Raw genomic sequence first — 975,175 nt, 5'->3', positions numbered from 1 at the left:
CTTGAAATCTGAAAATAAAAGCGTCATTATAACATACTAATGCGTAAAAATACCTCACAATTCTTACTATACAGGGTGGGTTCAACGCGAAAAGTTGCTGTAGAAATAAAAATTAATACACCTTGGAAGTTTTGAAGAAAAGTACGAATTCTGAGCCTATCTCTATTAATAAGAGCACTTTCCATTTAAATACATCCAATTTGGCCCACCCTGTACAGTAATAAAATACATCAGCCGTCAACCTCTTTTGTCATCTACTGTTTACTATAAATAAGCAAAAATAAAACTACTATTTAAATAAATTAAATTAGCACTTTATTAGTGTAAAACAAATCAATAAATGATAGGGCTACACCATTGGTCCAACCAAAACCAGCCTGAACTACATACTCTCCACCGCCTCCAAACTTTCCTGGATCGACTGCGTCATATTTTTCAAACATGATGTGATGTTCGCTATACCCGAGCATATTAGCAGATATCCACCTAAATTTGCATTGTTGTTACACTTTGTTTTATACGCATCTTAAGAAAAAAACAACCTTTCTGCAAAAACCTGCGCAATTTCGGTGGCATTTTCGTTTTCGGTTTGTAGCAAACCAAGCACCACGTATTCCTGCAACGGAGGCCAGGCGTTTCTAAAGTCCCACTGTTCACCACTTTGATCCAATGACGTTGGGACACCACCTTGGAAAATGTCAATTCCCTGTGTTAGAAGGTAGTCTGCGGCCCTTCTTCCGTAATAATCTTTTTTGGCCAAATCATAAGTTTTGGCCCACAATGGTGCAAAGTTGCTAGGGTAAAAATAGTTTCGGCTTTTTTGTAAAACTGGATCGTAGTCCAGCCAGATTCCTTCATCATCGTCATAGAAAACCTACAAAAACCAGTTGATAAAATTATGGTTTTAGTGATAGCTAAGAAGGTAAAACCTGTTCGATGGAAGTTTGCCAAATGTCTGCCCTGTATTGCCATTCCATTTGTTTTTCTTCATTTCCCAATATTTCGTAGAATTCTGCTAGGTCACTGAATGCCCTGCATAAAAAAGTATTCAAATCCACTGGTACAACTCGTTGGGCACGGATATGGGTTAAATTGGTATTAGTACCACCAGCGTCGTCAAAGAACCATCTGCTGGAAAAGTCCCAACCGCTTTCCGCCCCACTTTTGAGCGATTTGTAACACTCCATCTTGATTATTGATTAACACATGTCATTGATAATACAACTTAAAGGAGTGTTGGTAGTACCTTTCCACTTTCACTGTAGCTGCTGCATGTTTTTAAATCTTCTCCATAGGATTCAGGTCTGGGTGTGTTGCTGTTCGCTTCAAAATGCGCCAATTCGTACACTTGTCCGTTCTTTTCGATCGATTCAGTCCTATTGGTTAACCAGAAGGTTAGCTCAGTTTCCACACATTCTATGTGATTTTTCACCCAATCTGTGTCTTGGGTGTACTTTAAGTACTCCTGGATCATTAGTGTGAAAGCTGGCGGTTGGGATCGGTTCAGGTAGTACCGTCTAGAACCGTTCGGCATGAACCCTACTTCCTTGATCAGGTGGCAGATATTTTCCAACATACCACGGACCGTGTCGTACATTTCGCTTATTAGGAGACCTTTAATGATCCAGTAAGAATCCCAGTAATACAGTTCTCTATTAAAAAAAGTACAGAGTTAATCAACGAATTTTTAAGCTATAAAGTCAGTTAGTTAGTCAAATTCAAGGTTTCAGAACCACAATTTGAGTGTGTAATTAGGCTTTGGCAATAGTTTTTTGGTCCAGAACGGATATTAATTACAAATAAAGGACTTAGTGCTAGATGTTTGTATTCTACAGGGTGGTCCAGTTTTAAGTGTCAATAATTCACCATTTGATAGCTAATCAAAAAATAAGTTGACTTGCATTATGTCATTTTTCTGAAAAACGTTTCCTAAGGAAGATACAGTCCTCCAAATTTCAATTTAAAAATTCGTTTTATAGTTTAAAACTGAACATCCAAGACTTGTGAAAGTCCAAATTTGTACTGAATAGTCTAAAAACTTTTTTACTACTAGGAATGGTCTTATGATTCGCTTTCTCAGACTGCCATTCTGGTTGAGTGTCTGAAACTCGCATTCAAGAACTAAAAAAGTCCGGAAATCAAGACAAAGATTGAATTGTGCAAGAAACTCATTTTTTACTATTAAAAATAATATTAAAGTTGACTTTTAATGCTAGAACTGACTTTACTAGGATTAAAGAGAGTCCAAAAGTATATTTTCAAGACTTTAATTGGTGTACAACTCAATTTTCTTCAACTTTCAACAAGTCAAGAAGTAAATTAAATTTTCGGACTATTTTATTTCTAAAAATTAGTTCTCAAGACTATTATTGTAGCATTTGGTACCAACATTTTTTAGTTTTATTACTGAAGAAACTTGACTTTTGGAAATAGTCTTAAACTCGATTTTTCAGTCTTAAAAAGCACTAAAAACAGTCTGAATTTCTTAGAGATGCTACAATTTATTGCACCTATGAGTGTAGAAGTCAATTTAATAGTGAAGAAGCTTGAAATAACATTTTCAAAACTATGGTCAGTGGACAAACTGGCTTTTAGGCCTGATAAGTCAAAAACTTTGTAAAGATAGTCTTGAAACTCGATTTGAGGCACTGAAAACAGCCTTAAAACACTAAAAACAGTCTAGTTTATTAAGAAATACCCGAATTTTTAGCACTGAAGTGTCTAGAAGTCGATTTAATAGTGACAAAGCTTGAAATGCTATTTTAAGTCTATGAAGAATGTAAAAATTGTTTTTTAAGTTTGCTATGTCAATAACTTGGTGAAGATAGTCTTGAAACTCGATTTTCCAAGCTGAAAGCAGTTTTGAAGCACTAAAAATAGTCCAGAATTCGAAGAAAATGAAAAGCAAAGTAAAAAGCACGAAAAGTTTGTTTCATGAATCTAATGTTAATGTCCTGCATCTAAGACTATTTTCAAGACTAAAATATTGAAATTTGTCTTAAAATTATGAAAACTTACTCCAAATGCAAATTTTAAGCTTCTGATGTCACTTTTCATTAGTTCAGTCACATTTTGGGGTTCAAGTCAATTTTTAAAGTTTAAATGTATGAATTTGTTGTAACAAATTCTTGAAAAAGTAGTTTTTATGTCTACAAGTCAATTTTCAGTATTAAAGTCTCTCGATTTGCATGAAAACTGGTTACAAACACAATTTTTAAGCTTCTGAAATTTTTATCTTTTCTAATTCAATTTTCAAAACTAAAGTCTTTTAGTTTGTCTGGAAACTATGAAAACTGGCTACAATAATATTTTTTAAACTTCTTAAGTGAATTTTCCGTTTCCAAGACAATTTTTAAGTTGGTTTGGGTTAGTTTTGGTTCTTTGACCGTAATAACGTGTAATAAAGTGCTTGTTCCAATTGATTTGATCAATATTGCTCCAACGGTCTGACAGTTATGACAAAAAAAACGATTTTTTAAACAGAAATTTGAAGGACTGTATTTTCCTTAGGAAGCACTTTTCAGGAAAATGACATAATGAATGTCAACTTATTTTTTAATTGGCTATGGATTGGTGAATTATTGACATTTAAAACTGGACCACCCTGTATATGTTTTTGGGAGTTTCCTGTAAAGTTTTTTGTAATGAAAAGCCCTTCTGGAGGAAAAAAAGTTAGTATACACTGACAAAAGCTCGGTATCTTCCTTTTACTATTCAAGACTGAAAACTCGGGTTTTCATTAATTTTGTACTTGTGGTTTTTCATTGAGGTATACATAAATAATGTTTCTTTTCTAATGTGGCAATAAAAGTTCTAATAATACATAATCTTGCATATACAAAGTTGTAAATTAAGAGTGACGAATTTTACTTAAATTTCTTTTGATTTAATATTTAGATTGTAATACGATTTTTCTTGTTAATAGTGTGACCACCAGACTGCAGGGACATAACTCCTTTCCGAGATCTCTTCATCTTCTAAGCATCCTCTATATTCGTCATTCTCAGCGATACTCTTCAATGTCGTTGTCTCAGGTATGTCGAAAAGTGTTTAGCCTAACTGTAAATTTAGTAGCTTTTCTCATGTATTTTATTTGTGGTAATATAACTTTAGGTTTCTAATATGACGTCCTCAAAACAAAACAAAAAAAGCTGATGATGGTTGTTAAAAACTGAAACGTATCTTATTTATGATATTGCCACCGCACAGAGGAGGAAAAGTGGCAAAGTGTTATTTATTATCAGTTATTTCATCAAAGAATACAAAAAAACTAGTTTACCAAATTTTCAAATTTTTCTAACTTACTAAAGTGGCATTTCATTAAGTAACAAATTGTGCCATTTTGCCTTAATTTAAACTTGTACCTCTCCAAATAACCAACTTGGTGGGGGTCAAAAAACGAACACCCTGTATAGTTTGATCACCAAATTGTCTGAAATCAGCAACTTTCAATATTGATTTATTAGCATGGGATTTTTATTAAAAGTCTACAAAAGTGTTGTAATTGGGAGTTTTTAATTTCCCTTCAACTGTCAATCAAAAATCCAATCTAAACTGCAGTTAACCTGTTCTGTGAGAAATAATGGATTTAATAAAGTAACGACCAAAATAAGATTATTATGCAGGTTTTACTTAGGCTTTAATTAATAAAATTCTCTGTCTGTTGTTTGTTTTCCACGATCACTCTTGTGAAAATTTGGCAACTTACTTGAATCTACCTCCGGGTACTATGAATCCATTAGGAACTTCCAGAATCGAGTGTTGTTCTGGATTAGCAAAAACGTCATCACTTATTCTGCGCCCCAAAGTGGGCCAAATAGCTACCAAATCTTGGGCAAATTGTCGTACTTTTTCATCACTGATTTTGTCCAGAATTTTAGGAGTGTTAGTGAAATCCGGTGGTGACCAATTAACCTAATATAATCTGGTTACGTTTCCACTGATTGACCACTAAATCAACTTACCGTCTCATTTTCACTTAAAAAGTTACTATCAACAAAACTCTGTATTTCCGTTTTGGAGGGTTGTCCATTAGTCTCATTCATCAACTGCCTAAACAAGCCATTCATATTTTTTTGGTTTTGATATGAGTAGGTACCAGTGACTTACCAAAAGTTTTCCAAAGTAACATCGACCGGATTCAACTGACTCATATCGACGAACGTTTTGGAATCGTTGAAAATTTTTGCTTTTTGCACCACGTCCAGCAGTTCACCCTTACAATAAATCGGACTGGTGCAAGAGTCAATAATTACATCGTCCGATTCTTTGATAATTAAATTTTGGATGGGTGTGGTGGAGACTTTATGTAACCAAACTAATGTCAGGAGAACTGGTACACCGTAACTCCACTGCATATTCCCTGTCCGAAAGAATTAGCAATGGTAATTCCTCTGCAAAATAACAAAATGTAGTATTTCTTCGAAACATTCTTATTAGTGACAGTCAACAGTCAAATAAACAAATTAGTGAATTATGACATTTTTTGTAAGAAATTTCAATTTTTTATGGTTAGTCTATAGGTAGCATTTGTGTAAATCACAGCATTGTTGCGATTGGCCAAGAAAAAGCAGCAAACTAAAAGCTGCATTTTTTGACCAATCACAAACTACCTACTGTGCTGCTTTTAAGCATTCGATTGGTATGTTTAGTGCAAAACGAATGTATCTGTATCCTGCTCTATCAAATGTCATTGAAACAGTATGGTAATACACTGGTTTTGAATTAAACATGCCAATCGAAAACGCCATAATCTTATACCCAGTTTTTGGCAGAGCAGATTTTTGGATTTTTCAAAATAACGATTTTGGAAAAGTTTTCTTCGTAAAATTACTAACAAACAAATTTTTCCACACTGTAGTTACTTCCTGTACTTAGGGATTAACTAAAATTTGGAATTTGTGGCTATAGCTTCAAAATCTTAATCTGATTTTTCTGTGTTTTTTCGTTTGAGGTTTTCAATATTGTTTTGGTTAGCTTCAGACTAAATACTTTCAAATTTTAGTAACTGTAATTTTTGCTTTTTCTGTTTTTAATATATTTTGTAATTAATATATTTTTTTTGTTTCAGATTTGCTAATGAGATGGTCACCACTTTCAAAAGATAAGTACTAGTAGCTTAAGGTGTAGTTTTAATTGAATAATCTTATTTAATTTCTTCTCAAACTCAAAGTCACGTAATGTTTCTAAAGAGAATGTGAATATAGCACCAAAATTTATGTCTTTCAGTTTACACGTTGCATAATTAAAAAATAAAGAGTAATGTACAGGGTATTCGATTAAAAAACCTTTTGTTACTGTCATATTAAATATACCCATGATGATTAAAAATCACCCTGTAGATACAGGGTTATTCACTATAAATTACATATCATTATTAAGTAGTTATGAACTTTTTAAGGTAGTATATAATGCTCAGTTATTTGCACTCTACAGAGTGAAACAAACAAAAATATATTTTTTAAAACGTTACACCTTATAAATTATTACACTTCTAAAAACATTCTTTTTAATTCTGATTTTAGAATAAAATGTCATATTTATCTGGAACCGTTTTTTAATTATTAATTATAGAAAACCACAGTTGTGAATACGAAATAGTTAAAACTGCCAATTTAAGGCATTAATATGATAATATCGTATTGGTATTAGGTAGTATATGGTATAGTAACAAAAAAAATATTTATCTGTGTTATTTTGGTGATGTTAATCATTCCGTAATTGTGTTATTCTATGGTTAAAAAACGGATCAAGAAAATTATAACATATTGTATATTTTTTAAATCCGAGAAAAATGAGCTTCTTAAAGATTTTAAAAACGGTTTTCTTGTATTGCTTTCACCGATAATAATAACTGTAATAAAGAGTGGATAATTATTAGTGAATTTAAGTTGAAAATAATTTATAGTGAATAACCCTAACTTAAAATTATCCGTGGCTTAAGTGCTACTGGATTTAATATTGATAAGGGTTCTTTTCAATTATTATACAGATACATTTGGGGTTATGACTTTTGGAAGTTTAGTTTACCTGGTTTCACTTGTTTTGAAGTACAAAAATCGAAAAAACATACAACACGAAACTCACCTATTAACGACTAAAAATGCTACTTATTGTGGCCAGTATTTGTACTACTTCAACTTAATAAATAATTGCATGACACTATTGTTTGATGAAAACTATTTTTTAAATAATTGGAAATTTTTCACGGTTTTTCCCGACTGTATACTGTAGTTCAGTTGCGGTTTCTCAGTATACGCCTTAAACTAAAATAGCATACATATAGGTTCTGGCATTGTTTATGTTAACTTATTCCTTTGCTAAAAATAGGATTCTTGATTACATACACAGAAAAACGCAAATTTCAGTTTTGTATTCTAAGACTTACCTCAAAGTACATTCAACCACATTCACAAGACACATACCGACTACATCCATCAACGCACTTCATCATATTGCACCAAATTAAAAACCTCTATAAACTTTAATTCCTCGGTAATTAGTCATCTGTGGAACGAAATAGCTTTTGTATAAATTTACTTGAAAATAAAGTGGGTTGACGAAGAAATTTCAGACCGAACCGAAACTAACAAAAGAAATTTTATCCATAATACGATTCAAGGTTCTTGTAAATTAATTCAGCCTATTCAATTAAAGGATTTTAGTATTTTCATTATTTCTTGTCTGAGTGGACAGTGGACCAAAACCAGTTCAAGTATCACAGACAAAACAAGCTGTAGTGTGTTTCTTTTATGCCTCTAAAAAAGTCTTATTTAGAGGTGTAATTAGACTGGGAATCATAGTTAATCTAAATGTAATAGTGCGTTAAATAACTATAAATCAGTGTTTTATATTTATGTGCACTTCTTGTATACTGCCCCACTGTCAGCTGTACTATTTCTACAGTTGCAAGGCAAACCAAACAAATTAATTATTATCTTTTAGACGAGGACGAGAAGGTAGGAATTAGGAATAAAATCTATTCGAGACTGTAATCGCTGAGATTACTTTGAAAGCCATAATAATTGCAAATAGCAAGAGTTCTCGACATGAAACATAATAAAACCTGTTTGTTCTTGCAAAATTGCTTAATTCATGTTAAGTTGAAATGATAGTAATACAGATCAAAAGTGTACAGGGTGAATGAAAATAAGCAAATTTACAACTAATTTTTGATTTATGAATGGGACGTAATCACCAACCCTTGTCTACTACAATCGAGTTTCTCATGGTTTGTTACATTTATGGTTCATGTACCATATCATATTATGTCAAAAAGTTTTTCAGGATATTGACGGTTAAAAAATGATTTTTCAAATGACATTCTACACGTGATAATGTCATTTTTCAATTGTCAATATTATGAGAAGAGTTGAGGGTCTATTTGAAAGTCTAAAGGTGGAACTTCTTTTCGGTCAATTCTTTAACATTACGATGTCGAAAATATTTTAGAGGGATTGGATCCGCTTTAAGCAATACTCAAAATTTTAAACAATTTTAAGATGTTCGTTAGGCACTTCTATAAAATCCCATCATCGTGATTCACCCTGTATAGCAAAAGTGTATCAAAAAAGATAAATAGCAACATTTTTCATTTTTTTTTGTTACAAGTATGGGGATCTCAAAACGGTAAAATACGGCTTTCATAAACGCGTTGGGATTCATTAATTTGCTAGTTTCAAATTCTAAAAACTTTTCTGAAAAACAAATTTTGGAAAAATCATTTCTATCTGATTCTGAGCTTGTTTGATAATTAAAAGTGACAAGTGCAAGAGTAACAAAATTGTATCCTTTTAAATACGTTTTCAAAATTGCTGTTGATATTGTCTGATTTTAGAATTCAATTTAGAACATAGTTAAGAACCTGTTTTTAAACTGACATTTTTCAGTCAAGAAAAGTTGATCTGTTTCTTAATTCTCTTTTTAATTGGTTCAGTAAAAACTTCCTAATTTGGATTTGCTAATGCTTTTCTTTGAGATTTCCACGTCACTACAATTTTACCTGGAGGACTTACAATTCAACATTTGAGAGCTATTTTTATATTTTTGACCTGATTTAGAACCTTTGAAGGTAGAAAACTAATTTGAAAGCTTAAATTCTTGGATTATAAGATTTTCAGACTTATAATTCAACTTCGGAGAGCTTTTTTCATATTTTTTTATTTTTTAAAGATAGGAAACTGACTTGAAAGCTTCAACTTTGTCTTTTAAGACAGTTTTTAGGGTTTTAAACAAGTTTCAAGTCTTTACAGTTAAAATGTTACCTGAAAGACTTAAAATGCAACTTTAGAGATATGTTTCAAGATTTTTTACCTAAATTATAACCGTTCAAGGTTGAAAACTGATTTAGGAGACTTAAACTTTGTTTTTTAAGGCATTTTTTAAAATTTTCAGACAAGTTTCAAAACTAATTGACCTGAAAGGCTTTAAATACAACTTTTAAAAGCTTTTTCAAAATTTTTGACCTGACTTCCAACCCTTGAAGGTACGAAACTGATTTGAAGGCTAAAACTTCGTCTTTCAAGATAGTTTTTATGATTTTCGGACAACTTTCAAGATTAAACTGTCAACATTTTATGTGGAGGACTTACAATTCAACATTTGAGAGTTTTTTTCATATTTTTGACCTGATTTAGAAACTTTGAAGGTAGAAAACTAATTCAAAAGCTTAAACTTCGACTTTCAAAACCGTTTTCATGATTTTCAGACTTATAATCCAATTTCGGAGAGCTTTTTCCATATTTTTTTAGTTGTTAAAGATAGAAAACTGACTTGAAAGCTTCAACTTTGTCTTTTAAACAAGTTTCAAGTCTTTACACTTAAAATTTGACCTGAAAGACTTAAAATGCAACTTCAGAGATATGTTTTAAGATTTTTTACCTAAATTCTAACCGTTCAAGGTTGAAAACTGATTTAGGAGACTTGAACTTTGTTTTTTAAGGCATTTTTTATAATTTTCCATCAATCACTGTAAATTGACCTGAAAAGCTTTAAATACAACTTTTAAAAGCTTTTTCAAAATTTTTGACCTGACTTCCAACCCTTGAAAGTACGAAACTGATTTGAAGGCTAAAACTTTGTCTTTCAAGATAGTTTTTATGATTTTCGGACAACTTTCAAGATTAAACTGTCAAAATTTTATGTGGAAGACTTAAAACATTTGAGAGCTTTTTTCGTATTTTTGACCTGATTTAGAACCTTAGAAGATAGAAAACTAATTCGAAAGCTTATACTTTGTTTTTCAAAACAGTTTTCATGATTTTCATTAAAATATTCTTTAAAAACCGGCCCCCTTTTTCCATACTTACGAGTACGACCCTGTTGGTTGTTTTCTGTATACAGGGTGGCTCTAAATTGATTGTAAGATACTTAAAGGTTAGAAAGTACATAAAAAATAAACGCCAAAGGGTCATAGAAACTATGGTTGAAAAGTGTCCCCTTTCGGAGCTAGCGGGCCCTAAGTATACAGGGTGTTACAAATTCGATGCATTAGCATTGCTATCTCAGAAATTATAGTTGATAGAGCTTTAGTTAAATGGAGGCAAACCACCTTGTATTGACAGTATACATCTAAAATCACGATTGTCTATTAACCAATTTTCCAAAAATGAACTTCTCAAGTTAACATTTCTGAACATTTCAAGTTAGCATAATTATTAAGCTTGATTTGGGTTTTTCATAAAATGTTTTTTCCTTAGTAGTAACCAAGATTCTCATGCATTTTTTTTTAAATCCAAATCTGCCAGAAATAAATATTCCGTAAAGAAACATCATAAGAAAAATCAGTAAACAAACAGAACATGAACCAAATTGACATACACTGTTACTGAAAATGTGCAAATGTAATCTGTCATTGCTGTCACAGTATTTGATATACAATATGTTTGAGACTGTATCTCTTATAGAAATTTGCACTAAACAAAGTGCTTTTTATTCGAAATAGTTTCAAGCATGGTTTCAGTGTATTAAAGCTAGAATATTGTCAGGAAAGTAGTACATACCTGAATAAGAATCAGAAATTTTCCAGAATACTTATCACGACAATTACTAATATAGCAGCGATAAAACCACCAAAATAAGCCAAAGTCCCTTAAAGTACTTATCGGTAACTGCCGTTCACATTATTATTTATATCTAACATTTATTTACTATTGCTCGTGATAAGATAATAAAACCGATTTTAAATTCCATACACTATTTGCGAATCTTCTTCAATTGGTCATGTATTGTTTGTTTATATTTATATTGTTTTCCCATTTAGTGCAAGGCCGCTCTCTCATTGACGAAACGAGGATGATCATATTTACATTAGGTAATGTAATTATCGATTTTAACGCAATTAACTGGAAATTAAATTTGGAAATGCAGGATTTGATTATCGGTTGATTAAAACCATACAAAACGTAATGCAATTGCGGTCAGCCTACGAATATTTATAATAATAATTAATTTGTGGCTTATTATTAATAACCCTAAGCCCTTTTATGTTAATTGTAATGTTAATTTTGCTATTGATTAAAGCCGCATAACTTCAGTCTGGATTTCACATACAGATGAAGAATTTACTGGCAGTACAATTAGTATAAATTATATGATCTGCGTTTATAACTGTATGAGAACGATTTTGGCAGTTGTGACATTTGGATAATAACTGTCAAAACTACCTTTATAGAGATATACTCAATGCAGTTTCTTAAGTAGAATTTTGACAGTTTTGTGACAGTGAATTATTAACGTTCTCTCCATAGAGCTATACTAGAGAGCCTATTAATTAGTATCTTATCAACAATTTTTGATATACTTAGGAACACAACTTTTTGAGCTACTCACACTGTCTCAAAAATCGCGTATTCCTCTTGGGCAAGGTCTGATTTTTGTTCGACAACCCTACTAATTGATGCTAATTTTCATTTTACTACTTAATATAAACTATTTTTGTTTCGATCAGTTTTGCCTTTTTTGAGATAATGACAATAATTTGCTGCTTGCGGCCAAACGGTTTTTATATTGAAAATATACAAGAACAACTCAAATTTAGTTGTTTTTTTATAATTTTGATAACTACATATAATAAAAAGATCAAAAACGACAGAAACATGACAACTGTTTTATTGTCTCCGTCATAATTGTCTCAAAAACGACAAAACTTACCCCGTAAATGTATATCATTCAGAGTTTTATCATCTTTTTGTTTGCTGGATTTGATCCAAAGTTCAACAGCAAACAACCGCTCATTTACAATTTCGTTTCACAATTGTATGACGGCAATTCAGCTAAAAAAACTCTCCCATTTGGAAACATTGCTCCTCAAAAATGTGAGGGTATAAAAGAAGAACATGCCCGGAAAAACTGTTAGAAATGAAACGGTTTATTTAGATAGAAAGGCATTCGCTAAATCAGACTTTAATTTGACGAATACAAAAATACGAGGGACGATAAAGGAAAAGACCTGACGCGCTCGATGGGGGGCAATTTTCGTACAAGCCCCGGGAGAACAAAAATGTCATTTAGAGCAGTCGTCATTCAGATTGGTCCTTATTTTTGCAGATACCGTTTGCCGGGCCCCCTTTTTTCCAAACCTGGTGTTTGCCCTTATTGCCAACGGACTTTTATTTAGATAATTTGATTCTTTCTCACGGACATACATTTCCTTTTTACTTTTGCTTTACTGTTAACCTAAAACACATACACACAAACCTAAAAACAGTTACTAACTGGGTGTTCAAAACAATTAGGTTAAAACAACTTTATTACCTAAAATAAAAATAAAAACAATAACATAAAATATAATGTGTATCAAAATTGAAATTTCCATTCAATTGAAGAGAAAAAAGCAAAACTAGTAATTTTCTCATCTTTTCATGAGACATTAAACTAAAATGAAATTTCTTCCCATCATATCAAACTTTGCCTTTTTTTGTTAAAGTTGGTTTACTTTGGCTTTGAATTTCGGATCACCCAGTATAAAGTAAAATGCAATAACAAAGTAACTATGTAATTCATAACCTATTATGCAATAAAGGAAAACTAATTGCCTTTTTATCTTCGTAAATCTTCTAGGAACCTAATATTTCTAGCAACTTTGTTAAGTGCATTTTAACTGTTTTTATTTACATAAATGACAGTCACGTGACTATTTTTTGTAAGGTTCTGAGTAAATTAGCTTTTCGTAACAAAATCGTATATTTTTGTACAGAAATACAGCCTCCGCCTGTACGTCGGGAATTTATGTTTTTGGTTCTATTGGTTTTTACATTTTAGAATTGAATATTTGAGAAAATATAAACAAAAATAAATATCTTTAAGCAAAAGACTGGCCTAACTAGGAAGTAAAAAAGACAGGGCTGTACTGCGATAAATATAAAAAACTAGTAAAGCATAGATAGTCAATGTGTGGAAAAAGTATCACTTTCTGCTAGGGATGTAAAATTTCCGGAAAATTAAATTTATGGAAATTTTTCCAGAAAATTTTCGGTAATTGTCCGGAAAAATTGGAAAATCTGAAACTTCAAAAATAATTTGTTTTTTACATTTTTGTACTATTAACTTGAAGGTATTCAGGCAGTTGAGACCTGTAACCTGAAACGCTCCTGTGATATTGAGCAAAAACTGCAAAAAACTAGAGTCAACTTTGACGCCCTCTAACGGCTAAACGGGGCAACTTAGCCCTGCCCGCTGAACGTCACGTGATAGTCCCGTTCGTTAGCTTTCTTTTGATATACGGTAGTTTTATACAGGGTGTTTGAAATAAGCGAGTTATGGACGATTTTCTGAAAAATTGCACGGAATTTTAATCTAACTTAGGGAGTTTTTGGGCCTATTATACTAATGGCGACTATTTTGGACTTTCCTTAATCAAAGTGATTTTTTTTTAACTAATTTGAACCTGGGTAACACAAATCTCACGTCCATTTTGCTCTAACTGGCACCGTTTCGGAGATGACCTTGAAATTATGTCAATTTTGACATTTTAGGGCGTGGCACCCTTGCAAGATTACATTTTGACAAATGACACTTTACGTCATTTTTGTACTATTAACCTGAAGGTATTTAAGCAGTTGAGGTTAATTTTGAAAATAAAAAATTTTCTGAAAAAAATCAGGTCACCCTTGAAAATTCTTGACAATTCCAGTTTTTAATTTTTCAAGGTCAAACGGTGCATAATACCTAAAAAGTGTATAGAAGGTAGAAGTTGCATCCCATCGAGATGCATTTGCGGTAAAAACTTCAGACTTCTAACCTGAGGTCGTTCCTGAGATATTGAGCAAAAACTGTTAAAAACGAGAGTCAACTTTGACGCCCTCTTGTGGCTAAACGGGACAACTTAGCCGTGCCCGCTCAACGTCACGTGATAGCCCCGTTCATTAGCTTTCTTTTGTTATACGGTGGTTTTACATAGGGTGTTTGAAATAAGCGAGTTATTGACGATTTTCTGGAAAAATGCACCAAAATTTCGCTCAAATTGGGGATTTCTGCTTTCGAGAAGAGTGGTCAAAAAAGTACGGCTGTAGGAGCAAAAACAATTGAATATCGATACAAAGATTTTACATCAAGTAGGCCTAGAATATGACGTAGATTCCAAAAATCGAATAAAAAATTATGAGTTTGGTTTGTTGCTCAAATTTGGGACACCCTGTATACTGATGGATTATCTAGGAATAAAGTAGACTCAGATATCTATAAGATGCATATTTGGTATTTTTACAAGGATGTTAAAAGTTCAATAAATCATCCTGTAAACTACTCCTGTATTGTCAATAACTCGGTTATTTTGACAATTATCGGGTGGTTCAATATACCAATTTGTAGCCCTTGAAATTCTCTTTTGACCACCCTGTATAGCGTTTTTACCTAAAACGTCGAATAACTGAGTTATTTACTGTTAAAACTGAGTTGTTTGTTGTAAAGTTTGATTTTGACAGTTTTTATTGTGACAGCCCAGAAGGGAGAACATATAGAACATCTATTCAATTAAATCAGATTACTTACTATACCCTTGCATAAATTTATAAATAATATTTAATCATTTACCCCCGTTTGCATCGTCGTTTTGTAAGCCGAGCTTAATTTAAGTTTAGGTTAGACTGTGACAGTACAGATGAAAAAAGTCACACTCTGAACCACACTTAACTTAAGCTATGCTTAAAGTACGACGGTGCAAATGGCGGTTAGATGTCTTAAATTATCTCATTAGAATGCATGATAAGTTTGACAATAACAATGACAAGTTTGACAGTTGTTTTCCCTATCATGGAAAATTTTCATTTAAACATGAAGTAATTTTCCGGTAAATTTCCAAAAATTGAAATTTTACATCTCTATTTTCTGCACTACTTAGGAAAATAACTATTCTGCTTACCGTTTTGTCACTGTTTGAACGTTAAAATTAACATACTTTAAGAGCAACAAGGCAACCACACGGAACTGGACAGGCAATCTGAATGCATTTGTTTATGACTAAAAAAAAAAACGATAAGATAAATTTATTGAATTTATGTAATTTCGGACAGTGATAAGACGTGACATTGTTTTGTTGTAGTATTAACAAAAATACAGGAAATTGCTATGGTCTGCGAGAATTTAGTCGAAAATATTATGTTTATAGAGGAAAAGAAATGAGTAGACAAGCATGTAAATTGTTATGCTACGCTAAAATTTTGATTTTATTGTTTTTTTCAAAGTTTTGTTGAGAAACCAAAGATGCTAACTTCTCAGTAATTGATGGTGTGAAACTCTTTTCGCTCCTTGTACATATCTAGCTCTTAAATTACTTATTTTCCAAAACCAGATTTTCTGAAAAATCTAGTCAAGTAAGAAATTCCTGCTAAATCGTCCAAAATGAGTTTAGGTTTTAGATTTTTCGGTACGATAGCACAAAGTAGTCCTAAAAAGGCATTTTTGCAAAACTTTGTTATTCTTAGTTTAACTCGAATTTTTAAACCTCTGTTAAGGTTGTTAGGAGTCACAATTTTAAGACTTTAAGAAAATAACACACAGGGATTTCAAAACCCGTAAGATATACAACAGTGTTGTTAACCAAATAACGGATTAGAGAGAAAATGTCTTTTATTATTAACATTTTTTCCGGAAATGTTCGACTACAATTAAACCAAACCAAAAACCAAATAAAAGGATATTTAATTTTTGTTAAAAACCTTAAAAATTGTGAATAAGACGACGATTAAAATCATAAGTTCAAAACTTTTGCCATATTGGATTTTAGTAAAATAGTTATCTCAAAACTAACATAACCAGTTAAACGCAGAAAAATTATTTAATTATTCATTTTTTTCACGGTTTTTGAGGAAATCCAGTAGTATCACATACGCAGCAAGTTTTAATCTCTTCTTGGAACCATTTAAGGTATTTCCGTGAAAATGGGTACCAAAAACAGGTGTTATTATACTTTCGTGCTGTAAATAGGATTGCTTTCAAGATAAGAGTTTGATGGTAATTTTAGAAATTAATCTAAACGAAAAAAGGTACGTGACACATTGGTATCATCCATCTAAAAGGTATCATAAGAGGGAAATTTTGTACATTTTTATTCTTCCAAATTTCTGGCATATTTAGTGCAGAAAAGCACGTCGTGCTGTAAAATGACGATTTCGGTCCTTTTCTTTACGTTTGCATTTCAATTTGAACAATAAAATCGGGACATTTTTCAAAATTTTTTGGGTAAGTATTAAAAAGTATTAAAAGTAGTATTTAAAAAATGCTGAATTTGATAAAAGTTAATAGTTTGTTTAATTTACACTGGTTTGTCATTTTGTGTCACGTGTCCTTCCACCATAGTTTTAGTTCTCTTTATTATGATTATCTTCGATTTTTCACTGTCATAGTTATTTAGAGAGGGCGCTCGTTTCGTAAGGGCTAATCTTCAAGCCGATCCACGTTTCAGACGAGTGAGTAATGCCTTAACCCTTAGCGGAGACATTAGTAAAACAATTTATACCACCCGAAGCCGTTTTTTCGTCCACTTCCTCTCACTATATATCTGCGTTATTCACGCTGACCCGTGCCCTCGCCAACATTAAACTTCTTTATCTCGCCCAAAACCAGATTCCAGACCGTTTTGCCTCTTAATAACATAAATTACGGGCGGGCAATTTAACGTGCCGCCCCTTCGGCTACTTGCCTACCACTGACTGAGAAGTTAGCACTCCGTTTAGAACTTTACTAAGTATGGTTAATTACGCTTTAGATTCCATATAAATGTAGTGAGCAGCTAATTTAGATCAGTGTTGTAAGGGCTTTGCAAAAATTGAGAAATTGGATTGTTACATAGCAATATCCAAGCAATAATCAAAGTTTTTAGTTGTGCAGAAAACAATTAATAGTTATCTTTCCAAGAAGTGCAGAAAGCAATGCTTATTTTTTATGATTGTAGTTGAGTTTGGCAATGATGTTAATGCTAGCTATATCCCAATTCTAATTTAAATCATTGTTCCTACTAAAGTTTCTAGTCATTTGGTGTGTGTCTTCATTCATGTCTTAGATAGCAATTTCAATGTTGTCTATGGGAAAATGAACAAGAAAACAAACTTCTTATTCTTTTTTTTCTTTGTGTATGCGATCTGCGATTACTTCTGCCCGGAGTTCTTTCTCTTTTTTCTCTTTTTCTTGAGTGTGTTCACTTGCTTTATGTGTAGACCGAATATCTTGATATAAGCTGCATTTAGAACTATTCCTACAATGGTAAGTTCAGCTACATTGTTCTTGATACTTTATATTAGGATATTTGGTCTATAGAGCAGTGTAAACACTAAAATAAATCAATCAAAATCAACAACAAATACCATTTCATTTAAACTCTTTTGGTTGGTCTATGTTTGGTTACGTCAGTCCACAGGGTCCACAAATTCGTGTGTAAGAGTGTCTCTTTAATGAGGATCTCAAAAAACAGTAAGAAATTATTATTCCGTTGTTTAGATTATGTTGGCAAAATTGGGTAAGTTGAAGTTTGACCTTTCCACTTTAATACTTAAAAAAATTCCGATTACTTCCGGTGTTCCAAAAAAAAATGAAATTTTGTATTGATTTTTTTGATGAGATAACTGAAAATAAATTCCTCTTTACCATTGCCACTTTTCCTTCTCTACAACGTGGAAATATTTGTTATTTGACGTTTCGTTTATCATCATCAACTTTCATTTTTCTTCTTCTAGTTTAAAATCTCTTAATTTTTCTTCAAAATGTCAAGATACGATAATATGGCGCCCATAAGAAAAATGCAAGTGGATGATGGTAACTAAAAACCGAATCGTCAGATCTCTAATATCATATTGGCACGTTCAACATCTCATCAACTACCTAAATCAATAAAAATATAAATTGTTGTTTTCCTAACAAGTGCAGAAAGTGATACTTTCCCGCTGACTGAAGTTGAACATCACTCAAGTGCGGGGAAGACACTTTCCGCACGTGATAGGAACATCATTTTTTCTACGAGCGTTTTTCAATAAGCACATAATATTAAGTACAAAAACTAAACTTGATTAAAAGCTACAAACTTAATTACCATAAATGGGTTATTGATAGAATAATTATTATATGGAATAATAATTTTGAATATGATACATAAATTAATATAATTTAATTTACGTAGTGCGGGAATGTTATTTGCGCACGTGTTAGAAACAATATTCTACGAATAAGTGAAGTTTCCCGCATAGTTTGCAGGAAAATGCTACTTCGCATTTTTTCACGCATAGTGTGCTGGAATATGCTACTTTGCATATGTAAAAGTGTGCGCAAAGTAGCTTATTTGCGGTCATTCGTAGAAAAAATTATTTTCCAAATTTTTTGTTTTTCCGAAAATCACCGGTAATTAATATTTTTCACAAGACGGCATTAAAAAAAATATACCAAACTCCAAATTGCTCAATTTTGCAATAAAACCAACTCTGCATTTCTTATCGTTTTTTGAGGCACCTTGTATAAATCCAGCATAATTAATTCTTCTCCTTATTAATGTGTTTATGAGTTTTTGTTAATGAGTTTTTGTTAATGGTTTTTGCTAATGGGAGATTTTCATTTTATTACTTATTTAGGAATCCATTCATCACATCACTCATTTTTGTCTGTATATTGAATAGCCTGTTTTTTTGGATCTCCTCTATTACTGGTATCTCTATTTTGTAAATTAGAGCATTCATCTTTATTACTTTGCTTGTGAGTGGGTGTTATCTACTTATTTCTTACTCGGTGGATATGGTTCTCCATTTAAGTATATGGCAGGATTGGATATAGCTAGGAATTTTTGGCTGTCAGATTCAGTTTCTGGGTCTTAATAAATCAAAACGTGTCTTACCTTATTTTGCTTTAGATGCAGTAATTCTGGCAGAATTTGGCTTCTTACCAGAAAATTACTTACGCGCACAGTCCTACGCTTACGTTTCAGCTATTGTTTTAGTATCATCAACGAGATTTGTAATATTTTTTAATTTACTTAGAACTGACTGAACTGACTGAATTACTTTAACTCCACCAAATTACATTTTTCTTTCTTTCTTAATTTTTGCTGATTTGTCACTCTGTCAAACATATTCGTTTAGTTTCTAACTGTTCATTTGAGTTAGTTTAAGGTTAAGTGATTACATTTTTCTGGAATGCACTAAACTATTTGTTTTATAAATGAAAGAGTTTTAATTACAAGCCAAAGTAGTTTTAAAACACCAAAACTGACTATGCTTTCCAGAAGTCATATTTCATTCATAGTTGTATCTGTAATGTAACTGTAAATTGTTATAGGTAAACCAGAAGTTTCTTTGATTTGAAACTTATGCTTTTTCGGATATTTAACTTAAGTTGAAGGGTAAATGGTATAAATAGTGTTATGATTTCTATTTATTTGCCTCAATCTATAAATTTGAAAATACAAATATTCACATTCTCTTTCGAACATCTATCAACCAGATATGATTTCGATTGGTATACAAATAAATGGAGATAGGAGTTCAAATACTATGGAAACGACAGCTGTCAAAAAAATTGAAAAAACAGAAATTTTTCAAAATATAAGAAAATTTGTTCTAAGCTTTCTGGTCCCTTTAAAAACGTATTGAATGTTGGATTAGTTAGTATACGTCATCAAAATGCCAATTTAGATTCCAACCAGCGGTTTTGTTGGTAAAATAAAAAGCTTTCATAAAGTTTCTTGATTTTTGCCAGTACTTATCTCGAAAACGTGAAGAGTTATATTAGTATCATCCGCCAAAAAATTGGCTTTATGTCTTTTCGATTTATTTTGAAAAAATTACAATGACACGGAAGGTGGTACTTTGTAAATACTGTTTGAATTGCAATATCTCAAAAACGTGACCATCCACATCTTCGGATACATACGGTGTAATGCGTTTTACTAACGTATCTTTAAAAAGTGAGATGATAGTTACACTAGTATACGTAAAAAAACGGTCATGGAGTACTTTTCGAACTGCAGTTTCTCAAAAACTAATAAGGTATATTTAGGTTAGGTTATGTTAGGTTTTCCAAAAAATGGCAACTTGTTTTTTTGCTCTTTTCAAAAATCTTAAGGGCTGTTTAAAGTGCAATATCTCGGAGGATATCTCTCTAAAACTACTTACTATCAGTTGGAGTTGATTAGTACTACTTTTTGAACATTTTGACATTTTATGCTGCAATACCTCGAAAACGGAAGAATAAAGTGAAGGGACACATGAGGCACTTTTTAACCACTTTCTGAATTGCAATATCTTTGATTTGGGGTACTTATACATTATACATACACTGTGTGTAAAAGGTGCGTGAATTATTTCGAAAAATATACAACTTATGTAAAAATTGACGCATTTTAAACGTTTTACCGTCATGTGACAATCAGAAATATACAGGGTGACCCACAAGATGGGTGCCCCCACCATTTTGCACAAATTTCGTGTAACATGTTGTGTGGTTAACTTGAACAGTTTGGCAACTATTTAATTATTGGAAAAGCATGAAGAATTGTTTAACTACTTTCTGAATTGCAATATCTCGAGAACGCAAACCGATACATTAGTACCGTTTAAAAATGGGTATTATTTCTATTAAATAAATGAATCTTTTAAACCATCATTTGAATTGCAAAGTCTCAAAAAGAGGAAGAGCTAGAAAATCCAGTTTAGTATTTTTGGTCCTTTATCAAGTATGGCATTTTAAGATGGTTCTACTTTTCAATTTTTTTAAATCCTTATTTCGCTTTCCAGTGAAATTAGATTTTTTTTCCGATTTTGAAACAAAATTCTAATTAACCGTTCAATAGTCAACAAATTTGATCCGTAGTTAAAACTTAAGAAGCAATTGCAATTAGAGCTATATGCATAGGCGGTTTAGAAGCGGCCGTGTCCGACAAAGTTTCCAAATTGAAACGTCATAATCCGAATAACGGTATCCAGACGAGCGTTCCTGAAGGAGAGGTCGGGGAGCAAACTCCCCCCCGGAAAATCCAGATTCTAGAGTTTAAATTCCCAAATAATGGCGGCGGCGTGCCCTCGCGCATTTCAATGTCTGCTCGCGGTTAGCTTAGCCGTTCACTTCCCAATGGAGAAGTTGTAACGGAGTTTACCTGCCGTTTAAGTGCATGCTAAAGTGATTTTCGTGCCGCTTATTTGCCAAAAGGAGTTTCTCTGTTGTGTACATTGCGGTTACGGTCTCCTGATAATATTTGCATATTATAAATCAGGGCAACTAAGTGAATTATTTAAACATAGTTTCAGCCTTGTTATAGAATTTATATCTTTTTTCAAAAACGAATTAGTTGTTTGACAACAAAAAGTTTCACTTCCAAAACAAAGAAATAATTGAATTTTTAACCAAAACTTCGGTTTCTTCCATTTTTTTATTTTTTTTTATTTACTTAGTTAGGTTATGAAAGGACCAATGTTTTCGTTTGCAAAGAATTTTTTATTAGAAAGAAGAAAGTTACATAAAAAATCAGACAAATTAGGATGACGTCACATATGCAAAAATTTGCACTGTTGCCAGTGCATCTAAAATCGTAAATGTCTTTATTACATTTACTTTAAGAAAACAATTTTGCTCGAAATGAATTTTTTGCACAAAAATTCCACAATTAGTGTTTGTTAGAAAAAGAACAATAACGTCTTGGGACAGCATCAAAGATGTGAACTAAGTCAACTTAAATAGTCCCCAAACCCCAAACAAATACAGGGTGGTCCAGTTTTAAGTGTCAATAATTCACCATTTGATAGCCAATCAAAAAATAAGTTGACTTGCATTATGTCATTCTTCTGAAAAACGTTTCCTAAGGAAGATACAGTCCTCCAAATTTCCATTTAAAAAATCGTTTTATAGTTTAAAACTGAACATTCAAGACTTGTGAAAGTCCAAATTTGTACTGAATAGTCTAAAAACTTGCTTTTTACTACTAGGAATGGTCTTATGATTCGCTTTCTCAGACTGCCATCCTGGTTGAGTGTCTGAAACTGGCATTCAAGAACTAAAAAAAGTCCGGAAATCAAGACAAAGATTGTATTGTGCATGAAACTCATTTTTTACTACTAAAAATAGTATAAAAGTTGACTTTTAATGCTAGAACGGACCTTACTAGGACTAAAGAGAGTCCAAAAGTATCAAGGATTTAATTGGTGTACAACTCAATTTTCTGGACTGGACAACAAGTCTAGAAGTAAATTAAATTTTCGGACTTTTATTAATAACTGTTTTTAATATTTGCATTTTACCTTGGTAGATTCGAGAGTTTCTTACCGATTTTTTGAGGAAGTGACGAAAAATCATTATCTTATTCTTGGACTTTCGCTATCGTGTACCCCATTTACCTATCCTCCTTCAAAAAAAACAAACTCCATTTTTTTTGTGTGCAAATAAAGCAAACGCTTGTCCTGTCCAGTCAGGTACTCAGGTCAATAAAGTAAATCATTTTGATTGAACTAGTGTTTTTGGGACATAAAAACTAATGTTCGATTGTTTAACCAAGAAAAACAATCTGGCCTCCCAAAGTTGACAATTTGTAGTTAGACACACTTTAAAGACAACAATTTTAATATTTTTGCTTTGATAAAAGAGAGAAAGGGAGGTCGGTAGACGATTCCAGTTTTTTGAAATCAGATAATTTAAAAAAAGTGTTCGTAAAATTTAAAATTAAAATACAGCCGGGTCGTAGCGCCGTGATGAGAACAACTTGACAAACTGCTATACTGCCAGTTGACTAAGTGTTAAGCCCTTTTTCCTCAACTTTTTTGTTTTTTTTTTTTGTAAAAGCAAATGGTAGGTAACATCGAATTTACAATGAAAGTTTGTGGCAGTATGCTATCACTTGTAAACATTTCAGATGCATAAGTTCCTGCAAGTATCGGGAAAAAACGCAGCCGATTTCACTAAAAGAGGATTAGCGACAATTTTTACCAATGAATTGGCGGTTCAGTGTTCTTGGACAGGCCAAAAAAATAATTTCAGAGTAAAAAACTCTGAATTTGTTCGGATATTAAAAGGCAATTTTTTTTTGTATAAATGTATTAAGTTTTACATTTATTGTGTATCTACTTCACAGAAGCCGTACAGCACGTATTCAGGTTAGCCACTGATAAAGAGATTGAAACGTATATGATGGATTGGTTCCGACATGGGAACCAAAGATTGAAAAGGTCCTTAAATTAATTTCGGAGTTTTATTACTGAAGAAACTTGACTTTTGGAAATAGTCTTAAACTCGATTTTTCAGTCTTAAAAAGCACTAAAAACAGTCTGAATTTCTTAGAGATGCTACAATTTATTGCACCTATGAGTGTAGAAGCACAGACTCGATTTGAGGAACTGAAAACAGCCTTAAAACACTAAAAACAGTCTAGTTTATTAAGAAATACCCGAATTTTTAGCACTGAGGTGTCTAGAAGTCGAGTTTAATAGTGACAAAGCTTGGAATGCTATTTTAAGTCTATGAAGAATGTAAAAATTGTTTTTTTAAGTTTGCTATGTCAATAACTTGGTGAAGATAGTCTTGAAACTCGATTTTCCAAGCTGAAAGCAGTTTTGAAGCACTAAAAATAGTCCAGAATTGGAAGAAAATGAAAAGCAAAGTAAAAAGCACGAAAAGTTCGTTTTCAAGACAATTTTTCATGAATCTAATGTCAATGTCCTGCATCTAAGACTATTTTCAAGACTAAAATATTGAAATTTGTCTTCAAATTATGAAAACTTACTTCAAATGCAAATTTTAAGTTTCTGATGGCACCTTTCATTATTTCAGTCACATTTTGGGGTTCAAGTCAATTTTTAAGGTTTAAATGTATGAATTTGTTGTAACAAATTCTTGAAAAAGTAATTTTTATGTCTACAAGTCAATTTTTAGTATTAAAGTCTCTCGATTAGTATTGAAAATTCAATTTTCAAAACTAAAGTCTTTCAGTTTGTCTGGAAATTATGAAAACTGGCTACAATAATATTTTTTAAACTTCTTAAGTGAATTTTCCGTTTCCAAGACAATTTTTAAGTTGGGTTGGGTTAGTTTTGGGTCTTTGACCGTAATAACGTGTAATAAAGTGCTTGTTCCAAATTTGATCAATATTGCTCCAACGGTCTGACAGTTATGACAAAAAAAATGATTTTTAAACAGAAATTTGAAGGACTGTATTTTCCTTAAGAAGCACTTCTCAGGAAAATGACATAATGAATGTCAACTTATTTTTTAATTGGCAATGGATTGGTGAATTATTGACATTTAAAACTGGACCACCCTGTATAATAAAATCCAAATTAAATAGGTAGAATTTTAGAAAGTTAGCCGCTTTAAGGAGTGTCATGACAGTAAACTGACAGGGTTTCTCATCTCTAATCAAAATTAGAAACCATAAAAAGATTTAATACTCTTAATAACTTAATTCACACCCCTAAAAAGGCGTCTTTTTAGTCTTGCAGTTGGTCAACTGTTAAAGAAAAAACAGTGTAACCTGTAAGATTTACTTTCTTTTAAACGGTCTTTTATCCTGGTTGAGGATGCAGGCTGTAAACTGAATCTACAATTTTTTTATGTTGATGACTTGACAACAGTTTAGAAAAATTTTAACTAGCCTGTATCGCAGTTTGTCTTTGAAACTGGTATTTCTCATTTAGATTATCTTAAGATAAAAACACAACGTTATTTCAAATTGTTTTCCATACAATTGACAAACAAGTAGTAATGACTTTTTAAATGCAAGTCTATTTTAAGCAAAAATAGAGAAAATCTAAAACGATTGAAGTTGAAAAGAGTAGAAAAAAACATGGATTGTTTGCCGTCACACAAAAACAGGTTAAAGGTCGATGGCAAATTGAATTTGAGGCTCGTTTGATGCACGTAAGGAGAAACGCAAACATCGACGCCACTCAAATTGATCGGATTAGGCGTAACGTGTGCTCGGCTTTTGGGTGACATCGCCTTGAATACCCGGAAAACGCGTTTATCTCATTGGGAAACTTCCTAATCTAATCACATTACCTCACAAAAAGATATATCTTTTATTCTTTCAATCCTCAAATGCGTATTGTATTACGTTATCCAGCGAAAAATAACACACACCTCAAATATTTGGGTAATATTTTTTATTTATAGATCACAATGTAACAGTCAACTTGGTCTTGGAACCGAGTTAAGTAAATATTATTAGTTAATTACACGTTTAAACCTAAAAATAGTTGGATATATTAACATACTTTCCTCTTTTTATGTACAATTTACATTGTTGTGCATTGTTTTTTTTTAAAACTTACAAAATACCCATAAACTAAAGCTTTCAAGTAAAATTGAAGACAAATGGATAAAAGATATAATTTTTTCGTACAATTACTTAAATAAAACACGATCCAAGAACTAAAAACAATAAATCAAAATTCTTGTAGACGTTTTGCATCCATACAAATCAGGGCAACAATAGTTGTTTTATATACAGGGTGATTTTTTGTTTAATAAGATGATTAAGACTGAAAGTACTATTTAAAAATACTAGAACGTCCATAAAATTTGTTTTAATGAGTTGTTGCCCCCAATGAACAATTTAGCTAACAATTTACTGGGACACTTTGGTAGGGTGGTAGGATACATCCAGTGTTTATAGTGATTTGACTGGTGTTTTTGCTATTAAATCATGTTTTGTGTAAGATGTCTCACTCGGCAGAAAATTTCATTTCAGTTAACTGAAACAAATGATTCATAATTGTCAAATGTCTGATGAAATGAGTATGCAACAAAACGCTAATATAATCGTTTAACAATAATTGGTGTAACAACCCATAAGTCTATTCAGTTTCAAACCTCAAAAAAAGTTAATTTCTGTCACGTGACTAGTTTTAGAACCTTTTTGAGAGGCTTATCTCGATCAAGACCTTTAGCAGTTTTGTCATGTTGTTTTTGATTCGATTTTTTTGGTCATGTGGCCTTTATAACCTACTCTTATTAATCAATACTCTTATTAATCAAGACAATTTTCACGTGACGCTCCTAAATCGAGCTTGACACGTCATGTTTTCCAAATTTGTATTTGTGGTGAATATTTCAAATATTTGATTTCAGAAAAGTTTTCAGTTCTAAATTCAAGGTTTGCTTGAAAGCCATTATTTAGAATCACGTGATTACATTTAATTTGTAACTGATTTAAAGAGTTTACATGTGCAGCATTTGTGGAAGTCATGGCACTGTTGGTATAGTTTGTGATTGGTCAAGAAAAAGCAGCTGTTGTTGACCAATCACCAACGCCCTACAGTGGTTTGACTTCCGCAAAAGCTGCACAGGTGGACTTACCGTAAGTGGTATATTTCAAAACTTGTGTCACCATTTAATTTAGACCTAGAAAGTCAATCACGTGATCGCAATTACAAACTAAAACTTAAATCCATCCAACTTGGTCAAAGCAGTTTGATAATAAGTTCTTCCAGTCACATAAGTTCAAATAGATAATGTCGATTTTGGCAGGGAAATTAGTTTTGCAAACTTTAGCTAAATATATTTTTTTAAAGCTTCAAATTGCCCTATGATGGTCACGTGACCATGTTTGCAAAGTATAACTTAAATTTTGAAAGTCTGTATAGAAATTTAGATCTGGTTTAAGACAACTTTCATTTACAAATTAAAGACTTATAGTCACATGACTTTATTTAAGAGGGTTAAGTCATTTTTTCAGCTATAATTTTTTGATTCATACTAATAATTCATTCATGGTGACTCCCATCAATTTAGACAAGTTGATTATTTTGAGGTTTTGAAACTGAATTTTCAGGGTCACGTGAAATTGCCACGTTTCCAAAACACACCTTTATGTCACTTTAAGTAGATCTAAGTCCATACGAAAAAATCAAACTAGATCAGGATGACGCCAGCGATTTCTGAAATGTTTATGCCATAACATAATTGTCAGGAAAAAACTTTGACAACAAAGAACAAAAACGTCAATCTTAATTTTTTTTCTGGCATTTCGAAATTTCCTTGGTTTATTTGAAGTGTTTTCAAAATTATAATAAATTCTTGATACGGTTACAAGGTATTATAATTGGAGCCATCTCACTTTCCTAAAGTGAGTTTAGGGGCATTTGACAAATGCAACCTTACGATATATTTTGTTAACACACTTGTTAATTATTTTCGGTTTTTGCTATACTTATATTGCGTCATTAAAAATCACCCTGTATATAAAAAGCTGTAGAATAGCTGACGATGAAGCTGGATTATTAGACCATTTGACTTATATACGTATTATTAATAAAATAACAGATAACAAGATAAATAAATCTATGCATACATTTAACAATTTAAAATGATGAACAACAAAGAAATTTGATTTCGTTTGTCTTCATTTAGGTAACAGCTAAAATGAGATGGCTTATTTAAAAAACTAAAATTGGTTTCTTGGTCATTATAGTGACTAGGTCATATTTGGTAAAAATAAGATCTGGTGACTTGTAAAATAAATACCCAAAACCCTTCTATGTTTAACTGAAAATCCACAAAACCCCTTATTGACTCAAAAATACATTAAATATCATTTTGGCCGTATTGTTGGTATTTTCTGATTATGCTAATATCATCTTGCTTTAGCTAGTGGCTAGTACAATATACATATTTTACACCAATGTAGTCTCAAGCCTAATTATTACTTAAGTTCGTTTAAATTTTTTAAGTCCACACCCACTAAACATCTTCGATTTTATTACTTTCGTCGTAAGGCTCTTCGCTTTTTTGCAAACAGTCTCTAATGCCTTTGAGGACGATTTCCACCCTTCTGTCCAATGCCACTAGGTGGGGCTCCCATAAAATTGGAGCTATTGGATCTCTGGCCATGCTTTCTCTCATTGCATCGCTTAATTTCACCGGACCATTGTGAAACCTAGAAAAAAAGAAACAATAATTAGTTTTGTGTATTGATTTAAAAAGTTTCTTTGGGGAATATTGACCACTCTTCAATGGACAAGTTAATGCAATGCTTGTTGTTTTATATGCACAATTATTATAAAACCAATTTTTAGTAATGTCGGAAAAAATACTAGAAATTTTCAATAAATGTCAATAGATCTGGAGAATTCACTTAATTACCAAAATCTTGGGTTAGGTTACCTAACATTTAACAGCAAAGAACATTAACTTAAGTTATTTTTTGTGGGAAAGTTTAGGCTTCCTTGCCTCCTGTCACTGATTCCCAAAATTCTTCAGACAGATCAGTCTAGATATTTTATGGATATTTTATCTTCAGAAAGTATTACGGGTTTTTGAATCTTTTCATCATAGAAACTTTTAACTTATTTAGACTTTTGATCGGATCAGAATTAATTTCATTAATATATGAACAGTATTTACTGAATTTGCTTTCAAAACAAATGTTCAACTTTCCCATAAAAAGTGTACGAAAACTTGTATAGAGAATATTCCAAGAAGCTGTAAATTTAGAGCTTTAATTACGGAAATTTACAGAAGATTCATTATCTTTGGAGTTAAATTGTATACCGTGGTGCAATTAAGGCCATAATATCATATCAAAGGCCAAAGTAAACAGGACGTTTTATTTCCTTAATTGGGTGCAGAAACCGCTTCTCAAAGACGCATCAGGTAAATAAAAAGCATTATGTACCCCCGGAGATGAATAATATAGAGTCTAAGTTCCCATTTACGTTCTATTCCTTCGGGAATGTGAAAAACGGATGAAATGTAATAAAGTAAAGTGTTAGTTGGTTGAAAAAATGTAAAGTTTTACTTAGGAAAGTTGTTTGAAAAGTGCCTTCGTAGGTAGTTTTTCTCAAACTGAAAGCTTTAAATCCAAATAGAAGAAATGTAGCAAAGCAATTAACCAAAACGTTCACAGTTACACGCGCTCTCCAAACTAAAGCGTTCCTATTAGATAGGTTCCCTGAATTCCCGCTGGATCTGTACTCTTTCAAACGGGAATCGCCTCATAAAAGAAATCTCTTTTTGGCGGATTCGTACGGCGAATAAATGCCAAACTTTCTTGCAACGATTAGCTCCCGTTGTAGTGGTTCGATATTACGAGTCGAGTTTCCCATTCGTATAATGGTCCGAACTTTTCGGGGATGTTGCGGAGTTGCGAGTATCGGGGCGGCTAGACTTCGTCATGCAAAGAATACAAATTGCTCGTTTTTCGTTTGCTTGCGATAAGCTCGAATGCGGATTTTTAACGTTTCAACCGACAAACATATTTTGAATGGAAACGCATTAAAGTTTTGCCAGAACGAATGCTATTGCCTGTTGCCTGTATATGGATTTAATTCAGATTTTCACAAAACTAACAAAACACGGGAAAGTTGGGCAGAATGTTAACACAACATTAACTATAGTCTGATTGTAAAATTTTCCAAAGAGACTTACTTAATCAATAAAATTGAAGTTGGTTGACAATCAACCAATTGCTGTCTAGAAATATTAGGGAATTTATTGAATGGGGTATTGCTGGGTAAAATTTTTAGTACACTAATTCCCAATTTGGCTATAATACCCACTAATTTCTTAATAATGCTCATTAAAATGCCTTATTAGTGTGTGTAAGTGTAAGCAAAAGACACACAGTTAATCTCCTCAACATTTTTTTAGTAGCTCTCACATGTTTGCAACATGTTTCGTGTATACAGGGTGGTCCAGTTTTAAATGTCAATAATTCACCAATCCATAGCCAATTAAAAAATAAGTTGACATTCATTATGTCATTTTCCTGAAAAGTGCTTCTTAAGGAAAATACAGTCCTTCAAATTTCTGTTTAAAAAATCGTTTTTTTTTGTCATAACTGTCAGACCGTTGGAGCAATATTGATCAAATTTGGAACAAGCACTTTATTACACGTTATTACGGTCAAAGACCCAAAACTAACCCAACCCAACTTAAAAATTGTCTTGGAAACGGAAAATTCACTTAAGAAGTTTAAAAAATATTATTGTAGCCAGTTTTCATATTTTCCAGACAAACTAAAAAACTTTAGTTTTGAAAATTGAATTAGAAAAGATAAAAATTTCAGAAGCATAAAAATTGTGTTTGTAAATAAATAAAAACTAGTTTTTATGCAAATCCAGAGACTTTAATACTAAAAATTGACGTAGACATAAAAACTACCTTTTCAAGAATTTGTTACTACAAATTCATATACAGTGCGTTTTTTTTAACGCGCAACATAGGATTTTACGTGTTAAATTTTTAAGCCCATGTTAGACCATGTTGTTTTGGAACTACATGTGTAAAACTTGACGGGTGTGTGTTTAGTACCCTGAAGCTTAAGTAAGTTTACCAATTCGGTCTAAAAGGTGTTTACAAACTAACGAAAAATCATCTTTTTTCGAAAAGATTTTATCTTTCCATGCTCCCTGTATGCATGGTAGGTGCTTGTTGTTTTTGATACCGGCAGGGCAGGTAGCAGGTAGAGTGACATATTTATTTATAACGTCAAAAGGGCATTTTATGATCGTTTGGGATACTGTTTGGTTTCAAACGGAGGTCACTTTGAACAATTTATTTTAAAAAATACTTCTTCTGTACTTAATTCTTGATATAAAGTTAATATTCGCATTCTGCCCACCCTGTTTTTTACTTTCTACACCAAATCTTACCTGCTACCTGCCCTGCAAGCGTCAAAAACAACAAGCACCTACCATGCATACAGGGAGCATGGAAAGATAAAATCTTTTCGAAAAAAAATGATTTTTCGTTAGTTTGTAAACACCTTTTAGACCGAATTGGTAAACTTACTTAAGCTTCAGGGTACTAAACACACACCCGTCAAGTTTTACACTTGTAGTTCCAAAACAACATGGTCTAACATGGGCTTAAAAATTTAACACGTAAAATCCTATGTTGCGCGTTAAAAAAAACGCACTGTATTTAAACCTTAAAAATTGACTTGAACCCCAAAATGTGACTGAACTAATGAAAAGTGACATCAGAAGCTTAAAATTTGCATTTGAAGTAAGTTTTCATAATTTGAAGACAAATTTCAATATTTTAGTCTTGAAAATAGTCTTAGATGCAGGACATTGATATTAGATTCATGAAAATTGTCTTGAAAACGAACTTTTCGTGCTTTTTACTTTGCTTTTAATTTTCTTCGAATTCTGGACTATTTTTAGTGCTTCAAAACTGCTTTCAGCTTGGAAAATCGAGTTTCAAGACTATCTTCACCAAGTTATTGACATAGCAAACTTAAAAAACAATTTTTACATTCTTCATAGACTTAAAATAGCATTCCAAGCTTTGTCACTATTAAATCGACTTCTAGACACCTCAGTGCAAAAAATTCGGGTATTTCTTAATGAACTAGACAGTTTTTAGTGGTTTAAGGCTATTTTCAGTGCCTCAAATCGAGTTTCAAGACTATCTTTACAAAGTTTTTGACTTATCAGGCCTAAAAGCCAGTTTGTCCACTGACCATAGTCTTGAAAATGTTATTTCAAGCTTCTTCACTATTAAATTGACTTCTACACTCATAGGTGCAATAAATTGTAGCATCTCTTAGAAATTCAGACTGTTTTTAGTGCTTTTTAAGACTGAAAAATCGAGTTTAAGACTATTTCCAAAAGTCAAGTTTCTTCAGTAATAAAAGTAAAAAATGTTGATACCAAATGCTACAATAATAGTCTTGAAAACTAATTATTAGAAATAAAATAGTCCGAAAATTTAATTTACTTCTAGACTTGTTGTCCAGTCCAGAAAATTGAGTTGTACACCAATTAAAGTCTTGAAAATATACTTTTGAACTCTCTTTAGTCCTAGTAAAGTTAGTTCTAGCATTAAAAGTCAACTTTTATATTATTTTTAGTAGTAAAAAATGAGTTTCATGCACAATACAATCTTTGTCTTGATTTCCGGACTTTTTTTAGTTCTTGAATGCCAGTTTCAGACTCTCAACCAGGATGGCAGTCTGAGAAAGCGAATCATAAGACCATTCCTAGTAGTAAAAAAGTTTTTAGACTATTCAGTACAAATTTGGACTTTCACAAGTCTTGGATGTTCAGTTTTAAACTATAAAACGTTTTTTTAAATTGAAATTTGGAGGACTGTATCTTCCTTAGGAAACCTTTTTCAGAAAAATTACATAATGCAAGTCAACTTATTTTTTGATTAGCTATCAAATGATGAATTATTGACACTTAAAACTGAACCACCCTGTATAAACAACTCAGAGGCTTAAAACTTTACAAAGGGAGTAGGTATAAATAACTACAGTCCGGATTAAAAAGCACCAAAATCGTGAAAAAAGCGCTTAAAAAGCAACATTATTTTATTATTTATACAGCAAATAAGCACAAAAAAAATAATTAAGCACAAAAAGAAGAAAAAAGCAAAAAAAGCATGAAGAAAATGACGTGTTTTGCGTAAATCGTTCATATTAGATGTCAAAGTTTGGTTGCTTTTATTATTTAGATAGAGCAAAATTCCTATAAATTCGGACTCTATCTATAACATTCAGAAAATACCATATTGCACAGCTTGAAAAGGTGCAATAAGTGCATTCCAGAAAAAGAAACTATTTTAATTGGTATAAAGCCTTTTACAAGGATTTTTTCTAATATCCTGTGCTGCGTCAACCAATTAATCACTAGACAAGCTAAGGATTTTTGGATCAGGATTTAAGGATCAAATTACAAAATAATTGGGTTTTTTGACTATGTCATAATTAAAAAAACTGGAAAAATAGCATTAGAAAATGGATGTTTAGAGAATTAGTTTAAGCTTAGTTTATCATAATTCCCGCTAATTCCTATATTTTGTACACCATAATGCCCCAGCAGTTTACCCCTCAGTCAAGACCTTCATCTTTCGTATTAAATAAATACAGAAATCAGTTTACACCCTACCTCCTGAAACGATTTTAGCACCAGATTGTGCAACAACCATCTTGATGATGAGATTAAAAAATATGGCAAAGTAAATCTAGTCAATTGTAACTATTTAAGTAGGTTTCGATTATTTGAACAGACCAAATGTTATTTAATTTTTTAATATACATACGAAACCTTCAGTTTGACAAACATGATGTTTTGAAGCTGACGTTATCCTATATTTGTTTTTGAATCTGTTTAACAATCTTTCTGGACCTATCCTCTTTCTAAAATGTATTATAAAATGAAAGCGTGAAATCAGAAATTTTTGGATAAATAGCAAAAAACCGAAATTTGGTGACGAAAAATTTTCATGGAACATAATGATGAACGTCCGAAAGCGGATTGAGTTTTTTCAATCAACATTAATAATTACATAATTATTTCTCATTAAAACAATAAACAAAATAATAACCATAACTGTTTACCGTCCTAGCACTACTAGCTGGTTTACCAATAAACCGAAAACTAAGCAAAAAACAAACCGAGATAAAAATATGACATGACGTTAGTGTTGGCCGCAAAAATTCGGCTAAAGTCATCCTGAAGACTTAAGTAAACCAAAATCTTTGTCATGACAATGTTATTCTAACTCCTAAAGGATTTAATTGTATTAGTATCCACAGTTAAATGCTACATATTTAATTACTAACCAAGAATTATGGTACTTATTTGAATTTCTTAGAGGCTTTCTCCAAACCTTGCATACTATTACCAATAAAAGCCAATTAATTGTATCAGTTATTAAACTAACATTCGCATAAACTTTCAACATAATTACATTTCTAATTATCATTGGCAAAATGTCAAAATTACATGAAATAGGATAGAACCAAAAAGATTGTATACAGACTATAAATAGTAGTAAAAAACCCATAATAATAATAATAAATTTTTTTAGATTGAAGCATTAAATGGTTGGTAAGGTTTTACCTCAATATGCTTTAATCAGTAAAGCTAAAAGATACTCTATACATGAAATTTTAAATGTTTAAGATGACAGTAAGTAAGTTGGCTTTTAATCAAAGAAGTGGTTTTATTGAAAAGCATCGCTCAACTGCATATGTCTCGCAGTTAAACTTCAACTCCATAATTTCTAATATATGCAAATCTAAAGTGCACCCTTCTAAATTGCATCCGAAACTTTTAACCGGAGCGCGTTAATACTTTGCCGGTTCGCTAGTAGTTACCGTCTGGAAATTTAACGCAATTAAACCGGATTATGTTGTTGTACATTTTATTTATACGCAATAAATAGAGCCCTCCATGTCCCGACACGTATATTGCTTAGTTTACGGGGGTCGTCGTTGAATTTTAAGTACTCCGGAAACCGGGGGAAGGAGATTGCAACAACCCATCCGGTTATTCGGGCGGTCCTGTTTTATCTCTTGCACTACTCTACTTAACCGTGGATTAGAAGATTTCAAATCGTACAACATAAAGGTGCAATAATATCTGTATATGATCAAGTTATACCACAGTTTTTCTAAATTAAAGCCTAGCTTTTGTAAAAAATTGCAGCAACAGATCTGCTTTATGAATCATATTTTTGAATCAAATGATACACGTTGGAAAAAAATTTATTTAACATGAATTAAACATGTCTTTAGTATTTGAAATATAAATAATCAACACGCACATAATATAATAATAATCAGGATGAAATTTGCACAAGACAGTAGACATTGAAAAAACGGATTTAGTGAAAACAAGGGTCAAAAATATTAAACTTCATAAATGCTGTGCTTTATTAAAAAAACTATAATTAGCTATTTCTCTGAACCAATAGCACATAGGTTTCAGTAGCTATTAATAAAAGTCAAATGATCATTTTAAAATGCCATATTTGTATCTAATTTTGAATAGATCTGGAAATATTTCAAAATATAGGTCATAGCCTGCGATGTATCCTTCCCCTAAAAAATTCGATTTTTTTTTATTAGTTTCCCAGTACTTCTAATAAGACAACATGAATCACTCTGTATATTAAGTTTGTTTTGTCCTTCTTTAGTTACATTTTGTTGTTCGTCTTGAACTATTTTATGCAAAGTGTCCCAAATTGACCCTTTTGGCTCACATTTTGCTTAATCAGCAGTTTATTGTAATCAAGTAGTGAGAAATTCTTTGATAGACAGAGAAATGTACTATTAGTAGTATTATGTATTAAAATTTACACAAAGTATAGCATTTGCTAAAAGTTAATAATTGTTAAAACATAAATTTGTGGACCTCTGATTAAAATTACTACAAAATTTCCACTCGTTATGACAAAGTTGGCAAAAAAGTTAGAATCTCTAGGAAAAATATGTTATTATCCGGATTTATTTCACAGTATTTGGATTTATGTAATTTTCAGCAGACTTATGCTTCTGACTCTAACCCAAGATTGAGAATGTTTATTATAACAGGATTTAATTCTGCAATGTTCACTCTTGTGATGAATCGTTTCCGAGATATGTGACATAGCCCGCGACATAAAAAAATCATTAACAAAATAATTTTGCAATGCTTACGCAAGAATTTAACTTCACATAATATAATAATCAGGATCATTTTAAAATGCCATATTTGCATCTAATTTTGAATAGATCTGGAAATATTTCAAAATATAGGTCATAGCCTGCGATGTATCCTTCCCCTAAAAAAATCGATTTTTTTTTATTAGTTTCCCAGTACTTCTAATAAGACAACATGAATCACTCTGTATATTAATTTTGTGTTGTCCTTCTTTAGTTACATTTTGTTGTTCGTCTTGAACTATTTTATGCAAAGTGTCCCAAATTGATCCTTTTGGCTAACATTTTGCTTAATAAGCAGTTTATTGTAATCAAGTAGTGAGAGAAATTCTTTGATAGACAGAGAAATGTACTATTAGTAGTATTAAAATTTACACAAAGTATAGCATTTGCCAAAAGTTAATAATTGTTAAAACATAAATTTGTGGACCTCTGATTAAAATTACTACAAAATTTCGACCGCTGCCACTCGTTATGGCAATATTGGCAAAAAAGTTAGAATCTCTAGGAAAAATATGTTGTTATCCGGACTTATTTCACAGTATTTGGATTTATGTAATTTTCAGCAGATTTATGCTTCTGACTATAACCATGTACTTCATTTAAAAATGTTTCAGACATTTCCGTAGTTTACAAAATTATGATGAAGTTTATGAATCCATGATTGAGAATGCTTGTAATCAGGATTTAATTCTGCATTGATGATGAATCGTTTCCGAGATATGTGACATAGCCTATGACATAAAAAATTTATTAACAAAAATTTCGCAATGCTTACGCAAGAAATTTATTTATTTCGGTACACACTGTATAGAGCGAGTTATTTTTTTCTTACTACTCTTGCAGAATGGAAAATTCTATTTCGATAATAATTAGTGTGTTTTTCAATTTTTTACTAATTCTTTCGTTAATAATAGTATGTTTAATACCGCAGCGGACTAGTCGCATCTCTTTATAATTAAAACAAACTGGTGGAGACAAAATATTACCAAAAAAAATGTATGTCTTAGTGATTGAGTGATTGTCAAAGGTTATTACTGACATTTAAAGTTATAATAAACGCACAAAATGGAAAGGATTAAAGATTATTTCCAAAAAACTGATTTTAAAGTTTTAATTGAGCAAAACTATTGGTAAAACCAGAATCTGACCTATTTTAAATGACGTCCACCAGGTGAAAAAATATGTCTTGAATTAGATCACAACTTTAAATCAATGCAAATGCTTTGAAAAATTAGCTTAGTCCGAAATGACTAATCTTGAAGATTATTGATAAGAAAGTATGTTCATTCATTGACTAGTTTAAGATTTAAAAAAACTACAAATCAAAATAAATCAAATCTTGACAATAATTATCTGATATACCTAATAAATTTACTGATTTTTTTACTGACATTGTAAATATAATGCTTTTAAATAAAAACTGCGTTTTCTGCGATTATTTACAGTTACTTTACTAAGCAGAAATGGCCCCCTGCAGGATTTTGAATCTGGTCCAAAATTTTTTTTTTTAAATAGAGGAACTGATTTTTCTGACAAAATAGGTTAGGTCTGTTTAAATTTTGTTTTTTTTTTAAATTCAGTAAATGGTGTCTTTCTGACTCAATTTATTTTTGTATTTGACAGAAGCAGAACATTTACTATAAATCAAAATAAATCACATCTTGACAATAATTATCTGATATACCTAATAAATTTACTGATTTTTCAGTTGGACATTGTAAATATAATGCTTTTAAATAAAAACAGTTTTCTGCGATTATTTACAGTTACTTTTCTAAGCAGAATGCCCCCCTGCAGGTTTTTGAATCTGGTCCAATTAAGTCCAAAATTTTTTTTTTTAACTAGAGGAGTTGATTTTTCTGACAAAATAGGTTAGGTCTGCTTAATTTTTTTTTTAATTCAGTAAATTGTGCCTTTCTGACTCAATTTCTTTTTGTATTTGACAGAAGCAGAACATTTACTATTAGCTATGGGGTCGTTTGTACTTCTTGACAATTTGGCATTTATTTACAGCCAAGCGACCTTAAATGACAATGTTTTTAATTAGACAAATCTTTCATTTCACGTGATTCATATGGAAAAAAAAGATGCTAAAAAATGACGTTATTTAAGAAAGGTAAAATTTTGTTTGTTCTATGCTTTTAAGTAAAAGTATCGGTAATCTCTTGAAAAACAAAGACTTGTTATAAAATGCAGCACAGTGGTTGATGTAATTAATATCAATATTAACATAGTTTTATGTACCACCATGGTAGATTTCGATCATCATTTGTGTTAGTTCGCTGGGGTATTAAAAATACTAGCTAACCATAAAATTAGAATATTTAAGATTTTTGGAGTTAACCGTTTCTGAAAATCTGATAAGGTCCGGAAGGACTTGAATTTGAAAATCCGACTTTTATTTATAATTTTCACAATGGCGTACTTGTGCAAGCAATTCTGCCCTGCTCAGTTAGAAATCTGTAAATTGTCTAAGCAAGTAATGTTATTGAAAGAAAATAGGAAGATAAGCACATTTTTAACTAACAGCTTAATTAAACTGTCACACTTAAATTTCAATTAATCGCACTCTGAAAATTCGTACGGCACTGTATCTAGGCTTGTTCTCCAAACTCAACTTACAAACTTAATGCAAATCTCTCTAACTACACATAAAAACATCTCGCTAATTAGTTGAACATCGCAAGTTTCCGCTTAAATGCTCCCTGTGCATTAATGACATTCGAACAAAACAAACACCGTTAAAACCGCGCAAATACTAGGGAGTAAACAAACGATGCCGGAATCGGGAAACGACAAAAACCGTTTACAGGTGCCGTTATGAACGACCGCAAAAGGGGAACAGAACAGACAATCGAATTTATTAACGCGCTTTCCCATTAAGTGAATCGTTTTGGTTCATAAGGTCTGTATTTGTAGGGGAGCCGCAAAAATTCAGCGAAAAGAAAAGTCCTCTTCGGTTCTTGAGAGGCCCGGTGCGAAAATGGCCTATAATTAGATTAGTATCTTAATTGGCAAGCAGTTTAACAAGCCTACGGCAGCGAATTTGTTTCCGACTTCAATTAGGTTAAAGGGCTGTCGTTACACGCAACATTTTTCCAATGGATTTAGTTGTGAATGAAATAGAGCGTGTAAATAGAGCTCGTTATCAGGAAAATCATACCAAACTAGATCAAGAGCATTGAGTAAAAAGTATCTATCAAGTATTTTATTCATTGATCAAGAAAAATTCGTTTTGTATTTTTATTAAAAAAAACGTATCAAAATTGACATAATTTACATCTTTAGAAACTAAAAGAAACGACTTTAGAAGTTTTAGTAGTGCCACACATTTTGAGTCACTAGAGTAGGGTCACTGTTTTAGTAATTGATTACCCAAACAAAATTATGTCATTCTGTAAGTTTTGAATTTTAAGTCCCCGCCACATAAATATGAGTGCACGTCATTTATGACGTAATTTTGAGACAAGATTGACTACGTTTCTACCGTGTTTCATTACAACAAATTGAAATAATTTTAGGCATAAAAAATGTCCGAAACAACTGACAGCCTACCCAATCTAATATTCAAGTGAATCAACAACTTACTTTAATGTATAGGTAGGATTTTGTGTACCATATTATTGAATAGTATTAATTTCATATTAGCTTGATTGGTGTAAACGAGCCAACTCATGTTTACAACGTTGTCAGTAAAAATTGGGTTTGTTTTCATAGCATTGTTGAAAATTCAAAACTGACTGCGTCATACAGTCATCTCAGAAAATCTCATTTTAAGTTTGAATTTATACTGGGTGGTCCAGTTTCAAATGTCAATAATTCACCAATCCATAGCCAATTAAAAAATAAGTTGACATGCATTATGTCATTTTCCTGAAAAATGCTTCCCTGAAAAAAGGAAAATACAGTCGTTCAAATTTCTGTTTTAAAAATCAGTTTTTTGTCATAACTGTCAGACCGTTGGAGCAATTTTGATCAAACAAGCACATGAAATTAATAGTCATTATGAATGACGTTTACTAAAATTCTCCAGTAGCATAGATACAGGAAGATTTTTAAAAAATTATAGTTTATTGTAATTTCATTGTTCACGATGAAAAAGAAATTATCTCTTATAGTAAAATTCTGATTTGAAACTTCGTTTATGAGATAATTCAGTTATTACGTTCAAAGACCCAAAACTAACCCAACCCAACTTAAAAATTGTCTTGGAAGCTTAAAAAATTCATTGTAGGCAGTTTTCATAGTTTCCAGACAAACTGAAAGACTTTAGTTTTGAAAATTGACTTAGAAAAGATAAAAATCGATTTCAGAAGCTTAAAAATTGCGTTTGTAACCAGTTTTCATGCAAATCGGGAGACTTTCATATTAAAAATTGACTTGTAGACATAAAAAACTACTTTTTCTAGAATTTTTTACTGCGAATCTATACATTTAAACCTTAAAAATTTACTTGAACACCAAAAAGTGACTCTGAACTAATGAAATGTGACATCATAAGCTTAAAATTTGCATTCGAAGTAAATTTTTGAAATTTGAAGACAAATTTCCATATTTTGACATTAGATTCATGAAAATTGTCTTAAAAACTAACTTTTTGTGCTTTTTACTTTTCTTTTCATTTTCTTAGAATTCTGGACTATTTTTAGTGCTTCAAAACTGCTTTTATCTTGGAGTTTCAAGACTATCTTCACCAAGTTATTGACATAGCAAACTTAAAAACAATTTTTACATTCTTTATAGACTTAAAATGGCATTTCAAACTTTGTCACTATTAAATCGACTTCTAGACACCTCAGTGCTAAAAATTCGAATATTTCTTAAAAATCTAGACTGTTTTTAGTGCTTTAAGGCTGTTCTGTTTTCAGTGCCTCAAATCGAGTTTCAAGACTATCTTTACAAAGTTTTTGACCTATCAGGCCTAAAAGCCAGTTTGTACATTGTCCATAGTCTTGAAAATGTCATTTCAAGCTTCTTCACCAGTAAATTGACTTCTACACTCATAGGTGCAATAAATTGTATCTCTAAGAAATTCAGACTGTTTTTAGTGCTTTTTAAGACTGAAAAATCGAGTTTAAGACTATTTCCAAAAGTCAAGTTTCTTCAGTAATAAAAATAAAAAAATTTGGTACCAAATGCTACAATATTAGTCTTGAGAACTAATTTTTAGAAATGAAATAGTCGGAAAATGTAATTTACTTCTAGACTTGTTCCAGTCCAGAAAATTAAGTTGTACACCAATTAAAGTCCTGAAAATAGACTTTGGGAGTCGTATCAGTCCTAGTAAAGTGAGTTCTAGCCCTAAAAGTCAACTTTTAGATTATTTTTAGTAGTAAAAAATAAGTTTCATGCACAATATAATCTTTGTCTTGATTTCCAGACTGTTTTTAGTTCTTGAAATCCAGTTTCAGACACTTAGACTATTCAGTACAAATTTGGACTCTCACAAGTCTTGATTGTTCAGTATTACACTATAAAACGATTTTTTAAATTGAAATTTGGACTGTATCTTCCTTAGGAAACGTTTTTCAGAAAAATGACATAATGCAAGTCAACTTATTTTTTGATTGGCTATCAAATGGTGAATTATTGACTTAAAATTGGACCACCCTGTATACATTGTTCTTTAAAAAAAAAATTGTTAAGCCAGCTCAAATACTGTCAGTTAACAAATAACCTATTTTAACAGAATTTCTGTAACCTCACAAATGTTGAGAGGATTGGCTACATTGCTCATCTATCTCGTCTTGTCTATGACGTGCACGCATAGTTATATGGCGGATCCTTTAGCAACATTTCTTTGAATTGTATGATTTTGTGATAAACTGGAATGAAATGTCTGCATGTTAGAGAACTTTTACCCTAACATAGTCAAACTTACCTCAGGACTGTCTTTTAATACCAACAATCGAAAATTCCATATTTTTTAGTCTAAGTTTGAGAACTTCCAAAGTTAATTAATGAGATAGCAGCCAAAGCAAAATTAACAATGCTAAGAAACGTCTGTTTATTCAATATTTGATGGTTCAAAGCAGCATATCAAAAAATAATCGTAATGCTATTAATTAATTAATCACGTTATTCATAATTAATTTATCACGTTTTCGAGATATTGCAATTCATATATTATTTGAAATTTTTCTTTTGATTTTTAATAAAGTGCGACAATACGTAGTACTTACAAAATAGTTGTTCTTAGTTAGTTACCAAATGCTAATAAGCAATATACGCACATTGTTATTATGAATGGAATGTTCTACTGGTATGCTGAAATCGGGAAACAGCCATATAAATATCTTAAGAATGTGAAGAATGTTACGAATTCATTATTATTTTTTGTTAATTGCTAGCAAGTTTTAAAAGCACTTCTTCGTCAATTGGAAATCCGCTAAATGTACCTACTCCAGTAGTTCCATTCAAAAATGTATGAAGTCTGTTGATGAATACAAATTTTATGCAATTTACATTACACGTGTCCAAAGTGTAGCTCCATAAAATCGAACTTAAAGCTATTACGTAGCCGATATTTTATTTGATTGATTTATAAAATTTAAATTATGTTTACTAATTGTACTCTTAAAGGTGACAAAACATTTTGAAAGCTTGGAACAAAATTGTGAAAAACTAGCAATTTCACTACGGCGATATTGTTTGCTTTTTTTAAAGTTTTATTATTTTTATTTGAACTCCTAAGCTCTAATAAAATACCAATCGAAATAGTAATCATTGTTGCTTTAATGATTGTATATTAACTAATAAGCCTTTGTTTAAAAACCTTGTCAAAATAATCGTACCTCAGATCACTAAAATACCCGTGAATATAAAATAAACAGCACAAAAAAATTGGGATGGAAGACAACTTTCCACAATCTTCTGTCTTTGTTGAAAGCACTACATTTTCTAAATGTCTCCTTGTCCATATCATTAAAAAACATAATAAATAATTGAGAATTTGCACACCTGTATAGTTTCTAATAATTATTTTAAGGTACCCTAACTGAGTTTGGCGCATTTGTACCAGATTTGTTGTTCTGAAAGAATAATTTCATTTTTTGGACCTGTCTTAGTGATAATCAAAGAAGTTTCAAAAGGCAGTGTTTTTCTTATTTTTTCGGAAATTAAGACATTTCTATATTGTCCTAAAACGTGCAATATCAATCTGAATTTTAATAGTAATTCTAATACAAGATCAACTTGATGCCTTTTCTGTCAGGCAAATTTCCTATCTAATTGAATAGCGTCTGCGACATGCCGCCCAACAATAACCCGGTAGCAAACACAAAGGTGTGCTAACAAGGTTCCTACCGTAAACATGACACACTATTGAGAAAGCCACTATTAAAATGTAAAAGTAATTATTATATTACTGTTAAACGTGTCAACTCATAATATATGCCCTTTACGGTTTAGATTTTGCGGCTGACAAGGCATAATTACAGTTTTGCTTTCAAGTTGACTGCGACCCCTAGAGGGACTACTTGCTGGTATCTGGAAGGAAAACGCGGACGAAGACGTTTAATTAAACGCTAGTTTTTCTTGTAATTTGTTTGAATATTATTAGATGTTCCAGCTCGTTATGAAACTGGCTAATTAGTCGGAAAAAATAGGCAAATTTAATTATTAGATGAAGGCAAAGCGGCGAAACAGTTTAATAACTCGAGTGGAGTTTGCTACTAAAATATTGGTTTGAGAGCTGAAAATCAGCCAGTCAAAAATTTGAAATAATTTTTGGTTAGAGTATATTACAGAGAAACGCAAAACTACGTTGGGGTATAAGTTGGATAGTCAGAAACTATACAGGGTTATCCAAACATAGTGACAAAAATTAAAACTACTATAGTAAATTAAATCAATTAGTCATAAATCCAAAGTCATAAATAAAGAGAAATAAAATGGATCACGCCATCAATTGAAGACATTTTAAGTAAACTCTTTGGTTAGCTATAAGGATCAGAGGTTGTAGAATAATATAGATATAGCCTAATAGCTCATTATAAAGTGACTTAGGAATTAGGAACTAGGTAAAATCTGAGCTAAAATAATCTCGGTTTATTTTTTTTCGTCATTTAGAATTGTTGTTTTTTGACAGTGACTTTCCCAAAGATGAGTACGTTTTGACAAGGTTTTTAAATTACTAACTAAAAGTATTATTAGTTTTCAGTTAGTGTTGTTTTTTTACTAATCAGTTAGTAATTGAGATATATACTCGTTGTAATCGTTGTTCAAATATTTTTCAGGAACATCTGTGAGAGACATGTTGGCATCTTTAACTGAGTTCGGGTTACTAGTAATACGTAAGTAATGAATTCTACGTCAAAAACGAACACTAGTTTTCTTATTAACTTCTGTTGTTCTGGAAGCCAGGAACCAATTTACTTATTATAAATGGAACTCCCTGTATAAACGATTTCAAGAAGATATATTAGGTCTGTTTTTGCAGAGGCAATCCCTGACTGGTTTCCAACTCAGAAACAGCAAATGTCAAGATTCTCTCTGCGAACAGATCTATTGTATGTATCATAACCTGTATATACAAGGGAACCATAATGGTACATAGAGATAGAGCAATTTTCTGACATCAATATATTACGATCTCACTTAAATGCTGCAACAGTTGCGGTTACTTAAAAGTACTCCAACTTTTTTTACACATCCTAAATGACCATATGAGTCTTACCGAGTATTTCGTAAACATTTAAGGTATTGTGAAGTTTGTAAGGCTATTTCAGGTACAAAAATAGTTTGAGCCCTTTAAAGTAGCCGAAATGCCCTTTCTCAGATACATTAAAATAGTATCGTATATTCTACCTGACAAAATTGGTAATATTCTGAGCTAAGGAATCTAAATCAGCTCTATGTACCATTAGTTAGGGTCCACTTTGTATAATGAAGTGTTGTCGATATACTGAGGTTTAAAAAATGACATGACACTGTCATATCTCCCAAACAAATTGAGATATAGCAAAACGGCTTCCAGGTTACCTTAATTTTGTCTGGTCTAATTTGATAGGCACTATTACAAACATTTTGACAAAAAGACAAATTTTATTAGGTGATACTATAGTAACATACGGGAGCCATTTTGCTCTATTTCCATTTGTTTAATAGCTGTGGCAAAATGTAAACATGTTATTTTTCAAACGTCAATATCTCCAAAAAGTTGAATATAGGTATAAGATATGATAGATACATGAAACATATTTGAAATCGTTAGAAGTATACAGGGTCCTGTACCTGGACTCCCTTCCATTGAAATAAAATTTTAGTTAAATATGTTTAACACTAATGTAGTCACATTAAATTAGTGAGAGCAATACAGGGTGGCGCAGAAAGTTGTGGATAAAATTGTATTTTTTTTAAATACACACGCTGTATATTATTGCAATTTTTCTAGGTAGTTCGAATGTTTATAAGCAAAATTTGTTATCTAGCTTGCGCCATTTTCAAGAAAATGGCGACTAAAAATAGAGAATTTTTACGTTTGAAAATCAGTAAAACGTAAAGTATTGATCTTTAAGATACTAATGCGCAAGTCGTTTTCTTCAATTTTTCATGAACTATGAAAAGTATCCAAAATTGAAATTCAAATTGACCTTATCAAGTAGCTTCTAAATAACTAAGTGGCTTGCATAGTCCTATTTTCTAAATGTGGAAAATTTCGATTTTTGGTTGCAATTTTCACAAAAACGGTGCACGTTATAAAAAAAATTTGTTATAATAATAAAGCTACATCTAGTCAGTAGAATTATCCAAAAACGCAATAAAATATAGAGTATTTCATTTAAAAAAATACAACTTTTCCACGTTACAATTTTTTGCGACACTCAGTAGAGAGTCCTGTAATATGTTTCTAAGCATTACTCCCAAAATTTTCTTTCAATCGGTTTCATAACCAGCCAAGGGAGTTCAGTTAAAGAACCCTCTGTATAAAATTATAATAAAAAAGGCTTCTATTTAAAATAAGTAAATTGGCACCCTCTATGCGCATATAAGTCAGAATTTAAGAAAATAGCGTTTTTTTTACACTTTTACGCTTTCGTAGAATTCGGAGTTCAGCCTGATAACCAGTCTTGTTGCGAAAGAAGAATTCTGACAACACTGGAGAAGAAACGTCACCTGGGAGAAAGAGAGAAAAAGGTGATTGAGCATCACAGAGCAACACATCGTAGGGTCTTCAATAATTTAAGTCAGTATTGTAAATAAAGGCTCTATGCTCCCCCTGATAAATAAAATAAAACCCTCCTCACGCTGTCAACAAGCGTTTTCGGATACTTGCTTCTAATCAAGTAGTAAGTATCCAAAAACGCCTTTCAGTCCCTTTTCGTATTTGCACTGTCCTATTTTAAACCGAGTTACAGTGAGTTTGGTTTCAAATGTGGCAGAACGAAAAGTGAAACAATCTGACACTAAGTTCGGTTATTTCTCTTTTCACCAATTGGATGATCTGACAGTTATCACGTGACTCTCCTAACCGAACGCAATGAAGTGTCACGCGACAACTGTCAAATTTAAATTTGCTTGGTCTAGCGAGGAATAACCGAACACAACTTAAAACCCATACTTGTTCAAGGGCTTGGTTTAAAGTACGACGGTGAATAACTTCTTAAAAAGGTGACAGATGACAATTGTTATCTGATAGTTAATTAAATTTGACTTATAGACCTCAAATTGTCCATCTGTCATACTTGTCATTTGTCAAAAATGTGAATTCTCCTTATTGTCGAGGACCATTTTGGAAAACCCTGAGGGCTGGTGGTCCTAATACCTCGGTGCACCCCGCCATAATGTCCAAATTTACCTTAAGAGAGGACGTATGTGACGATTCTTATCATCTGTCTGTCGTCTCAAATGTCGTTGTCTGTCAGTAGTCATTTTGTAACGAGATATCACCTGTCCTGACTTTTTTTTAAGATACATCCGTCCGACCGGACGCCCTGATCTAAACCACCCGCAACACAAAGATGGAATGCGATCGCTCAGACGCATCTACAGAAGAGGAAAAAAAACCCCAGGAGAACTTATTTATTTTAAATAAATTTGTATATTTAATTATTAAATAAAATAAAGGACAAAAATATACGAAAGGAGTGAATTTGTGTTTTTTTTTGTTTCTCCTTTGTCTTATTTGATTTATTCTTTTTATTAATTAAAATGCGCATGCACATGGAGGGGAGATAGTAAAAATTTTAAATAAAATAGTACACCAAGAAGACGGATGGTTTTTTCGATTGGCAAGTTTAGGTGCAACCAGGTCGCAAAACCGGTTTTGCACACACACACTGTTATGCCAAAAGGCCATGGAGACAAAAAAGGCCGCATTCGTTTTCAAGCTCCAAGGAGCGAGCAGAGGCGTTTTTGACGTCAGTCACGACGTATTTTGACAATTGGCCAATTGTCAAAATACGTCGACGTCAAAAAAGTGATCCAAGAGCCCTGGAAGACGTGGAAATGGGAATCAAAGTCAATGGAGTGTGGATCAATAACATCCGCTATGCTGACGACACGGCCTTAATTGCTAATAACATACACGATCTACAACAACTGGTCAACAAGGTAGGAGAACAGAGCAAATCAGGCTTAAATATCAACACCAAAAAAACATCTCTAGAACCCTAAATATGTTTGGAAACTCCACCATAACATTTAACGCAAGGCCCATAGAAAGAGTAGATAAATTTAAATACTTGGGCATCTGGCCAAAAAGCCAGACAAGGAAATAAAATGTCGCATTGAACAAGCTCGACAGGCATTCCTAAGTCTTCGAAGAGTGCTTACCTGTTCCGATTTTGACCTTAACCTAAGGCTCAGATTCACTAAATGCTACGTTTGGTCGGTGCTTCTCTACGGTATGGAAGGTTGGACATTGAAGGCGGCTGCAATCAACAAATTGGAGGCTTTCGAGATGTGGCTGTATCGCAGAATCCTGAAGATACCCTGGACGGCTAGACTAACAAACGGAGAAGTTCTAAGACGAGTCAACAGACAACGTGAACTGTTTGAATCGATTAAGAAAAGAAAAACGGCATACCTGGGGCATATAATGCGAAACATGAAATATCAATTCTTACATCTATTGATTGAAGGCAAGATCGAAGGCCGGAGAGGGATCGGAAGGAAAAAAATGTCTTGGCTGCGAAATATCAGACAGTGGACAGGGCTGAACGATGTACAGTCGCTGATATACACCGCAAGAAATAAGGAAGAAATGGAAAATGTTATCGCACACATCCATTATTAGTATACGCATTGGAAGAAGAAGAAGAAAAAAGTGATCGGCCACAAAGGGGGCAGCAGCAATCAGCACACTTAGCTTTCGGGTGGCTCCAGAAGTCCCTCCACACTAGTCCGCACTGTGCTTTATTAAATCACTGACACCTGAGTGTCAGGGGCTTCTTCGTCCCTAACCCAAGAGTGCTCCGGGAGCGTCACGCTTCGAGAACCGAACACTCCATGAGTTTGACTTTTGTAACTCGGGTGTGCTCCCAATTGAGAATCCGAAAGCGATTTTTCCCTCTCGCTAGTCTGTAATTGTCGTTAGAGGCACAATAAAATCCGTGAGAATGCCACAAGACTTGTAAGTTTCCTAAAAAAAATGCTTTTCACCTCAATTTCTATAAAAACCGTGAAATTAAACTCTAGCTGGTTAGCTTGTTATTTTTATAAAAATTATACTTTTTTTCCAGATAAATTGATTCTTAGGATGTTTGTCCAGACAAACGGTAGTAAACCAAAAATTCATTTAAAATACTGTGGAAAACACACAATTCTGTCAGAGGGTCAAAAAGAAAAGTAAAAAGATTAGGGTTCTCTAGCAAGTCGGTATCAAAATACTAAACAAGAAAAAATAAGAAGTGACGGATTTTTAAACTTAAAAAGTTTTTTTTTTAAACTGCCTGTGATTGGTACGGTCTAACACATATCACAGTAAGGATACTGTGATTATTCATTTGTTCACTCAGTGGCAATTGCCTACTTATCTCGTTTTTTAAGGGACTTTATGTTATTGAAAACGAATCGATTTTAGCCACAAGTTGGAGGTTTTTATTCGTTCCAAAAAATAATCGGAATTAATTCGGGCACTTGGGCGTCCATTAATAAAGCTGGTGCCCTAAGGCTTTATCGCGAATAATAGAATTCCCCGAGAGTGTTTAGCTTTCGAGGAAGAATTAACTAAAGCTTTCTTTTCGACGTGTTCGCATTGAAATTTAAGTTGGGAGCCCCGATTGCATTATTCAGAAAAACGAATAGAAAAGGGATGCCCCGTCTCTGAAAGCGCACCGAAATGCGAACCCTGAGTGACACTCGAGGAAAGTACTTCGGGGTCTTTCTCTATCTCGATTATTTCGCAATTTTGCGGAAAGAAACTTGATTACGGATCTACTTTGCGTCCATATATCATTCAAATGAGCGCTCAATTCAACACGCCCTAATTGAACTTTTGAACGGCTTTCAAAAAAGCTGCACTGTTTACAGTGCATTACTTTTAGTAGAGATACTCTTAATTGTAAAACCAAATAATCTATTATCAAATTAAAACAATAAAAGCGGTAGGGATTTATGCCACTAGATTTACTTAAACTCCTACGGCTGCTATCGTTTCACAACCGCCGTACAACTAGTCCGCAAATTCTCCTTTGTGTAATCCCTTTATTCTTCATAGCACAAAAAGCAGCTTATATGAGGGCACTCGAGAAGCTTACAGCAGTTTTTGAAAAGCTTTCTTGGCCTCCGTTTTATTTCATATCATTTGTAACGGTAAATAGGGTGTTTTAGCCTAGAGAGAAAGAGAGGAAGTTTTTTCTTTAAAAAAAAAGAGCAGACATGCTTAATGGACGCGTCCTAATGACGCCATCGTTCCGATTCTATTGTCGAAAAAATTTAATGGATTTTTAGGGTGTCGTGTGCTAGTTAAGCGATAAAAATTGACAGCTGCCAATGGTAATACGTTTCTAACGATTCAATTAAATTAAAAAGTGATAGAGCCGATAAGACTAATAGCGTTACAGTACAATCAAACGAGTTTATTTACGGCAATTTCAATTAAAAAATTCAGTTAAAAGATTTCCAATCACAGCCAGTTTCGTCATTAAACAAGTACAGAAATTAATTTTGAAATTCTAAAACTCGTATCCTTAATCGCTCTGTTAGTGTTGCAAATCAAAGAATATGTATTTTTTTAAATTTAAATTTATGTTTCGCATTTTTTACGTAGAATCGGCATTTACAGGGTGATCAACGTAATAACTGTTATAATAGCTGGGGACCGTTTGACATAAGGTTGAACATATTTTATGAGACAGTCCATAAGTCAAAACGCATCAGTTGACATATGAAAAGAAATAATTATTAAAAATAGGAAACTAGAAATTTTACATAGATTTATTAGCACTTTGGGTGCCTTCAAAAAAAAAAAGAGCATAATAATTATTCTGAGCCATTAGTTGTTTCGCTAAACTACAATGCGAGCCGCTTTTACCGTGAAACAAGACACAAAACGCCTCTTTTCTGCCACCGCTTTGTCATCTTTTCGCCTTTTGTAACAACGCAACGTTCAAAGGGAATTGTTAATACGGTTTTCGTACAAATGTTTACGTTTCGAGTGGGCCGTTGTTCTGGAAAAGACAAAAACATGTGCGTTTATAATGTAGGGCTGGGCTGGCGGCCACATTTCCTGATTGGACGAGCACTAAACATATTGTGCAGGACTATGAAGAGAAAAAACGGCCTTAAGCAATTCACCATTTGAATGATGATGATTTATTTATTAATTTCGGTGAAGGATAAATTTTGCTTGTCGTTTTAATTGCGCGACGGTTTACAAAAATTTGCAATTAGGGCCAAGTTCGGAACTTTTCGTGTGTCAATAAAAAGTTTGAGAAGTTCGCGCGAGTTGTCGAGGAGTTTCTTCGTAATTTTATTTGAACACGGCTCAAACTCCGGTTTGTCTCATTTCAAAGTGTGATTTGAAAAATTAACGGCTGGTAAGAAGGTCTGTTTTTTGCCCTTGTTGCCCAAATCAACGTTAAATTGAGGTCATTATAAAACATAATACAGAAACATTCTGTATCACCACAATAATTTTGTATTTCTATTCATCGTACCTATAGAGCCAATTTTGAATAAATTTAAACAGTAATACGCTGAAAACAAACAAAAAACACGTTTTACTACAATAATCAGATTGGGTTTTTGTTAACAGGCAATCTGACAACACTCCCACATAAACGTTTAATTTAAAACCAACCTTATGGCTTTTTAGCTTTATGAAGACAATTATGACATTTGACATTTTAATAACATACTAGACTATATGTCACATTATTTAAACTGTATTTTAAAAGTGAATTATACATACATACTTTTAAGCACTATAAGTGGGTGTATACTGTTTTGTACTATAAAACTAAATGCACTTGTAGATAAAATCGAATTGTATCGTTAAAACTACGTGGGTTTCGATCATTTCATCAATACCGCCAGGAGGAATGAAACGATAGAATTATTATTTTGTGCTCGATGTGTTCGAATTGGGATGGTATCCATTTCGTCAGTTTTACGTTTCAAATTAGTGTGTATGGAACAAAATAAATGGAACCGAGCCGTTCGCAAATTGACGGAAAAATACGATTCCGTTATTAGGAAACATGAAAAGGGCTCGTTACTTGCGCGGTACAATAACAATAAAAAAAATCATACAAAACGACGTGGTTTTTTAGTCATTAAACACTTAAGTGTTATAAAATTGTCATAATCAAGAAACTTTTACAACGTACACATTTTCAGGTTTCTAGATCCTACATATTGAAAGATCCAATCTGTCTAGCTACTGACTAATGCATACAATTCCTCGACCTGCTCTCCCTATTTAGAACTATATCTTTCCCTTTTAAAGGCTTTGGCTCCACGTTATAAAACTGTCGAATGAGTTTTAAAAAGGACGAGTAAACAAGAAACAAAAAAGGCTTTGTTAAAAATGCTCACGTGTAGGAGATATAATGGATTGACTCGACGATAAAGGGTGCATTGAATGGACTCATCAAATCGCCATCGAGCCAATAATCTCTAGCCATTTGCGAGATTCAATATTTTATCAACGATTTGTTAGGCCCTTCTATCAGGCTCGATAAAAACGGATGTCAGCATTGAATCTGACTGCTTAATGGCAAATTATTAATCGAAATGTAACAGGAATTAGAGCCAACAGGTCCCAGTTTGACGGACAGACAATACGGGACTGACATAAATGAGATTTAGAATCGTTTCAATAAACTGGATTATATTTGAAGAGCCAAAGGAATAACGGTTGTTAATGTCCAAAATAGTACAAACTGGAGGCCTATTCTTGAAAGCAGGGAACGGAATTCTCAAGAGAAGTGTTGATAGAATGTTACAGAAGAAGCTGACAATGGGCGGGTTCCTGTCACATTCTACAAGTCTTTTCTTGATAATTCCCTTCTCTCGTTTCAAGAATAGCTAAACATCTCATCTCATCTCTCATCAGCATCTCAGTCAGTCTAGCTTAAAAATATATTGTTGCAAACGGCCATATTTATTAAAAAATCAACTAATTAAAACAAACTATGGTTGCTTGTAACCCAGTGTATTGAATTGTTTATTTTGTGATTTATTTGTTCCCTTAAATCAGTTAAATACCTCCATGTCGTTATTTAATGCCTCAATAATTTTTGGGTTTAGCATCCAATTAAAAACCCTACCTTATCGAAATATTTTTCTGCTTCTTTGTATGTTTAGGTTTATTTACATTGTCATCACTCCCTTCCCTTAGGGCTAAGCTTTACGTCGAATATCCGCTACAGAAACTTCATAATAATAATAATACTACTTTAACATAAAACTTTTCCTATAAGCTGATAGCGAGAGATTACCGTTCACATTACCATTTTTATACACACACTTAAGAATATTTATTACGCACTTAATATCACTGTTTAATAATGCAACAGAATGTGTTTGCCTATTTCGAGGATGCTCCCGTTGTCGACTTTGCGGAGGTACACAACCGCCCTTATTTGCCTCGGGCCACACTTTCCGTAGCCCATCACAAAACCCTTTATGTTGTGCCGTTTAACCGGGGCCCCGGCTATAAAACGTTACATTGTAAATAGTTGTGAATAAACCAGACCACTATACATGGAGAACGCAGGCAAGATTATAGGACGGATAATCTGCGTTTTATACGGTTTTAAACTCCAAACCAGATTTCGATTCGATTAAACCGACACCATTTGTTTTGTAATTATAACTTTTGTTAGCAACACCGCATAAAAAGTGTTCAATTTGGTTTAGTTGCCAATTTATAATTTGGAATTTAACATAAATGCTTATTTTACATTTTCATAAATTTTGAATATTTTAAGGTAGTTTCAGATACATGTGTCTAATTTTGAGTGCTTATAGCAGCTGTTTTAATAAAGGCTGGAAAGACTGACTCCACAGGATTACTGGTATGGAATTACTTACTGTTTAGATTACCGGAAAGTAACATGCACGGTTATTGTTAATCTTTTTTACTAAGTCAAGTATAACGTTTTACCCACAAATGATTTTTGGATCAGGAAAAGCAAAAGAAGACTACTATAAACAAAAATGCGAAGAAATTGAGAAATTACAAGCCAAACATGATAGAGATGAAAGAACTCGCCGGCACCAATAAACAAAAGCAACTCAATATATTATACAACAACAACGGAAAAATAGTCACAGAAACAGTACAAAAACTAGAAATATGGAAAGACTACATTACACAACTATTCGAGGATGAAAGACGACAAACCAATCTTGATAATATAGAAGGCCCGGACATAATTAAGGATGAAGTGACATATGCACTGGAGATGCTGAAGAACGGAAAAGCTGCAGGTCCGGACCAACTGCCAGTGGAGATTCTTAAGCTGATAGAGGAAGACCGGATTCATATTTTGGTAGAATTAATCAATACCATATATAGAACAGGAATAATATCAAATGACTGGTTGCTATCAACTTTTATAACTCTTCCAAAAAAGAAAAATGCCAAGCAGTGCTCTTACTACCGTACTATTAGCTTGATGGCTCACATATTGAAAGTCCTGCTGAAGGTAGTCCATGGTAGAGTATTCAGGAAAATAGACATAGACATCGGCGATACACAATTTGATTCCGTAAAGGCCTAGGAACAAGGGAAGCGCTAGTTTCACTCAATGTCCTGTCACAAAGAGGGCTAGATATAAATCAAGACATGCTTTATGGACTACAATAAAGCTTTCGATAAAGTGAGGCATGACTTGCTCATAGAAACATTAATAAAGAGAAGAATAGACCTCAGAGACATAAGAATAATATCAAACTTATACTATGATCAAAAAGCAGTAGTACGAATAGAAGACATGACATCTGTACTCGGAGGACATAATAAATAGGGCACTTGAGGATCAGAACATAAGCATTAAGATCAACGGCATGACAATAAATAATCTGAGGTATGCTGACGATACAGTTATTCTGGCTGGAACATACGAAGATCTGCAGACGCTAATTAATAGAATGGTCACGGTAAGCGAAGAATATGGACTATCACTGAACATAAACAAAACAAAATATATGTTGATGACAAAAAGAATTCAGGACATTCGTAGGATATACGTAAACAATCAACCTATTGAGAGAGAAAGAGAATACAAATACCTAGGCACGACCATTAATGAAAACAACGACAGCTCACAAGAAATACGAATCAGAATCGAACAGGCCAGAAGCACATTTATAAAAATGAAAAGGCTTTTCTGCTGTCGGGATCTAAACCTGGAACTGAAAATACGACTAATGAGATGCTATGTGCTGTCCGTACTGTATTGTGGGATGGAAGCCTGGACGCTGAAGGTAACCGAAATGAGGAGACTGGAAGCGTTTGAGATGTGGGTATACCGAAGAATACTGAGGATTTCATGGGTAGACAGAATAACCAACGTGGAAGTGATAAGACGTATGAATAAGAAGAGAGAAGTTATTACGACAATTAAGGCCAGAAAATTGCAATATATGGGACATGTGATGAGGGGGGAAAAGTATCGAATATTGCAACTTATTATGCAAGGAAAAATCGAAGGAAAGAGATCTGTGGGGAGAAGACGTAATTCATGGCTGAAGAACCTTAGAGAATGGTTTGGTTGCAATAACAACGAACTATTTAGAGCTGCGGTCTCAAAAATAAGAATCGCCCTGATGATTGCCAACCTTCGAAACCTGAAGAAGAAGATTTTTGGATTGTCGATGTTAACTTTCTCCTGAGAAACGGCCGGCAAATTTAAAATAATCGAAAAGTATATCGTTTTTGCTATGAAAACCTATGCAACAACACTACAGAGTCATTTTTCGTGCGTATTTCATAACTAACTAAGTTTAAGAGCCAACACCAAAATTCTTTCTCTCCTCTTCTTACTTTAGAGTAGACCAGGGTGCGTATTCTTGAAACGAGGAAAGGGAGTATTGGAGAGAAAGGTCTGTAGAATATGACAGGAATCCGCCATTGTCAGCTTCTTATGTCACATTCTATCAAAACTTCTCTTGAAAATCCCGGTCCCAGTTTTCAAGAATTAGGGCCCAGACGGAGGAGCATAACACTTTTGTGACAGTTGCAGTAAACTTTTTAAAAGCTTACATCTTTGCAACAGAAAATCTTACAAATATTAAAAAAAAATGACCGCAAAGTTCAAAAGGTACTCTATGATTTCATGTAGAAAAGTCCTTGAAGACTACTGAAAAATCATATTAAATATTCCTTTTTATTCCTATAAAAAGGACGCTGTGTAATATATCATTAATGATATTGTATGAAGATGATTCACTTTTGGAACGATAGGTTGTTAAAAACAATATTGTTTTTTAAGTCCTCATTAGAGCGTACATAAGCCTAAACCGCCGACAAATGGCTGTTTTCTTGAATATTTTAGCGTTATTGTCGCGTTTTCGCGATTTTTCTCCTTAATCAGCCAGGTTGGCGCGGATTAGATGGAAACACCCAGATTAGGATGATCGAATGCCTTCGGCATTAACTTAATTCGCATCTGCGAATCACGCCGACGAAAAATTTCCCCTAGCTCGGAAGCATTTTGTTTTAATTAAGGGGGCGGCTACATGACACTTGTTTAAATGACAACAGCTGAAATTGGCCACACCGCCGCCTGCGGGGCGGCAATTTAATATCAACACAGTGGCGTACCATTTAATTAGCTTGATTTTTAGGTCACTCACACAAATAGCGTTTAATTTTTAGTGAGGTTAAATCATGCACAGCTGAACCACTCTAACATGACAAACTACAAGCTGATTACATTGTAAAGTGATAAAAACCAAAATGTGACGACACTGGACGATTGTCATTTTAGACGACCCAGCGTCGAGGTAATTACAATCTCCCCGAAAAAAATGTGTTTAATCAGGTTTCCGCAATGGGAGCCGTTTGCCAGATCTATGGCTCAAGATTCGATGTCAAATTTTTAATAAAGCCAACCCAGAAAAAAATTGCTTCATTAGAATATTAGTTCACCCAAAAACGGTGCCAACTTCATATACCGATCAACATCGCCGTTATCCGAAGGGAGACATCAATTGACTGGAAATGAAATGAAACATGATTTAGATGTCGGGATTGCGGCCAGGTATTGTTCCATCGGGACTTATCCAGCCCGATATAATGGGAATATCGGTTTGCACGTTTTCAGCAAACTTTATATGATGGTGTTAACACCTCTTCTACCAAAGGAATTAACAACTTTAATTGATTTTGTTTGCCCGGTTTCAGCTCGATTACCTTTGTTATTAATCCGTATCGAGGCCGGCAATGTCCAATGGGAAATTGATTTTGTTCAACTTTTAAAAGAAAACAAAGTTGGAGCACATGTATTACTCTGATGTAGATACGAGTAGGTACTAAACAGTGTCAATTCTGCTATTTCTCATATTACATTTAACTGAAGTAAAGAATACACAGGGTGGTCCAGTTTTAAATGTCAATAATTCACCATTCCATAGCCCATTAAAAAATAAGTTGACATGCATTTTGTCATTTTCCTGAAAAAATGCTTCCTAAGAAAAATACAGTCAAATTTCAATTTAAAAAATCGGTTTTTTTTGTCATAAATAAATAAATTTGGAACAAGCACTTATAAAATTAGTACTTATTATGAATGACGTTTGCCAAAATTCTCCAGTAGCGTAGATACAGGAAGATGGATTTCATTTTTAAAAAAATTCAGTTTTTTTTTTACTCTACTTGTCCAATTTGACAAAATAAGTACCTCTTATAAAATTCTGATTTGAAGCTTCGTTTACGAGATAATTGAGTTATTACGTTCAAAGACCCAAAATCAACCCAACTTAACTTAAAAATGGTCTTGAAAACAGTGAAAATTTACTTAAGAAGCTTAAAACATGTCTTTTTAGCCAGTTTTCATAGTTTCCAGACAAATTGAAAGACTTTAGTTTTGAAAATTGACTTAGAAACCAGTAAGTTTACTTTGAAGGTGAAAATTGACTTAAAAGGCTTAAAAATTGTCTTTTGACCAGTTTTCACAAATTGAAAGATTTTAGCCTTGGCAAGTGACTTGGAATCTGTGAAAATTGACTTGAAAGGCTTAAAAACTGTCTTTGTAGTCAGTCGTTATAGTTTTCAGATAAGTTGAAAAACTTTAGTAGTAAAAATTAGGTTGTAGTCATGAAAAACTACTTTATCTACAATTTTTTACTACAAATTCACACATTTCAACCTTGAAAATGGACTTGGACACCAAAAAGTAACTCTAAACCAATGAAAAGTGACATCAAAAGCCTAAAATTTCCATTTGAAGTAAGTTTTCATAGATTGAAAATACATTTCAATATTTTAGTCTTGAAAATAGTCTTAAATACAGGATATTTACATTAGATTGATAAAAATTTACTTCAAGACTAACTTTTCAGGTTTGTTTACTTTGCTTTTCACTTTCTTAGAACTCTGGACTATTTTTAGGGCTTTGAAACTGCTTTCAGCTAGGAAAATCGAGTTTTAGGGTTATCTTCACCACCAAGTTTTTGACATAGGAGCCTTAAAAAACTATTTTTACATTTTCCATAGGTTTAAACATGCCATTTCACGCTTTGTCAGTATTAAATAACTTCTAGACGCTTCACTTTGCTTTAAGACTGAAAAATCGAATTTTAAACAATTTTTTCTAGTAAAAGTTATGTTTCAGACTCTTCATTGATGAAAGTAAAAAAAAAAATTAAGTAAGACTAAATTAGTCCAAAAATTCGGACTGTTACCAGTGTTTAATTGAATAAAAAAAATAAAGTCCAAAAATCCTGATTTTTGACTACTTTCAGTGTCAAAAGTTAACTCGTAAACCTCACAGATGACCAGATTTGAATCCTTTTGAATCATTTTAAAGTAAAAAATACAATAACCCAAGTAGACATTTTTGTCAAATTTGAATAATATCCAGTGAGCGTAGAAAATAAAGACTATCCCGTAATCGACGCATTTAAACAATTTTGAAGGTCTGTGTCTTCCTTAGGAAGCGTTTCTTCAGGAAATTGACATAACGCATGTCAACTTATTTTTTGATTGGCTATCCATTGGTGGATTATTGGCATTTAAAAAGTATTTATTTAAATCATTAAATAGTTAATTATTCGCTTTCAAATTGAACATATAGTTAAAACAAATGAATTGTTTTTTTTTTGCTTGGCAGCAACAGACTTAATTTTTGTTATATCTGTATCTTTTGAAATCCGAAAATTTTCTGTAAAAATTGTACCAACAATAGCTTCAAGAACTCATCTTTAAAAACAACGAATATCTCGTATTATGATACAACTTCCTATTGTTGCTCCTATTTCATCAAATAGTAATGAGTTACAACTATCTCAAAATGTGCTATTTAAGATAAGATGAGGTGAAAACGATTCCAGACCACGAAACAGTGAAAATCTTGAAAATATCGTTTCCGCAAACCTTCATACACCTAATCTTCTAGCTGGTAAAATTCCCAACCTCTTTGATACTAAATCTGGATTCCAAAAACCTCATTTTTAATGAATCGAGTTCTTTAGGTCTGGTCATAACAAATAAGGGTGGATATTTCAATGTATTGAAATTTCGAAATTATCCATTTAAAATCAATGGTTAAAAGAGAGGTCAGACCCATAATATCGACAAGGACGGAGAAACAATTCACATCCGCTTTGAGAGACTGACAAATGTCACTTATGGAGTTTTTCTTCATCTTTGTCAAAATCATCGAGTTTGACAACAAATCATGGAAACTTGGTAGTACCTCGTTAAGTCTCAGAATATTAAGATAAGAAGATCTTTTGTCTCAAGATGTATTTCTTAATTTCCAGTTAAACAAAATTGAAAAAAGAAAGTTACAGGGGTTTTTAAAAATGTATGTAATTTACAGTAAAATCCACAACATTAATGTAATGTGGGAAAACTATCTCAAACTAGAGTGTTAAAGTGACTAACAAAGCACATTAATAAAGTAAACGCCTAGAAATTCTGCATTCATGTCATATACCATAACGTGAATGCAATGAATTCACCGTGTAAGTTCTTGATGGTTGAACTTTCCCCTGACTAAAATAATAATAATAATAACACAAAAACATGTTCCCTAATCTATTAAATAATTGAAACAAAGCGTTTAGTAGAACCATTAAGTGTAACATTTTTACAAGCTTCAAATATTAATACTGTCGACATCTGTTAATAAAACGACAATAAGGTCTCCACACAGGAAATTGCAGTACACTATTACAGCAAGTCCCTGGATATTAGGGAAATAAAATTTTAGAGCTCCGAGTGAGATTTACACCGCGTTTCCCTTCCATCACACCTTTTCTGTACGAAATTAAGCCGCAGAAGGCGACAGGGAGTGCGACAGACAGGTTAAGGTATTATGCATTAGTCTTATTAAATTTTATTTGATATTAAATTTTCACGACAAAGCCCCCGACAATGTTATGAGAAATTTCGGTAGTTCTATTAAATTTAAATTTTCGGAAACTGCTTCCCGGGAACCGGGATAAGCTTTGTGATTTTCTCCTGTGCGAATACACGGGAAAATAGACGATTTCACGTATAAAGCTCGGAGTTTAGTTTATAGTTTGGATGTTATAAACCGATTACTGGGAGCGCGTGTCTTTTGGGAATATCGGACTGTTAAATGAACCGTTTGTTTCCAAAGTCCGGCAATATAATCGCGATTTTTGTTTTTAAACACAAAAAGAATTTCAATAATAAGTAAAAACATGAATTAATTAAATTTATGACATGTTTGTTCGGGAATTTAGCTACTTACCGTATTAAAGATTCCAAAGTACTTTGCCTGATTAGGCAACATTGTAACAACGGGGCTAGAATTGAAATTTCGTCATTAAAAGGCTTTCCAAATCCTCTGCCATGGTCCAAGTGTAACGTGAAGGTGTCATTTCCAAATAATCTGAAAAAAAAAACACCATTTTGTAATGTAAAGTCTAAAATAATTTATGTTATTAATCATTCTATTACTGTGGTTATGAAGTTTTGAAGAAAATGGGGAAAATACTATCATAAATTGTTTAAGCTTAGTATTACGACTGCGAAGCTGTTTTTGAGATATTTTAGGTATAGGAACTGAATGTTTTTTTATTTTGTCTATTTTTTAAAAAGTAGACCAAATGTGAACAGTACGACAAAATTAACCTACGTAGCATTTGACTTTAGACTTTATTCACATTTGACAATTCTTCATTTTTTTTTTGTCAAAAGTCACATTTGACTTTTGACAAAAAATGTAGTTTTTTCAATTTTTGAACGGTTGTAACTTTTATATTTGAACCCCAATCAATTCCGTTAAATCGCCATTAGAAAAAGGATAGAAAATAATACAAAATGAGCCAAAACTCGACTCTCTAGGTCTTCATGTTACCGAGATAATGTATCTCAAAAATTAGTTAAAAAAGACACCTAATATCAATTTTTTTTAAATTGTGGAATGAAATAGCTATTTATGTAACCAGTTACGAAAAGATCGAATTTGTGTAACGAATGAATGTTTGTAGGGCGAGCGCAGCGAGGTCCTACAATTTGAATGAGTTACACAATAAGACATTTTCGAAACGTGTTGCATACATAATTTTTTCTAATTTTGACCAAAAAGCGGTAAAAACCATCTTTTAAAGTGATTTAACACAAATATTCACTTTCATAGCACCTTGTATAAACAGTGACAACGACATGTTATGATGGATGTCGCCCATATGTTTCTAGGGAAATGCATAAAAACAAGGAGTGATGAAATGAACTTTTCATAACTAGTTACATAAAGTGATACTTTTCGTAACTAGTTACGAAAAGTAAAACGTTTTGTCACTCTAATCAGTTTTGAAAAGTGTCACTTTATATGCCAAAATTAGAAAAAAGTGTTTTTTTTTTGCGCTTATTTTACCTAATTTAAGGTTATTTGGTATAAACATGCCCTTTCCTGTGTATTAGAACCATTTTGTAGCCAAATAAAAAATTAAAAATTTTTAAAAAATGCTATTTTTTCAATTTTCGAAAAGATCAAAATAGTTATTTCACATATCATAATTTAGGTCTTTTGGTATAAATATACCTTTTGCTGTGCATTGGAATCCTTATAAAGCAAAATAAAAATTTGTCAAATTGCACTTTTGACCAAAAATGTAATTTTTTCATGGAAAGGCAACCCCCACAACTGGACAATTATAAACCCCATCTCCCTCACAAGACCAAATAGACAATCTCGCTACGCCTTTCCTCAATATACTCTGTTGGAACATTTTACCTAAAAAAACGAACTATTAATTTTAACCTTTTCTTTGTAAAACATTATATTTTTTTTTTTTTTTTTTAACAAATATTTAGTACATAAGTTTTGTTTCTGTAACATTGGCAGAAAGACCGGTAGGTCGATAGCCTTTTTCCTCGGAAATAAAGATGGTTTATATATATATATATGTAATTTTTTCAGTTTCTGAAAACTTTTTTATTGGAACTCCAATCAGTTTCGCGAAATCGCCATTAGAAAAGAAACATCACCTGAATCTTATTCACTTGAACTTCTGATTGGTTTTAGGCCCTTTTTTATCTTATGTAGGAATAAATTAGAGCGTTCAAACCGTCAGACAGCGTTTTTCTCAATACTCTTCAAATTTAGAGACATGGTGTTTAGAAGATTCTCCAAACCATGATCAATTTAGAAACTATTTTTCAGTAATACTAATAAACACCACAAAATATCAATCTGTTGGTATCAAACACATCTAGCTTCAAACTTTTCATACTTAAGCATGCTCAAGCTAAGTTGAAAATTACAGCATTCAATGTTTGACTCATTTGATCCTTACTAAAGAGTAATAAAATGTACCACCGATTCTATTCTCAGATATCCGAATGAAGATAATCGCATAAAACTATTGAATAAACGTCTTATTACTGTTGGAATAAATGTGCAACTGATGTTATTCCTCATTCGATGCCTGTTTGCAAATGCAAACAGCTTGCGAGATTTCCTCAGCTAAACCGAAATCGTTCTCATAACCTGCTGGTGTGTCATCATCATTCATTCCCCTAGGACACGCAGCAAATATTAAAACTTCCAGAAAATGCGAGAGACCCCGTTTTTATAAAGAATATGTGTGCCAGATTAAAGACTTTAACTTCCAGTTTATAAATCACTTAGAGCTGTCGACGCGTATCAAGCGGCAGTGTTTCCGACGTGTTTCATCCCAGACAAGTTAACTAACTTCAGATAAGCTTATCAAGATGTCCCGGCTTTGCTCGAGGTTGGATTAAATGGAATATGACATATCTGATGGGGTGGAGAAAGTACCCATTTACCTGTGAAGACAACCATCCACATTTTACATATACTTACCGAAAAGTTTCGTAATGATGCCTATCCATGTTCCCAATCAGGAAATCGAATACGGACATGTCCATCAGATCATACAATCTTCTACTTTTGTCATACGGTGGTATTTCCCTCACCATTTGACAATAGTTTGGATCGGTCTCCCATTGGGCCTTACGTCTTTTGTGATAGGAACGCCTCCACGGATGTCGCCATACCTAGAAAATGCAGATTGTACAGTTAAACGTGCAATTTGCAAGAATTTTAATACGCCAAATTGCTAAACTAATAAAACACGCTATCTTCGGAATTCCGAGCGTGTCTAAGTAGTTAGTTCCCGCTTTCCTGTCTTATGTTAGAAATTTGTCACGAAGGTTATTTCGCCCGTTAAACAACCAGACGGATCCTGATAGAATCTGAAAAGGCTGCAGGCGAATCTGGCTGGTTTAACGTAAAACGAAAATGAGACTGTGTACCAAACGGACTAATTACGGTCTAAATTAATCCAATATAAGTACGTATTAATGAAAATTAAGTCTATGTTGGTTCCTGCATTGTCTAAAACTCGAAGGTTTGAAACGTTAATGAGTTTTGGTTTGATAGTTAATTTGGATGACTAAAGCAACTCGATTATTAACTTCTATAGTAAAATTAAATTACACAACAAATTTGAAAATGAAGGAAGTAGTCTATGATTCTGAAAAACACACACTCATTTCTGAAATGTTTATACAGGGTGGTCCAGTTTTAAATGTCAATAATTCACTATTCTATAGCCCATCAAAAAATAAGTTAACATACATATTATGTCATTTTCCTGAAAAATGCTTCCCAAGAAAAATACAGTCCATAAATGTTCAGTAAAAAAATCAGTTTCTTGTCATAACTGTCAGACGGCTGGAGCAATTTTAATCAAATTTAGAACAAACACATATGAAATTAATACTTCCATTAATCGAAACTGTCCAGTGGTGTAAATACAGAAAGATGGTTTTCATTTTTCTTCTTCATGTCACTGGATATTTTTCAAAATTTTCTCCGTTTTTTTACTTTTTCAATTTGACAAAATAAGTATCTCTTGCAAAACTCTGATTTGAAGTTTTGTTTACGACAAAATTGAGTAATTACGTTTAAAGACCCAAAACCAACCCAACCCAACATAAAAATTGTCTTGAAAACGGTGAAAATTTACTTGAGAGGCTTAAAAACTGTCTTTGTAGTCAGATAAGTTGAACAACTTGTGAAAACTGACTTGTAGCCATGAAAAACCACTTTTTCTAAAATTTATTACAACAAATTCACACATTTCAACCTTGAAAATTGACTTGGACACCAAAAAGTGACTCTGAACTAATGAAAAGTGACATCAAAGGCTTAAATTTTGCATTTAGTAAGTAAGCAAGTAAGTTTTCATAATTTAAAAATACATTTCAATATTTTAGTCTTCAAAATAGTCTTAAATACAGGATATTGATATTAGATTCATGAAAATTGACTTGAAGACTAACCTTTCAGGTTTTTTTACTTTGCTTTTAATTTTCTTAGAACTCTGAACTATTTTTAGGGCTTTGAAACTGCTTTCAGCTTGGGAAATTGAGTTTTAGGCTTATCTTCACCAAGTTTTTGACACAGCAGACTTAAAATAGCTATTTATGTAACCAGTTACGAAAAGATCGATTTTGTGTAACGAATGAATGTTTGTAGGGCGAACACAGCGAGGTCCTACAATTTGAATGAGTTACACAATAAGACATTTTCGAAACGTGTTGCATACATAATTTTTTCTAATTTTGACCAAAAAGCGGTGAAAATCATCTTTTAAAGTGATTTAACACAAATATTCACTTTCATAGCACCTCGTATAAACTGTGACAACGACATGTTATGATGGATGTCGCCCATATGTTTCTACGGAAATGCATAAAAACAGGGAGTGATAAAATGAACTTTTCAAAACTAGTTGCATAAAGTGATACTTTTCGTAACTAGTTACGAAAAGTAAAACGTTTTGTCACTCTAATCAGTTTTGAAAAGTGTCACTTTATATGCCAAAATTAGAAAAAACTATTTTTACATTTTTTGTAGGCTTAAATATGCCATTTCATGCTTTATCAGTATTAATTTGACTTCTAGACGCTTCACTGTGCTTTAAGACTGAAAAATCGAAATTGAAACTATTTTTTATAGTAAAAGTTAAGTTTCAGACTCTTCATTAATGAAAGTAAACAATTTTGGCATTAAATGCTACGATATCAGTCTTAAACTTTAATTTTTAGAATAAAATTAGTCTGACTGTCTGACAGTTGAAGCAAAAAATCGATTTTCAAAACTGAATTTTGAAGGTCTGTGTTTTCCTTAGGAAGAGTTCTCAGGAAAATGACATAATGCGTGTCAACTTATTTTTTGATGGGCTATCGATTGGTGAATTATTGACATTTAAAACTGGACCACCCTGTACAGGCTGCCCCATAAGTAACTACTCGTACCTATACTACCTTATTGTTAGAGACTATTAACGGTATTTCAACTAAATGATTTATTAAAAGTTTGATAAGATTCTGATGAATGGTTGAAAAAAATAGCATACAAACCACGGTGAAAAGTTTAATTTCTGTCTTTAGATAAAGTTAACTACCTAACTTCTCGACAGAAATCAAATACTTTTCATCTGAGTATGTAATATGCAATTTTGTTGGTTTGAAAGTGATATTGTTGCTTTAAGAATACTTGACAACATGGCCAGAGCCGTACTAAGAAAAACCAAAAAACCAAATTAACGTGTAAAAAGTTTGGCTGATAAAATTTCAGTTAATTCGATTGGACAGGGTAACTGTTTCAGCCAATAGGTGCAATTTAGGTTAGGTTAGTATAAGAAAAAAAAAGTATAAACAGTACGTATAAAAATATGAAATAGGCTTAAAAAAACTAAATATATCCGTACTATACTTGCTTAAATACTGTATGTCTCACTTTTTCAGTGTTTTCCTCATTCTATTACACTGTTATAATTAACGTACCGGTTTTCGTTTTTTATTTGTTAATGCTATTAACGTTATTAAGTCTAATACAAGTGATATATCAAACATCAGAAAATAGCAAACATTGTAAGGAATGTTGAATTGAAAAAGAAACTCTTATGAAAACGTCGTAAAATTGTAATGATCATGTCATTTGGTTGAGAGTCGTGTAAAATGTTGGTTACCAACCAAAATTTTTCAAAAAATGCCAAAGAGTTGATTAACTTAATCTATCGAATGGATTAACATTCAGTTAGTTTTAATCTCCGGAACATAGAAAAGTATTTCAAGGTATTGCTTTTAGGTTTAAGCACAATAATAATGGAGATATTCGAAAAAAATAGGGGAGATGCAAAGGTGATTTCAAATCGCGTCTAGTCAGATTTTCGCTTCAAAGTTTACGTGCGATAATCCAAACAGCTGAACGGCTTAAGATACACCCCACTAAACTAAATTCCCATGAACTCCACTTTACCTTTGTGGGTGCAAGCTTACTAGAGGGTAAGAAAGCAGCGAAACTTCCTTCGAGCTTATCTGGATTTCCGCATATAGCGTGGGAAGTGTCGCAATAATATGAACACTTTCCGTGGAAGCACAGATTATCTGAGGGAGACACGAAGAATGTGTTTAGCAGTTCCCCTTCAGCTTTTTGATATAGTTCACTGGTCATATTGAGCAGTCTTCCTGTTACCGGCATAGCTCTTCTGAACCCCAACAATCTGAAAAAAATCAATATCATAATATTTTCGAAGCAAATTTGGTATAGGGGAAGGAAGCCATATGAGTAAAAAACAGTTTTTTTAATATTTGTAGTTTAAACTGTTGATTTTTTGAGAATATTTAGAAAGACTGGTGCTGTAAAATCCAGATTTTTTCAAATTGTCTTCAGTAGTAATCAGTATTCATCTACTGTTTTTTTGTTTCAAACCACACTAAAGATGATGAATAATATTAAACTTTAAAAAAAAATCCTGTTAGGGGTTCAGTAAGGTCCAAAATTTTCACTAACCTTGTACAGGGTGAAGTAGACCTGAATATCTACTACTTTCGTATTTAACGTTTTTAGCAAAAATCAAAATTAAGGAAGTTAAGGGTGTGGTCAAAATTCAACCAATCACCCTGTACATTCAATATCAGAACTGAAATTAATGACAACATAATCCATATTAGTAATATTAAATTTTAAAACACCCTGTATTTTACTAGCTTACGTTGATATTTTATTTTCTCTATTAGAATTTTGTTTGCCTTAAATGTACACCATTGTTTAATGGTTGATCTAGTGACGACAAAGATATACACAAAATCAAACTAAACTAGGATATACACATTGAATAGCACTAATAACCATATTATTTGTCTTAATATCATCTTTATAATATACAGGGTGGTCCAGTTTTAAATGTCAATAATTCACCAATCGATAGTCCATCAAAAGTCATTTTCCTGAAGAACGCTTCCTAAGGAAAACACAGACCTCCAAAATTCAGTTTTGAAAATCTTTTTTTTGCTACAACTGTCAGACAGTCAGACTAATTTTATTCTAAAAATTAAAGTTTTAGACTAATATCGTAGCATTTAATGCCAAAATTGTTTACTTTCATCAATAAAGAGTCTGAAACTTAACTTTTACTATAAAAAATAGTTTAAAATTTGATTTTTCAGTCTTAAAGCACAGTGAAGCGTCTAGAAGTCAAATTAATACTGACAAAGCATGAAATGGCATAATTAAGCCTACGAAAAATGTAATAATAGTTTTTTTTAGTCTGCTATGTCAAAAACTTGGTGAAGATAAGCCTAAAACTCAATTTCCCAAGCTGAAAGCAATTTCAAAGCCCTAAAAATAGTTCAGAGTTCTAAGAAAATGAAAAGCAAAGTAAAAAAACCTGAAAAGTTAGTCTTCAAGTCAATTTTCATGAATCTAATATCAATATTCTGTATTTAAGACTATTTTGAAGACTAAAATATTGAAATATATTTTTAAATTATGAAAGCTTACTTCAAATACAAAATTTAAGCTTTTGATCTCACTTTTCATTAGTTCAGAGTCACTTTTTGGTGTCCAAGTCAATTTTCAGGGTTGAAATGTGTGAATTTGTTGTACAAAATTCTAGATAAAGCAGTTTTTCATGGCTACAAGTCAATTTTCACTACTAAAGTTTTTCAACTTACCTGAAAACTATAACGACTGACTACAAAGAATTTTCACAGTTTCAAAGTAAATTTACTGGTTTCTAAGTCAATTTTCAAAACTAAAGTCTTTCAATTTGTCTGGAAACTCTGAAAACTGGCTACAAAGACATTTTTTAAGTTTCTTAAGTCAATTTTCACTGTTTTCAAGACAATTTTTAAGTTGGGTTGGGTTGGTTTTTGGTTGGTTGGATGAATTCTGATTTGAAACAAAGACCGCCGAAGAAACAAAGTTTCAAATCAGAATTTTGAAAAAATGATTTCAAATTGAAAAATTAAGTAAAAGAAACTGAAATTTTTGAAAAATATCCAGTGACGTAGAGAAAAATGAAAACCATCGTTCTGTATTTAAACCACTGGACAGTTTCGACAAACGTCATTAACATCACATAATGAGTATTAATTTCATATGTAATTGGTTCTAAATTTGATTAAAACTGCTTCAGCAGTCTGAAGTCAGTTATGACAAGAAACTGATTTTTTAAACTGAACATTTATGGACTGAATTATGACCTAATGTATGTTATTCTTTGATGGGCTATAGAATGGTGAATTATTGACATTTAAAACTGGACCACCCTGTATAAACCAAAATGTCTTTTAAATTTTGTGACGTCATTTTAGTTTAGTTTGATTTCCTGTATATCATGATAATAATAATAAGCATGGAACACTTTTTAGTTTTACTACAGTTAATGGGGAATACGATGTAAGAAGCAGTACATTCTCTATTATTCAAATTAGTGCATTTGTGCACCAATTATTCTGGCGATTAAGAGATTTTCCTGCCAAGTGACGCCGAAAGACAAACGACTTTTCCCTGATTCTTCAATAAGGAAAGTTTGTGCTTAAAGAACTAAATTATCTAAACCTATTAGAGGATTTTACTCGGAACGGCACTTTTCGGAAAACGAGCTCCATCGCCGTGCAATATTTACGAATAATTAACTTTTCGGCTAAGTCAGCTAACGGAAACAATCTCGGGGGCGAAACTTGAGGAGGATGCAACTTTCGGGTTATAAAAACTTAAAAAGTCGAGCGGGTAACTTCCCGACTGCTAAGCGATTAAAGGAAAATTGTTCGTAAACAACTCAAATAAAGAATCAACTCGGAAAGGTTTTTCAACGAGCAAATGCAGAAGGTAAATAAAGGCAAGCCAAGTTTTTCGGCCCTTTCTTTCCTTTCAAAGTAAGAGTTTAAAAGTTGAGTAAGTGAATTGTGATCAATTTTAATACTACTTAATTAAAAATATTTTTTATCTATATACAGGTGTCAGAAATGATTTCTTAAGATTTCAAAAGTAAAAACATTTTATTATTTTTTGTCATTTGTTGTCCCAAGCTATAAACTGTTCAAGCAAACTCACCCTGTATAGATACTATTACTCGTATATTGTATGTTCACTCGTTTTTTCATTGAAGAGCAGAATTAATGAATGAAGATCCAATGAACGTATATAGTTTTGATCAACCATTTTATATGTTACAAACCACTGTACCATCACAAGATTCCCTGTATAATTTTGGTTGAGACTGTTCTAAAATACGTGACATGACCATCCTAAATTTAATGATTACGTTGAGATTGTTAATAATTAATCACGTGACTGTCTTGGCTTGCAATCTCTGCAATTCTAAATTGCATACACTTGTAGAACATCCCTTCTCGATTTTGTGTCCGAGTAACGAAACCTAATTATGATAGCATGCCCTAAGAAGGGCCAAAGGGCTATTAACTTTTAATATAAGCGGCCGCAGCCTTTCGAAGAGTTATTTTAATATGGCGTTATTGTGTCGAGCTCCAAACGTTGCGGTCGCATTAAAAATCTAACAGAACAACGCGCGACACATTGCGGCTAATGGGACTTTTTTCCGTTTCTCTTTATATATTATATTCGCTGGAAGTCATTATAAAAAGGGCTCTCAGCCTTGCAATTCGGTTAAATGACTTTATAACGAAGTAATGGTACTGTTAAATTTAAGCACTGTTTTACTCCAAAAGACAAATTTGATGCCAAAATTACGTTAAATAGTTTGAAAGCAATTTCAATTCGGTTTATCAATCACTCAGTTGATAAGCATATTTTGCGGATAGGGCTAGCTATACAGATTGTATTAGTAAATTAAAATCCACTCTAACTTATGAAAATTTCCTTCAGAATTTAAGTAAGAAACGTAGGAAGTGAATAATTAAGTGAAAAATTTATTCAAAACTATAAAATTCTTTAAAGAGAAAAACTGGCCTGACATATTATTATACGACTTTAACTTAGTTTTATTTCATCAAAAATTCTGATAAAAATTGATTTGGAGATTTAAAATGTATTAATTTTGAAACTTTTAATGAACATTGAACAATTACTTGGAAACAAAAGAAAATTCAAAAACAAAGTAATAGTTTTTCAAGACGATTCTCATAAGTCTCAGAAAAATTTTTCTAACTGGTTTTCGATATCCAGTCTAAAAATTGACTTTTTAAGTATTTAGAGGCTTTGGGTATTACCAAATCACTCTAGAGACCAATAACAATTTTAAATAAAGCTGTGAAACACATGTAAAGATCTGGTATTTCCATAATAATACTAGAGGCCTTTGGTAACTTCAGGAAATTTCTGAAAAGTTTAGAACATTTGTAGAATTCTCTGGGAGTTTTAAACAATTTTCTGGGAGAAGTTATATTCAGAAGCATCTAGCATTTTCAAGTAATTCTAAAAGCATCTGACAATTTGACTCGGTTTTTGGAAGCTTCTAAGAAGTATTTAGAGGTTTCTGATATTTTCATAATCATTCTAGAGCCGTCTGACAATTTCAGAAAACACCTGGGGCCTAATCCTTGAAAGCAGGGAACGAAATTCTCAAGAAAAGTGTTGATAGAATGTGATAGAAGAAGCTGACAATGGCGGGTTATTGTCACATTCTGCAGGTTTTCCTTTTGATAATTTCCTTCGTTTCAAGAATACGCACCCTGGTAGGCTTATGATACTCGTAGAAGCCTACTTCCTAGCTCTAGCAGTTATAAAAGGTGTTTGAAAAAAGTTTTCAGTCGTATTTAGTCCTCTGGTAATTTTAAGAAAATTCCTGGAAGGCTATAAGGACACTTAGCAGTATTTAAAAGACTTTAGTAGTTTTAAATTTTTTTTTGACTTTAAATATAAGTAATATTTAGGAGCTAGCTTCTGGCTTCTGGCAGCATTTTCAAATTGATTCTAGAGGATTCTGGCAAGTTAAAAAAGTTTTTAGAGGCTTTTAGCATCTCCCTAATTATTTTAGAACACTTCTAAAAGGTTTAGACTGTAGAAAAGCCTCTGTTTTGAGTGATTTTTGGAAATGTTCAGTAATATCACAGGTCTCTGGCGTTGCCAAAAAAAACATCTAGAATTTAAGAAAATGCTTAAAGTTTTACTAACTTTTAGACGTCGGTGCGGAAGGTTTTATTTTACCACTTTAAAGACAAATTTCTGACTTGGCAACGTTTCAAATTTTGTTAGCTGTTATCCTAATCTTGTTGTTTGTACTTGTGTAATGAAAATGTCTTTTTAACATCATATCCGTCTGAGGATGCCGAAATCCTAGTCACACATAAAAACAACAAAAATTTTGAGACTGAGTTTTAACAACACCGTATTGTTACTTTCCGCAAAAATATGCTATTTCTACGATTTTATAATATTATTTGATTTTGGGTATACCTACATATTTATTGCCGTTTTTGTGTAATAATTTTTGAAAAAGTGCATGTTGACTCATATTTTGGCAACGTCGAAACTGTCCCAGAATTGTCAACCCTGTTTACTTTATCAATTTAATATTAAATAGTGGCAAAAAACCACGTTTATCCAGTCACGTTTTTTAAATAAGAAATTCAATATACAATATAGTCAAAGTATAGGGTTTTCGAAAGCCGGCGCGTATAAATTAGGGTCTCGGCGCAATGAAAAATGCGGTTATTTGTTGAAGCGGGAAAATTTGTCATTCCTCCTTTGTCGCCCGAATAAAAAGAGAACATCAGGTTCGGCAAAGAGCTCGAATATCGGCCTCGGTTAAAATTACAAGAACTTTTCGGATACAGAGTAATGCAACTTACTGAGCGGGGCGCTAAAGTTTAAGATTTATTTCCTGACAACTTTTTGGTTGATGGATTTTTAATGCCCCCAGGGAAGCGAAACGGTACAATTCTACTTATGAATATTTACCGCTTTTATAAGCAAAATGTGTGTCATATTCTAGCAGATTGTGGGACAGTACACATTTACATTAACCATTTTTTTCAAAGTTTCTGTGAGTTTCTTAGATACAACTGTTGAAATTTAATTGGAAAACAATGAAAAACATAAGAACACTTTGATCCAGTTTTGTACCTAAACAGTAAGCAGAATATAGCAAAGTTGGAACCAGCTAGACTACTCAGTTTACAACTGTGATTTTAAAATCATTCACAGTAAAACGTATACAAAAATAAAAAATAAGGTTATCGTCTAAAACTTCAATAAACTAAGTTCTGTCAATTCAGTTCAAAATTTTCTCACAAACTGAAAAATTCTACCCAAGCGCCGTTGGGAATGTTACTAAATTTCTTAAAGACAAATTTGTCCAATTTGCTTCGAATGGAAGCATCAATGTTACCAAACTGACCAATCTACTTTTGACTTTTAGTATGTAACTTAAACGCAAAACTTCTTTTTTACACACTTAAAACTAAATTCACTCTTGCATTGAATTTATTTATTTAATAGCATATTCCGAGTTAAATGTCGCGCGGAAAGCGCTTGTACCGCGCATAATTTCTATTCCCTCTACGGTATTTTTCGGAGTACTTTGGAAACAATTACGCTAAATCACACTTTCGGAGTTGTAATCGTATTTTAATTGCAATATTCGGAAAACGACTGGATATATCTTGTTACAGATCGCCGGCGAAATCATTTAAAATAGATTACGGAGCCTTTGTGCCGACTGAAATATTTAGGTATTTCACGTTCGAGCGCTGGTTTGAGCTTTTGGTATTTCAAGTACACACGTGTTTGAAGTTAAATATTAAATTTTACCATATAAATGTTTTACTGAAAAATGGGAACTAACTTCAATAATAGTAACATTGTCATACAGATATACACAAGTTGTGAAGGACTCATTTTTTTATCTATTCCAAAAGAACAAATTTTTTTTGACCTTTTAAGTTTGTGTACTTTGATTCGGTCTCTGTAATTAATTTAAATCTGTTGCCATTTTAAATAGTACAGGTAGCAGTTGATTAATGTTCAAAAAAGTGCTTTCTAAGAAAAGACCAAAATAAATTGTAAAACTCTGTTTTGAAAACATCGTTTTTTTTTTTAAATAAAAAATTAATTATGATTGTGAAAGCTTGATGAATTTTCTGAGATCTTTCTTTTCGTTTTTTCTAAAATTTAGAAAATTCCGTATCTCCGCCATTTACGGGAATTCAGCCACTGTAAAAAGCACCGAAAGTTCGTTTTGACTTGCTCTTTTACCTCGTGCTAACCGCAACACAAATGAACATATACCAGGTGTTTAAAAATAAAAAAAAACAGTAAAAGTTTTCAATAACAAATTCTCTGCTAGTTGTAACCTTGTTAACCCGGTTCACATAGTTCACATTTTTGGTCACGTCCAAAACTTCTGTAACCGTTTGCGAGATAATTAACTTGAAATTGCAACAACATTTTGAAAATGTGATTCCTGTGATTAACAAGAATATACCATAAACGTAACACTTAAGTAATATGAACTTTGACCACCTAAATTGCCAGACTATAGATTTTCTGTGAAGTTTTAGAATTAATGTTTACATGACAAAAAGTACAATTTTGTGTGTAGTAAGCGAGATACACAAAATAATGATTTTCCAACCTGTTTCGTACAAGATTTTTATAATTAGATTTAGATTTTAACCTCAACTTGTGTATAATATAACAATTATACAGGGTTTCCAAAAAGTCTGGAATATTGCAAATATCTCGAAACCTACTGATTTTATTTTTGTAAAAGTTTTCTTCATATTGTTATAGTAAATAAATGCGCATGACGTGAAGGTGGAACGAGGTTTTCAAGTATACAGTCACAAAGTATACCAACTTTTTTAGTTCAAACCTAACACCCTGTATATTACTTCAGATTTTAAGAGTACTCATAAAGACCAATTCAACGATACACGATTTCATAACTTTATTTGAGGGAATGATGTAAAAAAAATCCAATAAGTAAGTTCCTATTTGCCTATTTAATTGTTCAAAAATCATGTTTTTTGAAGGATTTACTCATAGGTTATATCCACGATAAAACTTGAGTTTTATCGGGTAAACTGTGCATAGAAAAATGTTGTAAAAGTAATTTTTCTGTAAATCGTTGAATTGGTGTTTATGAAGAAACAGGGCGCTGCGCTGCGTTACTGCTGCGTTTTTCTGCAGATCCTTGAATCTTTCAGTTTCAGTTCTTGAATCTGCAGAAAAACCTCATTACTCTTAAAAATAAATTATAGAAAAGGATGCTATAAGGAAAATTGCAAGAAATAGGCTGCATGCGATTTCATTTATTTTCAATTTTAGCCGTTAATATAGCGTCGTAAAAATCTTAACGTAAACCATTCTGCAGGATACAATTTATTGTGTAGAAAAATAGATTAATTTGTTTGGTAGTACAAATTAATAAAAACAATTAATTCGCGTATACAAGTTCAGAATTTTACTGTCAGGGTTCCAAAATGCTGTATGGAAACACAAAATTTTAAAACTCGTCCCCCGATCTATGTGACATTGTTTGTTAGTTCAAATCGATCTTTAAAGTTGCAAACCTTTAAAGTTCCACCCTCATGCGCTTTTATTTACTAACAATATAAAAACTTTGAGAAAAATAAATTTAGAAGTTATCGAGATATTTGCAATATTCCAAACTTTTTGGACACCCTGTATAGCAGAATTGTTTCCCGATACGTACAGTTTTTTTCAAATTAAACTAATTTTGCTGCTACACAAAGTTAATAGTTACGTAATGAACTATGTGTATTGTTACGTAAAGGACTACTTTACGTAAAGATTAGGGCTTCCAATCCAACCAAGACTAGATTTGGTCCCAAAATTTAACAAAATGGCGGAAATTGAGGGCATTTTTACAGTTCGTCTATGAATAATTATTGTTGTCGACAATTCCTCATACTGGTGTGGAGTCTGAACGAGGATACAAGCTTTCTCAGTGGCTCAGATCGTCCTTAGAGAACAACTTTAAACACTCTAGTAGCCTTATAATTATAATTTACTCGAGAAAAAATAGGTAGTGAAGTTTGGGTTCTTAAATATTTGTTAATATTTTTACTCCTAAAAGAGTTGATATTCTTTAATTTTATAATGGTTAATTTCCATATTTTTTAGTAAGTCCATGTCAAATTTGTAAAAGTAGTTATTTAGTTAGTTGGTTTTTGACAATACCTATTAGCCAGTAACTCACTTGGGTAATAAAAGCCATTCCAGTAATATGAAAAGGGAGTTTGGGTAGTGTCAAAAACAGTGATCCCGAATGAGAAATAACGCGGATTTCACCGTAAGCCAAGCCGGACTGTAAATAATTCAAACCGGGTTTAACTTTTTGAGTTAAGCTAAATTGATTCGACGGCCTCGCGCTCGCACGTCCCGTTAATATTTACGAGTTAATTATGGACTGAATTAAAAGTACACCTACTGACCTGTGGTTATTTATTTAGTCCGGCACCAGGCACGCCTCTGCTAGTTTGCAGCTCGGAGCGTTCTTTTGCTCGACATCGGCGCCCGCTTTATTTACTATTAATGGTCACTGAATACCTAATTGGGGTCTGCTATTATTAAAACAGTTAATTTCAAGTAGCCGCAAAGATTTTAAATACATCCGACTGGTTTTCCTTTAGATGAGCTTAATTTGACGCACATGTAGATGACATTTTTAATTCAAACCTTAAACTGGAAATTCTTTCTCAAAAATAGTTTTGAAGCAGCACGAAAAACAAAATATTCTTATAGAAAATTCCAACAAAATAGTATATTACGTAACTAGTGCTGTAAGAAGCACTTTACGCACGATAGGGAAAAAGTTACGCAAGAAGCCGCGTAGCGGCGAGTGTGTTATTCCATGAGTGCGTAAAATGTCTTAGAGCACATATGACGTACTATACTTTACCTACGACCAAATGGAAAGTCCTGTTTATGCAATTCATATAATTCAGTGTAACTTTTCATTAAAAAAGTATATTTTCAACGTATTGACACCATATTTGTACTAATCATAGGTATGCCACTAAAGGAAAAAATAATAACGTAATAAAAAAAAATCACAAATCATGTTACTTAAATAATTATTAGTGTTGTTCTTAAAATAATTATTTATGGTGACATTACAGTTAGTAAGAAGAAAGAGAAAATATTTAGTAATATTACTTGATGTGTTTGCTATTGCAGATAATATTCTAGAAGAAGTGGTAGTTACTTAAAACTGTATGAACAATGCATTACGCGATGATCTCCATCTAATATACTTTGGTAAAGGAAGAAATGTAAACAAAATCAATTTTCCCAGCATTAGAGCGATAGTTTGTGGCCGATCTTAAAACTGTGCGCTTTTTTTACAGCTGTGCGTAAAGAGGTTCATTACGTAACGGAAAACTATGCGTAAATAGCTATTTACACTGAGGTCGTAAGTAAACGTATTTACTTAGAAATGTAAACATCGTTATTTTATACATTGTGAATGATGGCCGATTGTATTTTAGACGTTTATGGACCACTGGATGTAGTAATATTGTACTTTATACTGGGTTTGTGAAAATTAGTAACTTTTTCGTAAAACACAAAATATCGTAAACAATTTTGTGCTTTGTCAATTATTGCAAAATCAATTCAAATTTCTTACATATATCATATGATCCTCCTGCTGTCCAATTGAAACAAACTGTTCCGATTTTTCAAATGATTTGTGTACAAATATTTTGAACGCAAAATAAAATAAACATTTTTGGTTTGGTGTCTCGATTACAGTCATTTCTTTGTCATTTTTCTTTTATTTGTCATAAACGTCAAATTAGTTCTGTTTCAACAGACTGACACGTGTCACTCACGAAGCATTTCCTTATCTTTAATTTTTAATTGATTTCCTATACAAAACTCTGAAATTTCCAGAAATAAATTTTATCTACAACAATGCTGTAAGTGTATTTTACAGCACTGATGCATGCGGTAAGTAGTATATTATGTTGCTGGTATTGGTGCACCTATCTGATAATGACTGATTTTAAAAGTAAAACAAGGTTACAGAATTTTATGTGTAATCTGGTTACCGCACTGTTGTTGATAATGCATTGTATATTATAATACGTAAGGAAGTTTTACACGCGTGCGGTAATAACCTACTTACCACACTTATTATCTAATACATAATTTCACACTTGAATGAAAAAACAGGACTTTACAACTTGATCGTAAGTAAAGTATAGTATGTCACACGTGCGTACTAAAGCATTTTACGCCCTCATGGAACTACATACACGCTCGCCGGTAACTGTTTCTACTTCGTGCGTAAAATGCTTTGTCCAACACTCGTTACGTAATATACTATTGTTTAAATTTTAGATTGATAATCACACCTCAAAATAGTTTTACTTTGCGGAATTATTTGATGCAAACTATCTTAATATACGTGTTTTTAGGTAATACTGAAAAGCATAACATAAATTGTCTCTGTGTTTAAATCCTGCTAATTAAGATAGTATCACAAACAAATTATATTTTTCTATTTTTGGCATATAAAGTGACACTTTTCAAAATTGATTGGAGTGACAAAACGTTTTTCTTTTCGTAACTAGTTACGAAAAGTATCACTTTATGTAACTAGTTATGAAAAGTTTATTTCATCACTCCCTGTTTTATGCATTTCCGTAGAAACATATGAGCGACATCCATCATAACATGTCGTTGTCACTGTTTATACAAGGTGCTAGGAAAGTGAATATTTGTGTTAAATCACTTTAAAAGATGGTTTTCACAGCTTTTTGGTCAAAATTAGAAAAAATTATGTATGCAACACGTTTCGAAAATGTCTTATTGTGTAACTCATTCAAATTGTAGGACCTCGCTGCGCTCGCCCTACAAACATTCATTCGTTACACAAAATCGAACTTTTCGTAACTGGTTACATAAATAGCTATTATTTTACTGGAGATTGCAATTATTGTTATTAAGTTGGCAGCATTAAACAATAAACCTATTTGACAATTAATGTCAAATTTTGTTCTATAATATGTTCTAACCGATATGTTTATACACTCAATAATTAGAAAATTTCCTAGAATATCTACTTCTAAAGGTAAAAATATTGGCAGTTTTAACATAAAATTATGTAAAATACTCCATGTAAACATTTCAAGAGTTCAGCAACTGAATTAATGCTAATTTCGGCAGTTAGAGCGATAAAGTTAGTTATGGCTTGCTAACGACAACAAAGTGGGAGAAAAATCCCAGATGGATCTATCATGAATTGAACGGTAAATCAATAAAAACTATGTGGAATTCACGTTTAGTTCCAGTTATTAAACTAAAATTAAACTGTTTTCTTGGACTACATTACGTAAAAACCAATTTTCTTGTGGTAGTTTTATAAGTGTCTGCACTACAGTTGCATTGACTTAAAAGTAAACAGGCCAGTTTTAGTTTCAGCGTTAGGGATATTTAAATTTTACGCCTCGATTATTCGCAAAACGTACCTTTGGCACTAGTAACCATACACCGAAGACCTCCGCACTTGCCTCATAATAAAATTCAGACGTATTCGTCCGTCTGGAGGGCCTTTCCTCTTAATAAAATTCAAAGCGAATGTGTTTCTGAATGTGCGCTGATGGCACGTTATGCTTATGGGGGAGCTTTTCTATCTCGATAGCCGCTTTTCCCCAATGGATTGTTTGTCTTTATATCTGTATTTTCTTTATACGCCATGCCTTAGGATTGTATTCCCAGCAAATCTACATTTTCAGCTAGGGTCAGACAATATGTTAGATACTATTATCTGCCGTCTTGACATTTCAACCAGAACTGATTTTCCGTTTATTAGAATTAAATAAGCTTAATATTAAACAGCATATACGTTTGATTGATTGCGCGAACAAACTGTCTCTACTAATAATACTATTTGCCTATAACCACGAAGCAAGTTTGTTTAAAGAATAATAGCGAAATTGCTGAAATAAATAGGTACTTAACTAAAACTTAAATTACCTGTCTAAATGAAAAGCAGCTATTTCAGCGTTGTGTCTCTCGTAGTCCGTAAAGTAAAAATGATTAGGCAGCGTCTGTTGTTCTCGGGGAAATCTGAAATAAGAAAAAAAATAGATTCTTGAAAGAAATCTAACTTTACTGGCTAAACTAAGTAAATTGTAAGTTTTCTTTTTGGCTGGAGGTAAATACATTTTTATTGCAAATTATACCACTGTTTCAATTGGCGTAGCGGGACAATAAATTATTAGTAAAAATTATTCCTCGACGTTTCGTTCATTCTGCAACAGTAGATGTTACCTAAACATTTATAGATATCTTTATAGCTTAATTTAAAACAGTGTTGCCAAATTAATATAATTAATGGCGGTAGATTAAAAATTGTAGATAATGGTATATCAAAAAACAAACAATTTACATAAGAAAAACACAATTAATTTTATAATATTATTTCTACATCGAAAAATACTGCCAATATGCTGTATGATCTCAAAAATACAGTTTTAATTTTTTTATCATTCGTTTTCTATGTTTTAACATTCGTGACAGATATCACGTGATTTTAGAAAATAATTTAGCTAGACAGTCACATGACACCAGTCAAAACATCTATTAAAAATCTCAGAAACACGTTTTATATCAAATACTACACGAAAACTTTTCGAAACCCTGATTTTTTCATCTTTTAGCACAGTTTGACATTTTTGACGTTAATGACAGCTGTCATGATTTTAGAACACTATTTAGCTAAACGGTTACGTGATAATTGTTAAAATAACTATCATAAATCTAACACGTTTTGTTTCAAAAACTGTGGTAACTTTAATTCTTGCAGATTCTAGACAAATTTAGTTTTATGGGATAATTTATCTATGCAGTCACGTCATGTACTTAAAGTAAGAAAATTACAGTTCTAAGAACATTTTTGGAATCCTCATTATTAAATTTCCTGTGCAATAACTTTAAAAACACTACGAGATTTGGTACAGTCATTCAGGAAGCGGTGTCGCTGAACTTCTTACAGTTTTTGAAACGAGACGTGTATCTGAGATTTCTGTCACTTTTTTTGACAATTGTCACGTGACCGTCTAGCTAAATAATGTTCTACAATCACGTGACAACTGTAACTAACGTCAAAACTGACAAACTGTGCTCAGTCGTACAAATCAAGGTTTAGAAAAGTTTTCTTGCAGCATTCAATATAAAACGTGTTTCTGACACTTGTGACAGTTATTTTGACAGTAGTCACGCAACTGTCTAGTTAAATTATCTTCCAAGAATCACGTTATATTGTCATAAATGTCAAAATTTGTCTAGAATTTGCAAGAATTACAATTTAAAACAGTTTTCGAAACGAGACAAGTTTCTGAGATTCATGTCAGTAATTTTGACAATTGTCACGTGACCGTCTAGCTAAATAATGAGAACCACGTGGCAACTGTAACTAACGTCAAAACTGACAAACTGTGCTCAAAAGTTGCAAAAATCTCAAGCTGTAAAAAAGTTTTCGTGCAGTATTCGATATAAAACGTATTTCTAAGATGTATAACAATAATTTTTGACAATGGTCACGTGATCGTCTAGCTAAATAGTGTTCGAGAACCACGTGACAACTGTCCCTAAAATCAAAACTGTCAAAACTTGTCTAGAAATTGCAAGAAATTCAGTTTAACACAGTTTTCGAAACGAGACGTGTTTCTGAGATTCATGTCAGTAATTTTGACAATTGTCACGTGACCGTCTAGCTAAATAATGTTCTAGAACCACGTGAGAACTGTAACTAACGTCAAAACTGACAAACCGTGCTCAAAAGTTGCAAAAATCTCAAGCTGTAAAAAAGTGTTCGTGCAGTATTCGATATAAAACGTGTTTCTGAAATGTATGACAATGAATGCTGAAGTTTGAACTGACCGAAATACACAGTTTGAAAGGACAGTCACAGACAAAATCGCCTGTAAATCCCACTTAGACTAAGAAAATGACTGTTTTAAGCACATTTTTGGGTTTCTCGTTAAATTTCCTATCCAATAACTTGAAAAAAAATCATAAAATTGATTACAATCAGGGAGAAACGGGGTGTCAAAGTTTGAACTGCCAGAAATACAGTTTGAAAAAACAGTCAGGGACAAAATTGCCTGTAGAACCCACTTGGACTCAGAAAATGAGTGTTTTAAGTACATTTTTGAAATGTTCATTAAATTTCCTATCCAATATCCTGAAAAACACTACAAAATAAAACATTTGGATTTGACAATTTGTAGTATATAAAACGTTTCAAAACCCACATAATGGCAATGTTATTAAGCGCTGTATTATACATACAAAAATAAAAACAGACAAACGGTAGACCTGGCAACATTGATCTAAAATAGTAGTAATCATTACCACGTTGCCACTTGTATCAAAGAATTGCAATAACCTTGTTATATTAAATAGAACACCTTGTGGATTCTTATAAATTCAGCTATTTGTTTCTTTTTTAAATACTGAAAAAATACTGCCAAAAATATAACCTAAGCAAACAAAGACGCCATTGAACCATGTTAGCTAGATACTAAATCTCAAAAAATTTTTAAACTTACAATTATTTATGTAGCTAGCATTTCCAGTTGTTAAATTAATACAAATTATAAAGAGAAGCGGTCATTAAAAGTACAACAAAAATCAATTAAAGCCCGACGTTAAACACAGAGAGCACACTAGAACCCACTATTTAAACATAGTCATTTAATTTTAGTTTAATAGCGCTCAAAATGCGAAATTCGCGACTTAAACAAAGAGCCTCTATTAATTTTGCATAAAGAATATCCTAACTCGGAACAGGGAAAATCGTTTCTATGTTTGATCTGTTAACGAGCTGCCATTAGAGCGGTTATTTGCTCTGACCATTTCTGACAAATGAACGCGTTTTATTGGGGGACCGTTAATGCGGTTTTTTTTCGAACTTTGTTGCTTTAATGGTGAAACAATATAGTTCCAAAATGGACTACCCATAGTAAATGCAATATGCACGAAAGCACGTAGTCGAAGCTTCCACAGTTTTCCTCGTCGTCTTTTACCTGATTTTACAGGAATGGTAAATTTGGATTTGCCTACAAAGGTGGCAAGCATACGAAATGGGCTTGTAACAAACTGCACGTCGAAATTTTCTAAACGAATTGTAGGGTAAATGTTTTGTTTTTGGAAACACAGTGGTAAAAGATAAATTTATTTATACAGTATTGTCAAAGTGTATGATTTTTACGGTTCACAATCCACTAAAATATGACACTCACCGCTTTATTCATACAGAAAAAACAGCAGGTCCACTCTGTATAATAATATTAACGGCTAAAGAATGCTAATAATAAAGATAAAATCAATTATAACATGTATGGGGTAACGATTAGTTCATTTCAGTAATATTGTGATTTCACTCTTTGTTTGAGTATTAATGTAGTTCAAATAGAAAGCAGGAAAATTAAAACGCTTCACAACCGCGTCAAAATTTAAATTACAATTCTAATTTAGGCCATTTATTGCTCTATATTTGACCAGAAAACCTCATAAAATCGAGTTTATTGAGGTTTTTTATTATTTTTTCGTGGGAGCGGCAAATGCGTTACGGGACTTTTTTCTTTCCGATAAAACTTGGATTTTATTGGACGTGTATTATATTTCCGAATAAAAATTATTTATGGCGTGTGGAAATGCGAAACCTAATATAATAACGTAGTAGGATGTTCCGTAAACTGTTCTTTCATTGCTTCGACTATTATTATAGGGGCGCCCAAGTCGTGTGTGTGTGTGTTGTACGGAAATATGGAAATTTTCCACCTTTAACTTTCCGGACACGTACGAAAAGGCATTTTCTTATCTATCAGAGTCGTTCGTCAACTGGAAAATGGGACGTAATGATTTTGCATATCGCAAACTGTATGGATTAGAAGATACTTTTACATACACTTGTATGAGATTATTTTTTATGTATTTTTTAGCAGCATACATTCTTGGTGGGTGATTGCAAAAAGAATATATTCTTGTATTGCTTGAAGTAACTAGTTAGTACAAAGTAAAATTTTTTAACATTTTCATCTTTTGTGGGGTATTCTTGAGAATTACCAGTGGAGTCTGTATAGTAGGTTTTTCTCGGGGGTAATATCCCTAGTGCATTTAATTTTTCCGGAAAAATTCGGAAAAACGAGTTTCTAAGTATTTTGTTTTAAATAGCATGAGCGAGAGTGGTTTTAAATTCGAAACGTGTTTCATACATAATTTTTTCTAATTTTGACCCAAAAGCGGTAAAAACCATCTTTTAAAGTGATTTAACAGAAATATTCACTGTGACAACGACATGTTATGATGGATGTCGCCCATATGTTTCTACGGAAATGCATAAAAACAGGGAGGGATGAAATAAACTTTTCATAACTAGTTACATAAAGTGATACTTTTCGTAACTAGTTACGAAAAGTAAAACGTTTTGTCACTCTAATCAGTTTTGAAAAGTGTCACTTTATATGCCAAAATTAGAAAAACATTTTATTTTAATTAAAACAATAAGAACAATAATTAATAAGAACAATAACTTTCAAGCTAGAAAGGGTAACACTATTCTTTATGTTGTTGGGACGAGTGTGCAATTTTTTCGAATTTTTTTCCGGAAAAACTTCTGACAGCTGACAGTTGTTGACAAGTGATTTTTCCACTTAAAATTTACATTTGTTATACTAATTCTTGATAGCGATTGGTCAAAATTGATAGGAAGGAAATAATCTCTTAAAATGTTTAAAAATTTTTTTTCTTGTTCGTTTTTTGTAGAACTTTATAGAGATTATCCGAAAAACAAAGGCACAAATTAGTATCAATAAAACAATGAGTGGTTAAGCTCAATATAAAAAAGCTCTGTATAGAAAATTAAAGGTTATAATTATTTTATAGACAAAGTGTTCAGTACGTATTTTAAGTTACAAATTGGTAATATAAAATTACTAATTGAAATCGGTTACGCTGTACTGGAAGAAAAATGCCATATTTTCCTGAAATCCTCAAAATCTTATACCGGGTGTGCCATAAAAATTAAATATGTTGATCTTGCTCATTTTCAATACGAATACAGGATGTTTAAGAAGGTTTTTTGGCAAATGTAACTAACTCTTACAGTTGGTGACTATTGACCCGAAAGAAAACTATATTTTAAGTCAATATCCCACAAAAAGTATGTTATTTACGTTTGGCTTATTAAATAACTCTTCCTAAACATCATGCAAAATCTTTCTAATACATCAAATTTTGCCTAATCGTTTGTTTTTTTTATGCCCTTTGACCCCCTACTAATTTGGATCATTGTTTTTCGGACACCTTGTAGAGCAAACTAGATAGGCAAAAGTTCTCTCATCTTCAGAGTACTTAGAAATAGAGTGTTTTAATCTTACATACAAATTATTTTATTTTTTATCAGTAATAACGCAATTTTTATATTTTCTTTATATTAAAAAAGAAAATGATGAGTCAAGTTTAAAACAACTACTCCTTGAACAAACTTAGATAAAGTCATACATTTAGGCCAATATATCAAAAACGTAGCTATAAAGATTTTTAAAAGATGAGGACTCTTTATAAATGCCTCATACTCCAAAGGGATTGGAACATTTACATGAGAAACCCAGTCACGATTTTGCGTTTACTAAACCAGTGACGTACCTAACGTTTGTTTATTCTTTGTTTCAACTTTAAAACAAAACTAAAAAAAGTTATTAGGATGACATTACCGGTGCAAAAATATGCAGGTATACATACAAACTTGGCAGTAACACTACCAACGCAATAATTATCAAAATTTTGTTTAGTTTTTAGTGGAAACAACTGAATTCAACTTTTTGCTACATTTACGCTCATCTAAATTGATCGGTTATACTAATCAGAGCTGTTGCATGACTAAATTGGTAGAGAAACCCAACTGCACTCTAATTACACATCGGAGTCCCATCTAAAACGCATTATTAACATTATCAATTACCTGGCCACGTAGCCGCTGCGGCCCTTTAAACGAAAACAAACCGACCGTAACTTCCGGTCATTATGTTACGGTTTTGGGATCCAGAATAGAGTCAATCGGTCTCGCTTTGTTGGATTAAACTAGTTTCTAAACAATCTTGTTTATCATAACAGAGACCGCCTGGAAATGCAGCCTGTTTGTGATGATGAGATTGACTCTGCCAGTCTCAAAAGGTTTGTTTGTTTGGGCAGTGGTCGTTTAGAGTGTGACTTGAAATGAGCAGCAAACACGTTTATGACAGTTAAACGGTACCTAAAGCCTCATTACCATTAGTTAATTGTGATGCAAAAGGCAATAGTACAGTTATTTGCACAACTACAGTTTGAATTTATGTAACCAGTTAGCAAAGTCGAATTTTCATCAATCCAACCTGTCAAAGTTGAATAGCACGTTTTACAGCAAAGGACAATGACGTAAAAATTGTCTTTATTTGTACACGAGTGAGATTTTGCTGTCATTAGCAAGATTGTCAGATATGACATGTTAACTACAAAAAACCAAGAAAAAATTAAAAAAAGTGTGTTACGTCTGAAAGAAACGACAAATTTAACAACAATTCTAACAAAAATACTCAAACTTTGCAATTAAGATGACAAAACACATAAAAACACTCTTAGATGTCAAATTTATTACATGAGCGGTCAAAGTTGAATAGCACGTTTCACAGCAAAGGACAATACCGTAAAAATTGTCTTTACTTGTACACGAGTAGGACAGTGATTTGATGTCATTGAAAATGATCAAATATGTATTTGAACAAGAAAAAAAAATCTCGAAATTTAAATTGTGATAGTATTGGTTTGATTTTCTGACAGGGATTGACAGTTTCAGTACTTTTTTTCCAGTTATCCTTTCAATTTCACATTTTTCATTCTAAAAATCTTATTTTGCTTTCCTAATGCTTAATTTCCACAGTAAGTGTATTAAACTGTGCAAATGTGTATGTTAAGCACTGCACTGCATTAAAGGGAACCAAGAACCATATTTGGAACTAACCTTTGACGTGAGTAAATATGACGATATTCATTACCTGTAATTTTCTTGTTTCTTTTAAGTACTTTTAAGGGTAGATTATGTATAAAATCCAGGAAAATTAGCATTATTTTTGACCCTTCATAAAACATCAACATTGCTTTTAGACAACGGCAAACCATAATAAGCAAATTGCTGACGTTTTAATATTTACGTTCCCCATAAAATATTACCGAACAGAAAACAAATGGCCGATAGTATCGTCGACGTAACGTGTCGTCTAACAACTACATAAAGCCCAAAAACACCTTAAAACTCATCGATCATTGTTGCCGTAAGTTTACCCGTGTTCTTTCTACACTCACCCAACGAAATGGGAAAAGTTATATGACCAACACGAATACATATTTGATTGCGATTTTCAGTGCTTTCGTGCATCCAAATTACCCTCTCAAGTCTCTTATGACTAAATAAAGTCGTGAAAAGAATTTGATTTAATCGAAATTGGCTCCAGTATTAGTAAAACAGTGTTGCCAAATTATTATAATTAATGGCGGTAGATTAAAAATTGTAGATAACGGTATATCAAAAAACAAACAATTTACATAAGAAAAACACCATTAATTTTATAATATTATACAGGATGTATTTTAAAGATTGCGAAAAAATTTTAATCATCGATTCTACATTGAAATATACTGCCAATATGCTGTATGATCAAAAATACAATTTTAGTTTTTTTATCATTCGTTTTCTATGTTTTAACATTCGTGACAGATATTACGTGATTTTAGAAAATAATTTTGCTAGACAGTCACATGACAACAGTCAAACCATCTATAAAAAATCTCAGAAACACGTCTGCTGTCATGATTTTAGAACACTATTTAGCTAAACGGTTACATGATAATTGTTAAAATAACTGTCATAATCTAACACGTTTTGTTTCAAAAACTGTGGTAACTTTAATTCTTGCAGATTCTAGACAAATTTAGTTTTATGGGATAATTTATCTATGCAGTCACGTGATGCACTTAAAGTAAGAAAATGACAGTTCTAAGCACATTTTTGGAATCCTCGTTAAATTTCCTGTGCAATAACTTTAAAAACACTACGAGATTTGGTACAGTCAGTCAGGAAGCGGTGTCGCTGAACTTCTTACAGTTTTTGAAACGAGACGTGTTTCTGAGATTTCTGTCAGTTATTTTGACAATTGTCACGTGACCGTCTAGCTAAATAATGTTCTAGAACCACGTGACAACTGTAACTAACGTCAAAACTGATACACTGTGCTCAGTCGTAAAAAACAAGGTTTAGAAAAGTTTTCTTGCAGCATTCAATATAAAACGTGTTTCTGACACTTGTGACAGTTATTTTGACAGTAGTCACGCAACTGTCTAGTTAAATTATCTTCCAAAAATCACGTTATATTGTCATAAATGTCAAAATTTGTCTAGAATTTGCAAGAATTACAATTTAAAACAGTTTTCGAAACGAGACGTGTTTCTGAGATTCATGTTAGTAATTTTGACAATTGTCACGTGACCGTCTAGCTAAATAATATTCTAGAACCACGTGACAAGTGTAACTAACGTAAAAACTGACAAACTGTTTTCAAAAGTTGCAAAAATCTCAAGCTGTAAAAAAGTTTTCGTGCAGTATTCGATATAAAACGTGTTTCTGAGATGTATGACAGTAATTTTTGACAATGCTCACGTGATCGTCTACCTAAATAGTGTTCGAGAACCACGTGATAACTGTCCCTGTTGTCAAGAACTGAATAATGATAATGGAAAAGTTATATGACCAACACGAATACATATTTTATTGCGATTTTCAGTGCTTTCGTGCATCCAAATTACCCTGAATGTCTCTTATGACTAAATAAAGTCGTGAAAAGAATTTGATTTAATCGAAATTGGCTCCAGTATTAGTAGTATAGACCTTTGGTCGTGCTTAATCAGTTCGACATCGGACAAGCTCACAAAACCCTCTCATAAGGACAAAGGAATTTTCTGTAATCCCTTAATGCCACACAAGCGTTATATTTTTTTGTCCTGGCTTTTTCCTTAAATTCGTATTCGACCGAGACGAGATTTATGAGAAGAGTTTAAAACTGATAGTTTACGGTTTTGTTCGAAATACTGCACTTTTAATTTAAATAGCTCGAGCTTACCTCATTGGTTTAAACAGGGCCTGCAATTCGTTCGGATAGTCGATTATTAGCTTCAGTTGAGTGCCTCCGGTTTTTTGAGCTGAAACAAGTCAGACGATTATTAATCAACAGGAATTTTGTAGTCGAGCAGGAAAAGTTTCGCTTAAGCACATATTTGCAGTAGCGCAACTAAATTTTTGCAGTCTAGTCGTTAATCAGTTAAGGCTTTGAAAGTTCAGCGCTAATACAGTTATTTCCACTTTTAAGACAATTTACTTGAATCTATTCAATCAGTACCATTCCATTCAGAGCGACAACTTCAACAAAAGCGATTTTTATTAAGTTATTTAAACGTTTGCGAAATTTCTCCCAAAAGAATTTCATTTATTTACCATTCCGCATACAAAACGCGGAATGACTAGATCGCGCACCAATTTGCTTCCCGGAAAACATACAAAGCGGTTAAATGATGGATGAAACGCCAAGAATTCCCCTTTGTGTGTTTATATTTTGTATAGAAATATCCGGCATAAATACGAAGAACGATAGAGAAGACCTCATTGTATGTATGTACGTACGTGGATCTACAATTTGTTACACGGTGACGACAATTATTCTACAAAGAACATTTCTAATATAACGTGAATTTGACAGGTTTCTGCAGCTAAAACGTAACCAAAAAAAAGCTTTTTATAGAAGCCACTCCAAAAGCCGAAGGATAAGCCTGAATTGCAGCTGGTAAATGTCCAAGGAAAGGAAATAGCCCAAACACTGACTGTTATCTGCACTGCTTTTAAAAATTTCCATTTTGACAAAAAGAAAATGATACGAACGTATGACTTGAAAATAGTTTGATTAACTGTTGAAAGCCAAAGTTAAATCAGTGTCGTTTTAACTTTTGGTTTCCAGGAATTGAGTTTTATTTCTGTAAAATTGGTATGTGACTGCAAAGCTGTAGAAGAAAATCTACTGTAAAACTATAGAATGAGTATTCTACGAAGGCGTAGAAGGGCCACAGACATTATTTTTCTTAAATTTTTACTTCAAACTCTAAGAAATTAACTAAATTCCGACTTCAAACTCGGAAATTAACTAAATTCCGACTTCAAACTCGGAATTTAGTTGCAATGTTGTCAAACTGACAAATTCTACTATTTTGGTTCGAAAAGTGTTTTTGCAATGTTGCCAAATTAACAAATTCTACTAATTAAGATCAAAGAGTGTTTGCAATGTTGCCAAACTGACTAATTTTACTAATTCGGGTTGAAGAGTATATGCAATGTTATCAAACTGACAAATTTTACAATTTCGGTTTGAAGAGTGTTTTCAATCTGTCCAAACTGACAAGTTCAACTAATTTCTTTGAAGTGTGTTTGCTTGCAATGTTGCCAAATTAACAAACTCTCCTAATTTAGATCGAAGACTGTTCGCAATGTTGCCTAACTGACAAAATTTGGTAATTTGGTTCAAAAGTGTCCTTGCAATGTTATCAAACTAACAAATTCTACAATTTTGGTTCGAAGAGTGTTTGTAATGTAACCGAACTGACAAGGCCGACTAATTTCTTTGAAGTGTGTTTGCAATGTAGCCAAAGTTAACAAATTTCACTAATTTGCTTCGGGGAATGTTTGCAATGTTGCCAAACTGAAAAATTTTGTCTAATTTGGTTTAAGAGCTTTTGCAATGTGACAATGTAAATTCTGAGTTGGAAGTCGGAATTTAACTAAATTCCGATTTTAAAGTCGGAATTTAACTAAATTCCGAGTTTAAAGTCAGAATTTAACAAAATTCAGAGTTCGAAGTCGGAATTTACCTAAATTCCGAAGAGTTTAAGAAAAAAAATGTTTGTGACCCTTCTACGCCTTCGTATTCCATGTAACACAGGATGATTCATTTAAGAAATACTGTTGTAAGATGAGTGGATACAGTAAAAGTTACGATAAACATCCAACACTTAACGATTTGTAGCTTTAAAGGTTTGCTTATAGTGCTCCTGATTCATATTCTACCCTAACCTCAAATTTCAACCAAGTTGAGCGAAAAATGATGTCATACATTGCAGTTGCGGTAAACGAATAAAAAAAAAATGACAAAAAAAACTCAAAACAAATTAACAGGAGAAGATAGGCAAGGACAAAGTAAGAGGAATACTCGCTTTCTTCCATATTGAAAAAAAATGTCTAAACTTCGTCAAGACCTAACAAATAAATTGATTACAATTTCTAGGTAATAATTGTACTCAATGTAAATGTTACAGTTAGAATACTCGCTTTCCTTCATATTGCCATTTTGATTAAAAATTTTTAATTAATCTTTATGACACGGTTTTAACACTAATTCTATATGTGACCAATTCGTTTCAAATGTCAGATTATGTTTGTGTAACAAATTCAACAAAAATATAATATGTACCTAATTTTAGTAATTTTATTTACTATAACCCATCCCTTTCCGTTACGTGTTTTTTAATAAGTATTTTTTCTACGAATGTTTGCAAATAAGCTACTTTGCATACGTAAAAGTGTGTGCAAAGTGGCACTTTCCCGCACACTATGCGGGAAAAATATTTTCCCGCACACTTTTTAAAATGCTGATTATACCTTGCAACAGTGGTTTTATATAGACTATTATACATAAAATCTGCTTAGAATTTTGCGTAGAATTCAAAAATGTAATAATATTCAGGGGTTTCATATAAAAAACACGACTTTTTTCACATTATTCTTCCGTACAGTTCAGGTAAATAAAACACCTTGTCTATGTCTTTGAAAATGAGGCTTGTTTCCTTAGAAACCAAAGCTCATTGTCAAACAACGCATTTATATGCAATTTAAAGTCTACAACAGTGTTTATTCTTACTTATTTAAGTTAAAAAAACTATTTTAATAATGGATATCACTGAAGATGAACTTCCGGAAGATGTTCTAAAAGCCGCCAACATGGCTAATTTGCAATTGCTGCCTCTCAAATCGCGAGAAAAATACGAGAACAAGTACGAGTTGTTTACCCAATGATGCGAACAAAAGGGGATAAAAACCTTAAAGGAAGAGGTACTTTTAGCGTATTTTGTTACTTTAAGCAAAGAATTCAAACCTAACACAATGTGGTCAAAGTATTCAATGCTCAAAAATGTAATAAAAATAAAAAGAGACATCGATATCGGTGAATTTTATAAGCTCACTGCATTTCTGAAAAAGCAGAATGTTGGTTTTAAACCTAAAAAGGCGAAAATTTTTACAAAAGAAGAAATATTCAGTTTTATGAACTCCGCACCAGATGAAATTTACCTGTTAATTAAAGTTGGCACTATATTCGGACTTGCTGGTGCATGTCGAAGGGAAGAGCTAGCCAATTTAACCACTACAGATATTGAAGACAAAGGAAACCTCATAATTGTTAAAATTAGGGATTCCAAAAATCATACAGCAAGAAACTTTATAATATCAGAAGAAGTTCATAACGGAACCTACCTGCAACTGTACAGAAGATACACCGGCCTACGTCCAAAAAAGTCAAACAATCGTTTTTTCCTAGTTTACAGAAAGGGTAAATGTTTTTCGCAAAGTGTTCGAGTAAACAGTTTTGGAAAAATGCCTTCTAAAATAGTTATTTTTTTGAAGTTGCCAAATCCAGAACTCTACACAGGGCACAGTTATCGTCGATCATCGGCAACGTTCCTGGCCGATTCTGGAGAAGGAATCACTGACATGTCAGTCAATCCTAAAGAAAGTGAAGCAGTTCCAAGTACCAGTATTTTACCTTCAGTTGCTCAATCTGCGATCAATTTAAAAAACGCGACCAACTGTACATTTAACATTAATGTTGTTAATAACAATAAATAGTTATAAGTTGTTGTTTTTAATATCAATAAAAATTAAAAACAAAATGTATAGATATTTCATTCGTAGAAAAAATATTGTTCCTAACACGTGTGCAAAGTAGTTTTCCCGCACTTGAAGCTTATCCGAACTCCGCTTCGCGTCGTTCGTCTAACTGCTTTCGCGTGTGGGAAAACATAACTTTGCACACTGAATAGGAAAACTACTATTTTTTATTCGAAAATCGTCATATTTAAATGTATCTTTTTGTTGTTTTATTAAGCATCCTAATGGTGTTATTTAAGGGCACCCAAACTCCTGCATGGCTAAGTTGTGATTTGACTGTGACAAGCCATGTGCAAAATGTCAAAGTTAAATTGAAATCTAGCATGTTCCCCTAAATTTAGAGAGAAAAAAAAACAAATTAAGGAAATCAATGCAATTTAGTCATCTGTCAATCAAATTATTTGTTTACTTACCAGTTATTTTAAAGTGACAAGTGCTTTATTAGTAAAAACATTTTCTAATATTTTACGATACTTAACTCGATATTGTTGTTTTTAAGTTCTTATTTAGACTTATTTTAGATTTTTTAACAATCATTTGCGTTATTTCAAATGTACGAAGGCGTAGAAGGGCCACAGATGTTATTTTTCTTAAATTTTTACTTCAAACTCAGAAATTAACTAAATTCCGACTTCAAACTCGGAAATTAACTAAATTCCGACTTCGAACTCGGAAATTAACTAAATTCCGACTTCGAACTTGGAAATTAGTTAAATTCCGACTTCAAACTCGGAATGTAGTTGCAATATTGTCAAACTGATAAATTCTACTATTTTAGATCTACTAATTAAGATCAAAGAGTGTTTGCAATGTTGCCAAACTGACTAATTTTACTAATTTGGTTTGAAGAGTATATGCAATGTTATCAAACTGACTAATTCTACAATTTTGGTTTGAAGAGTGTTTCCAATCTGTTCAAACTGACAAGTTCAACTGATTTCTTTGAAGTGTGTTTGCTTGCAATGTTGCCAAATTAACAACTCTCCTAATTTAGATCGAAGACTGTTTGGAATGTTGCCTAACTGACAAAATTTGGTAATTTGGTTCAAAAGTGTCCTTGCAATGTTATCAAACTAACAAATTCTACAATTTTGGTTCGAAGAGTGTTTGTAATGTAACCGAACTGACAAGGCCGACTAATTTCTTTGAAGTGTGTTTGCAATGTAGCCAAAGTTAACAAATTTTACTAATTTGCTTCGAGGAATGTTTGCAATGTTGCCAAACTGAAAAATGTTGTCTAATTTCGTTTGAAGAGCTTTTGCAATGTGACAATGTAAATTCTGAGTTGGAAGTCGGAATTTAACTAAAGTCGGAATTTAACTAAATTCCGAGTTTAAAGTCAGAATTTAACTAAATTCAGAGTTCGAAGTCGGAATTTACCTAAATTCCGAGGAGTTTAAGAAAAAAAATGTTTGTGACCCTTCTACGCCTTCGTATTCCATGTAACACAGGATGATTCATTTAAGAAATACTGTTGTAAGATGAGTGGATACAGTAAAAGTTACGATAAACATCCAACACTTAACGATTTGTAGCTTTAAAGGTTTGCTTATAGTGCTCCTGATTCATATTCTACCCTAACCTCAAATTTCAACCAAGTTGAGCGAAAAATGATGTCACACATTGCAGTTGCGGTAAACGAATAAAAAAAAATTACAAAAAAAACTCAAAACAAATTAACAGGAGAAGATAGGCAAGGACAAAGTAAGAGGAATACTCGCTTTCTTCCATATTGAAAAAAAATGTCTAAACTTCGTCAAGACCTAACAAATAAATTGATTACAATTTCTAGGTAATAATTGTACTCAATGTAAATGTTACAGTTAGAATACTCGCTTTCCTTCATATTGCCATTTTGATTAAAAATTTTTAATTAATCTTTATGACACGGTTTTAACACTAATTCTATATGTGACCAATTCGTTTCAAATGTCAGATTATGTTTGTGTAACAAATTCAACAAAAATATAATATGTACCTAATTTTAGTAATTTTATTTACTATAACCCATCCCTTTCCGTTACGTGTTTTTTAATATGTATTTTTTGTTTAAATGTATTTTTTTTATTCGAAAAACGTCATATTTAAATGTATCTCTTTGTTGTTTTATTAAGCATCCTAATGGTGTTATTTAAGGGCACCCAAACTCCTGCATGGCTAAGTTGTGATTTGACTGTGACAAGCCATGTGCAAAATGTCACAGTCAAATTGAAATCTAGCATAAGGTTCCCCCAAATTTAGAGAAAAAAAAACAAATTAAGGAAATCAATGCAATTTAGTCATCTGTCAATCAAATTATTTGTTTACTTACCAGTTATTTTAAAGTAACAAACGGTGCGTTATTAGTAAAAAACATTTTCTAATATTTTACGATACTTAACTCGATATTGTTGTTTTTAAGTTCTTATTTAGAGTTATTTCAGATTTTTTAACAATCATTTGCGTTATTTGAAATGTACGAATGCGTAGAAGGGCCACAGACGTTATTTTTCTTAAATTTTTACTTCAAACTCAGAAATTGACTAAATTCCGACTTCAAACTCGGAAATTAACTAAATTCCGACTTCGAACTTGGAAATTAGTTAAATTCCGACTTCAAACTCGGAATTTAGTTGCAATGTTGTCAAACTGATAAATTCTACTATTTTAGATCTACTAATTAAGATCAAAGAGTGTTTGCAATGTTGCCAAACTGACTAATTTTACTAATTTGGTTTGAAGAATGTTTCCAATCTGTCCAAACTGACAAGTTCAACTAATTTCTTTGAAGTGTGTTTGCTTGCAATGTTGCCAAATTAACAAACTCTCCTAATTTAGATCGAAGACTATTTGAAATGTTGCCTAACTGACGAAATTTGGAAATTTGGTTCAAAAATATCCTTGCAATGTTATCAAACTAACAAATTCTACAATTTTGGTCCCAAGAATGTTTGTAATGTAACCAAACTGACAAGTCCGACTAATTTCTTTGAAGTGTGTTAGCAATGTTGCCAAAGTTAACAAATTTTACTAATTTGCTTCGAAGAAGGTTTGCAATGTTTTGCCAAACTGAAAAATTTTGTCTAATTTGGTTTGAAGAGCTTTTGCAATGTGACAATGTAAATTCTGAGTTCGAAGTGGGAATTTAACTAAATTCCGAGTTCAAAGTCAGAATTTAACTAAATTCAGAGTTTGAAGTCGGAATTTAGTTAATTTCCGAGTTTGAAGTCGAAATTTAAGAAAAATAACGTCTGTGGCCTTTCTACGCCTTCGTACAAATGCTTTTATCTGCGATTAAATTTCGTGCTGAGTTTTTATTTAAATCAGTTTTTAACTGACTGGTTATTTGGCAACTTTACCGTAATTACATTTTATCAGCGACTAAGTCATGTGTCTTGATGAGTTTGCGTTAATCATTGGTCACGTGGCAGTCAAACTGGGCTCAGTTTATCTTAGATTTATAAAAATGTTGAATTATTTTCCGGGTCAGCCTTGATTTTTTTATAAGTTGTTTCTAATTTGTGTAGTCTTGAGATCAATATTACATATTATCTTGATTTTAGCAATTTTTCATTTATACGTAAATCGATATTACTTTCATAGTGGCTTTTGAGTTATCATGGAAAATAAGCGAAAATGTGACAGGATTGTTTTTCTGAATATTGATCCTATTACTTTCCTGTACTAAAGCAGAAAAGTTACTTTGCGACACTAATGTAAAAATGAAAATATTCCTAAACTAAAATACGTGTAGAAAAGTAAATTTTCAAGCAGACGAATGGAAAGAAATCAAAAACCAACACACAAAACGTTCAGCAAGCAAATAAACGCAATTTAAATTAAACCTTCGGACTAATCTTCTGCCATTAAGTAAATAAAATAAAATTACATTCGTTTGGTCGTACATTCCATTCAGTGCCGCCTTCAGTGTGTAATAACAAAAGGCATGGCGTCCGATCATCAATCAAAAGAACGTCACGTCCCGGCCGGTGAAAAATTATTTTTAACGACCGGGAATTATTTGTAAAGCCAATCAAGAAATATCGAATGCTTTGTGGTGGCCCCAACTCGTATAATTTATCAAATTCACACTAAAAGTTGATTATTGTAGTAACGCTTTGTTGGTCGCACCCCGATCGATTTACCTTTATTTGTGTTATTGGTTGCGCCAAATGTAAAGTAGGTTTTTAGGCTCGAAGACAATTTGGCCTTTGTTTTATTTTAAGTGGGCAACCCCAACCACTACCATTAATTTTTCGGTTTTGTTCACTACCCTGATAGCTTCAATTATGCACCCTTTATTTTAGGGAATTAAGGTGATTAAGTTAGCATTTCTAGTTAGCATAGTCAGTTTTGATTTAAAGAAAATTTGTCTTGGGTCTGAACAGGTCTCAAAATAAAAAAAAATTAAAACCATAAGTCTTATAGGTTTGTTAACCAAATAGTTGTTTGCGTTACAAGGGTGGAAAGTACAACTTTTGCTCCCGCGAACAATTTTTAACCAAAGTTTGACGATGCAAAAGGCAGTTTACTCCAAAGTTGCTCATCAAATTTTTTCTACAACCATTGTTATAGTTTATGAAAGAATAGCAGCAGTTAAATACTATATTAATAATGTTGGATACCTGGATGAGAAAGGAGGTGTTGTTACCAAAGATTTGTGAATTTGTTAAGAAAGTGTCAAAGACGAAAAGACGAAAGAAAAGCAAATACTTTCACTCCCTAGGGAGTAAATATGATATTTTAATCCCTCAAATGAGGGAGAAAAGTTTTATTTTCTATTGGAATTTGTCAAAGTTGGACATTTTGTTTAGTTTTATAGATCTATTCGAAAAAGGTTTCTGAAGGAGTTTTGTCAAATACCAATTGAACTCAGATTATAACCTAATATAGTTTTTCATGTCTTCTCATTTTTTTACGCAAAATTTGACTTGCTTTCTGCTTTTCAAAATCACTCCAGTTTGTAATTTTTCTAAAACTATCTTTTTCCTGTTGAATCATTCTGTATTCTGAAACAAACAAAAAATATCCGGCCTACTCTGAGCTCTTTGTGGAATATTTGCGGATTATTTCACTAAAGTAAAACTGATGTAAATAAAAGATAATTCAATAATTTAATAAAAAAATACAGCGAAAATGGTTGATTTATTGTGATTAATGCCTAAATACAGGATGGTCCAGTTTTAAGTGTCAATAATTCACCATTTGATAGCTAATCAAAAAATAAGTTGACTTGCATTGTGTCATTTTTCTGAAAAACGTTTCCTAAGGAAGATACAGTCCTCCAAATTTCAATTTAAAAAATCGTTTTATAGTTTAAAACTGAACATCCAAGACTTGTGAAAGTCCAAATTTGTACTGAATAATCTAAAAACTTTTTTACTACTAGGAATGGTCTTATGATTCGCTGTCTCAGACTGCCATCCTGGTTGAGTGTCTGAAACTGGCATTCAAGAACTAAAAAAAGTCCGGAAATCAAGACAAAGATTGTATTGTGCATGAAACTCATTTTTTACTACTAAAAATAATATAAAAGTTGACTTTTAATGCTAGAACTGACTTTACTAGGACTAAAGAGAGTCCAAAAGTATATTTCAAGACTTTAATTGGTGTACAACTGAATTTTCTGGACTGGACAACAAGTCTAGAAGTAAATTAAATTTTCGGACCATTTTATTTTTTAAAATTAGTTCTCAAGACTATTATTGTAGCATTTGGTACCAACATTTTTTACTTTTATTACTGAAGAAACTTGACTTTTGGAAATAATCTTAAACTCAATTTTTCAGTCTGAAAAAGCACTAAAAACAGTCTGAATTTCTGAGAGATGCTACAATTTATTGCACCTATGAGTGTAGAAGTCAATTTAATAGTGAAGAAGCTTGAAATAACATTTTCAAGATTATGGTCAGTGGACAAACTGGCTTTTAGGCCTGATAAGTCAAAAACTTTGTAAAGATAGTCTTGAACTCGATTTGAGGCACTGAAAACAGCTTTAAAACACTAAAAACAGTCTAGTTTATTAAGAAATACCCGAATTTTTAGCCCTGAGGTGTCTAGAAGTCGATTTAATAGTGACAAAACTTGGAATGCTATTTTAAGTCTATGAAGAATGTAAAAATTGTTTTTTAAGTTTGCTATGTCAATAACTTGGTGAATATAGTCTTGAAACTCGATTTTCCAAGCTGAAAGCAGTTTTGATGCACTAAAAATAGTCCAGAATTCGAAGAAAATGAAAAGCAAAGTAAAAAGCACGAAAAGTTCGTTTTCAAGACAATTTTCATGAATCTAATGTTAATGTCCTGCATCTAAGACTATTTTCAAGACTAAAATATTGAAATTTGTCTTCAAATTATGAAAACTTACTTCAAATGCAAATTTTAAGCTTCTGATGTCACTTTTCATTAGTTCAGTTACATTTTGGGGTTCAAGTCAATTTTTAAGGTTTAAATGTATGAATTTGTAGTAACAAATTCTTGAAAAAGTAGTTTTTATGTCTACAAGTCAATTTTTAGTATTAAAGTCTCTCGATTTGCATGAAAACTGGTTACAAACACAATTTTTAAGCTTCTGAAATGTTCAGTTTTCAAAACTAAAGTCTTTTAGTTTGCCTGGAAACTATGAAAACTGGCTACAATAATATTTTTTAAACTTCTTAAGTGAATTTTCCGTTTCCAAGACAATTTTTAAGTTGGGTTAGGTTAGTTTTGGGTCTTTGACCGTAATAACGTGTAATAAAGTGCTTGTTCCAAATTTGATCAATATTGCTCCAACGGTCTGACAGTTATTACAAAAAAACGATTTTTTAAATTGAAATTTGGAGGACTATATTTTCCTTAGGAAGCACTTTTCAGGAAAATGACATAATGAATGTCAACTTACTTTTTAATTGGCTATGGATTGGTGAATTATTGACACTTAAAACTGGACCACCCTGTATACTTGCCCCTAATAAAAATGATACGTTTTGGTGACATTTCGACTATTTCGAGAAATTATCTCACTAAATACCGCTCGACCTTTTAAATTAACCAGATTTGTCATTCTAACATTTTTTCCTCTCAAATCTGTATTTTTTATGAACTGACTTTTTTTTAAAAAGGCTAGCAAATTGTACACAAAAAATTACGTTACAAATTTGAAATACATATATCTCAAATATGCAATATGGCACTTGGTCAGTAGATTGAAAATAATGATTCTATAATGTACAGTGCTTCTTCCCTTTTAAATAATTTAAAAGGAGGGGAACCTGTTCCCGTTAATAACGAAATAGCGAGCCCGTATCGCTGATAACGAACCAATTACCATATGTAAATCAGGTCTGATGGAGAAGACATGCATAAATCTGCTATGTGCAACAAAGGCGAGGCCGGCCATCCACCGCCCACGGAAAAATTGAAAAACGCAACGTTTCATAAAGTTAGAAGGATGGGGTCTAGACAGAATAAAAGAAATTTTCCGGTGGGTTGGAAAACCGACTTTTCAGGGTTTAAGTAATGAGAGAGCCGTGAGTTCGTGCGTGATTGACGGAGAAGAAAATTGAAGAAAAAACGGATAGCTACACCTTAGCTGAATAGCAGTTTTTTGTCAATTTGTTTGACATTTTTGGAAGAACATTTAGTCCCTTCTAGTGGTAAAAATCTGAGTTACCCTGTATATTAAAGTTACAACACGGGAATCAAGAAATACTTATATACCTCCAGGCTAAACAACCAAAGGCAACAAAGGCAGAACCAAACAACATTCGTATGCAAATAAAATTGTTGCAAGCCATTTCGTACTTTGTTCTGGATGGAGTAATGCCGCGCACGGATTTTATGGATACGAAAGTATTTCCATAATAGATTTACATAAATATGGATACGGGAACGCAAATGTAGATACAGTTACCGACTAAAACCAGTCTGGGCGGTTTATTAAAGTCGGAACGTCATTTGAAAACAAAACAAAGTGAAGATTTAATAAAACAAGAAAAAAAATCGAATACAAAAATCGTGTGGCTTTGATGGAGCTTTATTAAGCTTCATTTAGAACGTCGCTGAAAACACGAAATTCCCTTCACGATCCTTTAATCCTCTGGTGACGTTACGATGGCCGGTGATGAATGGCTCTCTGTTTTCAATTATGAACGTTAAGAGGGGTGTCTGTCCTATATCTTTCTCGAAATGCGACCAGTTTGTATTTATTATCTTGTCACCAAACATAATTTCATTATATTTTGTGTAGTTTATCAATATATCATAAGGCTAGTCAGATCATTACAAAGTCAGTTTGTGAAAATTATGATTTAAAATTCTTCTACAGAATTCTTGGTAAGTAAATATCATATGTGTGTGTCTAATTTTACTTGAAACAATGTTTTACACAAATAGGAATGTTTTTAGATAGAAAAACTAAATTACTGTATGGTTTTTTTCACGTGTTAAGAAATTGAATATTATTTTGTATTTTGTAGGGCGTTTCATGGTTTATCAGCCTCTTCATCAGTAGGTTACAACCATTAATTATAAAATTTATCATATCCTGGTGGGATATCAAAAGTTCTAATCTTTTCCAGTGACTAACCTGTTTATAAAACAGTTTAGATTTATTATTATCATATATTCACTTTCACCGTTCTTCTAAAAAAAATACAAATCATTATGGTAGTGTTTGTACTTACCAACATGGAGCACAGGTTCCGTTTGCATTTCCTTCAGGAGCTGGTCCACCAAAGGACTATCTTCAGAATACAGTTCCTTCTGGGATATTTGCAAGTGAAACCTTTCTAATGTCGTGGAATTTTTCCTGAAAGAAAAACACACTTTCAAGAAAATCGAGCCAAAAAAGTGTTAATTTCTACTACTAGAAAGTTGCTACTTTCTATCTACCCACCTGGGGCTTAGATAGAAAAAGTGCAATTTTGGCATTTTTTTTTTAGCGCCCAGAAGAGGACAGCAAATTTTTTAAAGAATATTTACAATGAGAGTATATGGATTATTGAAGCATAAGTAAATATGATGAGTATAATAAGAAAATTACTAAATAAGAGCGAAACTAATATTGGAATAATTATTGGCATATTTATACTAAAAGGCTTTAAAGTCGATCAGCTTAAACTTATGTAAATGTTGTCAAAATTGCAACTTAAATGTAAAAACTATCAAAAACCTTAGCATGTAGTTTCTGTCATAAGTCTGTCAATATTGATATTAGAATGTTATTGCTGTCATAAAACTGGCAAAATTGTCATTGAAATGTCAAATTTTTCAAAATTTAAATTAAAGTGTTATTACTTTATTAAAACTATCAAAATTCACATTATAATGTAAAATCTTTCAAAATTGTTATTAGAATGTAATTTTCTTTCAGAAAGTAACGAAATTAGCGCCTAAAAGGCGGTAATTTGTCACTTTTCTATTTTATAATAAGTTTGTTATGTCACCAGTCAGACAACCTTCACAGAAAAGGTTGAGAATAAACACCCTAATCATCGGATGCACTGAAAACATTTAAGCATATTGTTTAAGACTTTAGAGAATATCTAAAAGAAAGTTTAAAAAGTCAAAAGGTTGTGGTTTGTTTTAGTTGAAAGTTTTGTTGAAGGAATTTGATTTTTTTATGAGAAAGCAACAATCGATTACAAAATATGGCTTTTCTGGAATTTAAAAATGTAACACACTAATTAATTATGTAAAGTAAGGTATGAATCAAAATGTTTTAGTAATCAAAGATACAGGAACATCTCATAGCCATAATTATTTAATAACTTATTTTAGTCATACATTACAAACCCAAACGTGAAAACATTTTACGCTCCGAATAAATTAACATTAAAGCTCCTAAATCAAAGTGACCTTAAGGCGCAGCCTGGCTATGGAATACTGTGGTTGGTTGTACCGAATGCTTACACACCAAGAGCCCATCAAATATTCGCATGGGCAACATAACAATTATTTACAACTAACCACTTCACCCACGTAGAATACTCAATTTAAACAAGATTGATTTAATCAGAGTTTCAGTAATTTTCCTCTAAAAATAAAAAAAAAGTTACTAACCATAGTGTAGTTATATCTGAAATTTAACTGTGTTAATAATTTTAGAGTTTAACCTCCAGATATACAAACTGGATTAAGGCAAAGTCTCTCTAATAGTAAAAATTAGAAAAGTAATCTTTTAAAGCCTAAATTACTATTTTCAGATATTAACAAAACTGAAGAAACTTGAATGGTCAAATTACACTTCTACTGTTAAATATAAGTAAAGCATTAATAAAAGCTTCAAGGTTTAAAAACGGTTTACAAGATTTTCAAAAATTACTAAAAAAGCATTATAAAAGCTATAAATTGCCTTTAAAGGGCAATAACAACCTGAATTTCTTTGAAGAACTTTAGTTTTTTTTTATAAATCTTAATAGTATTTTGGTTTATATTTTTCAATATCCTGCTCCTCTCTCGTTTCCTATTACTTGATATGTATGATGTTTTTTTTTTTCGTTTATTCAATTTTATTTTTGATCATTTTCTTTTCATTTTCAACCTTTTCTTTACTAGCCTTGAGACTTTGAAGAGGATTTTTCAACGAATATTTATTGTATAATATTAACAACTGTCAAGATTATCAGACTCTACACCATTTACACATGTAGTTTAGAAAGCGTCAGTTGAATTTTAGAAACCATAAGATGGATTTAAAAAATATCACTTGTATTTCAGAAAAGGTACTTTCAATTTTAGAATAATAACTTTGATTTTTGAAATTGCAATTTGTATTTCAGATTAGTCACTTGTATTATAGAAAAGAGCAGTTGGATTTTAGACATGGTCATTTGTAATTGGGAAAATTAAAGTTGAGCAAAAAAAGTAAATAGTTTAACGAATATTTTTAATAACATTGTGGTTTAAGAAGTTCAATGAAAAATCGATTTATCTCGAAAACCGTTTATTTTATCGAAATAAAGGAAGAGTATAATTTTTCGATAAAAATGTCAAGAGTATACATTAATGGCGTTTGCAGCTGAAAATAATGACAGCTGTCAAAGCAAATTGTGTCTTAGGTCCAGTTAGTTCCTGCCTTTCGAAGACGAGATACCTGGTTTTCATGTCAAATAGAAACTATCTTTCAATATAACATTAAACCCAATAATCCTTACAATATACAAAGTGTTAACGTTACGTTAATTGGAAGGCAGTTCTTTGGGGCTCGATATTTCCCTTGGGAATGACTTTAAAAAAAAATATATGAACAAATCGTATTATTTTGACCTCCTTTGTATGCCCCCGAGAGATTGTCATATAGTTACGGGACACCCTGTATATTTTATATAAATTAATACACTTGCTTAAAGTGATATTAAAAAAAAAACAATAAACTAATAACAACATAGAAACACAAAAAAATCTGAAATTAAAATATCGCGTTCTAAAATACAAGTGACCTTTTCTGAAATACAAGTGACGAATCTGAAATACAACTTACGTTTTCTAAAACCAAATTTACGATAATGAAATACAAGTTATATTTTCTGAAATCCAACTTATATTTTTAAAATCCAAGTGATATTTTCTAAACTACATGTGTAAATAGTGTAGTAAAGCCTTATTCTTTACTTTTTCTTAAATTTAATTATGTAAATATTTGCTTAACTGCTTTTTTCAATTTGGTTCTAGATTAAATTTCCGTTTATCATAATAATATACGTATGTGATTGAGGTTACTACAACTAATAAACTACAAAGCAACGTCAATATCAAAATGTTGAATAAACACAATACTAAAGAAGAAGACTAAAGAAAAGTAAGATCAAACAGAAACGCTACGCAAACAAACTTGATTTGGGCATTTCGACTGGCAACAAGCGATTTATTAAAACCAGAGTAAAAGCTGGCAAGGTTGCCCCAACTATGGAACACACGAAAATGGGGAATCTGGTTCGTTCTTCCCGGTTAATAAAGCACGCTGTCCGTGCAACAAACAGTAATTCGAGGTAAACAAGGGGTGACACCGAGGCGCCCGGGAATGTCTACGATCCCGCGGGACAACGCCACCAGTCCGGAAAATTGCCCCCCTTTAAGGTAAAGGGCCGGCCCCTTTGACTTTAACACGGGGCCCAGCATTCTAATGAATCCAAAACCGACCGACAACGTTAGTTAAACGATTGATGATTGTGGAATGGAGTAGCGAACCGTGTCCGATGTTGCATAATTTGGTCTAGTAGCAAAATTAAGTTAATAATGAATAGAGCACCAAAAGTTAGTACCAGAAACCCTAATTAAACTCGAAAATTAATAAGGAAACTGGAAAAATGATGGAAGTAATTAGAGAATCAACTTTAATTAAATATGTAATACAACTTGTCATAATTAGGGGCTCTAATCAAGTTAACAACAAATTTTGGGCCCTAATTAAGTTGGAATTTGTAACCAGAATTAAGAACAATTAAAAACATTGGAAGAATTATTAAGAGACAAACTAAAAAAACTGATAAAGGAACAGTTAATTTAGGAAATGTAAAATAATCGAAAGTGATTAGGAAGGAACTCAGGGCCCAGGTTTTTGGACTGTAAAATACCATGAAGTCACCATAGGAGCACTAATTAAGGATTTGGAATTACATGAACTATTAAAGTTAGGAAATTAATTATGGAACATCCAGAAGTAATTAGGATACTCGATAAGCAACACGAGAATTTGGTTTAAGATGCTTAATTAAATTAGAAAGAGGCTGTTACAGTAAGTGGTGAATAATCGAATTAGAATCTAGAAGTCTTGATTAGATAACCTAGAAAAGGTTAATTATGAAATGATATACTAACTAACTGAAAGTAATAATTAGGATACCCATTAGCATGTGCATTTGGTTAAGGCCTAACTAAAAATGTTAAGAAGGGACTGTGTCAGTTATTGAAGTAAATAAGGTATCTAACGGATTTAGACATCTTGGCGCAATTAGGGTATTATAAATAAAGATCCCATCCTGATGTAACTTAGTGCTATGGTCTAGTCTGGATTTAAGGCTAAATGTCCCAAATAAGGTAGAAAGTTAATTAAAAGATTGTGTGAAACCGACAGTAAATCTGGGAGGTTAAAACAGCATGGGAATTTGGTCAAAAAACTCTAATTAAGTAGGAGAGGAATTGTGACAGTAAAGAAGGTGATTAAAGAGAGACTTAATCAACTCGAATTTGGATTTACACCTGTTGTAACAAGCAAAAAATTGAATTTTGTTACTGGTAAGTAGCTTCAAATTAATAAAGACCATTCAAAACTTAAATGTTCTGGTTAAGTTGGAAAATAATACCAAAATCCTGCTCAATAAAACTAAAGAAATTTTATTGCTCGTTAATGCTCAATTTACTGAATGGTTTCACTCAGATATACCTACATCAGCTGTATTACATTATGTACTAATGTGGAATATATTTAGAATAGCTGCAGATAAATAGTTATTAATTTTGATTGCTTGGATGCTGTTTGCTTTTGGTTTTGCTGGGAACAAGTCAAAATGTTGAAAACTAGGTACTTTGCAGAAAAACATTTTTGTTGTACACACTGTTTTAGTAACCAAAATTAAACTTTTCTTTTTGGTAGTAACGTATAATGGTTCATTACAAGATTTAATTTCGTTAATATATTAGAATAACACAGTGTATTAGATCTTAATTTGCCCTCTAAACAATTGCCGTAACATCAAAAATCACTGCCCTTTGATGAACCCTTGCACGCATCATAAAACGAAAATGAACTGTTAAGGGTTGAACCCTGCAGCAAACTCGTGTTAAATGTCATTTTACGCTGGGTTATCCACAAAGGCCTGGTCTCATTTACGGGCTTTTATTAGGGCTCTTTTGCCACCAAAATTCAGTCTCTTCGTACACGGGACATAATTACGTATTATAGGGGCCCTCAGTCATCAACGGTCGGCGTTCAGACTTTCTTTCTTATTTTTTTTTTGTTAGATTTCTGCTAAAATTTAGTTTTTCTTTGAGTTAATTAATACACATCTATTTTTTTGTTTTTCAAAAACATTAATTCTGCAAAGCATCAAAAATTTAAATTAATTTACTACAAAAATTTTAATATAATATTTAGTGTCAAACCAAAGCAATTATTTTAATTGACAAATTAAGAAATTAGGTATTTTGTAGTATTGTATTCTTGAAAACGTCTGACAGAGCCTAATTGGTGCTAAATTGACTAATTAATACGGCTTATCATGATCATTAAAAGTAATATGAAGCAAAGGTAAACCATAATTAAGTCAATCGATATCACAGACAAATTAAGAAACCAAATAGTTTCTTAATAGTGTTTGTACTAAATTGATATCAGCAAGTTGCTATAAATCATGTTTAGAAGGTTTTCATATTTTCTCCAGTGCCTGAAAACTTAACATTGTCAAAAAAACATGTGATTGTGGTTCAGAGTAGGATTTGTCAGCAGAATGGAAAATAAGAGCAAGAAAACATTAACCACAATGATGGTGCGTATCATAAATAGAAAGAAGGATTACACTAACAAACATAACATACTCTGAAAAAGAAACCTGTTTTACTCTAGTTTGTATGAAGTATATTAGTAAAAGTATTAAAAGATAACTTTTCCAATTTTAAAATGATACTGTTAAAACAAAAGCTTCTTCTCAGAAATTATTGGCTTTCTGAGAAGGTATAGGAAGGACTTTGAATGCTGAGAACTTTAATAAACTTTTACAAAACTTGCCTAGAATCTCTCTTCTCATCGTTATTTTAAATGTTGGACTTTTCATACAAGTTCAAATCTAAAATAATGTCTGTAATTCACAAACGTTATATGTATAGCAAACATCAAGATTCATACGTCCTGAAAATAATCGATTCCTGGAAGGTAAACCGGAATACGTAAAGCGCATAAGTTAGTTTTAAATGGGGCTAAAGCGACAGGTATCGGGGAAACGGTCGGTTGTATTTCATAAGGGCTGAGACCCGATTAGGAATTTATGGTCGAAGACAATAGCCCGAACCGACCACATAAACTGACCCCCGGCTGTTTGTTTATTGGATTTTAATATTGACTTGGGCTACTTTGATGTCCTCTAAAATGAAGCTTTAGGAAATGTTGCGATTTATTGGCCGGTTTATCGATTGCCATTACCAGAAGAATAAAGGGACTTTTATTGCCACTCATCTAAAATTAGGAGGAACAGTTTGTAGGACAAAATGAATAGAACTTCTCAAAACAAAAATTATTGGTTTGAGTTTTTTTTTAAAGAAGAAAGAGAGAAACAAAAAATTGACAAAATTGGGGCACAATAAAAAGACTTTCGGACAACAAATTTTGACAATCGGAAGACAGCAAAAACCGTTTTGGTTTTAATTTACAATTCTAAAACTTTTAATATCTTCTGGCTTCAACTTGAGACAGTAATTGGCCTCCAAGCAACAATCTTCACAACCGGAAGACAGTTCTGGTTTGATTTGATAAATCTAAGACTTTCGATATCTTCTGGTGTCAATTTGACAGTTTGGAAACAAGACAACAGATTTCAAACAGCAGTTTTGACAGCCGGAAGACTGTAAGAACCGTTTTATTTGACAATTCCAACTTTAACAGTTTGGGGACAGTAACAACGCTTTTATGACGAATTGCACCGACGTAATTAAGGGACGAAATAATACAATTTGGCACAGATTGACCACGAAGGAGCCAAATTCAGCATCCAATGTGGTCCCAACAAACGTAGAATGGCTCAAAAGTAACAAATATGCAGACTAGAACATCAGCGGAATCGATCTATGCCGGTTTTGAGACGAAATAATACAATTTGGCACAGATTGACCACGAACAAGCCAAATTTAGCATCTCAGTGGTCCCAATAGACGTAGAATGGCTCAAAAGTAACAAATATGCATACTAGAACAGCAGCGGAATCGATTTATGCCGGTTTTGAGACGAAATAATACAATTTGGCACAGATTGACCACGAACGAGCCAATTTCAGCGTCCATTGTGGTCCCAACAGACGTAGAATGGCTCAAAAGTAACAAATATGCATACTAGAACATCAGCGGAATCGATTTATGCCGGTTTTGAGACGAAATAATACAATTTGGCACAGATTGACCACGAACGAGCCAATTTCAGCGTCCATTGTGGTCCCAACAGACGTAGAATGGCTCAAAAGTAACAAATATGCATACTAGAACATCAGCGGAATCGATCTATGCCGGTTTTGAGACGAAATAATACAATTTGGCACAGATTGACCACGAACAAGCCAAATTTAGCATCTCAGTGGTCCCAACAGACGTAGAATGGCTCAAAAGTAACAAATATGCATACTAGAACAGCAGAGGAATCGATTTATGCCGGTTTTGAGACGAAATAATACAATTTGGCACAGATTGACCACGAACAAGCCAAATTTAGCATCTCAGTGGTCCCAACAGACGTAGAATGGCTCAAAAGTAACAAATATGCATACTAGAACAGCAGAGGAATCGATTTATGCCGGTTTTGAGACGAAATAATACAATTTGGCACAGATTGACCACGAACAAGCCAAATTTAGCATCTCAGTGGTCCCAACAGACGTAGAATGGCTCAAAAGTAACAAATATGCATACTAGAACAGCAGAGGAATCGATTTATGCCGGTTTTGAGACGAAATAATACAATTTGGCACAGATTGAACACGAACAAGCCAAATTTAGCATCTCAGTGGTCCCAACAGACGTAGAATGGCTCAAAAGTAACAAATATGCATACTAGAACAGCAGAGGAATCGATTTATGCCGGTTTTGAGACGAAATAATACAATTTGGCACAGATTGACCACGAACGAGCCAATTTCAGCGTCCATTGTGGTCCCAACAGACGTAGAATGGCTCAAAAGTAACAAATATGCAGACTAGAACATCAGCGGAATCGATCTATGCCGGTTTTGAGACGAAATAATACAATTTGGCACAGATTGACCACGAACAAGCCAAATTTAGCATCTCAGTGGTCCCAACAGACGTAGAATGGCTCAAAAGTAACAAATATGCATACTAGAACAGCAGAGGAATCGATTTATGCCGGTTTTGAGACGAAATAATACAATTTGGCACAGATTGACCACGAACAAGCCAAATTTAGCATCTCAGTGGTCCCAACAGACGTAGAATGGCTCAAAAGTAACAAATATGCATACTAGAACAGCAGAGGAATCGATTTATGCCGGTTTTGAGACGAAATAATACAATTTGGCACAGATTGACCACGAACGAGCCAATTTCAGCGTCCATTGTGGTCCCAACAGACGTAGAATGGCTCAAAAGTAACAAATATGCAGACTAGAACATCAGCGGAATCGATCTATGCCGGTTTTGAGACGAAATAATACAATTTGGCACAGATTGACCACGAACAAGCCAAATTTAGCATCTCAGTGGTCCCAACAGACGTAGAATGGCTCAAAAGTAACAAATATGCATACTAGAACAGCAGAGGAATCGATTTATGCCGGTTTTGAGACGAAATAATACAATTTGGCACAGATTGACCACGAACAAGCCAAATTTAGCATCTCAGTGGTCCCAACAGACGTAGAATGGCTCAAAAGTAACAAATATGCATACTAGAACAGCAGAGGAATCGATTTATGCCGGTTTTGAGACGAAATAATACAATTTGGCACAGATTGACCACGAACAAGCCAAATTTAGCATCTCAGTGGTCCCAACAGACGTAGAATGGCTCAAAAGTAACAAATATGCATACTAGAACAGCAGAGGAATCGATTTATGCCGGTTTTGAGACGAAATAATACAATTTGGCACAGATTGACCACGAACAAGCCAAATTTAGCATCTCAGTGGTCCCAACAGACGTAGAATGGCTCAAAAGTAACAAATATGCATACTAGAACAGCAGCGGAATCGATGTATGCCGGTTTTGAGACGAAATAATACAATTTGGCACAGATTGACCACGAACGAGCCAATTTCAGCGTCCATTGTGGTCCCAACAGACGTAGAATGGCTCAAAAGTAACAAATATGCAGACTAGAACATCAGCGGAATCGATCTATGCCGGTTTTGAGACGAAATAATACAATTTGGCACAGATTGACCACGAACAAGCCAAATTTAGCATCTCAGTGGTCCCAACAGACGTAGAATGGCTCAAAAGTAACAAATATGCATACTAGAACAGCAGAGGAATCGATTTATGCCGGTTTTGAGACGAAATAATACAATTTGGCACAGATTGACCACGAACGAGCCAATTTTAGCGTCCATTGTGGTCCCAACAGACGTAGAATGGCTCAAAAGTAACAAATATGCAGACTAGAACATCAGCGGAATCGATCTATGCCGGTTTTGAGACGAAATAATACAATTTGGCACAGATTGACCACGAACAAGCCAAATTTAGCATCTCAGTGGTCCCAACAGACGTAGAATGGCTCAAAAGTAACAAATATGCATACTAGAACAGCAGCGGAATCGATGTATGCCGGTTTTGAGACGAAATAATACAATTTGGCACAGATTGACCACGAACGAGCCAATTTCAGCGTCCATTGTGGTCCCAACAGACGTAGAATGGCTCAAAAGTAACAAATATGCAGACTAGAACATCAGCGGAATCGATCTATGCCGGTTTTGAGACGAAATAATACAATTTGGCACAGATTGACCACGAACAAGCCAAATTTAGCATCTCAGTGGTCCCAACAGACGTAGAATGGCACAAAAGTAACAAATATGCATACTAGAACATCAGCGGAATCGATTTATGCCGGTTTTGAGACGAAATAATACAATTTGGCACAGATTGACCACGAAGGAGCCCAATTCAGCGTCCAATGTGGTCCCAACAGACGTAGATTGGCTCAAAAGTAACAAATATGCATACTAGAACATCAGCGGAATCGATCTATGTTGTGATTTGACTGTGACAGCTCATGTGCAAAATGTCATAGTCAAATTAAAACCTAGTATAGGGTGCCCTTAAATATGTCGGTATAATGGGCCCTTAAACAACTATTTTGACAACCGGAAGACATTACAAAGCGATCGGATATAGTCGAACAATTTGAAGACACTACCAAGGCTTCTAGTATTTGTTTTGAAAGTTTGTGTAGCAGGCAGCACTTTTGACTATTGCAGGACAACAAGATACTGATTTTAATTTGATAGTTTAGTCAAATAATTTTGATAATTCTAAGTTTCCAGAAAGAGTCAAAAAATGTATTATAAGATTTCAGAATCTTCAATTATTTCCAAGGATAGCAAAAAAAAACTTATTGTATTAGCTAGTCTGTTTGATGTAACAGTGATAATAGAGAATCTAGGTTAAATATAAGATTGACAACAGCATAATAGTATATTATTAACGAAGGTTTCGACAGAAGCTTTTATTGACCGTATGTCAAGATTAAATCCCCAGGAGCAAAGCGACTAGGGACTTAAGACATAAGGTCTGTCTAAGCGTTTTTTGTACTATTAACGAAATTTAGGATAACAACAAAACAAGAACATGAAGAGACAACTTAATTTATCTGTCTGTCAAGTCAAGTACTTTTCATATGTCTTAATAGATATTGACATTATTATTTACCTAGGTCAATAATATTTCCTTTTTTGTTGTTGTTTGTGCCAGACTAGAACTAATGATTAGACTTTATTTTTGACCTAGGTCAACAATGACCATTAAGGTAGAGAAAACTAATTTACTAATCGGTCAATAATGGTATGTTTATCATGTTAGTAGTGGAAAAACTTTTTAGAGTGAGTTTTGACTACTAAAAACGGCATCTTTCAACAGTTTTTAGTGCAATTTAATTGCAATCTGTTTTTACTTTTCTATTTTTTTAAATAAAATTGAGACGTAATTCTTGTGAACGGAAGAAACTATAGCGTTTATTTATTTTTATTTGTTGTTCTCTAATCAAATTCTATCTTCAGAACCTGGTAAAGCTTGACTTGGTGAAGTGTACTAAACTTTATTCTTGTATTTCCTGTAAAATTAACGTTTTGTAAAAAAGCATTTAAAAAATTTTTTTTTTGTGATTTTAAATCTCTAAAGTTAAACTCATTGCCTGGCAAGTTGCCAGAGTTATCGTCGCCAAAACGTAAATATTTCAAAAGAGTAAACATTATATCGTTCGGTAAATCTGGTAACCATCGAAAAAAATGGCTGGCTGAGGGTTAGTTGAAACGCAAGAGGAAGCGTTACGATATCTTCGAGTTAGCGGAATAATTTGTTTGCGTAGCGAGCACCCAAAGGGGGTGTTTATGATGTGATAAAGCAGCCAGCAATTTCGTCAAAATTTATGCAAGCTTGAAGGGAACACGGTCGTGAAATTTTATCGCCTCCGGAGGAAAAGAAATTTAAAGCTTTGTTATCACCTCGTATTTTTTAAATTAGACGGCCCCGCTATTACTTAGCATTAAAGCGAAATATTTATCGCCGACGTGGCACTTTAAGGTGAATAAGGAGAGACGTGCCGTGGTCGAGAACCTATTGAATTTTAATCGTTTCTTATTACGCTTTCAATACGTAATACCAATTTTTAACGATTTTTCTCTTTTAAGTACCCGTCATTGGTAGACGCTCAAGAGTAAAGTGACATGGTATGTCACATAGCAAACCACAATCTGAAATACAAATATTTGACGAGACCCACCACTCTCTATTTAGTTCAAATAAGCTGTGTTAACTTTCTAAACATTCTACTCCCACAGAGATATTGGCTATTTTCTTAGCAGCTCAGATAACGGATAAGTAAGTAACTGGCTGAGCGGATGTGAATACACAGATTAATCACAGCTAATCCTAAGTGTAAAATATGAAATAGGCCAATTACACCCATTCTAGAGGAAAAAAGTTTGTCATCTGTTAATTCACCGCCCTCCGTACAAGAAAGCCAAGAAGGTGCATGCCGAAAATTCCAATATGGCCGAAATAGTGGTTGACAGTTTGCATTTGTTTGTATTGTGGAAATTGAGTTTTTCCATGATGAAATTACTTTTTAAGGTTTAAAGTCAAAACATGGGATTACTTGCCAAAGTAATTTTTGTTTGCTATTATATATTGTTGTTTATATGTTTATTGTTCTAGTGAAAGTGTAGTTTGTGTTCATTTTATTGCGTTATCACTATTGTTATTGTTCCTTCATTGTTTCATAATTTGTTGTTGGTTTTTTAACTTAAATTCTATTGCCTCTACAATATGCCGTCCACTTGTTTGCCAAATTGTAAAAGCAATTTGGTGAAAGGCCCAAAAGTGTCAGTCTTTTACTTTCCCAAAGACCCTGCTCGAACCCAACAGTGGTTGAAAGCTTTGAACTGGAATGATTTTACTCCAACACAATACTCAGTGGTAAGTACAATATGCTTTCTCATTCAGTAAACTTATTGCCTCTTACATACATAGGTATGTGAGTTACATTTTGAGGCCGCCTGCATTTTGAGAGCAACAAAGGTTTACTCTGAAGAAACAAGACAGCTTTTAGAAGTTCCATTGGCACATTTACATTTTAAAAGAAAGGTCTTGGTAATAATATAAAACCAATTTACCAGTTTTGCTTACCTAGCTTCAAGGATTTCTAAATTTTCTTTGATTGAGCAGTTTTCACATTAGTTTGTTGTACTCTCCAGGACAAAGGGTTCTAACCAAACTTGCTTTGGCTGGACTTTATTGGGTATAAAAAGCCATATCTATACATATCTGGATCAGGAATGAAGCGTACTTTGATTCTTCACTTACAACTTCTAATCAACTACACGAAAAAATTTAAAAAAACATATTTTCTACTGCATCTGCATAGGTTTGTGTACAAAACGAAAACCGCTAACGCCGCCATTAAAAGTGACATTCTAGGCTTTCTTGTTAATTTCATAGACATTCTTTACCAGACATCATTTTTGATAGTTGATCACATGATAACATCATTTCTATCTTTGTCGAAATCATTGTCTTGAAATAGCTCTCCTTTTTTCTCGTTGATTTTAATATCTAGTGTTATTCTTAAAAATTTAGTTTCATACAATGAATTTTATTACTTCATGTGAGTGATTTTACCTGCATTTATAAAGCGACATTGTTTCAGTTCAACTTATTGGATTCTTACTTGTATCAATCCATATCAAGTATTTCCATATTTCCCTTTTATATGGCAATCTAATACAATATTGAACATAAATCCAACAATCCAAAAGCATGCGTATGTATGCACTGTTGTTTTTTTTCGGGCACATCCTGTAATACATGATGCATACAACAATCCCAACAAGTTTTATTTTAAAATTGTTGTCTGGTGTATTTTTGAATCTAATGGAAACTAAATTGTCCTTTTTCATATTTTTAAATTTAACCTTAAAGTTAATTAAACAGTTTGAATAACTAATTAATCGATTACATTAGGAAGCTTGTTAATTGCTTGTCATATTATGTATAACTGTAACATTACGTGTGTAATGGCGCCATTATCAAAATTATTAGCTTTTTCTTTTCAAACAATGCTTAAGTATATTACCATAAATTTCAGTCGCTACTATCAGATATCAATTCGATTAGGAATGAGCTCTCATTAATTCATATCATTAAAAAAAATGTTTTGTAAATTGAGTTTTTGTTTGTATTTTATTTTTATAATGGAAGGGATTTGAACCCAATATTTCGTTAGTGTGACACGTTTTAAACGTTCTCCTACTCATAGAAGGAGAAGGAAAAATAGCGTTTCTATTTATTATTAACTGTTTTTTAACGACACTTAAAGGACACTTGACAGTTGACAATGTGGACATGTTTTATTTTTTCATTTTTTTTTATTCTTTCATTTTCTGCCTGCAGATGCTATATGAAAGTTATCCGGGTTTTTAAGCTATGGACCAATGGAATTTCTTCCTGACGTTTCGTTCACATCTGCGGCGGACATTATCAAAGGCGATGACGTAACGGTCGAAATGCTCTTCCGTACGCGCTTATTTCACCTAATTTAAGGTTATTTGTTATAAATATGCTCTTTGCTGTGCACTGAAACCCTTTTGGAGCAAAACAAAAAATTGAAAATTTTGACAAAAAATGCCATTTTTTCAAATTCTAAAGATTCAAAGTGGTTATTTCACCTAAGTTAAGGTCCTTTGGTATAAATATACCTTTTGCTGTGCATTGGAACTTTTATGAAGTAAAATAAAAATTTGTCAAAATTGCACTTTTGACTAAAAATTTAATTTTTCCAGTTTTTGAAAGGTTGTACTTTTTTATTTGAACTCCAATGAATTTCGCTAAATCTCCACTAGAAAAAAGATAAAAAATACTACAAAATGAGCCAAAACTCGCCTCTCTAGCTCTTCATGTTACCGAGATACTGTATCTCAAAAAGTAGTAAAAAAAGACTCCTAATACCCCCCCATTATTTCAATTTTTTTGAAACATGAAAAATTTTAAAAAGCTTTTTCGAGCTTATTTTACCTAATTTAAGGTCCTTTGGTATAAACATATCTTTTGCTGTGCATTGGAACCCTTATGAAGTAAAATAAAAATTTGTCAAAATTGCAGTTTTGACCAAAATTTTCATTTTTCCAGTTTTTGAAAGATTGTAACTTTTTTATTTCAACTCGAATCAAATCCGATAAATCACCATTAGAAAAATGATAAAAATACTACAAAATGAGCCAAAACTCGCCTCTCTAGCTCTTCATGTTATCGAGATACTGTATATCTCAAAAAGTAGTTAAAAAAGACTCCTAATACCCCCATTCTTTCAATTTTTTTGAAACATGAAAAATTTTAAAAATCTTTTTCGCGCTTATTTTACCTAATTTAAGGTCTTTGGTATAAATATACCTTTTGATTTGCATTGGAACCCTTATGAAGTAAAATAAAAATTTGTCAAAATTGTAGTTTTGACCAAAATTTTCATTTTTCCACTTTTTGAAAGGTTGTAACTTTTTTATTTCAACTCGAATCAAATCTGATAAATCACCATTAGAAAAATGATAAAAAATACTACAAAATGAGCCAAAACTCGCCTCTCTAGCTCTTCATGTTATCGAGATACTGTATCTCAAAAAGTAGTTAAAAAAGACTCCTAATACCCCCCATTCTTTCAATTTTTTTGAAACATGAAAAATTTTAAAGTGCTTTTTCGGGCTTATTTTACCTAATTTAAGGTCCTGTGGTATAAATATACCTTTTGCTGTGCATTGGAAGGCTTATGAAGTAAAATAAAAATTTGTCAAAATTGCAGTTTTGACCAAAAATTTCATTTTTCCAGTTTTTGGAAGGTTGTAACTTTTTTATTTGAACTCCAATCAATTTCGCTAAATCTCCATTAGAAAAAAGATAAAAAATACTACAAAATGAGCCAAAACTGTATCTCAAAAAGTAGTTAAAAAAGACCCCTAATACCATTCTTTAAATTTTTTTTAAAAATAAAAATTTTCTGCTTGTATTATTAGAAGGGCGCATCCAGTTGCTGACAAAATATGCGACAATATTTTTTATTGCAATAAAAATCAGGTGAAAGCAATTTGTTTTTATGCTTTTGTTTGCTAGTGTATGTAAATACGAATTGAAATTAAATTTATGTATGCACAAATCAGCATTAATCCGAGACTAAAATGTATTCTCCAACATTGATGTAAATCTGAATGTCGGGGGCGTTCGATATTAATTTTCATCTATGGTTACCGAGAAGCAGTAGCTATTACAAGATTCCGCGTCAGTGTCTCCTGAGAGGTTCGTAATAAATCGTTTAAAGGGTCCTGTGGCCGTAATATGCATTGTATAATTAACCTCCTGAGGTAGGGCCCGTTCGATCTCGATCTTCTTGCAGTGTCGCGCCCGGTGATCAAATTAACCGAGCGTTGTCTAGTTAATTTGAAGTTACGGCACGAAGGAAATCAACTAAATTTTATAGCTTATCGCTATTCTAATTATCTCGAAACAGTTACGTCTTTATTGATTCAAAAAAGCCAATGACTGCAACGTCTGTGGTTCACGATATTTTTGGATCTACTCTCTCCATAGAAGTCAGTCAAAAGATATAAAAAAAGCTTGATATCGAAAGCTGCAAGTTTCTAATTATGTAGTATGATTCTTGTCACCGATGGTTCTCCTTTTTCAAACGTAAAATACTGAATTTTTCTGAAGCTCCTTTAATGTTAAGTCCACATGTGCGAAATTTGCGTAAATCTTCGCACAGCGAGCGAGTTTAGTCAAAAAAGCATAAGATAACATTTTGTTATTTTTTGAGGTACAAGTATGTTTTTACAAAGGTTAGTCAAAAGAATCTAATAATGAGGATTAAGCTACGATTAACCTCAAATGTTGTATTTTATTGCAACATTACTTAATTGCGAATTTCTCCAGATAGTTTGAATAACATGAAAATGCTGCTTTAAGTTTTCTAATTAAAATTTCAACCTTCAAAGACATCCTGCGGATGACGGAAATTTTTATGGAGAAATAACTCGATTATCGGGCTTACAATTGTGAAAATTAATGAACTGCTCGTGTAATTAGAGCGCCACAAAACGAATTTTCTAGTAAGATTCTGAACTTATTAATTGCACGAATAATCCGTGTTCATTACAGCAAATTTGGTTCAATCTCTCATACATTTTACACAAAACAGAATAATCACTGAAATACTGAATGTATCAAAATGTTTTTGGTCTGTCATAATATATGGCAGAAAAGGAAATTGAATTTTCAGGCTCAATAGTCGAAACAAAACTATCGACGCCGCTCGTTCATCTAAAATTCAAAACAGTTCATTAACTATGCAGTTCCCGAACATTACAAGACAAGTCTCAGCTTCGTTCCGGAATGTACTCTCAGTTTATAGTTTCACCGGGGATTTATAAATTCATGGAACATCCTGCAGGCTGCAGGCGTTTTGGACAACAAATCGCTTAAATATGCGCAAATTCCGGTAGCTTCTAATCAACTCTCATATATCGACAAATATCTTTTGTTTAATTTCGCCAAATTTAAAAGTAGTCAAGTAGTCCATAACAAATTTAATTTATAAAGTAGCCAACAATGTAAGATTTTTTATTGTCAAAAAGGAATATTTCTAGTTAATTCTGGTTGTTTAATTAAGAAGTTGAGATTCTTTATAAATTGTTTTCTATTTCTAAATTTTATATTTTTATAACTGGAGAATAAATAAGTAGTTGCAGCCGACTAAAAAAGAAGAATATATTGGATGTAATGTTAATGTATTTGGGAAATAAGCAAATAAAGTTTTTGTACTAATTTTTTTTTCAAAAAAAGGAGAATTTTAAGGTAAAATGTAACTTAGCCATCAACAGGAACATTTTCTTTCATGTTAGCATGTTTTAATGTGTTAGTGACAAAGTAACAGAATGTTCATTAGTGTGGCATATTTTGACAACTACTCTGCACATAACATTCGGACTACACCGTATAATGGATTATGTAATTTGTACGTTGAAATAGCCTAAACCAAACATGTGAATAACTTACAACTACATTAAGTTGACATGAAATGTATTTAGAGTAGGTATTAAAATCAAATTATCGATTCGGTGAGAGATTCTGTGCGGTTTATATAAACATACACGAACGTCAAATGGATTTAGTTCTGTTAAATATGTGCTGATTAAACGTGTTGATGATGGGAATTATGCTAATGCTCGAATGCTAAACCATCTAAAATAAAATAACTCTGCAAATAATTGTAAATAAGAACAAAAATTATAATAAATCTCCTTTAAGAATACTTTTCCTGATGATCTTATTTTTCTATTGATAAAATAACCGAATCAATAATTACCTTTGACTTCACACAGCCACCATCTTTACCGAGATAATTATTATTGAAATTCTATCCAAAGTATCATTAGCACATAACAAGCGAATCTCACACTGCTCTCCAATTTCCTTCTAATCCCTGCTGTATTACCAGCACATGATTGATGACAATATTATAATCTTTCATCCCCATTTTAAGTTAGTTATTTTTTTTTTTCTACAGCAGAATCGAAACAATAAATTAAAATTATTCCAAATTTACTTAGATTATTAGCACTGAATATGGCGCCATAAAATATAATTTCAATAGTCGAAAAATTAACTCGAATTTTTACCAATTAGTCGAATAATATACCAGGTGGGAGTGTTCATGAGCGCAAATCATTGAAAAATATTATTATATAATATTTTCTAGTAGGTAGAGTAGTTAGTTGTCAAGGTGTTCTGTAGAATACCTTTCACATTTTTAATGACACGTTAAAAATTACAGATTCAATGTTAAAATCGCCAGTTTAGCTTTTAGTCAAAAGTTGACGATCTCAACGATTTCTTTTATTGTAATTTTAACAGCTCTTCAACAGTTTTAGCGTAATGACACTTTTTGACAGACGAAATGACAGATTTTGTCTTTTTTTATATTGTTGAAGCAGGCGATTTTTGGCAGCGTGTCACCTCCATCCTTTTGCAGTTGAAAATTGGCTAAAATAACCGCACATAATTCGTTCTTTCAACGTTTTGGCTTTGAAAATTGCAAATGGTCCAGTAAGTCAATTTCCATAAAATGTAACCATTTTCCAATATCTAGAATGACTGCAAATACTCCATTAAATAAGTTTTTATAAAATTTTACTGTTTTGGTCTTAAAAATTCACTAGATGATCACAAAAATGGCCCAGTAAGTCAATTTCGATGAAATTTAACCATTTTCCAATATTTTGACGCTGAAAATTGACTGAATAAAAATAGCGCGTTAAACTTGACGTGACAGCAAATAGCCCAGTAAGTACATTTTTATAAAGTATTACTGTTTTTCTCAACTTTTTGGCATTAAACAATTACTGCAAATAGTCCGAGAAAACAGTTTTCATTAAATTGTACTCTTTTGACACTGAAAATTGACTAGTATGACTGCAAATTGTCCAGTAAGTCAATTTCCATGGAATTTAACCATTTTCCAATATTTAGGCATTGGAAATTAACTAGAATGACTGCAAATTCTCCAGTAAATAAGTTTTTATAAAATTTGACTGTTTTGATCGTAAAAATTCACTAGAATGATCGCAAAAATGGTCCAGTAAGTCAATTTCCATGAAATTTAACCATTTTCCAATATTTTGACGTTGAAAATTGACTGAATAGAAATAACGCGTTAAACTTGACTAGAGTGACAGCAAATAGCCCAGTAAGTACATTTCTATAAAGTATTACTGTTTTTCTCAACTTTTTGGCATTTAACAATTACTGCAAATAGTCCGGGAAAACAGTTTTCATTAAATTGTACTCTTTTGACCCTGAAAATTTACTAGATTAACTGCAAATTGTCCAGTAAGTCAATTTCCATAAAATTTAACAATTTTCCAATATTTAGACATTGAAAAAATTAACTAGAATGACTGCAAATACTCCAGTAAATAAGTTTTTATAAAATTTGACTGTCTATCTTAAAAATTCACTAGAATGATCACAAAAATGGTCCAGTAAGTCAATTTCCATGAAATTTAACCATTTTCCAATATTTTGACGTTGAAAATTGACTGAATAGAAATAACGTGTTAAACTTGACTAGAGTGACAGCAAATAGCCCAGTAAGTACATTTTTTTAAAGTATTACTGTTTTTCAACTTTTTGACATTGAACAATTACTGCAAATAGTCCGGGAAAACATTTTTCATTAAATTGTACTGTTTTGACCCTGAAAATTGACTAGTATGACTGCAAATTATCCAGTAAGTCAATTTCCATGAAATTTCACCATTTTCCAATATTTAAACATTGGAAATAAACTAGAATGACTGCAATTACTCCAGTAAATAAGTTTTTATAAAATTTGACTGTTTTGATCGTAAAAATTCACTAGAATGATCACAAAAATGGTCCAGTAAGTCAATTTCCATGAAATTTAACCATTTTCCAATATTTTGACGTTGAAAATTGACTGAATCGAAATAACGCGTTAAACTTGACTAGAGTGACAGCAAATAGCCCAGTAAGTACATTTTTTTAAAGTATTACTGTTTTTCAACTTTTTGGCATTGAACAATTACTGCAAATAGTCCGGAAAGACAGTTTCCATAAAATTTTACTGTTTTGACCCTGAAAATTGTCCAGTAAGTCAATTTCCATAAAATTTAACTGTTTTTCAACGGTTTGGCTTTGAAAATTGACTAAAACAACTGCAAATACTTCGGTAAGTGTATTGTCATAAAATTTGACTTTTTTAAACGTTTTGACCCTGAAAATTGACTAGGATGTTTGAAAACAATTTTTATGACTTTAACAATTTTCAACGTTTTAGAGCTATAAAAATTGACTAAAGTTTGATACCTAAAAAATGCACGCTAAATCAATTTTCATGACATTTCATTCTAAACTATACACAATCATCATAAGCATCTAGTTTGCGACATTGTTTGGAGTTCAAATGTAGCTATTATCAATATTTTTTTTTTGTTTTCGATTTTTACGCAAAAATCCAAAATTTGTCGAAAAGTAACCCTCAATAAAATAGATATTTTTCAAATCAGATAAAAAGAGCAAATAAAAGGTCATTTAAAATAATGTATCAAAAATTTGACAAGTGATTGACAATTTTGTCATCAATACCTGGCGATTAAAAAAAATACTACTACATTGATGCAGTCAGATCAAAATTAACGAAGTAAGCTATTCAGTAAAATACAATCACCCTGTACAGAATAGCCATTTAGGGTGAGTGATTTTAAAACTTCATTAAATTTGTTACATAATAGGAAACGTCAAAACTTTGCATCAACTTGGAAACTCGTAATTGTGTTCTAAAACTTAAACAAATACGTTTTCTCGCTTTGCGACCCTTTTTTGGTTTCGTCCCTTCTTGTTTACGCGTGTGTGGATAATCATAAATTTGAATTGGAAGTGGGTCTGTTTGTTGACGCTCACTTAAAGATAGTTCGATACTTGGGATTATCCGGAGGTTTTATAGACCCTGCTGAGTTTGCCCTTCGTAAGAAGGTTCCCTTCAACTTATGTTGTCCGAGATTTATGGCTACACATTTACCCCTTCGATCCCAGTGGTGACGTTTCACGGAAAATCACACCGGCAATCGATCCCCATTTAAATAATACACTTAAACCGGAAGTTTTATTAAAAATCATCGAATTGTCGGGCAGTCTTCAATTATTTTTGTTTTTATCTTGATGAAGCCGATGCCGATAGCGAGGCAACGATAATAACGAACCCGCGGAAATTCGATTCCGTATTACATATTTATCGAATAAGTGTGGAAAGACGTAATTTTCGGAATAAATAACAACAGATATTTCCCTGTCAGCGAGACGGGAATGGCTTTTGTTGCTCACTAAATTTAAATTACAGATCCGGTTTTGGGTTGGGCTTCGTAATCACCAAGTCCCTTTTGAGGTTATAATTGTGTACCGCATTTTTCACTTCGGGGGATCTTTGTCATTTTTGGTTATCGTTGACGGGGGGTTTTTATCCGATATATTTTTATGTCGAGTAGCCTTTATTAGATAGATTTGAACGATCAGTCATTAGTAATAAAAAATGTTTTAATTTAATCTGTTGGGTGATGTTTTGAAAAGGGATTTGCAAAAGTTACGCGAAAAAGTTGATTTATCAAAACAAATTTACATTATAAAATATGGTTATTTGTATTATTAATGACACTTTGATGAAATACATCCAGTTTATTTTTACTTTAAATAAAAAACATATATTCAGTTTCATATTTTCTCGCAGAGAGAACTGCTCTAAAAATAATATAAAATGTTAATTTATACTGGTTGGATTGACTTTTTTAGCATTATAATTGATGATTTCTTGAAATTGTATTCAATTGAAGGTTCTTTGTTATAAATATGCTATTTGCATTGGAACCCTTATGGAGCAAAATAAAAACTTGCCAAACTTGCACTTTTTACCAAAAATTTAATTTTTTCAATTTTTGAACCGTTGTAACTTTTTTATTTGAACTCCAATTAATTTCGCTAAATCGCCTTTAGAAAAAGAATAAAAAATACTACAAAATGATTCAAAACTCGCCTCTCTAGCTCTTCATTTTACTGAGATACTGTATCTCAAAAATAGTTAAAAAAGACCCCCTAATACCCCCCCACTCTTTCAATTTTTTTGAAAAATGAAAAATTTTAAAGTGTTTTTTTTGCGCTTATTTCACCTAATTTAATATTTTCTAGTATAAATATGCTATTTGCTGTCCATTGGAAACCTTGCAGCCAAATAAAAAATTGAAAATTTTGACAAATATTTTTTCCATTTTTGAAAAATTCAAAGTGGTCGTTTAACCTAATTTAAGGTCCTTTGGTATAAATATACCTTTTGCTGTGTATTGGAACCCTTATGAGGCAAAATGAAAATTTGCCTAAATTGCACTTTTGACCAAAAATGTCATTTTTCTAATTTTGGCATATAAAGTGACACTTTTCAAAACTGATTAGAGTGACAAAACGTTTTACTTTTCGTAACTAGTTACGAAAAGTATCACTTTATGTAACTAGTTATGAAAAGTTCATTTTATCACTCCCTGTTTTTATGCATTTCCGTAGAAACATATGGGCGACATCCATCATAACATGTCGTTGTCACAGTTTATACAAGGTGCTATGAAAGTGAATATTTGTGTTAAATCACTTTAAAAGATGGTTTTCACAGCTTTTTGGTCAAAATTACAAAAAATTATGTATGCAACACGTTTCGAAAATGTCTTATTGTGTAACTCATTCAAATTGTAGAACCTCGCTGCGCTCGCCCTACAAACATTCATTTGTTACACAAAATCGAACTTTTCGTAACTGGTTACATAAATAGCTATTTTTCAATTTTTAAACGGTTGTAACTTTTTATTTGAATTTTTTACCATACGAATTTTTAATGTATTACCATTAGGAAAAGTAATATTTCTTCATTTTCAGTCAGTGCTTAGCTTTTTATAACTTTTTTACATCTCTAATTAACTCCTATACTTAGTAAGTGAAAACGTTAATTACTCGTATCAGCAGTGATTTGCTCGATGAAGCATTAAACACGTGTATACATACATTAACCAGGAATGGGAGTTTTCTAATAATATAGAACTTACAACCAACTATAATTTTAAAAGAACTGCATAAAGATATGAAACAAACGAGCCAAGTGCGTGTCCATAATTTCGGAGCGTAATAGATTAAGTTGTAGCCGTGTGTATTCGGATATTTGGACGTGCACGAAAAGTGTTATGACGAATGCAAATCGTTATGCTTATTAGTTCGAAGGAATATTTTTAGTGTACGGGCTACGTAACATTGTGGCAAGTTGCATGCAACGGTATGTAAAAGAGTCGGACGTGTTGATGGCGTGGAAACGCTGATAGTCCCACCCCGATTGCAAATTTAAAATACGACACGACAAGGATTATGGGGAGCTCTTACAAGATTAGAATTTTATCTGGATGTGCCGTAACCCGTTAAATGATTAACGTCGACATTACGGTGCTTTCGAGATTTATACACTTTCAGGTAACTTCATTTAATCATACGTTATGGATTTCAAACCGAGGGACACACAACAATATCCGTTTACCCAGAGCCAGGGTCTCTAGTGCGCTTTTACCAAGCCTAATGAAGACGTAACAAAATACGCCGTTCTAGATTTGCTTTTATAATTAATCCCGGTTCATTTTAGAAATGCGAGCGCAAAAAGGACTTCGAATAATGTCTTTAAGGGTTTCGACTTGGATTGCACAAAAATAAAAGGCTCGCAATTTGGGTTTTACACAGTTGTTTGCTTTCTGCTTTATAGGTTTTAGTTGAGTTCAGTCGATTGTTTTTGTTGTTGTTTTTCTCTCGTTGTTTTCTTTTTACATAAAAAATTTGTTAATATTAAAGTAAATCGCTAAATTTCTGCTTTATCTGTAGAACTATACAAGAAATGTCAAGAAGGCTGAGCCCAATTGTGTTTTGGAACGAATAGGGTAATGCTATTTGCAATAAAATAGAAAAACCAAAATATTAAATGACAAAACTATAAAAAATAGTTAAATTTAAAGCGTTTTAATTGTTCAGATCAGATATCTGTCTACACAGAGAAAGGACCTAAAAAAAATTATAACAATAAAAAAAAAACTTGAATTTATTCCATACTTTATGGACACACTGTACATGGTGGTCCAGTTTTAAATGTCAATAATTCACCAATCCATGGCCAATTAAAAAATAAGTTGACATTCATTATGTCATTTTCCTAAAAAGTGATTCCTAAGGAAAATACAGTCCTTCAAATTTCTGTTTAAAAAAGCGTTTTTTTTGTCATAACTGTCAGACCGTTGGAGCAATATTGATCAAATTTGGAACAAGCACTTTATTACACGTTATTACGATCAAAGACCCAAAACTAACCCAACCCAACTTAAAAATTGTCTTGGAAACGGAAAATTCACTTAAGAAGTTTAAAAAATATTATTGTAGCCAGTTTTCATAGTTTCCAGACAAACTAAAAGACTTTAGTTTTGAAAATTGATAAGATGATAATTTCAGAAGCTTAAAAATTGTGTTTGTAACCAGTTTTCATGCAAATCGAGAGACTTTAACACTAAAAATTGACTCGTAGACATAAAAACTACTTTTTCAAGAATTTGTTACTACAAATTCATACATTTAAACCTTAAAAATTGTCTTGAACCCCAAAATGTGACTGAACAAATGAAAAGTGACATCAGAAGCTTAAAATTTGCATTTGAAGTCAGTTTTCATAATTTGAAGACAAATTTCAATATTTTAGTCTTGAAAATAGTCTTAGATGCAGGACATTGACATTAGATTCATGAAAATTGTCTTGAAAATTAACTTTTCGTGCTTTTTACTTTGCTTTTCATTTTCTTCGAATTCTGGGCTATTTTTAGTGCTTCAAAACTGCTTTCAGCTTGGAAAATCGAGTTTCAAGACTATCTTCACCAAGTTATTCACATAGCAAACTTAAAAAACAATTTTTATATTCTTCATAGACTTAAACTGGCATTCCAAGCTTTGTCACTATTAAATCGACTTCTAGACACCTCAGTGCTAAAAATTCGGGTATTTCTTAATAAACTAGACTGTTTTTAGTGTTTTAAGGCTGTTTTCAGTGCCTCAAATCGAGTTTCAAGACTATCTTTACAAAGTTTTTGACTTATCAGGCCTAAAAGCCAGTGTATCCACTGACCATAGTCTTGAAAATGTTATTTCAAGCTTCTTCACTATTAAATTGACTTCTACACTCATAGGTGCAATAAATTGTAGCATCTCTAAGAAATTCAGACTGTTTTTAGTGCTTTTTAAGACTGAAAAATCGAGTTTAAGACTATTTCCAAAAGTCAAGTTTCTTCAGTAATAAAAGTAAAAAATTTTGGTACCAAATGTTACAATAATAGTCTTGAGAACTAATTTTTAGAAATAAAATAGTCCGAAAATTTTATTTACTTCTAGACTTGTTGTCCAGAACAGAAAATTGAGTTGTACACCAATTAAAGTCTTGAAAATATACTTTTGGACTCTTTAGTCCTAGTAAAGTCAGTTCTAGCATTAAAAGTCAACTTTTATATTATTTTTAGTAGTAAAAAATGAGTTTCATGCACAATACAATATTTGTTTTGATTTCCGGACTTTTTTTAGTTCTTGAATGCCAGTCTCAGACACTCAACCAGGATGGCAGTCTGAGAAAGCGATTCATAAGACCATTCCTAGTAGTAAAAAAGTTTTTAGACTATTCAGTACAAATTTGGACTTTCACAAGTCTTAAATGTTCAGTTTTAAACTATAAAACGATTTTTTAAATTGAAATTTGAAGGACTGTATCTTTCTTAGGAAACGTTTTTCAGAAAAATGACACAATGCAAGTCAACTTATTTTTTGATTGGCTATCAAATGGTGAATTATTGACACTTAAAACTGGACCACCCTGTATAAATAAAGAAAAGCGACATCTCATGTTAAAAACCTAAACCATCAAAACATGCTTTTTTATTCAAAACGCAAACGCTGCGGAAAGATCAGCAAAAAGAATGTCCCGTGTTTTGGCTGCTAAAATAATGCTCAAAAATCACCTGATATGCACAATTTTGAGATAAAATTGTACTTTGCTGTTCGAGCTAACCTCAAAAACACCAGAAAACAGTTTGCTATATTATTATGCATCGGACCAACACTGGTGGCAGAACCAGCTTAGTAAGGAGCAAATATATCTTTCGAGTTTAGCGAAAGGGAGAGAATTTATGAGCTTACGGTGGCCGCAAAACCCCGACATTCATATCGCATAGCGTCCGGAAATACTTTAGGATACAAAGTAATGGAAACGTACTAATTTCCTGCTGGAGAGATTATTGAAGTTGTAAAATGGCAAAGCGGAACGCTGGAAGAGCTTCGCAGCTTATTACGTGTAGTCGTTTGGATTTAATTGATATCGATATTCTTTAATGGATTGCGCACGTTTGAAAAGGTCGAAAGTCGATGAATTTAATCTGGAATTACCAGTATTGTCAATGTCAGTAAAAAAGTACTTAAAGTAGTACATTTTTTTTAAATTCTACAAAGTGTAACTTTTATATTATCCAAGGTGTTTTATTTTGTTGTGTAAGTACGCCCTGTATAGGTTATATCCACTCTTACAGGTGATTCTGTTTTTTTATGATGTTAATACTATACAACCCTCAATACAAGTCAGAAACAATGAACGTACTAAAATCAACTTGTGTATGCAAAATAAAATAAAATTAAATGGCAACCCTGGACCGAATGTGTTTAATTGTTTCTGATTAATACCCACCATTTCCTATTATTATCATTTATAATTCAAATTAACTAATTAGTTTCCAAAGTAGGTATACAATTACACAAAACCATTAATTATCTAAATGTTTTGACTAGATTCGACCTTTTTCGCCCAATTCGAAGCGTAGAAGTAGCGAAAACAAAATTATCCACTTCAAGTGGAGAAAAGTTTTCTTTGAAAACACTAGAAGTTGAGAGCCGAAAATTGGCTTCAATTAACTGAAAAAGTGTCGTCTAAAAGTTGATCTCGGGTGGAGATTAAGACAAATTCCCCGATGCCATCAGGCAAAGTAATAAAACAGAAAGAGTGCCGAATCCAAATAAGGTTAATTCCGGATAGTGTTTGGAGTTTGGAAGTTCCAGTAGAGAAATAAGGGAAAAAAAACACTAGACTATGATGCCTTATTTGCCTTTTTTTGAGTTGGAAACTTCTCGACAAGTCACTGTGAAGGTATTGTTGGCGAAAGTGCTTTTAAGCAGAAAGGACTGCCCTAAGGCCCTACAAAAAAAAACGGAATGGACTATTTTTGTTAAAAAAAAACAATGGATTTGTGCAAAAATGGCATCAAATTGCAACTGTTTTTCATTTGTGGATGTTTGCGTTAATAAAATGCAATACAATATCGTTGTGCAATATCTAAATGACAATTTTGATATTTTCAATATGAAAAGAATTTGATGAAAAATATTTCAACAGTAAAGACAAAGTGACAGTCATATTGGCACCAATTATGTTTGAAGATGATTTTAGTTAACAATAGCTACAAGGCAGAAACTGTAGTCTCTTTGGAGATTTCTAGAAATTATGATGTTGTAAATCAAGAGTTCTTAGTAATTGCAAACGCCTTTTGTTATAAAACAAATTGCCAATTATTAACACTAAAATTCTGCTTAATATTGATATGCATCATAATTTGAGTGGATATGACTGTCTTTTTGTTAATTATTAGCTTATTTGGTTGCAAAAATGATTTTAGAACGCCAAATTTTCCTGATTGAGTCATAACACACTGTTGGGTTTTTAAGAAAGTCACAATACCATTTTTTGAATAAATTATTTGCTGTTCTTTACGTTTTGACAAAAAAGCACCACCAAAAAATGTATTATCAAAAACAAGAATACGACAAGGAGACACTACTGAGAACTTTCTAAAAAGTGCTAGAGCCCAAAACAAGTGTCTTAAATCATCATTTAAATTACCAGAGGCCTCTAGGATCATTTTGAAAGTTCCATAAACCTCTAAATGCTTGAAAAGTGTCAGAAGCCTCTAGAACAATTAAGTGTCAGCCACCTCTAAATGCTACTGAGAACCTGCTAAAGACTGCCAGAGTCCTCTAGAAGTATCTTAAACATTCCCATAACTGTTTTAAATTGCCAGAAGCTTCTACAACTATTTTGAAAATGTCAGCTACCTCTAAATGCTACTGAGAACTTTCTAAAAAGTACTAAAATCCTCTACAAGTGCCTTAAACCTTTTCATAAATGTTTTAAATTTCTAGAGACCTTTAAAACTATTTTGAAAGTTCCATAAATCACTAAATGCTATTGAAAAGTGCTAGGGGCCTCTAGAAGTATCTTAAACCTTCCCATAACTGTTTTAAATTGCCAGAAGCTTCTGGAACTATTTTGAAAATGTCAGCTACTTCTAAATGCTACTGAGAACCTGCTAAAAAGTGCCAGAGTCCTCTAGAAGTATCTTAAACCTTCCCATAACTGTTTTAAATTGCCAGAAGCTTCTACAACTATTTTGAAAATGTCAGCTACTTCTAAATGCTACTGAGAACCTGCTAAAAAGTGCCAGAGTCCTCTAGAAGTATCTTAAACCTTCCCATAACTGTTTTAAATTGCCAGAAGCTTCTAGAACTATTTTGAAAATGTCAGCTACTTCTAAATGCTACTGAGAACCTGCTAAAAAGTGCCAGAGTCCTCTAGAAGTATCTTAAACCTTCCCATAACTGTTTTAAATTGCCAGAAGCTTCTAGAACTATTTTGAAAATGTCAGCTACCTCTAAATGCTACTGAGAACCTGCTAAAAAGTGCCAGAGTCCTCTAGAATTATCTTAAACCTTCTCATAACTGTTTTAAATTGCCAGAAGCTTCTAGAACTATTTTGAAAATGTCAGCTACCTCTAAATGCTACTGAGAACCTGCTAAAAAGTGCCAGAGTCCTCTAGAAGTATCTTAAACCTTCCCATAACTGTTTTAAATTGCCAGAAGCTTCTAGAACTATTTTGAAAATGTCAGCTACCTCTAAATGCTACTGAGAACCTGCTAAAAAGTGCCAGAGTCCTCTAGAAGTATCTTAAACCTTCCCATAACTGTTTTAAATTGCCAGAAACTTCTAGAACTATTTTGAAAATATCAGCTACCTCTAAATGCTACTGAGAACCTGCTAAAAAGTGCCAGAGTCCTCTAGAAGTATCTTAAACCTTCCCATAACTGTTTTAAATTGCCAGAAGCTTCTAGAACTATTTTGAAAATGTCAGCTACCTCTAAATGCTACTGAGAACCTGCTAAAAAGTGCCAGAGTCCTCTAGAATTATCTTAAACCTTCTCATAACTGTTTTAAATTGCCAGAAGCTTCTAGAACTATTTTGAAAATGTCAGCTACCTCTAAATGCTACTGAGAACCTGCTAAAAAGTGCCAGAGTCCTCTAGAAGTATCTTAAACCTTCCCATAACTGTTTTAAATTGCCAGAAGCTTCTAGAACTATTTTGAAAATGTCAGCTACCTCTAAATGCTACTGAGAACCTGCTAAAAAGTGCCAGAGTCCTCTAGAAGTATCTTAAACCTTCCCATAACTGTTTTAAATTGCCAGAAGCTTCTAGAACTATTTTGAAAATGTCAGCTACCTCTAAATGCTACTGAGAACCTGCTAAAAAGTGCCAGAGTCCTCTAGAATTATCTTAAACCTTCTCATAACTGTTTTAAATTGCCAGAAGCTTCTAGAACTATTTTGAAAATGTCAGCTACCTCTAAATGCTACTGAGAACCTGCTAAAAAGTGCCAGCGTCCTCTAGAAGTATCTTAAACCTTCCCATAACTGTTTTAAATTGCCAGAAGCTTCCAGAACTATTTTGAAAATGTCAGCTACTTCTAAATGCTACTGAGAACCTGCTAAAAAGTGCCAGAGTCCTCTTGAAGTATCTTAAACCTTCCCATAACTGTTTTAAATTGCCAGAAGCTTCCAGAACTATTTTGAAAATGTCAGCTACTTCTAAATGCTACTGAGAACCTGCTAAAAAGTGCCAGAGTCCTCTAGAAGTATCTTAAACCTTCCCATAACTGTTTTAAATTGCCAGAAGCTTCTAGAACTATTTTGAAAAAGTCAGCTACCTCTAAATGCTACTGAGAACTTTCTAAAAAGTACTAAAATCCTCTACAAGTGCCTTAAACCTTTTCATAAATGTTTTAAATTTCTAGAGACCTTTAAAACTATTTTGAATGAAAGTTCCATAAATCACTAAATGCTATTGAAAAGTGCTAGGGGCCTCTAGAAGTATCTTAAACCTTCCCATAACTGTTTTAAATTGCCAGAAGCTTCTAGAACTATTTTGAAAATGTCAGCTACCTCTAAATGCTACTGAGAACCTGCTAAAAAGTGCCAGAGTCCTCTAGAAGTATCTTAAACCTTCCCATAACTGTTTTAAATTGCCAGAAGCTTCTAGAACTATTTTGAAAATGTCAGCTACCTCTAAATGCTACTGAGAACCTGCTAAAAAGTGCCAGAGTCCTCTAGAAGTATCTTAAACCTTCCCATAACTGTTTTAAATTGCCAGAAGCTTCTAGAACTATTTTGAAAATGTCAGCTACCTCTAAATGCTACTGAGAACCTGCTAAAAAGTGCCAGAGTCCTCTAGAAGTATCTTAAACCTTCCCATAACTGTTTTAAATTGCCAGAAGCTTCTACAACTATTTTGAAAATGTCAGCTACTTCTAAATGCTACTGAGAACCTGCTAAAAAGTGCCAGAGTCCTCTAGAAGTATCTTAAACCTTCCCATAACTGTTTTAAATTGCCAGAAGCTTCTAGAACTATTTTGAAAATGTCAGCTACTTCTAAATGCTACTGACAACTTTCTAAAAAGTACTAAAATCCTCTACAAGTGCCTTAAACCTTTTCATAAATGTTTTAAATTTCTAGAGACCTTTAAAACTATTTTGAAAGTTCCATAAATCACTAAATGCTATTGAAAAGTGCTAGGAGCCTCTAGAAGTGATTTAAACCTTCCTAGAATAGTTTTAATTTGTCAGAGACTTCTAGAACAATTTTTAAATTGTCAGAGATCTCTAAAATCTACTGATACCCTGCCAAAAAAATATCAGAGTCCTCTAAATGTGTTATGCCCATTTCTCCGACAATTCCAAGTCGATTTTAAGTACAACTTAAGCAAAGTTGAGATTTGAATGTGACAAATCAGGTATAAAATAACACAGTCTAAACTGTCCTTACTCAACTTAGCCAATGTTGAGGAAACGGATACTAAACCTTCTCATAAGTGTTTTAAATTGCCTGAAGCCTCTAGAACCATTTTTAAAATGTCAGAGACCTCTAAATACTACTGAGAACCTTCTAAAAAGTGCAAAAATCCTCTAGAAGTGTCTTAAACCTTTCCAGAAAGTTTTAAATTGTCAGAGGTCTCTGGAACTAATTTGAAAATGTCTGAAACCTCTAAATGCTGAAAACCTTTCAAAGAGTGCCATAAAAGACTAAAATTAATATAAACTGAGTACATATTTAAAGCACTAACTTATCAGGATATCGATTTATCCTTCTCATTTTCTGTACAAATTTCTAGTTATTAAAACTCATAAACTACTACTGTAGAAACCAAGCAACTTTAATAGTTTTTCCAATCGAAATGTCTCTTTGAAGCTAAACTACTCCGGTTTCCTGATTGAACTCAAACAAGGCAAGATCAATGCATTAAACCAAATACTGACGGTGTATAGAGCGTGCAACAATAGTAATGCATATTTCAAAGCAAACCACGAAATTCACTATTCAAATTCGTCCGTAACTACTTCATCATCATTCGGATGCGTAAATCTTCAATGTTTGCGATTACATCTCTAAAGTTTGTTGTTGTTTGCAAATCCGTATACGACGATAGTTTTGATATTGCTAGTCGATACGATCCTTTATTAATTAGAAAGTCTATCTCTGTGACGTTTTCTATTTAGTTTATTATTAAAGTCGGGCGTGATTTCAATATGAAAAGACGTTGTGAGGAACAGACACGTAATGTTACCGTATATTATATGCAAAAGTTATTAGACTGAAAAATCTGGTTGACGTGAAGCCAAATATTACGAGATTAGGGTTTCTGGGCGTATTTTTATATGCATGGAAATACAAGAAAACGACAAATTTGATTGTAGTATATGTTGCACAAGAGTTGATAATTTATTCCTGTTTATAACTCTCTTTTTTTAATAAGTAAAAGGTTTTAATAATTTTCTATCGATTTTCAATCCTCAAAGTTTTTGTTCTAAATTTTCAAAGTTGCTGAAACTTGGCCCGTTCATCAATCACACAGAGTCTACGGCAAGTTTCCAATAAGCGGTTACTCAAAGTTCCTTTTAAGTTTTAATATCACTTTAGTTTTCTGACTACTTATGATACTAATTCATTTGAGTTTTAATCAAGGTTTCTGGTAATTAAGCTCCAATCATTGGAATACTAAAAATATAAGTGTAAAGTTATCTAAAATTAGTGTGTATATTAGTACAGAAAACAAGGTTAAATATACATCCATTTGAACGCAATTCAGAAAATGTTTGTCAAACATATTTCCACCGATGCTTAAGAATCAGTCTGTTTACTCAAGCCTGCAAATAAACTTTATTATTCGGTAAACGTATATGATTTATCATTACTCAAGTTGATTTCAGACATTAAACACTAACTGTGAAACTTTTGGATAAAAAGCAAAGTGTTTTTTTGTTTACTTACATTATTAGTTTGTTAGTTTCTACAAAAATATTAGTATACTTGTGGCTATGTTTTTTGGATTTGAAACCATTACGAAAAAAGAAAATTCTTTACAAAGAGCAGAAGTTTGTATTGTTTCAAGCAGTTTTAGAACTACTTTTTAATGTATTAAGAATGTCAAGAGAAGACAATGCCACTATTGCAATAGAAATTTTACTACGCGGTTATTGTAAGCTTAATTGAAAACTCTCTCAACTTTGCAATAATCTTCAAAGATGCTCTGCTTAAAAAATCAGTAATAACCATCCTGTACACTAATTTTCTGTAACTTAGGTTAGGTTCGTTTCCTTAAGCCAATTTGACACATAAAAAAATCTACTTACTCGATTTTGATCTTCTTGATGTCGCCTATGGTCGGGTTTTGTTGCTTTTTCAATTCGTCCGCGTCGTTTTTGACTACAGCGTGCGTTCGAGACACGATAGTCCTCAATTTTTCCTTTTCGTAACTGTCCAGCGCCAAATAATCCATCAGATCACTGAAATCGTCCGATTGTCCATCGTTGTCCGCGTTCTCCGACAGTTTTCCGACTGCGAGGCCGTTTTGCCCTTTTCGCGAATCCGAATTCAACAAAGCGGTCTCGTTCGGAAGGTTTTCTTTGGATAGGTTAGTGCTGACACCACTGAAAACAAAGATGATTTATTATTTTTTTATTTGATTAAATTGTTTATTTCCTAACAAGTGCGGAAAGTCATACTTTGTGATGAGAGAGCACAGGGAATACATTTTCCTGCATGATTTTAGGATAAAATCGATTCGTAGTAACAATAATTCAAAAAAACACCGGAGGGTTTGGGTCGAGAACCGACTAAAAGTAAATTAATTAAACTTCCAGATAATTAAATTCATGCCTAATGAGCTATTTTGGGTCGGAGTTTTTGCCTTTGGGGCTCTAGTGGAGCGCAAAGGTTCGATCGCAAACTAGTGGGAGGGAGGAGGGTGGCACAATGGAGTGAATTTGACGGGCGAAATGTTTTCGTAACAAATTAACCCATTGGGATGAGAGATTTCGTACGTGTTAAATGACGTTGATAATGGTTTAGTTAAATTTAGTTTACGCTCGATTAGCGGGTGTTAATTAACTTTTCCTCAAAAACGATCGAAGCCAGTGTCAACAGGCTACGCAGCTATATTGTCAGGCTGAATTAGGTTCGAATATTACAGGAAAATTACATTTTAATAATGTTTTATTCAAATGATTAAAATAACTGGTTAAGATGCAAATTTGGTTTGACTTTTTGGAAAGTTTCTCCAAATACTGTTACAAGTGGTTGTTTAATGTTGTATTTCTCAATATTATGACAATGCATGTTATTTAGTAGTTTGTTTTGACTGCAATTAGACATTGGGTCACTCTGTAGTCTTCTTATTTCATCTAATTTAAGATCTTTTGGTATAAATATGCCCTTTGATGTGCATTGGAACCCTTATGTAGCAAAATAAAAATTTGCCAAAATTTCAGTTTTGACCAAAAATGTAATGTTTCCAATTTTTGAAGGGTTGTAACTTTTTTATTTGAACTTATATCAAGCCGCCATTAGAAAAAGGATAAAAAAATACTACAAAATGAGCCAAAACTAGCCTCTCTAGCTCTTCATGTTACCGAAATACTGAATATCAAAAATTAGTTAAAAAAGACCCCTAATACATTCTTCGAATTTTTTTGAAAAATTAAAAATTTTAAAATGTTTTTTTGCGCTTATTTCACCTAATTTAAGGTTCTTTGCTATAAATATGCCCTTTGCTGTCCATTAGAACTGTTATTGGTCAAAATAAAAAATTGCCAAAATTTCAGTTTTGACCAAAAATGTAATTTTTCCATTTTTTGAAGGGTTGTAACTTTTTTATTTGAACTTATATCAAGCCGCCATTAGAAAAAGGATAAAAAAATACTACAAAATGAGCCAAAACTAGCCTCTCTAGCTCTTCATGTTACCGAGATACTGTATATCAAAAATTAGTTAAAAAAGACCCCTAATACATTCTTCGAATTTTTTTGAAAAATTAAAAATTTTAAAATGTTTTTTTGATGCATTATTTCACCTAATTTAAGGTTCTTTGGTATAAATATGCCCTTTGCTGTCCATTAGAACTGTTATTGGTCAAAATAAAAATTTGCCAAAATTGCACTTTTGACCAATGTCATGCCATTTTTCCAATTTTTGAAAGGTTCTAATTTTTTTATTTGAACTCAATTTCACTAAATCGCCATTTGAAAAGGTATAAAAAAGAATCTACACAATATCTACTTTATGTTACCAAGATACTGAATTTTGAGAAAAAAAATCTTTAAAAATACCTTCTCATACTTTCAAGATCAACAATAATACTTATAGTTCACTTAATTTCTTCTAAATTTAATATAATCTAGTTTAAGAAAATAAATCATAATTTGCGGTTGTACAAGCTTAAATCACTGTGTTACATAACAAATACCATCAAAATATAACCTGAACCAGGTAAATATGCATACCGCGTTTATTATCATTGTCGTGCTAATTGGAGTGCTTGTTTTGGCAAAAATTTAGCTTTTTATTTGAAAGGCATTTTTATGCTAAATTACACTGTTTTGGTTTTGTGTAATGCCCCTCGGAAAATTCCAATCAAATATTGGTATTTAGCATTATAACACAAAATTTGGCACAAAACTCACATCTTCAATAATGGCAATAATAGCTCTTTTTTAGTTTACTTTACTATATTTAGCCACTCTTAGAACTACAAAAGACCTATTGTTATAAACTAGCATCAATAACCAATCAAGAAGAAATATTATCAGAAGCAGAGTGACACGTGATGTATGTATTATTTTTTCGCAAAAGCGAAAGATAAAACCGCTTATGCGACTCGAAACCGGTCATCAATCACTAAACGGGGCCAGCAAAAAGACTCCTGAATATTTAAGGGGGCAATCTTTTCGCCAGTTTGAAAATTAATTCAACTTTTTATCAACCTGTCAGTGGAAGAAGGCGGAAAAACTACGCTTGAAAGATGGATAAAGCGTATAAAAGGCATAAGAAAACTCTTGACTGATCGAATTCACTTGTTGCTTCTAACCAATAATATTACTTCAATATTCGAAACAGATAAATAATTTCAATAGAGCTCAATAGTCAATATGTTTTGTCTTTTAGTGATAACAACTTGCGTATTTATTTTAATATCCTAAGTGCGTTTCCATGTCAAAATAGCGTAAATTGCATTTTTAACTCAACTAGGTTTATTATTCGATGATAAAACTCCACTTATATCACATATTAATTTTCTAAAGTGTTTATTATCATTTGAAGATGTTTATTGTTTGATTGAATAATAGTACATTCTCTACAACTGTCAAATACAAATGCTATGCCAAATTATTTAAAGAAACAATAAAGATAAATTTATTACAAAGATAGAAGAACATAAGTACATATGTATTTGTAAATATTTGCTTTAAAATAAGAAAAATATCTGTATCTAATTCTTAAAGTACCAACGAACTAACCTTTATTATGGTTTCATCAAAACTATTTAGTACTTAACTCGCAAAATTCTTTTCTAAAAAGAGAAAATTTTCAAATTTCGTTTCAAAAGTACAAAAAACATTTGTCACAAGTTTTTGTTATACAGGGTGGCCCATCAAAAAGGCACCAGGGACGTTTTTAGAAAACCTGTAATGGAGGACATTTTTTTTTTTATAAAAGTCTATTATACAGGATGTTTCAAAATTGTTTTTGCAAGTTAAGCATGAGAAGTCGATTCATTGTGTTGTAAATTGTTATTACTTTGTTTAATGAGTTGTGTTGTAAATTGTTATTACTTTGTTTAATGACGAGCAAACGATGAATCTTTTTTAGAATTGGTCCATTAACGTAATCAAACAAGATGTTCTAGTTTATCAGTAGTACAAATTTGATTCAAATTACATCTTGTAGAATCTGGAGTATAATTTGATCATTCTCCTGTAGGTACCATATCTTTTAATGTAAGTCTTCTAAAGAGGTAGGTTAGGTTAGGTGTAGCATACATTTTTGATTTGAGATGTCTTCAGAGAAAGAATTCTAACAGTGACAAATTAGAGGAAAATTGCCGATAACTCAAAAACGGTGACAGATATGTAGAAAACCACGAAGAAAAGCTGTTAACACCCTGTATCTTGGCAACAAAGCATTCTCGGTCCAATGTTTATAGAGTCCGGATTAAAAAGCACTAAAATCGTGGAAAAAAGCGCTTAAAAAGCAAAATTATTTTCTTCAAAAAAGCATAAAAATTTGTAACAAAGCACAAAACTCTTTCAGAGATGCAAAATTTTTTACTTTTTTTGAAAACTTAAAAAAATGTTTGGAACTACTTGAGGAGCATCTGGAAGTTTTTTGAACAGTTTAAAGAGCATGTTGAAGGTTCTGGAATGTTTTAGAGGCATTCGGAAATTCTTAGACGGTTCTAGAATTTTTTGAGAGCTTTTATACGGTTTTTATATCTTTTGGGAGCTTTTAGACTAGCTGAAGAGCATTTGGAATCTTTAAGACTGTTCTACAAGCTTTTGGTAGCTTCTAGATTGTTTAGAAAGGCTTCCGACTGCTTTAGAATCATTTTGGAGTTTCTGTAGTGTTTTAAAGTCTTTTAGACTACTTTAGGAGCATTTAAGGTTCTGGAACCTTATAGAAATTTTGGGAAGCTTTTAAACTGCTCTAAAAGCAAACGGAACCTTTTTGACTGTCTTGAAATGTTTGAGAGCTTCTAGACTGTTCTAAAAGCTTTTGGAAGGCATTCGACTACTTTAGAAGCATTTTGGAGTTTCTGTACTATACGACTTAATCTTATTAAGTAATTTTAATAAAAACTTCTTTGTCAGTTTATATTTATGCTGTAACTTTTACTGCTTCCAACTGCACTCATTACGTAATAATCATTAAAAACACATGCGCTCACGTAAAACCGTAAAGGAAATAGCTTGTCTTGCATTGTTTACTTCAAATTATCACAGTTTTGAAATTTCTTTAGGTCAAATGTACGAAACCTTTCGATAAGCAGTTTTAGATCATAATGTAACGTTGAAAATCGTTAAATTTTACATTACCTATGAGTTTTCTGCAACAGCCTGTTCCTGAAACTGTTATAAGCGGCATCCGGACCTTCTGGATTTACTACATGCCTAACTCGGCCATACGAGGGCACTAAATGTTTCCTGGATATTCCTAAATCCATTTGAATATCCATTATAAGTAGAAAAGTGAACAGCACCGCTATCACACTAAAACACACCACTAAACGTTCCTTCATTCTCATTTTTTTCATCTTGGCAGAGTCACTTGTAGATTTTTTCACTTTAAGGTCCGGTATCACTAAGTCATTAGAATTGTTATTATAGACGGTCACAGCGTTAGTTTCGATACTGTTGCAATTAAAATTGTTTTTCGAGTCGGCATTATCGTTTTGCGGCAAGTCAGCGATTTTACGTGCTCCATCATCAGGTGGAGGACTATACTTGGTCTTGTGGTGACGTTGAAGTTCGTACGTGGGATTGACTAAAAGTACTTTCTGCTCTTGCTCTTCCGGATTTATGCTAGGAACGTGCAGCGTTTTCCGCAGTACTAACTCGTTCGACTTTCCGTCAGTTACTAAAGACTGTCGAATATTATCATCAAGTGCAGGTCTTGATAACGCGACGACCTTATCTGCTTCTTTATCGTTCAACGTTTGGGATTTGTTTTTGTTTTGCGCGTTCTTCGATTTGAAGAAGGTTTTGGTAGTTTTATTGTCAATTTTTTTCAAAATGGCACCGAATTTTGACGGTTTTCTTTGGTCTACGCTAGTATTATTTACATTGGGAGAGGACTTAGCCAAGTAGCTAAGATCGTTCACTTTTGTTGCTCTGTTACAGCCGGTCTGTTTACTGTGGCAGTCCACTGATTTTGATTTGGATAAATTCGCGAATTTCCTAGTCGAAACTGGACTGTAGTGATCATAAATATAGTCCACGTCCACTAATCCATTGTCTGAAACTCGGTCGTGGTAACAGTGATTTTTGGAATAGCGTCTGGCTAGGATGATGGAATTTTCCGGTCGTATTTCGATGGTAGGCAAATTGTGGGCTCGAAACTCGTTGCGGTGGTGATTGGTTTGACAGGTGGGAACCAAGGCTGCTGAATAGCACCATTGCAGCCCTCTGTTTGATTCTGAATCCAGATTATTTTCTTCGGAATGAATTGGCGTATTTAATCTGAAACAGAACAAAAGTAGAAAGAAGTAGTAGTCCATATTCTTTCAGTGGAGTCGCAAGAGTACGAAAGGAAGGAAATGACAAACAGTCTTCTCCACAATACTTTATTATGACCTTAGATGGTAAGGTCTGCTCAACAAGTTTCGGTCACATAAATGACCATCTTCAGGAGCTACAAGAATAACCTACTTTACTTGGTGTACCAGAAGTTAAATGTTAAAAAACGAGAAAACGTACCTCAAATCAGTCGATCAATGTGTCTCTCCCCTTGTAAAAAGACAGTAGTCACATTGATCGACTGATTTGAGGTACGTTTTCTCGTTTTTTAACATCTGGTTTTTTAACATTTAACTTCTGGTACACCAAGTAAAGTAGGTTATTCTTGTAGCTCCTGAAGATGGTCATTTATGTGACCGAAACTTGTTGAGCAGACCTTACCATCTAAGGTCATAATAAAGTATTGTGGAGAAGACTGTTTGTCATTTCCTTCCTTTCGTAGAACAAAAGTAGTTAAGTTTACGTACTTGTGATATTAAAATAGGTAATGGTAGTTTTACGGTCATCACAAATGTTTGATATAAAGTAATCATTACAACATTATCTCAACAACTCACTGACGATTTAATAACTTAACGTAGAAAAAACTCAACTGTCACTTTTGCTAAGGACGTAAAATTTCAAATTTTATTAATAAAAAGATTTGATATTAAGTCCACGTGTGCAGTATATGCTTAAATCACAGCACATTGGATAGTTTGTGATTGGTCACAAAAAGCAACTGCGTTTCTTAGGAGAGTATAGTCTTCCAAAATTGCGATAAACGGTTTCGGAGATATTTACAAAACACGATATTAGAAGAAAGAAAGATTTAAGAGAGTATAGCAGGCATTACACGAAGCAAATATTTGCTTATCCGTGTACTAATTTGCTTCGATTATTTGCTGTACTGTTTGTCAAACAATCGCTACCCGTTTAATATTTGATAGCGTGTAATGACATAGCAAAAATATTTGCTCAAAACAAAAATTTGCGCAAATAAATTCAGTAGCAACTGTAAAAAAAAAACATTTTTCATATTTTTGGATGTAGTAGGTCTCCTTATAGCTTGTGACACCAAGTCAGGGACACCCTGTGTTAAATTCAAATTTGTTCAAAACCTTCTCTATAACTTAGTTAAATACCACATAAAAACCAGCTAAACAATATTTAAAAAAAAATGCAACATTAACATAATCTTTCATACATTTTACATGAAAACCGTGATTTTTGCCACAGTGGACTAATGTCCCTTTAAGATTTCATAAAATTTTTAATTGGGAAAGTACAGAACGTGAAGCAACCGCCAGTTAGAAACTGTGGTATTATAAAATGAGGATTTCAAAATGTTCTCAAAACTCCAGTTCTCACAGTTCACGTCCTTTTACGATTAGGTGGGATTTGTCTTCTTAATACTGAGAAAATACAGTACATGAGCTAACCACGAGGGGTAGATCGCCGAGGTAATTTGGTGTACACACTCGAGGTATTATGAGGCACTTTTCCATTACTACGAAGCATTGTGAGGTATTACAAGGAATTTTGAGATATTTATAAGGCATTTGAGAATATTTTGAGACAATGTCTGTGCATTTCAACAATATTAATATAACAAAATTTAATGAAAATTGAACAGAATAGCATACGCACGTAATTATTATGGTAAAATCTTTGTTACATGATATTGAGTTGAAACAATATTCATTACAAATTATTACAATAATTTACCAATTTTTCAACATTTAAACTAAATTTTTAAGGTTACGTGACTGTTTTTGACAGGTGTCAACTGGCTTTTACATTGTTGCAAGCTCAACATTGTATTATTAACGTCACGTAACGCGTATTTTACAATTTCCGCTTTTACAACTGTCTAAATTTAATTTACCTAATTTTGACAGATGTCAACTGGCCTTTGCAGTGTTGCAAGAACATGCAGAATTGCATTTTCAATGTCACGTAATGTGTATTTTGCAATTTAAGTTTTTCCAACTGTCTAAATTTAATTTACCATTTTTTAAAGTTTAAACTGCGTTTTGAAGTTTACGTGACTGTTTTTGACAATGTCAACTGGCCAAAAATTGAATGTTTAAGTCACGTGACGTAGTCCTTACAATTTTACTACTGTCTAAACTTAAATTACCAATTTTTCAACTGGTTCTTTTAAAATGATAAGTGTCTTTATTTGACACGTGCTAACTTGGTTACTGTGACAGTTAAAAAATTCGTGCAAACGTCAAAATATAACCTGTAATTTCAGTACAAAAAATATTTTTTGTTTATCAGAATTTGGAAAAACAGTCACCTGACCTTTGAACATCAATTTGAAGCTTTCGGCACAAGGTCAAATCAAGTGTCAAAAATTTGGTAAAACCTTTACGTTGTCACCTAACCTAACCTAAAAACTAAAACTGTGACGGGACCTTTAAAAAAATCAATTTTAACCTTTTAGGTCTTTAAATTTGGAAAAACAGTCATTTTGACAATAGTCAGTACAAATGTAAAAGCAGACATGTCACGTGACCATAAAAAATAATTTTAAGGGTGTATTTCATGAAAATTTATCATTATTTCAATACCAGGGGACTTATATCTAAATTTAAGAATGCCACAAATGTGTGAACATTTAAAGGTATACTGAGGCAGTTTAAATAATTTAAAGACATTTGGATGTATTTCGAGGCACTTTAAGGCATTTTAGGCAGTTTTAATCATCCCACAATTCAATTCGCACATTTTAAACTATTTTTAAATTTACAGTTTCATAATAAGTCTTTGTCCAATTTTTTTTCCTAAGCAAAAAAAATACAGTAGTATAAAGGACCACCACATGAAAACCTGCTAAGCAGCATTGTAAAATGGTTCAAAATTCCAGTATAAAACATTTATAAGTCTTGATTTTTGGTATAAGTGACTACTGCCCCTCTATTTTTACTGTTTCAAACTAAAAAAAAAACTCAATAGTAAAGATAGAACGACAACTTAAAAACCAAATAAACAGTATCCTAAAAAGCAATTATTAATATCAGTTTCACACTCTATTCAAATATAATTTTGTCTCTTTTTAATTTATCGAAAAGACATTTGTTCTACTAGAGTTCTTTTCAAACTTTAAAGTAGTGTTGTACATTTCTTAAAATACAGGGTGGTCCAGTTTTAAATGTCAATAATTCACCAATGGATAGCCAATCAAAAAATAAGTTGACATGCATTATGTCATTTTCCTGAAGAAACGCTTCCTAAGGAAGACACAGACCTTCAAAATTGTTTAAATGCGTCGATATAGGGTATAGTCTTTATTTTCTACGCTCACTGGATATTATTCAAAATTGGCAAAAATGTCTACTTGGGTTATTGTATTTTTTACTTTAAAATGGTTCAAAAGGATTCAAATCTGGTCATCTGTGAAGTTTACGAGTTAATTTTTGACACTGAAAATAGTCAAAAATCAGGATTTTTGGACTTGATTTTTTTTTATTCAATTAAACACTGGTAACAGTCCGAATTTTTTAACTAATTTAATTCTAAAAATTAGTGTTTAAGACTAATATCGTAGCATTTAATGCCACAATTGTTTACTTTCATCAATGAAGAGTTTGAAACTTAATTTTTACTAGAAAAAATTGTTTAAAATTCGATTTTTCAGTCTTAAAGCAAAGTGAAACAGTCAATTTAATACAGACAAAGCGTGAAATGGCATGTATAAACCTATGGAAAATGTAAAAATAGTTTTTTAAGGCTCCTATGTCAAAAACTTGGTGAAGATAACCCTAAAACTCGATTTTCCTAGCTGAAAGCAGTTTTAAAGTCCTAAAAATAGTCCAGAGTTCTAAGAAAATGAAAAGCAAAGTAAACAAACCCGAAAAGTTAGTCTTGAAGTCAATTTTTATCAATCTAATGTCAATATCCTGTATTTAAGACTATTTTCAAGACTAAAATATTGAAATGTATTTTCAATCTATGAAAACTTACTTCAAATGGAAATTTTAAGCTTTTGATGTCACTTTTCATTGGTATAGAGTTACTTTTTGGTGTCCAAGTCCATTTTCAAGGTTGAAATGTGTGAATTTGTAGTCAAAAATTGTAGATAAAGTAGTTCTTAATGGCTACAACCTAATTTTCACTACTAAAGTTATTCAACTTATCTGAAAACTATAACGACTGACTACAAAGACAGCTTTTAAGCCTTTCAAGACAATTTTCACAGTTTCCAAGTCAATTGCCAAGGCTAAAATCTTACAATTTGTGAAAACTGGTCAAAAGACAATTTTTTTCGTTTCTAAGTCAATTTTCAAAACTAAAGTATTTCAATTTGTCTGGAAACTATGAAAACTGGCTACAAAGACATTTTTTAAGCTTAAGTAAATTTTCACTGTTTTCAAGACAATTTTTAAGTTAAGTTGGGTTGATTTTGGGTCTTTGAACGTAATAACTCAATTATCTCGTGAACGAAGCTTCAAATCAGAATTTTTTAAAAGGTACTTATTTTGTCAAATTGGACAAGTAAAGTAAAAAAACTGAAATTTTTGAAAAATATCCAGTGACGTAAAGAATCAGGCAGAAAAATTAAAACCATCTTCCTGTATCTACGGTACTGGAGAATTTTGGCAAACGTCATTCATATTAAGTATTAATTTCATAAGTGCTTGTTCTAAATTTGATCAAAATTGCTACAACGGTCTGACAGTTATGACAAAAAACACGAAAATTTGAAGGACTGTATTTTTCTTAGAAAGCATTTTTCAGGAAAATGACATAATGCATGTCAACTTATTTTTTAATGGGCCATGCAATGGTGAATTGTTGACATTTAAAACTGGACCACCCTGTATATCACTTTCCGCACTTGCTTCACTTTTTTTCTGGCTGTACTACAAATTTCCTACTTTTTTTAATAATAAAGTTGTTTTGTTATTACGTTTTTTATACTGCTAATCCAGGAAATTTGAACTTTTGAGAGACCTTAATTTTCTCAAAAAATACTAGTAAACGACACGGGTGTAAAAAGTAACTAACTGCACTACATACATACAGACTAGCATCATTAAAACCGTCACACGAAAAAGCAGAGCAGAGTGTTATAATTCAACGTTTCATTGTAAACTTTAAAATAAAAAAAAAACAAAAACAAGTTTCATTAGGCTGCGCCCTTAATGAATTAGTGAAAACCGCGTGGCGGATCCTAAAAAACGAGGCCCGAAAACTGGCACGGTCTCGCAATTAAACCCGTAACTTTTGCCGAAATTTTCAGGTTGGCTAACGACCACCTTGGACATATCCGAGAGCATGCAGAGTGTGCCGAACGCTCCAAATGAAACGTTAATATTTAATCTACGTAATTATTCGGCGATTCTAATTTTTGACGGTACAAGGGTTCTTCGTTGTTTTAATAAAGCGCGATATTCCATTTTAATGACCCCCGGGAACAAATTGGACGAGGACCCCGAGGCGCCTAAGGATTCGTTTTGCCATTTTCAATTAGTGGTATCATGATTAGAGAGAAACAGAAAAAAAAAAGATACGGGATTGTTACCATGTTTACTAGTTTTTTCTTAACTTATTTGAAGAAAATTTCAAGAAGTTTCTGTTCAGTCTACAGGATAATTCAAATTCGACCACACCACACCATTGGGATCTCAGAAACCATAAGCAAAGTTGCGCAATTTAAAGCTCAACCAAATGCTGTTTTACAAATTTCGATTTTTCGAGTACTTCCGAAGATATCCGAAAAAAACTGAAAATTTCATTTTTTGTTTTTATTTATTTGTAACCTTATTTGAAGAGATATTCCAAAACTAAAAGCATCTTTTATTGCCACTTTTTCCTAGCTATTCGGGATGGATGGATTCTATGGTGGATTCAAATTTGCCACACGACGTTTCGTTTTTTGTCAGTCATCATCAACTTTCTTTTTTCTTATGGGCGCCATATTGGATTTTCAGCCCACCAAATAGTACGTTTTATTCTGATTTTAGTGATGTATAATAACTTATGATTTGCTTTATAAATAACAAAATAATTCATTAAAAACTATTTTTACTTTAGTTATGGCTTTGAGTTAATGGGCCGTTTTATAAAATGTCATTATTTTTGACAGTACTTATCAAGCACGATAATTCGGACAATTATTAGAGCAAGTCAACTAACCTAACCTAACTTAAACAGCTCATTTATGTTTCCAAGAGAAATATTATCATTTTAGGAACTTTATTTTTTGTCAAATTAAAATTTTTTATAATGTTAAGTGCATGTTCTCGTATCTCTTATGGTTTCTGAGATCCCAATGGTGAGGGTCGAATTTGAATTACCCTGTATAGTGGAAAGTAAACTGTTTCAAACAATACACCAGAAAGACTAGTTTTTGATGTGACAGATTGAGCAGCTTTCATTTTTGTGTTTGGTTGTATTTATTAACAAACCAATCTTAATGATTGCTGAAGATGTTGTATCCAGGTTTTGTCAAATTTATTTATTTTTCTGGAGTCCTTTGAATGGATGGAATTTTGAATGCATCTTTAATTGGCATTATTGTATTTTTTTTTTATCAAATAATGGATCTTCTTTTGCAATAATAAATTTTCCTTCTTTGAGTCATCATTTTAAATTGTCTTATCAACACAAAAATATGTTTCCAAGACTCGGTTAAATAAACTATTCATTTTCCGGCAAATTGCAAAAATGTCGGAGAGTGCATTTTAAATTCCGTTTAAAATGTTTGCTAATAGCTATTTCAAAATGAGAAATTATTGAAACATTTTTTATGTAGAACACAATGACGTATTTAGAAAATTTTTACCACCGTCATTCGTTTCCGAGATATTGTTATAAATTACTTCGAAAATGTTTACAACTACCATCTTATGATTTTCAATTTTTACATTTCTTTCATGTTTAGTTTCTCAAAGGTCGGACCAAATGGGTATGAAATAAAAATCACAATTGCCAGTTTTTTCCCAATTAGTATGAATTTTAATTATTGCTTTTCCATTAGCTTTCCAAATACCTCGAGGTGCAGATTTTGTGGCACTTTCCCATTATTACGAAGCATTTTGAGGTATTACAAGGCATTTCGAGGTATTTTTAAGGCATTTGAGAGTATTTTGAGGCATTGTGTGTGCATTTCAAAATTGTTTGTGGTATTTTCATTGAAATTTTGAGCGAAATAGAGCCTCTTTCAAGATAATTTTGCGATATTTTAAGGAACACAATGCAGTAGACAATACCGTGTATCAATATAACAAAATGGACTGAAAATTGAACAGAACAGCATAGGCTCATGTAATTATTACGATAATTTACAAATTATTATAATAATTTATCAATTTTTTAACGTTTAAACTACATTTTTAAGGTCACGTGACTGTTTTTGACAGGTGTCAACTGGCTTTTACAGTGTTGCAAGCTGAAAATTGTATTATTAAAGTCACGTAACGTGTATTTTACAATTTCAGTTTTTACATCTGTCTAAATTTAATTTACCAAATGATCAACGTTTAAATTATATTTGAAAGTCACGTGACTGTTTTTGACAGGTGTCAGTTGGTTTTGACAGTTTTTCAAGCTCAAAATTGCATTATCAACGTCACGTAACGTGTATTTTACAATTTCAGTTTTTACAACTGTCTAGATTTAATTTACTAAATTCTCAACATTTAAATTACATTTTAAAAGCATCGTGACGGTTTTTGACAGGTGTCAACTGGCTTTTACAGTTTTGCAAGCTCTAAAATTACATAATCAAAGTCACGTGGTGTGTCTCTTATTGCAATTTCAGCTTTTACAACTGTCTAAAATAGTCTAAATTTAATTTACCAAATTTTTAAAATCACGTGTTGCAACACGTTGTGTGTGCAATTAATCAGTCACGTGATTAATTTTGACAGATGTCAACTGGCCTTTACAGTGTTGCAAGAACATGCAGAATTGCATTTTTAACGTCACGTAACGTGTATTTTGCAATGTAATTTTTTACATTTGTCTAAATTTAATTTACCATTTTCCAAAGTTTAAACTGCATTTTGAAGTTCACGTGATTGTTTTTGACATTGTCTTTACATGTTGCATGCAAGCTCAAAAATTGAATTATCAAATCATGTGACGTAGTTCTTACAATTTTACCACTGTCTGAATTTAAGTTACCAATTTTTCAACTCTTTCTTTAAAATGATAAGTGTCTTTATTTGACACTTGCTAGCTTGGTTACTATAACAGTCAGAAGATTCATGCAAACGTCAAAAAACCGTACAAACAATATTTTTTGTTTGTCAGAATTTGGAAAAACAGTCACCTGACCTTAGAAAATCAATTTTAAGCTTTCAGCACAAGATCAAATCAAGTGTCAAAAATTAGGAAAAACCTCTCTTAAGGTCTTCCCAAACTTAACATAAAAACCGTCACTGGAGCTTTTGGGTTTTTAAAATTTGGCAAAACAGTCCCGTAACTTGATCAAGTCATTTTTAGGTTTATCATTATCTCAATACCAAGGGACTTATAAATTTAAGAATGCCACAAATGTGTAAATATTTGAAGGTATCCTGAGGCAGTTTAAATAATTTAAAAGCATTTTGATGTATTTCAAGGCAATTTGAGGCATTTTGCGTAAAAATAGATGAATTGTGAGGTATTTTTAAGCAAAAAGGCATTTTGGTGTACAAAAAATTATCAGCAGTCTACCTCTCGAAATACCTAGACCATTCTGAGTAAAATCTGCACTAATTTTCTGATCCACAACTCTACATTTTCTTGTCTTTCCTTTGCAAATATATATGTGGGTTAAACAACCTCAAGAAAAACGAGCGCGAATAAAATATGTGCGCATTTTTGGTTGCTGGCGGCTCAGACAAATAGCCCGCTTAAACGGGCTCATAAAAACAAAATAGTGTAATCTGAGGTTTATTCTCTCAAAAAGCGCAAAAGGCAAATTTAGTTAAGCTGTTGTTCGGCTCTCAGGTCCCGCAGGAAGAATCGTGCTATTACGGGGGCTCGTAAAGCCAAGACATATTTCGCGTTTAGAATGTTGCCGCGGCATCCGATTTGAATATGACCGTCTTATCGTGACAGCACGATTGTAAGCTCGGCTTAAGCTTTTATTTTATTGTACTAGAATCGAAAAAATAGTACGTAATTCAACGAGTGTGTAATGATAGCTATTACTCACCAAAATTTGCAAAAGCTTGAAAATAAATTGAAAAGTAATAATGTAATAAGTAAGAACAAAAAAACAACTTTACATTCAAAAAATTTCTATTCACATTTACATTGTTACGTCACCTTATTTTACTTTGATTTCGCTTTTTTTTAGTAGTAACTCACGGGTATGTAATATGTGTTATTATTATCTATTCAAAACTAGTGATTAATAAGCATGTTACGAGGGGTGTGACACTCTCTTAAATTTGGGCCCATATTATATAATACGAGGATTATCATAGATTATTCAATATTATGCGATATTATTGATAATATTGGTATTATACCCGTATTATTGTATTATTCCAAATAATATTGATATTATATGGTAATATGAGGATTATTATGGATTATTCAATATTATTGATATTATGTCAGTATTATTGTATTATTCCAAATAATACTGATATTATACGTATTATTGCTTGATTAGCGTATTATTAAGGATTATTCTTTACTACTTGGATTATTACATATTATATTAATGATGCAATATTATTGCAAAAGCGCAAAAGTTTAAGCGCAAATGAGTAAGTTAAAAATTGTTTAGATTATAATTTAGAATACAAAAATGGTATCAGTAAATAAAGCTGTCATAACAAAATCCGAGTTTACTACTGGTTTCACGTAGATGTGCGAACCAATTACTTCAATATTTTGAATGTGTTTTGATGGAGGTTTTTATGGTCATATTTTTTTATTTCATTTTTGTTTCGAACATGTATCAGTTTCAATTTCCTCAATACTGCCCATGTTGTTTCTTATTTAATCACCCGCTAGTAATTTAATATGTAATGCATAAATTATTAATTTAAAGACGATAAATACATTTTGGCAAAATACTTAGGGAATAAATAAATAAAATAAAAAAATTTGTCAGTTTATTATTGTCACAAGCCGAGCAAAAAGCTCCTTATAATAATCAAGCAAAAAAAACATACCTGCATACTTATTTCTACACTTTTCAATCTTCAGTTGGTTTAGTTGGTTTAAAATGTTTATATTTATTCTTAATAACCAACAATTCCCACCGCTTTATGATTTTTCATATTATGCCGTATTATTCGTATTATTCAGATTATTTACTATATTATTGGATTATGTGGTATTATCAAGATTAAGCTGCATTATTTATATTATGGGGTATTATTCGTATTATTCAGATTATTATTAGTATTATTGCATTATGTACTATATTATTGGATTATGTCGTATTATCAAGATTAGTAAGATTATTGCATATTATTAATATTATTTGGTGAGTGACCCAAATATTATTGAAGTGTCACACCCCTCGGCATGTTATTAAACAGTAGTAGCAAAAAACGGTTTTATGTTGCACATTTTCCCCAAAAATGTTCTCTTTTTTCCTAGATTATTTATTTGTTTCTCTCAGTAGTATTAAAAAGTCAGACAAAACCCATCATAATCCAAAACTGCCAAGTGTAGTAACGTATTAACGCCAAACAAACAAAAAAAACCGCTGCTGTTTGAATGCCAGCAACGTCCGAAAAGTGTTTCGGATTTACTCGTAATAAAAGGGCTTTGATTAAAAATCGGATTAGCTTTTACGAAGCTCGGAAACTCTCGTTCCGTTCCGTTCGCATGATAGCTTTTGAAAAACTCAATTTGATAAAACCGAAAATTGGCGTCGCTGGTCAAATATCGATGATTAGAAATTCCTTCTCGTGCATTTGTGCACCATCATTTTTTCCGGCCTTTTTTTCTGTCCGGATAACAATTGTATTGCATGCGATATTAACAAACCGAATCAAACAAAAATGGCGATGTAAACGCTTTTTCGTTAATTTGATGAAAAATGACTGCCGCGTTTACGCGATCCAAACCGTTTTTCCATGCATTTATCTCTAATTAGATTATGGATCACTTTGCCAGTTTGGCTTTTTAATCTCGATGGGCTTCCTCCCTTTTGTGTTTACTTACCGGTTGGAATTCAAAGTTTTTAAACAAATGCAATCAATTACAAACTCTGCGGTAGTATTTCATTCAGGAAAAAATTGTTGTGTCCGAAAAAGTTTTAATTTACGTTTTCTCCAAGAAATTTTAAACATTCATACAAATTGATTAATTTTTAGTCATTTCCAAGACAAGAAATACGACCTTCCGTGGCGAATTTTTAAGCAGTTTTACAATTTCACCTACAATCATACCTACTTGATGATGACAAAATATTTAGTCAAAACCGCTAAAATAACCATAAACAAATAACATAATTAGAGTCCGGATTAAAAAGCACTAAAGTAGTGAAAAAAACCGCTTAAAAAGCAAAATTATTTTAAAGCATAAAAATCTGTAAAAAAGCACAAAACTCTTTCAGAGATGCAAATTTTTTTTGAGTTCAACTTCTAGAAATTTTTTGAAGATTTCAAATTGTTTTAGAAGCATACGGAAGATTTTAGACTATTGAAAACTTCCAAAAGTTTTTTTACTTGAGAGCATTTGGACTGTTTGAACAGCATATTGAAGGTTCTGGAATTTTTTCACACGGTTCACAAAACTTTTTGGAAGCTTTTAAACTGCTTTAATATCTTCTGGGAGCTTCTAGACTAGTTGAAAAGCGTTTGAAATCTTTTAGACTATTCTAAATGATTTTGAAAGCTTCTAGACTGTTTTGAAAAACTTCCGACTGCTTTAGAAGCATTTTGAAGTTTCTGTAGTGTTTTGAAATCTTTTTAAACTACTTTAGGAGCATTGAAGATTCTGGCCTGCTTTTAAGACATGTGAATTTGAACTTTTGGAAGCTTTTAAACTGCTCTAGAAGCATACGGAAGCTTTTAGACTGCCTTGAAATTTTTTAAGAGCATCTAGGCTAGTTGAAGATTATTTGGAATCTTTTAGACTGATCTAAATGCTTTTCGAAGCTTCTAGACTATTTTGAAAAGCTTTTAGACTGCTTCAAAAGCATTTTGGAGTTTCTGTAGTGTTTTGAAATCTTTTTAGACTACTTTAGGAGCATTGAAAGTTCTGGACTGCTTTTAAGACATGTGAATTTGAACTTTTGGAAGCTTTTAAACTGCTCTAGAAGCATACGGAACTAGTTACAGGTTATTTGAAAGCCTTTAGAGGGTTCTAAAAGCTTTTGGAAGCTTCTAGACTGTTTTGGAAGGCTATAGACATATTTGGAGTTTCTGTAGTGTTTTAAATCCTTTTGAGACTAGTTTAGGAGCATTTGGAAGGTGTTTAAAGAGCCTTGAAGGTTTTGGACTGCCTTTAAGACATTTGAAACCTTGTAGACGGTTTTAGAAACTTTTGGAAGCTGTTAAATTGCTTTAGAAGCATACGGAAGCTTTTAGACTGTTATAAAAGCTTTTAGAAGCTTCTAAGCTGCTTTGTAAGCTTTACAAGGAATTTCAGAGGTTTTATAGTGTTTTGGAATGTTTTTACATTTTTTTAGACTATTTTGGTCAGTTTAAATTTGTAAATTGATACTTATACATTTTGCAACATATTTTTGTCGTTCAGAAGCCTTCAATATCTCAATATAGCAATTTTTGTCAAAGCAGTTATTAGTTTATTTTTAAAAACTTGAAAAGCTTGTTTTGTAAAAAACTAGTTAAACCATAGCAAAATAGCAGTAAATAAGCACAAAAAACTAAAATAAGCACAAAACGAATAAAAAAGCAAAAGAAGCATCAAACAAAATTTGTCAAATAACGCGTTTTTGCATAAATCGTTCACATTAGATGTCAAAGGTTGGTTGCTATTATTCTTTACAAAAAGCAAAATTTCTAGAAATCCGGACTCTACTTATATAATCTTAGGTTAGGTACACATTCATTTACAGTGGCTTGGTTATTGCTTTCAATACTTTCTAGCTTTAAAAAAAAAAGTCATTGCATACAAAGTATAAACAAACAAAATTGTTTTGACGTCCTTTAGCACGAAAATTTGTGGGTATGGTATATTTAGGCATTTCTAACAATCCTGTAATGAAAGCGGTATTATACAATGTAAAACTGTAAAATATCTATGCGCAGAGTCAATGGTAAGAAAAGGGAAAAACTGTAAACTAATGCTCTCGACAATGACGAAGTAAACCTTCATAAGTGACATGTGTCACTCTGTCAGAGCGGATATGACGTCGTTGCTCACATGACCAAATTTTTTGACCGATCAGAAACTACCCACTGTGCTGGAATTGGTTAGTCTCTACGGTCATGCACACACAATTACCGAATTATTCTACATCATATTAACAAAACTTGATTATAAAATAACGTGGTAAAAAGTCATATTTGAGGAAGTAATTATTGAAAACAACCAGGTAAGGAAATTTCAAAATTATACATAGGAATCCCATGATAGAAAAAAAAAAGGATTATAGTAGCAAATCAATGATGTAGACAAAGATAGAAATAAACTTTGTGATTCTTGTCAGGATAAAATGGTCACGTGACAACACAAAATATCCCAAATTTGTCAATTAATAAAAGCTTAAAACATATGTGTCTCTTGATTGGAGTCTCATGAAATAGCAATTATAGAAAAAATTTAAGTAATCAATTTAGGACTCTAAAGAGATATCTCAGAAACGCACCACTCCTACATTAATTTTGATACGCCGAGAATGACAAAAATAAAGGGACCCAAACTAAATGAATGGGGTCGGATTTAAATTTAGTTGATTTGGCTAAAACTGACCCCTTCCGGCCTTTCAGGCTTTGACACCGGACAGTTTATTATTCGATATAATATAAGATTGTGTCCCCACAGAGCATCCTCAGCCGACCCCAAAGATACATGGCCGTCCATAAATCCGGAATGTTGAGACAGATACGTTGCTAAACGTGTTCACGTGACAGTTTTGCCCATATCATCTCGGCCCGTATATATCAACGGGACATGTTCTAAATTCAAATTCCGGTCCGGTTTTGGTATCTCTATCTGCATTTGCTGTGTTAGTTACTATAGCAAAATTAGTACTGAATTATTAAGATAGTTCAATGTACTAAAAACCGTTAGAGAAGAACCTAAAGTTATATTGATTCAACATCATTTATTATACAGGGTGATTCCAAAGTTGGGGCTTTCCTTTCACCTGCGAATAGGAGTGCAAAAAATAGGGTTTTTTTCGTTTGAAGCTTTTTTGAAATATGAACAATAACGAAGATACATGGTGTATACTATCGACATTTTATAGCATTTTTTATCATCTTTTCAACGATATACAAAAAATATAGATTGGAGAACAAATTACAGCGTCACAAGGCTTCAAACCTGGCAACATCGCTGCAAACTCACAAAGAGTGACACAATTTTTGAATTAAAATATCTGAAAAACTGTAAAAGTTAAAAAATTCTCTCAAACCATTTTGAAGCATTTTGCATCTTTTTTCCATTTGAGTGCAAATTACAGCGTCACAAGGGTTTAATCCCGACAACAACTCTTTCAACTCACAAGAAGTGACACAATATTTTAATTAAAATATCTCAAAAACTGAAAAAACCAAACAGTTTCTTCAAACGCCATATTGTGGCATTTTCTATCCTCTTTCGAATGATATATAAAAAATCTAGATTGGAGTGCAAATTACAGCTTCACAAGGCTTCAAACCTGGCAACAACGCTGCAAACCCACAAAAAGTGACACAATTTTCGAATTGAAATTTCTCAAAAACTGAAAAAGTTAGAAAATTCGCTCAACCGTCATTTTGTAACATTTTTCATGCTATTTCGAATGATATATAAAAAATCTAGATTGGAGTGCAAATTACAGCTTCACAAGGCTTCAAACTTAGCAACAACGCTGCAAACTCACAAAAAGTGACACAATTTTCGAATTGAAATATCTCAAAAATTAAAAAAGTTAGAAAATTCGCTTAACCGACATTTTGTAACATTTTTCATCCTCTTTCGAATGATATATAAAAAACCTAGATTGGAGTGCAAATTACAGCTTCACAAGGCTTCAAACCTGGCAACAACGCTGCAAACCCACAAAAAGTGACACAATTTTCGAATTGAAATTTCTTAAAAACTGAAAAAGTTAGAAAATTCGCTCAACCGACATTTTGTAACATTTTTCATCCTCTTTCGAATGATATATAAAAAATCTAGATTGGAGTGCAAATTACAGCTTCACAAGGCTTCAAACTTAGCAACAACGCTGCAAACTAACAAAAGTGACACAATTTTCGAATTGAAATTTCTCAAAAACTAAAAAAGTTAGAAAATTCGCTCAACCGTCATTTTGTAACATTTTTCATGCTATTTCGAATGATATATAAAAAATCTAGATTGGAGTGTAAATTACAGCTTCACAAGGCTTCAAACCTGGCAACAACGCTACAAACTCACAAAAAGTGACACAATTTTCGAATTGAAATTTCTCAAAAACTGAAAAAGTTAGAAAATTCGCTCAACCTACATTTTGTAACATTTTTCATCCTCTTTCGAATGATATATAAAAAATCTAGATTAGAGTGCAAATTACAGCTTCACAAGGCTTCTAACTTAGCAACAACGCTGCAAACTCACAAAAAGTGACACAATTTTCGAATTGAAATATCTCAAAAATTAAAAATGCTAGAAAATTCGCTCAACCTACATTTTGTAACATTTTTCATCCTCTTTCGAATGATATATAAAAAATCTAGATTGGAGTGCAAATTACAGCTTCACAAGGCTTCAAACTTAGCAACAACGCTGCAAACTCACAGAAAGTGACACAATTTTCGAGTTGAAATATCTCAAAAATTAAAAAAGTAAGAAAATTAAAACAAAATTTTGTTAATGTGTGTTGATATGAAATAACCTGTCAGTTAGTTAAAATTAAGTTAGTTATTTTTTATTTTCGTTTTTTCAGTAAAACTTTGACACCCTGTATCTTCGTTATTGTTCACATTTCGAAAAAAATTTATTTAACCTTGAACCTTGTTTTTTGAAGCCCTATTCGCAGGTGAAAGGAAAACCCCAACTTTGGAATCACCCTGTATATTTTACAAGTTCGATTTCAGCTTTGAAAATGAGATGATAAAGTATATTCCTGCAATATGCTTTAAAGATAAAAATATCGATTATTAAAACGTAATTAACCTCTAAATGGATGAGTATTAACTAATCGATTGTTTGTGTTAACTGAACTTTTATCATTGAATTCCGGAAATACTTATAATAACTAATGAACTATTTAACAGTAATTAAGGTCATAAACAGCTTTACTTATCTATTCAATATCTAAAATAAAAACGCTAGTTTAACATGATTGAGGAAGTAAACATTGTGTTTGGTTTTGTGCATGTTATCGACATATTGAAAATTCCAAAAAATTTCAAAAAACTATTATCAATAAAAAAATCAATGTATTTAATTAATTAAACTAGTAACAATTAGTAGAAGCAAAACATTAATCACGTTTTGCCATTAATGGTGGTGTCGTTGAAAATTTTATGGAATGAAGTTGGGTCATCACCCCCTCTCAAACACAACGCCGCCCATTTATTATTAACGTTAACGGGGTTAGTGTTTATGAGTTCGCCAAGTTAGTTTCGGTTATTAACATAAACTCCGGAATTAGCTGCATAATCCCTGGATATGCGCCCTACTCGAACATAGGTAAAGTTATTGCAATATACTACGGCTGTGAACTATTTTCTTGCAAACTGCAGAAGCCGTTTTACGATCGTTACCTTTCCAGTTTTAACACCCCCGCAGTGTCGAAATGATGAAATCCCTCAAGTTATTTCACAGTTCTACTGCGGATTTAAGTTTTATGAAAATTTGTACATAGAGTTTTTGTTTCGTATAGCGTAGACAAGTTTGTTTTGTTTTAGAAAGGAAAAAATTACCAGTTTTTATTATTTGGTTCCTTAGCAAAGATTTTCGGACTAAATTAATTCTAAGGAAACTAAATTTACTCTACAGATGATAAGGTAAAAAAATCCCAATAGTTAAATAAATAATGCTATAAAGTGAGGTTGTGCATGTGTGATTTCTCTTATCTATTACATTTATGCACCATTCGAAAAAGCATAAAAATGACTACAAAACAAAGATAACTATTTTGCTTTTCACGTTTGTGATATGTTTTTAATTATAGAAAAATTAAGTACTGTAAATTTTTTTTATTATCCTATTAAACAAAACAGCGACACTTTATCAGTGTACTCGTAAAAGTGCTTTTGCACAACAGGACGTTATGTAAAACTGCAATTATTTTACGAATAGGAAGGCCAAGAAGGTAATCATTCTATTACGATCATTAACCTCTATTATGTTGGATGAGATAAAAAGATTGCAAAATAGCCAGTAGTTTATCTAAGCTTGGGCTGTCTTTGCCAAAAGATTTGGTTCTTTTTACATTATGTATTTTTCTTGTTTTTCTATTTACGATTGATTTGATGTTTTTGGGTTATGTTTTAATAATAACACAGAACAACATATCTTGATTGGAAAATCAAACAACAAGCAAACTGGATTGGATTAATAATTTATATTTTAAGCACATAGTGTTGGCAAGCAACTAATCCATGGAAAGCGGAATCTTTCATATACACATTTCAATATCCCCATTAACGGTAATGAATACTGCTATCGAGCTGGCCATTATTGGCAGAATTTGCTTTCATCGAACCGTAATTATAATTTTATCGCTTAAGTTAATCCGATATAATTTTTAGTATCTAATACAATAATAAGCTTAAAGTTTTAATTTTTAGTGATATTTAGGTCACAACTATGAGACTTTTTATGGGCCATTTTTAAAAAAAATTTAATTCATATTTACTCTACAGGGTGGTCCAGTTTTAAATGTCAATAATTTACCATTGCATAGCCCATTAAAAAATAAGCTGACATGCATTATGTCATTTTCCTGAAAAATGCTTCCTAAGAAAAATACAGTCCTTCAAATTTCAATTTAAAAAATCGGTTTTTTGTCATAACTGTCGTTGTAGTCATTTTGATCAAATTTGGAACAAGCACTTATGAAATTATTACTTATTATGAATGACGTTTGCCAAAATTCTCCAGTAGCGTAGATACAGGAAGATGGATTTCATTTTTCTGCCTGATTCTTTACGTCACTGGATATTTTTCAAAAATTTCAGTTTTTTTTACTTTACTTGTTCAATTTGACAAAATAAGTACCTCTTATAAAATTCTGATTTGAAGCTTCGTTTACGAGATAATTGAGTTATTACGTTCAAAGACCCAAAATTAACTTTCCTAACAACCCAACTTAACTTAAAAATTGTCTTGAAAACAGTGAAAATTTACTTAAGAAGCTTAAAAAATGTCTTTGTAGCCAGTTTTCATAGTTTCCAGACAAATTGAAAGACTTTAGTTTTGAAAATTGACAGTAACAAGTAAATTTTCTTTGAAACGGTGAAAATTAACTTGAGAGGCTTAAAAATTCTTTCTTTTGACCAGTTTTCACAAATTGAAAGATTTTAGCCTTGGAAACTGTGAAAATTGACTTGAAAGGCTTAAAAACTGTCTTTGTAGTCAGTCGTTATAGTTTTCAGATAACTTGAAACACTTTAGTAGTGAAAATTAGGTTGTAGTCATGAAAAACTACTTTATCTACAATTTTTTACTACAAATTCACACATTTCAATCTTGAAAATGGACTTGGACACCAAAAAGTAACTCTATACCAATGAAAAGTGACATCAAAAGCTTAAAATTTCCATTTGAAGTAAGTTTTCATAAATTGAAAATACATTTCAATATTTTAGTCTTGAAAATAGTCTTAAATACAGGATATTGACATTAGATTGATAAAAATTGACTTGAAGACTAACTTTTCAGGTTTGTTTCCTTTGCTTTTGATTTTCTTAGAACTCTGGACTATTTTTAGGGCTTTAAAACTGCTTTCAGCTAGGAAAATCGAGTTTTAGGGTTATCTTCACCAAGTTTTTGACATAGCAGACTTAAAAAACTATTTTTACATTTTCCATAGGCTTAAACATGCCATTTCACGCTTTGTCAGTATTAAATTGACTTCTAGACGCTTCAGTTTGCTTTAAAACTGAAAAATCGAATTTTAAACAATTTTTTCTAGTAAAAGTTAAGTTTCAGAATCTTCATTGATGAAAGTAAACAATTGTGGCATTAAATGCTACGATATTAGTCTTAAACACTAATTTTTAGAGTTAAATTAGTCCAAAAATTCTGACTGTTACCAGTGTTTAATTGAATAAAAAAAAGTCCAAAAATCCTGTTTTTTGACTATTTTCAGTGTCAAAAGTTAACTCGTAAACCTCACAGATGACCAAGAATCCTTTTGAACTATTTTAAAGTAAAAAATACAACAACCCAAGTAGACATTTTTGTCAATTTTGAATAATATCCAGTGAGAGTAGAAAATAAAGACTATCCCCCTATATCGACGCATTTAAACCATTTTGAAGGTCTGTGTCTTCCTTAGGAAGCGTTCTTCAGGACAATGACAAAATGCATGTTAACTTATTTTTTGATGGGCTATCCACTGGTGAATTATTGACATTTAAAACTGGACCACCCTGTATATTACAAAGTTTTACCATTTCGAAAAATTGCTATTATTTGGTACTATTTGTTACAATTCCAGTGTGAAATAGTGTGCCGTATATTATTCGCTAAGAAAACTAAAATTTCAATTTCAATTTTGTTTTAAAATAAATTAAATATAAATTAACCAACAAATGCTTTTAAACTCAATATATAGTGTGTCCCAAATTGGTTCTAAATAAATTGGGATCTTGGTCTCGTCTAGTAAAAGCTACAGAGTTGGTTAAATGGGAAAATTTTTAGAGAACTTTATGTAATGTAAAACTTATTTCTTTCTCTCTTCTTATGAGATAAGTTTCCCATAAAATTCTCTAAACTTTCCCCATTTAACCGACTCTGTATAGCTCTTACGGTTACCGAGATCCCAATACATGTGGAATCAATTTGGGACACACTGTATGTTTTAAGAGTATGAGTAAACATATTCAAAATCTTCTTACAAATATACGTTGGTGATTCAAAGAATATTAAATGTAATCTTGCCAAAATTCAAAGCCAATTCTGCAATATCTGTAAGACAGCAATATCATAAATTATGAAATTAAGTACCGTGAACTCTCATAAAACTTATTTTCTATCAAATACCACAAAATATGGAATATCTACAATGGTGCACTAAAATATCACACTCATTTTTCCCTCACGTTGGCCAAATCTGAATGATATTAAAGTTTGATCAAAAAGCTGAAGCTCTTACTAAATAGAACAAATTATTGTAGTTTGGTAAATATGTTAAAATTCGCAACATAATGAAAGACATTCAAGTGAACTTGAACCTGTTGCCCTATTGAATAATAATTTTCACAGTATACAAGCACATTAATATTCCAAAACATAAGCTCAGTCACCGTATAATCCTTTTGTTTTCACACAACCACCATTGTATCATCAAGTATAATTTCAATTCTAAACCTGAATGGCCGGCAGGTTCCGTATTTCCGGTACCGGACCTGTAAATTTTCGTGTGACCAATTTAAAAATTAACCGATCGTTTTACTGGTCTGGGGTTAATTAACTTGTACTTATGCCGACAGAGGGCAGATCGGACAACGAATGTATAATACAAATTATAATTTGTTTGAGTCACGTAGATCGCTTTTGTCGAACGATAAATTTTATGGGTCATAACTAATCCATCGTTTGTAATGTAGAAATGTCCCCCTCAACAAGATGAATGTAACGTTACAAAAATATTTCTAAATAATAAAGCAATTGCAGTTCTAACCGACAAATTAATGCTGATTATACACAGCACGTGAAACCAATTGGAGATAAACGTCTTGATGCGCCACTGTCCGGTAATTTGTTATGTAAATTGAATGCTACTTGTAATGAACTACGTCACATTATTTTTTTAAGCAAAATTAGGTACTCAAACATTACAGAAAAAAATTGTTTTGTTTTCTTTTTTGGTTAATAATGATTTATCAAAGCACACCGAGGGGTAAACCACTGAGTAAAATTTTGTACACTAATTCCTAATATGCCAGTAATGCCCAGTAATTCCTAATAATTAACCTAACCTAACCTAGCCTAACAATACCGACTAACTTCCTGAATTATCACAACTGGAAAGTCTAAAAAAACCTTTTTTAATTAAAAAAAGTAAAAATAAGAAAATATGCCTGCAAATTACCCGGAATGGTATACCCTGAATATTTTTGACAGTTTCTGAGATATTTACCATTTTATGTGAAATTTAATATTCTCGGTCTCAGGAAAGATTTTTTTCTTGGTTTTTGTGTTTTGTCATGTTAGACAAGGTTTGTTCTAGGAATGGGTGCAGAAAGACGTCAAAATATATAATACAGTGTGGTCAAAAAATCACTTCTAAAAAAGGATAGAAAGTCTAGTTTTTCAAACGGAACACATTCTTATAATTGTCTGATTCTCTGTTCAAAATTAAAAAAGTTTGTATTACGCCACTTATTTAAAAAAATCACTTTTTATATTGATACATTGAACCACCCTGTAACTGTCAAAATAACCAAATTAATGAAGGTTAAAGTGGCAGTTGTCAAATTTAGTCAAAACGGTCTTTATTGTCACACACAACACTTTGTATAGACTTTTATATGGCAATGGATAGAAAATAAAATAAGTTTTCAAAAAATATGACCGCCTGTGTTGATAGGTTGCTTCGTTTGGCCGCCAGAGGGCTCCAAAGCTAATATTTTCTTTGACTTGACTAATATCTTTTTTCGTCAGATACGGCCCAGATATTTGGCACAAACGTAGCACACTGATTGCCAAATCTAGAATAGTAGCAAAACTGTAGAAATACAATCATTAAGATCGATTTTCGCTTGCATTAACTAGCCAACATAACGCAAAACCGATTAGGATAGTGGCGGTGTTTCAGGCAAATTTGACCCTTACGAAAATTGTCATTTGCAAAAACAGTATTTGACGAATTTTTTTGGGGTTTCTTTTCAAAAATCTTTTTTTTTTGCTCTTTAAAAACTCGCTTAATTGCACTACTTTTAGTAGAGTTTTATACGTCAATGGATAGCCAATGAAATGAGCTTTCTAAAAATATCCCTATTTGGGTTGACAGGTTAGACGGTTTGGCCGCTAGAGGGCGTCAAATTTGACCAATTTTTTATCACATTTTTGGAGCATCCTCTTGTTTAATCCTCAAAAACTCGCTTAATTGCACTATTTTTGGTAAAGCTTTATACGTCAATGGATAGCCAATGAAATAAGTTTTCTAAAAATACCCTTAATAGGTTGATAGGTTGGACGGTTGGCCACTAGGAGGCGTGAAAGTTGACTTATTTTTTTAAGACTTTTTTTGGTGCATTTTTTTGTTCATTCCTCAATAACTAGCTTATTTGCGACACTTTGTAGAAACTTTTATACGTCAATGGATAGCTAATGAAATGGGCTTTTTATTGACGTATAAAGTTGATTGATTAGTGTACGGTTTCGCCGCTAGAGAGTCAAAATTTTTGAAAGTAAAATTACAAAATTCATAATTTTTCCTTGTTTTCCAACGGATTTCATTGAAATTACCAAACTATTCATGTTTATATTTCAATGGTAGATGTATAGAAAAAAATATTGTATGATAATTTTTTTAAATATAATTTAGACCTTTTCAATTTTATTAATAATACTAATTTAATGCCCAGTATTGCCTACTTATTCTTGGTAATGTTGCCAATTCCCAAGTAATACCCACTAATTCCTACAGTTTGTACACTATAATGCCCCAGTGGTTTTGAACAGTGTCGTTCGATCCAAAAACTATGCATGTGGCAAATTTATGCAGTCTATTTTGTCTTTAAAGCCGGCCATATACGACATGGTGGTGAGGTATTTGCCAAATGGGGTGTACAGTGAATCTAGGAAATAATTTTGTTGTCTGAAAAAGTTTAAAAACCTCTCTCCAAAACTGTAACGTATATGGGCGACCAAAATATTGATCTTGATCCATTGAACAATCTGGTGGTACTTTTCATTGTCTTGCATTGTATTTATTTCCTTTTTGGGTTTTTCTTTATACATAGTTACATTTCGTGTAACATTTATGTAAAAATAAGGTTCTTTATAGTATGGCAGAGTTTTTCCTTTTTCCTATATTACAATGAAAGTCAGGTAATTGTTGCACATACTCGACAATTAATTAGTTATCGACAAAAGTAACCAATACAACCTTCCAATCTTGAGATCGTGTTTACTAATAATGCCACACAAAGAAATCAATTCCTTGTATAAATAATTCACGGCCAACCACGCAATTATTATCCATATTCTACGACTGTATGTACCTACATAATTAGGTCTCAATTTAAATTCCGCACTATAAAACAAAACCCCAAAAGAAAGCTTTCTATGTATACGTAATGAAAATTATTATTGGGAAAGTGCATACCCGCATAACGTGATGCTACAACGGGACCGGGCTGTAAAACACAAGTTACGCTTCTGTGCCTCAGAAAAACGTATTATTTTTTAACAGTGTTGTATTCATCTAAGTAAAATTAGTTGCATTTCCATGTTGCATGCGCTCTGATTCCCGATGATTAATTAAACGCTTTTGCGGGCTTTAATTAACCCGAAAAACCCGCTAAACAGGCACGTAATTATGACAGCTTAGGTCGAACGATTCGTTTCGATAAAGCTCGCACGAACGGATCTTGAAAGTAGACCGCTTCAAATAATTGTTATTAGGTTAATCTTAAGACTAACTAGCACGAAAACAATGTGAAAAACTAAAAAAATGCGTAAAACGTACTAGAAAAACTATACTTTAGGGTCAAAAACATTGATTATATTATGAATACCTACAAAATTGTCCAACATGTTATAAATTATCAATTTCAACAAATTAATTAAATGATTAATTCGCATAATTTAATTAAAAACATATTATTGGAATTTCACGTATAAAAACTGACACTTTTAGAACAGTTCAATTAAATGAATCAAAACCAAATTGTCAATTTCAACACTATTAAACAAGCCACTTTTATTAATATTACAAGAGTGTAATCTTCTGTTTATTATTAGATTAGTAGTCAATTAGATTTTGAGATTGGGGTTATTTTTAAATTATCAAATTTTCCAATTTCCAAAAAAAAACAAACCAAAGTACCATAAAATACTAATTTCAGTCACTAAATTATGTAAATTTTAAATGTTCAAACAAAATTTCAGAAATCTGCTGAACAAAATTTGGTTCAATTTAAATTTTACCATTGCAATTAACAATAATTGTATTAACTGAGTCGTCTATGTTATAAACCTAATTACTAAATTTTACGATAATAAAAATATCAGGTGCATACTGGAAATTCATAAAAAAATTAAAAATTATTAAAAATCGCTTGATTTTATCTCTCCTACTTTAAAATTTAATTAATGCCATTAATTTATCAAAATTAGTCACATGATTTATACAATTTCTTCATAGTCAACGTAAAACATGAAAACTAATATGATTTCAACAGATTTTTTCAGATTTTTTTCAAAAATTGCTGAAATTGACACCATTACAATCAATCGATACCGATTTTCTTAATAAAATTTAATTATAAAACATTTAAATAATGAAGAAAATTATCAATATTTTTTTTAGTTTGTAACATTTATTAAATACCTACATTAATTAATTGATTTCACCTTACAAAAAAATACAGTTACTTAAATTGTGTATTTCTGATAATCAATGATTGATTCAAATACATTAATAAAGTTGTAATCATCGCAGGTTTTATAAATTCAAATTAGCTCACGTTTTATATTTATTCTTTAAACTGTCTAAAACTAGAACTGTATGATCACCTTAACAAAATTATCAGTAAACAACAATGCTTGAGGCAATCACATTATACCTCCGTGGTTCATACTTAGCACAACCTGTATAACAGCAACAAATTACAAACATATTTACCATGCAAACACTGAAGCGCAAGAAGGAGTTAATTCATTGAAAACTTAAGAGTTAGGTACGTGAGTAAAACACAACAGCTTCACACAATATTTACCTAATTTCACATCCAAAAACGTTTCGTTTCACGAAAGTGCTTCCTACAAACAAAACTAAATTAGCATAAGTGCGTCAAGTGGTAATTGAAATTTAGTATGCGGCTGAAGAGGCCTAAATAACGGATACAATCTGGTCAAATATGTGATTAAAAACGATTTTTTGGCCGTATATGGTAATATTTGATTTCAATAGTCTGCAATATCTACTCTATTACTTCATTTTTAAGTTAACAAATAGTTGAACGTGCTTCCAAGTTCCCACATTAAAATCATTAACATTTTTCTCACACTCCACTTTTACCTATAGCCGAATAAAGAACGCTTTCGTGAATCTTAATTGTTTTATTTCGTCCTAATGTCATCGTTAAGTTGCTTATTGTCTAAGATTTAATATCTAAAATATTAGCAAGGAAAAGAAACTCGTAATTGTGTTTTTTTTGTAAATTGTTATTATGACCCACTTTACCAAGCGAAAAAAAAAAAGTTAAAAAGCTATCGAAATACAATCTAACCCTAAATTCACCCTGTATATCAGTCACAGTGGACGAAGTTGAAAACTAAAGTCTATTGGGCATTATTTTGAAATTTGCCATAAACAAGAACACAATTTTTAAACAATATATTTATTTACGTTCTTTTTTCTGCAGTAAAACATCTAGGTTATTTTCAAGGAAATTTGAAAAACAAAATTATTAGCCATTCTACACGGTGGTTATTATCATTGAAAAATAATAAGTGATAATTGTAAACGCATGACGAAATGAGCCACTGTTTTATGACTAATTACACAGTTGAAATACAAAAGTTTAGAAGCGGAAACGTGTAATTTGACGATAGTGCACATCCGTTATTTACGCGGTGCAGCTTGAAAACGTATATAGGTTTTTCATTAGATATTATACATATTTACTGGATTTTGTATACATATAAGGTAATATCCAATATTTGGTCTGTTCAGTCAATTGTGCAAAGTATAATCTGTCAATAGTAAAATTTACAAGAAGTTTCGATCATTTTATGACTGAATTTGTGAGGTTCAAAAAAGATTAAGTTGCCGAAAACACCTGTAGTGACACAAAAATGAAAAAAGTACATTTCGACATCAATAATGAAAAATTAAAATATTAAATTTTGAGTAATAGGATTTAAATAATTCTAACTCATTATCTGAACTTCTATTTGATATACAGAGTAGAATATTACAAAGTAGTAAATTACAAACTGACTATTCTTGCGTTTGCTATTAAACTAGACTGCTCTGTATATTACTAAGAGAAAGTACTTTAGCTGGATTCTGACTAATCAAGTCAATTTTCTACAAATACAGAAATTTTATAGAGTACCACACAATTGAATATGATAAAAACACAATTTTGTCGCACTCTAAAATAGTGTATAACCACAAATATCTGAGAATTTGTAAAGTTGAGCTTATTATACAAGATAAGCTAATAGGGCAAAACATTTTTATTTTTCAGCCTGTGCATACCAACAAACAAGTCTTTAATAAGATACAAAACTTCAAAGCCAAATTAAAAAAAAAAACAAAAATTACTTTGCTATTATAATCTCATAAATGCTTCGTTTCGGAAATACAAGGTGTTTCCTTTAAAATTATTTTCTTTTCTAAACTAACTTTTGACAGTTGACATGTGTAACAGTGCATATTTTACCATAAAATAAGTAATAGTACTAAATATGGTGTAATGTCGATTGTACACCCTGAATATTAGAAATTAATTATAATTTACGTATACAAAGGGGTTTAAAACGATTAAGTAAGCTAATAACTGTGATACATATCTGAAAATGATAAATCTGCCTAATTTTTCCTCTTGCACAAAATGAAAAGAAAAATACTAAAAACCATCTGCTACACAAAAAATTGCTTTAATTAACTGTCTAATATAGCTTTGCACATTTCCAATTTCTCTAAAACGTTAATGCAACAATATTTTTTAACCGGTAATGTTATAAATGACTTCAGGTGGATTAAACCAGCTCTGGCTCTAATTTGAAAGCTTTTTTTCTTATTCGCAGTGTTTACCCACTTTTAGCTGCAAAAGCAGTTGTTGCACTCAAAAAATTAACTCGTTACGAAAATGTAAAAGGTTTTACGACCATCAGTTTTGTGAAAGTGTCACTAGATATGTCAAAATTAAAAAAAAAAATATAATTAATTTGTTACATAAAGCTCGTGAAGTGACAAGCCCAAGACCTTGCTGCCATGCAGTAAAGTTCCCGGTAAATAAGTGCATAGCAATTACCATTATAGTACATAGCCGCTTACGCGAGTGTTTTTTTTTGCATATTTGCTCATTTGAATATACATTTAGATAATAATATAATAAATAACGTATTGTGCCTTAAATAAAATAATATATTTTAACCAAAATTATTGGTGGTTGGTATTATTTATCAACTAATAACCTAGCGCAGCAATAATTAACATTTACATTATCTGTTATCTACTTATGCGACTGTTAGCTTTTTTGTGTATACTTAATATAATAATAATAATTACTAGAGTAATACGCATTTTGTATTACGTCAGAAACACAAAAATATCGTGTGGGTTCTTTCATTTCTTTTGTTTAACAATCTTTGAGTTCTTTTATTGTTAGAATCGTGTCACATGCAGAAAACATCTAGGAATAAAAATTCAAAAAGGGTTAAAAAATGGAAAGAGTGACTTGAGGGTGTACAGTTATTTTTTAACTTGTGCAAAAAGTGCTACTTTTCAGCACGAGACCTTAATCTGAACGATTATATCGATGATTTTCTTTCCTTTTTATCTTCAATCATCTTTTTTTTGGAAAATTATTTGAAAATGCTATGCTATGCAAGACATTGGCCAGACTTTTCCAGTGCACCATTCTTCAAAGTTCGTGAGATCTTCACCAAAAGATCATCATCCTGTAAAATTTTTGAAACTCCCTATTATCATTAGAGATAGAGATTTGGTTAAATACGAAGGGTTGCATAATAAATAATGGTCTTAATAAATTGACAAACAAATTGCATTTCTACATTTTTTAAACGTTTTAGAGTTTTATTTCACCTAATTTAAGGTCCTTTGGTATAAATATGTCCTTTGCTGTGCATTAGAACTTTTTTGCAGCCAAATAAAAAATTTTTACCAAAAATGCCATTTTTTTCAATTTTTCAAAGGTTCAATGTGGTTATTTCACCTTATTTAACGTCTTTTGGTATAAATATACCTTTTGCTTACATTGGAACCCTTATGAAGCAAAATAAAAATGTGCCAAAATTGCACTTTTCACCAAAAATTACATTTTTTCAATTTTTGAACGGTTGTAACTTTTTTATTTGAACTTATATCAATTCATTTAGCCAATTCATTCGCTAAGCCGTCATTAGAAAAAGGATACAAAATACTACAAAATGAGCCAAAACTCGCCTTTCTAGCTCTTCACGTGACCGAGATACTGTATCTCAAAAAGTAGTTAAAAAAGTCCCCTAATACCCCCCCATTCTTTCAGTTTTTTTGAAAATAAAAAATTTTAAAATGCTTTTTTTGAATTTATTTTACCTAATTTAAGGTTCTTTGGTATAAATCTGCCCTTTCCTGTGCATTAGAACTCTTTTGCAGCCAAATAAAAAATTGAAATTTGCAATTTTTCAATTTTCGAAAGGATCAAAGTGGTTATTTCACCTGATTTAAGGTCCTTTAGTATAAATATACCTTTTTCTGTGCATTGGAACCCTTATAGAGCAAAATAAAAATGTTTCAAAATTGCATTTTTGACCAAAAATGACATTTTATCAATTTTTGAAAGGTTCTAACTTTTTTATTTGAATTCCAATCAGTTTCACTATCGCCATTAGAAAAAGCTTAAAAAATACTACAAAATAAGCCAAAACTCACCTCTCTAGCTCGTCATGTTACCGAGATACTGTATCTCAAAAAGTAGTTAAAAAAGACCCCTAATACCATTCTTTCAATTTTTTTGAAAAATGAAAAATTTTAAAGTGCTTTTTTTGCACTTATTTACAGTAAAAGTGTAAAGTAACTTTTACAGTGTTTTCAGAGTAAAACGCATTTAAACCATAAAGTATCATACTCATACATCATTAAATTTGGAAAAAAGAAGACTTTTAAAATCTGATATTAGGAAATATAGTCAGCATTTAAAACAATGAGATTGTTGATAGTTTTGCAAAGACAAAACGTCGGGATACAAAACTGATGAGCCACTTTAAAGTGCTTCCAAAGTTAAACAACTACCACAAAAAACGAGCAAAAAATATACTTGGAATCAAAAAATTTACTTTTTTAAGATATCTCAAAAACCAAAAAAAAATACCCTTTTTTGTAAATGTCATTTTATTAAAGCCATGTTAACGCAACTCCTCTCCCGTTTAACCAAATCTCTGTATCTGTAACAGTTTTCAAGATTCTCATAGTGGCCCTCCTTATTCTGGACACACTGTATGCATTTGCAAATGTGGTGCCAAAATCGTATTAAATTGGTTAATCAAATTAAAATCGGCAAAATAGGGATTTTTAAAATATACAGGCCGTTAAATTTTTTAAAAGACAAGTTTCAATTTTTTTTTTAATTCGTTTTAGACTGAAATATTTGCCAAATATGACATGGTTGTCACTATGACAGGTGTCAAATCTCACTCTGTAAAAAATTTCATTTTTGACCAACTTTTGACAAAAACCACCTAATATTAATAATAATGAAATTTTCCACAATTAATTTCGGACACGCCTTTGAATTATCGTTTCTTTACAAAATTTTAAAAAAACGATACGAATTAACGATGCAACTATTCAAATAAATACACCGTGTCATTGAAATGAACGGTCACTGTATGAGTTTCAATTATTCTGGTACATTAAAAAGGTTTCGGTCCGGTATACAAACAACTTCTTTACCGGCACCAATTACGTTGTTCACCACAATAAGCCGATCAAAACTAACAACTTATTTTTCTCCTTTCATTTGTACGGAAAAAAGATCGATGAGCGGATGATTTTGAATTTATCGCACTTGATTGATTTGCGGGTAAAAAGTGCATGAAAAGTGCCAGTATTTACTTAATAATCTCTCCAAGTTGACAGTGTGAACTTTGTTAATGAAATTTAAAGAATTTATGAAAACAGCTTATTTCAATCAATTGAATAAAATACGTTTTACTAAAACCGGTTATTAGTACGACAGAATAGATAACGGATTTATTATTTCATGTTGCGGCCACACCAGATATTTCATATCGAATATAATCATAGTAAAAACGCAAATCATTACTGCGCGTTTCGATATGTTCAATTATTAATATTTGTATGTAACAATGTTCTGTTAAATTATTTGCTCTTAATGCATTTATCAAAATTATTAATAAAGAAAACAGATCAATTATTAAAAAGGTTTTTATAATCAGAGTGAACCACGAAAACGAAGAGCTGAGTTCTGAAAAAATCGTTATGTATTACTCCGTTAAAAATAATCAAAAAATAAAAAATTAAGGTGATTATCTATATTATGTTAAACCTGATGTTGAACTTTCAAGTTTTCAACTGTAGTTCCAATACTACTATGAAATGGAAACATCCCCGGTATAGTAACTTTCTAATCTACAAAAACGTAATTTTTTTTAATTTGGAATATCTAAAAATCTTCTTTGATTTGAACGATGAAAATAGCGAAAAATTGTAGTTTATTTTCAGTCAGAAATGTGTATATTATTCGCTCGGAAAATCTATTTTAAGATTGCGGTCATTTTGGATTTGACAACCTTTACCTCCGCGATATTTTAGAAGCTAGAAATAGAATTTATATTTTTTTGTAAGGCTAGAGTAGTGAATATGTCCTCAAACTGCTTGACTCGTAAGCAATTAGAATGCTTACGTAGGTAGTAAATTATAGAAAATTAATAAATACTTAAGTATAAATATTGGTTCAAACAAAAAGTTGTTTCAGTAAAACATACAGTGGGATGTTTCATACAAAGTGACAATGACACAGTTTACGTAAATTGCTATTAAATGTATAATAAATTTAAGGTTTTTTAGTATAAATATGCCCTTTCCTGTGCATTAGACCCTTTTGCAGCCAAATAAAAAATTAAAATTTTTTACAAAAAATGCCATTTTTTCCATTTTCGAAAAGATCAAAGTGGTTATTTCACCTAATTTAAGGTCTTTTAGTATAAAAATATACCTTTTGCTGTGGATTGGAACTTGGAACCTTTATAGAGCAAAATAAAAATTTGCCAAAATTGCACTTTTGACCAAAAATGTCATTTTTTCAATTTTTGAACGGCTATAACTTTTTTATTTGAACTCCAATCAATTCCGCCATTAGAAAAAGGATAAAAAATACTACAAAATGAGCCAAATCTCGCCTCTCTAGCTCTTCATGTTACCGAGATACTGTATCTCAAAAAGTAGTTGAAAAGACCCCTAATAACCCCCCATTCTTTCAATTTTTTTGAAAAATTAAAAATTTTAAAGTGTTTTTTTTTGCGTTTATTTCACCTAATTTAAGGTTCTTTAGTATAAGTATGCCCTTTTCTGTGCATTAGAACCCTTTTGCAGCCAAATAAAAAATTTTTACAAAAAATGCCATTTTTTCCATTTTCGAAAAGATCAAACTGGTTATTTCACCTGATTTAAGGTCCTTTAGTATAAATATACCTTTTGCTGTGCATTGGAGCAAAATAAAAATTTGCCAAAAATGCACTTTTTACCAAAACTGTCATTTATGATAACAATTTTATTATTTTGCTCCATTTTTTTTATATGAAATCGACTGGTTTGATGACAAAAGCATAGCAAATATAACAGTGTAAAAAAGACTTTGTTCCACTATGTTATACTGTTGCACTATGGTACCATGAGTACCATTTTGTGATTGTGATTGTGTTTGTAGTGTTTAGTTTTATATTATTACTCGTCTGAAGATGCCCTAACATGCGAAACTCGAGTAACGATTAATAAAAAATCTTTTTGAGACTGAGCCTCTTCGAGCAATATGGACTACCGTTTTGAAATATAGCATAATGCAAAAAAGACTTTGTTGTAGTTACTAGTGCAAAAAAGAGGAATATTTAATATTAAAAATAATAAAAATAGTGTAATATTTTTTTATCCACTTGATGACGTTTTACTTTATTCTTATTTGTGGAAGCATTTTCCTAACACAGCATTTTCGAATTTTTAGCAGTTTTTAAGACATTTTATTTTTCGCAATACCTTTTTTATGAAAAAAATTATACAGGGTTGCATTTCAGAGACCAAATGTCGGCTGTATGACTACAAATTAATACAAAACGTTGTAGACGTTTAATATTTACAAAACTGATCTACTGTAATTGTCTCTAATTATTTATTTTTCATCCATTATAGTTTCTCATCTAATTTGATGATGGAATCACATTTTCTTAGAGTTTAATTAGTTAGCTTACTCAAGACAAACAAAAATCCCATAATTCACTAATTATCATACTGCGCTCTTTCATAATTATATAAAAAGTTACAACATCTAGTAAGGCTGATTATCAGATCAATTGTTTGACAAAAACAATATGAAACATTATCGACTGGCGTGGTTTCTTACAAAACTTGCACATTTAATTCGTTTCAGGAATACACGATGGTAGTTTTAACCTAAATGTCGCTGTATACCCTACATTAGTCGAACATTTCTTATTTCCTGTGACACAAAATAATAACCATGGGAAAAACGGTTTTCCTTATAGTTAACACACTACCGGAAGATTTGTACGTGTCGGGGAATTAACGCTTTTAGAGTATACAGAGTGTGACATGTGAAATGTATCAGAAACTAATTCTCGTCAATTAATTCAAAAAACTAAAAATATTGACAAGTTGATATCTATTAGAAATATTGTAGAAAAAAACAAGATCAAAATTAAAAATATAACGGATGTCATGTTAAGAGAGTTAATCTTACATGTTTAAAAAAGATTTTTGACGTTGTTTTGTCACGTGACGTTGATATAATGCAATACTGAGCTTGCACCACTGTAAAGGCAAGTAGATATCTGTCAAAATTAATCACATGACCGTTAAAATTGTTGTAAAAGCTGAAATTGTAAGAGACACATCACGTGATTTTGATTATGCAGTTTTAGAGCTTGCAACACTGTCATGTGACCTTAAAAATGTAGTTATTGGTAAATTATTATAATAATTTGTAATGAATATTGTTTCAACTTAATATCATGTAACAAAGATTTTACCATAATAATTACATGTGCGGTCAATTTTGTTATATTGATGCACTGTATTGTCTACTACAATGTATTCCTTAAAATATCGCAAAATTTCCTGTATTTAGGCTTTATTTTGCTCAAAATTCCAAAAAAATATTGCAAAACATTTTGAAATACACTTTCAATGCCTCAAAATTCTATGAAATGCCTTAAAAATACCTTAAAAATACCTCGTAATACTGGCAAAGTGCCTCATAATCCCTCGAGTGTGTACACCAAAATACTTCGGCGATCTACCCCTCAGTTTTACAGATTTTAGAAGAACAAAATTTTGATGTCGCTCTTTTCTCATTTGTAATATTATAATCAACAGAGATATCCAAAAACATAATAATATACCGGGTGTTCCATTATAAAAAACAAACTTTTCCTCTCGGTTTCCTCTAAAAAATTCTACATTTTTTTTTTTAAGTATCAAAAGAATAAAGGGGGGTGCAGAATAAAACCAAGCACCTTGTAGTGCTCATGTACATTTCTCATAAATAGCACTAATGTATTAAATAAAAATTTTATACAGTATATAAATTAACAGATTGTAACTCAACTTTGAAAAACATACGCGGATGAGATAGAGTAGACATGACAAAAGTAAATAAAATATTCACCAGGATGAAAATGCAACAAGTGTGCAATGAATTTTTGTATGCATAATTCTACATTTAACGAGCTTAATACGTGGGTGTTATATTAAATTAAAAAAACTTTTAGAAATCCCGAGAAAAATGTTTTACCGCACTTATTATTTGTTTACTGTACCATGTTTACTGACATTCTTTCAACCTGAATAATAGAATTTTTAATATTAATTGAATTGTCGTGAACGAACAAACTCACCTGCTGCTGGATCATGTTACCGGCTGCAAATCACTGGCAAAATTTATTTTGGAAAAACTAGCACTAAATGCTAATAAAGCACGGAAACTTAGCTTCACGAAGGACCCGCAACTAGCACTCACCCAATAAGATTGAAAACAATAAATAGAAAAAGTACGGAAAAGTTTACGCGTAATTTTCGCGATTTTCACGTCAAAGAGGGAGACGCGCGTCACTTACCCACGCCGGACACACACAGACTGATCGGATATTCAGTTGTTTTGGACGACGCGACGCTCTTTTGATAAGAAAATTTAATTCGGTTGGTGTGCGACGCGCGCCGACGCCTTGCCGTCGGTCCGTGCGGATTTACTCCCCCGCGACTTTATTAAAACTTTAACTGTGTACGTATGTTGTTACGTAATTGCTACTACATGTTTACTAGATTTTTCTTGGCAAAATTGACATTTAGAATTATTACTCGTTATTGGACCGTAAACAATATAACCGTACCTTGTCCAATATGTATTGCTGTATCAATGGCTTTTTTTATTCAGCAGATTGAAAATCAAGCTGGCCTTGGAATAAAAGTCATTTTTATCAATCGATTCTTGACACTTGCAACGGGAAAAACATAAGCCTGCTATTGTGCTATTACAAAAAACATATTAATTGTTGTTAATAAAGTTTTAAAAAACCAAACAATTTAAAGTTAAGAAACTTTACATAAAATTTCAATCCTGATTGGGTATGTCATCTTTGACGTCAGCATGTCCAGACACCGCCTGCTATACTAGAAACGTGCTGTCAAAAATTCCAATATGGCCGAAATTGGGGTGACATTTTGCATTTGTTTGTAATGTAAAAATTGAGTTTTTTTGAAAAATCCTAAAACCAAGTAGGTAAGTAAACCTAGAGAAACACATCTAAAATACTTTTGTAATTCTAGCGTTGCCACATCAGTGACAATAACGGATTTTTGTTCGACAACCCTAATACTGATCGCATTTTCGATTCTGCTATACTTGATCTCCAGTTTGTAAATTCTGTCGTTTTCGGGATATTTACTATTAAACGTTGAAAATTTAAATATTTGGAAAGCTGTAGCAGAGGCAAAAGGTTGATGTTAGGACAATACGGTTTGCATGTTCCTATCTTTTCAATCCTCAGATTTATACTATGAGCATATTTCCAATACTTTCAAGAAACCAAGAAAATTTCAAAATGATGAATTTTATTGTTTAATGGTAAACGACAGAATTTAAAAGATTCCATGGTATCAGTTTCTCCATAGTATTGAAATTCATCACCAACCAGAGTAAATTGATCGACGAGTGTACAAAACAAAAAAAACGGAACGCACTCCTACAATACGTGTACACATCTGACATCGCAGAATAAACGTCAAACTGTCAGTGCGGAGCGTGCGTAGAACGTCAACAACCGCTGTTTTCTGTTGTGTTTTGAGATTTTAAGGTTTACGTTCAACAAATCATCGAAAAATTTGCCACGATGGCTCCTATATTTTAGGGATTAACGTTGAAACGTAACAGGTAAATCTTTGTGATGGCTTCTGCGTCTCCCCAAGCGGTCAGCAAGTTTAAATTGCCCGAAAACGAGCAGCAAAATGGAAGCAACAACGATAATGTACACGTATCAGATGAAACTAAGCAATTGGTAAGAAAAACTTGGGTTTGTTCTTTAGCTTTACACTTTGTGGGTGTTGGGGGTGATTATACTGTACCGTTGTGCTCAGGGCATCATTACGTCTGATAATTTTGAAATGGTAATAGGTACTTAATACCAATAAATCTATCACAAATGTCTACAACTTGATGACCCACCCAGTAGCACTATTTATATGTGTTCTCTGTTCATTTAAAAAGAAAGTTTCAATTGGAAATCAAATTTAAGAATAAAGAAAAACCCCCAGTGCATCTGTCATAGAATAATTTATGTAATCTCATTGTAAGGTTGTATAATATTAAAAATGTACTTGTTATCAAGTCAAGTGGTTATTTTACAGCAATAGTCCAAAATGATTACCACAATAGAATATTTTTTCCTTTAGAAGTTAGGTGACAGTTGGGTACCTCTGACATACATAAACTAAGCTACTCTGACTGACAGAGTAGCTTAGCTTTAAGCTCATGTGTGCTATCATTTGTTAGTAATGCAGTCAGTTTGTGATACTAAAATGTATTTGAAACATTTTTGAACAGTTGTTATCATTACCTACACTCAGGCCAAAACGTGGTCCAAAAAGTCTGGCATATATCAAAACTATTCTACCTACCTATTTATTTCCAGAAAGTTTGGATACTATTTGTGGCAGACACATAATAAATTTCAGTTTATTTCTAGAGCAATACTAACTTTCTTAATTCAAATGTAACTCCTTGTGTATTATTACAGATTTTAAGAAATGTATGTAAATACATCTACATTTTTGGGTAGGTATGGTTACTTAGATAAATCAAGAGTAGAATAGTAGAATAAATAAGATTGATAGAGAAATATTTTGAAACATTATTTAAAAATCAATTTTTCTTTAAATATGTCAAACAGTCTAAATGGCTATATAAATAAATACAAGTTTGATTGATTTCATTGATTCAGATCTTCTGGATCTCATTATTCCTTTCTTCCACTGATGCACAGATTTTTCATTTAAAAAATTTATAAGTAGCATAATGTTTATGAAGAATTCTCCAATAAAATGGCCAAAATGCTGACGTTTTACAATATACAGTGTACCATAAAATTTACTTGAATTACTGTGAACACTTACTTATAAAATAAAATAATTTAAATTTTTGCCTTCAGTAGTGAAGAATCAGAAAGTTAACAGTTTTAGTTAGGTGATATTTTGTAATAGGTGGTGTTATGTGTAACATAACAGTACTTTTGTATTGTTCAATAAAACCTTCCAATGTAAAGTACTGGGTTTTTTATAGATGATTTTATAAATATAGAAATAATTTACTCAAGACAGATTAATAAAAAAATGTTGGTTAAAGTGAGGTAAAATAAAAATTTCTCTTTTCTTACATAGCTTCACTGCTGGCATAGCTTATTTAATTTTTAAACCCTGCCTACTTAAATGCTTCAAATTAGACTATTAATTCATTTACTTTCATTTAAACCCACCCTTTTTAAAATCCACCTTGTTTCAAGGCTTTTTTTCCTAAAAATGTATTTACAAATTGACTCTCAAGCTTTCAAACTTTGAAAAGTAATTTGAAAGCTAGTCAAAACTGGATTATGAAGTCAATTTTCATGCCATTACTCTGAATGAAATATCTACAGCGTCAAAATTGACTGTTTGTTAACATTTGACACTGAGGCACACAGCAGTAGCATGCAGTTACTAGGTCTGTTTGTAGAGGCAATTTCAAACTGGTTTCCAACTGAAAATCGGAAATTATTGGCTTTTATTGGTTGAATGCTCACATAATATTGACATTTTAAAGTTAATGGCCCGAGTAATGGCCAGTAGTTGGACATATTTCTCTGATTATTAGTTGAAGATTCATTCTGAGAACAGACCTACTACTAATTTAACTTTTTTAATTGATTTTGCATTATTTACTATTATGGGACTGTTAAGGAGTTTGTAAGATGACTATACACTTAAGTATACTCCATAAAAACGATTCTTGTAGCCGCAGCTAGGAGAGATTGCCATTGAAGCCTCCGAAATTGTAAGTCGATTAGGACAAGCAGTTGAATCGAACGCGACTCCATTAGATGCTGCCAGAAAGTCGAGCAGCACCGTATTCCTAGGCCTAGAAAAGAAACATAGTAATGAAATTATTCAAGCCATTCAGGAACTTATCAGCACTGATGAGGATGGAGAGCCAGTTTCAGCTCTACCTTTGGACTCCATCACCAAGTTGGTTATGGTGTCTCACAGTTTATCCGCTTATTGCGGCAGCTTAGATCGTAGCGTTTTGCAGAAACTGAGTCTTAGATTTACCACAGATGTTTCTAGATGGGTTAGTCAAATGTTTGGGTAAGTTAGTTTTTAGTTATTTTAAAAATTGCCGGTGATTAAAGAAAGAGTTTTAGATTTTTAGAAGCTTCAGCGTTTTATCATGATGATGGTTTAGAAGGTCTGGTGCGCATAGCTAGAATGGTGCTCCACTATAAATATCCTAGATACTTAGAGGATGGTGCTTTAACCTTGTCATCCGCGTTGCCTTTAATTTACAGCAGCGTCACCAGCCCACTAGGAATTGTACAGTATCTTTGTAGACAATTAGGTCTTCCTCTTGCTTGTGTACGTCCAGTGCCAGTGAACACACATTTTGGTACGTCGGAGTAAAATTTTTTCTTAGCGTACAATTAGTAATGATCTATTTAGGTTCACACTATACGATGGACGTGGCAGCACTACAAAAAATGTTAACAGATGACAGCGTAATGGGCAAAGTACCTTTAATAGTAATAGCGGACGCGGGTACTTTAGTAACCGGTCACGTGGACAATATAATGAGAATCAAAGAACTGTGCAAGACGCATAATTGCTGGTTGCACGTTCGTGGACATAATTTAGCTGCTCTAACTTTGCCTAATCACACTAGAAATAATAATGTACGTAGTATTTCTCCATTTTTAACTACTTGTGATCGGCGTTTTTTTGGAAATTACAGATTTCTCCGGTGGCCGACAGTTTTACTTTGACTCTAGGCAACTGGTTGGGAATTCCAGGGCTTCCAAATATTGTATCCTTTTTGCAAAAAAAAATGAATAGTTAATTTATATTTCACGAATTATGCTAAGGTTTTTGTTTCATTTTAGAAACCTAATAATAGTTTTCTGAGAATCTTCACCCTGGTTGTCGTTAAATAATAGTTTAGTTGTTCAAAATAGCCATTAGCTACAGATTGCACTTTTACTGTAAACAGATTTTTGTATTTAATTTAAGTGTTAAAAATGGGGGGACAAAATTTGGCAAATTTGGCAAAGCCCCTAATCTACTCACTGGAACTTTCTAAAGTGATAAACCAACTAGTTACACTAAGAAAAATGATTTAAAAATGTATCATGGTATGAAGTTCAACAATACCTTTGATATCTGTTATGTGACTATTAAACGTTTGCAAACGGTAAGTATGGTAATGCGGGGAAGCAAAAATTTGAAACATATGGGTCCCCAAAGAATTTACAGGACATTGAGAATTAGAAAAGAATATGTGTGTTATTTTTGAATTCAGATTCATTCCAAAGTATATTGTTTCATGATAAATATGCATTTTTTTATAACGCGGTTGTCAGTTATTTTGCGCTAATTTATGTTTTGTTACGGTTTATTCTCCTGTTTTGTATCCGCCCTAATGTGTTTGCTGCTTTGCTTTATCAGAGAGATACACCAACATTTGGTTATTGACTCACAGTCTGAAGAGTTTTACCAACAAACAAAATTTAAGCAGAAATTTTCCTATTTATACCATACAGACTTTATATAAATTATGGGACCAAACCAACGCTAGTAAGAGCAAACAAGTAGGAGTGTCAAGAGAAAGCACTTTGCCGTTTTTAGCTGGTCTAAACACGGATCATCAAAGCAGACGAATCCTAACACTTCCACTCTGGGCCTCGTCGCAGTGTTTGGGCAAAGAGGGCATTTTATCACGCATCAGAGAAAATTTCCTTGCCAGCGAGCGACTGTATGCAGCATTGGACGTTTTCCGACACGTCAGGGTTCTGGTTGGTGGTCCACATGTGTAGGTGATTTTAAGGTGGTTAAGATTGTTGTTTTCTTTAGAGTCCTAAACCTGGAGGCGAAAGCGGAGCCTACACAATCACCGAACTGATCTCCAAACCTGCGAGCATATCGGTGAGCTTTCTAGTTAGTCAAATTTTAAAAGTGTGTCTCTTATCACCCATAAGACGAAAAGCAAGAGAAAAGTGAAAACTTACTGTTCATGTTTAGATGCTGCTTGAATCGACCGCATCTTGTGTAGTGTTCCAATTCATTCCCGAACTCCAAGAAAACGAAGTACTGACCCGAGTACCGCCCTACTATGATAAACTGAACTCCTGGCTAGGTCAAGTGCTGCAACTAGACGCTTCGCAAATTCCTATCGATATCTGCGAATTAGAGGATATTGGAGTGGTGTTGCGGTTTTGTCCTTTCGAAAATTCGACCGGCCAACAGCCGACTTTGGAAGAGTTTAAGGCGTTCGTTCAGTGTTTGGAGCAGCAGCTGGTTATATTGAAAGCAACTATTCATCATAAAGAGACTTTTAAGAAGATTGTCGAGGCTTCGCCTGTCCTCAATATTGTCGAGTTGCCTGATTGGGCTGGTAAGAGCTTACTGACAACCAGAGCTGTCGGTAGTTGAATTACTTTAATTGGAAGATGTAGTTCAATTAATTTTAAGTAATTGAACTACTGTAATTAGATTACTTTTCAAAAACAATAATTGTAATTGCTTTTTCAATTACTCAGCAAAAGTAGTTGTAATTGGTAATTGATTTTACGATTTGTTCTGTAATTGAACCACTTTGAAAGTAGTTGAATTACTTTCAGAGTAATTGAATTACTCTCAGAGTAATTGAACTACTTTCAGAGTAGTTGAATTTCAAATAATGTTAAAGTAATGGAACTACTTGTTTTTGAGGTTAGATACGATTGTTGTGTTTTGCGCGGTCGAGAAGTAGGGGTTTACTGAATCGGGTTCAGAGCGGCGTTTTGGTTGGGTAAATGAAAAAATAGAAAAAAGTTAGAAAGTTGCGATTTTTGCTGCCTGGTGTAGTATTTTGTTCTCTTCATTTTAACATTAAACAACGCTATAGGTTGCATTTAATTTTTTTGAGTTTTTTTTTAGTTTCTTTGTAAAAAGCGCCACCTGTGGACGAAAGAAAACAACTTTAAATAATTATTTATGGAGCATCTAATAGAAAAAAACCTGCTCTTTTCAATGGTGCTAAACTTAATGTTCTACAACAAAGGGTTTCGAAGTTATCGCAGTTTTTTTAAAGCAACTTTTGACTTACCCCCACCACTTTAAGTCAAGAAATGGCGAAAAAAGGTTTTAATCAAAGTTGTTGCTAGTAAACGTAGCTTCCGTTTGCAAGTATTTTCAAAGTGCCATTGTATTTGAAATTTTGGAGATATGCACTTTTTTAAGTTAAAGTTGTTAGTACGCCCTCTTGAGGACATTTCCTGAAACTGAAAATATTTTCTAGCGATTCTTTTGGCCCCTTTTTATAACAAATTTTTTTTTTTCAAAGCTCTACGATTAACCGTTAAGTCAAAAAAGCCGAGTGCCACTCTTATTTGAACACCCTGTACATTTACTACTGCCAATAAATAAATTACTTTTTAGTAATTCAATTACATTTGAGTAGTTCGATTACATTTTATCAGTAATTGAATTAATGCCAGTAGTTGAACTACTGTAATTGTCTATTAATTCAACTACTTTACTGAAGTAATTGGTAGTTCAACTACATTTTAAAAACATTGACTAATTGTAATTCAACTACTTTCACGAATTTGAGAGTAGTTGGTAATTGTAATTTAATTACTTTTTTTTAAGTAATTGCGACAACTCTGCTGACAACCTATTTAATAATTTAGTGGGGACCCGAAGTGGTATTTTCAGTGTAAAACCTCAAATATAATTCTTTTCTGGTAGGAATGGGCGGTGTACGTTATTGTCCCGAAGGTTGGGAGGACATTCTAAACGAACAAATCAAAGAAGAATTAAACAACCTTAACATAGCTTTGGTCGACGCGTTAAGGTCCACCGATTCAGCTTTTTCCCTCGGACAAAGTCAGGACGGAATGATGTGCGTCCGTTTCGGCATGTTGACTCCTCAATCTGACGTGGAGGAACTCCTCAACTTGGTTATCCGGGTCGGACAGTCAGTTGAGGAGAACTCTAGGGTCTTGGATTCTATGAGTGAAATTGTTAAAAAAGGTAAGTCATTCCTGAGCTTTAGAAACATTTAAATCTGACAATATTGAAGCATAATACTTATTTATGCAGAGTGTTTATCATCAAGTATTTTTACGAGTACGTTTGTAGTGAATAATTATTTTCCCGTTTTTTTTTTTTGGGTCTTCCCTGGGGATTGTTGGATAACATAAGCTGTTTTATAAAGCGCTAAATCATTTTTAGGTGCTTACTCAAATGCAATAATCAAGAACAACATCTTTTCGGGTTCGGGGATATGTTGAGCAAGAAAATTGCATAATAATGGTCACTCATAAGAACTTTTTCACGTCTTGCTATGATATGTAACCTGACAAATAAAATCATTCCACTTTACGTAACGACTTATTCTTGTTTGGTACATTTAAATTAATTATTAAGTAGTTTGCTGCTAGTGTACAATGTTCAGACAGTAAATTTGTACAAAATTGGAATCTTTTGCCCGCCAAGTTTTTGCGTTCGGTGCTGGGTAATAAACGGTTGGTGTCCTGGTATTTACTGCTTATTCATAAGTTTCTTAAATTTTGAACCAAGAAAGACAGTTACACATGCATTATCAACGCTACCGTACGTATATTCACAGAAACGTACTCTTTAGTACTCCGCTGGATCCATGTTTTTCGTAGAAACAAACTTTTGAATAATCCAAACGACAAACATGACAACATTATTAAACTCGGGCTATCTCAAATTTTTCTATATGACCTATTCAATTTGTGGTCAGTAGAGATTTTCAACATAAAGCAATATCCATCTTCCAAATTTTGTGTTTACATATCTTCAACAGGTATTGAGACAGCCACCAAAGACCTACAAAAAGAGAACGAAGATCGACTGTGGCAAGAGGGCATCATCAGGCACGTGCCGATTGTTGGAAATATCGTAAACTGGTGGTCTCCCAAAACCAAAGAAGCCGGCGTCCGGGGTCGTAGCTTAAATTTAACCCAAGGCATCGTCGAATCGACTGAGAACATTTACAAATACCACATGCAAATACCTTCAGGTGAGTTTCTAAATTATTGTGTACCAACCAAGGCGACTAATTCCAAAACAAATCTGAAAGGTACATAAAATCTATGATCCGATTATAAACTATTTCGTATTGAGGTTGTGAGTATTCTAATTAGGTGCTACACCTCCAATCGGAAGTAAAAATCCTCCTACCCCTCAAATCCAAACATCGGTGAGCGCAAGTCATTCAAGATCAAGCAGTCATGCTTCAGCGTCAAGTCAAGGAGCACGCACTGATACTATCACTGAAAACAACAAAGACGCGACTTTATTAAACGAAAAGGTGAAAACCTTTACAGAAGATGCAAAAGTGTCAACACCGTAAACTTAATTTAGTTGTTATTATTATTAATTTGAATTACTTAAAGAAACACACACTGTTTAAAATCAAACAGCTTTATTTGTGGCATATGAATAGTATAAATTAAAAACAATAATGTTTTTGTACGATTATACAGTATTAAGCTACTGCTACAAGCGTAAATTCTTCTTTTTTTGTGAATATAGGTGGCCAAGCCGCATTTATTATTTGTTGTCTAAGACTGTTGTTGTTTTAGAAAATATTATATTATTATGTAATATAGCACATTGCTTTTAATGTTGTGTTTAATTTTTTCCTGTTCTAAACAAAAATAAAGGTATAGAAAGTTAAAGAAAAGAAAGAAACATGGGAGGTAATATAAATAAGGAACGTAATTGAGAATTATGACTAACTATACAGTGCAGAGAAGATTGATGCAGCAATAATGTGTCCATAAGAAATAACGCAATTGCAATTTCAGAAAAAGTTTCGAAGAAATTCTAATGTAACTCCTTTTAAAATCTAGGAAACCAATATACATTATGTCATCATTATGCAGAAATTTCTGGAAGTAATTTTTTGATACTTCTGGAACTTAAAGTAACCATCTCAAAATTCTTTTAAGATTTTAGATTACGTTTGAAATACTCTGGAAACGGATGGAGATATTTAAAAATCAGTATAGAATTACGCAAGCTTGAAAACCTACAAAATTCAAACTAATATAAAAGCAAATAATCTATAAATACCGAAAATATGAAAGCTTTTTTTTAAATGTAACCTGTTAAACGAAATGAAATGAAAAGGATAGTAATACAAAAAATGTTTCAGAGACCCTTGGAGATTAACAAAAACTACTTAACTATTTTTAGCGGAGGCAAATGGACGCTGTATTTGTTGATAAATGGATTGTACAGGGTGTCCCGCAAGGTAAGAGACAAAATTTCACTATGTGTTCCTTAGGTAAATTTGAGTCAAAAATGTTCTATAATCTTGGGTCCGCAAATGCTTCCTTACCAATATATGATTTTTTTTTTAAATTTAATAGTGTTATTGTGCCAAAAAGTATCTATAGTTATCTCTAGTATATTAAACACATATGAAGAGATTAATGTATGTAGAGAAATCACATACCTGAACTGCTTTGTGAAATTAAAAATATCGCTGACAACCTAAAATAACCACCGTGTTGGGAAAAAATGGGAAGGTATCAGCAACATCATTAAAAAGGCTAAACTATGCTTACAATGTGAATGTGGACACTGAACAATTATTGTAAACAGGTTTTTTCACAGTAGGAGTAATTTTTTTATTAAATAAAATAATTATTATTTTGGGATTTAAAAAATCTTGGCAAGGAAGCATTTGCAAACCCACGTTTATAAGACATTTTCGACTCGAATTCACCTTAAGAACATGTAGTAAAATTTTGTCCCTTGCGGGACACCCTGTATAAACAATATTTTTGTCTATAGTATATCTAGTACAGCGATCATGTGTATGGTTTTTGTGGCCAGTATATTTCTAGGCCCCAAAAACAAGACGTTATCTATGTGGTTCACGTTTACTATATAAAGACAGATTAACATTTACTCAATAAATAGTGAAAAGTGTAATATTAATCATGACAGTCAGTACTGGACGAAAAGTAGCTATTGTAAGTACATTACTTATATTTAGTTTTTAATTTATTTCAATAAGTATTTGGCAGGTTACTGGCAGTAACAAAGGCATTGGCTATGCAATAGTCAAGGGCCTGTGCGAACAATTCGATGGAGACGTGTATTTAACGTCACGTAATGCCACAAAAGGCCAGCAAGCTGTGAATCAATTAAAAGCCTTGGGATTAAACCCCAAATTTCACCAATTGGATATAACCGATGAAACTAGTATTAACGCTTTGAGGGATCACATTAAAGACACTTATGGAGGAATTGATATTCTTATTAACAACGCTGCAATTATGTTAGATGTAAGTGATTATGACTATACTGGATTAACGCCAAACGTTTCTTTCACTAATAATATAACCAATAAATAAAATTCTCTGATAGACTTCATTGCCTTTCGGAGAACAAGCTGAACAAGATGTGAGAGTAAACTTTTTTGGGACGCTAAAAGTGTGCGAAACTCTTTTTCCTTTATTGAGGCAGAACGCTCGTGTGGTGAACGTATCAAGTTCAGCAGGACGTTTGCAGAGACTTCCCTCAAAAGACTTACAAAACAAATTTAAGGATTCTAATTTGACTATTGAAAGCTTGAGCGCACTGATGAGAGATTTTGTCAAGTAAGCATAAATTTACAATATTATAAAAGGTAATTGAAGAATGCTGGTTAGTTTGCTCAAATTCTATTAGTTATCCTGAATAAAACTAGATTAGATATCATTTTTAGTTATGGCCTCTATAGATAAGCCATTTACGGCATTCTTTTTTTTAAAGCTTTACATATCTCAATAGTTCTTAGCTATGACGAGATGTGTTCATATTTAGGATAGCAAAAGAAAATCGACACATAACAGAAGGTTGGGGAGATAATGCTTATCTAGTGTCCAAAGTGGGCGTGAGCGCTCTTACGATTGTTCAACAAAGATTGTTCGACCAGGAAAAGCCCTACCGTAATATTTCAATCAATCACGTCCATCCGGGCTGGATTCAAACCGACATGAACAAAACCGCAAAAAGTACAACCGATGAGGGAGCTCGTTCTTCATTATTTGCCGCTTTAAGCACCCAAGAACTGAAAGGAAAATACATATGGTGGGATTGTAGAATCGTTGACTGGGACGGACCTTTGCCTCAATAATATTAAAACTGTGTTTGGTTGAAATAAAAATTAATATGCAAGTTTAACACTGTTATTTTTACCTGTTACTTATACAGTGTGGAACAGCCAAATGGAATAAATTCGATAACGAATAAATGAGAGCGTGTTGGGAAAAATGCTTGGACACGTCGATTTGTATTTTTAAATGCGCATTTATTAAAAAAAATAAAAATTATATAGGGTGTGTCATGTGACAGTGGCCGATACCAACTTTCTTATTTTAAATACAACCCCCTGTATATTATTAATTTTAGTAATACATCTGAAAACACGTAATATTTCCGAAACAGTTGAAGATAGGTATGGGACATTGTACATGAATTATGTCTAGAATTTTCTGAAGAATCCAAAAAACTAATAATATACAGGGGGTTGTATTTAAAATAAGAAAGTTGGTATCGGCCTGTGTCACATGACACACCCTATATAATTTTTATTTTTTTTAATAAATGCGCATCTAAAAATACAAATCGACGTGTCCAAGCGTTTTTCCAAACACGCTCTCATTTATTCGTTATCGAATTTATTCCATTTGGCTGTTCCACACTGTATAATTTAAAGATTGCCGGCTTATATGATAAGGAAAACTTCATGACCAAGAACATTAAATTGTGTGGTTGGCATATTATGCTTTATATTTAATTATGTTCTATTTTATTAATGTTAAAAATACTGTGGAGCTTGTAAGTTTCATTGTGCTCGAAAATTTTGAGTCTTTTCTTTAGGAATTTTTATATGAAAGTTTGGAGAAATTGAAAAGAAGGAGATTATTAACAACTTTAAAAGGTTAACTGCAAACTTGAGCAATTTTCGGACGTGGGTGTATTTGGAACACTCCGAGTTTTGTAACTGACATTAACGACAACACTGACACTGACATGACAATGACAGATGACACTTTGACTATTTTGGTGAAGGTGAGAAGTTCTTAAAATTTCTTATCATTCACTATTAATTATTAATTTAAAATTCAGGGTAACATAATTAACGTTTATCATGGGGGTGCCACCTAATGAACCCCGAAATGCCTTTGAAGGGTTTTTATACGCGGTAGGACGAGCCATCGACGGTCCTACCACTTGGTTTAGAGGTAAAATCGACATAACCTCATTTATAAGAAATTATATAATAACAATAATAATGTAGAACTGTAAATATTTCAGAAAAGGTTGTGTTGCCCAACCAGACACAATACCCATGGTACCACCAAAGGTTCAGGAGGGTTCCTACGATTGATGAATGTTACTCTGATGATGTGGTTTGTGTTCATGAGGCTAATATGCAATATAAGCGAGACAGGTAGGACATTTCGCTTTACAAGCTTAGTTTGAATTTAGCATTTAGTCTACCGTCTAGTATATATCTAGATTTGGTTAATGGATAGCACAGTGATCAATGTGGATTTAGTTCACTTAATATTTCTTCAATTCATATATAAAATATATTTCAATGTTTTTACTAATTACAAACTGAGATCAAAAAGTTTTTTTTAGATTAGTAGAGGCGGAAATCGCGACTATTCTGCGTGAAAGATTTGAGGCCTGTGTAATGTATGAAAGACCTGATCATGTAGAAAAATGTGACTCTTTGCTGAAGACATATGAAGATGCTACCACAAACTATTTTATCAAATGTAAGTTCAGTCTAATTGAATATAATAAAGCAAACATCATCTTTTGCAGATGGAGATTTAGGAGCCTATCATGATGCCAAACGTGCATACATGAAACAAAAACATAGAATGATTTGGGAACGTAGGCATGGTCCTGTAGGATCAGGCGTGAAGCAAAGCAGTGAAGCACATTAAGGTGATGTTCTATCAAGTTGCAGAACACTGCCTTTTTTAGTAGTAATATATTTGTTTATTGCCTAACTTGACTTTTATTTCAACAAAACTTAACTTTTTTGTACTGTACAGAATATATAGAAGACGCTTGTTAAGATCTAGTTTGGAAATTTAAATTAAGCACACCTATGAGCATTTTATTATTTAATAATTTAAATATTTAAATCAAGAGAACTTAAAAACTTACCCAAAGTAGGAGCCACCTGGTGGCCAGTATCCACAAAGTTGTATTAGGTCGGAGTGAGATAAACAATGCTTCCTAATCACATTTCATATGCTTAGGACAAGGAGAACACAATATGTCAACTGGCAAATTAACCTATGATCGTTTGGCTCAATGTCAACTGTCAAAACTGTAACTAACCCAAATGCCAAAGAAAAATAATGATAAATATGTCAACAAAAATTAATTCTTTAATAATTTAACAAACAAAAAAAAACAAACGTAAAATACGGTGTAAATTTCCGAATCCAATGTAGTGTTAAATTCATGATATTAACCCAATCATTATGGTGAGCAATTTTTTTTTACTCATTTCTACTGTAATATAACCTGAAATTTCTAATCTGGCTGAGGCAAGACACCCCCACAGTTGTAAATTAATCGTTTTTTTACGGTTTTCAGGACTTTAACAGCGACAGTTCATTAGTGTCCATCGAAAATTTGTTTGAGGAATTTTTTAGTCCATATACTAGTAATTTGCGAAAACATGAAATCGAGGTGCAATTGGGTGCTATCAAAACAGTCCCAAATCTTGGAAAGTTGTGTCTCTATTTTATTATGCATACCTCCAGCCATTATGTTACAATGTTTTCTCTGCAAACATTGGAAGTAAGTTGTCTTGACTTTCTATTGGTTATTATAATTTACTGAACTTAAAATTAAGTGATTTTTTTATTGTCACTGGCTCACTGTATTAAAATTTATGTATTTAATTCTTTTCAATGCTTGACAGAATGTAACCTAACCTAAGAGCAGATAAATCAAGATAAAAGTATTACTAGTACAATAGTATAGTAGATACTCAGAATAATAATACAATTTAAATTAAAACCCTTCACACAAAATACCATATCCATTTATTGTAGGTACCATCAAAACGTTGAATATTTTAAATCAGGCATGTGTTTTAATATTTTTTACAACTTCTTGAGAATACTTTTACCAGGTCAAAGCCCTACAGTAAATACATCTTTCAAATCAAAAATATAATCTTGAATTTACTATCTGTCACTAAACATTTGTTTATAGATTGTTCTTAATCCTGTCCAATGAGACATTCCACCAGTTTAACATAACTCCCTGAAATTAATTTACTAAAATATTATGAGTATACTTACTATCCTGGCAGTCAGTTAAACAAAACTGTAATTTAAAAAAAAATCATTCTTCTGGAACATACCTACAGGAGTGGGTAAGTAAAGCTTTTAGTGGAAGTGCTATATTTCAATATTGTTACAAAAGTCAAGTTAAAACTTTTGGTTTATTGCTTTATAATCATACAGAACAGTAATTTGCACATTTTAAGTGCCCATTCTGAACCTCAGGTACCTCACTAGAAACTTCATAAATATTAGTAAACTAACTTAGTTTTTAATTTTTTGATATGAAAAATGCACTAAAAAGCTTTAACTCTATGCAAACATATGCAAGTCAATTACTAACATACCAATTTTTGGCAAGCCAGTTATAGACATGTCCCTCCCACCCTATTAAACTTAACTCTATGAATGTCATAGCTGGAAAGTGTCACTCTCTCCTAGAGAAATTGATTATAAAATTAATTTGTCAACAATTTAATATTACTAATAGTAATTATTATTAATAAACAGTTTCAATAATATTGGAAAGTAAAAAGGCTTTTTGGCATAGATATTTATTTCAGAGAAAAAGCTGTTTTCTGCAATATTTGTGTACATTTTTATTTTTAGTCTATGATAAATCAACAGTGGTCCAAACTAGATTGGGCACTGCAAGAAGAAGTTAAAACAGTACTCCAAACGAATCTGATATTTAAAAGTAATGCTGCGCCCAACTTTTTACGAAATAAGTATGCAAAGCTTTTAGTTGATATTGCCAAAATTGATTGGCCCACTCGTTATCCATCTTTCTTTGATTGTATTTTACAGGTAAGTGTTACTACAACTTGAGTATTTTTGACTATCCTTTGTTATTTGTTTAGATACAAATAATAACAGAATAGTGTTTTTCAGTCCTTTCATAAACTGAAACAAAAAGTATAATGTGTATAGTTCATAATTCGGGTATTAGATTCAGTACTTATTGACTGATTTCAGCTTTTAAAATCCAACGATTTCAACCAATTAACCGGACTGATACTACTAAAAACCGCATGCGAAGAATTTATGGGACTGAACGCCGTTTTTGAGAGCGCGAATCGAAAGAAGGAAGTCACCCAATTACTTCATGAATACATTCCCATTGTTTTTGATTTACTAACCAGTATATTGGAGAATGTCAGTAAGTATTGTTGATTTCGATCAAGTTTTGCTTTTTTTTGGTTACAATGAAAGTGAAGTAAAATATTATATTATTTTTTTTATAAGTCATTAGTATTTTGATCTTAGAATTGTAATTGATTTATTTATTGCCTAAAACGTGCTTATCAAGCCCGATTTAACACATCCTTTGATTTTGTAATCACCCGAATTTGATTGGACATGGATTTTTCTAGTGGGTACACTTTTCAGAAGCAAATTTTTCTATTAATTTTTGCTTTAATTTGTGTTATCCTTTTATTGCAACACTGCTTCTATGACTATGAGGTCGGTCATTTTTGTTGTAGATTTAGCTCTATGACAGGCCGGTTTATCTTGCTGCTGTGTGCTGACATTTCAGTTTTGAATAATCAGGAACAGGTTGTTTGGAAGTATTTGCTAGTATGTATTTTGTGGCATTTACAGTTCAATCAATAAGTTCAAAACAGCCTAATTCCGATTCTGTAGTAAAGCTAATAATTAGGTCCCTTTTTTTATTTTCAATTTTTTTAAAAATCAAGAACATTGCGCGTTTGCTCACTAGTTAGTTTTAACGTTCGTTTTTAAATTGCTACAGATAATTTAACATTTATTTTAACCCTCTAGGACGAATTTAAGAATTTGCTTGTTGTGGCACTATCTTGAAACCTCCATTTAGCAGTAATTTGTCTTAAAGTTTTTTTGAGAGTCTTGTAATCCTGTTTTTGACGAGTGGAACTTATTATACTTACAATAAATATAAATACCACTTGACTTCCTCCAAACCAACAAAAATTTTGACCGTAGAGCCTATAATTTTATTATATCACTGTGATTAATTAACAGGCACAAAATCAAAGCACACTGCCACCGCAACACCTCCGCCTTCACCCACAAATCATTCCACCGCTGACGAACCTTTGGCAAATCACATATCATCAGTCGAATTCCGACCCGATTTGAAAGTGTTGGGACAAGAAGCTCTTGTCACCGTTCAATTTCTCTTCACGTGGGTGTCGTTGGAGCAAGTGCCTCCGAAACTGATCAGGGCCATATTTAGTTTTACTAATTTTTCGACCTACTCGCAGGTTAGCACTACATTAACTTCATCATTTAGCTTAGAGTAAAGAATGGCGTTTTAGGACGACGATGATCTTTGCGTTAGTGCCATATCGACAATAAACGAAATATTTTACCGAAAATGCAGCCCGCCTGGGTCCGTGGAATTTTTCAGGAATATTTACAACCACGTGGTGGAGCTGCTAAGCATCGTTAGTAATTGCGCTTCGTATCGAATCGAAAGTACGGACGAAATGTATGTATTCGTGCATTCACAATATCCACTATGAGATCAAAGTTTTTAATTTGTTTAAAGGTTTGTGACGAAACTATGCGAACTGCTCGTGTTGTTAATCGAGCAGCACTTGTGGCGATTTGAAATGGACCCATCATTTAGTTGCATGGAGTTTTTGTCCATGTTTTTTCAGTACACCATGCATTTACCCAGCATTTTGTGTTTTACGCGCTGCTTGAACGTGTGGTCCGTGTTTTTCAAGCAAGTCCAGATCAATAATGCACAGAAGTATACTGATTTATTTACTTATTCCAGGCAGTAGTTATTTTAGTTGTAATTTCAGGTATTCCCAAGTATTTTTAGGTTTAGGTAGTGCCTTAATCAAAAAATTCCAATTCAGCTGTAACTTTTCCCAACTTGTTGACGTTAATAGAGCTGAAGTGGATGATGATGTAAGTTTGTAACTGATAAAAATGCGGTAAGCTTAATAATTGACAAAATTTAAGGGTAAAACCGAATGGCAGTACTTCCTGCAATCATCAGTGGACGTAATATCGCTTTCCGCGCAATTCGCACCTTTGGAAATGTTTAATCAGATTGTAGGTTACTCTTTAATTTCGATTTGCAGTGCCAAATTACTGATCGTTTTCAGCTAAATTCCTGGAATCTGTGTAATACCGAGTTTAGGGCGTTGGAAAAGTATTCTGAAAATTGGATTAACTATTCTAATAACGCCGAGACTGATAAACTTGGTTATATTCTTCGAGATTATTCCAGTTTAACTTTTGCCTTAGCCAGTTTAGCACACCACTTTTACACTAATGGTAAGTAACACATTTTATTTACAACCATATATGTAATGCTGTCATTACTAACGTCATTGAAGGTTAGGAAGTATCATATTGCGCACCTCTACTTCCCGCCCTCACTTTCCGCCCTCATTTCCCGCCCTCTAAAATTGTGTGATTGTTAATATTTAAAAAAAAAAAGATGATTGAATCAAATTTTTTTAATGTCAGATAAAGTCGGATCGATATTCAGTTCGCAAATAATAAATTGAGAAAAATGTCCTGTATTACAACTCGAATTGTATGCATTCTAACGGTTATAATGCCTATAATACATTACAATACTAAAATTAACATGATCTAAACTAAAACAAACTACTTATTGAAATTAATGGTTACATTTGAATTATTATAAGTGTTTATAGAAATATTTAGGCCAGTACCAGCACTGGCGTCTCCAACAGTTGTCTCTTTGGTCGACAAATTAATTTGCTGCTGAATGACTGAGGTTTGTGGACTACTTGCAACAGCTTCAGAAGACATGGCACGTTGGGACAGCATAACGGCAGTTTTGGTTTTATTCTCCATTGAGCTATTCACATAACCTTCTGCCACAGTACTAGATTTCCATCCTCCCAGCCTTTTTAATTGGAGTACATTTGCTCCACTGTTGGCAAGTAACGTAGCGGCGGTTCTTCTTAGAGCGTGGCCTGTAAAGCTTTTCGAGTTCTCTAAATTCAAAAAAGTAACAATTTTTTGGGAATAATTAGCTATTGTATTGTGCCCAATTGGTTGATTTCTTGCTATTCCTCCTCTAAGCTGAACAAAAAGTCTATCGATTTCTATGTTTTCTCTCAAATTTATGTAGTCTCGAACGATCTTCACCCATATTGGATCAGTAATGAGAAATGATCTACTTGTATTTGTCTTGGAATCTGGAATCTCAACTGAAATTTTTTCTTCAAAAAAAGTAACATCCAACATTTTCATTTTCACTAATTCGTCCGTCCGACAAGCTCCAGATACACCTATTATTAATGCGACCTAAAACAATAAGAAGAATATAATACCATAATAACTGTGCACTTGTATAAGCTCAAACACTATTTTTTTTAAATACCTATTTAAAGATCACAAATATCTTACCTTTATCGGTAGAAGATTATTTGGAGCTTTGTTTAAAAAATCCTCTATATTTTTCCTAGAAAATACGTTCGATTTTTTGGGCCTGAAGCCCACATTTTGACGTTTTAGAAAGGCCAGCAGTTTCCCATGTTTTGAAATATCAGTTTTTTCTTCAATTTGTAGCATCGTTCGTATCATACTGTACATTGCCCACAAAGTGGACGGCTTCTTTTGTCTGGATTGTTCTCCAAAATATGCTATCAGTACACTTTCGGAACTGGTATTCTTCACCTTTTTTTCTTCGCACCACTTCCTATATAATTCAATAGCTTTTAGGTAGCGATGCTTACTTTTCTCTGGCACCAAGCCGTGTGCTAATGCGTCAGCAGCCTGTCGTATTTCTGGCGGGGTACACGTCAATTCTTCACAGGAGGACATTTTTCTCAATTTATTAATCCGGAAATGAATATCGATCCAACTTTTTCTGACATTTATTTATATTGGTGAGTTGTTTACCACATATCTACGGTAACAATATATCTGATTGATTATTCTGAGAAAAATGCCTGCTTGGTAGTTTTTTGTTAAATGTAATATTCTAGATATGTTCAGAATGAAACAATGATTTGTAAATTTTGATAGAAATATGATGGTTGTAAATAAAATAGTATACAAACCTCGGTAGGAAGTTTCATTCCGTAGAGTAATGAAACTCTTCCCACCTCGGTGTGTAATATACTATTCTAGTTGTTCAACAATGCATGTTTCATTACTTTTCCACGTGTGGCAATATTTGTATATCACGTAATTTTTTTTTCAGAGAATGAGGATATTTACAAAACTGCCACTCCATTAATCTACAATCTCATGGAAAACACCCTGAAAAGTGCCTCAAGTTACAAAAAAGTGAAGACTTACCTCCTTAGATTTAACAATCAAGCATTGACTGAAAGCTTTATTGACGTGTAAGTCGTAATTTCACTTTACTTAATTTATGATGCAAAATTGATGAAATTTGTAGACAAAGTGAATTATTAGCTTCTCTAAAAACTTGGTTGGGTTGGATGGAAGCTAGAGGACAACCCGGTGCAAACGCGGATGTGATTTTAAAAATTCTTTTACCTATTTTAGTCGATACTGATAAAATTCCTGCCAAAATCTCTTTAGCCGCCTCTGCTTTACTGCTTGAGCTGTCTAAACGACCTAATAACCTTTCTCCGTTAAAACACTCTGAAATTGCAGGGTTTATCCAAGAGGTAACTTACTACAATTTGTTACTGGTAGTGGTAGTTAAGATTAAATTTTAGATCCCAAGATTAAAGTTCGCATCTTCGGATATTACCAACACAATTAATTCAGCAATTTGTGAAATTCTGCTGAAGCATTTGAAATGCTTCGACCAGGAAACTTTACAAAGATACAAATTGTTGATTGGTATGTTTTTTAATGAGTTGACCAGAGATTTTCGAGACTTGACTCCCAATAGTTTGGAAGCAAAAATTAGAAGTACCGTAGAGTGTACACTTCCGGCTTTATCCTTCATAATTGAGTATTGTAGAGGGTATTCAATTGTCGCTAAAAAGGAATTAACCAGTGTTATAAAGGTTACCTTCACCTTCTGTTAATTTAACTGTAATAAAGTTGACATGTTTCATTTTTAGCCTTCATTAGATCACGCTCTATCATTGTTTCCAATCTACGTAAAGTACGCAGAAGTGTACAATTTATTTTCAAAGTTTTTCATTTCGGTGTTGAAGAACTTGCAGTCCCAAATTGGAACGGAGTTCACAAAGAATGCCATGCATATATTTTTTCAAGTTGCTTTAAAGTGAGTCTGTTTAGGTGTAGGAAATAGAGGTTTCATAAATATGGAGATTTCAGTGAACAGCAATCGCACAACCTACTAGGAGTTCAGCAGTTGCTGGATATATTTTGTATGGTAGTGAGAGAGTCGACCAATAAATCTTTCTTGCCCGAAATCCTTCAGTTGTGTATGGAAAGTATCTATCCTTTATTGTTGCCTCAGGCTGTGGAAAAACCGGATGTGTTTATGACATTTTTGGAGTTACTGTACAGGTAAGTTTATTCAATATTTGCAACTATAAGTAAGTTTTAATTCAACTTTAAATATACAGGGTGGTCCAGTTTTAAATGTCAATAATCCACTATCCGATCAAAAAAATAAGTTGACATACACTATGTCATTTTGATGCAAAACGCTTCCTAAGGAAGATACAGTCCTTCAAAATTTAGTTTAAAAAATCGCGTTTTTGCTGTAACTGTCAGACCGTTGAAGCAATTTTTATCAAATTTTGAACAAGTACTTATGAAATGAATGCTCATTATGTGATTTGAATGACGTTTTGTCAAACTTGTTAAGTGGCATTCTACGATGACTGGATATTTCCCAAAAATTACAGTTTTTTAGAAAGAGAGATGATGTATCTGCTGTAAAATTTTGATTCAAAATTCCGACGATTTTTTTTACGAGATTTTTCGAGATAACCGAGTTATTGCGTTTTCAAACCCAAGAAGAGAGGGATATCCGGGCAGGGATAGAAGTAGATTCTCCTTTTTTTTCCTTTGTTTATTGGGTCTTCTGTCTCACACAAAAAAAAGGTTTGTTGGGAAAATGGAATTTCGCACTATTTTCAACTAAGTTGAAAATAACATTAACCTAGTCGTCCCAACACAAGACCACTGACTTAGGCTCGGTCTTGTTACCTAAAAACGCTGACGTTTCGGTGGAAAATCTACCACCGTCTTCAGAGAATCTAAAAAAGAAAAAACACAACGGCAGAACACAGAAAACAACAACTTAATAAATATTAAACCTGATAATGTTCAATATGGAACTCTGAGAAGGGTTTTGTCAATAAAAATTGACATAAATTTTGACTTTTGTCATTCCAATAGGAAAGGTTATCTATTGTTGTAGTGAAAGGTACCGATTAGTGCGAAATTCCATTTTCCCAACAAACCTTTTTTTTGTGTGAGACAGAAGACCCAATAAACAAAGGAAAAAAATGAGTAATTCGTCTCAACAAACATATAGAACATATCTCCAACATAGATTCTCCTTCAAAAAATAAGTTGAACTGTTTTTTGCCCTTTTGGTACAAGGAGTTGAAACTGATGCTCATTACTGGGTGTTAAAGCCATCTACAAAATACGATTCATTATAATCATTTATCATCCCTTTGAACGAAATCCAGAGGTATAAAAAGAATGTAGCTCAAAATAAATGAACGAATTCTCTTGTATCTACACGGACAGCTTAGACCAAAGTTACTTTCGTTCAGTAATGAGTATCAGCTTTATAAATACTTGAACCAAAGTTGATCTAAATTGCTTGTACGGTCTCAAAATTATGACAAAAAAACACGATTTTTGAAGCTGAACTTTGAAAAGCTGTATCTTCCTGGTAACGAGTTCTTTTAAAAAAGGACAACATGCATATCTGCTTATTTTTTGAAGGACGAACCACTGACAGTTCATTGATTATAAAATAAACTATCCTAACCGCCAATTTTTTCTATCCCAGATATCAGTTTTTTTTAGGTTTTAAAACGTAATGAGTTATCTCGTAGACGAAGTTTCAAATTAGAATGTTGTAATGGCCCAAAAATGCCTTCTTCCAATTTTGGGTCTTACAAGCTTATGTTTGGGGTTCGAGGGGCAAGCGCTATACCCTAAATGACACAACCACCAATCTTGGGTCAAACATTTATTCAGATTCCAAGTACATTACTCAGCTAGGTACGGTTCGGTTTCAAAGACTTAGGTCTAGTTAGCAATTCTGGCTTAAACGTACCTTCTGGACATTTTGAGTTGAGCTGAAGTGACAGGCTTTAGGTCAAGCGGCTACGTGGTTAACTTATTTTGCACTACTGAACATGACTAGAACTTGACCCCATTAGGTCTTTTTTGGACTTTAACCGATTTTTCACACTTGTCTTCGACTTGACGACGTTTCAGTTTTGACTGCCCGGTTCTGACTGCCTGTTTGCCAAAATGGTGTGAATATTTATACTACGAAATTTACATCATTCTGTGAGCAGGAATGCGACAGGTCAAAAGGTGGAATTTCAAAAACATGTCGCCGGATGCAATAAAATAATATTAATTTTTTTCCTGCAGCTCCAGGCAATAAATCATTTTTGCTTGGGGTCAAAAAGGTGAGAATTTGTGGCGACAGTATGACTTGGAAAAATTCCTTTCTTTGTAAACACCTACTAATAGAAATATATCCCCGCTTCTGGATTAACGACGCTGGCCAATTAAATCTCTTAGAGGTTTGGCTTAGGATTTGAAGTCAGATTTTTCTTTCAAACTAGTCTTTCATTTAAGTGTTGTGTCTAGTAGTGTTCAGATGTGCCTCAAACTAATTCCGTAAGTTTTAATTTAGTTTTGATTACAATTTTGACTTTGAAAAATAAACAAAAAGAAAATTGCTATTATTTTCCCGGGGCATCACATCCCACCCATCCCTGTAGGACAATGCAAATATAAAATATATTTGCTTTGTATCAGTGCAACGCTGTACTACTCTGAATCATATGTTCAGCGTAAATCCGAGTCATTCACATCGCACTTGACCTAAGGCAATGTATGAAAACCTTGTCGAATAAGCAAATCTGTCCAGAAGGTCTAACAACAATCGCTTACGCGTGCCAGTCCCAATAAAATATTTTTAAGTCTACTATACACGTATAAATCCTATCCTACGATTATTCAATAAAATCTAGTAACAATAAAATAATGTTCCATGATTACTCTCATAAACAATTGAAAAGGTAAATAAATATGCGGCACTCAAAACGAAAAATAAAAAATAAAGAAATAACAAAAAAAAAAAAAATAAAATAAAATAAAAAATTAAGAATAAACTAACGTACCGACTTTAATTACCAACCGGTCACTCTCGGGATGTTCCTGGCTGGTTTGGATCAGGGGCCCGTCGTATGCGTATCCCCGTTTGGCTTCTAGGCAAAAGGTCTGCCTACAAAAAATTGGATAGGGTCGGCTAGCGATTGGCCTAAGAACTCGCGCTCGCCTTGTTCGGGCAACTGGAACCTGTTCATAGAATTTTTTATATTAGTGATCATATCTCAGCCGCGAAGGTGGCTGTATGTCTCTAGTTCTTGTTCGGCCTACATTGACTGGGGTGGCTTCCCAATCTTCCTGACTAGTATCTAAGCCGGTTTCATACGTGGAAACGTCACTTCCATCGTCACTTATTTCAATAATGGTATCAGTATCAGTGTCCTCATCAGTATCACCTTCATCTTGTTGCACCCTTCTGGATCTTCTTTCATCTCCATATAGTAAAAACTCATCCACTTCATCCTGGACCTTCTCGTTGTCTACAATTGGATCCTTGGTTGAGTCTGGTTCATTTTTGTTCTCTTCTTCACAATCCCATGTATTCTTATAGGGCTTTAGGCGTTCTGCATGTATCATGTGCTCAGTTCGTCCAGAAAGTTCTTTTATTTTAAATGTAACAGGACCCTTCTTTTCTATTATGCGGAAAGGCCCTTTCCATTTTGGTTGAAATTTAGCAGCTAAGTTCCCTTTAGGCGGAACTACAATTTTCATGAACACTAAATCGCCTAATTGAAACTCTTGCTTTAGTTTCCTGGCGTTATGCTTAGCATATCTGCTTTCAATGCTTTTTGCTAAGTTTTCTTTTGCAAGTTCATGGGAAATTTGCATTTTCTTTAACATTTCACTGGCATAATTTTCGTCTAAGTCGTATCGTAGTACGTGGTCATTAATCGTTAAATGAATTGGTAGTTCCATATCTCGTCCAAACATAAGAAAGTATGGACTTTCTTTGGTAGCTTCATGAGGTTGATTCCTATAAGCCATCAACGCATAAGGCAGAATCTCATCCCAGCTTTCCATGAAATTACTAACGAAATGACTGATAGTAGTCTTCAACGTTCTATGAAATCGTTCCAAAATTCCATTGGTTGCTGGATGATAAGGGGTTGTGCGTAGTTTGTGAATTCCAAGTTCTTTGCAAATGTTAGTAAAGAGGTGGCCTATAAATTGCTTTCCACAGTCCGTCAATAGTTCCCTGGGAGCTCCATGTCTAGTTATGATATTTTCAACAAAGGCTCTCGCGACAGTTTCAGCTTTTATATCAGGTAGTGGTACGCACTCTGGGTATCTAGTCAAAAAGTCAACGCAAGTGAGAATGTATCTATTTCCTTGGCGTGTTCGATTTAGAGGTCCCACTAGGTCCAAAGATATTCTTCCCCAAACGTGCGTTGGAATGGGTGTTTTTTGGAGTTCAGGAGGTCCTTGAGGGTTGGTTTTATGAATTTGACAGGACGGACAGGATTCGACAAATCTTTGAATATCTTTTCGCATGTTTTTCCAGTAAAAATCCCGTTCTAATATTTCCTTCGTCTTCTTTTGTCCTGGGTGAGCTGCATACAGCGACATATGGTATATTTTCAATAAATCGTTGATTATGCATTTTGGCGCAACGATTGGATCATTCCGTTGGTTTGAATTACGTCGTTTTCGCAGAAGTCCATCTATTATTATATAGTCTGTATCCTCGTCCAACGTACTATTATTTATTAAGCAGTTGAGTTCATGATCCTCAGTCTGCAAGCGAATAAGATCCTCTTTATTCCAATGTACATCATAAATCGGTGTGAGTTCATTTTCATGTAATACCGCTGAAATCTGCGTCGGATCAACTGTTCTTAGTCTTGTAAGGCTATCTACATTTGCATTCATTTTTCCTGGTCTATATTGAACGGTAAAACTGTATTCCATTAGGAACATACTCCATTTGGCTAGTCTGGAACTTGGATCCTTAATATTTAATAAATATTTCAGTGGCCGATGGTCCGTCATAATGGTAAAATGAGTTCCTGTTAAGTAGATTCGGTATTTCTTAACAGCGTACACTATAGCCAGGCATTCTTTTTCAATGGTCGAATACCGCTGTTCAGCAGTATTTAGCGTACGGCTCGCGTAACATACAGGATGTTCGATTCCATCATATTTTTGCGTCAAAATGGCGGCGACTGCAGTTGCACTTGCGTCTGTGTTCAAAATAAATTCACGATTCATATCTGGGTACTTTAGAATAGGCGGCTTAATCAAAGCTTGTTTCAGGGTATCAAATGCGATTTGGTGGTTCTGTGTCCAAAGCCATTTTTCATTTTTTTTGGTCAACTGAGTCAGTGGGTGACTAACCTTGGCAAAATTTGGAACAAACTTGCGATAAAATCCACAAAGTCCAAGAAAAGCACGTACCTCTTTAACTGTCCTTGGCACAGGATAGTTTTCAATAATTCGAGTTTTCTCAGGCTGAGTAGTGTACCCTCCGGCTTTTATAATGTGTCCCAAGTATTCGGCTTCCCGTTGTAAAAATTTACATTTAGTTGGTTTAAATTTTAAATTGCTCTCCCGCATTTTTTCGAATATATGACGTAGGCGCTCTAAATGTACGTCAATATTGGCTGGACTAAATACAATGATGTCATCCAAATATACGAGGCACTCGTTGTAAGTAAGATTCGCAAATATATGGTTCATCAAGCGACTCCACGTAGCAGGTGCGTTCTTCAATCCCATGGCCATTCTAGTAAACTCATAGTGATTCTCTGGAGTCGAAAATGCACTTTTTTCTCTATCTTCAGGGTGTAAGGGTACTTGAAAATATCCAGATGCTAAATCCATGGTACTAAACAATTCCGCATTAGCCAATTTGTCAATAGTTTCTTGAATGTTAGGCAGGGGAAAGAAATCTGTTTTTGTTATTGCATTGAGTTCACGATAGTCTATACAAAGCCTATATTGCACCTCTTCACCTGGATGTCTTCGCTTTTCAATCAATATGGCAGGGAAACTCCACGGAGACTGACTTTCTACAATAATTCCGTCATCCAATAATTTTTGAATTTCCTTTCTCAATATTGGTTGTCGATGATACGGTACTCGGTATGGCCTCTTTATTATCGGTGGTACGTTTTCAGTGATGATACGGTGTGTCACTTTTGTCGTACAAGTCAACTTTTGGTCAGGAGAATGGAAAATATCTATAAATTCCACAACCAATCTTTTTAGCTTGGCATCGTCGTCACTTTTGACGTCTTCCAGGTTTAATTGCTTTAATATTACTTGGGTACTTTCTAAATTTACTTTTCTAATAGCTTGCTCTTGTACATCAGGCTTATTCTCAATATCCACTTCAAAGGCGTCTGCTATCCTTTGTCTTCGCTGTACCAGCATATCTTTATCTGATACATTCATGAGCCTCACAGGCACCTTGTCCCCTTTTTTACAGAGACTTCTCGCAACTAGTAATCCCTGCTGAGAATCTTCACATGGCTCTATGACAACATGCTGAGTCGTAACTCTTGAAGAATCAGCTATACTAGCTAAACAAATCACCTCGCTCCTTGGGGGTATAATTAAATCTTCCTCTAATAAAATTTTCCACGATTTTCCCTCATTTTCCACATAATGAGTCTCATCAAAAAATTCTCCCCGGACTTCGGAGCCTTCCTTTTCGGCAGCTCGTGAATCCATTTTAAAATCACCGAAACATACAAGTTTGCCCTCAGAACATCCATGTTTTTCTGAGTTTGATTTTTCCATTGCTTCCAAACGACTACCAATCGTTTGAAGGCCCACATCCCTCGTTGTTGGTAGCAACGATGAATGATCGTTGGAGATAGCAGTGTGTGAATGCGTCTGATTCTGTTCTTGTGGTCCATTTAAAGTCCCATATAAACTCCCCAAATTCTCTTCATATAGAGGTAGTTTTTCTCCTAGGAGTACCATTTCTCCTCTTCCCCAATCAATAGTTGCACCATGTTTATGCAAAAAATCGAGACCCAATATTAAATCTGTTTGAAAACTCTCAGTTTCAAGTACTTTGAACTCATGTTCCACAATTCTTCTTGGCCCAATGCCTACACGCAAATACGTGCTTCCTAAAATGGGAATACTATTTCCCTGAATATCCACTAAGTTAATTCCACTATTTTGTAACGGTATAAACCCCTGAGCAACTGAGGGTTTAACTAGGGATAAAACAGCTCCAGAATCTATCAGTGCCCAATATAACTTTTCAGCTATTGTTACCTTAGCAACATTGCAGGGCCCGGAGATTCTCTTCCATTCGCAAATGTTTATCCCTACACTAACACTTTCACTTATTCCCACGTTGCCTCCATGGCAGCCGGGCTTCGGGGCTGGGAAGCGGCTGCGTCGGAGTTTAAATTTAAAGACCCAATTTCGGCGGTGCATTCCCTAGCAAAATGTCCTGGTTGGTTACATCTAAAGCAGGTTCGTTGTTGCTGATTGCTAGTGGTTGTATTTCTGGCCCTTACAGAAGTATTTCTATTTTGGTTATTGTAAACTTGAGTTGCTCGTCTAGTATCAGGACAGTCTCGTTGGTAGTGCCCTGGTTTGTTACACTTAAAGCATAAGTTATTTCTCGTTCGAACCTGACGGAGATTTCGGGAATTTGCATTTCGGCAGTAGTTGTCCGTGTGTCCTGGCTTCTTGCAAATATTACAATAATACTTTCTAGGCTGTACGTTTTGTTGGTTCAATTTAACGGCTCGACACTCTCGGCTGGTGGATGAATGAATTAGGTTCTCTATACTTTCCTCTTGCTCGGCACACTCTAACGCTGCTGTCAAGTTGCTTGGGTTTTTACTGAGTACCCGTTGTTTTAAGGGATGCACTAAGCCCAATACAAATTGTGTGGAGATGTCCTTTTCCAATTTGCGTCGGTCAGCGGCGTCATCCGTAGCATCTCCAGTCAACTCCAGGGTTTTATTAGCAAGCAGCTTCAGACGGGTGAGATATTGACGACAGGTTTCTCCTATGCGTTGGCGGCACTCAATGAAGTTTTTAATGGCGGATCCTTTCACACAAGGGCGGCTGAACTGCGTTCGTAATTCCTGCTTAAGCTTAGCCCAATCTGCGGTAGTTTGCAGTTCTGGTTCCGAATCAATAAATTGTTTGGCTTTACCACGTAACTTTAGCCTGACAATGCAAGTTTTCTGTCGGTCACTCCAATTAGCTAAAATCGCTGTTTCTTCAATAATTGACATAAAGTCTCCAATTGAGCCTTGTCCGTCGTATGTTGGTACTATATCTAAGCACATAACTGCTCCATTATTAACCACGGGGTTAGTCGGCTGCTGGTCATCTCGGTTGGCGTGTTGTTCTGCTCCTCTACCTCTTCTCTCCATGTTTAGGGATAGCTTTTGGATTTTTTTTTTTTTCCTTTTAAATCCAAGTATAACTTGCCCCTTCTACCCTTTGTTTCCTCTAGGATAGTTTTAACAACCCCACACCTGACACCAAATGTAATGGCCCAAAAATGCCTTCTTCCAATTTTGGGTCTTACAAGCTTATGTTTGGGGTTCGAGGGGCAAGCGCTATACCCTAAATGACACAACCACCAATCTTGGGTCAAACATTTATTCAGATTCCAAGTACATTACTCAGCTAGGTACGGTTCGGTTTCAAAGACTTAGGTCTAGTTAGCAATTCTGGCTTAAACGTACCTTCTGGACATTTTGAGTTGAGCTGAAGTGACAGGCTTTAGGTCAAGCGGCTACGTGGTTAACTTATTTTGCACTACTGAACATGACTAGAACTTGACCCCATTAGGTCTTTTTTGGACTTTAACCGATTTTTCACACTTGTCTTCGACTTGACGACGTTTCAGTTTTGACTGCCCGGTTCTGACTGCCTGTTTGCCAAAATGGTGTGAATATTTATACTACGAAATTTACATCATTCTGTGAGCAGGAATGCGACAGGTCAAAAGGTGGAATTTCAAAAACATGTCGCCGGATGCAATAAAATAATATTAATTTTTTTCCTGCAGCTCCAGGCAATAAATCATTTTTGCTTGGGGTCAAAAAGGTGAGAATTTGTGGCGACAGTATGACTTGGAAAAATTCCTTTCTTTGTAAACACCTACTAATAGAAATATATCCCCGCTTCTGGATTAACGACGCTGGCCAATTAAATCTCTTAGAGGTTTGGCTTAGGATTTGAAGTCAGATTTTTCTTTCAAACTAGTCTTTCATTTAAGTGTTGTGTCTAGTAGTGTTCAGATGTGCCTCAAACTAATTCCGTAAGTTTTAATTTAGTTTTGATTACAATTTTGACTTTGAAAAATAAACAAAAAGAAAATTGCTATTATTTTCCCGGGGCATCACAATGTTACAAGAAATACTTCATTTTCCAACTTGAACCATAAATTTAAAAATTAGTGTAATTTTTGAAAAATGTCCAGTGACAGTAGAAAATAAGGCGGGAAAATGAAGATTATTTCCCTGTATCCACGCAACTGAACAATTTTGATAAATGTCATTACAATCACATAATGAGTATTAATTTCAATAGTGCTTGTTCCAAATTTGATCAAAATTGCTCCAACGGTCTGACAATTATGACAAAAAAAATTTTTTAAACTGAAATTTGGGAGACTGTATATTTGTTAGGAAGCATTTTTTACAAAAATTACATAATGTTTGTCAACTTATTTTTTTGATGGGCTATCAAATGGTGAATTATTGACATTTAAAACTGGACCACCCTGTATATATCTTTTTATATTTCTATCATATCCGTTACAACTTTGTGGTTACAGTTGGTATAATTACACTTTCAGTATACTAAGCTTTCACTGGCTGTATTTCTACAATTCACAAGTGATGATGGGGTTCTCGCCTGGTGGAAATGAAGACGAAGTCGGACCAGACATACCTAAACGGCCCGAACAACTGTTGGCTGTCCTGAAAGTGTTCGGGGAAGCTTTGCTCGTCGACGATATCAATATTTTTCGACAAAGTTTGGTTAGCTTACAAGACTTAAATCACAACAAGAAGCTGTACTATAAGGTAAGTGTTACGTCAAGCAAATTTAACCCTTTTACGAGACACAATTCTGTGTTATATAAAGGTTTGTATGATTTTAACATGCTGCCTAACTCTGTAAAAAACTACAACACTCGATTTTAAGAAGTCCCTAAGAAAACATATTGTTTCAATGTAAGGTTAATTTCTAATTTTAAAATTTGCTGTATTGTTTCATTTTTTTTTAGTGTTATTAATTCTTGTTTTTTATTCGCTTAATGATGTAAATGTTTATATTTATAGCTTTCTTATGCTAAATAAACGCCATTATTAGATCAGAATTGGTAAACTTTCTACTAAATCACAAATTTAAATTATTGAAATAAAACAGTTTTGATAAGTAAATCAGTACAAACCTAGTCCTCCCTCATGGTTATCATAGAAATAGAATCATTTTTTTGAATTATGTTCTACAGATTTATTTACTTTAGGGAGTCTTCCGAACTCATCTTCTATCCGACTTACTTCGGATACTTCTCAACACTCTATTGTACAAGCGACAAGGTTTATCCAGCGATGATATCATTTTCGCCGTCTATAGTATGGCGGAAGTCGATTTTCAAGGTTTCTTTTCCACATTCCTTCCCCAGTACATTCAAAGTTTGGAGGGGGTATCCGCGGGCGGTTGCCAAGTGTTAGCCCGACATTTTGACGCTAACAATGATCGGGTAAGTGATTTCAATATCTTAAGTCAATTATTGAATTTCACAATATTAGTTTTACTGGAACGTTTCTTTTTTGGCTTGTATGACGGCTATCAAAATGTGGTTCTATTACCTTGATTTTTCGAGACAAACCCGCTGTGAGCTATGTAAAAGCTAGTATAAAGTGACATTTTTCTAATTGTAACAAATTAGGCCATAATAATGTCGAACATTCTGTTGTTATTAACAGTCAAAAATTTGAATTTACAGGATGTGCCGTCATTTATGCAACATCTACGGGATTTTGCTGCTGCTTTCCAACATATTCGGATGTGCAATAGTACGTGAAAATACAGTTCCGTTTTTTAATTAAGATTATCATATTTGACTTAAACGTTTCCATATTATTATTTGACTTTGAGACATAAAGCCCGAGATTACATTTTGAGGTTTTAACTTGTTGCTAATTTAAGGTTAAAAAAATCAGCAAACATGCGACCTTAATTCTGATGGACGTCATTATTAGCCAACAAGTCTTAGAAGTTTGTTGTGCAAAAGTATAGATCGGCAACTTTTGAGTAATAAGTCTTCAAAATTCAATTTTCTATTTGAAAGTGGGTTTCAAATAGAAAACTGACTGCTTGCAACAAGTGAGGGTGGGAAACTCCATTCTGTAAAATAAAATAAAGTACATTCATCTCGCTAAGTAACTAAACTAAACTGAAATTGCAGACTCCATATTCAGTCTTAGCGTGCCTGATTTGTAGATCTGATCTGATCTGATCTACAAATCAGGTAGTTGATAAATTTGGATAAATATCGGGTTTAGAAGAGTTCAAAGAAAATTGTATCAAAAGAACTAAAGTTCGACGTTATGTTTGGTTTTCTTTGCAGCGTTTATCAGACGATAAGAATAACATAAAAATAGAGAAAATCTAACAGATTTTCTGAAGATAGCATTGATCTACAAGTGACAAATACTCATTACTCATACGTTTGTTTTATTGATCTTTATCAAACCATACAATAATCATTTCTGCATTTTAAAACCAGACGAGTTTTAGAGACTACTTGAGTATTTTGGTTATCAGACTCAAGTTTAATTGAATTGGACATTAAGGTTTAAAGGAAATCTGAGGAAACTGATAGATAGAAAATCAAAAATGATTATAATGATGAGGTTCCTCAATTATTTGTCATAATACGTTTTTTACTTGACGTTTTGACCGCTGATAGTCATAATTGTGATAACAAATTGTACGCATTATTGAACTTTTAGGTTTAGTTAAAACACCTTACAAGTTTACTGCTTAACTTATAGACCGGAAGACTTTATTGATTGAGTATTTAAAACGGTCCAATATCATCGAAACTTTCATTAGAAAGTAGAAAAAAACTCCTAATAATTGCGAAAACAAATACAAATAATAAACAACACATTAGGATACAATGTGTATGAAGAGTTAAATTAAATTGAAAAACTAAACAGCAAATATGACCATTTTAAATATCCACTACAATCAAATTATATCTACACCATTTACACATGTAGTTTAGAAAATATCACTTGGATTTTAAAAGTATAAGTTGGATTTCAGAATCTATAACTTGTATTTCATTATCGTAAATTTGGTTTTAGAAAACGTAAGTTGTATTTCAGATTCGTCACTTCTATTTCAGAAAAGGTATTTTAGAACGCGTTATTTCAATTTCAGATTTTTTTGTGTTTCTATGTGGTTATTAGTTTATTGTTTTTTTTTTTTAATATCACTTTAAGCAAAAAAACTCGCCCATCGGGAGTATTAATTTATATAAAATATACAGGGTGTCCCATAACTATATGACAATCTCTCGGGGGCATGCAGGGGAGGTCAAAATAATACGATTTGTTCATATATATTTTTTTTAAAGTCACTCTTAAGGGAAATATTCAGCCCCAAAGAACTGCCTTCCAATTAACGTTTTGGCCGTAACTTTTGAAACACTTTGTATATTGTAATGATTATTGGGTTTAATGTTTTATCGAAAAAGACCTTCTATTTGACATGAAAACCAGGTATCTCGTCTTCGAAAGGCAGGAACTAACTGGACCTAAGACACAATTTACTTAAACTTTGACAGCTGTCATTATTTTCAGCTGCAAACGCCATTAATGGATACTCTTGACATTTTTATCGAAAAATTGTACTCTTCCTTTATGTCGATAAAATAAACGGTTTTCGAGAAAAATCGATTTTTCATTGAACTGCTTAAACCACAACTATTTACTTTTTTTGCTCAACTTTAATTTTCCAAATTACAAATGACCACGTCTAAAATCCAACTGCCCTTTTTTATAATACAAGTGACTAATCTGTAATACAAATTGCAATTTCGAAAATCAAAGTTAGTACCTTTTCTGAAATACAAGTGATATTTTTTAAATCCATCTTATGGTTTCTAAAATTCAACTGACGCTTTCTAAACTACATGTGTAAATGGTGTAGTTAACTAGATTTTTTCAAAAATATGTTTTTTTTTTGGGTCCCTCATACAAATAGTAAATCCAAATTATGATAATTTAAAGCGTTTAATCTTTCAGCGTATATTGTAATACGGCTGCGTTTTTCAGTATGTTGATACGGAAGATTTTGTAAAATGTCAGCATACATGAGGAACCGGCCTGATAGGAAACTAGTAATATATTGAATTTAAGACTTGTGATCGCTCAATTTTGTGTAATGTTTGTAACATTGTCTTTTGTAATAAAGGTATAAATGTAATCTCAGTGACTTTCTATTGATTCCTGTACGATAGAAGTAGGACTTGTTTCATAAAATAAAGATCAAATACAAGTTTTTATTGTACAAATTTCGTTTACTGCGTAATTTTTTATTGTGTAATTTTCGTTTAACTTCTATAATTGGAACATTCGCGCTATGTATAGCAATTTACAAATATTCGGTAGGAAAAGGTTTAGTTTCAGATTCATTCTCTATATCTATTGATTTGGTTTGCTCTATATGCTTCACAGGCGACTTTAGAATAAAACTGGACTGTTCAGGAGATCCACGTTTCTCTGAATCTGCAAGATGGTATGAAATTATGAAACAATTTTAGAAACTTGCAGAGTACAACTCCATACCTGGCATATCTTGTATCCGATAAAATTCAGCCAGTTCAGCTCCAGAACACAAAGGAGTGTCCACAGCCAATGTGTTGTCAAATTTAGAGTAATTAACTTCGTAACCTTGTCGGTCTTTGTTGTAAGACACGACCGGCTCAAAACGGTGACCCCAAAGTACCTCGGTAGCCAGATAACTCGATCTAGCTTGAGTTGTTTGACCAGTACTCTCGATTGTACCTGTTGCACACATCACCAGTTTACACTAAACTGGACTATAGTGAACAGTACTTACCTTCTAAAATAACCACAATTTCGAATCGTTCTTGTAACAAATCGCTGGCAGACAAGTGATAGAAAGGCGAGTCGGGGTCTATTTTATGTACAATGGTCATAGGCCAGATGAAAAATAAGTTTCCGTCGCATCCATCGGCGTTTACGCAAAGTTCAGTTTGGAAATTGTTTAGAATCTGAAATTTCATGATGGTTACAGCTTGTCTAGAACTCTACAATTTTAATTTAGGTCGACAAAAATGTTAAAATTCCAAAACTTTTGTAGTTTAAAATTTGAGAAAACTAATGAACTTACCTCACCCTCTTTGGTTTTCTTGGCCCTTATAAGTTGAGCCCTTATACTAGCTCCGATAATATGACTTTTGCGCATGTCTCCCACGCGAAACATGAGGCAAAGTTGACCGTCGCGTTGGCAAATTACTGCGTGCTTCGAGAATTGCAAAGTTTGCGTCCTGAGTTTGGGACGTGTCATTTTTGCGAAAACAATTCCAACCTAAATAAAACATTAATTAACACAAAAATTGATGAAGCTGTATGATGAGAAACATGAGAATCAAAATATCTGAATTCTTACCATAAAAGCTTGAATAATCATTCCCGCTATACTCTGCAGGCACATTATAAACACAGCTTCCGGACATTCTTCTGTTGTAGTCCTGACACCGTACCCTATAGTGTGTTGAGTTTCAATCGAAAACAAAAAACACGAAGTAAATCCATGTATGTTCAACACGCACGGCATCCAATCCGATTCTGTTTGGTTACTGGGCAAATGGTCTGGTTCTAGATCACCGTGTGTGAAGGCGATCAACCACCAAATCAACGCAAAAATCAACCACGATCCTGATTAAATTTTTATTTATAAGTTTCATTGAATGTTCACAATATTTCTGGATCTACGGTTTTAATTAAATATTAAAAGAGACACATAACACTAACTGACAAGATAACAATTGTAGACTTTTCTGTCGATTGTGGACAGAAATATCTAATAATTCCCATGGTGCATACAAAATTTTATATCAGACCTTCTTTGGGAAGAAAAAAGCACTGAAAAGAGTTCAGAACAACTTTTAAAAAAGCATGAATATAACTAACACCGGATCATTCCAGAAATAGTCAATTTTACAAAAATTTCACAACTAAAAGTTTTAAACAGCATAAAGTAATAAAAACCCAATAATAAACTAATCCAATATAAATAAAATTATAACTGCGTTTGATTTACTATTTACAACTATTATAGTTTTAGTAATATTGACAGTACACTTTAGCTTATAAAATGTTTGAAAATTACGGATGTAAACTAAATCTAAATTGAATTTAAAAGATTTGCTTCATAATTTTTCTGTTGCGATATACTTAGGCTACACGTTCTTTCTGAATGTGGTTTTCATCAAATAGTTGACAAAATCCAGAAATTTTCAAATTCTTACCTATAAAAATAATCTTATTTATCAAAAAGTGTAGTTATTAGGCTTACATTGTCGCAATAGTGGTTTTTTCAATCTTCAAACAGATTAAATAATTATTTTTCTTTTTCAATCAGATTAACTTTGAGTGTTAGAATGTAAAAACGTATTTATATCAGGTTTAAGTAATACACGTAATTTATAGTTGTGATTACTTTTGAATCAGCCTGAAGATGCAATAATGCACAGTAAAACTTGTAGCTAAATGCCTAAAGTTGATTGATTGATACCAATTTCTTAAAGTTGTGACTTTATCGTAATTTTGTTTGGGTTTTGGTGCAGGGCGCGTATTACAAACATATTATTGAGATATATGGGTCGTTTAAATTTATTGAGGAAGAGGTGATTTTTTGTTGTTGTTTTCTAACCAAATTTACCAGTTTGGTAAACAGTTTGTAAGTAAAGGAAGGATCCAGAAATATCGTAAACCAATTATTATGGGTATAGTGTAATACTATACTTACCAACAAATCCAATAGCAAATATAGTGAGCGTCCACCTCCATTGCGAGTCCACTAAAGTGGTAAAAATATCCTGCAAATATCGTAATCGTCTTTTAGATATCCTCGATTGTAGAATGTTACAGTCTCCATTTTTGAAAACCGCCCTTCTTCGCATTTTTCGAATGGCATTTGGTCTGAATGATTTCCTGAAACGGAAATCAGTCGATACACGTTTCTCGACACTGGAATTCACTAGTTTACAAAGCGAATCCATAGGTAAAGCTCTAAATTTTATGAAATTATCAAGATATAAAAAAGAAATCACATAAAGATATTAGTATTTTAATCCTGTTTAAGCTGTATGGATTTACGTTAAATTGCTGTAAAGCGTGTTTACCTCCTGCTTTTTACAAAATTGTTCACAAATTTGGTCGACCAGAATTTCACACTTTTGTGCGTTTACTTATACGGTATTTGCACACTAATAAAAACAGAACTATGTCGGAGGTGACTAGAGCGGCAGTAAATTAGTCTGAATGAAATAATTTTTTTAATTGGGATGATTTCAAGTACTTTATGACCCAATCAACGTATTGTCTCTCTTTTTTTTTGTAAATAAATTGCTGTCCTGTCTGGTTTTCAGATTGAAATCAGTAGATTAGTAGTAGATGATATTGGAAAAAGTATCAGAGTGTAAACAGAACTGTAGGGCGTGCAGAAAACATCTCATATTTATTACCCTTTACCAACAAACATTAACTTGAATTCAAGGTGAAAATCTATGAAAAAGGAAATATGAATTATGCCTTCGATGAGACACCATGTATAGAGTATCAGAGCATGGAGATCTTGAATAATTTTGATTACTCCGACCCTTGAAATCTTCAATTGAAAAATACTAATTTGCTGAAATACACCATGGAACACCATACGAATTTGGAACACCCTGTATAATAACCGAGTAATTACCGTAAATGCTAATTAGTTTAGTAGTAAATATCTGGAGTAATTTTTTCTTTAAAAGAAGCGTCAAATTTTGTTTAGACTGACATATTACACAGAAATATTACATTTTGAATAAATGTGGAAATTGTTGTAAATATTTACGTTTTCTAGAATACAATAAATTACTCAAAACTTTAATTAAGTACACAAAAACGTTCGAAAAATATCTTAAATTGCTTCAAGATAGTTTTTCAAAAATTACGTATTTAATAACGACACTCATCATAGTTTTATTCTGTTTAGTTTCGGTAAACTATTTACCAATTAATTAAATACAATTTACCTTTTAAACGTTTTTACTCTATTTCTAATCCAGTGGAATCTACTGCTATCGATGATAGTCATTTTTAATGATTTGCGTGTAACACCCCAGCATCAATAATGATTTTAGACTTTTAGATAGGACGAACTTGTTGATAGACTAATAAAGCGAAATTAAATTTTCCTTAAAGTAGTCAAGTTGTAAAAATATACAACATCCTTACCATCATTGTTTGCTATCATGCAAATGACGTTTTAGAGATATTTATTAGTTGTAATTTCTGGTGTAAACTTCTGGTGTTAACGACGCCAATTTATTTTACTAGTAGGTATATTGATATTTCCTGTAAAACACTTGATTTTTGAGGTTACAGAGTACCTATTTTTTTTAAGTAAAGCATTCAGAGTGTAGCAATTTGAGTTTAATCCATTTTATGGAATGTTTTATAATTTGCTAACCGATAACGTTAAGTCTGCTATTACAAATCTTATACAGATTCTTTGAATATATGCAATTTAAATTCGCGTTAAAAACAAGATTAATTAGTTTTACGATTCAAAATCAGAACCATATGAGGTATTCTATTCTGATATTGCATTTAGTAAATAATGATAAGACTAGATTTTATACTTTTCTAGTCGATTCAGTAGTAGGTACACTGAAAAAATTAAAAACCACAATTCGAACCACTTTTACAGTGCCTAGTTTTACTACCAGAATTGAACGTCATAAATTGGAAATTTAAATCACTTTATCAGTACTTTTTCTATAGTTTTGTAGTCAAAATTTGCGACGTTGCAATTTGAAAGCTACTTAGTAACTCATTTGCTATATTCATTTTTAGTTTTGTCACCCTAATTTGACTATAAAAATTATGATGTACAACTAAACTTCTTATGTTTTCTTGTGTCACAATCAAAATCTAATTAGGTACAGTTTTTGAGATATTTACAGTGAAAGTTGTCCTTATTCATCACAGTAAATGTCTGTGTAGTCATAGATTCAAAACTACAAATCTCCATTATTTTAAATGGCCTGATTTCACACTAAGATAATTCATCATCAAAGAGTTTAAATGTATCTCCCCCTGAGCAGGACGAAGAGATATTATAACTATTAAAATTAAACTTACAAACAAAACCCAAAAAACATCGAGTATTTAAAAGATCTTTACAACTGGAATACCTTTTTTGTATTTGCTTCCAGAGAAAATTCTACGAGCTTTATAAAATCCAAACTTAAAAATCTTTCAGATTATTTTAAATACCTGCTAACAGGAGAAGTGGGTGATGAAGACAAGCGATTATAATAATATACTCCAGGAATTAGATCTCCATTAACCGATTGGGGTGATCCTTTGTCAAGATCCAGCAAAAACCGTTTATCCATAGATTGCTCCATCACTCACACCACTTATAATCCACTTACAGTTCCAGTGAGTTCTACTTTTGTAACACTGTTACGCAAATTTCACACTTTTTCTAAAATTGTTTGCTCTTATTAATAAATTATTCAAGGCATCATAAATTTGCACCCGCACGTTAACGACAATTAATTTGCCATCAACAGTCATCATTATTTAGCACCTGAATTTGTTTGGTGTGGTTCACTCCGACTGGAAACTTGTATGATTGTCTCGATTTGTCAGAAAAAGATATTTTATCCTCAAAGTGAACGAGATTTATTATATAGGTAGTGGTTCAGGTTTGGTAGCGTGATAGTCGTTATCTTTGATTTATACATCACATGGGCTTCTCCATCTATTTACTTGTAATTACGTTGAAATGCGATATTATTTAAAAGTCTTTGTTGCTAATTGTTTTCTACGGGAGATTTCGTGAATACTGGATTAAACTGCACTGTTTGAGCAAACACTCGACAATTGTAATGAGGTTAAGGTAAAACTATGTTTGCACTAAATTATAATATTAAAAGTTTTTAGACTAGATTAAAATTTTGACATTTTATGGCAAATCAGGGTAAATTTTCAAAACACTAATACATTAATTCAAATTATATTGCTGAGGGGTTTTGAGAAAATACTTTAGACACTTTTGTAAAGAAAAAAAAAAAAAACAAAAACAAAACAAAATGATCTTTGAAAAGATGATCTGACAACGTCGCAGATAAAAAAGTATAGTTTTCATTGAAACTTTCCAAGCTGTACAACAAATCTAGTCAAGCTTCAATACAACTGAAGGAAATCTGTAAAAAAATAGATCCTACTGATCACACCAGCTAAGTAATCCAGAAAAAATGACCTCCTTAGACATGTGACGTACATAAAACGATATAAGATTTTTCCTGTTGTTCTACTTTTTCTACAAGCATCTGTACTATTGATAGAACATTCGCGACTCTAATCATCGGGGTAACATGAAATAACCAATCCGACAATAGAAACAATAACATTCGGAATATACTGCGTTAACAAGCATTTGGAGTCCATTTAGGATCAGCGTGAATAACAATTTTGATATAATCTTCTTCTCGTTTGGCAGCTAACTCAAAAGCTTTGCGTGCATCTTCCAACTTAAAATGATGTGTAATCATTGGTCTGATATCGACTTTTCCTGATTCTACTATATCTATAGCGGTTGAATAGTCGTTGGCATATCTTATAGCTCCAACTAAGTCAATTTCCTTGTATACCGCATCCATAATGGGCAGACACTGGTTGTTTTCACCTAGCCCCAATATTACCATTGTACCACACGTACCAGTTGCTAACATGCCTATACGTATGGCTGATTCAAAGCCGCAGCAATCTAATGTTTTGTTAGGTGGATGGCCGAAGATTTCATGTACTTTTTTCACCACTTCGTCTTCAGGGACGCTTTTAGTGTTTATCGCACAATCGGCGCCCATTTCTAAAGCTTTTCTCAATTTGTAACTATTAATATCCAAGACAACTACTGAGGAAGCGCCAAATGCTCGGCAGGCCAACATGCTGGCTATTCCTACAGGACCACAACCCAATATTAAAACCGAATCCCCGCTAGTAATTCGCCCCTTTTTGCAAGCGTGCACTCCAACTGCTAAAGGTTCCAGTAACGTGGCGATTTCATGGTCCAAATGACAAGGAACTTTATGGCAAAAATCGGCATCGTGTGCAAAATATCTGCAGAGGTTACCATCATTAGGGGGTGCAGCGCAAAAGTATAGTTTCGGACACATGTGGTAGTTTCCTAAATCACCAAAGTAAAATTACTACTACACACTACCGTTTTGGTGTTTTTACCAGATTTGCATAGTGGACATTTACGACAAGCCACTTGGGGCTCAATAGCAACTTTATCGCCAGGTTTCAAATTTTCCACGCATTCGCCACATTGTTTCACGGTGCCAGAAGCTTCGTGGCCTATTATTATTGGTTCTTTGAGAGTCCATGGCCCTAAACGTCCATTTTCGTAAAAATGCACATCGGTGCCGCAAATTCCACACACGTGGATTTCGAGAAGAACCTGATCAACATGGAACGCTTTTACGTTGGAATCAAAATTCTAGCACACATACCTGATTGGAGTTTATTTTCGGTAACGGCCGATTTTCTAGTTTCAAATCTTTGACACCGTGAAGAACGGCAGCTAAATTTTCACTTTCACCTTTGTTACACGCTTCTAAACTACTAAATTTTCGGGCACAAGACCTACTGCAGTTGTTTTGATGAAATACTGTCCAGTTTTGAAAAGTGTCTGAACTGTACGTTTTGCTGCCAGTTTTGTTTGGAGTAGGATTGAACAGTTGAAACATGGTCTGTATGTTTTGCTGCATTAAGGGTACGATACACTGAGTAATTTTGAATGCCATGTTTTCAGAAGAAATATATTGGAATGTATGTGCCCGATAAATGTTTTGAATTTGTGACAATGTCAAAAATGTCAGAAATTAGATAGACTATAAAAAATGTAATTCATGCTGGCCCAAATGCTGTAAACTGTTATCTTTAAAGTGTAATATTTGTGTCTAATTTTAGTTAAATACCAGATGTTACTGTTTCTGTTCACCATGTATCTTTTAACTCAAAAATCCAAAAAAGCTACTTTTTGGAAACATTTTTATCTAGAGCTCTGACACAAGATCCTGGTAGGTCTTTGATGATAAAATCATGGTTTAAATGCTTCTTTTCTGAGATATAGGCGAATTGAGTTTCTGATACCAAAAAAACCCTCAATATCACATTTTGAGATAGTGACTTGTTCCAAGTAAACGATGGTACAATTAAAATTAAATTTAATTAAACATGGCCCAAATTAAAAAGTAATATTACAAAACCTCGTTTTGTTTAGAGAATTTTAGTTAGAGGAATGACATACTTTATGCAATTTTTTCAATTTTCAAAAGGTTCAAATTGGTTATTTTACCTAATTTAAGGTCCTTTGGTATAAATATACCCTTTGCTGTGCATTGGAACCTTATGGAGCAAAATAAAAATTTGCTAAACACCAAACTTGCACTTTTAACCAAAAATGTAATTTTTTCAATATTTGAAAGGTTGTAACTTTTTTAATTGAACTCCAATCAATTTCGCTAAATCAAGGTGTTCCATTTCAACTAGACAGATGTTTGTAGTTTGTATGTATCAGACAAATATTGACAGATTGAGATATGTAATACTGGGACTCTCTTTTAAAGGTATAAAAACCAATGCTACTACAAACTCTTGATGCTTAAATTGTTTTCAAGAATAATGCTGAAAATAAAATTTCCAGGCAAAATCAACTTTTGCTTCTTTACATGTAACGTTTGTCACTTTTAAAACATTTACCTGTTAATTACATTGTTATATCTGAAATCTAGCTGGAAAGTTATTGTGCTCATACATTGGTACAGTTTGTAAAAATGTTTACTTAAAGTAAAGGACGTACAAGGTGGTTTAAGCAGCACATTTAGACAGTTTTTTAGAAAGTAAAGTAACAACATATTAAAATAACTAAAAAAATGTTTACCTTGGTTCGTCATTTCGCTGTATTGAGCTGGTGTAAGTAGCCAAACTAGCTTGGGTACCAACTTTGGGCAAATGCTGGTCAAACACAAAAGGATTATCTACACTATCATTGTTATTAGGAGCAACAAAGGCCGGTAAGTCTGGAGTACTGGATCCAATATGAAATCTGGCCCAAATGTCCGACTGCTTTTTGGTGACATACCTCGGAACCGTGTCTTCCATTGTACTTGTGAGGAGGGCAGATCATTTTATCTACAAATTATTAAATACTAAAGTAAATGTCTACTAAACTGGATTTAGTTGGAAAATCAGAGAGTATGTAACTTACAATCAAAACCATATTAAGACCTACACATTCAAATTCAATTGGACACAATACGAGAGTGACACTAACCAATTGGCTTAACACTTATTTGAGCATCGCATTAATCTATTGTGTTGACCCCTCAACAATTTTTTTTTCGTAACGATTTAATAACTGCATTAAGCATTTCCTTCAATTTAAATTTTTTTCCTTGTTTTCTGGCAGTTTCTGAACGAATTCCTGGTCGGAACTCATAATTCGAAAATTGCTCTAACCATTACGAGATAATTGAATATTTCCAGTGACCTTCTTTATAAGCAACCAGGTTTTATACGTACTTTTATAAAATTTTCATTATACACCCTTAAAACATACGAGCACAGTCACTTTACACGTGGATTTAAACGCTTTTTAACCAACTTTAACAAACAAAACTGTATTATTACGGTTGAAGTGAATCACTAGAGAGACTGTGAAATCCTTATCTGTTTAAATAAGGATTAGACAAAGTTATTTGGATGTTCATAATTTTCAATTTCTCGAATTACATCCACTTGCGGTTTACGAGTTAATCTAGCGAGATGTACGATACATACCTATTGCAGTACAAATCATCTAATACGAATGGGTTTTCCATTTTATAGTTAAATCACTTTTTTATAGATCATCTTGTAAGGAACCAGAAACGATATAATTACAAAATAATATAACTTTTTTGAGACGCAATTGAACTTTGTATCTGTAATCTAAAAAGTACGTTAAAATCAATTGTAATTAGTCGATATTACAAGTAGTTGATTAATATTTTCAATCAAAATACACAATATTCATAATATTTGGTTTTAGTATCTATTTAACCCAAATTTAATGAATGCAAAAAATATACTGCAAGTGCTAGAAATTTGAGGACGATATAGCATGAATGCTTTGATTTTACTTAATTATAAGGTCTAAATAAGGGAAACATAAAGAAAGACTAATAAATTTTTCTGGCGCTAACATAAATATTTTTGTATGTTTGGAAATTGGAGAACATTTGTAGTGTACCAAAGGATGGGTAGTATTATTGTCAATCGTTTGTCTTAACTGAAAGTACAAAAAATTATATTCCATATCACAAATGTCTAAAAAATGTGATAAAAAATGAAGACTTTTATACAATAAAGTGATTCACTACGATACTTCCAAAGAACATATTACTTTAGCATAACTTCTTCTTCTTCTTCTTCTTTAGCCCATGTCCATCCACTCCTGAATGTAGGCCTCTTCCAATGATTTCCATGTCCGTCTATCTAGGGCAGTTTGAAACCAGTTTCTTCCTGCTATCTTCTGGATGTCATCCCGCCATCGCTTTGGGGGTCTCCCTGCATTTCTTTTTGTGGCTCTTGGGCGCCACTGCATTATTTTATTAGTCCATCTAGATGGATCCTGCCTTGCAACATGACCCGCCCATCGCCACTTTAGTTCGGCTGCTCTTCTGATAACATCGGTTTCCCTTGTTCTTTTTCGGATCTCTTCGTTTCTTATTCGATCTCTGAGGCTGATTCCCAGCATGGCGCGCTCCATGGCTCTTTGGGTTGTTCTGAGCCTCTCTGCACTTCTCTCTGTAAGTGTCATAGTCTCCAGTCCGTATGTTGTTACGGGTAAAATGCAGGCCTCATAGACTTTCCGCTTAAGGTTGATTGGGATACTTTGGGATTTCAGAATGTAGCCTAGCCTACCGAATGCTGCCCAGCTGAGTCTTGTTCTCCGGGATATTTCGTTTGTTTGGTTTTGTTTTCCCAGTCTGATAGCGTCGCCCAGGTATATGTATTCCTCAACGTGTTCTAGAGTGCAGCCTTCTATGGTTATTGCCGTCTCTTCGCTGGTCATTATTTTGGTTTTATTTAAATTCATCTTGAGCCCGATTTGTTTTGATGTTTCCTGCAGTTCTTCCAACCTATCTTTCAGCTGATTGATGTCGTTACTGATGACAACAATATCGTCAGCAAAACGTAGATGATTCAGTCGGGTTCCATCTACATTGATACCTTTGTTTTCCCAGGCCAAGTTTTTAAAGGCGCTTTCCAATGCCAATGTGAATAGTTTAGGGGATATGGTATCCCCTTGACGGACTCCTTTTTCTATTTTAATCTTATCCGTTGATGTATCTTCGTCAATGGCTACTTGCAATGTAGCATTTTCGTAGATGTGTTTTATAAGATTGGAGTATCTTGTGTCTATTCTTGCCTCGTTCATTGCGTTCAGAACCGCCCAGGTCTCAACCGAGTCAAAGGCCTTTTCGTAGTCGACGAACGCCAGATGTAGGAATACGTTGTACTCGGTGCATTTCTCTATTAGAGTGCGAACGGTTTGTAGGTGATCATTTGTACCATATTTTTTTCTGAATCCTGCTTGCTCGACTGGCTGGTAAAAATCGAGCTTATTTGTCAGTCGGTTGGTCAGAATTTTTGTGAGGAGCTTGTACAGGTGTGAAAGAAGGCTGATTGGTCGGTAGTTTGCAATATTGGTATTGTCGCCCTTTTTGAAGATTAAAATAACTTCAGCGTTTTGCCAAGGTTTTGGTATTTTCTCTTCGCTAATACATTTGTTTAGAAGGACACAAAGGGCATGTTCAAGCGTTATTCCTCCCATCTTCAGCATTTCGGCGGTGATACGGTCTTCTCCCGGCATTTAGCATAACAACTGCAATTATATAACAAAGGCCTTATAATTCATTTATCTGGCGTCGCAATTTCAGCTTCATAAAAGCACACAGTTTAGTGCTACTAAAACATTATAGGTTGAATCAAATATTTGCTTGTTTGTACTGCCCACAAAGTCTATTTAGTATACGGTTACGCGTAATATCCTCAAACGCACAAGGATGTAATCAATCTTTTCACGACATTAGTAAAAAAATCATTTGTGATCATGACCTTTTGGGAGGCGCAGTGGTTTACGCAAAAAGGCGAAGAAGTACGCAAGTAAGTTCTCTATAAAGTACCCTGGTTTAGCGATATTATATAAAAATACTAGGAAAACCTGGATACCATGGAAATCCAGGAAAGTACCCAGAAGAGCAATTTTGAAAGATGGTCACACGAATGTGCATCGAAAAAAAATAGCTACTATACGTAGATGGCGATACCTGCAAGATATTTTTACTACCCTGCTAGATGCACAGTGGAGGTGGACGCTGCAGTTTTTAGGTATAAACACGTATAAAAGCTTAAAGAGCTTCAACATGTTGTATCTTGCAGTATTGGAATTTTTTGGGAGTTGGCTGGCCTTTGCCTTAATATGGTGGCTGATAGCCTTTGTTCATGGAGATCTTCTCGACGACCATTTACCCGACCGTCAAGCTGAAAGTGGTAAAAAATAAATCTCAAGTTTTAACTACATTTTAGTACCTTTTTCTGAAACAACCACTAAATAAATAGGTTGGACACCTTGTGTTCTAAACATCTACGGTTTTCACTCTGCTTTTCTTTATTCGTTGGAAACTCAGCACACCACAGGCTACGGATTGAGATGCATTACCGAAGAGTGTCCCGAAGCTATATTTATTCTAGTTTGTCAATGCCTGATTGGAATGACTTTGGATTCCTTCGCAATCAGTATGTTTATTCTTCATAGAAAACTGACAGTCACGACTTTGTTTTCAGGTATAGTTTTTGCTAAACTAATCCGCTCCAAACATGCCACACACACAGTTCAATTTTCAAAAAACGCAGTTATAACCCGCAGAGAAGGATCTCAATGTTTCATGTTCAGAGTTGGCGATTTACGTAAAAGCCGCTTGGTAGGAGCCAACGTACGCGCTATACTACTACAAACCGAACGAACCACGGAAGGAGAAGTGCTGCAAAGTTACCAGAATGGTTTGAGATAATCCGTTGATTTAGATTGCTTATGACAGTTAAAACTTGTCGTTAGAATTATCACTGAACGTTGATGAGGGCTCTAATAACCCCTTATTCTTGTGGCCAGTTACTATGTACCACAAAATAGACGATGAATCACCTTTAGTACACTTAACGGTCCCCGAACTGATGAAGATACACAAGATTGAAATTGTTGTGATTCTGGATGCTACGGTTGAGAGTACTGGTCAGTAAGTTTCAACGACTGTCTTATAGAAGGTGACTAAACTGTATTTTTTGCAACAGGCGCGTCAATTGAAGCAAAATCAAGTTATATCAGTAGCGAGATCTTGTGGAATCATACTTTTGAACCTATGATTTCATTCAATAAGGTCGTAAATTGTTATGAGGCTGACTGGAGTAAGTTTGATAAAACTATAGTGGTAAATTGGCTATTACCAGGTATTAATGAAGAAGAAGCTTACGATGAAAGTGACAATCCAGGTATAATTTCTTGATTTGTTTAAGTCACAACAAAAGTAGCGTGCCATAAATAGGTTAAAAGAATTTTAACTTTTTGTAATCTAATGTGTAGATTTTTGTGTTTCCAAATCAGTCATCGTCAATCAGAATACACAAATAATGAAGCTCTGACGAGGGTGGCATGCGTCGTTGTTTTTTTTAACTTTCTGACTTTTTGCCACAATGACTAAATACGCAATAAACTTCATATATTTTTTTATAATAGCGCCTTGTGTAGTCTGTTCATTTTCAGAGTCCAAACTGTTACCAAAGAAACAAAACAGCGCAATTGCAATTAATGACGATGACGTTGAAGAGGAAGAATTATTCTGCAGGCTGAACATCGAACAAAATCCAATCTCAACACAAAATAGCGACAAATTTCCTTCTTACCTGAAACCCAAAGCTCCGGAAGAAGTCGAGAAGTGCGCGAGCCCCATTAATCGGGTACAGAAGCAAAAATATAAAAACTTTGACAGAGTTGAGGAAGATGAAGAATTACTTCCAAAAGTTACGGTAGTTTAATTTATAAAAGTCATGTAATCGCGATTGAAATAATAAAATAAGTAGAAAGTTGGTTGTTTTTTGGATGCATCAGCAGAAGGAGGTGTAAGTAACAAATAAAAGACAAAATCTACTTATAAAATAAAATTTATTTAGCTGTTACAGCACTATTTTCATTGGGTTTTTCTATTTTGTACTCAACAGCATTACTTGGCTCTACTGATACTTGAGCCGCTAACAAAGTTTCCATCATACCTTCAACCATTGTTAGTTCCTTCAACAGTTGGTCTTCTCTGGTAAGAACTTCGTGCAACTGGGCTAACAACAAACCTTCAATCATAATTTAGTAAGCTAAAAAAAACATAACAAAAATACAGTACTCACGTATATCAGCTGGTAGACTATAACAAGCAACGGCAATAATTTCCAAAAATTCATCGGCCACATCAATCAAAAACCTCGAAAATCTCAAATCCGCAATATTCCTGAAACATTCGCATCTAAGCCCTAGAGTATTTAAATAATATTAGTAGGTACGCACCTTACAAGAAACCTGGTTAATTGTTTCAAAACTTTAGAATCTCGTTCCTTTAAAGCTTTGGAAAGAGCTTTTCGTTTCTGTAACTCTCTTAAAACTGCTACGGTTCTTTCAGGATGTTTATTAGCTGTGAAAGGCATTAGAGCTGCATTTAACGCTTTCGAGTACTCAAACTTTCGCAGAAAATAGTCGTATTTAGCTTCCTTATCGTGTCTAAATATAGAAAAAATGCGATAAAAAGTGACAAAATGTCCTAAACTCCAATGAAAACATATCATCAGAGTTTCCTACACTTTTGTCGAATCTGTACACAAATAATTAGTGCCATATGCTATCACATCCGGCAAAAAACTTCTCATGATTGGGTTTTGAAACTTAAAAACTTAATTAAAAGATCAGAAATTTAGATATTTAAGGCAGCTGTCAATTATTCAACTTTCAAAACGTCGAAGAGAAAAGTTCAGCTTGCATATTAAGTTTTTCCCTAGAGAAAACGTTAATTTGAATCTATACTGACAATTTAGTGTCTCGATTTTCCTTCCTCTCTATGCGCTGAAACATTCCCCACGGTGTATCATCATTGAAGTATATGGAAGATTTTTTGCCAGATTCTGTTGCCAAAACAACCAGGCAACTGACAGCCAAAAAAAAAGTAAAATACTGAACTTACATCAATTGGGGTACAACTTGATCCACTACAGTAGGAATTTCGTTATAACGGTATTGGAAATGTTGTTTTTTAGGTGATTTTTCTGGTTTACTTTCTTCTGTTCGCCTTTGTACAGCTATCACACCATCTACAAGGCCGGCGGCTACAGTTGAATCATCAGGTGCTACACCTACATAAATCCAATAACAATTTAGTTATACAAATATTTGTCAATATACAGGTTTATAAAAATATGATATACTATTTTAATAATTATTATTTATACAAAAGGTATGAAATAGATTCAAGAATAACTGCTTTCTGGCTAGAATCTTTAAATTGTAAAGATGTGAAAAAAAACAACTAGATCACATTACACACTAAACGTGAAAACAAGTAATAAGATAATTCAAAGCAGTACTTACCTAAACTTAAAATTGCATTGGGAAAGTCTAGAGTGTGAACCACCTAAAATATTCACAATAATCATATAAGCAGAGTTGTTAAATTTTAGACAGTTTTCAATTATATTTTTATACAAATTTTCCAATTCATTTTAGTGCACTAAAACAAAAGTCAATAAAACGCAATCTTGCAAATATTACAGTTCCTTAGCAAATTATACCAACCTTATAGACTATAAATAAGTAGGTAGGTAAATTTTAATAAAATATAACCCATGTAACTTTGATCTCCTAAGGAACATGTTTTCTCCAGTCTTGTTACGATTGCAGGTAAAAGAGAATCACAAGTTGGGGAAGGAGATGTTAAATGAGCATGAGATTTTGGTTGATTTACAGAATTATGATTTTGCCTTGAAGTACAAATTTTCAGTTTTTTTTTGTGTTAAAACTCGATTCGGTGCATTGAAATCTCCTTTTCTACAGAAAAAGTTAAATATGGAAATCCTCAAAAATCTATTTCTTATCTTAGATCTGGCCTCAAATTAGGGACCAAACATTTTGTTTTTAAGATATCATAAATGCACAAAATTCAGGAAACAGATTTTGTTCTTGGCTTATCAATAAGTGCTTAACGATTTATTTGACAGATGTCAAAGTGTGACATTAATAAGACACTTTTATGTGACAAAACATATTTTGTACATAAAAAAGTGCTAACGTCTGTAGTTTTCTCGGAAAATACAACAAAATTCAAAAACATTGTCAGTACCAGTAAGTAGTTAAGTAGATTTGTGACAATATACTGCAGTAATGCAAACTTCTCTTCAACTGAATATAAGCAACAAACCATTTTATAAAACTAATATAGTAACTAACATCTGAATCACGGTAAACAAATCACATATCAAGCATTACTGACTTAATCAGTCATTTTTGTTTAACTTCTACAATAAGTTTCTTATTGGGCACTTACCTTAAAAGAACCAACATCAAATATCTGTACATGTCTGTCTAAACTAGCCGAAAGCAGCCTCTTTCCACCCGACGCTAATTTCAGACAAGTCACAGTTTTATGGTGCTGCGCCAGAGCTCCGCGTAACTTGCCGCCAGCCAAAACATCCCAAATTTTTATATCAGTGCCGCCCGCACTCAAAAATAGACCGCCACTTGGCATAAATAGCAGCGACTCAACTGGACTTTTATGATCCATAGTCATCACTTCTTTGTCTGTTCTAATGTCCCACATTTTCACAATATTGTCATATCCTCCGGATAGGACAATGTTGGGCACATCAGGACTAACTATACCCGCCCTTATGTAGTCATTGTGACCTTCAAAAGTGTGCAGAGTATTTTCAGTGGGAATGTCCCACACTCTGACTGTTTTATCATCTGAAAATGTCACAATTTGTGGTTCTTTATGGATGAATGAGACTCGATGTACTGGTGCTGAATGTCCTTTGAACAACCTATAAACTTCAAATTGTGCACATTTTACAGCTAAAAATTTGTAAATTGTTGGCACCTCAGCATGCTTTTCGTTGAAACATCAAAAAGCTTAACATTTCTCTCTTCTCCGCCAGCTAAAATCAAGGATCCGTCGCTCCGAAAAACCGCACCGTAGGCACACTCTCGAAACCGTGACAAGTTTTTGGTGACCAATTTGGTTATAGGGTTGTATATCTGAACCCTTACTGAACATGTTACCGCAAAATAATGTGGTTCTCGGGGTGAAAAGTCAATGTAATCAATGGGACCAAATTCCTTAACAAGTACAGGTTGCTAAAAAAAAACAAAAAACTGTCTCATTAAAGGCTCTGGACTAAGCAGAAATGTTGCTTTAGTTCACTAATTATCTGATTTCCAGGTATTTGACTTGTTAGAAAACATGAATAATATCAGAAATCAAATAAGCTTTGAGAGTTTAGAGGTATTATCACAGGATAATTTACAAATTACACTGTGATCACATGATAGCAACATTAAAATAGAAGGTAAACTGCTAATGCTTTCCAACTGTTCTGCCCCTATGAAACAGTGACAATTTCTTATTTATTAAATGCTCTCATTTGATATCTTAGAGAGTCAAAACCAATAGAAAATACTACAAAAAAAAAACATTCTTAGATTTTTAAAAAAATAATTATTTGCTTTTGCTGATTATAACAAATTTATATTGTCAGAGATAAAAACATTATCCTAAATATGGCCTTAAGATATATATTAAATATGCTCTTCTTGGAGATGAAAAAATGTAGTTTTTAAAAAAAATCTGATTTTATAACTTATGGCTGTAGCATCCTTTTAAACATTGAAACCAATGTTTCATTCATTTACCATTCAATGAACCACAAAAGGTGTTACAACTTGAAGGTACATCTGCTTCTACAGTTCTTCATTTTTGCAATTCAAAAATAGCTTAAAAACACCATTTAAAAAAAATATAATTTTTTTACCTATCCTTAATACCACATAAATTGAATTTAGTATAAATATACTAATTTTACTACCAAGAAACCTTATTGGAGCTAAAATAAATAAAGTGCAATTTCTGGGAAATATGTATAGGCAAATGGACAGCTGAGGTTAAAGAACACAGTCTAGAGTAGCATAACTTATTTCCAAAATTACCCTGAAAATGTTATTTCACAAGGGAGAGACCAGAAAGCCAGAAACTCTAAACATTGAAAACTTGTGTAAACAGAATAACAGACAAAATCAACAAGTTTTCGATGTTACAAATCTCTGTTCATAAAAGCTTAGCAATAATTTTAAATGGTCTACTTGCAGTGTACATGGATAGTCACCCAAACGAACATTACAAACCAAAAATATTGTTCAACCTAGACGATTATTTGCAACCTTTTTTAAAGTAGTATTATTGAAATCTTACCGACAACTGTTTCCAGTAAATAAAGTCCGCTGTAACGTCCGGACCTTTCCTTTGGTAGATTTTTGTGTTAAGTCGTTTGAAATTGGAAGTAGTCATTTTTAAAACACTTTAACTTAGGTATAAATAAATTAAAACTTTCTATTGTAATAAGTTTTTAAAACATGTTTATTATCTTGGCTTTGCGTGAAAAAAGTTTGGTTAAAAACCTCAAAACAAAAGCAGGCTTTTAGGTTAGAAATTGTAGACACTTTTGATCAATGATTAAGCGCTAGAGAGGGAACAAACACTCAGAATTTCATCAAACCAGTAAACTGTTATTACTTATATGACGTATACGCCGTTTACGGCACAATAAAAGTGGTGCGTTCGTGCATCGTGTTTATTCTTTCTAATCATCAGAATTTTAGTTTTTTAGGAAAACTTTGGAGAAATCCATAAAAAATAGGTGCAACGCTGGTTGCCTACACTGATTACTAATTCATAAGCTAGTTGTCTTGTCATTAACACTGTCATCACCTAACCACAAAAATAAATATAACCCCATAAATGTAAACAAAACGGAAATCTAATCAATTTTTCGATTTCCAATCTCAAGTCCGCAAGCGGTTGCCAGTCTCAGGTTCGCCCGTTCCAGGTTAAATTACTCTGTTATCTTTTCGTCGTAGCGTCAGCATTTAAACGCAATGCGAATCGTCGTGTTCTAAACCGTTTAGTAGATAGAAATTTGTGCTTTTAACATGACAATGTACCTAGAAGTATTTGTATTTGGGGCCCTGTTAGGGCTGCCCTTTCTATACGAAACTAGACCGGCATTTTGTTATTGCCTCAAATTTGCTATTTACTCTACGGTGGTATTGTTCAATTCTTTGATTTTAATTCCTGTGTTCCTGCTGAGGCCCTGGTGTGTTTTAAACTTGGTGTAAGTAGTTTTTTCTATTAAATTAACATAAATAATGACACTATTTTTTTAACGTCTCAGCTTCTTTTACCACTGTAATAAGCCAAGTAATATAGTTGGAAGGAATTTTAATGGCAACCACATACCTAGGCTGTGAAAAATTTCATTTGCCTAGTTAAAGATTTTTCTCTGTAAATTGTTTTTCTTTATATTATTAGATTCTATTAAATTTTTGGTAGATATACAGTGGAGAATCCAGTATTCAACAGAAACATGTATACACACACACATTCTCCATGCAGTATACAAGTCCTAAAAGATGATACAAACTCTATTAAATTTCACTAACATTTGCACTGAGATTTACACAGATTTACAAAAATATCACTGTAAAGTTGCACCCTTGATCACAAACTTCTACCACAAGTCTAATCTTCTTTCAGCTCTTGATAGGTAAATAACTATTACAAAAGCAAAAAAAATTGCTTCTTTATTGAACCAAAAATTGTTTGAAAAGTCTGGACTTTGTTTATATTAATCAATTTATGTGCCTCACTGGTCAATGCACTTTTATCATCAACTCAATTTATTTGTTTAGTTTTATCACTGGTTGTATTATGATTAATAAAAGACCAATGACCTTAATGAGTGCAGAATAAAAGAAAATACCTTTTAATCATTTAAATATCCTATAAACCAGCTTGTAGGATATTTAAATGATTATTTACTTAACAAGTATGGAAAGTAGTACTTTCCTGCAAAATGCATTCATAAAACAAATGTGTATGTTTCAAAAAAACTTGAGGCAGAAAAACCAAACTGTTGATAGCCTTTTTCATTATATGAAATAAATATGAGTTATACCTATATAATAACTCAAAATTACCCAAATGGGTGCAAAAAAGTGCAATTTATCACAGGAGAGTAGGAAAATAAACTTGTTATGTCAATAATATATTATTATTTGTCTACAGTGCATAATAAAGCTGTTAAGACATTATCTAAATGGAAACATTAAATGCAGATTGGGCTAACCTTTTATTTGAATTTAGTAGACCAACAAATATGAGGAGTTGCTTATGTTTTGCTTACCATATCTGAGTATGTATGTTTTGGGCTTATCAGTGTTTTATTTAAATATTTGACAAGAACATGTTTATTGTTTACATAAAATTGAAAATGTAAACATGAAAACATTTTCCAAAGAAAAAACATTGCACATTGATCAAGAGCTATTCAATGTGTTTCAAATTTAAGTGTCAATCAAATTTGTTTTATTTATCAGTTTCTTGGAAATGATGCTGTTCTGGCTCACTTTTGATCTTTTATAATGTTTACTTTATTTCTTTTTCAATTTGCTTTACTTCAACATAAAGTGCCTGTTCTCATAAAACATTTTAAGTTTTTAATAAAAAGTTCCTACTTAAAGAAATATTTTTTTAATATAGTTGGGCGTCATATTTATGCCGCTGGGTAACCCAAGTGATTGGTGTGAAATGGGAGCTGAGAAATGGTGAGAGACTGGAGCCGCAAGTGGCAACAGTGGTTGTTTGCAATCATCAAAGTATTTTAGATGTTTTAGGTAAGTTTAGTTGAATTGTAATTTTTAAAAACAATCATTTGAAGCATAGTTTTTTCTTGTGGAAATTTTTTTACATGCCATTTTTAGTCTTAAAGGTGACATGATTGTTAAAACGTTAACGGTAAATTTGAAGACTCAAACTGTCCAGACTAGCCCAAACCAAGCCAAGAAACATTATTAATTTGTAACATTTGAGTTTCTCTTATTTTTTCTAATTATTTTATTCAGTTAACAATTTGTTTTGTCTCCAATGGTTGTATAACCACTAAACAACCACTTTTATTGTACAGGTATGTTCCAGATATGGCCAACAATGGGTCGCTGTACCGTTATAGCTAAACGGGAAATCTTTTGGTTTTGGCCTTTTGGTTTGGCCGCCTGGTTGGCCGGCCTGGTTTTCATTCCCCGTGTCAAAACTAAAGCGGAACAAGCTAAGGCTGTCATTAAACAGGCTGTTGAGAAAGTCGCCCAGGAAAGAGTAAGTAACAGTTTTTTACTTTATAAAGGACTTCAAAGAGGAATGGTGAAGGTTTTTTGGGCCCATGGTTCATACGTTTTATGTATAAATGATCTTTTGTAACAAGGTGTAGGTGGTTCATTTTAGGGGCTTTATTGTAACATTGTTCTTAGAGATGAGCTGGATAAATGATTCAAACCACAAGGTTGTAAAGTGATTATTTCTGCCCTGAAAACCTATATTATGAAAACTTAACTAACTGAAAAATCCTAGTTTCCTACGGTTGGTATCGGCATATCGATATTAAATAACTAAGAAATGGAACTATACCATTGTTGGCCTTGTCAGCTCCTATATTATTTATGGTATATTATGTATAAGCTAGATATTTATTGAATAGCTTTTGCCACTTTATCTACAGGGGGAATAACTACCGTGTCATTAGAAATTATGCTGATTATGATAATACTGGTTTAACTATCCACAGTGATGTTTTATTAATAATTGATTATATTCGTCAATGCATTTTTGAATCATGTCTCTGAATTACAGATGAGGAACAAATAGTGATATTATATCGATAATAGACTGCTATTTGAACTTTGAGTTTCGGTTCTTAACTAGTAATGTTAAATTGCCCTTTTTATGATGCTAATAACCTACCATTAATGTTCTGTCCTTGGGAATGTATTACAATCGAAATCGATAGAAAGTCTAAATTATTGTTTTTTAACAAAACTATATACAAATTAAAAAAGTTACATTTTAAATTGAGAGCTCTTTGTAGGAGGCACATATTATTTGGAGATGTCGGTTTTATCATACATCTTTAATTTACTGATTTAGTAATCAATAAGATTCTTCTTACTTCTGTTTTGTTGGATTTTTTTTTGTAATGGATTATTCGAAGTGTGAGGTTTTTATTTTCTAAAATTGTTATAGTATCAAATGAGAGATTTTTATTATCCAAAGTTTTTGATTTCTGATTTGTTAATAGTTTCTTATACCACTACTTTTAATGTTAAACGTCAATTATTCCCGAACACGCAGTAAATAACTACCAAAGCATAAAAAGTCTTGATGAAGCATTAGCTGGATTTAATATTATCATAACTTTAAAACGTTTTATTTTATTTATTTTTATAAAAGTCGTAAATTGTTCGGTATTAAGAATAAAATAAGACGGTTTCAAGGTCTAAAAATAAGTAATAAAACCTGGTTTTCAGGAACTTTCTAGTACCTTTTTTAACCTGCAAAATACTTTTGGTAGAAACCCTTTTACTGACATGCTTTAACACTATTATTTATTTACTCTTCAAATACCTACACTGAGACACTCTGTGGATGTAACCAACTCAACCACAATTACAACATAATATGTAACATATCAAAGATGCCAGAAACCTCCAATAAAATCGTGTATGCTTAACATGGCATTTTTCTGTTAGGGATTACTGTTGTATTATCGTGCTGAAATTGCGTTTTTACGACTATGTATTTGTTCTCCTTAATTATTGTTGTACAATACATTAAACAAGTATACATTATGGCGTATAAATGATTTGCCAGATTCCTTGATTTTATTAGATTTTATATTTCATAGCACGACTCTGAGACTTTGTACCTTCAGTTCAATTTAATTAATAAATTTGCTACTTGTAATTATACGTTACATACCTGAACTGTACTCCCAGTCGTTATGTTTTATTAAATATTGGTAAAAGTGCAAGAAACAATTTTTTTTAAATAATACGTCAGTATGTTATTTTTTTATTGATGATTACCTTCTAGGATTAGTTAATACTGACATTATCTAAAACATTTAAGGTAAACTAAAGGTCAAGTGGATTTTGTAAGTCATTGCCAGTAATTGATCGCGTATTTATAGTAATTTCCAAAAGGTGATGAATGCTTGATTTTCTAATATTTTAAGTTGTTTCTTTCAGACGAAACTGTGGATTTTTCCTGAAGGGACTCGAAGAAATACCGGAGAAATCCACCCTTTTAAAAAAGGAGCCTTTCATTCAGCCATATCAGCGCAATTGCCAGTTACACCGGTAGTTTTCAGTCGATATTACTTCTTGGATAGGCCTACTATGAGATTTGATCAAGGTATTTTTTGTGTAATCTAGTGATTTAATAGTTAACATCAAAAAACATTGGAATCTATCCCCTAAACACAACAAAAATTGTGTGTTTCTGCTGATTAGCTTTATCAGGAATTTGAATTTTGAGTTTAAAATGTGTTTCCTAAAAGTTTGTTATGGTTAACGTACAATGATTTAGATAATATTGATTATTTAATTTGTTACCTGTGAACGTTAAAAAAATGCAAGACATAAATAGACGCTTCTGTATGCAGGTCAAATTAGTGATTATTGACGAAATTATCTCTTCTTGCTCTAAACTGAACAAGTAACTTTTTAATATCTAATATTGTTATTATAACTATTATTTTCTTACAGGTACCGTGATAATTCAGGTTTTAGAACCCATAAGTACAAAGGGTCTGACTTTGAAAGACGTTGAAAAGCTGTCAGAAGAAGTGCGTTCCAAAATGACTCAAGCTTTCAAGAAAATTAACGAAGAAGTCACTGCAAGAGCGGTGAGCAAGTGATTGTTTTTTTTTTACTGCTGACCTAGATTAAGTAGTATACATGACGCAACTTTATATGTATATTTTTTTATATGTATTACGTTCTAACTTGAGATGGAGTGGAAAAACCAATCTTGGTTTGATAAAGAGACTGATGATTTCAAGATGGAAGGAAATTACTGATTTTGATATAGTTTTCTTTTTTTTTTGATTTGTCCTATTAATATAATACCTCAACTTAAATTTTAAGCACGTACTCTCAAGTTAATGCTATACACATTTAATCGACGGTTGCAAGGTTGTCTTTCTTATTATAGTAGGTTTGCTATTCATATAAATGTCTAGTTATGATTATTAAGGTTGTTGAAATTACGCCAAATTTGTACACCAAAGCTATACACCTTTTTTTGTAATGTGTTATTATAATTTTAATGTTACATTGTCACACAAAATCATACGCACTATGTAAACATATTTATTTCATACACGCGTATATGTGCTAGTCATGTTAAGGCCTATCTTTTCAATGATATTATTTCTCTGTAATAGTTTTGTTTCTTCTGAATGTGCCATTATTGCAAATTTTTTATTTGCTAACTAGTGATTACAGTTTGTCACAACTTTGAGAAACGTTTATTGTAGTGAAAAGTTTAGAAAAGTGGTTATTGATGTTTATATGGACAGTATTATTTTTTTTATTATTTACTTTGACTGAGGAACATTTGGGTTACATGAACTTGGCTTACAGATGCACAGTTCATATAACGATTCTACAAGGAGATTGTATTGATCTGCCACGTTTACATGAAATCAGATAGTTGTTTGACAACCTAAATAACTGCTGCTACTTGACGAACTTGACAGTTTTTGGCCTAATCTCTCAATCAGACCAATTAATATTGGAACATTGTTCTCAATATGAATCTCAGCTTGGTTTGAGTAACTTTTCTAGCAAACTTTCGAATTCCTCGTTTGTGTAAAACTATAACTGACAATCCAATTACTAAAACTCACAGTCAATGCAGTTATTTAGTTATTGACTTTTGGATTTCATATTTTAGTGTTCTCAAGTTTGTTTTTATGCTGTAGTTTATTGTTATTGTTAAATTTGGTATGTAACCCATTCATCCTAAATATGGGAATATGGCAAATAATAAATTGAACAATACCCACCGAGTTTTTCGTAACACAACTAGATATTATATTACAGTTTAATGACAGTTTGGGTAAACCTATTACCAACTAGGAGTTGAATTACTGACGATAAATCATTTACTGAATCCATTTTATTAATCATCTAAAATAAACGGAAAACGCTTAATTCCTTTTTCATCGAATTACTCTTTGGAAAAATGTTATATGAACTTGTCCCATCAATTTTTGTGATTGTGAAGTATTGGTCGCCTCATTCTCGACAACTTTTTTCCAAAAAACGCGTTAGTTTTTTCCCGAATTATTAATATAGGTGAGCGTCCTTGTATATGTAGTTATTTTTCTCAAAGTTGTGCGCTAGTTAATAAATTAGTTATTATTTTAAGTTTTACGTGCTCAAATATTATTAATCGTTATTTAATCATGCTGAACAAATCGACGGCACATTAAAGTATCTATTTTAAAATTATTAAAAATCATTGTTTACAATCATCTCAACCATTTGTGATTGTTGTGTTGTTTATATAATTTTGACTTTTTGTTTTGTTGTTTTACTAAATTCGTTTTACTTTGGCTTGTTGAAATGATTATAAAAACACTCTGTAGTTACCACGTATTAAAACTTTGTATTTTTTATACTATTCCTAATTATTTTGTGATTTAAGCGGTAGTAGTTCCGTATTCTAATAATTTGTAGTCGTTCGATAACAGTTAAACGATAAATGATGACGAATATGGAAAGACCAGGAAAGTATTTATAATATTCTATACAGTTAAGCAGAATTTTATGTGAAATTATACATTCCGTAGAACCATTCTAATAATACATGTCTTGTACGATATTTTAGTGTTTTATTTTTACCTCTTGCCCACTAAAGAACAACGCAACCTGTATATAGGGTGTTTTATGAAGACTTGCAAGAACTCTAATAGAAAATCAATTTTAAAAGTTATTATCACCTTGTAGCATCTAATTCAAATGGGCCTATCCCACATATCATAAATTTTTGTTTTAATGACTGGAATCGAAAGAATAGGATCAAAAAACTAATTTTTCATATTCTTGAAGAAAAAATTATGGTCGTAAATGTTCCTACATTAGTTTGAATTTGTCCATTAAATTTAAAAGATCTGTTTTGGCGCGCATGTGACGTACGTAATTCTGGGCGATTTTATTGGCTGTTGCACGCCAACTGTTCCACTTCTTGTCGCTAATTGGTTGATAGTGTAGTACGTCACCGGCGGCGGGCGTTTAAAACATGAGATTAATGTAGTTTTTATCATCGTTTTTTTTCTATTTAGACTTAATATTTTTGAAAACAAAAAAATACGGGTATAATATTTTCAATCCGTCTTTGTAGTTATGAAATAAAAAAAAAATGTGGGACAGGCCCATTGTGATGTGTAGACAAACTACTATGTTTATACAGAATTTTACGCAGAATGTAAGAATTAATTAAACAATTATAAATTATGCATTTATAAGAGTTCTCTAATACTTTTGTATTAGTAAAGAATCACTTACTTACTGTTAAAAAAAATCTGTACAAAGTTTCAGTTGTCTAACGTCTAGTAGTGATCGTATGAATAGAAAAAACAAAACTAATACACAATTCTTTATTTAATTTTTAGTTTTGTTTACAAAACATAGAGAATCAAGTTTTACACTTTACATTTATCATATCTTTACATAAAATGTCAGTTGTATACTAGTTGGATTAAACTTAAAAACCATCTATATGTACGTACTTCATAAGTTCCGAAATAAAAGTAATTTGTTGGCGTGACTTAACAATCGCAGAGTTGACCAACATTTCAAAATTTCTATAAGTAAATAAATATATATTTTCAAAGCAAATTATTGTCAATTCTACGAGCTCTACTGTTGGATTAGTGCTTGGAGAAGATTATTGGATAGATGGAAGTGTTGGTTGAAAAGCATCCAGAGGTGCCAACTGCTAAAAAGTCCAGTGTAGAAGCTCGAAGTGACAATTTAGTTTGCTCCCTTAAAAATATTACAATAGACAGTAGCTTAAGGAAGACATTTTTGGCGTTTTCGCCTGCAGACTTAACTTTATAAAGGTTTTATAGTGTTAATCACTCATTTTTAGAATATCTTTACGTGTGGATTGGCTGGTTTTCACTATAAAACCTTGATCAGCTCTCATATATGTATATATTTATTATATGTATATTTATTATATTAAATAATCTTACGTGTTAACAAATATCAATACGGAATGATATACTTTTTTGCTATAATTTTTACCTAATTCATCCATTCGTTTGGGTAAAAAATCAAAAAAGCTGGTTAGTTCACAGTTTATGGTTTTCCTATACATAGTAGCTAGATTATGATTGACTCACGAGGATTGACTTTCTGTAGTTACCCTTGCTTGAAAATTGAAAATTATTGCTGTATAATGATATGTTTCGTTAACGAATGTGCAATTAAGACAAAATATAAACAAGTTATTAAAGCCCTTCTATATAACAAGAAGAGATTGTTTGAGAGACAAAAACAGACCCGGCAGATTAAACGGGAACAATTTAGTGGATTAGAAATCGGGAGGATTACATTAAACAGCGGATCGGCGAAGGGCCGGACCGGTTATGACCCTTCTGGGACGTAATTAATTTCGGGAGGACCTTTGTTATCTTTTATCTTTTTAATTGTCGTGTATTATCGCCCGTTGCTCTTTTTATAGCCAGACGGCTTTATCTGGTTTTTAGGGGGTTTTAAAAGAAGGTTTTCGTATTATAATTTCTTTTTGATCTGAGGTAATTCTTTTGTAAGATATTTCGTAATAAAATGATAACTAAAACCTTAACAAATACTAATAGGCATGTTTTGCTAAGGTATGCATAACATATTCTGTTGTCTGCTGTTTGTTAGGAAAAGCCTGTTTTACAAAATTAATTTTAAAAAAATTGTCAAATAAAAAATTAAAATTAAAAACAAAATGTATAGTTATTTCATTCGTAGAAAAAATATTGTTCCTAACACGTGCGCCAAACAGTTTTTCCCGCACTTAAAGCTTATCCTTCTGCTTTCACGTGCGGGAAAACATAACTTTGCGCACTGATTAGGAAAACTACTATTCTAAGAACACCAAGTTTAGAAATCAACTTCTCAGTAAAGTTATTAAAAAGACTACAATTAATAACATTTATTCCCCAAAATTAAACTGTAGACTGATTTTTGTAGGGTATAAAGCATTTAAGGTCTGTAGATGAGAAATAATTTGGTTCACCAGGGTTCAAAATCCGATTAAAAGTATTACAAACATGATTTTGATTTTTTTGCTGATCAAAGTCGATTTTCATAAGTTTTTTTTTTAAGCTAATTTTGAAGGTTTGGAAAGAAACTATAAAGTCTTAAAATTACAACAACACAATACTAAAGTACAAAATTTACAAAACAAACAAAAAAGACAAAATTTTTCAACGCCTGAAATTGAAGTCAAATACTCAAAAGATTTTTTGATAAAGCCAATTTTGAGAGAAAAATTAAATTTAAAAAATAAGAAATGATCGTAATACGCTCTTTTCTTACTTGATTTACCCAAATGTTGGATTTACTATAAAAATCAATTTTGAAGTGTAAAATAATGAAATCTATCTTAAAAAGGTATTAATTGATCAAGACAATGTTGAAGGCTTGAAAGCAAAATTTGGTCGTTGACAATACTTTTCAAGTCCTAAATTTGTGTAGATAGTACTTATATTCAACCAAACAGAATATTGAATGAATTCAATAGTAAAAAATTTAGTTTTTAAGCAAGTTTTTAAAAGCTAAACATGAAATTTTAATTATTGTCAATTTTTAAGATATTATTTGATCCAATTAAAAAATTTAAGCTTGTTTTTAAATTATTCATAGCTGCATACTTACATAATCACAAAATTTTAATAACTAGAGCAGGTTAATCTAGTTGTTTAGAACTTCTATTTAGGTGTCACTCTATTATTTAATTATAATATTCTAATACGAATTTTCCTAGTTAAGCTACAGGTTCTAGAAAATATATTTAATACGAGTAGAAAATACCAATAAACTGTGAACTAAATATTTCTTCTAAATGATTGTTTCAATACGTTGCATTTAATTTTCGAAGTCTAAAGTTTCGGTAAGAAATTATAACCATCAAGGTGTAAAGCAACTTTCGTAAAAAACACAATGCATTGTGCAAAAGACATACCATCTATTAACAATTAACACTAATAAACACTAATAACAAAACAGCGATTATTACTAGTTAAACACCGATGTTTTTTTTTTAAATTTGATGACTTGTTTACAGAGGGTGACCAAAAAGACTATAGACCAACTAGAAGCGTCTACCTGGAAGTAAATCACAGCTAACCTTGTTCAAAAATCTAACCTAAGGATATGTCTAAAACTGATCACTCGCAATCGCGGCACTAAACCACTTTTTGATCACACCCCGTATATTTTATAACTTTAAAGCCCATTTAGTTTTTTTTTTGGTGCATAAAATTACTTCCACAGTCACAAGATTGGTTTCTAACCTGTAAAGTTAACAACAGAAAAGTGTTAAAAAAAATTGAGCAATAAAAGATTCGATGAAATAATTAGAGACAATAGAATTATATGGCGAAAATCAAAGTAAAACAGACTATTACATTGTTCATTATCATTTTTCTTTCATTTTCGTCATAGAGGAACTGATGAGAATATGTGCTTTGCTTTAACAACATTTTTCTTAAAAAAAAAACACTTACAAATATTTCTTACACATTTAGAACATCGTTTCTTTTTTGTTACATCGAGTGCTCTTTTTAAATTGTTTTGTGTGATTTTACACTATAAAATAGTACAATCACCATTTTTATACCACCACTGTTGTGTATACAACTTAAATATTCGTATAAATATATCTATATTTGTTAGTATAACACGAAATATAATTTTAGACAATTTTTTTCATAAGGTATTACAGCAATTACCTAGTTGGATACTATACCCTGCAAGCTACTAATGTGACAATTATTGGTAACTAAAAATCTGCTCGTCTAAATTTGGTTTTTGCTTTTATTCAATGTTTTAACCCCTGTTTTTAATGTACAGGGTGTTTCTGGAGTGAATTCCTACGAGCAGTTAGTTAGATTAATAGTTTCCAGAAAACGCTACAGATTGATTACTAAAAATTGACTTTCTCGATTGATAATGATTATTATTGTTAAAACAAGACTTAGTGTAAATACGGGATAGGTTGAAATATATTATCATAACTTAGTTAAAAAAATATATCTTAGACTTTTGCAAAATTAACGACAATTTTTCTATAAAGCCTGGAAATAATGCGTCTTACAACATTTGCAGGATAAGGGTGGCTTTGAGGGCGAACAAAATAAAGCTGAAGTTTAGGATGCTTGCTGATGAGGCTGCTTCAACTGGAGATGGAGGGTCGGGGGTTTCTTCCATTATTTCAACTAAAACAAAGAAAATACACATGTTAAGACTAATCTTAAAGAAATTTTTTATCGTAAAATCAACTACGCACATCATATGGTTTGTAGTTTTATAGCTCAATGAGATGTTGACTGTGAAAGAATAAGGCTGTCAAACAGTAAAATATTTGTATGTAACTAATAAATGTAAATTTTGTTTTGCAGCTTTATGGAAAAGATTTTAACGATTACCAATTTTACAACAACGACAGAGAGTTTACAACAGACCAACCATCTTTTAAAGCAGATAGTCATTCGTCAAAATACTGCTCTCAAAGAACTATAAAAGATACACAAAATGAAAGTATCTTTCCAAGTTTTATAGCTTTTTGGAACAACAAAACTGGAATATCATATTCATTAAGCTATAAATTATTTCTGATATAATTCAAACAGTGTTATAGGTCCATGGAGGGAGTTTTAACAGTTTCTACTTTTATGATATATCATACAACATTCAAAATAGACAGCAACTCGTAGCAACCGTCAGAATTTTATTCATCGAGTTATAAAATGTAATTTATTTAGCTGACACAATACTCAAAGCTTTTATAATTTTTATAGCTCCGATTTTGACAAATATCACGTTTGCGACAGATCAAACAACCCAATAAATCGTAGTCATAAGACTATAAAGTGCATTTAATATAATTTACAAATGTTGGACTACTTTTCTACTTTTATACCTTTCAAGAGGTAAACCACTACTTACATCAAACTGCTTACTTATTTTTTTATAAGAATTTATTTTGGTTTTTGTAAAGGCTTTAGTTTTGAAAATTGAATTAGAAAAGATAAAAATTTCAGAAGCTTAAAAATTGTGTTTGCAACCAGTTTTCATGCAAATCGAGAGACTTTAATACTAAAAATTGACTTGTAGACATAAAAACTACTTTTTCAAGAATTTGTTACTACAAATTCATACATTTAAACCTTAAAAATTGACTTGAACCCCAAAATGTGACTGAACTAATGAAAAGTGACATCAGAAGCTTAAAATTTGCATTTGAAGTAAGTTTTCATAATTTTAAGACAAATTTCAATATTTTAGTCTTGAAAATAGTCTTAGATGCAGGACATTAACATTAGATTCATGAAAATTGTCTTGAAAACGAACTTTTCGTGCTTTTTACTTTGCTTTTCATTTTATTCGAATTCTGGACTATTTTTAGTGCTTCAAAACTGCTTTCAGCTTGGAAAATGGAGTTTCAAGACTATCTTTACCAAGTTATTGACATAGCAAACTTAAAAAACAATTTTTACATTCTTCATAGACTTAAAATGGCATTCGAAGCTTTGTCACTATTAAATCGATTTCTAGACACCTCAGTGCTAAAAATTCGGGTATTTCTTAATAAACTAGACTGTTTTTAGTGTTTTAAGGCTGTTTTCAGTGCCTCAAATCGAGTTTCAAGACTATCTTTACAAAGTTTTTGACTTACCAGGCCTAAAAGTGTGTGTCCACTGACCATAGTCTTGAAAATGTTATTTCAAGCTTCTTCACTATTAAATTGACTTCTACACTTATAGGTGCAATAAATTGTAGCACCTCTAAGAAATTCAGACTGTTTTTAGTGCTTTTTAAGACTGAAAAATCGAGTTTAAGACTATTTCCAAAAGTCAAGTTTCTTCAGTAATAAAAGTAAAAAATGTTGGTACCAAATGCTAGAATAATACGTCTTGAGAACTAATTTTCAGAAATAAAATAGTCCGAAAATGTAATTTACTTCTAGACTCGTTGTCCTGTCCAGAAAATTGAATTGTACACCAATTAAAGCCTTGAAAATATACTTTTGGACTCTCATTAGTCCTAGTAAAGTCAGTTCTAGCATTAAAAGTCAACTTTTATATTATTTTTAGTAGTAAAAAATGAGTTTCATGCACAATACAATCTTTGTCTTGATTTCCGGACTTTTTTTAGTTCTTGAATGCCAGTTTCAGACACTCAACCAGGATGACAGTCTGAGAAAGCGAATCATAAGACCATTCCTAATAGTAAAAAAGTTTTTAGACTATTCAGTACAAATTTGGACTTTCACTAGTCTTGGATGTTCAGTTTTAAACTATAAAACGATTTTTTAAATTGAAATTTGGAGGACTGTATCTTCCTTAGGAAACGTTTTTCAGAAAAATGAAATAATGCAAGTCAACTTATTTTTTGATTAGCTATCAAATGGTGAATTATTGACACTTAAAACTGGACCACCCTGTATATTAAACCCAGTGGATAGTACGTCACAGCTCAGTCAGGTACACTAGATTGATTGGTGTTTTATTTGCTAGTTTTATAACTCTATGGATTAAATTTTGACAGGTTAATATAATTAGGCAAGTCTAAAATACAAATATCTAGTTAAAGAAATCATTCCTGAAAGTAAATTTGAAATACATCTGTAATAAACTATCCTTTTCCAAATTAAAGGAAAAACTGCTTTCAAAAAATCAAATGTGCATCATATCCACACAAATTATGAAAATTGTTGATCATAAATTAAATTCACAAAACATTCAAAGGAAAACATTCCTAGGAGTAAATTTCAAAGACGGCTGAATGAACTTATTTGCCATTCTCTTCAATTTAAATTTAGTAAACTTGTGAAAGGAAAGGACTGCTAAATAAAATAAATAACCAGAGAACACGGCTGTTTTACAGATGGCATTTGCCGTTTGTCTATCTGATGTGCAAATAAGGATCTCGCTTGAGGAAGCGTTTCGGCATTTAAAAGGAAATAAAGTGAACAAAGTAGGTGAAAGTCCTTTTGAATTAGTTTTAGTGCTTTTCGTCTTTGAACTCGTACTTTTGCATGTTTTAGTAATCTCTTTTATTATTCTAAATTAAAAAAATTAGGACAAGCGAACGATATTTCCTGCCACGCATGTATTGTTTTGATTTTTGTAGGGAAAGCAATTAGAAATTCAATTAGCTCAGTGCTAGTTTTAATTCCTAATGAAATTCGGTCCCTTTTTGAGGCGTAAGGAAACAGGCACCTAAATAAATAATGTCAACACCGTTAACAAAGCAAAACAAACACGAAGAGACAATTATTATTTACCGACCGTGGCAGTGTACTTAAGCCTCAAGGAGTATCCATACTTGCGAACGAAAATGCTGATCTAAAAGAGACAAAATCACTCGAAGCAATACAAAGAATAGAGACTAAGAGATTGGAATCGATTGGATATTACGTAGCAACTTTCAGAAAGTACCTTTCTCTTTCTGAATAATGTATGTCCCTATCTAACAAGCGGAACAAAACGAAGGGGAAGTTATAATGTCCAACAGATTATTAAAAATAAATGTGCTAGCTATTTAAAGACTTGTGGGACAGTTTGACGGACTACACCCTACTTATTTAGTCAGAGAATCAAAATAGACTTATTTAGGAATTCAAATTAAAAAATATTAATTTAAAAAAATAATAAGTGTAAATTATAAAAATGTTAAGAATATTATTATATACAGGGCTTTAAACTAATCGTTGGCCTATTTCAACTTTTTGCTTGTAAATTGGTATGATTACTTAACTGTACTGTATACTAGTGCGGTAATAATTGATTTTACAGAAAAACAAGTCAGTCTACTTACTATCAATAGTTGAGTTCCTCATGTCAGCATAATTACTGTCCTTACTGACATATCCAGGAATGGTGGCCATACAAGTCAAACGCAATCTTCCATCATCGCCTCCATGTAGCTGTGCCACTTCAATGGAAACTTGTTTTATGGAAGAAGCTTTAGATTCAAAGAATCCATGTCCATGATAACCGTTGGAGAAGCTTTTAGTAAATTCATCCGATACCTAAATATTTAAAAAATTCCAAAATTATTTGAACCACCATATATTAAGCGCCTACTACTACAACAATACAGTTTAATAGCGCCAGCTTGAAACACTTGTACAGAGAATGTGAAATTCCAGCTGGGTTACAGCAATAATTATGGTCATACGTCATAAGGAAAGTCAGTTTTCCGGGTAAAGCAATTTCGTAATTTCTCATTCCGTAGTGGCAAACGATGCTCGCCCTTCCGTTGCATATAAAACTGTTCTTTTGTTGAATAATTAAAATTTCCCGGCACGTATATATTCTCATGGACCCGTCAACTGCAATTGCTTATTTGCGTTTGGAATTTATTCAGTTCAGACGACCGCTAATTATTTTTAACGTTTCAACGTTTTGAGCATTTTACGAGACTCGTTTCATTAGTCTGTTTAACTCATCATTTTCAGTTTAACTTTCTTTCAAAATTACGTTTTGTCTTGTTTGTATGTTTGATGATTTTGTGGAACAAATGCGCTTGAATGAGTTGTTTTCTCCAGATTTTCTAAAAGTGTTTTATGCGATACGTTTTATTAAAAGTAGAGTATCATTTTTTCTAGGTTTTAACAACCTTTATACACGGTAACAAAAATCTAACAAATCCAAAATTTGTCCACTTAGGTACACGTTAGTTCAATCAGTTTTAAAAAGTCAAAACCATTGGAAAATATTACTTTTTATATAGTTTTCATACAGCAAGTATTTTCTAAAGAATCAATTTTGTGTTATTGCTCTTTCAGGTTACTGTTTACAACTTTTATCGTTCGTTTGTTTAACGAAAGTTAATCTAAAGAAGTTCTAACCTATATTTGTATATCTGTTAACAATAATTCAGTACAATAAATTTACAAAAGTGTTTGAAGAAATATTATTACCATTCCAAAAAATTATTTGTTGGGTTTCAAAACGTTTTTTCCCGATATTTGTACAAAGTTAGGAAAATTGTCACTTTTGAAATACTGTCAAATTTTTGCACAAAAACTAAAAAAATGGTAGTTTTGCAACACTGTAGAAGTGTGATTATTGATCGTTTTCACTTATATCATAAATTTTACAACATCGCAAATTTTTGCAAAATTAGAAAAAAAATTATTTTGCATCACTGTGAATTTTGATTATTGTTCATCTTTACAAAAATAGTGAATTTGGCAACATTGCAAATTTTCGCACAAAATTAGAAAAATTGATAGTTCGGCATTACTGTAAAATTGTGATTTTTTACAAATATCGTCGATTTGAACAAACATTAAAATTTTTGCACAAAAATGGGAAAAATCGTCAGTTAGACCACAACAAACTAAAAAAATGGTAGTTTGGCAACACTGTAGAAGTGTGATTATTGTTCGTTGTCACGTAAATCATCAATTTGACACCAATGCAAATTTTTGCACATATCTAGAAAAAAAAAATATTTTGCAGCACTGTGAATTTGATTATTGATCGTCTTTACAAAAATAGTGAATTTGGCAACATTGCAAATTTCGCACAAAATTAGAAAAATTGATAGTTTGGCATTACTGTAGAATTGTGATTTTTCTTTGTTTTTACAAACATGGTCGATTTGAACAAACATTGTAAAGTTTTACACAAAAGTGGAAAAATGGTCAGTAGACCACAACAACAAAAAACTAAAAAAAAATGGTAGTTTGGCAACACTGTAGAAGTGTGATTATTGTTCGTTGTCACTTAAATCATCAATTTGACACCAATGCAAATTTTTGCACATATCTACAAAAAAAAAATATTTTGCATCACTGTGAATTTGATTATTGTTCGTCTTTACAAAAATAGTGAATTTGGCAATATTGCAAATTTTCGCACAAAATTAGAAAAATTGATAGTTCGGCATTACTGTAAAATTGTCATTTTTGTTTGTTTTTACAAATATCGTCGATTTGAAGAAACATTGTAAATTTTTAGACATAAGTGGGAAAAATCGTCAGTTAGACCACAACAAACTAAAAAAATGGTAGTTTGGCAACACTGTAGAAGTGTGATTATTGTTCGTTGTCACGTAAATCATCAATTTGACACCAAGGCAAATTTTTGCACAAATCTAGAAAAAAAATTATTTTGCACCACTGTGAATTTGATTATTGTTCGTCTTTACAAAAATAGTGAATTTGGCAACATTGCAAATTTTCGCACAAAATTAGAAAAATTGATAGTTTGGCATTACTGTAGAATTGTGATTTTTCTTTGTTTTTACAAACATGGTCGATTTGAACAAACATTGTAAAGTTTTACACAAAAGTGGAAACATGGTCAGTAGACCACAACAACAAAAAACAAAAAAAAAATGGTAGTTTGGCAACACTGTAGAAGTGTGATTATTGTTCGTTGTCACGTAAATCATCAATTTGACACCAAGGCAAATTTTTGCACAAATCTAGAAAAAAAATTATTTTGCACCACTGTGAATTTGATTATTGTTCGTCTTTACAAAAATAGTGAATTTGGCAACATTGCAAATTTTCGCACAAAATTAGAAAAAATGATAGTTTGGCATTACTGTAGAATTGTGATTTTTCTTTGTTTTTACAAATATGGTCGATTTGAACAAACATTGTAAATTTTTACACAAAAGTGGAAAAATGGTTATTATGGTTATTAGGCCACAACAACAGAAAAAAATATTATATTCTTGATATAATGTGGTTAGGCAACAATGTGATTATAATAACTGTGATTATTGGTAGTTTTCACCAAAATTGTCGATTTGACCACATTGTAAATTTTTTCACAAAATTATAAAAATTTGGCAACACTTTAAAAAATAGCTTCTTAATTGGTTTTAGAAAAATGGTAAATTTGCCAACATTGCAAACGTTTTTTACAAAATTAGAAAAATTGTAAGTTTGGCGACACTGTAGAAATGTATTCTTCGCACCACTGCAAAGTTTTCAAACAAAATTTCACTGTAGAATTGTGTGCTTTCTCGAAAAATATAAATTTGACAACATTGTAAATTTTCACAGAAAATTGTCAAAATGGTCATTTTGAAACATTGTAGACTTGTCATTATGATTCATTTTGACGAAAATCATTGATATGACAGCATTGCAAGGTTTTGTACACAATTTGAATAATGGTCAGTTTGGGAATACTTCCAAGTCACACTTCCGTCAGTTTAGGAATGTGATTATGTTATATATATTTATAAAAATGGTGGATGTGCACTGTGAAATGAAAAACGCTCAAAATATTCAAAAATTTTCGTACAAAACCCGTCACTAGATATGAATGAATATTTTTTTTAAACTGTGTGGAAAAAATAGGAATATACATGGTGAAACTTGTACAACTGACTGAAGTGCAAAATTAGCAGTTTTAAAATAACTACGATTAAATGGCATTTTGGCAACCCGGCCAAATTATCGAGTCTAATTTTATTTGATTTTTGACACAAATGAGAATTTTCAATTTAACGCTTAAATTTTCATGCTCAAAGAGTCACAGAAAAAAATCTTGTTTTTTTTTAATTTTATATACTAATTTAACAAATATACAGGTTTGCAGAACTGCTTCATAAGCATATACAGGGTCTATTGCTTCAATAGATTAATAGCAAATTTTAGTGCGCTTAATGGATATTAAAAAAAAAAGATCATTTAAATTAATAGTAATAACAAATTTACTCCAAAAGTTGATTAAAAAAGTAATATTTTTACTAGATTTTTGATGTGCCAAGTTACGCTAAGTGCTCAAACTGAGTAAAAACATTTTACTACTACACCGAGACTAGAGAAACCAGCAAGAAGATTCCGAAACAAACTTCAAAATTAATTTAACTTTATAGAGTTACTTTTAAAGTTTAATTGGATACAGTTTCAGTTTCTCAACGTTAATAGAAGTACATAAGTAGCCACACGGGATCACTACTTATTATTACCAATTAAAAAAGATGCAATTTTTCGCAGAAGAAACAAGTTCGAGCAACACCAATACTCCAAATATTTGAGGTAGCAAGTCGAGATTAGCAAAGTTACTGAACTAATTTGCATATTAGTGTTGTTTCGTTAGAGTTTAGCGGAGTTTGAGCAAAGTTATGGTAACTGTTAATGGGATTTAAAAGGATTCTCAATCAAACACAACCGATTGTAATTGTACTGTTTGATTCAAATTAATCGAGAAACTTTTAAATTACCTTATCATCGTTGAGGAACCAGGTGATGTGAGCTGGTGGTTTTGAGGGGCTTGTAGTGCAGTTTGCTTCCAATCTTTCTCCAATGTAGTATGTGTATTTTCGGAATGTTATGTTGGGGTCTCGGTCTTGCGGTTCTAAAAAAATTAAAACAATAGCATTACTGATAAATGCAGAAGTTTTTGTTAAAAGTAAAAAATAAGTAGATGTGGCAATAGCGAAATCAAGAGAACTTGTTAGTTTCAATTAGAGAGACAGAATCAGAATTGACGACATGTTGGAATATTGGTTGTTGCCAAATTCTGTTCAGTTTCGCAGATATTTTATTACAAAATTAAACTTTGCATAATAAAACTCAAATTTAACACGTGTTTGAGATGGATATAAGAAAGGAGCTCCTTGAAGCTCAATATAATATAACTTTTTCTAAAAATAACCATCACTAGAAAAACTGAAAGTTTGGCAACGTCGTACTAATTCAGCTTCACAACCTCACTACTTTTGTAAAATTGTTGTAAAAAGTAGTGAAAATAAAAGAAACCGTCTACGTAAAATCCTTTACACATAAATAAACTGTGATTTTGTGTCAAAAATCAGTCATCAGTCAAAAAAAATAGAAAATAAAAAAAATTGCCTTTTAAACTTGTGAATTTAGGCCAAAGCCACAAGCTTGGTTTGGTGACGATATTCATAGATTTTTGAAAAATTCAGTCAGTTTGACAACGCCGAACTTAATGGTAAGTTTCTAATTTTGGCTTGTGTAGGTACAAGTAAGCCACTCTGTATCTCGAAAACGTTCCATTCCAACTAATATGTTCATATAATGATTTTTGGGTTTTATCTAAAGCACATCTCAAAATTTAGTAATACATACAGGGTGCATTCTTTAAGTAGGTTCTCGTGGCTAAGAAAAAGTGCAACTCAAGTTTGTTATACAGGACGATTAAAACAGAAAATACTAGGCACAAGAAGAAATGCATATTTATTGCTTTTAAACAATAGTTATTTATGTATTAAGCGCGCAAACCTTTACTTTTATGCTCTGAGAATGAAGTTTTTTGAAAAGTAAAAAATTGTAATGTAAATTTTGTTCTTGTTAAAGCTAACAATGAAATATCTTAAGACCTTCACGGTTAGTTATTACCTATGATTGTCAAGTCTTTAACATCCGAATCCTTGGTAAATATACTGGGAGCTTCCATAGAAACGACACAGTAATACGAGCCGGATGCGGCAAACGTCAAGTTGGTGAGATGGATTTGCTTTGCGCTACTTTTCTTAAGCTGAAATGAAGATAACGTCAAATTAAATACAAATCACCCATTTGTTGGACAATTTTGTCAAAATGTAGATGCAAATGTAAACGGAATGTAGTTCATGCTTTTACTAAACATGTAACGAACTAACAAAATTCAGATTAAGCTATAATCAGGATTAAACTGATTAAACTTCAATTTTTCCAGACGAAAACCGAATTTTTCATTTTTTGACTACACCTCAGTCACATCCTGTATACTCGGATCCGTGGCAACTTTCAAAAAGATCATCAGAAAAAGAAAGATATTACCTTTTAATCCTCAAAAAAATTATTAAAACCGAGTGACTCGGGCCTATCCCACATATCATACATTTTTGTTTTAATGACTGGAATCGAAAGAATAGGATCAAAAAACTAATTTTTCATATTCTTGAAGAAGAAATTATGGTCGTAAATGTTCCTACATTAGTTTGAATTTGTCCATTAAATTTAAAAGATCTGTTTTGGCGCGCATGTGACGTATGTAATTCTGGGCGATTTTATTGGCTGTTGCACGCCATCTGTTTCACTTCTTGTCGCTGATTGGTTGATAGTGTAGTACGTCACCGGCGGCGGGCGTTTTAAACATGAGATTAATGTAGTTTTTACCATCATTTTTTTTCTATTTAGACTAATATTTTTGAAAACAAAAAAATACGGGTATAATATTTTCAATCCGTCTTTGTAGTTATGAAATAAAAAAAAATTGTAGGACAGGCTCATTTGAAGATACAGCCGCTCAAAAATTTCGCTGTCCCATTCATTTTGACGAGCAGTTTAGTTTGTTTATAAAATTGATGATTTAAAAAAAAATCTAAAGATCTAAATTGCAAAATGATTCAAGTTTTGGGGAACGTACAAGCTTAAGCGTAAACACTATTTTAGAACTTTTAACAATTTGTGTTAAAACAACATTCTTCCAATATGGAGATGATTATTACCAACAAAATTCTGGAATGGCAATGGGTTCTCCATTGTCTCCTATATTAAGTAATATTTTTATGGAACATTTCGAAGAAAATAACATTAATAATTTTAATTATAAACCAACAATCTGGTGGAGATATATTGATGATGTTTTCTCAATATATCCATTCGGTAATGATCATCTCAAACAATTTCTAACTCACATAAACTCAATAGAACCCACAATCAAGTTTACAACAGAAACTGAACAAAATAACGAACTTTCATTCTTAGACATTCTAATCAAAAAAGACATAAACAAATTTGAAACAAAAGTATACAGAAAACCAACCCACACAAATAGATATTTAAACTACAAATCCAATCATCCAATAATGGTAAAAAAAGGTATCGTAAAAAGTTTATTTGATAGAGCCAAAATTATTTGCAATAATGAACAATTTAATAAAGAAAAATTATTTATTAAAAATGTTCTAAAAGAAAATGACTATCCTGAAACATTTATTAATAAATGTTTTAGGGATTTAGAACATCCAAAACAATCTGGAAATCAAAATCAAATTTTACCTTTTACTAACCTTTTTATTCCTTACATTCCAGGTATTTCTGACAAAATCAAACGAATAGCTAAAAAATATAACATATTAAACATAAAAGAACAATATTTAGAACTCAAAACACATTAAGATCACACTTAACTAAAACAAAACCTCACAATAAAAATGAATCTACAAGAAACGTGATATATAAAATTCCTTGCGAATGCAATCAATTTTATATTGGTGAAACCTCCAGACCTTTAAAAAAACGTATTAAAGAACACCAAAATTATTTAAGAACTGGAGACTTTCACATATCTAATATATGCCAACACGCGTTTGATAATGATCATAGAGTCAAATGGAATGAATGTAGTATCATACCCAAAGAAACTTTTTCAAAAAGACGTAAAATAAAAGAAAGTGCATATATTAGATTAAACCATGACTTCTGTGTTGCTACATCCTCTATTAATATTGACCAAACTTGGTTAAATATTCTAGAGGAGGAGATAACACTTGGTCATATCAAACGAAACTGAAATTTCTTGTAATTTTGTTTTCATTATAAAACCCACCTTTCACTACAACAATAGATAACTTTTCCTATTGGAATGACAAAAGTCAAAATTTATGTAAATTTTTATTGACAAAACCCTTCTCAGAGTTCCAAATTGAACATTATCAGGTTTAATATTTATTAAGTTGTTGTTGCACTGAATAGTTAGGTAGTTGCTTGCATAGGACAAACACCTAACTATCATCGGCATTAACCTTTAAGTAATCGAGGGGAATTAATTAGGACGCTTGTCAATTAATCAGGCTCGCTTACATTTAGTGTAGCTCCAGGTATCATCCAGGCCATGAACGGCGGGACTCGGCCCTTTATGTACGCGAACAACTTGTCATCGCCCTTTCTCCATTCGACCTTGTGCAGGTGCTCCAACTTAACGCTGTGGTCGCATTTGAGGGTCACTTCGCCCCCTTTGACGGCGTATCGGGGCATTAATAGATCGAGATGGTCTATGTTGCAAAAGATTCCTGAAAATAAGGGAAATTGTTCAATATAACTGTGGAAAAACAACCAGTTATAAAAGTCATGTGAGTGATTGATGAGGAAATCATAAATCACGTTTTACAAGCTGTAGATTATAACTATGTTACAGAATTTAAAATTTCATGCATTAGAGCTGAACAAAACGCACCAATTCGTAAATATTAGTAAGAAAATTGTTTGATTTCTTTGTTTCTTTTAACTATTTTCTTCTAAGCTAAAAGACTGGCTAATATTGCACCTTGTGGTTGAATGACAGTATTATCATCTGTGCAAAAAGTGTCCCATTTTTATAAAGGCAGCATTGCACATTGTACGGTGGATTTTCATTTTTTAATTCAGTTTTCCTTTTACATGCGTTACATATTAATAATTTACATTAAACAAGGCCCTGGAAATCACTAGCAAACGTGAATTGTTCAAAGTTTACATTTTTCCTTATTTAGATATCACAGTCAGAATTGCAATCTTTTAACTAATAAAAGTTAAATTAAGAAATGATTGTATATCAAATATTTTATTGTATATTCAATATACATTATTTTTGTAAATATGAATTATTCCATAAAAACTACTAAAACCAACTGTTCTGCATTTCAACAGGATCAAATTTTTCAGAAAACACTGTTTCCAAGCGATATTTGCCATTCACAAAATTTTTAAACGTTCTACCTTTTAGAACACTATAATAACTAAAATACTATATTATTATCACCCTGTTTTTGGATTAAGATAACTGTTATTGAAGCTGCAAATACAATAATTTATAAAGGAAAATTGCAACTGATTTTCAACTAAAAATCACTCTTCCTATAAAACATGTTTTTTACTAAAAAAACATGTTTTAAAACTTTCAATACTGAATGCAATTGATACCTCCAACTATTACAACAAAAATACACTAAACTAGTACGGTATAAAAGACAAGAAAAAGTAAAATTAACAAACTTTTAGAAGCTTTAAATCAGATATTAATAACAAAACTAAAACATTACTGTCATGATTGACTACCATTAGTTTGTTATGTAAAACATTCTCCCCAAGTTTTCTGATCGATTTTGTACACTTACTATGTATTAATAATGTATACTAAAATTGTTTTTTGTTTTCACATTAACAGATAATCATAAATTTATTTTTAATCTGTAGAACAACTACGTGGTTTTTGGTTAGTTACTTATTTAGTTAGCAGGCAGTTTAGGTGTTTTTATGAGTTTTAGTTATGCATTATTTATATGTACGTAAATATACCTACTTATTTATAATTCTTGTAATTGGTAAGACATTTCATTGGTAATTCGCGTATGAAATCAGCGTAAAAACTTCATATCGACAAAAGGAAGAATGAAAAGGCCATAACCAATGCCAAACAAAATAACACATCTTTTTATAGCTAAAGTAATATGAAAGCAAACAGGGTGCTCACCTTAAGGAAAATTACATTAGGCCTTTGTTTTTGCGAAAAATAAAACGGTATACGTTCAGGCATAAATTTTGTCCTTTGGGAACGCGAACCGTCCAACAAGATGACGCACACGGAAAACATATATAAAATATGGGAAATATTTTTAAAATGTTCCAGGGTGTGGCAAAACGTGAAACAAACCACCCACTCGCAGAGCAAATATGGTGTATAACATAGATTGTGGCGGAAAATTGCATAGTATAAAGTGGTGGTGGAAATTCTATTCCTTTTACGCAATACTTGACGGTCCTGTTAAATGGCTCAAGTTTCCCACTTGAGCCTACGCGAAAAACTCTCCAACGTTTCTCCTTATTAGTGGAAAGTCCTTTTTTGAGTGTTGCCTGACTTGAAAATAGAACAAAAGTCAGTGGAACTACGTGCCACCAACGTGGATATCGTACCAACTCGTTTAGTAGCTTGTAACGAGAAATATTTGTTACATTTTTTGCTTTACTCGTATAAGAATTGTTTGTTTTATCATTTTCAGAGTATATTAAGGAGATCAGCGCGTTTGCATTATTCAGACGGTTTTAAGAAAATACTAATTCGTCTAAATGCAATAGAAAACACATGAAGTATTGTTACTGAAAATACTATTTCCAATACTAATTAATAATAATTCAACTGAGATATACAGGGTGCCACAAATTCGTGTCTATGGGGATCTGGAAAACGGTAAGAGATTCATAGTTGGTTAAAAATTAAGGTAAAGTTGCGGAGTTCAATCTTATGCTGTTTTAACATTTTAAAAAATTTGATCACTTCCGGAAATATCCGAAAAAATACGAAATTTCGGAAAAACGTTTTTATTTTATTGTAAGCTTATTTGATGAGATAATTTGAATTTTAATTTATTGATACTTTGTCATTGCAACTTTTTTCCTTCTAAAATTTGACATCGTCACATTTCAAATCGGACGTTTCGAGTTTTTGTCAGGCATCATTAACTTAATTTTTTAAAATGCGATTTTGAAAGTGCTCTAATTTAAATAACGTGCAATACTTGATTAATCTTTTGAATTTTAGGTTAGAATTTGCTGAATTATTAATTAGTGATGATCATTGCTTTTACACAAAACGAATGTTGTTAAATTTAATACATTAGTATGTATGCTGTAAAATCTCAAAAAGTTAAATAAACAAAATAGGTAATACCTACTTTTTAATTTTATGTCGAATAAAAGAGTTTCTTAAATCGAAAATTGCCAAAAAGATATTTCCGAAGATTGAAGCAAAAAAACCGAATTTTCCGATTTATTTTTTTAACTAGAACTTTGGGTAACAATCGCAGTTTTTTCACTCGTCAGATATTACATACAATTTCCAAAGTTATCATGGAAATCATATTGGATTTCATTAAATTTGAAATTTACACAGAATTTCTATATAAAACATGTACCTATCTCTGTAAGTTTGTACTGCTAATAATTTTGTATTAATAACCACAAAAGCACCTTTATCAAAGTTTTCTAACCTAAAATTCAAAAGATTAACCGTGTTGCACGTCATTTGAACCTGCCTTAAAAAAAAAACAGTTCATGATGGCTGGCAAAAACCGAAACGTCGGATTTCAAATGTGACAATGTCGGGTTTTAGAAGGAAGAAAGTTGCAATGACAAAGTGTCAATAAATTTAAATTATCTCAGCAAATAAGCTTACAATAAAATAACAACGATTTTCCGAAATTTCGTTTTTTTTTCCGGATATTTCCTGAAGTAATCGGATGTTTTTAAATATTAAAACGGCATAAGATTAAACTCCAAATTGGACAACTTTGTCTTCATTTAACCAACTCTGTATTTCTTACCGTTTTTGAGATCCCCCCATAGATACCAACAGTAATGTAACCCTTGCATAAACCTCAACAAGCAAGAAAATATTACAAAATAATAATTATAAAAATGAAAGAAATTAATAATTATTATAAAAAGTTAGTAAGTTTAAGTTATGTAGTAAGAGATTTTACAGCACTAGTGCGACCATAATTGTTTAATTATATTCTTAGGGTGCTTTACCATTCTAGTGCGGTAAATTTTTTTTTACGTAACTCAAAGTGAGCTATGTAATAAATCACCACCATGCTAGTTGTTGTTAATCAATCGTAGATCCCATTTTTTGTATTATTTTGCTACCTGCAATTAGTTCTATTCTTAAACTGAAACAGATTAGCATTTACTGTAACAAAATCTCGGTAAATGCGTTTTTCCACGACTATCAAATAATACACTCATTCTTAAACCAGTAATCGTACGTTTTGTTTTACTTGTTGTAAAAAATGGTACAAATGTAACAACATTCTAGGATACATTTCAGATATGATGCTGTAATATTTTTGAATCACTACTAAATTTTACTAAATAGTCAATAAAAGCAAATAAAATAAAATCAAAACCCGTGCTTTTTGGCATAAAATTTCCTTTACATCGACATATTATGTGAATTGCCATTTTTCTAGTTTAAGGACAACAAAGATAGGCGCTGTGCAATTGATTTCCGTTGTCCATTCCGGACCCACTTGAAAAAGAAAATAGCCGTTCAAGCATCGACCGTATTGAAGATTAAATAAACCTAAATTTTACGAGTTGGGAACCACACGAAACCAGACACAATAAATCAACTCCCGTAGCGAAAGACCTCCGAAACAATATCGGTCAACAATCAACCTCCAACGGGACTCGCATTCAATTTAGCGACAACAATAAGGGAACATCCGTCTGAGAAATCGAAGTTTCCAACTCGACAGGCACACGTCAATGGAATCGTCGACAATACATTCTCTTTGTGAACCCACGTGTCGTGTCACTGTACACTATCTTTCAATAAGCGAAAATTTTCCTTCTATCTTGAAATTTATAGGCGGCGCCCTCCTTACAGTCGTGGAAACGAAACACGTGAAACTGTTTCTTTAAATCGTCTAATCAATTTGCTGATGTAATTTATGTGGTTTGCAAGACTCTTGGTTTGTATCGATTTCATTTTCAGCACCTTTTTAGGTTATTTTCTATGAGTAATCATTTATTGAATTACTACAATATTGAGTTGGGAAGATGAAACTAGGTGATCAAACGAAAAAGTAAAAGAAGAAGACGAAAAGTTGCATAAATTGTTATTACACACTGAAGATTAGGAAATTACAGATACTGGTCAATCTCCAGATGAAATAAAATATTAAAATTGACAAGTACAGATGTTTTTATATTTTTAGAACTGTGTGAGTGGAAAAACATATACAGTGTATCCCAGATTGGTTCTACATGTATTGGGATCTCGGTAACCGTAAGAGCTACAGAGACGGTTAAATGGGGTAGAAATAAGTTTGAAAATTTCTGACCCTTGTCGCTTTAATTTACAGGTTTTTCTCATACTGACAATCTGGGTTATTTCTTCAAAACTTGGCAATATATGAGTAATTATACGGAAAACGTGAATTTGACAACATGGCATTAGTCAAACATACCTCGGTTCACAAATCCTAAAAATTTCAATATTTTAGCTTTTTTCCTTAAACCACAGTAAGTTTTAGAATTAGCCCCAGTCAAATTTAGAAAACATTATATTATACAGTGTGTCTCAAATTTGTTCTACATGTATTGGGATCTCGGTAAGCGTAAGAGCTACAGAGTCGGTTAAATGGGGTAAGTTTTAGAGAATTTTATGTGAAACCTATTTCCAGTTTCCAAATTAAATTATCTTTCTCCGTTCTCCGGAAAATTGGGAAAACGTCAGAGGCTGCATTTTTAGCAATTGCTTACAGCTCTTTAACAAAGAAAGTTTTGAAACTAAGACATTATGAAGGCACTTTTTTACGTAGAACACGATGACGTAATTAGAAAAAATCTATCGTCATTGTTTTCCGATATATGGATCATAACTATTGTAAATTGTTTAAAATGCAGCCTCGTACGTTTTTCCAATTTTTCGGAAAACTAATTTAATTTGGAAACCGGAAATAAGTTTCACATTAAATTCTTTAAAACTTTCCGCATTTAACCGACTGTGTAGCTCTTACGGTTACCGAGATCCCAATACATGTAGAAGAAATTTGGGAATTTTTGTATAATAAAATGTTTTCTGAATTTGACTAGAGCTAATTCTAAAATTTACTGTGGCTTAAGGGAAAAAGCTAAAATATTGAAATTTTCAGGATTTGTGAAGTATGTTTGACTAATGTCCCAAGTTGCAAAAGAGAGAAAAACTACACCATTTACACATGTAGTTTAGAATATATCACTTGGATTTTAAAAATATAAGTTGGATTTCAGAATCTATAACTTGTATTTCATTATCGTAAATTTGGTTTTAGAAAACGTAAGTTGTATTTCAGATTCGTCACTTGTATTTCAGAAAAGGTCACTTGTATTTTAGAACGCGATATTTCAATTTCAGATTTTTTTGTGTTTCTATGTGGTTATTAGGTTATTGTTTTTTTTTTTAATATCACTTTAAGAAAAAAAAACCGCCCATCGGGAGTATTAATTTATTTAAAATATACAGGGTGTCCCGTAACTATATGACAATCTCTCGGGGGCATACAGGGGAGGTCAAAATAACACGATTTGTTCATATATTTTTTTTTAAAGTCATTCCCAAGGGAAATATCGCGCCTCAAAGACCTGCCGTCCAATTAACGTTTTTGGCCGTAACTTTTGAAAAACTTTGTATATTGTAAGGATTATTGGGTTTAATGTTTTATTGAAAGATAGTTTCTATTTGACATGAAAACCAGGTATCTCGTCTTCGAAAGGCAGGAACTAACTGGACCTAAGACACATATTGCTTAAACTTTGACAGCTGCAAACGCCATTAATGTATATACTCTTGACATTTTTATCGAAAAATTGTACTCTTTCTTTATTTCGATAAAATAAACGGTTTTCGAGATAAATAGATTTTTCATTGAACTGCTTAAACCACAATGTTATTAAAAATATTCGTTAAACTATTTACTTTTTTTGCTCAACTTTAATTTTCCAAATTACAAATGACCATGTCTAAAATCCAACTGCTCTTTTCTATAATACAAGTGACTAATCTGAAATACAAATTGCAATTTCGAAAATCAAAGTTATTATTCTAAAATTGAAAGTACCTTTTCTGAAATACAAGTGATATTTTTTAAATCCATCTTATGATTTCTAAAATTCAACTGACGCTTTCTAAACTACATGTCTAAATGGTGTAGTGTTTTCCGTATAGTTACTTATAAATGAGAAAATTTTGATATATTGCCAAGTTTTGAAGAGATAACCCAGATTGTCAGCATGAGAAAAACCTGTAAATTAAAGCGACCAGGGTCAGAAATTTTCAAACTTATTTCTGCATGTTTCACCCTGTAAAAACCTGTCATTAAAGGTCTTGTATTGTTTCGGAAGATTTTTCATGTGCTAAAATTTTTTTGTCTTGCATTTTTTTCGAATCTCTAACCTTTTTCGAGTTATTCTCAGTTGAGTAAAATGTATAAAGAGCGACGAGGGTCAGGAATTTGATTATTTAAAACAATTTGTTCCATTTCACTAAAGTTTAGAACATCATGTATTGTCAAGTTTAATTGTCATTTTGGTTCAGTTTTGATTGCTGCTACATTCAGTTTCACGCTAATTTAAACCATAAGAGGAATTTTATTTTTTTTTGTGCTTGTTTCACCCTGTACAAACAGTCTCTAAAGGCGTAGAATTGTTCCGCAAGTCAGTGGACCAGACTTGGTTTCTTATTTAAATTTTTTACTTCTTGAAAATAATTCATTATGTGGCCTGTGTTACAGTGATGCTGAGATAATATGTTTCTTTAGTCTGCAATCATTTTTATGTGTTAAAAGTCTGACCTACATAAACCAAGCCCTGAGCATCACAAGGAATGCCATATACAACTTCAAATTGTTTAAGCTTTTATTCCTTGTCCCTTAGTTTCGTATTTAGGTCACCTACAAACCTAAAAAATTTTAAGGCTAATTTATTATTGTTGGTTGACTTTGTTTGATATTTCCTTGAGAAAGGCAAACAAGATCATTTGAGTCATGGCTTATAATTAAACTTTTTTGGTTCTCCAGCAAAATTGTTATTATTTCAGTTCTCTTCAGAGCTCTAACACCGCTAAAATCCGAGCCAACTAATAACAAAAATCCGTTATGCTGGTGTACAATAGTTAGTTAATCCTGAGGTTTTTGTTTCAATTGGTAAATGGAAACCCGTTAATATCACAACTAGTATTTCGCACGAGATTCTGATTAAACTTTATGGTTTATTGTATTGCGTGCCAATCAGTGTCGTATTGGAATATCGCGTTGATGAACCGATGTTTCCGATATAAAGCCACTGCCTGGCTAGTAATAGTTTCCAATCTAGTATTTCGGAAAGTTGTTCAGTCAGTTACGTGTTGCGTGTTACAATAATCTACTGGTTGGTGTTTTTTCAGCAATCAGTCATTTTGATAAATATATTCGTTAGCTCTGTCGTTTTCCAATGTTGAGAAAATGATCAGTTCTTACAAAAATGAATTAATATGTTTACAACGTCTTAAGAGGAGAAAAACCTACGCTAAATTAAACTTTGATTTTTCATAAATTTTATTATCCAGCCTGTTAACATGTTTTGAACATTCAACTTAAGTAATTTTGTTTTTGGTTCAAAAATATGTCTCTATATTAATAGAAAAAGAAAAACGTAAACTTTTATTCTATACACCCCTATTCGCATGACCCGTCTATATTCAGTGGTAGAAAGTATAAAAATGATAACGTCAGACATAAGAGCGTATTTTATTATATTTCCTTTTCCCCATCTTACACGTTGCAGTCGGAAACGGCAAAAAAGCCCTTTTTATATCTGCTTCGTTTTCATTTTTTTGTACGTGACCAGTCCTCATAAAAATATCACTACTTTCAGTAGCCAGGTTTGGAGAACAGCGATTATGTAGAGAAAAAATTAAACGATAATTTTATTTTGTATGGGAGAGTGTGGAGCGGTCACACTGCTCAAATACAAAGCAGTCTGGGAAAGTCCCATGTGGGAATTAACTGGATGGAATCGAAAATCGTGTTTGATAAAAGGATACGCACATTTTCAATCACTGTCAGGGACGCCCCTTTGTGCTCTGTCAACGAACTGCTGTTATACAGGAGGCTTTTTGAGAAGTCTGTCTACTACCAGACTGATCTTAATAGATACTTAATAATTTAATCAATTACAAAGTTACATTATGTGTATTCTATAATCAAAATTGACTTTGGTGGAGCATTTTAATATAAACAATTAATCTGTTGAAAACATAACTAGTTAACTGAAAAAACACTTTTGTTTAAACTTATTTAGTTTGAGTAACAATCGGAAAACATGACTATTAATCGACTAACTTTTGAGCAGAATGGGATACTATAATACTGACAAATTAACACTCACATTGCAAAATTTGCTATTTTAACTGTAATAATAAATATTGTGGACAAAACCCAAGTTTTTAAATCAAAATTCTGTCACCAGCAGAAATTCCAATAGATGCATTTTAATACAAGACCCAATTTAATTATTAGAAATTTTACTAAATTACACTATTTTTTAAACAATATGTTTAACATATGTTAACGTTACGTTCCATATAGGTGATTTTAAGCTCAAATACAGGGTGGTCCAGTTTTAAATATCAATAATTCACCATTCGATAGCCCATCAAAAAATAAGTTAACATACATTTATGTCATTTTCCTGAAAAATGCTTCCCAAGGTAAAAATACAGTCCATAAAAGTTTAGTTCAAAAAATCGGTTTCTTGTCATAACTGTCAGACCGCTGGAGCAATATTTTAATCAAATTTAGAACAAATATATGTGCAATTAATACTCATTATGTGATGTTAATGACGTTTGTCGAAACTGTCCAGTGGTGTAAATACAGAAAGATGGTTTTCATGTTTCTGCTTCATTCTCTACGTCACTGTATATTTTTCAAAAATATTTTTTTACTTTTACTACTTTACAAAATAAGTATCTCTTATAAAATTCTGATTTGAAACTTTGTTTACGAGATAATTGAGTTAATACGTTCAAAACAAACCCAACCCAACTTAAAAGTTTTCTTGAAAACAGTGAAAATTCACTTAAGAAGCTTAAAAAACGTCTTTGGACTTAGTTTTTATAGTTTCCAAACAAATTGAAAGACTTTAGTTTTGAAAATTGACTTAGAAACCAGTAAATTTACTCTGAAACGGTAAAAATTGACTTGGGAGGCTTAAAAATTGTCTTTGTAACCAGTTTTCACAGTTTTCAGACAAATTGAAAGACTTTAGCTTTGGCAATTGACTTGGAAACTATGAAAATTTACTTGAGAGGCTTAAAAACTGTCTTTGTAGTCGGTCGTTATAGTTTTCAGATAAGTTGAAAAACTTTAGTAGTAAAAATTGACTTGTAGCCATGAAAAACTACTTTATCTAGAATTTTTGACTACAAATTCACACATTTCAACCTTGAAAATTGACTTGGACACCAAAAAGTGACTCTAAACCAATAAAAAGTGACATAAAAAGCTTAAAATTTGCACTTAAAGTAAGTTTTCATAATTTGAAAATACATTTCAATATTTTAGTCTTGAAAATAGTCTTAAATACAGAATATTGACATTAGATTCATGAAAACTGACTTGAAGACTAACTTTTCAAGTTTTTTTACTTTGCTTTTTATTTTCTTAGAATTCTGGACTATTTTTAGGGCTTTAAAACTGCTTTCAGCTTGGAAAATCAAGTACTTATTAGGGTTATCTTCACCAAGTTTTTGATATAGCAGACTTAAAAAACTATTTTAACATTTTCCATAGGCTTAAACATGCCATTTCACGCTTTGTCAGTATTAAATTGACTTCTAGACGCTTCACTGTGATTTAAGACTGAAAAACCGAATTTTAAACTATTTTTTATAGTAAAAGTTAAGTTTCAGACTCTTCATTGATGAAAGTAAACAATTTTGGCATTAAATGCTGGGATAATAGCCTTAAACGCTAATTTTTAGAATTAAATTAGTCCGGAAATTCAGACTGTTGCCAGTGTTTAACTGAATAAAAAAAAAGTTTGAATTGAATGATCAATTTTACACTACCTATAGTCAAAAAAATTGAACGCCAGTAAACATTAGTCCAAAAATCCTGTTTTTTGACTATTGACTAATATTCAGTGTCAAAAATTAACTCGTAAACCTCACAGATGACCAGATTTGAATACTTTTGAACCATTTTAAAGTAAAAAACACAATAACCCAATTAGACATTTTTGTCAATTTTGAATAACATCACAGCTGGCTAATATATAACTTTGGAGGTTTGTGTCTTCCTTAGGAAGCGTTCTTCAGGAAAATGACATAATGCATGTCAACTTATTTTTTGATGGGTTATCGATTGGTGAATTATTGACATTTTAAACTGGACCACCCTGTATAAATTGAATGTCTTCAGTATGTTGGAAAGCTATCATAAATTTCATCTTCTAATAACTTTGGAATTGACTCTTATTTGATCTGTCATATCGGAACAAAAATGTCAGAGTATGATTTTTTTTCAAAAAACTGAGTGTTGACATTTTGTTTTGTTTGAGAATTTTGACAAATTTCTAGCAAAGAAATCCATATTTCATTACATTGGAATAACTAGTTCAGTAGAGTCAACGAAAATCAATTAAAACTTGGCAAAAACAAATCTTCTTCCATGTGATATAGTCTAAAAATTTCCAAAAACCTTTATTGGTCAATTTGCATAAGATTTTATTTCTGAACTAACCTATAGCTTGCATAGAATTAGCACTCAATCACATAATTATAAAATGTTATTTTGCATAATTTGTATTAGTGTTGTGAGCTAATGTGTCATATTTTTGTGACGTGATTTTGAACTAAATTTTCAAAACTTTCCTATTTATAGTCTTTCATTTTGGGACACCTTGTATGGATGTAGAACTTGCTGAAGGCAAATTTTCCCATGTATATTTCATCATATTATTTTCTCCCCGATACACTTAACGCCCAAATAGCTACCGGTAAAATCGCATTTTCTTAATATAGTGCACCTAGAAGATACACGGGAGCCGATGCAATTTATTTATAGGATGTGATGCTGATGATAAATTTAAATTGTTAACGGGGGTGAAAGGAAATTGGCAACTCGCTAGCCGAGCTTCCTTCGATTCACGTTACAAAATCTATTTGGAGCAATTGGAAATTGATTTCTATGCGGATCTCTCTAGCTAAAATCCCACATGCACGAAACTACAGATTAATTTGAGAAATTAGCAACAGGTTTTCGTTTAGCGTTTATGCGAAACCGCCTACCATATTGAGGTTTTTTCCACTATTTGAATATTACAATTTTGAGCACTAATTACAATTTATTGTGAAATTAACCGCATGACGTGGAAATGAGTTAATAATATCATAACATGGATTATTCGGTTCACGGTTTGAAAATTAATATGATTTCCCATTGTACAATTTTTTCGAACATATTAAAAAATTGTGAGATTCTCAGAACATTTTCAAACCGGTGGAAGATTAAAACACATTTCCTGAGGCGCAGAAACGTTGGGCAATATTTTATGAATGCCAGGTATAAAGTATAAAGTTAAATTAGAAATGTCTATTTCAGACGGTGCCTTAGAGGAAAATCGATATGGATTGTGGATGGCAGTGTCGCGACGCTTTGGGAGCAACAGGCTTTTGCTCCTTTTAAGAAATTTGATTTTGCTCACAAAACTTTTTTTTTATTTTTTCCTACGTGCAATCCGATGTCCCCGTGGTAAAATGGATGATCTCAAATTGAATTTCTGTTCTATGTTAAATTGGTGACGAACATTTTTACATAAATACGTGTATTTATTTTATAAATATAAATTGATAAGTTTGAAATAATTTAGGAATTATTAATATTATTAATCATTTTCTTCATAATTGTAATTGGATGTTATAAGGTATTTTAGTTAATAATGAAACCTATTGTTCTTTGCTCAAAGTTTAAACTCAGAGATAGCTGAAAACTGGCAGGATAAAATTCATTAAGGTTAATTAACTTTTGGATCATTTTGAAAACCCTGTATGTATTGTATTGTATAAAAAAAAACAAAAAAAGGTGTTTTCAGGAAATAATCCTGACATCCACCATTCTCCCTTAACATTTTTTATTACGCAAATTTTCCATAATTACTTTTTTGCAAAATACAAGGGGTTTTTCAAAAGTGTACACTTTTGCTGTAATTTTGTTATCTATTGAACACATGACATTTTCTCAGTTTTTGAATAATTGTAAATTTTTTATTTGAACTCTTATAGATTTCATTAAAACGTTAGAAAAGGGATAGAAAATACTACAAAATGAGCCAAAACTGACCTCTCTAGCTCTGCACGTTACCGAGATATTGAATTTCAAAAAGTAGTAAAAAAAGTCCCCTAATACCCCCCCATTCTTTCGATTTTTTTGAAAAATGAAAAATTTAAAAGTGCTTTCTTCGTACTTATTTCACCTAATTTAAGGTCCTTTAGTATAAATATGCCCTTTGCTGTGCATTGGAACCATCCTGAAGCAAATAAAAAAATTGCCAAAATTGCACTTTTTGCAAAAATGACATTTTCGCAGTTTTTGAATGATTGTAACTTTTTTATTTGAACTCTTATAGGTTTTATTAAAACGCTGTTAGAAAAGGGATAAAAAATACTACAAAATGAGCCAAAACTGGCCTCTCTAGCTCTGCACGTTACCGAGATATTGAATTTCAAAGAGTAGTAAAAAAAGTCCCCTAATACCCCCCCATTCTTTAAATTTTTTTGAAAAATGAAAAATTTAAAAGTGCTTTTTTCGTACTTATTTTACCTAATTTAAGGTCCTTTAGTATAAATATGCCCTTTGCTGTGCATTGGAACCCTCATGAAGCAAATAAAAAAATTGCCAAAATTGCACTTTCTGCAAAAATGACATTTTCGCAGTTTTTGAATGATTGTAACTTTTTTATTTGAACTCTTATAGACTTCATTAAAACTCCGTTAGAAAAGGGATAGAAAATACTACAAAATGAGCCAAAACTGTCCTCTCTAGCTCTGCACGTTATCGAGATATTGAATTTCAAAAAGTAGTAAAAAAAATCTCCTAATACCCCCATTCTTTCGATTTTTTTGAAAAATGAAAAATTTAAAAGTGCTTTTTTCGTACTTATTTCACCTAATTCAAGGTCCTTTAGTAAAAATATGCCCTTTGCTGTGCATTGGAACCCTCCTGAAGCAAATAAAAAAATTGCCAAGATGGCACTTTTTGCAAAAATGACATTTTCTCAGTTTTTGAATGATTGTAACTTTTTTATTTGAACTCTTATAGACTTCATTAAAACTCCGTTAGAAAAGGGATAGAAAATACTACAAAATGAGCCAAAACTGGCCTCTCTAGCTCTGCACGTTACCGAGATATTGAATTTCAAAGAGTAGTAAAAAAGTCCCCTAATACCCCCCCATTCTTTCGATTTTTTTGAAAAATGAAAAATTTAAAAGTGCTTTTTTCGTACTTATTTCACCTAATTCAAGGTCCTTTAGTAAAAATATGCCCTTTGCTGTGCATTGGAACCCTCCTGAAGCAAATAAAAAAATTGCCAAAATTGCACTTTTTGCAAAAATGACATTTTCGCAGTTTTTGAATGATTGTAACTTTTTTATTTGAACTCTTATAGACTTCATTAAAACGCCGTTAGAAAAGGGATAGAAAATACTACAAAATGAGCCAAAACTGGCCTCTCTAGCTCTGCACGTTACCGAGATATTGAATTTCAAAGAGTAGTAAAAAAAGTCCCCTAATACCCCCCCATTCTTTCGATTTTTTTGAAAAATGAAAAATTTAAAAGTGCTTTTTTCGTACTTATTTCACCTAATTTAAGGTCCTTTAGTATAAATATGCTCTTTGCTCTGCATTGGAACCCTCCTGAAGCAAATAAAAAAATTGCCAAAATGGCACTTTTTGCAAAAATGACATTTTCGCAGTTTTTGAATGATTGTAACTTTTTTATTTGAACACTTATAGATTTCGTTATTTTCGTCATTTTCTTCATAATTGTAATTGGATGATATAAGGCATTTTAGTTAATAATGAAACCTATTGTTCTTTGCTCAAAGTTTAAACTCAGAGATAGCTGAAAACTGGCAAGATAAAATTCATTAAGGTTAATTAACTTTTGGATCACTTTGAAAACCCTGTATGTAATGAAAAAGAAATTCTAATAAAAAAAAACCTAAAAAATGTGTTTTCAGGAAATAATCCTGACATCCACTATTTACTGGCATCTCTGACATCTCTCTTAACATTTTTTATTACGCAATTTTCTATAAGTACTTTTTTGAAAAATACAAGGGGTTTTTCAAAAGTGTACACTTTTGCTGCATTTTTGTTATCTATTGAACACTGGGACACTGGGACTGTATATTTTTGCATACTTTGAATGTTTATGTGCCCATAACAATAACCAAATCATCCATGTCAATAGTTTACCCGACAAAAGACGAAGGTTTCAGGATACAAGCTATGAGTATTGTATAGGTTTGTTCAAGCTACACCAATTAAGCTAATTCATCTGTCGTATTGCATCATTGCACTAATTCTTTACAGCAACCGGAAACGTTCAAATATCTACCAAATTACCAGCTAAATCTCTCTGGCAAAGCAAACAGTTAAACGGTCTGCATCAATCTAGATTGTCTTAAAGAAAACTCACTAACTGCTACTTTCTCGTACAGAGGAATTTGCAATTTACGCCCAGCTTTAAACTTTACATTGCCATCAGTTTGTTAACTTAATTTGTCCTTCCGTGTACGAAATCGATGGTTCGGTCTCTCGGATGTGAACGTATCGATTGTCTTTCAATCGAGTTTGGGACGAGGTCGAGCACGTAATCCAGAAAAAAGTTGAACTCGGATAAATTACAATAATGAACAGTTCATGACTATTTGTTGGGATTGGTCCTTAAAGTCCCATTAAATGCATGTGACGCCTTATACGGTTAATCGGTAACCTAGTCGGTTTCATAACTCGACGAGATAGCTGAACGTAAATCCTTTAGAACAATTGACAGAACCGAGTTTCGACTTAATGAAGGTGGTCTTTGAGCTTTATCGTTCCAGTTTCCAGTGCAAACTGTGTCAAGAGACCTCTTAAATTAAGCAAAGTTAGTGTATACGTAGAGGACTTTCTCTAGTTTATACACAGTGTGTCATTATCGTACAAAAAAATACCGATGAAAGTTTAATTCATTGTGAATTTATTAATCATGCGAGGAGTTTCAAAGAGTAATAATTTTGCCCAAAGTCATGCACGTAGTAATTATCTTTCCATATCGAGTCATATTATTGAAATTGCAGGTAGTTTCAACAATACTTAACGTCACAAATGTGTTCCAACGTTTTTATTGTCGCTGAACTATAATTAAATTTCAATTTGCGTTTTTATACAGGCCAAACAAACCATTATAAAGTAATACGACCACTTTACGGACAGGTCACAATAATTGAATTTACTGAAATGTAGATAGTATGTCGGTTTTTGTTTGCTATTTTATCTGTTTTGTCACATAATTAAGACTAATTACAAGTCACTTTAGTAAAGACAATTAGCTTGAAGTGGGGTATGGAACTAAAATCAGAACATACTGTTGATCATCCCAGTAAGTAGCAAAAAACTTACTTGGATTGAAAAATAAAGAACGTGGAATCTTAGTGCTTATTTAATTAATTTTAGGTTCTTTAGTATAAATATGCTCTTTGCTGTCCATTGGAACCCTCCTGAAGCAAATAAAAAAATTAAAAAAAAAAAAATAACCAAAATTGCACTTTTTGCAAAAATGACATTTTCGCAGTTTTTGAATGATTGAAACTTTTTTATTTGAACACTTATAGATTTCGTTAAAACGCCATTAGAAAAGGGATAAAAAATACTACAAAATGAGCCAAAACTGGCCTCTCTAGCTCTGCACGTTACCGAGATATTCAATTTCAAAAAGTAGTAAAAAAAGTCCCCTAATACCCCCCCATTCTCTCGATTTTTTTGAAAAATGAAAAATTTAAAAGTGCTTTTTTCGTACTTATTTCACCTAATTTAAAGTCCTTTAGTATAAATATGCCCTTCGCTGTGCATTGGAACCCTCCTGGAGCAAATAAAAAAATTGCTAAAATTGCACTTTTTGCAAAAATGACATTTTCTCAGTTTTTGAATGATTGTAACTTTTTTATTTGAACTCTTATAGATTTCATTAAAACGCCGTTAAAAAAGGGATAGAAAATATCACAAAATGAGCCAAAACTGGCCTCTCTAGCTCTGCACATTATCGAGATATTGAATTTCAAAAAGTAGTAAAAAAAGTTCCCTAATACCCCCCCATTCTTTCGATTTTTTTGAAAATTGAAAAATATTAAAGTGCTTTTTTTGCGTTTATTTTACCTAATTTAAGGTCCTTTAGTATAAATATGCATTTTGCTGTGCATTGGAACCCTCCTGGAGCAAATAAAAAAATTACCAAAATTGCACTTTTTGCAAAAATGACATTTTCGCAGTTTTTGAATGATTGTAACTTTTTTATTTGAACACTTATAGATTTCGTTAAAATGTCATTAGAAAAGGGATAAAAAATACTACAAAATGAGCCAAAACTGGCCTCTCTAGCTCTGCACGTTATCGAGGTATTGAGTTTCAAAAAGTAGTAAAAAAAGTCCCCTAATACCACCCCATTCTTTCGATTTTTTTGAAAAATGAAAAATTTTAAAGTGCTTTTTTCGAACTTATTTCACCTAATTTAAGGTCCTTTAGTATAAATATTTCCTTTGCTGTGCATTGGAACCCTCCTGAAGCAAATAAAAAAATTACCAAAATTGCACTTTTTGCAAAAATTGAATTTTTGCAGTTTTTGAATGATTGTAACTTTTTTATTTGATCACTTATAGATTTCGTTATAACGCCATAAGAAAAAGGATAAAAAATACTACAAAATGAGCCAAAACTGGCCTCTCTAGCTCTGCACGTTATCGAGATATTGAATTTCAAAAAGTAGTAAAAAAAGTCCCCTAATACCCCCCCATTCTTTCGATTTTTTTGAAAAGTGAAAATTTTTAAAGTGCTTTTTTCGTACTTATTTCACCTAATTTAAGGTCCTTTAGTATAAATAAGCCCTTTGCTGTGCATTGGAACCCTCCTGGAGCAAATAAAAAAATTGCCAAAATTGCACTTTTTGCAAAAATTACATTTTCGCAGATTTTGAATGATTGTAACTTTTTTATTTGAACACTTATAGATTTCGTTGAAACGCCATTAGAAAAGGGATAAAAAATACTACAAAATGAGTTAGTTAGTTAAAAAAGACTCCTAATATTTCCCATTCTTTCAATTTTTTTGAAAAATGAAAAATTTTAAAGTACTTTTTTGCTTTTATTTTACCTAATTTAACGTCTTTTGGTATAAATATGCCCTTTACTGTGCATTAGAACCTTTTTAATTTTAACAAAATAAAAATTTGTTAAAATTGTACTTTTGTCCAATTTTTGAAAGGTTATGTCCTTTATAGCAAAAAGAAACTGAAAAATTTGTAAAAAAATGCATTTTTCCAATTTTCAAAAAACATTTAAATGTCACAACTATTAAAATGCCACTCATGGACCTATAAAATTTAATTCAAGTGAGTATTACTCATTTCTCATCTTTTACGTACTTTGCTCTAGTTTTATAGCATAATTAAACGGATTTTGACAGTTTATGACAGTGCAAAATACGTGTAAAGGGAACATAGATGTCACAACTGTCAAAATTCCGCTCTTGAACCTATAAAATGCAATTTAGTAGATTTTTACTGATTTTCAATCTTTCAAGTAGATTTTCTAGTTTTATAGCTTACTGGGACCAGTGTTTTACTGTTAAGTATGCTGTAAAATGTCAAAAGTAGACACTAAAGAAAGAATACCCAATTTAAAATTGTACGTTCAATAAAAGGCAAAATCTACTTAAAATAGTTTGCAAATGACAAATTAGGATTGTGGAGCTTTTTGAGAAAACACATTTTGTCTTACTTTCGCGAAATTGCAAAACTGAATCGAAACATCAGAAAAAAACCTAGTCAATTTAAATATGTAAAAATTTGCCTCTAAGTTGAAGATGGTAATCAAAAAACAAAAACTAATAATTTTAAAAATTGAAGCACACTAAAGTCCAATTTCCAATTTTAAACAAACACCTTTTCTTTTTGACAAAACCATATTAGGAACTCGTTTTAAGCTTATAGAACATTATATTCACCCTGTATATAATTTGGATTAAATAATACCCCTCTATTTTATGATCATCACCTTGACTGACGAGATATCCTCTTAAATCTCTTCAGAGCCTTCGACCCTCCCAAAAACAGAAAAATATTGAACTGAAACATGAAACTGGAGCTGGTTAATTACCCTTTAAGCATTTATGCCGGCCATGCAAACGGCCTTTTCTCCCACAAAATGGCGGCACCAGACTCGATCTACTTTTAGGTGAACGGCTTAATAATTTAGCAATCACATTCTTCGGACCTGTGCGGGGTGTTAATTTTTAATCTGCCATCAAAAATTCACGGCTTTAATCTGTGCTGAGGGAATTATCGCGTGGGGGGATTTGGTACAAGGGCACACTGCATTTTTCATCTTTTAACAGATTTAAAATGGATAGTGCAGCTTTGTGTAATGTGAATAAATGATTTTTTAAATTTGATTATTCTGTCTGTTACTCCTACTGGATTAAGATGGGGATTAGCAAGGACAGTAATGTTTTTTCTTTCACATTATATCCACAGGATCCATGAGCAAAATGAAAAATTTTTATGGAGTAAACTTGTTCAAAAGTTGATATTTCCCAGGAAATATAACGGATTTTTCTTAATTGCAACCAGGATCGGACTTGCGCAAACCCTAAGGATTTCCTCTGCATTTCCTTTTCCCACGAGGCCCTTTTTGTATTTCTGTTTAGCTTTTCTGCGGTCTTCCGGACCGGTACGCTCTCTGCCCTGCACTTAAACGTGTGGGCAAATATCGGAAAAATAAATTAGGAAGGCTCTTTTACATTTATTTTCGGTCGTAACCCTACTGGAACTTGCGGCCAACAAAAAAACACGTTCAGTATAATTAATGACGTTTGGTGTACATTTTTTTTGCTTCAACTGATGTATAGGAAGGGCAGAGCGAAATGCTGGTGGTATACTAGAGCTTATTTAAAATCAGAATTTTTTTCCCTTTTTTACACACAAATCTAATTGTAAAGCAAATAAACCGCTAAAAACCGATTTTTAACAGTTCTCTAAAACTGTTCTTATAAGCAGTTTTAAATGTTTTCAAAAAAAAACGTTAAAATGGAGAAAATCTTATTTTTGAACTCCTGACAAGATATTGCTAACTTCGGAATCACCCTGTAAAACAATTTCAAAAAAGTTTAATTTAGAATAATTGTTGCGGTCAGCCAAAATGTTTCATTTTTCAATCTGAAGAAAAACAGAATGTTGAGTAACTGAGCTAAACAAATTGTAAAATCAATTATACAAAATTGTATGTTTATGCTGCTGAATTTTACGGTTATGTCCAAAATTTTTAAGAATCCTTTTTTTAATAAAATATGGATTTAATTTTAATTAGAATTCATGTAATTAAAAGAAACCTGTCTAAATACTTTTAGTAAAAGTAGTATTTTAAACGATTTCCAATATTCAATTTTCTGCTTCACTAACATAGTTGGCTAACATTCACAAATTTTTAGATTTTTCTTTCTTAAACATGACTATGTCCGGAATGCCAGTTAAAAAGAAATTTCAAACTACTCTCAAAATTCTTGTTTCAAATTAAGAACTAATTCTTTTGGAGTTTTTACGTAGTTGACTATTGTCTTTGTTGATATGTTCAATAATTTAACGATAATTTTTCAAATATTTAACGTTTTTGGCATATTTAACGAACCCCAGTTGAATATTTTGACATTGTTGAGTAGTATTCCTTTAAAAGGTAACAATTTTACTCACCTATTAGAGTATCGACAAATATCTTACAGTTTACAACGCGATTTTTTTTTACTTTAACTTGAAAAATACAAAAAATTCAGTCTTAAATTACTTTTAGCACAGTTTGCTAAAGACCTTTTCAGAAAATACTCATAAAAACTACCTTTTTCACTGGAAGGTGCTTAATTGCAATAAGACGAGTCTAAGTTCGACACTTTCCTGCTTTCTGGTCGAATTAATTTGTTTCCTTTTCCACGGTTGTTCGCATTATCAACTCCTCGAAATTAAAGAGCTCTTTAAGAAATTTCACATAGTCGACTGTTAGCGTTCCTACCTGGAGATTTCTGGAAATTCGATCCATTTTCACCTCGCTAAGTAATGCAGACTGTCGTATTTCACTGGTGAACAATACACCTTTCAAACACGAAACGGCAAAAACATCAATACAACTTTGAGGCAAACTTTTCCGGCCCTTATCACTCCAAGTTCGGTATAATCGATTTTAGTCGGAATTACATAATTTGCCGACAAAGTCGTTTTAATTTGAGCATTATACGAAATTATTCAGTTATTAGCAATTCGGTTGGCGTACAGCATTAACCCGAGTCAGATATCTTTTTCTATAGCTTATAGGGCTTTCCATTCTGTGTAAACCCCATTTCAAAGTTAAGTCTCCGAACTGATTCCCGGTGTAGCTGGGATCTGTTCGGGGAATTGTGCACCTGTAGCCTACCTAAACAGCACGCAAATATTTAAAAAACCATTACAAACTTCTCCGCATTGCGGCGAATTGCTATTTTTTTTGTCGGGTAATTTTAGTGAATAAAATTAGTGTTACTAAATAAAGTTTGTGATTTTTTTAGTCGTCTTAATTAGGCTAATATAATACACGAAAAACTAAAATTAGTAAAAGTACTTTGTTTTAAAATTAGCGTATTTTACTTTGGTCACTATTAGACCTTGTGGAACAAAATAAACTGCTCGTAAAAAAGAATGGGACAGCAACATTTCTTCAAATTGATTCACTAGATTTTAATAATTTTTTTGAAGATTAGGTATTTTCTTCCTCTTTCTGATGATCTAAATAATCTTTTTAAGAACACAGGGTGTGAATGAGGTGTAATCAAAAAATGAAAAACTTTGTGGTCAATATCTCTAGACGTTTTTGTCAGTTTTCTCTAAAAAACATAGTAAGTTTTGGAAGGTCTGTGATACATTTTTTTTGCACCTCTGCAGTTTGTTGTTAAATAATTTATAAAACATTTAATTATTTAATTTTTTCTAGACTTAAAAACAAATTTCTCAAAAACGTCAATGTGGTTCAAACTTGCATGAAATAAGTCAGTGGATTTAGCCACAAGAGCTTAAAATAACATCAGAAGCTAAGTGATATTTTCATTAACTTCAGGTTTTCCGGAGATTTCTCATACTTTACAATTATAATATTTAATGCTACTTTTACTTCAACTTAAAGATACAAATCTTGTTCTCTAAACCATTAAAAAATGTCTACAATTTTTTTAAATCTTAATGACAAATAATAAGAAATGTTATAGCCTACTGAAATGGTCCCAAGCTGAAATGATCACACTGTATCTACGTACAGAAACGAGAAACAACAAGAATCGACTATTACAAGAAAAATTGGAAATCAAGGGTATCGATATCCTAAAGTATAACGATATTGTGAATAGATTCAATATTCTTAAACAAATGGGTATCATATTCGCTTCAATTATGAATATCGCTGCTTCCAATGTCAGATTTTAAAGGGAGGTATTTAGAAGCATCTAAATAATATCTTTTGAATTCTAAGTTATTGTTACGTCAAATTAAAAAAGTAAAACTAGCTGATAATTGCCCGCAAATATAAAATAAACATACATACTCTGTATTAAGTAAAAAAAATTGGAAATGTTTTAAATGGCCTAAGGTACAGTACTCAAATTGTTTGTACAGAAATTGTTTATGAAAACAAAATTGACATGCTTGTTATGTTAATATTTTATTTGCGTATATATCATAAGGTGCATTTTTATTTATTGGGACACCCTGTATGTTGATAACCATTTAACATAATAAGAGTGACATAACATTTATTGCCACTAAAATACACTTCAGATTTGATGATAATTTGATGTTAATTCTTATTCCTTAATCCTACAAACTTTAGATATTTAAATTTGTTTATGTTTTATTAATTTGTTTATTAATTTTGGATTTAGAAGAGAGGGATTTACAAGAACAGGAAATGCTTGTAGACCTCATCCCAAGTTTTTCCAATGTCTGGGACAAAAAACATTATTTAATTGTCATCCTATAATTTTGAAGAATTAAGAATCTGCATCTGCATTATTAAAAGTTATAAAGAATTAACAATAAATAATAAAAAATTAAAAAGTTGGGTAAACCCGGTCTAGGATACCTAAAATATCAAATATAATCTACTTAAAATAGGTAGATTTTAGTATACTGGTTACTTATCTGCTGATAGATACTTAACATCTTAGAGAGTTTATTTCCAAAGTATCCATTGGCCTCATTTGCACCGTTTTATTTTAAGCCAAGTTTAAGTTAAGTGTGTTTCAGACTGTGTAGAATACAGTTGAAAAAAGTCACAGTCTGGACCACAAATAACTTAAACTTTAAGACAGTGCAAATGGAGGTTATTAGGTTAGGTTAAGTTAGATACTAGTTACTAAATTTATAAGCTAATTTAATAGAGACGTATTTCAAATATCTAGATACTTTTTTGTTGTATCTTAGTACGTGAGGTACTAATTTGATTTATTTTTAAAACTAGGGTCCTATTTTACGTCACGAAATCTCGAAAGGGCCTAACCTAATGTAATTTTAACGAGAGACGAGGGTCCGGCGTAAATACGAGTAAATTTCGACAGTCAACGATCCGATGTGCAGCAACAATCAACTGCCATTAATTTAACAGCCGTCCAGGACACAGACCAGAGACGATTAGAATATGCGTGTCCCCTGTCACTAAATATCCATTCCGTCATAGTCATTATGCAATGTGCGGACAAATGTTCCGGTTTTCGGGGAAGCAACGAATAATACAGTTCAAACATTGCCGGGTGGCAGATCTGAAGTTTATTATTAATGTACCCACTCAGTTACGGTTCTATAAGCATCGTTGCCTTCTTATTTTGCAAATTGACCGGGGAAATCCACTTAAACGAAGAAAAAGTCACCGGTTTTACGCGGACCCCTAAAACACGTCCCCAAAAAAGGTGGCTATCTGGTAAAACGTTTTTTATTTTGTTTATCTGCGTGCTTAGGAAGAGATGTAGGGTTTTTCGACGGTGCCTTAAGGGCTTTAGGATGCAGCGAGCGTTATCGGAATGGAAACGACGTTCTAAATGGAATAGAGATCTGACGTTTATGGATTCTAAACTAGAGACGGTTTCCAGCGGCCAAAAGGTGAAGTTTCGTCATTTTTTCGTATAGTAATACAATAAAAATGCAATGTCAGTAAATTAGAGGCTCATTCGGGACAGTCTACCTGCTGCTGTGAAGAAAAACGCGCCCTAAATTATTACGTATTCAGGAGGACGTCCCTTTTTATTGGGCGCCGTATTCAGCATATCAAAATGGAAACTATTATGTTTATAAATTTGTACTCAGGTTTGTTATTCATTTTTCATAGAGGACAGGGTGTTGTAAAATTCGTCTGCAAGATTCACGTAATTTACTACGTAAATTGTTATTATTGGTGAACAATGGAAGAAAGCACAAGATGTTATAAATAGGAAAAAAGGGATTTGTAGGTAATTCCACAAATAAAAGAGATGAAACAGAAAAGAGACTAGAATCCACGAAATGTGGATTTTCTTGCGGAAATTTGATTTTAATTTAAAAAATAAATTCATCATATATTTTATTTAGAATTTCTTGAAACGCTACTCATTAAAACAAATATGCGTTAAATGTTGTCTTAAATTTATCTTGTCTACACCATTTACACATGTAGTTTAGAAAGCGTCAGTGGAATTTTAGAAACCATAAGATGGATTTAAAAAATATCACTTGTATTTCAGAAAAGGTACTTTCAATTTTAGAATAATAACTTGATGATTTTCGAAATTGCAGTTTGTATTTCAGATTAGTCATTTGTATTATAGAAAAGAGCAGTTGGATTTTAGACATGGTCATTTGTAATTTGGAAAATTAAAGTTGAGCAAAAAAAGTAAATAAAAAAAAAGTAAATAAGTAAAAAAAGTAAATAGTTTAACGAATATTTTTAATAACATTGTGGTTTAAGCAGTCCAATGAAAAATCGATTTATCTCGAAAACCGTTTATTTTATCGAAATAAAGGTAGAGTACAATTTTTCGATAAAAATGTCAAGAGTATCCATTAATGGCGTTTGCAGCTGAAAATAATGACAGCTATCAAAGTTTAAGCAAATTGTGTCTTAGGTCCAGTTAGTTCGTGCCTTTCGAAGACGAGATACTTGGTTTTCATGTCAAATAGAAGGTCTCTTTCGATAAAACATTAAACCCAATAATGATTACAATATACAAAGTGTTTCAAAAGTTACGGCCAAAAACGTTAATTGGAAGGCAGTTCTTTGGGGCTCAACATTTCCCTTAAGAGTGACTTTAAAAAAAAAATTATATGAACAAATCGTATTATTTTGACCTCCTCTGCATGCCCCCGAGAGTTTGTCATATAGTTATGGGACACCCTGTATATTTTATATAAATTAATACTCCCGATGGGCGGGTTTTTTTGCTTAAAGTGATATTATAAAAAAACAATAAACTAATAATCACATAGAAACACAAAAAAATCTGAAATTGAAATAACGCATTCTAAAATACAAGTACCTTTTTCTGAAATACAAGTGACGAATCTGAAATACAACTTACGTTTTCTAAAACCAAATTTACTATAATGAAAAACAATTTACAGATTCTGAAATCCAACTTATATTTTTAAAATCCAAGTGATATTTTCTAAACTACATGTGTAAATGGTGTAGATTTCGAAAATGCAATTTATGTGCTACAGCTCATAAATTTTCTTTCTCGATACATAAAGGAGCAAAGCAAACGTTCGCATGTTTTGAAGCTTCAATTTGCCGGTGTAAAATAATACGTATAACCAATCCGGAAGCTGGAAGCTTAGACACCAGTCGACAAAACCCATCAGAATTTAATAACAACGCGAATCTCCAGCTCCTCCTTTACCTGACAGCTCCGTTATATCCGGCCTGATGCCAAAATATTCCAGATATTCAATATTAAATTCCTTTCGGGAAAAATCTTTGTGATACTTTCAATATTGAAACTTGACAGTTTTGTACAAACATATTATTCGTCTCTATAAAAAAAAACGTCTAATTTTCCGCCTATCGGGATTCCGGATCCGTAGCTCAAAGTCGATCCGAAAGTTTCCTATAGAGTTCCTGATAAAGCGGAGAAAGTTACTAAACTAATTTCAAAAGACTTAAAGAAGTTGAGACATTTGCCGATACACTCGTACTAGAGAAACTGGAGAAAATAGGGAATTACACAGAGTGTCACGATATTTTCAGATAAACCAAAAATCAAACAAAATTATTATAACGTTACAAATTTAATATGAGTTTAATATGACTAAAAATTTCAGTTTACGTTTGTTTTTCAAGACGGTAAATTGAGTTTTTGAAAAATAATTGTTTATTTTTTCTTTGTTTATTGGGTCTTCTGTCTCACACAAAAAAGGTTTGTTGGGAAAATGGAATTTCGCACTATTTTCAACTAAGTTGAAAATAACATTAACCTAGTCGTCCCAACACAAGACCACTGACTTAGGCTCGATCTTGTTACCTAAAAACGCTGACGTTTCGGTGGAAAATCTACCACCGTCTTCAGAGAATCTAAAAAAGAAAGAACACAACGGCAGAACACAGAAAACAACAACTTAATAAATATTAAACCTGATAATGTTCAATTTGGAACTCTGAGAAGGGTTTTATCAATAAAAATTGACATAAATTTTGACTTTTGTCATTCCAATAGGAAAGGTTATCTATTGTGGTAGTGAAAGGTGGGTTTTATAATGAAAACAAAATTACAAGAAATTTCAGTTTCGTTTGATATGACCAAGTGTTATCTCCTTCTCTAGAATATTTAACCAAGTTTGGTCAATATTAATAGAGGATGTAGCAACACAGGAGTCATGGTTTAATCTAATATATGCACTTTCTTTTATTTTACGTCTTTTTGAAAAAGTTTCTTTGTCTATGATACTACATTCATTCCATTTGACTCTATCATCATTATCAAACGCGTGTTGGCATATGTTAGATTTGTGAAAGTCTCCAGTTCTTAAATAATTTTGGTGTTCTTTAATACGTTTTTTTAAAGGTCTGGAGGTTTCACCAATATAAAATTGATTGCATTCGCAAGGAATTTTATATATCACGTTTCTTGTAGATTCATTTTCATTGTGAGGTTTTGTTTTAGTTAAGTGTGATCTTAATGTGTTTTGAGTTCTAAATATTGTTCTGATGTTATATTTTTTAGCTATTCGTTTGATTTTGCCAGAAATACCTGGAATGTAAGGAATAAAAAGGTTAGTAAAAGGTAAAATTTGATTTTGATTTCCAGATAGTTTTGGATGTTCTAAATCCCTAAAACATTTATTAATAAATGTTTCAGGATAGTCATTTTCTTTTAGAACATTTTTAATGAATAATTTTTCTTTATTATATTGTTCATTATTGCAAATAATTTTGGCTCTATCAAATAAACTTTTTACAATACCTTTTTTTACCATTATTGGATGATTGGATTTGTAGTTTAAATATCTATTTGTGTAGGTTGGTTTTCTGTATACTTTTGTTTCAAATTTGTTTATGTTTTATTTGATTTGAATGTCTAAGAATGGAAGTTTGTTATTTTGTTCAGTTTCTTTTGTAAATTTGATTGGGGGTTCTATTGAGTTTATGTGAGTTAGAAATTGTTTGAGATCATTACCGAATGGAAACCTCGTTAATTAAATAATTGTTTATGCATTGTTTCTACTTCTCAAACAGTGACAAGTAATAAATATTTATAGCATAGTTTATAATAGCTTATTTCATACTTCACTGATAACTTATTCAAGCTGAATTTATCTGCTTTGATAAGGCAATGAAAAAAGTACAAAGCAAATTTGGTTAATGAAAATTTATTAGTATTAGCCGAACGTGCCCCTGTGACATTATTCGTGATTAGGCTCAGTTGGTTTTAAGGGAAAACACACTGAAACTCTTTTCGGTAATTTGAATTATTTATGCGTGAATTTTGATATAAAATCAAAACCGATAAAGCGTATTTATTTTGACCAATACTATGTGGAACAACTGAGATTTAGTAGGGAGATTTTGAGACAAATTCTGATAAAACGAAGCTGGCAACATTGTGACGTTTTCACCAGCAAAGTGATCGTAAATTATTTATTGATTGAATTTTTACGTGATATTGACATTTTCTGGCTAGTGTCTAATGACTGTACAGAGTTATCCAAAAAGGACTGATTAGGGCATGAAATATACAAAAATCAGTAGTCAACTAATGTTTTTGAAATTTTGAAATATTTGCAATTTTTCTTCTTGAATCGATCAAACCAAACCGTTAATTTACTTAATATTGTCATTTCGCAACTGTCAAATTTTTCTATCTTGAAAACACTTAATAAACCCCTCAAAAGGATAAATATTCATTGCTATTTAGCTTCAATGTAACAGTTGCTCTCTAATTGATGAACTAGAAGTTTACTTAAACGATTTAAGTAGGTATTGCCTAACAATTTTTTTTTCTATATTTAGATTTTTTAGTGATGTAATATATCTGACACAGAAAATTAATAATCAGGATATACAAAACCATCATCAGGCCGATACTATGCTATAGATGCGAGACATGGGTCATGAGAAAGAACTCACAGAATAAACTGGAGGTGTTAGAGATAGAAGATATAATCATGAAATCTACCAACTTTTCAAGGAGTCACTTATCTCAGAATTCGTCAGACTACAGAGGCTACGATGGGCAGCCCACATAGTAAGAATGCCGGATAAGACTACCAAAAAGGGCCCTCAATAGAGGATGGAGTGACAGAAGACGCGTAAAACTTGATAAGTGTCAGAACCTGGAGGAGAGCGGCGTTAGATCGACAGTGTTGGAGGCAGAAGATAAAGGAGGCCAAGGCTCAATTTGGGCTGTAGCTCCATTGGAGAGAGAGAAAATATATCTGACAATAGTTAGATGTAATGCACGAAAAGCAACGTAACACGATCTAACCCATTATTTGACATTTTAGTGTCATTTAAAAATATTGCAGATTACAGAGAGGATAAGAAACAATTAGAAATTGAAGAGCTTTTGTCCGCAAATATTTTAAAATTAACTTAAATTTTAAAAGATTCAAAGTTTAATATACGTTTTCAACAGGTCAATTTGGATGTGATAATAAAAGGAAGGCGTTTTTAGGAATTTTCACCTCCTCAAAAGCTTACACAATTGACCCTTCCCAAAACGTACTCTAATAGGAAGTATAACAATCGCCTTGCATAAATAGTATGCACATAAATAGCTTGTCTAATTTTGACAAATAAAGTGACCGATTTATTAATCACAAATGATAAAATAGACTTCATATTTTAGCCAGTTACTTTGTGATACTATATCTCTATTTTGTATAACAAATTTACAATTTTCCAAATGAGCAACACCTCATTCGAAGTGATGGCTCTAAAGATAATTCATCGTGATAATTTCGAAAATTCAACAAAATAGGGTTATTTAACAAAAAATGAATGTGACGGATCAACACACAATAATTAATAAGAATAAGAAGTAATGAAAATAGATAATATGTCAGACGATTATAACACTTAATTTGAGATATGTTATAACACAAAAAAGAAAAAAAATTATTTGTCAAACTGTCTGTTGGGTTACTCAAAAACCTGGAGTTACAGAAATGCTGTAACTCTATGTCCTATTACTTATAGTGATTTGATATTTTTAGTTTAACTCATTTTCCTTTTTTTGTAAACCTCACATGACATTTTTCTGTATTCTTTTGGAGAATTTATTTATAACGGTAACGTTTCCCTAATTAAGCATTCATGTACGTTTTGCTTCGATGGAAACATCGAAATTCGTGGAATACCCCCCAATAAATTTTCGAAATTATTATTCGATACCTATCCGGCACTGTCTGTTGAATTATTGAACAAACCTGGGAGGCTTATAGGTTGGCGATATTGAATTCTCGCTCTTCAGTCACGTAAATAATACATTTTTACGTCATGTAAATTTATTTGTATAAAGTAAAATTTGCGTAACAGAAAAAATTTAGTAAATCTTAATATCAATTTCGGCGAAAAGTTTCGGTGCAGCATCGGGTGCGTCTTCTTAAGCTGATTAATTTCCTGCTCCAGACTTAATCGATTCGTGCCAGTGATTTATGGCGGCAAAGGAGGCAGTCAAGATGAGTTATTAAAACTTTGGTTCCTCTCAGCAATAAAAAATTATATGAATTTCGTAAGTTTTCTCTAGCGGTCGGCCGTCTATTGTGGCGGAAATAATTAGTTAGATAAAACCCTAAAATTTGAATAATTAAATTCCCTAGAAACGGCTATTTAAATTTGGACCTTGAACTTTTACTGCGTTTTAAATTTTATGATTGTACCGCATTTTTCTTGCAGAATGTTATCAAAGTATACATTATCTTTGCGAATTTAAACTAAAAAGTCATTCGGAGATATTATAACAATTACAAACTTTATTAAACAGCGTAACAAAACGATTTAGTATTAAGTACTAAACATGATACTGTAATTAGAGAATTGTTATTGTAAGAGCAAAGTGTTTTTGGAAAGTGGAATGCTAAAATCTTATTAACTAAACTGAATAAATTCATTGAAATTATAGTTAGATGTTTCCTTCATAAAGTTGTAAATTGTTACAGTTATTACAAATGTAATTTTTGAACTGACAACACTAAAAAGGCACAGTGGCACTGGTCGAAAACAGTCACGTGACCATTTGAAACATTTGAACTAGGATTGTTGCAAATTTAATTTTTTGTGGTCACGTGAGTGTTTTATTTAATTTGAATTTTGACAGTTTATATTGTCCGTTCCGTAACATTTTCAATTTCAAAACTTCATTACCTGGGGTCACGTGACTGCTTTAATAATTTTAAAACTTAATTTGAACTTTGACAGTTTCAATTTGACGTCCCAGTCAAGTTTTAAGTTCAAAACTGTATTTATTACGGTCAGGTAACTGTTCTACTGAATTTAAACTTTGACACTTTGGGTCACGTGACTGTTTTGACTATTTAATAATGATAATAGTAATAAGAACAATAATCAAGATCTAAAACTGCTTTATTTAGGATTAGTTGCTATTTTTATACACAATTTAAACTTTGACAGTTTGTCAAGGTGTCAAATATCAATGAGCTATTATTATTAATATGGACATGGGTTATTCCAAAGATCGTAAGATTAGTGTCATCTGTAACTTATTTCGACATTAAATGCATTAAATTTCTGTTTAAAAATGTAAAACATCAGAAATAAAAATAAGGAAACGTAACAATTCATTTCAGTTTGATTATTTATTGCTTTAACATGACCATTTGACAGTTCTGTCATTAGTCATCTGTCAAATAGGCTGTCGAATCACTATGAATCTGTATTAAGGATGCAGATTCATTGTAATTCAGTGCAAACGAACGCACTCGGTGTTTTCACATCCCTACCTGTAAAAGTTCGCCATATTAGATTTACGAATGAAAGCTGAAATTGTAAAATACTAGTCACGTGACATCAAAAAGAAAGTGTAAACTCTGTAAACTGTGAATTTTCGAAATCAAATTTAGATAGTGGCAAAAACTAAAACAGTAAAATACACGTCACGTGACATGAAAAATGCAGTTTTTAACTTTTTTATGTCACGTGATCATAAAAAGGTCACGTGACTACAAAAAAGGTAGTTTTCAACTGTCAAATCAACTCTAATCATGACATAACTATGAAACTACTTAAAAACGACTTTTTATGATATCGTGGTTTAAATTAGTCATTATTTTATTTATTGAGTTAAATCAGTCATTTCGTAAAAAATAAATTTTGAATTTAAAGATGGAATAAACAAATAATGCCACAGTATTTATATATTTTATTGAGCTCGAAATAAAGAACAGTAAGTTGCAAACAAAACAAAATTACAGTTTTCGTATGCATTACACTAAATAACCGTTCCAGATTTACGATTTGCTGCACTACACATGTTTACTACCCACAAAAATATATTTCTTTCCTACAAGTATTTTATGTATTATCTGCCGTTGCAAACCGTTAAAGTTAAATCCAATTTGTTCCGATACACATCTCTCTCGTCCATATTTCATTCACTATCTAGTATTTCTGTTGCTGCGCTGCTTCTAGCTTACAGCGTGAAAATTTCCATAAGCTTCCGTTTCGTACGGATGATAAATAGTTTTGGACTATACACCTTTTTTACCGGATTATCACTGTTGTAGATATAAAAGTATAATTTTAGTAGATAGAAGCAAAATAGTTGCAAGAACGTTCTTTTACAGAGTTATTCGTAATGATAAATATCTCAAAAACATATCATTAACTCCAGAAAAAAAATTTGTATAATTAAACGTTACTAAGATTGTCTTATCCAAAAACTACACACCACAAATGTTGCATTACAAATCAAAACGTTTAAGTTTTAGTTGAAATAGTAACAAGAAATAGACGAAAAATGTACAGTATTATATGTCAATTCAAAATGCCTTTGGAATTATTTGCGGGAAATTAGTAAAATATAACAAAATAAAAAAATATAATAAAAGTTTATAATAATTAAGAATGATTTCAACTGAAATCTTTCTAAAGGGTAAAATACTGTTATAAAGTTAATTGAACTAAAATGAATTTTATTATAAATCCCAAGATAATAAAGATTGAAAAATAATCAATGATTTCATTATATTGGAACATAAGTTGAGATACAGGATGTAAGTGTATAAGGTATAAGCATTTAAAATGGGTCAGTCTTGGCTGAAAAATCCTGTAAATGGATAAATGCAATGTCTTTAAAGGAAACACTCATATCCTTCATCAATACGTTTATTTTTTCCTTATGGCCGATTAGATTAACATGTAAGCTAGTTTTAAGTGCAAAGTTGGGATTTGAATGTGATGGTTCATGAGGAAAATGTCACAGTAGAAACTTCATTAAACAAACTTAAAAATTCGGAAATAGTTCAAAGAATTGATCATTGATCCCAAGCAAATAGTCCCCAAACAGTGCATGACACTTATGTCAAACAATTCCTGGACACCCTGTACAATTGCCATTAAACTGGATTGCTGTGGACTGAACTTTAGTTAGTTAATCCAATACATTCCGTTTGCATTGTCCTTTACTTCAAACTTTCCGTATTTATTTCAACTTGAAACTTGGGAGGTGGGCAACTTAATCTGAAACTAAAACAGAAGAAAGACTTTTCCAGCTATGTCAGGTATTATAGACAGTTTTAAACTAACTTTTGTAAATATATTTAGTTCACTGTTTTGATTACAAAAGCTTTTAAGTTTTAGTTGAAATAGTAACAAGAAATAGACGAAAAATGTACAGTATTATATGTCAATCCAAAATGCCTTTGGAATTATTTGCGGGAAATTAGTAAAATATAACAAAATAAAAAAATATAATAAAAGTTTATAATAATTAAGAATGATTTCAACTGAAATCTTTCTAAAGGGTAAAATACTGTTATAAAGTTAATTGAACTAAAATGAATTTTATTATAAATCCCAAGATAATAAAGATTGAAAAATAATCAATGATTTCATTATATTGGAACATAAGTTGAGATACAGGATGTAAGTGTATAAGGTATAAGCATTTAAAATGGGTCAGTCTTGGCTGAAAAATCCTGTAAATGGATAAATCAACGTTATTTTGAATCAAAATATTGTTTAAAACAATGCAATGTCTTTAAAGGAAACACTCATATCCTTCATCAATCATGTGATATACGTTTATTTTTTCCTTATGGCCGATTAGATTAACATGTAAGCTAGTTTTAAGTGCAAAGTTGGGATTTTAATGTGATGGTTCATGAGGAAAATGTCACAGTAGAAACTTAATTAAACAAACTTAAAAATGCGGAAATAGTTCAAAGAATTGATCATTGATCCCAAGCAAATAGTCCCCAAACAGTGCATGACACTTATGTCAAACAATTCCTGGACACCCTGTACAATTGCCATTAAGCTGAATTGCTGTGGAGTGAACTTTAGTTAGTTAATCCAATACATTCCGTTTGCATTGTCCTTTACTTCAAACTTTCCGTATTTATTTCAAAACTTGAAACTTAGGCGGTGGGCAACTTAATCTGAAACTAAAACAGAAGAAAGACTTTTCCAGCTATGTCAGGTATTATAGACAGTTTTAAACTAACTTTTGTAAATATATTTAGTTCACTGTTTTGATTACAAAAGCTTTGTTGTCAGTTTTTGAGTAAATTGCACCATTGTGTTAACCCACATTTTGTCTTCTAGTACTTTAGAGAAGATCATTCACTTAGTGTAGGTAATAGAGCATCTAAAGCGTCTTATATGTAATACTAAGGTAATAACGAGATCTATCGCAACGTAGATAAGCTAGGAATATTGAATTTTCTTATTATGGCTATATTCTACTACAAGGTAAAGAGCATACCTTCACGGTACATAATCTTGGAATTACAGCTTTGGCTTTGCCATAACATGCTACTTTACCGGATCCCATATTATCCGCACAAAAGCCGGATATGTGTTTCGCCTCTGTACGAATGTCTGGTCTTTACATAAATCTTCAATTTTGAGGTTTTCCATATAAGCCTAGATGCACCATCAGGAAAAAGATTTGCGAGAATGATATGACAAAAAATGTTTCTTAGTTTTCCGAGAAAAGATTTTTTATTTTGGTTGAAAAAGTCCTTGTCCAACACGACAGTTGTTAAATTAGTAAAAGTGGCATCTGGAACATGTATATACAAAACTTATACATAACTTGGAAGTGTATGACTGCAGTTTTTTCTTGTTCGCATAATCTTCTAAGTTACGATTGGCATAATATAAGCTTTTAGCAAATTTTCTTTTACAAAAAAAAACAACTAAACTATTTAATAATTTTTTAGTTTATTTTTATACCTTTTCCAATCAAATACTAAACTTTTGTTCACAATTTTCTTTTAATTTCGTAGATCTTTATCAGATCATATTAACCCTGACATCAAAACCAGTCTTCGTTCAACATAGCAAAAGTCACGTAAACTTTTAATTAAACGGACGGACATAAAATAAGCCTCGCAGATAAAACTTAGATAAAAATAGAACTCCACTTTCTGTAAACTTCCAGTGCTATTAAGTGGTTTGAATCGTTTTTGCTAAGCATCCGTAAATATCGGGGTGGACTGACATAAACGAACGTTTCCAAAGGGACAAAAATAACTTTTTTTCGGCTTATCGGCCACAGATCTTAGTTTTGTTCTGCTTACTGGTTCGGATAATTGGATTGTTTTGTCGCACTGACCCTTTTTACTACTTTAGTGCAACTTAGTTAAAAGTAGATTAATTTTATATACTGATAACATGATAATTATTCGATTTCCTGAGTCTAAAAAAAGACGTATAATCTTGGTTTTGACGTAACTAAATGTGGTTTTTATATCAAGTTATGTATTAATTTTTTAATTCATTAAAACAATGACAAACTTAAACTATTGATTTTTATTGATGATTTGAAAATTTTTATTATTAAGCAAATCCAAGTGGTCATAATGACTTTGGCTATAATCAAGATTTTAAATGCACATGAAAGACACTACTTTCTATAGAATCTAGTTTATTTCTGAAGAATTCTTCCTGTTTTTGAAGTTATAGACCATGTAGGAAATGCCAAAAAGAGCAAAAAATATTCTATATACCAACGTTTCTTAAACAGTGTTTTACGAAACTCTGATGTTCCGTGGCGTTTACTGAAGAATTCTGCCGAAATATTTACATTTGTCATAATCAGCTGTTTATTATTATTTATCTATTATCTTCACATCACTTCATCTAATTAAATATGCAGAGTAATCTTAATGATGACTGCTAAAGGTGTCAAGGAATTTGGAAAGGTAATCATCGACCAGTTAACCACAGTGTAGTTATTTGGTTGTTTAACTAATTTGTGAAAAACTGACTAATTAGTGTTAATAAGGCTTAATTTAGCTTATCACCACTGTTGGTTATAATGGTAAATCTCATTAACTTACTGGTTTGTTTCAAGCAAATTTTGACCTTCAAAACATTTAGATTTAACCGAGTTAGGGTCGATTGTATAGGCTATAGTTAAACATCTATAAGATATAAAAATTGAATTGATTCTTAACATAGTACCAAGAGTTAACTAGAAATTTGACTGTGTAAATAGCATGGTCAATAAAGATCAATTTTGCTGCTCATCGCTGTTTGTTGCAATGGTAAATTTTGTCACATAGACCGTAATTAGTTTTAACGTAAATAATTTTAGTATTTAGAAATTACATATATATATATATATACAATCTTTATTCTCCAAAAGAAAAGGCTATCGGCCCTAGTGGCCTTTCTGCCCATTAGAAATTACATTAATGGCCACTTTTACCAGTTTTAGAGTTTAACTTAAATTATACACAATTGAGCCTTAACGCACATCAGTTATAACCAATAGATGTTAATAAGGCTTATTTTACTTTCTCACCATAATTTGATAGAATACTAAACCTCGTTAGAAAAAGTTTTGTTTCAAAGTGACTTCGTCCTTACTGACATTTTTTGTAAAATTTGTCAATTTTGAGGAAGAGAAACATGTTAGTTAACAAGCTTTTAAACACTTCTAAGGCGAGAAATACATTTTAAATCAGTTTCTAACTTATAATTAATGTAATGTTTAGCAGACTTAATATAGTTGATATCTCAATCAGTAATAAATCTCCTTCGTTCATTGGTTTGTTTCAGGCAAATTGCGACCGAAACGAAAAAAGTTAATGTCAATGTTAATTTTAGATTTTAAACTCCAGATTAAGTGTTAACGACAATTAACGGTTAAGCTGATCCCTAAAATAATATATAATATTATTATATTTAGTCCTTCAGTTTGAACAAACAAAATGGATGTCATTAAAGTGTAATTTAGTGTCATAATTGTTTGTTACAATAATAAATCCTGTTAAAAGAATGATACGTTTCAAGGTAAATTTGATGTAATTAAATGATTTTTCGAAAAAGTTTACTGAGTTTTATACATTAAATTTAAAAAAGCCAAAGTGGTATGAAATTTTTTTTGTGTGTATTTTTTGGTAATGGAAATCCCCATTTATTATGTAATTTTTATGTTATATACGATTGATTCTGTAGGGTTTTGCTAAGTAATATGCATCCTCAAGAAGTTTTACTTATTGAAAACCAATTCACTTTTCAGAAAATTCAAAAGTATTATGTATATTTAATTATTGCTTTACTATACCTATCGAAAAATTAACTTTTACTTAAGAATAGAAAATGCTTCAGATAATTGAACTTTTTTTGCGCAATTTATAAATGTTTCTATATTTGAATGTTTGCAAAATTTGTACTATATAATAATAATTAGTATACCAGGAATAATGCGAAAAATAGCATATAAAAACAACAACAACATATTTAATGATCATATCAGTAAATCACACTGCATATAATTTTGAAATTTAAATAACAGAAAATGCATTAACAAATCTAGCACCAACATAACGCAATATATTGTAACTGAATTTCACGGTTGTATAAAATACACGTTCAAATGCACACGACAAAAATGTTTATATTTGCATACGATTTGCCACGACACTTTATTCCAGTCTCAAAACACACAAACTAGAAATTGTCATTTGCAATTAAACGTTTATCAATTAATCCTTGACAACACGTTTTTGTGCAAAAATCAAACGGTAAGGTTTCCCCAATTAAACTTTTCCACACGGCTGTAGTAAATCGCGCTTTCGGGCTCATTATCAAGATTTCGGAAACTAATTTATTTAAACTATGAATAGCGTGGTGGTCGAAGTATCAAACCGAGGAAATGACGAAGGAAAAGTCACGAAAACGGGCGACCGTGACCAAGTTGGTCACGAAACGTTTCGGTAACCTGTTGGTGTTTTATCGTTGCAGCTTTTGGGTTAAGAAATTGTAGAATTTTTATAAATTATAGTGCTATGTGAGGGATAAAGTTAAGAATTACATGTTAAAACTGAGTTTAATTAGTCTGGGTTTAATGGTTTTACAACTTACAAACTGTAAGCAAATAATCAAACAAAAATAGGATGAGGTATTTATAACTTGTTTAATAGTGTGTTAATACTCAACAAATTTTTATTTTGAAATGTAAATTACTTTACTTGGAAAATTTAGCTACAGATAACAAATGATGTTTACGAAAATAATAGATCGGTTCCAGAAAATAATAATCTCCTGTAAGGTTATATTTTCACTCTTTCAGCAGTAATACTTATTTGTTTTAATTTTACTGCAGATATAATAGATTTTCGAGTTCAGACTCGTAAACCAATTTCATTAAAATCCGGATCCGCTAAGCACGAACAAAACCAGTTTTTTGTTAATTTGAACAAGTTTGATTAACAACGCATGCTCTTTTACCAATTTTGGTGCAAATTTACAGTCCAAACAGTTATTTTAATATTTAAAATTAAAAAAGAAACAAGCATAACATTGGTCGACGATCAAAAACAATTGGTTTTATTTAACCAAACTCAACCGAATGAAATGTACACACTAATAATAAATTAGAGCACTAATGTTTATATTCCGGCTTAAATAAATCAGTTGGTTGAATTGGCGCAAATTAAACCATAAACTGATTAATAACACTTGTTTTAAATTCAAAAGTGGGTCATAAAATTAAATTTTCTACTGTAAATTTTGGTTTAGTAATATAGCAAAAACGCAATCAAACGTTAATTAACCATATTCATATCAAATTTAATCGAGGGCAGTCTATTTGCTCAAAAAAACTAAACGAAAATTATTATTTATACAGGGTGGTCTAGTTTTAAGTGTTAATAATTCACCATTTGATAGCTAATCAAAAAATAAGACTTGCATTATTTCATTTTTCTGAAAAACGTTTCCTAAGGAAGATACAGTCCTCCAAATTTCAATTTAAAAAATCGTTTCATATTTTAAAACTGAACATCCAAGACTTGTGAAAGTCCAAATTTGTACTGAATAGTCTAAAAACTTTTTTACTACTAGGAATGGTCTTATGATTCGCTTTCTCAGACTGCCATCCTGGTTGAGTGTCTGAAACTGGCATTCAAGAACTAAAAAAAGTCCGGAAATCAAGACAAAGATTGTATTGTGCATGAAACTCATTTATTACTACTAAAAATAATATAAAAGTTGACTTTTAATGCTAGAACTGACTTTACTAGGACTAAAGAGAGTCCAAAAGTATATTTTCAAGACTTTAATTGGTATACAACTCAATTTTCTGGCCTGGACAACAAGTCTAGAAGTAAATTAAATTTTCGGACTATTTTATTTCTAAAAATTAGTTCTCAAGACTATTATTCTAGCATTTGGTACCAAAATTTTTTACTTTTATTACTGAAGAAACTTGACTTTTGGAAATAGTCTTAAACTCGATTTTTCAGTTTTAAAAAGCACTAAAAACAGTCTGAATTTCTTAGAGGTGCTACAATTTATTGCACCTATGAGTGTAGAAGTCAATTTAATACTGAAGAAGCTTGAAATAACATTTTCAAGACTATGGTCAGTGGACACACTGGCTATAAGTTAAAAACTTTGTAAATATAGTCTTGAAACTCGATTTGAGGCACTGAAAACAGCCTTAAAATACTAAAAACAGTCTAGTTTATTAAGAAATACCCGAATTTTTAGCACTGAGGTGTCTAGAAGTCGATTTAATAGTGACAAAGCTTGGAATGCTATTTTAAGTCTATGAAGAATGTAAAAATTGTTTTTTAAGTTTGCTATGTCAATAACTTGGTGAAGATAGACTTGAAATTCGATTTTCCAAGCTGAAAGCAGTTTTGAAGCACTAAAAATAATCCAGAATTCGAAGAAAATGAAAAGCAAAGTAAAAAGCACGAAAAGTTCGTTTTCAAGACAATTTTCATGAATCTAATGTTAATGTCCTGCATCTAAGACTGTTTTCAAGACTAAAATATTGAAATTTGTCTTCAAATTATGAAAACTTACTTCAAATGCAAATTTTAAGCTTCTGATGTCACTTTTCATTAGTTCAGTCACATTTTGGGGTTCAAGTCAATTTTCAAGGTTTAAATGTATGAATTTGTAGTAAGAAATTCTTGAAAAAGTAGTTTTTATGTCTACAAGTCAATTTTTAGTATTAAAGTCTCTCGATTTGCATGAAAACTGGTTACAAACACAATTTTTAAGCTTCTGAAATTTTTATCTTTTCTAATTCAATTTTCAAAACTAAAGTCTTTTAGTTTGTCTGGAAACTATGAAAACTGGCTACAATAATATTTTTTAAACTTCTTAAGTGAATTTTTCGTTTCCAAGACAATTTTTAAGTTGGGTTGGGTTAGTTTTGGGTCTTTGACCGTAATAACGTGTAATAAAGTGCTTGTTCCAAATTTGATTAATATTGCTCCAACGGTCTGACAGTGAAATGAGAAAAAAAAAACATTTTTTAAACAGAAATTTGAAGGACTGTATTTTCCTTAGGAAGCACTTTTCAGGAAAATGACATAATGAATGTCAACTTATTCTTTAATTGGCTATGGATTGGTGAATTATTGACATTTAAAACTGGACCACCCTGTATTTCCCAAAAGATTATCCCGTATATAGGCAAATTAGGCTCTTTATAAAAGCAAAAGCTTCGAACCGTGTTATATACACACATGCATGAAATTAAGGCAACTTTTTTTAATGAATAATTCATATTTTTCCAATTTTTTTAGACAGCCACTTTGGCTCTGTACACGTGTAGTAAGTACTATCTCATGTGTGAGTAATATCAACACGTGTTGAAACGCATTCAAATCGTGCAGTAACTATGTTTTACCGCACGACTGTAATGTAATTATTAAGTATGTGGCGGACGGTACAAATTTGCTTTTAAACCGAATATACAGGGTGTCCCACGGGGAACTACGGCGGTCGTTATTTCGAAACTGTAAAAGATAACTTTTTGAAAATATCAGGGTTTAGTATTTGAGTTACGTTTGAGATACCATCGTAGGTACCCGTAACTATTTTAAAGGGAACACCCTGTACATTATTATATTTTTAGGTTCTGCTAACGATTCCTAATATGTTTCATGTATGATAACCTACATCTATCTGCAACGGTTTTCGAGATATTGACGTATATAAAATGACATTTTCTCGATTTGGAATAGCTCCTAAGCAAAGTTTGACAGGTGTCAATTTTTCTAATAAATTTGTGACACCTGTGAAAATTAAAAAATGCTACAGATTGATAGATCTCAAAAAGTTAAGTTAGGAACATGCAAACCGTTTTGCTTTATCTTTTTCTGATTAAGAGCTATGGCGGTGGAATGTATGAATACGTCATTTTTCAAACTTCAATATCTCGAAAACCGTTGCAGATAGATATAAGTTATCATAGTTGACATCGTTAGCAGAATCTAAAAATATAATAATACACAGGGTGTTCCATTTTGAAAATATTTTAGATGAACTGCCTCCATCGATTTTGGTATACCACCAAATTTCAGAATTATGCTCCTTACGGTTTTCCCATAAATGGGCGGTTTCTGGTGGACCACCTTGTATGGTTAATATCGTGAAACAATTTATTTTTTAACACCCTGAATACTAACTAAAAAGTAAAAAGAAGTCACTTTCAGCTGAGACACTATGTATGTAGAAATAGGTCTGTGATATAAAACCAACACAAGTTATAAGTTCTTCACACTTTGAAAAAACAACCTTCAGATATGCCAAAAAAAATAAAATTTGAATACAAATATAGCTCGTAAAGTTTCCTTCTACCCTAACAACAACAAAACATATTCAAATACAAATAGACCCGATTATGATATACGAGCGGTTCTATAAATGAGATTTTAAATATTTCAGTAGTTTTCTCCGGGTTTTCCGACCAACTTATAGTCAAGAAAACCTTGCCCGAGTAGCGGAAAGACGCTTTTTTATTATAAAAGCGTCACAAAACATGACAAACCATATTTCCTTGTAAAAGGTTACGAGCCCCTTCAAATTCTCTGACCTGAATGATCACCTGAAGGGCCGAGGTAAATTTCTCATCCCTCGAGAGTACAAAGGACGCTTTTTTGCTACTGAAACCCTTTAATGTCGTTAATGATTGTTTCAAGCGGAAAATTATTGCTGAAAAGGTCACAGATGGAGATTATAAACGGTACATGTGGGTGTCGAGTTTGCGATTACGGCAAATTAACCAATTAAATGATAAGTCACGAATTTCGATTAAACGCCCCATTAAACTAGTTTAGCAAAATTTCTGAGTCATTTTTCTGCAAAATGGTCATCCCAGACTGTAATTACCGCCAAGTTGGGGAAAAATCGAATTTGCTTCGACTAGACGAAAGAACAAAAAACCGGATTTAATGGAATTGAGTTAACGACTGGGAAATTTGCATAGTAATATTACGCTAATTTCTATAAAATAATCCTCATTGGATCTGGAATACCAATAATACGGGCACAATGTACTCGGGAGGGGTTTATCGAATTAACCAATGTTCGATTTTCCATTAGTATTCTGTTTTTACCGGAATTTCAACAGATATCAGATTAGTAGCATAAAATTGAGTTCTACACACAAGTCAAGACGTTCAATCCCTTCATTATCTTTAAAATTAGTGTATTTTAAAGTTTAGTTACTATACGATTTGGAGACTTTCTAAAAACGTTCCAATTTTTGAAAGATTGGAACTTTTCTATTTAACCGCCATTAAGAAGAACAAAAGTGAAATTATAAACCAAGTTTTGCCAATTACTGAATGATAGATTCCTAAAATAATTTCAACTCTTAGTGACCCCATATAATTAAGCACTTTCTACGGCCTCATTCGTTTTCAAGCTCTATGGAGCGAGCAGAGCGTTTTTGACGTTACAATGACGTAATTTGACATTATGGTTTTCCCAAATTACGTCATCGTGACGTCAAAAAAGCTATGCTCGAATTTTTTTCTACACAAAAAATCTGGCAATATTATTCTCTTATTCGGAGTTTATTGAGTAACAAGTTTTATAATCAAATGCAGCATAACAGAACTCCACTGCTTGTTGTATTAAACAATGTTTGCATAAAAGTTTTTTTAACTCATTTCACTGAAAAACAACTTGAGTGTAGACTAAACACGAGTTATAACTTTACCCAAACTAAACCGCAAATTAAAAAACAACCAAAGTACGTGTCGAAACAAAACTGCATAATTTCCTCGTGCTTGTTATAGTCCCTTTGCGTTGTTCACTAAGTAGTTGTATTTTAACAAACAAGAGTAATTTCTATTTGTTTCGCAAACAAACGGCCCGTCCCATAAATCTGCTGAAATGTGTTTTGTTCCATCGTATAAGACCAGCTAAACTGATAACATAAATGAATATTCTAGTTTTTGAAAAAAAAACGTTGAGAAGAACAAAACTGCAGATCCAGAAGGCTATAACATTTAATCAAATCAATCGGGAATTTATTTTATGGATCGGTAAACTGCACCGATAGGTGGAATTTTCGATGAAGCATAAATATTTAGGAAGCCAGGAACCGAACGTTAAACAGCAGAGCAGTTTAGTATTGAAACTTCTAGTGGTCTGCAAACTTTAATCTAGGTGACTAGCTCCCATATTTGGGTTAAATTTACCTATCCTATTATGCCTGGCTTTATTAAATCAACCTTTGGTTAAAATAGCTTCCGAAAATTACACTTTGTTTCGGCAAAATGTTATTATTTTAAAGTTGGTACAACACTCTCACACTTTCAAAAAATTGCCCTTTTTAGTATCTGAGATATCGACACTTATCCCAATTTTTCATATATAGAAGTGTTTTTGTCTTCTTGTTTCATTCTCAAACTCTATATGGCACAACAAATTTAAATCAAGCTAAGGATAAGATAAAGAAGAATTTGAGCTGCTCAATGCATAATAGAGTCATATTTACCAATAATAGCTAAATAAGTTTCTGTTTTAATTTTCAAAATATTTTATCATTGAAGAGTTTTGGTTTGCAAATTTGGCAACAAACAACCATTTCAAGATATGCTTTTTTTTAAATGAGTATTAATTGTTGAAAAACACTTATTGTTTATTAATACTAGAAAAGGCCTTTTAAGCCTGCTTAATTTTGCTGCTCAAAAAATGCGGTTTCATGATTTTTCCTACTTTCCTGGTAAAGTAAGTAACTTGACTCTACCGAGGTTACTTGAGTTTTGATCTAAGTTTGACTTTTTTAATTTTGTTAAGTTTTAAAGCTACAATTTGCAATTTTTTTTGTGACTATATGCTTTGATTTTTAATAACCTGGTCATTCGTTGATATAAGAAGAACACTGAAGACAAAAGTAAGTCGAGACTCAGATTTCCAAAAATATTCCTAATAAGACTGTAACTTTCAGAGAGGAAATGGAACATTTAAGTTATTAATTAAAAAAAAACATAATGTTGCTTAATGATTAATTCTTAACAATTTTTTGCATTAACTCCGGAATTGCAAGAAATATTTTGTTAAATTTAAGTTCATTGGATACAGCTTTAAAAAACATCACTCTCAAACCAAAAAAGTCGTACTTTTCACGTTTAATAATACATAAATAAGTATCATTATAAAACTCTAAAAGTATATATTAAACATTTTCAAGCAGAAAGAAACTCACCCAAACTCTACCAAACGTAGAATCCCAACTCAGCAGTGTCATAAGGTTAAAATCTCTAGAGATTTTCTGAGGCCAGTATTATTAAAAAACCACACATGTACTACAGCCGAGAGGGTTATAAAAAGGCAACAAGTGGTCTAATAAAGCATTAAAATTAATTGTACCGTCCTCAATTAGTTACAACCGCCTCCGGGGAAAGCAACACAATATATACACCCCGAAAAAAACTCATTTATCACTGAAAGGAAAACCATTTTGGCCAATTGAGTTTGCCAAATGAGTGCCCGAGGATAAAATCAATATTACATTTTGGTAAATAAAGAAGAAAAATGCTCTCCAGGGAAATTTTCTGTACATATTTGGTAGTTGGTATATGAGAAAAAAAACTTAAATTATTTTGCTCGACAAGTAAGACAAAACATATTTATTTCAGCTTGAAAAGCTTATGTCAGCGGTTTGAAACTTACCATTTTAAACGGTTGAAACTTCCAGGAAGAGCTCATTGAAAACACACACCAACTTTAGTAAAACTCACTGCCAGTAACAAATAAAGATAATTTTCGACTCATTTTGCCTAGTCAGTAAGTTTCCGGATGTCTGATGGAAATTGAATTGGCGATCCAGGAAGCTCTGAGCGACGTCGGGCTAAGGATAGTCGTATTTTATGAAAAACCTCGGCTTAGAAACCTTTTACATAAAATAGACTGGAGCCAGCAGTAAATAGGGCAAGATTGGACTTTTTTATAGTTTTTGTGTTGGGCGCAATTACTCGAAACTTTTATGACCGTTTTGCGTCTTCTTTGATCCCGTTTGGTGACCAGGAGCCGTAATAGTTGCTCATTTGAAACAGCTAAAATTAAATATTGTCAACAAGTTATTTGATGATATTTTTTAGTAATTTTTAATTTTGGAAGTGTAATGAAATAAATGTTTTAAAATTCTGGAGCTTCATCAATCTATAAGTTAGCTAAAATGTATCTATGTTTTACATTGAATGGAACTATTTACTGGGAATAAACTGAATTTGTTTAAAATGTATGTATAAACTGCTCTGTAGATATTTACATTGTTTTATTCTACTCATTTTAAAGACAAATTAGCTTAAAAAATGTAAATACGTTTCAAATTGGCTCCAAATAAATCGTTTGCATAATAAAGAGTAAGAGTAAAAAATAGTTATGTGTAGAAAGTCTAAGTTTGAGTTTATTTGTTTTTTATTCGGCGAAATCTCTGCTAGAAAATAAAGAACTAAACAATAATCGGTATGTTATTTGCTTATTCGACTCCTCAAATAGCAAAGTCAAACTTCTTCAAAAAAATAAAGAAAAACATAATAGTTTACTTAGTTGTCTCTAAAGAAAGTGAATTGTGTTTTTCTACTACTAACATGACAAACATATCATTTTTGACCGATTAGTAACTTGAGAATTTAGTTTTCTCTACCTTAATGGTCATTGTTGACCTAAATCAAAAATAGAGTCTAATCTCTAGTTCTAGTCTGGCACAAACTCAATAAAAAATAAAATATTATTAACCTATGTAAATAATAATGTCAAATTAAGACATATGACATATGGAATATACTTGACTTGACAGAAACAGATAAATTAGGTCGTCTCTTCATGTTGTTGTTTTGTGGTTATCCTAAATTTTTAAATTTTCATTAAAAAGACCATCAAAAATATGGTTAACAGTGGAAAAAACGCTATATTATCCACGGTTTAGGCAGCTTCTGTCTAAACCTTGGTTGGTATTATCCAAAATTATTTATTAAATAAACCAATAATAATTTTGAATATGCAACCAATCTACGTTTCGTATATTTATTACAGTTTATGTATCTAGGGACTTGCCATGCAGTTCTGGAATTTTGAAAGTAGTTTCCTTTAAAACCGTTTCCTGCAATATTTTAACGGCATCGGATCTACGTTGTAAGTTTAAGAAGCATGTTTGGATTAATGCGCTTTTAAAGATGATTTAATAGCAAGAATATTGCGGTTTAAAATTTTATGGCCGCGTTCAGCAAGGCCGAAAAGAGCGCATCAACCCGGAAATAATCTGGAACGATGCTTAAGGCTAGTAATTTCAACTGCTATGAAAAATTGTGAATCAAATTTCAAGCGTTTGCACAGAATTTTAAGACTTAATTGAAACTTGTCTGCAAATAATATCAAATAGAGTAAAGCTCTGTCCCACCTCTTTTTCAGTCTGTAGTTTCTAATTTCACGTTATTGTACCTCTCTAAAATTAAATTGAATCCAAAAGGCATAAAAGAGGATTTAAAGTGAAATTGCTGGATAAGGCACAATGAAATAATCCGTTTCTCTGTTCATTAGGTAGGAAGGGTTAAGTGGGCGGATGCTGGACTCTCATTAGAAGCAATACACCCACATGGCATTTCCACTAGGATAAATTTACGTGGGACTTTAAACGATCATTTCCTACATATTTGGTATATTTTCAACTCGTGTATGATTTCAACTAATTAAAATCAGTTTCATTAGTTCAAGAAAGCTTGAATTAGCAGAAATTATATTGCAGATCTTCGAATTGTCGTTTCCATTTGAGTCTTTGACATTTCAAAATCTTAAATTGTTGTGTATTAAGTTACTTTCTAAAAATTAAAGAATCTTTTGGATTATCGAAAATATCAAACTGTAATTTCCATGTTTTCCGTTTGACTACACAGATTTTCGTTTCACATTTAACTAATCCGACTAACATCCACAATATGCCATAATTCTGTTCATTACAAGTCGGTTATTCTATGAAAAAAACTTGTATCGCCACGCCACTTTCTTATTTATGTAACTTTTGTACTTAATAGGTTTTGATTGATGAGGTTGAGTCACGAGATATCATCAAGTAACAAATTAATGAGGAAAAAGTTCAGTGTTGGGTTTGCCCTTAAAACGTAATTACGACAAGTGCATAGTTTCGCATATCACTATTCATATTTTATACTTTGATAAGTATTGTTGATATTTTTATATGTTTCTTTAAAACTCTATAGTGAATTAGTTGTAAAATCAGAGCAATAGAAGGAATAAGAACAAATCTTATACATCAGAGTGTTTTAAAAAGTTTTATAGTTTCCAAGTAATTTTTTTAGAGTCGGAGTTAGTGTAGTTTTGTAGTTTTATATCTAATATATGAACCTGATTTAGACAGCTGTCAATTTAATAACAAGCTTTACTATTGCTTAAATAGCGAGTCATATATGTGACATACATCAACTGTCCTCAGTGTAAACAGCTAATTACGCATAGTTTTCCGTTACGTAATGAACCTCTTTACGCACAGTTGTAAAAAAGCGCACAGTTGTAAAAAAAGCGCACAGTTTTAAGATCGGCCACAAACTATCGCTCTAATGCTGGGAAAAATTGATTTTCTTTATATTTCTTCTTTTATCAGAGTATATTAGATGGAAATCATCGCGTAATGCATTGTTCATACAGTTTTAAGTAACTACCACTTCGTCTAGAATATTATATGCAATATTGCAAACACATCAAGTAATATTACTGAAAGCTTTCCCTTTCTTCTTAATAACTGTAATGTCACCATAAATAATTATTTTAAGAACAACACTAATAATTATTTAAGTAACATGATTTGTGAATTTTTTTTATTACATTATTATTTTTTCTTTAGTGGCATAATACATATACTACGATTAGTACAAATATGATGTCAATACGTTGAAAATATACTTTTTTAATGAAAAGTTACTCTGAATTATATGAATTGCGAAAATAGGACTTTCCATTTGATCGTACGTAAAGTAGAGTACGTGCTCTAAATGCTCTAAGTAAAATGCTTCTTACAACATTAGTTACGTAATATACTATTACACCTCTATTGGGTTAATTGTGTTAATAGTTAGAATGATCGACTAGACTACGTTCTAAATTGAAGTCATACATGTTTACTATGACATCCCCAATGTACCGGGTGGTCTAATAACTATAAGCCACTATTGCTATCTTCCAAACCGTAAGATCTCTACAAGATTAGTTAATTTTAATGTCAACCAATACCCAGTTGCCAAATTTTGTTTGAATGAATTTTAATTGCTGATTTATCTCAATTTCACTCATGTTACACCGTCACATGTACACGTTTTGTTGATGCAATTCATTATCAGGGTTTATTTGTACGAAAAGTACATGTTTGACCCTAGATTTCAGTTTTTTTTCAAAAATATACATTGAAAACTTAATCACATGACATTTTCGTTTAATTCACTGAAAATTGATAGGTAGAGAATAGTATATTATAAACCTAGGGACTAAAGTGGTTCTTCTAATCCCGCGGCGAAAGGTTTGTACAATTCGCTAAGGGATTAAAAGACACTTTAGTCACGAGGTTTATATACTATTTTATGCACTTTAGAATGCGAGAAACTAAAAATAAAAAAAATTACAAAACTAACAATGGTTACAACGGTACTCTCGTATTACTGATAGTTGTTATTGATTGTTGTTGGCATGGTGGATTCACTTAAAATTTATTGTGCCATAGCAACACTTCCAGGGATTAAAAGTGTCTCTTTTATCCCTCAAATGAGGGATTAAAAGTGCACTAAAAGTGCATAAAACATCCACCTAAAGTGCATAAAATATTGTACTTAACACATACGGAAAGCGTTTTTTTCCGTCAAAAGTACCACTTTACGCACTAGTGCGGAAATACAGATTCTTCGCATTGTTTTGTGTCCAGGAAAACACTTTTTAATTGTTTTATATTATTTTGAAGATAAATCCGGTAATACTTACAGGATGAACAGCGAACAAGTAGCACCACATTGTAAATCTAAATGAATTCGATAAAAAGGCGAAATTCAAAGGCGTTGAATATGATATTCAAAATGTTAGCCGCCGAAGGCGGAAAAGAATTGATAAGGCACCACTCTTTCAGCTAAATTTATGTATATCAGATTCCTGCTGGGGCCCGACCAGGTTTACACTCGCTTTTGTTCTCCAGCCGTAAACCTTCAATAAAACATCCCGCAGAGCGTTTTAACACATTTTCCTGTTTGCCAGTGTTGGCACGTAAGCAACCGAGGGAAGCCGAAATTCCATTGAAAATACGGTCGAAAGCTAGCAAAGACAAACATCCTTAAATGGGACAATGGAGACTTTAGAATAAATCCGCTTTTTTAATCCCCTACACTTCCTGACTGCTTAATACTCCTCTAGGTGTTTGCTTTTTGAAATTTAGGCAAACTGATACAAGGTGATATAAAATCCGATATGTCGCCGCAGGGTAGCGTTACCCTTCCGGGTAATTAATCTGGAAACTTTCAGTTTGTCAGAGAAACTTTCCCTGCTGTGGATTTATTATCTGGATGGAAAGTAGATGGGATTTAATGCGGTCGTACACAATACGGTGGCGAATTTTAATTTTAAATGTTGCAGACTTAAGGTGGCACAGTTGGTTAAGTTGTGGTACACTTTTTTTTTTGGAAAATTGAGGTGTAATACTACTGGTTTTACACCTGAATTCACTTAACAAATTAACTTAAAATGAATTAGTACAATTTTGGTAAAATTTTAGATTGAACTAAACTAAAGTTGAGTGATTTTTTTTTTGCATTTTTGTTATAATTTTCTGGCTAAAAATATGATTGATTAGTCCGTCGTCATGTGACAACATTAACGAAGGGCCGGATAACGAGCAGCTAACTGGACCGTAACAGATCCAAAACTTCGTCTGGAAATGGACTATCCGCAACTTCTGCGGTTGAAGTATGAAACTGGTCCTATACGGATTATTAATTAGTTGCCAGACGTTTTCAACTTTCAAATTAGACCGTTTTCAATTTGTTCCGATATCTGAACCGAAAATCACGTAAGGCTCCTAAAAAACATATTTACTGGGAGAGGAGGCTGTCGAAATAGGAGATTACACAGTGCGATAGAGCTTTTTACGGCCTAGCTGGATAGCAGAAAGAAGACGTTTTTAAATATAAACTGTAAAGTGACATCTGGCGGGCTCGTTTACTGGAAAATTGCTGCACGATACCGAGCCCGGAAAGTTTTCTAGCCTGCCAAATGTTTTGTAATTTTGGTTGATTGCATATTTGAAACAGAACGTACTAATGTTTCAATTTAAGTTTTGCTGTTTTACTTACTGGTATTACCGAAATACGGTAAAATCATAGCAAATTTTTAACTCATAGTAAGTTAGATTTATAATAATGATTATTAACCAACCTACTTAGTAACATTAATGCTGGTTAAAATGTTACTTTCCCGGCTAGGCCGCAACGCTTTTAGAAAACCCGGGGTGTCAGGGTAGGTTTTACTATAAATCTTATCGTCGTTATATTAGGGTCGACGTTCCCCTATTAGTTACATATTTTCAACGTGGTTTCATTCATAATAATGGAATAAAAGTGAAAATTATAACCACATAAAAAACATTAATTTTTGTATATTTTTAAGCAGTTTTTTTCACTTTTAAGGTAAGTGTAGAAAATTTATTAATTTACATTCTATGGGTGAAACCACTTTTTGCACTTGTTTGTCAATTTCTGAAACAAATCTTAAACACACTTCTTTTGCATAATGCTTTTTTTCAATAATAAGTGTTCAGGCATCAATGTAATAAAATACATGTGGTAAAAATGTCAAATACGCTTTTAAGTAATTTAAATCTGATCAGCACAATGGTGTTATAAAGTCAAAAAACGGCTCAAAAAAAAGTTCAAACATGCTATTTAGGAAATTTTATTAAAATAGGTATCTTTTTGGCTTATTTTCTATCCAAAGTTTATCTGGATGTTGATACTTTGTCTGTCATTTTCCAGAAAATATAAATATTAAAATTTATATGATGTTTTAAAAACAAAATTTAGTAGAACGTTAAACTTAAAAATACACAAATTTTTGTAATGATTTATGACATTTTGATATACAGGGTGGTCCAGTTTTAAATGTCAATAATTCACCATTCTATAGCCCATCAAAAAATAAGTTAACATACATTATGTCATAATTCGGTCCATAAATGTTCAGTTTAAAAAATCAGTTTCTTGTCATAACTGTTAGACTGCTGAAGCAGTTTTAATCAAATTTAGAACAAATTACATATGAAATTAATACTCATTATGTGATGTTAATGACGTTTGTCGAAACTGTCCAGTGGTGTAAATACAGAATGATGGTTTTCATTTTTCTCTACGTCACTGGATATTTTTCAAAAATTTCAGTTTTTTTTACTTAATTTTTCAATTTGACAAAATAAGTATCTCTTACAAAATTCTGATTTGAAACTTTATTTCAAATCAGAATTCATCCAACCAACCCAACCCAACTTAAAAATTGTCTCGAAAACAGTGAAAATTGACTTAAGAAACTTAAAAAATGTCTTTGTAGCCAGTTTTCAGAGTTTCCAAACAAATTGAAAGACTTTAGTTTTGAAAATTGACTTAGAAACCAGTAAATTTACTTTGAAACTGTGAAAATTCTTTGTAGTCAGTCGTTATAGTTTTCAGATAAGTTGAAAAACTTTAGTAGTGAAAATTGACTTGTAGCCATGAAAAACTGCTTTATCAAGAATTTTTTACAACAAATTCACACATTTCAACCCTAAAAATTGACTTGGACACCAAAAAGTGACTCTGAACTAATGAAAAGTGAGATCAAAAGCTTAAATTTTGCATTTGAAGTAAGTTTTCATAATTTAAAAATACATTTCAATATTTTAGTGTTCAAAATAGTCTTAAATACAGAATATTGATATTAGATTCATGAAAATTGACTTGAAGACTAACTTTTCAGGTTTTTTTACTTTGCTTTTCATTTTCTTAGAACTGTGAATTATTTTTAGGGCTTGGAAACTGCTTTCAGCTTGGAAAATTGAGTTTTAGGCTTATCTTCACCAAGTTTTTGTCAGTATTAATTTGACTTCTAGACGCTTCACTGTGCTTTAAGACTGAAAAATCGAATTTTAAACTATTTTTTATAGTAAAAGTTTCAGATTCTTTATTGATGAAAGTAAACAATTTTGGCATTAAATGCTACGATATTAGTCTAACTTTAATTTTTAGGATAAAATTAGTCTGACTGTCTGACAGTTGTAGCAAAAAAAAAAATTTCAAAACTGAATTTTGGAGGTCTGTGTTTTCCTTAGGAAGCGTTCTTCAGGAAAATGACATAATGTGTGTCAACTTATTTTTTGATGGGCTATCGATTGGTGAATTATTGACATTTAAAACTGGACCACCCTGTAGAATTTGGTCATATTTTATAATAAAAATTCGCAATCTTTTGAATAACTAATAACTGTAGAAGGAATAAATAGAATAAGAGAGTTATTAAGAATGGAATAATTAAGGTTATTAAGGGTTGAAATTCGAGTGGATGATTTTGGATTATTAATTTTTTCTAATTTTGACCAAAAAGCGGTAAAAACCATCTTTTAAAGTGATTTAACACAAATATTCACTTTCATAGCACCTTGTATAAACAGTGACAACGACATGTTATGATGGATGCCGCCCATATGTTTCTACGGAAATGCATAAAAACAGGGAGTGATGAATTATTTCAAATGGTATCTAAAGTAAATTTTCTATTTTTTCAGCCTTAAATTTCAAAGAAGAGCGGCCTTTAAAACTGTAATTGTAATAACAATCGTTCAATAACAAATTCGAAATTTACAACATAACAAGTCTTGTAAGAAGCATTTTTTCGCACGAATCCATTTTGAAAATTCTCCCAGCAGTCCTGGACTACTATCTCCTATGTAACCCTGGATGTAAATGACATGATTGTGTGATGTCACATTTTTAGGTTTTAATAAGAAAACATCATCAAAAACTCACAATACTTATTAATGGCGATAAGTTAAACTAAAAAGCTTTAAATATTGCTGTAAGCAAGGACTACTGGTTATAGTCACATTAAAATAATACGCAATTCAAAAATCCTAGTTTTTTCAAAATATCTGAAAATCAATTAGTTTTTATATTATCAACCAACTTATAATGAGATTGCAGTTCAGTGTCGCTTTGTCTGAAATATCACTTTAAAATTTCATTTTCTTTTAAAAGTTTTCTTGATAATTAACTGCAAAATTTCTTCTCTGCGTAATCCACTTTTCTCGTTTTTGATTGGCTTACAACATAATTTTATTAACCAACAGAATATTGACGATTATCATACGACCTAAAGTAGTGAATGCAAAGCAATAAACAACGCTTATCATCCCCTAAATTACCCCAAACAGCCATAAAGGCTGCCACAAAATTGCTTTTGAAATTAGGGGAGCAAAACTCTCGTGAAGAGCTTTGAGAAAACGAGGTGGGTCGTCAGGTTATCAGTGAGGTTGAAAACCTGCTACGTCTTTCACTTAAAAATTGCTCTAAAGTCAACAAAGTGTGGATTTTTGTTCCTAAATCACTTAAACTTAATTAAGTAGGTGGATTTGGTAATGGAATCAATATCAGGCAGTTTCCCACCCAGGTATTATTAAACTTAAATTTACTTTAGCAAAGTTGAAACAACGAAAGTTTTAGTGCTTTGAGATTCTAGCTGTTCTACCAAACTTTGGTAAAGGTAACGATATCTGAAACTTTGAATGTATTTAAAACAGCTTACAGTGTGTATCGATTTTATCATTCGCCACGTGCTAAAATAGTTTTTTTGTTCACTCAAATATTGATGTAAATATAAAAATTGTACGTGAACTCAAACTCAGCTTTCCTCTCTAATTCAAGTGTCCAACTAAAATAATTGGAAAAAATAACGGAGAAAGTTCCGGAAAGTTTCACAGTTTTCCTAATTCTGTAATGGTTCTGAGATTCGAGGAGGACAGACCAACTTTTCACAATTTAATTTTTTATGAAAATGTTTCGACGTCTTAATGAATGCTAAACGAGTTACTCGAAAATTGGCAAGTTTGAAATGTGAAATTTCCTTAGCAGATGTTTGCCTCTCTGCAGGTTTGTCAATTTACATTTTTTTGTACAGTTTCTTTTATAAATTACTAATTCAATAACATTTTAATTATTTTCAGGTTTTTGTTGGAAAATTTTAATGCAAAACAAAGTGGCTCAATACTACAACATGATGCTACTTATATTACCTACAGAGTGATTTGCTTAATAGCTGTCTGGGTTAGAATAGAAGTTAAAAAAAAATGTAATGTTGGAAATTATATCAAAAATCCTAATGTATCAAGGTAAAATGTTGCTTTACGTATACATTGTTACATTGATAATATTCATCATCAGATTTTTGGTGTAATTTATGTTGAACTAAGTCACGCAAAAACCCATTCACCAACTTTTTCGGAAATTTTGGTCGGAAGTAAATCATTTCTAGTTGGTCATATTGCTAAATTGTCTAGATTTTTTTGCAATTATGTCTTTCAAGATATTTTGACATTATTTTATATTTCGGCGAATTTCACACATTCTAATTCAAAATCTTCTATAGAGTGTTTTTATTAATTTATTCTTTAAAATGTTGTCAATGCAAATACTTACAAAACACAGTGTTTTCAAATATCATTTTATTCAATTTTGCTACTACTCATATAACATTAGTTTCGAAAAGTTAAAATAATTATTATTTTATCAAAACCTGTAATTCCATCCGACTGTAGGAACTATTTTTAATAAAAACGATGAAATTTTAAAAGTAATTTGCACGGAACCAACAACAAAAGGACTAAAGCATTCCAGGCCAGTACAGTGTGTTTATGTCAGTTGACATGATAATACCAACTTTTTTTGTTTTATATTCTGTACCCTGTGGTGTAGAGCATTATTGGAAAAGCTTTAACCAAAAAAAAAAAAATTTAATTTACATTTCAACCGGATTGCGGTTTTAATTAATTTTATATAAATTTCAAAGAAAATAGGGTTTGTGAAAAAGTGTTATTAGATCAACGCTCCAATTTGATTGTTGTAATCGTCGAGAAATGGGTTGCCTGGTTAATTGACTGTGCAGTTTTCAACTGGTCCGTTATTTAGCCACTTACTGAACCGAATATTAAGTTATAGTTCGGGCGCATCATTAAATTGACTGCAAAATAATAGTTGAGATTCAATTAGGGAGTCATAACGTAATAAATTCGGAAATAGAATATTCGAGTGTGTTCGATTGGGAGTATGCATTGTCCTGGATAAATATTTTTACCTAGAAATTTTCAGAAAATATCGTCAATTTCAATTCAAAGCAGAATTTGAAATGTCCCTTTATTTTCGATTTTAAAATAACCATCATGTTAACTAAATCAGGCATAAGTCAACTGAAACTGAACATATCTATGCAAACTAACGTGACTTAAAAGGAGACTAATTCAGAATTTATTATACGTCGATTACGTAAAATATACCTACAAGTAGAAGAAATGCAGAACGTCGTTCTTTACGTTTAGAAGAAGAGGACATTTCAACTTTTGTAAAAAATACATCCAGAGTGAACTTATAACCGAGAAAAACACACAGAACAAATAATGTATTACCTACGACAAAATCATGTTGCTGTACAACAAAAATATTATCAACATTTATAAACAGATATGTAAAAGCGGTAATTTTCGAGTCGGAAAATTTCCATTTTTAGAATTTTAACGGAAAATTACTTCATGCATAAATGAAAATTTATCTTGATAGAGAAAACAACTGTCAAACTTGTCATTGTTATTATCAAACTTATCATGCATTATAATGAGATAATTTAAGACATCTAAACGCCATTTGCACCATCATACTTTAAGCATAACTTAAGTTAAGTGTGGTTTAGAGTGTGACTTTTTTCACCTTTACTGTCACAGTCTGATCCACACTTAAATTAAGCTCGGCTTACAAAACGACGGTGCAAACGGGGGTAAATGATTAAAAGTACATTAAACTTTGTTTAAATTGATATTGGAATTTGAATTTTCAGATTTTACATTTTTTCCGGAAAATTTCCGGAAACTTTCCAAAAAATTTTGTATACCTAAACCTCAACACTTTTCAAAATAATATGAATTTTGAAAAAAATATTATTTATAAATTTATCGCTTCTGGCAACACATTCCCTTTATAAAAGCTTTAATCTTTCGGTAGTGTGACATTTCTACTATTTATGGTATATAGGGTGATCAAAAGACAATTTCAATGGCTACAAATTGAGATATTGAACTACCCTGTAACTGTCAAAATAACAGAGTTATGGGCTGTCACCGTAACAACTGTCAAAATTAAACAACTCAGTTTTAACAGTAAATAAGTCACTTATTCGACGTTTTAGGTAAAAACGCTATACAGGGTGGTCAAAAGAGAATTTGAAGGGCTACAAATTGGTATATTGAACCCTATAAATGTCAAAATAACCGAGTTATTGACAATACAAGGGAGTAGTTTACAGGGTGATTTAATAATTTTTTTTAACATCCTTGTAACTTGTTTAATTTTCATTTTATTAAAAAAATACCAAATATATCAGTATACAGGGTGTCCCAAATTTGAGCAACAAACCAAACTTTCGATTTTTGGAATCTACGTCAAATTCTAGGCCTACTTGATGTAAAATGTTTGTATCGATATTCAAATGTTTTTGCTCTAGCAGCCTTACTTTGACCACCCTCATCGAAAGCAGAAATTCACAATTTGAAGAAGAAAATCGTCTATAACCCGCTTATTTGAAACACTCTGTATAAACACACCGTATAACAAGAGAAAGATAATGAACGAGGTTATCATGTGACGTTGAGCGGGCACGTCTATGTTGTCCCGTTTAGTCGCTAGAGGGCGTCAAATTTGACTCTCGTTTTTTACAGTTTTTGCTCAATATCTCAGGAACGTTTCAGGTTAGAGGTCTGAGGTATTTTTACCACAAATGCACCTATATGCACCTATTGATGGGATACAACTTTTACCTTCTATAGACTTTTTTGGTACCGTTTGACTTTAAAAAATGAAAAACTAGAATTGCCAAGAAATTTCAAGTAAAAATTGTTTATTTTCAAAATTAACCTTACTTGCCTAAATAGCTTCAAGTTAATAGTACAAAAATGTAAAAAACTAATTTTTTTTTAATTTACAGATTTTCCAATTTTTCCGGAAATTTACCGAAAATTTTCTGGAAAAATTTCCATAAATTCAATTTTCCGGATATCATACATCCCTGTTTATAAATGCTGTCACAAAGGATTGCTAAGAAATTTAGGACATTGATTGATCTATAATAGCCAATTATTACTTCATCAGTTCTATCACACAAATCATAAATATGTATGATGACTGCTGAGTATCCATTACAACAAATTTGAAATCTACTAATTTGTATAACTAAGCATAAATACACTTTACTCTAATATCTTTCGAAAGTAATTAGTAAAAGGCCGTTTAATACACGGTTGCCCTCTTAAAGTTGTATCGATTAATTAGATCAGCGATGAAACTATCAATCTAACACAGTTTTTTGCATAAAACCTTAAACGTTGTTTGTCGAACAACGGGCCCAAATTGTCAGATCGATCCAGGCAGAGAGCTGATTAATTATCCAATGAAAAAACGTAACCAAACTCAATTAGCTGCTAAACTGTTTTTACGGTGCCACTTTAGCGCCAGCAATTAGTTAGTAGTATTACTTCTACAACTTTGAAAAGTGTTGATTTCATGAAATCTGATCATTGAGTTCAAAAAAAAATTAAAACTCATCAAACTCAAAGTTTCTAAATCAACTATTCTAAATTATTACGTTTCCTTTATCAGCAAGTTTGATGTCTGTTTGTATATTAGAGACATTGATGATAAATGAAGGCGACATTGATAATGATACGTCGGTTTTATGTCACGACGTGTTTTCATCTTTTACGGTTACTCACACTCCCTGTCTGTTCGCATTAGGCTTGTATCCGTATTTTCTCATATTTCTTAGATACTGCTAATATTGAAATGTAATAAGACTGTAGTGTTTATGGTTTAAGCCGAAGTTATATTTTACATTAATTTCCTAGTTTGGCAGTATGCCATAACCCAACTGGATTCAACCGATCATACAATAATACTATTGCTTTTTTGCGAAAAGAAGAGTAAGTATTCATACCGAATAGTTTGGTATTGTTATAATTTTTTGTTTCAAATATACAACCAACTACACAACCAACAACATTTTGACCCTAGAATCAAGTATTTCTTTTGATATGTTGAAAAATAAATTTTTTCAATATAACCCTGCTCTTAAAACTAAAATATAAAATTCCTAGACTCATTTATGTGAAACTCTAATGCAAACTAATCCTAAGAAACTTGAAAAACTTTTTCAAATCGCTCGCTTAACGTCCACTAATGTATACGAGAAACGCGGCGCTAAAAATTTGCTCAGAACCGCCCCGTAAAATTTACGGGAACGAGTTTGCCGGCTTCGAATAGAATAGAGGCATAAATTCGTTAATGAAAAAGAATAAGACACTTTTTACACTCGGCCGTGAACACTGAGAAATAAATGGCGTATAAATTTCCCGCTTGTTATTAAGAGCTAAAAATTTATAATGGAGCAATACGAGTTTGCGGGATTATTTTTCTTACTAAGGGTACGCGGACTATATCCTTCATAATCTTTTAAATTATGAGAGGTTTTCTCAATTTTAAAATCTTACTTGTTTTTGGTTTACCGCCTAAATATGCTAATAGGAATTAGTTTGGTATTCAACCCCGTTTCTCTTCTTTGATATCCGTGAGTTATGGCAAAATTTGTGATATCTGATAAAATTACAGTTTAAGTGAAATAAACTTTATGTATAATAAATGAAGGCACCGTATTGTGTTGACGTTGCACGGCATATTTGAACCTCGAATCACACAAATCCGCAGTATTATCCGACATATGTTAACCGAGTGGTCAGTTTGATTTCCTTTAGAGGCCATGTTTGCCCGTTTCCCATATCCTATAGGACTGATAAATTACGGAGTGGATTCGGTTTGAAATTCTACGATAACAATGTTTGACATTCTATGCCAGAAAATGATTGGTAAAGGAATGTCAGGAATAGTTTTAAAAATGTATCTGATTTTGTCTTGCATTATTTCGAATAGTTATACAATTATTAAAATACTCCTGACCCTCATCGGTCTAAAATTCAATTTAAAATATGTATAATTTTGTCTGTCCTACAATTATTTATATGAATCCTACAAAAAGTTAATTGTATTTATCGGTAAATACAGGTGTTTTTACTAGTATTAGCAAACTGATCCAAAATTAAAATATAAATTAGAAAGCTTGTTTTTCTGATCAGTTTGAAATTGCACAAAATTATTGCAGTTTTTTCGTTACCTTTATTTCAAAAAACCAATATTAAAGAAATAATATCTAAAATGTAGATACAAGTGCTGTGTGTTTCCAAGTTGTGCATTATAATAAAAATAACTATTTTTAATTATGGAAAACAACTAATCTTTGGTCTGGAAATGTTATTGTTGCCTTGCCAGATAAATCCAACTGAATAAAACTACATATTAAGAAAATGTTATAAACTAAAAAATTAGATTAGGTTAGGTTAAATTATAATAACATCATAACCGTCAATCAATTATTGATCGTAATGATGCTGATTTTTAGATTGATCCAAATTGTTTGAAAAAAAAACAGAATATACTGCATTTTAGACTGTTACTGACTGATTAAGACTGTTCCATACCTCCTCAAACAAGCCAGATGCAGTTTTCAAATTCAAAAGTTCGTTATTAGTTTAGGAGATATGGATGAAACAAAACAAAAAAACAGCACTTTTTAAGTGAAATGTAGTGTTTTCAATGATTTGCGATCCAGGAAATTATATTTTTGACTATAAGATATTTCAAGTTCTGAAATCAGACAGTTCTGAGATCTGAGTCTTATTCTGAGTATTATTTTTCCAAGCATTTACAAAACAGCACTTTTCAACATTAATTTTCAAGTGACATGTAGTGTTTCAATGGTTTCAAGTCCAGAAAGTTATATTTTTGAATATAAGGCTTCTGAGTTCAGACTTGAATACTGTTAAGGAATCTTGGAATCCCACTCTGAATATTATTTCTTCAAGAATTTACAAAACTGCACTTTTCAGCATTGATTTGTTTTCCATGGTTTCAGGTCCAGAAAATTATATTTTTGAGCAAGCATCTCACGTCTTTGATTGATACAGTTCTAGGACTGAAGACAGTTGCAATTTCACTCACAATATTATTTCTACAAGATTTTAAAAAAACAAATATTTTAGGATAGAATTTCAATTGAAATGTAGTGTTTTCAATGGTTTTACTGAAAGACATCTCAGACTGTATGATTGCTATTTTCATATTGAAGTACTAAAAAAAACAACAATAACATTTCAAAAACTTTTTTAAAACAAAACTACACAGTTATGTATTTACAAGTTTAAGACTACAAATTGCTCTTATTTCTTCTTCACCGGTATGGAATATAATAATGTTACTAGGTAGCTTATATCACTATTAATTATGGGCAGTTAGCCCGTAGTTAATTTCGGAATTGCCCTTAAATCGCCATTACCCCGATCGCGCACAGTTATAATCTAATCTACTGAATAATTTATTCTCGAACAGGTAGGTTAATGAGAAATGGGCGAACATACGCTATGACAGTTTTAGAAACATCCAAAAACTGTTATAATGTTTGGTAAAAGTAATTATTAAAAACAGGTTTGGCTTTAAGAGGGTATGTTAAAATAATCATTTCCACACGGGCATATAAATACAATCCCGAAACTTGAAACGGATTATCCATCATAACTTTTCGAATATTTACTCAATAAACACAAATTTCAGGTATGTTGTTGACAAAATAAATTATTATCTACGGAATTAATGGTTAAATAACCTATTGGATTAGATTGGTATTAGCAGGGTAGTGTAGTATAATTCCACTTGTGGATAATGTTTTGATCGTTTCCAATAGTTTAGTGTCTTTTATTTTTGCACCCCCTGATTTAAATGGGATTAAATTTACCACTATTAGTAGCAAAAACATATTTTAAATTAACAAAGATAACCAAAACTTGGCACATTCGAGCATATTAGAGGTATTAATGGCAAAACTAGTCGACACGAGAAGGGTTTTACAGTTTAATTTGCCCCTGTCGTGAAAATATTAATCGGTCTATTACCGATGATTAAAACGTTAGTCGTGTTACAACCGCCACCGCATTATTAATCGACTATTGTTATGAACTCTGAACGAAATTTCCCTGTCTCTCAAAGTCGTCTTATCGAATTATACAGTGTCTGACTAAATCAAGGATAGTCAAACAAACTGAACACTCGACTGTACAAAATTCGCTAAATATATTTGGAGGTAATGTAATTGGGAACAGTTCAAAGGTGTTGACGTTGATTAAGAGACACGAAAAGGTCTTTAAGCCAACTAATATCTCTCTTATGTCGTGAATGAAATACTGTTATGATTAATAAATGCTAAAAGCATCAGAATGCAGTTTTTCTGAGAGCTCAAATTTTTGTATGGAAGTTTACAGACTATTTTCACAGGAAAAAAGTGGCTGGGAAAACAGTGATTACATTTAACAACTGTGTTTAATTCAACTTTTCTTTAAAATATGCATTTTGTTCATTATGTATGCCATATAATTTTAAAGAGTTTTTAAAGGTTTCAGATGCTTTTTAATTATGACTAAAGTTTTCACTCACAATCCATAAGTAATCAATTACAACAATAATTTGTAATTCAGGAAATACATTTTGTATCTTATAGTTATTTCTGTATAACTGACTTTTTAAGATTCGAGAGAAACAACTTGTAAAACTGATTTTTAACTACATTTTTAACCTTTCTGACTACATATTGCTCAAATTTTAGAATGCAACTTTAATAATTTACTCTTGAAAATGAAAAATTATAAAAAGTTAGCCACACCAATACCCACAATCTAACCAACTAAAAAAAAGACTCTAACCAATCTTTTGATATAATTTTCCTTCTTAGGTTAGATTCGGTTAAGTTTTGAGTCTTATTACATTCTTTTATTCAGTTACCAAATTAAAATGGTACCAACACCGATTCTAACCTAAGAATAAAAAATATCGCCAAACCCCACAACCTAACGAAATCAAAAAACTAATCTAGGCAATATTTTAGTCCATTTCTATGATTTTGTTTAATTATTGGAAATGGCACCAAAGCCTATAACTTAACCAAACAAAAATACTTAACCTAACCTAACTAGAAAGAATGACACCCCAAATATAAGCCAGTGTTTTAGGGCATTTTTTTGCTACTTTTTTTAAACATTGAACAAATATTGCTAAAACATTGATGAATGGATATGAATAATATTTTTGATTTCATTTTTTCTTCTTAAGTTAGGTTACTGTTTTTGGTATGGTTAGATTGTGGATTTTAGCGCCATTTGTTTCAGTATTTAAAAAAAAAATAAAAAAATTATTTAAGTGTTTAGAACAATTGTCGAGGCTTCTGACAGTTTTTGAGGGGTTTTCAGTAGTAATAAGACACCTTTGGAGTTATCAGAATCACTCTAGAAGCCTCCAACCAATTCAAAAATTTATTTCAAAGTTTAGAAATATTGTCGAAGCTTCTGACAGTTTTTGAAGGGTTTTCAGTTATATTAAGAGAACTTTGGCTTTTCCAAAATCACTCTAGAAGCTTCTAGCAAAGAAAAAATTTCTTTGAGAGTTTAGAACAGTTGTCGAGGATTTTGACAATTTTTACGTAGTTTTCTGCAATATTTATGGGCTTTTTGGAATATTTTTGGAAAAAACTTGTAGATGCTTTTGGTAATGTATGGTAAGTTTTCAGTAGTATTTAGTGATCTTTGGCACTTCCAGAATGACTCTAGAAGGTTTAGAACAATTTGTCGAAGTTATAGTATAAATTAGTGATTAACAGTCAGTTCGGCAACACTGCAAAACTGTGACTATCGTTCCTTTAAGAAATATTGCACTATTTTAATGCAATAACTTTCATAGTAAGTCCAAAACACTGGGCTATATTTGTGGCCATTTTTTAGACATTGTTTACCCAATTTTTTCAATTTTAATGGATTTAATGAATTAACTCAGACTAACAAATAATCTTTACTAGTTAGCAATTTTATGGTGGGTAGATGTGGTTGTTGTAATGGTTGCTGGTATGTTATAAACAACCAGAGAAAAAAAAAGGAAGTACACAGCAAAAACAAAGTTATACTGAAAGATGATACTAATATGAGTTAAAAACGGTTATCACACAATCTACTGTTTTTATTTATAATTTATACTACAGAGTAGAAAGTAGGGTTATGTTCTTTGTGAAAAAAACTTTTAAAGATTTTTTTGTTCGCCTCTTCTCTGGTATGTTTTAGAGCCATTTTTTTATATCTTTTTATTTACAGAACAAATAGCACCAAAAATAATGCCCAGAATTTAGGCGCCATTTTTCCTTCTTCTTTTTGATTATTAACAAAAAAAGGGCCAAAACTCACAACAGACAGTTAGAAATTTGTGACATCATCATAATTTTCCATTTATTAGCTTCTCTGTTTAGGATAACACAAAATCTGTATTCTAAGACTTAACAATTATATTAGAAATTCCCTGTAATCAAGTTCTTACCTTAAAATTCGTGGCATACTTGAGTGTGCTAACTAACCTCAACTCTGGTATGTTATCAAACAATCACACTTGAATCATCCCCCTAAAGGAAACACGCGGTGTAGCTTTCAACGGATTTCGCACGAGTTATCTGTTTATAATCCAAACAAATTCGAATTGCCGTTCTGTTTGCCTTATATCGATTTATTTTTACCATTTTTGACACGGTGGAAAAAATATAGGGCTTACACGTTAACGAGCATTATCGTCTGTTGAAACATTAATTATTACTGATGGATTTGCAAAAAAATTATACTTTTGCTCTTGTATGTGAGTAAATATAGAAAATTATGACTTAAAAGAGCATATGAAATACGGTGATAGCATCCACATTAGCCATATCAAACAACTGGAGCTTACAGAACATTAAAAGTAAGCCCATGATAAACGAAAATAACTTTTGGTCACGCACAGCGTTACCGCTCTATAAGTTTTGCAATTTTGAGTAATTGTAGGTGACTGTTTCATATATAATTATAATTTGTACTTTATATTTTAGTTCGCATTTGTTAAAAAACTCTTTTCAACAAACCACAAAGTATTTAAAAAAAAAACTATGATTTTGTGTAATAAACCGTCTTCTACCAAAAATTAGATCTTGTGTTCCTATATACTACTTCTTGAGAAAGATCTTGGGTGCCACTTTTGCTGTTTTCCAAATTCTATTTTTTACTTTCCTTGTTTACTTATTTAGGTTTTTGCTTTTTCCCTCACTTTTTCGTTCCTGCAGTCGTTTTCACATTTTCACTGAATATTTTTACGATTGCCGTCACTGATGCATTTCTTAGTGGTTTTTACTTTTTTCACGGTTCCTGGTGGACCACCCTGTATAGTCGCGATACTAATACCATCATTTTTGCCAACCATTAAATGATATCTCCCTAAAGGCGTTTTAAAAGTTCCCAGATTTCACCAAAATTCCTCAATTTTTTTTAGCAAGAAAACGTTTCTAAACCCTGATTTTTGCAACTTTTGAACGTGGTTTGACAGTTTCGAGGTTAGTGACAGTTGTCACGTGATTGTAGAACACTATTTAGCTAAATGTCACGTGATAATTGTCAAAATAACTGTCATAACCCTCAGAAACACGTCTTATATCAAATACTACAAGAAAACGTTTCTAAATCCTGATTTTTGCAACTTTTGATCATGGTTTGACAGTTTTGAAGTTAGTGACAGTTGTCGTGTGATTGTAGAACACTATTTAGCGAAATGTCACGTAAAAATTGTCAAAATAACTGTCATAACTCTCAGAAACACGTTTTATATCAAATACTGCAAGAAAACGTTTCTAAATTCTGATTTTTGCAACTTTTGATCATGGTTTGACAGTTTTGACGTTAGTGACAGTTGTCGTGTGATTGTAGAACACTATTTAGCTAAATGTCACGTGATAATTGTCAAAATAACTGTCATAATTCTCAGAAACAGGTTTTATATCAAATACTGCAAGAAAACGTTTCTAAATCCTGATTTTTGCAACTTTTGATCATGGTTTGACAGTTTTGACGTTAGTGACAGTTGTCGTGTGATTGTAGAACACTATTTAGCTAAATGTCACGTGATAATTGTCAAAATAACTGTCATAATTCTCAGAAACAGGTTTTATATCAAATACTGCAAGAAAACGTTTCTAAATCCTGATTTTTGCAACTTTTGATCATGGTTTGACAGTTTTGACGATAGTGACAGTTGTCGTGTGATTGTAGAACACTATTTAGCGAAATGTCACGTGATAATTGTCAAAATAACTGTCATAAATCTCAAAAATACGTTTTATTATCAAATAATGCAAGAAAACGTTTCTAAATCCTGATTTTTGCAACCTTTGAACATGGTTTGACAGTTTCGACGTTAATGACTGTTGTCACGTGATTGTAGAACACTATTTAGCTAAATGTCACGTGATAATTGTCAAAATAACTGTCATAATTCTCAGAAACACGTTTTATATCAAATACTGCAAGAAAACGTTTCTAAATCCTGATTTTTGGAACTTCTGAACATGGTTTGACAGTTTTGCCGTTAGTGACAGTTGTCAAGTGATTTTAGAACACTATTTAGCTAAATGTCACGTGATAATTGTCAAAATAACTGTCATAAATCTCAAAAATACGTTTTATTATCAAATACTGCAAGAAAACGTTTCTAAATCCCGATTTTTACAACTTTTGAACGTGGTTTGACAGTTTCGACGTTAGTGACAGTTGTCACGTGATTGCAGAACACTATTTAGTTAAATGTCACGTGATAATTGTCAAAATAACTGTCATAAATCTCAAAAATACGTTTTATTATCAAATACTGCAAGAAAACGTTTCTAAATCCTGATTTCTAATTTCTTTGAGAGATTTTTTTAAATCGGCCAGGTACGGCCCTGATATTTTGTACAAACCGGGCACAGTGAGTGTCAAATTTAGAGCCAAAGGAAAACTGTAGAAGGCAAATTCAACATTTAGAAAACTTACTTTTACTTTGTTTTTCAAGTCACTCACATTTATATAAATGCTAACCAGTGCTGGATAGAGTATAGTATTATCCCCTTTTTTATTATCATCATTTAGTGTAGCTACTCTAAATAATCAAAATCTCAGTTCAGACATGTTTCCCAGCATCTGTAACTCTTCGTACAATTCGAGTATTTATGTGATTCAATTAAACTTGAATACCATCGCACTGTAATCAGCATCCTCCGGATTAATTTTGGAAATCAATAATAACATTACAGCGCCAAACTGCTTAAGTGATTGGCATAATGGAAACAACTAAATTGTCCTCAATAATTTCTCCGTCTCTAATTCGTTGCCTCACTTCCAGGTATGATTAAAATAATTGAGGCTCCATTGTGTCACAGGATATATTCAGTTTTTACCTTGAAATTTCCACGTGTCTACTCGATTATTCATTTAGTTAAATTATTTATGGCTAATAGAGGCTTCAATAATTATATTTTATACGTTTTATTTCACTTTTGAGATGGAGATGTCCTGTATTAGTTTTATACCTTAATAAGAGGATAATAATTAATAAGGTTATGTGCATTTACATTCTAGTTTACCACTCGACAGAGTGTAGAATATCAATAATCTGTTTAAAAGTATGTTCAGTCCTTTGCTGCATTTTTTTAGTTTTGGCAATCTGAAAACCATGAAGAACTCGATGAATCTGAGTTTTGATGTTGATTCTAGAGGTTTTCCTGACCTTTCAATGCAAATGTAATGTTTGTATATCTTTTAGTTCTCGAAATATTGATTTTTGTTTTTTTAGTGTCTGTTTAGAAATTTGCAGCATTTTCTGGGTTTTGACCCTTTGAAAACCATGCAGGAGGTGACTTTTGAGTATGCTTATTCTGGAGGTTTTCCTAACACTTTAACTCAAAAATGACGTCTGTATCTCTTTCAGCACTCGAGATATATAATGTTGTCTGTTTAAGTGTTTTTTTAGTCTATTTGTTGCATTTTATCGACTTTTGCTCTATAACCTATGAGGGACTTAACTAAGGACGGTGATTTTTAAATATGTTAATCCTGGAGATTTTCTGAACAATTTAACGGAAATATGACGTTTGTATCTTTTTTAGTTTCCGAGATATTGAATTCTGCCCCTTTTAGTGAATTTGATGCATTTTCTCGGTTAAGGCCCTATAAAAACCATGAAATACTCAATATAAGAGATGAACTTTAAATATGTTAATTTTGAAGGGTTTTCTAACAGTTCAACTTAAAAATGATGTTGATAACTCTTTTAGTTCCCGATTTGTCTTTCTTTTCTGTCTGTTTAGTTTTTTGCAGAATTTTAAAAAACCATGCAGGGCTCAACTAAAGACGATGACTTTTGAATCTGTTTATTATGACGTTTTCTTTGTTAGACTCAAAAATGACGTTTGTATCTCTTTTAGTACCCGAGATATTGATTTTTGTCTGTTCATGGTCTTTTTAGTCTATTTGCTGCATTTTACCAGTTGTGGCCCTGTGAAAACCATGAACAACTCAACTAAGAACGGTTCTTAACAATTAAACGCAAATATGACATTCGTGCCACGTCTAGTTCCAGAGATATTTATTTCTACCTCTTTAAGGGTATTTTTTAGTCTATTTACTGCTACTTCTGGGTTGTGGCCCCAAGAAAACTGGGATGGGATTTTAGAATAAGTGAATCCTGAAGGTTTTCCTAACAATTCAATTAAAAAATTACGTTTGTTACCGATATATTCATTTTTGTCTGTTTTTTAAGACACAACTAATTCTTGAATATGTCAGTCCTGGAGGTTTTCCTAACAATTCAACGCAAGAACGACGTTTGTATCTCTTGTTGTTTTCAAAATATTGTAATAATTATTTCAGAAAAATTTCTCTTTTCTTTTAAGTTAACTCTCAATATAATTAACTTAAAAAAGAACATATGCATCGTAAAGTTGTATGTATGTACAACAGATTCAAATGCATATTGCATCGACTAATTAAATTAAAGTCGAATGTAATTATTTAAAGCGGCGACCTCATTTTGCCTGGATATTTTCCTGCATTAGGAGACAGCTTGTTTACACGAAAACTTTTCCTGCCTCTTACATTTCGGATTGGCCGAAAGGGACTCGTTTCGCGTAATTAACTTTGCAACAACAAAAGCAATACGAAGAAACAAATAGCTTTTTGCCTTTCTCTTATACGGTGTCTGTATGTTTTTTTTTACGCCGTAAAAGAGTCGATTTTCGTGGAAAAAATGTTTTCATAAACGTCCTTTCCTAGACATTTCAGCTTCGTTCGCCATCCATTATTTTCCTAAATAGAAAACTTTCAAGACTTTAAAAATTCTGAATTAAACTCGACGAACAAAAGCTCTTCCATACGAGAGGCTTTAGCTGGAGATGCAGCCAGTATTATTACGTCCTCGCTCTTCGTTTATTACGGAGCAACAATTTCGAATTCACTTTTCCATGGATTTTGATGGTTCGTCCGCAAAACTGGTGGGTAATAATAATAAATCACGTGACGTATTAATTTAAAACACACGCAATTCTCTTGACAGTAGTATTTGGAGCGGGCGACGATAAATCAAGCTAAACTTGCGTCGAAACCTTAAAAAATATGGCAAGACAGAACAAGCGAGTAAACATCATAAATCATAAATATTACCCATCATATTAGGAGGCAAAAACGGTGACAAAAGATCGGCATTAAAACGTGTATACGTGAGAGCAATTTGGATAAGCCTGTGTAAAGGAACGTTGTTGGTTTTGTTATCTTTTACAGCTACCAAGAGAACCAAGCCAAATGTTATGTTATTACAAATGTATACATACAATGTTTACGAGTAAAGTGAATAATATTTCATCATTTTATGTTATATGAGCAGCCTTTTTATGGATATTCAAAAATATTACTTTTTCTATTCAGTTTATTAACATGAATCTCAAAAATTTGACATTGAAGTATAGTAATATCTGTCTGTTCAGTTCCTGTTAAATTGACTGTTCCAAAACGATGTTCTTGACGTTAGTTAAATTATTTGAACTAATAAATTTTATTTCTAAAATAAGGATTATTCAGCAAATGAAAACAGATAAACTCTAACTACTCATATACAGGGTGGTCCAGTTTTAAATGTCAATAATTCACCATTTCATAGCCCATGAAAAAATAAGTTGACATGCATTATGTCATTTTCCTGAAAAATGCTTCCTAAGAAAAATACAGTCCTTCAAATTTCAATTTAAAAAATCGGCTTTTTGTCATAAATAAATAAGTTTGGAACAAGCACTTATGAAATTAATACTTATTATGAATAACGTTTGCCAAAATTCTCCAGTAGCGTAGATACAGGAAGATGGTTTTCATGTTTCTGCCTGATTCTCTGGATATTTTTCAAAAATTTCAGTTTTTTTTTACTTGACTTGTCCAATTTGACAAAATAAGTACCTCTTATGATTTGAAGCTTCGTTTACGAGATAATTGAGTTATTGCCTTCAAAGACCCTAAATCAACCCAACTTAACTTAAAAATGGTCTTGAAAACAGTGAAAATTTACTTAAGAAGCTTAAAACATGTCTTTGTAGCCAATTTTCATAGTTTCCAGACAAATTGAAAGACTTTAGTTTTGAAAATTGACAGAAACCCAGTAAATTTAATTTGAAACGGTGAAAATTGACTTGAAAGGCTTAAAAATTGTCTTTTGACCAGTTTTCACAAATTGAAAGATTTTAGCCTTGGCAATTGACTTGAAAATTGTGAAAATTGACTTGAAAGGCTTAAAAACTGTCTTTGTAGTCAGTCGTTATAGTTTTCAGATAAGTTGAAAAACTTTACTAGTGAAAATTAGGTTGTAATCATGAAAAACTACTTTATCTACAATTTTTTACTACAAATTCACACATTTTAACCTTGAAAATGGACTTGGACACCAAAAAGTAACTCTAAACCAATAAAAAGTGACATCAAAAGCTTAAAATTTCTATTTGAAGTAAGTTTTCATAATTTTAAAATACATTTCAATATTTTAGTCTTGAAAATAGTCTTAATTACAGGATATTGACATTAGATTCATAAAAATTGACTTGAAGACTAACTTTTCAGGTTTGTTTACTTTGCTTTTCATTTTCTTAGAACTCTGGACTATTTTTAGGGCTTTAAAACTGCTTTCAGCTAGGAAAATCGAGTTTTAGAGTTATCTTCACCAAATTTTTGACATAGCAGACTTAAAAAACTATTTTTACATTTTCCATAGGCTTAAACATGCCATTTCACGCTTTGTCAGTATTAAATTGACTTCTAGACACTTCACTTTGCTTTAAGACTGAAAAATCGAATTTTAAACAATTTTTTCTAGTAAAAGTTAAGTTTCAGACAGAGTAAAAGTTAAACAATTTTGGCATTAAATGCTACGTTATTAGTCTTAAACACTAATTTTTAGAATTAAATTAGTCCAAAAATTCGGACTGTTAGCAGTGTTTAATTGAATAAAAAAAAGTCCAAAAATACTGTTTTTTGACTATTTTCAGTGTCAAAAGTTAACTCGTAAACCTCACAGATGACCAAATTTGAATCCTTTTGAACCATTTTAAAGTAAAAAATACAACAACCCAAGTAGACATTTTTGTCAATTTTGAATAATATCCAGTGAGAGCAGAAAATAAATGCTATCCCCCTATATCGACGCATTTAAACCATTTTGAAGGTCTGTGTCTTCCTTAGGAAGCGTTCTTCAGGAAAATGGCATAATGCATGTCAACTTATTTTTTGATTGGCTATCCATTGGTGAATTATTGACATTTAAAACTGGACCACCCTGTAGAAAGTGTAACTGCAAATCTCACAAAAGTTAACTGAATTTAATTGGATTCAAGTAGATCGAAATAGATAGAAATGCTACTCTAAGCAATTTACAATAATAATTAAATCACAACGTTATTCTTCCCGTTCAACTCCAATATTCGCCATTTTCTTCAGGTTCCTAAAAAAAGAAAAATTTTTAGCATATTATAGTAACAACCATTAAAATTAAAATTTGGCTAGCTTTAAATTGATCAAGAAAATTGGTGTTTTGTGAAGGATCGGGACGAATTGTTAAGAAAAGTCAAGTAACGGATGTTTGTCCTGGAATTTGTAAAAAACATTATTAGCATTGACTTTCCCTAAAAAAGTAGTTAATATTATTAGAATTTTCCGTCAAATAAGTACAACGACAAAAGAGATCTGATGTACTAAAATAATTTTATTTTTGCCAATCTTCTGAAAGTAGGTAAATTCTTGTAAAATTTGAAATACCTTGTATAAGCAGATTTATGATCAAGTTAACTACATTATAATAATTATAATAAAAAAATAAAAGTGGACTAATAACAGCAAAAGCTATTTCCTCTATTTGTGGCACCGACGATGATAAAATGTGCAAAAGAGACGCAAATAACTCGTTGACACGTTGCGACCGGTCCATTAGCGAAAAAATATGGGCCAAGTGAAATGGAGACATTATTTTAAATCCTTCTGTCACTGTGGTTTTTCCCTTGTGATTTATTAATATTCACGCGATAAAACAGAGGCGATATACGAGACGGTTTTTACAAAGAACTGCACTATAAATTGCTGTCGCTCATACCTAGAAGTAATTTAAAAATGCAACTGAAATTAGCGAGCCATTTTAATTTTTATAATGACGTTATTCTTAATAAAAGAATAATAATTTGCAATATATCAAAAAGTAATTCTTCTATTATGTGAGTTTGAAACTCAGGTATGTCATAGGATTGAGTTAAGATACAATTTTCCAAGTCCATTTGACAAAAAAAAACATTCTTGAATACTGATATAATTTTATATTTGCATGAGTATTTTAAGTCTGATTGTTTTTATTGTCGCTAAATACGTTAAATACAGGGTGGTCCAGTTTTAAGTGTCAATAATGGGCCTATCCCACATATCATAAATTTTTGTTTTAATGACTGGAATCGAAGGAATAAGATCAAAAAACTAATTTTTCATATTCTTGAAGAAAAAATTATGGTCGTAAATGTTCCTACATTAGTTTGAATTTGTCCATTAAATTTAAAAGATCTGTTTTGGCGCGCATGTGACGTACGTTATTCTGGGCGATTTTATTGGCTGTTGCACGCCATCTGTTTCACTTCTTGTCGCTGATTGGTTGATAGTGTAGTACGTCACCGGCGGTGGGCGTTTCAAACATGAGATTAATGTAGTTTTTATCATCATTTTTTTTCTATTTAGACTTAATATTTTTGAAAACAAAAAAATACGGGTATAATATTTTCAATCCGTCTTTGTAGTTATGAAATAAAAAAAAACTGTGGGACAGGCCCATTCACCATTTGATAGCTAATCAAAAAATAAGTTGACTTGCATTATTTCATTTTTCTGAAAAACGTTTCCTAAGGAAGATACAGTCCTCCAAATTTCAATTTAAAAAATCGTTTTATATTTTAAAACTGAACCTCCAAGACTTGTGAAAGTCCAAATTTGTACTGAATAGTCTAAAAACTTTTTTACTATTAGGAATGGTCTTATGATTCGCTTTCTCAGACTGCCATCCTGGTTGAGTGTCTGAAACTGGCATTCAAGAACTAAAAAAAGTCCGGAAATCAAGACAAAGATTGTATTGTGCATGAAACTCATTTTTTACTACTAAAAATAATATAAAAGTTGACTTTTAATGCTAGAACGGACTTTACTAGGACTAAAGAGAGTCCAAAAGTATATTTTCAAGACTTTAATTGGTGTACAACTCAATTTTCTGGACTGGACAACAAGTCTAGAAGTAAATTAAATTTTCGGACTATTTTATTTCTAAAAATTAGTTCTCAAGACGTATTATTGTAGCATTTGGTACCAACATTTTTTACTTTTATTACTGAAGAAACTTGACTTTTGGAAATAGTCTTAAACTCGATTTTTCAGTCTTAAAAAGCACTAAAGTCTGAATTTCTTAGAGGTGCTACAATTTATTGCACCTATGAATGTAGAAGTCAATTTAATAGTGAAGAAGCTTGAAATAACATTTTCAAGATTATGGTCACTGGACAAACTGGCTTTTAGGCCTGATAAGTCATAAACTTTGTAAAGATAGTCTTGAAACTCGATTTGAGGCACTGAAAATAGCCTTAAAACACTAAAAACAGTCTAGTTTATTAAGAAATACCCGATTTTTTAGCACTGAGGTGTCTAGAAGTCGATTTAATAGTGACAAAGCATGAAATGCTATTTTAAGTCTATGAAGAATGTAAAAATTGTTTTTTAAGTTTGCTATGTCAATAACTTGGTGAAGATAGTCTTGAAACTCGATTTTCCAAGCTGAAAGCAGTTTTGAAGGACTAAAAATAGTCCAGAATTCGAAGAAAATCAAAAGCAAAGTAAAAAGCACGAAAAGTTAGTTTTCAAGACAATTTTCATGAATCTAATGTCAATGTCCTGCATCTAAGACTATTTTCAAGACTAAAATATTGAAATTTGTCTTAAAATCGTAAAAACTTACTTCAAATGCAAATTTTAAGCTTCTGATGTCACTTTTCATTAGTTCAGTCACATTTTGGGGTTCAAGTCAATTTTTAAGGTTTAAATGTATGAATTTGTAGTAACAAATTCTTGAAAAAATAGTTTTTATGTCTACAAGTCAATTTTTGGTATTAAAGTCTCTCGATTTGCATGAAAACTGGTTACAAACACAACTTTTAAGCTTCTGAAATTTTTATCTTTTCTAATTCAATTTTCAAAACTAAAGTCTTTTAGTTTGTCTGGAAACTATGAAAACTGGCTACAATAATATTTTTTAAACTTCTTAAGTGAATTTTCAGTTTCCAAGACAATTTTTAAGTTGGGTTGGGTTAGTTTTGGGTCTTTGACCGTAATAACGTGTAATAAAGTGCTTGTTCCAAATTTGATCAATATTGCTCCAACGGTCTGACAGTTATGACAAAAAAAAAACGATTTTTTAAACAGAAATTTGAAGGACTGTATTTTCCTTAGGAAGCACTTTTCAGGAAAATGACATAATAAATGTCAACTTATTTTTTAATTGGCTATGGATTGGTGAATTATTGACATTTAAAACTGGACCACCCTGTATATTATACAAATTTCTAATTTGAGAAAGTAAATTTACTACAAACGGTTAATTAAACATTCTCGATACTTATTTGCATTGTTCAAAACAATAGTGATTAACTATCGAGTTTACCAATAACTAACACCAAAATGCCCTTAAGGGACCCTCGATTTTCGTCTCTCCTCAATTTATAACGGTTCGTGTCGTCCCTCACCAATCCGAAACTGAAATGAAACCTAAATTGAGTGGGTCGTATGTGTTCGCACTGAAATAAAGCCCGCGTACTTGAAATACGAAAAATCCATTAATTTTATTAGCTTAGCTGCTGGCAATTGTTATCCAGACTTTTGGTTTTGTTGTTGTGAGGGTAATAAGCTCGCATTATCGTTACCTTTTTTTTGATGTGTGTTTACTCAGTTTTATTTACCAGAGATACATGTTTCAGGTTTTTATAATGTATGTACATATAAAGCCTATCCAAGGTAATAAAAGCTGTTACACATTGAAACCTTTTTAAACATAAAGTGAAAGTGGATACGACCTTATAACTAACTACATGTTACGAAGAACGTAAAAATCTAACGGAACGTAGACTTTTTTTAAGTAAACATAGATTTCTATGGCTTTTAACCAAGACTTTCTTCATATTTTCCAACTGTACACTTTTGACACCAGGAAGCGTCCATTTGCCATTTTTAGACGCAACACCAAGTCTCAAAATTAAATTTTGAAAGCTTCAGTAAAGCACAGAACTATTACAGCAAAACTGAAGGAACAAGGTTAATCTAGAATAGAAGAATATCTGAAATTGAAAAATACTCATTTTCAATAAAATGCTTGATGATTAATGCCTGATAATAAATATTCTAAAACCATCTAGTATTTTATAAGATGGTTGGCTTGGACTTTTGATGATCATTTTACATAATTAAAAATTTCGCTCTGATTTCTGTATTTTTGAAATGAGCTCGCTAATGGCCCAATAATTTTGAAAGAATAACTGAGCGATTTTACAACATATTTTAAGAGAAACATTTAGTTTCTTCATATTCTGAAGAAGAAATGAAGAATACTCAATGATCGGTGTCATAAGCCAAATATACAGGGTGGTCCAGTTTTAAATGTCAATCATTCACCATTCTATAGCCCATCAAAAATAAGTTAACATACATATTATGTGATTTTCCTGAAAAAAGCTTCCCAAGAAAAATACAGTCCATAAATGTTCAGTTTAAAAAATCAGTTTCTTGTCATAACTGTCAGACCGCTGGAGCAATTTTAATCAAATTTAGAACAAACACATATGAAATTAATACTTCCATTAATCGAAACTGTCCAGTGGTGTAAATACAGAAAGATGGTTTTCATTTTTCTTCTTCATGTCACTGGATATTTTTCAAAATTTTCCGTTTTTTTTACTTTTTCAATTTGACAAAATAAGTATCTCTTACAAAACTCTGATTTGAAGTTTTGTTTACGACAACCCAAAACCAACCCAAACCCAACATAAAAATTGTCTTGAAAGCGGTGAAAATTTACTTGAGAGGCTTAAAAACGGTCTTTGTAGTCAGATAAGTTGAACAACTTGTGAAAACTGACGTAGCCATGAAAAACTACTTTTTCTAAAATTTATTACAACAAATTTCAACCTTGAAAATTAACTTGGACACCAAAAAGTGACTCTGAACTAATGAAAAGTGACTTCAAAGGCTTAAATTTTGCATTTGAAGTAAGATTTCATAATTTAAAAATACATTTCAATATTTTAGTCTTCAAAATAGTCTTAAATACAGGATATTGATATTAGATTCATGAAAATTGACTTGAAGACTAACTTTTCAGGTTTTTTTACTTTGCTTTTAATTTTCTTAGAACTCTGAACTATTTTTAAGGCTTTGAAACTGCTTTTAGCTTGGGAAATTGAGTTTTAGGCTTATCTTCACCAAGTTTTTGACATAGCAGACTAAAAAAAACTATTATTACATTTTTCATAGGCTTAATTATGCCATTTCATGCTTTGTCAGTATTAATTTGACTTCTAGACGCTTCACTGTGCTTTAAGACTGAAAAATCGAATTTTAAACTATTTTTTATAGTAAAAGTTAAGTTTCAGACTCTTTATTGATGAAAGTGAACAATTTTGGCATTAAATGCTACGATATTAGTCTAAAACTTTAATTTTTAGAATAAAATTAGTCTCGACTGTCTGACAGTTGTAGCAAAAAAAAAGATTTTCAAAACTGAATTTTGGAGGTCTGTGTTTTCCTTAGGAAACGTTCTTCAGGAAAATGATGATGATGAATTTTTTGATGGGCTATCGATTGGTGAATTATTGACATTTAAAACTGGACCACCCTGTATTTTAAAGAAGAATTAAGATCTTTTATAATCAGAAAAATAAACCCAATAACGTGTTAAAATATAAGCTGGCTACTTGCTCAGAAATTTTAAAAAAATACTAAATATTTAATGTCACAATACTTCTATTAATGTGTTTGTCACTTTTTGTTTATTGTTTAGTTTTATTTTGAGGTTATGTTAGGTGTTTGTATTTCATACATCCAAATTACTAAAATAGGAAGTTTTCGCAGTTGCGACTGTTAAACCAAAAAAAAATACATTTATCAAAGTTTTTAAACAAACATACGCAGATGTTATGGTAATATAAATCAAGAAAGACCTCAAGAGTGTCATAAAAATTATCAACAAACGATCTCCGTGACGTCATTTGACAGTGACACATGATCATCGATTTAAAAGTTACAATAATGTCACGTGGGTACGTGTCAAATAACCGAGTCGTTATTTTCATAGGACCAGCTTTTTGGAAGAGGGACAAACGTCAGAATAGCATATGAGAAGTGACCTGATTTGAAGCTGGTTTACTAATTGATACAACCAAATCGTGAAACACTACTAACTAGGTTAAAGGGCTCGTTTTCATATCCATGGAAATAGACTTTAAACGTAGGTGACCGGTTTATTTTTAAATTTGCACTTCAATCAGCTCGAAATTTCCCCTCGTTATTTCGTCGACGTAGCTTCAAAACCGAATTATGCAAATTATGGCCAAGCCAAATCCACGTAATAAAGACGCTTCGAGTGGTCGATTTTCCATAACATTTTTGCCCAATATCGAAATAGCTGAAAGCTATCGTCGATCTAAGGAAAACAAGCAAAAAATATGTCCCAATTGGAAGCCGGCTTATTTTCAAAGTGCGATATCAGACACATGCCAGAATGGAAAATTGCGACGTGCCGTTAACGTTTCCTTAGCAAATTTTGCTTTAAACCACACTCATTTTGGATGCACGAAAGAGTATATCTGTGAGTAAAAAGAGAATCCGGACTGGCAAAATATACGAGCCCGGAAAGTCAATTTATTCCGTATGCTAGTCAGACCAATTTTTAAAGCTGTACAGTATGTGATCGGGTTATTTTCATTCTTTCGCGAGCTTTGCACTTACTTTTGCTACTAGATAAGCTAGCGTATAAAATAAATGAGGAACCGAATAATCTTTCGGAATAACAATGTGCAAGTTACTTGTGACAACATAATTATGTTCTATCCACAAGAGAAGCCGAATTATGATCGCTAAATATCCAAAATGTTCAAGAGAAGAGTAGAAAAATGTGTAAAAATTAAGCTGAGAGCTGTTACCACCTTGACATTTACAAGTTCTCATAACTTACAATAATAATCAAATTGAGAACAACATTTGGCATGCAGTCAAAAGAACACTAGTCAACTGTGCATAGAAAGTTAACATCCTAAATATAAAACTGCAATATTAAAAACTGTTAAACAACAAAAATTACACTTGCATCTAGTTGCTTCCTACTTAGTATTGACTGTATATTATTTTGATTAATTATCATCAGGTTTGAGAACGATTCCTGGAGCAAATATTAACTGATTATGAGACACAAACCTAAATGAAACAAAGTTAAACCGTCCTTGTCAACTTTCATTTTGTGAAAACATTAAAATAGCTTCTAAAACAATCCGCACAAACAGAAAATTCAACTGGTAGCGACTTTATAAAAACGAGAAATCAAATTAGCATCCACTTTATTGAAGAGGCTTTTCGATGCTCCAAATCTGAACCGGCCTTTCCGAAAAATTAAGCCAAAGCCAAATTGGCCGTGCCGTTCATTATCGGACATTGGTAATTGGTTTTTCAGATCAAGTTCGACCATTCGAGATAATACCACTCATTTTTCCGCCTCACTTTTATATTTTACCGGCCCAAACAGTGTTTTTTTACCCCTGAAGCAGCTTGTCCGTCAAAATTTGCGCTACTATTTTCATCCAAATTTGTTATACAAATCTGCCTTTATTAGAAAGTTTTCACTCTAGTCAAAATGATTCAACGTACAGTATATACAAAAACATTTGCGCTAATTTGTACAACAAAATTGAGGACGATTTCTTTAACGAGAATTGTATTTACAAACAGCAAAATACGAACCTTTTATGATGCACAGAACGAACCATACTCCACGGAAGTCAAACTTTGCCATTTCCTTTGTATCTGAAACAAATAATAATAACAATGAAGGTTCAAGAAATATGTTCCTTTTTGATAAAAAGTCATTTCCTCAGGCTGTATTTCCGGAAAATGCTACTAATGGCAGAGACACGTGAAGGAAAAATAAAACGTAATTTTTCTCTTTAATTGCACGTTTATAGGACCTGTTTGACCCTCTAATAGAGTATTTTCCTCAATTTAAAGCATACGTTTGGAATGGGGTCAAAAAAGGATTCAAACCAGATCTTTTCCAGGAATCAAATAAACGACAGTGTAATATAGCAATGTTGTCTGGTTTCGTCACCAATTCAAACATGAATAGTTTCGTAAAAGGGCAATGTAATGCGGAATTTCTTATCGCTGGGAATGCAATCTTTTGAAGCTGAAAATTCGGTCCCGATCAGTTTCAGTCGACCATTTTGGCTGAGAATATTCTTCATAATCTCGACATGGAAAGATTAGGAAGTGGAACCGATCGGTATTTGTTGGAATCTTTACCTGGAAATCCGGATATAGGAACGTTCCAAAGTACGGATTATTACATGTAAGAAAGAAGAGTCAGGTCAGAATAAGTCAAGTGTGACTAGTTATTTACGTATTAAGTCGGAATAATTTTTGTTTTTGAATAATTTATTTGCATAAGGGTAGAAAAAAAAAACTGAAAAACAATTTCAATTAAAAACTCAAAAACTCAATTAAAATTTTTTTTTAACATTTCTACAGGGTGGTCCAGTTTTAAGTGTCGATAATTCACCAATCCATAGCCAATTAAAAAATAAGTTGACATTCATTATGTCATTTTCTTGAAAAGTGCTTCCTAAGGAAAATACAGTCCTTCAAATTTCTGTTTAAAAAATCGTTTTTTTTGTCATAACTGTCAGACCGTTGGAGCAATATTGATCAAATTTGGAACAAGCACTTTATTACACGTTATTACGGTCAAAGACCCAAAACTAACCCAACCCAACTTAAAAATTGTCTTGGAAACGGAAAATTCACTTAAGAAGTTTAAAAAATATTATTGTAGCCAGTTTTCATAGTTTCCAGACAAACTAAAAGACTTTAGTTTTGAAAATTGAATTAGAAAAGATAAAAATTTCAGAAGCTTAAAAATTGTGTTTGTAACCAGTTTTCACGCAAATCGAGAGACTTTAATACTAAAAATTGACTTGTAGACATAAAAACTACTTTTTCAAGAACTTGTTACTCCAAATTCATACATTTAAACCTTAAAAATTGACTTGAACCCCAAAATGTGACTGAACTAATGAAAAGTGACATCAGAAGCTTAAAATTTGCGTTTGAAGTAAGTTTTCATAATTTGAAGACAAATTTCAATCTTTTAGTCTTGAAAATAGTCTTAGATGCAGGACATTGACATTAGATTCATGAAAATTGTCTTGAAAACGAATTTTTCGTGCTTTTTACTTTGCTTTTCATTTTCTTCGAATTGTGGACTATTTTTAGTGCTTCAAAACTGCTTTCAGCTGGGAAAATCTATCTTACGAATCTATCTTTACCAAGTTATTGACATAGCAAACTTAAAAAACAATTTTTACATTCTTCATAGACTTAAAATAGCATTCCAAGCTTTATCACTATTAAATTGACTTCTAGACACCTCAGTGCTAAAAATTCGGGTATTTCTTAATAAACTAGACTGTTTTTAGTGTTTTAAGGTTGTTTTCAGTGTCCCAAATCGAGTTTCAAGACTATCATTACAAAGTTTTTGACTTATCAGGCCTAAAAGCCAGTTTGTCCACTGACCATAATCTTGAAAATGTTATTTCAAGCTTCTTCACTATTAAATTGACTTCTACACTCATAGATGCAATAAATTGTAGCATCTCTAAGAAATTTAGACTGTTTTTAGTGCTTTTTAAGACTGAAAAATCGAGTTTAAGACTATTTCCAAAAGTCAAGTTTCTTCAGTAACAACTACAATAATAGTCTTGAGAACTAATTTTTAGAAATAAAATAGTCCGAAAATTTAATTTACTTCTAGACTTGTTGTCCAGTCCAGAAAATTGAGTTGTACACCAGTTAAAGTTTTGAAAATATACTTTTGGACTCTCTTTAGTCCTAGTAAAGTCAGTTCTAGCATTAAAAGTCAACTTTTATACTATTTTTAGTAGTAAAAAATGAGTTTCATGCACAATACAATCTTTGTTTTGATTTCCGGACTTTTTTTAGTTCTTGAATGCCAGTTTCAGACACTCAACCAGGATGGCAGTCTGAGAAAGCGAATCATAAGACCATTCCTAGTAGTAAAAAAGTTTTTAGACTATTCAGTACAAATTTGGACTTTCACAAGTCTTGGATGTTCAGTTTTAAACTATAAAACGATTTTTTAAATTGAAATTTGGAGGACTGTATCTTCCTTAGGAAACGTTTTTCAGAAAAATGACATAATGCAAGTCAACTTATTTTTTGATTGGCTATGAAATGGTGAATTATTGACACTTAAAACTGGACCACCCTGTATACAGACTAGATTTCTACTGTACCTTCCTGACAACAAATTCCGACTGTAAAAATAGGATAAGTTAAAGCAAAATCTCGATAGAAAGCAACCAACAAAATTGAGGAACAGACTAAGGTTCTCAACGTGCTTAGGTTACCAACATTTGATTTATTGGTGTTCTACACTCAAGAATCTAGTCAAAAAGCAAGATTGTTTAGCCAAATTGTTTTTTTCGTAAATAAACTTGTTGTATAAATAACTATTATTTGACTGTAAGTTTAAATGATTACAATGACAAATCCACTTGGATTTTTAAAATGACAACTTTTTTGAACTGAAATCGCATTACACATTTAATAATCATTTTAAACGCCACTTTCTGTGATTGCAACAACGTTCTACACTTTCAACTCTATTATATTACACGTGTATTACCTGAATATACATACAGCAAGCGCTGTAAACAACTGCACAAAATGAGATCCACTTATTTTGTTTTACTTGTTTGCCCGTGGCTCTGCTTGTTTCCATATTCACGTGATTTTCAATTATTGTACAGACGAGCGCTGAGAAACTATTATTATTATTTCACGTTTTACTGCTTATTATGCCAGAGATTCCATGTTTTGTGAACGACGTTACAGAACTAAAGAAACACTTTGTTATTAATTACAAACAACAAGGAAGGATGGGTTTTAAGCGCGATGCATAATAAATATTACAACCTGATTATGTATGTACACAAGAGAATGTGGGTTACACATCGAATAAAATAACGAGGAAAAATGCAAAAAATTAAAAAATATGTAGATTTTTAAAATTACACAGTGAACACATTCAAACAAGTCAGAAAAAACCTACAGTGTAAAAAAGTGTCTAAAAAAATCAATTCACCATAGGTATTAAATATTGTTTTACAATGTTCCAGAGTGGCTGCAGATTTCTAAAAACTTTGAAGAAATTGGAGGTAGGTAATTCATCAAGTTTTTGAGATATTGCAGTTTTAAATTAACAATCACCAAATATTCTTCCTTATACCAAACATATTCGTGAAATACATTTCTATACATGAAAATAAGTGCTGTTAACACAAAATTGTATACAATTTACAGCACCCTCACTTTTTAACTGAAAGGCTATAATTAATAATACTGATTGTAAAACAAAACTTACAAAATACTGTTTGTCAGGTATAAGGTTTCAAATTATTAGTGCTCAATTTAAATGTTCTCTATTCCAGGAAATAAATTACTAAATAGAGCCCACTAATTTAGTGAAACTATGGGGGCGTTAGAACGTAGGTGGGAAAATACTGACTAAATAATAATTGAATAATTCCCAAATAGAAACTGATGGAAAATGCATTGGCACTTTCTAAATATATGAAGATTTTACTGGGTGTTTTGAAGAATTACGGGACCACCTAAAGGAAGAGCAACAAAGCCTCCCCCCTCGAAATAAAATTATCCCAAAAGTTTTACGAGACGTGACGTGGAACGAAAATTGGCACTTTTAATTAACCTTTTACCCGTTTCTTTTCTTTAACGAGCTCGTACGTTTTTTTTTTGCTTTCCAACTTTCCAAAAGCCTTAATTATACACAAAATAAATTGAAAGTTACCGGTTTCAGGTTGCGGAAACTAGTAAACTGCGAGGTGTTTTGTTGCTTAATGTCAGAGGATTTAATCCACCGACTGTAAAGTGAAAAGTTAACTCACTCTGCAGTCTGTACACAGGATGTTTAAAAATTCAATAAGGTTGTTTAATATACCTATGAAAATACAAAATATTTATGTATACCTTATAATGTTGCAAATGTTTTGTCGTAAACTAATTAGAACAGTTTTTTTGTAGCAGAGCTGCGTGTTTTTTGTGAATTGACAACACTTGCAGTCATTACTTAGGACAAGTTGAAATATTAACATTAATTCTTCCTTATATTTGTCACAGATACTTTTGCATGTAAATTCAGAAACCATTTTGTTATATTTGTTGACGTATCAAGGTTTCCTGGATATTTGTAAAGAAAAATTTATGAATAATCGCGATTTTGTTATTGTTTTCTAGTGTTTACTGTGTAAATTTAGTAGTAAATAACTGGAAAGCCTATACGAATAACAAAAAAAGGGTACAATTGCATAGACACGAAAATTAATAAACGGTGTGTCATACCTGAACAAATTGTGAACATAAGTTAAGTTTTAGGGTTTTTTTCCCTTACGAGTAGTAAAACAACCCAACATGATACCAAAATGAGTCTTTGATACGCGCTGTTGCGTTCTTCCACTTTAACCCGAGGATATCCTTTGGGAGCCGATGCATATTCATGGAAAACGCAAAAGCACCACTAATAATCTGGGCGAATTCAAATTTCGAGTCGACTAACGAAGTTTGGACAGAAAACAGAAACTAGCGCCAATATTAACGTATCAAAAAGGTGGCGTCGAGTAACGTTATTTTGATACTGTTGCGTTCGCAATGGCTGTGGCGGTTTTAACTTTGAACTTTGTTTTATTCCAGGCATTTGAAACTTTAATGATCCCGGAAACTGGATAGTTTCTGAAAACTGCATTATGATTAGCCAACGTAAAGTCTCCTATTTTTATTTTGCATTATAAATGCGACTCCAATCAAGGATTTTTTGTTATCTAATAAACCTTGAAATGGAAAAAGTTTTGCAATGTTTGTTAAAACAAAACTTTCAAGCGTCACTTTCTTGTGATAAGTCTACTTGTGCAGCAAATACGTAAATTACAGTGCAAACAATGTGCTCCATAGATGTAAGTTTGACAGTTTCAACGTTTGGTGACAGTTTAGGACAATTTCTCTGATCACGTGACAGTTGTCACTATTGTCATAATCAGCAGAAGTGCTGTGAAGCTATAAATTATCAAGCCAGTGTATAATTTTGATGAATTAAACTTTAAGTGATATTTACAGTTCTATGAACGTAAATTTGATAGATGTGACATTTGTTGACAGTTTAGGACGTTGATTATGTCACATGACAGTTATCAAAACTGTGAAAATTGACTAAAAAGTGTCTAGTGTGTCTAGAGCTATAAAATATCATAATGATGTATAATTTTCTTGAGTTACAGTTGAAGCTGTCTGTAGAGCTCCATGGATCTGACAGTTTCAACGTTTGGTGACAGTTTAGGATATTGTTTATAGTCACGTGACAGTTGTCACTATTGTCACAATCAGCAGAAGTGCTGTGAAGCTATAAATTATCAAGCCGGTATATAATTTTGATAAGTTACACTTTAAGTGATATTTACAGTTCTATGAGCGTAAATTTGATAGATGTGACATTTGTTGACAGTTTAGCACGTTGATTATGTCACATGACATTTGTGAAAACTGTGAAAATTAACTAAAAAGTGTCTAGTGTGTCTGTAGCTATAAAATATCATAATGATGTATCATTTTCTTGAGTTACAGTTGAAGCTGTATGTAGAGCTCCATGGATCTGACAGTTTCAACGTTTGGTGACAGTTTAGGATATTGTTTATAGTCACGTGACAGTTGTCACTATTGTCACAATCAGCAAAAGTGCTGTGAAGCTATAAATTATCAAGCCAGTGTATAATTTTGTGGAGTTACACTTTAAGTGATATTTACAGTTCCATGGGCGTAAATTTGATAGATGTGACATTTATTGACAGTTTAGGACGTTGATTATGTCACATGACAGTTATCAAAACTGTGAAAATTGACTAAAAATGTCTAGTGTGTCTGTAGCTATAAAATATCATAATGATGTATCATTTTCTTGAGTTACAGTTGAAGCTGTATGTAGAGCTCCATGGATCTGACAGTTTCAACGTTTGGTGACAGTTTAGGACATTGTTTCTAGTCACGTGACAGTTGTCACTATTGTCACAATCAGCAAAAGTGCTGTGAAGCTATAAATTATCAAGCCAGTGTATAATTTTGTGGAGTTACACTTTAAGTGATATTTACAGTTCCATGGGCGTAAATTTGATAGATGTGACATTTATTGACAGTTTAGGACGTTGATTATGTCACATGACAGTTATCAAAACTGTGAAAATTGACTAAAAATGTCTAGTGTGTCTAGAGCTATAAAATATCATAATGGTGTATCATTTTCTTGAGTTACAGTTGAAGCTGTATGTAGAGGTCCATGGATCTGACAGTTTCAACGTTTGGTGACAGTTTAGGACATTGTTTCTAGTCACGTGACAGTTGTCACTATTGTCACAATCAGCAGAAGTGCTGTGAAGCTATAAATTATCAAGCCAGTGTATAATTTTGTTGAGTTACACTTTAAGTGATATTTACAGTTCTATGGGCGTAAATTTGATAGATGTGACATTTGTTGACAGTTTAGGTCGTTGATTATGTCACATGACAGTTGTCAAAACTGTGAAAATTGACTAAAAATGTCTAGTGTGTCTAGAGCTATAAAATATCATAATCTTGAGTTACAGTTGAAGCTGTATGTAGAGCTCCATGGATCTGACAGTTTCAACGTTTAGTGACAGTTTGGGACATTGTCCTTAATCACGTGATAGTTGTCACTATTGTCGCAATAAGCAGAAGTGCTGTAAAGTTATAAATTATCCTGACAGTGTATAATTTTGATGAGTTACACTTTAAGTGATATTTACAGTTCTATGGGCGTAAATTTGATAGATGTGACATTTGTTGACAGTGATTATGTCACCTGACAGTTATCAAAACTGTGAAAATTGACTAAAAAGTGTTTAGTGTGTCTATAGCTATAAAATATCATAATGATGTATCATATTCTTGAATTACAGTTGAAGTTGTATGTAGAGCTCCATGGATCTAAGTTTGACAGTTTGAACATTTGGTGACAGTTTAGGACATTGTCTTTAGTCACGTGACAGCTGTCACAATTAGCTTAGAAGTGCCATGAAGCTATAAATTATCATAATAGTGTATAATTTTAATGAGGTACAATTTAAGTGATACTTACAGCTCCATAAAAACAATTTGACAGTTGCAACGTTCGGTGACAGTTTACGACATGATTTTTAGTTACGTGACGGCTGTCACAACTGTCAAAATTTACTTAGCATTGCCATAAAACTATAAAATATCAAAATAGTTGATTTTATTGATAAATTAGGGTTTTCCTGTACGTGGAGAACCAATTTAAATTATCGATTTATCCATGCGATTTATTGATCATTAATAATGAGGGACGTTAATTTTTCAACAACTAAAGCGCCAGGTTTAACTCTCACTGAATTTTGGGGTCAAAATATAAGTATACAAAAAATGAAACATAAATGCAATATGCTGAACAGAACACGAAACTGGGGAGAAGCAGATTGTTAGAATCTTCCCTGCAATAATTAATACCGGGTTAAGCCACTTACTTATGTAGAGGCAAAGAGAATGGATTGGACACCCGTTGCCTACAAACTAAGGTCCGGATTGCATTTATCTTTGCAGTAGAGACAATAATTAATATCTGCAAGCTTATCATGATCGCGGGCCCCTGAAGTTTTGCTACTAAATATACCGGGGCGAGGTAATTTGAATTTAAATTGAATCCGGAAAATGTAATTTTAAAGCTATTTCCTATGCTTTGTGATATTTTCGCAAACCTACACGTACGCTGAATTGAATGCGCCTGTTTCGCAATTTTTCCAAAAGTGAATATGTATGTAGCAGATATTACTAACGGCAATTTGAGAATTTTACGACTTGAAAGGCGACATTCGATGTGAACACGCTCGCGTTTATGCATTTTGATCGTTTCGTATTGGTGTAGAAATTTTATAACAAGCTCTTGTAAAATGAGGTTCAAAAGTTCAATCCTAATCTAAATAGATTTTTTTTTGCTATAAGAACTAAACATGTTCTTTCTTTTATCAAAGCTTTACAATACTTACATCAAGTTTATCGACATTAAAACATCATTTATTATGTAGTTGATTATACCAATATTAACTATTAGATTATCTGCAAAATTGAACGCTATTGTTCATTTTGGTATTTTAATATTGTGTTACACAGAAAATAGAGAACATTTTTTTTAGTTTTTAACCCTGTACAAACTGAAAGGCAAAATATTTTTCACCATAAGAAGGAAATCGACCACCAAACATCGATAAATGATAATAACACCCCTTTGGATTTTTGCCCAGTATGCCTTAAAATATAACTTTACATTATTACTATTATTATACTTTTATTGGTAATATAAAATGTTTGTAAAAATGTAGTTTATTAAGGTTTAAGTTAATTAAACTTTTCTTTACAATAACAAATAACATTTAAAATATTTTCAACATTTACGATAAACGTTTATTCATTCAAATCTTATTTAAAGGTCTATTTACAGTGGTCTAATATAAACAGATGTTTAAAGACAAAACTTATTTTTCTTTACTAGTATTATACAATAGATTTTACAATTAAGTGAGGGGCATTTAGCTTAAAATTTCGTTAATAAAAAAAAAAGAAGAAAAAGAGTACAAAAAACTGTATACTCAATACTTACCTACAAAGCACAAATTAGCAGCTGTCTTTCTAGTAAGTAAGAAAGTAAGTAATACAGTTTCTGTTGCAAATTTTCTCAAATTTAAAGATTTGTACAGTGTTGCCAAAATGACAACTATTCTACTTTAGTACAAAATTATTGCAATATTACCAAATCGACCATTTCTGTGAAAACAAACAAAATCACTTTTCTCCAGTGTTGCCAATCAGACAATAACTCTACTTTCTTTCATCATTGAGAACCTACAAATCCTCTTCTTTTGTACAAATTTTTTGCGCAAAGTTGCCAAGATTACTATTTTCTAAAAAAAGAACAAAATCACATTTATACATTTATGGCCAACTGACATTTAATTTTCTACAAAAATCATGCAATGTTGCTAAACCATTTTCGTAAAAACGACCGAAATTACATTTCCACAGTTGCCAAACTGCTAATTATTCTACTTTAGCACAAAAATTTGCAATGTTTCCAAAATTATCCGCGAGAAGTCTTCAAAATTTGTGCAAAGTGATTTTGAACATTTTTACTGCACTCTTTCATTCAATTCTAAATAACTTTGGCATACTTTTCTATGACTTTTATATGTCAATGGATAGCCATTGACATGGAGTTTTCGAAAATACTCTTGACTCTGAGTGGATTCATGTATGACCACAATTCAACACCCTGTATAACACTCTCGATTAGGGTATAATCCAAAATTATCCATACAAAATCAATGGCTAAAATAACGATCAAAACGACAAATAACGTTTCAAATTTAAAAACTATCAATTTGAGTACCAGACTGACTATCACTTTTGATTAAAAGGGAAACGGTTTTGTACCCTTTTTTTCATGAATCTGGAGAACCATATTCTAGATCTCAAACGTTAGGAAAATTGTCCATTTTACAACTACTCCGCCATCTAAATAGCCTTTACAAAGCCTGAAAGCTCACATAATAACCTTTGTAAATGTCCTTCTAAAGGATACAATACGAAGGTTCTGCATATGTGAGAAAGCATATTTCGGGGCTTAAACATGGAATCCCGGAAAGTCATTGTTAAGAGGATGTTCCGTGTCCCAAAATTTGACTGCGGTAACCCGTTTCCGGGATTATTTATTTTCAGAATAAATGCACATCTTGATGAACACTTTCAGTGTCTAGGACACGATAGAAATGCCTCAAATTAGGATTTAAATTAGCATTTAGTCGAAACATTGAACAACTTTCCGATAGCCATAAGTATTACAGTTCAGAAAATGAAAGTGTCGTTACAAAGCTAGTTTTGGCAAATAGCATTTTTTAGGACCGCAAAAGGGTTCATAAACAAGGCAATGGATAAATTATTCCCCCCATAAATTTGATATTGGCATACGGGCCTTATCCAGAAAATGCAGGCTTTCCAAAATCGAGCCAATACATTAGTCTGATACGAAAATTGATGGAAGAAGTCTGTATTGATGGCAAACAAATGAGAGACATAAATCGTCTATTAAGGAAAAACTTTCGTCTTGTACGCCTAATTTTCTATTCAGTTCAGTCAGGCAAGCATATCAAATAATTTGGATGTTTTTACGTTTATTATTTTTCAATTTGATCGTTTTATGAAAATGAATAATTCACAGCTCGAACGTCATAATTTCACAGAAAGTTTCGGTTTTATTTGAAAAGCGTGTTTCCCTAGAGATAACTGATACTTACAAAATATAAATATTTAAACGGAAATAAACTAGTTTGCAGAGTAATATTTTTTTGTTTATACTTTTTTAAATTTCAAATCTCATAGGACTTCAGGACAGTAAAAAATGTGGAATGCTTTATCCATGATTCGATAATTAAATATCAAACATATGGCAAAAATCAAACGAAAATGTAGTAGTATCAAATGTAATAAAAATTTTAAATGTTACCGATTGCTTCTTCATTTCAATTCAAAAGATGTATTTTTGCATGTCCTCTCTACTATTTCAAAACAATAATAATCAATTAATTAATCAAAATATCTAAATTTGCATTAACTTCAGAAAATATTCTAAAGAAAAAATCATTGAATAAGGGTCAGTTGTATAAATTATCAGTTATGTTAATATTGAAGTCAGTTATACAATTATAAGTTACATGTACAAGTCTTCTCGACATCTGTTTTTAGATATTTTGACACGTTTCAGTGTTTTCTAATCGTGTTATCATCATTTTGCAATAAATAAAAAACAATGCCTTTACGACATTTGTGCATTTAAAGCGTTGTATACGAAAATACTGAACTCGCTTTAATTAATTAAATAGTTTAAATAAATGCAAACGACCATTTTGCATACATTGCAATACAATTACATATTTGACTTAATTAACTTAACCCAAATGTGTATAAATAAAAAATTAGTTACAGTGCACTTAACCTCAAATTTCCCAATGTTTGCTAAAATGTTATAAAGCCACATTATCATTACGTCCTGTATTTGTTAATGGAAAATTAACGCAAAATCGATATACGTCCACGAAGCAAAAAATTTTTGAATATTATGTTGACGTTTTCCATTCTAAATGACTGGAAATGTAATTTTTGTCAAATTAGAAAAGTAAGACAATCATTTGTAATGGTCAACTTTTTATACAAAGCACTTTTAAGTAGTTCTGTTGTAAAGAATGAAAAGAGAGAAGGGAAATTTTCCATTAGGCAAAGTGAGCTTTATTAAAAAACAAAACATTTATTCGCCGTCAATATTTCCTTCTTTTCTGAAAATACGAAACCCTGAAAGCATCGACGAGTTTTTTGTTTGTTCTAACGCGAAAATCCATTTACTTATTGAAGAAGAGCTGTCTTAAAGTGGCTGAAAAAAATACAGTGATTTACTACATTACAAGAAGTATGATAAAACTTGACCTAATTCTTCTTTTTTTAAATGTTTTTTTACACGATTAGGAAACTTAACTAATGGACATTGCTTTCGGTGTAAAATGACTTGTTCAGCGCTAAGCATTCGGAATTGAAACATTTAATATCAATTAAGTGGTTCAATGAAGATTCATTAGATTTGATTTTAAACGTTATTTGAAATTCTCAGTGATTGATTATGGGTTTGCGAAAACTTCATTAATTCTCAGCTTCAAATTGAAAAAAAAAAGCAAACTACTTAATTGGAATAGTTCTAAAATTTCAAGTTTCTAGAACATGTGCAACATTGGTGTAAATTTCACTACTGTTTATGATTTGCAATTGTCGAAATAAAGCAGCAATTACAAACTATGCTAAGCTAAAATTGAAGGAGGTAAGTAAACAAACTTAAAACTCGTTTAAAGACCATTTCAACTTAATAAAACTATTCCAAAAATCGTAAAATAAGAAAAATCATTGTTCTTTGAACTTTTTTTCAGTCAAAAACAACAATGTAGGTTTTAGTGTTTTTCGCTTTCTCTAGTTTGTATGAAACTTACAGTTTCACAGTGTTGTATGCTATATAAATAGTAATGCCACTATTTTGGTTCTTTCAGAATCAGATAAGCCAAATTTCCTGCTCAAATACAACTTTTCTCCCATTATCCTTCTAACTTGGTTATTTCAAGACATTAAGGTAAATAGATAATGGGAGCTTTTAGTATAGCGGATAATTCTGGTCTTTAAAAAATATTTCTTTTTGACTAACAAATAATGTTAAGAAACTCTATTATCAAACAAAACCTCGTTATTTCCAACTACTAATGCTCTTACCTTACTTCAACGTATTAACGTCAAAACCAACGAATCCAAAGACTAATTACTACGCACTAAAGAAACATCAAGAACTTCTGAACCCAGTAATTGTGTTTAGTATTAGTTTTCCCGGTTTCGTCGTCTGCAAATATATATTTCAGCGATTAGGGTCTATCTACATTAACTAGTTTCGAGTTAAAGCAAGTTGGTTAAACTTTAATTCGAACACGAGTTAAAACAGAAAGTTTCGTTTTTATACGTGTTTTGATTTTTGTGTGAAAAACCGTTGTTGTCCTGAATAAATCATAGATTAACGGCATTCACGACCAACGCGAAAATAGGAAAAAGAATTATCCAGGGCCGGTGGAAATTTGTTAAAACTTTTCATCGTCATAACCGGTGATTTATACAAACGTTCGTAGCGTTTAACTAGTTTTCAAGGGTCTACGATAAATCTTTGTTATTTTTTCGGGCAAGGACTTCACGCACACACACAAAAGTTTTACTCGGAACTCTTTAATAATGCTCGGGGAATTAATTTGAAAGGATGAGAGTATATATTTTCCAGTTAGCACCGCGAACTTAGAGGCTCAACACCTCATAATGGAGAAAATTGGGGTGCAGTTTAAAATGGTAATGGAGATGTAGCAGTTAAGGTAATTTATTTAAAGCAGTTGGGATTGTCTTTTGCTATTACACTGGATAAATGGTGGTATATTTAAGAATAGGTGACAGGAAAGTGTTTACATTTTTTGTTTGGTTTTGTTGGTAAACTTTTTGGGTTACTTTAATATTCCGACAGTCCTCTGTAGACAAACATTTAACAAAGTTAAATACAACAAATTTAAATAGTTCACTAAGTTGATAAAGTTTTAATGGAACACCCATGGTATATTTTCTGATTGGATAAATCTTTTTCTTCTTGATATTGGAAAAATGTGATATTATTGTTTTTCAAAATCACAGGATGGTGTCATGAATAATTAAAGAGACTAAACGTCTTCAGTTTCCGACTGGATGCTCCATCCAGTGTACAGAGCAAATTTGACGTCACAATGACGTAGTTTAACAAAACAATATATTGACCAAGTGTCAAATTGCGTCATCGTGACGTTCGGTCTTTTAATGACAAAAAATGTCAACTTTAACTTTGAAAAGCTTGTAAATTACATTTAAACTGTTGGAAAAGCTGAATTTATAATTGTATAATTGCGACAATATAAAATTGCAGGTAATGACAGTAAAGTTAAGTTGGAACTTGTCAACAACAGTCATGTGACCCGAAAGATATCCTGTTTACCTAAGAATAGTCCTTAAAATGCATTTAAACAGATGGGAAAGCTGAAATTGTAAAAGTGCGTCACGTGATAGTAACAATTTAAATTCGTAGCTAGCAACACTGTAAACTTAAGTTGAAGCTTGTGAACAACAGTCACGTGACCAGGAAAATGTCAACTTTAACTTTGAAAAGCTTGTAAATTACATTTAAACTGTTGGAAAAGCTGAATTTGTAAAAGCACGACACGTATAATTGTGAAAATATAAAATTGCAGTTAATGACAGTAAAGTTAAGTTGGAACTTGTCAACAACAGTCATGTGACCCGAAAGATATCCTGTTTATCTAAGAATAGTCCTTAAAATGCATTTAAACAGATGGGAAAGCTGAAATTGTAAAAGTGCGTCACGTGATAGTAACAATTTAAATTCGTAGCTAGCAACACTGTAAACTTAAGTTGAAGCTTGTGAACAACAGTCACGTGACCAGGAAAATGTCATCTTTAACGTTGAAAAGTTTGTAAATTACATTTAAATAGCTGAGAAAGCTAAAACTGTAAAAGCACATCACGTGATCGTGACAATTTAAATTAACATCTGTCTACAACAGTCATGTGACTCAGAAAACGTCGTCTTTGTCTTTGAAAAGTTTGTAATTTACATGTAAGCAGTTGGAAAATCTAAAATTGTAAAACCACGTCACATGATCGGAACAATATAAATACAAAGAAAATAAAAAATTAAAAAATGAAAGTCGGACATTAAATATTAAAGACACCAAAGACATAGGAAATAATGCCCTCGGTCGAAGTACCTTATCGACCTCATGCATTATTGTCCTTATAATGCCCTTGGTATCTTAATTACTATTAACCAGCTGGGAAACATGCAAATGAAAAAGCACGTCTCGTGTGATTGAGACTTTAAATTCGTAGCTGGCAACACTGTAAAGTTGAAGCTTGTGAACAACAGTCACGTGACTAGGAAAATGTTATATTTAACCTTAAAAAGTCAAAGTAAAATACTTAAAGTTAACACCCGTCAACCACAATTAAGTGGCCAGATAATTGCCACTTTTAACCTAGAAAATCATGTAAATTACATTTAAACAGTTGGGAAAGCTAAAGCTGTAAAAGCACATCACGTGATCGTGACAGTTTAAATTTGTAGCTGACCAAAATGTAGTCTAAACTAGTCAACAACAGTCATGTGACCCGAAAAATGTCGTCTTTTAACTAAAAAAAGTTTTAAAATTATATTTAAACAGCTGGGAAAACTGCAATTTCAAAAGCACGTCTCGTGTGTTGGAGACAATATAAATTAGCAGCTGGCAACACTGTAAAGTTCAAGCTTGTGCACAACAGTCATGTGACCAGAAAAATGTCGCCTTTAACCTTAAAATCATCCAAATTTAACTATAATTTTAAACCAAAATCACAATCTCAAAAATCACAATGTTTAAGTGCTAATAATTTAAAAACTGCTAAACCAAATGCCAATTTATTATTTATTTTTAGATTCAGAAGAAAAAAATCTACCAACTTATCAGAAAATATACAGGGTGTTCTATTAAACGTTTATCAACTTTGTATTTTTTTCACTTTTATTATTTTATTTAATAAGATTTTTTGGTGATTTAGGAGAAGCCCAGTAACTTTTGTATTAACAGTTTGTCTATCTGCTAAAATAAAGTTGCCACAAGTTGTCTAAATTTTTGGATTTGCTCCACATGTGCAGTATTTGCGTAAATTACAGCACTTTTTTTACCAATCACAAATACCCATTGTACACCGGTCTAATTAATTCACAATTCAAGAACTGCTGTCTTATTTAAAGTAATCTTTTATGATCTCTACCAGTTTTGTTAGAAAGCCTGGACACTACTTGACAATTTAAAATTTGTAAATTAAGTACTCGAATAAAAAAAAATACACTTTTTTAGCATCTAAAGTTAAGTGGTTAAAAGTATTTGAAATAACTGCACCATCATTTCAAATCCTGGTTCTTAGTGTTGTAGATTTGGAATATTTTTAAATTCAAAATTTTATTATTTAATCAACTGGTTAAATCTGAAGCTGCTGGTGTTTAACCAGAGTAAACTACTTTGAAAGATCACTGTACTAAATGAAATTAAGAAAGTTCATGTGACCAGAAAAATGTCGCCTTTAACCTTAAAATCATCCAAATTTAACTATAATTTTAAAACAAAATCACAATCTTTAAGTGCCAATAATTCGAAAACTGCTAAACCAAATGCCACTTTATTATTTATTTTTAGAATCAGAACAAAAATATCTACCAACTTATCAGAAAATATACAGGGTGTTCTATTAAACATTTATCAACTTTGTATTTTTTTCACTTTTGCCATGGTTTATTATTTTATTTAATAAGATTTGTTGGTGATTTAGGAGAAGCCCAGTAACTTTTGTATTAACAGTTTGTCTATCTGCTAAAATAAAGTTGCCACAAGTTGTCTAAATTTTTGGATTTGCTCTACATGTGCAGTATTTGCGTAAATTGCAGCACTTTTTTTACCAATCATAAATACCCACTGTACACCAGCCTAATTAATTCACAATTCAGGAAATGCTGTCTTATTTAAAGTAATCTGTTACGATCCGAACCATGATGTTAATTTAACACAACAAAACATTGGGGTTTAAGGCTTTTTTTTTATTTTGTTTCTAACAGGTTACAAAACAAAATTTTACCAGTTTTGTTAGAAAGCCTGGACACTACTTGACAATTTAAAATTTCTGAATTAAGTACTCAAATAAAAAAAAATACACTTTTTTAGCATCTAAAGTTAAGTGGTTAAAAGTATTTGAAATAACATCATTTCAAATCCTGGTTCTTGGTGTTGCAGATTTGGAATAATTCAAAATTTTATTATTTAATCAACTGGTTAAATCTGAAGCTGCTGGTGTTAAACTAAAGTAAACTGCTTTGAAAGATCACTGTACTAAATGAAATTAAGAAAGTTATTTATTACCGTTGGTGTGGCGTGAGCAAAAAGTTTTGGCGGAAAGATTAATAATCGAAGGGTCCAAAAACAACTCTCCAAAGACAGTAAATTATTGTGCACGAGAACTTTAGTCATTCGCAAGATTTATAGATATATAGTTATCAAATTCCGATAAAATATATGAGCCCGTCGAGGTGTAGGCTTCAAACTTGGATCCATTCCAAATGTAACGCCACGTTGAAGTGATGTTTATGCGAGTTCTCGAAATTTATATATCGCTTGCCTTCCTACAGGATTTAATTTCTTACCTCAACTCGATTGAATGTATTTAACCTTTCGTATTATAATATTATTTTGACAGTCTAAAATCACAAGAATATCATTTAGATGTAAAAAAAGATAAACGGTGTATCATACCACCCTCAATTATGTTTAATATAAGTCCAATACTCACGATCAAGGATTCTAACTTAAAATCAATTTATTTTCCTGAACTTTTATAAACGATTAACGAAAAAAAGAAACAATGATTGATGATTATCGTAACGTTAGCAGTATTACCCATTTTAAAGTACTCTATTTGATTGAATTTTTTTACCACAAGGTGTGTCTCTATGTAGTTTGCTTTACAAAAATAGAGCTTTTGAGGTACAAAAAGCTTGCAAAAACCATTCTGTCATTAATTAACTTGGAATTTCAAATAGAATATTACTTAGCATTTTGATTGGCACTCTTAACCATAAATTCGTTTAGCATTTAATAAATATTTAACTACGTTCAAGGCTTTTCGACTTTCAATTGCCTGACACCCGTCAACGTAATAATGACTTAACTAGAAGGTATGGTAATATTTGATCGTTTTAAATAATTGATCTAATTATTAGCTAGTACAGTTTTGACCATGCCACTCTAATATCAAACCGAAACTACACTCGTGTACCCTCAAGATCGATAGTCGTAATAAAACTAGGCCAATTCTAGATCTCCACGCCTCAACCTGTTGCCATTTCTGTCTGTCATTAATTAAATAGCGTTATTGATTTCATTTTACTAATGCGAGTTGTAGTTTATTTTGTTGTTCTACAACGTAAATGTAGTCGTTCCCATCGTTGTTTTTTCCTTGTCAGCAATCTGTGATTTTGTAATTTTAATTATAATACACATTTTTTAGGAAGCCTACAACTCAAACTTATAATACACTTTTCTTGATATAAACAGTGTTTCACTCTGTACCACAGTTTCTCATTTATGTAATAACTACGAATCACATGAATGATAATATACTGGAATAAACTGTTTAATTTTTTTGTTGTCCCTTGACGTTAATTAATAATGTTTTATTATACCACCAGAGTTTCGGTGCCCTTAGGCATAATCAGACGGTTATCTGATGTTAACATCAACTTGTATGTGGTTGTTTTGTTGTCTTATAAAATTGTAATTATTGGGGTTTAAATAGAGGTTTTTACAATTCTTTGTATAAATTTTATTTTCAAATGTACCTTGTTTCTCATTTTTTTGTCATCTTTTTATAGTTTGAAAGGCCAGTCAGCCTCGAAACGTAAAATATAAAAATAAATACAAAAATCTACCTCTAGACATGTATACTAGTTTTTGTCCTATCTAGCCGAGAAATGTGGTCAAAACACCCTAAATCCGGACATTATTTAGTTATTACGATCTTGGAAACAGGTAGGTTAAATGGAAAATCCTGATTACAGTTTGCAGTGTTGCCATTTGCATTCTAGTTTTCCAAATTTCAATTGCAGGTTTCTTAATACGGGCCTGGATAGAGGTTTGCAGTTTTATGATGTATTGCACGAAAATGATTTTAGTTTCAATGTTGCCACCTCATTTTTAATATAATGAGAAAAAGGTAATATATGAATACGTAAAACTACAAATACGTATTACGAAACTTTTAAAATAACAAAAAAATTGACAAGTAAATGAATATACCATCTAACATTAGCTGTAAGAAAGATTTGGCAACCTTGTAGTAGACTCATTCAAAAGCTCCAAAAATATCAGCTTTTTCCCTTTTAACCGACCTTGTGTCATATAGAGTTATTAAATAATAAAGACTGATTCTAATTCGGTTACAGGGTGATGCAATACAGTCCAGTCCAGTCCGGTCCAGTTTTTAGTGTCAATAATTCACCATTTGATAGCCAATCAAAAAATAAGTTGACTTGCATTATGTCATTTTTCTGAAAAAGGTTCCCTAAGGAAGATACAGTCCTTCAAATTTCAATTTAAAAAAACGTTTTATAGTTTAAAACTGAACATCCAAGACTTCTGAAAGTCCAAATTTGTACTGAATAGTCTAAAAACTTTTTTACTACTAGGAATGGTCTTATGATTCGCTTTCTCAGACTGCCATCCTGCTTGAGTGTCTAAAACTGGCATTCAAGAACTAGAAAAAGTCCGGAAATCAAGACAAAGATTGTATTGTGCATGAAACTCATTTTTTACTACTAAAAATAATATAAAAGTTGACTTTTAATGCTAGAACTGACTTTACTAGGGCTAAAGAGAGTCCAAAAGTATATTTTCAAGACTTTAATTGGTGTACAACTCAATTTTCTGGACTGGACAACAAGTCTAGAATTAAATTAAATTTTCGGACTATTTTATTTCTAAATATTAGTTCTCAAGACTATTATTGTAGCATTTGGTACCAACATTTTTTACTTTTATTACTGAAGAAACTTGACTTTTGGAAATAGTCTTAAACTCGATTTTTCAGTCTTAAAAAGCACTAAAAACAGTCTGAATTTCTTAGAGATGCTACAATTTATTGCACCTATGAGTGTAGAAGTCAATTTAATAGTGAAGAAGCTTGAAATAACATTTTCAAGATTATGGTCAGTGGACAAAGTGGCTTTTAGGCCTGATAAGTCAAAAACTTTGTAAAGATAGTCTTGAAACTCGATTCGAGGCACTGAAAACAGCCTTAGTTTTCATAATGCACTAAAGCATTATGAAAACTGGCTAAAATAATATTTTTTAAACTTCTTAAGTGAATTTTTCGTTTCCAAGACAATTTTTAAGTTGGGTTGGGTTAGTTTTGGGTCTTTGACCGTAATAACGTGTAATAAAGTGTCCAAATTTGATCAATATTGCTCCAACGGTCTGACAGTTATGACAAAAAAAAACGATTTTTTAAACAGAAATTTGAAGGACTGTATTTTCCTTAGGAAGCACTTTTCAGGAAAATGACATAATGAATGTCAACTTATTTTTTAATTGGCTATGGATTGGTGAATTATTGACATTTAAAACTGAACCACCCTGTATATTGTTACAAACTGAAATGTGTTTACTAAAAAATATACCTCTAATATACAAAAAAATTTCGAATAATATAATTAGATTGGTTCATAAATATAAGGACAGACATTAGTCGGAATTTCTGCAACTTTCAGTTGCTCATAAAATAATACAAGTTAAGGGAGGTTTACGTTTTCCAAATAGCCCATATATGATACAGTCTTTTAAAAAAAATTTCACGTTTCATATTGGTTCATAAAAATTGGGATGCTCGAGCAACTAGTCTCCTCTTTCAATCATCCAGTTTTAAGGGTAATTCAAAATTTCCACTTTAAATTATTGTAAATAACCATCGCGTTTCAGGATCGTCTTCGGTGAATTATTTCCCATTACGTAAAGAAAGCGCCGCCTAGTTCCTTCACGAATGATTTATTCAAAATCATTAACTATCCAAACGGGAAGCGTCTACAGGTTCGACCGTGAATAGCGTAAATAAAACACCCATGTTGAATAAGCTTTTGCAGCAAAAAATAGAGCAGACCTTCAAAGGGAATAAGGACGGATTACATTATTAATCATATGTTGGACATTGATAGCAGAACCACGTTTTCACTTGTTGCAGGGAAACCCTGGTTAGAAATTATTTCAAAATACGTGATGGTAAGTTAAAATGGATTAACATAACTATTTAAAGTGCATATCTAATAACGGATAATGCAGTGGATTAAATTATTCGGTTACCGGACACTTGAATAAACTATACCTTGATGGGCAACAGGTTTAACATTTCATTCACAAATGGGTTTAGTTCATGACATTATCGATCGAAGTAAAGTGTACTGTAAAGGTTAACCTGGCTATTAATGGAGCTCTTTGGACTTGAGGGCCTTTTACAGAGTTTTATTATTATGTTTATGAAAATTTTAAATAATACCAGTACAGCAAGTATTGATCATTCATTATGTCACTTGACTAAACGCTCAATCACGTTTTACAACTTAATCAAAAACGATTTAACACAAAAAAACGAGTTTTCTGTGTAAAAATAATACTCAAAACCTGTTCAACTAGTTTTATTTTCCCAGTAGTAGTAAGAAACATTTAACTACATTTTAAAGATCTTAAAGAAAAAGCCATTCAACTTATTCTTCCTACTAACCTAAATAATAGTCTTTAAAGGTAAGAAAAGCCAAAGTTGTAAAGTAAGTAGTTTTTCAATAGATTTTAGATTACATTAACTAAACACACAAGTCAAAATATTTAATAGCGGTAGATTAATCAGTCAAAAAACGGTAGATAACGGTATATGAAAAAATAAATAATTTACATAAGAAAAACAAAATTTATTTTACATTATTATGTTTTTTAGATAATTGCAAAACATTTTAACCATATACTTCAAAATTACAAAGTTTTAACATTCGTGACAGATATCACGTGGTTTTAGAAGATAATTTAGCCAGGCAGTCACGTGAAAATAACAGTCAAAATATCTGTCATAAATCTCAGAAACACGTTTTTATATCAAATACTACAAGAAAACTTTTCTAAGAAAACCTTCTAGCACAGTTTGACGTTAGTGACAATTATCACGTGGTTTTAGTACACTATTTAGCTAAACGGTCACCTGATAAACATGTCTCGTTTTGTTAACTGTGTTAAACTTTAATTCCTGCATATTTTAGACAAATTTGGTATTAGAGGATAATTTAGGCAGTCACGTGACCCACAGAAAATGACAATCTGTTTTAAGCACATTTTTGGAATCCTAATTAGATTTCCTATTCAATAACCCGAAAAAACACTTCAAAAATTGGTACAATCAGGTAAAAAAGCGGCGTCAAAATCTGAACTGCCAAATTTTGACTTCAAACACGGTTTGAAAAGACAGTCAGGGATAAAATTGCCTGTAAAACCCACTTGGTGTGTGAAAATAACAGTTCTAAGCACTTTTTTGGAATCCTCATTAAATTTCCTATTCAATAACCCAAAAAAATACTACAAAAATTGGTACAGTCAGGTAGAAAAGCGGTGTCAAAGTTTGCTGACAAATTTTGACTTCAAACACGGTTTGAAAAGGCAGTCAGCGATAAAATTGCCTGTAAAACCCACTTGAAGTGAGAAAATTACAGTTCTAAGCACTTTTTTGGAATCCTCATTAAATTTCCTATTGAATAACCTGAAAAAAACACTTCAAAAATTGGTCCAGTCAGGTAGAAAAGCGGTGTCAAAGTCTGAACTACCAAATTTTGAATTCAAACACGGTTTGAAAAGGCAGTCAGCGATAAAATTGCCTGTAAAACCCACTTGGAGTGAGAAAATGACAGTTGTAAGCACTTTGGAATCCTCATTAAATTTCCTATTCAATAACCTGGAAAAATACTACAAAAATTGGTACAGTCAGGTAGAAAAGCGGTGTCAAAGTCTGCTGACAAATTTTGACTTCAAACACGGTTTGAAAAAGCAGTCAGGGATAAAATTGCCTGTAAAACCCACTTAGAGTTTGAAAATAACAGTTCTAAGCACTTTTTTGGCATCCTCATTAAATTTCCTATTCAATAACCCGAAAAAATTCTACAAAATGCGGTGTCAAAGTCTGAACTACCAAATTTTGACTTCAAACGGTTAGAAAAGGCAGTCAGGGATAAAATTGCCTGTAAAACCCACTTAGAGTTTGAAAATTACAGTTCTAAGCACTTTTTTGGAATCCTCATTAAATTTCCTATTGAATAACCTGAAAAAACACTTCAAAAATTTGTACAGTCAGGTAGAAAAGCGGTGTCAAAATCTGAACTCTCAAATTTTGACTTCAAACACGGTTTGAAAAAGCAGTTAGAAATAAAATTGTCTGTAAAACCCACTTGGAGTGAGAAAATGACATTTCTAAGCACTTTTTTAAAATCCTCATTAAATTTCCTATTCAATAACCCAGAAAAACACTACAAAAATACAGTCAGGTAGAAAAACGGTGTGAAAGCCTGAACTGACAAATTTTGACTTCAAACACGGTTTGAAAAGACAGTCAGGGATAAAATTGCCTGTAAAACCCAATTGGAGTGTGAAAATGACAGTTCTAAGCACTTTTTTGGAATTCCCATTAAATTTCCTATTCAAAGGACACAATCGCTGGTAAACTCCACTTGAAATAAGAAAAAAACTGTTAGCACATTTTTCGAATCCTCATTAAATTTCCTATCCAATAACCTGAAAAAACATTACAAAAATGAATATAACCAGGGAGAAAAGCGGTGTGAAAATTTAAATTCCCTGTTAAAAACGGTAGATTGAATACAAAAATAAAAACAGGAAAACGGTAGAAGAACCACAAAAACGGTAGACCTGGCAACATTGAATACAACAATGACTAATTTATTGCGAGTAACGTTGTATAAACAGCGACCCAATTCCAGTAATGCACTTCAGGGCCCTTTTTCCTTTGCCTATCTGCTTGAACAGCCCACAATTCAGAGAACAAGAAAGTTTTAACTTGGTTTTGTGGAGAATAAGCGAGCACAATACGCGAATAACTTTTCGCCGGCATAAATCACAAAATGTGTGTCAAGAAGTCGAGAATTATGCAAAATTATTTTGGTGTTACTTAATGAAGCGATTCAGGAACAGTTAGTTTTAACAAAATTTAATATCCTAGTCTTGCCACTATAAAGAAGAAAATTGTTTTTGCAGTATCTTCACGTAAGCTCAGGCAACAAAGTGATCCTTTGGCTTTTCCAGTTAAACCTGGAATATGTTTCATACAAGTATGCTGCATTTGTATAATGCACAAAGGCAGCTTTAAAAAGGGCTACAGGGTATAATATTTAGGATTACACTACCTCGGATTGTAGAACATTCAACTTTGCATAAGGTTTTTATGAAACTTTTGAACTCCAGTAAAAGGGTAAATTAAAAGGGGTAATTTACTCTAACTTTAAATCAAAATTAAAATTTTAATTTGTTACTTAACATAGCAATTAATGTAACCATCACTTGTGTATCAATTTTTTGATCACTTTGTATATAAAAAATTCTATACGACAAACAAGCGGCAATTAAATCAGAAACTCCCCAGTTATTTCAGACATTGAGCCTGTCTACAATAAAAACATTTTCCTTGTTTTTCTTTGAAAAATTGCCTCCAGAGCTTTCAAGAACCGAACCGTTACTCCCACGGAAAAAAAAAGGAAACGTTTGCGGTGTTTTATTACTCAATTGAAGCCGAAAAAACAGCTCCACCGTCTAAAACGAAAAAATCCTACAGCTTAATGTTTCCTGCATAAAAGCAGTAAAGTGTGTGTGTTCAAAACACTAAAGCACGTCCGTGAACAATCTATTTTCGGATTTTTACGCTCAGAATCGAATTATTCAGAACAAACACGTTTTCCGGCAACTTTTCGGACAAAAGTTCGCGTGGTAAAAGGCAATGATTTAAAAAAGTTTTGCAAACAGACTTTGGATTGAAGATTAGGGGCTGAATAGTCGGGGGCAAGTATTATTCATTTGCTAAATTGGGTGACGTGGCCTGAAAAATTACTCTTTAGTCTGCTGTGAATGTAAAATTGCAGACTAAAGAGTAACTGTAACAGTGTCAAAAGTACCAAATCATAAAAGCGAATTTAATGATGTTTTTATAATTTTATTTGAGAAAAATCTAAGCAATCTACTCATGTCATAATTAATTAAAATGCAAAATTAGTAAGAAACATAATATTTCAAACAAAAATTGACTTTTCGGGGGACTTGGAATATCTCTTACGTATACCGAAATAATAGTCAAGAAACTTGCTATTCTTTACTACTACTTTTTTGTAAAATTAAAAATGGCGTAAGCAGTACCAAAGGAGTTAAGGATTTAAATGCACTGATTTGTTAAGTTAACCATCATTTTTGGCTAAACTTTTTAGATATTTTTACTAAAAAAATATAAATTCAGTGAATTAACGAGAATATTTGCGGATAGCAAGTTAAATAAATCAGTTGTTCTCGTTTAATACACGTTGCAAGTTGAACTTTTTCTTGTTAACCAATTTTTTTGAGCAGTTACCCAAATATCTACAAAATTAACAAATTCTATAAGGAGAGTATAAATTAATCAAATTATGCAGTATTTCTAAATTCTTCATCATCTAAACCCATGCATATTTTATTGTTTTTAGGTTAAATTGAGAAAGATTATGTTTAAATAATCTGATTTACTAAATTGATAAACCAAACATTTATACATTTACTTTTAAACCCTTCAATTTTAGTTATCCAATGGTCGACAATTTTGAATTTTGCATTTTGGACACCGCAGGGTTTCACGAACTTTTTATTTTTTACAAACTTTGCTGTTTTTTGTCATAAGACGTTTCTGAAGGTAATCATATTAAACAACATTTTTATTTTTGACTTGGTTTTTAAAAAAACAATGAAAAAAATTTTAAAGAACAGAAATGTTGTGGTTTTTGTAGGAAATCAATGTTTGATCAATTTTTTAAAGTGCTATGAATACAGTTTGTTATACAAAGTTGTCGATTATTTCGGCCATTTTAGAGTATTTACAAGTATTTTGGAACTTTTTGTTTTACGGCATAGGATGCTTCTGTGGGTTGTATACAGGATGCCAAAAAAGTCTGAAATATTGCAAATATCTCGAAAAGTTTGAGTATTGTTAGAGTAAATAACAGCGCATTAGTGAATTGGTTTTTATGAGTAGGTACTCTTAAAATCTGAAATAATATACAGGGTGTTAGGTTTGAATTAAGAAAAATGGTATATACTTTGTGACTGACCCTGTATACTTGCGGATAACAATACGCAAACTTTCAGACAAAGGAAATCAGTAGTTTTGGAGATATTTTAAGTTTTATTAAAATTTTACATGTTTTTCAAAAAATAGAAATATCTTTCTTCTATGGATTGTTAATAGTGTGCAGCATTTTGGCATTCTATACGGGTTTTTCTTTCACGTTTTACTAGTTTTTAACTAACTTAACATCAACATTGTATTTACTTCCATTAAATTTTCAGTAACCTAAAGTTTGGGGTGCTGTATAGAGTCAAATATTGTTTATCACCCGGTGCATCAATTTAAACTAGATACTAAAAGATTTTTGATTTATTATACTATAGAGTTTAATTAATTATTATTTTACAAGTGAAGTACAATAATATCGAATTGGTAAAAAAAAAATTTAGGTAGTGAAGGTTCTTTTGATGAAAAAAAAATAATAGAAGCAAATTAGTATTTGAATTTAAGATACTTTTTAATTAATTCGCTTCTGCGCAATCTAAGTTTTAACTTTTTACACCAATTTGTGGTTATTAGGTAAGCATCTTTCAAGTTTCAACCAGTAAATATTCAATTTTTACCTTTACACCTCAAAAAAATGATTAAAACCCCTCAAAGCACAATAGATATCCAACAAGTGGGTGTCTCCGTAACTGTACAAAATCAAGCATTTTACCTACGCTATTTCCCAAATATCCTGACAACAAGCAACCAGTCAATATAAATGTAAATCCAATATAAAAAAAATCACTCCCGTTTGTCACTCAATTTAAAAAATCACCATCGACGATAACTCGCGTAATTTTTTTCCCCGTAACGAAAAGCGTTAAAAGTTTGGACCACCCTCACGATTCAATCCCAACTGAAACTTGTGGGCATATCACGGGGACGTCCGTCACTGTCCTTGTCCTTACCACGTCCGGACAGCAGGACGTCCTTGTCTGTCTCGCAGACTTTGCGCATCGGGCTGCCCCTGAATCTATAATACAACCTGTATGGATTGTTTTGAGGGTGCCTATTTATGTGCCGTGCTGATCCTACCTGTGGGGACCCTTATATACGGGATGGTCAAATATAGACACTAAACGAAGGTCAGGAAGATTTTGAATGTCGTTTTCAAATTGTCAGGATGATTGAGAAATTAAATGATTTTTTTCTCGGAAGCTTTAAAACTAGTCCTGTCCCACACTTTCATAAGATTATACAGAGAACCTCCAATTTGTCAAAACAGGCTTAGAATGTCGCTTCTAACCAGTTTAAACTCTTTAAACAGATCCAGTCTGGAATTTGAATCAAAAATTAACTTTTTGGACACAATAAGCATAAAACAGACAATTTTTAAGCAATCTAGCTTTTGTTAACTGACAAAACCAGATTTACATTAGACAGTACAGTACCAGTACCAGATAGTACATTTACAAACCTTGAATTGGTGAAATCAAGCTTAGAATGTCGTTCTAAGCAACAATCTAACCGAATAATCTAACTTGAATATTGGTTTTGATAATCACACAACACGGACAAATTCGCTTCAAGAAATGTATCGTAATGGTACTTCCAGTAATAATGAAAATCTAAAACAAGCAAAAATTGACCGGACTTAGAAGCAAAATTAAAACTTGATACGACAAAGTTTACATTTTTCTAAACTTTTACGTAGGCAAACATGTACAGGGACTTCACTGGGGCCTGACAAACCCCCCTTTTTGGGCTTCCCTGTACGTAATTAAAAAAAAGTGAAATAGCCATTTGATGTAGTTTAAAAAGTTGAATCCAAAAATGGGTACCAAAATATTCCTAACCTTCAAATAGAAGAGCCAATAATAGTGTTTGTTCTCATAAATAAATGAGGGTAGAATATAAAACATGTTTTACAATTTTACAACAAACTAAAATAATAGTTATTTATGCAACAAGTGCGAAAAGTACATATTTTTTTCACGCAAGTGAAAGTTGCAAGTGCAAAAAAGGATATTTTGCATGGGTTCCATACAACAATTTTTATAAAATCGACTTATTTGGTGACAAAAGCACAGCAAATACAAGATGCAACAAGTAGAACATTTTAGACAAAAAATCATTAAAAAATGAAAAAATAGTGCAAAAAATAGAACTTTTTATAAAACAATTTAATAAAAAATATTAAGAAAAAACAGGTTAGGTTAGGTTAGGTTTTTTTTTTCATATAACCAGTCAATCTAAAGTTTAAGTTTAAAATTTGTTTGTAATTTAGACTTGTTTCTGTTTATTATCCATGTTTATTATTATGAAAAGTCTGATTGCACAGTGATTCGCGTCAAACCATTTTGAACTAAAGACATATTAATTAGGCTTACTTTTAAATTGATATCTCTTGATGTTCTATAACTTTATTAAACAAAATACGCTAGTTTTAATTTTATTATTTGAAATAATTGCTTTTGCATCAATACTAAGCTGGCTTAAAGATATTAGTATAAACGTGGTAAAACTAAAACTAACCATAGGAAAACCATGTTATTGAAATATTGATAATTGCATGCTTAAGACAAAGACAGAAACCCTAAAAAAAGCCCAAGTAGGTGGTAATTTTGGTGCAATGTTGTCAAACGTCTCTCTCTGAGTTCGTAGCCTAGATTTACCTGCAAAATTATAGTTTTGTAACTGTAACTAAAACATTCCTAATCATTTCCATTTATTTGATAATGTATTTGCGATTTGTTTTAAAACTTAGTGTCAATAACAAAGTTATTCCAGTGAATGAATTCAGATAAGCTTCTGGCAACATTGCCCCGAAATTTTCGAGTACTAGATATTTTATTAAGTTTTCTGTCTTTGTTTAGCGCATGCAATTATCTATGTTTCTCTGTCAGTTACACGGTTTCTTTATGGCCAGATTTTGTTTAACTACATTTATATGCAATTTTGAACGTTATAAGTGAGGTTCACTTTTGCTATCTACCAATATACTCGTTATTACGATAGATATCATTACAATAGTAAATCGGTTTAAGCAAATTGGAACCATATAACCACAATTATTTTTATTTTTTCACTTGTGTGTGTCTTCTACACCTTTATTATGATGATAAATGATCGATAAATCGATAAAATTAGTGTAACGGTTCTATATTTTTATCAAGTTTTGTTAATCACTGAACACATAAGTGAATTTTTTTTAACTAAAAAGGCTTAATAATACAAAACAAAAACACTAAATCAGTTAGACCAAACATTCTCAGTTTTAATAAACTGACAGAGGCCAGAGTAAAAAAAGAGGTAGAGATTTTACACACATTTCTTGGAGAAGTTTTGACATTTGCGCTTAACCCTAACCCAACTTCCTTTAAACTTTAAATTTAGAACAATTTTAATACATTTTCTTTAAAGCTTAGTACTCAATTTTCTTACTAATTATGCTAAGATAGGTCTAACGTAATTTACAAAAATGAGTAACTACGCCAAATACACCGATTTAATTAGACAGACCACAGAATATGCCAAACGTATGACTCGACTGAGTAACCGAATATTTGGAGAACCAGTCAGACCTACCAATTCAAAGTCTATGAAAGTGGTCAAGCTGTTCAGGTACTTCTCCTATTGACCGTTGAAGAACTGTCCAAGCTATAAAGTGACTTGTTTCAGTGAACAACCAGTACATTTACGAAGAGAGATTTATGCTTACTATCCTAGGCATGTGGAAACAGGAAAACTTATGATGAAACTGCGCTATTATGGACTGTACAGAGACGAACATGAGGACTTTAAAGAGGAAATGGAACGGATGCGGGTATTGAGAGGAAAAATTAAAAATAAAAGACAACCTGGTGGCACTAAGAAAGGGTAGTTAATATAGGTTACAAGTAGATGTGTAAATAAAATTTGCTTCCAAGCAAGTGTTATTAAACAAAAGTCATTTTATTCATCACTTAAATTACAATTCAGTTTTTTCAGTCTTATCCCTACTATTATCATTTTGTTTCCTATTTTCATTTGGCTTGTCTGCAGTTATTTTAGGAACTGCACTTTCAGTTTCACCTTTTAATTTTTCATTCAAACAATCCCTGGTCTCTCCTTTGAGTACAATTTTCTCACACAGGAATGTTTTCAAGGGCTCTCCCCCTTGATACTCAAAGTACCACTTTTCTATACTGGCTTCATTTTCTTCTAGCAAAGTTTCGCACTAAAAAACAAAAATTTGTTTTTTACAAAAATAATCATTTGCATAAGTTACAAACCTGAGTTTTCATGTTGGTGATTTCTACACTGGGTTTGTCCCACAACTCATAAGGAATACCCAGTTCAACTTTCACCCCCTTATCCACAAGCCCATGCAAAGTTTGGAAGGTTTGACTCATCCCCTTGGCAAATCTGGTGCTATCTTCTCTTTCTTTATGAATGTTATAAGTAAGAATTCGATCACAGACACCTTCAAGAGATTCAATTAGACGCAATTCCGATTTGATGTACTCTTTTTTCTTTTTGGGCTTAATATCGTCCACTGAATACCCAGTTTCAATCACTTCATGTGTTTTGCCTGTTTCTTCCAGTCGACTTTGTAATTCTATTGCTAAGATTTTACACACTGAAACAGCAAATAAAGATTAAACAATTGCTGATGTGAAGAGCATTAATTTGTTTTTTCACGACTTGCCTTCGCACTTATTTGCATATTTTACTCCCTCATCTGCTTCAGTAACTGCATTTACTACAGTACAAGACAATGCTATCAATATGTATACACTGAAATTCATTGTTATTCAGTTTGTATTACTTATCAAATAATTCGTTGGCAATAATATATAAATTACAAAAGGTAAAAAAAATTGTATATTAGTTTAAATATTGTTGTTGTATCTTTATAACATTACACTCAGTGGACTTTTTGTATTGATTCCTAACCTAATTGTGTAAAATGTGTAAATTTCTTCTTTTCTATACTTGTTGGTGTTACAGGTCACGTGACTAACTTAATGACGGACGGAGGACAAGCAAGTTCGAATTTCCGTTTGTCTCACAGGCTTGATATTTGAATTTGTTTTTTTTCAATTAGTCGTTACATACGAACAGTTTAAGACGAATAATTTGACCTTTCTACAGTCCATAAAACCCAAAAACCAAGATACAGAATTTTGGATACAATTTAAAAAAAAAGTAAATAGCAAAGTCGAATATCTAAGAAACGGTTTAGAGTTCAGAAAATTTAGCTAGATACCAAAAATTCTCATAATGACCTTTTGCTCCCATCAGTGGACTAGGTTTACACCCACTTAGACCCGGATAAACGCGGTCTCAACTGGCAGACAGTTAGTTTCAAATTTAACTGTTTTTTTCTTTTCGTTTTTTGAACACCCTGTAATTCAATCATGTAGTAATTAGTACGAGGTAAACTAACAATTTGAGATTTTTACGGTCGCAGAATTGCCATAATTGGCAAAGGTACGGAATTTTCAAAACTTTTATGTAATTTCCAAAAAAAGTCGAATACCTGGGAAACGGTTAGAGTTACAGAAATTTTTGCAAGAGTCTGTAAATATATAAAACGGCAGTTTCTGAAATTCGAGGTTGAACAAAGACATACATACAGGACTAAAGAGGAAAAAAAAGAGTTCACAATAATTTACAAATTTACAAAAGAAAACATATTTTGTAGTTAAAAAATACAAATACTATTAAACATTATAAAATTTGTATTCTCTTTTATTTTCATTTAAGGGAAGTTTCCAGAATAGGGGGTTTAAAAATAATTCGATTTGGTCTTTTTTTTGGGACAATCTTTATTTTCCATGGCTCTTCATATAATATGAATGACCCTTTTGAGTTATGAAATGTTAGATTTTTTTGAATTGTCAAAAACTGATCTAAAACTTAACCTGCAAACTTTTCGCAAACAGTCAATTCGAATGATATCTACTTTATTGGATTGGCCTATTCAATAATGAAATTCAGCAGCACATACGAAGACAAAACGAAAATTATCATAATTTAAGGAAATATGACAGTCACTCTATAACTTGTGACTCACATATTGGATATTCTAAACTGTCCAATATTAATTGACAGGGGATTATTTACATCCACTCTTATTTAAAAACGTTATACTCAACATATCCATGAACTGAATTAAAAAACTAACCCATAGAGGTATAAAATCGAATAAAACAACATGGACGATTACTGGTTGTAGGTATATTCAAATATAACTCGCTAGTAATTAGGTTATCGTACAAAAATGACGCTATTAAATAACACACCCACTCGTAATACTAATACTAATATAATGATAATACGATAAAAGCTTATAAAAACTTGTAATTGTCGAGCAAAATAGTATATTTGAATGCAACGGGGCTCATTCACAATATAAATGCACAGTATCCGGTGTAGAAAAACTTTACATCTCTATTATTAAGAGACAAACAATAAAATATTGCTACCCTTCGAAACAGCCTCTATATATTGTAAAATGCGGCAAAATACAAACTTACTCCTATATACATACTTCCTAAATAGTATATCAATAGCACATAATATAAAATACTTCTAAAAGAGACATAAAACACCTTGCACGTAGAAAAAATATTATTAAGTACGTTCCTACCAATCTGTATAGGTTTAATAAATATAAGGCCAGCATTTGGCAGTTTTCAACTTGTTTTGGCTTTGTATATAGTAATAGGATTCAAGGTAAAAACTATCGTATATATAAAAAAAATCACAATTAAAAGCTATACGCGACTGCTTACATTAAATAAATGATAAACATAAATAATGATATGATGGTTGCTAAAAACCCACAGAGAACATTTTTTTTTAAATAGTTTAAACTTTCAAATAAACAGCCTTTAAACAGGACTTTAGTCCTTTGGAGCCAGCAAAGACTGATGATGAGTTTATTGAAGCATATAATGTGGGATTGTCTGCAGAAGAAGTTAATACTCCCATTGTGTGGCGTTTTCTATTGTAGTATCGCCCAATCGGAACGCCCCGTTTTTACCTGCAGTTAAGTAATGTCCTGTGGAGTCTTTGATGCAGAGCCGGGTTGGTTCGCGCAGTTCCAGATAGAATCCTTCAGGAACGTCCGAATCTTCGGTGACGCTTTCGCTGTCGCAGTGCCAGTATTTGTTGTTTTGACCTTTAAAATAAAGAGAAAAGTTTGTAATAGATGTATACTTGGAGAAGGTTTTAATGTTAAAATCCATCGAAACTTGCTATCAACTAGTCTCCAAGCAAAGCTCCTGATTTGATCAAATATACCACGGATGCCTAAGGGAAAAACAGAGTTAAGACTTACCTTTAAAGTAAACTAAACCTTTTTCTCCTCTTTCGACTCTAATAGTCTCGTAGGTAGCTTTATTGCACTCCAACTTGGGATTGCCAGCAGACTTGTAGCCGACAAATCCCTGATCGCATTTGAGCACCAAAATCGGTCGGTTGACGAGGTAAAAGTAGTACTTGCATGTGTCGTCATCGATAACGTCACTGTTGGCAAACAGGTGACCGCTACGTTTCGTTATGACGTAACGGCCGTTATTGGCGCGGAACGCCACGGATCCATCTTTCTGCCAGATCAGGTCAAACAGTGCATTCGAAGACCTGCAGACCAAACGATGATTTCATTATGATGTACAGAATATTGTTCAACCAACCTTTTATCCCCTGCAGCTTGGATTCCCCCACCAGTTTCCAGAGTCCAGTATTTGTCTTGCATGGTGCGGATGTACCATCTTTTGGTACTCCAATCGAATTCCAATTGGAAGGTTTCGTGATCTGAGATTTCCTCCTGGTTGGCCGTTAAATCAACACCTGTAAACGGAAGGTCACTGTAAATATCTCTCAGGATGAACAAAACTTACAAGCTCAAAAAAATGATAAAGTAAATGGTTCACACAGCGTTAACAATGACTTGTTGTTGTTTTGAAAAGTATTTAAAATTCTTCCGGGATATTCTTGTAAAACGTTTAACCTGGCTGTGAACCTTATTAAAATCTATTTCTTGCGGTAACGGTACTTCTCAGTTTTTCTATAGTTTTGCGTTTATACAATGACTGGTGGGAATGTCGGCACCTTAATATAATTGAGGTCTAACCGATTTATCGCCTATTTGTTTTCTTATGTAGGCCTTAGATTGGTACTGTGAACAAAAATGTTTTGTTTCTAAAAGGTTTGATGACAATGAAGCTTGATTAATTAATTTTCCAAAAATATGACAGGATCAGTGTGCTCCATATCCGCTAAATGCCTATTACTCTACTACCTCTTCAACCACAAGAAATTTAGAGATAAATATAGCTAAAAAGTGGCCCAGTGATTACTATCAATGGTTCATTGAGCGTCAAACATATGAAAGAACCATAGGAAACTTGTGTTGTTTCACACTGTGGAGTTTTTTAGAATGAAATTTTGACGGGTTAATGATAGAAGCTCCTAATTGTTCGTGTCAAAACAGTTTAAACCATTACCAGTAGACAACAAAGTTAGGTTGCAAAGATATAAATCTAGAGATAAAGTGATGATGTGACAACTATGCATTGCCAAATTAAAATGTACTCATGTCAGAACCGTTTAAAATCAATAGAATGCATTTAATGTAGAATTTAAAAACCAATATTAAAAAATAGTTTATTTTTTATTGTTGTAGCTGGTAAACGTTTTTATGTAATTCTCAATGCAGATGAGATAATGCACATTAGTCGTCGGGACACCCTGTACAATCCAACAAGACAAATGGTGTAAACGTCTGACAAGAAAAGGAATGAAGAACGTGCACATGATGAACTGCCAACTACGGTGGCATAGAACATCTGTGACATACTATTTAATAAACTCACTTGACGAGTGCCAGTATGTCAATATTCCAAAGAAATACATAAGTATGAGAAAACAATTTGGGATGTCTTCTTCTATGTCCTGTCCAATAAGCTGTATTATCATAACTCTAGATAGACAAGTTGACTTACAGTTTTGTTATCAATTATCAAACTTTGCATAAGAAACCAGTGGGGACATTTCCTTTAAGGTTCTTACTCTTCCTTATCTCGGATATCAAATACAAGTTTTTCAGGACTGAAAATTGCAAACATTATCGACAATTTATTATTTTCTATCGATTGGTATTTTAAATTTGCTGGAAAAAAATTCTTTCTCATAATAAACGTTACACGATAAGTAGGCTGCAAGAACTGGAAACGATCTACATTTCCTGGTATAATCACAGCGTAGGACGTATAATTAAACCGTTATCATTTCTGAAGTTAAATGCACTTTTCGAAACGTCCGTCGTCGAACAAGATAACAATGGCTGCTTTAAAGATTATCAACAGGAACAACAACAGATAAAGACGCCATTTACGTGCACAGATAAACGCAGAAACACATACAGTCTATTGTTTTTGTTTTATTTGTGAGACAAAAAGTCCGTTATTGTTTTCATTGATGAATGGTCTTAATTTAAAACACTGACATTGTATATTATTAGTACGTTTTAGTTAGTGTAGGATTAAACAGGGGAAATCCGCCCTTGTTGTTGTTTTAGGGGTGAGACGTGCATGACTCACACCTAACGACCTTAGGGTAGTCACCCCCACAAAAAAAATATTGGTTATTTCAAGGACGTAAATGCCTGGGGTAAACAGACTTCGCTCATATTATGAGTGTGTTCAACAGTGTGTGCTATTTTGTAATAGAAATTCTGCAAAAATTAGTTTGGATTGGAGCATCTTAAAATAAAACCAAATTTTGGTTCAAACCAATTGAAAAGATTTGGAGCCCATATTAAGTAAATTAGAACCAATAAACAGACTTCTTGACTTAAAACATTATCAAAATTGCATTTTAGTAAAAGTACAGATTAATAAAATGAAGATGGTCATCAAAATGAAGATGCGCTACAGGACTTATCAAAAGTAATTTGTTTTTTTGCTTGTAGTTTGTGTTATTTTTAGCGATTTTATTTTCATAAACGGGTTGTCCTAATTATGGAGAATTTAGAAAATGTTAAATAGTTTACGTATATTTGACATGTGGTAATACGCTTTTGACATATTTTTTTGATTTAAATAATTTTTTTGTTATAATAAGTATGTTTGTTTTTTAATATGTTTTTCTGTCCATCCTACTGATTGCTCTTCCACTTAAAATCAGCAACATAATTGCAGTTTATTGCTAAAAACTACCTGCAACGTACTTAAATACAGGGTGTCCCACGACGAGAGACATCGATTGATATTGGAACAAGTATAAATAGGAGAGTTACGTTATTCAAACCAAGATTACTTAAATCTGTTTATTATTTACGGAGAATGTGATAAAGTTGTGAGGTATTTGCCGCTCGTTATCCAGAAAAACCAAAGCCATCACCAAAAGCTGTCAAGCAAATAATTGAACATTTTAAAAATACGGGATCTGTGAAGAGAAAAGATATTAAAACAAAACCAATCCTTAAAAATACAAATGTAGAAATTGCAATTTTGGGCTATTTTGTTGCAAATCCAACTTCGTCAATAAGACAAGTTTCTGTAGAATCAGGCATATCCAAAAGCTCAATTCAAAGGATCCTGAAGAAACATAAATTTCACCTTTTTTCGTTTAAATTATTGCAACACTTAAAAGAGGTTGAATTTCCGAAGAGAGTGGTTTTTAGTGAGTTTTTGCTGACTAGTCACTATGGAGAAGAATTGTTTTTGAATAATATTATTTGGAGCGACGAGGCCAAATTCACTAAAAATGGAATGTTCAATAGACATAATTCACACTACTGGTGTGACATAAATCCACACGTAATTAGAGAGAGACATTTTCAAGAAATCTGGAGTTTTATGAATAAAAAATGTTTATTCTCAAATAAAACGAAATGGGTTGGATTTAGGTATAGGCAAGTAAATTGAAACGTATAGTAATTTTTAATGCTCAAAATGATTCCGTCATAAAAAATGTGGGTTTCTATTTAAAAACTTGAAATTTTTCATTTTTTTTTAGTAGCAAGTTTATGATTTTTTTTTGACAACCCTGTATACAAATGAGTCATTACGCACCCTCAGTTTAATAAAACGATCCCTTATTTATTTACAATAACCCAAAGTTTCATTGCAAAATGAAATACGGTTTTGACAGAGTACAAAAACATGTTGAGTGTTGCAACTGTCACTTTTTTGGAAAAACATCAAATATTTCAAAAACGGCTAGAGATAGGCATACGGCATTGTACACAAAAGTTGGTGAGAATTTAGTGAGGAATCCAAATATGTAATAATATATAAGGTGTTCTATTTAAAATGTGAAAGTTGTGATCGACTTCCGGTAAACGGAAGTGCAACCATCTTGAAAATATTTTAGTTAGATTGGGCATGCCCACATCAGTATCCTGGCAAATTTTCAAAACTCTTCTATTTATACTTTTTCCAATATCAATCGATGCCTTTCGTCGTGGGACACCCTGTATTGTGTAAATCTCAAAATTGTATGTCAAAGATGTGAATAAGATATTTTTGATCACCTTTATAGACTAAATACTCCATAGTGCAACGCATAAACAAAAATTGGTTAAAATACGTAATTTTTTTTCTTTAAATGGTTTAATTGTTGATATTGAAAATGACCTCACAAATAATTAATCCCGTTGACAAGCAATCAATTATTTTAATAAACTATCGTGTGCTCGGTTCCACCATATAATTCCGTAAGCCTATAAGGTTAACACACTTTGTTGCTTAGCATTATATGCCTCGTTTCTACCCGAATAAATGAAGATATTATACCAACGCGGTGTGTTCCATCTGAATGGCGAGAACAGGAAAGGCAAAAGGACCAGCTAGAATGTAAACACAACAGCTGCAAAGCGCGACCGGTACTTCTTCGTCTCTTGCTCACTTTGGTACTTTGGGTATATTGGTGTTCGTGACATCGATCACAAAAAAATAAACAACATATTTTTTTTAAATCACGATGTAGTTTTTTTCACTGTTTTTTGTAGTGGTACTAGATGAACCCTCTCTTAATACAGGTAGTACGCTATTAAATAGTAATAATTTTAACATGATGAGGCTGTCAGCTTTAATTTCCTGTCTTTGATTAAAAAGTTCTCCTAACGCTGTTTTAGTTTTTTAAATAGGTGGAAAAAAATTACCCCGCCACTGATTGAGGGTACCCATTACCATAATGGCACTGTCTCCGTATGGGTTGGGTGTGTTTATTAAAATCAATCCTAACCCAGACAGACGTCCTTGAGTGCATTAAAACTTCACATAAATCACTACCAACTTCAAGCTCGTGTACAAAACTGATTTCACAGAAGTTTATCAGTTAACGTGGAAAAAATCAGTAAAAAACCGAAAACCGCACGTACAATCTGTAAAGAAAACACTCAACAAAGTATAATAACCAATTACTTGGAAGTGGGTTGATTTTTAAGAAACATGTTTCAAGTTTGGTTTTGTGAATTTACGTTAATAAACATCCTGTATACGAAAAGGCATTGACCACGCGTGCTAATGACTTCCACATTGAAAACAATAGGAGTACATTATTATTGTGTTGTCTTTAGACTTACCAAGACAATGCGCATTTCAGTTTAGTATTGGTAAAGTAACAATATGATGACTCATTGTAATGTGTAAAAACTACTCACTCTAGTTTAAAATATAAACACATCAAGATACTTTCAAAAATTGGCTTCAGATGAAGAAAAGAAGAAGCATTTAAGAATGACAATAAAGGTTTTTAGCACCTTTGACAGTTTGAAGAGTTTGCAAAACTGCCAAGCCTTTTTCCAACGATTTTAGATTGGCTTTTCCTTCTTGAAAGGTTCGCAGACTTTTGAAAGGCCACTGGCAAATTTCTCAACGATTTTAGAGACTTCTGGCATTTTGAAATGACTTTTGGCAGCTTCAGAGTGATTCTAAAGGTCTTTAGAGATTTTTTTGAGGTTTACAAACCTTTAGTAGCCTCAGACATTCCATAACTGACTCTACAAACATCTGGCAACATTTCCAAATGTTTTTTTTATTACTAATAAAACAAAATTATAATTGCATAGATGCGTATTAGACACAATTCATTTGTTGATATAATCTTTGAAAAGTACCTATTTTCGAACAGACAACCTTTTAAGCATAGCTAACCTTAATTTTGACGGTTAAAAAAATACTTAAACATTTTGTAAAAGTAACTTCAAATTTAAAAAAAAATATGTATTGAAAAAGTGCTAACCATAAAACGAAATATTAAGAAGCTTAAAAACAGCACCATTTTTTTTCTATTCTTTATATCTGTATCTCTTACCGTTTTTAAGATTACATACAACAGAAGGAACATGGAATTTTAAACAAAGCTAACACCTACAAGAAAGATATTTTCACCTAAATATGTTTGTCAAGTCTGACTATTATTTCATTGTTTCATTTAAGTAAATGCTTTTTTAAAGGTTTATTTTATAAGTTTTTAAATAATTGTTTACATTACTAGTGCGGTATGAGCATTTATAGCCAAGAGTACAAAAATCTATCACACGATTCGTATTAAATTCCTGCATCCTCAAAGGTATACTAAAAACCTCCCAAAAATTGCCAGATATTTTGAAAAACGTTCTAAACCTTCTAACAAAATTTGAAAATTTGCCAGAAGCCTCTAGAATCATTTTGGAAATGCTTGCAATCTCAAAAAGTATACAGGAAATCTCCCAAAAATTGACAGTTATCTCTAAAAGTGTTCCCAACCTTCCAGCAAATTTTGAAAATTGCCAGAGAGTTCCAGAATCATTTTGGGAATGCTAGCAACCTCAAAAGTATACTAAAAACCTCCCAAAAATTGCTAGATATTTCTAAAAACCTTCTAACAAATTTTGAAAATTGCCAGAGAAATCTAGAATCCTTTTGGGATTGCCTGCAACTTTAAAAGTATACTGAAAATCTCCCAAAAATGTACAGATATCTCTAAAAGTATCCTCAACCTTCCAAAAAATTTTGAAAATTGCCAGAGAGTTCTAGAATTAGTTTGGGAATGGTAGCAATTTCAAAAGAATACTAAAAACCTCCCAAAAATTGCTAGATATTTCTAAAAATCTTCTAACAAATTTTGAAAATTGCCAGAGAAATCAAGAATCATTTTGGGATTGCCTGCAACCTTAAAAGTATACTGAAAATCTCCCAAAAATGTACAGATATCTCTAAAAGTATCCTCAACCTTCCAACAAATTTTGAAAATTGCCAGAGAGTTCTAGAATTAGTTTCGGAATGGTAGCAACCTCAAAAGTATACTAAAAACCTCCCAAAAATTGCTAGATATTTCTAAAAACCTTCTAACAAATTTTGAAAATTGCCAGAGAAATCAAGAATCATTTTGGGATTGCCTGCAACCTTAAAAGTATACTGAAAATCTCCCAAAAATGTACAGATATCTCTAAAAGTATCCTCAACCTTCCAACAAATTTTGAAAATTGCCAGAGAGTTCTAGAATTATTTTGGGAATGCTAGCAATTTCAAAAGAATACTAAAAACCTCCCAAAAATTGCTAGATATTTCTAAAAATCTTCTAACAAATTTTGAAAATTGCCAGAGAAATCAAGAATCATTTTGGGATTGCCTGCAACCTTAAAAGTATACTGAAAATCTCCCAAAAATGTACAGATATCTCTAAAAGTATCCTCAACCTTCCAACAAATTTTGAAAATTGCCAGAGAGTTCTAGAATTAGTTTCGGAATGGTAGCAACCTCAAAAGTATACTAAAAACCTCCCAAAAATTGCTAGATATTTCTAAAAACCTTCTAACAAATTTTGAAAATTGCCAGAGAAATCAAGAATCATTTTGGGATTGCCTGCAACCTTAAAAGTATACTGAAAATCTCCCAAAAATGTACAGATATCTCTAAAAGTATCCTCAACCTTCCAACAAATTTTGAAAATTGCCAGAGAGTTCTAGAATTATTTTGGGAATGCTAGCAACCTCAAAAGTATACTAAAAACCTCCCAAAAATTGCTAGATATTTCTAAAAACCTTCTAACAAATTTTGAAAATTGCCAGAGAAATCAAGAATCATTTTGGGATTGCCTGCAACCTTAAAAGTATACTGAAAATCTCCCAAAAATGTACAGATATATCTAAAAGTATCCTCAACCTTCCAAAAAATTTTGAAAATTTCCAGAGAGTTCTAGAATTAGTTTGGGAATGGTAGCAATTTCAAAAGAATACTAAAAACCTCCCAAAAATTGCTAGATATTTCTAAAAATCTTCTAACAAATTTTGAAAATTGCCAGAGAAATCAAGAATCATTTTGGGATTGCCTGCAACCTTAAAAGTATACTGAAAATCTCCCAAAAATGTACAGATATATCTAAAAGTATCCTCAACCTTCCAACAAATTTTGAAAATTGCCAGAGAGTTTTAGAATTAGTTTCGGAATGGTAGCAACCTCAAAAGTATACTAAAAACCTCCCAAAAATTGCTAGATATTTCGAAAAACCTCCTAACAAATTTTGAAAAATGCCAGAGAAATCTAGAATCATTTTGGGATTGCCTGCAACCTTAAAAGTATACTGAAAATCTCCCAAAAATGTACAGATATCTCTAAAAGTATCCTCAACCTTCCAACAAATTTTGAAAATTGCCAGAGAGTTCTAGAATTAGTTTCGGAATGGTAGCAACCTCAAAAGTATACTAAAAACCTCCCAAAAATTGCCAGATATTTCGAAAAACGTTTAAACCCTTCTAACAAATTTTGAAAATTCCCAGAGAGATATCTAGAATCATTTTGGGATTGCTAGCAACTTCAAAAGTATATTTGAAATCCCCCAAAAATTTACAGAGATTTGGAAAAACGTTCTAAACCTAACAAATTTTGAAAACTTGCCAGAAGCCTTTAGAACTATTTTGGAAATGCCTTCAACCTCAAAAGTATACTGAAAATCTCCCAAAAATTGACAGATATAAATTAATTATACCTCTGTGGTATAAACAAACATTACAGAATCATTTGTGGAAGGAATTAGTGGTGTGAAAATTTAATAAATTAACTGCAAATTTAATAATTGCTCGGAAATTTTATAAGGTTGAATTGTTTAATCAGATTTATTTTTCCAGTACATTTGTACGTGAAATTAATGATTTATTTTACGATTAGTTTTTAAGAAATCTTCAAAGCCTGAATAACAGCAGAAACCAGTTTTTACCTAATTTCTTCATTATACTCAATTTGGTTGGCATAATTTATTTGAAAACCGTAAAATTTCTTCTTTCCTTTTCTCCTATAATTAATTGTAGACTACTTTGTTGCTTATCCTACTAAATCGAGTATTAAATCACAACCAGTTTACGGGTTCATGTAATCTGTACGAGGATTACGTATTTATATGTATGTGGATCGCATATCTTTTAATCCGACTATAAAAAGTAACGGCACACTCGGTATTGCCTGAAGCCCAAAACCATTAATTTGAGGAAAGAACCGGAATCCGGTAATTTCGATCAAGAACCGAATATTTGTTATGCAACGCATTGGAGTTAACAGTAGTGGTGTTTTACAGTTTATTTGGTATAGGTACAATTTTGCAGTTCACCTACTTAATAATTAGGATTTCTCGCATTTAATTATATCCTTAATTAACCGTGGTAGGTACCTGCAGGATGTACAAGCAATGGTAATTACAGCATTTCAAATTAAATCATGATATTATGTTAACAGTTTAGTAGCAAAACATATTGTTTATATGGATCAATTGAAAAATTGTCTAAATGCTCGTACATTTTAATGGAGGAAGATAGCAAACATTTTAATCGACGTGGAGCAATTAAAACAATTTGCCATCATGCACAACATTATTACCAGGAAGAATGCCAAAAGTAGGCTAATTGTATAGGAATCAACCAATCTTTTGCATTTTTAGAAGTTTCTGATTGACTATCAAGCAGGTTAAAACAAAATTTCAGACATTCAATATTTAAATTTTCTAAAACTTGCTTTATACTCATTTTCTGTTATATCACTATTCGCTTTGGTTAGATTATTATTTCAGATGGAAGTGGACAATTCAGTGGCCTATACAAGGTTTTTCATAAAAACCTATCAGTCTCATATCTACTAAAACATTAATGAAAACTTATCTCTTTTGCCCCTGACAAAATATGTAAATCAAAAAGATCGAGTTTTTGCACTAACGCTTTGCAGATGCATCACTAATAAAGTAAAGAAGCAAGAAATTACTGACCTTTTGATTGATTGTGAAAAATAATTAAGCAATTTTACGGTCGAACGAGAAGAAATTTTACGGGTTTTAGCAAGTGAAGATGTCATTTTTTTCGGTATTTCATATACGTAACTGTGAATCGTGCCGTCTAAATGTACCGTTTCCGATAGGTTGTGTTTGAGCAAATAACAACTGACCTCTTCCGATTATTATAGTTGCACATTGGGAAGTATGAAATCCTTTCCCTCGCCTACCATATGCTAGAAAATCACTGCGATCCAAATGTAACATTTCTCGCAAAATTGCAGGCACAGTTCGCTGAACTATTATTATACACAATAGGGCATCCAAATCGAGGACATTTCCTTAAGTGTAATTCACAAAGAAAAGTAAATACCACTAGGTCGTCGGTTCTTTTGTCACGAAACATAGTAACCAAGTACGTAAATGGTTTTCGTTTGCGAGATTAAATCCATATAACTTGATGGTATAGTCACCAGAATAGGTATGGTTAATCGTCATCTTCCTTCCGACACAGGAAACGGCTTGGTATAACATTGAGAATGCCGTGAGAATTATAAACCCTACTTATGACTTTCATAAGGAGCTTTATTAAAAATTCAGTGTGTTTGTTGTATTTTAATGCACGAACATGTTTCTGACTAAAATTAGTCTTCTAACCTTTCAATTGAAAAATAGATGAATTACAAGATTTAAGTTTTAATTATAAAAGAAAGCTGAAAGTGTTCAACAAGATTTTTATAATAGATGGCTATCATTGTTTGCTAATTGGGTATTTCATGGAAACAATGAATATACCTGGTCCACCACCACTGTCAGTCTTAAATATCAGAGAATGGTGTTTCAGAAGAACCTTCATGAACCTTCACCAAAACGCTTCACAAATGACACTTGGTCACAAGACATCAATTAGACTTTCTGATGTAGTGGTCATGTGACTAACCCTCCTATGGATAACTTTGAGTTTTCCATACCTGTATAAACTCCTCACCAAAATAATAGGGACAGTTTTTGTATTTTTTTCTTGTAAATTTATAACTTTTATAATTTATTTTAGACTTTGATTTTCTTCAATATCAAATACATAAATTACATTGATGCTCATTTTTGATATCCTCCTTGCTCCTTGTACTTTTTAAGTTACATTACTTAATTGACTTTACGCATGTCTAAGTACAAAAAACCCACTAAACGATTCCTTCACGCAATAAATTAATATGGAAAAAAATCTAACAAAGAAACTCGACCACACACATGTTTGCAATGGCAATTAAAACGCTTATCTTAACAAACAATAATGAGTACTTGTGAATGCAGTTGGTACCGAAGATGGTACTGCTATATAACACGACTAGTCGAACTGTGCTGGAACCTGTATAATAAATCCACTTTTACCATACAAAATTGTATGTTTCGACTACTGGAAAGTAATTTTAATTACGGTGATTGGTCGTAGAAAGGTTTTCTACCAGATTAAGAGAACACTTAATAACACCATTGGTGATGGTTTGCTTAATTACCTACTATAATTACTAGAAATTTCAAGTCATTTTAATGGTCATTTGCACTTGAAACTTTTCTACAGTTCAGAAATTGTTCCAAACTAACTTATTTGGCCATCAATGTCAAGTTATCAAATTGCTCACAATGAGCGTTATTGCCAGTTTTTGACAGCTAAAATCTATGCATTATTTCTGTTAAACGTTTCATTTATTTTGAAATCTTCTCACTTTCTTATTAAAAACACAGAAACGGTCTTAACTTACCCTGTTTGACGCTAACGAATCTGGAATTGAGGGCTGCGACAAAACTGGCCTGGGGCAAAGAATCCTCCAACGAGAACAGTTCGTCTTTGGTAACGGTGTTCGATCTGCTTTTCAGTAGTGCTTTGGAACCAATTGGACTCAAGTACTGCCCTTGCCTGTCCCTGAGAGCCAACTGACCGCTATGGTACTCGGCCGAGAATAGACAGTCTTTGTTGCAAGAATCTACTAGTTTGCCTGCAACGAAACAATGATTTATATACTGAATTTTCTATTTATTATTATCACTACTAAAGTAAAAAAGGAAAATTCAAATCTTTGTCTATTAACTGTAAAGCTCTATGTGGTAAGGAACTTACCATTTAAAGAAAGGTATTTGTTGTTACAAGTGTGGATAGCGTATTTTCCCCCTTCGTCTTGTCTAAATTCCAAAGTGAACAGGGTGTCCTCTCCCCAGGGAATGTTGGCGTCCACGTAGATTTCGTCCTGACTTTCTGACAGATGAGCAAACCGTTTTCTGCCCACTGATCTTAAGTTCATTTGCGGTCTGGCTGCTAAATGCACGTGCCAGAATTCTGCGTCTCCTGGCACCTGGTAATAGACATGGGAAAATGAACTACCAGCAAATTACTATTTGTGTTTGTATGAGCTTCAAAATTTACTCTCAGTTTCATTAAGCGTGTGGAAAAGAACCACTTTCCGCTCTTGTATCCATAATAACTAATTTCAACTTAAACTTGACTTACTTTAGCGGTACAAGTGAGTTTGTCAGCAGAAGCACCAAGGAAATAGCCTCTGACCACGTTTCTCAAAGCCCATCTTCCGGTTCCGTCTTCGGCGACGCTAATTTGGAATTTACTGCCCGGATCCTTTTCCTCGTTTTCACATGTGACGTTCCCGAAAGAGTCCACAGCCAGGTATTTGTCAAGATGCGATCTCAAGTAAATCAGACCTAGAATTGTAACAGAAAACTTGTTTTACTTTTAATTTTATACTCAAACAAAGAAAAAATAAAATTTGACCCACAAAGCAGCAGCTTTCAGCTTGCTGTTTTTACCAATCACAAATTTGAAACAAATACAGTGATGTATAAAAGCCCAACTTCATTTCTCTCTCTGATGGTCCGTGGACTGGAAACTCAATTCAAGTTTTGAATGTAAACGCTTCAGCAGCAAATTTGCAGCTTATAAGTCAAAGTCAAAAATTTTAAAGTGCTTTTTTTGTACTTATTTTACCTAATTTAAAGTCATTTGGTATAAAGATGTACTTTGCTGTGCATGGGAAATCTCCTAGAGCAAAATAAAAAATTGCCAAAATTGCACTTTTTGCGAAAAAAAGCATTTTTTCATTTTTTGAATAATTGTAACTTTTTTACTTGATCTCTTATAGATTTCACTAAAGAATTATTAGAAGAGAATAAAAAATACTACAAAATGAGCCAAAACTGGCCTCTCTAGCTCTTGACCCCCTACACCTCCTGATTATTTCAAATTTTTGAAAAAGTTAAAAGTGCTTTTTTTCATCGTCATAGTCAGTTTTCCCTAGAAAAAACAACCCACCCGATTCTGAAAATTACAAAGACTGGAGAGGAATAACGATATAGACAGCCATCCAGATAATAGAAAGCTCAAAGAAGCAAAAAGGTAAAATGTTATAGGTAAAGTGTTAAGTATATCTAATTTCATAATTGATTGTATCTCTTTTAATGCAAAGCTACCAGAAAACTTAAAGAAAAGTTGTCGGAAATTTAACTCCCTACAAGAATGGTACACAAAAGTTTGCCCTAAATAGCTTTTTAAGCAACATATTTCATTGTAGAGAAAATTGATTTTTAAATTGTTAAGGGTATTTAAGGATCTAAAATGTGTGAATTACTGTCAAATGGAAATAAATGGATGTGCTGACTGAGGATAGAAATTTCTACCATCAATTTCAATGACTGAAAAAATATTGGTGATTTAATACATTTTGAAGTTTATAAATGATTTGAACTGTAGTTTCCAAATCCCTTTTACTCATGGATCATGTACACAAGGAAAAACAATTTATTTAGACTTCTTCAAGAAGACTTCATTTAGATTACAAAACATACGTACTTTCGCCCGTGGTGCTTAAATCGGGTTCCAAGGTCCAAATCTGTTTTTTCTTCAATGAAGCACCATTAGCGTTGATTTTGAATCCAAAAGATTCAGCAGTCAGGTATCTGAACTTGCTGTTGATTAACCCAATGGTCCAGCAACCTTTCTGCTGGTTTTGGGAAATAATGTCGCCACATCCGTTGCTCTCACCATTTTGATGTCCGTTTAGTCCATTCATGGTTCCAAACTGAAACAACCAACATTATTTCACTGAACTTGTACAAATATATAAAATTCTAACGATATAACCGTAATCTACTCTGTTTGTTATTCGGTACTATACCCGTTAGATCTAGATTACTAGATGTAAATACTGAAACCGATATAAAAAGACTAGGTTACAGACTGTTTCCAATTAACTATAATTGATTATTAATTAGAATAATCTCTATAATTGAACTCAATAAAACATTTAGTGTAAGTTAACAACCTGGATTGGCACACATATCGTATGTAAATATGGTATAATGTACGCATATGGGGGTGCTATAAACTGGTAATGTAACACCATATGGAAGTAATACCTAAACTTGATTACCTTACACTCTAAATTTTGTTTATAGAATGTTTTTTGAAAAATAAACACTTTCAAAGTAGTTGCTCGTAAAAATGAGAGTATCAAAAGAAGACGTCATTGATGAATCTAGTAAAAACTGTTAGAAAGACAGTGAAAGTCTTATCGTATATGATGTAGCGTATACCTCAAATATGTCCCGTATTTGAGAAAATATCTCATCTTGATTGAATTGAGAATGCAGGTTATTAAAATGAAAACAAGTCTTCATGGAGGATTCTTTTTTGATAGAAACTGCGTTAACTTTTGACATTTTTTAATATGTCAGGTCAATTGTCAATTCCTTAGAGAACGTTTTTTTTTACTATACAGTGAGTTCAAAAAAAAATTGATTCCGTTTTAGCACAAGTAGCTGTACCAGCAAAGTCGATTTACCTTTTGGTTTTTAGAAGAAATTTAGTTCTTATTTAAGCACTGATTACAGAAAAAATGTTGCTGTAATTAGGTTTAAACTCTTCAAAGATAATGAGGGAAACTAGAAGATTTAAAGTAAAACCCTCTGGAGTACTTAACCTGAAATTACATAAGTTTGTAAAAATCCATTGATTAAGTTATAATGACATTTTTATACTTCTCTCAAAACAATCAAAACTTGATTCAGTGTTTCCTATTTTCTCGGCAGGTTCTTTCCGAGTTTTTAAAACAATGAAAATGATAAAGTGTAGCGCAGTGTATACAGGGTGTTTCACAAAAATGTGTTGTCAGAATCGTTCATGTCTGAGCTACAGGGTGCTCAAATATAACGTTTTGAGTTTGAGAATTTGTCACTAGTGGGCGTAACAAAAAAATGTTAAAATCAGTTTTTCTTGCTGCTGTTAGTTTTTCAGCTTAGTTATTTTTCTTAGGTGTAAATTTCTGGATATTATTAGGTGAAAAATGAAGCTTGAATTAGTTTTGCAGTCAATGAAATTGAACAATTACAATGTAAGGTCTTATTTAATTCAAACCACAGTTCTTCTATCGCATAATTTCTATCAAAATTTTACTATCCTCGGTAGAATTTTACGTTTCTTCTAATGGAATATCTAAAAATATCTCTTTGTATTTGAAAATTAAAACCAATTTTCCAAAAAGTAAACCAATTTCTAGTACTTTCTCATAACTGCTTTCATCATATCAGTTCTTTTCCCCACGCTGTATAATGACTAGTTTCTGAAATACAGCATACACCCGGTACTTTCTTCTTCATATCTTTCTGATAAAGTGGTCACCTGTCAAATAACACCCATATGTCACTTCTTATAAAGTTTTTTCCCATTTTTGTCGTAAGCATTGCATAATGGGTCTCTATAGGGTGTATCAGCATTATGTAGTCATACGTAAAATCATAAATTGTACGTCAAATACTTGCTTGTTAACTGAATGTTATTATTATTATTATTATTATTATGCTTTATTTCATAATTATATTGAGTTACACAAAGATGTATAAAACAAAAATAAAATGAAATGACGTCACAAAAACATTACCCACACAAAAAAGAACTACCCCAATCTTATGTGCCTAACTAAAATAATCCTTAAGACTATATGGTTCGAGATCTATAAGAAACGTTTTTAATTTTCTTTTAAACATTTTTTCTACAGTAATCTTCTTAATATCAACATTTAATTTATTATAACATTTGATGCCCATATAATATACACCTTTTTCAAACAATGCTAGCCTATGTTTCGGATAAGGAATGTCACTTGTGCGAGTAGGATAATTGTGATTGACATTTGATACAAATTCAGCTTGGTTTTTAAAAACGAACATAACTATTTCATATATGTATAAAGCGTAAACAGTAAGCAGTCTTTTAGACTTAAATACTCCTCGGCAAGATTGTAATGGTGACATTTTATAAACTATTCTTAATATTCGCTTTAGAGTAACGAAAATGTTTTGAGCTTTAAAGTTTATTCCCCAAAAAATAATACCATATTTCATTGCTCCTTCGAAATTCGCAAAGTAGAGTGTTCTCTTGGCTGCGTCATCCAGATATTTAGAAACTACACGAATACAGTAGCAAACTTTATTAAGTTTATTATTAAGATATTCAATATGATAAGACCAGTCTAAAAATTCATCAATATAAATTCCCAGAAACTTGGTTTTGTCAGATATCTCAAACTGACTGTCACAAACAAGAATAGACTCAGGCTTAGTGATTCTATTTAATTTAGTTCTAAATAGCATACTGCTGGTTTTAGATTTGTTTAAAAGTAATTTATTTATTTGAAACCAAGAACTTGCTAACGAGAATAGCTCATTTGCATTTGCATTCAGTTCACCCATATCTGATCCCCCAACCAGTAAGTTTGTGTCGTCAGCATGTTAATAATAATATGAACTTGAACTATCCATATCCAATCTGTATAACATTTTTATTACCTAAACTAGGTACTCCTTTCGTGCTTTTAAATTGGAAGTTCTGGTTCTAAGCTAAATAAGTACCTACTTTAAAGTCAATAGCTTAATCGATATTAGCTTGGTACCCCCAACAAAATACCGTTTTCCAAGAAGTACCCTTCAGAAGGCGTGTGTGTATATGTGGTATTGGGTATCAAATAGCATACCGATATTTTTAGATCTCTCTGCTCGGCGTCTGACGCCCTTGAACTTGCCTTTCAACTCAACTAAAGACGATTTTCTGGGCCTGCATTTCTTTGTGTCTGTTTTATTTTTATCACAAATCTGGTTCGATTCGCTTTTATGCTAAATTTAATAATAAACCGTTTATAAACGACCAGTGTCACGGCGAAAAATATTTGCGACAATAAAAAATCTTCCGTTATATTCGCCTCTTTTATGTTATTTGGGAAACGGGTTTGGATTTTCGGGGTCACGGGAACTGCCTGCACTTCTTCGACGATTAAGATCAGAAGATCGACCTGTTATTATTTCAAACTTTGGAATTTTTTCTTCAAATTAACGGTAAAAACCACATAAATTATGCAAAATTAAGATTTTTTAATTTGATAACAGTTTTAATTATCGTAAGGTTTATTCTATATTCAGGCTTAATAGTTTCAGGAATTGATAATTAATAAAACATATAGCAGATGTTTAGGAGAACTCTGGACGTACAGAGTGTCCAATGAAATGATGAAATTACAAGTTGATTGAGATTTTTTATTAGTCATATCTTCCTCTTGCAATCTCTAATTGTCTACGTTTTAGTAAAAAAGGTCTTCCTTTCTACTTAATACGATAGTTACTATATTTCCACTATTGCGTGTAAAACAAAACACTTTCCACACTAATCAATATGAAAACCAGTGTTTTACATGGTTATAATTTTTGATTAACATAATATGAAAGTTTAGAACTGATTTTTTAGGAAGATATACATTATGTTGTTATATTTTCTTCGGTTCAATTGATGAATCGAACAATTTCATTAAAGTAGATATGGATGCCAAAAGTTCAATTCAATTTTTATGAATTAGGATTTTGTTGCTTTCGTGAAAAGCTTATATCCTTTACAATCATTTTAATTGCAAATTTGTATTCTAGCAAACTCAACAATGTGATACACAATCTCTTTGCACATAGATTGCTATATTCATCATTCTCGCATTGCCTTAAGCTTGCATTCTTGGCACTTCTCGCCATAATGGCCGCATGTACTCTTATCTATTTTCGCCTCAACAAATTCTGCCAGTCCTTACAAATTTTTGCGGTATCTGCTACAGTCATCGCAATTTACTATGCAGCAGGCTTTTGTTGTTTTGTGGTCTCAATTTTTAGATAAAGCTACAAGTCGTTACATTGCACATTCCTTTAAGTTGCCTTAGTAAGTTAGTATAGTAACTCTCTCTAATTGTGCATTGTTGCTAAGATAAGTTTATCTTGGTTCATTATTTTGACAGCCAGTGTCACTATTTACGAAAAGTAAAACTTTGTGTATACACACAATGAAATATATTCTGTAAACTGGAAATCATCTTTGTGGTAACAAGAAAAATGCAGGTCCATATTAAAAAAAAGGAAAGAAAAATTTGCAAACGAAATTGTTTTCCATTTAGCTGATCTGTGTCTCTTAACATTTTCAATCCAACAATAAATGCTTTCTGCTGTGCAAAGAAACTTTTCTTGAGTTTAAACAAAAAATTGCAATTTTGGACAAAAATCGCATTTTTCTAATTTGTGAATTGCCTTAACGTTCTTAATTGAACCAGTCCGTTTTATTTAAACATTATTCAAAAAAGTATAAAAAATACAACAAAGCACCCAAAGAGACCCAAAACTCGTCTCTCTAGCACTCGTCACACAAAACAAAAATTGAGGTTGCACATTTCCACGCTGTATAAAAATAAACTGAACCAAATTACTCCAACCAAAATTAAAGTTTCTATAAATAAGCGTTTGGATGAAAAAAACTTTAACATATTTATGAAACACCCTGTATAACATTAGGGCTGCTCTGCTCTGTTAGGTTCACGGAAAGAATGTTCAACTAATAGTCTGAGTGATGTACCTGCCATTGGCTAGAAGTCAGGAAATGTCATAGTCACGTGAATTTCAACCAATAAAAGTCGACATTTTTCTGATTGTCTGTCGGAAATCGGTTAAGAAAAAATTTCATGTAAAGAAAATGTCCTCTTTTAAAAATGTATGTTATATTTGCCACACTTTGAAAATTCTTCTTCATATACACACACCCTGTATATCTGAAATCAGACCAAAGAATGCACTCAAATAGAGCAATAATACTGTGTACAAGACGTCTAATTAAAAGAAACTGATGATATTATAACAAAATTTAACAATCCAAAATCAGCACAAGAGACAGAGAAGTCCAAAAACTGAAATTTGGTCTTACGGTCCTGACTATTTTAAACCAATTCCCTTATATACAATGAGAAAATATTTCTAAACATACATGTTTCTGAAAAAAAATGTTTATTTTCATTCATCAGTAATAATAAATAGCACAATTTTTGTGTATGTAAAAATCCGCAAAGCTGAGTAACTTACAGATTTAAATCCTACATTTGAATTTAGTCACACTTATGCGAATTTTTGGCAAAAAAGCATTAGGATACACTAGCTAAATGTACGATGTTAATAGACAAAAAATTACTTACGTTTGTCTAAAACAAATCCAGCAAAATCGCTCCCGAAAATATTGAACTTGAAAATTCACCCCCGAAATGCGTAATGAAACACCACCCCCGTTTTGCCGGCGATCGATCCGCGTTTCGTATCTACTACGGCGAATCGTATATTTAAAGTAACCCTTGACAACGACGACAACTAAAACTGAACTGAACCGACGCAAAAGTCGACAGAACCAAGTCTGGTCAGGACGGCGTCCCGGCACTGGCCCCCCCAAGTAAGCCGGCAAATGAATATTCTCCTTTTCTTTTCTTCTGCCCCAAAAGACGGTCTTGTCGTCTTTCTCTTTGGATTGCACGCCACGAGATACAAGGGTGGATGTCAGGGGCGTAGTCCGAGGGCAATGTCTCGCTTTGGACTTGAACCCGCCGTATAGGCATTAAAAAAGGACGAAAGCAATATGATATTGTAAACCACAGAGATAAGAAGTATTTGTGTGATTGTTGCTAATCAAATGTTTTGATTACAGTTTATTAACTTTTTCAATTAACATAACGGTTGCACATTATTCACAGAAACGTTATAATATTGTTTTAGCAAAATTTCACGTCAAAGGCTTGTCCCACTTTTAATTTCCAATCCATTAGTACCGTATTCAACTAGTTTTGACAAAATTTATGATTAGCGAAACAATTCATTCTGTATGTTGAAATTTCTTCTTGGAAAGTATGATCTAATCATTGTAATCTATGGTTCAAATCAAGCAATTAAAAACTCTAGTCGTCTCTCCATTTTGAATTACTTTTCGTTTTTTGATTGCAACCAAAAGCAAATTAGAAGTTTTGGTTGACGTTGCAGTTCTTAAAGAACCAAATTTGTCTATATTTAATAATTCCAAATCAGTATACCAGGGTCTTAAAATATGTGGATAAACTACTACTCCTAATGTAACAACATGATGATTTAATAAAGAAATTATTAAGCTGTTATATTTTACAGACTATTTTTTTGGAACACTTTGTATACAAATATACAAAGAGTATAAGTTTAAGTCCAATAATTCAACTCTTAATAAGGGCTGAAAGAAAAAGATTACGCCCTCAAACAAAGATGAGAGTTTTTATTCCGTAAACGGTTTAATAAAACAACATTTTACGCACAAATCATATTTGCATAGAACAGTTTAAACAAACTAGTGTGGTTTAGTATGGCCTTAGGGGACAAAATCAGTGTTTTCGCCAGGAAAACTTATAGGCGTAAGCAATCATTACAGGATCATTTGGGAGTAAAATTGTATTTTTGGATGGCTAAGTTTAATTTAAGTTACCTGGTGATTTTGCAGGATTAGAAGTAAAACGCTTTCCCTGATTTTAAAAATTGCTAATACTTTGAGTTTATTTCAATCTAACAGCGTAAAACCCAATTTTTACGCCCAGATATAAAAGTTGTAGTATTGTATGCGTAAAACTGTTTTACGCCGTAGGTGCAAACAAAATTCTTTCACTTTCGTCCATCCTGTATATGTTTTGATTATATTTTTGACGGAGTTTTCATAAAACTTGATTTACTAAAGGTTGTATATTTTTTATTACAGTTCAATTATTGATAATATGTACTTTTTATCTGCGAAACAAAATTTTGAGAAGTTATTTTATAGTACCATAGAATGTTTATCCCCTGGTTAAGTTTTCAACTTCGAAGAACCTATGTGCTTACTTGCTGGAAACCAAAAACCTTAAAATGTTGGGAAATCCGCCAGTTTTTGCCTATATCTCATAAACTAAATCTTATTTTGTACAGTACAATAGTGTAGTACATAAAATATGCTAAAATTTGGGTGGTAAAATTTCTGGAAACGTTAAAACTGTAAAGTGTATTATACATGATAATATGTTTACACTTTGTAAGTAGTTTAAGAAGTAAATAAATTTATCATTTATGCCTCTTTTTTTCATACATAAACCGAAACACCTTAATGGTTGTTTCAACTTTTTTTTAAGAAAAAAAAGTGTATTTTAGCAGAAATGAACGCCTCTGCTGACAGTTTTTAAACTCGTATTAAAACTCAACATCATCGGTTCAATTCGAATGATTTTTCTAACAACTAAAATTTTAACAATCCAAATTTTTGTTCCTTGTAATGCACTCATATTTCACTCTTGAAAGCTTTTAAATACATTATTAAACAGTTCGTGGAACATTCTCAATTGTTATAAGCTTCAAATTGCTGTAATCTGACTGCACTTGACATTTCTGTCAGGACAAATTTGAAAAGGGGGATGGGACAGTAAATATCCGGTTTTTAAGCCAGCGCTGGTAAGTTTTACATTTTTGTACCGATATTATTTATAAAGCGGTAAACGAGCGAGTTCAGTTTTATTTGATTATTGTTTTGTCTGAGTTATAATTGGTTCCTAACTCACAATCGGCCAATTAGTTCCGCTATCCGATTCTCCGACCGATTAAAACTGGTAATTTTAAGGTCAATGGTATAGTAGTATCCCATAATGAACGTAACCACGGTTTCGCGAATGAAATGCTTTTACAGATTCGCGAAACTATCTTAAAAAAAACATTTTAGGGTAAATTAAGACGGCTTGCCAATTAGGCTATGAACAAAGACAAACATTTGGAACAACGAAAAATGATCATAAGCAAGTACAGTAATAGACCTCCTTTTGATTTGAAGAAACCTAGAAACTTCCACGATATCGTGGAGAAAATTAAGTCGTATCCTGAAGAAACTTGCGAGAATTGTTGCAAGAAACGAATAACTTTTTCCATTAGGTACTAACGACAAAAACAAGGTTCAGCCATTAAAGAACATGACATTTTTTAGTGAAAACTTACCGAAATCGAGCAGCAAATATATGAACAACACATCAGAAAACTCTCTATTAGAATCCAAACTCAAAAGCAAAAAAGTGATTTCAAAGGTAATACAACAGTTTCAGAACGTTACTCCTACAAGAGTATTGGAGGAGCAGCAAATGAGTCAAAACACTTCAATACAGACCATATACAGGAAAAGCAACTCCTGCAAACTAGGCAAAAATCTTCCCAAACACAATTTAATGAAAAGCCTCCTACAAAACCTTGAATCCGGACCTGTGCAAAGTAAAGTTGTTAATATGAAGACCACCAGCACAAGCAAAAGATCATCGTGTAAAGATAAAATGGTAAGGTTATACTCATCATAATTTGCTTATTTAGTGATGCCGCAATGATAAATTTTGTATAACCAGTGACGTAACAATATAATTATTGTTACGGTCCTGATTTTTTGTAATGTAAAGTACAGCTTGTTGCAAAATGTTTCAAACTCCATACAAAAGTTTCTTAAATATCACAAAACGTTTGAATCTAGGAAAAACTCTTTTTGGTCACTAGAGGGCAATAATTTTTTTAAATATCTCGGAATCTTTTCAAGGAAGAATGACTAAATAACACACATTTTTCTGTGCTTCTATTGGTTTACCAGTCAATAACCAGCAACATATTACTGGCATAGATGTTAGTTATTTTTGAATTTTTTAAACCAGATTCTTTGAGAATGTTCAAACGTGATTCAAGAGTAGTGGCAACACTGACAAATTTACATAAAACACACTTTAACAGCAGACACTTATACACCAATAATATTATAATTCCTAATTCATAATCCTAATTACAGGGAGAAACAAACAATATTTGCTGTTGCAAAAAAGCTCCCAAACTGGACAAAAAAACCAGCACAACAGGATTACCCTGGCCTCCAAAACACAGTCAGATGCTCCATTATCGTCCATCAAACTGTACGAACAGCAAACAAGCCAGCTCGTGTAATTGCTGTAAAAGCTTGAAAGCGAGTAAGGAAAGTTTCAAGTCAAAGTTTTCTGACGAGATACCTACCAGAGATGTTCCAACTGAAAAAGCTATCAAAAAAGAGGAGGTTGATAGGAAAACTAGAGAGAAAACTTTTGTGCAAGCGCAAGTGGACAAACTGAATAAGGTTTGGAAACCCACGAAAATTCCTGGAAACTATCAAAGTCCAATTCAGAGGCCTAAAAATAGTAAGACTTTGACTGTTAATCTGAGACAACAACAGGAGTCTGGTTATATTGAAATGATGAACAAAATACGCAACAATTGCCGCCAGTTTGATGCAAGCTCCGCAAGCAATTTTAGGGAATATGGCAGCAGTGAGTTTACCTTATTGGTACTGAAGATCGAAAATGAATTGTCCTTTTACAGCTACGTCCTGGTCAAATGGCTCAGAAACTGGGTTACTACCGGAAGATATACAGTTTCCTAGAGAAACCAGAACTGCGGTAGATCAGCGATTACGTGAAGAAACTCAACGTCAACGCACCAGAATTCCACTATCAAAATTCACGACTAAAAGTCACAACACTTGCAGACCCGCTATGCCTAGTGTTTTTACTAACCAACTAGAAAATTCTGATGGTAATGTTAAACTTATATTATAAAAAAAGCATATTCAGTTATCTAATCACTGACAGATGATCATAGTATATATAACTCCTAATTTTAAAGATATTGAATTGATAGGAGACGCTGGCGCTTATTCCAAACAATGTTCACGAACTACCAATAGAAAATTGACCAGACCGGCAGAATCCAAACTAAAAATACCATGTAAAAGGAACTTGCTGTGTCATAAAGCAGATCAGCATGTAGGAGGTTGCGTTTACGCCAAAAATCGTAATAATAAAGTTCAATATTAATTGATTTATAGTTGTTTTTGTTACTTACAATAATCGAAGTAATGCAGAAAGGAAAGGTTCTATTTCTGTAACTGAAGTGTCGCCAGAGAGTATCATCCTTTTTTGCAAAATATACCTTAAAAGATCTTCTACAAAACTATTAGTCTATTTTCACACTAGAAATGCTGGTTAAAAGAACAAAAAAATACTCAAATCGCAACCGCTAATTATCACTAATTAAACGAGTGAAGCTTGATGAAAATTAGAGCAGAAAACACGCGTTGCTGTTTAACATAAAAATGCCATATTAGTTAATTATGTTTTTACGATTATTAACGTATACCAGTTGATGAGCTTATTAGCGTTGCCAACTAAAGAAACAGTGAATTGCCACTTTTGCATGCGAGACCACTTCATCAATGTGTGTTAACTTCAACATTTGCCCATTCTGGCTTTAGTAGGTAATATTCGATTATAAAACTATTCTACAAGTCAAATTATCGTTGAACTGATGAACAATAGTGTGCATGTAAAAAAGAAATCTCTTCGTCTAATAAAAAAATAACGCGCTCAACAAAGCGGAAAGGCGCATGAAGATTCCGATCAAAAAAGCAGAAGAGGATGAAATGTTCAAACACACGCGGGCCGTTTTTCGAAAATTAACAGTTTACACTCTGATTATCGCAGACATGTAAAACGAGCAACGAACACAACGAAATGAATGTATGTGATACTTTTTACATTACTAAAATTCAAAATATTGGAATCAAAAATAGATGGTACTAAACCATATTCGTCGACTCGACTGCCATTGATTGAGAATCGATAAATTAAAATTCGTCCCCAAAAGATAACTTTGTAAGTTTTGCTGTCTCTAAGAAAATTGTACGGATTTTGAAACCCGAACTGTTTAAATAGAACATTTCTTCAATTTAATCAAAATATTTTCTAGCTAAATGAATACCTAGTTTTTACGCAACACACAGAAGCAAATAACAATCAAATCCCTCAATGAATATAACTTTATTAATCTAATATAATCGTACATAAATAACGTTAGATGCGACAGTAAAGAAGTAGGTACGTAAATCATGACAAAGTGTTGAACCAATAATGCATAAGAGAAGAATTATCACCGTACAATTATCAAAATCAATCAATGGACTATTAGCTAAACCACAAAACTACTCAAACACAAACAACAGTCTTTTCTGGGGGCTTCAAAACATCCGTCGCATTTTGCTGAAAAACAGACACTGTCATTTAATAGCCAGAATTGTATTGAAACTTTCACATGCGTGACTTAAAAATGCACTTTTAACACGAATACCAAGCATACAATATTTTTTCCACAAACGCATTAAAAATTTCAATGATTCTTGATACATATTTGAGAAATTCTTGAACAGTCAAACCAGTTTTATTTTTCAATAATTTCATAATGACCATTGCCCTCAAAAATAAATTTGTTTGAAAGCTGGCATCCAATTTAAAAGCATTTTGTGAATATGCTTTTCATAATATCAACGTCGCATAATAGTAAGGCCGAGACTACCCAACTCCATAGACATAGTCGTAACTTAATTTTTGTTCATAACAACCCATAGTAAACAAAGTAGTCCAGGTAAGTTTATGATTACGATTATGATTAAGAAGATGTGTAAACCATGCCTTATTTATACAAGTGACTTAAACCAGTACCTTAAAACGATATTTTTAATAGTTCAGTAGCGTGTTAAATGTTTAGTTTATAATGCGTTTGTAAAAAAAACTGTTTATGTTAATACAGGGCGAATTGGCGGTATAATTTTCTTGGAGTAAGTGTACTCATTCTTATCTTATGATTTTAAAGATGACAACTGCTTTCAACTTTGATATTTACATAATTTGTTGGTGGTTCTGCGTGTGTACTGCGTTACTTTCACCCTGTATTTTTTGTTATTGTAGGTAATCACCCAAATAAACGGTAATACAATGTATTTAGTGTACAGACGCAACTACTAAATATCGTTACCCTTACCAGACGAGTGAAGTTTCTTTCAAGTTTTTGGGTCTAGCTGCTCTTGGTGGCCTTCGAGATCTGCATAAAAAAATTAAACAAAAATGTAGGATGATTGTTTTCAAGTAAACGAGAATAATTAATCATATGTTATCCCAACACCTTCCTAATTTATCAAGTAAAATCATACTTATTTATTAAAAATACAGTGTTACTATAAAACCCACTTAAATGATCCCCTTGTACTGTTCTCGCGGTCTGAGTTTACCCGTGCGTCATCCCCCTGTGATTTAGAAATAGACATGCATTATTGACTTCATCCTTGTCTATTGTTCACTATCAGAAAGGGTAAATATAGTCGGATTTTTACCTTTTGAGAATGACGTCATCTTTTTACATCTTTGTTTCTCGCATATCAAACATGTGAAATAAACAATTTTAACAAAAAAGGCACGTTATTAATTTTGTCATCTTGTCAAATTAAAAACGTTGACATTTACTGTCACTTTGATATAAACAAATATCAAACGTATAAAAATGATGCGCTACAATGAGCAAGCCCAAATGCTAATTCTAAATGTGCTGCTTTTTTTGGAGTACGAAAAGAAACAGTTTCCAGATGTCATCCCAATTGATCATCATTCACTTCTGAACACACTAATTTTTCAAAGCATTTGTAGGTTAAAACTTGTGATCTAATTCCAGACATGCGTGTTTTTTCACCTGCATGACGTCATTCTCAAAGGGTAAAAATTTGACTATATCTAAGTGAATGTCTTCCAAAAAAAACATTTACTGATTAGCGCTTCTATTTCAGTCATTGTCAGTTTGACAACCATCGAAATTTATTTGATTTGTTTACTATTAATTCTTTTCCGTTTCTTTGTGTTGTTAATCATTTATAAAGTTTTCTATTTACCACACCACCACAGTTCTTTTAAGAGCTATTGTTTCTACGCTTTTAACATTCTGTAAGTACTTTCATAATATTATTATTAATATTTTTATTTTTTTTATGTCGGCTGTCACGATCTAACCAAAATTGGCACAATTACTAACCTGTTTTGAAAAAAAAGTAGGAGTGTCTATTATGGTTTTTATTTAGCCATTTGGTTTTTCCTAAATTCGGAATTACTTACGATTACAGTATTTTTTTAGAAAATGCCTGGAAAAATTTTCCACAGACAAGCCCAGCAGTTAATTCTTAACCTTTGTGAATATTTTGAATTGGAAAAAACCAATGGAGGACCTTTAGAAGCTTTATCATCTGTTCAGGAAGAAAATAAGAAATTTTAAGACCTTACATATTCTTACTGATGTATTTTTTGATACTAGAAGGTTGCAGCTGCTTTGAAAATTTCCCGCAAAACTGTTTATTCGATTCGGAAAAAGCAAGCAAGTAATCTTATGATTTCCTCACCTAGAAAACGTAAATCGAGATGTTATCGACGGGCCAAGACCACTGGTTTATCTGAAAGCATTAAAATGGATGTTCGAAATACATTATATGTTATGTACAACGATAGTATGTTAATAATAGTAAAATATATCTACTTTTGTAAGAAACATCTATTAACATTTCATTGTTTCCAGAGACTGAGATTTTTGGGTTGCATTATAGATTTTTCATAAAAATTTCTTCAAACATATTAATAATAAAGTCATAGAAAAAATAAAATAAGCGTCTAAAATGTTTTCCAGCGGGTTTAAAATAAAATTAGTGGATTGCAATCTGAAAATGAGATATGAGATACTACAGCATCACTCAGAATGTCTTATTGAATTTTTAATTTGTTGTATTTATTTTAGAGAAACATGTAATCATCCAGAACCTAAATCAAGAGCTTATAGTTAAAGAAATACTACATATTGGTGATACATCTTTGCGAATTTTGGTAAATAAATTAGGTTTCAAATTTAGACGGAATTCTATGATCCAAACGTGGACTTCTCATAAATAAAAAATGTTATTTCGATCAAGATATTTTTGATTTGCTTTGGTATAAAATACACGGGTAAACTCACTCCGCGAGAATAGAATCTTACTTGCTGTGCCTGACAATCTGGCATTTCAAGTGATAACTGACAAAATAGTTTTAGAGTTCCTGCTCGACTTTTTGAATAAAATATGCGTAATTCATATTTTTCTTGTGAAGAGTATACGAGTACATATTTAAATCAATGTGCATTATTCAGTAAAGCTGAATTACTTTGAAAATGGCAACACTAAACTGAGCTATAGTCTTTTAAAGTCCGCTTATTTATAGTATATTTTATTACTAGAACACAAACGCAGAATGCGTGCGTGAAACGAAACCAAAGTAGTAGTCGTGTAAACTTACCCTGCACTAATAGACTCTTCATTATCCTGTTGTTCCGACGAATCTGGAGAAATCACCTTGGACAGTCTTATCTGAATATCTTTAATCGTTTCGTGATCAATCTTAGCCCGTTTCGCTGGCATATTTGGACTTTTATTATTAGATTTCGAAACTTTACGATTCGTTTTACTCCTCGGTTTGGAACTTTGTTGAGGCTTTTCGTTTTCTTCTTCTTCTGCTGAAGCAGTTCTTGTATCCATATGTTCCAACTTTTCCAACACTACGGTAGGCGAGTTAAGCACAAAATTGAATGTGGACGTCGTTGCAACGTTGCTAGACCGCGCGGTTAAAGGCGAACTATCACCGTTGTGAAATGAATCTGCACTTTGACGTTTCGTCTTTCTTTTAGTTCTTTTCGTAACAGTTGAAGCTCTGATAGGTGACAATCCATCCGGATCCCTATACAAAAAAAACCAACTAAAAAACTTCAAGTAATACAACAATACGATCAAAAATTACTCTGCCAAAATAGCCAGTCGTGAACTCCCTTTGTCAATGTCCCCTAAAACTGACATAGAAGGTGTAGGAATGCGACTTTCAAACCTCTAAAACCAAAAACCACATACAAACAAGCAAATTTAGTTAAATCATAACCTACCGACAGACTTCCTTCAATATTAACACTCGGCGTCACTACAGCACTTTGAATTTCGTTTGAACTAACTTTGAGTTCATCCAGATCCTAAAAGTACAAAACTAAATATCACCAAAACACACAAAAAATACGGTTACCCCGTAAGGACTTATCGTTCCCAATCTGGTCGAATTACCCTTGGGTGAGAACACCATAATGTCCGTTCTAAGTCTTCCACCCATCAATTGATTTTCTATTAAAGTCGTTTCGATGTTTAAGTAAGTGTTGTCGGCCACGCTGGCTTCTATTGAAGTTCTGGTGTTATTTTGCGTTTCCAGCGCCATGTCCTGGTCTGATAATCGACTCAAAAAAATTCTGACCTAAAACAAAGTAAGAAAATCGATAACGCTTTATTAAGTAATATAAATTGGTTAGAGAGCTTGTTATTTCCAATGTAAATAGATTTGTTTTCAGAAACATTTCCATTCTTCTCATATTTTTTATTAATGTTGCTTTCACCTTGCTCTTTACCATTGTTTGCTGCTGCTAACACATCTTTGTAAAATTTTAACAATTTTCCATTTTGTTAAAATTACTTAATGGCATTTATTAAAAATAATACGATTTAGCACATCTTACCTTAGATGAAGAGTTAACAGAAACAGAAATACAGCAGGTTAAAGGTATTTTTTTAAAAAACTTGCGATCCACTTGGAGTTTCTTGCTTAAATTAGGTATTTGAGGATGCCAAATTTGACTATTTACTAAGTTTTAAGCCAGCTTATAGTGGACACAATCCACAAAAAATGATTTGTTTTAAAATCGCTCTAGCTTTATTCTGGTAAAACGAAGTAACAACTGAAATCGAAATATCTGTTATCCAATATTTTCTTAACAAAAAAGGTATACTTAGTTGGTCTAAGATCAACAGTTTTCGAGATATTTGCACCTAAAGAATTCGGTGCTATACATGATTGCAATTTGTGATCTTCTTGGATGATGAAGTTTAGCTCACTTCTCATTGCAAATGAGAAATTACTTAAATACAAATTTTCCGAATCATTGAAATGATCGGGAAAGCCAAAGTTCCAATTTTAATCCAGATCTCCTCCAGATCTTTGTGTATGGAAAATGGGAATACCTGAAGCCTTTTGTGTTTTAAGAAATGATAGATAACTGAGATAAATTATTAATTAAAATTCAAAATGCTGTTGAGATACTTTGGAACAATAATAAACATATTTCAACCACAACTTCTTTAAAATTTTCTCATAAATGCATTGAGCTGAATACTTTAATTGCAATACGTTTTTTGGTTAGAAAATATTGGTAAACTTGGCTATCCCGGGAAAAAGGTTGATTTTAAAGCGAATTATTTTCTGCACTTGCTTAAAACTGACTTGATAATATTGTTACGATTTTCCCGTGGATTCACACAAAGTCAATTTAACTCAACAATTGACAAATTTATTTACACTTCAAAACACTCCGTACAATAATTAACACAGCTACTAAAAACACTACTACAATTCCACAATTACTTCGCTATTTAAACTTTACCGCGTTCCCAAATTCACTAATCCACTACTTCTACTAACTACGCCGTCGTCAACGCCGCTTCTTTTATATTCGCAAACCACGTTCTAGAATGACCGCGAAACGCTTCGTGATTTGCCTCGATTCTTCCAGGTATGCCGCTTCCTAAGTGTGGCCTACTTTAATACGCGCCCGGCCAGATATTGCGGCGCATCGGTTTCATGGAGTATCGAGCATAGTAGGCCCAAACCGTAACACTGCCCCCCTCTTAAAGCTGATCGTCCCGATCCGCTTCATCTAGTCCCTGGTATTTCTTGAGTCTGTCCAGATGGACAATTTTCATCTTGCCTTTGGGGCTGCGTTGTACTCTGTATGTGACGTCGTTTAACCTTTTTACCACATTGTAAGGTCCCTCCCAGTGTCGTTGCCATCTTTGACTTAATCCTTTGCTCCTCCTGGGTTGAAACATCCACACAGCATCACCTTCCTTATAATTGCCACCAGTTGGTCTGTGGTCCCGTGTCATCTTCATACGGTCGTTGTTTGGTTTCATCTTCTCTCTCTCAGGTTCCCGAATTGTGATGGATTCCTTCTGTAACGAACACTGGTCACACCGTTTACACCATTCCTCAACGTCCTTTCTGAAGTTAATCCAGTAAAACCGATCTCTTATTCTAGCCAAAGTCTGGTTTACTCCAAAGTGTCCTCCTCCGCGACTGTCATGTAGTTCTCGCAGCACATTCTCTTTGCAGGAATTGGGCACTATTGTTTGGTAAACAAAGCGTTTTCCGTCTGGACTTTCCCATTTGCGAGTAATTAAGTCATCTCGCAGTCGAAGCGAATTCCACTGCAACCAGTAACCCCTTACTGTTGGTCCATATCTGGAAATCTGTTGCCAATCCGGTTTCAAATCCTTCTCCAACCATCTTCTGATTACTGTCAAATCAGAGTCTGAGCGCTGCCCTTTTATTATGTCCTCCTTAGAAACGCAGCTCTTCATTCTTTTTGTAGCCCCTTTATCTGTCACCATCGCGATTTGACCAATCCTCCAACCATTATGAATTTGTCCTTTCCGATACCTTAAGTCACTATCCAAAGCTTGACGATCCTCTACATATCGCGGTAAATGTCCGTCCGGGTTCTTCATTTCCTGCTCCTGGTTACGCCAGTTCTGCGGGGTCGGTAAACGAGACTGCTGTCTGCAATTCCATTGGTAATGTCCTTTACGTCCACAAATATAACATGTAATGTTTCTTTTAGCAGAGGAGTTCCGGTGATTTGTTCTGATGTCCTGGTTTCGTCGACACTGTGGGTTTGGAGAACAAGACCGCTGTCTGCAATTCCTTCTAATGTGTCCCGTACGTCCGCATCGATAACACTCCACTCTCGTGATCGGACGTGACCGTTCTAACTGTCTGGACTGACCATTTGCTGATGCTGCCATTTGTTGCACTAATTGGCCGACCATTGATTCAATTTTATTTATTGATGTAGCAACATGATCGGCTGGCGGTTCTCTTTCCTCTTGAATAGGCTCTGGCTTTAAATCATTGCACGCAGCTTCAATTTCCAGCGCTCGAACCAGTAATTCGCTGTTGTTGCTCCCTTTGAACATCTTCAGCCATTTCTTCACCTCCAGATCTCGAATCCCATCTACAAAATACTGTGCCACAAGTTCTTCTTGGATTTCATCCGGGACGGCTGGGTAAGCCAGATGCACAAGGCGACGAATTTCGGTTTCAAACTCTTCTAGATTTTCACCAGTTTTCTGCTGTCTTGCCATTAATTGCGTTCGATACAGTCCTTTCTTATGTTGATCCCCATAACGACGTTCTAATGCAGCTACTAATGCGTCATAGTTGCTTTGTTGGGCGATAGGCAGAGTCTGTAACAGCTCCAATGCAGGTCCTCGTAATGCCACCACCAGTGCTACAGCCTTTTCCTCGTTACTCCATCTATTTGCATTTGCAGCGGCCTCAAATTGGAGTTGGTACGTTGCCCATGAAGTTTGACCGTCGTATGTGGGAGGCTTGATCTTGTTGAGCCCGTTTCCGGTGATCACTGTAGAGCTGGCTCCTCTGCTGTCAATTTTCTGCTCTAAGTCACGTAACTTTATCTCGACATCATTCTGAATTTTATTAATGTCCTCCCGAACATCGTTCTGAATTTTATTAATGTCCTCCCGAACATCGTCTAATTTTACCTGAACGTCATACTCCATCTTTTTGAGACTATGGGATACATACTCTTGGATTTCTGTTTTGGTCCCCGCTAGACCGTTCAATATTTCTACGTTACGTTTTTCTTGCCGCTCTCTGTCTTCTTCTTTGTCTTGTTGTCGAATTCTTTCTTGTTCTTCCTTGTCTTGTTGTCGAATCCTTTCTTGTTCTTCCTTCTCTTGTTGTCGAATCCTTTCTTGTTCTTGTCGAATCCTTTCTTGTTCTTCCTTGTCTTGTTGTCGAATCCTTTCATGTTTTTCCTCTTGTTTTTCAAGCATTGCCATAATAGCTGCAAATTGGGCCTCCATGTTTGCACTTTGACGTCTTGTTACTGGCATAAAATAAATTTAACACACCACTGTTCCGAAAATATCTAGTCCGGTTCTGAACACAAGTCTCTAACCCGAAATTTAGTTCCAATTCACGTCGCACTAAAGTCTGATCGCACTTCTGACACCAATTGTTACGATTTTCCCGTGGATTCACACAAAGTCAGTTTAACTCAACAATTGACAAATTTATTTACACTTCAAACACTCCGTACAATAATTAACACAGCTACTAAAAACACTACTACAATTCCACAATTACTTCGCTATTTAAACTTTACCGCGTTCCCAAATTCACTAATCCACTACTTCTACTAACTACGCCGTCGTCAACGCCGCTTCTTTTATATTCGCAAACCACGTTCTAGAATGACCGCGAAACGCTTCGTGATTTGCCTCGATTCTTCCAGGTATGCCGCTTCCTAAGTGTGGCCTACTTTAATACGCGCCCGGCCAGATATTGCGGCGCATCGGTTTCATGGAGTATCGAGCATAGTAGGCCCAAACCGTAACAATATAATTTAACATCATCAAAAACCCCCAAATATCCAGTTTTACCAAAAAACTCCAAGTTTTTCGTCAGTTATTTAAGAAAGTCCATTTCAAAAAAAATAACTTTGACCCCCTGTACTTCTGTTTCTATTAACTTTTCGTCAGAGGTAAGTTGTGGTAAATCGAATTATTTTGGTTCCAGAAATCCGGCATTGAATTATTTATCATTACTTATGAAACACCATGTATAGTATTCATAATGGCCGCATCTGTTTTCACGCTCCATGGAGTGAGCAGAGCGTTTTGACGTCATGATGACGAAATTTGGCAAAACCATAATTTGACCACCTGTCAAATTACGTCATTGTCAAAAACGCTCTGCTCACTCCATGGAGCGTGAAAACAGATGCGGCCATAGTTTGAAAGGACAGTCAAGGACAAAATCCACTTGAAACAAGAAAAAGACTGTTTTAAGCACATTTTCGGAATTCTTATTACATTTTCTATCCAATAACATAAAAAAAGCTACGAAATTTGGTAGTCAGGAAGAAAAACGGTGTCAAAATTTGAACTGGCAAAAACACAGTTTGAAAGGACAGTCAAGGACAAAATCGCTGGTAAAATCCACTTGAAATAAGAAAAAGACTGTTTTAAGCACATTTTCGGAATTCTTATTACATTTTCTATCCAATAACATAAAAAAAGCTACGAAATTTGGTACAGTCAGGAAGAAAAACGGTGTCAAAATTTGAACTGGCAAAAACACAGTTTGAAAGGACAGTCAAGGACAAAATCGCTGGTAAAATCCACTTGAAATAAGAAAAAGACTGTTTTAAGCACATTTTCGGAATTCTTATTACATTTTCTATCCAATAACATAAAAAAAGCTACGAAATTTGGTACAGTCAGGAAGAAAAACGGTGTCAAAATTTGAACTGGCAAAAACACAGTTTGAAAGGACAGTCAAGGACAAAATCGCTGGTAAAATCCACTTGAAATAAGCAACAGACTGTTTTAAGCACATTTTTCGAATCTGCATTAAATTTCCTATCCAATAACTTGAAAAAACATTACAAAATTTAGTATAATCAGTGGTGTTCAAAGTTTGAACTGCCGGTTAAAAACGGTAGATTGAATACAAAAACAAAAACAGGAAAACGGTAGAAGATCCACAAAAACGGTAGACCTGGCAACATTGAATACAATAATGACTAATTTAATGCGAGTAACAGTGTATAAACACCAAGTCAATTCCAGTAATGCACTTCAGGGCGCTTTTTCCTTTGTCTATCTGCTTGAACAGCCCACAATTCAGAGAACAGAAATGTTTTAACTTGGTTTTCTGGAGAATAAGCGAGCACAATACGCGAATAACTTTTCACGGGCATACATCACAAAATGTTTGTCAAAAAGTCGAGATATAATATGCAAAATTATTTTGGTGTTACTTAATGAAGCAATTTGGGAACAGTTACTTTTAACAAAATTTAATATCATAGTCTGGAGTCTCCAGAATTATCGAATATAAACAGCTTGAGTCATGTTAATACTCTGTTCAGTTCAAATGATGTTCAGGCATAGTGAAAAGGAACAATGCCTTATATGAAGACTTTTCTAGACTATTTCCAGAAGCAAAAAGGGCCTTAAAAAACTTGTTTGATTTAAATTGCTAGAATCCTCTAGGGTCATTTTAAAAGTGTCTCTAAAATGCTTCCGAGAACCTTCTAAAAAGCCTCTACAAGTGTTTTAAACCATTCCAGAATTGTTTTAAATTGTCAGGGGTTTTTTGGGCAAATTTGAATCTGCAAAGGACATCTAAATGCCACTGACAACGTTCTAAAAAGCGCCAGTGGCATCTACAAGTGTTGTAAACCTTATAAGAATTGTTTAAAAATGACTAAAAACTGTCGTATATATCGGTAAACACAGTTAATTACCGACATACGTTTTTTCACTAAACAGACTACATCTTTATTATATTCTCATACTCTCTGTTATTTATTAGCAGAAATGAACTTACCTCACCAATACTGCCAGCTCTAGACTCTTCCAGAATTGTACTCAATCCACTAAAATAATAACCAATTTATTAAAATTATTCTGATTAATTCAGTCCAAAACTTTTCCTCACTTTGATGGGCTTGACTGTACTTGTGCAGGTTCATTTTCCTCACCACCAGAATCCATCATTTCAGCCACTAAAAAAATAATAGTCAACCGGACGACGTTCAAAGTTTTCGCTTCCAAATACAACTTACATTCTGGATTACTGTCACTTACGTTGAAAGAGTCTTCTGCTCGACTCAAACCTCGTTGCACCCTAACATTTTGAATGTGGTTATCCTAAAAATTCATATTTTTTATATACAAAATACAAACTCTGTCTTATGTACTACTTCATCTTGGGTGTCTTCTGCCGAATCATCATCATCACCATCGTCATCCGGCAGTATGGTCCTAAATGGATTATACTCACGACTGCCACTTGAAGTAGAGGGTAAACAACTTTCAGCCACAGAGTCATTACGGCTTCCAGACATTCGAGTTAAAGATATAGTGGGATTCATGAGAACAGTTCCGTTAACTGTATGCGGCTTTACTGGTTGAGTAACCGCTTTGGTTTTTGGTGTCAGTCCTAAAGAGATTTATCAGCAAAAGTTAAAAAAAAAAACTGTGACTTACTCATAGTTGTGGCACTATTTTCGCTAATTTTTACGAATAAATTTGCAATTTCCATAACGGAGGGAGTACAATTTTTTAGCTCTGACATCATATTTTTGTATGCAGATCCTTGAGACTACAAATACACATTGAAAAAAGAAAGCATGTATTATGGTTTATGTTTTATGTAATAACCTACCTGATGCTGTGCTTGCAGTTCGACTAAGTCCCTTCTCAGCTTTAAACTTTCCCTGTTTAATTCATAATAATCATGAGTTAGTTTTGCATATGCTTTGATTAACTCTGCATTTTTGGTTTTTAAAGCTAATAGTTCTGGAAAAAAAAACATAAAAAGTCTGATGGTTCAAAAATAAGATTTTTTTTTAAATTACAAAGGCCGTCAAAATCTAGAAATTTCCTTTCCCGAAATTTAGGGAAAAACTGGTGTTTGCTCATATATGATTTCACTAAATTTAGAAAAAAACTTGCACCTTGCATTTGTGGTGCACCACCCTCTAAGACTTAAAATAAGGAAGTTATAAAATCATAATTTGCCTGCATATCTGCAGAGTGGCATAAAAAAGAACACTAATTCTAACTTGGTAATATACAAGGTGTTCCACAAAAAAATGCGTTATATTTCAGGGTTTGATAGTGCATCAAAAAATAACCTATCTTTGGTCTATTGTTATGTGTTGAAAAGGGGGTTCGTACCGTAGAAGAAAGACAATAGTAGTCATGGTTTATTTTTTATTAAAAGAAGAGCCTTAGGCACTAACCAGGGGTGTGTACAGATCTGATAGCCCTTCGGTTATGCCAGTAAGAGAAACCCGGCAACTACATGCACTGGGTACTTATTAGGCGCATGTTCAAGTTAAGTAAATTAAAAAAAATGAATTTTTTTACATTCAAAATTTGAAAAAAGTACAACATACAATTTTTTTTTAGAGGTTAAGGTTATCCTGATATACCAAGAAACATGCAGTGCCCCCCTACCAGTTTTTTTTCAATAAAAATTCTTTCTAATAATAAACAGCATTGAAATTTTATTATTGAGTTTCAGGAAGCTTACATGGTCTTATTTTTAACTTACATTTTTATTATTTACTCAAAAAATCATTGTACCAGTAAGTAACAAGACTTTACATGGGAAGTGCACAGTTGATTTAGATTAGCCAACCAAAAAAATACATAAGTATTACATATTGTTAACCATTTGCGATAATGTCTTGTAGTCATACCAGTAAATATTTAATGTTTATGTATTTGTAGCTACTCTATAAGTTTTTTCTCACAACTTTGTCAAGAATAACACCATACACTCTTTCATACAGTTTGCATGCAAAATGGACCCAGCTTGATTCAGCTAATGGACTGAGACGATACATATTCTAGTGGACCAGTTAGAAAAATATTGCTTCAGCCTTCAATTAGCCTATATAAAATGATTACATTTTTAGAAAATTAAACAGGGTGTGATCAATAACAAGTTTGGTTGGTTTTTAAATATTGCAATCACTCTTTAATAAAAATCCATACTTTATGAAAAGGTAACATGTGTGGTCACAATAAATATAATAATAAAAAAATAGTCAGCACACTAGACCCAAATATTAAAAAAAACAATTTTTTCATCAAATTCCTGTCAGTGAGTGGTTTAATGGTTAATTCAGATGTAAGAAAAAGAAATTCAAGTTCTATTGGACTTTTTGGAATCTCAGAAAAACTGGGTTTCTGATGCTTGGAAATGAACAATTAATTATTTACCAAGTTCCATTTGAATTGAGTTGTTTGATTTGAGATCCGGTTCCCTATTCTGGTTTCTGTTCTCACAGCTATTCTTTGGGCCTTTAGCACCTGCTGATTTGCCCATTTTTCCGCTGTAATCACTTAAATCAAATTACATATATCCAAATATTTAAATGCCCCGGATATTTAAATTTTTAAATTTCTCTCTGATTGGAAACTTTTTATTTTTTCGGCTTTCTTAAACATCAACATCATTTTATTGGCAGATTGACGGTTATAAAAATGGCCGAATGACAACTGTCAGTTTACAAATCTTCCTTTCTGTAGAATGCTACGTTCGTTATATTGTTCTCTCAAGAGGCAAGACTCGGCTAAAGCAAATGTGACGTCACGATGACGTATTTAGTATTTCATTAAATTAGGTTTTTGAGAATTTACGTCATCATGACGTCACACAGGCTAACTCTGTAGAGCTCAATACAAAAGAGGAACGAGGTTCATATGAGTGAATAAAATATAATTGACAGTTAATGTCTATCATGGTCTATCAGTTGTCATTTTAGGAGGTTAACTGTTTGGTTAACCTTTTTGAGGTCTCCAAGTTTTCCTCGTGCGGGCTCGCCGAAATGGCCAAGAAAAAAGTTGAGGATAAAAGCGAGGAAAGCTCAAAAAACAATGAAGTTGATACGATCGGTGACGGTGAAGAGCCCAATTTCAGTGATCCCGAAGGGTTCGTTGACGATATTTCCGATTCGGGTAAGTTTTAGTTGATAACATCTTTACTAGGTTAGGTTTTCTTTTCCTTTTCCCATTAGTGATGACAAATCAAGGGGATTAAAGTATTGTAGACTTAACTTTCATCTGACAAGCTAAATTAAGGGCCTAACTTAGTATTTGGCAACCAAATTCACTTGTGCTAGGTTAGCATATGTTTACATTGCCAACTAACCTATTTTCTTTCCTCTTTAGAATTGCTTCCTGACATTGTGAAGCAAAAGCCCAAAGAGACTGACGGTTACGAGAGCGTAATTGTGGTTGATGGAGTTCCACAAGTAGGACCCAATCGACTTGAGAAGTTGAAATCAGTGATCAACAAAGTTTTCAGTAAATTTGGCAACATTGTCAATGAACACTACCCAGTAGACTCAGAAGGCACCACTAAGGGCTACATTTTTCTGGAGTATTCCAATCCAGCTCATGCTCTAGAAGCAGTCAATCTCACTAACAATTTTAAACTTGATAAGCAACACACCTTTCAAGTGAACTTGTTCACTGATTTTGCTAAATTTGAAGACATCCCTGATAAGTGGGAACCGCCACAGCCCGAGCCCTATGAAGGGCAAGCTGATTTGCATTACTTCTTGCTGGAGCCTGATGCATTTGATCAGTATGCTGTTTTGACACACAATGGTCAAAGTGTCCAGATTTGGCAGAATACTTTGCCTGAACCTTCAGTTGTTGAGGAACGCAGTGTAAGTATTATGTTTTCAGTATTTCCTAATACTCTTGTGTTTGCAATAACATATCTGTGCATATTTTGCACTCTTTAGGGTATAAAATTCTACATACTTTTTTGGAAGCTTTAATGTGTAAAAGTATAGGTATACAATTATTATTATATCATATTTGGTGTTGGGTGACCAGGAAAATTCTGACATAAAAGATTAACATTGGAAATTATTTTTTACTTGTTTTATGCCTGTATAGTTTATAGTTATACATAGTTAAACACTTTTTAAGTGAAACATGTAGAATATGACTTCAGGTATTTATATTTGTATTTTATATCATGTACTACAGCTCTGGCCATTTGAAACTAAAATGTTTCTTGAATTCTTATTTGCAAGAGGCACATTTAAAGATAAAGCTTAGATGAAGTAACAGGAATATCAAAAATAATGTTGCTACCTTCTTCTGGTACAATATGATGTGATTATCCTGAGAATATTTTATATGATTGAAGTGTAAAATTTTCAGTTTTTGTACTTTTTTTTATCAATTGATTCAGTTCCCAGAGGATAATGAGTTATTGACACATCTCTAGATTGTTGTGAAAGTCATATTTAGAAGGTTTAATTAAATCTTGAATTAAATATTTCATGTTTTCCAAATTCCTAAAAGCTTTAATTACAGTAAATATCACTATGGTTCAAATTTACTTGAAGCCACTCTCATAAAACACATCTGCAAATTGTTGGAAGGCATCTTTAGAAGGTTGAAATATTTTACTTTTTTCAGGTCCCAAAAATTGTTAATTACAGCAAAAATAACAGATATCATTATAGTTCAAACTTACTTGAAATAAGGCACTACCTTAAAGGGTCTTGCCATAAGAACTGAACATAGTTTGATCCAAATGACATATTTTTTTCTAAATAAATGAAGACACTGCATTTTTTCAAAAATGCATTGCAGGATTTTCATGTTTTTGACACATCTTCATATTGTTGTAAAATCCATCATTAGAAGGTTTATTTTTAATTTAAATATTTCCTGCAAGTTAAGAACAGCTGATTTTTTTATATATACCCTGATTATTATAACTTTAGTTGCACGTCATAACATAGGTGATTCTATTGCCAACCAAACTTACTGGACAATAACATTACATAGATACGGAAATTTAAATTACCCGCCTTAAAATATGTTGGCAATAGTGCGCAATGTTGTCGTCTGTTATACGTCTCAAAGTGTCAAATTTTGACGTTAATATCAGCGTTTTTAAAATTTGTTGTGACTTGTGATTCTATTTTACGTTCCTGTGGTCATTAAACGGTTTACTTGTGGACAAACAACATTCCAACAACCTGTCACATAACGCGTATTTTTAAAGTCAACACTAAGTTGTGATGAATGACGTCAGAGAATGGTTTTGTTGAAGTAGTGTTGAGATTGTGTTGGAACTGTTGAGCTGGTTGGCAACATTTTTCTTGTTGACTTAAAAAACGGGATTTACATTTAAAGAACCTTTGCTGAGTATTTTATGCCTTTTCTATTTTCCTTAATCAACAAACACAACCAACAATAACAAATGCCGGAAAGGCTAATACATAACGTCAAAAAAGCTTACATTGTCATTGGTGAAAATTGACTTCCAACATGAAATCAACAAATCCATCAGCTCTGAGGCTTGGTGGAAAGTTGAGGCTATGTTGTATTCATCACAGATTTATGTTGACTTAAAAGACAGTGACAGTTGGATCCACCATTAATTCATCAGCACTTTAAGAACACTTTTTATAAAATTGTGGTGCTTGTGTTGGCAACAATACCTAAACTGTTGACTTTAAAAATACGCGTATAGCTGTGCTCCAAACAACTTTAATCTAATAGAATAAAGTTGTTTGGAGTCAGTATTTGACGGTTTTGATATAACAATTCCAAAACCGTCGAATACTGGCTCTAAACAACTTTATCCTATTAGATTTATGTGAGAAGCTGACATAATCTATAGTTTGATCTAAAAATGTGTCTGCAGTACTAAAGCTAAGTATTACCATTTACTAGCATGAGTAAGCTTATTCAACCAATAAAAAACATTGAATTGTTAAGCCCCTATCTGAAAATCTACGCAAATAAACATGTCTCCATTATTACTCAAAGTTAATACACAAATGCTGAGTAAAATACATCAATCTCAAAATTCTCACCTCAGGGTCTCCTAATCACGCTTAAACTATGTTTCCCTCACTCCCAATCATTGACATACTAAATATGGACCGGCCTTATAGTCGCTCTCCCACATTAAGCATGCGAGCCGGAGGGTGGAGCGAGAGAGAGAGAAACTAGTACGGGTAGCCTGCTCCTACCATGCTCGTATTTGCTCGTACTTTGGAATAATTTTGTGGGCTATTTACTTATCAATGTTTATTTATAGAGTTTTAATAGTTTTGGATATTTCTAAACTAATTTACTGATAAATTTCAACTATAAACTACAAGTTAAAGTCACATCTACATAGAATTATATTAGAAAATTATTATTTATTGACGTGTACTTTTTGTCTTAATATAAAATGATTTTAAAAGCATTTGATATTAAGACAAAAAGTGCACTCTCTCTGAGGATCTTGTATGTATACTTGTGTGAGATTGGAAGTACATAAAACCAAGCCTAGACCTAGAACACATTATCGCAATAAGTTCCTAAATAGGTATATTTAAAAGTTTTATAAAACATGAAAGTAATCAAGTTTTCAATTATAGGTATTAATTGAAATTTGAAACTGGTTGAAATAATTTATATAATGGTCTTGATTTATTCTTCATCTGCTGCATGTGAATAAACAATAAAATTCGTTTACATTTGAATATATACCTACCTATATAAAAAGAGAAAAGAAAATCTACATGTAGGTAGGTCTACAAATCCTTTTTAAGCAATAATACAAAACACTCTGGCAGAAAGACCGGTAGGTCGATAGCCTTTTTCCTCGGAAATAAAGATGGTTTATATATATATATATATACAAAACACTCTTACTTATGTTTTACAAATAATATGTGTAACGTGAACTAATAATCTATATCTATATCTATAAGTACCTTATAACCTATAGGTACTATTAATAATAATGGTTTTCTACACAGGAGAATTTATATCCATATCTGGGGGTAGAAAATGTTTATTTTCAAATCCAATTGCATCTTAATATACTTTTTAATAATAATCCCATAAATTAATTTAAAGTTATAATGCTTTTTTTTAGTTTTATGTCATATATTACTTCTATGGTTTAATGGCTTTTTAATTCTACATTTTATACAAGGTGTTTCGGGTGGAAAGGGAAATATTTTAGGAATGCGTTCAGGAGGTTAAAATAAGATAAATGAACCCATATTGTTTAATCCGATTCTTAACCGTTGCTGAAATAATCGGTCCTTAAGTTTTGTATGACTGTTTTTCATTTCAAAAGCAATACAAACAAATAATTGTGGTCTAAACAACAAAACTAAACTAATTTAGAATATTTTCGAAAATACCCCCACCAACTTCAATACAAGCTGCAGCACGCTTGCTAATCGGTCGAGTGATTTGAAGTTAAATGATTTTGCTTTCTAAGATGGTCAACTAGGGAGTTCATACCGGCTATTTTAGACTCTCGTCGTTTTAAACAGGCCTGCAGAATTTTAGTCTTTCTTGACAACATTTTTAGTTTATCTTGAGTTTGCATCCAATAGCGTTTTCTCTTTATAGGACACTCAAGATCCTTTTCTCTAAAATCCCCAAGGAATACTGGCTCAACTCTGATTCTAAAATAAATCAGCAAACCTTAAAAACATGGTCGAGAATATGGTGTTCAAAGAGAGAGTAGTAAAACCCTCTTTTTTCAGTTTTAAAGCCCTATTTGTTTTATTTTAACAATACCTATAAAGGGATTTAGGTACACACTGCTCAATAATATAGCCTTACTTCCATACCTTTTCCTATGACTTGATTTTTTCACTTCCAGGACAGTCTGTGTTTTTAGTAAAACCTTTCTCCCCTGCTGTGGTTTGAATAACTTTGTTATCTGGCTTTGATGTGGTAATGTCTAAATTATTAAAATGTTAATGAAAAAATGTTGCCAGCAATATGAATCATGTTTGTTCTTTAACTTACCAAACTGATTAGGGCTGTACTGGGTACTGGCTTGCTCGGGTTCATCATTATTTATATTAGAATTACATACCTCAGCTACTTGCTTAGCTAAAGGCAACAAACATGTATCTATAAATAAAAGTGCATAGTTGAACAACCAAGTTTGAGAACACTATTTAATGATTACCTTCCTCATCTTGTCTTTTTCAAATTAACACTCTTCTAGGTTTGGTTGTAGGGGTTGAGGTATTAATCAATTTGGCAGGAAAGTTGAATAAAGAAGGAACTGCTTCCTTTTTCAGAACCTTAGTTTCCATCACAGTTTCTTTGTAATCACTTTCAAGAAAATGTTTTTGGCAAAGCACTGAAGTTTTGCTAGGCTTGAAGTTTTTTCTCTTAGTGGCGTTTACCCATTTTCTTTGAAGCACAGGATCTTTAGCGAACCTAAGGAATGTTTATTCACTTTAATAGAGACTTATGAACTAATTGGAAGGATTGTTTGGCACAAGTTCAGTGAACTTTGCCTGATGCTAAAATGGCCTAACCTAACCCCATACCTGTGAAACTTAATATTGCACCCGCCAATACTTTTGGATGAACATCCGAACGCAGAGCAACTTTGAACCATTGTTCAGTGGGTTAGGTTTTAAAAAAACCGTTTTTGAGGGTAGGGCTAAAAAACTATTAGAAAAATACACTTGAAAAAGTAACAACGACACTGAAAACACATACAATTAAATGGGTGGGCGTGGCTTGTAATACTGTACTGTAGATCTGTCTCTCTCGTTTAATCTCGATTCGTTCTTCTCTGTCTTTCGCCGCGTCCATTTTAATAATATGTCAATGCTCCCAATACCCCAAAAGTTTAATTAAAACAGAACTTTCTGCAAATGCAATTCAAAATGTAAACAAACACGGTTCTGACATTAGATGTCACATTTGAAAGTAAAATCATATTCTTCAATTTCGGTTCGTTTTATATAACATTGACAATGCCGCCCATTTTCACCTTGATGACGTGCAACTAAAATTATAATAATCAGGGTATAGTAGCAAATGTAATTTTTTTTTTTTGGTGCATTAATCTCTCCTTAAGTGTACTACTTTTACTTTAGTAGAACTAATTTAATTGCTCAATTTTTGTATTAAATTCATTATAATGATTTTTCAGAGTTGGACTCAAACTTATGTAAAATGGTCCCCATTAGGAACATACTTGGCTACCTTTCACAAACTGGGTGTGGCTTTGTGGGCTGGCCCCAAATTTACGCAATACAAAAAATTCGCCCATCCGCACGTTCAGTACATTGATTTTTCGCCGTGCGAAAAATATTTAGTAACCTACTCTCCTGACGGGGATCCACAAAATCCCGACCAGAAATGGATAATAATTTGGGACATTCGGTAAGAGTTTTGAGAGAGAGAGAGTCGTTTTAAACAATCTAAAAGTGTGTTTTTCATTTCAAGTTTCTCCACAAATTTTTAAACTACAAAAATAATTGTTGTGTAATGATGATGAAAATGTTCATATTTTTTTGTGGTCTTACAGAGGAGGTGTGGAAAAACGATCATTTAGTCCTGAAGGTCCATCCACGTGGCCAATCTTTAGGTGGTCGCACGACGATAAATACTTTGGTAGAGTTGGTAATGACGTTCTTTCCATTTATAAGACGCCTTCCTTTGGACTTCTGGACAAGAAGTCCATTAAAATTAATGGCATTCGCGATTTTAATTGGTAATTTGGTTCTTTTAGTACAGATTCAGGTATACACTTGATTGTTCTCAGCAGAAATTTAGTTTAAAGGACAAAGTTTTGATTGGGAAGCTTAAATTTTAACTTTAAACACAAAATTTAGTGAGAGTAATCGAGTGTCACTTATTACATAAAATTAAAGCCAAAAATTTAAGGTCTCCCACTGACAATGTGGTCGCATACTGGGTGGCCGAAGATAAAGACGTCCCCGCGAGTGTAACTCTGCTAGAGCTACCGAACAGGAACGAAATTAGAAAGAAAAATCTGTTTAACGTGGCCGACTGTAAAATTCATTGGCAAAAGTCCGGGGACTATTTGTGCGTCAAAGTCGACCGATACTCAAAAGTGCGCAAAGAAAAAAACGAAATGAAATACTCTGGAATGTACTGCAATTTCGAGATATTCCATATGCGCGAGAAACAGGTACCCGTGGACAGCGTCGAAATTAAGGAACCAATTCAGGCGTTCGCTTGGGAACCGGTGGGTACCAAATTTGCGATGATCCACGGGGAATCGCCCAACATTAACGTCAGTTTCTATGAAGTCAAGTATGTTTTTGTAGCTTTGTACTTGAGTACAATATTTTGATTTGGTGTGGTTTCAGGGTTGGGTTGGCACCTATCCTTTTAAAGAAATTCGAAAAGAGGGCCTGCAATCACTTGTTCTGGTCTCCCAATGGTCAATTTATAGTTTTAGCCGGAGTTGGTACTAATGGAGGTAAGTTTTCTCCATATTTTTTGAGTTTTGCAGAAATTGTATTATAGTCATAATTATTCAATATTATTGATATTTTTATTAATTTTTTTAAGAAATTATTGGTATAGTTCAGTATTGTGTGTGTTTTTTTTTGGTGAATTTTATTTGGTATTAAACTGCTCATAAGACCGATTTTTGGCAATTTTTAACGGTCTGGGTATCTAAAGTGCCTCAACCAAACTTTTATTTTTGCTCAAAGGGGTTTCTTCACAGATTACAGGATCAAGAAAAATCTGCTGGAAATGTCTTGAAAATCAACTCACTGCATTTGATAGTTGATATAATTTTAAAACATTTTTTATTCATGTCATTATGCCGCACCAATCGTTTCTGTGAGCAGTTTATTTCGCTAATGACTGAAGTATTATTGAACTGTCACATACCACAGCTTTTAGGGGATTAGAATCAAATTAAAATCAACTCTAATCTTCTAGAGTGTATGTGATATTTTTGAAGTAGTTTTTGATATTTTTTAAGATACTTCTTTAAATGATTGGGATTTACAAAAACGCATAATAAGTTGTACTAACTATTCTCTATCCCAGCCGAAGTGGCAGTGACGCAATAAATGGTGAGGTCAGATTGAAATTCACTCATGTCTTAGATTAGTTCCAAAGGTTTTCGTTGATATTTCGCGGTTGCCAGCTTGAGCTTTCCAGATTAAATTGATGTCAGATTGTTTATTTAACTTAGTTCTACCCAAAAAAGGGTGGATGAAGCTGTTTTTTGGGAAAAGAATCGTAAAAAAAACGCTTTGAAAATGGTCAGCTTACACCAAGTCTAGGAAAAAATCCTCTTCCTTATTACTGGATATGTGCAACATTGCCAAACCGAAGGTTCAAGAAAACGATATAAGACGTTTAACATGAAGGGTTTAATCGTTAAATAGCTTAAAAATTAGTAAATTAAATAAGTATTTTTAGTTTTTACATGCAAAGTGACACTTTACTATCTATAATTATTACTGTTGACAATGCTAACCTTAGTGTCTGATTAGTACAAGCGGCAATATTTATTTTTTGTAAATGTATTGAAAAAGATGTATGGCTAGCCATAGTGGCTGATATATGTAGAAATAATTATTAAGATTTCAAAACGAGAAAAAAATATGGAAAACTTCCTTGCGAAAGTGATTCATCTACCCTTATTTTGGTAAAAGTAAGTTAAATAAACAATCTCACAGCGATTTCATAAAAAAGAACTAAAAATACGGTGGCACCAATTACTTTATTTTAACTGTGCAGGCTGGTGTTGGTAGTGATTCTGGACAGTGTGTGTTATTTTCTTGATGGTAAACCTGCAAAGTAAGATAAGCAGCATCTCTCTGTATGTCACATGGACATGAAACATCTATCAGCCGCAAAATCAGCCACTGTTCGCTCTTCACTGAATTGTTTAGACATCAAAATATGAAAAACACAAATATGTCACACAAAATAATAACCGAATCGATAAATTTAAGTGGCAACGGGAAAAGTTCGAAGAAACAAACAAGGCACGCCAAACAACGAAAATTATGAAATTTAATGAACAAATTTTTAAATGGCGTTGGAGACAGCGCCAATGAATTTTAACGACTGGTTAAAGAACATACGTTAATGATGTCAAAATTCCGTCTCGATCAGTTCACAACTAAAGGTGGATTTATAGTTCTGTTTCTGTAAAACATACAGACGTAAAACATAAAAACGTAAAATTAAAACATGAAATTGTAATGCTTTCATTCACAGTTTGAAACGTAAACAAGAACATAACTCCGTTAAACACAAAAACATAGGAAATTAACTATTTTTATTTCTTATGCTAATGTTCTTACGTTTTTACGAATCGCATACTTTTATTTACTCCAACTCGGATAGTTCGGACTGTTCTTAGTGTAATGTAATGGCCAAACGTTGCTCAGCATTTATTGCATCTGACAAATTGCGTTTTAATAACTTTGGTGTAACTAAATGTAACAATTTATTAAAAGATGCTAAAGTCAACCTTTTTTATTTGAAAAACTGCTTCTTCGTCTTTAGATTTCATTGGCAAAAAATATGTTTTATAAAAACCTAATTTTGATCTTTTTTTCCAGACGAGTTTTTCTCCTTCTTTTCTTTAGTAACGCACAACACAATATTCCAACAGCCGCCACTATAAAAGCATCGTCAAAATCCATTTTAAATAAAAATCCTAATGCCACTAAAAATGTAAACAAAAATATCACCAAATAAACCACTCAACCTATTTTTTTCTGGCAATATTGCCTGCCAAATGTTACAAGTCATTTTACGGATTTACGGCAAAACTATGAATTGAAAGGCTTATTTTTATGTTTCTCGTTATATGTAATTATGTTTTACGAAAACAAAACTATGAATCCACCTTAATAGACAAGGAACGACATTATTACGTCACTGCCGCTAGCCCAGGGGATAAACTTTACATTTTATTGGCGACAATTTTAGCTAACAAACACAAACGTAAACATATCTGTTACATGACTTTAGACAAAACAATTTTATTGTAGGAGGCTCTCTAGAGTTCGTAGATACTAACGAGTTCTTAATCATGAACTCTACTGATCATTTCCAAATGTCGGACGTGGAATGGGATCCTACTGGTCGTTACGTTTTCACCGCCGTGTCTTATTGGAAATGCAAAGTGGACACTGGTAAGTTACCAACCAGCACGTCATTATTGGACACTAAATAATCCTGCGCAGGTTACTGGATGTGGTCGTTCCAAGGCAAAATTCTGAAACGTATTAACTTGGAACGGTTCGCTCAAATTTTGTGGCGTCCCAGACCTCCCACTCTGCTGTCCGAGAAGCAGCAGAAGGAGATCAAGAAGAACTTGAAGCGGTACTACGCCCAATTTGAGAGCAAAGATCGCATGCGGCAATCGAAGGCTTCCAAGGAACTTGTCGAAAAACGGGCCGCGTTAATGGAGAAATTCAGTCAGTACAGGGAAGAACAGATTAAACGTTGGGAAGCCAGCAAACCGAGAAGATTAGCTCTGAGAAATCGTAATAGCTGTAATATTATTTCTTGGATTTGTAGGGTTATTGGTAATTTTTGTAGATGTGGACACTGACGAGCTAGACGCAGATACTGAGAACGTTGAAGAAGAGATTGTGGAATTCTTTGTTAAAGAAGAAATAATCCCCATCGACTAGTCGTAAGGGGATAAGACGTTTCGTGCCCTGTCCGGAACATTTTACGGAGTCCGAACGGGGACATTTGGCCATTTTCTCTTTGACAAAAAAGTACCCCTTTTGTTTTTAGGATCAAACTTGCGTTTAACCAAACGCGACCAAAAAAAATTGTATTTACTAGCGATACCGATTTTTTGTAAAAAGGTGTTACGCAATAAATACTTTTATTATCCCCAATGTTTTTTATTTTCTACCAAAAGTATTTTGGCGGAAGTTTTATTTAAAAGTTGGAAAATATTTTTCATTCACCTCTTCTTCTTAACTGTGAAATTGCATAGTATAAGAAGATTTTTGTTGGTTAGAAATTGTTGACAGTGACAACATAACCTTAAAATAAAACTGCCAAATCGACAATTTTTATTTGGCAGCTAAATATTTATTTTTGTTTGTTTTTCCAAATCTCAGTTTATAAGTAACTCAACTCTAGCACTCGTACTTTGGACTTTTGAACCTAGGCGATTGCTTTTAAAAGTAATATTAAAGCAAAACAAAGTGCATTCTGACTTCAGCTAATTTTTACCTAATTATAGTGCCTTAACCAATTTTGTAATTATTTCTTCTAGTTATTCAAAAAGTAGTTAAAAAGTATCCAGTAACAATGATAAATACCGGGTAAGTTTGGTAATGGTAATTAAATTAGAACAATTTGTATTGTGACCTACTAAATTTTGAAACTGAAGAACATTTCACCATTTTAACATTTTTAGAAATGACTTGTAGAAAGTTTCATTAATCATGGACTACTTACTTAATTCATGTAAAAGGTACATCCTGATTTAACTGAATATGAAACAAACAACCACAAAATTCAGCTCTACAAAAGTACTTTGTAGTAGTCTCTATTAAATTAGTGCCCACCTAAATCATAGAGTCTCTTGTTAACATTAGAAAGAAGTTTTTTTTTAGTTTTGTGGTACTAACTAATTAGGCTAAATATTTGGTTTCTTAAAGTACCTTCAAAATTTCTGAAAAATTGGAAAGTGTAAATTGTTATTCATCTTTTTACTGTTTACCTGATGTACTACATTGCAATTACTGAAAATTTAACTAAAAGCACTCCTACTCTTCAAACCCAAACAATGGATGAGTTTTTAAAATTATGTGGTGTCCCCTACTTTAGTAAAGTTATCATTTGAATTTTGTCCACATATGATTCTTTTATATTTCTTCAAACAATAAAGTATGTACTTAGTGATTGGTTGAAAGAAATACAGAGTGCCTTTCACCTTCTAAACACACTTTTAAAAAGGTCTTATGTAGGAGTTGACTAGACTTCAAACATGAAACACTTTGATTTGATGTCTCTAAGCTTTCCTGGATTTGAAGATCAGTGAATAAAATCATTTATGATTTTTTTATCCTTAAATGAGAAATAACATATAATAATAGTCTAATTGTCTTGTTTCTAATAATCATCACTAATTGATATTTTAATTTGTACAGCACAATACATCCAAATTTAAACGGTTGGTGCCTGATTATAATTTAATAAGCAAAAAGCAAGTCCAACATGTCCTTTAAACTGAATATATAATCGTCTTATCAGCAATTTTAATTGTGCATTGTTTTTTTTGCAGTAAATTAGCAGGTCAAACACTTTTTATCACTGGGGCCAGCAGAGGCATTGGGAAGGCCATTGCTCTCAAAGCGGCCAAAGATGGCGCTAATGTTGTGATTGCTGCCAAAACGGCCACTCCACATCCCAAGTTACCTGGAACAATTTATTCAGCAGCTGAAGAAGGTAATGAATGCCATAAAAAATAGTCTTTAGTTATTTAACTTTTTATATCAAACCTGCTATTTTTTTAAGCAAGAATTACCAAAGTTTACAACTTTCTTATCCTAATTCCAATATAAATGGTGCTCCTAATTATTTAATTACAATCCAATTATTTTTAAATACCTCCAATTAATTATCAAACAACTAACTAAAATTCTACTAAAACTACATCACAGAAGTTTTAATGTAATTTTACAGTGGAAAAAGCGGGTGGAAAAAGTCTGGCTTGTGTCGTTGACATTCGTGATGAAGCTCAAGTGAAAAATGCTGTTCAAGAAGCTGTAAACAAATTCGGCGGCATTGATATTCTTATTAATAATGCGTCCGCCATTTCTCTGACTGGGACCTCCGAAACGGAAATGAAAAAATATGACCTTATGCAAGGTGTTAATACTAGAGGAACATTCCTTGTGTAAGTAAAATCAATATTAATAATATCACAGTTATTTTGACATTGACAGACAATTCAATACAGGATGTTTTTAATTTTTCAGTTGACACTATACTATTATTTTTTGATGTTATTATTAGTGGTAGAGTTCTAATTTAAGTCAAAAATATCTCAGGTCAAAGGAATGTTTGCCATACTTAAAAAAGAGCAAGAATCCGCATATTTTAAATCTGTCGCCGCCACTGAACATGCAGCCGCATTGGTTTAAAAATCATGTGGCTTACACTATAGCCAAATACGGAATGTCCATGTGCGTACTGGGGATGAATGAAGAATTCAAACCCTTTGGAATTGCTGTCAATGCTTTGTGGCCCAGAACAGGTAATTTATAGTCTTTAATACATTATTTAACATAACCTTTGAAAAATACTTTTTTCAGTTAGTTGCTATTAAGATTGTTTTAGTGCTTTGATTAGATTTTTATTTGCAAACTTTTTAGTTATAAAAATCTACAGGGTTCTGTACTGGAAATTGCGTCAATCGATTATGAAAAAAGTATATCTGAATGATAAAAATCTGGAAAGTGACAATTAACGCATATTTTATGAATAAAAATAGACAACATTTTTGAAGAAGTTTTAATTTTACAGTCGTAGGCTTAAATCTAAAGTAATAAAAGTGGCTATATTCGTATGAATTACATATGTAACAGATACGAGACACAAATGACATAAATACTATTTGCGCTGAATTGGACCTACTTCTTGTACAACTAAAACTAATTGAAGTGCCCTTATATGAAAATTACTTTTGTTGAACGATCCTCATTGACGAAAGTTTCTTCTTTCTTCCATAATCGATTGTATATCAATTTATCTTATGTATTTTATGATTATTTAGCAATTCATACTGCCGCAATGGACATGTTGGGAGGATCGGAGGTGGCTAAACAATGCCGGAAACCGGAAATATGCGCGGACGCGGCCTACGCCATTTTAACTAAGGACAGCAAATCTGTAACTGGAAATTTCTTCATTGACGATGAAGTAAGTATGTTCATTGACTAGAGTCCAAATTGTGTTCGAAAAGTCCTAGTAAGTATAGTATACAGAGTGATCTATCTTGATGCAGTTTAGCTTGAAAAATCATTACCGCTGAGGAAGTTGTTTGGCTTCGCCACTCCCAAAAACTGTAGTAGTATCCACTACAAATAAATATGACAAATCAAAGCAGCCTGTGAAAGATTTTGTTAAGTAATGTTTTCAAAAAAAGCACTTTTAATCAATCTGAAATGCAAGTTCTAATTTCTTGATACTTATAGTTGTAATTTTTGAGATAACGGTCTATTTGCTTCGCTTCTAACTTCATTTTTCACATAGTGGTGGAAATAGAATCAACATACAGGGCGTTATCAAAACTTAGCAACTAATTCGCTGTTTATCTGAAGATTTAGGGTTATCTGAAGCAAGAATTTTTACACAGAAGTTGTAATTACCAATTTTAAAAATTTGTTACATTTTATTGTCGGAGCAGACGCCTAGAGCCGTTTTGTTGATTACTATTATTTTTTTATTCTCTTGCTCAATATGTATAAAATAAAATTAGTGTGTTCTTAAATCAGATTCTTAAATCGGAAGGCATAACCGATTTAGTGCAATACGCGTGCGATCCGAGCAACGCGAACAACTTGATGCCGGACTTTTTCCTCGATTCGACCGGTCCGGCCTCGATTGGAGGCGGTGATACGAAACCTGCACAAAGCAGTGCCGAGCCTGTGGGCGAAGTGGGAAAGCTGTTCAAAGCCATCGAATCCACTTTGTCACCCGAGGTGGTTAGTAAAACGCAGGCGGTGTTTGCTTTTGTCGTCACTGGGGACGAAGCAGGAAAATGGTAAGTCATTTTTTTAATGGTAAAGGGGAAAGTGGAAAAATTTTCAAACTAAGTAAGCAAAAATATTGGCAACAGAATATTGATAATCGGAAGGTTAACTTAACAAGGCAAATAATTATCCCAAAAACTTGGTCAATAGGTTAATAAACAACAAACTAGAAAAAGTCAACAACAGCATTAATTTACAAATATCAACTAGGAAACAAAAAAACTCAACGGAAGAGATCACAAAATATTACAAACTACCTTATATAAAAGACCTATCAGAACAACTAGCCAAGAAATTTTCAAATTACATTCTACAATACCAAAAATGTATCTAAACTATTTTCAAAAACAAAAGGCAAAAAAGATGTTGATGTGCTGAGTAATATTGTCTATAAAAATACCCTGTAAGGGATGTAACTCTTGTTATGTCGGTCAAAACCGACAATACCTAAAAACCAGATGTTCTCAACACAAGCAAAATTGCAATCATGAAAATAGAGATAACCCAAACACTGGACTGGCAAAACATCATTTTCAAGAAGGACATATTTTTGATTTTGAAGCCGTTAGTGTGATCAATCACAAACTAATCTACCAAAAGAGACTCTTCTTAGAAATTTCACATATTCAAAGAACAACACGTGATGTTACAAGATCTAAACCTTATTCCTATATCACCATCTAATTACAAATTTTAACAATAATAAAAATAAATAGTGACATGGAGGTTTGCTTCAATACGAACATTGCCAAAGAATTATCTGAATGTAATGAAAACTTCCAACAGTTGATTATTATCTATAACTTTTCGTGTTGTTTGCGAGCCTAGTTTTGGGCGAAGATTGATGGTGAACGTGCCACTTAGTTTTAATGTAGTGTCGCGTTATTATTTTTGTTTTAATGTGTAGTTTTAAACCATTTTATCATCTAGGTAAGTTTTAACCAAGAAACAAAAAGAAAAAGTCAATGTAACTGTAATGTAATTAGTTTAATCACACTATTTTAACACGGTACTTTAACAAGTCATTTACTTACATGGCGTCTAGATGCATTGATGAAATAAATGCATATTTAGTCCGAAAAAACTGTAATATTCCTTCGTAGTAGTTTCCCTTTATAGTATTTTTTTTATTATGTAACCTAAACAGATTTTAATACCAATATGTGTAATTTTTTAAAGGTACATTGACTTAAAGAGTGGAAAGGGCGCTTGCGGGCAAGGAGAACCGCCGTGCACACCCGACGCCACTTTAACTATGGACAGCAAAAACTTCTTTAACATGTTCGCCGGCAAGCTAAAACCAGCTACCGCTTATATGATGGGCAAACTCAAAATCAAAGGTAACCTCCAGCAAGCCATGAAACTGGAGAAGCTCATGTCTAGTCTTAAGTCTAAGTTATAGACCAAGCACTCTTACGAAAAGACTATTTTATTGATACAAGCAATTTTACGCTCTTTGAGCGATATTTATTACTCAACTGAATCGGAGCATTGTAATATGTAATTGGTTTGAGGCAATTTATAGGACGCATTCAGATATGCCTAGGTTAAGGGTAACTGTTTGAAATCTTTTATACTGCTGGTTCTATACCTGTTAAATGACTTATTTTTAAGTTTTGGTGTAACTTTATTTTCCATAGTTAATCCATTCCCAATTTAATCCAGGTACTCCTGTTCTTGTAGCCTACCAAACTTGGTTAATTTAATAGATGGAGGGATAATGGTTAGAAGCAGATGTGTTGCTTAGGATTCTCTGATTTCCAGGTAAAGAAATGAACATCTAAAGGTAAGTTTTCTTTCTACGTTTATACTTGACAGCTTAACTTTTAATTCTATATGTTGACTAACATAATATACAGTATAGTTGTCATTTCTGGCATCCAGTTGACTATACTGGAATGAAGGTTTTGTTCTTTGGTTATCAAGCCCTTGTAGCCTCTCTAATGAGCCGTAGTACGGCGAAACCGGTCAGAGGCTTGGAATTGATAAACAAAAAACAAAACCTCACCATTTTTATAATATACAATATGTTCCACTTACGATGAAGACAGTCTTGTGATTGTGTTAACTTTCCCATAGTACTCTCAAGAAGATAATGACATAATTTTTAAAAATGTCGATTTTCTGACAAAACCATAATGGACGTTTTAAAATGAATCACCTTTGGTATATTTAAAAATACTAATAGTTATATGATTAAATGGAGAAAACGATGCTCCAGAGGAAATGGCTTTGAAATCCAAGATGTTTACGAGGGTTATCGAATTATTGCAAAATACTGAAGTCTGTCAGCAGTAATAAGATTACAGTGGTATTTTTAGTTTGACTAGAAAATATCACAAACCTAATTAGTTCTCAGTTGTGTTGTGGCTCTAAATAAATTATGAAGAATGGACTAAAAAGAGTACTGCTTTTTTTTTTGAAGCACCGAACTATCTGAAAGGTCAATCAATAATTTAGGTCCACCGAAAAGCCTCTATTTAGAAGAATACCTAATGTACCATATATACATATTTTTTACTGGATTTTCGTAGATCTATTCTATGATAAATAAAATATATAGCTCTTACTGTTGTTGGTAGCTGTTATAGAAAGTTATGACTAATGTTGATCACTTTTCGGGACGTTTTAATATTGGTTGCAACCAAGGGTAGGAGGAATAAGGCGCACCGTAGTCAGAAAAAAACAACGTTGCCATGTAAACAATTATTAGAGACGCTATAAGGTGTAAAAACTAGATGGAATTCTTGCAAAAGGATAATTAAACAAACAAGTCGAACAAAAAATGTAATAAATCCGTCAGTGCCTTTATGAATCTTTAGCTGTTGGCTCGGGATCTTGATTTTCCGCCAGATCTTCGATTTCATAAATCGACTCTCCACTTTCTTCTGACTCCCCATCAATGTCTTCCAAATCAACTTCCTCATCATCAGATTGTGACTCACTGGACGCAGAAGCCGATTCCTTGTCTAGATTTCTTGTCATTACAACAATTTAAAAAAATATATATATAAAACCTTTTTGAGCTTGAGTTAGACCACAAGTTTTCTCAACCAAGTCATCTAGGCAACGTTGCCAGTATGCGGCGCAACTAATCGCTTCCGTTAGGGCTTCAAGGGTAGCATGAGCGACCACCACGTCAGTGATCAGGTGGTCTTGCAGACATTTCGGGCAGCAGTTTACACGTTTACCGTGGAAGTTTTCTACGATGCTTCGAGACAAATCTTTGAAACCATTTTCATTGAAATCAAAGCTGCCAACAAGAAATACTGACAAAACCTTTAACATGAGCGCTATACTGTCGCCATCCAATCACCGACGTTTCAGCTTCTTCGATGAATTTACGCCATTCTGCTTTGCGCAGCACTTTTACTTGACCGTTGGCGTCTTTTACGTCACCACGCACCACCGATGCGTACTCTTTAATTCTTTGAATTACACAACTCATCTGTTTATAGTAAATTAGATAAGATTAAATTTAGAGGGGTGAAAAAAGTTTCGACTTGCCCATTGAGTCCAATTGTGAGCGTTGTGAGTGATTTCTAGTAGCCACACTGCCCAAGTTTTCAAAGACAGGCAGCACACGGTATCCGGTGAATGTTCGAATACTTTCAACGGTTTATGGCCTTTAATCACTTTTCCTGCTTCCCTATAATTTAAAAACATTTTTAAAATTGTTTAAATATGGTTCGAAATTTCGAGAAATAAAAAGCTAGAGGAATTCTAATCTCTTGGACAATATCTAATCTAAATAAATGAACAATTTGTTGCCTCAACATTATCTCTATGATCCAACCTAATTTTGATTGAATTGTAGTAATATTTACCAATCTTCAAAAATTATAAAAAACAACAAGACATAAATACCAAGCACCCGGTGGAATCTCCTTAGCGGGAACTCCAGGAACAGTTACAGCTTCTTCACCTTCCGGTACTTCTTCCAACAATTCCTCAGGCAGTTCTTCTCCATATGCTTTTGGAATTTTATTATTAACATAGCTTTCAAAAATAAACAAACCCATAATATCTTACCGAAACCTTCTTCGTCCATAACGGCCGAAGATATCGCTTCATACGTACTGATATCACCTTCAGCTTCTGACAATCCAGGTTCGTAGATTTCTTCTAAAACAGTTTTTAGAAACTCGATCCTCTTACATATACCAAATTATTACCTTCCGCACTCTCTGCCTCCTCTTCATCCATTCCTCCTGATACAAATTCTTCAGCTTCAGTGTCCGCTTTAACTGCATCCTGGACTGCTAATACAAAATCCAAAATTATTTCTTGTTTTAAAAAGTAAACAGTTAACCGAGACCTTCGTCTTCGTCTTCTTTTTGGCTAGCATCGGTGACTTCTCCCTCCTCAACTGCTTTAGATTCTTCAGCAACGCCTTCTTCACCTTCGCCTTCTTCAGCTACTTCACCTTCTGCTTCGCCCATTTGGACACCACCGATATCTGCTTCGCCGCCTTCTGTTCCCTCTTCACCCGCTTCGGACGCATCTTCTGGTTTTTCTGCTTCACTCGCCTCTGCGTCCGTTTCACCGATGCCTTCTTCCTCTTCATGTTCTAATTCATCACCTAATTTGAATAATGCTGTTTTATTACGCTCTTTCTCTTAATTAAAAAAAAAATGGAATGTGTTTTTTTGCGCTTAATTTACCCTAATTTAAGGTGCTTTGATATAGATTTGCGCTTTGCTGTGCATTGGAACCCTTATGAAACAAAATGGCTAAATTGCTATTAGAAAAAGGATACAAAATGAGCCAAAACTCGCCTCTCTAGCTCATTATGTTATATTTGTTTAAATAAAAAGAGTTAGAGATAAAAAGAAAGTGTATTGTTTGAAATACTTCAGCTATAGGAACATAATTTTATTTAATACATTGATCAAAACATACCTTTCTCACTAGGGACTGGTCGTTTGGTTGCCACCAATTCACCTAACAATCCTGCTACTTCGTGTATCTTCTGAAGGATTGTATCATCCACTTGATCTGGATCATTTCGGGTCGCCCAGTCTATCATTATTTGCTCCAAAAATGGTTTACCGCCAGCACCACTTAAATTCTCTTTCAATTCTATATAAAATTCTGTTAAAAAAAACCGGAACTTGTTTTGTCGTGTTACCTTTAAGACGATCCAAAACATCTCTATACCGCACATCAGGCATTTGGTTCTCATCGATGAGACTGTCGAGGAAATCATCTGAACAATTGCTGAGGATTTGAATTAGTTTATCTAAAGCGTCCCCGTCTAGATCGGTCAACATGTTATCCAGATCTGTAGCATCTGTAAAATAAATAAAAAAATTCCATTAATAGGATTAAAAACCGCAAGTTGTAGTACCTTCGCCTTCTCCAGGCCGTAGAAGATCAGTTATAAATGCTTCGGCAGCGCTTCCGCTACTTTCGAGAATTCCTTCTTCACCACCTTCTTCCCCCCATTCTATAGGTTCGAAGAGTTGTGAGTCCCTTAATTCTTCTTCAGTTGAAGAGTCGTATTCTGATTCGCCTTCTGATTCCCCCTCACCTTCACCAATTAGAGAGGCAATGGAGACTGGAGGTATGTCAGCGTCCGATTCAATAGCCTATAGAGTATTTAGTTTATTGTCTATATGGAATAGTGTCCCAATAATAGAACTATATAAACCTGAACGTCCACAAATTTGGTTAAGGTATCAATCCAAATAGCTAATTTGTCTGATACTTCAATAATCGTTTTTTTGTAGTGATTTTTTGTCTTTCTACTTGGTTTCTTCATGGTTCCTGTTGCTTCCAGCCGATCCAAAATACCTAATAAACAGCTTCTTCAGTTTTTTTCAGTTACTTAAAAATAATTGGTACCATCAGATAGTAGCATTTGCTTGTAGTTAAGCGCGAACAAAGGTTCATCTTGAATGTATTTGACTATGTAGTAAGCTATTGTGTCAATATGGGTTTGCATCTTGTCTGTATCCTTTTCCTTCTCCAGTTTCTTCTTTTTCTCCAACATACGCCTTTTCTTTAACTTCTTATGTTTTTGTCTGAAATCTTTTTAAATGCTGTTTCTTTCACGATTGTTACTATTGTACTCTCACTTGTCTAGCTTCTTGTAGTAATAACGCGCTTCTCTGGGCTCGAGATTTTGATCAGTGTGTAAAATCTCCTCAAATCGCATTAGCATTTCAGCTGGTAAGGAATTGGCATATTCTTTCCAATTCGTGAATACCTGTAGCAGTTACACTAAACAGACCAAGTAACAGAAATGATCATAAAAGTACCCGTCGCTTATTTGGGACAGCTAGTTGTACAAATCTGGGAGGGCAAGGTTCCAACTCGCATCTTTTTTTATACTTTTTCGGTTTTGGTTCTTCAAATTTCGGATTTGGTATAGACAAATAGTCCATGTACTTGTCCTGGGACCACACATTTCTGTCTAGTAGCGTGGGTTTTTCAACAGGAAGCTTCCTCTTCTTTTTCTTGTTTGCCTTCCTCTCCGTTGTGGGACTTTGTTTTTGTGGCCCTACCCGGTCAAGAAATGTCTAGTTGTGTTTGTTAATTAATACAGGAACTAAAATCACCTTCTCCATTCCCATTAGTTTGTTCAGGTTCAGCTTTAACCGTAGTTCGTTTCTGTTTGAGTCTCATCCGTGCTCTACAAAGCTCAAAAGGAATGTGAATGGGCGAATGGACAGGCAACAACGGTTTTTCCTTTTCCTTGTCTTTGTAGTTGCGATAAGTGAGACCCCATAGTAGCTCGTTTTGTATGCTAACTAGTTTTTCTTCTGGCGTTTGTCCTGATGGGGATTCGAACGGTTCTAACATGTGCTCACACACGGACATGGTGAACGATTAATTTTGTGCAACCGAATAGTTTTAAAACCGACGATAATTACTTCATGTAGACATTACACGTCAAAATAAGTGAATGACGTTTGGATTTAAGGGTGCACATACAAAAACTGCAAACTTTGTAAGTCAATCAATCAATAGTTAGAGCAGAACCAGTCCTCTCCTGTGCCAACCTGGCAGCCCTCAACCCTTCATCCAACGCATCAGCAGAAAGAGAAACGGTGGTGTCATCGGCAAAGAGGGTGTATTTAACCGTGTGGTCATATTTCACTTGAACGGAAACATAAAAAAATGTGGAATTTATATTACTTGAGCGGAAACATTAAAATTGTGGAATGTGGTCAGAGTGCAACTGCACTTATGATGCAATTGCTGAGTTGCGAAGTATGTGGAATATTTCCAAGTACCGAGGGTCGAAAGGTCGTCACGAGTTGTCGGCTAGAGGAACCCAGGTCTGGGAGTTTTGATTGGTGGAACCAGTGTCTGGAATGCTATAAAAAGGAAGTTGTACCCTAGAGAGGGGTTCAGTTCATTCCAGTCAGTCCAGTTTTGCTGTGCACCACGTCGGAAAACGCAGTACCTAGCTAGAAGACTCCGCTCACATCACAGAATGTAGTCGTCCTGAATTCTGCAACCCGCACCGGTTTCATAAATTAATTAAATAGTAAACCATATCTTAAACTATAATAAATCGCGAGTGCCAAACCCTCCAGGAAGCTGCCCTCATAATTGTTTAACAAATGTAAGTATGTATTTGTTATTGTAATATTTTGTGCATGTAAAAGGTATTGTTTAAAGTGCTACTTTTGGGAATTATGTTGAAGGTTTTGTTCCGATTCACTAAGTTAATAAACCAACCATTTTGTCAATTAGTTTTAACTGTCATTTAGTTATTAAATTATATTTTTCTACCAAATGGTTTGATTCTACCTCTGAAACAAGATCTCGGTAAAGGCGTTTATTAAAGTAATAAACGCACGTCTCGTTTAACTTGTTGGGCCAAAAGGGCTTTACAATTTAAACGTGACAATATATAGGTATTAAAAACAATACAGGGCCAAGAATTGACCCTTGGGGGACACCTATGTTAATCTCAGTCACCGCCGAAGACCCCTCACCACTTGATGCCTGCCTGGTATGAGCTAATCAAATTCACACTCCTGGTGTCAAAATTGTAATATTTAAGTTTGAGGAATAAGATACCATAATCGACACAGTCAAAGGCCTTGCTCAAATCCAAAAACAAAACGTCGACGCGTTTGTGCTTTAACGTTCAAACCCATTTGTTATTAGTACAAACTTTACTTGTTGCCATATTGTACCTTTTCAGTAGATGGTTATTGTAAAAGTTAGTTATTTTAGTAGCAAACGGATCTTTTTTGTAGTGAGCCATATTCAGCAACTAAACATGTATAATTTAGAAACTTTTTCAGTCCCTGACATTTTTTTCATACCTGTCACCATTTTCTAGTTATTTCCAAAAGAATTTAGAAACAAAACGACAAATTTGAATAACAAAAATTTTTGAAAATCCACTACACAGGTACAAAGAATGTATTCTTAGATTTCTGTGGCCCGTTTATAAACAAGGTCGGGATGGTAAAAACGAGGTAAACAAAACCACTCAAAAAATTTACAAAAAACAAACACAAAAGCTCTCATATCTATGGGACTATTAAGTAATAATTATTGATGTAGGTTCAAAGTGTAATAAAAATAAAACTTTAATTCTTACAATAATCAATTTTTACAACGCTATACATTAGGTATACTAATCAACAATATTATATAAATCTACACTATATCTAACTAACTAAAAAATCATCATTTAATAAAATTGAACAATCACAATGTGTTTGGTCATAAAATACTGGTATAGGATTAATGAGAGTGAAACGATTAAAATAATATTTCAGTTTAGAAATCCTTTGAAACCAGCAACTCCTCAACCCCCATTCGTCCTAAATGTTTCCACATTCGGTACCGTGCCAGATCTTTTCTAGTCACCATACCAATTACCTACAATAACGTATAACCACACGTTTATGGTTAATACGGGTAGTAAAAGTAATACTTACCTCGTTTGTATCATTTATTATAGGCAAATGCCTCAAACCCAAACCTCTAAACAGTCGAAACATTCGTGGCAATGAGGTAGACTGAAAATAACGGAAATACTTATTTATGTAGTTACAATGGAATTAATCCAAATTGATTGGTACCAGGTGTGCCGAAAAATAAATTTTTATCATCAAATGTTGTATGTTTTGAAAGTAATTTGGGTGGTTTTTACTGGATTCATGTTGAGACACCCTATAGAAAAAAAAAAGAAAACTTACGTGGAGAACTGTATAAGGTGAGGGATTCATAAACGGTCTCAAGTCTATGGAGTAAGTTTTCTCATCTTCCGTTATATTAAGTTCCTGAAACTTTACTAGGTAAGATAGTTTTAAAAAATCAGCGTATTTAATACCTCTATGGTAGGAAACCTTGGATACTCATTCCTAAAAATCTCCGCCCTTTCTTCATCCCAAAACTCACTAGTCTCATTAAACAACTTTTGTTGTAATATCACAATTAATTGAGAACGCAATATCAGTCCTCGGATTCTTCCATAAGTGGTTACCTCGCTCTAACAAAAAACGTTAAAATAATTATTATTTTATCATAGGTTATATCCCGAGACGTTCAAGTTTTATCGGGTAAACTGTGCATAGGTGATTTTTTGCAAAATTTGGTTGGAAAATGATTGAGACTAAATAATTCGACGATAAAATCCTGAGACCGCAGGTCGAAGGATTTTTTCCAAAGAATTATTTAGTCGAAACCATTTGCCTAAAAGAAAAATTTTGCAAAAAACCTACCAATGCACATTTTACGTGATAAAACGTGAACGCCGAGGGGTATATGTCAAGATTATTTCCTGAAAACTCACATTTTAGTTTATTAACAAGAAAACACCTTAGTTAAAAAAAATACTAAACTAAACGTGATGAAATTAATGATAATATTGAACTCACCCCAGCAGACGACAGATTTTCGTTCAGCCATGTATATTTTTGTTTACATTTCAGATTGACAATCAGACGTCATAATATTTTAATTTATGTAATTTTTTAATGGAAACTACGTTATAGTGATTTATTAATTGTTAATATTGAAGAAAATAGCTTAAATTTGATATGTGTCTAAATCCCGTTTCGTTTAATATCAAATGTTCTTCAAAAAAACGTATTCGAAAAAGGTAGGAGGTGTTTATTCAGTGTAAAATTTTAGCAACCAGGGATTTATTCAGTATATAACGGCTCTCATTGGTCGAACTAGAAAGGTTCATTGAATTTTATTGGCTGCTAGTACAATGAGGGAAATAATCGGGGGTAATATCCCTAGTGCATTTAATTTTTCTGGAAAAATTCGGAAAAACGAGTTTCTAAGTAATTTGTTTTAACAAATAGCATGAGCGAGAGTGGTTTTAAAAATCATCCGAGTCGAAGACGATGCTATTTGTCAAAACAAATTACTTAGAAACGAGTATTCCAATTTTTCCACAGGAAAAATTAGACGCACGAGGGATATTTGGTAAGATTATTTCCTGAGTTAAATAAACATTTTATTTTAATTAAAACAATAAGAACAATAATTAATAAGAACAATAACTTTCAAGCTAGAAAGGGTAACACTATTCTTTATGTTGCTGTGAGGAGTGTGAAATTTTTTCGAATTTTTTTCCGGAAAAACTGCTGACAGCTAAGTTGACAGTTGTTGACAAGTGATTTTTCCACTTAAAATTTACATTTGTTATACTATTTCTGGATAGCGATTGGTCAAAATTGATAGGAAGGAAATAATCTTCTTAAACTAACCTGATCTGATAAAGGCGGATCTACAACTGGAAATCCATTGTAAGTGGTGAGTTTTAGTAGTTCGACAATATGACCGACGTTCTCCACCGATTTCAAAGTTACTACAGGGTGTGACATCACTTCGCTGGCGTAAATGTTATTCACAACCGGTGGCGGCTCCCATGCTAACAATGGAACACCCTCTAGTTGAATTAGAGTGTCATATATTCCCTAAACATCACTGAGATAAAAAAACAGGAATTTTTGACAGAGCGGTAAAACTATTCAACTTCTTCCATTCTGTACGAGTCACCGTGTAGTTATTATTAGTTTTTAATAAACACTAAGACGTTCCCTTACCTCATTGAAGTAATCTCCAGTCCATTTAGCCGCAATGACTGTAATAATAAGCGGAAGCGCGAAAGTGATATTTCCGGTACATTCCATTAAAATCACAGTTAAACTTATGGTCATTCGAACTACTCCGCCTAGTTGAGCTGCCGCTCCTATTAGAGCGTACTTACCCGGATGGACGATATCCTAGAGATAAGAAAAATCACATTAAAGACTGCTCAGTGACTTTTCACTGTTACATTCTTAAATTAACTTACAGCATCCGGAAAAATATAATACAATCCAATAGAAAACAAGCGTCCCCACGCAGCTCCGGTCAAAAGGGTCGGTATAAACAAGCCATTAGATGATGCAAGGCCAAAAGTCCAAACGGCCAATAAAAAGTAAATGACGACAAATGCGGCCAATGAAAACGCGTTGTGAGTGTTTGGCGGATCGTGAAATAGCGATCGTACTGAAGCTTCCGGTGTTTGAAACCATATCGATGCCAATACATTGTATTGTCCATCTGTGCAATACAGCTGAAATAATTCAGTAATTCTTAATAAGTAGTAAGCAGCAAAGTATACAGTATGTCCCAAATTGGTTCTACATGTATTGGGATCTCTGTAACCGTAAGAGCTACAGAGTCGGTTAAATGGGGAAAGTTTTAGAGAATTTTAACAAAGCCAAAGAGAGTTTTGAAACTAAGACATTATTAAGGCACTTTTTTACGCAGAACACCATCACGTAATTAGGAAAAATCTTTCGTCATTGGTTTCCGAGATATGGATGATAACTTTGTAAATTCTTATGGCCGTCTTCAAGATGGCGTCCTCCATATCTCGGAAACCAATGACGATAGATTTTTTCTAATTACGTCATCGTGTTCTACGTAAAAAAGTGCCTTAATAATGTCTTAGTTTCAAAACTCTCTTTGGCTTTGTTAAAGAGTGTTGAAAATGCAGTCTCTGACGTGTTCCCAATTTTCCAGAAAACGGAAAAAAATAATTTAATTTGGAGACCGGAAATAAAGTTTCACATAAAATGGGCCTGTCCCACAATTTTTTTTTATTTCATAACTACAAAACGGATTGAAAATATTATACCCGTATTTTTTTGTTTTCAAAAATATTAAGTCTAAATAGAAAAAAAATGACGATAAAAACTACATTAATCTCATGTTTAAAACGCCCGCCGCCGGTGACGTACTACACTATCAACCAATCAGCGACAAGAAGTGAAACAGATGGCGTGCAACAGCCAATAAAATCGCCCAGAATTACGTACGTCACATGCGCGCCAAAACAATCTTTTAAAGTTAATAGACAAATTCAAACTAATGTAGGAACATTTACGACCATAATTTTTTCTTCAAGAATATGAAAAATTAGTTTTTTGATCCTATTCTTTCGATTCCAGTCATTAAAACAAAAATTTATGATATGTGGGATAGGCCCATTCTCTAAAACCATCCCCATTTAACCGACTCTGTAGCTCTTAGCGTTTTCGAGATCCCAATACATGTAGAAGCAATTTGGGACACACTGTATATGTAATTTGTTAATTTAAAATATAAATAGCAAGAGTTTAGTCGTTAGCTATTGAGTAGTTTTAGTTAATTTTGTAAGAAAATTTGTAACAAATAAGAGCACAAAGCAGTAAGATATGAAAACGATGGTCACTGCAGAACACTCTACATTGCTCAATGGTTTTATGTGAAACGTCATTTGACTACAACAAATTATATATTTCCTTCCTTTGCTACCTTAGCTCAATAAAATAGTGTGACGATATACAGGTGTGGTAAATCCAAAACCGACCATAGGAAAACCGCGTAACGGACAGAGAAACATACATTATTGCAAGCGCGGGACTAAGACAGAAAACGAAAAAAATATCAAGTAGGCCATATTTTCAGCACGCTGTTGCCAAACGCCAAGTATCACTCAAATACCGTCGACAAAATAACTTGCCGTTTGGCAACAGCGCGCTGAAAATATGGCCTACTTGATATTTTTTTCGTTTTCTGTCTTAGTCCCGCGCATGTATGCAATTATGTACGTTTCTCTGTCCGTTACGCGGTTTTCCTATGGTCGGTTTTGGATTTACCACACCTGTATATGGAACTGCACAAAAATGGCTGCCTAAACGTCAAACTCAGCGCCATCTACAACTTTTATTATTTTCAAGATGGCCATACATTTTGACGTTTTGCATTAAACAATATCCGCGCATTAAAAAAACACTATGGACAAAATGCAAGAAATCGACGAAAAAGAGAAACGAGAAGAACAAATCTTCGTAGAGACGATAAGACTACGCGAAAATATCATCAAGTGCCGAGCAAAAATTGTGAAAATGTTAAAGCAAATCGGTCCAGCCGAAGTAAAAGCGACGGAAGCGAATCGGCAGTTTTGCGCGGCCATGTTGGAAACCAGCTTGGCGGAAAATCAACTCGACGAAATCACAAAGAAAATCAAGATTAAATTGGAAAAAGTACAATACGAGGAAATGAAAGTCGCCAATTTGAAGGTGAATAATAATATTATTGCAGTTGAGTATTAAATAGTAGGCTCTAGACAGTTACAGCCGATACTCAGAAACATCATATTTAAATTTGGTAGTAAACGCAGTAGGATTTAGCTATGAAGCTTTGTTAACCCTTTGCCGCATTTCTAACTCAAATTTGCCTGTAATTTGGTATGCGCTACTACTTTTGAGTGTTTCACCCAAGTATCAATCAATCAATTCAAGTTAGAACCAGTTAGAAGTATACTAAATTAAGGTAAGGTTTGTAGTTACATTCAATTTGTTCATCGGTTGTCAAACTGTGTTTTTCGTACTTAAATTGTTAAAATTAAATGCTTCTGCGACCATAATGTTTTAACAAAAAATTCAATCAAGAAATATTTAAGTATATTTTAATCTCAACAGCTCTGATCGTTTTCTAGTTCTTATTTAAATATTACAATATATGGATGATATTGCTGCAAGCAATTCAAAGATATTTGTCTTTTTTAAATAGAATTTTGGCAATATCGCAAAACGTTTGTCCAAATCCTATTCCAGCCATGCGCGATAAGTATTAAAATTAATAGGTATTCAACTTCTCTTGGTGCTAAATTAGTTTAGCTTAATTTTATTTTAACGTCGTGCATAAATCCACCTTTATTAATCAACATTTCAAAAATTTCTGTTTTTTTTTTTCATAAGAAACAATTCAAAGGCTTCGTACGATCCGAACTAGAAAAAGGTCCTCCGAAAATCAAACCAGCTGCACCGTCCAGCCTTCCCGATGATGAAAATGTGAAGCACCAACAAAAAATTGAAATGTGGAAGAATCAAGGAGTGGCCAGCGCTATGAGTATAACTAGTCAACATCAGGAAACTGTTTTGAAGGTAACTAGTCGTATTAAGGAGAATCTCAAGACATTTGAACTGGAGATTGCTAATGACAGCGAATAACATGAAATTTAATGTTCTTGTTGGTTGTAGAGACTCTAATGTTATATTCCTTATTATTATTAATTATCGTTTTTATTATAGCAAATGTCACGTCACAATGACATAATTTAACAAAGTCTTAAGTTCATCAACTTTCAAAGTACGTCATCGTGACGTTACTTGAATACGGCTTAAAGTTGCAAATTATAATTGTTTATGTTTCAAGTTACTTGAAAATTAAAATAAAAAAATCGTCAAATCCTTCACTACCTTGCTGACTATACCCATTACTGGGTTTAGATAACAACAATTGAAATTACCTGTGTTGGATACTTAGTGGGGTCCTGTCCTACAGGTCGGCAATCATCAATTAAAAACATCATTAAAAACCCTAGGGTCGCAGTTACAGCCGCCACTATACAAGCTTCTATTACTTTTAACCACTTTGGTCTCACATATCTAAAAATAAAATTTAAAAACTCACATACAGGGTGTCTCAGTAAAAAGATACAAAACAAAACACCTCAAAATGTCAACATCGACAACAGTTTTGCAGATGTTACTTTTTACACAAATATTATCATTAAAAATCTAATTTTACTCACCTTTTCCGGAAGACCGTAATTTTATAATTTATATGGTTCCACAAAGCTCCCAATAAGCCACCGATGCAGCCCATCACGATAAAAAACGGTATCTCAAAAATCCGATACGTAAAAGATTCAAACTCGCCCAAGTTGAACAAACCGGGATATGATAAGTTTCCCGGCACCCCATGATATGCCGAAAGCACCACGTTTAGTGTAAACGTGGACACTATAGAAGCGAAGAAAGTTTTCCAGGTTAGACTTTGGTTCCAGAAACTGGTACCCTCTTCCAGCGAGAATAGAACGCCACCTATTAGTTAAAACCGAGATTAAAACATAAAAATATTCAGTAATATGATAGGTAATTTAAGTTCTAATGTAAAGAATTGCGGAGTGCCTAATGAGAACAAAATCCGGCTACACCGCTACGAAATAGTTTAGTAGATCACTAGACATTTTTTTTGGAAACAAAATTTATATTAATAAATCTTACCTACAGGAGCCCCGAAAGCGGCAGCCACTCCTGCAGCCGCTCCACCAGAGACAAAATCTCTTTTCTCGCGATCTTCGCGAAAATACTTAAAAACCCCAAAATCTTTACCAAAGGAGGAGCTTTTGCCTTGAGAAATGCCTGCGGCTATAACCGCCCCGCTGTGAATCATTGGTCCTTCCTAAAGAAAACGTTTACCACATTCTAAAGATATATTTAACCAACACTTTAAGCAACATACTTTTCCTCCAGCTAACCCGCCAACAACAGAACAAATAACACCGATACTCTTAACAAAAAGGGTTTTGATCCGTACCACTCGAGGTACTTTAACGCCATTTAGGTAGCATTTTACCTGAGGAATACCACTGCCTGCAGCAATTGGTTCTACGTAAGCTACAAGTACTGAACCAATGAAAACTGGGATAATATTGAATAAAATCCAACAGAAGAATGGTATATACAGTGCTCCTTGAGTGACATATCTGTCTACATCTGTAACATGCATTAAGGAAAGCTTTCCACACATTTCTAAATGTAAAAATTGAAATTTGTAAAAGGATACATGAACTCAATTTGGCGTACTTAATGTGACTTAATTCCTCTATGGAAATATCAATAATGCAAGCGACTAAGGCAGTGAACAATCCGATGAGCAAAAATACAAACCATCGGGCTATATTTTTTCTAACCAGAAATTTATATCCATTTTTCTTTTCCTCCTCCAACATGAGGTAATTTTCGCAAGTGTCATAGTCCAAACTCTAAACTTTTATTTGCTGGTAGCATTTTAAAACAGTATAGAAAGTGGCTTACCTCATATTTCGCAGACAAAATGTTGAGGGAGCCAACATCGATTTTTTCCTTGCTAATTTCGACTCTTCTTCTGACCGACTGCAATAAATGCAGTTCGTCATTGCTGCATCGAGTAACAATACCGATCGTGTCATCGGTGTCCGATTCTAAAGCCGTACTTGCAGAAGGTACGTTCTGGAAAAAAGATTTGGAATAGGAAAAGGTGTAATGTTTCATTGTTACAAAATGGAAAGCAAAGCCTTTTAACTTCAACTGAAATTTTATAGTTAACCCAGTTATTCAGGATTAATTGATTAAACTGAAATTGATATACAAAAGGTCACTTTTGGGATCCTTTAAACATTGATACGTTTTTCTCAATCAAAATTGAATTTTTAGAAGTTTTTTGAAATTCAAATTGCTTTCTGGCTTAAAAGTTAATTGCAATTTTGCCTGTTATTAAATGAGTCAAGCTTGCATTACAAATTTATAATGTATCAATTGATTAAGGTCATGTGACTGCTTTGATTCTTCAGATATTTTACTTGAAAATTGATTGAAGGGATTAAATTTTAAACAAAAAGTACAGTATCTCAAAAAATTTTAACTTGAAATACCTCACAAAGCATTACAACAACAGGTTCACCTATATTATAAAGCTTTTTATTTATTTGAACTTCTATATAAGACATTCATAATTTGGTAAAAAACATAATCAACATTGACATAACAATAAAGTACCAGAGACAAATTCATAAAACTGTTTACAGATTATAGTTAACAGAGATCAACAAGGTTGTGTTGTAGATTTTTTTCCGGTATAAGCTCAACTCTCTTCTCTTTAAATTAAAAACTAAACTGAATATTAAAATACAATTTGTTTCTAACTTGTTAATGTTGCAATTGTGACTTTTTTGAACTGAAAAAATTGATGATACAAAATGAGAATTTAATGCAGATAGGTACCAAAAAAGTCAAAAGTTTAGAAGGCTTTAAGAACACAATAAACACAGTGTGTTACCAAATACCATGTGTGGTTTATACATACCTTAAAACAGTCAAACATACTTTACTAAAACATTATAAATGCTATAAAGAATTAATTGTATCACAATCCTGCCTACCTTAGGCTAAATTAATACAAACTAAAAACCATTTGCAATGACCTGCCCCCTGAATCCAGTGATAAGTAACTTAATAGGATAAAGTTAACAAAGTAAACAGAAGGTCAAAGCACATAATTATAAGGCACTGCTTTGTGGGCATTTCAGGTATCTACTCAGGTTTCACACAATGTGTTAACTCAACTTGAGATTCCAAGATTTTTCTGCAGACTATGTTACTGTAGGAAAAATTGCCTACAAACTTAATGAATAAAAAGTTTAAAATTAATGTAAATAAACCAAAAAATAAATGGTTATTTCTTTTATGTTATGTATTTAATTGATATGATTCACTGCTAGAACTGAACCAAAATGGACTATTTGATATGATTTTGATTTATAATTTCTATAGCAGAGTAGTTAGTACCACTTAATTAAAAGAGTTTAAAAAATCTCCCATTATTTTATTAGATAATAATAAACCAAAAACTTTATTTGTGGCTTTAATATAAAAAACACTGCTAAAAAAAACAAAAAAAGGGTCAGTTTGCCTACTTTCCTAATAATAATAATCTTTATTTCAACATTGATGATCACATATAACATATTTTACACAACACAAAGTGAAATAGGGTTCTTGAGGGGTAAACCTCAAACTTAATTGTAGTTACAGTGAAATACTTACTCTGAATCTGCGAGGTCTAATAAGTTCTTCACGCTCATCATGTTCTGATGAGTAAATTGAGTTTATACTCTCTTGCATAGTGTTTTGTATTGTGTAATGCTCAGATTAAAGGTTGTATGGTTTATCATTTACAATAAATGGATAGGGCTAGGCTAAACCCCAAATGATAAGGCAACACAGAACTACTTAATTTAATGCATTTAAGTGGGCACTGAAATTATCAGTTCTCCTTTATGCATTATCACAAGTATATTGAAAAAAAATGGATTTTTATGAATTTACGCATATAAAGTAAATTTTTAACGAAAAAAGGGTCATGATAACAAAATTACTCATCACAAATAACAAAAACAAAGCAAATTAAATTACAATACAAAAATTATTATTTAGGTTTTAGGTTATGTTGGTTGTATATGTGTCACTTCTTTACAAACAAAGAAAGCAGAGAAAAAAAGAAGAGAATTAAAGGTTATATAATATAAGTGTCAAAGTGTCGTTATTGTTGTTAAATGTCAGCTGACAAATATAAATAAAACAAATTAAATTGTTATAATTTTTCCTCTTTTGTCGTACATATAATTACGTTTTATTTGTGTTTATTACTGTAATACGATGCCTAATCGGAGACATACCTAATTAGCTTGCTTTCGGTGTCAATCATACCAACCCATTTCTGTAGTCTGTAGTGTTGTGAAATACCCACTTTATTTCAGATAAACTTTTATTAATAACAATGCCTACGATAACTCAACAAATACCTAATTTAAATGTTAAGGTAACTGCTATTATTCTGTGTAACGTTTACAGGAAAATTACCAATTTCTATTGTTTCCAGGTCATATTTTTAGCTCACTTTATACTGATTTCCCTTACTTGTATGGGCTCCTGGGTCAGCAGTTCCTACTTATTCTATAACAGTGTCTTGCTGTTTCTTATTATATGGAGTATATTCCAAGGACAGCAACAAGAACCCCTGCAATTAGTATGTATGACTCATATAAGGATTTATAATTGATTTTCAAAGTGCCAATGTATTGCAGCAATTGCTTTATATTAAGTTTTCAATCACTTTCAAGTTTAACTGTCTAACTTTTGAAACTGACTACTGATTAAACCAAATATTGCTTTAACCAGATAATTTGTACCTAAATTTTGTCTCTATGCTAATTTACTCAATTAAGTCAACAAAAATTGGCTCTATAATTATGCTGAGAATTCTAATTAATGTGTTTTTTGCAGGTTATTGTGGTGAATGGAGTTTCTATAATCTTGGATATTTTATTGTTGACAATGAATTTTCCTTCTTATTCTGGTAGTAAGTAAAAATTAGTTCTAATTAGCTTGACAATGGAGCTACAATCAAAATAATCTATTAGGCTCATTCAGTCTTAGAAAAGTTATTATGGTTGGCGACAACTTCCAAAAGTTGGCATAAAAAAACTGTGTAATACTAATTAGAAATTGTCTTTAAGTCAGTAGGATTTACCAACTAAGTACTAATCTAAACAAGTGTAGGATTAATATCAACTGAAAGGTATTTTTGCTTCTATAGCATTGACAGTAACAGTACCTTTTGATATCATAAAATATCCTAACTGATGCTCTATCTAAGAAGCAAGAACTAAGTATTAAAAACTTGAGAAAGGGATGTTTTCATCACCAAATGAGAGAAATTTGAATCTAGTAAATTCCTAAAAACTGCCTGAAACTAAAGATTTTTTATAGAAGTTTTAAACTTTGTCTAAGAAATATTTTAATGGCACATTTCAGAAAATTGCAGTCTGTAACATTCTAGAAAAGGTTTTTTCTGTTATTTTATTATTTTCAGGTTCAAATGGGCATTACTAGGCAATTTTTAACTTTCAATACTTGAATTGCTTTTTGAGTGTTAAAACAGTTCCTATGTATCTTTTTTCACCTTTAAACTGCTTGAATTGCCTTTTAATTGCTGTTTTTCGTTTTTTTATCTTTATTTTTAATGAAGATAAAGCTGGAATCTTACGTAAGGGTAGACTACATAGAGTAAGTGGAACCTTTATACATTTTTCTTACTTTTTTGAGATGTCCTTTTGCTAAGAATATATTAATATTGATCTAATTCTAATAATTAATTTTGTGTATTTTTTAATTATACTTGTTTAAGGCCATACTTTTTTTTTAGGAGCAGCTGACAAGTTTTCAGCGGCAATCGCCATTTTACATTTACTGACGAGACCTTTGACTACGTTTGTTTTAATTAGAAATTTGGAGGAACGTGGTGGTAACGCAGGTGCGTTTTCACAAGTAACTTGCAATTTTAAATCTGAAAGTAAATAAAATTTTAGGGAGCATTCCGACTATGTTTACTGGTACGAGAACCGAATCGTACGAGGACATTGATAGGCCTTCTGTACCTCCTCAAGGTCCAGCCCAAGTTGGAGGGTATAATTTTGCCACTGCCCAGCAAATATAAGATCACACATTTAGTTGTTTCATTATAGGAAAAAAATAATTGAGTTTTCTCGAAATTACTTTATCACTTTATTATTATTACAAAATGATATTTGTACTTATTTTGTGTGACTGTACTGTAAATTTGTCTAAAATTTTCGAGTTTGATTGTATATATTTTAAGTAATATAATAATAATTAATATAATGTAGTATTTGCAATAAACTAATTCTGAATACAAAGTAAGGTGATTTTTAAATTGTAATTTTCCTTGCTCATTTTTGTGATTGATTTTTGATATGCCAATAAAATATAAAATATTCAAAACTTAATTTAAGGTAGATTACACCAAAATGCATAGGAAAGACCTTAAACAGTGCAAAGCCACCTAATAATCTAGTTTATTTGCATTTTAATTGCATACATATTCACGGTAAAATACTGACTTATGACAGTATAATTACACAAGAGAGGATAGAATGTTATTACTCCTGAAACAACATCTGGCAAAGATAACAGACAATGGGGGGCAATTAAAATAGCAATATTAAAACAAGCCTGGTTTGAGCTGTTTTTTTCTGGTTGTACAAAGAAAATGCTCTATATTGCATGAGCGCGTTAAAAAACAAATAATAAAATACACACATTGCCCGTAATAATCTTGATAACGTTGTCGAGAAAATGAAAATTGGTTACGATCAGAGTTGTGATAGGCGACATAAACCGTAAAATTGGATAGGGTAATTTTGCTATGGCTTAACAGAAAATGTGTAGTAATTCTGATACTATACACATCTAAGTAGGATTGAAAACTAAAAGGTTTTTGTATTTTTTGATTTAAACTTTGGAATATATCTTATCAAAGCTTTCTTGTATTACAGAATACATAGTTTGGAGTTATGTACAAAAAAGTAAACTACAGATTTTTGTTGATCGTTCATGTGGACAGAAACTTTTACAATTTTTGACGTCACCCACATAGCAAAATTGTATTCTTGGAATATGCCTGGCAGTTACTTTCACACAGGGGTATATTCTCAAATATATGCCAGATATGTGTCCAGTATATGAAAGTATATTCCCAATACGTGCGTGGCATATTACATTGTCCCTTTAGTTCATGTACCAGGCATGTTTCTCAGGAATCTAAAAATAACATTCATGTAGGCGGAATTTTTGTAATTTCAGTAATTTTTGTTGTAATCTTCTTGTGCTTGAATTAGCTGAACGACTGAATGAAAATGTAAGGTTTTAAAATAAGACATATTCATATTTTCCTTTTCTTATATCCATTTATAGTTTATATTAGATTAGTTTCATTATTCTTATTTAATCATTCAGTTTGAAATAGTGTGTTGTAAATTTTACGAAACTGTTTTCAATTTATAACAAACTATACTATAGAGACCAGTTTTCACTTCTCAGACACACCCCTGGCATATACTTATTGGGATATTTAAAAAGTTAAATTTGTACAGCAGCCGGGTATATGCCAGGCATATTCTCAAATTCATATGCGGCTAGTCATATGTCTGGCATGTATTTTTCACATGAATGTACTTTATTTGTTATGTGGGCATCTTAATTTTGTTTCATTTTGAGCTAGAAGTACTATCTTAATCAGATTTTTTCGAAAAAAATTTTGTGGATATTTTATGTCCAAAATTAATTCTTTTTTGCATATGCGAATATACAGGACGTTGAAATTTATTTTGCCAAATTGAAATCTTGGCTTTTTTCATCGTTTAAAAACTATACAATCCATAATTTGTCAGTGATGATCCTCCAAAATTAAATAGAAATTATATATGGCTCTCCAACATGTGAAAATAAAGTTATTCAATAGTCATCAGTATCTCAGAAACAGTTGAACGTCGATTAGTGTTTTTATTAGGAAAGTGTGAAGGAGTATATTCCGAATAATATTTTTGCATAAAAAGTTAGTTATTAATGTAAGATTAATAAATTTTTTTGAACTAAAAGGAAGTTACTGCATACTGATCACTTTGAAAGGACGAATTGTAGTTAAATTAACAAAAACTGCTTTTTTTCACATATACTCGCTTTTATTTACCGAAAAATTAAACCGTAACCCCAGAAATCTAACAACAAAATAACATAATCTACACAATAATCACATAAATATTGAAGGCAGTTAAAGAACACTCTACAATGAATAGAAAAGTGTCTACAGTATATCCTAACATTTAATATAGTAAAGTACTTGAAAATGTACTTTTCTAGCACGCCGTTGGCTTTTCAAAGGTAATTTCATTGGTCCTTACTACACAAATATAACGGAAGTTGTCCTATACGTACAGTTAGGTTTTAGTATAATAATAAGGTTATTAGGAAAATCTAGACAACTATATATGCACAACATCAACGTTACTATTATAGGCTTCTGTACAAAAATGTAACAAAGTAAGAATGAAATATTACAGTGAGCTTTGTAAACCTTTTGCCTTGGCCCGATTATTTTGTAATCCGAATACTTTTTTGACATCCCTCATGTTTTTATAGAATATATATAGATATGTGGAACAATATAACGCAATAGAATTATGGTTAATTGACTTAGAAGCTGGTCTTGCCAAAGATGAAGTTGCCAGGATCGGACGGGTTTTCGGATACAAAGAATTGCTTCCACAAGTTTTTGAATTGTTCGTAGTTTACCTCTTTCTGGCCCTGTAAAATGATTTAATTTAGTTCCACTGCTTTATGATGTAAATGTTATCTACTTACCCCGGACATTTTCTGGAAAGCTTCCCTGCATTCTTGAGGTTTCAAGCCATAGCAAGAGCAAACGCTGGTGAATTCGTCGATATCGATGCTACCATCACCACTGGCATCCTCCAGGTCGAACATGAACCTTTGGTACTGGTTCTGCCATTCCAGGGCGTTTTCGGGGCTTTTGGAATAGTCGTCCCACATTGAGGCCCATTCTTCCACGCTCACCTATTGTAAAGAAAAAATACATTTTTACATTCTAAAAAATGTAAACTGCACAAAATTCGAGAATTTAATAAGGTAGATACAATTTAAGACAGACTAAATCTATATACTACAGTGTAACATGAAATAATCAATTTCACAGTAACTCATCCTTTCAGCTTTCTCACCCTGACCTATATTTTATGTTAGAAATTTTTATAATTAACACACACTTTTTAACTGTCGTCTTTTTACTTGTCGACAAGTGGACACAATTAATTTTTTTACTTTATTATTGGTATTATTTATAAAACAACTTTTAAGACTGCAGGCAACGGACTAAGCACCTTATTAGAGTGAAAGTTACATACTATACTCTGTATTACATATTCCGTGTGTTTTCAAGCCAGTACCTACAAGATTTCAAATACTATTAATAATAAATGAAATATTTTGCAGCAAAAATGTCGTAAAATGCAGCAAAGCACAACGAAATCCTGTTTTGATGTAATTTACCTTTATTATTAAAGACGTAGCGAATATTAAGGACGTTATTTTCTTGAAAGAGATTGTAGATACTCGGAGATAGTTTTATGCAAAAATGTATAGTTGAAATAATCGTCAAAAGAGACTACAATGAATAAAATAATATTTTACAGCTTATAATCAGGTTATTTCGTGCTGCTGTAAAAAAGTAAAAAATATACCAGCCTGTAAAATATAAGAGAAATTTTAATGTCATAAAATTATGGGCTAAATTTAATCTTTGTGGTAACTTTCTTATAAGTAATTTTCGTTAAAGAATCAATAAAACTAAAAAAAATTAACTTAACATAGAATTACAGTTATGAATGTAACAAAATGCTACTCAAAGAAAAAACCACTGAAATTAACCACTAATTAAGTTATTACAAAAACTTAAAAAATTTCATGTTACAAACGTAAATTGGCAATATCAAACTCTAGAATTTATAATGCCACATAAACATGAACTCGATTAATAAAAATAAAAATTGATTTCCAAGCCTTCTATCCGATGATTTATTTTACTGAAATATTGCTTGTTCGACCTTTTTAAAGCTGAAACTTTTTTTTCATAGCACGCAAATTATATTGCACTTTACGCCCTTATAAACATCATTAATACCCCCACATCGTCTTAAATGGCACGTATTGTTTGCTTTACTTGTAGATTCTCACAGGATTGAAATTATCTCCCGCAAGTACTAATCCGCGTGTTGAAACAGATTTCAGGAGGATCATTTTTTTAGCTACGCTACGCCATTAATTTCTGTCAAGTTTCCGCTAACACCTGTACATTTCGAGGGAGTTAAATGTGGAAGTTAATTAGGTTAAGTGCATGCTTTCGTTTGCTATTTCGCAAGAACAAATTTGTCCGCTTATTTTAAAAAAAAAATCGTTAATTTGTACAATTAAGCGTATACCTGTCCGTCCTGGTTTGCGTCAGCTTTTTGCCTCAGACCTTCCCAGATTTGAATCATACTGTCGTAAGTCTTTTTGTATTGTTCACCTCCTTGAGACCATCCTCTTAGTGAACAGATTTTCTAAAAAATATTTTTAACAATTAACGTTATTTTTATACGGAATAACCCAGTGAAATTATGAAGCAAAATTTACTGTGAACTTTTGCTCTAGATTTTACACTGTAATGGGTTTTTCTCATAAAATCACATTTTTGACACAGTAATCAAGTGATTAACTGTATTGACAACATTAATTTTCTGTGGCATCATCCTCATTTTGTTTGACTTTGACTATAAGTGCGACTTACCTCAATGGCGAGTTCAAAATCTTTTTTGTCAATGGTCCCGCTTTGGTTGACATCTGCAAATTAAATAGAACAGTATACTATTAGCTTATACGATCATTTATTGGAGGATAAAGGATATTCATTCGGAATTGCCTTTGGGGGCCGCATGTATACTTAGAGTCGAAGTTATGCATAGTTGAGATTGCTTAAGTGACCAGAGCAATTTCGGTAAAGGGCTTTGCCAACTTTTGGAAAGTTAACAGTTCCAGGTCGTGGATTTACTGTTTACACAAGACTTTTTAATTAGCTTTCACTTTATAAATTAGAAGATTGATTTGAACTTTAAAGCAAACAATGTCACATCGATCGGGGGTACGAGTTTTAAAATTGTGTGTTCCCTGTTAGTACAATTCTGAACTTGTATACGTGAATCAATTGTTTTTATTAATTTGTACTACCACACCAATTAATCTATTTTTCTACACAATAAATTGTATCCTGCAGAGTGGTTTACGTTAAGATTTTTACGACACTATATTAACTAAAACTGAAAATAAATGAAATCGCATGATACCTATTTCTTGCAATTTTCCTTATAGCATCCTATGATTTATTTTTAAGAGTAATGCGGTTTTTCTGTCAGATTCAAGCATCTACAGAGAAACGCAGCAGTAGGTAAATGCACACATTTATCATGTAACAATGAGTTTGCCTTGACCCTAATAGCAGACGAAGTTTGGTGAAGTTTTTGGCGAAATTGTCAATTTTACAACTACGAGCATCAATTTTATCAAATGAAAAACTGTCGAGTGCTGTATGTCGAGTTTACTTCTCTCAAATGCAATTAAAAGTTTTCCGTTTCTGGCAAATATCCGTTACTCGAGTTCGATTTCATATAAGGGTAATTTAGTAGAATTTATCGGAAATTTTTTTATTCAATCGCCTAAAATCGACAAAATTGTAGGAAAAAATTATAGATTTATTCAAAAATAGTTCATACCTATACGAAAAATCAAACTAAATTGGCACGGCGCCGGCGTCACAAACATTTGTGATTTTATAATTACAATTTTTTTTGATTTTTAGTATACATGGTATTTTTTGCAATTACACTCAAAACTTTTTCTACTGACGTAATTCAATTTTCTTTTTATTTTTTACATATTTCCTTACCAAACACTGCAAACTTGACACAAATGATCATTTTAACGTGTGACCTTTTACTGGTCCTATAAACACCAAATGTTGGCTGTATTAAACCCTTAGACAAAGGTTTACACTGTTGCAAGATGCAGCAAACTTTATGAAGTTGTAAATTACTGTGACGTGTATATAAAAGCAATTCCTTCTTTCATTACAACTTGACCTTTGGACCATTTCGGAGAGTAGTTAAAGATTTATTGAGTTTTGAAAGTTGCTATTGGTAGTTAATAGTTTTAATTAAACTGTTTGCCGTGGGAGTTAGTTAGTTTAAAGGGAGTTAGAGCAATCAATTCTTCTTGCAAACCACCCAGCTCGTGGTAAATTTCCTTTGCATAAATTTCATTTTAAAGTCAGATTGTCCCATTATCAAATTTGCATTTTTTTCAATATCAATTCCAAATCCTGAATTTTTATTTTCACTTTAAAATATTTTAATTTCCTCTTTGCTGTCATAAACTAGCAGACTCTCTATAAATTAAGAAGTAAACCATTCGAATGAGCTTTTTCAGGTCGGATTTTTTGGGATATTGAAGTGACATGTAAATTTACTCTTTGCTATTTGTATTTCGATGTTGCCCCGTCCATTTCGGTAATGTTGCATCCTAAATAATTCATGCAGGTTTCCCAACGTTTCACGGCTTTATTTTGGACCATGTCGCTTTTCAGAATATGCACCAGGTGATTTTGCATGTCGGTATCGGAGCGGCAAGAAATTCAAGCACACGTATAAAAGCTCGAGATACGTTTTTGGAGTTCAAAAGGTGATACGGTTAGAACGCCTGGTTGAACTTTGTAGCTAGTATGGCGAAAATCAAAGTACAATGAGATGACGTAACAATGTGCTAGCAAGATAACTGTTTTGAATGTAACGTTTGCTTCTTTATTTGTAACAGTCAAAACGTTTTAAAATGTTGAAAACGTTCTAAATATGAAACTAAACATAGTGGCGTAATTTAAAACAGCAATATTCAATTTTTTAATGGTCATTTACCTTAAAAAGTTTTTAATTTCTTCTAGGCATTCCCATTATTCTCAAATAATTTGTTGTTTTCTAAGATTCACTTTAAATTTTGTTTTTTTCAAAATAAATTGTTTTTTCATGGTCTAAAAACATGATTTAAAATGTTTTACGAAGTTTCTTGACATACTAAATTAACTAATACATTTTTTTTAAAAATGTGTGCAAATTTTACGTTACGTAAAATCAATTTTCACTTACAGGTTTTTTTGTACTTATTTAAGGTCCTTTGATATAAATATGCCCTTGGCTGTGTATTGGAACCCTTCTGGAGCAAAACAAAAAATTGCCAAAGTTGCACTATTTGCAAAAATGGCATTTTTCCAATTTTTGAATAATTGTAACTTTTTTATTTGAACTCTTATAGATTTCACTAAAACGCTATTAGAAAAAGGACAAAAAATACTACAAAATGGGGTAAAACTGGCCTCTCTAGCTCTTCATGTTACCGAGATATTGAATTTTAAAAAGTAGTACAAAAAGACCCCTAATACCCCTCCATTCTTTAAATTTTTTTGTACAATGGGAAATGTTAAAATGCTTTTTTTTTACTTATTTCACCTAATTTAAGGTCCTTTGGTATAAATACGCTCTTTGCTGTGCATTGGAACACTCCACGAGCTAAATTAAAAATTGCCAAAATTGCACTTTTTGTAAAAATGGCATTTCTCCAATTTTTGAATAATTGTAACTTTTTTATATGAACTCTTATAGATTTCAATAAAGTGACATTAGAAAGAAGATAAAAAATACTATAAAATGAGCCAAAACTGGCCTCTCTAGCTCTTCATGTTGCCGATATATGGAATTTCAAAAAGTAGTGAAAAAAGACCCCTAATATCCCCCCATTCTTGCAATTTTTTTAAAAAAAGGAAAATTTTAAAGCGCTTTTTTTGTACTTATTCTACTTAATTTAAGATCCTTTGGTATAAATTTGCCCTTTGCTGTGCATTGGAACCCTCCACGAGCAAAATTAAAAATTGCCAAAATTGCACTTTTTGCAAAAATGGCATTTTTCCAATTTTTGAATAATTGTAACTTTTTTATATGAACTCTTATAGATTTCAATAAAGTGACATTAGAAAGAGGATAAAAAATACTATAAAATGAGCCAAAGCTAGCCTCTCTAGCTCTTCATGTTGCCGAGATATTGAATTTCAAAAAGTAGTGAAGAAAGACTCCTAATCCATCCTTGCGATTTTTTTAAAAAATGGAAAATTTCAAAGCGCTTTTTTTGTACTTATTTTACCTAATTTAGGGTCCTTTGGTATAAATATGCCCTTTGCTGTGCATTGGAACCCTCCACGAGCAAAATTAAAAATTGTCAAAATTGCACTTTTTGCAAAAATGGCATTTTTCCAATTTTTGAATAAAAAATTTTCTTAGAAAAGTTTGTTAAGACCAGAGCTGGTTGAATTGTCAGTTTTTATAGAAAAAGTAACATTCACTCATTTCAGATGATGAGTTTCTTTTTCTAATCATTATCTTTTCAGTGCTTCAAACCTGTGAAAGTTTCCTATGACGTAAAATAGGAAATTTCTAAATTTTGTTAGAAAACAGTGCAGTTTTCATCAAGATTTAAAAATTCAATGCATTTGCCTAAAAATTGCTTGAAAAATTGTTTAAACATTTCCGAGGAAAACACCAAAGATTTATATCTTTCTCATTTTTTGAAATATCTTCAAAATTAAAAAAAAACATCCTAGAAAAAGAAAACAAAGCAAAAATTTCAAAATTTTCAAATTTCCAAAACGGTTGGACAAATTTGTATTGTTCCAAAATAACTTTTGGAGTAAAACTTTCAGGAAAAAAGTTGTTGGTGTCAAAAATAAAAAATTTCAAAATTTCCAATATTAGATAACTGATATTAAGAGGGTTAAGCTGTTTCACTCTATTTTTGTATCTGATTTTTAAAGTTTTTAAGTCATTATTTATGAGTAAGTCATAACAATTGATACAAAAATTCAATCCTGTTGTTTTAATCCATATTTAAGTTAGAAGTAGCTAAGGTATTCCTTATCCCAGTATTTACATAACTAATGTTAACTGGAACTAAATCCACATCGCCTTATTAAAGAGTTTTTACTTTAAATTTATAGAGTTTCAGCTATTTATCTGAAATGAAACCATAAATCTCTTCAAATTATTCACTCTCAGATGCAAATGTGCTTTCGAAAAAACTTTTTCCCCAATTTTTAAATAAACTGTCTGCCTGGTCGCGTTTAAAGTAACCGATCGTCGACCTAAACCCTAAAACCACCGAAAAAATGAGCCTTTCCAATTTGAATACGTCTCAAAAAGCAATAAAGGTACGGCAAAGTTTTCAGTAATGAATACAAGTCGCATTTATATTCCCTGTGGATGTTTCTGGATGGACTCGAATCGTTGAAATATGGGCACTTGATTTCCTGAAAGGCACGAATAAAATTATTCCATTCTTTTTTTTGCGGAACTTCTCCCAAAAAGAAAATCGGGGACAGTCAATTTAACAAATTGCTCTTTTTGAGACTGCCGAGAAATTTATACAGAGTGTCCAAACTTCAAATGAGTATTACGTCAAAAATTACTACTTGCCACAGTGGGTGATTTGTGATTGGTCAAAGAAATAGCACCAAGCTGAAAGCTGCTTTTTCTTAACCAATCACAAACCACAAATTGTTCTTGACATAACCATTAATTTGTTGGTATTTGTATTAGTATACGCCATTACTACAAACTGAAACACTCTGTATAATCAACAAAACTTTAGTATAACTTTCACAATAAACGTTGCATGTCCTATATGGGGTGTAATATTTAAAAAAGCGCCAACTCATTGTTTCATGGTGCATTTTCAAAGCGAAAATTATCTTTTGATAAATTACTATAGGAAATTGTTTTAAATTCGCGTGGATGGTTTCAACTGGGGTAGGGAAAAATGAGGGACGACGTCACTCTCTACAGAGGAAAATAATTAAAATTTGCTTATGACCGGTGAAAATTAATAAGAATGTTGTTTTTGGTGAAAGTTGGCTGCAATATCAACTTTCTTTGACTTGGGGTTAAAAGGGAAAGTTACAAGATTAATAACGTTTTACTTACCGAAAAATACGTTGAAAACGTAGAGGAGTTTCTTCTTTCTGAAGTCGGAGATAGGCATGTTTGCTAATCGGTTCTGAAAAATGGATTAACTAGATTAATATTCAGAAAAAACAGTGTTATCAATAAAAAAAAAGTCAAGCCTTACCACTCTACTTCTAGATATACTTAAACTAACTTTCTTGTGAGCAACTGCAAATAAAAAAAAGCATTACCTGTCACATTAATTAGGTAATTAACTATCTGAACAAAAAAAAAAATCGATTAAGAACATCTTAGCTTTGCAAGTACCTGCTAAGTAATCATTATTTTACCCATTAATCAAGCTTAAAAGGAAATCTGGAAGGGTACAGAGAAAATGAAAAGCCATGTCGGTTCTCGATTTAGCTAAAGGAAAATCCAAGTGGAAATCCAAATTGCTGTGGCTTACATTACGAGGCTGCTGTTGAATATTTTAGTAACACATTCTTAATGTCGGTTTTAATAACGATACAATAATTTTTGGTATTTAGTGGAAGTTTATACAGGATGTTCCAAAATCATTCAAATCATTATTGGTTTTTTCCTTGAAACTAAAAAACGAGATTCCATCAGAATTGAGGACTTTTAGAAAAGATTTGAAGGGAAGATCGCGTAATTCTTAAATGATAGAACAGGAAATCCATTTCTTGTATATATTATTATGCACATTAACTTTCAGTTTTACCATAGTTAAGATTTGAAATACCTACTCCTAAATAGTAATTTATAGAGTCCGGACTAAAAAGCACTATAATCGTGAAAAAAAAGCAAAACTATTCTCCTCAAAAAAGCATAAAAATCTGTAAAAAAGCTTTAAAAAAAGAACAAAACTCTTTCAGAGATTCAATTTTTTTCAAGAAAGATTTTAGACTGTTTTGAAAACTTTGAACTTTTGAACAGTTTAAAGAGCATATTGAAGGTTTTAAAATGCTTTAGACGAATTTGGAAATTCTTAGACGGTTCTAGAATTTTTTGAAAGTTTCTGGACTCTTTTGATCACTGTTCTAAAAGCTTTTGGAAGCTTCCTAGATTGTTTTAAACTTCCGAGGCTTCCAACAATTTTAGAAGCATTTTGGAGTTTCTGTAGTGTTTTGAGAACTTTTTAGACTTCTTTAGGAGCACTGAAAGTTCTGGACTGCTTTTAAGGTATTTGAAACCTTGTAAACGGTTCTAGAAACTTTTGGAAGCTTTTAAACTGTTCTAAAAGCTTACGGAAAGAGTTTATAGACTGTTCTAAAAGCGTTTGAGCGTATTTTGAAATCTTTTTTGACTACTTTAAGAGCATTTGGAAGGTTTCTGGAGAGTTTAAAAAGCATTAAAGGCTTTGGAAAGCATTTGAAAACTTATGAACGGATCTAGAAACTCGTGAAAGCTTTCAAACCGCTCTTAGATTGCCTTGAAATTTACTGAGTGCTTCTAGACTAGTTGAAGATCATTTGGAAGCATTTAGAGTGTTCTAAAAGCTTTTGGAAGGCTTTCGACAGCTTGAGAAGCATTTTGAAGTTTCTTGTAGACCTTTAAAACCTTTTTAGACTACTTTAGGAGCATTTGGAAAGTGCTCTTGAACATTTAAAAGAGCATTCAAGGTTCTAGATCGCTTTTAAGGTATTTGAAACCTTATTCTAGAAACTTTTGGAAGCTGTTAAACTACTCTAGAAGCATATGGAAACTTTTAGACTCTTGAAATCTTTTGAGAGCTTTTATAGATAAGTTGAACAGCATTTGGAAGCTTTTAGGCTGTTCTAAAAGCTTTTGGAAACTTCTAGGCTGTTTGTAATGCATTTTGGAGCTTTTCTAGTGTTTTGGAATGTTTTTACATTTTTCTAGACTACTTGGCAATTGGCAAACTAATTCTCGTTAAATATTCAAGGCGGTACAAGAAACAGTATGAACTATTTAGCAAGTGTAGAAGCAGAAAAAAAAACAAAAAATTTCAGTCCGGAAAAAACCAGTTTTGACTTTTCCGGACTAGTGATGTAATGAATCATTTTCGGGACTAAAACCGACAAGGTAATAAAGTATATTACAGGATAAAATTTCTAAAATTCAAAAGTTGAAATTGAGTTAACTGTATACAGAATTCAATTTTACTTACTCTAAAAGAGTATCCAGCTTCTCCAGAACTATACCAAACCGTTAAGATAGAATAGATCATAAATTTACCCATATCACTTTTTGTACAGTTTGGCGAGCAGTGTATATAAATAATAGACTGCGACCAATATAAAATCCACTTCTGCACGTGTGTCCTGAAGGCTCAAAACAACATTAACTAAGAAGATATGAAAAATAGTGACCCCAGGGATAAAATTGCTATGGCGCAGTAAATCCTCTTCCAAGGATGCCGCGAACTAGGGCAAAACATGTTAAAGGGTAGATAAAAAAATCGAGGCAATGGATTTGCTATAGCCTTGGTGGAATCCTTCAGTAATGTTTGCAAGGCGAGTTTCTTCGAACTGTTATTTTCCTTTACCTGTAAAAATCTTTTGGTTTTCCAGGAAATTTAATTAAAAGAACGTTTCTGCTTTTTGCTTCTCTTCCATTTATATCTACGCCTTTCATACGTCCCTCGATAATATCCCATTTTCGTGATTTGGATTTATTGATTTGGTTTCCGAATTGGAAAGAAAACAATCTACGTTTATTACTACAATTGCACAGCAAAAATAGCCTAATAGTTCCAGAGCGGAAAGTACACTTACAAGCCATGCAAAAAGCATCGAAACATAATATACGTACCCCGAATAAATTACGAGGAATAACGCGTGACATCATTTCACGCAGAATGGCCTTTCCATAATTTAACGTCTCCATTTCTCAAAATTGACTGATCACTTCCTAAAATGTAAACATTGAACACGTAAGATACACAATAAGCGACAAACAACACTATTAATAGGACTACATTAAAATTTATACACACAGGATTAGTAATAGTAGACAAACATACGTGTGAAACATACATAAAGCAACCCCAACACATTTTTTTATGAAAGATGTTACTGTTAAGACACGCACAACAATTAACACTGTACAAAAGAAGTAAGAAGATAATATAAGAAGAAAAAGTAAACATGATATTGTTCTAAAGTTTTATTTACTTCAGGAAGTAATAATTTTTAGTAATAATTGTTATATTATTTGTGTATTTCAATCCCTAGGTCATCAGTTCTCCAAAAACATTTTGTTATATTTTTTGACCTGAGTGTCTTCAGATGGTTTTGTTCTAAAATCACTAAAAAACCTTAAAATTTCATTGTTATAACAAATACGTGATGATCATTTTCACTCCGAATTAGAGTGCCAAAAATAAAGAAACTACATAATTTACAAATTGTCAAGATGCGATTTTGGATTCTGAATAACTTTGGGAACAGTTACTATTTTTTAAGGGATTTTTGAAAGCCATAAGAACTGCTTATTATATTTTATGAATAAAAATCTGTCTAAATGGAATTTACAGTAACGAAAATGTAACCATCAGTTCGATTTTGAGGAACGATTGTATTTTCATACAACATTATCTCTAATTTTCGGATAATAGTAATTTACGAAACAAGTCCGGGAAACGGGTTATTAAAGTACGTCTAAATGGAATTTCTAGACGAGGAGTCTGTAAATATAATTGACAAATAATTATTTTTAACGTTATGTTATTTAAGAAAAATGTTACTTTACAATTCACCTCGTTTCAGTATTGAATCAATTGAGATGTAATATTTTCTTTTTTTTATAATTGTGCCTTTCGTAAACCCAAAACAAGAAAGTATAAATATTTAGTTTCATATTTTCCGTTTTCTTTTTTCTTTGTGATTTATTTGGTTATTATTTATGTAGGATAAAAAGCAGAAAAAGGGAGAACGGAATTGTGTTTACCTCTGCTATAATCACTATGATTATTTCCTACCAAAACAACATTTTTTATTTGTGTTTATCATTGTTCTCAAAAAATTTAAAAAATAAAATAAAATCAAGTTATACATGTAATTTTTAAGTGTACAAAACTATTGCAATTCTAAGGTCTGTTAGTCAGGTAACTCCAAAATGATTACAAATAGAAATAAATACAAGAAAAAGTGTTGAAAAATAAAAACTCTAAAAACAATCCACACTTTAAAATAACTTAAATTTTGCTCTGTGTTTTTTTGTGAAATTAAAATTTAATATTAATAAATAGCAACAAATGCAACACTTTACCTAACCAATGTTACATTCTTTACTTAACAACGAGGAAATTACAAATTCAAAATTGGTACTGTCGAAAAAGTTTTGCGTAAAATACAGAGTAATAGTAAAAAATGCGAGCAACTTTTAATTAAAACCTGGATACCTAGTCTCCACATTTGTATTTAATTTTCATTGGTAGAAATATTTTTAATAAAAATAAATGAAAAATTCTTAATTTAATTTTTTAGTGTATCCCAGTTACAATACGTTCTAACCTAACCCACATTTAAAATAAAATTTTACAGAATAAAAGATGGCAACTACTGACAGTATTCTACTATAGAGAAAGTGGTATAGTACAACTGTAACCTTATTTGACAGAATTTAGATGATCTTAGTGATATCATATAAGTTTTTCAGACTGTAACTTTTCACGTATCGAGTCATCAACCCCAAAAACTCGTTACTCTCGAATGTGACCGACAACATTTCGATACTTTTCAGCCCTTAACGTGATAAAAACACCTTTTTGTACGCCAATCATGTTTACCTTTAAACAATAAAGACACGATTCAATTCGATCCGGAAATAAAAGCAATAAAACTCGAAGAGAACTATTCTTTTTCGATTTCCCCACGTGCTCGTTAAGGTCCTTCTTTCCGTTTGGCGCATTATCGCCTGGCTAAGTCGCGGTAAATCAGCTAAACCTGTACCAAAGTCGAATAAATTCCCCTCGGTTTCACAAGCAAATCTCCTTTTAACCCTCATGCAATCCTCCATGTAAATCTCGTACAATTTCCTTTATCTATTGTCCGATTTTCTAGCACTTTTCTTGGTAGAAACCAGCAGCCCCTGAACCAGTTTATCATGTAATTCCTGGTTGTTTCTTTGCAGCGAATTTACGGCAAGACAAATTATTCTGTCGAGACCGGTAATTAAATAATAAGAGACTACAGCTTGTATAAAGGTGCAATTAAATTTGATCACTGAAGTTGGTATATACATAAAAGAACCGGGTTTAATGCAATTTTGTGACTCCATAGACTGCTTAATTGTCTGTACTGAAGAATATTTATATATTCCAGCCGCTTTTTAACTCACTCCAAATTAAAAATGATTTTATAATCTTCGTGTTTTGTGCCCATTACCTGGTACAAAAACCCTTGTATTTTAATTGACGTAAAATTTCCACGAGTCTATAAAACGTTATCATCCAACTTAAAAATATACTGGAGCTTTTTCTCTCTATTTGAATACACTTGAAGGCAAAGTATTGAAAGTGCGCTAGAACGATTTGAGGGTATTTTTAAAAGCGTTATTGTGCAGAAAAGTCGAGGAATTGAACTGTTTACCCTCCAGCATTCTCAAGTGAAGGAACGGAGATAAGAAACTGCTCTTGAAGCGGGGTTTCTAGGGAAATAAAATTGGACAAAATGTGGTTTCCTACTTTCTACTCACTGATAAACTGTTACAGTACAATTACTAGTCCCAAATGATTGTGGATTCAATTCGTATTGACCTGAACAAATAGTGATTTTAAAGAAAGAAGTGACAAGCAGGATTAATAAGTTTTAGTATGGTTAATAAGCAATGTTGAAACTGTTAAACTTTTCAAAGTAGAATAAGTAGTTTATACCGTACCAAAAGAACTCCAATTTTAACACTGTTTGTCCATTTGTCCATTTTACCAATATACTGAAAAGGAAAGCTGCTTTTGTATTATTATCGAAGCTTTGTATTAGATTGTACTAATTTGAATAAATAACCAATATTTTAAACTAAATTCTAGTTAAGTTAGCCAATTAGAAATTTCAAACTTATATTAAGTACATAACTTGTAAAGGTATGATTGCCACTATTTTGTTATTTTACTTTTTCTATCAAAACAAATGATTTGCAATAATTTGGAACTACTGCTTATATCTACAATAAAAAATTCCTCCTCTTCCTTAACCTTCTTCAAAACAAATTTTTTTAGTGTAAATTTTGTTACTGAACTTATTATTACTTTTAAATTAACTATGATCTAATTTACATTCAATCTACTAATTCGGTGGTTTTTGTGATAAATAATAAACCAAACGTTCCCACCAACTTCACAATTTTGCTGCCAACTTCACAATTGTCAAACCAACTCGATTTCCTTCTAAATAAAGTATATTTAGGTGTTGTTTATGTTGGTATACATTTTCAACTTTCTATTCAGATTTCTGGTAATACGGTCCTGGTTTTCATTTCACCAAAATGTAAATTCTGCTTTGCAAGGCACGTAGAATCATAACTCACCGAAACCAACAACTCGTCGTTTGTGCGTGATAAGTTTGTAAACTGTATAAACCAGCAATCAGTTTGGTACGGTCCTGCTTACATCCATGAATAAGCAAAACCTTAATTACTCCACCCTCTCTATAAAAAAAACTGTACGTGTCCCCATGTAAAGCCAGTGCACTTTCGAGCGAAATCAAGTTAATTAAATCCGAAATTTAGTCCAAATAGCACCAATAAGGGAGATAACGAGTGAATCGACCGGATTTCCAATAAAAAAAGTGTCAAAAGCTTAAAACGAAAAAATTAGACAAGAACGAAACATCTGAACGTAATAACATGCGACAAGATTTCCTGGGGGAAATTCCTCTCAAGTAATTTAAAAAATATTTAATCTTGAGGGGGATAGATTGCGATTCACACCTGGGAGTCAATTATCCCTCCATTTCTATGAAATAACACTTTCTATTGTACTCCTCCTTTACCTCGCATATATGGATTTGTTTGTCTATCTAGAATGATTGATGATCGAATTTATTACAGGTTTTCAGCTATGTAAGACTGACAAATAGAGCGGGTTAACAACAGAACGTATAATTTGTCTACGTATTGAAGAAGATTGCTTAAGATTTATCCCGAGTTAGTTTTAAAGATAACCTGAGGGAATATTAATGGAATTGAAAGTTGGTTTTTATCTACAGCCACTTGTGGGTGACATTTCTTGTAACTTATCCAATTTAATCTAAAAAAAGTTTTTTTAAAAATTGTTTTTCTAAAATCTAAATTTGTTTGAGAAAAACTGTTAAGTAAGAGATAATGTAATTTTTTGTTGACACCTTTTTTAACTTTAGAGTTGTTAAATTTAGTATTTTAACAGGTTAGTTACTGAATTACAGGTTAGATTAACTGAAACATTGTGTAACCGTTAATCTTGCCGCACAAAGAAAAATTAGCACCGTTTCATTGGGCCAAACGAAAAATTAGAAACCTCCTGCTAAGGGTGACAAATGCCGGACATTTTGTCACTCCGGGCTATTTTTCATTTACACAGTAAATTTTTCTTTGTTTTTAACTTTTACCTAGTAGTCCTAAAAGGGATTTTGGGTTTTAAATGGAAAAGGTAAAACCCATTTTACTTCAGGCTAACTATAAAAAAATACGAAATTTAAAATAAATTCGTATGAGCAGAGAGAATTACAATGCATTCCTAGCCGAGTCGATGACCCAGATACCATAGCGAAAGGCATTTATTTCCGTTGCTTTGTTGTCCTTTAAAACACATTTTGGCCCTTATCCAGATTTATTTTCGAAAAATATTCATCTCCAATCGCTTACTACAATCTATAATGCTCCCTCGTAAAAATGAATAGTAATGTACTTAATCATTTTTTTTCTCGACCATTGTAAAGAAAAGATCCAGTTCAAACACGAACCCTTCCAGCCTGAAAAGTTAAATAAAACTCGTATTTGCCCTGTAGGGGTGCAGAGAAAATTCTGTTTGGCCTCAGTAAGGTCTTGATAAAAGCTGTTTAGCTTGAAAATAAATAAGGTTGAATTGAAAATTTCCATGTCAGAAAATGGAATTAATTAAACTTTTGCAGTTAGTAAGGGTAGCGTAGACCATAATTAGAAGAATTATTACAAATGCACTGTTTATATGGTATATGTTTGAAATATTATAGCCTTTGACTTTAAAGTTATACTGCTTAATATATTTAAATTATAAAAAATCGCATACAAATATTGCTTATAAGGACAACTTCAGTAAAAAGTTCAATACATGACCAAAATTTTAGGCACATTTTAACATTTTTTTAACTGTAAAGTATGAGGTATTACTAAATAGAATCACCACTAAGAAGATTATGTTTTATATTATATAAAATTCCTTTTTTAAATTAAAAAATTGTAATTAAATATTTTGCAACAAAAAATTTGCTTTCTGCTTGTGTGGCATATTTTAAATTCGAATATAGGAAATTTAAGAACACACTCAAAAATAATTTTGCCTTTTACTATAAACTACGTGCGTTCATGTATTCGGAAAACTCCAGGATCGTATAACCCGAGACTTAAAATAACTGGGGTGGGTCCAACAAGCGGTGGTAACTTTGCCATGTGAAATTGGATTTCAAAAAGGAAAAAGTTTTTTTAATGTACGATGACCCGAATATGAGGGCGAAACCCTTTTAACGCGCCTTTTCCCTAAATTATATATGGGCGCGCGAAAGGTGTTAGGGGGCTATTTACACTACGGAAATGGGATTTAATTGTCTGGAAGGGAACTCACAAGCTTTTCGTTTAGAGCTCACAAACAATTCGCCCAATGCGTATGAATTAAGATTTATACTATACAATTGCTAATCTTGGAAGAAACTTTATATCAGTTGTAGTAGAAGTTTCAAGTTTCACTTTACTCTTGGTATACTTACCAAATGCGAGAAAGTTGTGATTATCTAGTTATTTGCGTGAATATGACTTACTTAAAAGGAAAGAACACAATTTAGATTAAAACTTTAAAACTGGTTCTATGTTCACAAAAAAACATGTAACAAAAATGTATATATTTAATTATGGAAACATTATTAGGAAGTCTCAAAAAATCACCTCACTCAAAAATGTCAACTCCTTTATAATGTTATTCTAATAAATGCATTTATTAAAATTTATTTTCGTTCAATTACCACATAAAAGGAATACTAAAATTTTGATTACTTCTTGCCTTATAGGAACTTAGCCTTCTTCACATTATTATGGACCTATAAATTAGACTAATTAAGTGAAAGTCGTAGACTTAACATAGGACTTTAATTACTTTCAGTAAAATAATATTAAGGCTTTGAAAATGGTATTACTTTTAAATCTAATAGATGAGAGTTTGTTAAAAAATCATTTATAAAGATTCTTCTGATTATGATTGAAAATCTTAAATTTACAAGTCAGAAAGTTTATTGTCGCTGATTGACTGATGATGTACTGATTTCTTTTAAGAATACATTGTTAGAGTTAAACAATATTGAGGATTTAGAAGCAAGCGGATCTATGTGATATTATAGTTAAAATGAGCATTTCCCTATTTCAAAGAAATACTTATTTGGAAATTTGTTTGGTTTATTTAGTTTAGCTGGTTAATGGCTTCTGCAAATTTATTGCTAGTTTTTATATTAGATTTTACTTAAATATTATACGAGTATTTTTCTATTTATCTGTTTGGCTAATAACGTGAGAAACACAATTTTTGTGGAGTTTGAAATGCTCTACCTGTCTACTAGTCTATCTACCTACTAAAGTAATTTCCATAAAACATCAGTCTATTGCTTGTGACACGATTGTATGTATTTTATTTACTGCATAAAGTCTAGTGGAATACACTCGAATAGCAAAATATGAATATTTGCATGTCATATGTCGTCCAGTTATGAAAAATTAAAGCATCATATTATTTTTGTCACGTTTCAGAAGCATTCTGCTTAATATTTGTGAAATAGTAGAAAATGCATATTAACCTTTTTTTGTCAAGTATTGTCGAATATTTATTTAAACACTTTGTTCAAAAAATAATGAATTCAGGTCCTCTTAAATTATAAATCTTCATATACAAACATATTAGAAAATAAACTAAGATGTTGGTTAAAGAATTACTTAGAATTGTATGTGTTATATTTTAAAAACTTGTAACATTACAAAAATATTACAAAAAGTAAAAGTTTTAAATCTTAAAATGGTTTCAAATTTTACTACTAAGTAACGGATATTATGAATCTCTGGATTATGGAAATTATATAACATACATTTAGGTAATTTACAACATTCTAACCCACGAAATCAATATGTAACTTTTTTGACTCATTTTGATCAAATAGCTCTGTTGTACAAAGCAATAATATTGCTTTTACTAGTTAAATCATACAACATTTAAACAAAATAATTTAATTTCTTCATAATGTAAATTTGATTGGTAGAACAAAAGCCATGATTGTTAGATCAAGAAATTCATAAGTTTATAGTTCAATAAATACTGTTCACGTCATTGATTAATAGTTTTATGACTAATTTATAAAAAGTCATTAAAGTAGATTTGTTCATTGACTTAAAATTAATTTATGAAAAGCTTCGTAATTAAAAACCCAATTAACTTGAACACAGTTTATAACTTAAAAATCAACTTAAAATGTATAACTTCCATTTATTATTTTAGTATTGATTGAAACATTAATTGGTTTTACTTATTGAGAGTTAATTTCTGTAAGATTAACATATTAAATGATTTAACAAAAAATTAATATAAAGTAAATATCTTAAACCGAGGGAAAAATCAAATAAATATTGAAATTCGCGCTGAACGTAACGCTACTGCATATTATCATTGATTCGCCACGCAGATAACCCACATTTCACGCGCTTGCTCAGTGTGTTGCCTACATGCAGAACCGATAACCGCATTTGGCTGACAACAAGCCACGCTGCCAATTCTACTGCTCTGGCATTAATTTGCTTTTGTTAACTTTTTCGGACTTTTTGGAGCTCACGGTCTGTTTAATCAATCAGTACAACTATTCAGTGTTAATTTTTGGTGTTGTCGTATAGCCTTCTAGTGTCTACAAGCAGTTTTTTTAGTGTGCTATTGAGATTGTAACATGACAACGTCGCAACGTCACTGTGCCTCTGTCAACTGATTTGACGTTCCGGTAGTATCCCATGTTTTTGTTGTTGCAAGTTGCAAATTGTTGGTAACATTTACCAATAAAATCTCTAAAATTAGAAGTTTTTCAGTATTAAACCCAAACAATCAGTTTGCCAAAGGTGTGCAGTGTTTAATCGTGCGTCAGAAGCTTTAATTTCCGGTAAGACCTTCGTAAATTACCTTGAAGGAACTTATCTAATGTGCCCCTAAATTTAGCTCAGCAAAATGGGTGATGAACCGGTAATGGCAACAAACGACGATGCCAGCGAATGTAAAAGAGGTGCAGTTCAACTAGGCTACTGGACGGACAACTACATTCACTATTTTGTAAAGCATATAGATAGAAGGGCTCCTGAAATCAATCGAGGCTATTTTGCCAGAGTTAAAAGTGTGGATAACTTTATCCAGAAATTTATCAATCGTGTGGGGAGTAGCGCCCAGATTATCAACTTTGGGGCTGGATTTGACACCTTGTACTGGCGCCTGAAAGATGAAGGTACAGTTATATCCAGTTATGTTGAGCTTGACTTTCCTGCAGTCACATCCAGAAAGTGCTATACAATCAAAAAGAATAAGGCTCTGCTGGACAGAATCTATGAACAGGATGGTGAGGTTAAGTTTAGTGCCACTGATTTGCATTCAGGCAATTTTCATTGCATGGGAGTGGATTTACGCAATACAACACAACTTAAAGAAAAACTGCGCCAGGCTGAGATTAAATTTGACAAACCTACCTTGTTTATTGCTGAATGTGTTTTGGTTTATATAGAAAGTGAGTGGGTTAGTAAGCTTTTGCAGTGGATTTCATCAAATTTTTGTGCAGGCCTTTTTGTTAATTATGAAATGTGTAACATGAATGACACTTTTGGATATGTAATGCTGGGGAATTTGAGGGCTCGCGGTTGTAATTTGGCTGGGATTGATCATTGTAAAAACTTAGAAACTCAAAAATTAAGGTTTATTGACAATGGGTGGTTGGGTTCAAAAGCTTGGGATATGGTAGAAGTTTACAGATCAATTGACCAACTGAACGTTCGCGTATTGAAAAAATTGAGTTTTTGGATGAGCAGGAACTGCTTGTGCAACTTTTCCAACATTACTGTATCTGTATTGGGTGGTTAGGGAATGATTTTGCTGATTTTAATATTGGTATGTAATTGTTTACTGCTTATATTTATTTATTCATGAAACAGTGACTGTGATATTTTTTGCAAATGTTCCCTTTAGATGTATATATGTAGGATTATAACCCCTTTTTGATTTTGACCCTTCAGTATCTTCATTTTCTCAATGTGTGATAAATGTACTAACATATTGGATGAATAAACAGTAATCACACACACAATGTGTTTTTATTACTAACTTAATTGATCCCCTACATTTCAAGCAATATCCCCAAAATAATTTAGGATATCCAATAAAATTCCTAGTTATTAAAGACTGTATATAACCCTGAAACCAGTCTATATGGGTTTTATGAACCCAATAGGGGTTAATCAAAAAGTTTTACGATTTTCTGAAGAAAAGAAGTTTTGAGGACGCCTATAGAATCAATTTTCTGAACAATGGCATTCCCCTCTAAGTAATTTATTTACTGGAAATACGTTTTCAAATGGATAGTCGTAACTTTCACCTCGGGGGCAACAAGTGGGGGTACCATTTTACTAAAATGAGTAAAAACCCACAGACTTTTAATAAAAGATCCATATCGCGTTGCCTCCTCTCAGTTTATCTGAAAATTCCATGCAAACACTAAGGAAATCTAAATAATTCAAATATTTGCATGCCACTCCTTATAAATGCTTCGAATTCCATCCTTACAAACTAAGCAGGAGTAAAATATATATTATTTCTCTTTTCTTGCCTTTATAGCCCCGAAATATGAAACGGCTTTTTAATTAGTGGAGCCTTAACAGTTGCAAATTTTCGACTATTATTTATTTAGAGGAAGGCGGCTGGAAATTGAATATAAATTGAGGCCGACGAGAGAGAGAGTTTAAATCAATGGTTTAATGGCCCTTATCTGACGGTTTGTATTAAGCGGCCCTTATAGCGAAATTCCCTTCAGGTTACTTTTGAACGAAAAACTTTGGTAAATCTCGCTAATTCGAGTTTTCTTCAGAAACTTTTTGATGATTGTAAATGGTCTTAATTGTGGATTAATTTCAAATTGATACAAACACATTTTTGTTGCTTAATTAAGCAGATGATAGTGTGGCAAACATGCAATGCTAAAGATATAACTCACATTACATTATTTTCTTTACCTTACGCATTTTTTTAATTCAAAACTAATTGTTCATTATCCTTGTTTTCTTCCTTTTGGAGACAAAACTACTCTCCTCCTGTGGTTGACATGGTTAGATTGGAGGAATAGAAATGTTCGATTATATACGTGCTTTAAGAAAATGATAGTTTTTTTTTGATATATTAACAAAAAACCATCATATTAGATTTAAATAGCTGCCAGAAGTTGCTAGCTACAAGTGACAGTAATAAAAACAAGTAAAAGTTTGCCTCGATCAGATATTATAATGCTTTGTTGAGTGTTCATTGAAAACTGCGTTAAAACTTAAATACTAAAACGTTAAAACTCCAATATTCATCAAACAGGGATGACGTTTTTTTAAGGCAAACCACTCTGTATATTTCAAGAGTGAAAATGTGATATTCGAGACAGAAACAATTCTTCTTAACAACAAACTTAAACTTAAACTTGAAAAACAAACCAAATCAGTTTAAAATAGCCAGAACTTTTCAAATCTTTAAATAAACTTTTAATAATAATGTAATCTTTTCAGTAATTTATTGTTTAAATACCCGATGCTTTTGGAATCATTACAACGTTGCTAGAGGCTTTTAAAATTATATCCAAAATTCCTAGGGTCACTATAAAAGCTTCTAAAATCTTTTTAAGAAACTATTTTATAGTGAACCTCTTATTAAAGTATAAACTATGTCAGAATCATTACAATTATCAGACAGGTTTGAAACTTTTCATACTATCCAATAATTTTTCAGTACCTATCTAGGGTAATACAGGGGTTTGGTTGGTATCGTTTTTTGTAAATATCTCTGAGAGCAATTTTTTCAGGAATAGTCTTCTAGGAAACGCAGTTTTTTAGTGTAAATAGATTGATTTTACATAAAGCAGTAAGGGAATTTTGGCTTGACAATGCTTTTTGCACTTAACTTCTACTCCACTGAAAAATTAAGTGTTTTGAAACCGTTATTTCAATTTTTCCAAAAACCCAGCAACAACGCTCATCGTTATAACTTCATTAAACGTATATGCAACATGATTTTCACGTAAATATAAAACTTCCGTTTGCAATGTTGAATTCTTGACATTTGTGACGTTTGAATTGGCCATAATAGCACAATAAAATTATTCATGTAGTAATAAAACACTCTTTTATTACAACATTTATGAGAATAATTTAAACACCCAAATATGTCGATGCTTAGATAATATACAAATAAACCATGACAAATTATGTGTTTAGTTTAGTTTACATGTACGTGCTTTATTATAACTATTATCGTAATCTCATCAGTGTAAATAACATATTGAGACAATAAAACAAATTTTCGTTTGTGGATCCTTAAATAACTTTATGATCAGCAAATCCTTTTCATAAGGTTAATACAACTTCTGGATTAATTCGTAAAACTCAGCAAAAAAACGTAAAATATGAACAAAGTATTTTAGTCGTCCAGACAACTTCCTATTTTTCCCCTGAATTACCCCTTAATTAGCTTTTGATTTACATTTTCAAATTGCATAACAACGACTTACGGCCACAAAAGGAAACTATATTGCGTGTAGAAGTAAAAATTGTTTAAGCAACTCACGTAATACGAGAATTTATTATACCTTACCCGTTTTATTGACGTATTTAAAGCTGAAACCATTTATCAATAAAATTATGTGATTTTTTTGTGTGTATGTGAATCTAAGGTCATACCGTACATCGATAATTCACAGCCTGTATTTTAGAACTAGACAAGTTGTTAGGCGAAAGGTAAAAGCTGAAAGTAACCTGAAATTTAAATAATGACTTTCCCAAACTGGAATAGGCGAATGTATTGCAGCAATCGGAATGTTCCAGACACCTGATAGATGATGACGTATTTGTCGTGGAACCTGCAGGCAGCTGCTGTAGAGTTTTAATTTAAAACTTTACGTCCAACTATTAATATTGCAGTAAAAAAATCTGTGTTGAAAAGGCTTACTATTAGTGAACTAACCAAGGAAACATTGATACTCTTAAGACAACATTAAAAGAACTTCTACGAAGCTGGAGGGCCCCGCCATCTAAAAGCATCAACACACCATTTTCGTGTAGCTTCGATAATTAACAATAAGAGCCCCAAGGAGTGGGTGGATTATTAAGGAAATTTATGTGACACCCAAGGGATATGAAATAAACGTATGGAAATATACGTACAATGTACCCATAAAGGTCAATGTTACACAGCAAACCGAAGGGCTTGATTGATTATTGGCAGATTTACTAATTAGACTGGGTTTCTGCTGGGGTTTGATTTAAAAAAAAATTGAACTGCCGATCTCATTTGAATAGCAAATGTACGCATTTACATGTTAAAGTGCGTTTTAGTGTATGGTAAAAGGTTTTGTGTCGTTTTGAAGCGTTTTCCGATAAATCCATGATTGTGGTGGAAGTTCTTAAATAGAAAGTTGAAAAAAGTGTTCTTAATTCTTATTTTTCTTTGTCTCAGATGAGTAAAACTATTACTGTTTGTTGACTCAATATGGCTATCTAGAACTTACTAAAATTTTGAGATACAAATTTGCTAATTTCCTTTGTATCAGTTCTCTTGGTTAGTTAACTGAACAAGTCTGTTCGATACTTTACAATGGCTTTTACTGAGAAAAAGTCAGTTTTATCCAAAAACTGATATAAACTGTGGAGTGGATTTTGAATTATTGTCACAATTAATATATCCAATTTAGAAAGGTTGGACTTTTTTGTTTGGTTCCAGAGTAAGTTAAGAATTGTTCAATAATTCCTCTTCCTTCTCCTGTCAACTGTACGTTTTCAAGCTTGAAATGAGTCAATTGCCCTTATAGATTGGCACGCATTTCTTCTAATTACGTGTAAAAATGAATTGAAAATGCTACATTTTGTTACAAACGGAAAATGTAACTCAAACAACGTATAGGTAAATAAATCCGGCCATAGTTTGTCAGGTATACTATTAAACAGATATCAAAGACTTTAAAAGTGTTTGCGGTTAAATCACCTAATCGCATGTATTCCACCAGTTAAAGGAAAGCAATTTTCAAAGTCGTATAAGTGAATAATGACAATTTTAAAAATGTAGGAAATTACATGATAACGAGAGTAAGACAGAAACGCTGAAATTCTGGTGATATTAATCGGAATTTGGTTGACTTTTTAATTTTTAACTGTATTAGATTTATATTAACAATTTAATATTTAACTGGTGATTTTACAATGATATTTTGCTTTCATAAGAGACATCTTGGAAAATTTAGAAAGGTCACTGACTATTAATGCAAAGATATCTGTGGCAAAGACTTGTATAAAACTTACGACATTACTCATAACTTCCTTATCGTAAATATTTCCAGACATTTTGAAACAATTTTAAGTTTCCTTTTAACCGATTTAGTTTGCCACTTTAGATTTTGTTAACCAGAAACAACTTGTTTTCTACATTGTCATATTTTTCCATAAAATATGTATATTTTTCCTTAACAATATGTCTTTGTCTGAGCTTGGCAAATTAGAGACAAAAAAAAAATGAGATAGACCGTGACAGACGGAAAATAAACCTCATAGGGACCTGGCACCAAGTAATTTGGGAGCATATTCCCTAAATTTAAACAATATTTCTGTTTTATAATAACCCCTTATAAACATTTTCTGGGGTCAAATTCAAGAAGTTTACTACAGAAAATTATGCAATTCGACCGCAGGTTGGAAGGTTGGAAAAATTATCATTTTTTCTTCCTGTTTAAAACGTGCAGCTGTTGCTGATGCTTAATTTCTTTGGGTTATAATATCCTTTCTGCTTCAAGTAAATTTAATCTAAATATTGAGGTAATATACATTATGCTCCACGTGCTTTATTGATTTCCTCTCCTAGTATGCCCGAAGTGAGCTTTGAATTTGATAACAAGGGTTTCAATACCAAATAGATCATGTAATATTAGTGAGATTTTGTAACAACGCGTAAAACATGATGATAGAAGCAAGTAAAGGATAATCTACATATAGTTTGACAACATCAAAACAAACAAATTGAAAACAAAATTATAAATTAATAACCAAGACTGATCAAAGATAATGTTTTTAGGGCAAGCAGATTTTGGGGATTTATTTTTAATAAAGATTTTTAGTTAAATTTATTATTTTCCACAAACTGAAATACATACTAAACCAGAAATTATCTTGCACACTTAATTTAAAAACTATATTTTTTTTTATTTCAATTTTCAAAGCTGAAATGTATAATTTTCAACTGTACAAACACACTGCCAATCAGCTAAACGACTGTTCAAAAAATTACTCTCACTAATCAGAGGCTGAACCTTTCGACTACTCTAAAACATCTCCCATTTGGGAAAGTCTCATATTCAGCACTATTTATTTAACGGTTGTGGCTCTAAATGCGGTTAGAGCTCTTGTGGTCGCTAACTAGGCCAATCCTAGGGCCGTTGCTCAGATATATTAGCTTTGCTGTCAGCTTAACGTTAGCTAAAAATTAAGTTAACCACAATATAGTACAGCTACTTTAATAACACGTTACCCTATTTCGAATCGCTTATTAAATAGTTGATTGTCTAGTGCAAGAAAGTGGGTCAATATGAAACATTATTGTCTGCTCATAATAGGGTGTATGTGAGCTAAAGGAAACTTTAAGGAATCCAGCTATGTGTGTTTCTAATTATAACTTAATTGCATCTGGGATATATTCAATAAGCTATTATTGCCTTAGAAACCTGTTTAGCTCTACAATTTAACGGAAAACTAATCCCTTTTTGTCCTAAAATAGTTGGAAAGGAAACCACTTTAAGTGAAAATTGGACATTTGGAGTAAGTTAGTTTACGCCGCTGGCAATTACGAAACTAAATTTCAAGTGATTGCAGGAAAAAAAAACATGGTGCAATATTTTATTTTTAAAGCAAACGTGACAGGTAAAATTGGCTTTTTAATTGCCTCCTCAGACCAACTCGATCAATCAAAAAACTTAAACAAGTAACTATTACCCTCATGCAGGGCTTTTCATATAAATTACACACATTACTAACCAGCTCCACAAAAAAAAAATTCTTTCTTTTCAAGATAATCGGTCCAAATTGCATGGAAATATTGTGGATCCCAGTGGTCCAGTTTGGTTTAGAACGTGACCACAACTAGGTCAGATCCTGATTGTTTCAATGAAGTAGCTTAATTTAGTCCTTGTCTCTTGATTATAATGAACCACTCCACAATAATAGAGTGGCTCTATTTAATAAAGTGTTAAAGAAATCATTTTGTCACAAGTTTTGAAAGGTAGTACTTTCAAGAATTTGCTAAATAACTGAAGACCTCACAAAAATTGCGAATTGTCTACAAGTGTTCTAAAAGCTAAATTTCACAGAAATACAACAACAACACATTTGGAGACCAGTTAAAACAATTTTTTGTGTGAATTTTGCTGGAGTTTTTAAATTCTTGACACACTGAAGCATTCGTATGTGTACAAAACTAATTTTTCTAAACTGGGTTTGTGTGTTTAATTTGTGTAAAATTTTTACCTAAAAAAGGTAAGCTGCAACCAATAACTGCAAAAGAAAATGTGTGTGCCGTTTAAAAGACTAAAATATATTAAATCACCCTGTAACTGTCAAAACAACCGAGTTATCATTGATACTGTACCGTTCAAATTTGAATATAATCGAATCTGTTTTTAATTGACAGTTTTACTACAAAACTATACAGGGTGGTCAAAAGGCAATGTTGGTCATTTTAATGGCTACTCATTTTATAATTAAATTCAGTTCAATCTTTATTAAAAAGACTCAGTTATTTGACCTTTCCACTGTAGTATAACAATACAGATTTGAAAATGTAATAAAGATTCTAAAATACGCTTAAAACAGACATTTTATTACTCCAAATTATTCTCTAATACCACGATGTCTGTCACTATTGCCAGAATTGTCAAAACTTTACTAGAATTTGCAAGAATTACATTTTAACACAGTTTTCGAAATAAGACGATTTTCTGAGATTTAACAGTTATTTTGACACTTGTCACTTCATAGTTTAGCTAAATAGTCTTCTGAAATCACGTGACAACTGTCACTAACGTCAAAACTGTCAAACCATGCTTTAAAGTTGCAAAAATCAAGGTCTAGAAACGTTTTTGATATAAAAAGTGTTTCTGAGATTTATGACAGTTATTTTGACAATTGTCACGTGACCGTCTAGCTAAATAGTTTATACAATCACGTGACAACTGTCACTAACGTCAAAACTGTTAAATTATGCTCTAAAGTTGCAAAAATCAGGGTTTAAAAAGGTTTTCTTGCAGTATTTGATATAAAACGTGTTTCTGAGATATATGACAGTTATTTTGACAATTGTCACTTTATAGTCTAGCCAAATAGTCTTCTGAAATCACGTGACAACTGTCAATAGCGTCAAAACGTTTTCTTGCAGTATTCGATATAAAGAGTTTTCGATTAGAGAGATGTTTTTGAGATTTATGATTTTTGACAGTGGTCACGTGACTGCCTAGCTAAATTATCCTTTAAACCACGTGATATCTGTCACTATGTCAAAATTTAATGAAACTATTAATGAAAAATCTGTTTTTTTGAAGTACGGTTTTTATAGCAAGAATCAATGATTAAAATTTTTGACAACTATTAAAAGACACCCTGTATAATAATGTAGAATGAATGAATTTGTTTTGATATACCGTTATCTACCGTTTTTTTGACTGATTATTCTACCGCCATAAAATATTTTGACTTGGCAACACTGGTTGTTAGTTTTTATTGTTAACTGTCATTTTTTATAAACATTTTTTATCAACTTTACCAATGCGACTAAGTAAAACGGACACAGTGCAGTTAGAATATTCAACATGTCCGAACACGGTGCTACATTACAAATATACAACCAGGAACTAGTAAACTGTAAGTTTTACCCTTAAAAGAAACATTTTCTCTCTTTAAGCAATACAGTGTACAAGACACAACAACTTGCAGGTTTGGAAGATTTAAAAAAGAAAAGAAATCAGTTACAAAAAGTGGTACATAGGCAACAGGCCGAGATGTCAGTGTTAGATAACAACATACGTATTTTGCAAGAGAAAAGCTCTACTTTAAATGAGAGTCTGCAGAACAACCGTGCTTTGTACCAGAATTATGATAGTACAATTGGAGAGAAGGAAAGGGGTTTTAAAAAGGTGAGAGATTAACAAATCAGTTTACAGAGTTTTAGTGGTAGGTTTTGTTGCAGATTTTAGAGAGCAGCCAAACGTTGTTACAAGTTATTCACCAAGATATTAAAAAAATAGGTTCTAATGATTCTGAAAAAAATTTTTTTTAGTTTAAACTAATCAGATCAGTTTTTTATTATTATTTATATATTGTTAGTACATGTTAAAATACTATTACAGTTATACTTATTATGCATTTCTTAAACTTTTTTTGCTGGTTCCACACCCTAACCATTTCAGTGGGATTGCCATAACCATGAGAGGCAATCCCATATTTAAAGGTAAAATTATTGCAAAGCTGTTTATTAAATGAAAATATTCACAATGGATGATGACTGTGAGGTGCAGAACGAAAGCCATAACCTGCATAAGTCTTACATCCTCATCCAAATCAAACTTTACTTCCTCCATGGGTTTCCTGTGTAAAATCATGTCATTCAAGTTTCCCAGGTGTTCAGTTTAAATACTGGCGATAATTTGGAGGAAAACGTATAAATCTCAATAAGTTGACTCACTCTTAATAAAATAGATCGGTATTACAAAATAAGTAGTTTTAGCAATTTTTGGAAAACTGAGATAGAATTTTAGGACTTACAGTATGCTCTCTTTTCGCCAATACCACTCACTGGATTGGTTTTAGTTGAAAGCATACAGAGTGTCCCAAATTGTTGTGTTGTACCGCTTGGCTCATTTCTCGAGAGCTTTTAGGGACGATTGAAAATTTAGTTCTCTTGCCGTTTGAGAAATGTTTGTCGGACTATTTTTTTTCTAATATATGGATAGTATAATATGACTTCTGACAATTACCAACCAAATGAAACTAATATTTTCTAGAATAGATAACACAGTAAATCTAATATAACAATTAAACACGCACTAATTTCATTTTCGATATTCAATGGATCAAATAACGAAATTTATCTATCTCATTATATCTATGAAAATGGCCTTCATTTGTGACAAGGGACATTCACCACACTCAACACAACGCAAATTAAAACAATGCGGACATTCGGCATTACGGACACGCCTGATAAAATCCTGCTGTCCTTAAATTCCATTTCTGGGACTGGTTGAAAGCAGAATAGCAAAATAACTCGGTTTGATCTGATGTATAGTAGCAAAACCAAAGAAAAAATTAAATTTTATTTATTTTCATGTTCTTCCAAGTTTCATTTGAATTTTCGATATAACTGATGAAATGGATTAAATTTACAATAATCTCTGTTTGGTGAGTTTTTTCTCGATGATTTATAAAGTTGCATACTGTTGTAGAGCAATAAAACATTGCATCACAAGCAGATATTGTATATTTTTAAGCAAATTCGTTCATATTTAAAAAGATTTTTTGTTCAGGTTTTTTCTCAAATAAGAGAAAAACCATTTGCTGTGGAACGAACCTTACTTATTTTTTAATCATTTGTCCCACTTGTGGACAAGAAGTAAACATTTAATATTTAATAAAGATGAAATAACTTTAACTATACCATATAATTAAGGTAGTTTTCAACTTCTGTCCGGATAATTGTATTGACCTCAAGAGTGAAAAATCAAGGAGAAAATGTGACTCCAGATGTTCTTAGGGTGCTGAAAATGTCCGGTGATTCAAACCGTCTGTCTTCACAAATAGCAGGGAAATTTTTCGTGTTCCTTGTCTCTAATTTATATGGCAGAAGGTCGAGCACAGGAGAGGTAATGGTTACACCTTGATTGATTGAGCTAGGGCGAAAGAAACCTGATACTGCCCTCAAAAATTCAATTTCACGTGTCTTTCACCTATTAAAAATCGTAAAATATTTAAAGCTGCAATGGAAAATCCATAGAGTGAATGCAAAATTGATTAGTCGAAGCTAGTGCAAGAAAACCCATGATAAATTTATGTTTTTGAGTGATGATAATCCTTCTGCGCTTTGCCTTACTTTAGTCCCCTATTCTTCGTAGGATTATCTAGAGGGTGTATACACAGAGTGATAATTTACAGTGACCTGATTTGCGAATTTGAAGCACAAACTAATTTTTTAAATAAGAGGACAATGTTATTTGTAACTTGCTAATGTTATTAGCAAGTAACACTTATTAAACGTCACTTTTAATAACAATCAGAAAAAATTAAATTTATTATCCGTGATCACAGATTATTGGAGTAAAATGAATTCGAGTTTCAAATTATAGCTTAGTTTGGGCTCTAGTTTTCGTATAGAAAATATCAATGAATGTGTACACGTGACCAACAAAATTGGGTATTTTAACACAACCCAGAAAGCCAGACAATGTGACATATTTCTAAAATAAACAACTCGTTATTTAATGTCAAAATTGTTGAATGTATGAATCAGAATGTACATTCTTGGGTATAATGGTGGATTTAGTAAAAGCGAAACAAGAGGTGATTTACGTTAATTAAACCGAAATCTCCACAGAGTTTCGCTACCGTTATAAAGCACTAGAGGTGTTAAACTTTGCTTAATTCTCATAGTAATTTCTCATCATATTTCCACGTTATAGGTGTTAAATACCTTAATCTGCAAAACTTTCCTACATTAATATAGGTTAACGTATTACAGTTATTCTTAAAGTTGTATAAAGGAATGTGGATACATTATTTTATGTAGTAGTAATACAATGTGTACACAAAAATATGGAATTCTGATATGTCGAAAGTTTCTTCCCTTTGTAATGTGTGATTGTTACAAGTGTCATAGATAAAAATAGTCCATTTAACAGACTAAATTTTGATTTGATTGATTTAAATACTTGATTTTATTCATTCGGCTAGTGTCATGCTGGTTGGATAATATACTATAATTACCTTCTACTAATTCAGACTTTGCATAATTAATATTTGCGTAATAACCCTGGATCGATTTGTACTCCTACTTCTCTATTACCTGAGGTTTTACAAACTCCTTGCATTGATTAAAGGCAGTTTCCATGTAAATGAACAAGCCGGATGAATTCTTAAGGTCTAATGTTTAATTAGTCTAAAAGATTCAGGTGGGGATCTCGTTACCCAGAGCGTCTATTATTCTTGCAAATCTGTTGGGAATATGCAAAGTTTAGTGCTAGAAACATGCAGATATTTATTAAACCAATTAAGCTGGTGCACGTGATTATGTTGTAATGTAATCTTTTACATTTTTTTTTTAATAAAAGAATTCAAAAAATATACGTTTAGTAATTAAACTGACTATTTGGGAATTAATTTTAAGGGAAAGCACATTACTCAAATTTGATAACGTTCCTCCGTATTCGCATTCCTTAGGGGGTGTTGTTTTCCCCGAGGCAACTGAAATTTATTTAAAAATCCTTTTTCGCTGGAGGTTTTATGCCAACCTTATTGCTTGTGAAAAAACGTACAACATTCATTAAAATCGAGTTTTATTTCGGTTATTTACAAACACCCTCGACGTTTTACTTTCGTAAATCCAATTTAATTTGAAATATTTGCCTTTTTTTAGGTCTGACGAATATTAAATTACTGTTGTTGGAAATAATTTTCTTTCCGAACTGGATAATGAAAAACTGCTGTATAAAGTGTTATTGATTTAAATGTTCACTTTAATTAAACGTTTTTCCTCACTGTTTCTTGTTTTTGACCACTAAATCTTGAATTCCAATAGTTTTAAAGATATGAAAATTGACCAAAGTTTTACTGTTAATCAGTGTTACTGTTGATGATACACCCTGTATTTACAGTCCTTTGATTCAGTCACCTAATAATCAAAAATGTCCTACATACAGGGTGTACACTTTCTCACATATTTTAAAGTCAAATTTGTCAATTACCTTTCACAGAACGTTGTCTTAGAACTGTGTAGTTCTTGCATTGATAGTTTAGTTTACAGCCATTTTATTTAGCTTTAGCTTTTTTCGGACAGGGAGTACAGTTTTTGAGATATTTAGAGTAAATTTGTCAATTACCACAGGTCGTTGATCAAAACTGTTTGATGCTTATTCATTTTTATTTAAATTATTGTAGTGTTGTATTTTTCTTATGTCATATATGTCACCTTGTCTATTTTACAAAAAAAGTATCAAATTCGTTTTAATTCATCGAGACTTTTAGAAATTAATTTCCCGGGAGGGGTTCGAAAAAAAATGACCCTCTTCTACGTCAGTTCGTTTAAGTTCCGACTGCACCCCCGTCGAGACTTATCAGAATAACCCCAGGACGAAAAGTTTAAGCCTTTTTTCAGGTCGATAGTGTTATTAAACCGAGTAGCTTTTAGGTCAGCTACCAGGTGTAACTCATGTTGTGCGACATCGTAAAAATTACCTACGGATGTGTTAAGTAAGAGTTTTCAGAGGGGTCGCCCATAAAACCTTTTCGTAACATCTCCAATATAATTTACGTATATTTGTTTTGTACTTTAATTCGGCAAATTGCCCCGGTTATTTCGGCGAAACCAGCTGTGTGCATCTGAGTATACACAAACAAAATAATCTCATGATTGTTTTATGGCGGTTTTGTGGTTTGTGCTTGGGGTTTTGCTATTATGTATGAGCAAGGACGTCTTTTATACTAGGTCATTTTAGGAAAAAGATCTTAATATATGTTGTTTCCAAAAAGTTATAATATAATAGATCTTTGAATGAAAACACGTAAATGAATATGGTGTGCACGTTTTGCCGAATTAATATCCTTATTTCTTTTTCACTTACTTTCTTTCCTATTTGCAACTTTTGCGCTAAACACTCATTCTTGAATAATTAGCCTTATATTTTTGAATAATTTTACTTATAATGACTTTATTAAATTCTGTTTAACAATACCTCTTAAATGAGAAAATGAGGAATGAATGAAACTTTTTTCAAAGTTCCCATAAAGAATTTAAAAAGCTATTTAAAACTGAATTAGTTTCTTATTAGTTAACAAAACAATTTTATCAAAAGAAAATTAACTTGTTCTGTAAAGTTCCATTTCTAAAAACGAACCCTATGGCTACAACTACTTTGCTAATAACGCTAGCAAATTAATTAACTGAACACTAAAAAATTACAACAAATGTCAAATCCATGGTTTAGGGCATCCCCATTGAATATCTAGGTGATAAAAGATAAAAATCAAGAGCAACAAGTTAAGCCTGTCACCATATTGACGTACTCTTTTGCAAAAAATCCAACACATTTTCAAGTACAGGTAGGTGATGCTTAAGGGATCGTTCCCCCAGGAAGTTTTTGTATATTCGGAATAAAAAAGCAATTTAAGTAGTCGTACAGAGATATTCGCTGAAAAGCTTTTGCAAGTTTTTCCCCTTGTATTTGGTTTACAATTCCCGAAAGGCTCGCGACTAACACTCTATGCATGCCACTCAGTTTTGCCACTAAAACAGCGATTCTCTAGTGAACGGTGTCTAGATTCTTGAATATTTCAGGTTCACATTCATTTTAAACTAAAATGGCAGTTTATACTCAAATAATATTTTAGTTTCTAGGGAAGAAATTTACATGGAAAGTATCCTTCAAATATTGAATAATGTGAAGGGATGGCATTGAGGAATTTGTTAATTAAGTTACGTGCAAAATGGGGTTGTTTCTTCCAGGTTAACAGCCTTGGATTCCCTTCCCAAATAGGTTAATTCCTATTCCTATAGGCAATGAAGTGTGGGTGGTTGATTAAAGAAACAAAAATTAGACTTTTCCCCCTCGTGAATGATAATACAAATTTCAGTAATTTAATGGTTCGGAAGTATATTATCTAGTTGTCTCAATTTAAAATTTTTTCCTCCTGGTTATTCTAGAATATTATTATTGAAAAATAATGAAAATTATGTGAACAGTGTTGCCAAAACAGGATTTTTATTTTTTGTTTTATTGTTAGCACAAACTTTTGAAATTACTGACATCATCTTAGTTTTGTGGTTTATTATTTTTTTTACAAATAAAATGTGAGTTTTTTGAGATATTAAGCCTCTAGACTTATGAATTAAACTGTTACTGTTACGCATTGCAGATTTATTTAATATCGTCACCGTTATGGATTAAATTTCGGTTGCGACGCAATAATAATAGACAAGGCGAAAAAAAAAGCACACAATGTCGATCAATCAATATCGACTGCATTCCCACCCCTACACGCAGCGGTCGCGTATACAAAAAGAATTAATCGGTTTTTGTGGCCACCCCCAATTAATCCAGGACCAAAAGTCGGGAACATCTAATTAAGTCTCCATTGAGTGGGAATTGTTTTTGTTCGGTGTCGGTTTTGGCGCTATCGACCAGTGTGGGGATAGGAATGGGGCTAAGTTATCGAAAAGTTTCCGAACACGAAAGTGGCAGTGAGGTTTGACTTTACAGTTTGTTGTTAGGAAATTACTTGAATGATGTTGTAAACTTTAGGGGTTTGAAAATTGGGGCGCTGAACTAAACCGGCGGTTAATTATGTTTCCAAGATACTGAACATTGCTTATATGTCTAGTAAATCGATAGAAAATTTAATGGAGAATTTGATTTTTTGGTGCTTTGGAATGTGGTTACACTGTGCTCTAGTTATACAGAGTAAAAAGTGATTTATAATTTTTTAATCTTTTATGATCATAATATTGAATAACCCAGTAACTTTCAATATAACCGAGTTATGGACGGTAAAATTAAAAACAATCAAATTCACTTTTCAAAATCATTGAGTTTTTATTAGACATAACTCAATTTTTGTCATTTGCACTAAAATACACGGTGACCAAAATACGATTTCAAGATTTATCAATTCCTATATTGAGTCAATCTGTAGCTGTCAAAATAGCGGGAGTTTTGGATTAAAATGAAAGCTGTCGAATTTGGATTTCAATAATTTACTAACAAATTAGCCCGAAAACTGACAACAGCGCAATTTAGTGCTTTGGTCTGTTACTAGAACCAAAATATATTAAAGAAATATTTTGTCTTTTCTGTCCACATAGCCTCGGATATTAACTGTCTAATTAATAGATCTCTCGGTATTAATAGAGCTGATTTTTTTGACACCTGTCAACCTAATTCAAATATGGAATAACATAACAAAATAATGGTTTTAGTAAATTTTACAGTCATCACTTAGCAGCAACTAAAAATTAAAAAAAAATTTTTTTTCAGAAACTGTCATTTTCATACATACAGTATTTTTGCTTATTTTACAAGTTACCTTATCATTCCAACTTTTGATTTTCTATAAAGTAGAAAATTCATATTTTCGGTTTTGAGCAACAGTCGTCAAGTTTGAATTTTAATGTCTCAAATGGGACCAAAAAGGTCTATCAAAATTAAAGCAGATTCCGAAAAACCTGTCTGAACCACCCTGTATAGTTGACTCAATTCATTTTTGCACCGGAAGACATTTAAAGTTTTGTTCTAGTTAACGTTTAAATATTCTGTATCACTGTGTATTTAATTTTTTTGATTTTAAAATATTTTTTGCATTTCGAAATTTTTTATATGAGAACACGTTTCCTGGATATGATATGCAAGGATTGTTTTGTAATTCGGTAATCTGACTGATATCTAGATATTTGGTAGATTTGTTTTTAAAGTATAATAAATAAACAAATAGTGTATTTTCAGCAGTTAGTTCTGCACACAGGGTAGTTCAAACCTTATCAATTTTTCTTTTTTTATTGTAACATTTACTAAGTATATTAATACAGATTTGGATAGCAGAGACAATACTGCATTTCTTTGACGCTGTTGCCACACTTGCTTCTATCTAGTTTTTCCTCGATTTTTTAATAAAGCACCCTGTTTGGATAATTTGGTAAGGCTTACACTCAGATGTGCATTGATGATTCAAAGCCAATATTGTAAAATGAAAATTACACATCTTGAACTACTGTTTTCACTATTATTTCATTTTCGCTATATTATTGTTTATTTATAGTAAATAGTTCCGAAACGGTGCTGTCTGTAACAATATACATTCCTATTCCATTAGAAAAAAGGTTAGTAAGACACATTATAATAAAATATTCTGTATATGAGAATTTATAAAAAAATTAATGAATACTTATTGTAGATGTATTTACAGAGTGTCTAAAACAATACACGGTCGGTTAAGGCAGTTTACAGCTTTACCAAATTTCTTCTAGTTTCCTAGATTTCATGCATCCATTTCGTGCTATGTGGATTTAAACCTTAAACTCCCTCATTTTATTTACCCCGACTGAAATCGGATCACAAATCAAAAACTTTCCGCGTCGTATTTCTTGGCGTTTCTCGAGGGTAATTTTTTAAATTTCTTCCTCTAATAGGGGCTTTTGAAGTGCTTTTTCCTATGCAAGGACTGCGATGGTAGATAAACTTTTATTAGAGGCGAAACCCTTGCAGCAGTTATGCAGTTGTGGAACGCACGCTGTTGTTCCTGCAAGCTTACTTACTTTGAAAGATAGGAAGCATGGAGTGCCAGTTTTGAATGTAACGATATTTCCAACGAAACAGAGACGATTAGGTCCTTTTTGTTTCGAAAACAATACGAAGGTCGGCAAGAAGGGAAACGGAATACAATCCTTTGTGAATCGCGAAGCTTCCTGTAGACACACAAAAGCCGGTGCGATTCAATAGGGGCAAATGTTACGTGATGAAGAATTGCTTACGATATTTTATCCAGTAAATGTTACGTCTTAACCAAAACCTATGAAAAGCTAAGATGTATTAAAATTTGTTATTATTTGATAAAAGCGACTGTTCCAGGCAATCACACAAAGAAATAGTATTCCTATTCTAGAACAAAATGTACAACAAGGCTGTCAAAGGAAACAGCTTCATCAACCAAGATAAATTAGTTTTTAGGTCCTAATAACTACTTGTATTTGTTTTTGTTTTTTTTTGATTTTATGCTATTACAAAATTAGTTTTTACTTAGTAGGTTTTAAGTTAAGAAACCATATTGTTTTTAAATAAAGAATGTCACTAAGTCAGTGGTTTTTTAAATTTGCAGGAAATTAAATATTTAAATAAACTATCAAAACGTTGATAATCAATTATTAATCATTTTTGAAAAAATGCATATTGTCTTTATTAATTTAAAAAAAAAGTGATGCCATTTGGGTCCATTTCAGTTTATGGCAAAACCCATTAAGACAGTGGCTTATTTCCAACAAATTTAAGTCATAATGGTATATTTGTTGCTTTGCAGTAATTAATGCATTTTGGGACCTTCTAAAGATGACTCTTACAACAATCTGCAGATGAGTCAAAAAGGTAAAAATTCTCTTAAAAAAATGCTTAGTTTCTTAATTTGTTTTAGTAACAAATAACTATTCTCAGTTCTTATGACAAAACCCATTAAAATGGGGGCTTATTTCTACCAAATTTGAATTATAATACGATTTCTTGTTTTTGCTGTAATTACAGCTTTCTGGGACCTAGAGGAAATAAAATATTTAAACGTCTTGTAGATGTTCCAAAAACAAAAAAGTATACTTTTTGTGCTAAAAACACGAGAAAATAGCAAGTTTGATAAACAAGTTGGATGAAAATATAACTTGTTCTATTTAGTATATGATTATATCATTTTTTTTTTGTTTTTGTCATAATTAATGTCGTCACTGCCCCTTTTCCTTGGACAGGAAATGAAATATTTAAATAACTATCAAAACGTTGATAATCATTTTTGAAAAAATGCATATTGTATTCATTAATTAAAAAAAAAATGATGCCATTTGGATCCATTTTTGCGTAAAACTACTACTACTTGCGTCTTTCAGTTTATGGCAAACCCATTGAGACAGTGGCTTATTTCAAACAAATTTAAGTCATAATTTGTTGTTTTGCAGTAATTAATGCATTTGGAACCTTCTAAAGATGACTCTTACAACAATCTGCAGATGAGTCAAAAAGGTAAAAATTCTCTTAAAAAAATGCTTAGTTTCTTAATTTGTTTAGTAACAAATAACTATTCTCAGTTCTTATGACAAAACCCATTAAAATGGGGGCTTATTTCTACCAAATTTGAATTATAATACGATTTCTTGTTATTGCTGTAATTACAGCTTTCTGGGACCTAGAGGAAACGTCTTGTAGATGTTCCAAAAAACAAAAAAGTATACTTTTTGTGCTGACAACGAGAAAATAGCAAGTTTGATAAAACAAGTTGGATGAAAATATAACTTGTTCTATTTAGTATATGATTATATCATTTTTTTTGTTTTTGTCATAATTAATGTCGTCACTGCCACTTTTCCTTGGACAGTTTTTCATAATTTAATGCTTCAAAGTAGTTCACATTTTTCAAGTAAAGTAATTTAACTAGCTGTTAAAAACTAAGTAATTACTTAAGATAATTCTGGAAGCAATTTTTAAAATACTTGATATAGCATTTTTTCAAATGACTTTATTAAAAGTATATGGAATAGTTTTGAATTACAATGGAAAACCATGTCTTGAATTATTTTACTGTTGCCATATTTTGATTGGACAAACATTAAAGTAAAATTCTTTTCCAAATACAGACAAAACCGTCTTGTACTTACTTGCTCCGTACAGTTCTACAAGTTGGTTGCTAGGAACTTACCTGAAAAAAAAAACATTTAGTAAAGGAAGTTTAACATTTAACATTAAGAACCCATTAAAATTTTCCTTTATAAAGTCGTTATAAAGCTTTACTGTCATTTTAATTACTTCGCATAATCTTTCGGGCGTTTAGACAATTTAGAGCACTTGTTATTCAAGACTTTTAAAAGGGAAAAAACTACGGAAAAAGAAGGATTATAAAACTGCAATATGAAGTCGTGTATTAGGAACGGCACTTCCTCAAAAAAGGCAATTCCTATTTGAGTGGCGTTTTTGTGCCGTTGCCAGAAACTAGTCCGGTCTGTGCCAAGTTGTTCAATTTTCTGCTTACATCACCCTTTGAGGATTTTCCACTTTTGCAATTTGCCGCGGAGATTATATTTATAGCCGTTATATAGCATTATCAGTTATAATGGGTTCCGAAAGAGGCAATCAGGGGGTCGGACATGTACGGGACAGTAAAAATTTACGCCACCCCTCTACTAGCGTATAATTAAGTAGGTCAAAACGTAATTTCAACTTAAATGTGTCACGACGGTAATTTTGCAAAATTGCTTTTTTACTATATGGGTCGTTTCCTAATGGAAACTGTTTCTCTAGGTTAAGTCCTTAAACGTTTTACTAGTGGGTATAAATGAGGAAAAAACTAGAACTTAGCTAGTTTTTTAATTAGATTTCTGCGCACTTACAACCCAAAATCACACTGTTTTAGACTACTCCCAGATGGTTATTCAGATGATAAAAAAGTCTTCAAAATTTGCAGTAACTTAATTGAAAAAAAACAAATAACACAAATAATTACTAAAGAACTTAATTTATGGTGTTCTTTGATATTCTATGTATTGTTTTTAATAACACAAAGCTTTTTGGCTCTTACCTTTGTTTCTTTGTTATGGTGTAAGGTAATACTAATTGAAAATCAAAGTTACAGGGTGCCACAAGTTCGTGTGTAAGTATGGAAATTTTGAAATGGAGTGTTATTTTTTCCAAAATCTCATTTGTTAAACCAATACAAAACATTTGACATTTTGTCCTTTCGACTTTTGGCAGCCTATTTTAAACTAAATTGTATAAGCAAATCCTGCCCTGAATTTGATAATATGTACACACGTTCATTTTCTCTTCAAAATTTCATGTAAAATCGAAATTAGCACTAATTTGTTGTAATTGTAACTTCTTTCTGGTAGTTAAATTAATAATAAAACTATAAGAAAATTAAGAGCAGACAGACAATTATTGTATTTTTTAACTATTATTTGTAGGTATACGTAATTAATTTATAATTAAAACTTACTAGCAAATTGATGAAACTTGTTTTTCTAATTAAGATTAATGAATTTGATTGTACTTATATTTGACTTTTGACGAATTAGGACAGTAAACGTATTGTCGTTCAAATTAACGTTTTTGCTTACAAAATTTGCGATACTTAACGTCGACAAGGGCATGAAAAAACTGACATCTGAATGAAATATACCGTTAGAGTTAAGAATAATGGTAGACAATTTTGGGTGCTATTTGTGTTTTGTCAGTTTTGTTTAGTTTGTACGGTGTATCAAATTTACTAGCAAACGTTTTCTTTCAGAGAATTTTGTGTAACCTTTAATTATTAATTTAAAAAATTCCAAGGGTTTTCGGAATCAACTTTAAAAAAAAGTTTATTATGATTGGCAAAATAAATAAAAATATTTTTTTTTCAGATATCTCAAAAAGTAATCAAATTATCAAAAAATTTTAAGACGGTTGAAATTGCCATAATTTTTTTATTGTTTGGGTTATTAGTTTTTTTGTAACCGACTATACCATGGTTTCAGGAAAAGTAAAATTACACAGGATGAACCACGATTTAGTTACAGTTTAAGATTAAAAAAATGTGTTCAAAACGCTTTTTGAAATACATCACACAAACATGTTATAAAAATCAATTTATCATATAAAGTGTTTTCTATTCACACGACTGTCAGTTTCTCAAGAAACATTTGGTCCATTCTGTAAAAAGTCTCAAAATTGGGTAACAGTGTATTTTTTAAGAAAAAATAAGACTAAAACATAATACACAACGTCCATATATTTCTGGAAATAAAGGTCATAACTGCCAGAAACGAAAATCAAGTTCTGGATGTCTCTAAACAGTTATTTCCAAAAAACCCGGTGGTTAAACAAAAATTAATTAACAAAACTAGTTTTATAATCCACATTTAATTTACTGCTTTCGAATTTATTACGATAAACCCATCTTTCAATTTATACTATATATATAACAGAAAATATAGTAAATTTATTCAAATATGTAATGCAATATTGTTTCTTTTAGGTCGAGTTATGTCACTTTGACAGCAATGTATTTTATATAAGACAGTTAAGGATTATATACGACAGGACCTATAACTGTTTTATATGTCTTTTGGACAAATTTGTTCTGCTTATAATCGTCCAATCAAGTATTTCAAAATAATAATAAAAACTCAGTTATTTTTACTAAACCTATTTCCTGGTGTCTGACATCCAAAAAGAAAACGTTACACAAGTTATTAGCTGTCTCGTAAATCACATAGACGTGCGAGAATTGAAAAGTTCTCAGTTAAATTGCACGACCCCCGTTCAAATTATAGGAATCTTTTGGTTTGACTCCACGCTTTTCAGATATGGAAAAATTTATGGTGGAAGTTATGAATACGTTGTTGGAACTGTACGCGGCCTGATTCGGAAAGTCGATATTACTAGAATATATTAAAATTCATGTTTCCACTACTACCTTATAAGCCTAAGCGATTTAGCTATTGAAAGCTTTCCGAGTATTATCGGTTCAGCTTAATGTAATGTGGGGATTTATACAACTACGAAGGCATTTTTCCTTTTCATTGATTTCCACTAGTTCTTTTAGCATGAGAAATGTTAGTTACTACTAAGTTTTAGATAAAAAAAAACTGACATACAACATGTCTGAGAAAACAAGTTTTCGTTCGTACTGTACTGAAATTTTATTATATACATTCAATGAATTGAATTCGGTAAATGCGTCAATCATCCAATTCTTTCACCCCAAAGCGTGGTTATAAAACAGTTCTTTACTACCTCGTCTAGTTTAACGATCTGATAAAACTTTAAAATTTCTATTCAAATCACCCATTAAATTCGAGACTTAAACTAGATTAGATTCTAGACTAAAAATACTTCGTAAAGTTACCTGGAACGTTTTTATTTGAGAAATTTCACTTTAACGTCGTTAAGTTAAATTCATATTGTTTTCGAAATTTAACAACCAGGAAACTCATATCCTGTTACTTTAAAAAGTTTTATTAGAATTTTAGAGTGTAGATTAACGTGAAGGCAACGTGATACAAACTAAGATAGTTAATTAATAATATCATTTGATATTACTGCTCCAAAGAATAAGAAAACAAATTTTGAGCTCAAATTTGCTGCTCCGTAAAATTCACCTGGTTAGTTTCAAATATGGATATTATTCGCGTGAAAGTCAAAAACTTGTGTTGTGCCATCTGGTCTAGAGAACTGAAGGCTTTTACGAGGCTGGAAAAATATTCAGAAAACTTTCAATCCCTTAATTTCAATATTTTCTGTCAAATACGGACGTAGCATTAATAAGAATATAAGAATTAGAGAAACGTTTAACATACCTTACAAAAAAACAGAAAACGTTAAGATAGAAACAACTTATTTTGCTCTATCCCAATCTGGATAACAACTTTTACGTTGTGGGGTAAAAAGAGACCTAACCTTATAAGCTTCCATATTCGTCCACATTACATCAACGTGCAATATAAACATCATATCCACTTTTCTTAATATATAGTATTCAGTAAACGTTATAACCATAACTCGTTTGAAATATATTTTTTTGGCTTATTTATCCTCTAAAATCATTGACATCCGGACACAATTTGTCAAAAAAGAAAAGCCAATTTACACATACAAGCGTTCTTCATCGTGCGGCAATTTAAAAGCCACAAAAAAGGGAGGAACCTAAAAATTTCGTATTCGATTCCGGCATCCCTTAAATCTCCAGAAACGTCAGCCCAATTTAAATGATTTGCTCGCGGCTGACGGTATTGGCATCCGATTTAGGGGAGATTCGAATTTAGTCTCAACAAGAAGCAAACAGAATTGCCGAACAAGTTCAACAAACAGATTTTACTGCAGAAATCTAGTACAAACTTCAAGATTTAATTTATTTTAGTTTTGTCATAATGTCTAATTGAAAAGCTTTATTTGGCCTTATTTTAAAAAAACTTACAAGAAGCTATAAAGTAGCTTAAATCTTTGGGAAACCTGACCAAATATTCCGAATTTGTGAGCTTTAAAACCAAATCGTAACCTAAACTTTATGTCTAACCAATCAACCTGACTATAATTTATTTTATTGGTTGAAAAAACCGTTATAAACATAAATATCTCGGAAACTGCCTATTCTTCTTTATGGACCATTATATTGTGTTAACGTGATTGAACAAAAAACTGTTCTAAAATTGACGGTTTTTTATTACAAACGCCCGTAAATAATCATCAACAAGTTACATAAAAGTCGACATTTAAGCCGATTTTGCAATTACAACAGTCAACAAGGTTAATTATAAGCGGGTTTTCAGCCTGATGGATTAAGCCATGTTACATTGCTGTAAAATGAATAATTCCATTAAACGTCACTGTTCATTTTAGTCTAAATGCTGAAAAACTCTAATTAATCCGGTTAAAATGTCTTGTTTTACATAATGTTAAATTGTATGCTGAACTTTTAGAAGAATAGAGTGTAATAATTTGTTTGATATTGGAGGGTGTAGATTAATTCAGCTTTCAGGGTTTAGCTTTAATACCTACAAACATTGATGATTTTCCCCTAAAGTAAACGTAGATTTTTGTTTTTTTTTTTTCAGTTACAGTAGATTTTGTTAAAATAGTCAAAAATGTGTCAGCATTAACCAAGAAAATCATGTTTGTGTTTCAAAATCACAATATAGTAAAAACAGTTTTTGAACATCTTTAAAAAACTATTTTTTCACCTACTTTGTATACAGACAACCTCTTCTACAACCAAATTAGAGCTGCAGTTTGCAAACTATTTATTTGCTTTCAAAAATGCTTCATTTCAGCATTTCGAGAATACATTTTTTTAAATCACATTTGTAGTTGAGCATTTTAAAACTTAAGAAATTGAAAGTTTCCTATATTATTCATACAAAATTCAAGTAGAAGGTCAGATGGCGATATTCTCGTAACTTGCCAGAATTCGTAAAAACAAATGATCATTTATTATTTACTTATATTTTATTATTTATGGAAAGGAAAATGTTTTTCCTTTCAATTTTCAGTGGATTCATTGTGTTGACTGTGAGAAAGTAAAGCTGCCAGTAAGGGTTCGTCCTTGAATTGAATGTACAAACAACAAAGCAACAAACTTTGACTAATATTTTTATTTGAGTAAAATGTAGCAAAATAATTATATTGTTTATGTAAGTTCAAAGGATATTTGATAATTAAATGTTAATAAATGTAATTTTCTTCTTTACTAATATTTCTTTAAACTACAGTAGGCTTTTTCCATTAATTTATTTTCACATCTGACCAGAATATAATGTGGTACATTAAGTTTATCCAAGATAAAAACAGTTATTAATTATTTATCAGAAATAAAATCACTTTAAATGCAAGTCTCCAAGATTGCTTCGGCAAATCTAAACTAATATTCTTACTTTGCTTTTTTTTTGGGTTCAGGTTATATGGTTTTGTTGTAACTGTAACTTCTGAAAATGTGTTTATTAACTTAAACTTTTTCTTAAATGATTTGTAATTTGTTCTACGTGCTAATCATTTACTGTCTCTTCCCCAAAGTATAAAGGCACTTTTAATCGAGTTGAATACTGTTGTTTTTATTAAGTTGACTGACCCTTTAAACAGACAATAAGAATTTGGCTTGGAATAAAAAGAAAATGGGTCAAAGACATCGTAACATCGTTGTGGCGTCACGAAACTGACGACTTTTCGGGTTAGGGCTTGATGGATCAGATACGTTAGGAAAATTGTGCCGCAGTCATTTGCCAGACAAAAATACTTAAATGATGCAAGAAATTGGTGTTCATTAAGTCCTGAACAAATATTATAATGCTTAAAAGGCTTTAATTTATCAGCAAGACGGTGTTATCATAGAAAAATGTTATCTGCTAAAGTCGATTTACTAAAACCAAAAAATCAGTAATTCTAGTTCAAATTTTAATGCTGATTTCTTTATACTGCAGCTATTAATGTCCTATACACCCGGTATAAAAAAAAATCAACGGACGATAAGAAAGTCGTTTAGGTAGCCTTTTAATTGTAATATTGCAGTTTTAATTAAAATTCTTTGAGAAGATTTTCAAAGAGGCAAGCGCAATTTTATAAGAAGAAAAAGAAAAAAGACTTTATTTTTTTTATTTAGTTCTGATAGATTTATTAAGGAAGAGAAGTTCAAGGTGATGAAGGCAAATATTTTAAGAAGTACGAAATTAATTTTTAGTTTAGTTTTTCTTTCTAAAAGCTGAGGTTTTGCTGGTTGGTTCCTTTTAGGAAGGTGCTATCCAGTTCTGGATAGCACCTTCCTGGATCCAGTTCTGGATCTCGGTGCTATCATTAATCAGAGTCGATTTTACGCACAGGCTACATAAGCTGCAGTTTAATGCCTTTTTCACAATGAACGTTCACATAAGAAACATGAACATTTTGGACAATTAGCCAGCAGAATCATTTCAACACATTTATGTTTTATTACAGTTTATTATCTTATGCTTCCTTGATTTCTTGTGGAAATTTTTAAGTTCAAAATTTGTATAATAATTTAGAAATTTAAAACAAAATTACCAGGCCTGCCTTAAGGTTCTTTAATATAATATGCCCTTTGCTGTGCATTGAAACCCTTAGGTAGCAGAATAGAAATTTGCCAAAATTGCACTTTTGACCGACAGTTGTAACTTTTTTTCTGAATTTAAGAAAAAGTATAAAAATACTACAAAATTAGCCAAAACTTGCCTCTTTAGCTCTTCATGATACCGAGATACTGTATCTCAAAAAGTAGTAAAAAAAGACCTCTAATACCCCCCCCATTCGTTAAATTTTTTTGAAAAATTAAAAATTTTAAAGTGTTTTTTTTTGCGTTTATTTCACCTAACTTAAGGTCCTTTGGTATAAATATACCTTTAGTGTACATTGGAACCCTAATGGAGCAAAATAAAATTTTTCCAAAATTGCACTTTTTGACTAAAAATTTCATTTTTTCAACTTTTGAAAGGTTTGCAACTTTTTTATTTGAACTCTAATCAGTTTCGCTAAATCGATATTAGAAAAAGGATAAAAAATACTACAAAATTAGCCAAAATTCGCCTTTCTAGCTCTTCATGTTACCGAAATACTGTATCTCAAAAAGTAGTAAAAAAAGACCCCTAATACCCCCCCATTCTTTAAATTTTTTTGAAAAATGAAAAATTTTAAAATGCTTTTTTTTTGCGTTTATTTCACCTACTTTAAGGTCCTTTTGTGTAAATATACCTTTTGCTGTACATTGGAACCCTAATGGAGCAAAATAAAAATTTGCCAAAATTGCACTTTTTACCAAAAATGTCATTTTTTCAATTTTTTAAAGGTTGTAACTTTTTTATTTGAACTTTAATCAATTTCGCTAAATCGATATTAGAAAAAGGATAAAAAATACTACAAAATGAGCCAAAAATCGCCTATCTAGCTCTTTAGGTTACCGATTCTTTAAATTTTTTTGAAAATTTTTAAAGTGCTTTTTTTGCGTTTCACCTAATTTAATAAACAAACTATCACACAGACTAGAAAAACCGATTAAAACAACATGTTTTTTGATATTCAAGAAAAATCTATGTTTCTCTTTTGGTGAAGCGTTTAAAACCGCTTTAACCGAATTGGAATAAAAGGATTCGATCAGAAAAAAATGAGGCGACGTAGAGTAATGGAACGCCAAATACCCGAATATCCCCGAGAAGCTGAAGAGCGCTCTTAAATTCTCGCTGTCACGAATGAAAGATGTCCCAAAAGTCATATTCGAGCTAAAGACAGATTACCTGGGATTCGGCCTTTGAGGTGGGCGCCTCCTCTATTTTTGCCTTCTACAAGACCCCAATATCAATTTAGGGTAGAAATCCCACACCAGTTATTTTTCTGCACATCATAAATTGCGATTTTAGCCATAACAAGCCTTTTCAATCTATACTGGTAGGTAAATGGAGGTTTAACGGTCCTTCTTTTATATTGCTTATTTAAGCATGCATTTTAAAATACATTTTGCGTGGCCGACTAATGGATATTTCATTATGTTCCATTAAATAATATTGATGTTGTCAATAAACTGGAAATTTAATTAACAAACCTATTTTTTCCAAATTGTAATGGTCGAATTGAATTCAAAATGACACAGAAACATCAAATTTACCCGGTGAAAATTGTGGTTCAATTTAAACTCATCTACGCTAAACAACAGCGTCCCAGGAGTAATTATTCCACTATTTGCTGTGGCAACTAATTTAGATTCATCCATACTCCCCCGAGTTTAATAAAACCATATAATCATCCATTAATCCTAAAAAAGTTTTAATTAAATCAAGCTATTTTATAAACAGCACGGGTTTTTGCTCGCCTTAAAATTAACAACACTATATCAGAAAGATTGAATGGAGAGTGCTTACTCGTAGCTGCATAGATAATCCATCATAACCGTCTGTAAAATGGACTTAAGAATGGAGTAATTTTGCTAATGGATTATCGTGGACTAAACTAGTTCTCATATTCATTACACTTTCACCTTAAAAGTGTTCAGGGATTTAAGGGCGCGCTTGAATTTGTTCAAGGATGACGCGCCTTGAGCAAACATTATTAAATAACTTAAAGTGCACTCAAAACTTGAGTAATCGGACAAAATGTTATCTGACACGTCAATTAAAAGTAAACACTTTGTGAGTTATTTTTATTGACTTTTTAGACAACACTTCAAATAATATTTGCTTAATTGGGTTTTTACGCAAAGTGGAAAATGAGGAGTTGGGTTGAACAACTTGATAATAGTTATAAACTAAATTTTGAACTGTACTTCAGTTGAAAAAGCCTAAGAAGTAAAAGGAAAAGAAGCTTGTTTTTTTCTATAATCTGCGTTATATGAAATTAATACAAGCATTTGCTTACTCTTGCAAGATTTCAAGTAAATGCTTCAAGGAGAATCATAAATTTTAAAAATCTTTATTCGAATGTATTAATAATGTAACCACAACAATTGAGACTAAGTTCAGTTTGGTAAGTTTGTTTTAAAATTATTCTGTAGGTACCATAGTCTTTTTGTCAAAGCTGTCGATAGAAAATGGATCCAAATATTCTTCAGAAGATTTTGAAAGTTTGTGAGAATTGTGAGAGTTTTATGATGAACTTTTAGGATATACAAGAAGAGCAAACAGTTCCTACATTTTCTGAATACAACTAGAATTACTTAAACAATTAATCCTGTTGAAATATGATTTTTAAACACAAATACAAAATTTAGAATAACATAAATGTATAATATTAATGACTCAATAAGCTTCAAAATAATTAGTTTATTCTGAGTAAAGCTGTGATCCAAAGCAATCTTCTGATTCTTTAAAACGTCACCAGAAATTCTCAAAACAGTGGAAGCCCATAAGCACCAAAACGCCACTAGTGGCTCTCAGAATGTCTTCTGAGGCTTGAAAGTATTACAACAGGTTCTCAAACGGTTTTTTTCATGTCAGAAACACCAAAATGACAACAACAGCTCTTTGGCTGTCTTCTGAGCTAAAAAATGTGAAAAATGTCACCAGAAGATCTCTTTTTAACTTTAACGGCGACTGGAGGTTAATTATTTTAGAAATAGAAAGTGTATTTGCTTATACAATGAGCTTTTTAAAATTATTCTTTACATTTTTATTCTTCATTCCTTACTTCAGTTTTTGTCCATTCAATGCAAAAGGTTGGTTTTTTTTCTAAAAATGTTATTACATCTACAAATAATGTTTAAAACGTTCATATTCATACTTTTGAGGAATAGTTTAGGAGTTTGAAATAAAGAACCAATAAGTTAATGGCAAACCAGTGACGTGCTTATGAACTAACCAAATATCCCACTTTTGTATCTTTTCCTCAGAAACAAGGCATGCATGGAATTATACAGTGTGTCCCAAATTGCTTTTACATGTATTGGGATCTCGAAAACGGTAAGAGCTACAGAGTCGGTTAAATGAGGAAAGTTTTAGAGAATTTTATGTGAAACTTATTTACGGTTCCCAAATTAAATTATCTTTCTCCGTTTTCCGGAAAATTGGGAAAACGTCAGAGACTGCCTTTTAAACACTCTTTAACAAAGCCAAAGGGAGTTTTGAAACCAAGACATTATTAAGGCACTTTTTTACGTAGAACACGATGACGTAATTAGAAAAAATCTATCGTCATTTGTTTTCGAGATATGGAGGACGCCATCTTGAAGGCGGCCATAAGAATTTACAAAGTAATTTTCCGGAAAACCGAGAAAGATAATTTAATTTGGAAACAGGAAATAAGTTTTACATAAAATTCTCTAAAACTTTCCCCATTTAAGCGACTCTGTAACTCTTACGGTTACAGAGATCCCAATACATGTAAAACCAATTTGGGACACACTGTATAAAAAAATATTGGCATTAAATTACCACCAATTCAAACGATTGTTCACAATAGTGGAAACATGTTTATCTTCTTTTTTTGTTGACACCAAAACAAACAAATCTGAAACCCAAGTAACACAAGTAATCTAGTTAAGTCACAGTTAAGCTTAGTTTAAATAACCTGTTAAGTTAAATGAGTAAATTTGTACATCATTATTATCTCTTACGAGCTTTTACAATTTAATCTCTGGCTAAACCAACTAATCTGCAAGTTATGTATATTTACCAGAAAAAACCAATTTATAAGTATAGTTAGGTAAAGAATATTATTTCTATTGACTAGGCAGCAAGTATCAAACTAATCAAACTAAAAAAAAATTTAATTTGCCCTCAATGCAACAATTTGTTAAATAAAACTGTAGTATCGAAAGACAAGTTTTAGATTCTCGTATAGCTGGTTACTAAAAAAGGTATACAGGATGTCCTAATCACCTGTGGGCAATACAAATTCAACTAAAATTAATACAAACTGGAAATCTGGACTTTTTGGAAAACTGGAAATCTGGAATTATTTTACAAAAATTATATTTAAACTGTTAAGCAGTTGAGTTATTTAAAAGTTAGCTTATAAGTTGTTAGGTAAAATATTAGGAAAGAAAACTACGACTACGACTACTTAAAATATGTTGTTCATTAAATAAAGGTGAGAAACATAAACAAAATCATTATAATGGAGAAAATTTGAAGATGTGTTATGACATATACAGTTTTTTTTTTCTCATCGAGTTGTCATCCCTCTAAATAATTTGTACAAACCTAAGAATATTTTGATTTTATTCTTTTTATTTAAATTAATGTTGAAAATTTATAAGTTTAAGAACTGCAATCTAGAACTGCACATTGAATTGTATTTGATTCAATCAAATTTAAAACAAAAATTGAAGAAAACTGAACTGATCTACTTTTAGGGCCTTATTTCACGCTCCAATTTATCAGCAAAAACGTCGTTAATATTACTTACACGGCTTAAGGTAACCTTAGTTTCACCGAAAACATGTATCTTCACTAGGCAGCTTTAAGTTTTCTTTCCCAAAAATAATAAATCTGTCATCCCTAAACAAAATTTAGGTGTCATGGAATTATACTCAAAAGTCAGAGTAATCGTAAAAAAATTGTCATTTAATTTTTTTGGTTTATTGATTTAATTGTTCTTTCTGATAAACTACTACATTTTTACTTTTTAGATGTTAATATTATCTTTTGTTTTTAAATCACTTTTTTTATCAACCAACTTTGACTGAATCTTGTCAGGGAACAATCACAAAGTTGTGAAAGTACCAACGAAACGAACAATAAACTTACCGGTAAAACTTTCGAAGCGGAAAAAACTAACGGACTCGGCTGATATTACTCCGTGCGGAAAACGTAGCAAAACTCTAGTGGAAACTTGGACGACGAGCGATTTTCCTCGGAAAACTCAACGAACGCGATAGGGTTGTTGCGACCGAAATGTGCGCTACATTCCGCAAAGCCTGCATTTATATTCGCGATTATTTCGGCCTGCGCCTAAAGATGATAATCTTTTCCACTTATCGTTGCCTAGAATACATACTGATCTTGACAGACGGATCATCCGCCTAAAGCTTCTTTTTCATTTATATAAAATCGTTCATTTGCATAAAAGTTTACTAACTTTGACATTTGTAACATTTTTCAGAACTGATTATCTACATGTTTAACGTTACGTATAACTTGATGTAACGGGTTATGAAAACCGTTTAAAAAATTACCAAAAATTTCCATCTAATCTAGTCAAATTTCGTAACTGGTTACATAAATGAGTTTTTGATATAAAATAAAGTGATTGTAAGGAAAATTCTAAAAATAAACTTAACCTTACGTGGTTACTTAATTACAATTAGCCACTTTAATTCTATGACGTTAACTGTATCAAAATAATGCGCTTTGACGCATGAAACTCTTATTAAAAAGCGACAACACGATCTTAACAAAACCAGATTAAGATAATGTTTTATTTACTTGGGAATTAAATTTATTCGAGTGGGACTTAAGGTATTCTTTAAGCCAGGTAATATAGGTATGCATAAATTGCAGTAATTGTATGAGTCAAGACCATAATTGAGACTTTTAATCAATGTTGTCAAGAATACAAGAAGTTTTTATATGTATTTGCAAAATTTGAAAGATCTTTGAACTCTCAATAATCTTGCTAGCAACCTTAATCTTAATGAACCGATCACACCGAAAGTAGGTATATTATAAAATACATTCTATTGTGTATGAAGTAAATCAAAATGAATGTTAGATTAGCATGTGGCAAAAAATGATACCCTAATAACACCCAATCCTGCAATAAACCTTATAAATAGAATGGAAATTGTGTAAAATGTAGTTAAAAAATATTCAATTTTTTGGAAAAAAAATAAAAAATTTAAATGCAATTTTTGCATTTATTTCACTTAATTTAAGGTTCTTTGGTATAAATATACCTTTTGCTGTGCATTGGAACCCTGATGAAGCAAAGTAAAAATTTGCCAAAATTGCACTTTTGATCAAAAATTAATTTTTTTCAGTTTTTGAAAAGTTGTAGCTTTTTTATTCGAACTCCAATCAATTTCGCTCAATCACCATTAGAAAAAGGATAAAAAATACTACAAAATGAGCAAAAACTCGCCTCTCAAGCTCCTCATGTTACCGAGATACTGTACCTCAAAAAGTAGTTAAAAAAGACTCTTAATACCCCCCCATTCTTTCAATTTTTTTGAAAAATTAAAAATTTTAAAATGCTTTTTTTGCGTTTATTTCACTTAATTTAAGGTCCTTTGGTATAAATATACCTTTTGCTGTGCATTGGAGCCCTTTTGAAGTAAAAAAAAATTGAAAATTTTGACAAAAAATGCCATTTTTCCAATTTTAGAAAAGTTCAAAGTGGTTATTTCACCTAATTTAAGGTCCTTTGGTATAAATATACCTTTGCTGTACATTGGAACCTTTATGAAGAAAAGTAAAAATTGGCCAAAATTGCACTTTTGACAAAAATGTAATTTTTTCAGTTTTTGAAAGGTTCTAACTTTTCTATTCGAACTCCAATCAATTTCGCTATATTGCCATTAGAAAACGAATAAAAAACACTACAAAATGAACCAAAACTCGCTTCTCAAGCCCTTCATGTTACCGAGACACTGTACCTCAAAAAGTAGTTAAAAAAGACTCTTAATACACAATTTTAAAATGCTATTTTTGCATTTATTTCACTTAATTTAAGGTTCTTTGGTATAAATATACCTTTTGCTGTGCATTGGAACCCTTATAAGGCAAAGTAAAAATTGGCCAAAATTGCACTTTTGACCAAAAATTAATTTTTTTTCAGTTTTGAGAGGTTGTAACTTTTTTACTTGAATTCCAATAAATTTTGCTAAATCGCCATTAAAAAAAAGGATAAAAAACACTACAAAATGAGCCAAAACTCGCCTCTCAAGCCCTTCATGTTACCGAGATACTGTACCTCAAAAAGTAGTTAAAAAAGACTCTTAATACACAATTTTAAAATGCTATTTTTGCATTTATTTCACTTAATTTAAGGTTCTTTGGTATAAATATACCTTTTGCTGTGCATTGGAACCCTTATAAAGCAAAGTAAAAATTGGCCAAAATTGCACTTTTGACCAAAAATTAATTTTTTTCAGTTTTGAGAGGTTGTAACTTTTTTACTTGAATTCCAATAAATTTTGCTAAATCGCCATTAAAAAAAGGATAAAAAACACTACAAAATGAGCCAAAACTCGCCTCTCAAGCTCTTCATTTTACCGAGATACTGTACCTCAAAAAGTAGTTAAAAAAGACTCTTAATACACAATTTTAAAATGCTATTTTTGCATTTATTTCACTTAATTTAAGGTTCTTTGGTATAAATATACCTTTTGCTGTGCATTGGAACCCTTATAAAGCAAAGTAAAAATTGGCCAAAATTGCACTTTTGACCAAAAATTAATTTTTTTCAGTTTTGAGAGGTTGTAACTTTTTTACTTGAATTCCAATAAATTTTGCTAAATCGCCATTAGAAAATGGATAAAAACTACAAAATGAGCCAAAACTCGCCTGTCAAGCTCTTCATTTTACCGAGATACTGTATCTCAAAAGTAGTTAAAAAAGACCCCTAATATTCTGACATTCTTTCAATTTTTTTGAAAAATAACAAAATTTAAAATGCTATTTTTGCATTTGTTTCACTTCATTTAAGGTCCTTTGGTATAAATATACCTTTTACTGTGCATTAGAACCCTTATGAAGCAAAGTAAAAATTTGCCCAAATAGCACTTTTGACCAAAAATTAAATTTTTTCAGTTTTTGAAAGGTTGTAACTTTTCAATTCGAAGTCCAAACAATTTTTCTAAATTTCCATCAGAAGAAGGATAAAAAACACTACAAAACTTACCTCTCAAGCCCTTCATGTTATCGTAATAACTTATACTGTATATTAAAAAGTGGTTATGAAAACTTTGTTTCATTGATTTTCAGCTCAATTAAAATTATTAAATAAATTATAAGTCAATCCATCTTAAAAGTACAAAAAGTTTGGCTAAGTTATATTTGTCCGCTTTGTCGCGATTCTTAATTTGTTTTTGAATCGCTCCTAATTTGTTTCAAACTGTCTATATTAATTAAGCTTAAATTAGAAAAGTTTTACTAATAAAGTTTCACTTCCAATATTTTCAAACTGTACCAAAATCACACTTAACAACATTTTTTTAACTATTACGGTGATGTTTTGCAATTATTGATGTACTCGAAAATTGTTATTGCCAATAGCTCTCAAAGATATAAGTAATCTAAAAATATCAGGAGTTTGGCAACACAGTTTATTTATAGGCCCAAACTTTCCATGATTACCTAATTTAAGAAGCCTATAGTTCTGTAATTAAATTTATCTGATAATGTATAAATAGGCCTTTAAGGGTTAGGTTGAGGGTTTAACCAGTTTTAATTAGGTCAATTCCCTGAACAGTTTATGGGGTATTTACTCAAGAAGCTTTAAAGCTAGTTCTCTCTGTTTGCATAGGTATAAGCAAATTTACACTTAGTTTATTAATTTCTTAATTACTTGAAACTTTTTAATGACAAAAATTACGCAATAGACATTTTAGGTTATATTGAAGCCCTTTTGTCAGTACAAAAGACAAACCTTGTTGAACCCAGTTAGACGTAAAGAGAGCAAAATTGTTTTAATCCAATTTACATTGCAAGTGGCCATTTATGTAACGAGTAGTTTCAAAGGAATGGCCTGCACTAGGAAGTCTCCCGGAAGCAAACGAGTTAAACAGAATAGTGTATGTATTCTCTTCCTTCTTATTTGTTCTATGCAAGATTGCGGTCAAATTTTGCTTTAAGCGTGTAGAAAACAAAAAGTCTGTATGTGAATTTTAGTATTTGAAAAAACCTTCTAAACAAACATTATTAGATTCAAAAAAGAAAAGGAAACCGGTAGTTTTAAGTTTTAAAATTGCGATCCAAAAAACAGTTTAGACATTTCCTAACTATCCTAAATTATGCATTATTACCTTTGACAGACTTTAGACTAGAAACTTTTTTAAAACATTCTGAACCACCCTTAACTTAAACTTAGTTTAAAGTATGCTGTGCAATACCCCCTAAACAAATCTTCTCCTATTTTGTCCAAATTAACTATCAAACATCGATATTATTTTAACAACTTAATAGTACTTCAACAAGAAAAATTTAACGGTAATCTTTATTGGGTTAACACAATTTTTAGGTCAGAACGTAGCGACATCTCGAGAAAATTCGTAACAGCCCAGAAAATTGATTTATCTTCTGTTACTGGAAATCAATGAAAATTGTTTATTTCAAGAGATCTTTACTGTTGCACAATCGTTGAATAAGTTCTTCAGATCTAAGGTGGCAGCACACCACACTTAAATTTTCGATAGGAGTATTTTAATAATATTAGTCAAAATGAGCGATTTAAGTGAGTTTCCAAAATGTCAGTTACTTACCAAGCTAAAATTTACTACATCTACTAGTTACTTAAGGTTGAAATTGCATTTTTTGAAAACGACTAATTGACGCTTCATACCAAATTTTACTTAAGTTTTCTTTGTATTTAGTTAGAAAATGTGCAGTTGTAGATTTGTAATCATTTGTCAAATGTCATGCAATAAAACTCGACAAAAACTTATTGCAATGTGGAATTATTCAAGGAGCATGTAATGATAGCTATTACTCGCAAAAATAAAGTTTGAAATCATCGAGTGGGTAATAGCCATTACATGCGTGTAGAATACTATACTTTTTCTACGATTAAAATATCATCTACTGTCAACATGACAACTGCTATTGTTCGGTTTGGTTCTGGAAAATATGGCAACAAAAATCAAAGAAAATTAGGTCAACACTGAATTTGTTACTTTTCAAGTATGTTTCGTTGTTTTGTACTTTCATGGGATTAAATTTGACAGTTTTCAAGTTAAAGGCAGAAAACATAACAGTCAAAATTCAACTCATAAAGCTATAAAATCGGTTTGGTACTGTTTGTGGTTTTACATGTTTTATGAAGAGAAGTTTGACTGTTGTCATATTTAAAAATAGACTAAAATGAGGTAAGAAACACTCAAACAAATGTTATAAAACCCAAAAATGGTTTGATGGTATAAAATGTATTCAACCAAAGTTAAACTGATTTCGTTACTTGTTAAGTTTGTTTCGTTGTTTTATACCTTCATGGGATTGAATTTCACAGTTTCCAGGTTTAGGACAGAACTGTAACTGACTGCCAAATGTCATAATTCTACTCATAAAGCTATAAAATACGTTTGGTACTGTTTGATGTTAAGAGTGTGTTTTACAGTTTTATGGAGAAGATTTTGACGGTTGTCATATTTAAAAATAGACTAAAATTAGACAACCAAATGTTATAAATGGCAAAAATGCACTGATGAAGGTATAAAATATAATATGTAGTATAAAATATACAGGGTGATTCACGGTGATGGTATATTAGAAAATTTGTGTAGCCTAGGTTGGGTCCAAACTTTCTATCTAAAATATTTTGGACTTTGCGGTGTTGCCAGACCAGTCAGTGAATCACCCTGTACAAGGTAATTTGAAAATTTTGAAATGAATTAATAAGTAAATACTTTGGCGTGATTTATAATATTTTCAGAACCACTTTGAACAAAAGTCTGTTTGAACGTCCTGAAACCACTTTTTTAAAAACTAAAAATTTCCTATTTTTATCCTTTTTCAATAATCAATCACTGTTTTCCGCTGACCTTTCTATACAAAGAGGATCGTTACTTTCATTCAAAACGCAATAACCATAACAGCAAACATTATTTGAACAGTCGTATTAGCTAGGAAACTTGTACTCTACGCTCGAAACTATAACTCGTAAATCAGATTTTAACAATGATTAGTGGATCCTAATCCAATGATAGTTAAATAGTTTCACGTGTTTCAATGTAACTAAAACTATGTGTCCTTTTACACTATCGAACACTACCACGCCCAAACCATAATATCTGAATAATGCTTAGTGTAAGATGATCACTACCTAGTTTAATGCAATTTTTATTCCGGAAATTCCAACACATTTTCAACATGAAAACGCTTTGAAACAGCAAATGACACGTGTCGTTGTCATGCATGTTAAAAAGCAACAATTGCTGATCGGAAGTGCGGTCATCGAGCTCCAAATCTATAAGTGAAAACTTCTCGTTCCGATGCAGGAAATGGAACTATGTATTGTTTGAGTTTTAATCACAACAGCCTATTTTCAGTCGAAAAAAACTACTAATAAGCGTTTAATTATAATAAACTTTAGTGTATTAGATCATATTTGCAACCACCCACGTAGTGCAGAACAATAAAGAACCTCCTGCTAGTTTAATTTGGCCACGAAACCTGACTTCCTGCCGAGAAACAAACGCAAGAAAATAAATATTTACAATAGAAACGTGTTAGCAAAAAGTTAAAATTCAGTGAAAATTTTAATTAAAAAACAAGGTTTTACCACTGGATATGGGTTACACTTTAAGGGGCACGAGTAATAAAATGAATCAACTCCCCTGTCATTTCAAGTTTTAGTTTTACAAAGTCGCTCAGGCTTTTATATTCGAAGTGATGTAAATTTTAAATTTTTGTCGACTTGTCCGGGAATTGCAAAACCGCTGGTGAATAAAGCGGGCCCCAACTCGGTTCTGGTCATTTATTCCTAAAGATTTCGTTGATGTTTTTCTGAATTATTGAAATCCCAGTTTAAATAAACAAGTTGTGAAATTTTTAACATTGAACATTTTTAAGGATAAGTTTGATAGATGTTTTGATGTTTTAATATTAGAAATTGTTGCGTTAAAGAGCAGTATTTTGAAATTGCAAATACTTACTAAAGAAGAGACTTGCATGAAAGATTTAGATGTTAAAATATGCCTGTAATTCATGAAATTATCGTAACTAATGCAAAGGAATACTGTTAATGACAATAAGTCCACAAAATCCAATATAATATTTGTAATAGATGGGGAAGGGTTAATACCAAGAATCACGGAAGCAATCGAGAATATTATATACGTAAAGAAGGGGTTTTGAAATGTTAGTTTAACATAATCGAGGCACAAAACATATGTGAAACGTATAAATAAATATTCTTCGTGTATACTCACTAAAAATAAGTTTCATAACTTGAAGAAGTATGATTCTCATTTATTTACAAATTAACTCCAAATCCAGTTGAAAATTCTATAAGTTGTGTTATTTATTAGACGTTATTATTATTAAAAAAGCATCCTGCAACTACATTTCTGTAACTCTGCTAAAGATTTGTTTAAATATTTTACTAACGAAAACACTCTACAAATCCTCATATTGAAGACTATTTGCATTGCATCTTGGCATGCAATTTTTTAAACAATATTAGGCGAGGTTAAGCAGGATTCGTTAAAATTACACTTTGTAGGTTGAGAAACGAACAAATTTATTAATTTTGAAAGTTAATTTGAGCTTAAGACTAATTTTTTTCATTAATATTTCTGTCACTTACTTATTCGTTTTATCATTTGGGTCGTTACGTTTTACCCGTTTTTAACAACTTGAACATTCAAGCCGTCATTAAATAAATAAAGGAATTGCAGACCTAAGGTCGGGTGTTATGCATGCTGGGCGTTGTGAAGCCATCAACGCAAATGACACAATTTGCCCTTATTCTGTCTTCAACAATAAACTCGTGTGCACATTGAAAATTAACGTAATTTACTCTGAACCACTCCGCCATTGAGGGAATAACCAAAAAAGTCAAATTTATCACCTGAAATTGTTATGTATTGTTAGTATAATTTTGTTGACTAAAATTGTTTTAAGGAAGAATTTTTCTACTTTTCACTAAAAGTAGTGTCTGATTATTTCTAAATAGTATATTATTCAACGAACATGTAATGATAGCTATTACTCACGAAGATGAAGTTTGTTCGGTTAGGTTAACCATACAATTTGTCGGCTAAAATCAAAGTTAATGACTTATTACTAACGGGTGTTATTATTTATTTAAAATGTAGGGGATAATAAGCATATTTAAACACTCAACACATCCTAAAATCGTCTCTCCTAATATAGCAGAATATCTTTCGTAACAATAAGTAAGATATGAATATTAATAATAATAATAAACAATCTTTATTTCATTACGAAATGGGCTATCGACATGAATATTATTAATGCACAGATGTAAAATTTACTAAAAAAGTAAAAAAAAAATACGTGATTTTAATCAAGGTAATAAGAAAATTATAAAAAATAATTTTTAAGGTTTTAATCAGCCGGGTCCTCTCACCTTGTGTTCATAAAGCATCTAATAGAGTTCAGAAGGAGGAGTAATGGCAAAGTTGATGTATTTTGAAGGGTCTGTGGAACAGCTACGTAAAAACATCACTTTATCTTATTAGTAATAAACGGAGAGTTGATGGTGTTGGCCTTTAATTCAGGGAATTGCCGTACGTCATTTACGATAGTGGAACTTGCCATCAGGAGTTTATTAATTTTTCTTCAAAGCCTTCTTGAAGTATATTTATTACGAAATCAATACATTCTGAGACTGAAACATAAAAAATTTGTTTGAGTTTAAAACAAATAAAAAAAAACAGAAAGCTTTGTAAAATTTCGGTCAGTGTAAGACGATCATAATTCCGCAATCTTTTCATATTCAAAGTGTTATTTTTCGTCTGTCCATAAGTCCTAGTAGCACTCAAAATTGAAAATTGATCCCGCCGTTATAGCCTCTTATTGAATATATCCAGATATTTACATTTTGTTTCGATTTTCTTAAAGTGACTGTGTTTTATTAAATCGTTTGCCATAAAAATTCTCTACGAACATCGTGGACAGCTCTACTACGGCCATATTAAAAATGATTTACAACCTAGATACCGAAAAAATCCCTTAAGAACCGGAAAACTTTTCGAATGGCTTGAATTGCAGATTGAAGTATTCTTTTAATTCCCGTTTAACCTCTAGAGAAAACTCCAACTTTAGCGCTATTCCCAATAAGAAATAACTCTTCAAAGTTTCTAGACTTTAGAGTTTAAAAGCAGCCTCATTAACCATTTTTTTACAAAATGTAGTGCCAAAATTAAACAGAAAGGAAAAATCAAGCCCACTGGGTTAATTATGTCCGTAAAACAATGTTTTTTCTTTCAGAATAATAAAATGCTGTCAACAATTTTTTTTGAAAAATTGTAGGTTTTAACATGCAAAAATAGTAAGGAGGATTTGATTTTGGTAAAAAATAACTAGATATTAACCACTGGTAAATTTGCAAATAAAATTTGGAGATTCAACCAAACCCCTTTAATCATAGTTTGACTAACTATCATGACTAGAAAATGAAGTACTGAAAAAGAGCAAAAATCCCTGTATTTTAGTCATGTTACCCCTATATACAAATCGAAAAGTAGTTAGAGTGAGTACGGAAAAGAGGGTGCTTTAAATTCGATCAGAAACGACTTTATAGCAGTAGGAATTTTATTTTCAAGCTTCATAAAACTATAACTTTGTAAAAATATAACTATCCTCTACTTACGGAAATTTGTTATATTTTATCTAATTTATAACTAGGATACTTATTGCAAATCATTTTAAAACAAAAGTATCTAACCTGCTTTTATACAATATTAACAAAAATTACAGTATTAGAACAAAAAATATAGAATTGAGATAATGATAATAACATAATATGAACATCGAAAACGGTTTTTAAAACTCGTTTCAAAAATGTAAAAATTTAATATAATAGCGTCGATATCTCGAAAACAAATGACAGGAAAGTTGTTTTTAAATTGCATTGAATTCTGTGTTAAAAATTGCCCTAACAACACTGTATTGTCAAAACTTTTAACTACCCTGGTTTTAACACCGCAAGGAATTGAATTTTTTTTTATTTTTCCTGAAAATAGTGGAATAACATAATTTTAAACACAAAAGTTTTCTGACACTTTTCTTTAACGAAATCTTGGACTTAGGGCTAGATGAAGAAATAAAGAAACAGTTTATTATTAAAAAAATATGTTTATTTGAGTGTCCTCTATCATTTCTGAAAATTAGGAATATTTATTCTATGATGTATACCCTGTATAGGATAACTTAACCTGAAAATGTGATCATAATTAAAAATGTACAAACATACCATACTTTCAAAGTGATGAGGGTCTGGAATTAAGTTTCTAATGTTGTGTGATCTGGTAGGTATTTTAAGCTTTTGATTTATTATTTGTACAGTAGTAGTTTATATTTGTGTTATTCCGTATTTAAAAGGTGACTTTTCCGCACTAGTGCTAGAAAGTTCTGAATATGTGCTAGAAGAAGTGAATATCCAACACTTTTAATTATATGTGCAAATTAAGTTCACTCCAATTTAGTCCAATAATAATTTTTTGAAAATGTCTAGTTTTCTTCGGACAAACCCCTGTTTCACAAGACACATTTCTACAAAACATCAAACTTTGGAAACTTATTTGTTTCCCTGAGACCATATCTCTTAGCACAATGAAAATTTAAATCACTGGCAAAGAAATCTAAGATAAAAATTGACAAACATCTGGTTGACTGCATTAAGAACTGCTATAATAACTTGCAATGTTGGATAAACATATTTTTGGACAAATCCATGACATTTTATTATTACCGGGTGTATTTTTTTTAATCTAGACAAATAAACTGATAGAAACTATTGTAATTTACTATTTGTGGCGTATTATTTATGACTCTAGCCAATATTTTCCCACGTAAAGAATTCATTTTCGTCACATTTATGCGGTATTTGTTTTCCCTGGTCGACATTCAATCAATTGTTATAACTTCTAAACTTATTTGGATATCGTAAAGGCATAACGTCCGCCGCCTTTCTTTATGATCGGGCCTGATAGATATATCGAGTTACTTTCAGAGAGTAATGGTGATTTATGTTCTATGTGCCGCACACCTACAACATGACAAAAACTTTTGCTCTTGTTGTCATTTTTGGTGCAATAATTCGCAATAGGTACGAAACAGTCCTGAATAACTCTGAAATTATACAGGACGCAGTTTCATTGTGATATGGTAATGCAACAAGCCTAATGTAAACACATAAATATGAATTCGGTTGCAGAAACTTAATACACTGCTAATTAAACACAAAATGTTTTATTGTGGAATTACTATTCAGGGTATAGAAACCACAATTGTACCATATGGGTTCATTTTAAAAAGTTTCTACTTAAAAGAATGGACAAAATTTTGTCTGAATCCATCAAAGTATTTCTTTCAATCCTAAATTTTGTTGTTGTGTAATTCATGTCATAATGACTCCAATTTGAAGAATGTAACATGTAACACGCAGCAGCATCTCGTTTTTCCTAAAAATCGCACAAAAATAACTGAATTTAGGCTTTTTGAAAATTCTTTTAAAGAACGTTTATTAAATATAATATTAATTAACTTCTTGAACTAAATTTATAGAAATTGTTATTATGGTATTATTGCAAACACATTTTTGTTTCTTTGAATACTTAAATTTTTCAATTAGTTTGCTGGTTAGAATAGAAATAATCACTAAAACAGTTTTTTTCTATATTACTGACTTTGTTTTGTACTCAATAATCATTAGCTAACCTTTTTTAGAACGTAATTCTGAAACACACTATATTATTGTACTTTTCAAAATTCCATCATCTGACATAACCTTGTGCTAAAATTATGTAGGTCACTTTTGCTTATTTTAAAGCTTATTTCCAGCTTAAAGTGTTTGCTTACATGCATACAATATTATAGTAGTGCAGTGAATATAGTCAGTTTATTCTGTACATCCACTTACTCGTACACTTCTTTATTAGTAATTTTAGGAAAACATTTACTATTTTATCTTTAGCAGAAAATTGTTTGCTCTTGGAGAAGTATGTAGGGAATAAACTCAATAAAAAACTGATTAGGGATTTAGAATACTTGATTTTCATTGTTTACCAACTAACTATTGCTAATACCTTCTTATTAGTTTATCTAAATTTGCTTCACGTCTTCATTGTTATTGTAATTACAATAATTGGAACTGAACAGGAACTTTTCACCGTGAAATGTATTCAGTTCTAACTTCACTCTATAGTAATAGTTTGGCATTTGCAAGTATTATCGCGTATTTAGATTGATGCATTTTAGGTTTGCTAATGCAAATTGCACAAACAAATATTATTGATTAACTAAACATTCCATAAAAAATGGGACCACCGTTTAATAGTAATCTAATCTAAAAAGTAAATCTAGTTCAAGATGTTTGTTTGACTTACTTTTTGTGCAATCCAAAAATATATTTAAAACAACTTAAAGAGACTATTATCTGAGTTTCCTCATATTTGGTATAAACTAAAACACAATTATGACATAAATAGAATAATGTAAACTAACTTAAAATTTAAAGTCAGTTGGAATTGTGTGATGTGAACGTTCAGTTACAAAATGTCACAATCAAAACAAAACTGATTGTTGGTTTATTTAGAGAAAGTTTGCAAGGAAAGTGCATTTTTAGAGCTTGTGCAAGCAAAGAAAGTTTATAATATTGACAGTAAGCCATATAAAACAGATAAATTAATCAGTTAACCATTTCAAAACCATTAAAACAGTCTGGAAAAAATGTTACAACACTTTTTAAAACAACTATTTTTTCTGTACAAGACCTTTCCTGTCTTAAAACAGGAAAAATTTATGGTAATTAATTTTCAAACCATTTGAAACTCATCCTTTCGACAAAAATGAAAAAAAAAACTTTTTAAGTGGCTTGTGGCACATGTTGACTTCATTTATCACGTGGCCACTTTATGACTTGAGATGCATGGTTTTCAAATGATTCTCTCTTTTTACCATTCAATTTCTAGGAGTAATTTTGAAATTTTCATGTCTGTATTCATACCATATTCGTGAAATGCTCAAATATAACGTAATACACAAGAGAGATCCATTCAAGAATCAAAAATAAGTATTCAATCTTAGTTTTCGATAGGGAGCTTCAAAGTTTACTAATATTTTCTAATCAATTTTTATGTACTGTTTTATATAAACCTGAGTAACTCTCCTATATGGAATGGATAGCTAATGAAAAGTCCTTAGCAAAGATATGGCAACATTGGTTGATCAGTGTGTTTTCTGTTCAATTTTCATGCACTGTTTCATTTGAATCACTTTCTCATTTCAATGATAAGGTATGGACTTTTACATGTCGATGGATAGCCAATGAAATGGGCTTTTGAAACTTATATCAAGCCTACCTGGCTTGAATTGTTAGGAAATCCATCAAGGAATTCATTATATTCATTTTTAAATAATTTGGAGTCAGGGTTTCATTTAAACCTGAATAATTGCCTTAATTGACTGACAAGGTATAAACTTTTACATGTCTAGGGATAGCCAATAGCCTTTTCAAAGATATGGCAACATCGGTTAAATCATTTAGTTCAGAAGAGGGTTTAAATTGTCTTAAATAAATTATTTCTAAAAATTATGTATTTCATTTCAGTTTAGGAGGTACTTTTAGTTATTGATGCATAAGATTTTTGACTAGGATTTTTTTAACAAATAAGTACATAATTAGTTACAAACTAAATTTGTTATGGTAATTTAGCGTTTTTAAATTTGAAATCTAAGTAATTTTTACACTTTTGGCAAATATTTGTTAATTGTTACTGAAAACCAGTTTTTTTTCGTTTTGTATTAACAACAATCTCAAAGTCTTTTTAAAACCGATTTACTCTTATTATTGGTCATTAACTTTGATGGATATCCTTCCGTAAATCCTAATTTGACATATCTTGTATAACAAAATGACAAAATACGTAAACTCTTGGTTGGTGGGTGTCACGAAAGAAACCCCCTCATTCAAAAAGGGAGAGGACGCGTAGACCGTGAATCGCGTAGGCGGTGCATGGCATGGAGTACACCAAACACTACCCCAACGACTCATCCCCATATCTCCACCTCATTCCGTATAAAAGCGGCCCGTGGGGGTAAATGTCGCGAGTCAAACTTTGAAAACTCTGCCAGACTGCAACAAGTCCTGCAGCCGCGCACCTGAAGAATTCTTGTTAACAGTTTGAAAGCCGAAAAATGTGCCATAAGAACGGAAAAACAAAACTCAAGACTCCGATAGTTACTTTTGTTGTAGTTTTGGTCGTTTTTCTTTCTGCTGAATGTGCCGCAGGTAGGTGATTTTTTCATTTAATTTGACTGTCATAATTCTCTTTTCATTTTTTTTTAAATTTGCACAGTACCACTACTTATTTTTAGCTTTTCTGATAATTTTACGAATAACTAAAATTTGGGGCCTAATATTCACTCAACCGAGACTACTGATAAAATAGACTATTTTGATTAAGGCCTAAATAACCCTTTTCTATACAAACTGATTCATGGAAGTATTAAAACAATTTTCGTTTACCAGACCTTCAAATCTGCACCAAACTAGTCACCCAGCAAATTATCATAATCGTGTATATTATTATAGCCTATTGGGAATGAAATCTATTTGAGGGTTAATTAATAGAGGCAACACGGTATAAAATACTCTCGTTATAATTTAACTTTATTAATTAAACGTTATTGAGAGATATTAGCATTAGCAATATAATGATTAGAGAGTTTAATTGTTGCTTTGCTGTTTAAATTATTCATGCAAAATAGTAATTTAGTTTGATTTAATGCACAATGTGGCATAATGTTAGTGATTTTTACAAACATAATTTTTTACTTAATATTAGCTGATTTAAACTCCAAAATTCTTTAAATCTGTAACTGCTATTTTAATTTTTATTTTAAAAGCTTCTGAAAAGTTCACAGATTTTAAAACTAATATCTAATACCTCTCTCTAATCTAATATCTTGAAAACAGTAAGAGTACTGTAACGGTGTTACGGTTACTTACACTCGAAAATATTTAAACCGGTTTAAATTAAATGTTGCTTAGATTGTGACATTTATTGACTCGATATATCACACGTAAAGCTACATTTAACCTAAACCTACTAATACGAAGGTTAGGGTCAGTTGTATAAACTAATTGCAATCTACCCTTTAAACTAACTAAAATTAGTATTGACGTCTTACAGCAAAACTTTGTCAGATTGTCTTTTAACTATAACTTATATAATTAACCCTAAACTGCTTCATTTCCTTGTACTATAACGTACAGGTCAATCAAGAATACTCTGTACACCAATTTAGTGAGTGGAAGTGAATATTAAGCCTAAAAAAGTAATTATGTACTACTGTAAGTTTCTGAAATACATTTTTGTCCATTTAATTCGACTAAGGCACCTTGAAAATACAAAAAAATTAAAGAAATTAACTCGAAACAGATCAAGTTACCTCTTACTCAATAAGAATTTGAAAAAGTGTATCATATACACACAAATTACGTACGACCTATATTATATAATTGACTGACCCTACAGAAAAATGCATCTTTGATAAAGTTTTTGTTTGTGAAATGTGTAGATTTACACTTTGTATCACTTAATTTCTCCAACTTTCATTTAGTTCTCCATTCTAATAAATAGAGCATTAGTAACTGTGTTATTTACATAACGATTTACAACTCTAGATTTGAGTTGAGGCCTGTGAAGTTTTATTATACAGGGTAGTTGGAAATTAATTATCTTCTACGATCTATTCTACGCAAACATCTAAACTACTATCCACCTCCTGACACCCTGTATATTATGAATAGTGAATTATTTTAATGCATAGACCAGGTCACTAAACTCGATGTTCTTAAAGCTAGTTGAATAACCTTAAATTTTCTATAAATTATCAATGTATACAGATAAGGTGCCATTCATTAACATTTTATTTCACCATTAAAAACTAACCGCTATTTTAATAAAATCCACTGAAATACCTCCTAATTTTCGATTTTTTACACAACTGCCTAATAAACTAGTACCGAGAATTGACTTAAATTTTATGACAATTTGCTTTTACAAAGAAAATATAGTCGAGTCAGCCAAGTCGTAAAAAGCTCGTTTTTAACATTCACTCAAGATAGGAAAGATAACTAGAAAGTTAAACTAGCACCTTAATATTTTCCGTGTCGTAAAACAAAGTCGTTGTTTCATATATTGCATCTATTCAGACAACGAAGTTAAGGGTAATATTTTATTTAGAAAACGTTAAGAATATGATTCCCTTTCAACAGGTGAATTCAAGTTTAATAGGTGCTGAAGCTCGTTCAAGATTAACAACGACTTTGCCATGGAAATTTACTCACAAGTGGATAACAGTAATGACCGAACATATTTTTGTTAAAAAAGCTTTAAAAAAAGTTTGATATTTTTATTATTTGTTGTAAGGAAGTTTTCTTTACAGAAGATTCCTCTGTAGACTTAACAATTTGAAAAGAAGTGTGTATCATAATCATACAAGTTATGTACGAGCTGTATTATAGTTGCCACTAGAACATTTTGTATAAAATTCGTCTGCAGCAGGTAGTTCTTATAGAATTTTTTTGTTACTACACATTTTGATCTTTTTATCAATAATCGCCACGAGCTGCCACTAATTGGTACAAAAATCCTAAATTTGTCGCACTCAAAGCGCATTTTGGATAACATATTCCAGCACTTTGAGTGGGACAAACTGAAAATTTCCGGTCTTTTTAACACCGTTGCACTAGTTGTAGATGAAAAATTTTTTTCAAAACCACCACATTTGCGGAATGTTACCACTCTATTGAACACAAAAAACGCGTATGTACATTAATGGCCGTCAGGGTTTGTTAAGTCCACAATGGATTCTAATGGTGATGAGAGTACAAGATACGAGTTAAAAAAAAAACCGACATAATGAAAAATGCTGAAAAGGTCGGTAAAAAATTAAGGAGAAAGGATTAGTTTTCTGGAATTTTGTCTTGTTTTTGGTTTGAAAACTGTGTTGTTTCATTGGTGGTAAGAGTGAAACATATTAACAGAAACTTTTAGTAATATTTGTAAACAAAGCTTTCTTGTTGTTCTGGTATTTCTAAATCAAATTCAAAATACAAAATTAAAAGAAGATGATACCATTGGAATTGATAATAATTAACTGATATAACTGTAAATTAAGAAACACAGATCAACTTTGCATTACCACCTAACCTAATAATAATAATAATCATTTTAGACCGAGTTTGCAAAATTGTTATACAATCAATAGCAAGTATTTTTTTATGCATTTGGCTGTTTGACAATAAGTGGCAACACTGTGCCAATTATTACCAGAAAGTTGGAAGACAATTCTGGAAAAAACTCGCTGGAGAATACAGTTAGGAAAACGCTCGATTAAACAATCACTTGCTAAATCAAAAGATGGGTTTCTGGTGTAAAAATACATTTCTTTATTAACTTAACAAATTTATTTAGGATCGTTTTAAAAAGCATGGAAAAAATACTTGAATAATAACTTTAAAAGAATGATGGAAAAAGCAACTTACAAAACAGGTGCAAAGTGCAGAAAATTCAATAAATAAAAAGACTAGCAAAAAACTTGTAAACTGCAATAAACTAAACAAATCTTACTCAGGTAAATTATTGTACTTTTTTACGTTTTAGAGTCTAAATGATGACGATTTCTGTAAATAGTCCCAAGACTCAGTTTGGACTTTATTATCATTTTGCCTTTTTTGTCTGTAAATCAACAATAGTGAATATCAATATAACATTAGAACTGTTCCAAACTGCTCTATTTCGACAATAAACGTGATCCTTTTTTATATCTTACAATACAAATAAAACGGTTTTGCTCTCATCAAATTTCGTAATTTCTCTTAATTACATTCTCGTATTTATTATGTAAACGTCAATTTTAATGTATACCTGTAATATCTATAAACAGCATACATGTTTTGCTGCAAGCAAACATTGTTTGTTCGTAATTTTTAATGATGAGCTGACTAGTTGACTCTATGTGAAAAATTAAATGATAATATTTAGAGGCAATAAACGTATGTACCAAATTTCAAAACAACAAATTGAGATGTTTATTACTTTTCATTACTACCAAGTTATAAAAATGTTATTAACATACTTGATTTTTAAAACTTTTTGAGATTGTTACTGTATTACGATCAAAAAGCAAACATACAATAGTCCAAAAATGTTGGTAAAAATTTTTTGCAGAATAAGCAGAAAATAACACACTGTATAGCATCGTTATTTACTTTGTATGTACTTACACTAATTGGTGTTTTCAGCTAAGCCGAGCAACAATATTTGTTAAAAAAATAACGAACAAAATATGAAATAACTCATAAACTTTGTACTTAAAAGAAATCATAACCTTCTAGAGCAATTTACAACAAAAAAACTCACACAAAATTAACCAATATCGTCTTAATTTATCCTTCAAAATTGATATATTACCCATTCAATACCTTCACGATAAATACCCCATAATATTGTCGCATTCATTATGTCGTTGACAGATTAAAGACACCCTTTAATATCCGAAACTTGTTCCCGGTCAATAAATAACTTCCGGATCAAAAAGGAATCTTCGCACAATTAAAATCTAATTTGTCAAACAATTTTCAAGAAGCAAAAAAGGCTTATTGTATATTATTAACCGTAAATCTAGCTAATGTTTCAGAATTGTGAGTATTTTTGTTGGTACTTCCACTGTTTGTACCTTGTTAAAAGCTTTTTGCGGTGATGAGAGGGTTAACGATTGTCTTGTTGGGTAATCAAACGAAAATGGACGGTTACAGGTGTTAATCTCAGTGGAGTAATACCCGTAGAGCATAATATTGCTTTATACCTCCCTGACCTCAAATTTTTGCACGGATTAAAAAAGTGTTTTTGTGTATTTTAGGGTTGAAAACTAGATTGTCGCATCTACCCTTTCACATTATTTATGTTTTTATTAGCGTACTCCCAGGTTACTTATAAAGTTTATTGTCATTTTCATTTAAGTATGGAAATTACAAAATTATTCACAGGAAATCAACAGTAGGAAGACCGACTTTATGGGAAGGTTATGTCAAAAAAAGTTCAGCTATTTTGCCGTAAAGAAATACTTTTATTTAACAGATAACCGAAGTAGGTTATGTTAAATTTCATACAGAAAAACAGAATAATAAATACTGGGCGGTCAAACAACCCAAATCAAAAATATTCATTAACCTCACTTACAAATACAAGTTTCCTCACCACCTGACATTTTGTGAATGTGCAACAGAGCACAAATATATTTGTCTATCAATTATATACGAAAATATAAGTCTGGTATACAATAGAAATATGAAAATACCAGGAATAATAGTAGGAATGTGCCTGGTATGTTACTTTGGCCACCAAAAAGGTATTACTTAGCAGGAACATTCCCAGCACGTTATGAATTAGAAGTGCCTCCCTTCCACCTACATAATTAAACTTATCACTAGTTAGATATTTGGCATTTAGATGTTACAGGTCTACAGTTTTTTTTTCAGCTCTCACATACAGTGTAATTTTATATTACATTTTATAAGAATGACATAATATAATCCGCATATCCCAGGTATATACTCGGCATATTCTTATGAAATATACCAAAACTTTATAATGAAAATTCGTCTGACATATACCCAGCATTTGTAATGTTATATACCTTGTAGATCATGACTGGCATATATATTAATATATTATTAATATGTTTGTAACCATGGGTTATTTAATGTCATTCCAAAATGCCCTATTTAATTGAAAATTGTTATTTACTTTTCTTTGCTTAGCATTACTCTCATTAATTCTTTTTCGTAGGAGATCCCGATTTCGAGGAAAAAACCGTTCTAATTATTTCTTTATTATTTAGACACAATTTGTGTACTCTTTTCAGTGTTTTTCGTTAAATCTTCGTTAATTCTTCAAAATCTTATGACAAGACGTATGACATTAAATATTGTTAAAGGTTATAAGGAAACGGGATTGGTACCCTTTGTAAAAGTTTCTTACAACGACTTGTGGACGGTTATATTACACCACGTTTAATTAGCGTTAACGTAATATAAAACTTTCTAATTTTAGGCTGGGAAAATAAGCTGTCGCTCGTATATTACAAATTCTCGCTTTTGTTTTATATGAAAAAGTATGCGGAACCTTCTGAACGAAAAAAGAGTATCACGTATGAATAAGATACAAAATCAAATTATGGTAATCATTGTGTCTGCCTATAGTTTCACCCGTACTGTAAAATGCATTATTCAAAGTGTAATACAAATTCCTGAAACAATTTTTAAACCGTGAGAAAAAAGTAAATTCTACATTCTGTATTACTTATACAGCACGTGTTTTGTAAAAAAGTGTCTAGAAGGAAAACTTTAAGGTTAACATACAACTCTTGTAAAACTATTCTGGTGTAAAAGCTACTAAACTTTTTTAATGCAGTTAAGTCATAAATGTGATAGTACGAGATACACAATTGTAAGACAAATTACGACTAAAAGAACTTGGATATCAAGCATAACACTTAAAATCAGTAATTTTGTACGTTTTTCATAAAACTTTGATACACTTATCAAACTTCTACTAAAATTAAGGCAATAATTTAAATAATAAATCTTTCAAGTGTTTTATTTAAGATAACATCGAAATGCCTAAAATACTTTACTCTCACGTTTTACGTACGTAATTTGTCCTGGGACATAACCACATCCAGCAAATGCGGTGAATAAATTACGAAGAATCATAAATACCAATTAGCTGTGTTTTTTGCATTTTTTTGCGCTTAAACCCATTTATCAACACATGGTCGGCATAAATAGTTCTGAACGAGGTTAATGCAAAGTAGTCCAAAGTGTAAAACACTGTCCAGTTAGTCTTAACAATGTTAGAAAGTGTTTTACCTTACATTTTTAATTTAAAGTTACTCTAAAATGTATTTTCAATCATTCAATCAAGTACAAAATTTCAAAGTAAATTTAGAAAAAAACATATTAAACTAAAACTTCCAAAGTCCAAATTTCTGGAAAGGCATAGCAACTTACTAGGAAAACTACTAAACTCCTATACATGTCTGATATTAGAAAATGACCTGTCTCAACTGTAATTTAGTTAACATTACTACTACAAGGAAAAATGTCATATCACGGATTTAATATATTCAATCAATTAAGGAAATTGCATTTTCAAGGTATTTTGACACCGCAAAGGTCAAAAGCTGTGCATTTAAAGCTATGGGCCACAAGGAGGTTACAACCACGTCAAGGTAATTTTCCTAAAGCAGTTTACGTGACAACTGTAAAATACGCAAGATTGATATAATGTTATTTGTTTCAGGACGATATGAAATTAAAAAAAGTAGGGGTACGTATTATGTCCCAGTGCATGATAAATGTAGAAAAGTAGTTAATTCCGCTTAGTTAGATTAGAAAATTGTAGTTTGGAATTTATGTAGTCGAAAATTGCAATGAATACATTATAATTCACCCTTTAGGCATGTTATTAAGGAAATGAAAATAGTTGGGAGTAAACAAGGAAATCACCAAGCCGTATAATAATAGTCTCTCTATAATAAAATTCAGCACAATTTTAACGCGGTTAAAAAACTTATTATTACACGGCCGACAGTCAAAAAGTTAAAATAGCCGTTTTAATTTAGGAGAGTTTATAAAAAAAAGCCAAAAGTCTATTTACCTTACATCGTAAATGCAGTTAATTAAAGAAAACCGCTTTTTGAAGCAATGAAATTAAAAAATTTTGCTCTTTATTATTCGACTCACAGTTTTCATTGTTTCAGTCAGCTAACATGGAAAATTTCAGAACTAAATAAGTAACTTTTTTTGTCAAAAGTGTAGGATTGTGATAAATTGCTTCTGTCTGGTTTAGTTCTTAGATTACTTCTTGTTGAACGATGAAAAATTTTTTTTGTGTTTCTTGCTACTCTATTAACTATTATATTTCCAGTATTATTCTTCACATTTTGCACTAAACTTTAGTCATAAATATGCTCTCTAAATTTAACCAATAGACCGTAGCACACCTTTATTACTTAAAAATAGTATTTTATATTTGGTATGCATGCATTTTTGACGTTAATCTATAAGCACATAGTGCTCATTTATCAAAAACCCAAATTTAGTTTGTTACAATTTTAGAAGACTTTTTTAAATAAACTTCGTTCTTTTTTAAGCATGTTTGGAATAGTAACCACATGAATAAATAGTTAAAAGAGTTGCAACCCAAAAATAGGATCGTCCAGTAGATTAGAAGCACATACAGCACAAACACGAGACAGTTTTAGAGAATTTTATGAGAAACATCCAGTTTCAAGTTATACTGTATTCCAATAAAGAAAGGGAATAGTGTAATGAGCTTCAAAAATCAGTTTAGGAATTTCTTAAAATAGTGTACTTGTCGATACCATTTTTGGTGTAGAATATTTTTGGAAAACTCAGTCTTGACTATTTTTTATCTTCAGCATTCTTTTGAAGTGAGTTCTCAGATAACCTAGTTATTTGGAGTTTGAAGGAAATAATAGATAAACTAAGAGAGTAAATCAGTGAAATTTGGCTTGTAAAAGGCTCCAGGGTAAACTTTTTGTAAAACAACATTTAAGAGACATTTTGATATATTCTGAGATTTTTTTAGAAGTAACATGAACATTTTAGTGTAAAAAATGTCTAATTTTTAAAAAGTAGAGATGTTCTTTATTTTTCACAGTTTTCTTGTGTGTAAATTTAGAAATTAAACCTCAAGTTAAGATAACTGCAATTAATTTTATTTAAACAAATATATAAATTTTAAACTAGAACTATTTCGTATAAGGCTTAGTTGAATCTGAAAAAAGATGACCATAACATAACTCTAAATTATGACAACATTTTTATCCTCCACCAAGAATGCCAGAAATTATGTACACTTTTAGTCCATATTAACTAAAGTTTTATCAATTTATATAATATTAATAGTATATTTCAACTTTTTTACACTTTTGTAAAACAACAATTTCTATTGGTTAATTTCCATGGGTACTAAAATTGAGTCTAAAAATAATTACAAACACTGACTGACGCAAATTGTTCTAAAACCCACTTTGGCACACAATTTTCAAATGATTAAACAATACTTTACAATAACACCGTTTTTTTTGTTGTAACTGGTAAACTGCAAAAAATCTCCGCGTATTACTAAAATGAACGTGTTTATCCTCCAACATTTCGGCACGATAAAAATGTAATACACACAATTGTATCGTATTTTTCATATTCTTCCCTACCGGGCTCGAATATTATTTTCAATCTACGGCCTTTATCCTCAAGTTATTTGTATAAATAAAAACTGGATCGGCAATGAATAAAACCTGCTGGGAACTCCTTGAACGTCTATTTTAAGACAAATTAAAACTAGGTAAATGCCAGTCATTGGTGCTTGTTTCAATTAGCAAATTAGAAAAGTTTCTTGTAATTTTTTATAGTAGGGACGCCAAACAGGAAATTGTTTTTCTTTAATATCTTCTACATAATGTTGATAACAATAGTGGCTGGTTATTGCATGTTTGATGTAACGAATAGTCCAGAAATTTTATGTTAATTACTTTTTTGTTTCTGTTTCAGGAGCATGTTTAAATTATGGACACGCTTGCTGGGGTGGTAAGTACTATTTTCTTTTTAAAAAATTTCAAAAATGTTAATAAACACATTTTTGCGAGTTTGAGTTGAGTCAAAGTTTTAGGTAAAATTATAAATTTGCCTGTTGAAATGACAATTCTAGAGAATTAAAGTATGTGCAGTTTATGTGTTTTTTATGTTAACGTTTATTCTGAAAGTGGCATTACAGAAAATTCCACTCGGCTAATCATTTCAAAGTAATTACAGCCATAATGACATTTAGATATTTTGAAGTATTAACCACAAATATAGTAGAAATTCCGTTATTTTAAGCAGACTCTCTCTTAAAACCCCCAAAATGAGTATTTCAAAAAAATCTCATTACATTAGAAATTGGTTTCAAGCTATTTACAGCCCTAATGACATTTACATCTAAACTAAATAACATAAACAAATTATTCTAGTGCAAAAAAGAAGAAATAGATATAGAATAAATACTAGAATAAATACTTCATTTTTACGAGATTCATAGCAACACTAAATACTTTTTAATAGAAAAATAAAGGTTTTTGAACATTTTCTTCAACAGTTTAAGATATTTTTCTCCACTTTGACGTCCTCTTCAGAAGATGGTTTTATGTGTTTTATGGTTTTAAGTATTAAAACCCTTTGCCGTTTCCAAACAGTAAATTTCACGTTTTTTCTATTTCTCGGGTTTATTGGGCTGCTACGTCCCTGGATTAAGTCTGATGGTGGTGATTTTTTTATTGTAAAATGAGTACAGTCTAAGCTACCATCTCGTGCAAAAATCACTTCAATCAGACGTTTAGAATGTGAGTTATGGCATTTTTGCCGTTCGAGGACAATAAATTTCACGTTTTTGCTATTTCTCGGGTTTCTTGGGCTGCTACGCTCCTGCATGAAGTCTGACCAAGCTGATTTCTTTTACTGTAAAATGAGTATAATCTAAGCTACCAGCTCGTGCAAAAATCACTTCAATCAGACGTTTAGAATGTGAGTTATGGCGTGTTTGCCGTTCCAAGACAATAAATTTCACGTTTTTGCTGGTTTCTCGACTTTCTTGGGCCCTGCATGAAGTCTGACCAAGCTGATTTTTTTTACTGTATAATGAGTACAGTCTAAGCTACCAGCTCGTGCAAAAATCACTTCAATCAGACGTTTAGAATGTGAGTTATGGCGTTTTTGCCGTTCCAAGACAATACATTTCACGTTTTTGCTGTTTTCTCGACTTTCTTGGGCTGCTACGCCCCTGGATTAAGTCTGATGGTGGTGATTTTTTTTTACTGTAAAATGAGTACAGTCTAAGCTACCAGCTCGTGCAAGAATCACTTCAATCAGACGTTTAGAATGTGAGTTATGGCGTGTTTGCCGTTCCAAGACAATAAATTTCACGTTTTTGCCGTTTTCTCGACTTTCTTGGGCTGCTACGCCCCTGGATTAAGTCTGATGGTGGTGATTTTTTTTACTGTAAAATGAGTATAGTCTAAGCTACCAGCTCGTGCAAGAATCACTTCAATCAGACGTTTAGAATGTGAGTTATAGCATTTTTGCCGTTTCCAAACAATAAGTTTCACGTTTTTGCTGTTTTCTCGGGTTTCTTGGGCTGCTACGCCCCTGAATTAAGTCTAATCAAGCTGATTTTTTTTACTGTAAAATGAGTACAGTCTAAGCTACCAGCTCGTGCAAGAATCACTTCAAACAGACGTTTAGAATGTGAGTTATGGCGTTTTTGCCGTTCCAAGACAATAAATTTCACGTTTTTGCTGTTTTCTCGACTTTCTTGGGCTGCTACGTCCCTGGATTAAGTCTGATGGTGGTGATTTTTTTTACTGTAAAATGACTACAGTCTAAGCTACCAGCTCGTGCAAAAATCACTTCAATCAGACGTTTAGAATGTGAGTTATAGCATTTTTGCCGTTTCCAAACAATAAGTTTCACGGTTTTGCTGTTTTCTCGGGTTTCTTGGGCTGCTACGCCCCTGAATTAAGTCTAATCAAGCTGATTTTTTTTTCTGTAAAATGAGTACAGTCTAAGCTACCCTCTGTAAATGTAATAAGCTTCGTTTATCGAATGTTTTGTCCTGTTTAATAGTTTTTATGTATTTTGACTTCTCAAAGTAGGAAGTTAACATTAGATCATTTTTATACTTTGATTGTTAAAATCTGTGCAAAAAAGCTTTAGATGTATTAAATGCCCCTGATTTTCGTTAAGTTGTTGTATTTAGTTACATTATGTACCAAGAAACAATTTCTAACAGAAAATGATTGCTAAATAGTTATCGAACACTTTTCTAGACCCTTTCTTCTTTTTCTCTTCTTCCGAAAAGAAAACAGAACGACTTTGTAAGCAAATAATCATATTCGACAGTAATCTATTACCTTAGTAAATATTTCTTTCTTCTAAAATTGGATTTATCAAGTAAACGCGACTTTCCAGACATAGATAACCACTCAATACCTATTTTCCTTAGCAATAGACAATGCAAAACTGTAAAACGTAAAAATATTGCAGCCCATGGGAAAAGGAACGGCAGACAGGAAGCACTTCCCCGAATCGAGAACGAAACACCCCAAAACAGAGCCAGAGAGTGGTTTCTCTCTAAAATGATAAATCCCTTGGACCTGCGGTATTACCGGGATATGGACGCGTCCAGAAACCAGCCCGAAGTTGACGACCTCTTCACCGATCCCGATGGAGAAAACTCCAAAAGGTAAATTTGCTTCCTTGACTCTAATTTAGGAACTAGTTAAGGTTAATTACTGTCAAGTTTCCAAACCGTGTCCAAGCAAAGGCTAGTTTAATGGTTGTTAACTAGTTAATTGCATAAGATTGTCAAACTAAGTGATGTTCTTTTCCAGTGGCGTAGAGTGGGACAAGGTGAGAGAGATTTTGAAAAATCCTGTATCTTCAATTGCCAACGGAAGAACTATTGACAACTACCTGGTATGTTTTGAATACGTAACTTAATTATCATTAATTTAATGGTGGTTTGCAGGAAAAACGATCAACAAGTGAATAGAATCAAACGACTCACTTAAATTAACAAATATTATACCTGACAAATTGTTTGTATCCCTTCTATTTTTGGTATGACTTACTAAATTCCATTACTAGAAATAACGCGTTCCTTATAACTGGCTGGAATAAAGAATGCGTTATCGTCATTGGATATTCTAAAAGTTAAACAAATGCACAAATTATTGCATGCGTCAAATTCTGTAAATCTCCCCTCGTTACGCGAATTTAAAGATATATAATCAAATGGAGACCTGTTAATCAATGTAGGAACGTAATTCATTCAAATATAGAATAGCAAAATAAACTTTATAAAAAATGTACAACTTTGATTTTTCTTACTGATCAATTTACAATTTTTTTTTATTTTATGTTGCAACACATAGATCTTTCAAATGAGCAACCAGTGACTGCAGATTATTTAGAGATGGCGTTTGCTAAAAATGGTTACTAAACCAATCAAAAAATTATATAAGTGAACTCGAAAAACTCAACAAAATTAGTTCAAATTACAGTTGAAAACTCCAAAATTTTACCAAAAAATGCTAAAAAAGACGAGTTAGAATTAAGTGAACTGTGTAATCTAGTCTTATTTGGTTGAAAATGTCAGATTTACAGCCAGCAAAACTTTTTTAATCAGCTTTCATTAATATCTCGTGAAAGAAATAGAGATTTGCAAATTTACCGGTCAATGGAATATTAATTGTTTTTCTCAATCACTCTGTAGCTCAGAGTTCTTTTTAATAATTTTGTGGGGACGCTTTTTACAAAATCAATAGTTTTTTACAACACACTCTGTATAACTGGTGGATTTTGTCAGCTTTGACGTTGGACACACATAATGTTGACATGTGGCAAATCAATCATGACACTTGTCGTTAAATGACAGGTGGTCAACATAAGCTTAGCTTTCTACACTGTTTTCAGTTATTAACTAAAAATTGATAAAAAGTGTATTTGCATAAAAATAATAATTTTTAAAATTTTACAACTCAACATTAGAATGTGAAACAATAAATATACGAACATAACAATTACATAACACTACACAGTTTGAACTATTAATCCTGCCAGTGTAGTAAATCTATAGAAGGAATTTCGGGGCCTTTGCAATCCACAAATTCATTACTGCAAAAAAAAAACACTTTAATAAAAGTACAGTTTTATGCACTAGTGTCATAACAGATGTTTTGTGTAACCAGTTGCAAAAAGTTCAAATTTGTGAGATAAATATAATAAAAGTACTAAAAGTAATATAAAAGCACAGTTTTATGCACTTGTGTGATAATAGATATTTTGTGTAACCAGTTGCAGAAAGTTCAAATTTGTGAGATAAATATAATAAAAGTACTAAAAGTAATATAAAAGCACAGTTTTATGCACTTGTGTGATAATAGATATTTTGTGTAACCAGTTGCAGAAAGTTCAAATTTGTGAGATAAATATAATAAAAGTACTAAAAGTAATATAAAAGCACAGTTTTATGCACTTGTGTGATAATAGATGTTTTGTGTAATCAGTTGCAAAAAGTTCAAATTTGTAAGATAAATATAATAAAAGTACTAAAAATAATATAAAAGTACAGTTTTATGCACTTGTGTGATATTAGATGTTTTGTGCAAAAAGTTCGAATTTGTGTAACCCGGTTTTCCATGTCGAGAGCAATTTTTGAATATTACACAATGAGATGATTTTTCCAAACGTATTTGCTATTTTCGCTAAAAATAGTTCTATTCAACAGAAAAACTCATTATAATTCAAATTTATGTCAAAATTAGAAGAATATGCGCAAGATAGAAATTGTTTACAAGTAGAAAAGCAAATTTAGCAGACAGTCAAATGCAATTTTAGTTCCTTTATAAAAATTCTAATTTTAGGAAAAGAATCCAAAACCATCCACTCGAATTTCAACCCTTAATAATCTTAATTATTCCATTCTTAATAAATCTCTTATTCTATTTATTCCTTTCACAATTATTAGTTATTCAAAAGATTGCGAATTTTTATTATAAAATATGACAAAATTCTATATCAAAATGTCATAAATCATTACAAAATTTTTTTTAGTTTGACGTTCTACTGAATTTTGTTTTCAGAACATCAAATAAATTTTAATATTTATATTTTCTGGAAAACAACAGACAAAGGATCAACATCCAGATAAGCTTTGGATAGAAAATAAGCCAAAAAGGATACCTATTTTAATAAAGTTTTCTAAATAGCATGTTTAAACTCCTTAACATTTTTTTTGAGCCGTATTTTTGACTTTATAACACCATTGTGCTGATCAGAATTGAATTACTTTTTGAAAAGCGGATTTGACATTTTTACTACATGTATTTTATTATTGAAAAAAAGCATTATGCAAAAGAAGTAGTGTGTATAAGATTCGTTTCAGAATTAAATGTTGACAAACAAGTGCAAAAAGTGGTTTCACCCATAGAACGTAAATTAATAAACTTCCTACACTAAAACTGCTTAAAAATATACAAAAATTAATGTTTTTGTATGTGGTTATAATTTTCACTTTTATTCCATTTTTATGAATGAAACCACGTTGAAAATATGTAACTAATAGGGGAACGTCGACCCTAATATAACGACGATAAGATTTATAGTAAAACCTACCCTGACAGCCCGGGTTTTCTAAAAGCGTTGCGGCCTAGCCGGGAAAGTAACATTTTATCGCTGTTGTCGCAAATTATCCGCGACAACGAGGCCTTCCTGAGCTCCACCAGCTGATCTAAAATACGATTATTTCATTCAACGTCATCCTAACAAAGATTCCAAGTGAAAATTACCTGGAGTAAAATGTCCCGGATTTATGGAGGGATCGTTCTCGAAAAAGTACCGATCGCCTTTTTTCAGTCTGCTAAACTGATCAGCCAAAATGTTACTAAACGTCGGTCCTAACAGATCACCTGGTGATCTCCCTTCCAAGAGACCACCTAACCAAAGATCGACATCATCCACTGACCGGTAAACTTCCCTTAACTTGTTACCAACCTAAAAATTGTGGTAGACAGTTTAATTTTTGAAATGTAATAAAAAAAAGTTAAAATTTACTTCTGGACCAAAGTCGTTAAAATCTTTGATGCGTGGCAAACCAATTAGTTCTCTGTAGTCGTTGTAGGGCCTCAAGCCGTGGTCGCGGCCTCTTTGTATATTAATAGCCGCTAAATCAACTCCGAATGGGTTTCCTCCACGAAACATGTATTTCGTTAGCTAAATGTAAAAATAGAAATTGCTTATTAAGAAAGTTTCTGGCCGGCGGCTTTAAATTGTAATCATCTGAAGGAAAACAGTCCAAGAGAAAAGGTAATTCTATGAATGTATTTAAGATAAAAAGTAGGAGATGCAATAGAGTTTCAAAGTCTTCTAGTAGAGATTCTGCAATAGTTTAAGTCTTTAAGTCTTTAATTGATTATGCTGAGTTCTGGTTACATAACTGAAACAAACGTAGCACTCAAAAAGAAAGAGAGACTTTACAATGATTAAGTTAAATAAAGAAGTGTGTAATTAACAATTCACTTTTCTAAATTCTATGACTTTTGTGAGATTGACAAAAGAGCTGGTAAATATGTGAAAAATTGGTGTTCATAATGTAGAAGAAGTTAAACCAAAAACCATTTACTTAATTTTAAATTACTAGATGTGCCACAGTTCAGACTCATTTTGGTTTATGTTTCTCGATGAGAATTTTCGTAAGCCCTAGAAAATAGTCATTATTACCTCCATAGGAAGCGTACACATACATTTGGGTTAAAACAAATATTGTAAGTTCTTTTTGCCAGAAGACGAGAATAGTACAAATCATATCCTTACTTTTGAATTTGAGAATGGTCAGAATTTATAAAGTTTGTTCCTGTTTGTTGGGTAATGTAGAAGGTTCAATTTTACAGTCCTTTTTAGAGATTGATCAAAATTAATTATGAAGGAAAGGTTCTAATGTGAAAATGTTTGATGTTGACTATTTTATTTACAATCAGACTGTCTTTGTGAGCTTAAGCACCCTGAGTATACAATAAGTCTGTTTGCAGAGAGAATCTCCAACTAGTAATCAGAGAAATAGATACTCCTAGACCTAATAATGACACATTTTTGGTCAGAAAAATACTACCAGGATAGATAGAATATTAATTTAAGTAATTAATCTACGACACTATAACAATCTATGTATCTATTCAAAAAATATGCAGACTATTATTAATCTTACCGCATCTGTTACAGAAGAATCTATTTCCTGCATTGGTTCAGTTGTTAGGGTACTCAGTGCCTCATCTAAAAATTCCCGATGCCTCATCCGCGAGGGATAGAACATTACCTCAGGAATGGAAATTATCTCTTCCATTTTTTTCGGCCCGTAAATCCTAAAACATTCAATTTTCCAATTTGTGACCTATTTTAAAAAATCAAGCCTACTTTAGCTGTCCTCCAACTGCTGAATGTCCAAAACGGAAAGCTGCGGCTGCAAATTCGTTTGTTATTGACGGTTCCACCAGAGGATTATAATCAAAAGAGTAGTGATCATCCTGTTGGAGTTCTAGCTCAAATTCTTTCATAGTTTCCTGACCTACCATACCACTACATTATTACAGACTAAGATTTTGGTTGATTAATGTTATACCAAGTAAAGCAGGCAAAAATTCTTTGTAAACGATAACCTGCATCTCGGCCATCAAAATTTGCCTAGCTTCCAAAAACAACTCTTCATCACTCCAGTGAGGGTTTAACTGGGCTAATTCTGAAGCAAGTCGGTTGTGCTCCCTCAAAAATATCGTATGCATCACCACCAAGGTGATCATTTGGTTGGTTCTAGTGTCTCCTATGAATTTTGATGTTAGTTTTAAGTGACTTATACAGGGGAAGACTAGTCAACCTGATTGGAAACAGGCTGAGCCTTGCTCCATAGTCAAACATGCTTCAGTGTCTTTGGATAGTGGCAATAACTCCCGATCGTAATCTTTAAAAACTTTGAGTTTACCTCCTTGGAAGCTACGCAACTCTCCGGTTTGTTCAGGAGTTGAGCCGTAAACGGATGAAGCATCAATAAAGTGAGTAAGTTTGTTCATCTGCAAGCAGAACTTTTAGTAATTCGGTTGTTTTTGTACAGGTTTTGATGTGCGGTACTTGTTGGGCATATCCCAAAGCACAGTCATGTCTTGGAGCCAAAATGGACCGGACAAAGTTCATGCATCTTTGGCCATAAGTACTGAAGAATGGATCGTCCTGAGGAATTTCAATTGGGTAACAAGCGTAATGGGTTGCTTCTGGAGGAAGGACAGACCATCCCTTCGAATCGCAGCAAGATATGGCACTACCATTAGCTAAAAATGTTAATTATTCTAGTAAAATTGAGTTTTTTTCAGAATTTATTTAAATACATGACCTAACAAAAAAACTTACGATAAGACATGTCCATGGATTGAGTAAAATCGTGGGAGAGAAACTGTCCAAACTGGATTAAAGCCATAGTAAACTCTTCATTAGGAACATCAATATCTTCAATAAGGGTCGTACTGATCAACCGGGGACTTGGAAGTAAGGCGCCGTCAATAACAGACACTCTTGGCGACCAAATACCTGGAAATGACACTTATTCACTAAAATACAAATAGGCAATGGAAAAACGCACCATCCTGATAACTGGCAGGTAACAGTCTGGAATAAGGAGTAAAAGGTGCGCCCCAAGCTGGATGTAGAATATTATTGCAAGCCCCATCGATTCTGCGATATCTGTCTTGAATCAAAGGACAGAAGGGCAAAGGCACGCAAGTGTGTCCTAGAGGAGTGGGACGTAAGTCATCACTTATGAATCCAGTTTCCAAGTCTTCAACACTAAGGCCTTGACTACAATTTAAAAATAGCGTTAGGGTCATCACTATTGAGAAGGAGAAGGGTAACTAAATTTAACTATATTTTGTAGATTAGAAAGTAGTAAATGAAAAACTGATTCTAGGTTTAGTAAGAGATCAGAAACTTGCCGAAGTTGTATTTTGGCTTCCTTCAAATTTATATAAAAATTGTTTAAACCGCTTTTTGACTGAAAATCTATTCTCACCGATCTTTGAAAGCTCTGGTGGCTATGGCCAATTCCAAAGCGCCATTGGCCACATTCATCATCTGAGAAAGATCGGTGATGTCGAAGGACCTGGAATTGCGAAAATGGCCGTAAGTGGCCGGTCCTGGATATAAAACGGTTCCTTCGTTCGAAACTAGCAGAGACGCTTCGGTAGATTTGAGTTTTGACATTTCACTCCTGGTTTTTCGTTGCAGTGAAGCTAGCGTCTGAGTGTTCAAATGAAGATGGTGTTTTCGAAATTTTTCTTCAACATCGCCTGCTAGAAAATTGTTTCTAATTAAGTTATTGTTGATTTTGATTTACATCCATAATTTAACTTCAATATTGACCACCCCTGTATTTATTGCTGAAAAAGCTGTCTAAATTTTAGCTACTGTAAAGCTTTACTAAGAAAACTGCAAAATGTTGAAATTTAACTAAGGTAGCAATGATCACCGTGTAATTCATTTTTATTATGCTCTTGGTCATCATAAAACAATTAAAAAAAAACATAAAGTAAGACAAATAATACACCACAAGAACTAGAAGATAAAAATAAGCAAAGTGATTAAAAGAGAAACTTATGCTGAGAAAATCAAACAAGAGAACAAAAATAACCAAATTTTCCAGAAAATATAAAAGTATTGAAGTCAACAGAGCAAAACTCATAAAACCAGTTAAAGAATGACAATAATTGGATTTATCGAGTGCGTTCCATGAAAAATTAAAATAGAGTGACAAGAATTCAAATACAAAAAATTTAAAACAAAAACAAATACAAAAAAATAAAAGACATGACCGATCTGTAAAAGTCTCTGAAAAAAACAGTAGATGGTATAATTTGGTAATAAAAAAGCAATGATAATATAAATTGAAGATTGAAAAAAAGATTATAAAATAAAAATGTAATTAAAAGAATACATATACAAAGTTTGGAAAAATTAGGCCAATTTTTGAGTTTTGCAAAGTATTCTGTTATACTGGTGTAAGGAACTTACACTTTGTGCTAGAAGCGTTTATTATAAAGTAAAAAAAACATGAAACCTGAACTAATATTCAATGTTTTTATTTTAAACAAGCAGAGAAACTATTCAAAATGAAATAAAAACCAAATTTTTTCGAAGAGATCTATCGTACCTGTGTGATTTTGTCCCGATTCGCATACAACCCCATTTTTGATGGTTTTGGTTTGACAGAATGTATTTTTCTGATTGCGTACATGGGCCGGGCAACTAACCAGTGGCGTACATTTCAAACTGTCTACTACGTCACTGACTACAGCTAAAATTTAATTGTGCAACAACATCTTTTATGAAAAGAAATCAGAATTTACCACTGTGTCTATGATCGTCGTTTTCTTCAGTGACCCCCAAAAAAAACTCTCTAGGGTGAATAGCCACGTGACTTTGGCCCAAATGCACCAGGGACCATAGATGTATCAGAGACATCCAATCCATTGTTAACTATTTAAGGAAAATGTGTTTTTAATAGTTTCTCTGTAATAAATTATACAAATTATGGAAGATTTGGCTTACTTTGAGAATGGTCGCACTGGTTCTGGTACGATATTTAAAAAACCCATTTGAAGAATCCTGTATGGAATGTTGTGTGCGAACGAATTGGTTGTGGTATTTGAAAAAAACCTACTAAAATTTGTTTTGTATTTATTGTTATAAAATTCTAGTATATAAATATTTGTGAAAAATTATATGCACTTTTGACGAAGAAGGAAAACGCTTTTTATTTTAGATACTACACCAATATTTAAATGTTTTAATCTGATTTTAATGAAATATAAAAAATAATTGCTTGTTTGACAAGCTGGGACTCCCAGTTTAAGGTGTATTCAGAATATACAGGGTGTCTGTAATATAAATAAGCAATTTTTTACATTTTTAATTATTGGTAACGCTGTGTGCACAGTAAATAAAATTGTTTTTAATAAAATAGTTAAAAATTATTAAAAATTTAAATTTTTCTTAGGAATCTACCATAGTATCATGCTATGTTGCAAATTTCAGTCGTATTGTAAGACATTAATTTTGTATTAATTTCTATATGTGTGTCACACGACGACGACATTTAACAATTTAATTTTCTCAACAATTTTTGGTATTCGCTATATTCAAGATAAGGAAGAAGACTATTGAAATTTGAGAAAGATATATTTAATTAATTGGGAGAAAAACAGTCAAAGAAAAAAGGTATTTTTAGATGGGGATTTATTAATTTTTGCACTTAGACCAAAGTGGAAGAAATTTCCTCTAGTAACTTTTGATGCCCTTTAAAGTGGTACAGAAGTTTTTCTACCGAATCTTTTTCAAAAATATCAATATGCGGTATTTTAATTCTGATATTAAGTTCAAAAATGTTCTCTCTGATTTGTCACTTGAAAAAAAATAATTATTTACTCTATTTTCCTAACTCTACAGGGTGTCACACGACGAAAGATGTCGATCGATGTTAAGAGACACTGAAAGTAGCAATGCAGCAAAGTTTTGAAAATTTGGCAACATAATAAAGTCAGCATGCCCATTTCACGCTATATCATTGTAGAAAATGTAACATTTCAATTTGGTTGTCTAATTTCTTTCCCAAAAAATATTATGAAAGCAAAGATGTCCCTCAACCCAAACTAACCTATCCATATCATTCATTAGTCGTACATAGTTCAATTTTAAGGTTTTTCCCTTTTAATGACATCACCAACTTGACATCCTGTATACAGAAAATTACGAAAGATCAAAATTCCTTAAAAACAGATTCAATTAGTTAATAAATGAAAATTCTGACAAGTTATTTAACATTGCCTGAGTCTATTAAGCAAATCTTCTTTCAAGTCAATTACTTGATCTAATGGTCAACTTTATGTAGAAAATCGTTTCAATTACATAAAAAGGCAATAAGTCCACATAATACCTTAATTAGGAACAAAGCCACACGTTATGCTAAAGGGAACTGGAAAACTACTATTTAATTGCCATTATCCAGAAATACCTTCAAACGTCCACAATATTGCGTGTCACGACTATTAAAGCCACTATAACCCTATGAGATAAGCCATGTTTACCAATATATTGATTTTTCATTGAAATTTATTAGAGTCATAAAATCGACTAAAACTTTTCACATAAGTGTTTTTATACTGTTTTTGATCTTCATGTTCAAACAAGTTTACTTAATATATAAAAGACGCGATTAAAAATAGATCAATAACTCGCAAGCTATAACAGGAAAGGGTAAACTAACTAACCGACGCTGTTTGTTATAATGTGGCAATCCATCAAAGTTCCCACAGTTTCAACATTTTTGTCCTGAGTTTCTGTTGGAAAATGTCACCAAGTTACACCTCTATTTTCCTGTCCCTTAACAATATTTTCGTGCTTTTTCCTTTTCTGTCCTTCAGCACTGGTTTTAAACTGATTTCCTGGTGTTTTCTAGTATGCACATTAGTAATGGCTCCCCTAACAATAATAATCAAAGATATCCTGTTTTACCAAGTCCCAATCATTCACAAAATAGTGTTTGATTTTTCTGTGATGATAATGTACATGACCAATGTTTACATCTCAGTCTTGGCGCTGTTCAAACATCAACAGTTCACCAGCTTATTTGAAACTGTCTTAGACAATGTGATTGCAGGACGTAACTTCCTAGTGCACTTGCTGTGTTTCACAACCACCCAGTTAATCAACACAGTGTTGATTTTGTACGCCCAGATGAAGAGGAGCAACGATTTGAAGTATCAACTGACAACGTTGTTTACTGACGGTTTTCTGACCTGCAGATTGATGGTGGCCTTCTTCATCATGTTCACTGTGATCAACGATATCAAGGCGAGGGCAATAAAGTTGAACTCAAAGTTGGCGCATCCTCACAGTTGGGTCTACGTGAGACAATTGAGAGTAGAACATAATTCGCTCTGTGATCACATTCAAAGCGTCAACAAACTGTTTGGAGTGACGTTGCTTATGGTGATTTTTTATTTTATCACAACTTTTTTGAGACACGCGGTTTTTATCAGCAAAAATTCGGATGATAATTTTGTGGCAATAGTAAGGTGTCTTTGGATCTTGACTTATGGGGTAAGTTGTCAATTTTCTCAGACATCAAAAATGTTGCAAAACAATAAGTTTCTTTAAATTTACAGATTTTTAATTCAAAAGTAAATTTGAAAACACAATTCAGTTTTATAGCCATACTGTTTTCAAGCTGAAAGGGTTTACACATGTTCAACAATCTGTAGTACAACATTAATTGATAACACTGTTTTTGACTGTTGGAAAAAAAAATAATTTAACACATTTACTCAATAATCCAGAAACTACAGCAATTTGAACACTCTGCATAGTAACTTCAAACAAAACCATTATAAATGTCGTACATAAGTTCTATCTATTGTCAATAGTCGTGAGAAATATCACTTTAGAAGTCATTTTTGTCTAACAAACTTGCCATAATATCTACATGCTAATTATTTTAAGTAATATCAAAATGGTGTTTAATAAACAGCATTTTTAGAAAACCAAAAATTGTTACTGAATTTTTGTTGGAAACTAAGGACTAGTTTTGCTTAGTATAGATACTGGTTCTTATAGGAAATCTCATTACAGCAGCCTTTAGTTTAAAGTCAATGTGGACCATATTGGCACTATCATTTATTTACTGTATGACAAAGACATTTTTAAATGAATCCTAATTGAATGAACTACGTCTCTGGGTATTTTAAAACCAAAAGTATCCATTACTAGAATGAAGGTATAGTTTTTCTAATGTTGGTTTAAATGCTTTTGCTTAATATTTGCTTTATCAGTTTTGTGTTAAGTGACCCTGTTTCCGGCAAATAATAACTATTTAACATTGAATGTTGTCTATTAAATTTTGCTGTTTTATAATGATTATTTTAGCTTATTGTCACTATTTGCTATTATGAGGATTTATTACAGGATTAATCTTTTTCCAGCTAATTTGAACCGTCAAGATACGGTTATTTCGTATCAGTTAATGTCAAAGTTCCCTAAATCAATAACAATCACTAGTTTCAAGAAAATTTAAAGTATTTTTATGACTCAATTTCTAATTCATCAAATTGTATTTCATAATTGCAGAAATTTTTTTGTTTTTCTTTAGTAAAGCCAACTTTTGCTTATTAAGTTTGTCGTTTTGATTAAACCAATAATTTTTCCAAAGAGTTTAGATACTGGACCCTGTATACAGTGTGTTCTATAGAGGAGTGAGTTGTGGAAAAGTCTAAACAATAAAAAGCTCACAGTAGCATAGTATAAACGTTGTTTATAAATACATGGAGTAAAGAAAACAATAGAAAATGCTATACACAAATACAGTCAAAGAAAACAGAGAAAAGTGCTAAGAGGTAACTAAATGATCAAAAATCAAAGTTAAAGGCAAACTAGGTTTTTCCTTTTTCTATTTTGGTTTGTAAACTTTTCAAATTCACCAAAATAGTCAAATTGTCAAGATTCAATTCAATGTTTAACAATTTTCTGTATCTCAAAGACTGATAATTGACAAAACTGACGTGCTGCAATCTTATAAATTTTATTTTTGTTACAAAGTAGTAGTTGATTAAACGCTTAAATAAATACAAAGTTCAACTCTATTGTTTATCTAATCACTTACTTCTACTTAGAAACGACTTGGTAAATACTGGGGTAATATTTTTATCTACAGAATCTAATCCATTTAGACGACAGGGTTATTGTTATCAACAACAACTAACCATAATCCACTAATTAACTATAGAGGTGTTTTTAATTTACAGTTTCACGCCGTTTACCTTGCCCAAATTGGGGAGAGGATTCGAAACGAAGCCCAGGAAACAGTGTCCATTTCCTACAAACAATTGCTGCAGAATTCCCACACTAAATCTCAAGAAGTGTTGAGAGATTACTATTTGTTAGGCCAACAGGCTTTTAATCGAAGTTTTATAATAACTGCAGCCGGATTTTTTAATGTAGATAACTCAATGTTGCTATTCATGGCTACAACGTTTTTCACCTATTTTATAGTAGTAATGCAATTGTTATCTGGCAGATCTAAAAGTTTTGAATAGGGTCGGTAATATGTACTACAGAATTATTAAAAGCATGTTAATTTGTTTGTTGTTAATGTTTTATTATTATTTTAAGTTTATAACTTAGTTTAAGAATATACCATTCCAACTACTATAATAGTGAGTTCTAGATCACACAAATGTTCTAGATGTTGTAGTTCTAGATGGCACAAATCAGAAAAATTAGACGAAAAACCAACAAGTCACCTTCTCTGATAACTTTGTACCAAAACTCCGTTTTATGGTGCATTGCAATATAATCTCAGTTTCACTGTAAAAATTGACAACAAAGTACAAATTTAGGAGTCGAAATCCAACGACGAACAAGAAGTGTAATTTGCTTTTTTCTCCTTCATCCTAAAAATTTCCTCCGTGGAATTCCGATGTAAGTAGATCATATTAGGTTCATTTGATATGAGCACTTCCTCATAAACTTGTAAAGGCTATAATAACATCAAAACTATTTAGTGAAGAGACTTAATGTAAGTTTAATATACGCACAACAAACTTCTTTAATGGTACCACATGTTGTGGTGGTAGTTTTGTAAATGGTTCCCTTATCCGTCTGTTTTGAAGCATCAACAATATGAACCACATGTAGTCGCTTCTAATCACTATTTGGTCTAGAGTTTTGTTCATCTGTTGCAGCTTATCGAACCACAATTGAATCATTTTTCTTTCTAAATTATGACAAGGTTAATTAACTTTTTCTACAAGAGATTACTCCACAACCTTTTGGAGGCAAAATCTGCTGCAAAGACATGGCAATTTTACAGTTGTAAGTAAAATGGTCATTCAACGCGATTATAGCTTCTCCCATTATGAATTTGCAAACGTGTTGTCATTTGTGTAAACCTACAAATTGTGACGTTTAATGTCAATCAAAATTTTAGTAAAATGGCCGCTTCCGATGCTAATTTCCTTTACAACGTTATGCTGGCCAAAGCCCTTGTCCAGCTAATACCAGCCCATGGTAAGTCACAATTTGTTAAATACGTGGAATTGTTCAAAAATAATTTTTCAGAAAAACCTCCTTTGAGGAAATGGTTTAGCAAACTCCTCGAACTGGACTCCAGTCCAAAAGAAATGGAAATAAGGGACGAGTATATGTTTTTCATGCTTATGATGTTGCAATGTCAAAAAATTCGAGAACCATTCAATAGACCTCCTCCTTCTCATATTGAACCTTTAAGAGACCTGGTGGTATGTTTTCATGTATTTTTATGCTGCAGTTAGTGTTAGTTTGCTGGTTTAGGATACGAAAGTTTACGAAGAAATCCACGTGGCTAATGGGGACAATATGAATCTGTCTTGGATCGACAAGTCTGGTTTGGATCAAAGTGCAACCGATGATTCAGATTCAAAATTTGGAACTGCAGCTCCTTCCAAATTTTTTTCCAGTCAACCCGTACCTCAAGAGGGGATGATTTGTTATATTGCGGCTTTCAGCGACCAGAGATATCCGTAATTTTTTTGTAATTAACAGTTTGATATTAAAATATGTTGAAGATTATCTAACTAACCTAATTTTTAGGATAATTTTGTTTTATTAACAATGATGAAATACTGCTAATATACTAGATTAAAACAATACTAAAAACTCAAATAAAATACCTTGATTAATGTAACTGAAACAATTGCTCAACCATAGCATTCAAGGCATTTGAAAATGCGATTACTGGTACTAATAATCATGACTCTCTCAGTTTCCATGATATCAATGTTCTCAATCTTCTCAAAACCCTGAATTGATCGACAATTTAAGTTTTGGGCAATTGTTAAAGTGATATCATTCATTCTAATGCAATGTCAATGGTTACCTGAGAAAAGGTAACGATTGCATTGTGGAATGGGAGACGCGTAAATGGTACCATACGGAGCATCATCGGTAACTGCATTGCTGAAGTTGGATCTCCATCTGATTTAACTCCAGTCATTGAGCACAACCAAGGTAACATCAATGATCATCAGATAATTCCGAAGCAGCTTCCAGAACCTACTGACGTCCACCTATCGGAATCAACTAAGACGTTCTTGTAAGAGGCCAGTGGACTACCGAACTCTTCCATGATGTCGATTCCTAGCTATAGTTGTTGGGTTTACACCTGCATCTTATGAATGCTGGTGCGAGTGATTGTTGATAAGTAGTTGTAAAAGTTGTCAGTTGTAAGTCAGTCGTTCAATAAAGTGAATTCAGTTTACTTTTCTGCCTGTGCTCCCTCTGCCACGACCCAACAACTTTAAATGTCTGGCGATCAAACCATGAATTTTTAACAACCCGGTATAATTTAGAATCAATTTAATTTTTACGCACTGCTTATTAAGGTATGAAAATTTCAAAATTATACAGAGGACGAATAAAAATCACTTAGCTAGACAAAGAAGGCGACAAATATCATAAGTGACATGTGTCGGTGTGCCGATGATATGAAGTAATAGGACAGTTAAAAAAAATTCCAGGCGCATACTTAAAAAAGAAAGGAACATTTTGCAACCTCGTACAAGAGAAATTAAGAAACAATATAGAGTAGTTAATTAAACTCATAAAATAATACGTTCATAAATTCGCCCTGACACAACTTAGTTCAAACATCAACGAACTGAAATAAGTTGGCAACACTCTGTCCATCCCAAGAAAACTAATTCGGAAAGTGCGTAAAAGCCCCCGTCCATTAACCAGTTTCTAATCACATCAGCAAACAACTTAAGAAAATGGCAATAATAACAATGATCTTAGTAATCCTTTAGACCCCGACATGTCTAGCACGGCATCGAAAGCGCTCCTCATCCTCAGCGTCCTCCTCATTCTCTTCCCTCCCATGTTTTGTCGCTACCGCAAATGGCAAATTGTGTTTAAAGTTCTGTCCTGGGTTTTGATCGGTTTCACTGCCATCACAGGCCCATTATCCGTCTACATCAAAGATTGCGTCTTCAAAAAAGTTCCAACGTCTTCTAGAGTGGTCTACGACTTGTCTTTCTCTTTTCTCTACGTCACCAACATCTACATTTGTTTGAACACCATCCTCAGGCAACGTAAGTTGACGAAATTGCTGGAAAGTTGCTTGGACGTAATAACTGAAAGTCGCAGATTTGTGGTGCACTTTGCTTGTATTATGTTTCTTAACACAGTGAACACCGTATTCATAGTGCTGACCCAAATGAAACGAACTGAAGATAAGTATTACTACCTGTCGCTGTTTATGGTGGAAGGGTTTTTGGTATTCAGGGTGAGCACTGCGCTATTTGTTATATTCTTACTAGTAAACAAAGTTAAGGAAGATTTGAAAGAGTTTAATACTGAAATTGAGACATGGTGTCGAAGAAGCAAGGAGAGGGTGTGCAGATGGAATGGGTGGCGGGAACACAGCAAATTGTGCGATACAGTAGAACAGATCAATGATTTGTTTGGAACAGTTTTGATGTGGACTATTTTCTATTTTATTACCAATTTTCTCAGACACGGAGTTTTCATAACAACCAACAAGGTGGTTACCGGATCTTCGGTGGTTCGATGTTTATGGATTTGCTCTTACGGGGTAAGCTTCTCCAGCGAAGTAAAACAGCTAAATCTAAAACAAATATATTTCAGTTTCAGGCATGTTATCTAGCACACGTGGGGGAGGAAATATCTAAAGAAACCAAACGTACTCAGGCAATATGCTACAAAATGATGCCGGATCATTGTGATCATGATCCTCATGGAGTTGGCAAACAATTGCGTCGACTAGCACAGCAGGTCCACAATCGGAAAATAAAAATAACAGCATCTGGGTTTTTTCGTTTAGATCATTCCATGATTTTGTTTATGGTAACCACTTTTTGCACTTACTTCATTGTGGCCATGCAATTCTTAACGTTTACTGGGGGCAATGGAAGAAAGAACAACGGTACTGCTTTTAATACCTGCGTACAATAAATTAATGTAGAAATTTTGTTCACTAACAAAAATGTCACATATAAGATAAGTTTATCATGGACTCGTATATTATTTTAAACCGACACCCTGTATATCCGCATACTACTAAAATGCAGTTAAAAGTCACTGAACAAACTTTTTTAGCAACCTTGACCTCAAACCTTTCAATAATAGATCAATGGCTAGCAAGTATAAATGGTATCACTAATCAAAGTGCTGAAATTTAAGCAAACACTGCAGATATGTCTGCACCCCCCCTGCCTATCAGACTCCTCATTAGATTAGATAAAAAGAAAAAAGCTAGACCATAATTAAATATCGTGATAATACTCAGTATTACTGAAATGCCAACAACAAATAAACCTGTTTAATCCTAAAGCTTTCTTCGCAGCTTCAAAAGTCGTTAAAAATTGTTTAAGATATTAAACTCACTACTTTTCAGTCAAATTACACAATACAAAACATCAATTTGAAATCCTCTATAAGAAAAACTTGAAGATTACTTGTATATTAGTTAACTAAGATAGTTGTGATGGTGTACACTATACATAGAAAAAACAAAATGGCCAGAACACTTTTCTCAAAAACATTCCTACTTCTAGTAATTTTGATAGTGCTATCGTACTACATATTTTCAACTACGGTTACTGTGATGGTTGATCCGTTACCTAAAAAAACAATGCCTACAATAATACCCCTGAGAAATTCGAGGAGAGTGCAAAATAGTGAAGAAGCTGATATGCGGTTTATTTTTTCGTACAAAGATTTGGACGTGCATTTGTGCAAAGAAGAAATACCTTGGTCGGACAAAATTGCTTACCAAAGGAAAGTGTCGAAGAATGCCTGTCCTAAGAAAGGGATTGCCACTGCGGTGTTTATAAAAGGACGAACTGGTAAGTGTTTTTTATAGTCAAAACATGAAACAAATTAACCACTCATTGTTTATAAAAGGAACTTTTATGCAAACTGTTGGAAATTTTGAAAATGTTCAGAATGGTCTAAAACATTACTAAGTTTGATTAATCATTGCAAAAACTGTTCAGGAATTTATTTACTTTATTTATCTAAAACTCAACAAATATTGTTTTATGATTGGTATGAGACCGTTAAATTTTAAATTAATATGTCATAAAAAATTGATAATATCCGATATTATAAAATGGTCTTTATGGTACAATTTCACGATCATAAAGTGCTACACAATAAAGTAAGTAAAAAAAATGAGTATTTTGTTCACGTATAGAATCAGTATACAAGTATTTTGTTGTTTTTCAGTATCTTCATCATAAAACAGCATTTTCTATATTTGGTTAAATAAAAAAAAATAAATTGTTATCAATTAGATAACCCAGGTTTAACAAAACGCGGTAAAAAATAAAAAATATAGATTTATCATAACTTGAAATCTACCTAAACTTAATTTCGTAACTCGAGGAAGTCAAAAACTATTTACTTACTTACTTAGTAAATAATAAAAATGCAAATACGGTGGAAATTACATAAAATTGAATCTCAGGAAAATTCCAAGTTGTTTAATTAGGATTTATTATTAATTGATGTTACTCGACTGCTCAAGTGCATTTAAAGAACGTAAACCTTTAGGGATTAGTTTGCTGATTAACACACTAAGATTAAGGATTTTATAGAATTAAATAGAAATGTAAAAGTTTGTAAATGTAGAAATTGTTTTGTGTTACACCAAAACTTTACGAAAAATTTACCAATAGATTACCAGCAGAAAGAATAGAAATTGTTTGTATAATAAAACCCTATGTCAGAGATCACTCAGGAGTTTGTAAACTTTTTTAAAGTATTGTTTAAAAACACCAAATTTTTCTAGAATTTTGGAAATACCTGATGACTCTAAATGTTACTGAAGACCTCCACCAAGTGTCGTAAATCTTCTGACACTTGTTTTAAAATTGTCAGACTCGCTTGAAAAACAAAGCTTTTACCAGAGTTCAAAACATTCCAAAAATGTCCTAGGATTACCCAATGTCTCAAAAATAATTTAAAAAATGCCAAAAGCCTCAAAATTTTACTAAAACAATCTTTAAAAATATCCTATAACCTCTAAGAAACTTTAAGTTATTAAAACGTTCTTGAATCGTCCGGAAAATGCCAGAGACTTCTATGTACTTACTAATGAGAACCTCTCAAAAATATTTTAAAACTGCCATAGGATTCGACAAGTGTTTTCAACATTCCAATAATTTCTTAAAATTACCAGATGTTTATAGAATTATTTTAGACATGCCAAAGATCGCTATGTACTACTGAAAATCTAAGTCAGACACCAATATAGGATTATTTTGCAAATCCCTGCACTAAATCTGAAAACGTTCCGAAAATTGTTAAAACTACCAGAGGTTTTATTAGAAGTTACCCTAGTCGAAATGCCAGAGGCTTCTAAATAGTAATGCAATCCACCAAAAAATTGTCCCAGGTTTCCACGACTGTCCTAACGATTTTTTTAAAATTGTCAGAATTAATTTGGAAAAGCCAGAAGCCTCTAAATATATTTCTAAAAAACAAAAACTGCCAGAGGCCTCTACAAGTGTCCTAAACCTTCCAGAATTTTCCGAAAATTACCAGATACTTATAGAATCATTTTGGAAATGCCAGAAGCCTCTTAATACTAGTAAATACCTCCCAAAATGTGACAGAGGTTTTTATGAGTGTCCTAAACATTCCAGGGATTTTCTAAACTTGCCAGAAGCTTCTAGAATCAACTTGGTAAGAGCAGAAGCTGTTATAAATATTATTGAAAACCTTCAAAAAATCTGTTAAAACTGTTGTGTGTTGTGTTGTCTTATTGAAGTTTGGCGTTGGTTCTAGTTCATATTTGTGATATGATATAAATTCGTTTATAGGACAATAAAACAATTTGTTCTGTGAACGCATATCTTTATATTTTTGTCTGATTTTAAATTGTTTAAGTCTTTTAGAACCAAATTACCTTTACTTACTTTAATTTTTTTATCGCGGGTGCTTCGTCATCTTCCAACTTGATTCCAACAAAACAAATTACGTAAAAGTTAATCGAAACTGTAACAGACTCCAGGTCTGATACATATACTAATGTAAATTTGATCAATTCAACTGACCCGCATCAGTAATCCGATAACGTTACCATAAAAAAAGCTTAACTCGATATCTATCCGAATGACTATAATTGCCTCAATCATGATAACGAACAGAATCTTTTACTTAACATCGTAACACAGTTTTTAGAAAATTACACACTGTATACCGTTTTATAGTTATGGTACGAACCAGTCATATTTGTACTGGTTTAGTAGTGATTTCAACGTTGTTCTTAGTGACAAATTACGTTTTCCGGAACAAAAATGTGATGTATGGTAAAGATACAACTCAAACCGCATATAAAGAGCAGACCAAATTAGCACAAAAACACCCAAATGACGTACAATTGCTATTTTCTTACTATGACCTGGACACTTTCTTGTGCAGAGAAGAACTGGAGTGGAATTTAACTAGATTGTACTTTACCCCAGAAATGTACGAAAACTGCCCTAAAAAGGGCATTACTTCGGTGCTGTTTATTAAAGGAAGAACCGGTAAAATTTCCAGTGTAATTTTTTGTAATGGACCATAATTGACAACCTTAAACCTATATCTGTAATCTTTTAATGGTCATGTCTTAATGCATTTCAGCTAATCAGATGTGGGAATACGCTTCCATATGGGCTGTGGCAAGACGAACTGGTTTGGAACCTTACGTGCCTAGATGCACTAAATCAACCCTAGATCAAATATTTGACAATTTGTCTCTGCCAGGATTTGAAAAAATCTCCCATTGTCCTATTGTTTTGAATACGTTCGTTAAAACTATTGAGGAATGGACTTCTATGGAACAGGTAAGAGGTTTTCTGCCAAAATTTCTTTTAAAAGTTATGCCAATATCTACTATATCCTCTACAAAGCTCTAAAATGTGTGCTTTTATACCAATTAGAATAGTACACATACTGCATATGTAATGATAGATGAAGTCTTCTATTATATTTGGAAATCTGCTCTTTCACTATAAAATCCTGTAAAACTGAATAAAAAAAGCAGTATTCTTGAAATATGATCTGTCAGAACATTTCCAAATTTTTAAAGACAGAATCTTGTTCACTGTCTACGTATCTCGGTTTCATAGAATTATTAAAGGCTAATCCCGATCTTACGTTACATAATACTAGTTGTGTATTTGTTGAACAGATTGTTATTTCATGTCGAATTGTGCCTATGGATGGAGATCGATCATATAGAATTACCGATAATTATTGCTGTAATTCATTATAAATGTTTGCTTTAATATAAGATCAACAAATACACCATTTGTGCTTAGAACATTGTAGATAGTTCATAAAATGTTTTTTTCTTTTTCGTTAGAGTATCATTTTGCCACGGTACACCCTTCAACCACCACTAGTCTTGGATTTTGTAGATGATATCCGGAAAGAATTCCGATTCAACCAGAAACTCCAAGACAAAGCTCAAAAAACGTTGATGAACATTGTGAAAAAACGCCCCAAGAAAACATACACTTTTATTGGAGTGCATGTGAGGAGGACTGACTACGAAAGATACTTAAAAAGGTACTAATAGATTATTAGCTACTGTTTAGCTTACTGTATCTTTCGTAATACCTAATTTGTAAGAGGAATTTTTTGTTAGAAAGTACGACGAAGGACTGGTCGATGCTCAATTCTTTCGAAACGCCATGAACTATTTCGAAAGCAAATACCACGACTGCATCTTTGTTTATGTCAGTGATGATCCAGAGTGGTGTTACAACCAGTTTGGTAAAAAATCGAACGTGTTTGTAGCCTCGTATAAGACGGACAACAGTCCTGCCGAAGATATGGCCATCATGGCATCTTGCAATCACACCATCTTTGATTACGGCACGTTTGGAGAGTGGGGTAGTATTCTTGCAGGGGGTGAAACAGTGTATTATAATATGACGCAAAACATTAAGAAAGGTACGGGGACAGCGATGAAAAATTGGGTCATAATGAACTGAATTTTGTGTCCAGAAAATATGTTCCCTCTTTTCGACAGGACAACTCGTCCAGACTGAATATATTTGTAGGAAAAAAGAACAAAAATTTATAATAGGTATGAGCCTGATTGTTTTTGTATTTAATTTTTAAAAAAGTCATTATTATCATCAACTTTTTTAAAATAACAGATTACATACATTCAAACTCAGACCGACGGGGGTTTTATAATTTAATTTGCAGGAATAAGTATTTATAGTTTAGTGTAATTTCAACCAACTACTTATGGCTCATTCTACATTTGAAACACTGAAGCATTTTTATTTGTAACTACAATTAAGCCTTGTTGCATAAAAACCAACCAATCCACGAATTCAAAAAGTAGCATGCAGATCTGGAAATGTCCATTTTGCGTTCTATACACAATGCCAAATGTGTGGTTGGTTTTTGTATAACAAGTTTCAATTGACAATATTAAATATCAGAATATTTTTATATTCTCTAGTCTAGTATATTTATTATTTATTAGTAAATTATTTACACACTTAGCACCATCTAACTTTGGCTAAAACCTTGGCACATCTGTTTAAAATTGGTGATGTCATCTTAATTTAGTTTTTGGTTTTTTCTATAGATATAAGTTGGTAATTGCACTGTGTAAATATGAAGTACAATAAATTCGAGTTTTGATATAATATTTCGGTAATTTACTACACATATGTAGTTTAGAAAGCGTCAGTGGAATTTTAGAAACCATAAGATATAAATATCACTTGTATTTCAGAATAGGTACTTTCAATTTTAGAATAATAACTTTGATTTTCAAAATTGCAATTTGTATTTCAGATTAGTCATTTAGAAAAGAGCAGTTGGATTTTAGACATGGTAATTTGTAATTTGGAAAATTAAAGTTGAGCAAAAAAAGTAAATAAAAAAAAAGTAAATAAGTAAAAAAAGTAAATAGTTTAACGAATATTTTTAATAACATTGTGGTTTAAGCAGTTCAATGAAAAATCGATTTATCTCGAAAACCGTTTATTTTATCGAAATAAAGGAAGAGTACAATTTTTCGATAAAAATGTCAAGAGTATCCATTAATGGCGTTTGCAGCTGAAAATAATGACAACTGTCAAAGTTTAAGCAAATTGTGTCTTAGGTCCAGTTAGTTCCTGCCTTTCGAAGACGAGATACTTGGTTTTCATGTCAAATAGAAGGTCTCTTTCGATAAAACATTAAACCCAATAATGATTACAATATACAAAGTGTTTCAAAAGTTACGGCCAAAAACGTTAATTGGAAGGCAGTTCTTTGGGGCTCAATATTTCCTTTAAGAGTGACTTTAAAAATAAAATATATGAACAAATCGTATTATTTTGACCTCCCCTGCATGCCCCCGAAAGATTGTCATATAGTTATGGGACACCCTGTATATTTTATATAAATTAATACACCCGATGGGCGGGTATTTTTGCTTAAAGTGATATTATAAAAAAACAATAAACTAATAACCACATAGAAAAACAAAAAAATCTGAAATTGAAATAACGCATTCTAAAATACAAGTAACCTTTTCTGAAATACAAGTGGCGAATCTGAAATACAACTTACGTTTTCTAAAACCAAATTTACGATAATGAAAAACAAGTTATAGATTCTGAAATCCAACTTATATTTTTAAAATCCAAGTGATATTTTCTAAACTACATGTGTAAATGGTGTAATTAAGAAATTAACCAACAATTTACTAACATAGAAAAACAGAATTGTGGTACCTAGAAGGTTCTTAAGTCCTTAACAACATTAAAAAGATAATATAATATGTAGTGCAAACTGTGTTAAAATTCACATTAACACAAATGATAATTTAAAAGTAACAAAAGGACAAAAGGTAAAAAAGTCAACTATTTAATACAAAAAAAATATATTGGAAAACATGACATGTTGAAACTTAGTCTAAAATATGAAAATCTTAACATGCGTGTTAGAAACACATAACGCTTTTCGGTCAACGTTGCACTTATAGGAGTATTGAAAAAATAAACATTTTAACAAAGTGGACACTGTCCAATTCGCAGTTTTCAGTAAACGGAAACGCAAATAAAAAAAATCTAACCTATAAAGTCGCTCTTTTAAGAGCAAATAATTTGGCACTTATATCACTTATACACATTTGGATTAAGGAACAACGATGTGGAGCTTATAATCTCAAAAAAAAAACGACAACCAAACCCAAATTTTTGAAAAAAAATAACATTTAAAAACTAACAGTGTGAAATGAAACAAATTATAGGAACTGAAACGAAACCCTTTTTATATGTATATATTTTACATGGGGGGAATGCCATTACGCAGGCGGCGGACTAGTTCCAACTCGTCTAGAGGGCAGTAATGGCTGTCCGGCGAGGTCAAGCGGCAAGTGACGTTTACAATAAATCCTACAATAACTGCGCATGTCAAAGTCAAGACCAAAGCCACGTTGACTTTCCAGCACCAATGGCAGCGCCGTCTATAAAAGTCGCTTAATTACTGTCGTCCATAAACAAACATATTATTTTTTGTTAGTAAAACTTTACCTATAAAGTTTGTAAAACCCCGATACAATTACGTGCTGAAGTTTAGAGAGAAAATAAAAACACAAACAACGAATATCAAGTTTACCTTGATGTGCCTTTGAGTGATTGGATATTTTTTGGTATAGAAGAACTGGCCGAGTCGGATCTACTAGAAAAAAGAAAAGTTTATTCAATCAAAGAAAAATTGTGTGTTATTTTTAGGGCAACATATCAAATAAAAAAGAAGAAAACTGCTTTTGTCTTTACATAAGTAACTTTCTAATAAATTACAATTACATTTAAAAAAAATCTAGGGTTAGGCTGAATTTATAAACTCTGCTTGTGATTCGTTGTTTGTGCAATTTTCGGTATTCAAAAACTAAACATATGAACCTAAGAGATTGCGTTATGTGCTGTATGTTTCCATTGTTGCTGCTCGCTGCTTTATGTTATTCACAGTTAACCAATGAAGCAACAAAGAATAACATGTTCCAGAGATAGCGTATACAATTGTTAAGACTCTACACTCAAAAAACATGCATTTAGTGTTAAACTATGTTATTTATGTCAAAACACTTGATTATTCCTAGAATAACGCTAAACTGTTATTGTCGAAGTAAGGTTACGTAACATTATCCAGGAATCACCAGACATGCAGCAGTGGGAATGACAAACAATAACAATAACTTTGAAAAACTCACAAGCAAACGAATAACACGAACAAAACAGTTTATTAAGTCAGCCTTAGACAATTTGACAAATAATGTCTTTTACTTATCCTTGACACTAAAACTTCAAGTTTTTATTGATTTTTAGAATTTTTTTTTTAAAGAATATCATTATAATATAGATTTCAAAACAGTAAAATAAAAACATGGAAATAGTTTTGTTTTATTTTCATACTGCTACCTAAAGCAGCAGTTTCTAATATCGCAACTTCCACTACATTTAAATTTAAAGAAGTTAAATCTTCTTCTGTTGGTTGTCTAACAAAAATCCGTTGTCGTTGATTTCATGTAGATAATTTGTTTTTTTGATCTCTCATTTGACCCCAATTTTTGTTACTACTTACTACTTGAAAGAACTAAGAAAAATGTTTGTAAAATCTGGATCAAAATCGATTAATTTCGAGCATGAATAATGTTGCAAGAAGTTCAGCATCGAAACAATATTCACTAATTACTTAATTTAAACTTGTAAATTATCACTTTAGAACTAAAAGTCGAGTATCCCACTGAAGAAAAACAGAAACTTAAAAAATGCTCCGCAAACTACCTAAGTCAAAAATTGGTAGACATTATCGATAACGCTTAATAAAATGTTAAAATGACAATTTCGAATGAGGCAAATTCTTATTGCACTGTTGGTACTTACGTAATCTTTTTCTCCAGTTTCACATTACGTTGCCTCAATAAAGCTGTGTAGTTTATAAGCGGATTCCAGCAACGTTTCATTTTTTCCTCGCAAATCAACGCTCCAACTTGACTGGCGTTGTGTACGAGACTTTTTAACTGCAGTTTGACTTCCTCCAGCATGACGTAAACTGGAACGATCGGTTCTGGTGTACCAATACATACGTGATCCCTGTTAAAAGAGAAATTTTGCGCTTTAAATATAACTCAGAAAAATGTAAAATTTCACCTTAAACGATACGATATATCAGCCAAAAGGCTCAATAAACTTTCGTATTTAGTCTTATAGACTTCGACTTCCCGTTCGATTTTTTTCGAAATATTGCCGGAACTTGTCACCAGGAATAAAGTTATCGCTGTGACTTTTTCCTCCAGTTCAGTTTTGCTCAGGTTTTTCCTACATTTATGTTTTGTTTTATAAATTAAAAACAAAACTATTGTGTTACTGTTTACCCAGATCCACTGATGTCCAAGCTATCAAGAAAGTCGCCTGAAAAACTGATATCCAGTGCAGGAACTTCCACATTGTCCTACATGGAAAAAATGCAACTCTTAATGACGAATTTTATGCATAAAGCTTAAAACTCACATCAACAAAGGTATGTTTTTGAGCATTATCCTCAAACCTGTTTGTACTGTTTGGACTTGTAGGCTCTTCGTCTAAGGGCTGATTCTCCAAGTTTTTGTCATTAACCACAGTAAACTTACTGACCCTTTTACACTCACTACAATATAAAATAAGTATAGTATTAAAAACAACGTATTATTAATGGCGTACAAAGAATGCGGTCCTTTTCTATACGATTCCATAGAAAATATAAAATAAAATACAAAAACGATTAAAAAATAAGTTGACAGAAAGTACTAATGTCGGCTGGACAACATTTTGACTTGAGTGCCAGAAAGGTTATCAACCGGACAATTCTTCTCCAGAGAAAAATTGTTATAAAGATAAATAAAAAGTGCCTCAAGGCATTCAAAAGATGAAAACTGGTTAGCAAAAATAGAAACGTAACCCAATTTAATAATTATTTTATATTTTTTCAAATATATTATCGAAACAAACCGCAATTCTCGAAATCCTTCTTATGCAGTTATAAAACGCAAAATTAATCTAAATTAAATACTTGTTTTCGCTTCATAGTGCTATTCTTTTATTATGGAGCAGATTTTGACAGTAACCATCTTCATGGCAGACCAAACTACGTTAAAAATAGACACAAATACACGTCAACACTGTCAAACTAACTATTCATAAGGCTAAAAACCTCCAAGAATATTATTATTTTCTAAAATTGTACATTTAGGGTGTTACCAACATAATCAGTATATTACGGCCCTGGAACGTAATATACCTACCAAGAAACTTGAACACATTTGGCATTAGACTCTCTGAAATGTCGAACTTGACATTAAAAGCGTTTTGTGTTAACTTAAAAACATATAGTTTTTACTGTTTCGAAATTTTTAAAATTGAAATTGTACTCTTTTATAGTTCTAAAACTCGTTCAGGTTGTCCGCTGACAAGTTTAGTGAAATACTAGCCTGTAATCTATCAATTGCCCCTTTATCTGTCACAGAAAAGGTACAGCAATAGACTGGTTTTGCACTAAAGATACCAATAAATATACGCCATAATACTGTCTGATCTTACTTCTCTGAAATTTTCACAATTCTGTCACAATAGCAATGGGCATTTTAGTGGAAGTAAAATGTAATTCATAGCTTTTGGTCAAATTGAGCGGATTTTGACGAGGACGACATTTACCAAGTTAGTTTAAATTCTGTCCTTGGACCAATAAATAAGCGCATCTCAACACAACACACTAGATCGATAGATCATAACTAAAGTAAGTAAGTTAAGTGTTTATAGTCTTATTCAGTAATTCTCATTTTTCCAAAAACTAAAATTCCACCAACCATCCATAGATTTGACAATTTTGATCCTCATGCAATGCAATTATTAACAAAAAGATAAAAAGATAAACTCACCATAGATTAAGTTCAACTTCCAAGGTTTGAACTTCAACCTCCACACCGACTTCACGTTTTCTCGATTGCTCGACCAACTTCTCCAGCTCATCCTGAGTAGCCTTCAACCGACTCTCTAACTTACTCAATTCCATTTGGAGTTTCAACCCATCGTCTAATGATGTCTTTAGCCTCTTCTCCAGTTCCTCATTCTTCCTCTTCAACTTCTCAATAACAATCTCCTGCTTGGAAAAAGACTGTTTTTTCGCGCCTTCCAATAAACCACTTGCCACCTGTTGTAACTTGTTGAGTTCCAGTTTTAGGTTGTCCCTTTCCGCTTTGATTTTCTCTAGTTCTTCATTGCCCGTTTGCAATGAACATTCTAACTGCTGTATTAAAGTATTTTTTAAAGTTAACTGATTTTCACTAGTCACAGAGTTAGAAGTCATTTTTGCTAATTTTTCTTTTAGTCGCTTGTTTACTTGCTCTAGCGTAGCGACGTTTTTCGTTAGACAGGCACAATCCACGTTTAGTTCTTCTTTTTCGCGTTTGGCCATCAGAAGTTCAGATGAAAGTTCATGGTTTGTGATAGATAGTTGTTTCAGCTGGGTTTCGTTGTCTTGCAGAGCTGCTTTACAATGGTCCAACTCTGATTTAATGTCGCAAAGTTGGTTTTGTAACCGAAAACTTTCTGTTTTTGCTTGTTCTAATTTTCCAACATTGTTTGCTTGTTGCAATTGTATTTCTTTTTCTAAGCTGGATAGATGAAAGTCTTTTTTTGCTATATCATGCAGTGTCACTTTTACTTCTTGGGTTAATTTCGTATTTGTTGTTTCGGCACATTGCAACTTTGTAAGTATATTTTGATATTCATTGTTAAGATGGTTGATTTGAGATTGCATTTGATGTATTTCTACCATTGCGTCTTTTAACTTTGTAGTCAACAGTCTTTTCTCACTATTGACATTTTCCACTTCCTTACAAGCATTTTGGGAGGTTGTTTGAAGTTTAGCGATTTGTGATTTGCCCTCATCCGACTGTATCTCTAATTGCTTCGCTTTAACGGTTATTTCAGATAACTCCAGTTCGGCATGTTTCAATTTGTTTGTTAATTCATCGTGTTTCATTTTGAAGGTGTCAAGTTCTCTAACAACTGCTTGATACGCTGCATCAAGTTCTTGCACTTCCTGCTTTAACTTTTCTATTAACTGGTCACTTTCCAGTTTACCAGAGTTCAAGCTTTCAAGCTTGCTTTGATACTTTACATTCAATTCATTTAATTGAGCGTTTATTTCTTCCATTCTGCGGAGTTCCACTTTAATCTCTTCCAGCTCTTTTTTTAACTGCAAGTTTTGCTCCCTAACACATTTCATTTGTTCTAAAGTCGCTTTTTGGGACAACTTAAGCTGGGTGAGTTCGAAATGTTGCTCTTTGTTTTTCAGTTTGGCATACGCGACTTGCTCTTCCAGTTTCTCGATTTTTAAATCTTTTTGTTCGATTTCAGCAACGGTCGTTTTCAAAGACTCTTTGGCTTTATCCAAGTCTTCGATGACGTTTTCTTTCATTAGATCTACCGTCTCTTTAAGTTTTTCAAGCTCCGTTCTAATACGTGCATAGTCGTCCTTCATTTTGCTCAAGTCCGTTGTCAGTTTTCGGTTTTCTGTAACCTTTTTAGAGTATTTTTCTTTGAGATCGTCGAGTAAGCCTAAGCCAAGCTCTGCATCATCTAAAGTAGCGTCAACAGTTTGCGTGTCTTTTTCAAGGCTTGGTGACTTGTGAGCGCTATGTACCAAAGAGGCTAATTGGTTGCTTTTATTGACTTCTGCGTCGTACATAATTAAGAGATCGTTGTGTTTAAACTGAAGTTCTTGGTGTAATTTGGTAAGGCAGTTAATTTCGACGATTTTATCATTTAATTCTTTTTCAAGGATTTTTGCCCTGCTCCAAAGTGCATTTTTCTGGTCTGGAACGTTAAATAATAATTGATAGTAAGATTTTGAAGGTTTATTAAAATAAGTGGTTTTACATATTTGCGTTTAGTGTTTATACAGCTTTATACTAGAAAGTCAAGAAACCTGATTATCAAAAAGTTGAAGCGAATTTTCACACAGAGAACAACTTGTATTGACATTTATGTATTTCGTTTTTTCTTTCTATTTTGCGTTTTTAGTGATAATGATGCACAGTCAAAATAGTCAAAAAGTCTTTACCACAGTTTAGGGAATATGGTACTTTCACTAAAACTAAGTAATTTCTAACTATACTCGTATGCTTGAGACTATCTGAGGCCTACCACAAAATTAAGAAATTACCGAGCAATCATTATTGTAGGTAATTTCTTAAATTAGCTTTAAATATGGAAAAAACAAGTGTGATTATTTTTTCAACAAAACAAGGTACATTTGAGAAACCTAATGAAATACACCTTCTCACTGACAGGAGCCAATTACTAGCCAAGAACACAAAATTTTTGGGAGTGCAGATTGATGAATTTCTAGATTGGTCTGGTCACATAAATGTTCTGCTAGGCAGGTTAAACTCAATTTGCTATGGAATTCGAATTGCCTCCGGGTATCTGAACCTGGCGGCCCTTAAAATATTGTACTTTGCCAACTTTGAATCGATTATGAAGTATGCAATTATGTTTTGGGGTAGAAATACTTCAATACAGAATGTATTTGTAATTCAAAAAAGGGCAATTAGATTAATGTTCAAAATGAAATACAAAGATTCATGTAGATCCATCTTTAAAAAAAATAAAATAATGACAGTTTATGCAATTTATATATATGAGTGTCTCATCTTTCTTAAAAAGAACCAAAACCTATTTAACATCAAAGTCAATCATACATACAACACAAGACAAAAAGATGTAAACTGTCCAAAACATAGATTAACACTCACTGAGAAGAATGCAAAATATATGTGTATTCGCCTGTTTAACAACCTATCAGACAGGCTGAAAACATTGACGGACAAAAGTTTCAAAAAAGAAGTAAAAAATTTACTAATTGAATTAGAACCCTATAATTATTTTGTTAAATAAAGATTGCTTATTCTCTGAATTCTGTATTTAGGGAAAAAAAGTGATTTAAAGTGACTTACCAATATCCTTACTGAGTTGATTCTTCAAATTCAAACAACAGTTAACGTACGTCTCCAATCTGCTCTTCAATTGTTCAATGGTCCGTTTCAAATCCTGAACATCCGCAGACTTTTCTGTGACGTGTGACTGCACCTGCTCGATCACAGAGTCGATGTTTTCTATCTTCAAGCGGGCATTTGACAGCTCGTGCACTTCCTTTTCGAGTTTGATTTTTACAGTTTTCACTTCCGACAATTCTTGTTGTAAGCGTTCCACATTTAAGTTCAGAGAGGTGGTCAATTTTTGCGCTTCTATTAAATTGTTGCATTGCGTCCGAAGTTTTTCATTTAGTTGATTTATTGTTTTCTCTTGTTCTGTGCATTTTTCTGTTAAACGCAGATTGACGTTTCGAGTGTATAAATTTCCGACTGCTTTAGTTTCAGTCGATGCATTGGAAGGCCTGTCTGCCGATTTTGTTACCTAAAAAATAATGATATAGAGCCATTAAACTGATATAAAAGATAGAAAATGTAATTTTATGTAATATATATTCCATTTTCAACACCAAATTTTTTTTAATAATACTTTTATTAATCTAAATAAGTATTCTAAACTATTTATCATTTTTGTGTAGTGACAGAAAAATAATCTGTATTTTTTTTCTTATTATTTCTCATAATTTTTACAAAACACACTTTAACACAAACAGATTATCAGTTAATGGCATATTCTCTCTTAGTGACTGAATGTAAGTCTAAATTAACAGTTATTTTGACAGTTACAGAGTGATTCAGTAAATTTTCTTTATTAGTCTAAGGTGTAGAAAATTCAATGTTTTTTATGAATTTTTTTAAATAACGATTTTGAATATAATACTATAAGTTAAACTTACTTTTGGTAATTCGTCTTTTAAAGATTTGCAATTGTCATCTTGAGTTTCCTCATTGCCATGTCCCTGCTGTAACCTCCAAGAAATATCCTCGTCGCTGCTATTACCTGTATCTTCTTTTTGTTCTACTCAAATAAATTACAACGTATAAAATAAAACATATACAAGACAAATTGTATGCCGTACCAATTGAAAGGCTTAAAGACTGTCTCACTTTTGTATTTTTAATTAACGATGTTTTCTGATGTTTTAACAGCTAAAAAAAAAGTTCAAAGTTTGGTAGAAAAAAAATAAGAATAAAGCAACTACACACATCAACTTCCTCTTTCAGTTGATCATTTAGGTCCTTTTGCTCTTTTAGTTTTGAGTCCATGTCCTTAAATACCTTAGAGAAATGGTTAATCTGTGCATCTTTAGTGTCCCCTTCTAATTTGACGTCAAAAAGTTCTTTAGTAATTTCCTTATTTTCTTTGTACAACTTGGAAACATTCTTCTCAAGCTCGGATTTCTGTACAAATTTCAACGACATGTAAAAAACAATGGTTCATTTAGACCCAACCACAAGTACCTCATTTTCAAGTTGAGCTATACAGTTTTGAAAGTTATTATTGTCCCTTTCATGCTGTGCTAGTTTTTTCTTCAAATCAGCTACAGTTTTTCGGTAACTATCCAACTCATCCTGAAGCTCGTCTGCCTGTTTGTTGTTTTGTCGCAATTGTTCATTTATTAGTTGCTCCCTACAATACAGGTTACTTTTGCTCCAAAGTGTTCTGCTTGATTTTATGACACGGTTAATAGTGCGATAAGATTTAAATTTGTCAATTCACTAATTTCATTGTAATAAACTGTATTGGACTGTAAAGTAAGTGTGTTTACAGAAACGTTCATCTGTTTTATGTTGTAAGCATTACAGTAGGGATAAGTTAAATACCATAAATAATAATTAGTAAACAAAATAGTAACCCAAGCATTGGATACATAAACCGCCCATTATTTACCTGACCACACTAAATAATGAACAAAGATAAAGTGCGGTAATGCAGGTCAACTTATATTAAAATACCTCAAAGATGTAATCCATATATCTTTCAAAATAATATTATTTTACACCCTTGAAGTCCATTAATCATAATTATTTTCAAGGAGCTCCTTTTATTTTTTAGTATTAAACTATAAATAAAATAGGTAATACCTTTATCCAAAAATTCATGCCAGTAAAATTGATGTTCCATATTTCTAGGCAAATAAGTTAATTTGCATATTGCCACATTGACAAACGAACAGTTTCTTGTGCTAATATTAAAAGTACTCTTTTTTTAAAGCGAAGTTGAATTTTTTTGTCAACATTTTCAATCAAGAATCTAGCAGAGCTGGAGACAGGTCTTAGATGAACAAACGGAATAGAAACGTTACACGCCATTCAACATAATAAAATAACAAGCAAACAAGTAAGAAAAAGAACAGTGTAAGTTATAATTTGGCAATGTAGCAAAATTAGCTAAAATTGATGATTGTTATAAAGTTGAAGATGTTAGATTTGCAAGAAAATTGGCATTGCCGATTTTAGTATTATCTTTGGTTTTCAACTAAATGCAATGTTGACAATTTCTGACTAAAGAATTGAAGCTCAAAATATATAATCTGACTAGAGTTTCAGCAAAAACGACAACCCCCACTTTTACATCACATCAGACAACTAAATAAAAGAGTTTACATGACAAAACTCTCCCATGCATATAATTTAATTTTCTACTAAAAAAAACTTAAATCTGTATGAACACCACAACACATCAAGCCTGTTTTCCATTCAAAAACAACATAATTCAAAATTTATTAAAAAGGCAGTAAGTTTAGATTTTTTTTGATTCAGTTGGAAAGTGTTTTTACTTTTTTTTTTAAGTTCAATTATTGAACCTGAAAGTCACAAAGCTTGAAAAACAACTGTTTTGAATATACCAAAAAAACCATATTCAGTATATTTTTTTTATTTTAACAGACCCTGGAAGTTTGGGAATCATTAATAAAAATATAGTTTGAAGAGAAGATATTTAGGAATTCCCAATAAACTTAACCAAACACCCTGTATAGTTTTTTTTTGTTATCATAGTTATTTATCAACATTTCCTAGTCAAGTACCTCTAAGGTTTTTCTCACATTTTAAAACCATTCAGAGACAATTGTATTTATTTTATTTCTCACAAATGACAACCAAAATCACTATAAATAAACTTAATAATACTTACGCCTGCAATTTTCGAGTAACTTTATCCAAATCAATTCTCAATTTATCATTGAGTTCTTCAGTAGTGGATAACTGCTCCTGCAGTACATTTAACTCACTCATTGTCTTAGACAGTTGATGTTCCAATTTTTTTATTTCTTCTTCCAAAACTGTCTTATCAAGGTCAACTAAACATTTACAGAATCTTAAATTTAAAAAAAAAAAAACAAATTTTTTACTAGAGCTATCTTACCCTGATGCTCTAACTGACTGGTGGATAAACTATACCCAGACACATTAGATATGTTCAGCAGCTCACGACATTTGAGCAATTTGTCACCTATGCTAGGTCTGGGAGTGGAATGTTTATAAGACAAATTGCCATGCATTGCTGATATGGACAAGCGAGAAGTGGGTGAACCAAACTCTTGTTCAGGGGAACTGTTTGAACACAACTGGTGGCTCCAATTATTCATTATTTCCAGAAACTTTTCCTTATTCATTAGTGCATCATTGCGGTCAGGATCAAGCAGGTGTTTTAAGTTCTCCAGATCATGTCTGTGTTGGTGTTTAGGTAAAAGCTGGTTATAATATTTTAAGCTACTCACAAGTCTTCTTGAAAAAAAGGTTTGATGTAGTCAATGACCACAGAAGGGGCCACCTGACCAACATTATTGGCATCACAGTTAGTGAAGATTGCTTGAAACATCTCAGCCTTCACAGCCTGAGGGTCCATGACAACTAAAATACCAAAAACCTCAGTGCAAAACCACTTCTAAGAAAAAAACGTAAAAACAAACCGTTTTCAGGTGTTTGTCTGCCTGAAGTATCCATTTTAGGACAGGCACTTAACACTTTTAAACACTACTTAAAAATATATACAAAATATTTTACACTAGTACATATATTAATATCTTTCATTAGTAACACGCAAGCCAAACAAAAACTGTGGGATTAGTAAGTAGTAAATCCAGTAAAAGGGCTTAATACGCAAAAAACTCTCAATGATAAAAGAATGTTTGCAAGTAGAAAAAGTAAGGAAATGTTGGCGCTAAATTTGAAAAATAAACAAACAAAACAAAGAAAAAAGACGGTTATATTGGTGTCTTTGTCGCACCCGTTAAAAAGATACAGATAAACACGAATCGTCATGACAGATGTCACAGTTTCTCTTCTTGAAAAAATGGTTACAGAAATTTTTTTTCGCCAGTGTTGCCAACGTATTTCTATTCATTTCTACAACAATAAATAATTTTTTTAGTATTAAATAAGAAAATATTAAAATTTTAAGAAATTTGTTTCTAGACAATTAGTAAAGATTTGTAGTGTTAACGTTTTTTTTAATTGAGTACCCCCAGCCTTAGCATCAAATTTGTCAAGGCTTTTTCATATTCAAATATTTTGTTTGATTTGCATATTAAGTATTTTTATGCATTAAAAATTGTACAGTTCAAAGCAATCTTCATCAAACGTACCTATTTTTTCTTTTTTTTTTTTTTTAAACGTATTTTGCGAATCGATGGTTTGTAAACTCACTCCGTTTACAATGGCAACGTTGCAATTTCAAATGTTCTGTCGCTAGTCGCTACTGTCTACTGTCAATTGAGCATCACCACATGGCAACACTGAAAGTTGAGTTGAAAGTGGACGCCATAAATGAATTTGGCGATTGTAAATTTGTTTTATTACTTATTAAGTTTATAATTGTTTACTGCCTTATTTCTTTTTGAAAATAAACGGTAAGTAAGCTGTAATATTTTGAGTTTGACGAATTTACAAAGGGTAAAACTTTGCCGCTTACACAGCCACCTACGGTGATGGTTGCCCTCCTGGGAGTCATCCCAAATTGTTTACATTTTCTACTATCAAACCTATTATGACTTGTTTTATGAAAAACCCAGTTTTTGTGTTAGATTTTGCAGTTAATCATTTAGTGAATACCCTTTGATTTTGTACTAAATATTTGTTTCCAATTGTTTTGATTTTTTTTTGCTTAGTGGTTAATGATGATGATAAGTCCAGTGGGTGTTTGACTGGATAATAAAGCAAGTATGTTCACAATAACTCATTTTTGTAGTTGCTAGTGAGAGGTTTTATAAAATTGGAATATTTTTGCACACATACATTGCTAATCATCATGTTTTTTTACATGATTTTCAAGACTGCAACAATGACTCATAGTAGTTTTTATGCTACAAATAACAGTTTAGATGCAATTACATAAACATTTGATAATATTTTACCAGTGGCATGAAGATGTAACCTTAATGTTAACCCTTGGTTACCTATTTTAAACCTGTATGTTGATTTCAGTTAGGTATTAGGTTTAGTTTTTTCAAGTCCTTGATGTGCATGAGACTATTAAAAGTTGTTGTGTATTTAGATAATGTTTAACTATCTGAAAGAACCCATTACTCATTAAATTTTGGGTGAAATGATTATCTGGGTTAAATTTCTGTCTTGTGTTAAAGTCCATTTGAATTATTATTAGCTACATTCTACATTAAATTATGTAGAAAAGCTTAAGCTACATTTACATTCACTTTAAAGTCAACTTTGTTATAAAATTGGCAAGCCTAACATATGGACCTCTATAGTGACATTTACATTAAAAATAATTCCAAGTTTACTGGGAAAACTTAAGATTTGTATTAGAATAACTAGATTTTACATATAGGACGACAATCACACTTTAAATGCTGATTTACATGTATCTAAACTAAAATTTTAAAGATTTTTCATGTCATTGTAAATGGTAAATAGAGAACTGTCAAATTTGAAGTGGACTTGGAAGTGATTGTAAATATAGCTTAAGTTTATACAAGCAACCAATTGAACTTAACAGTGTGGTCCAAATGCAATTAGACAGCCAGGTTTGATAGATTTTCTCACTATAAGGTTAATGTAACTATACAGAAATATGTCTACAGTGTTGCCAAGTATGTATTATCTCATTATACCACAACTGAAGTAGAACTGCTTTTTCATAAAATGTTTTCTAATTTTCACAAAACATTTCACCACCATATTCATGCATATGTTATCAAGTTGATGTCTAAGGGTCTGTTTGTAGCTATGAAAACACAAGTAAAATAGTTGGGCTTAACAGATTGTTGAGCTTATCAGTTTGATAACAATTTGGTGAATATGGCTGTAGCTTGTGCCTGTGAGATGCAATAAGTTAAATTTGATTTTCTAATGACTACAATCAAACTGCAATATCCAGCTTAGGTATACCTCCAAATACAAAATTGAGCCTGATTTGATGCCTAAGACTAAACTGTGAACTAATTTGGTGGGGAAATGTTGAAAAAACAAAATCACCAACTTTAAACTTTACTTTACATTGTTTTTTATAAGTTGTATGAAATATTGGTATAAAAAAGTTGATAAATTGTAGACAAAACTGTTCAAAAAAAAAAAGAAAGTTGAAGAGAAAATCCATATTTAAAGTTAGATTTACGTCTTATAAAATAAAAACATGAAAATGTAATACAACTTCATGTGGTTGTGAAGGAAATGTTGAATAATTTATTGTTCAGTTTAATTGAAAAATTAATTATTTTTGCTTTCTTGCTTAAGTCACTCTTAAGGATTGTTTACAAAAGTGAGTAGTAAATTTCGCACATGTTTTAAAATTAACTGCCCTTGTATAAGTCTATAAAAATAGACTGTTGACTTGTATTAAGCTTAACTCACAACTTTTGATTTCTCTAATCCTCAATTTAACACACCCCAAGGCAAACCAGTCACCTGCCATATGCATTAGTTAGAAAAAAAAACCGAAAAACTGGTATTATAAGTAAGATATTGTGTTAGACTTTTACTACTTAACTTAACATCATAAAGTAGTTTTATTATTTTTGACTAATTAACCAAAACTATTTTGCTTTTCAGTCTATTTTTGATGAGAACCTGAATGGAAGTCCGTACCAGCCCTATGGAACTAGTTTCCCCATCTGCATCCCCTATAAATCAAGTTATTAAAACAATGCATCCTCCGGCCAATTCGACTACTATTAATCAGCAGTCACACTTACCACAGAACTTGGTAAGAGTTTAAAAAAAAAAACATTCACACTTGACTTTGGTTTAACTAAATTTTAGTCCACAATTCATTCAAACCAAAACACGGCCCACAATTTTTCAAGCTCGCACACGTTTTCTCTCAACATGTCAACAAACTCGGCAGTGTCGAGCTTAAACCCGGAACAGTCAATTTCCAAAAATATAGTAAGTTTTTAAATGGTGAGTTTGTTGAAGTGTACTTTTCAACAATACACAGGTGCCCACTAACCAAGCAAATGCAACGGAACAGTCCATATCAGACAAATCACAAACGAACGGAACGTCAGGCGCTGAACCGTCGCCAGTTCCTTATTCTTTAGTGTCTAAGGAGAAGGAGAAAGCAGAAAAAATACTTCCTGCAGTTGTTCCTCCCACTCAAAGCCCACAGGTAGGTTTGAATATCTCTGTTTGCTGATTTTGTTCAGCAGTTGAATGATATCAGGTCACACAGGCTGCCCAAAATTTGGTAGTGGAGCCACCTGCGGTTGTTGAGAAAAGTCCAGAACTGTCAGCACCAGTGAACGTCTCAAAAAGCAATACTATCGACGCTGTGGTTGCCAAAATTACACAACCTAGTTCAGAATCTAAGGTATGACATAAAGTTGTTCAGTGTATTAATCTATTGTTGCACATTATTCTGAAAATGAGTGGCTTTGTTAATCTAAAAGAAAATTATGATATTTATTTTTTTAATTTCTGGGAATTTTTGTTATTATAATAGGATATTTTATTTATATTCAAATTGCGCAGTTTTGCTCTAAAAAAACCGAAAATAGGTGACACATAGTACCTTATTGCCAATATGTTTGAAGGCTCTTAATTTGAGTCCTGTTGTTTGCTAAGTTTTAAAGAGCTAAATTTTTTTACTTCTTTTTTTCTTCAGCCCCCTCAAGATAGCCCTCAGAAAAAGAATGAAGTGACCAGTCCTACGCCGGCTGCTATTCCTAAGGATAAGCGAGACCACGCGACTACACCATCCCCCAATAAAAAGACAGAGACTGAAACTGTCAAAACACCGACCAAACAAGTACAAGTCAACATAAAATTAAATGTAAATTACTAAAAGTGTGATTTTCAGAATGCCAAACCGGAACCAGTACCAGAAAGTCCGAAATCAGAGGAACAGAAACCTCAAAAGAATGCAGAACATAAATCTTCTCCAGCGGTTGTAAGTTTGCGTAATTTTGTGAGTCGGTTTTTTCGGCAGCTGTCGTTGAATTTAGGATTCCGCCAAGGATTCGTCGAAAGAAAGCCCCGAACCGAAAACGCCTTCCAAAACGCCACGCAAAACGAAAAGTGGACAAAACGCGCAAGCTGGGACCAGCGGCACGCCTTTAATGCTGTCAGCGTCAGCCAAAAGGCATCGAATCAGAACGCAACATTATCAAAGTCCATTGCCAGAAGTGGAACTGGTGTCTAAAATTAGTACAAGTACTCAAAGGAATACGGATGAGAAGTTAATTGTTTTTTACAAGTGAGTTATTGTTTTTTTTTTTTCTTTTACATAAGAATAGTGGAAATAATACAAATTGTTTCAGGAATGAATTTTTGGCGGTGAGAAACGCAGAAGGCGGATTTTACCTGTGCCAGGCCACCCAAAATATTTACAAAACGTCGTCGAAAATCAAAATCAGATGGCTTTCACAAACAGAAAATCAGGAGAAAGGAGAAATTTACACTCCAGACTTTTACGACCTGATTGGTATGAAATCTGCTGTTTGAGTGTTGTAGCAATATTTTATTCTCATGCTCTACATCCAAAAATAACCTTACTTTACTTTCCTATACCGGTTTACTCAGTAAAACAATCCTGGAAAATAGCAGAAATACAAATCTAGTTAAATGCAATTTTAGAACAATTTATAACTAGTTTTGGTATGATGAAATAGTTCACGACTTGCTACTACTAGAGCAAGAATCAGGTTTAAACATTTTTTTTGACAAGATATACTAAGAACTTTATTTGTTATTCTTTTTTAATTAGGAGGAGAAAATGACATCTCTACTCTAAGAAAGACTTATTTGAAGCTTTGAAATAATGCCAACAAGTAGAAAGTTGTTTTCCATGACTGGTTGTCGTTTTTATTCGAATTAGACATGTTCAGGATTAATTTCTACATCTTGATTTGCACTTTATGTATTAAGCTCGTAAATGGCATCTAATTGTCAATATTTGTTGCTTCTTCCTCATAAAACAAACCTTGTACTTGTAGGAAAGTATTTACTTTATTATTACAGAATTTGACTGCATTCTAACCAATTTGAGCCTAAACCGTGCGGATAAAGGAAAATTCCTATTGCCCCTAGCTGAAAAAACACGAACTGAGAGCATTTTAAATCGCTCTCTAGCTGTAGAAAAAGGAGAGGAGATCCAGTCACCCTCTCTAACGGAAGAACACCCCGACGGATGTACGTAATTCACAAAAAATTCAACTGCTTGGTACTGAAAACTGAATTTGCAGTAGACTTATCTTTGTACCGAGACGAAGATCAGTTGAAAAAGAGGAGAGCGAGAAAAAGGCGTAGAGCACCGCCCGTGCGCGGAACTAAAGTTGCAGCCACAAAAATAGTTCCCGAGGCGTCTAAAGTGAGAAAAGTGGCGCCACCGGCTAAAGAGCTGCCGAAGAAAGCGCTGGTAGCTAGTAAAAAGCCCCTTGCAGTACCTTCTACTTCTAAAAGGGTTGCAACGAGGGAAGTGAAGGCGGTTGCTGAAACGACCAAAACCAAGTAAGTTCCCTTTATAATATAATTTAGTTAAGGTTGATTTTGTCACCAATCAATTTTTGTTGAGTGTTATCAGTTTGGAACCCTTCTGGGACAAAATAAAAATTTGCCAAAATTGCACTTTTGACCAAAAATGTCATTCTTTCATTTTTCGAATTTTTGAAAGGTTTAAAGTGGTTATTTCACCTAGTTTAAGGTCTTTTGGTATAAATATACCCTTTGCTGTGCATTGTAACTCTTATGGAGCTCTTTTTACTAGGGATGCGCCGAAGCACACTTTTTTCGCTTCGGCCGAATACCGAATCTGCATGACTCCCAAAATGATTCGGCCGGATCATTTTAGTATTTTGATAATAATTGAATTTTAATAAGGAAGTTTTAGCTTTAATGCTAAAGATTAAAAGAAACGTTCGTACAGTAAATATATTTAAGTTAAACTCAGAATTACAAGTAACAAAAGTTTGAAGTTTGGTTTAAATTTTAAATAATAGTAGAGTAATGACTAATGAGCATACTTAAAACTAATTATTATATTATAGAAAAATGAAAACAGAAGCATTATCGCTATTTTGTATTAATACTTAAAATTCATTAAAGGCAAATTGTGGTGAATGAATAGCAATTTCTCAGCATTTTGTGGCAGTAATCTGCTTCTATCTTCATCATAAATATTTGATGCTTCTGAAAATGATCTTTCACTATAGACACTAGAAGCAGGAACTGGAAAAAATTTTAAACACATCTTTCTTAATTTAAGAAAGACTTGTTGTTTTTCTTTCCACCAAAGAGTTGGATTTTCCGTTCTGTTTATTAAAGGCCAATTTAAGTACATCTCAAATTCTTCATGGATACTACTTTCTGATCTTTTTGTTATTTGGACTACTTTCTGAGACTCACGGGATGTAATTTGATCGAAACATTGCCATAATGATAATGTACCTTCAGATTTTTCTTCTGCAAAACTTTTACTTGTTGATTTACTTAATTTTGATAAAGGTACATCATCATCGTCAAGGTCAACGTCAACACTATCAATGATGTTGTAATCATTATTTTCTGGAAACAGAAGCTCGTATTCATCTGTTAAACACTTTTTAAAATTTTCTGAATTATCTTTGCTGAAAAATGCTAATTTAAATCTACGATCTAGAATGGTTGGAATAATATAATATTTATTTTGAAATAAAACATCAAATCTCCTAGAAATGTGATCGTAAAGAATGGATTTCATTGTCCCTACACCATGAAACACACTGTTGGATTCTTGCTTTAAATATTCCTTTAAGGTCACAATGGTCGGTAAAACTTCGGCTATAAATGTTTCATTTGAGCTCATTTTACGGGTAATTTCTTCAAATGGTTGTAGTAAATGTAATAATGGTTCTATTAAAGCCCACTGATTTGCAGTCAGACTATCCAGATTATTATCAGCTGCATAAACGGTTAAGGCTCTTTTCTGCTCATGTATTCTCATTAGCATTAAATAAGTGGAATTCCATCTAGTTGGGACATCCTGTATTAACTTATGGGGAGCTAAATGCAACTCTTTCTGTATTTCTTTTAATTTGGAATATGCGGCAGATGAATGACTAAAATGTCCCACAATTCTTTTGCAGATAGCTATTAAATCATTAACAGATCTTTGACTGTCAATACCTTGGATAATTACTAGTTGCAAACTGTGAATGAAACATGATACACTTGGTATATCTGCATCATTACACCCCTTAACAATATTTGTTCCATGTGTCTCATACCGTTAAATGAACTTTAGAAATATGTATATCCCACATATCTAACATATCAAGTAAGATGTTTTTTATTCTTTCACCTGTGTGCCTGCCTGGAAAATGTTTGCAGTTCAACACCACATGATTATAAGTAAAATCAGAGGGATAAAACCAATGTCCTGTAAAGCTAATGAAGCTCTCATTAGTATGGCTACATGTCCACAAATCAGATGTTAATGATACATATTGTGCACTTAAGAGCTGATTTTTTATTGCTGTCACTAAACCATCATAAATTTCAGGAATTATCTTTTCCGTAAAGTACTTTCTTCCCCGTATCACATATTGTGGTGAAACTTTAGACATCAATCTTTGAAATCCCACATTGTTGACAGTGGAGTACGGCAAATTATCTAAAGCTATCATTTCACCAATCAGGGAATGAATAGGTTTTGAACGACGGTCGTCAATACCCCATTTTGAAAAAGATTGAAATGCATCAGAAATTGTGGCTTGTTTTACTTTTTACTTTTTTTATTTTCGGTTTCATCTTCCAAAAAGATTTTATACTCCTCTTGATGTTTTCGCTTTAAATGATTTATTACTGATGTTGTAGAAGCACTTTTACCAACACCACCCCTGGATATTTCACAGTTACATTTGTTGCACTTCGCGTATTTACTGTCCTCACAATTTAAATAATGTTTCCAAATTGCACTCCGTTTAGCCATTTTCAATACTGTATCTTATGTTTAACTGATAAAACTTTCCACTGTAAACTTTGTCGCTGTGTTTATTTCATAAGCGCCGCAAATCTGGCATAAATAACCTAACATCACAGCTAACATCTAACATATAGGGAATCCCCGAGATCTTATTGTCATTGTTTCGAAGTTCCGCTAGATAGAACACAGGCGACGGCAAAAATTTCGATTTTGAATTGTGAGATTCGGTATTCGGCCGAATCATAGGATCTGCTTCGGTGAAAACCGAATATTGAAAAATTAGACCGAAGCGGCCGAATACCGAAGCCGAATCAGTGATTCGGCGCATCCCTACTTTTTACCAAAACTGTAATTTTTTGTATTTTTGAAAGGTTGTAACTTTTTTATTTGAACTCTACGACAACTAACCATAACACTTCACGAGTTTATTTACTGCCTTTTTTTGTTTACTAATATTCAAAGAAACTGAAGTTTTGAACAATTTTTTTGTAGTAAAAACGCTAGCAAACCGAGCACCAGTAATGCCGTAAAAACGAGCCCAGTTGTGGACCAGAAAAAAGCGAAAGTTTTAGCCCGGATAGGTCGCAAAACGGCCATCGTGTCTAAAGCGACAAAAAACAACTCCAAAAGTAAGTAAAACTCTTCAGGCATGTAATGAATTATTTCATGTTATTACTAATTTTCTTTTAACTTTTGTTTTTTGATTTTCTAATGTATGTTGTTTACGTAATCTTTTTTTTTTGTGTGTGATCGTGCGTAGACGGGATCACCACTTTACCAACACAAGCAGTTGGCAAATCATCCACATTACATTCAGGTGATCCCACTTAGACTAACCGTTTCATTCATCAGCAAACAACTACATCGTAAATCGCCTTTTTCTAGGTAGGTTACTAAGAAAGTTGTTTTTGTAGATGGGAAATCGGGTAATAAACCGACGAGCACCGTACAAAAAACGGCACAAGCCGTTAAATCGACCAGCGCGACGACCAGAGGTTTGCGGAAATCGACGCGTAAATAATTATTACTAATGTTAAGGGCACAAAACTCACATTATTACCCAAGTGTACTGTTGGATCTCTGACAGTTACACACGGGGGGTCCAAAAAATATTAGTGTCTCTCGAGCTAAATCGCAAAATTTTTACAACAATTTTGAGATGTGTTTGATAGACATTTTTTATCCGGGATGCCCTGTATACATAAAAAAACAGATGACATTTATCTAGGAATAAGTGAGAGCGCACGCGTTCAGTATGAATTTTTGTTTTTTTTTTTTTTGTTTTAATAACCCCCATTTAAACCATCATACTTTAAGCCACAGTCTGAACCACATCTTGAGCTTGGCTTAAAGTAGGTACGATGATGCAAATGGCGGTAAATCTCTCACGGCGTTGCCAGATTAATTTTTAGGGGGTGCGTTCGTGTAATTTAATGTTGTTTCTTGTATAGCTTGTATTCGGATTATTTATTGGCCTAAACTCGATTCGGAGGTAGTCATATGAAAGTGTGGATGTGCTGTTTTAATCGACTCAACCTTGAAATCGACAATTTTTCCAGTATGTGCAATAACGTGCCCTAGTTCTACCTACCTTTCCTCTCGCTTTCGGTAACTAAACATTGTAGAAACGTTATTCGATTTGGTTATAAATCGAAACTCCTTTTGTCCATTTCAAGGTTGATTTTTCCTCCTTAAAAGCGTGTATAGTGTATTTAAAGTGCTTTAACTTTATCTACATTAGTTTTGAGGGTACCCGAAAAGAGATTTAGCTCCTTTTTATAATTGAGTATTAATTAAGTTCTTAAGCTTTCAAATTGGAAATCTCCGGCAGGGTTTAAATTGTTCCTTACGGTAAGGAATTCCCGTTAAGGTTTACATGGAAATTTTTCGAATTAGGCTAGTTAAATTAAGGAAGAACAAACGTTGCAGTGTCGACGATTTTAAATTAGGGAGTTTAAAAAGTATCTTTTCCTTGATTGTATTTGTGAACTTTATTGAATTAAATAAATATTATTTATGCACTTTTTTACTATGCCTGCTTCCAGTTTGCGTAAAAAAACACTCTGTTGCACAAGTCTTCGTTTATTTCAGTACATTAAAACAAAACTACCTATTTATATCATAAATGGCAACCAATTCCTTTTCTGAGGTTTGCATAACAACGAACAATTTTATATAATAAAAAAGAAAACAAACCCTTAACAAACCAAAAATAAATAATATAAAGTCCTTTCAATAATGGTCCACGACGATAATAAAACTTTATTACATAGACTTAATGGCAATAAACAAACATTTCATCAATAATCTCTGTAGGCTAATCCAAAAATGGTTTCACCTTAATTAATTTTCAATCGCTAAAACATTTAATAGCAATTTTACTCTTAACCTAGTCACTATACTTCAATAGGAATATCATAATATGTGCTGCATATACGTAGGAATGCATAATAAAGGAACTTTTAACTAAAATATTTAACAAAATTCGTAAACTTAAAAACAGGACTAGAGATCACTTCCTTCGATATTATCTTTTATAAATTGAATTCCTCAAATATCGTCCCAGGAAAAACCTTTTCATCAATGGGGAACTTAATTTTTTAGTGCAAGCAGTAATATGGCATAAGCACTTGTATGAATCGACTAATGTATAGATAAAGAGTTCTTTAGCCTACTGGAACGGCCTGAATAAATCTGTTTTTATTCTAACACGAATTAAAACCTAATAAATCTTAATCATATAGCAAAAATTCGTAGGTATTATATTTTGTAAGTATATACGCTTAAATTTCAGAAAACTACACAACACCTATTTATAAAATATTTACGGCCAATTTCGTATTTCGTTAGTACAAGTTTGTCATTGTAATTACCACTTTTATGCCCAACAGTATTACAATATGTTTATTGTGTCTTAAATGACAAACTTTAACAGATTCTGTAGCACTTCTGAGTTTAGCAAGATTATTTCTTATTACAGGGCTGTACTGCAAAGGTTTTTAGATTTAATTTTGCATATTACTATTTATATGGTCAGAGAATTGCTAAAATTGAATCACTGAACGTTACACAAAAACTTGGGGTTTTAGTATTTACCTCACCGCTGAATTGGCTTAGCAGTTGGTTTGTGTTATTATCAATTTTCTTTAAGACTTACGAAATCGGTCGTTAGTTTCAGAATAAGCGACATTTTGAGAAAACTGTTATGTTCTATTACGTCTCTTTACTCAAAAACACCTTAAGTTATGGCACTTTTAACTGGCAAGATTGATGCATATAAAACAATTTGTCAACACTTGTATTGAGCCAATGTACTATTCAGCAGCACGTAAGAGACGTAGTAAAACCAAAAACGTCAATATATCAGTCGATAAAATCACGAGATCAACTTTTTACTTAACTACTCATTTTAATTCACCAGTATGAAGCTAGTCGTCCGACATTAAGCGGACACTGTCCTCTGCGGACGTCCGAAGCGAATTACTAGTCAATAACGAAAATCTATCGTGATAGTAATGAGCCTTAAACGATTTGAGTGAGGTATCGCTGCTGTCGTTCCAGCTGGAATGCTTTGGTTTAATTTCCGTTGATTTGGATTTTTCTTTGGTTTGCTACATAGACTATCAGTATAACTACACAACAAATTTTATAAAAAATACTTACATTAACTTCGACGTGAAGAGTCTGTTCGTTACCGTTAGGGAAATCAAACGCCCTAAAGTTGGGTGTTCGCGGCCAGTGAATAGGAGGAGGACTTCGTATCATGTGTTCGTGCACTTCCGGAAGCGACAAAGGGTCCACATCCAAGTCTAATGAAAGCTCCTACCAAACATAATTGAAGTTTTTTATGGTTAAATACGTCAAAAAGTTACCTTAGACATTAACGTGGCATTATCTGAATCCTCTTCCATACTCGTGTCCAACAAGCTCTCCCGACTAGCTATGACTTTCTAAAGAAGTTTTTCATATTACATGTAGTTAAAAAAATACCCTAAAACAAACCTGAACAAACGGATTGTCTTGCCTGGACACCCGGAGGTTCTCCATATCTTGATCGATATTTCGAACACGGCCAGGTGTCAGGGTTAAAGTGGAGGCGGCTGGTGACGTAGGGCAGCTAACCGGCAGAGTTAGGTAGTAATCCACATCGGAAACGCTCAGAGCTGATCTAGCTCTCCCTATATCTGAAATAAAAATACTATTTCAACATAAGAACATTTTTTTTCTGTAGGGAGATAATAACACCCCTAAAACTGTGTGAATATTCAAGTTAATAAAAAAATATCATGCTACTTTTACAGCCAGCAGTAAGGGGAAGAATCATAGCATCAAGATTTCCTACAGAAACAATTCTCTGTACTGAAATAAGAAAGTTATCCAGGCTCATAAGGCGTGGTCCAATGGAATTTCTTCCTAGTCATTGTCAAGAGGTTACGTCATCGCCTTTGATAATGTCCGCCGCAGATGTGGACGAAATAAGAAAGTTTTGACTGGCCGTGAAAGCCTTAATTATAATTCCCTGTAGTTTGTTTGGGTCAAAAATAAGCATTTCACATGTAGCCTTTATTTTACCATTCTTTATGAATCACACTGCTTTTATTTCTTAGTGAGTGTCTGCCAAAGAGGATACCTATCTTCTCTCATAAGATCTACAGGTTTAGAGATATTAATATTGCTAAATAAACCAGACATTTTAATAGGCATTAAAAAGATACTATTAGAGTTCCAGATTGTTATTTGTTTGAATCTTGCCAATCATTAATCAGTACTTTGTTAATTTAGTTGTTATCACTAAATTAATTATTACTATATTACACTTTTTCCTAGTTACATGACAAAACCTACCTTTATTACATATTTAAGTAATTGCCCTGACCTGGTTATTCCTTCTTAAGCCATTAAAGTACTTTTTGTCACATGATCATAATTTAAAAAACATTTGTTGCATCATTATTTTTGTGTCCAATAGTAGAATATAAACTTACTGTTGATTTAATCTTATCTAAATCTCAGTAACCCACTAGTGTAATTCCAATACTATTTAAATTAGATAATGACCTAAATTATGTCTTAAAGATTTTTAAAAGTGTAGTTTTATGGGACAAGATAAGAAGATAAGTGAAATTAAATGTAACACTTTGACTTTGTCTACAGAGCATACCACAATTCCTACAAAAAAGCCTGTTATTGTTGACAATAGCCCTGTTTCTTTGCCTGTAGAGCAAATGTGAGGTCAGGATGATGAAATTTGAAAGTTGCTAAAAATATAGTTTTGTTAAATTACGTCTCAAAATCTTCATTTGAATGTAAACTGTGACACATCAAGATGCTCAGAACACATATTTGAAATTGCTTAACTTTGATTTAAAATGATATATTGTAATATTTTTTGCTTATATGGACAAGAAATTTAGAGCATATATGATAAAAAAATTCAAAAGTGAATACCTATGTACTGTGTGTGTGTTTACTAAGATGTCTATTACCTACTGTTTTACACAATTCCTACTAAACTCTAGCAATAATTATTTATACACATTTCTCCAAATCTAGGTTAATATGATTAATAATTTTATAAAAGTACTTTGTCCTGGTACATCATTATAGGTGAATAAAATCTCTAGAAGTCCTACAATCTTACATACTTGAGTACTGAACCTATTTGTACATCAGAAATCAGAACATGTTATCACACTTTCACAACCTTTCTGATATAAACATTGCATGCCCTATATTATAAAAAAACTACTGTAGGAAAACTGAAGTAGCAGATTAATATGAAATTCTAGGCAAAAAGTGTTCTACAATCTGTTAAGTACTTTAGGAGGGTTGGTGCCCTAGTTATTTAAATAAATTAGAAATAGTTTACATACTTACCTTTGCCTTTTTTGGATCTGATTTTGTCCATAACTCCAGTTTTAGTTCATTACTGAGTATTAGGTCGTAACACACAGCATTTCTTGGGTTGCAGCTTTATTTAAATCATCCTTCCAACAACAACTAAATTAATGAGATTTTTTTAATAAAATATGTTTTTTTTATTTGACAGTGACGTCAAAACTCAGAGACACGTTCAAGAACACGCACCCAGGATGTGACAAATGACAGTTGTGGGTTACTCACTCAGTACTCCTTTGATATTTACAACGGAAACAGAGTAGTGATTTTATTTATTTACCTTTTTTCTATGATTTCTCCACTTGAGAAGCCAGAAAGACTTTCAATTTCAATACACAACCACACAGCTTTTCTCTGATTTATTTCCAATAAGAGCCTTTGACATTTGACAGTATGCATAGTATGCAGTGTTGTTTTCTACGCTGACGCAAAACGCAACCCGCTTTGTTTTGTTTTGACAAAAAGCCTAAAGTCTAAAAGTAAACAAACAAATAATTTTAACATTTTTATAATTAATTTTATTCTTCTTGTAGGTTTAAATCTATCCACTTCATATTTCCGTTTTAATAGTATTAACTGAACATTCCAAAATTAGCATAACTGTCAACCACAAATAATTGGCTAGCTAAGAATAAAGTTGGAAAAACCCGGCGGAAAACTGGAAAAATGTTCAATCATGGATCTATCCAACTTCCGCGTACCTAATATTCCACCTACAGTCTACTACGTACCTAACTTTATAACCCAAGAAGAAGAAGAACACATTTTGAAGCAAGTCTATTCTGTACCAAAACCGAAATGGACCTGCCTGTCCAATCGCCGTTTACAGGACTACGGCGGAGTACCGCACGAAAAAGGAATGATTCCTGAAAAAATTCCCGACTGGCTGCGTCAGTACATGGACAAGGTCTCCCATCTGAAGCTATTTGATGACAAAAAACCAAACCAAGTGCTTGTCAATGAGTATCTTCCAGGCCAGGGAATTATGCCACATACTGATGGCCCATTGTTTTTTCCTACCATTGCTACTGTAAGTTGCGGCTCTCATGCTGTTTTGCAGTTTTTAGCAAATAATGAAAAGCGTGATAAAGTTTGTGATTTGTTATTGGAGAGGTGCAGTCTGGTGGTGGTTAAGGATGACATGTACACGAAATATTTACATTCCATTGCAGAGGTTGAAGGTGATCTTGTTGGAGGCTGTGCTAACTTGCAGAATTGTTCTAGGAGTTATGCATTGAATGAAAGATTGGCTAGAGAAACTCGAGTTTCTTTAACTATTAGACATGTACCAAAGGTGCTTAAAATAAAGCTATTTTAATTTTTGTTAAGATGATTTGCCTGTGGCTCCAAACTTTATAGCATGTCCTTTATTACATCCCATGCTTCCAATGTTGGTGTGTATCCTTTAGCTAAATTTTCAGTTTTTTAATTGAATGAACAAAAGGACAAAATATAAGGAAGGATCAAGAGCAATTAAGTAAGTATAATATTTAAATCTGTTTCAAAGGGCTTCTTTTCTTATTGCTGACTTCTATATTGATAGAAAATTATCATGAACACCCCTTTCATTAAACTAAATTTTTGGGTCTTCACAAGAAGTAAAACTGTAAATAAAATATTTTTAAATTGGGGCCAAATTGAGTAACTTTAAATTTGTATGGGGATTGAGATGAGAGGTTTGCTAATTTTATAACAATTTAGTAGATAAAAGGATTGTAGGTCAAATGTCTAAGGTTAAAAACTATTTTTTTATAAAGTTGTTCAATGTCTTTATTTTATTACAATAAAAGATAGAAATACCAGGGTTTTTCAAACATTTAGAGGACTTATATGCCAAATACATATCAAATAAGCTACCCAGCAATTTTAATTATTCAAATCTTTATTCCTTCAAATTTTTTGACTTTGAATAACAGAAAAAAAAATAGGTAGGGACTATACCCTGGTTAGTATGAGGATTGACTACAATAATATGTTGTTTTTTTTTGTGCAAAGATCTTGAATGAGCATTATCTGATATGCTGCTTGACCAGAAAGGGTAGATCTTTAAAAGAGTCAGAGAGAAACTTGAAAAAATCCAGTTTCCACTTATTGTTTTGAGAGTTGCAGAGAAGTATCACAATGATAGATTTGCATTTTTTTCATCAGTCCTTGTAAAATATGTATATTTTTTTAAATATTCATGCTGCTGACCCTTAACTTCAACTTGTAATGTAACCATCAGCCTCTAGAGCTGTAGATTATGTTGATTTTATAGACAGTTGTCAATTTTATTATTAATTACCGTGAGATATTCTTGTAGGTCCAGACACCTTGAAATCTGACAACAAGGGACCTCAATGGCAATGCCCTTGCCCATCGCACGCACCCCTCGCCTTTGCGGCGCCGCAGTTTACGTCACCGGCCGTCGTTATGGTAACGGTGGGCGAAGCATGCCGTCTCCCATTCGACCCCGCACAGCTGAAACGATCGGCCTGTGAGCGGAACGGCCCCCTGTAAAGGTGGTGGTAAAACTGTACGGATGCCGTAGAATCGGGGCGGTTTTTGAGCGTCCGCTGATGCGCCCCCGTCGCCATGGGTCAGGCTGAAAGTAGAGACGAGGGCGCCGAAGACGACCCTGAGAAATGCGACTCGAGAAGAAACTCGGACAATTTGGTAAGCTTACATTTTTTCAACCCTTTTGTGGCCCGTTCTGGTTTTTCAAATAACGTGGCAGTAGCTGGATTTCTAGCCCTTCTTTAAACCTGAATCTAGGTAGATTTTGCATCTGAATAGCGGAAGGGCAAAACTTTTTCCGATTTTATAATGGGTTTATGTTAAGCTGATTTTATCGACGTTTTTACTAATGTGCTTAATTTTATATACTGGTTGCAGGGTATGTTAACGCTTATTAGTAAAATCTGATAATTTACCGATTTATGATTGCTTCTAGGATAAGAATAAGGCAGAAGTATTGAATAACTTTAATTTTTGCAGTTTTCATAGATGTATCTGCAAAATTGCGATATAGGATGGCAAAAATTAATACAAGAGTTTAGCAAATATTACCTTTTATCCTATAACGTTCAAAGTGACAATGAACCGTGAATTTCAGTGTTATTTTAATCAATAAAAAAATTACTTATTATCTTTTCACAAAGATTTTTTCAAGAATTAGGTTGACTGACGGAAATTTTGATTTTTTTTAATAAAAAAGAAAAAATTTAAACATTACCAATCTGAGGAGTGTGGATGCCATTTAATACTCTGAAAACTGTTCATTACTCTCTGAAGAGTAATGAAATGGAGGCCCCAAGTTTGTTGGCATCTTTTTCCAAAACACTGATTTACAATTATTCTTTTTTCTTTACGGTTAGTTCCTATAGAAAAGGTTCAAATTTTCATACCTGTATGGTTCATGTGTAGGAGGGTAGAAGCGTTTTTTAAGTTTAAATTTCTATTGCAATATAAGTATGTATGTCCAGGATAAGGAGGGCCACTAGAGACACAGATTTGGTTTAACTTTAATTACATTTAGAAAATCTTTTTGAGATATTTTGAAAAAAGTGATTTTTTATGTTACATTTTATTTTTTTGTGACGTTAATATTGGATCAAGACTAAAACTAATGACACTTCTCCCCAGCAACTTTTAAAGCTCTTTCAAGTGGCTTTTAAGGAAAACAGATCCCCAGTTTATTTTAATTTTTCCTGTACCTAAAATAATACAATATAACAGAAAAACTAAATAAGTGAGAAATCCGGTTTAACAGAAAGCCATGCAACCTAAATTTATTTTAAGTGTTAAGTGATTAATCTTTGAACTGTCTTCTCTATAGCCAATCAATCAATCCATTTTGCATGTATATATGTTATATTTTACGACATTTTAAGATCTCGGTTGTCAACGATTTGTAAGCCAAAGGTTTCAAAGTAAGAAATATTCTAGGTAGGGTTTGTTAAATTTACAGTATAATATTTTATGTTAATAGACAATTTTTTGGCGGAGGTCTTCTTGATTTATCATTACTTGCCTATACAAATTGGCCCATACATGGTGGATGATTTATTATTGTATTCTCCATAGGAGTCCTGAATGTATGGACATTCTCCCTCATGAAATACTTGTATTGGTTTTAGCCTAACCTGATTTTTAATTCATTTTTCTTCTGACTTTCACACCACAGGGATTGATGAGTTTTTCTTCTGACATTTCAGGCTCAAAGTTCGATATTTATTATTTGCGTCTTTTTTTGGTTAGGATTAAGGTTAGGATACATTAGCAGATACTCAGGCAGTACTAGTGGAATCAAACATTCGCCATTTAATCGTCAGCGTCGAGCTAGTCAGTTCCGATATGACGTCACCTTTGGCTATGTGCTGAATTTATTCACTCGAAAAGTCGCGTTAGCAGTACGACCAGTTGGAAATATCGACGGTACCGTTCACCACGTGTCGGTCTTCAGTCTGTTTAAGTAAAATGGGTGTGCTACTGTGCGGATTTCAAGTGACGCGAAACCTTTCGTGTCGGTACTCGTGAGAGTGAGTTCAAGTTGTCTGAGTGACTTTTTATAAGCGTCCAATATGTCCACTGGCAATTTGTTGGATATTAGACAACCCAGGTCCAGGAAGATCAGTCAAACGAGCAGGGTGGGTTTTATAGTACTTAGTCTAGTACGTCTGCGGTTGAAAATAGCTTAAGTAATAAATACACCACTCCGTTGTATTGTTTCTATTTTGAGCTTAGAAACTGTAAACAAAGAAATGCATACTGTTGTTGACCTTTCGGCGTTTCCCCTTCGGTATTTTTGGATATGGTCCACTCACCAAAAACCGTTGTGCTGGTCGCAATTTTCCAATAACTTTGTGTTTATGCTAGTTTTACGTATTAACACCTAGTTAAAATGAATCAATGTTAATAGCAAATATAGAATATTCTTTGTGGATTTAAATTAGCTGGAAAGTTTCCGCTTGAAGGCTAATCGAAACCTTTAAAAGATGTTATTTGTGGCTTATCGAACAGTTAAGTTATTTTAAAAATATGTGAAAGAATCGTTTTTTTTTTCACACATCCACCAACATATTCTGTCGTGTTGGAATTTTGTAAAAATAGTTTTTACAGTAAATATTCAGTTATAAACCCATGCATATTGTTTAATGTTAACCAAACCAGTTATCAGTAACTGATGCGGTTCTAAAAATTGCCAATGATCCTAATTTTTGTATTCAACCATAGTAAATCCGAGTATCTATTTAATTAGCGCCATTTTATGTCTGTATTATTTAATCTGTAAATACATAGTTGATAATAATGTAGTAAACTGTGTATCACAATCGCAAACAATTATTTCCATACGAGTAATTGCATGTTATGATTTTTTTCAATTAATATTCAGATCCTATATTTCATTTAAATACTGTTAAATCAGAATTATTTCTGAATTATTCAGTTAATCTGATGTTTAGCTGCATCTTTTTTTAATAAACATTTTTACGACAAACTAATTTTAAAATTATAAGCATTACATCCCTGAATAGTTTAACAAAGTAAGTTTAGTCTTAAAGAGGACTACAAACCAATCTAATGTTTTAATGTCCAAATGGGAACAATGTGCACATAAGCAATTAAATTATAAATGCAAACATAAATCTCTGCTTCCTTGTTTACATTAACTTTAATGCAAAAGGTCTGGAGACAATAGTTAAGTATAAGTTCCTTATTAAGGCATAATGAGGGGTGTATTGGTGACAAAAACGACTGTTTTTGTCAAAGACTTTTTAGGCGCTTCTTTTTCCTGGGTTATACTACCATCAACATCAATTTTAAGTTAGAGTAGTTTTCAGTTTTAGTACAGAATACTATTCTTGTGTTAGTGACTATGGATTCTCTTAGGTGATAATCAGCCATTGACCATAACTACTTTAACAAAATGTAGTGATTGGACTGTGTAATCTGTTTTGTTCCACCAAAAGTCAAGAGAACAACATCTACCTTTGTTTAGGTTTTCAGCTTCCAATGATCTGCATGATATTTTGTTTGCAATAGTAAGCACAACCTCTATTGTCTCTACCTGGAAATAGTTATTTTCAACTTTGTTTGTTGCACATCTGAGTTTTAAATAGTGGTTTCACTTGACATAACTCCCAAATTTTCATTAATTTCCTTTTGTGTCAACATAGTCAAAGCCTTTAGATCTTTTAGATAGATTGCTCTGTGGATTCCAGTTTATCATTCTGGTTGTCTTGGTTTTTCTTTTTTTTTTGCAGCTGCTATAAGGCTGAATTATGGCTCTCCAGTGATCTGGTTACTTTCTACAATTTTTTCTTTAATGTCTTTTAAATTATCAAATCATGGTTTATCGTCTGAATTTAGTCTATACAAGTTTCTAAAAATATTTATTTCCCTTACTCTATTCCAAAGATAGTTTCGTAAGAGCTGCATTCAATTTACCGGTTTTCAAAACTACAACTTTTGCATTTTCGTTGTTCTAAATATTTCCATAAACTTTTTCAATAAATCTGCAACTTATACTGTGTTGTTTTGCGGCAAATATAGCAAAACTTTATTGTTATTGAGTTCGATTTGAAGGATATGAGTGCAAGTGCGGTCTGATATAAATACTGCTAGTAATAAACTAACCATAAGTTTGTCAATAACTACATAGTTTTTACACTAAATTAGCTTGTAAGCGAAAACTTGAGTCAAGTCAGGTTTCAAAAGGAAAATATTCAATAGTAACCTTAAAATTTGTGTTTATTCCCAAACTTTTATTTGAAATTTGTGCGTCATTTATAATTTTTAAAAGATCTACCAATTAACCAATATTACTCCTGTAAGTACAATAATCCTAGGAATTTTACCAAATATAGTAGTTATTTGTCTTAAATCGAGAAGAATAAACTTAGCTTAGAGTAAATATTTTGTCTCAATAACAAAGACTTAATTATAAATTTAATGTCAACAAAAATTAACATTAATCAGATGGAATTTTATATGTTTTTTTTGAAAATATAAATTTGCAATCATTCTCACACAAAAAAATTCAAAACTTAAGACTTAAATTATTCATCTTATTTCACCTAAGGCAATTCTATAGCAGCATTTGTTGAATTTTGTAAGCATTATTTTATTGTTCTTTCCTAATTTGGTATTTCCCAAGGCATTTACTTTTGCCTGATTAGTGTATTTAATATTAATGTAGGCATTTGATTTCTATGAATTATTTACCTATAGGTACCTAATTGACAAGTTGTTTTGTTCAGTTAATTATAATAATTTTGTGATTCAGTACTTATTTTCTTGGAAATATTTACCTATAAAATGTTTGAAGCAACACACACTGTAGTATGCCACCAATAGCATTTAGTGTCCTCGTGTTCAACTGTTAAACAACAAAGAGGACGTTTCTTTTGTTAATTTTATCCCGGAAATTACTCACTCCTATATAAAACAAAAGCCCGTTTTGGAACGTGGACAAAATAAGGTCAAAAGTCATTGTACGGCACATGTTTGTATAACAAACTGCTTGTTTGTTGCCTATTTAAACAATTTTATATCCAAATAGTCAAAATTGTACTGAGTAGCATTCAATTGTTTAGTTGATGTGAAAAATTGAAATGCGGCCGTTTATCCAATTGCTCTAATTGGTCAATTGTGATCAAAGATATGTTTACTGCAATCCCGCAGAATGCAAATTAGAACGACCATTACTCCTAATTATAATCCCATGACCAATTGTTTTGTTTAAGTTTGGATGATTCTTAAACACAAACTAGTTGTCTCTTTTGGCCCAATTGTTGTCTTATTGTTTAAAGTGTCACTAACCTTTGTCAATGCCAAAAACAACTGTATGGTAAAGACCAGGTAGGTTCAAGGTTGAATGACTTAAAGGATAAAATATCAATTGGCACAAAAGCCAAGGGCATGTAATAAATAATAACTGAACTATATTTAAATGATTCTAAGGACCATCAGATCATTATTTGTAGAAGGCAAAATTATTATTGAGAACTGTTAAACATTTTTGACATTCATTTAATTTGTATTCCTATTTCCTAACGTGCAAAACTTGTAAGTGCAGTTAAGTTAGGTCCAGTTGTACAACAGTGGTTCAATTTTTTGAACTTGGTTCAAGTTAGGAACGTCACTTTGAAGTTGAGCTTTTAAAATGTAACAAAAGTAGCAGTTTCTGAAACATAGAGACCTTTTTTTTGTTATTTGGAAAAGCTAATAAAATCGTTTAAGTTTGTTAACTTTTTCAGATTTTCTTCTTATTAACTATAATCTCTATAAGAGCAATGTCCATTAAACGTTTGTGAAACATTATTGAAACTATTTTTCCAATTGTAACGAAATGACCAAGTAGTACAATGACTTTAACATTTTTCCAGATGCTCGCCTTAAAATAAGGCTCGCTGCCAAACTAACATTACTTAGAAAATTATTTTTATGATTTTTCTGTTCACTATATTGGGAAAACCTTACTCATTAATCTCGCATGCCAAATAATTAATTTTTGTCTGGTGAATTCTATTTCATTCATTTCAAATTATTTTTTAGAGTAAACTAATCAATGAAAACTTGTTTATGAGTATTATAAACCACTAAATTTAAAAAAAGTGAGTTTTTAAACCCCTTAATTATTGGCACAGTCGATAGGATAACATAGATAATTTTGAAATTCAGTTGGAAGAGTAATGTAATTGTGATGTTTGATTACTTTTTGTCTGTATAAAAGAAAAAGGCCATCTCCGTGAGTTTTTCAGTTTTACTATTATAAATTGTTTCTATCGAGTTCTCCTAGTAAAGTGACACACGCTCACAAAACCTACATTCAGGTTTAAACGTATAATTTTCCAACTATGCTTTGTAATTACTGCATTCATACGGAAATAATGAAACATTACCCTCAGGTAAATAGTCCACGTACCGGAATAAAATTTAAACTGATCTAATAAAGGACGTGTACTTTGTAATGACTGTCTAATATTAACAATTATTAGTTAAGTAATATATCGCATAAGATTTATGCATCGGTGGCCATGCCAAGCCAATTCAGTAAAAGTGCTTTGGAGAGCAACCAAATGCATGTTGTTCTATGAGATTTGTACTTTTTTTGGTTAAAAAGGCTATTTTCGGCAGTGTTTTTGTATCCCATTACGTTTATTTCTTTGGTAAAAACATTTTTAGAAAGGTAATAAATTTATTATTCCTCCCAATATATCATGCGAGAGTTTATTTACATAGCGTGATACATTTAGGTAAATTTCTGTATAATGTCTTGAATACTTTAAGCCTATGAGTTTTGATAATTATTTTGTTCATGCTGCTGTAAAAGTGTAATTATATATTACTAGAAAAAAATATTGTTAATAATTTAAAAAAATAGTTTTTGAAAATATTGTATGTATTGAATTTTTTTTCGAACCTAATTTTTCTGCAGGAGTTTCCGGGTTCAGTGCTGACTTAAAAAAATGTTATTAAGGTGGTATTTGCCAAGTTTTGCATATACTAGGAGGGTTACATGTTATACATTGTCATTTCATTGGTTGTCATATAAAATATTTTCTAACTAAAATTGATATACTGGATGTCCAGGATTCCTATTCCTACTTTTTAAAGTGTTGCTGTTTTTGAAATCTTTTAATTTTTCATTTACAGGGTTGCCAAAACTCTTCTAGTTTTCCCTCTTTCAGTAAGATTACTTCTTTTATAAATACGTTTTCTATTTGTACTTTTTTATAATACTATAATTTTATAGGAAATTTACCTTTCACAGCCTCTATCGCAGAAACAAACCTTTTAAAGACGCTTTTTGTATTTAAATAGTTTAATTTCTGGTCAACTGTTGTTGTTTGTATTAACACAACTTTCTCAGTACGCTTCAATTATATTAAAAGAACGTCATTCTAGAATGTTGCATTTATTATACATAATTAAATTGAATTGAATAGAAAACAACCTTGATAAACTAATCGCCTTTGCAGTTTTTCCTTTTCGCCTACCACGCGCAATTTTATTCACAACAGTAAGTTTAGTTGGCAATACTGACCACATTTTATCAATAATTTATTGATACTCATCCAAGAAACGCACGTGACTAATCACGTTTTTACTAGGAAGTTTGAAAGAATGGTTACCCGGCACGTCCTAGTAAAAATATTTGTATTGTTTGACTTTACCCAATGACAAAGTGGTAAAGTGCGGTTTAATTGATGCAGTGTTTAGCCTCGTATGTAAATACGTAATAAATTAAAGTTTGCAAAACAAGCTAGACGGTGTTCTCAGCATCACATGTTTTCGCATTGCTGTCACATGTTTTCCTGTTTTAAGGCTCTCCAATTGGCTGTAATAACACATTTCCAAACTTAAAACTTGTGCAAAGTTTGGTCTGATAACAATTATTTATACCTAATTTGATTGATAAGTTACCGCGGTTAATCACATTCAGGAAATGAATCACTATTTGAATAAACCTACATTAAGGGTTAAAAGTTAACTGAAACATATAGATAACAACAATTGAATATTTAAGTAGCGATATTGAGGTCAAATCTTCTACCATTAAATAAACTTTCTTAAACAGTAGGTTTGTGTGTATTGTTGCAATGATTCTGGAATTGTCGGTAAATAAAACGGGCTATTTTTAAAACACTTGAGACGAATAAACACTTTGAGGTAATCAAATGCCAACTATACGTATGCCTATTCACGATAATGTAACCTACATAAAGAAGCATATTATCAACAGAAGTTATTTAGGAAAATATTAACTTGATGGTTAAGTTACCCAAATCGACTAAGTCTTATGAAAGCAAATTTTTCAATCACGTTTTGTCAACCGGTTTAAGACGAGGTCTAAGAAGACCTAAGAATCTTTGCAACACAAATTTGATTGTTTAGTTACCTGAAATTACTTCAAACAAACATGAAAAATGTATATTAAAAATAGTTAAACCTTCTTTTAAGATCGTGTGGCATATTTCATCTTAAAATGTGAAATAACTACAGTTTAAGCTTTTTAGATGGACTTAGATCCTAACAGGCCTGTTGGCAGAACGAATCTTCAACTAATAATCAGAGGAATATGTCCAACTATTGGCCATTACCCTTAAAATGTCAATGTCACGTGAGCATTCAACCAATAAAAGCCAACAATTTCCGATTTTCAGTTGGAAACCAGTTTGAAATTGCCTCTACGAACAGACCTATAGATTTTGAAATTACTTACTAAGTCAGTATATGGTGATCATCAAACATCAGGATTTCTAGATGTATCTAAGTAGTTTCTAAATTTGTTGTTCACTTACACGAAGAAAACATTTTTTTAGTTATTTAGTTAGAAGAACAGGTTAGTTTGAGTGGAAAAAGTAAAACTTTAGCTTCTAGAACTGATATCGGTTGTTGATTGTTAAGAAGATCTCAAAATTCCAAATAGTTTCCGAAAAAAACCAGTTCGAAAAAAAGTGTAAATTTATTTTTTCTTAAATACATTAAGTTCATAAACTATATTATTATTAAGGCAAAAATGGAAGTCAGATCTCTTATAAAGGCGTTTATGTAGCTGGTATTGTCAGATTTGTTCTAAAACTAATAAATACCACTTTTCCTAGAGGATGGTCCTGATAAAGCAATGTTTCAGGTTAATTAAAAAATTATTATTATTACTAAAACTACTTAAAACTCAAATAGAGCATTGAAAGTGCACGTTTAAGTGACTATAATTTAAACAAGAACAAGTTACAGCTGTTCAATTCTGTATTGAATAATTTTTTAGCAAATGGTTTTTTCGTAGAAATAACTGTTCAAGTTAACGCTCAAGGTTAGTACTTATCAATATACTTCGTGCTAATACACGACCTGAATTATCTTAAATATGGCGACGTAATTAATGACGCAACGGCCATTTGCCTTGATTTGGACTTTACTTGAAATTTGAAAGTAACCTATTAATTAAAGCACAAGCCTTTACTTGGTGTTGGTGCAGTAGATGAATCAAAATTTAAAGATAAAACCGACTAGTTGAACAACTTTACTAGATTTACCATAACGTTATACTACCAGGTTATACATATAGCACTGATTTGAAGTAAAATAAAGTAAATAGCAATTTCTGACTTTGAAACTACTAAACTGACACGCAATTAGCATTTGGAGCACTGATTTGATAAGGAATTTATCGGAAATTACCTCGTTACTTAGAATCAATGCTAGAAAAGTTGACGGAAGGAAAAACAAATTTCCTTTATCCGATTTTTTGCATTAATCACTTTTGCATCTCATGAGCTTTCCATTAGGATCAGAATTGATCTCGCTCTCATTGAAACAGTCCGAATAATCCACGTACAGTTTTGGCAACAATGCGGTTTTGCTCTTGTATATTTGTCGTTCAAAGCATCCCTATTTGTCTGTATTATCACCAACTAGAATAACAAAGAATCCGTATCTGTTTATTAACTGAGTTATTTGGCTTCTGTGCTGTTTTTAATAATGTAGATGTGACAATTGAAAGATTTGTTCTCCTACTAATGTAATGTGTTTCTTATCAGGTTTCTATCCGATATCTGTACAAATTAGGTGCTAATCCATTTTGCGATAATATTAAGTGAGCCGATTTATCAGGCAGCCGATAAAAATCCATTTATTCGGTTGAAGTCTGTCGAACACGTCGTTCGTTTACTTTTTAGTTCCTATAGTTAATACAAAAAATGATTATTGCCCTTTAAAACATAAAGTGCTGACCAAAATGCCATCTTCTAGGGTAAGTCATGTTGAATCGATTTTTTTCTGCATTAAGTACAGCAATTTGCTCCATTTTATCAGCAGTTTGGAGACTTATTTGCTCATGTATATTAGGTTCTATTATTAAAAATATTCTTGCAAGGTGAGAGCTTTGAAAACAATTTGGAACTATGTGGAAATACGTGATCGTCATTACGTGAACTTTTGAAAACGCTCCAAATTTATTTTGGCATTCAGTTGTCCGTCTTTGACGAGTTTGTAGGTCAGTTTATTTCCGCCGCTGTATCAATGAGCTTGTTATGGTTCCCATGCAGATTGCGCCAAAAAGTAAACAAAACGAAAAACACTTATTAAAGTAGGTTTTTATTTGTTCTTGGAGGTTAATGTTTCTTCGAGATATTGGTAGGCGCAATCAGTGATATTTTGTTTGCAAGTTACAATCTTAATGCAACAATAATTAGTTGCATAACTAATTTCATGCTTTGTTTGCTGTGTGAATTGTTCCCGGAACAATTTTCCTCACGATTAAAGATTAATTTAATCACTGTTATGGTTTAATTCAGTATAATTTTTTTCAAAATAGCATCAGTATGTCTGTCTTAATAAGCAGTGCAAGGGGATGTATCTTTGAAATTATTTATAGTACAGCTTCTTCAAATGTGGGAACTGGAAATTATTTTCAGATTTCTTTGCTAAAATCTCGTGGTCTCTACGAACAACTTTGCTTCTTAACTTTTTGTGTGTCCTCAAGACACCGCTTATTACATTAGTTCACCCTGTGTATTTCACTTTCTTTTAAAGGATGAGTCAATAAATCGATTTAATAAAATACTGAATCGGATGAGTTGTCCTATACTGGTCGTCACTGACCGCATTACTGGGGCGCCTGTTCTAATATTCAGTTTATTGGCCAATTACTGTGTCTGGAATGTTCACTTCAGTATGTTTTTTTATTACATGAACCAATCAGCTTACTCGTAAAAAAATATGTTCAGTAATGTGCGGGAATGGGCAGTGATGCGTTTATTAACATCGACCAATAAAGGGCCTTTGATGTGATGGCATTACATCAAAATGTAATGATTATTATACAATTATTTTAGTGTTATAATAATAAAAAATGTATACCCGTAAGTGTAAGAAACCCTATGACCAACTATTATTGTCCATAGTTTTTCCATGGTCAGATGTTTATAGAAAGGAGCTTAACCACAGATCAAAAGGGTCTAAAGACTATCCTGTTAATATATTATATTTAGATTTTTTTGCTAATTTTAAGCAATAAAGTTAGAATGAACATAGGTCCGCAAACACATCGTTTTGAAGATAAAGGGTGTCAAAGTTTTAGTTATTTTTTCAGTTTTTTTTTCTATGGAGCTACTACAGTTTTTGAGATATTTTTGTACAACAACTAACTTTGTTAGGCATGATAACTGATTTTGATTTTGATTTTATTTACGGGGGGTTTTCCTGTGATCCTCCCTTTTTTTGCCCCTTTAAACTTTTTTGTTTGTCTAAGGACTATTTTTAGGTAAATCTCTCTAGTTCAATTTAGATTTGTTTCTTGACTTTCATTTTTTATAATGATTTTAGGGACTAAAACAAAATGAACCAACGTTTTAAGATCATTCCAAAAGGGGAATAGAGTTGTGGTTGGAAAGAGGAGAGAGTAATACCTTCGAGCTCCCCATACATTTACCATGAGATTTCTGAACAAAATTTACAATCTATTTATAGTTTTCAAACAATAAAAAGGCTGTAATAGAGTTTTTAGCTGGTTTTAGCCTTTCGGAATACCGCTCCATTTTAATGTAAACTTCATAAATATTTAATACGTATATCTCAGGTTTCTTCGCTTTGAAAAGGTATTATATTAATAAATTAAATTTTCATCCTATGTGAGGATACTATAGAAGCTAGGCTAGGGCCTAAATATCAGTCATAAAACAAAATACAAGTTGATATATAAAACAAAGTTTTCATCATTTTGACTTAATATCTTATAGAAAGAACTACTATCTACTAGTAAGCATAATTTTTCAAAAATCATTTTTTTTTAACTCCAAAAGACAGTATACTTCTTTCTAAGAGAAATATCACAGTCTATTCAGTATTCACATGAATGTGACAGACTCTTCTTTTATACTATAAAAGCACTATTCCCTCAGTTGAAATTTGAGGTTTTTATTTGCGGGAATTAATTATCAAATCAGCTTTTACTGTTAGTAAAAGTGGTCAATAAAGATAATTTTTCCACACATTTACAATAAAAGCACTAATATTATGATGTGTTCCGTTATTTTCAACAGTTTTAGTGACCTAAAAGCTTTTGTGAAGGGGTGGTTTGATGGCTTAAATAATGTGAGGGGTCATAATCATACATTATTGTTCTATTTGGTTGTTACTCTGACTTTTGACTATATTTTTTTATTGTCAGTATAACTAATAATCATTTATTTTATAATTTATTTTTTAGTAACTTTAATAATATTAGCGTACTTGGAAACGTGATATTCATGAGTAGTAATGCCGCAATTAACATTGAATGATGATTCGCCCTTGGCACAAAACCGAATGTTATCTAAACTCATTTACATTTTATATAGCACCGACCGCTATATACCGTCGACTATTTAGCGACTGAAATATGCACAATAAACAGTTCACTTGGAAAAAATTATTATTACGCGTAGGTTTTCCATCTTTGTAAAATGTCAATGCCAGTTTTGCAAACTTATATTGGATTCGTTCGACGTAATGCGGCAATAAGAGAATGGTAATTGAAATTGAAATAATCATGCCAGATTGGTTGATGCAGTGGACATATGTCAACGTTATTTACTACTCCGTCATTTACATGTAGAGGGGCGTCGTTTAGTCGAGTAACTTAAATACAGATTTCAGCTAAAATGATTTTTCTTGGAAATGTGTCTGGATAAACGTTTTGATACACATTTAAATTTCAGTTAATCTGAAATGTCGTCATTGGTAAAAATGAAAGGATTTTGTCAAATATGCGTTTTCCATTGCAGTAAACCTGTACAATATAGCTTTATATAAATTAAAGTTTCATACTTTGTATAGCCGGAACCAATCTCAGTTTTGTCAAGCCAATTTATGTCACATTATTTAAGGACCCTAGATTGTAGATTTGTAGCTATCTTGGTGACAATGCACTGCGGCCTTGGGGCCTATTGTACCCACCGTTCTGGCCTGAGGCTAGCCTCATCACAGTTCCTTCTCCAGATTTAAGGCCTTAATAAAGGCCAGCAGCTGAGTCGGTTTTAGAGAAGACATCTCCCCATCATTGATGATATGCTGCTACCAAACATTTGGTCGTTATGTTTGAGACTGCATCACAAGCAGATGTTCAGGAGTTTCTTCCTCATCCGCACAGAATCTGCAGTCTCCATGATGGAGGATGGACCGTGGAGTGGTCTAATTTTGTATTTTATATTTTTCCAAACATAAATTTAAAGCAAAACCTTTAGGAAGCCTGGTTTTTGCTTTAACTAAAACCTTAAATTCCATTCCTATTATTGTGTTATAACCGCAATTTAATCCTCTTGCATTTGTATTTATTATTCTGTTTTCTTACAGACCGACAGCGAAGTAGCCTGCGAAGAAACAGCCGGCCTGACAGCAGAACAGCAAGAAGGCGAGGAGGATGACCTGTCCTACTGCGACTACCACGACCTACCTCCTCCACCCGACGGTGGCTACGGCTGGGTGGTGGTATTCGCCTCCTTCATGTGCAACATGATCGTAGATGGGATCGCCTACACCTTCGGTGTCTTCCTCCAACCCATGGTCGTGTACTACGGCGAGTCCAAGGGTAAAACCGCCTGGGTGGGCTCCCTACTGTCTGGAATGTACCTGAGCGCTGGTCCTTTGGTCAGCGCGTTAACTAACAAATTCGGATGTCGGGCAGTTTGCATAAGTGGCGCTCTCATCTCCACCACCGCCTTCGTTTTGTCAATTTTTTGCTCGACCGTTAACTGGTTGATGCTTATCTACGGTTTTGTGGGTGGTTTTGGTTTCGGTTTGATTTATTTACCGGCAGTGGTGTGCGTCGGTTACTATTTTGAAACCAAACGTTCTTTAGCCACCGGAATTGCCGTGTGTGGTTCGGGTGTGGGGACTTTTGCCTTTGCTCCGCTAGCCGACATGTTGTTGCAGGCTTACGGATGGCGGGGGGCCAATTTGATTCTAGCCGGGTTGATTTTAAACTGTGTGCTGTTCGGTGCCTTGATGCGTCCCCTTACCTATCCCAAGGAAAACGGGGAGAAGCCTTTGCTTCAACGAATGGCGGAGGAGAGACGCATACAGATGGAACGAGGCAGCATTGGCGGCTCTTACTTTATGGTTCAGTTGCCCGATGGTACTATGGAAAAACGAATGAAACAGCCGTTGAATATCGATCCAGGTTGGTATTTGTACTAATGTCGTTTCCCTATTATGATATGATAATATGTGGTTAGTTGTGAGAAAATAATTTTTGAGAGAAGTTACGGATGTCGTCAGTCACATCTCATGTGTCTCGTCTCCGATTTTTTTCCGAAAACGTGTTCGTGCTCTACATCTATAAATGTTTTATATTCAGAATTACCTAGGCAAAAAATGTTTCCACAATTTTCCAAGGATTGGGCGTTTCTGACACTTTATTTATGGTCACTGACGTCCGAATACAAATTACAAGTGCGTTATGACACTAAATTAACATGAAAAACATCAACAAATAATAATGTCTAGTATTGACGACACTTCCTAACTGCTGAAATATGTATTACTATTGTAGTACATTCCTGAACAATGCGAGACAATAATAATTTAAGTCTACCGTTATAACGATTATATGGTCTGATTCAGGCAGTCTATAGCAGTTTGTAGAATAATAATTTCAATAAAACCAACTCATTCTGTTGTAAAAACATTGTAGTAAAAGTGAGTAAAAATCCAGAAATATGAGACAGTGTCCTACTCACATTAGGTAATATTAGCAGTGAATAAGTTGAGATGTAGTAGTGCCAAAATAATGTTTAACCGCAATAAAAATTGATGCTGATAAACGCTCCGTTTGCTTATCGGTCTGATGATGCTCACTAGTTCAAAACACGTGTTACCACATAATTTTTATTTTATCGTAAATTATTAAGCTTCAACTTTTGACAGTGTAATTTTTCAGAATACGTTCCAACTAGTTAATGAAATTATGCAGTTGAACCAAGTAGTCATCAAATAAGGTACCAAATACAGAACGCTAATAGAAAAAATTAGAAAATGTAAAACATTTAAGGTAGAAAAGTAACTGCACAAAAATTTGTCAAAGACAAATTCAGTGAAAATGATAAAGGAGTCACTTTCAATATCGTTACATTATCATACTTGTTTGTTAAGATCAAGATTATTCATTTTATACCGGCACTAAGTCCTTGATGATAGGTGTACCTAATACCGTCAAGGATAAGAAATTTACAACGTTTTTCTGCCATTTCACGATTGAGCTGGATAATGCGATTATTATGATTGAATACAATTTTTATGGATTTTACGGCAAGTTTTACTTAATCGTCGGTTAATATCCAAGAAGCAAAAACAGTCGGTAAGCTTGCAACGTGTGTGGTATATACTGTTTAATAAAATAATGGGCCGTAAAACGCGATTAAGCGTGATGATGTCTGATTTACAAGGCTGATAAATAATCATAAATCTCTGTTGAATTTTTGAACAATACTGGTTGCTAACCCGATCAGTTTGAATATCGCAAATATTGAGAAACTATACTTATAGAAATAGGATATCTAGTTTAAAATACCGCACCTGAGTTTGCACATTTGTTTAAATGGAAAATATACCAAAATCAGTAGCCACATAGTAGGGCTTCTGGATTTTCTTATTCTAAGATTCTAAGCCATCAAATTGAGAATTTGCATAAGGAAAATATATTAAATCATTGTTTGTAGGTGTTCACTCAAGTCTGAACCTAGACCAGTTAGCTCCAGGAACTCCAATAACACCAATTCCTACTGTGCCAACGTTGCCGACCATCGCCGAGGTGAAAGTAGTGGAACCGAGCGGCAGCTCTGGCAGTCCTAGTCCAGGCGAAAGCCAAAACGAAATCAAACATCCGCGACTGTTGGAGCTGAAAAACAATGTGAACAACGAAAACCAGAAGGACCCTAAGCTGCCGAGGAACGCCAGTCAGCCCGCTTTCTCATCGCAAATACCTGGTATTTTGTTGAGTTTGACCGTTGAAAGGGATGTTGAGTTTGGATGGTTTAGGTTTACCTAAAAATGGTTCGGTGCCCACTTTTGACAGAATCCGCAAAACTTCCGTTGGCGAGCGATTCAAACCGACTCTGGATCCGATCAAGTCCGCTTCAAGAGGGAAACTGGGGTCCAATGCTGATATGCGTCGTTTGAGAAACACGTCCACCGGATCGTTTTTGAGCAGGAATAATAACAGTGAGGTAAGTGTCTAATGTTTGGATGAGGCGCTAGGAAAGGGCGTCGACTGTATTTGAGATTCAGAAGTTGTGTTCTACATACAGAAAATTAATAGGAATAAGAAATTATCTAAAATTATTTTGAACATTTCTGAGGTTAATTTAATAATTAAGCTTTGAAAGTGTAACACTTCTCTCAACTACGGTTGGTGTCCTTTCTTAGTGACTCATCCGATACATTACTATTCTTATTTGGTAGAGTTTTTCTTCAGGTCGACGTGGAAAGTTTGGGTTTCACCACATCAAAACTGTCCTTGTCTAGCCGAAAAAGCAACATGGTCAGACCGATGTCCCGTAAAGATATTTTCTATTCCGGTTCGGTGACTAACTTGCCAGAATACCACCAGTCGCAAAAGTCGCTGACCAATTACCGGCAAAGTATTATGAGCCTTCCCAAAATGAAACAGCTGGAAGATGAAAGTTCCCGTAAGTAATTATTGTTTAAGTTAAAGGGTTTACTTACTGAATAAGATTATTTTAGCCGCCGATGTTTGTCCGTGCCTGGCCTTGCCCGAAAGTTTCAAGTCCGCCCTGTCACAAATGATGGACATGAGCCTACTCAAGGATCCCGTGTTCATGTTCATTGCTGTGTCCAATTTATTCGGAATGGCCGGACTGTATGTGCCATTTGTTTATCTTGCTGATTGCGCTCAGAAAGACGTAAGTTTTTTTTAAATTTATGCATGACTAAAAAGTGTCCATCGATCTATAAGAATTAGTACTGTTGGTGCAAGTTAAGTGCTTGTTTGGGATTTGGTCTGCTGATTTAGAAGAATTATTATACCAACTTAAAGACTGGTATAGAATGACCAGGAGGCGAACTCCGTAACGATGTAGGAAATAGAAAACGCATAGAAATAGACAAGAAAGGAAATTTCTTTCTATTAACTGTTGTGTTGTGCTATTTTCTATCACATTCGGCTGACATCGTCAACAGAAAACGGGAACTTATCGGCCCTAAAAACATTGACTAATTTCTAGTAATAAATCTAGGGCTTTTACTTGTTTCGTCCTATTCAAGGTTAATGACAATAATTTGAATAATTCTACGTTTTTTACTTTCTTTCTCAGTAATTAATCATAGATTTCAAAGTTGAAAGTTGTTGCATTATAAAATAGTCCGTTTTGTTGCCATTTTTGTTGTTGGTTTTATTTATTGTAGTTCTGTCTCTTCAGTTTCTTATTTTCTTGTTAGACCATTAATATTTTTCAGTTGCTTGTAAACATGCTACCAATTTTTATGCATTTTGTGAAGAAAGTAGGATGGGACTAGGATGTGTTGATGGAACCCATATTTTTTTTTTTTTTTTTTTTTCTTTCTCCATGGGTCTGTCGGCTGTCAGCTCCAGATAGCACGTAAGCCTAATGGCTTATTGTACTGTCCCCATGTTTGTGGTACTTTAGTTACACCAGTCCATTATCCCTGTTTCCCGTACGAGCGTGAAGAAGGTCCTTGCTTGGTGCTCTTTGTATCTCTTTCAGTACTAACTTAGTTTTCCCGAAGATTGTTTGTCGCCTTTGACCAAGTGCTTCACATTCACATATGATGTGTTCAAACGTTTCGATTTCCTCCCCGCATAGTCTGCAGTCCAGGTTATCATCGAATAGTTTCATGGTGAACAGGTGTTCAGGTTCTCACAGGTCCATGCCCTGTGAGAAGCGCTGTTAGGTCTTTCAGTTCTTTCCTGCTGTACTTTAGCAGTTCTTGAGCCTTATTTTTATTTGGTCCTGCAATAGCTTGCTTCCCATGCTTATTTCCTGGGTACGTCTTCCAGCGTTCCAGGTGTTTTGTGTTGATCCATTCTCCAGTGACCCGTCTTGTTGAGCATCTAGGTATGCCTACAGATGGTTCTGGTCCAATCATGTTTGCATTTGAGCCTTGCCTGGCAAGTTCATCTGCTTTTTCATTTCCAGGAATGCCTGAGTGACCTGGTACCCATACAAGTTTTACCCTGTTATGTTCTGCCAGTTCCGTAATTCTCTGTAGACACTCATCTACCAGTCTTGACGATGTTTTGCACGTAAGCAGTGCTTTCAAGGCCGCCTGGCTATCAGTTATTATTAGAATTTGCTTATTTTTGTAAGTCCTTCTAATGTTTTCTTCTATGCACCATAACAGAGCATATATTTCCGTTTGAAAAACTGTGGCGTGTTTTCCTAGTGGTATGCTGATGCTTACCTTAGGTCTCTCGCCATAAACTCCTGCACCACTTCCCCTTTCCTGTCTAGATCCATCTGTGAACCATATTAGACAGTCCTGGGTCAGTTTTTTCGCATTATTTACCCAGAATTTTTGATCCAGTATTACCTCAAATTTCCTCTGAATGTGATATTTAGGACACATGTAATCCGATCTCATTTCAAGAATTGGATCCCTTACTGTGTTCCAAATTGATGTTGTACCTGTCGTTGTTATGTTCCCCGGCAGGTCAATCAAGTCCCGGAGCCTTTGGTAAGCACATCTTGCCTCCCCTAAAATTATTAGGTCCAGTGGAGGCAGGTCTAATATAGCTTCCATGCTCGCAGTAGGAGTGGTTCTTATTGCACCAGTTATGCCTAGACAGGCCATTCGTTGAATCCTCTCTAGTTTGTGTATCGCAGTGTTTTATGGAACCCATATAGCCATAACACAACCATTCCATCATAAAAGCAGCTTACACCTCAAAAACAATAACTAATAGATGCATTAATACTTTAACTAAAAACTCAAAAATAAAGAAAGGGGGGTGCAAACACAATCAATTGGTCCCCAACGCAACCTTATTGACACAATGTTGACACTGACGGGCATAAAGGTTAAAAAACAAAACATTTGAATTTTAGAAGACGACGGAAAAGAAAGTTGGCAAATACAAAATTTCATAGCCGCAAGAGAGATAAAATCATACCAAGACCTCAATTGGTCTTTCTATTTTGCACAACCCGAATAGCTACGTTGAGTGCCGATCTTCGCCAATCGAGAGTACCATATATTACAATAGAGAAGGGTTTTCTATGATAGCAAAGAAATTTCCTTGCTATTCGTTACAGAGTTCGCCTTCAGAAGCCTTATTGAGAATGAATTTTTTGAAGTTTCTGTATTTTAAAATGACAGGCGAACTTCGAAAGAACATGGATTCGAAGTTCTTATGACTTTCTCTGTTATGATTACTACCATGTAATATAATACTTCATACACAACAAACATGTGTCAATGGAATTAAAATCGTTTTTTCAAATGTAGTGTTAGCATTTTTGGTAAAATTTTGGTTGCCACTGTGTGTTTTAACTTATCATCTAAAAGTCACTAATAGAAATGAAATTAGTAATTATACTATTTGGCTAGGATGTTTAAGGAATATTACTTCAGATTGCAGAAGAAAGAAGGAGTTGCAGAAGAAATATCTAAAATAAACAATAAGTTAAAGAAAGAAATATAGGTATAACCTGGAACGAAGTTGAATACATGCAATAATTGGTTCAACAGAATAAGATATTTGAAGAAGAACCATGAATTATTATGTCTGGCTATAAGAACAAATTAAGTAGTAGTTAAGTAGTTTTTGTTCCTTGGGGATAACGAATTACTTTCATCATGTTTGCAATGGACTTGGGTTACTTAGTGCTATATTGAACTGGGATTATTGTGTTATATTTATGTCTAAATCGCTGTTCTAGAACATTGTTCCAACTCAAGCATCCTTCCTGATCTCGATCATCGGTATTACCAACACGGTGGGCCGTGTTGCGTGCGGCTTTTTCGCCGATTTTCCTCAAGTGAACGCTCTCCTGCTCAACAATATTTGCCTAGTAATCTCCACTATTGCCGTTGCCTCTACGCCGTTTTGCCACACCTATGCCGCTTATGTCGTTATGGCTATTGCTTTCGGTATTGCCGTATGTAAGTATAATTTTTAAGATACCACCAACCAACTTAATTTATTTCCTTTTATACAGTAACAGTGCATACAATTTTTATAATGACAAACTGGCACCATATTGCAGATTTTCTCCTTGTAAAACCCTTATTATAATTTTACTTAAATTTACAAAACACTAATCTACGAATGTCAATTTTTGTAGCCGGTTACATTTCTCTAACTTCGATCATTCTGGTGGACCTTTTGGGTTTGGATAAGTTGACCAATGCCTTCGGCCTGCTGATCCTCTTTAGAGGGGCTGCGGCCATTGTAGGGTCGCCCTTAGCTGGTGCCATTTACGACGCCACCAAGTCCTACGACATCCCGTTCTACGTTGCGGGAGGACTGTTTGCCTTATCTGCCATTACCAGTTTTCTTGCTCCCTACATGAAGAGGTTTAGCAATCAGGAGGAGCGCGCGCAGGCCGACGGCGACGCTCTAACTCCGATAGGTGAGCGTTTGTTTTTTTTAAGCTTCAATTCACAAGCATAACAACATCGACATCGTTTCATCTATCATATTTAATATCGTCCTTATGTTTTTTTGTTGTGCCATAACAGTTTTAAAATAAGTTTGTTGGATTTTAAGTGCTGTAAAGTTTGTTTTTTATCATAGACAGTAATAAAGAGTTTTTTCTAAATTTTTACGCATGCATTTTTATATTTTCTGGTCCAATTTTGTTGTTGATTCCTTCGCACTCACAATATGCTACACTTCACTTCAGAGTAATTTGTAAATGTCCGGCAGTATACATAATCTACCAATTTCATCCACTAACATTTCAAATATCGTACAGAAATTAGAATAGAACTTAATCAATTAATTTGATCTATTCTAATATTTAAAATATCCATGTTTGATCTATTATGTACCGTTGAGTCCTTACGATTCTTCCTAACCAAATTTTACATTCAAATACAACTCATTTGTAATATTGTTATATAGTTCAAAACTTAAATCCTTTTAATCCTTTGCAATACAACTATTTCTTGATAAATACCCATTTATAGTATCCCTCCTACTCAAGTCCTCTTAAATATAAAAGAGTGAAGACATATGTAGGCTATTTACTAATACTTCCAAGCAAAATATATAAAGCAGAGTGTACTAAATAAGACTACACACAAATAATCATCCCTTATAAAGTACATGTGCATGCATTTTTCTAGCATCCTTAGTTCGCATCATCTTAAGTATTTAGAAATCACACATTGTTCATAAACTGGACCCGCTCTGGAATGTTTTAGATGAAGATGAAGAGGAAGACGAACCAATCACGATGGGTGGAAAAAAGTTGTTGCCGAAGATCATCGAAACGTCAGCCAGTCCGAACGAGAAGGAAATCAAGCAGATCGAGTCCGTGTTGTAAATACGTAACGTCGTTTTAATTCATAAACCGTTTTTAGATTAATTTAAGTACGGGCCAAATGTGATAATAGATCTATTCGTTAATGGACGAAGAGCATTGGGTTGCACGTACGTCTGCGATTTTACCTCTTAAACGACAATAACCTTTATTGTTGTCAAAATGCAAAAAAAAAACGTTCACCAATAAGTATTAAGGCGTTTTTCTTTCAAAGTTAGAGGTAGAACATACAAAATGGACGTAAACCACACGTGACAACCCTGGCGCTTAATAAATATACCTTATAACCTTAGAATTTTGATGTGTACGATTTAAAAAGTGTATATTTTAAGTATTGTAAAGGCTTAAGTAGCGTGATTGTGAGCAGTGTACAATAGCGTAAGACAGACGATTACAGTTCAAGAAAATTGTTTACTAATAATTATACTTTCTCAGAAGCAGGTGATTTTGTTTTGAATTTCCAAGAGTATTTTTTTAATAGAATTTTTTTCTTATTTTAGTTACCACCTTCATCCTCTCCATTCCATTTTCATCCTAATTGTCAATGCTATGCCAAGCATTCTCTTATGCCTTGAAAGTTTCCAGAAGCGCTCGTTCAGTTGGAACATGTAGAGTTAGCAAGATTAAAAAAAGGTAAATGAATTCATTATTTTTCTCCACAAAGTGTAGAAAATACTTTTAATCAAGGCTACATCCTCCAGTAGCTAATGCCCAATTGATTTGTTGATTCATATACTTCGGATGTTTTTGTAAAAAAATATATAGAAAAACTGCTTAAATATTATTAAGTACTAGATTAACCATAAAATATGAAGTATTTCATTCCCTAAAGATAGACCTACTACAGGTATTCCTTACTGGTTTCTGTTTGTCTTAGAGATACTCTTGGTTGTTTCTGTGCATTAACCATCCACTACCCCCAAAATAAAAATGTATTTATTTTCATCACACAGTATTGGGACACAAAAAAACACTATGAGTAGAACTAATATAATATTTTATTGAACATTACCCATTTGTGTAAAAATAAGTAACCCACAATAAAAATATTTATGTGGCTTGACCAGAGTTGGAGTTGGGACCTCGCCTGCGTCCAAAGGAAGCTACAACATTAACAAATCTACGGTTGTACTGGATGCGCCTCTTTGCACGGCCGGTCTTCTTCTTCTTTTTCTCTTGTTTTTCCACCTTGGGAGTCTGACCTTTCACCTTACCTATAATGTTAAATTGAATATGTAAATATAACAAATCAGAGTGCAATTTAGTTAACAAGTTTTGATACAACAAATGTTACTTACCAGCACGAGCAAGAGACCCATGGACTTTACCACCAGGTAAACCCACTGTCAATTCAATGTCAGCTGTGACTGAACCCACAAGTGTATCATCAGAAATAGGGGAACCCAAAAGGTACAGCTTGACCTCTGATTCTTGGAGACCTTCAACTGCAGCAATTTGAGCCTACAAAACATAGGAAAATTACAATTTATCACCCCACAAGGCCAGTTTGGCCAAACAGATATATCAAATATCAAAGGGATATTTAGTTAGGTTAGGAGTGAAAAATTCACCTTGATGCTGCCTATTGACTGAGAGTCCTCGCAGTCGAGTACAGTAGTACGCAATCCTCGAAAAACCAACTGCATTTTGATTCTGAAACATAAAGTGTTTGATAAAACTTTGCTTTTGCGTTATGGAAAAGGGACCACGTTGTCCCTACTCGATAACGCATATAAAATTTAATGTGCCCCAGTTGGGTGTTAAACTACACAAAAACATTATACAATTGAAGCTAAAGCAAGGTGATATACTTGAAAATAATTTAATGGTAATTTTAATGCCTAAAACTCAAAATTTCTGGATAAATCACGTTTCTTACCTGTGTTCAAGCACTAGAAATCAACAGAAAAGAATCACCACAGAGAATGACAAGAGTGACAATCGCACTAATGACACAAATGACAGTGCCACAGACAGAAGACAGACGTAACCTTAAATTGGTATATTAAAGCGCTTTGATTGGCTGCACAACAGTAGTAAAGGGTCTGTCTTTTTTTATCACTCAGTATAGGAGTAGGAAGTAGCTATAATTAAAAATAGATACATTTCGGATGGTTTTAATACTTTCTGTGTTATTTTGAACTATTACAACTCTCTTGATTTGAACAATATTAATTTTTTAAATTAAAAGTTTTGTAACAACTAGACAGAAATTTTATGCTTTCTTTATATAAATAGAGTATTACAGGCTATTACAGCATTTTCCAAGAGCTTGAAACTTGAGTTTGAAAATGCTTTAGTGTAATTGTTTGTTTGTAAATTTTTTTTAATTAAGCAGGACATAAAAAAAACAAATGTGTGTGTGTTGTGGTTACGATGGCCACTCGTCAGTGAGACGTTCAGCCAGATTAAATAACGCGATTACGCGATTCACGATTACGAAAGATCCGCGGAAGAGGCACTTGCGTGCGTCTGAGAAACTCTCATCTCTCCCGCTTGCATAAATAGGACTAAAAATCGCCTTAAAGGCACGATCCGAGTGAAAAATATAGTCATTCCTCGTGGAAACTATAACCGTCACTGTCACATCCACGTGGTCTTGACCTAGGTTTTCACCCTTTCCGCCTCCTGGAAGTGCACCGCACAAGACAATTCCCCGTAGACCTTTAGGAATCCACGTTTCCACTTAGAGGCCCCACATTTCCACTCGACCGGCTGCGGAATTCGGTCGTCAACTCCAAATTTCTCTGAACACCGTTTCAAGAAACGTGGTTTCTTAGCGACAAAAATGGCGCCCACGAAACAGACGTGCGATACGTTTCAAGTTGAAAATCGAAGTCCAAAAAAAAAAAAAAAAAAAAAAAAAAAAAACAAATAATGGGAAAGAATAGGCAACCAATCTTTTAATAAACAGCATACCAACTTACAAACATAAATTTTGGTGAATGTCAAACGTCACCACTGTCATTAGTTTAGTCAGTTTTGTTGGCGAAACTGTTCGTATTCCGTAGTTTTTTGTGTGCTGTGTTGTGTTTTTCGGGCTTATAGTGGATTTAATAATAATTAATTGTATATATTGGTCTTAATTTGTGAAATTTGAGGAGTAGATGAAGGTAAGCTTAAATTAGACACCGCAGTCCATAATATGGGGATAATTTTATAGACATTTTTATCCGGAAAAATGCTTACCAAAAGGGAAAAGAGCTGGGTTTTGGCTTGCTGGCTGTACCAAATCTGCGTCATGGCTCTGGTAAACAAAAAGCAAATACCGTAAATTACGGTTAAACATAGCAACTGGTTGGATAAATGATTTAATTTATTTGTTTATTCCATTAGTATTTCATTTGAGTATTTTTACAAATTGGCTCACTTGCTGTTGGAAAGGTCCTAAACAGTTGTCTGAGTTCTTTGAACTCTTTATTACCCTTATTGCACAAAATTTGTGACAGGGCTTTATTAGTGTATAGTGATCTATTTTAGATACCAAAAGCTTTAATATACTAAACTAACTAGGTCAGCAAGTTTTGAGTAATTACTTTTATATTGATAATAACACACAGGACATGTTTATATAAACATAAACTAAAACCCAATTACAAACTCACCTAATTAGTGAAGGCTTGTGGGTCTTTTCTAATAATTTTTGTAAGATTGCTTATTTACATGTAAATTAAATTATATCAAATAAAAAACTTGATTTTCCCATACCTATCAAATTTAATTTTAAAATAGGCAATAATAGTTTAAAAAAAATGTGATTGTGTATATTGTGTAATTTAATATGTTAACTTTTTAGGATAAACAATGCCTCGAAATCCGAAGGACAAATATGATCAAAGCTCCTCATATAATTCTCCAAGTAACCTTAGGAAGACAACATATATGTCACCTGAGGACCAGGCTAGTGGAAAAAAGTCCACTTGGAGTGAACTTGAGATAACAGGGACTATTCGGAATCTTACTCCCAGTTTATTTCAAATGAGTCACTTGACTGGTAAGTAACATGAAGGTAATAATGAGGGTAATAACTATGTTAAGTATTTTCAAGAAGAAAATTGACAATTTGCTTTAGTAGGTACTTTTAAAACCATTTTTAAAATTAACAAACATTTTTAACTCTTAGCTGTAAAACAAACTTACTGTTTGACTCTAACTATCAAAATGAACCTGGAAAAGTTCATCCAATCAACATTTTTGATCTAAAAGTAAATATTAAATTGCAAGTTTAAAATTTAAAAAATTTGATATGCAAACATCTTATGTTGACTCTTTAGAATTTAGATTAATGACATTCAAATGCTAGGACATATACTCACAAGACTATAGCCGCATTTGTTTTGTCGCAAAATCATAATTTGACCAACTGTCAAATTATGTCATTGCATTCTATGCATTGTGATGTCTAAACATTATAAATAATATGACACTGTCACTTCATATTTATGAAACCCAATGAGTAAAAAGAACAAGTATCAGGAGGTAACAATAATACAAATTATAACCCGTTTGTGCATTAAGCGAGGGGGACGGAAGTTGATTGCGCATTCGCCTACTGCGCAGTTGAATTGAGGCAAAGTCATTGAAAGTTTGGAGTTTCAAACCTGCAAAAATTTGTTGTTTGTATTTGTTGTAGTATAGTGTTAGTTTGTTTTGTTTGTTTGTGGTTCTTTAACAGTTGAGTTTTGCAAATTTAAATTAAGTTGTACAGTGGACAATAATAATGTTTTATAGTGCCAACCGGAAGTTGACGGCCGCCATATTACTCCCCCCGCCTCCCCCTTGTTTCTGTCCCCCTCTTTGATTGCTATTGCTCCTTCCTGCTATGTTTACATTTTTTTTATTCATTGATGAAACCAGTGCTAAATTACTAACCAAACTCATCATAAACAAAGGGAGAAATGACAGCTGGAATGCACCAAACTTTTATCAAAACTGATCACTAGAAGGAGTATCTCTTATCTTGAAATGCCAATTGGCATAACAATAGTTTGATAATTATTGCAAACTACTCAAAATATTTTTTTCCTATTGAATTGATGGGTGTTAAGTACAAAAAAAGACTTGCAGAAAATGGAATTACTGGAAATACAATAAAAATGTGATCATGATCATCTACTGCCCTTCTGTTTCATGGATTATGTAATATTTTGAAGGCTACATTGACATGTGCATTGTATAACTACATTAGCAAGCCATTCCTTTGTTTTTAAATTCTCCATCATAGAACCTTGCAGAATACTGTAGCGACGACACCTGTATGGAACAGTAATCCAGATCCCAACTACATGTTTTGTTCAAAAAATGATCTAATAAGAAATTATTAATGGTGTTTTTATAAATGCTAATCCTAGAATGACCAAAGCACCTTGTAGACCGCCGCTGGGTTTCCTGGTGATAAAGGGGATGCACTACTGGAGTTTTGAAGGTTTGAAAATCGTTGTACTGGCCGTTTTTTTATTTTTTTAAAATAAAAACTACTTGTCTCTGATTTATACTTGTTAATGTCGGTCTTTGAGTTAACACTTAAGCCGTAGATAACCTAACCTAATGTTTTAGGAAAGACGGTTGCACATAGGTATATAAAGTTAGAAAAAAAATTAAAGCTGGACCTGATCTTTTTATTTTTTAAAAATGATAGTGTGAAAACCTTGTGGCCATATAAAAGAAATCTGTATTGTAACTCATAGGAGAGCTTACAGTAAATTGACTTCTGTAAACTGTGGGCAGATGGAACTATTGTAGTTTTACCAAAATAGGAGAGAATTTTTACCATAAGCAATATCTCACTATATTTGGTTATACTTATACAATAATGGACATGTGACATACTGCTGAGTTTTAAATTGTGACAGTTGCATTGGTTTCTAGAGTAAGCTTTATTTGTTTTGTGCAATTTTTGGTCTATGAATTTATATAAGTAGTATATAATTTTCCATGTAACTGCATGCTGAGGATAGTTTTTTCAGAACAAACAGCTTTAGCTCTTACAAAACTGACAGCATATAGTGTTTAGTAGCCATTTCCATTGGCATTTTTACTGCAAAACTAGTGTATTTCTATTCTCTCTCTCTCTCTCTCTCTTTCTTTTCTCCTCCTCTGTCAAGTTTGAAACATTAGAAAAGAACACGTTTTGTAGTAAACATTTAACATTATAATATAAGTAAGCAGTAAGCTGTAGTAACAATAAAGGAAGAAACAACAAACTGAACAAACACTAATATCATAATGGGTTCTGTTCCTTAAGTCAAATAATTATTATCTTTACCAATTGTTAAACCAATACAGTCTAAAATAAACTAAAAAGTAGTATTTCAAATAATTGAAAATCCTGAAATTTCCGTAGTTCTCCTTAGTTTGGTGTACTTTCTCTCTTATAATGTTTTCTTCAATAAACTTTGATTTTTCTATATTTTATAACTGATATAATGATTTTTATATTTTTTATAGGTTTGACGTTAAAGCACAACTGCTTGCAGCGCATACCACCTGACATTTGTCAGCTAGTAAACCTCCGTAGCCTGGACTTAAGTCATAATAAATTAAGGACATTGCCTGCCGAAATAGGCGAGCTAATTCATTTGAGGTAAGGTTCACGACAACCGGCACCCGGTCAATTCCAGAACCACTACCTAAACCTACCTCTTGCAGGCCTGTTAACCAAATGATGTTAACCTTCTCCTTAGTTACCCTCCTTTCTTTTTTGGTACTTTTTGTAAGTTTTGCAAACCCATATTTCTAACTTTTTGTGGTGCATCATCAGTAATTGTCAATTTCTGTAGGGAGCTTCAGTTAGGACATAATCAGCTGAGAATCCTGCCATATGAGCTTGGAAAGCTCTTCAACTTGATGGTCTTGGGGCTGATGGGCAACAGTCTTGGCAAAGACATTATGACCATCTATAGCGAGCCGAACGGTACTCAGAAGCTGCTCACATTTATGCTGGACAACTTGCAAGGTATGTTTATTTATTTTTCAGTTTTCATGTAGTGTGTTATTATTATACATAAGTAGTGTAGTCTGTGTCTGCTACTATTTTATAACTCAGTCATCAAAATTATGTTGATAAGTAGAAAAAAGTGAGACAATTTTGTTTTAATTATTAGTCCTGTTAACTTCCAGGCATCTCGGTGGTTCACTTGTTTAACATTATGATAAACATTCTTACGTCCCGGGTACAAACGATACACCTACAAGATTTTATTGGTTATTTAACCACTTCCAGTTTCTTCTATCTATCAAGTTGTTATCAATGATTAATTTTTGCCTTGGAGGTTTTTACTTCTGGTAGACAGTGGCTGGTGGTTAAGGTTGGGGATCTCCACTTCTATCTTAAGCAGGTTTTACACCGCGCTTTGATGTCAAAGAAATTCATGAATTTATTCATGAAGCTGCTTCAAGGACAAATTTTACCAGTGTAAAACAAAATTTTATGTCAAATTTACCTTCAAATAATTTTACTTCAAATTTTTCACCAAATAGGACAGGTTCTATTTTCATCCAACTTATTTGATCAAACTTGCCGTTTTGCGTAATGCCAACTGCCAACAGATAAAAACGAAAAGTAAAGTGAGGTTAAAATCAGAGACTGACTATTAGTATTCAGTTGAAGCTGCAGAATTCAATACATAAATACAGTATTCAAGGCGATTATATTTCAAAATATTCAAAAAACCAGAATAATAAGAAAACAAAGTAGGAATAATCTTCTTGGTTGGCCAAACTGTTTTCATTGACAGCTTTGACATAAAAGTTTGATAGGTGTAAAACGAAATCACATTATGCTACAAGAAATTCATGAATTTATTTGATGCATAAAATTTGATCAAATAAATGTGTCCAATTTCTTTGAAGTAAAACTTTTGGTGTAAAACCTGCTTTACTCTTCAGTGCAGAAGTACTCTCGTCACTTAAATCTGGCAAACTACTCCTCATTCTCTCTGTAGTGGTTTCCATTTGAGAATGGGTACTTTTTCCATCGTTTTCATTGTTTCTTAAATCCATCATAGTTTTCTTAAATGTGGATCCCTCAGTTGGGTTACTCAGTTATAATTTATCTAGAATGATTTATTTCACGTTATAGTTTTAGGAAGATTTTCTATTGAAAATTATTCTTAAGGACTACATTAATTTTTTACATTTCACGTTGTTTGGCATACTGTGGCAGCCTGCTTGTATTTTTTAATGCACAGTGTTTTTTAAACTTAGTGGTCAACTTTTTATGTTAAGATCCACGTCATTTGTAATTGTTAACTGGTTTTGTGTTCATTTATTACAAATTTGTGAAGATATTTTGTTTTGCTCCAGTATGTTATAGTTTCTATAAATCTGTAAGCAATGGTGTACGCCACCAAGTTTACATACTAAATAACAGTTTTACCAGCTTAATGAGTTAAACCAGTCTGTCATTATATACTCTGAAAGTAATCATTTAATTTATTTAATAATAAATTAATTAGTTACATTATTTAAATTTGATGGTACTACCCTAAAATTCTACGTAGTGTACCGTCAAATTTAAATAATGTAACTAATAAATTTAATTTTTTTTCTCCATTGTAAGATTGTTACATCTTTAATCCATAAAAATGTTAATGGGTTTTTGAAAAGTTTTCCCTTAAAAACTGTAAACACTTAACTCCAGGTCTGTTGTCCCCTTTTACAGAATGACAGCTAGATTTTGTAATGTTGTACTAGCCCCTGATGATGAGCTGCTTCTGCGCTCGAAACATGTTGGGCATTTTTAGAGAGGTTTTAGACCTAGAAATGTATTGTGGAGGCGACTGAGTGTTACTGTTACCCCTGTATTTGTACAGCTCCACTGAGTGAGAATGAACTACTACTTTAATCTATAATTTATATTATTCATTGGTTAGAGAGGAGAAAGAAAATGTTTGCCATTGCGGCAATTAACTGATAGCACTTAGCTGAAAAATATAACCTAGCTTACCTGTGTTTTGTCAATTCTTGTTGTTGTTTGTTGTAATGTGACCATTACGAAACCCAAAGTTCAGAAGTTGACCATGATAGTATAAATCAAAGATCACAGCTTTGTTTGTAGTTTGTGATTGCCGAACGTGTTAAAAATTAGTAATTTTCTATAATTTATATCTAAGGTATATATTTCATGGATACTAAACAAAGTTGTGGACTGATTTCAATTTGTAGGGATATTTTTTCATTTTAAATGTAAAAAGCAGTAGGCATAAAAGTAACTTAAAAAAAGTAGATTGTTTGTTTTTTCTGTTTATGATAACGGATGTCATTTGTATGTGAATTTGTAGTAAGGACAGTTGGGCAACACTCTGCAAGCGTTTATATATCTTTACCATAAGAAATTTTTAAAACTCAGTGGAATTAACCTTAACCACATGCAAAAACACAAATTTGTATCATATTTGCTTTCAAAAATCCTTTTTTAAGTACCAAACTTTTCTTTTTATAAGTTATTAGAAATAACTACATATCTCCACTAATATTAAAGTACTATTAACGAAATCGCATTTTCAGAAATAATAATCTTGTGGGATCATAATTTTTTAGAAATACAATTTTATTATATGTAAATGTTAACTGTCTTATTATGAGAGCGTAATTGCTCCTTATTCCATAGCGTTTATGATTGTTTTGTCATAAATCATCATTTACTAAACATTTTAATCATTCCATTAAAATTGTACACTCCACCAGGATTTTTTTATGTATCCGAATTGTAAACAAAACGACCGGATGCAAAAGAACTGAAGCAGTCGTATTTACCGATCTCCATTCAATTCGAGATAAACTCAAAGCAAACAATCTTGGAGAATGTTTGCCAACTTACTAGGCCGTGAAAGTGCTTTCCAAATAAGGCAACCCACAAATTGGCCCCGCGTAGATTATCGTCATTCGACCGGTGCTCTAAAGCTAAAGGAATCCGAGTATCCACTGATAGGCAACAGTTGTCCGTTCCCTATACTTAAGGTTGTTAAATCTCAATTAACTTCGAATACTTTTCGATCGCGAAAGGTGCAGGTCTAGTATGTTGGTCAGATCGCGTCCCAGTTACGGTGGGTTGGACCCTATAACTAGACGTATTGTTCGTCATTGAATGGATTGAACGAATTTTTGCTGCTTCGGATTTCAGAAAATAAAATTGCACCTTCTCCAAAACAATACTATCATCGTGACGTTCACCTTTTGGCATAATAAAAATTGTTGTTTTGCACAATATGTCGTCAGTGTGAGAGAATGAAACTGCCGCAGAGCGATGCGATAGTATCGGGAGGACGTGCCCGTAATATGAAATCTTTGAAAATTCTTCGTCGAGCCAGTCATCCGTCGTTTTGGTTTTTGTTCCGCGTATCTGACGAGTAAATCTTCTCGGCGACAAATAAATACGTTACATGACGGATGGTTGATCGAGTTAAGATTTCAGCAACGATATTCTTTTACTACGCCTACAAAGTATGGGAACTAAGGAATTCATTAAACTCTCAATTCTTGAAATGATTATTATATTTCACTCGCCAAACCGTTAATTAAGTAAATGTTTCAAAGGTTTTAGCTCCCAAGCATTTTGATAATATCTCATAATTCAAATATCAGTTGTTTCCTTACCGTTTTTTCATTATATGAAATGGTTCTTCTTTTCTAACATTTTTATCTTTATAAGATTGGAGGATAGGTGAACAAGACATGATCGTTAGTAATGATGAATGAAGTCAGGGAAGTTTTGGATTTTTTTAAATCTTCCCTTCTCGCAAACGTTGAAGAAGGTTCTTGAAATGTTCAAAGTTTAGTAATTCGTTCCTAATTCTGATTTCACTAGTACAGAAGAAATTTAGTACGGAATATCTTGCTGTGTATAATAATAATAATAAGTATCTATTTACATAGCTACTGGTGATTCAAATAGTTGTAGATATTTTGGGTTAAATAATCACTGGGCACTGTGATTAACTCACAGCTCACAGGTAAAAGGTTTTGTAGCATTTTTGGTTTTTATTACCTTAAAATAGAAGCTTGTATGGTTTAGGCGAAAATGTGCTCTAACCTTCTCTGGAATTGACCAGGAGGAGGTGTTAAAAATTGCATTTTAACATCTTTATAGAAACAATCTATTACTTTGTCAATTGGGACGACAGATCGTTCCGCTCAACAAACTACCCGACATATTTATGAGACCAAAACGAACTGTGTCACGCGGCATTACTTAATGCAACAGCAAATTTAGGATAATATGCAACTCTTGCTATTGTTTTGTCACGAAACAGTCGTTGCGAAGAAATTAGTGTGCCACCGATTTAAGACTTAGTCAACTCGCGCACAGAAATGAAAAATGGAGCTTTGAAACGGTCATTTGATTGCATCAAGCCTATTTATTATATTATATTCATGGTTTCAAATTTATAGGCAATAAATTTGAAACCATGAATATAATATAATAAAGCCTGTTTGGTGTTCCACAAAAGGCTGAATAGAGTCGCGCCCATTAGTGCCTTTCGTATGTATGTAGAGCATAAATATCAAATAAAAGGTGCGCTCAAAACGAGGCTGACGTGAGTGACAACTTAAGTCTTAAATTGAAGATAATCCCACACTAGAATTTCAATAAGTTGCAAATTAATAACTAGCGAGCGATGGGGAAAAACGCATCATTTGAGTGCTTTTATTGCAAGGTTGTATAAGAACAGTTCAGTTATATGGTAAACATTCTTTGAGTTTTGAAATAACAAATTATTAACAGTCTAACTGGAGTTTATAGATAAAGAACTGTACCTCAACGCTCATCAAGTGTCACTCTGAGAGTAAATAACTGTTTTCCTGGTTTATTAAGGAGTATTCACTTAAAATAGTTTTAAGACAATTTTGAGAATCACGCTAGTTTGATGTTATCTTTTGATGAAAACATCAAGCTATTCTTCTCCAAATTTTGGTCTGCTGCATTTGCAAATTTGAAAAATATGCTAATCCCATCTTATTTCTTTTTTGCAGGTACGTCGAAATAACAGTATGCGCAAAACAAAGTAATAAGGATGGTAAGTCATATTTTATTCATAAGCGAGCGACCCTTGGTTCATGTTGACAAAGATCATGGATTATTGTGTTTATTTAGCGCAGTTTTTTTTTCTGCGTAACAGTTTGTTGCCGGTTGTACCAATTGCGATACACGTGGTCGCGGCCTCGGGTCAACGTTACTAGCGTGTGTGTCAATGCTTGATTAATTGTCTATATGAAGATTCGCGTGTTTTCACGTTCTGCGGAAAACAATTTACTAGACAATAATACGTCACGTAGCAGAGAAAAAAAAGTTAGCCGGCTGTCATCGGTTAACTGAATGGTTGAAATATGAACGTTGCTTTTGTGTTCAACTCTTGGTTTGGTTGTACGTGCTAACGATCCAATGACACTGACAACTTTATTTAAAACGTTATATTAAAATTTACTTCTGTGATAGATTACTCCAAAGTATTTTCATATTCTACAGTTGTATGAATGAGCAAAGTTTAATTTTTTTCCTATGAAAGAAGTAGTATTGCACTATTTGATGTAGCATTCGAAAAAGCGGAAAAACTTATCTGAAGTTGATGAAGATGCAATTTGCTGTGTTTTGTCAAACTTAGTATTTATAGCCCTTAGGCAATTTAAAAAAAACTTGGAATGGTTATAACACTTGTAGAATCTGGATCAATTTTTGGGAAGTTTTTAGTAGGTTTCAGAAAGTAACATTACCATTGAAAATCTAAAATAAAAAATATGGTTTCTATTTACATTTTCAAAGTACATCTTGATCTCAAAAATTAAAAATCTGACAACATTGTGGAAAAGCTTATTCCGAAATGTATACGATAATATTATTGAAAACCAAATTTCCTTCAAGCAGCTTTTTCATACTTTTTGAATACACTGTATAATAGGGAATTTCAGAAAATCTTTGACAGTTATTTTACTTAAATGGTTTTAATGACGGGTCGTACCAGTTTTATGTTACAAATGATAAAGCATTGCTTTAAAATCTACAGAATTGGTATTGTCCTCGCCCTCTTTCTCCATACAATATAGCTAAACCAATTTACAATAGAGCCTACTTATTTTTTTTTGCTTATAAACGTACATTTTTTGTGTACTAGGCTCGTTAAGTCCTTCATCTGTCTACTACAATCGAACGCTATTTAGAATAGGTGGTCATCGGTTCGAGGTTGACCATTATTTTCTCAATTGTTAGTGGAATAGCAACAAAAAAAATTAAATGATGACAACAATGGATTGCAAAGAACGAAGTGATGAAATTAGATTATAAATATATAGCCGATTTCATGACAGTAGACCGTGGAATTTTATTGTTAATTTGGCGCTCCTTTACTAAGTCAAAGAAAGGTTATCGTTCTATCAGAAAAAATTATCATTAAGTAATGCGTATTATTATTAAAGACTCGGTTCAGGTTTTAAAACGTGTAATTTATATATAACACGTGATAGTAATCACCAATTTATTTTTCTTCGGTTTTTGATAATTATGTAATTTAACTTCAGCTGGTAGGTATAGACAATTGATTAAATACTCATTATTACATGCAGTAAAATTCTTCTCTTGCATTTGGATTAGTATTCTAAAGGGACAGACAGGGAATTGATTAAATGTTTTGTTAATTAATGTGGATGTTTATTTCAAGTTTTAAGACAAAAGCAAAAACAATTTTTACCTCGATTTTTACTTCATTATGTTAGTCACAACTTACTTTTTTCAGATAACATTTGTATTGTACGTATTTGTAATTTTTAAATATTCATATTTCAGGTATTCAATATTGGCTCTTATGTTTCTATAGTAATTTAAGAGAGTTTGAGTTTTTAGAATGGATCGATAATTGAAAATTTGACAAATTGTCAAGACATTGATATATTGGAAAGAATAAGGAATTTGGAAACGTTATAACTAACAACCAAAAAAAGTACACAATTATCAAGTATTAATTGAGTTAATTTGGAATACCTACTAAATTTTAAAATAAATCTTTTGATGTTAGTGCTTAAATATCTGCTTAATAAATTACATTACATTAACTAAGTCATTTGAAACAATCAAGAGTAAGTAACTAATTATTGAAATATGCTAATGGCATGTTATCGATTTTAAAGACAAATGGATATTGTTAATTGTTGTGAGTAATGAGCAGTTAAAGCCTGCAGAATATGTTGCTAATTGTTCTATAAAATATTGCCGTTTATTTACATTTTGATCACTTTTGACAGAGCAAATTGCTTACAATAGTGATTCAATATATCATATCCAATTACGAGTTATTAAGTAGTAGTGAACATTCAAAAGTAATTTCAGTTATTGGTTCGCTTTTCGATTTCTGTTTAACTCATTTGCTGTTAATTTTTTTCCTAATTACTTCTGGTTTATTATTAGTCAGGGATACATTCTTCTTGGTTAAACAGATAATTAGAAATTTTGAAGGTTGAAGTAATACATTTGTAGGAATTTGTCTCGGTTTTCAGAGTCGCTTATTTTCGTACAGGAAATGAAAGTGCTGCCTTCGTCCTGCAAAAAATCAGTTTGCTACGCAGAACTGCACTTTTCGTAAGGCTACATGAGTAGGCTCAAATATTTTGTCATAATTTTGTTCTTCACATTGGATAATTTACATTGTAAAAGTTAAATTTGTGCAGTTACACAAGACTTTCCCACCGTATTTTTTTATTATTTTAATGCCTGACCGTTCACTAAAAAGAAAAATTATACCGACAAAAACGAGCCATTACTCTAAATCACCGCTTTATTTATTGTCCTCTAAGGGGACAAGATATGTGTAATATTTTTTTTTTTGATAAACTCTCCCAGAACGCATGTAGAGCGTACTGAGCAAAGACAGTCCATTCATTTATCTTTAGGCTCGTGTGAATACCACGGTTTTAAGCGATGACTAATTAAACTCTCTGGGGCAAGAGAACTAGACTATAAGAAACATAATCTAACGGTTCAAATGGTGTTCAGACGTTGTCTTAAAATTTAATGAACGTTTTGCTGCAATTTGGACATGTAGGTTTCTCGTTATAAATAATCACCGCAGAGTGGGTATACCATTCTTCAGAATGTTTAGAGCTGTGGCTATTCAACTAAAACATTTAATTACAATTACAAACTATGTACTGCAAAATAAACCTAAAGTGAATTAATTACTACAGTAGTTCAATATCTGACATGGGATTCTGGTTCAATGGATACATTTTAAACCATTATTAATGAAAGCTTGGGAAAGAAAGGGTAATTTAACTTATTTTTTTAAATTGTATTTGATTTCTGCGATTGCTCTTTATGTAACCAATTACTAATTTAGACATGATGTGACAATGATATGCCATATACCATTTCAAACAATTATTTGGATTATAAGGGAGGAAAGAGGAAGAAATGTTTTGAATGTGACGATTTTTTCTTTATTAGTCACATTCAAAACATTTTCAGTGTCTATTACATTGTTACGTCAGTTTATTTTTGCTTGATTTTCCTCATAGTGTTGCACTTTGCACAAAAAGGCACACACAACGTTAATCGCTAAGTGCTCGAATCCTAGCGAAATCACTACATAAATCTAACTTAAACGATAAAATTCCTATCCAATTCCAAAGGGGGTTTTCCTCTATATAGTATGCAACTTCTCCTGCATCCTGGGGTCGATTAAGACTTTCTTTAACCGTAAATTATGCGGCTCGCACATGAAACACGTGGTCAGTACAATGCAGCGCAGATGGAAGATTAGGAAAATGAATTGGGATGCCGCAGATAAGAGTCGTATCGGAATAAAGTGTTTTCGTCGATGGGGAAAAATTTTAATTAACCGTACATGCGATGCGGCCAGATAGCACCAGTACATAAAGTCGTACCTGTAGTCTAGAACCCTATAAGTTATTAGTAGTTGCGTTTATGACGACGCTTCTACCTTATAGACTCGGTACATGCGACCAATCCAGACGAATCGCGAAGCATTTCCGATACAAGGAAGTGTTGATTTAATAGAGATTTAGAAAAATTATGAATTTATATAAGAATGTACAGGAAGAGTGTGCAGTGTGCATATCCTCGTTGAACATTCTCAGAGCTGTCGGTAATTTAATTACTTTAGTTGAAAAATCTAATTGCTTTCATCTAACTGTTACACGGAACATCAAAGTATACTAGTATAGCATCAGAGCCGAAAAAATATTAGTATTAACTTACAATGAAGACTTTACTACTTTTACTACTTTTTACTTTACTTACAAAAATACAATGGCAAATAGCACTAACATTCACTGAAAAACACTATTCTAATTCTACTGTCTTGAAAATAAGGATTTTTTTTCAAGAAAATAAAGAAAAATTATTTATTTAATTTATAGAAAAGGTACATTTTTGTAGGGATGTCGTGTTTACCATTATAGTTAGTTTTAGTAGGATTGTATGTAGTTATTAAGAAAATTAACAGTATTACTTGATGAACTTCAAAGGAGGTGAAAAAGGTACGTGGAAGTAGAAGGTGGGAAAAAAGGTTTTTTTGTTTTTTGGTTGTTGATTGTCAAGAGAGACTTTTAATGAGAGCTGGAAAGTCAGTTTTCTAAAAAATTCGAGCAAAAATCAGACTATTGAAGATCAGGGGATCTTAGAAAGTTTTTTCCTTCCGGAACGGAAGTTACTGGGTGTAATACCGAGTGCTACCAGCAATTGTACCGTCTAGTCCACGTTATGACATGGAGCAGATTGTGATAGAGGACCTATTCCAGAAGTGGTTAAATCGATAACCGAGGAGGCCTCCCAGCTGTTACCGAGATACAGCCTTTGCAGTTAAAAATCCACCTCAACGGAAAAGAAGAATTTGGTCAACTGACGGTTTATTTTGGACAATTTGGACTCTTTGACGAGTAGAGTATTAGTTGTAAGTAGTTTGTAATTTTTTGTATTAAAGATATTTTTAGTTTCAATGATATATTTAGAAGCAGGATTTTTAGGTAGAAAGTAAGTTAGATAGGTTTAGTTATTTACCTTAAAAATAATTTGGCATCCCTATAATAGAATTTTTATTCAAGCTTATTTATTTAAATTTTCTTTATTTACTAGAATATTAGAATGAATGGTCAGGGTGACTGATGCCAGTTATGACGATATTATCATGCAACTAGGAGGTGAGGGAGATTTGAGTAAATCTCCAGGATGATAATAATCGGGACACTACTTTTAAAACTATAATACTTAACTTACTACTTACTACTTACTTTTTACTTTACTTACTTATTTTTTTTTATTCTTTTTTTACTATTATACTTGAGTTAATGTTTTCCTGACGACTTATCTGTATTAAAAAAATAATAGTTGCACCGCTATGCACCCAAATTCTACTTTTTGTGTTGCTGAACTTGAACTTTTCTTTCTGGATCAAAAATTAAATGTTTCTTTTTAAGTATAACTATTTAGTATTTTTTGTATGTAAGATAATGGAGAGATATAATATAGGAAATGTCCTATCGAGGTTTTTTTTTTTAAGATTTTTGTGATTTCGCGTTTATTTTGTTTTGTTTATTTCGTGAAATTTAAAAACTGATAATATAAAATATTATCAATAATTGATAACCATTTACTTTCTTCCCGTGACAAATAGTTTTTGACGCAAAAAGGTTCAATTTTGGCTATAACAACTTTACTGTTGTCAGTTAATTTTATGATTTATTTCTTTTTCGGCTTTTGGGTATGCAATCTAAATTAGTAGTTATTCAATTAAATAGTTATTCAAAAAGTTTGAGAACCTGATTGAAATTGGCAATCTGACCAAAAACTGTGAATAACCAAAACTAGTACTAAAAAAACACAACGACTATTCCGTAACCAATTCGTACTAAATTTGACGATAAGTTTTAACTTAATGACTAAATTAAGCGGTGATAATTGAGTGTCAATCTCCCGGAGAGTGCAACAGTCAATGAGGACGGCAACATAAGGTAACTTAAATCGTTAAGTAGAATTTTTCTGGCCATCACCCATTGACACACTGCAGGAAATGCAAATATTTGTTGCGGTCGTCTCATTAGCACGAATGAAATTCTCGTAATTTAACGATTCGCGAATTAACAAGGCACACATTCGGCACCCACAACAATTCGTGTACACGCCTAACGTGAGAAGGTAAGCAAGCCCCGAAGGGGGACGATGTTTATTATTCAATAACAGCCGAGAAAACGTGCCGATCCCCGCTAAGATTGTGTAATACTCACAATTTAATTCAACTTAACGGGTTAAAAGTTAACGCGGTAATGGACCACCTTAAACAATATTGCGTGCAGTTAATACTGGGCAATGTCAATTTTCGATACCTATACAAGTGAGTGGACGGTTAATCTGGTTTTCATGGGAGCATAAAGGGATTTTCACGTTCGTTTGAATTTTTTGCCGATACCGCTACAGTAATACTTTTTAATAGTTTTTTTTTTCGAAACGGTTAAGGTCTAAACAGAAATATTCCCATGCAAATTCCTTAAATAATACGGTATTAATGAAACCGTAAACCGTCGCTTTGCGCCTGCAATTATCGTCTAGAACCGGGCACGCAAACCGCGGTAGTCATCTAACATTGTCATAGACTAATGATAACATGACTAACGAGTTTGCTGGACACGACGAGATTACAATTACGCGACATTAGGAACGGTTTTGGTCATAAACAATCAGCCGGTACCGTAGCCGGAATTGCCTTAAAGGTTTATCAAAGAGACAGCAGGCAGGAATTTCTTTACTGGCGACAATCTAGGCCTAGGGAATCCGGCATTATCTAGTCTGACACTGATACTCGTTCATTTTCAGTGAATTAGGTCATATTGAATTACTTAACATTATAGGAGCCAAAAGGGCACTTGGACTGTTATGGAACTTTATTGTAGAAGTTCAGCGGGGTCCCTCAGGTCTTAAGCTCGTTAGATTTTTTGCGGTGTGGCGTAATTAACACGCACATGAACACGCCTTATTTTCGTCACCTTTGGCGACTCATTTATCTAGTTGTTAACGGTCCGTAACCCGTTGCTTATGTCAAATAAATAATATAACTGTTCTATAAAATATTTTTGATTTTTTTAAGTCATTGCTTTCATATTCAATTGTTTCTATTAACACACCTTTAGAATCAGATGTCTCACCGCCCTCTGTACAAGAAAGCCTAGAATGTCACTTTTAATGGCGGCGTTAGCGGTTTTCGTTTTGTACACAAACCTATGCAGATGCAGTAGAAAATATGTTTTTTTTTTAACTTTTTTGTGTAGTTGATTAGAAGTTGTGAGTGAAAAATCAAAAAGAACACTTCATTCCTGATCCAGATATGTATAGATATGGCTTTTTATACCCAATAAAGTCTAGCCAAAGCAAGTTTGGTTAGAACCCTTTGTCCTGGAAAGTACAACAAACTAATGTGAAAACTGCTAAAGCAAAACTGGTAAATGGGTTTTATATTATTACCAAGACCTTTCTTTTAAAATGTAAATGTGCCAATGGAACTTCTAAAAGCTGTCCTGTTTCTTCAGAGTAAACCTTTGTTGCTCTCAAAATGCAGACGGCCTCAAAATGTAACTCACATACTTATATGTAAGAGGCAATAAGTTTACTGAATGAGAAAGCATATTGTACTTACCACTCAGTATTGTGTTGGAGTAAAATCATTCCAGTTCAAAGCTTTCAACCACTGTTGGATTCGAGCAGGGTCTTTTGGAAAGTAAAAGACTGACACTTTTGGGCCTTTCACCAAATTGCTTTTACAATTTGGCAAACAACAAGTGGACTGCATATTGTAGAGGCAATAGAATTTAAGTTAAAAAACCAACAACAAATTATAGAACAATGAAGGAACAATAACAATAGTGATGAACACAAACTACACTTTCACTAGAACAATAAACAGATAAACAACAATATATAACAGCAAACAAAAATTACTTTGGCAAGTAATCCGAAGTCTTGACTTTAAACCTTAAAAATTAATCATCGAAAATCTCAATTTCCACAATACAAACAAACGCAAACTGTTAACCACTATTTTGGCCATATTGGAATTTTTGGCATGCACCTTCTTGGCTTTCTTGTACAGAGGGCGGTGGATGTCTACATAGGCCGGTTGAATTTTGCCGTGATGTTCTGTCTTTTTCTGTCACCCATTTGACACAAAATGGCGTCCTCAACCATCAATTTGGAATACAATATCCAATAAAACTTTCAGTAATTGGGACAGTCTAAGATAATAAGAGCAACTGATTTCTGTGTAACAGGTATGATCCTACTACCAAACAGGTTGCTAGTTACAATTCAGACTTTGTCAGATTCACAAAGCAGGTGTTTAGGAAATTCTTCCCTGTCTTTCTACGCTTATCTGCTTAAGGTGATCTCTTGAACGATAGTGCTTTGAGAGGAAACCTGTGAGTGAGTGTAGGTTTCTTGTAGTGTAATTTCTTTACTTTTTTTCGGTGGTTACTTCCAAGAAAGTTATAGTGAGAAAGTGAGAGGTTTCTAGAGGTTATTGGCTCTTTCACTCAGTTCCATAAGGGGCTCAGATTTGGTGCTTCTGTAAAGGGAGTTTCGGCACTTTCGCTCTCTCAATTTCTCTACGTCCAACAACCTTCCGCTTTACTTTGTTATTTTTGTCTAGTTTCAGTAAGTTGAATCATTACGGAAATCATGTCACTAAATTAAGGGATATTTCTGAAAACACTCATGAAGTTTGGTAAAATCACACAAAATTCCTGTCAAATTCCGGAGTGCATTAAGGTGAAATCTATTCGTCATTGGCGTAGGATAATTTGTTTACAAGGTTTCTTTGTTACTTGACCAAGAAATTGAGAAAGGCGAAGAAATCTAATTAATTAATCTCTAAATAATGTTATTACTATGGGCAGAAAGGCCACTAGGGCCGATAGCCTTTTCTTTTGGAGAATAAAGATTGTATATATATATATATATCTAATTAATTGTCCTCTATCTCTTTCCATTGCATTTCTATGGAAATATCGCCGGTATTATAAAATTCCGTAATCTGAATATACAGGGTGTCCCAAAGTGTGTTAACATTTAATGGCGGGCCTGGAGTCATAATAATGGTCTTAAGCTCCACTTAACCTCGAAAATAGTTTATAGGAACAGACGGAGTCGACGTTTTTTTTTTACAATGGTCGTTTGCAAATAACTCTAGAAGAGTTAGAGAGAACTCTAGAAGAAAAACCATTATTGAAACTTGGTTAAGTTAAAAGATCACTTTTGATTTCCGTCACTAAAAATATTTTATGTTTTGTGCTCACTTAGGTATTGCAGACAGAAATCTGCAGGATATCTCCACTTCCAGGTAGAATGACACTGACAGTGTAATAAATATTACACTCTACTTAGGGAACCGCACGGCAATAACACAAAAGCACTAAAAACCCACGTCCTTACAATTACAGTCACACAAATAATATGGTATTTATAGGGTCATGTCGCTGCGAAAGACAGGTGATATTGAATTGTCCACGCATACCACACTACACATAGTATTTCTAAGGCTATCGGCTGTAATGTGAACCGGTCGCAATAAGGTCGCTGTCGTATTTTTGGTATGCATTAATAACAAACGATCCACTAAAGAGGAAAGACTGGGGGCCATTAACTAACGCCGGACTATAAAGAAAATTGTTAAGAGTTATCTGTGAAGGCGATCTTGAACGACGATCATCATCAACTCTGACTTGTACGAGTAACAGGGTCCGTTTAGAAAGACGGGAGGACCATTTCCCACCATTACTTAATTTTGTTGGATATTTCAAACCGTAAAGCGACCACGACAAAGATCGGTGATAACCTCGTGATAGTTCCGTAGGTAGATAATGCGTTGGTAGCTTACGATGTTGTGTACATATTGTCGCAGGAAATGTGAAATAAAAAACATTCTGAAGACTTGAAAATGAAAAAAAAACCACGGGTGTTTACAAAAATTTATGTATTTTGCATCGCCAGTTATTATCCTTTCTGCGCATAGAATAGTGTCAGTGGTCAACGGAAGAATAGTGGTGAACAACCAAATAAATTAAGTGTTATAAATTAAAAGCTGTTGATAAAAGGAAGTTGGGAAAAGTTCTGTTTTATGTAACGGATAAATTTATTCGCATATGAGTTTCATTAAATAATGATATTCAAACTTGGTGCAAACATGTTTCTTCTAATCTTAAAATGGAAATAGTAAATTGGTATGCTTTAATATTGAATATATTGACATTTTTCGTCCGTTACACCGTTTTCGTGCTGTAAATAAACACTGAATTTTAGTGCAAAAATTGGATGGTTAAAAAATTAAGCTCACGTCCCAGGATAGTGCGAACTCAGTTTTTATGCATTTAAGCATCATTTTAGACCAAATGCAGGTAGTAAGGTAGCTTCCAGCTTGATGGGATCAAAATGCTGTTTTTTAATTTAATTTGACTGAATTATATTAAATATTCTTCTGTATATTTTCTGTCATTCTTTATGTGTGTATATGAAAGTTGTATATACAGGGTGGTCCAGTTGTAAATGCCAATAACTTACCATTCGATAGCCCATCAAAAAATAAGTTGACATGCATTATGTCATTCTCCTGAAAAATGCTTCCTAAGGAAAATACTGTCGTTTAAAATTCAGCTAAAAAAGTCAGTTTCTTGTCATAACTGTCAGTTGGAGTAATTTTGATCAAATTTGGAACAAGTAGTTATGAAATTAATACTCCTAATGACGTTTATCAAAACTGTCCAGTGGCATAGATACAGAAAGATTGTTTTCATTTTCGGCCTTATTTCCTACATCACTAGATATTTTTAAAAAATTACACTTTTTTTACTTTTCTTGTTCAGTTTGAAAAAATAAGTAGGTTAGTCAGGTTATCTACTTCTTATAAAATTCTGATTTGAAACTTCGTTTACGAGATAATTGAGTTATTACGTTCAAAGAACCAAAACCAACCCAACCCAACTTAAAAATTGTCTTGGAATTAGTGAAAATTGACTTGAGAGGCTTAAAAATTGTCTTTGTAACCAGTTTTCATAGTTTTCAGACAAATTGAAAGACTTTAGTCTTGAAAATTGACTTGAAAACTGTGAAAATCGACTTGAGAGGCTTAAAAACTGTCTTTGTAGCCAGTGGTCATAGTTTTCAGGTAAGTTGAAGTATTCAAAATTGACTTGTAGACATGAAAAATTACTTTCTCTAGAATTTTTGACTACAAACTCACACATTTAACTTTGAAAATTGACTTAAAAATTAGACACAAAAAACTTGTGACTCTGAACCAACGAAAAGTGACATCAGAAAATTTGCATTTGAAGTAAGTTTTCAAAATTTGAAAACACATTTCAATACGTTAGTATTGAAAATAATTTTAAATACAGAATATTGACATTAGATTCATGAAAATTAACTTGAAGACTAACTTTTCAAGCTTCTTTACTTTGCTTTTCATTTTCTTAGAAGTCTTGACTATTTTTAGAGTTTTTACACTGCTTTCAGCTTGGAAAATCAAGAATATCTTCGACAAGTTTTTGACATAGCAGACTTAAAAAACAATTTTAACATTATCCATAGGCTTAAAAATCCTTTTTCAAAGCCATTTCAAATTTCGTCACTATTAAATTGACTTTTAGACACTTCAGTGTTAAAAATTCGACCATTTCTTACAAATCTAGACTTTTTTAGTGCTTTAAGGCTGATTTTAGCCTGAAAAATAGAGTTTTAAGGCTCTTCTCGATCTTCACAAGGTTTTGACTTATCAGGCCAGTTTGTACACTGTCCATTAGTCTTGAACACGTCAATTCAAACCTCTTCACTATTAAATTGACTTCTACACTCATCGGTGCAACAAATTGGAGCATTTCTACGCAATTCGGACTGTTTTTAGTGTTGTAACACTGAAAATCGAGTTTAAAACTATTTAGGTCTTCTTCTTCTTCTTCTTTTTTGAGATCTGACGATCTGTTATCTTCAAGGTTGCCTCTGTATCAGCTCTTGGGAGGTGGACTGCCAGCTGTATTTCCATCTTTTTGGTGGTCTTCCTGGTATTCTTTTGCCTACTGGTTTTCCTTCGAGGGCTATGCGAGGTAATCTGCTCACCTCCATGCGCTTCACATGCGCGTACCATTGCCTTTTCCTCTGTCTCCCCCATCTAATTACGTCCTGTACTCCGCATTGCTGTCTTACGTCCGTGTTTCTAATTCGGTCCCTTCTGGTCTTTCCGAGTATAGTTCTTAAGCTTCTCATTTCTGCCACCCTGAGCATGCTTTTAGTTTTAGTTGTTTCCTCGCGAACTTCTATGCCATATGTCATTATTGGTCGAACACATGTTTTATAGATTTTTATTTTACTGTCTTTGCGCATGTATTGGTTCGACCAGACTATTTGCCTTAAACATCCTGATATAGCCGTCGCCTTGTTCACTTGACTTCTCAAGTCTTTTACCGGATCGTGGTGGCCTGAGAGTTCTATTCCAAGATATTTAAATTGTGAGACTTGTTCAATAATATCATTTCCTACAACCAGTTTGCATCTTAGCGGATCTTTTGCAAATGTTAAACTTTTGGTTTTTTCTGTAGAGATGTTCATGTTTAACTCTCGGCTGACTTGATAGAATTTATGCAATTGTCTTTGCAGATCATCTTCTGTTTCTGCGATGATTGCTGCATCATCCGCATAGCACACCATGCTTATTCTGTTGTCTCCCATTCGATATCCCTTGTTCATGGCTGATACTTGTTCTATGATGCTATCCATTAGGAGATTGAATAGGAATGGACTGAGACTATCTCCTTGTCTGATGCCTCCTGGGGTTGGTATATCTTGTGTTAGATCATTGTCTACTTTTACTTTAGTTGTATTGTCGATGTTTAGTTTTCGTATAATTCTCACTATATTATCTGGTACTTTCTTATCTTTCAATGTTTTAATTATGTCAGGAAGGCGGGCTCTATCGAACGCTTTGGTCAAATCGATGAAACACACGTATGCGGGCGTGTTAAACTCTATAGCTTTTTCTTTGATTTGTTTAATTATGAATATGGCATCGGTTGTTGATCTATTTCGCCTAAAGCCTTGTTGCTCCTCCCTATTTGTGATCAGCTCCTCCAGTTTCTCCTTTAGGATTTTAGTGAAGAGTTTCATGGTTGTATTTAGTAGTGTTATTCCTCTGTTCTCTGAAAAAAAACTATTTTTTTTGCTATAAACGGTTTTCAGGAAAATGACATAATGCATATCAACTTATTTTTTTCTGGACTATCGAATGGTGAATAATTGACACTTAAAACTGGACCACCCTGTATAGTATTATATACTGTTCCTCATTTATTTACTCTTTTTGTTTTTAGTACTTTTTCTGCTAGCGGTACTGTGGCAGTACCGCTTTCTTCTGTTCAACTTTTTTTTGTTTTAGTTTTTCATGTTCAGAAATGCCCTGAGTTAATAGGGTAATTTTGGTCTGTAGAGGACACAGACTTTTAGTTTTTAATAAAAAAATTAATAACAAGGCAAAAAAGTATGTATACTTCCAATTTGCGGATTGAATATTTTACAACGATGTATTCTGCAGAATTTTTGCATACTTTCATTATCATTCATTCCAAATTTATTTATAACACGCGAGCAACACTGGAAATTAGGTCGACATCTGCCTTTCTCTTATGCAGCTGGTGTTTGGAGGTACGTTAAAGTAAACTTTACAAATTGTTGCATGTCAATACAGAAATCTTCCGGAGGACATATTACCGGATATCGTTCGTCGACTTTCACTGATATCGTTTTGCTCCGTTTTTGGTCGTCTTAGCCATTGACTCTGACAAATTCGTACTTTCACTTGCTCGTCCTGTGATTCTGTAAGTCACCACTTGGCCCACAAAAGTGTAAGTTTTCTCTTTCCGCAAAATTACTTGGGCATTTTTCTGAGCGAAACAATCGCAATTTGTAGGTATGGAAATGGATACACTTTCTAATGTATTCCCATGTTATAGCGATACGAGCTCGAGAGAATAATTAAAAGCTTTTTGTATTGTGGTGTTGAAATTTCTATTAAAACAAAAGATTATTATAAATACGCTTATTAAGGACAATGCCGCGTCCTTAGGTATAATTGCATGGTTGTTTCCGATTCTAAGATATTGGATTTTTTTTTTAAGCGAGAAAACGGCGGAAAACGCAACCGCACAGCCGGTTTTTTTACATTACACTGAAATACTGTGGTAATTTCAACAAAGCACTCTCGGAGACGCAGAAAGAGATTCTTATCTTTTAATTCCTCTATACGGGCATTATCACCTGAGTGCAGGGGCCAGAGATGGTACCCCCGTATATACGGCGGTACCTACGGTCGTTAAATTTTACAACTAGAATTAGCACCAGGTTCTACTCGTTGATGCGTTATCTGAGGTTCAATTACGACTTGAATAGTTGCGTTCATTGGAAAGTTATCATCGTCTGCAAATGCACGCGTGTCTATGTCACACTAACAGATCATATAGTCAGGTGATTATCGCGTTTGCAGTGTATGGTGAAGACAACTTTGTCTGTACCGTAGAATTGTGAGAGAGATGAAAGAAAAAAATCACCAAATGTCATCATTTTGAACAGCTGATTGAAATTTTGTACTATTTTTTAAAATACAAGTGGAGAGACGTCTAATTTTGGAAAAGGTGTTTTTGACATTTATCTGGTTGAATATTGTATGGAGTATGTTGCATGAAATACGTTTAGAATTGTTTGTAGAATGTAATTATGAAATCAGAAAGTAGTGTTGCTATTAAAAAAAACAAAAATATTTTTGACACCCAGTTTTTAGGGCATCCTGAAAAAAAAAACGCCTTTAAAATTAAAAACATAGTGGTTGTAGCATTTTTTCAAAAATTACGTCCCTTCAATTTTATTGAGTTTATGCAGTATTTATCTAAGGAAGGCACTGAATAATTCAAAAAAACTGGATCATTATAGTCTGTACAACAATAAGGGATCATTACACTAATAATAATTGCAGTTGTATTTACATTTTTTCGTTGTCAAGATAAACTGCTCGTCAAAAAGAATGGGACAGCAAAAACGCCCCTTAATCGCCAAACTGGCGAAAACGTCTAGTGATATGAATTGGATTACTAAACAAATAGTGTGCTTCTCTATCCAATATCATTATTTTCCATTAAAATGACTAAACATGCTAAGATTTATGATAAAACATATGATTTTCTTTTCAATTTTTTTTGGGTCACCCTGTATCTTGAAGTGTATGTTTTTTACTTAAATTGGGTAGTTTTAAGTGTAAACTTGCTAATCCCGCTCTTCTTCCACAACAGATCTAAAGAAATTGTTTAATTTTAAACAAGAGAATCAAAAGTTACCACATTTTAAAAATTTTGCAATAAATTTTGTAAACGGCCAAACTGGCGAAAACGTTTAGAGATATTGACCGCAAGACTCGATTAAGGCTATTGGAAAACGTAAAAATTTTTTTTGCGAGATATGGCGTTATACCGAATATTTCATTTTTTGACTACACCTCAGTCACATCCTGTATACTCGGATCCGTGGCACCTTTCAAAAAGATTATTTAGGTCAAAAGAAAGAGAAAGAAAATACCTTTTAATACTCAAAAAAATTATTAGAATCAAGTAAATCAATTTGAAGAAGCAGCCGCTCAAAAAAGAGCAAAAATTTTGCTGTCCCATTCTTTTTGACGAGCAGTTTATTTGGAGTTATTTTACGAAAGTCTAAGATCAGTTTTTTTTATTTAAAATGTCCTGCGAATTTAGAAGGGAGAGCTGCGTTACAAAGTTCAGAACCAGAGAATATTTTAATTTTTCTATTCTAGTACGGCAATGCTAAAACAATGCTTTTTTGCATGTCTTTCGAGAACAAAATATTGCAGAAACATCGTACTTTTACACATTTTACAAGGGCATTCGATAATATGGCATTTAAGTGATCTGAAGAGCGCTAATTGACTAATAGCCAATTGCACCAACTAAGCTTTTTAGTTAAGTTTTGTTCTGACTGTGATATTTTGAATTTTGTTACTGTCACATTCAAACTCTCTACTTAGCTTAACAAAGTCAAAAAGTGCAATAGTGCACTCGGTTATTAGTTTAGTTTTAAGTTACAAGTTCGTATTTGTTTCCTTCCTGATTAATAAAGTTGTTACTGTTGTCGTTGTGTCTAATAGAAAAACCTTCATTTATCCTACAACATTTAAGTGTTAACGGTAATCAAGTTTTTGTTTCGCTCAGTGTACAAGTAATAGAAACGGCATGACAATTAATTTGTCATGTATAATTCTACACATCAATAGAATCACCCTGTATAAGAGGTTTTTTTGCTACATTGTGACGATATCCAACATTGATCATAGCTGGCAGCTAAAGTTAGTTCTCAGTTCCGGTGGTTATTCTAAAGGTAGATAGAGTAACTGTTCTATAGACTTTTTGCGAGTTACACCGGTGTAATATCAGTTTCTTTCGTGTTGTCTGAGCGTAATTATGGCTGCTGGGCCGCCGCCGTTCATTAATTCGAAATCTAAATTAGTATCGAATTCCGTGACCCGTAACAACATTCAGATTTCACGAGGAGGCGCACGAGTGTGTCCGCAACAAGGGACGTCGGAAGTGATTAAATCCAGTTAGGTCGAGCCCATGAGGATTTGCAATTGCAACAGTCCGGTTTTTGTCAGATCGCTAATAAGTTCAATTAAGCTGCCGGTTTGTCGTCTGACGTTTTTGTCGCAACGCACAAATTATTTTAACCTGATTCCGAAATGAGCTGTAGAGGAACGTGCCGCCTTTCTCTTAATACGCCCGGTTTTTCAGTGAAAAAATCTAGGTGTATCTTGATTTATCTAGGGCCGGCTCCTTAGTGGGTTCCAACATCCTTTCCGTAACGTCATTTTTAGTCATACGTCGGAATAAGTAGGAAAAATTGTCGTTGTCTAATTGGTGCCTCAGGTTCTTTTCCTACTCTGTGAATAATTCTGTGACATCAGCACGCGGTAAAGGAGTTCATTTGGTTACAGTAATAGCAACTTTACGCACTGCAAGCCTTTCTACGCCCTAAATAGTCATTATTATTATCTGAACGGCACGATCGCAAAAAAAGTACAACACGATCAGACAATCGGAAACTGTTTATTTTATTGATTCAATGATTGTGATTCTTGGACCGGACGCGATGATTGTAATTGATAACCAGCACCTGCCGATACTAATTTAGTTCATCCGATCAATTGTGTGTGATTACGAATCATCCGGAATTAATAAACCTGAATGATTTTTTTTTAAATACCTATACTTTGTGCTATAATGTTTATTAGTAATGCTCGAATTTTTTTCACACAAAAGAAATACATTCTTAAGTTTAATAGACCAACTACCATTTTACAAATAAAACAAAAAACAGGATGATAATATGATCTAACAGCAACTTCCATTAAGTAATTTACTAACCTAACCTAAGTATTTTCTATGTAGTACTTTCAATAGGGGAAAGTTAGCCGATATTTGCAAAAATTCTAAATGATTGATATGATTCTACAGTGTGTCCATAAAGTATGGAATAAATTCGATTAAGGGCTTCACAAACCTTCAAAGTGATCTAACCACTTTTGCTTTCACCCAAAAAAAAAATTCAGTTATTTGAACAGTTACGACAAAAGGTCACTGAAGGTAAAATATAGTCCAGGCCAAAGGCTTATCAACTGTATATTCAAAAAAGGTCGATAGTGTGATAGTTTGACCGTTAGAGGGCGTCAAAGTCAAGCTTGTTGACAATTTTGACCATTTTTGCTTTTTACACAGTTTTTGAGATATTTCTAAAAACTAAAAATTGTTTTTGGGTCACCCTATATTCAGCCGCTAATCTGAGACACCCTGTCATCCATTTTGCCCCAACTGTCACGGTTTTTGGACATGACCTAGAAATTATGTCAATTTTGACGGTTTTCAGTGGGTGGCACCCTTAAAAAATGACATTTTACGAATGACACTTTACGTCATTTTTGTATTATCAACCTGAAGGAATTTAGACAGTGGAAGTTTATTCAAATTTATTTTTTCAATGACAAACAGTGCCTGGTACCAAAAGAGAGCATTGAAGGTAAAAGTTGTATTCCCTCCAGATACGTTTGTGGTAAAAACTACAAAAAAGCAAACGGGAAACTTAGCAGTGATTGCTCAACGTCACGTGAGAGCTCCATTCTTACTTTTGTTTAGTCATATGGCTCGTATATACAGGATGGTTCAAATAAGTGATTTACTGGATAAGTGCACGAAAATGCTCAAATTCTGTTCGATTCGAGGGGCGACCAATCAAGACTGCTAGAGCAAAAACAGTTTACAATAAAATTACAAACAGTTTAGAATTTGCCGTAGATTCCAAAAATCAAATAAAAAATGGGTCATCCCATTTAAGAAATTATAAGTTTGGTTTCTTGCTCAAATTTGGGACACCCTGTATACTAATGGATTATCTAGGAAAAAAACAAACTTTGCGACAAAAAACCAAACACTAGCTCGATGTGTACGGTTGTTATAACATTAATTTTTTTAAGCAGAAAGCTGAATATCGCCATAGGATATTACATGGTAAAGAAGGTTACATGAAAAATACCCAGAAGTTTACGTAAAATCCATAAATGCAACAAAAAAGGTTCTCATTTGAAAATTTCAACTGGAAGGTCGTAACTCAATTTTAGGACACCCTGTATATCTATTTTTTTTTTAAGGTTAGGAAATTTTTTTTTTTCTGTTGGACCATGCTCATACACATGCGCCAGGCCTAGAAATTCTCTGAAAAATAGAACCAGTTCTTTTTCTTTTTTTCACCCCGTTTAGTGCATTAAAGTCAAAGTTTTTCAGTCAGCAAAAATCCAATCCAAGTCAATCTGTCGATTCGTTTCAAAATGGCGAGGTTTTAAAAATGACCAATAAAAATCACTGTCCCGATTGACGTAATGCGAAATTTAGTTAAAGAAATATCTAAATATTAAAATGTTATATTTGTTTTTGTTTTGAATGCTAATTTAAAATTTAGTTGAAAGTACACGGAATTTAACAGCAAGAAATTTTCTCTTAATATTTTTCTTTATTATTAGGATAACCTATATCGTTAAGGTATACTATAACAAGGTATTTGAGAAATAGCGGAACAGTGCCAATTTAATATACTTACATGAAATGTCTCCTTTTAAAATTTAGTTTTTTCCTTTTTTTTAATAAAATAGCATTTTCTAATTGCTACAACAGATAGAACAATCATTGATTAAGGTCGGGTTCTGCAGATCACGATCGATATCACCGAGTCACAATCGACTAGTTTGATTTGTCTAATAAGACTAGATGGTCGCATTGTATAGAATCTAATTATCTGATCTCTTTACAAAACCCGCCCCGAACAAAACTGCCGACTTTGTAATCACTTTTTCGACTTAAAGAAAAACTATGCTAAAAGTTCTAAATGCAATCTGTCACATTTCAAACGATGGCAGAATAGTAGAAAATTCTTAAACGGTCCACAGATAGTGCATCACCTGGTTATCTCGAATTCAACATCAAGCAACAGCAGAAGCACTAGGCGATCCTATCGTTTCAGGCATTTAGAAGTAAATAATCGAGTTTTTATCAAACATCCCGCTATTATGTCTTCATTGTGAATTGTCGTTATCTAAGATGTTGATGTTGATTGTCCCTGTCAGTTTAAATTAGTACTTTTTCTGTATGAAAGCATCAAGTTTAATACTGAAACAATGGTGAATCTCTTTACGATGGGGATTTCTGATTCCGAATGCATTTATTTAAAATATCATACAAAATACCAATTACTGAGTTATTAAAAACTACTGTTTTGTTAAGGAAAATTTGTATGTGACACTCGTATTCTATTATGTGATCCATCAGATTGTTTGCGACTGCTGTGAACCCTCTTACCTAGTCCGATCTCTTGTCATGAAATGCTTGTATGCAATTTAGCCAGCTTGCATGTATTAAATTGGATGCGATGGATCTTTTTGAGTTAGCGCCGCACCGTTGAAGTACCATATACTAAACAATTACACGGTTGTTTCGTGTAAACATGTAATAACTAAGCGTCTTAAGAGCGCCCATTCTTTGCACTTTTTCATTTGCTTTCTGAAGACATCGATTCTTTAAATGCATGCCTAATACACTTGAACTGCATCGACAAGCTGCTTTGGGAAAAGCTGAGATCTTTGCAAGCAAGAATGTTGGCTGAAAATTGGTTAACTGAAGATCGTTCAGTCATGTGCTTTTGATTTTTTTTCGTGTTAAATGTCGTGGATGCATGGTAGTAAAAATTCCGATGCCAAATTAGTCGTGTACGTGTAAACAACCGAATGTAATGGGTTGCGGTCCTTTACGACTTTTCGTCTACGGTACAAGCAACTTTTTCTTAATAACTGTTTTTTTTTTCTGGGCTTGTTGCATAACTTTACCGGTAAAAACATCTAGGAAACAAACCGAATGTTTGCATACTACCACTGTCATTTTGACACGAAATGCAATGTTTTTGTTGATATTAAGTCTGTATTTATTGACTATAGTTGCTACTTAGGCAATTTGGTTTTGACAAAATGGCAACTATGTTTTTTTCCCCATGGAGTTTATTATACAGGGTGGTCCAGTTTTAAATGTCAATAATTCACCAATCCATAGCCAATTAAAAAAATACGTTGACATGCATTATGTCATTTTCCTGAAAAATGCTTTCTAAGTAAAATACATTCCTTCAAATTTCTGTTTAAAAAATCGTTTTTTTGTCATAACTGTCAAACCGTTGGAGCAATTTTGATCAAATTTGGAACAAGCACTTATGAAATTAGTACTCATTATGAATGCCGTTTGCCAAAATTCTCCAGTACCGTAGATACAGGAAGATGGTTTTAATGTTTTTGCCTTATCTTCTACGTCTCTCATTTTTCAAAAATTACAGTTTTTTTAAATTTCACTGTTCACGATGAAAAAGAAATTACCTCTTTCTGATTCTGATTTAAAACTTCGTTTACGAGCTAATTCAGTTATTACGTTCAAAGACCGAAAACGGAAAATTCACTTAAGTAGCTTAAAAAATTTCATTGTAGCCAGTTTTCATAGTTTCCAGACAAACTGAAAGACTTTAGTTTTGAAAATTGACTTAGAAAAAATAAAAATTGATTTCAGAAGCTTAAAAATTGTGTTTGTAACCAGTTTTCATGCAAATCGAGAGACTTTAATATTGAAAATTGATTTGTAGACATAAAAAAAACTACTTTTTCTAGAATTTTTGACTACAAATTCATACATTTAAACCTTAAAAATTGACTTAAACACACAAAAAGTGACTATGAACTAATGAAAAGTAACATCAGAAGCTTAAAATTTGCATTTGAAGTAAGTTTTCATAATTTTAAGACAAATTTCAATATTTTTGTCTTGAAAATAGTCTTAGATAGATGACATTGAAATTAGATTCATGAAAATTGTCTTGAAAACTAACTTTTCTTGCTTTTTACTTTGCTTTTCATTTTCTCAGGATTGTGGACTATTATTAGTGCTTCAAAACTGCTTTCAGCTTGGAAAATCGAGGTTCAAGACTATCTTCACCCAGTTATTGACACAGCAAACTTAAAAACCAATTTTCACATTTATCATAGACTTAAAATGGCATTCCAAGCTTTGTCACTATTAAATCCACTTCTAGACACCTCAGTGCTAAAAATTCGAGCTAAAAATTATTTCTTAAAAATCTAGATTGTTTTACGACCTATCTTTACGAATTTTTGACTTATCAGGCCTAAAAGCCAGTTTGTACACTATCCATAGTCTTGAAAATGTTATTTCAAGCTTCTTCATTATTAAATTGACTTCTAATCTCATAGGTGACATAAATTGTAGCATCTTTAAGAAATTCAGACTGTTTTTAGTGCTTTTTAAGACTGAAAAGTCGAGTTTAAGACTATTTCCAAAAGTTAAGTTTCTTCAAGTCAAAAAGTAAATAAAAGTAAAAAATTTTGGTACCAAATGCTACGATATTAGTCTTAAAAACTAATTTTTAGAAATGAAATAGTTCAAAATTGTATTTACTTCTAGACTTGTTCCGGTCCAGAAAATTGAGTTGTACACCAATTAAAGTCCTGAAAATAGACTTTTGGACTCTTTTTAGTCCTAGTAAAGTCAGTTCTAGCTTAAGTCAACTTTAAGATTATCTTTAGAAGTAAAAAATAGGTTTCATGCACAATACAATCTTTGTCTGGATTTCCGGACTGTTTTTAGTTCTTGAAATCCAGTTTTAGACACTGGACCAGGATGGCAGTCTGAGAAAACGAATTATAAGACTATTCCTAGTAGTAAATACCAAGTTTTTAGACTATTCAGTACAAATTTGGACTCTCACAAGTCTTGAATGTTTAAGTTTTACACTATAAAACGATTTTTGAAATTGAAATTTGGAGGACTGTATGTTCCTTAGGAAACGTTTTTTAGAAAAATGACATAATGCAAGTCAACTTATTTTTTGATTGGCTATCGAATGATGAATTACTGACACTTAAAACTGGACCACCCTGTATTAAGGATATACCTATACAATTTACAGTTGTTTATTAGTCAAATTTGTTTGTGATTAGTTTTGTTTGTACTATATTTTTTCTTAACTTCAACTTTCAGCTTTTTTATTTTCTGTTTATTGAATTTACTTTTTTTTTCAGGTAAGTTTGCAAAATACTCTTTTTCTAGAAGAAATTTACAGGTAAGTGCCTCAATAATTTCGACTTTACGGTCACTCGCTCTTTACCCTAACTAAATTATGTCTGGTTTCTGATGAAGTACTACCAGGAATAGAAATTGCCGTGATGTTGAATCATAATTCAGTCAGTCACGAGTTAATTTAGGCAACGCGAAAGTAGTTTCACATAAATCGTCAATAAATTAAATTTAAGCCCGGTGAAAGTGTCCTTGATTTTTGATCGCAAAACCGTCAATCGCTTTCTTCCAACTTTCCTCTCTGCCGCATCCCATTGCCGTTCAATCATTTAATCCGAGTACACTGCAATTTTTTTTTTCTTATTGTTGCAATAAAGCGCTTCACTAACTATCTCATGGTTACCATACACGATATACTCAGCTGAGACGATGATCATGTTCGATTGTGCGTGTATAATTAGAAATCCGCCGCTGAATCACGCAAATCAGGGAAAGTTCCGGAGAAAGTAAAATGTCGACCAACTGTCGGAATGCTAAGAACAATACCGTAATCGTGATCGGAAGTTTTCCTACGGTTCCTAGTTATACGCTCCATTATTTTTTGTTAATTTGCACAGAGACAAAAAGGTTGAACGTTTGCAAATTTTCCAAAAAAAAAAAAAAGAAAACTGATAACGAGTAGTTTCCAGAACTTTAGAGTGTATTTACACAAATTTGAAGCGAATTTCTAACACAACACTTATTGTAGTATTATGAAGAACAATTTGATCGGTTCTTACGTGTTACCAAAATATGGTTTTTGAGCAACGACGCAAGGTAACTTTTTTTGAGTAAAATTTATTGTCGGAATTCACTATTTGCTGTCAAAATGCGAAATTTTTCTGTTTTTAAAGTTAGACTCAGGACGGATCTTAAGATATTATTAGGAAACTAGAAAACACTCTCTCGAAAGTTAATATATTGGTATAAAATTTTCTGTTCACTTTCTAAAAATCAAAGTGCTCGCAATAGCAGATGATCTAATTGAGATCGTTTCAATCCCCGTTCTGAACTTGGCCTAGTTCGTATGGATTTAGGTTGGTTTGTGTAAATTTGTATAAATCTAGTCACAAAGTTATCGTCATGGTAGGATAATTTTGAATTAACCACAGCCAACACCTATTTGTAGTGCTGGTGGTTCGATTGAGCGGTTCTATTGACCCATTTATGTGGGTGGCTGTAGTACCTTTCGAACAGTCTCGCCTCCGAGCAGAAGTAGGTTAGTGCAGTCGCGACACCGTCTCCGTCAGCCGTGTGGTGGGGTACCATTCTCCGGCGGTGCGAAACACGCAAACCGCGATACCACCGGTTTCAGTCAGTCGCCAGTCGTCGGTACCATCAGAATCGCGTCCGGCATGGGCCCATCCCGACCGGTACCATGAGCCCCGCGTCGCTGGACGTCCTGGAAGTCGAGCGGTACGTCGGCGCTTGTTTGTTCTCGCAAAACAACCGCACCAAAGGGGGTTTCGGGGGCCCTTCGCCCCAACGATGGGCAGGTGGTGCTCCACTCATCTCCTTTGCCGGATACCACCGACCCAACCGCAGTCAAAGCCGCGAAGAAGCGAACCACCTGGCGCAATTAGCAGTGCATACCCACGGTGCTCCCCTCATACTCACCAAATATTACCATCATCGTAGAAATAAGGGCCCCAAAACCGGCAACAATATTAATAATAACAACAACAATGTGGTGCAGCAAACTAAAGTGTTTGAGAACTCTAGCAGTCGTAAACAAAACTCCAAAGGAGTGGACAGTGTTAGTGTGACAAGTGACGAGAGCTCCGGCTCTCAAAACTCTGAAACTTGCCTTCCGAGGATTATAAAGCCACGGAAGAGACGAAAAAAGGACCGTAAACCTGTCCCTCACCATAGCCACCCTCAAGTGTTCAACGACCCTTACTCCAATCAAGACCCTTTGTTAACAAATCTACCACCTTACTTTCCCTACTTGGAGCCGTTCCAACCCTCGCAAGACGTCCCTAATCTTAGGGACTCCACTCTAGACTTCCTGGACGCCAGTGAAATTCCTAAGTTGCACCACTCTTTCGAGGAAGTGGAAGAAGGCGAGGACGTCAATCAGCCGCAGGCTAGCACGTGTCAATGCCGTTACTGTGATCCAGAAGGTCAGATTTGGGACGTGGACAGAAGCTGTTACTCTCCCTTTTTGACGCCTCCCAAATCGTTCGACTTCTCTAGTTTGTTTCCTTCATCGCTGTCTCACACGCCCTCCATTTTTGACAATCTGCAGAGTCAACTGGCTGGACTCTCCCTGGGAGAGGACAAGCCGGCTTTCTCCAGGTCGACGTCCTCCTCGTCTACGAGCAGTTTCAGTTCGACCGGAGATTTGGAAGTGTCCACGGAAATAGTGACGTCTCCGAACGGACACCGGGATCTGGAGATTAAGTTTTGGTTAAGTGGAAACGCGGATTCAAAAAGTACAAATGCGGATAAGCCTGGATAAGTGACTGTGAATGTGTAAAAACTTCGACGAGACAGTGATATTGATGTTTGTTTTTGTAGTCGATAACGCTTAAATTATTTTCTTTTTAATTAGTCCTTTAGATGATTTAGTATTGAGCAGATTGCAGACTTTTTATCATTTCAATGAAATTCCTGTCTGGTAATCTTTTAAACTTTAAGAAGTTTTGTATAATAAAATAATTAGTTAAAATAACGTTTTTAATTTTCCGCGTTTGTTTTTGTTTTTGCTGATTATGCTTATTATGCTGGGTGAAAGGCGGCTTAAAAGGTCACTGGAACGTGTTGCAATAACGTTTTCAAGGCGTGTACGGTAATTATTATCTCTTTAGACGCGTTTTATGGTGTATCGATCAATGCTGATTCGAAGGAATGCCGCTTTTATGGGAAAGAATCTGATTAGCATCCCAGAAACAGAAAACAGTTTTTTTGGGTTTTTGAATTGAAACTGTAAATCAAAAAAAAAAACACTCCTTTGGTCAAGCCTCGTCATTATTCCATTTAATTATTGAGTTTGAACTTATTAAAGTTCTATTTAAAATTGTGGTAAATTGTACTTTTTATTTATCGTATCAGGCGTTATAATGAAAATAATTATTTCAATGTCAATTTAATACGACTTTACATGATTTTATTCGAATGCACAATTTGACTTGCACTGACTGTTTGCTAAAAAGCTTACAGTAGAAACCTCGATAAGAACGTTTCATACAAAACAAGAATTATTTCTGAGACTAAAGTGCAAGATTATAAAATCCTATTTACAGAGTATTTAGGAAAAACCTAATTGACTTGCCAGTTAAAATAAAACTCTTGGAATTTTACATGGAAGGGAAAACCGAAACACAGTTAAATATTGTTTGAAGAAAATAGTTATAAAGAATCCTTATTTTCAGATTTCTACAAAATTGCTGTTTTATTACTATTTACTGATTATGTTTAATCACTCTGCACTTTTTTAGTATGCATTTTTAAATGAATCATTTTCAGTTAGGATTTAAATAACTTATTAGTGATTGCTTATGGATTCATTTAAAACTAGTAAAGAGAGGATACTCCTCTTACTTGATAGAAATTCATCATGTGTACCGAGTGGTTACGAAAACTGCATCTGTTATCGGAAAAGTGTAAAATTGACCTCAAACCTATCAAAAAAACGTAAGTAAATGGTTGAAAATGTATAACTAATTGATTTTTTTTTCTGACAGATATAATCTCAATTTCCTCACCCTGTACATAATTTATTTTCTCTCAAACATCTATTTAATGTCCTTAATACATAAATAACTTACTTTGTACAAGTGGAAATGTTATATTTCTTAAATCCTGATTCGATTAAATTTATTGAAACTAATGTATATCCCGTTATGCTGGCTATTCAAAGAAATAATTAATCATCTAAAATTAACCCACAAAATGCATTCGTATGACACATATTTACGATCAATAGACAAAAAAATCAAAAATTATATAGTCAATCCTCCCGATAATGAGAATATTTCCGATTATGCTATAGTGTTGAAAAGTTGCAATTGCAATCATTTATCTTAGTTTATCTAATTGCATTCACATGCCCATATTTGCATTAAAATTGAATGAGATGGTAATTTGTTTTTGCATCAACATTCTTGAAGGTGAATATCACTGCACGCATTAAATAAATCGTATATTAGAAATTTTCAGTTGGATAATCCGAAGATTTCCTGTATCATACTTTAGAAGAAAAAATATTATTAAGGGTAACTTTTATAACTTTATCTTTAATGAATAAGCTTTTAAACAAAAAATTGTCACAATTGCAAATTTGAACAAAAATTGTTGAAATGCCTTTATTTAATATATCTAGAAAGACTTCAATTTCATTTACCTATATGATTTAGATAATACAAATAGTTTTTCCGTGATAGTTGTCATACTGTAGTAAAACTTTTTGGAGAAAAATAAAACAAACAAGCTGTTTTCATAGACGTCTTTTCACTTTCAGACTAGTATTACTGCATTAAAAACCTGTTTTATGATAAATATTTGCTTGAAAACCCACGTAAAAATCCTCGTGATTATCAAATGCATTTATTTTTATGTTGTAATAGGTGTAAATTATGCAGATGTATGCAAATTACGTTTATTGCACTCGGCAATCATTACATTCCTATGTAATTTGAGCAGAATATTTGCTATTTTGCTAATATGAGTTTTAAAAAACACCATCCAGAGTGGATAAAATGTATCACGATTTATCATATACTTGCAGAGAGTTTTTTCGTTATAATTCTGTGCACGTGAAAGCTTAGCAGAATAAAACGTTTATTAGAAAATTCAGGAACATTTAATTTCCAGATTCAGCTTTGTATAACACGAAAATTGCATTGGCAGGTGCAGCGCTACCATTTGTCAGATGGAAAGTCATCACTGAATCTTTTTATGTAGAAAGATGTTTGTCTGAATTGTCACGACATCTTAAGTGGCCAGATGTAATCAAAAACTGCAGAATGTACGAAGAAAATGCACTTAATGGGTTTTTAATAGGACTCATCCAATTTTACTTTTGAAGGATCTCCGGTGTATTATTTTGAATTTAATTGACAATTTTAATTTTGAGCAATAATTATCAAAGTTGTGAATGTGACAGTTTTAATTACTTTTAACTTGAAATATTCGTTCTTAACTTTACTCAGCTTTTGGTGCTAACATTTTTAGAGCTGGAAATGTAATGAATTCGTTTTTGGAACTGGGACTTTCAAAGTCCTTTCTTAAACCTTTAATAATGCAATTTCTCTTGTCGACAATGTAGGTTGGTAAGACAAGACAAGGAAGCTATTACTAGTTTGTAATTCAATAAGCAATCGTAAAGAGCTGTAGAAAGTCTAAGTGAAGGCTATGAATAATGTTTTATTGGTCGACACTTACGTAGAAAGGCTCGACTTAAGTGATATAGCTACAATGTGTTCAACTTAAAGTACATGTATAGAAACTATGCAGACAAGTCGAGGATAAGGCGATTGTTTCCTGATCAAGTCAATCCCACAGCTTATTCCCCATTCTCATTACTTAAACGACTGCATTCTACTTTTATCTCGTCGATCTCCATTCAAACCATCCCTTTTCATTAACGCTAGCTGCAAAGGTAATTTAACCGTAAAAGGCTTTGAGGTTTAAAACTTTAAAGCGATTTACATGGGGTGTTATCGTGTTGCGTGTAGTGGTGTTGCCGCCTCTTTTGTTGTCCTTTTGATAAGGTCCCTTTCAGAAAACCGTAACGGCCGATAAAAGTTCCTCGAACTCTACAAAGGTTTTGGTTAAATGTCGTTGACCTGATGCATCTGCAATAATTTGGTTTGTTCTTTTGTTTATGCGCTAGCTAAGTGAAAGCGAGTTGCTTAATTGTGGTTCACATTAAACGGTTTCTGTTATTTAACGCACGACCATAATGATAACATAGCAAACTGGTCTATTTGCAGTGTTTGCGTGTGGTAAATCGGAATAATAAACAATAAAAAGAGAGTGAAAGTGCGATTAAACTTTTTTCCCAACTGGACTGGCTTTCTTCTGCGTGACTCAGCTTATGTGAGCAATTTGAAGATTTTTGTGCAGATAGATAGTTTATAGGCAGTTTAGAGACTTGCCGAGTCCGCTTCTCCAAACACAAAGGAAATAGTTGTAGGTTGCTAAAACAAAAGCCAATTCATAATTTATTTAAATGCAGCATTCTAATGCATCACGGTAATTATTGCGGCTGTTATTTACATAATGCATTCGGTCGGCGTGACTACGAAAGGAAGACGCTAGGAATCGGAACAAAATATGCTCGTAGTGTGTCAATGAATGTGTCGGCGAGCCACATCAATCATCCGAAAATTGTTGAGTCACGAGCGACCCAGGTAATGAATGCATCCAACGTAAACACTACAATTGCCAGGATTAAACAACAACTGACCTACTTTGAGATTGAGAATAGACTGTCGAGACTAACCACCAATCTTAAATTAAGTTGTTTTCGGTGGTATAAATTGCAAGGAACTCTAATGTCACTATTTGAGATAAGTATTAAATCACTGCAATTAAGAGTATGCATGAAATTAAAAAACAGCAATTAAAATTCTCGAAAAAAGTGACACATCTTTTTATGTATGCGTTGGAAACTACTGTCATGATTATTATCATCCTGAAGAAGAGATTTATTCAAATCTCCCTCACCTCCTAGTTGCATGATAATATCGTCATAACTGGCATCAGATTCTCCCTGACCATTCATTCTAATATTCTAGTAAATAAAGAAAATTTAAATAAATAAGCTTGAATAAAAATTCTATTATAGGGATGTCAAGTTATTTTTAAGGTAAATAACTAAACCTATCTAACTTACTTTCTACCTAAAAATCCTGCTTCTAAATATATCATTGAAATTAAAATATCTTTAATAACAAAAAATTACAAACTACTTACAACTAATACTCTTCGTCAAAGAGTCCAAATTGTCCAAAATAAACCGTCAGTTGACCAATCTTCTTCTTTTCCGTTGAGGTGGATTTTTAACTGCAAAGGATGTATCTCGGTAACAGCTGGGAGGCCTCCTCGGTTATCGATTTAACCACTTCTGGAATAGGTCCTCTATCACAATCTGCTCCATGTCATAACGTGGACTAGACGGTACAATTGCTGGTAGCACTCGGTATTACACTCAGTAACTTCCGTTCCGGAAGGAAACAGCTTTCTAAGATCCCCTGATCTTCAATAGTCTGATTTTTGCTCGAATTTTTTAGAAAACTGACTTTCCAGCTCTCATTAAAAGTCTCTCTTGACAATCAACAACCAAAAAACAAAAAAAAACCTTTTTTCCCACCTTCTACCTCCACGTACCACCTTTTTCACCTCCTTTGAAGTTCATCAAGTAATACTGTTAATTTTCTTAATAACTACATACAATTCTACTAAAACTAACTATAATGGTAAACACTTGACATCCCTACAAAAATGTACCTTTTCTATAAATTAAATAAATAAATCCTTATTTTCAAGACACTACTTAGTATTGGCCATCCTGATTCTCAGATTTAGCGCCTACGGATTATAACATATGGTTGACTGTCCAGTGCAGAAAGGCTCATGTGATTTTAAAATTTTTCACTATCTCAAATTCACATTCTGGTGGACCATGGAACAAACAAAGCTGTATTGTTTATCAAAAGAGAAAACTGTTGTTAAGTAGTTGTCTCGAGTTCCATTTAGCTTCTTTTGTAGTTGCAACTAAATTGTTCTGTTTTTCCTCTAAAGTTAGGCTTTCTCTGCAATGATTTCAATGTCTAAGCTATGCAAGTAACAAATACTAAATCAAACACTTTTTGTTGGAGAAGAATTGGCTTTTGCTGTTGCAACGCCTTAAACAAGTTTCTTTTTAGAAACATTCAACCGATAATCACAAATTTTGAACTGGTACAAGAATGATATCCTCAACAGAGTGTCCAGATTGAAATGGGTGGTACATGAGAGGATATTAGAAATCATTAGATCTCTGATCATCTGATGTGTATCTGTTAAATGAGAATGACAGTTGTTTTAAAAAGCTTTTAAAACATTAACTACATCGATTCTTTTATTACTTACTTTATGTAAGTTCGTGTTTTCAAGCTTCCTTAACATCATTGGTGTGGGTTAGGACATCGTGTCCCGTGACATCACCTGAATTGTGAAATGACATCATAATATATTTAGTTAATAGTAAACCCTTTGAGAGGATGCACCGTGATATTGGCAGGAAGTAACTTTAAACTAGACAATCTGAAACCTGATTTTTTTACTATGAAATATTTAATAAGTCATCTATTTCGTTTTGTCATGGTCAATAAAACGAAAATTGCATGACCACTTTATACTTTATTATAGGTCAATTAATGTGAGAATCGGCAAGCTCAATGAATAAACGATTAGAATCATTCAAATTGAGAATACTTAAATGTTAAGAATCCGATATAATAGCATCAAAATGAGGTTCGCATCAAGAGTAGACCACGAGCGTAGTATGTCATCTTCGTCGGGTAACGGTATCGTTCGCACAAGATATTACACGGTAGAAAACGAGAAAAAGAAAATAAAGAATACCTGCATCGGCCGCTAATCTTCCGTATTTGTTTAGGTTCGGTGTTTACACACGAATTGCATTAGAATACAAAAGTGACACCGATTTCGGCCTCCTGAATCTTTAAGAGGCATTGTTAAGAGATTAGAGCGCTTCTAATTTAGTCACAGACGAGAAAAGTAAACATCATCGTCGTCCGAAAATCACCCAATAAAACTGATATGATCACAGAAAAGCTTCTCAGTACTCGTCACACTTTTAAGTGGGTAAACAGCTTCAGCGAATAGCGAATGGTTTGGCTCGTCTACTGTACCCGATGCGTTAAGACTCATTTAAAACACAATTAGAATGTAATAATACCGATATTATCGGACGGTGTTGCATCGTAACTGTCTGGCACACTTGGCGACCATGTGAATTAAAAAATTGGGTTGTTAGATTTGAGCACTGATGGTCGGACAGGTGTGCCGCAATTCTTTCGTTCGCAAGCACAGAAGAAAAAAAAAACAGTAATTCTTTTCCGTTCGTAATTTTTGCTAATGAGTTTGATACGACCGTGCGGCTAGTCGTGTGTTTGTTATTCGGTATTTCGCACTTACGCAAAATCGAACCGTTAAAAAGACGTTGAGAAGTTGTCGTCCAAGGTGATTCTGTGCTTAACGGTATGCAAATGGGTGTACATTACAGAGTCTTATTGCACACAATACAGTTTTAATTTCTATGCGAGGTGCTAAAGAAGAAAACAAGAAATTGCCACGATTCACGTTACTAGGTGTGGATACATATAGGGAGAGTCTCTTTACATCTTGGATTATATCCGGGTTTTAGTCACTTTCAAGACAAAAGGACTTTTAAATTGCAATAACTTGTTTTTTAGTATACCTAAACTAATATGGATATTGACTTAAGAGTACCTTATAGCTTCTTCATAGAGCACGGGGACCAACTGGTGTAAATAATATAGAAAATGGTCGTTCAGGGTTTTTATTCTGTTACTTCCAAAATAAGTGATACATACCAATAGAGGTTAGTTAGCTAACCCCATCGAAACTTAAACTCATTTTCAAATAATCTTGTCCACTACATACTAACCAAAACAAAAATTGTAAAAATTAGTAATACCTTATTAACTAAACAATCTGTTCTTACCATTCGTTCACTCAAATCAAATCCACTCCTCTCAATTTCAGCTCATTCCATTTCTTCTCATCTGCAATCTCACTGTCCCCTTTTTCTTCTCTCACATGTACCACCATTTATTCTCCTACACCACATGCACACTGCCGATCCTCTCTAATTCTAAATTTTTTTAGGTGAGATATTCCGTGAGCAGCTTGCTGTTCCGAAAGGATAATAGCCGTTTGTCCCGTTTCACTTTGTGGTACACCTGGAAAATACCTTCTTTGAGTTTTGCCATTTTCTCAATCACCAAGTCATTTAGCTTGGTTTTTGCTCCACTATCTGATCTACCGTACTCACCATTTACCTTTTCACCGTCCCATTTCCCTCTCTTTACTATACTGTTTGCTATTCTTATTCCTCTTACCTTTCTGGTTTTCTCATTTTTTTTAAATCTTGCATAACCCAAGTTCTATAATATTGTGCAATCTAGAGCACCGTAACAGGTAAGAGATGACAGAACTACGTTACCACTTCTCTTTCTATCTTCACTTGCATTCACCCATTTTTCCTCATGCATTTCTCTCATCTGGAGCATTATTCAAAGTTTCAGTTCAGGTAAAACACCCATCTTGATATAACGTGACCAGTAAGTGCCTTCTTCTCTTATTATATCCCGGCAACTTCTTTCTCTACTATTTCTTTCATTCCAAGCCAAGGTATCAGAGGTTGGTCTCTATCCCACGTTTTTCTTGCAAAGCCACCATCCATACTTTTGGACATAACGTTATCTATAAACTCTCAACATGTTTTCCTTCCAGTCTTCCCCCAACTGATGCATTCATTCGAAATTTTATCCTACTCAGAAGTTTGTTTTTATTCAGTTTGTTTATCACTATGTTTAACTCGTTCTCTCCCAATGCTCCATTTTTCTGTTTCTAACACTTTTTGTCCTCTTTCTGAGATACTCCTCCCACTTACGTTCGTCACTAGGGCGTTTATTTTTTGTCTATCTTAAAAGGAAACAATTAGCTTTATTGAAAAATATATCTTTGAAAATGGTAATAATGAATGTAGAAAATACTGTGTAAGTAACTCAAGTTTCACTAGCAACATGGTCTACATAGAATCCCATTAATACTTTGATTATGTGGTGCATTGTAACCCTTATGGAGGAAACTTTTTGTTTGAACTCCAATCAATTCCATTAGAAAAAGAATAAAAAATACTACAAAATGAGCCAAAACTCGCCTCCTTAGCTCTTCATGTTATCGAGATACTGTATCTCACAAAGTAGTTAAAAACTACCTCTAATACATAAATATGTCGCAAACAATGAAGATATGGCATATGTCAAAATAAATTAGGATGATGTAACAATGTAATAGAAAATATATTTCACAGGGTGGTCCAGTTTTAAATGTCAATAATTCACCAATGGATAGCCTATCAAAAAATAAGTTGACATGCATTATGTTATTTTCCTGAAGAACGCTTCCTAAGGAAGACACAGACCTTCAAAATTGTTTAAATGCGTCGATATAGGGGATAGTCTTTATTTTCTACGCTCACTGGATATTATTCAAAATTGACAAAAATGTCTACTTGGGTTATTGTATTTTTTACTTTAAAATGGTTCAAAAAGATTCAAATCTGGTCATCTGTGAGGTTTAAGAGTTAACTTTTGACACTGAAAATAGTCAAAAATCAGGATTTTTTTTTTATTCAATTAAACCCTGGTAACAGTCCGATTTTTTGGACTAATTTAATTCTAAAAATTAGGGTTTAAGACTAATATCTTAGCATTTAATGCCACAATTGTTTACTTTCATCAATGATGAGCCTGAAACATAACTTCTACTATAAAAAATTGTTTCAAATTCGATTTTTCAGTCTTAAAGCAAAGTGAAGCGTCTAGAAGTCAATTTAATACTGACAAAGCGTGAAATGGCATGTTTAAACCTATGGAAAATGTAAAAATAGTTTTTTAAGTCTCCTATGTCAAAAACTTGGTGAAGATTGTCTGGAAACTATGAAAATTGGCTACAAAGACATTTTTTAAGCTTCTTTAGTAAATTTTCACTGTTTTCAAGACAATTTTTAAGTTAAGTTGGGTTGATTTAGGGTCTTTGAACGTAATAACTCAATTATCTCGTAAACGAAGCTTCAAATCATAAGATCTACTTATTTTGTCAAATTAGACAAGTAAAGTAAAAAAAACTGAAATTTTTGAAAAATATCCAGAGAATCAGGCAGAAACATGAAAACCATCTTCCTGTAATTTTGGCAAGCGTCATTCATAATAAGTATTAATTTTATAAGTGCTTGTTCCAAATTTATTTATTTATGACAAAAAACCGATTTTTTAAATTGAAATTTGAAGGAATGTATTTTTCTTAGGAAGCATTTTTCAGGAAAATGACATAATGCATGTCAACTTATTTTTGAATGGGCCATGCAATGGTGAATTATTGACATTTAAAACTGGACCACCCTGTATATCTGTGTTGTATTATGCGATAACTGAATGTACCATTTTTAGCGCGTCTAAGAGAACTACTACTATCTTTGAGTAGTAAAATAAGCAATACAAACTAGTCAGGATTATAGTACCTAACACAAAAAATAGATTGGAAATTGTGAAGACTAAAAAGTACATCAGGAAGAACTAGAAGAATAATTTTTCCTTATACAATGGCGCGTTGTTGAATCAGCCAGTTCACACATCATTCTTTGCAGATCCCAACACTATACACATGCTATTTTAAGTGTTGTTTCATCTTCCTTAAATAATCTTTTTTGTTTATGATTGATTTGAATGATCCGCGGGCATTAATAAGGTTACGTTTTAAGATCAATTTACTTACCACAAATGGAAGTGGATTAGTCTTCCGGTATTGATGAGAAGCTCTCTTAATACTCGTACCTACTCAGAATGCAGCTTGTTGAGTGTAAGCTCTTGTTTTATTCATATCACCCAATGTCTGTTGCCCATAAGTATAAGAGGATCGAATCAGTAAACTGTGCAGGAAGTGCTGAACGTAAGATGGCCCCATAAAAAACAAAGAAAAATGCGCCTTAAAGAGCTAATGAAATTAATTAACACAGCAATATTAGACGTGGTTGCACCGGAGGCGCGGACAGCATTTCTCCGTCGGGCTGGTCCGGATGACTTGCTATAAACAAGAAAAAAATACGAGGTTACTGAGTCACTAATTGACAAAGTGAGGCCTTTTACGGAAAAACTGAACAATTACGAACGCGACCGAGGTGCAAACCTGTTACCTACCGCCTTTGTTTAATAAGTGTATCTTTCTCCAAGTTTAGTGCGCATACCGACTAATCGAAGGCCAATAATGTTAATCATCAGTTTTTTAAGTAAAAAACTTAGTCAGCGAAAATCGGTAATTGAAAATAATTTGGTCAGGGTGATTCACACAGCACGATTTTATGGTTTTCCGCTTACCAAGTAACAATATGACATAATTATTGTAATGGAGCCCTGGCCGAAAATTGGGTACTTAAGCTGAAAAAAATTGAAAAACAAAACCTGATTGGTCATTTACGAATCAATCTTTCTACCTCAGCCTTAGTCATCGCTAGTAATCGTTGGGGTGACTCGACAACATCGAAGTCAAAAAGAAGCGCGCCCCTGGGTGGCCTTTCTAAATCATCAAATGACACGCATGTCCGAGAAATTAAAATGACCGCCGCGTTCGTCTAGACGCACATTTTGTACGCGATAAGAACGCTAATGTAAAATAATCGACCGTGAAATTTTAAAGGTCTTTTAGGTGCCCTTCATGGACTTTCTTTAACGATAATTTATGTCTAGATCCATAGTTTTTTTTTAATTAATAAAAAACTTCAGTATTGATACTTAGCTAGTATTCTCTAAAAATCTTTTCGTTTAAGGAGGAGTAAGCCAGCAAGTTATATGTCAAAAAGGACAAATTACTAAAAAAAAAACTGTTTTATTTTGTCTTGCGCCAGCTCAGCATATTTCTACAACTTTTATCTGAACATCTTTTTTTTTTCTGGATTTAGTAATAATCAAAATCAGGGACTTAATGACACTGTTCAGCCTGTGTTTTAAGAAATACAACAAAAGCAAACCATTCGCTAAGAGCCCCACAGATTAATACAATCACGAGGTTCGTTTTTTTGCGATATCTCAAAAACTAATTTGAAGCCAGATCTGAAATTGGATCTAAACATTTTTCTATAATCGTTATAGTTTCCGCTATTACAGTGTAGAGAAACTGTACTGAAACAACATTGTAAAGTAAAAATTACTGAAACTTTGGGGTACATTGTATGTTAGGTAACACTTTAAATAGAAAATGGCATTAATGTTATCTTTTTCTTATACGTGACATTTAAACAGAACGATTTGCAACCTGACAACCTGCGAGAGATACGTGAAGCGTGAGCTTAGGTTGTCAGTATAGGTTATGTTACGCATATACGGTTACGCAATGTTTTTTTATGTTTTTACTGGATTCTCGAATCGACTTCAACGAAAAAGTTTTATTTTACTATTAGGCTTTTGCGTATTTGGAAAGTACTAGTAATTACGTAATGTAATTTAAAATTACTATCGTGATGCCCTTTTATAAGGAGAGTTGGAAAAAAAATATTAAAAAAATTATAAAGGTTTTACCGGTTATCTTGTGTATCTACCAATTGGAGGCGAGATTTAAAATGTATTTATTTTATATTGAAATAATATCAACACTGCGTTAACTAAGGTTATCCTGTTACTATAAAAAAAATGAGCTAAAGCGTTTGATATAACTCAATGTGTACCTTGCATATAATCATCAACAAAATAACTAGATGTTGAGAGATAACAAACGTTGCTACATTTTCTAATTTGAAAATTCATAGTAATTTTGATATATTTCAGTATTTGTATACCTACTTATTTTGTTTAAATTCTGAATAATTTCCGAATCAAAGAGGTGCCCAAGTTTTTGAATTTAGCTGAAATATTCTGTGGTGTGATTCCTTAACATGTTTAGACAAAAAGTATCAATTATTGTACTTCCTATTTTAGTTTTGTTGTATGTACACACAAAATTACAAAAAGTCACGTTTCGCTGCGTAAAACAAGAAATTCCCATAGTGCGAATTGCTATCTAAGAGAGTTCAACGGTCGATTAGACCACAAACGTTTATTTCAGCTATCTAATATTCGAGTTCAAATCAGTTTTCAGAACTTAAATTTATAATTCAAAATATCGAAGTTGAGAGAAAAGAAACAGTAAACCTAACCGATTTTTCAACTCATCAATGAAGTCTTTCTTTGGCTTTTTCATTTCATTTCCTTCAAGATAAGATTTGAATACATTTTCTATTTTTGATAATTTTCTTTAATTAAAAAACTGGTTTAGCTTTTTTTGGCGAGAAACTAAAAGTATTTTCAATAGTAGACATATGGCAACCTCGGGTACCTATCATCAAAAAATGGCGGTTCTCTTTTAGTTCTGTGTATAAGAAGTTGTTAAATAACATAATAAATCTAATACCTTGCCAGGTTAACCATATGGTTTGATTGGTTAGTTATATTTACAAACTCTAAATTATCTTTAGAACAAGAAAAAATTATTATGCGGGATTTAAATACTAAACACGTATATGAAGGCATATACGGTTCCATATACGAGTGTTAGCTACAAAATTTTACAGCACAATGCGAGAACATATCAAGTAACTTCTTCACCTTTTTACTACAATTTGTTCTCAACATTGACGGCAATTAATGTCATCTTCTACTCTACAAACTGCATCCGAGTTGAATTAAGTTATTTATGATCAGGTCTTTCCTTATTAAAATTACACCAACTGTTTTCAGAGAAAAAACGGCCATGAATTGAGACCGTTACCGATCGATTAGTAACCGCTTCGCAAAGCTAAAGCTCATCCAAACAATCATCTTCGTTCGCGATTGCCGGACATAATTTACTTTCTACGCCTTCCCGGCTCATTTATTGGATGATCATCCTATGCTGACATGGAGACAAGCCGGCTAGTTTGACGATGATATCCCACTAGTAAAATCAAGAATTAACAAGAAAACCGTGTAAAATTCGTTACGTAACTCGAACCTGTTTTGATGTCCGATTACATAAACCACGTTTCTATGATAAATAGTAAATTGTTCAGCGGTGTGTAGAGAGTAACAGGTTGGTAAAACAATAAAAATAATTGCCAAGGAATTGGGTAACGTTCGCGCGTGATTGGGCAAGGAACGTGATTAAGTTGAAATTTTATCTAGTCTCCTCGGATAAACTTGGTTGGGAAATACACACTGTCGATCGCACCCAAACATGGAAAACCGAGAAAGGCAATTTTCCCAGGTCCGAGGAGCGCCGAAGCAAAAAACCAGACCTAGTTTTTGCCGGTTTTAATGCGATGCGAATCGTGTTTCAATTCTATACAAATTTGGGACGACTGCGTGATCGAGCATGAAGTTGCCAGAACGGCTAGCAAAAACTTGACACTAGAACTGCACGATGCTCCTCGACTGAATTAAAATGAATGCAAATAGCGAGTGGAAAAAATTGGTACCTTGTGGCCGGCGTGGAACGATGAGCTACGGTGTGATACTTGGTACCATCAAAGTTGTTAGTTAGGTCGTTTGTTGGTTGACTTGTCCGCGATGTTCAACGGTTCGAAAACTCAGTCTTTTGGTTACTTTCCCTTCCGGTCTTCAAGCATTTCAATAGAAAATAATTGTTAATAGAATATTTTAATTCAGCTGAACGTGGCAGAAATTAGACTGAAATGATTTGTAGAAAATACCATAAATTCCTAACAACTAACAATGAATTTTTTTCTGTACACTTCTTTTTGGTTTCTCCGTACTACTAACTTGTCATTATTACCGGTTATAGTATTGGTTTATCGACTTTGTGAAGACATTGAACTGATAAGGAATGATTACATTTACTGTGTTACACTCTGGCTTTAACTTAAGCCAGGAGTTACAATATCGAATCTTGTTATATGGTTTACTGATGTTGTTACGACGCGAAAGTGATAGACAAAAAGTCACAGTGGCAACCCCGCGATCCCGACTGAGAAGAGAGAGACGGGACGTGTGTGTGTGTGTGCCGCAAGAACAGAAGCGATACGACTTTCGACAAAAGCAACAATCACGCGTTTACTATTTTTCACGTTCTTATTTCGTTAAATAAACCAAAGTTTGTAGTTAACAAAGATCATTTTTTTTTTGTACACATCCACGAATCATAGTGGTCCTTCGTCAGCCAGATTCCAAATTGAAGTTTGGAGAATCAAGCAAATTGCATCGAAACAGAAACAGAACCAAGAAAAGCAGCCATTTTGTACGTCGATCGCCAAACCACAATCAACAAGAAACAAAAGGTGAGCGCCTGTATCCTTTTAATCATTCCTACCGTACTTATTTTGATAATCGTTAGAAAAACGTTTACATCGTTCGCCACAGTTTACGTTATTTTTTATGGATTTACACGTTTCGACCTGAAAATAATAGCAAAGTGTACAGTAATTATCGCGAATTTACACGTCCATTCTCGTATTTTAATTACGTCACGAATCTCGATTAAGTTTAGGATTTATTCACGTTGCAAGAAAAGGGAAATTTGCAAATTTCACACCCAGGCAGTACTCGTATATACATTTGTTTCGAATATTCTCGTTTTGTTTAAAATATCTCGTCTCGAATCATCACGTGTTTTATTTTTGTGCTAAATAAGAATGCCAAAAGCAAAAAAGCAAACAATGCAGAGTTCTAATTCAACAGAGTCGGTCGACACAGACATTTTGGAATTAAGGCATGCTCGTAAAGTAATATGTCAAAGATTAAATCGATTTAATGATTATTTATCGAATGCTATTGATCGGTTTCAAACGGAAACTCGGCTTAAGAGCGTGGAAGAAGATTTTTCAGAATTCGATAAAATTCAAACCCGTTTAGAATTTTTGTCGAATGAGGAACAAATTAATAGACTTGACACGGAAACTGCTTTTTATGCGGCTATTTCATATGCAAAAAAATATATTGCAGATGCAGACAAAGTTTGCAACCTCTCGGTAAACAACTCTTCTTCCTCTCCTACCACGTCATTATCGTCACAGTCGGCGCAGGCGCACATTTCGCTGCCACAGGCGGGCGCTGTTGCCAAACTCCCAGACTTAGGGTTACCATCTTTTTACGGAAACTATGAAACATGGTTTAGTTTCAAAGACATTTTTGACTCTTTAGTGGACAATAGAACCGACTTAAGTGAAGTAAATAAGTTTTTGTACCTAAAGGTATGCTGTAAGGGAGACGCGCTAAAGTTAGTAGAGTCTTTAGATGTAACCGCCTCAAATTATTCTATTGCCATTGCGTTATTAAAAAAACGATACGAAAATAAACGAGCTATTATTAATTTTCATGTTAATAACATTCTTTTTAATTTACCAATTGTCCATAGGGATTCGCCCTTGCAATTAAGAAAATTAATAGACATGGTAAATCAGCATATCTGTGCGCTACAAAAATTATCTTTACCAGTTGAACAATGGGACACGTTGTTAATTCCACTAATTTTGCATAAGTTAGACAGTAGCAGTATTCGAGAATGGGAAAGCAAACAAACTAATGATTCACTACCAACACTAAGTGAATTTATTGAATTTTTGACAAAAAAGTGTTGTACCCTTGAAGCAATAAATCATGAATTTTCAAAATTAAACGTAAATCAAAGCAAATCACGAGATCAAGTACATACAAAACTTCCATTTAAAGGTACCAGAAACTATTCGAATAACAATTCTCACGCCAATTTAAATCAGCAATGTGCATATGGACTTACTGACAGGAGTGATAAGTCACAGTCTGTAAAATGTAATTACTGTAACGAGAATCATTTTATTTATCACTGTCCCAAGTTTTATAATTTAAACCCTTCAGAAAGGTTTAATGAAGTGAAAAAGCTTAAACTTTGCAGTAATTGCTTAAGAACAGGACATTCAAAGTATGATTGTAGATCTGGTGGATGTAGAACCTGTAATCAAAAACATAATACATTACTACATATTGACAGAGGTTTTTCGCAAAATTCAAGCAGTCAGAATAATGTCAATAGGACACAGACAGATAATTCAGGGGAAATCACGGATGGAAACACACGACAACTTCGAGAATATGTAGCTTCTTCTGAAGCTGGGCAACATGCAATGCTTGCTACTAATCCTAACGATATAAACCAAGTTTATGACAGTTCGATTCTGACAAATACCAATCAAGTTTCAAATTGGAAAATAAACGAAATTTCAGGCGAGTTGTCGTATGTTGCGTCTCACACTAATCAAGTATTATTATCAACAGCTGTCATATTGATAGCGGATAATAAAGGACATTGGCACGAGTGTAAAGCATTACTGGACTCAGGTAGTCAATCTAATCTGATTACTAAATCACTTTGTAGCAAATTAAATTTGCAACTCGAAAACATTAACTTACCACTTTCAGGTATTAGTCAAAGTCTAACTCGAATAACGCACCGTGCAAAATCTTTCATAAAGTCTCGCTTTAATCAATTTCAAGCAAACTTGTCATTTCTTGTATTGCCAGTCATTACTGAAAAACTACCACTTACTAGATTTGATGCTTCAGCAATCATTTTTCCAAAAAATATTAGATTAGCAGATAGTACTTTCAATGAACCACAGGATGTTGATTTACTTTTAGGAGCAGGAATATTTTACGATTTGTTAATGACAGGAAGAATTAAACTCGGAGACAAAATGCTAGGATTACAAGAAACTCGTTTAGGTTGGATTTTGACCGGTACTTTAAACTTTTTGGATTTTCAAAAAACAGTCTGTAATTTTTCCGCACGAACAACCAATAAAACATTACAAGAAACTTTGAGTAAATTTTGGCAGCTAGAGGAGTTACCTAACGAAACGCATCTTTCAAAAGATCAACAATACTGCGAAGACTATTTTAAAGAAACGACAACACGGCATTCGAACGGTACTTTTATTGTAAAATATCCATTTAACCAAAATCAAAATTCTCAACTTGGCAATTCAAAAACGACGGCTCTAAAACGTTTCTATTATTTAGAGAGAAAGCTTGGTCAAAACGCGGAATTGAAGACGGCTTATTTAGATTTTATGCGAGAATATGAGTCATTAGGACATATGAAGTTAAAAGGCGAACTAGATTCGATAAACATTAATGATTGTAACTCATATTTTCTACCCCATTCAGCTGTTTTGAGGAACTCTTCTACTACAAAATGTCGTGTAGTATTTGACGCCAGTGCAAAAACTAGTTCAGGTATTTCCTTTAATGACTTGATATTAGTTGGCCCGACTGTACAACCAGACTTGTTCTCGATTTTATTAAGAATGCGCTTACGTAAATATGTATTAAGTGCTGACATCAAAATGATGTATCGTTGTATTCTAATCGATGAAACTGAACATCGTTTCCAACAAATATTGTGGAGATGGAATCCGGAAGAAAAAATTAAAGTTTATAATTTACAAACTGTCACATACGGTACTTCAAGCGCACCTTTTCAAGCCACACGCTGTTTACAAGAGCTAGCATTACAAAACAGAGCTAATTATCCAAGAACATCAAATTTAATTGATCAAGCATTTTACATGGATGACTTTTTAGCGAGTTTTGATAATGAAACTGAATGTACAGAAGTGTATCAAGAACTTTCAGAAATTTTGGCTCAAGCAAACTTTAAACTACGAAAATGGTCATCGAACAATCAGTCGTTCTTAAACAACATTTTGCAGTTAAACGGAAATAAAAATGAAGACCATTTAGTTTTGTTTCGTGATAAAAAACAACTAAAAACGTTGGGCATTTTGTGGGATCCTGTCGATGATACTTTGAATTATATAGTTGACGTAAAATTTAGCTTAAATAAATTTACCAAACGAACGATTCTCTCAGCTATCTCTCAAATTTTCGACCCGCTTGGTCTTATAGGCCCTGCCACGATTAAAGCAAAGCTATTAATACAAAGTCTTTGGAAGCTAGATCTGGATTGGGATGACAATATTCCACCAGACCTGGTTGACAATTGGCTTGAATTTTCATCTCAGATTCAACACTTGAATAATGTAAAGGTACCAAGACACGTGACGTTACCGAACTCGACTATAGAGCTATACGGGTTTAGTGATAGCTCTGAGAAAGCATATGGCGCATGTATCTATATTAGTTCGACCACTCAAACCGGTGAGAAAACCATTACCCTTTTAACGGCTAAATCCAAAGTAGCTCCTGTGAAAAAACAGACACTTCCACGATTAGAACTTTTAGCAGCTCACTTATTGTCTAAACTCATGAACCAAATCAAAAATATTATTGACTTACCGATTTGTCGAACAACTTATTTCACCGATTCGACCATAGTACTAGCATGGCTAAAAATAGAACCTCAAAATTTAAAAACTTTTGTAGCTAATCGGGTTGCAAAAATAACCGAACTTAGCGACGTCACAAATTGGAGACATGTAAAGAGTAAGGAAAACCCGGCAGATATCATATCACGAGGGCTAAATCCCAAAGAGTTAGTGGATAACCACATGTGGTTTTACGGACCTGACTTTTTACAGATCGACCGTCTTGACGTTGAGCTCGAAGATAACATAACAATCATAACTGATAATCTTCCAGAGTTAAAGTCAAACGTACAATTTACGAACAATAGATGTGCAGCTGTAAATGTAAGTACTGAGTTACCAATCAATCCAAGTTTCAACGACTATCTGTTCAACAAATTTTCTAGTTTAACAAAACTAACTAGAGTAGTTGCTTACATTCTCAGGTTTAAAAATCGATCCTTGTTGAAGAAAACCTATGAATACAACACTCTTACTGTAGACGAACTTGACAAGTCTTTATTGGTTTTGATAAAATTAGTTCAACATAGCGTGTTTAAGCAAGAGTTAGTAGATCTCAAACGCAAAGGAATGACAAGCAATACCAGCAAAATATTAAATTTAAGTCCATTTCTTGATTCAGAATGTATAATTAGAGTAGGAGGTAGACTAACAAATTCAGAATTAAAATACGAACAAAAGCACCCTATTATACTGCCATATAAGCACAGATTAACCGATTTAATAATACGAGAAGCACATTTAAAAAATTTGCACGCTGGTATTCAAAATCTTTTATCTATCATACGTCTGAAGTTCTGGCCTATTAATGGAAAAAATGCCGTAAAACGTATAATCGGATCATGTCAAGTATGTTATCGAGTCAACCCTAAACCGACAAATTTCTTAATGGGTTCTCTTCCTCGCTCAAGAGTAGTACCGAGTAGACCATTTTCCAAATGTGGGGTGGATTATGCCGGACCTATTTATGTAAAGGACGGAACTCTAAGAACAACCAAGCTAATTAAAACGTATATCTGCATATTTGTTTGTTTTGCTACTCGAGCTATGCATCTCGAGCTGGTAAAAGATTTGTCAACTTCTAGTTTTCTGAATGCATTAAAGAGATTTTATTCACGACGAGGTAAACCTCACGACATCTACTCGGACAACGGCTCGAATTTTGTAGGCGCAAACAACTATTTTTTAGAGTTGTATGACCTAATCAACAAAAAAGATCACAATGAAAGCGTGACAAAATTCTTAGCTGACAGCCAAATTCGTTGGCACTTCATACCCGCGAAATCACCCCATCTAGGTGGGCTTTGGGAAGCTGCTGTGCGGTCTTGTAAATTTCACCTTCGGCGCGTATTAGGCAATTCATCTCTAAGCTATGAGGAGATGTACACTCTGCTTGTGCAGGTTGAAGCGTGTCTAAACTCGCGTCCCTTGGTACCAATTTCTAACGATGTCAATGACTTTTTACCTTTGTCCCCCGCCCATTTCCTAATAGGCGACTCACTGTTAAGTCCACCGGAAGAAGATTTAAAGGATATGCATATTTCACGGTTATCCAGATACCAAAAATTACAACAGTTGTTTCAACATTTCTGGAACCGTTGGTCCCGAGAGTACCTTGCATTTCTCCAGGTCAGGAACAAGTGGAACACCAAAAACGACCTCAGAAGTCAGCTGCCAGTTGGAAGTTTAGTAATTCTCGTTGAGGACAACCTTCCCCCTTTAAGATGGCCTCTAGCAAGAGTGACGGAGCTACATCCCGGTTACGATAATGTCATTCGAGTGGTCTCAGTAAGGCTGCCCAATGGAACCATTACCAGACGATCCTTAAAGAAGGTGTGCATTCTCCCTATGCAGGACGAGCTGGTTCAATGCGAAGAAAACGCTCAGTAAGGAACAATCGATTTCGACAGTTCAGTGCGTGTTTTTTTTTTGAAAAACTTTAATTTTTCAACGCGGGCGGCATGTTACGACGCGAAAGTGATAGACAAAAAGTCACAGTGGCAACCCCGCGATCCCGACTGAGAAGAGAGAGACGGGACGTGTGTGTGTGTGTGCCGCAAGAACAGAAGCGATACGACTTTCGACAAAAGCAACAATCACGCGTTTACTATTTTTCACGTTCTTATTTCGTTAAATAAACCAAAGTTTGTAGTTAACAAAGATCATTTTTTTTTTGTACACATCCACGAATCAGATGTCTTAGTTTATTTACACACTCGTATTGCACTTCAACCACAATAGGAGTAGTTTAAATTTGATATTTCGATTGGTGCAATATACAGGGTGGTCCAGTTTTAGGTGTCGATAATTCACCATTCGATAGTCCAGAAAAAAATAAGTTGACATGCATTATGTCATTTTCCTGAAAACCGTTTCCTAAGGAAGACAGAACTCCAGTTTAAAAAAATAGTTTTTTTTTGCTATAACTGTCAGAACTGAAATTTTCTACTACTAAAAGTAGTGTAAAACTGATTGTCGAGTGTCTGAAACACGAAAAACAGTCATTGTTTACTACTAAAAGTAGTCTAAAAGATTGTTGGTTTTAAGAGTACAAATGACTTTACTAAGATTAAAGATAGTTCAAAAGTCTATTTTCAGGAGTTTATTTGATGTACAACTCAATTTTCTGGATTAAAATAAGTCTAGAATTCAATTAAACACTGGTAACAGTTCAAATTACATTTTCGGACTATTTCAATTCTAAAAAGTAGTGTTCAAGACTAATATCGTAGCATTTAGCGTACTGAAGTGTCTGAAACTTAAATTTCACTATATTCACTAATATAAATAGTTTGAAACTCGATTTTTCAGTGTTACATCACTAAAAACAGTCCGAATTGCTTAGAAATGCTCCAATTTGTTGCACCGATGAGTGTAGAAGTCAATTTAATAGTGAAGAGGTTTGAAATGACGTTTTCAAGACTAATGGACAGTGTACAAACTGGCCTGATAACTCAAAACCTTGTGAAGATCGATAAGAGCCTTAAAACTCTATTTTTCAGGCTAAAATCAGCCTTAAAGCACTAAAAAAGTCTAGATTTGTAAGAAATGGTCGAATTTTTAACACTGAAGTGTCTAAAAGTCTGTTTAATAGTGACAAAGCTTGAAATGGCTTTGAAAAAGGATTTTTAAGTCTATGGATAATGTTAAAATTATTTTTTAAGTCTGCTATGTCAAAAACTTGTCGAAAATATTCTTGATTTTCCAAGCTGAAAGCAGTTTAAAAACCCTAAAAATAGTCCAGAGTTCTAAGAAAATGAAAAGCAAAGTAAAAAAGCTTGAAAAATTAGTCTTCAATTTAATTTTCATGAATGTAATGTCAATATCCTGTATTTAAAACTATTTTCAATACTAACGTATTGAAATGTGTTTTCAAATTATAAAAACTTACTTCAAATGCAAATTTTCGGATGTCACTTTCCGTTGGTTCAGAGTCACAAGTTGTTGTGTGTCTAATAACTCAATTTTAAAAGTTTAAATGTGTGAGTTTGTAGTCAAAAATTCTAGAGAAACTAATTTTTCATGTCTACAAGTCAATTTTGAATACTAAAGTTCTTCAACTTACCTGAAAACTATGACCACTGGCTACAAAGACAGTTTTTAAGCCTCTCAAGTCGATTTTCACAGTTTTCAGTCAGTTTTCAAGACTAAAGTCTTTCAATTTGTCTGAAAACTATGAAAACTGGTTACAAAGACAATTTTTAAGCCTCTCAAGTCAATTTTCACTGTTTCCAAGACAATTTTTAAGTTGGGTTGGGTTGGTTTTGGGTCTTTGAACATAATAACTCAATTATCTCGTAAACGAAGTTTCAAATCAGAAGTTTATAAGAAGTAGATAACCTGACTAACCTACTTATTTATTCAAACTGAACAAGAAAAGTAAAAAAAGTGTAATTTTTGAAAAATAGCTGGTGATGTAGCCGAAAATGAAAACGTCATTAGGAGTATTAATTTCATAAGTACTTGTTCCAAATTTGATCAAAATTGCTCCAACTGACAGTTATGACAAGAAACTGACTTTTTTAACTGAATTTTAAACTACAGTATTTTCCTTAGAAAGCATTTTTCAGGAAAATGACATAATGCATGTCAACTTATTTTTTGATGGGCTATCGAATGGTGAATTATTGACATTTAAAACTGGACCACCCTGTATAAAACTAGGCAAGTTCCACTATTTATGAGACGTAGTTCACAGCACATTAAGCCGAGATATGGTGATCAAATAGTCGTTTTTGTCAGACAAAATTTTATGATTTATAAATAACATACTATAATTTTTAGGTCAGGATAGTGTTGTTGTTTGATCAAGTTGTTGGTTTTGGCACCATTTATTCGGGATTTATAAGGAACTTTACAAAATTTATTCACAAAAATAAATTAACAGTAGATCTGCAACCTTTCCAGTGACTTTTCAGACCAGCAACAAAGTTTTCAGTTAATTTAATTTTCAAAAAAGTTGAATTTGTTGTCCGCGGCTGCTGGAGATTTCAAATTCAGTTTTTGCACCCAAACAACGTTACGCTCATTTATTATTATTAACCAACAAGCAAGTTATGAGTATCCATCAAATAGAAAACCTATCCATGGTAACCGACAAATCGCCTGTCGCTTGGTTCCGGGATGTAACTAACTAGGTAACCAGTCTCGGTAGAAGCCGTCACTCATCGTGTAAAAGAGAAATTTTTTTACGGACGAATTTAAATAAACACGCAATCGAAAAGCCGCTATTGTTGATCGCGACTAATACGCGGACAAGGCTTGTAAGTGTATGTAATTTGTAATGTAACGAAGCCGTGGTTAAGTGCCATCAGATCGATTTCCTAGAGGATGTTGTGTAATTAACACTGATAGTGGATGTGTAACAGATGGCTAATGTTAAAAATACGCAATTTGTTGCTTCCCGGAGTTTATTGCATATACGGGACGGTTTTAATAATTGGCGTTTTATTTGGTGACCCAGATACCTTTTGTTGTGGTGATTCTGTGCCATCAATTTAGAACCCATTTGGTTGCACCGGCTGAGGAAAAAAGAAACAATGCCAAACTTGGTTGAACCTAATGAGACATTCCAAATTGAATACGAAACGAAATCTCAAGAACGTACTGTCTTAAATTGGGTATTTCTTCTGTTGTAGCCTAATTTCTTTACGGTGCCATTAGAACAAACATTTCTCTATCTTGGTACTTGGTCGTTTGAGAACGTGTTCACTTACCTGCAACAATTGTGGTTCACAATGGAACCCTTATGCTAATTTAAGGTTTTTTGGTATAATTATACCCTTTGCTAGGTTTGACCAAAAATGTATTTTTTTTCAGTTTTTGAAAGGTTGTAAGTTTTTTATTCCAACTCCAATCAATTGCGCTATATTGCCATTAGAAAAAACATAAAAATACTACAAACTACTTACTACTACTACTCTCTTGCTCTTCATGTTACCGAGATACGGTATATCAAAAAGTAGTTAAAAAATACCCTTAGTACCCCCCCATTCTTTCAAGTTTTGTGAAAAACTAGAAATTTTTTTATCTAATTTAAGGTTCTTTGGTATAAATATGCCCGTTGCTGTGCATTGGAACCCTTTTGGAGCAAAATAAAAAATTGAAAGTTTTGACAAAAAATGCTATTTTCTCAATTTTTGAAAGGTTCAAAGTGGTTATTTTACCTAATTTATGGTCCTTTGGTATAAATATGCCTTTTGCTGTGCATTGGAATCCTTATGGAGCAATATAAAAATTTGCCAAAATTGCACTTTTGACCAAAAATGTAATTTTTTCAATTTTTGAAAGGTTGTAACTTTTTTATTTCAACTTCAGTTTCAACAATTTCGCTAACTCGCCATTAGAAAATGGATAAAAAATACTACAAAATAAGCGTAAACTCGTTTCTCTAGCTCTTCATGTTACTGAGATACTGTATTTCAAAAAGTAGTTAAAAAAGATCCCTAATACCACTACTTGCCTAATAAATCCTTTATGTTTTTGAGGCGTTGTAACATTTGGTCACCTGAGCACTCAAGTCTGAATGCAGATTTGTGTCCAACTGTCGAATTGCGTCACTTCCACTTTGGTGACACATGCCACTTACAAAGAATTTTCCTTCTTTGTCTATACCATTGATTTGCACTAATTCTCTCATTTTTTATTTCCTATGGATAGTAATTGGCGAAATTGTCATACCTGTTTGAATTAAAAACTGTACGGTCATCCAGTGGTACTCACAGTTCTCACTACAAATAAAACATTTCATGTTTCAAATGTTTATAATACACTCATCTTCAAAAAACTGTTATAACATATGAACAAGTCTTATGTTGTAGAAAAAACTAAGTTACATATTTAAACCTAAAAATGAAGGAAATAATTTAGGAAAAAAATAATTTATGTTTGTCTTGTAAGATTGTACTATTTATTTATGTCGAAGATTTTGCAGGTTGATCATTTTTTCTCGTACAATTTTTACTGACCTCTTGGTTCTATACTCAATTCCATGGTCAAGAAATTGGATCCTGTTGCGTCATTTGATCCCCAAGAAATCCGACTCAAATGCTTGAAATATGATCGAGGATGTACGCCAAATCGGCCATCTGCTTATATTAAATTAATAAAAGAAAACCATTTGTTCCCATTTAATAAGTACACAATGTTGGACGCGCGAAGAATAGCGCGAACCAATTAATTAAAGCGCTATTACCTAATTAGCGCTAACATTAGTATAATCCACTACAATGAAAAAAAGACCCAAGCTGAAAATTAATTACTCGGGAAGTAATGCGATAAAATTACGTTCCGAATTAGGAGCGAATCAATATCGTTATCTGCCGTCGCCCATCTTCATAATCACTCCGAGAAGATCGGTTTCGCGGTATCGCCAGTTTTTCAGATTTTTATTGCGTTGTTATGGTTATTATTATTGCCACGTTCCCATATTTAGAGTTGTAGTTTCCTTTTAAACGTTCTTACGTTCGGCACGGTCGAGTAACAATTAATTCAATTCGCATTCTCACGACACAAGTCGACAGGTTACTGCATAAATCGTGAAACTCTTGCTCTACGACAAGATCAGATTAACCATAATTTTTTTAGTTTCCATCAAAGTTTCTCAACTGCAGTCACGATCGCATGTAACAAGTAAAATTAGTCATAAAAACATGTTGTGGTGTTCTTTGTTTGGAACTATGAAAATTAGTTTTATAAACACTTCAAATTGACTGGCTGAATAGTAACTTCAGTTTGCATATCCATTTTTAACCTGCTTTTAAACTTACTTAATTTTATCACACTCTCTGAAATGACTAGGAAATTTCGAACCGTCTAGAAATGTTGAAAGCAGACAGCCTAATTGATTTCTACAGCCAAATGTATGTTTCGAAGAAATATATTCTATCAGTGTCCAAAAACAAGAGTGGAAAATGTGTTGAAATAATTGATCTGGTTAATTTTAAAAGGATATTTTCTGTGTTAAAATGATTGTGCTGCCTAATCGCTCTGAAATGAAAGAAGACTGTCTGCTTTTCAAATCTAAACATATTTTAAAAGGTTTCTTTACATGCTGTTGGAAATTTCTTCATTCACTCAAGAGGTTAGCAATTTCTTCAGACTTTGTGATTCTTGAAAACGATGGATCGATACTTACAAATTTTGTTTATCTTTTCTGCATCCAAGCCTTTTGATGCCTTTAAGTCAGTATTTTAGTATTCTTAGTCCCAGTACTTTCAGTTAAGAATAACTTTATTCTAAGGATAATATCTATGGAAACCGTGAAATCAGACGCTGCTATTGGTCAATTCCGTCATTTCTATAGAAATTATCCTAAGAATAAATTTATTCGGAGGTGAAAGTACCGGCCCTCAGTAGAATTAGCAAGCTCTACTGTTGTTATATTAGGTTTCATCAAAACATAACAGTATTGTTCAATTAAGTATCAATAAGCGCCTTATTGGTATAAACTAAACTTAAAGTACAGTTATTAGGATCCAAAAAAAGTGACAACAACACAATAAATTGACAAACGTTATTATTAAAACGATATGATGTTAAAGGTAAAATTAGTACGTGTTGCCAAACGAGTTTTTTTATTACATTAACCGAACGTTCTTTGTAATTATTTACATCTCAAAGTGATTAGGATGTGTGAAATTTGATCGATAACCAGCAATTACAACTAGAAACAGCCATTGTTAGTAATACTAAGATTTATGAGAAAGCCACCTGGATCCAAGTCCGGCGGCCCGAGAGGTCAAATTTTCCTTTATCCGATTTCCCGCTTAGTTTCTTTTAACGATATAGTGTGGTATTCTGCTGTAACAGTTTATTACTGGAAATAAAGACAGGAATTATTGTCAGTTCTTTAATAAATTCACGTCGACTCGCGCTAAGCTCTCGTAATCCCCCGTGGTCGTACTTGTGCGTGCCTCATACAGAGTCTAATTAAAAATCGTACCAGTTTAGTAGATTTACGACACGGCACCGGTGGTATCCTTCCCTAACGAATATCCTATCATGAAATTTATGACGAATTTCAAGGAAACGGTCGTGGAACTGTGACTTGTTTTACATATCGAACACGAAAGTAAAATCATGTTCATACATGGAAGTGTAACGTTTTTGGAAGCTTGAAATATGTAAGGTTTGATGTCTCAATAACAGGCTGACCTTGATTCTGTCTTCGGGCATGTTCATGGTCCTATTGTAGAGTCGTTTCACGAGAAGGATCATTAATTACTGGCAGATGAAAAGCTGTAATTTGATAATAATTATAAACGCCTAGTTGGTGCTTTGCTAGTAAGGAACAATAATGCTAATTATCTGGCTGGTAAAATGGGTTGGTAGTTCATCCATTGTGAGGATTACCATCTCGACAAGAGAGTGTGTCAGCGTTAATTAATATATATTTTCACATATCGAGTTGAGAGAAATCCTGTGGCTTTCACTTGATAACAATACACACATATGAATGTGCACTTTCACTGCCCCACACTGTGCACACCTGATTACCTCTATTAATCACCGATTAATTTAATCAATTCTTGTCACTTGCACTACAACAAATAATGCAAAGTCGGACATCAGTTTGATTTATAGAAAGCGATTTACTTTCAGTACCATTATTGTGACCCACGTGGTTGTTTTTTTGGTAGCAGCTATTATTATAACCTGTTTGGAGATGTTATCTTGGTCAGGCATGGGTAATGCGTGCGGAATTAGGCAGTGCGATGAATAACAATGTAGTCGAAATAGTTGGTTTGCCATTGACCGCTTGTTTTGGTTCGAAGGTGAGGGATCTTCGAATATTAGCAGTGTTTGCAATGTCCCTGTTATTTATCTAAGAATCAGCAGCATACGATGAAAGTTTTTGTAAGTAGGTCAGCTAATGACTTTTCTTGAGTATAATTTTCAATTTTGTTGTCAAGCCCTCAGTTGTGAAACAATGAAATTGTATGTCAAATCATGATGTTTAGTTGAATGTTCCTGTGGTCACACTTGAATCTTGTCCCAGATGAGAGGGTTCAAATACCGAATAGGAATAAAATTGCAGGAGTTGCTGCACTGCACTCTCTCAAAACCAGAAAGGTGTCTAAAGTATGTTACAGCTAATCGCGAAATCACATAAGGTTAGATATATCTTACATCTGATGCTTCAATTTGCTACTACTGTGATGTGATGAGTACCAAAATTGTCTTATTTATGGTAGTTTAGCGGGTAATGCCAAGTGTGCACTGTGAAGAACACAGGGTGGTTCAGTAAAAAGCGTATGCTACGTGCAAAAGTTTATTGATCCTTTGTGAACCGGTTTCGGCCCTTTAGGCCATCATCAGCACTCAAATTTGTCAGATCTGGTGCGTGGTGATCTCCAGTGGATCGGCCTTGATCTGACGAATTTGAGTGCTGATGATGGCCTAAAGGGCCGAAACCGGTTCACAAAGGATCAATAAACTTTTGCACGTAGCATACGCTTTTTACTGAACCACCCTGTGTTTATGGTAGTATTTTCTAAGCAAAAAAGCAGTTTCAAAATCGTGACCCTTTACTGACTTAAGGTTCCTAAGCCTTCTAAGGGATTACTTCAATTCGACTATTTCTGCATATATTCAGGCTGTTTTCCTATCTAGTCAACAGTAATTCGTCTAGTTTAATTTAAAGTTTCGGTCCAAAAAAGATTAAAACTTATCCAGAAACATGAGGAGAATAACATCTGTTTCTATGCGTACTAAAAGACTTATTTCAATCAGTCGACTATGTTTCAAAATAACCTAATTTAGGACAATAATAGTAAGTACAATGGAATCTACAGTCAGGAAGAAAGCTGCAAAAATCAGTGTTAATAAATAAGAAAACAATAATTTGACAATCCCCATTACGACACTGTTAAAGAGTCACGTGACCAATTCTTAAGGGGAACGCGGCAACACACGTGACTTCAGCTATCGCGGACAGTGTCTCAGGTATGCTAATAATTCAAATATATTGCAGCCCGTGTGGATAATGCAACAAAATATTCTAGAATTCGGGTAAACCAGAAAGATTACATAAGACGAGATCATAATGACTTTTGGAGCGCAAATTGAGCCCGTCATTACTTCGGAAAAAAATACAGGGTGTTTCTAAAAGGTAAACAGCATTTAACCACAGACGGTTGGCTAGCAAAATGATAAAGGTGTAATTTTAGTCAAGTGTAACATTATCAGGCGTTAATGATGTTTTGTAAGCTTGAAACTGCAACAAATCGTTATACAGAGAGTATTTAATTTAAACTTCTTTGATATTGCTGACGTTACTATCATCAGTACAAAATAATTGATGCAGTGTGTGATATTCCATTATCTTCTCAAAAACACGATTTCTCTCTGCCTGAAGAACAGACAGTATGATTATGAGCCATTACAGTGAAGAATCAACTACTTTTATAATCACTTTCACATTTCAACTTACTGCACTCTAGTTCTCTTAGCTATCGCCTTTTCATTGTCTTTACTATCTAACTCAAGTTCACTTGAGCGATCTTTTAAGCGAATATTCTCTTCTATATTTCCTCAGCTCGAAGTCATAAAGGAGCAATATAAATTAATTCAAAAGTGGGGAAACAATCAGGTTTACCTAATAAACTGTAAAAATATAATCCTAAAATAGTTTTCTAGTGGAATGACAAGTACACATAATTTCTCTAAATATACAAAGAAATGTTCAGGAGAAAGTCAAAAGAGATATTTTTTGAGCGTGACTTTTTTATATAATGTAATTTAAGTTTATGTGTAATATAATAAGATTCACCCTGTATGCTAAGATAATAAAAGTGAAAAAAATTATTACCGCAAGAATCCAGGGGAGAAAGAGAAAAAAATTATATTCTAACATATAATATTTTATAGTCATGATGTTGGATATAATAATCTGCATAGGCAGAAAGAGTTGCAAAATTGTGAAAAAAATCTTAAAGAAACAAAAAATTTAGATTGATTGAAAGAGAAAATTGTAGTAGAATTTCAATAGTCTCAATAAGTAAGAAATACGTTTTAATTTTTCACTGATTTCAACAAATCATAGATGGACAATAGCCTATTTTTAATAGGTATAGATGTAGTGTGTGTATATAAAGTAAAATTTAAATAATAAGTTAAAAAAATTTAAGAAAAAAAAAAGATAAATCGTTCACACATCTACTTAAAATCAGTGTTAACATCAGATTTTGGTCCAACACGCCCAGTTACTAATATACAGGATGATTGATAGTATACACCGTGTATCAAGTGTTTTTTATAAATTTTTATTTTAAAATCTAGCAAATTTTATTTCAATCTTGTGCTTACGGTTTTTAACAATGTTGTATAAACTCTCTAACAACGTTCAACACAATTGGATTTTTTTCAAGACGCAAAACTTCTATTCTAGCTAGTAACAATGTCAATCCAATGTCAAGGCTACAAAAACAAATTCGGTGGATATTTTCAATTGTCGTGACGATCACGTCGCGATTAATCACATTGTACTCGGCTATTAACACGTTTTTTGTTATGATAATTCGCGTATATCGCTTCCTAAAAGGATGGTGGTCGTTCGGGTTTAGTCCCAAGACGAAAATGATGGGTTGTTATAGAACACATATTTAGATACAATGACATTGATGAATTTGAATCATCATCATCGTTCGATGTATTCTAAATTTGGTTTAAGTATTCAATTAATAACTTTTTTTATTGGTTTGTACAGTATAATAGTTTTAGTTAGATCCTGCTGATATGTTATTTTCCGCGAGTGTTGTAAATGTGAAAGTGTTTTCTAGGACATGCAAATTGACTCAACGATCGTAGTATTCTTTGTCTTTAACTGCTGGAAATCCACATGTGTGATGAAATAATTATTTTTCCTCTTCGACCGAGAGTTGCGTAATTAGAATTCCCTCGGTTATTAAAGCCAGATGAAGCAAGATAAAACAATAATTTACTGTTAATAAAACGTCTCTACCAATGGTAATTTATAATTTAGTCATGCTATTGCCATTTCTAATATTCCAATAAACTTAATGCTTCGTTGATCGCTTATTATTTATCGACGCATTGTTGCCAACTTTAATAGCTAAATCATATTTTTGTTGCAGGTAAACTAAGCTTTAATTCGACCTACTTCTTGCCTAGGAGAAAGTTAAGGTAAGACGAGTCGGTTTCTCTTTCAATGTGGTTATGCGCAATAACAGATCGGATTTATCGGCCCGAATTTCTTGCTAAATTGCCGTAAATATAGGCCATATGTTTTACTGGACAGCTATTAAACTGTAATAGGCCTGAAAACATACAGGAAACTAAAAACGTACCATAAAAGCGCTGAGAATCTAAGCTTATAATTTAAAGATAAGTGGCATGGACCTAGAGTAATGGACGCGGTCAGTTTCCGTTGCAATCAAATGCGAATGTGTTGTAGTTATTTGAAAAAGCGTCTTAAGAAATACATGTTCAGGAATAGAACGATTTTGAAATTTTAACATGCGTTAACCAACATTGCTGGGATACAGGAATCAACAAAGTTGCAATAGTTAATGAGTTTCAGTTAGTCTAGTCACATTTTTTTCACATCAAATTGTACTGCCAACATATTATTTTACACTGTTTCTTGTTTCGATCAATAACAAAGTAGTTTTGGTTAAAGGAGATGATTGCTTGAAACGATTATTTATTATTAATCAGTTATGCTTTTAAACCAGTACGTGCCTTACACAAAGTTGATAGAAACATGTAAAAAAAATTAATGATAGTTACGTTTCCGCTTTACGAAATTAACTCTTAAAGCCTCGGGTAAAGGGAAATTAGTCGGTAAGGTTAAACGCATAAACTATTTAAAGGAGGAAATTGTGGTCTTGATTTGCGGCCCGATTTAGATTCAATTTTGTTTTGTGAATTCAATTACGCTCTTTGATTTATGGATTAATTACCGGCATTAGACGTCGATTATTTAAAAGAGAAGAAAATCGTCACCGATTTTAATCAAATGGTTTGGAGAAATGTTCTCGCTGAATTAGCAATAATTCAACCAAATTTTATCTTTTCCTTACCTGAATTGTAACTGTTAAATTATAGTGACCGATTTTTTGTAGTATTTTTTATAGCTTTTGTTTCGTTAAAATAAATAATCAAGATTGAGACCGTCATGGTAAATGGAAAATTATTGTAATTTGGTGTGCATTTGTACGAGCTGTTGGAAAAAAGATGAATAATATAGCAGACGTGCCATTTAAAAAAAGTTAAACATTTTTTAAGGTAAAATAGTCAAATTTCGAAATGCAAAATTACTTTGGACCTCCTGTAGCATTTAATTTAAATTTAATTACAGTTATCTGATTGGTTCACATTAAGAAATAATGGCTACTAATTTTTTTGTTGTATAGGTAAGAAACTAACAATGTTTGCCTCGGTTTCTGCAAAACATTTAATACCAAAGAAACTAGAATATGACATTCCACGTTTTAATACGTAGAATCTACACACTTTTGTTCTAATGGCGTGCCATAAAATTTACTTTTCCCCCTAGAGCGAAAAAGTGATGACCCTGCACATGTGTCATCTGACAAATACTCTACAATCGTGGCGTATACAGGTATTCAAAACTAAACATAGGAATCTTATGATAAGAAGAGGGATGTATTGCAAATGCTCTAGACCAAACTAAAGCATCACTTGATAAGTAACATGCATCAGTGTGACGTCAATCAACATTTGGTCACGGGACCACTTTATCAGGATGTCTGATCTTGGGACCAACTGTCAAATGACATCACATCCGATTTAGCACACTGACTGACAAATGTCACTTACAAAGTTATCCTTCATTATTCTATTGGATTCCTATGTATAATTTGGAAATTTCCATAACTTGTTGGTTCGCCAATTATACAACGTTTTGATTAGTAAAGAATAATCAGTTTATCTATCCTAAATAATGTGCAATAATGCACTTTATAAGCAGCAAATCGAGTGTCGATAGACTAATAATGTGCTTTCGAAGCCACGGTGCGTGCCCATTCAAAAGAATTTAAAATGCACCAACGCAATACGCTAAGGTTTTTAACGATCAACGCATGTTACGACACGGATAATGTTTCGGTCCATTATAAATTAGCAGCTTTAGGATATTTCAGGTTAGTTCAATGTGAATTGAGTATCGATTTCAGTCACACAAAATAGGCTTATCGACCTGAGATTCCGCTTATTACCATTCGATGCGCCAATGTATAGCACAAGTGGTTGACACGACTCAACAGTATTAAAGCGCGTTACTAGCAGCCTAGTGGACATATTTGGGTTAATAATATTTTAGCATTCTATGTCAACATGGAATACTTGCAAAAACATATTAGATACGATCCTGTTAGCTTTTTTTTTACTGGTGATGTTTAGTCTCACACCAGTGTTTATTGCCAATTACAACGATATACTTGGTTGAAAAATGTGTTCTGTTTAAGACGAGTATGTGAGAATATTTTTTTTTAATAATTGTTTCATAAAATAGTAGGTGAATTCTGTTTTCAGGAAGTAACTTGTTCGCATTTCTTTTGGCTTTTTTTTAAATTAATTTTTCTTAAAAAATTGTCTTCCACACAAACTTCCATAAAACAACCAGAACAGAATGAAATGATATCAGCAGAACAACGATTTTAATTGAATAAACAAAAGTTAATTGCTTGAATTTACTCATTACAACTTTCATGCTAGCATCAAAAATATGTCCTACATATTAATTATGCTCTAATTAAGCCAGTTTGACATCTTATTCAGTTCAGACGTGACCTGAAAGTGCACCCTTGCTATCGCGATTCTTTAATGAAGCGACTTTAAAAAATTCCACAAATTACTACGGTCGTCGAGTAACTCAAACAACATTGGGTGTGACAAACGTGCAATCCAACGCTTTAGAACGAGCGTGTTTGCTACAGTAATACACTCTCAGGCCTACCATACCAATCAGGCAGTACTTAGCTGAAAGGTCCCCCAAGTTCAAGATACCGATACCCCCTCGAGGATCTTTAAAACCCTTCAACAGTGTCCCGTTAAAGACCAACACCTGCTAAACGATCAGGAAAAAACGCCATTAAGACGCAGTTTAGACGATCAGGAAGCGTCAGCCTGGTATTATGGGGGTAAATATTATCTAGCGTCCACGCAAACACGCACCAGTTGATTATTTTACATTATAGAGGTACGGGTACTTGGGTATTCACCGCACCGAGATGATGAGCAATTTTATTGTCTAGTGCCGTGCCGGTGAAATATTATACGTGGATCAGGTTCTTCCAAAATCGTAATAACAGAGTGTAAGCAAAGCAGTAATTACTCTTGGGTAGTGGTTTTGTTACAAGGTGGTCTCAGATTTGGACTGGCCTCTACTGCTTACTTACAAGTTGTACCGGCTACCATTCACGCAGAGAGCTTACGTGAACCAAATAATGGTGTACTCGGCAATAATTTGCCATAAAATGTCAAAACGAGGGTATTATTTTGATTTTGAGACTTTGCAACTCAATATGTAAATTGTTTAATGAGCGGCTTCCAGAAGCTGGTTTTATAAATCATTGGCAATTTTGTCATAATTAATCATGACATATCATAATTAAAAATACAGTATTTGCATGAAATTAACCTAACCAAAAAGAGAATGGGTACTAACTTGTTGTAGAATTTGAACCTGTAGAGAAAAACCTTATAGATGTAAGAAATAAAGTAAAAATTAATCTGATTGAAAGATAGGATGGAATCAGATAAACTGGAGAAAGTGTGATCTGTATAAATAGTTATTTGTTTTACAAGGCGAAAAAGTAGCACATTTACTGCCGTTGCGCTATTCATTGCCGAGTCGAAGACGAGGCCATGAAGAAAGATATGTCTGTTATATTATTAATCTTTTTTACAACATAAAATTTAACATTTATTAAGAAAAAACACCAAAAACTATAACATTTTTGGAGTCAAACATTCAAAAATATATATAATTATTTATAAACATTAACAGTAAAATGAGAACATCCTTCTATTATTATTGATTTGTCGTTCACTTCGTTAGAACTATTTTTCAAATACACCGATGAACTAGAAGTTTCATCTTTTCTCTTCCCACTGTCACTGCAGGTGGGAATATTCGCTAGAATTTTTTCACTAATCACACATTTGCTTTCGACTGAATTCTCTATGTAGCCTTCAGCAACACTTGTTCCATCCTCCTTCTTTCGTCTTTTTAGCATTGTGATGTCAGCTCCAGAATTAACAAGCCAAGTAGCAGACGTCCTTCTAAAGCAATGTCCAGTGTACTTCTGAGCATTTGGTAGTTTTAAATAAGTTGCTATCTCTTGTGGCATAGTACCAAATTTATGAATTCCAATAACTTGTTTTAATGCTATACCCCTCCAATATCTGAAGAAAAATCTTCGGCTTTCAAATCCAGAAGGACGATAAGAAGCATATTTTCTATACATGTCCAGGTGTTCTGATACCACAAAAGATCTCGGTCTCTTCGTTTTGGTATCAGGAAGGGAAACTGATAGCTTATTGCCCATATCTTCAATATCATCTAATTGCATTCGCACAAGTTCGTCACTTCTACATGCTCCGGCAATCGCAAGAACCGCCGCAACCTAGACAAAAATACTTGGTTATTCACTTAAAATTCGATCCTCAGTTCTGAAACTTACTTTGGTTGATAAATAGTTGGCATCTGGAGCTTCCGATAAAAGGTTAATAACTTCTTCCTTCCTCAAACACCCTAGATTTTTTGGGTTGGTATCCATCTTTCTGCCTTTTTAAAAAAGCCCTTAGTTTCAAATACTTTGCCAAATCTACATTATGATGAGTGCTTAAGGTGGATTTGAGCATAGAATATACACTCCCAATGTAGAAGACTTTAGTTTTTGAGACAGCTCAGCAAAATATGCGATTAACACGTTTTCTGAAAACGAACCGATGTTCTTGTTCTTCCGGTAATCCATAAATCGGCAGTATGTGTCTTCAAATATTTTTTTCGATTTTTCCGGTAGGAGATTAATTTCTACATTCCTGGCTGCTTCTCGCACCTCCGGAGGCGTTAGTGGTACATCGTCGTCACTCTCCATAGTCTCCATTATGAAGAAACAACTTATAAATTTGACGAAACTTTTAGATGTCAATTTTGGCTTATTTAAGATGTCTATTTAAGACCGTAATCATAGCAACCAAACAGGTATAATTATTGTTGTAGGTACATCATAGGTGGACAGTTTTCATTATTAGAAATAGGAGAGGTGTATTACTACTTAAATATAAAAAGATATTCTGATTGACAATAATCGGCGAAAAATATTATTTTTAATACAAACAACATATACAACAACTTTATCATTTGAAGATATTAATAGTACCTACAAATTCGAAACGTCTACAAAAATTAACATTATAGTTCTGGTTCGCCTGACTATTACCGCCAAAATTATTTGTGATATTATTATGATCTATAGAAGATTCAATGCAATGACACAGAAAAACCTCGACGAGTTCACAGCATGCAGTAAGTTGTCCATTTAAACCGTCTTGTTCATAAATCTTATTGGCAAAGGCCCTGATAGAACTGGGCACTTTTATCGAGCGTTTATTATAGGGAGAAGTCTCGCAATTATCAGTGCGAATGCAAATTAACCGACACGATTTATGGAAATAGTCGTCAGTTGGCAGCAGGCGAGGATGTTTAAGTAGGATTCCGCTTCCTATCTACTTTGTTGTGCACTCGATCTGAAGATACAAACTTTGAAGGTTGAAGAAACCTCATTTTCTTTGTCAATGCAGGGCTTCAAAGATTTATGAATGTCTTATTTCCAACCTTATGATTGTGTGGTTGGTCTTCTCCCAGTTAAATTAATTCTTTAAGGAGATTGTCACGCTTCTGTTAATTAACTACCTTCTCGACCAGGTCTTTGGAATAATCTGTTTCATCGTGTCTGTTATCTTTCTTTCTCAATATAACCGCTTTATGACCGTTTACAATCGGCTTACAAGTAATTAGCATATAAAGGATTAAGTTTTTTTTACCTTTACTCATTTTGCTTTTACTTTCAAGAACAGTAGTGGTTTTATTTAATTATATTTTAATACTGCCTGTTACTTTACTACCAATTAGTGAAGAGAGTGTTATGGTCATAAAGCCAGTAATTTTTTTTTAATTGACCTTCATTTCCACTAAAGTAGGATCCGGTTATTTAATTCCAGATATCATCCACTTCATTCATTTCAATCTTCAGTTTTAGACAGTATTTGTGGATAGTTACAAATAATTTAGGCATTTTTACTAGTGTTAATTATGTGTAGACTTATTATTGTACCTCTCATATAATGAAAGCAGTAACACCATCAGCTGGCTATTCTAACATCTATATCCTATTCATTAGGTAACTTCATAACTGATTTGTTGTATTTTCTATTGTACAACTCCAAACCATAATAATAATTGTTATTTTTTGACCATCTTAAGTTGTTCATCTATTTTACTACTAATACAACTAACAACGATAACTTGGATTTAAATTGAATGATATAATAATATTAATCTATTGACTAAGATTGAAACGGCAAAATAATTCAGTAAAAAAACTGTGTTATAACCTAGTATCATGCTTGAATATTCATAAAAGCTATTAAAAACCCAATAATTATTCCAAATAAAACATTAAAATCTTTGATAGTCGATGCACACTTTGATCAACGTTATACTTCAATAATTAATTCAGAAACCTGTATAAAAAAGTATAAGTAATCAAGTTTTCCGTACATAAATGTAAATAAAGTAGGTTGAGGCTTTTTAAGTCATTCACTACTTTAAAAGATTGAGAAGTTAGTGAAATAGTCAAAGTAATCAAGATATGAATCTCGTATACCTATTTTTAATTTGTAAATAAATTACTCCTGTACTTGCAACAACAAAGAACTTAAACTGCTAGCATTAAATGTAATTTAAAAAAATTGCATACCACTTTGTTATGACTTTAAACCATGCATACTAAATTAAAATTTGAAAAATTGCAAAAAATATCAGTGCATACCCGACTAATTTTAACGGAACATTAACTGCTTCTAGCAGAAGCTGCATAAGAACAAATATACGGAAGTTCAATTAATGAATATTCAAAGGCATAATGCAAATTAAAAAAAGGCAAGAACAGTTTCTCTTGTAAGTCTGTAAAATTTATTGCCTTTCAGTTCTTTGTTTCGCTGCCAGACAGGGTTTTTCAATTATTTCCAAGGAAATTGGTTCGTCACAAAATGGCATTATACTACTATAATAGTCTATATTTTTTAAAAAAATGTAAACTAGTTTAATTGGATATTGCAGATATTTGATCCTGTCATCACATAATTTTAAGGATTTCCATGGATGATGTTGTCCGACTAATTTTTCAGTGGGCGCTCCAACAAATGTACGGATCTCCTCCCACGTGAAAAACTGCAGACAAACTACCGTTGCACATGATATAATCGAGGAAACTAAAGATTAAAGCGGCAAACCATCAGTCTTTAGCAGACAAAGCGTCCGACAAAGGTCGTATTAACGTCTGCCCCGCAGAAGATCCCACCGATGCGTGGTTGAGACTCGATTAGTGCCCAAACGTAGGCGTCTATTGATGCTATTATATTGTCACGGACGCGATCGTTTTGACGGGATCTTGCAGTTAATCAGGAAACAGAAAAACGTCCCCACCCGATGCGAATTGTACTTTTGAAGAGACATAACGGTTGTCGGACTGCACCCGCCAGAACGGCATAATCGAAAGATAGCAGCCAACGATTATTCCGTATTGTTGCCAAGATAAATCATTATAACAGTCCAGAATGATAAATTAATAGTATGATCAATGGCGATAGTTGAAAGTATCTGGGGCGTGATATCGCGCACCGCTTTTTCCGGCAAAAGACCAGATTCCAAAATTTGATCGACTACCACATAACAGAAAAACGATTGACAAATTGACATCTGTCCGAGGATCGCCGGTGGTTTTCTTAAATGGAATGCAGCGGATGGAAATGGATTTGATTGCGATAAATCTCACATTTTTAACAGGGAGGAGATTTATGTGACCACGTTCTTGGCTAAATATGATTATGCTGCTCGCCTCTAGTAGGAAATTCATATATACGCTTTGAATCTGAGAACAGCCTTTCAATATGCTGCATCTAACAAACTTCAATTTCTGTTTCTGCTGTATACATTTCTAATGCTCATTGCGTATAGATAGTAACTTGATATTTTGTCTTAAACATGGAGAGACTGACAGTGTATGATAAAGACGGTCAACATGATATGAGTTTACATTACAGGAATTGGAATCATTACTGTTTTCGAATAATGAGTTTGAAAAAGACAAGTTAAAAAAGTTGTTTCCTATTTCCAACATCTTTTCGCAGATGTAGCGAAATCACATCCAAAATTAACTGTTTAAGTCTATGTATTGAGTGTTTCTGCTTGTTCGGATTCTTTTCAATAGCTGCTTCTGCATAATCTCGTTTTTGATGGTTTACCGAAAATGTAAGTTCTAGGGACGGAAGTAGTCAGTCATACAGTTCAGGTAGTCTTATTCATCTGGCTTCAAACATTTAACTCTTCATTCATCCTGTTGGTACAGTGGTGCTCCATGTAATTTATTGGGTGTTATTGGTTAAGTTTGCGAATTATCGTTATTCTTTTAACTCCTATAGTTTTGCCTGATTTTTGACAGAAAATAGTCCAGCTTGCATCAAAGATTCAGTGATGAAAGTGACTAATTACTCACGGGTAGGTAATGGGTGTTATTTTTTTTTGTCAATTTTTACAGTTTCTTTCCATAAAATTCTGGAGGTCATACCAATCTCAAAAGTTAAAACAAATAATTAAAGTTCAAGTAAGTTTTAACTACAAACTTAGCGATATGGTGTCTTCATAATTGACGTTAGAATACAAATTGACAATTTAATATAGAAATTGTTAAGGCTTTTGCGTTTCTCTTTGTGCTTAACGTATTTTGGAAATTTGCGAAAATTCATTTAACTAAATCATGATACGAGGAATTCAAATTCAAACTTATTCTCAAAGAAGAAAAATCTATGGAACAAAAATATTAAATTACAAAATGACTGTTAATGCAGACAGATCAGAACAGATATCGAATTACATGCTTCGTATGGTTTCATAAAAAAGCTGAGCAGGAAAAGTATTTATTAACCTACAAAAATTACCATTTACAACCCCCAAATCTACAGGGTTAGCCACCTAAACCGTTCATTAAAAATTTATTAGGACCCAATATTAAGAGAAATTTTAAATTTTGGAATTGAAAGAAATTTGATGAGTGCTGATCTTTCTGACAAATTTGTTGTCAACTTGCTTATTTTAATTAGAACAACCTGTATATTATTGTATTTTTGATTAGTCCTATCGATTTCAAATATTTTTCATGTATGTCTATCTACAACGGTTTTCGAGATATTGACGTTTGAAAAATGACACTCTGGTTTTCAAGTGTCATAACTCCTAACCAGAATGAGCTAAAGCAAAATGAATAGCATGTTCTTATCTTAATTTTGTGAGATCTATCATTTGGTAATATTTTATATCAGTTAAAAAATGACACCTGTCAAATTTTGTAATATGACCATGCAGTAGATCTCAAGAAGTTAAGATAAGATCATGCAAGCCGTTTTGCTCTATCTTATTCAGTTTAGCAGGTATGACACTCCAAAAACTAAAAATGTAATTTTTCAAACGTCAATATTATGAAAATTGTTGCGTATAGCTATAGATTATGATACATCAAACATATTTGAAATCGATAAGACTATTCAAAAATACAATAATATACCGGGTGTTCCATTTAAAATATAGCACGTATCGTATTTATCTTACTCCCAAAATTTTAAATTTCTATAAATATTTGATCCTGATAAACTTTTAATGAACGGTTTGAGTGGCTAACCCTGTATAGCATAGAAATGGTTATTAACTTTTTGGCTACCACTAACCAATTGCATTTAAAAAGTACGATTTCTTGTTCGACCAAAACTATCTCCAAAATTAACTATCTAGCTTTCTAACGAATCACCTGGGCCGATCAATAGTAGAAACGAAAATGCTTTTTTCTTTGGCAGTAGACTAGAACTTTTATCATATTAAGTCAGAATCGACAGAAGAACAAAGACAAGATTGAAAACAACAAGAATTTTGTGGAACAGATATTGACATAAATCACTGAAGCATTATTATACATGTATCATTAATAGATTTTAGTATTGTTAAAAAATAAACAAAAAGCGACGCCAGGAAGTGGTGTGCCTGTCAGATTTGGCAAAAATAACAAGCTAATATCTTGACTTCCATACTATAAAAGGTCAGTGGGAGTGCAGTGCTATTACACAAAGTCTCGCTTGAAAATCATTGCTTTGTACACGGGGCAAACGCCCTAATAAAACACGAACCTGTCATAAACTACAAGTCGCTTTGTTCTAGATGCTCCGATTATTCATTGTATTGTATGTAAATGATTTTTTTTTGTTCGAGTGTTGTCGTATGCTAATTCACATAAGTCAAATGAGGAGTCGGCAAAGAGGCGTGTATAGAGGTAAGTTGTAATGGCGATGTCACGTCGTGTGTGGCTCTTTGCGTTGATTCATTAAGCCGTTAATTAAAGTCTGCGTTGATCAAACGCCCAGATAATATATATGGATGTTATAAAGCCGTATGGGATTTTTGCAGATCAAAAATCGCCCGGATTCAGATCGGGTGGGCCATCCGCTAACAGTAGTTATTAATAACTATGAATTATACAGTCACTTGCCGGTCTATCATATCGAAAAGGAAACGCACCTGAGCCTGAGAGCGTTTACGCCTAATTATTATTATTATTCGCCAGAATAGAAGATTAACTCAGCAGTTTTCGAGTGCCCCGTTGCAACTTTCGAGCAATATCGAGTCATCTCGGTATTTTCACTATGCCGTTACGACATCGCATTCGTCATCTATTATTTCTGCAACTTGGCGGGATGCACTTCCGCGTCTCTCCTTCTTACATGTACGTAATTGCGCGCCTAAACGCGTCGACTTTTCACGATCGAGAGTTTCGTAAAACAACCGTGGGCTTCAAACTCCCCGTCACCTTTAAATGTCAATTCGTTCCTCCTCAGGCCCGCCGTTTTAATATTTAAGTTATTCGAACGTTCCTTCCGACAGCCGCCGTACCATGGCAAATCACGATTCCAGTGATTGGTGTCTTTGGCCCCGAGAACCGTTTAATAAATCTGATTATAAGTATCGGGTTTTGTTGTGATTTAATGTGATCATATTTTATATCTGGCCGAGGGGGTTATTCACACATTTGTCTGCGTTTTGCTGCACTTCTGTTGCTACCACCTTCAAAGCTAATTTGTGTTTCTGCTTGCGTTTTGGTTACACATTCGAACGCTCGAATGAAATTATTACAAAAATTTGTTTGCGCCCACTGGCCAAATGATTTGGTGATATAAGTAAACATTCAAGGAAAAATGTTGGATTTAAGTCTATACAAGCCAAATAATACTAACTACTAATATACAGGGTTTTTCAATGAAAAGTAGCCACCCTGAATACCTTCCAAAATAATTTCTCTGTTAACAAATTCTAAGACACGTCAACAAAGATTGCAAGGGGGACATCTTTTTACGTAGGATTTGAATTTCTGCCATCAGCCCCTTTGCCGCCATAGCCACCCCCACTAAGTTTTCAAATGGCACCATACCCTGTGTGGCACATCGTTGGAAAGGGTAATTCATAAGGAATTAATTGCACTATTTTATTTGTACATTTGCTTTGAATTCAAACCAAAAAAAATAAAAACATTTTTTTGTTATTTTAGTCAAACTGCTGATAACACTACCGAATACCTGTTTTCCATTCCATGTTTTTGCCTCAGTCGGTCAACTTGTAAGTTCGTTTTGAAGGAACATTGTCAATATGGTTTACACGACTGCCGAAAGAATAGAAGATAAGAGATAAGATAAATTAATTGGTCATCAGTATGTCTTAAAGTTGATGCAAAAATTCATGGAAACTGGTTCAGTGACAAACAAAAAACATCAACCTGAAAGACAAATTATTAATGAACCAATTGAAGTTGCTGTATTGGGACACGTTGCAATGGATAATATAATCAGTCTTTAAATCAAATTTCCCATGCATCGGGTGTTTCGACAAGCAGTGTATGGAGAATTTTAAAAAAAACACAATTTTCATCCATACAAGGTAAAATTGGTTCAGGAATTAAACGAAGATGACTATGATAGAAGACTACAATTTTGTGAAATTATGTCTACTAATCTGACAAACAACGTGAACTTGTTGTACAATATTTACTTCAGTGATGAGTGTATGTTATGTTTTTTTTGAATGAAGAAGTGAACAGGCATAACTGTAGGTATTGGTCAGACACGAATCCACATTGGTTTAGGGAAACCCATACCCAATATCCAGAAAAACTTAATGTTTGGGCAGGTATTTTAGGAGACCACATCGTTGGTCCGTTTTTTATTGACGGTAATTTGAATGGCGCTAATTATCTTGAGCTTCTTGACACCACTGTTGATCCGACCATAACAGAGCTACTAGAAAATGATGAAAATTTATTTGAAAATCAACTAATTTTCCAACAAGACGGTGCACCTCCACACTATTCACTTCCCGTTCGAGAATATCTGAACAATTGATTTCCTGGAAGATGCATTGGTAGACGTGGTCCCATGGAATGGCCTGCGAGATCACCCGACCTCACTCCGTTGGACTTTTTTCTATAGGGGAATTTAAAATCTAAAGTCTGTGCAACACAACCGGCCAATATTGCAGACCTTAGGCAGAGAATAATACATGAATGCCGACAACTGACACCGCAAATATACAAATAAAATAGTGCAATTAATTCCTTATGAAATACCCTTTCCAACGATGTGCCACACAGGGTATGGTGCCATTTGAAAACTTAGTGGGGGTGGCTATGGCGGCAAAGGGGCTGATGGCAGAAATTCAACTCCTACGTAAAAAGATGTCCCCCTTGGAATCTTTGTTGACGTGTCTTAGCATTTTTTAACAGAGAAATTATTTTGGAAGATATTCAGGGTGGCTACTTTTCATTGAAAAACCCTGTATAGTGAAACATAAATAACGCTTCCTATACATAATGAATAGGATTTGCAGATTGTGCCCCTTAAGAGGCTTATTTTGGTTTCTCTCTATTGTAAACATCTCTTAAATATTCTTAGTTTTGTTTAGATAATAAGTGTAAAATTGCAAAAATTAGGTAGCAAAAATCTAGATGGTTTTGCCATGATAAATGTTCATCTACGTGCAGACTCAATAATCTCACTAACTGTAAACTGCTTGTAGACTTTCCTTCCTGTACAGTTTAAAGTTAACCTACAATATAGTCTTATTGATATTAAGAAATAAACTACTTTTGAAACACCATTCATAATGGCGTTTATTCTACCATCCAATTCTGCTTCCGTTTTTGCTGATGACATGATGGAGGTATCATCCGCATACTTAACCACTGTACTTTCAATCATATATTCCGGAATGTCATTATTAAAAATTAACAGAATGGGGCCCAGGATTGATTCTTGTGGAACACCAATGTCACACCTACTAGAAAACTTCTCACTCACTCAACTCACTAAACTTTACACACGACACTGCCATTATGATTAATTAATATAACTGTTACTTTTCTTATTTATGGCTATAAAAAGAGAGCTGATTAATTGTGTTATTTATTGACGTTTCAGTAGTTATGTATGTCCTTAAAAAGGATATTTAATTTTACGTATTGATGATTTTTAAATAGCTGTATTTAGAGTATGTTTTCATTCCCCATACTGTTTATTCTTAATGACGTTATTGAAAATCTGGGTCACTTACACTTGTGGCTACTTATCTTCGCAATTCCAAAGCTTATTTGTCTTAACTTGTTCATCATTAAATAATTACGGAAACTCAATGAGCCACGATTTGTTAGAATTTCTATTTGCATTCGACGATCCTTTTATTATGCATAAATGTAATGGCAATATCATATGGGAACCATTTCTGATGATTAAAACCCGTTCATAGAGGTTTAGTCTAATCTCAGTATATATTTTCTATGTTGTTTGCTTTCCAAACTGTCGCAATGCCTAAGATTATTCATCAAGGACGATTCGTCTGAGTGACTGTGAACATTTTTTCTTAGTATGTTTGATAACCTGCCTTTTCTTCCTCCGTTTGACATTCATCTGTTTTACATCCGCAATTATACTTCTGTATTCTTGTTTTCCATCTTTTGGCAAGCTTCGCTTTGAACCGGTCTTCACCTTCAATATGACGGCAACTTTACGCATCTTGATCAAATGGTACCTGTTTATGCTCAGGGAATATTTATTGATATTCGTAAGAGCTACCTACATAGTCGGACATAATGTGGCTAGTCTGCGGGGTATTCCTGCTTTGTTGAAATAAATGTAATTTGAGTTTTTATTTTTCCTTTTATTGGCTAGGGACTTGACAGTAAATATTTTGAAAAACATTTATTATGATACGGTTTTATGGCTTATTAAAGTCTTTCTTCAGTTTGCCACTGAACTAGATTTGCTTGGTAATTCAGCTGTATTCTATGAGAACTTGGTAGTAAAGTAAAACTGGGACTGTTGCATCTTCTCCATATTTATTTAATAAACCATCTAAATCCTATTGATTTTTCTAAGTTCTAATCCGGCCCATGAGTTTTATTAAAACACATTGTATCACGTACAGATTGTTTTGTATTCAGAACACCCGGAGGTTTAAGGATCGACGGCACTCTTGGCCTTGAGGCCGATTACATTCTAAACATGTTAACGATTTGTGTGCTCGGTCTCTGAATTTCATAACGCTCAATGGGTATGTTTCGAAATTAGTGGGATAATGACATAAGAACCTGGCTCACACACACACTAATTATTATGCTCTCGCAAACGTTAATTACTTGAATCTCGAATGGTACTTATCGACTCGGGATGATTGCTTCATTCCGTGTTGATTAGGATACTTAATCTAGTGTGTTAGTTTTTAAAATTATGTGTCAGTTGAGAGAGTTGTAATGATGTAGACCTGAGGATAGACCAGATTTAAATCTACTTGACATGAACAATTAAATAAAAATGTTGATATACCTAGAGGTATCCGAGGGGTGCCCAGTAATTCCTAATAATCAACCTAACCTAAACTAGCCTAACAATAAACTTCCTGAATTATCACAACTGGAAGTCTAAAAAAACCGTTTTTTAATTAAAAAAAGTAAAAATAAGAAAATATGCGTGCAACGAATTAACCGGAATAGGATACCCTGTATATTTTTGCATTTTTGTATTCTACGTCAAATTCTAGACATATTTCGTGTATTAATATCATATACCTATCTGTATCCGTTTCTGAGATATTTACCATTTTATGTGAAATTTGGTTTTTGTGTTTTGTCATGTTAGACAAGGTTTGTTCTAGGAATGGGTGCAGAAAGACGTCAAAATATATAATACAGTGTGGTCAAAAAATCACTTCTAAAAAAGGATAGAAAGTCTAGTTTTTCAAACGGAACACATTCTTATAATTCTGTCTGATTCTCTGTTCAAAATTAAAAGTTTGTATTATGCCACTTATTTAAAAAAATTACTTTTTAAATTGATAGGTTGAATCACCCTGTAACTGTCAAAATAACCGAATTAATGAAGGTTAAAGAAGTAATTGTCAAATTTAGTCAAGTCATTTGCAAATACAGTTTTTCAAAAAATTTCCAAGCATTACGTCGTGGTAAATCTAGTAAGTCACGTGACCGTGTTTTTCTATAGTAAAATTAGCCTTTAACCAGTCAAAAAATGTTTGTGGTGCATCCTGTCACTAAACCGTAAATAACACACATGTATTTGTAGCACTTTGTATATACTTTTATATCTCGATGGACAGCCAATGAAATGAGCTTTCCATTGACGTATAAAAATTAATTGGTTAGCCGTTTGCCCGCTAGAAGGCGTCCAACGTTGACCAATTTTTTTGGGGTGTATTTTTGTTTAATCCTTAAAAACTCGCTTAATTGCACTACTTTTAGTAGAGTTTTATACGTCAATGGATAGCCAATGAAATGAGCTTTCTAAAAATATCCCTATTTGGGTGGACAGGTTAGATGGTTTGGCTGCTAGAGGGCGTCAAATTTGACCAATTTTTTTTATCACTTTCTTGGTGCATCCGTTTGTTTAATCCTCAAAAACCCGCTTAATTGCACTATTTTTGGTAAAGTTTTATACGTCAATGGATAGCCAATGAAATGAGCTTTCTGAAAAACCCCAACTAGGGTTAATAGGTTGGACGGTTTGGCCACTAGAGGGCGTCAAAGATGACTCATTTTTTCATGACTTTTTTGGTGCATTTTTTCGTTCAATCGTCAATAATTAGCTTATTTGCTACATTTTGTATAAGCTTTTATATGTCAATGGATAGCTAATGAAATGAGCTTTTTATTGACGTATAAAGTTGATTGAGTAGTTGTACGGTTTTGCCGCTAGAGACAGTCAAAATTTTTGAAAGTAAAATTGCAAAATTCATAATTTTTCCAACGGATTTCATTGAAGTTACCAAACTTTATTTACTTTATTTATGTTTATGTTTCAATGGTAGATGTGATGATAATACAATTTAGATCTTTTGAATTTTATTAATAATACTAATTTAATGCCTAGTAATGCCTACTTATTCTTAGTAATCTTGCCAATTCCCAAGTAATGCCCACTAATTCCAACAGTTTGTACACTATAATGCCCCAGTGGTTTACCCTTCGGAGGTATCTCCTGTCCTGTCCTATACATTGATTAGGTAGATGATTTAGTGAGTTCAGATTGTTTTGTTTTCTTTACTTCAAACTAGCAATTTTACTAATAAAGTTAACACGTTACTAAATTGACACGTTTAGTTTATTTTGATCGTCCAATAATTAATTTTACTGGCTGATGAAATAAGCCAAGAGGTCGTAGAATGATTTTATTTGGTAATTTAAACATCAAATCTAGAAATCTCTAAAATATTTTTGTAATCACTTTATTAGTGGCAATATTGTATTTTGGTACGCTGAAATTTAAAATTTTTTAACGATTTTTTCACAGAGTAAACGTTTTACAACCCTGTAACGTTTTTAGTTGTTTAAATACTAACCAACTGGGCCACCATGTATAAACACAACTATTGTAAGATTCTGGCGACTGGATCTTGTTGAGCTGGGGTTGACAGATATGGGCAACGGTCACTTTGTCACAATTTACATTCTAAACTCTCAGTTACGTTACAATTCCAAAAACTGTATCAAAACGTGTTCTGTAGCTTTGCAGCCAACAGCAATGACAGTTGTCTTAAACACTACCTTCTACTTTATTATCCATATTTTTTTCATGAAGCTATAAATCGATATATTGCACTAAATTAAGATAAGTTAGGTTAGTTATTTCTTAAATAACAATAGTTCTCGTAAAATTTTATTTGTTCCTCTGAAAAAGCTGCGTTTTGATTTGATAGACTACATTGTGTCGTTGTTGTACCGTAACAACACAAATACAATGTTTTTGTTTTTGTATCTCTGGTAGTGGTTAATCAATCCTTCAGATTTAGATCTGGCTTGTTGGAAGGTCGGTAGTTAAAATATTAAAACCTAACATTTGTACCAATTTATCATCATTAGACTACCATAACCGATGTGTTGTAATTTTATGAATAATATTGCTCACTTGATTCTCCAGCTAGAGCGTTACCGTTTTACCACATCTTTACTCAAACTGGTTTTGAATTTTTCGACCTAATGCGGGAGAATTAATGTATAAAATTAAAACTTTTACTTTTAAACAAGACATTCTCGATTCTGGAATTTCGGCAAAAAATATTTTAAAGCGACACGCGTTTCGTTCGGTTGACTTACTATCCAACCAGGCATTCATCATTGCTATGCTGTATGAAATGCCAACGCACATGCGGGCATGGTTCAAAATACCTGCACTGTTGTTTCTGGTTTTAATCAATTACCCGGAGCATTTGTGGGGTTTTTCAAAGTCATTTCATGCCGATAGGCCATCTAAAGTTACCACGGACTTCAATTAGAAGACTCTTTGAAAGTTGTAGGAGCAAGGTACGAGAGTGAGAAAATGTGTCGGGACTGCGTTAAAAACGACCAGCAAACCTGGCTGCGATGGGAACAAACGCAAAAACCACAACTAATCCGTACGCTGACACTCTCGATAGGCTTAACTAATTATTTTTTCTTTTGAGTTGCAGACGGTTTCTTATCGCACCGGTTACTCCTTCGGCTCGTGAAATTTCTGCATTAATCCGCCTCCATTAAAACGTTGAAAAAAAAGTTTAGTTACGCCACGGTGATAAATTAATATGGGAGAGTCGATGATCGTGTATTCGCTGACCTTGATTTTAAAACTTCCCAGCACCGTACACGGTCTAGTTTACATCAGCCAGGTGTTGATCAAATGTGCGCTTGATTGTTGGACAAGTCAAGTAAAAAATATGTATTTCATTAGGCAGCAGTCATATTTTCTGTCAAATTTGGCCTTTCCAAGTGTCAAATGTAAATCTAAGTCACAGTAGGTAGTTGTGATTGGTCAAAAAAAACAGCTTTTATCTTCCTGCACATGTAAACTTATGTGTTCCTAGTAAACATGAGACCCTTCTTGAAACAGTACAATTTTAATTCTCATGAGTGTTAGAAATGCAGTTTCTACACTTTCATATTAGAGATAATTTCAAAACGTTTTTCCCACTTAAACTTGATTCAGAGTTATGGTATACAGGGTGGTCCAGTTTTAAGTGTCAGTAATTCACCATTTGATAGCTAATCAAAAAATAAGTTGACTTGCATTATGTCATTTTTCTGAAAAACGTTTCCTAAGGAAGATACAGTCCTCCAAATTTCAATTTAAAAAATCGTTTTATTGTTTAAAACTGAACATTCAAGACTTGTGAAAGTCCAAATTTGTACTGAATAGTCTAAAAACTTGCTTTTTACTATTAGGAATGGTCTTATGATTCACTTTCTCAGACTGCCATCCTGGTTGAGTGTCTGAAACTGGCATTCAAGAACTAAAAAAAGTCCGGAAATCAAGACAAAGATTGTATTGTGCATGAAACTCATTTTTTAATACTAAAAATAATATAAAAGTTGCCTTTTAATGCTAGAACTGACTTTACTAGGACTAAAGAGAGTCCAAAAGTATATTTTCAAGACTTTAATTGGTGTACAACTCAATTATCTGGACTGGAGAACAAGTCTAGAAGTAAATTAAATTTTCGGACATTTTATTTCTAAAAATTAGTTCTCAAGACTATTATTGTAGCATTTGGTACCAAAATTTTTTACTTTCATTACTAAGAAGAAACTTGACTTTTGGAAATAGTCTTAAACTCGATTTTTCAGTCTTAAAAAGCACTAAAAACAGTCTGAGTTTCTTAGAGATGCTACAATTTATTGCACCTATAAGTGTAGAAGTCAATTTAATAGTGAAGAAGCGTGAAATAACATTTTCAAGACTATGGTCAGTGGACACACTGGCTTTTAGGCCTGATAAGTCAAAAACATTGTAAAGATAGTCTTGAAACTCGATTTGAGGCACTGAAAACAGCCTTAAAACACCAAAAACAGTCTAGTTTAGTAAGAAATACCCGAATTTTTAGCACTGAGGTGTCTAGAAGTCGATTTAATAGTGACAAAGCTTCGAATGCCATTTTAAGTCTATGAAGAATGTAAAAATTGTTTTTTAAGTTTGCTATGCCAATAACTTGGTGAATATAGTCTTGAAACTCGATTTTCCAAGCTGAAAGCAGTTTTGAAGCACTAAAAATAGTCCAGAATTCGAAGAAAATGAAAAGCAAAGTAAAAAGCACGAAAAATTAGTTTTCAAGACAATTTTTATGAATCTAATGTCAATGTCCTGCATCTAAGACTATTTTCAAGACTAAAATATTGAAATTTGTCTTCAAATTATGAAAACTTACTTCAAATGCAAATTTTAAGCTTCTGATGTCACTTTTCATTAGTTCAGTCACATTTTGTGGTTCAAGTCAATTTTTAAGGTTTAAATGTATGAATTTGTAGTAACAAATTCTTGAAAAAGTAGTTTTTACGTCTACGAGTCAATTTTTAGTATTAAAGTCTCTCGATTTGCATGAAAACTGGTTTTAAGCTTCTGAAATTTTTATCTTTTCTAGTTCAATTTTCCAAAGTCAAAAAGTCTTTTAGTTTGTCTGGAAACTATGAAAACTGACTACAATAATATTTTTTAAACTTCTTAAGTGAATTTTCCCTTTCCAAGACAATTTTTAAGTTGGGTTGGGTTAGTTTTGGGTCTTTGACCGTAATAACGTGTAATAAAGTGCTTGTTCCAAATTTGATCAATATTGCTCCAACGGTCTGACAGTTATGACAAAAAAACAATTTTTTAAACAGAAATTTGAAGGACTGTATTTTTCTTAAGAAGCACTTTTCAGGAAAATGACATAATGAATGTCAACTTATTTTTTAATTGGCTATGGATTGGTGAATTATTGACATTTAAAACTGGACCACCCTGTATTTATGCCAATAAGTCCACTATTGCAATCTTGCAATAAAACAGCTTAATTCCAGCTTTGGCTTTATTCAGACAGATTTTCAGTTCTGCTAACTTGTGGACTTGACTTTCTTTTAGGTACTCCTTCAAAGTTGCCAGCTAGGCTTGTATAAACTTACCGAATATAGCTTACCAGAGGCAAACTACAAACTGTATCAGTTTTTTTTTCTGTCATTAGAAAGTAGATACAAGCAGCCAGATAATAATAATTACTTGGCATAAGGAAGAGGTGTTGATTGTCTAATTAAAACTAATTAACTTAGAAAGTAACTTTTTAGTTTCTACTTGTAATACCCAACACAATTTTTTCGCTTTGAGTCCCTAATTGAGTGTCACACTCTTCTAAGTGAATGTGATGTGCAATTCATGCCTGCTGAAATAAGATAAAATGATTTTGAAATTATTTCGATAAAAGCTAGAAAACAGGAGAGATGGAAAATTCTCAGAATTTTATTTTTAGACAATATGCCACGTGAGTTTAAAGAATGTTGGAAGAATGAACAGAAGGATAGAAATGCGGAGCAAAACTAATAAAGAATAATATAAATATTAAATTAACTTAATATAATACGTTACTAAGATTGTCTCGGAGATTGTAAGGAAGGAGAAATTCAAAATTTGCGGAAAAGACTTGTAGAATTTTTTTATGGTTTTTCGTTAAGTTCTTTGTGGAGAAAGTTACATAAGCCATCTCTAGAAAGAGATATCTTTTTCTTTTTAGACGCTGAAATAAAGCTAATACGTTCAAATACCCTTTATTCAAACCGATTAATATATTCTATACAAAGCAATACTGATACAATATGACAATATCGTACGTGTGTGGACTGCTTAAACCATATTCAGCAGACCGAGTTTCCGCAACACAAAACGGCACAAATGGAAAGTTATATATTGTGGCGATTTGGAATTACGCTTTGTTCTATAGTATTCGCCTCGAGCCCGATCAGCATAACAGATTCTTACTTTTACTTGAATCTCCTGAATCTGGGTTTTGCGTTGACCGTTAATAATAATTTCATCAAGAAATCAATCGCGTGCAAACAAGTCCTGCAACGCGGCTCTAATAACGAGATCTTTATCGGGAGGAAGTGAACAAAGGACAATCTTGGCTCGCATCTACCCTACCCTACATATTAACATACAAGAGAACGACTTTGTCTGCGGGTCTTGCCTTGACAATGCATCCGTGTGGGTGTTATAAATGTGGATACATAATTATTGTAATAAGGACATGTAGGACCGACTTTGGAACACCAACGGAGCATAAACTGAAAAAAATATAGAGTCAATACCCTTGGCTTGGTCATCAATTCTTTGAATATGACAATAATGAGCCGAGATGCTTTTATTTTAGTTTCTGTACAAAACTCCAAGTTAGTATACCTCTTTGATTGGATTTTTGTGGACAAATGGGCAATTTATTGTCATTTCCACTCCAACATAACAAAAACCATGAGTAGGTCGGTCGCTAAACAAATTTTACTTGATCTTGTCACGAAATGTGGGCGATTATCGTGCATTCTAATATCCATTAAAAATTGGCAAGCAATTTTTGGTCATAGACACCGATACCCGAAATTTCTTTCGGTGCTTATCTCGGTCAATTTATCCGGCGAATGTAACACACTATTTACCGGAGATCGCGGATCCAGATTAACCGCTGTCTGTCGCACGATCGTGATGGAAAACGGCTTTTTAGCCCTATTTTATTGAGTCGTGGCGGTTTTTAAAAAGCCGCGAAGACGAACGAGACCGTGTTTCAAGTGCCACAAAGGCGACACAACTTTCGTGAGTTCCAGCAATTGAAAACGCCTTTGCGTCAATTTAATGAGCGGTTGTGCCTTCGGGGGCAGCATAACGTCCTGAGAAAATTGATCTACGACCAGACCTGGTGGCTTTTTTTAGGGGGAGAACGACGCCAAGATCCCTAGATCTAAGTTCGTTCGAGTGTTTTTGCTTAAAGCGCAGTGGAATACGTGAAAGCTTATTATAGCCGAGATATTTATGAGCGGATTATCGTGCAGACCACGAACTCTTTTAGCACTAAATAAATCTACAAGGTGGCACGATGAACTGTTCGCAAATCGCAATTCATTATCGACAAACCATAACGAGCAAAATTTTGAAACTTTAGCTGAACAGTGAACACTAAAATCTATTATGTCAATACATCTCACATATTCTCACATTAATAAGCAAAATTATCGTTTTTGATGATAATTGAATTGACAGGAATATATTTTGAAGCCTTTACATCCAGAAAAAGTGAGTGGTTTATGAAATGGAGGCTTTGGACCATATTTATTTCCAAAACGAAACTGGTGTATCAGTTTCTGTGAATGTTGAGAGTAATTAATGGATACTAACAGATATTTTTGCATACAAGTCGCAGAAATGTGTTTAGAAAATATTCGTGATTTCCCCAAAATCCACTATCAATTTATTCGTAAATTAGAAATTTCTAGAAATGCAACTTTTACGTTAGGTTAGCTTTTGTTATTTATACCACAATTCCAGTGGTGTCTTCACTACAATACTGTCATGAGTGAACAAAACTATGTGTTTCCATGTCCATGAAACTCACTGAGTATTTAAATCTTCATAGTTTCAAGTAAAAAAAGTGAAACCCTAAAATAGTCGGACACGATTCTGCAACTTATAATCCTGGGAAAGATTGTGGGAAGGAGGTCTGTTGGAAGAAGAATATCCTGGCTTAGGAACTTACGAGAATGGTTCGGCGTTACGTCCTCCAACTTATTCAAAGTCGTAGTTTCTAAAGTAAGGATAGCAATGATGATAGCCAACCACTGACATAGAGATGGTATATGAAGAAGAAGAAATCTTTATAACTATGCACTCTGTATATTCTTCACTACAATACTGCCATGAGTGAACAAAACTATGTGTTTCCATGTCCATGAAACTCACTGAGTATTTAAATCTTCATAGTTTCAAGTAAAATAGTGAAACCTGCAATAGTTCGGACACGATTCTGCAACTCATAATCCAGGGAAAGATTGTGGGAAGGAGGTCTGTTGGAAGAACAATATCCTCTTAGGAACTTACGAGAATGGTTCGGCGTTACGTCCTCCAACTTATTTTATCATACATATGAAGAACAAACCTTTATAACTATGCACTCTGTATATTTGTTGCCCTGGGAAGTTAGTTGATCTAGTCCTAAGCTTGTCCGGTGGTACTGGGCTTGGTAGTGCAACCTTGAAATTCCCTCGAACAAATTAATAATGCTAAGCACAAGACGCGCTTTTTTCTTCCATTCAGCAACACTTGTTTCTTTGTTTATGTCCTTGTATCTGCCGCGGTGGAACTGTTGCGGTTTTACGATTGTATAACGGATTAAACGATGTTGCAATGGAGCGTTATTAAAAATGTTGCTTGAAGGAAAGAAAAGAAAACGTTCAGCAATAAACCGCGGTCCCTTTGAAATACGGAAAACTGCAGAGCCAATCGAGAACAGTCATATCAAACTGGATGATTCTGCTTTTTCTTTCAGCGGGATGCTTTTATTCTCTAGAGATGTTTGAATAAAGTCTTCAAACTGTTAATTACGCGATTAAAATAGAACTCTGTAAATTATGCTATAATTATTACACGTCAATTAGACGTTCGATGGAACGTTATCATCTGTTTCAAGTGGTTCTTGTCATTATCACACAGTTTTCAACTCAAGAAGACATCTGAGTTTATTATTCACTTTGTATAAGGTAATGTATATTTACCAACTCTGATTTCAATAATGCAAAGCATTCTAAAGTGCCCCTTTTTGTAAGTCATAATTTACAGCTTCCTTTCATTTGCCGCGATAAAACGCATTATGCAAGTGTTTTGTGCCTTAATATATCTGCGATAACTGCATTCTTCATCCTCAAAAGCTTTACTTCCTGGAACTGGCATTAGATACTTATAGGCTCTTTATCTTTGTCATCATAACTGTCTCTTGTCATCAATTTCCGATTGTCACGCTGTTTAGCTTTTGCCTCTAAATTTTCATCAGGGGATTAGCTTTATTGCTTGGATGTAGGTAGTACCAATAAATATTCTGAGGCAAACTTTGATAAACGGATTTGATGATAATTTTTCAGTTATGTTTCACCCCCAAAAAGCGTCAATAGTTGGTATAAAGTAAAATGTTTATGGTTTATCTCTAGCATAACGTCGAGCATAACAATCATGTGTTGTTACTCAAGTAAATTAAGTTACAAAGTGAGAATTTTAAAGTAAAACTGATTTTTTTTGCCAACGTCTGGAATGATTTTAAATCCACAACCATAGATTTCAAATTACAGTGTCATAAATATGAGTTGTTAAGCTAATATAAAGTACCAACAAGAACCAAAAAAAAATAAAAATTGATGTCCTCAACTTCAAAAATGTTCAGATTGTTTGTTTTATTATTCTTCTTCTCCAAAGTTATTTTCATGACAGTAGCTTGAGAGTCTCAAACATCACTAGGAATTAGATTTGATGTTGGTTTGAGGCAATTGTCAATCTTTGACTCATATTTTCAGTTTTTTTAATGTGCTCAACACTGCTAGTTCAAAGTGATGTTTTGATTAACCAAAAAACCTAAATCCAGTATGGATTGACCGAAGATTATCTAAATTTTGATGGGTTTGAGAAATTGGCCATCACATTTTTTTCTATTTTCTCCTTGATTTTCTTGTTTCATTATAACTTTGAGTTTGTATTTCTTTTCTTCAGTTTCGTACTTTTAATATTCTCAGTTTAATTTTTTTAAAATAACTGACAATTTAAGTTCAGTGAGTAATTCTATGGTGTGTGGTTCGCTTTTAGTTCAGTCATTGTGCAGACGATTCACGCTTAATTCGGATTGAAACAGAGAAAGTGCTCGCCAAGACAATGGACGTGAGCGCACTTTTATTTTTTGTTTTCGCGACCCAGTTTGCATTTGATCTGGAAGAACGGCATGAATATCCTGCTTCATTTATCTGTTTCTGTCTCTAATCAACGGGTAATTATTTTTTGTTACTGAAATTTGCGTGTATACAGTTACAGTCCAATTACTGTCAAGGTAAATGTTAAGTTTTGATGCTTTTTTTGCCAGCGTTGTGCTAACTAATTCGAAACACGAGTGTAACAATGGACTACATTTTTTTTTTGTTTCATCCCAGTATGTTGTAGTATGCATGTTATGTGCTTGCCTTAGGGTGTTCCAAAACATGGTTTTTCATCAACCTTCAGACTTCAATTAAATTTACAAATCGCTATTATTCCTTGACACATTTATCGGATCGATTATATTGAAATCTGGTTTTTAAGGTTTTTGTCATTAATATTAATCCAAGACGGTTATTGAACTAACTACTACCAGTTTCGATCGGGTTAAAGAAATATTTATACACAACGCCAACATATGATATTATTATACTGTTACAGGTGTGGTTGTTGATATATGTTTGGTTCTGAATGCTACCAGATCGTAATTATGTGCTTTACTAATCGACGGAAATGTAACGCACCTGGTGGTACCTTAAGAAGAAAAAGCTAATAACTACTTTAATGTGTCATAAATTTAATTTTTTCTATAATTAGGATTTCACATGACCTTAGATCACTTTGGCATCAGTGGTAGCAATATACAGGGTGGTCCAGTTTTAAATGTTAATAATTCACCATTCTATAACCCACCAAAAAATAAGTTAACATACATTATGTTATTTTCCTGAAAAATGCTTCCCAAGAAAAATACAGTCCATAAATGTTCAATTTAAAAAATCAGTTTCTTGTCATAACTGTCAGACCGCTGGAGCAATTTTAATCAAATTTAGAACAAATACATATGAAATTAATACTTCCATTAATCGAAACTGTCCAGTGGTGTAAATACAAAAAGATGGTTTTAATTTTTCTGCCTTATATTCTATGTCACTGGATATTTTTCAAAATTTTCCGTTTTTTTTACTTTTTCAATTTGACAAAATAAGTATCTCTTACAAAACTCTGATTTGAAGTTTTGTTTACGACAAAATTGAGTAATTACGTTTAAAGACCCAAAACAAACCCAACCCAACATAAAAATTGTCTTGAAAACGGTGAAAATTTACTTGAGAGGCTTAAAAACTGTCTTTGTAGTCAGATAAGTTGAAAAACTTGTGAAAACTGACTTGTAGCCATAAAAAACTACTTTTTCTAAAATTTATTACAACAAATTCACACATTTCAACCTTGAAAATTAACTTGGACACCAAAAAGTGACTCTGAACTAATAAAAAGTGACATCAAAGGCTTAAATTTTGCATTTGAAGTAAGTTTTCATAATTTCAAAATACATTTCAATATTTTAGTCTTCAAAATAGTCTTAAATACAGGATATTGATATTAGATTCATGAAAATTGACTTGAAGACTAACTTTTCAGGTTTTTTTACTTTGCTTTTCATTTTCTTAGAACTCTGAACTATTTTTAGGGCTTTGAAACATTGACATAGCAGACTAAAAAAAAACTATTTTTACATTTTTCGTAGGCTTAATTATGAAATTTCATGCTTTGTCAGTATTAATTTGACTTCTAGACGCTTCACTGTGCTTTAAGACTGAAAAATCGAATTTTAAACTATTTTTTATGGTACAAGTTAACTTTCAGACTCTTCATTGATGAAAGTAAACAATTTTGGCATTAAATGCTACGATATTAGTCTAAAACTTTAATTTTTAGAATAAAATTAGTCTGACTGTCTGACAGTTGTAGCAAAAAAAAGATTTTCAAAACTGAATTTTGGAGGTCTGTGTTTTTCTTAGGAAGCGTTCTTCAGGAAAATGACATAATGTGTGTCAATGTTATTGACATTTAAAACTGGACCACCCTGTAGAACTATCTAAAATATTTTCGAAAAAAGGAAAATTTTCCAAATTAGTTAACAGTTTCCTTAAAGTTCTCACCAAGTGCTTTAGAAAGCTGAAAACTTTAAAAACTTTAATCTGAAGAATACACTACTCAATCAACACCATCGTCTTGAGAATGGTACATCAAAGATTTTATCTATGATTTTTTTTAGAATGCTAAGAGTTTTAGCCGCAGTTTTAGACACTGAAAAACGACCCATGGTGGTGGAAAAATGAATTTGAATTTCTAAAGCAGAAACAAGAAAGAAAACGTTAAACTCTAAACTGCCAGGGATGTAATCACACTTAAAGTCAAACAGAATTCCTGTTGTAACAAACCAAATCGATTAATCCTCTCAACTATACAGTTAATCCGTTACTGTCGGGACTGTTTGCTCGGAAAACTATTAAAACACACGCCTCATAGCGATGTACCACTTGATATCTCTATTTAACTCCGTTTACTAAAACGAACAATTGAAGGGACACACACGTACGCCTGCCATTGATCAACCGAGTGGATATTGATTAGTTGCCCATAAATCAAGGAACTGGTACCGGGGGAACAATTTATTATTAGATATGACATTGCACAATAAATCCGCCTAGCGGAATTATCCGGTAATATCAGATAGCCTTTAACCCGTCCAATTTACTGTACCACAACTATCTTGAAACGATTTTTTTACTGTGCGGTCCATTGGCGTTCTTATTGATGTTCCGCCTGGACGCTATCTGGTAACTGCATATTGAGATATTATTGAATTTGTTAAGAGTCTACTCCGATTTGTTCGCCTTCTGCGCTTCCAATGGTCCTTTTATTAATGGTACTGAAGGTACTATTGACAGGACATAAAATTGTTAAAGAGTCTTAGACTCTGCTTATGGAATAAGCTAAATATTTTTGTGAAATTACTCTTCTATCTGAAAAATAGGATTTGGAGGAAATTAGTTTATTGGAATTTGTATTATCAAACTGTGATTTAAATGCAGTCTGGATGATGAAGCTCTGGAGGTAATATTCTTATATTAATATCATTAAATCACACAAAGAATTCACTGATTTGCTTGTAACAAGCTGCATTCTATTATTAGAAAACTCTTATTTTGGTAATTTTTATTCAAATTAAAATTTCCATCAAACTTGAGAAATAAAAATGTTATTTTTATATTTTGTAAACATTTTTTACCTAATATTTGTATTACCTGAAATTGTAATAGAAGAAAGGGAGATTATTAGCGAAACCATTGAATATACAGGTTGTGCCTACAAATTTGTCACAACAACAACCCTTTTGTTTAACAGTATATCAACTGAATACTAGACATGTTGGTTTGTTTTTTTATTACCTCTAGAATTATGCTGCAGTTATACAGGGTGGTCCAGTTTTAAGTGTCAATAATTCACCATTCAATAGCCAATCAAAAAATAAGTTGACTTGGATTATGTCATTTTTCTGAAAAACGTTTCCTAAGGAACTTACAAATTTCAATTTAAAAAATCGTTTTATAGTGTAAAACTGAACATTCAAGACTTGAGAGAGTCCATATTTGTACCGAATAGTCTAAAAACTTACTATTTACTACTAGGAATAGTCTTATAGTTTGTTTTCTCAAACTGCCATCCTGGTCGAGTGTCTGAAACTGGATTTCAAGAACTAAAAACAGTCCGGAAATCAAGACAAAGATTGTATTGTGCATGAAACTCATTTTTTACTTTTAAAGATAATCTAAAAAGTTAAGTTTTAAAGCTAGAACTGACTTTACTAGGACTAAAGAGAGTCCAAAAGTCTATTTTCAGGACTTCAATTGGTGTACAACTCAATTTTCTGGACTGGAACAAGTCTAGAAGTAAATTAAATTTTCGGACTATTTCATTTCTAAAAATTAGTTCTCGACTAATATCGTAGCATTTGATACCAAAATTGTTTACTTTTATTACTGAAGAAACTTGACTTTTGGAAATAGTCTTAAACTCGATTTTTCAGTCTTTAAAAGCACTAAAAACAGTCTGAATTTCTTAGAGATGCTACAATTTATTGCACCTATGATGAGTGTAGAAGTCAATTTAATACTGAAGAAGCTTGAAATAACATTTTCAAGACTATGGACAGCGTACAAACTGGCTTTTAGACCTGATAAGTCAAAAAATGTTTAGCACTGAGGTGTCTAGAAGTCAATTTAATAGTGACAAAGCTTGGAATGCCATTTAAGAATGAAGTATGTGAAAATTGTTTTTAAGTTTGCTGTGTCAATAACTTGGTAAAGATAGTATTGAAACTCGATTTTCCAAGCTGAAAGCAGTTTTGAAACACTAAAAATAGCCCAGAATTCTGAGAAAATTGAAAGCAAAGTAAAAAGCAAGAAAAGTTAGTTTTCAAGACAATTTTCATGAATCTAATGTCAATGTCCTCTATCTAAATTAAAACTTACTTCAAATGCAAATTTTAAGCTTCTGATATTACTTTTCATTAATTCATAGTCACTTTTTGGTGTTCAAGTCAATTTTTAAGGTTAAAATGTAAGAATTTGTAGTAAAAAATTCTAGAAAAAGTAGTTTTTTATCTCTACAAGTACAAATCAATTTTCAATATTAAAGTCTCTCAATTTGCATGAAAACTGGTTACAAACACAATTTTTAAGCTTCTGAAATCAATTTTTATCTTTTCTCAACCAATTTTCAAAACTAAAGTCTTTCAGTTTGTCTGGAAACTATGAAAACTAGCTACAATTAAATTTTTTAATTCTTAAGTGAATTTTCTGTTTCTAAGACAATTTTTAAGTTGGGTTGGGTTAGTTTTGGGTCTTTGAAAGTAATAATTGAATTATATCGTAAAAGAAGTTTCAAATCAGAATTTTATAAGAGATAATTTCTTTTTCATCGTAAACAATGAAATTAAAAAAAACACGTAATTTTTGAAAAATATCTAGAGACGTAGAAGGCAAAAACATTAAAACCATCTTCTTGTATCTAGGCTACTGGAGAATTTTGGCAAACGTCATTCATAATGAGTATTAATTTCATAATGAGATGTTCCAAATTTGATCAAAATTGCTCCAACGGTTTGACAGTTATGACAAAAAACCGATTTTTTAAACAGAAATTTGAAGGACTGTATTTTCCTTAGGAATCATTTTTCAGGAAAATTACATAATGCATGTCAACTTATTTTTTAATTGGCTATGGATTGGTGAATTATTGACATTTAAAACTGGACCACCCTGTATTTGGGAACTGTTACAGACAGTTTAATTAGGACAATAATTTGGTCACGACCTTTATGGAAGCGAAAACGGTGAAACAAATTGTTTTCTTTACATTTTTAAAGTTTTAATACTTTGGTTAGCCACTAAACTAAATTGTGTATATACGAGTATGTATACATACTTCTATCTCGTTAAACAAATGTAAAATTGTGCTTTCTCTACCATAAAAACCATTATGAAAAGAAGATTATCTTAACTCCAACTATACTGAATGAAATATTTTGTACGGCCAATAAATCTCGTTGAAAAAGCATAATATAATGGTCCGACATATTCAGTGTTCGTTTTGACCCCACAGGGACGTCAATGAGCGGCGTATTTTTCAATTGTCAGATTTACGTGGCCGTTATTAGGCCCCGGTTTCAATAAATCTGAGAACGTGACCGATAAATCAGTGATACCCGACCGGGAATTATTAATAATATTAAGCGCGATATTAAGAGGTGCCTCGTTTTGGATCGACCTGTCAAAAGGTCGAGACAGATATCCAAGGAAGGATGACATTCGTTAAGGCGGATTTATCGGATTAGTACCGAACGTAGTTCGCACGATTAATATTCAGTTTTCGTTTCTAGTAATAGCTAACGTGAGCTTGCACACTCGATTGCCAATTAAACGATATTTAATAAATGCCCTGCGGACTAGCTGGGCGACATATTAGGACTTTTGATGGTATACCTGGGAGCGGTGTTCCGGCTTAAGTTCTTTGACTAGTTTATAGGAGCCGACACGAACTTGCCCAGTAATTAATAACCGAACTCGCTAACCAACTTCCTGCTCGTCTTGCCTTTATATTTTGTGAACGCAACCATCCAATAAGGATCCCACACAAAAAATTACTTGTCAGAAGTTATAATAATCATTTGTATCATTTTCTTAACAAACATAATATATTATTGAAATTTATCTTGCAGTCACGACGCCCAGTCCTCCTCCCAGGCCGTGGATACCTTTGGCAAGACCGACATCAAATCGACCAGCCTGTAAGTACATATTTTATATATTAATTGCTTTTTTGTTTTTTTAATTCAATCTTCTTACGCCAACGAACTTATTTTAAGTATCATAATTTTCCAAATGTCAAACTAGCTTTCCTAGACCTATTAATCTGATTCTTTTGATTCTGATGGTTTTCTATTTTAAAGAATTGCAGGTTAACTCATATTCTTTTAACATTCAGTTAAAATTAACTAACAGCTTTGCCAGGTGTCATAGAGACCAGATGAGTCCCTCATGTCAATTTATATACACTTTGGAGATCAAATTATAAAAAAGAAAGAAAGTCTGAGGTTACTTGCTCACTAAATGGAAGAAAGTTGCGCTATTGAGTGTCCGTTCAGAGTGTAAATGATATTTATAGGAGATAATAAGGATATACAGGGTGGTCCAGTTTTAAATGTCAATAATTCACCATCCATAGCCAATTAAAAAATAAGTTGACATTCATTATGTCATTTTCCTGAAAAGTGCTTCCTAAGGAAAATACAGTCCTTCAAATTTCTGTTTTAAAAATCGGTTTTTAGTCATAACTGTCAGACTGTTGGAGCAATATTGATCAAATTTGGATCAAGCACTTTATTACACGATATTACGGTCGAAGACCCAAAACTAACCCAACTTAAAAATTGTCTTGGAAACGGAAAATTCACTTAAGAAGTTTAAAAAATATTATTGTAGCCAGTTTTCATAGTTTCCAGACAAACTAAAAGACTTTAGTTTTGAAAATTGAATTAGAAAAGATAAAAATTTCAGAAGCTTAAAAATTGTGTTTGTAACCAGTTTTCATGCAAATCGAGAGACTTTAATACTAAAAATTGACTTGTAGACATAAAAACTACTTTTTCAAGAATTTGCTACTACAAATTCATACATTTAAACCTTAAAAATTGACTTGAACCCCAAAATGTGACTGAACTAATGAAAAGTGACATCAGAAGCTTAAAATTTGCATTTGAAGTAAGTTTTCATAATTTGAAGACAAATTTCAATATTTTAGTCTTGAAAATAGTCTTACATGCAGGACATTGACATTAGATTCATGAAAATTGTCTTGAAAACTAACTTTTCGTGCTTTTTACTTTGCTTTTCATTTTCTTCGAATTCTGGACTAATTTTAGTGCTTTAAAACTGGGTTCAGCTTGGAAAATCGAGTTTCAAGACTATCTTCACCAAGTTATTGACATAGCAAACTTAAAAAACAATTTTTACATTCTTCATAGACTTAAAATGGCATTCCAAGCTTTGTCACTATTAATCGACTTCTAGACACCTCAGTGCTAAAAATTCGGGTATTTCTTAATAAACTAGACTGTTTTTAGTGTTTTAAGGCTGTTTTCAGTGCCTCAAATCGAGTTTCAAGACTATCTTTACAAAGTTTTTGACTTATCAGGCCTAAAAATCAGTTTGTCCACTGATCATAGTCTTGAAAATGTTATTTCAAGCTTCTTCATTATTAAATTGACTTCTACACTCATAGGTGCAATAAATTGTAGCATCTCTAAGAAATTCAGACTGTTTTTAGTGCTTTTTAAGACTGAAAAATCGAGTTTAAGACTATTTCCAAAAGTCAAGTTTCTTCAGTAATAAAAGTAAAAAATGTTGGTACCAAATGCTACAATAATAGTCTTGAGAACTAATTTTTAGAAATAAAATAGTCTGAAAATTTAATTTACTTCTAGACTTGTTGTCCAGTCCAGAAAATTCAGTTGTACACCAATTAAAGTCTTGAAAATATACTTTTGGACTCTCTTTAGTCCTAGTAAAGTCAGTTCTAGCATTAAAAGTCAACTTTTATATTATTTTTAGTAGTAAAAAATGAGTTTCATGCACAGTACATTCTTTGTCTTGATTTCCGGACTTTTTTTAGTTCTTGAATGCCAGTTTCAGACACTCAACCAGGATGGTAGTCTGAGAAAGCGAATCATAAGACCATTCCTAATAGGAAAAAGCAAGTTTTTAGACTATTCAGTACAAATTTGGACTTTCACAAGTCTTGAATGTTCAGTTTTAAACTATAAAACGATTTTTTAAATTGAAATTTGGAGGACTGTATCTTCCTTAGGAAACGTTTTTCAGAAAAATGACACAATGCAAGTCAACTTATTTTTTGATTGGCTATCAAATGGTCAATTATTGACACTTAAAACTGGACCACCCTGTATTTTACTTTATCAGACCTTAAATGTTAAATACGTTTTTAATTACTAATTAGTATTATACAACTTGTACACAACCAATTCGAATCCAGTTTCAAAAAATCTGATCTAATTGACTGTGAGTTTCTCAGAGAGTTCAACAGTCAATTAGACCAGTAACACAGCAAAGTTTGATATTTCCTGTCGTCATTTATCAACGCATCCAACAGGAAGCGTATATATTGGTTTCGGTCATCCCATTAGTGAGTAAGGAAAGACTGATCTAATGGTTATAGTGGCTAAGAATTAGTAATTTTAAGTAATGTAATTGTTAAGAAAATATGGACGGTCAACACTTAATTAGTAAAAACTAGTAACACATTAGCTTAGTTTTCAGTACATATTTTCAAATCTGTTAATAATAACTGCTTAAAATTTAATTCTTTAGGAAAAATGTATTTAATAATATTCAAAACATTCTCAAATTTCTTATCTTCAATGTTTCTGAAACTGTAAAAATTGTTTTTAATATTTGTTGTGTGAATTGTCACTTTGTTTGAACACTGTTGGTCTATTCTATTTGTTTTCAAAATTTTCTTTGCCTATTAATTTAATTTTTCTTATATTAAATTTTTGTCTTCAAAATTATGCCAATTTAGATCAAGTGTTATCAGAACTAATTATTAAAACTAGTCAGAAAGAACGGTTTGAGTATTACAAAAAATGTTGAGTAGTTCAAAGTAATAAATACTAACAGAACTTTCTTAGTATTTTTTAGACAGACAATTGACCACCAACTGTTTCTTGTACTGGATTGGTGCCATTTAGTGTATAGTCTGGCCATTTAAAATCTTCAAAATCACTTCTACTTCAGTCCGTGCAAAATATGTTAATAGTCATGAATCACTACGTTTAAGAACTTTTGCCACTTTAATATTTACACCGAATTGACTTTTTAATCACTTTTTTTGCTTCCTTCAAGTTATCTAATTACACACTAATTATTTTATGTTCGGTTTTACTAAAGACCCTTCATTCCGGTCGGAGCAGTTTCTGGTATTTTTACTTGGAACTACCGAGTTCCTATTTTTTTGTGATAGCACGTTAATGTTAGCCCCACAGCTCCGTGAGTAATGGAATGTGAACGACTACCACTTACTCGGATATTTAAAACTCATTAAGAACTTATGTGCTAATTGTTTTAGTTTACTATTTCAAATCTCATTAATGACGTTTTTAGAGGTTTGGTTACGTAAAGAAATGTGTGAGCGAACACTATTATAGTTTTGAGATTTAGTTCTAATATAAAAGGAATTTTATGAGAGTCGTTAAGTATTTTATTGGACGTTCAGAAATTCCACATTAAACTGTATGGGGCAAGTTCCTATGTCATTATCTTTTTCATGTATTGAAATTGACTAAACATAATTTTTTCAGGTATCTTTACTGTGATGTGCTACAACGTTCTTTGTGATAAATACGCCACCCGTCAAATGTACAGCTACTGCCCATCGTGGGCTCTAAATTGGGATTATAGGAAAAAAGGAATCCTGGAAGAAATTCAGCATTATGCGGCCGATATCATTAATTTACAGGAAGTAGAAATGGATCAGTTTTACAATTTTTTCATGCCAGAACTGAAGGTGATTGTTGTCTTTAAAGTTTTGGAAAAAATTCTGAAGGGTTGTTTCAACAGGCTCATGGTTACCACGGCATTTATTCGCCTAAATCAAGGGCGAAGCACATGGCCGAATCCGAACGGAAATACGTGGATGGTTGTGCGATATTTTATAGAACGTCAAAGTAAGTATTGTAGGATTAATGCCCCCCGTCTATTCTGCCAGAAGATTTAACATTATTTATTTCTGATGTAAGATAAAACGTAAGGGAGACATAAATGTAACTGTAGATTGATTGCGCACTGGCGTATGACTGATCTCGAATTGAATTAAATTCAATTACTGTTCAGGGTTGTTGTATTTCAATCGATAACAATGTACAGATTAAAGGAATACGGTAACTAAAACGGTACAGTGACAATGTTGGATAGTAAACGATTAATTTTTAGTGTGTGTCTAAGAATTCGTCAAATCAGATATTGTCGAATCGAGAACCCCGTTTATAATTCTTACCGGAACTTGCTTGGCAATATTGTGGGTCGTTCAAATATTCAAATTCGAGAAGCTTATTGATGTTTTGCAACGGTGCATACGCAGCTATCATTCTAATCAGTGAAAGCTGCTATTTATGACTTTATAATTGTAATAAAACAACGCGTGAGATAAGAGGCACGCTATTCTTGCGCAAAAATTTGACGTTAAACTAAGTTGACTTACATAACCCTATCCGGCTGTACAGTTTATGTGAGTTGACACTGTCTTAAATTTGGCCCCATATTATATAATATGAGGATTATTATAGATTAATCAATATTATGCGATATTCATAGGGATTATTCTGTATTATGTGGATTATTAAGATTAGTAAGATTATTCCATATTATTAATATTATTTGGTGAGTGACCCAATTATTATTTAAGTGTCATACCCCTGGGTGAGTGGTGTATACCACTACAGAGTAAAAATATTTACAATGAGAGTATATGGACTATTGAATCATAAGTAGATGTGATATGACGAGTGGAATAAGAATTTTTTTTTTTAATTTTCCATCTATTATTGGAATATTTTTTTTACATTTTTGGTTCTCTGGAAATATTATGTGGTAATATGAGTATTATTATGGATTATTCAATATTATTGATATTATGTCCGTATTATTGTATTATTCCAAATAATGCTGATATTATACAGGGTGGTCCAGTTTTAAGTGTTAATAATTCACCATTTGATAGCCAATCAAAAAATAAGTTGACTTGCATTGTGTCATTTTTCTGAAAAACGTTTCCTAAGGAAGATAAAGTCCTCCAAATTTCAATTTAAAAAATCGTTTTATAGTTTAAAACTGAACATCCAAGACTTGTGAAAGTCCAAATTTGTACTGAATAGTCTAAAAACTTTTTTACTACCAGGAATGGTCTTATGATTCGCTGTCTCAGACTGCCATCCTGGTTGAGTGTCTGAAACTAGCATTCAAGAACTAAAAAAAGTCCGGAAATCAAGACAAAGATTGTATTGTGCATGAAACTCATTTTTTACTACTAAAAATAATATAAAAGTTGACTTTTAATGCTAGAACTGACTTTACTAGGACTGAAGAGAGTCCAAAAGTATATTTTCAAGACTTAATTGGTGTACAACTCAATTTTCTGGACTGGACAACAAGTCTAGAAGTAAATTAAATTTTCGGACTATTTTATTTCTAAAACTTAGTTCTCAAGACTATTATTGTAGCATTTGGTACCAACATTTTTTACTTTTATTACTGAAGAAACTTGACTTTTGGAAATAGTCTTAAACTCGATTTTTCAGTCTTAAAAAGCACTAAAAACAGTCTGAATTTCTTAGAGATGCTACAATTTATTGCACCTTTGAGTGTAGAAGTCAATTTAATAGTGAACAAGCTTGAAATAACATTTTCAAGAGTATGGTCAGTGGACAAACTGGCTTTTAGGCCTGATAAGTCAAAAACTTTGTAAAGATAGTCTTGAATCTGGATTTGAGGCACTGAAAACAGCCTTAAAACACTAAAAACAGTCTAGTTTATTAAGAAATACCCGAATTTTTAGCACTGAGGTGTCTAGAAGTCGAGTTTAATAGTGACAAAGCTTGGAATGCTATTTTAAGTGTATGAAGAATGTAAAAATTGTTTTTTAAGTTTGCTATGTCAATAACTTGGTGAAGATAGTCTTGAAACTCGATTTTCCAAGCTGAAAGCAGTTTTGAAGCACTAAAAATAGTCCAGAATTCGAAGAAAATGAAAAGCAAAGTAAAAAGCACGAAAAGTTCGTTTTCAAGACAATTTTCATGAATCTAATGTCAATGTCCTGCATCTAAGACTATTTTCAAGACTAAAATATTGAAATTTGTCTTCAAATTATGAAAACTTACTTCAAATACAAATTTTAAGCTTCTGATGTCACTTTTCATTAGTTCAGTCACATTTTGGGGTTCAAGTCAATTTTTAAGGGTTAAATGTATGAATTTGTAGTAACAAATTCTTGAAAAAGTAGTTTTTATGTCTACAAGTCAATTTTTAGTATTAAAGTCTCTCGATTTGCATGAAAACTGGTTACAAACACAATTTATAAGCTTCTGAAATTTTTATCTTTTCTAATTCAATTTTCAAAACTAAAGTCTTTTAGTTTGTCTGGAAACTATGAAAACTGGCTAAAATAATATTTTTTAAACTTCTTAAGTGAATTTTCCGTTTCCAAGACAATTTTTAAGTTGGGTTGGGTTAGTTTTGGGTCTTTGACCGTAATAACGTGTAATAAAGTGTTTGTTCCAAATTTGATTAATATTGCTCCAACGGTCTGACAGTTATGACAAAAAAAAACGATTTTTTAAACAGAAATTTGAAGGACTGTATTTTCCTTAGGAAGCACTTTTCACGAAAATGACATAATGAATGTCAACTTATTTTTTAATTGGCTATGGATTGGTGAATTATTGAGATTTAAAACTGGACCACCCTGTATGTATTATTGGTTGATTACCGTGGGGACTTTCAAGGTGACCCATCATTGGGATTTTGGAAATGGCAATAGTTACAGGGTTCGTTAAATCTAGAAGATTCCAATGATGGGTCGAAAGTTGCCACCCTGTAAAATACGGTCTTGTGAGTATTCAGTTTTATTGCAGTACATATTCTATTGGACTGTAAAATTGAAATTTGCTCTAAATTGGTGAAAAAAACCCTTATTTAAATTACAAGCTATTTATTAGTATGACGTTGGTAATCACAGCCAATATAAAATACAGGTTATACAGTATAACTATGGGTGGGTTCTATCTATAACTAGGTTAGGGTATATTACCATTAAGTAAGAAGCTTAGGTTGCAAAGCATTTCTTTAAGCGCCAAATTCTTAGTTGTATAATAATGTGACAACTATGTTATTTAGGAGTAGGTCTTTGCTTACATGGTCATTCACGTGCTTTTTCTGTTATTACTATTTTCTTAAAATAACAGATTGCACAAGAGTTGCCAGATAACGTTATGGACAAGATTTTTTGTTATTTACTAAAGTTTTTACAAAAATCGTGAAGCTGTTGGTTAGTACGGTTTTGTGAATTTTTATAAGCTGACCGGTCCCTTTATCAGTAAAAACTTTGAGCGAAAAATTAATTCAAAGCATTTACTTTAAATTTTTCAAATATAAACAAACGCTGGTTGTTATTATTCAATTGGCCTAAAGTCCTAAAGAGTGTAAGGACGAGGCAACGTTTTAAATGTACCAAGAAAGAACATTTAAAAAAAATATCTAGAAATCCAATGGTAAGAAGAGATAATTATTGCAATGCAATGCAAACTAATGCGCTCGTCTAAATAATGCTGGAGTAATCACTTGATAGTTTGTCATATGACTTCTCTTGTCTTGTGACGAACCATCAAATCACGTTATATTCATTTTGCTGAACTTGACACATGTCACTTACAAAGTTTGTCTTTGAAGCAATGATTTCAACTCTCTGTTTATCTTTGAATTTTTATGAATGATTTTGAAATTTTCATTCCTGTATAAGGTTGGATGGAAAAGCAATATTACTTGTAGCAATTGGAAATAATATTCGGAAACTGCTGTATCATATTAGCTAGCTTGCATCATACACGTCAAAACGAACGTCTTTTATCTGTATCAGTGACTATAAATTACAATTTGTTTTCAGATTTACTTTAGTTAAAGAACATTTAGTAGAATTTAACCAATTAGCCATGGCAAACGCGGACGGCCTGGAGCACATGCTTAACCGAGTCATGCCAAAAGACAATATCGGCTTGGCCGCATTACTGCAAACGACAGAAAGCGCCTGGGAGAACGGTACTTTTTCTACTTTCTCCATAACTTTCCAGAATTAGAAATTAAATTTTATAGCACCACCTGATGCGCAGTTCATATCGCAACCGATTCTGGTATGCACCGCGCACATCCACTGGGATCCGGAATTCTGTGACGTGAAACTTATCCAAACCATGATGTTGAGTAACGAAATCAAGACGATCCTCGAAGAATCGGTGCAGACGTTGAGGTCGAAAAACGTGAACGTGACCGATCCAAGTAACATTCAACTCGTTTTATGCGGCGATTTCAATTCGCTGCCCGATTCGGGCGTGATTGAGTTTCTGGGCACGGGCAAAGTGTCGCAAGACCATCCAGACTTCAAAACGTTCAGCTACAAGTCCTGCCTGGAGAAGGTGCTCAGCTGTGATAAACCGAACGAATTTACGCATTCCTTCAAGCTGGCCTCGGCTTATAACGACGAGATCATGCCCTTTACCAATTACACGTAAGTACAATTATTATATATTTACAGATCATATTTTTATTACTAATTTTCTTATTATTCATAGGTTATATCCCGAGACGTGCAAGTTTTATCGGGTAAACTGTGCATAGGTGATTTTTTGCAAAATTTTGCTTGGAAAATGATTGAGACTAAATAATTCGACGATTTTTCTAAAGAATTATTTAGTCGAAACCATTTGCCTAAAAGAAACATTTTGCAAAAAACCTACCAATGCACATTTTACGTGATAAAACGTGAACGCCGAGGGGTATGTCAAGATTATTTCCTGAAAACACACATTTTTCAGCGTTTGCTTTATTAACAAAAGAACACCTACTACGAGTACTTAACAACACAAAACTACTAATTAAACTAAACATCACAAACGTAATAATAATATTAAATGTTGATTTTTTTACATTAACATTTAAGCAGGCCTAAAGTTTGAACAATTAGTAAAGAAATTGCAATTTTGATAAATTACAGAGTATGTAGAGTCTTTACTTTCTTGCTTCACTTCACGTGGTGGTAGATTTTCATTGCTTAAGGTGGTTGCAGCTGCTGAATTTGAAGTTATAGTTGTTGTGGCTGAGGGAGCTAGAGTACTACTGCTGGCAAGAATCTGTTCAGAATGAATGTTTCTCATTTTCTCAATAATATTTAAATGATGGTCGGGATTTAGCTGCAAATATGGTTTTATAGAACTTGCATTAGAGTGACCCGTTATCTTTATTAATTCTTGTTCTTCAACACCGTGGAAAGAAAAATTGCTTACTGCAGTTGCTCGATTAGAGTGATTTGATATTTGTATTCTTTTTGTGTCTAAACCAACTTTTTTGGCTGCATTTTTTGTCCACTTTGATATTTCATTTCTACCTAAAGGACTATTTTTGTACCATGGTTTGTTGTTGTTCTTGGTCCAAAATCGGTTGCAACTTAGAAATAATCTATTTGTAGTTATGGCGCTTGTTCTCTTAGCGATTAGTTTATTAAAAAGTCTGACAGGGCAGATGTTTTTATTTATAGTATTTTGCACCAACCATTTACTTTCGGCTAGTTTTTTAGCTCCACCTTGATTTGTTTTCGAAAAAACTGGATTGTATTCAATTCTTCCTAAGAGCCAAAGAATACTTTACAGTTAGCTTATTATTGTATTGATTTAAATTCTTTACCTGTTGCAATGCCTTTGTTGTCCAATTCAGTTTGAAAATAGTCAACTAAGCAATTATCAGCTTCTCCGCCTCGCCATGCCAGTTCTACAGCAGCAATTTGATAGAACTTCTTTTGTAAACCAGCCGGGGTATCTTCATCAAACAATTGAATAATGGATTGGTATTCAGTTGGGGTGAAAGCTTTAGAACTTTGCTTTTTTTTAGTAGGATCTTTTTGTAATAATTTTCGCTTTGTATCTCGAGCATTTTTTGCTTGTCGAAACATTACGTCTTTAAAGGGATCAAATACTATGTTATAATTGTCAAAATAAAGCTGTTGTAAGTGCTTGGCTGTTATATTCCACATTGTTTTGATAACTCCTTCTTTATAATCTGTTCCATCAACTTTTTTCATATTAAACGCATAGTCTTTCAAAATGTTTGCAAGGTTTTCAACTGAAGTTGTTTCATTTAAAACATACCCTTTTTCTTCATAAAAGGCACTAAACTGATTCCAAATGGATATATGTGTCCTCTTTGTAGTCCTGGGAGTACAGTTTTCAATTTCTTGATCAATTTCCACAATATTAGAATTTCCAAAGCGTGACATTTTAAATCGCGGAATTTTTCACAAACTGTTTTGAATGTTTGTATTCACCGCCCTCTGTACAAGAAAGCCTAAAATGTCGCTTTTAATGGCGGCGTTAGCGATTTTTTTTTTGTACACAAACCTATGCAGATGCAGTAGAAAATATGTTTTTTTAATTTTTTCGTGTAGTTGATTAGAAGTTGTGAGCGAAAAATCAAAGAACGCTTCATTCCTGATCCAGATATGTATAGATATGGCTTTTTATATCCCATAAAGTCCAGCCAAAGCAAGTTTGGTTAGAACCCTTTGTCTTAGAAAGTACAACAAACTAATGTAAAAACTGCTCAATCAAAGAAAATTTGGAAATCCTTGAATCTAGGTAAGCAAAACTGGTAAATGGGTTTTATATTATTACCAAGACCTTTCTTTTAAAATGTAAATGTGCCAATGAAACTTCTAAAAGCTGTCCTGTTTCTTCAGAGTAAACCTTTGTTGCTCTCAAAATGCAGGCGGCCTCAAAATTTAACTCACTCATGTATGTAAGAGGCAATAAGTTTACTGAATGAGAAAGGCATATTGTACTTACCACTGAGTATTGTGTTGGAGTAAAATCATTCCAGTTCAAAGCTTTCAACCACTGTTGGGTTCGAGCAGGGTCTTTTGGAAAGGAAAGGACACTTTTGGGCCTTTCTCCAAATTGCTTTTACAATTTGGCAAACAACAAGTGTGACGGCATATTGTAGAGGCAATAGAATTTAAGTTAAAAAACCAACAACAAATTATAGAACAATGAAGGAACAATAACAATAGTGATAACACAATAAAATGAACACAAACTACACTTTCACTAGAACAATAAACATATAAACAACAATATATAATAGCAAACAAAAATTACTTTGGCAAGTAATCCCAAGTCTTGACTTTAAACTTTAAAAATTAATTTAATCATCCAAAAACTCAATTTCCACAATACAAACAAATGCAAACTGTCAATCCCATATTTCGGCCATATTGGAATTTTTGACATGCACCTTCTTGGCTTTCTTGTACAGAGGGCGGTGTTGTATTACAAACAGCGGCGTTACTATGGAGACCACCCCGGCTCACTACAGATTTTCGTTCAGCCATGTATATTTTTGTTTACATTTCAAATTGACAATCATACGTCAAAATATTTTAATTTATGTAATTACTTAATGAAAACTACGTTACAGTGATTTATTAATTGTTAATATTGAAGAAGATAACTTAAATTTTATAAGTGTCTAAATCCCGTTTCGTTTAATATCAAATTTTCTTCAAAAAACGTATTCGAAAAAGGTAGGTGGTGTTTAATCATAAGTAAAAGAATTGTTGAATTTAAAACTTCTGATAAGTTTTTACTAAAAGTTGTCTTTTATCGTTGCACAAGTTTCAAGAGACGCTTTAAAAGCATTATTATTTTTTCTCTGAAACATTTTAAGAAGCAGCAATAGACTGTTTTCATAACCCATATTTGCATAGTTTTTATTAGTAAATTTATATCGGTTTTGTTTAACCTTTTCAGATTCGAATTCAAAGGCATTATTGACTATATTTTCTACACGAAAACGACGATGACACCTTTGGGATTGCTCGGGCCAATTTCGCAGGAATGGATCACGCAGAACAAGGTAATCGGTTGTCCACACCCTCACGTCTATTCGGATCACTTTCCGTTGCTGGTTGAGTTGGAGATGGTTCCTACGATAGCCGGCCCCATGAACGGCATTATCAGGTAATTTTTTATTAATTATTGCCTACGGTGATTGTTATTGCCAGCGTGCTTGCTTTTAATGTAGTTTTGTGGAAAATGATAACAGAGAAAATGCTGGAAGAGAAACGGAAGTGACCAGTGAGTTTCAGCACGAAATGAATGGAGACTAGCAGATATCAATAAGGCTAGTGTGTGTGTGTTAATGTTTGCAGTTTTTGAGTTGTTCATTCATTTCGCTAACCACGCACAAGTCCAACTCATTTTATTAACAGATTTTTTTAATGTTTCTGGTTCTTAGACATTTATTTTCCATATGTCAAAGATAGAGTTATTGTTCTCGCGGAGTGAGTTGACCCGTGCGTCACGAAGGCTACGTCATTTATAATCATATGAATCAAATCAAGTTTTCGTCAACAAACCTGTTGTGTTCATATTATAGAAAAGGGCGTGTCTAAAGCTTCGTCACGTTTAAAATTTTGTGCGTATTGTCAGTCAGAAAGTAGAGATCTTTGGCTGCAAATTTGCACTAAAACAACCTTATACCAAAGCAAATCAAAAATATCTTGACCGAAATAACATTTTTTATTTATGAGAAGTCTCCGTTTGGATCATAGAATTTCGTCTAAATTTGAAACCTAATTTATTTACCAAAATTCGCAGAGATGTATCACCAATATGTAGTATTTCTTTAACTTTAAGCTCTTGATTTAGGTTCTGGATGGTTACATGTTTCTCTAAAATAAATACAACAAATTAAAAATTTAATAAGACATTCTGAGTGATGCTGTAGTATCTCATATCTCATTTTCAGGTTGCAATCCACTAATTTTATTTTAAACCCGCTGGAATACATTTTAGACGCTTATTTTATTTTTTCTATGACTTTATTATTAATATGTTTCAAGAAATTTTTATGAAAAATCTATAATGCAACCCAATAATCTCAGTCTCTGGAAACAATGAAATGTTAATAGATGTTTCTTGCAAAAGTAGATATATTTTACGATTATTAACATACTATCGTTGTACATATCATATAATGTATTTCGAACATCCATTTTAATGCTTTCAGATAAATCAGTGGTCTTGACCCGTCGATAACGTCTCGATTTAGGTTTTCTAGGTGAGGAAATCATAAGATTACTTGCTTGCTTTTCCCGAATCGAATAAACAGTTTTGCGAGAAATTTTCAAAGCAACTACAACCTTCTAGTATCAAAAAAAATACATCAGTAAGAATATGTAAGGTCTTAAAATTTCTTATTTTCTTCCTGAACAGATGATAAAGCTTCTAAAGGTCCTCCATTAGTTTTTTCCAATTCAAAATATTCACAAAGGTTAAGAATTAACTACTGGGCTTGTCTGTAGAGAATTTTTCCAGGCATTTTCTAAAAAAAATACTGTAATAGTAAGTAATTCCGAATTTAGGAAAAACCAAATGGCTAAATAAGAATCATAATAGACACTCCTACTTTTTTTTCAAAACAGGTTAGTAATTGTGCCAATTTTGGTTAGATCGTGACAGCCGACATAAAAAAAATAAAAATATTAATAATAATATTATGAAAGTACTTACAGAATGTTAAAAGCGTAGAAACAATAGCTCTTAAAAGAACTGTGGTGGTGTGGTAAATAGAAAACTTTATAAATAATTAACAACACAAAGAAACGGAAAAGAATTATTAGTAAACAAATCAAATAAATTTCGATGGTTGTCAAACTGACAATGACTGAAATAGAAGCGCTAATCAGTAAATGTTTTTTTTGGAATACATTCACTTAGATATTTACCCTTTCTGAAAGTGAACAATAGACAAGGATGAAGTCAATAATGCATGTCTACTTCTAAATCACAGGGGGATGACGCACGGGTAAACTCAGTCCGCGAGAACAGTAACAAAAATCCTTCAGTCTCAGTCAAAAAACCATAAGGAAAATCAAACTTAATTGAGACGACGTCATCAGAGCTTTCCAAAGTTTGTGCCAACATAAATGACTGCAAAGGAAACCACTTGACAATCAGTCGTTTTTTCAACTTCGACGTCATGTCAGTTTACTTTGATTTTGCGTATACAGGTGTGGTAAATCCAAAACTGACCATAGGAAAACCGCGTAACGGACAGAGAAACGTACATTATTGCATGCGCGGGACTAAGACAGAAAACGAAAAAAATATCAAGTAGGCCATATTTTCAGCGCGCTGTTGCCAAACGCCAAGTTATTTTGTTGACGGTATTTGAGTGATACTTGGCGTTTGGCAACAACGCGTTGAAAATATGGCCTACTTGATTTTTTTTTCGTTTTCTGTTTTAGTCCCGCGCATGCAATAATGTACGTTTCTCTGTCCGTTACGCGGTTTTCCTATGGTCGGTTTTGGATTTACCACATCTGTATATTGAGATAATGAAACAAAGTGTGGTTGCTTCCTTTTCTCTGTCCTTTATTTGTAACCTATCCTAGTGCTTGATCATTTTGCTGTTCGCTTTTTTTAGGGACCAAAACTACATGATACCAGGTATATATTTATTCAAGCACCCACCAATCGGCTACCCCTATTTTTAATGACGCTTTCAAAATTTGCATGACATTGCGTCTAGTTTATTCGGCTACCAAAACAGCACAATTTAAGCCGATGATTTACGAATGGTGTGCTGGGGTGTTTTTGCTGCACCTGCTTTACTATATTGCTCGGTTTGTAAGTAGTAGAGTGTTGGGGGTATTTGTTTGTGCAAGTATGATCAAAATTTTAATATCGTTGATGCCTTTAGTATTGATGAATAGTTTAAATTTTAGTTCAAGGCATTGATGAGCGATGAAGTAAATAACCTGAGTATTCGAATAGTTATTTACATTACTAGTGTGGTATAAGCATTTTTTCTAATTTTGGCATATAAAGTGACACTTTTCAAAACTGATTAGAGTGACAAAACGTTTTACTTTTCGTAACTAGTTACGAAAGTATCACTTTATGTAACTAAACTGCTCGTCAAAAAGAATGGGACAGCAAAATTTTTGCTCTTTTTTGAGCGGCTGCTTCTTCAAATTGATTTACTTGATTCTAATAATTTTTTTGAGGATTAAAAGGTATTTTCTTCCTCTTTCTTTTGACCTAAATGATCTTTTTGAAAGGTGCCACGGATCCGAGTATACAGGGTGTGACTGAGGTGTAGTCAAAAAATGAAAAATTCGGTCTAACGCCATTTCTCGGCAAAAAATTTTTTACGTTTTACAATAGCCTTAATCGAGTCTTGCGGTCAATATCTCTAAACGTTTTCGCCAGTTTGGCAATTAAAGGCCGTTTACAAAATTTATTGCAACATTTTTAAAATGTGGTTACTTTTGATTCTCTTGCTTAAAATTAAACAATTTCTTTAGATCTTTTGTGGAAGAAGAGCGGGATTAGCAAGTTTACACTTAAAACTACCCAATTTAAGTAAAAAACATACACTGCGAGATACAGGGTGACCCAAAAAAAAATTTGAAAAGAAAATCATATGTATTATCATAAATCTTAGCATGTTCTAATAATTGATATTGGATAGAGAAGCACACTATTTGTTTAGTAATCCAATTCATATCTCTAGACGTTTTCGCCAGTTTGGCGATTAAGGGGCGTTTACGATATTTATTGAATTTTTTTTTAAATGTGGTTATTTTTAATTCCCTTGTTTTAAATTTAACAATTTATTTCTTTAGATCTTTTTCGGATGAAATACGAGATTAGAAAAATTACACTTAAAACTACCCAATTTAAGTAAAAACTTATAAAAAAAATAAAAAATTACTGAACAAGCTAAGATTTATGATAACACATATGATTTTCTTTTCAATTTTTTTTTTGGGTCACCCTGTATCTCGCAGTGTATGTTTTTTACTTAAATTGGGTAGTTTTAAGTGTAAACTTGCTAATCCCGCTCTTCTTCCACAAAAGATCTAAAGAAATTGTTTAATTTTAAACAAGAGAATCAAAAGTAACCACATTTTGCAATAAATTTTGTAAACGGCCTTTAATCACCAAACTGGCGAAAACGTTTAGAGATATTGACCGCAAGACTCGATTAAGGTTATTGTAAAACGTAAAAATTTTTTTTGCGAGAAATGGCGTTAGACCGAATTTTTCATTTTTTGACTACACCTCAGTCACACCCTGTATACTCGGATCTGTGGCACCTTTCAAAAAGATCATTTAAGTCAAAAGAAAGAGAAAGAAAATACCTTTTAATCCTCAAAAAAATTATTAGAATCAAGTAAATCAATTTGAAGAAGCAGCCGCTCAAAAAAGAGCAAAAATTTTGCTGTCCCATTCTTTTTGACGAGCAGTTTAGTTATGAAAAGTTCATTTCATCACTCCCTGTTTTTATGCATTTCCGTAGAAACATATGGGCGACATCCATCATAACATGTCGTTGTCACAGTTTATACAAGGTGCTATGAAAGTGAATATTTGTGTTAAATCACTTTAAAAGATGGTTTTTTGGTCAAAATTAGAAAAAATTATCTATGCAACACGTTTCGAAAATGTCTTATTGTGTAAATCATTCAATCATTCATTCATTCAAACATTCATTCGTTACACAAAATCGAACTTTTCGTAACTGGTTACATAAATAGCTATTTTACACTTGAATGTAGAACGTAGAAATAACTATTAAATATCCTAGTGATAATGTTACGGACTGATGACTATATTTTGTATGAAACATTGGTGATTTGTTTTATCGCTCTGCTTTTTCTGTGCATTACTATATTGCATGTGTATGCTTCAAATATCAAACATTTACAAAACTGACATTTGTGTATTTTTTTTTTTAAGAGTCGCCAATGACTATTTCAGGTAGCAATCGGCGATATGACGCTAGAAAGTAGCCATTGTCGCCCTTCGGATCGCCGTATCTGTAGTCGAGCAGACGCAAACGGCTGCGCAAAAATCGCCACATGCCATCTTCATCGGTAAAAGAACTGTTTTTCACCCCCTACCACCGCCTCCCCCCCCCCACTAGCTAAGTAAACTTCATCGTGTGTACATTTCGGATGTGTTCGGTGCAACATTGTAAATAAAAATTCGGTACCTGACGGCCTCAAAATCAAAAAAAAAGAGAAAAAAAAAAAGGTTCCCGCCGGAGCCGCCAACGCGCACACTCACCGATCGCGTTCAAATAATGAAAGTTTCTGTGATTTTTAATTTTTTATTTATTGTTTTATTATGATAAGTAATTGTGTACAGTCTTATACATAGAGGACGATGGAGCGGCGACCGGATGGTAATAACGCCGTGCAAATAGGGCATCTGTTGCAATTTATTGCCTAGGTACTTTACCTGTCGTTGATTGCTAATCTTTTAACTCTACAAGTGAAACTTTAATTAGTCATTTTACCTAATTTATGCAAAGCGCAAAAGAGGGATTATTCAGCGGCAGATAAAGTACCTGAACATTTAAACTTTATTATTGCTTTCACAGCTCTCATAAACCCTTCGAAGTGTGGAGGTTTTCAATCTTTTGGAGTATCTAAGTAGGTAGGCTTCAAGTTTTTAATATTATGTAATATTTTTTGTAAGTATTCCAGAGAATATCAATGTTGATCTGGGTCTAAATTCCGGATTTGATATCAATATTGTTTCTATTCAATGAATTTAGTGCAATAATCTACTTTTTCCAACGACTATCAAAATAATGTAATTGGTTTTGCTGTTGGTGTATTCATTAGTGATTTCGCACATTTTTTGGGTGTGATTCACTAGAGTATTTTCAACGATCATCTAATATTTGTGTTGAAATTTTCACTCTTGTGAATAATACGCGTCAATTATAATAATACTATTTGGTTAGTAGGTGGGTATATCACACGTTCACAGTTTGTAGTTTATAAAGTATAGATTAAATTCAATGTCTATATCTTAAATTTGTTTTCTGACCAAATCTAGGATATAGACCTAATAGTAACAACTAAGGGAATGATTACCTAACTGAGAATTAAAGTTGGTTTTAAAAATTTTGTTACAAATCACGTTATTCAATATATTTACTCAAAGTAATATGGAGAAGCCCTAAAATTTGAAAAGCTCCAAACAATTTGTCTTCTGATAGCTCTTTGTCATCCAAATACACTAATAATGCTAAGACATGCCCAATATGTCCATTTTCCATCAGTTCACAAAAAAGTACCTGAGGGAGTACTGAGTGACTACGACGTTACACTCTAGGAAACCCACGTTTGGTCACCGTAAAGGACGGCCGTTATTAAAAACCATAACGGCACCGCTTTTCTAGAAAACCATAGCTTTAGCTGGTATCAAATTAAATTGGTGAGAATTTAGTCTCCTTATTGATAAACTGTTGGGTAGTCGTGGGATGTCACTTTATCAAGCACTATATTAAAAGAAAGACAAAACAGAGCATGTACACTGTCCTATGGAAAAAAATACAAATTACACATACCCCAGATTTGATCAAACCACACCTCCTCATACCACGACTTTCCCAACAGTTTAGCAAATTAAATCTTTTAAGTTAATTTTATCAGATATCATAATCGAGAGCGTCAAGTTTTTAAACTCAGACATTTACAAAACATTATACTTTTTTTTGTTTGTGTCTATACAGTTTTCAAAATTTTATTTTTTACATAGTAATATGAAGGCTGCAATGAATCAATCTATTCTTTACGAACACGCTGTGTAACGGTTTTTCTTTAAAAGCAAAAAGGAAATAATTTGAAACTAAACAATCAATTTTTATAATAACTTTGAACTAGTAGTAAACACATTATGAGTTTTTTTTATTCTTTAAAATACAATTTTAATGAGTCACATTAATTTTGAGTATGTGGTCAAAATTATTTTATTAAATTTTGTCCTATTATTTAACGCTGAGCAACGATTTAAACAATTTTTTATTCACTAGATGAGGTTTTAAAATAATTAAATCGCTTTAAATGACATTCGACAAATTTAATGGAACTGTAATTTTATTTTATTTTTTAATATTATATGAAACACGTGAATAAAACAAGGTTTAAGCCACTTGTATAAATATTGATTAAAATTTGATTGTTTTGTTTCTGGTTAGCAGTTAGGAATTAATGATTGATTACAAAAATCAGGAATATAATGTGGAAAAGCTGCCAGTAATAAAAATCGTTTTGTACAGGGCGTCCCATTTGCAAATGGTTTCAGTACACTGGATGTTCCTAACAGGGTTGGGTGAAAATTGTTTTTTTCTAAAAAAAACAAAAAACTTGTTTTTTAACCAAAAAAACATGTTTTTTGTTTTAAAACAGTCTTTTCTTGCGTGTGAAATAAAACATTGTTTTAAAATCAAAAAAGTGTTTTAAAACAATATTTATCTTGCTATCTAATACAGTATACAGGCAACCTTGACCATGTTTCAACATCTAAATAAAAATGTTAAATAATGTACGTAAAAGTTTTCATAGTTTTTAGCTTGGGAACGTGGGCACTACCTTACTAGTACTACTAGTAATGCTGAAGATTAGCTTTTATGTTTTTTTTTTAGGTCTTGACTTTTAACTTTTATAACTTATTACCCATGTGACATGTTAAGTTCAGATTTTTTTACAGTTTACACTTTACAGGTGTTATACCTCTGTTCCTATGTAGTTAACTATATTTTCAATAAAATTTTGTAGAGCTGGTAGCTGCCTAGTGCATAAATATTCCTTTTAAAAAAGTAGCATTAAAATGTATGTTTCAAATTGATTTTTTTTTTAGTTTTGGTTCTTTCATACTGAAAAAAATTTAAAAAAAAACAAGAAAAACTCTAATTTAAAAATTACAATACAGCAGACCACAGGCTCAAAGAATTGAAAACACTAAATAAATTAAATATAGGCGCATAATAATCAGCTTTTAATTAGTTGAAAAAAAAACAGTGTTTTAAACATAAGTTTTAAAACACTGATTTAAACACCACCTGTTTTATTTGCAGTGTTTTAAACGTGTTTTAAACAACTGTGTTAAAACAGTTGTTTTAAAACAACCCAACCCTGGTTCCTAAGTATGATGTACCGGGTAGCATATTTATACTGAGCGTCAACTATTGCAGTTAAAAAAAATTGGCCATTGGAGCACAGTATGTATTTAGTTTTAACGAGCGTCTAGAAATCAACTGAAATCCAATAAAGAACGCTCGATCTAGATCATTATTCAGCAGCTACCGGGTGGCCAAATAAGAAATAAAATGCGTCTGTTTCTTGGAAACTATTTATACTATGGCCCAAGGCTTTAGGAGAAGATCCTCTTTACAACACACAACACAAAAAATTGCCGTAAATCATTTTTAGGCCACTAAATTTTAGCTCTAATGCACGCTTTACTATCAGAAATTGCAAATAGCAAACTTCACCGGAAACCTAAATATGGTTTTTCATGAAGAAGTTACAGATTAATCTAAATATTTTTTTTTTCTGTCGAACATTGAAGATAGCATTTTTGTTGTGGGTCAATAAAACATCATACAAATTAGTCACATTCTCAAAAATAATTTCATACACTATGGGTTATCTTTTTTTTAATAAACGGTTTGAACTTTATAACTTTTTTATATACATGTTTAGTAACAATTTAAATAGTGGTTTCTTAGTGTTAAAATATCAATAATTAAGAACACACTATAAACATATATTACACCTTTTTTAAATCATTAAAAATGGGACACTCTGTAGAAAACCCAGGCCAACTGCAGTTTAGTGTTTGTATTGTTTAATAATTATGCGGTCATAAAAATATGACTGTTAGCATGAGAGAAGAAAACCTAGTCGTTTATATCTGATACTTTATATTGTTCTTTATATTTTCTATAAAAATCAGTTAATTCTCAAATTTTATGAAATCGTGACTGATGTACTAATTATTTTTTTTAATACTTTTTTATGATGTAACATCTAGGCTATTTGTGAATTGCTCCATCTGCAGCCATATTTAGCTAAAAACGTTTTCGAGGTGATAACTTTAATGACAAATATTGCTGTTAGACTGTATAACCTAGTTAAGGAAACATATCTGGTTTTTTACGTTAGGCCCCGTTTTTAGATTGCTGTGATATTGTTTTTGTTTTTATTATCGCTATTATTATACTTAGTAGTAATTTTTAAAGATACTTTATACAATTTGTAAATCTTTTTCCTGACGTGATTAACTGGAAGTTCGAACCTCTACTTTCGGGAGTTTATGTTTTTCTCTTTCTTTTCCGTTAGGTACTTAAAAAATCCAATCGTGGGTTTTGTCCACTCAAGGAAATATTTTTATATTCTAACAAATTCGAGAAAATTCAGCTGGTTCGACTGGACCGCTACGTCTGAAATGTACGCGGAAGAATCAACACAAAATAGTGATATAAGTTAAGTAAGGCAAAGTGTTTTAAGGTAGTGTTTTTAATTTTCTTATACTAAAGCTGGAACTCGTCCTCGGGGAGTGCAAACAATAAGTACAAACTATTTTAAGGAGTTTATGCAGCTTCAAGTTCAACCGAAGGTTTTTTTCTCGCTCTCTGGGGGCGGAAACGAAGAAATATTTAATTGCGCGTCTCCCGATCTCAACTTTGTCTTTTTTATTAATTTGTTTTTCTTTCAGTAGTGCTTGTGGTATCGGACAATGGTTTTATTCATTTCAACTTTAAACTAATTAGATCTTTGTGTATAGAATTAATTAATAAAGTGAACTTGGACCATGATGACATTTTTATTTAAGTGCTATTGACTACTTTAGGTCTCTGGGATGCATTGATATGGATGGATTTTCTTCTAGAAATGGCTGAAGAACCGCATAGATGAAGTTGGTTTAGTTGGAATAAGCGGAGCAAAATTGCTCGAGGTAAACGTAGTGAGAGAAAAAGAAGGAAATAATGAAACAATAATTCTGAATATGAATATGCTTTATTTCTTAGTTAATTACATTTTTATTAACTAGTAGCTTAATATTTTAACCCTAACCGAAAATTATACACAATGACTCGCTTCTAAAAAAAAAACAAATTGGTGAATTGAGGTGATTATGGCACAAATAAATGTAAACATGAACGAAAAAAAGAACATAAATAACTCGGTAAAAAAATGCCTTAAAACCTATAAATACATTCTTCGGAATCCAAGAGTCGATCGTTCGATCGCGCTTTCCTCTTTTTTTTAAATCAAATACAGACTAAACACTCTGTATTGTCGAGGAAATTTACCAAAAATATATATACACTCAAATCGGTAAGGAAGGTAAGCAGGCTTGAACAAATATTATAATACAATAATCAAAAAGGCCACTTAGCTGTATGTCACATTTTTTTACATATACCGGTATAGAAACAGCACTAAAAGCTCGTGTTAAATCAATTCACTTTTAAAGGAAGTGCTTTCCTAAGCAAGCACAATATATTAGCTATATAAATACACGTTAACATTACTACGGCACTTTTACTTTTAAATTTGGCATCACCGCGACCTAAAAAAGTGTTAGTGCAAGGGTAAATGTTAGTAAGGGAACTAAAAATAAGTTAAGAGAAGAAACCAAGGGACTGCTGGTTGGATCCGAAGGTATTAGACTCAATACTTGGACCACTCTAGCCCGGACTACAGTGCGCGCGCTGTACTACAAGTGCCACATCCACTTTCAAGGTTCTGTGAACCTTTAAGTAAACGCCGAAGACGGAAAATGGAAAGTTGCTTGCTTGCCTCCACTTCAAACCTGGTGGCTCACTAAGACACGGTTAACATGCAAGGATGCGGTGCTGCAGGTGATGATGTTGAGTTAGCCGAGCACCAGGTTGGAAGCCTTCAAAAATATCCGCGTACTTGCCATTAAGTCTAATGTTAGTAGTCGCTTTACACTGGAATGTGATTTTTGTTAGTAAGTACTCGGCAAGAAGAACTTTCCGTTTGTGTGCGAAAAAGTAAGACCCAACCACCCCAGTTTTACGTGTTAGTACAAAGAAGGCCACGGCGACGTGCTCTAGATCGAAAATTTCACTCCACATCTCAAAACAAAAAGACTTTAATAAGGCTCCATATAACCTTTCAATGTCAAACAGCTGAAAGTTACGTGGCAATACCCTCAAAAAGCCTCGGGAATTGAGGGAGTTAGAAAAAAAAAAAGTGCCGCACAAACTCAGATATGTAAAGGACGACAACGAGAAGCGGGCGGTAACACGAGAGGCGCTGGTTACGTCACGGAAGCATTAATGTAAAAAATGATTTACTATACAGTGCGTCCCAAATTTGGCCCTAGTCTAATAGTTTGATAACTCGTAATGTACCTGCATACTAAAATTCGAAATCCAAGGAGAAGAATAATTATAATTGTAAAACAAGGTGGTGTTCAAATAACAACTAATATAAAAAAAAAGTAACGTGACGTCGATATCCATATTTTGTTTTGAAATTTTTGTAAAGTGTCAATGGCAATGAGTTGGAGTTGAGTAAGTTTATTTAAATTACCTCAAAATGTTTTTTTTTTTTTATTTCTCTCAGGAGTACAAGACCTAAAGTTTTGACTTAAAAATTAAAAATCTTTATTTTCTTTCGAAGAAATTTATATCCAGATATAGAAATTAATTTCTGATATCAGACAGATCAAAAAATAGTGTTTTAAGAGCACTTCAAATTTTCTCCCGTTTGGATTTTCTACCAAGAAAAACAAAAGTATAGAAATTTTGATATTAAATATGTGAAATTATTTATCTTCACTTGGAGAGTTTTTATCTAACCATTGGGAGTAGAAAGAAAGTTTTGATATTAAAAATTTGTGACTCTTGAGCAAACTTAGCCCAGAAATCTTAATTTAGTGCGATATTGAATAGCAATGTCGCGCAACCCTTTACTCAATTAAAGTTACTATTTCAAAATGTTCACTTTGACACGTCATCTGTCACTGCAGTAGAACAGCTGAAACGTTGGTAGAACTGGTTTTTAATGAATAAAAAACCCAATTCAGTGCGGTACTACTACATTACATCTAATAGACGGTAGGTCCAAATTTGGAACAGGCCGTATCCGATCGAAATTATTTTTGGCTAAATCTAGCGCTTAACATATAAATATCATTCGCTTAAAGCTATTTTATAATACATCACAACACCAGTCTAGGTTAATAATCTTTACATTTTGCAATATCCTTTTATTATTAATGTTTAGTCTCCAACTTTCACCGTAAAGCTGCCTTTACGCCAGTTACCGTAAAGACGGCTTTACGAGTCAAAATTGTCGGATAAGTACGATGATCTCTTTGTTAACCCAAAGTAGTACGGTAACCAATTACGGTTCAGGCTCGGCCTAAACTAAAGATAATCACTCCTTCACAGCATTTATTGTTTTAGTAGTGTTTGTCAGAACCGATCAGTGTCCGGTATAACGGCCGATTTCGGGACGAGACCCTTTTGGGCGCCGCGACAACACAGCAGCCATTTGTCGTCCACTTCCAGCACGACTTTGAGTATTTCACCCTCGTTGTACGATAAGTGGCCGCTGTCCGATGGCAGACGATGACTCAGGGTGCGCACCCTTCTATAAGGTTTCGTTATTATTTTACACTCAAATATCATTACAGAATGGGAAATGTTAACAGTGTAAGTTTGGATTATTCCCTAAAACTTGTTAGTCCAAATTGAACAGGGTTAAAACGACAGTTTGAAAAAAAAATCAGACTCATGCTAACCATCATCAGTTACCTACAGTCAGATAAAGCTAATGGTCACGTGTGGGGTGTGTGTTACGGGACTATGAGGCCGCTGTGCTCGTATATCGTGTGAAAACTGAAAATAAAGAGGAAAGGAACGTAAAGTAACCGCGGGGATTCAATCCCTATTTTCCACCTAATGCAACTGCTGATTTTCTGTACAATATAAAGAGATTAAATGTAACTGGTAATCGAATAAGATTATTGCATCAGAAATCTAATGTTGAATTAAACCGGCAGAAATAAAAACATAACTTTTCAAACATCTAAGATTTTTTACTATCGCAAATACACTAGAATGATGATAGAACGTTATTTGCATGAAAATCCATTTGAACATCAGATTGATTAGGTAACAGTGAGCGTTATTGTCATGTTTAAAAGCAGTAATTTAACAGTTGATTATAGAATAAATGTGAAAACAAATGTTCAATAAATTGTTAACCACACTACCTCCATTTAACCAACACTCTATCTCTAATACAGGGTGTCCCACGACGAAAGACATCGATTGATATTGGAAAAAGTATAAATAGGAGAGTTTTGAAAATTTGGCAGGATACTGATGTGGGCATGCCCAATCCAACTAAAATATTTTCAAGATGGTTGCACTTCCGTTTATACCGGAAGTCAATCACAACTTTAGAACACCCTATATATTATTACATATTTGGATTCCTCACAAAATTCTGACCAACTTTTGTGTAGAATGCCCTATGCCTATCTCTAGCCGTTTTCGAAATATTTGATGTTTTTCCAAAAAAGTGACAGTTGCAACACTCAACATATTTTTGTACTCTGTCAAAACCGTATTTCATTTTGCAATGAAACTTTGGGTTACTGTAAATAAAGGATCGTTTTATTAAACTGAGGGTGCGTAATGACTCATTTGTATACAGGGTCGTCAAAAAAAAAATCATAAACTTGCCACTAAAAAAAAAAGAAATATCAAGTTTTTTAAATAGAAACCCACATTTTTTATGACGGAATCATTTTGAGCATTAAAAATTACTATACGTTTCAATTTACTTGCCTATACCTAAATCCAACCCATTTCGTTTTATTTGAGAATAAACATTTTTTTTATTATGCTGCACGGTTGGGATTATCTGGTGTTCTAGTTGGTTATGTTTTTGACACACGGTGATATTGGAGACCTGCAGAGCATGTTAATAACACTAGTTTTGAGTGTTTTGACAACTGCAAATATACCGTAGCGCTTACGTTATTCAAACCAAAATTACTTAAATCTGTTAATTATTTACGGAGAATGTGATAAAGTTGTGAGTAGAACGTGTGAGGTATTTGCCGCTCGTTATCCAGAAAAACCAAAGCCATCACCAAAAGCTGTCAAGCAAATAATTGAAAAATTTTAAGAATACGGGATCTGTGAAGATAAAAGCTATTAAAACAAAACCAATCCTTAATAATACAAATGTAGAAATTGCAATTTTGGGCTATTTTGTTGCAAATCCAACTTCGTCAATAAGACAAGTTTCCGTAGAATCAGGCATATCCTAAAGCTCAATTCAAAGGATCTTGAAGGAACATAAATTTCACCCTTTTTCATTTAAATTAGTGCAACACTTAAAAGAGGTTGAATTTTCGAAGAGAGTGGTTTTTAGTGAGTTTTTGCTGACTAGTCACTATGGAGAAGAATTGTTTTTGAATAATATTATTTAGATCGACGGAGCCAAATTCACTAAAAATGGAATGTTCAATAGACATAATTCACACTACTGGTGTGACATAAATCCACACGTAATTAGAGAGAGACATTTTCAAGAAATCTGGAATTTTATGAATAAGAACTGTTTATTCTCAAATAAAACGAAATGGGTTGTATTTAGGTATAGGCAAGTAAATTGAAACGTATAATAATTTTTAATGCTCAAAATGATTCCGTCATAAAAAATTTGGGTTTCTATTTAAAAAACTTGAAATTTTTTATTTTTTTTTAGTGGCAGGTTTATGATTTTTTTTTGACGACCCTGTATACAAATGAGTCATTACGCACCCTCAGGTTAATAAAACGATCCTTTATTTACAATAACCCAAAGTTTCATTGCAAAATGAAATACGGTTTGACAAAGTACAAAAATATGTTGAGCGTTGCAACTGTCACTTTTTTGGAAAAACATCATATATTTCAAAAACGGCTAGAGATAGGCATAGGGCATTCTACACAAAAGTTGGTCAGAATTTTGTGAGGAATCCAAATATGTAATAATATATAGGGTGTTCTATTTAAAATAAGAAAGTTGTGATTGACTTCCGGTATAAACGGAAGTGCACCATCTTGAAAATATTTTAGTTAGATTGGGCATGCCCACATCAGTATCCTGCCAAATTTTCAAAACTCTCCTATTTATACTTTTTCCAATATCAATCGATGTCTTTCGTCGTGGGACACCCTGTATATTCGAAGAATCCTTTCAGTCAAATTTGGGACACTTTGTACAACCGAATGTCAATCTTATTCGATCCCTTTTTACATTCGACAACTTTCAATTGGTCCATAACCACACTAATTATGTACAGTATTTAAATAAATAAAGGAAAATACTTACTTGGGTGGAACATTCCGTGGAACACCGGAAATCGGTCGGCGATTCAACGAACTGGACGCTGCCCTCCTTTGCGGCACCACTTTCGGACTCTTACCACTCTGACTGACAGGTTTATAGGGTAAACTGCTCGGTCTTTGGGCTTCGTGAGTGGTTTCGACCCGATCCACTCGACTCGTTCTCGGTCCGGGCTTTTTAGCAGGCGACTGACTGGCAATCGTCGACCCTTTGACGATTTGTTTGCACCCTTGAGGACTGGTAACTTTTTTACTGGCCGAAATTGGAACTGGGATACCCGACGGTCTGACTGGTGACGTGATCGGCCTACATTAATAACAAGTAATTGATGAGATGGTAAAAAGGGGTAAAATATCAATATTCATTTCAACAAAATTAATCTACAAGAAACAGGTCTACTTTTGGTTTCACAAAATGAGTTTTACTGTCTATGAGACAGTGTAATGCATATTTTAGTAGCACTGGCAATTAAAGCTGAGTTTATACAGCGCACAATGCATAACTTAATGCATAACATAGAAAGTTGGCTTTACAGTAATGCCTACTGTCGTTTATACAGTTGTACGCGTGCGCAAAATTTTGTAATGTCATATTTTGACATCCGCCGTCCGTCATTGTATTGTGTTATTGTTTTGCTTATGAATTGTGGATTTGGATTGTTCAAGAATTGTTGTTTGTTGTTGATTTTGTATTTGTGATTTTTTGGTCATTTAGTGCAATAAAAACAGTTGAAGTGTCTACGGAAAAAACAAAGTTCAGTGGTAAAAATTATCTAGAGCTAATTTGTTTCTCTTTACATCAAGAATTTATTAAACAATTGCAGATGGAACCTTGGCAACAATTGGGGCTTCTACTCTTGATGGGTGCTGCAGCTACAGCATTAGTTAGTTAGTTAGTTAGTTAGTTAGTTAGTCTTCTTTATTTCTAATTATGGTCACAATACATTTCCTGTAACTACAAAAAACATACATGAAAACACAAAAAGAAACAGCGTCATTTTAAGAATGAGTGTACACCTAATAGTCTCTTACATAATCCCTGATACAATATGGCTCTAAATTAATTAACATCTGTTTTACCTTTCTTTTAAAAAGTTTCTCATTTCTTTCTAATTTTAAATCATTTTGTAATGTATTAAAAAGCTTCAAACAGGCATAATATGGATTTTTTTCGGTTATAGTTAATCTGTGTATCGGATAATTTACATTTACGCTTCGAGTGTTATAACTATGATGTACCTCCAGATCAAACATACTTTTGTTTTTGAAAAAGAAAACTATACATTCATAAATATATAGTCCCCACACCGTCAGAATGCCATTAGCTTTGAAAACCCCCCTGCAGCTCTCCCTGTATCCCATTTTCTTGACTATTCTGAGTGCTCGTTTTTGTAAAACAAAAATTTTTTCCATTAAGCTATTAGAACCCCAAAATATTATCCCATACTTGAGCACAGATTCAAAGTTTGCGTAATATAGGATTTTTAATGTTCTTTCATTCATGTATTTCGCAGTGACTCGTATGCCATAGCAAACTGAACTAAGCTTTTTGTTTAACTCTAAAATATGATTTGACCAGTTTAGGAATTCATCCAAGTGAATTCCAAGAAATTTGGTATGTTCTACTAGCTCTGTATTTGATTGTCCAAAAGTTAGTGTTCCAGGTTTTTCAATTTTGAATTGTTTTGTTCTAAAGAGTAGAACCTTTGTTTTATTATTATTAAGTAATAATCTGTTACTTTTAAACCAATCTTGTGCTCTGCAAAATAAGTTTTCTCCCGATAGTGCTAGGCTTTCTACATTTCTTCCCCCTGTCAATAAATTCGTATCATCGGCATAACACGTCACATGCTCATTTCCTGAAAGCAGAATGTTGCTCAGGTCATTAAGAAATACAATGAATAAAATAGGTCCCAATATGCTTCCCTGTGCAATTCCAATTTTATTTTCCTTCAGACTTGAGAAATAATTTTGTCCATTTTTTAATATTTTAACTTTTTGTTGCCTATTAGTTAAATATGATGAAAACAAATGTAATGTTTGACCTCGCACACCGTAAGCCTTAAGTTTTCTAAGTAACATATCTGGGTCAACACAGTCGTACGCCCTTGACAGGTCCAAGAAGATGCCAATCGCCAGGTTACCTTTTTCCATACTTTCTAATATCCGTTTTGTAAAGTTAAATATTGCAGTCTGCGTGGACCTTCCAGGCACATAACCATGCTGATTTAAGCTCAATAAATTACAATGCTTGAAAAAATCTATCAACCGTTTACACATACATAATTCAAAAATTTTTGAAAAAGCCGGCAACAAACTAATAGGCCTGTAGTTTTCCATCAAATCCGCATTTCCTTTTTTAAATAAAGGCTTAATCAACGCTATCTTTAATTGCTCTGGAAATATACCATGTTTGAAGGAATTATTAATTATATGGCAAAGCACATCTTTAACAACCGGAATAGCTGGTTTGATGATGCTGCATTAAGCTTAGATGTCAAGAAAAGGAGAATACGGAGGTTTAAAACGCGACCTATGAATAGAAAACGCAATGAACATAGTGTTTTTGTCAAAATAGTTTGCAGAAAAACATGATACAGAGCAGTTTTTCAAATATACGCGTATGACTCCAGAACTGTTTCATAAGTTATTAGCTCTTGTGGGGGCCATTCCTGCAGAAAGACAAGACAAAAAATCGAATTAGCCCAAAACAACGTCTTGCCCTCACTCTGCAGTAAGTATATTCTCAATTCCAAATAAAAATGTGTAGTATTGCTAGTTCTGTTTTTCAGTTATTTATCAGAAGGTTATTCTATGCAGGAAATAGCATGGAATAATAACACCTGAACGCTGCCATCTTGTGTTGCGAGTGGTGGTTGGAATCATCATGGTCGGTTTGTGTTGGCTTTCTAAATATAGAGAATTCTAATATATTGTTGTTATTAAAAATGTTTTTTTCCCCTTTTCCAACTTTACAACAGCAAGCACACCTTTTTTGCCTTAAGCCGGATTTATAGATTTGCGTAGCGTAACACAACGCAATCCTAGCGCAGCGTAGCACAGCATAGCGCAATTTTCTTACATAGTGCAATTTATAGATTCATTTGTTTAAGATGTGAGTTCCTTTGAATACATGCGCGTCAAACAAAGACTGACAAGCGACAAGTGACATTTTTCTTGAATCACTTTAATGTATTAGCAATCACTTGCCATGAATCGGCTTGCATAATAAGATTTTTTAAATTTTTGTTTTTCATGTCATACAAATGTGGAAACGACTGTATTAATTCAATTAGTTGACCGTCAGTGTCCATTTTCTCTGGTAACGATATACAAATTTGCTTAATACTAATATTATCAATAAAATAATCATATTGACTATTGTTGGAAAACCTAACCAAATAAGTACCTATCGATCTCCCAATCTGCCAATTGTCAGTAACTAAAACAGATTTCTTCTTTACCCAGAAAAATAACCTATTTTCATTGGCTAGACGCGAGGTGCACAGCGTAAGCGTAGCGTAAAAGTTGAAAATTACCAACTCTTGCGATGCGCTGCGTTGTACTTATGTTGTGCTACGCTACGCTTGTGCATCTATAAATTGATCAACATATTCTGGATGATTCAACTTTCTTACGATGCGCTAGGATTGCGTTGTGTTACGCTACGCAAATCTATAAATCCGGCTTTATCGTCCTTATCTGTGCTTGACATGATTGACAAATGGCAAGTGACAGAAAAATAACATTTCACATTGCAATGACATTTATCAAGTGTTGTCATAAACTCATTTCATTGGTTAAAAATTATATGTTGTGCGACTGTATAAACACCAAAAAGAAACATTTGTGATTTCTTGTGCAATGTTATGCATTAAGGCATTGTGCGCTGTATAAACCCAGCTTAACTCCCTAAATACAATGAACTCATTTTAGGCAAAAAATGGCATTAGTCAAACCAAATTAACAGTAACTCACCTAGGGATCTTCGATTTAGAGTGGGTGGGACTGGGTGGAGGTGAGTCTTGTTCCACCGAATCCCGACCGCTCAGAAGCTCCCACTTTTGTTGCAGTTTTTTGAATCGTCTACCGTTGAGTGGTTTTTCGTCGGAGTAGTTTGAGTCTAACGACTCCGGGCCGGCTTTAGTGTCTTCCGGCTGTCCATGAGGGCTTTCCAAACTGTCAACATACTCTTCGTCTTCCTTAGAGAGGCGGTCGTACGCTTGGAACAGTTTGGAATTGGTCGGGATCGTTGACCATCTGAAACAGTTTTTTACAACACTAATGCAAAGCACATGTTTGTTTTATGAATTACCGCTTCTTGGCGACATTATTAATATCTTCACCGAGTTTGAAGCTAGGAATTGTTGAAACACCCGGCTCAATGCAGCTTCTAGGCCGCTCCCGATCGCCCCTTCTTGATCTTCCGGAAGAACTAACCGGCTCACCCTGCACAGTCTTATTTGTAGCTTCCGACTCCGAAGTGGATCGGCCATTTGAATATTTGTTCGACAAAAATTGCTTCAGAGCGTTCGATGGTGAGTACTAAACAAAAACTCAATAGAACCACTATTTTTAACCACGTCAAAGTGAAATAATTACTTTTTGTGTCGGGCTGGAAGGTTGATGGTACGAATCCATTCGTTTGAAACTGAGGTGCAATTGTTTGTACTCGAACAACAAATCGAACTGGAAAGGTAAGAAAGCTAAAGGCTGCAACGCGGCTACCATAGAATCCAACATGCTACGTAGATTAGTTCCACCTGTGTGTGATAGTAACAGTAACGAATCAGCCGTGTAGTGTTTTTTGAGCACGCTTTCTCTAGTTCGTAAGTAGCTGATCCAGGCATCCAGCGAACGCACGTTGAGCAATCCAAAGATGAAGGCGTTGAATTTGACTAACCAAGCACAATTTACAGTAATAAATGTACAATTTTATCAAATTAAACTCACCTAATCCTTCGCTTATCACATCTTCGCTATTAATCTTCATTACCAGGTCGTTCAAAGCTTTGGTTAAAGGTCCCTGTTGTGATGAAGCTTCCACCACTTGCCACACGGAGTTGTTGATGGCGCCAAAACTAGTTTCCAAACAGGGTTTAAGACCGTCGCTAAAAACTGCATATAGAGCGGGGCAGAGAGTAGTTAAGGCTAATTTAGCACTGGTCGGATCAATAGCCGAGTCGCCTGTAACAAAATAATTTTTATTTAGCACAAACTTAAGTGTGGTGTTAAGAATGACAGTAGTTTTTAAAAGAACTAATAAGTTTCTAAATTTATGTACAAATCTGGATAAATGGATACTTTCCAAGAAGCTGTGTTGTTATTAGCCATTAGGAGGTATACTAGACGTACTAATCAAACGGTTTTAGTGCAATTTTGTTGCTGTAACTTTCTTGCAAAAATAAACTTTTCGGCAAGTTTATTGATGTTTGCATTACAGTAAGAAAGTTTATTGTCATTTCAGAAAGTAACTTCTGCCCTTGCCTTCCTCCTGAAATTCCTGACTGTCAATACTGTCATCAATGTCAGTTGTTATAAATTGTTTCTTGTTTATTTGTGGAAGCTAAAGTCTGCTGAAGCCCAATAATACATCAACCGCTCAACACTAGTGGATTTTGTGCCGAGATGGTAGAGTTATCGAGCTACAGGGTGTTAAAAATGTATTCTCATTTAGTATTAAGGGCCACGAGATATCACGGGACTAGAAAAAAATTTGCTGAAAGTAGCAAACAAGACGATAAATAATAGATACTGTTCTCGCGGTCTAAGTTTACCCGTGCGTCATCCCCCTGTGATTTAGAAGTAGACATGCATTATTGACTTCATCCTTGTCTATTGTTCACTTTCAGAAAGGGTAAATATCTAAGCGAATGTCTTCCAAAGAAAAACATTTACTGATTAGCGCTTCTATTTCAGTTATCGTCAGTTTGACAACCATCGAAATTTATTTGATTTGTTTACTATTAATTCTTTTCCGTTTCTTTGTGTTGTTAATCATTTATAAAGTTTTCTGTTTACCACACCACCACATTTCTTTTAAGAGCTATTGTTTCTACGCTTTTAACATTCTGTAAGTACTTTCATAATATTATTATTAATATTTTTATTTTTTTTATGTCGGCTGTCACGATCTAATCAAAATTGGCACAATTACTAACCTGTTTTGAAAAAAAAGTTGGAGTGTCTATTATGATTTTTATTTAGCCATTTGATTTTTCCTTAATTCGGAATTACTTACTATTACAGTATTTTTTTAGAAAATGCCTGGAAAAATTCTCTACAGACAAGCCCAGCAGTTAATTCTTAACCTTTGTGAATATTTTGAATTGGAAAAAACTAATGGAGGACCTTTAGAAGCTTTATCATCTGTTCAGGAAGAAAATAAGAAATTTTAAGACCTTACATATTCTTACTGATTACTTTTTTTTGATACTAGAAGGTTGTAGCTGCTTTGAAAATTTCCCGCAAACCAGTTTATTCGATTCGGGAAAAGCAAGCAAGTAATCTTATGATTTCCTCACCTAGAAAACCTAAATCGAGACTTTATCGACGGGTCAAGACCACTGATTTATCTGAAAGCATTAAAATGTTCGAAATACATTATACAGTGTGGAACAGCCAAATGGAATAAATTCGATAACGAATAAATGAGAGCGTGTTGGGAAAAACGCTTGGACACGTCGATTTGTATTTTTAGATGCGCATTTATTAAAAAAAATAAAAATTATATAGGGTGTGTCATGTGACATTGGCCGATACCAACTTTCTTATTTTAAATACAACCCCCTGTATATTATAATTTTTTTGGATTCTTCAGAAAATTCTAGACATAATTCATGTACAATGTCCCATACCTATCTTCAACTGTTTCGGAAATATTAAGTGTTTTCAGATGTATTACAACAATTAACATTAAAAAAAGAAAATTATTTTATTTCACAAATTCGCTACATTACACTCAATACTTATTTTCACGAACATTTTGAACATCTCTTACTTTGAAATTAATGTTTTTTTGTTTTTTTTTGATATTATTTGTGAAATAAAATAATTTTCTTTTTTTAATATTAATTTTAGTAATACATCTGAAAACACTTAATATTTCCGAAACAGTTGAAGATAGGTATGGGACATTGTACATGAATTATGTCTAGAATTTTCTGAAGAATCCAAAAAAATTATAATATACAGGGGGTTGTATTTAAAATAAGAAAGTTGGTATCGGCCACTGTCACATGACACACCCTATATAATTTTTATTTTTTTTAATAAATGCATATCTAAAAATACAAATTGACGTGTCCAAGCGTTTTTCCCAACACGTTCTCATTTATTCGTTATCGAATTTATTCCATTTGGCTGTTCCACACTGTATGATATGTACAACGATAGTATGTTAATAATAGTAAAATATATCTACTTTTGTAAGAAACATCTATTAACATTTCATTGTTTCCAGAGACTGAGATTTTTGGGTTGCATTATAGATTTTTCATAAAAATTTCTTCAAACATATTAATAATAAAGTCATAGAAAAAATAAAATAAGCGTCTAAAATGTTTTCCAGCGGGTTTAAAATAAAATAAGTGGATTGTAACCTGAAAATGAGATATGAGATACTACAGCATCACTCAGAATGTCTTATTGAATTTTTAATTTGTTGTATTTACTTTAGAGAAACATATAACCATCCAGAACCTAAATTAAAAGCTTAAAGTTAAAGAAATACTACATATTGGTGATACATCTCTGCGAATTTTGGTAAATAAATTAGGTTTCAAATTTAGACAGAATTCTATGATCCAAACAGAGACTTCTCATAAATAAAAAATGTTATTTCGGTCAAGATATTTTTGATTTGCTTTGGTATAAGGTTGTTTTAGTGCAAATTTGCAGCCAAAGATCTCTACTTTCTGACTGACAATACAAATTTTAAACGTGACGAAGCTTTAGATACGCCCTTTTCTATAATATGAACACAACAGGGGGCCTATTCTTGAAAGCAGGGAATGGAATTCTCAAGAGAAGTGTTGATAGAATGTGACAGAAGAAGCTGACAATGGCGGGTTCCTGTTACATTCTACAGGTCTTTTTCTTGATAATTTCCTTCCCTCGTTTCAAGAATACGCACCCTGGTTTGTTGACGAAAACTTGATTTGATTCATATGATTATAAATGACGTAGCCTTCGTGACGCACGGGTAAACTCACTCCGCGAGAACTATATACCAAACGTTTTAGGAAAAGAGATAATTATTTCACCCAATTGCCTTGGTCGCAATTATCAATGTATAAAACAACTAAATCGCATTTTTAACTCTTTTTGTGTTTTTTATTACATTTTGACAACAACGTATTTTTTAAATTATTTTTATCTTTGAACCTAGAGTGATTAAAACATTTACATTTAATGAAACTTGTCTGTTATTTATGCTACAGGTATTGCTAATTAGCAATCACACCAATTAATAAAATTGATGCTCACTTTCAGCACACAAAACCGTTTTTTTTGCTTTCTAATTTGCTATGCATCAACCTTGAAATCATTTTTTGTTTAAAATTCGTCACAAAATAAAGAACTTACCTAGAGCGTTCAATTCCTGTTGGTCTGATGCGGGTGAAAAATGCTGCATAACCTGCTCCACAGCGTCCAAAACTCCATTAATCAGCGATCTTTTCTGCACATAATTATCAGATGCGGTTTTGCATAAATGAACGGGAGTTGCCTGCGGACTAGAGTAATTAGGACTGTTTTCATTCTCCTCGCAAATCGTCATGTCGGTGACCGTTTTTGGCTGGAAGTTCCGTTGCAGCAAGAACGCAGAGACATTTGGAGAGTTATTTGGTGGATGACCCTGGCGAGCACGATTCACACTCAGTTTTTCGGCAAAACTAACCGACTTTTTGCCTCCAAAGTGTTCAGAATCCTCCTAAACTCATGTTACTACAATCGATTCAACCGAGTTATACCAGTCACTCACCTGATTGATTTTCAAAGCCAAAAACTTGCTCACATAACTGCGTAGATGCATTAAGCTTTCTTCGGTTTTTTCCTCGTCTGATGCACTCGAGAAACCGCTAAGTTTTAGAAACTCTTCCAGTTGTATCAACTCGTCATTGCTCATCAGTGGCAGCGCATATTCCGGCTTAGTATTGAGGATTTCTTTTTCGTCCATACTGCTGCTTGAAGTTCCAGCATCCACACCTTCATCTTCGGTTTCTGAGAATCTCTTATTGCGGTTCAGAACGTAAACTTCAGGGACTGATCGCCTTTTGTTCAATTCGTCACTAGCCAAATCTTCTTCACTGGTTTCGTACATGCTGTACCTTTTGTTCAATTCCGCTTTGCGCAAAATTCCTCTCGGCAATGGTGGTCTGGGTGGGATGTTTTCCTGCTGCGTTACGGTTCGCAAAGTGCAATGAGGAGTGGTAGTAATACACGGTGACTGTTTGTCGCTGAAAAAATGAAACCAGTTGATGATGCAGTGTGTAATTTGCAATTTCATGTAGTGCGTACCTATTCATAAGGCTGGCTTCCGAACTGGTCACGCTATCGTACCGATAAACAAAAAGAGGATTGTTGGTGTGAGCGGCCGGACTGTTTTGGGAGTCGGTCAAGATGGTGGAAGATCCACGATAGCCGCTGCTTGGTTGTGTTGCGGTGCTCGAACTTGATGATATGTTGTTTTGTATTACTTCGCAGCTTAGGGGGCGTTTTTTAGACCTGAAATTTCAAAAAATAGTGAATATTAAGGGGATCGGTAAAGACTTTACGTTTTCCGATAGCGATGCTTGGCCTACGTGTAGAAAAATATATAAAAAACACTGTTCGTTCTTTGTTTCTGTCGATAAAACTACGGCAGTGTTAACGCAGACATTACTGTTTAAGCGACGATGCTCCTAGAGTGATATGGAACAAAGATGCAAGATTTCCGCTCCGAAATTCGAGCAACTTTTTAGTACTATCTTTTAACCCAAATTACGACTTTAATTTTTAACTTATTTGCCTGATTTTTTTTTATTAAATAGCTAAATGTTTGGGGAATGTGCGAAAGTTATTTTTGTCACCAAAAAAGTTTTGCAGGTAGGAAAAATAGTGACTGGAAAATTATGGTAATTTTAGCATTTTGTTAACATGCTTCTAAATATTTTAATTGACGTACTATTAAAATTATATTGACTTTCGCACATTCTAGCAAGTATCTTCTTTCATATGCCGTTTAAAAAATAGCAATATCTAGCCTAGTTTTTTTTTTAATTTGGGTTAAAAGATTGTCATAAAATGCATTGAATCTCCCATAAGACGTTTTGCTTTACCGATGCCCTTAAAGTCAAAAGTCTTTGTCGCAAACAGAATTTTGACATTGCCAGCTTTGTTTATTTTGGAAACGGTGTCCCTGATGCATAAGAAGTACGGCACGACCCTGTGTGAGAGTTTGTCTGCTTATGTCACCAGGCAGTCATATATGTTGCCATTACCTATTCCGGTGACCTCTCAGGTGCTTAACTCATTGGTGTATAATGGACGTGGGCTGTTCAATCATTTGCCTACTGGCATCAGAAAGATTTCTGAGGGGGGCAGATTTAGAAAGGAGGTCAAGATGTTGCTCATTGAGAGAGCCTACTATAATGTTAGTGAATATTATGCGGAACGGTTTTAAATTTCTAATTGTCTTTATGTGCATATGTACCTCTAAGTTATTGAAATTGTTTTTATACTAAACTTTTATACATGTAATTTGTTAGTGATAACGTGACTGTGGGTTGGACAAGTTGTATTATAACTTTATTTGTATGTGTATAGTATGGCTTTGTTTACAACTATTTTTAGTTAAAAAACAATAAAGCGTATTTTGATTTGATTTGATTTGAAAAATTAAAACAACAATAATGGATCGAATAATTTACAAAACTATAGAATGCTTAAAATAGTCATATGGCTCAAACTTAGTTAAAAAGGTTTAGGCCTAAGATCAGCTTGATGGCTATTGTCAGTTGTACAGGGTGCTGCATTTTCGATGGTTTTACGGGGTACAGAGAAAACGGTAATAGATAGAAAAAAAGTAGCATTCATGTTCCGATCTATTTTTCCGAGCTGAGATGACTGGCGAAGAGTGGGCTGCGCAAACTTCTTTTGTTTCAAAGATACGGGGGGCTTTTGAAAATTGGTCATTTTGGAACCTCCTCTGTATTTCATTTGCTATTAAAGTTGTCAAAAAAGGAAAAACGGTTTCCGGTAGAAGTTTTGACGTAGAATCCAATGGCGTAGTCAGTTTTTTTCTATTACGTTTAGTTTCTGACATATGACAGTAAGTTATATTTTTTTAAATAGAACACCCTATATATTTTTAGTTCATTTAATTCTGTTGATTTTTACTTTTTCAACGGTGTATTAAAACATACAGTGTGGAACAGCCAAATGGAATAAATTCGATAACGAATAAATGAGAGCCTGTTGGGAAAAACGCTTGGACACGTCGATTTGTATTTTTAGATGGGCATTTATTAAAAAAAAAAAAAATTATATAGGGTGTGTCATGTGACAGTGGCCGATACCAACTTTCTTATTTTAAATACAACCCCCTGTATATTATTAGTTTTTTGGATTCTTCAGAAAATTCTAGACATAATTCATGTACAATGTTCCATACCTATCTTCAACTGTTTCGGAAATATTAAGTGTTTTCAGATGTATTACAACAATTAACATTAAAAAAATAAAATTATTTTATTTCACAAATAATGTAAAAAAAAAACAAAAAAACATTAATTTCAATGTAAGAGATGTTCAAAATGTTCGTGAAAATAAGTATTGAGTGTAATGTAGCGAATTTGTGAAATAAAATAATTTTCTTTTTTTAATGTTAATTGTTGTAATACATCTGAAAACACTTAATATTTCCGAAACAGTTGAAGATAGGTATGGGACATTGTACATGAATTATGTCTAGAATTTTCTGAAGAATCCAAAAAACTAATAATATACAGGGGGTTGTATTTAAAATAAGAAAGTTGGTATCGGCCACTGTCACATGACACACCCTATATAATTTTTATTTTTTTTAATAAATGCGCATCTAAAAATACAAATCGACGTGTCCAAGCGTTTTTCCCAACACGCTCTCATTTATTCGTTATCGAATTTATTCCATTTGGCTGTTCCACACTGTATAAGTTTGTAAACGTTAATCTTGGTAATTAGAAAAAAAGCGTTTCCTTAACAAAAAAGTGCTAAATAATATGTATAAAAATACTCACAGTCGAAACAAAATTTGGCTATGTTCATATTAACATGTTACAAGTCGTTTATAAACAGTTTTTCAACTTCCACCTTAAAAATAGTAGAAAATAGAAATGGCCACTTTTCTTATTAAAGTGACGGTAGAACTGTTTGTAACTTAGATTTTTAATAAGATTTATTAAAAATATTTAATTTTCTGATGTGTTAGTTTATATGATTTCCGATTTTGTTTGGTATTTTAGATATTATCCTTTTTTTAGCTTTAGCAAAGGCCTTTTTTGAAAATAACAGGATTAACCTCCTCAAACTTATATGTTGTAATACACCGTTGAAAAGGTAAAAATCAACAGAATTAAATGACTTAAAAATATATAGGATGTTCCATTTAAAAAATGTAACTTACTGTCATATGTCAGAAACTAAACGGAATAGAAAAAAACTGACCACGCCATTGGATTCTACATGAAAACTTCTACCGGGAACCGTTCTTCCTTTTTCGATAACTTTAAGAGCAACTGAAATACAGAAGAGGTTCAAAAATTACCAATTTTCGAAAACCCCCCGTATCTTTGAAACAAAAGAAGTTTGCGCCGCCCACTTTTCACCAGTCATCTCAGCTCAGCAAAAGAGATCAGAACACGTATGCTACTTTTTTTCTATCTATTACCGTTTTCTCTGTACCCCGTAAAACCATCGAAAATGCAGCTCCCTGTACAGGGTGGCCTAATTTGCTTGTTTATATGGAATTATTAGGATAGAATTATACATATCTTCTCCTTTTAGAACAACAGACTGATAATTTGAAGAGAACAAACAATAAATCAGCGGTCAAATCAATGACCAGTAAATTGTTTACCTGATATGTTTGTTGATCATTTACAGATACTGTTTGTGCGGTCGATTGTATCGTATTTCCGGACGAAATCTTATTAACCTTAATTACTGCGAAAACCATTGATAGTAATAATTATCACTAGCCACATGTTTTTTTTTCTTTAAATAAAGTTCTGAAGTAAAAAAATTGAAAATAAAAGTAACAAAATCTTTACGTCATGGTTTAAAAAATGTGCCAATATATATTTACCAGTATTCAAGTTGTTTAATGGTACTGGATTTAAAATGTTCGGGTAAAAAATTAACTCACCTAACAAATGAAGGTCTGTCCCGCATTCCCGGCTTGATATGACTGGAAATCTCCGGTACATCAGCCAAAATCTTCCGGTACTCTTGCGGCAGCAGTACGTTTAACGAGTCCCAATCTTTAACATGGCCAAATCCGCGTCTCTTGAGCATTTCGATGTCGTTAAAGCTGAACGGCCTGCGTCGATTGAGCAACGGCACTTTTGGTGCTTTTTGCGGCATGAACAGCACATTGTCCACGGCGCTTTTCTCGTTCAGAAAGTCCAAATTGGGCAGCACATAGTTGGGATAGAGTACGTACACAGGCTTTTCGATTTCGCCCTCTTTCTTCAGTTTGCTTAAGAATGACGGTTCCACTACTTTGACAGGTTGCGCCGTATTAACAGAAGCATTGACAGCTTTCTTCAAATTAACGATTTCGGAAAATTGAGAGGTTTGGATGCTTCTGTCTAGAAGATCGTTCTTTACTTTCAGGAAGGTACGTGGTCCAGCGCCCACTTGTGAGGAATTGTTGTTATCAATTTTTGGTATTTGAACTTCTTTTTCCACGTTGCTTCCAGCCACTTCAGCAGGTCCGTTCTTTGATACATCTTCAGGCTCTTCGGCTATGATTTTATTATTGTCGGAAGCTGAACTGTCGCCGCTTTGCGGCCAATTTTCGGAGGAAGACAAGTGATCGGTGGTTAATGACATTCCTACAGAAAAAAAATTTAATTTACAATTTACAATCACAGTTAATGAGACAATTTGCGGTCAGAACTTACCTTCTTGGCTCATGCTTTTCTGTTTCATAAACAATTTGACCAGGTTCAAGTTTGGATGTTTGTTAGATCCTTCACAACTGCTTGCGTCCACAGATGTAGCCATCTCTGAAAAAGAGCCGCTTCCGCTGCTGCTTTGGATTTGATGATGGATGTTGAAAAGTTTGACAGGGCGTTGTTTCACCGTGTTTGTTTCCTAAAGATGATAGGAAGACTTTTCGTTATCACTTAATTTGTTGAATGAACAAAGTGGATACAAATGATAATTATTTTCACATTCAGATGTACCTGTATGACAACAAAAAGGTCGAGACACCATATGAATTATTCATTGGTAGCATTACCCTATATTGAGTGTATTTATCTGACTGAAGTCTTAATAGTCTCTAGTCCATTAAAATCTTAATAGATCAACGTCTGGTAAAACTTCTGGTTAAATTTTAACATTAATGTTTTGTTGACTTGAAGATTTACTAATACAGTGGTGTAAAAGCAACAAAAATGGTAAAATAATAATATAAATGCTGAATGATGTCATTGAATTTATACGAAAAATTAAACGAAAATAAGATTACAATTTTCATTATAATGACAGAAAAAAATACGTTAAAATCAAGTTGATTCGACCTTTCGATGGGTTGGTAACGATGAGCGTCGTTGTCGGGTTTATATAACTGAATGCGTTTATGTCAATCTCAGTTTTTAGAGGCGTTTGGCATTTATAATGGATTATTGAAACGTTTCTGGCACTTTTAAAATGATTTATGTAACAAAATGCATTTTTGTGGATATGCAGCCTTCCTAATTAAGTTTGATTTTGACTCAAAAATAACAAGAAATTTAGTATTAATTTTAATTTGATAAGCAATCACTACATTTTGTGGTGGAAACAAATACTTGGAAATCAAACCGGATATTTATTTATATGTACGAGTTTAACAAACAATATAGCCAACCACTAAAATGGTTAACTTAAAAAACGTGGCTTAAAAAACTCGTAATACAAGTCCAACACAATATCTAAACTAAATAATTCAGTGGGTATATAAAATAAACACTTACGGAACTATTGCTGTGAGAATTATCATCGACAATAAGCTTCTTCAGCCTCTGCTTATGTAAATTCGGCAAACTTTGACTTTTTAAAGCCGTGTCACTCATCACCAGATTACTCTCGTCTCCCGAGTTGTTATTGTTACCCGATGGTCGTCTCAAATGGTCGTCACTGCTCCGTTTCTAAACCAAAACATTATTTGTACAAATTAATGAGCTGGTTCTAATCGTTATCGAAGACAAACAAACCTTTAATTTGCTCCAAGTTGTCAAACTACTCGAATCCGACTGAGTCATCGACCCTTCCAAATTGCCGACGCTCTTGTTTAGTAGTTTTACTGCCATGTTCAAGCTTCCAGATTGGTTGGATGTCGGGTTCGAGTTTGTAGAGCTTTTGTCTGCAACACAAGTTTTACCAACCTCTCTAGGCTTTTTTGTTTTAGTTTCCTCACCAGTGTCGTGGTAGTCACTATCCTCACTATACATGGTAACTGATCCCTCAAAAGCTATAGTGTAATTGTCCTTGTTGGCTTGACAGGTCAGCATCATGTCGTGCAAGTCGCAATCAAGTGAGTCTACAGAAAAGTTTGCTCCTGGCATTGGCGTTTCTTTAACCGGACTGAAAAGCAGTTCGGATTTGCAGATGGACATTGAGGTCGAGTTTGCTGAACAGTCTTCCCCCTGATAAAGAAAGAAATATTGTTTGAAGCAAAATATTTATGTACAGAAAAAATAACACCAACAGTTTTAAACTGCCTGCTTGTTGAACAGTGGCAACTAATGAGCAATTTAGACACACTGTATAGCATACTGTATGCTAAGTTAAAAACAACCCCTAAACCAGCCAGACTGCTTATTTACCTTGTGACTTACTATTAACGAGAAACCCTTAAAGAAAGATTATAAGATAGCAAAGGTTTACTACTTATTTGTGAGTAAATATTGCATTTTAAAACCACACAATTTTAAAACGATTTTTTAGGACGTGAATCTTTTAAACCAAATTTACCTAATACCCATTGATTGCTCTTTTTGAGTATCTTATAAGAAAATATACACACTATTACATTATTACAGTACCAAATTTGTATCTTAATCTAATCTTCTATTCGTTTTTTTTTTAATCTAATTTTATTAACTGATCCAGGAAAATGTTGTTATAGAAAGTGCTGCATTATCAGAAATTTAAAGCAATCTTGTAAAAACCGTGTTGGTCGACTAAAACGCCGTAAAAAAGCTACTTTATAGCGCCACGTGGATGGTAAATATCACGGTAAAATAGGGAAGCTGTTTAAATCTAACGTGTAGCAAAAAATGGTTACAAGCTCCGCATAAAAATTGCGGATCAGCGGAAATGTAATGAAAATTGCTTCAGGGTTGTCTGATAATAATTTATTGAGTAAATTGTATAGTAGAAGCCTTGGAATAACCAAAAGGCGTTAATGTGTGTAATTTGTTAATCATTTTTAACAAATTTAAAAAGTGTCTAATAATAGGCAGTTTACAAGACAAGAAAAAGTTAACCAACCAAAAAAAGTGACTAGTTTGAGAGTTAAATTAACAATTTGATTGTTGTCCAGAACTATCAAATTGGGTAGTTTGCGATTGGTAAAAAAAAACACCCTTCAGCTTGCGGCTTTTTCTTGACCAATCGCAAACTACCACCAGTGCTGCAATTTACGTAAATTTGGACATGTGAAATTACCATGAGAATGTCCAGATGTGGCAAATTGCCCCATAAAGGGAGCAGAAGCCATATTCCCCTAGTTAGATAGGGGATTCAGGAAAGAAGGAAGGAGAATGTCCAGATTATAACCTAAAAATATCAAATTAGGTTAGGTTAGGAAAACCTTCACTATTAAAGTACTTATTTTAGGTTCAGGATGTCTAAATTGTGGTTCAGCATTCTTGAAAGGAACAAATTACCAAATGAACTAAACACTCTCAATTTAAATAGGCAAAGTTTTTACTTGTAAATTGAAATGCTGGAATAACAAAACGAAACTTGATTAAACGAGGCTTTTACACTAAAAGCTCTCCTCTGATTGCTATACTGGACGTACTGGTAATAGCAAAAGCACATTCGCAAGGCTCACGTTGCCATTAAATTCTAATTTAAGCTCAAACGATCATATAACCAATGATTAATCATGCAGTTTAACAAACTTCCACGAAAGTGAAAGAATCCCAGTTTTATCGATAAACTTCCGTTTTCACGACCGACACGCAATTTATTTATTCATAACGACTTGTTTATGACCTTATTTGCAACACTCTGTACTTAACCTAGAACCAACGGCAATTGCCTAATAATTAGCAATTTACCGGAAAAGTAAACATGGAAAACACCTTAGTTTCTTGGTTGACTAGCCTGACTAGTAAAGTTTTTCTGGTTTAATTTAAAAGAGAAAGTAACGCGTTTACTTTGCAAAAGTTTTTCTTGGCTAGATAGAATTGTCTCGTTCTACTTTACGTTAACTCTAAAAGCTATTTCTAGCCGTTTTATCCTGGTAAACACTCTTTGCGTAATAGATAAATAACGAGGCAACGCAATAAATGCGTTCTTTGTGTCTTCAATTTAGAACCAGTTTCCGCGTTACTATCTTAGAAAACACGATGCTATTTGGTGCACCACTGTACTGGACTCAATTGGTTGTGGTTTATCGGGAAATTTACGTACCTGAGAACTGCTGTGAGGACTGATAAAGCTGTCCAAATCGAATTTTCCCATCAGGGAACCGGACACTTCCGCGAAACATTCGCCTTGCCTGTTGGTCTGAAAAAAAATTACAACCTTGATAGTGAATTCAATTTTTTTCTATGCAGGATTCACGGTTTACGCCATAATAATTAAGCTGGAATCCGACTATTCATCGCAATTCTAATTTGGAATGATGGTTGTGGATTTTTTTCGGTTGGAGACATGAAACTTTGGCTCAATTCCACGGTCAAAATATGCGACTTTGCACTTGACATTGTGCCGTAAATATAAACGAAACCAATCTACTTTAGTTAAATTGGGGGGAAGTGACGGTATTAAACTTCAGAGTGCACGATTTGACGCAATAAGATGTGGGTTCAAGCAATCATTCATCACTATTCATTAGCAAAGTTCCAACAGTGTCAGACGAATAGTTTGGGCAGTAATGGTGCAAATTTTGCGCATCTTAATGTCTGATAAAAGATAGTATCATCTTTTGATGCCAACAATGTATCGTGATTGTGTAATTGTAACCTCAGGGAATAACTGTAAGCGGTTATGTTTCGTTTTATCTTTTGTTGAATTGTTGAAACTTCGAAGATCTATATTTGTTTGCAAAAAATCAAAATGGTGAATATTTATGCCAAATTTCTTTTGAGTAACTTTCTTTTTTCTTTTTGTGGTTCACTCTCTTTATTATTGACTTCCTATGTATAATTTTGAAATTTCTATGTATGTATTAAAAAAACCATAGGTTATTGCTCGGGTTATTGTAATGCTGATAATTAACATTTTTTGACTACGTTTTAACAGTTGACTAGACAAATTCACTAAGTGTAATTTTCTACTTACAACTAAAATGACAAATGTACTTACTTCTTGACTAAGATGATCAGTGCACATCGGAGGTAAATTGGTCAGTAAAGCGTGAATATCTTCAGTTTTGAAACTTTCCATGTCGGCTTCGGCCAAATTGGCGTCCATATTCTTTGCCAGGGCATCGTAGTAATTGTCACCGGCCTCGTAAGCTTCCGGAAGAGATAAAATGCTGGTGTGGTGGTTTGTACTGCCATCTCTGTATCTAGAAATGAAAGCACAACGATTCTAGTACTCGCTTGAACTGATTTTTTTTTAAGAAAAGACAAAAGACGTAGAAAGTAACGGAAACCGGAGCGAAATCATATTTGCCTTCGATTGTTCGGTTCCGATGCACGGTTCAATTAGCTTCGAGACACGTAATAGCACTTCTCCGTTAATTAATTGGTTTCTAAAACCTTAACAATTATACGGAGTGGCCTCCTTCGTATTTTTTGCATAATTAATCAGATTGTTACTCTGGTTTTTTTTTTAGTCAAGGTCAGTTGCAAGTTACCGTAAAAACCGGGCGACGGTCACTCGAGTGGAACTCAAAAATCGAGATTTCGAACAAGTTAGAAGCTGAACAGGAAGCAAAGTCTTAATAAATTAATCAGTGTACCCACTAGATATTGGAAACAAGAGCAAAACTAAACGAAATTCGTATTTAACTAAAGTGTTTTGATTCAGTCAAATATCCCAAAGTATCAAGTCATAAATTGGTAGAAAATTTTACTTTTTCTATGTAGAAGAAAATCCTTGACAAACACTCAATGAAAATATAACATGACTAGCGTCATAATAAATTACTATTTATACCATATGGCGAAATGCATCATTAGCAGATATTTTTTTTGTATTTAAAGTCAATGACCATGGATTAACAACAACAAATTAAATAACTCAATGTCAAACAAATGATTCATTTCCGGTTTGTTGCTGGTTTTCTTGGTTTATTTGAAATGTCGATGATCGAGAAAAACTCTGGATGGAAGAGATTGATAAGGATGGATTTTACTCAAAAAGTTTTGAAGTCAAAGTGGTGCTAAACACTCAATGTAATGTTTCACTTTCCTTCCGTTAAATATTCAAACTGTTAAACGTTTGCTTTGGTTCACGCACAATTATTAAAACCATATAATTACCGGTACATAATTACCGAATAATTACCAAGAATGCTATTTTCTCCCTAGTAGATTTGCAGAACGAATACTTTAGACACTGTTCGACGTTTTTATTTAACATATTATAATTAGAATACCCAGGAAAATATTATAGACCAAGCCACCGTAGCTGGCAGTCACTCGGGCAGTCACGTCATCGGGTATGCCATATTGAAGTATATCTCTGTCATAAAGCAGTTACACATAACTCAAATGTAACGTACATATTTTCAACAGAAATTGTAGAACAATATTAGTGGCAATATGACAGTTGATTTATACAGATTTTCAAAGAAATCTAGGTACATTAAATATGATGTCACAGTCAAGCAATTTAAGTGAAAGTGTACCTACATGACGCCTACACACGTTGATGACGTTTAAACTATTGAACCTTACCCGTAATCTAGAAACCATTGATAATCCGAGTTGTCCTGAACAAAATCGACATCTTGGGAAGAGGTGGTGCTGAGGTACGAGCCCCTGAGGTTGCTGTTGCAGTCTGAATCGGGACTGGCTCGCATCACCCCTACTTCGCTCATCCCTCTACCTGTAACAAATCAAAATAACCAGATTAACTTGATTTTTTGATTTTTTTTTGTTTTATCTATCAACTTTCCTACGTGAATTAGTGGAATTACGTAGAACAATTACAGTATAATTTTACTCGACTGTTTCGCAAAACTGTATGCATTACGGAGGATTACATGGCATTGGAAATCGCATTGTTGCAATTTGCAATTATCTGTGCGTTACTAAAATGGCTAGAAGCAACAAGTTTTTTTTTTAAATTCATTATGTGTTTGTTTGCGTAACTAGAAGAAGGTAAAGCAAATAATTGATTGATTGGGTGAAACCCAATTGACATCTTCACATAATTTTTCTAGGTGAATTTATACAGAACTATATGTAGTAACTTTTTTTAATATCGTTTCATTTAAGTATGAATTAGATTCAAAATGCAGACAATAATAAACTAGATAATAAACTTACTTAAAACTCAATTCAAAGATTTAAGTTAAAACAAAAACAACAATTACCAAAAAACAATTTTGTGCTTTCCAATTTTAAATGTAGAAAGAACAAAAAAAACCATAAATTAGTTACATCTTTATTCCACTTAAGAGTTATTTTAATCCTTGATCAATTTAGAAGACTTTTATTGCTCCTTTTATTGTACCTTTAATCTCTTTTTGTTGGCTTAACTGTTTCTAAGTGATATTCCCTGGGATATTCTAGTTCTTTAGTACCTTAATGTGCTACAATAGAGGCCACTTTTTACAATAGTGTTAACTGAAGCTTTAAAATCAAAATGGCCCATAAATAACAAATCCCCATATAAGCAAGACATTTTATTGTTACACACAATGTACTTCATTATTCGAGTTAGTCTCGCAGTACATCAAACCCACTGGATTAGGTATATCTTATCAAAAACTGCTTCAAACTGCCTTAACATAATAAATTTAAGTTAACATTGAAACCTAATCTGCATATGTATGTCTTGTTCTAAAATCATAATTATCCAGAAGTTCTAAACGAAAAAACCTGTCTGTACAAAGTGTTCCCTCCTTTCTGACTAAAACAGAACACTTTTAGTGATGTTGCAACATTAAATCCTCATCAGATACAAAATTGCATTGGAGGGTAATAAAAGCGATGATCTACTAAGGAAATCAAATATTAATCATGCACCTTGAACCAAATTCACTATGTTTAATCGAAAAATATGTCTAGGTTGCACTTTTAGAAAAATCTTTCATTAACCATATCTATTTTCCTCGCCTTATTATAAACACTCAGGTTTCTGATTTAATTTAACCTAAACTGGACCTAATTTAAGTCCTGTTTTAAGTTTTTAAAAAAACGGAAACATAATACATTACCAAATAGAATGTTATCACTTGTCTCAGTCTAAAATATCAGGAAAGTTATACACTCAAGAACATTATTTGCAAAATCTTCGGTAATCCATCATTTTGCTGTCATGTTTGAATAGCCGCAAAAGTTTATTTGTCATGTAATATTAATAAATCTTTCGAATTCTTATTGAGTTAACCTGAATGCATCATAATTTTACCTATTAATATTTGAGTTGGGGGTATTCCTACCTATAGAGTTTGTGTTTGAAATCACTTTCTAGATTCTACTGTCAGATAAGAGCTGAATGCAAGTTTTGGTTTCAATTCTGTTCATCAATAATACATTAAACTCGCCATTACTCGACCATTTAAACTGTTCATTACCAATTCATATCAATTCCGACCGCCTGATGCTCTGGCGTCTACTCTAATGTATTTTGGTTGGAAATAACAAAGCCTGGCCATTTGTCAACGTTTTGTTCGGTCTATTTTTTGCTTTGACAGCCCCTTGGCACTTGCATCGTAGCAATTTCTGTTTACATCCTAGATAAATTTTTTTTTATCCTTCCACAAAATATCATTTTCAGTTAATGCCTTTGCTACATTGCTACACATGCTGATATCAATTTAGACGCCCACCAACATGTGAGTTACATTAAAAACGGTCGCTTAATCAAGTAATTTAGGCTGGCAGCAATTGGATCTTTTTGATGACATCATTCGTGCATACACTAACTGACTGTTTTTTTTTTAAATTAAGTCCTCTCCTCGAGTAGAACGAGATGGATGTTATTTTGTGGGCGCGTTTAATGCTATGATATGCTACGGTTCGTCATTGTCTTCACCCATATGTGGAGAGCATGCATAAACTCATTAAATTCTATATTATGGTTCTTTGATCACTATTTTAGTTCATTCGCTTTGATATCTGAAGGATCTTGATACCCAAAACATCAAACAGAAGAGTTGGGTTTAATAATGCTATTATTAAGAAGAAAGTCAAAATAGTAATTGAAAAACCTAACCTACACACCTAAAATAAACTAAATGTCAAATCGAGAGTAAAAACTACATCAAACCTTATATGACAGTCATGACACCTGTCATGTGTCTCGTCATGTAAACCAGAGTCGAAGCAATTGGCTGTGTGGAGTGGAATAATAAAAGAGGGATCATATGATTGGCCAACATTAACGATTTCCAAATTGGAATTTACTGAGGTATGGAAGTGATTCCATTAATCGACTTAAAATCCACCTGGAATGCGTAAGTGTATTATTTGATAGTCGTAGAGAAAAGTATATATTATGAAATAAGTATAATGGAAAATGAGCTAGGAATGGGTTGAAAAAAAAATCAAAACAGCAAAATGTTTAGTCCTTTTCAAAACCCTGTATCTCGGAAACGCCTTGACCAAATTTGATAAAAAAATGCTTTGTAAGACCGTTTATTATAGTACTGGCCTCATTTTACAACTAAACTTTGTAATGACCATTTAACCCATCAAAATCAGTTGCAGTTTCTCTCGGAGGTAAAAAAGGCTTTTCCGAAACCCCACAATTTCTTTTGTAAACCAAAAATTGAAAAACTCTCAAACACGCCCCGAGATAACAAAAAAACTGTTATTACATCATTATAAAAATGAGATAAGATTGTAATGGATGTCATAATACCACAAAAAAAGGTCTTTGGAGAATAACATCGAGAATAACTTTTGGAACCAGCTTGTGAAGTAATTCATTGTATATGTTAGACAACAACCTGTGTATTGGCATACCTACATTCTTGCTCCAGGTCACAATTTGACTGGAAATACTATTGTTTTGATCCTCATTCTATTATAGATGATAAGCTTGTTGGAAGTGGCAACCCTAAACAGGTCTCTGACTGAAAATCACTGAAATCTTGTCATGACGTGCTATAAATTCTGGACAATGGCCGTACATATTGACATATCGTAGGCACATTGTTGCCATACGCATGTTGTAAATAAATGTACTGAAAATTACAGTTTCAGCAAAGCAGGAAAATGAAGCTTGATTGGGTTAGTCGTAGCTTTGACCAGAATCCACATTAAAACTGAAACAAAAGTACAAATTTGACAACAACGTCGTGATGAACATATTCTTTCTGCCAGATAAAAAAAATGTAATAAAAAAAATGTTTTATCGTCCTAAAGTTACTAAAAATACCCTGAAAAATAGATCTAATGCCAATACTCCTTTCTCTCACACATAAAACTCGTAAACCAAAATGAAAATAAAAATTATGAAACTCCTTATCTAAAATACACTATAAAACAAGCCTCAACATTTTCTAACCAATGTGAACGCTTTGCTGTTTGAAACTGACTCACCCTGATTAATAACCTACATTTGAATTATAAACTGCTTGATAAACTGTGTTCAATCTGTCATACCTACTTAAGTATCTTATACTGTGTGTGAGTTGAGAGTTTAAAGTTGTGGCTAACAACAATAATTATTATTACGTGATTAATGCTCAAAAACAGGAAAAGTAATACCTACCACAGCTATTAATTAAAGTTCATTTAAGAAACCAAAACAAAACAAAAAAAGGTGTCTATTTATCCTACTAAGGGCCAGTACTTGCACTTCAGAATAGTTTTATTCCAAAGATAATTTAAGAATACATTTATTCGGAAATGAAAGATGCCTTAAAGTTGGCACTCACTTCTGGTATAACCGGAAATTCCGTCATACTGAGAATATTACAAAAACTTTTAATTTTTATAGTAAATAAACTATCCGTAACCAGATCCAAAACAGGAAATAGTCCTTAAACAACTTAAACAAAAATTTTATTTCACAGAAATTCCCGAGGAAATTCCTAATCTATGTCACAGTTTCTATCCAGATAATCGAGCAGATAATGTAATTCTTCCATGAAAACCAGTCTAATGAACTTTTACCACTACAGTAATACCTACATACCTTTAAACCGTCTCAACTGCCTTAAGTATACCAAGTTTGAAGGTTTAAGATTAGGTAAAAGTCCACCACCTTCCAAAGGAAAAGGAACCCTTCTAGTCATCACAGCATGCATGATTACTAATGTTTAATCCAGTTAGTCACCTCGCAGTACATATTAAAAAAGTGATTCGCATTTTCCCGAACACTGTGCACTTCCTTTGGATCACAACTTGGAATGAATACGCAGCGAATGTCGTACAGTTTCCTTATCAGCTTAATTTCCTAGCAATCCTCATCTACTTGAAATAACATTGTATCAGTTGCAGCAACAGATAACGAAATTAAAAACCAGCAATATTATGTGGGATTTTCAGTGCTTAAAAATAGCGGCACTCCTGTAGGAGGATTGACGTGTAGAAAGCAATTTTTTTTGGAAAAATATTCTGAATATGTAGCAGTCTGGATGTATTTAATTGTTATAAATCAAGTGCATGTGAATAAAGTCTTACTGTCTGTCTTACTATAATAATAATTGTTAACAAAAGGAAGCAAGGAAGTTCTTAATAATAGTTACACGGATGCAAGTATTTCAAGTATGAAATTGAACGATTAGGAAGTGTAATTGCCTGAAGTATTTTATACATAAAGAAAGTAGCCCAGTGTACTAACAGCAGACAGCAAGCTTGGAATAAACAATTGTAATAATCACTAATGTACCTCAACAAAAATATTTTAATATCTAGAAACCACAGTATGCGGTATTTAACGAAAAGAAGCGATATAAATTTCTGAAAAAGATGTAACAGTACAATCTTAGAAACACGTTTCACTGAGTCGAATTTACTTCAATTCGATATAAATGAAAAAAGTTTGTGTACGGAAATCCCCAGTATTAATAACCGGAATAAGTCTGTAGTCCATAAAATGCAGACTGGCTCAGCTAAAACGTTCTTAATGGATTAACAGCTAATAAGATTTTTTTAATTTGATTTACATGCCAATTTAAGTAATATTTAATGCGAGTATTTATTAATGTAATTAATAATGCACGATTTAATGTCCGAAAATGTTGTAGGTATAGAGTAATATTACATCTAACTATACATTTGAGGAAACACTTACAATTCAAATGTTTTAAGAGTAATATTTTAACTTATTTTAACCGCTGAGTACAATTTTGTACACTAATTCCTAATATGCCAATAATGTCCACTAATTCCTTGTAATGCCCAGTAATTCCTAATAACTTTCAATAACTAACCTAACCTACTCACTAATTTTCTAAATTACCACGACTGAAGAGTCTAAATAACCTTTTTTAATAAGAAAATATGCGTGCAACGATTTAACCGGAAGTAGATATCAACTGTTGCTTAGGTTAAATGGGACACCTTGTATACTTATTGCATTTTTGGATTCTACCTCAAATTCTAGACATATTTCGTGTATTAATGTCATACACTTTTCTGTATCCGTTTGTGAAGTTTAATATTTTCAGTCTCCAAAACAATAATTTTAATTTATGCATACCAGGAAATGTGTTTTTCTTGGTTTTTGTGTTTTGTCGTCTTATACAAGGTTTGTTCTAAGAGTGGGTGAAGAAATCGATAAAATATTACATACAGGATGGTCAAAAAACGTTCTCTGAATCTCTGTTCAAAATTAAGGTAAGTTTGTATTAGGTCACTTATTTGAAAAATGTATGCTTTAAATTGATCCATTGAACCACCCTGTAACTGTCAAAATAATCGAGTTATTGAAGGTTAAAGTAGTAGCTGTCAAATTCAATCAAAACTGTCTTTATTATCAAACAACTCGTTTATTTGCAACAGTTTGTATAGACTTTTTTATCTCGATGGATAGAAAATATAACGGGCTTTCCAAAAATATGGCCGTTTGTATTAATAGGGTGCTTTGTTTGGCCGCCAGAGGGCTCCAAAGCTAACTAAACGTTTTTCTTGACTATAACTACTCTAACTTCTTTGAGGGATTTTTTTTTTAATCGGTCAGGTAGGGCTCTGATATTTGGCACAAACCTAGCACAGTGAGTGTTTAAATTTAGAGCCGCAGCAAAACTGTAGAAAAAAAATCATTAATGTCGATTTTCGCTTGCACTAAGTGGCCAACATAACGCAAAACCCACATTGGAATAGTGGTGGCTTTTCAGGCAACTTAGACCCTTACGAAAATTGTCATTTGCAAAATCGGTTTTTCAAGTAATTTCTATGCATTACATCGTAGTAGACCTAGTAGCTCATGTAACCGTGTTTTCTTAATTTTCCAGGGTCAAATAAGCCCTAACCAGTCAAAAAGTGTTTTTGGGGCACCCTGTCTGTAAACCGTAAATAACACTCGTATTTGAAACACCTTGTATTTACTTTTAAATGTCGATGGATATCCAATAAAAGGAGCTTTCCATTGACGTACAAAAGTCGGTTGGTTAGTGATACCGTTTGGCCACTAGAGGGCGTCAACTTTGACCATTTTTTTTGGTGTATCCTTTTGTTTAATATTCAAAAACCCCCTTAATTGCACTATTTTTGCTAGAGTTTTATACGTCAATGGAGAGCCAATGGAATGACCTTTCTAAAAAGTTCTTAACATGGATTGATAGGTTAGACCGAGGGTTAGACGGTTACGCCGCTAGAGAACGTCAAAGTGAACTATTTTTTTATGACTTTTTTCGTGCATCCTTTTGTTCAATCTTCAATAACTCGTTTATTTGCACCATTTTTAGTAGTGTTTTATACGTCAATGGATAGTCAATGAAATGAGCTTTCTAACAGTCTCCCAATTTGAATGGATAGGTTAGACAGTTCGGCCGCTAGAGGGTGTCAAAATTGACCAATTTTTTCGTGCATTCTTTGGTTCAATCGTGAATAACTAGCTTATTTGCCACATTTTGTATTAACTTTTATATGTCAATGTATAGCCAATGAAATAAGCTTTCTATTGACGTATAAAAGATGATGGGTTAGGGGCGGTTAGGGGTACGGTTTTGACGCTAGAGAACGTGAAAATTTTTAAAAGTAAAATTACAAAATTCATAATTTTTCATTGTATTCCAACGGAATTCATTGAAATTACCAAACTTTATTTATGTTTAAATTTGAATTTAGATGTTTTCAAAATACCAACGTTCCTCCAATAATGCCCATTAATTCCTAAAATTTGTACACCATAATGCTCCAGCGGTTTACCCCTCGATTTTAACTAACCGTCTTATGTAAAAGTTTAATGACCTATTGCACTAACATATTTAGCGGTAGATTAAGCTTATTTGAGTTTTGAATGTGAATTAGTATATAAAATATTACAGTCAAACCACAATTTAATAATTCTGCTACTAGAGTAGCAATCGCAAAAAACTAAACTTTTAAACTTTGATTGTTTTTATAATGAACGTTTTCTTATACCCACACACATTTATCACATCATTACAAAAAAGTATCTACACTAAAATAGTTGAGTTTTACAGATTTTTACTTTTATCCAGATGTTAATGTAGACTGAAACTAAAATTGGGTTAAAACTTTAAAACCTCGGTTAAAATATCTTTTTTTTGACACTGTAAAGCATGCAGATCAGACCAAACTGATGACGAACAAATCTCAGATGTTAAATTCAACTAATTTGCTGACAGATTTATTTTAGGCAGGATGGAATTCCATTTGTTTGGAAATGGCTTCCAAGTTAATCACTACAAAAATACACAAAAAAGTTCTAGTGTTATACAATAGGTTGTTCAGGGAGTTGAGTTTTTATGGATCATGCCCTATCAACTTGGATCTTACAGTGGGACACATGCTAACAGCGACCTTTAAAAAACCAATCCTGGCAAGATAAACAAGACATTTGGTTCTGGGAATCGTCCCGAATATTATTCATTGCGCGTGTTACGCCCAAGTTGGCTCCTCTCCCATTCGAGCTTGAAATAACAACGAAAAACACTAAGGAGTGAGTTACTGAGACTGGCCATAAAGCAGTTTGCATGTAATAAATTGTCACAGTGGTTGTTATATCAATAAAGTGAAATTATTATTAAAAGACAGCCAATTGTAATTCACCAAAAGCACCATCCGGTGCGGAACAACAACGACTGATAGCCAATTTAAATGAGTCATGACAAAGTGAAAGCTAACCTAAAGAATTTTAATCTTGTCGTATTATTTTGTAATCAAACATTTCCCACCAGTCTTCTTTCATGTAAGTGTTTATTTGGTTCGTTGAACCCATTAGCTGGATTTTTTACGTCCAGTTCGAAACTGAAAATAGGTTCAACTATTTTAGTGAATGTAGTATCCGGTTTCCAGGAAGAAAATTTTAAAGCTCCTGTCAACCGCTTTGCGCAACTTGTTTTATGTTTTTCACCCAATTTTTCATACACAACAAGCTGAATTAACAGAAATTTCCCAACAGGATCTAATTCCAAAGGAAATCGATTCACTTTCTGTTGGGATGAGAGGAAGAGAAGCTGTCTCGGAAAGCCATTTACAGGGATGTAGTAGAGAAGAAAATAAGGTTAATCCAATTTGAACGCCTTTTCTAAAACTAAGGTAAAAGAATATGTTAACGCAAACATTACCGTAAATCCTTCTATATTTGATATCTACTTTTGGGGCTAAATCTGAGTTTGAAATCCCCTCGAAAATCCTGAATGTAGAACTTTCCTCGTGGATCACCGACCTTTTTATCGCTTGGAGCTAAGCCTCATATGAAACGATCGAGTGTTGCCTAAGCCGAGATAATGAAAATATAAACTAAAATGAATAATCCTTCCGACAAACACACAAGAAACCGTAAGGGAATGTGTGCCCTAAAAATAGTGTCGCGTCCGCAATAAAGCCCTTGTCTATCTTGAACGTGTTGAACCGCCCTAGGGTTACGCTCTGCCCGACCCTTTTATGAGTCATTCCCCTGATTATTTAATAGATCTTCCAGACAAGAGAAAAATAGTAATTGCCGAGTCGGGTAAATTTAGCTGCATGAATGAGTTCTTACCGTCATTAAGTGTTACCAGCATAAGAAGTTGAAATATGTCCAAGTCTAAAGTAACACAGGAATGTATGAAGTTTTATATCAGCCATTTTCCCTTAAAATGAGTCATTCTCATGTTGGATGTGTTGCAACCCCCTAAGGCTCTACACCATACATAACCCAAAATTTATAAACCCCACTTCCTTAGGTAATTTATATCCAGTATACAAGAACAAGAAGTACCTACATGTTTTTGAGAATATTGTTTTTTCAGTTCAATAATAACGAAATAATAATTATTAAAATTGTCGATTAGGAACTATTTATTTCTTAGAACTTTAACGCGATATACCAAAACCGAGCCCAAAACATACAGATACTAGGTACCTATTTAATAAATGTAAACAGAGTTGTACTAAAAACCTTAAATTTAGTGTTAAACCTGTTTAAAGGTAAAGATAAAGAGCTTAAGGTTTAATCATTCCGTGAATCATTCATAACTTCATGGGTACATTATGAAGTCATCACTTTCGACAGTGCAATGTCAGTTTGTACCATTAGATAAGTTAACTTGAAGTTAAATTCTGTTTTGGCATAAAAGACAGGGAGGCTGACACACTGTCTGTTTAGATTTTGGAACTGGTCCAAATTTTCGAAGGCTAAGTTTTAAAAAAAATCATCCTAAACACCTGAATTAGTAATATTCTATTTTCAATGGCTTTCCCATCCTAGTATTTGCTTTGAACAGCACAAATCGGATCAGTTGTTTGACTTGTGGATTTAAAATAACCCCATTTTGCTTAACCTTTTGAGCTGAACAGCTATAATGGAGGTCTTCACTCCCGTCTACATTTTCTAAACAATATTATGAATAAGTAGTTTTAAGGAAAAGTAGTGTTAGTTTTTGGTTGCAAGTAGAATACAACCTTCGTTTTTGTGAATTCAGCTTCACTACCCTGCAATACACAGCATAAACAGAGGCATAGCCCCAACCAAACTCATATTATTTTAACAATATTTGTCTGGAGACTTTCCTTAATTCAAATGTTATGGCGTTTTTGATTGGCACGTTAAAGTGCAAAACTAGTGCAAATAGGTTAGTTTTGCACTAAGTTTGTCAACCAAAAACGTCATTAATATTACAAAATATATTTCAATTTTTGAGGACTTCATTTAGGTTAATAAACCAGGAATGAAAAAATTTGATATGTCATTAGTTATGGAGAAAGCAACATGATTTTACTTACTACTTACTTAAGAAAACAGAATTAAAGTCAATTTTTGAAACTTTTCTTTTATAAAATGAAAAATCACTTGTAGGTATACCTAGTAGTTGTTACTAGTTAAAAACTCAGTTGAAAATAATATACAACCTCATAGATAACTCACAATCTTTGCTTTCTTGGATTTTTTTTTTTTGATAATAGCACAATTCTACTTTATCTAAACTTTATGAACTATATCTACTTTTTGCCACATCCACCTCCTACATACATGCAATTTTAATAGTTAATAGAGAGTTAATAGCTAATATAATAATTACTCAAATAATTATGTATTTTGCAAGGTATTTTGTCAAATTCTTTGGTAAAAAAATAGTTGCTTTTTCAACCAGAACTAGGTTCAGATCAAGATGCATTTTCTTAAAGTAGCACTCGAGGTAGCACTACCCCTCGCACTACCCTGATAGCACTCTAACTCAACATTTCCTAATTTGTAAACTAACTTCTTGAAGATCACATTATTCACAATTCAAGCTGCATGAAACAATCTAGGAAAAAATGTAATGATGGTATTTCTCTAGGTTGAGTTTGAGCTCCAGTGAGACAAATTTTCAAAGACAATTCTGATATTTACTGGAGTAGTTATGTGAAGAATAAACTTCAGACTGACAATGAATGAAATTTGTTTGTCAATTGAACTATTTTGTTATGGCACCATACTCAATTAGGTAGTGAAATTAAAATGACTCATTATCAGGAAAACTATGTGAAGCAAGGGAGTGCATCCTAGTGAGAAACTCTTTTCCAGCTTTTTCTAACAATAATTATCCACTTTGTTTTTTGTGGTCTTTAGTCTTGTGACTCTTGTGTCAATTTAAACTTTTAGAGGATGGTAATTTACCTTGAACCACTTTTTAATAAGTCAGTGAATTGTTGTTTCAATGCTTTGTTTATTGTGAAATAAGGCACATGTGTGTGTGTGTGTGCAAAGTTAATGAATAAGTAACCACCAACATGCAATTGTAAATGAGTATTACTTGGTCACATTACTTATTATACCTGAATCGTTAATTAATTATTCACCGAAAACGGAGGGTTAGTTACACCCAAGAACAGCACCGAAAACCCACATAAAATGCAATAGTTTTTATAAATTAAATTTAAATTTACCAGAAAAAGTGGCCTCATAATTTTCAAGCCATATTTGGTTGCTACAACTGTTTTGCAATAGCAGCTGATCGCTGCCAACATTTCACATAACGCACTGTAATAAAACGAAGCACCGAAAACGACTAAAGCTCACTTTCAACTCGGAAAATTCAGGGAAATACGCGAAAGTCCAGGAAAACTACGCGAAACTCTCACTAATACAGCAAATCTGCAACTGACTCAATTTTGTTGATTACTGAAACATCACTGACACTAGTGACAGATGACAACTGGTGTTAGAAAAAGATAGTGCTATTGCAAGAACAAGAGCAAGTGAGGCAACGAGATAATGATTCTGCAATGCGATTGGTCCAGACGGTCGAGTTATCGGAAGGTCCGATTAAAGCCGAACACACACGTGCTTTTCCAAATTTAGGCTGACCATGGACGTTCGTAGCATCAATTTTGTGGAACTCAAAATTCAAAAATTTTAATTTAGCGTTTTTCTTTTTTATAAATATTCCAAATGTTGAAAAAAAAAAGAAATAAAGAATTTCTTCTCTCTTGTTTTAAAAATAAAATCGGTTTCTTCACCTAAGTATTGTTATTTTTGTTCCATTGCTGTGATTTGCTACATTTTTTGTCTTCAAAAGCCACAATAGAATACAGAATATCCAATTTAACATGCATTTCACAGATTGCACCTTTTTCTGGCTCTACATGCATCTCCATATTTTTGTAAACATGGTTTTTTGCGTTAATAAACAACGTCAATTTTTTAGCAAATTTTAACGTATTTTAGGCAATAATAAGTTAGTATAGTGAGTTAACTTGTTATCTGAATTTACCTTTTAATCTTCGGTACCTGCGGTATTTTCCACGGGATTTAGGTCTGGATTGTTGTTGCGTCCTGCCCGTGGACAATTCCGCAATTTTCATCATACAGCACAACAATAACACGATCATGTCTATTCTTATTACAGCCCCCGTTTTATCCCTGTCGGTTCTTCTAAAAGCATTTTTCCCCGCTAGATTCATGCAAATTGTCTCTGGTTTTGACCGTTTTTGGTTTTTAGTGACGATTAGTTTGTCGTAACGCCTGTTAGATTGACGAGAGAAGGTGGTTATAAGTTGAGGTTCTTTAAGTTGGCAATACAAACGCTAAGCAAATTACTGTCATTTAGTAATGACTGATACTGTGAAGCCTGGTACAACGTCGAAAAATGCAAGAGTCTAATGGCGGATTGCACTGACGTAATTAAGGGCACCCTAAGGTTCACCTAGGCTAAGTTGTGATTTGACTGTGACAGCTGATGTGCAAAATGTCATAGTCAAATTAAAACATAGTATAGGGTGCCCTTAAATATGTCGGTGTAATCGGCCCTAAAAGAAATATTTGTCAATCATCAAATTTCATTTTATAATGTTTTTGACTTTTAACCTTTTTAGTAATGTCTTAGATATGGTCTCTTTGAAAATCAGGTCTTCAAATCATTATCAGTGCATTTTTAATTTATTAGTATAACCATGCAAGTGACCTTTGAACTCGGTCTCTTTTGAGCCATTTGTGGTAAATTCTTGTTTGTCTTGAAAAATTAGTGGTAATTAAAGAGTTCAGAAATATTGTAATAGCCTACGATAAGAGCTGTATTTTAAACTTTCGATTTTATTATTTAAACTTATTGATCAACAATTACACCATCAGACCACTTTCATGAAAAAAATGTTAAGCAATTAATGTCCTGCTATTTATTGTAAATTAAATAAAAAAACTGCAACATTCGGTAACTATCATTAAATAAGCAATAAATAATGTTACATTAAGTGGGTTTTTAGATCGATAACAATAAGAGTTCATTCACCATTTATCCAGAAAACGTTACACTAGCTGGAAAGTTAACTTCTAGGAAACTAATAAAGCCGAATGTATGATTTTTTATGCATATTTGTATTATGATAGTAAGACAATTGTACAAGACTAAGTGTGGTAAAGTTACTTTTCTGCACAATTTATTTTTCAAAAATATACATTTCAATCAAAAAACAATAACTGTATATTTGATTACTCAGTTAAGAATACAGTTTAATAATCTTTGCAAACAGACTTTAAAATGATACTCGTAGGAAAAATGTACCAGTACATGCGGAAAGCGTCTTGCATGCCCTTTAACTGCAGTTTCTTGCGGGAAAGTATCAGTTTCCGCACTTGTTAGGTAAATAACTGATTTGACTTAGAGTACCATCAGCTTAAAAATGAATAACCCCCTATATGCATAGCCTTCCCCATAAAACACCCTGAATTTAGGTGCTAGCCCATTGATATTTTCACATTTTATTTCTTGTTTAGTTTATTACTGTTATTTATTGCAACATGTAATACAATTACCATTCTATTACATTGTTACGGTTATACAAAATTTTATTTTTGGGCTAATAAAACTTCATAACTCCACTTAAATCTCATATTTATGATTTCTATTCAATACTCAGTTGACTATTATTATTTAGCTTTAGTTGAAGTTATTTGAATATTAGGTTTCTATACCTCGTGGTATTTGCTAAGGACGTTGAAATTTCATATTAAAACGACAGCTCCGTTAGTTATTTGCTGAGCCAAAAAAACAAACAAAATTTGTTTTAACGTGACCTATCGAAACAAAATGTCTACATATTGTGTCGATATATTGATGATTTTGACCTTTTATGTATTTTTATGGTATGCACAAAGTCAACGGAGCTTTAGTTATTAAAAAGAAACCAAAAGCAATTAAATTAGTTCTTGAACACATTTAAGTTACAATTAAATTTACAAATCAAAATAAACATTTTATTTTTTTTTTAACTAGTAAACCGTGTAGCAACGCCGTGTGTCAAAAATATGGTACTTTGGTTCACTGTATACGAAGAGTATTACAACAGTTCAACGTCTATTTTGTGGACTTAAATGGCTTTTAAACATTGTACTGAGTCATTAGAAAAACTGGAACTTTGTCCAAAAAATCAGGTCGTCCACATTTTGTTTAAAAATTGTTATTTACTACTGCGATTATTTGTTATGACTATCATATAGTATTGAATATAAATAGTGAACATCTTTGTGTTTTGTCCCCAAATAGGTCAAATTTCTTAGGGGTGCGACACATGTTTAGTTTTAGTTATATTTATAGGTATTGCGCTCTTTAAAACTATTTTTAAATAACGAACTATTTCTGCAAAACAAAATTTGTGGTATCACTTTTAGAAAAAAGTACAAATTTATAATATGTCTATGTGGATTTTCTTTTACTTTAAAAAACAAAGGAAATCTAGTAATATTAGGTTGTATTGCCACTTAATAAACATTTAAAATGGCGGCCCAGTGACGCCAATAACCACAGTCACTTTCTAATCAGTTAACCACTTTCTCTCAATCCTCACCACAAAACACACTATATTCCACAGTTTTGAAAAGTCAATCACTGATTTCACGAAGTCACACTCTTTACAAAAATCACGTTAAAGTCATATCAAAGCCACGTATAAATAAATCACATCACAAATATGGCGGCCTAGGCTGGTACGGTACTAAAAAGTGTAAGCGAATAAGGCGCATCTCTGGCATCGTTCCAGAGTCCTGTGACGCGATCACCGACCTACGTCCCTACCGGGATAAGTTTGGAATCCAGGCGTCGAGTGTTTGTTTTTTCATGTGGGAGTTAATAATAGTACCTCGATACTTCGGTTCTGGGACTTTGTAAGCGTTGATGATACGCGGGGATGGTTTTATATACACTTCGTGTTGGTGGTTTATTTGTAGTTGTCGGGGTACTTTACTTTTAAGCAGGTGAAATGGGTATCAAAATATCATTAAGTAACAGCAAACCGATCCAAATTATTTTATAAAGTCAATCAATTTATAGGCTTCGATGTTTACAAGTACTCGGTATTTGTGAGAATACTTCAAGCTCTTTTCCGTATCCTGGTTAAGTACACCAATTAATTATTATCCTACATTATTAAGGCAATTCAACCTGGTAAAAAATTACCTAATAACGTTTTAATTTCAAAATCACAGTTGTCATAGCCAAAGCTCCAAAATGTGTGTTGCAGTTTCTTGTTTTTTTCGGAAAATATTAAGAAATAAAATAATGATTTGTCATACAAATCTCAAAAACTTTCCTTAACATACTTTGTTAAACCTTCATACATCCCCGATAAGACTCATTCTGTATCATTAGATAAACTGTAAAAAGAATGTTTACGTCAACGTAATTTGAACCCTAAACGAATATTTCTTCCAATAAGTCACGTTTTAAATTTTGTTTCCCAAAATGTGTTACAAATCGCTTTTAGTTATTCAGGCGCCTTTTGTGTAATGTGCACAATGTAAAAGCAAGCCTTTTACTAGAATTTATGGCCAAAACACAGTTTCCGAATCTGCTTTCTTTGCAAAAGAATGAAAAATGTTTAAAATTTCAGGAATATCTAAATAAATATTCATTAAAAATAATGTTTCTTTTTTCAAAGCTAGGTCTATATTCAGATCTCCAACGTTACACAACAAACTACAAAAAAAAAGTGAACATTTTGACAAAAATGCCATTTTTCCAATTTTTGAAAGTGGTTATTTCACCTAATTTAAGGTCATTTGGTATAAATATATATTTTGCTGTGCATTGGAACCCTTATAAAGCCAAATAAAAATTTGCCAAAATTACACCTTTGACCAAAAATGTAATTTTTTCGGTTTTTCATATGTTGTAACTTTTTTATTTGAACTTCAATCAATTTCGCTAAATCGTCATTACAAAAAGGACAAAAAATACTACAAAATGAGCCAAAACTCGCATCTCTAGCTATTCATGTTACCAAAATACTGTATCTCAAAAAGTAGTTAAAAAAGAGCCCTAAAAAAAAGATGTTAAAGTGCTTTTTTAAAATTAGAAAATGTCATTTTTCCAATTTTTGAAAGGTTCAAAGTGGTTATTTCACCTAATTTAAGGTCCTTTGATATAATACAACACAAAAAAATTTAGACAGTTTTTTCGAAATTTCAGAAATTAGAATGCTGAAAATTGGGAATTTACATGGACAGCGCAGTACAGGTTTGTGCTGAAAAAAGTAGAGAAAATATTTGTAATAAAAAGTTAAAGAAGTTGAAATATTCGAGATTTTAGGATGCAACACTGTGAAAAGTGCAATCAACCTACGTTTTCAATGACTTTCATCAGTTTCAGTCACTTTCCTAGGAATTTTAATTTTATAAACTAAAAATTGTCTTATAAGTTTTCGAAGACAACTATGCAAACACGTACACGTAAAAATTTTAGACAAACTCTTTACTCGAGATTCTTAATTCCATTGAAATTGTGAAAAAAACTTTAGAAAAAGTCTTTTCTACAAATTTATGGCACATTGAAGAATCAGCATTGTGTAGGAGGCCTCTTTTTGAAAAGACAATATACAGAATACAATAATTACGTAATTGTTATTTATTTAAAATAAAATTGTTCAGTTATTTTCTCCAATGTAGTCCGTTATTTATTAGTCACTAAGAATCGCATAAAATTAGTAAATTATGAGAATAATATTCTAAAAAAATGATAGTAAATCCATTGCACACATTTTACCAAATAATGAATTTTGTTGATGTTATGTGTCACATTTATGAGACACCCTGGTGTATGTTAATACCGGTCGAGAAAAAAAAACAAACTCAGGTTAAATAGAAGCAACACACCCATGATTTATTTGTGTACTTCTTTAATTACATCGAAAGGGAAGGACGTAGGTCGAATCCGCATCCGAGTGGTAGATAAATATATACTCTTCGGCTAATATAACTCTTTTAAAGCTAGACTTTGATAGACTAAAAATAATTATTCATAACGCCAAGGGTTAAGAAGACAATGCAGGAGGCTTAGCTTTTGTATACTTTGCATATAAATAAAGATGGTTTGAAGCGCGATACGAGATAAGTCGATGATTTGCGTTTTGTATAACGAATAAATTTGACGCTGTTTGTACATACTGTTTAGCAAGAAATTTTTGTTAACGTGTTTATTACAAGATTTACCACAATTTTCACTAAAAATTGTAAATTCAAGTTTCTTTTATAGTTACTCAACATGAAAGTATTTAAATACACTTTTCATCACCCACGACAAAGCTGTCTCACTCACTGTTTCAATCAATTGCTTAAAAAATGCCTGATTCTTAAAAAAAATAAGTTTTTGCTTGGTATATTTGGTTTGCGTAAATAAACTTATTCAAAGCTGAGAAAGACGAAAATTTTGACAAAACCACGATTTTTTAAATTCTTAAATGACTGTATCGCCTTTATTTCGACCCCAAATCAATTTCCATCATCCGCCATTGGAAAAAGCATCGAATACACACTTACCTATTTGAAGATAATGGTCCGCCATTTGTATCTGTAAAAGAAAATGATTGAAAAATTATGCATTCATTCTTATTTCATAAGTCGAGTAACAAGATGAAAACGTGGGATTAGGCTAAACCGATTATGTAATTGCCGACGTTTCAATCTAAAATTAGATCTTCCTCAAGGGTTTTACTGAGGGTTATACTACATAGGGATTTTTTTGTTATCTTTTTTTGTTAAGCTGCCTTAACACATTGAGTTTGGTTTAGTTTCCCACGTTTAGTCGATCCCACGCCCTCAAACTGCAATTAACCCTGTATTATTAAAAAAATGTTTTTTAATCACCTCTTAAAGACTAAACATTCTACGAAAGTAATCTTACTTTTCTAACTGTACGGTTTTTGATATCAAAAACACTGTTTTGAAAATTTGTATGTATTTTCTTTGCACAACGTTTCTGAGGATGTCAGAATTGTCACCTTGTACTTTCTTATAACCATGAAATGATTCGATCTCTCACCAAGGATGTAGTTTACAAAGTGCAACTTGGATACAAAAGCTAAACTTTTTAAAGGGTAGAAAATGCTCTTTAAAATGCCACAGAAACGAAGTTTGTGTTCATATCTACTAGAGAGGCTTTTTGGACCGCCCTGTACATTTCACATCATAAGTATAACCTAAAAATGAATTTAAGTCACAGTGAAACAACGTCACTGCATTACTCTGTACCAAAATTATGGCTTCCTGTTTCCAGTGCTCTAAAATCAAAAATATTCCAATCCGAGTCTGGATAGGCGTCATGATCTTTATGAGCTCCTTGATGAACGCTGCCCTCACCTCCAACATAGCCTTTATGATAGATTATATGATCGTCCAACCGCATCAAATAGAAATACCTTATTGCAACCGAAAAGTTGGTGGGCCCAATTGGACTACCGTGGTAATACCGAATTACGGGCCTCGTTACGATTGGTCCCACACAGCCATCTTACAACTGGAATCCGTATATTTCTATGGAGTGGCCATCACTTGCTTACCAGCTGGTATTCTGGCTGAATGGTTGGGACCCAAGAACACTATTTGTTTTCCCTTGTTGATTGCGGCTGCTATTAATGTTTTAAGTGCGATAGGAGCCAAATGGGGTTGGATAGTACAAGTGGTATGCAGATTTATTGTGGGTTTGGCTTCTGGTATGGTGTATCCATCCATGATGAACTTAATAGGAAAATGGGCACCACCGAACGAAATAGGAAAATTTATAATAGCAGTTGATGGTAGAACCTTAGGAAGTGCTGTGGTCTTCCTGCTTAGTCGATATATGACGCGTTTATTAACGTGGCCCTGGACATTTTACTTTATATCAATCATGATATCCGTTCATAGTGTAGTGTTTTGGTTTTTAACCTCAAATAATCCGGAAGAACACCCTTGCATCACTCCAGAGGAAATTAAATACATTAGGACTAGTCAGGGAAACACTGTTTCTAAAGAGAAACAGTTTCCACCCTTTCGGACCATCATAACTTCTTCACATTGTTGGTCTATGACCATTCTCACTTTTGGTGTCCAGTGGGGTTTAGTAATGCAAACCAACATGGTACCTGAATTTATTAAAAGATTCATGGGAGTCAGAACAGATGAGTCGGTGATTTTGACGCTTGTTCCACTAGTAGTGCGCTTTTCATGTGCCATTTTGTTCGGAAACCTTTCGGATTTCATCCTGTCCAAGAAACTATTAAGCCATACTATGGCCAGCAAAATATTTGTGATATCCTCAAACTTTTTGCCTGCCCTGATCATGATGTCTTTGGGATCAACCAAGTGCGACGTTGTCGCCGCCACCGCTTTATTCACGTTGACAAGTATGCTATCAGCAGCGATAGTGGGTGCCAATCTTAGGGGCCCGTTGGATTTGTCCCCAAATTTTGCCGGAACAGTTTACGGATTTATGCTGTTCATATCTCAACTAAACGGATTCATGGTGCCTGCGTTAGGAAACTGGATTTTAAGTTATAACAACGGAATTGTGGGATGGACCATTATTTTCCTGATAGCTGGAGGAGCTTCCTTTGCAACTGGATTAATTTATGTTTGTTTCGGATCGGCGGAAATTCAGCGCTGGAATACCAAAATTGGTAGTAGGCCTTTAGTGCCAAATGTATCATGACAGTTCGTTTTTTTGTCAGATTGTTGCAATATATCTTCATATGGATGAAACTTTTTGTTTTCTCGTATAATTTTATGTATTTTTTATATTTTATTGTTATTTTTTAAAGATTTTGAGATTTCTTAAACCATTTATGTTTAACAGTAAATAACGTTTTGCTTCAAATAAAGTGGTCTAGTATTCTTCCTATAATTGCATATAGATTAACTAAAATCTTACCTAAATTTGTCGATCAGCCGTAATCCAAGTGGTGTTCCATGTTGATCAGAAGTCCATCTGCAAAAGATTAGTTATTTTAAATAAAACGGAAAGGTTAAATTTAACCATAAATAATAATAATCATAAAATAAAATACATACTTTCTCAAATCATATAAGCATCAAAATCATCATCAACATTAAAATCATAAAGTTAATTTTCAAAAAAAAAGAAAAAACCTAAAAATTATGCCATTTTAAGAGTGAGTATATTTTCAAAAATCATAAATGATTCAGTCGGTTAACATTTTAAAGCTAAAAATCATTTTCATTAAAAGTCAGTTTCTAAGTAACTCTAAAGCTGATAATTAGTAAGAAAACATTAAGATTTTTTAAATAAATAAGACATTTTTTAAATATTAAGGATATCTTATTATTAGAGGTTTCTGGCCATTTCAAAAAACGGCAAAGTTGGAAAATTGCAATTTTTAATAAAATTCTAAATATGAAATTGCAGGGTCATTAGATTGGTGATATTTGTAAAGCCCTCCGATGTATTCAGAGTTGTCAAGATTTTGTATAATATCAAAAAACAAATATTTTTCTTTTTTAAAAACTGTAAAGGCAAAAATTAAAAAATAACATTTTTAATAATCTAAAACATATTTTTTCTTAGAACATGTAATCTAAGAGAGAAGGAAACAGAGTGTTTACTTCACTCGTTGCTTGCTAGCTTACTAAGCTCATGTAAAATGTAAAGAGATAAAATAAGTAGTACATAGTAAGTGAACAATTATTATAACTCAGTTTCAGTTTTTAATATTATAATTAATACATATTTTTATTAATCAGTATTAGTTTCTGTACAACTTACAACTAAAGTGTGTTTTTTGGTTTCGCATTAGCGCATTTTGCGCTGCCACGTTGTGTTAAAAATGAATAGTAATTTTTTAAAAACTGCCAATATTTTATTAGAAACAATTTTCTTCATTAAAAACGAATGAAGCTAACTTGCAAGGTTTACTTATTTGTTTCGATGTTGTATCGTCTGAATTTGCATGAATTTGCTATTTCGGTACAGTCTAAAATCGCAGTTACGACGTTTTCCTTTTATTGGATTAATTTCTAGTATTAGATTGCGCATTTGGAGAGTTTCGATTTCTAAAGTAAAAACCACTTTATACAGTTCCAATTATAAAGTTGCAAGCTAATTGGCTCATAAAGAATCGATCAAAAAATAATAACATTAAGAAACAAAATTTTTGGTTGCTTTATTTACTTCATTGCTTTGCTAAATCCCTACTAAACCACAATATACTTTTGAACCAAACTACTTACAAGAAAAAATACTATACTAGGAAGTATCCAAAAGCACCCTTACCCTTATTTTAAACAAATCAATACCAGAGAAATTGCTATGACACTCGACATGCACCGGACTTTTGGCAATTCTAAGCAAAAAAACCTCGAACCGCACCTCACTTTAAATATCCATGCAATCTGCTACTGAATGACCGGAACCGAAACGTTGGTACAATTAAAAATTAAATTTTACTCCGCTAAAATGATCCTGAAGGGCGGAGGGACGACCCTTGTCTGACATGTGGGTAAAAGCTGCGTTGCCACGCTTCGTTTATTGTGATTAAGGGATTTTAATCACACAAGAGACCCATATGGTTTTCAGAACTATACCTATAATTTACTTTGAAGTGTGTTAGAATAGGTTTTTTTTTAAGGTGTTATTAATATTTTTTGTGAATTTAGGGTCCAGAAAGTGTGTCATTGTTGCGGCAACGTGGGGTAAGGATGTATAGGGACGCCATCTAGTGATTTTTTGAGGGGTAAACTAGAATAGAAAAACACCCTTCCTTACATTTTAAACAGAGTGTATCAAATAGGAGGATCAATGTTAAAGTTGTCGATTTTTTTACCTTTTAAAATAAGAATATTTTTCTTATATGTTTGCAATTTAGTAAAAAATACATTTCACCCTGTATCTTGAAGTCAATTAGTGGTTTTCAAATTGATATTAAAGGTGACGATTTTACTGCAGTTCTGGAAGTAACTGTTAAACAAACCTCTTGATAACGCCTTTTGCTTACAATGATAATAAAGTTAGGTTTAATTATTTTCACATCGCAATGTTATTATCAGAGATTCTCAAACGGTTAAACTTAGTACACAATAAAATACTACGTTAATCCGTTAATCAGTATTAAATTGAACACATTTTGTAGGGTGAACATTTTGAGAATTGCTGTAGCTTTTTTTAATCTGGAAAATCAAATAAATAAATCATTACTCTTGATTAAACTGAATTTCTTGTAAATGTTTTTAATATGATGATTGTTGTATGTTGTAATACTACTCCTATGAAATATACCTGTATTTCTTGACTAAATTACTTACTTAATACTTTCATATAGTAGATATTTATATTAATTAGTTGTATTAATTATTTTTTTATTATTTATTAACTAAACAGGTACAGACACAGACAAAACATTCAATAAGGTTTTAAATGTTGCGGTGAATGTCCCTTATCACCATAACCATGATTCACATACACTACATGTTCGTCAGGCTTGTAGTCAAAGATGTAGCTTCTTACTAAACCAGTCAATCCAGCCATGAACGCCATCTGGTTGATTAACTGGACAAATCCTGCGGCAATTTGAATTCCAGGAACCACCCAGGGTACTATCCCCGCTAATGTGAGTGCTGGCACTAGGACGTAGGACAACATTGGTGAAGACGTCTTCATAGGCATCAACTTTTGGGCTTGCTCCATTAAACCTCGCGAACTTTCCGGTTGCTTCACTTGTAAAGAAAACTTTACCTCCCCCAATTGCGAAGGGGTGTAAGTGATGTTAAGGTCCATCGATGAGGTGAGGGGTAGTGATGTAGTAATAGTTTGGTTGTTAAAAGCACTGTTTGCATGGTTAATAAACAGAAAAACAACACTGAGTACTAAACGAGTTGGTACTTCTCGCATTATTTGTACTGGTGGCACTAGTTGTTAAAATTCCAAAGCCATGCCATCGAGACTGGTAACCCACTTCTTCGAGCTACTGTGTGTTGAATGAAGCAAAGAGAATTGGATTCGCACAGCGGAAAATTTCTATGTCAGTCATTTGCCTAAAAAACTGAAAAACACCCTAAAAATGCACACACGAAACACCGTCTTGTTTTAACCCAGTTAAAAAACAGAAAAAAAACAGTTATTGCCCGAAATTTGGCCCACTGGCCATGTTAAGGAAGAATGCCTTATTGTTTTGAACGTGACAATTTTTACAAGTCTCTAACCAAAAATGATACAAAGGCACCCTAAACTGCGTTAGTATGGTTAATTAAAAAGTGATTTTATAGCAGGATGGTTTGTAAGTTAGTTCGTCCACTTCTGGTGGTGTGTTTGTTGATAAATTTGTCAATTTGTGAAGAACAGGAAATTAAGTTGCAGGCGGATGATGGTGTTAAAAATGGAGTGGAATTTGTTGGACGAATGATTAATGAAGGTTTGTTCGAATAACATTTTATTTTTCTGTATTGATTGATTGATTATTAAAAACATGTTTCTCAACCTAACTATTTTTAATTGTAAAAACAGTCTAAAATTAAAAAAATCACGATTGTATAGAAAACCTTCTGAAATATTTTCTGAAAAGACCTTTTTCATCATACAGAGTGTTCTAAAAAAAGTTATTACATCAAAGACAAGCTTTTCAAACGGTAATGTATTTTTTTTATGGTTGTTCTTGAAATTTAAGGGATTTTTCATGTAACTTGTCCTATAACCGTTTTCACTAAGTAATAAAACAGAATAACGAACTAGTCGGATATGAAACAGTTCATGGTGACATTCGTGGAGGAGCCAATCGGCGCTTTCATTCGGATCCAAACACGTTATGATTCAAAAGTCACATGACACCCTGAATATAGAATCACGTGACTTGGATCCGAAATCACAAACAGAAAGAAAAGGGCTAATGTATTGCCGGGTTATCGACTTTTTTTTCAATTAATACATTCGCTACGTTTATATTTGAGGGCTAATGTAAAACAAACAAGTTTTTAAACTGCATATTTTTTGAATTAACGTTTTTTTCTAGGTAGAACATTAGTGCACCACACTGTCAAAAGGTTTATGGTACTAGTGCCTGTCATTTTTTTCAAACTGGGAGTTGCTTTTACTTTACTAATCTTGGTCACCATAGTGGCCATAAACAATGGTAAGTCTCCTTACTTAATTTTGGTTTCGTGTGGTTTAAATTTAATTTTTAAGAACATTATGGTAAAGCACTTTCACAAATTAATAAAATTTTATACCCGAGTTGGTGAGTAGGTTCTAGAGATTACCCAAGATTGGCCAAACCGCTAATAATACCGTACAACTAGGGCAAATATACTCTTGTGTTTTCCTTTAATTATAATTTTTTTTTGGTCAGTTTTGTGAGTCTAAACCGTAAAAAGTAATTTCTCTAAGTAAAAAAACCCGTAGGATTAGTCACGCTAACGCATCTTGCGTAGTCGATTTGATTGAATTAATTCACTTAAATTGAGACACCGTTAGTACCCAAAGTAACCTAGTAACCTTTCAGGTTTCATCGGTTTCCTGCTGCTAGTTGTAGGCTTAAGCAGCGTGTTGGCACGATATCAGGAAGCTCGAAGAACCCCAGCTTTACCTGCCTACCCTTACACACCGCCATTACATCCGTACTACCATCAAGCGCATTTTTTGGATAGAAGTGACTCTTCTGTAGGAAAAGTTACAGGCTATTACAGTAAACCATACGCCGGTTATCAAATATCTCAAACATAAACAAGTTCCTTCAATGTAACCTTTCACTATTATTTATTACCAAAGTACCTCAACAAAGAATATAGTGTTTCTATAATCAGTATACCCAAAAATAGTTACTAATAATCCTCTCATCATAAGAGAAAGTTCAATTAGAATCCAGTCGAGTGATATTTAAAACAGACCGGACTCTTTTAGGGGCATTTTTTTTTCTTTACTAGTGGGTTAGTTAATGAAAGTATACCTAACATATTAAACGAGTTTGCGTTTCAAAGCAATGTACTGCTTTAACTGAATAAAAAACGTTTTTTTTTTTCAAGTGATGTCCTGGTTTGCATACCGATGAAAGCAATATTGTTCCATTTTTTGCAATTACTTTCGTGTTATGAATATTATTTCATAAATTAGAAATTGCAAATAGTTGTAAAAGTGGTTACGAACTACATGAGACTTATGCATATAATCAACACTAAAATAGTTAATAAGCAAATCATATATTAATTAAACTAAATTTATAAATTTGGTGGATGATAGGCATTTAATTCATTTTATTATGCCAAAAATGGCAGGTCACCAATTTTCGAAGGGTTTACAGTTGAAAATTGAAAAAAAATCTTTTTTCTAATTATGGCATATAAAGTGACACTTTTCAAAACTGATTAGAGTGACAAAACGTTTTACTTTATGTAACTAGTTACATAAAGTATCACTTTATGTAACTAGTTATGAAAAGTTCATTTCATCCCCTGTTTTTTTGCATTTCCGTAGAAACATATGGGCGACATCCATCATAACATGTCGTTGTCACTGTTTATACAAGGTGCTATGAAAGGGAATATTTGTGTTAAATCACTTTAAAAGATGGTTTTTACCGCTTTTTGGTCAAAATTAGAAAAAATTATGTATGCAACACGTTTCGAAAATGTCTTATTGTGTAACTCATTCAAATTGTAGGACCTCGCTGCGCTCGCCCTACAAATATTCATTCGTTACACAAAATCGATCTTTTTGTAACTGGTTACATAAATAGCTATTTTTCTTCTAACAACATTTTTATTTATAGTTTAACGGTAAATAAGTAAAATAAGACTTTTTTCCCTTAGACACTTTTCCAAAATATCTAGAGTATTTTACAATATACCTAATTTGAGTTTTGTTTGAAAATTTCCTAACAAATAACATTAATTTTGGCTCGCTTATATTTGTTTAAAAGCATATTTGGCATATAAACTAAATACTTCTAATTCACGTCCTAAAATCAACTGAAAGACTAAACAACTCAAAATTAAACATAGCAGATGCTGTTCTCCTTTTTGAAAAAAAAAACAAATCAAACCAAAGTTCCAATATTCTTTGTCTGGTTTGTTTTATTATTATTTACCGAGTTCAAGGAAGTTAAACCAGTTCTTATTAAACCGCATGTAAAAGGAAAATCCAGGTCAATTACTATAAATGAGATTCTTGAACGCCGATAATTTTAAGCATACTGCATAATAGTCAAACGAGGATATTAGCACTAAATAGGCCTAAAGAGTGTCACACTTTACAATTGAAAGGTAAGTGAAAACATGTTATATTGTAACTTTAAAAGATTATCCAAAAGAAACTTTTGGCCTCTCAATATTACATTCATTACATTGCCAAGCTTCAGACTTTTGAGCTCGTTTTCCTTCCACGGTATCAGTTCTTCGTTTGTCGTTCTTCAGTGCAAATCTCGACTCCTTTCGCCGCAAATGTAGTTACAAGCAGAAGTTTCCGGGTATTTGCGATGTCTAATGCTCGTTTTGTCATTGTTTTAATTTTTGTGCTAATTAAGTACAAAGTGTACTGTGTGGAAAAGCCTAAAAAGGACGTTACAATGCTAGGAACCACTTACAATCATTCAGGTGAGTGAATGTTTTCATAATTTAGCAATTGTTTTAAACGAAAAAATTGTAGTAACAGAAGCCAGAAAAAGCAGTAAAGGCCAAACAGACAGCGTTCTAAATGGATTAATACCGATGTTGGCCACCCCATTTTTGCTTCAAACCACTTTTTTGCCTGCAATCCTTTTGGGAGTGAAATTGATGCTCATTCAAGGGATTTTTCTTGGGAAGTTGGCGATTATTTTAGGTTTAGTCAATTTGTTACGAAATAATATTCAGGACAAACAAGGACATTTATACAGTCATAACATACATGCAAATCATGGATATGACACCTGACAACAGTTAGTTTTATTAGTGTAGTGTAGTAATCTTCAAATGTAATAATGTGATTCTGTGTAACTAGTAAACTGTAAAATAGTTTATTTTTCTAATAGTAGGTACAGACCAAATTGACTAATTTGTAAAAGAGAAATTTGGAAAATGTATTTTTTATAAACTGAAGTAAAACTAAACAGCCTGTCAAACAATAAATTTTTCTTTCTTTTTTGCGACTATTTTTTTGACTTGGGAATAAATAGTGTTACTGAGAAGTTACACTGGCATTTAACCTATTATACAAATTTGACCAGGTTTTTCGCACCAATTTAAAATGATAATTTGTAAGGTTGATAACCTGCAACCTGCAATACAAATTACCCCCAGTGGCGGGGGGTAGATACAAACTATAAGCTATTTCAATATCTGATTCAATTCAAAACAAAATAATCTCTCCAGTTCTTCAAACATATCAAAGTAGAAAAGAAAATCATTTTATTGATAACTTAGTAACAAAGTTTTAGTTTACATTTTTTTTTCACTATTATTTTAATCTTCTTAAATCGATATTCACACTTCGTTTTCTTCGTCGTTTCTTAGGTACGTAAGCACCAGGTTCATCAACTCCTTCATAACCGTAATGTTCCTTAGCCAAATCGGGTGCGTAGTGGTTAAACACACCACCTCCATTCACTCTCGCCCTGAACATGTTGAGCAACATAATCACAACTGCTATGGCTCCGGTAATCAAACCTTTGACTAGCAAGAACTTGATGGAAATCAGCATTCCTGGTATTAGGGCCGATGAGATCAGAAAAGGCACAATCAGCAATGGTAGGATCCTATTCATAAAGCCTTGATTGCTAGTTTTTTTATTACCGCGGAAAAGTTCTAAAATTTGAAAAACTTAATTAAGGAGTTCAATTTTACACACAATTTCTGGTCAACTTACCACCATTTTGTTTTAAACTATCATCATCTTCCACATGAACTAAATCGGTTATCTTTTCTTTTGGCTGTTCTTCCCCGCAACAACCCTTTGAGAGAATGACCACCGTGACGATACATAGGAAACAAACGCACTCAGTGGTAAAAATCCCCAAAATACTAGTGACCATCACCTCAGCTACGGGTAGTAAGCATTACCGCTGATATTTACAAACGAAAGAAATTCAGTCCGTTTTCAGGCAACGTCTAGTTCGCAATCTCTGCTTCGTAGAGAAATTACGACAAACAAGTTCAAGAATAGAGGTGGTAAAATGGTTACAGTGATAGTGATCTTGAACCGTGACTAAAAAGACTTGCTTTTGAAGCGAAATGGAACCCCGCTCTAAATTTACCATAATGTTTTGACTGCGGGTTGTAAATCTAAATTACGGTTAAGAAGGGTCAAGGTTCTTCAAAAACTGGTGACCATATCATAAAAATATATTTTGGTAATTAGTTTTTTTTCTGACATAAACCACAAAGCTAATATATTATTATAAATAATCCATATTAAAATAATAAGTAGAAACTGGTTTTTGTAAAAATTTTATATTTAAACTCACATACAAGAAAATGTGTGCTTATCTAAAAGTATCACAATGCCAAATTATTAACCATATGATGTGGTTCTAAATTATTAATATAATAGAGTGCATAATAATTTATTAAATTAATTTGGTTTTATAATGTATTCCCTACTCATCCAGTTTTGTCCAGATATTTGATTAGGTTTCAAACACATACAAAAATAGTAGAAACAATTATTTTTTTGGAAATAACAAAAAAATTCAAACAGAGGTTTACTAAAAATTAATTTTTAGAGAAAATGTAGCATCAAAATGTACAAAACCAAGTATCTTTTGAGTGTGACAAAGAAGAAAACGTCTTTCATTAAATGGTTTTGCTTTCAATTGCACTAAAAAAATTGACATAATAATTTTTAATCGCATGTGCCAATAGAACAAATAATACATTATTCATACAACACTATGTATTTACAATCTCACCCTTCAGTTAAACTGTCGAAAATGAATTATTTTTTTTTAATCTAACTTAAATGTAACGAAAATAAATTACTATACTATGTCTTTGGTGGTTATTGCTTTAGTGACAATAGAAATCTTCTACAATTTCAGTGCAAAAATCACATTTAACTGCGCAACACCACTGAAATTTGCAGTTGCACCTCTTCGAAATGATCCTTTTCTCTCTTCTCACTGTGTGTCCACAATATCTACACAAGTTTCTACAACTTTTTTTCTCCGCAAAGGTCGTACCATTTTCTTTGACTCTTGAGCAAGAACGACCCATAGTGCCTGGCCAATCTACAAACAAACTCTGTTTCTAGAAAGTAAAAAAATCAGTAAACATACTTTTATTGACATCAGGGAGGCAATAATCAGGACTTTCATCTAAATAGACTAAAGCATTTCGAGGTGCTGGAGGATCCCCCATTATGTCCTCTCTTTTGATAGAGTTACTCAAAGCCACGAAAGCGTACACTCGTTCTGGAGTCAGTCTCACAGCTTTCCGATACTTTTCGTACAATTTCCTGGAAACATCTTTGAATGGTGCAGTTTGCAACCAACAAGTTTGTATTGAACAGCTTCCAGATGTGCCATGGCAACGACACTTCTTCACCATAGTCTGTTTAACTATCTACAAGACCCATTAAAAGTTAATGTTCAGCTCAGAAAGTTGTTGTCACAATTAAAATACCTCTTTGCCTACTTGATAGTTGTGTTTCACGACATACGAACGCACTGTAAGGTTTTTTTGCGATTCCTCCAACACTTCACTAGCCACTCTAGTGCCAAAAGTGATATCATCAGAACATCCACCCCAAGCCCACTGTATTGATTGTGTAGTGTTTGATTTACGGCTAACTTTGTGCAACGCTTCGTAGGGTGGGTTTTCCGGTTTTCTTGTGTCGCAACCGCAATCTACGAGTTCACCTAAACGTACCAAACGGTATCATGAATGAAAAATTACAGTTGATTTTCGGCTTTTTTACACCTAAACCTTCTAGTCCCCATTATAAATGAAACCGTGTTTTTTGTTAGTTAATACTCAATTACTACCTTTTAATACTCAACAATTCAGTTGGAGTGTAAATTATACAAACCTTTTGAACAGTTCTTCGTGACTGAATGTACAGTTCCTGCTGCAATAATAGCATGAATAAAGGCACTTTCTCTGTTAGATTCCTTTGGATTATCATTGAATGTTTCTCTGAAAGTTAAATGAATATAAATAATCATCTATCCAGTATTATGTATAATTATGGTTGCATGTCATATTACCCATATATTCGTTTAGTTGCCAACATAACAAATAACCAGCTTATTAAAGAAAATATTTAAAAATCTCTACATTATGTGACAGTCACATGTTCAAAGTCATATTTTATAATTTCTAAACAAGTATTTCTTTGATAAAGCAAACCATCAGGCCCAGAAGGTTTATCCAAGTATTTTCGATCTCCTCTTTCTGGCTTGACAAACTTCAGTGTTTTCTAGTGGCCATTGAGCATAATCTTCAGACAATTTACATATCAATGTGCTCAAATGTTTCTTACCAGCTTCTTCAAGGGATACTGATCAAATGGTCAGATGCTAACTATTTACGATATTTTTATGAGAAGTTGACATACTTGATTTATCTTCAGCCAATTTAATTGAGTTTTTAGCCTTTTTAACACAATCTTAGGCAGATATGACAATCCTATAAAAAGTTTCATATAGATATTACCAATCTTATTATCAATTATTTTTTCGTTTTGAAGCAAAGACAGGAAACTGAAGAAGAAACTTTTTACTTTTAATAACGAGTAAATTACTTAAAGGAATATACGTTTTCAGCACTGACAAAAATGTTGTTATACAGGGTAATTCAAATTCGACCCTCACCATTGGGATCTCGGAAACTATAAGAGATACGAGAAAGTTTAAATTGGGGCAAAGTTGCGCAATGTAAAGCTCAACCAAATGCAGTTTTAAAAATTTCGATTTTCCGAGTACTTCCGAAGATATCCGAAAAAAACTGAAAATTTGATTTTTTGTTTTTATTTATTTCTAATCTTATTTGAAGAGATATTCCACTACTAAGAGCACCTTTTCATTGCCACTTTTTCTCAGCTATTCGATGATGGATTCAAATTTGCCACACGACGTTTCGTTTTTTGGCAGCCATCATCAACTTTCTTTTTTCTTATGGGCGCCATATTGGATTTTTAGCCCACCAAATAGTACGTTTTATTCTGATTTTAGTGATGTATAATAACTTATGATTTGCTTCATAAATAACAAAATAATTCAATAAAAACTATTTTTACTTTAGTTATTGGCTTTGAGTTAATGGGCCGTTTTATAAAATGTCATTATTTGACAGTACTTGTCAAACACGATAATTCGGACGATCATTAGAGCTTTTAGAGATTTTTACCTTAGTTAGCTTTGAGTTAATGAGACGTTTTATGAAGATTACTTGGTAGTACTTGTCACACACAATTGGCCTGAACATACTTAGTCACAAAGGTGTACAAGTGACTTAAACCGGTTTATTCACTCGAAGAGCTTAGGCCACTCGCTACGCTTGTGGACCTAGTTGTTATTTTCGTGAATAAAAAATGGTTTAAGTCACTTACTGTATAAATAACTATTAAATCACTCTGAATGACATTCGCCTATTTACAGATGTAAACAAACAAACATCAATGTTACATCTACGGGGCGTGGTGCAAATTTAATAGAACTGTAATTTTAGTTTTTTTTTAATATAAAAAGTCGAAATTTAATAAAATACTGTATAAGACACGTGACTTAAACCGGTTTATTCACTCTAATAAATATGAATGAATAAAAAATGGTTTGTCACTTACTGTATAAATAACTATAAACTTGCACTTAACATTATAAAAAATTGAAATTTGGCAAAAAATTAAGTTCCTAAAATGATGATCTTTCTCTTGGAAACATAAATAAGCCTTTTAAGTTATAGATAATACTAACAAATTTCTTTCTCTGATTAACCTAAATAATTCAGCAATGCTTGTATAATAATAACATTTTCTGCGGGGATTTCTTTTCTAGATACATTTTTAACTATGATTGACGCTCTAATGATCGTCCGAATTATCGTGTTTGACAAGTACTGTCAAATAATGACATTTTTTAAAACGGCCCATTAACTCAAAGCCAATAACTAAAGTAAAAATAGTTTTTATTGAATTATTTTGTTATTTATGAAGCAAATCATAAGTTATTATACATCACTAAAATCAGAATAAAACGTACTATTTGGTGGGCTAAAAATCCAATATGGCGCCCATAAGAAAAAAGAAAGTTGATGATGAGTGACAAAAAACGAAACGTCGTGTGGCAAATTTGAATCCATCATCGAATAGCTAGGAAAAAGTGGCAATGAAAAGATGAAAAGATGCTTTTAGTTTTGGGATATCTCTTCAAATAAGGTTAGAAATAAATAAAAACAAAAAATCAAATTTTCAGTTTTTTTCGGATATCTTCGGAAGTACTCGGAAAATCAAAATTTTTAAAACAGCATTTGGTTGAGCTTTAAATTGCGCAACTTTGCCCCAATTTAAACTTTCTCGTATCTCTTATGGTTTCTGAGATCCCAATGGTGAGGGTCGAATTTGAATTACCCTGTATATTTAAAAATATCGTTATTAAACGCTTTTGAAACTTTAAAAAAAAATCAGGGTTCCTTCCAAGCCGTCAGGTTTCAAGAATGGAAAATTATTTTAGATTTTAAACTTTACCTGTCAAAGTCTTCTCTAGGACAGTTCCATCGGTCCCATTTGAAATTATTTTGACAATGATCTAAAGCTATATTCAACCCAATTTTAAAACTATTAACCACATTAGGGTCGGTTTCAGTGCGCTAAAACAAATTACAAAAAAACATAATATAAAACAAAATAGGTATATATCTAGCTCCACTTACCTGCATAATTTCGTCCAACTTATTTGACATAGTAACCAGATTACTAGTGGCAAGAAGCACATACACAACCACCCAAAACCCGCTTTCCGACATTTTCGTTCCGTTTTCGTTGAAGGCACATTGAAAACTAAAAATGGCAAATATTTTTCTGGATAATATAATATTTTTTTGCTGTGGGAGTCAGGTAGGAGGTGTTATAAAATCACCGGTGTTTTGTATCTAAGGGCTCACCAATTTATTGCCCAAACTGCTGTCCTCGGACCCTGTGTAATAATAGAGGGTTATTATGGCGCCTAAGGTTTGAAATATTTCGCAATTTTTGCACGTTTCTGTCTGTTATTTGGTCCCAAAATATTTTCATAACAATACAGTTCTTTATTAGGTTTTAATAAATAATAAAATTAACTAAACGGTAACAACTAATTTTATTCATAACTTTGTCTACTGGAATACTGGAGTTGTGAAAACAGTTACGTGACTTACAGAATGCAATTTTTATGTAAATCCGAGGTAAAACTGAACAAAAACAATGAAAACATTAAGGATCAATTATTGACATAAAAATAGTCACATGACCCACAATATAATCGAATTGAAGGTAAAAAGTTTATTATAAACCAAATCAGGTGACCAACGATTAAACCATAACAAGTAAACGGTAATTAAAGCTAAACGTTGATCAAATTGGGAAATGGGTAATTCCACAAAAATTAAAGAGTATTTTTGTCAGTTGTCGTTCTTGAACACCACATAGCTTGAATATTTTTATTATTTTTATAAACTATATATTTCTATTTCTATATAGGTTTCCAAAAAATAGCCGGGGTTAGGACTTATTGGGACATCCTGTACAATATCCAAAGAAACAATTTATGATGAAAAACATTATTTTCTTGAGTTTATCCAGAGTGAGTCTGGAAACCGACCACTACTGATAAAAAGTGCATCTAATTATTTGCTTCATATAAAAATTAGCTAATACAAACTTGAGTCCAAAAAATTATGTCATTTTGTCAAAACTATACTCCCAGAATATTTTCTTGTGGATATACAGGGTGTTGAGGTTTAAGTTTTTTAATTCCGTTTTAAGAGTGTTGATTGTTAAGCTTTATATTTTACCAAAAAAAAAAGTATTTAACTTATTTTCTGGTTCATCTAACAAAAACTTTATTGGCACTTTTCTGCATTAACATCAATTTTGCATTTTGAAGAACGCATTTTTGATGATAATCTAAAAAATATTCTTGTTTTTTTTTAACTTTAAGCTTTCTCTTACATCCTGAATGGAAATCATTTCAAAACATAATTAATATTTCTGGAAAAAATAGATCTACACTGTGCACCTACACTTGTAATGGGTTTTTGTATTATTTTTCCAAATTACTTGTTCTGTTATTAACCAATAACTAAATCCAGCAAGGGTGGTCCGATCATAACTGCTGTCAGGTTAAAAATGTCGGTTGTAACGCTTTTACACCCTGAAACCAAAGAAAAGAGGGCAACAAAGCACCGTACCATTCGGACGTCTAATTATAACCCTTATAAATCTTTTCTTAGACAAGATGCAATAAAAAATGTAAACAAAAACTGATTAAGTAAAACACACATTTTAACAGAATGACCCGCGGGTAGTCAACCTTAAGAAGTGGTACCCAAACAATGACCTGCGTTATCGTGGTATACCTGATTGGTAGGTAATCCAGTGTTACAGAACGTAGTGACCTAAAACAACGCGTGAAGTGTTTTACAAAATGGCGAATAGCCCATTTTATTACTGGACTATACATGTTTTACTAAGTAAGTTTGTTTGATCAACCGAAGAATTAGGTATTCTTCAAAAAGGGTGTCCTGGGTATCCGACTATTTTTTGTGCTAATAGCACAAGCCTTATAGGCCCCGATTTATGAATGAAAGGTGTTTTTTGGTCTTCCGGTTGTTAAACCATCATAAAAAAAGCGGACAGGACAGGTCTTGTTTGCTTTTAGTAACGGGTTCTTCTGAGAAAGAGACCTAAATCGTACTCGATGCAATAAGGGGTAATGTCTACAAAGTGCTTTTGTGCGGTTGCAGTGCGATAAAAATGTTACGGGGATATTGTCAAAATTTACAACTTTGTTATTAAAGCTCAATAAAAAAATAAGATGTCAGTGGATATTTAGATTAGATAAGTAGGATCCGGTTTTAAGCACACATCTGTTAGACATAAACGACGTTGCAAGATTTTCTTTAATAACTAAACCTTAGCACTGATTTCGTTTTAAGTAAAACTTCACCTAAATTTGGTTTGCGCTTTTATCGACTTTACTTTCCATTCTCTGTCACTAATTGTTGTTAGTTGTGTTCTATTCTTTTTACTGTTCTCAAAACATATTCTACTTAATTTAACTAAATTATGTCTGTTTTTTTATGTTGTTGTGTTTACTGCTTTGTTGGTGAGCATTTTTCAATGAATTCAAAGTTATCTTTGAGCATTTTCCATATTTCGAATTTTAACTTGCAATATGTTAAGCACCGCATATAGCAAAATTCAAAGTAAAATGATCGGATAAGCTAACAACCTAGTAGAAAAGCATATTTTGTTCTTTAAAACCCACTCTTTATCTTTGACGTTATTTATTCTTACATTCACTCTGGAAAATTACATTTTTCAGGTAAACGAAGCACCTGTGTGAAAAAGCTCAGATAAGTCGATTTTATTTTATTTTGTAACTTTTCTAGTAGAGTTATTTTCATCAAGTTGCACGTCATTTAAATCAGAAAACAAAACACTTTCAAAATTTGCTTTAAAAAAACGTGGTTTCATTTAAAAAAATTCCGTTTCCATTCAAATGTGACGAAATTTTAGAGGAAAAAATGTTGCAATGACAAAGTGTCAATAAATTTAAATTATCTCATCAACTAAGCTTACATTAAAATAAAAACGATTTTCCAAAATTTCGTATTTTTTCGGATATTTACGGAAGTGTACTACAACTCTGTATCTCTTACCGTTTTCGAGATCCCCATACCTAGACACGAATTTGTGTCACCCTGTAGACATCTATCATTATAGACAGAATACCTTGAATGATTTACTGAATTATAGTTCTCATGAAAAACAAAAGAATATCATTGGATAATTGATAATAAATTAAAAATCCATTTTTAAAACTTTAATTAGAAACTTACTGAGTGATTGACTGACGCTCAACTCATTTTAATATTAGTTTCTTTGGTTTTGGGTATACTATACTAAGTCAAACAAAGACGCGCTACAAATACTAGTGAATAAAAACAGGCAAAACTGATCACATTTGCGTCTAATCAGCCAAACGCCAATACCTAGCCATTTACGATAAATTTCTATACAAAAACTGTAATACTTTTTTGATAGTCAGTTTGGCAACTGCGCCTAGTGACATTTCAATTCTCCGGGTTTTAATCAGCTGTTTTTGTGCGATTAGCTATAGTGGTGTGATTTAAGGTAAATTCAAAATTACGTCATCTGCAATCTGGTTATTGTAGATGTAATGCCTGTATTTGCGTAGTTTTTTGGCTATAATCGTTACATTGTCCGTTGTGGACACCGGTCTGCTTAGTTTTTCTGTTAGAAAATGTGAGCCCCTATAATGAGGTTGCTTCACCGTGTTTGTTTAGGTTAGTAGAGTAGCAATGTTGCCGCTACGTGCTTTATACATCAAAATTCTAGACATGGTTGAGTAGTTTTTTTTTAATCAAAATAAACAAAAATAAAGGTATACTTTATATAAGGGAGAATAGAAAAAAATAGAAAAAAAAACATGTCAAAAAATGAGAGAAGAAAGAACATGACAATTATTTTTTTAAAAGAGATACTAATTTTGGTGTCAAAATTCTAGATTAAAATGACAACGCTTCTTTAATAATTTATTTGTTCTATTATGTTTTCTTTTTGTCTTTTTATTTATTTGCATTTCATCTAGACTTATTTAGTGCTTAAAGGAAACAATATATTACTTATTGGTAACTGAAAGTAAAAGAAAATATTCTTCTACTGTGATATCACAAGTTGAACATTTTTAAGCACTTTCTTAGAGGGAATACCAAAAAATTAATCATATTGGTTTGAGTAGCTCAAGCAAAACTTTTTCTTATTTGCGAATCGTAAAAGCATCACTACTTTCCAAAGTAAACAACTTTGTAAAGTCCAAATCAATAACCTAAATTAAATTGTTAATCAAAATAAATGTTTCAGCACCTATTAAATCAGCCAACTTTAACAGTTACGGCACTAGTGGAGTAATCCGTAGGTTTGGAGTAGCAAAACGAGTATCTAGTGAGTTATTAAGCTCTCCACGTAGCCTGACATTTTTTGATAACCAATTTCGTGAGTAAAGTTTGTGATTCTTGCATGTAATTTTTGGTTCATATTAAGTTGTTGTGCGTTCAAATTACTTTACCTGAGAGAGTTATTAGATAGGTTGTGATGAATTTACGCAGTTTTCGGAAAGTGTCGAAAACCAAAGTTGTTTTTATTTTTCTGTTATTATTTTTACATACAGAAAAATTAACATTTTTATGACATACCGGCATACCGCAAACACTCTGTAAGCAGCAAAACGTTGTGGTCTCCATCAAGTGGTGAATGTTCTGTGGCTCTTGTATTGGTATAAAATAAGTGACTGGGTTATTGTCAAAAATGATTTTTCTAGCGGATAAAAAGTTCGTTCTAGCAATATTAATATAATGGTTTGAACAGTTTTAGATGCTTCTGACAGCTTCAAAATAATTCTCAAGAAATCTGGTAAATATTAAATATGCATCGGAGAGAGTAAAGAATTTTAGAGGCTTCTAATAAAGAGATATTTTTTATAAAAATTACGTTTTGATGTTTGACAAAAATTGAAACTTTACCTGCTGTGACGTGATCATAATTTTGATTGATTTTTGGTATAATTTTGTGACATTGCTTTCTTGCATACTACATAATTTTTTAATAATGTGAATACAAAATAAATACAATTTTGTTTTAGTTTCCACAACTTTAGCAGCCAGAACAGAAGCAAAAACGTCGGAAATGTCCAAATACCGTTTAATTACCTCAGTTAAACCAACTTTGTACGACTTGTACTTATTTCCAGATCTTCAAACTGGTAAGAGATTATTTTTCGAACCCTTTGCAGTTCAATTATTTTGCATTAAGTATCAGCAACATAAAACTGACATTAATTTATTAAATAATATATATTCATAGAGTTATATTCTAGGACTTTTTCGTGGAAATGTCACTGTAAAATTATCACTATCAGAACCAGTCAATACTTTGGTGATTCACAGCAACGGTCTGAACATTACTAGAGTGAATGTGAATGATGAAGAAGCGAACTTCCAGTTGGATGCTCCTTATGAAATTATCACTATCACTAAGAAAGATGAAAGTACCTTCACCACCTCTACAAATTCTTTGGCCATAGAATTTAATGGTGACATGAAAAATCGAATCGTGGGACTCTACACCAGCTCTTACAAGAGTAAAAAGGGAGTGACGTAAGTACAGCCTGTAAAAAAATCTTTTGATTAAATTGATGGTTCATTAACCGGATTGGTTGCGTACTAATTTGCGTTTGGCAAAGTGCAAAAAATTCGCTTTTTATCGGATTTGTAGGCTGATTTAATCATCGCGATAAACGTGAATAAAGCCTGGGATAACGGTCTGTTACATTGAATTATGCACGCCCATATTATTTGATTTGTTAGGTTTCATTGCTTTTACTTTCACTCCATGGCCGATCTTTTTTGGTATTTCAAGTACTTAAGTGATTTTCTTTTGTTTCGCCATAAGTTAATTTACTAATAATAATTTTTGTTATTAAATTTTTTTATATTTTTTTTATCAGCGCAATGTTGCCAAACGTCTACTGGATATCTTGTTTACTATAACAGGTCAGTGGTTTCTAATAACAGAACACAGAAAAAATGGTCATTATCAAAAAGTAAACTACTATAACATAAGCAAGAATTTGTTTCTTTGATACTAGAATTCAAAATAGACTTAAAAAACTCATATACTTTCTTTTTTCAAAAATACATTTTTTTCAGCTAATATCTAACACTTTAGTATTTCAAAAAATTTACTCTTTTTGTTGGGTTTAGTTCAGGTAACTATGCATTTTTTCCTTTTCTGTCTTGTTTTTTTTTCTTCTTCTTCAGATACAACTTCGTAAGCTTTACTGTCTTTCTTCTTATAATTTTTGTTTGTTTCAGGTATACAAATATGTTCACAAAAGAATATGTTCACTTTCATCTTCATGTTTTGCTTTCTTATTCATTAGACTTTATTTTTAAATACAGCAATATTTTTAGTTAATTGCTACTTGTCGTTTTTTCTTTTTCTGTTACAATTTTGGAAAATCTGGTCAGAAAATTCTCCCTCATCTTTTCCCGTCTTTTTTCTGTTTTTATTACACGATCCTGTATCTTTATGTTTCACGAACTGTGTCAAAGAGTTCTAAAAAGCTCTTCAACATACAAGGTTTTTAGGAATTTCTTCTGTCGTTACTGCAAGCTTTTTGTCTTCAGCTTCAACTGTAATAATTTCACTCTTCTTTCCATTTTCCTTCTATTAAATAACAACGTTTTAAGTACTTTAGCAACACCTTAGCCAACTATTAGTTGTTTATATTCAAGGAGCTCATACTGTTTATACCTTTAAGAACTTTCTTCAGTTTTTCTTAATTATCTAAAATTACTGTCAGTGCTACAAATTTACTTAGGTACATACAAAGTTGAACATGTATGTAAATTTTACCATTTTAAAATTATCATGTTAACGCCATCGCCAACTGCTTTGTATATTGCATATTTCTATACTAACAAATTGTGTGAAATCTGGTTGCTTTATGACATGACAATACAAATAAATGTTCAGCTGGACTTACCTATCTGTTACTTGCTGTACCTACATTAGAACACGTTTTACCATTTACGACTTGTATTGCAAAAACAGTTTTGCAATGTAAACTATTATTATTCTTAATTATTACCAAGTTAGTGCATCATTGTTAAACCTACGTTCCAAAGTCTGAAAAATTTGTAATGTCGTATGAGATAGGTGCGTACTGTTTTAAAGTCAAATCAGCAACTCTAAAAAATGTATAAATAATAACTAGAAGGTTTATGTAAGCCTGCAACATATACGACCTAATTATTGCACATTCTTGTAAATATGCATAATAGCTGAATAGTAATATTTCCTGAATAATTGAAACTGGTTGGATAACCAACTATGTCTAAACGGTCAAGTGATTAAACCTATCTAACTACCTAAAGAGTAAATTAATAAAGCATAATCGATTAATAGGGATACAAAGCCGCATATAAAATCGCTTTAAACCAGTTCGAAAATTTTTGTAAACAATCAGCTACCAAACTGGTACTAATAATGCAATGGAAACAGTTTCGTAACACTAGTACGTCATCAAGTTGCAAAGCACCTGTCTTAAACAAGTCCGAGCAGACCGATCGTACTCTCGGTAAGCTAAGGTAGTGGTACCAGTTAACAAAAGCGGTTCCGAAAACCACCTCGCGATTTATAAGTGAATGAAATGCACCGTTAATCCGCGGAATTAAAATGCCGAATCCTAGGGACAAACATGCCGGCCAAAAAAAGAAAAAAAACTCAAATTGTGTGACGTTTCTGTGCACGTGTTGCCTATTTTGGTTTATCTTAAGTGGACTTTTGGTGACTGCTCTAGTGTTTATTGGACGACATTTAGTGACCAGCAGTATGACTCCCGGTTACTTTTACTGGATGAGCAAACCCATTTCTGATGTCAACATAACTGAAAAAACATACCACAGACTTTCTAGAGACATTAGACCAATTTCGTACAATCTCACCCTGTTGCCGTATTTAGATAAAAACTACTTTGAAGGGTTTGTAAATATTACGCTCAAAATACACCATCCTCAAAGTGAGATTGTGCTCAACAGCAAAGGACAATCGATGTTTTCGGTGGTTTTGACTCAACCTAATCGGACATATGATATACTGAGTGTTACTGAAAATATGAAGTTTGAAGTTTTGATAATAAAGCCGAAAGAGAAGTTGTTTCCCGGGAACTTCACTTTGGCTATTAAGTTTAGGGGAGTGTTGGAGAAAACGCTTGGAGGATTGTACAAGAGCACGTACAGGAATGGAAATAAAACAAGGTACACCTTCTTAAACGTAAATAGAAATTCTAATGTCCGTTTCCCCAACATTGGCTAAGTTATTCAGTTTAAGGCAGCTTACAACAGCTTGCTTGCTCTTGGTCCCAAAAAAAAACATTGAAAACCAAGCGTACGGATTGAAAAACAGACAGATTGTCATAAATCATTAAAAGCAGTTTACTATAGAGAAGTTGAATTATTAAGTCAATCATGATTTGGCAAGTGGAAGGCCAGATTATATTCTCACGTTTGCTTCAATTTCATCAACCCTGTATAAATTGACAATGGCCGCATTCATAAAAACACATCGATTAGAAATCGCTAGACAATTTTCTTATAAATGCACTGAAATAAATCGATTACTGGTCAAAAAAGTATTACTTAAACCGAGACTTAAACGTCATTTTGTTCATCGGATTCTAAATCCGATTTTTCGATTGATAATCGATTTGTCTTTTATGAATGCGGTCAATATTACGTTGTCCGTTATTTTGAAAATTTTTACATGTTTCATTCTCAATTTCACATGAAAGGTGAGCACTCTAAATTGAATTGAAACTAGGATTTTCCAAATCAAAAACGTTTATACAAGTCTTATCTCATATCAATTGTCAAGAAAGCTGAGATTATTTTGATTCTAAAACTAATGTGGCTTCTATATTGACATAAACATGAGCGGAGTTGCTATTCTCGATTTTAAAAGACGTTTTGAATGATGAAAATGCATCGATTTGACATTGTACTGACAGACGCTGTTAATGCGACTTTTCTACTGCGCTAGAATTCATCTTCTGACAGTTAGTACGAATTACCAGACTAAAATTTAAATGATTGATTACTTGACACCCTGTACATTATTATATTACAGTATGGTCAACAAAATCTAGAACAAGCTATATTATAAACTTGTTCTACTGCATAACATTATAATATCTTATTCTAGTGTTGGTGCGTTTATAAGACCTAAACTACTTTTACCCATGTAAGTAAAACCTAAACCGACTATAGTAGTTCAGGGTTAAATTCAAATGCACGTTTTTCCATAGTTAAGCTTTGCTTTTGATTAAAGTTTATGACTAATTATATCATTATTTTAGTTTAACACTGCTTTAGTCAACTAAATTTAATTTAGAGCATTAGTTTTAGAAGCAGTTCTCTATCAGCTGTCATGTCAATCTCGAATGTGTTGTTCAAACGGAAACATTCCAGAATAGTGTATTATAATTCGTTTAGGTTGAAATTTTTAATCTCGTTGATGAAGCGGATTCAATTCATTCGAGATAAATACTCGGTAGGATATCATAATTCACATATTATTTTCATAACTATTATCAGCTATCTAGCGAACAATATTCACTATTTGCTCTGCATTTTTGCTTCCCCACAGTTAATTTATAATCGTCTATAACTGGTACAAAACCATTTTGCTTCGTCGAAATACGTGCTTTGGAAAATGTGACATAGTCTCTTCAAAAAATGCGAAACCAGTCTAGAACCACAATTTTAATCGGTTATGGGAGATTCACTAGAATTGTCAAAGACTTTCTAAATAACATTAAAAATTAATACATTGTAAGGTAACGTGATTGAACTTCTGTTTACTGAAACAGATTTCAAAAGTCTTATTTGGAATTGTTGAGCGCAATATTATAATATCTAGCGTCATTACCAGGATATCAATAAATACTAAGTACAACTTCATCTTAAATTCACCTAATTAAATTGTAAGCACCAATTCATTATAACAAAAAATAAATGTTTATCTTTTTATACTGGCTTTACTAAATATGACTTAATTGTTTTCCTTGTCACCTTCAAACTACCTGGTTATTTAATCATTTTGCTATAGGAAAGTTAGTTTCTTGGGTTTGAAAGTTGCAACTATTCTAGGGTTTCAACAAATAGTTCAAACGAAAATCGTGACTGCTTTCTATTAGATTGTTTAACCGCTGCCTATACATACCAATTACACATTACTGAAATTTGCTGTGATTTCAGTTTTATAAAAGTGCACAGCATAAAAGCTGGCTATTATGTTTTACCACTTTGCTTTCATATAATTGTTCTGGGAAGACCAATTATATTTACAATGATAGTCTTAACGGTTATCAACACCGCATTATACAAGAATGAGTGTTATCCAATTCGCGGAATAGCAAAGTAAAGATCGTTATACTGCAACTGTTAGTTGGAAAGTGTTATGTAATTGGCACGACAAATTGATATTTATAAGACAATTAAAAGGGAAATCGGACCATCTAGCGAGATTTCTGTTACTTCACAACAACCAAACCAGTTAGACGTGATTCTGTGAAATTGCAAAAACTTACGGTCATTTATCTTTCGGAAGAAATTCACAGGGCGATTAATTGTAAATGAGTCACGGGACTTCCGGTAAATTGCAAATTTGTAACAAACAAGGTTCATATTATAATACGACTAGTGTAGGTTCCGGACTTCCGACGAATTAAAACGTCGAGGTCAGATTACATAACGTGTAAATTACTCTTCTTAGCTAATCATTCAATTGTTGAAGGAAAAAGTTGATAGCTGAATTTTGTTAAGCACTCTTACTACTCTACATTATCACGCCCATTGAAGCGTGTTAGGGTGTTGAAAGAGTTTTATAAGGAAGCGGCTAATTTTTTGGTTCAGTTGGTAACTTTACAGTTGTTAATTATTATGTTTTACTGGAACGTGAACGGGCAAATTAAGAAACATTAATTTTCACACTACCATGCAGACCATACATCCTCGTATATTGAAATCTACTAATTTAATGATATAATATGCTCTATCAGATTTGCTAAACTAGAAGAAATAAAGAAGAGTGTAATAAACATGGTAATTTAGAACGATGAGATAGAACTTCTTATTCCTAATAACCATAGAAGCCATTTAAGGTTTTTGATGAGAACTACTTATTATTATATAAGTGTTGTTTTGGTCATAAACATTATACACTAACTGCACGTAGTTTTTGAATCTCAAATGCCTTCTATATTGTTAAACTGAGCAATTGCCAGAAGTTTTATCCCATCGTTTTTAATCATCCTGATTAGAAAAACTCTCAACTATTTTACAAATTTCCAATTATCAACTATACAAATTTAATATGATTTTGTCGCACAACGTTCATAAGAATATCAAGTGTCTTGAGAAATTTCAGTATCAAATGAAAGTTTGTATTCTTTAAATAGTGGAAACAGAGTTGAATATTGTTAAAGAAATTTTACGTCAAGCAGACCTAGAATTTGATGTAGAATCCAAAGTATCAAATAAAAAATTGTCATCCGATTTAAAATTCTTGAGTTTGGTTTGTTACTCAAATTTGTGACACCCCGGATACTGATATAATCTAGACATATAAACATTTACTAACAGTTGTAGTATTTTGCAATTTTTGCTAAAGTAAAAAATAAGCTAGTAATAAAAAAAGCTACGAGAATAATTAAACGCTAACTTATTTATAACATTTTCTTTTAGAACTATCGCAACATCCAAGTTCGAACCGACCTACGCCAGGCAGGCTTTTCCATGTTTCGACGAGCCCAACATGAAAGCCAAATACATCGTCCATCTTTTGAAACCTAGAGCGGACAACTACATCGCCCTGTCCAATTATCCGGTGGCGGTAAGGCAGTAATCAAACAACTTACTAACTGCTAACTTGGCTAACGATTCTATTTCAGAAAACTGAAATTTACGACGATAAGAACGACTTGGTTACCTTCGAAGAAACCGTCTCCATGTCCACGTACCTGACTTGTTTTATTGTGTCCGATTTTATTCATAGTAGCACTACTTTTAATAATAATGGCACCCAAACTGAACTGAGAGTGTATGCTAGTCCGGGCAATTTAGAGAAAACCACCTATGCTGGTGATGTAGCCAAAAAAGTAATTGAGTTCTACGTGGATTATTTTGGAATACCCTATCCTTTGCCAAAATTGGATATGGCGGCCATTCCAGACTTTGTGTCAGGGGCAATGGAACATTGGGGTTTGGTTACGTATAGGGAAACAGCCCTTTTGTACACCAACACTACACACTCTTCGGCTAATAAACAGAGAGTGGCTACTGTTATTGCTCATGAGTTGGCTCATAGCTGGTTTGGAAATTTAGGTAGGTATTGTATTTTTTTTTGAGTTTTGAATTTATAGTTTGTTGTGTAGTCACAATGGATTGGTGGAATGATCTGTGGCTTAACGAAGGATTTGCTAGCTACATCGAGTATAAAGGAACTGACGCAGCTGAACCTTCATTTCAAATGGTTGGTGCTCTACAAAAACTTTAAACTTGTAATTTAAAAAAAAATTAATTTAGCTGACCCAATTCCAAACTGGAGAGCTACATCCAGTCCTATCATTTGATGCCACACTATCCTCCCATCCTATAGTAGTGAGTGTGACCAGTCCAAATGAAATTACTTCCATATTTGATACGATTTCTTATAATAAAGTGAGTATAGTTGTTCTGACATACTGACAATAAATTAACCATTTTTTTTATCAAGGGAGCTTCAATTTTGAGAATGTTAGAAGACACTGTCGGTGCTGAAAATTTCCGGACTGGGGTTACTAACTATTTGAATAAGTACAGATATGGAAATGCGGTCACTCAGAACTTTTTGGAAGAGATTCAAGCTGTGGTAAGAAAGTTTGAATAGTATAAAATTCTAAGTTTGTAGTGGTACTAGAGAAAAAGTTGGTATCTTTAATAATTTTGCGGGTCTTCCTTATCCTTGTATTGGATGAACTACAAAGAAAAATACCTTGTTGCGAATTTGACAAGGAAAAACAAGAATCATTCTTAGTGCTTAAGGATTAATTTGTAAAGACATAAACGAAAAGCAGCTCAAATGCATTTGTCAAAAGATCTAAATCTGGATTTTATATGGCTGAATAATATGTTCAGCCATAGGATGTAATTCATGAAAAATGAAGCTTAAAAAGACACAAACCTAACCTAATATGCCTTGCTTGACATATTATAAGACAATGCTACTATTTTCTGATGAATGTGTGTATCAAAATAAAAACGGAACTGTGCAGAATGCTGGCTAAGTATGCTTGAATGGTTTTGTTCAAAACACATTCACACATTCAAAAACGATAACTTTAGTAACTTCAGAACATTCTGCTGAAAATTCTACTTTTATGGTCACCTGATTATTTTAACGCTTCCAACTTGCATTTTAAACTATCGAAGAATCATTTGACCATTTTGATACATCCAACATTTTGGTTTTCTTCTAACTACTACTCATAATACCTTAGTTTTAATATTAAAGACTGCTTCACAGACATATAGACAAGGGTAAGAAGGGCTGTAAAATTAACAATTTTATGTAGCTAAATCTTTTGGGATACCAAGCAATGCATACAAGAATACTAATTTTGACCATACTAATAGGACAAATTTTGATTGTTTTTACTTCAAATTATGTTTTTATAGGTGGGTACGAAATTTGACGTGTCCCAAATGATGGACACCTTCACAGTCCAAATGGGTTATCCTATTCTGAACGTAACTTACGATGCCTCAAGTGGAAACTACACTTTGAGCCAAAAACGGTTTTTAAAAGATCCGAACGCTACCTTTGATTCAAATACTACTTACGGGTAAGTAAATGTTTAATTGTCATAATGCATGAACATTCATCTCTATGATTTTATAGGTACAAATGGACAATCCCGATCACCTACGTCACTGACCAGGGTAAATCATCGGAACTAATTCTGTTTCCCTACAATGAAGAGTTCAGTAAGTTTACTACTTTTTTTTCGAATATTTCTTTATATCCAAATTACTTTTAGTAACAATCCCAAAACCTCAGAATGCAACTTGGCTGAAATTTAACTGTGATCAAGTGGGATACTACAGAGTTAATTATGAAGAACCTGAGTGGTTAAACCTTAACAAAATCTACACTACCTTGTCTATTCCCGATAGAACTCATCTCCTGGAAGAGTCTTTCAGCATAGCTGAAGCTGGATTGTTGTCTTACACGTATGTTATTGAAGAATTCATATTTTACGTGAATCTTTGAGATCGCCCATTTTCTTAGGATTCCTTTGGATTTATCCAAACAGTTGGCTAATGAGACCGAATATGCTCCTTGGTCTGTAGCGTCAAGTAAACTGAAAGCCATCAACACTTACTTAAAAGAGTCTAAGCAAAGTGACGATTTTAAGGTAGTTTACTGCAAAACTGAAATTAAAAGATCTAAATTTTTAGTTTTTCTAGGCGTATGTTAGAGATATCGTTTCAAATGCCTACTCCAAGTTCACCTGGACTGAAAGCACAGACGATAGTCACCTTACAAGGTTTTCACTTGCTTTTCTTTACATAAAAACATTATTATATTAACTTGAAATTGTTTTAACAGACTAACACGTGTGGTTGTACTGTCTTTAGCCTGCTCAATGAATCACACTGAATGTTTGGCTCAAGCGGAAGAAAAGTTCAAATCGTGGATTATCAACATTAATCAACCATTGTCGCAAGATTTGCGCAGCATCGTATATAAATATGGTGAGTTTTAGCTTGTTATTGACAGTGGATTGACAAATTTGACAATTTGTATGCTTTAGGTGCGGTTAACTCAAACGAGGCCACGTGGGAGAAACTTCTTCAGGTGTACGAGGCTGAAACTGATGCTTCTGAGAAGTTAAAGCTGATCAACGGACTTGCAAATACAAAAGATGTTAATCTGTTAAAAAGGTACTAATATGTCGAACTTTTTCATTTCAATTTATCTGTAAATTTTGACAGATGATAAAAAAAGAAACTATATCAAAAGTAATTATTTAAAAACATTTAAGTAATTTACTCTAAGCGAGATGCATGAGAAGTATAGTTCTGGCTTAAGAAAGATTGAACAAAGTTTTATTATTAAAACTTAATAAACAAGAAGTATAGAACTTAGTCAACTACTCACGGAAATAATAGAAACAGCAAAATGTTGAGTTATTTTCAACGATTTAATTCAATGAACAGAGAAAACCCTTAGCTTATTCTACTTCCCTACTTTCTAAAGATTGCAAGTTCGGCGTTTTCTAAAAAATCTACTTGGAGCATCATAATTAAGGGTGCGACTTTTTCGTTGTGCCACCATGTATAAATATAAATTGACAAAAAACTTTGCAAGTCGATTTTCCAATAAATTTTTGTAGGATGATAACGTGGAACTTACTTTATGTAAAGTAACATTAATTCTGATACTCATGTATAATGCATAGCTATTTTCGATCGTAATTTGATAATATATTCAGATATTGACTGCATATAGTTGCTCATAATTATTTCTAACACATAAATTTCAGTCCATTCAACCTTATAAGTAAATTTAGGCGGTCGATGGAAAATTAAAAACTGAGCATTACAAAACATTCCATATCTAATATATACATTATTTTTAAACTCTCAAAAAATCAAACGTTTTTTTTAAATTATATTTCAATATAATAATAATATTTATTTATTTTTTTGTATTTTATAAAGAATTTTGTTATTTACTCAATTTTCATCCTTTTATATGTAAGTAAATTTATAGTATCAAATAAGAGAGCTAGGTAATTATGCTATTTGCTATGCATTGAAACCTTTATGGGACAAAATAAAAATTTGCCAAAATTGTACTTTTGGAAAAAAATTCATTTTTTCAATTTTTGAATTCAACTCAAATCAATTTCGCTAAGTCGCCATTAGAAAAAGGATCAAAAATACCAAACTCGCTTCCCTAACTCCTAATACCCTTTGCTGAGCATTGGAACCCTTATGGAGCAAAATAAAAATTAGCCAAAAATTCACTTTTTACCAAAACCGTCATTTTTTGTATTTTTGAAAGGTTGTAACTTTTTTATTTGAACTCTAAACAATTTCGCTAAACAGCCATTAGAAAGAGGATAAAAAATACTACAAAATAAGCCAAAACTCGCCTTTCTAACTCCTCACGTTACCGAGATATTGAATCTTAAAAAGTACTTAAAAAAGACCTCTAATACTCCACCATTCTTTCAATTTTTTTGAAAAATGAAAAATTTTAAAATGCTTTTTTTGTGCTTATTTTACCTAATTTAAGGTTTTTAGTTACAAATATGCCTTTTGCTGTGCATTGGAAACCTTATGGAGCAAAATAAAAATTTGCCAAAAATGCACTTTTTACCAAAACTATCATTTTCTCTATTTTTGAAAGGTTGTAACTTTACTATATTGTTTATATATTTATTATAAATCTCTAAATAGTTCGACAGAAGCGGTTAATTAAAATTGCGATGTCTACCTTCTAATTTTCAATTAATAGTAAATGTACACATCATAATGTCGCCAAATTTTTACCCAAATGTTTCACCGATTGATTGCTTAATTTTCAGATTGTTGGATTTAGCTAAAAACGAAACTGTTGTAAGAGGTCAAGATTACTTCACCGTTTTGAGTTACATCGCGGCCAACCCTATCGGCACTGACCTCGTGTGGAATTTCGTAAGGTAATAGATTTGTTTGGTGTTGTATAATTTTTCTACCGTAAAATAAACTTGGTTGTTGTGTCGATTTTTAGGCAAAACTGGGAATATTTGGTGGATCGGTTTACGCTCAACGATCGATACTTAGGTTCGATGATTTCCACTATTTCCAAAACATTCTCCACAGAAACTAAATTAGTTGAGGTAAATAATGGTCTAATGTTAGGTTAAACTTTTGAATAATGGATTTATTTATTAAGATGGAGAAGTTCTTTGCTAAACATCCAGAAGCTGGCGCTGGGGCAACTGCCAGAAAGAGAGCTTCAGAAACTGTAAGGCAAAACATCAAATGGCTGGCCAACTATAGGGAAACAGTAGAAAATTGGCTATCTACCGTGAAGAAATAAAGATATTAAATTAATTTTGTAACCAAATCATTTTTAAATAAGTAAATAACTAGCGGTTGTTTTGTTATTTTTTATGCAATATATTATTGTTTGAATTTGTTTGTTTATTATTAACTTTAGTGTAAGGTTAATGTTGTTGAGCGGTAATAAACGTAAATTAACAAAAATAATGTAAGTCATGGCATTATGAGAGGCAGTATAAAATAACAAAAAAATTTGTTATCACGATTATTTCCATTAACAGTAAATATGAAAGAATCTCAGATACTAGCAGGTCTATGAGAATTTCGTCGTTTTTGGAAACCAACCACAAGATAATTCTAGCACATATTACTCTTAACTGTAAATCCATATTAAGATCTCTTCTTAGGAGAATCTTCTTCGGATTTATTACAGTTTCGAAAATTCCTTTGCAATGTATCCTTCGCATATATCTTGAACACACTGTATACATATAGATCAATTGACACCTATTACCAACAACTACTATCTGGCCATATCCTTCAATGAATCAATACAAAAATTAATTGTTCCTCTGTTTATCAATTAATTTATGAAACGTTTAGAAACGTCAATATTCCGTTTATGTTAATTTTTTTTCGCGTATTATTGAATGAATGATTTGATGAACAGTAACCACCAATTTAAATGAACCAAAAAGTTATAAACAGTACCACAACAAAAGTTTTAACTTTATTTTAGTTTTGCTTAAACAACTAAAGCAGCAGTCTTGAATTGACCATTTGAAATTTAATTTCAGTTCTAAAACTTAAAATACATATAAAGCTGCTACAAATAATTTTCCTGGTTTTTTAATTTGGCCAGTGATTCTTACCTAAAATTTTAAAGCCAAATTTAAATGACCCAATTTTAATTTCCTGCTTGTGCTCACCTTAGGGGTCAACTATCAAAAAAACAGTAATCAAGGTATTTAAGATTCGAAAATTGTTGAAATATTTATTATTTGCGTTGTGGTGTCAGATGCGTAAGCATTGCCCACTTTAATTATTAAAATTAGAATTTTGATAGTTTTCAGTGTTGGTGATCCAAAACCTCAGTCATACCAAAGTGTCATGTTCAGAGCATAAACGTAAGAAATTATTAATTTCATTTTTTAAATTGCATGTAAAGTTATGGGTTTGACATGTAAGAATTTGGTTCACATTATGTTTTCGCATACTGTCCTATTATATAACTAAAGTTGTTAAGCTTGGTTTAAGTTAGAAACGTCACAATGATATTAATGCGTTTTATATGGAAAACTTTAATTTAACTGTATTGTATATGGCCAGGCTTAGCCTATATTGACTAGCTTTTTAAACTTTGTAACTTATTTCAATATTTGTTTCCTGTCCTTTAATTAATTCCAATTTGTGCTTTAATAAGGTATTCAATTTCAGTATTCTTAATTTCTTTATATATTTTAGTTGAACTATTTCGGTTTTTACGCTTTTATGCAAGTTTACAGTACCACACCTGTAATTTTTTTATTTTTCAATCTTACGTACTTTTCTGATACACGAATTATAGCCTCGAACTAATAAATCGGCAGAAGATTAAGTAACAGTCAATTTTCGTTTATCGACGATTTATAAAGGACAAACAATGGTACATCACGGTTATTGACAAATCAAAGTTCTATGGTCGCGGTTCAGGTGATCACATATAAGATTAAGACATATACCTGAACAACACTTTCATTGCTTCACTCTTTCACTTGCTTCTCAGTTTTTGACAGTGGTTGTTGTTACGGCGGCACATAAATTTGGATGAAGTTAAAATAAGGTAAAGTTAGCTTAAAAATGTTTTTATTTTAATTAAATGGCAATAATTGTCAAAAGTATAAAACTTAAACAGCGTATTATTAAAGTTATGATTTTTAGTTGTTGTTTTAACTTTACTGAAAACTCGTTAAGTGTGAAATTAGACTTTTTTAACACCTTTTTTGCGAGACGAAAATTTCAACCAGTAAAAATAAATAATGTAGTGAATTTAAATTTTTACCAATTTACCTATTTTTAAGATGATGTATTAAGTTTAACTGAATTTTTTCGGGGGTAATATCCCTAGTGCATTTAATTTTTCCGGAAAAATTCGGAAAAACGAGTTTTCGACTTCGATTGGGATGATTTTTAAAACCACTCTCGCTCATTATATATTTGTTAAAACAAATTACTTAGAAACGAGTATTCCAATTTTTCCACAGGAAAAATTAGATGCACGAGGGATATTTGGTAAGATTATTTCCTGAGTTAAATAAACATTTTATTTTAATTAAAACAATAAGAACAATAACTTTCAAGCTAGAAAGGGTAACACTATTCTTTATGTTGTTGTGAGGAGTGTGCAATTTTTTCCATTTTTTTTCCGGAAAAACTGCTGACAGCTAAGTTGACAGTTGTTGACAAGTGATTTTTCCACTTAAAATTTACATTTGTAATATTAATTCTTGATAGCGATTGGTCAAAATTGATAGGAAGGAAATAATCAACATAATACAAATAAAATATTTTGGTTTAAAAAAAGTGATTTTTTTCGCTTAATTTAAATTTACTAGTTAACACGTTACACACTTTTGCATTGCTCATTTTTGCTCTTATGCAGCTTTATACCTTTCCACTAGTTTATATATTATTTTAATAAAACTTTTTCAGCTGTATTAGATTTAGTAAAATTAGTATTAAACTAATATTAATGGATTTTGAAAATTGGCAAAAAATTATTATTCCTTGTTTAAAAAAAATTAACTTAAAAATTCAATTTCAAGCTCAAAATGATACTCAGCTCAAACTCAAAACTTTGAAAATAAACATACGCAACAAATTTAAGAAAAAGTTAGGATTGCATTCTTCTTTTAATACTTAAAGTAAGTACTAAAGTAATCGAAATGATTTAATAATCTAATATTATGGTCAATATTGCACAACCCTGCTCCTTGCAATTTTTCATTTCAATCCAGAACAATGTTTAGAGGCCAAGTTTCCGGTTGTTAAGTAAGACGTATAGGTCCCATTCAAATCAACTGCTTGACTTTTGAGTTCGAGGTGAATTTTGCATTGTAGATACAAGAGCTGAAATGATAATGATAATGAAATAAAATGATATAAATGATAACTTACAAAACATAGTAATATAAATTTTAAAAATATATGAAAAAAGTATGTACTTAGACTTGTATTTCATCTAATGCATAATTTTTCCTAAACAATTTTGTGCTGTTATTAGCATTAAACAAGCTTGATAATATATCAGTATGAAAGTGATTTGTGATTATTACCTGAAAAAATTAATAAAATTTCGTTTTTACGGTATTTTTGGTCAATAAAAACTAAATTACTATTTGGCAGTTAGATTGAAAGAAAAGTGTTTTTTTTCCTCAATTAGACACGGTATCCACCGAAATAAAACTTAATGAATAATAATAATTGGATATGCCATTGTGATATGACGATTCGTTAGGCATACAATGCCTGAATATGTTGACTGTTTTTTTCTGAATTACGAATTATTTTGCATTAAGTACTTTTTCCATTGTATACAAGTTTCCTGGTTTATAATTAATTAAATCAAAATTAAATTTGTAAATATCGGAATCCCAAGTCTGAAAATAATGCGATTTCGTCCTTTCCTTGAAAATTGTCAGTTTAAAAACACGACATTAATAACGTTAGTAATAACGTTCTTAAAACGTTTTTTTTTACTTATCCTAAATTAGAAAATACTTGATTTGCTTTATTACTTTACTGTTCCTGCGATATCTCCGTATGTGTAGCATTGTTAAATTTAAGCTAAATCTGTAACATTTTTAAAGCTAATAATATGTATTAAAAATACTTTTTTTCGACAATATTTAGGCAAATTCAAATTAAATCTAACCTCAATAAATCAAAAATTCTTACTCACTTTTGCATTCGGTGCTATGCTAAAAAACATTTTATAGAAATGCATAGTAACGATGTTAACATGAATTGGCTGAAAGTTACAATGTAATTATTGTTAAGTAATAGTTTAGCAAAAACTGAAAATAATCAATGCCTATTTTCACAATAAGCATTAGGAAGGCATCAAAATACGAAATATCATTAATGTCCGTTGGCCCACAAATCACCTTGTGCAACATCTTCATCACAAAAACCCATAGTGGAGCTGCTGGGTCATGGTTATGTGTCTTGATGGTACCTGTTACACAAGTAATATTTAGCAATAGTTAAGAAATTAGTCTTTAATCAAAACACACACAAATTTACCATCACATTAGTAAGATTTGTGTAAGAGTAGCAAATAGTCTGATAATAAAACTGTAAACAGTGTTATTTATTTATTATTTTGCTGCCACTGTAAACGTGTTGCAAATCTTGTAATTGATTGAAACTATTATACGATATGTATTTGCATTTCTAAATTTTGCCAGTAAGGTGATAATTCAACGAAACCTATATGGAAAACCAAACTAAATTAAGATGATGTAACTGTAAATGTTTTAACCACTTATTTTATTTTCTGATATTTTATTCACTCAGCAGTTTTTCTATAGTTTCAAAAATATACATTTTATAGTATTTTTTAATGAGTTTTACTATTATGTTCATCAGTTTTAAATTAAATAAAAAAAATCTTTTGTAGATTCAATTATGGCTCCTCATCTCATCTCAACTTCAAGCTCACTTAGCGTAGTACAAGGGGAAGAACCGGAGACTACCAGAATCAATACTGAATCAGTGATTAAAAGAACTACAAACCATCAAAATGAATCGGCCAAAGAACCCGAAAAGACGGAAACAAAATATAAATGGAAAATTGCATGGAGAAACGTGATTGCCTTCCTTATTCTTCATCCCGCCTCGTTTCTCGCATTTTATTGGATGACACAAGGACATTGCAAGTTTTCCACATTCGTATTTTGTAAGTATTAATATAAAGTATTTCTTGTTTTTATTAACTATCTTTGAAGTAAAGTTTTGTTCGGTTACCAATATGCTTTATTTAGAAATACAAAGAAAAGTGATAGCGATATGGAAGTAAAGATGAGAGATTTCGTGTCTAACAAGTCATTAATGATTATTAGGGATGAAAGGAAAAAGATAATAAAAGATAAAATGAGGAAAACAGGATTAATGACATGACATATTAAATATCTCCGACCCGAACATTTTTACGTCATGCTGGTTTTGTTTGATTTTCAGCATATATGACATACATCTCTAGAATTCGACATTGATCAATTTTGGTATGCAGCTAAATATTTAATACTTTATTTCTTACGCACTTGCCATAATTGATCCTGGAAGATGATCCTGGTTCACCCTGTATACAAGAATTTCTTCTCATTTTATTAGTTCTATTATGATGATAACTTATTAACTTTCAGCATATTTTTACGGAGCTACTGCAGGATTAGGAGTGACAGCAGGCGCTCACAGACTATGGGCTCACAGAACTTACAGTGCCAAACTACCTTTGCGCATTTTCCTTATGATTTTGCAAACTATCGCTTTGCAAAATGATATTTACGATTGGGTACTATTTTTATTTGCCCAAATTTGTTGTTTAATTTGAAAAAAAATTTCTCTATTTGTAGTGCAGAGATCATCGAGTACACCACAAGTTTACAGACACGGACGCTGATCCTCACAATTCTAGTCGTGGGTTTTTCTTCTCCCATATGGGTTGGTTAATGCTGAGAAAACATCCGCAAGTGACGGAAAAAGGAAAAACCGTAGATTTGTCTGATGTGTTGGCAGATCCAGTAGTAAAATTCCAGAGAAAGTAAGAGTTAAAAATCGTTTTTTGTAACAGATATTTTAATTTGTTGTTTAATCAAAAACGATTTCAAGGAAGGAAAACTAGCAATACTTGTCTTTGAAACTATAACTGAGTTAAATAACTGCCAGCCTTTAGTAAGTTACTTCTAAGACTGATTATGTGTTAATTTAATTAATTAAACTTTGGTGGTAATATTATTTAAAAAATGAAAATTTACTTAGAAGACAGTTAAAGACCAATGAAGAGAGAAAAAAGTAAAAAGTTAAACAATTTGAATAAGAATTTAAAATAACAAAAAAAACTAATTGGGACACATTGTATTTTTTTTCCAGGTACTACATACCTATGATATTCTTCTTCAATATCGTTGTTCCTATTTTCGTCGTGCACGTATTATTGGATGAACCGCTTTACGTAGCGGTTCTTGCTACCATTACCAGATACACGATTTCCTTGCATATCACTTGGTTGGTCAACAGCGCCGCCCATATTTGGGGAATGAAACCATATGACAAGTAAGAACTTTTTTGCTTTACCATATTTATGTTTTTTGAAATTTGCATTGCTCACTTCTTCGCATTTTCATGAGATACAGCAAGACAAAAATTGTTTTACAAAAATAATTTTTAAAAATGCCTTATAAAGTGAAAAAATATACCTATTATTATAATTAAAATTATATCTTTCTGGCCAAATCTACACAGTGACAAGTGTACCTAACAATAAAATAATGTTTCCAAATAGAGCATTAATTATGACATTAATTATTAATGGAATGTGTTCTACTAGTTTTTTCCCTGAAACTCATTTTGCTTATCTCCGATCAGTGAATTGTTTTTTTCATTTTTATTACGTTTTAGTAGAAATGATATCGTGGTACAAAAGATGTTCGTGCAATCAATTAGTATTTGTGGTACATTTATCGAGCTGTTTCAGGACTAAAGAAATTAATCAATATCAACAAAAAAAATAAAACATAAAGAAATTCATAATTTAGTGACATAAGTACCTTTTATAAAATGTACACTTTAGGAACATAAATCCCACTGAAAATATCGTGGTTTCTACACTAACAATGGGTGAAGGTTGGCACAACTACCATCACGTTTTTCCTTGGGACTACAAAGCGGCTGAACTAGGAAGATATGCGTTCAACTTTTCCACTTTGTTCTTGGATTGTATGGCTAAAATTGGCCAAGCATATGACATGAAAACGGCTTCCGAAGAATTAATCAGGAGAAGGTATAAGTTATAACTAATTTTATAAAAACTGATCTTCACTGAACATGGTCAGGTTTAACCTGTTTTGGTGATCATTTAACGTATTACAGGGCACTCCGAACTGGAGATCAAAGTTGGAAACCTGGAACCAAAGTAGCCTTAGGAATGGATGGTAAAACGGTATACCATTTCGAAAATACTGAACAGATTTGGGGTTGGGGTGATAGAGATATGAGAGAAGATGATTTCAAGTATGTCATCAAGTCTAATCGACAAGCAGCTTAGATTATTTCTAATGGTTATTAAGTTTATTTAGTATACAGTACCTTATAGATTTTAAAATATACTGTAGGAAATTCAGTGTTTTATTTATCATCATGTTCTCTACATAAAATTATGTGATATTTACTCTACAGAACTGTACTTGCTACAATAATTATTATTTAATATTCTAAAATCAGCAAGGTTCTGAAAAGTGTTATTTGACTAATAGAGGAGAGTATACCTACAGTACTATAGTAGTTTTTTAACAAAAATATGGTCAAAATATAAAAAAGAAACTAGATAAAATTGGTTATTGCATTTTACTATAAACGCTTCTTTTTTGTAATATTAATGGACAAGAGGGAACTATTTTATAGTTTTGTACATCTAACCATAAATTATTTTCATTTTGAGTTTTTTGTTTTCTTAATTCGATAAGATACGATACCATTTTTATTTGTGGCATGGTTGACACACATAATATTATCGTATATGACTGACATTTTATTATGGGTTACTATGATTTGCAAAGTTCTCATACATTTAATTTAATCGAGATCGCTTGTCGATAATTTTCGGTTTTTCTTATAAATAGCATTAATCTGGGTTTTATCATTAGTTGTCATTCATTTTGACTTTTATGATTTGTAGTATGATTAATTTGTCTAGTAAAAAATATACAGGGTGTTTGGATTTAGTGTGCTTTGACAGGACAACTAGTACCTACATGTATAGAGGCACCGCCCTCTGTACAAGAAAGCCAAGAAGGTGCATGCCAAAAATTTCAATATGGCCGAAATAGTGGTTGACAGTTTGCATTTGTTTGTATTGTGGAAATTGAGTTTTTCGATGATTAAATTAATTTTTAAGGTTTAAAGTCAAGACTTGGGATTACTTGCCAAAGTAATTTTTGTTTACTATTATATATTGTTGTTTATATGTTTATTGTTCTAGTGAAAGTGTTGTTTGTGTTCATTTTATTGTGTTATCACTATTGTTATTGTTCCTTCATTGTTCTATAATTTGTTGTAGGTTTTTTAACTTAAATTCTATTGCCTCTACAATATGCCGTCCACTTGTTTGCCAAATTGTAAAAGCAATTTGGTGAAAGGCCCAAAAGTGTCAGTCTTTTACTTTCCAAAAGACCCTGCTCGAACCCAACAGTGGTTGAAAGCTTTGAACTGGAATGATTTTACTCCAACACAATACTCAGTGGTAAGTACAATATGCTTTCTCATTCAGTAAACTTATTGCCTCACATTACATAGGTATGTGAGTTACATTTTGAGGCCGCCTGCATTTTGAGAGCAACAAAGGTTTATTCTGAAGAAACAGGACAGCTTTTAGAAGTTCTATTGGCACATTTACATTTTAAAAGAAAGGTCTTGGTAATATAAAACCCATTTACCAGTTTTGCTTACCTAACTTCAAGGATTTCCAAATTTTCTTTGATTGAGCAGTTTTCACATTAGTTTGTTGTACTTTCCAGGACAAAGGGTTCTAACCAAACTTGCTTTGGCTGGACTTTATTGGGTATAAAAAGCCATATCTATACATATCTGGATCAGGAATGAAGCGTTCTTTGATTTTTCACTCACAACTTCTAATCAACTACACGGAAAAAAAAAAAAAACATATTTTCTACTGCATCTGCATAGGTTTGTGTACAAAACGAAAACCGCTAACGCCGCCATTAAAAGTGACATTCTAGGCTTTCTTGTACAGGGTGCTGCATTTTCGATGGTTTTACGGGGTACAGAGAAAACGGTAATAGATAGAAAAAAAGTAGCATACGTGTTCCGATCTCTTTTTCTGAGCTGAGATGACTCGCGAAGAGTGGGCTGCGCAAACTTCTTTTGTTTCAAAGATACGGGGGGCTTTTGAAAATTGGTCATTTTGGAACCTCCTCTGTATTTCATTTGCTATTAAAGTTATCAAAAAAGGAAAAACGGTTTCCGGTAGAAGTTTTGACGTAGAATCCAATGGCGTAGTCAGTTTTTTTCTATTACGTTTAGTTTCTGACATATGACAGTAAGTTATATTTTTTTAAATGGAACACCCTATATATTTTTTGTTCATTTAATTCCGTTGATTTTTACTTTTTCAACGGTGTATTAAAACATATAAATTTGTAAACGTTAATCTTGGTAATTAGAAAAAAAGCGTTTCCTTAACAAAAAAGTGCTAAATAATATTGTTACGGTTTGGGCCTACTATGCTCGATACTCCGATGAAACCGATGCGCCGCAATATCTGGCCGGGCGCGTGTTAAAGTAGGCCATACTTAGGAAGCGACACCTGGAAGCATCTTGAATATTCGAAGCAAATCGCGAAGCGTTTTGCGGTCGTTCTAGAACGTGGTTTGCGAATATAAAAGACGCGGTGTCGACCGCGAGAGTAGTGTAGTGTAGTAGTGAATTTGGGAACGCGGTAAAGTTTAAATAGTGGAATAGTTGTGGAATCGTAGTAGTGTTTTTAATAGCTGAGTTAATTATTGTACGGAGTGTTTTAAAGTGTAAATAAATTTATTAATTGTTGAGTTAAACTGACTTTGTGTGAACCCACGGGAAAATCGTAACAATATGTATAAAAATACCCACAGTCGAAACAAAATTTGGCTATATTCATATTAACATGTTACATGTCGTTTATAATCAGTTTTTTCAACTTCCACCTTAAAAATAGTAGAAAATAGAAATGGCCACTTTTCTTATTAAAGTGACGGTAGAACTGTTTGTAACTTAGATTTTTAATAAGATTTATTAAAAATATCTAATTTTCTGATGTGTTAGTTTATATGATTTCCGATTTTGTTTGGTATTTTAGATATTGGCCTTTTTTTAGCTTAGCAAAGGTCTTTTTTTAAAATAACAGGTTTAACCTCTACAAACTTATATGTTGTAATACACCGTTGAAAAGGTAAAAATCAACAGAATTAAATGACGTAAAAATATATAGGATGTTCCATTTAAAAACATGTAACTTACTGTCATATGTCAGAAACTAAACGGAATAGAAAAAAACTGACTACGCCATTGGATTCTACATGAAAACTTCTACCGGGAACCGTTCTTCCTTTGTTGATAACTTTAAGAGCAACTGAAATACTGAAGAGGTTCAAAAATTTCCAATTTTCGAAAACCCCCCGTATCTTTGAAAAAAAAGAAGTTTGCGCCGCCCACTTTTCGCAAGTCATCTCAGCTCAGAAAAAGAGATCAGAACACGTATGCTACTTTTTTTCTATCTATTACCGTTTTCTCTGTACCCCGTAAAATCATCGAAAATGCAGCACCCTATACAGAGGGCGGTGATAGAAGTCGATTGTTGAGAAAAGATGTTTAAGATGATTAAGTGTTGTCATAGAAACAAGAAATAAATAAACGTCACTTTTGACAGCTGACTTCAAAACCTGAGCCAAAGCCAACTTGAATAAAGTTTAATATCTCAGTTATTTTTAAGATTAACTATAGACATACTTTCATTGTAGTAAACAGCATAAAATGAACTTTTTTTATAATTATACCCAACTGTCATTTCAATTTAAAATAACAAAGTTAGGTAATTTAAAAAAAAATTAGAGGACATTAGCAAAAAACCAAGCACGCCACTGGAATCACATCGAAAAAATGCCGTAAAAATGTTTTTGTTTCAATTCGATATTTTAATAAACAAAAAATTTGTGACGTTTCAAAAATATGTGTGAGTTTTCAAAATGGGCGAAATTTGAAAAACGCCCTCTAGCGCCGCGAATTGACAAGATATCAAAATACGGTTTTTGCAATTAATCTTTTCTCAAAAATCGATAATTAGACATGTATACTAGTTTTTTCCTATCTAGCCGGGTCTTTTCCTGTCAAAACACTCTAAATTCGGACACCCTGTACAACGTGTTCCTTAATGACATGTTAATATTTAAGTATACATTTGAAGAAAAAAAGTCATCATCACCATCATTTGAGCGTAAAGTAAAACGATTTTAATTGTTTGGGCGAAAACTGTGTGTCGGACGAAATACAACCTGTCTAAAAATGACAATACAACACTATAGTCGTTTATTTGCTACAAGAAACATATGGCAACACCGCTTCAATTGCGATTTGACACTTTTGACAGATAGACGTTATTACGAGTTTTGAGAGTTTAAAGATTATGTACCGGATTGTTTCCAGATTTACCAATAAAACCAGCAAATATTCAGTTTCTTAATTTATTTTCGCCGTCTTAAACCTTCACACAAAAAAGAAATAACGAAAACTGACAACAGATGATAGTTTTTTGTTACGAAGCGCAACCGACCATCATGCGCAGTAGGAACGCATGATGGTCGGTTGCGCTCATTTTGAAGCAGTTTTACGGTAATTTTGATATAAACAAGCACAAAATCAGGCTTCAAGAGTTTTATCAAACCTTTTATATGCATTTAAATAGCTCAGGTAATGGCTGATCACAAAAAGCTAAAAAAAAACTTACCGCATTCTACAGACAACTGCAAACAGCCCCACCATAAAACAATGTTCATTTTCTGGGTTTTAGCACTTATTATAATTATATATAATTATATAACCGGTTCAAATACACTTTTGCAAGTACACAGCACAAATTGTTACGTAAAAACTGTACGTTTTACTATAAATCACGATGAAAAATTGTGCGTGGCCGTAACAAACGTCAAATGATTATTAAAACAATTGATGAACATCTGTCACCAGTCACAGTGTCGAGTCAAGGCCTTCTTGATGCACTATGTGAAGCTGGATCACTCCCAGTTCCGGGTTATAACTCTCTCTCTCACACACGTATGGCGCTATCCAAAAATGTGATAGAGACGATGTTATTGTTGATATTTGACAAATCGTATTTGTTGTAATGAGTTGAGGTATTGATGCGTTGTTGCCAACATGTACCTCTAGCTCGATGCTGAAATAAATGCATTGTTTCCACATAATAAAAATGTTATTAAAGTTTTTATTTACAACATAGTTTGTGGAAAAATAAAAAAAGTATACGAGTTAGTTAGTTAGGGTTTTAAATATTTATTACTTTATTATTTTTTTTATTAGTATTTTATGGACAAATCAAAGTTCTATGGTCGCGGTTCAGGTGATCGATCACATATAAGATTAAGACATATACCTGAACAACACTTTCATTGCTACACTCTTTCACTCGTTTCTCAGTTTTTGACAGTGGTTGTTGTTACGGTGGCACATAAATTTGAATAAAGTTAAAATAAGGTAAAGTTAGCTTAAAATTGTTTTTATTTTAATTAAAAGCTTGTTTGGCAATAATTGTCAATAGTTAAACAGCGTATTACTAAAGTTTTGATTTTTAATTATTTTTTTTTCTGTACTGAAAACTTGTTAAGTGTGAAATTCGACTTTTTTAACAACCTTTTTTGCGAGACGAAAATTTCAACCAGTAAAAATAAATAATTTAGTGAATTTAAATTTTTACCAATTTACCTATTTTTAAGATGATGTATTATGTTTAACTGAATTTTTTCAACATAATACAAATAAAATATTTTGGTTTTAAAAAAGTGATTTTTCCCTTAATTTAAATTTACTAGTTAACACGTTACACACTTTTGCATTGCTCATTTTTGTTCTTATGTAGCTTTTTACCTTTCCACTAGTTTATATACTATTTTAATAACACTTTTTCAGGTTTATTAGATTTAGTAAAATTAGTATTAAACTAATATTAATGGATTTTGAAAATTAGAAAAAAATTATTATTCCTTGTTTAAAAAAAATTAACTTAAAAATTCAATTTCAAGCTCAAAATGACACTCAGCTCAAACTCAAAACTTTGAAAATAAACATACGCAACAAATTTAAGAAAAAGTTAGGATTGCATTCTTCTTTTAATACCTAAAGTAAGTACTAAAGTAATCGAAATGATTTAATAATCTAATATTATTGTCAATATTGCAACAACCCTGCTCCTTGCAATTTTTCATTTCAATCCAGAACAATGTTTAGAGGCCAAGTTTCCGGTTGTTAAGTAAGACGCATAGGTCGCATTCAAATCAACTGCTTGACTTTTGAGTTCGAGGTGAGTTTTGCATTGTAGATACAAGAGCTCAAATGATAATGATAATGAAATGAAATGATATAAATGATAACTTACAAAACATAATAATATAAATTTTAAAAATATATGAAAAAAGTATGTACTTAGACTTGTATTTCATCTAATGCATAATTTTTCCTAAACAATTTTGTGCTGTTATTAGCATTAAACAAGCTTGATGATATATCAGTATGAAAGTGATTTGTGATTTTTACCTGAAAAAATTAATAAAATTTCGTTTTTACGGTATTTTTGGTCAATAAAAACTAAATTACTATTTGGCAGTTAGATTGAAAGAATAGCTATTTATGTAACCAGTTACAAAAAGATCGATTTTGTGTAACGAATGAATGTTTGTAGGGCGAGCGCAGCGAGGTCCTACAATTTGAATGAGTTATACTCTATACATAAAGTGATACTTTTGTAACTAGTTATGAAAAGTTCATTTCATCACTCCCTGTTTTTATGCATTTCCGTAGAAACATATGGGCGACATCCATCATAACATGTCGTTGTCACTGTTTATACAAGGTGCTATGAAAGTGAATATTTGTGTTAAATCACTTTAAAAGATGGTTTTTACCGCTTTTTGGTCAAAATTAGAAAAAATTATGTATGCAACACGTTTCGAAAATGTCTTATTGTGTAACTCATTCAAATTGTAGGACCTCGCTGCGCTCGCCCTACAAACATTCATTCGTTACACAAAATCGATCTTTTTGTAACTGGTTACATAAATAGCTATTTTTTTCCTCAATTAGACACGGTATCCACCGAAATAAAACTTAATGAATAATAATAATTGGATATGCCATTGTGATATGACGATTCGTTAGGCATACAATGCCTTAATATGTTTACAGTTTTTTTCTGAATTACGAATTATTTTGCATTAAGTACTTTTTCCATTGTATACAAGTTTCCTGGTTTATAATTAATTAAATCAAAATTAAATTTGTAAATATCGGAATCCCAAGTCTAAAAATAATGCGATTTCGTCCTTTCCTTGAAAATTGTCAGTTTAAAAACACGACATTAATAACGTTAGTAATAACGTTCTTAAAACGTTTTTTTTTACCTATCCTAAATTAGAAAATACTTGATTTGCTTTATTACTTTACTGTTCCTGCGATATCTCCGTATGTGTAGCTTTGTTAAATTTAAGCTAATTCTGTAACATTTTTAAAGCTAATAATATGTATTAAAAAAACTTTTTTTCGACAATATTTAGGCAAATTCAAATTAAATCTAACCTCAATAAATCAAAAATTCTTACTCACTTTTGCATTCGGTGGTATGCTAAAAAACATTTTATAGAAATGCATAGTAACGATGTTAACATGAATTGGCTTCGCCATTAAACCAAAGTTACAATGTAATTATTGTTAAGTAATAGTTTAGCAAAAACTGAAAATAATCAATGCCTATTTTCACAATAAGCATTAGGAAGGCACCAAAATACGAAATATCATTAATCTCCGTTGGCCCACAAATCACCTTGTGCAACGCAACATAGAAGTTCGTAATATGGCGTACTTCTACGTGACGTAAAAGTATGTACGATTTCAACTTTTGACGTACAAATTAGTATGTTTTTACTCCTGATTGAAGTTGACAGTAGGCTGACAAGTGGTAATGAATAAAAATTTAGCGGCGTCGACCGGAAATCTGTCGCAATTAAACCTAAATTGTTTTATTGTTTTTTTGAAATGAATGTTATGTTTATATGTATAGTGTAGGACAGTGTTCATTGTTTAAAAAATTTTACTTGGCACATTTCATGACTCGTGCGACAGACGTTCCGCGTACCAAGAGAAACTCCATTTGTTGCTTTAATAATTTCTACGCATATCTATGTTATAGTGTTATACGACTTTTTACAACAGAGAAGACTCAAGTGTGAACGTGAATCCACCTTTACACAAGTAACATTTACCAATAGTTAAGAAATTAGTCTTTAATCAAAACACACACAATTTTACCATCACATTAGTAAGATTTGTGTAAGAGTAGCAAATAGTCTGATAATAAAACTGTAAACAGTGTTATTTATTTATTATTTTGCTGCCACTGTAAACGTGTTGCAAATCTTGTAATTGATTGAAACTATTATACGATATGTATTTGCATTTCTAAATTTTGCCAGTAAGGTGATAATTCAACGAAACCTATATGGAAAACCAAACTAAATTAAGATGATGTAACTGTAAATGTTTTAACCACTTATTTTATTTTCTGATATTTTATTCACTCAGCAGTTTTTCTATAGTTTCAAAAATATACATTTTATAGTATTTTTTAATGAGTTTTATTATTATGTTCATCAGTTTTAAATTAAAGAAGAAAAATCTTTTGTAGATTCAATTATGGCTCCTCATCTCATCTCAACTTCAAGCTCACTTAGCGTAGTACAAGGGGAAGAACCGGAGACTACCAGAATCAATACTGAATCAGTGATTAAAAGAACTACAAACCATCAAAATAAATCGTTCAAAGAACCCGAAAAGACGGAAACAGAATATAAATGGAAAATTGTATGGAGAAACGTGATTGCCTTTCTTATTCTTCATCCCGCCTCGTTTCTCGCATTTTATTGGATGACACAAGGACATTGCAAGTTTTCCTCATTCGTATTTTGTAAGTATTAATATAAAGTATTTCTTGTTTTTATTAACTATCTTTGAAGTAAAGTTTTGTTCGGTTACCAATATGCTTTATTTAGAAATACAAAGAAAAGTGATAGCGATATGGAAGTAAAGATGAGAGATTTTGTGTCTAATAAGTCATTAATGATTATTAGGGATGAAAGGAAAAAGATAATAAAAGATAAAATGAGGAAAACAGGATTCATGACATGACATTAAATATCTCTGAATCGAACATTTTTACGTCATGCTGGTTTTGTTTGATTTTCAGCATATATGACATACATGTCTAGAATTCGACATTGATCAATTTTGGTATGCAGCTAAATGTTTAATACTTTATTTCTTACGCACTTGCCATAATTGATCCTGGAAGATCATCCTGGTTCACCCTGTATACAACAATTTCTTCCCATTTTATTAGTTCTATTATAATGATAACTTATTAACTTTCAGCATATTTTTACGGAGCTACTGCAGGATTAGGAGTGACAGCAGGCGCTCACAGACTATGGGCTCACAGAACTTACAGTGCCAAACTACCTTTGCGCATTTTCCTTATGATTTTGCAAACTATCGCTTTGCAAAATGATATTTACGATTGGGTACTATTTTCATTTGCCCAAATTTGTTGTTTAATTTGAAAAAAAAATTCTCCATTTGTAGTGCAGAAATCATCGAGTACACCACAAGTTTACAGACACGGACGCTGATCCTCACAATTCTAGTCGTGGGTTTTTCTTCTCCCATATGGGTTGGTTAATGCTGAGAAAACATCCGCAAGTGATGGAAAAAGGAAAAACCATAGATTTTTCTGATGTGTTGGCAGATCCAGTAGTAAAATTCCAGAGAAAGTAAGAGTTAAACATCGTTTTTTGTAAGAGATATTTTAATTTGTTGTTTAATCAAAAACGATTTCAAGGAAGGAAAACTAGCAATACTTGTCTTTGAAACTATAACTCATTAAATAACTGTCAGCCTTTAAGTAAGTTACTTCTAAGACTGATTATGTGTTAATTCAATCAACTAAACTTTGGTGGTAATATTATTTAAAAAATGAAAATTTACTTAGGAGACAGTTAAAAACCAATGAAGAGAGAAAAAAGTAAAAAGTTAAACAATTTGAATAAGAGTTTAAAATAACAAAAAAAAACTAATTGGGACACACTGTATTTTTTTCCAGGTACTACATACCTATGATATTCTTCTTCAATATCGTTGTTCCTATTTTCGTCGTGCACGTATTATTGGATGAACCGCTTTACGTAGCGGTTCTTGCTACCATTACCAGATTTACGATTTCCTTGCATATCACTTGGTTGGTCAACAGCGCCGCCCATATTTGGGGAATGAAACCATATGACAAGTAAGAACTTTTTTGCTTCACCATATTTATGTTTTTTGAAATTTGCATTGCTCACTTCTTCGCATTTTCATGAGATACAGCAAGACAAAAATTGTTTTACAAAAATAATTTTTAAAAATGCCTTATAAAGTGAAAAAATATACCTATTATTATAATTAAAATTATATCTTTCTGGCCAAATCTACACAGTGACAAGTGTACCTAACAATAAAATAATGTTTCCAAATAGAGCATTAATTATGACATTAATTATTAATGAAATGTGTTCTACTAGTTTTTTCCCTGAAACTCATTTTGCTTATCTCCGATCAGGGAATTGTTTTTTTCATTTTTATTACGTTTTAGTAGAAATGATATCGTGGTACAAAACATTTTCGTGCAATCAATTAGTATTTGTGGTACATTTATCGAGCTGTTTCAGGACTAAAGAAATTAATCAATATCAACAAAAAAAATAAAACACAATTTATTTAACTCTGACTGATCGTTGAAAATTTAGACAAAATACCAATTTTATAACTCAAAACTCAAACAAATATGTTTCTTTACTAATCTAACAAAAATATTACATTTGTAGAAATTCATAATTTAGTGACATAAGTACCCTTTAAAAAATGTACACTTTAGGAACATAAATCCCACTGAAAATATCGTGATTTCTACACTAACAATGGGTGAAGGTTGGCACAACTACCATCACGTTTTTCCTTGGGACTACAAAGCGGCTGAACTAGGAAGATACGCGTTCAACTTTTCCACTTTGTTCCTGGATTGTATGGCTAAAATTGGCCAAGCATATGACATGAAAACGGCTTCCGAAGAATTAATCAGGAGAAGGTATAAGTTATAACTTATTTTATAAAAACTGATCTTTACTGGACATGGTCAGGTTTAACTTGTTTTGGTGATCATTTAACGTATTACAGGGCGCTCCGAACTGGAGATCAAAGTTGGAAACCTGGAACCAAAGTAGCCTTAGGAATGGATGGTAAAACGGTATACCATTTCGAAAATACTGAACAGATTTGGGGTTGGGGTGATAAAGATATGAGAGAAGATGATTTCAAGTATGTCATCAAGTCTAATCGACAAGCAGCTTAGATTATTATTCACTCGTTCGTGGTAATGGTTGTTAAGTTTATTTAGTATACAGTACCTTATAGATTTTAAAATATACTGTAGGAAATTCAGTGTTTTATTTATCATCATGTTCTCTACATAAATATATGTGATATTTACTCTACAGAACTGTACTTGCTACAATAATTATTATTTAATATTCTAAAATCAGCAAGGTTATGAAAAGTGTTATTTGACTAGTAGAGGAGTATACCTACAGTACTATAGTGGTTTTTTAACAAAAATATGGTCAAAATATAAAAAAGAAACAAGACAAAATTGTTTTTTGCGTTTTAAGATAAACGCTTCTCTTTTGTAACATTAATGGACAAGAGGTGAACCATTTTTATAGTTTTGTACATCTAACCATAAATTATTTTCAATTTTAATTTTTTCGATTTCTTAATTCAATAAGATACGATACCATTTTTGTTTGTGGCATGGTTGACACACATAATATTATCGTATATGACTGACATTTTATTATGGGTTACTATGATTTGCAAAATTCTCATACATTTAATTTAATCGAGATCGCTTGTCGATAATTTTCGGTTTTTCTTATAAATAGCATTAATCTGGGTTTTATCATTAGTTGTCATTCATTTTGACTTTTATGATTTGTAGTATGGTTAATTTGTCTAGTAAAAAATATACAGGGTGTTTGGATTTAGGGTGCTTTGACAGGACAACTAGTACCTACATGTATAGAGGCACCGCCTTCTTTACAAGAAAGCCTAGAATGTTACTTTTAATGGCGGCGTTATCGGATTTTTTTTTGTACACAAACCTATGGAGATGCAGTAGAAAATATGTTTTTTTTTATTTTTTCGTGTAGTTGATTAGAAGTTGTGAGTGAAAAATCAAAGAACGCTTCATTCCTGATCCAGATATGTATGGATATGGCTTTTTATATCCAATAAAGTCCAGCCAAAGCAAGTTTGGTTAGAACCCTTTGTCTTGGAAAGTACAACAAACTAATGTAAAAACTGCTCAATCAAAGAAAATTTGGAAATCCTTGAATCTAGGTAAGCAAAACTGGTAAATGGGTTTTATATTATTACCAAGACCTTTCTTTTAAAATGTAAATGTGCCAATAGAACTTCTAAAAGCTGTCCTGTTTCTTCAGAGTAAACCTTTGTTGCTCTCAAAATGCAGGCGGCCTCAAAATGTAACTCACATAAGTCACATACCAATGTATGTAAGAGGCAATAAGTTTACTGAATGAGAAAGCATATTGTACTTACCACTGAGTATTGTGTTGGAGTAAAATCATTCCACTTCAAAGCTTTCAACCACTGTTGGGTTCGAGCAGGGTCTTTTGGAAAGTAAAAGACTGACACTTTTGGGCCTTTCACTAAATTGCTTTTAGAAATTTGGCAAACAACCAGTGGACGGCATATTGTAGAGGCAATAGAATTTAAGTTAAAAAACCAACCACAAATTATAGAACAATGAAGGAACAATAACAATAGTGATAACACAATAAAATGAACACAAACTACACTTTCACTAGAACAATAAACATATAAACAACAATTACTTTGGCAAGTAATCCCAAGTCTTGACTTTAAACTTTAAAAATTAATTTAATCATCCAAAAACTCAATTTCCACAATACAAACAAATGCAAACTGTCAATCCCATATTTCGGCCATATTGGAATTTTTGGCATGCACCTTCTTGGCTTTCTTGTACAGAGGGCGGTGATAGAGGTCGATTTTTGAGAAAAGGTTTTTAAGATGATGAAGTGTTGTCATAGAAACAAGAAATAAATAAACATCACTTTTGACAGTTGACTTCAAAACCTGAGCCAAAGCCACCTTGAATAACAAAAAAAGTGAAATATATCAGTTATTTTTAAGATTAACTATAGACATACTTTGATTGTAGTCAACGGCATAAAATGGACTTTTTTATAATTATACCCGTCATTTCAATTTAAAATAACAAAGAAAGGTAATTTAAAAAAAATTAGAGCACATTAGCAAAAAAACAAGCACGCCACTGGAATCACAGCGAAAAAGTGCCTTAAGAATGTTTGTGTTTCAATTTGATATTTTAATAAACAAAAAAGTCGTGACCAGTTTTCGAAATGGGCGTAATTTGAAAAACGCCCTCTAGCGCCGCTAATTGACAAGATATCGAAATACTGAGACCTACTCTAGACCTAACCTAACCTAACCTAGCCGGGAAATGGGGTTTTCCTGTCAAAACACTCTAAATTCGGACACCCTGTACAACGTGTTCCTTAATGACATGTTAATATTTAAGTATACATTTGAAGAAAAAAAGTCATCATCACCATCATTTGAGCGTAAAGTAAAACGATTTTAATTGTTTGGGCGAAAACTGTGTGTCGGACGAAATACAACCTGTCTAAAAATGACAATACAACACTATAGTCGTTTATTTGCTACAAGAAACATATGGCAACACCGCTTCAATTGCGGTTTGACACTTTTGACAGATAGACGTTATTACGAGTTTTGAGAGTTTAAAGATTATGTACCGGATTGTTTCCAGATTTACCAATAAAACCAGCAAATATTCAGTTTCTTAAATTATTTCCGCCATCTTATTACCTTCACACAAAAAAGAAATAACGAAAACTGACAACAGATGGTAGTTTTTGTTACGAAGCGCAACCGACCATCATGCGCAGTAGGAACGCATGATGGTCGGTTGCGCTCATTTTGAAGCAGTTTTACGGTAATTTTGATATAAACAAGCACAAAAGCAGGCTTCAAGAGTTTTATCAAACCATTTATATGCATTTAAATAGCTCAGGTAATGGTTGATCACAACAAGCCAAAAAAAAACTTACCGCATTCTACCGACAACTGCAAACAGCGCCCCCATAAAACAATGTTCATTTTCTGGGTTTTAGCACTTTATAACCGGTTTAAATACACTTTTGCAAGTACACAGCACAAACTGTTACGTAAAAACTGCACGTTTTACTATAAATCACGATGAAAAATTGTGCGTGGCCGCAAACAAACGTCAAATGATTATTAACAATTGATGAACATCTGTCACCAGTGACAGCCTCGAGTCAAGGCCTTCTTGATGCATTATGTGAAGCTGGATCACTCCCAGTTCCGGGTTATAACTCTCTCTCTCACACACGTATGGCGCTATTCAAAAATGTGATAGAGACGATGTTATTGTTGATATTTGACAGACCGTAATTGTTGTACGTTGTTGCCAACATGTACCTCTAGCTCGATGCTGAAATAAATGCATTGTTTCCACATAATAAAAATGTTAATTTACATCATAGTTTGTGAAAAAATAAAAAAAATATGCGGAAAATGCTCCTCTCAAAAGTTATAGGGTTTTAAATATTTATTACTTTATTTTTTTTTATGAGTATTTTATTGTTTCACATTAATATTATAAAACATACATCCAAGGTGAAGTCATTATAGTTATGTATATTGTATGTGTGTGTCATATTAGTTTTTCTTACTTACATTTTCGAAACTATGGGAACACAAAGGATTCAATTTTATATCTAGTATATTATTGAAGATCTCAGGAAAGCTTTTAACACACTTGAATGTTTATTTGCCAGGATTCTCTACAATTAAATACAGGATGTCTGTATCTCCAAAAATAAGTCTAGATTGCTAAGTAGGTATATAAACTATATTTGAAAATTGCTTTATTCACACAGAGTGTTTAAAATACGTATTTTTTTCAATATATCTAGGAAGTACCTAGATGCTAGTGATAATCTAGAGAATACTTTTTCTTTGTTGTGCTCAAGTAGTTAGTACTTTTGTCCTAAACAACTGCAACCATTATTGCAAAAATTAAGAAGCTTTTTATTTTTATAAAATTTTCAAATATTTTAATAAATTGTTAAATTCCTATTTATGTAACCAGTTACGAAAAGATCGATTTTGTGTAACGAATGAATGTTTGTAGGGCGAGCGCAGCGAGGTCCTACAATTTGAATGAGTTACACAATAAGACATTTTCGAAACGTGTTGCATACATAATTTTTTCTAATTTTGACCAAAAAGCTGTGAAAATCATCTTTTAAAGTGATTTAACACAAATATTCACTTTCATAGCACCTTGTATAAACTGTGACAACGACATGTTATGATGGATGTCGCCCATATGTTTCTACGGAAATGCATAAAAACAGGGAGTGATGAAATGAACTTTTCATAACTAGTTACATAAAGTGATACTTTTCGTAACTAGTTACGAAAAGTAAAACGTTTTGTCATTCTAATCAGTTTTGAAAAGTGTCACTTTATATGCCAAAATTAGAAAAAAAAAATTAAATATAACATTTTTAGTTTTATTATTAAATTAATATTAAATGTGACATTGTACAATCGAGGCCAACTAGAGTTTTCACATTTTTCTGGTAGCGCGGCACCGTGACGCAAACCAACTTTACCGCCCGCCGTGCGGTAAAAAAAGCATTCTTTCAGCAAACATCGGAACGCTAATTGCACTAGAAGGCGCCTTGAAACCAGCAAATGAAATAATCACGGACGGAAAAACATTTCTCCGACGCTATTCGAACGGTACGGTCGCTTTTCGGGACGCGTCGAACTTTTCGCCTTTGGCCGTATAATAATTTTGGTTTTCCGTGCGATTCAAAAATGTTTGTTTACCGCCACATTTGATGATCTCAGGTGGAGTTCCATTTCAGGCAAGTAAATTGCTGACCTTTCGTTTTCTAACACGCTTGGTAAAAATAGTTGATTGAATTAGTCGGCCATGAAACTTTTGTTTGCTATAAATCCAAGTCGGTAAAACTCATTTTTAAATTTAACCCACTTGAAATGCTTCAATTTATAAATACGAAACGCATTAAATTAGGTAACATCTGATCGGTACCAGTTGGATGTTACGGAAAACCTGCTGGTGGAATTTATCAGTAATTGTGCTGAAAAAACTATTAAAACAAACCGATGTGGATCATTAAGTTTTAAATGCAACATTCTTGACATAAACGAACTAGAAATAAAACTTTATCATCTGAAACAATACTGTTACTAAAAACTTGTAATAGTTATACAGGGTGTCGCTTTTAATAAGAAAAATTGCATCTTACAGCATTTTTAAAATATGTGATTTTTTCTTGCTAAATATTTAGTTACATGTTGATTTTGACTGTATGAACGTATGAAAAAAATTAAAAAATTCAATTGACGATAGATATATAATATCATTGCATTTGATTTTTTCGAGATATCTAAGATGAAAGTGCAATTTTTGTAAAAACGCCCGTCATAAAAAAGACCGAAAACCAAATGGAACATTGTTTTGGGACACTCTAAAGGACAGAAAATGCTCTTTCAAATGCCGCAAAAACGAAGTTTCTACGATTAGCCGTTTTCGAGATATTTCATTTCTTTCAAAGCAAACTTTGGACTACTCCCAACCCTTTATTTGAAGAGATAGAAAAAAAAGTTAAATAGGGAAATTCTTCGCAGAGAAAAGGGGATTACTTTTAGTAGATTTTTACTATACCTTTCCATTTAAATTTTCATAGTTTGTGGACATTTTTCGAATTAGTGGTATCGAAACGCCCCCTGAACGCTGAATATTATTTCCAGCATTTTTAAAAACAAAAATTCGTAGCCATAATATGTATAGTTTTCGAAAAACTGGGACACCCTGTACAATATCCTATTTTTTCATTCTGCTATTAAGTAATGTTTTTTATATTTTAAAGTATAAAAATGGAGTGTTTGAATTGAAACAATGACTTTTTTTGTAAAATGTTATTTTTCAACATGCTGTATAATTATTTGTAAACATTTTTCCAAACACTGTTTAAATACTTGATTTGAAAAATATTAACAACCAAGTAACAATTTTTTTTTAATGATTATTGTTATTCTATTATAGATGTGAGTATGGTGTTCTAATAATACGCAAGGTTCTACCTATTTCCGGTATAACCGGAAGCGCCGCCATTTTGGAAACGTTAGACTTCTTTTATTTCTGTATAGTTTCGCTTGTGGCTTCTATTTAATCTTAACTGATGTGTTTAGGTTACAGTTAGCCAAAACCATATGTTTCTTGTTCACAACAAGGCGCCCTTTTGTTTCTGGTCATCCCCAGGACTTAATTCTTAATATTTATACATGCAACAAATCATAAAACAGTAAATGGACTATCCAAACGCAACAATACACAACTTTAAAAAACCACTTAAGTCATAGTTTTTTGTCAATTTTTAGGCATCATTTAAATCCAGTTCAATTTAGTATAGTTTCGAATCAGTAGAAATAAGTTGAAAAATTAACAAACATTATGACAAATTCATGGTTCTCGTTTGAAAGTTGCAGCATACAACAAACAGGTGCGTACTATTGTCATTACAATGTTATACTCGCCTAATTCGTGACAATGCTACTAATTTTGTTCTGTTAAGACACTCCTAATTTCTCCATCTAGAAATTTTTCCGCCATTACTTCAAATCTATTAGTGTTACTACCACGATGACAACAAACTTAATAAGCTTTTATGATGCTGCACAAAATATCAAACAATCTCCCGTGTAACAAATCCGAGGTTAATATACATCGTGCCACAATGCACGTACTTGACCTAAAAATTATAAAAAGTGCACAGGTGATAAACTTAGTGAAACAAACCTCTATTTTCAGTTCATTCAGGTTTTTCGTGTTTGTTTGCTACGTTTACAACGTGCTAATATTAACTACATACATCCTCTCTGGTAAATTTCCCCACTAGATGTTTGCTCGACTTATCTAACTGAAACAATATTTTGTTTTGATAATCCTGATATTCTAATAATAATCTACAAGACTATATAGAAACTGATAGATAGCAATGAATCGATTAAAAGTACTTGAGATAATTGGCGTTTAATTTTAGACTTTGCGGATTAATTGACGAGTATTGTTTTTTATTAGGTATGCAAAGTCCATGGTCCTATAGATTCTTTTTTCTCTGTCTATTTTAATTTTGTAACTTAACAGACAATTAAATTTTTATTAGAACGTGATGTCTAGCATATGGAAAAGTAAAACCGTGGGCCATAAAATGGGGTTAATGTTGCTTTACTGTTTATAGTTTTGCATAATTTTGACGGTATGAACCAGTACACTGATCAAACACGATTTGTTTTTAGATGAAATATTTTAAACAGATATTTGCACTAATTTGTTTTGATTTTCACTGCACCAAAAATCTGTCAGAAAACATAAATAGATTACATTATTATATGAGTAATTATTGATTAAATAGGTACTTAACTTTGTTAATACCAATAAGTGGTATTACTGATACTGATTACTATCGAAACTTTTAGGTAAGTTGTATTTAAAATTTAAAACCTGAGATTAGCAATTGATTTAATAAATAATTAAATTAATCAGAAAAAATTGTTGAGATGCGATAGAAAGTTCAAAAAATTTCAAATATGGGGTTGTTACCTTAAAAACTAACAGATATTAAGAAAAAGCTTTTACCTACGACCTCAGTGTAAATAGCTAATTACGCGTAGTTTTCCGATACGTAATGACCCTCTTTACGCACAGTTGTAAAAAAAGCGCACAGTTTTGAACATTACACACACGAAAATCTGATTTTGTTTCCATTTCTTGCTTTATCAGAGTATATTAGATGGAGAACATCAAGTAATGCATTGTTCGTACATATTCTAGTTTTAAGTAACTACCACTTTGTCTAGAATATTATCTGCAATAGCAAACACATCAAGTAATATTACTGAAAGTACGGTTTTTAATACTAATAATGCATAATTCAACTGAGGTGTATAATTTATTAAAGTAATATAAGTAAAGCAAGATACGCTTTTCTTCTTAATAAATGTAATGTCACCATAAATAATGATTTTAAGAACACTAATAAATAACCTGACATGGTGAATTTTTTTTATTACGTTATTATTTTTGCTTTAGTGGCATAATACCTATGATCAGTACAAATATGATGTTAATACGTTGAAAACATACTTTTTTTATGAAAAATTACTCTGAATTATATGAATGGCAAAAACAGGACTTTCCATTTGGTCGTAGGTAAAGTAAAGAACGTCACACGTGCTCTAAGGCATTTTACACACTTAAATTGCTTCTTACAGCACTAGTTACGTAATATACTGTAATTCTTAGTTTTTTTGTGATACATTTTGCACACCAATAGGTTGCTAACAAAATTATATTACTTTGCCGGACTAGTAACGTAATGAATCATTTCCCCGACTGAAACCGACTAGCTAATAGAGCATATTACGATATAGTATGAAATAAATACAATTTTTTATTTAATTTAATGCCAGCCAGTTATCGGTTTGTTTATTTTTTGATATGGTATTTGCTAGAAACATGTTGAGGACACAATAATTTACGACACCTTTATCTATTTAAGTTTTCTTATTAAATACTTAATAAAACAATTTAAGAGAATTTTAGAGCAAGTAGTGCAGTGTAAAACAAATTTCTTAATTTATTTGGGTGTGCCTTATATTTTGCAATTTAGCTACGTATTGTAAGTTTTTTTTTATTTTCAGTTAGGTTAGGTTAGGTTAGGTTAGGTTAGGTTAGGTTAGGTTAGGATGATATGCTACAAAAAATTAAAAGAAAAGCTGAAAAACGAATTTGGACATACTGTATGTACGTAGTTCCCATCAACTCAACAGGATCTGCACAGTTGCAGATAGTTTTATTAAAAGTATGAACCTTCTGATTCACTGGTTGTTATAAGCTTATTTAAATTTCAATATATTTGACCTTAGTTTTAATTGTCATTCATTGATCCGTGCTTGCACCAGCTGTTTATAAAATATAGTAGTAGATGCTATAAATATAGGTATATTCTTAATTGGGTTTGTTACATTTTTACGCTCTTATCTACTTAGTTAGTGGTACTAAATAAATCCATATAAGTCAATGATTAGTTCGTAGAAAAACCAAACCAAACACACTATCCCAGCTGGTAACTCATCGTTCTGGTGACATTGATTCACTAATCGGTTACATCAGCAGCCTAAACAAACCATTCGTCAGAATTGTGTCACCGTTTAGCGGTCAGCACACCGTAAAAAATCATTTTAATTCGAGATTACCCAATCGTGGCCGATTATAACTTTTGCATAGTCCGGCTATGTTTACTTCCTAAGCACAGCGGCCTCGACCTCCTTCCACAAGTTTTCCCCCGAAGCATTTCACTACTATCTACCAGGTCGTAGTAGGTAGATTAATGCCGTTGTTTACAGTACGTTTTCAAGAAAACGAAGATTATGATGTAATCTTAGCAGATAGCGTTTCTCTGGGTGTATCGTTTATTACGTTTTTAGTTACAGAGTATGACCAATACGAGCGAAATGTCCCCGGACGCCCCAAGCCAACTCACCTGCAGAATTCCGGATAGTCCGAGGAGGAAGAGTGCGAGTGACGAGGGTGAAGTGTGCGGCGGTAAATTTGGCGGACTTAGTGATGTGTTCAGTGAAAAAGACAATGATATTAGCAGAACTATTCGGAAATTGAACGAGGAAACTCGGGAAAATTGCGTTTTAAAGAAGGAAATCGAAGAGTTTCAACCAGCAATCAGGTGGCCGGATCTTGCCGCGCAATTGTTTATTCACTTAGGATGTCTCTATGGGTTATTTTTGTGTCTATGGTCTGCCAAATTGCCCACCACTCTATTTGGTGAGTAAGTCTATTTTGATACAATAATCAAGAATATATTTGAAACGTTTTGAAACGAATTGGATTAAAGTCACATTCAGTGCGAGAAGAAGAGTACTATGTCACCTAATACAGTTAGAAATAGGGATTTAAAGGTCAAAGTGAGATGCAAAAAATAAATTTCTATACTCTATACCAACTTCTTTCATACCCTGCAAGATGAGATTCTTTCCCACAGAGCATTAAAAGTATACGTTTATCTACAACAGTGCAGTAAGTATACATTACCGCACTTGTATGCGTGCATAGGTAATTTTGATTTGTCAAGGTATTAATTAAATTAATGTGAAAGTATATTATGCATTTTAATAGCCTTTTTCAGCGATACAATATTTTTTCATTATTGCAAGTACATTTCTTCTGTAACCTAAAATATGAAATAATTCATCAACTTTAAATTTTAACTCGATTTTATACCGATTTTTCTTTTTAAAATGATTTTAGTGATTTAACACACGCTGAGATAAAGTTTTGACAAAATTTACTAATCTAGTAAGCTGTAAGTGACATTTAGCAAAGTTAAACATTATGTTAGTGTGTTACTCATATGGGTATTAGTGGGGTTTTCTGGAATCATTTGATAAGACATTAAAATTATCTGTTTTCGAGACCAGACTTTACTTAGTGCAACTGATTAGGCCGATAAACGTAAAAATACCAATTTTTTCAGTACTATACGACTCTATCGCCTCATATCATGTTTATTAAGCGTAAAAACCCCGTCGAGCGACCCCATTTCCACTCGGCATATTCCATTCTATGACGTCATACCAATATAATATTCCATTTCCACTCGAGTCACAGGAATTTCAACACTTTATGACTTCCAATTACGATTTTCCGTTTAAAAATAACCCAATTTAGCTTGGTGTTTATGTTTATCACCATTTTTTATTAAATTATTATTTATTACAGCTTTAAAGTAAATTCACATTTAATTGTCAACTGCTTGGTCAACTGTAACATTGCAAAATCCTGAGACTAAAAATGTATAATTTTGTAATAATTAAGTTTTAAAAATTTTTTCGTAGAAGAAGTTTTTTTACCATTTATGAAAGTTTAACGAATTTATTATTTATTTAAGTTTAAGAAATGGTACATATCTGGTATATTAGAGTAAACAACTTTTGAACAGTTTTGAATATACAAACCTTTTTGCAGCATTCCTCACCGTAGTGGCTTCAGGATTTGGAATTACAGCAGGAGCACATAGATTATGGTCGCACAGAGCATACAAAGCCAAATGGCCTCTCAGACTACTGCTGGTATTCCTCTTTACAATTTCAGGACAGGTAAGCTCAATCAAAAAAAAAAAAACACATAAATTATAGGTAAAAATATCAGAATAATAAATCCAAAATGGTCGTAAAGATAACGTATTAATCTATGCAAATTCTATATAGTCTTTTTTATGACTCGGTAAAACACGCAACCGGGCTAAAATATATTTAAAAACCCTTTTGGGGGTGATAAGATCAAATTACACCCTTGAATTCGACAAATATTGTGATGGCGTTAGTTCTTGGAATACATTTTGTTTTCTTTTAGTTTTTATGTAAATAACTAGTTGCTGGAATAATGATGCATTTCCATTAATGGAATATTAGAACTGTGCTACGTGACTTTAAAAAAAAACGCATATTATTCAATTTAGATGCTTTTGGTACATGAATTTAAATGTTTGTATTAACAAAACCACAATATTTTATGTTCCTAATTAAAGCTAAACATTATAATAATAATACATTGTGATTCAATATTTTTAGCAAATTCTACTTTATTGGTGTTTGTTTAAGAAAAATAAAAGCATTCTAGTAAATGTATAATTTGTATAAAGTTCTCTAATTAATTCAGAATTGAAAGTGAGAAAATTGTAACGTTTGTGAAGTAAAAATAAAAAAAAGTTTGCGATAAGCGTATAAAATTCTCATTTACTAATCACCTAATCAGTACAAACTATTAAATAAACAAAATTCATAACATTTTATTGGTGACCTTTGATTTTTTGACTTGAAACTTTCACGAATATTGAGGTTGAATGTAAACGAGTGAAATACGTATAATTATGCTAATTTGGTTGCGACATAGTTTATTTGTAAATGTTTAAATTCAGCTAATCGTTGTAGTGATATTAACCTTAACTGTATAGACTGATAAAACAATTATTTTTAACACACCACTGGTAAGCAAACCCAAATTAAGCAAAAATCTATGTTCAAATTCTCTAATTTAATATTTACTTTCCTTACGTTAATAAGTACTTTTCACCAAAAGTTTGGATTTAACTTTGACTAGTTAATTTGTGATAATTGATTTGTTTTACCGATTATGTCCAGTCTGATTTCCAGACTGGTGATCGTCTCATAAATTATTTTCAATATGTACAATTAGGCGATAATGGATCAACCTTTCTTAAATATTTGATAATGAACATTGTATGCAGACTACAGAAATTTGTATTTTGGTAACATTTTATTATGTTTTTTAAACAAAAAACAAAAAAAAATAAACTGAGATTTTTTGACAAATGACCAAGAAAACATAGCTTTTACTTATAAAACTATTTAAGTGCTGGTTTACAATCTGTTGAATTTATTCATACAGTATGTAGTATTAATAAATAAATAAGCTGACAGAAGCAGTAAAGACAAATATTTTAATTTCTTGTGTCTGGTGACAATTTATTAACAATAACCAAGCAAGTTCTACTTAAAATAAACTAGTACTAGAAAGACACTCTTTAATACCATCAATCAAATCCTGTAACTTGCTTTGATAGACAGTTTCGTCTAAACTAACCGCTGAAATTTCAACTTGAAACTGTTGAGATTGTTTAATAAAACTCGAGTAACTGTCCACAAACGTTAAGTTCAGGTTCTCTATTTCAGTTTTCAGCAAGAAAGCGCATATGAGTTCATCACAAGACTTTACTTGATCTCCCAGCGCTATAATGTCACTATCAGTGGAATTTAGTTCAGATTTGAACTCGCTGAGCAACTGAATGCCTTTATTGTATAAAGTGTCCACTTGTCCTAAGATTTCTCTGTCGTACTCGATAAGTTGTTGATTGGATGATTCGAGACATGATGATAAGTCCTGATCTGAAAAAAAGATTCGACTAAAACCAAGTTTACAGAAGAGTACATATAAAGGAAAAATCAAAGTGAATTAGAGTGATATGATGTCAATTCAACTTTTCAAAAATAGTGGAACAATAAGTATCACAGAACTACTACAATGATGTTTTGTGGCTAGTTATTATCAGGCCTTTGTTAACATCATCATAATTTACTTTGATTTTTCCTATAGCTAGATTTTATGTGTTAAAATACCGTTCGTTAAGGCATCAGGTATGAGACTTGTAATAGCACTTTCGTACACCATATTTTGCTTTAACATGGCAGCAGACAGATCTACTTTAACTTGACCGAATGTATAGGAGAGACTCAGTACTGTGTCGGCATAGTTGGTAAGGTATACTGCTTGGAACGATCTCATTTGTAACGTAAGATTGTACCAGGTAGATTGCAGCTCATCTGAGGTTATTTTCAATGGCTAAAAATAAAGAATATTAGCAAAACTTGTAAATTTTTGCAGGGACTAAGAAAAGCCCTGATGATGCAATAAATTATGAACGTCCAATGCATGAAATTCCGGTCTTATCAGAGATTCTGAAAACCAAAATCAAAACCTATTTCTTATGATTTAAATTGCTGAAAATGGATCCAATTACTGTGAACTTACTTAAAGACATACCGACTAAGAAACCAAATTTTGCTGTAAAAAAAGGTTAGACTTTTTTTGATGTTGAGAACTCTTTTACTACTGCTAACAAACTGAAAAATCATCTGAATTAGGCTTTCACCAACCGGCTAAATTCTTTTCTTGATTCAAAAAGAAGCTAAATGATGTACTGAATCAGCTAAGTGCTTTCTGTTTCTTCGATTGGTAGGTTGCTGTATTTTTACTGTGTTGACAAAGAATTAAGCAAATCAACCAAAGCAAAGTCAATTCTGCTTTTACTAAAATTTTTAGTTTCAATTGTGCTTTAAAAAAGTATAAAACTATTCCAAAAAGCAGTTTTCAGCTGGCTGCTTTTTCTTGACCAATCACATGTATGACATGACAGATATAGCAATAAACCGATATGAAATCTATAAAACAACGGCGTTTCAAGACAAGAAAAAAACATTGTTTCAAGACAATATTTTAGTGACTTGGTGAATTTTTGATTAAAACGACACATTTTTGCCAGGAACAAAATATCAGTATATTCCTGTTCTGAGATAAGTGGACTTTTTTTGTAATTATATTATCTAGAGGATTTTACAGTAATATTTCAACTGAAAAATCGAGAAATGCAATTTACTTACCCCACAGTAGGCCAAAGAGGCACAACTCAAAATTAACAAACACGATCTCAACATCTTAATCGTCACCGTTGTAATAAAGAGACAAAATTTCAGAAACATGTGAATATTTATTTTTTCAAGTGTTAGATAAAGCGACAATGCAAAAAATAAAATAGTGATTAAAATCTCAGTTCAGTGACGTGTTTATTATTGTGATATCAAGAAAGTTAAAATTTGTAATCAATCGAGTACTCCAGGTATTTGTTAATGTCTATTTTAAATAATTAGTAAGACATACGAGTACTCAATATTGTACGAAAAATACCCAGTTTTAGACATTAATTTTGAAAAAATAAAAGTGCTAGTTTTTTCTAATAGGTTTTTTGTCACATTAAGTCAGTAAAACTATATTATGAATTATAATAATACAAATATTAGATGTTGTAAAGTAAGGTTATTTATTACAAATTTACACATTCAGCTGCTCTATCCATCAACTGGTCCAGATTTGCGGTGTATGCATCACTTATGTTGGTATTACTGATTTCATACCATATTTGTTGTAGCTTTATTTCTTCTGATGTAAGGCTATAAGTGACGTTACTATCAAATTGAGACAAAGCTTTGTCCAGTTCTTCAGCACAATCTGTGTCTTTACAGGAGTTGATAGTTTCAGACAGTTCATTTACTTCACTAACTGCCTGATCGTAAATCGTAGCAATACTAGTTAAGATAACTTTTACTTCTAAAACTACATCGTCTATATTATCCAAAATAGCATCAGTGTAATTGCTGAAATCATTCATTACAGATTGAATACACTGAAACGTGGCATCATCTGGAAAAACATAGAATTAAAAGTTTTCCCAAGCTACTGTTCTAGAACTTACCAACAGATGTAACATTATTTAAATAATCATTTAGAATGTTTAAAAGCGTGGTAGAGTAATCCGTTAGTTGACTGGTAAGGTTAGCTTTTGTTGATTCTGCTTGTTGTAAAGCATCAAACCAACCCTGAGACTTTGTGAAAATAAATTCCCATCGAGCTAATCCTACTTCTTGAGCCATTGCTGCCACTTTTTGTTGAACATCTTCTGGTGTTACAGTTAAAGCCTGCCATTGCAAAATAAGTGACTACTACAATTGACATAAAAAGAATTATACATACCGCCATTAAAGCGAAGCTTAAAAAACATGGAGTCAAAATTACGTGTTTCCACGACATTGTTTCAAGTTTTTGTTTTGAGGAAAGTGCAGTGTTTTGTGGTCGAGAAAACGCTTATATACTACGTTTGATTGCATGGGTATTTTTGAGTACTTAATTTAATCATCCATTAATTCAATAAATGTCAATACTATCGAAACCAATAGATTGTTATCACATAGACAAAGTTTTTAATAGTAATTTGTTTTGAAGTATTTACCTTGCAAATAAATATGCGTTTATTTGATGATTAATGAAATTTCTAAAAGCTCTTCACACCATACTATCTACCAATGATATTACATTATGAGGTCCAAATACACTTACCTTTCTTAATTTTTTATTACCAGAAAAAACCAGGACAAATTAAAAGTATCAAAGCCATGAGGGACAGAATTTTAAAACAAATAGCTTTTACTACGTACCATGATTTAAAGTTTAAACGTGATTATTTAACAATTTAATCACTTATTCCACATTGTGAGTAGTATTTCGTGATTCACATTGATATCATTAGTGTTATTTCTCAAATTTGACAGTCAGATAAACTATTATTTTAATTGCTTTCGAAAAATTACATTTATGGGAAGCAAAAACTTTATAAGATTTTTACTAGAATTACGACCAGTGAATATAGATAACAATTGCTTTACTTGTAACAAAAAAAAACTTCTTCTATGAAAAAGATGATATTACTAATCGTAATTGCATAGATACAAAAAGTTCTGACAACAGTGATTTGTAATGAAAACTACTAAAGTATTTCAACACAAACCATTTTTGTAAAGAAAATTTTTATTTGCACTCATTAAATTAAATTTCCTGATGACTAATTGGTATTTCATCACCTTGTACAACAATAATTAAGGATGATACTTAACCAATATTTAGGCCTGTCTATGTCGTCTGATTAGAAATATACAGTTTTGAAAATTGTGAATAGTAAGGAAGATGACAAATTAAAAATATTATAAAGTATAACATTTGCTGCCTGTCACCCAGGGACATCTTAATAAATAGCTATTTATGTAACTAGTTACGAAAAGATCGATTTTCTACTACAATTTGAATGAGTTACACAATAAGACATTTTCGAAACGTGTTGCATACATAATTTTTTCTAATTTTGACCAAAAAGCTGTGCAAACCATCTTTTAAAGTGATTTAACACAAATATTCACTTGCATAGCACCTTGTATAAACTGTGACAGCGACATGTTATGATGGATGTCGCCCATATGTTTCTACGGAAATGCATAAAAACAGGGAGTGATGAAATGAACTTTTCATAACTAGTTACATAAAGCGATACTTTTCGTAACTAGTTACGAAAAGTAAAACGTTTTGTCACTCTAATCAGTTTTGAAAAGTGTCACTTTATATGCCAAAATTAGAAAAAATAAGTATTGATACATTGAAAATAATTTGTGACAATGCTCAGATACAAGGTGATACAATTTAAAGACATTAAAACATGTTTTTAGATTGTAGACCCACCGAACATATAGGTTTATGTTTCAATACTTTTGAAATCAGTCATAAAAGTCTTCAAACACCTATTAATAACTTAACTTAATCTGTATACGTCGAAAAAAAGAAAAACAACATCAATTTTGCAAGACTGTTCTAGGTACTATTACATAAAGAGGGCTGACCTTTTGCATAACAATTGGTATTTATAAAAAATCATAAATATTCTTAAACCAATTTGGTTGAGGAAGGAAAACAAATGACGCTACCGACATTTTGTTTATTTCTTTATTATTTTATATTAAGCACCTAATAATACCACTTTTTATTTTTTTTTGTGTTGTATTCAAGTAACTTTATTTTCAAAAAAATACGCAATACACCGTTCGGAAACATTTTGTGTATATTAAGTGTAGTCCATAGTAGTAGTAGGAAGTTTACAAGCTTAAGCAGTCAGCAGCCTTTTGCTTCAACTGATCTATTTCCTCGCTGTATGCATTATCCAAGCTATAGTCAGTTATCTTATTTTCTAGTTCATCTTGATTTGTCCTCATTGCTTCCAAAGTACTATCTAAGTTACTTTCCCATAAATTGATAGCCTCGTACAGTTCTTCAGCACACTCTGAATCATTGCAGGCGTTAATACTCTCAGATAATGCTTCTAAGTCATTAGCTCCAGTGTCAAACGTTTGAAAATAATCATTTAAAGAAATTTTAATTTCTTGTAAAAAAGTGTCTATATTGTTCAAAATGGCTTCATTGTATTCATTGAACTCACTCATAACAGAATTCACACATTCATACGCTTCCTCATCTAGAAAATAGTGGAATTAAAAATTTACCAAATTAATAACAACAAGCTCCGGTGGTACCAAGAGATGTAATATTGATAAAGTCGTCAAAACTATTGGAGTAGCTTACAAATTCATTGGAAAGATTACTTTTCACTAATTCCGCCTCTTGTAAAATAGTAAGCCAATAAATTGGAATCCATACAGTATATTCCAATCTAGCTATTTTTAAAAGATCAGCCTCGGTTGCCAATTTTTCTTGAACTTCTTCTGGTGTTACAGTTGAAGTCTGTAATTTCAGAATAAATAGTGTTAAATGCCAACTATTTTCTACAAAAACCAAACTTATACGTACCGCCACGAAAGCCACGCCTAAAATACATGGAATCAAAATCACGTGTTTCCACGACATTATTTCACAAATTGTTTGAAAAAGTGTCTCATTTTGTGATTGGCAAAATGCTTATATACCACCTTCAATTGCATGGGTTTTTGTGAGTACTTAAGTTCTTTATTCAATAAGTGGCAATATTCTCGACACTAATATTTGTTATCACTTAGACCAACTTTTTTACTTGTTTTGAGGTACTTCATTTGTCATACACGTGAGTTTACTCAAAATTCTTGGATAACCATAAGCACAACCTCTGTGGTTTCAGTGTAATACTACTGCTGGTATTGTCACTGTCTGTTTTCAGTCAGATACTGTAGCAACTAATATAATTTCAAGTGCTTTTGTAATGCAATTAATGATTGTCAACAAATGGCTGGTGATTAAACAAGTTTCAAAAATATATAAGAACAAGGTTTTTTGATTATTATCTCTATTTGCTATTCCATCCTTCTTAATACAAAACACTTATGGTATAGATAATAGTTGGGCAATTCAAGTAGAAATAATTTCGATAACTTTGATTCAAATGTTTTTTACTGCTTAAAAAATGATTTATCTGTAATTAGTTAATCATTTGTTAGAATTAACTTTTATATAACAATACGCAAAGTTTGAGAAAAATAAAATCTGTTCTTTTCGAGATATTTCTAATATTCCAGATTGGAAAACAAAACCAGTCAATGTGTGATTTTTTTGCGATATTTCGCTATTTTTCGAGACATTTTTCCAGTTAATCTTTTCTATAGCTAGGATAGATCCTTCTTGGATAATCGATTTTGTACACAAAAAAAACGTTTTTTTATGCGAAACGAAACAGCTTTTGTCACTTTAATGTCGGAAACTTCCACACTTAAAAATCTTAAACTGCAATAACAAACACCTATACAAGGAAATCAGCTCAAGGTAGAAATAATCTTCTGAGAGGTGTTATCTTTTGTATTTAATAAACTCAAAGCGCATAAAGTGGTATTGTATTGATCAATAGTTGATAACATGATGACTATCAAACCTATAATTTTAATTTTTAGTGTTGCCTTCGTTGCGGTAAGTGTAATATATTAAATAGTTTTACAAAAAAAATTGAAAACTTTGGATCATGCAGGGGTTAGCTGTGACTCCAGCAGAACTTCGGCAACAGTGGACTGATCTGGCAAAGAATTAGAAAATATCGCAACTGCAATATCGATTAAGAAATGCATCTGTTTTATATCAGTTAGAAGCACTTAATGCTAATATGACAACAATTATCGATAATGGACACCATTCTATTTATGTCGAATTAACAAATGATTTGTCCAATATGGCTACAATTGGTAATTATTTTAAATCAACTTTTTCTTGAATTTGTCACGTATTTCCTCTAATTTTAGGTACTGACGTATTGAAGTGCATAGACTCAGTCATTAGAGAGTTATTTGAGTTTGAAGACCAACTGATGAATAATCTAGATGACCTGTTGACAACTATAAAAAGTTATATTACACAAATATACGAGGTGTATGATAATGCGTCTGAAAAATTAATGGAAATTGATTCGGATATAAAAAAATGCAATGAAACAGCTTGCTCTACCGAGTTGGCTGAAACTCTGACACATCTAAATAATGAGGTTACAGTTAACTACTATACAATTAATCAAAATATTGCAGAAGTAGTGAATGTGAAGTTGTATAAAGAGGTTTATGCTACAGAGTTACAAATTGCAAAAGCAAAAATCAATGAATGTGTGTAATTATAAAAGAGCACATTCAAATTGTAATTTTGTATTAATAAGTACTAGCTAAAATAATTGCTTTAGTGTGTTATTTATTTCAATAACAATAAATTTGTGTTATTTTGAAGCTTTTGTTTATTATGACTATTTCGGGTGTTCCTTATAAATACGGCTCTCTTTAAATAATAAACTCTTGTTTACCACATAAGTGTTATTTACGTTTATTTATTATTTTTACGTTTTTTAAGTGTTTATGGGAGAAAGTGGGAACGGTAACTTACCAAAAGCAGATTCCAGAGAAAATAAAGTTCGAATTGTTAAAAAAAGGCAATAAATGACACTCCTCAGTTGGACTGTCATAGTCACGTGATGGCTGTCCAGGTTAAAGTTATTGACAAATTTAAGAAAAGGACAGTTAGTTTGGTATTATTTAATAATATTTCGACTTTAACCGGAAAATATGGCAACATCACGATTTTTTTTTGATATTCTCTCTGTCTGACTTCCTTTTTTATTACTTTCTTGCTGCCAAGATGCCAGAAAGAAACCGAGTGAAATGAAAAAGGCAGCAAAATTGAGAAATGAAAAGAAGATGGTAAGGGAGAGGAATAGTAACGATAATGCGGGTTTGAAAAGATAACAAAAATAGGAGAGAAAAATTGAAGAGGACAAAATCTGCGAAAGGCAAAGAAAGAGAAAGAGAGATTTTGCGACAATAGATAGAAAGAATGGATAATAACAAATAACGTGAAAAAGACTAGGAATGTGACAGAAAGAGCGAGTGAGAGGCAGGGAGTTCTTATATCCCTTAGACATTAATAAAGTAGTATAAAATTTACATTTAAGTAGGTAAATTAACATTTTGAACTAAAAAATCAACAAAGTCCGTGTTAAACTACCTGATATACTGTAGTTGAATTTATTGACTATTTTGACAGTCAATAAGTTTAAACAGTTTAAAATTGGTGTAGTTAGACAACCTTTAAATTCAATTAAAATGGCTAAAAATGACAGTTGGGATGTTATTTGAACTTATCGAGCCCAAACAGGTCAGAAATAACATTAAACTCATAATTTCAAACAATTGAGTTAAAAAGTGACCATCATACTCAGGCAAATTATGAAAACCTGGTTTGCAATATTACTATAATAATTACAGTCTGTGGCAACCTGTAATTTTAAATCTCCTTACATTTCTCTGAATCAAACAAACAACACCTCAACAAAAATTCAGGTCTGTAATTTTCAAATAATTAATAACGTTGCGATACGTGCATTGTCAACAACGTGGCGTTTGTTTGTAATTCCGTAAGGGGGCGTGTGTAAATAATAAATATTTACCGCCATTAGGGATTCAATAGAGCAAGGCCGGAATCATGTTTGGCATAGTCGGATAGAAAAATGCTGGCTCGGACGTTAAACTTCGTGGAAAATGCGATTAGGATCGATTTCCAGACATGTAAACATACCGGTCACCGCAAGTGAGGGGGAGCGGAAAAATGACGCTTTTTAGTTGAGTGCTCACCTAATTGCCGATGCTCGTAATGGATTATGTCTGAAATAATTTTCTAGACTGTCGTTTTAATTTCCTGTTTAAGTAGGTCAGCAACAATTGCAATTTAATTAAAAACATTACTATCAGGAAAAATGTGAGGCTAAAATAAATAATAAATTTATTGTTTGGCACTTTTTAAGTATTTTTTATTTGTAATTACAGAGACACGTCTACATTTGGGCATTAGACCATCGAGTTCATCACAAATACAGTGAAACTGATGCTGATCCACACAATGCAAAACGTGGCTTCTTTTTCTCTCACGTGGGTTGGCTGATCCTCACCCCCCACCCTTTAGTGGTGCAAAAACGCAAAATGGTGGACATGTCTGATTTGGAGAGCGACCCCATTGTCATGTGGCAGAAAAAGTACTTATTACCCTACAAAACTTTGTTTTATTAATTAGTGTTTTTACAGACTCTACCCAATTTGGTTTCTTCTAATTGCCGTGCTATTGCCAGTATCCATTCCTGTTTATTTTTGGAACGAAACCATCTGGAACTCGTTCTGGATTAACTTCAACTCCAGATTCTGCATCACTTTGAATATAGCTTTCTTTGTTAACAGTGTGGCGCATATGTGGGGCCAAAAACCTTACGACAAGTCAGTAGCCCAAAATATTCTTCAACTTTTTAACTTAAGAAAAATCTTTTTAGGTACATTAGTCCGGTGGAAAACCTGGCAGTTTCCATTGCAGCTTTGGGAGAAGGTTGGCACAACTTTCACCACGTTTTCCCTTGGGACTATAAAACGGGAGAATTGGGTACAAATTTACCAAAAAAAAACAACTTTATTCTTAAAAAATAAACTATTACAGGAAACAGCTGGAATCCATCAACTAGTTTCATAAACTTTTTCGCTAAACTGGGATGGGCTTACGATTTGAAAAGCGTATCAAGAGAAATGATAGCTAGAAGAGCCAAACGTAGCGGAGACGGAAGCCATATTTGGGGATACGGAGATGCGGATATTGAACCTGAAGATTTACAGGAGTTGGAGAAGATGAAGACGGAGAAAAGTAGTTAAACTATAAGTTTAAACAACACACTTGCTTAAGTCAGTTTTTTGGTAGTTTTTATTGGCATTCCTCGTTAAACCAATTAAGATACAGTGTTGTAGTGATCGATTCTCAATGCAGTTAATGTTTATTTGATAATTTTTGTATTTTTAGTAAACTGATGTTTACTGCCAACCGGTGGTTGGTTAGTTATTTTGTTAATTTTATGTGAATTTTGTTACCAGTATAATCATTATAGTATTAATTTATTAGTAATATTTGGACTTTTTTTATTCCTAAAGCTGTGTTTTATTGTAACTCTACAGGATTGTAGTTTTTTGGATCTGGACAATGTTTACTTCAGATTATTATCAGAATAAATCTTGCTTAACATACAACCTAAAACGTTTTCTTGATTTTAGGCCGTGATATAATATTTTCCGAATTATCTAATTTAAATAATCTAATCAAGTCAAAAATTTCCTTTTTTATGTTAAAAATTGCTCATTTTTCTTCTTATGGAAATGTGCAAACTAAAAGTTTTAGCTTTACTCATAAAATTTTATTAAAGTCTATTATTTTTCTATTGCCAAGTTTATTGAGAAAATAATTTGCATTCTGCTCTATCAAATGTCTGACAAACAAATGTCAAATAAAAATTAATGCTATTTTCACTTCAACTTAAATTACAAAACGTCATTATCTGCGTTAGTTGTGTTTATGAATATGATTTTTCTCTCAAATTCTGTCAAAATAACCTTCTATTGGGCTGACAGATTGCTGAACTATCAACAGCTTTTGAAGCAAGTTTTGATTCTACATGTTACAAAAATAATGTAGTACAACTTAAGCTAAGTTTATGGATGAATGTGACAGATCATGTGCAAAACTTTTACTTACTTTTCTAACAGAAAGTTGTTAGAAAAAATAAAATAATAAATTACAAGTTAGCTATTTATTAAGTAATATTTACCATTATAACAAAAGTAATTAAGAGTTAGCAAATATTTACTACGTATGACAAGCTATTTCTTAATAGTTTATGACAATTTGAAATTAAATAGCTTAAAAATGGTTAGCTAACTGTATTTCTAACATTTAATGTACATAACATAATTTTTTTATTGTAAATCCATGCCTAAAGTGCTGGAGCCTCTGTAGACGATGATGTAGCCTCTGTAGACGATGATGTAGCAGCTGTAGTTGATGTATCAATTGAAGCAGTACCAGGAGAATTGACGGCTTAAAAAATAGTAATATAAAAAAATAAACAATTTCATACACTTACCTGGAGTAGTACTGGATATTGGTTGTACAACTGGTTGATTTTCAGTATTTTCCTCCATTTTGTCAGGTTCATCTGTTTAAAAATCTTTAAAAAAAATCATATTTTTTAGAGATATGAGTACCTGTACATGAATCATCTTCTTCACTCTCATCACAGTAGTTCAAAATGTCGCAAGAAATGTTATCAAGAATATCTCCCAGCTAAAATTTGATATTCACACGTTGTTTCTGATTTTATTAGCGCACGACTTACCAAACCGAACCCTAAAGGTGCACTTTCTGCTGTAGGTAGCACATTGTGAATAAACACAAAAAATACAATCACAACTGTTGGACTCATGTTGACACTTGTGAATGTTTTAGCTTCACATTCTCATTTAAATAAGTTTCTTGAAGAAAACATTTCAAGGTTTCAGAACAGAGTTGTATTATTGTTTTTGCATTTTCCGAAAACTGCCTCTCAACTTAAAGCAGTTTAATTTCTGGAGCTACAGTCTGGATAACGACTTAATATTAATCATTAAAAATTGTTAAGTTAATTACTTGGTTATAAATTTGTATAATCTGATAGATCAACACCATACTCCGGCTCTTGTTTAAATTTACTGATGTTGAGGTACTTAAAAAAGTTATGGTTATTTAAGTTCTTTTATATGAATTGAAATAAATGCACAAGCATGAACTAACTAAACGCAGAATACGCATTTAGCATTTAACGGATATTATATCTTTTGCAATGCAATGTTTTTATATGAAGAGTAAATAAACTATAGTTGAATTCAAAGAAAATTTAAATGACGTCACAAATCCCAATGTACCAATATAAAGTTGATTTAGCAAATACAAGGCTCATAAATCTAAAGAAAGTATAATCAAATTGGGAACTAAAATTAAATAAAAATGAGAAATTTGCCTAATTGGTTAACTATTTTAGTAAAATCAGACTAAAACAAAATTGCTTCAAACTAACAGATCACAAAATTGTTGGAATAACAACATTTTCCAATTTTCAACTTTTTTTGAGGAAAAAACACAAAATGCAAAAATGCTTATAGAAACTGTATTATTTTATTTTATGATTTGTTAATATTACTTCCATTTTTTTTAAGCAAAACATTCAACAAAACAACTAAAAACTAATCAGTCACAAACACAGCCCCTTCGTTCACTGATAGTCAGTTAAAACTGACGGGGTCTACATTCGCAGGCTATGACAACTTTCACATTATCATCAACCCAGTTTTCCGCTAAAGTTTCTGGCATAAAAGTCTCAATTTCCTGTTCTTCTGACATAAGTTCAGAATCGCGTTTTCTCAACACTCTCACCCTGTAACGTTTCGGTTGACAACGTTGATACATTCCGCACGAGTTTTTTTTGCACACCCCTGTTTGTACGTATCTGAAATATGTGTGAAAATGTGAGTGTATTCAATAAAGTGACATTAATAATTTACCTTGGGTAAAAATCGTTTCCTAAATCCATTAATCTGTTAGTCATTTCGCATTGACATGGAAGATCAGAGATTGGCTCGACAACATTTTTCTTCTCTTTCCTCATTTTGCTCTAAAACCACTTTAACTGTCTTGCATTGCTCTTAAAATGGTTTCAATGTAAAACTTACATATTTGTCAAGAAGAAGGCTCAATTGGAAAGCAAGTGATTTAGAGGCTTTATAGCACTCATCCATGTTCTGATTTTTGTATTTTTCAGAACATCGCACAGATTGAAAAAGTCGTTCATCAGATTCATCCAGTAATTTCTTTCCATCTGTTAATTGTATTGAGGTAATTATTCTAATTTTAATTAGACATACGATGGCTATAATAAGGTGGGATACCTGAAAAACAATAGTAATTAACAATACAAAGCGTTTCACTTTAAAAAAGTATTAAAACTACTCTTGTACTTTTAGTACAAGAGATATGTTCTATGACATCAAATTAGCAATTTTTTAACAATTTTAATCACCGTCCATTATTTTATGTTTTTGCCAAAAGGAAGAATTTTCGATTTTAGGGAGAAAATAGTTTGAAAGCTCTCAAAAATATGGTCTACCATTTAAAAAAATAGAAAATTTCGAACTTGAAGTGCTGTAGTACTAAAAGTATGAAAAAGCAGTAAAAATACTTATCTATACTTACTCTGAATGTAACCACCATTCCACTTTTTGGAAAACCACTCACACTTAACGAATTGCAGCTAAAATACTAATTATTACTGGCAAAAATCTAAAAGGGTTTACGTTATCGGACCCTAAAAATTAATGCGAACGGTCCTCAAATCACAATCCTTTTTATAGAAACCTTGTCCCGAAAGGCGTCACTTTTTTCCTAAAATTACTTACAAGCCGTTATTGTACGAATAGGATCGGATTTCCTTTAGAAATCACAATATGTTTTTCTCCTATGTTTTCTATGTGTACGTAGGCAGGGGAAAGTATTAAGGATTTGGTAGAGTTTTTATTTCTTAAACATACATTTCAGTCTTAAATAATCGTTACGCGGTGTGAAGATACACTGTACGATTGTTTGTTTCTTGCAGGTCTCTGTTGTTGTATTTCAGTCGTTCAGATTCTTCAGTGTAGATAATTGCTAAGTGGTCCAGCTGAAATTCAGGGACAGTTGCAATGTCAATAGTTTCAGAGAAAAAAAAAACACTCACATCTTCTTCGTAAATAGTTGAAGGATTCGCTATTACAATCCAATTGACAGATTCATTACAATCAGGTGTGGTCAAAGACCCGGTGTATTGGAAGTAAGTTTCTATGTTTGTGGGGAAAAAGTCGGAAATTGTAATTGCCCCTGAAGCCGTCACTGTAGAACCAGCTTTTCGGTAAACCCGCTCAACAGCTTGGTCTATAACTTCAAAGTTGTCATGGCTTGTCACGTTTTCACTATCTGTTTCCTGTTTAAACCCATATTTGACCAACCATTCCCTCAAATTATAAAACAAATAGTGAAAGACATACCTGGAATAGTATTCCAATCACAGTTACTGCATTTTGGTAGGGTAAGGCATCTTCCAAACTCTCATATTCTTCATTGTAGAATACTAAGTGGGCTTCCAAGTCATAGCTAAATATTTATTATAAAATAAATTTGTTAAAACTATATTTTGATAAAAACTCACTATTTGCCGTTAATTGTGTGCTCAGAAGGCCAATGGAAATGAATATTGCTCAAAGTGAAATTTCCGGAAAGTCCTGCTCCAGATAATTTTGGTTTGTCTTCTTCTTCTTCTACGATTAGTTTAACATTAACTGAAACAACGCAAAATTTTATTTTAGAGAAAAAAAATGTAAAATTTTTCATTTTTAAAAAAGAATGGAAATTTTATATATCGGAAACGTGAAGAGCTAGAGAGATGCCAGTTGTAGCTTATTCTGTAGTATTTTTCAAGCTCTTTATAATGGCGAAAAGTGACACTTTTAAAATTAAAAAAATATACATTTTGTCAAAACTGAAATTTTGGCAAATTATCATTTTGCACCAGAAGGGTTCCAGTGCACAGCAAAGGGTATATTTATACCAAAAAGCCTTATATTAGATGAACTAAGCACAATAAAAGCACTTTAAACCTTTAAAAAATTGAAAAAGTGCCATTTTTTAATTTCTGTTTTATCTACAGGTTTAGCTTCACATTTTTTCGTGTTTTACATACAAAAATCATCGATGAATCAAACGATATTTTCTGACTGACAAAGATGAGTAAACTGACACATAGCAATTCAGGTAATGTTCTTCTGTATTTATAACTTATGTGACTGAAATTAATGATAAATACTATAGTGGCCAAACAGTGCAATATAATGTCAAAACTAACTGTAAAACTGGACCTTAGTGGTTTGTCCATCAATTTCGGTTACAATTTGTTGCGTTTTAAAAGTTTCTGCTTCTATCAAAATTTGTTTAAGGTGCAACAGAATGAACTCAAATTAACTTGATATTTGCCAGATTAGGCTTTACAACTAGATAAAGTAACGTAAATATTTATCTACAATAAATGTGCAGTAAATGCAATAAATGAAAGTTTACAAAAGATGTTTTGCTTAGTCTGGATTTGTCTCAGTTAGTACAAAACAATAACCAGGAAACATGACATTTATAATTATTTCTATTTTTATTAACAATTTCAAATTGTTACCTGTATGTCCGCTATTTTCAACTTCAACTTCACCAAAATAGTCAACGTTTTTCAATACAAATACTGGTATATCGTTATTTTGCACAGAATCTGATTCGAAAAGGGCGATTGGAGATTGGATGGTTCCAGTTAGGCAAGTGCCAGGCCATTCGTCTGTAATTTGGGTTACATTAATATTTGCATATTTTATAACTGATTGACTTACCTTGTTCTTCATAACTCCATGCTGATGTACTGGATATTGAGGTCAGTTTCAGAATAACTAAAAATACAATTTGGTTTAGTCATTTTACAGCCTACAGATGTTTATAAGAAGTTTTGCATAAAAGTATGTCCTATTTCCACCACACTTGCCTGACTTAATTTTGGTTTTGTGTTGTCCAGACAATAAAAATGTCTAGTTATTAAAGTAAGGCTAAAAGTTCAACGAAATAGCAGGAATTAATTAATTCAAGTGTTTTTTTTTTTGACATCGTTAAAGTAAATAATTACTGAGGTTATTTAGGTGAAATATCAGGTTTCACTTATGTAAACTGTCTAATAAAAAACCTGTTTCTTCCGTCTGAAGAACATGATTAATGAGTAAAATATTCTAATGCCTCTGGTTGGTTGAAATACATTATTTAATTACGTTACAGCATAAAATTAGGCAAATTTTTCGTCGCAATCAGAATACCTACTAAGACGAAGTAAAAGCCAATTATAATCTTATCAAGAAAACCCGGATATTTGATTGAAAACCCCAAGGTAGTAAATAATACAATCACAAACTGGCACTGTATTTCATAAAAGATAATATGGCCTTTATCACATGGGCTGAATCGCAGAAACCCAATTAATCTTAGTATAATAAAATTGATTTAGCAGCAATCAAGTCATATGGTAAATTAATAAAGGTTTAAGTTAGGTTAGCAAATCCGAGAGGTAAATAGTAATAATTTTATTCCACAGCTGGCTAACAGCACAAAACAGCTAGAGGGATATCCACAGTTGATGTTAAAAGATTATCAAAAAAGCCCACACTATCAAACTAATTGCTCTAAAACTTTGTTCTTAACGTGTGTGTATGCTTTTGATATAGAGTATTGTTTACATGGAAATACAGTCGGTTGAGGATGTATTGTAATTGTTGAAGGAAAAAAACACGTTTTAAAATTGCTACGAAAAATGTATGAGTATAATGAGATTGACTGAATGGCAAGAATCAAAGTAAAATGAGGGAGACGTAATGTAAGTGTTTTGACTATGACAAATAAAAAACTTTTTATGTAAATTTAAATTTTATGTAATTAATTATAAAATTATTATTATTTGGTTTCGTCTTACACTGAAAACTGTCATAAGAAATGCCGATTTTCAGTACTAGTAATAAAGTTAGAATTAAGCGACCTTAAATAACACAAATTCCAAAACCAGTTATTTCTCAAACATATTAGGCAGTAAAGTGCAAATACAGAGTGCTACAAACTTGTATGTCTGAAATTCGGCCAAGTACCAAATCGACTATCATTATACTCAGTGTCTCATTTAAAGGAAAAAGTTCTGGTGAAGCTAAAATGACCTTTGGTAATCTGCTAAATTTTCATAACTATGCTTCCTACGGTTTTTGTCACAGTTTGAGCCAGTATCGCGATGTACCCTGTATAAGTAAAAACGCAGAAAAAGCAGTACAAAATTAATTAATTGCAAGTGGATCAACTTGGACGTGATAACCGTCGCAAGTAGTAAAGTTATAATAATTGAATCAACGATCATCAACATTTATATACAACATAATTTTACAAAATCTGTAACTTTTCAAAAGCCACTTCAAACGATACAATCAGTGGATTAAACAAATAGTAGGTATATCTATACGTAATGAATTTGTTTCAATGGCTGACAATGACAAATTATCCATTTTCTTTAATTAGCTAACAGAATAGAATAAAGAGTATGTTTTGTTTTGTAAATTTTCTAATCCAGATTAACAGCATTTAAAATACCGGGTGTCTCAATCGTGTTTTTCTTTCTCTTGATCTACAGTTTTGTTTTGTTCATACCAAACATTGTCATGATATTTAGAGTTGTTTTAGTTCTACGCAGCTTACCAGAAAAAAGTCTTTGGGGGTTGCAATATACAGTGTGTTTCATAGATAAAAAATAGTTGGTAATTGGTAAAACTTTTTTACTTTTACTTTACGGTGTAGTTTATATTTTTTCCAACAATTTACTAACATTATTATTTGCCTGAAATAACTGAAAATTTGGCAACATTTTATACGTACTTCTCTTTGGCAAAATAAGTATTTTTATCCTATCAAAATAAAAAAAAAATTAAAAACCGTTCTATCCAGATATTTTCTGACAAATCCGTAACATTTTTTGAAATGCCTTGAAGCAACATTGTGGCAAGTCTTTTTGAATCCGTCACGTGACCGTTTTTTTTTAGAAAAAAAAATCCGATTTATTGTCTAAGTTTTTTTTGGTCCAAGCTAGAAAAGATATCCAAATAATGTCAAACATTACTGAAACTACATAGAAGCGTAGTACATCATTGTCTACTGTACATTTTTTTGTCTTAAATCAAAAAGTTTCTTGGCAAAATACTAATAATTGGTAAATTTGGAAAATACAAAAGGAGAAAAAACGAGCAGGATTGTTTAAAAAAATAATAAAAAAATTTTAAATGTGGTAAAAATATGTCAAAAACATAAAACAAGAAAATCTAGTTTTCTTAAAAAAGACAAATTTTAGAACTAATTACCAAGGGACATTTCATCCATTTTCTAAGAAAAGTTTAGTTATCTAAAAACTACATTTTTCTGATTCTGCATAAATTAATTTGACAACAAGATTTTTTTAATTATGATACTTTTATTTCAAATTTCAAAATTTCAAAACTTACATAATAATCCCATGATAAGCGACATGTGTCAGTTCAGTCAAAACAGTTGTGACGTCATTTGACAGTTAGTCACAAGATTTTAATCAAACTTCCTGATAAATTAGTCACGTGACCAACTGTCAAATGACGTCACATCTGTTTTGGTTGAACTGACACGTGTCGCTTGCAAGCTTATGCTTCTTTGTCTTTGTCTAGCTAGAACATTAATATCTCTCTTCTTATCATGGGATTCCTAATTTTGAAATTTCCTCGATACAAGTGTGCTGAAATTTTTAATGCAGTAATAAACTACATTAAGTAATTCACTGCAATCAGTTAGTAATTTGAACACCCAGTGTAATCTGTACCTCTGGTTACTGTTCGAAGTGTTTTGCAAGGAAAAAATGTTATATTTAAATAACCCACAGTTTTCAATGCATTAATAAAGGAAGTAAGTAATTTGTTAGATAGTTTGTAATTTGAACACCCTGTCACTGGTGAACACGTTTGTTTTTCTACGATATCTCCAAAACTGAAAGTTTTTGCTAAATTTAAGTTTACTGTATAGAGCTCTAAAAGGCTTCTTAGAATCAATTACGCTAGTACTAGCTAGTGTCACCCTGTATATTAAAAAAAAATCACTCACCTACTACGATGGCTGCAATTAAACTAACCAAGATAGCACCTACTGCTACACCAAGTATGAAACTCTTCTGTTTGAACAAACTTTTGTTTTCCGTTTCAATTACCGTGGTAGCACTTTCAGGAACGTATTCTTTTTTTTGTACATAATTATTACTGGCAGAAAATATCGTTTCCCGGGTCATTTCGTTTCCAAAACACTTAGCAAAACAAGTGATTCTATTGCGACAAAACCGAAACCGAAAACTGGTCGCAATCAATCACGTGGACGCGTTCTTCAAGTGGTGTTTTGAGGACACTCAGCCTGTTATTAAATAAAACAGTTCTGATGTGAATATATTAATAAATGGCTTTTGCAAATCCCACCGTTTTTCGAATGATTCGGCATACGGATAGTTTAATCCGGTAATAATTTGTCTGCCATTAGTCTTACCGGGATTTTGATTGTGTTTTATTTCGTGTTATCAGACTTGTTATCGCCATTTCGAAAAAATGTCCTCTAAATTGTATGAAAGAGTAATGAAACAGTTTACGAATCTTAAATTGCAATTTAGATATCTACAAAACTAGCAATTTTATTAGTTAATATAATAACTTTTTTGCTATATAACTATAAATGCATTTAAAAGTTTTCATATAGTTTCTTTGAGTTTGTATTGTTTGTAAGTATCAGATTCGGTTATTTTTTGCAACATTTATCGGTTCTACTTTGTCTTTCTAGTGAAAATTTGATATTGATTCGTTTTATTACGATCAGCAGCCTGGCTAGACAATTAAAATTAAATCAGTAAACAGTTTTCTTTTGCTTGTCCGTTACATTTATGTTTGCATAACATAGAATTTATGTTTGAGGTGCTTGAGTTTTGCTGTTGTTTTAAAACAAAGTTTGTAACTTCACATTGCAAATTTCAGACCATACTTTTATCTACAGGGTGATGGTATTGCTTTTATTTGTCTGCATTTCAGAACTGTCATTGACGTGGTTTAGAAACTAAAATGCATTGTTGCAACCCGCTAAACAGTTTGTCATAAAATTCTCTAAAACTTTACGACCCTGTAACGGATCACTAATTTGACTCACCTCGTATAATTCGGTATAAAAAGTTTAATTTTCAAAACTTGACCTGAATGAAACTGATTTAAAGTCCACTACATTAGAAAGGTCCACAGATTTTGATGACCTGCAAACGTTTTTGTTGTTAGTCTGGTAGAAAGTTGTGTTTTACGCCCTACATACATAATTATCTATTTTGTACTTTCGGACCTGTTTTTTTTACGCCTCCATTTGTGGTCGTAAAATAGTACATTTACGACGCGGGCAGAAAAAAATACAATTACCCTAAAGCTAGTAAAGTAACAACACCGTAAAATATAATCAACCTACAAGATTAGCAATACTTATAGTATTAGTACTTAAAAATATAAATCACGTTTATTTATTTGTTGTACGAAAAATCTTGTTTAAACTTCTGACGTACAACAATTTTACGAACAATTGGCTTTCAATCGCCTCAAAACTTCCATGGCGGAAAAAATGACTTTACCTACGACCTCAGTGTAAATAGCTAATTACGATTAGTTTTCCGTTACGTAATGAACCTCTTTACGCACAGTTGTAAAAAAAACGTATTTTGTCAAAAAATAGATTTTGTTTACATTTCTTTCTTTATCAGAGTTATATTAGATGGAGATCATCGCGTAATGCATTGTGCATACAGTTTTAAGTAACTACCACTTCGTCTAGAATATTATCTGCAGTAGCAAACACATCAAGTAATATTACTGAAAGTTTTTCTTTTCTTCTTAATAACTGTATTGTCACCATAAATAACTATTTTAGAAACAACACTAATAATTATTTAAGTAACTTGATTTGTGATTTTTTTACGTTAATATTTTTTTCTTTAGTGGAATAATATCTATGATTAGTACAAATAATACGTTGAAAATATACTTTTTTAATGAAGTTAAAAAAGTTACACTGAATTATATGAATTGCGAAAACAGGACTTTCCATTTGGTCGTAGGTAAAGTACAGTACGTCACACGTGCTCTAAGGCATTTTACGCACGATATGGAAAAAGTCCATGAGTCTTACAGTACTACGTAATATACTATTACGACCAAGAGCCTTCGATCATTTTTACGCACCTTCCCTGCCAGCGAGCCGTAAAGTTTCAAAAAAATCAATGACATCGTGTGGTAATTGTGCAAACTAATTTTTCCAAAAATTATTGGTTTCTAAATTATTGTATTATATTCTAATACTCCTCTTTCAGCCCTTGATACACAAATAACTACTGCACCCGCATGTGCAACTGCAACTATCACATAAAAGCGTAAGATTTGACAAAAATACCTATAATGCTGCATAATTCTTAAAAAAGTGAATATTAGTCCAACTACTTTGACTCATAGTTAAATAAAGATTTGGTAATTAACTAAAACTTGACTTAAAACAATTTTATTTGGAAATTGGATCAATTAACCTAAATATTTACATATTAAATTCTCTATGCTTAAATGCATTATATCGAAAGTCATTCCTAAAATGCTTACTTGATTGATTCCTGTCAAATAATCGCCAGGAAAAACACACTTAAATGTACCAAAAACAAATACCTAATCCTGAATAATTGAATAATTTTTGCAATAGATTATAACCTCATCTAGATTTATGTAGTTAAGTAGAATTTTTTTTAATGTTTCCACCTTTTCTTTGTGTTGATAATAATAGTGCAAAAGTGTTGTTACGTGAACTGGTTTTCGGTTTTAGCTTTTAAATCTAGGATAAGTTATCTGGACAGATTTTTAAGTTATGAGGGCTCAACAGTATTACTCGGTATTCGGGATTTTAGAGAGGATTACATAAAGACTATCAGAAATAAGGATTATGTATTAGTGGCAAAAATTATTCGATTTTAAGTATGCATTAAGTAATAATTTGGAAAATGTGTTACCAGCCCTTAATTTAATTGAAAGCATTATAGATTACTATAATTATTGCTTTATTTTCTAAGATAATGAATTTATATGTACAGAGTGTCTCAAATTCGATGGTTTTACAGGGTACACAAATAACTGTTTCAAATTTGTGATCAGTTATTATGAAACAATAGTGCAATCGTACCTTCCATAGTTGCCTTCGTTTCTGAGCTACAGGGTGATTTTAAAAATGTGTATGCTCAATATTATTTATGACAAAAAAAAACTGAACATAAGAGTCTTTTAAATTAATGAAGATTATCAATTGGCCCTCAATTAAGTTGTTTCTGTTACTTTTAAACCAGTAAAAAGAACGTAGACGCAATTTTGTAATATCTATCTATCTATCTGTATTTTTTATGGTTCTTAAAGTTGCAGTTTTGTTTTTTCATAATTTTGAACCAAGAGTTTAGAGAGTAACCAATACTAGAACCTACTTAAAATTTTAGACTCAATTTTAAATACTAATTTAATTTAACTTAAACAAACATGTCATGTAACAAAAGCAATAATTTTTGCTAACAATATAAAAATAATCCTTGCACAATTCTACTACAACTACAAAACTAATCCTAGTGTTAAAAACCAATATTTTATGTGCAATATTTTGTTAAGTAAGCGGGATAATAAAAACTAACTATTCTTGGATAATATCTCGTTAAACGCTTAATTTTTAATTCAGTTACTTCCTTCCAGAAAGCTAATCTGTTTCTAAACTCGTCTCAGGCATGATTTATTATATTTTTGGAATTTTCTTGATATCTTTAATAAGCCCTACTTCCATGTAATCGATAATTATAGGTCAATTGTTAATCTAAAGTTTTGATATGAAATTCCCCTAGCCTAAAATTGGTTGATTATTTTTTTTATAACAGAAAAAATTAAAAACATTATACTTACATACATTCATTTTTTACTTATAAATTTGACTAACGATCTTTCTTTTTGTTAAAATTTCCTTTTTTGTTACGTACAGGGTTTTAAAATTATCAGGAGGAAATCATTTTCAGGGCGCTCCCTTTAAAAGAATGTAGCTATCCCTTATAAAGTTTTTATAATATCTTCCATCTGTAGAGTACAAGGTTAATATTGTTATGTTCCCACGCTTGTTCAGTGTTTTATTAGGTAATTCTTAAACCACTATCTGTTTCCATTCCATTCCATTCATGCTTAGCGTAAAATAGATTTGTTTCTTTCTACATTCATGGTTCACCTTGTAGCTGTAGTTCTAGTATACCGTTAGTCATTACATTATCATTTTTCGTCCCAAGCAGTTGGTAGTACATTTTAGCAAGTACCTAGTAAATGTCTTACTGGAAAGAATATACACACTGGACACATTGTATATATTTTTAAAAGTTTTTCATAATAAAATTAGAAAGTTCTTGAGTTCGATTAAAAAAACATTCTGTTTTTACTTTTTTCACCATTGGTCAAATAAAATGTATAAACATGAGTTTGTTGAGTTCTAGATTAGTATAATATGAATTATTTAAAAAAAGCAATATACACGATAAAACATAATAAAGAAATAAAACTGTAGTAGTTTGTACAATATGGTATAATTAGTTAATTGTTACTACTTGTTATTGCGGTATAACTGGACTATTAAATTTATGATAACCTTATTTTCTGCGATATAAAGTAGTAGTTAAACAAAAATAGTACAATCAACTGGATCAGTTACTAAGCCTTGGAGCCTTTATGGCTTAATATTTTTTTGCTACATTTAGTACACTAAGCTACCACGAATATGGTAAAACAATAATTCTTTAATTTTTTATTTAAGACAAAAATGAAATCAATTTTGAAACGTCAAAAAGTGATTACGGCATTTTGTAAAAGAGAAAAAGTTATGGAAAACTGAAGCTTATTTTAAATCAGTCCAAACTGCGCATTTTTGACAGTAATGTGCAAATTCCAATTTTTAGCCTTAGTATCGCAGAATAACTGTGTATTGATTTCAAGATTCCCATAAAAGCCCTTTTTATATGGAACACCATGTATTATACAGAATGATTAATTTTAGAAAACATGCTTTTTCGTGTACAGAGTGGACCAGAAAATGCGGCAAAAGAGGCAGCTTATATTTTTACTCGATTTCGGTAGAGTTCTTACACCTCATTTTACCTTATTACCTGCAGAAGGTAATTTTTTAAACAAAACGTCTTACTCTACATATTTTCAGTTTCTTCAAGTTAAATGACATTTGGTTTCTAAATAGTTACATTTGACAAGTAAATGTATTTATCCAAAACAATTACAACATTTACATATTAGACGCCACCATCACATCATCAATCAATTTAAAAATATCGCATGCCTAAATTTAATCTCGCTCATAAATATAATATTACCAACGGTTAATCGTTTTGCATGTTATGTGAATAGTAAATTGTTATCAGATGGTACCTGATTTGAAAACGGATTTAGTTGGTTGTCTTTAATTTAAATTGGTGTGTTCCGATACCTGACCAAAATCGATTTGTCTGATTGTATTGTTTACTAATAACAATTAGAACTTAATCTGCACGTGTTTTCCGTATTTTGTTATTTTTCTTTTATTCCAAGTATTGTATTTGTTCTTTTCTTTGTGGACTTTAAAATTAGTCATATTATTAGTCATATTTTCGATACTAATCAGCCTATATTACCAACAAAGAATCAACACTATTTTAGTATCTGAATTTACAGAAAATCTTGCTCCACCCTGTATAATTGATTCATCCACTTTAAAACTCATATCTTTAAGCATCTCACTAATGCTTAATTGTGTATTAATCAAAGGAAATGCATATAAGATAAGTAATTTTCTAATATGACGTAACCATGTTACGTTTGCGTCTTTATCCATATTAGGTCATTTGTCACATTCAATACATTTACCCTTCTATTCTCTATGGCCACTGGGGTTCTTAAGTGAAAATTATAGTTAAAACAACAAAAACTCTAAATTATACTCCATGTTTCAACAGTCAATTAGGTTAGAAACCTACTGAAGAACATCTATCTCAACCACGAAATGACGAACTGACTTGAAATATGTAAATTTTCTTTAAATCATTTTATCAGAAGTTGAAAAATCATTTTTCTCTACATCTAAAGCACAGTTTGTGTCAAAATCTGCTAAAAGAAATGCTTAAGATCTAAGAAACTCGAAAATATATGAGACCTTCTGGAAAATACCTGTCTTAACCAAGAAAAGCCAAAACTCATAGAATAATAAACACTTGAAATATGTAAATCTTTTAGAGTATCTTAGAATTAACTTAAAGACGTATTAGGAACAATTGGAACTGACGGAAGTTTACTTTGTATCATGTAGAAAACACAGTAAAGATGACAGAATCTTTTGCTGGATATCTCAAGAAAATTTAAAGGACCTTTTTAGGATGGAAAGCTGATCTAATTAAGCCATAAGAATTATAATTTTTAGTGAAAAAGAGCAGATCCTCCTCTTATAGCATTATTTTCTTGTCCATATCTCGAATGGTTTAAGTCTATACGTAAATGTAAGAGAAGCTTTTTAGGTGTGATTTTTATAAGCAAAATTAAATAATTATTCTCAAAAACCTTATAAACAAATTAAAATCTACTGACCTGGTAACAGAGATGCAATTGTCATTGCAATTTTCAAAAGCAGTACGCACTTCTGAGATACTTCGTAGGGTCAATGTACAAGTGTTTCAGAAAGTACATTTTATCTCTTTTTATATTCATATTTATCAGAGTCTAAAAAATTTTACTTTAAAATTAAAACTGTTGAACGATAACGGTATGTATTTACAGGGTGTTCATAACATCCGATGATACTAAACAATTTTGAAAAAAATTCTTGATCGTTTGAATGAATTACCATATTTTTGCCTAACCTTTTTTTCTATTAAACAGCCTGATCTAGAAACCTGAGATTTATAAAAAATATTACCAAACAAAATTTCTTTTAACAATAAGTTGTTCTAGAATATACAATTTTACTTTACACCAAACCAGACTGTTTTCCCATATATTTTCGTTTATACCCTGTATATGAGGCTTATTCTAAAGCTGCAATTATGGTTCCAAGTATCTTATTTGTATTATCAGGCCTGAAATTCTAAGTAGCCTACAATAATTGTAAGTACAAATAATGGATTCGGCTAATAAAAAAAATATTCCGTCATTTGGATAATAATTAGTTTTAAGTAATTTGTTTAGGGAACATGCGTGGTAATATTGTTTAATCTTTTAGTTTTTTTCCTGTGTACTGTTAATAGTATCAACGCAGTTTGTATACGAAATATTCTGTAGTGGGTGATTTAAAATGCAAATCCAAGTTTAGCATATTAAAAAATTAAAGTAAATCCAACATTGCATACAGGATGTACTAAGAAAACGCAAGTTTATACTGGTCATAGAAAACTTCCAATTTGTTTTGATATACACCTTAGTAAATCTAACTTTTCACCCCAAACGTTACTTTGAAATAAAAAAAAGCAGTTAAGTATTTATTTTGAAACCCTGCTTTGGAAAAAAATTAATTTTACGAATTTCAGGTTAGGATTAAACATAAAGTTGGAAAAAAACACTAAGCAGGCTATCAGTAGACTTTTTTGTTTTGTCGGATATAATTGTTTAAAGCGTTTGGTAATTGATATTTTTTGTAAATTTTAACCGAATGTCTTAATGAGAAACTTGCAGAAATAAATTAATTTGTTTATGACATATCGATGTTATAATATTCAGAGAGAATTTTTACTTAACAATTTTTTTTTTAATAAGAAAAAAAGAAGAAAATTATAAGTAATTTCAAACTTACTTATAGGAACAAAAAACAAGTTTTCTTAACAGAATATAATTCGAACATTATATTGCTGACAAAATTGAATACAAAATATACTACAATCTATTTTTGTTCGTATTTTAAACGTTGACAAATAACCTAATAATTAACATTTCATAGCCTTTTTTTACGTATACGTCACCTTATTACACTATACAACTTTTACTAATAAATATACAATAAAAATAACTGATATGTGTAGCTAACACGTTAAAATTATCGAAATATTTAAAATTTGAGCTTAATTCTTACCTACAAACAATACTTATAAAACTATACCACTTAAATGCAATCATAAGTACCCAAAATGGGTTTCACGTGGACAAAAAATATTTGTCGATATTTTGATTTTGAGTATTTTCTTTGGTTTTTGTGAAACTGAACCAACCAGTTACCACCACATTTTAAAGCTAACCGACATTGTTGTTAAAGTTAAAATTATCCACCAGGCTTCTTTAGGACTGAACCCATTACTTCTGATGGGACTAACTTTCAGGTACAACGTTCGACCATTCAAGGGCTGCAACGATCTGTAGTTTTTCGTTAGAGGTACTTGTTCTTCAGTTTGAAGGGCTTCAAAGATTTTAACCTGTAAATTAAATTGTTCATCAGTTTGTGTGAAAGATAATGCTAGGGCCTGTAAAACCTGTCTCTTGGAAATTGGCAGGGTGTGAGTGAAAATGGTCCAGATTACTCCCTCGTTGCATCCTGGGGTTGTTAGGGATCCTTGGTACCTATAATAACCAGCTTTATCTCTAGGAAGGAAGCTTTTAGGGCTGAAATTGCTCAGTTGACGTGGATCGCCAACGGTGTCTTTCAGATTGTCAATGATGTCCAGTAGAGGTTGAAAATCTTCGTCGTCATCAGGAGACAACTAGAAGTACATTGACTTAAATGTAATTGCTATTAATAATACATTATGTTAATTTACACTTTTTTAGAAATATGTCCCTATAATAGGCTATATGTATAATAAAAAAAAAACGAATTCCCCAGATACTGATTTACGTTGAAAACGACCACTGCAATGATGTAGCAATACTAACCATAATAAGAGGTATGTAACTTAAAGTAAATAATACACATAAATTCTTATTTAAACAATCTGATTTATATCATTAAATCAATTGCTTACTTCACCATTTGTTGCCAATTAAAATGCAGAGCAGGTATATCTGGGATTAGCTCCTGTATTGAGCTTATTATCATAATTATGAATAATACATAATCAAAATATAGTGGTGGAATTGATACGTAGGTACTGACATTTGGTATTTTTAATATGTTTTCATTTCTGATTTTTTTAGCAATAATTTTCAAATTGAGAAAGTGCATTTGGATTTATTTGTATTAGGTTAAATGTAGTAAGGTTTTTACAGCTTCCAAAAAAGATCGAAATTGACCTGGTTGACTGTTCAAAAGGTTTGAAAGTGTTCAAAATAATTTTGCAATGCAATTTTACACATTTTTGACAAGTCTTGACTGGTATTTTTGATGTTCTAAATTGAATTTTCAATTGTAGCAAATATGTTGCGTTACTGTACTTTAGTGACTGAGTGAAATCTATTTCTCGACATTTGCTTTTTCACATTTTTAAATTTTGATAAGAGAAAGATAACTGTGATTTGTAAAAAAAACTGATCATTTTGGATAATAAATTACACTTAGAGATAACACGTTTTGTGCGAAAAATCATTCAAAAAAAGTATGACGTAGCAAAGTAATACTCAAGTAAATTTGTTTTAAAGGTGACAAATAAAAGAAGCAAATGTCTAATTTAAAACATTTATCTCCCTTTGATTTCTAACATTTTATTTTGCATAATAATTCGTCCTTCTTTTTTGTAGTAACACCATCTTCACACCGTCTTTTTTAATATTCAATTTCCAGCAAAACATTTTATTAAAAATAATAACTTACATCAAAAAGCACCCCAATAACAGCGACACCATGTTCATGTTTGACAGCTTCAGTTAAGTTCCTGTACTTTTGCTCAAAATGGACTAAATGCAGCTCTAGAGGAAACCTAAAACATAACCACTCTAATATTGGACTTACTTATTACCATGTCTTACCAACCTGTAATTAGCCATGGTGTGTTCCGACTGCCAGTGAAAGTGCAAATGATCAAGTTGGTAAGTTCCTGGTAAGCCACCTCCGTGCACTTTTGGAGCCTCAATGTCTTGTAGTCGAACTTCGGCTGCATTAACAAACTATTTGTAGTCTCTCTAAAATAGTTGTAATTAATGTTTATACCAGAGTGTCCATTATTTTTCAGTAAAGCCATCCCACTTTGTCCATAACCATGAAGAGAAAAAGGATGGAACTCTTTTAGGACAGCTGCTGATCTGGTTAGGGCGATGGGTGATTGTCTCGAGCCTGTTTTGCATAACGAAGCCCAGTGTTCTGCAAAAAATAGGATGTTATATCACAAACCACTATGGTTGGATGTTACGTCATAGCGTGGACCAAAATTTAACGTTTTTGAACAAATATTTACAGTTTTCTCTGCAATGATACAATAATTAGAAATAGAGTTTTTAGTTAGAGAAATTGTTTCTAAATTAATTAGAAAATAATCTAAATGACAGTGAAAAATAAACGCCCATGATGACGTAATAACCATTTGGCCTGGTTTGAGCCTTATCTCTCTGTATTCATTGTCAATGTATTCACCTTGCCTTCTACTTTTATTTATAAATTGCATTACAATTGACGGGTTATTTATAGATAGTGCGTATAACAAAGTATTCGTTAACTAAATTGTTGACTGCTTTTACAATCAAACATTTTAAAAAACCCAAGTTAATCCAGTTTACATTATGGGATGGTGCTTTGCCAATTTATTGACTGACAAAAGTGCTAATTATTAATACTTTGATCCCGGGGGCTTTAAAATGGTTTATTGGATGATAGCCCAGAGGAAAGTTTGATTTATCGGTTGTTTAATTAGATTCCGAGATAATTGGACATGGTTTTGTACAGTGCAAATCTGTTCAGTGGTTTAAAGTGACCGATTTAGCCAGGATACTTTGCACTTAGGAGTGTAGATTACGGTGCTATTATTCACTTGAATCGACCTAGATATTCATTGTGTTCTTTTAAATCTTAAGTGTCTTATAACATTAAGCGGAATTTATAGTTTGTCGCAGCAGAACCATTTTAACCAACTAGATCAAACTATAAATGTCAAACTAGGAAAATAAACCATTTTGATTGGTTTTCAATGTTCAAATTCGCAAAATTCATAAATTGTTAATCGTTAAGTTTAAGAGAAAACCAAAATGACTTTTTGTACAATTCAAAAACAAAACTAAAGAATGTCTATCAGTTTTTACAATTTAAAATTTGGATTTTTTGTGTTAATTATAGTTTTATTTTAAATCGCATCATAATTAATTATACATGTTCGAAATTTACATTAAACAATATCGCAAAAGCTGTAAGAGCTATAATAAGCTATAAGCTATAAAGCTATAAAAAGCTATAAAAGCTGTAAGTACACAATAGCTTTAAACCTTGCACTTTGTTCACTACTTTTGCGTATAATTTATAAGAAGAGTATAAGAATTAATGAAAGGAATATAATCAGAAAGAAGATAATCTCTTTTTTTCGATTGAAAGGTATACTATATACTACATACTATAGCCTAAAATAAGTAATTATATCTTTAATAATACGATCTAAACCAAAACCTCAAAAAAATTGTACAAGTGAAAACTAGAATGTATTTATATTGAAATTACATACATCCAAATGTCATTTTGACCTATAAGAAGAATGTGTATAGGTTCAAACAGTGGAATTTTAATTGATTAAACGTGAAAATTTCGTTAGGTATAAATAGGTTTTACTGCATAATTTAAGATAGCAATAATTAAGTTTGAGAGCAACTATAACTTTAACTGGAATCATTTTTCAGAACTAAAATGTATATTTTTTGTTAAACTTTAACAAGAAAAACTTGAAAAAATGCAGTATCAGACAAAGTAGTAATTGACTTAATTTTAAATTAAATTTGGATGTAACCCATACTTGTATGTATGTATAATAAAAAAATAACAATTATAAAATGTAATAATACGTATCCGATATTTTGGATTTAGTATCTTGATACTCCTTAAGTAAATTATCTATATTTTTGTATTTATTAAGTAAAGATAATTTAAAAAAATCTTCTTTAATTAATGTCACATTTCCTACATTTTCTAATTTTATTGTCATTTTTCTACTTTCTCTTTTCTTAACTTGCATTTAATTTTTTTTTCCGGAAATAAGGGTATTTTCTAATATTTCAGCATCCGGTTATAAATACACCGACTTATTTACACAACACATAATCACCATGAAATATTTTCAATTGCAAGCCACCAAAATAAATTTACCTATTCGTTGCCAACTTAAATATCTAAATTTAATATTATAAATGTTGACATATACTCCCGAAAATCGTGTTCTCTTAATTTTGTTCCGACAGATTAGATTATTTAAATTGTGGGCGATTTTTTCTGTTGACACTTTAATGGATCATAAAAACGTCTGGTATAATAGCGTCTAGGAATTATAGTATCGACTTTTTTGTTAATTTAAGATCCATCTGGTTAATTTTGCACAGGAAATTACCAGACACTTGAAAGGTTTCTACCAGAAATTCAGCCCTTTAGTGTTAGTGTATTTTTTGTTACGCATTTACTGACGTAAACCGGTTGTGTTCGAACAATTGAATGATTACCAATCAATAGTCAATTAAGATTATTAATGTAAATTAGTATTGTAAATTGAAATTTAGGACTTACCTTCATCGTCGTACTTCCAATGGCCTCCTAGGGCAACTCCTGAAAGTGAAATGAATATAAGTAAACACTTCATTGTCTTACAACTTTAAAAGCTAATTATTATCCCTCAACCTTTTCAAGACTGAAACTGCCGACAAAGTTTTATTGATAAGATTATAAGCATAACCACTTCTTCAGACAAAGGCTGTTTAAATATGACTTTGCGATAACACCCACTCGAAATTTAAAAGTGAGTGAGCAAACCCTCAAACCTGATTTTTTTAGGGTTTAATCGTTTGTGTGATTAATCATGACGGAGTTTTCCATTTTATTTTTTATTAAACCGTCATAATCGACTTTTGAGAACGTTGAACTTAAGAGATAACTCGTAATGCAAGTTTGTATATGGTCTTTTGATTAAAGAGAATATTTGTAGCTCGACCAGACAGGAAGTTGTCACACATCAGTGTCGTCGGGCTATTTGCGAATCAGGTCCGCCAAATCACTTTAATTGTCATTAGTTGTTTAACTAGAATTAGTGTGGATTAGGTGGGTTTTGAAAAAAAATTGGATTACTCTAGAGATAACTGGATGTCGTTAAGCCAAAATGTTGACTTTTTACTTCAAAACAAATTTGCTGAGTTAATATAAGATTATAGAAATTTTAGATATCTCTAAGGGTTACAGTCAGAAATTACAATAATAATGTCGGTTTAAACTAAAAATAGTTACAGAACTGAGTACCTGTTAGTTTGATAGTGTTTTGTACACTCAAAGTATTTTCAGGCCGTTTTAAGTTTTAAGAAAGTTTGGAAACAAAATTTGTGCCCTGGAACTGATGATTTGTTTATTCTTCTACTATACATATCAATTTTATTTTAAAAATTAAACTTGTTGGTGTTTTTGGAGCTAAAGCAAAAATTACCTTTTTGTAGGAAAAAAATTGAGTTTACTAATTGTGAACTTAAAAATCTCAAAATGTGAAACAGACTGGTTTAAAAAATACACAAATATTTAACAAAGTATAAAGTCATATCTATAAGGGCATATTTATGAATTTTTAACTTATTTTTGCGTATGTAATACACAGGTAACGTATGGGACACTACTACCTGTTACACTCTATACAAAAAGAATGTTAGGAATTTGATTCAGGTATAAAAGAAAAATATATTTGTACATAAAACAAGAAGTTGGAATTTCTAATGTTAAAAAGGCCTTTAAGGGTTGGCAGAACAAAATGACGGCACATATCAATAAATAATGTTAAATATGATCAAAAACTGTGGCAAAAATTGAATTAAGTCTCAATTTCAATACAACATGTATTGTGAAGGGTGAAAATCTTAAAAAATAAATTAAAATATATTTTTAATCTTAATTTCTTATAAAAAATTTAAGAAAGAAATAACACTAAAATTTATCTGTCGATTTGCTTAGATAAATTTGTTTTTAGTATCTTTAATTGGTTGACAAACTTCAAGTCAAATTCATAATTATAAAAAATACAACAATACAACATGCCAACAAGTCTAAAGGTTACTTAACTAAAAATCACAAAAATCCACAAATTAGAGCTCAAAGTTCTACTTCGGAAAAATAGTTGAGCTGAAAATATTTGAAAATACTTCTATACCTCTTAAAATTCAAAAATTTTGTAAATATTTTGCAATACTGTATTCTTAAAACATTTAAATAAATTAAAAAGGTGGTTAGATTTGAAACGAATGTCTAATTACAAATAAAATACAAAACAGTATTGATCACATCACATGCAACTAATTTAAAACAAAATATTATAAGAAAATATGTGATGTTAAATTAGATGACTAAAGTAAATAAGAGATTAATTAGTAAAACTCCTTTACTATTTCATCCAGACTGGACAAACAATTCAATTATAATTTTAAGTATTTAAAAATAACGAATTTACTAACAACAAGGGTTCAACAAAATACAATGATATTGAAATGAAATCAAATCATCTAAAATTTTATCCAAACTACCCCCTCTGTAAACTCTAAAAAGGAATAAGAAATATCAACATTTTTGAATGTTTGCCAGTACAATAGAGCTTGAATGCAGTTACTGTAATCATAATTAATTGCTCCAATTTATGAAGGAAAGAGAATGGGTATAATAACACTACTGACCTGCAAAGGCTAACAGCACATAGAGAGCGGGCGGAAACTGTGTCATCCCGACCTGCAGATTTCCGGACCAGAGAGGTGCAAAAGTGGAGAATATACGAAGCAGACTGCTCGATAGCTAACTATTGGCACTGCGCCCTCAGGATCAGCTCATGCATAAATACCAACATCATCCCTGCCTGCTGCCAATTTTCCGCAGGATTCTCCCACCCACCAAAACGGTCGCAGTTAACATTTTTAATCGGTCAATGTGATTGGATTAAAATAAATTTAAAAAAATGTATAGACATAGACGCCGACAGGACACTGCACTTGCTCAAAAAGATTGTTTAGATTAATCGTGGCTAATTCTCAAGGGAGGCACGTGCCTCCTGCGTGGTAGCCACGCGGCGCTCTAATAATTTGGAATTTTAGGTAAAAATTGAAACCGGAATAATCTGCATAATATAACAAGAGGACATTTGTTTGTTTGGGTCTCGGTAAGAGTTAAATTGAGAAGGTTTTAGATTTTATGTCAAACTCATACCGGGTTTCCAATTTATTTTTTTCATCCAAATTTGCAAAAAGTTGAAAAACCGCTACGAAAAAGCAAACAAAAATAAGAAAATGCAACATTCTAATCAAGAGGTAAAATAAGTTTTTCTGTCGAACGCCACAGTCTTACTGATAAAAATTTACTTTCTCTACAGTGTGAGTGATTCTTTCAAAGAACAAATATAAATTTCTACTGAAAACCGTTGAACTTACGTTAAAAAAGGGACAAATGTGTTTGTTTCACCATCGCAATTTTGGATCATTTTAGATCATTCTAGACTACCGAAATCTGCTCATTAAAGTTATCTTATGTGGTATCTCAAAAACTGTAGGTGCTGTATTGGAAATATTAAGTCAAATTCAAAACTTTGACACCCTGTATCTCAAAAAGAAATTATAAACTCACTGTATACAGGGTGGTCCAGTTTTAAATGTCAATAATTCACCAATCCATAGCCAATTAAAAAATAAGTTGACATTCATTATGTCATTTTCCTGAAAAGTGCTTCCTAAGGAAAATACAGTCCTTTAAATTTCTGTTTAAAAAATCGTTTTTTTTCTCATAACTGTCAGACCGTTGGAGCAATATTGATCAAATTTGGAACAAGCACTTTATTACACGTTATTACGGTCAAAGACCCAAAACTAACCCAACCCAACTTAAAAATTGTCTTGGAAACGGAAAAATCACTTAAGAAGTTTAAAAAATATTATTGTAGCCAGTTTTTATAGTTTCCAGACAAACTGAAAGACTTTAGTTTTGAAAATTGACTTTTCATGCAAATCGAGAGACTTTAATACTGAAAATTGACTTGTAGACATAAAAACTAAGTACTTTTTCAAGAATTTGTTACTACAAGCTCATACATTTAAGCCTTAAAAATTGACTTGAACTTTGCTTTTGATTTTCATTTTCTTCGAATTCTGGCTTCAAAACTGCTTTCAGCTTGGAAAATCGAGTTCCAAGACTATCTTCACCAAGTTATTTGCTTAGCAAACTTAAAAAACAATTTTTACATTCTTCATAGACTTAAAATAGCATTCCAAGCTTTGTCACTATTAAATCGACTTCTAGACACCGCAGTGCTAAAAATTCGGGTATTTCTTAATAAACTAGACTGTTTTTAGTGTTTTAAGGCTGTTTTCAGTGTCTCAAATCGAGTTTCAAGACTATCTTTACAAAGTTTTTGACTTATCAGGCCTAAAAGCTAGTTTGTCCACTGACCATAATCTTGAAAATGTTATTTCAAGCTTCTTCACTATTAAATTGACTTCTACACTCATAGGTGCAATAAATTGTAGCATCTCTAAGAAATTCAGACTGTTTTTAGTGCTTTTCAAGACTGAAAAATCGAGTTTAAGACTATTTCCATAAGTCAAGTTTCTTCAGTAATAAAAGTTAAAAATTTTGTCGAAATAAAATAGTCCGAAAATTTAATTTACTTCTAGACTTGTTGTCCAGAACAGAAAATTGAGTTGTACACCAATTAAAGTCTTGAAAATATACTTTTGGACTCTTTAGTCCTAGTAAAGTCAGTTCTAGCATTAAAAGGCAACTTTTATATTATTTTTAGTAGTAAAAAATGAGTTTCATGCACAATACAATCTTTGTCTTGATTTCCGGACTTTTTTTAGTTCTTGAATGCCAGTTTCAGACACTCAACCAGGATGGCAGTCTGAGAAAGCGAATCATAAGACCATTCCTAGTAGTAAAAAAGTTTTTAGACTATTCAGTACAAATTTGGACTTTCACAAGTCTTGGATGTTCAGTTTTAAACTATAAAATTATTTTTTAAATTGAAATTTGGAGGACTGTATCTTCCTTAGAAAACATTTTTCAGAAAAATGACAATGCAAGTCAACGTATTTTTTGATTAGCTATCAAATGGTGAATTATTGACACTTAAAACTGGACCACCCTGTATATGGAGCTTCAGCTGGCAATTTATGCTACAGAACTTCGTTACAGTGTTTTCTTTGACCACTAAATGTTATTTTACCTAAAACTGGACAGAAAATCAAGCTTTTAGGACCAAAGAAATATTTGCACATCAAAGAATATTTCATAAAATAATAAGCTTAAGCCTAAAACTACTACAGGATTAAGTTTCTGATGATGAAATTACATACAAATGTCTTAAAGGCTTCTTTGAATTTTGGATGATGCCTTCCTTACTATAAAGTGAAACTGTAAGTTAGGTTAGTTGGTTAGTAGTTTAATGAATGTTCTTTGGAGAAAACTACATTGTGAACTTGTGGAGTGGAGACAGCTATTTTACAGCATACCTTCAAAATTTTAATTTGTGTAAACACTGCGTAGTCCACTCAAAATTTCTGTTGGCACCTTAAGAATAACTGAAAAAATTCTATAATGTATAACCTGCTATTTTGCTTTTTGATATCATCCAGCCAGAGAATAGAGGCATGGTTTGGTCTGTTTATTGACTATTCATTTTTTATTATTGAATTGTTATTATTATTGATTGAATCGGTGGATGAAATTATTAATTTAGATTAATAATTTCATCCACCGATTCAATCCACCCAATCTGTGAAGAAAATTGTAGAGCATAGAATTTGCTATAACTTAGTTGGTTAAAAAAAATAAAATGTTTAAACTATTTTCTACCTACATCAATATTTCTAAGTTAATTGTGTTAATAAATCCTCATAGGTAAGTTCACAAAAATTTAAGTAATAATACAGGGTGGTCCAATTTTAAATGTCAATAATTCACCAATCGATAGCCCATCAAAAAATAAGTTGACATGCATTATGGCATTTTCCTGAAGAACGCTTCCTAAGGAAGACAGAGACCTCCAAAATTCAAATTGAAATGGCATGTTTAAGGCTATGGACCATGTAAACATAGTTTTTTAATTCTGCTATGTCAAAAACTTGGTGAAGATAACCCTAAAACTCGATTTTCTAAGCTGAAAGTAGTTTTAAAGCCCTTAAAACAGTCCAGAGTTTTAAGAAAATGAAAAGCAAAGTAAAAAAACCTGAAAAGTTAGTCTTCAAGTCAATTTTCATGAATCTAATGTCAATATCCTGTATTTAAGAATATTTTCAATACTAAAATATTGAAACGTATTTTCAAATTATGAAAAATTACTTCAAATGCAAAATTTAAGCTTCTGATGTCACTTTTCATTGGTTCAGAGTCACTTTTTGGTGTCCAAGTCAATTTTCAAGGTTGAAATGTGTGAATTTGTAGTCAAAAATTCTAGATAAAGTAGTTTTTCATGCTACAAGTCAATTTTCCCTACTAAAGTTTTTCAACATCTAAAAACTATAACGACTGACTACAAAGAAAGTTTTTAAGCCTCTCAAGTCAATTTTCACAGTTTTCAAGGCAATTGTGAAGGCTAAAGTCTTTCAATTTGTCTGAAAACTGTGAAAACTGGTTACAAAGACAATTTTTAAGCCTCTCAAGTCAATTTTCACCGTTTCAAAGTAAATTCCCTGGTTTCTAAGTCAATTTTCAAAACTAAAGTCTTTCAATTTGTCTGAAACTGTGAAAAGTCAATTTTCAAGGTTGAAATGTGTGAATTTGTAGTCAAAAATTCTAGATAAAGTAGTTTTTCATGCTACAAGTCAATTTTCCCTACTAAAGTTTTCCAACATCTAAAAACTATAACGACTGGCTACAAAGACAGTTTTTAAGCCTCTCAAGTCAATTTTCACAGTTTTCAAGGCAATTGTGAAGGCTAAAGTCTTTCAATTTGTCTGAAAACTATGAAAACTGGTTACAAAGACAATTTTTAAGCCTCTCAAGTCAATTTTCACCGTTTCAAAGTAAATTCCCTGGTTTCTAAGTCAATTTTCAAAACTAAAGTCTTTCAATTTGTCTGAAACTGTGAAAACTGGCTACGAAGCCTTTTTTTAAGCTTCTTAAGTCAATTTTCACCGTTTTCAAGACAATTTTTATGTTAGCTTGGGTTGGTTTTTGGTCTTTGAACGTAATAACTCAATTATTTCGTAAACACAGTTTCAAATCAGAATTTTATAAGAGATACTTATTTTGTCAAATTGAACAAGTAAAGTAAAAAAAAAATGAAATATTTGAAAAATATCCATTGACGTAGAGGATAAGGCGGAAAAATGAAAACCATCGTTCCACCACCACTGGACAGTTTCGACAAACGTCATTAACATCACATAATGAGAATTAATTTCTTATGTATTTGTTCTAAATTTGATTAAAATTGCTCCAGAGGTCTGACAGTTATGACAAAAAACCGATTTTTTAAACTGAACATGTTTGGACTGTATTTTCCTTGGGAAGCATTTTTCAGGAAAATGACATAATTATGTTAACTTATTTTTTGATGGGCTTTCGAATGGTGAATTATTGACATTTAAAACTGGACCACCCTGTATAAATTAACTAGTTGGTTTCTATTGGCTACTTTCCATGGTTATAGGTTTTAGGCAAATCATGTTACATTCGCCCATTATGTGTCAAAAAAATACGTAGTGACAAGAAGGTCCATTTAAAATGAATATTTCTATTTAAAATTGTTCTCCCACAATTATCAAACGCTTTCTTATCTTTCTTATCGTAGTAAATATAATTAGGTTCGAATAATATATAGATTTTATACTCGGTTCGAAAGTTGAACGAAGGAGATATAGAAGAGAAGAATAGTTATAAAGTGAAATTCGTTTGTGGCAATTTTTTATTTTTCTAGAAAATGTTTCTAACTTGTATCTTGGTTAATAATATTGGGTTAAGAAATTCGCTTTGCCAATCAAATATCAGCAACATTTACTCTACAAATTCGTACTAAACTATTTTACACAAAATATGCTGAGTTTTATAAGCAAAAAGCTTGAACATTTTGACGTTTTGAGCTTATTTCCAAGTTCTATTTTAGAGGTCCCTCAAACAAATTAGTACTCCAGGTAAAATATAAGTTTACAGAGCAAAAATCAACAAAATTTTGCTCTTAATTTGACAGATTTGCTCACTCAACACACACAGCAGTTATTTGATATATCTGAATATGCTCTTTAAGATGATCGAGTTTTGAAGGAAAAGTAAAGCTTACCACTAAAATCAACAAACATTAGTGGGAGTACCAGCAATTTCATTGCAAATTTGTTTGGTATTCGCGATTTAATTACATTTGAATTGTTATACTTGGCGATTTTGACAATATGTACCAGACTAAATTATTGAAATAAATCATGAGTGGAAACTTTCTGAACTGATGGGTTGATTGTAGATTTCTGTTCTTAATATAACGTTTTATTACTTTTTGTTAACAGTTTTGATTATATAATTATTTTATACAAAATTTTAGATTTCAGGTCCCACACTCGCGTTCCTTAGCTTGCTAGTCCCCAATCCAAACCACGTAGGTACGCATTAAAATACAAATTGCCTTGTTAAATATGCGAGTATTTTCCGTAACCCATCAAAGATTCTAATCAGACGGATTTCTGTGATTTATATCCGACCAGTGGCCATTATAGCCGTTTCCTTCTAGACCCTTATTGGTATGATAATGCCGAACCGAAAAGGCAACACTGCAAAAATAATAAAAGCAAACGCAGTTTTTAAAACGCAAATCTAATTTGACGACAACATTTTCGAAGCCGTTTGATTTGAATAAACTGAGAATGTCTCGAGGTCGTGGAGGGACAGTGTGATCGAAATGCTAAGAAGTCAATTTTTTGGCGAAGCTCGTACAGTCAATCAATCATAGTCACATTCCTACGATAAATCACGATCCGAGTTTTTGGGAAAAAGCTATAAACGTTTTGGCTAGATGACGCCAATCAATTTAACAAGAGAAGGGGGAGGCACCTAATCGAGTAAAAATATTATCGCAGTTAACAACTGTCATTAAACATTCATTGGTCATTAACAAACGCGTTAAGAAACTTAAGAGACTATAAATCGGTCAGGTAATGCGTAATTAATATGTTTTGCTACTGTGAATTTCAATTATTATCTCCCAGATCGATAACTAAATCAGTTAATATTAAAGTTTATTCATATCAATGATCACACATTTAACTATTCTTTTTATAAAATCGTGGTAATATTCCTTAACTACCGTGTAATGAAAGAAAAATGCACAGTTTACCATAGTTTTTAACTATAATAAATATGACTTAAGTGATGTTAATCAATAGTAAGTTGAGTCAATTCAATTACCTGATCTTAAAATGATAAAAACTTTAACAATGTTGATTCTAAACAACTTAAATCATTTGCTATCTCTGGTCTAATGAATGATAGAAACAAATAAATTTTGAAATCAGAAAATTTTTAAATTCCGTTTGTCCTCATGAGAAACCTAAATTTAACTGACACAGTATAGAATTATCTAAAACCTAAAAAGCTAGAGAAGGGTCGTTAATTAAAATTAATAATTAATTAAAACACAATTTTGTTCGAAAAATAGTAGATACTTTTAAAGCCTATTCTGTAATATTCTATATTTCTATAAATGTTCATGTAGCATACCAAGTTTTTGTGTTTTTTCAAACTTGAATAGAATTTTAAGTTAAAATGATAATGAGGACTGACGTTTTAGGCTATTTATAAAGTGGTTCTTCCAGTCTGCAAGCAAAAGCTGAGAGATTTTTTTGAGATATTGAAAATCTAACTTTTAAAGCAACTTTGGGATGTTTGAGCAATAAAATTACATTTTGAGCCGTTTTATTCTTTGAATCATGCATGTGAATGTAAATAAGAAGTCACAAATGTTTTTTTATTTTTTTGAAAATTAGGTGTTTTAAACTAGAAATTTTGGGAAAAATTGGTTTGTTTCCAGTGATGGCAATCTGGTGTCAATTTTCAAGAAGTTGCGTTAGAAATATCTGGAAAAGTACATAAGAAACAAAAAAATTCATTAAAATGTAACAAAATGTTTTGACACTTTTTCTTAAACACAATTTTCTCTAAAATTTCATGAAAAAAGTATGTGAGCATTTTAGACGTTCAAATATGTTAACAGTGGTATTCTTGTTTGGATTAGTTAGTTTAATTTTAACTAAAAGATGAATAACTGTCAGGTAAATTAGCTGTGCATTTCAAATATGTACTTAAAGCCTAGTTTTTTAAGCGTATTTTGACTGAAATATTAACCTGAGTTTTAACTTTTAAGTTGTAGTAACATAGGCCATCTTGTTTTATCGGAATAAGTTAAAATGAGACAGGCGTCTTTTTACTAATATCCTATAGAAAATTCTTTCTTGACAAGCATGTCAATCAACAAAGGTCATTCGAAATAATAATTTTCAGTGTTTAGGTTAGTTTTCAAAAAAAAATTAATAAACTGATTTAAAGGAGTTAAAGTGATATTTTTGGAAAAAATCTAGTAAATATATAATACGTCTATTTAAAACTTTATTGGTGTTTTGGCTGTTTTTTAACAACTTACTGTTTGTTATTTTATGTAAATTTTTCATACAAGTATTTACATAAACGTTTGTAATTCCTTCAATCCTTTGCTGTCATAGAAATAATAACTCTCTTCTAGGTAAATTTACTTATACTTACATTGCAAATCTGGGCATAAAATCTAATTTTGTATTCAAATCATTCAGAAAATCTCCTCTTGACAAACATTAGGCATAGTTTTTCATGTTGATTTTATTTACCCACAAGGTTAATAGCTTAACTGGATTTTGTTAAGAAATATCTCATAAGCTAAACCCCATTATTTTACTAAAATTTAGCTATTAAATTTTCGGTAATAATGCATGATTTCTAGTGTTTAAGTTAATTTACCTAGAAGATAAATATGGATAGTATCTTGCTGTCAGATTTAACAATGAATAGAAATTTTTTTCAGGTAAAGCTTTGTGTTACACTGAAATTATAATTTGAGACGATATTTGCCTGGATATTTTAGAAATCAGATATTAGGTACTTTGGTTTTCAAAGCAAATGAGATTATCCAGAAGATGGATAATGTCAGCACAATTATTTTACTGATATTTTAACAATGGCAAAACCAATATGATTACTAATGTTTACTCAGAAGAATCAGTTAGTTCTCTGATATCATTAAAAATGACTTCTAAGTAATTACAATGTTATGTATGTTATGTAAATAGAAGATTTTGTCAAAATGTAGTTTGATATTGTCATAAAATAAATACGAGCAATCAAATATGTACAAAATTGTAACATCTAATTTTACTTTAAAATAACAGCTTATTTATTTCAAAAAACGTCAAAATCATATTATAACAGTGATTGCATCAATCATTAACGACAACTTTCCATTCTAGGTATTATTAACTGTTAGTAAACCCAACCGAAAATGGCAAACAACTACCGGTAAAAAGCAGGAGCTAGAGAAGTACATCAATCAAAAATCGAATTTTACGACTCGTTAATTGCCTATAAAAACTTGACAGGAATAATTGTTTACCTAATTTTACAATTCCTGTGCGGTTGCACGCATTTTTTACGACTGTTAAATGTGTGTTTTAATAGTTTTTATGATAGCAGTTTCGGTTATATGGTCGCGGCCGCCACTGCATGTTAATGAACTTTTTCCAAATTAGGGGATTTGTTCGTGTAACAGTTGACAAGAATAAACCAACACCAAAATTCGGTGTTATTTGCGTCGTGATTTAGCTAAAAAGTTTTAAAAAGTTTTTTCAGTCACTTTTTAGTAATTCAGTTGTCAGAGTAATTGATATTAGTGGCACAACATTCACTGAGGCGGCCTCTAGACTTGCTAGGTGGAAGCTAACTTAAAAGCGATGGATTGAAATTGATAAAGTTAAAGGTCAGTAGATGGCGCTTTACTATTAAATGATAATTTTTATATAATTTTTTTGAAGTTGCTTTGAAATATTGAGTTGAACTGCAGGCTACTTTTACCTACACTCGTATACTTAAAGAACCAACACTATACCAATGATTATGTTTATGTACAAACCAGAAAACTACATTTATTTTTTAAGTGTTTCAAGCATCGGCGACAGATGTCCCTACCTTTTCAGTAAAAAACATTGCTATTAAAAAAAAGTTATATAAATTTTTTGTTCTAGACACATATTAACAAAAAAAAAAATGTTACAAATACAAATAATGTGAGCTTAATCTGAGCAACATTACAGTAAAAAAAAAACACCTACTGGAAACATTTGAACATGACAAAAGTAAAACAAAGTTTTAACATATTGAAAAAATTAAAAGAAAAAACTGTATAGGTAAACAATAATTTTAACAAAAACCAAAAAAATACATCTGAAACATAAAAAGATAAAACCGTAAAAGGAGGAAAAACACGAGTGGTAAAAGACAGATCAAACCAGGAACCGAATAAAAAATGCTATCAGAAATTTGAATTCTGAGATGCAGACAAGAAAAAAAGTTCTTCTGAAAATGAATTAAAATTTAGATTTTTTAGTGCCATTTTCTGAAAAAACAATGCTCACAAGCGAATCTAGATGAGTCACTCATTTAACAAAACTTTCTTATAATCAATAATGCTAACCAAAAAATGCAACAATACACTCTATTCTCTGTAAAAGTTGAATCCACTATTTTGAGCAAACAACCCCGTATATTTATAATAGTATTCTTAATTCCTTAATCTAATAGAAACCTAACGGTAATCTATTTTCTTAAACTCTGAGACAGTCAACATAATTTTTTACAATTTGGCTAATAACTATAAAACGGTGACAGACACCAAACAAAACTAAACACAAAGAAGTTTCTAAATACATAGTTAATTTTAGTCAATTTTTTTAAATTTAATTTAAAATGTAACTTATTTTGTATACCATGTAGTAACTTATCGGTTTTCAGAAGCAATCACGGTACAAAGTAGAATAGAGTATAGACTAGAGCCAGAGGATAACGATTAATATCCAAAAAGTACTTTCCAAGAAAAGACCAAATTAAAAGCAACACAGCCTCCAGATTCATTGTGAATAAATGATGAATGTCCAATAACTTTCATTTTTCTTTCATCAATGTGGAATAGAGAAGGATTATTTTTTTGACCTTTTTGCAACTTTTTTGCAGAACCCAGTACGTTGAACATGTTTGCGAAATACTTCAAAAATATCAATTTATTTGATCGACTTTCTTTCATTTTACTGAATCGTCTTATGGTTGCAAAGCTCATCAATTTTGACTAGGTAGATTTTCTAGCTACATTTAAAAGAAAACTAAATTTACCTTAATAGATTTAGACACACCTATATGTAGTAGATTTTTTCTAGGAGGGCACTAAAGTGAATGTATATTTTATCTGATAGTTGTTGCAAAATTGCTAACTAGAATTGCAAATTTCAAATTTGTCACGGCAAATAACAACAGTTTTATCGGTTAACACCAAAGGCAACAAAACAATTTCGCTCCCATGCTTCACCTTCTCTAATTTATTCGCCAGGATTAATGATAGTTTCAAGTGGAGATTATTTATGGGACGTTCTTCAGCATCAAATCGATTGTTAACCAACTTTTTAGCGCTCCGTCAATATTTGCGCATTTAAATGCTCTCCGCATTGTATTATATGATTTTTTTGCTGAAAGGTTAAACATTTACATTTCAAAATTGGCCTCCTAAATATTTATGACGAAAAATTTTTCCTCGTACTGTTAAATACACGACAGTAAATTAAAACGTAAAAAGCTACGTTTTCCCGAAGGCCTTTTTGCTAATTCGAACGAGTCAATACGGTTTAAAAACGAGATTACGGACCTTATAAGGTCATCCATAAATTTCCAACGTTTTGATGGGTTACAGAAAACCAACCGTTTACGCACGAATTTTAAGAAAAAGCGATAAGTTAACGGCGATGTAATAATAAGGCCATTTTGGTTACCGTTCTGGTATACATCATTTTGACAGCTCAATTTGGAAACATGTAAATGTTTTTATATTGCATGGCCCATATTCATAAGGCTCGTTCGCGATTTGGTCACATACTTGTACAGAAGAGAATCTTTTTAATTCAATAATAATCATAATGAGAATAATATTCATCAATCAAGTTGTCAGTTTGCTTTCAATTAGCTGTTTTTTCAATAAAAAAGTTAATATTTAATACAGTCCACTTGCATTCAATCGACCATTATGTTATCAGATAAGAAATTTAATGAGGATTCCAAAAATGTACTTAAAACAGTCATTTTCTCACTCCAAGTGGGTTTTACAGACGATTTTGTCCCTGACTATCTTTTCAAACTGTATTTTAGCAGTTCAAAGTTTGACACCACTATTCTCCCTGACTGTACCTGATTTTGTAGCATTTTTTTATGTTATCGAATATGAAATTTAATGAGGATTTCAAAATGTACTTAAAACTGCCATTTTCTGACTCTAAGTGGGTTTTACAAGCGATTTTGTCCCTGACTGTCCTTTGAAACTGTGTTTTTGGCAATTCAAATTTGACCCCGCTTTTCTCCCTGACTGTACCTAATTTTGTAATTGTTTTTCATGTTATTAGATAGGAAATTTAATGAGGATTCCAAAAATGTACTTAAAACAGTCATTTTCTCACTCCAAGTGGATTTTACAAGCGATTTTGTTCCTGGCTGTCCTTTAAAACTGTGTTTTTGGCAGTTCAAAATTTGACACCCATTTTTGCCCCGACTGTATTAAATTTTGTAATGTTGTTTTAAGTTATCAGATAGAAAATTTAATGAGAATTCCAAAAATGTGCTTAAAACAGCCATTTTCTCATTCCAAGCGGGTTTTAGAGTCGATTTTGTCCCTGACTATGCTGTCAAACTGTGTTTTTGGCAGTTCAAACTTTGACACCACTTTTTTTCCTGACTGTACCTAATTTTGTAGTGTTTTTTAGGTTATTGAATAGGAAATTTAATGAGGATTTCAAAAATGTACTTAAAACAGTCATTTTCTTACTCCAAGTGGGTTTTACAAGCGATTTTGTCCCTGACTATACTTTCAAACTGTGTTTTTGGCAGTTTAAACTTTGACACCGCTTTTCTCCCTGACTACCTAATTTTATAATGTTTTTTTAGGTTATTGAATAGGAAATTTAATGAGGATTCCAAAAATGTGCTTAAAACAGTCGTTTTCTCACTCTAAGTGGGTTTTAGACGCGATTTTGTACCTGACTGTCTCTACAAACTGTTTTTGACAGTTCAAACTTTGACACCGCTTTTCTCCCTGACTGTACCAAATTTTGTAATATTTTTTTTATGTTGTTGAATAGGAAATTTAATGAGGATTCCAAAAATTTACTTAAAACAGTAACTTTCTCACTCTAAGTGGGTTTTACAAGCGATTTTGTCCCTGACTGTCCTTTCAAACTGTGTTTTTGGCAGGACAAACTTTGACACCGCTTTTCTCCCTGACTGTACCTCATTTTGTAGTGTTTTTAGGTTATTGAATAGGAAATTTAATGAGGATTCCAAAAATGTACTTAAAACAGTCATTTTCTCACTCCAAGTGGGTTTTACAAGCGATTTTGTCCCTAACTGTCCTTTCAAACTGTGTTTTTCGCAGTTCAAATTTTGACACGGATCAATGGAAAAGTATTGCATTTTGTTTTTCTTAAACTGTTGTTTTGTAAATTTGATACCACTTTGCTATTTTATATTTTTTGTACAACAACAAATGTTGAGTTTTATTTTTTTACTTACCACCTTACGCTTTTATGTAAAGATTTTTATTTCAGAATTTATTCCACTTGATTGCAGTGTTCCTTGGTATAAATATGCATTGGAACACTTATGGAGCAAAATAAAATTTTGCCAAAAATGCACTTTTTACCAAAACTGTTATTTTTTGCATTTTTGAAAGTTTGTAACTTTTTTATTTAAACTCCTATCAATTTCGCTAAATCGTTATTAGAAAGAGGATAAAAAATACTAAAAATGAGCCAAAACTTGCCTCTCTAACTCCTCACGTTACTGAGATATTGAATCTTAAAAAGTACTTAAAAAAGACCTCTAATACTCCCCCATTCTTTATATTTTTTTGAAAAATGAAAAATTTTAAAATGCTTTTTTTGTGCTTATTTTACATAATTTAAGGTTTTTAGTTAAAAATATGCCTTTTTCTGTGCATTGGAACCCTTTTGGAGCAAAATAAAAAATTGATAATTTTGACAAAAAATGGCATTTTTCGAATTTTCGGCAGGTTCCGAGTGGTTATTTCACCTAATTTGAGGTCCTTTGGTATAAATATACCCTTTGCTGTGCATTGAAACCCTTAAGGAGCAAAATAAAAATTTGCCAAAAATGCACTTTTCACCAAAACTGTTATTTTTTGCATTTTTGAAAGGTTGTAACTTTTTTATTTAAACTTCTATCAATTTTGCTAAACCGCCATTAGAAAGAGGATGAAAAATGACACACAATGAACCAAAAGTTGCCTCTCTAACTCCTCACGTTACTGAGATATTGAATCTTAAAAAGTACTTAAAAAAGACCTCTATTACTCCCCCATTCTTTCAATTTTTTTGAAAAACGAAAAATTTTAAAATGCTTTTTTGTGCTTATTTTAGATAATTTAAGGTTTTTAGTTATAAATATGCCCTATGTATTGGAACACTTTTGGAGCAAAAAAAAAATGTCAATTTTGACAAAAAAATGGCATTTTTCGAATTTTCCAAAGGTTCAAAGTGGTTATTTCACCTATTTTGAGGTCCTTTGGTATAAATATATCCTTTGCTGTGCATTGGAACTTGCAGATGAAAGTGAAAGGCAAATTTTAAAATAACATTACTTTCGACGTAATTTGTTTGGGGTAGAAACCTTCTTCAACGTCATCAAACTTGTAATTTTTCTTGATAATTGTAGGTCAGTTCTAATACAGAGTTTGGCCATAAAACCACAGGTTCTTCGGACATAAATCAAACACCATATCCGTATCGATAAATCACCATAATCCCGCTCTTGCTGGATCTATCTAGTTTATTGCCAATTTATTGCCGATATTTGCTCCGTGGTTGGCCACCATAACATACCAATCTTGGACCCGGTGTTATTAAACAGGTAACCGGACTGAAAATTAGTTTGGCGTGTCTATGAAACGGCAATATGTCAGTGACTATGGTTTATAGTATGTCTATTTTTCTGGTGGGGATTAAGGGAATAACACACCTGCAAACTGCAAGTAAAACCGCTAAAATTGATGTGATTCAGTATACTTTACTCAAAGGAATAATACAATATTTTAACTGGATTTTCACTGCCACTGGCGTAGACATATTCAAAAAGAAAGACAAATTAAGAACCAAGAATAGTATTTTTTTTTTAAGTTACTCATCTATTGTATTTACATTGTGATTGACTTTGCACCAAACTGACTAATTAAAATTAAGTTTAAATAAACAATTTAATAACTATTCTTAAAGACAGCCGACTGGTTAACATAACACCGGAATTTGTGTAATTTTATTCTCGCTTCTGTTGTCCGAAGACGTTTACCATTCAATCGAACAATCCGAATATCCCAAATAACTTGGAGTTATTCCCAGAATATATCGACAACTTTTTGGATATGCACGAGGTCAAGCAACTTTTGCCAAAAACGTGAAATATTCTTTTGTGTTTGTACTTAAACTACTTTGTTTGTTCGTCTTTTTGAATTCCGTTCGCCAAAAGACAAATTTCGTGTATCCGCCATAACTTTCCTTTTATTGTCTCCTGCTTTATGCATGGACCATTAAGTTCATGAATGCGTTCTTTTCCGGTATTTGACAGCATATCAATTTAACGACCGTTCCGAATTAATCAACGAACGTTTTGATCAAACATTTTTGCAAGTTTTGCGAAAGTGGCTGATATTCGATACGGTGTTGTGTCTCAGGCTTTTATTTATGAATGAAATGAGACTAGGTTCATCAAACTGTAACGCGCACTTTATCAATTAGGAAAACAGGATTTTCTACTTTATCTCTGGCGATTCAAGGTTGAGGAAAAAGTGTGTTTTTCTGTACGAGGAAGAAATTCACGGCTTACTTCAAAACTGATTAACCGATCGCTTCTTCTTTCACACATACGATTATTGTAGTATTTACAACACTAATCTGATTATTATTACGTAAATGAATTTATATTACCTGTGTGGATTAGTACAGAGGCGGATCAAGCTATAAATTCTTTTTAGGAAATACTAGTCTAACTATATGATATCCAGTATATTTCTGAAAACTGTCATGACGTAAGTAGCTAGGTAATTTAAAAAATTATATTTGATTTTCATCTAGTGGTATACCTGGTGTTTTGTCGTGGGATCGTTTATTATTATAACACACTTAAATTGACAATACAATACTTAAATTGACTGTTGGTCTGCAAAATTTGAAAAAAATATTCTTTCACTCTCTCGTAAGATTTAAAAAATGTTTTAAAGAGAACCATGTCTGCTATTACTTATCATGTTTACTTGTGAATTTGATACAGATGAAAGGGATAAATCCATTTGACAGAACTCATTTAAATAATGACAGTAACTGATGGCTTATTTGACAAAATTTCAGAAACCAATATTTTTTAAAAAATCTTACGACAAATAAATGTTTTCAAAGTCCATTTTATTATGGTTTACATGGTGTACTCATCAAGAATGGTTGGAAACTGTTGACAGTACGACGTTGGTTAAATGGAAAAATGTTACGTATCAATTTTTAGACAATATACAGGGTAAAGTGTGTTAGTGGATGGAGCTACAAATAGGTCACTATGTATATTTTTACAATTTAGGATTTTGCTTGTTATTTCAGAAACATTTTGTGTATTATACTCTATGTAAGATCTAATCGTTTTGGAGATATTTGATCTGTATTTCTTTTTATATTTGGGATATAAATTGTTTGAAAAAGTATAAAATTTTCAAATGATTAACCATCCTGCCCTAATTGGAAACAGGGATAAGATAAAATTATAAAAACCTTTCTGTGCTTTTTAGAACTGACTTTATGATGTGAATTTTTGACCACCCCTTATTACTATTTTTGACGTTTTTCTGTACACTCTCTTAAAACAAGCTTTGTTTAACACGACAAAACCTAAAAAGTAAAAAAAAATCGTTCTTAGTTATATGGAAATTAAAGTGGTTTTGACGACTGAAAATGTCAGATTTCACCTAAAATGGTAAATATCTTAGGAACGGATATACAGGGTGATTCTAAAGTTTGGGCTTTCCTTTCACCTACGAATAGGGCTTCAAAAAATAAGTTTTTTTTCCTTTGACGCTTTTTCGAAATATGAACAATAACGAAGATACAGGGTGTCAAAGTTTTACTGAAAAAAAACAAAATAAAAAATAACATAAATTTAATTTTAACTAACTACAGGTTATTCCTTATCAACAGACATAAACAAAAACAAAAGATTTTAGCCGTCTTTAAACTAAGTTTTAATAATTTGACATTTTAAATTAAAACAGCATTTAATTTTAGACACGCATTAAGGCTGTTTTTATTTTTTTTACTGGGAAACGGTGTGTCGTAGTAAAAAATAATAAAAGGGGTTTTATTTTTAGAATTGAACAAGGAATTCAATAATAAATTGTATGTTTTTGAAAAAAAACCAGTAGGGTAATACTTTTTTTTTTGAAAATGCACGCCACTGGTAAACGCAAGAAAATTGTTGTTTCTTGGAAAATTTCTTTTCCACGTAGCTACTGACACCTACAACACTTTGTTTAATTACTTCAAGTGGTTTGGCCAAAATCATTCAATTTTTATTTTTTCAGTAAAACTTTGACACCCTGTATCTTCGTTATTGTTCATATTTTTAAAAAGCGTCAAAGGAAAAAAAACCTTATTTTTTGAAGCCCTATTCGCAGGTGGAAGGAAAGCACCAACTTTGGAATCACCCTGTATAATAATATACATGCGTGAATATTTATTTATTATCTATAATTCGAAAATACAAAAATATACAGCGTGTCTTATTTGAAATAAGCAAATTGACATCTACTTCCGGTTAAACCGGAAGTGGCAGAAAAAATATCTCAGGAAATCTTATGGTTACGCAGCTTTTGTAACAATATCATTTCTACCAAAAGTTTTTCGACGATCTCCAGACTTTCCCTAGAGACCAAACACAAATATTGTTTGGTGTTGTATAGATATTGTACAAAAGCAAAAGAATAACCTTATTTCCAAGTTTTGTTTTTTTTCAATAAATCAGGAAATAATCTTATTTTTCATATGTTAAAATGGCGTATTGTCACAGTCCCAAAACTCTGTATCTCTTACTGTTTTTGAGAGTATTAAGAGCGAACAAACTCAAATTATTAAACATCATTTACGTTAATTACCATTGATCATAATAGTAGGTTCATTTAATATTTTTGCATTTTGCATAAAAAACGCAAAAATTTATAAATTCTTTTAAACAAAACCAATTTTAAAAGTGTTACGTCTGAAAAAAAAACATTTTTGACGTAACTTTTGCGTAAATCCTAAACACCAATACTACTCGGAAAGTAATGAGATTGAAAATGTTGCAAATTCAGTCTACGAATAGTGAAGAAAATTTCAGAAAAAAATCCATTTTTTTTGACTTGAATGCATCTAAACCTAAACATGAATTAATTCTGTTCAATATTATTGCACCGTGTGCAGAATATTGTAACAAAATCTTATTTAGAAATTGCAGAATTTTTTACTGTATAATTGTAAGAAATAATTTAGTGACTTTCTCCGAAAAAAACCACATACGAAAAACGGGTACTTATTCCGGTTTAATTTTCGTCGTATTACATCCGGAAATCTAGCTTTATTTCCCGATTTGGACAGACACCAAACTATCCCGGTTTAACCCCATCAAAAACAGTCCAGGTAGTAGGGACTTCAACTCGAAAAACTTCTTGAAACCGAACCTCAACAGTCGCGTATATAAACAGTATCGTTTCGCGCTCCATACGACCAGCGCCGTTCTTTAGCGCCAGTCTTCATACAGATTTTGCTTCGTAACTCGGAAACACGTCATACTAACTTTTTTCTACTAATTATTCCCTCGGGGGGTTAGTTGTAAAAATTAAATCAACTTGCGGAGATCCAGATCGGGAAAACTCGGAGGTCTTTGTGTGCGGTATTGTGATGTTTCTGGACTTGGGATGTTAGTGGGTGGATTTTGTGCGTTTAACAGACACTTAATTTAAAAGGAAAAAAACGACTAATTGGAAAAAAAACACGTCTTGGGGTGTCCTGTTAATTATCTTTCAAGTAGGCGAGGGTAAGCGCGTTTTTTCTTGTTTTAATTATTTGTGTTTATTTATTTGTCCTGGAGGTATAGAAGGAATCGAGAGGTATTTGAAAAAACTAAACAGATTGCGATCGAGTTTACTTTTTTTTCTTAATTAGGCCGGTGGTGAAATAAATACGCTTAATTAACTTAATAAACAACGTTGTTTTTTGTTATTTTAAATCGTTTTAAACAGGTCCGGTATTCCTGCTATAATCATCTTCCAGGCTTAAAAAAAAACTACAAATAACCCGGAATTAAAGGTTTATTTGCAATTACATTCTAGGTGAGGGCTTTTAATTAAATCGACAATATAATAATAATTATTTTTAATGAATCGCAAAAAAAAATTTAATACTCACCGTAATAGGCAAGCTTCTTAGCTTGGAATTGTATGGGATTATGCTAATAAAATGAAGGAGAAAAACAACTTTGCTAATACCGCCGCAATTTTCCATGTTAGTTAAATAAAAAAAATAATGACAACGTTTTATTTCTATTTATAGAAGCAAATTTTTTATGAATATTTAGTTGAGCTATAGAGTTTGGTTCCTTAAACGAACCATAAAACACCTGAAAGCGAGATTATCGCAAATTAATGATACAATAAAACCAAAGTCAGCAAATCGATTTAGTTACGGCGTGTCTGGTAAGCGTAATTGCCCATTCAACTCATTGTTTACGTCCGAATTTCCATTCAGAGGAAAACATTCCGAACCGATACCGATTTAGTGGGCAAATTGGTCGTTGATCCCAAACTGTTATTGTTTTACACGCACACACAAGCTAAGAGTAGTCTGAATGTGTAATTTTAACCAGTTTTGCTATTTTGTAATATATGGTCAGTTCATCAAAGTTATTATTGTAGGTAATAAATTGTCAGTTAAGAAGCATGAGTGCACGGTTGTCAAAAAGAGTGTCATTAATCGTATTTGTTTAATGTAAACCTACCTTTATAATAATGAAATAATTATGCCTGACAACGTATTGGCAGCTTAGTAATTCCAGTTACCATAAAAACGTTGCTCAGTACAATTTTCTAATATTTTACAATATTTTTTAAAACATCAATTTTCGTAGTAAAAACAGTAAAAGATATCAAACTACTTATTCCAAAAAATACAAAAAGTTTGAGAGTGTCTGAGAAATTTTTTTTTAGAAAAGCTTGAAAAGACAACCTCAGCAGAAGATCTGCGTATAGTTTTGCCCAATTGGGGGTGAATACGATGTGAAATATTACTGCTAAGCTTGTTCAAAAAATGTACTATAGTTTGCTGCAGTTATTGACACTTTTTGTGACATGACCGGTTTAAAAAAAGCAAGAGATGTTCCGAGTCGTAGGTCGCAATAGTGATATTACGAAAAGCAAATTGTTCTACAGCTTTTTTACTTCAAGATCTGGCTAAAATGACACACTGATTTCATACGAATTGACATTACGAGGCAATGAAGCAGTCAACAGTCTTAATGTCTTCTTAAAAAAAAACTGACCGATGGATCATTAAGTTACCGAATTGAGACCCAATTTTCTCAAAAACATGCCAAGGTGGAAACACCAAGCTTGTTGTGCAAATGGTTTATTAGAAACACTACAAACCCTGATACCTAGGTATCAAGTAACGGTACCATATATTGCAGAAAACCACTCCAAAAAATGTAGTGGACGATTCTTGGTAAATGTTGGAATATTACTGAAACTTTAAAAAGCGAAAAATATATTAACACTTTAGAAAATGTATTTGTACTGTTTCCTAATGCTATCTTTCAAGGAAATAATTTCTTATTAATAGAATAATTGCCCAGTCCATACTAGAATAGTAAATAACTAACTGCAGGACAACGCTAGAAAACACACTTGGGGAAGAAATTTGAACAAAATGAATGCAAATAATACTTTTAGACCAAACAATACTGAAGAATTAAACCAAACCACCTGGAATAAAATAACCTTCAAATCCACTGCAATCCGTGTTAGCTTCTAATTGAGCGATTGATTAAATAACAATAATTAATAAATCACTTTTGCCTTTACCCTTCATTTTAATAAAAAAAAGTCAACACTAACACCAAATATGATTAAAGTTAGGTTATTGTCAATAATTGGAGTGTGAATTTATCTGACAACTTCTCTTTGTACTCAATTAATTATTAGTCATAACAGTATTTTACAACGTTCCAATTTTTTACATCAAATAATTTTTTTCTAAATTTGTAAAATCTTATTTAATTAAACACAAATGGTTGGCAAATAAAATATTCTGTTTTGGTTATTTTAAAAGTTTTTACCTGTTATAAAATAATAGTTATTTATTTTTTAAAATATGTTTTAGTGAACAAAATATCATGTTGCTGATGTATTTCTTCTTTACTAAAACCATTTTTTTAAACTTGAGACTAATGCAAAATTTAATCATTTTTTTACTTAATCCTAAATCACGTGATGACAAGTTTTCAAATCAGACTTTTCGGAGCACATTTTGAGAATATTTAAAAATAAGTATTGTCTCTATTTCTAGTACATTATAACCCTTTTTCTTTCTATCTATTTACCAACGACTTTACTTGTTGACACTCGGTCTGCGGCTAATTAAGATAAAACTACTAATTCGTAATTTCTGCCGCAGCCTTTCATCAACATCACAAGTGAAAATGCAAACAAACTTTAACTAACATGTTTCTTCTTTGTGCTTGCAGAGCTACAATCTTTAGGGAATTAGCTGTTGTAAATGGTCTTGTAGTAATTTATTCTAATGATTAACAATTTTTTTAAATAAAAATTAACCAATTGATCATAGAAATTATGATTAACTTTACTGTACAGGGTGGCCAAATTGGACGCTTTTAAATGTTTTGTAAACAATCTTTTTTAATATTAGAGTTAGGCAAAACCTGATGTTAGTATCTGGAGCTCAAATTTGATAAAAAAAACTTAATGGTAGCAATCCATTTGTCTCTAACTGTTTGGTAGATTGATAACAGATAGAGACAAACAGTTAGTTAGTTAGTCTTCTTTATTTCTAATTATGGTCACAATACATTTCCTGTAACTTCTAACTTCTTCTGTTCTATTTCTCTAAATTTAAAATTTGTAGGGACTTTCAGATGCGTTATTTTTAATTTTTGAAAATACATTCTACAAGAACTGTTTGAGTCGAATCGAGCCCTCGAAAAACTTTTTGCCCATTGGACACCGTTTTTGAGATATCATAAATAATATCAACATTTCTGCTTGATTACCACATTATACGAGTAAAAAACCCTAAGAAAGGTTTTTTGGTAAAAGAAAAACTGAAAAAAAAAATTTTATCTTTAACTTCACTGGAAATCTAGTTAACTTAGAACAGCAAATTCATTGACCCAAAACGGTCAATATTTGAAAAAATCATTGAAGTTAAAAATATAACTTCAGGTAGATTTCTTATTCTGGATTATTTTCTATAATCAATATTCAAAAACAAGTGGTTTTTTATAATAATTATTTTATGCTTGCTCTACTAAACTATTAACATTAATTATTTGCTTTGACTATTCACCTTGAAAATGAGTAAAAAAAGCAAGTTGAAATTTTTTTGTAACAAAAATTAACTCTAAACAAGACATTTTTATCAAAAACTGTGTTTACTAGAAGAACAATTTAAAATCAAACTTAACTAAGCAACTTTGGAAATCTGTCGCCGATAAATCATTAAAAAGACCAGCTAAAAGTGATTGCGACTATACTAATATACACATTGAACTCCCTCAGAAATCTATATCGGGTAACACATTATTTATTTTGAGTATAAATGACCTATGGTTGTCTATTTGTACTGCAAGTTGGGTTCGTAATTTTTTCCAGATAAATTTGCTGCAAATCGAAAATCTGATGCGAGGGGTTTGCCTAGGATTCTTAATAAAAATGCAAGAACATGCATCAATGCATCAGCATCCTCAACAGGGAATTTGGTGTCCTGTTTATGATTATAGAATCCTAACTATTTATTTTAATTAAAACAGAAGTGGGACAATTTCCAAAAATATTTGTGGAATTATGTTTGTGACATAATGAGGACATCTCGAATCAACCAGATCGTCTACTAAAGATAGTGCAGGTCTTTAATTAAATAACTGACTAATTAGCATGTGTTTGCAAAAAACAAAGATAATTTCCATCAAACTAAAGTGGAGCCGCCCAAGTCTAGACATTCTTCAGTTTAAGTGAATAATGCGTGTTTGGAATAATTAACGTAAAGAGTTAATAATAGGGAACACATGCGCCGGTTATGATTTTGGAATGGGACATTTCTCGGGAATCCTTTGTAAAATTTGCGCTCAACAATTCCTTCATCTACCTCAACCAGCGAACCGAAACCGATTTATTTAAGGCAGTACTAAAAGTCAGCCTAAGTAAACGTCGTACTAATTGAGTTGTGTTGTGAAAAATGCTGCAAGACTAAACATGACGGGGCCGCCGTGTAAATACGAAAAAAAAATGAAGAAGACGGTGACAGTCGAAACGAGGTGCGAAAAGTCAAACTTAAACAAACAACGTTTGGGACCTGCTTATTTAACGAAAACGCGTAACGCACTTTGATGGTTTGCGTATAGTTTTCTCAAAACGTCAACACACTTCAGGATCAAAGTCTGCTTGATGGCCAACGTGCCACATTAAGATACATTTTACGCCAAGCAGATGTCGATGGCCACATCTTATTATAACTGTGTTAATTACCTAAACCGAATTATGTCCAGTCACAAGAAATATCAATTTTGTCTATAAAGCTGGATGGATTCTACACGGTCAATTGCTAGAAATTTCAAAATTTCAACAAAAATGCACGTTACGTTGCTTACGTTGCTTAAAATGACATAACTTGATTTTGACAACTGAAATGAACGTGTATGTGTACTTTTAACACTTCACAAGAACGTGGAATGGACACAAAGTTATACATAGTCATAATAATCAAGAAAATAAAGAGTAAATTTCTATTTTTAATAAACTGTTAATTATGTTACCCAGAAATAAATGTAGTTATGGAACTAAAACTCTTAGACATGTTTCAGCAGATTTGCCATCATCAAACCTTGTGTATGGTTCCATTATTAAAAACACTATTGTGTGTAGAAATATGTAAATTTAAATAATTACGGTCACTGATGTAAAGTATCGATAGATAAATGCCAAAACTCTTAGCAGCAAATCCATCAATAACCATTTTTTTGTGGACAGTTATTGGACAATTTCATTAAGATTTACCTTTTATATCATACAAAATGGAAACAGGATTTCAGTTATTCCACAAATTTAAATCATGCACATCAATAAAAAATTGATAAAAAATTATTTGTTTCAAGAAGAAAGAGGTTATACTTTGATTGGTATCTCGGTCACTATAAGAGTTACAGAGTCGGTTAATTAAAGAGAGTTTCAGAGCGTTTTATGATAAACTTCTTTCTGGTTGACAATTTTCAATATTTCAGGAATCTGATTGGATAGCATCAGAAAACTGTGAAAACGTCAGAGACTGCATTTTCAACATTTGCTTGTAGCTTCTGATAATTCAATCCAAGTCAGTTTTGAAAATAAATCACATACAGAATACGGTAAAGTAGAAAGATTGTGTTATTATTTGTTTCAAAGATGCTTGATAACTTTGCAATTTCTTCTAAGCGCCATTTCGAAATATTTGACATTTGATGACCAAATTCGTCCAAAATAACGTTTTTTTAAGTTTTGGTCTTTGTAGACTTTAGAAAAATTTTCCATGCCACATATTCATTATGATTTGTAGGAAACAAAAGACAATTATTGTGTCATGGGGCTCAAATAAAATGAAAGTAGTGTCAGATAAAATTCTAGAAATTTTTTCCCATTTAACCGACTCTGTAGCTTTTATGGTTTCCTGGATAACCATTTTGGAACACACTTAATGTTCAGTTTAGAAAAAACTCAAGATTTTAAATTTCAAGTATACAGGGTGGTCCAGTTTTAAATGTCAATAATTCACCATTCTATAGCCCATCAAAAAATAAGTTAACATACATATTATGTCATTTTCCTGAAAAATGCTTCCCAAGAAAAATACAGTTCATAAATGTTCAGTTTAAAAAATCAGTTTCTTGTCATAACTGTCAGACCGCTGGAGCAATTTTAATCAAATTTAGAACAAACACATATGAAATTAATACTTCCACTAATCGAAACTGTCCAGTGGTGTAAATACAGAAAGATGGTTTTCATTTTTCTTCTTCATGTCACTGGATATTTTTCAAAATTTTACGTTTTTTTTACTTTTTCAATTTGACAAAATAAGTATCTCTTACAAAACTCTGATTTGAAGTTTTGTTTACGACAAAATTGAGTAATTACGTTTAAAGACCCAAAACCAACCCAACCCAACATAAAAATTGTCTTGAAAACGGTGAAAATTTACTTGAGAGGCTTAAAAACTGTCTTTGTAGTCAGATAAGTTGAACAACTTGTGAAAACTGACTTGTAGCCATGAGAAACTACTTTTTCTAAAATTTATTACAACAAATTCACACATTTCAACCTTGAAAATTGACTTGGACACCAAAAAGTGACTCTGAACTAATGAAAAGTGAGATCAAAAGCTTAAATTTTGCATTTGAAGTAAGTTTTCATAATTTAAAAATACATTTCAATATTTTAGTCTTGAAAATAGTCTTAAATACAGGATATTGATATTAGATTCATGAAAATTGACTTGAAGACTAACTTTTCAGGTTTTTTTACTTTGCTTTTCATTTTCTTAGAACTCTGAACTATTTTTAGGGCTTTGAAACTGCTTTCAGCTTGGGAAATTGAGTTTTAGGCTTATCTTCACCAAGTTTTTGACATAGCAGACTTAAAAAAACTATTTTTACATTTTTCGTAGGCTTAATTATGCCATTTCATGCTTTGTCAGTATTAATTTGACTTCTAGACGCTTTACTGTGCTTTAAGACTGAAAAATCTAATCTCCGAATTTTAAACTATTTTTTATAGTAAAAGTTAAGTTTCAGACTTCATTGATGAAAGTAAACAATTTTGGCATTAAATGCTACGATATTAGTCTAAAACTTTAATTTTTAGAATAAAATTAGTCTGAATGTCTGACAGTTGTAGCAAAAAAACGATGTTCAAAACTGAATTTTGAAGGTCTGTGTTTTCCTTAGGAAGCGTTCTCAGGAAAATGACATAATGCGTGTCAACTTATTTTTTGATGGGCTATCGATTGATGAATTATTGACGTTTAAAACTGGACCACCCTGTATATGGCATAATATTGTCTACAAAGTTGAAAACGTTTGAGTTTATATGCATATAGAATTAGCTCGTTTTTGTTTGATTCTCCTCGAGCAAACATTTTGAATTTAAGAATCTGACGTCTGACGTATTTTTACTATTTATTGTTTTTTCTGCTATCAAAAGCTTTACTTTTCGATTCTCATTTTTCAAATTTCAATTCGAATTAAATTTTTTCAAGAAACTTTAAAATTTAAATGAAATTTGGCGGATTTATAGTTGGAAGCTACCGTTTCCATTTCTGGATTCTTCAGAAAAACAGTATGTGTAAAAAAATGCTGTGTCTCATAAATTGCTTATGTGTTCAATCAAACTCTGCTAAAATAATGACTTCCTTACTGGAAATATTAAACACAATTTTTTCACAAAAACGAGTGACAAAAAATTGCTCCCTCTTGCTTTCTAATAATTTTAGTAATACAAGCTTAAATCTAGTTTTTATTGATTACTACTAACTTTAAGCTCACAATCTATTATTAACAAATTTAATGATTTAATTGTTCCAGGTACATTAACTCCCCCTAATCTAATGTCCCATATCGTCGTGTAATAATCAGATAAATCCTACTTTCTACAGCTCTATGGACCAGTTTTTAATATCGTGGTTAATGAAATATTGCCGTTAGTGGTTTTAGCCAGGACGTACCAATTTGAAAATATGGAATAAAAGAAAATTTACGACCGAAACAAAACCTGTAAATATCCATTAAGTGAATATTTTCACATTATGTTAATTTAACTACTTTTCGCCTTTGTTCTAACCAAGCGTGTTCATTCAGCTTCCACATTATTAATACAATGTGGTATTTATTAACAAATAAATTAATTAGATTACAACAATTTAATATGGATTATAATCCTGTAAAAAGTAATGATGTTGGAATGGAAAAAAGCATTTAGGAAAACAAACTGAAAAAGTGTTTTTAAACAGTGGCAGTGTCATCTAACAAGGTGTATCACCGCCCAGTAAGAGGTCAAAACATGCAAAAGAGATTAGTTTGTAAGCATGTTAATACATGTTTTATGAGTTCATTCCTGGAACTTTGTTCTCAGACCTCGAGAATTGTAATAGAAAGTTTGATTGTACTATTGTCTCTATGTAAATATTTGCTAAACGCCATTAAGCAATCAATGGAATGTCTATCAAAAATACCTATCTACTATTGTTTGTTCAAATATTAACTATTTTTTAGTCATGAAAAATCAGTATCAATTATGTCTGAAATAGTCCTAAATATTCTTAGACAGGTTGTGTAATGTGTTTAAGAATTTAGAAATTTTGTTTAAACTTTTAAAAGGTTTTACTGAAACCCCTTCATTCTGCCTTTACTAAAGCTCTGAAGAAAGTTATATTGACCCTTACGAAGAAACTAATAAGAGCATTATTGTGAAAATTTGAGCTGAATGCTCTACTTTTGCTTGAGTAATTATTAGATAATGCGCAGATTGCTCTAGATATATGTATATTTCATTAATAACAAACTTGGCAACTTCGGAAAAATACCTATTTGTAATACAATAATACAACTGCAGAAGTCAAGTAAAAATTAAAAAAACCTAAATTTCAATCAAAACCATCTAAATAGAATAGACAGTCCGAAAGTGAGGAAACAAACTCGCTTAAAATTAATTAAAACAAAAAATCGACCGATCATCCGAATCGGCGGAATCAAGTCAATTAATTAGGCAAAGACAGTGAATAAACGGATGAATTAACTAAATGTCCGCGCGACTGGAGTGGTTTTGCTAGTTTTTCTAGTTTTTTCTCCAATCGGGACGTGCTTGCATCACCATATAGTGCACCTGTAAATGATTATGTAAGATTTATGTAAATTAACAGAGTTTAATGAAAAGTTATTGAATCGGGAACGGGTTCTGACGTATACAAAACTGACAAAATATTGAAAACATAATTACCATATTTAGATAACCAAAAGTGATGGAGTGAAAAGAATATGTCAAATTGTTTGTTTATCAAATGTCTTTAGAATTGATTTAATTTTTTTAAGCAACTGGTAATGCAAGTGAACCAAATTTTGAATTTTGGCAGCGAAATAGTTTTTAAACCTTGCCCGTAAACCTGAAAAGTATCTTCAAATAATACTTATCAAAATAAGTATTTTCTTCTTTCTTGGTATGTTTCTTTGAATATGATTATTCAGGGGAACTAAAAAGCTTAAATGTAACTAAAATTATATTTTCAGAGACTTTGAATAATATAAACTAGCTGAAAACAAGAATTGTTACACTAAAAACTATTACCAATTATTAAAATGCTTTATTAAGCGAGTTGACTAAATAAGCAGTAGTTAGAAGAACGATTAGAAATCATAAATATCTGGAAAATCTTTTGTGCATGGAATTTGTATAGTATTTGAAAAGTGAAAATGTGATTTGAAATCTTGAAAATACTTACCCTTATAAATAAATGCAAATGTTAAATACTCTTCCAAAATGGCGTTTAATTATAACTGTTTCCCAAAAAACGACGGTTTCTAAAAATTTAAAGTCTTTAGCATTCAGAATCCTGGTAAAAAACAAATTAGGGTGACATTACTAATTTCAATAGTTTGTGCCAACATAAATTTGTACAAGAACTCGACTTACTGATTTAAATATTTTTTCATTTTACATTCGATTCATAAAACAAATTTACAGGACTTCATTTACTTTATAACGTTATTTACCGCAAATAATATTAATTCCCTTCTCCTTTTCTAAAGGATCTGACATCTGGAACACCAATAATTCGATGTCCCGTGTCCATATCAATATTTTTAGGAAACAATTTCGTCACACCCGGTGTAACCTGAAAGAGAAAACTGTAAAACAATTACAGGTTTCTAATAATTCATAACTAAAAATAATACATTGTGCATTTAAAATCATCTAATCATTGACGTTACCTAATATGAATATGATCGGTGGAGACATAAAAATATTTAATTGCCTATAAAAATATAATGTAAATACAGTAGGGTCGTAAAATGTACCGTAGAACAACAATCACGCATATTTTTGTAAGAAATTATGGTTTACCGGAGAAACCATAAAGTGTTTGCATCACTTTCGTAACCGCTTCGGCGTGTAATTAATTATAAAAGCTTTGGGCAATCAAAGTTCCTAAATCGGCCCAATAAAGAGTGCAAAGCGCGTTTCTAGTCTAAAACCAGGCACTATTTTGTAACTGGATAAAATTACAAATGAAGTGCACACCGGGAAAGGGTAAACAAACAAATCCGACAAGATGTAAAAACTGTTTACTGGCTGGCTTTCCGATCTCGCTTATGTTGACACATTTATGCGCGGTTTAGTTTGAAAGTTATTCGACGGTAAATTAAGTTGAAGGATTTGTCAGCTTCCTTGAATAGGATAATGTAAAAGTACTGGCATAACATACACGAAAAATCAAATAATCAATCTTAATACATGTCACAGTGAATGTGATTCACATGCAGACAGACATCATTTTGATCGTTTTTTTGAATGTTTATTTTTCTGTATATTCAACTACTTAATTTATAATACATTTTTGTGGCTCGTACAAACATTTAAGCCAACTTACGTTAAATTCAGTTACTCGAAAAAAGTAGATGGTGAGACAATTATCCACTCTCTAGAAATATCTGCAATAATTATCAATTGGCAATGTAGTTGAAATACTCGGGAGTAAGTTAAATAATGTAATTATTAGCAAATAATAATAATAAATGGAAATTCAGTTAGCACATAGGTTACAGAAAAGTGCATTACTAAAAAATAAAAAACATATTCCAATGTTTTAAAGATGAATTTTAGTAATCTACCGATTTTACAATAATTGTCAAATAAAAAACTCAATTTTTGATAAATTGTTAGAGTGAACCTTCTACGGATGATTTACCAAAATGACCTTTGTGTTATGTAAACAGTTGTCACGTGTCAGTTTATGTCGATGGTGCCCCAGGATCATCTGACAACTGTCGAATACGTCACAAGTGTCAAAACATGGTCATTCGAAATGTTAAACAAACACTGTAAAGTCTACAAGGGTTTACCTTCTCTTGTGCACACATAATGACTTGTGTAGCTCCACGTATATTATTTGGACAGTGGTCACCTGACAATGTACATAAATGTTGTTCTAATATTATGTGACGCTTGTCAAATACGTCACAACTGTCAAAATATGGGCATAGGAAACCTAGAGCAACTAGAAAGTCAAAAACACTTTACGTGCACTTTTAGAGACATTCTGACTTGCAGAGCTCTATGAATATTATTTGGATAATTTTGGAAAAAATTTAAAAAAAATCTTCAAACAGAACTAGAATAAAAATGTTTAAGTTTACATTTTTTAATTAAATAAATAATTCAAAAACTAGATTCTGTTTTTTATTTGGCATGGCTGCTATGACCTTCTTCAAGTTTCGGTCAGTTTATAAAAATATAACAGTGTGAGTAGAAGCAATTTTTTGAAAAGGTTGATGTTTTTCAAGTGAATAATAATTTTCCAGAATTTTCCAAAGAGACAAATAGAATTACTCAACTACTTTATTAGGAGCAGTTTATAAAATCGTGCAAAAAAAATTTAAACAATTTTTAATGCAAAATGTTGCTCTTTTTTGAAAAGTAAAATAAAGCCATAATTTTAAAATTTCTAAATGTTTATTTGCCTAATTGTTTAACAATATTTGAAAACGTTTGGCCATAAAGACAGAGATAATCATTTACACCACATCGTAATGGACTAATGGTGTCATGCATTTCAGGTTTACCATAGAAATATGAAGGTTTACCGTCAACAAAATGATTGGTTTAGCATAGAAATGACAGGGCGTCACCAATCGTTTAGTTAAGCTTCTTTTTATGATTTTTACTATCCTTTTACAAATCTTAAAATGCTAATTGTTTCGAATAAAGCTCGACCCACACTGTAATTAAGGTAAAAATCAATCGGTCAAAGAGAAAATCAGTCGGGCAGTTGCTTCACACTTTTAACGACAAAATTGTCATTCACATAACATTACAACGTAAGTTAATTTGCTAATTTTATTAGGCAGCTCGACTAGACATAAAATGGCCGAGTCAATTTATATGCAAGTGAATGGGAAGGCAGTTATTAGTTTCAAAACGCCTTTATCAATGAAATGGACGCCTTATTCAAATAAGGTTCGCTTAGAAAAATATGAATTTATAATTATTATGTGATGTCTTGATTGTAGTTATTAAACACACTTCTTAATTGAGATTTCAATTTAGAAATTAATAGTCTAACACACTACCAACCTTATTTCTATAGGTGTGACAAGGTTTTCTGGTTTACGGCTTCAATGATATTATTTATTATTTTTGTTGCTATTGGCTTGATTTTGAAGTTTTTTCTTATCGCCAACATGTTTCTCAGCAGAAACTTCTTTTTACTTTTATATTATTAGTAGATAGTAGTTCTAATATCTTAGAAACAAATCAATAGTAACTGCAAACTAGGTTTTCTGGTGCCTTCTAAAAGTCAGAGTTTGGAAAATTATCAAAAATGGATTGAAATAGCAGGAATCTTTCAAGAGGAAACTAGTATTAACATAGATAATACGAATAGAATGTGAAAATGACGGCTTAAGTCGAATTTGTAACAATGTTTATTCCTTGGCAAAACAACAAAACATCTTTTAGGATTAGTAAAATCTGATTTTGATACTGGAGGCAATAAACATTATATTTCAATTTTCGAAATTAGTAAACTATCTTATGCGACAGATATAGTAAAGTATTCTTTTAAAAACCTTTTTAGGAAGACTGAATGATACCAGACGATGGACTTTGCACTTAGTACACCAGATTTGCTAACTAAAATGGCTAAAAGGAATTCAATGTATGTTTTAACATCTCTATAATATTTTATACTTCTCAGCATAAAATATGCTAATACTATAAGTAATTGATAAAAAAACGTGAAAGATTTCTCACGTTCAAGTGAATCATCTACTCCAACAACAGTAATGGTACTAAATAATATTTATGTAGCTTTTGCTGTGTTTTTATTTTTAAGAGAGCAGAGGTTTTGTTAGAATGTGACAGAAGAAGCTGAATATGACAAGCATACATCGCATTCTGCATACTTTTCTCTTGGTAAAATTTTGTCACTTTTGTGTAGGTGTATAATTAAGTTAATGGCTGTTAACCTGCGTGTAAGTAGATATCTATCAGAAACCTTATTAAAGCAAGATATCGAGCAGCAAATTATTGTGTTTTTAGTAATAATGATCTTCTAGTTCCTCTTCATAACTTGCATTATCATTAGCAACTCTTTTTTGTGTCTTAGAGACTGTTAATTTTTTTTAATATGGGACAGTACGTGAATATAATGAATTTAAAAAAATATAAAATTATCTTCCCAGAAATGAAAGTCTTGGATTATCTCAAACTGTCGTGGGCCACATGTTCTACATTACAACCATATTAGGAAAACGCCTTTGTAGATAACGACTAATTGGATTTTCATCCCAATTAAAAGCCATCAGGTGATATATGACCGGTAACAGACAGTCGCAACTCCACCTAGGTGGTCAAAATCCATTTAAATTAACGTTGAAGGATTTATGAAGTGTTCCAGTGCATAATCTCTTAATAAGTTCCTAGTGCTTGGCGGAACACTCAAGTGATCCGTCTGTTTGTTGTGATTTATTGGCGTCTTAAACATTTATTAGACAACCATATAATGGATGGCGCTTTAAAGTGATTGCGATTTACTTTCTCACACTTGAAATTCATGTTTAAACATCACCTGAGTGAATGAAACAAAACTGTAGTATTACTTTTGTTATGTCAACACTTTCAGAAGTTTTTCTCTTCATCAGCATTTCTCAAATTCTTTTCAACTCAACGTTTACTCCTAAGGAAAACTTCGTCGGTGGCTACTTCTTACACGTGATGAATGTAAGAAACAAATATTGTCAGCCCCGTCAGAAAGATTTACCCGTGTGAAACTATTCAATGGTAAGATGGACCGCATTAGAAACATTATAACATACTTTATTTAAAGTCCATAAAACCAGATCGTCAAACAGTTCCAACAAAAGGTGCTAAACGAGAGCGCAAAGGAAATTATCGACCGTGAGCACACCATTAAGTTTACGTCTATTTTTTCGTTTTTTTTTTCTTGTGTTTCTTCAGTTTCTTCCGCCCACGCCCACCACGAAGCATTTGATTTCTTACTATTGGTTTTCCACTGGCGTATCTATAACAACATTTATTTGTGAAGGATATAGGAACTACAAATTAACAAATTGTTACTGATAATTGGTTCGTATTGGAGTTTTTTTTTAAACAAATTATTGATTAATTGGAGACAATTTGAAAATTTCACTTTTTTGCAAGCGCTTCTTTTCTACCCTGTATAGTACAGTGGCGGTGCATTTAAGAGTTTTTTCCATTAACCAAAACTCAATGATAGTCCAAACCGCATCAAAATCTGTCGATTCGTTTAGAAATTTATTATTATCTTGTGTCCAATTGAGAAAAAAAAGTTATAAAACTCTTTGTAAACAACTAGAGTTTGCTGTGTTGCAATAAAAATAAAAATTTATTTGACTCTCAAAAGTTGTCCTGAAATTCAGTTTATATCATGTCGTTGCACTATATTTTTGATTAAGACCGTGCACTTTTATGTACAATGTAGCCAGACAGTTTGAATATTAACCCAAATCGGATAAACTGCATAAAAATATACGATGGACATAAAAGATTCTTTTTAACCAATTCAAAGAACGGAGTATTTGCAGTACAAATTTGGAATAACCTTGATTAAAATCCTTACATCGACAAACATCTATTGAAACTGTAGGACAACAAGAATAAATCCTCAAAATGAGTTGGATGGACGCCAAAAGACATTTTACATGTTTTCTCACTTTTTGCCGCTTCAGTTGTCCGTCCTAATGATTATTTACGTTTTTCCCGGGTAATTTACAAAGTACTTATTTTATGTTAACACGATATTTAGTACCTCACCTGAACCAAATACGGTTCTAAGGTATGGTTTTACAAATTGCACTTATCAAACTTGTGCATGTAGTTGAAATGCAATTCTGTCGGTTTGTCCATGTCCAATAGTTCGCGGAAACCGGTGAATTATGTTTTCAATTTAGAAAAGCGAGCTTGTGTGGGTCTGGGCAAGTCATGTTTCAAGTCTGTAAAACTTTTACAGCTTCGGATTTCATCTAGGATAACAAGGTAAATTAGTGTCATTGTTTGCGTTGTTTGGATTGGCGTTTAACGCCGCATTGTTGAAACAATTCCCGGCTTGTTAGTTGTTGGTGGATACCGTAACTGATGCTTAATCTTCGGTATCTTCTTCAGTGGATGTTGTTTAACATTTCTATCGACTGGTTATGTCATGTTCGGTTAGTGAACGCAGGTGTGAATAACGGTTATTCATGTAAAATGTAGTGGAATTCTGCTGGAGTTTTTGATTAAATTTGGAGGAATGATCAATATCTTCAAACAAGCAGTAAAATGAAATGAAAATTCAAACAATTTTACCAATGAAATTGGTTTGTTTTTATTAAAATAGGCAAGGTTAGGTCTCTCGTAATATACTAGCTAAAAGCCAGAGTAGCTCATTAATGGTTAACACTTACGAAATAGTATTAATATATTCCAAATTCCCAAGGAGTTGTCTATAGATGTATATTATTGCACACATTTGAGATGCTAATGCTATGTTTGTAGCATGTTTTTTGAGCTACTAAGCATTTCTTCAAACTTTCGTATATGGTCGATCAATCAAGTCATATTATCATTTACATACGACCTGTCCAGCTTTTTCCATTTTCCAGCATTTTTTTCCAAATTGAGTTTTACCAAAATGAATTATGAGAAAATATAGATTTATTCAATTTTGAAATTAACATCCACAATAAAACATCGAAATATGCCAAAAACCGAGATATGGAGAATTACCACGTCAAAAGTATCACTTGTTAGGAAATTAGCTATTATATTCTAGTTTTACTTTTCGTGGGACAGTGATTGGCGCTTACAGGGTGGTTAAAAGAGGACACTTTGGGCTACCAACCAGTAAAAAAACCACCCTTTAGCTCATCAAATAACCGATTTACAGGGTGATCAAAGTTGACCAACTTAGTGGAAATTTACTGTTTTTGTCACTTTTGACGCCATTTTGTTTCTACGCACTTTTACGTGGGTCAGTGATTGGCGCTTACAGGGTGATGAAAAGAGGACACTTTGGGCTATCAACCAGTAAAAAGAACCACTCTGTAGCTCATCAAATACCGAATTACAAGGTGACAAAATTGACTAATGTCTTGAAATTTACTGCCTTTGTCACTTTAGACGCCATTTTGTTTTTCCTGTCAAATTTAGTTGGAACTGTACAAGGTGGTCAAAAGAGGACACTTTGGGTTACCAACCAGTAAAAAGAACCACCCTATAGCTCATCAAATAACCCAGTTACAGGGTGATCAAAGTTGACCAACTTTTTGAAAATTTACTGTTTTTGTCCCTTTGACGCCATTTTGTTTTTAAGCACTTTTACGTGGGACAGTGATTGGCGCTTACAGGGTGGTCAAAAGAGGACACTTTGGGTTACCAACCACTAAAAAGAACCAAGCTATAGTTCAACAAATAACCCAGTAACAGGGTAATCACAGTTGACCAACTTTTTGGAAATTTACTGTTTTTGTCACTTTTGACGCCATTTTGTTTTTAAGCACTTTTACGTGGGACAGTGATTGGCGCTTACAGGGTGGTCAAAAGAGGACATTTTGGAATGCCAACCAGTAAAAAAAAAACACTCTTTTGCTCATCAAATAACCGAGCTACAGGGTGATCAATGTTGACCAACTTTTTGGAAATTTTCTGTTTTTGTCACTTTTGACGCCATTTTGTTTTTAAGCACTTTTACGTGGGACAGTGATTGGCGCTTACAGGGTGGTCAAAAGAGGACATTTTGGAATGCCAACCAGTAAAAAAAAAACACTCTTTTGCTCATCAAATAACCGAGCTACAGGGTGATCAATGTTGACCAACTTTTTGGAAATTTTCTGTTTTTGTCACTTTTGACGCCATTTTGTTTTTAAGCACTTTTACGTGGGACAGTGATTGGCGCTTACAGGGTGGTCAAAAGAGGACATTTTGGGCTACCAACCAGTAAAAAAAACCACTCTGTAGCTCATAAAATAACTGAGTTACAGGGTGATCAAAGTTGACCAACTTTTTGGAAATTTACTGTTTTTGTCACTTTTGACGCCATTTTGTTTTTAAGCACTTTTTCGTGGGACAGTGATTGGCGCTTACAGGGTGGTCAAAAGACGACACTTCGGGTTACCAATCAGTAAAAAAACCACCCTATAGCTCATCAAGTAACCGAGTTACAGGGTGATCAAAGTTGACCAACTTTTTGGAAATTTACTGTTTTTGTCACTTTTGACGCCATTTTGTTTTTAAGCACTTTTTCGTGGGACAGTGATTGGCGCTTACAGGGTGGTCAAAAGGCGACACTTCGGGTTACCAACCAGTAAAAAAAAACACTCTGTAGCTCATAAAATAACTGAGTTACAGGGTGATCAAAGTTGACCAACTTTTTGTAAATTTACTGTTTTTGTCACTTTTGACGCCATTTTGTTTTTAAGCACTTTTACGTGGGATAGTGATTGGCGCTTACAGGGTGGTCAAAAGAGGACATTTTGGGCTACCAACTAGAAAAAAGAACCACCAAGTGTAAATAATTTTGAAAATTTCCTGGGTGATGTTTTCTCAACTGTCTTATACTATTTTATTTTAAAACTCTGAAAATCAAACTTATGTTTATTTAACTAAATTATGAAATCAAAGCTTTGTTTTTGTAGGAAGATTTTCCTTTTAATTCTTTAATTTTTGGTTTATTCTCATTAACTCTTAGTGTAAAATATGTTGCCTAACTTTTTCCCATTGAAACCTCCATCTGCTTGCGTGCTCCAAATTGTGTTATTCATCTATCAATTTTAATAAATTATTCATTGAATTAGTTTAAAAAAAACCAAAATTATATAATATTAAAATAGCAAATAAAAATTGTTTAAACAGTTGAATAGAAAACTGAATTTCTTATCAATGTTCTTGATAACAAGAAATACTCAATAACTTTATTTTGAAATCTAAAATTGTAAAACTATTTTTTCTGTTATGAATAGATTATGCAACAGTTTGCTCAGCTATTTATTTGATACATTCTTGACCTGATTGAACTAAAATCCTACATCAAAAACCCATAATGCATTAACCCACTTGGGTGAATTAAAACAAAATACAGAATAAAGCAATTTACCATTGCAAAGTGAATTTGCGACTCGCAAAAGTGCACCAGCGTTTGCACTAGATCAAAACTGACAAACTCGTCCTTTCCCATGGATATCTTCTCGATCTTAATGTTATACATTTAGTGCCGTTTACAGATGGAAATAAAGCATGCAAAGCATCTAGACGTATCTTAAAATATTCAGATGGCCGATGGCAAAGTCAGAAATAAGACGGCTTAATGCGACAACATTTGTCTTCATTACTCCATGGCTTCTGGATAATAAATCGCGATTAGGCTGTGAAGTGATTGTCAGATTTTGCGTTTGCTCTTAACAAGGTGGTATTGTGGATACCCAAACCGAATGAAAATAACAAATACCGCAAATTTTGTAACATAAATACGTCAGATATCGTTAACGAGATTAAATCTGCTGAGCCGGTAAGTTGTTGGAAAGCAAACGCAAATATCTTTATATCAACCTACTAATCCCACCTACAAGTCGCTGGGGTTATTTTATTTCCTCCATTAAAGCGTATTGGAAGCCGAAGAGGCAATTATTGAATATACGAGGCAAATCTACGTCAGACATTTATGGTATTTCAACATGGAAGTATCGGTGCGTTAGACTGGGTTTTTGCACTTATCGACATTTTTTACTGTCTGGTCTTGCTCGCTCATTGGACTAGGATTAAAAGGATCTGGTTGAGAATAGAACAGGAGTAATTCGTCATTGTCCTGCTTCTATGACATGAAAGTAATGAAGTGCGGAGCCAGAATTTTCTAAAGTTTTGCAACGTGCGTCTGAAAGATAAAAATAATTGGAGTAACACAACAAGATTTATTATGTGGTCAAGGATTTGATGATCAGCAAATTTGTTATATTTTTTTGTGACAAATATAAATTGCATTTAACTAGTGAGTAGTACAAACTTGAGACATTAACAATGTCAAAACACCGTTTGGTTTATAAAAAGAGATACATGTATAGCGTTTTTAAGGCGAATGTAAAACCATAACACGGATTACCCATTAGCTAGATCCAATACTAATGCAGTACAAAAACAATGTCACTAAAATAACTTTTCAATACATTAGTAAAATTAAAAATATCCTGAGTTAGTTGTTTATACTGGGTGGGCCATTTTGGTTTCACTTATTTATTTCACAATTTTTACAATTAGATATAGATGATCAGAAAAATCTCTATTTGTAGAATGTCCTAAAATACAATATTTTGTTACGGGTATAATACAATTTTTTATTTGTGCGTTGCATGTATGGCGAAAAACAATGTAAAGTAGTGTGACTTAACAATGTAATAGAAAAGTAAATTTTTTAATGTTACTTTGGACCATAGATACCGAGTAATCGCAGGAATGCCCATCAGGATAATTCCTGAATTCTTCGGGAAGATAAGATTGATGAGGTAAAAAACATGTGTTAAGTGTCACATAAAGTAATCTTTTATTGTGTTTAACATTTTTATATTTGGTTTTATCTGTGGATGTACTTGTAATTATACTTGACGTCGGACAAGAAAGAACTTCGGCTGTATGTAAGAAACTAAAAATGATACAGATTTGGAACAAAATAATTATTGATTAATAAAACCAGACCGAAAACATCTAAGTTATTTTTTCGTTTTCTGCATCTACATGAAATCAGTGACAGGAACAGATTTCCAACAACCTAAACAGATTATGTTACTTAGTCTAGAAAATGTTTGTTCTGATCAGCTTATTTTTAAATGTTCTTGTTTTTGGAGATATTGACTTCAAAATTCTCAAACAATTAAAAGAATATTAAGAATTTTATACTTTTTGACAATTTTTAAATTACTATTATACATATTATAGATCTCTAAAAAAAATATGGTTGGAACATTTTACGAAACAGAACAGGTTCATTTTACTTTGTGTCAATACAGGGTGGTCCAATTTTTGATGTCAATAATTCACCAATCCATAGCCAATTAAAAAATAAGTTGACATGCATTATGTAATTTTCCTGAAAAATGCTTTCTAAGTAAAATACATTCCTTCAAATTTCTGTTCAAAAAATCGTTTTTTTGTCATAACTGTCAAACCGGAGCAATTTTGATCAAATTTGGAACAAGCACTTATGAAATTAGTACTCATTATGAATGATGTTTGCCAAAATTCTCCAGTACCGTAGATACAGGAAGATGGTTTTAATGTTTTTGCCTTATCTTCTACGTCTCTCATTTTTCAAAAATTACAGTTTTTTTAAATTTCACTGTTCACGATGAAAAAGAAATTACCTCTTATAAAATTCTGATTTAAAACTTCGTTTACGAGATAATTCAGTTACTACGTTCAAAGACCGAAAACGGAAAATTCACTTAAGTAGCTTAAAAAATTTCATTGTAGCCAGTTTTCATAGTTTTCAGACAAACTGAAAGACTTGAAAGAAAAAATAAAAAATGATTTCAGAAGCTTAAAAATTGTGTTTGTAACCAGTTTTCATGGAAATCGAGATACTTTAATATTGAAAATTGATTTGTAGACATAAAAAACTACTTTTTCTAGAATTTTTGACTACAAATTCATACATTTAAACCTTAAAAATTGACTTAAACAACAAAAACTGACTATGAACTAATGAAAAGTAACATCAGAATCTTAAAATTTGCATTTGAAGTAAGTTTTCATAGTTTTGAGACAAATTTCAATATTTTAGTCTTGAAAATAGTCTTTGCTTTTCATTTTCTCAGAATTCTGGACTATTATTAGTGCTTCAAAATTGCTTTCAGCTTGGAAAATCGAGTTTCAAGACTATCTTTACCAAGTTATTAACACAGCAAACTTAAAAAACAATTTTCACATTCTTCATAGACTTAAAATGGCATTCCAAGCTTTGTTACTATTAAATCAACTTCTAGACATCTCAGTGCTAAAAATTCGAGCTAAAAATTATTTCTTAAAATCTAGATTGTTTTGCGACCTATCTTTACGAATTTTTTGACTTATCAGGCCTAAAAGCCAGTTTGTACACTGTCCATAGTCTTGAAAATGTTATTTCAAGCTTCTTCACTATTAAACTGACTAAAACTCATAGGTGCAATAAATTGTAGCAACTTTAGGAAATTCAGACTGTTTTTAGTGCTTTTTAAGACTATTTCCAAAAGTCAAGTTTCTTCAAGTCAAAAAGTAAAGTAATAAAAGTAAAAAATTTTGGTACCAAATGCTACGATATTAGTCTTAAGAACTAATTTTTAGAAATGAAATAGTCCAAAATTGTAGACTTCTAGACTTGTTCCGGTCCAGAAAATTGAGTTGTACACCAATTAAAGTCCTGAGAATAGACTTTTGGACTCTTTTTAGTCCTAGTAAAGTCAGTTCTAGCTTAAGTCAACTATTAGATTATCTTTAGAAGTAAAAAATGGGTTTCATGCACAATACAATCTTTGTCTTGATTTCCGGACTGTTTTGACTTCTTGAAATCCAGTTTCAGACACTCGACCAGGATGGCAGTCTGAGAAAACGAATTATAAGACTATTCCTAGTAGTAAATAGCAAGTTTTTAGACTATTCAGTACAAATTTGGACTCTCACAAGTCTTGAATGTTCAGTTTTACACTATAAAACGATTTTTTAAATTGAAATTTGGAGGACTGTATTCTTAGGAAACGTTTCTCAGAAAAATGACATAATGCAAGTCAACTTATTTTTTGATTGGCTATCGAATGATGAATTATTGACACTTAAAACTGGACCACCCTGTATATGCTGATGATTAATGATATTATTCATAATACAGCAGTTTAACTAGCAATTATTTATTATTGCTACTATCGAGCCTTCCTAAAAATGCAATAGTTGGTTCAGAATATGCGGAAATTCTGTACAGAGACAAGTAAGTACACAGTATTAAGGTAACTGCTTATACAAAGTTAGCCACCAAAATCATTTATTTAAAGTTTGTTAGGATCAAATTTTTATAGAACTTTGAAATTTTGGTAGTATGATAAATTAGATACGTGCTATATTTTAAAAACATTTTCATCTTTCTGTCACTTTTGTCAATATCATATTTTTGCTATCTGTTCTACATTAATTGTGTGTAACATTAACTGTTCTAAATCATCTTTTTGTTTGCAAAACTAACCCCAGACACCAAATTTTAAAATTAATACTTATGTTGTTGCTGCCAAAACTTCTAAATAGTTGACTATATTATTAGCTTTTATTTGTTCAAAAAATTAAATTATTAGCCTTTTTTTTGTTTTAAAAATTATTTAACCTCGTACATAGAGAGGCTTGACTCGATTTCAAGTCTAACTCAAGTCAAGCTTAAGGGAATGAAGAACACGTCAATACAAGTAGTTTTTCTGTCATGTTTTTAAAAATCCAAGTAATTTAGTAAATTGTGTGCATTTCACTTAACTTCCTTATGTTTTGATTTTAATCATGCTTCACTTTTACTTTTTCCCTGCACTGAAAGTCAATTTAATAAAAGCAGATACTACAGATCCAATTTCCTTTGCTGGCCAAGATCAGCGTCAACATCTTGCAATTTTCTCAACTATTACGTATTCCTATAAGAACGGGTTTGCCGATGATCGGCACTTAAATCAGAAGATCGATTCTTGAATAATGTAATTAAAACTAAACTGACACCACTAGGTGATAATAGTACTTTACGGGTAATTATCTTCCTTAATAGGAAAACAAAATGGCCGGCCTTACGTGTGTGCAGTTTATCTGACTATATGTTAATCCTGAACGCTAATCTGAGCGTGTCGTTAATTTAGCATTGAGAGACACAAAAAACAAAGAACACAGGTGTCAATCCGGGCTAGACGTCTTTTATAACCTTTTTAAATCGCTGGTCGGTTAAATTTAGCCATTCCGGCTGCCTGTTCCTTGTACTAAAATATCTCGTAACTTCTTCGCATAACAAATTCGAATAATTAACCGAGCCGCTTTATGTCATATTTAGCCCATTTTACCTGCTAATTTTTCCGAGAGGCAAGTGACGAACGACGCGCTGAATTGTTCCCCTGAAATGCGGAAAAGATTTACTTTCAAGAGTTTCAGGAGACTTTGTGGCACCATTTTCTGATTATTTGCGACGTTTGTGGAATTTAAATCGTCTTAACGTTTTGAACGTGCTCCCTAAGTAATTTTCTTAATGAAGTGGACAATTAGTAAGAAACCAGAAGCAACAGTTGGATTTGTTTGTAGAAGACTGTGATACTCTATTTTTGTATTAATGCAAGTAAATACCTTTTTGACATATATTGCCATGAGAGCTTAATTAAGTGTGCACAATTATTGTAGCCACGGAAAAAAGGTGATAGGTAGAGAAAGGTAGATATAAAGTTTAAACCTATTTTAATGTTGCTTACTGATAAAATGTAACTACAATGTAGTTAAGACATATTTTTTGCATAACAACGTAAGTCATTAACTTTCAGTTACTTAACGGTAGTACGAATTAAGCAAATTAGCGTGCAAAAAGGCAAATAATGTACACACTTTGATCTTCTCCTAAGTGGCTATTATTTTATGACCGTCGTTAAACTCATAAAAAGGTCGTGTTGTGCCTTCCTGTATAAGTAACATTAGGAATCTTTACAGGTGAAAATCTTACGCAACAAACGCTCTAAACCGTAAATCGTATAATAACTAAAATTTTCTTGAATATTCTTCTTCTTCTTTCTTGGTGGCGGCTCGAAACAGTTCGGATGAGGTTTTTCCGAACCAGGTTCCAGGAGGTTCTTGTTCTACTCGAGTTTTCTGCGCTTGATGGTATACATGATTTCCAATTTTTTTTGCATTCTGTTGTTATGCCCATGGTATCTTCAGGATTCTTCTATACAACTACATCTCAAATGCTTCAAAAGTTTTTTAGTGGTGGCCTCTGTCAGCGACCATGCTTCTACTCCGGTTAGGTTGTTGTTTTGAGAGATGTGATGTGGCTTTTGAAAATGGTTTTCATTTTGTTAATAACTGCTGTGGCTTTTCCTATAAAGCATTTTATTTCTTCTTCATTGTCCCATTGTTTATTTATGACACTTTCAAGGTAACAGTGCCGTTTTACCGAGTGGTTGATCTTAAGTCTATGTTGTAGACTGTAGTGTGTGATTCGATCTATTAACGTCTGTATCCTTTCAAACTACCTGCAATCACCATGGTATCGTCTGCGTATCTGATATTGTTTACTCTGACTACGTTCAATAAGATACCCTTCTCTACACCGCATTTTTATCTGCTCAGTCTGTTCCCCATCCAGTCTCATGCATGCAGTCTGGTTCCAGTAGATATTTGAAATTATTCTGAGGTCTTTGGCATCTTCAAGAATGTTGATCATCTTTTGATGTTGAACTCGATCGAAAGCTTCTTCTTAGTCAATAAGACACGCATATACGTCACAACTAACGTCCTTACATCTTTGAATTAAAACCTGAACTCCTAACAGTGCCTCTCTAGTGCTAACCACGTTTATGAACCCGAACTGACTGTCTGAGATCTGTTCTTCGCATTTTTTATCTATTCTTTTGGGAATTACTTTTTAAGAAATAACTTCAGCATTTGGCTCATTAGGCTGATAGTCCGATATTCTTCACACTTTTTTGCTCCTGTTTTTTGGGCAGCGCTATGAATTCTGATTATAGTCATTTTTGCAGGATGTTCCTCTGTGATACAGATCCCTTTTTCACCCAGTAGTTTTAGAAACTTAGCTTCGATGTTATTTGGTCCTACAGCTTTTCCGTTTTCCATTTGTTTTATTGCCGTCTCTACTTCGTGTTTCAGTATATCTGCTCCCGTAATAACTTCTGAGGCTGGGTATCTGACTTCCGATCTTTGGTCATGGAAGAGTGTCTTTAGATATGATGTCCATTTATTACGCTCCTTTTTCTTTTGCTTCTCTAATCTTTCTCCTGATCTGTTTTTGCATCTTTTTGTATTCCCCTTGACTATTCTTCTTTGTTCCATTTGGATTGAAATGTCTTCGGTCATCCAAGATTTCCTCTTCGCCTCTTTGTGTGGTTCTAGGAACTTTTTTTTGGTTACCTCTACTATTTGTTCAAATTTGTTGATTTCTTCCTGAATGTTATTATTTTCTCTTATCTGATTCACCTCTCCATTGATAAAGTCACTAACTTTATGTTTGACTATACAGAGGGTGTTGTAGGGCTGCCAATTTTTTCTTCACTTTCTTGAGTCTCACCTTTATGACTCCTAAAAAAATAAAGATATAAAGGAAAAATTGTAATTATAATGTTTTAATTATTGTATTACTCAATCTGGGTACTAGAGTAGCAGTTCAGTTCTTGAAAATCTATTAAATATTTTATTAGTGTATGCTTGGTAGTATTAATGCTAGTTTCAGTTGGTAGTGGTAAAAGCCCTAAAACTGGTTGTGTTTCTTTTTTGTCCAAGTTTTTGCTGGTAATCCATTCGCTTTAGTGCATTTCTGGAAAAAGAAAAACTTTACTTACCTCTGACAATTGACAATAATTGTTCAGGACGACGAATAATTAACCAAAAAATGACCCAAAGTTTCTACTTTTTTAAAAGTATACATTTAGTAGCAAGGAGTTAACAAAAATAAATATTTCTGTAAGGTTTGAGATCATATATTTTAAGTTGTACAAATATTTGTAAAAAGATACAAAATATGCCAATTTTCTCTACAGAAACTATACTTTCCTCCTCCATCTAAAAATGTATAATAGTTATGACCATATCCACTGCAGCGCTGCAGTCAGTAGGTACACCTAATTTTTCAACAATTGGTTTGCATGGTAGTTACCGTTATAGTGTTATGTGGCTTTAAGGTTGTCATTTTATAATACAGGCAAAATTTCATATGCAAGGTAGATTTTGAATTTGAACTATGGCAGTGATAGAAAATGCCATTTTACCATTAGCACATTTACAATTTGCAAAGACTCAATTCACACTTTTACTTTTTACTGTCACATAATAATGTGAACAGCTATCCCTCCTTGAAGTTATTCATTCAAATCTGCACAACCAAATGTTGTTGGATTTTTCTACACTAAAATTATTATTCTGTACCAGTGTTCCAACAATTCATAACTCAATGTACAATCGAAAGCAGACATATTTTGGTGCCCGCATAAGTTTCAAATGCACAGTCTAGCAGGGTCCAGTTTGCACCACGAGTGATTTATTCGAGGTGGTGACAGGAATGTTGTTTGGCGGAGTTTTGCTGTAAAAGGTGAACATGGTCAAACGATAAGGAACGCAGGCAGCTTGTAAGCGTTAACGCGGATATGACAGGCCGAATACATTACGTTAAATCACTATCAGGAATCGTAAAACACTTAGGGAAAGTGTGCGTATGGTCGGATATTTGAGTTTTAATGCCAAGAACAAATTCGTACGGTGACTTTAGATAAAACTGCATTCTAATGGACAGTTATTTATTTACGCCAGGCAGTCGAAAATACATTTAATCTCGCACTGAATGAAGCAATCTCAATAAAATATTAACGATCTTAATCCGAGTTTTATTTAGCCGGTGCACAGTCTGCGTTTTTGGTAGTAAAATGATTTTCTATTACTGACGGTTATTGGGCATTAATTCAGTCGTTAAAATTTTAAATTGCCAACTACGTTCCTAAACGGACTTAAGCCCGATTAACTTTTCCAACGCTTAAACCAACATACTAGTTGCGTAATTAAACAGACACCGCGGTAATTTCGAGTATCCGTTTTTATGACTTATCCAAGTTCAAGGAATGTTTAACTGGAACGATTGCAGTGTAAGCAATGTCAATCTTGGAGGAATTTACTGTTTGTATAATGCAGCGTCCAATGCCAGTTATAAAAGTGAGTTAAGCTCTTGTTACGACTAATAAATCCCTCGTAAATATGAACAATGCCAGACAATGTAGTTTCCACGAAAATGCATCAGACTGTTGTTCTTTTCTTATTAAATAATCACAAGGTAGTGATCTGCATATCGAGCAGGTATTAGTGGTGATTTCAAGTACATTTGGCCAAGACTACTAGTTGATTTATTTTAACATACAGGGTGGTCCAGTTTTAAATGTCAATAATGCACCAATCCATAGCCAATTAAAAAATAAGTTGACATGCATTATGTAATTTTCCTGAAAAATGATTCCTAAGGAAAATACAGGCCTTCAAATTTCTGTCATAACTGTCAAACCGTTGGAGCAATTTTGATCAAATTTGGAACACTCATTATGTTAATTTTCATAGTTTCCAGACAAACTGAGAGACTTTCATATTGAAAATTGATTTGTACTTGTAGACATAAAAAACTACTTTTTCTAGAATTTTTTACTACAAATTCTTATATTTAAACCTTAAAAAGTGACTATGAACTAATGAAAAGTAATATCAGAAGCTTAAAATTTGTATTTGAAGTAAGTTTTAATTTTTAAGGCAAATTTCAATATTTTAGTTTTGAAAATAGTCTTAGATAGAGCACATTGACATTAGATTTATGAAAATTGTCTTGAAAACTAACTTTTCATGCTTTTTACTTTGCTTGGTAGTTTGTTGGGCTAGTTGTTCTGTGTTTATTAGAATAAAACAATAAAAGTGCTATTTAGAAATTCAATCCAGTAATTATGTGTTTAAAAAAAAAACTATTCTTAATTTCACACACAAGCTTTTTTTTAATTAATAATGTTTGCGTAATAGACATTAAACAAAATTATTGATTAACTGTGAAAGCTACTCTACTGCAACAATTTATTTCAATAAAATAAAAAATTCAGTGTAATGATAAGTTGTAAACATATGCAGTAGAAGACTTCAGAAGCTAGAAGATAAATTGCAATAAAATCAAACCGCAATAAATAATGTTGAATTATTCATGACTACTACACAATGTGATATTTCCCTTACTTGGACTTCTTCCTGTTCTCCGTCGTTTCTTCATCTATCAAAATTCATCAGACATTGTTACCAGAAATTTAATCACCTACTCGCCCTGCACTAGAACATTTTTACTTTTCCATTTAATCACTGCACAGACAGGAAGTAAAGTCAAACAAATCGACTTCATTATTCTACACAATAAACTTTGCCTGGCAATTTAAATCACTGTTTACGTCGGGGACCAATGGCTACCGCAATTTAAACCACCCAAACCCACCATAAGCGGATCCGAACCCTCCCACAACAATAGTGGTTCCGGGAATGATCAGATTAATTGAAACATAACTTCAATGGTACAGAATGATGGAGCATACTGGTTAGTTAGTTATTTGATCCATAAATCCATTGGAGAAAAGCGTTGGCGATCACCAACATGGTTACGAGACCAAAATAAGGTAGATGAGATGTAAATGTCGATATTGATAAAATAACTATTTGTAAGTAGTTAGGAAAAGTCGGATTTTGTGTATCAGTTCAATTTGTGTTTAGAAAGTGAAACATGTTAAGTGTCTTTGGACTAGTGCACAATAGTTACTTATACAGGATGATCATCATCAACTGTAGTAGCGTGCAGAAAATTATCGCTTTCTGCATTTGTCAAGTAAACAACTAGCTCAGATCATATTTCAGCCCTAATGAGGAAAACTAAAGATGTCTGAGATAAAATGTTTGCTAAAAAGCAAACTTTTAATCAATTGAACCGGAAAAACATCAGATTCTGAAACTGGAATCAAAGTACCTACTGGATTGGTAATTTACTGACTTTTCCTCAGTTTCATGCAGAGGCCACTTGGACAAAAAGAAATGTTATAAATTCTCACGATTAATTAACGGATTAACATTTAACAAGTTTATAAGACGACGGCGTACCTTAATTATATTTAAATGTCTCGAAGATATTTGATACGCGTAGATTTTTCCGTTCGGGATTTATTACGGCCCGGTATGTCGTATATTATTAGATCCCCGAATGGAATGTAGGAAATTTATAGATTTATTTAAAATATGACCCGTCATATAATAAGTTGTAAAACGAAGAGGATGAGAAGAGAATAGATCAAAGAACCGTCATCTGGGTGATTTAGGACTTTATGGGACTTACAAGATTACTGATTAGATGATAATTAGATGGATTCAATTTCATTATTTCTGTTGTATAATTAAGATTTGTTGTAGTGTTTTCAATTTGAATACAAGATAAACAAAAAGTTTCTTTGTTATAAATATGCCCTTTGCTATGCATTGGAACCCTTTTGGAACAAAATAAAAAATTGAAAATTTTGACAAAAAATGCAATTTTTCGAATTTTTTAAAGGTTTAGTGGTTATTTCACCTAATTTAAGGTCCTTTGGTATAAATATACCTTTTTCTGTGCATTGGAACCCTTATGCAGCAAAATAAAAATTTTCCAAAAAGGCACTTTTTACCAAAACTGTCATTTTTTGTATATTTGAAAGGTTGTAACTTTTTTATTTGAACTCCTGTCACTTTCGCTAACCGGCCATTAGAAAGAGAATAAAAAATACTACAAAATGGGTTAAAAATGGCCTCTGTAGCTTTTCATGTTACCGAGATATTGAATTTCAAAAAGTACCTAAAAAACCTCTCTAGTACCCCCCCATTCTTTCAATTTTTTTGAAAAGTGAAAAATTTTAAAGTGCTTTTTTTGTGCTTATTTCACCTAATTTAAGGTTCTTTTGTATAAATATGCCCTTTACTGTGCATTGTAACCCTTATAGAGCAAAATAAAAATTTGTTAAAATTGCACTTTTGACAAAAATTGAATATTTTGACTTTTTGAAAAATCGTAGCTCTTTTATTTAAATTCGCAGGAAATTCGTTCCTACTCCATTAGAAAAAGCATAAAAAAGACTACAAAATGGATTAAAAATGGCCTCTCTAGCTCTTCAAGTTACCGAGATATTGGATTTAAAAAAGTACCTAAAAAACCTCTCTAGTACCCCCCCATTCTTTCAATTTTTTTGAAAAGTGAAAAATTTTAAAGTGCTTTTTTTGTGCTTATTTCACCTAATTTAAGGTTCTTTTGTATAAATATGCCCTTTACTGTGCATTGGAACCCTTATAGAGCAAATTAAAAATTTGTCAAAATTGCATTTTTGACAAATATTGCATTTTTTGGCTTTTTGAAAAATCGTAGCTCTTTTTTTTAGATTCGCAGGAAATTCGTTCCTACGCCATTCGAAAAAGCATAAAAAAGACTACAAAATGGATTAAAAATGGCCTCTCTAGCTCCTCAAGTTACCGAGATATTGAATTTCAAAAAGTACCTAAAAAACCTCTCTGGTACCCCCCCATTCCTTCAAGTTTTTTGAAAAGTGAAAAATTTAAAAGTGCTTTATTTGTGCTTATTACACCTAATTTAAGGTTCTTTTGTATAAATATGCCCTTTGCAGTGCATTGGAACCCTTATAGAGCAAAATAAAAATTTGCCAAAATTGCACTTTTGACAAATATTGCATTTTTTTACTTTTTGTAAAATCGTAGCTCTTTTATTTAAATTCGCAGGACATTCGTTCCTACGCCATTCGAAAAAGCATAAAAAATAGTACCAAATAGATTAAAAATGGCCTCTGTAGCTCCTCATGTTACCGAGATATTGAACTTCAAAAAGTACCTAAAAAACCTCTCAGTACCCCCCCATTCTTTCAATTTTTTTGAAAAGTGAAAAATTTTAAAGTGCTTTTTTTGTGCTTATTTCACCTAATTTAAGGTCCTTTGGTATAAATATACCTTTTGCTGTGCATTGGAACCCTTTTGGAGCAAAATAAAAATTTGCCAAAAATGCACTTTTTACCAAAACTGTAATTTTTTGTATATTTGAAATGTTGTAACTTTTTTATTTGATTTGATTTCGCTAACCGGCCCTTAGAAAGAGGATAAAAAATACTACAAAATGAGCGAAATCTCGCCTCTATAGCTCTTCATTTTACTCAGATATTGTATTTCAAAATGTAGTAAAAAAGACCCCTTATACTCCTCTATTCTTTCATATTGAAAAATGAAAATTTTAAAGTGTTTTTTTTGTGTTTATTTTATCTAATTTAGGGTTTTTAGTTATAAATATGCCTTTTGATGTGCATTGGAAGGAACCCTTTTGGAATAAAAAATTGAAAATTTTGCCAAAAAATTACATTTGCTCTTGCTCGATTAGACAATGTGACTGTTCGGCTTCTCCTGAACCTATGAATACGGTCTGAAGAACTTAACTGCTATCCAGAAAGTTGAGAATTTCTGCCTCGAACTCCAAAAAGTTTCTTGAAGATACGATATCTGAAAAAGACATACAAGAGGATTTATGGAAGACACAGGTTTACAACAATTGTTGTTAAATTAAAAGAATTATTATGCAAAAAGGTGTAATTAAGTAAGAACATAAAAATACTAATAAAAGCTTAAAACTATAAAATGCTACCATTGAATTGAAGATTGAAAAAGCCGAACTTGCCGGATATTTGAGTAAAATTTTCCATCTTTTTGCCTCAAAACTTTTTCGTCCTAATTTATTTTGGTTTTCAAGAAAATGTTGCAAGTTTTATGTCAAATATAAATTGAGTGAAACACTTATTGTTTTCTTCATAATTACTAAAAGTTAAAACTGAAACACATTTTTGTCTGTCAGTATCCAAACACGAGCGAAAATCTGTTTTTCTAATAAGTTTTCCTCTTAAAGTCTTTAGAAAAGTGTTACTAATCTGTTGAAAAATGGTACTTTTTTCGTATTGGATCATCACTAACGACAGGAAATAAAGACGTTAATCAAAATAAGAAAAGCGACACTAGTTTTAGTAGCATTACGTATAAAATCTAAGATCTATAGCATTATCATTTGTTTCACACACAATAAACTAACAAGAGAATAAATTATTATAAATCAAAAAACCCACGAGGACATATTGAGATTAACAGACCGTAGATTTATTTAGTATGCAAACAAGGCCATTTATCAAACCATCCTCTTGTATTGTTACTGGAGGAGGACACCGTGAAAGTCGGTTTCGCAAAAAAAAACGGCATTTTAGTGTGAACGCACGTCAAAAAAATTTGCATGAAAATAACGAAATGAAGAATGGATCCGCTGGAGGTCTCGCCGCTTAAAACCAGTTTGCGGAACGTTCTAGTAAAGTACAAAATTACAACCTGCTGGGGTCTTTAAAGGTCTTTTGCGGCACCGCCATAGCTTTGGGGGCCATGGTGGTAAATGTCCCGTTTAGTTGTTTTGCGGTAAGCAAAATAAGAAACGATAGCCTTCAAATTGAGTAATTTTTTTCAGTAAAAGTTAAAATTTTTGAACAGCACACAAAAAGCTACATTCCTCAGTAATTCTCCATTTACACTATCAAAAATCACAGACCCTTTATTGTGTGTGATTCAGATTAGAGTGATTGATGTCATGAATACAATTTCTAGTAATGACTTCTTTATTATTTATAGTGATAAAATTTATCTGATTTTTTACAAAAATTAGGTTTAAGACAAAACTTAAGCTTATCATGTACCGAAGGTCTTTTCACCAACTACACATCCAGGTGAATAGCAATGGGTTTTTTTGAGCTTGTGCATATTTACAGATAAAGCAACCAAATCAGAATATTATATTTATTATTAATATTTGATTTAAATTATGTATTTGTTTGTTGCAGTAAGTGTTTTACCCCTTAAATACTAAATGGATTTCAATCTATGATATTTCTTTGTTTAAGATCACTTAAACGGAACAATTTATTCTACGGCTGTTATACTTATTTGCAAAAACACAGAAAAAACATTTTGAAACAAGTGCAAAGTATACCCAGATGTATATCAATCTTACTATTTATGCAATTCTGTTTGTTAAAAGAAAAATTCAATAAATGGAACAAACTGTCATAACTGAACTCTGTCTAAAGCTTTGGTGCATTATTATTACATTTGAAACGGAATCTAAGTTGAATTGAAAAACAGGTACTTACAATTAAGATATAATTTAATGGAATATAAAATTATGACAATTGCTGCATATTCTATCGTTTGCGTTAAATTTTTTTGGAACACCCTATATTAAGGAAATTTTATTAAAAAGATAAAGAGTAGAAAAGTTGTGAACAGCTTTTATCAAATTATTACCGAGTTTTTGCGTATTTCACTCAAAGTGCTTAAACGTCACATGTTAATCGAAAAATAGGATCGAATATATTAAAATGCGTGGACCATAAACATTTATTTTATTTTTACAAACTCACTCTGTCCAGTTTCTGCAATAAACATTTTGCTCAAATTTGTTCTGATATTGCAGAACATTTGAATTTACCAAACTCTTAACTTAGAGTATTGAGAAGGATTCTGCAGAACTGGAAATCTGTTGAAATTCCTCTTCGCCAGTAACAGAACAGAAGGAAATCAACAATCAACAGTTTGTTCAACAGCAGTTTGCACTTGTCACTTTACGAATATCTGTGCTGTGAAAAGCACAAAACAATACAAAAAAGGAACGATTACATAACTCTATCTTAACGGTTTTACATCCTTTGGGATCATTACATACGTAATTGATAAAAACGTGACTTATATCATTAGTCTCTATATCCTATTGCAAACTATCCTGAAAACGCTTCTGGCTTTTCTACCGTTTCAAAATTGGACATAAGATGCTGAATTTATTAACCGATAGAACAGTTTTTAAATATCTCAACAGGTTTCCGCCTCCCGGGGGAATAATTCTCGTCTCGAGCTTTTTACCGGAGTAGCCGCTTCCTTATCTAACGATCGGAGGGATTTCATTCAACAAAACGGGAATTTCACGATTAATCTGTTTTATCGGCATGCTCGGCAGATCATACACACGGCTCGTAGTGCATTCAACCCTTGGGAGAAAAAGTTTTCAGTATTTTGACTAAGCGAGACATAAATCATGAACGTGTGTAACCGAAGGAATATCGCGTAACTTGGCCAAGTCCTATAAATCTTTCAGACAGAGTTGTAGCAGAGAAAAAACTGGAGTGTTTACTGGCCAAGTTTAAGTTTGATTCATAATATGTTTCGGTAATTGGGCGTGAGTAAGACGTTTCTGCTTTGATTTATTATACTGCAGTTTCTAGGTCACTTGGTTACATTTATCACTCTATTTGTTCAACTTAGTATAAATAATCTAAAAATATATTTATTCAAAAAAAGTTCGATCGGTGATTTGTGTTTATGGTCTCACTAAATTGGTAAACTTTACGTGATTTTATCTAAAGTGTATCCAGTATAGTTTGATAAGTTATGATGATGGGACTTGGAAGCTCTCACTTAGAAACACTATATTTAGTTTATCGTTCACTACTGCAAGGTCACACTGTAATAAATTCACATAAAAGTCGTTTAATAGAAAGTAATGATAACCTGGGAAACGATTTTTAAACCGAACAGGATTTGCTTACTTGGAAAAATAATTGAATCTCGATCATGAAATTGAAACACTCTGTGATATCCATTTGTACGCTCTGCATTCATCATTTTCGTATCTAGAATATGCGGTATTGATTGGTTTTCTTGTAGACTAATTCTTTATTTACTGGAGTCAGATGTTTGAGAACACTTTCTATTTTATTATTGACCGTTGGCTATCCGGAATTTCTAAGACCATATAAAATAAAAAAATACTTTTTTATTTTTTTATGAATAGGTCTTTTACGCTCTAAGAATTAAGCACAAGATGGTCCTCTCAAAGAAATATTTTAGCTAAACCCACACAAGCTAAGTATAATGTACTTAATGACCTTAATGTATGGTCGTTGTCTTAACTGTAAATTCGTAATCGTAAATTCCTATTTTTCTTTTGTACCAAATATTCTGTAATCCTTGGCTGTTGCATTATTCGTTGTTTTTTATACTATTTCCTGCAATTAGTTTCCAAACGAGAGTTTATAAAACCAGCTTAAATCTAAACATTTGACTAAATTGACTTGTACTCAAATTAACTAAATTTTTCTGTCCGTTTGTTCTCTCCAAACATTTGATGTGCAACTCAAATCTCTCACTATTTTTCTATATACAGGGTGACCAGAAAATGATTTAAATAGCGCCAAACTGACATACTATACAGGGTTTCCAAAAAGTTTGGAATATTGCAAATAACTCAAAAACTACAAATTTTATTTTTCTTAAAGTTTTTGTTATAGTAAATAAAACGCATGGCACGAGATTAATATAGGGTCAGTCACAAAGTATACCAACTTTCTAAATTCAAACCTAACACCCTGTATACTACTTCAGATTTTAAGAGTACTCATAAAGACCAATTCAACGATTTACACAATTACTACTTTTACAACATTTTCTCTGTCAAGAATACCATTTTTGATGAGCTTTTGAACTTTAGGACACAAAAAAAAAATGATAACAATTTAACATCATAATGACATAATAGCTATTATTGTTTCTTCTTCACTATAAGTGAGTAAATCCTTTGAAAAACATGAATTTTGAACTATTAAATAGGCAAATAGGTACATAAGAACTTACTTATTGGTCTAATGAGTACTCTCTTAAAATCTGTAGTAATAAAAATGGTATTAGGTTTGAATTAAGAAAGTAAGTAGGTACCTATACTTTGTGACTGACCCTGTATACTTGCAGACCTCGTTTCACCTTCACGTCAAGCGGTTTTATTTACTAGAACAAGAATTAGTAGTTTTCGAGATATTGGCAATATCCCAGACTTTTTGGACACCCTGTATAACTCATCCCCTATTAAAGTAACCGAGTTAGAGACTGCTATTTTTAAGAGCTACACACTAAAAAATGTTGCTAAATTTGAATAATTTAGGTTCAACTCATCTTACAGATATAAATTAAACTATTTGTCCCTAAAACTAGAGACAATTTAGTAGTACTGCTATTACTGTATAACCAAGAAGAGTTCTGGTCGAGAGGTTGGGTTTGATAGAGTTTTTTGAAATAATGAGAATGGACGTTTCATTTAGCATTTCATTCAAATGGTAATTCCGTATTACCATCATAAAGATCTAGAAGACAAAGTCTTTCCCTACTAACTACTGATTCAAAAATTCAAATCATCGTGATTTGATTCTTTGTTTATATCAAAATACTGTCCCGTTTTGTTATTTTTAATTGGCACCTTTTTTAAATTATTATCATATTAATCTTATTTCTGTCTTTCAGATTTGAAAACAAAAACGAATTTGTGCTTTAATCAGCTCATATATCAACACGCTAAATAATTCCTTGCAGACGGACGCGCCTGTTTGTTTTGTTCGCATGACGAACCTCATTGAATTGGTTCTCTATTTGAATACCATTTGCAAGACTGATGGATTGAATATTTAGCAGAAACCATGCACGCGTCTTGCACGCTTTACTTTCTTGCTTATTGCAAAACTTGTTCAAAGTAATAATGCTAAAAAAAACTACAAGCCAATATAATCATACTGGTACCAATATATTTAATAATAATTATGTTGAAAGCATAATAATACAAGTCGAAAAGCCACCAGTGCCGTTAAATACCAAAATAGGTATATTATTATACTGGTGACACTTCTTGGTATTGATATGGTAATACATATATCAGAGAACCCCAGAGTGATACCAAGGAAAGTCGATTTCGGGCTTAATACCGCTAGAATGGGTTTCCGTATAGAAATTTCTACGATTCAAGAACCTCATTAGAGTTTAAATTAATTTGTTTAATGGGCCTGATATTTATGACGAATATTATGGATTCGAGAAAGATAACAGTCATTTGTAACTAAGAAACATTTATATTAATGCCGAATAAATTAAGTCTGGAGGATTGTGTTCTTTAGTTTTGAATGAAGGCCTTCAAGTGTAATTTAATTAGAATAGATATTTAGACTAATCAATTGGATTTAAAAATATTTTCAAAGATATGTTTAGAATTTTAAGCTTTAGACAAATTGTTTATATGCTTTGATCGAAAGGCATTCTTTAGGGTTCAGGTTGACACTATTGAAACAAGTCTAGGAATTTTTTAGTACCCGGTCAGATTTTTGAAATTCATCACTTAGAACTTTATCTATCTGTAGAAACGTGCAGTAAGTAATACTTTACCACAACAAATGACGACAAACATTTGTTATAGCCAGTGATACTTAATTCACTTTTCTTCATTGTAAAGGACCGATCACAAAATTGTTTAATTTCTAACATTCTACACCATTTACACATGTAGTTTAGAAAATATCACTTGGATTTTAAAAATATATGTTGGATTTTAGAATCTATAACTTGTATTTCATTATCGTAAATTTGGTTTTAGAAAACGTAAAGTTGTATTTCAGATTCGTCACTTGTATTTCAGAAAAGGTCACTTGTATTTTAGAACGCGTTATTTCAATTTCAGATTTTTTTGTGTTTCTATGTGGTTATTAGTTCATTGTTTTTTTTTAATATCACTTTAAGCAAAAAAACCCGCCTATCGGGAGTATTAATTTATATAAAATATACAAGGTGTCCCATAACTATATGACAATATCTCGGGGGCATACAGGGGAGGTCAAAATAATACGATTTGTTCATATAATATTTTTTTAAAGCCACTCCTAAGGGAAATATCGAGCCCCAAAGAACTGCCTTCCAATTAACGTTTTTGGCCGTAACTTTTCAAACACTTTGTATATTGTAATGATTATTGGGTTTAATGTTTTATCGAAAGAGACCTTCTATTTGAAATGAAAACCAGGCATCTCGTCTTCGAAAGGCAGGAACTAACTGGACCTAAGACACAATTGGCTTAAACTTTGACAGCTGTCATTACTTTCAGCTGCAAATGCCATTAATGGATACTCTTGACATTTTTATCGAAAAATTGTACTCTTCCTTTATTTCGATAAAATAAACGGTTTTCGAGATAAATCGATTTTTCATTGAACTGCTTAAACCACAATGTTATTAAAAATATTCGTTAAACTATTTACTTTTTTACTTATTTACGTTTTTTGCTCTCAATTTTCCAAATTACAAATGACCATGTCTAAAATCCTAAGTGACTAATCTGAAATACAAATTGCAATTTCGAAAATCAAAGTTATTATCCTAAAATTTAAAGTACCTTTTCTGAAATACAAGTGATATTTTTTAAATCCATCTTATGGTTTTTAAAATTCAACTGACGCTTTCTAAACTACATGTGTAAATGGTGTAGTTATGTAAATTTTTTTGTTATATGACTCTCATCATAGATTGTCTAGGCAGAAAGATCTCATGACAACTTTTCCGAAGTTTAAAGTTGTCGTTAACTTGTACTATTTTAATCAACTTATTATTGTGTCAAAGTACCAATAATGTTAATAATGGTTCATATTTGTTTATCGTAATTTAAGTGGTGTGAGTGTGTTATAAACAGTTACTTATTCTTACCTCCTTCTTTTTCCCCAATTTCATGTTATTTCTTTTTATGAAAGTTCAAAATCAACGAACTCCCAAATGCTGAACAAACCCAACCTAAAAAGTAGGAAAAGATCTATTCAAAACAATCAATTTAAAACAATCAGAATTTCTAGTTTAAAATCACTGGCTAAACGGATAATGCTTTATGGAAGATAGCAACAAATTTGAGTGTACATATCTCAGAAACAGTGCACTTTTAGTACAGACATTATGTAAATCTTGACAAGCAAATCATATACAAGGGTTTCACTAGAAATAATGGATATTTGTAGCTTTGAAGGCAATGACTACATTTGGAGGAGTATATTCATACATGTCAAGTGAATGTCCACAAACAAACTGCCCAACAAAAACATTGCACCGAAATTTAAAGCTAACATATCTGAGGTTTACGTCTTATACAGGCTAACATATTCTGCCCTTGTTGATGTCCCGACAGGTATATTCCAGATTTGTGCTTAATGATTTACTAAAAAAGTTTTAAAAAGTGAGGAATTAACAGTAAAACCACGATATGTGTTTATGAGATGTAACAAATTATTGTTAGAGTCTTGAGATGAACATTAAAGCCAATGATTCACCAATTCGAATAAAAATCACAGAATGGTCAGAATTTCACTCCATGTTTTGAGATACGAACATAGAAGCTAATTCAAGTTTGGTATGGTAGGTATGGTAGATAAATCCATTTCTTATAAGGAGGAAACAAACTGGCAAAACACGAATAACCACAATTTGAGTGAAAACAAAACGTGAACAAAGGACTATTAGTTTAAAAATGGCGATTCAAAGAACTGACCAATCAAACGTTTTGGACTTCCAACACTTTAGTGTTAAAAGGAACACTAAATTGTACCCAACAAACCTACTTACTCGTTTTTTTTAAAGTAACTTTCACACATTTTAGCACCGTATAAAAGTTATCAACAATTCCATCCTGTATCGGAATTTCACTAGTGCAAATAGGAAAACAATTGTTATGGAAACAAAAGGATTCTTTTAACGCCCAGATTACTATCGCCGACAAACATCCTGCAATTGCATCAAAAATGACTTTGTTGTATATGTTTAAAAGCAAAAAAAATTAGGTCAACGGACCTGCTTAGGGGCTTAGGTCAGTGGTGATTGCGTTTACATTGTGGTGGGAATTATCAATAAAAAAAAATTGGGTCGCTAGTAAGCCGCTAAGGCTGCTGACAATCGAACAAAAACTAGCCTATATAGACTGTTTGTTATCGGTGTAAACGTAGTCATTACCAGGGGGCCACCCTAATTTGTCAGTGATAGTCGTACGTTGATTTATTGCCCTAAAAAGCGACACAATTTAGAGAGTTATTGCGCAAACATTTATGTTTGACTTAGAAAAAATTCAAACATAACATATTAAAACGAATTGAAAGAGTTGATGATTTCTTTAAGCCGAAGGGACAGCAAGCAAACACCCTGTACACTTTAACGTATTGTCTTGAAGGACTCTAAGCGGCTTAACTATACCAAAAAAGTGGACCTTAAAGACCGAAAACTCTACGGCATGTTTACCTAAAAGACGTAAAAATCTGTTAGAGCTTTTGACAACCCAGCTGAAAGCTTCACTAATTCGAATGCTTGGAAATAAGGTACCGCCTTGCTAATAAGTACCTAGTAGCACGTTGTGTGGTACGGTTAGTACCTACGTTTGCTTGTCGGATGCAGGCAGCAGTTTCGGCGGGAAAATTGAGTTTCGCTCAAAAGTGCATTAGTTTTGCTTGTGAATTTTGTTTTAATGGTTTATTGCTTGGATTTTGTGTATATTGAACCAGGAACTCAAATGGACAATGTTGCATAGAAGGTATAGAAATGTGTTTACTTTGAAATATCTTACAACCTCAAAAACACACATTTTTGTGGTTTATTTTGGGTGTTTTTAATCCCACTTATAGCCTTTAGCTTAGTTATTTTTGTGGTTGTTGTTTTTTATGTGTTAATTTTACATACACCAGTTTACCTTAGAGCTTAACTTTGTCTTGAAGATTACTAAAAACTTTAATTTATGATAGTGCTTCTCTATTCCTGAGATTAGTTATTTAACTTTTTTTGTGTGAATTCTGAAGACGTGACAGATAATTTGAAAAGCAAAAACTATTTAACCTTTTTGTAAAAGTGATACATAAAAACATAAAAACAACTCTAATTCAGTTTCTTACTTAACCTTATTTAAAAATTTCTTACCCTCTTTTCATCTTTAATTAAATATCCATTTTAATGTGCTGCATACATAATTTGACAAATAACTATTACAAGTAAATAGGGTTAAAAAACTGAGAGAAAAATCACAAAATAAGGAGAATAGACATAAATAATTTAGTATGAAACAGAAGTGTAAAAATAAAACATAGTAATGATATCATTTTTTTAGAGTGAAAAAACATAAAAGACTAACTACAATACAAAAAATGCAGGTAGGTATTTCTTCGCAGGTGAACTACCATAAATTACTTAAAATGGCAGGCACTTGACTAACTGTAACAATTTCAAAACTGGGTTGGGATAATGGTTTACCACCCTGTGCAATACAAAAAGCTAAAAATAAAGAAACTTCTGGCAAAAAATGTAGAGATGAATGGTTCTTAGTTAATTTGCCATTTTAGTTCATAATTTACATTTACGTTTATCTAAAAATCTTTAAATTGTAGGTCATATTGTGACAAGTTTATTTATTTTGAAAATTTATTGGGTTAAATTTGGTAGACTAAAAATCCGCATGACAATCAGAATAATTAATTAAATTTGAATAGAGCAAACAAAGCATCACTCTGTGTTGATAATACTTATTTTTTATCTTAAAACACATTACAACAAAATATAAAGGAATGTTGCTTAAACATGGATTCTAAGTTTTCTAATTAATCAGGAATATGGAAAAAATTACAACAACAACAGTTTGGCATCTAGAACCTTTATGTAATTATAAATTATTGCAAATTAGTTTTCATATCGTTCAATAATTATTATCTAATCAAACACTGCCCCATAGACATTATTAATTACTAGTACCACATAGTGGGTTTATTACCTACCATTTAATACTTTTATATTTAATATCTTAAATATGGGTTTTAATGAATAAATGACTATTATTAGCACAGTAACATTACTTGGTACAGAGCGTTATACCTGCCAAATGGAAAAAGGGTAGCAAAAACTATGTTAAGATTAGACCTAAAACTGCAATTCTTGGAAGTCAATTTGGTAGGGTTTGGTCTATGTGCCGACCTAGCTAGATGGTTAACAAATCCAAATATCAGCTCATTTAAACAGTTTCACTTATTTTTAAGAAAATTAATTTTACTCTAGGTATTACAATACATTTTTAAGTTTTTGACTTTTAACTTTTAATTCATTTATTTTTGTTCAGTAATATTTAACAAGAAACTTAAATTAGGACAAAAAATAGATTTTTATTTGGTTTGGTTTTTCGAAAATTTTCCAGAATACTTGCTAATGAGTATCTAGTATTATCAAATTGCTGTTTCCGCATTGAATATTCTCCTAAATTTAGGTTTTCTATTTCGTTTTATCAGCGAACAAGAAAACTGTAGTGACCTAATTTACATGGTCTGTAAAGTATTATAGTGTGGGCAACTTCTTTCTGATCATCTCTATAATACCTGAGTTAAGGGTCGTTTCAGCAAATATTTGTTTAGGATGGAACCTTTTTAGTTATGATATTATAATTGATGATTGACTGTTGTATCTTTCTGATTTTCTTAGTTTGCACTTGAAGTTTTTTTAAAGTGGTTTCCCGGGGTATTTGTCTTTGGTTTTTGGACAGCATTGTTTTTTTCCAATTTAAGTTAATTGATGGGAATAGTATACTACTTTTTAAAGTACGATTTGTTTTATCTTTTAGTAAGCAACAACTTCTTGGGTAGTCTTGATTCCTAGAAATTCGATTATTTGTTTCTAGCTGGTTAGTTTTGCTTCACTTTTCAATAATGTAAGGGAAGCGGTGTCTATTCATTAAAAGGAGATTTTAAATCACTTTTTTCAGTCAAACTGACCACAATACGAAGGTAGGATAGCAAAATATTTACACTGGATTGAATACAAACTGCTTAAGTTACCGGTCGTCCACGGCCAAAACACCTATAAATCACCAAGATTCCTTTCAAAGCATCAACAATCCCAGAAAGCGATAATTCTAGCTGGCACAGTGCCTCTCTGAAATGTCACTAAATTCAAAAATAGTAACGAAGAACGCGCCTTAAAGTGTGATGATTTTTCCTCAAACAGGTATTAAGATGATTTATGTTTACGTTTATGTAACAAAGCCGTGGAACATTACTTCAATTACTTTTGCAGGACATAAATACTGATATAACACTATTTCTTTTATTTTTATCGAAAGGTGCGACATTCTGCCGTCTCGGCGCCATCGCTCTTGTCGCCAACATGTGAATGCAACATTTTATAAACTTGTGCATATTCATTTTGATCGTTTTGAATTAATTTATATCACCGACCTGACCAATTATTCTTATTGTTATTGCATCTACTAAGTAGTAATAAAATCATTAGTAATTATAAATTCAATTATGCAATTACATTGCTGCTTGTTTGAAGTGAGTACAATTATTAATGGATTTTCAAAGTGACCGTCAATCATACCAATGATTACTCACAGCATTTCACACGGACTACGAAAAGCCACGTCCAATCAATCATTAGTGTTATTGTGCTGTCGTTCAGTTACCATAAATATAGTTATGACTGTTGATATTTATGTAAAAAAATCGTACGTGGGAGAATGCACAACCAATCAGGTTTTGAGTTCCAAAAATGTGTATAACCATTGTAAAATAGATTTCAGTATGTAAAGCATATTCCAAATGATTAATTAATGTAGCAGTCCCAATGGCAAGGACATGTATATTTTAGTTTGCAACTATTAATTTAATAACATATTCAAGTAAAAAGTATTGAAAAACTTAAAAGAACGTCCTATGACTAAAGATAGCATACTAGTGAAAAATCTTGGGTACCCAAAACTCTGAAACAATTTTTTCTTTTCAATTAGGCAGAATGGGGTTTGAGTATTCTAAGGCTCTCGCAGATTTCAGCAAACATTTTATTAAAATTACCTCAACACCACCAACGTATTGACAAAAAATGTTTCAAAGATTACTTACCACAATACCACCAAAAGTGAATAGAAAATTTCAATGTTGTAAGAAACCGTGTAAGAAACTTTTCAAAACAAAAATTGTAGAAACCAAGCAGCAAAATCAAAAAATGGTATCAGTTATTAGGGTTGCCGAACAAAACCTTGTTGGCACTGATTTGATGTAGATGTGTTTCCTTTCGCCTGAAACTTCTATGTTGGATAGTTTTCCAAATACAATACCTGGTATTCTTAGTTGGGTACTCGGTACATGGTAAGTAAGTTTCGCAATTAATTGCTGCTATACCAAACCTAACTAGGGTTAGGTAAGTTTTACGTGTCTACCACACATGTAAATGTGTGACACATTCAAGAGTTCGATTCATTCTTATCCGTTCTGTCCTTAACAAATGTATCGGTAATTAGGTCAAGCCTGTCAGTTTCATTTCAAACCTTTATTGGATTACCACCAAGCTTAACCGCAAGACATTTTTAAAATGTATGCGGTACAACAGATCAATGTGGTAAATGACAACATCGCTAATGAACGAGAATAACACTCGGGCGTTATAAATCTTTACCTACATATGTAGAACAGTGTTGATTTTAATCCTGATTGAACGCTACTTGACGAAAAAGTTGAGAAATTATGTTGAAAACCTACAATGTTTCCTTTTTTTTTAGAGTTTCTGGTCTAATTGGACGTCGATATCACCGCAACTCCACTCAAATCAACGTCCCAGTGGAAATTAAAGAAAATTAATTCACTTTATTGTATGATTGGGTAATAGACATTTTAAACTTTTTTATGCTTCAAAAAAAATGTTCACATTTACAAGCACTCTGTAAACAAGGAAAATTTAAATTGGTCAAAACAAAATGTAGACGGTAGCTGAAACTTTCACTAGATTGTCTTACTAGGATACACATTTCACGCTTCCCCGACCAAATCCATTCGAATGATTAATTAAATACTAATCACCGTTATCTACGACTGTCATAACACAAAACAATATGCGTCAATCAAGTCTACGTCTTCATTATCGAGTAATTAATAATCCCGGCATCGTTAAGTAGCGGTCGCGCGTTTTTTGCCCAGGTCTTGTGGAGACGACCGGCTTTTGAGATTATTTATGGAAAAAGGTGGGCAAAAATCAGCGTTTTTGGTCTTTTTCAGTGGGCAATTAATTTGCTAGGTGATTAATCTACTCGTGGTGGTTTTTGTACGTGTTTTTTTATCAGTGAAGTATAAGTTTGAAGTTAGCCTAGCTTTCATCAACAGAAGTCCCAGGCATGATCAGCAAAGGCTAATAGTTAGTCTGAACAATTCAGATAAAGAGTTTTTTCAATTCTCTCAATCAAATTTCCAAAAAATCTAACTCGTGTCTGTCCCTCGAGTGTACATTTTTTCTCGTAATCCCCTTATACAGGGTGGTCCAGTTTTAAATGTCAATAATTCATCAATCGATAGCCCATCAAAAAACAAGTTGACATGCATTATGTCATTTTCCTGAAAAACGCTTCCTAAGGAAGGCACAGACCTACAAAGTTCAGTTTAAAAAATAGTTTTTTTGCTACAACTGTCCAATTTTGATGAAATTTGGAACAAGTAATTATGAAATGAGTACTCGTTATGTGATGTGAATGACATTCTTCAAAATTGCTTAAATGCGTCGATATAGGGGGATAGTCTTTATTTTCTACGCTCACTGGATATTATTCAAAATTGACAAAAATGTCTACTTGGGTTATTGTATTTTTTACTTTAAAATGGTTCAAAAGGATTCAAATCTGGTCATCTGTGAGGTTAACGAGTTAATTTTTGACACTGAAAATAGTCAAAAAACAGGATTTTTGGACTAATGTTTACTGGCGTTCAATTTTTTAGACTATAAGTAGTGTAAAACTGATCATTCAATCAAATTTTTTTTATTCATTTAAACGCTGGTAACAGTCCGAATTTTCGAACTATTTTAATTCTAAAAATTAGTGTTCAAGACTAATATCGTAGCATTTAATGCCAAAATTGTTTACTTTCATCAATCTGAAACTTAACTTTTACTATAAAAAATAGTTTAAAATTCGATTTTTCAGTCTTAAAGTACAGTGAAGCGTCTAGCAGTCAATACTTTAATATTGACAAAGCGTGAAATGGCATGTTTAAGCCTATGGAAGATATAAAAACAGTTTTTTAAGTCTGCTATGTCAAAAACTTGGTGAAGATAACCCTAAAACTTGATTTTCTAAGCTGAAAGCAGTTTTTAAGCCTTAAAAATAGTCCAGAGTTCTAAAAAATTTAAAAGCAAAGTAAGAAACTTGAAAAGTTAGTCTTCAAGTCAATTTTCATAAATCTAATGTCAATATCCTGTATTTAAGACTATTTTCAAGACTAAAATATTGAAATGTATTTTCAAATTATGAAAACTTACTTCAAATTCAAATTTTAAGCTTTTGATGTCACTTTTCATTGGTTCAGAGTCACTTTTTGGTGTCCAAGAATTTTCAAGATGGAAATGTGTGAATTTGTAGTAAAAAATTTTCATGGCTACAAGTCAATTTTCACTACTAAAGTTTTTAACTTATCTGAAAACTATAACGACTGACTGAAAGAGAGTTTTTAAGCCTCTCAAGTCAATTTTCATAGTTTCCAAGTCAATTGTCAAGCCTAAAGTCTTTCAATTTGTCTGAAAACTGGTTACAAATACAATTTTTAAGCCTCTTAAGTCAATTTTCACCGTTTTAAAGTAAATTTACTGGTTTCTAAGGCAATTTTCAAAACTAAAGTCTTTCAATTTGTCTGGAAACTATGAAAACTGGCTACAAAGATATTTTTTAAGCTTCATAAGTCAATTTTCACCATTTTCAAGACGATTTTTAAGTTGAGTTGGTTTTGGGCCTTTGAACGTAATAACTCAATTATCTCGTAAACGAAGTTTCAAATCAGAATTTTATAAGAGATACTTTATTTGTCAAATTGAACAAGTAAAGTAAAAAAATTTTTGCAAAATATCCAGTGAGGTAGAGAATAAGGCAAAAAAATGAAAACCATTATTGCTCCAACGGTTTGACAGTTATGACAAGAAACCGATTTTCCTGGGGAAGCATTTTTCAGGAAAATGACATAGTGTATGTTAACTTATTTTTTTGATGGGCTATCGAATGGTAAATTATTGACATTGAAAACTGGACCACCCTGTATAATTAATACTATAATTTCTCATATAATCATGCGTTTTTTTAGATAAACTAAGGGGCTAGGCTCAAAACTAAAAAATTAACAACCAAACAGTTGTAACAGATTATGATGATATAAGATGACCTAGAAACATTGTAACGCATGTCTAGGCCAAGTGTATAAATTACTATTAACGATATGGGTGGATTCGTCTCACATAACCCTTTACATGGTAAGACAGTTAAACGTGACAAAGCAAACTGTCAAAAAATCAAAAAATCTAAATTGGCAAATCACCATTCTCAACACTCGAACCACTTAACAGTGAGTTGCCTGTAATCCATCCCATAGACAATGGAAATGAGGAGCAGCAAGTCACGCAGCTTCTATGAACTTGAACCTTTTTAAGTCGACGTGAAGTATTGTAAACGAACTTAAGCGTTTTATAGCAACTGATATTCCACATCTAGCTTAATGCAGATGAGTAATGGGTGCTGTTGAAGCCCTTTTGCGATTTATCTGGTCGCAATGCACGTGGACCACCAACACGGCGATATGCAAATCGGACAAAGGGTTTTTCGTTTCAAGTAGAAAGTACGCTTTTACCTACAGTAAAATTGTTGTAGAAAGTTACCAGTTGGTATTAATATTCATGTCGCACTAGTATCAGCAATAATCTAAAATTATTCATAATGACTTGGTCGTGCACTTAGAAGGAAACTGAATTTATAAGAATATTTTAATCAATTACTACAAAAGGGTGGATCGGCGGTTTACAATTTGGCATAGCATTAAAACCTAACTGATATTAATATACCAACATACAAAGAATGACAAGTACGACTTTAATGAAGTACAGTTATTTATACACAATCTTAATAATTGTCTGCGATTATTTTGATGGATTGGCGCCTAGTAAGCGTGTCAACTATGTTGTCGCATTGGTTTAATCATTAGGTACCATTATGGGTAAGGTTGTGCTTATTGTAGTGAGAGCCATTAGGTTCATTTTTAATGTTAATTCAGTTAGGTACTATTAAGGTATTTATTTTTATTGTACGCGTAACAATCAAATTACATCTTTTTGATAGATTTATTATCTTTTTTTTTTCCTTCCAAATTAAAGCGTTTTATTTATTTAATATTGATTTTATTTAGTCACTTTTAAATGGTCCGCTAAAGCAAGGATTTATTGTTACTGTTTAATGACGTAACAGAACAGTATGGTGCAACGTTGTCACTGAAACATTTCATAAACGTAAGCATTGTTGTACAAAAAACTGTACATCACTACAAATTTTAGTACATAGTTTAGGGAGTGTTTTGTGTTTAGTTTTTGAAATATGACAAAAATCAGCTGATTAGCCATCTTTTCTTCAAAGTTTGTGTTCTTTTGTCAACGTCCACAGTGCCAAAACCTCTGACGTCACACCAACCAGAAATCACTTGTGTGACTTGCTTAATGTGATAACTTTTTTCTATTTTCTTATAAAGTTAAATTTAACAGAAATTTTGGTAAATTGCTTCTCAAGTTTTTCAGGTAGACATTCTGTTTTTGATATCAATTTTCAATGCAAGTAGGTACCCAAGCTTCTCTGGGTGCATATTCTTGAAATGAGGGAAAAGGGTTGCTAAGAAGTATTCAGAAGACAATGACAGAAACCTGTCATTGTCAGCTTCTTTTGTCACATTCTATCAACATTTCTATTAAGAGTTCCGCTCCCTGCTTTCGAGAATTAGGGCTCTGATTTCTTGTGGAAGAGCCTCATTATTCTTACTTTTATTTCAAGATAGATGATTTACTCTGCATACTGACATCTTACGGAGAAACCCTGGTACATTATAACCACCTTAGTAATGTTTACAACTATTGAATAGTATACCTATTACTGAGGTGGAAAGTGTTTGATTTCTGTCGAGATATTAGGTAGTTTCCACCTGGTTTATACGTAAGAAATAATGTTATTACATACATAGTTGAAAATAAAATTATTTTTTAACGATTTTTCACTAATATTTTGTTTACAGAATACTGCAGTTTTTGCACCACGAAAGATCAAATTCTTTAAAGAATAGGTAAAAAAACCGAACTAAATGGTACATTGGTTTGGGACACTCTGGGAGAGATATTTAATTTTTTTGAAAATAATCTTTAGATATTACTTTTAAATATTTACTGAGATTTACTTTTACGTTTTTAAATAATTTAGGCTGGACGCTAGTCAACTGAACCAAATCTCCAGATCTTAAATAAAACCCAGTAATACAGGGTGATTCCAAAGTTGGTGCTTTCCTTTCACCTGCGAATAGGGCTTCAAAAATAAAGTTTTTTTTTCCTTTGACGCTTTTTCGAAATATGAACAATAACGAAGATACAGGGTGTCAAAATTTTACTGAAAAAATAAAAAATTAATGATTTTGGCCAAACCACTTGAAGTAATTAAACAAAATTTTGTAGGTGTCAGTAGCTACGTGGAAAGCAAATTTTCCAAGAAACAACAATTTTTTTGCATTTATCAGTGGCGCTCGTATAATTTTTTTAAAACATTTTCGAAAAAAAAATATTACCCTACTGGTTTTTTTCAACATGAAATTTATTATTGAATTCTTTGTTCAATTCTAAAAATAAAACCTCTTTTATTATTTTTTGCTACGACGCACCGTTACCCAGTAAAAAAAATAAAAACCGTCTTAATGCGTGTCTAAAATTAAATGCTGTTTTAATTTAAAGTGTCAAATTATTAAAACTTAGTTTAAAGGCAGCTGAAATCTTTTGTTTTTGTTTATGTCTGTTAATAAGTTACCTTTAGTTGGTTAAAATTAAATTTAAGTTATTTTTATTTTTTTTTTTTCAGTAAAACTTTGACACCCGGTACATTCGTTAGTGTTCATATTTCGAAAAAGCGTCAAAGGAAAAAAAACCTTATTTTTTGAAGCCCTATTCGCAGGTAAAAGGAAAGCACCAACTTTGGAATCACCCTGTATAATAACGCTCTGTTTGTCCTTGATTGTTGTAGGTCTTCGGCAATCATTCAGGTAGATAGCAAATTATCGAGTTATCGTAATTACATGGTGACCGTTAATTCGATTTCATACCATCATACCATGCGACTGGCATATTTCACGGAACATTAGCACCTCGAAATTGGTCGATCGTGGTCACGCAATCTTGACTTGTTTTAGGTTTTATGTGTTTTCGACTTGTGAGGGCATAAAAAAGAAAACATTTGTACCGGATGACCAAAATTGTATGAAATTTTGATGGTAAAAAAGTTAAAAATTATAGTGATTTTACAGTGGTTGGTATCATGTCAGATTCAGAAAGTGAAACAAGATAATAATTAGTTCAGTCGGTTATCTTCAGAATGCTGAAAAAACATATGTTTTTCTGCATAATTTCAACAGCATAAAACAGAAAAAATTGTAGGTTAGAATCAACAATTCAAAATTGAACGTGGAAATTTTGACATGAGTAATACAAATTTCTTGTTCTGATCAGCATACCAAATTCGATAAGGAAAATTTATTTGAAATATTTAAAAAAGTAACTTCTGTGTTTTAAATTGAACTTAATTTTTTATTGAATGAATTTTGCATTTACCTCTGAGTTGTGAAACAGGATAATTTTGTTTTTGTGTATTGTTTTGTTAAGTACGGACTGTTCGAAATATAGTTTTAGAATGTACCTACTTGACTTTATACTAGGCGGTCAAACATGCTACTGTCAATGATGAGCAATTTGATGTTTTATACAGGGTGTTTCTACAAAGTAGTTAAAAAAGGTACCCCAACTCTGGAATTGCCTTGTTCTTGAAGGTTTATTAATTACATCCTAACTACAGTTACTTTCTTAAATAATTTAGCCATTCTTCACCTAGTTTAAAGTGCTTCACAAACATTATTCTGTTAAATGAATGCATTAGCTAGAAATGACTAGTTAATTATTGCCATCTTATGAAACTGATTAGTAATTTTACTGCATTCTTGCATCGATTTGTAATTTTTCAATTTATTACCGCTCACTGCCGGTAATGTAATATGCAATTGGCAACTACTTGGCGCATCGTTATAATTTATTTTGTTTTTAATTATCGACCAATCAGATTTTTGTTTATAGCCGTATTAAAATTTGCATTAGCCGCCATAATAACGCGATAAATTACGGTCGGTTACGTGTTTGGTCGTGTTTTAGGTGTTGCTATGGAACCGCAAACATGACGCAACCAAGACGTCCCATTTGTTCTCGCACTTCGGTTTCAATCTCGCCCATAAATCATTCCACTACATCAATATTTATGGTACCGCGATACGGATGCAAATTGGTCAGCCACACAGAAGTCGATTTCTCCAATTTATCTCCGGACAAGGAGCATAACAAACCGACCACAAAAGGAATCCAAAAACGCCACTTTACCTGTGTTATTCTCCGACTTGTCGTTGACTAAGTACCACTCAGTCAATCGTCCGAAAGTGTTTTCCTAAAGACTCCACCCAAATCTTTGGTTGAAAGTGATTAGCGTTTTACACGATGGGTCATGTTTTGTCAACGATGGCAAAAAAAATGATGACAGTGATGTATACTGGGTGAACCAAGATGAACTGCCGTGATCCATAGACAGTTTTACATTGAACAAAAAAAAAAACACTAAAAGAAAAAAAGGATATTATCCCAAATTGGAATCACCTTGTACATTACACAAGAAGAGATATTTGTCCAAAATTTAGCCAGATTATTTTTTATAACTTGTTTCTTTTCTACTCAAATTAACTCTAAGAAAATGTTCATTGATTGATCTCTATTTTAACATGGTTTTTTGTTTGTGATCTGTACAGGTTTTGGCTGTACATTTGGTCTTCTGGGCTGATCGAGAATAAAAAGTTTAGTCGTAGTAAAAGTTCAGAGTGGCCAGAGACACAAGCTGATGTTAAAAATGAAGAAAAGTGGACAATTGTTTCTGCTTAACGGCCTCATCAGGCATTTAACTTAATATGCATGAAAGGACGTTGATAATCAACTGATATGCACATGACGAAACGATTACTGACCTAATATTGCAAAGCATTAGATGTCATTTTTTTATTGTTGAAAATGTAGTTTTGCTTTTTTAATCATTAATGTCTATTGTATTAGCAGACCAATTTGATTCTTAATATTTTAGTTAATGGAAGAGTTACGTTCAAAAGGCATTGAAGTAAGTTTAGGATATAGAAAAATAGTATATCATAGCAAATGGACACTCGGTATATGCTGTAATGCATGGTTTTATCTTAAGGAGAGAAAAAAAGAAAACCTGTTTTACTATTAAGAAAACTTGATTTAAACTTAAACTTTTAATTATATTTTAAACTTAAAACATGAGCAAAACGCTATTTTTGTAGGAGCTACCCTGTATATGAGATTCTTGACTAAAATCTGCACCTACTGAGAAAATAAAATTGAATGTTTATTACGTTTGTGTAGTGCGAGCAATTTTGCAAATTTTGTGACAAGCCATCTTCATAGTTTTCCTTTTATGTGTATAATACTTTTTTCCTTATGTTATTTTGTAGAATTCCCTTTTTGATTTTTTGATAAAGGAAATAAAATTCATTTGAAATATGTCATTAAAACAACAAGAATTTGTGTGTTTTTCCTACTTTTGCTCTCTATCAGTGTTATCTATCTCTTCATATTTTTTTCTCTCTTTAAGAGTAATTCCAAATATGTATTCAACTAAGACAACATCAGTTATTTTTTTTATCAACATTGTCATACTTTAATCAGATTTGTATCGAATTTAACCTGACTAAATGTGAATATCATTCTTTACAGATTATGACCACCTTTGGGACACATCCGTTTTTATCTCCAGAGAAATGACAGGTAAGTTTCGTATATTATTCTTAGCGAGGAGGAAAATTGCTTCTTAAAGGCATTTTAAATTTTTATTACTTATTCTTTTTCTTATTCATATTTTTCATAACATACATACAGGGTGTCCCACGACGAAAGACATCGATTGATATTGGAAAAAGTATAAATAGGATAGTTTTGAAAATTAGGCAGGATACTGATGTGGGCATGCCCAATCTAACTAAAATATTTTCAAGATGGTTGCACTTCCGTTTCTACCGGAAGTCGATCACAACTTTCTTATTTTAAATTGAATACCCTATATATTATTACATATTTGGATTCCGGACAAAATTCTGACCAACTTTTGTGTAAAATGCCCTATGCCTATCTCTAGCGGTTTTCCAAATATTTGATGTTTTTCCAAAATAGTGACAGTTGCAACACTCAACATATTTTTGTACTCTGTCAAAACCGTATTTCATTTTGCAATGAAACTTTGGGTTATTGTAAATAAAGGATCGTTTTATTAAACTGACGGTGCGTAATGAGTCATTTGTATACAGGGTCGTCAAAAAAAATCATAAACTTTTTTTATGACGGAACATTTTGAGCATTAAAAATTACTATACGTTTCAATTTACTTGCCTATACCTAAATCCAACCCATTTCGTTTTATGTTATTTTTTTTAGTGGCAAGTTTATGATTTTTTTTGACGACCCTGTATACAAATGAGTCATTTCGCACCCTCAGTTTAATAAAACGATCCTTTATTTACAATAACCCAAAGTTTCATTGCGAAATGAAATACGGTTTTGACAGAATACAAAAATATGTTAAGCGTTGCAACTGTCACTTTTTTGGAAAAACATCAAATATTTCGAAAACGGCTAGAGATAGGCATAGGGCATTGTACACAAAAGTTGGTCAGAATTTTGTGAGGAATCCAAATATGTAATAATATATAGGGTGTTCTATTTAAAATAAGAAAGTTGTGATCGACTGCAACCATCTTGAAAATATTTTAGTTAGATTGGGCATGCCCACATTGTTTTCAAAACTCTCCTATTTATACTTTTTCCAATATCAATCGATGTCTTTCGTCGTGGGACACCCTGTATACCTGTACATACTGTATATATGTATATGGAATAAATTTGATTAAAATTTAGGGAGTCATCTTTTAGAAAAATGCTCGGACACGTATATTATCATTTTTAAATGCGAATGTTTTGAGAACAAAATTAAATATACAGGGTGTCCCAAAATTGAGATACGACCTTCCAGTTGACATTTTCAAATAAAAACCCCAATTTCAAATTAAATTAATTTATTGATTCTACCTAAATTTCTGGGTATTTTCTGTTTTCGAAAAAACAAATGTTGAGAAAAAAAAAATTCCCTGAATTGCAATCGAATTTTTTTATTCCATACTTTATGGACACACACTATATTCTATACTTTTGGCAAATAAACTGTCTACAACATTCAAACAACAACGGTGATCGTAGGAGACCCACTTTTCAAACTGACAAATTAATTTCGAAATTAATTAGTTAATGTATTTGTTATGTTCTGTTTAGTTCACCTATACGTCGACTCTGCGGATTTTTTATATTAGCTGCTCCAAGGTGGTCCCAGTTCAACAATAGGGCGTATTTTAATAAACACTGTAAAAGCAACAATAAAAATTTACAGACCACTCGGAGTGGCTGCCAATAAGCCATCAAAAAAACGAACAATGGCGGTCGTAAAGGTATAAAAACGTGCCAAGACAGTATTTTGGTTATTTTAATACATTGTGGTTACAAAAGTGTGAAGTGGGGTGTGTCTGGCTGTTTATTTTTTCGGGTTCTTTTCCCACATACAGGGACGAACTCCGAGGCGATGATATGTAAATCGCGGTCAAGTCTCGAAGACGGGTCCATAATTATTAATTTATTGTAAATGATTAAAATTCAAATCAAAGTGACGATGTCCTTATTAACAGCAAAAATGTCTACGTGTCTGATGTTATCGGGCAACATCGGCGACTGAATTAATATTCAAGTTGTAAAAATGCCGATTTACTACTACTGTCTGTCTGGTTGCGTGTCCATTGAAGCAACGAACCGTCCAGGAAAAAAATTTTTGCTGACACCAAGGCCGCTTATGACCATCGATCGAATGATAAAGTTGTTGTTCACGATTTGTTGGGTGTCTGAACCATTTATCACGTAGCATGCTATGAAGATATAACCGCCTTTTTTATCAGGATGCAAAGAAGAATCCGTTAAAAAATTTCAGGAACGGAGGTCATCTAGGTGATCTGCTGCATTTTTTATTGTCCCAAAAGTGTTCAAACTTATTTTTGAAAATTGCTTATTTAGTGTCGTCCCAGCTATCTTAGGTTGGTGTTTAAATATGTTGTTTAGTGTATAAATCGTCTCTAGAGATTGTCTAGCTAATTTCGATATTAAGATTCCTTCTTGAATGTTCTTGAATTTGGCTTTGCAATGTCTGTGCTATCAGCAATAGGATTGTCTAAAAAGAGTTGCTATTTTTTGACAGTACTAAATTGAAAAAAGATTATGCAGGACATGGTTCAAACGGCCTCAATTCAGGACACGTAGCACTTTATATTTACCAGTGCTTGGTGTATGTTAAGAACTATCTAAACTTATAATTATCTGCATAGTTATGGTTACGTACGTTACCTAGGGCCTCAGTATACAGCTACTTTTTTGTCCCACCGATGTTGTTAGACCTGTTAGTACGCTTTAGTTAATAGTTAACAGCTGACCCTCATGTCATTTTCTTTATATTATAACTATTATTACTATTAACAAATCAGTGTACCTATACAGAATACACATACAAAATTTGAATTCTTTATTGACCGACAAATCCCCGGTAAAAACCTAAAAAACATTTTAATATGTGCAATTTTCAGAAATTCTGATACAAACATAATACCATAATTGTGCTACCGTTTAACTACATATTTACACTATAAATGCGGTCAAAAACAACAGTTACTACATTTATAATATACAGATTATTACCCAACATTACTGTTTATAAAAATATAAGGGGTGGTGGGCTTAATGTGGTGCCTAGTCTTTCTCTTTCTTCCCGGGCAAACTCTTTTATAACTATTAAAAAAAAATCAATTATAAAATGTTGTTGGTGATATTTTTAATAATAATATGTATTACCCTCTTCAATGGTTATTCCTTGGGCAGCTGAAAAACCTAAAAAATATTTAACATTATAACTTGGCTGCTCTAACAATTAAATTTTAATAAGCTACAAGCATATCCATATAGAAAATCATGTCTAATATATCGTTTAACTATGGATGGTATAAATGTACTTGAACACGTATTTAAATTTTTCAATACCAGGTAAAATGAGTGACAAAATAACCAATTGCCGCAACATATTCTTAAACTTAGTTCAGTTTGGTTTTGAGTGTGACGTTTTTCGACCAAACTCTGTAAAAATGTACTTAATTGGCCAAAAGAAAATTCATATATTTTTGGTGATATAATACCAAAAACTGTACAGTGTGTCTCATTTTTGACACTCTTGTGGAATATCTCGTTTATTTAACATCTCAAATTAGACATACCGTCAGCTGAATCGTTTTTGAAAAACAGGAAAAAATTTAAAAATGTCACTTTTTTAACAGAATCTTAAGTTTGAAAAATAAGAGAGAAAGACCTTACAAAGGTGTCAAAAACGGGTCTAAACTAATTTTACTTACCAATATTATTGAAAAGTGTAAACAGCACTATAAACACCCATAATGCAAAAATAAGCTGTTTTGTAGTAGCCATGCTGAAATTGTAATACAAACTGTTCTATCGTACCTATACTACATATTTATAATAATATTACAATATACGCATATGTTAAAAAAATATTAGTGACTGTTGATAATGTAGTAAATTATTACACTCAGCAGCACATAATTTATTTAATTTTTAGCATTAAAGATAGCAATAGTGCCTGTCAAAAGCGCAATAATTTAAGCCAAGCATGGTTTTTTCAGTAGATAAGTTTTAGTTTTCTTTGTTCTACTATCAGCTTTTTGAACACCAATTAAACGTTCCCAATGTGATATTCAATGCCCATGCAAAAACCTTTTTACATCACACCAAGGGTTTTCTAAATTCTCGCCATTAATTGCCAGATACCACTTCTGGCGGTGATATCAAGTCTGGGAGAGATCATTAATGGAATGGTCGAATGTGTTTTGGTCATGTAAGTTAATGGACTGCATTGATAGAAAGTCCCCCAAAAAGTAGTATTGGATCCTGTACCAAAAAACAATATTCCACAAAATATAATTTTTACGCGGACGACACAACTATTACAATCACCAGTAACCATTTGAGTGATTGTTTTGACATGTTTGCTGAGGCTATGTTACTAGACTTCTCAATACTAACAAAACTTAGATGGTGTTCTCGTATTTCCTAAGAAATATCGAAGAAACGTTTAATAGAAGTGCCTTGTCTTGGCATTGTATATGTTAAGGAGTCCAACAACCAAATAAAAAACACATTCAAGTAAATACGAACCAAAATTGTACACAATTTATCATAATTTTAATGTCAAATTAGGTTATTTCATGACATTCTCGAACCTACGTATCTAATTTTGTAAGTAGAAATGCTAACTTAAGTACACAAGAGTAAATAAAGTATACAATCTACACAATGATTATTATTGATTATAATGGCAAATTCCATTAAAATGCTAGTGAGTTTTCTGTCACTTTCAACTTTACCCATATTGAATCTTGAAAGTTGTATTTTTACATTCACTGTCGAGAAATAACACCTTATTTGATATAAGAAATTAATATAAGAGTTGCAATTTGCAAGACAACAAATTTGCAGAACTTTCTATAAAAATGTAACCATAAAAAATTTACTTTAATTAAAAATCAAAGTTGACAATATCTTGATAAAATTCGAAAAATTTGGTACAAACTTGATTACAGATTTTTTTTCTACTACTAACTATTATTATTTCATAACATAAACAGAACGGTTTTCATCATATAATATTATATTAATTTGCACTATAAATGCAGAAACTACACTTGTAACATATTATTTCTTTAGAACTTATACAATATTTTCAATTTTAGTTAATCCGTCTCCCACTTTCTGTGCTACTTTTTCTGCAACTATAAAAAAAAAATTAGAAAACTTTATTGGACATAAGATAAATAAAATGTATTACTCTTTTTAATAATCATTCCCTGGGCAGCTGGAAAACCTAAAAAACATAGAAAATTTCATTTATTAGTTTGCATGTACACTTTTGAGTTTTTGAAATATTACAGAAGAAGCAATTGCTTTACCAAATATGTACTTTATATATAAATAAGCAAAATTTTCTCAAGTTCTACTCACCAATATTATCGAAAAGCGTACAAACTACTACAAAAACCCATATTGCTAGAATAAGCTGTCTTGTAGTAGCCATGTTGAAACTTCAATGTTAAACTGCTTAAAGAGCAACGATACAACGAATATTTATATTAGTATCAGCAGCATAATATATGGTGAAAAACTGTGGATAAATAATAAATTATTACATTCAGCAGATAATTTATATAATGATTACCGTTAAGGATAGTAATAGTTGCCTGTCAAAATCCCAATAAATTAGAATAAGTAGTTTTTTCTGTATGAAGAAAATCAAATAAAAAAGATGACGTAAGAATGCACAATGGTACATGTTTTGAATGTGACTTTTGAGGGTTTATTTGTCACCTTCAAAACATTTGCCTATCATTGTGCATTGTTACTTAGCCTATTTTTATTTGATTTTCTTCATACAGAAAAAAACTACTTATTCTAATTTATTGGGATTTTGACAGGCAACTATTACTCTCCTTAACGGTAATCATTATACATATAAATTATCTGCTGAATGTAATAATTTATTATTTATCCACAGTTTTTCACCATATATTATGCTGCTGATACTAATATAAATATTCGTTGTATCGTTGCTCTTTAAGCAGTTTGACATTGCAGTTTCAACATGGCTACTACAAGACAGCTTATTCTAGCAATATGGGTTTTTGTAGTAGTTTGTACGCTTTTCGATAATATTGGTGAGTAGAACTTGAGAAAATTTTGCTTATTTATATATAAAGTACATATTTGGTAAAGCAATTGCTTCTTCTGTAATATTTCAAAAACTCAAAAGTGTACATGCAAACTAATAAATGAAATTTTCTATGTTTTTTAGGTTTTCCAGCTGCCCAGGGAATGATTATTAAAAAGAGTAATACATTTCATTTATCTTATGTCCAATAAAGTTTTCTAATTTTTTTTTTATAGTTGCAGAAAAAGTAGCACAGAAAGTGGGAGACGGATTAACTAAAATTGAAAATATTGTATAAGTTCTAAAGAAATAATATGTTACAAGGGTCGTTTCTGCATTTATAGTGCAAATTAATATAATATTATATGATGAAAACCATTCTGTTTATGTTATGAAATAATAATAGTTAGTAGTAGAAAAAAAATCTCTAATCAACTTTGTACCAAAATTTTCGAATTTTATCAAGATATTGTCAAGTTTGATTTTTAATAAAAGTAAATTTTTCATGGTTACATTTTTATAGAAAGTTCTGCAAATTTGTTGTCTTGCAAATTGCAACTCACTGCATTGGGTAGCTGAAATAATTTTAAATCATTTCTTCTTATATCAAATAAGGTGTTATTTCTCGACAGTGAATGTAAAAATACAACAGAAGATTCAATATGGGTACAGTTGAAAGTGACAGAAAACTCACTAGCATTTTAATGGAATTTTCCATTATAATCAATAATAATAATTTTGTGTACATTATTTACTTTTGTGTACTTAAGTTAGCACTTCTACTTACAAAATTAGATACGTAGGTTCGAGAATGTCATGAAATAACCTAATTTGACATTAAAATTATGATAAATTGTGTACAATTTTGGTTCTTATTTACTTGAATGTGTTTTTTATTTAGTTGTTGGACTCCTTAACATATACAATGCCAAGGCAAGGCATTTTCTTCATAGTTGTTGTTGCATTATCTTAATGTACTCAATTTTTTTTTGTTTTAAATTTGACATTTTAAAGTGAATAAACATTTCAAGGGCATTCTATACAAAGTGTCACAAATTCGAGTGTGTAACCATCGTATGCATCAAGGAAATTTAAACAAGTTTAGGTTAAATGTTACTTTGACTGTGACATTTTATTGCACGATCTGTTAGTCAAAGTAACATTTAACCTAAACCTGCTTAAATAGGTGCATACGACCATACGTGTAAGTAAGCTTCAAAATAGCTTACCAATAATCTTCATGGAATAATGACAGAGAAATTTCATTAAAATAGCAGTAAGTTTCCTGTCAATTTTGACTACATTGAACAAAAAATGTTCACTGTAACACACAAAAAAATAAGTCTGCAGTACATACTGCGAGGTACTACTTTGCCTAGAGTTTTAATATGAACTAAACCAAAAAATTAATGTCTTTTCTTAACTACAGGTTGTTTTTTGCTAATTTTTTAATGAACTTTTTTAACTTTTGATTCCTTTATTGTTATTGTTACTCGACTTGTAGTTAATTAAAAATAATTTTATTTTCAACCAGGTATGTAATAACGTTATTTCTTATGTTTAAACCAGGTGGAAAGTACTCACTTTCCACCCGGGTAAATGCCACTTTCCACCTGAGTATGTAATATACTATATCTGTTTGGAGCGTTTTTGCATAAATCGTATTTTTTTAACACCCTGTAGGTATTAAGTTATTTATTATAATTTTAATATCTTTAATTAATACAATCTGTACTTTACTGGTTTTATAAAGCTTTATTGCCATTTTAGTTGCTACTATCAAATAGTTGTTTTATATTTCTTGTTAACGACCAAGGCTTTCACCAGCAAGGAGTCTAATAATTTCTTCAGGAACGTCTCGTCTATCTTTTACGACATCTAAACCAAAAAATAATTAGCATATTATCAGATATTCTAGAACTTAATAAAAATAAATTTGAACTTACCTTCTGGAATGTATAGCGAAGAACAGCCTAAAAATTAACTTGAATTACTATTGATCAATTCTATGAATTCTATAGAAATTAGCCTAAGAATAAATTTATCCGGAGGTAAAAGTACCGGTCTTAAGTAAACGATAAATACACATATACGAAAACAGTAGTAAGCACATAACGGATAACAAAAAATATATCAGCAAAGTGGAAAAAACACTTAAAAAAATTGGATAAGATGGAAGATAAAGAGGATAAAGTAAAAATAGTTACAATGACACAAACAAAACTAAGAAAATATTTGAAACTGCACAAAAAAAGAAAAAAAAGCTAAAAACTTTTTTGTAATGGAATTACACATTCGCCGCTACGCGGCTTCGTGAGTAACTTTTTCCATGTCGGGCGTAAAATGTCTCTTAAAGCACTAGTTACGTAATATACTATTACTGTTGCATAAAGAAAATTCGGAAAGGTTAAGTTCGAGTTACTTTTAGTTTTAGAAAATGGTTTTTGACAAATTTTGTAGTGATTTGCCTGTATGTTTGTCTTTCTTTAACCTGTGGTATTATTAAATAATGATCAGTCTTCGATTATTTTTAACTGTCTTCAGTTTCAGTATTAAAACAGTCCAAAATGGTAATAAACTACTATTTCAAAAAATTCCAAATTTGGAAAATACACTTTACTTTTTTACAGACCACTTTCAAAGTAATGATAATTAAATTTCACATTTAGTACTCAAAATATTTTCAGTACTGAAGTTAGTTTTGTTGATAAAATTAACTCTTAGGCCTTCCAAAGCAGAAACAGCAGTTTAAATTTAAAATAATAGAAAAATTCGTGATTTTTTATATTTGTGAAATTGTCACTTGCCAATACTCTCAAAAACAGAGCAAAATACCAGGAAAGAGAGATAATTTTGTTGGTTGTTGTGTTGTTTTTTAAATTTTTTTGTTATAATTACATGTTGTTGTCGGTAGTTATTGTTTTTCTTGCTTTGTCTCTATAAACCTAAATTTTCTGTACTTATCTGAAAAAAACAAATATCAACTTTTACCATGTAATAATGTATATAAAGATAACCCTTTTAAAGTCGAGAATTAAGAAATAGCACTTTCAGCTTCTAGGTAAAGATTGAGAGCAAAACGATACGTTTTCAAATCAATATTTATGAACTTGTCAAATTTGAAGCTGCTAATGTTAGTGACACTAATGGAAATGAGCCTGATAACTACACCTACCTTTTTCAAAGTTTAGTTATTTTAAAATCAGATTGCTCATACAAAAACAAAAAATGGCTGTCAAGTTTGTAAACAGCCAGTTTTGTCTTTCTCAAAATGGCCTTTTTTAGCAAATCTTTAATTTCATCATACTCTACTCAAGTTTATTTTTCAGAAATGTGTCTTAAACCTGGACGCTGTTTATAAAGCGTTTCAAATTCTAGATGAGTTTGTAGACTGTTAAACATAAAAAAACTGCCTAAACTGTGGTTTAGATTTAAAAGAAGTGACGCCGACTTATCGGTCTTAATCCTTGACATGATCCGCAGATACAGCAGCTCGTTCTACATGTGTACGTGCAGATCAATCTTATCTGACAGCTCGATCTGTATATGAAAGCGATTACTGTTCAACACCTCGCTTTTGGGACCTGTCCAATCCGATTTTTTCGACACAAACGCCTGACTGGTTCCGACGTTACGCGGTGGCTCTCAATTCCGTATCTCGACATGCAAATTTCTGCCTCACACGACCCTGTATAAATAAGCTGGCGAAACCTTTTCGCGGAATTTTAATATCTCTATTCGGATTTGCATGAAATTACCGCATGTTAAAATTGCACCGGTCAGTAAAGAGGAAAGGTTAATAAGAGTAGCGTGGCTAAAATGGTGACCAACGGCCACCCATCGTGCATTTTTATTTCGATAAGTTCAGTTGAAGAAAAATTGGGTTCAAAACTGTGTAATAAACTACACAAAGGTTGTGTTTTATAGCAATTAAATAGTTCATTTACTACTTGCAGTTATTGCAGAAAAATGGAAACGATTATACCATGCAGGTACATAAAGATAAAATTGAAAGAGCATACACTAGTTGGGTGGTTGAGAATACAAAAGGGAGACTATTAAAAAAATTGGAAACCTGAGAGCTTTCGATAAACGTAAGTATTGTGCATGTATGTAGGCTGAATAGAGATAAACGAATACAACAAAGAAACATGTTAGACATAATGGCAATTTTGGTATAAAAAGGACAAATCAAACAAACAATGAACAAACTATCGGTGATTTAGTTTTCTTTTTATTTCCTTCACTACCAGATGTTTTAAACTGTCCTATGGCAAAAGTAGCAAAATTTGGAAAAATATCAACATTTTCGAAAAATTTGAATGAATGATAAATCAATCGTTAAGTGGTAGGTAACTTGAAAATAAGTTTATTGATTTACTCATAAAAACTGTACGCAATTTTTCCATAAAACTATTCTATTCAATATTTTCTTCTGTTTTATTTAACTTTCTTATTTATTCCTTTTTTTTCAAATTCTAAACACTTCTAGAATGAAGACAAGATCACTTTAATATGTACAAATAGGTTGGGGTTTTACAAAAAAATATTACTGCCATAGTAGTTATGTAAATTAAAATTAAGTAAAAAAATATAATTTAAATTTAAGAACGTTGGTACATAAACGGTTGTGATATGACCATACAAATTTATTTTTTGTATTCCTGGAAAATAGCAGAATAGGAATATTTGCTAATTTATTAATTTTTCCAGGCAATTTCAGCTGGCTGAATGGATATGAAATTACTGACCGCAGGTAATCTTAACCACAGCTGTGTAATGTGAACTAGACCAATCACACGCAGTTTCAAGCGTGAGATATGCGATAGCCCAATTAGAGCTAATTAAGGCGGTAGCAAACTAAACCTGCAACACCCACATCAGTTACAAAAGAATATTCAACGAATTTTTGACTTGAGAAGACATTTTCGGAAAGTGGTTCCAGCAAATTTTATTTTACCCTAAAAAGGGTCTATAATTACTACAGTATAATAATTCTTATCTTTTATTGGTATTTAAAAAATTTCACAAAAATTCAGTTTAACCCACTTTTTATAAACAATGACAAAACAATATACCATGAGTAAATTTCAGTTTTTGTTTTGAACAAATTGACCTTTACATTACTAATTACAAGCAATTTTGCTTTGAAACGTGTCACTTTATACGTCAAAATCAGTCTCATTCTTGTTAATGTTTCATATATTAATTAAATCCTAAAGAAATGAGGTCTATTCTAATTTTGAAATGGTTAACACAATATTAAGAATAATGTCTGCCGTCATTCCTTTTTTTTCAGATCAAAGCAGTTTTCCATGTAAACCTTCTCTGACTAATCCTGCTCGACATTATCATAATACAATAATTTAAAAACCTTTTAATCACTCTAGATGCAAACATACACCCACTTTTAATTGATTTGTCGATCATATTCTGTTATATATTTAATTTTTATTCAATACATTCAATCAGAGAACAAGGAAAACAATCAATAGTTCTTTTCTGGTTTTGGAGCTTGCATAACCAGAGGAGCAATTTGTTTCTCAAACTCCCACGCTAATTGTCGACGATTTATTTGCCGTGTCTTTACCCGAAGCTCCTCTGTTTTTATTTATGCTTGGATTATGTTAATCGAGTTTTGTTGAAAGGACACAGTGCTGGAGATCCATCTTGCAAAATCTTCTAAATACAGTTAGTATTAGTGAGCCCAATCAGATTTTACTTTGGTTAATAGCGACCAATAGGAACTAGTCACTGTTGATAGTTTTTAGGTAGTCAATGCACGTACGCCACTGTCTAACAACAATTCTCCAGTAAGAAGGTGTTACATAATGACCGCGAAATTAACAACTTTTCATACGAACCATGGTACGCTTGCGTACGGTACGACCAACGAGCTAAAGGCTACTTAATGGTTGTAATTAATGGTAGATCGGATAAATAGGAGAGAGGCGTGACGACTTGGTTGCGGTAGTACTGTATGTAACGATTTAACATTGGCTATTTTTTTCGAAGGTGATTAGTTGTATCTATTTATTAATTTGTTTACTTGTGCACAATGTTTGCGTTATTTATGATCGAGTGGGAATTTCAGGATCAAAAGTATCGTCTTTCAAACGCCTCTGAATATGTTAATTCAGTACAACCAGGGTTCTCGATGGTAATTAAAAAGCAATTAAATCCAGCATTAACAAAATACATCTAATTTCCTGTCAGCAATAAATGTCATAGTTTAGATAGGTGAAATTACTATTAAATATATTTTGACGACCAAACAGTGATTGTCCATGCAGATTTTCACACGACAAGACCTTGCTGAAACATTATGTTAGGTATTGTCAAGCAAATTACTATTGTAACCCAGGCACAATACTGAATAGCAGGTTTGTTAGATTTCCGGTTTAAATACCACAAATGGATATAAATCAAGATGTTATGACTGACATACCATGATTTTATGAGGTGTGTATTTGACCAACAGGACAATATCAATTCTTCTTGGTGTTTAATCAAAATTTAACAGGTGAGAGTAAGTAAAAATTTTCTCAGTCACTATTATCTAATTGTTAGACCATATGTGAATGTACAGGGTGGTCTAGTTTTAAATGTCAGTAATTCAGTTAAACTTCAGAATGATGTAGTTAACTGGTCCGAAAAAATGTATTTCCTTTTTTAAAAGTTAAATAGTGAGTTGGATTCCAAACTAATTTTTGATGTTTCTTTACTAAAATTCAATATTCGGACCAGTTAACTACATCATTCTGAAGTTTAACTATAATACGCCAATGCTAATTTTAGAGTGCAATTGAAAATAGTTTAAAGTTGAACTGAACCTGAACAAAGCGTTTGAATTTTAGTAAAGAAACATCAAAAATTAGTTTGGAATCCAACTCACTATTTAACTTTTAAAAAAGGAAATACATTTTTTCGGACCAGTTAACTACATCATTCTGAAGTTTAACTATAATACGCCAATGCTAATTTTAGAGTGCAATTGAAAATAGTTTAAAGTTGAACTGAACCTAAACAATACAATTTTTTGACACTTATCATGTCATGTCATTTCTCTACTATGTACTATGTAATAGAAAAAAAAAACAAACATAAGAATACGCTATAGTCACAATTTTCCTCCTATGTTTATGAATTGTCTCTTTTCGATCATCATATAAATAAACAATTCTTATAAAATACGTCAAGTTTTGAATTTTGAAATTTACAGTTATTTTAAGAAATTTGTTGAATAATATTGTACTTACCAGTGGTGACCAAAAGGGAACCAACCACTACTAAAGCCCAAACTGTAAAGACAACTTTGCTGGTAAAACCCATGTTGAAGTAAAGTTCAAATTGAAAAATACATTATAGTACAGCCATATTTATAGTGCAGCTAAGCTGAATAACAACTTTTTTGATGTAAAGGCATTTTTCAAAATTTTTGCTGCTTGTATGAGTTCGTACTATAATTATCACTTTTTACCATATTAATATTGTCTGTTAAATGCAATATCCTTGTTTGTTAATTGTCAGTTAATTATTGTTTTGCAGTAAAATAGTTACTTTTTTGAAAATTTGTAGCTTTTCGCTAATTATTTGTGAACTATTACACTTTTTATTACTTATTTTACAAGTTTTAAGGAAAATAGAAAAATTAGTTTAATCTTCATGAATCTACCTATACTATAACTAGTTAAGTTAAAACTTTCGGTTAAAATTGTCTTCAGCATTATTTATCGTGCTTTTTTGTATCAGATTTCCTGTTTTTACTCTGCAAATGTCAAGTTGTAAAAATATTCATAGAAAATTGTTTGAAATTGAAACATTATTAGAAGAAGTTATGTCCCTTTGTTGGTAAACTCATCGAATTCTAAGTTAAAACTTGATATGCAAAAACCACGAACCCTGAAAAATCACGAAAACTAGACGAAAATCGAACTCAAGTTACAGAAATAATACCAATGCCTAATGCAGATTAAAGTTCTATAAATGATGTTACTACGTTACAACTAAGTAAAACTACACTAAATTATCTAATTAACACCTAACATGTTTACATACATAATTTGGTTACAATCAGTAGTTTTTACGAGTTAAACAAAGACCAATTCAAGGTTCCAAATAAAATTATTATTAAAATTTTCCGGTAGTGTATTTACGTATAGACAACAATTTTGCCTTCAACGAAAAGATACGATCTCTAATTAAATCATTACATACACTCACACACCCTGACATAAATTAGATAAGTGTTGTTTCCACAAATAGTGTATTATTCCATTACCTTTTGCTTAATTATTAAAGCTCCAATCAAAAATAAAATATTGAAAAATTATACGCCATTGGCTTATTTATTTCCCATAAATTGCGCTATAGCGCGGCAATGTCATGACTGAATAGTTGTACTAACACGTAGGAAATTTGCGATTATTGTTTGTCTTGTTCATTTCACTTTACATAAGATGAGTTTTTTTATAGTGCTGTTGCCATTACTCCCCCAAAAAAAAAATACCACCTGTATTTTTCTAATTTATTAAATTTAAAAAAAAATTGAGTCCACCTGGTCCAAAAAAGTAGATTTTCGGACCGGTTCTTTCTCAACTCGGTCACAGTAAGATTGCATGATATAATATACTAAACAGACTGCCAAATACAGTTTTATGGAAAATTAATTTCTCGTATTTTAATGAGGGAATTTACACAGTGTTCTATAGCGTGACAACGACCAGTTTACTCGGTACCATGCGGGTAGTCCGGAACGAAGAACCGGCATTAACAACCTCGCCTGGTTAAACAGGTACCATTAGTTAAAACAGTACAATGTTTTTGACATTATTACCTTTTGTTGAAGAGTTTATGAATCGCGTAGAAACCTGTTGTTTTCTATGGTATTCTGCGAATGTATCAGATTACTTGAAACTCAATGCTTTTGTTTGGTTTCACTTTCAAAATGGCACATATGAATTAGTTTGGGTTGGAATGAGAAAGAAACGCGTCAACCTGCATCTATTCTTTTGTTTGCTAGTAGTTATTTTAATAGAAAGTGCAGAAAGTTATACTTTCTCCCGTCCGCTGACTTATTGTAGAATATTCCAAGATCCTACAAGATGGTGGTGTCATGTTTTCTATTGTTTCCATTGGAAGTATTATTTTGATGATATTCACCTTAAAACTTACTCATTGACAAACTTGAAGGGAAGCATTAAAAATTCCTAGAGAAGCTGGGATTTAAAAAACTTTCCAACACATTTCTTCTAAGAAAAAAAAAATATTAGTTCTGGTTTGAGTCTAGACTGCTTTAAAATATCTAGTGGCATGATATCTGGTGAATGTGGCGGCCACTTTATAGCATTTTTTGCAATCTTCTTCAACAGTTTACACACAACTTTATTTCAACATTATTTTCAAACATAAGAAAATGAGTAGTTTTGTCTAATTTAACTAAACTGGTTTAATATGTTTATAGAAACTACTTGTTTTGACACATATTACAGATTTTTTTTTGCAATAAAACAGCTTAATTTTATTAAATAAAATTTTGCAACCATTTTTGTGTACCTACAGGTTTTTAAGAAAATTAGATTAGATGTCACAACAAACTATTCAATACTGTATATTTAATCGTTATTAGTAATAGTTTTGTTTTTTACTTAACATTGTAGTTTTCTATCAGACAATTTAGCATTTTCCTACCACTTTTAGTTGCCTTTCAATGTCTGCCATAGCTTCAAATTATAATTTCTCAAAATTAGTGATTAAAATAAGTAATTTATATTTTTTAATTATTATGTTATTAACTACGTTTTTCAAATCAACTTTACACTAAAGATCAACCGGAACAAAGCTAATAAGTGTGCTTCTACTTTAAATGACAAAAGGTTTCTCGCTTACGCGACTGTTCATATCCCAAAGAGTCGCTTTGCTGTATGCACCTTAACAGAGTAAAATATAATGAAATTGAATTCAGTTTGCAAAAAATATTTATGGAAATTTGCAAAAAGGATCTGTAATGACAATTATGAACAATTTGCAACTGAACACCGTTTTTTTCTAAAAAAAAACCAAGGCAGGTTAAAACAATAGAAATGATATTAAGGTGTCCGATAAAATCCAGTTAATTAAACAAACATAATATTTTACAATAATCTATAGTTATGAACGACCTTAGTTAACTAGTTTGAAACATCCTGTATAATGCCATTAAAACTACGATAATTGTATGATAACTATTTGCTTATTCAAACTTGGTAATGTAAGTCATTTAATTTACTTTATTATTGTTTAGTTACCAGGTTTTTTAGGTTGTTTCAAATTCTCCACTTCAAAGTAGGAGTTTATTAATTTTTTATATACCCGTAATTTCCATAATTTAATGGTTTTGTAGTTTATTTAGAGTAAAATTGTAAAAAAATACTGATTTTAACCTTTAGAACTGCAACTATTAAAATTCAAAATCTTGCAACATTTTATTAAATGACTTTGGGGACACGCTTTCATAACAATATGTGTAATTCTTATGCGAAGCATGATTTATGATAATTCACCGTTGATTTTCTCATAAATCACATAGGTAGATTAAGAACGAGGGCCATATGGTACATGGATACCAAATAATGTTAATAGCTTTTATCAGATTGTGGAGCAAATAATTAAAATTGTAGTTGTAATTGTTTTATTCCGTCTTGTTAGATTTGAAATAAAATGTATTCGATAAAAGTAGACCAACTTTAGGTAAAATAGGTAGTAATCGTCAGTGTGAATGGTAACAGTTTGGTATTTGTATAAGTTGATCTTACTGAAAATATCATGCCTCTAGGTATAAAATATGAACTATTTAAAGTAGAAAACTATCTATAGAATGTCACAATGTTATGCAGTATTAACAATGTCACCGATATTCTACCAAATCATTTAATTTTCTGACCAATGACTTTGTGCCATTTTTTTATATTCTTTATCGTCCCATGAACTGTACTTCTTTCATACCAATTTGTTTAATGTTTTGAATGCTTTCTTATAGAAATATTCCACTTATTTTATTTTTTCTACTCGATGTATTACATATACTATTCACAATCAAATTTAATAGTTGTGATTGTCAAGCAATTTGCTAAAACATATAATCAAGTAATGAGAAACGTTAGAATCCGGATAATTTTTACTATACTACCCTGAAACTTCTATGCTTTCTTGTCATCGCTCGAACACCGCTACTACACACTGAAAACTGAAAAATGGAAACAATCTACAATAGTAACAATAGGTAACGGTTAACTGTCAAATAGTCATAAAACATTGAACCACCATAATAACAATTCACTGACATAATATACTATTAGGATTGGTAAAAGTACAGTTAATGACACTTTATTATTTATAGTTAGTAAATGTGTTATTAAAGTAATCACTTAATGGACAAGCTTTATACTGCAGTTATGTGTAAAACCTGTTTAATTTAGCTAGAAGTAGTGTGCTGACTAGTGAAACTGATGATTTTACTTAAGAAAACCAAAGTGTTGAATGTAATAGGCGCTAGAATAAATAACTTACATTAATAACCAGGTCGTTAAACTGTAATTTTAATATGTTTGTGTTTATTTAAGATTTATATTGTTAATTCGATAGTATTATAGTTTTATTGAATGCATCTACAGGTTATTCCAGCATTAAACCTAGAAATTCGTTTCAGATTTCATTCTGGTATACTTAAACTTAAGTACCACATTAAACCAGACAAACGGTGAAAACACCTCATATCCATACCATTTAGCGTTTCTTCTTGACATTTGACCATCCTGTCCCAGATTTTACGATCCAAACCCAGTCCAAGAGTTTATGACAGTCCATTTTCTTCCACCACTCCGATCAGGAATTCATGACTTTAGAATAAGGTAATAATCAAAAAAATGTGTTATTGTTGTCATCAACATTAGCATGGTAATCGTTGATTTTATAAGCAAAATAACAAAGGGCTTGCGAGACCTTGCATGCGAAAAAACCTTAGTTTCTTTGCACTTCAGTAATCATCATGTCAACACGAGCCACAACCAAGATAATTTATATCCCAATTGTTGTATGTTCGCTAACTAGCTCTATTATATTTTTGACGTTAATGGATTTCCCATTAACTTCTCGGAACTATTTGTGTCTTCGAAAGACTTATAAATATTAAAGTCAAACATACCGGCACAAATCACTCGCTCAAATAAGATATTTTGGACGTACCCTTTGTTTGTAAGGAAATTTCATACCGACACTGAAATTGCTATGGCAAACAATCAGCTCAGATAGTTTTCGGTTTTCCCTCCGCTAAAAACACAACGATGTTACTACGGTTTTCATTGAGGAATTCGAAAAATGGTAAGTCCTCGTAGAAACGTACTCTGCAACAGTATAATTTCTCGATTTAAATTCCAATAAGTAGGTTTCGAAATACGTTTATTGTCGAAACATATAGTTTGATTATTGCTTAGAGGTCGACAATTTTCATCTCGAATCTAATTATTCGAGGTTCTGCTTTAATTTATTCAAGCGGTAAGGTCCAAGCGTATTTTGTCGGAACCGATTGTGTTAATCATGCTTAAATTTTCAACACCGAATTATTCAGTTTTAATTCAGAGTGTCGGCGTTTTTGTGAATTATTATATGAATGAATTAGAAATTGGTAAGATATAGGCAAAGCTCCTATATAAATACATAAGTAGGTAATTAAAATACACTAGACCGCAGAATTAAGCATAACGGAAAATTTGCTCAAACCCTATTTTCGTTTTTAATAAACAGTTTGTATTTCGTTTCAAAAATGTCTTCTTGTGTAACTTGTTTATACCTTAGTATAATCGTTCTGTAAAAATAAATCCGTCACATAAATTTAAATATTTCGGAACTGGTTAGAAAAGATCTAGACTTTTCGCAACAAGTTCATTACTTTTTTTCATTTACTTTATCATTATTTTCTCACCACAATTTAAAATTTATTAAGCTACAGGTCGAAGATTTAAATGAAATAGAGAATCTTTTTTTTATCATGTTTTGTTGGATTGACTTCCTAAATTTTTTTCTAGTTGATTTTTAAATAAGTGTCGTTTTATTAGACAAATCTGCTAGTTTTGTCAATCTTGTCTCTCTAACTAGCGATACTGTATCTCAAAATACTTAATACAAAATACCCCCCAATTCTTTCAATAAAAAAGTGCTTATTTGCACATTTTTTTACTAAATATGTCTTTTGCTATACATTGGAGTCCTTCTGGAACTAAAAAAAATTTGCCAATGCACAAATTGCACTTTGGACCAAAAATGTCATTTTTTCAATTTTTGAAAGGTTGGAACTTATTTATTTGAACTCTAATCAATTTCGATAAAACGCTATTAGAAAAAGGATAAAAAATACTATAAAATTAGTCAAAACTCGCCTCTCTAGCTCTTCATGTTACCAAGATACTGTATCTCAAAAAGTAGTTAAAAAAGACCCCTAATTGTTTAAATTTTTTTGAAAAATTCAAAATTTTAAAGTGCTTTTTTTGCACTTATTTAACCTAATTTCAGGTTATTTGGTATAAATGTGCCCTTTGCTGTGCATTGGAATCCTTATGGAGCAATTGACCAAAAATGACATTTTTTTAAATTTTTTTATTTGAACTACAATCAATTCTCGCTAAATCGCCATTAGAAAAAGGATAAAAAAATACTACAAAATGAGTCAAAACACGCCTCTCTAGCTCTTCATGTTACCTAGATACTGATCCGCAAAAAGTAGTTAAAAAAGACCACTAATAATTTCAATTTTAAATTTTTTTTTGAAAAATTCAAAATTATAAAGTGCTTTTTTTGCAATTATTTAACCTAATTTAAGGTTATTTGGTATAAATATTCCCTTTGCTACGCATTGGAACCTTTTTGGAAAAAAAAATGAATATTTTGACAAAAATTCTGTTTACAAGTATTAAAAATGTTCTGTTCAAGAAGAACTGTTACTACAAAATGAAAATGTTTTGATTGTGTCATATTTGTCACAATCAGAACATTTGTCATTAATTTTATTTATTTTACCATGTATTCGTTTTGAGATACCATGGAGCGAATAGAGCGAGTTTGACGTTACCATGACGTAATTCTACAAAACCGTAATTGAATAAACTGCCAAATTACATCATCGTCACGTCAAATTTGCTTTAGTCGCTCCATGGAAAGTCAAAACCAATGAGTGTTTGATTTTCTCATATTGAGATAATAATCATTGCATCGAAGAATATTTGAAATAATTTAGTCGTAAACCATAGGAATTGTTTAAATAGGAATGTAGTAGCGTTTGTCGCTGTATAAAAGTAGCCTCGTCTCATTAACGACTTGACAATGGTTGTTATTCATTGGATCGTGTAAAATCTGAGGGAAGGTGCCAGTCTGCGTCAGCATCTTTGTTTTGATGGCAACAAGAATGCCACTCGAATCGCGGATCGTGGGAAAATACCTGGCAGGCGCTCTGAAGTGTTGGTTACAGGTCCATGGGCGAAAGGAAGGGTTTTCGATCGGCTCGGTTGTGACGATGATCAATATTTGCTTTACAAATAAGGCACGGTGGAACTAACGCTTGTTGACAAACACATGTGGCGTCTTTCTGTTTGTTCTCGACCGAAAATGGCGTGAAAAAATGCTTTGGGGGAATTGAGTTGTTTTTTTCCTATTTACCATATGGTTCGCTCCATGCAACTATGAAAATTCGAGTGTTTTTTTCTTAAATTGGTGGAAATTCGAAACTTGGAGAAGTACTTAGCAGCACATATTATTTAGTTAACCTGATTTTTTCATAAGTTGATTTCGCACAATGAGAACGACAGTCAAGTTACTCTACAAACCAAAAGCATATTTTGTACAAATTGCATGTTTTTAAGGCCTTTCTTATAATAAAAGGTAAAAGACCAATTTTTGCCTAAACAAAACAAGTCTCTCTAGGCTAATTTTAACAGAAAATCAAATCAATGTCGACTTTTACTGGTTGAATACTGAATACATTTCCTGACTTATGGCCATAGATACACACAAATTTATCTAACTACTAGTTGGGAAATCTATGGAAAACCCTTGTCTTACTCATGTCAGTTTGTCTCATTCATGTTTGCAATACTTTTGCATTTCTTGTTATCACAATCTACTCATTTTTATTGTAATATTTGTTTACTTACAATGAACCGTCCCGTTTAAAACTGTCAAATAACATCTACGAGGTTCTAGGAACTTTCCTTTCGTTCCAGTCCCTCTACAGGTCCACGTGCCCAAGAAGGAAATCATCTCTTTGCCAAACAAGGTCTAAAAGGTCAGTTTCAACCCCATTTCCGATAGCTTACCCCTTGGAAAATACCATATTTCTGAAGCTATTAAGTAAATTAATTCCTGTTAACTTTAAGCCCAGTAATTCGAACTGATACTATTGAATTTAAAGTTAGTTAGTATTTAGTTTTGTGACCATCCTTGTATTTTTTGACCCTTGGAAAGACATTAAAACAATTTAAATACTGATCATTAAGTATAGTGACCTATATTATCAATCTCTTCAAAAAGGCAACTGCAACCAAAGCTGAACATTCATTCCCACTTATCTAAAGGCTAGTTGATATTATGCAACAAAGAAACAATTTATTGACAAATAAATGAGCTACTAACCACCTGCCAATGACAAAAATCCCATTGTATTGATAATTCATTATCAACTTTTTGAAAGATTTACTTTTAAATCAGTTTCATCACAATAAAGACCCTATTCTTGAGAATTTCATCATCACCCTGTAAACAAACACAGATGCAGCCGCATAATAAAATCCATTTCCAGGCTATTGCATTTATTACCGGTACAAGTTTTTTACGAATATTATTTAATCGGCTTACCTGAATGATTTATACCTGCAGGATAATCTGGCCATAAACAGGTACTCGTTTAACCAATATAAGTTTTTTTCGGTATAAAACGTCTTGTTTGGCTTTTGCTTTCAAAAGGGTTTTATTATTGTTACTTTTGTCAGTGCTAATTCAAGCAGCAAGGTCGAAAACTTTCTTTTGGATGTCACCTATTTTCTTTATAATGGTAAAAGTATTTGCTTTGGCCGAAAGAAATTGCTAGACCGTGAGTACATATTGCATTCAGCAGGTATTCAAGTAAGAGCATTGAATAAACAGTGACTGTTTAGATTCCGTTCACGTTTAATTATTATTAGAGATGTTAAATATAAATAAGTGGCTTTTCTTTTTCCTGCCTTTGAATCTTGGCTTAATTGCTTGGACACGAATTGACAAATTCCTCACTGATGGTTTTCTTGACCTGAAACCCAAAATTGATAAATGACGAGAGAAGAGTTAAGTTAAATAGAGTAATCCTTGTGAAAAGGTTTACACCACGGTTTTAACGATTCAGTTTCCTGAAATGTTCGAGACAATTAAATTTAAAGGAATTACAAATAAAAGACGCAGTAGAACTCAATTTTTGCGTTTTGAGTTTCACTCAGACCAAAATAATATCCTTTGCTCTTCTTTTGACTAGAAGACTAGCCAATTTTCCTTTTTTTTAAATCTCAAAAAATTGTGAGATATTCACGTGATCAAAGTTATGGAATGTTGAAAACAGGCTTAGAAAATTAATTATCAAATGGGCCTTTTGCGTACAATTCAATAGAATTTCCGGCATTAAATAATGTATGTATTTCAAATGTAGGTTTTACAAAAATGTAAATTTTACCATTTTTTACTTGATATAATAATTGGCTTTCTAGAAGATTTTGATAATTTTAAGTTGAACTATCAATCTCACATTGGTTACTTACTGACATGGTAAATTTACTAAAGTTAAGCTAATCACCGTGAAATTTAAAAATTAAAATTTTTTCTAATTTGTTCTAATAAAACGTTAATATAATTAAAAACTTCTTTATTTGTTGTTTCAGGTAAGACAGAGAACTTTATCCCCAATAAATTCTAGTATAGTTGGCAAGGTAAGTATCAAATTTTAGTTTTAAATTCATCTTGTCAATGAAACTATAGAAGACCTGCTTTTGAAAATGTAGACGACAAAGACCTCTCTGGACCTCCCATCACAAAAGCGGAAATTATAAGAGCGATCAATACATCCAAAGATAGAAAGGCGATTGGCCCAGACCGTATACCTGTAGAGTTGCTCAAACTCTTGGACTACAAAAGCATCACAGTTCTTCAGACGATATTTGATCGAATCTATAACACAGGCGAATATCCCGCCAAATGGTTAGCATCGAATTTTATCCCCTTGCCGAAAAAGAACAAGACAACAAAATGTGAGGACCACAGACTAATCAGCCTCACGAGTCACACCCTTAAGATTATCCACTAAAGAATATCAATAAAGTGCGAAGGAAACATCGGATCCACACAATTTGGATTCAGACGAGGTTACTCAAGTACTGATTTAGAACTGCAACGATCAGAACAAGGACATAATGCTGTGTTTCATCGATTATGAAAAGGCGTTCCACAGAGTCCAACATCATAAACTGATCCAAATCCTAAATAGATTGGACATAGACCAAAATGACATCCGATGCATTCAAAGCCTTTACTGGAACCAAATGGCTGAAGTCAGAGTTGGTAACGATTTCACAGAAGCAAGAGCAATTTGTAGAGGGGTCAGACAAGGATATGTTCTTTTCAATTTATATCCTGAAGCCATCTTTCAGGAAGCCCTAGAAGAACACAACGTGGGCGTTAAGTTGAATGGTGTATGGGTCAACAGTATTCGTTATGCGGACGACACAATTCTAATTGCAGATAACATGGAGGATTTGCGGGATATGCGTGGGACTGTCAGGAAATGCAGTAAGAACATGGGCCTCAATATCAACACCAATAAGACTAAATTCATGATAATTACTCGAATGCCACGATAATTTCAAAACTCAAGCCCAACATATGAGAATCAACCAATAGAGCGAGTAAATAAATTTAAATATCTAGGAACGTGGCTGTGTGAAAACTGGGAATCAGACACAGAAATCAGATGCCGGATTGAAAATACCCGCAGTGCGTTCATGAAATTCAAAAAAGTGCTCACCAATGCTGATTTCGATCTTGGCTTGAGAGTTAGATTTGTCAAATGCTATGTCTGGACAGTGTTGCTTTATGGCATGGAGGGATGGACACTGAAGGTGAGCATTATAAACAAGCTGGAAGAATTCGAGATGTGGGTCTATAGGCGTGTACTAAGGATTCCATGGACTGCAAGGACCAACGATGAGGTCTTGAGAATAATCAATAAAGACCGTGAACAGACACCATTAAACGTCGAAAAATAGCATATCTGGGCCACGTAATACGCAACGAGAAGTACCAATTCCTGCAATTGATAATTGAGGGAAAGAGAGGAATCGGCAGGAAAAAGATGTCATGGCTACGCAACGTTAGGCAGTGCACAGGACTGAGGACAATGCAAGAACTAATGCATACCATACGTAATAAGGAAGAGTGGACAAATGTGATCGCAAACATCCATTAATTGACACGCAGCAGAAGAAGAAGAAATTAAACTATGTATAACTGAGCTTCATCTTATGTAAAACTAGCCTCAAACTTCTGTTCTCTCACATTAATGGTCCGAATGACACCAACCAACACAAAATTTCAATTTAGACAAATGAAACCAAACCCAAACTTTTAGTTTTGTGGTCTAGTAAAAATAGTATCAAATTCGAAAAATTTAAAAAAAACTTTTTTGAAAGTACTGAGATAAGTACTTTTTATTGTTCATTTCAATTACCGGTACACAATCATCTCTAGCCTTGAATATAGTTAAGAACTATAATCTGAAAGGTTAGTAATTGTTGCTGTTTATCGGGATTAAGAGGAGCGTCATTGTTGTAATAATGTCAAAGCTATTACAAAGCTGACTGAGTAAAAATTGTAAGTGTCAGATTTAGTGCTAACTGTAGACATTTATCGTATCTTGTTGGTATTCCAATTTTGTCCAGTAGAATAGAACAATTTTCAAGGTAAAACAAGTTAATCAAGTAAAGTAGACTTACATTTGCTTTGAGTGTAGTTCTCCCAACTTCAAAGCTGCAACTTCTCAAATAAACTGTAATATGTTAAAATATGCAAAGAGAGAAACTAGATTTTAAACAGTTTTGTCATTTGAACTATTCAATAAAAGACATTAACTTTAAACGAAAATAGGATCAGCTTTTTTGGTCTTCCTTTTTAAGTGACAGTATCTAAAAAGGAGTTTATAAAATAATCACTCCTTCTAGCACTATTATCTAATTGCATCCTATATCACCGTTTTGTATTTTCGTGTACCTACTGCATTTATTTAGTTAACAAAGCTTTCTAACGAATCCACATGCTGTTTTAAATCAAGCCAAAATCAAAACAGTTTACCAAAACGCTCCTGAACTTCCTCCTGTAGATTTATGTGAAAGAACAAGGGCACGCCAATAACTTTTGAAACCATAACAAACCGAAGTTGCAAAAGTAACGACCAATAATTGTTACGGAAATAGTAACATAACCCAAACTAATTCCTAAATCATAAAGTACATAAGATTAAAATCAAATATTATGATTATTATCAAGGAGTTTTTGTCTGTGTCCACTGTTATGTCAAATTTCTGGTTAAGCTCTGTAAAAAACTTTTTTGATTATTTTGAAAATTTTAGAGGTTTTAAGTGGATTTTAAACATCCACCTAAGGCCTGATATACACATACACCTACTTAATAATAAAAATTGAAATGATTAGAAAAATAGTGTTCGCCTTTATTACTGAAGGAAGTTCGTGCTTCAAGCCTGTAGTATTTTTAGTTTTCAAAGTGTACACAGCTATTTGATCACTCAGTACACTTTGGCAACAATGCAACTTTTTACGCTTTCTTCGAATTTTTGAGTAATAAGTACTACGAAATTTATTCTAAGTAATGAATTTGTGATTCCACTATTACTCTGATTATAGTAGTATTATTGTAGTATAGTGCAAAATTTTGTGGTTTTTCCCAGAATACAATAAAGATTAAACCCTAAATTATTATAAAAAGAACGACGTCGTAAAAAGCTTGACTGACAAGTAAATGTCTTAAATTAATGCTCATAAATTTATTGGCTAAAAAATTTGAGTCAGGATTTTCCGGTAATTTCAACTAAAATCGTCACGTTCGCCCTTCATTTCTCGAAACTATTCATTTTACTTGGTTGTTTTCTGTTAAAATTCCACCTACAATCACCCACGTACCTAAACATAAACCGATCAGACTAGACAAGCATTAAACCAACTATCGCCACTTATTATCCAAATTACGGAAAATTTAAGGTTTTCGATTTCCCACAAATCCTATTTATATACCGTAGGTATTTATTTGTTGATGGCTTAAAAGAGATGCAGTAATTTACAGAAAAACAGTGCAGCCGATCTTCGATCGAACACAAATCCTTTTATTTATTTTTCCGCGGTATTTATGGATTCTTACTTTCACTACGCATTAACAAAACTGTATTTTTAACGTCACAGGTAGGATTGAGCTTTGCTGGATTGATATCCACTTACACGAGTTTAGGTGATAATTACAGATTCAGTGCTAACCATTAACGATAATTGCTATAAAATAACAACAAATTATAAATAGAACCTTATATGGGGGTTGATGAAAAAGTTTTCAAACACTAACACCAGCAAACCTACAACATCCTACTTAGTCCTGGTATACAAGCTTTTAACCAGTGATTTTTATTGTTAAATAGACAAACTTGTAGTTATTGTTATTAAGTTTATTGTGTAAGTCAGTTAGTGTGATTATCGGGTGTGCATAACGTCCAAAGCCGAGCTGGTATTTGTATGTCTTGTTTAGGTACTTTAAGTGTGAGAAATAAATAAGATGTGAAGATTGTGTGCCATTGTTAATGGGTAAGCAACTATTCAGTCACTGGTGAACGAGATGTACTTCAAGTAAAAAGTAAATATACATTTTGTCTTAATGAGTATCGCTAAATATGTCTTAGAAATATGATTAAGTATAATAAGATCATTTCAAATATTGTCAAGTCAAAAAAAGTCAAAACACAACATGTTTTTGAATAATTAATTTTAAGAGCAGGTGAAGTAAAATTCTCTGAAATTATAAATTTGGCATTGTTGGGCAAACAAACTTTGCCTTCTATAGAGAAAACTGAAAGAATACTTAGAGAAGTCTCTAAAATATACCTCCCGAACAAAACAAGAGCTAATTAAAACTATAAAATTGCTTGGTTTGAAACTTAGTTTTACTTTCCAGTTTTTCATTTAAATAAATTTAATCATTCAAGCAATCTTAGTTCTAAAATAATGATTAGTAGAATTACAACTTTACAATGTAATTGAGGATTTTTTTAGATTAGTAAATGTGGCAAAATTATTCATTTTATTTCTTGGGTTGATATCCTATAATCATAAAATGCAAGACTAAAATTTTTCAATAAAACCCTTTTACTATCATTTCATTACTGTATATTTTGTCAATTTATCCCTTTAATCGAAGCTTTAAATTCTTTTTATGGACTTCGTAAACCTATAGATCTAGTTTATATTCATGAAACCAATGGCCAAGTGATTTGCTACTGCAAATAAGACATCGTGAGTCCATATAATTTTTAAAGATCAGTAAAAACTCGAAAACTGGACCATATCCGCATCAATAAACTGAGTAATAAAAGTTATATGATTTTGAAGTACTAGAATGAGCTTGTCGTTATAATTTTAACTGCATATCTAAGCAAATCAAAGGATGGCCAATAAATCCATTGGAAGAACTTTGATGTTGACTTGTGTGCTGTTTTATGGTTTTCCCACGATCTTGAAAATACTTATATAATAAATATTCATAAACACTCTTAATTAAAATGAGTGTATAAAGTAAGAAAACATGAATAATTTAATTTTTTTAGTTAAATTGCATTGTTGGAGTCTAAAAGTATAGTTAATATTCACTTTTTTCGGTTTTCATACGTAATAATTACATATACGTAACGTTCGTTAAAGTAAAAGAGATGTTGTTTTTACATGTTACATTAACGTTACAATATTGTGACTATAACAAAGAATACAAACGTATCCCATTACTGTCTGAACTGCTTGAAAACATAATGAAACTGCAAATATTTAGATATTTAAATTGAATACAGTAAATGCGTATTTACGTATAATTGAAACATGCCTTAGCACCATAGACAAACATTCCAACACACCAAATGGTGTGTTATAATAGAGATCAAATTATTGCACTAATACCACCTACAAACCTGTGTAATTTCAACCATAAAATTGTAGTACAAACAGTAGGAAGTGTAAAAAAGCAATACTTGCTACTAATTTTCAATTTATATTCGTAAAAAAACTACTTTGATGAACTCTAACCTCAACTTGCCGTTAAACTTGGTGTTAATAGGCAACAGATTTCCTGTAACTGTCAGACTTAATGACTACAGCCGCAACAATATCAATAAAATTAAACATGGTAATGTGAATAATGTGATATCTACATCAGCCTATTGGTACGGTTCTCACAAATAGGCACAATCACATAAACAACCAGATAGAATAGGTTGATACCACCATTGAACAAGCTGAAACAGAAGTAATAAAATCGAATGGAATTTGCAAGAACAACACTTAAATTTAAAAATAACATATTATATGCAGCATTGACCTAAATATGGTTTTGAAATACTGCTATAGACTTTGGGCTCAAAAAAAAAGTTAAGCTGCATGAACTGGAATAGTTTTCTGAATGCCAAAAATGGCGAGTTTATTGAGGTTTGCAGCATCAAATTTCTACTAATCCATTGGTAATTCCTCCTTGTTGACCCAATTCCAATATAATGCGATGCCCACGAAGTAGACATTATCACAATTGCCCACTGATTCATTCAGTTTAGACATAACACGCAATAAAATATTGATTTTATTGTCTTATGGAAATTGTTGTTAACATCGACTGGTAATGGTGGTAACCTGGGCAGCCAATAAAAACTCTAGCTCGGATTTATGTCCGACATGGTTGTTGGTAAACCAAGAAGTTAATTAAATGTGACGAAAATTGCTACAAATCTGAATACAAAAGGTAATAAAATTACATTATTATTGCTAAAGCGATTACTAGGTGTCAGGCACGCCACTGTATTTTCACCTTCAATCTCACCATAAGCTTTGATGTTTTATAGAAGTCTCCTAAAACAGGAAATCTGAAACCTAGTATTAAGTATAAACTAGTTAACTTTAGTAGGTATAGGGTGACAGATCAAAGGATAAGCACATATCAATAAATCGCATTGTAAAACGAAGAACAGAGGCAAAAAAGGTTGCATCATCTAAACTGTGAACAATCAAGTGTTAATGAAGTAACAAAAGATTAAATGATTTTTAATTTAATCCCATATTGCTCGTGCACATCCCATTTCCATCATTGGCTGGTAATTTGTTATAATATTTTTTGAATAATAATATATAAATGCACCTCAAGGACTTTTGCCGACAATACTAATTACCGGTATTTATTGTCCGCGTGGCGATTGTCTGAGTAGGACAATGTTGGCGCCATTTTATATACGATATCATTAGTTTTTTTGCATTCTACAGATTTCTGCTATTTAATTGCAATTTGTGAGATTTCAATAACCAGTTGGATAATTATATCAAGTCATTTAATATCTTGCAATGGAATATATAAATAAACTTTCTTTCTTTATCATTGTTTCTCCAAGTTAAAATAAAAAATTACATTATTTTTTTTCAATAGAATGATTTCATAATCACACTAAAACATACTTGGAAGGTAACAGGAAAAAGTTAATTTTAAATGAACACCAGGATTGTTGAAGTTAAAGTATGAATTTACATCTAAAGAAAAAGAAAATACATTTAAGTAGTAAATTATTCTTAGTGTAGTCACTTCTGATTCTGAACCCATATTCTTCTTATGATTACAGTGAGATTTCGGTCAGATATCAGTGTCAAAAAGACCAACAGAAAACCAGCAAAGAACAAGAGAAGTAAAATGTTTTAGTCTGGATATGTGATACAAATTAACAAATGTATTTTGTATAATAAGTGAGCTGTTTCTTAAGATTTTCAGGGTAACTTAATATGATCGTTTTCAAGAATTTGTATTGAAAGTGTTGTTATTGCGTTTACAAGCAAAAATCTGCGTTATTATACTGTTAACAAAAATAATAAAAAATAGATTTACAAGCAAATTAGATGCTGGCCAACCACCTGAACAGAGGCTGGATTCCACAAAGGCTTCACAGTACAATCGATCATATTCAGTCAATCCGATCATTGATAGAAAAATGCAATGAATACAAAACAAACCGTGTGATTCCGTAGAACTATGGACTATTTTTGAAGCTTTAAATAATGCAAGAGTTGACTCAAGACCTGCTTAAAAATATTTACAACAACTCAACATCAATGATAAAAACGTCAGAGGACTTAGAAACCTACGAAGGCGTAGAAAGGCCACAGACGTTATTTTTCTTAAATTTCGACTTCAAACTCAGAAATTAACTAAATTCCGACTTCAAACTCGGAAATTAACTAAATTCCGACTTCAAACTCTGAATTTAGTTAAATTCTGACTTCAAACCAAATTAGACAAAATTTTTCAGTTTGGCAACATTGCAAACCTTCTTCGAAGCAAATTAGTAGAATTTGTTAAACTTTGGCAACATTGCTAACACACTTCAAAGAAATTAGTCGGACTTGTCAGTTTGGTTACATTACAAACACTCTTCGAACCAATATTGTAGAATTTGTTAGTTTGATAACATTGCAAGGATACTTTTGAACCAAATTACCAAATTTTGTCAGTTAGGCAACATTTCAAACAGTCTTCGATCTAAATTAGGAGAGTTTGTTAATTTGGCAACATTGCAAGCAAACACACTTCAAAGAAATTAGTTGAACTTGTCAGTTTGAACAGATTGGAAACACTCTTCAAACCAAAATTGTAGAATTAGTCAGTTTGACAACATTGCAAACACTCTTTGATCTTAATTAGTAGATCTAAAATAGTAGAATTTATCAGTTTGACAACATTGCAACTAAATTTCGAGTTTGAAGTCGGATTTTAACTAATTTCCGAGTTCGAAGTCGGAATTTAGTTAATTTTCGAGTTTGAAGTTAAAATTTAAGAAAAATAACGTCTGTGGCCCTTCTACGCCTTCGCAGAAACCAACAAACTTCCACTAAAAAGGGTGACACCATCATTCCCAATGTTTTCAAGACATTAAAATGGAGCAGAAAAGGAATAAAAATTGATGGCAAACATCTAAACCATCTTCGCTTTTTCGGTTCCCATAAGTCAGGATGTTAGAGAATGGCAAGATATGATGGAAATCCTCAAGATGAAATCCGAGAAAATAGGATTAATCATGAGCAAGGTATAAATTATGACTAAAATTGAAAATGTTGCTATACGTACTGGATAGTAAACATGGACAACTACAGGACAACTATCACATATACTAAAGGAAAAAAATAGCCTAATTAATCTGAAAAAAAAAACGTTGGCTTGATAATATTACAGAGAAGGCTGGTAGAGACTGGAATCAGATGGCATACAACAAAAATCTGCATGGAAGACAGAAGGGGTGGCCTATGTCCAGGAGTGGACCACGAAAGGCTGTTGAAAGAAGAAGAAAGTTAAAGTAAAACATTTTGTTGATTTGTTGTTACAAAATAATCTTAATGAAATGGAAACTCTGACCTGGAATAGTGACGATGGTCTACAAAAAAATGTACATACACAAGCTATTAAACAAATTTAAACTCCAAAATTTAAAAAAAATCACAAGTTGTTAAGCTTTTTCCACATTTCTCCTGCTGACATAGAAACAAAAAACAATTTGTTTAAATAGTAGTAATATTTACATTCACAAATATGTTTTACGCAAATATCCTGTAGAATCAGGAATCTAAAAATACTACAGTATTTCATTCACCTTGTTATGTGCAAATGAAATATTTTTGGAGGCTTGTCTGCCAGCGGTGGTCAAACTGTGCCTGTTCAATGTCTACCGTACACCACGTGAACCAATCGAATGGAAAGTGTCGAAGGAGTCAATTTGTTTATTTTTTCCGCAATGAAAAGATGATAAACTAAATTGCAATCGTCTCATTTGCCAGGAGATGTATCAGTCGGTTTTGCTGATAGGCAAAAACTGTCATCGGTATTAGGAAAATGAGTAAAATTAGCAATATTACAGCTGCACAGATTAACCTATCGCGAAAATGAGGTTTCATTAGCATATTATGCAGGTATTAGAGACACTGCACGTCTTGCATTCCCCTTCCTGTTGCTACACCAATCACTAGACCAGCTTGAAATACACGATTAACCAATTATTGAGACTATACAAATATAAGCAATATTAATAAGGAATAATCCGTAAAGGCCATGACATAAAACCTTGATTGGCCATCAATTGTGGAGTTTTTCAGCTACTTAGAAATACGCGACATTTACGTTTCATCAACGTTACAAGACCACCTATTTAATAAAGTTTTTCTAATAGACCGTTGCTTGCCGTAATATCAGTAATTAATAATTCACAAGAGCAGTTAGTAATGGCAGACGGCACTGAAATTAATTACCCACTGGTTGTTGTTGAATCGAAGAATAGATACGGTAAACTCCTCCTTTATAATGTACGTGAAGGAGGCCGTGATGATGTGGAGTGGTTAATCTAATAAAAGATATTGAAGGCTTTATGGACGTGGTATTTTAATTGGCACTTAAGGTGTACAATAATGCGTTTTCAAAGGGTTTATTCAAATGTAAAGTGCCTGGAGTCACTCAAGATTGTTTTCTTTTTCTTCGCTTTCACGCAACCAGGAAATGTATATGATTATTGAACCCAAATACCGCAGATTTTAGAAAAATGCAAGTTTTTAGAATTTGCGATGATCAGAAGTTTTACAAATTTATTATAAATGCAATAGAAATTGTGGGTTTAAAGTAAAGAAAACTTACTGAAATCTAGACTTTTTTACAAGATTCTTCATCTCCTGTAGTCCAGGTTTAGTGGTTTTTCCTTGATTTTCTCAAAATATTCTAACTTTGAAAAATAAAAACTTTATTATAAGGTTGATTTTCAACCAAGTATATATGAAAATTTTGGTTTTACCAAAGTTGTCTTTTATATTTATTACTATTATGACAATGATTAAAAGGAATCTCTTTATGGAGGATGTTGCTACTAAACAAAGTTTTCTTACAGAAACCGTAGTCGTTTAAAACTTATTGGCTTAACTCGAAAGCAATACTTTCTGCAATTCATAGAAAGTAAGTAAATTTGAACCACCTTGAACGTCCTTATCTTTATTTTGTTGATACTAATCATATTTAAGAAAAACAATGGTTCGTTTGTAAAATTGACCGCCAATGGCTAAGAAAACATAAAAGCTTTGTTTGGGTTCATGATTCTGAACCGTTCAGAAACTGGTCTCAAACTGATTTTCATGGATGGGATAAGTATTTCTGTGTACTGATTTACAGGGCTATAATTTATCGTGCAAATGATCCAAACAGTTCAGAATCAATAACCTAAACAAAGCTAAAGAATAATGACTTGTTCCTGATGCAATCTTGCCTAAACTTTAATCAAATTTTTGGCTACTAAAACGAAGCACTGTTATGAATGTATCACGGTGATGGCTAAATGATCGACCTTAGCTGTAAAGGACAATTAAATAAATAAGATGGAGCCTATTTTCAAATATTTGGTTACGTTTGAAACACCTGAATTTAGAGCACGCTGACGTCCGTAACATTCCGAAATCTTTGAGTTTCCTAACCAAATCTGGGTCATACGCCACAAAGACTGTCACGTGTTAATCGCAGCAATAAAACAAAATCAAACTGGAAAATTTATGGTTGTAAAGCCCCGGGGAACCGAAAAAAAGCCAATCGATCGATAAGCTTCAAAGTGGTGGAAGCTTTAACGGGTTAATATGGGACGATTAGCTCAGTTGGTGGTCCGTCATAAAAAAAGCAAACTGGTATATAATTGATTGCTAAAAGATGCCATCAAGTCAACGAGTTAATCAATAACTAATATTAAGTTGTTTGCAGAATCTTCGCGGTAATCCTTGACCTACAAGTCACTCCTCCAAGAAACGCCACAATCATTCAATTATTATTAGAACCGCGAATTTAAAATTAGTAAATCTTCCTATTTATAGGAAGAAATTCGGCGTAACCTACGTCGAACCGTAGGTATGAAAAATATACAATAAAAGTTTACATTCCTGATACAACCATTAATCGAGGTATGTACACGAAAAACTGGATTCGAAAGATTGATAAATGCAAACCGCAGTCGGAATGTTCCAGGCTGACGTGTTTAATCTCCAAAACATGATGCCTGGTGAAAAATCTGGAATATTAATGGAAGAAAGATTGAAATGAACAAAATCCATTAAAGCGTGTAAACAGGTGTGTTGGTGATCTTTTCACCGAAAGATTAATGCATTAGTAGCCGACGGTTTGGTGATAACGTTGCGCGAATTAAACCTATTTGCATACGAGCCTAACTGGTTGTAAAAACCCGCATAAATTAAGGTAGTTTCACTTGTAAGTCGGTTGTTTTGAAGAAACAATATTGTGTTAATGTTGGAGCTTATTGTTGAATTTTAATCTGCATACCAAACAAAAGTATCTTCTAGTTATCTAGTCTACTACATAGTGCTTTTATAAGAATTATTATCAGAATCATTGAATAACTATTTGAAATATTATGTAATTAGGATTAGTTACACTGAAACCACTTAGCTAATGTAAAAAAAGTTTTTTGCTGAAATGTCACTGTTATCTAAAGATGATTACTTCCCTGTTCCTAAAGAAGTGGTGTAAATGACATAAAAAGGGCTGTAAGAGTTTTACGCATGGATGAAAGAGTTTTATGGTGTAATTCCGTGAATGCGTAATTGCTTTACAACACAAAGTATGTATGCTAAAATTTTCAATGATGATATAAGCATGTGTTTTGTACTAGTGTCCCATTTCTAAGAAAGTGCTTTATTGTCGAAAGTAAAGAAAAAGCTAATATGCTTTAAAATTAAAGAGCAAGTGGATTATAAAAAGATACAGTTTTGTGTACAAAAACTCAAATACTATTAAGGCGTAAAAAAACGTTTTTTGCCGATTGTCAGTAAACCTGTCGTTTTAGTGCCTAACGACAGGCTGTAATGTAATACAGTGCGTTTTTTTTAACGCGCAACATAGGATTTCACGTGTTAAATTTTTAAGCCCATGTTAGACCATGTTATTTTGGAACTACAAGTATAAAACTTGACGGGTGGCTGTTTTGTACCCTGAAGCTTAAGTAAGTTTACTAATTCGGCCTAAAAAGTGTTAAAAAGCTTGCAAAAAATAATCTTTTTTCGAAAAGGTTTTATCGTTTCATACTCCCTGTATGCATTGTTGTTCTTTGTTGTTTTTGATACTGGCACGGCAGGTAGCAGGTAAAATTTGGCGTAGAAAGTAAAACAGGGTGATCATTAACTTTATATCAAGAAAGTTAAGAACAAAAGAAGTATTTTTTTATAAGTGAATTGTTCAAAGTGCCCTCCGTTTGAAGCCAAACAGTATTCCAAACAATCATAAAATGTCCTTTTGACGTTCAAAAGATGTCGGGTCGTGATCATAGATTAACACACTAGATAGATATTAATCTCCGTGTTAATAAGGTGAAGCACTGTATGTATGATTTCTTTCGAGTCACAGGGGTCGCCACATGTTCACATTTGATGGTCGTCAGATGTCATTTTTACGTCTCTATTGTCATGACAGATTTTTAAAAGCGCCATCTGTTGGTAGACTTGCATAAACTGGTATTGGCGGGCTTTTTGAATTAAATTAAGTCTTTCTTTCATGGTTTTAGTTCAAGGAACAGGTAAATAAAACAAAGTCCAGTGTATGCAAAATATATTATATATATTTTAAGGAAATGAACATACAAAACACATACTCTACAAAAATAATAAGCTTTTGGTTAGTAAGTTGGTGCAAAACCCAAGACCTTAAGACTATAGTTAAGAATAGATCATAAAGCTACACTTTATACATAAAACATTACTATTATAAATAACATGCACATGCAAGTATCAACCATTGTATACCCATAGGTGTACCTCAAAGGTTTTTAAGAATGTTTCAAATATGGTTTTTTTTTGGTTGGTTTTTTTTGGTTTTTTATTTTTTATTTTGCTTCTTTAAAACGTGAAACTTACCAGAAGACAGGGATTCATTCTTGGAAAAGATGGAGGAAGTTGGAAGCACATCTTGATTAGGATTGCCTGTTGATGGATTACTTTGTGAAAATTTACTTAAAAAAAAATATATATAAACCTAGGAATACTTAACAGGTTTATAAATATTATTCTACTGGATATGCACAGATACCTGTATGAGAATTTGAGGATTAAAGAGCGTATGTAATTTGATTTGGTTTGTGCATGTCAAACAAATGTTTGGTCCTGTTCATTTTTGCTCGTGTTTTTGGTGAATACGTGCCTAATAATTATAGATATATCAAATCAGTTCATTCAAACGTAATGTGGTGACGCGGGATATGATATAGCTAAACTTTTGAAAAAAACAGATTATACCAAATAATTATATGTATTCATATTTACCAGAAGTTGATGGTCTTTGATCTGGTAAGTTCTTTAATTTTTCATAGTCAATGGAGGGGATTTCAAGAGATTCTGTGAAACAAACATTTCAAATATTACAAGAACGAAAAGTATATAAGTCCATCTTCACATTTTCACACAGTGGAGGTGTTAGGTAAGTGCAACGAAAGAGCACTCACTCAATTTCCACATTTTTTTTATTAGATTTTAAATGGATATGCCCAACATGCTATCAGCAGTTTTTCCAGGAAACAAAACCTCTATTAAAAAGAAAATACTAATACTAACATGCGCGACATCACTGTATAGGTACATTTTTATTTGAATAAAATTACTTGGGGAATCTGGGTCCTTTGGTACTTGCTGGCAAGGACTTGGTAAGAACCTTGAAGAAATCACTCCCTTTTTTAGCATGCGTCTGTTATTTGTATTAAAGTCTTCAGGCAAAAAGTGCTTTTCACACACATAATACCTGAAAATACATTTCAGTTTCATTTTTATCTACTGTACCTTATTTCTATTAAGTACTACTATTAGTAGTACCTAGGTATGGTATAGTGCAAAACTAGGGTATTAAAACAGATACATTTATTAGTCACTTAGTCAGTGAGTCATAGTACTGTTTAAACGCACTTTATGCAAAAGAATACATTAGTTTTCCACTATACTTACTAAAATAATCGTCATAAACTAAGAAGCTATGTTGAGTTCTACAAATTATTAAACCTATTTTCTCTTTGCCTCCTTAAAAACCTCTTATTACCTTAACATTATAACAAATAAAAATGAACTTTACTTGAGAACTTACCTGCTATAAATTTCCATATTAGAACAAAGAAGTATAACAAATTGTCCTAAAAATTGTTTCCACAGTGAAAAAGTAACACTGTCTTTTTCCGGGTTAGGAAAACGAAATCGTCGGGAATGTTTTGAAGGGCTGCACCCCTTTATGGCACATCCCGCCTTGCCCATAGTGACAAAAGTCGTTGTAAAACCCAGCCAAAAGGTAAAAAACTAAACTAAAAAAACCTACGAAGAGAACACTATAAAGACACCGCCCACGAACTAGTATAAATCACACGTATAAATTAAAAACTACAACCGTAATATCAATATTTTAATAGACTTGAATAAAAAAATTTGAATTTGTCAAAAGTTGTTTACATCCTTTTCATTTTGTTTTGCTTAACCACAAAAAACCATCTACAGGTAAAAACAATACAGTAGCTCCCCCTGTGTCTCGAAAGAATCCAAAACATGGCTTCACATTGGCTATATGAGATTAGTGGGCCTGGTCGTGATGCAGTCAAAATATGTCACTTTACCTGCTACCTGCCCTGCCAGTATAAAAACAACAAGGAACAACAATGCATACAGGGAGTATTGAACGATAAAATCTTTTCGAAAAAAAATGATTTTTTTCCAGTTTTTAATCATTTTTTAGACCAAATTGGTAGACTTACTTAAGCTTCAGGGTACTAAAGACACACCCGTCAAGTTATAGACTTGCAGTTCCAAAATAAAATGGTCTAACATGGGCTTAAAAATTTAACACGTAAAATCCTATGTTGCGCGTTAAAAAAAACGCACTGTATAAATATGACATCGTTTACACAACATAAAATTTAACATTAATTAAGAAAAAACACCAAACACTATAACATTTTTGGAGTCAAACATTCAAAAGTATATATAATTATTTATAAACATTAACAGTAAAATGAGAACATCCTTCTATTATTATTGATTTGTCGTTCACTTCGTTAGAACTATTTTTCAAATACACCGATGAACTAGAAGTTTCATCTTTTCTCTTCCCACTGTCACTGCAGGTGGGAATATTCGCTAGAATTTTTTCACTAATCACACTTTTGCTTTCGACTGAATTCTCTTTGTAGCCTTCAGCAACACTTGTGGACTTCTATCCTCCATGTCTTTTTAGCATTGTGATGTCAGCTCCAGAATTAACAAGCCAAGTAGCAGACGTCCTTCTAAAGCAATGTCCAGTGTACTTCTGAGCATTTGGTAGTTTTAAATAAGTTGCTATCTCTTGTGGCATAGCACCAAATTTATGAATTCCAATAACTTGTTTTAATGCTTTACTCCTCCAATATCTGAAGAAAAATCTTCGGCTTTCAAATCCAGAAGGACGATAAGAAGCATATTTTCTTTACATGTCCAGGTGTTCTGATACCACAAAAGATCTCGGTCTCTTCGTTTTGGTATCAGGAACGGAAACTAATAGCTTATTGCCCATATTTTCAATATCATCTAATTGCATTCGCACAAGTTCGTCACTTCTACATGCTCCGGCAATCGCAAGAACCGCCGCAACCTAGACAAAAATACTTGGTTATTCACTTAAAATTCGATCCAAAGTTCTGAAACTTACTTTGGTTGATAAATAGTTGACATCTGGAGCTTCCGATAAAAATTTAATAACTTCTTCCTTCTCAAACACCTTAGATTTTTTGGGTTGGTATCCATCTTTCTGCCTTTTTAAAAAAGCCCTTAGTTTCAAATACTTTGCCAAATCTACATTATGATGAGTGCTTAAGGTGGATTTGAGCATAGAATATACACTCCACAATGTAGAAGACTTTAGTTTTTAAGACAGCTCAGCAAAATATGCGATTAACACGTTTTCTGAAAACGAACCGATGTTCTTGTTCTTCCGGTAATCCATAAATCGGCAGTATGTGTCTTCATATATTTTTTTCGATTTTTCCGGTAGGAGATTAATTTCTACATTCCTGGCTGCTTCTCGCACCTCCGGAGGCGTTAGAGGTACATCGTCGTCACTCCATAGTCTCCATCATGAAGGAACAACTTATAAATTTGACGAAACTTTTAGATGTCAATTTTGGCTTATTTAAGATGGATATTTAAGATGGTAATCATAGCAACCAAACAGGTATAATTATTGTTGTAGGTACATCATAGGTGGACAGTATTTATTATTAGAAATAGGAGAGGTGTATTACTAGTTACTACTTAAATATAAAAAGTTATTCTGATTGACAATAATCGGCGAAAAAATTATGTGTTTGACTCGGCGAAAATGCACATTTACTGCCTCATCTTTCTTCTTGGCCTCGTCTTCGACTCAGCAATGAATAGCGCTGCGGCAGTAAATGTGCTACTTTTTCGCCTTGTAAAACAAATAACTATTGTTCAATGAGATTTACCATTAGCATTAAAAAGGACAGCAGACAAAAATGGGCCATATTGACGTTTAATTCAATAGGCAAAACTTACTTAACTGGATTAGTTGACAGGAATCCAGATAACCCTCCCTTTTCTTGACATGTTTCTAGATTCGTCATTCTCCATTCAGCCGCCTTACTCACCAATTGACGCAAAATAAGTAATTCAGTACACTTAATTAGCAACTAAATTTTTATCACCCCACTGCTATATAATCCACTTATACAGTTCAAAAAAAACAAACAAATTAAAAATAGACTTTGATCATATAAACTTGGCAAAAAAAACTTAAATTAAATGCTTAAAACTGCGCCCACGACTGTCCAGAAATCATCCCCTTGTTTGGCGCCAATCAGCTCGCTTTACACCCCCCATTTACGGCCAATCAGCCTGCAGAATTCGCGCAATCAACAGGTTGATCGTGATCCGGCCAATCGGCGCGTGCACGCGTGGGTGCAGTAAATCGCGAGATTATAATAGCAGGTATCCCGAGGGAATTAGTGGAGTTTCCTCGATTGTCCGATTCCGATACGAATTCCGATATATACGTTTCGAAAACAGTACGGAAACGAATCGTTTTTTTTTATACTTTTGGATTTTGTGTCGTGTGTTTCTCATGTGTATTCTTTTCTTATTTGTAAGTTGTTTGTTGTTTCGCTAATGTTATCGTTACTTTTATTATATTTTTTATGACAGAGAATCATTTAAGTTTGATGTTTATGGCACTAAAACTTTTTTTTTTTCAAAAGTTTGAATTACATAATTTAGAAAAGATTTTTAGAAGCTTGTAAATAATTCAGTATGTTCCTAAACAGAAAAGTTCCTAAACGTAAACTGTTTTTTTGAAAAGTGTAAAAAAAATCTCATTTGAATGCTGAAGTCCTGCTAATATAAACTCGCTAGTAAAAATTATATTTTGAGTCATAACGTCGTTAATCTCTAACCTATAAGAAGCATTTTTCTAATGTTCTAGAGAGTATAACAAGAATATCATTCGTAGAAGCGAAAAACCCTTATTATACAGGGTGGTCCAGTTTTAAACGTCAATAATTCACCATTCGATAGCCCATCAAAAAATAAGTTAACATACATTATGTCATTTTCCTGAAAAATGCTTCCCAAGGAAAAAATACAGTCCATAAAAGTTTAGTTTAAAAAATCGGTTTCTTGTCATAACTGTCAGACCGTCAGAGCAATATTTTAATCAAATCTAGAACAAATATATGTGCAATTAATAGTCATTATGTTAATGACGTTTGTCGAAACTGTCCAGTGATGTAAATACAGAAAGATGGTTTCCATTTTTCTGCTTTATTCTCGACGTCACTGTATATTTTTCAAAAATATTTTTTTACTTTACTTGTTCAATTTGACAAAATAAGTATCTCTTATAAAATTCTGATTTGAAACTTTGTTTACGAGATAATTGAGTTATTACGTTCAAAACAAACCCAACCCAACTTAAAAGTTTTCTTGAAAACAGTGAAAATTCACTTAAGAAGCTTAAAAAACGTCTTTGTAGACAGTTTTCATAGTTTTCAGACAAATTGAAAGACTTTAGTTTTGAAAATTGACTTAGAAACCAGTAAATTTACTTTGAAACGGTGAAAATTGACTTGAGAGGCTTAAAAATTGTCTTTGTAACCAGTTTTCAGACAAATTGAAAGACTTTAGCCTTGACAATTGACTTGGAAACTGTGAAAATTGACTTTAGAGGCTTAAAAACTGTCTTTGCAGTCAGTCGTTATAGTTTTCAGATAAGTTGAAAAACTTTAGTAGTGAAAATTGACTTGTAGCCATGAAAAACTACTTTATCTAAAATTTTTTACTACAAATTCACACATTTCAACCTTGAAAATTGACTTGGACACCAAAAAGTGACTCTGTACCAATGAAAAGTGACATAAAAAGCTTAAATATTGCACTTAAAGCAAGTTTTCATAATTTGAAAATACATTTCAATATTTTAGTCTTGAAAATAGTCTTAAATACAGGATATTGACATTAGATTCATGAAAATTGACTTGAAGACTAACTTTTCAAGTTTTCTTACTTTGCTTTTTATTTTCTTACAATTCCGGACTATTTTTAGGGCTTTAAAACTGCTTTCAGCTTGGAAAATCAAGTACCTTAACCATAACCTATTTTCCATAGGCTTAAACATGCCATTTCACGCTTTGTCAGTATTAAATTGACTTCTAGACGCTTCACTGTGATTTAAGACTGAAAAACCGAATTTTAAACTATTTTGTTTCATTCTCTTCATTGATGAAAGTAAACAATTTTGGCATTAAATGCTACGATATTAGTCTTGAACGCTAATTTTTAGAATTAAACTAGTCCGGAAATTCGGACTGTTGCCAGTGTTTAATTGAATAAAAAAAAAGTTTGAATTGAATAATCAGTTTTACACTACCTATAGTCAAAAAAATTGAACGTCAGGAAACATTAGTCCAAAAATCCTGTTTTTTGACTATTGAATATTTAGTGTCAAAAATTAACTCGTAAACCTCACGGATGACCATATTTGAATACTTTTGAACCATTTTAAAGTAAAAAACACAATAACCCAAGTAGACATTTTTGTCAATTTTGAATAACATCACAGACAAGCTAATATATAACATTGGAGGTTTGTGTCTTCCTTAGGAAGCGGTCTTCAGGAAAATGACATAATGCATGTCAACTTATTTTTTGATGGGCTATCGATTGGTGAATTATTGACATTTAAAACTGGACCACCCTGTATAATCTTAAATATAATATTTAAAATTGTTATTTTGTCTTTTCTAAAAGCAACCATCAGTTTACTTACCCTCAAATATATCTGAAAATGTCGTTTTTTTTATCAAATTTTGTCCAGAAAATCAACCTACCTTAAAATGTAACAATAACGTATATGTAAAGTATACATTGCACGTATGTTGCACATTTTTTATAGTTTTAAAATAACGTTGTTCTAAACGTTCAGATTGTCTTGTAGCTTTCTGAAATCTAAAGAGTGAAAAGTAACCAACAAAAATAAATATGTAACAAACATATCTAATGAGAAACTAAATTATTGATGAGTAATTTATGAAACATTTATATGGTTGGTTTAATAGCAAGGAATTTCAGATAATTAATGCATTTTTGAGTTTAAGTTTATTTTAGCACAACCTACACAGCTACTTGACGGTAATACTAGCGTCAAAGTTATGATTTCAATTTTGTGGATCGATTAATAATGGAAAAATCAGTCAACTTGGACGTTACCAAACAAACTGCAATGGCAGGCAATTAATAATGTTAATTTAGCCGAGCTATTTTAAACCAAAAGATTTATGGTCATTGACTATAATAAGAGAGTTGTCTAATAGTTAATCCTTTATTTATTGCTTATTTACCAAACCTGTGGTAAATTAATTATCAAAATGGAAAGAATGCGGGGATATTTTCATTATTTTAGCACGATTACCTAATTGTTTTTACAGACAAAAGTTGTAAATCTCCCATGGAAAAAATTTTATCGATTTTTTTTGACTGGTAATCTTGGCGAGTACAGAATTGCCAACAACACAATGAAACAATTGTTAGAAGAGAAAAAAATGGCCATTCATGTTGATAAGACCAAACATGACCAATAAAAAGCACAAGCGCTTTTAATAGACATTATCGAAATCGGATTAATCACTTTCGCCGAATCGAATAATCCACATTCGGCATTCAGTCCGTTTCCACAATGTCTAGCGTTAACTTCACATTAAACTTATATTCATTTAGTCGAATTTCGTGTGTCCGAGCGTTGACAAGTGAAGATGCTAACCGCAGTGGTTGGCGACCATTCGAATAATTTCGCTCAAACGGTTCGCGATCCAGAGTGATTTTCTGATATTTACATGGTTGGTACACATTTATACAGACCTAAACTGATTTAATTAATATTAATTGCAATGTTTAATAAAGTAATAAATCAACACTTCATTAACGGATATAAATAATTCTATTAATTCAATTAAAGTTAACGGGGTTTTTGCATTGTAATTGCATTTGTTGGGAAAATGTCTGTTTTAATAGATCAGCGGTTATTTTTGTTTCAGGAATTTACTTTTTAGTTGAAGGAAAGTTAATTGAGTGGAAAAGCTAAACACAAAAATTGAGATGATGAAAAGTTTTTAAATTAAATATTGAAGGAGACTAAACAATGTATTGGCAATGAAAGTAAAAAGTTTAAAAAACAGAAATAAAATAACAACAAAAAGTAGCTTTTAAGGCAACTGTAATTTGCTTACTTAACAATACAAAGGTATCATTTTCATAAAAAAAAATCTAGAATTCTAGAATTCTTCTAAGTCCTGACATGTAATTCTTTTTTAAATATTTCATCTTTATATCAATTTTTAAAAGTGTTTTTTAAAGTCTTCATTTCAATATATTCTTTCCTTAAAGTATTTCAGAAATTCTTCTTTCTTTTTGTAGGCTTTATTATACATATGACCACATGCTTATTCAAAAAAGTTGTTTTCCAGTTATTTGCCTGCTCAGCTGTTTAATCGTGCATTTATCAATTCCATTAATAATCTTTCACTGTTATTAAATCGAATTTTGTCATTATAATAATAATTGGGTCACCCATAAAACTAAATAATTTAATGAACTTAAACTTGCCGAATTTGGCAGCTACCTACTTCTCAGAATAAATCATTCATCTAGAACCCGAACCTTTGTGATGACTTTAGCAGCTAAAACAACAAATGAATCTTCTAAAGTTGGCGGGCTAATAGATTTCTCTTAAGTAGGGATTTGAATATTTACTTAGGTGTTAAAGAATTTGTCTTTGATTAATGGATACACCATCATGTTTTCCTTAATTTTTTATAGGAGATGCTAAATCAAACGCAGACTGTCTTGCCCTTGTAAAAGAATAAAAGTTTTAAAATGTATAAAACGTAATTGTTGAAGTATGAATAAAACTCTTGAAGCCACATATAAAACATATAAATTTCTGTATTTAAAATCAACAAAATTATCATGTTCTCTACCTAGATTTATTTAATCATTAACAGTGCAAAGTTAATTGTAAACAAAATAGCAGTAATTTGCTAATTTGATGTCTAACTACAAGGCGCCAGTAAAAATAACCTATACATGTAAATAAGTAAATCTACACAGTTAAATTTAGTGTGGACGTGATAAAATAGGAGCTGAAAAACAATTTTTCTAAAATATACGAGAATATCATTTAAATTTACAATCTAAGAATAAAAAAAAATCAAACTAGAAAATATTTGAGAATTTCCTTTTTTTTCTGTTCTTCTATAATTCAACTCAATATATGGTTATTCCATTACATAAATAAATAAAAGCTTGAATAATAGAACTTGTGGTAGGAGAGTGATCCTTCAGGCCACCAGATCTGGCGCCTGTTAAGTATTTTAGGGGGTGTACGTGACAAAAGGACCAAACTTAATAATCGATTTGGTCAAAAGAACGATTCAAGATAGTCAACTTCCTGTCATTGAAAAGTAACCGAAAGGACCGTAAAAAAGTCTTGAAACTGAATTACTTATTTAATACAAAATGTTATTTACTCTAGAGCTGATTTTATATACAAAGTGGATATACAGAAAAGGAACCAAACTCAGAATTAAATAGTAATTATTATGAGTAGTCCGGATTAAAATGCACAAAAATCGTGAAAAAAAGCAAAACTATTTTCCTCAAAAAAGAATAAAAATCTGTAAAAGAGCTTTAAAAAAAAACAAAATTTTGGAGTTTCTGTAGAGTTTTTAAAACCTTTTTAGACTACTTTAGGAGCATTTGAAAAGTGTTTGAACAGTTTAAAGCGAATTGAAGGTTATAGACTGCTTTATTAGGAAAATATAAAGAAAGCTTCATTGCTACCTCTCTAAATATTTTTTCTATGCAATTAATCATTTTGAATGATGAATTCGTACGGCGCTTTTGATCACCAGACCTGGCGCCACTTGAATGCTTTAGCTAGAGTGTACGTGACAATTCGACAAAACATAACCGATTTGGGCAGAATGATTATTGAGAATTGCCAACTTACTGACGCTAAATAGAATAAAGTGCAATAAACGCATTAAATTGATTATGTTTGCATTCGACTTAATAGAAAGCAGGTTAGGTTAGGCTAGGTTATTTTAGTTATTTAATAAAAACTTCCTGATAACAAGAATGTTTTTTTTTTCAACAAAATGATTTTTACTTAAAAGCAAACAGTAATTTATTAGCATATTCTTCAACGAGTGGATAATAGCGTAAAGAAGACTGTTTATAAGTCTACATATCATAAATATGATTTTTTAGGGAATTTTATCTGATTAGGTTAGGTTTTAGGTCTATATTTTACAATGTAATTCTGTAATATATAGTATAGTACTGCTAGTAATTTTAACAAATTACAAAACTGGAATTTGATGAGCTCTGACATGAGCCAACAAAATGATAGCTCAAAAATATTACCACTAATAGTAAAATACAATGATAACACAATTTTTTTAGTGTAAACTTGGTATTTTCTTAAAGTTAAGTTAGAAAAAAGTCCTCTTAAGACTCTGTTTGCTAAATTTTGTTTTGTTACGAAGATAATGGAAATAACAATAACTTGCAGAAACATATTTTAACAAACCACATTTAGTGCATTTCAGCAGCCAAACAATGAAAACTGCAATATCAAAGAGGGTTTGGAAAGTCCTGAGTCTGGACTATTTATCAACCTCAATGCCCTTTGGAGGAACTATTAATAAGAGTTGAAAAGAATCTTTAAACGCTTTTAAACACCAAACGGAATAATGAAGGGAAAAGTTTATTGATCCTTATTTAACTGATGAAAAAGCAGGGCAAAGAAATTTGTTATTCTATAAAATTAATATTAAATTTCTGAGATTACAAGTTTTCATTGAACTTATCTTTTGTATTATTGAGATTGTCGTAACGTATTTAAGAGTAAATATTTTTTTTTTCAGGCATCTGAAGAGGAATTCAACTCAAACCATCGCGCAGTATGTTAGATGAAAGAGCAACCTGTCAAAGGCTCAAAACCGGCCTCGAATAGTGAGCAGTGGTCAAACATCCAGGAGCGGGGACCTGAGTTTTCCCCCTCGAAAAATCACCCCCGCCTGCACTGGCTACTATGCAAATTGCACTTTATATCCAAGTCCTTGTCGCGGTAAGTATCTCAATAAGTTAAGTAATATTAAAAACAATTTTTAATTAGCAAATAGCTACATGAGAAAACATTACAATATAATCAACCTAATTGTCAACAATGACAATAACTTTTTAAGTGCAGGAAAAGATGACTTTTTACACCAAAAACAGTGCAAACAGTGGTTACTCTAAACGTGAAAAAAAAAGTTGAAAGTAACTTTGATTCATCCCTGCCGGGCCTAAAACGTAAATGTTTAGACAAGGAATTTTTCCGAGCCGGACTCATCAATCAAAACAAGAAAACCCGTATTTATTCAGCGACTTTAAATGAAAAGCCGAAAACCCATAAATTCCCCCGCATCTGTGTGACTTTTGGGAAAATAAAATGTTTAGTTGCCCAATGACGCAACTAAATAATTACACATATATTATTAGTTAGTCATCTAAGTAATTTTGGCTAATACATCCTGGAGAATCTCAGACTTAATTAAGTCTAAAAGCATAAAACTGTTAAAATGTCAATTAACCAAATTAACGAACTGACAACAATGTATATTGACTATTGGCGTCAGTGTACCTTTAACGATAAATCAAAATTAATTCACTTCCATTACACAGGTACCTATTAAATTGTATTGTAAAGCCGGCTAAGCGCTGTGGTATTAGTTTCAAACAATAGGAAAGCGAAATGTTTATGTAGGAATTATCGTTACATTCCTCGAATAGTCCGTAAAATTCCTCAGTTACTTTACCGGATATATCTGAATTATTAGCCAGTCTATGGAGAGACAACTTGGTTGGATATATTTATTTGCATTCGCAACATTCATTAGATTAGATTGTGTTCTATATTAGGTATAGCAGGTTTTAGTAATTTTTTAGTAAACGGTAGTAAAGGCAGTGTAATAATTATTATTGTATTAACTTAACAGCGTAATCGATATCCTTCTAGCACTCTCAAGAGAATTCAATTCTTCCGATAGCTTTTTGGTATTTTGCTTCATTTGAGGAACTTGAATTTGTTTCTTTTTAACAACAACATTCTACACTTAGCTAGGGGTTGTTTTCCAATTTGAAATTAGATAACAAAAGTTCAGATTTTAAAACAAACCACAATACAGATAATGTACAATCACTATTCTACCATCTTTATTTCTTCTGAAATCGCTTCTCCTCACTTTACCTGGTGTTATATCAGTTAATGTTTTGTATCAGTCTATGATTTTGATTGGTTTCTTTTTATATGATTGTTCGACTATTTTTAAGCCCCATGGTGTTTTGCCCATTGAATAAGTAGGTGTTTTCACATATCCAAAAAAAAACTCAAGAGTTCTCAAAGCAGTTGTACTCGAAAAAAGCTTGAAATTCACGGTTTCAAAGATATATAGATATCCAATTCAATGAAATAACTTCATTATTAATTATTATCCTTACCCAAAATGCTTGCAAGTACATCTATGAAAATTGGTTTCCTCAAATGAGGACCATTACAACAATTACACACACACACAAATTTAATGTGGCTTTGTGTATTGGAACAGGCTACCCATTTTGGCACCATTTACAAACGAAAATTAATTGAGAAAAATCTCGATAGAGAAATTTTTGTACCAAAAGTACAGTTCAACTGTACTTTTTTCTACTGGTAATAGAGTTGCTTTCAGCAATTTCAAAGATATAATTTCGTCCAATATTGTTTATTTTGAGTTGTCAGTTGTATGTGTATGTAACTAAACGTTCGTTTTTCTGGAAGTCTGCACAAAAAGAGAAAGTTTAGGATAACTGTTTTTGGTTGCAAATGTAATTCATTTTATTATTCATATTCGAACCAAGATAAATTGTTAGTCTTAACGGATACATGTATATGCAGAGTTTTAGAAAAGAGAAAATCCTGAAAAAAAAGATTGTGAATGAAGCTGAAAATATGGAATTCTCCAAAATGCTTGTTTTTTCCAAAATCCAAATCCAAAATCTAAGCAGCCCCAAACAAAATGTTTATTGGATGGCAATTGTTACTCTTTTGTCTACTATTGATTAATGGTTTATTTGTAGTAAGATATGTACGCAGAGCTTTTTGGAGAAAAATACTCACCTTATCACTAGATAAATCAAAGACTGAAGTAAAGTTTTATTGCATTGCAAAAGTCTATTTTTGCTCGCCAGCATATGAACGATTTTAATGCAATTAAATTAAAAATAAAACCTGCCACCATTCTTTAAACTTAAAATAAAAAAACAGCAACCATCAGAACTGAAAATTACAGTTTAACAACCGTGTAGTGTGTATGTATTTCTCGGCTGTCACGCACACCCAAATGAAGACATTGAAGCCGGGTATCGCGCTTCTGCATCTTCACAACCGTAACTCTAAACTCCGTCTTCGACACAATGAAGATTCGAAGTGGTAGATAATCGAGTTCTGCAAATCCGGCGGCCCGTTTGTGTGCTTTATTAATGATTTTGATTGCGTCTCCGATTATGTTATAACTTAATTATTACCGTTTTTTTTTTGCGAAACGATGATTTACGGATCACGGCTAATTTTTCGGGGCGTTTTCCAAACTGTCTTGTCAGTGGTTACTTATAGGGTTTTGGTTTTGTTTCAGTTGCTCGGCTTGGCCGCTGAATTTCAACAAGTGAATTGTGAAGAGCACTTTGATCAGTCGTTGTACCACGTGTTTGATAGAAGGAGCGGTGACAGACCCAAACACCGGCACGAGTAAGTATTCATTTTGTAATGTTTTATAATACAAGGTTGACACTTTTACAATTTATCATTTCTAAATTTTTCAAAAAAAAATTATAATTCTACTCATATCAATCAGGATTCACTAAAGAAAAAAAATAGAGAAGAACACTTTCCAAGAAAGTCGTCACCAAACATATCCAAAACAGTATAAATACAAAATAGTTGTTTCAAATTGAAAATTTAGCTATAGATAATCATTACAGAATTTTTTAATGGGATATTAGCTGACAGACGAGTAGATATAGAAAATAACTACCCAGATTTTCTGAGATATCTCATT

General features: G+C 32.4%; 68 protein-coding genes and 7 long non-coding RNA genes across 149 annotated transcripts in view; 37 read left to right on the top strand and 38 right to left on the bottom strand.

The window, feature by feature from the left end:
• Positions 1-292: 292 nt before the first annotated feature.
• Positions 293-11,141, bottom strand: LOC145740048 (trehalase-like). 3 transcript variants are annotated; one of them, XM_081995374.1, is made up of 8 exons: positions 11,001-11,141; positions 5,110-5,393; positions 4,965-5,052; positions 4,709-4,914; positions 1,247-1,652; positions 930-1,187; positions 543-874; positions 293-486 (listed from the first exon to the last, which is right to left on the bottom strand). In XM_081995374.1, the coding sequence occupies exons 2-8, from the start codon at positions 5,355-5,357 to the stop codon at positions 303-305; spliced, it is 1,722 nt and encodes a 573-aa protein (XP_081851500.1). In that variant the 5' UTR covers positions 5,358-5,393; positions 11,001-11,141; the 3' UTR covers positions 293-302. The 3 variants fall into 3 exon arrangements, with proteins under 3 accessions (XP_081851500.1, XP_081851502.1, XP_081851501.1); XM_081995376.1 differs by lacking the exon at positions 11,001-11,141 and adding an exon at positions 7,388-7,508; XM_081995375.1 differs by lacking the exon at positions 11,001-11,141 and adding an exon at positions 7,087-7,230.
• On the top strand, positions 11,083-46,946 carry LOC145740064 (uncharacterized). 2 transcript variants are annotated; one of them, XM_081995401.1, is made up of 4 exons: positions 11,083-11,311; positions 44,074-44,130; positions 45,879-45,973; positions 46,748-46,946. In XM_081995401.1, exons 1-4 carry the CDS (start codon positions 11,221-11,223, stop codon positions 46,772-46,774), a joined length of 270 nt encoding a protein of 89 aa, XP_081851527.1. In that variant the 5' UTR covers positions 11,083-11,220; the 3' UTR covers positions 46,775-46,946. The 2 variants fall into 2 exon arrangements, with proteins under 2 accessions (XP_081851527.1, XP_081851526.1); XM_081995400.1 differs by having other exon boundaries at positions 45,879-46,022; positions 46,748-46,945.
• Positions 19,013-19,478, bottom strand: LOC145740069 (uncharacterized). The gene is made up of 2 exons (XR_014181334.1): positions 19,313-19,478; positions 19,013-19,251 (listed from the first exon to the last, which is right to left on the bottom strand). It is a non-coding gene; the product is annotated as an uncharacterized LOC145740069 (long non-coding RNA).
• LOC145740051 (extracellular serine/threonine protein CG31145) lies at positions 25,543-174,748 on the bottom strand. Of its 2 annotated transcripts, XM_081995380.1 has the most exons (11): positions 174,494-174,748; positions 165,388-165,430; positions 139,016-140,158; positions 134,279-134,575; positions 100,869-100,993; positions 88,362-88,440; positions 79,180-79,272; positions 66,223-66,466; positions 62,755-62,948; positions 60,175-60,315; positions 25,543-28,333 (listed from the first exon to the last, which is right to left on the bottom strand). In XM_081995380.1, the coding sequence occupies exons 3-11, from the start codon at positions 139,231-139,233 to the stop codon at positions 28,138-28,140; spliced, it is 1,587 nt and encodes a 528-aa protein (XP_081851506.1). In that variant the 5' UTR covers positions 139,234-140,158; positions 165,388-165,430; positions 174,494-174,748; the 3' UTR covers positions 25,543-28,137. The 2 variants fall into 2 exon arrangements, with proteins under 2 accessions (XP_081851506.1, XP_081851505.1); XM_081995379.1 differs by lacking the exon at positions 165,388-165,430.
• A 1,141-nt stretch (positions 174,749-175,889) lies between these two features.
• On the top strand, positions 175,890-184,029 carry LOC145725986 (putative pyridoxal-dependent decarboxylase domain-containing protein 2). 2 transcript variants are annotated; one of them, XM_081974911.1, is made up of 11 exons: positions 175,892-176,149; positions 178,138-178,487; positions 178,544-178,785; positions 178,839-179,068; positions 179,128-179,199; positions 179,933-180,184; positions 180,243-180,314; positions 180,411-180,783; positions 182,121-182,405; positions 183,208-183,423; positions 183,548-184,029. In XM_081974911.1, the coding sequence occupies exons 1-11, from the start codon at positions 176,039-176,041 to the stop codon at positions 183,754-183,756; spliced, it is 2,412 nt and encodes an 803-aa protein (XP_081831037.1). In that variant the 5' UTR covers positions 175,892-176,038; the 3' UTR covers positions 183,757-184,029. The 2 variants fall into 2 exon arrangements, with proteins under 2 accessions (XP_081831045.1, XP_081831037.1); XM_081974919.1 differs by lacking the exons at positions 183,208-183,423; positions 183,548-184,029 and adding an exon at positions 182,607-182,757 and having other exon boundaries at positions 175,890-176,149.
• Positions 184,030-185,164: 1,135 nt separating this feature from the next.
• Positions 185,165-186,584, top strand: LOC145725428 (carbonyl reductase [NADPH] 1-like). The gene is made up of 4 exons (XM_081974196.1): positions 185,165-185,389; positions 185,444-185,704; positions 185,787-186,019; positions 186,225-186,584. The coding sequence occupies exons 1-4, from the start codon at positions 185,357-185,359 to the stop codon at positions 186,535-186,537; spliced, it is 840 nt and encodes a 279-aa protein (XP_081830322.1). The 5' UTR covers positions 185,165-185,356; the 3' UTR covers positions 186,538-186,584.
• An 882-nt stretch (positions 186,585-187,466) lies between these two features.
• Positions 187,467-188,431, top strand: ND-PDSW (NADH dehydrogenase (ubiquinone) PDSW subunit). Its single transcript, XM_081982802.1, has 4 exons — positions 187,467-187,648; positions 187,722-187,857; positions 188,052-188,191; positions 188,241-188,431. The coding sequence occupies exons 1-4, from the start codon at positions 187,555-187,557 to the stop codon at positions 188,363-188,365; spliced, it is 495 nt and encodes a 164-aa protein (XP_081838928.1). The 5' UTR covers positions 187,467-187,554; the 3' UTR covers positions 188,366-188,431.
• A 320-nt stretch (positions 188,432-188,751) lies between these two features.
• ebo (exportin ellipsoid body open) lies at positions 188,752-209,413 on the top strand. Its single transcript, XM_081994490.1, has 18 exons — positions 188,752-188,917; positions 189,030-189,236; positions 190,337-190,534; positions 190,703-190,886; positions 191,729-191,970; positions 192,025-192,197; positions 192,258-192,464; positions 192,520-192,628; positions 192,683-192,775; positions 192,829-193,000; positions 194,910-195,054; positions 195,111-195,345; positions 195,397-195,693; positions 195,751-195,917; positions 195,971-196,165; positions 205,764-205,992; positions 206,439-206,675; positions 206,922-209,413. Exons 1-18 carry the CDS (start codon positions 188,915-188,917, stop codon positions 206,997-206,999), a joined length of 3,171 nt encoding a protein of 1,056 aa, XP_081850616.1. The 5' UTR covers positions 188,752-188,914; the 3' UTR covers positions 207,000-209,413.
• Positions 193,542-194,881, bottom strand: LOC145735013 (uncharacterized). The gene is made up of 3 exons (XM_081988708.1): positions 194,111-194,881; positions 193,622-194,008; positions 193,542-193,556 (listed from the first exon to the last, which is right to left on the bottom strand). The coding sequence occupies exons 1-3, from the start codon at positions 194,525-194,527 to the stop codon at positions 193,542-193,544; spliced, it is 819 nt and encodes a 272-aa protein (XP_081844834.1). The 5' UTR covers positions 194,528-194,881.
• A 73-nt stretch (positions 209,414-209,486) lies between the features above and the next one.
• LOC145739131 (G protein-activated inward rectifier potassium channel 4-like) lies at positions 209,487-219,208 on the bottom strand. 7 transcript variants are annotated; one of them, XM_081994530.1, is made up of 8 exons: positions 219,079-219,208; positions 218,180-218,430; positions 211,985-212,169; positions 210,623-210,891; positions 210,344-210,541; positions 210,050-210,224; positions 209,776-209,994; positions 209,487-209,715 (listed from the first exon to the last, which is right to left on the bottom strand). In XM_081994530.1, exons 2-8 carry the CDS (start codon positions 218,398-218,400, stop codon positions 209,582-209,584), a joined length of 1,401 nt encoding a protein of 466 aa, XP_081850656.1. In that variant the 5' UTR covers positions 218,401-218,430; positions 219,079-219,208; the 3' UTR covers positions 209,487-209,581. The 7 variants fall into 7 exon arrangements, with proteins under 7 accessions (XP_081850656.1, XP_081850641.1, XP_081850650.1 ...); XM_081994515.1 differs by lacking the exon at positions 219,079-219,208 and adding an exon at positions 218,821-218,968; XM_081994524.1 differs by lacking the exon at positions 219,079-219,208 and adding an exon at positions 218,507-218,723.
• LOC145739169 (sorbitol dehydrogenase-like) lies at positions 215,630-217,111 on the bottom strand. Its single transcript, XM_081994582.1, has 3 exons — positions 216,747-217,111; positions 216,472-216,694; positions 215,630-216,418 (listed from the first exon to the last, which is right to left on the bottom strand). Exons 1-3 carry the CDS (start codon positions 217,038-217,040, stop codon positions 215,658-215,660), a joined length of 1,278 nt encoding a protein of 425 aa, XP_081850708.1. The 5' UTR covers positions 217,041-217,111; the 3' UTR covers positions 215,630-215,657.
• A 1,996-nt stretch (positions 219,209-221,204) lies between the features above and the next one.
• Positions 221,205-223,425, top strand: LOC145739162 (ATP-sensitive inward rectifier potassium channel 1-like). Its single transcript, XM_081994568.1, has 8 exons — positions 221,205-221,448; positions 221,501-221,673; positions 221,725-221,835; positions 221,905-222,081; positions 222,130-222,345; positions 222,401-222,574; positions 222,634-222,831; positions 223,103-223,425. Exons 1-8 carry the CDS (start codon positions 221,396-221,398, stop codon positions 223,372-223,374), a joined length of 1,374 nt encoding a protein of 457 aa, XP_081850694.1. The 5' UTR covers positions 221,205-221,395; the 3' UTR covers positions 223,375-223,425.
• A 59-nt stretch (positions 223,426-223,484) lies between these two features.
• Positions 223,485-228,193, bottom strand: LOC145739125 (U3 small nucleolar RNA-associated protein 15 homolog). Its single transcript, XM_081994503.1, has 8 exons — positions 227,838-228,193; positions 226,470-226,726; positions 225,918-226,413; positions 224,966-225,008; positions 224,562-224,730; positions 223,895-224,104; positions 223,738-223,838; positions 223,485-223,683 (listed from the first exon to the last, which is right to left on the bottom strand). The coding sequence occupies exons 1-8, from the start codon at positions 227,931-227,933 to the stop codon at positions 223,502-223,504; spliced, it is 1,554 nt and encodes a 517-aa protein (XP_081850629.1). The 5' UTR covers positions 227,934-228,193; the 3' UTR covers positions 223,485-223,501.
• A 171-nt stretch (positions 228,194-228,364) lies between these two features.
• Positions 228,365-235,364, top strand: Agpat1 (1-Acylglycerol-3-phosphate O-acyltransferase 1). Its single transcript, XM_081994595.1, has 5 exons — positions 228,365-228,756; positions 230,184-230,317; positions 230,608-230,795; positions 232,721-232,886; positions 233,240-235,364. The coding sequence occupies exons 1-5, from the start codon at positions 228,575-228,577 to the stop codon at positions 233,389-233,391; spliced, it is 822 nt and encodes a 273-aa protein (XP_081850721.1). The 5' UTR covers positions 228,365-228,574; the 3' UTR covers positions 233,392-235,364.
• Positions 235,365-236,125: 761 nt separating this feature from the next.
• LOC145740056 (uncharacterized) lies at positions 236,126-357,802 on the bottom strand. 2 transcript variants are annotated; one of them, XM_081995388.1, is made up of 7 exons: positions 357,498-357,802; positions 330,827-330,889; positions 251,556-251,764; positions 249,105-249,243; positions 247,964-248,097; positions 243,584-243,797; positions 236,126-239,979 (listed from the first exon to the last, which is right to left on the bottom strand). In XM_081995388.1, the coding sequence occupies exons 2-7, from the start codon at positions 330,876-330,878 to the stop codon at positions 239,855-239,857; spliced, it is 873 nt and encodes a 290-aa protein (XP_081851514.1). In that variant the 5' UTR covers positions 330,879-330,889; positions 357,498-357,802; the 3' UTR covers positions 236,126-239,854. The 2 variants fall into 2 exon arrangements, with proteins under 2 accessions (XP_081851514.1, XP_081851513.1); XM_081995387.1 differs by having other exon boundaries at positions 357,502-357,801.
• A 2,328-nt stretch (positions 357,803-360,130) lies between these two features.
• mRpS33 (mitochondrial ribosomal protein S33) lies at positions 360,131-360,715 on the top strand. The gene is made up of 2 exons (XM_081981328.1): positions 360,131-360,391; positions 360,449-360,715. The coding sequence occupies exons 1-2, from the start codon at positions 360,249-360,251 to the stop codon at positions 360,648-360,650; spliced, it is 345 nt and encodes a 114-aa protein (XP_081837454.1). The 5' UTR covers positions 360,131-360,248; the 3' UTR covers positions 360,651-360,715.
• Positions 360,703-361,710, bottom strand: CNPYb (FGF signaling regulator protein canopy b). The gene is made up of 3 exons (XM_081981318.1): positions 361,458-361,710; positions 361,042-361,388; positions 360,703-360,986 (listed from the first exon to the last, which is right to left on the bottom strand). Exons 1-3 carry the CDS (start codon positions 361,555-361,557, stop codon positions 360,738-360,740), a joined length of 696 nt encoding a protein of 231 aa, XP_081837444.1. The 5' UTR covers positions 361,558-361,710; the 3' UTR covers positions 360,703-360,737.
• Positions 361,711-362,972: 1,262 nt separating this feature from the next.
• On the bottom strand, positions 362,973-383,791 carry sn (fascin domain-containing protein singed). 3 transcript variants are annotated; one of them, XM_081975762.1, is made up of 8 exons: positions 383,551-383,791; positions 377,859-378,087; positions 376,509-376,714; positions 376,122-376,353; positions 375,766-375,999; positions 364,453-364,609; positions 364,098-364,399; positions 362,973-363,938 (listed from the first exon to the last, which is right to left on the bottom strand). In XM_081975762.1, exons 2-8 carry the CDS (start codon positions 378,076-378,078, stop codon positions 363,736-363,738), a joined length of 1,554 nt encoding a protein of 517 aa, XP_081831888.1. In that variant the 5' UTR covers positions 378,079-378,087; positions 383,551-383,791; the 3' UTR covers positions 362,973-363,735. The 3 variants fall into 3 exon arrangements, with proteins under 3 accessions (XP_081831888.1, XP_081831892.1, XP_081831880.1); XM_081975766.1 differs by lacking the exon at positions 383,551-383,791 and adding an exon at positions 380,919-380,936; XM_081975754.1 differs by lacking the exon at positions 383,551-383,791 and adding an exon at positions 378,602-378,743.
• A 1,831-nt stretch (positions 383,792-385,622) lies between these two features.
• On the top strand, positions 385,623-388,252 carry LOC145731720 (uncharacterized). 2 transcript variants are annotated; one of them, XM_081983635.1, is made up of 6 exons: positions 385,623-385,837; positions 386,103-386,308; positions 386,361-386,700; positions 387,195-387,702; positions 387,755-387,967; positions 388,058-388,252. In XM_081983635.1, exons 2-6 carry the CDS (start codon positions 386,133-386,135, stop codon positions 388,246-388,248), a joined length of 1,428 nt encoding a protein of 475 aa, XP_081839761.1. In that variant the 5' UTR covers positions 385,623-385,837; positions 386,103-386,132; the 3' UTR covers positions 388,249-388,252. The 2 variants fall into 2 exon arrangements, with proteins under 2 accessions (XP_081839761.1, XP_081839770.1); XM_081983644.1 differs by having other exon boundaries at positions 385,634-385,837; positions 388,073-388,252.
• Positions 388,253-389,235: 983 nt separating this feature from the next.
• LOC145740050 (uncharacterized) lies at positions 389,236-402,441 on the bottom strand. The gene is made up of 13 exons (XM_081995378.1): positions 402,186-402,441; positions 400,618-400,751; positions 400,440-400,554; positions 400,154-400,392; positions 400,016-400,100; positions 399,889-399,955; positions 399,778-399,826; positions 393,340-393,561; positions 393,206-393,289; positions 393,067-393,152; positions 392,569-393,006; positions 390,248-390,307; positions 389,236-389,469 (listed from the first exon to the last, which is right to left on the bottom strand). The coding sequence occupies exons 1-13, from the start codon at positions 402,289-402,291 to the stop codon at positions 389,448-389,450; spliced, it is 1,707 nt and encodes a 568-aa protein (XP_081851504.1). The 5' UTR covers positions 402,292-402,441; the 3' UTR covers positions 389,236-389,447.
• A 300-nt stretch (positions 402,442-402,741) lies between these two features.
• On the top strand, positions 402,742-413,627 carry eIF3b (eukaryotic translation initiation factor 3 subunit b). The gene is made up of 9 exons (XM_081995372.1): positions 402,742-402,923; positions 403,137-403,639; positions 408,919-409,151; positions 409,297-409,482; positions 409,656-410,048; positions 410,105-410,217; positions 412,769-412,912; positions 412,964-413,266; positions 413,322-413,627. The coding sequence occupies exons 1-9, from the start codon at positions 402,794-402,796 to the stop codon at positions 413,414-413,416; spliced, it is 2,100 nt and encodes a 699-aa protein (XP_081851498.1). The 5' UTR covers positions 402,742-402,793; the 3' UTR covers positions 413,417-413,627.
• Positions 407,223-408,604, bottom strand: LOC145740065 (THAP domain-containing protein 1-like). 4 transcript variants are annotated; one of them, XM_081995403.1, is made up of 6 exons: positions 408,480-408,596; positions 408,305-408,428; positions 407,935-408,191; positions 407,769-407,876; positions 407,588-407,700; positions 407,223-407,419 (listed from the first exon to the last, which is right to left on the bottom strand). In XM_081995403.1, the coding sequence occupies exons 2-3, from the start codon at positions 408,373-408,375 to the stop codon at positions 407,954-407,956; spliced, it is 309 nt and encodes a 102-aa protein (XP_081851529.1). In that variant the 5' UTR covers positions 408,376-408,428; positions 408,480-408,596; the 3' UTR covers positions 407,223-407,419; positions 407,588-407,700; positions 407,769-407,876; positions 407,935-407,953. The 4 variants fall into 4 exon arrangements, with proteins under 4 accessions (XP_081851529.1, XP_081851531.1, XP_081851530.1 ...); XM_081995405.1 differs by having other exon boundaries at positions 408,305-408,420; XM_081995404.1 differs by having other exon boundaries at positions 407,535-407,700; positions 408,305-408,604.
• Positions 413,628-413,817: 190 nt separating the features above from the next.
• On the top strand, positions 413,818-419,118 carry Hsdl2 (Hydroxysteroid dehydrogenase like 2). The gene is made up of 7 exons (XM_081995383.1): positions 413,818-414,067; positions 415,033-415,196; positions 415,434-415,647; positions 415,802-416,007; positions 416,527-416,672; positions 417,248-417,516; positions 418,685-419,118. The coding sequence occupies exons 1-7, from the start codon at positions 414,054-414,056 to the stop codon at positions 418,905-418,907; spliced, it is 1,236 nt and encodes a 411-aa protein (XP_081851509.1). The 5' UTR covers positions 413,818-414,053; the 3' UTR covers positions 418,908-419,118.
• Positions 419,119-419,168: 50 nt separating this feature from the next.
• On the top strand, positions 419,169-432,227 carry LOC145740060 (uncharacterized). Of its 2 annotated transcripts, none has more exons than XM_081995396.1 (2): positions 419,169-419,269; positions 431,731-432,227. In XM_081995396.1, the coding sequence occupies exons 1-2, from the start codon at positions 419,240-419,242 to the stop codon at positions 431,980-431,982; spliced, it is 282 nt and encodes a 93-aa protein (XP_081851522.1). In that variant the 5' UTR covers positions 419,169-419,239; the 3' UTR covers positions 431,983-432,227. The 2 variants fall into 2 exon arrangements, with proteins under 2 accessions (XP_081851522.1, XP_081851521.1); XM_081995395.1 differs by lacking the exon at positions 419,169-419,269 and adding an exon at positions 430,502-431,049.
• Positions 420,197-424,551, bottom strand: LOC145740044 (uncharacterized). Of its 2 annotated transcripts, none has more exons than XM_081995368.1 (16): positions 424,069-424,551; positions 423,769-424,010; positions 423,586-423,716; positions 423,353-423,531; positions 423,159-423,301; positions 422,856-423,096; positions 422,637-422,798; positions 422,408-422,587; positions 421,824-422,087; positions 421,681-421,767; positions 421,538-421,630; positions 421,373-421,478; positions 421,013-421,154; positions 420,785-420,953; positions 420,523-420,729; positions 420,197-420,474 (listed from the first exon to the last, which is right to left on the bottom strand). In XM_081995368.1, exons 1-16 carry the CDS (start codon positions 424,328-424,330, stop codon positions 420,314-420,316), a joined length of 2,769 nt encoding a protein of 922 aa, XP_081851494.1. In that variant the 5' UTR covers positions 424,331-424,551; the 3' UTR covers positions 420,197-420,313. The 2 variants fall into 2 exon arrangements, with proteins under 2 accessions (XP_081851494.1, XP_081851495.1); XM_081995369.1 differs by having other exon boundaries at positions 421,681-421,764; positions 424,069-424,547.
• ClC-b (chloride channel protein 7) lies at positions 426,033-435,974 on the bottom strand. Of its 2 annotated transcripts, none has more exons than XM_081995370.1 (14): positions 435,622-435,974; positions 433,855-434,028; positions 433,604-433,802; positions 433,280-433,533; positions 433,042-433,219; positions 432,567-432,858; positions 432,282-432,420; positions 428,793-429,056; positions 428,542-428,721; positions 428,203-428,412; positions 426,813-426,971; positions 426,679-426,762; positions 426,418-426,498; positions 426,033-426,358 (listed from the first exon to the last, which is right to left on the bottom strand). In XM_081995370.1, exons 1-14 carry the CDS (start codon positions 435,697-435,699, stop codon positions 426,257-426,259), a joined length of 2,394 nt encoding a protein of 797 aa, XP_081851496.1. In that variant the 5' UTR covers positions 435,700-435,974; the 3' UTR covers positions 426,033-426,256. The 2 variants fall into 2 exon arrangements, with proteins under 2 accessions (XP_081851496.1, XP_081851497.1); XM_081995371.1 differs by lacking the exon at positions 435,622-435,974 and adding an exon at positions 434,882-435,005.
• Positions 435,975-436,164: 190 nt separating this feature from the next.
• LOC145740062 (type-1 angiotensin II receptor-associated protein-like) lies at positions 436,165-438,293 on the top strand. The gene is made up of 5 exons (XM_081995398.1): positions 436,165-436,396; positions 436,457-436,603; positions 436,861-436,936; positions 437,783-437,890; positions 437,946-438,293. The coding sequence occupies exons 1-5, from the start codon at positions 436,355-436,357 to the stop codon at positions 438,071-438,073; spliced, it is 501 nt and encodes a 166-aa protein (XP_081851524.1). The 5' UTR covers positions 436,165-436,354; the 3' UTR covers positions 438,074-438,293.
• Positions 438,294-440,095: 1,802 nt separating this feature from the next.
• On the bottom strand, positions 440,096-491,334 carry Scp2 (Sarcoplasmic calcium-binding protein 2). 3 transcript variants are annotated; one of them, XM_081995389.1, is made up of 7 exons: positions 491,173-491,326; positions 450,816-450,914; positions 448,059-448,131; positions 442,778-442,830; positions 442,431-442,550; positions 440,797-441,009; positions 440,096-440,739 (listed from the first exon to the last, which is right to left on the bottom strand). In XM_081995389.1, the coding sequence occupies exons 2-7, from the start codon at positions 450,888-450,890 to the stop codon at positions 440,629-440,631; spliced, it is 645 nt and encodes a 214-aa protein (XP_081851515.1). In that variant the 5' UTR covers positions 450,891-450,914; positions 491,173-491,326; the 3' UTR covers positions 440,096-440,628. The 3 variants fall into 3 exon arrangements, with proteins under 3 accessions (XP_081851515.1, XP_081851516.1, XP_081851517.1); XM_081995390.1 differs by lacking the exon at positions 450,816-450,914 and adding an exon at positions 453,885-453,938 and having other exon boundaries at positions 491,173-491,325; XM_081995391.1 differs by lacking the exon at positions 450,816-450,914 and having other exon boundaries at positions 491,173-491,334.
• On the top strand, positions 459,034-460,537 carry LOC145730200 (leucine carboxyl methyltransferase 1). The gene is given in 3 exon segments (XM_081981296.1): positions 459,034-459,352; positions 459,409-460,213; positions 460,216-460,537. Coding segments are annotated over 2 exon segments (930 nt in total). The 5' UTR covers positions 459,034-459,352; positions 459,409-459,417; the 3' UTR covers positions 460,350-460,537.
• On the top strand, positions 468,243-468,875 carry LOC145729025 (uncharacterized). The gene is made up of 3 exons (XM_081979632.1): positions 468,243-468,374; positions 468,447-468,646; positions 468,700-468,875. Exons 1-3 carry the CDS (start codon positions 468,323-468,325, stop codon positions 468,787-468,789), a joined length of 342 nt encoding a protein of 113 aa, XP_081835758.1. The 5' UTR covers positions 468,243-468,322; the 3' UTR covers positions 468,790-468,875.
• Positions 491,335-505,353: 14,019 nt separating the features above from the next.
• CCHa1 (neuropeptide CCHamide 1) lies at positions 505,354-518,288 on the top strand. Of its 3 annotated transcripts, XM_081996068.1 has the most exons (7): positions 505,354-505,558; positions 512,497-512,571; positions 512,643-512,669; positions 514,919-514,954; positions 517,445-517,643; positions 517,792-517,876; positions 517,929-518,288. In XM_081996068.1, exons 1-7 carry the CDS (start codon positions 505,465-505,467, stop codon positions 517,950-517,952), a joined length of 540 nt encoding a protein of 179 aa, XP_081852194.1. In that variant the 5' UTR covers positions 505,354-505,464; the 3' UTR covers positions 517,953-518,288. The 3 variants fall into 3 exon arrangements, with proteins under 3 accessions (XP_081852194.1, XP_081852195.1, XP_081852196.1); XM_081996069.1 differs by lacking the exon at positions 512,497-512,571 and having other exon boundaries at positions 505,355-505,558; positions 517,929-518,286; XM_081996070.1 differs by lacking the exons at positions 512,497-512,571; positions 512,643-512,669 and having other exon boundaries at positions 505,355-505,558; positions 517,929-518,286.
• Positions 518,289-518,889: 601 nt separating this feature from the next.
• Positions 518,890-525,661, bottom strand: Pxt (chorion peroxidase). Of its 3 annotated transcripts, none has more exons than XM_081996059.1 (15): positions 525,545-525,661; positions 525,343-525,472; positions 525,147-525,290; positions 524,010-524,289; positions 523,584-523,798; positions 523,355-523,531; positions 523,079-523,275; positions 522,828-523,020; positions 522,576-522,773; positions 522,371-522,521; positions 522,165-522,318; positions 521,015-521,173; positions 520,750-520,954; positions 520,577-520,691; positions 518,890-519,076 (listed from the first exon to the last, which is right to left on the bottom strand). In XM_081996059.1, the coding sequence occupies exons 2-15, from the start codon at positions 525,464-525,466 to the stop codon at positions 519,010-519,012; spliced, it is 2,379 nt and encodes a 792-aa protein (XP_081852185.1). In that variant the 5' UTR covers positions 525,467-525,472; positions 525,545-525,661; the 3' UTR covers positions 518,890-519,009. The 3 variants fall into 3 exon arrangements, with proteins under 3 accessions (XP_081852185.1, XP_081852187.1, XP_081852186.1); XM_081996061.1 differs by having other exon boundaries at positions 524,010-524,286; XM_081996060.1 differs by lacking the exon at positions 525,545-525,661 and having other exon boundaries at positions 525,343-525,538.
• A 1,394-nt stretch (positions 525,662-527,055) lies between these two features.
• LOC145740471 (uncharacterized) lies at positions 527,056-530,223 on the top strand. 2 transcript variants are annotated; one of them, XM_081996067.1, is made up of 2 exons: positions 527,056-527,983; positions 529,792-530,223. In XM_081996067.1, exons 1-2 carry the CDS (start codon positions 527,342-527,344, stop codon positions 530,080-530,082), a joined length of 933 nt encoding a protein of 310 aa, XP_081852193.1. In that variant the 5' UTR covers positions 527,056-527,341; the 3' UTR covers positions 530,083-530,223. The 2 variants fall into 2 exon arrangements, with proteins under 2 accessions (XP_081852193.1, XP_081852192.1); XM_081996066.1 differs by having other exon boundaries at positions 527,065-528,094.
• A 96-nt stretch (positions 530,224-530,319) lies between these two features.
• On the bottom strand, positions 530,320-534,952 carry LOC145740474 (uncharacterized). 2 transcript variants are annotated; one of them, XM_081996075.1, is made up of 4 exons: positions 534,819-534,952; positions 530,815-530,937; positions 530,584-530,762; positions 530,320-530,525 (listed from the first exon to the last, which is right to left on the bottom strand). In XM_081996075.1, exons 2-4 carry the CDS (start codon positions 530,900-530,902, stop codon positions 530,382-530,384), a joined length of 411 nt encoding a protein of 136 aa, XP_081852201.1. In that variant the 5' UTR covers positions 530,903-530,937; positions 534,819-534,952; the 3' UTR covers positions 530,320-530,381. The 2 variants fall into 2 exon arrangements, with proteins under 2 accessions (XP_081852201.1, XP_081852200.1); XM_081996074.1 differs by lacking the exon at positions 534,819-534,952 and adding an exon at positions 533,528-533,656.
• LOC145740473 (uncharacterized) lies at positions 530,918-531,693 on the top strand. 2 transcript variants are annotated; one of them, XM_081996073.1, is made up of 4 exons: positions 530,918-531,055; positions 531,107-531,285; positions 531,338-531,557; positions 531,617-531,693. In XM_081996073.1, exons 1-3 carry the CDS (start codon positions 530,980-530,982, stop codon positions 531,548-531,550), a joined length of 468 nt encoding a protein of 155 aa, XP_081852199.1. In that variant the 5' UTR covers positions 530,918-530,979; the 3' UTR covers positions 531,551-531,557; positions 531,617-531,693. The 2 variants fall into 2 exon arrangements, with proteins under 2 accessions (XP_081852199.1, XP_081852198.1); XM_081996072.1 differs by lacking the exon at positions 531,617-531,693 and having other exon boundaries at positions 531,338-531,595.
• LOC145740470 (uncharacterized) lies at positions 531,835-534,057 on the top strand. The gene is made up of 2 exons (XM_081996065.1): positions 531,835-533,618; positions 533,672-534,057. Exons 1-2 carry the CDS (start codon positions 532,839-532,841, stop codon positions 533,996-533,998), a joined length of 1,107 nt encoding a protein of 368 aa, XP_081852191.1. The 5' UTR covers positions 531,835-532,838; the 3' UTR covers positions 533,999-534,057.
• On the top strand, positions 534,337-539,708 carry LOC145740469 (galactoside alpha-(1,2)-fucosyltransferase 2-like). Of its 2 annotated transcripts, none has more exons than XM_081996063.1 (4): positions 534,337-534,891; positions 537,677-537,879; positions 538,401-538,606; positions 538,686-539,708. In XM_081996063.1, exons 1-4 carry the CDS (start codon positions 534,531-534,533, stop codon positions 539,032-539,034), a joined length of 1,119 nt encoding a protein of 372 aa, XP_081852189.1. In that variant the 5' UTR covers positions 534,337-534,530; the 3' UTR covers positions 539,035-539,708. The 2 variants fall into 2 exon arrangements, with proteins under 2 accessions (XP_081852189.1, XP_081852190.1); XM_081996064.1 differs by lacking the exon at positions 534,337-534,891 and adding an exon at positions 537,210-537,579.
• Positions 539,709-540,915: 1,207 nt separating this feature from the next.
• Positions 540,916-552,148, bottom strand: LOC145740466 (uncharacterized). Of its 3 annotated transcripts, none has more exons than XM_081996057.1 (16): positions 551,942-552,147; positions 551,750-551,882; positions 551,395-551,699; positions 551,164-551,329; positions 549,489-549,657; positions 549,234-549,428; positions 549,107-549,176; positions 548,924-549,045; positions 548,052-548,511; positions 544,968-546,909; positions 543,565-543,700; positions 543,429-543,505; positions 543,205-543,372; positions 542,938-543,147; positions 541,670-541,729; positions 540,916-541,517 (listed from the first exon to the last, which is right to left on the bottom strand). In XM_081996057.1, exons 1-16 carry the CDS (start codon positions 551,973-551,975, stop codon positions 541,337-541,339), a joined length of 4,428 nt encoding a protein of 1,475 aa, XP_081852183.1. In that variant the 5' UTR covers positions 551,976-552,147; the 3' UTR covers positions 540,916-541,336. The 3 variants fall into 3 exon arrangements, with proteins under 3 accessions (XP_081852183.1, XP_081852182.1, XP_081852184.1); XM_081996056.1 differs by having other exon boundaries at positions 541,670-541,732; positions 551,942-552,145; XM_081996058.1 differs by lacking the exon at positions 541,670-541,729 and having other exon boundaries at positions 551,942-552,148.
• Positions 552,149-552,721: 573 nt separating this feature from the next.
• LOC145740208 (uncharacterized) lies at positions 552,722-562,410 on the top strand. 5 transcript variants are annotated; one of them, XM_081995597.1, is made up of 13 exons: positions 552,722-552,880; positions 555,039-555,192; positions 555,249-555,374; positions 555,427-555,597; positions 555,652-555,798; positions 556,093-556,236; positions 556,288-556,377; positions 556,433-556,683; positions 556,748-556,911; positions 557,448-557,618; positions 557,672-557,936; positions 560,881-561,017; positions 561,149-561,272. In XM_081995597.1, the coding sequence occupies exons 2-13, from the start codon at positions 555,061-555,063 to the stop codon at positions 561,217-561,219; spliced, it is 1,869 nt and encodes a 622-aa protein (XP_081851723.1). In that variant the 5' UTR covers positions 552,722-552,880; positions 555,039-555,060; the 3' UTR covers positions 561,220-561,272. The 5 variants fall into 5 exon arrangements, with proteins under 5 accessions (XP_081851723.1, XP_081851722.1, XP_081851719.1 ...); XM_081995596.1 differs by lacking the exon at positions 561,149-561,272 and adding an exon at positions 561,303-562,410 and having other exon boundaries at positions 552,723-552,880; positions 555,661-555,798; XM_081995593.1 differs by lacking the exon at positions 561,149-561,272 and adding an exon at positions 561,303-562,410 and having other exon boundaries at positions 552,723-552,880.
• Positions 562,411-562,454: 44 nt separating this feature from the next.
• On the bottom strand, positions 562,455-566,704 carry LOC145740224 (uncharacterized). 2 transcript variants are annotated; one of them, XM_081995624.1, is made up of 6 exons: positions 566,567-566,704; positions 566,266-566,388; positions 564,391-564,572; positions 564,261-564,338; positions 564,052-564,210; positions 562,455-563,999 (listed from the first exon to the last, which is right to left on the bottom strand). In XM_081995624.1, the coding sequence occupies exons 2-6, from the start codon at positions 566,294-566,296 to the stop codon at positions 563,817-563,819; spliced, it is 633 nt and encodes a 210-aa protein (XP_081851750.1). In that variant the 5' UTR covers positions 566,297-566,388; positions 566,567-566,704; the 3' UTR covers positions 562,455-563,816. The 2 variants fall into 2 exon arrangements, with proteins under 2 accessions (XP_081851750.1, XP_081851749.1); XM_081995623.1 differs by lacking the exon at positions 566,567-566,704 and having other exon boundaries at positions 566,266-566,451.
• Positions 566,618-567,609, top strand: LOC145740223 (putative RNA/DNA demethylase ALKBH6). The gene is made up of 2 exons (XM_081995622.1): positions 566,618-566,765; positions 566,820-567,609. Exon 2 carries the CDS (start codon positions 566,963-566,965, stop codon positions 567,602-567,604), a length of 642 nt encoding a protein of 213 aa, XP_081851748.1. The 5' UTR covers positions 566,618-566,765; positions 566,820-566,962; the 3' UTR covers positions 567,605-567,609.
• A 1,064-nt stretch (positions 567,610-568,673) lies between these two features.
• Positions 568,674-591,217, top strand: LOC145740207 (monocarboxylate transporter 14). 3 transcript variants are annotated; one of them, XM_081995590.1, is made up of 9 exons: positions 568,674-568,941; positions 582,607-583,432; positions 584,970-585,236; positions 585,289-585,476; positions 585,725-585,938; positions 585,994-586,172; positions 589,170-589,392; positions 589,575-589,862; positions 590,659-591,217. In XM_081995590.1, exons 1-9 carry the CDS (start codon positions 568,861-568,863, stop codon positions 590,778-590,780), a joined length of 2,388 nt encoding a protein of 795 aa, XP_081851716.1. In that variant the 5' UTR covers positions 568,674-568,860; the 3' UTR covers positions 590,781-591,217. The 3 variants fall into 3 exon arrangements, with proteins under 3 accessions (XP_081851716.1, XP_081851717.1, XP_081851718.1); XM_081995591.1 differs by lacking the exon at positions 568,674-568,941 and adding an exon at positions 570,596-570,914; XM_081995592.1 differs by lacking the exon at positions 568,674-568,941 and adding an exon at positions 578,877-579,025.
• A 540-nt stretch (positions 591,218-591,757) lies between these two features.
• RpS30 (ribosomal protein S30) lies at positions 591,758-592,731 on the bottom strand. Its single transcript, XM_081995631.1, has 4 exons — positions 592,657-592,731; positions 592,349-592,430; positions 592,076-592,238; positions 591,758-591,991 (listed from the first exon to the last, which is right to left on the bottom strand). The coding sequence occupies exons 2-4, from the start codon at positions 592,421-592,423 to the stop codon at positions 591,828-591,830; spliced, it is 402 nt and encodes a 133-aa protein (XP_081851757.1). The 5' UTR covers positions 592,424-592,430; positions 592,657-592,731; the 3' UTR covers positions 591,758-591,827.
• Positions 592,732-593,733: 1,002 nt separating this feature from the next.
• twin (CCR4-NOT transcription complex subunit 6-like twin) lies at positions 593,734-712,601 on the top strand. 4 transcript variants are annotated; one of them, XM_081995574.1, is made up of 13 exons: positions 593,734-593,890; positions 594,574-594,771; positions 597,225-597,360; positions 597,557-597,732; positions 690,806-690,874; positions 694,463-694,668; positions 694,722-694,828; positions 698,818-698,969; positions 699,024-699,435; positions 702,725-702,934; positions 702,999-703,097; positions 707,747-710,108; positions 710,929-712,601. In XM_081995574.1, the coding sequence occupies exons 2-11, from the start codon at positions 594,582-594,584 to the stop codon at positions 703,081-703,083; spliced, it is 1,743 nt and encodes a 580-aa protein (XP_081851700.1). In that variant the 5' UTR covers positions 593,734-593,890; positions 594,574-594,581; the 3' UTR covers positions 703,084-703,097; positions 707,747-710,108; positions 710,929-712,601. The 4 variants fall into 4 exon arrangements, with proteins under 4 accessions (XP_081851700.1, XP_081851699.1, XP_081851701.1 ...); XM_081995575.1 differs by lacking the exons at positions 593,734-593,890; positions 594,574-594,771; positions 597,225-597,360; positions 597,557-597,732 and adding exons at positions 658,592-659,070; positions 659,199-659,247; XM_081995576.1 differs by lacking the exons at positions 593,734-593,890; positions 594,574-594,771; positions 597,225-597,360; positions 597,557-597,732 and adding an exon at positions 658,592-659,070.
• On the top strand, positions 626,711-628,191 carry LOC145740215 (uncharacterized). Its single transcript, XM_081995609.1, has one exon. The coding sequence runs from the start codon at positions 626,896-626,898 to the stop codon at positions 627,976-627,978; it is 1,083 nt and encodes a 360-aa protein (XP_081851735.1). The 5' UTR covers positions 626,711-626,895; the 3' UTR covers positions 627,979-628,191.
• Positions 635,040-636,146, bottom strand: LOC145740233 (uncharacterized). 2 transcript variants are annotated; one of them, XR_014181372.1, is made up of 4 exons: positions 635,719-636,146; positions 635,548-635,659; positions 635,218-635,455; positions 635,040-635,155 (listed from the first exon to the last, which is right to left on the bottom strand). It is a non-coding gene; the product is annotated as an uncharacterized LOC145740233 (long non-coding RNA). The 2 variants fall into 2 exon arrangements; XR_014181373.1 differs by having other exon boundaries at positions 635,050-635,455.
• On the bottom strand, positions 663,078-663,898 carry LOC145734999 (uncharacterized). Its single transcript, XM_081988689.1, has 2 exons — positions 663,774-663,898; positions 663,078-663,716 (listed from the first exon to the last, which is right to left on the bottom strand). The coding sequence occupies exons 1-2, from the start codon at positions 663,867-663,869 to the stop codon at positions 663,078-663,080; spliced, it is 735 nt and encodes a 244-aa protein (XP_081844815.1). The 5' UTR covers positions 663,870-663,898.
• Positions 699,750-701,001, bottom strand: LOC145734992 (uncharacterized). Its single transcript, XM_081988678.1, has 2 exons — positions 700,608-701,001; positions 699,750-700,548 (listed from the first exon to the last, which is right to left on the bottom strand). The coding sequence occupies exons 1-2, from the start codon at positions 700,999-701,001 to the stop codon at positions 699,863-699,865; spliced, it is 1,080 nt and encodes a 359-aa protein (XP_081844804.1). The 3' UTR covers positions 699,750-699,862.
• Positions 712,602-712,784: 183 nt separating the features above from the next.
• Positions 712,785-760,529, bottom strand: LOC145740204 (uncharacterized). Of its 6 annotated transcripts, none has more exons than XM_081995581.1 (20): positions 760,342-760,529; positions 758,983-759,039; positions 756,615-756,645; positions 738,488-738,638; positions 736,947-737,151; positions 736,050-736,145; positions 733,822-734,050; positions 733,619-733,767; positions 733,379-733,552; positions 732,320-732,512; positions 731,560-732,250; positions 727,692-727,898; positions 727,156-727,630; positions 726,759-727,104; positions 723,126-723,359; positions 722,775-723,070; positions 722,488-722,717; positions 722,151-722,432; positions 718,159-718,479; positions 712,785-715,416 (listed from the first exon to the last, which is right to left on the bottom strand). In XM_081995581.1, exons 3-20 carry the CDS (start codon positions 756,637-756,639, stop codon positions 715,239-715,241), a joined length of 4,482 nt encoding a protein of 1,493 aa, XP_081851707.1. In that variant the 5' UTR covers positions 756,640-756,645; positions 758,983-759,039; positions 760,342-760,529; the 3' UTR covers positions 712,785-715,238. The 6 variants fall into 6 exon arrangements, with proteins under 6 accessions (XP_081851707.1, XP_081851703.1, XP_081851704.1 ...); XM_081995579.1 differs by lacking the exons at positions 756,615-756,645; positions 758,983-759,039; positions 760,342-760,529 and adding exons at positions 715,585-715,664; positions 751,081-751,331; positions 753,650-753,807 and having other exon boundaries at positions 715,178-715,416; XM_081995580.1 differs by lacking the exons at positions 756,615-756,645; positions 758,983-759,039; positions 760,342-760,529 and adding exons at positions 715,581-715,664; positions 751,081-751,331; positions 753,650-753,807 and having other exon boundaries at positions 715,291-715,416.
• On the top strand, positions 718,787-720,752 carry LOC145740234 (uncharacterized). Its single transcript, XR_014181374.1, has 3 exons — positions 718,787-718,934; positions 718,997-719,060; positions 720,683-720,752. It is a non-coding gene; the product is annotated as an uncharacterized LOC145740234 (long non-coding RNA).
• Positions 757,272-758,813, top strand: LOC145740210 (sodium-dependent phosphate transport protein 1-like). The gene has a single exon (XM_081995600.1). It carries the CDS (start codon positions 757,333-757,335, stop codon positions 758,761-758,763), a length of 1,431 nt encoding a protein of 476 aa, XP_081851726.1. The 5' UTR covers positions 757,272-757,332; the 3' UTR covers positions 758,764-758,813.
• Positions 760,530-761,014: 485 nt separating the features above from the next.
• LOC145740227 (uncharacterized) lies at positions 761,015-762,387 on the bottom strand. The gene has a single exon (XM_081995628.1). It carries the CDS (start codon positions 761,953-761,955, stop codon positions 761,467-761,469), a length of 489 nt encoding a protein of 162 aa, XP_081851754.1. The 5' UTR covers positions 761,956-762,387; the 3' UTR covers positions 761,015-761,466.
• On the top strand, positions 762,287-763,837 carry LOC145740228 (uncharacterized). Its single transcript, XM_081995629.1, has 3 exons — positions 762,287-762,475; positions 763,070-763,189; positions 763,559-763,837. The coding sequence occupies exons 1-3, from the start codon at positions 762,334-762,336 to the stop codon at positions 763,777-763,779; spliced, it is 483 nt and encodes a 160-aa protein (XP_081851755.1). The 5' UTR covers positions 762,287-762,333; the 3' UTR covers positions 763,780-763,837.
• A 1,440-nt stretch (positions 763,838-765,277) lies between these two features.
• On the top strand, positions 765,278-766,170 carry LOC145740231 (uncharacterized). Its single transcript, XM_081995632.1, has 2 exons — positions 765,278-765,644; positions 765,697-766,170. Exons 1-2 carry the CDS (start codon positions 765,527-765,529, stop codon positions 765,960-765,962), a joined length of 384 nt encoding a protein of 127 aa, XP_081851758.1. The 5' UTR covers positions 765,278-765,526; the 3' UTR covers positions 765,963-766,170.
• A 249-nt stretch (positions 766,171-766,419) lies between these two features.
• On the bottom strand, positions 766,420-767,202 carry LOC145740226 (uncharacterized). The gene is made up of 2 exons (XM_081995627.1): positions 766,894-767,202; positions 766,420-766,832 (listed from the first exon to the last, which is right to left on the bottom strand). Exons 1-2 carry the CDS (start codon positions 767,057-767,059, stop codon positions 766,486-766,488), a joined length of 513 nt encoding a protein of 170 aa, XP_081851753.1. The 5' UTR covers positions 767,060-767,202; the 3' UTR covers positions 766,420-766,485.
• A 256-nt stretch (positions 767,203-767,458) lies between these two features.
• Positions 767,459-775,394, bottom strand: LOC145740216 (protein Wnt-8a-like). Of its 5 annotated transcripts, XM_081995612.1 has the most exons (8): positions 775,062-775,394; positions 774,882-774,954; positions 771,894-772,020; positions 771,709-771,830; positions 769,054-769,160; positions 768,648-768,883; positions 768,302-768,587; positions 767,459-768,253 (listed from the first exon to the last, which is right to left on the bottom strand). In XM_081995612.1, exons 3-8 carry the CDS (start codon positions 771,984-771,986, stop codon positions 768,033-768,035), a joined length of 1,065 nt encoding a protein of 354 aa, XP_081851738.1. In that variant the 5' UTR covers positions 771,987-772,020; positions 774,882-774,954; positions 775,062-775,394; the 3' UTR covers positions 767,459-768,032. The 5 variants fall into 5 exon arrangements, with proteins under 5 accessions (XP_081851738.1, XP_081851737.1, XP_081851740.1 ...); XM_081995611.1 differs by having other exon boundaries at positions 774,882-775,394; XM_081995614.1 differs by lacking the exon at positions 774,882-774,954.
• Positions 773,572-789,032, top strand: LOC145740206 (glutamyl aminopeptidase-like). 6 transcript variants are annotated; one of them, XM_081995589.1, is made up of 19 exons: positions 775,218-775,356; positions 776,107-776,238; positions 776,885-777,004; positions 777,119-777,398; positions 783,549-783,696; positions 783,755-784,187; positions 784,238-784,335; positions 784,389-784,523; positions 784,579-784,713; positions 785,520-785,686; positions 785,743-785,828; positions 785,882-786,074; positions 786,133-786,259; positions 786,312-786,391; positions 786,454-786,599; positions 786,659-786,788; positions 788,441-788,554; positions 788,626-788,734; positions 788,791-789,032. In XM_081995589.1, the coding sequence occupies exons 3-19, from the start codon at positions 776,929-776,931 to the stop codon at positions 788,935-788,937; spliced, it is 2,604 nt and encodes an 867-aa protein (XP_081851715.1). In that variant the 5' UTR covers positions 775,218-775,356; positions 776,107-776,238; positions 776,885-776,928; the 3' UTR covers positions 788,938-789,032. The 6 variants fall into 6 exon arrangements, with proteins under 6 accessions (XP_081851712.1, XP_081851715.1, XP_081851714.1 ...); XM_081995585.1 differs by lacking the exon at positions 775,218-775,356 and adding an exon at positions 775,379-775,529; XM_081995586.1 differs by lacking the exons at positions 775,218-775,356; positions 776,107-776,238 and adding an exon at positions 773,572-773,690.
• An 837-nt stretch (positions 789,033-789,869) lies between these two features.
• Positions 789,870-796,281, top strand: LOC145740212 (acyl-CoA Delta-9 desaturase-like). Of its 2 annotated transcripts, none has more exons than XM_081995606.1 (7): positions 789,870-790,027; positions 793,561-793,839; positions 794,306-794,454; positions 794,516-794,703; positions 795,033-795,215; positions 795,733-795,942; positions 796,032-796,281. In XM_081995606.1, exons 2-7 carry the CDS (start codon positions 793,569-793,571, stop codon positions 796,204-796,206), a joined length of 1,176 nt encoding a protein of 391 aa, XP_081851732.1. In that variant the 5' UTR covers positions 789,870-790,027; positions 793,561-793,568; the 3' UTR covers positions 796,207-796,281. The 2 variants fall into 2 exon arrangements, with proteins under 2 accessions (XP_081851732.1, XP_081851733.1); XM_081995607.1 differs by lacking the exon at positions 789,870-790,027 and adding an exon at positions 790,563-790,722.
• Positions 796,282-801,290: 5,009 nt separating this feature from the next.
• Positions 801,291-807,461, top strand: LOC145740213 (acyl-CoA Delta-9 desaturase-like). The gene is made up of 7 exons (XM_081995608.1): positions 801,291-801,419; positions 804,619-804,897; positions 805,362-805,510; positions 805,572-805,759; positions 806,089-806,271; positions 806,899-807,108; positions 807,198-807,461. The coding sequence occupies exons 2-7, from the start codon at positions 804,627-804,629 to the stop codon at positions 807,370-807,372; spliced, it is 1,176 nt and encodes a 391-aa protein (XP_081851734.1). The 5' UTR covers positions 801,291-801,419; positions 804,619-804,626; the 3' UTR covers positions 807,373-807,461.
• Positions 807,462-807,469: 8 nt separating this feature from the next.
• Positions 807,470-809,944, top strand: LOC145740235 (uncharacterized). The gene is made up of 2 exons (XR_014181375.1): positions 807,470-808,718; positions 808,763-809,944. It is a non-coding gene; the product is annotated as an uncharacterized LOC145740235 (long non-coding RNA).
• Positions 809,945-811,906: 1,962 nt separating this feature from the next.
• Positions 811,907-829,863, top strand: LOC145740211 (acyl-CoA Delta-9 desaturase-like). Of its 5 annotated transcripts, none has more exons than XM_081995604.1 (7): positions 811,907-812,071; positions 816,726-817,071; positions 818,272-818,402; positions 828,753-828,958; positions 829,008-829,193; positions 829,247-829,353; positions 829,408-829,863. In XM_081995604.1, the coding sequence occupies exons 1-7, from the start codon at positions 812,045-812,047 to the stop codon at positions 829,614-829,616; spliced, it is 1,212 nt and encodes a 403-aa protein (XP_081851730.1). In that variant the 5' UTR covers positions 811,907-812,044; the 3' UTR covers positions 829,617-829,863. The 5 variants fall into 5 exon arrangements, with proteins under 5 accessions (XP_081851730.1, XP_081851729.1, XP_081851728.1 ...); XM_081995603.1 differs by having other exon boundaries at positions 816,720-817,071; XM_081995602.1 differs by lacking the exon at positions 811,907-812,071 and adding an exon at positions 816,509-816,667.
• On the bottom strand, positions 819,753-821,891 carry LOC145740219 (uncharacterized). The gene is made up of 3 exons (XM_081995619.1): positions 821,484-821,891; positions 820,443-820,665; positions 819,753-820,211 (listed from the first exon to the last, which is right to left on the bottom strand). Exons 1-3 carry the CDS (start codon positions 821,580-821,582, stop codon positions 819,820-819,822), a joined length of 714 nt encoding a protein of 237 aa, XP_081851745.1. The 5' UTR covers positions 821,583-821,891; the 3' UTR covers positions 819,753-819,819.
• On the bottom strand, positions 821,897-822,790 carry LOC145740220 (uncharacterized). Its single transcript, XM_081995620.1, has 3 exons — positions 822,631-822,790; positions 822,353-822,575; positions 821,897-822,300 (listed from the first exon to the last, which is right to left on the bottom strand). Exons 1-3 carry the CDS (start codon positions 822,685-822,687, stop codon positions 821,924-821,926), a joined length of 657 nt encoding a protein of 218 aa, XP_081851746.1. The 5' UTR covers positions 822,688-822,790; the 3' UTR covers positions 821,897-821,923.
• Positions 824,411-825,593, bottom strand: LOC145740221 (uncharacterized). The gene is made up of 3 exons (XM_081995621.1): positions 825,283-825,593; positions 825,009-825,216; positions 824,411-824,950 (listed from the first exon to the last, which is right to left on the bottom strand). The coding sequence occupies exons 1-3, from the start codon at positions 825,337-825,339 to the stop codon at positions 824,574-824,576; spliced, it is 642 nt and encodes a 213-aa protein (XP_081851747.1). The 5' UTR covers positions 825,340-825,593; the 3' UTR covers positions 824,411-824,573.
• On the top strand, positions 826,205-827,162 carry LOC145740229 (uncharacterized). The gene is made up of 3 exons (XM_081995630.1): positions 826,205-826,365; positions 826,424-826,634; positions 826,692-827,162. The coding sequence occupies exons 2-3, from the start codon at positions 826,556-826,558 to the stop codon at positions 827,051-827,053; spliced, it is 441 nt and encodes a 146-aa protein (XP_081851756.1). The 5' UTR covers positions 826,205-826,365; positions 826,424-826,555; the 3' UTR covers positions 827,054-827,162.
• A 664-nt stretch (positions 829,864-830,527) lies between the features above and the next one.
• On the bottom strand, positions 830,528-831,282 carry LOC145740232 (uncharacterized). 2 transcript variants are annotated; one of them, XM_081995634.1, is made up of 4 exons: positions 831,128-831,282; positions 830,997-831,075; positions 830,876-830,947; positions 830,528-830,829 (listed from the first exon to the last, which is right to left on the bottom strand). In XM_081995634.1, the coding sequence occupies exons 1-4, from the start codon at positions 831,212-831,214 to the stop codon at positions 830,726-830,728; spliced, it is 342 nt and encodes a 113-aa protein (XP_081851760.1). In that variant the 5' UTR covers positions 831,215-831,282; the 3' UTR covers positions 830,528-830,725. The 2 variants fall into 2 exon arrangements, with proteins under 2 accessions (XP_081851760.1, XP_081851761.1); XM_081995635.1 differs by having other exon boundaries at positions 830,528-830,784.
• A 638-nt stretch (positions 831,283-831,920) lies between these two features.
• Positions 831,921-833,191, bottom strand: LOC145740225 (prothoracicotropic hormone-like). The gene is made up of 4 exons (XM_081995626.1): positions 833,017-833,191; positions 832,497-832,712; positions 832,329-832,438; positions 831,921-832,273 (listed from the first exon to the last, which is right to left on the bottom strand). Exons 1-4 carry the CDS (start codon positions 833,032-833,034, stop codon positions 832,054-832,056), a joined length of 564 nt encoding a protein of 187 aa, XP_081851752.1. The 5' UTR covers positions 833,035-833,191; the 3' UTR covers positions 831,921-832,053.
• Positions 833,192-833,319: 128 nt separating this feature from the next.
• On the bottom strand, positions 833,320-845,199 carry LOC145740217 (putative carbonic anhydrase 5). Of its 2 annotated transcripts, none has more exons than XM_081995617.1 (7): positions 845,112-845,199; positions 835,224-835,280; positions 835,019-835,171; positions 834,005-834,134; positions 833,844-833,949; positions 833,537-833,779; positions 833,320-833,479 (listed from the first exon to the last, which is right to left on the bottom strand). In XM_081995617.1, exons 1-7 carry the CDS (start codon positions 845,134-845,136, stop codon positions 833,372-833,374), a joined length of 822 nt encoding a protein of 273 aa, XP_081851743.1. In that variant the 5' UTR covers positions 845,137-845,199; the 3' UTR covers positions 833,320-833,371. The 2 variants fall into 2 exon arrangements, with proteins under 2 accessions (XP_081851743.1, XP_081851742.1); XM_081995616.1 differs by lacking the exon at positions 845,112-845,199 and adding an exon at positions 838,531-838,855.
• A 1,130-nt stretch (positions 845,200-846,329) lies between these two features.
• Positions 846,330-853,425, bottom strand: LOC145740218 (putative carbonic anhydrase 3). The gene is made up of 7 exons (XM_081995618.1): positions 853,263-853,425; positions 851,131-851,169; positions 848,590-848,739; positions 848,413-848,533; positions 848,254-848,359; positions 846,980-847,207; positions 846,330-846,922 (listed from the first exon to the last, which is right to left on the bottom strand). Exons 1-7 carry the CDS (start codon positions 853,306-853,308, stop codon positions 846,725-846,727), a joined length of 888 nt encoding a protein of 295 aa, XP_081851744.1. The 5' UTR covers positions 853,309-853,425; the 3' UTR covers positions 846,330-846,724.
• Positions 853,426-871,618: 18,193 nt separating this feature from the next.
• Positions 871,619-975,175, top strand: part of LOC145736045 (uncharacterized) — a 108,674-nt gene continuing 5,117 nt past the window's right edge. Inside the window, exons 1-4 of one of the 7 annotated variants that reach the window (XM_081990260.1) lie at positions 871,619-871,950; positions 924,977-925,027; positions 971,963-972,165; positions 974,753-974,865. In XM_081990260.1, coding sequence (XP_081846386.1) covers positions 972,130-972,165; positions 974,753-974,865 — 149 coding nt within the window. In that variant the 5' untranslated portion in view covers positions 871,619-871,950; positions 924,977-925,027; positions 971,963-972,129. Of the gene's footprint in view, positions 871,951-912,501; positions 912,678-924,270; positions 924,357-924,976; positions 925,028-951,890; positions 952,066-965,487; positions 965,629-968,720; positions 968,873-971,962; positions 972,166-974,752; positions 974,866-975,175 lie in introns of those variants that run through there. The other 6 variants (XM_081990271.1, XM_081990278.1, XM_081990312.1 and 3 more) reach the window with 6 other exon arrangements.
• LOC145731414 (uncharacterized) lies at positions 927,857-930,548 on the bottom strand. 2 transcript variants are annotated; one of them, XR_014178798.1, is made up of 5 exons: positions 930,410-930,548; positions 930,237-930,272; positions 928,747-930,180; positions 928,196-928,231; positions 927,857-928,132 (listed from the first exon to the last, which is right to left on the bottom strand). It is a non-coding gene; the product is annotated as an uncharacterized LOC145731414 (long non-coding RNA). The 2 variants fall into 2 exon arrangements; XR_014178797.1 differs by lacking the exons at positions 930,237-930,272; positions 930,410-930,548 and having other exon boundaries at positions 928,747-928,867.
• Positions 930,973-931,624, top strand: LOC145732925 (uncharacterized). The gene is made up of 3 exons (XR_014179079.1): positions 930,973-931,119; positions 931,257-931,292; positions 931,349-931,624. It is a non-coding gene; the product is annotated as an uncharacterized LOC145732925 (long non-coding RNA).
• Positions 932,848-938,467, bottom strand: LOC145732915 (uncharacterized). The gene is made up of 3 exons (XR_014179077.1): positions 938,372-938,467; positions 933,059-933,085; positions 932,848-932,990 (listed from the first exon to the last, which is right to left on the bottom strand). It is a non-coding gene; the product is annotated as an uncharacterized LOC145732915 (long non-coding RNA).
• LOC145730441 (uncharacterized) lies at positions 961,060-963,379 on the bottom strand. Of its 3 annotated transcripts, none has more exons than XM_081981670.1 (4): positions 962,593-963,379; positions 962,073-962,256; positions 961,785-961,856; positions 961,060-961,445 (listed from the first exon to the last, which is right to left on the bottom strand). In XM_081981670.1, the coding sequence occupies exons 1-3, from the start codon at positions 962,754-962,756 to the stop codon at positions 961,818-961,820; spliced, it is 387 nt and encodes a 128-aa protein (XP_081837796.1). In that variant the 5' UTR covers positions 962,757-963,379; the 3' UTR covers positions 961,060-961,445; positions 961,785-961,817. The 3 variants fall into 3 exon arrangements, with proteins under 3 accessions (XP_081837796.1, XP_081837784.1, XP_081837789.1); XM_081981658.1 differs by having other exon boundaries at positions 962,120-962,256; XM_081981663.1 differs by having other exon boundaries at positions 961,060-961,856.
• On the bottom strand, positions 963,393-964,681 carry LOC145730461 (uncharacterized). Its single transcript, XM_081981679.1, has 2 exons — positions 964,177-964,681; positions 963,393-964,119 (listed from the first exon to the last, which is right to left on the bottom strand). The coding sequence occupies exons 1-2, from the start codon at positions 964,354-964,356 to the stop codon at positions 963,955-963,957; spliced, it is 345 nt and encodes a 114-aa protein (XP_081837805.1). The 5' UTR covers positions 964,357-964,681; the 3' UTR covers positions 963,393-963,954.

This window comes from Ips typographus, linkage group LG1, assembly GCF_016097725.1.
Source record: "Ips typographus isolate SLU linkage group LG1, UJ_Ityp_2.0, whole genome shotgun sequence".
NCBI lineage: Eukaryota > Metazoa > Arthropoda > Insecta > Coleoptera > Curculionidae > Ips > Ips typographus.
The sequence above is the reverse complement of the archived record's forward strand: the minus strand, read 5'-3'. Positions and strand labels throughout refer to the sequence as shown.

What these genes read in the sequence shown, in the direction of transcription:
- LOC145740231 (XM_081995632.1), top strand. Translation starts at nt 765,527, where the DNA reads ATGTCTAATGCTCGTTTTGTCATTGTTTTAATTTTTGTGCTAATTAAG. An exon ending in AACCACTTACAATCATTCAG is followed by an intron (nt 765,645 to 765,696) that starts GTGAGTGAATGT and finishes AAAAAATTGTAG; the next exon opens with TAACAGAAGCCAGAAAAAGC.
- LOC145740223 (XM_081995622.1), top strand. Translation starts at nt 566,963, where the DNA reads ATGGATCTATCCAACTTCCGCGTACCTAATATTCCACCTACAGTCTAC.
- Scp2 (XM_081995389.1), bottom strand. Translation starts at nt 450,890, where the DNA reads ATGGAGACGTTAAATTATGGAAAGGCCATTCTGCGTGAAATGATGTCA. An exon ending in CGTTTTCAACGTATTTTTCG is followed by an intron (nt 442,831 to 448,058) that starts GTAAGTAAAACG and finishes TTTAATTTGCAG; the next exon opens with ATGTCAACCAAAGCGGGACC. An exon ending in ACGCAAACCAGGACGGACAG is followed by an intron (nt 441,010 to 442,430) that starts GTATACGCTTAA and finishes TCTTTACAATAG; the next exon opens with GTGAGCGTGGAAGAATGGGC.
- LOC145740469 (XM_081996063.1), top strand. Translation starts at nt 534,531, where the DNA reads ATGGTGTACACTATACATAGAAAAAACAAAATGGCCAGAACACTTTTC. An exon ending in GTTTATAAAAGGACGAACTG is followed by an intron (nt 534,892 to 537,676) that starts GTAAGTGTTTTT and finishes AATGCATTTCAG; the next exon opens with CTAATCAGATGTGGGAATAC. An exon ending in TACGAAAGATACTTAAAAAG is followed by an intron (nt 538,607 to 538,685) that starts GTACTAATAGAT and finishes ATTTTTTGTTAG; the next exon opens with AAAGTACGACGAAGGACTGG.
- LOC145740215 (XM_081995609.1), top strand. Translation starts at nt 626,896, where the DNA reads ATGAGCCCCGCGTCGCTGGACGTCCTGGAAGTCGAGCGGTACGTCGGC.
- LOC145740212 (XM_081995606.1), top strand. Translation starts at nt 793,569, where the DNA reads ATGGCTCCTCATCTCATCTCAACTTCAAGCTCACTTAGCGTAGTACAA. An exon ending in GTTTTCCACATTCGTATTTT is followed by an intron (nt 793,840 to 794,305) that starts GTAAGTATTAAT and finishes ATTAACTTTCAG; the next exon opens with CATATTTTTACGGAGCTACT. An exon ending in AAAATGATATTTACGATTGG is followed by an intron (nt 794,455 to 794,515) that starts GTACTATTTTTA and finishes CTCTATTTGTAG; the next exon opens with TGCAGAGATCATCGAGTACA.
- LOC145725986 (XM_081974911.1), top strand. Translation starts at nt 176,039, where the DNA reads ATGGCTTCTGCGTCTCCCCAAGCGGTCAGCAAGTTTAAATTGCCCGAA. An exon ending in CAGATGAAACTAAGCAATTG is followed by an intron (nt 176,150 to 178,137) that starts GTAAGAAAAACT and finishes CGATTCTTGTAG; the next exon opens with CCGCAGCTAGGAGAGATTGC. An exon ending in CCAAACCTGCGAGCATATCG is followed by an intron (nt 180,315 to 180,410) that starts GTGAGCTTTCTA and finishes GTTCATGTTTAG; the next exon opens with ATGCTGCTTGAATCGACCGC.
- LOC145740056 (XM_081995388.1), bottom strand. Translation starts at nt 330,878, where the DNA reads ATGGCAAAGTTTGACTTCCGTGGAGTATGGTTCGTTCTGTGCATCATA. An exon ending in TACCTGGAGCTACACTAAAT is followed by an intron (nt 249,244 to 251,555) that starts GTAAGCGAGCCT and finishes TCTTCATTTCAG; the next exon opens with CTTAAGAAAAGTAGCGCAAA. An exon ending in GAGGAACTCAACTATTGATA is followed by an intron (nt 239,980 to 243,583) that starts GTAAGTAGACTG and finishes TCTTTGTTTTAG; the next exon opens with TTGAAATAATGGAAGAAACC.
- LOC145734992 (XM_081988678.1), bottom strand. Translation starts at nt 701,001, where the DNA reads ATGAAAAAAGTTGATGGAACAGATTATAAAGAAGGAGTTATCAAAACA. An exon ending in CAACAAAGGCATTGCAACAG is followed by an intron (nt 700,549 to 700,607) that starts GTAAAGAATTTA and finishes TTTGGCTCTTAG; the next exon opens with GAAGAATTGAATACAATCCA.
- ClC-b (XM_081995370.1), bottom strand. Translation starts at nt 435,699, where the DNA reads ATGCAAGAGAGTATAAACTCAATTTACTCATCAGAACATGATGAGCGT. An exon ending in CTGGAGATTACTTCAATGAG is followed by an intron (nt 428,413 to 428,541) that starts GTAAGGGAACGT and finishes AGTGATGTTTAG; the next exon opens with GGAATATATGACACTCTAAT. An exon ending in TAATAAATGATACAAACGAG is followed by an intron (nt 426,359 to 426,417) that starts GTAAGTATTACT and finishes ACGTTATTGTAG; the next exon opens with GTAATTGGTATGGTGACTAG.
- LOC145739125 (XM_081994503.1), bottom strand. Translation starts at nt 227,933, where the DNA reads ATGACTACTTCCAATTTCAAACGACTTAACACAAAAATCTACCAAAGG. An exon ending in CAATGCAATTTTAAGTTTAG is followed by an intron (nt 224,731 to 224,965) that starts GTAAGTACTGCT and finishes GGATTTATGTAG; the next exon opens with GTGTAGCACCTGATGATTCA. An exon ending in TAGTCTACCAGCTGATATAC is followed by an intron (nt 223,684 to 223,737) that starts GTGAGTACTGTA and finishes TTATGATTGAAG; the next exon opens with GTTTGTTGTTAGCCCAGTTG.
- eIF3b (XM_081995372.1), top strand. Translation starts at nt 402,794, where the DNA reads ATGGCCAAGAAAAAAGTTGAGGATAAAAGCGAGGAAAGCTCAAAAAAC. An exon ending in GAAATGCAAAGTGGACACTG is followed by an intron (nt 412,913 to 412,963) that starts GTAAGTTACCAA and finishes AATCCTGCGCAG; the next exon opens with GTTACTGGATGTGGTCGTTC. An exon ending in AAGATTAGCTCTGAGAAATC is followed by an intron (nt 413,267 to 413,321) that starts GTAATAGCTGTA and finishes TAATTTTTGTAG; the next exon opens with ATGTGGACACTGACGAGCTA.
- LOC145725428 (XM_081974196.1), top strand. Translation starts at nt 185,357, where the DNA reads ATGACAGTCAGTACTGGACGAAAAGTAGCTATT. An exon ending in CTGGACGAAAAGTAGCTATT is followed by an intron (nt 185,390 to 185,443) that starts GTAAGTACATTA and finishes AGTATTTGGCAG; the next exon opens with GTTACTGGCAGTAACAAAGG. An exon ending in ACGCTGCAATTATGTTAGAT is followed by an intron (nt 185,705 to 185,786) that starts GTAAGTGATTAT and finishes ATTCTCTGATAG; the next exon opens with ACTTCATTGCCTTTCGGAGA.
- LOC145740474 (XM_081996075.1), bottom strand. Translation starts at nt 530,902, where the DNA reads ATGGGAGAAGCTATAATCGCGTTGAATGACCATTTTACTTACAACTGT. An exon ending in GCAGATTTTGCCTCCAAAAG is followed by an intron (nt 530,763 to 530,814) that starts GTTGTGGAGTAA and finishes GTCATAATTTAG; the next exon opens with AAAGAAAAATGATTCAATTG. An exon ending in TACCATTAAAGAAGTTTGTT is followed by an intron (nt 530,526 to 530,583) that starts GTGCGTATATTA and finishes ATGTTATTATAG; the next exon opens with CCTTTACAAGTTTATGAGGA.
- LOC145740225 (XM_081995626.1), bottom strand. An exon ending in GCCTTCTTCTTGACAAATAT is followed by an intron (nt 832,439 to 832,496) that starts GTAAGTTTTACA and finishes AAGTGGTTTTAG; the next exon opens with AGCAAAATGAGGAAAGAGAA. An exon ending in GGAAACGATTTTTACCCAAG is followed by an intron (nt 832,274 to 832,328) that starts GTAAATTATTAA and finishes CACATATTTCAG; the next exon opens with ATACGTACAAACAGGGGTGT.
- LOC145730441 (XM_081981658.1), bottom strand. Translation starts at nt 962,756, where the DNA reads ATGGGCAAGGCGGGATGTGCCATAAAGGGGTGCAGCCCTTCAAAACAT. An exon ending in AATATGGAAATTTATAGCAG is followed by an intron (nt 962,257 to 962,592) that starts GTAAGTTCTCAA and finishes ATGTATTTTCAG; the next exon opens with GTATTATGTGTGTGAAAAGC. An exon ending in TCAAAGACCATCAACTTCTG is followed by an intron (nt 961,446 to 961,784) that starts GTAAATATGAAT and finishes ATCCATCAACAG; the next exon opens with GCAATCCTAATCAAGATGTG.
- LOC145740210 (XM_081995600.1), top strand. Translation starts at nt 757,333, where the DNA reads ATGGCTTCCTGTTTCCAGTGCTCTAAAATCAAAAATATTCCAATCCGA.
- Hsdl2 (XM_081995383.1), top strand. An exon ending in TTATTCAGCAGCTGAAGAAG is followed by an intron (nt 415,197 to 415,433) that starts GTAATGAATGCC and finishes GTAATTTTACAG; the next exon opens with TGGAAAAAGCGGGTGGAAAA. An exon ending in GGGGACGAAGCAGGAAAATG is followed by an intron (nt 417,517 to 418,684) that starts GTAAGTCATTTT and finishes AATTTTTTAAAG; the next exon opens with GTACATTGACTTAAAGAGTG.
- LOC145740213 (XM_081995608.1), top strand. Translation starts at nt 804,627, where the DNA reads ATGGCTCCTCATCTCATCTCAACTTCAAGCTCACTTAGCGTAGTACAA. An exon ending in GTTTTCCTCATTCGTATTTT is followed by an intron (nt 804,898 to 805,361) that starts GTAAGTATTAAT and finishes ATTAACTTTCAG; the next exon opens with CATATTTTTACGGAGCTACT. An exon ending in GAAGAATTAATCAGGAGAAG is followed by an intron (nt 807,109 to 807,197) that starts GTATAAGTTATA and finishes AACGTATTACAG; the next exon opens with GGCGCTCCGAACTGGAGATC.
- LOC145740218 (XM_081995618.1), bottom strand. Translation starts at nt 853,308, where the DNA reads ATGACACAGTTTCCGCCCGCTCTCTATGTGCTGTTAGCCTTTGCAG. An exon ending in TGTGCTGTTAGCCTTTGCAG is followed by an intron (nt 851,170 to 853,262) that starts GTCAGTAGTGTT and finishes TTTCACTTTCAG; the next exon opens with GAGTTGCCCTAGGAGGCCAT. An exon ending in CACACCATGGCTAATTACAG is followed by an intron (nt 848,360 to 848,412) that starts GTTGGTAAGACA and finishes GTTATGTTTTAG; the next exon opens with GTTTCCTCTAGAGCTGCATT.
- LOC145740227 (XM_081995628.1), bottom strand. Translation starts at nt 761,955, where the DNA reads ATGCGAGAAGTACCAACTCGTTTAGTACTCAGTGTTGTTTTTCTGTTT.
- twin (XM_081995573.1), top strand. Translation starts at nt 642,934, where the DNA reads ATGCCAAAAGCAAAAAAGCAAACAATGCAGAGTTCTAATTCAACAGAG.
- LOC145740065 (XM_081995404.1), bottom strand. Translation starts at nt 408,375, where the DNA reads ATGGTTCAAAGTTGCTCTGCGTTCGGATGTTCATCCAAAAGTATTGGC. An exon ending in TGCAATATTAAGTTTCACAG is followed by an intron (nt 408,192 to 408,304) that starts GTATGGGGTTAG and finishes AACATTCCTTAG; the next exon opens with GTTCGCTAAAGATCCTGTGC.
- LOC145740220 (XM_081995620.1), bottom strand. Translation starts at nt 822,687, where the DNA reads ATGTCGTGGAAACACGTAATTTTGACTCCATGTTTTTTAAGCTTCGCT. An exon ending in TAAGCTTCGCTTTAATGGCG is followed by an intron (nt 822,576 to 822,630) that starts GTATGTATAATT and finishes TTGCAATGGCAG; the next exon opens with GCTTTAACTGTAACACCAGA. An exon ending in AAATAATGTTACATCTGTTG is followed by an intron (nt 822,301 to 822,352) that starts GTAAGTTCTAGA and finishes ATGTTTTTCCAG; the next exon opens with ATGATGCCACGTTTCAGTGT.
- LOC145740470 (XM_081996065.1), top strand. Translation starts at nt 532,839, where the DNA reads ATGTCTAGCACGGCATCGAAAGCGCTCCTCATCCTCAGCGTCCTCCTC. An exon ending in TATGGATTTGCTCTTACGGG is followed by an intron (nt 533,619 to 533,671) that starts GTAAGCTTCTCC and finishes AATATATTTCAG; the next exon opens with TTTCAGGCATGTTATCTAGC.
- CNPYb (XM_081981318.1), bottom strand. Translation starts at nt 361,557, where the DNA reads ATGAATTTCAGTGTATACATATTGATAGCATTGTCTTGTACTGTAGTA. An exon ending in ATATGCAAATAAGTGCGAAG is followed by an intron (nt 361,389 to 361,457) that starts GCAAGTCGTGAA and finishes TTGCTGTTTCAG; the next exon opens with TGTGTAAAATCTTAGCAATA. An exon ending in TCACCAACATGAAAACTCAG is followed by an intron (nt 360,987 to 361,041) that starts GTTTGTAACTTA and finishes TTTGTTTTTTAG; the next exon opens with TGCGAAACTTTGCTAGAAGA.
- LOC145740466 (XM_081996056.1), bottom strand. Translation starts at nt 551,975, where the DNA reads ATGGATACTTCAGGCAGACAAACACCTGAAAACG. An exon ending in AACTGAAAGAGGAAGTTGAT is followed by an intron (nt 549,177 to 549,233) that starts GTGTGTAGTTGC and finishes CTTTTTTTTTAG; the next exon opens with CTGTTAAAACATCAGAAAAC. An exon ending in GAAGTTGAACTTAATCTATG is followed by an intron (nt 543,701 to 544,967) that starts GTGAGTTTATCT and finishes TTTATATTGTAG; the next exon opens with TGAGTGTAAAAGGGTCAGTA.
- ND-PDSW (XM_081982802.1), top strand. Translation starts at nt 187,555, where the DNA reads ATGGGGGTGCCACCTAATGAACCCCGAAATGCCTTTGAAGGGTTTTTA. An exon ending in ATGCAATATAAGCGAGACAG is followed by an intron (nt 187,858 to 188,051) that starts GTAGGACATTTC and finishes AGTTTTTTTTAG; the next exon opens with ATTAGTAGAGGCGGAAATCG. An exon ending in CACAAACTATTTTATCAAAT is followed by an intron (nt 188,192 to 188,240) that starts GTAAGTTCAGTC and finishes CATCTTTTGCAG; the next exon opens with ATGGAGATTTAGGAGCCTAT.
- LOC145739162 (XM_081994568.1), top strand. Translation starts at nt 221,396, where the DNA reads ATGACCTTTTGGGAGGCGCAGTGGTTTACGCAAAAAGGCGAAGAAGTA. An exon ending in GTGGACGCTGCAGTTTTTAG is followed by an intron (nt 221,674 to 221,724) that starts GTATAAACACGT and finishes TGTATCTTGCAG; the next exon opens with TATTGGAATTTTTTGGGAGT. An exon ending in TTTGGATTCCTTCGCAATCA is followed by an intron (nt 222,082 to 222,129) that starts GTATGTTTATTC and finishes CTTTGTTTTCAG; the next exon opens with GTATAGTTTTTGCTAAACTA.
- ebo (XM_081994490.1), top strand. An exon ending in TGGAAATGTTTAATCAGATT is followed by an intron (nt 192,776 to 192,828) that starts GTAGGTTACTCT and finishes GATCGTTTTCAG; the next exon opens with CTAAATTCCTGGAATCTGTG. An exon ending in ACACCACTTTTACACTAATG is followed by an intron (nt 193,001 to 194,909) that starts GTAAGTAACACA and finishes TTTTTTTTTCAG; the next exon opens with AGAATGAGGATATTTACAAA.
- LOC145740051 (XM_081995380.1), bottom strand. Translation starts at nt 139,233, where the DNA reads ATGAAAAAAATGAGAATGAAGGAACGTTTAGTGGTGTGTTTTAGTGTG. An exon ending in GGAACCTGTGCTCCATGTTG is followed by an intron (nt 88,441 to 100,868) that starts GTAAGTACAAAC and finishes GACTTGTTTCAG; the next exon opens with CTCAAAAAACCGGAGGCACT. An exon ending in GCCCTGTTTAAACCAATGAG is followed by an intron (nt 79,273 to 88,361) that starts GTAAGCTCGAGC and finishes TTCTTATTTCAG; the next exon opens with ATTTCCCCGAGAACAACAGA.
- Pxt (XM_081996059.1), bottom strand. Translation starts at nt 525,466, where the DNA reads ATGGATTGGATGTCTCTGATACATCTATGGTCCCTGGTGCATTTGGGC. An exon ending in ATCGGGACAAAATCACACAG is followed by an intron (nt 524,290 to 525,146) that starts GTACGATAGATC and finishes ACAATTTTCTAG; the next exon opens with CAGGCGATGTTGAAGAAAAA. An exon ending in TTAACGACTTTGGTCCAGAA is followed by an intron (nt 520,955 to 521,014) that starts GTAAATTTTAAC and finishes CACAATTTTTAG; the next exon opens with GTTGGTAACAAGTTAAGGGA.
- LOC145731720 (XM_081983635.1), top strand. Translation starts at nt 386,133, where the DNA reads ATGAACAAAGACAAACATTTGGAACAACGAAAAATGATCATAAGCAAG. An exon ending in CGAATAACTTTTTCCATTAG is followed by an intron (nt 386,309 to 386,360) that starts GTACTAACGACA and finishes GACATTTTTTAG; the next exon opens with TGAAAACTTACCGAAATCGA. An exon ending in CATCGTGTAAAGATAAAATG is followed by an intron (nt 386,701 to 387,194) that starts GTAAGGTTATAC and finishes TCCTAATTACAG; the next exon opens with GGAGAAACAAACAATATTTG.
- LOC145740217 (XM_081995616.1), bottom strand. Translation starts at nt 838,711, where the DNA reads ATGACCCGGGAAACGATATTTTCTGCCAGTAATAATTATGTACAAAAA. An exon ending in ATGGAGTTATGAAGAACAAG is followed by an intron (nt 835,172 to 835,223) that starts GTAAGTCAATCA and finishes CCCAAATTACAG; the next exon opens with ACGAATGGCCTGGCACTTGC. An exon ending in TGAAAATAGCGGACATACAG is followed by an intron (nt 834,135 to 835,018) that starts GTAACAATTTGA and finishes GCGTTGTTTCAG; the next exon opens with TTAATGTTAAACTAATCGTA.
- LOC145740224 (XM_081995624.1), bottom strand. Translation starts at nt 566,296, where the DNA reads ATGGACAAAATCAGATCCAAAAAAGGCAAAG. An exon ending in AAGACAATCCGTTTGTTCAG is followed by an intron (nt 564,339 to 564,390) that starts GTTTGTTTTAGG and finishes AAACTTCTTTAG; the next exon opens with AAAGTCATAGCTAGTCGGGA. An exon ending in CTCTTCACGTCGAAGTTAAT is followed by an intron (nt 564,000 to 564,051) that starts GTAAGTATTTTT and finishes TAGTCTATGTAG; the next exon opens with CAAACCAAAGAAAAATCCAA.
- LOC145740050 (XM_081995378.1), bottom strand. Translation starts at nt 402,291, where the DNA reads ATGGGCAAATCAGCAGGTGCTAAAGGCCCAAAGAATAGCTGTGAGAAC. An exon ending in GTACAGTCAAGCCCATCAAA is followed by an intron (nt 399,827 to 399,888) that starts GTGAGGAAAAGT and finishes TTATTATTTTAG; the next exon opens with TGGATTGAGTACAATTCTGG. An exon ending in ATATTGAAGGAAGTCTGTCG is followed by an intron (nt 393,153 to 393,205) that starts GTAGGTTATGAT and finishes TTTTGGTTTTAG; the next exon opens with AGGTTTGAAAGTCGCATTCC.
- mRpS33 (XM_081981328.1), top strand. Translation starts at nt 360,249, where the DNA reads ATGAGTAACTACGCCAAATACACCGATTTAATTAGACAGACCACAGAA. An exon ending in AAAGTGGTCAAGCTGTTCAG is followed by an intron (nt 360,392 to 360,448) that starts GTACTTCTCCTA and finishes GACTTGTTTCAG; the next exon opens with TGAACAACCAGTACATTTAC.
- LOC145740208 (XM_081995593.1), top strand. Translation starts at nt 555,061, where the DNA reads ATGGAAGTCCGTACCAGCCCTATGGAACTAGTTTCCCCATCTGCATCC. An exon ending in CACACTTACCACAGAACTTG is followed by an intron (nt 555,193 to 555,248) that starts GTAAGAGTTTAA and finishes ACTAAATTTTAG; the next exon opens with TCCACAATTCATTCAAACCA. An exon ending in CTCCCACTCAAAGCCCACAG is followed by an intron (nt 555,598 to 555,651) that starts GTAGGTTTGAAT and finishes GAATGATATCAG; the next exon opens with GTCACACAGGCTGCCCAAAA.
- LOC145740226 (XM_081995627.1), bottom strand. Translation starts at nt 767,059, where the DNA reads ATGGTCACTAGTATTTTGGGGATTTTTACCACTGAGTGCGTTTGTTTC. An exon ending in TAGTTTAAAACAAAATGGTG is followed by an intron (nt 766,833 to 766,893) that starts GTAAGTTGACCA and finishes TTCAAATTTTAG; the next exon opens with AACTTTTCCGCGGTAATAAA.
- LOC145740048 (XM_081995374.1), bottom strand. Translation starts at nt 5,357, where the DNA reads ATGCAGTGGAGTTACGGTGTACCAGTTCTCCTGACATTAGTTTGGTTA. An exon ending in TTTTAAGTGAAAATGAGACG is followed by an intron (nt 4,915 to 4,964) that starts GTAAGTTGATTT and finishes AGATTATATTAG; the next exon opens with GTTAATTGGTCACCACCGGA. An exon ending in GCGCAGGTTTTTGCAGAAAG is followed by an intron (nt 487 to 542) that starts GTTGTTTTTTTC and finishes ATGCAAATTTAG; the next exon opens with GTGGATATCTGCTAATATGC.
- LOC145740221 (XM_081995621.1), bottom strand. Translation starts at nt 825,339, where the DNA reads ATGTCGTGGAAACACGTGATTTTGATTCCATGTATTTTAGGCGTGGCT. An exon ending in TAGGCGTGGCTTTCGTGGCG is followed by an intron (nt 825,217 to 825,282) that starts GTACGTATAAGT and finishes CTGAAATTACAG; the next exon opens with ACTTCAACTGTAACACCAGA. An exon ending in TATCAATATTACATCTCTTG is followed by an intron (nt 824,951 to 825,008) that starts GTACCACCGGAG and finishes ACTATTTTCTAG; the next exon opens with ATGAGGAAGCGTATGAATGT.
- LOC145740044 (XM_081995368.1), bottom strand. Translation starts at nt 424,330, where the DNA reads ATGTCCGTGTGTGAGCACATGTTAGAACCGTTCGAATCCCCATCAGGA. An exon ending in CCAAATTTGTGGACGTTCAG is followed by an intron (nt 423,097 to 423,158) that starts GTTTATATAGTT and finishes AATACTCTATAG; the next exon opens with GCTATTGAATCGGACGCTGA. An exon ending in CTCACAATTGGACTCAATGG is followed by an intron (nt 420,954 to 421,012) that starts GCAAGTCGAAAC and finishes TACTATAAACAG; the next exon opens with ATGAGTTGTGTAATTCAAAG.
- LOC145740060 (XM_081995395.1), top strand. Translation starts at nt 430,765, where the DNA reads ATGGACAAAATGCAAGAAATCGACGAAAAAGAGAAACGAGAAGAACAA. An exon ending in TGAAAGTCGCCAATTTGAAG is followed by an intron (nt 431,050 to 431,730) that starts GTGAATAATAAT and finishes TTTTTTCATAAG; the next exon opens with AAACAATTCAAAGGCTTCGT.
- LOC145739169 (XM_081994582.1), bottom strand. Translation starts at nt 217,040, where the DNA reads ATGGCATTCAAAATTACTCAGTGTATCGTACCCTTAATGCAGCAAAAC. An exon ending in CGAAAATAAACTCCAATCAG is followed by an intron (nt 216,695 to 216,746) that starts GTATGTGTGCTA and finishes CATGTTGATCAG; the next exon opens with GTTCTTCTCGAAATCCACGT. An exon ending in ATGTCCACTATGCAAATCTG is followed by an intron (nt 216,419 to 216,471) that starts GTAAAAACACCA and finishes TTGGTGATTTAG; the next exon opens with GAAACTACCACATGTGTCCG.
- LOC145740206 (XM_081995583.1), top strand. Translation starts at nt 779,482, where the DNA reads ATGCCGAATCCTAGGGACAAACATGCCGGCCAAAAAAAGAAAAAAAAC. An exon ending in TGGAAGAGATTCAAGCTGTG is followed by an intron (nt 784,714 to 785,519) that starts GTAAGAAAGTTT and finishes ATGTTTTTATAG; the next exon opens with GTGGGTACGAAATTTGACGT. An exon ending in CTCGTGTGGAATTTCGTAAG is followed by an intron (nt 788,555 to 788,625) that starts GTAATAGATTTG and finishes GTCGATTTTTAG; the next exon opens with GCAAAACTGGGAATATTTGG.
- LOC145729025 (XM_081979632.1), top strand. Translation starts at nt 468,323, where the DNA reads ATGTCCGAACACGGTGCTACATTACAAATATACAACCAGGAACTAGTA. An exon ending in CAACCAGGAACTAGTAAACT is followed by an intron (nt 468,375 to 468,446) that starts GTAAGTTTTACC and finishes AACAACTTGCAG; the next exon opens with GTTTGGAAGATTTAAAAAAG. An exon ending in AGGAAAGGGGTTTTAAAAAG is followed by an intron (nt 468,647 to 468,699) that starts GTGAGAGATTAA and finishes GTTTTGTTGCAG; the next exon opens with ATTTTAGAGAGCAGCCAAAC.
- LOC145740219 (XM_081995619.1), bottom strand. Translation starts at nt 821,582, where the DNA reads ATGTTTCTGAAATTTTGTCTCTTTATTACAACGGTGACGATTAAGATG. An exon ending in CCTCTTTGGCCTACTGTGGG is followed by an intron (nt 820,666 to 821,483) that starts GTAAGTAAATTG and finishes CTTTATTTTTAG; the next exon opens with CCATTGAAAATAACCTCAGA. An exon ending in ACCTGATGCCTTAACGAACG is followed by an intron (nt 820,212 to 820,442) that starts GTATTTTAACAC and finishes TCTTTTTTTCAG; the next exon opens with ATCAGGACTTATCATCATGT.
- LOC145740471 (XM_081996066.1), top strand. Translation starts at nt 527,342, where the DNA reads ATGTCACCAAGTTACACCTCTATTTTCCTGTCCCTTAACAATATTTTC. An exon ending in TTTGGATCTTGACTTATGGG is followed by an intron (nt 528,095 to 529,791) that starts GTAAGTTGTCAA and finishes TTTAATTTACAG; the next exon opens with TTTCACGCCGTTTACCTTGC.
- sn (XM_081975754.1), bottom strand. Translation starts at nt 378,727, where the DNA reads ATGTCAAAAGTTAACGCAGTTTCTATCAAAAAAGAATCCTCCATGAAG. An exon ending in AAATACGGGACATATTTGAG is followed by an intron (nt 378,088 to 378,601) that starts GTATACGCTACA and finishes TGGTTGTTTCAG; the next exon opens with TTTGGAACCATGAATGGACT. An exon ending in CAAATACCTTTCTTTAAATG is followed by an intron (nt 376,000 to 376,121) that starts GTAAGTTCCTTA and finishes GTTTCGTTGCAG; the next exon opens with GCAAACTAGTAGATTCTTGC.
- LOC145740204 (XM_081995577.1), bottom strand. Translation starts at nt 751,270, where the DNA reads ATGAATCTAGCGGGGAAAAATGCTTTTAGAAGAACCGACAGGGATAAA. An exon ending in GTCCTCACAGCAGTTCTCAG is followed by an intron (nt 734,051 to 736,049) that starts GTACGTAAATTT and finishes TTTCTTTATCAG; the next exon opens with GGGGAAGACTGTTCAGCAAA. An exon ending in CAACTTGGAGCAAATTAAAG is followed by an intron (nt 733,553 to 733,618) that starts GTTTGTTTGTCT and finishes GTTTTGGTTTAG; the next exon opens with AAACGGAGCAGTGACGACCA.
- CCHa1 (XM_081996068.1), top strand. Translation starts at nt 505,465, where the DNA reads ATGTGCCATAAGAACGGAAAAACAAAACTCAAGACTCCGATAGTTACT. An exon ending in GAGGTTACAACCACGTCAAG is followed by an intron (nt 512,572 to 512,642) that starts GTAATTTTCCTA and finishes TATTTGTTTCAG; the next exon opens with GACGATATGAAATTAAAAAA. An exon ending in GAACTATTGACAACTACCTG is followed by an intron (nt 517,877 to 517,928) that starts GTATGTTTTGAA and finishes GGTGGTTTGCAG; the next exon opens with GAAAAACGATCAACAAGTGA.
- LOC145734999 (XM_081988689.1), bottom strand. Translation starts at nt 663,869, where the DNA reads ATGGATACCAACCCAAAAAATCTAGGGTGTTTGAGGAAGGAAGAAGTT. An exon ending in CCAACTATTTATCAACCAAA is followed by an intron (nt 663,717 to 663,773) that starts GTAAGTTTCAGA and finishes ATTTTTGTCTAG; the next exon opens with GTTGCGGCGGTTCTTGCGAT.
- LOC145740211 (XM_081995601.1), top strand. Translation starts at nt 816,623, where the DNA reads ATGCCGTTGTTTACAGTACGTTTTCAAGAAAACGAAGATTATGAT. An exon ending in ATTGTCATGTGGCAGAAAAA is followed by an intron (nt 828,959 to 829,007) that starts GTACTTATTACC and finishes GTGTTTTTACAG; the next exon opens with ACTCTACCCAATTTGGTTTC. An exon ending in CTATAAAACGGGAGAATTGG is followed by an intron (nt 829,354 to 829,407) that starts GTACAAATTTAC and finishes AAACTATTACAG; the next exon opens with GAAACAGCTGGAATCCATCA.
- LOC145740207 (XM_081995590.1), top strand. Translation starts at nt 568,861, where the DNA reads ATGGGTCAGGCTGAAAGTAGAGACGAGGGCGCCGAAGACGACCCTGAG. An exon ending in TTTCTCATCGCAAATACCTG is followed by an intron (nt 585,237 to 585,288) that starts GTATTTTGTTGA and finishes TGGATGGTTTAG; the next exon opens with GTTTACCTAAAAATGGTTCG. An exon ending in TGCTTTCGGTATTGCCGTAT is followed by an intron (nt 589,393 to 589,574) that starts GTAAGTATAATT and finishes CAATTTTTGTAG; the next exon opens with CCGGTTACATTTCTCTAACT.
- LOC145740216 (XM_081995611.1), bottom strand. Translation starts at nt 771,986, where the DNA reads ATGTCGGAAAGCGGGTTTTGGGTGGTTGTGTATGTGCTTCTTGCCACT. An exon ending in CACGAAGAACTGTTCAAAAG is followed by an intron (nt 768,884 to 769,053) that starts GTTTGTATAATT and finishes TGGTACGTTTAG; the next exon opens with GTGAACTCGTAGATTGCGGT. An exon ending in ACTATCAAGTAGGCAAAGAG is followed by an intron (nt 768,588 to 768,647) that starts GTATTTTAATTG and finishes TGGGTCTTGTAG; the next exon opens with ATAGTTAAACAGACTATGGT.
- RpS30 (XM_081995631.1), bottom strand. Translation starts at nt 592,423, where the DNA reads ATGCAGTTGGTTTTTCGAGGATTGCGTACTACTGTACTCGACTGCGAG. An exon ending in AGTCAATAGGCAGCATCAAG is followed by an intron (nt 592,239 to 592,348) that starts GTGAATTTTTCA and finishes TATGTTTTGTAG; the next exon opens with GCTCAAATTGCTGCAGTTGA. An exon ending in TGGGTCTCTTGCTCGTGCTG is followed by an intron (nt 591,992 to 592,075) that starts GTAAGTAACATT and finishes TTAACATTATAG; the next exon opens with GTAAGGTGAAAGGTCAGACT.
- LOC145740473 (XM_081996073.1), top strand. Translation starts at nt 530,980, where the DNA reads ATGGCCGCTTCCGATGCTAATTTCCTTTACAACGTTATGCTGGCCAAA. An exon ending in CCAGCTAATACCAGCCCATG is followed by an intron (nt 531,056 to 531,106) that starts GTAAGTCACAAT and finishes ATAATTTTTCAG; the next exon opens with AAAAACCTCCTTTGAGGAAA. An exon ending in AACCTTTAAGAGACCTGGTG is followed by an intron (nt 531,286 to 531,337) that starts GTATGTTTTCAT and finishes TTGCTGGTTTAG; the next exon opens with GATACGAAAGTTTACGAAGA.
- LOC145740232 (XM_081995634.1), bottom strand. Translation starts at nt 831,214, where the DNA reads ATGAGTCCAACAGTTGTGATTGTATTTTTTGTGTTTATTCACAATGTG. An exon ending in CACCTTTAGGGTTCGGTTTG is followed by an intron (nt 831,076 to 831,127) that starts GTAAGTCGTGCG and finishes ATCAAATTTTAG; the next exon opens with CTGGGAGATATTCTTGATAA. An exon ending in AATATCCAGTACTACTCCAG is followed by an intron (nt 830,830 to 830,875) that starts GTAAGTGTATGA and finishes CTATTTTTTAAG; the next exon opens with CCGTCAATTCTCCTGGTACT.
- LOC145735013 (XM_081988708.1), bottom strand. Translation starts at nt 194,527, where the DNA reads ATGTCCTCCTGTGAAGAATTGACGTGTACCCCGCCAGAAATACGACAG. An exon ending in ATAATCTTCTACCGATAAAG is followed by an intron (nt 194,009 to 194,110) that starts GTAAGATATTTG and finishes TTATTGTTTTAG; the next exon opens with GTCGCATTAATAATAGGTGT.
- LOC145740064 (XM_081995400.1), top strand. Translation starts at nt 11,221, where the DNA reads ATGTATTGTTTGTTTATATTTATATTGTTTTCCCATTTAGTGCAAGGC. An exon ending in GATGATCATATTTACATTAG is followed by an intron (nt 11,312 to 44,073) that starts GTAATGTAATTA and finishes AATATTTTTCAG; the next exon opens with GAACATCTGTGAGAGACATG. An exon ending in TAGGGTCTTCAATAATTTAA is followed by an intron (nt 46,023 to 46,747) that starts GTCAGTATTGTA and finishes CTTTTTTTTAAG; the next exon opens with ATACATCCGTCCGACCGGAC.
- LOC145740229 (XM_081995630.1), top strand. Translation starts at nt 826,556, where the DNA reads ATGACAACAATTATCGATAATGGACACCATTCTATTTATGTCGAATTA. An exon ending in GTCCAATATGGCTACAATTG is followed by an intron (nt 826,635 to 826,691) that starts GTAATTATTTTA and finishes CTCTAATTTTAG; the next exon opens with GTACTGACGTATTGAAGTGC.
- LOC145730461 (XM_081981679.1), bottom strand. Translation starts at nt 964,356, where the DNA reads ATGCTCAAATCCACCTTAAGCACTCATCATAATGTAGATTTGGCAAAG. An exon ending in TCAACTATTTATCAACCAAA is followed by an intron (nt 964,120 to 964,176) that starts GTAAGTTTCAGA and finishes ATTTTTGTCTAG; the next exon opens with GTTGCGGCGGTTCTTGCGAT.
- LOC145740228 (XM_081995629.1), top strand. Translation starts at nt 762,334, where the DNA reads ATGGTTTGTAAGTTAGTTCGTCCACTTCTGGTGGTGTGTTTGTTGATA. An exon ending in TGGACGAATGATTAATGAAG is followed by an intron (nt 762,476 to 763,069) that starts GTTTGTTCGAAT and finishes GTTTTTTTCTAG; the next exon opens with GTAGAACATTAGTGCACCAC. An exon ending in CATAGTGGCCATAAACAATG is followed by an intron (nt 763,190 to 763,558) that starts GTAAGTCTCCTT and finishes GTAACCTTTCAG; the next exon opens with GTTTCATCGGTTTCCTGCTG.
- Agpat1 (XM_081994595.1), top strand. Translation starts at nt 228,575, where the DNA reads ATGACAATGTACCTAGAAGTATTTGTATTTGGGGCCCTGTTAGGGCTG. An exon ending in TGGTGTGTTTTAAACTTGGT is followed by an intron (nt 228,757 to 230,183) that starts GTAAGTAGTTTT and finishes TTTTTAATATAG; the next exon opens with TTGGGCGTCATATTTATGCC. An exon ending in AGAAAGTCGCCCAGGAAAGA is followed by an intron (nt 230,796 to 232,720) that starts GTAAGTAACAGT and finishes TGTTTCTTTCAG; the next exon opens with ACGAAACTGTGGATTTTTCC.
- LOC145740062 (XM_081995398.1), top strand. Translation starts at nt 436,355, where the DNA reads ATGCCTACGATAACTCAACAAATACCTAATTTAAATGTTAAG. An exon ending in AACAAGAACCCCTGCAATTA is followed by an intron (nt 436,604 to 436,860) that starts GTATGTATGACT and finishes TGTTTTTTGCAG; the next exon opens with GTTATTGTGGTGAATGGAGT. An exon ending in TTTTCCTTCTTATTCTGGTA is followed by an intron (nt 436,937 to 437,782) that starts GTAAGTAAAAAT and finishes CTTTTTTTTTAG; the next exon opens with GAGCAGCTGACAAGTTTTCA.
- LOC145739131 (XM_081994530.1), bottom strand. Translation starts at nt 218,400, where the DNA reads ATGGAAGACACGGTTCCGAGGTATGTCACCAAAAAGCAGTCGGACATT. An exon ending in TGATTATTCAAGCTTTTATG is followed by an intron (nt 210,542 to 210,622) that starts GTAAGAATTCAG and finishes TGTTTTATTTAG; the next exon opens with GTTGGAATTGTTTTCGCAAA. An exon ending in TCGGATACAAGATATGCCAG is followed by an intron (nt 209,716 to 209,775) that starts GTATGGAGTTGT and finishes ACCATCTTGCAG; the next exon opens with ATTCAGAGAAACGTGGATCT.